General features: G+C 44.2%; 1 protein-coding gene and 1 non-coding gene across 2 annotated transcripts; one reads left to right on the top strand and one right to left on the bottom strand.

Annotated features, from left to right (window-relative positions):
• Nucleotides 1-419,136: 419,136 nt before the first annotated feature.
• Nucleotides 419,137-419,211, top strand: Trnat-ugu. Its single transcript has one exon. It is a non-coding gene; the product is annotated as a tRNA-Thr (tRNA).
• A 41,858-nt stretch (nucleotides 419,212-461,069) lies between these two features.
• LOC124788749 (tRNA dimethylallyltransferase-like) lies at nucleotides 461,070-962,874 on the bottom strand. The gene is made up of 4 exons (XM_047256030.1): nucleotides 962,731-962,874; nucleotides 664,250-664,387; nucleotides 481,552-481,705; nucleotides 461,070-461,242 (listed from the first exon to the last, which is right to left on the bottom strand). The coding sequence occupies exons 1-4, from the start codon at nucleotides 962,872-962,874 to the stop codon at nucleotides 461,070-461,072; spliced, it is 609 nt and encodes a 202-aa protein (XP_047111986.1).
• Nucleotides 962,875-1,153,433: the final 190,559 nt, after the last annotated feature.

The following is a 1,153,433-nucleotide window of genomic DNA, read 5'->3' as shown; positions in this document are numbered from 1 at the left end:
GTCGCTTCTGCCTTGGTGCCAATGATGGTCGTATGCGTGTTTGGCGCCGTGCAGGTGAGCGCCACAATCAGGACTGCATACGACCGAGGCACACAGGGCCAACACCAGGCATCATGGTGTGGGGAGCGATCTCCTACACTGGCCGTACACCACTGGTGATCGTCGAGGGGACACTGAATAGTGCACGGTACATCCAAACCGTCATCGAACCCATTGTTCTACCATTCCTAGACCGGCAAGGGAACTTGCTGTTCCAACAGGACAATGCACGTCCGCATGTATCCCGTGCCACCCAACGTGCTCTAGAAGGTGTAAGTCAACTACCCTGGCCAGCAAGATCTCCGGATCTGTCCGCCATTGAGCATGTTTGGGACTGGATGAAGCGTCGTCTCACGCGGTCTGCACGTCCAGCACGAATGCTGGTCCAACTGAGGCGCCAGGTGGAAATGGCATGGCAAGCCGTTCCACAGGACTACATCCAGCATCTCTACGATCGTCTCCATGGGAGAATAGCAGCCTGCATTGCTGCGAAAGGTGGATATACACTGTACTAGTGCCGACATTGTGCATGCTCTGTTGCCTGTGTCTATGTGCCTGTGGTTCTGTCAGTGTGATCATGTGATGTATCTGACCCCAGGAATGTGTCAATAAAGTTTCCCCTTCCTGGGACAATGAATTCACGGTGTTCTTATTTCAATTTCCAGGAGTGTATTTATTCCCTCTTGAAGTTTGTGGTATATAATCCAACACCGTTCAAAAGGAGCAATAATGTACATAATTACAGTGCCAGAAGGGAAAAAGTGGGATTCATTACTCCACATAAATGTTGTCTTTAGCACAGAAATGGGTGCGCAAGGCTGCAACAAAAAAGTTTGGTCACTTAGTAGTAATACACACTACTGGCCATTAAAATTGCTACACCATGAAGATGACGTGCTACAGACGCGAAATTTAACCGACACGAAGAAGATGCCGTGATATGCAAATGATTAGCTTTTCAGAGCATTCACAGAAGGTTGGCGCCGGTGGCGACACCTACAACGTGCTGACATGAGGAACGTTTCCAACAGATTTGTCATACACAAACAGCGGTTGACCGGCGTTGCCTGGTGAAACGTTGTTGTGATGCCTCGTGTAAGGAGGAGAAATGCCTAACATCACGTTTCCGACTTTGATAAGGTCGGATTGTAGTCTATCGCGATAGCGGTTTATCGTGTCGCGACATTGCTGCTTGCATTGGTCGAGATCCAATGACTGTTAGCAGAATATGGAATCGGTGGGTTCAGGAGGGTAATACGGAACGCCGTGCTGGATCCCAACGGCCCCGTACCACTAGCAGTCGAGATGACAGGCATCTTATCCGCATTGCTGTAACGGATCGTGCAGCCACGTCTCGATCCCTGAGTCAACAGATGGGGACGTCTGCAAGAGAACAACCATCTGCACGAACAGTTCGACGTCGTTTGCAGCAGCATGGACTATCAGCTCGGAGACCATGGCTGCGGTTACACTTGACGCTGCATCAGACAGGAGCGCCTGCGATGGTGTACTCAAAACGAACCTGGGTGCAAGAATGGCAAAGCGTCATTTTTTCGGATGAATCCAGGTTCTGTTTACAGCAACATGATGATCGCGTCCGTGTTTGGTGACATCGCGGTGAACGCACATTGGAAGCGTGTATTCGTCAATGCCATACTGGCGTATCACCCGGCGCGATGGTGTGGGGTGCCATTGGTTACACGTCTCGGTCATCCCTTGTTCGCATTGACGGCACTTTGAACAGTGGACTTTACATGTCAGATGTGTTACGACCCGTGGCTCTACCCTTCATTCGATCTCTACGAAACCCTACATTTCAGCAGAATAATGCACGACCGCATGTTGCAGCTCCTGTACGGGCCTTTGTGATTACAGAAAATGTTCTACTGCTGACCTGGCCAGCACATTCTCCAGATCTCTCACCACTTGAAAACGTCTGGTTAATGGTGGCCGAGCAACTGGCTCCTCACAATACGCCAGTCACTACTCTTGATGAAATGTGGTGTCGTGTTGAAGCTGCTTGGGCAGCTGTACCTGTACACGCCATCCAAGCTCTGTTTGACTCTATGCCCAGGCGTATCAAGGCCGTTATTACGGCCAGAGATGGTTGTTCTGGGTAGTGACTTCTCAGGATCTATGCACCCAAATTGCGTGAAAATGTAATCACATGTCAGTTCTAGTATAATATGTTTGTCCAGTGAATACCCGTTTATCATCTGCATTTCTTCTTGGTGTTGCAATTTTAATGGCCAGTAGTGTAAATATCTAAGAGACAGCAAAGTAAAATTCGAAAACAAACGGAGGAAGTTCATACTTGACAGCTCCTACTATTCCGTCGAAGAATTTCTGTTACGGCAATATGTAAAAGATGGTAGGCAGGAATTACTAATTCAAAACTGTATTTTTTTTTCTTTTTGAAGCGAAAAAAAAATCCTTAGAAATGTTCTGAGTGTAATCATATGCACAAATTAATTTGCGAGTTGAATGTAAAACGACTTGTTCCACATGATGTCTCGTGCGAAATGATCCATGCAACATGTAACTAACGAATACGACAGATCCGGCAGCACCTAACGGGGTCATCGCAGCAGCAACCAAACTATGTGCCCGGCGGGCAGTCGCTGCTGCCGAGCGGCCCACTCGGAGGAAGGCAGCCGCAATGTGGAACGCAGTGGCAGTGGCAGTGGCTGAGGAGAACGAGGAGGAGAAGGCACCAAATTAGGGCCACCGCGCTGGCCGGTCCATTACCCGCACAACAAGAGGCTGGCCCGCCAGACGTCTGCCGCGCTGAGCCGAGCTGCAGTCCCGTTAGCCCCGCACAATGGGAGCGCGCGAGCCGCCGGTTCCCACAGCGGCGCCCAGCCGGCAGCGGCCGCTTATCTCTGCAACTACACTACTGCTCCACTGCGCTCCACCTGCATGGCCACTGGCCCCGCAGTCTTCCCTTCCCGGTCGCCATCGAGTAATTTTGTTTCCTATTTTCCGGCATCGTGACACTTCCCAGCTTCTGTCCAGAGCCTCCTCTCCCGTCCGTCACGTTACGGATGGGAAAAATCGACCGGTTAAAACCGATGCGGGTATTTTAGTTCTGAATAAACGGTGTTTTTCGGGATCTCTTTTGTCTCAGTTATAACAGGAGGTTTTTTTAATGTTTTACTAACAACCGACAAAAAACCGAAATATCAATTAGTCATAGTACCAGTACTAAAATTAAACCTTTTTAATAAAAGGAGTAATCTTTAACAAGTTTGTTTGTGCGGCCATCCTCCGCAGCAATCACATAAATACTTGTTTTGTAAACAAAACTGCCTTTTCCTGCTGCTAGTTACTTTATTTATCCCATACGCGTTTCGCCTTCTCCTGTTCTAAAGCACCATCGGTGGGACGATTTGCTGATCTGCGTTTCCTCACAAAATATGAAACACGTAATGGGGTCGCAATATTTACGCTGTGAAAAGCAGTGTACGACGAAATAGTTGTATCGAATGACAAAAGAAAAATAGTCCACCACAAAACAGAGTGAGAAACATGGTGAACAGTGTGGGGAAGGCGAGAACACAAATATGTGATTGTGTGGTAGTGATAAAAATGGTAGTGCGATCTCCAGACCAGATGTGAGGAAACGCAGATCAGCAAATCATCCCACTGATGATGTCTTAGAACGGGAGAAGGCGAAACGCGAATGGGATACATAAAGTAACTAGCAGCAGGAAAAGGCGGTTTTATTTACAAAACAAGGAGTAATTTTTATTCGCAGAATTTGCAATGGTTTGAAATATTGCGTTGTTACAAAAAGTAGCAAAAGCGATCAGCGCTTTTTTAATAACAATGCCGACAGATCCGTGCAACAAATACATGGCATAAGAAATGGTACAGCATTGCTAACACAGCGTAAGAGACTTGCCCCCACCTGATCTATACGATAGTGTCCCGCTGTCGTCGCCGGACATACGTTCTGTTGCAGAATGGCGCCAACCATAGTCTGGAAATACTTCTACGCAGTCACGTAGCAATGAATTACAGCGCTTCATTTGCTTTAAAAGGTTAAAGATTTGTCTGCGATTTCTGCTACGTAGTAAAAGAGGGGAGAAATTGTGGCAACAATAATAAATTACGAACTTAACAAAACTTCATTCGCAGCATACAATAAAAATAGCAAGTAGCTGGTCTGCAGCCTGTGCCTACACAATATGGCTTTATCCGCTATAGCACTTGAAATTGGCCAGATTCACAAGAAAAATACAGTCCTTCGACCTCAGTTTTCACCCTTCAGCATTGATTATTCGTAATGCCCAAATAGTGGTATGATCCCGTCTTACAACATGATTTTTACCGAAGTTTCAGAAAATTAGAATCAATAGCAAAATACTGGTGATTTTTGTAGTATTCAGCGACTTGCAACTTTTCAAGAAAAGCAGTGAATGGTGGACAGATTAATTTTTCTTTTATTTGCCTATTTAATTTAATATTCTGATTCTTTCTGTCTTGAAACTGAGTAAAAAATTGTCAATCTTTCTTCGATTTCTACGGCATAAGCTTTGGAGGACTTACGGTCAAATAAGGCAGAAGGGATAAATAACATTCCATCAGAATTTCTAAAATCATTGGGGGAAGTGGCAACAAAACGACTATTCACGTTGGTGTGTAGAATATATGAGTCTGGCGATATACCATCTGACTTTCGGAAAAGCATCATCCACACAATTCCGAAGACGGCAAGAGCTGACAAGTGCGAGAATTATCGCACAATCAGCTTAACAGCTCATGCATCGAAGTTGCTTACAAGAATAATATACAGAAGAATGGAAAAGAAAATTGAGAATGCGCTAGGTGACGATCAGTTTGGCTTTAGGAAAAGTAAAGGGACGAGAGAGGCAATTCTGACGTTACGGCTAATAATGGAAGCAACGCTAAAGAAAAATCAAGACACTTTCATAGGATTTGTCGACCTGGAAAAAGCGTTCGACAATATAAAATGGTGCAAGATGTTCGAGATTCTGAAAAAAGTAGGGGTAAGCTATAGGGAGAGACGGGTCATATACAATATGTACAACAACCAACAGGGAATAATAAGAGTGGACGATCAAGAACGAAGTGCTCGTATTAAGAAGGGTGTAAGACAAGGCTGTAGCCTTTCGCCCCTACTCTTCAATCTGTACATCGAGGAAGCAATGATGGAAATAAAAGAAAGGTTCAGGAGTGGAATTAAAATACAAGGTGAAAGGATGACATTGCTATCCTGAGTGAAAGTGAAGAAGAATTAAATGATCTGCTGAACGGAATGAACAGTCTAATGAGTACACAGTATGGTTTGAGAGTAAATCGGAGAAAGACGAAGGTAATGAGAAGTAGTAGAAATGAGAACAGCGAGAAACTTAACATCAGGATTGATGGTCACGAAGTCAATGAAGTTAAGGAATTCTGCTACCTAGGCAGTAAAATAACCAATGACGGACGGAGCAAGGAGGACATCAAAAGTAGACTCGCTATGGCAAAAAAGGCATTTCTGGCCAAGAGAAGTCTACTAATATCAAATACCGGCCTTAATTTGAGGACGAAATTTCTGAGGATGTACGTCTGGAGTACAGCATTGTATGGTAGTGAAACATGGACTGCGGGAAAACCGGAACCGAAGAGAACCGAAGCATTTGAGATTTGGTGCTATAGACGAATTTTGAAAATTAGGTGGACTGATAAGGTAAGGAATGAGGAGGTTCTACGCAGAATCGGAGAGGAAAGGAATATGTGGAAAACACTGATAAGGAGAAGGGACAGGATGATAGGACATCTGCTAAGACATGAGGGAGTGACTTCCATGGTACTAGAGGGAGCTGTAGAGGGCAAAAACTGTAGAGGAAGACAGAGATTGGAATACGTCAAGCAAATAATTGAGGAGGTAGGTTGCAAGTGCTACTCTGAGATGAAGAGGCTAGCACAGGAAAGAAATTCGTGGCGGGCCGCATCAAACCAGTCCGTAGACTGATTAAAAAAAAAAAAAAAAAAAAAAAAAAGCGGAAACCACCATACCTACTTCACGTACCATTCCTATGGACCCTTATTCAGTGTCCCAAGATTAACTACAGATTAATCATGATTCTAATATTAGAACATACCCTCGGACTACCTCCGAGACAACATGTTTCGCTGCTAGCCTGTAGGAACATCGATCCTGTAGCGCGGCTAAACCGTGGTGGCACAAGGCGCCGACAGTTTCGCGGTACCAGCAACGTTACATCTCGTCAACAGGTCGTTCAGAAGACTCACCGAGTTGTGCATTTAACAAAACGGGCACTCGTTTGAGCAACTCACTTAAACAAACATTCCGACACCACAACATCCACCTGAATCTAACCAGTTATGTACAGTATGTTGCATCTGTGGTCTCATCCGAAGAGTGAGGTCCCATATTAAAGTTGGTACCTCACCACGGAACCACAGAAGCTAGAGACAGCCGGTGCCAGACGCAGCCACCGATGAGACACATTGACGAAGACATGCCCTGAAGATGTATCGTACGCCGTCGCTGCTGGAAATATTCTTACGTCAGAGCACAGCGCCGCTCACCCCACGAAACTCTGTTGGTAGTACAGTCGTAGTTCAGATCCAGAAGCGAGCTAGTGTCATTGATCTGAATTGTATGCCAAAATTCACAGTTAAATTACTGTGCTGATAAACCTCGTACATTATTTGCTTTTCAAACAGCTGAGCAGAACTGAACGTACTCAGACATTTCGCTCTTTACCTATTCTGATCAACACAAAACTGACACACAATATTTTTAGCGCAACGCAATCTGACTTTTAATAATCCCTACAAAAGAATGGCCCTGACTAACAATAACCTATACCTTTCATGAATCACTTACCTCACAAAAATCTTTGTTACTCGCACTACTGCAAAACAACGAGCGCCACTACTGCCAGCTAAATAAAAGATTCTAACTACTGAAGGCACTAACTACTGATAGGCATAGTCAGCAAATGAAAGATTTTGATAGAGAACAAACAATGTATTTACCTTAATAGTGTTCAAAAGTCATTATATATATATATATATATATATATATATATATATATATATATATATATATATATATCAGTTGATGACATCCAGTCTTACAAATTTACTGTCTCTGATGGACACACGTCCAGATCATCCGCTCTCAAAACTCCGCCATCTCTTTCCCCACATCCACCACTGCTGGCGGCTCACCTCCAACTGCGCAGCGCTACGAGCTCTTAACAGCCAACTGCCCAACACTACAATAGCAAATTCCAACAATGCAAACCAGCCACAGACTGCACACGCACAGTCAGTGATTTTCATACAGAGAGCGCTACGTGGCGCTACCAACATAAAAACCTAAACAGCCTACTTACAAATGGAGTGTCATATTTGACTGTCATTCAGTACCATACAAAGTAATACACGGTTGTCATTGTGTTCTGCGAGAGTACTAAATGCATAACTTCCCTCAAGTGGACATAGATGTTTTTCAAGTTAAGTATTCCGTATTATAGTGTTTCACTGACAACGAACCAATTTCTTCATAAGTTGTATTACCCGCTCGACCTCCTACAGGAGCTAAATATATTGAACTGTTGTCTAGGCTTGCTACGACATACATACAAGTATCCATCTCACAACTTTCAACTTTCTTAGCTCCCTACTAAAACAGAAACATAATTTAAGACTTGGTTTAAATACATCGGTTACATGGTATAAAAAAAAAATAATATTCCATTAAAAATGCATTGCTGTGATACTCTGGACAACAAATAAACTATGTTCATAACTCCACTGAAAGAGTAACGTTTCTTATGTTTACTTAATTAAATAAATATTTCTTTCAGTTATTATATTTTAAGTTAGAGAGAAAAACAAGTTACCTGAGACACCCGGTATGTGTAGGAGAATCCGTAGTTCTCCGCAGCCACAGGTGTTCGATTTAGAAACACTATTTCCAGCGGCCATCCTTGGCTTTGTCGTCGCATTTCTTATGTGCTTAACGGTATTTCAGGCAGCCTGTCCTCGGTGACACTGTCCACACGGAGATTCAGGGAATTGTGAAACCCATTTCTAAAGCCAACTCGCGTCTTGACTTGTTTACAATCCAACGTATATTCCATGCAGTTGATGATACTTTTAGAGCATTCTGAACAGAAACGTAGAACTCGGACGGGGAAGGGAGACGGAATAATCCAATACAATGCACGTAAGGCGTTACTCATCTCAGTAGGAAAGGGAAGAGTAAATTGGCTGGGATGATAGCAAAATCTTTAAAGGGGGCACTAAAGCTCGTGGGAGCACCTCTTTTTTAGGCTGAGATCAATGTTCAAATGGCAACAGGGCAACCGAGAGCATAGAAAGACTATTTCTATCAGATTCAATCAAAAGTTTGTTAACAAAAAGTCAGACGTAGAAAACATTTTTAAGTGTTGCAGAGAAAATAGGATACAGTTATTCATTACAAAATGCGAGGCATATATGGAAGAGGCAATAACTACGCAATTCGGTAAAACTGAAATTCGACCCACCTCTCCTACTGAAATTATGAAAATAATAACTTCACTCAAAAGTAAAAGTTTACATGGAACTGATAACATTTCCAATAGAGCCACATATGTAGCAGCTCACTGAAACAAGGCGTTTTCCCAGATAGACTGAAATAAGCCATCGTTAAACAATTTCATAAAAAAGGGGATAGGTCTGATGCTAAGAACTACCACCCAATCTTACTTCTGACAGCTTTATCCAAACTTCTTTAAAAAGTAATGTATTCATGAGTAGCATCTCATATTTGTAAAAATGAAGTACTAACAAAATATCAATTTGGTTATCAGAAAGGTTTTTCGAGAGAAAATGCTATATATGTTTTCACTGATCAAATGTTCAAACTTCGAAAAACTGAACATCACCCACTGGGATATTTTGTGACATGTCAAAGGCTTTTGACTACGTGAATCATGAAGTTCTTCTACATAAGCTTAAGATGAGGGCTAGTAGAATTCCTTGGGTAACAGAAGAAATATTGAATTTAATTGATGAAAGGAAAAAAATATAAAAATGCACTAAATGAAGCAGGCAAAAAGGAATACAAAAGTCCCAAAAATGAGATCGACAGGAAGTGCAAAATGGCTAAGCAGGCATGGCTAGAGGACAAATGTGAGGATGTAGAGGCTTATCTCACTAGGGGTAAGATAGCTACAGGAAAATTAAAGAGACCTTTGGAGAAAAGAGAACAACTTGTATGAATATCAAGAGCTCAGATGGAATCCCAGTTCTAAGCAAAGAAGGGAAAGCAGAAAGGTGGAAGGACTATATAGAGGGTCTATACAAGGTCGATGTACTTGAATGCAATGTTATAGAAATGGAAGAGGATGTAGATGAAGATGAAGTGGGAGATCTGATACTGCGTGAAGAGTTTGATGGAACACTGAAAGACCTAAGCCGATACAAGGCCCCGGGAGTAGACAACATTCCATTAGAACTACTGACAGCCTTGGGAGAGCCAGTCCTGACAAAACTCTACCACCTGGTGAGCAAAATGTATGAGACAGGCGAAATACCCTCAGACTTCAAGAAGAATATAATAATTCCAATCCCAAAGAAAGCAGACGTTTACAGATGTGAAAATTAGCGAACTATCAGTTTAATAAGTCACGGCTGCAAAATACTAACGCGAATTCTTTACAGACGAATGGAAAAACTGGTAGAAGCCGACCTTGAGGAAGATCAGTTTGGACTCAGTAGAAATGTTGGAACGCATGAGGCAATACTGACCCTGCGACTTATTTTAGAAGCTAAATTAAGAAAAGGCAACCCTACTTTTCTAGCATTTGCAGACTTAGAGAAAGCTTTTGACAATGTTGACTGGAATACTCTCTTTCAAATTCTGAAGGTGGCAGGGGTAAAATACTGGGAGCGAAAGACTACTTACAATTTGTGCAGAAACCAGATGGCAGTTATAAGAGTCGAGGGGCATGAAAGGGAAGCAGCGGTTGGGAAGGGAGTGAGACAGGGTTGTAGCCTCTCCCCGATGTTGTTTAATCTGTATATTGAGCAAGCAGTGAAGGAAACAAAAGAAAAATTCGGAGTAGGTATTAAAATCCATGGAGAAGAAATAAAAACTTTGAGGTTCGCCGATGACATTGTAATTCTGTCAGAGACAGCAAAGGACTTGGAAGAGCAGTTGAACGGGATGAACAGTGTCTTGAAAGGAGTATATAAGATGAACATCAACAAAAGCAAAACGAAGATAATGGAATGTAGTCGAATTAAGTCGGGTGATGCTGAGGGAATTAGATTAGGAAACGAGACACTTAAAGTAGTAAAGGGATTTTGCTATTTGGGGAGCAAAATAACTGATGATGGTCGAAGTAGAGAGGATATAAAATGTAGACTGGCAATGGCAAGGAAAGCGTTTCTGAAGAAGAGAAACTTGTTAACATCGAGTATAGATTTAAGTGTCAGGAAGTCGTTTCTGAAAGTATTTGTATGGAGCGTCGCCATGTATGGAAGTGAAACATGGACGATAACTAGTTTGGACAAGAAGAGAATAGAAGCTTTCGAAATGTGGTGCTACAGAAGAATGCTGAAGATTAGATGGGTAGATCACATAGCTAATGAGGAGGTACTGAATAGGATTGGGGAGAAAAGGAGTTTGTGGCACAACTTGACTAGAAGAAAGGATCGGTTGGTAGGACATGATCTGAGGCATCAAGGGATCACCAATTTAGTACTGGAGGGCAGCGTGGAGGGTAAAAATCGTAGAGGGAGACCAAGAGATGAATACACTAAGCAGATTCAGAGGGATGTAGGCTGCAGTAGGTACTGAGAGATAAAGAAGCTTGCACAGGATAGAGTAGCGTGGAGAGCTGCATCAAACCAGTCTCAGGACTGAAGACCGTAACAACAACAACAAGCTTAAGTGTTGTGGTATGAGTGGGACAATGGACAAATATTTTAATTAATACTTAACTGGAACAATGCAGAATGTTGAAACTAACAGTACAGATAGAGGACTCGCTAATTTTTGCAACTAACTGAGGACGTATCACGAATGGTGTCCCACAGAGTTCGGTCTTGAGTCCCTTATTGTTTTTAATATATATTAATGACTAGCCAATCTGTATTCTTGAGGATGCAAAGCCAGGTCTTTTTGATGATAATACAAGTGAAGCAATTATACCCAACAAACAAGAATCAGTTGAGGAAATTGTAAATAACGTCATCCAGAAAATTATAAAGTGGTTCTCTGCAAATGGACTCTCACTAAAACACAGTATATACAATTCTGTACAGTAAATGGCGTAACATCACTGATAAATACAGAGTTTGAACAGAAGTATGTTGCTAAGGCACAATATTCGTAATTTCTGTGTGTGCATTTGACGAGAAATTGAATTGGAAGAAACACATTGATGATCTGATGAAACAGTTAGATACAACTACTTATGCTATTAGGGTTATTGCAAATTTCGGTGATAAATGTATCAATAAATTAGCCTACTTTGTGTATTTTCTTTCACTTCTTTCGTATGGCTTCATATTTTGGGGTAATTTATCATTAAGAGAAAAGTATCCATTGCACAAAACTGTGTAATCAGAATAATAGCTGGCACCCACCAAAGATCACCGCGCAGACATTTATTTAAGGAACTCTGGATATTCACCGTACCTTCACAATACATATATTCACTTATGAAATTTGTTATTAATGTCCCATCCCAGTTCAAAAATAATAGCGAAGTGCAGAACTACAACACTATAAGAAAGGATGATCTTCACTATTCTGGGTTAAATCTGACTCTGGCACAGAAAGGGGCGAATTATGCTGCCACAAAAATCTTTGGTCATTTGCCAAAAAGCGTTAAAAGTTAGACGGATAGCCAACCAATATATAAAAACAAATTAAAGGAATTTCTGAATGTCAACTCCTTTACTCAACAGGTGAATTTTTAGATATGAAGTAGTAACTGTAAAAAATCATTATATTGTGTAAAAAAAAAACTTATGTTAAACTGACACGTTCCACATCATTATGAAAAATCGTATTCAGGATCTACGGAAAAGTAGTAATGTAATGTGGTGTGCAATGCTGTCTACTAGTTACCTCTCTATGTCTGACGTCATACCGGCCACATAGTGTAGTTTTTCGATGCATGTTGCTTCCAAATGCCTGGTAACTACTCTGAAGGTTTCATTAATCACAATACCAACGTCGGTTTTTTGCGGACTGAGCTGCACATCCTTCTTGGAGATGGAGTTAAGGGTGTATTTTTTTCTGGGCTGACAATGTTGTCCGGTATTAAAATAACGACTATTTTGAGTAACAACCTGATTCTAGGTTACACCCACACACCCACAAGTGAAGCACTCCTAAAATCGTCCCCTTCCCACTACTACTACGTTACCTTACTAGGTTTGTGGATGAACTGCAAAGCGGCTGGAAATCGTCATGCTGGACTTCTAAAGCCAGGTCATCAACCTATATGAAGTTTATGGTGTGGCGGATGTTTTTAGGTGGTCAACGGAGGAGAAAACACGCAACTTTGCGGGCGGTTGATGATTGGTTCACATATTTCCTATGAAATAAGGAAACTGAACAGCGCAGGGAAAACATAGCTGCATACAAACACATGTAAATAAAAAGCCATACGACTGTGAACTAACGTATGGTTTTGAAGTGTCACTGAACTGTACCTGTTCGACTGCAGTTAGCACTAGAGTGTCTAGAAGATCGTTTCTGGAGGGGGGATGGGTATTGTGTAACTGTTTGTTGTGTCTGGAACAATATGACTTCCTATCAAATGTCCGAGAAATCCCAGAGCCCCAAAACCGACCGCATCCGCACACTGCTCCTCAAACATCTTTTCCCATATGCTATGACTAGTTGACTATTATTTTCAGTGCATGGTTTGAAACATACTACCTCCTCTTGGCGAGGGTACGTACAAAAGTAAATACACTACCCAACTAAATAAAGTTTATTCCTGAAAAAGGTTTACTTTTAGCAAAACGTTCAGTGCCCACACATCCTAATAATGGCTCTCAGCAACACCTCTGAATTAATAGTCCTAGAACCTACACGCAAATCCCGTACGCCATCATGATGCCCAATAAGAATAACTTTTGTGCCGTTACACATTCCGGAATCCTGCAGTCCCTGCGCACGACACAAGAATCCTGGAAAGCCGGCTGATAAAAATACCATCCACATTCTCAAGTTGCTTATCTGCAACGGTAAGTCTTTTATCTGTATCTGTTAAGTCCTTTAACCGCGTCCGCGGGTTTTAAATTCTGTAGAACACTTTAACCCACTTGGGACGCTGGAACTCTGACGGTAGACTTGCGTTGTCCTGAATGTTTGCCAGCATACGTCGGACGTCGCAATTCAGAAATCACAAAAACTTGGAGGACTATAATGGCCACATTTTAGTACGAAAAAGCCTGTCATTTGTTAATATGTTCCTTAAGTTACTACATTCTGCCGTAATTTCTGAAACGGATTTTCTGATTTTTTTTTGTTTTCATTTCTTCAACAACGGCATGTCAAATGAAGTGATGTCACAAGCTGCAGACTAAAATGTTAGTCACACAGTTCACTCATCAAATGTATGTTGATTCACCATAATTCTGTTAAAGTCGTACACTCGTCAATATAATAATAGTTGTGTTGCGCACTTCTAAATTTTAATAAGAGAAATGTTGAGCCATCACCGATTTAAAATTGAATATTATTTATGTCGTATGTTACACACGAACAGGAGTGACATTGTGTAGCTAACATATGAATGGATAGTGTATCGTACAACAGCCTTCATGTCGCTTTGTGGACACAAGCATGACTCACACGTGAGGCAGCTGCTGGTACGAGGGAAATAGGATGTGTGGAAAATCTGGAAGATCGTCATGTCACCATCTTTAGACCTTGTAAATGACAATGTATTCTCCGTCTTCAAGCAATATAGACAGTATAGGTGTAGCCCATCACGAATGGGTAAGAGTAATGATTTTAACAATAATCATTATTATCTATTGCTTGCAGAGCAAATGTAGATGAAAATAGTAGTATTAACATTCTCCTGTAACTTTTAACCACAAAGTAATTATTACCATCGACATCTGCAGATGCATCCGCGGATACACACAGAACCAGAACAGTGTCATCATTAAACTTTCGCTGCTTGAGAAGGCCTCCATGAGAAATGAATGATCGTATTTTTGTGGAAACGTTTGTAAGGGCACGCGGACGAGAAGTAACGAATAAACCTTAAAAGAATTTCCACGTGAAAGGGTAACACTTGTTAAATGCGTCCAGCATTCTCAGTCATGGCCGCAGTAACTTCAACAATTTATGGCGCAATTGGCCATCGGCCTCTCCCAGGGGCAGTACCCAAATTATCAGTTACTTCGAACTTCCGAATCATGTTCTTCAACCCCGGTGCGGAAAGAGGATCCCTCGCGTTCCTTTAACGCGTCGATACTCGCGAAGAACAGTAGTAGTATTGCTGTTGTTGTGATAAAATAACTTTACGACTAAACCTCTCTTCACCCTGCTCAGACCCATTTTGACTGTCTGCAACTGTAATGCACACAGATGCTTGTGTTTCAACCCCAGTACCGGCGCCTAACTGCAGGTCATGATACTACTACTAGCCTACTAACAAGGCAAATCCTAAAGCGAACAGTCTGAACATCATTCCTACAAAAAGACGGTAAACAGTTTTCAGTCTACACTGACCCAAGTTAAATTACAACCACTTTGTACATTGGCGTATATCCGCAGCCGCGCAGAGTTCAAGCTATGGAAGAAGAATGAAGCCCCTGAGTGGCGTTCTTGGACTTTGAGAAACAGTCGGCAGTTTCTGGCATCACGGTCTCATACATAAACTAGATCAACCTGAATGCCTACCGTAGAAAATCTGGATTGCAGATTCCCTTCTTTCAAAGGGGCAGACCTTTACAGGGAACGGAATTCACACCACCCAGACATGACAAACTGCGCCAGCCCTACAGCTGGGCTGTATGCTGTGCGGCACACTTAAAAAGGCCGGTGGAAAAGTTACTGCGTATGCTACAGACACTGCGATCTACAAGAGCTGCCAACTTACAGGTGGCTGACGTATCTGGAAAGAAAACGTTTAATAGACTCTGCCACGGAATCTAAAATCAGTTCACCACTTCTCGCCCTGTAGTTTAATGGAAGCAGATGGCTTGGAAACGGAAATCACCTGCTTGCGGTATTTTTTATAGTGTAACGAAGTATGGAATACGACACTCATACTTTACCCGCTTCAGTAACACAAGGTAATGAAAAGAAACTTTTGTATATTTATTAACTTCTATTAAGCGTGACATCTGATTTCTCGCTTTATTTTCTTTTATTTTATTTCTACCGAACGGGCGTAGGCCGAGCCAAGTTCATCCAGCCCCCATAATCTGATGTGGCGAAAGTCATGCGATAGCAATACGAACATATACAGATGGTGGTAGTATCAAGTACGCAAAGTAAGGGACGGATCTATCACTTGTACTCACGTGACTCATGTGAAAAGATTCGCTACGTCATTATGGTCGCACGACGCGAATTAACAGACTTGGAACGCGGACAGCTAGTTGGATCTAGACGCATGGGACGTTCCATTTCGGAAATCGTTATTAGGGAGTTCAATATTATGATATTCACAATGTTAGGACTGTGCCGAGAAATATTAAATTTCAGGCATTAACTCTCACCACGAGCAACACAGTGGCCGATGGTCTTCACTTAACGACCGAGAGCAGCGGCGTTTGCGTATAGCTGTCAGTGTTGACAGACAAGCAACACTGCGTAAAATAACCGTAGAAATCAGTGTGGAACGTACGATTAATGTATCTGTTAGGACAGTGGATTGGCAGGTATAAAATTATCTGGGTTTCCTAGTAGGTAAGGATTAATTAGGCATAATATAATTAATAATGATGTTATTAATACAAATGTGGTAGAATCCTTGAAAGTAAAGTACGAGTGGAATAGATTTTTTTCAATATCTCCATTTAGCCCTAAAGGGTTATTAGACCCTGTTTGATGAAGAAAGAATAAGTGGATTGCTGCTATAGCTGCAATAATAAATGGTCGTACAAAATGAAATGTAAAGAATCGATTTAATGTCACGTTGTCAACAGCAAATCCTCCTCATACCAACGGGGACCACGAGACCTGTAAATGAAACAGTTAATATTACCTCAATGTAAAGGCATAATTGTCAAACCGAATGAAAAAATATACATCCTGCCACACGCAAGATTCGAGCCCTCAGCCCCACGCGCTGTAGTCGAGCACCTAGGCCCAAGCCACACCGACGTGAATACCTGACTTGGGTTGCGATGACCAGGTGCGACAGTCCAATAAGCTCAACCACTGCATGTGCGACGGGGTATGTCATCTGGTGAGGTCACACTTTCAACATCTGTCATCCACTTTTCGGATATTTCCCGACGTTCGCAGCCCCCATGTGTCTTTATTAAATTACTTGTCTCAGCGTCATCTACGTCACTTCGGCAGTTTTTTAAACGTTACCAAGAATAGCCCTGTATACTCGTATTAGCACTGCATGGAAAAACTCCAGTGAAACATAGTAATACGAACATTTTTGTCGCTGTTGATGCCAGAACGAGTAAAAGTTTCTGATGAATAAAGGGAGGATACGTTTCGGATTACACCTCTGTCCACAATTATACTACAAAAGCCACCTTGTGGCGTGTGGTGGAGGGTACAATGTGGACCACTGTGACTTCCGCCGTTTCCTGTTCGAGTCGCGAATAGTCCGCCGGTGCTGACAAGCCTCCTGTCAGGTCTTACCTCTTTAGTTTTACCTTCATGACCTTTTTGCGAGACGTTTGCAGGAGGAAGCAATATTTGCATTGAATCTTATAGGAACGCGTGATTTTAACAATATCTGATGGTTATCATTAAACTTTCGCTATTTAACACGTTATAACACGGAAACTAATTGCCGTACGAGTGCCGAACCTGTTAGCATTGTGTCCAGAGTATGGGGTGCATGATTTCCATGCGTCACAGAGCCACCGTCCAAGTCCAACTATGGCCAACACGTGCCGTGATCAGTCATCGAGATTCATAGTCTCACACACCTGACCAGTCGCAGTACACTTGCTGATGTGTCAACATGAGCTTGGACAAAAGGAGCAGGGCATTATTGGGGAAGCTCTACTATCAAAACAACAGCAATGTTGCAGCTGCAATTCGAAAACATCGACGGCTGAAATGATTACGGAAGATTGCTCTTTCTCCACCTGCTGCGCAGAGCATGATTAAGAAGTTGGAATCAACTGGAGAACTGGGCGTCGCTCCGGGAAGAGCCCGACGACCGGTGGCACCACAGGTGGTTGATGAAATCGCTGTGGCTATGGCAGACATCGCTGCCCTCAATTCACATTCGTCAGGCAGTGCGCGTGCTGTCACGACAGCTGAACATCCCGTGGTCCACTGTACGGAAGGTGCTTCGAACCATTCTCGAATGGTATCCGTACAAGATCCATATCGTACAGCAGCTTGCACCACAGGACGCACAACGACCTGTTGACTTTGCTCTCCACTTTCTAGCAAGGACTGAAGTTGACGAGGGCTGCCCCTGGACCATCCTATGGGCAGACGAAGCTCATTTTTCTCTGACAGGTGAGGTGTACACACAGAATTCCCGAGTGTGAGGACCTTCACCTCCAGTCACCGTGCATGAAGTTCCTCTGTGTGGTAAACGTGTCACCCTATGATGTGGCTTCACGGCTACGTTCATCTTTGGCCAACTCTTTTTTGAACAGGTTGGCGCAGAAGGACCAAAGACGTGCAGTGAGAGTGGCTAGCGTTACTGCGATATCCTTCGCCAGCATGCCATACCCGCCCTACACGAGACAGACGCATTGAACTCGACAGTTTCCATGCAAGATAGGGCCCCACCGCACATTGGTCGTGAACTTCACCTGCTTCTCGAAACACATTTGGAAACGATCGAATTATCAGCCGATCTTATCCCAGTGCTTGGCGGGCACGATCACCTGATCACATTCCCTGTGATTTCTGGTTGTGGGGATATCTAAAGGACAGGGTTTACCACTGGAACTTTCACACATGTGCCGATTTGAAGCGCAGCATATCAAGAGAGATAGCCAGCATACCTACGGACATGAAGGGTTGGACTGTTTTGGAAGAGAAGACCAGACAGCGAGGTTATCGGTCTCTTCGGATTAGGGAAGGATGGGGAAGGAAGTCGGCCGTGCCTTTTGAGAGGAACCATCCCGGCATTCGCCTGGAGCGATTTAGGGAAATCACGGAAAACCTAAATCAGGATGGCCGGACGCGGGACTGAACCGTCGTCCTCCCGAATGTGAGTCCAGTGTGCTAACCGCTGCGCCAACTCGCTCGGTCCACAGACATGCTTCGTTCTGCTGTGCAGAATGCAATCCTGCGATTTTGGAATCTTCTGGACGCTGATGGGTGCCATATTGATACCTTTTGTAGCAGTAATGGTTTCGGTATGTAATGGTATGATGTACCGTAGCAGCACATTAAAAGTGTTTCAACTGAGTTGATTTTGCATTATTTCTCTTCCCCATGTCCTTCACATTAATGCTACCAAGTTGATACTCGTACGGTCATTAGTTTGCGTGATATAACGTGTTAAATAGGGACAGTGTCATTATGACCACCCGGTATATCATAACACGATGCAGAAAGTCTGTTATGTAGGGCCTGCCACTGGAGATAGATGAGCATACCCGCGACGCTTTCGCGCTTATCAAATGAGCCTGTAGCGAAACGCGGTGCTCTTCTTTGAATCTTCCCTACCGGTATTTCTTCAAACAATCCGTTCTCGTACGGATCACAGACAAACGAACAATATTCAATTATTTGTCGAACGTGGGTTCTGTACGCCACCTCCTTTGTGAGTGGACCACAGTTCGTGAGGATTCTTCCAGTGAATCCCAGTCTGACATCTGCCTTACCTGCGTTCCACTTTCAATTGGTGGGTACGCGTACTCCTAGATATGCTATGGATCTGACTGTTTCCAGTGCTAAATAATGTAATAACAGAACGATCGATCCTTCTGCTAATTTTTGCACAATACGTTACATTTGTTTATTTTAAGGTTCAGCTTAAAATCCCTTCACAAACTGTCGATCCTTCGCAGGCCTTGCTGCAACTGGCAACACTTTTTTGGCGTTCTGATTCTCTGTAGGCCTATACAACGGCATTATCCACGAAAACTATCGTGGAGCTTCCGAGGCTGTTCAGTTGGTCGGTCAGAAACAGAAACGCTTGTAAGGGTGTTGGTTGTGCTCAGAAATACGAGGGTCAGTCAAAAAGTAATGCCTCCTATTTTTTTTTCTACGTTTAATTGTCAGGAAATTTAAATGCAATTACATAGGTTGAAAACCACAACATTGAGGATCATTTTGTCATTTTTCAATGTAATCTCCGCCCATCTCTACAGTTTTGGTCCATCTTTGAACAAGGGCATGTATCCCAGCACGGTAAAAATCACAGCTCTGCTTCCTAAGCCATTGACGCACGGATGTTTTGACGGCCTCCTCATCTTCAAAATGAATCCCACGATGAGCTTCTTTTAGTGGCCCGAACAGATGGAAGTCTGATGGTGCCAGGTCAGGGCTGTATGGGGGATGAGGCAAAACTTCCCATCCAATTTTGACAATCTCGTCAGAGGTGTGACGACTGGTGTGTGGTCTTGCATTGTCATGCAAAAGAAGAACATCTGCCATTGATTTTGTTGGGCGAACTCGCTGAAGACGTGCTTTAAGTTTGTTGAGGGTTGTGACGTATTGAACAGAATTTATTGTGCATCCCTGCTCCAAAAAATCAACCAGAATCACACCCTCTGTATCCCAGAAAACTGTTGCCATAACTTTCCCTGCCGATCGCACAGTTTTGAATTTTTTCTTCCTCAGCGAGCTTGTGTGACGCCACTCCATTGACTGCCTCTTTGATTCGGGTTCAAAAAAATGCAGCCATGTTTCGTCCCCGGTCACAATTTTTTTCAGAAACTCATCTCCCTCCAAACGGAAGCGCTGCAAGTGTTGGGAGGCTATTGTTTTCCTTGCCTCTTTATTCTGATCGGTTAACATTCTTGGAACCCACCGTGCACAAACTTTTGAGTACCCCAATTGTTTAATAATCGTGATCACACTGCCTTTACTAAGAGAAATAATGCGACACACTTCATCTGCAGTCACCCGACGGTCACCACGAATGATGTCATCAACTTGCTGAATGTTGTGTGGAGTCACTGCACTCACCGGCCTGCCGCTCCGCTTTTCGTCAGTCAACGGTGTTTGCCCTTCAGCTTCCTTACAACGACGAACCCATCGTCTAACAGTGCTGACATCCACTGTCACAACACCATACACCTTCTTCAGTCTTTCATGAATGCGTATGGGCGTTTCACCTTCTGCATTCAAGAATTCAATCACACAACGCTGTCTCAAACGAACATCGATGTCGGCCATCTTACAAACTTCTGCTGTGCTGCCACCTGTTGACACAGAAAGTTACTACTGCAGTGGATTGCAGAAGAAGGTTTGAGGAATGGCGCCAAATTCAAATTTTTCACTTACCTTAATTTCTTTAAGTAGAAAAAAAATGGGAGGCATTACTTTTTTACCGACCCTCGTAATTGTCAAGAAAAAATGCGATACGCTGCGCCGTTTCCGAGTTATTTAAGATTGAAGTTAACCAATAAGGTCGTCACGTGCGCAAATTCAAGCATCCTGCCAGAGACGATGTCGCGAAACGAACAAATATAGCTTTTGCTCCCCTAGCTTAAATTTATCACTCTTACAAGCTTTTCGTACTGTTTCTGACCGCCATGTATACAGAGCGTTTGGAAATTCCCGTTACAAACTTCTAGGACTTGTAGAAGGGAGAGAGTACGAAGTATTTTGAATACGAATCCATGCTCAGAAACGTTCTACAACGGTTTCAGCTCAGATGTTTAACTCATCCACTTCTGCTTGACGAACTGAGTTAGGCGTACAATTGTTGTTGTTGTTGTTGTTGTTGTTATTGTGGTGGTGGTCTTCAGTCCAGAGACTGGTTTGATGCAGCTCTCCATGCTACTCTATCCTGTGTAAGCTTCTTCATCTCCCAGTACCAACTGCAACCTACATCCTTCTGAATCTGTTTAGTGTATTCATCTCTTGGTCTCCTTCTACGATTTTTACCCTCCGCGCTTCCCTCCAATACTAAATTGGTGATCCCTAAATGCCTCAGAATATGCCCTACCAACCGATCCCTTCTTCTAGTCAAGTTGTGCCACAAATTTCTCTTGTCCCTAATTGTATTCAGTGCCCCTCTCTTTAGTTATGTGATCCACCCACCTAATCTTCAGCATTCTTCTGTAGCACCACATTTTGAAAGCTTCTATTCTCTTCTTGTCTAAACTATTTATCGTCCACGTTTCACTACCATACATGGCTACACTCCATACAAATACTTTCAGAAACAACTTCCTGACACTTAAATCTATACTCGATGTTAACATATTTCTCTTCTTCAGAAACGCTTTCCTTGCCATTGCCTGTCTACATTTTATATCCTCTCTACTTCGACTATCATCAGTTATTTTGCTCCCGAAATAGCAAAACCCCTTTACTACTTTAAGAGTCTCATTTCCTAATCTAATTCCCTCAGCATCACCCGACTTAATTCGACTACATTCCATTATCCTCGATTTGCTTTTGTTGATGTTCATCTTATATCCTCCTTTCAAGACACTGTCCATACCGTTCAACTGCTCTTCCAAGTCCTTTGCTGTCTCTGACAGAATTACAATGTCATCGGCGAACCTCAAAGTTTTTATTTCTTCTCTGTGCATTTTAATACCTACTCCGAATTTTTCTTTTGTTTCCTTCACTGCTTGCTCAATATACAGATTGAATAACATCGGGGATAGGCTACAAGCCTGTCTCACTCCGATCCCAACCACTGCTTCCCTTTCATGCCCCTCGACTCTTATAACTGCCATTTGGTTTCTATACAAATTGTAAATAGCCTTTCGCTCCCTGTATTTTACCCCTGTCACCTTTAGAATTTGAAAGAGAGTATTCCAGTCAACACTGTCAAAAGCTTTCTCTAAGTCTACAAATGCTAGAAACGTAGGTTTGCCTTTCCTTAATCTATTTTCTAAGATAAATCGTAGGGTCAGTATTGCCGTACAATTATTAGTAACAATTCGAAAGGAAACACAACGAATCATGCATTTATCACTTAAGCACATGTGTTTGTATTAATAATTTTTAAACGTGTTTGTACTATTCCAAAACAAAAAAAAACATAATACTGTACTGATGCATTACAATAGCGGCTCGATCTGTGGACCTCCAACGTTGCCACCGACATTGTACCTACGAAGCATGTTCTGATACACATTCTCCATCCCACCTGGTGTCTTCTGAGTTTCCCGTGCTTCGGCCAGAACTCGTACCAGCAAATCTTCCTCTGTCTCTACGGGACTTCCGTAAATTACATTTTGCATACGACTTCACAAGAAGTGGCCCATAGGAGTTAAATTCGGCGATCACGGCGGGCACGCGGTTGGACCGTCTTGACCTATCCATCTCTCACCGCAGCGTCTGTTCAGATGTGTCCGAACCGCACGTGAGAAATGAGGTGGTGCACCACAATGCTGGAACCACATTTTCCGACGGACATCCAGTGCCACGTCATGCTCTCTACCCTACTGCATACCACTACAAGCTACGTTGGGACATTTTTTCTTTCCCTCAGCAGAGTGGACGCGTTACACATCTGAACGGGAACTTTGTTGTAATGCATCAGTACTGTTACGACCGTGGTAGTACGTTTCGGAACATGGGTTCCTATTCAAACTATTATGAATTCACGCCACCCTACAAAACCTAGTAGTTCGTAATGGGAATTTACGAATACGCTGCATTGTAGAAAGTAAAGTTCCTGTAACACACTCTTGAAGGGCGCCTTAAGTCACTTTACGTGTGAATATTTCTCCCTGTTGAAAATCACGTATACACTGGTATCCAAAATTTAAGCAACAAATTGAAATTTTGCAAGGGTGCGTTTATTTTGCCACAAAACTATATAATCAGGTGATAGTACAGTAGAAACAGTGTAAAGAATACAGGACATAAACAACTGCAAAGTAACAGCAGACAAAAATGTTCTTCGTTTTTTCCAGCTTAACGGATTTACACACACCTTCCAACAACTGGTTACTGCGCTCAGTATGGGGTGTGACCACCTCTGGCAGCAATACAAGCCTGACAACGACGGGGCGTGCCGTGAATGATGCCATCAATCTCATGTTGAGACAATAACGCCCATTCTTCCTGCAGCGCTGCTAGGAAGTCTTGGAGAGTGGTTAGTGGATGCCAACGCGATGCAACGCGTGTCCCCGGTGCATCCCAGACGTGCTCTAAGGAATTCAAATCGCGCGACCGAGCAGGCCACGCCCTGCGTGCAGTATCTTCCACTTCCAGGAAAACATCAGCCACCCGTGCCCTATGAGATCGCGCATTATCGTCCACCACTACGAAGTCTGGGTCCATAGCATCTCGTAACAACCGCGCATGTCCCAAGATATCGTCACGATACCTGACAACAGTTAATCCTTGTGATTTAACCGTACAATTTCATGAATAGGGGCTCGAGTGGTCAACATAATCCCTGCCCACACCATTAGGGGTCATTCTCGATATCAGTCTATTTTCACAATGGTTGGGTTCCGAAATCGTGTTCCAGATGCGTATCCGTCGAGGATCACTGTCCAGACCAAATCGGGACTCATCTGTGAAAAGAACAATGACCTACTGTACGATGACGGCTCTGCTCTAGACGTTTCCCTCTATGAAGACGCGTCAGAGGTTCACATACAGCAGGTCTCCGACAATAAAGGCCACTCTGTGGAAGCATTCTGTACACCGTTTGCCTATACACAACACGTTCAGTGGATGCAGCGAGGTCAGATACCAGTTGCCGAGCGGTACTAAGGGTGTGTACCGTTGTGCCCTTACGGCCAAATGAAGGTTCTCTCTTTGTGACTTTGCAGGTGGTCGGCCCCGCCATGGTCTTCGCGATAGAGTTTCGATCTCTATAACCTATCGCCAGATCAGAAAAACAGAACGATTCACATTAAGCCGCCGGGTCGGCAGTTTGCAGTTGTCCTGCTTCCATTCCTCCCATGGCCCTCCACCGCAGAGAACCTCGTAGGATTCTTCTCTGTGCCATACTGCATCGTCTGTGACTGTGTAAACAGAGATTGTGGATGTGGGACTAGCCGCCAAACATTATCCCATCTCATAGATGCCCTGACATCATAGTTACCATGGTTGTCTGTTGACTAGGATGCGATCTTCCGCGCAGGACACGATCGTACGCTCACCTGTTGATATTATATCGTGAATTAGACACAGGACGGGGAAATAGTGGCTTGTTGCTCTAATGTGGGACAGCAACGTACACTGATGAGGCCAAACTTCGTGACAACCTTCTTAATAACATTTTCTCCCTCCTTTGAGATGCAATGCAGCAGCGGTTCTTTGTAGCATGGATTTCACAAGTTTTTGCTAGATATCAGGAGCGTGTGGCACCAAACGTCTATGCACAGGACGTCTATGCGCAGGTGACGCAACTCCCACTGATTACGGGTCGGTGTTTTGTAGGTGTTGAACTGGTTCGGTGTCCGTTGACCAGAATGCCACCTTCCGTGCAGGATACAATCGTACGGACATCTGTTGACAGTTTGTACGACTATATCGTGAATTAGACACAGGACGGGGAAATAGTAGTTTGTTGCTTTAATTTTGGACACCAGTGTAGCTTCGTAACGTTATTCGGTAATACAGTCTCTGAAAAAGGTAGTATAAATGCATGGCACGTCGTTCGTTACTCACGTCTAAGCATTACAACGCTGATAAAGATGGATTACTGAAATTAATACGTCACACGAAGGCAGTACCGCGACAAGTAGGGCGTAACATCGTAACTTACTGAGGCCGATCGCGCACTTGTGTAAGCGGCGAAGCATCATTACGTCTGGCGAAAGAGCGGTTGCTTAATCGCGCCTGCGCCCCGGCTAGAACACACACTCCTTTGTGGCGGGTCGTTCATTCCGCAAATACCTGGAACCGGCGTGCACGGGCCGCGGGCGCACACTGCCGCCATTCTGCGCTCCTAACAGTGCCCGTGGGCGTTCCGGCGGCAGAGTTTACTTCGCCGTCAGGCGTCAGCCTTACAAACTGTTTGCGCTGTAGCCGATAAAGAAACGTCTGCGACTGCTCGCGCGTCCAAGTGGAAACGCGGCTGCGCGTAAAAATAGGAGGCGTGTCGCAACGCCGGCGTTTCCCGCACGCGGCGGAGCAAAGGCCGCCGACGAGTACGCGTGTTAAGTACGTACGTAGTGAGCCAGCGGCAGCAGGCGCGCCAACTGCTCAAACACGCGCGAGGCGAGCCGGCACGGCGCAAAACAGCGCGCGGCGCGGAACTGTGTCACTGGGTGAATATCAGCGGCGAGTCGCAAGGGGGTGCGGCCAGAGGAGCGCCTTAATTGCATTTTAATGCTTCACCTACACTCGTGCTCATAAATTAAGAATAATTGCAGAATGTGGTGCCACAAAACGTGGCACTACACAAAACTGGCGCTAAAAACATAGGCACATAGGGAACATACACGACACACATATGTAAATCGACGGCATTGGTGATAAGCTGGGAAAACCGTGCCGCAACAAGTGTGCTACAAAATGCCACTGTTTCCTGCGCATGTACCCCGACATCAATATGGGATATGAATACCACGCACGCGTACACAGCCCACACAACGGGTTGGCATACTCTGGATCAGGTGGTCGAGCAGCTGCTGGGCTGTAGCCTCCCATTCTTGCATCAGTGCCTGCCGGAGCTCCTGAAGTGTCGTAGGGGTTTGTAGACGTGCAGCGATACGTCGACAGAGAGCATTCCCGACGGGGGTTTAGGTATGGAGAACAGGCAGACCTCTCTATTCGCCTGATATCTTCTGTTTCAATGTACTCCTCCATGGTGGCAGCTCGGTGGGGCCGTGCGTCATCATTCAAAAGGAGGAAGGTAGGACCCACTGCAACCCTGAAAAGGTAAAATTGGCGCAAAATGACGTCCCGATACACCTGACCTGTTACAGTCCCTCTGTCAAAGACATGCAGGGGTATACGCGCACCAATTATAATCCCACCTCACACCACCTCCATACAGGCCCCTTTCAAGGACATTAAGGGGTTGGTATCTGGTTCCTTGTTCACGCCAGATGAAAACCCGGCGAGAATCACTGTTCAGACTATACCTGGACTCGTCCGTGAGCATAACCTGGGACCACTGTTCCAATGACCATGTACCGTGTTCTTGGCATCAGGCTTTACAGTATCTCCTGTGTCCAGGGCTCAGTGGAATGCACCCTGCATGTCTCCAGGCGAATAAACCATGTCTGTTCAGTCGTCCATAGACTGTGTATCTGGAGACAACTGTTCCAGTGGTTGCGGTAAGGTCCTGAGCAAAGCTACCTGCAGTACTCTGTGGCCGTCTGCGGGCACTGATGCTGAGATATCGGTCTTCTTGTGGTCTTGTACACTGTGGACGTCCCGTACTGTAGCGCGTGGACACGTTTCCTCTCTGCTGGAATCGTTGCCATAATCTTGAGATCACACTTTGTGGCACACGGAGGGCCCGTGCTACGACCTGCAGTGTTTGACCAGCCTCCAGTCGTCCTAGTATTCTACCCCTCATAACGTCGTCAATACGTGTTCTGTGATCCATTTTCAACACAAGTCACCATTAGCACGTCTGAAAACGACTGCACATTTACTCGCTGCACCGTACTCTGACATGCTCCAACACATCTCTGCGTATGTGGACTGCTGCCAGCGCCACCGTGCGACGACCGCAGGTCAAATGCACCGCATGGTCATACCCCGAGGTGATCTAAACCCGCAAACCGTCCACCAGAGCGTTGTTTCACCATGTATCAGCATTATCCTTAATTTATGAACATGAGTGTAGAATGTACGTTACGAGCACAGCACCGTATGGTAGTGAAACACAGACTGTGGTAAAACCGGAGCAGAACAGGATGGAAGCATATGAGGTGTGGTGCTACAGACGAATGTTGACAATTATGTGGACTAATAAGGTAAGGAATCAGGAGGTTCTGCGCAGAATCGAAGAGGAAAGAAATATCTGGAAAACATTGATAAGAAGAAGGGACAGGATGACAGTACATCTGTTATGTCATCATGAACAACTTTCATGGTAATAGAGCGATCTGTAGAGGGTAAAAGCTATAGAGGAAGACAGAGACTGGAATACACCCAGCAAATAATTGAGAATGTAGACTGCAAATGCTACCCTGAGATGAAGAGGTCGGCACAGGAAAGGAATTCGTGGCGGGCCGCATCACGCATCAAACCACAAACAAGCGGCGCGGGATTAGCCGAGCGGTCATGGACTGGCGGCTGGTCCCGGTGGAGGTTGGAGCCCTCCCTCGGGCATGGGTGTGTGTGTTTGTCCTTAGGATAATTTAGGTTAAGTAGTGTGTAAGCTTAGGGACTGATGACCTTAGCAGTTAAGTCCCATAAAATTTCACACACCCACCACAAACCAGTCACTAGACTACTGATGACTTAAAATATATATAGCCTCAGCAGGTTACAGCCACCAGACGCATCGTCCCCTCTTGCATGTACACTGCTGGCTATTAAAATTCTAACATCATTAACGTGGAATGCAACAAACTTGAAACTGGCATAAAATGTGGTGCAGAATTCGATATTTAAGTCGTCAACATTTCAGCGCAACTGCACAAATATTAGTTAGGAGTAACGCTGTCTACCTTCCGTACATACGGAAAGATTAAGCAGCGTGTTTCTCGTTCAGAAATCCCAGGTGAATGTCTGTTCTCTGTCAACAGATGAGCTTTTGTGCCTCACGTGAAGAGGAGAAATATCTTGCAAGTGTCGGACATTGACGGCGAGGAGAAGATTAGTGTTTAACGTCCCGCCGCCAATGAGGTCATCAGAGACGCAGCCAAAGTTCGGATACGGGAGGATGGAGAAAGAAATCGACCGTGCCCTTCCAAAGGAACCATCCTGGCATTCACCTGAAGCAGTTTAGGGAAATCACGGGAAATATACGTCAGGATGGCTGGACGCAGGTTTAAACCATCGTCCTCCCAAATACGAGCCCAGTGCGCTAACCAATGAGCCACCACGCTCGGTCGTAGCCTGTCGGGACTGCAGTTCATTGTTCAGCATTTTTGCTACTAGCTTTGGTCGAGAAATACGGATCTGAATTTGATTGTTTTCTAGACTCTTCCCTGTGGCTTTGCTGCATACCTATTCACCACATACACTGGGCACACCTCGTCCTCCTCCTCCCCATCTTTGTGTCCACCTCTTCCTTCCTTTGTCTGTCCATTTCATCTCCCATATCTATCTCCTCCTCACTCCACTCTGTTTTTTCATTTCTTCCTCCACATCTCCTTGTCGATTTCCTCAACCCCCTCTCTCTTACTGTCTTCTCATCCCCTTCTTCGATTCCCACTTGCTCACCACCCCTCTACGCCTTCCACTTGCCCATGCACCTCCCCTCCTCTCCCTCTCTGTCAGTCCATTTCTTCCTCCCTCTCGCTCAGTCCATCGCCTTCTCTATGCATCTCAATCTATCTCCAGTCATGTTCCTCATCATGTACAGTCCCTGGAATACACTTCAATAAAGCAGGCTGATACTACTCCCACAACATACCTGTCAGGTAGGGCAGCCCACATATAAGAGGCTTGAAAATTATTTATCTGTTTATGATGTATAGGCCACCAGGCAAAGCATTGTCGATATAGCAGGACGATACTACTACAACACAATACACCTGTCATGCAGGGCAGCCTGCATGTTTGGGCCCAGAAAACTGTTTCTTGTTCCTCACATGTGGGAACCCAGAAAAGCGGATTGGGATTTGGTAAGCTGATACTGTTCCCACCAACATACCAGTTGTGCAGGGCAGCCCATTGCCACAGACTTAAAAAAAATATTTTTGCCTATATGTACACTCCTATTGCAGCTAGCATGTTATAAACCCCTAATGCTAATACTCGTGAGTCCTGCAGTTCCTGTGCCAAATTTGGCTGAAATCGACCCAGGGGTTTGGGAAGAGATCCTGACAAACATACACACTCCGCTTCATATACATAACAAATAACTAAGTCCCTTCACCCCCATATCAGCATTCTTTACATCATGACAGCAGTTATTTTCATAGCGACTGATTTTCTTCCAGAGATCAGTTGATCGAAGAGGCTAGAGGTGTGCTGTTGATTCATAGAGACCAACAAGCGATCAAACATGTTGCCATCATCAGGTGCGCTGCCAAACAGACCTCCTGTGGGTGAAGGCTGACTGATATCCATTCCCCATATGGACCATGCTATATGCAGGCTGCCCCCAAGGGTTTGTACCGACTGGCGTAGATATGTGGCTGCCGACGACTGGTGGGGTACCCCGGCACCATCTCTCCAGCCACCAGCTTGTTGTTTTCCGATTGTCCTCTTAATTAGGCCCACTACTGGTCCCAAACCTCGTTCAGATTACAGCTGCAGTTCTTGTTAACGAGTTTGTTCCTGATGAGTATTTCGATGACCTCTCTAATGATGCTGACCCACTATTTGGCCTTTTCTGCGTACATCCTGGTGTGTTGGGGTACACCATCATCTGAGTCTTGGACAAGCAGTGTTCTGCAACTGCCGACTTGTTAGAGTGCATTAGCAGAGTGTGTGTCCAACGCATGTTGGCCTTCCGCAAACTGAGATCATCTTTGATGCTCCCCAATAATTCCCATGTTTTCGTGGGCAGCAAAAGGCAGTTCACACTCGGTGCGATTTCAGTATGTACTCAGTTTTTCCCATAGTGTGCTGGTTTAGAGTATGATGGCTGTGGTTACCTCTTTCTCCTCTCCACAGTTTGTACTGTAGTGGTTGGAAGCAGAGTATGCCTAATCTGCATTCCAAATAACCGTTTTACTGCAACAGTGTTCTGAGAAGTCCCAGTTCCTGGAGCCGGCCGGTGTGACCGAGCGGTTCTAGGCGCTTCGGTCTGGAACCGCGCGACCGCTACGGTCGCAGGTTCGAATCCTGCCTCGGGCATGGATGTGTGTGATGTCCTTAGGTTAGTTAGGTTTAAGTAGTTCTAAGTTCTAGGGGACTGATGACCTCAGATGTTAAGTCCCGTAGTGCTCAGAGCCATTTGAACCATTTGAACCCAGTTCCTGGGGAAGACTCACTACATCTGAGATGGTGCACGCCCTGTGAACTAACGCTTTGGGCACTCGATTTCTCTGCACAGGTGGTGGCAGCAATTTGCGTGCAAATACAGGTCAGTGTTCTTTCCTCCAGATACACATTGTGGGCCAGGATGCTATCCGATCTTCTCTTGACCATGAGGCTGAAGAATAGCAAGTTTTCCCTCTGTCTCGACCTCAACAGCGAATCTGATGTCGGTGTGTATCGATTTTAGATATGCGAGGATGTCATGAAGTTTCTCTTCCATGGGGCCAGATAACGTAAACAGCAAGTGAGTTTCCACCTAGATGACTTCAAGGTTCTTCCTCGACATGCTCCATATGCAGATTCGCAAGCACAGACGAGAATGGACTGCCTACTATGACTGCCTTCATACGTTCATAATATTAAAAGGGAAATGCATGGAGGTAAGGGCATGTCTGAAAAAGTCGGTGACCCTTCGAGTCTTGGCATGGCCTGATCTCCATCTACATTCTATTAACTGCAACTTTGAAGTACGCTACCAGCTATCATGCCTTTGCATTCTCACACTGTGATGTAGCTGTTACCCGTACAGCAGCAGAAGTGTCTATGCAGGAAAATTAGAACAAGTACTATCTTCCAACAACGCAACATCCTTGTTGCACGATGGCCTTACCATAGAATAGCATGTGTAATTTTCTCAGTGAAATCCCTTTGTACATACAGAATTCTAAGTAGTTTTGGAATATGTTGAACCAGATTTTGTTGCTTAGATTAACCTATGTGTCAGTTTTTTTTTATTTTTTTTACATTATGGCTGTAAAATGGAAATCAACCACAAGTCCATACTGATACAGCATGTCATGTGCAGTACAAGAATGTTAAGGCAACGTACGCATTGACTTCGTGCTTATATTAGCAAAAATACAATTTCAAAACCAAGTCTTCAAGTTTTTAATTCATTATTATTTACTGCAAGCGCCGGAACAGTGCTCAGATTCCATTATTATAGAATTTCATTATTTGTTACCCTGTACAGTGTTGCAATTTTGACGGCCAGTAGTGTAAATGTGCATCTAGAATTCATTAAAATCATCTCCAATTCGACTGCACAGCCCTTCACAATCAACCAAGGAAAGAAACAAGAAGGCCTTACAAGTGGATATTGTACAAGGGGCCAAGTGCAGTTCGCGAACGAAATTATAAAACGAACCAATGAGTATGAATTACAACTTTGTCTAGGGGTCATATGTTATGAAAAACTGTTATTCATTTGCTGTTAACAGTAATCATCATCATCACAGTCAAGATCATCATAATTCATTGAACATTTCCTGATGGGTAAAGGCCTCCTCGATACACATCAGTTCTTTATGATCTTCCACTACGTGCATCCGTATTTTTCTTCCAAGTTGTTGTAGATAATCCAGCTCAAGTTGGTATCTGCGACTACAAGGTTTTGTTGAAGCTACTTTGATCAAATTCTGGCCTAATATGCCTTTGTTCTCTTCAGAAATTTTTGACAAATTGTACAATATAATCCTGTAATTTCATCTACAACTTTTTTGCTGATTGAGAAACCTTGAACGATAAGACTGAGTAGAAAATATAATTGGAAGGTGGGCAAAGATGAGAACTACGAACTTCCCGATTAAGGGAACACTGTTTCGTTGACATTGCTGATTATTTGTATGCACAGATGCGTGGTCCACATGAGAAACAACACAAAGAAGGGCGGTGACACCGAGTAGATATCTGTAAAGAAAAAAAAAGATATTAACTGCGAAGTAAAATAAAGTCTTGCCTCGGTTCACGTGCCCCCCCCCCCCCCCCCCCCCACACACACACCCTCCACCGACGGAGGTTCGAGTCGAGTCCTCCCTCGGACAAGGGTGTTTGTGTTTCTGTGTGTGTGTGTGTGTGTGTGTGTGTGTGTGTGTGTGTGTGTGTGTGTGTGTGTGTTTTGTCCTTAGCGTAAGTTGGTTTAAGTTAGATTAAGTAGCATGTACGCCTAGGGCCCGATGATCTCAGCAGTTTGGTCCCATAGGAACTTAATACAAATTTCCAAAGTCTGGCGTTTAATAGTTGTTTGAAAGCAATTATTCGAATGTAAGAGACGCAACGAAGTAAAAACGAATCATTATAGGACTTAACGATCATTCTTTTTATAATATTTGAAGTAACGCTAACATCCGTAACACTACGCACTGTTTATGTTGGACAAGCATCGAGGATGGATTCGAGTGTGACCCTGTAGAAAGTAATATTTGCCTCAACTGATTTAAATAAACTACGGAAAAACTAAGTAATTTGTAACCCATCTCTTCCAAATACGAGTGCTATGTCATCTCTCTAGGTTTCACTTTTTCTTTTGGGCGTGTTTTCTCCGACTCTCCTGTCAAGTGAGTTATGTGCGTCGGCTGCGCTGCTGTGGGTATTACTGCATGTGAAAGCATTAGCATAGGTGTTTAAAAGTAATTACATATCGCTCGATCAGTTTATTGCGACGTTTATCGCACAGCTTAAATCTTCGCCAAATGTGACTGTTTAAATGACTGACCTCCTAAAATTTATGTTCAACTTTCTACTGGAGACCGCTTACCGCGGGAACTTGCATCCCGCTGGATCAACATACTAGCAGATTTCTCCGTTTCAAGTAGTAAAACATTTCAGTACTAAGTTGATTAAGAAATAGCATGTAAAACGAAGTTAATATCACTGTTCATCTTTTAGTATTGCCTAGGTTTTTAGAACTGAGTATCATGTTTTATTATCTCCTCCCGTTCCGTTCACGGATGGGGCGACAGAATACCGAACAAAAAAAGATTAGTGTTTAACATCCCGTCGACAACGAAGTCATTAAAAACGAGGAGGAAACTGAGATTGGGAAAGGATGCAGAAGGAAGTCTGCACTGCCCTTTCAAACGAGCCATCCCGATATTCGTCTTAAGCGATGCAGAGAAATCACGGAAAATCTAAATCTGGATTGCTGGCCGGGAATTTGAACCATCGTACTCCAGAATATGAATCCAGTATCCTCCGCCACCTCCGTTCATTTGAATAAGGAGCACCTCAGAGCGGCCTTTTATTAATTTCGTCTTCGCTGCCCATACGGAAGCGAGGCGGAGAAAGATTAGGAATATGAGTAGATGCTGCCCTGAAAACTGGATCTAGTGATTGTCTACGAAGCTGTCCGATGTATATAGAGTAATTTCATCAAGCGGTTGCCTGTCCAGGCTGTAAAGCCTTAATGTTACGCTCTCCATTCACTCAAAGTCTGTAATAATTTGCACTGCCCAACATTGTATATGCTCAACGTCTTTTGTTACTTTAATCACACATAGTTTCCGGTACACCTATATAGCCGTAGGGATGTTTCAATAAACAATTAATTTCGGAGATGGGCCGTAGTTTTCAGAATCCTAACGAGCCTCTGGCATCGTTCCTCCTCCTATCTGTTACACCACAAAATCCCAGCAGCACGAGACTACGTTCAACGTATCTGGCAGTGTTATTATGGGAAGCAATAGCGGAAAATACCTTTCTGAGCAGCAGCTACGGCTTGCTGTTATCGCCAATAATTTACTGACGAGCGGAATGGGAAACGAGCGACACCGCAGACGGAAAATGTCACGGAGTGTACAAGCAAGATGGCGAAGTCGATGGTGCGCAAATTAGGGAACAAAGGACACGACATCGAAGACAATGGTATTCACATAAGTATTTCAAAGCACAAGAAACACAGACACCCGATAAATAAGACACTGGCAATATGGATAAATGTGTTAACAGTTTCTGAGCAGTTTCTGTGATGTTAAGGACACACCTGCTTCACGAAAACTTCTCAGCTTTGTTGTACATAAACAGATCTCAAAGCTAACGAGAAAACTGAGAAAACATGATCTTCCAAAAAATTTAATAGAAGGGTTCAAATTTAACCAAGATTTTATGAGGTCACCTTTTTATCTGCCTGTTCGGTACAAATTTTGCAACTTGTTTTATGCTAACATATGATACATATGAAAAGGTATCCGACGTGATTATGGTCGCACGACGGGAATTAAGAGACTTTCAACGCGGAATGGTTGTTGAAGCTAGACGCATAGGACATTCCATTTCGGAAAAAGTTAGGAAATTCAATATTCCGAGATCCACAGTATCCAGAGCGTGGCGAGAATACCATACTCGTATTTCACGCATTACCTCTCAGCCTGGTCAACTCAGTGACCGACGGCCTTCACTAAACGACCGAGAGCAGGGGCGTTTATGTAGAGTTGTCAGTGCTAGCAGACAAGCAACACTGCGTGAAGTAATCGCAGAAATTAACGTGCGAAGTACGACTAACGTATCCGATAGGACAATGCGGCGAAATCTGGCGTTAATGGGCTATGGCAGCAGATGACCGATGCGAGTTCAATTGGTTCAAATGGCTCTGAGCACTATGGGACTTAAATGCTGTGGTCATCAGTTCCTTAGAACTTAGAACTACTTAAACCTAACTAACCTAAGGACATCACAAACATCCATGCCCGAGGCAGGATTCGAACCTGCGACCGTAGCAGTCGCGCGGTTCCGGACTGACCGCCTAGAACCGCTAGACCACCGCGGCCGGCGATGCGAGTTCCCTTCCAAACAGCACGACATCGCCTGCAGCGCCTCTCTGGGCTCTTGAGTATATCGGTTGGACTCCTGAGGACTGAAAAACCTAGGCCGGGTCAGGTGAGTCCCGATTTCAGTTTGTAAAAGCTGATGATAGGATTCGAGTGTGGCGCAGACCCCACGAAGCCACTGAACCAAGTTGTGAACAAGGCAATGTGCAAGCTGGTGGTGTCTACATAATGGTATGGGCAGTGTTTACATGGAATGGACTGGAGGTTCGAGTCCTCCCTCGCGCATTGGTGTGTGTGTTGTTCTTAGCATAAATTAGTTTAAGTAGTGTGTACGTGTGGGGACCGATGACCCCAGTAGTTTGGTCCCTTAGGAATTCACACACATTTGAACATTTGGACTGGATCCTCCGATCAAACTGAACCGATCACTGACTGGAAATGTTTACGTTCGATTACTTGGAAGCCATTTGCAGCCATTCAGTGACTCCATGTTCGCAAACAACGATGTCGTGCCATTGGGCCACAACTTTTCGAGACTTGTTTGAAAAACATTGGAGATAGTTAGAGCGCATGATTTGGCCACCCAGATCGCTTGACATGAATCCCATCAAATATTTATGGGACGTTATCGTGAGGTCACTTCGTGGACAACTTCCTGCACTGGGAATACTTTCGCAATTATGGACGGCTATAGAGGCAGCTTGGCTGAATATGTTCGAAGGGGACTTCCAGCGACTTCTTTAGTCCATGACCGGCCGCTGTCGCCGAGCGATTCTAGGCGTTTCAGTTCAGAACCACGCTGCAGCTGTGGTCGCAGGTTCGAATCCTGCCTCGGGCATGGATGTGTATAACGACCTTAGGCTACTTAGGTTTAAGTAGTTCTAAGTCTAGGGGACTGATGACCTCAGATGTTAAGTCCCATAGTGCTTAGAGCCATTTGAACCATTTTGTTTAGTCCATACCGCTTCGGGTTGCTGCACTACACCAGGCAAAAGGAGGTCCGAAACGATATGAGGTGGTATCCTATGACTGTTGTCACCTCGGTGCAATCTTCAACAGCATTACCAGAAAACGGGTTCAGAAAACAAACATCATGAAAGAAGTTGGCATCAATCACAAAGGGATACGGGATAAATAGATATCTAGAATAAAGATGGACAAATTCAAGGGAGATTCGAGGAAAAGCCAAGTGCAAGAACCATGTTCATCTGCACAGAAAAAGGAAGAGGTGGCTCAGCAAAGGAACGAAGAGATTCTGAGACTAAAATAGCAAACCAAGTGTTTCCAACAGTCCACTATAGGCTAAAATCGAAGAACAATATTTAAAAAAAATGAAAACAAACTGCAGCTGTAGACATTCTGTCCCCACTGAAGATGGCACAATAAGTACTGAAACATTAATGAATAAACGAAAAATAACGTCTATAACAGCAGACCCTACGAATCATAACACATTACCTGCCAGTGGACATTAATGTAAATTAATGGGGAAAATTGAAAATTTGTGCCGGACTAGGATTCGAACCCGGATCTCTCGCTTACTAGGCAGAACACGCTGACTGCAGCGCCACCCAGACACAGCAGCCATCTCAAGTGCACGGACAGCCCTAGCACGCCTCCCTTCAGCTACAAATTCACAATTTATGCACACACTGCAAATGCAGTGCGCCTTGCCCATTATCCTCATTAGACGCGGTATTTCGCTGACTCCCGTAGGAGTTCGAGTGCGATGTGCATCTGCATTGAGGTGATCAGTGAGTATAATGGGGAAAGGGCACTACATCTGCCGTGTGTGCATACATTGAGAATTTGGGTGTGAAGGAGGCGTGCTAGGGTAGTCCGTGCAGCTGCGATGACCACTGTCCATATGGCGCAGTGGTCAGTGCATTTGCCTAATAAGCCCGTGTTCCAAACCCGATCCAACACAAATTTCCAACTTTCAGTATTGGTTTCAATCAGTAGTCCCTACCAGATGATGTTATTAATACGACTGTATCTTGAAAACTACGCTCATGCTCATAAATTGAGGATAATTGCAAAACGTCGTGCCACACGGCGCTAATAACATAGGCACATAGGGAACATACACGACACAGATCTGTAAGTCCACGGTATTGGTGATAAGTTGAGAAAACCGTGCCGAAACACATATGCTACAAAACGCCACTGTTTCCTGCGCATGTACCCCGACATCAATATGGGATATGATCACCATGCACACGTATACTGACCGCACAACGAGTTGGCATACTCTGGATCACGTGGTCGAGCAGCTGCTGGGGTATAGCCTTCCATTCTTGCACCAGTGCCTGTCGGACCTCCTGAAGTGTCGCAGGGGTTTGAAGACGTGCAGCGATACGTCGACCGAGAGCATCCCAGACGTGCTCGATGGGGTTTAGGCCTGGAGAACAGGCAGGCCACTCCATTCGCCTGATATCTTCTGTTTCAAGGTACTCCTCCACGATGGCAGATCGGTGGGGCCGTACGTTATCATCCATCAGGAGGAAGGTGGGACCCACTGTACCGCTGAAGAGGCAGACATACTGGTGCAAAATGACGTCCGGATACACCTGACCTGTTACAGTTCCTCTGTCAAAGACATGTAGGGGTGTACGTGCACCAATCATTTACATCTACATACATACTCCGCAATCCACCATACGGTGTGTGGCGGTGGTACCTCGTACCACAACTAGCATCTTCTCTCCCTGTTCCACTCCCAAACAGAACAAGGGAAAAATGACTGCCTATATGCCTCTGTACGAGCCCTAATCTCTCTTACCTTATCTTTGTGGTCTTTCCGCAAAATATAAGTTGGCGGCAGTAAAATTGTACTGCAGTCAGCCTCAAATGCTGGTTCTCTAAATTTCCTCAGTAGCGATTCACGAAAAGAACGCCTCCTTTCCTCCAGAGACTCCCACCCCACAACATCAAACCACGACCTCCATACAGGTCCCTTTCAAGGACATTAAAGGGTTGGTATCTGATTCCCGGTTCACGCCAGATGAAAACCCGGCGAGAATCACTGTTCAGACTATACCTGGACTCGCACGTAAACATAACCTGGGACCACTCTTCCAATGACCATGTACTGTGTTCTTGATATCAGGCTTTAGGGGCTCTCCTGTGTCCAGGGATCAGTGGAATGCACCTTGCAGGTATCCGGGCGAATAAACCATGTCTGTTCAGTCGTCTGTAGACTGTGTGTCTGGAGACAACTCTTCCAGTGGCTGCGGTAAGGTCCCGAGCAAGCCTACCTGCAGTACACCGTGGCCGTCTGCGGGCACTGATGGTGAGATATCGGTCGTCTTGTGGTGTTGTGCACTGTGGACGTCCCGTACTGTAGCGCCTGGACACGTTTCCTGTCTGCTGGAATCGCTGCCATCATCTTGAGATCACACTTTGTGGCACAAGGAGAGCACGTGCTACGACCTGGTGTATTTGACCAGCGTCCAGTCGTCCTAGTATTCTACCCCTCATAACGTCATCAATACGTGTTCTTTGAGCTATTTTCAACACAAGTCACCATTAGCACGTCTGAAAACGACTGCACACTTACTCGCTGCACCGTACTCTGACATGCTCCAACACACCTCTGCGTATGTGGACTGCTGCCAGCGCCACCGTGTGACGACTGCAGGTCAAATGCACCGCATGGTCATACTCCAAGGTGATTAAAGCCCCCAAACCGCCCACCAGAGCATTGTTTCACCAGGTATCAGCATTATCCTTAATTTATGAGCCTTGTGTAAGGCGGAAATGTTCTCCATTTTTTTTTCTTTGCAAGCTCGGAAATTAAAACGAGCGATAAGACCTGTTCAAGTAAAGAGTCGTAGGTACGCCTTTGGCTGAGAACACACGCCCCCTCCTCTGGACAAATGTATGACGGAAGGACTGGGCTAGCAGGCTAGACTGCGCTGTTCCACTATAGACAGGCGGGCCGGGTTGGGTCGGCTCTTTCTGGTGAGCCGGGGCTAATATCTGGCTGGCGTGCGCGCGACATCAAAGCGGTGGCTGCCGCCGCCGCTGCTGCTGGCATGGACAGCAGCGCTTTGAAGTAAAGAACGCCGCCGCCGCCGCCGCCCTCCGTGGCCCGCAGCCCCTGGGGCCGGCCTAAATGACAGCCCGGGGACCCACGCACAGGCTCGCCGCCGCGACGGCCACTCCACAACGGGGCGGTCACTCTGCGTCCCGTCTACATTAACGGCGCCAGCAAGCGAAAAATCACTTACTCCCTCGGCAGTTTCTAAAACTGAAATATTTGACAGCGAAACTGACAAACGTGGTGATTCTTTCAAAACAGTGACAGCACAACAAATTACATACACTGCCCGATGAAACAAGTGGAGGGGGAAACGAAATCAAACTTCACAGGTGGACTGAGAGTATAACGTTATTTCTGTTATTAAAGTCCGCCCCCGTTAGCTGAGTAGTCAGGGCGGCGGAATGCCACGCCAAGGGGCCCGGGTTCGATTCTCGGCTGAGACAGGAGATTTTCTCCGCTCAGGGATTGGGTATTGTGTTGTCCTCATCATTTCATCCCCATATCCGACGTGCAAGTCCCCCAGTGTGGCGTCGAATGCAATAAGTACTTGCCCTCGGCGGCCGAACTTCCCCGAAATGGGGGACTCCCGGCCCGCAATGCCGTACGCTCATTTCCATATTTTTCTGTTATTACAAAATCGAGTGAAATTCACAAAGAGGCCACTAAACAGTGTGACGGTGCAACCCTCTGGCCCTGGATGCATGCACTGATTCGATGTCATATGGCCTTTGTATCCTCTCCTGAGGCAAGCTGGCCCACAACTGTTGTAACTGGTCCTTGACATCCTGGATACTGTCACTACGACAGTTGAGGTCCAAGAGGGTCCCACACATATTGTATGAGGAACAGAACTGGGGATGTTGTTCGATATGGGAGTAACTCAACATCACGAGGGCAGTTCAAATGGTTCAAATGGCTCTGAGCACTATGGGACTTAACATCTGAGGTCATCAGTCCCCTAGAACTTAGAACTACTTAAACCTAACTAACCTAAGGACATCACACACATCCATGCCCGAGGCAGGATTCCATCCTGCGACCGTAGCGGTCGCGCGGTTCCAAACTAAAGCGCCTAGAACCGCTCCGAGGACAGCTCACAGACACCAGTGACATGTGTGGACAAGCACTGCCCAGTCGAAAAATGGGACCACAATACCGTCACATGCGAAGTGACAAATGAGAATGCGTGATGCCTGCGGCGTGCCATTGTGCCGTCAGTGTTCCCTCAATCATTCCCGGCCGTGGCCTGGAGTCATAACTGATTGTTCCGCACCATATGATGCCTGGAAGAACACCCCTGTGCCTTTACAAAACATATCTCCACATCGCCTCCACACTCGACGACGTTGATCACGTGGGACAGTATAGACCACGATCATCGTTGGACACAATGTAACGCCACTCATCCATCCTTCCCAGTCACACCACCACTCCAAATGCAGGCTGTGGTGTGATCAGGAGCCTATGCACGGCACGGAAATTCCCTGCTAATCTCCGATCAATGGTGCGTGACGACACAAGAAGTTGCACCGAGTCTATTACTTATTCTCGGATATCACGATCATATGTGAAGGTCTTACAGTGGGCTTCATGTACAGTAAGGCGATCCTCCCTTCTGGTGAAACACGGTGCAGCATTCCATTGAACCAGATGACCCTGGCTATTATGGAGCCATCGCCAGCTTGCGCAGTGCCTTGTTGACCTACCACCAGGTTTTAGCAACAGAATTCAGGACTCATGTGAGCCGGCTACGGTCTTCCAGACCTCTAGATTCCAACCGATATGGTTCACGAGCCCAGGGCAGGCGCTGCAGGCGATGTCCATCTGTTAGTAAAGACACTCGCATCGGTCGGCTGCTGCTATATCCATTAACGTCAAATTCGGCGCACTGTGCTAATGGATGATTCTTCGTACGTCCCATACTGATATCTGTAGTTATTTTACTCAGAGCTGCTTCTCCGTTAGCACTGACAATTCCGTGCAAAAGCCGCTGCTCTGCGCCGTTAAGTGAAGACCGGTGGCGTAGTCCGTGGTGAGAGTTAATGCCTGTTGGTATTCTCGGCACACTCCTGACACTGTAGGTCTCGGAATATTGAATTGCCTAATGATTTCCGAAATGGAATGTCGCACGCATCTAGCTTCAACTATCATTCCGCTTTCAAAGTCTCTTAATTCCCATTGAGCGCCCATAATCACGTGGGGCACATTTTCATATGAATCACCTGAACACAAATGACAGCTCCGCCAATACACTGTCCTCCCATACCTTCGGAAAAAATATCCTAACACTTAAATTTAAACACGAAGTCAATAAATTCCTCTTATTCATATACGCTCTTCTTGACAAACAGCAATAATTATGTATTACTTTCAGTGTTTCACTTCTAATCTAAATTTCTTATCATGGTGGATTTTCATCCATAAAAATGAAAGCCATGAATGGCTCAAAGTGGTCTCCATGTTGTGGAAGATAAGAACTGTTACTTGTCAGTTACTTTTGTCCTCAAATTTTGCGTACCAGTTACAGTAGTTTGACGGGAAACGCTCGGCTATGCTGACTGAGGAAGTTCCACTCGTTCATTTCAAATGTTCAAATGTGTGCGAAATCTTATGGGACTTCACTGCTACGGTCATCAGTCCCTAAGCTTACACACTACTTAACCTAAATTATCCTAAGGACAAACACACACCCATGCCCGAGGGAGGACTCGAACCTCCGCCGGGACCAGCCGCACAGTCGTTCATTTCCCTGAAGCATCTAACATGAGTGCAGTAGAAAGTAGGCCTGATGGTACCGTCAGAATTGAATATCGCGAGTCACACCTACACAGCTCAGTCGGTAAAAGTAATGCCAGTGACACAGTAGGTCCCGTGTTCGAGCCTGTCCAGCACATATATATCGATACTCCGCAAACCACCTGTTGGTGTGTGGCGGAGGGTACTTCTGGTATCACTAACTGATGTCCCCTTGCCTGTTCCACTCGTGAAAAGCACGTATGTTACTGTCGGTAAGCTTCTGTGTTGGCTCTAATTTCTTTACATTTCTTGTCGCTATCATTTAGTGAGACGTACATGGGAGTAAGTAATATGTTGTCTAACGCTTCTCGGGAAGTGCTCACTCGAAATTTCAATAGTAAACCTCTCTGTGATACACAATACATCTCTTGTAAGTGGAGTTTGTTGAGCATCTCTGTAACGCTCTCGCGCTGATTAAATGAACCGTGACGAAACGTGGCGCTCTTCGTTGGGTGTCCTCTATCTCTTCTATCAGTCCTGCCTGGTAAGATACCCATACTGGTGGACAATACTCAAGAATCGGTCGGCCAAGCGCCTTGTAAGCCACTTATTACGTGGATAAGTTACATTATAATCTGCCGGGAAGTTTTTTAAAAAACTGCACACTCCCAGGTGCAGAATAAGAGCTCCATCCTATAAGTAAATAGCTGTCTGTGCGCAAATTATCCAGAAATAAAATATATGACCAGGTGAATATACGCAACTTAGAAATACATCTACAGAATAAAAATCCGCTTCAGTTACTAGAAATTTTCTCAATTTACGATGGTGAGTCAAATGAAAACCTCAAATTTGTAATAACAAATCGAAATCTTGCGCCGTTATCCTGTAAGTTGGTGAGCGTGGTACGAACAGCGTGCAGAATGGCCTGTAGGTGGCAGCATAGCGCAGATGCACACACACCGTCGCAGTATCAGTATAAAGATGGCCGCCCCACTTTCGATTTGCACCAGGGAAGAACAGCGTTCTGTTATTCGGTTTTTGCGTAGTGAAGGTGTGAAACCTATTGAAATTCATCGACGAATGAAGGTTCAGTACGGTGATGCATGTTTGTCACAGCAGCAAGTCTATGAATGGAGTATGGAGTTGGCAAATGGTGTGACTTCGGTGGAAGATGCTCCTCGTTCAGGTCAGGCACAACGAGTTGTGACTCCACAGAACATTGCAGCAGTTGAAGCCATAGTGAAGGAAACCGCCGAGTGACACTGAATGACACTGCAGCATGTTAACAGATTAGTCATGGGTCAGAGCACCACATTGTGCATGATGTGATCCAGTTTCACAAAGTGTCTGCAAGACGGGTGCCACGGCAGCTGACTCCTGAAATGAGAGAACGACGTGTTGATGCTTGTGAAGAGCTTCTTCGGCACTTTGAACGAGAAGGTGATGGCTTCTTGTCAAGAATCGTTACTGGGGACGAAACCTGGGTTCATTTCCACCAACCGGAAACGAAGAGAGCGAGCAAGGAATGGCGTCATCCCTCATCACCAAAACCAAAGAAGTTTCGAACAGAACCAGCAGCAGAGGAGGTTACGCTGACTCTCTTTTGGGACGAAAAAGGGCGTCATTTTGGAGCATTACATGCCTAGAGGGACCCCTGTCACCAGTGCATTATACACAGATCTCCTAAAAATTCATCTACGGCCTGCAATCAAATCAAAGCGACGTAGATTGCTGTCAGCAGGTGTCCTTTTGCAACATGAGAATACAGGGCACCACATTGCCCGTACAACAATTGCAACAATCACAGACCTGCATTTTGAGTGTCTTCCTCTTCCACCATACTCACCAGACCCTGCTCCAAGTGATTTCCATATGTTCCGACCATTCAAAGACGCAATGGGAGGAAAGAAGTTCCGTTCTGATGAAGAGGTACGCCACACAGTGCATGAGTGGTTGCGCTGACTACCAAAAGAATTTTTTTCTAAAGGAATGTATTCACTTTGTAACCCCTGGAGGACTAGCATTGAGCGTGGGGGAGATTATGTTGAAAAGTGATACAGCTTTGTACCACTTCTACACAATAAATAGTATTTAAAAAAAATATTTAAGGTTTTCATTTGACTCACCCTCGTATGACACGACCGGTTTCAAACCGTAGAGCTTCATCTTCCGGTGACACTAAATAATTATGAGGACATGAATGTGTGGCGGTCGGGAAGCAAATTATTGGGGATCACACCCACGTCAACAGACGCATGGGAGCGTACGACCAGCAACCACAGTGCCCGGCTGAGCGGCACGACCCGGAAGTGACTGCTTTTTAGGTGGGTGCTGTGGTTCCTGTCTTAGACTCCCACGTGTCTGTTGACGTGGATGTAATCGCCAGTGACTGACTTCCCGACCGCCACACATTCATATTTTGATAATTACACTACTGGCCATTAAAATTGCTACAGCGAAGATGACGTGTTACAAACGCGAAATTTAACCGACAGGAAGAAGATGCTGTGATATGCAAATGATTAGCTTTTCAGAGCATTCACACAAGGTTGGCACCGGTGGCAACACCTACAACGTGCTGACATGAGGAAAAGTTTCCAACCGATTTCTCATACGCAGCCGGCAGGAGTGGCCTTGCGGTTCTAGGCGCTACAGTCTGGAGCCGAGCGACCGCTACGGTCGCAGGTTCGAATCCTGCCTCGGGCATGGATGTGTGTGATGTCCTTAGGTTAGTTAGGTTTAATTAGTTCTAAGTTCTAGGCGACTGATGACCTCAGAAGTTAAGTCGCATAGTGCTCACAGCCATTTGAACCAAGCCATCTCATACACAAACAACAGTTGACCGGCATTGCCTGGTGAAACGTCGTTGTGATGCCTCGTGTAAGGAGGAGAAATGCGTACCATCACGTTTCCCACTTTGATAAAATTCGGTTTGTACCCTATCGCGATTGCGGTTTATCGTTTCGCGACACTGCTGCTCGCGTTGGTCGAGATCCAATGACTGTTAGCAGAATATGGAATTGGTGGTTTCAGGAGGGTAATACGGAACGCCGTGCTGATCCCAACGGCCCCGTATCACTAGCAGTCGAGATGACAGGCATTTTATCTGCATGGCTGTAACGGATCGTGCAGACACGTCTCGATCCCTGAGTCAACAGATGGGGACGTTTGCAAGATTAAAATGGCTCTGAGCACTATGGGACTCAACATCTTAGGTCATAAGTCCCCTAGAACTTAGAACTACTTAAACCTAACTAACCTAAGGACATCACACACACCCATGCCCGAGGCAGGATTCGAACCTGCGACCGTAGCAGTCCCGCGGTTCCGGACAGCAGCGCCAGAACCGCTAGACCACCGCGCCCGGCTGACGTTTGCAAGACAACAACCATCTGCACGAACAGTTCGACGACGTTTGCAGCAGCATGGACTATCAGCTGGCTGCGGTGACTCTTGACGCTGCATCACAGACAGGAGCGCTGGTGTACTCAACGACGAACCTGGATGCACGAATGGCAAAACGTCATTTTTCGGATGAATTCAGGTTCTGTTTACACCATCATGATGGCCGCATCCGTGTTCGGCGACATCGCAGTGAACGCACATTGGAAGCGTGTATTAGTCATCGCCGTACTGCCGTATCACCCGGCGTGATGGTATGGGGTGCCATTGGTTACACCTCTCGGTCAGCTCTTGTTCGCATTGACGGCGCTTTGAACAGTGGACGTAACGTTTCAGATGTGTTACGACCCGTGGCTCTACCCTTCATTCGATCCCTGCGAAACCCTACATTTCAGCAGGATAATGCACGACCGCATGTTGCAGGTCCTGTACGGGCCTTTCTGGATACAGAAAATGTTCGACTGCTGTCCTGGCCAGCACATTCTCCAGATCTCTCACCAATTGAAAACGTCTGGTCAATGGTGGCCGAACAACTGGCTCGTCACAATACGCCAGTCACTACTCTTGATGAGGTGTGGTATCGTGTTGAAGCTGCATGGGCAGCTGTACCTGTACACGCCATCCTAGCTCTGTTTGACTCAATGCCCAGGCGTATCAAGGCCGTTATTACGGCCAGAGGTGGTTGTTCTGGGTACTGATTTCGCAGGATCTATGCACTCAAATTGCGTGAAAATGTAACCACATGTCAGTTCTAGTATAATATATTTGTCCAGTGAATACCCGTTTATCATATGCATTTCTTCTTGGTGTAGCAATTTTAATGGCCAGTAGTGTATTTGGTGGCACCTGAAGATGAAGTTTTAAGCTTCGAAACGGGTCTTGAAACAAATTAAGTATGTTACTAGCAGCTGAAACCAATGTTTTCTATAAATGTCCAGGAGTATTTCAGGAGGGTGGCAGTTGGTTGGCGGCGCAGCCCGCCAGCCGCCGCTCAGAAGCGGGAATCGGGCGCTGGGAAAGGTGTGCGGGAAGCCAAATGAGACATCTCAGGAGGAGCCGGGTGCCAGAAGACTGGCGCGGCCGACACGCCGGCTTTTCAGGGAGCGAGCCTTGTACGACGCACTCGGCGGCGGCGGGCGTCGTTAATCACGGACACCATTAGCCGGTCCACGTTCAGCCGGGGATTGCCGAAAACAATAGGGAGGCCCGAGGTTGGCAAGTCTACGGGCCCCGGTCGTGCCGAGGCGGCCGGGGTGCCTTTCGGACCAGCCCCGGTTAATGACTCGCTGCGGGCCGGGGCCGCGGCCGATAGCGCAGTATGACGAGGCACCGCCGGCTTTTTGTCGCTCTGATTACCGGCCAACGGTTCCCGGGCAGCAGCGAGCGGCCACGGCCGGGCCAATAGCAGTTCATTGCACTTGCCGGCGTTAGCGCACTTGCAGGGCGCCGTGTTTGCCTTTGCTTCCGGCCGGCGAGACTGCGGGGCTGCCTGCCCGGCTCGGCCAGTGGATTCGGTTCCTCACACACAGAGAGTAACATAGAGATATGGCGAAGGACTCAGGGCGTTCATCATCGTGGTTATCAGCTTCCTTTATACTGGGTGTCAGCGTATGAGTGGCAGTCATAAATTTTTGATTATCATCTCGAAACAGTGAAGAAGGGAGGGGAGACTGGGACTACAATGAGTCCAAAAATTATTCGTCCATCTTTATTTATTTTTTTGAAGTAAGTCTTTGCACGTGAACAGAAGCGCAGACACAATATGTGGAATGTACCTCCATTGTTGTTGTTGTTGCGGTCTTCAGTCCTGAGACTGGTTTGATGCAGCTCTCCATGCTACTCTATCCTGTGCATGCTTCATCATCTCCCAGTATCTACTGCAACCTACATCCTTCTGAATCTGTTTAGTGTATTCATCCCTTGGTCTCCCTCTACGATTTTTACCCTCCACGCTGCCCTCCAATACTAAATTGGTGAACTCTTCATGCCTCAGAACATGTCCTACCAACCGATCCCTTCTTCCAGTCAAGTTGTGCCACAAACTCCTCTTCTCCCCAATTCTCTTCAGTACTTCCTCATTAGTTATGTGATCTACCCATCTAATCTTCAGCATTTCGAAAGCTTCTATTCTCTTCTTGTCCAAAGTATTTATCGTCCATGTTTCACTTCCATACATGGCTACACTCCATACAAATACTTTCAGAAACAACTTCCTGATACTTAAATCTATACTCGATGTTAACAAACTTCTCTTCTTCAGAAACGCTTTCCTTGCCATTGCCAGTCTACATTTTATATCCTCTCTACTTCGACCATCATCAGTTATTTTGCTCCCCAAATAGCAAAATCCCTTTACTACTTTAAGTGTCTCATTTCCTAATCTAATTCCCTCAGCATCACCCGACTTAATTCGGGCTTTGCTTCTGTTTATGTTCATCTTCTATCCTACTTTCAAGACACTGTTCAACTGCTCTTCCAAGTCCTTTGCTGTCTCTGGCATAATTACAATGTCATCGGCAAACCTCAAACTTTATTTCTTCTCCATGGATTTTAATACCTACTCCGAATTTTTCTTTTGTTTCCTTTACTGCTTGCTACCTCCATAAATCATTTTTATTGAAAAACAAGGAACCAAATACATTCTCACCGATAGAAAATTAACAAAACAGATAATTTCATATAAAAGCTACTTCATACAGTATTCATCTATTCATTTTTTTTCATTTAGATCCTGAAAATACAGGGTGCATCAAAAAGGAACATCTGATTTGGCACGTCTATACTTCAGAAACTAATAAACACATACAAAGAATTTTGTTTTTTGATGAACGGGAAACTCAATAAGTTTTTTTCATACCTTTTAGTAGGTGTTCAATATGACCCCCACCCCTCCTTGAGATCCACGGCATATGCCAATACGGTCTTCAAATTGTTCCCACAATGCAGCGAGCATATCTTGAGCTACAGCTTCCACAGCTGTTCATTCATTGTTGTTCGTAACGGAGGCACATAAACATAGTCTTTTCTAAACCCCCACAACAAATAATCATGTAGTCAGATCTGGTGATCTCATAGGCCAGTAATTTAAGGCTGAATCATTTGGTCCAATGCGACCAATCCATCGTTCGGTATTTCCTTGATTTAAAAATTTCCGCATTTCCACACGCCAGCGTGGTAGGAACCATGTAAAACTCGAGGGTTTGCTCTTTCCAACAGTACGTTGTTCACGCAGATATCTCGAATAACATAACAGTTACGATTTTTTAAAACCTAATGATTCTTTTTGATACACCTCTATATGTTAAATCACAAAATAATTAGTGGTTGTTTTCCTTCAGCAGTTATTACTGTCTGCAGTCTTCTGGCCAAAGAGCTGACTAGGTCTGCAGTCACTGAGGATGGAATTTTGTCTCATGCTTCTGGAAGAGCAGGTGTTAACTCTTTATTGTTATGAATTCGTCTTTTCCTAATGTGCTGTTACAGCACTTCCAAAAGACGTTCAGTGGGTTGTATATCTAGTCTCTTAGAAATGGCGAGCTGTTTCGGTGTATTGTACAGGTGCCACAGCCTCGTATTTCTAGCCGTATGCTTCTGGTCGTTGTCCTACTGAAAAATTTAATTTCCTTGCAGACCTAATTTTTCGGCATTAGCATTTAGATTTTGCTTTAAGATGTTGCGGTAAATTTTGTGTACCCTCTAGAAAATTAAGTTTTCAACCACCTGCAGCACTCATACACCCCCACACCAGCAGGGAACCCCACTGCGTTCGATCGTAGGCACAAGGTTCTGCAGCAGCATCTCCACATTTTTCTTAGGCCACGCCATTTGCCTGCCATCCTGTCCGAACATGTTATATTGACTTCCATCAAAAAATTTAACTCTATTCCAGAAGTTTTCCTCTTTGAATATAAGTCCCTGGGCCAAATCAAGCCGTTTCTTCCGATTCTATTCATTGATCCAAAATATCCTGTGAGCTGCCCGGCCGTTGTATCTGTACCTCTTGCAGATATTTCTGACTGTGTTGGCACATACCATCTTGCCCCTCCACTCTCTCTGCCCAGCTAACCTAGGAGGGCCGATTTTAGGATTTTTGATTTCCCTCACGATAAACCTCACGTCTGTATCGGTCAGTGAGTCAGGACGTTCGGTCCGTGGCTCGTTTCTGAATGTTTTGCTGACGCAAAAGCAATCTATTACGACTGAACCGTCAATCTTGTTCCACCAACTACTGTAGCAGGCTCGTAAGAGTATCTGCACTTACTATGCATACGTAGAACATACTTCCTTTCAGTTCGGGTCGTCTCACTACCCTTACGGCGCTTGTTTCAAACTAGACTACCCCAGAGCATCTCAAAACTACAACAGGTGGCAAATTGTGCAGCTAAAGGAATACGTTTTGGACTCAGTGTAGGTGTCACAATTTTTTACACGGAGGTATTAGAGTTATTTTAATGCGAAATGCCCTATAAAATGTAGCACTATTATTACAGATTCACCGCAAATTTGTTTTCCCCGAGCTCGGCTACATCAAAAATATCATTGACTTGACATTGTAGGCTCTGAACACTATGGGACTTAACTTCTGAGGTCATCAGTCTTCTAGAACTTAGAACTACTTAAACCTAACTAACCTAAGGACAGCACACACATCCATGCTCGAGGCAGGATTCGAACCTGCGACCGTAGCGATCGCGTGGTTCCAGACTGTAGCGCCTAGAACCGCTCGGTCACAACGGCCGGCATTGACTTGACATTATTTCTCGTATGCACACTGTACCAGTTTACCCGACAATGCGGCACGTTGTTACAATAGGCTTTTATACGTTGTGTAGCCTATCACGAACTGATCAAAATGTTAAAGTTTTCTATGTTTTCTTTGACGTGGCCTACTAAGAAACACATGCAGCAACCTCTTTCGTATGTCCATATTACATATTTCTTTTTCTTTGTTTTCTCTTGGAAGTCCTTGAAATCTTTTGCTTTTGTTCTGAACTTTTCTCCTTTTCCCATTTATTCCTCCAATATTTCCATTTCCCTCAGGTCGGCTTTAACTTATTTGGTCCACGTCGTTTATGTTTTTGGGTCCAAAAAGCTAAGACTTCTTTTTGTTATTCATTTGTCGTCTAGCCTTTTTAAAAGTCCGTAGAATACAACTCTTCATTTCCTCATCGTCTCTAATATTAGTTCTATTTTTCCATAAGCTTCTTTATTACATCTTACTTTCCATTTCCCATTGTCATATTGAGGCCAAAGGATTTTCCTCATTATCTTCTTTCCCTTCTTTTCTATTTAACCTGATCGTTTGGTTATATTCAACGAAAGGCATTCAGAAGCATAAAGGCACTCTGGTCTAATAATAGTGTTGAGGTGCTGGAGTTTTGCATTTATCGAAATAGATTTCTTATTATACAGGTAATTTGTTAATTGGAAACCCATGTCCATTTTCCTTGCCCCCTTACTCCAAAGTATTTGGTTGTGTTTTTTCACCTAGATATTTACATTCTGTAGCCTCCTTTATTCTTCCATAACCTGTTTCCATATAGTTTGTTGTCCCTTCGCATCGGTCATATACTCTGCTTTCTCAAAAGCTATACATAGGCCTGCTTTTGAAACTCTCTCTTGTAGCAGATTTATCTGCATTGTAGCATATCCTACAGATTAACACAAAATGGCAAGGCCATCTGCAAAAGCCAAACAATTAATACTCAGGTTAGCGCTTGTTCTTCCAAATGTGATTTCTTTCAATTCCACATTCTTCTGTTCATTTCCTCCATTCCCCGATTACCTATTCTAATTTTCAACTGAACAGCTGTGGGGACAATCCATATCTTTGTCTTATAAAAGGCCTGATCTCAAAAATTTTGGCGGTCTCAACTAAAAATATAATTTTGCGTTTTATATTTGTTAGTGTATTCTATGATTCCCATTGATTTGTCGTCAGCTCCAGACTCTTTTAAGGTGCTGAATAAAGTTTTCCTGTCAATCAAACCTGATGCTTTTTTTACGTCTACATATGTTACATAAATGCTTTTGGTTCTCATTCTTCTACAACTGATTATAAATTTCAGATTAAAATTTTTTCCACTCCTTGAAGCCCTCCAAATGCTGAGCCAGTTGGATTTCCAGCCCGTTTTATAAAGTTTTTGAAAGAATTTTGTAAGTCACTAAAGGTAAATTCCTGTGTAGTTATTTTGGTTGCTTTTGTCGAATTTTTTTAGCACTGGGTGAATTAATGGTGTTTTTTTTTTCAATCTTCTAGCGTAGCTTCTGCTCCCCAGACTTTCTGAAAGGCTCCAGGTAGCTTCTTGAATGTTCCAACGCCTGCAGTTTCTCAGCAGTTGATGAATATTTCCTGGGAGCCGTATCATTCTTCAAATTTTTAATGATATTTTGCGTTTCATACATGCTGGAGTTTTCTGTAGTTTTGTATTATTTATTGTTGTTTTCTCTTATTTGTAATTTGTTGTCAGTGTTATAGAAAAGCCTGTTCTGTTTATACAAACTACTGTTAATCAGACGTTACTTTTTTTGCCACTTAACTATATGTTTCTTTTGCTGTTGTGTCGTAGTTTGTCTTCCTTTTGTAATTTCTCATGTTGCTTTTACAAGGAAAGTACATAATAAGAAACTGCACAAGAAAACGAAATTGTAACAAATTGTCCCCCACACATCCTAATTTTATATTTGGTTACAGATAAGCATCAATTTTCAATTGTTGAGTAATTTTAAACATTTTTGTCACTCACGTGAAGTTAAGAATTCCACATGATACGGCATTTGCACTGTTACACACACAGGATACATTGCTACTAAAAAAATAAAAATGCTCAGAGAATAAAAACTTACAAACGCACGGAGAAACAACATTTCCTCTGACAGTCTCTCTAATACTGACAACCTGCCCGGGAGCGATTGTCAGATGAACTGGTAATGTAGGTGCTGTCATCTGCTGGAAGGAAAGTGCGTTGCTTCCAGCTGTTAATTCAAAATTCACACGAAACAAGTTGCCTCGTATAACAGCTAACTCCCAATTAACTTCTTGTTTCTTTGCTGAGACAGTAATCGTAAACACCGAAATTCGCGTGCCACAATACCACAGCATGCCGTTAATGGAGCCAAAAGAAAACGGCGCAGCCTGTTGACAAAGTGGAGTACCGAATTCTGCATTTGAAGCAAAAGAACACTGAGTTGACGGACATTACGACAACAACGCACCGTCATATGACAAAATTGATAGGTGTCGCAGGCGCATCTAGAGTAGTCAAACAAGTTCAAATAATAAAGAACGAAGAGGCAGACCATCTCTCTGTGAAGAACCAGGAGCGCAAGGGAAGTGAAAGCCCTCTGTGCTGGAGGACGGGCGTATCACTACGGAAGCGATAGTGGAAGAAATGAAAATTAGTCATGTTTCAGTTTTAAGCGTCTTTCTCATTTTTAAAATGAGAATGATCACCTCCTGTTGCATTCCACGGTTGCTCATGCCATTCGAAATAGCCCGCTGATCCGAGGCAGCAGCGGAAACGTTGCAGCTGCGTCAGGCCAATCCAGACGACTTCTTTAGCCGTCCGATCATCACGGAAGAGCAGTTAGTGTGACACTATGACCCCTGAGAGAAAGAATCAAAACAAGTTGTTGAAACATCTTGATTCACCACCACCTAAAACGACGATGACCCAACCATCGGTGGGTCGAGCGGTGCTGGGTGGTTTATGGGACTGCCATCGTGTCGTGCTAAGAGATTACGCTCATTAAGAGACAAACCGTCACAGGAGTAAACTAACAAGGTTACGGGTGCTCTCAACATGAAGAAACGCGGAAAGCTGTCTCCTCGACATCGCCCTATCTCATTCTTCACAGAACCTGCTACTTACGGTTACCACTGACACGTCATTAAATAAAAAACCAAAGCATTTTAAAAAACGATCACGCCCTTAGTTCAGCCTTTTGACACGGAGACAGTGTGTAAGTCGAAAGACTTTAGTGTGTCGCACATGGCTATATTCTGGTAGAGTCAGAATTCTTTCGACGCTACGATCCAAACCCGATATCTCCGGGCCGTCGACTATAAAAGTGGGTGGAAGGATGGTAAACTTGGAATGCGCAACAGCAGCAGCCATGGCTTCTACTGCGTACATTCAAGATATACAAGTATTTTAAGGTCGTCAACGATGTGTCGAGCAAGTACAGTCAGAAATTTATTGTGCGTCCTCACTACTGTTTATTAGGTTTTGTGGACGATCTGATGGAGCAAAATTATATGGTGGTAATCAGAGGCACAAACTCCGGTGTGGTTACTACGGAGTAATGTAGAAGTTGTAATGATGAACTCCAAGAACTAGGGATCAAATGCATCAAACACAGTCCACAGATTTTTAGGAAACATAGATTTTATAGACTGAAACGCCAAAGAAATTGGTATAGACACGCGTATTTAAATACAGAGATATGTAAACAGGCAGAATACGACGCTGCGGTCAGCAACGACTATATAAGACAAGTGTCGAGAGCAGTTGTTAAATCGGTTAGTGCTGCTACAATAGCAGGTTATTAAGATTTAAGTGAGTCTGAACGTGGTGTTATAGTCGGCGCACGAGCGATGGGACACAGCATCTCCGAGGCAGCGATGAAGTAGAGATTTTCTCGTCAGAGTAAAACATCAAATCTCTGACATCGCTGCGGCCACAAAAAGATCCTGCAAGAACGGGACCAACGGGAATCGTTCAGCGTGGCAGAAGTGCAACCCTTCCGCAAATTGCTGCAGATTTCAATGCTGAGCCATCAACGGGTGTCAGCGTGTTAACCATTCAACGAAACATCATCGATATGGGCTTTCAGAGCCGAAGGCACACTCGTGTGCCCTTGATGACTGCACGACACAAAGCAAAAAATGGTTCAAATGGCTCTTGAGCACTATGGGACTTAACTGCTGAGGTCATCAGTCCCCTAGAACTTAGAACGACTTAAACCTAACTAATCTAAGGACGTCACACACATCCATGCCCGAGGCAGGATTTGAACCTGCGACCGTAGCGGTCGCGCGGTTCCAGACTGTAGCGCCTAGAACCGCTCGGCCACAACACAAAGCATTACGACTCGCCTGGGCCCGTCAACACCGACATTGGACACATTGGACTGTTGATGACTGGAAACATGTTGCCTGGTCGGACGAGTCTCGTTTCAAATTGTATCGATTGGATGGACGTGTACAGGTATGGACACAACCTCATGAATCCATGGACCCTGCATGTCAGCAGGCGACTGTTCGAGTCGGTGGAGACTCTGCAATGGTGTGGGCCGTGTGCAGTTGGAGCGATATGGGACCCCTGATACATCTAGATACGACTCCGACATGTGACACGTACGTAAGCATCCTGTCCGATCACCTGCATCCATTAATGTTCACTATGCATTCCGACGGACTTGGGCAATTCCAGCAGGACAATGCGACACTCCACTCGTCCAGAATTGCTACAGAGTGGCACAAGGCACACTCTCCTGAGTAAACACTTCCGCTGGCCACCAAACTCCCCAGACAAGAGCATTATTGAGTATATCTGGGATGTCTTGCAACGTGCTGTTCAGAATAGATCTCCTCACCTCTCGTACTCTTCAGGATCATGGACAGCTCTGCAGGATTCTTGTTATCAATTCCCTTCAGCACTACTTCAGACATTAGTCGAGTACATGCACGTCATGTTGCGGCACTTCTGCGTGCTTGCGGCGGCGCTACATGATATTAGGCAGGTGTATCAGTTGTTGTGGCTCTTCGGTATTTTTTCTAACCTATTTTGCTTTCAAAAACGTTTATCTCGACTTTCTATATAAATACTACAGTTTAAAGGAAAACGTTGCTGGTGCGTTTCCTCAAAGTGATAAACCTATCTTCAAGTCGCTAATTTGAGCAGTTCACAGCCGTGGCGCACGTTGAAATATAGCACAACGACACAGAAACATGTTGAAATACCGTGCAGCTGTATCACCTAGAATAGAATTCGTGGAATCTCGTAGTATACACTGCTTGCTAAGGTAAGCGTTGTATTCCCAAAACGACATATCCTTGAACATAGTGACGTATTCAGTCTGTCGAACAACGAGATACGAAGCCGATAACAAAAACAAACACGTAAAGCGTCCAATTATGAGGTCTCCTGCTGTGAAAAGGACAGCGGTCTTGAAAGATAAGGACGTTCGCTGAAAAGTAAAAGTTTTACTAATTTTGAGGTCATAAAGAAATAAGATCGCCAAAGAATAATTGTAAATGGATATCCAGTAAAACACACAATAGGAAATTCTGTAACATCCTATTTCTGCTATAGTGTTCCGTGGCTTCGTGCTGCTTGTTTTCGCTTATACGTGGTTCACTGCCTAGTCTATCTTCTGGATGCAACTCGGATAGCTTGCGCAGACGAATTATCCGTTACACGGTAAAAATAAAGCGAAGAAAACTAAGGGTTAAAGCAACCAGTACATGAACCTACAGTTTCGCAGTTCAATACTCACTGCACTGAAAGGAAGCAATCACTGGAGTGGTAAATAGCTTTTCTTGTCTTGTCTCCGTCGAACGTTTCGTAGACTGTGATACGATACGACATTGACGTGCCTATGTTATTCCGAAATACGATGCAATCTTCCTACAGACATGTATGCATGAGCGGGAAATACGGCTTCGAGTCCTGGTCCGGCACAAATTTTCGTTGTCATTTCACTGTACAGCTGAGGGTTATCGATACATCCATATTCGCAGCTGCGAATCCATTTAATGTATTTCGTTGACTGGGTCAGTCTCTCTTGCGCAGAGATTAACTGACTCGTGTATTTCAATTTATTTCTCATTCTTCAAATCCATAAGCCTCTCAGAAACACATCTTAAAACAGATGGCGTGATACTACGGTTGATACCTACGACAGGGGAAACATTTGGAAATGTGAGGATAAATTTGAAGAAGATAATAAAAACCTTGGGAATAGTACGCAAAACGTCTGAGCGATGAGAAAAATCCAATTACAAGACAAGAACACTGTCAGGTATCGATAAATTCGGAGTGGCATGTTCCAAGTGGACTCAACAGAGCAGAGACGCTAATGTTATGTCGCTGTTAATTTGGCATTTGTGTTCGGCTAGCGAACCATCGTCAGGAAGTTTTATCTTGTGCTTGAGTATAATATTCAAGAGTTAGTGGCGCTTATGTTCTCAGAATCGAAGTAGCCGCACAAATAAAGTAAATAGATTTGTTATGAACGTAACACAGTAGCGTAATACAGGGATTACAATTTTGATATTCGAAAGGGGTTGGAGGGGTGGGCTTTAGTCTTTAGAAACACCTTACTGAACCCCGTGGTGCAGTATTCCACAGCAGTGGACAGCTGCTAATGTCACTTCTTTAGCGTTTTTAACCAGTTCTGAGGCTGTAAATGTACGCAGTCCACTCCAATGGACACTCCCTACTGGTACTGTGCCCTGCGTTCAGGACGAATTCTATTGCAGGAGCATCTCATCTCAAATTTAGTGCTGCGATGTGACGAACGTGTAAACCAGTGTGGGGACTATGTTGAAAAATAGTGTGTGGTACATAGAATAGGATTTATATCTGTCATTGACTGTATGTACCTTACTTTGGACAAAGACTTTTTAATTTGTCCTCGTAACTACACTCCTGGAAATTGAAATAAGAACACCGTGAATTCACTGTCCCAGGAAGGGGAAACTTTATTGACACATTCCTGGGGTCAGATACATCACATGATCACACTGACAGAACCACAGGCACATAGACACAGGCAACAGAGCATGCACAATGTCGGCACTAGTACAGTGTATATCCACCTTTCGCAGCAATGCAGGCTGCTATTCTCCCATGGAGACGATCGTAGAGATGCTGGATGTGGTCCTGTGGAACGGCTTGCCATGCCATTTCCACCTGGCGCCTCAGTTGGACCAGCGTTCGTGCTGGACGTGCAGACCGCGTGAGACGACGCTTCATCCAGTCCCAAACATGCTCAATGGGGGACAGATCCGGAGATCTTGCTGGCCAGGGTAGTTGACTTACACCTTCTAGAGCACGTTGGGTGGCACGGGATACATGCGGACGTGCATTGTCCTGTTGGAACAGCAAGTTCCCTTGCCGGTCTAGGAATGGTAGAACGATGGGTTCGATGACGGTTTGGATGTACCGTGCACTATTCAGTGTCCCCTCGACGATCACCAGTGGTGTACGGCCAGTGTAGGAGATCGCTCCCCACACCATGATGCCGGGTGTTGGCCCTGTGTGCCTCGGTCGTATGCAGTCCTGATTGTGGCGCTCACCTGCACGGCGCCAAACACGCATACGACCATCATTGGCACCAAGGCAGAAGCGACTCTCATCGCTGAAGGCGACACGTCTCCATTCGTCCCTCCATTCACGCCTGTCGCGACACCACTGGAGGCGGGCTGCACGATGTTGGGGCGTGAGTGGAAGACGGCCTAACGGTGTGCGGGACCGTAGCCCAGCTTCATGGAGACGGTTGCGAATGGTCCTCGCCGATACCCCAGGAGCAACAGTGTCCCTAATTTGCTGGGAAGTGGCGGTGCGGTCCCCTACGGCACTGCGTAGGATCGTACGGTCTTGGCGTGCATCCGTGCGTCGCTGCGGTCCGGTCCCAGGTCGACGGGCACGTGCACCTTCCGCCGACCACTGGCGACAACATCGATGTACTGTGGAGACCTCACGCCCCACGTGTTGAGCAAATCGGCGGTACGTCCACCCGGCCTCCCGCATGCCCACTATACGCCCTCGCTCAAAGTCCGTCAACTGCACATACGGTTTACGTCCACGCTGTCGCGGCATGCTACCAGTGTTAAAGACTGCGATAGAGTTCCCTATGCCACGGCAAACTGGCTGACACTGACGGCGGCGGTGCACCAATGCTGCGCAGCTAGCGCCATTCGACGGCCAACACCGCGGTTCCTGGTGTGTCCGCTGTGCCGTGCGTGTGATCATTGCTTGTACAGCCCTCTCGCAGTGTCCGGAGCAAATATGGTGGGTCTGACACACCGGTGTCAATGTGTTCTTTTTTCCATTTCCAGGAGTGTATGTCAGTGCATGAGCGATCATCAGAAAACTGAAAGCAGAATTCGAAGCGTTCATACAAAAGCAGCACCCTCGCCTCCAGTATGAAAATGCCAGACCACACACGAGAGCTGAGATATCTGCAGCAATCCGAAGTCTTGGGTTCAATGTCATGGATCATCCTCCATACAGACCGATTTGGCCCCATGTGATTTTCAAGTGTTTCCAAAACTTAAAGAGTATCTTCCAATTCTTCACTTCAATAGTGATCAAGCAGTGCAAGCACAGATGAGGTTGTGGCTCCATCAACAAAGTCAAACATTCTACAGTGACGGTATCAACAAACTGGTCTCTTGATGGGAGAAACATGTTCATTGCTTGGATGACTATGTTGACAACTAATATGTAAACATGAAGAATAAATATGTAGAATGCTAATAAAGTTCCATTTATTAAAAAAAAAACTTGCAGAATTTTCACTGCAAAATTCGGAGGCATTACTTTTCAGAACCCCCACGTATTATCCCACGGGGATCGCGAAGACAAGATCAGACTAAATACAACACGCACACAGGCATTTGAGCAATTATTCTTTCTGTGCTCCACATGTAACTGGAAAAGGAAAAAAGAACACAATAACTGTGTAAGGTGGCAGATTAAATGAATGTGAATTAAGCACCTTTCATGAGAGTTTTTATACATCATAATTGGAAGGTGAATATTTCAGCGAAAATGAGCACATTTGCCTATTAAAATGTACAGTATGCAATGCAAAGGGATGACATTCAATCGACGGTATTAACACATCGAACCTAAATCCTGCCTGTCAATGAGCAAGAGGTGAAACAAGCTGCTGGAGGAAACGTTTCAAATGGTTCAAATGGCTCTGAGCACTATGGGACTCAACTGCTGTGGTCATAAGTCCCCTAGAACTTAGAACTACTTAAACCTAACTAACCTAAGGACAGTACACAACACCCAGCCATCACGAGGCAGAGAAAATCCCTGACCCCGCCGGGAATCGAACCCGGAGGAAACGTTTCATTTGGGATCAGATGCGAGGGGTGACGTCACAGGCCAAGTATAATGGAAAGCTCTTAAAGTGACCTGTGGCGTGGGACAACGAACAGGCCAAGAGACTCGTCCAGGAGGGCAAGTATCGGGCCACTGGAGTGGTACGGAAAGAATCTTTAGAAACTGTGTTGGGGAAATTCCAGATGCATACGATGCAACCAGTGACCCAGTCGACCACGTGAACTGTGCGTGGTGCGCTCATGATGTATGCATGTCAATTTTAGGCGTCTGGAGCGGACACAAAATGTCCGACTGGCTGACAGGAACTAGGAAGGAGTAAAGTGCCGAAATTTCGACGCAGTTTGATAGTAGGCCCTTTGCAATTGGCAGAGATAGTTTCCACAAAATAAAAGGAACGCTCCTATTGGTCGGAAAAAGCCGTGACGTTGAGGATGAAAGGACCCAGGTGGGGACAGTTTTGCTACGAGAGACACAAGAACGAAAATTTTGTGGACTCTCCGGTGAACCAGCGTCAAGTGCAGAACAGGGCACATAACGCTCTGTACAATGTGAGGAAGGAATTTTGGGTGAACACTGCATTCACTTCGGCTGACATTCAGCTAGATATTAGCTGTAGCGTCGTTGAGCTCCAACAATGGAGAAACGAAACAGCCACATAGTTAACTGTTCTTGCGATAACCGAGAGGGCTTTGTAATATGCACGCTGCTCCATCAATGCAAGTGCATATCGCCATATTTCAAGACTAGGGATAAGTGCATGTTTTCTCACCTAACGAGAAACATAGGACAGTTTCTGCTGATAAGATCAGCAAAGCTTTTGATTAGCTTTTATAGGACTTCCAGAGGACGAGAGCAGCCATGCAGCCGACAGCTTATCGCAGCTAAGGTAAATACCGCTAGCAGAGGTGTAAACTTTTTGGTTCACCAGCTTGTGTCCAATGTGAACTCGAGCAACCTTGAGTAATCTTTTGCTCAGCTTGTCACAAAAACTAACCACCCTCTGTAGACTTGATTGTCATACTAAATAGTAACGAATTTAGAACCGGAATCGGATGATTTGTCATAATATTGGCCAACTTCAAGAAACGGTAGTAACTTTCTGGTTAAAATTTGATATTGTTGTGTTTAGAGTTATTTCGATTAATCAAGATGAAATGTATGACCTTGACAACTGTCGTAACATTGTCACGTTACAACGTATGTAAATTCATGCATTTCTCTGATAATAATTCTGAATTAAAAAAAAAACTGTGTACAGTTAGAACACTGTCGTGCTCTGTCATAGAATAAGTGTCCACTCCTTACCCCAGTCATTTATTCAATAGAGGGTAACGCAAAAATGGCTCTGAGCACTATGCGACTTAACCTCTGAGGTCATCAGTCGCCTAGAACTTAGAACTAATTAAACCTAACTAACCTAAGGACATCACACACATCCATGCCCGAGGCAGGACTCGAACCTGCGTCCGTAGCGGTCGCTCGGTTCCAGACTGTAGCGCCTAGAACCGCACGGCCACTCCGGCCGGCGAGAGGGTAACGCACTCACAGACTGTTTATGCTGATGTCTGACGAAAAAGAAAAGGAGTGGAGTGTCAGAACTAGTATGCTACAATGGGATGTACCCTCTACCATGCACTTCATAGTGGTTTGATGAGCATGCATGTAGTTGTAGACGTAGACGTCGGCTTTAAAACGTGGCGTAATGATAATGTGGTGCGCGATGTCATATGTGTGTAAGCAGTCCAGAACAATGACAATACTTAGTTTTCTTATAGCGCGGCCCGAGGTGCAGCTTACGTTTGAAGCTGACAGTTTGGTTGTGAATTACCCAAGCCAACGATACTGGTGACATGAGAATTGGTATAATTCTCGTTATTTTTACGGGTACTGAAATCCCATAAGTCAATTGTTCCAACATTTTGATGATGTCAGAAGTAAAAGAAGACGAGTGGTAGCGGTAGGCTCAATATTTCCTTTACTGTAATGGGCTATTGGTAATGAGCGTGTGATCTCGAAACATAGCGTCCTTTAGTTTGGAGTATTAAGAATTATGAGTGGTGCAGAACAGGCATTCGTCTTTCAAATTACGTTGTAACAAGATATTTCGTCATTCTCTAAGTCCATAGCTGAGGAGATTAGGTGAAATTAAGTCATGACTATTAATCATGTCAAAGACGGAAACTGGTATCTTCTGAGCTATAAGTAGCCCATTTTCCGGGAGGCTGACAACAGAGGTGAAGGAGCAAGATAGCCGTTGAGTCTGAGCGCGTCTATTGCTCACTGGTGGATACCGGCGCTACGACTCGGATTATTATCTAACCGCAGAAGGCCACGGCGTGAAGGGGGAATCCCCGCGCTGGCTGGTCGAGAGCCAACGTCACGCGCTTCACAGCGAAAACCTCCCGTGCCGTTGATATCGTGTGATGCACGAGGCTGCACGGGATTTTGCTTTGTCGATTGAGGTGTCCATCCTATGACGGACCTGAGATCTGAAATGCCGATCTCCACTGTCTGCCCCTATGTGCATGCACTATATGCGGGGAACGCAGATTCCTCAACTGCAGAATGTCACGACATATCACGGAGAAGAAACACAGTCAGATCTGTCGAGTGACGTAAATCGCATACCCGCCGTTCTTTATTATTGTTATTATGATCAGTGTCATTACTAGCTCATTACATGGAGTTATTCGGTTAACTCAATCATCTACTGGGCAGGAAAAGGAATCGACTCTACCTACGTAATGTAAAGTACAACTATTTTTACACAGAATAAGAACATTACTTTAGGTCAACACTGTGACCGTCCTGTAAACGGTATTTTCATTATGTATTTCATTCGAAAAATATTTATGAAATAAAATTTTGCCCCAATCCGAAATGTTTAAATCTTTTGAAATCCACTTTGGACAATCTTATAATGCGGGTAGAAATAAAACAGGGTGTAGCAGGGAACTAGCCTAACCAGACTCCTTCCCTCAGGTTCGAGCTCCAATCCGGCACCTAATTTTAATCTGTAAAGAAATTCCGCATCAGCGCTGACTCCACTGCAGATGCAAGAGTCGGTCTTCAAACAAACCCTCAGGCTGTGGCAAAGCCATTTCTCCTCAAGATACTTTCTTCCAGTAACGCCACTGCAGCAAGGAGTGCTTCTATAAAATTTGGAAGGTAGCGGATGAGGTGCTGCGGGAAGTAAAACCGTGAGGGCGGGATAGTGTGGGTAGCTCACACCGTGGAGCATTTCCACGCGAAACACAAGGGTTGCAGCTTCGAGTTCCGGTCAGGCATATGTTTTTTATCTGCCAGCAAGTTCCAGAATGGGTCCTCATTAATATGCTCCTGTACAGAAATGAGGATATCTTGGATGTTCTTGTCAGGAGTCACAGAAAATTAATAAAGCTCCCCTTTTGCACGCAGCACAGCGCGCAAACACATATGTCACGCATATTACACAAACATCTGTACTCAAATTTCAACTGCATTTTTGCGAAATTCACCCTGCAGTTTCTTCTACACCCTGGCGCTCCTGACAACGTAAAAAGTATCTGCGGTGCTCAGCCGTTTGGCATGATCTTTGGCCCGGCAACACGCTGACAGAAGTATTGGCTGCCCCAGCGTTGATTCTCGCCGTCTGGTTCATGCACTGACCAACAGAAATAACGAACAGAGTGTGCTTTTGAAGGTTCCAAGTACTTTAAATACAGGAAATAAATACCAACAGGTCGTTTTCGAACACTTTTACATGTCACTCCTTCAAATCACCATTTCCAATCACGGAAGGTAGTAGGGTCATCTTATTCCCACAGTATTTTTATACAAATAACGCAAATAATAAAAATTTGTTTGAAATTGATACATGCGTCGCTGATCAATCTTTTCATGTTATCACTTTTCACAACCGCACACGGCCGAAGGGGGTGTCTTAGAGGCACAGTGGCCGGCCGGAGTGGCAGAGCGGTTCTAGGCGCTACAGTCTGGAACCGCGCTACCGCTACGGTCGCAGGTTCGAATCTAGCCTCGGGCATGGATGTTTGTGATGTCCTCAGGTTAGTTAGGTTTAAGTAGTTCTAAGTTCTAGGGGACTGATGACCTAAGAAGTTTAGTCCCATAGTGCTCAGAGCCATTTGAACCATTTAGAGGCACAGTGACTTTTCTAGATAGCAAATGATAGGTGTGCCGAGTTAGGTACAAATTCCTGGGATTCTATGCTACTAATATCGGTCGTCATCGCATATTTTTACGTGTCACGCATTCTCACACCATCCCCTACCGCAAGTGATGTTTATTCATAATTTTCTGACGACGCTGCAGACGTTCCTGAGTTATAGTTCTACGTCATCCCCTTTTCTCAACCACCCCTACGACAATGAAAGGTAGGTCGTTCTTACCGACACAGTGCTTCTTTCCAAGATAGTAAGAAATCGATCCAGTTGTCCTGGTTGGTTGATTTGGCAGAGGGGACCAAACAGCGAAGTCACCGGAGGGAAGGACGGCGATGGAAGTCGGCCGTGTCCTTTCAAAAGAGTCATCCCGGCATTTGTCTGCAGCGATGTAGGGAAGTGACGGAAAACGTAAATCAGAATGGCCGGACGAGGGTTTGAACCGTCATTCTCTCGAACGCGAGTCCAGTGTGATAACCACTGCACGACGGCACTCGATCCAGTGCTGTAGGAGGAGATGTGAAATGTATACATATGATTCCCTTGCTGCATTCTTTGACGTGTTAAGATATGCAGTACCTTTGTAAATTGAACTTCCTAGAAATATTCCGTGTCTTGTGATACACTGAACATTTTACAAGCCCATCTTTCTGTGTAAAATGATCAGATCCATTGCAGTGTTAACTTAAGTCTGAAGACATTATCAGCGGTACATCATGTCGACTCACCATTCCTGCTATTAGATGGCACCCCTGTCAAATCTGACCCTCCCCTACTCCACAGATGGCGCTTCTTCCGTTTTGCCGCGACTAGGGTTGCCTGGTCCAAAACAGAATAGCCAGACTACCTACACATTTCTCCCAAGCGCAGACTAGTTTGTTCATACTATCACTGTGCAATGTTTGAATTTTTTGACGGAGTGACAACCTCATATCTGCTTGCACCGCTTCATCACTATCGAAGTGAAGTCATCGAAGGTGTTCTTTATGTTTTTAAACAGAGGAAAATCGGATGTGGCGCATTCGGGACTGCACGGAGGATGGTCGACGGGAGTGAACGCAAGGCATCGGATTGTACCAGATGTCGCAGTGCTTATATGTTGTCCGGCATTGTCACGCTGCGTTTTAGACAGGTACGTGCCGAGTAAAACTGTGAGGGACGGGAAAAACCCACCGTGGTACAACAACAAAGTTAGGAAACTACTGCGAAAGCAAAGAGAGCTCCACTCCAAGTTTAAACGCAGCCAAAACCTCTCAGACAAACAGAAGCTAAACGATGTCAAAGTTAGCGTGAGGAGGGCTATGCGTGAAGCGTTCAGTGAATTCGAAAGTAAAATTCTATGTACCGACTTGACAGAAAATCCTAGGAAGTTCTGGTCTTACGTTAAATCAGTAAGTGGCTCGAAACAGCATATCCAGACACTACGGGATGATGATGGCATTGAAACAGAGGATGACACGCGTAAAGCTGAAATACTAAACACCTTTTTCCAAAGCTGTTTCACAGAGGAAGACCGCACTGCAGTTCCTTCTCTAAATCCTCGCACAAACGAAAAAATGGCTGACATCGAAATAAGTGTCCAAGGAATAGAGAAGCAACTGGAATCACTCAACAGAGGAAAGTCCACTGGACCTGACGGGATACCAATTCCATTCTACACAGAGTACGCGAAAGAACTTGCCCCCCTTCTAACAGCCGTGTACCGCAAGTCTCTAGAGGAACGGAGGGTTCCAAATGATTGGAAAAAAGCACAGATAGTCCCAGTCTTCAAGAAGGGTCGTCGAGCAGATGCGCAAAACTATAGACCTATATCTCTGACGTCGATCTGTTGTAGAATTTTAGAACATGTTTTTTGCTCGAGTATCATGTCGTTTTTGGAAACCCAGAATCTACTATGTAGGAATCAACATGGATTCCGGAAACAGCGATCGTGTGAGACCCAACTCGCTTTATTTGTTCATGAGACCCAGGAAATATTAGATACAGGCTCCCAGGTAGATGCTATTTTTCTTGACTTCCGAAAGGCGTTCGATACAGTTCCGCACTGTCGCCTGATAAACAAAGTAAGAGCCTACGGAATATCAGACCAGCTGTGTGGCTGGATTGAAGAGTTTTTAGCAAACAGAACACAGCATGTTGTTATCAATGGAGAGACGTCTACAGACGTTAAAGTAACCTCTGGCGTGCCACAGGGGAGTGTTATGGGACCATTGCTTTTCACAATATATATAAATGACCTAGTAGATAGTGTCGGAAGTTCCATGCGGCTTTTCGCGGATGATGCTGTAGTATACAGAGAAGTTGCAGCATTAGAAAATTGTAGCGAAATGCAGGAAGATCTGCAGCGGATAGGCACTTGGTACAGGGAGTGGCAACTGACCCTTAACATAGACAAATGTAATGTATTGCGAATACATAGAATGAAGGATCCTTTATTGTATGATTATATGATAGCGGAACAAACACTGGTAGCAGTTACTTCTGTAAAATATCTGGGAGTATGCGTGCGGAACGATTTGAAGTGGAATGATCATATAAAATTAATTGTTGGTAAGGCGGGTACCAGGTTGAGATTCATTGGGAGAGTGCTTAGAAAATGTAGTCCATCAACAAAGTAGGTGGCTTACAAAACACTCGTTCGAACTATACTTGAGTATTGCTCATCAGTGTGGGGTCCGTACCAGATCGGTCAACGGAGAAGATAGAGAAGATCCAAAGAAGAGCGGCGCGTTTCGTCACAGGGTTATTTGGTAACCGTGATAGTGTTACGGAGATGTTTAATAAACTCAAGTGGCAGACTCTGCAAGAGAGGCGCTCTGCATCGCGGTGTAGCTTGCTCGCCAGGTTTCGAGAGGGTGCGTTTCTGGATGAGGTATCGAATATATTGCTTCCCCCTACTTATACCTCCCGAGGAGATCACGAATGTAAAATTAGAGAGATTAGAGCGCGCACGGAGGCTTTCAGACAGTCGTTCTTCCCGCGAACCATACGCGACTCGAACAGGAAAGGGAGGTAATGACAGTGGCACGTAAAGTGCCCTCCGCCACACACCGTTGGGTGGCTTGCGGAGTATAAATGTAGATGTAGATGTAGATGTTCCATGTGTGGGCGAACTCTTGGAATGCGTGTTTTCAGTTTTCTGAGGGTCTCGCAGTAAACTGCAGAATTTATAGCAGTGCCTTTAGGCATGAATTCCAAATGCACCACTTTAAACTCTACAAGGTTCTGCGAGACCCTGAGAAAATTGAAAATATAATTCGATGAGTTTCTCCACAGATGGGGCACCCTCTCCTCCAGGATGACAATGATAGACCACACACGAGCACTGCAACATCTATAATGAGGAGCCAAAGAAACTGGTACACATGCCTAATGTCGTGCAGAGCCTCCGCGAGCGCGCAGAAGTGTCGCAACACGACGTGGAATGGACTCGACTAATGTCTAATGTCTGAAGTAGAGCTGGAGGGAACTGACACCACGAATCCTGCACGGCAGTACATAAATGAGTAAGTGTACGAGGGAGTTGAGATCTCGTCTGAACATCAGGTTGCAAGGCATCCCAGATATGCTCAATAATGTTCATGTCTGATGAGTTTGGTGGCCAGCGGAAGCGTTTAAACTCAGAAGAGCGTTCCTGGAGCCATTCTGCAGCAATCCTGGACGTGTGAGGTGCCGCATTGTCGTGCTGGAATTACTAGAGTCCGTCGGAATGCACAAAGGACATGAATGGATGCAGGTGAGTAGACAGGATCCTTATGTACGTGTCACCTATCAGAGTCATATCTTGACGTATCAGGAGTCCCGTATCACTCCAACTGCACACGGCCGACACCATTACAGAGCCTCCACCAGCTTGAACAGTCGCATGCTGATATGCTGGGTCCATGGATTCATGAGGTTGTGTCCCTACCCGCACACGTCCAACAGCTCGACACAATTTGAAACGAGACTCATTCGATCAGGCATCAAATTTCCATTCATCAACAGTCCAATGTCGGTGTTGACGGGCCAGGGCGAGGCGCAAAGCTCTGTGTCGTGCAGTCATCAAGGCTACACGAGTAGGCCTTCGGTTCCGAAAGCCCATATCGATGATGTTTCGTTGAATGATTTGTATGCTGCGACCTGTAGATAGCCTATTGAAAGCTACAGCAATTTGTGGGAGGGCTGCACTTCTGTCACGATGAACGATTCTCTTCACTTGTCGTTGGTCCCGTTCATGCAGGATCTTTTTCCGGCCGCAGCGATGTCGGAGATCTGGTGTATTCACGGTACACTCGTGAAATGGTCGTCCGGGAAAATCAACACTTCATCGCCGCCTTGGAAATGCTGTGTCCCATCGCTCGTGCGCCGAATATAATACCACGTTCAAACTAATTTAAATCTTGACAACCTGCCACTGTAGTAGCAGTAACCGATCTAACAACTGCGCCAGACACTTTTCGTCTTATATAGCCGTTGTCGACCGCAGCGACGTATTCTGGCTGTTTACACATCTCTGTATCTGAACATACACGCCTATACCAGTTTCTTTGGCGCTTCAGTGTAGAACAATCCCACGCCTCGGGCTAACTGTCTCCGATCATCTCCCATACAGTTCCGACTTGGCCCCATCCGATTTTCATCTGTTTCCGAAGAACACCTTCTAGGAGTTCACTTTCATAGTGATGAAGGGGTGCAAGCGGGCGTGAGGTTGTGGCTCTGTCAACAAAGCCAAATGTTCCACAGTGACGGTATCAACAAACTGATATCTCGTTGTGAAATGTGTGTGCCGCCAAGGTGACCACGTTGAGAAACAAATATTTAGACATGAAGAGTTAAGATGTAGGCTGTTAATAACATTTGTCTTATTTAAAAAAGCTTTAAGAGTTTTCACATAAAAACTTCAGAGACATTATTTTTCAGCACGACCACGTACATTGATTTTAAAAATGTATAGATATAGATATAGTAGGCCCGACGCCAAATGTTAATGAGAGCTTGTGTAAGAGGAATTTGGCGGCGCCCAGTCTGACCTCAAAGATAGACTGGCTGGCCGGGTCCAGTACCGGAAGAGCGATCGTATTTCCTCATAACAGCAGAAGCTCTTCCTCTGGGGCAAGAATCCCGCGCTTTCATCTCCCTTGCTCTCTCTCTCTCTCTCTCACTCACTCACTCGCTGCACGAAGCGGGGCAAACAGGTTGTCAGGATGAAATGAGCCGGCGCTGACGCTACGGGAAGCAGGGAACGTGACGCCGCTTCGGCCGAGAACAAACGCTCCGCGGCTGCCGGCTGCGGCGGCAGTGGGCGCGCTCCGCGGAGCTGGTCTGCGGTAATCAACGTCGGTCCCTCCCTCGGTGGCGTCGCGTCGCTGCGATTTACGAGCCGGCAGCCAGGGCCAAGGCGGCACGCAGCGGCAGCCCGGCGCAGTTGCCGTGGCCCGCTTACCCGCGCCAACACTATTTGCGGCCGGCGGCGTACACGTGACGCTGCACGCGACGGCGGCCTGTCCCGCCCACTCTTCGTACGTCCCCATGTCAGGTTTTACACGCTCAACTCGTGTCTCAGCCAACTAAAAAAAACTCGCATCCGAACTGACACACTGAGATGAAGAGCTGACACTCCGAGACAAGGACTGATGTGCCATCGAACTGACTATAGGTGTATACCGCGAACGCAGGTCTCCTGAAGAATTTCGGAACACTCGCGTAAATTTCCTGGTGACTGAAAATCTCCACTGTAGGAACCAACGTGGTTGCCGAAATAGACGATCTCTGTTCGATCACGAGGCAGAAATGAGCAAGATACCTGTACCTGCGCCCAAGTTGATGCAGTACTCCTTGGCTCCGAATCCTGCCTCTGGCATGGATGTGTGTGATATCCTTAGGTTAGTTAGATTTAAGTAGTTCTAAGTTCTAAGCGACTAATGACCTCAGATGTTAGGTCCCATAGGGTTCAGAGCCATTTCAACCAGTACTCCTTGACTTCTGGAAGCCGTCTGATGCAGTTCCGCACTGCCGCTTAGTGAACACTATACGAGGGTATGGAATATTGGATCACCTTTGTGATTGGACTGAGGTTTCTAACAAACAGAACACAGCGTCTCATTCTCAAACCAGAGAAATTTTCTGGCGTGCCCCACTGGAGTGTTACAGGACCATTACTTTTTCAGAATATACCGGGTGATCAAAAAGGCAGTAATGTCCGACAGATGGCGCTTCATCTGATCAGAATAGCAATAATTAGCATAACAAAGTAAGACAAAGCAAAGATGAAATGCTCAATATGTCCACCATAATTCTGCAACAATAGCTATAGTCGAGGAATAATGTTGTGAGCAGCACTGTGAAGCATGTCCGGAGTTATGGTGACGCATTGGCGTCGGATGTTGTCTTACAGCATCCCTAGAGATGTCGGTCGATCACGATACACTTGCGACTTCAGGTAACCCCCAAGCCAATAATCGCACGGACTGAGGTCTGGGGACTTGGGAGGCTAAGCATGACGAAGGTGGCGGCTGAGCACACGATCACCACCAAACGACGCGCGCAAGAGATCTTTCACGCGTCTAGCAATACCTTTTTTTTTTTGTTCCAATAAAACCTCATGTCATTCCAAGCATGTGTGTCAATTTTTACCTCTCTATCTAAATTATTCTGTGGTTTATTAAGTTTTCAAATTTATACTGACTTTTTGATCACCAGGTATATAAATAACTTAGCGGGCTAATGTCGGAAGTTCCAGGTCTATAGTCCCATGATGCTTTTCAAGTCCATAAAATCAAAAGATCCAGCCATTTACGTCATATGTTTTGATATTTTGCCAGTATCGATATCGATAACAGGCAAAAATCACCGAGATTATCGATTTCCGTGATGGATGATCTGTATATAAACACAATTAAATTTGTACGGAACCCTCAGAACGCGAGTCCCAATCGCACTTGTGCAATTTTTACGGTTTCCTACCACAATGGGCAAAAACGGAACCTTTATAGAATCGCGTTGTTGTCCGTCTGTCTGTCTCTTTGTCTGTCTGTCCAAATGTTCAAAATCCTTTTTATGAGAAACGGGTAGACGTATAGAGTTGAAATTTATGGCAGATACTGAGGTCTACAGTAATTTGGTGGTGCAAACATTTTAAGCTTCTAAGTAAATGCAGTCAAAAGAGACAGCCATTTATGTCACATATAATGAAACTCGTAAACTCACTGATTAAAACCCTTAGGCTACTTCTCCTTGGCATAGAAACACGAAATTTGCCAACAAGAAAGGCTTAACAGTACAAGTAAATGGGAAAAAAATCAGAAAATTCTTAATTTGTGCTTATATCATGCGAAAAAATTACTAGCCATTTGTTTTGCGACTTCAAACTTGAAATTAAAACATTCTCCTAAGTCTTGTAATCCCTGGGATCGATATCCTGCCAGTATCAATGTCGATAACAGGCGCCGGCCGCTGTGGTCAAGCGGTTCTAGGCGTTTCAGTCTGGAACTGCGCGACCTCTACGGTCGCAGATTCGAATCCTGCCTCGGGCATGGATGTGTGTGATGTCATTAAGTTAGTTAGGTTTAAGTAGTTCTAAGTTCTATGGGACTGATGACCTCAGATGTTAAATCCCATAGTGTTCAGAGCCATTTGAACCATTTTTTCGATAACAGGCAAAAATCGTCGACAGCGTCGATTTCCGTAATGGATGAACTATCTATATAAATATTAAGTTTGTACGGAACCTTCAGTACGCGTGTCGTACTGCTGCTTGAGCAATTCTTTGAGTTAATTTCCAGTTTGCACTCTTCGCTTTGTACCGTATCCAGAAGTTCAACGATTCTTTGGGGATTTGTATCATCTGGAGCTATCACAGATATGCCATCGCAAAGCTAAGCATATGTATCCTCTCTCCATTTATTCCGATAGGTGCACAGTACTTATTCTGTGCACTTCTTTATTGAATGTTCTATGTGGATGTTGAACAGGGGTTGGGACAGATTGCTTCCTTGTCTAATACTTTCACGAATTCTAGTTTTCCCCTGTATTTCTTATCTTTACTACATAGTTCTTTATTTTTATTGTCTCTATAGCACTCTTTAATCAATTTTTAGAATTTCGAATAGCTTGTCACAACTGATAACGTCGAATGCCTTCCTGAAGTCTACGTAAGTTATGTAATTTTTCTGTTGGTACAGAAGTTTTCTCGAATTACACAACGAAGGCGTAGGATAGCTTTCTTAGCGCCTCTGCGTTCTCGGAAGTCAAGCCGGTCTTCAAAGTCTAAGTTGAGGCTTTTAGCGGACGATGCTATCGAATACAGAGAAGTAAACAACGCTAGAAAATTCTTACAAACTCTAGAAAGACGCGCAGAGGATCGACGTTTGGTGCAGCTGTTGGCTGTTCGCCCTCGACATAAATGTAAGGTACTGCGCATAAATATACGAAAGGGTCCAATATTGTGTGACTACACGATTGCAGAACAACCAGTGGAGACCGTCACATCAAGGAGTGAGCGTACGGAAAGATAACGACTGCATAAGGCTAGGTTCAAAATGGTTCAAATGGCTCTGAGCACTATGCGACTTAACTTCTGAGGTCATCAGTCGCCTAGAACTTGGAACTAATTAAACCTAACTAGCCTAAGGACATCACACACATCCATGCCCGAGGTAGGATTCGAACCTGCGACCGTAGCGGTCGCTCGGTTCCAGACTGTAGCGCCCAGAACCGCACGGCCACTCTGGCCGGCATAAGGCTAGGACACGTGCCAGACTGAGATTTATTGGAAGAACCCTCAGGAAGTGAAATCTATCCACATTGGAGGAAAACTACGAAGCCATCGTTCGCTCAATAATAATAATAATAATAATAATAACTTCTACATACCACATCTCGCATTCGCCGACGATCTGGTAATACTTGTAGAGGACAAAGAGACTGGTGTCAAAGAGTTCGAGGCACATAAAGAATGTGCAGAAAAAGTAGGGTTACAAATATCATTTCAGAAAAGTGAATACTTACGTTCAAAAACAAAAACCACGAACATGAAATCAACGGGGTCCCGTACGTTATATACCTCGAAGAATTCATCAGACCGACAGGCCTTAAAAAAATCTCACAGAAAAATCGCCTCCAAAATGTCAAGAAAGCATTAGGGTTTGTCCAAAATCTCTAAGACAAAATATCTATGCCAAGGCAGACAAAAATTTGGCACACAAATACAGTCACAAAACTAACACTCCTCTACGCAACCGAAATACTGACGCTTTACAGAAAACGTCAGAGGCTCGAGTCGTCCCTCGTTCGTGTGTGTGTGTGTGTGTGTGTGTGTGTGTGTGTGTGTGTGTGTGTGTGTGTTGTCCTTACCTTAAGTTAGTTTAAGTCAGATCAAGTAGTGCATAAGCCTAGGGACCGATGACCTCAGCCGTTTGGTCCCATAGTCGTTACCACAAATTTCCAAATTTTTTGAAGAATTGAAAAACTAAGTGAGAAAGATCATTAGGAATTTTTTAGGAGCAAGACGTACCCAACTGGCTACAATCAAACAAAACAACAGAACAGGTTTGAAACATCGAAATTTATATTAAGAAAAGGCGAATGAAAATCTTTGGTCATCTCATAAGACTACCAGAAAAGCGAGTGACAAAAAGGATACTAGACTATGTAACACCACTTAAGAACTCAACGTATTGACTGAATGAAATTCGAAAAAGAGTCCAACAACGCAAGTAGACAAATGGAATGTTACTTCAGAGCAATCAAAACAAAAGCCGCTCAGACTACAGTGGTCGGAAAAATGTAAACAAGCCTTCTTGGAAAGAATGAAAGGCTAACGAAACAACAATAAGAGCATAAAGAAAAGTTGCTCGAGTTATTTGCCTAACGTTTTCCATTTATTGGGAGAATTTCTAATTATAATAATAATAATTTCATGTGGGTCAGTGGCCTGGTACAAGGCTTTCAGATGGACGCCACTTCTGCTACACACGTGCCCCATTTTTCCAATTGAGGAAACTTAGAGTTTAATGTGGAATCCGAACCACGTCTAGTTTCTGGCGACTCCTCACATCGTTGAGAGGTGAAGGCTAACTTAGAAAGAAGACTGAAAAATCCGTAATTCGACCGAGAATGGGTGCTGCGAACTCTCCGTTTCCAGGCACGCGCATTACAATATTAGTATATAGCTCGTCGTGGAATCCGTACCAGGTATGTTTTGAGAAGAGGAAATAGAGAAGAACCAAACAGCAGGAGCTTGTTTCGTTTATAAACACGCAAGCGTCACGGAGATGCGCAGCCAACTCCAGCACCAGAGGCTACAAGAGAAGCGCTATGCTTAACGGTGTGGTTAACTGTTGAAATTCCGAGAGCGTAGCTTCCTAGAAGAGTCAGCCGACGTACTGCTCCCTCCTGTGTCCATCTCGCAAAAAATATCATGAACGTAGAATTAGAGAGATTCGAGTTCACACGGAGGCTTCGATTTTACGGTGCGTGACTGCTTGGTCATTACCGCCCGTTACATTTTCATTATGCGGCTATTACGGTTAAATAGGACCAATGTTGCTGGTCATCCATCGACATTCAATGAAGACGTAAGTGGACAAAGCTCCTTGTCACCATTATAAGACATCGCCACATCGTCATGTAATCAGCAGCAGCAGCGCAGCTATAGCAGCCAGCTGACATTGAGCGCTGAATAAAGCCATCATATCGAAATGAACGAGACAGCAGAGTGGTGTAACATTGTAGTCGCCGTCGGACCATCCAGATTTAATCTCACTGAAACGCTCCTGGATGTACTACCGCATTATGTTATCAAGCGTTTCTTGTTTTTATGTTGTTCAGTCCAAAGACTGGTTTGATTTAGCTCCCCAGGCTAGACTATCCTTCGTAAACCTCTGCTTCTCTGTGTAACTAGTCCAACCTACAGCCATTTGAAGCTGTTCACTGGAGTCAAGTCCTGATCTCTCTCTACACCCCTCCCCCTCCCAAACTCTCTCTCTCTCTCTCTCTCTCTCTCTCTCTCTCTCTCCCCTCCCCCCCCCCTCCCCACACACACACACACACACACACACACACACACACACACACACACACACACTCTTCCTTCCATTACTAAATTTACGATTTCTTGATACTTCAAGGTATGTCCAATAAACTAATCCCTTCTTTTAGTCAAGTTGTGCCACACATTTCTTTTTTCGCCATTTCGATTCTGTAACTCTACATTATGTATCGGGTCTTTTATCCGTAGCAACACATTTCAAAATCCTCTATTTTCTTCTTGCCTGTATTGTTCATAATCCGTGTTTCACTTCTAGATAAGGTCATTCTGCAGAAAAATGGTTCCAGAAACAGACTTCCTAACATTCACTTTATAATCGATGTTAATAATTTCTCTTTTTCAGAAACACCTTCCTTGGTATTGCTAGTTTGTATTTCATATAATCACTACTTCGGCAACCATCAGATATATTTGTGCCCAATTAGGAAACCTCATCTACTACGTCTTTTATTGTCTCATTTCTTAATCTGATTCACTCAGCTGAAATCCTAAAACAACGAATCTTCCAGTTACGATGCAGCGGCCTTCGTCAATGCGCGAACTATTTTAGATGTGAGTTGGGTGCTTAGTATATTGTTCCAGAGGGTTTTTAATTAAAGTAACACCGGCCGCGAAAGTCTAAGTATTTACATTCAAATTTAGATTCTGCCTGATTTTCCTCAATAACTTAAGCCAAATGCCATGATGGTAGTCCAAGTGGACGAAGAAACAACTAAATTTTGGCCAGAGAAGATGCAGTGGAAATTTGTAAGAGATATTAAAGTTTAATAATTTTCTCGTTTGAAGTTCACCTTAGCATTACATTTGGCTTGTAAAGTACATACGACGTTGCCTGTTTACGGCTCTGGCGAAATTACCTTGGGGTGCCGATATTATCTGTACAGCATAACCCAAATGTCATTATAAATGTGAGTATCCGTTTGAACGGCGCGGGCTAAGCCCTCTTGTCACGGTACGTGCAGCTCCCTCCGTCGGAGGTTCGACTCCTCCCTCGGGCATGGGTGTGTGTGTTGTTTTTAGCGTAAAGTTAGTTTAAGTTAGGTTAAGTAGTGCGTAAGCTTAGGGACTGGTGACCTCAGTAGTTTGGTCCCATAAGACCTTACCACAAATTTCCAAATTTCCAGCCGTCTGACGATACACGGAAATGTTATAAACCAGTAACGCGCGCTATTTGTTCCTAATAAACAGCATTATTAACAGTTGATTGTTGGTGTTTTTACTTGTTTGTAAGAATGCGCCTGTCATGCTGATACTATTCCCAGATAATGCAAAGCTTTATAAGTACATTGCCAAACCACGTTTATTCTTTACTGTGCAATATTTCGCACTCCATTCAAACTGGAATGAACCAGTCTCGGTTTTTACGTCGGTGCCGAGAATACAAGCAACACGTACGACCAAAAGTATCTCAATTACTATTTCCAATGGGCTGGCCGGTGTGGCCGAGCGGTTCTAGGCGCTTCAATCTGGAACCGCGCGACCGTTACGGTCGCAGGTTCGAATCCTGCCTCGGGCATGGATTTGTGTGATGTCCTTAGGTTAGTTAGGTTTAAGTAGTTCTAAGTTCTAGAGGACTGATGACCTCAGACGTTACGTCCCATAGTGCTCAGAGCCATTTGAACCAGTTTTTGAATTTCCAATGGCAGGTCTACAGGGGTTGGACAAAAATACGTTCACATTCAAAACAGCTTGGATGCGTCTCCTGTATGGTTTTCAGAGAAATCTTACACCGTCCTTCCTGCAAAATAGTGGCAAGGATGACGGAGTAGGATAACTATCACGCACCCTTCTCTCCGACGTAGACCACAAAGACTCAACGATATTGAGATCTCCTGACTGTGGTGGCCAGGGAGGATGCGACAGTTCATTCTGATGGTCACAAGTCTTGGACGATGCGAGCTGTGTGAGCAGGGACCCTGTCGCCTTGGAGCATAGCATCACCATCGGTGAACAAATATTGTGCCATGAGATGGATCTGAGCATCCAAAATCGTCACATAGTCCTTGGCAGTAATGCGATCTTGCAGAGTAACCATCGGTCTCACGAAATACCGCGATATGGCGGCTGCAGTCATCACCCATACCCTGCCATACCTCACTCTTAGGACGTTAACTCGTCTAGAAGGTGGAAACAATGTGAAACAAGACTCATCCAAGCGAATGACGTTCTTCTGCTGGTTCAGGTATTATGGCTTCCATGCCACGTTTTCTGTTACTGGCACTTGCATCACTGATGAGCGGTTTTGGAATTCCAACTCGCCGTACAACTACCTGTTTATGGCGCTCTGTTCCCGTTGTTTTGATGCTGACAGGGTTCGCGAGTGCAACATCAGCTCTGCAGTGATTTTTGCAGCTGCCCTCCTCTTATTTTTCTTCGCAATCCTCTTCAATGACCGTCTTTCACGAGCACTCAACGCACTCTTTCGTCCGCGTGGTGGTTTAGCGGATGATGTTTATCCGCTTTCCCTGTGTGTGGCATACTTCTTCGATACGGTGCCTCTTGAAACATCAAACAATTCGGTTCCATTGGCTACGGAAGCACGTACCATACGAGGACCAACAATTTGACAACGCTCCAATCCACTTAGCTCCAACAAAATGCACTCACAATTACAAGGAACACTGTTCAGACCTCAACTGACATTTGCAACGTACTGAGGAAAATGCTCAGGCACCGTTCGTTTTCAAATACAGCAGCGCAACCTGGCAAGCACCTGCATTTGTGGCCAAGTAAGCATTTCGCGCGGTGTTTCCATATATTTTCCAACCCCTGCATCTTGTACATTTTAGGCAGAAACTTAAACAATCTATACCGAAGAGAACGTGAGGTGTATCCCACGAGGTCGTAGTCCAATATTTATAAAATTTTGTGGACATGTACGTCAGATGATGGATATGAAATGACTGAAACTTCTGCTCCATTTGGAACTGACATCCACTGACTGTCAATATCAATTTGAATACCGACACACCATCTCCCCTCGCAGACATGAACATACTCTTGTATTTCTTGTGAAATGGAAGCAAACAACCTCCAAATGTCGTCTTGAAGAATTTCTTGCCATACCTGTAACACAAACTGTGTCATTTTTGGTAGATGTATGTTCCGTCTATGCAACTAATTGGAGGCAGTTTGTTTATTGCCATACGCGTTTCGCTTCTTTCATTTGTGAAGCATCTTCAGTGGCGATTTCAGGCACTGTTAGCCCATGTGTGGGGCACTGGAGGTGTGCTAATTAGTCTCCATGCTCCAGTTGGCCGATTTCCGCCGTTCTTTCACGCACATTTGATTCAACATATCGCACACGTCACTTGCACTTGTAAAGCGCTGCTAGCCCATCTGTGTGGTCCTGAAGACGTGTTGATTAGTCTCCGTGCTCCAGTTGGCCTATTTCCGGCGTTCTTCCACCCACAGTTGACTCTCCGGCGTTCTTCCACCCACATTTGATTCAACACATCACATACATTACTTCCACTTTACTGGAGCATGGCGACCAATGAACACATCTCCAGGACCACACAAATGGGCTAAGACTGCTGGAAAACGCCACTGAAGATGTTTCACAAATAAAAGATGAGAAACGCATATAGCCTTCAATTAGTTGCATAGATGGAACATACCTCCATGAATTTTGAAACAAGTAAGGAACGACGAAAAAGAGAAAAAAATGACTAGTCAACTTCTGAAGATCATTGGCTGGAGAGTGGTTCATATATATAAGTTCGCCATGCATTGCAAACATGCTTTACGTGCAACAAATAAAGGTAAGTGACACGCCAGGCAAGTATTTGTCCAATCCTCAAGATGTTTGTGATATGAAGTGCAGCGTGTCGTTTCGCATTTTTTCTGCTGGAATTTGTCATATGATACCCTGCTCATGAAGGATATGAGAATTGGGTTTAGTATATTTTTCACATACTGGCATTCACTCTCCCTCCAACAGTTCAACAATTTTTCAGTTAAATTTCGGGCGTGCAGCCTCATTAACCCTGCTTCTTCTTCTAATATTTAGCCTGTACATCGTTCAGCACTCTACAGTGTGTGCCGAAAGAGTGACGCTCCAGCACTCGTTCCGTCCTTTACTAGCGGACTGCGCTGTTGTGCATACATAGACACCAGAGACGTTGATCGATGTAGTACGCATATGCACGAATTTGATTTGCGGCTAGACGGGAGATCCGCGCTAGCATGTTTGTTGTATCGTTGTACAAAAAATACCACACGGGGGGCTGTCACCGTCGAATACTGCGAAGTTGGCACCACAAGTGCAGCGGCCGTCCACGAGCGGTCGCTGCTGCAACGGGCGCCGTCCCACCCCAGAGGCGCCATGTTCACGGTCCCCTATGCGGCAGCGCCACCGGGGCGCGAGACTCGACCGTGCATAGAGGCGCAGTCTGCAGCGGCAGTTCCACTTACTATTCGGGGGCCTCGCCAGTCGAGTCCCTGTAGTTGTCACTCTTCGAGTCACTGTCCTACGTCACGACGACGCCAGCCGAGCCACTTCGCATTACAGTGACGTACATCGCCATTCAGCGTTTACCTCACCTCAGACGTCATCTCATGGCTAGGGCATTTAGCTTCGTCGAACTTTGACTTCAGTGAGGCGCAACAGAGCTATTGTAAAGAGATTTGCAATTCTATATGTCAACGCTATCCGTAGGCAAACGACTTTGTACTACACCACATGTATATCCTTAATGAAACTGACAAGGGAACCTCCCCATCGCAGCCCCCTCAGATTTAGTTATAAGTTGGCACAGTGGATAGGCCTTGAAAAGCTGAACACAAATCAATCGAGAAAACAGGAAGAAGTTGTGTAGAACTATGAAAAAATAAGCAAAATATACGAACTGAGTACTCCATGGGCAACATAGGCCACATCAAGGATAGTGCGAGCTCTAGAGCGCCGTGGTCCAGTGGTTAGCGTGAGCAGCTGCGAAACGAAAGGTCCTTGGTTCAAGTCTTCCCTCGAGTGAAAACTTTAAATTTTTATTTTCAGACAATTATCAGAGTTCAGGCACTCACACATAATCAACTTCGCTCTCCAAAATTCCAGGACATGTTCAGATTTGCTTGGACATATGCAGGATTTGACGGTCTACACACGGAAAAATTTGAAAACGTTAAAAACATATGTTTTGACAGAGCACAGAGAAAACTGTGCGACTGTGAAACTGTTGCATTCATTTTTTGCAGTTTATGTGACACACTCTTATGTTTTCATCATTTTTTTGGAAGTGATTATCACATCCACAAGAAAACCTAAATCGGGCAAGGTAGAAGAATCTTTTTACCCATTCGCCAAGTGTACAAGTTACGTGGGTCGACACATATTCCTGTCATGTGACGCACATGCCGTCGCCAGTGTCGTACAGAATATGTCAGACGTGTTTTCCTATGGAGGAATCGGTTGACCTATGACCTTGCGATCAAATGTTTTCGGTTCTCATTGGAGAGGCACGTCCTTTCGTCTACTAATCGCACTGTTTTGCGGTGAGGTCGCAACACACAGAGACTAAACTTAGGCGGCCGAAGTAGCCGTGCGGTTAAAGGCGCTGCACTCTGGAACCGCAAGACCGCTACGGTCGCAGGTTCGAATCCTGCCTCGGGCATGGATGTTTGTGATGTCCTTAGGTTAGTTAGGTTTAACTAGTTCTAAGTTCTAGGGGACTAATGACCTCAGCAGTTGAGTCCCATAGTGCTCAGAGCCATTTCAACCATTTGAACCACTAAACTTATTACAGTAAACAGAGACGTCAATGAACGAACGGACAGATCATAACTTTGCAAAAATGAAGTATGTAAAATTTTCGCGTGAGGGAAAACTTGAACCAAGAACCTCTCACTCCGCAGCTGCTCACGCTAACCACAGGACCACGGCACTCCTGTGCTGACAACGTCCTTGATGTTGCCTATGTTGCCCATGGATTACTCAGTTTGTATATTTTGCTTATTTTTTATAGTTCCACACAACTTCTTCCTGTTTTCTCGATTGATCTGTGTTCAGTTTTTCAAGGCCTATCCACTGTGCCAAATTATAACTAAATCCGAGGGGGGTGCGATGGGGAGGTTCCCTTGTGAGTATTTACAATATATTTGCTTTACAGTGAGCATTGCTTGTTCACTCCACGTTTGATTTACGCTTCAGTTCCTGTGCACCTTACTGAACAGAACTGTGTTCTGTACACGTGTCTTCCAGTCGGGCACATATCGTTTGGCGCCGACGCTAAGCGTCATAATAATGTCTTTGTAGCTTAACTCCAGCCTGGAGCCACTGTCTCTATAACCGAGCGAGGTGGCGCAGTGGTTAGCACGCTGGACTCGCATTCGGGAGGACGACGGTTCAATCCCGCGTCCGGCCATCCTGATTTAGGTTTTTTGTGTTTTCCCTAAACCGCTCCAGGCAAATGCCGGGATGGTTCCTTTGAAAGGGCACGGCCGACTTCCTTTCCCATCCTTCCCTAATCCGATGAGACCGATGACCTCGCTGTTTGGTCTCTTCCCTCAAACAACCCAACCCGCTATCTCTATAGCACTTGGCCGTCCGCACGTCTCGTACACATTGAGTCACTTGGCACCGGCAGCGCTAATCCGGATTACTTGGCTTGTCGCCGGCCGTTCTTGACATTATCGGGAGATTATAAATTTTTAAGTGTTACTAACCCCATTGTTGGTTCTCTTAAGTTCTCAACCCTGTTCCCCTACCTTCATGAAATTTTGAAGATATACATACGTAAATAAAGACAAAATTTGTTTATTCCAAATATTTGTTTATTGAAACATTTTGGAAAAATAATCAGTTATGAATTGCACTTTGAAAAGCCTGTCTGCATTATCCGGTTTATTGTTGTTGTCGAAAAAGTGTAAAAATGATATTATTTCTCTGAATCGGTTGCGGGACATCGTTTTGCGAAGTATCAGTGTGTCTATCAACGGATTCGTTGACCAATATTCGTCGGCCCTTGCTTTTTTTTTTTTTTTTTTTTTTTTTTTTTTTTTTTTTTTTTTTTTTTTTTTTTTTTACAGTTCCCATAAGGATAGCAAGCCAAAACCATTTTCTAAGTTCGGGACACGCAACGTCGACAAATTTGGCTTTTTTTAATTCAGTTTTCTTCTACTGCAATTTTGACTTTAGTACTTGTCGGTTCCGTAGCTAGTATTTTCAAATAGATCGTTCCCAATGCATAATTCGACGATATCCTCGACGCTCTGTGTGTCTCTGGGAAATATGTTTGGACAGGAAATCGTTCAAATTTATTATTGGTCCACAGTAAATCAAAGTCTGACCAATGTGCACTGTCTTCTTCGCCTGGTTCATTGAATCAGTTGGCAACCGTAGCGTTCGTGAATTCTTCTTGGACGTATTTCACTATCTTCCGACGATTCTGCTCCAATTTTATTTTTTCGATACCCAATGTCTTCTTCCCAATTGGCCAAGTCGTCCGGAACGTGAAAGACGTCCGCGCATTCGTCGTAAATAATCGTATCGTCTCTTTCGTCTGCCATGATGAAAGGGCAGAAGTACTTGTAAAAATAAAAAACATGTCTATCCCATTGTTACCTAAACAAAATACCGACAGAATACAAAAGATACTTAAGTGCTGTCGCCGGCCACTGAGCGACAATGTGCTCACGACACCAGAGTGGTGCCGCCGGCCATAGGGCGATACCATGCACAGGACACCACTGTGGTGTCGCCGGCCGTTGACCGCTATTTCGCGCACGACACCACTGTGGTGTCGCCGGACGGCAGAGTGTTAACTGAATTCGTCACCAAACGAATTTCAATTGCTTCTTTCACCAATGATGCCCAAAAACATTCATACACCAAAATTTTGACATTTTCGTACAACACAGACTAGTGTCAATACAGTACTCTGCCAAATCCGCCTGTGGAGCCTGTGCATCAGGACGTACGCACAGTGGCGCGGTCCGCGAGTTCAAAAGGACGGAGCGAGTGCTGGAGCGTCAGTCTTTAGGCTCTCTCAAGGCAGCTGAACGATGTACAGCCGAAATTTTAGAAGAAGAAGCGGAATTTGTGCGACTACATGCCCGAAATTTAATGGAACAGCCACTGCGCGGCGAAAAGATGGACATGCAATTCACTAATTACGAAATTACTCCTGGTGTTTTACCTAACATGTCAGCATACCATGACTCCAGTAGTTGGAGAAGTATGTTATGGGTGCTGCTTCAAAAAAACATGGTTCAAATGGCTCTGAGCACTATGGGACTTAGCGTCTGAGGTCATCAGCCCCTAGACTTAGAACTGCTTCAATTTAACTAACCAGCCGGCCGGAGTGGCCGAGCGTTTAAAGGCGCTACAGTCTGGAACCGCACGACGCTACGGTCTCAGGTTCGAATCCTGCCTCGGGCATGGATGTGTGTGATGTCCTTAGGTTAGTTAGGTTTAAGTAGTTCTAAGTTCTAGGGGACTTACGACCACAGCAGTTGAGTCCCATAGTGCTCAGAGCCGTTTGAACCATTTGAACGTAACTAACCTAAGCGAATCACACACATCCATGCCCGAGGCAGGATTCGAACCTGCGACCGCAGCAGCAGTGCGGTTCCGGACTGAAGCGCCTAGAACCGCTCGGCCACAGCAGCCGGCGGCGCTGCTTCTTGTGACCTTTCATCTGGCCATCTACGGACAAGTCAGCGTCTGACTGCCACAAGCAGAAGGGAGACTCATCGCTGAGTACCGCACGATGCCCAGCTGAATCTGGCTATACTGTTCTCGTTGGTATGGTGTCAGCGGAAACCGACGGATAGCCACTGGAGATCTCAACCTAGCTTCCAGTCTGTTCCCGACGGTTCGTGGTGACACTCCTCCCGTTGTCACTGGTGTACGAGTGTTAGTCAGAATCAATCTAACACTCCTACGGTCTTCTCGTGATACAGTTCTTCTGGAAGGACCCCTGCCACTCTGTTGCCTCAATCTCGTTCTGAGTCCATCCTGTTACCACTGGTTCTGCAGTCACTGCACCACAGTCGACTGTCTGTGGTACCTGAAGATCGATGCCCCAGGACACTCATGCCAATGAATCGTCCTTTATCAAAATCAGAAAGACAGCGATGCACGTTCTCTGGGCAATCGATCTCCCCTGAAACGTTCCAGTAACACAAGACACACGCAACAGCCATTATGTGCTCGTACCATTCTTCATCTGGAGGAGTGACTTTCATCTGTACTGAAAACACTTTCGTAAGAATGAGACTGAAATCAATATATAACACAGGCATTGAATTTACTGGAGTCTCAGTTTGGTACCGTTTGGTCATGGTGTTCGCCATATAACACTATCCACTTCCGTCGTCGTATTTCACCACTAAAAAGACACCGATGGCAATGAGTGTTCATTTTTGTCTCCGTTTTGCCACAAATACTGTATATTCGCAAGTAATAATCCCGCACCACGGTCACCAGTAGTTAGTATTTCGGCCCTAGTATCCCTGAAGAACTGCACGTGACTGCGATCTCTTGCCTCCCAAGCTGTTCAGCGCGTGAACCGGGCCCAGCCTTCCGGAAATGATAAATTGCCTGAGCGCGGCACGACGTGCGGCAGGTTGAGCGTCACACACGGCAGAAGGCGACGGTCCGACGCCCATGAAATATTTAACAGTTCCTCTGCCGATGCTACCGCCGCCTCAGACCGGGCCTCCCTGCTGCCTCGGCTACACTTCGCGGATTCTACGCACACTGGTGGCCACAGAGAGCAAACATCTGTCGGACCAACCTGCTTACGTGCGTCGCTTACTTAGTAACAGTTGGTAAATCAAAAGATCGAAAGTTGGAAATTTACTGTGATGACATTGCTTTCTAGTAATACTCTAGCACAGAGGGGGGCGGGGAGCTTCCTTATGGAGGAGGCGGTGGAACGAGAGAGAACACCAGAGAGGAACTGGAGTGTGGGGGGTGGGGGAGGAGCCGTAATAATAAAATCTAGCCGTACGTGAATTTTCTTTCCTAAATATTTTTATCTACATCGACAACCATACTCCGCAAGCCACCATGCGGAGCATGACACCTTACGTTGTGCCACTAATGATCTCAAACACTCGAGCAGTGCTCAAGAATGAATCGCACAAGTGTTTCATACGCGATCTCCTTTTTTGGGTGAGCTAAACTTCCTCAAAATTTCCCCAACAAATCTAAGTCGAACACTGCTGTTTCCTGCAATCAACCCCACATCCTCCCACCATTTCATGTAGATTTGCAACGTTTTGCTTAGATATTTTTCGACGCGACCTTGTCAAGCAGCACACAACTAAGTTCGAAGATTACAATATTGTTTTTCCTATTCATCTGCAGTAATTTACATTTTTCTACATTTAGAACAAGCTGCTATTCATCACACCAAATAGAATTCCTGACTAAGTAATCCTGTATTCTTTTACAGTCACTCAACGGCGACACTGCCTCGTACACCACAGCATCATCAGCTAGCCGTTGCCGATTGCTGCTCACCCTATTCATCAAACCGTTTACGTATACAAAGAAAATGAGCGGTTCTGTCACAATTCCCTGGGGCACCCCTAATGATGCCCTCGACTCTGATGAACGCTCGCCGTTGTGGAAAATGTTCTGGTTTCTATTATTTAAAAAGTCTTCGAGCCACCCTCATGTCTGATAATTCTGTACGATCGGACCTCCGTTAAGAGCCCTCAGTATAGCACTGTGTCAAACATTTTCCCAACAACGTATATGGACTCTTATCTGTTAACCATCCCCCATCGTTCGCAGGAATTCGTGTGGGAAAAGAGCGAATGCAGTTTCGCAGGAGCTATGCTTTCCAAATTCGTGTTGAGTTGTGGATGGAAGCTTTTATCTCTGAAGCAAATTTATTAATGATAATACATTGACAGCTGAAACCAGTACCACTGATTAAAAGCTGTTTCAAATACCAATTAGTTTAAAAATGGGGCCAGAAGAGCTTGAAAACAACACATGAATACGAAAATGCTTTTACATAAAATTCTATAAAAGTTAATCCTTTTACTTCCACTCGCTGCATCGTTTCAGTTCCGCTTGTATAGTTTTATCATATACACCTATCATCCAGCGGGATGTGTGGGGGTGTTCTCACCCATCGTGAGGGCTGCGGAATGGTAAAGGGCGCCAGGCGGCGATGCCCGGAGGAGAAGGCATGAGGGGATGGTAGGAAAGGGCGTTCTCTGTTTGCTTTGTTAACTTTTGCTTCAGCTTCTTACAGACAAAAATGTACGTACATTTAAGTTCCTAAATATCGACACGACAATACCTGACAGCTGAAACCAACACCACTGATTAAAGTCATTTTACTGTTATCAGTTAGTTCATGAAGAGACAAGTAAAACTTAAAAACAACACACAAATATGATAAATTTTACAAAAAAACTACTTTAACTTAAAAAAACGCTGCAATGTCAGAAGGTGGTGTCTTGGAATCAGTACGCAGGCAACAAAGTGGACAGCTCAGACTGACGCAAAACTCCGACAAGGGAATTTCCCGAACCCACTCGGCACGGACCACTCTCCCATTTAGCAGCAGGGAAGCGTTGTACTGAAACTGCGCCGACATCGCGGTATGCTGTGTTCATATTCGGCGAAAATTAATGTCTTTGACATACGTATATACTATTATCTCTGTCCGTATTAGGCGAGAAGAGACATTGCAGTCACGTTTTAGTTGTTGTAAGAGGCAGTTGTTATTTAGTTGTTGGAAGAAATTATTTAAAAATGAACATGGACAGTCACAATCACAAGAAATATCTTTTTTTATGAGGTTACCGGTTTGGGTCTCTTTCAGACCATCTTTAGACCTACTACCATGATGGTAGACGGTGGCGCTGAACGGAGCGGGCGCTACGATTCCACGAACGCTGACTTTCTCAGCGCCCGCTTCTTTCACAGCAACCGTCTTCCATCATGGTGGTAGGTCTGAAGATGGTCTCAAACAGATCGAAACTTCATATCGAACTTCAAACAAAAAGATGTTTCTTGCAGTTGTGATCGTTCATGTTCATTGTTAAGTAATAAATAAAACCGCTGATCTCCAACAAAATTATTTTAAGAAAACATGTTTTAGTTGGTATAAAAGAAAGAAACTGTCGGAGAGTGAATTGTAATGAAGAGACTTAATGTGTTTGACTGTTAAAGACTAGTTTTAAAATATACATGCGTTAAAAGAGAGACATTAACACAAATTAGTGATTATAAGCATTTCATTTTGGAAGAATATTTTCTTAAAATGGTTGAAAAAAGAAGTTTTTTCATTATTCAAATGACCACTAGAAACATAGATTCATCTCCTCACCTCGAAAAGGACAACTGGCAGCTGTAATTCATTTGTGAATAGATATCTCCATACAAAAGTATAAAGGCACAAAGGAATTACAGACCCTGGTTGCGAGTGGGCAATGACTTAAATCAGAGGGGAAAGTTGAAAATTGGTACTGGACCGGGATTCGAACATGAGTCGCCTCTGCTGACCACTGACGACTACCTATCCGGACACAGTGGTCAGCACAACCTCATGGACTACCCAAGCACGCCCCCGTCGAAACCAAATTCTCCACTTATCCACACATTACTAGCGTAGTGCCACTTGTCCATTATCCTTATTACTCACCGCATTTTGCCGATTAGCGCAGAGTTCGAGCCGTGTGTGCATCTGCTCTGCTGAGATCATTGGCCGATCACGCTCTAGTTATCTACATGGTGTCCGTTATTTCGGACATGCCCGAAAAAACAGATACCATGAGAGCGCGCGCACACACGCACGCACGCACGCGCACACACACACACACACACACACACACACACACACACACACAGAGAGAGAGAGAGAGAGAGAGAGAGATTAGACAGAACATTATGACCACTGACCTACTATTGACATAAACTCTTCCAGGGGATAGCAGCGTTACGTCACTCACCTGGCGAGAAATGACTGCTAGTCAAACACATGCACGGCGCATATAAAGTGCGCGTCATTTATGACGGCGGCCGAGTTTAGGTTCGTTCTGCGCATCTGACGTCACAAAACACAGTCAGCCAATGAAAAGAGAACGACGTTGCCAGAGCTCGACTGCAGTGCAGAGCACGGACGAGTGTCTTCAGTTTTAGAAACATTCAGTCATAAATAAAGTAATTGAACAAAAGCAATCTCTTGATAGCAGACTTCCTTTTAAAGAAAGTTTGGAAAAAGCATTCTTTATACCAATTGCTTCATATTCTATTAATTAATTAAATGAAACAAGCAATAAGCCTCCTAATTCAGGCGATAGCAAGTAAAGATGTTTGTATGATTCTCACTAACCGCTTTTTCGCGATAAATAACAGCAGTAATTGTTATTTCCTATTGTACTTCGACGAAACGTGGGTAATTCATAGTCATACCAACAGTGTTTGTCAGTATTTTGCTTCATATTTTAAAGTCCTCCGGGAGACGCATTGAATGATGAGCTGCATTAGTGTAATGGTTAAAGTGTATGGCTACCAAGTGGAATGTTCCAAGTTCAAACCTTGTTCAGTGCTTAATATTTTCCTTATTTAAAAACAATATCGAAGTGACTTGCCTGATGAATTTTATTCGTTTGAATGTAATTTTTTGAAATTTCTAGTGGCAACTAAAATCGACCATATGGAAAGTATACGCTATGGACTTTTACCTCTGCAAACTCTTCAAAATTTCGTGCAATGGTTTACTACATCTGATGCTACACAATAACTGCGTTGAACATCGAAACAAAATTAAGTCATTTATGCGGGGAAGGTATCAGTCAAGAAGATGTGTAAAAATCAAATTTGTGGGCCAAATAGTTTTTATGATATCGAATGATAAAGTGTGTCAAAACAGTCGAAACACCCTGTGTCTGCACAGGCGAACAATGCAATGATGACAAAATCGCGCACATCGCGGAATGCGGGGAGCACGTCTCTGTAGCAGCGAAAGGGTTAATGCGGCCGTGGTGGCTTTACTTCATAAACTGCGCACTCTCCCCTAAACGTAAGTTTGCGTACTATACTATGGCGCTGCTTCTCTTGGCGCGTACAACTGGCAACGCAGAAATCTCCCGCGTCTGGGCGGGCATGCGCGAACCGCCAAGATAAAAGAATTGAACTATAGTACCAGTGAGCGTGCTGCCCATGTGTAGAATGGGGAAGGCACGCAAACTATCTGGGTTTGGCCGAGGGCAGATTGTGTTGGCCCAGAGGCTTGGCACGAACATTTCGGAAACTGCACGACTTGTCCGGTGTTCGAGGAGTGCTGTGGGGAGGGTGTTCAACATGTGTCGAAACCTAGGTGAAACCACGTCCAGACGTCGCGGAGTTGTGTGGCTATCGCTCATAACAGATACTGTATTGCAGTACTTGTATTACTCTGAATTACGATGCGAAGTGCCTTCGGACATGCATGTTGTCTGAAGGAACTTTGCGTCGTAATTCAGAGTAATACAGGTACTGCAATATTGTATTTACCTACGACAGTGGGCAAACAACTTTCAAGCAAAATACCCCTCCCCCCCCCCCCCTGTACAGGAACATACATAATGGATGTACGACTACAGGTTGTGGACACATGGTTGACGACACATGGAAGTTTAGAACTGGCCGTGAGCCGTACTCGGATAGCCAAATGGTAGGCTACCGCTCTGCGATAATCGGGAAATCCGGGTTCGAGTTCCTGTCCGGCACAAATTTTCATTGCTGTCATTCCATTATAACAGCTAACGTTTGTCCATACTCGCAACTGCGAATACGTTTTATGTACATTACAGAAGTCGACGTCGTAGACTGAGCAGACTTGTAAAACAGGACAGGCGGCGAATTGTGGCGGTACTAATACCAGACTTTAATGCTGGGCACAGTACAAGTGTGTCTGAACACACAGTGCACCGAACATCCTTAACGATGGGCCTCCGCTGCCGACGACCCATCCATGTGCCAATGTTAACGCCACGACATCGGCAACTACGACTGAAACGGGCATGTTACATCGGTACTGGACGTTGGCGCATTGGCAGAGCGTTGCATGGTCTGACGAACCCTGATAATTTTTTTATCAAGCAAATGGGGTACGGAGAATCCATCGTCTTCCAAGCAAACACATCCTTGCCACGTATACTGCGGCACAGAGACAAGGTGGCGACTCGGGCTCTGTTATGCTCTGGGTAACATGGGTACCCAGGGGTCCAATGGAGCTCGTGCGAGGCACCATTACGGTCAAGGTGTATCTTACACTGGTTGCAGACCACATACACACCTTCATGACTATCAGGTTTCTCGATGGCAGTGGCAGTTTTCAACAAGATAATGCGCCATACCACAAGGACAGGTGTGTGATGGACTGGTGCGAGGTACACAGTGGCGAGTTTCAATTGATGTGCTGCCCCCCCCCCCCCCCCTAACTCGACAAATCTGAAACCGAACGAACAAATATGGGATGTGATTGAACGTGGCGTTAAAACTCATTGACCACCACCCCCCCTCCCTATCCGGAATTTATGGAAATTAGGTGGACCGTGTGTGCAGATGTGGTACACCAGCTCCCTCCAGCGCCCTTCCAAGGCCTCATTGCTTCCATGCCTCGACGCGTCGCCGCTGTTATCCGTGCCAAATGTGAACATACCAGCTATTAGGTAGCTGGTTATAATGTTCCTGCTGATCAGTCCAAACTAAGCAATCAGATTGGAAAACTGAATTCTGACACCATGGGCAAGCTAATTCCATTTTTACACGTTCGAACATCAAAGTCTATGATACAGTCTGAAAAACACAACTGAGATTTTAAAAAAATTGTTTGGATATAAGAAAATTTAATATATCTTAAAATAAAGCTATTGTTATAGAAACTTTTTCAGTTTTCCAACGGTGATTATAGCATTACTTAGTGCACAGCGTCTGTCCGCAAGGTAAACTGTTGTGACGACTATTGTGGGAGCCAGCACGGAAACAAACAAGGAAGGAGAGAAGATGCGATGGCCGATGGCAGGAATCCAAAATCATCTGTACAAAACACTTTCTCATTAACAGAAAAAATTATTTCTAAAAATTAAAGAAACTGGTTTTCCTGTGCCTCTTACGTGTGATTACATTCATCCATTACTACTACTCGTAGAACGCAGGCTAAGTATCGTCTTCCTATTACTCACTACCGATGCTCTCGAAGACTGTGACCGAACTAAGCCGACCAGCGATGGGCGGACTGTTAAGTCAGCGTTGACAGGGGGCCCTAAACTCTGTCTTCCTGTTGGTATGGCGCTGTCCACTCTTTCTATTGGCGCATGGGTCAACGCCTTCTTGATACCGTTTCGCGGCGCTGCGTTGGTCGGTGTACAAGAAATGCTTTAGGACTGCACATAATCTATGCGTTTAAAACTAGGAAGTCTAGTGTTTGCGATGGCGAGATTTTGGTGCTCTACCATCTGAGGTCCCGAGTTCGAGTCTCGGTCCGGCACACAGTTTTAATCTCCCAGGAAGTTTCATATCAGCGCACACTCCGCTGCAGAGTGAAAATCTCTTTCTGGAAACATCCCCCAGGCTGTGGCTAAGCCACGTCTCCGCAATATCCTTTCTTTCAGGAGTGCTAGTTTTGCAAGGTTCGCAGGAGAGCGTTTGTTAAGTTTGGAAGGTAGGAGACGATGTACGGGCACAAGTAAAGCTGTGAGGACGGGGCGTGAGTCGTGCTTGGGTAGCTCAGTCGGTAGAGCACTTGCCCGCGAAAGGCAAGGGTCCCGAGTTCGATTCTCAGTCCGGCACACAGTTTTAATTTGCTAGAGATTGTTTGTCCCATTGGGAACTTCTGTGCGACACATACAGAACTGACTCACGAACAGCTTTACAGCGAGCGGAGAACTGAGAGTGCAATTGTTACAGCGGTCATAATTAGTGGGATAAATCATTCTAAACACATTGTACAAGGAACAGCAGCAGTTACTGGTATAGTTGATCGTAACACAGTCACCTCATAATTATAAACATTAACAGCTACCATTTTTGCGTTCTGAATGTGTCTACGAAATGGTGTACTTAACATTGTAAGCTGACCTGATCTCCTCTTGTGTGCTCAGATAAAAATAAATAAATAGACAAAGGCAAGGTTCAAGAATCAATAAAGCAGTCATTCATTTCTTCCCCTACAGTCATTACGAATTACTAGGGCGCGTGGAAGGTGACGGCTTCATAATGATTTCAGTGGAAACCATGCCGTAAGATGAACTGCTTCCGTGTTACACGAACAAATGAGTAAAACGAGTTTTTATCCTCTGCCTATGCTGGGTGAAAGAGTAACGTACTGTACTGCGACTGCGATAAAAATTCTATCTGTAACAAATTAACGTAGGAAGAATATCCAGTGTTCGGCTACACAAGGAGCTTACGACATTAACACACTACGTTACACAAGTGACGGCTCTTTCTCCACTAAAGGTCCTCGCCCACAGCTACTATTGACATATGGTTAGCATTGGTCATTGTTACCATGTCAGAAATATGACTAATGACTACCAACATAGTAGTACCTGTCTTCAACCACATAACTGTACTTTCTTAATTAAGTGCAACATTCCTCGATTCTAAAACTCTATTTCCAAGGAGCACATTCTCAACCTGGTGTTAGACATCCACTTTAATTTACGATCTAGTAGTACATGAACAGCACTGTCGTTCCAAAAAGAATTTTCACTCTGCAGCGGAGTGCACGCCAATGGGAAACTTCCTAGCAGATTAAAACCATGCCGGACAGGGCCTTAAACCTGAAACGTTTGCATTTAGCAAGTAAATGTTCTAACAAGGGGGCCGTACGAACTTCCCTTCGCCCATTTGATTCATATTGACACGGTGCATAGGGCATGACTAACACTTCAACATACGTAGACACGAAGACGAAACTCTCAATCGTTGTGGAGAAATCGAGTGCGAATGTTTTGGGCATTCGTATATACTTTGTAGGGCCTCTAGTATACAAAGAGGTTGCAGCAGAGCGAGTAAGCACTTACTTCCATAATCACGAAGTCTCAGGATCAAATCTCCATGTCGGCTTCTTTTTTATTTATTTTTTTGCAAGTAATACTAACAACAGGTTTGTTACGACCGTTCATATTATCAGTCCTTAATCATTAATTTATTTTTTCTTAGTCTTTATCCCAGAGAAAAAGAAAGTGAGAGGGAGCAAGCTTTTTTTTCTTAAAGAGATTAGAAATAAAAAAGCATACAAGGGAACTTTCAATCAAATCAGCATAGCCATTTTATTTATATTATTGTCTCTTCATTTGAGACAAGTATAATGCGTAACGTGTGGAGTACTGCACGAACCAGGGTGACAGTGATCGTAGCAACATGCGAAACAATAGCTACATTCAGCACATGTAACGAACACCGAAGCTTTGTATGTGCATGTTTTCTCAGTCTGTCTATTGCAAAACAAACTTTATTTACATCATGAACGGAACGATTTGAAGTGGAATGATCACATAAAATTAACTGTTAGTAAGGCTGGTGCCAAGTTGAGATTCATTGGGAGAGTCCTTAGAAAATGTAGTCCATCAACAAGGAGGTGGCATACAAAACACTCTTTCGACATATACTTGAGTATAGCTCATCTGTGTGGGATCCGTACCAGGTCAGGTTGACAGAGAAGATAGAGAAGATCCAAAGAAGAGCGGCGCGTTTCGTCACAGGGTTATTTGTAAGCGTGATAGCGTTACGGAGATGTTTAGCAAACTCAAGTGGCAGACTCTGCAAGAGAGGCGCTCTGCATCGCGGTGTAGCTTGCTGTCCATGTTTCGAGAGGATCCCTTTCTGGATGAGGTATCGAATATATTGCTTCCCCCTACTTATACCTCCCGAGGAGATCACGAATGTAACATTAGAGAGATTCGAGCGCGCACGGAGGCTTTCCGGCAGTCGCGAACCATACGCGACTGGAACAGAAAAGGGAGGTAATGACAGTGGCTCGTAAAGTGCCCTCCGCCACACACCGTTGGGTGGCTTGCGGAGTATAAATCTAGATGTAGATACGGTTCACGGACGTCACATTATTTCGCGGCGTGTTGGGCACTGGATACTGTTGCAGATAGCTCACAAAAAAGTAGTACCGGCAGTGAGATTCGATCCTGAGACCTTGCGCTTATGAAACCAAAAGCTTATTCACTCCGCTGCGGCCTCCTTGTATACTAGCAGCCCTATGAACTATATTAACACGCCTAAAATTTTCAAACTCGATTTTCTCGAAAACGGATGGGAGTTGCGTCTTCCTGTTTACATATGTCGAAGTCCTAGTCGTGTCCTACACACAGTCAATATGAATCAAATCAGTGAGGGGAAGTTCGTAAGATCCCCTGGTAAGCACGACTCAAGAACCGCCCTCACAGCTTTTCTTCCGCCAGTACATCATCTTGAAGTTTGGAAAGCAGCAGATGTACTGGCAGAAGCTAAGCTGTGAGGATGCATCATTAGTCGTGCTTACACAGTTCAGTCGGTAGAGCACTTGCCTGCGATGGGCAAAGTGTCCAAATTCGAGCCCGGTCCGACACACAGTTTTAATCTGCCAAGAAGTTCGGACACAGTCATCAGTTTTAGAGAAAAGCGTCTCAAACGAGATTAACGAACCAATAAAATATTGCTACTGAATACCTTCATCCGGGCACGAAATATTCATCTCCTTCATTGATGCAAATCATTCTCATTTCCACATGCTTACGACTGTACTCTTTTATTCAAATGATAACTTTATTTCATGGCTCGAGGATGTATTACAGTAGCAAAGTCTTATAATTTTTGTTTATAAACTGATGAAAGGCAATAAAGTAACTCAGAGGAGTGATAGCAGTTCTTATTCTTGCTCACAGTGCACGAGATTCTGTATTTTCATTAGCATACAGAACCATTAGCTTAATAAGGCATGGTAGCAAAAAACGACCACGAATTATTTGCAGAAGATTGCAAAGGTTGACAGAAGGCCGTCTCTGGGAGCAATAGTTTGTGTTCCAGAGAAATATGGGAACGCCGAGGCATTACCAGCCTTACATTTTGTCTTAAAAGATAGGTCGACGAAAGGCAAACCTAAGTTTATAGCGCCGGCCGGAGTGGGCGAGCGGTTCTAGGCGCTTCAGTCTGGAACCGCGCGACCGCTACGATCGCAGGTTCGAATCCTGCCTCGGGCATGGATGTATGTGATGTCCTTAGGTTAGTTAGGTTTAACTAGTTCTAAGTTCTAGGGGGCTGATGACCTCAGAAATTAAGTCCCATAGTGCTCAGAGCCATTTTTTAAAAAGTTTATAGCATTTAGAGATTTAGAGAAAAGTTTTGGCAATGTTGACTGGAAAACATTCTTTGAAGCTCTGGAGGTAGCAGGGATAAACTACAGGAAGCGAAAGGTTATCTGCAATATGTACAGAAATACAACTGCAATTACAAAAGTCGAAGGAATTGAAAGAGCGGCAGTAATTGAGAAGGAAGTGAGACAGTGTTGCAGCCGATAGCCGACAATAGGAAAGTGCTAAAAGAATCCAATGAAAAATTTGGGAAAAGAAAGTAAAATTTAAGGAGAAGATGGAGCGAAGGGTGGGAGACTTACGATTTTTCGATATACCCAAGCACCGAAATCCTGGGATCTGAGTCGCTGTCGTTAATGAAGTAGTAGCAATACCAAGAAAGATGACATCTGTACCATAGTTCCATAAGGGTGTGTGTGTGTGTGTGTGTGTGTGCGAGAGAGAGAGAGAGAGAGAGAGAGAGAGAGAGAGAGAGAGAGAGACGGGGAGGTGATATATATATCTGTCAGCTTTTATGCCAAACTTCCTTCCTGAATGAACACACTCATTTGTCATTTGCCCATGTATGATCTCAATAACCAGCACAGACATAAATATCCTGAACTGGTACTGCTACACGTTGGTAATTCAAACTGTGGCTGACATCCAGCATCACTGTAAACAGTGTTTTGTAATATTGTAAATTGTAATTGTAATACTGTACGTTCTAAATAATGTTTCCCTCTTTTTGTCTCACGAGGTGTGTTGTCCACTACTTAAGTATAAGGCTAATTGTAAGTCCGCTGTTCATTGTACTTTACTAATGACCTTGTCCTTGTAGCACAAAACGTGAATCCGTGTTCTACACTCATTTGTATCTTGTCATGTAGCGGGGTTTTTATTGTCTCCATGGCAAATGTTTTGCCCCATTATTGTCATCTCCTCCTACAAAATGTTATGTAGTTGGGTGTAAGGACCCTGGAGTCGGAACCCTACAAAATAAATAAGATAAATCAAGGAAAGGGTGTAACGTAAAAGCTACAGTCGCGGAGACAGCCCTCGACGAAAAGTCGATTACTAACGTAAAAACGTATCTTTATATTACAAAGATCATAGTAACTGCTATAGCTCATTCACCTGTCAGACACTAGACAATGGCACTCTTGCTCGTTTCTATAGCTGACAAAATGTACATATCACGTATCTGGTTCCTAACTCAATAATTATATTCTCCAAATATTCTACAAGCCTGTGACGATAATTTATGTCTTACATATTTGCCACATACATCAAGATGAGTTTTCGAATGTCTGCTGCGTTTAATATCGACCAAACGATGAAAAGATTGAAGAAGGCAGGAATAAAACAAAAAATGTTCGGGTTAAACGTGACGTCTGCAGTGACGTCACTGAAGACATAGCACTCGCTATGTTGGAGGTGGATGGGGCAGTGGTCAGCGCGACGGTCTGTCGATCCTAAGGGCCTGGGTTCGATTCCCGGCTGGGTCGGAGATTTTCTCCGCTCAGGGACTGGGTGTTGTGTTGTCCTAATCATCATCATTTCATCCCCATCGACGCGCAAGTCGCCGAATTGGCGTCAAATCGAAAGACTTGCACCCGGGGAACGGTCTTCCCGATGGGAGGCCCTCGTCACACGCCATTATTATTATTATTATTATTATAGGGAGTTGCCCACCACATTACTAAGAGAACCATCCAGAATTCGTCACAACTGATTTCGGAACACCACAAAAAACTAAATCAAGGTGACTAGTCGCGGAATTGAACCTCGTTTCTGCTGGAAATGCCTCCTCTCCAAGCAACAATATAAGTTGAATTGTGTCCGTTTACAATTCTGACAAGGCTCAACTGTATAACCAAACAACGAAATCGTGGGAGCTAAGCCGCAGTCGTTAATGAAGTAGCAATACCAAGAGAGATGGCGTCTGTACCATCGTTCCATAAGGTTACGACGAAAAAGGATTTCAGATTCGTGACTTCGTTATGCTACAGGACTCGACAGCCCGACGAACATTCAGACTGCTAAGACAGTGTTAAACTGATAAAAGCAATTCTGAGAAATGCTGTATTAGGCTTAACTTGCAGGAAAATCAATTTTAATTAGGCGAGATAGCGATGAAACATTTTGCATCGTTTTCTGTACTGCCATATGAAGTTACATAATGCCGTTTCCTTATCTCGTCGAGTTATTCAACACACAAACCGTCTGACCACTATGTCTGAGAGTGTGTAATGCGGCTTTCCGTGTTATCGCAGCCACTCGATTCATTCGGCACCGAAAAAAACCATATCAAAGACGATATCCCCCAAAGAACGGGGGAGCACCACGTGTAATCACTGCCACTTAACCACTGCAAGAGATATGGGGACGAACACTGCTTCCGTCGTACCAGTGACGAATAGGAGAGCACTTTCCGACTTACACTATGAGTAATATCTGACGTAACAAAGCTGCGCATTTTTTCTAAGACACTCCTATGCCGCAAGGATTGGTACAAATCTCCATCTGTTCAACAAGATTTAATGGTTCCATGAGGTATCAAATCACGTTACGCAAGTACTGTGATGGTTCGTCCAGCGGTATCATGCCTGAGTCCTTCACATATCCTTGGCCAATCCCAGCTAGTGCTTCATCTTCTAATGGAACTGGGCATCGCTCTGTCTTTATTCGAACGTAAAAGTATGGTCTCGGGAGAAGTCTTGAATCACACTCTGACTGTTGCAACAATTCTCGTTTACACTTACGATTCAGTTCTTTTTCTATTAGTGACATATATTTGGCAACAGATTATTGATCTAGCATCACCATTAAGCTAATATAACACTTTATCTTGAATAATGTACTTTAGCTGAATATTGCCATGAAGATTGTTTAGCACACAATGCTTTCAGATTACACTATTTAGATCTTTTTATGTGTGTTTCGAATTTTAGTAATACAATTTCCAGCAAATTCAGAAGGAAGGTTAGAGTTTAACATCTCGTTGACAATGCGGTCATTACAGACTGGCAAATGTAGAAGCCATTATAACAACGAGGGTAAGTCAACTATTATCGGTAATTTAGTTATATTTTTATTTTGGTAGTACTGTCGTTTTACGTTGATGACGCATGCTTTATTTGTTGTTATATCTTTGCCATTTTCATGCTGCTAGGTTAGTTTCGTTATCGCTGCCGCGCTGTTAATAATCCATTTTTTTGTGGTCGGAAGGCGTGTAAGGGGCCGAAATTCATCGAAGACTTTCGATACAGTACGGGGACAATGTTTTACCACAACGGAGTGTCTACGAATGGATTGAAAAATTCCGAAATGGTCGCACAAGTGTGATGAAGGGGCCGGACGACCTTTTACCGCCACAAATGAAGAAAATGATTCTCTCAGACAGACGATTAACTATTGACGAAGTGGCACATTGTCTGCAAATTAGTCACGTTTCTGCCTACGGAATCATCCACAACAGACTTGGGATTCATAAAGTTTGTGCAAGATGGGTCCCAAAACAACTCACACAGTTGCGTAAGCAAACGCGCTTGGACATCTGCAAAAAACCAATTGGATCGCTATGGTAACGAAGGGGACAACTTCTTGGACAGGATCATTACTGGTGACGAAATATGGATCCATCACTACGAGGCGGAGAGTAAACGGCAGAGTATGGAATGGAAACACACAAATTCGCCGTGGAAGAAAAAGTTCGAGACCCAACCGTCCGCAGGAAAACTGATGCTTGCGGTTTTTTGGGACGCACATGGTCCAGTACTGGAACATCATGGGGAAAGGGGCACAACAAGAAACAGTGTACGTTACAGTGAGATACTTACTGCCAGGCTAAAGCCTGCAATTCGAAGCAAACGCCGAGCATTGTTGTCAAAAGGTGGTGTGTTGTTGCACTACAATGCCCATCCGCATACTGCTGCGCACACCGCAGAAACGCTCCAGAAAATCAAATTTGAAGTACTGCATCAAACAAAACAACAACAAAAATGTTCAAATCTTATGGGACTTAACTGCTAAGGTCATCAGTCCCTAAGCTTACACACTACTTAACCTAAATTGTCCGAAGGACAAACACACACACCCATGCCCGAGGGAGGACTCGAACCTCCGCCAGGACCAGCCGCACAGTCCATGACTTCAGCGCCTGAGACCGCTCGGCTAATCCCGCGCGGCGAAGTACTGGATCATACTCCATATAGTCCTAATACTGCTCCTTCTGACTATCACTTGTTTGGTCCACTCAAACAGGCATTAAGGGGCCGTCGATTTGCCTCGGACGAAACAGTGAAAGAAGCAGTGCATTCCTGGCTCGCAGCTCAACCGAGAATCTTGTTTCATGAGGGCATCAGGAGGCTTGCACAACGATGGGCCAAGAGCGTTGAAACGCAAAGAGACTACGTCGAAAAATGATGTTCTTGTAAGTTTCCTATTTGATTACAAAAAAATTTTATAACTACTTTGCGGATAATAATTGACTTACCCTTGTATAATCTAATAATAATCATTATTCTTTCTATCCCCATTCGTTCAATAACTTGTAATTAATAATTAGCTTTATCCGAAAATTTGTTCACAGTTGTCATTTTCCCCCGTATTTCTTTCCCTTTATTTCGAACTACTTTGCGGATAATAATTGACTTACCCTTGTACAATCTAATAATAATCATTATTCTTTCTATCCCCATTCGTTCAATAACTTGTAATTAATGATTAGCTTTATGCGAAAATTTGTTCACAGTTGTCATTTTCCCCCATATTTCTTTCCCTTTATTTCGACCATTTGATCTGAAATAACGTTAACATGCGTATGTTTTTGGATAGGGTCCGCCTTCAGCAAAAAAAAAAAAAGCGGTTCAAATGGCTCTGAGCACTATGGGACTTAACATCTGTGGTCATCAGTCCCCTAGAACTTAGAACTACTTAAACCTAACTAACCTAAGGACATCACACACATCCATGCCCGAGGCAGGATTCGAACCTGCGACCGTAGCAGTCGCGCGGGTCCGGACTGAGCGACATAACCGCGAGACCACCGCGGCCGGCCCGCCTTTAGCAAAACACAATTTTGTTTTTTAACCCAAACGTGTTTTACTGCAGTTGCAGCATCTTCAGTGGCTTTTATTTTATGGCTGTTAAAGATAAAGAATTTTTGTTACTATCTGTAAACATGTAACTATTAGTTTTTAAATCGTAATTACAGGCATTTGAAAAGCACATAAAATTACGAATTCATACCTTTTTAGCACATGGTGTGGTTTATCTGATGTGTTGTGTTTCTGTAGTGACCGTTTTGTTCCACAGTTTGTCATCTGCAACCACTTACATCTTAAAGTAGATAAACTATTTCAGCCAAAATTACGATTTGAAAATTTTTATTTCTATGCCTGAAATTAATTAATTCTGTGTGTGTGTGTGTGTGTGTGTGTGTGTGTGTGTGTGTGTGTGTGTGTGTGTGTGCGCGCGCACGCACGCGCGCGCGCGTTCGTGTGTCTATTTACATTATGTTTCACCTACGTTTTCTTTTTCCTCATCTTCATCACTGTCAAACACTATATATTGAGTTACCAACTGTCACTGCCATTGTTTAATTAAATAATTTCGCAAAGGAGACTTTTTTGTTCTGAAATGCTTTAGAAGTGCTTTAGAATTCGCCCGTTATCTGAATTATTCAGTGCGCAATTGAAATGAGCTTTCCTAGAGCTTGTAAGCTATTCACACTTTGCTTTTATGCACAAAACAATACCTTAATAAGTGCCATTACAGATTTGTGCAACACAGGAAGTGGAGAAAATAACATGCTGACAAACTATAGATTATTAATTCAATCCACACTTTACAGTGTTGTGTAATCAGCTCAAATTTAAGAATCGGAATCTTTCTTTTTGTTCTAAGCATTAAATACAATTTATTGCTGCCACCGTTTGAATATTTATCCACAAAATAAGTATCAAGGAAAATTTTGCTACTTCTTATACAGTAAAGAAGTACGCAATCAGTTGTCATAATTGTATGTCTCTCTAATATGTGGCCGGCCGCGGTGGCCGTGCTACGGTCGCAGGTTCGAATCCTGCCTCGTGCATGGATGAGTGTGATGTCATTAGGTTAGTTAGGTTTAAGTAGTTCTAAGTTCTAGGGGACTGATGACCTCGGCTGTTAAGTCCCATAGTGCTCAGAGCCATTTGAACCATTCTTTTTCCAATATGTGGAAAATTTAAAAAAGGTTCACAATATTTAATCTTTTCACACCACTCTAAACCAATCAAGGAATTATTAAATGCTTTTTGTTGTTCGGTGTGGTTTACATGGGCAACAGTGAATCATTGAAGCGCGGCAAATAGGTGATTAGTTTTCATAAAACAAGTAATATCGACTGAAAATGAAATCCCTCGATATATGGGCATTTATTGTACAAAACGCCCAAGGTTTTTTTAACACAAACTCATGTCTTCTTTTTTGGTAATATGAATTGTATAAATGAAAGAAATATTTACAAGAAGTACGAAATTGCACCAAAATGAAATTCGCAAAGGTATGAAAGGAAAACTATTTCAAATATTTATAACTGCTTGAGAGAGTCAGTGCGTCATTACTCGGGTAGGTTTACCAGACTGGGCGCTCTGAATTGAAAGGGAGATGAAAATCACTAATTGCTAAGCTTCTTCGACCTCGTTAAACGGATATTATGAAACTGGCTTTGGATACTGCTATAGTTTAAGCGTTTTCCCCCTCCTTCGCTTAACCAAAAAACTAGCACTGATAGCTATTACTGTGATTTTTTTCTTTGGACTTGGAACGCACACAATTTCTATTCTGGACTTCAATTATCATTCGAACCACGAGTCACGGAAATGTCCGAGTTATTTCCTTTTTCTTCTAATGTTACCACCATTTCTAACGAAATGTCGACATCACTGGAATAAACGTCCAAGAAATTAACAAATATATAGCACGTATGCAGGTTTTCAGGAGAAGGACCGTAGATGATTTCGATTAAATAACGTATACTCGATATTTAATCTTTGCAAGGTTGAAAACATTACTGTGAAACTATGAAACATGTACAAAGACAGATGCTACTAGCAAGCATATGGCGAAATGACAAAAATAACTTCATTCAGTTTTACCTCTTTTGTTAATAGTTAGCAATATCGCAAAGGCAATCGCTACGCATTATGGATATCAAATGAGTCCCAGATTGGAGTGAACAGTAACTGTGAACAGTTGTGTCAGAGAAGCTACCAATGGAAACTGAAATTCGCTTTACAAATTACGATCGCGTTGTGTAGTGTTATCTGCTTACTGATGTCCCCTACGTCAAGGATATGTGCCCACCATGTTGCGCATGGGGGAAAGAGACCAAACATCGAGGTCATCGGTCACATCGGATTAGGAAAGGTAGGATGGAGAATGAAGTCGGCCGTGCCCTGTCAAAGGAACCATCCCAGCATTTGCCTGAAGCGATTTCGGGAAGTCACGGAAAACCTAAATCAGTATAGCCGGAGCCGGCCGAAGTGGCCGAGCGGTTCTAGGCGCTACAGTCTGGAACTGCGCGACCGCTACGGTCGCAGGTTCGAATCCTGCCTCGGGCATGGATGTGTGTGATGTCCTTAGGTTAGTTAGGTTTAAGTAGTTCTAAGTTCTAGGGGACTCATGACCACAGAAGTTAAGTCCCATAGTGCTCAGAGCCATTTGATTTAGTATAGCCGGACGCGGGACTGAACCGTCGTCCTCCCGAAAGCGAGCCCATACAACTATGGCAGGGGTATACACTTCTCCAGGCACCTACCGACCGAAGAAACTGGCAAATTTCAACGTTTTTTTAAAAAAAATGCTTGCAGTATATCTTAGCGCCTAAAATTTTGACGTTTTGTTTCTTTCAGTGCATTCTTCCCGTATAAAAAGATTCAGGGCAGGTTTCGACGAGTCGGACTGGTCAGTTCCCTGGTGAGATGAGAATTAATGCTCATGCGATCAAAGATACCTACAACGAGTGACCAAAAATCATGGTAAGGCACTGGACAGCATATAGACAGTGAGTAGCTCCTTTGCTCCTGCAGTCTATGCGAAGTACATGAAATGTATTCGCGGTTGTGAATATGGACAATCGTCGGCTGTGTAATGGAATGACGACAATGAACATTTGTGCCGGACCGGGACTCGAACCCGGATTTCCCGCATATCGCGAGCGGTCGCCTCACCATTAGGCTATCCGAGCACGTTTCATGGCCAGTCCCAAATTTCCATACGTCGTCAACCATGTGTCTACAACCTGCATTCGTACATCCATTACGGATATTCCCGTATTGGGGAGACATTTTAATCGAAAGTCGCTTGTCTGGAGTCGGCAGATGAATACGATATTGTAGTGGCTGTGTTGTTCAGAAATACGATTCAATGTTCCTTCGGACATCACCGTACAGGTTTCAGCCCGCCCAGCCAGTGTCCCGCCGCCTGGCCGGTGCGCTACACGGGCCGGACCGGCGCGCCCGCCGAAATTTGCATCTGACACTGGGCACTCGCAAGGCCAGCTCGGCCGGTCTGAAACGCCTCACTGAGCAGTCGCTTCCCAGCCGCGGCCTGTTTGTCACTTGCCGCACCAGCCAGCCGATGTACGTTCGTCTGGAAAGTCGTGTGTTTATCCTTCTCTAATGTTATTTCACTCAACTACGCAAGAATGGTTGGCATCGGTTCCAATTAACGTTCAAGCTTGCATACACACTGTGGTGTGTTATAGGATCATTATTTTTCACATTATACGTAAATTTTAAGAGTCAAAGTACGTAAACGGGAAGCCGAAGTGGAAAAGGGTGTGACACGCGGTTGTAACCCATCCCACGTTTTATTAAATCTTTGCATTGAGCAACTGCGAAGGAAACCATGGAGAAGTTTGCAAAGGGAATTAAAATTCAGGAAGAATAATAGACACAAACTTTGAGATCTGGCGATAACATTCCACTCCTAATTCTGTCACATGCGGCGGAGAACTGGAAGGAGCAGGCTAATGGAATGTAGTCGAGTTAGATGATGCAATGGTGAGGGAATTAACATCAGAAAAGAGACACTGAAAGTAGTAGTAGAGATTTCATATTTAGGCAGCAAAATAACTGATAATGGCCAAAGTGGAAAGGATATAAAATGCAGAATGGCGTTAGAAAAGAAAATGTTTCTTAAAATAGACTATTGTTAACATTAAATATCAATTTTAGCATTTTGAGGTCTTTTATGAAGAGTTGCCTTGTATGGACGTGAAACGTGGGTAATAAACAATTCAGACAAGAAGAGAATAGAAGCTTTTGAAATGTGGTGCTACGGAAGAATCCTGAAGATTAGATGGATAAATCGAATTACAAAAACTGACACAAGTTGGCTGAAAGAAGAGATCTGTGGATATGACGCGGCCTGAGGCATCAATCAATTGTTAATTTTGTATAGGAGAAGAATGTACAATTAAATTTATAGAGGGACAGAAAGATTTGAAAACAGCAAGCAGGTTTAGACGGATGTAAACTGCAGTAGTTATGCGGAATGAAGAGGCTTGCGCAGGACAGAAGAGCATTAACATCGGCATCAAATCAGTTTTAGAACTGAAGACCACAACATATAAATGACCTAAGCGATAACGTCGGGCGTTCCATGGACCTTTTCTCGGGTCATGCTGTTGTATACAGGGAAGTCGCGACGCTAGAAAATTGTTGTGAAATGCGAGATCAGCAAGGATGGACGCTTGTCGAGGTATTGGCAACTGACCTTTAACAGAAAACAACTATAACATATTGAGCATAAATATTTGGAAATACTCATCACTGTATGATTACAGGATTATAGAAGAATCACTGGAAGCAGTCACATACACAAAATATGTATGAGTTTGTGTAAGGAGCAACGTGAAGTCGAACGATCATACGAAACTAATCGCAGATAGAGCTTGACTAAGATCCATTGTAAGAATCCATAGTAAGTGTGCTAGTAGCCCACGCCACAGAGGAGGTAGCTTTCAAAATCCTCGTTCGACCGACCTATGAACATTGCTCGCCAGTCTTGGATCAGTACCAGACACGACCGATAGAGAAAAGAGAGAAGATCCGAAGAAGAGGAAAGTGTTTTGTTAGAGGTGCACCTAGGAAGTCCGAAAGCATAGCGCAGATCCTCAGCTTACTCTAGGGGCAGACGTTGCAGCGGAGGCGTACTGCAGCTGCGTCATATTGTGGTTTACTGTTAAAATTCCGTGAGCGTAGTTCCTAGAAAAGTCGACTAATTTATTGCTTCCTCTTGCGTGTATAACGGGAAAAGACCATTGAGGTAAAATTATACAGATTCGAGCTCACACGGAGGCTTACTAATAAGAAGGGTCTTTCGTCACTGGAACAGGAAAGATGGGAAGTAAACGTGGGACACAATGTACCCTCCGCCATACGGTGCAGAGTACAGATGTAGATGTAGACATAGTGTCAGTTCATGCAAATTTTAGTACCAGCGAGTTACAGGATCCGCACAGTGTATGTTATACGAATGACAATTACAGAATACCTTTACTGTGGACCATTGTTTAGCCGACCCTTATTAATCCGGATTTCCGCTTCATCAGGATTTTTTTTTTTTTTGTAATATTTAGTAACTGTACAGTATCTGATACCCTAGAAGTAATAGTGGCAACAACCGACGAGGGCAATAATTAAATTCAAATCCATCCAACTGGCATAAACGGATCCTGCCACAACGTCGGTAACAAATGTTCGCCGGCCACAGTGGCCGTGCGGTTCTAGGCGCTGCAGTCTGGAGCCGAGCGACCGCTACGGTCGCAGGTTCGAATCCTGCCTTGGGCATGGATGTGTGTGATGTCCTTAGGTTAGTTAGGTTTAATTAGTTCTAAGTTCTAGGCGACTGATAACCTCAGAAGTTAAGTCGCACAGTGCTCAGAGCCATTTTTTGAACAAATGTTAAAATGTGTGTGAATTCCTAAGGGACTAAACTTTTGTTTTTTACACACTACTTAAACTAACTTATTCTAAGTACAACACACACACACCCATGCCCGATGGAGGACTCGAACCTCCGTCGAGAGGGGCCCGCAATCCGTGACATGGCGCCTCTAACCACGCGGCCACTGCGCGCGGCGTCGGTTAACAAGCTAACATTGTACTGTACAGTACATTATGACCGCTTACTGATAATGTAACATACCATCAAAGAGGTGTACATGGGCAAAAATTCAGACGTACTGCCTAAAATGGATAAGGAGAACTGCTGCAAAACATTGCTGCTCAGCTTGGTGCTGGATCTTCAAAGGTGGCAGATCGGGAAAATAGCCGGAAATAAAATGAAGACTTGTGTTCCAAAATGAAGACAAGGGACAGATTAGAAAGTCGCAGGACAACCAAAAAAGCAATGAATGAGTTGCTTGATGACGCATTTTTCATGTAGTGTAGGGCATAGAAAGAGCGGTGTCCCAATCTGAAGCCCAGAGTTGAAGGAAAAAGTGGTAACTGTAAATAAGTAGCTTTCTGATCGTGATCTTAACTTCAAAGCCAGCCAGGGTTGACTAAAGGTGTGGGACGATCCCCATGGAATACGTCAGCTGTCAGTGGATTACTAAGTTCGTGCTAAATTTAAATGCATTATGATACACAGGGAGCGAACAACGCAGCTACATAATATTTCAGCGACAGAAGAAAACAACTTCGGCCGAGTTAATGCTGACGAATAACGGCCTATGTGATCGTTTTGTACCTGGACTAAATGAGAATCTGGCTCAAAAGAAGCTTACTGATTATTTCATTGTGAACAACTCGTCGTTATTTTCCGTGTGTTGTCGAAATTTTATCATTTTTGCGCTTTTGCCTGAAAGTAAATTTAATTTCTCTGTTTGCGGCACTGAAACCATGAAATTCTATTTTTTTCTGAATTTCCATGTTTAGCCGGGGCACTGAACCCATGAAATTCTATTTTTTCTGAATTTCCAGGTTTAACCGGATTCCCGATAATCCGGGTGGCGTATGGTCCGACACTGTCTGGAGGTCCCACTGTACTTTGGATACATTCTTCTTCTTATACTTCGTAATTTCCAAATACCGCAAATCAAACAGGCGCTGAAGCAATTACTGACAATGCTTACTTTTAGGATAAAACAGTAGAAATTTCAATGCAAGAGCCCATAGATCATAGTACGAATTACGTAGTACATAATGTTGAAGATTTAGATTTTCTCCCGTAGGTTTCAGGACTTTACAGACAGACGCAAGGCGCTCCGCAGTACAGAAGACGGGCTGGATCTCTGACCAGGCTGACGAACACACAGGTTGGTCGGCTTCACTCAGATTGCCAGCCCACACACAACGGTAAAACGTTCAAAACGATTCTGATAAGACGAGGTACTTCAGTTTAACCATTTCAACGAAATGTGGCTATTTTGAAAAAACGGTATAAGCAAAACTACTACGCAGTTCAAGTTTATAGTTGACTTACTTTATTTCACAAAATGCTTCAATATAACAAAACCTAAATTTCATTTATACCAGCACCATACCGAAATACTTGCATCTCGACCGTCAGATACGCTGGAAGCATTGAAACGAACAGTAAAATGACGTTTTTAGCTTTAGCGGCGACGGGAATTCAAGAGGTCATCTGCTACTTTAGCCTATTCAAGTTCTTGTTTCAGCCTGATAGTGAGTAATCTTTGCAATTAGTAACCCACAAAAACTACTACGAATTAAGACACAAAATGCCTGTCGAGACTTGCGTCTGGAATATCTTCTGCGTGATACAGTACACGGCTGGAAAACTGGTTAGCGGATGTTATTTGTGCTGTTGCCGTACGATTCATACTGTTGACCTTCCTTATCACTGGTATCGAACAAGAGTCACTGACGCCGTCGTATGTTCCACAAATGTATGCAATATGTCTTCCCGTTAGCTCGTTTGATTTATTTCAAATAATAAAGGAAGTATGCTGTGTAACGTCGTGATTTTGAAAAGAACTTTACCGTTGGGATCCCGTCGATGTCGAGTTCCGTAAGAGACGGAGTATTAAGTCGGATTCGAAGGAATCGCTCCAAGCCCTCATGAAGGAACCATTCGGCGGTTCGTCTGAAGTTACTTAGGAAATTCGCGCTGTCGCACTCTGTATATGGTATTTCAATATAATATTCCTATCAGCTTTTTCTTATGCATCACATGATTTACTAAGTAGTCCGTCTTGTTAGCTATTTTGCTTGCAGTACGAAACGTCCCACGCTGCAGCGCATTTTCGCTTGAAATGTATCTGACAAGTGAAAGTCGTTTCGAAATTTTATTCGCTGACAGTACGAACTCTTCGACATTAGCTGTGATAACTACAGATGTATTAGCTATTAGCGACATATGAAATTCCTGCTAGACCGGGACTCGAACCTGGATTACCCGCTTATAGCGAGCGGTCGCATTAACCACTTCAGCTATCCATGCACTCTCCCTAGACCGAACCAAACAACCGCAGCCGCGCGGAGTGGCCGCGGAGTTTGAGGCGCCATGTCACGAACTACGCGACCCCTCCCGCCGGAGGTTCGAGTCCTTAGCACAAGTTAGTTTAAATAGTGTGTAAGTCTAGGGACCGATGACCTCAGCAGTTTGGTCCCTTAGGAATTCACACTCATTTGAACATTTTAAACCACCATATACCACATTATCTACATCCTTAACGCCATACTCCACTATATTCGTTACCCAATGCTCGCCAACATTGTTAATTGTATTCCCGTGCCAGGAAGAATGAGATTACACGGATTATACAGCTGACGTCAAAGAATTCGCAGTAAGCGAATAAAATATCCAATTACTTCGTACCGCTGCGGAGCATCGACAAGGTCTGTTGTATCAGACATGGCAGCAGGTACTACAAAGCCTAGACACGCATATGACGATAGCAACATTCTGTAAGTGGGCTGCTTCTGTGTTGGCAGCGCTGTGTAGCGCTTTGTATTGGATCCCTGACTGCGCTATCTTTGTAAGAGACTCTGTGGCTGGTTGGACTCGTTGTTGGATGTTAATCGCCAGTAGTGTTGGGCAGTTGGATGTTAATCGCCAGCAGAGATGAAAGTACTCTTGGGCAGTTGGAGGTGAACAGCCAGCAGTGATGGATGTTAGATGTGAGAAGTTAGCATTGATGGAGGGTAGAGGTCTGAAGTGTTAGTGAAGGCTAACGATCTGTAAGTATCCGACTTGGAGATTGAAAATTATTCTTGATTATATATCTTTGTACTGGATGTCAGTGACGATTTATATTCGTGTTTGAACTGGATGTCACATTATTAGGGTAAAAACATACATTATTTGGTTTGCAACATAATCTTTCCTTTGCTAACCACAAGCCTATTAGTAGTTACTGGATTTAGCAGTTAGAATCTTTTATTTAGCTGGCAATATTGACGCTCGCTGTATTGCAGTAATTCGCGTAATGGAGATTTTTGTGAGGTAAGTGCTTAATGAAAAGTACAGGTTATTGTCAGGATTGCTTCTTATTCAGGGCCATTCTTTTGCATTAATTATTTGAAGTGAGGTTTTTTTTTTTTTTTTTTTTTTTTTTTTTTTTTAGCAGATTGTGTTGCGCTAGAATATTGTGTGTCAGTGTTGAAATGATAAGAAAAAGTAAAGAGAAAGTAGGCTCAGTACGTTCTGTTTTACTCAGCTGTTTTAGAATGAAATAAGGTAGAAGTGTCATTTTCTCAGTCATTCAGCAATTTAAGTACAGATTCACACAAATAAATAAAGATGTTTCAATTCGTCTGGATTCCTTGTAGTCTCACTGCCCCCGGCGCGGGTATCATATGAAGAAAGTTGGCATAAGAATGAAGACAACACGACATATGGAGGTTTGGGTGGGTCCGAGGAGCGGGCACGGATAGCCTAAGTGGTTAAGGCGACAACTCCCGATAACCGGGAAATTCAGGTTCGAGTCCTGGACCGGCGCAAATTACCTTATGTCGCTAATAGGTACGCAAATTATCTTATGTCGCTAATAGGTACTGCATCTACACAGCTGATGTCAAAGTATTTACAGTCATTGAATAAAATTTCGAATCTTTTGTACAGCTGTGGGTCGTCAAGAAGGTCTGTTGTTTCAGACATGGATGGAAGTTATTTGTGGCACTGGGATGTCAACACACTTACGTCGTTACACTAGGGAAGAGATGGAAAAACTGGAGGCAACGATAGGACATGTGTGGCTTAGTCAGAAACGCAAGAAGTATTAATTTAAAGATTAGTACAGCATATATGGTTGTGAACTGCCATGTTTGAATTCCAGTAGTAGTAAATCAGTGCATGATACTGATAGTTCACATGGTAATCCACATCTAAACCATGCAAATATTGTACAGGCATTATTTATAGGCTAATAATCTGCAACAAGATCAGTTAGTTTGTAGTTTTGCTGACTGCGCTCCGCATATTCCATTACTTGGCTTTTTTGCTTTCGTAGGCACGCGAGACACGTATACAAAATACTAGAAGAACGAGTAAATATATGCACATGTGGCTTACGTTGAGTTACTACGGAGGATGTGCCAAATTTTCTGACATACGTAAACAATTTTTAACGTTTAGAAGTCTACAGGCGTTCCATATGGTGACTGTGTAGGCCACTGTGGGTTTCCCGAATGACAGGTGGATTGATTTACAGAAGTACTGTCAAAGGGTGTGTAATCATGTGCACGGTATGGGCCGATATCCATAATGTTGGTAGCACATGGACTGTTGTATGTCCAACGGGATATCTTGCATTAACGGCGAGAGCACCTTTCTTTGAAACTGTAGGAACGTATGGACCGTCAGGGTGCTGCCAATGAATGCACATGCCAATTATGCGTTTCTTCCAAACCCCGCAGTATGTTGACAGACCAAATCTGTTGTTTACCTACTTCTCTCAGCCAGCGTGAATTTTCATCTGACCGGTAGCGCATATTACAAAGATTAACTTTCCCATTGCTTGCTAACGAAGATTCATCCGTAAACAAAACCTTGCGCAGAAACGCCGCGTAACTTTGAAGCCTTCCTAAACACCATTGGGAGAACTAAGGAGCCTGTTTTCGGGGCGAAATATGAAAAGGATGAATTGTGTTGGAATGCAGTATCCGCAGAATTCCTTTCAGGGAGACCACTCGCACAATGAAACTGGCCCGTATTGACACCTGGATTTTATGCTACCGTAGCAAAAATATCAGTCGCATTTCTCCTACAAATTCCTCTAATTTTTCGCTCGCGTGTTTCATTTTTCATTAATTTAGTTTCTTGAATTCTTATTATAATGCTTGCAAAGACATGTGCTGAGGGCTTGGAACGGTCAGGACATTACTAATCATACAATCACATCGCCGGTCCATCAATTTGCACCCACTCTTTCGAGTTTCGAACACATTTATGGAAATCTGAATAGTTCCACGAGCATATCCTTTAACGGCACAGACTTACGGGCTCCCAGTACACGGGTAAACACATGACCCGTATATGAGTTACGTGTTTGCCTAGATTTGGCTTGTGTGATCTCTGCTCCTGATGGAACAACAGTGATTTGCGGTGCTGTTACTCTGTTACTATTGATCAAATCCCATACATACTATGTCGTTGAAATCCCGTTCGATATCACTTTGAAAATCCATAGAGAAAGTACAGGTTTCCATTAAAGAATTGTGTCTTAATTCAGCAACTAAAAAACGACAGCCGGCCGGTGTGGCCGAGCGGTTCTAGGCGCTTCAGTCTGGAACCGTGCGACCGCTACGTCGCAGGTTCGAATCCTGCGTCGGGCATGGATGTGTGTGATGTCCTTAAGTTAGTTAGGTTTAAGTAGTTCTAAGTTCTAGGGGACTATTGACCTCAGAGGTTAAGGTTCAAGTGGCTCTAAGCACTATGGGACTAAACATCTGAGGTCATCAGTCCCCTAGAACTTAGAACAACTTAAACATAACTAACCTAAGGATATCACACACATCCATGGCCGAGGCAGGATTCGAACCTGCGACCGTAGCGGTCGCGCGGTTCCAGACTGAAGCGCCTAGAACCGCTCGGCCACACCGGCCGGCGATTCGCCAATCCTTCAAGACGTTTTTTAAGGGACCAACGGAATAACACTCTCAGGGGGAGAGATCAGGATTATAGGGTGGGTGCTCGATTGTCTCGCGTCTGTGTCGCCGTAATGTTTGCATTACATCTGTGATGTGGGGACGTGTGTTAACATTAATCAGCACCACCTCTTGCCGCACTTTTCCCGGACGTTTCGTTTTAACTACATATTCTCCATTCTCCGACGAATGTCTACCGGTGTTTGTCTCTTGACAGCCAAGAAAAGAGTAACAGCAAGCTGGCGCTGTTTTGACGCATTCGGTAACAACGTCGCCATAAATCACGTTTTCGCATTTACCGCACGCACATCGGAAAGGCACGAATGCCACACTAATTCCTTGCCAGCATGTCGGTGCTTAGATACCTGCATCGGTGTCGCACTTCGTTGCCTGTACGCTGCAGCAACGCCCTCAAATGGAAACTTTTTGATCGCCCCTTATTGTTTCCAATTAAAAAACGGTGTCTTAATTCGGCGGCTAAAAACGGTAAAACTTACTTGCGTACGTCAGAGAATTCGCCACAATGTCCAGCACAACTTAAACGAAATCCACGTTTCGATACATTTACTCCCTCTGGATGTATTTAGGGTGGTCTGTGTCAGCTGCCTCAGTCCTTATAATTAAAAAAAAAAAATTACGCTTCCAAATTCTGTTTCGTAATGACCAGTCTTCTCGCTTCTCATCACGCACAGTCCACTATCTCACAGAGCGAAGTTCATGAGAAAACATAAAAGTGGCGCATTTGGCCTCGCTAATGGTCGCACACAACACTGCACTCCCAGGAGCTGTGTCAGCTGACAGAGAGCCGTATCTCACAGCGAGCAGCATGCGCTGGGAACGTATCGCTGGCCTGTAACCCGCGCGAGAAAGAAACCCGCTGAGCGCAGCCATCACGTGCGGCGGTTGGGACATGTGTACGGAAAAGCCCTTTACACGCACGCAAGCAGATCTGGTGTTACGTAGGCCATGACATAAGAATATTCACCCCGATTGTATAAGAACGTGTCGCCAGATGAACGTATACACTGTGGGCCGTTAAAACTGTGACAGCATGAAGGCGGCATGCGACAAACGTCAAACTGGCAAGAAGTGTATTATATGCTGAGGTATGCAAATACATTAGCATTTCACTGCAGTCGTACGAAGCAGGTAGCAGGGTGGTGTCTACCTTTGAGATTTAGCCGCCGCGTAGGGGACAAACTTTCAGAGGCGACAAAGGGAAGGGAAAAAGACAGTGCCTTTAGACAAACTTAACGTCCATGCCTCACCCGGATTCGAACCCGGACCCATCTCGGACGGATTATCAGAAACCTATCGTTTGGACGCTACGCCATCGGGGCCGCTAATAAAAGCTGTAGAGCCCTCAACAGAAAATGCAAACAAGGCATCATTCACTTATTTAATCGCAAGAAAGTGCATGCCGAAAGAGATGCGATTTATTCTTCATTTTAAAAATATTTCAATTAAAACACACGTAATAATACCACGATTATCCAGATGACCTAGTTTGATGCTCCGGTATATCTCCTATCACATAGCATAATTTTTAAATTCAAGGACAAATTCATTCACACCAGAAAATAGTTCCTTACCTTTAGTAGTCCATTATCTTGCAATTAAGTAAAATAAGTAACTGATTCCAAATATGGTTCCACTAGTATATTCAGTTAAGTTCTAATTTAAAATGTTCTGCACACTCTTCCTATTTCAGTTATTTTGGGAGGACAAAAAAATAAGGACCTGACGACTTTTCTTGTTCTCAATCAGTTTTAAAGGGATTGAGAACAAAGCATGAAAGTCGAGGACTGTACCCAGAAACTGAGGATGTCTAATCACCTTAGTTTGAAGATCAAATGTATAATAGGAGGTTTGCAATGTTGTGCCGTTGGATGTTGGTGGTTGCGGACGGAGGGGAGGATACTGGAGAGATCGATGGTAGTAAAAAATGGAGGGGCGTCATTTTTCGATTCTTGCCTACGTGGTAGTTAAGACTAACAATACCTACATTTAGTTTAAAAGGAAAGGCTACACAACAGGTTTTTCATTTAGAAATTGCAACTGAATGTTGTTTTGTTCATGAAAAGATCGTGTTATGCCTTGTGTAAGACAGCAAGTGTCGGAATTCGACAGCGGCAGGGTCGTGGCCTATCAAAACTACGGTTTATCGTTCCGTGATACTGTTGCTCGTTGAATCACAAGATTGTCAAGCAAATATGGAAATGATAGGTAATAAACGCCAAACAGGATGTGAATGACCCCACTCAAGCAGCGCCAGAGAGGTCGGAGATACTGTCAGCTTGTCCGTATAATTCTGCTCGCATTGGACGGCACCCCACGACTGTCATAAGAATATGGAATCCATATGTTCAAGAGAGCCATACCCAATGCCATACAGGATTTAAACGCCCCTACATGACTAGCGCTAGAGAAATAGGCCACACTGTTCGCTCGTCTGTGCACAATCGTTCAACCATGTCAAACGCCATGACTCAGTTAATGCGCTTGTTGCAGCAAGACTGATATCCACATGTGCAGTACGACTACGTCTAGAGTACCAGAGCCTGTCAGCACGGCGACAATTGTGCCGGCATCTCTTAACGCTGCAGCAAAGAGCGAAATGCGCCGACAGTCGTTCGACCAAAGGAAACGGGGGAAACAGGAGTGATGCCATATAGTCGCATCAGACGAGTCTCGGCTCTGCGTAGAGCATCACAAGGGGTGGATCTCAGAGTGGAGGCCCCGACGAGAACGAACGTACCAAACTGCATTACTCGTCACCAGCCTAAAGTGATGGCATGGGATGCCGTGTTGTACATTTCTCATAGATGGTAATTCGGACAGCAGGCGTCGTTTTTAATGTTGTTTTGAGGTGGCTGGTAATGCCCTATCCTGGAGCTCTCGTGCTCTCCAGGTCTACCTCGATACTAAGGGTATTCCACTGCTGTCCTGGCCAGATCTCTTTCTCCCACGGAATACTTCTGGCTATGAGTTGCTGAGGGACTGGCACACCACCACTTGCCAGCAGTTACGTGGTTCAGTCACTTTAATGTGACTACAGCTTATGTTTGACATGAACGTGCAGTAACTACTGTACTCTCAGACGGCAGGTGGCAGCACTAGCAGCGGAGGGTATGTAAAGTGTGTCCAGGGAATGTGGAAAACAGTGCAGCGGTTGTCGTAATGCGGAAACGGAGTGATTTATCTGGGCATGATCACTGGCTTTCGGGCCAAGGGTGGAAGTACTTACGAAACAGCTAAGTTCGTAAAATGTTCACACGGCAACCTTGTTATACTGTGTATGGCAAAAAGACGCTATTCAAAACCGTGAGCGAGGCAACCACGAGCCATAGATGACAGGGCTAAACGATAGCTGCGGAAATGTGTAGGGCCGAAAAGACGTGCAAATGTTGAGCAAGTGACTGCCCAGATGAACCAAGGGACTACCAGCAGTTTCTTCTCAAGGACCATTCACCGAATGTCGCTGCCCATTGGACTCTGCAGCAGGCGCCTGGTTCAAGCTAACTACCGTTCATTGGCGCCGAAGGCTGGAATTTGCACACCAGTACTTTAATGGATATCCACTGAGTGGCGCCAGGTAGCCTTTTCAGATGAATCACGTTTTATGCTCGATCGGCGTGAAACGTCTGAAAGCAGTCAAAACACCACGTAAGAATCGTCGGAAGCATCCAGATTGGGGATGCTCTGACGTTTATTTTAGTGGCAATGCCTGGGTGATCTCCTCATTTTGGAAGTACAATGGATAAAGACTATTACGCCTCTATCTCGAGGCCCATGTCCACCTCTACATATAGTAATTTGTTTTTCTTCGGCACGTGCTGGGATGGTTCCTTTGAAAGGGCACGGCCGACTTCCTTCCCCATCCTTCCCTAATCCGATGAGACCGATGATCTCGCTGTTTGGCCTCTTCCCCCAAACAATCCAATCCAATCTTCGGCACGATGGTATCTACCAGCAGGGCGATGCAAACTGTTCCGGAGCTCGCAGTGTACATGTGTGGTTCGATAAGCACCACGACGAATTTCCCGTACTTCCATGGCTTTCAAATTCCACGGATTTTAACGCAGTCGCGAATCTACAGGACCACCTCCAACGTGCTGTTCGTGCCCTGGATCCTCGACCAAATGTGTGTGAATTCCTAAGGGACAAAACTACTGAGGTCAACGGTCCCTACACTTACACACTACTTAAACTAACGTAATGATAAGGACAACACTCACACCCATGCCCGAGGCAGGACTCGAACCTTCGGCGGGAGGGGGCCGCAAGATTAGTGACATGGCGCCTCTAACCGCGCGGCCACTACGCGCGGCGATCCTCAACCGAGAAACCTAGCACAACTGACCACGGCACTGGAGTCAGCATGGCTCCCCATGCCTGTAGGTATCTTCCAGAACCTCACTGACTGTTAATGCACGTCTAGCCCTGCAAAAGGTGGTCATTTAGGCTTTCTATAGATGATAGTATAAATGTGGTCGGACACTGTATTATTGATGAACTTCGTGTCAGACTTGAATGAGCGTGGAATGACGGACTCGTATCTCTCATCCAAGCTCTGCTGCCAGCCGCGGTGGCCGAGCGGTTCTAGGCGCTTCCGTCCGGAACCGCGCAACTGCTACGGTCGCAGGTTCGAATCCTGTCTCGGGCATGGATATGTGTGATGTCTTTAGGTTAGTTAGGTTTAAGTAGTTGTAAGTTCTAGGGGACTGATGACCTCATATGTTAAGCTCCATAGTGCTCAGAGCCATTGAACCAAGCTCTGCTCGACTCGATGGCCACCTGTCTTAGAGGCACTGTTACTCTCCCCACTCACCAATACATTTGATCATGCATTCTCCCTAATACACTATACACGCAACAAGAAGTAAATTTTCATTACTTGGTATTGAAATTTTAATGGACAGCGGTATGTTTAACGTCAGTTGTACTGGCGACTACGCGGAAACATAGAGTAGCTCATATAACTTGATACAGCAATTAAAAAAAAGAGGACGGAAGTAACATGTCTCTTCAACGTACAGTAGACGAAAGTTCATTATAAAAGGAGCACAGGCTCAAGTTGGCGGAGGAAATCATCCGCGTCCTTCTCCTTGCCTTGAGCAACTCTGGGAAACCTTCAAATAGCTATATCCGAGTAGCTGAATGGGGAGTTGACCACGGCCTTCCGAATGACTTTATCAATGTGCCCCATCACGCAAGTTACGATGCAATCAACGCATTATTAAACCTCAACATGGACCACCCGCCTCACAGGCGGGTACAGATTCAATTTCTGGACACTGCAACGCTGCAATTTCCTGGGTTATCCTCATAGACCAAGAGATTCTCAATCGTTCGTGTGTTGTCGCGAAGTATCTGTGTGTCCGCCATCACTCGTCTCGCGGGATATACCCCAAAATGTATTAAATACAACCGCTTCCAAAGCGGTTTGTGTGATATAGTTTCACAAACGTCAGTTCCCATTGACATATATAGTAATAAATATCCCATTCTTCGGTGCAGTAATTACATTTTATGATATTTCAAAAAAAGTAGTAATGAAGTGTTTTGCTGTCATTTAAGGTGAGCAATGAGTAGGGTTCGTCTCGAACGAAAAATATTATGCGTCACGTTCCCCCCATGTCTGACGAATCTGAGACAGACATAGAAGTGGATTCCGAAGACTCATATGTGCCATATGTAGCCGACATGCAACATTCTGATCACAATTCTTCATCTGAAGTATCGGAAGCAGAATTAGAAGAGGTAACTCCTGCAGCTTCGTCAGATGATGATTTCAGACCAGATGGAGAGTAGAGGTGTGAACAAAGATCCAGTGAAGATATAGAACTTGCTGGAACTTACTCTGGAATACAGGGGTGTTTTTCTTGGAATTCAAAACCAACTGCCTCGCTAAACAGCCGTTCAGCGACAAATGTTATAAAAATACGGCTTTCATGTCAGAAGGGAGACGTTCGAAGATTACAAAATCCCGGTCCCGAAGTTATCTGGCGTATCTTCTTCTCCCACAATATAATAATGACACTGTGGGGTGGACTAATTCCAAACTACACTCTGTACGGCAAAAAATTACAATACCTGGACAGCGTTTCGTATAACAACACCCCAAAAGGAGAAATGTCTGCACTTTTTGGCCTCCTTATACTATCGGGAATTTTCAGATCATCCAAGAAGGACTTTCCTTCTCTTTTCTTCTTCCAGTGAGACTGGTCGTACAATTTTCCGAGATATTATGCCAGAAGAGAGGTGGAAAGTGTTGATAAGGGCTCTGCGCTTCGATGATTCAACAACGAGAAGAGGGGGAGAGAAAATTAAACCCCCTTGCAGCCACTTCAGCTCATTCTGAGAATTTTATTGACAATTGTGAGCGGAATTACGGAATTGGAGCATTTGCTTGCGTAGACGAGACCTTGACTCGTGCCGGCCGAAGTGGCCGTGCGGTTAAAGGCGCTGCAGTCTGGAACCGCAAGACCGCTACGGTCGCAGGTTCGAATCCTGCCTCGGGCATGGATGTTTGTGATGTCCTTAGGTTAGTTAGGTTTAACTAGTTCTAAGTTCTAGGGGACTAATGACCTCAGCAGTTGAGTCCCATAGTGCTCAGAGCCATTTGAACCTTGATTCGTTTGAGAGGTCGATGACGGTTCAGAACGTACATAATCACCAAAGTGGCCAGATACGGCATAAAAATAATGTGGCTGACGGACGCGAGGAATTCATACTTGTATGACGCATATGCGCACGTAGGCAAAGACAGTGATGAGGTAGGGCTCACTGTCGAGCAAAAACCCTTAAGCAAGCCCTCTCAAACAGTAGTACGCTTATAGAAATGTATCTACAATAGACATAGAAATATCACCTCGGTAAATGGTCTTCGTCGGTGAAAACTGCCCAGCGGTTGTGGGACACCGGACTCACGATGGTTGGAACCATGCGGATAACAAAGGCCGCAAATCCTCACAGAACTTCTCTCCCAGATGGGACCGAACCCGTCGGTTCAATCATCTACGGATTCACCAAAGAGATGACTCTTCTTACCTAAACACGAAAGAGGAGAAACGCTGTGATTCACTCGTCTACGATGTTCAATGCACCAAGGGAGTGAGAAACCCGAAATTATTTCATTTTACAATGCAACGAAGTCAGGTGTAGACATACTCGACAGCAAACGCAGAAATTATTCGTGTAATAGCGGACTATAAGGAAGCCTTTGACTACTTTGTTTCATTTGTGTCAGCCAGTTGCTTCAATGCCTATGTTTTGCACGAGCGGTTCTAGGCGCTTCAGTCCGGAACCTCGCTGCTGCTACGGTCGCAGGTTCGAATTCTGTCTCGGGCATGAATGTATGTGATGTCCTTAGTTAGGTTTAAGTAGTTCTACGTCTAAGGGACTGATGACCTCAGATGTTAAGTCCCATAGTACTTAGAGCCATCTGAACCATTTCTATGTTTTGCACAAACATATGAAGGACAAAGCTGTGTCGTCAAGTTTTCATTTCATAGGAGCTCCAGACAAATTTACCAAACCATTTACTAGCAGTTAGTGTGGGCATAGTGAGAACAGATGATGATGGTTACCAAACAAGACGAAACGGTGAAGCAGCTCAGTCACTGAGGACATCAGATCGAACCGAAAGGCTAAAAAAACATAAGAGCTACAGATATTGTTCCTAACGGAAGAAACGTATTACTAGCTACCAATGTGTGAAATGCAAACCGCAACCCGCCTGGAATGCTCTAAGAAGCTAAGCGACACGTGCGTATCAGGGTTGGTAGGCAGTTATTATCTATCGTATTGGTAACGAAACCAACAAAATTTATTTTGCGTTCGTCAACTAGTTCTGATGATCGTGACTGACTGCTAGACACAGCTCATACATATATTTAAAATTCATTCTCGTTCTCGTATGGTTCCGTACCATTGTGTTACAGTGTATAGTCTGTTTATGTTTGCTTGTAATCAGTTACATTTATAATGTAATAATCTGTACCTAGAGTTCATACGAACTTCACTTGGTGTCATGTTCCTATTTTTACGACGTATTTCAGTTCTTTGAAGACCCATTTGTTACACACTATTTTTGTTTCTATTACAATGCTTTTTTTGATTCCATTCTCCCACTTTTTTATGTAATTATTTAATGACGGGCATATGATGTAGATACTTATATTTTGCATGGCTATTATCACACGAAAGATTTACAAAGTTCTTCTTTCATATTTACCTAACACGTTGCATGATCCTATTTCGTCAAATGTCCATAAATTTCTATTTAAATTTACTTATTTTTTGCCTAATATAATATAAATATACTAAAAGAGAAAACATGACAGTTAGCCATTGTAACAGAAAGGGAAAACCCCGAGAATTTACGACACACTGGTTTAGCAGTGTGAGAGGCGGATGTTCCAGTATCGCGGACTTCGTTCCCAGATCAGGGTCAAGTTGTTATTGGCGCAAACAGTTACAGAACTGAGATGGATTGCAAGTGACAGAATTTAATTTTTAGAACTATGTTATGACCTGTGGTAGTTAAACCTCTGGGAATGTTTTACAAGCGCAACCGTAAATTATATGGCTAAGCTTTTACAGCCGCCGATCACAGTACCGCTTTGTTACCACTATGGTGTTACACCGACATACACGTATCCACGATATACGAAAATACCAATAGTAAAAACTGTAGCAAAACACAAAGTTATCAGACGCTGTTGACATTTATACAATCATGTATGCTTGGTCGCGCATGTGTTGGTTTTAGTCGGTGAATTTAATTACATTTCGTGAAAATAACGGAAGAGATCAATGATGGATTGACTTTGTCAACTTAGGTTTTAAATTTCAAATAATTATCTAATTTTCTAAAGTTGTCAGTATGTTTTATTTTACACGTAAACTGGAAACACTGTTTTCCGTAACCAGTAACATCATCTGGTCTTTCCAGTAGGCGTTTCGGAGGATGGCGAACTGGATTTGTGTCAGTTAATAACGTATGGATGTACTGTGTCAACGATTTCCGCGTAACGAGTTCCACTGTCTTTCGGTGGTTACAGGTTATTTTTCCAGTCGTATTTTCATCACGTGATAAAGACAGAACCAAGCAAAGACGGTGCATTTTCAACTGATTTGTTTCTTACCTTTAACTAATCGTAATATTATTGGACCTCATTCTTGATATACATAGCACACACTTAGCCACAGACTGTAATGCTGTGATACTCATGAAATGTAGCCGACGGCTTCGAAATGCACAGTGAAAATTGTCTTATGACTAAGACGTATTTTCTCATCTATATTTCATGTCAGTTTCGTATTTTCGCTGTTAATCGCATGTAAATTTGATAACATTTGTCACTTTCACGTCGTTTAACAACTCCTATAGGTATAAATGGACGTAGCGTCTAATCGAGCGCTACAACGAAGCAAAACGATAATTTCATTAGCAAGTGATATACGTCTCTCTTTTTAAAAACAAGAGCATACGATAAACAGGCAACTGATATCATTCATTAAAAAATGCTATAATTGGAGACAAAAAGAAAGCAATGCTTATGCATGACGGACGAGCGCAAAATCGATCTTACATAGGAAGTCCCGAAAGGAATTAAATTAAGATTTCTGCTTTAACTGCTAAATATCCAAGACAAACTTTCCGGCATCGATGACTTAACATTCTGCTTACAATTGGATTACATTCTGTACATTAACTTGCCATAATTCGTATTGCTTCACAAGACAGGTCTCTACTTTTCGAGAAGTGCTTAGTATGGGAAATAATTTAAGAAAGAATCATTGAGAAGAATACTCACTCTAGCGCGAAGAGATTCACTGGGGCATAAAGGGACATCCATACCTGAAACACAACAAACATGCGTATAAAAATGTCGAATAGCTATAAATACTTTACATAATCAATATCTACATCCAATTATCACTTTATCACTACTAAATCCACATCAGGACTGTTATACTGTCCTGTGAATCTGGAGATACGAATGTGCACTTTAAGCAGAATTAGGCATTTTAGTATGGTGTTTTTGCTTAGTAAGAGTCACAGGCTACAAAACGCAGAGTATCTGAGTAGTCAGCATCAAATATTCGATACTGAGGACCAAGAAAAATTGGAAAAGTTCTAAGGCACCGTTCAGTATTGACAAGTATGTTCCGAGCAAAGTTATAAAAGGCGGGAAAAACCTGCCGTGGTTCAACAGCAGCGTTGGAAAACTGCTACTTAACCAAAGAGACCTTCATCACTGATTCGAGAGAAGTCAAACCTACCTGCTCAAACAGCGAAACTCAAGTACTACTTTCAGTGTCTCATTTCGTAATCTTACTCCCTCAGCAAAGTCTCATTTAATCGACTACATTGCAATACCCTTGTTTCAGTGCACCTTCTCATTTGTACATTACAGATCACAAGAGGATCCGTTGGTTGGTTGGTTGATTTAGGGAAGGGGACCAAACAGCGAGATCATCGGTCCCATCGGATTAGGAAAGGATGTGGAAGGAAGTCGGCCGTGCCCTTTCAAAGGAGCCATCCCGGGATTTGCCAGAAGCGATTTAGGGAAATTACGCAAAACCTGAATCGCCGGCCGGTGTGGCCGAGCTGTTGTAGGCGCTGCAGTCTGGAACCGCGCCACCGCTACGGTCGCAGGTTCGAATCCTGCCTTGGGCATGGCTGTGTGTGATCTATTTAGGTTAGTCAGGTTTAAGTAATTCTAAGTTCTAGGGGACTGATGACCTCAGATGTTAAAGTACCATAGTGCTCAGAGCCATTTTTGAACCTAAATCAGGATGGCCGAACGCGGGTTTGAACCTTCGTCCTCCCGAATGAGTCCAGTGTGCTACCCAGCGCGCCACCTCGCTCGGCAAGAGTATCCATCTACGCCTATAAAACAGTAGGTAACACGTTTTAAGGAGCTCTCCTCACATGATGTTATGCGCAACAATAATGGCACTGCTGTACTGCTGGAGCCGTCCAATGGACCCGTGACAGTTTGTGCCAAGGATACAGCATCCAGCATCTGGCGCGCAGCAAAGGTCACACACCTGCTGCGATGTCAGCTGCGCCAGGGGAAAGGCGTCTCCGTCCCGTCACCAAAGCAGCTACTGGACACTTTATTTGTTGTCGCCAGCTGCTCTGCGGCAGCAGTGGACGTCAAATACAGAAATGACGTACGGGAACACTGTGGTGACAAAGTCGGAGCCACCACGCTGCTAGATGGAACCGCAATATAGTTTTCCGATGGTCGATGTGCGGCTTTTGACTATGAACGACAGTAAGAGGTACTCGAAAGTGTATATCCACGTAGCTATCAACAACTATCATGGTGAAGGGAAAAGAAAAAATGTTCAAATGTGTGTGAAATCTGTAAGCTCCCAACAGTAAAAATATGTATAGCATTGACATTCAGCGTAACCTAGCAACAGTTTATTCCTCCGTAACCTACCAATAATAACGCGACTAATTTCTCAATAAAATTGTGGCTCACTTATAACCTTTCAATAATTGACTGTGAATTTAAACTGGTAAATTTTGGACGTCAGCAGTGCTGTGTCATGGCCCTGAAAGATCATTCTGAATAAATAGAAAATTCTTACCTCAATAAGGTCGCCGGATAACGCGTATATATCTGCTCCTATAAGAAATTTTTCTGGCACAGCTCAGTGCAATGCTGGCCGATAGATTGGTCATGTATAAAAAGAAACAACTGACTTTTCTTTACAATAATCGGGATGACCAGAGATTGGAGAAATTAGTAAAGTCTTTAAATTGAGATGAATGATTGTCAAAAGTTAATTTTTATAAGAAAGATTATTATTAAGAGATTTTTTTTAAACATTTACATGGGACTTGATATAACAATAGTAATATGCGCGAGGCTGCTTTTACCTTATACTACAACGCTCAGGCTCCGCCATCGCTCCCCACGACCGGCTCAGCCAACTCGATACACCAGACTGATAGCTACAACTACTACAACTGCTACACGGTTCGTACTGCATACAACACTGCTCTCTGGTCTGAGATTCTCTTATACCTTACATATCGCAGGCAGCGCGTGAGCAATCCATCGAAATTACATCTGCTCGAGTGCGCTAGCAACAAATTCCTTAATCATGGACCTCTTACAAATCTTACGGGACTTAACTGTTAAGGTCATCAGTCCCTAAGCTGACACGCTACTTAACCTAAATTATCCTAAGGACAAACACACACACCCATGCCCGAGGGAGGACTCGAACCTCCGCCGGGACCAGCCGCACAGTCCATGACTGCAGCGCCTCAGACCGCTCGGCAAAGACCGTGCGGCGAAAGGAAAAGAAAGGTTGAACCAATATCCTGACACACACCCTGCATACTTTGATGCAATGGACATAGAAAGGTTAAAATGCTGTTTCCAAGGGAGAATAATCAATAAAACAGTTCCATGTTCACATCTATAAGAATTTACTGAGACTTTTTCTTTTTAATTTAATCCAGGCTATTATCGCTTTCCGTTGTAGCTGCCATTATTTTGAAATTAATACGTTTTGGAAAAAGGTGCTGCCTTGGACAAAAACATTTTTTTTGACAGATTCCTTTCCTTAGATATATTTACAGTACAGAGAACTATCAATTTAAAAAATGGTTCAAATGGCTCTGAGCACTATGGGACTCAACTTCTAAGGTCATTAGTCCCCTAGAACTTAGAACTAGTTAAACCTAACTAACCTAAGGACATCACAAACATCCGTGCCCGAGGCAGGATTTGAACCTGCGACCGTAGCGGTCTTGCGGTTCCAGACTGCAGCGCCTTTAACCGCACGGCCACTTAGGCCGGCTGCTATCAATTAAAGGGAAGTTATCCTGCAACGTATTTCTCAGGGATGGTCGCGGCGACTGGAACTGGTTATGAATGCCTGTGCTCTTTATACTGTATCTGTAATGTTCGACTCTTTGATCATATTTCATCATCAAATGTACAGCTATCCTGGCTGCGTGCAGGTAAGCGCAAAGATTTTCATATCCTTTCAACTGTCTTATCAAGGTATACTGCCCCTCACATCTCTCCTCGACATTAACGCTCTTGTCTAAACAACATGGCAGAAACATCCGTTCCCATCAGGGCAAAATCCTTTCTGTCCCACTTCATCGTTTAGCCACTTCCTGGAAGTCGTTCTCAGTATCAGAAATCCGACTCAGGAGCAACCTCCCGCATAATGTCAGAGAACTGAATAATACCAACTGCTTCAGAAGACACTTAATGCCGTGTCTAAAAAACAACAATAGTGATCACCATTGCCCTGTACGGACTCGTTACCCTTGTACATCCTTCTTTCCTACCTGACCTTCCTCATTTCCCAGTGCTTTTAGTCGATGCAGCCTCCTTAAATTTCCTGTTCGCATAGCTCTACTGTATCAGAAAACAAGTATTTTGTACACCTATAAACTCTTTTTACATCTGCCACTATTATTATTATTATTATTGTCACTATAAGTGGCAGTACTGCCAGTATTAACTTTATTCGTTCATAGTATTATTTACTCACAATGCCACAATGAATATCCAAATCACATTAACACTATTTTTCGTTATCAAAATTGTTTTATCTTAGGTAACTATGATGTAAAACAGGGTACTGGTGCGACGTAAGAGAATGCCTGATGGTGCTAATCCGACCAGGATAAATAAATAAACAAAATTTAAAAAGTGAGATTTAACTTCCAGAGCATATTGTGATGATCAGTCCTGATTACGTATAATGCTGACGTTGATGAAGTGTTTTGTTTTTCTTCTGTCAGATGCAACAGATCTCAGCGATACCTGGTGGGGCCACAGCAACAAGGCGTTCTCACCAAATTTTCTGTTTCACGGTGTAGTCTCAGTGCCTCACTTCTAAGGGGTCAAGTACTTCCCTCTCGCCCTCTACCCACCCACCATTCATTAGCTTTCATTGCTGAGCAGACAGGTTCACAGTACACGTAAACAGATACATTTAAAACTATACGAAACCGGGATGATTGGAAACAAACACGCATCCAAAGTAAATGTGTACACGCGCAAGTAGACCTATCAAGTCATTTGCAAATATAGATGTAGATATCGCTGGACATCTCGAAATGTTAAGCAACAGATAGGAGGGATGTCGGCCGACACAAAAAGTTATGATTGTCGAAACAGGCAGTATTCCGTGGTTACTCGGTGATATTTTCGGTCCATGTGTATGTCGCGGAGTCCCCTTTCGCCCCCTCCCCCTTCCCCCGCCAATAGGATGAGTTCCGATGATGAAAAATGATTTCCAGACCAGGATTCAAACCAGATAGTTGTCTGTCAAGACCAACGAACTCAGTCAGAGAAACGGGCCATACATATACAAATTTGTGTCAGTGTACTTCCAATAGCAGCTGTACACCTGTTTTCCGAATCAGATATTTATATAGACAAGAAAGGTGTTGCAAATTTCTCCTTCCATAAATTTCTGATTTGCTTAGAATGTTACAGCCTTCTGCCAAAAACTATATTACTAAGCTTGCCTGAATGGAAGTAACTTGGCGGAGCCATTTGTTCACGGGGTGTACTTACTTTTTTTCTGTTTTAAGTTCGTAAATAGGCTAACTCAGTTGTACATTAGCACCGCAGTTTCTTTTAATAAAAAATGAGCGATACTTTTTCGAAAGTATCTTGTTGATATGCGAAAACAAGGTGGTACTAAACTTTAAAATGGAAAGGTCTCCGACGAGAAGCATGGCCCACTTCCGATCATACAGATATCACCGATTTTTTTGTTTATTTCTGCTCCTTGGTGTGAGAGTGACGGTGATTTGACCGGCTTGAGCGCGAGGTGAAGTTACGACATACGGCTGACGTGCGGGAAGCCATTAGTGGTATTGTCCCCTGAGAATTTCTGTGACTTGGCGACCTTCTGCATCTGTCATGCGCGAGAACGTAGATTACAACACTCCAAATGAATTCATGTATTGTCATTAATTTTACGCTCTCTGACAAGCACCTGTCGCCGAAGCAGGAAGTGAATCTTGTGTGTGTGTGTGTGTGTGTGTGTGTGTGTGTGTGTGTAGAATGAGAACGGAAGTGACCGCTCGCTGACGAACTTCATGAGTATAAATCCCGCGGAGAGCTAATTGTCTGCAGATAACTTGATAACTTTTAGCCGACATGTGGATTAGTAATTAAGAGTTCACAAACCAATTTTTATCGAAAACTGCTGCGTTATTGGCTTCCCAATAAATGGCAATTTCATAGTTCTCTAGTATATTTAGCGATCCACCGTCACTTTTATCATGCAGTTGAATCCAAATAATACGAAATAGATAATTTCAGCAAAGAGTCCTTGTAATACGCCCTTGGGGTACGCACAAATTAACCTTCACGTCTAATGATTTTGTTCCGTTAGGATCGGCGTAATGAGCTCTAACTGTTAGGAACTCCTTGAATTGTATCAGAAAAGTATTCCTATTTTCATTAAGCTCCTATTTTGTTCAGTAGGTGACAGTGCGGAACTGTGCTGAATGCCATATGGGAAACACGGAATACTACAGGAATCTGGGCCCCATAATGTACGGTCACGTATACGAACAGACGTAGGCGAGTATCACTAGGTCTCTGACTGCTGAATCGATTTTCGGCCGTACGGTGAAAGATTAATTATAGTGTCTCGTAGTCCCGCCATAGCATTGGTATTTCTCCGTACGAGGGACTAATTTGATCCGAGTGTGGCTTATCTGTTGTAATATTCCATACAAGAATCCAGCGGGACAATAGCTGCCGCTCTTTGGCGTTCATTTCCCTCTCACACCGTGCGAATTGTACCTGAACTCACAGTTGTGTCGGCTCATCCCTAAAGAGCGATAATCTGGATGCAGGATAAATCAGCTGGACATAAAATAAATAGAAAAATTCCTGTTCCAGTATCGAATGATGCACTGGAAGAGCGACTGCGGGCGTGCTCCCGTCTAGTTCGAATCTGCCATAGTCTTTCCGCGAGATGTATGTAGCGAAATGAAACATTAAATGAAACAACAAGTTTACTGTTACCAGTCACCGTTTTATTTTTTCCACGACGCGTTTCGAAGGTTTAAACCTCCATCATCGGGTGGATTTACATTAGTTAGTACTACATATGTGTGTATGTTGTGTTACGACATTTGGAGGAACTTGTGGCACTGCCTAGTGGAGAAACAAGACACTATTTCAGAATATGGTTTTGGATAACTTTTGACAAAAAATTAAACTGATATCTAATGGTAAACTTTAATAAGTAAACTAGAGTACCTCCAGTGGTCACAGGTTCCTTTTTCTGTCGTAACACTTCACATGTATACTGCCACATTTGTAAACAAATATGGCGTCTGGAATCAGCTGGGTGCAAGGTTCGTACAGCAGAAGAGAAGACATAATCGCAAAGTGCAAAGAATATACATTGTAACAACATTATTACAGAGTAATCGTTTCAACCATTTAGAGGTGTTTGTTTTGAGGTGTCAAATATATGTGTGTGTACTTCAGGTGGTATATAAATCCAATTTTGAAAGGTTAAAACAGCTAAACATTCGTACTCGTTTATGCAATCAGGTGAAATAACAGTAAACTTGTTGTTTCATTTAATGTCAGTAACAGTCACGGTAAAGCCTAACCTAACCTAAAAATGTTCGCATTTAAAGAAATGAAACATACTGACTGACTCGTCTAGAACGGTACGCTCTCGAAATTTTAAAAGTAAACTACAGCGTGATGCACAACGCCTCTCTTGTAGTGTTTGCCAGCGGAGTTGGAAGAACATCTAATTTACGTTTCGCGCTTCCTGCACAAACCTGTGAGAAAACGCACCGCTCTTCTTTGAATGTACTCTATTTCCCCTATTGATCGTATCTGGAACGAGACCCACACCGACAAGCAATATTCAAGTATCATCCTGACGATGGAGTGATTGAACTGGAATTCATGAGCATTTTTTCCAAAGAATATTAGCCTGGCATCTGCGCTTCCACTGATTAGTTTTTCATGGTCGTTCAACTTTAAATCGCTCCAGACACATACTCACAGAAGTTTAACGGGTGTGACAGCATCCCATGGTTGCTCGGCAGTGATGTAATCGTATAATATTCTGTCTTTTCGCCTATTTATGAGCAATATATTTCATTTGTTTATGCTGAGGGTCAACTGCCAATCTCTGTACAAAGCGCCAATACTCTGCAAGTAAGCAATGGCTTTAACAATGTTTTAGTGTTTTCCAACGACGATGTTTGACGGTATAAAAACAAGCGTTTCTCTACGGTAATCACGGTCAGCCGAAGACGGATGTCGCGGGGGCAACATATTCACATACTGGCGGCGAACTCTCACTGTCGTCGTTCTCCTCTACATCATCGTGAAACGTGAAGATCAGTTTTCTCGGTCCTGAGATACTGAAAGACCACGATCGACAACAGCCACAATACCCTCATCCGAAGATGGAGGAAAATTAAATAATTCGTCACTACCACAACGCCTCAGAAATCTTTCTACTTCTGCTTTTGATAACCAGTTGTTTGATGACAACTCCAACGGCTTCATTACACGCCACTACACTGTAATACAGCCAAAAGAAGCGAAAGACAACTACAAAAACTGCTTCTGCCATCTATGAGAAACATTAATGTTATTAGTACAGCCTACAACTTCATGAAGTCCGTACGTCCATTCTGCGTGAAAAGGTCGAAACGTCGATGGGCGTCAGTAAGTAATACAACACAGCCGGCCGGGATGGCCGAGCGGTTCTGGGTGCTACAGTCTGGAACCGCGCGACCGCTACGGTCGCAGGTTCGAATCCTGCCTCGGGCATGGATGTGTGTAATGTCCTTAGGTTAATTAGGTTTAAGTAGGTCTAAGTTATAGGGGACTGATGACCTCAGAAGTTAAGTCCCACAGTGCTCAGAGCCATTAATGCAACACACTTTTTTCGGACATTGCTGAATATGTCCGCTTCAGCCCTATAGTTTAATGAAGTTCCAATTGGTGCGCCGCTATACATAACCTTTAAAATGGCTTCAGTAACGAAAGTGTGTTCCTAGTTGTCACTGAGTTTCTTTTAGCGCAAAACCAGAGCATCGCAGATATTCACAGGCGCTTGAAGAATGTCTACGGAGACCTTGCAGTGAACAAATCGAGTCTGTCGACATGGCAACAAGGTCGCGCAAACTTGTCCGATCTCCGCGTGCCGGTCGGCGGCACACAGCTGTGACTCCTGCAGTGTTGGAACGTACGGACACACTCATTCCAGGTGATCGACGGATCACAATCAAACACCTCGCTGCACGACTGGACGTCTCTGTTGGTAGTGCTGACAGAGTGGTTCACTAGTTGGGGCAATCCAAGGTGTGTGCCCGCTGGATTCCTCGCCACCTAACAAAAGTGAAAGTGTGTGAAATCCTATGGGACTTAACTGCTAAGGTCATCAGTCCCTAAGCTTACACACCACTTAACCTAAATTATCCTAAGGACAAACACACACACCCATGCCCGAGGGAGGACTCGAACCTCCGCTGGGACCAGCCGCACAGTCCACGACAGACCGCTCGGCTAATCCCGCGCGGCCCACCTAACAAAAGACCACGAAGAGCAACAAAGGACCATCTTTGCGGAACTGCTTGTGCATTACTTGTCTGATGGCTACAATTTTTTGTCGGACATCGTCACTGGCGACGAAACATGGGTTCATGACTTCGAACCGGAAACAAAATGGTAATCCATGCCGTTTATTATGACGATCTGCTTAATGGTGTTTTGGTCCATTTCTTGAGCACAGGACGGCAGCGATTCTGATTGCCACGTACTCGAGAAGTCGTTGGTAGATTGAGATTTTCACTCTGCAGCGGAGAGTGCGCAGATTGAAAACTATGTGCCGGACCGATGCTCTTAACTCGAGACCTTCACCTTTCGCGGGTAAGTGCTCCACCTACTGAGGTACCAAAGCACGACTCACGACCCATCCTCACAGCTTTACTTCCGCCAGTACCTCAACTCCCATCTCCCAGACTTCACAGCAATTCTGCCGGGAAGCTTGCAAAACTATCACTCCAGAAAGAATGGATAATGAGGAAACATGGCTTAGTCGCAGCCTGGGGGACGTTTCCAGAATAAGGTTTTCACCGTGCATCTCTCGGTCCGGCACACAGTTTTAATATTCCTGGACGTTTCATACAAGCACACACTCCGCTGCAGAGTGAAACTCTTATTCTGAAAACATCCCCTAGGCTGCGGCTAAGCCACGTCTCCGCAATAACCAAGCGAGGTGGCGCAGTGGTTAGCTCACTGGACTCACATTCGGAAGGACGACGGTTCAATCCCACGGCCGGCCATGCTAATTTAGGTTTTCCGTGATTTTCCTAAATCGCTCCATGCAAAAGCCGGGATGGTTCCTTTGGAAGGGCACGGCCGACCTCCTTCCCCGTTCTTCCCTAATCTGATGAGACCGATGACCTCGCAGTTTAGTCTCTTCTCTCAAACAATCCAATTTCTCCGCAAGGCCCCCTTTTCACGGAAGTGCTATTCCTGCAAGTTTCGCATGAGAGCTTGTGTGAAGGTTGAAAAGTAGGAGTTGAGGTACTGGAGGAGGTAAAGCTCTAATGAAGGATCGAGAGTCGTGATTGGACAGCTCAGTTGGTAGACCACTTGCCTGCGAAAAGCCAAGGTCCCGAGTTCGAGCCTCGGTCCAGCACACAATTTCGGTCTGTCATCAAGTTTCAAGTCCTTGGTAGGTTTCTGAAGGTATTCAGCACCAGATGTCTAAGCACAGGCCACAAAATTTCCGGAAATAACGTGCTGGTGGTTTGTGAGCTCCGACCTAGTGTCCACAAGTGTCCATGATGTGTTCCAATGGGTTCAAATCAGGAGTATTTGGTGGTCACACATCTACGAGAGTTCACTGTCACACTCCTCAAAGCACTGTACCACGATTCTTGCCTTATGACAAGGACAGCAAGATAAGATGGAAGATGACAACGCCGTCACAGAAAACATTAATTATGAAAGGATACAGGTGGTCTGCAGTAATAGTGAACTAGTCCATAGCTGTCATAGTGGCTTCGATTACTATGGGTCCCATAGAAGCCCAGGTAAATGTATCACAGTGAGTAATACTGGCTCCACGAGCCTGCGACCGTGGCGTGATGCGTTTCGAGCAGCAATTCGCCTGGATAACGTATCCTGACACAACCATCGACCTCCTGTGGTAATAAACGTGATTCATCGGACCAAGCGACACCTTTACGCTGATCGACGGTCCCGTACCCACTGTAGTCGTAAGTGATGATATCGTTAGGTCAATTTGGGAAAGGTAATGATCGACTGATGTGCTCCGGAACACATGTGCCAGCAACAGCTCTGTACTCTGCCGTCAGATATATTACAGATAGCCATCTATAGTGGTTTACAGAACGGGCGAATGATTTCTACCTCCTCGAATCTTAATGAGGAGCCAGCATCCAACGCCCTGTCGCCTACCCATGGGTTCGCCGCCACTTAACCGCTTACCAAGAATGCTCACGACAACAGCAGGCGAACAGCTGATCACATTCTCCATTTCCAAGATGTCCGTTTTCCTGGTGTCGGTCCGTTACAATCCGGCCAGTGTCCAAGTCACTTATATCACACGATTTCCCAATGTTGTTATTCTTGTGGTCTTCAGTCCTGAGACTGGTTTGACGCAGCTCTCCATGCTACTCTATCCTGTGCAAGCTTCATCATCTCCCAGTGCCTACTGCAGCCTACATCCTTCTGAATCTGCTTAGTGTATTCATCTCCTGGTCTCCCTCTACGATTTTTACGCTCCGAGCTGCCCTCCAATACTAAATTGGTGATCCCTCGATGTCCCAGAACATGTCCTACCAACCGATCCCTTCTTCTAGTCAAGTTGTGCCACAAACTCTTCTTCTCCCCAATTCCATTCAATACATCCTCATTAGTTATGTGATCTATCCATCTAATCTTCAGCATTCTTCTGTAGCACCACATTTCGAAAGCTTCTATTCTCTTCTTGTCCAAACTAGTTATCATCTACGTTTCACTTCCATACATGGCTACACTCCATACAAATACTTTCGGAAACGACTTCCTGACACTTAAATCTATACTCGATGTTAACAAATTTCTCTTCTTCAGAAACGCTTTCCTTGCCATTGCCAGTCTACATTTTATATCCTCTCTTCTTCCACCATCATCAGTTATTTTGCTCCCCAAATAGCAAAACTCCTTTGCTACTTTAAGTGCCTCATTTCCTAATCTAATTCCCTCAGCATCACCCGACTTAATTCGACTACATTCCATTATCCTCGTTCTGCTTTTGTTGATGTTCATCTTATATCTTCCTTTCGAGACATGCAGCCTTATCGTCGCAAAGGACGATTTCACATTCGTACCTGCTCGGTTGTCGACTTTTCTCACGCGTCAGGTGCCTTCATCGCCACCTGGCGGCATTCAATCTCGCGGTGGGCAGTGATCATAACGGTCTGGCTCATCAGTGTATACGTCTGGTTAGCACAGAGCGCGCGCAACATCGCGACCCATACATACGTCGCAGCGAGTTACAAGGTTAAGTCAGCTCGAATCCAAATGTTTTGATAACCAAGTAGCAACTTAGTAACCTTTTAATAGCGTTTTGGCCAGATATGCTGGTTTGTGATGAACGCATTTTTTATACCTCATCGGTTATCTAACTACACGCGCTAGAAGCCACGAGGCGGGATCGCGCGGCGACGTGTCTCTGGACTTTGCTCCAAACGGAAAAAGACACAGAACGAGTGAATGGAGAATGCACGCGCGACCGCATTCTTTCCCAGCGCCGTGCTGATGTCTACAAACTGGCGGGACCACGCGTCAGCGGGCAGGCCGGCCGCCGCCACTCGCGGCGTGACGTCCGGCTACAGGGAGCGCTCCCGGGGTCAGCCGGCGACACCAGCTCAGCAGCGGAGCGGGCTGACACCGCCAATCGGCCGGCGCCAGCGGCCACGCCGCGACCGAGTCCTCGGCCTCCGGCACGCAGATTACCTATCTCTGCGACCCTGAACGCCGCCTGCACTCCCTTGACACCCGTAATCGTTGTCTGGCGCGTCCAGTACGAAGAGCGCGGTAACTCGTCGACACCGAGTTTGCTGAGGGAAACCGAGAGTCTAAAAATGGGTCAAATGGCTCGGAGCACTATGGGACATAACTTCTGAGGTCATCAGTCCCCTCGAACTTAGAACTACTTAAACCTAACTGACCTAAGGACATCACACACATCCATGCCCGAGGCAGAATTCGAACCTGCGAGCGTAGCGGTCGCGCGGTTCCAGACTGTAGCGCCTAGAACCGCTCGGCCACTCCGGCCGGCAAACCGAGAGTCTAGGTCAGGGGTGGACAGACAGCGGTCCTTGGGCCACAGGCGGTCCGCCCCTCACCGTTCGTTCTTGTAACTGTTACTTTTTATCCCCTCACGAAAATGAGAGAACAGGCTTGTAGAACTTAGTTCTTCTGTGCCCAGTTTTGGTACCATTGCGACAGGAGCGCCTCAGTGCAAAATGATTGGTTGTCTCACGCTATGTTATTTTTGAACTTGCAGCCCTCACGAGGCCACTGTGACGGATTTGTGGCCAGCGATACTAAAGTGCGCGTCATTTATGACGGCGGCCGAGTTTAGGTTCGTTCTGCGCATCTGACGTCACAAAACACAGTCAGCCAATGAACAGAGAACGACGTTGCCAGAGCTTGACTGCAGTGCAGAGCACGGACGAGAGTCTTCAGTTTTACAAACGTTCAGTCATAAATAAAATAATTGAACAAAAGCAATGTCTTGATAACAGACTTTCTTTTATAGAAAGTTTGGAAAAAGCATTCTTTATACCAATTGCTTCATATTCTATTAATTAATTAAACCAAACAAGCAATAAACCTCCTAATTCAGGCGATAGCAAGGAAAGGTGTTTGTATCATTCTCACTAACCGTTTTTTCACAATCAAGAACAGCGGTAATTGTTTATTTCCTATTGTACTTCGACAAAACGTGAGTAATTCATAATCATACGAACAGTGTTTGCCGGTATTTTGCGTGATATTTTAAAGTCCTCCTGGGGTTATGTTGTTTGATGAGCTGTGTTAGTGTAACGGTTAAGATATTTGGCTGACAAGCAAAAGGTTCTGATTTCAAACCTTGATCGGCGCTTAATATTTTCTTTATTTAAAAACAATATCGAAGTGCCTTTCTTCATGAATTTTATTCGTTTGAATGTAATTTTTTGAAATTTCTAGTGGCAACTAAAATCGACCATACGGAAAGTTTACGCTATGGACTTTTACCTCTGCAAAATTTCGTGCAATGGCTTACTACATCTAATGCTGCACAATAACTGCGTTGAACATCGAAACAAAATTAAGTCATTTATGGGGGGAAGGTATCAGTCAAGAATATGTGTAAAAATCAAATTTTTGGGCCAAATAGTTTGTGTGAAATCGAATGATAAAGTGTGTCAAAGCAGTCGAAACACCATGTGTCTGCACAGGCGAGCAGTGCAATGATGACAAAATCGCGCACATCGCGAAATGCGGGGAGCACGCCTCTGTAGCAGCGAAAGGGTTAATGCGGCCGTGGTGGCTTTACTTCACAAACTGCTTGCTCCCCCCTAAACGTAAGTTTGCTAACTATACTATGGCGGTGCTTCTCTTGGCGCGTACAACTGGCAACGCAGCAATCTCCCGCGTTTGGGCGGGCATGCGCGAACCGCCAAGATAAAAGAATTGAACTATAACATGTCTCTAAATCCCTGTTCTAGATCTACACCTAGACTGGTGTCCAAAATTAAAGCAACAAACAGAAATTTTGTATTGTTGCTTTTACGAGGGTTGGAACTTAAATAGTGGCAACTATTTATTCACAACCGATACAAAAGAGTTACATGTTTGCTCCTGCTACTGTCCTTCGAAGTAGCGTAGTGTAGAACCCATTGCCAGAGATGTGGAAGGCGTAGTATACCTTTAGCAGAGCCTGTTCTGTTGATGGTGCGAATGGAGCGGTCTAATGCCTGCCGAATTTCTGGAATAGTTCTGAAGCAAATGCCACGAAGTGGTTCTTTATCTTCGGAATCAAATCAAAGTCACACGGAGTTAAGTCCGGTGAGTATGGTGGATGGTACAGTACTTCCCAGTCCCATCGACCGAACAGAGCAGCTACAGCTTGCGCTGTATGCGCCCGCACATTGTCGTGCAAAATGATGGGTGGGTTGCGCAGAAAGTGTGCCGCTTCTTTCGCAAAGCATTATGGGTCGCCTCGAAAGTGCGTCAGAGTCCCAGTATGGTCAGAGTTATGGTGATTCTCGTGTACGACTGTGAGGGTGTTATCCTAACGCATTACGTTCCTCCAACGGCAGACCGTCAATGCACAGTATTACTGTTCGTTTTTGGAGCATCACCTGCGACCAGATTTGCGAAAGGAGCGGCGACACTTTCTGCGCAAGCCACCCAACATTTTCCGCGACAATGCGCAACCTGTGGCTGCTGTGTTCGGTCGATGGGACTGGGAAGTAATGTACCATCCACCATATTCCCCGGACTTAAGTCCTTGTGATTTTGATTTGATTCCGGAGATGAAGCGACCACTTCGTGGCATTCGCTTCAGAACTGTTTCAGAGATTCGACAGGCAGGAGACCGCTCCATTCGCACCATCAACAGAACAGGCTCTGCTAACGGTATACTACGCCTTCCACATCGCTGGCAACGGGTTCTACATAACGCTGGCGACTACTTTGAAGGACAGTAACAGGTGCAAACATGTAACTCTTTCGTATCGGTTGTGAATAAATAATTGCCATTATCTAAGTTCCAACCCTCATATTTTGCCACAAAACAGTATAAACAGGTAGAAAAAACGCAAGGAATTCAGAACGTAATCAACTACAACATGCATAACGGTAGATAAATATATTCTTGGTTTTTTCCTACTTAACGGATTTGCACCACATTCCGACAACTGGTTAATGTACTCATTGTGTGGTGTTACCCCTCTGGTAGCAACAAAGCTCTGACAACGATGGAGCATGCTGTTAATTACGTCATTAGCCTTATGTTGAGGCAATAACGCCCATTCTTCCTGCAGAGGTGGTCGCATTTTTGGATAGTGGTTGGATGCTGACGTGATGTCAGCCATCTCCCTAGCGCATTCCAGACATGCTCTATGAGATTCAAGTCGGGAGAGCGAGCAGGCCACACCATGTGTGCACTATCTTCCATTTCCAAGAAAGCATTAACCACCTGTGCTCCATAAGGTCGTGCGTTATGGTCCATCGATACGATGTCTGGGCCCACAGCACCTCGCAATAACCGCAAATGAGGTCCCAATATTTCCTCTCGATACTTGACAGCAGTTAAACCTTGCCATTTCGCCCATACAATTTCATGAATAGGGGTTAGAGTGGTAAACAAAAACCCTGCCCAAAGCATTAAGGATTCTCCTCGATATCGGCCTCTTTCCACAATGGTTGGATCCCGAAATCGTGTTCAACGTTCGCTCGAGATGCGAATCCATAGCGGATCACTCTGTAGACTATATCGGGACTCATCTGTGAAAACAACATTGGCCCACTGTTCGACCGCCCAGGTGACATGTTGATGACTCGATTCTAGACGTTCCCTTCTGTGAAGACGCGTCAGAGGTGTAACGACAATAATGACCACTCTGCCGAAGCCTTCTGCACACCGCTTGCCTCGGTTTAATACTAAGGCGGTACTGTAGTGCCCTTAGAGCCAAATATCGATCCTCTCTTCTTAAATCACACGTGCGGCCCTGTCCTGGTCTTCGGGATACAGTTTCGGTCTCTATAAACCGTTGGCACATCCGAGAAACAACAGAACGATTCACATAAACCCATCCGGTCACATCAGTTTGCGACTGTCCTGCTTCCGTTCCTTCTATGGCCCTCCACCGCAGAGAGTTTGGTAGGCATCTTCTCTGTGCCATAATGCATCGTCTGTGACTGTGTACACAGCGGTTGTGGATATGTGACTACCTGGCGGACACTACCTCATTTCATAGGCGACCTGACGTCAATCGCTGGCATGGTTGTCCGTTGACCAGACTGCCATCTTCCGTGCAGAACAAGATCGGACGGACATCTGGTTGACATTTTGTATGATTATATCGTGAATCAGACACAGAACGGGGAAATAACAGTTAGTTGCTTTAATTTTGGACACCAGTGTATACTCTGCAAGACACCTCACGGTATGTGGTGAAGTGTACTTCTGGATCCATTGGATGAACCCCCCACCTGTTCCATCGCGAATGGCGCGCGAGAAGATCGAATGTTGATGAACCTCCGTAGGAGTTCTAATTACGCTCATTTTCTCGTGGTGCTCATTACAAGAGACACCTGTAAAACGGCAAATACAGGCGCCTAGGTGGATGCCGTGTTCCTAGATTTCCGGAAGACATTCGATACAATTCCGCACTGCTGGCTAGTGAGCAAAATACAAGCGTACTAATTACTTAACGAGCTGTATGACTGGACTGAAGAGCTTCTAGCACACAGAAAACAGAATATCTTTCCGAAGGCAGAAAAGTCTTCAGACCTAAGAGCAACTTGGAGCGTGCCCCAGAGGAGTGTTATAACACCAGTACTTTTCGCAATACATATATGTAAATGACTTAGCAGAGAACACGGGAAGTTGCATGAGGATTTTCCCAGATGATGCTGCTGTATTAAAAGAAATCGCGACGCTAAAAACAGTAGCGAAATGCACGAAGACCTGCAGCGAATCGATACTTGTTTTCGAGAATGTCATTTGAACTTCATCATAAACAAATGCGAATAGAGAAATAGAAAGACACTTCGTTGTATGATTACACATTTGCGGAATAGTAAGTAAAGCTGTGAGACCGGGCGTGAGTCGTGCTTCGGTAGCTCAGATGGTAGAGCACTTGCTCGCGAAAGGCAAAGGTCCCGAGTTCGAGTCTCGGTCGGGCACACAGTTTTAATCTGCCAGGAAGTTTCAATCATAAATTACTTCCATAAAATATCTAGGAATATGCGTACGGGACTATATGAAATAGAACGCCTCACAAAATTAATCGCGAGTAAGGCAGATGTCAGGCCGATCCCCTCGGATGAGTCCTCAGGAAAAGTAGACTATCAACAAAGGAAGGGGCTTACAGAACAATCGTTCCACCAGTACTTGAGGGTTGCTCGTCATTGTGGCATCCGTTCTGGATACGACTGACAACGGAAATAGAGAAGATCCAAAGAAGAGCAGCGCGTTTCATTACTGGTTCATCTGCTAGGCGCGAGGGCGTCACGGAGGTGCTCAGCCAAATCTAGCAGCAGACGCTGCGAGAGAGGCCTTCTGCATCACGCTATGGTGAGCTGTTGAAGTTCAAAGAGCGTACGTTCCTAATAAAGGCAAGCAATATAGTGCTTCCTTCTACGTACATCTTACGAAACAACCATCAGGATAAGATTAGGGAGATTCGAGTCTACACGAAGGCTTACCAGCAATCGTTCTTTAAGTATTCTTTCGTTCTTTAAGTAGTTCTAAGTTCTAGGGGATTGATGACCTCAGATGTTAAGTCCCATAGTGCTCAGAGCCATTTGAACCATTTTGAACCTACGATGGTGTAAGCTGCGTTTACATGGAATGGATTGAGGTCTCTGGTCCAACTGAAAATTTACTGGAAACTGTTATGTTTGGCTACTTGGAGACCGTTTGCAGCCATTGATGGACTATCCCAAACTACGATGGAATTTTTATGGATGACATTGCGCCATGTCACTGGACCACAATTGTTGCGATTGGTTTGAAGACTATTCTGGACAATTCGATCGAATGATCTGACCACCCAGATCGCCAGACATGAATCCAACCGAACATCTATGGGACAGAATTGAGAGGTCAGTTTGTGCACACAGTCCTATATCGGAAAGACTTCCGCAATTATGGAAGGCTTTAGAGATAGCATCGCACAATATTTGTGTAGATGATTTCCAACAAGTTGTTGAGTCCATAACACGTAAAGTTACTGCATTACGCCGGGCAAGAGGAGGTCCGACACGGTATTAGGAGGTATCCTTTGACATCTGTCACCTCAGAGTGTATCCTGAAATCACAGATTACACTACGTGCGCCCTAGGATCGGCGGACGAGCGAGCAGTGAATCTCAGGGGCCACAGTGGGCGATCAGTATTGGAACAGAGTCGGAGACATCAGCCGTGAGGGAGAAGCACACCATGCCAGCCCGGGAGCCAAGGCCAGACACAGGAGGACGTCTCTCAACCGACCTTACTGGACGTGTCTCTGCGCCCACCACTTGATTTTCCTGCGACGTCTGTCACTGGTTGCTTAGACCGCGCGCGGGGAATTTTAGTTTGTCAGGGTCCCGTTCCGGAGCAAACAGTCTTTTCCTGCTGAGAAGACGGTTCGAGCGGACGCGTAAGCCACGAGAGATAGCACCGAACTACTGGCTGCGGAAATTCACGTGCGTAAAATTTTAAATTATTAATAAATTAGTTCCAGTACTTGCACACCATGACGAAGTTTGGTAGTTCCACCTTGATTTTTTTTGTTTTTCGAGGTGGTAATTGTAACTTTCCCTAGGTTGCCACGAAATATAAATATTTTTGTGAACTTTTCCTCTCGCCTTCGGGAGAACGGCAATCCGATTAAAATCATTCGTCGGTCTAAACATCAGATCGGTATTCCGTGCCCTTCGAGCAGTGAAACGCAGAAGAGGCCAGCTGTATGCCGGCACCTGGGTTCTCGCAGACGTGTTTACGGCACCGGGCGCATGTTTGCGCTTACGTGTGGACCTGTGGGTGAAGGCCGCGCTCCAGACTAGCGGCAACGGGTGCGAAGGCCGAACTGTTGCTGGCAGTACGACACCGCCCACGCGCGTTGCGGGACGGCGCGCCACCACCCACGCCGTCCCTCGACAAGTGCATGCGGCCAGGCCAGCGTGAACTGATTTATCGCACATCACTTGCTGTTACGGTTGCACGTGTCACTGACAAAGGTTTTACACCCATCATTTACAAACGTTTTAAGTTACTGCAACCATCTTCAGATCTTAAGTCGTCAGATTTGTGGTCAGTTATAGCAGGAAAACCAACTACGATCAGGCAGTATCTCGCTCCTACTGCAACAGGCCACTCTGCGATCAGTAAAGATCTGAAGATGACTGATTTAGACAGAAACCATCATTCGCTACTATAAATACAAATGACCTGTGATTGAAATCTCAAATTTTTCTGAATTCCTCCGGACAATACGAGTTCACTGACTTAATTTATAAGGGGCTATCGAGCAGTTTCCGTTCTAAGGCTGCACTAACCCGTTGCCTGTATATTGCTGCTCATATTCCCGCATCGGAGTCGCTGTGTTGCTTATACGCTGCAGCAACGTCCTCAAACGAGAACTTTATATATATACATGTGTGTGCGGTGTCTGTTCTTTCGAACATGTCCGAAAGAACAGACACCACATACATATTGTGTAGTTACGGCGATGATGGCCAAGGATCCCTTCAGCGTAGATGCATACCGATCTCGAACTCTTACGGGAATCGGAGAGATGCCGCGAGTAATGAGGCTAATAAGCAGGGGCACTATATCCCTAGTGCGTGGCGTAAGTTGAGAATCCGGGTCTGAGGGGAAGCGTGCTATGATATCCGCTTGGTTGTGCTGTCCACTGTGTCCTGAGGGCTTAATGGTTCACATGGCTCTGAGCAATATGGGACTTAACATCTGTCATCAGTCCCCTAGAACTGAGAACTACTTAAACCTAACTAATCTAAGGACGTTACACACATCCATTCCCTACGCAGGATTCGAACCTGCGACCGTAGCGGTCGCGCGGTTTCAGACTGAAGCGCCTAGAACCGCTCGGCCACAGCGGCCGTCAATGGCTTAATGGTCAGCACATCTGCCTAGTAAGTAGGAGACCCTGGTTCGAATTCCGATCCGGCACAAATTTTTCAACTTGCCCCATTGATATAAATCAGCGCCACTGGCAGCTAATGTCTTTAACTCCTTTGTGTCTGAAAATTTTCTGATCACTCCTTATAAGTCGCTGGGTAAATATCGGCGATGTTATTTAGTAAAGCAAAGCAACATATACGAAGGCGAAAAACGGGTATATCTGTGTACATCTGCCCTGTCTCACTCTATTCAAACCATTGCGTCTTAGGGGAGCAGAAAGGAGCCTTCTAAGTGTTGCTTCACACGGGATCCCTCTCATATCGACGAGAATTCTCGATTTCTATCCCAATTATGCCACAACAGCATTAAATATAAGTACAACTGTTTGCAATGTGACGTACAATTCCACGAAATTTGCACTTGTCAGTGGAACGAGAGAGAGAGAGAGAGAGAGAGATACTGTATATGCTGTTAGTTTATGCTTTCGTATTTATCTTAGGAGACCAAATACTTTAACAATGAAATATCGGACACAAGATCATGACTCGCTCGTCCCCGTCACAACACATTCAGTCACAGAGAGGAAACGTTGTGTATGGGGGGGGGGGAGGGAGGGAGGGAGGAGGGGGAGAGAGAGAGGGGGGGGAGATTCGAGGCGAGGGCAACATAAACAACTCTCAAATTAATTCATCATCACTATTTGCTTTGAATACAAATACTCTATACCTTAATACAAATACTCTAGAAAACCTGAAAACAAGGACACCATCTTGAGTCTAGACCAACTCAAATCACTTTCTTGCACGGGAAGAATACCTTGTTTGATTATGTCAGTGAAATTTAACATTTTTGCTTCTCTACAAACGGCAACATAACCCAGGCAGAGCACTCTCGGACCTGGTAAGATTAGGGTCTTGATTTAGTAACTTTTCTACTATTTGCCGGCACTGATTTTGTGACTACATGGTAAAGTTACGCCATGCAAGTACACGCAGTCGGCGGGTCCATTACTTGTGTGACGTCATGTTTTGCACAGATTAGTGCAGACGGATTTATGAAAATAGTTGACGTTTCGGATGCAGCATCAGTCTTTGAAGACTGCAAAAATGACAGAGCGGCAGACACTTAAAGAGGTCTAATACCTCGAGAAAATCTACAAATTTTCCTCACCTGCAAGCCCAGTGCGCCCCTGGAGCCTATAATTATGGGTCAGCGCGGATAAGAGAAATGAAATCTGCACGTGCAAGACCTTTATTCGCATCATCGAATACTGAAATTTTGTTAACAATTCAAATCGATCGGTAGGCCGGAGATCTGACGCCATGACTTCCCCTAGCCTAAATTTTCGTCTGCTTAAGTCGGACAGCGCAACAAACAGAAACTGGACGAAAAAAAGGCCTACCAAAAACACAACAAATTACTATGCCTAATACACTGTAGGAAAAACGTTACTATTCAAAAGAGCTTCCAATGGTCTCGGAATGGGCGAATACCGATCCTACACGGTTTTCAAGTGAATCTCATAACACTTTTTCGGCAAAATAGTGGTAAGCGCAGATAACGATGACGGAGCTGGATAGCATCTCCAGAGCAGACCACAAAGGCTCAATAACACTGACATCTGGTGACTTTGGTGACCAGTAAAGATGCGACAGTTTATGCCAGTGCTCGCAAAACCAGTCCTTGACGATGCGGGTTGTGTGAACAGGGGCCCTGTGACCTTGGAACACAGCAGTACTATTGTACAACGGGGTGGATCCGATCAGCCAAAATGGTGACATAATTCTTGGCAGTACGACCCGGGGGTACCTTCCTTCTTGTCGCTTTAGTACTGTCAGGGTTCGCGAATGCGACATACAGTTCTGCAGTGAGTTCTGTAGTTGTCGTCACCTTATTTTTCGTCACAATCCTCTTCAATGACCATCAATCAGCGTCACTCAACATACACGTACACTTTTGTCTTGGTTGTGACTTAGTGGATGAAGTTTTTCCACTTTCCCTGTATGCGGTATAAATCTTTGATACAGCGGCACTTGAAACACCAAACACTTCGGCTCCCTTGGTTACTGAAGCACGTACTATACGACCACCAACAATTTGCCGACATTCGAACCCACGTAACTCCGACATAATGCACCCGCAACTACACAGAACAGTGAATAGGATTTTCATTCTGCCGCGGAGTGTGCGCTGATATGAAACTTCCTGACAGATTAAAACAGTGTGCCGGACCTAGACTCGAACTCAGGACCTTTGCCTTTCGCCGGCAAGGTCTCGAGTTCGAGTCTCGGTCCGGCAGACAGTTTTAATCTGCCAGTAAGTTTCATATCAGCGCACGCTCCGCTGCAGAGTGAAAATCTCAATCTGTAAACATCCCCCAGGCTGTGGCTAAGCCATGTCTCCACAATACCCTTTCTTCCAGGAGTGGCAGTTCTGCAAGGTTAGCTGGAGAGCTTCTGTGAAGTCTGGAAAGTAGGAGACGAGATACTGGCAGAAGTAAAGCTGTGAGGACGGGGCATGAGTCGTGCTTGGGTAGCTCTGATGGTAGAGCACATGCCAGCAAAAGGCAAAGGTCCCGAGTTCGAGTCTCGGTGCGGCATACAGTTTTAATCTGCCAGGAAGTTTCACACAGAATACTGTTCCCACCATGATTGACACAACATGTGGAGGACATGGCACAGGTGGCGGTCGTGGCTAAATACAGCAGCGCAACCTGCAGGCTACGATAGCACCTGCATTAATTTTGAAGCATACAATTATTGCGGTGTTTCCATATTTCAGAGCTACCTCTGTAGATGAGACAGAGAAGATACGAGGAAGAGGGACACGTTTCGTCACTGGATCGTTTAGTCGGTGCGAGAGCGTTAAGGAGATGTTCAACGATCTCCAGTGGCATAAATTAGAAGGGAGACGTTGTGCATAATGGAATGATTTATTGTCGAAATTCTGAGAGCATTTGTGAATGGAGCAAGAAAGGGGGAAATGACAGCGGTAACAAAAGTGCCCTCCAACACAAACCGTAAAGTGAATTGCAGAGTATAGATCTACACGCAGATGTAGATCGTTCTCATTAGCTTGTTATCTAATCACTTGGACCGCTTCTAATGACCTCGATGTCGACGGGGCATTAAATCCTCATCTTCCTCCCTTCCAAATCAGCTGGAGCATTCGACACACAGACCGTTATGGGCGAAGAATTTTATTTGCATTTCTGCGCCGCGTCCCTTGGTACGATTACCAACTCAGGAGGATAACAATGCCCATACCTATTGGAGGAACCAGTTCACCTACAGTGATTTAGGAAAACATTGGAAGAACAGCTAATTTGAGTCCCCACTACCACCCCACATTACAAGTTTAGTGCCTTTCGCACTGCGCCATTTCGGTCAACAAACAAACACCTCTTCTCCTGCGCAGTACCGTCGCACCAGATAATGGCAAGAGGGTGACTATATCAACAAAGGACTCATCAGCCCGGATTCTTTTCTCCGTACTGCTCCTGTTAAAGAGCAGACACATTCTGAGAGTTAGATGCAAAGTCTGGTACAGCAGTGCGTGAGTCAGAACCACAAGGGAGCTGTCAAGTTACGAGGATAAACAAAACAGGGAGAAGGAGCGCAGACCACACGAGGCAGCGTCACGCGACGCTGTGATCGCACCTGAGATAAGACGCCCCGTCCCGGCGCGACAGCTGACGCGGGTCGCACCTGTTTGTGTAAACACGCGCTTGGCAGCCAGCCGCCGAAATGCGGCGCACTATGGAAGCCACCACGTGCAGCCGCCGCCGCCGCCGCGATACAACGGCGCAGTTACGCGCCGTCAGCACTTTGCGCCTGTCACTCTCACAGGGCGTGCACCGGCGCGCGGCTACTGCACACCCCGCTACACCTCTGACGTCAGCGGCGCCGCCGCCGTCTCGAAAAATCTGCTATAATTGTACAGCTGATTCCACATTGCTGCAATACAGGCAGAACAACACGTGCAGACAAAAGACTGACATCGATAGGAGACGAATGTCGGCTTCGAGGACGTTGCAGTCGGAGCACTAGCCCACTTAGACAATACAGAAATAGTTCCAGAATGCCTTAAAATTTACTGGGTGTCCATAAACTTATCTTACCGTTCAAAAATTTATTACGTGGGCATCCGATGTGATATCTTTATCATCTCTGTACTATGCTCTTAGAGTTTTTAATAACATTGCATTACTGTGTTGACAGATGAGTTACTTGGAACAGATCCACAGCTACGTCCATCAGGTTATATAACGATTATTTTGAGATCTCTAGTTCTCTGAAGTGCTTCGGAAGATCTTCGGTCCGGTTCTGGATGCAGATACAGGGGAATGGAGGATCAGATACGACTAAGAGCTTGAGGAACTATACCAGCAGCCCAACATAGCAGGAACTGTCAAAGCCACGCGAATGCAGTGGGCCGGCCATGTGGCCAGATAGCCTCGGAAGCTCCTGGATTTCACATCTACAGGAAATAGACCGCCAAAGAGACCCAAGAAGCGTTGGAGGGATGGACTCCATGAAGATTTAAACCAAGTGTCAATAGATATGAACGGATGGCGGATAGCAGCAGTGGTCAGAATACAGTGGAGGAGGAAACTTGTAGATGCGTGCGGTCCACTGAGCCTGATAACGTAGTAGTAATAGTTCTCTGAAAGCGATCCGTTGCAACAGTAAGACGAGGTATGGCCAAGCAATATCATGCTCTTACTTTAACGGATCCATTTAGTGACGAGTACAGCCATGGAAATAGCGGGTACGGATTGAAACCGGCTCAACTATGAATGCAAGTGAACTGGTGTTTGTTGAATCTCTCTAGACAATATGTGTCAGGGATTTTCTCTGCCTCGTAATGACTGGGTGTTGTGTGATGTCCTTAGGCTAGTTAGGTTTAAGTAGTTCTAAGTACTAGGGGACTGATGACCATAGATGTTAAGTCCCATAGTGCTCACAGCCATTTGAACCATTTTGATTAGATAATATGTGTACCCTTTTGAATCAAGGTCACTAGGCGAAAATCAGGCTATGTTGCTGAAACGTATTGCGTGGTACGCTAAGAAACATGGAAAAAAATATAGCGGCACAGTCGCGAATACAAACAGTGATCCAGGTACTGTCAAATGTTTTTTATTCCGGTCTTCGATCACAATATAAAGTCCTTCGACAATGACCGGTTTCAGTCAGTAATGACCGTCTTCAGAAAAACATAAATAATGTTGGGAGGGCGGTAAGTTCTAGTGAATGGAGAGGTATCACAAAGGGAATCCCACAGGGTTCAATGTTGGGTCCTCTGCTGTTCCTTATTCATGTGAATTACCTCTCACTTAACGTTCAGCAAGAAGAACTAGTACTTTTCGCTGATGACACGAGTGTTATAATAAATCCCATTCTAGAAAAAACAGCTGAAGACATTTTTAAGGATGTCTTTGAAAGAATTATTAAGTGGTTCTCAGAATATGGACTCTCCCTTAATTTTGAAAAGACTCACTATATCCAGTTCTGTACACCGAATAGAGTCATACCGACAATTGACGTAGCATATGAACAGGGCTCAGTTAACAGGGTAGATTTCTCCAAATTTTTGGGTGTTCACACTGATGACAACTTGAACTGGAAGAAGCATATTACTGAGCTTCTCAAACAATTAAGTTCAGCTTCTTTCGCTATTCGTATAATCGCTAGTCTAGGTAATAAACACATCAGCCTCCCAACGTACTTCGCATATTTCCGCTCAATAATGTCTTATGCAATAGTTTTCTGGGATAACTCACCACTTACACATAAAGTATTGATTGCACAAAAGAGAGCAGTTAGAATAATTAGATGTGTTCGCCCAAGGACGTCATGTAGGCACCTATTCAAGGAGTTAAGCATTTTAACTGCACCATCAGAGTGCATATATTCGCTAATGAAATTCGTTATAAATAATCCATCTCAATTGGCGAATAACAGTGATGTTCATAAGTACAACACCAGAGGGGAAAAATGACTTTTCCTATCCGTTATTGAAGCTGTCAGTTGCTCAAAAAGGAGTACATTATTCAGCAACAAAAATCTCCCGTGGTCGTGCGGTAGCGTTCTCGCTTCCCCGGGCCCGGGTTCGATCCCGGCGGGGTCAGGGATTTTCTCTGCCTCGTGATGACTGGGTGTTGTGTGATGTCCTTAGGTTAGTTAGGTTTAAGTGGTTCTAAGTTTTAGTGGACTGATGACCATAGATGTTAAGTCCCATAGTGCTCAGAGCCACTTGAACCAAAAATCTCTGATCATTTGCCCAACAACACAAAGTGTCTGAAAGGTAGCAGATAAAGTTTCAAATCTAGCTTAAAACCATTTCTTCTGGAGAACCCCTTCTATTCCATGGACGAGTTTGTGTGGTAAAAAAAAGATGTATCTCTAAATGTAGTTGCAGGTGTAGAACTAAAAATTTCAGTAATATTAATATTATCACTTTTCATATATATGAACCATGGACCTTGCCGTTGGTGGGGAGGCTTGCGTGCCTCAGCGATACAGATGGCCGTACCGTAGGTGCAACCACAACGGAGGGGTATCTGTTGAGAGGCCAGACAAACGTGTGGTTCCTGAAGAGGGGCAGCAGCCTTTTCAGTAGTTGCAGGAGCAACAGTCTGGATGAATGACTGATCTGGCCTTGTAACATTAACCAAAACGGCCTTGCTGTGCTGGTACTGCGAACGGCTGAAAGCAAGGGGAAACTACAGCCGTAATTTTTCCCGAGGACATGCAGCTTTACTGTATCATTAAATGATGATGGCGTCCTCTTGGGTAAAATATTCCGGAGGTAAAATAGTCCCCCATTCGGATCTCCAGGCGGGGACTACTCAAGAGGACGTCGTTATCAGGAGAAAGAAAACTGGCGTTCTACGGATCGGAGCGTGGAATGTCAGATCCCTTAATCGGGCAGGTAGGTTAGAAAATTTAAAAAGGGAAATGGATAGGTTAAAGTTAGATATAGTGGGAATTAGTGAAGTTCGGTGGCAGGAGGAACAAGACTTTTGGTCAGGTGATTACAGGGTTATAAATACAAAATAAAATAGGGGTAATGCAGGAGTAGGTTTAATAATGAATAAAAAAATTGGAGTGTGGGTAAGCTACTACAAACAGCATAGTGAACGCATTATTGTGGCCAAGATAGACACAAAGCCCATGCCTACTACAGTAGTACAAGTTTATATGCCAACTAGCTCTGCAGATGATGAAGAAATTGATGAAATGTATGACGAGATAAAAGAAATTATTCAGGTAGTGAAGGGAGACGAAAATTTAATAGTCATGGGTGACTGGAATTCGTCAGTAGGAAGAGGGAGAGAAGGAAACATAGTAGGAGAATATGGATTGGGGGGAAGAAATGAAAGAGGAAGCCGCCTTGTAGAATTTTGCACAGAGCATAACTTAATCATAGCTAACACTTGGTTCAAGAATCATAAAAGAAGGCTGTATACCTGGAAGAATCCTGGAGATACTAAATGGTATCAGATAGATTATATAATGGTAAGACAGAGATTTAGGAACCAGGTTTTAAATTGTAAGACATTTCCAGGGGCAGATGTGGATTCTGACCACAATCTATTGGTTATGAACTGCAGATTGAAACTGAAGAATCTGAAAAAAGGTGGAATTCAAGGAGATGGGACCTGGATAAACTGAAAGAACCAGAGGTTGTAGAGAGTTTGAGGGAGAGCATAAGGGAACAATTGACAGGAATGGGGGAAAGAAATACAGTAGAAGAAGAATGGGTAGCTCTGAGGGATGAAGTAGTGAAGGCAGCAGACGATCAAGTAGGTAAAAAGACGAGGGCTAATAGAAATCCTTGGGTAACAGAAGAAATATTGAATTTAATTGATGAAAGGAGAAAATATAAAAATGCACTAAATGAAGCAGGCAAAAAGGAATACAAACGTCTCAAAAATGAGATCGACAGGAAGTGCAAAATGGCTAAGCAGGGATGGCTAGAGGACAAATGTAAGGATGTAGAGGCTTGTCTCACTAGGGGTATGATAGATACTGCCTACAGGAAAATTAAAGAGACCTTTGGAGAGAAGAGAACCACTTGTATGAATATCAAGAGCTCAGATGGCAACCCAGTTCTAAGCAAAGAAGGGAAGGCAGAAAGGTGGAAGGAGTATATAGAGGGTTTATACAACGGCGATGTACTTGAGGACAATATTATGGAAATGGAAGAGGATGTAGATGAAGACGAAATGGGAGATAAGATACTGCGTGAAGAGTTTGACAGAGCACTGAAAGACCTGAGTCGAAACAAGGCCCCGGGAATAGACAACATTCCATTAGAACTACTGATGGCCTTGGGAGAGCCAGTCATGACAAAACTCTACCATCTGGTGAGCAAGATGTATGAGACAGGCGAAATGCCCTCAGACTTCAAGAAGAATATAATAATTCCAATCCCAAAGAAAGCAGGTGTTGACAGATGTGAAAATTATCGAACTATCAGTTTAATAAGTCACAGTTGCAAAATACTAACGCGAATTCTTTACAGACGAATGGAAAAACTGGTAGAAGCGGACCTCGGGGAAGATCAGTTTGGATTCCGTAGAAATGTTGGAACACGTGAGGCAATACTAACCTTACCACTTATCTTAGAAGAAAGATTAAGAAAAGGCAAACCTACGTTTCTAGCATTTGTAGACTTAGAGAAAGCTTTTGACAATGTTAACTGGAATACTCTCTTTCAAATTCTGAAGGTGGCAGGGGTAAAATACAGGGAGCGAAAGGCTATTTACAATTTGTACAGAAACCAGATGGCAGTTATAAGAGTCGAGGGGCATGAAAGGGAAGCAGTGGTTGGGAAAGGAGTGAGACAGGGTTGTAGCCTCTCCCCGATGTTATTCAATCTGTAGACTGAGCAAGCAGTAAAGGAAAGAAAAGAAAAATTCGGAGTAGGTATTAAAATTCATGGAGAAGAAGTAAAAACTTTGAGGTTCGCCGATGACATTGTAATTCTGTCAGAGACAGCAAAGGACTTGGAAGAGCAGTTGAACGGAATGAACAGTGTCTTGAAAGGAGGATATAAGATGAACATCAACAAAAGCAAAACAAGGATAATGGAATGTAGTCAAATTAAATCGGGTGATGCTGAGGGAATTAGATTAGGAAATGAGACACTTAAAGTAGTAAAAGAGTTTTGCTATTTAGCGAGTAAAATAACTGATGATGGTCGAAGTAGAGAGGATATAAAATGTAGACTGGCAATGGCAAGGAAATCGTTTCTGAAGAAGAGAAATTTGTTAACATCGAGTATAGATTTAAGTGTCAGGAAGTCGTTTCTGAAAGTATTTGTATGGAGTGTAGCCATGTATGGAAGTGAAACATGGACGATAACTAGTTTGGACAAGAAGAGAGTAGAAGCTTTCGAAATGTGGTGCTACAGAAGAATGCTGAAGATAAGGTGGGTAGATCACGTAACTAATGAGGAGGTATTGAATAGGATTGGGGAGAAGAGAAGTTTGTGGCACAACTTGACTAGAAGAAGGGATCGGTTGGTAGGACATGTTTTGAAGCATCAAGGGATCACAAATTTAGCATTGGAGGGCAGCGTGGAGGGTAAAAATCGTAGAGGGAGGCCAAGAGATGAATACACTAAGCAGATTCAGAAGGATGTAGGTTGCAGTAGGTACTGGGAGATGAAGAAGCTTGCACAGGATAGAGTAGCATGGAGAGCTGCATCAAACCAGTCTCAGGACTGAAGACCACAACAACAACAACAACAACAACAACACACACACACACACACACACACATATATATATATATATATATATATATATATATATATATATATATATATATTACCATGAGGGGTGAGGTACACGTACACACGTGGTTTCTGTTTTCAATTACGGGGTGGAATAGAGTGTGTCCCGACATGTCAGGCCAATAGATGTTCAATGTGGTGGCCATCATTTGCTGCACACAATTGCAATCTCTGGCGTAATGAATGTCGTCAGTGAAAAAGACCAATAAAAAGGTGTTAGCATGTGGACGTAATGTGCTGTTGCAGTCTCTTCTGTGCCTAATGTCCATGACCGTTCCCTTTGGATCCCTACGTAATTCGGTGCTCTCCGATACACACGATCGAACAGCGGAGGAGTGCTACTCAAGCGTCAACTTTAGGTTACAATATCTCCGGATGTAATGAACATTTTACAATGCAACAAACGACACTGATTACGTATTTGTTTATATGTTCAGATGTGCTAACAAAACTAACGTGGTTCCATTTAAAAAACCAAGGTTTGTGTTAAAAAACATACTTCCGTGCATTTTTTTATGGTTCGTATTAACCAATTACACTAGCCCCTCTCCTCACGTTCGGTCTGTGGAATCGATTCGTCAGTATTTGATGTGGTTTACGAAATATATCCAGCGGTAACGTTAGGTGACTCACCCTTTATATATTGTAACCTGACTTCCTCCACATCATATCGATAAAATAATCGTGAAAATGATCTACGGAACATGACAGAACTATACTAAGCTAATCTACACCACGTCCCAATGTGATACAGCCGTAATGGCGTGTATTTATATGTTTTGACGGCTCCATTAGGACTTTATCACATTAGGACATGGTGTAGAACAAATCTGAAGATGGTCATTACTGACTGAAGCCGGTCATCATCGAAGGACTTTATAGTGTGATCGAAGACTGGAATAAAAAACATCTACTTTCCATCGGCATGCCTTGCAATCACTCCATTCTAACCACAGGGAATTACAAAGGAACCTATTTACCACGAATGTGTTGCTTTGCACGTTATGCCTTGTGCCATCTTTAGTAGAGCATTCTCTTCTACACCACACAACAGTATTAAAGGATCACTTTTTCGAAACCTCGTAATTCCCACGCTTTGTGGCGTTTAAGCTTGAAATTTGGTTGCTTCGAATCACGTTAAAATTTAGTGCAAAAGCGTGGCGCCCTGCGAGAACGCTTCAAATAGCAGTGCGAAAAAAAAGACCACAGCTAAGAAATTGATGTGACGTGCAAGGTGGATTAATGACGTCGTATTGGTACCAAATTTCACCACAATTCTACCCAAGGCAACCGTAGTCGTGTCACATTATCGAAAGGTAGTCATACCCCTTCTTATCCATACATCACCCCTTCTTTTGACGCCTCCATGATGGGAATGGCACCTGCCCACCTTCATTTTAAAAATGCACCTCTACAGGCAGAATCACTGTCGAAGCGTTAGGCGCTTGCAGAGACCGGCAGCACCTTCGAAACCATCATATTCCGGGTGGCGTACTATCAGGCGCGAGAGCATAAGTTTAGTGGCGAAAGAGCAGCGGCATGGCCTGCCTACAGGCGCCTGGTACTGGAGTGGCGGGTTTTGCCTTTACAGGTACATTTTTAAGCTGCTCAACAAAGGCGTGGGTGGCCGAACTGGTGGGGGGGGGGGGGGTCATCGACGGGTCCCTTTGCTGTTTTATTCACGCATGTCAATGTCGCATTCCGCATGATTACGCCAAAGGAGGAAACAAAATTCGATTGCCGTAAAAGGAGAAGCACCCTTGGGTGCTTTGGATCACGTAAAAATTTCGCGAATGGTTTTGGATGGTCCCCAGTGCTTCCAAAGCGAACACGAGAGCAAAAATTGCGGACGCAGTGCGCTCAAATCGGTGAAATCATGGTCGATGAGGATGCAGTCCCACAATTTCCTTAGAAAAGGGTTGAAACGCCCGATGGTGTTGGCAGTGTCAAAGATTGTCAAGAACGTCTTCCTGTGTTCATTGCACTGCGAATTATCGTTTTCGAGCGCGAAATGTGTCGGAATCAACGACCCCGGGAAACGGGTGGTTTCAGTGAGGCCATTTATGCCACCCCTTGTACTCATGCCAAATCTGAGGGTTGGCATGTCTGGAAAGGTTTTCTCAGCAATTCATAAGAAAAAAAAATGTTCAAATGTGTGTGAAATCTTATGGGACTTAACTGCTAAGGTCATCTGTCCCTAAGCTTACACACTACATAACCTAAATTATCCTAAGGACAAACACACACACCCATAGCCGCGGGAGGACTCGAACCTCCGCCGGGGCCAGCCACACAGTCCATGACTGCAGCACCTTAGACCGCTCGGCTAATTCGGCGCGGCAATTCATAAGAAAACCGCATGATTTCAGCGCTGGGCGTCGTGGTTCTGATCTTCATAAGAGAGGCGTCAGAAGACACGGTAAAGAGTGGATGTGACGAACTTCCGATAATGTGACACGTCCAAGGTGGCGTGGGCAGAACTGTGATGAAATTTGGCGCCAAGTCCACCATACACGCAACATGAATTCGGAAGGAGCAATGGAACAGTACAGTGAAAGAGTCTGCCGTATGTAGTACCGGACACCAGTAACCACCTTTTCCTGTTATTAATACTCGTTTGTCTGTGTTCGTGTTCTTCTCTCATGTCGTAATTTGGACGAATAAATTTGCAATACCTAGATGATATCGTTACAGACCAAGAGTTTTGCTGGTTTTCGAAAGTCACTAATGAAAGCCTTTTTTTCGCATGTGAAGACACCTTGCTCTCTGAAGCGTCTTCGAACCCGACGGTTACGTCGCAGGGTGCAATGCTTTTGAGCCATTACAGAGAAAAGTTGTATGCACTTTTGAGCCAAATTTCAAACTTAAATGGGTGGGAATTACGGGGGTTTCGAAGAAAATATGTTGTCACAGCGTGTTTACAGCATAACAACGTTACATATGAGTACAGTCTTTAGTAGTATTATGATACACAATGCGAGAGAGAGAGAGAAAAAAGGATCAATGTACTCTCCAGTACTAGTTTAATCCTTTCATAATTATCTAATCCACCAAGTATTGTAATAACGCAGTATCCGACACTAGGTCACGACTTATTCCTCCCAGTCACAACAAATCCAATCACAGAGAGGAGACAGGTGAATATGAGTAATTATCGAAGTTTTTAATCACATTGAATTAGTGTGTTTCAGGTAACCTGTGAAAGGAACTCCACACTATTTGCTGTACCTCAAGAGGGTGTGGAGTACGTATCACGGTTTCGTGAAACAAAATCAGACCTGAAGAGCCATCGAAACTTAAGAACTAAGTACGGAAAAAATCTACCGTCAAGTCCATCAGTTCGTGCTGACAGTGTCAGTATTCGATAAATGGATTGGTGGACGACCAAGTACAGCTGACACTATAAACCAAGACGAAAAGGGCTTGCAGTTAGCATGCTGGCACGAATGTTTGCGGGTGCAAATTTATTACCAGAGTCTGTTCCAATGATAATGCAGTCATTAAACGCACCGGGAACTGACAACACAGTATGGGATTTATGGACTAGAAAACACCACGTGACTCTGAAACTTCAGCGAGGCAGTCCTTAGATGGTAAGTACACCGTGCGGTCATGTGTAATCGTATCATTGGTTCGTTTTTCTTTGGCAAGATACCATCAACTGTAAATGTTTACGTTTTCGTTTTAACGGAATGCTGGGTACGACAATTATGATCTTCTACCAACCATCTTTTTTGAAGAAGGTGCACCACCACATTGGGGAGCACATACTTGTGAGTTCCCAAATGAAACATTTCCAAATTAGTGGATTGGAAGGGTTGGCCCAGTTCCTTAGCGATCAAGTCCACCAGATATCACATTCCTCCACTTCTTTCTGTGGGGCTACGTTAAAGACATCGTGTATCGGATAAAACCACAGCCCATCACTGATCTCATTCAGAGATATTCCACTGCCACCACCGACGAGGATCTCTTGTAGCTTACACGGCAAGAAAGCAAATAGTGTGTTTCAAAACAACAAACACAAAATACTTGTATAATCTTTAGAAGATTCTGAAGTTGGCAGGGGTAAAATACAGGGAGCGAAAGGCTATTTACAATTTGTACAGAAACCAGATGGCAGTTATAAGAGTCCAGGGGCATGAAAGGGAAGCAGTAATTGGGAAGGGAGTGAGACAGGGTTGTAGCCTATCCTCGATGTTATTCAATCTGTATATTGAGCAAGCAGTAAAGGAAACAAAAGAAAAATTTGGAGTAGGAATTAAAATCCACGGAGAAGAAATAAAAACTTTGAGGTTCGCCGATGACATTGTAATTCTGTCAGAGACAGCAAAGGACCTGGAAGAGCAGCTGAACGGAATGGACAGTGTCTTGAAAGGAAGATATAAGATGAACATCAACAAAAGCAAAACGAGGATAATGGAATGTAGTCAAATTAAGTCGGATGATGCTGCGGGAATTAGATTAGGAAATGAGACGCTTAAAGTAGTAAATAAGTTTTGCTATTTGGGGAGCAAAATAACTGATGATGGTCGAAGTAGAGAGGATATAAAATGTAGTCTGGCAATGGCAAGGAAGGCGTTTCTGAAGAAGAGACATTTGTTAACATAGAGTATCGATTTAAGTGTCAGGAAGTCGTTTCTGAAAGTATTTGTGTGGAGTGTAGCCATGTATGGAAGTGAAACATGGACGATAAATAGTTTAGACAAGAAGAGAATAGAAGCTTTCGAAATGTGGTGCTACAGAAGAATGCTGAAGATTAGATGGGTAGATCACATAACTAACGAGGAGGTATTGAACAGAATTGGACAGAAGAGAAATTTCTGGCACAACTTGACTAGAAGAAGGGATACGTTGGTAGGGCATATTCTGAGGCATCAAGGGATCATCAATTTAGTATTGGAGGGCAGCGTGGAGGGTAAAAATCGTAGAGGGAGACCAAGAGATGAATACACAAAGCAGATTCAGAAGGACGTAGGCTGCAGTAGGTACTGGGAGATGAAGAAGCTTGCACAGGATAGGGTAGTATGGAGAGCTGTATCAAACCAGTCTCTGGACTGAAGACCACAACAACAACAACAATCTTTAGAGTTTTATTCCGTTTGTTCTCTTGGCATTTAGTAAACGAAAACAAGAAACATGGGTGTCCATGCCAGCGAAAGGCAGTTCTTATGGCTTATTGCTCAACACAGTCCTATCCGAATCTCTTCTTAATTCCCTATCATACATTATAACCTGTTTCCCATTTGACTGATCCCTGATCCACTTTTTTTTTTCCTTATTCCCCCTCCTACACCACCCTCTCTCTTCCCCTTTTCTAATGCTCTTCCGCAGTTCTTGCGGCTGTGAAAAAACCGCGTCCTAGGTAAATTATGTCCAGGCACGTCACATACCCCGACTGCCGAAGCCCAGTCACGCCACTGGTGGGCTGACTGGCCTTGGAACCCCGTCTCACCTTGGAATGTCACCCCGTTCAGATTTCCGTGGCAGCCTGAAGTCAGTGGTAGATTACTTTCTTCATTAGTGACTACCGAAAACAAGCAAAACTCTTGGTCTGTGGCGATATCAGCTAGGTAGCGCAAAATTATTCGTCCAGATTACGACAGGAGTGAAGAACATGAGCACAGACAAACGAGGGTCGTTCCGCAAATAATGCCTCCTACTTTTGTGGAGACTCTGCACGTCCGCGCCAGATGTTGTTGGTGTAGTGCTAATGCTTGAACCTTCGTCATTCATTTTCTGGTAGTTCTGTTGTTCTGCGGTAATTCGCGCCAGCAGAGGAATGTTCCAAAATGGAGTCTGACATGGACGCGCGTGTAAACCAGCGATGTGTGACTGAATTCCTCACTGCAGAAGAAATTTCGCCGACTGACATCCGTCGACGCTTGATAAAGGTGTATGGAGACGATACAATAGACTTGAGCAATGTGAGGCGATGGGTACGGCATTTTCAAGGTGGTGATATGGGCGCGCATGACAAGCCAAAGCCCGGTCGACCCCTGCACAGCTGTCATCCTTGCAATGAAGCGCATCTTGATCAACTCATCCGCCCTGATCGACGGGTAACGACCAGAAATTTGTGCGAAACGCTGAGTGTCGGCTGTAATGCCTTCGAAACAATGTTGAAACATCTTGGTTTTAGCAAAGTCTCTGCAAGATGGGACCTGCGGATGCTTACAAAAGAACAAAAAGCTCATCGAATGGAAATTTGTCGGGACCTGCTGGACCAATATGAAGCTGAAGGTGCCAATTTTCTGAATGGATCGTCACCGGAAATGAGACGTGGTGTCATCACTACGAGCCGGAATCCAAAAGACAATCGATGGAATGGCGACATGCGAGTTTTCCGTCAAAGAAGAAATTCAAGACAGCCATCTGCAGGCTAAGCGGCGTGCATAGTGTTGTGGGATAGCCAGGGTGTGGTTCTTTTGGATGTCCTAGAGACTGGAGGAACTGTCAATTCAGCACGCTATAAGACGACACTGACTAAGCTCAAAGCACGAATTTGCAGTGTAAGGCCAGAAAAGAACAACAACTTTCACCTGCAACATGATAACGCCAGACCCCACACCTGTTTTTGGACCACGCAACTCAATGCAAAATTCGGCTGGACTGTCTTACCACATCCACCGTAGACTCCCGATTTAGCGCCTTCAGACTTCCATCTCTCTGGGCTTCTGAAAGATGGACTACGTGGTGAACATTTTCTAGACTCGTATCCTGTTGACAAAGCTGTAAGGAAGTTGTTAGTCTCAGCTATCCAATCTTTACAAGCGCGGCATGCAGGCTCTGGTTCAGCGTTGACAACAGTGCATAAAGAATGGTAGTGACTATGTGGAAAAAATAAAAGTCTGTAGCTGAAATATTGTACTATTTAGCTGTACTGTTGTGATTTATGTATCTCCTGTAGTTTGCATGAATAAAAATAGGAGGCATTACTTTCTGAACGACCCTAGTATTAATAACAGGAAAATGTGATTGCTGGTGTCAGCTACTACAGGCTACAGAGTCTTTCAGTGTGCTGCTCCATAGCACCTTCCGAATTGATTGGACCAATATCGGTCAGAGAGCGCGGAGCTATGAAGTGGCTGCCCAAGGTGTGTTACAACGAATACTGTCGTATGTTTAGACCTGAGATGAAGAATGTATTTCCAACAAGATGGGTCGCAGTTACAATTCACCACTACTGAGAGGGATTAGGAAGAAACTAGGAAGACCAGGGTATCATGAAAAACAAACTTGGATTCGACATTGTTGGAGAAGGAAACTGGCCCTTTCCTTTTTAACGGAACCATTATGACATTTACATAAACCGTTTTACATAAGACAGGGAAAACCTATCCGAAAGAGAAGTTGAACCCCGCTCCTTCAGAATGAATGCCCAATGCCTTAAGCACCTCACCACCTCATTTGCTTGCCACGTCCCGCAGTCGATTAATCGACCAGGTGACCTCGTGGCCCAGCCACTGAGATCACCAGACTACACATGTCTGAATTTTTTTTCCTTCGGAACACAACAAGTGCCTCATGTATGAAAGCAAAGCGGGCTCGACCCAAAAACTGCCTTCGAAATAGGTATCATTCATCACAAATGTCCTCTGGATAGTGCTCCAGTGTTGTAGTACACGCGCCGAATTGTGCGGCCAAATATTCGATATTTCACTTTACGTTCTACAGCTTTCACCTGTGCCCGACAATCTGCTTGACCGGTGCACACGGAAACTGAAGTCAATAACGACGACAACAAAGAACCATTAACTCTGATCAGGCAATGTTCTTATATCGTAAATGATTGGCGTTTGACCAGAACTGATTTAAAGGCACATCGAAGGTCTTTCAGTGCCGTACTTATCTTCATACACCAGCTCCACCTTCCATAAAGATAATACTCTTCTCACACAATGCCGAACGAAGATCTTTTTGGGAACTTCAAAACCAAAGATTGCTTTCGCCAAGGCCGACGAAATGTTGGGGGAGTACCGATGGTAGAGTCAACCATGAAGCCTGAAGGGAACGCAAGAGGTGCGGCAATACCTGGTCGTGAGAGCCCAATAAAACGGTAGCACACAGACGTGTTACGTAGCAATGAGTGGAATTAATTTATAAAATTCTTTTATATAATCAAGGTATGAATAATGTATTCGTAAAAACAGCGGTCGTAATCTGGAAGTTAGTAAGATATTCCCCACTGCAACAAGCATATTTTTTGTAGGTCATGATGTGCGGATGAAATCACAAATTGAACTATTCAGCAGAACTTTTTTCACGACACCAATAACAGCATCCGAGCACTGTTTCACATCACAATCGTTGGCTTCGATAACTCACAACTTAATCATCATCTTCCGTCCCAACTTATAAGTCGAGATACGCTACAAATCAGTTTCTCAAAGCTATCCCCATGCAAAAAAATAAGAAGAATGCAAGCTTTGGTGGTGGTAAAATCAGACAACCAAATGTACACCACCGTAATCACGAATAAAGTGCAAAAAACCCGAATGATATCAATTTCAGCGTTCAAGACACACCTTTACCCGAAACTTTCGTCTCACTCTTATTATCAATAAAAGTAGCACATAGGAACTGCCTAATAGGTATGATTTTCCTCGCGTGAATAATTTGAATCTGAACTACCCGACCTTTTTCCACCCGTGCCCCTCTGGGGTTTATAACCAGTAATCTTTGTTGGCAAGGATAGTACTTTGCAATACCAGATGTCAGAGTCCAAAGACATTTCCACGGTGTACCTCCCTCCAGACTCACAGCGGTAATTTGACTTCCTAAACGGTATTTAGTTGGAAAGCATGCGGGGCACACATCGAGGCTGGAACATGTCTGGCGGCTACAGCAGTAACCAGTGCAGTTTCACTGCGGCCACCACGAAGTTTACGTAGAACCGGGCCAAGGAAACTTTCGTGTCACGCCGTATTCACGTTAAGCGTCGCCGCCAGCCACTCGACGCCTTCAATAGAAACGAGCAACTGACAGCTGCGTTCGCCACGGAAGAATCACAGACGCTTGGGCCACACGCAAGCTGAGGCCCACAAAGAATCTGAATCTCTCTCTCTCTCTCTCTCTCTCTCTCTCTCTCTCTCGCTCTCTCTCACTTGGTAATTCTCACACACACTCAAAGCTTGCTAACATTCATAACAAAAGACGAAAAAAATATTCAGTAAGTTAGCTCTGTTAAATATCTCGTACGGTTTTCCACTAAAACAATCCCTAATAATGCGAGGGTTATCCGGAAATTAAGGTTACAAGCTTGAAGCCAGCGGAAGGAACGAGCATTCCCAACAATCAGAAGCTCGTCGATTAGTGTTATAGTGACTGTTAGAAATGAGCGTTCTCATTCCGGCTCCCGCCAAGTGCGAAGCGCGCGCTGTAATTAGCTACCTAAATGCTAAGGCCATGAATGCCGCTGCGATTCATCGCGAAATTGTTTCAGTTTATGGAGTGGACGTAATATCTAGGTAGCATGTGACGGAATGGGAACGGATTTTCAGTTCTGGAAGGACGGAAATTCACGACGAAGACAAAAGCGAAAGGTCGTCTGTTATGACTGATGATGTGGTACAGAAAATTGAAGATCATCATCTCTCCGATCGCCGTTCGACAATTAACGACCTGCATACAGTTTGTGCAAATATTTCACGGACTGTTGTTCATGAAATCGTACCTGATCGACTAAACTATCGCAAGTTGCGTGCGCAATGGGTGCCCAAGATGCTTACCGAAGCACGCAAAATGAACAGTCAGTGCCGCTAGCGAATTTCTTGACCTTTCTGAGATTGTAGGCGAGGGTTTTCTCAGCTCTATAGTGGCAGGTGATGAAACTTGGACTTACCATCATACTCCATAGAGCAAACGACAATCAATGCACTGGCGCCATACTCATTCTCCTACAATCAAAAAATTCATACCTCAGCAAACAACGAAGAAATCGTGCTGCCTGTGTTTTGGGACAGAAAAGGAGTTCTGCTCGTTCATGTTTTCGAAAGTGGTGAAACAATAAACGCTGCAAGATATTGTGAGGCCTTGAAGAAACTTCGCAGAACCGTTCTAAACAAACGTCGCGCGAATGCTGACAACCGGAGTCTGTATCCTACATGACAACGCGCGTCAGTATACCACTCACGCAACAAAAGAGTTGTTGATTTGGTTTGTTCAAAAAAATGTGTGTGATTTCCTAAGGGACCAAACTGCTTAGGTCATCGGTCTCTAGACTTGCACACTACTTAAACTAACTTATGCTAAGAACAACATACACACCCATGGCCGAGGGAGGACTCGACCCTCCGGCGGGAGGGTTTTCTTTTGGTTGGGATATCTCGCACCTAGTGACTATCATCTGTTCACTACACTGAAGGAACACCATCGTAGAAAACACTTTTCCGACGACAACGAGGTGAAAATCGAAGTGAAGAATTGAGTGAAAAATGAGGCGGGAGACGTCTATGGCACAGGACTCAAAAAACTCGTCCCACGGATAACAAAATGTATTGAGGTAAATGGTGATTACGTGTAAAAATAATGCAAGACCTATACTACAATGCATGTAAATTTTATTAAATTCATTTTTTGTACTTCAAAAAATTCTTGTAACCAAACTTTCCGCATTAGCCTCGTAGATACAACAATGCACGATTTTCAAGTGACAACAGAAAAAAATAATTGTTTATATATATTTAGAATCAAGTTGTTCAAAATGGTTCAAATGGCTCTGAGCACTATGGGACTTAATTTCTGAGGTCATCAGTCCCCTAGAACTTAGAACTACTTAAACCTAACTAACCTGAGGACATCACACACATCCATGCCCCAGGTAGGATTCTAACCTGCGACCGTAGCGGTCACGCGGTTCCAGACTGTAGCGCCTAGATCCGCTTGGCTACCGCGGCCGGCTCAAGTTGTTCGTCTATGGTATCGTACACTCCTACAGAAGAAAACATGGTGCATCACTACAGGGCAACCCAATAGTTCTTTAGCATTTGAAAATGCACGAATTCACGGAATCTACATCTACATCGATATTCTGCAAATCACACTTAAGGGCCTGGCAAGGGTTCATCGAATCACATTCAAAGTGATTCTCTATTATTCCACTCTCGAACAGCGTGCGGAATAAACGAACACCTATATTTTTCCGTGCGAGCTCTGATTTCCGTATTTTATGACGATGACCGTTTCTCCCTATGCAGGTCGGAGTCAATAAAATATTTTCGCATTCGGAAGAGAAAGATGGTGACGAAAATTTCGTGAGAAGACTCCCCCGCAGTGAAAAACGCCTTTGTTTTAGTGGTGTCCATCCCAAATGCTATATCATTTCAGTGACATTTTCTCCCCTCTTTCGTGATAATACAAAACGTGCCACTCTTCGTTGAACTTCCTTGAGTTCGAGTATCGGTCCGGCACACAGTTTTAATCTTCCAGGAAGTTTCATACAGCGCACACACCGCTGCAGAGTGAAAATTTTATTCTGGAAACATCTCCCAGGCTGTGACTAAGCCAGGTCTCCGCATTATCCTTTCTTCCAAGAGTGCTAGTTCTGCAAGGTCTGCAGAAGTGCTTCTGTGAAGTTTGGAAGTTAGGAGACGAGGTACTGGCGGAATTAAAGCTGTGAGGACGGGTCGTGAGACGTGCTTGGGTAACTCAGATGGTAGAGCACTTGCCCGCGAAAGGCAATGGCCCCGAGTTCGTGTCTAGGTCCGTCACACAGTTTTAATCTGGCACGAAGTTTCGTACCAGCGCACTCTCCGCTGCAGAGTGAAAATTTCACTCTTTCTCGATGTACTCCGTTAATGGGGTCTTTTTTAAACAAAAAATGAGTGCACAAAGTGGCCGACACATGGCGCTGGACAGCAACTCGCCGTGGTCGGTGGATGAGAATCTTGTATAAAAGGAGCTGTAGTGAGAGAGGGAATCAGATCACCCTTAGCCTGGCTGATAAACACCTGCTGGAAGGTACGTCTTCTACGCAGAATGGCGCTCCATCTGATATCGCTACGGGCGTGAAAGACCTCTTGTGCACATCGTCTGGTGAGGATCACGTGCCGAGCCCCCACGTCCGTGATGCCTGGTCTCCCAGGTCCCCAGACCTTAATCCGTGTGAGTATTGGCTGTGGGATTACCTAAACTCGGAGGTCTACCGCGATTGTCCGACGTCATTAGGGATGCCAAAATAAAACATCTGACGGAAATTTCTCACCACGCCTACTGATAATGGGTACAGTGCCGTTCACAACATTGTCCCTCGACTACAGGTATTGTTGATGAATGGCGGCTAACACATGAGCATTTCTTTTAACAAGCATTGCCCTTGTTAAAAATCAATTGTTATGCTAATTATTCCTTTTGTATCACATGCAGCGCCATCTGTTAGCCTTTTCATGCACTTTTTTTGTTTCAATAAAACTCTATGTCATTTCAAAATGTGTGTCAATTTTTACCTCTCCAGCTACATTATCCCGCGAAATACTGATTTTTCAATTGTTAACGAACTTTCAGGTCACCATGTGCACCTAGACATTCAATTTATTTGATTCTTAAAAAAACTGCTTACACATTTTGAGAATCACGTTCATCGTTACGTTACAAAAACTCAGTAGTTCTTTCAGCAATGTCGCTTTCCTTGAACACCACTCTACACGGCGCTGCAATGCTGAGTTGCATCACCAACAAACCATGGCCATATGTCTCTCAGGCTGTAAACTGCCTCATTTATGAACACAGAAATGGTATTCGCATTATCGTATAAGAGGGAGGGAGTTTCAGAAACTTAAAATATGGCGTTAACGTGTTCTTCACACCTAAAAAACAGACTTTACCTTACAAACATTACACATAAATTGACAGTTCAAGAATTACTGTACTGTCGCAATATTGAGAATAACGTTTCGTTTCGAAACTTCCTGGCAGATTAAAAGTGTGTGCCGGACCGAGACTCGAACTCGGGACCTTTGCCTTTTAGCGGGCAAGTGCTCTACCATTCATTCTAGAAACATCCCCCAGGCTGTGGCTAAGCCATGTCTCCGAAATATCCTTTCTTCAAGGAGTGCTAGTTCTGCAAGGTTCGCAGGAGAGCTTCTGTGAAGTTTGGAAGGTAGGAGACGAGGTACTGGCGGAATTAAAACTGTGAGGACGGGGCGTGTGTCGTGCTTGGGTAGCTCAGTTGATAGAGCACTTGCCCGCGATAGGCAAAGGTCCCGAGTTCGAGTCTCGGTCCGGCACACAGTTTTAATCTGCCAGGAAGTTTTATATCAGCGCACACTCCGCTGTAGAGTGAAAATTTCATTCTAGAAACCTTTCGTCTCATTTAGAGAGCGCAACGTAAGGAAAACCAGAAAAGCAGAATTGGAGGTAAATGAAAGTACTAACGCTGCTGGTGCGGAACTTTGTTGTCCCCGGATAACTGCTCAAATCTTCCAGTTGGTTCTCTACTGACTACAGGGAACCCAAAGATTCTGAAGGACCTGGGAGGTCTCCCATCATCACTTTCTGTATGGTCGTCAATCTATCACCAAAATGCTAAATAAAGCACCATACTACTGGTCAATAAAGATGTAGCAGCTATACCTTCACATACTAGCTACCAAAACATCAACAATATGAGACATTACTCACCTATTTGCATCTGTACGACCTACAAGTTCTTGAGTTTTCAGACAGGTCCATTGCAGAGGAAGAAATCCTTACCACAGCAACAGTAACATTGTCAAAATTATGGGTGATGTTTCATTTGTTTATTTCCTCTTGCGCACTAAATTGTAGATATTTCTTACAGGAAATTTTCTTAGATTTATTGCTAGAGTCAGAACTTCTCAACGCAGTTGGAGGGACAGCGATTTAACGCATCATTACTGCTTAACGTCATTGCCTGGGCACAAAAACCCTGTTATTTCATGATACACCACAGAGCTCAAGCTCGCGTTTGTCCGACATTCGGTTACAGATTTTTATAAAAAAAGGCCTTAGAGCCATTGTCCAGATGTAAAATGGATCATGCCTCTAGTTGGGAATGCATGGTCTATCTTCACTGTTCTTGGAAACAGTTCATATAGCAATCAGTGGCCTTACCGTCTGCACTCGTTTAACGCGACACCATTCTTGGTGGCTGGAGCCATATGCCTTATTTTTTCAGATTATCTACGGACACATAGCAGTTCTAGAATTAGCAGTCACTGGCTTCACAGCCCTGTTACGTGCATGTAAGTTATACAACACGTACAACAGTCTTCTTGGTACAAGTAAAGGCGAGTCAGACCAGTAGCTACCCATAAAAGGTCACTATCAACACCTCCTTTACTAAAACGAATGTCATTATCAGGGCGATTACAGAGCCTGCAGAAACCACAAGATGCAATTTCAGGTGTTTCTGGATAACTCTAGCTAAAACTCATCTTGTTCGATGCTACTCGTGCCGTACCCCTTTACTTACGTTGATGTTTATGTTACAATGAGTTCAGCATTAACAGAGTACCTTCTCCAGAATTTTGCCCTTGAGAATACACCACACCCTTTTTAACATACCTAATCAACGTAGAATATTTTATGTTGTATCAAACCACAAATTCACTTTCCATTTCTTGGGAATAAATTGTGCCCCACGACAGTGATGTAATCCAGGACAGACAAAAAGTCAGCATCGGTCTTCATGTCATCTGTCTCTTTTATTATATTACAGATCTAGATTTCAATTGACAGTGCAGCTATCATCAGTGCTTTATAAGTAGTCATGCAGACTGAACATAATTATACCACGAATACTGCGATCTAACTCAGGCATGTACAAGTATTAGTCCAAATTCTGTCTTAGTCTTTCTGTCCTGCCTAAACCACAAATTTCAACTTCCGTAGTTACGTGAATTGCAGAAAAACCAGTAAGACATATGAGTCTACGAAACGACACCTCAACGGTACAAACAGATCTGAATCAATTTCAGTCACATAAAAACGCGAATTTTCAGCCAATTTTAGGACATTAATTATTAAAAACGTTTATGTACTACTTAATTGTTGCTTATTTTATAGTGACATCAATACTGATTTTCATGAAATAAAACAAAATACTGCCAAACAGAGCCACAAAATGGCGTGTAGTATCATCAGGAACCAAACTAACCTATTTCGTCCGTGCACCTCACCCATTTGCGTTTAATTTCAGAAGCTGGGATGGCATCGCTCGGCAGGTATATGAAAAGATAGGGGATCATTAGTTCCTATGCTCTGGCTTTTGCACATGTCGTGAAACGTGTCCTAACACCGTTACAGCTAGATGACAAACACCGTTTGGGCCGATGATGATAAATGACTCGCAGCAAACACTACGTTTCACTTCGAACACTTATTTCGCCAATTATGTTAAAATGTGCATCTACTTGAATGCAACAGCACGATCTCACCAAATAAATAATTTTACTTCAAACATACGAGTATCGAAAACGAAAAAAGATAGCCAAACTGGAGAACGCAACATAGGGCATTAATAACACATTAAAACATTTTGCAGAGAAATGTACAAAATTATAAATTTATCTAGACGGAAACATGAGAATGAAGCCTAATATGCTGAGAGTAAGATCAGTCTTCAGCAGGACGTGGAAGAACTCATCAACATCATTTCGTACATATATTTTGCCCATCCTGCGCAGTATGTTCGTTGTGTTTGTCGTTGTCAGGATATGAAAGGAAGTCCATCATGAAAGGCAGTGGGGAAGTGGATATGTGAAGCAATGTTTCTTTCACGAGTTATCACCCCGTTGAAAATAATGATATCATTGCTCTCGTATTACCAGCTCATTTTGACACGGTTTAAGAAGTGGACTCAGCGTTGATTTTGCAGGAGAAGTCAGCTTGTTATTCTCCCAAATCCATCAAGTTATCCAGGGAAAACGTAGAAAACAAGGACGGAAGCCTGTGTATCGGTACTGCGCCATTTTGTCCAGTTATCTATCACACTGAAGGATATTTATAAATCACTTATCCGGTGGAACAGTGAAATTTCGTGAAGAAAAGATAATCACATCATATTTGCCAGGAAAGCCTTAGCAATAGACAGAACAATGACTTGTCTCAGCCTTCAGTTTTTCTAGAGGGAAGTTGCGTCGTTGTTGTATTATCATGAAATATTAATATCTGGTGAGACAATGACACCTCAGCTGGTTGAGACTTAATGGTTTTTTCTTAGAACATTGACGAAGTGTTACAGTGACGCTATGAAAAATTTAGTAGGTGCCTTTTGCAGAGGAACAGCGACGTGTATAGTCAATAGTCGTCAAATATTCATGCGAATACTGTGTCGTATCTGATTTTGTGCAATACCTTACAGCTATCATTTAGCATTGTTTTTTATAAAACTGTTTTTATAAAACTTATTGGATAATAACGTTTCACGACAGTTGACAGAATGTGGGAAACAAAATCAATTTATCAAGTCAACAGAATAACTGAAGCTTTCTACACTCAATAACAAGTTAATGGTAATTTATGTCGAATGTTGGGCCTGCTCCTAGTCCTACGCCTGTTCTGGAGTCTGAAAATATTGTTTGTACTGAACATTTCAAACGAATACATCGTGCGTGACTCCAGTGGATGCAAAAAAAAGATAGAAAGTCACATCAAGATGACTTCAGTTTGTCTACCTCCGATTTTTCTTCTGCCTCACATGATGACGTGTTTCTATATGCCAAGCATGCCAAACATGGTTTCCATGATATTTGGAGCACCCCCAGAAACGAGGTGGCATAACGCGCGGGACTTGTTCCTCTAAATGATTTCCGATAGCACTGCTCTCCAGCTCCCGTTGTCGGTAACAGATAGCGGAAAGCAGCTACATTGGCTCTGCAGTACACCGTGTATTCAACTACAGCAAATTAGCCAGCGACATTGACGGTAATCTTGCAACTCACGTTCCCTGACACATTCACAAATCCGAACAAATGGACACCTAAATGGAGGACTCTCTTATTTATACATAACATCCAAATATTCCAGAATATACTTCGCTTAAATTAGTAACAAAGACCCAGAATTTTTTTTTAGAAAAGATGGTGAATAAAAAAAATTAGTGCAGAAAGCAGGAGACGAACCAGCAACCTTACATCACAGAGTTCGTATCTGTATCCACTGCGATACAATTTAAAGATCTAAATTAATTTTTTGGTCTTATTAAGTCCTAAAGGTTTTAACCGTTGACATGTCATCATCTGTGATTTTATTAGGACAAATTGTACAAAAAAAGGACGCGTTTTCGGGACGTTCTCAATGTGTTGGTGCTTTGAAACAGTTTATATACAACATGTAAGATCTAAAGTAAAAACTATCTAACACAAGCTTCAGCTGTCTAAGACGTAATCCAGTACAGCGTCTTATTAAGTTCTGCTTGTGACGCAGAAAGCGATTTTGCATCTCGTCCCTCTCCAGCAAGAAAAAACCTGACACGTCTTATTCTGCCTTCATGCTTGAGAATGCCCCACAATGCGAAATTCCGCACTGTGATATCACAAAACCAATCCAGTTTGTAAGCTTCACGCCCTGCTCTCGAAATTCTACAGTTCATATAAATTAAAGACAATCGTCTTTCGAAGGGAGACAACTGAGACACTGATCACGCACGACGAAGAACGACACTGTTTGTGTACAGCAAGCAACCTGAATGAAATTATCATCCACACAAAGTGAATAACTAACGATGACAAGTATCCTTTGAAATAAAAGACTATGCCCATTGACTTAGTTTATTCGTCTTCAAACAACATAGTGCGCCTTCTGACTCACATTGACGTTTTCTTTATTTCTTTTGCTTGCACCTTCAACCAGCGGCTGCGCAGGGTCGGCATGGATAGATACAGATTTGGCAATTTTAATGTTAAGGGGTGGCCGGCCGCCCCTCCTGCCGCCACCCCGTACCCCCTGGGGCGGAATAGTGTACTCCAGCTGTCTGCATCTGCTGTAATCCATGGAATAGTGTGAACGTGTTCAGATGTCTGCGAGTCGTGTAACTGAGGCGGGACGTGGGGACCAGCCTGGTATTCACCTAGTGGGATGTGGAAAACCGCCTAAAAACCACATCCAGCTGGCCGGAACACCGGCCCGCGCCGTTAATCCGCCGTGCGGATTCGATCCGGGCCCGGCGCGCCTACCAGAGTCCAGGAAACAGCGCATTAGCGCTCTCGGCTAACCTGGCGGGTTCTCATTCACATTGACATACTCCGCAAATTAGATCTGTTTATTACAGAGAAGCCAGTAAGTTCACGTCCGCTCACCACGAACCTGATTGTATCCTGTGTGCCAATTTCCACGCTAACAATAGGTATTCACACGAATAGCGTATTTTGACATATGGTCATGTATATTTCTTTCCGCTCAACGTAGCAGAAGCTCTCATTTACATATTCTAATTAACTCATCTACAGTAAATGCTATAACCTCGACACAACTGCTAAGACACGTCGCACATTGACTTTAACGTGTTCATTTTTTTTAAGCGCTATGGGACTTAACATCTGAAGTCATCGGTCCCCTAGACTTAGAACTACGTTAAGCTAACTAACCTAAGGACATCACACATATCCAAGCCCGAGGTAGGTTTCGAACCTGCGACCGTAGCAGCCGCGTGGTTCCGGACTGAAGCGTCGAGAACAGCTCGGCCACAGCGACCGGCCGTGTTCATTTCCCCGATTCTATTCTCAGACGGTAACTCAGCCGACTTCAGCTTCTAAGATTGAACCTACTGCTGACTCCGCCTGTTCGCAACTGCCGGCGCTGTAGATGCGACGTGGCAACGACCAAGCCGCCACAAAATAAGTGTAACAACAAAAAATAACAGACGGCGAGAATATGTGTCCAACAATGTGGCAGCTATGGCAGAACCAATAGGATGAATTGGGGCTTGCAAGTGACTTATGTGATTGTCTCGGCAAGAGTTGGTTGCTGGAGTGTGGTGTTGTGCTGCCGGTTGACACCACGGTGACGTCGAACGATGTCACCAGCTAACAGTGGTCCCATCTCAGTGCTGACCCGCGGTGGATTCGGGATTGTCTGGGGATGGTACAGGTTTCCTTGAACTCAGCTTTTAGAGATACTGTCCGCAGCTATCGGGTACTCACTCGCATAGGAGTAAATATTTTTAGGACAGGTCATAGACGCAGAATTCCGCAACAGGTGTTTCCTGAAGAATATACGCTGTCCGGTCACATTAACGTGATCACCTGTGACAAGCCTGATTAACAATATTTTGTAGCGCGGATCTCTGCGAGACGTGCAGGAACAGAGTCGATGAGGTTCTGCACGGTACCGACAGATGTTGTGGAACCATGTCGACTTCAGAGCCGTGGGCAACTCCGCTAGGTTGGTCGGCTCAAGATCCATGGCGCTTACAGTCTGATCCGAGATGCTCCCACACATTCTCAATTAGGTTTAAATCCGGGAAATTGGGTGCCCAGGGGAGTACGGTAAACTCATTCTGGTAGTCTTTGAACCACGCTCGTACACTGTGCGCTGTGCGACACGTTGCATTGTCCTGCTGGTAGACGCCATTGTGCCCAGGAGAAACAAACTGCATGTAAGGGTCGCCAAGGATAGATGCGTACTCATTTTGATCTATTCTACCTTCCAGAATCACGAGACCACCCAAGAACTAGCACGCTCCCTCCTTCGGTCTAAATCCTTCCGGGTAGTGTTGCAGGGTGTTAGCTTTCAGAAGTTTCATGCCGTACACGCTAACAGATACCGGAACGATGGCACATAAAACGTGATTCACGTGAAAAGGCCATCTGTCGCCACTCAGTGGACGTGCAGTTGCGATACTGGTGTGCAAATTTCAACCTTCGTCGCTGATAGTCAGCATGGGCGCATGAACCAGACGCCTGCTGCGGGTGCCTTTACGCAGCAACTTCACAGAGAAGACCCTGTTGGTAGTTCCTTGGTTGATCTGGGCGGTCAGTTGCTCAACGGTTGCATGTCTATTCGCCCGAACACATCTCCACAGCCGCCGTTCACCCCTGTCCATCTATGGCCTCTTGTGCACCACAGTTATTTCGGCGCTGGTTCTGGATAGCGCCACGTTGCCATGCAGGGTATACTTAACCAAGCGGCACGCGAACAGTTTACAGATTCAGAAATTCTTCTACCCTTGGCCCGAAAGCCAATGATCATGCCCTTTTGGACATCAAATAAATCGCTTCGTTTCCACATTGAGACAACGTCTGCACTCCAGAATGAGATTTTCACTCTGCAGCGAAGAGTGCGCTGATATGAAACTTCCTGGCAGATTAAACCTGTGTGCCGGACCGAGACTCGAACTCGGAACCTAAGCTACCCAAGCACGACTCACGCCCCGTCCTCACATCCTTACTTCTGCCAGTGCCTCGTCTCCTACCTTCCAAACTTTACAGAAGCTCTTCTGCGACAGAGCTTCTGTGACGTTTGGAAGGTCGGAGACGAGGCACTGGCAGAAGTAAGGATGTGAGGACGGGGCGTGAGTCGTTCTTGGGTAGCTCGGATGGTAGAGCACTTACCCGCGAAAGGCAAAGGTCCCGAGTTCGAGTCTCGGTCCAGCACACAGTTTTAATCTGCCAGGAAGTATTTTAATCGTCTGCTCTGTTTTTCGTGTCCCCCCGACACGATTTACGTACTCTTCACTGCTAGAGCCGTCTGCCTGCGAGAGGTTATTGCACGTTGACGTCGAACATAGGCGGTGTCACATTAATGTGACAGCACTGTGTATCTTCCTTAACCATGATGTGTCCCAGTGCTCAAGACTAGGAGCAGCCAGTAGGATGATGATGACAACAACGATCTTGGGTTTAGAGAGACTAAACATCTACGGTCATTCGTCTCTAGTTCACCGTGCGTTCCAAGTGTGTGTATCTGTGGTAAATCTGATTTGCAGGAGTCAGAACGTCTTCTAAATGTTTGCGTAGTGTGCATCTATGGCGGTCTGTTGGTACCAGCCCCGTATACAGCTACTGGGATGTGGAAAACCACCTAAAAAAGCCATCCAGGCTCGTCGGCTCACCAGCCTCGTCGTTTGATACGTATCACACTCACCTCCCCGTGTTCCGCAAATGGCGTGTTAATGTACCTGGCTATCCCGGCGGATCTGTCGCTAAGCCATCTGCTGTGATGGTAGCGGACACAATCAACAAATGTAGTAGTACCGTTGTATAAGGGTTTGGATGTTTTTATTTTCATTTGCATATTTTTGTTTCCTTTCTACTTATGTTAAAGATTTCTTTAAAATTTTTTATTAAAATCTAAAAATCTTCAGGCAGCCGCGTTAGCTGTTGACAATCCATTACTCCAAGATTATACACGACCGGTTTCGCGATACTGTAATCGCACCTTCAGGTGCAAAAGTCTACAAAAACACACAGCGGTTTAGTTGCGACATTACTTATGCTCTGTTTCTTCTATCTAGATATTCTTATCTATGTAGGGGCTCCCAAACTTCGCTTTAAAAATTTACCAATGTTACTTCATCGCCACTTTCGCAACCTCTATCGGCATATTCCACTACTTCTCGTTTGCCCTCACGCGGCGCGTTGCCCGACGTTAGTTTCTCCAAAACCTGGCTTTGTCAACACCTGCATAATGTAGCGCGACTTCCCTGCTGTAGGCTAAGGCACGGACAATACATGTGGCACTTTCTTGTTTTTACCGGTTTTGCATGAGTTGGTAAGGCGTCATTCCTTTACTCCATTTTCCCTAGTTTTTCAGGTTTCTCGCCATATGCCCCCCCCCCCCCCCAACCCCCCGTTTGGGTTTGTAAACGTAACTTACAGTGCTCAATTACACGACCTACATTCAATAATTCTTGGTTTTCTTTCTCTGGTTTACTCAACGTCTATTTTAACTCGAAAGTTCCATCCGAATGTTGGGAGGCCATATTATTTCAATGGTCTAATGTTAAATTAGTTATGTGAGTATTTCACTTTCTTCATTCCTGGTTTATATGCCACACACTTTTTACAAATAGTTTGTTCCTAATCCACACAGCATGTTTTTGTATATTTATAACATCGCGAAACATGTCGTGTTTAACCTTGGAATAAAGGATTGTCAACAAACAGAAGTTTTTTAAGAAGATATTAATTAAAAAAAATAATAAATTCTTTAAGGTCTCTCAACTAAGCTGTAGATGCCCGTATTGTAAATTCAAACCTTCAGATTAATTTCACCACTTGTTAAAATTTTTAAGCTACATTATTAACCTTGAAGCAATTATTGATAACAGTTCTATACGCCATTCTGTAGCTATGTGAAAATATGACCCGCATTAGTATCCACGTCGAGGGTGTTGAAATTGTAACCAATAATAAACTAAAAACCAACAAACATGCTAATGAATTCCCAGACGGTGCGTGCTGAAATTGTAAGCAATAATAAACTTTTGGAAGTTTGTGGTAAGGTCTGATGGGACCAAACTGCTGAAGTCATCTATTGGCTCTGAGCACTATGGGACTTAACATCTGATGTCATCAGTCCCCTAGAACTTAGAACTACTTAAACCTAACTAACCTAAGGACATCACACATGCCCCAGGCAGGATTCGAACCTGCGACCGTAGCGGCGGCCCCAACGGCCGGCATCTGAAGTCATCGGTCCCTAAGCTTACACACTACTTCATCTAACTAACGTACGCTAGGGACAACACACACACTCCCATGCCCGAGGGAGACCTGGAACCTCCGACGGGGCGAGCCGCCCGGGCCGTGCAAGACGCCTCGGACCGCGCGGTTACCCCGCGCAATAATAAACTAAAAGCGACCGCTAGGGTCGCATGTTCGAATCCTGCCTCGGGCATGGATGTGTGTGATATCCTTAGGGAAGTTAGGTTTAAGTACTTCTAAGTTCTAGGGGACTGATGACCTCAGAGGTTAAGTTCCATAGTGCTCAGTGCCATTTGAATAAACTAAAAGTAAATAAACAGACTAATGATTTAAGTGTCAGTGCACTGTACTCTTAGAAGTAACACGGCCACGTTCATTTTCACGTCCGTGTGAGGGTGAGTCTACATTATAGACCGAGCGAGGTGGCGCAGTGGTTAGACACTGGACTCACATTCGGGAGGACGAATGTTCAATACCGCGTCCGGCCATCCTGATTTAGGTGTTCCGTGATTTCCCTAAAATCACTCCAGGTAAATGCCGGGATGGTTCCTTTGAAAGGGCACCGCAGACTTCCTATCCCGTCCTTCCCTAATCCGATGAGACCGGCGACCTCGCTGTCTGGTCTCTTCCCCCAAACAACCCAACTCTACATTATATTGTCAAGAAGAACGTGATAACCACCCCTATCACATCGGCGCAAAATACGCGGAGGGCGCAGCGTGTGCGGATGACCCAAACGAGACAAGTATTTGCCTTTCTCGTGGTAACCGCCAATATGTCAAGGATGAGGAATTGCCACACCAGCCTGAAACTGATGTACGCGTATTCCAGGCTGTGTCGTTGCGGCCCACAGCGCTAAAGGTACGATGCGACGGCATTTCGCCGGCGCGGTAAGCCACATTTCGGGCAGCCGTCGTTGTTATCTGGCCGTAGCCTCGCTAACGTTAAGTGCGACACTGCCGGAGCGCGCACGCCGCAGAACCGCCTTATCTACCCGAGGTCCGTCTGCCGGCGCCCCGTAGAGCCGTTCTGACGCAACAACTAAACAATCGGTTAAAGCGACGCGGTTCTCTGCTGACGCCACGAGAGGCGCCCTGCAGATACGCGACACGTGCGTCGTTTCGCGAGACGGCAATTAATAGCGGCTCGCTTAAGCAGTGAAAGTCGAGCGTGCACCGCGACCGATTGGCACGCGAGGCCAGTGGGAGCGTGATGCTGGGGCAACTCCCAGCGCTCCACGGCGGAGCACGTGAGGGAGAAATCTACATCGACACACCCCAAGACACCGTATGGTTGCAACTGTACTCGCGCTCGTTAACTACCTGTTTTTCATGTGACTCATCTGCAAAGAAGATACTAGAAGGTGTCAGATAGATCATATAATAGTAAGACAGAGATTTAGGAACCAGGTTTTAAATTGTAAGACATTTCCAGGGGCAGATGTGGACTCTGACCACAATCTATTGGTTATGAACTGTAGATTAAAACTGAAGAAACTGCAAAAAGGTGGGAATTTAAGGAGATGGGACCTGGATAAAATGACTAAACCAGAGGTTGTACAGAGTTTCAGGGAGAGCATAAGGGAACAATTGACAGGAATGGGGGAAAGAAATACAGTAGAAGAAGAATGGGTAGCTCTGAGGGATGAAGTAGTGAAGGCAGCAGAGGATCAAGTAGGTAAAAAGACGAGGGCTAGTAGAAATCCTTGGGTAACAGAAGAAATATTGAATTTAAATGATGAAAGGAGAAAATATAAAAATGCAGTAAATGAAGCAGGCAAAAGGAATAGAAACGTCTCAAAAATGAGATCGACAGGAAGTGCAAAATGGCTAAGCGGGGATGGCTAGAGGACAAATGTAAGGATGTAGAAATGGTTCAAATGGCTCTGAGCACTATGGGACTTAACTTCCGAGGTCATCAGTCCCCTAGAACTTCGAACTACTTAAACCTAACTAACCTACGGACATCACAAACATCCATGCCCCAGGCACGATTCGAACCTGCGACCGTAGTGTAACGATGTAGAGGCTTATCTCACTAGGGGTAAGATAGATACTGCCTACAGGAAAATTAAAGATACCTTTGGAGAAAAGAGAACCACTTCCATGAATATCAAGAGCTCAGACGGAAACCCAGTTCTAAGCAAAGAAGGGAAAGCTGAAAGGTGGAAGGAGTATATAGAGGGTTTATACAACGGCGACGTACTTGAGGACAATATTATGGAAATGGAAGAGGATGTAGATGAAGATGAAATGGGAGATACAATACTGCGTGAAGAGTTTGACAGAGCACTGAAAGACCTGAGTAGAAACAAGGCCCCGGGAGTAGACAACATTCCATTAGAACTACTGACGACTTTGGGAGAGCCAGTCATGACAAAACTCTACCATCTGGTGTGCAAGATGTATGAGACAGGCGAAATACCCTCAGACTTCGCATTTGTAGACTTAGAGAAAGCTTTTGACAATGCTGACTGAAATACTCTCTTTCAAATTCTAAAGTTGGTAGGGGTAAAATACAGGGAGCGAAAGGCTATTTACAATTTGTGCAGAAACCAGATGGCAGTTATAAGACTCGAGGGGCATGGAAGGGAAGCAGCGGTTGGGAAGGGAATGAGACAGGGTTGTAGCCTCTCACCGATGTTATTCAATCTGTATATTGAGCAAGCAGTAAAGTAAACAAAAGAAAAATTTGGAGTAGGTATTAAAATCCATTGAGAAGAAATAAAAACTTTGAGGTTCGCCGATGACATTGTAATTCTGTCAGAGACAGCAAAGGACTTGGAAGAGCAGTTGAACGGAATGGACAGTGTCTTGAAAGTAGGATATAAGATGAGCATCAACAAAAGCAAAACGAGGATCATGGAATACAGTCGAATTAAGTCGGGTGATGCTGAGGGAGTTAGATTAGGAAATGAGACACGTAAAGCAGGAAAGGAGTTTTTGCTATTTGGGGAGCAAAATAACTGATGATGGTCGAAGTAGAAAGGATATAAAATGTAGACTGGCAATGGCAAGGAAAGCGTTTCTGAAGAAGAAAAATTTGTTAACATCGAGTATAGATTTAAGTGTCAGGAAATCGTTTCTGAAAGTATTTGTATGGGGTGTAGCCATGTATGGAAGTGAAAAATGGACGATAAATAGAGAAGAGAATAGAAGAATAGAAGCTTTCGAAATGTGGTGCTACAGAAGAATGCTGAAGATTAGATGGGTAGATCACATAACTAATGAGGAGGTATTGAATAGAATTGGGGAGAAGAGGAGTTTGTGGCACAACTTGACAAGAAGAAGGGACCAGTTGGTAGGACATGTTCTGGGGCATCAAGGGGTCACAAATTTAACATTGGAGGGCAGTGTGGAGGGTAAAAATCGTAGAGGGAGACCAAGAGATGAATACACAAAGCAGATTCAGAAGGATGTAGGTTGCAGTAAGTACTGGGAGATGAAGAAGCTTGCACAGGATAGAGTAGCATGGAGAGCTGCAGCAAACCAGTCTCAGGACTGGAGACAACAACAACAACATCTGCAAAGGGGGTTGGTAGTGAACGGTTGCATTTGCGCCCCTAATACTTTGTCATATATTGGCTAGCCTGTGAACAGCAGTGAACTGAATACACATTGTCTATACCTCAGCCTTGCGAAAATGAGGTACACAACACAAGTTCAAACTGAAATTCATTTATTCTAAAAGAAACACTTCTAACTTTGTGGCCATGCATTTTAAGTTCACAAATAAATCCGACTTGTATAAATAATAATTGGTGCAATTCGTATACATGGTTTATTGTCCCGCTCCTACACACTTTCACGTTGTTCCTTCATATACACTGGCGTCCCATGCTTACACTGGTGGCACTTTGCCGCTCCAAACTTACCACCACAACGGACAACGACCGAGGACCTCCTTTTCCAGCTCATATCTCCAGTCCAGAGTCGGGTCACGTGACACTACATTAACCAAAATAATCCCTAAACATGGCCACAATTCGTTTACAATTTTTATAACATTTAAATACTTAACCCTAAACACATTATATAATTTTACACACATTTATCCCGAGCGGTCTACGGCGCTGCAGTCATGGGCTATGCGGCTGGTCCCGGCGGAGGTTCGACTCCTCCCTCGGGCGTGGGTGTGTGTGTGTTTGTCCTTAGGATAACTTAGGTTCAGTAGTGTGTAAGCTTAGGGACTGATGACCTTAGCAGTTAAGTCACATAAGATTTCACACACATTTGAACACACATTTATCACCACAATTTTATAATTCGTTGTAATTAAAAGAAAAACAAAACACTGTGCAACGGAACTACAACGCTCATCAGAACACAAAACAAATAATTTCCTGTCTATTTTGCATTATACTATTTTCACTCTGCATTTAATACATAATTTTATTCTTAAGCATGGAAAATTAAAATCAGTACTAATTTATGACATGCTATCCGATTACATAATTAGGAATAACTCCATGTTTTGGCACAGCTTCACCCCTCTTCCTTGATTTAATGACATCTTTGGACGAAATATGAGACATTCAAATACTTGTCTGGTACTACAAAGATCGAAACTGAATGGTGTCATCATAGTAAAATAACGACTTATTTTGCAGTTGTTCTAAACTTCTTTATAACTTAATTCTACTATGGAACGTATTGATTGAAGTACACCAGCCCAACATATTATTCCTGCTGCTGTGCTTTAAATTTAAATTACGAACTGCTTGAAAGAGCTCCATATTATCCCCCGTTACCTTATATGGTGTGCCGCAGTGTACCATTGTCACAGCACTCCCCCCCCCCCCCCCCCCTCGTCTCCTTTTCCTATTCAGTCCCGAACGCAGGGCGGGAAGAAAAATGGTTCAAATGGCTCTGAGCACTATGGGACTCAACTGCTGAGGTCATTAGTCCCCTAGAACTTAGAACTAGTTAAACCTAACTAACCTAAGGACATCACAAACATCCATGCCCGAGGCAGGATTCGAACCTGCGACCGTAGCGGTCCTGCGGTTCCAGACTGCAGCGCCTTTAACCGCACGGCCACTTCGGCCGGCTGCGGGAAGAAAGACTAGTAATAAGCTTCCGTGTGACATCGGGTATCTCCAATTTTACCTTCATCGTATTCTCGCGACATATACGAGGCGTATTCGGAAAAAAAGTTCCGACTAGAGGCGAAATGGAAACCACTATGAAAATCTGATGGACAGATGCACAGATGTGTTGGACAATGTCTCTAGTGTGCCTGTCGATCCCTTCGCGTCGCTCTTTTCAGTTCAGTGCGCAAAGTGATCACGTAGAAATGCCTAAAACAACAGTGTCTCTCGCCAGGTATGTGGATCTGGTGAAGCTATGCAGCCAACATAACATAAATTTCATGCGTTTTTTTCTTCAAGACACTTTTCAGCCGCATTCTGCAGGGGCAATGAAGACGCTCCTGCAGCGTTTTCGATGGGAAGTGTTTGATCATCCACAATACAGTCCTTAATTGTCTCCCTCCGTTGTTCATCTCTGCTCACATGAACCGCTCGCTGCGAAGACATTTTGGCACAAACAACGAAAGGCAGACCAACGTAGAGAATTAGCGGAAAGCACAGGTGGCTGATTTCTGTGACGACGGTACTGGGAAGTTTGTGCAACGCCACGACAAATGTCTAAGTCGGACCGGTGACTGGAAAGATAGCTGGAAGGTGTGGCTAACTGTTGGGAATAAAATTTTTTTGATGTTCATTGCGGTTTTCATTTTGCGACCGATCGGACCTTACTTTTCGAACAGCCCTTGTACATACGAAAAAGCAATATATTGGTTGCCTCTCCTAGGAACGTGCGTTCACGGAATTTTAACAATATACTTCTCTGTGACACGCAACGCCTCTTTCGTAGCGCTACTGCTGTCAAAAAAATGAAATGATCGAATGACATTGTTGGCCAGTAGACCCCGTCTCAGGTTGTTCCGCCTCTGATGCAAGTTCAAATGGTTCAGATGGCTCTGAGCACTATGGGACTTAACATCTGAGGTCATCAGTCCGCTAGAACTTAGAACTACTTAAACCCAACTAACCTAAGGACATCACACACATCCATGCCCGAGGCAGGATCTGATGCAAGTACGAGAGTCAGTCAAAGAGTGATACTCATTTTTTTTTCTCTTCTTAAAGAAAATTTGTTCAGTGAAAAACCGTCTCCAGTCCACTGCAGTAGTAACTTTCTGCGTCGACAGATGCTAGTACTGCAGTCGCTTGCAAAATGGCCGACATCGATGTTCTTATTAGACATTTTGAATGAAAGAGGTGGAAGGTCCATTTGCATTCATAAAAGACCGAAAAATATGTACGGTGATGCAACAGTGGATATCAGAGCGTAACGAGGCTGAAGGGCAGACGCCGATGGCTGACGAAACGCGGAGCGGCACGCCGGTGACTGCACTGATTCAACACAAAACTGAACGAGTCGATGACATAATTCGTGGTAGCCGCTGGGTGACTGCAGATACTCCATGTCGCATTACCTCCCTCAGTAAAGGCAGCGTGACGACGATTATTCAACAACTGGGGGTACTCAAAAGTTTCTGCAACTTGGATGCCAAGAATGTTAACCGACCAGAGTAGAGAGACAAGATAAGCAACTGCCTCTCAACACTTGCAGCTCAACCAAAGAGACAGTCAGTGTAATGGCTCCACAGAAACTAAACGAAGAAGAAAACATTCAAAACTGTGTGACCGACAACGAAATTTATAGCTGAAGTATTCTGGGACGCAGGGGGTGTGATCATGGTTGGTTATTCGTAGCAGAGATGCTAAATAGTACGTAAGAACCGTCAAACAGTTTAAAGCATGTCTTCAACTAGTTCGCCCAAGAAAAGCTATGTCGGATGTAGTTCTTTTGCCAGATAATGCAAGAGCACACCCCAGTCGTCACACCACTGAAGAGATTGCGGAAACTGAATGGGAAGTCAGTCTCATCTGCCCACCCCCATGCGGACCTCACTTGGCACCATCAGACTTCCATCTGTTCGTCACGTTAAAAGAAACCCAACGTGGGATTCGCTTTGAAGATGAGAGGGCCATCAAAACGTCCGTGTGTCAATGGCTTCGGAAGCAGGACCTTGCGTTTTACCACAGTAGAATACATGCGCTTGTTAAAAGATGGACAAAAACTTTGGAAATGGGCAGATACTATAGAGAAAAGTCATAAATTAATCGTGAATATAGTGGTTTTCAACCCACGTAGTTGCATTTGAAATCCTTGACCAATAAAAAACAAAAAAAAGAGGAGGCATTACTTTTTGCCTGATCCCCGCATTTCCATTTGACGCCAGTTCGGCGACTTGCGCATTGGTGAAGGTGGGACGAGATGACTGGGACAACACGAAGACCCAGTCCCTGAGCGAAGAAAACCCTCCACCCTACCGTGTCGATGAGCATGACCTACAGGCATTCGCGCTTACTGGACGAATCTGTAGTAACATGCGCTGCTCTTCTTTGGATTTTCTCTGTATGTCCTTAGTCAATCTTACCTGGGAAGGGTCCCATGCTGACGACTGAAACTCAGGTACCACCTGCCTTCGTAAGATTAGTTTTATATGCGTAATGCGTTACATTTCTTTATGCTGAAGGTCAACTTCCACTCTCCTTCGCGAGCGAACTACAATTCCAATAAATCTCAAACTAACACCTGCCTTTGTAAGATTAGATTTATTTGCGTAATACGTTACATTTCTTTATGCTGAAGGTCAACTTCCACTCCCTGCAACGAGTGTCGGTCGTCTGCAGGTCTTCTTCCATTTCACTAAAAGGTTATAGCGCTGCGACTCATCTTTATACGAACAGTAGCACCATCCACAAACAGCCTCATGGAGCTTCAGATTTTCTTCACAAGATCATTTACATACAGGATGTTTCATAGTCTTTACATCAGCATCGTCGGGAAGCGTCAGCGAACAAATCTGTCTCGAACAAAAGTTGTTCCCCGTGAAGTGATCTGTCACCCCCTACAAGTCTGACGTAAAGACTTTGAAACACCCTGTATATAAATGATCTTGTGAATGAGACCATTGGCGCTTGGTGATGAAATATAAAATTTCCTTGAGGTAGAATAGGTACTGTCCACAAATCAGCACGTGTTCAGAAAGCATCGCTCGGGCGGCACTCAGCTTGCCGCTGCCTCACGTGATGTTCTGAGTACCATGGATGAAGGGCAACAGGAAGACTCCATACTCCTAGATTTCCGGAAAGTGTTTGACACGGTGCTCTACTGAATACTGGTAACGAACGTACGAGCATCCGGAATATGTTCCCAGATATGTGACTGGCTCGAAGACTTCATAAGAAATAGAATGCAGTACGTTGTCCTCGAGGGCGATTTTTCACCAGAGACAAGCGTATCGTTAGGAGTATCCAGTGAAATGTGATTGGACCACTATTACTCTCTATCTACATAAATGATCTGACAGGCAGGATAGGTAGCGATGACCGGCAGTTTGCTGATGGTGGTGTGGTCTATTGGAAAAGGTCGGTGGTGAGTGAGTGTAAGAGGATACAGGATGACTAAGACAACATTTTTAGTGGGGTGAAGAATGGTCGCCTGCTCTAAATGTAGAAAAAGAATGAGTTAATGCAGACGAGTAGGAAAAACAATCTCGTAATGTTCGAATAAGCATTGATAGCGTACTGCTTGGCACCATCACTTCGATTAAACATCTAGACGTAATGTTGCAAGGCGATATGAAATGGAACGAGCACGTAATATCGGTAGTAGCGATGGCGAATGGTCGACTTCGGTTTATTGGAAGAATTTTAGGAAAGTGTGATCCACCTGTCAAGAAGACCTCGTATAGAACACTAGTGTGACCCATTATTTAGTTCTGCTAGAGCGTTTGGGATCTCGACAAAGTCGGATTAAAGGAATACATCAAAGCAATCCAGAACCGGACCGGTAGATTTGTTACTGGCACGTCCTCTAAACCCGTGAGTCTTAAGGAGATGCTTCGTTAACTCATGTAGGAAACTCCGGAGTGAAGGCGACATTCTTTTGGCGGAACACTCTTGAAAAATTAGGAAAACTTTTATTTGAAACTGACTGCAAAACGATTCTGCTGTCATCAACATGCCTTTCGCGTAAGGACTCCGAAGATAGGAAAAATTAGGAGGTGTGCGGAGGTATACAGACAGTCGTTTTTCTATTTGTGAATGGATCGAATGGGCAATGACTAGCAGTGGTACAAAGCACATTGCGAAGTAAGGCTGTAGAGCTAAATGACGGAGAATAAACGGAACGAAGTATATATGGAGCTATCAAACGTCTGGCATTAAGTAACTTCAAAGAAGCGGGTGCCTGATTTACTTGCAGTCTAACGTTGCTGGCAAACAAACTACCAAGCGCATATTTGCTAATGTGCAGCATAATCTTTGTCTCTGACTCTGCCTGTGCGAATAATAGTCATAAAGTTGTAATTATCAACTCGAAAAAACAAAGCTACGTAACTGTTTTTTGCTTGTTTGCAGACATATATCTGCAGCCGTGGTACCCGGGAAAATTCACGCGGCGGAGTATCGTAGCACGCCGCTAGGGCAGCCATAGTAAAACACCGCGACCCATTGATAAGTCGAGTATCGTATGGTAATCCGTTTTCATCAAAAGTGGAAATGTTGCAGCTGTGGAAGGCCGACCAAGACGACTTCTTTGGTCGTCCACTTTATCAATGGATTGCGCCATGTTGTTTTGGCTGCCCTAGCGCGTGCTACGTTACTCTGAGCGTTGATTTTTACTACGCATCAGGGCTGCAGATATACATTTGCAAACGCATAAAACACACGTAACTTCATTTTTTTGAGATGATAATTATAACCTGGTGACTACCCCACCCCTTGCTCCTATCCATGATTCACTAGCAGTGGAGAGTAAATAAAGCGTGTCGGCGGGAAGTGCACACAGAGTGCAGTCACTGTAATGCGGGAACGGAGCTATTTATCTCGCGTCCAAAACGGCATGATCATTGGCTTTAGGGTCAAGGATGGAAGCATTTCCGAAACGATACGGCTCGTAAACATTCGGTTGCCGTCTTGATTAAAGTATACCGTGCGTGGCCAAATGGCACTATCCCAAAACAGTGCTGATGCAACTGGTGTGTACCACAGACCTGACATGACAGGGGTGAACGAAGGCTGCGGTGATGTGCACGGGCGTATAAACATGCAACTGTCCAGCAGCTGACCGCCCAGATGAACTAAGGAGCTACCAACAGTGTCTCCTCAACCCTGTTCAGCGAACGGTGCTGCGTCTGTGCCTCCGCAGCAGGCACCTGGTTCATGCACCCACGCGACGAAGACTGGAACTTGTGCGCCAATACCGAAACTGGACGTCTACCGCGTGGCCTTCTCAGATGCACCATCAGACAGATGGCCGTTGGCGAGTATGACGCGAAACTTCTGAAAGCAAACACTCTGCAACAACTGTCATTCTGGAGGGCACAGTGAATCAACGTAAGTATGCTTCTATCCATGGGGAACATGTTGATCCCTACAAGCAGTTTGTGTTTCCTCGATACGATGTTATTTACCAGTAGGACAATGCAACGTGTCACACAGATTGCAGCGTAGGTGCGTGATTCGAAGAACACCAGGAAGAGTTTATCGTACTTCACTGGCCACCAAACTCCCCGGATTTAAATCCAATCAAGAAGCTGTGAGACCAACTCGATCGCCGCGGAACCTCAACCGAGAAATTTATCACAGCTGGCTAAGTCACTGGAGTCGACACGGCTCCACATTCCTGTCTGTACCTACCGCAACATCACTGGATCTCCTCTTCCTGCACGTCTGGCAACGGTCCGCGTTGCAAATGGTGCTTATTCAGGCCTTTGGCAGTTGTTCACATTAATGTGACTGGACAGTATAATACCATGAATATCGTATTCAACGAATGATGGGACGGACGAGGTACATTTAGGGAGGAATTCTGATGAAAAATCGGAGACTGCTACCTCGACAATCAATTGTGGTACAGAATCAGTAAACATAGAGGGAGTCACGCCGACGGTGCGTGTCTATTGTTCGCTCAGGACTGGTCGACGCGCCCTGGAGTGTTTGGGACTGCCATCAGTCGCCGCACACGTGAGAACGTTCGCCACGGTAGGCCTACCCTCTGCACGGAGGAACGAAAATTGCTGGGTTATATTTTCATAACTACCTGCCTCAAGTGGAACGGTAGCAGTTTTCGGAAATCATTAGAACTGAAAAGTAATAATCCATAATTATCCAACATTTTCTCGTGTGTAAACAACCGGCCAGACACGTAACCCTTAAATCCGGAACCCTTATGCAGGAGATCGTTGGAGGGGGAAGCCTTCTCCCCACAGAAGAATCAATTTTATTTAACTGCAGTTTGTTTCATAGAACAAGCTCGTCCCGAATGTAAGAATTTTATCTCGGGAACGAGTTTGTGACGTGTTACATTACTTTGCAATTTGATGTAGATTTGTTCCATTAAATTGAGCTGCTTCTTCCTCCACCTCTTCTTTTTTTTCCTTCTTAGCCGGGGACGTTGATCGGCAGCAAAGAAGTACGGTGTGCATGAATTACATCTGCTGTTGCGCAGTCGATCCACGCTGGGATGTCGCTGTATCAATCTTAACTGCACTGTCGCGACATCTTTGTAACTTTATTACAGAAAGCGCCAGATTCCATGACTTATCCAAGCTGAAACCGCTATCTCTATTAATTAATTCAAGCTGTAATGATGTGGGGTGTGTGCAGTTGGAATGATATGGGACCCTGATACGTCTATATACGACTCTCACCGGTAACACGTTAGTAAGTATCTTGTCTGATCACTTGCATCCATTCATGTCCGTTGTGCATGCCGACGGACTTGGGCAATTCTAGCAGGACAATGCGATACCCCACACGTCTAGAATTACTACAGAGTGGCTCCATAATGGTTCAAATGCCTCTGAGCACTATGCGACTTAACTTGTGAGGTCATCAGTCGCCTAGAACTTAGAACTAATTAAACCTAACTAACCTAAGGACAGCACACACATCAATGCTCGAGGCAGGATTCGAACCTGCCCATGCCCGAGGCAGGATTCGAACCTGCGACCGTAGCAGTCGTGCGGTTCCGGACTGAGCGCCTGAACCGCTAGACCACCGCGGCCGGCAAACCGTAGCGGTCGCTCGGCTCCAGACTGTAGTGCCTAGAACCGCACGGCCACTCCGGCCGGCGTGGCTCCAGAAACTGAGAGTTTAAATACCTCCGCTGGCTACGAAACACCGCAGACATGAACATTATTGAGCATATCTGAGGTGCCTTGCAACGTGCTGTGCTCCAATCCCTCGTACTCTTACGCATTTATGGACAGCTCTGCAGGATTCATGGTGCTAATTCTCTCCAGCACTACTTCAGACATGGTCGAGTCCACGCCACGTCGTGTTGCGGCACTTCTGCGTGCTCGCGGGGGCCCTACACGATATTAGGCGGGTGCACCAGTTTCTTTGGCTCTTCAGTGTATAAGCGTGAATAACGCTACCAAGATGCATGATTGGTCTAGTAAGCATCCGATAGTTCAAAAAACGTTTACTTGCGTATTTTTCGAAATGTCGTCTTTTTTTTCGTTCAGTGACAGAGGTGTTAGAGAGCATTTCGCACTCTACTATCATCCGTTCGTACATTCCGCTGTAGTTTAGACGAAACGTACCCGCCGTAGCGGCGTTAGCCAATCTCTCCCCATCTGTACCCAGGCCCTCTAAGTGTGCACGGACGAGGGCGACCTCTGTGCTGTCAGCGGCGGCGATCAGTGCGTGCGGTTGCGTAGCGTGAGCCCGCGGGGCCAGGCGTGGCGCGGCGTCGCCGAGCCGGACGTTCCGACGTCTGCGGCGCGCCACGCCCTCGGGAGAAAGTGGTCACAGCTGAGCCGGCCCCGTTGCACGTGGAGCGCGCCGCCAAGGTTAACGGCGCAGCGGCCGCGACCTGCCGTAAAACCGCCGTAAAGTCGACCGAGCCGGCCGGGCACGCGCGCCGCTCCGCTCGCCCGCTGGTGGTAACTGACGATGTCGCTGCGCTGCACAGCCGAAACACTCATTCGCCTCACTCTGTACTTCCGAAATTCAGTGAAAAATGTTAACACGAAACTGAGATAACGAAAGTGCTTCTTCGCGTTAAACGACGCACACGAAAACAAGCAGCATCCATCCGTGAGTTTCTTCTACGCCGTCTTTACGACTGGCAATGTACGAGGGTCACTCCAAAAGAAATGCACACTATTTTTGTAAAAATACAGTTTTCATTCTGCATGCGTGAAAGTTTTACAGTGTGAAGATACATCCTTCCCGCTTGTTTTCAAACTTAGTTCAACCTGTTCCCGTGAGTGGCGCCGTCACAGCATGTCTTCAAGATGGCTGCTACACGTGACGTTCGTCAGAAGCAACGTGCTGTCATAGAATTCCTGTGCTGTGAAAACGAGACACTGGGAAACATCCACAAGAAGTTGAAAAAGGTGTATGGAGATGCTGCTGTCGATCGCAGCACAGTTAGTCGGTGGGCAAGCAGGTTACGTGATGAAAGTGGGCACGGCAATATTGAAGATTGTCCTCGCAGTGGCAGGCCTCGTACTGCACACTTCCCAGACAATATGCAGAGAGTTAACGAATTGGTGACTGCTGACAGACGCATCACAGTGAATGAATTGTCACGCTACGCTGGGACATGGGAAAGAAGTGCTTGAAGAATACTGAAAGTGTCGATGTTAAGAAACGTTTGTGCTAGGTGGGTTCCCAGGATGATGACAGTGGCTCAGGAAAAAAAAAAAAAAAAAGTAGGCAACGAACTTTTGGAACAATATGAGAATGGTGGAGATGAGTTTCTTGGAAGAATTGTGACAGGTGATGAAACATGGCTCCATCATTTTCCAGCAGAGACGAAGATGCAGTGGCACCATGCAAATTCACCCAAGAAAAAAAAATTCAGAACCATAACTTCTGCTGCAAAAGTTATGGCTACGGTGTTTTCCGATTCCGAAGAACTCTTGCTTGTGGACATCATGCCAAGTGGAACCACCATAAATTGTGATGCATATGTGACGACACTGAAGAAACTTCAAGCTCGACTGAGTCGTGTTCGACTACATCGGCAAAAGCAGGATGTTTTGCTGTTCCACGACAATGCACGGCCACATGTCAGTCAAAAAACCATGGTAGCCATCACAAAACTCGGATTCACACCACTGAAACACCCGCCTTACTCTCCTGACCTGGCTCCATGTGACTATCATCTCTTTGGGAAACTGAAAGGCTCTCTTCGTGGAACAAGGTTTGAAGATGATGACTCCCTTGTGCACGCTGCCAAACAGTGGCTCCAACAGGTTGGTCCAGGATTTTACTCTGCGGGCATACAGGCGCTGGTTCCAAGATGGCGTAAGGCAGTTGAGAGGGATGGAAATTATGTGTAGAAGTGAAGATATTGTCCCTAAACGATGTATCTACACACTGCAAAACTTTCAAACATGTAGGATAAAAGATGGATCAAAAAAAAAAAATAACGTTTCTGAAACATCGCGATTATAATCTTTTCCCAATGATGAAAAGGGTAGATTTTCAGATCTACCAGAATTCCAACCTATCTATAACGAGATTCTTTCCTTACAGATTTTCCACTTCGAACACAGTTATTCTTTAAGCGATAACGCTTGGGTTGTATTCTGCAAAACAAGGCGGATGCCCAACATCCAAGGCAGTGGGAAGCGAACCCCTTCTACAGAGTAATTGTTTTTGTATTTCATCGTAACTGTCTTCAAGGAGAGTGACTGAACGAAATTTAAAATGTCTATTTGACACCAAAAACGGTCATCAACCCACAGTCACTAAAACAATGAAATTTTAGAAGGTTACATAACTAGTTTCGACGCACTGAGTCGTCATTTTCAAATGTAATCACATTTGAAAATGACGATTCAGTGCGTCGAAAGTAGTTACGTAACCCTTTAAAAATTTCATTGGTTTAGTGGCTGTGGTTTGACGACCGTTGTGGTGTCAAATAAACGGAATAGTTGTTGCTATACAAGGTAGCTGGCTAGCACACTACCAATACATGTGCTCACAGAGCGTTATATCGAAAACAAGTAATATGCGCAACACAAACAGAAACAAGTAATAAACATTTATTAACACTGTGTACAATGAAATGTTCAGATTAGAACAGGGATGCACAGACCGTAGCCCGCTGATCGCAGGCGGCCCGCCATAGATCTGATGGCCTTTTACTTCGTCCTTGCAATTTTTTTTCTCAGTTTCGATTGCCTTCCCAAAAGAGAGGACTTAATTCTTTTGGGAAAACATTGTTTTAATTATACTTATTAGATAAAGTCACTGTTTGTGTAAGAAGTGGTGCGAACCAATCATATAAATGGTTATGTATATGACAGTATTTGGTTATGTATGTAGTAGTATACAGATGGCGGCCCGCCGTTGTCTTCAGATGGCGTGATTGACGTGCATCTTTTACGTATCGTAAAAGTAGACGCTGGACTTGATTTTCAGATACTCTCACCACTCCTGTGAGTGCCTGAGGCATTAGAGACAGGTTTGGGCCAACATGGCACCCTCAACTATGTTCTTTGTGATGGGACACTATGCGGAAGCTCGAGAACACTGACAAAAGTCACACTGAGTTACCCTGCTGGGTCCTAATGAAAAACTCGATCCCTTTAAGAGAAAAGCTGACAGTGTACTCACTATTTTCTATCGCCATCCTGAATAGTCGTTTGTAGAACAAGCTATGTCCATATAACAAGCTACTTCTGAGGGGCATCTCCAGATCTGTTGGGATGCCGTTATCTGGCTGCTTTTAAGAGCCAACCACCTCTTAGGAATGTATCCCTGCGCTCCTGGCGGTCTTCCTGAACACAGGCAGCCTTTTTAACGGTCGCCGCCATTTTGGTGACCACCAATAATCACAGTCTGAGAGACCTCCCAGTGAAATTAACCTGTCCCAAAAGTGGACATGTACAAAAGGGGTGGTGATATGTGATTTCCCTCTCAGTCTCGTCTTGGGGGCACAAGGAAAATCGGGTAGCAAGTGTTTGTATTTTAATTTATGACTTACATCCCTAACAAAATAAATGTAGTAGCACATCTTCATCTACGTCTTCACAGCCTGAAATCTGTGTGTTAGCGATAACATTCGTTCTATTGTAATGGAGGTAGCGACTCGCTCCATCTTTGAAAGGGGAGCAGTGTATACGACAGTAGTTTTGTTTACGATTCACTGCACAGAGTTACGATCAAAATTTAGAGAATAAAGTTAAGTAGCTGAATACTATCAGCTTCACATAGCTTAAACGACTTATAACAGCGCTAAAGATGTGGTGCTACTGCAGTGTTCAAGATTTCCTGTGTGGACAAGATATAAGGGACAGTCCAATGAAAACCGAACACCAGCCACAACGGGAGCACGGAATGAATCTACTCAAAAGCAGTCATTAGACGCGTTAAGACATTTGTCGCACTGGGAGACGAGACAATCAATTCCTATTCCGTAGAACGCGGTCGGCCACTTATGGATCAACAACTGCATCCACTCTTGCACTTCCGCGTCCGACTGAAACCGACGTTCATGAATGTCTTTCTTCGGGTCGTCAACGATGTAAAAATCACGTGGTGAAAGATCCGGACTCTACTGAGGATGTTTTAGTGTTCCCCAACCAAACTACTGAAGCGTAGCCATCGTCCCATTGACAGTGTAGCGGCATGCGTTGTCGTGCATCACGATGATCTCGTCCAACAGCATTCCTGGTGCGTCGCGTTTTCTGCAAAGTGTCTTCATAGCTCTGCACACTGATTGTGGTTCCACGCTCGAGAAATTCGACGAGCAGAGGGCCCCTGAAGTCGAAGGAGAAGGTCATAATGACCTTTCTGGAGCTTGTGTGAACAGCTTTCGGTTTCTTTGGCGGATGAGATGTGGGATGTTTCCACTGTTGGATTTACCATTTTCCCTCGGGCTCGAAATGGTGACAACGTCAGGTCGACGTCGGTTTCAGTCGGTGGAGGACGTGGAAGAGTGGGTGCGGTTGTCAGTCAGTCAGCGGCCGACTGCTCTCTACAAAGAGTAACTGATCATCTAGTCTCTCAATGGAATAAATGTCCCAATGCGTGTAGTGATAACTTCTGAATGAAACCATTTCGTTGTTCGTTCGATTTTCATTTGACTACCAATTATATCAAACGAAGAAGTGCTCCTACAGTGGAGGAAGATAAGCCTCATCTTCCGAAGCTCATCAAACACAGAAGGGACACATAGGGCGGCCATCTCCTTAGACATGATGGTATCATCAAAAGTATCATTAAAGGAACAGTAGAAGGACAAGACTCAAAAGCAGACCAAGACTAGAATACATTAAACGGATCATGGAGGATACCAGACGCACCACATATACCGTTCTCATGAGAAGAAGACAGAAATGCATTGCGAGCTGCTGCTAACCAATCTGATGACAGAAGACAGAAGAAGAACAAAATGATTTAAGTGCGCCACTAAAGTTCTCAGGAGGCATGGATGTTGTCTGTTCCATACCCAACTGACGTCTGGAGTGACATCTCATGGCAACGATGGGAACTGCGCCGCCTCATCTGCCAGACTGCAATGGAATTCAGCGTGAGCTACTGGCACTTGCCAGCTGCCCAACTCCAAGCATCAGTCAGGCGCGACCTACATTTACTATGTCATATTTTCCCATGTTTCCTCTCACGCTCCTTAAACGTTCACTCTGTACCAAAAAGATCCATTTTATCTGCTTAACATCTGATGCGTCCCGCATGACAGGTCACCTAGCTTGTCGGTAGTAGTTCGCACAGGCCTCACTGTAGCGGAACTTCACAGCGGCCTCGCTATGGAGTCAGCGTGCAGTGCCTCATGTCACCTTGCCGCTGTAGTCGGACGACCTTGCGCCTATCGCCTGTGCCCAGGCACGCGGGAAAAACGAGCATTTAAATTTTTCCGCGCGAGCCCCGCTTTCTCTTATTTTATCGTGATGATCATTTCTCCCTATGTAGGTGGGTGCCAACAGAATGTTTTCGCAATCGGAGGAGAAAACTGGTGATTGAAATTTCATGAGAAGATCCCGTCGCAACTAAATACGCCTTTCTTTCAATGATTGCCACTCCAATTCATGTATCATGTCTGTGACACTATCTCCTCTATTTCGCTATAATACAAAACGAGCTGGCTTCTTTGTACTTTTTCGATGTCATCCGTCAGTCCCACCTTATGCGGATCCCACACCGCACAGCAGTACTCCAGAATACGTTGGACAAGCGTAGTGTAAGCAGTCTCTTTGGTAAACCTGTTGCACCGTACTGCAGCTGCAGTTTTACCAGTAGTTGGCACCACAGTGCTACAACGAACTGTCACAATTGATTACTTCAAAGATAGTTCCCAGCCAGACGCCCCATACTGGCTCCAAACCACCGCCATTTGCGACCTCAGGAATGTCAACCGAGAGCTTATTGGATGATGATGATGATGATTAGTGTTGTAGGGCGCACAACAGCGAAGCTTATTGGAGGGCAGGGTGGAGGTCTGTTGTGTTTTATGATGAAAAGTGGCTGTCCCTTGGTGCTAGAGATGACCGTGTGGTGGTAACAACGGTGCTAGTAGAGGGCCTGCAACCAACCTGTCTGCGTGCTAGACACACTGAACCTACACCTGGAGTTATGGTCTGGGGTGCGATTTCGTGTGACAGCAGGAGCACTCTTGTGGTTATCCCACGCACTCTGACTGCAAATCTGTACCTCAGTCTGGTGATTCGACCTGTTGTGCTGCCATTCACGAACAGCATTCCAAAAAAATGGTTCAAATGGCTCTGAGCACTATGGGACTTAACTTCTGAGGTCATCAGTCCCCTAGAGCTTAGAACTACTTAAACTTAACTAACGAAAGGACATCACACACATCCATGCCCGAGGCAGGATGCGAACCTGCGACCGTAGCGGTCGCGCGGTTCCAGACTGAAGCGCCCAGAACTGCTCGGCCACTCCGGCCAGCGAACAGCATTCCAGGTGGCTTTTTCCAACACGATAACGCTCGTCCACATACCGCTGTTGTACCCAACATGCTCTAAATGCTATCGACTTGTTTCCTTGACCTGCTCGACCATCAGATTTGTTGCTAGCACGTATGAGACGTCATCAGGCAAGTATGAGACGTCATCGGACAAAAATTCCAGCGTCATCCACAAACGGTGTTCAAATGACTCTGAGTACTATGCGACTTAACTTCTGAGATCATCAATCGCCTCGAACATAGAACTAATTAAACCTAACTAACCTAAGGACATCACACACATCCATGCCCGAGGCAGCATTCGAACCTGCGACCGTAGCGGTCGCGTGGTTCCAAACTGAAGCGCCTAGAACCGCTCGACCACACCGGCCGGCCAAACGGTGTTAACCGTCCCTGTACTGACCAACCAAATGCAACAGGCATGGAATTCCATCCCACAAACTGACATCCGGCACCTGTAAAAAAACAACGCATCTACGTTTACATGCTTGCATTCGACATTCTGGCGGTTACACCCCTTATTAATGTACCTGCATTTCACATTTGCAATGGCTTATCTCTCAGTTACAGTAACCCGTGATCTTGCAATGTTAATCACTTAAATATAAAAAATAGACAAACGTATTCCTGAAATTTGAATACTCTACATTATTATTTTTTTTTTTGGTGTTGCGATTTTTTTCCCGTCAGTGTATATGTACACAATATATATAAGAAAGAAGATTATACACTGTGGGTTTCATTCCGTACTTTTTCCACCGATGTATCCACGGATAATCCTTACGTCAGATAATCGGGATCTCACTGTCCTGTAAGGTCACTTCCGGCGCAGTATCGTGTAGCCTGCGCCCGGAAGTGCGTCACCAGTGGCTTAAGTGCGGTCGTTCGAGGCGCCATCTGTGGCGAGCACAGTAGGCGCCGGCTGCGGCCGCGCGCCGCCCACGCGAAGCCTCCGGCGTCAGCGCCCCCGCGGGGGCGGACTTGATATGCGGGGCACGCCGGCTGATCGTCACGAGGAAAATGGGCGCCCGGGCGCGGCGGCAGCGACAGCGGCACTTCCTGATAAAAAGACGGCGCGGCGCCGCCTTCTCAATAGAAGTAATAGACGGTGACGTCAGCGGGTAATCGCGGCCAGCCCGGCTGCTCTCACGGCGGACACGGCGCGGCCGGAAGTCGGCGGTCCCACGGAGCCGAGGAGGAGGCCACGGCGGCACCAAGTGTCGTGGAACTTAGGCTGCGTTCACAGCGGCACCGTCAGCGGTCGCCAGAGGTCGCCCGATAACATCGGCCGACGGCCTGGTCACGGTGCGTCCGGTCTCCTCGTCGCTTTTTGGCGGGATCAAGGGAGTTAGAATCTATTCCATCACGGAGGTTCCAATATACACTACTGGCCATTAAAATTGCTACACCACGAAGATGACGTGCTACAGACGCGAAATTTAACCGACAGGAACAAGATGCTGTGATATGCAAATGATTAGCTTTTCAGAGCATTCACACAAGGTTGGCGCCGGTGGCGACACCTACAACGTACTGACATCAGGAAAGTTTCCAACCGATTTCTCGTACACAAACAGCAGTTCACCGGCGTTGCCTGGTGAAACGTTGTTGTGATGCCGCGTGTAAGGAGGAGTAATGCGTACCATCACGTTTCCGACTTTGATAAAGGTCGGATTGTAGCCTATCGTGATTGCGGTTTATCGTATAGCGACATTGCTGCTCGCGTTGGTCGAGATCCAATGACTGTTAGCAGAATATGGAATCGGTGCAGGATCCCAACGGCCTCGTATCACTAGCAGTCGAGATGACGGGCATCTTATCCGCATGGCTGTAACGGATCGTGCAGCCACGTCTCGATCCCTGACTCAACAGGTGGGGACGTTGGCAAGACAACAACCATCTGCACGAACAGTTCTACGACGTTTCCAGCAGCATGGACTATCAGCTCGGAGACCATGGCTGCTGTTACCCTTGACGCTGCATCACAGACAGGAGCGCCTGCGATGGTGTAGTCAACGACGAACCTGTGTGCATTAATGGCAAAACGTCATTTTTTCGGATGAATCCAGGTTCTGTTTACAGCATCATGATGGTCGCATCCGTGTTTGGCGACATTGCGGTGAACGCACATTGGAAGCGTGTATTCGTCACCGCCATATTGGCGTATCACCCGACGTGATGGTATGGGGTGCCATTGGTTACACGTCTCGGTCACCTCTTGTTCCCATTGACGCCACTTTGAACAGTGGACGTTACATTTCAGATGTGTTACGACCCGTGGCTCTACCCTTCATTCGATCCCTGAGAAACCCTACATTTCAGCAGGATAATGCACGACCGCATGTTGCAGGTCCTGTACGGGCCTTTCTGGATACAGAAAATGCCCGACTGCTGCCCTGGCCAGCACATTCTCCAGATCTTCACCAATTGAAAACGTCTGGTCAATGGTGGTTGAGCAACTGGCTCCTCACAGTACGCCAGTCATTACTCTTGATGAACTGTGGTATCGTGTTGAAGCTGCATGGGCAGCTGTACCTGTACATGCCATCCAAGTTCTGTTTGCCTCAATGCCCAAGCTTATCAAGACCGTTATTACGGCCAGAGGTGGTTGTTCTGGGTACTGATTTCTCAGGATCTATGCACCCAAATTGCGTGAAAGCGTAATCACATGTCAGTTGTAGTATAATATATTTGTCCAATGAATACCCGTTTATCATCTGCATTTCTTCGTGGTGTAGCAATTTTAATGGCCAGCAGTGTATTTTAACCTCCTTGGGCTGCAAACGATAGGTGCACTGCGGCTTTTGCTGTTAAAAAGACGCCGAGTACACGTGAGTGAGCTGTACCTCTCTCTAAAATTACATGGCGAGTATCGTACACTCTTGCCTTAGCTACTGTAAGAACCAGACAAGTATTACGAATATATATAAGATAAAGGCTCTGCTACATACTCGAGACGATTCGCAGTGACACTGAAAAGCAAGATTACGAACTATTTCCACAACTTCAGATAAATTAGGAACAACAGACACACATCAATTAACCTTCAATGGTTTCATTCAGAATACGTCTGAAAGACAAACATAAATTTTAGAATGCGATATTCTCAAAATATAAAGCAGAGGGAAGTTAAAACACGTACAGTCCCATTTGGCACGTCTATATATCTGAAACTAATAAACATATACAGTGAGTTTTGTTTTTTGATGAACAGGAAACTCAGAAAGATACCTTTGCATAGGTATGCCCCCTTGAGATGCACGGCATACGTCAATGCGGTATTCAAATTGTTCCCACACTGCAGCGAACATGTCTTGGGTCACAGCTTACACAGCTGCTGTTATACGATGTCTCAGTTCATTCATTGTTGCTGGTAAAGGAGGCACATAAACAGAGACTTTTACAAACCCCCTCACGAAATAATCAGATACAGGCAGGTCCGGTGGCCCTGGAGGTCAGAAATGTAAGGCTGAATCAGTTGGTACAGTGCGACCGATCCGTCGTTCAGTAGTCCTTTGATTTAAAAATTCACCCCTTTCCATACGCCAGTGTGGCGGAGCTCCATCCTGTTGGTAAATCAAGTCGTTCGAATCAGTCCCCAAGTGAGCTGTCTAGCTGAACGGCGAACGGATTTCTGCCGACTCCTTTTGAAAGTATGACGGATGTGTTCGACGTCTGTGTTAAGACACTGGGGGAAGGGACGGCCTGGTAACCTGCCTTTACACAAACAACCTGTTTCTCGGAATTGTTCAGTCCATTGTCTAATGCTCTGTGCTGTAGGAGGATCCACACCATATCTACCTAGAACGAAAGTCACGCTGAACAGTTGTTACTGCCCGCACCGCGCAAAACGTAAAACACAAAACGCTTTCTGTTGTCCCGACACCATTTTTATTAGAACTGAAATAGGCGCACACTGCTGCTACCTAACGGAAACCATGTAAAACTAGAGAGTTTGTTCTTTCCAACAGTACGTTGTTGACGCACATATCTCAGCTAACATAATAGTTACGATTTTTTTAATCTGATGATTCTTTTTTAATACAACCTGTACATTTGCAAAGCATCTCAAACAACACAACTATCACCCACCTAGCACAGAAACATCACGGAGCAGTAATACTAATTCCTAGACAGGTAATGCCCACCTACCGCAACTCAAAAAAAGTTCTACTATAGGACGTTCCTCACTTGGAAACATAATTTTGTGAGGTTATAATCGCCGGCCGGTGTGGCTGACCGCTCAGCGCTTCGGTCGCAGGTTCGATTCCTGCCTCGGGCATGGATGTGCGTGATGTCCTTAGGTTAGTTAGGTTTAAGTAGTTCTAAGTTCTAGGGGACTGATGACCTCAGATGCTACTGTATTTCTCATCCTCGGAAAATTTCTCACAAGACGTGTTTTGCGTATGGGGACGTTGTCCGAAGTCTGTTCGTTCGGGAGATGAGATCGGTGACACTGAAGCAGCGCCCGTACTGGTGTACCGATTTGAAAAGATCGGCCGTCTTCGGCCGACGTCGGTCGTCGGCGGAGTGTCGCGGCTCTGAGCGACAGTCGTACTGGACTGGGCGCCTTCTGCAAGCGACACTCGTCTGATCAGATCTGGAATGTAACGAAAATGCTTCAATCGAAACCCAGTGCATTTACAGATCATTTGCTTCGTCTGTTCTGTTATACAGTCGTGCCACCAACTTCTCTGAGTTGCTTACTGCTCTTTCACCTTGGCCTCTTCTGTTATTCGTATCAACTGTTCTGTTGCTTTTTTCCTGATACAGCTAATCCCAAGTACCTAAAAGCGTCACGTTCATACAATTTTACCATTTTCGTCTCTATATGTTCTAATTTGATTCTCCAGCTGCTAAATATTCAGTTTTCTGCGTGTTAATTGTCAGTCGCCATTCTTCTTACCCTTCCTTCGGCTTTCGCAGTATGCATCTTGCCTAATGTTGTGAACTAGTTGGGCATTTATACGTTGGGGCAAATGCCCAAAATTCATGAATGGCCGGGCATTTATGTATTTCAAGGATTAACTGATAAGCAGCACTTCTAAAAAAATTTAAACTGATATTTTGTGTTCGAAAAGGTGTCTTGCAATACTCTTTCTGTAGTGGTTGGGTAACCAAGTTGAAAAAACTGCTTAAGAGTTAGGGAAAAGTTATTAGGGGAAGTGAATTGCAGTGCAAACGTAACTATACCTTTCTTGGGGTAGTACATAATAAAAAAGAAAATAAAACTCAAGTTTACAAATAATTCCTGGAATAAAGTACAGTTTATATTAACTAGATAGAATGTAGATAGTATTTCTACTATACTATACTGCTGAAAAAATATTAGAGTACAAAAAGTTTATCCACAATGATTTAGGGATGAGTCACGCGCCGGTTCCGATTAGAGGAGTCCAAGAATCGCAGATTCTTTACGAATCGACTTGTATAGGAATCGAATGATTCCAGCGTCTTCCACATCGACTGTTTAATAAATCTTTTTTATGTCAGCGTTCTCATTTTATCTCCACAGCAGTGCAGTCATACGAAAGTAGATAAAGAAAGGAGCAGAACAGAAATTGGAAATTTGTGGTAAGTTCTATGGGACCAAACCGCTGCGGTCATCGGTACCTAGGCTTACACACTACTTAAACTAACTTACGCTAAGGTCAAAACACAAACACTCATGCCCGAGAGAGGACTCGAAACTTCGACGGGCGGAGTCGCGCGAACCGTGGCAACGCGCGGCAACAGGAAACTATAGTCTGTCTCAAATGTCACTACATCTGCCTATAAACCATTTTTCTCCCTTCATTAAAAACAGTTTAACACTTAAGAATAAAAACACATGTCAGCTGTTTAATAAACTCAGTAATAATTTTGATATCAATAATCATTCTTCGGTAATATTCAAAGCTTTGACACGGGTTGTGTTAAATTACAAACCGATAACCTAAGGATAATGTCCATTACATCGGCTATCACTACACAACTATTCGACGCGGTGTGTGTGTGTGTGTGTGTGTGTGTGTGTGTGTGTGTGTGTGAGAGAGAGAGAGAGAGAGAGAGAGAGAGAGAGAGAGGAGAAGCGAAGAAGAAGAGAAGACTAGAGATGGGAAAGATAAAAAGGACATCGTAAATGATAAGCAGCTCGGTACAGAAAGTTGGAACTCTAGTATAAAAGAAATTGCTTTTCTCTTCTTTCCGTTTTTCTTAGTAATATAGGCAATGAACGACATATGTAACATTTACTAACATATGTAACATTTACTAACTTCTAATATCGTGAACATCGTCCCATCCCTTATTTTAATTGGTGAGTTATACATTCTAGCAATAAAATCTTTAAAAAGTACTTTCTTTCATAAATGCCCAGGTTTTGGGCAGAACTCCGGGCAAATGATCATTTACAAATGCCCTACCCACTGAACATTTTACCGGCCAACATCACTAATCTTGCCTCACTCATTTCTCCATTTCTGAAGGGCTTCCTCGAAGCAGATTTTAAGGGTCACGCCATACAGCATTATTCTCTAGGTCTCCAACTGTATGAGTACCCAGCATGCCACCGTACGCCAGGCGTTACCTCGTATCACTACAAGTCATTCTCTTCCCTGTACTTCCGAATCACTCTTCTCCTGTCTTCGCCATCCATACGTGAAATGTACGCTGGCAGCAGTAGAATCGTTCTGCTGTCAGCTCCATGTGCCGCTTCTGTAAACCTTCTTAATAATGCTTCGCGAAAACGTCGTCGTCTTCTGTCCAGGGATTCCCATTTGACTTCACGAAGTACCTCCTCAACACTGCGTACTGATCGAATCTGGCGGTAACAAATCTAGCAGCACGCCTCTGAACTGTTTAGTCCCACCTGGTCGGTATCCCAAGCACACGTGCAGTACTCACGTATAGGTCGCACTTGTGTTCTATAGGCGGTCTCCTATATACACCAACCACACTTTCCTACAATTCTCCCACTAAAGCGAAGTCGACCATTCGCCTTCCCTGCTGCCTATCTAATACCATTGCCTACCGCTTCGCAGCATTACTCCCCGATATCTAATCGACATGACTGTGTCAAGCAGCGCACCGCTAGTACTGTAATCGAACATGACAGGATTGTTTTTCCTGCTCATCTGAATTAAACTACATTTCTCTAAATTTATTGCAAGCTGCTATTCATTAAACCAAATAGACAGTCCTAGTCATCCCGTATCCTCTTATAGTCTCTGCAGCGTCATCAGCCAACAGTTGCAAATTGCTGCTCAACCTACCCGCAGATCGTTTAAGTACATAGAGAATAATAGTAGTCCTATCACAGTTCCCTGCAGTACTCCTGAAGATACTGTTGTCGCAGTCGTTTAGATGTTGCAATCTTTTGGAGAGCTGAGAAACTAAGTTTCGCACATTAACCCCACTATGAGGGCAGTCAAATGAAAATCGAAAACCCGCCCTGGAATGGTTTCACTCAAAAGTAATGTTCACACGTGTTAAGACTTTTATCCCACTGGGAGACGAGACGACAAGCTCCTATACTGTAGAACGCAGCCGGTCACTGACGGATCCACAACCGCTCCCAATATTGTACTTCCTCGTCCGACTGAAACCGACGTTACAGCATGTCTTTCTTCAGGTCGCCAAAGATGTGAAGATCACATGGTGAGAGATCCAGGCTGTACGGAGGATGTTGCAGTGATTCTCTACCAAGTCGCTGAAGCATAGCGTTTGTGCGATTGGGAGTTTGGGGGCGGGCGTTGTCACGCAACGGGATGATTCCGTCCGACAGCCCGAGGGAAAACGGCAAAGCCAACGGTGGAAAGACCCCACAGCTCCTCCGCCAAAGAAATCCAAAGCTGTCCATACAAGTTTCGACAAGGTTATGATGACCTCCTTCGTCGACTACTGGGGCCCTCAGCTCGTGGAGTTCATCAAGCGTGGAACCACAATCAATTCGCAGCGCTATGAGGAGACTGCAGAAACAGCGACGCGCCGTAAAGTAAAACCGCATAGAGTTCTGTCGGACGAAGGCTACTCTTCAGCGATTTGGTTGCGAAACACTGCAACATCCTCCTTAGAGCTCGGATCTTCCACCGTGAGACTTTCACATCTTTGGCGACCTGAAGAAAGACATGAGTTGAAGTCGGATTCAGTCAGATGAGGAAGTTCAGTAGTAGGTGCGGTTGTGGATCCGTCAGCGATACAGGAATTGATCGCCTCGTTTCCCAATGGGACAAACGTCTTAACGCGTGTGGTGGTCACTACTGAATACAATCATTACATGTTCCCGTCGTGGCGGGTGTTCGGCTTTCGTTTCACTGCCTTTTCTAATACCTCGTAGCCCAGTATAGATACTTAACACCCTACAGACAGTTGTGAAAATGTGTGATACTGATATTTTAATGTGTTAGAAAATACTTATAATATGTAAAATGAAAGACGTGGGCACATGCAATACGTAACACTATGCTGAATTTTAAAACTATTGGACGATGTTTTACGACTGTAAGATGATTTTTAAGGTATTTTTCATTCTGATCCGCTTTCTCCGTATCACGTCAGATTCTTGTAGAAAGTATGTCTGAAGTTTCAGCTGAAGCCGCATCTTTTTGTAACTGGGATCCTTTTTTTGCATTAAAAATAAATTAGGTATTTTTAACCTTGTATAGAATCACTTCACACTTCAGCATTAGAGAAGATAATCGTGTATGTTCACTTAAAAATGCTAATAACTGTTACAAAAATATGTGTACGGCAGTTTAACATTCCTTCGCGCATTTCACCGAATCGTGTCCTTTCCGACATGGTATGAAACTTCTCTCTCGTTGATTGTCTGTTTTCACTGGTGCCATCTCTCTGTAATATAAAACATTGGTCAGCCATCATTTTAAAAATATTAGCATTCCACCTTCCCTAATGTCTCACTACCATCTCCTTTATGTCCTGATGGAATCGTCCATCAAGATTCGCAGAGGAAAAAATCAATATGTTAACGTAGTGAATGAAGCTTCACACTCATGTTACATCCTAATTTCATGAAGCTATGTAAAACTGTTTAAACATCGTTTTATAATTTGGGTGTTTGTGTTGTCTAAAAAGTAGGCCACTATTTCTTTAAACCAGGGCTTAACAACTGGCCGGCTTTGAGGGTGAGTACTCGCGTCTGCTCAGGCACGTGCTCGCGAGCAGGTGCAAGGTCGCGGAGTAGGGAGGGAGGGGAGGGAGGGGAAATGCGCGCGCACGTTTGAATGTGATCTCGCGTTCTTAGCAGATTTAACTAGCCATCTGAATGCTTTGAACATTTTACTACAAGGTAAAGATCTGCCAATTACTCATTTCATAGATCGAATACGAGCTTTTAAAATGAAATTGACACTTTGGGTGAGTCAGCTGGAAACAGGAAACCTAGCTCATTTTCCTAAATTGTCATCCATGCAAGATGTTCACAAAGACTATGAACGTTATTCACATAGTTTAGTTGATCAGCGCTTTCAAGATCTGACAGCACTAGACAGTGATTTTGATCTGTTCTCTCCATATTCAGCGAATATTTAAGAGATTTGTCCTGAGCTGCAGCAAGAAATTATTGACCTGCAGTGTGACAGAGAATACAGAGACAAATTTCAGAACAAGAAAAACATTTTGAAATTCTACAGACACTTCCCTCAGGATAGATTTTCTCGTTTGCACAAACTGGCGGCTACAATAATATCAATGTTCGGTTCCACGTATGTTTGTGAACAACTGTTCTCTGCAATGAAATGTAACAAGACGCGCCTGAGAAACGCATTGTCTGATCGAAATTTAAACTGCACGCTGCGCCTAAAATGCACAAGAGCAATTACTCCGAACATAGACGCAATTGTAAAGCGCAAAAAGTACAAGATAACCGAGAATCCCACACTTCAGTGACACCTTTTATTGTGTAACAGTTCACAGATTAATGCGAATGTAGAGGCATACACTAAGCTAATAAAATTATGTGGCATGTGTACATTCTCCTTTATTTGTTTCATTTGTCGCAGTAATAATTCGTGAGTGATATCCCTGCAGGTGGCCGCGGATTTACACTGACTGGCGGCAGCTGTTGTGTGCCCCACGTGACTCTCCCCCCTCACCGCTCTGGTCCGGTAGTGGGGGTAGCGTGCTCACGCTGCTCCGTGCTCGCGCCTTGCTGCTCACAGCTTGCTCCGTGAGCACGTTTGTTGTGAAGCCCTGCTTTAAACCAAACCCAAGCCGTTTATACCACTGAATTCCTTGTACTTCCAAACAAACTGTCTTTCATTAAATTTCTGATCTGCGGCCCCGCGAAGACCCCTTCTTTCAGTTTCTCATAAGATACTTTGCAAACTTATTACTAAGTGCAGAAAGCAATCACCATTTTTTGGAAATGTTTCAGCGGGAAATTCCATTAACCAAAGCCTCATGTGAAGAGGAAGTAATGGTACCTTGCTTGGTTTAAAAATTGGTTGATTTATCGTATTCTGCGAAGTACGTTGTAGAGTTTTTCTTTCCGAACGATTAGTTGCCTTCCTATTCTTTTCTTTGACTCGGTTGTCCCACTCACAAATGTAACATGTCATTTTCGTGCAACTGGATTGTTGAAGTAGTAATATGAAAACTGTTTTCAAACATCCACATATTGTTCAAGAATGTTTTTCATAGTTCACGTACTTCAACAAAGCTTTGAGGTCTTCATATTGCATGTACTGAATGGACAACCGGTATTGAGCCAAACAAATTTCCATTACGTGAAAGTATACCTTTCAGACTATATTTTCAAGAGTTTATAAACAACTCCTATTGACTTGGATCGTAAGTGACCTTAAAGAAATTCAATAAACTATCAACATAACAACAAAAAACCATGTGTTCTTCTTCTTTAAACAATTTTTATAATTCCTTTTATCTGTACCTGTATCAACAGAATGAACTCCGTTTAGCGGAACATTTTTGATTTCACTCTTGACCCAAGTAAAACGCCGTCATCTTTTCTCAGATTCAAGTTGCGAGTTAAATCATTTAGTTCGTTTTGACTACACAATTCTGGTGTGCAGAATCTTCTTCCGGCTTGTGATCATCACCATCATATCACTGTATTCACATTTTGAGCTACTCTTTCATCACTAATGTTCAAAAATTGTACGTAGAATTCGAACGGGGACAGATTCGCTATGCATAGCGCCAACGAAATATTAGGGTTTTCTTATATCCTCCTTACTTTTTGCGTTGTGACCTTCAACATTAACCACATGAGAACAATATCACATACACAATCTTGGGGCTCTCTCCAAACGACGGGAATTGCGAAACACACTGATTTCCTCTTCCCATTATTTCACTGTCTCAGTTCCTCAACACATGTATGATATACGTTGTGTGGTGCCAAGCTTTTGTCTAGATCACCAAGCAGACATGAAAAATCATGTTGTAATGTGTAACTGGCGCATGAATAGTTCATGTCTTTACTATTACACTACTTACTAATTTGTGCATCGACAGTTCATCTCATTATTATCTATTGCATGCGCCCCTCGTTTCTCGTTTTAAATCTTTCAATTCACAATCACACATTTCGACGGTTAGAAATCAGTATGGGGCTAGAATAAATTATTTTATACTTTTTAATCCTATTTCAAAAATGGTATATTGAGAATTCATTTTTATGTAAGTAATTAATGACCGGTGAGTTTCTACATTCCGCACGCCACTGTACAGAGCATGGCGAAGGGTAAATTCTACGAACATTCACTTTTTTTAACAAATTTCCTACATTAACATTTCTAGAGTATACTGCTACTTCAGTAAACATGTATACTGATATACACTTCTTTCGCAAGTTGGAGCTAAGTGTTTCATATATTTTTCATTGTATTATCTCTAAATAAATGTAGAAACCCTGAATATAATTTGCAAATTTTCAGTGAAACAGTGCAACTGGAACCTTCAACCCGCACGCCACTGACAGCATTTTCTTTGTGAACAACGATGTATTCTTATGAACGACAATGCACTCAGGAGGGCGAGGTTACTTTTGGGTTTGGGTTCATAGCTCTGGGATTTCAGATTCTATTTCTAACCTTTCAAACAAACACTGGCGCGCTACACAGAATTAAGATACCATGACGTGATTCCTGAAGTTCGTTTGATTTGGTGTGAATAAAATTTCTTAATTCGTAGTATCTCATCATTCTAACCGTGTAAGTTATGCATAATTCAGAGGAGATATAAAGGAGACCAAAAATATTTAATTCAATTGGAACGCTAACTATTAATGAATTCTTCCAAATGCAGAATCTGACGATATTCAAACCGGTATCCTATCACCGAAAAAATACATGATCCGCACGTAGCAAAATACGTGTAGTCCCTTCTTACAGTATACAGCAATTTGTGTTGTCAAACGTAGGCAGTTTATAGGATGGCAACTGTCTCTCAGAGACTTTAGTCTCAGCTTCTTGGAGAGACCTGCAAGTACAATTCTAAAGGAACTATTGTAATATGAAATGTGTGACAACAAGTGATGAGACTTTCGGAAGAGGCAATAGTTGTATACGTTATTGAATACGAGTAAATCTTCGCTCCTTTTAAGCATGATTATTGACCTTTTATGTTTTTCCACTGATAGAATGAGCCAGAAACCTGGATCCGTTAGCTTAGCGAGCATTAGAGGCGGAATATTTCAGCCAGTATCAGTCTTGTCAGAACAGGAGACCGGTCAAGGCCACTGTTACGGAAAAATACATAAGACACTGGCTGGAATGTGCTGGCCGCTCTCCGGTAAAAATAGAGGGCTCTTCATTTTGAAGACTGTTATTTAATACAGCAAGGTAAAAAAAAAAAAATCTGCGTCCCTTACGATATCCCCTGCATTGCACAATATACGAATTGGAATGTGGTGCCACGTAGCACGCAAGTGCTTGATCCTTGAAACTAATACCACAAAGATTTAGATTCAAGTTTTTGGATCCAGAAAATTTTCCCATATTCATCAACGGCGCGCGCGCGCGCACAGACACAGGCACCGGCGTTGGGGACTGACAAATAACTCCTACCTACCTGAGTAACTTTCACTTGGTCTCCGTTTTCATTTTTTTCACTTTTCCTTCATCAGGTAATCGATTTCCGAAACCACACTGACGCATGCTTCTGGGCATTGGCTATAAAGACCATTCTGAGCTGGAACGCATCCCCACAACAGCAGGGTAATGGAACATTCCAGAACATTGTCCGACATCCTGGAACATTTTGAAAATTATGGATCATTTTAGAAAATTCTCTCTGCAATATTATAGAACTTTCCGGCAGTTTGGGCCATTTCAGCACTCGATTCCCACTTGCATCGCCTACTCCCCATAAGAAGTCCACTGCTGCGATGCCACATTTAAGCAACTGTACCTTCGAACCGAACGCCTGCAGTTCCAAACTCAAAACTACTTCACAGCTGGAGGACTTCCATACCACATTGGCCCCCTTGAGGACTGAGCGAGGTAGCGCAGTGGTTAGTACAACGGACTCGCATTCGGGAGGACGACGGTTCAAAACCGCGCCTGCCTATCCTGATTCAGGTTTTCCGTGATTTTACTGAATCGTTAAAGGCAAATGCCGGGATGGTTGATTTCCTCCTCCATCCCTCCCTAATCCGAGCTAATGACCTCGTTGTTGACGAGACGTTAAACACGAATCTCCTCCTTCCCCCTTGGGGCTGCGGGGCTGGGTTGTACAGGGTGTTACAAAAAGGTACGGCCAAACTTTCAGGAAACATTCCTCACACACAAATAAAGAAAAGATGTTATGTGGACATGTATTCGGAAACGCTTAATTTCCATGTTAGAGCTCATTTTAGTTTCGTAGAGGCGGACCAATTCCATGGCCTCCACGCTCTCCTGACCTCAACTCTCTTGACTTTCATGTATCGGGGCACTTGAAAGCTCTTGTCTACGCAACCCCGGTACCAAATGTAGAGACTCTTCGTGTTCGTATTGTGGACGGCTGTGATACAACACGCCATTCTCCAGGGCTGCATCAGCGCATCAGGAATTCCATGCGACGGAGGGTGAATGCATGTATCCTCGCTAACGGAGGACATTTTGAAGATTTCCTGTAACAAAGTGTTTGAAGTCACGCTGGTACGTTCTGTTGCTGTGTGTTTCCATTCCATGATTAATGTGATTTGAAGAGAAGTTATAAAATGAGTTCTAACATGGAAAGTAAGCGTTTCCAGACACATGTCCACATAACATATTTTCTTTCTTTGTGTGTGAGGAATGTTTCCTGAAAGTTTGGCCGTACCTTTTTGTAACACCCTGTAGAGTTGCAGCGGCACGCGCGGACAGATAGCGCTTACAATTTATTATACATACTGTTGATTCACCAGCAAACATTAATACGCTTTGGAAAACGTGCTACGAAATTAGTGTGGAATGTTCATGACAGTTACCGGTGGCGGGTGCACAGGTACTAAAAATGGTTTAAATGGCTCTGAACACTATGGGACTTAACTTCTGAGGTCATCAGTCCCTTAGAACTTAGAACTACTAAAAACCTAAACTAACCTAAGGACATCACACATACCCAATCCCGAGGCAGGATTCGAACCTGTAGCGCCTAGAACTGCTTGGCCACCCCGACCGGCTGCACAGGTATCATCTAGGCCTCTAGGAAACGTTTCGTTAACTTTTCTAGGACCGGTAATATACGCGGAAGGCTTTTTCAACCAATATTTTTATGAGTGTGTTCTCCAAGCTCCTTCCCACGCTATTTATCTCCCCAGCCGAGCTGAAAGCATCTCTCACAGTTGCAATTCATCTTGCCAGACGGTCAGAATCGACGGCACTTTAGTAGAGGGGCACGGCCGTATGCAAAGTACTTTCTTGGTCCCAACCTTTCCTGAATCACATTCCCATTGTTACACCTGTGAGACGACCTTGATCGTTGTTTCAAACTTCAACAGTAGGCATCCATAGATACTTGCCTATGTCAACGTAGTTATTCCCAATTCATTTAGCTACGGTCTGCACGATGGACGATGAATTCTACGTATTTTGGTGAAAACGTCAATCGTGTATAGTGTTTTGAAGCAGAAAAATTAATATTTGAGAGTACTAGTTGTCCATGGTACAAGTTCGATTTTGGACCCTGCTGCCACACTGGGTATGCCAAGTAGATCCGATGTGAATACTATCATTTCAGTAGCACTTTCCATACCCTCACCAACGAAATCCAGATGGATACTTGAAATAGGAACGTAAGATACCAGATGTGTTGTCCGATCAACTTACTATTCCGCACTGGTTTTGGTGCCATCCGGTATTTTAGCGATTACGCTGTTCAGGATACTGTGCTCTAAGCAATGCTCTCAGGTTTTCATAAAACTGTAAAATTTTGCACTTCTTTTTTAAATTCACAGCGGCCTACCTTTCTTGAATTTTAGAGATACTGACTTGGAGTGCCAGATCATCGTAATACATATATTCCTCTTCGAAACAACCTTCGTTCACTCGGATTGAATACTTAGTCTTTGAGATACGATCTGGTTTATCTAGATTCTAGACGCAACGAACACGTGAAGCCGAAAGTGGTGGGTACACTTCGCGCGAGCGACATCTAGCTGCCAGGAATGAATGAGTTGTCCATGCACAAATTTACATCACTCCGCTTTAAAAAGAGACCACAGTGAATGAGCAGTGATCATTTTTATCTGGGTTAGTATAAAGTCTGAAATTAATTCGCCAGAAAATTTCGATCAATTGGGAGCTAACGCTGTTCCACATTCGGCATCGATTTTAAAGACGTTCTGAAGTCGAAAGCAAAGCCATTAGTCTGGACAAGCGATCTTTGCCATTTAGCGTAATACTATTTCTTTTGGTGCCCGACGGTAATGAGAGCTATGGATGGTAGTCGTGAAAACGGACAATAAACCGTCTTCACTTCCGGAAATGTCTCCGAGACCTGCGATAGCTATAAGTGTAATACTAATAATAATAGTAATAATAATAATAACAAATATATACAACGTCTTTAATAATAATTTGGTTACATTAGCGCTTAGTGCTTCACGTTAATACATAAAGGGCACTCAAAAACTTTCCACTCGAAAGCTGTACAGTCCAGAATCGGTATGCCAATCAGCCGAAGTCGCCGTGAATATTGAGGCAGTCATTCCACCCGTTTCATAAAACACTGTGTCCTGATGCCTGAAGAAGTCTGTAACTACATGCAGCACATCCTTGTCCGACAAGAATCGTCGACTCTTCTAGGCCTTTATTTAAAGGGCCGAAGGTGTGGTAATTGCATGGGGAGACATCAGGACTGCAGGCCGGGTACTCGAGTATTTCCCACTTGAGGCTGGCCTCTCAGATCGACCGGCGTCTAGTGTGGAATAGCGACCAGCACGGAAATTAACGCACCATTCCACATCGGTGGTTTCCGACGGACATATGTTTGTCCTTCGGCAGTCAAGAACAGAATAACAGCACTTTGGTCCTGTTTGGACACATTTAGTAGTAGCATTGCCATAGTTCACGTCTCCGCATTTACCCCACACACGTCGGAAACCACGAATGCCACACTAATCCCTCAACATGTCGGTGCTTATGTAACAGCATCTGAGTCGCGCTACGTTGCATACAGGCTGCTGCAACGCCCTCAAATGGCAACTTATTGATCGCCCCCTTACAACTTCTAATAAATCGGAGTTCAATAATTCTAAACGCATTCGACTGAAAATTTGAGCTTTAAAAGTGTCAGGTAACTGATTTGAGAACCGTACTAGCAAGAATCTCAACTGATGACGATACTTGTCTTGATCGCCATAAACAGATTATTTCTTTATTTTTCACTTGCCAAGACGCGTTTCGGTGTCACAATCACTGTTTTACATATCTTTTGGCGACTAAGACAAATGTAATCATTAATACCAAACATGGTCACACACCCCATGAAAGACTACAGCGATGAAATATGTGCTTGTCGGTCATTTGGGGATGTAAAACTGAGATCTGATGAGAGATGTTGGCGATACCGAAATGCGTCATCAGAAGTGACAAATAATGAGAATTTTCTTTTTTTTTGGCTACCAAGACAAGTGTAATCATTGGTGCCAAACGTGGTTCCAGCCCCATGAAAGACTTCTTGTTCACGGTGATGATGAATCTAAACTTTGACAACGCAATAATTTACACTAGGCTACAGCATACCGAAATGCACACTCAGCATCAGGCATATTCTGTCTCAGGTCTGCAGTTTAAGGTTACTGGAGTGTGTAACTGGGGACTGCTGTTTCGTTCCGTTATTTTGAACTACGCTCGGTAAAGCCAATCTATCTGCTAGTTTGACCTTGATAGAGTGTCTGCCTTGCTCATCTTCATGTTGTTCGCCGGCTACACCTGTGGACTGCAGATATTCAGTTATTGTTGGTAGCGCATATTTTCAGTTTGTAATTGGGCGTCTTTACCCTGCCTTTCAGGCCGAAATACCATCCACGTGGGCAAGTACTCAGGCAAGAGACTGGAAAGCATCGTGTGTTAGACATAACTTTTAATTTTCTACTCTCGTGTCCAACTGAAAAGTTTCGAAATTGATACAGGTAAAAAATGACCTTTTTCAGTAAAATGTTCTTTTTTTAGGGAGGGCGGAGACGAGACGGATAGCTGGCCGGTGTGGCCGAGCGGTTAAAGGCGCTACAGTCTGGAACCGCACGACCGCTACGGTCGCAGGTTCGAATCCTGCCTCGGGCATGGATGTGTGTGATGTCCTTAGGTTAGTTAGGTCTAAGTAGTTCTAAGTTGTAGGGGACTTATGACCACAGCAGTTGAGTCCCATAGTGCTCAGAGCCATTTGAACGCGACGGATATCATAAACCTCATGACCCCCCGCTCCCCCTCCCCCCCCCCCCCCCTACGCATTGTATCTGCGCATGCTATTCGGCAGGTATCCTTATGACAGTTGCTGCCCATGTTGTCGATTTGCACGACTCTCAGCTGACCGCGTAACGGTGCGGCGCGGGCGCGCCCGTCCCGCATGTGTGGCACAATGATAGTAGGCCAGCACAGCGCGTGCCAGCAGTGACGCAGCGTTGGAGCTCCGACCTTTGTTTACGATGCATTCCTTGTTTGCGACGAGGCTCGCTGTGAATCAAGGAGCACTCCCTTAGTGTGAGAATTCACCTGTCACTGCCTGTCGCTTCACCCCTAACAACACTGAGTCACGTTTCCGGCCCTCAGACGTTGCTGTTGCTCAACAACGTGAACAGTTATAACGGACGCTCACACGGATATCTTAATGGCGCATCCTCGTCGTCGTTGTCGTCATCCCATCATCCCCATCACGCATTAGGCACTATTCCCCGCACCAGTCCATCCTTGCGTTCGTCGCCTCACACGACTTGATTCTACCCGATTGCACGTGAGCACTATCTTTGGCGACAACTAGTGCTAGGATATAAAAATGCGAGTAATGTCCTGCATAACGTTGCACCCGATGTATTTAAAAAGCGTTACCTGCTCTGTTATGGCGTTAAAAAGATCTCTGTAGATCATATTCAAGAAGATCAGCGAATAGGACTTCATTTTTTTTTTTAATCCATGAATGTCGGTGTTTCCAGCACTATTCAGGAGGAGTCGGACGACATACTACTTTCCCCCACACACATCTCGACTAATCACCACGAGAAAGAACTTCTAGCAATTAGAGCCAATACAGAGGCTTACCGACAATCATTATTCCCACGCACTATTCGCGAGTGAAACTGGATTGGAGGGATCAGATAGTGGTACCAAAAGTACCCTCTGCCGCACACCATTAGATGGCTTGCGGAGTATGATGTACATGTAGAAGAAAAGAAAACCTGAAAGACGTCTTAACGTCATACCTTTCTAGATATACCACCACATCCTGCTCCATTTCCTCGTCATTTATTCAAAAATGGTTCAAATGGCTCTGAACACTATGGGACTTAACTTCTGAGGTCATCAGTCCCCCATAACTTAGAACTACTTAAGCCTAACTAACCTACGGACATCACACACATCCATGCCCGAGGCAGGATTCGAACCTGCGACCGTAGAGGTCGCGCGGTTTCAGACGGTAGTGCCTAGAAACGACCACGGCGAGAAAATTCGATAAATTAGAACTAATACAGAGGCTTACCGACAATCATTCTTCCCATGTGCCTTTCGTAAGTGGAACAGGGAAGGGAGGATCAGTTGGTGGTACCATAAGTACCCTCCGCCACATGCCACTAGGTGGTTTGCGGAGATGATGTAGATGTAGATTTCTACGCCTTTGTTAGAGAGAATTTCTTCGTCGATAGTTCCTGTTGATGCTAGACGTCCTTTTGACCTGGTTATGTCCCTGAGAGTCAGCAGGTCTTTGGCACTCTGTGGTGTCTATATGCCTTGTGCGTGGCCTACATTCCAGTCATCTGCTCTGTATCAAGGAAGGTAGCCTCAGCAAAACTGAAGTTTCTGATTCGCTTCTAAATTAGTCTTCTCCACACTGTCATACCTACTGGGGTAGGTGGTATGCAGCACACCTGGTTAATAGACCCTACTAGTTCAGCGAAATCTTGCCATCCCAGGGCCAGCGAATACTGAACAACGAATAGCGTCGCCAGGAAGCTAGTACGAAAATTTTGTCTCTGACATAAGTTGTTCACCATCACGTCATCTATCACCCATAGTCGCTTGAAACATACCGTATTCAGAATCGACAGGTAGCTTTGACAAGCGCCCTATGAAATTCACCCTTAAGGATCTCGTTCTTCTGGATGTAATTTTTGCAAACGGTGCTGTAATCCTACTCGATAGTAGTCCATCCTTGTACGCTTTTTGTTCAAACGTAGCATCCTTGATGCACCTGGAACTGCGATAAGGTCTAGGCAACTACAGAACATCCCTATGGATGGAACTAAATTCCTGGTCTTAATATGGGCTATTCATTACTGGAGCATAGACTCGAGCTGAGAAGCAGTATACTTTCAATACTTTTGGATGTTGCGGCTCTTTATCCCCAGAGGAACCGTTACGTAAATTCTGCTTTATGCAAGATACCACTGTTTTATTTTTGTTTCACCCATTCATATTTCAGTATGTCACTTGGTGCCTCCAGTGGATTTATGATTACTAATATCTTTTAAAACTCTGAAGATATTTCGTGCAAGTGAGACAACAATTATAATTCTACAAATAATTCAAATACTGTTTATAAGAACTACTTCAAGATCTGTCATCATTTGAAAATAATTTTCACACTGTCATAAAAGTCATTAATTCACAGTAGGTAGCATTTGTGCTGAAACATCTTGTGATAAAGAAGTCAGTAGTGTCCTGTGCATCTGGTATTTCTGTACTGCTTACGCCGGCCGGTGTGGCCGAGCGGTTCTAGGCGCTTCAGACTGGAACCGCGCGACCGCTACGGTCGCAGGATCGAATCCTGCCTCGGGCATGGATGTTTGTGATGTCCTTAGGTTAGTTAAGTTTAAGTATTTCTAAGTTCTAGGGAACTTATGACCTCAGACGTTAAGTCCCATAGTGCTCAGAGCCATTTGAACCATTTGTACTGGTTTCATCAATTTATTCACTTCGTAAACTGGCTCTCCAATCCCCGATGTCTGGTTAGGAAAATAAGTTGTCGGCAAGACTTAATCTGCCCGAGACGCGAGGACAGCAATATCTGCGACACGATGCGCACAATCTATGCAGCAAGCTCGTCCCAGACACAACAGCAGCTGAGCGTTTGACAAGTTAATGCTCACTCTCGGAGGCGACAATGTGGAGTACGCAGCGCCGTTATTAAACCGGTGTCGTTAGTGTTGCGACACGACTGAGATAAGATAGGGCGGCCTCTGCCTATGAAGCATGTTATCGTCGCGTCGCTGCGAGCAGCCGGAGACTGTCATTAGACGTGGGAAACTGTGTCACGCGTACTTACCGCAAAGTGCCTTCCTCCATTACCGTAAGGCGGCGCGTTGCAAGGTAGAGCTGGACTACACACAATCAGGTACCACACTGTAGGGGTAATTATGACATAGTAATTACACATAGCACAGGAGGGAACTGTTACACAAGGGTATCATCCGGGTGGAATCGACGGACGTGATGACGTTAATGCAATGGACTCACAAAGGGCGACCTGAGAAGGTATTCCAGATTTCAAAATTAAATATCTTGAAAACTATGATCGATAGACCCGTGTATGCTTATTGGGAACGCTGTACGAATTTTATGCAGAGGTTTCGAAATAGTTCGAAAATCTGCTGAGAGATGGTGCTGTACCCGCAATAAACAGTGCGTAAAGAAAGTGTGCCGCAGCTCAGAGCGATCGGGTCCACCACTAAAACGTGAAATGAGGTTAGAGTACAAAAGGAAGAGAGTGAAATCATATACACGAAGCTGACAGAAGTCACGGGATACCTTCTAATACCGTGTCGGACCTCCGTTTGCCCGGAGTAGTGCAGCAACCGGAGGTGACATGGACTCAACAACTCGTTGGAAGTCCCTTGCAGAAATGTTGAGCCATGCTGCCTCTATAGCCGTCTGCAACTGCGAAAGGATTGCCGGTGCAGGATTTTGTGTACAAAATGACCTGTGGATTATGTCCCACGAATATTCGACGGGATTCATGTAAGGTGATCTGGATATTCAATTCATTCGCGAACAATTGTGGCCTGGTGGCATGGTGGATTGTCATCGATAATAATTCCGTCGCTGTTTGGGAACATGAATTCCGTAAATGGCTGTAGATGGTTCCCAATGATCATTCCAAACACAGCCCAAACCACTATCGAGCCACCGCCAACTTTTACAGAGCCTTGTTGACTTCTTGAGTCCAAAGCTTCGTTGGGTCTGTTCCACACTCGACCGCTACCACAAGCTCCTAAGAGCCCAGTAGAGGCATTGCAGGCGAGATTGCGCTGTTTAAGTAGGCCGGTTTGTCCGCCAGAATTTGGAGTCTAGGCTTATTTTACTACTGTCATTACTTCGATACAACTGAATCTCATTAATCCGGCCTAGTTGGGATCATAGGTCCCACCGATAATCCGAAACAGACTGTTGTTTGTATTTAGTATCGCTACCAGCCCTAATAGCAGGGCCAGCCAAACGCTGCACAGTGTGCAGAGGTGCGGAAGTGCTGCACATGTGCGCACGTGTGCGACAGCGAGCGACAGCGACATCTGTTATTAGATATGTGTCCTAAATGGACGGCGGCGCCTCCACTTCCCTGTGGTACAAGTAAGAGCGCAACATACCCAGTCTCGTTTACCCCTGGTGACCGTAACCTTAACAGAGAAGTACTGAGAAATGGCAAGTACTGTGAAAAAGCAAAGGACGGGGGATCTATGTTCTCAGTCCTTTAAAAATGGCTAGGAACTGCAATTCTTTTTTGTAGCCGTTGGTGAAAACTCATAGTGTTTGCTGCGCCGCCGAATAATAGGCGTCCAGCGTAAGTTTTCAATTGAAAGACATTACAATACATATCACAAAGACGAGTGTAGTGTACTCAACAGTGAAGTACGGCAAGCAAAATTAAATGTCCTTCAGAAAATGGATAAGACACATCAACTCGATTTTACTGTACGTCAAAGTAACTGATCCTTCTTGAACTCTTAGATTCTTGTGTTACATTTATGTCTGTTTTACTGTACCCTGTACAATGTACTGTTTCCAGTTTTACAGAATAACAACCACACTAAATCTTCACTGCGAGCAAGTTTTAAAATCGCATTAAGAATTGCAAAATCTGGGAAATCCTTTTCCGAAGGGGAGTTTGTGAAAGGGTGTCTGATTGATGCTGCAGAACTTGAGTGTCCTACGAACGTTAGCAGATTTCAAGAAATCAGTCTATCCAAACAAACAGTGACAAGACGTATCAGTGCTATGGCCGGCGATCTGCACAGACAGCTAATAAATAAGGCTAAATACTTTGTTGCTTTCGCTGTTGCGCTCGATGAAGCAACAGATCTTACAGATACAGCCCAGGCTGTGATATACATACGAGGTGTCGATAACGCACTTTGTGTAACAGAGGAGCGACATCTGTGCGTAGAAACATGCACTACATGAACGCTGACGGCTGCGGCGTGCACGCTGTGACCCGGAAGTCGCACATGTGCAAGAACACCGCACGCGTACAGAATTTCTGGCCGGCCCTGCCTAATAGGGTGTACAGGGTGAACATTAATAAAACCGACAAACTGCGGGGACGTATTCCTGGCTGGAAATGGAGGAAGAAAGGTCCTATGATCGTGTGTCCGAAGATGTACCATTGCCACGGTAGATGGCGCTGAAGAATGAAGTTCCTCTGACCACGTGCCGTGTGTTCCTTGTGTGTTACAGGCTGTGTGATTAACGCAGCGTACTGTAAGCAGCGGAACAGTTCGCCAGTAAAGATGACTGGTGACGGAAATCCTTTAATAGGTATAGTATGGTGCAAAAGCCATTGACAAAATCCTTGACTTAGAGGGGAATCTGGTGCTGATAATCCTTGCGCACGTTGCAGGCCATGCAGGATACACACAACCGTACTTTGGCTTACACCTTGTTGGCGGGCTACTTGCCTGGAGATTGTATAAGGTTTCGTCCCAATATCCAATAGAACCCGATCATCCAAATCTGGTGAACGCACAGTCTGCCACCTCCCTGCACATTCGTCTATCTGAAAGGACCCATGATCACACAATCACCAAAAAAGACCTTGAAATGTTGTGTTATGTGGTTGGTGTCTGTGAGGGTACTTGTTTTGGTACGGCTGTGCTGCCTATCGACCGTTCCCATCTGCCTGGCAGTGCAAAAACAGCATCTCGTCCAGTTCCCGACATGAATACCGAACCATTCCGCTGTTTACAGCACGCTGCGTGAACCAAACAGCCTACAACACACAAGGAACACGCGGCAATTTGTCAGAGCACCTCTCATTCGTCGGCGCCATCCACTGTGGCAACGATACATTTCCGGACACATGTTCGAAGGACCTTTTTTTCTCGATTTCCAGTCAGCGATCTGCCCGTGCTGTTTATCAGTTTTATTAAAGTTAACCCAGTATAAAGGCAATGACCAACGTCCTATGCTGAGTGATCACAGAAGCACACAAAGATGTTGTGTACCAGCGGACGATAGTGTTGTCAGCATCTGACAGAGTTCCGAATGGGGCCTCATTGTGGGACTCCTTTAACCAGCTTGTCAAACTGTGCAGTATCTAGATTTGTGGGGCATTCTGATGTGACAGGGGCCCAATGCTGGACTGTACGGAAACTTGAGGCCTGGTATACTAGCCGTCAAGCTTCCACTCAACCACGGCTGACCACCACAAGGGATAATCGCCGCACTGAGCACCAAGCACACCACACCACCATCACATCTGCGCCTGCCGTAACAAAACAAGTAAAGGACACCCTGCGCCAATACGTTCCACTGGTCGGAGACTAACAGCAGCTGGACTTGGGAATAACCATCTCATGCGTAGGCTATAGCTAACACCAAAACGGAAACGACTGTGTTTGGATTGGAGCCGTGAAGGCATGCACGGACTGCTGATGAATGGCCCTGCATTGCTTTCAGTGATCAGTCGCGTTTCGGCACCACTCCGCACAACCATAATCGGCGAGTACAGTTGCTGTATGGGGAGTCGTCGCTATCTTCCAATGTTTTGAGGAGGGACTGCTGTAGCACTGTTGGCGTCATGGTGTGGGGGCCGTCTGGTATGATTTCAGGTCACGGCTCGTGTTGACTGACGGTACTCTGCCGGAACAACGGACATTCTGTGTCCTCGTGTGTTACCTCTCATGCGAAATTATTGTGATGCCATTTTTCAACAGATGCTCGCCCACACATGGCATGTGTCTCTATGAACTATCTGCGTGATGTTGAACAGTTATGGACCAGCTTGACACAGGTGACGATACTATGACCTTGTGACACCGTTCCCAACCGAATCAGCGCATACGTCTGGGCCAGAGGGTGTGCGGTGTGCAGCGTCATACTGAAAAGTAGGTTCATACTACCAAGTTATTTCTAAATTTGACTCGTTGTTGTAATTACTGAAAGTGTATCACATACCCTCTAAACCCGTAAAGTTTTATTTAGTTTCCTCTTCCCTTTCTGCATGTTTCACTTTTTGTCGTGCAGTGTTTTTATTTTCCGTACACAGGCAAATTAAACATTTTTACGTAAATATTGACGGGCATCGGAAAAAAAACGACCAGTGAGTTTTACACGCTCAAATAACCAGTAAGTTTCCTTTGAGCCACCCATGTGCAGCACAATCACGCGGGCATTTCACCAGCATGAATTCAACCGAAGTTGTTTCTGTCTCACGATCCAGATAAATCCTTACTTTGTCACACTACTTCCTTGCTTCTGTATGTGTCATAATGCCTTCAGAGCAAGCGCCAGCTTCGACAACTAATCCATGACAACTATCTTCAGACAAACAGACAGCGTCTGCAGAAAAACAGATAATTTCGTCTTGTCTCCGGTTATTCTTCCAATGTGCACGCATTGAAGTTGCACCAGCAAATTAAACGGCAAGATTTCGAATAATTCTCTTACATTCACACTGTCCGGTGCATCTTACTTCTTGCCCACGGGCTCCCATCAAACGGGGCAATACAGTATTGCACAACTCTTATCTTGCTATCTGACACCGTGAGAAGATCCGTGTATAGGCTTTGCCCGAATTTAATTTTAATATACTATCTTTGTGCATTGTTGGCAAACGGCCTTGCCGAACTGTTGACATCAGTGCCTGTCAGATCACCGTAGTTAAGCGCTGTCGGGCTTGGTTAGCACTTGGATGGGTCACCGTTCGGATCTACCGAGCGCTGTTTGTAAACCGGGTACACTCAGTCCTTATGAGGCTCCTGTCACGAAAACTGACAACGGCCGGAAGAGCGATATGCAGACCACATGTCCCTCCATAGCCGCATTCACTGACTCCTATCGGCTGAGGATAACACAGAGGTCGATAGATACTGTTGGAGCTCCCACGGCCTCTTCGGACGGAGTTTTGTGCATTGTTGTCGGCACTTCTAAAAATCCGATCGCAGGAACTGCAGGTCCGGATTTCTGAGGACCGGATAAACGAGATTCTACATTACTATATCGGTAAAACAATCAAGTTACGCTTAAACACCGTTACCGAGCCCCGAAGACAAGGAACAGAAATTCCTTTTTCCTTTTTTCGACCTCTAGAAATTGTCTACTTCACAACTCGAGGATACCACTCCAATGAAAATTAGCTTTTTCACTAAAGTAATCTAAGTCAGAAAAACAAATACTACATAAACTTTTAGTACCTTTGCATCAGCAACTAAAGGTGGAGCATCGGTGGATGAAGCATTAGGAATCCAACAACAAACCACATTTTTTCAAGTTATCGGTATGCTATCCGGGGCTTGTATGCAACAAGACTTACTAACCATGTACGAAAGTTGGCATTCATGTGCGCGGATCTTCGTAATGCGTAATATAGACTACGAAGAAAGGGTGGTATGTACTGTAGTGATGGACGCCGTCTTATTGAGATGCGTCCCTTCCTGATGTGCCGCTCTTGGAATGAGGAAAAGCACGCGCTGGAGTACAAACAACAGATTAAGCCGCCGCGGCGGTTGAAAGAATGTCCCGGTTGCGTAAGCGACATGGGGCTACCAGCACGGCTGCAGGGCAACCTTCAGACTGCCGAAGATCCTTAAATGCCATAAATAATGACGGCGGATGTCTGTTATGAAAAAAATAAAACAAAATCCCGTTCGTCTTCCTGGAGCTCCGACCGGCAAAAGTCATCCTTGATGGCGGTGAGCGCGTATAACGTAAACTAGTCAGCGCAAGGTATCTGCCGCTAAGTGGCGTAACTGCGAACATCCTTCCTTCTAAACGAAAGAGCGTGGACTTCCGTAGCATACGCTGAAACGGGAGCAGAGCAAAGTGAAGTAACGATTAGAGATCGTAAATTAATGCAAATGGTGCGAAGAGCCACTAAATCCTTTAATAAAATTAGAAATCCCACATATCTGTGCTGATAAACAGAAGTACACTCAAGAAATAAGAGAATATGGAGTGTCACGTGGACATCAGTTTCCAAAATATCACTTGTGGCGGGATATGGCCGATTCCAGCACATAAATTAAAGACGTTGCAGCCCCTAGAAAATGCCATTCCGGTCGAGAGAGAGACGCTAAAAGCGCTATAGATTGGAAAACGTGACAGTCACCTTGTTGTTGGTACTTCAAACAACTTCCACCATACGCGTGGATTAGTCAGATCGAACATTAAAATAATAGAGATAAGGGCGAATTTTATGTCTTCGCAACAGAAAAGTATATTGGACACAAATTATTCATCTGCAATTTCGAAAGAGGTTACGTACACTGTGGAGATATATACTGCTCAAAAGAACTAGGGGAACATGATTTTCGGCGTCTGTCGTACTCACTTAAACAATAACTGTGGACTGGGTATGTTTCCAAATTATACCTTTATCTTTCATGAATTAAGTGCACAAGAAAACATCACTACATCCTCGATAATTTACATAAAAAGAACTGAAATGTCCGACTGGTTGCAAGGTCCCCTCGCTTCTAAACTGATACTGTTATTACTCAGCTTAGCCGCGAGTCCGTAGAGGGTGGTATATGTGACGTACAGTATAACTGGTCAGCATTTCCACCCGAAATTTGCGAGTGTAAGTCGGACCTTCCTTGACCCGCCTTGGTGGGTCGTGTCGTCGGATTTCCTCCTACCTGTGCGCGGGGCAGCTATCGTAAATGTCGTCCCGTGCAGATTCTTCAAAAACATGGCTCTGAGCACTATGGGACTTAACTGCTAAGGTCATCAGTCCCCTAGAACTTAGAACTACTTAAACCTAACTAACCTAAGGACATCACACACATCCATGCCCGAGGCAGGATTCGAACCTGTGACAGTAGCGGTCGTGCGGTTCTAGACTGTAGCGCCTATAACCGCTCGGCCACTCCGACCGGCGCAGATTCTCCATTGGCGCATTGGATGTCTCTGTCGGTGGAAGCTAATTATCTGAAATTGCTGTCGATTAACTTTGGGGTATCTATTTACTCGAAATTAACATTCAGAATGCCGTAATATCACTTTTATTCCTATTAGATCATCCTGTCACAAACTACTCGTAACCGAGAGCATGGCTACCATCGAACAAGACAGGAAGAGCTCTTAACGCCGACTGCCGACTTTGGCGCGCAGTCCGTATCTCTTACTAGTTTCGTCACAGTTCGTGGATTTCCGATCAAGTTCGTACTTACTAAGATATGCATTTGTTAATGAGCGGGTGTGAATTTTAACGACGCAAAATTATGATAAATAGTTTTAAACATCCAGAGTCTCCTCCTAGTATTCATGTTGTCATAAATGACTTTAATTATTAAATATAAATAAACAAAATCGATGACTTTGGAACCAAGATGGCGGTACTTCCCGTCATGGATATTTCCCAGGCTGACGCTTGTTGCCACTGTTCATCGCCGAGCTCCACCCCACTACACGCGACATATGGTCGCTTCGTCACCTATAAAGCCAGCATGGGAAATGTTCTCCGACTCATGGCCGGCTACGGACTACAGCACTTCCTAACTATCGTGAATACATCAATAAGAGACAATAATTTATTAAAACTGGTAAAAATATCTTCCTCACGTAAGAGGCACCTTACATGGTGTCGAAAACAAAGTGGAAACAATCGTTCACCCCCTCGGACTGGTTGATTTGCACATATGCCCTCCATGAGAATTTATCACCGCCTGACATCTACGTGGCACGCTCCATATGGACGTCACACTGTGGTATGCGTTCCCTATTTTCAATTAGAGCCCTTGAGAATTCTTGGAGAGTCTGTGGTGGAACAGGACGACGACGAACACGTCTGTCAACGTTGTCCCACGTATGCACGATAGAGTTTAGGTCGGGACTCACCGCTGGCCATTCCATTACTGCAATGTCCAGGCGTCACCAGACATCCCTGGTCGCGCCCGCCACATGGGCTCTGGCATTCTCGTGCATACTAAGGAATTCAGGGTCACCAGCGATGCAGCACCCACCACGGTCCAACGGGATCTGTTCGACGTTCTGGCTCGCGGTAAGGTGATCATGGAGAACACTGACGCCTCCCCACAGAGTAACAGAATCTTGGACGAACCTGTGTATTTCCTAGGTACCGCTCACCACCTCTTTCGCGTGCTGATAACGCTGTACCACACGAAACTGTGCCATCTCCGTCTCCCTCAAAGTAATCACTCAACATCTGACGCTGTTTACACCCTTTATATACACCCTACCAAGCCTGGTAACAACACTAAATACATACACCACTAATACACTGAGGTGGCACTTCTACCTGTCACATTGCAACTCTAAATCAATTACATACCGGGCGATGCTGTCTAAGTGTACGAAGTACATTGACATCCTGCCATGTCTTCGGGGTAATTCACTTTTTTGTCAGGTGGTGTATGCTCCAAAGATTACTGTATGAACGATGCTGCACTGGGAGCACTAGAAGAACATTTACAAAAACAACGTAGAAAACGCCGTAAGTATCATTGATTGCAAATATGTCCACGTCACTCCGCTGTGTCTCAGCATCTAATATGAAGGGAAAAAAACATCAAAATAAATGTAGCTTTGGCCTAACAACACAGTGACCTCGTCTGCACCAATCAGACAAGCGTTTCCCACTACATTCCTCGAAGTCATACTGCCGTAATAAATCCTTATCAACTTGAGTCGTCGGCTGCCTAACAAATTTATGCTCTTTGAGTGTCACGGAGGTCATTCTGAATTAGCCTCTTAACATTCTGCATGTTCACATCAATATCTGCTGTCAAAGGTTGTCCAAGTCTTTCTTTGTCACGCAAGGCAGACTTCACGGCCTCGACATCATTAAACGTATTGGAGCAAGAACGCACAGCGATCACCCGAACACATTCATCACAAACAGCTTGCGTTCCGTGCTGATATTCCTTTGGGGAGGCACCTCCTGCTGTTTAGATTCAATGACAGCACATTCCGTTAATCGCACTGACCTACCATATGCGCACGGTTTCATTCCTGACATCCCACAACATAACCGTTAACTGCTGAGGCTTCCTGCCAACTGGAGCAGCAGAGGAGAATCTACTGAACAGCGCAGATCCTGCCACAATGCAGTGCTGCCGTCTACTGAGAAATTGCGAAGGTGGAGGCATTACTTTTCATTCAACCATTGCAGATACAAATGTTGTCTCCGAAGCTGCGCAAAGACCTTTAGGAACAAGACAATTATCGCCCTAAGCTAAGTATCCTAACATTTGCCGAGAATACTTTGCCCAGTAGAAATCTTCAATAAAACTAGTTGGTGACCGACATGCTTTCAATTAACTTATAAGAAAACATAAGCGTAAAGCAATATTAGAGGATGGATTTCTTGCAGGTGGTAAGGAAAGACAGGCTTGTGAGGCAATTCTGAACACATTTCCCGAAGACGCTCTTGAGCAGCTAGTTCGTCAACCTATACGTAGTGGAGATATTTTAAACCCTGTAGCTACAGACAAGCCTGACCTTAGCAACAGGGTCAGTATGGGGACGGGGATTAGTCATCATGATATCACAGTAACGCAGGTTATTAAAGTTAATGCATGTGTCAACAAGGCTCGTGCAGTTTTTCGTGCTAGAAAAGCAGATAAGCAGTTGGTAGCTTCCCACTTAGACAATGAACGGACATCACTTGTTTACGGTATGCTGGACGTAGAGGTATTACGTGCAACGTTTGAGTTTACTGTAAATCGCGCTCTGGAGAAGTATGTGCCGGGTAGGTGGATTAAAAGCAAACAGAGATTGTTGAACTCTAACATCAAAACAGAAATGTCTACAAGCAAAAGTTAGAAGAAATTAGTGCGTTTATAAACAGATTAATGACCGAAGTATGCAGTAACTTCACTGCATAGAGAAAGATCTTGCCGAGAAAGTAGTAGTGCGTAAAATCACTAAGTGGGTGGCTTCTGTCCGGTCACTCGTCTGCTACTCTGGCATGGCAATAGAAAACAACAAAAGCGCAGTTGAAGTTTTAAATTTCGTTTTTACGAAATCATTCACGCAAGAGGATCGTCAAACATACCGTAGTTTTGAATACCGTACAGACTCATGTTTTGAGGGGCATAGTAATAGGCGTCCCTGACATCGAGAACCAACTGGAGGAGGTGAAAACAAGTCAGTCGCCAGGTCTGGATCGATTCCGAATTTGGCTTTACATAGAGTATTCTTCGACATTGGTCTCTTATGTAAGTTGCGATTACCGTGGGTCTCTCGCCCAGCGGAAAGTCGCAAGCGACTGAATAAAAATGCAGGTGACTCCTGTATATATGAAGAGTAAAGGAGCGGACCCACAAAATTACAGACCATTATCCCTAAGATAGATTTCTTGCAAAATTCTGGAGGACATTCAGAGTCCGAATAAAACGGAATTCCTTGAGGCGGAAGCGCTTCTGTTCACAAATTAGCACGGCTTCAGAAATCGCTCGTGCGAAACTCAGTTTGTCCTTTTCTCGTACGATATCCTGCGAACCATGGATGAAGATCAACAGGCATATTCGTTATACATAGATTTCCGGCAAGCGTTTCACAAAGTGCCCCTCTAAAGCGTATTAACGAAAGTCCGAGCTTGCGGATTAAGTTCCCAGATAAGTAGGAAGGTCGAAGACTTCTTAAATAATATATCGCAATACGTTGATCTGGACGACCAGTGTTCATCAGAGACAAGGTTATGTGGTAGAACCATTCTTGTTGTCTACATATGGACATGGTGAGCAGTAATCTGCGACTGTTTGTTGATGACGCGCTATAGTAAACGGGAACGTAAGATCGTTGGGTGACTGTTGCTGGGTACAGAATGCCTTAGAGAGAATTGCTACACGGAGAGGTGAATGGAAGCATGCTCTAAATGTAGCAGAATGTAAGCTGATGCAGATGAATAGGAAAAACAATCCTCTAATGGTCGAATACAGACAGTATTAGTCATTCGCTACTTTACACAGTCACGTAGATCAAATATCTAGGTGCAACGTTGCAAAGCGATATTAAGTGGAACGAGCACGCAAGAACGCTGGAAGGAAAGGCGAATGGTCGACTTCGGTTTATTGGGAGAGTTCTAGGAAAGCACAGTTGACCTACAAAGGAGACTGCCTGTATAAAACTTACGCCATCCATTCTTCAGCTATGCTCGAGTTATTGGGGCACCCACCATGCTGGATTCAATGAAGACATCGAAGCAATTACGAGAAGAGCTGCTCGATTTGTTACCGCCAGCTTCCACCAATACTTCGTTAACTCAAACATTAATCTCTGGAGGGACGACGACGTTCTTTTCGAGAAACACTGTTGAGAAAGTTTAGAGAACAGGCACCACCAGGACAAGGTAAGAATAATTAGCGCTAATACGGAGAACATGCAGACAATTTTTCCCCAGCTCCATTTGCGTTTGGAACACGAAAGCAAACGATTAGTAGCGGTACAAGATATCCTCGGCCATACACAGTGAGGTGGTTTGCGAATTAAGTACACATGTTGATCGCCAACCAACATGGAAACCCGACCATTCAACAGAAGGTCCACCATAGACTAAAACTAGGCTACTAACCGGCCGAGCAGGAGGACTACACCTGTATAAACCCGTAATTCAGAGCAGCCTTTTTTATGCAAATGTAGCATGGATTTCCACTCCTCCAAATTTCCATCAAGCCTTATACTATCCTAGAACGCCACAGCGTGCGTCTAGCCTTTTGGATCAGCTTACTTTCCCCTACACGAATCCTGTATCAGCTTATAAAGTTCCCCACCATTCTCACCTACGGATATTCTTCATTAGCAGCAGACTTGACACTACCCACACTCTAGGCCCCCCCCCTCCCCTCTCTGATCGTGGTACTCTGCCGCGCACTTACCACCACATTCCCCTAATACTAAACCTCCGCGTCCTCTAAGTCTTCTCCGCAAAGAAACTTCAGTCGCGTGCCCTTACCCGACCGTGAAAGTCGCGCAGGTGTTAGACCCGTCCTACCGTACCAAGTAGAACCCGGACCTCCTCTGCATCTTCAGCACTCCCCTCTATTCACATCCTAAGGCTCGGTTCGGAACCTCATGCCTCATTATCTTCTTAAATTCCTGTCACCAACAGGCACTCACATAAAATCCATATCAGTGATTCTCAACCTGTTGGGCGCGCCCTGCAAGGGGCTGTGGGAACACTAAATAGGAGGCGTGAGCATATTCAAAAGAGAAAAAAAAGAGTGAATTGAAAAACTTATTAATTCACCGAAAAGAAAACAAAGAAAAATACATTCTGGCAAAATGAAAAATTAAAACTCAGATTTATGCTGATAATAATGCACTTGCAGATAACGGCTGTATCAATAGAGCACGATGCATTTAATTGTTAATTACTAAATTAATAACAAGGTCAGTAATTATTAATGACTCCCTTCGGTTCAGGTTGAAGAGCAAAGTTTTTTGAAACTTTTCGCGCGCAACCTGTAAGACAGAGAGCAACAGAGGGCTTTCGATTCTGGTTTTGTCAATGTAGCTTGAAACGTCCCCTTTTGAAAAAATTGTACAAGACTGAGCTTAACCTGACACACAATATTTTTAGCGCAACACAATCCGACTTTCAAAAAAATCCCTACGAAAGAATGGCCCTGACTAACATTAACCTATACCTTTCACAAATCACTTACCTCACAAAAATCTTCGTTACTCTAGCTACAGCAATACAGCGAGCGCCACTACTGCCAGCTAAATAAAAGATTCAAACTACCGAAGGCACTAACTACTGATATGTATAGTTAGCAAAGGAAAGATTTTGATAGAGAACAAATAATGTATTTACCATAATAGTCATAATATATATAGCAGTTCATGACAAATTTCAAAACTCCTCCATCTCTCTCCCCACATCCACCACTGCTGGCAGCTCATCTCCAACTGCGCAACGCTACGCGCTGTTAACAGCCCAGCTGCCCAACACTACAATGGCAGACAACAATGCAAACTAGCCACAGACTGCACACAGCACAGCCAGTGATTTTTCATATAGAGCGCTACGTGGCGTTACCAATAAGAAAACATAAACAGCCTACTTACAAGCTGATCGGCGTTGCGAAATAGCGATAAAGTCTTGACCATTCGTAAAGTTTGTAACTTCGCAGCTTTGCCGTCGAAATACTCAAAATACTTTATATATGTTATTATCGAACGGGGAAAGAGGGGGGGGGGCGCTATGAAAATGTTTATTGAAACTGGGGACGTGAATACTAAAATACTGAGAAACACTGATCCGTACTATACGATACACAAAAATCTACAAACTCCATAATACTCTTACAGCTGGAAGTCTAGAGAAAGCCATCATTTCATTCGCCTCTCAGAAAAAATTTTAAACAATCAGCAAATCAGCGTTTCGCCTTTTAAGGAACGCAACTCGTCATTTATGTTTTATTTTGTGAATTTTTTTAAGTTCGTCAAAAATTTTACTGAAGAGCAGCGAAATATAACACCGGACAGCCCCCGTTCCCCTTCTCCCGCCCGTGTCGCGGAAGGCTCTAAGTATCACTAAAGAAAATAAGTCGCTGGAGACGAAGTTTTGCATCTCAGTGACTTCGAAAAACTGTTTCCAACCACTCTGCTGCAACTTTTCATTCTCACGTCGCACTGTTGCAAACAGCGCCCGCCGCCTTGGCAGAGTCAGTCTCGATTATCAGCACGAGAATGTACAGTAGCCTTATCTCCAGACGTCCCTGAACTACTGCCGAGAGCATTTGGCGTATTTTAATCGAAAGCTAACTCCCACCACTATTGCGTAATCCCACCCGAGAGATAAAAAGGCATGGTACGACAGACTCTAAAACAATACAAACTTATCTGCTACATCTACTCACTCAGCGGAATTTTAATTCACGCAAAGATGTTTTTCCCGAGATAATGGCGGTTAATGGTAAACTCTTAATGTGCGATTGTTAATGCTGAGCAAGCTCCTGGGAAGGGGGCGGCGGCGATTCGCGAAATGCGCGCGCCACACGGCCAGGCGGCGCCAGCGGCAGCCAGAATGGGGGCGATCGTTCTGCCCGCTGGCTTCGCACTACTGCCCGGGAAATTGCAGAGCGGCCCGAAAACACGACTGCACGGCGAGCGAGCCAGCGAGCAATTACAAGCGCGCGCCCAAAAATGCGGCTAGTATGCGGCGGAAACCGGTTTACTCAGCGCGCCGTCGGATGAAATAGCTGCAGACATTTAAATCGCTTTCCGCGGTGCGGTATTACTCAAGAGAACCGAGAATAAGCCGAAGAGTTTGGTGGAGTAACAGCACAGACGATCCGGAAGCTGTGACGGGCTTTAAACTACGTCACTGCCTTTTTTTTTCTTTTTTATTCCTTCGACTTTTCTTTGTCAGGGGGATAAGAAGAGGAAAGACTTTGCGGAAAGAAGGCCAACAGAATAATTTCTTTTAGAGCGATTGATTTTTTTCCTCACTTATACAAAACGTTGTCAGTGTCCATTTACTCAATTAATTAATAACACACCTGCCTGACTTCCATATATCATAATTTTGTTCTACTTAGGAATGACATACTTCATTACGCAGCAAAACCGATCGAAATGTATAAATACAAGGTCTCGTCACATTAATGTGATCACCGCCTAAGTTCGACATCATCTTGCAATAACCATTGACAGATGGCAGTAGTCAGCATTAGGAGGGAAGGGTATGCAAAGAGTTCCGGTGGGAGGGGGGTCAAACAGTGTGGTCGTCGTAATGCGGAACCGAAACGATTTATATGACATCCAACAGGGAAAGTAGTTGGCTTTCAGAGCGAAGGGTGGAAGCATTTTCGAAAGAACTAAGTTTGTAAAATGTTCGCGTGCCATCGTACTTAAGTTACACCGCTCTTGGAAAAATGGTGCAATACAAAAAACTTTCCCCGAGGCAACTACGGTGCACCACAGGTCGTACATGACAAGGGGCAGTAGGCTAATGGAGGTGTCACCCCGCCCTGCGGGCTGCATACATTCGGGAGCAAACTTGATTGATTTATGACCTTAACCTATTGTTATGCTAACTTAACTTATTGTTATGCTAATTGATTTATAGCCACCTGTGGGTTGATTTATGATCCCCTGGGGATCCCTCCCTACCATACCCTCCTGGCCACAAAACTCCCCCAACCCAAGTGAAAAGCTGTGGAATCACATTGATGAGATTAGATTGGTACTTGTTCCATACATCATGAATACGAAACTTCTTAATAATGTGGAACGTGTCAGGTAAATGCGGAATGTGTCAGGCTGTTCACACCATGGATCCTCAACCGAGAAACATAGCGCCGCTGGCCACAGCATTGGAGTCGGCATGGCTCGACATACCTGTCGGTACGTTTCAGAACCTCACTAACACTCTTCCTGCACATCTCGCCGTAGTCCACGCTGCAGAAGATGGTTGTTCAGCCTTGTGACAGGTGGTTTCATTAATGTGACTGGACACTGTGAATATATGATGAACATATGGTCTCTATGTACTGAGACCATACATCCATTATATATATAAATGAATTTATTTCGTCTGAAACATGGAGTAATTAGCAGCAACTAAATAGTGGATAATTTAACAAGGGAGGCTACTATATCCCTGACACCTCATAACATCGCGAGTCCGTTTACGGATCTGCTGCAGTGCATACAGACCAATGTTAAAAAGATACGGTAGGAAAACTAGGTGATGCCCAACACAAGTAAATACAAAGAACAATACTAAGCTTCGATTCAATCTTACATTCCTCTATGGTCCTGCTACTGCAATTCAGCAGCACGTCGATAAGTCGTCATCTCAGTCATTCCAGCACTTTCCCACATAACCTTCATCATCTAATCCAAAGTCACATTCACATTGCGACGACATGTAAACGCATGTCTTAAACGACACACTTCCCCTAAATATTTATAATCTGATTATTATCAGAATGTTGTCCAGTTTCAATCATATCACTTAAATTATTTGTAGTTGTCACAAGTAAATGTTAGAGCTATGTGATACGGGAAGGAAAACTTGCTGCGGCAAGATTATTATTTATGTCTTTGACAGTTGCAGTGTTTATTATATAGTGTGGTGGCGGTACGATGCAGCAGCTCCTACGGCCAAATAAAATAAAACTTATTTACCAGAAACGTTGGAATTACTTTTTTTTTTTTTTTTTGTTCATATGACTTTGTCCTCCCTGATAGCGGAGTGGTCAGCGCGGCGGTCTGTCACGTCAATGGGCCCGGGTACGATTCCCGCTCAGGGACTGGGTGTTGTGTTGTCCTCATTATCGTTTCATCATCATCAGTGGAAGGCAACGGGAAACCACCACTGGAGTTACTTCCCTAAAAGCTCATGCGGTGGACCTCTCCGACGAGGCTTCCCCCATGACAAGACCTGCCGCAAGGCATAACACAAAAGATTTTTCATATGACTTTGGAGCATATATTGTGAGTCTCTATAATAGCGTGTGGTATGTTAGAATAGAACATATGACATCATTATTAAATGAACTGCACATATATTCATCTAGCGTTCGTGTACAAAAACACATTCTGGAAAGGTGATTCGAAAAATATAACAACTGCGTCGATCGGGATACACGCCACGTAACTTACTTTGCAGATTACACTATTTCCAATACAAGTCCGCCATCTGAAACGCATCTTCACCTGATTATTCAATTCAAACAGAAAACTGAGCACAGAGCGATGCTTCAACAAAAGATCTAAACAGTAACAACCATCTGAAGATGAGGATTTACAAATACGAAACCGATTACAGTGACATTGGTATAGATGCTCCGTGTCGTACTTGTGGCTGGCTGCTGTCCTTAAGTTACCAGCTTGATAGTAAAAATAAACTACAGCACCGTTTTCTCAATACATGTATGTCTTTACGAGATAATGGTACGTATTAATACTTTTTAATCGTTCACGACATTCAGCCACTCCTCTTACACCGTTTTAACTTTTTCATATACATATGGGAGGAATAAAAAAATAAGCAAAATTTCTGAGGTTATCAGGATATGTATTATGAGTATTTCGGTGTAAGAGTCCCGCGGATACTCTAATCAGCATTTTCACGGAAGGGCAGCTCGATTCATCGTGGGTCACGTAAGACATCATCCCAAAGACACTCGACAAACTCCAGAGTGAGACGCAACTGACAAGGCGCCACGTATCACGGACACGCACGTTCGCAGACGTTGACACTTTACAGTTTCTACATAACTGCACAGACAGAAGCTCTTCCTGTGGAGCAAGTGTATGGATGGGCGAAAATAACGTTGACGTTTTAAAGGAAGTTCGAAAAGCAAGATTCTTGGAAAATACGCAAATCACATAAGTTGTTACAAGTGGCCACCGTTACATGATTCATGTAAGTGAATATAGCGTTGCATGTTCTTAAATACATTTTGTTACGTTTGTTGAGGAATCGCAGCAACACAGTGTCCAGTTTCTTTCTGCAATTCTTACGTACTGCAAGGGTGAGTTTTATAATAAGTATTGTTACGGTATGCCACAAAAACAAAGTCATAAGGAGATAGGGCAAGACGTCAAGGTGGCCTTAACCTCTGCGACATCACCTCTACATGAAAACACTGATTCAAGAACGTCAGTGATGGCTGTAGTATTCGTACAGTTATCCAGGTGAAAGCATATGTGGTGTAGCTGATATGTAGATCTCTCTCTCTCTCTCTCTCTCTCTCTCTCTCTCTCTCTCTCTCTCTCCCCTCCCGAACAGGCCATGAAAGCCCAAGGGCACCGACCGGCCGCCGTGTCATCCTTAGCCCACAGGCGACACTGGATGTGGACATGGAGGGGCATGTGGTCAGCCCACCACTCTCCCGGCCTTATGTCAATTTCCGAGACCGGAGCCGCTACTTGTCAATCAAGTAGCTCCTCAGTTTGCCTCACAAGGGCTGAGCGCACCCCACTTGCCTACGGCGTTCGAGAGACCGGATGGTCACCCATCTAAACGCTAGCCCAGCCCGACGGCGCTTAACTTAGGTGATCTGACGCGCACCGGTGTTACCACTGTGGCAAGGCAGTTGGCATATGTAGATATAGTCTTCATAAATTGTCGAATCCTCTGTGCGTAGCGTTCAGTGTACACACTGCCATGAAAGAAAGTAATGGAAATTCGCCTACCTGATACTACGTACCAAACAGCGGGAGTGGGGGGTACTCTTGTAGCTAATTGGGATTTTCCGCTGTCCAAACGCGTGAATTCTGTGCGGTCATATAGCCACCTAAGTGGGAACATGTTTCGTCAAATCTGAAGAACTCACGAAATCTGTAACGATGTACGCTGGCGTGCTGAAAAGTATATGTATCTGAATTTTTTTTTTTTTTTTTGAAAAATTCTGAAATGCTTTTAGATAAAACTGACTTGATTAACATTCTACGTCTTTATTCTTAATGTCTGCACACTTAATTCTCAACACAGTCATCCTGGCGACGAACCCGTTTCTCCCGACCCATTTCTCCCAACGAAAGACCAGTTGGCTGACACTGTCACTGTGGAATGTTTGACTTTGTTGACGCAGCTACAACTTCACCTCTGCTTGCACCGCTTCATCACTATCAACGTGTAGACACGAAGAATAAAGAAGTTGAATGCTAATAACATGTGTTTTAATGTAAAAAAACTTTAACAGTTTTCACATAAAGAATTCGGAGGCATTACTATTCAGTACGCCCTCGTTTCTTTAAACACTTTTATCTAAACAGACCACACTTGCTAGACAGACGTCGCACAGTGTTCGCAGGATTCAAACAATATGTCCTTTGCACATCGATCAACTTATTCGGTGTCAGCTCTTTCGGCCGACCGTTTTGGCTGCATCTGCCACATTTTCTGTCTTCTGGAACTTTCCTACAGTTACTGTCAGGGCGAACTTGTTTGGCGCAGCCTTGCGTAATTTTTTCTGAAGGCCTTCTGAGCCACGGCCTAACATGCGCATACAATATACTGTGTGGCAATCAATACTCACTGCTGTAAGATCTAACCCATTTCTTCCTCGATTAAGAATGGACCATACCTGCAACAAAAAAGGAACATTGCGCTGTAAAGTTAGATTACTTTTTTAACACCTGTAATAGAAAGAACGGGTGTTTAGGAAGTGCATACAGGAAACACATAACTGCTATACAAGAGTTAAATGAAATGCAGTAATTAAATACAATACAAAAGTCAATTTCACCCCTGCAGTTGTACGATAAAACTATTTACAACAATGTACCAATTCACCAGCGCCTGCGAATGATTTTTAATTAAGATGAAAACCTTCAGAAATGATAGTTTTGTTTGCATCTGAAAGGGGTAACGAGTTGTGATGGGACGCGTGTCCCTAACAAACCCACTATCCAACTGGGGAAAGGGGAACACGGTTTAAAGTGGAATCAGAACCACGTGTCGTTTCTGGCGACTTCTCCAATCGTTGAGAAGTGAAGACTAGATTAAAACGCTGACTGAAAAATCCAAGGGCCGACAGGGATTCGATCACGCGATCTCCTGGCTTCGAGTAACGCGTCTTACGGCCTCTTTTCTCCTTTCTTTTTGGAAACAGTACGTTTATTGCCAACTTCACAAAAACAGTTCATCGAAAACTGTTGCAACTGACAGCGGAAATAATGCGCGCGACTTCACAAATTGTATTATTCCCGCCACCAATTTCTTGGGGTACACTATGCTGGCAAATTTAGCGCGAGGTACTTCTTGATGTACAGAACAATGAATCCCGTCTGTCGATCATTGTAATTTATTACTCTTTCATTGTCAACTAAATCTTTAAATTCTTTCTGCATAGTACTGCAATGTCATTTCATAGCATATCTGTGGTACCTGTCAATTCTGCGACTGCATAATAGATACTGAGGATTCTCATCTCTCTCCTATCTCATTCCCATTCTCGCAAAAAGTGAAGCTAATTTACCCCGGTAAGTCGAGGACGTAGACCGACCGTTCCGATCATGTGCTCACCCACAATGCCTCCCAAATGTTGAACGCAAATCGTTCCTGGTGTCCGTGGACGTGCGTTACGTGAGGATTTCGCCTTGTTCAGTAATGAACGTTTCGAGTGTTGTAAAGGCCATCCCGATGGAAGGTGCACTCGTCGGTAAACAACACAATGGCGGGGAAGTCGGGATCTCGTGCAACACGGTCGCAGAAACCACCGGCAAAACCCTTTGCCTGTGTTCATAGTCCGTCACAGGATTTACGCCTTGGAGGAAACTAAATGGATGCTGGCCGTCATCCCTCAAAACCTCCCAGACTAACCGATGAGTGACCCCCCTGACGTGTCCAACCGCTCGAGTACTTGTCGTAGGTGCTTCCTGGAAGCGCTCCGAGAACAGTCTCTTCAAATGCAGCATCCCGTCGTGTTCTAGGTCTTCCAGCATCCCCATGATATCCCGCCAACGAGCCTGTTTCGCCAAGTCGCCGGTGAATCGCTGTAAACGTTTACAGGTGTAGAGGACGTCTTGCTGGGTACCATTCCTCTATAAACAAAAACCATATCAAATTGTTCTTCAGAGACTATTGTGCCGACATGCTTACTCTATGACTAAATCGCAGGTGACGTGTGTGTGCTCCAAAGGGAAGCTTATGTGTGAATGGCTCAGACGTGAGGTGGAGACAAACAGCAAGACCAGTTCGACACGTCCGCGTATCACGTTGGGGCAGTGACGGGGCGACGGACGTTAATATGTGTGAACCGAAAACCACAGCGCTGGCCGTCAACCGACGAACTTCAACAGGGCAATCCCACGGCCAATCGGAGGGCGTGGTGCCAAGTTTCTGTAGTTCAAAAATGGTGTGTTGTCGACCTGCACCACATTAGGAATTTTGGTTCCTACTGGCATCAGCCATCCACGGTTAAAATTTCGTGACACAATTTTTCTCCAAACTGTATAGCGCTGCCACCTATCGGAACTTCATGAAGTTATAGGGGCTGAAGCGGGAATATTCCACAACGTCCCACAACAGATTCCGCATTTTTTCAACCGAAACTGGCATTACTTGCTGAGAGCCCCTTCCAAGCCATTAAAATTGTCTGTAGCAAAGTAACATTCTGCCACAGTCACAGTCTGATGTCTTTGGGTTTACATGGGTCACATTTACTATTTGAATAATACTCGTAACTTCAGCAGACATTTAATTTATTTTCAAATTTTATACCATAGTATAGGGCACAAGTGGAGCGTCCATGAAGAAATTTACACTACTGGCCATTAAAATTGCTACACCACGAAGATGACGTGCTACAGACGCGAAATTTAACCGACAGGAAGAAGATGCTGTGACATGCAAATGACTAGCTTTTCAGAGCATTCGCACAAGGTTGGCGCCGGTGGCGACACATACAACATGCTGACATGAGGAAAGTTTCCAACCGATTTCTCATACACAAACAGTAGTTGACCGGCGTTGCCTGGTGAAACGTTGTTGTGATGCCTCGTGTAAGGAGGAGAAATTTGTACCATCACGTTTCCAACTTTGATAAAGGTCAGATTGTAGGCGATAGCGATTGCGGTTTATCGTATCGCGATATTGCTGCTCGCGTTGGTCGGGATCCAATGACTGTTAGCAGAATATGGAATCGGTGGGTTCAGAAGGGTAATACGGAACGCCATGCTGGATCCCAACGGCCTCGTATCACTAGCAGTCGAGATGACAGGCATCTTATCCGCATGGCTGTAACGGATCGTGCAGCCACGTCTCGATCCCTGAGTCAACAGATGGGGACGTTTGTAAGACAACAACCATCAGCACGAACAGCTCGACGACGTTTGCAGCAGCATGGACTATCAGCTCGGAGACCATGGCTGCGGTTACCCTTGACGCTGCATCACAAACAGGAGCGCCTGCGATGGTGTACTCAACGACGAACCTGGGTTCACGAATGGCAAAATGTCATTTTTTCGGATGAATCCAGGTTCTGTTTACGGCATCATGATGGTCGCATCCGTGTTTGGCGACATCGCGGTTAACGCACATTGGAAACGTGTATTCGTCATCACCATACTGGCGTATCACCTGGCGTGATGGTATCGGGTGGCATTGGTTACACGTCTCGGTCACCTCTTCCTCGCATTGACGGCACTTTGAATAGTGGACGTTACATTTCAGATGTGTTACGACCCGTGGCTCTACCCTTCATTCGATCCCTGCGAAACCCTACATTTCATCAGGATAATGCACGACCGCATATTGCAGGTCCTGTACGCGCCTTTCTGGACACAGAAAATGTCCGCCTGCTGCCCTGGCCAGCACATTCTCCAGATCTCTCACCAACTGAAAACGTCTGGTCAATGGTGGCTGAGCAACTGTCTCGTCACAATACGCCAGTCACTACTCTTGATGAACTGTGGTATCGTGTTGAAGATGGATGGGCAGCTGTACCTGTACACGCCATCCAAGTTCTGTTTGACTCAATGCCCAGGCGTATCAAGGCCGTTATTACGGCCAGAGGTGGTTGTTCTGGGTACTGATTTCTCAAGATCTATGCACCCAAATTGCGTGAAAATGTATTCACATGTCAGTTTTAGTATAATATATTTGTCCAATGAACACCCGTTTATCATCTGCATTTCTTCTTGGTGTAGCAATTTTAATGGCCAGTAGTGTATGAACCCTGTTCCCTGCTGAACTCAGACCTTGATCAGTGCTGGAGGCGGTATCACGGGGTGTTAGTGTGACGTCTCTTGGGGGTTATATGATTTTTTTGTGTCGTGTTCTTACTTAAAACGGTTTCCGAAATGGTAAAGGAGCTAGTAGTGTTCAGTTGGTGGTGGACTTCTGAGACCCAACGTAAACTGGCACAGCGCTGCTGGAGATGGTGCGGCAGTTTCCGTGTCGGGCGGCGCGCCGTTACCGGCGCGAGTGGCGACAGTGGGTGCACAGTGTGGAAGGTGGCACGCGCGGAGGGGCGGCCGGGAGCGTGGTGACCCGCCGCTGGTGTGTGCCACACCAAGGCCGCCGGCTTATCGGCGAGCCAGTCGCCGGGTCACGCCCCAGTCACTCACTCCGCCAGCACGGACCGGCGCCATATGTAGTGATCACTGCTCAACTGGGACACTCTCCTCAACACTGCCCACTCGGCATCTCGCCCCGTAACACGCACTATCTGAGCAATAGTACCCGGACACCTACTAGTGGACATTAATACGTGGTGCGCCCACCTTCACCTTTATCAAGCTTTGAACTCCGCTAGGGACACTTGTAGGCGTGTAGGAATGTCTGTGGAGTAACGCAGACTGCTCTGCCTCAAGAGCGGAAACCAGAGAAGTTAGAGATGTTGGATGCTGAGGTACGGAGCGAAATCGACATTCTAACTCTCCCAGAAGTGTTCACTGGGTACAGGTCGGGATGCTGGCCAAGCCACTACATTTCAGGAATGTTATCGTCCACAAACCATTGCCTCACAGAGTACACTGTCATGCTGACACACACTGTTGTCATATCCGAACTGTTCTTCTACTATTCACAGCGCACATTGCTGTAAATTGTGTTCATATCCTAACGTATTTAGTGTTTTTTTATGTGCAATAAGGGGACCACACCCTAACCACGAAAAACAAACCCCATACCGTGACACCACCACCTCCGTACTAACCTGTAGGCAATACAAGTGAAGGCCGGTAACAGTCTCCAAGGATTTTCCGAACACAAACCCTTCTATCGGATTGGCACAGGGCACATCGTGACTCATCACCCAAAAGTCATCATGCATTGCTTAGCATTAACTACTTAAATGTGTGACTTATGAGGAGCTGCTAAACTATTGTACATCACTCTATTTAACTCCGTACACACAGTCATTGTGATAGCTGGACTGCTCGGAGCACTGTGGAACTCACGAGCAATTCCTTCCGCCAATTTCACGTTATTTTTTACAACCACTCTCCGCAATGCTCGATAGTCCCTTTTGGTCAGTACATGAGGTCTACCTCCTCTTGCTATTGCTGTGGTTGTTCCTTCCCGTACCCACAGCACAATCACACTACCAACAGTCGACTTGGGCTTCTTTGGAAGAGTTGAAAAGTCCCTCATGTGATGGATTTGTTAGTCAAGTGACATCAGATGATTAGTCCACGTTCGAAGGCACTGGGACCTGTTGATTTATCCATTCGGCTGTTACTGCTTCCCTACTGACAACACAATACCTCCTGCCCCCCTCCTTATACTGATGTCTCCGCTGCTCGTGACATCTAGTGGTCAATTCTGCATTACACGGGGGAGACCAGGTACCTTTCAGCAGATAGTACAATGGTAGTATTACGGTTACGTATATGACGCCAATGTGTCTACCATTAACTGTAAATACTGTACCAACAATATAATCTTCCATCCTCCCTCCCATTTCATTGTATGAAAGATTGCCCCTGTATCAAATGTCTACGTTTACCACTGTAGTTAACACTCGAGAATTACGACGGTAGAGGTAATTTTTCATAGCTTGAAACGTGAGACAATGTGATGTGTAAGGTTTGGCAGTAGCGTCACCATCTGGAGTTTAATCAGCCGTTCTGACATGTTACCGTCTCGACTGAACAAAACAGTAACGAATGGTGGAGCTCTTCTTTGATTGTCATCCATCCCTCCTGCGAATCACAGCTGAAAAATGGCAAGACTGACCAACGTAGCAAAGGAATCTTAGTCTCTGTGTTAGATCCCTCGTGATAAGACCTGGAGGAGAACCTAATGGAATACTGATTGAGGAGATAAATAAATGACCACGGCAAGATTGGATGCGAAAGATGAAATTTTTATTGTGCGGAGAAGTGTGCACAAACCCAGTAATGAGTGACAAATCGCTGCCGATGATGATGAACAATATACTACCACTGTATAATAATGTACCGGCTCCAGTGAATAGCTCTTTATTTACCAAGAGATCCACGACAAATAGGTAGGATATGAAGTATAGCGTTTCTCTAGCTCTCAAACAAGCAACACGGTTAGTAACGCGGGGTTACGGGAATGGAGTTGTCTTCAAATGCCTTCTGAAGAGCGCCTCCTACCACTTATGGTGTTAAGCTTTCATTTAATTCCGACGTTTGATGTACGTTATTCTTATTAAGTGCTTCTCTAAATCCATCGCGGTAACCTACACTGTGTGATCAAACGTATCCAGACACTCCCAGAAACATATGTTTCTCCAATTACGTGGATTGTGCTGCCACCTACTGCCAGGTACTCCATATCAGCGACCTCAGTACTCATTAGACATCGTGAGAGAGCAGAATGGGGCACTCCACGGAACTCATGGACTTCAAACATGGTCAGGTGATTGGGTGTCACTTGTGTCTTACGTCTGTACGCTAGAATTCCACACGCCTAAACATCCCTAGGTCCACTGTTTCCGATGTGATAGTGACGTGGAAAATGAAGGAACACGTACAGCACCAAAGCGTACAGGCTGGCCTCATCTGTTGACTGACAGAGCTCGCCGACAGTTGAAGGCGGTCGTAATGTGTAACAGGCAGACATCTATAGAGACAATCACACAGGAATTCCAAACTGAATCAGCATCCAGCGCAAGTACTATGACAGTTAGGCGGGAGGTCAGAAAACTTGGATTCCGTGGTCGAGCGGCTGCTCATAAGCCACACATCACGCCGGTAAACGCCAAACGACACATCGCTTGGTGTAAGGAGCGTAAACTTCGGACGATTGAACAGTGGAAAAACGTTGTGTGGAGTGACGAATCACGATACGCAATGTGGGAGTCCGATAGCAGGGTGTGGGATGGCGAATGGCCGGTGAAGATCATCTGCCAGCGTGTGTAAAATTCGGAGGCGGTGATGTTATGGCGTGGTCGTGTTTTTCATGGAGGAGGCTTGCACCCCTTGTTGTTTTGCGTGGCACTATTACGGCACAGGCCTACATTAATGTTTTAAGCACCTTCTTGCTTCCCACTGTTGAAGAGGAATTTGGGGATGGCGATTGCATCTTTCAACACTATCGCGCACCTGTTCATAAAGCATGGCCTGTGGCGGAGGGAGTGCTTACACGACAATACAAAAGCATCCCTGTAACGGACTGGCCTGCACAGAGTCCTAATATGAATCCTATAGAACACCTTTGGGATGTTTTGGGACGTCGATTTCCTGCCAGGCCTCATCGACCGACATCGATGCCTTTCCTCAGTGCAGCACTCCGTGAAGAATGGGTTGCCATTCCGCAAGTAACCTTCCAGCACCTAATTGAACGTATGCCTGCGACAGTGGAATCTGTCATCAAGGCTAAGGGTGGGTCAACACCATGCTAAATTCCAGCATTACTGATGGAGGGGGCTACGAAGTTTTAAGTCATTTTCAGCAAGGTGTCCGGATACCTTTGATCACATAGTTTAGCTCATCAAACTAGTTCAATGCGCCTGAGTCAAACTAGCCGGTTCAAATCATACCAATAAAAAAAACTCTTTGCCAGTGCTTAGTCAGCCTGTGGAGGGTGTCGTGTCGTGAACTATGCGTCCTGGATTAATCGCGAAGAGACTCACGAGGTGACGATATGCAACGTTGATGGCAATCTGGCCGTCGCGTCGGCTGGAGTTAATTTAAGCGGCTTTCTTGGAACTGAGGAAGAGAAACAGGCTATGAGTCATCACATGTAGAATCTGCGGTAATGCACCACAACGTGCGGCAAGTAGTAAACCAGAGAGCGAGAGGGAGAGGGAGAGATAGTGATACATACAGGCGTATGATAAATCCCTTCCCTCAAAAACATTTCTCTCCTTCATACCTTCTCTGTGTTACCACAGATGACTTGTCCCTGACCTCATTTATACTAAGATTTCAGTGCACGCGAGGTGACTATTTGCTTCCACCGCGCTGAGTGGAATGTATAACTTCTAATAACTGTTCACCAACACGCAGTTTTCAGCAGTAGTTGTCCCCTGCTCAAAAAACAGAACGTAAGTCGTGAATCGTTATCTTGAGGCTGTAAAAGGCTCTTAGAGAGGAAGTGTTATTTTAGAAATAATTAAATTTTTCATTCAGTTTGTTTATACGGGTTGCCACTCGCTTTTTATTGGCAGAACACGAGAAACTGCAGAACTGCATTATACACTAGAGTCACAGATAATCTATTCTTCAACAAATTAATGAACTGGGTATTTCCGTAATTACAGCTCTGGCGTTTACAAACTAAGCATTGCAAATTAAGTCCTAACTGATACCGCGGCAGACATTGCCGAACCAGCTACAATCTTGCAGCCGAACCACTTTACCCGTCATTCAAGTTATGCGCGATCCGCAGACCACCGAAGTGCTTCGTCTGCCTTTTCGTTTAGCACTTGTTTATTATTCTGCTTGTTACTAATACTTGTGCAATAAGGAACGATACTACGCTATTGAGAGATGCTTTAATTGGAAATGTAAGTAAATACGTTGTTTAGTTTGTCTGACATTAATAACAGAATATTATCATTTTGGCGCGCAACTTCCGAACGCAGCAGCCAATCGCGGAGGAAGACCACAATTTAGGCGGTCTTTCTCACGATACCCATACCGAATGAACAATCTGTCATCGGTATATCACATCATCTTGCCACTGCTGCCTTCTCAACTACTATAAGACCAGCTTCTTGTAGCCGAATATGATGGCTGTAAAACCAGAAATATTACAAACGACTAAGTAAGAATTATCTCCATCTGAATCACGACGAGGAATCTAAATGGAAATGAATAAAATCTAAAAAGCCCTGTAGGTCTAGCTTCAGATGGAATGAGTGAAACAATCCAATCTTCAAAACTAATAAGCTACATAAGATGGACAAATAGCCACCCAATATTGAACACAATTTTTTTGTCTCAATCATGAAAGAATGAATGACATAGGTAGCACAGGTGGCTGGCGCGCCGAGTTTCATCTCTCCCACGCATGCCTGCAAGGCGTTAAGACGCGCCCTGCAAACACGTGATGCAACTGTTTTTGAGACAGTGACGCAGCATTTTTAACGCTCTGATGCACCTGTAAAGTTTGCGGCCGTGCAGTTTTACGTCTCAAGTGTGTTGTTTACTAATCACGACAACGGCGCTCAAGATTCACGTGCACATGACAAGCGCGCGATTGCACAAGCATGCACTTCTTAAATCCCGTCTTGTTTGTATACAAAACAGTCCAGACATAAACAAAACATTTGACGGAAAATTTTTGTGGGTGAACAACAAACAGAGCAGAAATTTGAAACTCAGAACTGACATATCAGCAGGGAACAAAAAAACAGGCTTATCATCGACCTCATTTAGCCGCGTAGAATACGCTCTGTTAACAATACACTAGCCATGAGCTGTCGGAAGACCATCTCATTGTACAGAAAGGGTGCCCGCGGAGGTGAACCTTGTCGGCAGCGTCTAAGCCAGACGGCTACGTACTGCGCCTGTTTAAGTGCTGGGGAAGAAAGATCAGCCACTTATCTGCGCTTCTCCTGTGACCTCCCCACTGACAGCACAAGGATGGTCTCACATATCTTATCTGACAGATGTAAAGTTACAGCTACAGGAAATACACTACCAATATAAAAAAATATCAACAGTCACAAGCAGTGGTGCGCCCTTAACTGTAACTACACGTACAACTCACCAACCGGAAAACCAAACTGTCAGTTTCATTCTTGGGTAGCGTCACTGAAATGCATAGATAGTGCTCATTGTCACATCCTCGTGCGTAAGAAAAGTCGTGCGAGCTGCTGGAAAAAGAGTACATGTATACGACGTGAAGCTCAGTATGCCCTGGAGTCCAACCAGAGGAGACGGCTTATATGTATGTAATTATGCCCACAGGGACGTCACACGTCAAATACACCACACAATCCGCGATCTTCACCCCGTCCCTCGCGCCATCTCACAAAAAATACGCACATCTACACTGATCGTCAGAAAGAGAGCTCAACCCAGATGAATCCGACCGATCCACTTGAAACTGGGTAAATATGTCGCAGACGGTCAGCTTTGCCAACGAATATTTTTGCAAGGTCTATATCGGTTGACGGTTATCACTTCTTGAAACTGCGATAAGGACTCAACGGCAGCAGCGGATCTTAACCACGCCATATTCGCATGTTCCAAGTATACAACTGCACAATCAGTCTTGCATAAGAAACTGGTTGCGAGAGGTTACCCCCTCCCCACCAGTGTTCCTGTTTTAGTCCACCGTTTTGATAAATATAATTCGCTCAGAGACTGTTTGAAAGCCACCGGCATCCAAACTTAATTTATGAGTTGCCGAGGTCTTCATTTTCACATGGCATCCGCCCAGTTCGGAATCGGGTGCGTAATTTTGTGTTTTAATTTGCGTACAGACCTCTATTTGTACATTAAATTATTATTATTGCTCTCTTGTGCATTTTATGTCACTGTTCTACTGGCCCTAATGCACATACGGTTGGTTGTATTGTGTTTGCCATTTTGGTTTTTTTTTACTTTAATTACGTCAATCAAAAATGTTCAGATGTGTGTGAAATCTTATGGGACTTAACTGCTAAGGTCATCAGTCCCTAAGCTTACACATTACTTAAACTAAATTATCCTAAGGACAAACACACACACACCCATGCCCGAGGGAGGACTCGAACCTCCGCCGGGACCAGGCGCACAGTCCATGACTGCAGCGCCCTATACCGCTCTGCTTACGTCAGTCGGTATGCTACATTTCTTATATTCTTATATGAAATTATTTGCAGTTTCGTTCTTCCGCTATTGTTGTTTTTATTGTATGATGTATGGTGTCTGCCCTTTCATGTTTTATCTTTTACTTTAAGAGCATATGCTTGTTTGTCATAATGTCTTTGTGTAGTGCTGTTTGTAATTCTGCTCCAGTGTCTTTGTTATCACTGCCGCTGGCTGTCTGGTGTTTGTCTAATTGCGCTTTTATATTACTTTAAGGGTAATGCAGTACGTAAAGGGGGACGAAAATCTAATAGTCATGGGCGATTGGAATGCAGTTGTAGGGGAAGGAGTAGAAGACGAGATACGTTTGAAGTTCTCTAACGCTATAGATACAGCAATAAGGAATAGCGCAGTAGGCAGTACAGTTGAAAGAGGAATGGACATCTCTAAAAAGGGCCATCACAGAAGTTGGGAAGGAAAACATAGGTATAAAGAAGGTAGCTGCGAAGAAACCATGGGTAACAGAAGAAATACTTCAGATGATTGATGAAAGGAGGAAGTACAAACATGTTCCGGGAAAATCAGGAATACAGAAATACAAGTCGCTGAGGAATGAAATAAATAGGAAGTGCAGGGAAGCTAAGACGAAATAGCTGCAGGAAGAATATGAAGACATCGAAAAAGATATGATTGTCGGAAGGTCAGACTCAGCATACGGGAAAGTCAAAACAACCTTTGGTGACATTAAAAAAAGCAACGGTGGTAACATCAACAGCGCAACGGGATTCCACTGTTAAATGCAGAGGAGAGAGCAGATACGTAGAAAGAATACATTGAAAGCCTCTATGAGGGTGAAGATTTGTCTGATGTGATAGAAGAAGAAACAGGAGTCGCTTTAGAAGAGATAGGGAATCCAGTATTAGAATCGGAATTTAAAAGAGCTTTGGAGGACTTACGGTCAAATAAGGCAGAAGGGATAGATAACATTCCATCAGAATTTCTAACATCATTAGGGGAAGTGGCAACAAAACGACTATTCACGTTGGTGTGTAGAATATATGAGTCTGACGATATACCATCTGACTTTCGGAAAAGCATCATTCACACAATTCCGAAGACGGCAAGAGCTGACAAGTGCGAGAATTATCGCACAATCAGCTTAACAGCTCATGCATCGAAGCTGCTTACATGAATAATATACAGAAGAATGGAAAAGAAAATTGAGAATGCGCTAGGTGACGATCAGTTTGGCTTTAGGAAAAGTAAAGGGACGAGAGAGGCAATTCTGACGTTACGGCTAATAATGGAAGCAAGGCTAAAGAAAAATCAAGACACTTTCATAGGATTTGTCGACCTGGAAAAAGCATTCGACAATATAAAATGGTGCAAGCTGTTCGAGATTCTGAAAAAAGTAGGGGTAAGCTATAGGGAGAGACGGGTCATATACAATATGTACAACAACCAAGAGGGAATAATAAGAGTGGACGATCAAGAACGAAGTGCTCGTATTACGAAGGGTGTAAGACAAGGCTGCAGCCTTTCGCCCCTACTCTTCAATCTGTACATCGAGGAAGCAATGATGGAAATAAAGAGAATCGAAGCATTTGAGGTGCGGTGCTATAGACGAATGTTGAAAATTAGGTGGACTGATAAGGTAAGGAATGAGGAGGTTCTACGCAGAATCGGAGAGGAAAGGAATATGTGGAAAACACTGATAAGGAGAAGGGACAGGATGATAGGACATCTGCTAAGACATGAGGGAATGACTTCCATGGTACTAGAGGGAGCTGTAGAGGGCAAAAACTGTAGAGGAAGACAGAGATTGGAATACGTCAAGCAAATAATTGAGGACGTAGGTTGCAAGTGCTACTCTGAGATGAAGAGGTTAGCACAGGAAAGGAATTCGTGGCGGGCCGCATCAAACCAGTCAGTAGACTGATGAAAAAAAAAAAATTACTTTAAGAGTGCGCTTGTATGCCAAACTCGCAATTTTGTTCTACTCTGTTTTTTTGTAATTATGTTTCTTTGGCAATTTATAACTGTTGTTGGCTGTATGGCCCTTGTAACCCAAAGCCAAAATAAAGAAATTAGTCATAAAAAAATTGCACGGTTGGCCGCACTGTCGCGAAGCACGAATGGGTCCGTGATGTAGTGCCCATTGGTTGACACAAGAGGGGCCACAAACGACCACGACGGCCATTGCGATGAGGTTAGCGCCACTAGAGCATGACCGCAACATGCGCTATACCCGTCTGTTGCATGGTGCGCCCGCGCTTCTTCTGCTCTGACATTCGCAATTTTTCGTTTTATTAAAATAGTCGTACAAACGACGAAATTTCAAGTACAGCCGGTGTATTCGCTATGGTGAGTTTCTACAGTATGACGCTTTAAATCTGTATTTCGTGCATTCCTAACTAGCAGTTTGGAGAAGTACAACTGTGTCTCACACAAAGCAATAAAAAACGGTTAGCTCCGAGTGCGTTACTCTTTTTTTTATCACCTATGACTCGCTCCGAGTGTTTTCACTCTCACCTTCAAATGTATGCAATAGATTTCTAGTTGTGTGGTGATGTGTACGAGAGTATTTCAGCTGGATGTAATAAATCCCTAATGCAGCCGTCATCAAAATGCGGGGTGCGCCTTCCTGGAGAGGTGAGGGTGAGCAGCTTTGATTGGAATATTTAGTTTCATATTGTGTAAGAAAAAGACTTCCCGTGAACAAACTAACATTGCTAGCGTCAGAGTCTCATTTCATCGAACCAAGTTAGGAAATTCCACCGCGTTAATTTGCTGTCTTATTTCACAGGAACTGAATAGTAGATCCTGTCTGCAGGAATGCTAAGAAAAATCGAGAGTAATATTTCTTCACACAGCCCCGTCACCAATCACCCGCAGTGTTAGCTACTTACCGAACAAATATTAATGACAATAACCCGCTTGAAAATGTGACCGCCACTTCCTTGTAACACTGACTACAAGAATAGCGTGCTAATGACAGTCATTGTCACTGTCCTCTCGATTTCAACCACGCTTCCGGAGTTCAAAGTAGTGAGTTAGCTAGAAGTTGAAGTCTACAGCGTGTTTAGTGGAAGTAGTTAACCGGATTTAAAAGAGAGTGACAGAAGTCCTGCGATTCCCATGAATAAGTGGATGACTCTCAGTGGAAACAAGATAACCCGCGCAAGAGATTCACCGAGTATCTCTTCTCCTTCGAAAGTATGAATTTCTAGTAAGGAAAAAGGTTCGAATTTCATCAAAGCAGATTTTTCTTTCGGATCTTCGTATGTTCCTATCAGCAAAATTACTTCTAAACGCAATACCGAAGCGTGTAAATGTCAAGTTGATTATCTAACATTACGTTATACCAGGATTCTTTTAAACAATGTTTTCTTTGTTTGGAGATTTTAACCAACGATAGCCTGAAGGCTATAAAAAAGGAAATGTCAGATTCCTCAAAAAATAGGTATCAGGTACTTAGAAAACACTAAGAGATCCGTAGGGTCTGTAGATTAGAGGTACCCAACTTAACTGAAAAATCCAAATCACCACATATTACTGATGAGAAATTTATTCTTCCCACAGCCCTCAAAATGTACGAAATTATGCATGGAGAAGGTTTTGGCGGATGTCTGAAGTCGACACTACTCTCAGGTGATGAAAAATCAGTTGCCACCACGTCTTCATGATAGCCCAAAATTCGATCTGCAACTTGGTGACAGTAGTGATATTTGCAATCTTTTCTAGCCTCATGTTTTTCATGCAACTTTTATCAAGCTGAAACGCACGAGGAGTGCCTATTTTGTAAAGCTCTGGAGAGAGGATTTCAGGCGTCGCCATTTTCTTTCAACGGAATTCCTTTCCTGCTGACAACAGACAAACTTTGCTAGTACCGACTGGGCGGCAGCATTTACTGGAACTAAAAACGGGTTCATGACAGGTGTGTGTGCTCTTTCTCCACCTGTGAAATTCACACAATGCACGATACAGAGTGAGGCATTGGCTTCTAAAGTAGTCCAACCGGAAGTCAAAAAAGTGCTGAACGATGCAGTCAGCTCGCAAATTTGGTGAAAGCGCGAGCTGCAAATAGTAGATTGTTCTTTGCGAGGAGATCTGTTGTACCATGATTCGCTTCTACTTCACACGGACGTACACTGGTTGTGCCGTGGTAGTAAAGTTCTTCGTAACTAATTTCCGTACGAGAACCAAACTTGGTAGCATTAATGTCAAGGACATGGGAAAGAGAAATAATGTAGAATCAATTCAAATAACACACTTTTAATGTACTGCTACGGTACATCATACGACATACTATCACATACCTGTACCATTACTGCTACAAAAGGGACTCAATATGGCGCCCATCAGTGTCCAGAAGAATCTGAAAGCGCAGGATTGCATTCTGCACAGCAGAAAGACGAATATCTGTAGGTATGCTGGCTACCTCTCTTAATATGCTGCGCTTCAGATCAGCAGACGTGTGAATGTTCCCCTGGTAAACCCTGTCCTTCAGGCAGCCCCACAACCACAAGTCACAGGTTGTGAGATCAGGATATCGTGCCGGCCAAGCATTTGGAAGCGACTGGCGGATAATTCGATCGTTTCCAAATGTGTTTCGGAGAAGCAGGTGAACTTGAAGAGCCATGTGCGGTGGGGCACCATCTTGCATGAAAACTGTTGAGTTCTATGTGTCTCTCTCCTCTAGGCCGGGTATGACATGCTGGCGAAGCATATCGCAGTAACGCTGGCCAGTCACACTGCACGTCTTCGGTTCTTGGACGCCAATCTATTCAAAAACGAATGAGCGAATGATGGACGTAACCGTGAAGTCAAACCATACGGTGTCGCGTTCACCATACTGAGGATCTTCATGCACAGTGACTGGAGGTGAAGATCCCCACACTCGGCAATTTTGTGTGTTCTCTTCGCCCGTCAGAGAAAAATGAGCTTCGTCTGTTCGTAGGATGGACCATGGGCAGCTCTCGTCAATCTCAGTCAAATGGCTCTGAGCACTATGGGACTTAACTTCTGAGGTCATCAGTCCCCTAGAACTTAGAACTACTTAAACCTAACTAACCTAAGGACAACACACATCCATGCCCGAGGCAGGATTCGAACCTGCGACCGTAGCGGTCGCGCGGTTCCAGACGTTGCGCCTAGAACCGCTCGGCCACTCCGGCCGGTGAATCTCAGTCCTTGCGAGGAAGTCGAGAGCGGAGTCAACACTCGTTGTGCTTGGTGCAAGGTGCTTTACGATATGGATCTTGTACGAATACCTTTCGAGAATGGTTCGAAGCACCTTCCGTACAGTGGACAACGGGATGTTGAACTGTCATGACATCACGCGCACTGCCTGACGATCGAGAATTGAGGGCAGCGTTGTCTGCCATAGCAACTTGTGGTGCAACCAGTCGTCGGCCTCTTCCAGGAGCGACGCCCAGTTCTCCAGTTGATTCGAACTTCTTAATCATGCTCTGCTCAGCAGGTGGAGAAAGAGGACTCTTCCGTAATCCTTTCAGCCGGCTATATTCTCAAACTGCAGTTGCAACATTACTGTTGTATTGATAATAGAACTTCGCCAATAATGCCCCGCTGCTTTTGTCCAAGCTCATGTTGACACGTCAACAAGTGCACTGCAACTGGTCAGGTGTGTGAAACTACGAATCACGATGACTAATCACGGCACCTTGTGGCCATAGTTGTAACAGGACAATGGCGTTGTGACGCATGGAAATCATGCACCCCATACTCTGGACATTAATGCTACCAAGTTCGCTACTCGTACGGTGATTAGTTTCCGTGTTATAACGTGTAAAGTAGGGAAAGTTTAATTACAACCACCCAGTAGTTTGTAGGTCGTTGGGAAGCCTACGCTGTATGACGTTGCCGTAAAGAAAGCATTAAGCTGTCTGCAGTTAACGGCCACAGAAGTGGCCGGAACGCAACCAGCACAGGGCTAGCTAGGTACACTAGACTTCAGAGGCCGTCCGCTAGTAGAGAGCTAAATGCTCATGTCGTGCCGGGCATGTCCGTGTAATTACTGACCGCGCTCTAAGCGAACACCCGCAAGGCGAGACGTCTCCGACACAGAGGCTCGTTCCAACAAGCTACCGTTCTAAGCTCATGTTCTCCACTTGCTGACAAGACAGCAAACGGAATGCTCAACACGAAGGAAGAAAGAATGGCGTTTAACGTCTGTTGAAGTCGAGCATATTACAGACGGAGCACCGACTCGGATTACATAAGGATGACGAAGGCAATCGGTACGTCCTTTTTACAGGAACGACAGAAGCGTTCGCCTTTACCGATTCAGAGAAACTACAGTAAACCAAAATCCTGGATAGCCGAGTAAGCAATTGAAGTCCGCCCCTCCCGAGTGCGAGATACTATTGCCAATACTGCGACGACTTGTTTTATCTTCAGTTAATATTCTTTAGTTAATATTCTGGTATTTTGTGTGTTTTCACCTTGAAGTGATAAGGACAATATTTTAAAGTGTTGCAGACTGACTCTGTTCATTTTAAGCGTTATTATACGTTATGCACGAACATTATACAGTGTGGTCGGAAACAGTCTGGAAATCTTGTAAGAGAGTTGCACGGTAGGTTGTGCTGCGAAATAACTGTTAAGAGCAATTAGCTGAGCAGTCTTGTGCGCCATCATGTACACTATGAGAACCACTGATACTAACTGTATCTAGCTGGCCACTTTAATTTGCACTCGCAATTTGGAGAAAGCATATGACAGAGTCCCAAGGGACGAAATATGGAGAAGCATGAGAGAGCAGTGAGTGCCAGAGAAGTATGTGGCGTTAGTGAAGGAAATGTACAGAGGAGCAATGACACAGGTGAGAAGTAGTGTGGGCATGACAAAGGAGTTTCCAGTAAAAGTACAGTTACATCAAGGGTCTGCGCTCAGTCCCTACCTCTTTGACCTGATCATGGATGTGCTGGTGAAAGATGTGAAGAAGGAAGCACCGTGGAATATGATGTTTGCGGATGATGTGGTTCTTTGTGAGCAGAGCATCGACAGACTTGAGGAAAAGCTGGAGTATTGGAGGAACGCACTAGAAGAAAGAGGGATGAAAATTAGCAGGACAAAGTCAGAATATTTAGCACTGAAGGATGTGCAGATAAGGTCTTGCAAGACCCAGGATGATGAGCTGAAATCGGTCTGCAAATCTAAATACCTGGGGTCGTACATACAGAGGGATGGAGGACTGGAAAGCGAGATACAACACCGAATAAATTGCGGTTGGAACAACTGGAGGAAAATGAGTGGAGTGTTGTGTGACAATAAGGTGAGCACTGGGTTGAAAGGAAAAGTGTACAAGTCGGTGGTAAGGCGAGCTATGATATACGGGGCAGAGACATGGGCAATCACAGTAGCCCAGGAAAGGAAGATGGAAGTGGTGGAAATGAGGATGCTGAGGTGGATGTGTGGGGTAACAAGGAAGGACAGAATTAGAAATGAATTGTTAGAGGAGCTGTGAAAGTGGGACCCACGGGGAGAAAGGTACAAGAGAGCAGACTAAGGTGGTACGGACACTTACAGAGAAAAGGGGAAGAGTATATCGGAAACAGAGTTGAAGATACAAAGATTGAAAGAGCGAGAAGGAGAGGAAAACCGAAGATGAGGTGGAAGGATAAGATATCCGGGGAACTAAGGGAGATGGAATGGAAAAAGGAAGAGGCAATGGATAGAGAACTATGGAGGAGAAGGATCCAGAAGAGCAACGCCGATCCTACGTGACCTGGGACAAGGCAACGATAAAGAAAAAAAGAAAGAAAGAGAAAGCAATATTAGACACGTAATGCCGTTTCCGAGTTAATTAGCTTTGAAGTTAGCCAATCAGGTTGTTGTGAGCGCAGATTCAAGTATACTTCGTTTGGTTTCCTAAACCCAAACAAGAGAGTGATTCAAAAATTGGAACTGGAATGATAGTTACGACTGAACCCGAACCAAAAGCTGAGCAGTCTTGTGCGCCATCATGTACGCTGTGAGAACAACTGATACTAACTGCATCTGGCACGCCACTTTAATTTGTGCTCGCAGTGGCCTGACAAGATAATTTTAATGTCAATTAACTCCAAAATGGCGCAACTTACCGAATTTTTTTCCGTAACAATAATCAACACGGTACTCCAGGAGTGAAGGCACCGCCCTGGCCCTTACCAGCTGCTTCTGCCCGGCAGCAGCACTTTCAGTCGCTTCTAGAGTACCGAAGAATAACCGGTACTCCAGGAGTTCAAATGGTTCAAATAGCTCTGAGCACTATGGGACTCAACTTCTGAGGTCATTAGTCCCCTAGAACTTAGAACTAGTTAAACCTAACTAACCTAAGGACAGCACACACATCCACGCCCGAGGCAGGATTCGAACCTGCGACCGTAGCGGTCTCGCGGTTCCAGACTGCAGCGCCTAGAACCGCACGGCCACTTCGGCCGGCGTACTCCAGGAGTGATCGACTAGCATGGCAGAAGCAGCCAGCGAGGGCTAGGGTGATTCCTTCACCGCTGGACTACCATACCGATTAGTTTTCGTGTTTCACTGTGGCTGGTAATACATACCGATAAAACGAATATCATATTGGATTAATCTGGGACCATTCTACCGAATGGGCATGTAAAACTCCCATTTAAAAATTATTTTGTTGCTAACGGGAAACAAACCGACGCATTCCGCAGAAAAAGGCATCTGACGACAGTTAGGAGGGAGACCCTATAAGAGCCAAAGAAACTGCTACAGACATGCATGTTCAAATACAGGGATATGTAAAAAGGCAGAATACGGCGCTATGGTCGGCAATGCCATATTTAAGAGAACAAGTGTCTGCGGAGTTGTTAGATCTGTTACCGCTGCTACAATGGCAGGTTATCAAGATTTAAGTGAGTTTTAACGTGGTGTTATAGTCCGTGCACGAGCATTGGGACACAGAATCTGCGAGGCAGCGATGAAGTGCGGATTTTCCTGTACGACCATTTCAGAAGTTTACCGTGAAATCAGGAATCCGGCAAATCACCAAATTTCCGACATTGCTGCGGATACAATAAATCTTGCAACAGCGGGACCAACGACGAGTGAAGAGAATCGTTCAACGTTACAGAAGTGCAACCCTTTCGCAAATTGCTGCAGATTTCAACGCTGGGCCACCAACAAGTGTCAGTGTGCGAAACATTCAACGAAACATCATCGATATGGGCTTTGCAGCCAAAGGCCCACACGCGTACCCTTCGTAACTGGACGACACAAAGCTTTAAGCCTCGCCTGGGCCTGTCAACACCAACAATGGAATGTTGATGATTGGAAACATGTTGCCTGGTCGGACGAGTCTCGTTTCAAATTGTACCGCGTGGATGGACGAGTACGGGTATGGAGACAATCTCATGAGTCCATGGTCGCTACATGTCAGCAGCGAATTTTTCAAGCTGGTGGAGGCTCTCTAATGGTGTGGGTCGTGTGCGGCGTGTGCAGTTGGAGTGATATGGGACTCCTTAATATATATCTACATATATAATAGGCAGGAACATCCCGAAAGGCTAGTAAGGGTGTTGCACAGTAGCTTGTACCGAGAAATACACATCAAAAAAAGTTTTGCATCACCCCAGTTCCCAGAACTCCTGAAGATAGACGTTGACTGTGGACATTGTATCACAGACATAGTCCCTTTGACTGTTCAAGAATGTCACTAAACCCGCCCAACGATGTAAACAACCATGCATGAGCAGCGCCTATGAGAAGGAAGGGGTTCCACAGCCGATCAGTTCCAGTCATTCCACCAGGAAGGAGGTACACGGCTCGTGCTGTCTGTAGTTCAACCATGCCTAGACGGTCAATACCGTGGTTCGATTGGGTCTGCATTGTTACTTTGTGCTAGGAAGGGCTCTCAACACGGGAAGCGTCCAGGCGTCTCGGAGTGAACCACAGCAATGTTGTTTGGACATCGAGGAGATAGAGAGAGACGGAGCTGTCGATGACATGCCTCGCTCAAGCCATCCAAGGGCTTCTACTGCAGTGGATGACCGCTACCTACGGATTATGGCTCGGAGGAACCCTGACAGTAACGCCACCATGTTTAATAATGCTTTTCGTACAGCCAGAGGACGTCGTGCTACGACTCAAACTATGCGCAATAGGCTGCATGATGCGCAACTTCACTCACAACATCCATAGCGAGGTCCATCTTTGCAACTACGACGCCATGCAGCGCGGTACAGATGGACACAGCAAAATACCGAATGGACCACTCAGGATTGGCCTCACGTTCCCTTCAGTGATGAGTGTCGCATATGCCTCCAACCAGACAATCTTCGGAGAATTGTTTGGAGACAACCCGGTCAGGCTGAACACCTTAGACACACTGTCCAGCGAGCGCAGCAAGGTGGAGGTTCCCTGATGTTCTGGGCTGGCATTATGTGGGGCCGACGTACGCCGCTGGTGGTCATGGAAGGCGCCGTAACGGCTGTACGATACGTGGATGCCATCCTTCGAACGATAGTGCAACCATAGTGGCCGCATATTGGCGAGGCATTCGTCTTCATGGACGACAGTTCGAGCCCATCGTGCACATCTTGCGAATCCTTCAGGATAACGACATCGCTCGACTAGAGGGGCCAGCATGTTCTCCAGACATGAACCCTATCGAATATGCCTGGGATTGATTCAAAAGGGTTGTTTATGGACGACATGACCTACCTACCTGAGGGATCTACGCCGAATCGCCCTTGACGAGTGGGACAATCTGGACCAACAGTGCCTTTATGAACTTGTGGATAGACCCCACGAAGAATACAGGCATGCATCAGTGCAAGAGGACGTGCTACTGGGTATTAGAAGTACCGGTGTGTACAGCAATCTGGACCACCACCTCTGAAGGTCTGGGTGTATGATGGTACCACATGCAATGTGTGGTTTCCATGAGCAATAAAAAGGGCGGAAATGATGTTTATGTTGATCTCTATTCCAGTTTTCTGCACAGTTTCGGAAACTCTCGGAACCTAGGTGGTGCAAAACTTTTTTTGATGTGTGTAGTTATTAAGAAAAAAATCGACACGTTGCGCCGTTTCCGAGTTAATCAGCATTGAAGTTAGGCAATGTGGCCGTTGCGCGTCCAGATTCAAGCTGCCCGCTTAGTTGTTCTCATAGCTTAGATGATAGCGCACGAGGTTGCGCAGCCTTTCCCTCGGGTTCGATCCCTACTGCCATCCCACGTCCAATTTTTGTATCGCTCTCTTATTTGGCTCTAGGACACCAAACGAAGAACACGTTTGGCGATACCGTCCCTGGCAGGTGTAGATATGATGGGCTTGTGAAGTGATTGACGCACAGTACGGCGATCCTTCATTGGGGTTGTCAGACGTCGTCGACCGAAACCTGGTCGAGTATGCTCAACTGTAAGTCTCCGTAAAGCTCAAGATGGGGTCACTGAGTGTCCCACAAATTTGGAAACTGCCTGCCAGTGATTCGTACTCACTTTTTTTGGCAGGCAGTATAGAGGATTTCCCCAAGTCAAATGGTCAGTATTCAGAGATATGGGACGAATGATCATTTGAAGCACACCGGCTAGAGACGTGGGCTCTAAAATGCATACATTTAGAGCTATGAGCACGTGTTCATTTTCGCTACCTGCGAAACACGTCTCTTCTACCGAACAAGCGATCGTTGCTCTTACTGTATGCATTTTAGAGCCTGTGTTTAACAGACTTTTATTTTTGGCTCATACTGCCTGCTCCCAAAATATGAAAATCAAAGAGCTTGCAGCAGACGAGATTTGTTTCACAGTAGTGAAGACGAGCAAGTGTTCATAGCTCTGAAAGTATGCATTTTAGAACCCATGCCTGTAGACTTTTTTGCTTCAAATGATCATTCGTGCCGTATCCCTGAATACTGATCATTCCTCTTGGGAAATTCTGGATACTGTCTGTCTAAAAAAGGTGAGTACACATCACTGGCATGCGATTTCGAAATTTTTGAGACATTCAGATATGACATTGGCCCGATGTTGAACTTTATGGGGTCGTGTGGGCTGGCATACTCGTCGTCAAGATTCCGGGCGACCACGTTCAAATGGTTCAAATGGCTCGGAGCACTATGGAACTTAACAGCTGTCGTCATCAGTCCCCTGGAACTTAGAACTACTTAAACCTAACCAACCTAAGGACATCACACACATCCATGCCCGAGGCAGGATTCGAACCTGCGACCGTAGCAGTCGCGCTGTTCCGGACTGCGCGCCTAGAACCGCGAGACCACCGCGGCCGGCGGCGACCACGTCTGACAACCATAAAGAAGGATCGCCGTATTCTGCACCAAGCACTTCATAGCGCCTTCACATCACCGACCGCCATCCGAGAACAAGTAAGGAACTACCAACAACATTCTATGCCATCCGGCGATACTGGTCGGACACTATCAGCCGTCAGATTGGAAAATTACCGCCCAGGCTACGACGTAAGCAGCTGTTAACAATGCAACACAAACACCTGTGTTTGGAGAGGGGCCTGATCAGGAGTGGACCCGCTGACGATTGGGATATTGAAAACCTTGTGCAACGTATGTGGTTCTTGTAGGATAATTTGAGACTGTTTACCAGCATGATGGGTCGCAAGTGTCCTTTATCAAATTGTTCGCTTCGACTCTCCTTACACCAATGCGGTACGTAGTACGTCGTTAGCGTTTACATCGCCTCCGTAGTCTTTCCGTTAGTGCTGCAGCTTTCTGTACCGAAGGTACCTCATCTGAATTTTTCCGAGGTAGTGACGTTTGGTGCGGGGTCCACTAAGCCGATGAGAGGCCAAATGAGGAGCTGCTTGAATAAAGACGCAGGAGCACCAGCACTCATCTCATGGCAATAACGGCTGGAAGTATAGGAGACGTACTGCTCAAATGTCCCACGGTCATGGACTGTTCCTCGTACTGGCTTGTAGGCAGCAGTTGGCCTGTCCGAATACGCCCAAAGCGTTCGTGTTTTTGGTGAATGCTAAATGTGCTACTGCCTTGAAACGGCATACTTTCATAATGCACAAGTCGCAATAATTCTTTAACCAGCATTACGACGTTTCATGTCATTTTATTATAACAAATCGTACAATTAACGACGCATTTTGAGAGATCCTCAGTTTGCTGGTGCTTAGACAGGATTGTATATAGGCTAAAGTGCCAAAGAAACTGGTACAGCCGCCTAATATAATGTAGGACACCCGCGAGCACGCGGAAGTGCCGCAACACGACGTGGTACGGACTCAACTAATGTCTGAGATAGTGCTAGAGGGAACTGACACCATGAATACTGCAGTGCTGTCCATAAATCTGTAAGAGTAAGAGGGGGTGGAGATCTCTTCTGAACAGCACGTTGCAAGGCATCCCAGATACGCTCAATAATGTTCATACCTGGGGAGTTTGGTGGCTAGCGGAAGTATTTAAACTCAGAAGAGTGTCCCTGGAGCCACTCTGTAGCAATTCAGGACGTGTGGGGGTGTCGCATTGTCTTGTTGGAATTGACCAAGTCCATCGGAATGCACAATGGACAGGAGTGGATGCATGTGATCAGACAGGATGATTACATACGTGTCAGCTATCAGAGTCGTATCTAGACGTATCAGGTTCAAAAATGGTTCAAATGGCTCTGAGCACTATGGGACTTAACATCTGTGGTCATCAGTCCCCTAGAACTTAGAACTACTTAAACCTAACTAACCTAAGGACGTCACACACATCCATGCCCGAGGCAGGATTCGAACCTGCGACCGTAGCAGTCACGCGGTTCCGGACTGAGCGCCTAGAACCACGAGACCACCGCGGCCGGCGACGTGTCAGGGGTCCCATATCACTCCAACTGTACGTGGCCCACACCTTTACAGAGCTTCCACCAGCTTGAACAGTCCCGTGCTGACATGCTGGGTCCACGCGTTCATGAAGGTGTCTCCATAACCGTACATCTCCATCTGCACGGTACAATTTGAAATGAGACTCGCCCGACCAGGTAATATGTTTCCAGTCATCAACAGTACAATGTCGGTGTTGACGGGCCCAGGCGAGGCAAAAGCTTTGTGTTGTGCAGTCATCAAAGGTACACGAGTAGGCCTTCCGCTCCAAAAGCCCATACCGACGATGTTTTGTTGAGTGGTTCGCACGGTGACACTTGTTGATGGCACAGCGTTGAAATTTGAAGCAATCTGCGGAAGGGCTGAATTTGTCTCACGTTGAAGGATTCACTTCATTCATCGTTGGTCACGTTCTTGCAGTATCTTTCTCCGGCCGCAGCGACGTCTAAGATGGGTTGTTTTACCAGATTCCTGATATTCACGGTTCTCTCGTGAAATAGTCGTACGGAAAAACCCGCACTCCATCGCTGCCTCGGAGATGCTATGGCCCATCACTCGTGCGCCGACACGTTCAAACTCACTTAAATCTTGATAACCTGCCATTGTAGCAGCAGTAACCGATCTAACAACTGCGCCAGACACTTGTTGTCTTATATAGGAGCTGACGACTACAGCGCCGTATTTTGCCTGTTTACATATCCCTGTATTTGAATACGCCTACTTATACCAGGTTTTTTGGAGCTTCAGTTTATATGAAACCCACCAAATATGGAATTCAACTGAAATCCCAACTCTGTACTGAGGAGAGATGGCGTCAGATGACGTAGGTGGCCTTCTTCCATCTCACTGAGCAACGTTCAAACGCATGTTCAGAATACCTGACATTGTAGATATCTCTGCACGTACGGAAAGACTCCCCAACTTGATTTTTCCACGCTATGAGGTTAGAAGCTCGGCAAGCTCAACTCAGACGTTCGAATGCACGGTCCGACTGAAAGCCTAATTCGTGAGTGAATTTTACGAAGTGTAAAGGCCTACTGTGTTCCACAAGTTCCAAAATTATAACAGAAAAATCTTAACCCACAAGGCATGTCGTAAGGTAGCCAAGCCAACGTCCGCCGGAGAACGGATTATCGTGTTCCCTCAGTTCCCATGGATCGAGACGCTTCTGCCAGCTGCCGGAAGAGTCATCGCGAGGAATCCAGCTGGCTCAAGGCGCGGCCGAGGGGAACCCGGCGCGCGGATGAAGAGAGCAGAAGACGCCCTGGTGTCGCAACTGCGCCCGCCGTGGGCCCGGCGCTACGGCGACGCGATAGCAGCGGCTGAGGTCCACTCTGGGTGGCACCTGCGAGTCTCCATTGCACAACTGACTGCAAGCGCGGGCGCCGGAATACACGCTTGCAGCTACTGATAAGAAAAAAAGAGTCAGAAAGTCCCGGTACAGAGTACTTTCAACTCGATACCGATCTTTTTTAGTCGACACTTTTATCTGATACTTTTACTCATATCAGTACTTTATTGTAGATATCGTATCGATACATCCTAGTTACGATTGGTCACATCTTTATTATTAAAACCCACCTAAAATTTTGGCCGTGTAGCTCAGTTCGAACACTTTCAACACTTCTACTCGTGAGCACAAGTTAACAATCCACACTACTGGCTATTAAAATTGCTACACCACGAAGATGACGTGCTAAGGACGCGATATTTAACCGACCGGACGAAGATGCTGTGATATGCAAATGATTACCTTTTCAGAACATTCACACAAGGTTGGCGCCGGTGGCGACACGTACAACGTGCTGATATGAGGAAAGTTTCCAACAGATTTCTCATACACAAACAGCAGTTGACCGGCGTTGCCTGATGAAACGTTGTTGTGATGCCTCGTGTAAGGAGGAGAAATTTGTACCATCACGTTTCAGACTTTGATAAAGGTCGGATTGTAGCCGATCGCAATTGCGGTTTATCGTATCGCGACATTGCTGCTCGCGTTGGTCGAGATCCAATGACTCTAAGCAGAATATGGAATCGGTGGGTTCAGGAGGGTAATACGGAGCGCCGTGCTGGATCCCAACGGCATCGTACCACTAGCAGTCGAGATGACAGGCATCTTATCCGCTTGGCTGTAACGGATCGTGCAGCCACGTCTCGATCCCTGAGTCAACAAATGGGGACATTTGCAAGACAACAACCATCTGCACGAACAGTTTGACGACGTTTTCAGCAGCACCGACTATCACCTCGGAGACCATGGCTGCGGCTACCCTTGACGCTGCATCACAGACAGTACTGCCTGCGATGGTGTACTCAACGACGAACCTGGGTGCACGAATGGCAAAACGTCTTTCTTTCGTATGAATCCAGGTTCTGTTTACAGCTTCATGAGAGTCGCATCCGTGTTTGCCGACATCGCGGTGAACGCACGTTGGAAGCGTGTATTCGTCATCGCCATACTGGCGTATCACCAGACGTGATGGTATGGGATGCCATTGGTTACGCGTCTCGGTCACCTCTTGTTCGCATTGACGGCACTTTGAACAGTGGACATTGCATTTCAGATGTGTTACGACCCGTGGCTTTACCCTTGATTCGATCCCTGCGGAACCCTACATTTCAGCAGGATAATGCACGACTGCATGTTGCAGGTCCTGTACGGGCCTTTCTGGATACAGAAAATGTTCGACTGCTGCCCTGGCCAGCACATTCTCCAGATCTCTCACCAATTGAAAACGTCTGGTCAATGGTGGCCGATCAACTGGCTCGTCACAATACGCCAGTTACTACTGTTGATGAAATGTGGTATCGTGTGAAGCTGCATGGGCAGTTGTACCTGTACACGCCATCCAAGCTCTGTTTGACTCAATGCGCACGCGTATCAAGGCCGTTATTACGGCCAGAGGTAGTTGTTCTGGGAACTGATTTCTCAGGATCTAAGCACCCAACTTGCGTGAAAATGTAATCACATGTCAGTTCTAGTATAATTTATTTGTCTAACGAATACCCGTTTATCATCTGCATTTCTTCTTGGTGTAGCAATTTTAATGGCAAGCAGTGTAGTAAGCTGCGTGCATGCCAGCAACAGAGTGAACGTTGGAAAACATTTCCGACGCACCGCCAACTTTGACAGTGTTTCGTTCATATTGCATTTACATGGAATCCTCGTCTTTTCATGAGTCCACTTACTTGCTTAACAGTTTAGGCGCAAGAATTACTGAATCAGCCGACTGAGCGTCTGAGACGTTACTTGTCGTTTGTCCTCGAAGCCTCTGTGCGTGATGCGAAATCACACTCGCAGTCGCGGCCAGAATCCACGCCGCCTTGGCGGTGTGTGATGAGCGACCTAGTGCGCCACCAATTAACAGGAAACGTTTAAAGGAGTCGGACCTACATTAACTTACTACACCGCTGTATTCTTAAAATTAGCCTAAGGGTCCCCAGCCTCGATCTGACCCGCGAGGCAGGGTTAAACCTCACAGCTGAAACGTCAATAATTAAAACTCCAGTAGCTATATAACTGATTTCTAGAAAGATTCCCAGAGTCGCCCACTGGATTGCAATGATTCGCTGCTGCAGTTCAATACAAAGCCTTCAACTGGCCACTCGTAACTGCCGTTGATCACCACTACAACAACAAAACAGGAACACAGTTTATAACACTACTAAACTGTCTTCGTATATTTCACATTTTTTTCTTTTCACATTTTTTATACTAATTTCGCATGATTAATATGTATTTTGTCATTTTATGGCCAATACTAATTTTCTGATATATTGTAGCACAAAATCATTACAAACCATTTAAAAACAATGAAGAAAAGAATGCAGTAGACACGTTGGCAAAGCAACGGGTTTTGTTGTGTGTAATAACGATCTACTCGTATTACACACAGCAAAACCCACTGCTGTGTGTAATAACGATCTCCGTCCCCCCTCCCGCGAACCATGGACCTCGCCGTTGGTGGGGAGGCTTGCGTGCCTCAGCGATACAGTAGCCATACCGTAGGTGCAACAACAACGGAGGGGTATCTATAGAGAGGCCAGACAAACATGTGTCCTGAAGAGGGGCATCAGCCTTTTCAGTAGTTGCAGGGACAACGGTCTGGTTGATTGACTGATCTGGCCTTGTAACAACAACCAAAACGGCCTTGCTGTGCTGGTACTCCGAATGGCTAAAAACAAGAGGGGAAACTACAGCCGTAATTTTTCCTGAGGGTAACAGCTTTATGGTTAACATGATGATGGCGTCCCCCTGGGTAAAATATTCCGGAGGTAAAATAGTTCCCCGTTCGGATCTCCGGGCGGGGACTACTCAGGAGGACGTTGTTATCAGGAGAAACAAAAATGGTGTTCTACGGATCGGAATGTCAGATCGCTTAATCGAGTAGGTAGGCTAGAAAATTTAAAAACAGAAATGGATAGGTTAAAGTTAGATATAGTGGGAATTAGTGAAGTTCGGTGGCAGGAGGAACAAGACCTTTGGTCAGGTGAATACAGGGTTATAAATACAAAATCAAACAGGGATAACGCAGGAGTAGGTTTAATAACGAATAAAAAATAAGAGTGTGGGTAAGCTACTACGATCAGTATAGTGAACGCATTATCGTAGCCAAGAACACACGAAGCCCATGCCTTCCACAGTAGTACAGGTTTATATGCCAACTAGCTCCGCAGATGACGAAGAGATTGAAAAATGTATGAAGAGATAAAACAAATCATTCAGATAGTGAAGGGAGATGAACATTTAATAGTCATGGGTGACTGGAATTCGATAGTAGGAAAAGGGGGAGAAGCGAACGTAGTAGTAGGTGAATATGGAATGGGGGTAAGTAATGAAAGAGGAAGCCACCTGGTAGAATTTTGCACAGAGCATAACTTAATCATAGCTAACACTTGGTTCAAGAATCATGAAAGAATGTTGTATACATGGAAGAGGCCTGGAGACAATGGAAGGTTTCAGATAGATTATATAAGAGTAAGACAAAGATATAGGAATCATGTTTTAAATTGTAAGACATTTCCAGCGGCAGATGTGGACTCTGACCACAATCAATTGGTTATGAACTGCAGATTGAAACTGAAGAAACTGCAAAAGCGTGGGAATTGAAGAAGATGGGACCTGGATAAACCAGATGTTGTGGAGACTTTCAGAGAGAGAATTAGGGAATGATTGACAAGAATTGGGGAAAGAGACACAGTAGAAGGAAAATGGATATCTCTGAGAGATGAAACAGTGAAGGCAGCAGAGGATCAAGTTGGTAAAAAGACCAGGGCTAATAGAAATCATTGGGTAATAGAAGAGATATTGAATTTAATTGATGAAAGGAGAAAATACAAAAATGCACTAAATGAAGCAGGCAAGAAGGAATACAAACGTCTCAAAAATGAGATCGACAGGAAGTGCAAAATGGCTAAGCAGGGATGGCTAGAGGACAAATGCCATTATTGTAGAAGCATGTATCACTAGGGGTAAGATACATACCGCCTACAGGAAAATTAAAGAGACCTTTGGAGAAAAGAGAACCACTTGTATGAAAATCAAGAGCTCAGGTGGAAACCCAGTTCTAAGCAAAGAAGGGAATGCAGAAATGTGGAAGGAGTATATAGAGGGTATATACAAGGGCGATGTACTTGAGGACAATATTATGGAAATGGAAGAGGGTGTAGATGAAGATGAAACGGGAGATAAGATACTGCGTGAAGAGTTTGACAGAGCACTGAAAGCCCTAAGTCCAAACAAGGCCACGAGAGTAGACAACATTCCATTAGAACTACTGACAGCCTTGGGAGAGCCGGCCCTAACTAAACTCTACCATCTGGTGACCAAGATGTATGAGACAGGCGAAATACCCTCAGACGTCAACAAGAATATAATAATTCCAATCCCAAAGAAATCAGGTGTTGACAGATGTGAAAATTACAGAACTGTCAGTTTAATAAGTCACGGCTGCAAAATACTAACGAGAATTCTTTACAGACGAATGGAAAAACTGGTAGAAGCCGACCTCGGGGAAGATCAGTTTAGATTCCGTAGAAATGTTGGAACACGTGAGGAAATACTGACCTTACGACTTATCTTAGTAACTAGATAAAGGAAAAACAAAGCTACGTTTATAGCATTTGTAGACTTAGAGAAAGCTTTTGACAATATTGACTGGAATACTCTCTTTCAAATTCTGAAGGTGGCTGGCGTAAAATACAGGGAGCGAAAGGCTATTTACAATTTGTATAGAAACCAAATGGCAGTTATAAGAGTTGAGCAGCATGGAAGGGAAACAGTGGTTGGGAATGGAGTGAGACAGGGTTGTAGCCTCTCCCCGATGTTATTCAATCTGTATACTGAGCAAGCAGTGAAGGAAACAAAAGAAAAATTCAGAGTAGGTATTAAAATCCATGGAGAAGAAATAAAAACTCTGAGGTTCGCTGATGATATTCTAATTCTGTCAGAGACAGCAAAGGACCTGGAAGAGCAATTGAACGGAATGGATAGTGTCTTGAAAGGAGGATATAAGATGAACATCAACAAAAGCAAAACGAGGATAATGGAATGTAGTCGAGTTAACTCGGGTGATGCAGAGGGAATTAGATTAGGGAATGAGACACTTAAAGTAGTAAAGGAGTTTTGCTATTTGGGGAGCAAAATAACTGATGACGGTCGAAGTAGAGAGGATATAAAATGTAGACTGGCAATGGCAAGGAAAGCGTTTCTGACGAAGAGAAATTTGTTAACATCGAGTAAAGATTTACGCGTCAGGAAGTCGTTTCTGAAAGAACTTGTATGGAGTGTAGCCATGTGTGGGAGTGAAACATGGGCGATAAATAGTTTAGACAAGAAGAGAATAGAAGCTTTCGAAATTTGGTGCTACAGAAGAATGCAGATGGGTAGATCACATAACTAATGTGGAAGTATTGAGTAGAATTGGGGAGAAGAGAAATTTGTAACACGACTTGACTAGAAGAAGGGATCGGTTGGTAGGACATGTTCTGAGGCATCAAGGGATCACCAATTTAGTACTGGAGGCCAGTGTGGAGGGTAAAAATCGTAGAGGGATACCAAGATATGATAACACTAAGCTGATTCAGAAGGATGTTGGTTGCAGTAGGTAGTGGGATATGAAGAAGCTTGCACGGAATAGAGTAGCACGGAGAATTGCATGAAACCAGTCTCTGGACTGAAGACCACAACAACAACAAATAACGATCTCTAACCAAAAATGATGTTGGCATGGCACTAACATCGTTGATAGGTGAGAGCGCTCCCATAGAGAGTTGCCAGTTGTTCAGTAAGTGAGAAAGGATATGAGTAACTACGAAGGCGTTCGCAAAACTTGGATTGTAAACTTCATAATGATAAAATGTTAGGCAAGGCAGTATGAAGGTTACGAGGAATAGTATGGACCACAGTACAATAATCATTTGGGAAGAATTTCAAGAATACTAATGCAAGGAAAGTGTTTGGTGGCCAGATATATTTAATTCTCCTCATAAGAATAAAAAAAGCCTTTTTGCCTAATAATGGTCGTCAACAAATCCTCACACCATGCTTCAGCAGCTCCACCACAAAACATTAGATTGTGCCATCGAGAAAAATTAGAAATTTAAAAGACTTGTCAGCCAATTAAAATCAGCAAATGAACATTACAGATGTTTTGTTATCATTAAATTGTTAGTGTCAATAATTATCCCAAGTCAGGGTTAACAGTGGGATCCTGCTCCTTTAATTATAATACAAAATTATAAAATGTTTGTTGGTGAAGGGGTGGCCTTGAGCAGGTCCCGCCGCCTATAACTTCGATGCTATCTAGCGTCGTTGGACGACGTTTCCGGACACGGGTTCCTATCCTCAATTTGCTCCTCAAGACACCTTCTACAGCTCCTCGAAGTCAGTCGGTATCATTTTGTAACACCCTGATATATTCACAGTTAATTTCAATTAATGACAGTTACTGAATTCTGGCTTTTCCACTGATCCATTTCTTTAGTCAGAGTGGAATTTCCTGGCTGACAGGGATCACAGTTAATTTCAATTAATGACAGTTAGTAAATTCTGGCTTTTCCACTGATCCTTTTCTTTAGTCAGAGTGGAATTTCCTGGCTGACAGGGAAACAGTGATAGGCAGTAAATTCCCCGTTTCTATTCACTGTCGCTACAGACGTGAGCACAGGCAAGGAACCGTTACTACCCCAGTGGCTGCAGATGGGACTGATGGAGGACATCGAAGAAGTTCAAAGAAGGTTAGCTCGTTTTGTACTATAGCGAAATAGGGGAGAGAGTGCCACGGACGTGATACGTGAACTGGGGTGGCAATCACTAAAACAAAGCGGTTTTTCGTTGCGGCAGGACTTTTCGTCAAATTTCAACCACCAATCTGATTGCGAAAACACTCTGTTGGTGCCCACCTACATTAGAAGAAATGATCATCATGATAAGAGAAATTAGAGATCGCACAGAAAGATTTAAGTGCTCGTTTTTCTCCGAGCGCCTTTCTCGAGATGGAACGGTACAAAAATAGCTTAAAGGTGAAACTTCCTGACAGATTAAAAATGTGTGCCGGACCGAGAATCGAACTCGGGACCTTTGCCTTTGCTCTAGAGCACTTGCCCGCGAAAGGCAAAGGCCCCGAGTTAAAAAAAATGGCTCTGAGCACTATGGGACTCAACTGCTGTGGTCATAAGTCCCCTAGAACTTAGAACTAATTAAACCTAACTAACCTAAGGACATCACACACATCCATGCCCGAGGCAGGATTCGAACCTGCGACCGTAGCAGCCCCGCGGTTCCGGACTGCGCGCCTAGAACGCCCCGAGTTCGAGTCTCCGCCCGGCACACAGTTTTAATCTGCCAGGAAGTTTCATAACAGCGCACACTCCACTGCAGAGTGAAAATCTAATGCCGCGTGGTATTAGCCGAGCGGTCTCAGGGGCTGCAGTCATGGACTGTGTGGCTGGTCCCGGCGGAGGTTCGAGTCCTCCCTCGGGCATGGGTGTGTGTGTGTTTGTCCTTAGGATAATTTAGGTTAAGTAGTGTGTAAGCTTAGGTACTGATGACCTTAGCGGTTAAGTCCCATAAGATTTCACACACATTTTTTTTTTGAAAATCTCATTCTGGAAACATCCCCCACGCTGTGGCTAAGCCATGTCTCCGCAATATCCTTTCTTCCAAGAGTGCTAGTTCTGCTAGGTTCGCAGGAGAGCTTCTGTGAAGGTTGGAAAGTAGGAGACGAGGTACTGGCGGAAGTAAAGCTGTGAGGACGGGGCGTGAGTCGTGCTTGGGTAGCTCAGTTGGTAAAGCACTTGCCCGCGAAATGCAAAGGTCCCGAGTTCGAGTCTCGGTCCGGCACACAGTTTTAATCTGCCAGGGAGTTTCATATCAGCGCACACTCCACTTCAGAGTGAAAATCTAATTCTGGAAGCTTAAAGGTGGTTCAATGAACCCTCTGCCAGGCACTTCAGGCTGAATTGCGCAGTAATCATAAACATGTCGAGTACTATACTGTATGCGCATAATAAGTAAAGTTTTGTTATTTGGTATACTTCCTGATGCTGCAGTTTCAATGGCCAGCACTGTACAAGAAGAGATGCTGCGCCGGAAAGCGGACGGGGTGCCACGGTAGGCGGACAGAGGGCATCCACTGTGCGGCGCGAACTGTGCGGGGAGCCGCAACAAGTGCGACCGCGGCGACGGACTCCGGCACGCCCTGGCCACACCGCACCGTGCCACGCCACGCCCAACCCACATTCCTCCGCGGAGCGGCGCTGCCAACTTTTTTTAATTACGCGCCTTCGTTAACGGGTCCTCGCTGTGCCGACGGCCGACTATCTCCGCCGGAGATGGACAGGCGCACTCCCTGACTCTGTGAGCAATTAAGGAGGCTTTCCGCCCCCCTGCTGCACGCCAGATTGATATCGTGGCCTCCGCGGAATGGCCAAGCTCCTCCGTCCTCTCTCTCTCCCTCTCTGAACTTGAGAACTCCCATTGACTAGCACCACCGCACGGGCGAATCGTGCGAAGGCATGGGAGCGACCCCGTGGAAAACATGCGCGGACAGCCTAGTCTGATAATTGAACACTGAACGGCGCTGCTCGCAGACGTGTGTGTCTGTGTGTGTGTGTGAAACGGTGCTTGGCTTTCTCTCCGTAGAAAGCGCGCAGTAATACCGGTATGTGTTTTACTCCGCTCTCGTGTGTGGGTGCGTGTGTGCACGTGTTTTATTGCGCGCGCTGTAAAGCGCTTGAGAGACGTAAGTGCAGTCAAAGCGGCCGCCGTGATTAACGTCCAAACTTTAAGCGGTACGTGCATATGTGTGTGTGTGTGTGTGTGTGTGTGTGTGTGTGTGTGTGTGTGTGTGTGCGCGCGCGCGCGCGCGCAACCTCGATTTCGACGTACTAACGGCACCAATTCTTGATTCAGAGCCGTTCTATTTGTGCCAGCAGTGGATCAGGGATATTTAATACGACCTTAGAAGAGGAGCAGAAACGTGTCGTTCAGCCGCCACTACCTCAGCTGGAAAATAATAAGGGAAGTACACGTCGCGGTCGTCTTGAAGGCACTATTTCAGTATTTAAATCTGACTGTTTAAGTAAACAGAAAAAAAGCTCTGTGATAAGGACAACAGAAAGACGCAATGCTGAGCTGTAGACGTGTCTTCCTCGGCCACAGGGCGTCAGTTGGATGCGGTATGAATGGGCAGGAAGTCAGCACATCGCTCTCAGAGCCGTTGTAGGCTTTGATGGCCCTGGAGCTGCTATTCACAAGGACACCAGACGGCAGTCGGATTTTTCAATTTTTTGCATATATGGTGCGTGAAGTTCAGAACTATAATATCAATTCACCAAAGCCGTTCGATGGAACTCTCAAAAATTCTCGAGAAAATCGCCTCCGTCGTTTTCCGAAGATCTTTAACACTCTAAAGAGAGGTAGTCTTTCCGATTGTCCGTGTGGCCCTGTGCTAAAATGCTCGTCTGCCATGAGGGTGGCCGAGAGAAAATTTTAAACAATGGTGCGTGTTTCATGAGCATTTCTGTGAACGCTTAAATACATAAGAATGAGCCAAAAATTGTTTCTAAAATTTAAAGAACCTTTACTAACAATCTGTTATAAAAGATCGGTAATTAGTAATTAATATTTGCAATCAAAACAGCATGTTTGTGTGCGACGTGTAACTAGAAACAGAAATCCGTCCAATTTACATGAAAATGACAGACATATAAATGAATCTTATATTTAAATTACGTAGCTATTCGAATTGAAAGGGGGGGGGATGAAAAAAAATAACGACTAAAACGAAACTCGAACCAGCTATTATGTTATAAGTCTTGAGCAGTAATGACTTTACCCTTCACCGAGATGCTAGTAGAAAATGCACCTCTGTTTAAAAATTTGCATTACCTGAGATCGAGCCTGCGATCTCAGAGTGACAGACGAGCATTCTACCACAGAGCCTCACTGCCTGTGGACAAAATCAACCGCACTTTAGCTTATTCAAAATGGCTGAAAATTTCAGAGTCGATTATCTCGAGTATTTTTGAGAGCTGCATCGATATTCTTTGCTTACGCGCCATAAATACAAAAAGTTACGAAAATCCGATTGCCATGTCGTCCCCCTGTCAGTTGGACTCGTGACGGTGAGTGCACCACAGATCGATTAAATAAACCGTTAAAAAACATAAAACTATGTGGAACAAGGGCTGAGCCGCACTGCGCTCCGCTGGGAGGTCGTTCCACACGTTTATGAACCAATAAAAACCCACAACAACAAGATGTGACAATGTGGGTGATCAGTGTCTCATTGGTGTGGCTATCGGAAATCGCACTGCCCTGTGCGGGGTCCTGCTACGTCCGTATTCTGGCCACTGACAAGAAAATTTTGAGTACTTGACTTGTAAATGATTTCAGGTTACTTGACATACCCAGTGACTTGTGCGCTCAGAGTTTGCTAAATTGCGACTGGTTAAATAATCAATAATGTTATAAAACTAAGTGCTTCTACTATTCTTTCTTTAGGACAAAACCCCGAGGTATTTTAGGATATGAATATAGGTTAATGGAGTGTTAAGAGAAGGTAAAAAAGATCAAAGGGAACAAACAGGATGGGAAAAATAAGATGGGTTGATTTGGGGGAGGGGACCAAACAGCGTGGTTATCGGTCCCATCGGGTTAGTGGAGGATGAAGAAGGAAGTCGGCCGTGCCCTTTTAAAGGAACCATCCCGGCATTTGCCAGAAGCGATTTAGGGAAATCACGGGAAACCTAAATCAGGATGGGCGGGCGTGGGTTTAAACGGTCGTCCTCCCGAGTGTGAGTCCAGCTGGTTGGTTGGTTGATTTGGGGAAGAGGACCAAACAACGAGGACATCGGTCCCATCGGATTAGAGAAGGAAGCCGGCCGTACTTTTCGAGGGACCATCCCGGTATTTGCTTGAAGCGATTTAGGGAAATCACGGAAAACATATATCAGGATGGCCGGACGCGGGTTTGAACCGTCATTCTCCCGCATGCGAGTCCAGTGTGAAATGGACATCACAGAAAATTCTGGTTACTGTCACATGTCTGCGCACGCGCTTCCCCTACTCGCTCTGTTCTGAGTTCTTCGCTGTCACTGCGCTGGAGTGAGTGAGACGAGGAGACTTGTTTAGTGAGCGGTAGAGTGCAGGACAAAATTGTGCTCACGATAAAACAGCGCATGAACATTGTCGACTGTAACGAGAATCACAATTCGTGGAAAACATGTGGAGGACTGTTTGCCCAACAGTTTATTACTGGAAGTGGTTTGGCGAAACCTTTCTCAAAGTCTCTCTGTTTGATCCACTGATCATGGCGCTGCATAGACGAAAAGTTGGACGTTCCCAGCATCACCTGCGATGCTCTATAACAAGAGTCAATTCCGCGCAAGCGTTACTCTAAGTATTTTCCGGGCCGGGCAGAAAAAAAAGCATAGCTATAAGAGAACTAAATTCGGAATGAATGTTTTACTATGAAACAACACAGGAGGAAGAAAATGCAGGTGTAGGTTTAACCCAAACAAAAAAGCTAAAAACAATGCTATAGCCACTGGAAAAATTTCGGACACAATAGTATGACTTGCTTTCCAAACAAATAAAAATATATTCCTTGGGAAACAAAATGGTTCAAAAGGCTCTGAGAACTATGGGACTTAACATCTGAGATCATCAGTCCCCTAGAGCTTAGAACTACTTAAACCTAACTAACCTAAGGACACCACACACATCCATGCCCGAGGCAGGATTCGAACCTGCGACCGTAGTGGTCGCGCGGTTCCAGACTGTAGCGCCTACAACCGCTCGGCCAACCCGGCCGGCCAATATAGAAAATGGACTTGGTAATGACTAAAAGTTATTAAAAATGAAATTCGTGGTATTTATCAAACAATAAAGATACTTGTTTACGACGAGAAAATCTTAAGCTATTTCCAACCAGTAAGATTGAGAGTAAAGGTAGGAGCAGAGTTAGAAAGAAACACACCCACCATGCCGGAAATCAGAAATGTAAATCACGAGAATTTACTTCAGGATAGGGAGGTATAACGAATTACATTAAGTAACACGTTTATCATGTCAGTAAATTAAAAGCAGTCTATACATATATAGACGAAGGAACAATTACTTCAAAATTTAGTTACGCGAACAGCAAATGTATTTGGTATGGAAAAGGCAAAAGGGAAAGAAAATTTTAAATGGAGAAAGGCAGCTATTAAAGAGAAGCCAGAATTTCGAGTGAATTATAATTGGAACAAGGCAGAAAACGCTGAATTAAGCCCAATCACAAGGCACTGTCTACGAGAGAATATGAGAAAGTCGAAAATTTGATAAGAGACATTATAGAAAACAGTAAGAGGATGAAAAAATAAATAAAAAAATGAATCTTCAGCTGGAACTAGTTAGACACACCATTTCATGAATTAAGGAGGCAGAAGGAACAGTAACCAATAAAAGCGGGAACATTAGACAACCATTTTGAAGATTTGCTTAAATGTTTGCATAGTTCGAGAGACGAAGGACAAACGCATGTAGTTAATATTCAAAAATTATAAAATTCATGGAGTGAAGCCTGAAACGGCGTATAAAATTAGTCGAGGTTATGAAAAAACGAGAGGCAATTGGAAATTGTCATTTTTTATTACAAAAGATTGAAGATGATGAAGAACCAACACAAAGGAATGCCAAATTTTTATACAATGTTTCGGGAGAAATTCGATTTCCCATAATTGTAACAATGCTGCAATTATTCAACATAACGAGAAATCAAGAAATAAGAAGTAGAGAAGCATCAGAATACTTGTAAAAATTGTCACCAACCGCATACGAGAAACAATAATTTTAATCAGGGGAAGCCACTAGATATGTAGAGAAATTAATAGAGGATAATGGATCGTTTGCTGGCTAATGAAATGAAGAATTGGAGCAATGAGTATGAAATACCACACTGCCTGTAGGATTCAAATATTGTGAGAAAGCTACTGATCGAATTTCAAACAGATGAGCTCCAAAGCACTTGCGAGTAAGGCACTGATTCGTACATTGAAGGTTATATACAACACTTCAGCTTCTACTAAGTTCCACCAGGATACTGTGAAATTCAGGACTGAAAGATGAGCCACAGAAGCAAATTTAGTATCATCAAAAGTATTCTCTAGAGTCTAGGGGAGTATTCAGGTCCCTGAACTGGGAAAAAAAGGGGTGCCTGTTTACGTAACATATCTGAACCCCGCTTATTGTACTAATGACATTTGAAAGTGAACCCCAAAATAAATCATAATTCAATTGAAGAATAGTGCAGTAACGTAGTATGACTTGATGAGATTTTATTTTTTATTTAGAGGAGTTGAAGACAGTGCCTGGATGGGTTGTTAAAGAAATAAACAGAAGCACAAAAATGGTCTCGAGTGCTTTTGGTAAAATTAATACAGTTTTCAAGACTAAGCTTTCGGTTTTTCTGAAAATCATTCTGTATAACCTATTGCAATGAAACATGGACATTTAATGCAAAAACTATTAAAAAAACGAAGAGAAGCCCAGAGAGCATGATAAAACATGAGGAGAAAGTATTCTAAAGCTCGAAAATTTGTGCATGGGGACTGCACACTAAGGTAGGGTGTCACTCACTTGGACACACATGCACTGATGCCAGGAAAAAAAAGTTAAACATGGCTACCGAAACTGCTGATTGAAGGTTTAAGGAAACCAAACATCTAAGGTCATCAGTCTTTCATTCACTCTGCAGAACAAAATCAGTGTACCCCGCCTGTGTCTAAAGTAAATTCTGTGTGTGAACGTGAGAAACGTTCCTAAATGTTTGTGTAGCTTGTATCAGAGGTGGGATACGGGTACTAGCCCTCGACGTTAATCCGCCGGGTCAGCGCTTGTCCCCGGACCAGTAGGGTAGCAGGCAGCTCAATACACACGGCCTTTTGGAGTGCTACTGAAACGTTAAGTTTGTACAACCCGGAAACAGAGAGCCTGGTGGCGAGCGAATTGCTAAGCCTTGTTGTGCTATAGTGTATTAAGAGAAAAACGAGAAATGTAACAAGTTTTTTTTTCGCACTGTCCTTCTTTTGGGCGAATATGCACTTTAGTCCAAATCACACACTTTAGTTGACTGTGCTATAGTAACTCAATACAAGTGTAGTTTACAAATGCGAAGGGTCTGGCAGAATAAGTAGTAGGATACAGAAAGGACAGAACTTCGAAACAAATTGACAAATTTATTGAAACACACTTTGAAAACGAAGTAAACCATATTCTATTTCATATCACATGCGCTCTTTACTTGTGGTAAAGTGTTTGCCTACCATGCAGAAGGCCCGGGATCGATTCCCGCCCGGGTTGTAGATTTTCTCCACTCGTGGACTGGGTGTTGTGTTGTCCTCATCATCAGAGACGTGCAAGTCGCCCAATGTGGGGTCACACGACATACGACGTGCAACCAGAACGGGGCCTCCCGGTCATCAATGCCACACGACAATTTCATTTCATTTCCTCCACAATTGTAGGTATAATTTCTTGATTTCGAATGGTATGAGGATATGTAGCACACACTTGGCTCTTCAGTTATCCACACAAGAAAAAGCCAATGGCAGTTAAATCAGAAGACCTTGAATGACCTCCCCGATAGCTGAGTGGTCAGCGTGACGGATTGCCGTCCTACGGCACCGGGTTCGATTCCCGGCTGGGTCGGAGATTTTCTCCGCTCAGGGACTGGGTGTTGTGTTGTCTTCATCATCATTTCATCCCCATCCAGCGCGCAGGTCTCTCAATGTGGCGTCGAATGTAATAAGACATGCACCAAGGCGGCCGGACCCGCCCCGTAAGGGGCCTCCCGGCCAATGATGCCAAAGCTCCACTGGTCAATGAATGCCTCCAAATCTGGAAAGCAATCGATTAAGAAAATGACGCAAGACATTCATGGACTGGCGTGCTTATGAGCTGTTGCACCATCCTGTTGGAACCATACATCGTTGTTCCAGGTTGGAAGGAGGGAATAATGCAACATCTGAACACAGCGATCGCTGGTAAGCTTTACTGCTTGGTCACGAAGTTTCTAAAGAAATGTAGACCGATAAAGTAAAACGAAGCCAACCCACAGGTGCGAAACAGCATACTTGTGCCTTTGACACCGAAAGTCATCATGTCGCTTCAACTCGAAATAGCGACGAAAGAGTCGCTGAATCGTGACGGGCAGCTCGTTATTTTTCAGATATGTGCTGATGACGAATGCTCGATGCTCTGAAGTTCATAGGGCCGTAATGCCAACTCTCCATCCATCCTCAACACAGCGGACGCGTACTTACTCGCGCAGATGCAACAGCGATACCGTACTACGTGACTCAAACCCTACTATTCATTTTGCTGGACCCTGTATAATCACACTCTAACATAATACTGACTCAACATGCTCCGCTGTGAAAAGTGTTACCGTCTGACAACTGGAACGATACTAGCGCCCCTAGCGTCGAGAAAGACAGCCCGAGAGGTTAATGTTAGTTTATAATTATATTTATAATTAATTAAAGAAACATATGAGAGGTGGCATGAGCCCCCTCTCATATTTCTGTCTTACGATTTTTGTCTCTAATTGCATGCGGTGTAAAGTTGCTATTCCTTCACACACGGACTTCCCACGCAGCGTCTCTCGTCACCCAGGTGGCCCGGTGACAGGCGGGACCCACTGATCTCGAGAGGGTTAAGCCGACGTGTGTGAGGCAGTCGAGTGAATGCTTTCCAGACGCCGACATTGTCAAGAGACACGCCCGCCGGGGCCTGAAGTAGCGGCTGGGCTAGAGGTTCCGTTACTTCGCAGAAACTTAGCGAAAACACTTTCTGGCGGGCTACCAGCGTGGCGTGGGAATGACTTGTGTACCCAGGCAGTTGTGGCGGGAAAATTTCCGCGCTTTCTGCAAAATAGTAACTGTGATTGGTTTGCTCAGGGCATAGCTCCGTGACGTAGCAAAATCAGCGCAGAAATTGGCGCCAAGAATCTCCATTGGTGGAATGGTAGTGCTCCGGCAATGGAGTGGAATTTTCCGCCGGTTTTCGAGTTGCTGATTGGAGCGTTTAACCACGGCCACTGTCGTGGGGGCGGGAATGTTGTGTGTTCGGCCTGTACGGGTGCTCTAGGTAGTCGGCTCTCGCCTTTCGGTCGAGGACGTGGAAGCAACCAGCCCTCGCCTCCAGTACGCCAGATCGTGTTCTGGCAGTTAAGAAGACAGTTTGGTAATGTATGTCCGCAGCACCGGCAGATAGGGATTTTCCTAGGTGATAGTCAGAGCCCAGCAGAGTGCGCCTGTTCGTCTTTTTCTAACTTTGTTCTGTCTTGAGTAGCAGCAATTAATGTTGGGTTAGCTGTGTGTCTCTCTTAAGATTTGAGTGGCAGGGAATTGGCTCCACATACCACTTCGTCATAAACCTCACAATCTAGTTTAGGGACAACTTCACCTTCACAGCGTTTGTTTGTGTATCCAATTTGAGCCAATTTGATGTATTACAAATGTTTCATGTGTTTTTGTTTATTATTTTGTGTTTAGTCTTAATAAATCATATTGTTATTTTGGACAGAACTTTCATTCTGTTAATCGGTAGAGCAACCCATCATTTCTCACTACGTTAATGAAACCTTCGTTTATTTAACTTATTTATCAAATTAAATTATTGCAGGTGCCAAACTCTTTTCTACTCCACTTGCAGGGTTGATTACAGTCAGTTCGCGTATATTTTTAATCCTTGTGCAACAGCAAAAGTCGGAGTTAGAATAGGGGGGGCTTAGAGCATCATTTACATATGTAGATTCTAGAATTTAGTGTTAAATACACTGCTAGCCCCGGCACCTCGCACATATTACAATTTTGCGTTCCTTTGTAAATTATTAAGACACATGCATGATGTATTTCAAAACAGCCAAATCTCAGTGATTCACTGACATGAGCTAGAGCACATTCGTGAAAAAATACTTTCAGATATGTGTATAGTTGCAGCTTGCTCCGCTGAAAGCAAGAAAAAATAAAGACGTATTTTATGCATGAGAAGCATAATTTCTGTTGGTGTCTGTTCTTATTATGATAGACACTTTCCTAGATACACAACAGTTTTGTATGGAGCGCAATACTTCGCACATTCTAGCACTTCGCTCGACTTTCTAATGAAGGAATAATTTTGTAAATATAACTGCTTTTGCTTTCAAAGGGAATGTATCGAAGATTCTCGCAGTTTTTGGCTCAGATGTAGCAACAATTGTGGGAGTGGTTTTTTCTGTGTTGAGAAGCAATTTTATTGCTTTTGACTTTATAACGTCCGCCTGATTTCCCTTCAGCTATAGCTATGGTGGTTTATTTGGTACGTTAAATAATGTAGGTATAACGTGCCTTACAAGTTTCCTATTTTCCACATACGCTGATTTGGCTGGAAGTGTAGCGAAGAAAACTTTTCATTGTTGAACATATATAGCTGTCTTTCAGCAAAAGGTCAGGTCTTCTGCTATTCACAAGCAGTTTCTTGTTCTTAAAATAAAACATAATTCTTCAGTAAATATCTGTACCTTATAAGAGAACCGTGAATAAACTTTCTTGTAATGTAACGTTTCACACCTACCACCGTCCTTAGAAAACCAAAGGAAGACAAGTGTGGAGTCATTTTCAATAAGTGACGATTTTTGAGGCGGTACATACTCTTCCTTACTGTAAAAACGTCACAAATCCGTATAAACGCTACTATGCTTACGCATCCCATATCGTATTCAGAAACGTAACTTTCCGTCCGCTTGGAGCGCTTCTGTCGCACCGTGTAACAATTATAAGCAGGAGTGTCGTGAATATACCCTGAAGCGTCAAAGAAACTGGTATAGGCATACGTATTTAAATATAGAGAATACAGGCAGAATACGGTGCCAACTGAACGGCGAAGTTGTTAGATCGGTTACTGCAGCTACAATGGGAGGTTATCAACATTTCAGTGAGTTTGAACGTGGTGTTATAGACGATGGGACACTGCTTTTCCGAGGTAGCGATGAAGTGGAGGTTTTCCCGTACGACCATTTCAGAAGTTTTCCGTGAATATCAGCAATCCGGTAAAACATCAAATCTCCGACATCACTGCGCCGGAAAAAGATCGTGCAAGAACGGGACCAATGACGACTGAAGAGAATCGTTCAACACGACCGAAGTGCAACCCCTCCTACAATTGCTGCAGATTTCAGTGGTGGGCCACCAGCAAGTGTCAGCGTGCGAATCATTCAATGAAACATTAGCGATAGGGACTTTCGGAGCCGAGGGCCCACTCGTGTACCCTTGATGACTACACGATAAAAGCTTTCGCCTCGCCTGGGCCCGTCAACAACGACATTGGACTGTTGATGACTGTAAACATGATGCCTGCTCGGACGAGTCTCGTTTCAAATTGTATCGAGCGGTGGGCATGTACGGGTATGGAGACAGCCTCATGAATCCATGGACCCTGCGTGCCCGCAGGGGACTGTTCAAGATTGAGGAAGATCTGTACTGGTGTGGAGCGTCTGTAGTTGGAGTGATATGGGACCTCTGACACGTCTAGATACGAGTGACAGGTGACACGTAAGTAAGCATCCTGTCTGATCACCTGCACCCATGTCCATTGTGCTTTCCGCCGGACTTGGCCAATTCCAGCAGGACAATGCGACATTGCTGGAGAGTGGCTCCAGGAACATTCATATGAGTTTAAAAACCTTCGCTGGCCACTAAACCTCTCCAGACATGAACATTATTGAGCATATCTCGGGTGCCTTTCAACGTGCTGTTCAGAGGAGATCTAGCCTTGCAGGATTCATGGTGTCAGTTCCCTCCGGCACTATTTCAGACCTTAGTCGAGTCCATGCCACGTCTCGTTGCGGCATTTCTGCGCGCTCGCAGGTACCCTACACGATATTAGGCAGGTGTACCAGTTTTTTTGACTCTTCGGTGTAGTTGTTAGACTATGGTACAGTACTCTACAGAGAGAGCCAAATGTGATTAAGTACTGAAAGTAAGAATTAAGAACCTACGAATTTAATAGGAAAAGATAAAGCCGGCCGGCGTGGCCGTGCGGTTCTAGGCGCTTCAGTCTGGAACCGCGTGACCGCTATGGTCGCAGGTTCGAATCCTGCCTCGGGCATGGATGTGTGTGATGTCCTTAGGTTAGTTAGGTTTAAGTAGTTCTAAGTTCTAGGGGACTGATGACCACAGATGTTAAGTTCCATAGTGCTCAGAGCCATTTGAACCATTTTTAAAAGATAAAGGGACACGGTGCAACTGCGAGAACTAGGATATTTTCATAGCGGTGGCTATCAAACTATACGGACGCGCGAGTACCTCCGGCCAATGTACACGCGAGGCGCCACTGCACCGTCGTCCCCAGTGGGAGCAGTTGAGCCTGGCCAAACTGCATAGCAGGAATGCGCGGCTGTGGGGGCAGCGAACCCCGCTGGCCTTGATCGCGTTCTCGGCGTGAACGGTCGAGGACAGGGCCAGGACGAGAACCGGCGAGGCGCCGGGCCGGCTTAGGAACCAGCAAGTTGGCGGGGGCCGCGGCCCTGCAAGTGTCGCCGCCGAAAGCTGCAACGTCAGCTGTGCCGACAACGAGCAGACGTGGTATCTCCTCGAACGGTTTACTTCAGCACGTTTATTATTTATTTTATTTTATTTGCCACTTACAAATGACCACCTATTTACTACGACAGGTCGTATTTTCCTATATGAACCTGTACATGTACAGAATGCGAAACTTATTTGATATTTCTTGGTTGTAACAAGAACAAATAATATTGCAGCTTTAAATACAATAGACTCAGGAGTAATTAAGAAATGAAAATCTTAAAATAATCGGTTTATGGGCAGAAGATTTTAGGAAGATGGAAAGACGTTATGACAAATGGCTCTGAGCACTATGGGACTTAACTTCTGAGGTCATCAGTCCCCTAGAACTTAGAACTACTTAAACATAACAAACCTAAGGACATCACACAAATCCATGCCCGAGGGAGGATTTGAACCTGCGACCATAGTGGTCGCGCGGTTCCAAACTGAAACGCCTAGAACCGCTCAGCCACACCGGCCGGCGGTATTGCTGCAGTCTGACTTCTTTTTCTTGTGTTGTCTCTGCTCGTTCGTAGTATCGTCTTTTGTCCGTGAGTCCTTCCTTAGTTTTGTTAATAACGGCGACCACGGTAACTTTGTTTACGTATGTCATCCATCTGTGCGATTGCAGCGATTAGAAGTCTCTGTAGTAGGTCAGTTAACATATGTATTCTGTAATAAATAATTGCTCGGGTGGTGTGCAACGGTAATTTTTCTATAGTATCTTTCTAGTGTCTACCAGTTTGCCCCGTTCAGCAGCAATCGCGGATCTTGCTGAGTGAATGTGTTTGTACTTGTGTGTGTAGCAGTGTGTACAGTTATTGCATTGTGATCTCTGTGTGTTGCTGTCATGTACTTGCCACTCAGCGATATGTGGTGCAGATATTCCGTTTGCTTTTGAAATGTCTATGTTACTGATGCCTCCGGCATTTCCTGTCTTATTGAGTACAAAAAGGCCGCTCTTATTTATGATGCCCGTTATCATTTGTCCTTTGGCACCTGTCCTTTAGCATACCAGAGTGTTGAGCGTGCGTTAATGTCCGCGAGGATGAGTAGTCTTTTGCCACTGGAGAAACCTGCTATTTCCCTATTGAGTTTGCAAAAGGTTCAATGTAATATGAGTACTGTGCATATAATGATGTGACTATCCATAATCTCCATCCCAATGCTGTTACGAAGTGTTCAGTATGTAGTCGTGTTATTTTTTTGTGACGTTGATTCGTGTGTTTGTTGCCACAACTGTTGCTTTGGGGTCCTTTACCCCAGTTACTATCATATATTGTGTTCCAAGACCAGATGAACTTTGACAGTCGTGGACCCATTGGTGACAGTGAGGGTCGCCTTACTTTTTTAAAGACATATATTTGATTAACAATTAGTGCCTCATGCATGGTACCCTGATAGGCAACTGAATCAGAGACACCTATCTAGGAGTGTCCCAATGTTAGAAGCTACACTTCTTGGCGTGGACTCCACAAGACACCAACAGCACTGGGGAACCATCCTGATCCACGAGCGCTCAAATGCCTCCCATAACCCACCAAGAAATGACGGAGCAAGGCAAGCACGTCTCGCTCGATGGCATCCCAATGTGGTAAATGGGATAGCGCCAGCTGACTTGGGAGAGCAAACGAGTACCTTCGTAAGGTGTTCCTCAACTTCTTCTGAAACAATTCGGGATTAATGCAGTGGTGCATTCTTTTTTCTGAAGGGAGTCTGCAAGAAACGACGTGCGAAAGTTCATGAATATACACGATAGGACAGTAGGTTCCTACATAGTTAGGCAATGAGAAATGATGTGACATATATGTAGGAAGTAATAATTCCAGATCGAAAGATGGCAGGTAATGATAGATGTGAGTCACGGTTGCGTAATACCAACATGAATTTCTTAAAATAAGTATAAGATTGACAGAACCTGACTCGAGAATATCATTTGGGGCTGCGAAGAAATGGATAAATATTCAGGGCAATACTGGATATCCGGCTTGAAAGAAGGTAACCAAAGTTTACAGAAATCGTAGATTTAGAGAAGGTTTTCGCAATGTTGACTGGAATACTCTATTTGAAATTCTGAAGATGGTGGTTCTTGTTGTGCCGCTCCGTCCAAATACTGTTTTGATGCATCTCTTCGTGCCAATCCATCAGTCTTCACCTAAAAATAACTACGACAGTCAACATCTATTTGAGTCTTTCTGCTCGTCTGGTCACCTTCTACAGTTAACTCTATCTCACTCTCTTCTCAACGATTTCTTCTCTTTTATGTCCTCCAACTTGCTATCGCAGGCTGGTTTCTGTACAGCTGTTAAATAACCTTTCGCTCCCTGTGCTTTACCCCTGTCGTAATCAGAATTTCAAATAGTGTAGTCTAGGTAACAATTTCAAAAGGTTTTTGTCAATGTACAAATGCTATAAACGTAGAATTGCCTTTGCTTCAAGTGTCTTCGATAATAAGTCGTAGGTTCAGTATAGCCGCGCGTTTTCCTACGATTCTCCAGAAACCAAACAGATCTTCCCCGAGATCGGCGTATAAGAGGTTTTCCCATTCTTCTTTGTTAAACTGATTGTTCGGTTATGTTCACACCAATCAACAACTGCCTTTTTTCGATTACAATAATTATCTTCTTCTCGAAATCTGAAGGTATTTCGTCTGCCCCATATATCTTGAACGCATTGTCGAATAATTTGTCGTGGTTGACTCTCCAGTCTCAGCAACTAGAATCTGACTAATTCTACTCCACGGGCATTGTTTTTCTATAGGTCTTTCAGTCCTACACCAAATTTTTCTCGCAATATTTTATCTCTTATCTGTCCGCCCCGGCAGCTAAATGGTCAGCGTGACGGACTGCCATCCTAAGGGGCCTGGGTTCGATTCCCGACTGAATCGGGGATTTTCTCCGCTCAGGGACTGGGTGCTGTGTTGTCTTCATCATCATTCCATCCCCATCCGGCGCGCAGGTCGTCCAATGTGGCATCGAATGTAAGACGACCTGCACCAATGCGGCCGGACCTGCCCCGTAAGGAGCCTCTCGGCCAATGACGCCAAACGCTCATTTCCATTTCCATCTCCCATCTGACCTTCATTTACTTGCTGTTGCGTTTCTATAATATTATCTACGAGCTAATTCACATGCACAGCCTTTCTGTGCTCATCTTACAAATTTCATCTTCAAAAATGGTTCAAATGGCTCTGAGTACTATGGGAATTAACATCTGAGGTTATCAGTCCCCTAGAACTTAGAACTACTTAAACCTAACTAACCTAAGGACGTCACACACATCCATGCCCGAGGCAGGATTCGAACCTGCGACCGTAGCGGTCGCGAGGTTCCAGAATGTAGCGCCTAGAACCGCTCGGCCACTCCGGTCGGCAATTTTCATCTTCCCCTTGTTTGTTTGGTTCTGGTTTTCCGTGTGAGTTTTTGATATTCATGGAGCTTCTTCTATTTCTCGTGTACGAGAAACTGTTGAGAGCAGTAGAGATTAGAAGCTCTCGAAATCTCATGTTACAAAAGAATGCTGAAGATCGGATTAGTACACTCCTGGAAATGGAAAAAAGAACACATTGACACCGGTGTGTCAGACCCACCATACTTGCTCCGGACACTGCGAGAGGGCTGTACAAGCAATGGTCACACGCACGGCACAGCGGACACACCAGGAACCGCGGTGTTGGCCGTCGAATGGCGCTAGCTGCGCAGCATTTGTGCACCGCCGCCGTCAGTGTCAGCCAGTTTGCCGTGGCATACGGAGCTCCATCGCAGTCTTTAACACTGGTAGCATGCCGCGACAGCGTGGACGTGAACCGTATGTGCAGTTGACGGACTTTGAGCGAGGGCGTATAGTGGGCATGCGGGAGGCCGGGTGGACGTACCGCCGAATTTCTCAACACGTGGGGCGTGAGGTCTCCACAGTACATCGATGTTGTCGCCAGTGGTCGGCGGAAGGTGCACGTGCCCGTCGACCTGGGACCGGACCGCAGCGACGCACGGATGCACGCCAAGACCGTAGGATCCTACGCAGTGCCGTAGGGGACCGCACCGCCACTTCCCAGCAAATTAGGGACACTGTTGCTCCTGGGGTATCGGCGAGGACCATTCGCAACCGTCTCCATGAAGCTGGGCTACGGTCCCGCACACCGTTAGGCCGTCTTCCGCTCACGCCCCAACATCGTGCAGCCCGCCTCCAGTGGTGTCGCGACAGGCGTGAATGGAGGGACGAATGGAGACGTGTCGTCTTCAGCGATGAGAGTCGCTTCTGCCTTGGTGCCAATGATGGTCGTATGCGTGTTTGGCGCCGTGCAGGTGAGCGCCACAATCAGGACTGCATACGACCGAGGCACACAGGGCCAACACCCGGCATCATGGTGTGGGGAGCGATCTCCTACACTGGCCGTACACCACTGGTGATCGTCGAGGGGACACTGATTAGTGCACGGTACATCCAAACCGTCATCGAACCCATCGTTCTACCATTCCTAGACCGGCAAGGGAACTTGCTGTTCCAACAGGACAATGCACGTCCGCATGTATCCCGTGCCACCCAACGTGCTCTAGAAGGTGTAAGTCAACTACCCTGGCCAGCAAGATCTCCGGATCTGTCCCCCATTGAGCATGTTTGGGACTGGATGAAGCGTCGTCTCACGCGGTCTGCACGTCCAGCACGAACGCTGGTCCAACTGAGGCGCCAGGTGGAAATGGCATGGCAAGCCGTTCCACAGGACTACATCCAGCATCTCTACGATCGTCTCCATGGGAGAATAGCAGCCTGCATTGCTGCGAAAGGTGGATATACACTGTACTAGTGCCGACATTGTGCATGCTCTGATGCCTGTGTCTATGTGCCTGTGGTTCTGTCAGTGTGATCATGTGATGTATCTGACCCCAGGAATGTGTCAATAAAGTTTCCCCTTCCTGGGACAATGAATTCACGGTGTTCTTATTTCAATTTCCAGGAGTGTATATTGGACAACCAATCCGAGCGAGGAGGCACGTCACAATGGACTCGCATTTGGGACGGCAACGATTCAAATCCGCGCCCGGCCATCCTGATTTACGTTTTCCACGATTTCTCTGAATCACTCCAGACAAATGCCAGAATGGTCGCTTGGAAAGAGCACTCCCGATTTCCTTCCCCATCCACGAAATAATCCGAGATTGTTCTCCGTTTCTAACGACCTCGTCGACGTCGACAGGACTTTAAACCATCATCTCCTTCCCTCCTCCATACTTCGGATAATCAATGAAAAGGTACTGAATCTAATCGGAAAGAAAACAACATAACTAAATCGAGGCGTCGATTGATAGGACACAACCAGAGGCATCAAATACTCAATTTGGTAATGGAGGAAAGTGAAATGGGGAAGAAGGGTGGTTGGGGGGGGGGGAGGGGGGAAATCTAGAGAGAGACCAATCCTTGACTACAGTAAGCAAATCTGAAGCAGATGTATGTCACAATAATTACGCGGAGGTGAAGAGGATTACACAGGTTAGCCTACTTTAGACAGCTGTAACGTACCAATCTTCGGATTAGAGACACAACATTCGGAGACGTCGCCCAACTGCCAAAATGTAGTTCTCCCCGAGAAGCCAATAACGGAGACAAGTCAGCGACAAGAAGCTGTCACGATTCGCGCTTTTCGTTTTCCGCTTCAGATCCCCCGACGAACACTGACACGGTAGCTTCATTTCGATCAGGGTCGGTTTCTTTCCGACAGCCGATGAGATCAGCGCCACGACAGGAGCCTGTTACCCGCTGTCAACGACCTGGAGGACAGGAGCCCGCTGCCGCCGCCGCAACCACACGTCGCTCCGGCGTCGCCCCTGAATTATGTTCGTCGCTAACGACAGACGCCGGCGCAACATAAAACCTTGGGCGCTACGTGGACCGCCCCGCTCACCGTAAAGGAAAAATATGCGTGGGGAATGCAGGCTAGTGTGAGTCAACGGCATGTTGGGACTGTCGTCCTGAGAGATAGTGGCTGCCTTTCACGGCGAGACCCCGCACACCGCCGTGCGATATGCAAAGGCCGCACTGTGCTCAAGTCCGACCAACGGGACCGAGCCGTACGTCAGTGCCGTGGTGTTCACCTTTGCCCACTCCAAACGACAGCATGAGTCACAACAGCGTTATAATTCCTGTAACGACATGGCACGAGCCGTACCTGTAGTAACTACAACTCCATAAGAGGAAGCGACTAGTACCCTTCTACAGCTTTCATTCCTGCACTTCTCTAGTGACATCCGGCACAACTACACTACCGGTGTTTATCACTCATGATAAAAACTAAATACTTTATCTCATTGCATGAACAGATCCAAAAACTAAACAGACCAACAAACTAAACTTTTTTTCTCCCTGTCATTCAGTACAATAAAATATGGTTTATATTTCAGCCTCTTCAATGTACCCACCCTATGCCCTAAGAACAGGTACATTAACACTTCGCAGTCCGGATATACACTACTGGTCATTAAAATTGCTACACCAAGAAGAAATGCAGATGATAAACGGGTATTCATTGGACAAATATATCGTCGCGTCGCTGCGAGCAGCCGAAGACGTGGGAAACTGTGTCACGCGTACTTACCGCAAAGTGCCTTCCCTCCATTACCGTAAGGCGGCGCGTTGCAAGGTAGAGATGGACTACACACTATCAGGTACCACACTGTAGGGGCGAAGTATGACATAGTACAATACTAGCCATTCAAATTGCTACACCAACAAGAAATGCAGACGGGTATTCATTGGACAAATATATTATATGTTGTGTCTAGACAAGACAGCCCAGACACAATGAGAGGAAGCCGAAAGGCACGCGCTTAAACTCACGCAGGCTGGCGTGAGGTCTGAAACAGGATACGTAATGAATGCTATAAAGAAAAGTACGTAGCTTCTGGAATACTTAACTTTAATCCACATTTGTAGAACATCGCTCTTGATGATACATTAATAGAATCTCAATATCAATTGAATACGGCGCCTTGCTAGGTCGTAGCAAATGTAGCTGAAGGCTATGCTAACTATCGTCTCGGCAAATGAGAGCGTATTTGTCAGTGATCCCCTTCTTTGCAAAGTCGGCTGTACAACTGGGGCGAGTGCCAGGACGTCTCTCTAGACCTGCCGTGTGGTGGCGCTCGGTCTGCAATTACTGACAGTGGAGACACGCGGGTCCGACGTATACTACCGGACCGCGGCCGATTTACATGCTACCACCTAGCAAGTGTGGTGTCTTGCGGTGACACCACATTATACTAGAACTGACATGTGATTACATTCTCACGCAATTTGGATGCATAGATCCTGAGAAATCAGTACCCAGAACAACCATCTCAGGCCGTAATAACGGCCTTGATACGCCTGGGCATTGAGTCAAACAGAGCTGGGATGGCGTGTACAAGTACAGCTGCCCATGCAGCTTCAACAAGATACCACACTTCATCAAGAGTAGTGACTGGCGTATTGGGACGAGCCAGTTGCTCGGCCGCCATTGACCAGACGTTTTCAGTTGGTGAGAGATCTGGAGAATGTGCTGGCCAGGGCAGCAGTCGAACATTTTCTGTATCCAGAAAGGCCCGTACAGGACCTGCCAACATGCGGTCGTGCATTATCCTGCTGAAATGTACGGTTTCGCAGGGGTCGTAACACATCTGAAATGTAATGTCAACTGTTCAAAGTGGCGTCAATGCGAACAAGACGTGACCGAGAGGTGTAACCAATGGCACCCCGTACCATCACGCCGGGTGATACGCCAGTATGGCGATGACGAATACTCGCTTCCTGTGTGCGTTCACCGCGATGTCGCCAAACACGGATGCGACCATCATGATGCTGTAAACAGAACCTGGATTCATCCGAAAAAAAAGACGTTTTGGCATTTGTACACCCAGGTTCGTCGTTCAGTACACCATCGCAGGCGCTCCTGTCTGTGATGCAGTGTCAAGGGTAACCGCAGCCATGGTCTCCGAGCTGATAGTCCATGCTGCTGCAAACGTCGTCCAGCTGTCTGTGATGCAATGTCAAGGGTAACCGCAGCCATGGTCTCCGAGCTGATAGTCCATGCTGCTGCAAACGTCGTCCAGCTGTTAGTGCAGATGGTTGTTGTATTGCAAACGTCCCGATCTGTTGACTCAGAGATCGAGACGTGGCTGCACGATCCGGTACAGCCATGCGGATAAGATGCCTGTCATCTCCACTGCTAGTGGTACTAGGTCGTTGGGATCCAGCACGGCGTTCCGTATTACCCTCCTGAACCCACCGATTCCATATTCTGCTAACAGACATTGGATCTCGACCAACGCGAGCAGCAATGTCCCGATACGATAAAACACAATCGCGATAGGCTGCAATCCGACCTTTATCAAAGTCGGAAACGTGATGGTAGGCATTTCTCCTCCTTACACGAGGCATCACAACAACGTTTCACCAGGCAACGCCGGTCAACTGCTGTTTGTGTATGGGAAATCGGTTGGAAACTTTCCTCATGTCTGCACGTTGTGGGTGTCGCCACCGGCGCCAACCTTGTGTGAATGCTCTGAAAAGCACATCAGTTGCATATCACAGCATCTTCTTCCTGTCGGTTAAATTTCGCGTCTGTAGCACGTCATCTTCGTGGTGTAGCAATTTTAAAGGCCAGTAGTGTAACATACCCTAGCCTTTTTAACTGATACTGCAGTCCACACACGTCTGTAGATTATTCCACAGATCTTTAACATTTAGGTGACCCCCATTTTCTGACGCCGTGTCAACTTCGTCGCATAAGGGTTCAGTGGGATTTAAGTCAGGGGACTGACTCGTCCAAATCACATTCTTCAGTGCCCCATATTTCTCTTTTCTATTCAAATGCCATCCGCACAATTTAAAAGCACGCTTGGAGTCATTTTTCTTCTGCTGCAGGACAAAACCACAATCACCAAGTCTCTTGCCAGATGGAACTGTACTGTTGATCATTATCTTTCTTTAATGCTCCACTACTTCACTAGATCACAGACTTGGACACCGGCAAAGGATCTGCACGACCGGTCCTCCACCATTCTTCACAGTTGGCGTCACACACTGACTCTTCATACGTTCTCCACAGGAAGTCGACAAACAAACATTCGACAATGGCTTCCAGATACTTCCAACTTCGATTCGTCCGCGAATAACAACTTGGACCATAGCTGCACGCTCCAGTTTTTATGTTGCTGTGTCACTGCAATCTTATCTTTTTACCTGGTTTGTGTAATAAAGGTTTTTTCGTCCGCCACGCCCCCTTCAACCTCGTTTACGGAGACCGCGTTGTACTGTAAAGACACTGACTGGAGCTGCTTGCATACTATTTACTTTCTCGCCAATTTCAGGTGCAGTACCAGTCCTCTGACCTTTACTCTGCACACATATGAGCTGATCTTCCAATGTACACCACTGTACACTAGGCTATGCCAACGTTTGTTGCTACTGTCCTACTAGAACAGTCTTCCTGATGCAGAGTTACAATTACAGCACGTTTTCCAATTCCATCCTCCTGTTTCCGTCCCATTATGAGGTAATATGGTATGAATCTGATCAGGTATACAGGGTGGTCCATTGATAGTGACTGGGCCAAATATCTCACGAAATAAGCATCAAACGAAAAAACTACAAAGAACGGAACTTGTCTAGCTTGAAGGGGGAAACCAGATGGCGCTATGGTTGGCCCGCTAGATGGCGCTGCCATAGGTCAAACGGATATCAACTGTCTTTTTTTAAATACGAACCCCCATTTTTTACAACATATTCGTGTAGTACGTAAGGAAAGATGAATGTTTTCGTTGGATCACCTTTTTCCCTTTGGGACAGATGTCGCTGTAATAGTCACAAACGTGTTAAGTACGCGGTATCACATAACATTCCACCAGTGCGGACGGTATTTTCTTCGTGATACATTGCCCGTGTTAAAATGGACCGTTTACCAATTGCGGAAAAGGTCGATATCGTGTTTATGTATGGTTATTGTGGCCGGACGGAGTGGCCGTGCGGTTCTAGGCGCTGCAGTCTGGAGCCGAGCGACCACTACGGTAGCAGGTTCGAATCCTGCCTCGGGCATGGATGTGTGTGATGTCCTTAGGTTAGTTAGGTTTAATTAGTTCTAAGTTCTAGGCGACTGATGACCTCTGAAGTTAAGTCGCATAGTGCTCAGAGCCATTTGAACCATATGGCTATTGTGATCAAAATGCCGAACGGGCGTGTGCTATGTGTGCTACTCGGTATCCTGGACTACATCATCCAAGTGTCCGGACCGTTCGCCGGATAGTTACGTTATTTAAGGAAACAGGAAGTGTTCAGCCACATGTAAACATCAACCACGACCTGCAACATATAGTCCATAAGCTAAGTAACGAGCCGTCGTGTTTCACAGCAGTTACTCATTTCTCTCAGCTCCCTCTCTCGCTCGCCTAAACCCCATAATACCCTTTTAAATATCAAGAGATTCCTCCCAATTTGTAAATGCTTCTCGCTTGACTTGTGCCTAAACCTAGTTTTCGTTCCGCGCCCATGCTCGAGCGCAGTGCACAAGTGCGCGTATCAGACCAGTTGCAGGGGCTGGGGTGGGAGAAAGCTTCGTCCCCCGCGGGCTGCGCCTCTGCCGCATTAGCCTGCGACGGCCGCGGGTCTGAAACATGTGTAATGGCGCGCACTGGAAGGAAACGTTACGACCCAACGGCAGCGCATCCGCCGACAGCGAAACTGCCGAGCGAGCAACGAGAATGTACTTCATACTTCAGTCTCACAGCCGGCTAGTCTCGACCTGCTCTCGCTGCTTCCGAGGGCACTGTGCAGTAATTCAGCCGATTACCGTTTCCGCTCCTTAGTAGGTTCTGTTTGTGGTGGTAGTAACCTTATTACGAAGGTCACACCAAAAGAAATGCACACTGTTTTTTTTATATCTATTTTTATTCTACATGTTTGAAAGTTTCACAGTGTGTAGATACATCCTTTAGGAACAATATTTTCATTTCTCCACATAATTTCCATCCCTCTCAACTGCCTTACGTCATTTTGGAACCAGCGCCTGTATACCCGCACGGTAAAATTCTGGACCAACCTGTTGGAGCCACTGTTTGGCAGCGTCCACAAGGGAGTCATCATCTTCAAACCTTGTTCCACGAAGAGAGTCTTTCAGTTTCCAAAAATGGTTCAAATGGCTCTGAGCACTATGGGACTTAACATCTGTGGTCATCAGTCCCCTAGAACTTAGAACTAATTAAACCTAACTAACCTAAGGACATCACACACATCCATGCCCAAGGCAGGATTCGAACCTGCGACCGTAGCGGTCACGCGGTTCCACACTGAAGCGCCTAGAACCGCACGGCCACACCGGCCGGCTTTCAGTTTCCCAAAGAGATGATAGTCACATGGAGCCAGGTCAGGACAGTAAGGCGGGTGTCTCAGTGTTGTCCATCCTAGTTTTGCGATCGATTCCATGGTTTTTTGACTGACATGTGGCCGTTCATTGTCGTGCAACAGCAAAACATCCTGCTTTTGCCGATGTGGTCGAACACGACTGAGTCGAGCTTGAAGTTTCTTCAGTGTCGTCACATACGCATCAGAATTTATGGTGGATCCACGTGGCATGATGTCCACAAGCAAGAGTCCTTCGGAATCGACAAACACTGTAGCAATAACGTTTCCAGCAGAAGCTTTTTTTTTTTTCCTTGGGGTGAATCTGCATGATGCCACTCCATTGATTGCCTTTTCGTCTCTGCTGGAAAATGATGGAGCCATGTTTATCACCTGTCACAATTCTTCCAAGAAATTCATCTCCACCATTCTCGTACTGTTCCAAAAGTTCGCTGCATACCGTTTTTCTTGTTTCTTTGTGAGCGACTGTCAACATCCTGGGAACCCACCTGCCTCCGAGCACTTTGGAACTTAACTTCTGACGTCATCAGTCCCCTAGAACTTAGAACTACTTAAACCTAACCAACCTAAGGACATCACACACATCCATGCCCGAGGCAGAATTCGAACCTGCGACCATAGCGGTCGCGCGGTTCCAGACTGTAGCGCCTAGAACCGCTCGGCCACTCCGGCCGGCGAACCCACCTGGCACAAACCTTTTTTAACGCCAACACTTTCACTATTCTGCAAACACTTCCTTCCCCTATCCCAACGTAGCATGACAATTTGTTCACTGTGATGCGTCTGTCAGCCGTCACCAATTCGTTAACTCTATGCACATTGTCTGGAATGTGTGCAGTACAAGGCCTGCTGCTGCGAGGACAATCCTCAATATTGCCGTGCCCGCTTTCATCTCGTAACCTCCTTGTCCACCGACTAACTATACTGCTATCGAAAGCAGCACTTTTTTCAACCTCTTGTGGATGTTTCCCATTGTCTCGTTTTCACAGCACAGGAATTCTGTGATAGCACGTTGCTTCTGACGAACGTCAAGCGTAACAGCCATCTTGAAGACATGCTGCGACGGGGCCACTCACGGGAAGAGGTTGAACTAAGTTTGAAAACAAGCGGGAAGGATGTGTCTACGCACTGTAAAACTTTCACACACGCAGAATGAAAACTGTATTTTTACAAAAGTAGTGTGCATTTCTTTTGGAGTGTCCCTCGTAGTTCTCACCTACCCATCAAAGATTGGCAATGCACCCCAATAAACGAATGTGTTGCACTTTTAACGATAATTAAAAATAAAGAGTCAAATGTTTCGTGAAAAGATCTGCCTAAAAGTAAGAAATAAGCCAGACCTGAGAAACGTTTGAGGCGCATTTGAATTACCTCTAAATCGTGTACAGCAAATGAGAGTGTATCATATATATAGAACTTCAAATTCTCAATAGGCACCACATTTGCCGTGTATGATTTACAGCATCGTTCATAGGAGCGCCAAATGTTTCTCCAATCCGTTTCATCTCTTACTTCTAAGCAAATAACTTCATAAATATTGACCCGTCGATTTTTTTATTTTTGTATTTCAAAATTTGTTATTGACAGTTCAATATCACACAAATGTAACCTGAAAAGAAATGGCACCCCAAACTATCACCCCTGGTTGTCGGACCGTATGGCAGGAGATAGTACGGCTGGTATCCCACCGCTGTTCGGGGTATCTCTACACGCGTCTTCGGCCTGCGGTTTAATTGACTGGAGTATAATTGCCTTTGGCGTTGTGTCTCGTTTCCAACTCAGCCACGATAACGAGCAAAGACGTGTCTGAGAACGTTCTGGGATCATAACCCGACTGTCGCCCGCCATACGGTCTGACATAAAGGGGTGATGGCGTAAAAAAAAGAGTTCAAATTGCTCTGAGCACTATGGGACTTAACAGCAGAGGTCATAGGTCCCCTAGAACTTGTGAAGCCCTTGCTCTTGAATAATGCATCCAGTTTTTCTGAAACACTAATCATTTTTCTGTACATGTACATTACTTCTACCGATTTCGGTCCAATTCGGATAATTCCTTTGTAGTAGATCAACATAAACATTGCTCATGAAAACCACACGTTGCATGTTGTAGCACTATACAGCGAGACCTTCAGAGGTGGTGGTCCAGATTGCTGTACACACTGGTATCTCTAATACCCAGTAGCATGTCCTCTTGCATTGATGCATGCCTGTATTCGTCGTAGCATACTATCCACAAGTTCATCAAGGCACTGTTGGTCCAGATTGTCACACACCTCAACGGCGATTCGGCGTAGATCCCAAAGAGTGGTTGGTGGTTCACGTCGCCCATAAACAGCTCTTTTAAATCTATCCCAGGTATGTTCCATTGGGTTCATATCTGGAGAACATGCTGGCCACTCTAGTGGAGCGATGTCGTTATCCTTAAGGAAGTCATTCACAAGATGTGCACGATGGGGGCGAACGCCTCGGCAATATGCGGCCGCTATGGTTGTACTATCGGCCACAGGACGGCATTCACGTATCGTACAGCGGTTACGGCGCCTTCCGTGACCACCAGCGGCGTACGTCGGCCCCACATAATGCCACCCCAAAACAGCAGGTAACCTCCACCTTGCTGCACTCGCTGGAAAGTGCGTCTAAGGCGTTCAGCCTTATCGGGTTGTCTCCAAACACTTCTCCGACGATTGTCTGGTTGAAGGCATATGTGACACTCATCGGTGAATAGAACGTGATGTCAATCCTGAGCGGTGCATTCGACATGTTGTTTGACCCATCTGTACCGCGCTGTATGGTGTTGTAGTTGCTAAGATGGATCTCGCCATGGACGTCGGGAGTGAAGCTGCGCGTCATGCAGCCTATTGCGCACAGTTTGAGCCGTAACACGACGTCCTGTGGCTGCACGGAAAGCATTATTCAACACAGTGGCGTTGCTGTCAAGTGTTCCTCCGAGCCATAATCGGTAGGTAGCGGTCATCCACTGCAGTAGTAGCACTTGGGCGGACTGAGCGAGGCATGACATCGACACTTCCTGTCTCTCTGTATCTCCTCCATGACCGAACACCATCGCTTTGGTTCACTCCTAGACGCCTGGGCACTTCCCTTGTTGAGAACCCTTCCTGGCACAAAGAAACATTACAGACGCGTTCGAACTGCGGTATCGACCGTCTAGGTATGGTTGAATTACGGACAACACGAGCCATTTATCTCCTTCCTGGTTCAAAAATGGTTCACTATGAGCACTATGGGACTTGACATCTGAGGTCATCAGTCCCCTAGAACTTAGAACTACTTAAACCTAACTAACCTACGGCAACCACACACATCCATGCCCGAGAATTCGAACCTGCGACCGCAGGAGTCGCGCGGTTCCGAACTGAAGCGCCTAGAACCACTCGGCCACAGCGGCCGGCTCTCCTCCCTGGTGGAATGACTGGAACTGATAGGTTGTCGGACCCCCTCCGTCTAATAGGCGCTGCTCATGCATGGTTGTTTACATCTTTGGGTGGGTTTGGTGACATCTCTGAACAGTCAAAGGGACTGTGTCTGTGATACGTCTATCTTCAGGAGTTCTCGGAACCGGGGTGCTACAAAACTTTATTTGATATGTGTATTTACAAAAAATGTGAGTGTAGCCTTCAATTTAGAACGGCACTTCCCCTCCGGCGCTCGGCATTTCCCATACAGCGCTTGCCCGCAACCCTCACCCATCGACAGCGCATCTACCGGCGCGAGCTGTAACTCAGTTTCGAGTTGACGAGAAATCCATAAACATCCTCATTTACAACCATATTTATTTTGTCAACCCTACGTGCCCCCCCCCCCTCCCAGTACACACTTCGCCGGCCGTTGTGGCCGAGCGGTTCTAGGCGCTTCAGTCTGGAACCGCGCTGCTGCTACGGTCGCAGGTTCGACGGGTTGGTTAGGTTGTTTGGGGAAGGAGACCAGACAGCGAAGTCATCGGTCTCATCGGATTAGAGAAGGAAGTCGGCCATGCCCTTTCACAGGAACCATCCCGGCATTTGCCTGGAGCGATTTAGGGAAATCACGGGAAACCTAAATCAGGATGGCAGGTTCGAATCCTGCCTCGGGCATGGATGTATGTGGTGTCCTTAGGTTAGTTAGGTTTAAGTAGTTCTAAGTCTAGGGGACTGATGACCTAAGATGTTAAGTTCCATAGTGCTCAGAGCCATTTTAGCTTCGGAGCGACATCCTTGTGGTATTGGAGACCGCGATGGAGTATAAGATGGCAGTGCGCGAGGAGGGGGGGGGGGGGGGGGGAGGGAGAGGTGGCTTCCGCGTGAGGTGCAGGATGCGCAGGCAGCGCCGGTCCCCGCGCTGTCGCGGACGCTCCACAAATAGCTCGTGTCCCGGCGCCCGAGCGCTATTCCGGGGCTCGCATTAACTGTGCACGCAACCGCTCTCCCCCCCTCACGCCAAACTCAGCCGATGCTGGCAGCGTCTGGCCGCGTCACCGCCGTCTGCTACATCCTCGGCACGCGACATAGGCACACACCAGCGCACACGCTCCTCACGAGCCAACCCTCGCCCACCAGCTCGGACAATCAACAACTAGGTGTGCCCCTCCTGTCTGCTCACACTTACGGCTACCTGACAGTAGAACATTCATAAGAGCGCCATCTCACTCACCTCTTACTAAATTTAATAGCGCGCGGCCGTGCAGTGTGCAGCGCGCTGCACTCGGAAGGCGTTGTCCAGAGTTTACAATTATCATTTCGAAAAAATCAAATACAGAATCCGACAACGCAACTTTCTGACTTCAAAACGCAATAAAACCCATTTTATGAATCACAAATTTTGGTATATTTTTAATAATGCAGATACATACCAGAACTTTTGAAAATCTATCAGGTAGGTGATGCCCCCCATTGCCCACACACTTAATGAGCCGATTTCTTGCGTTTCTCATGACCTTTACCAGCACAGTAGCGGGTATGTTAGCCTTAAGGTCTTGTGGATCCTTGAATGGCTGACATAAGCGCAGGATTTAAAAAGACACAAAAAAGGGGCCAAATCGGGGATCAGCCTGGGCACGCCAAATCACCTCTTACTGAGATGAAATGTTCCGGGTAGGGCTCCATCAAACAGCTGTTGACGTCTTTGAAGTGTGAGCCGCTGCTCCATCCTTTTGGAACCAAATGTCCCATAAGTCCAATTCATCAGATCATGGAAAAAAAATCCTCAAATATGTTCATATGCTGGTCTGAATTCGCTGTCACTATGACCTCATTTTCTTCATAAAACCAGGGGCCAACAATCCCAAGTGAGGAAACTGCTTACCACACTGTGACTTCAGATGACTGCAGAGGTCTTTGATGCAATTCTCGGTGAGTGGTGTCAGCCAAGCAGCGCATCTTCTGTCTGTTGACGCATCCAATTCAAAAATGGTTCAAATGGCTCTGAGCACTATGGGACTTAACATCTGTGGTCATCAGTCCCCTAGTACTTAGAACCACTTAAACCTAACTAACCTAAGGACACCACGCACATCCATGCCCGAAGCAGGATTCGAATCTGCGGTCGCGCGGTTCCAGACTGAAGCGCGTAGAACCGCTCGGCCACATCGGGCGGCTGACGCATCCAGTGAAATGAAAATGGACTCCATCACTGGAAAAAAAAACTGTATCCTCAGGAAAGATTTCAAGAAGTGTCTCACATGAGTTCATCCGAGAACTGATCTCGAACTTGGAGTGGCCAGTATGCCCTACGCTCCGCCAATATGGCCACTTGCGATTACTTTGTGGGGTGTTTCTAAACTGTCCAGGGACCCTACAAGACTTGAAGACCAACATCCGGGTAGAAACAGTTAACATACTCGCTGCTACGCTGGTAAGGGTCATGAGAAACGCAAAAAATCGGCTCATTCTGTTTATGGGCAATCCGATTAAATTAGGAAGTTAGGTTGCTATACGAATACTGCTTACGAAATCTACAGCAAATTAATACCGAGGTCAAAATAAGTGTATATTGACGAAATTTCAATATTGAATGTTGTGATTCAGAAATACATTATGATATCAATACTGGTTTGTTTGTACTGTAATTTTAGCGGAAAGAGACCATGTGAGGTGGCTAGTATGTGCAGTCTATGGCAACCGCCGCGTCACCTGTAAACATCGCAACTTCGTTACGAGAGCCGTGTTGCTTCAGGACGGTTCGGACAGCAACAACGTACGATCGTAGGCTCCGTACAGTCACTCTAGCGGAGCAGTGAATGAGACAGGTGGACATCGCTGCGAATGTAGCTAAGAATCACGGATCTGGAACAGACGAGGATTCTGACAGAACTGCTTACGGGAGAAAAACAACGGGTGTGCAGGACCGACATCTGAGTTTAACAGCATGCAGAATCCTTCAACACAATTCCACACGTCTACGGCGGCAGTCCCAATCAGCTATACGAGTGCAACTGTCAACACAAAGGATGCGAAATAGACTGTATGAGCAGGCATTACGTGCCGGAACACCTTTGAAGGCTGCTTCTCTAAATCGGGTTCGGAAAGGGGCTCGTCTCGCATGGACAAAGAACCACTCTTTCTGGACTGGGCAGTAGTGGGACACAACGCTCTCTTCTGACGAGCCCCGTATCAGTCTCCACCCTGACAATGTTGATATTCGTGTGTAGAGGCAACGAGGACTACTTTTACAACTTAACTTTATCGTATACCGCCACCTTTATCAAGGCGGTTCACTCGTGTTTTTGGTCGCAGGACACTCCAGTACATGGGAGGGTGACCGATGTGAAGTACCAGGAGGCGTCTTAGTGCGCACTGTGGCTCCGTACGGCGAACATATTAGAGTGGGATTCACGCTGGTAGACGACAATGCACTCTCCCATCATCAGAGTCTTGTGAGCACCTTCGTAGTGGAAAACAGAATCAGTCGGATGGAATGGCCTCCGTAATTTTCCAGATCCCAGCTGCACTGAGAATGCATGGTCCATGGTAAAACGAGCGGTTTGAAACCGTCCAGTCCCACCAGAGACCTTATAGCGACAGCTGTGGAGGAATGGGGCATTCAAAAGCCAATTACGATGAGGGCCAATTGGTTCATATACAATGCCTTATGCAAGATGACAGTGAGAAGATACTGTATCGTTTCCGGTAGAATCTTTGTAAAATATTGTTCTTGCTTGTATGTTTTCAACAAGTGGAAATGTATTTAACTTCTTTATTTTTGTTTTGTTATGATTGTACCTGGCAGAGCAAAATCAGTTTTGTTTCGTATTATGTGCAATACTGACAAAAAATCACTACGCAACTTTCATTTTGACCACTATAAATGGAAGGCTACGAAATATCTCGGATGTAACTTTAACGGAGAAACGAGCAGGTTTCGGAAAGCGAAATCATGCACATACGACGTTTAAATAATTTAACACAGACGAGAATTTCATCTCGGAATTCACTTACCAAGTTTATATTACGAAAAGCATTTGACAGGATTCACAGAGATAATCTATGGGCAACAATGGGAAATAGAGGAATCCCTAAACATCTGATACAAGCAGCAAAAAAACTTGTATATGAACACCAGAATTAGAACTGACACGGGTAAAGATAACACCTGAAACACAAACAAATCTACGGATTAAAGAAAGGCGTAGCTTGTCACCAACATTATGGCTCACTGGATTCATCTTTTCAACAGTTCTCGGATGCCGTAAGAAAAGCGTATAGGAACATTAAAACAAGTCGTAGATGATTCAGCGGTCATGGTAGATTAATACAAGGCAAGCTACTATGTCGTTTGCGTAGCATCGCTAGTTGCAAGTCTAATGTCGATAACTCGAACAATTAATGAGATCTGAAAGGGGTGAGTGTTACATGTCGCAGCTAATACAAATAGTTATAATACTTTTGCCGAGGTTTAACAGCCCTGTAAACAAAACTGCCGATCAAGGAAGTCATTTTCATGCAAGAAACAATTTGTGTCACTTGTTCTCAGAGTGTAGATAACAGCGCACGTGACTGCTGAGACTTTAGCTCGGTCTCGGGGACGATCCTTACTATCGTCCTATGTCCAATTTTCTATCTCTCCCTTGTTAGAGTTTAGGAAACCAAACGAAAAAACATGTCTAGCGACACCACATCTGGCGGCTCGCTTGAATTAGCGCGCGAAACGACCTGATAGGGTAACTTCAATGCTAATTAACTGGGAAACGACGAAACGTATTGATTTTTTTACGCTTATTTCTCAGCAAAACCTATTCTTTAGCACCATTACAAGCTTTTCAGACATTTTCTCACTACCCTGCATATGTGTTTTATACAGGGCGTTTCACAGTCCAGGTTACGCATTTCTAGAGGCTGTAGGAAGGACTTAGTAGATAAAGTATTACAAAGAAACCTATGTCCGGAAACGTCATCCAATGACGCTACAGAGCATCAGAGTTGTGGGAGCCTGCGCCTGTAAATGCATGTACGAAGGTTTGGAACTTAAACAGTGGCAACTAATTATTCATAACCGATAGAAAAGAGTCACATGTTTGCACCTGTTACTGTCCTTCAAAGTACTCACCAGCGTCGTGTAGAACCAGTTGTCAGCGACGAGGAAGACGTAGTATACCGTTAGCAGAGACTGTTCTGTTGATGGTGCGAATGGAGGGGTCTAATGTTATGGTGATTCTCGTGTACGACTGTGATGATGATACCGTAACGCATTACGTTCCTCTACGGCAGACCGTCAATTCACAGTATTACTGTTCGTTTTTCGAGCATCGTTTGCGACCAGCTTTGCGAAAGAAGCGGCGACACTTTCTGCGCAACCCATCCATCATTTTGCACGACAATGCGCGGGGGCATACAGCGCAAGCTGTGGCTGCTCTGGTCGGTCGATGGGATTGGGAAGTACTGTACCATCCACCATACTCACCGGACTTAAGTCCTTGTGACTTTGATGTGGTTCCGAAGATGAAGGAACCTCTTCGTGACATTCGCTTCAGAACTGTTGCAGAGATTCGACAGGCAGTAGACCGCTCCATTAGCACCATCAACATTTATGCTGTTCATTTTTGGAACTCAACCCACGACCAGCTTAGAAACAGAAGTGAAGACACATTCTGCAGGACCTGACCATCATTTTGCAGGACAATGCTCAAGCACGTACAGTGCAAGCTGTTACTGATTTGTTTGACTGATGGGGCTGCTAAGTGCTACACCACCTACTGCACTACCCTGACTTAAGCCCTCGTAAGTTCAACTCGATTTCTAAACTGAAGGAAACACTTCACGGCATTCGCTCCAGAACTGCTACAAATTCTTCGGGCAACAGACCGCGCCGCTCGAACTGTCAATACAACTGGCAATGCTAAGAGTATCCTACGACTTCCACATCGCTAATAATAATAATGTCGTGTGGGTAGGGCCTCCCGCCGGGTGGACTGTTCGCCTAGTGCAAGATTTTCGATCTGACGCCACTTCGGCGACCTGTGCGTCGATGGGGATCAAATGATTAGGACAACACAACACCCAGTTCCTGAGCGGAGAAAATCTCCGACCCAGCCGGGAATCGAACCCGGGCCCTTCGGATTGACATTCTGTCGCGCTGATTACTCAGCTACCGGGGCATCGCTGGAAACGGGTTATACACAACGCTGGTGACTACTTTGAAGGTCAGTAAAACTTTGAAACACCTATCTATTTTGTACGAGCTGTAAATAAATAGTTGCCACTTTTAAAGTTCTAACTCTCGTATGACCACAGAAGACGTTGACGACAGGCTGTACAGCGCCAGATTTGCACCTGGTGGCCCAAATTGGAGCTATTTTTTTCCAGCGTAAATTGGTTCCCCATTAACTCATTAGCATATATAGCAAGTTTCGCTGCCATACGATAATTACAGCCCACAACTGGTCGTGCGCGAGTAGCTGCGCTTTAACTACAACCACCCGATACAACAGACTAGGCGTGCCTCAAATATGTTAATGGTAAGAAATGCAGGGGACGGCAGGTGCAAATTGACATCCAAAAGGAAGTAGGTACGTCGACCGCGTCCGTTAATGAGGGGACGAAAGGAGGCGCGGAGGGCACGGAATGGGAACCAGGTCTGGTGAGCTGGCGGGGCGCCACGGGACTCGGCGGCAGAAGCGACACCTGCACGTGGCGTTACGCAGACCGCCTCTCCGCGAAAAACAAGCGGCACGTGGGGGCGCCATCGATCACGGCGGCGTAGTGCGTGCTGTTTTGCCCTGAGGACAAACACCGGGCGACCACCCTGGCGGAGGTGCGCCATATGCCGGCGCAAACACGCCCGTGCCGTGGGTGCTGCTACCTGCCCGTGTGTTTGTCCTGGGACGCAAACTTATGCGGAAGAGGCTTATTCAGTTAAGTCAGCCACGAGGAAAGTATGGTAACTACCGGCGATACGACGGGTCAAAACAAAATTTCGCTGCTTCCGCAAACTGGAACTGTATTTGGGAAGAGAACAAGAGCCACAGGACCTGTTGAGTGCAATGAACAGTCTAAGGAGAACATACACTACTGGCCATTAAAATTGCTACACCAGGAAGAAATGCAGATAATAAACGGGTATTCATTACACAAATATATTATATTAGACCTGACATGTGAATACATTTTCACGCAATTTGGGTGCATAGATCCTGAGAAATCAGTACCCAGAACAACCACCTCTGGCCCTAATAACGGCCTTGATACACCAGGGCACTGAGTCAAACAGAGCTGGATGGCGTGCACAGGTACAGCTGCTCATGCAGCTTCAACACGATACCACACTTCATCAAGAGTAGTGACTGGCGTATTGTGATGAGCCAGTTGTTCGGCCACCATTGACCTGACGTTTTCAATTGGTGAGAGATCTGGAGAACGTGCTGGCCAGGGCAGCAGTCGAAAATTTTCTGCGTCCAGAAAGGTCCGTACAGGACCTGCAACACGCGGACGTGAATAATCCTGCTGAAATGTAGGGTTTCGCAGGGATCGAATGAAGGGTAGAACCATGGGTCGTAACACATCTGAAATGTAACGTCCACTGTTCAAAGTGCCGTCAATGCGAACAAGAGGTGACCGAGACGTGTAACCAAAGCCACCCTACACCATCACGCTGGGTGATATGCCAGTATGGCGATGACGAATACACTCTTCCAATGTGCGTTCATCGCGATGTCGTCAAACACGGATGCGACCATTATGATGCTGTAAACAGAACCTGGATTCATTCGAAAAAATGACGTTTTGCCATTCGTGCACCCAGGTTCGTCGTTGAGTACACCATCGCAGGCGCTCCTGTCTGTGACGCAGCGTCAAAGGTAACCGCAGTCATGGTCTCCGAGCTGATAGTCCATGCTGCTGCAAACGTCGTCGAACTGTTCGTGTAGATCGTTGTTGTCTTGCAAACGTCCCTATCTGTTGACTCAGGGATAGAGACGTGGCTGCACGATCCGTTACAGCCACGCGGATAAAATGCCTGTCATCTCGACTGCTAGTGATACGAGGCCGTTGGGATCCAGCATGGCGTTCCGTATGACCCTCCTGAACCCATCGATTCCATATTCTGCTAACAGACATTGGATCTCGACCAACGCGAGCAGCATTGTCGTGATACGATAAACCGCAATCACGATAGGCTACAATGCGACCTTTATCAAAGTCGGAAACGTGATGGTATGCATTTCTCCCCCTTACACGAGGCATCACAACAACGTTTCACCAGGCAACGCCGGTCAACTGCTGTTTGTGTATGAGAAATCGGTTGGAAACTTTCCTCACGTCAGCACGTTGTAGGTGCCGCCACCGGCGCCAACCTTGTGTGAATGCTCTGAAGGGCTAATCATTTGCATATCACAGCATCTCCTTCCTGTTCGTTAAATTTCGCGTCTGTAGCACGTGATCTTTGTGGTGTAGCAATTTTAACGGCCAGTAGTGTAATTTACGTTTTTTTTCGCTTAGTTCAATAATTTTCACCCTATAGTACTGTCTCTGGTTTCGGCTCTCGGGGAATAATGGCCTGCCGTTCATCCACAGATACTCAGACAACCGACTGAAAGTGCCTCCAGCAGAATTCAAGCCGACATAAAGGCGAAGGGTGGACAAACCCCATACTAATGTGCACTAAGAGGTGTCCGAGTACTGTTGATCAGACAGTGTACGTTAATAGGCTACTCGAATGATAATGGGTTGTTAACAAAAAGTGACAAGCAAATATACGGTGATACAAACGATGACGTAGCAAGTAAGACAGCAACAAAACTGAACTCTTCCGCCCTCGTTGCTTCGCGGCATCATCTGTTGCCTGCTGGCAGTTCGAACTGTTCAGCGCCAGCCACCGCACCAGCCGCGTGGCACCGCGCAGTTCAGAAGTTCGCCTTGGTGACGGCACGTGCTCACTTGCCTGCTGTTAGCTACCCCGCTGCTCACCACTGTGGGCAGGTGCCGGGTAGCAGACAGGGAGCGCCCCTAGCGGAGCAGGGCGGCATCCGGCAGCAGCCGCTATCAGGCCGCGAGACAAAACAGCGCCGCTGACAGCTGCCACAATGGCGGCGCCGGGACGCACGCTGTCAAGATACGGCAGCGGGAGGGCGAGGGGGGTGCTGTCGGCGGCGCCAGGGGAGCAAATCGCGCAGGGCGGCCGATCCGCGCAAATTCCCCCTGACGCACGCGCCGCGCCGCCAGCCGCCACTTCCCAAAAACCGCGCGGCCGAAGAAGGCGGTTTGACGGCCCCACCGCCGCGTCCCCGTGGCTACGAACAATGGCTCTCGCCGCTCGAGCATGAAGATTACAGTGGCAAGCGGCGCAGGCGCAGTTTACGTTCCGCGAAAGCGGCAGCAGCAGCGCCAGGGGTGGCCACTCGAGACGACGTAGTAATATCTTCACACATTTTATCAAATCCTTCATTTAATAACCTAAAGCTTGCACCGGAAATATTGCGGAAATAGTAAATATATACATATTCGGTGGTTCGAAAGTCCGTTGCAATCTCAAAATGCACTACTTCACGGAACAATGTAGGTAGAGAGGTAAAAATTGACAAACATGCCTGAGATGACGTGAGGCTTTATTGGAACCAAAAACTAGTGCAAGAAATGGCAACAGATGGCGCTGCATAGCAACACTTCAGTGACGCCTCATGAGAATCGTGTACAAAATGAGCTCTAGTGAAACAGAGGTGTCAGATGCGCCAGCAGTCGCGGCATGCTGACTTCACCAGGAAAGACATAGTTAGTGAAGCTTTACTATCAGAATGGAGAATTCGATACTGCAGCTATACGATCCTGTCGCCATAGGAAGGGTGAAGGTCCTGTGACAGGTGTAGCTTTGAAGAAGATGATTACGAAGTTCCAAGCTATGGGTTATTTAGGCGATCGTCCCTGTACGGAACGTACCATAACCGAAACTTTTCTTCTAGATTTCACTGATACCATCTCATGAAGGAATATTGACCCTTTTTTATGCTTTGTATACATGATATATATGTTCAGGGTGTGGTCAAATATGTCAAAATGCCAAAAACACAGTATATTATCGTGCCTAATACGGCATAGAAAACCCACAGGCATGCAAAACAGCTTCCAGTCGTCTTGGAATGGATAAATGTCCTGTATGGTTTTCAAGGCAATGTTATACCATGCTTCCTGCAAAATGGAGGGAAATTCAGGAAGCGATGATGGAGATGGCTAGCCATCGTGCGCCCTCCTCTCCAAAGCAGACCACAAAGGCTCAATAATATTGAGATCAGATGACCGAGGAGGCCCAGGGAGATACGAAAATCCATGCTCGTGCTCACGAAACTAGTCTTGGGCAATGCAAGCTGTGTGAACAGGGGCCTCTCTCTTGGAACACTGAACCACCATTGGGGAACAAACATTGTACCATGAGATATACCTGATCAGCCTAAAGACCACATAATCTTTGGCGGTAATGCGACCTTACCGAGTGACCCTGAGGCCAATGGAATTCCACGATGGCTGCCCAAATCATCACCGAACACACGCTATGTTTCACTCTCACAAGGGAACCTCCCCATCGCACCCCCCTCAGATTTAGTTATAAGTTGCACAGTGGATAGGCCTTGAAAAACTGAACACAGATCAATCGAGAAAACAGGAAGAAGTTGTGTGGCACTATGAAAAAATAAGCAAAATATGCAAACTGAGTAGTCCATGCGCAAGATAGGCAACATCAAGGGCAGACTGAACTCAGGAGCGCCGTGGTCCCGTGGTTAGAGTGAGCAGCTGCGGAACGAGAGGTCTTTGGTTCAAGTCTTTCTTCGAGCGAAAAGTTTAATTTTTATTTTCAGTCAATAATCAAAGTTCAGACACTCACACATAATCAACTTCGCTCTCCAAAATTCCAGGACATGTTCAGATTTGCTTGGACATATGCAGGATTTGACGGTCTACACATGGAAAAATTTGAAAACGTTAGAAACATATGTTTTGACAGAGCACAGGGAAAAGTGTGCGACTGTGAAACTGTTGGATTCATTTGTTGCAGTTTATGTGACAAACTCTTATGTTTTCATCTCTTTTTTGGGAGTAATTATCACATCCACAAGAAAACCTAAATTGGGCAACGTAGAAGAATCTTTTTACCCATTCGCCAAGTGTACAAGTTAGGTGGGTCGACAACATATTCCTGTCATGTGACGCACATGCCGTCACCAGTGTCGTATAGAATATATCAGACGTGTTTTCCTGTGGAGGAATCGGTTGACCTACGACCTTGCGATCAAATGTTTTCGGTTCCCATTGGAGAGGCACGTCCTTTCGTTTACTAATCGCACGGTTTTGCGGTGTGGTCGCAAAACGCAGACACTAAACTTATTACAGTGAACAGAGACGTCAATGAACGAATGGACAGATCATAACTTTGCGAAAATAAAGAAATTAAAATGTTCACACGAGGGAGGACTTGAACCAAGAACCTCTCGCTCCGCAGCTGCTCACGCTAACCACGGGACCACAACGCTCCTGAGCTCAGAATATCCTTGATGTTGCCTATCTTCGCATGGACTGCTCAGTTTGTATATTTTGCTTATTTTTTCATAGTTCCACTCAACTTCTTCCTGTTTTCTCGATTGATCTGTGTTCAGTTTTTCAAGGCCTATCCACTGTGCCAACTTATAACTAAATCTGAGGGGGGTGCGATGGGGAGGTTCCCTTGTCAGGACGTAAACTCGGCCTGAAGTTGGAAACAGTGTGAAACAAGACTCATTCGACCAAATGACTTTCTTCCACCGCTCCATAGTCCAGATTTTATGACACCGACACCATGTTTTTCTGTCACCGACATTTGCAACACTGACGAGCGGTTCTGAAATTTTTTTTATGATGACAGGGTTCGCGAGTGCGACATCCAGTTCTACAGTGACTCTCGCAGCTATAGTTCTCTTAACTTTTCGTCACAGTCCTCTTCACTGAGCGTCCGCTACGAAAACTCAACGAACTCTTCCATGCGCGTTGTGTCTCATCAGATGGAGTTCCTCTGCTTTCCGGCTTGCAATCTTCGATACGGTGCCTCTTGAAACAACAAACCCTTCGGCTCCCTTGGTTACGGAAGCACCAACTAGGCGCGCCTAACATTTGCTCAAGTTCGAATTCACTTAGTCCCAACATAATGGACTCACAGCAACACAGAGTGCTGTCCTGACTACCGCTGACAGTTGCAAGGTATTGAGGAATTGAGGGACATTGGACAGGTGCCGATCGTGGTCAAATACAACAGAGCAACCTGTGGGCTTGTATAGCATCTGCATTTATGTGCATTTCTCCCGGCGTTTCCATGCTTTTTGTCAACTCCCGTAACTGCGAGGCCCTAGAGAATTACATTAAAATCTCTAACCCTCTGAAGCGCGGCACTAGATACCTGACAAATGTGTATCTGGTGTAGGATTTGCATGCTGCCGGTAGCAACTGTGACACAGCACAGTACCCGATCTGAAAGTGAGTGGGAATCTTATTGACTGGAGTAGAATTGTCTTCAGTGATAGGTCCCGGTTTGAACTGTGCCCCCATGCAGTGGGATGCCAATCTGGCTGTCGCCCGCCATACAACTCGACAACCAGCATTGGTGGTCTGGGGTATCATTTCCTTTCAGAGCAGCGCTCCTTTGGCTGTCACCCGCGTCACCATTGCGGCGAAGTGGTACGTCGACGATATTCTACACTCCGTTTTGTTGACCTTCACGACAAGCCTCCTGGGCATACATTTCAGAAAGATAATGCCCGCCCGCACACGGCTAGAGCTCTACTGTTTGTCTTCGTGCTTGCCAAACCCTACCTTGGCCAGCAAGATCGCCCCCAACTGAGAACGTTTGGAGCATTATGGACATGGCCGCCCAACGAGCTATGGGTTTTGACGATTTAATGCACGATATCCCTCTGGAGGACATCCAATAACTCTGCCAACCAATGCCAAGCCGAATAACCGCTTGCATAAAGGCCAGTTGTGGACTAACGTTTTATTAACTTGTTCAATTTGTGAAACTCTTTGTCTTGAATAAATCATCCATTTTTTTCGGCTAATTCCTTCGTGGTGCGTCCTGTAGAGGAGAAACAAAACCTCTGAGGTTTTCCGGCGGCTTTGTAATTCTGACGGCAAAAGACTTCCAAAAACAGTTGAGCAGAATAAAGAGGGTCTTGAAAAGAGGCTACAAGAGGCTTACTGGCTCTTCTCGGAATGTGGATTATTCAAACTGTAAGTCTCTCCATGGCCCAGCACGCACATCTTTTTATTTATGTCATTAGAGTTGTCTATCTTGACTTCAAATCCTACCTCATAAGAACCCCAATCAGACAAGCAATGCTGGAGAATAATGCGAAAGATTGAAAAGCACTACTTGTAACAGCAACTTCCTGTAAGTAATAGAAAGTGGAAGACGCTGTTATTTCAGTTACTGTTACAGTGCTAGTTGCTTGGGTACACTGCTGGTATCCTACTGTTACAGTTGTAATAAACGCGTGCGAACGTAGAGCACGCGAGGAGCTGGTAAGGAATAAAACGACGACGATAGAAGATGTAGGACGAGCATGAACGTCGACGACAGGCGAGATACGAAGTGGGCGTCCCGGCCTTGGTCTGGGCCGCAAGTCCCGGGAAAGAAATGTGGTGTGCAGGGCAGACGTCTGCGGCGGGGGCGGGGGCGGGCTCGGGGAAGGGAGCCGGCGGCTCTCAGAGAAAGTTACGCGGCAGCTCTTTTTGCGCGACTCGTTTTATTCTACGGCGGAACTGCGGGTTTTCGGTTCGCGACGCACCCAATGGGGCGCCGTCACCGCCGCCGCCAGCGCCGCCTTCGGGTTTTGCGGACGCCTGGCAAAACAGTGAGCAGTGGCAACATTACTGCAAGAAAGTATCAAAACGGTCCGTCACGCGTTGCCTCGCCCATAAAAAACAAAAAAAAGGCAACCGCGTAAAAACACTGGGGCGATATTCCCCGTCTGGAACACCTCTTTTGTTTTTCCGTTACCTCATCACTTTCCCTTTACTACTCGATGTTGGAGTTTCCGTGTGGCAATATACACCACTTCGGTTTGTCCCACAATTTCGCGACCGCTTGTTAAGTACTCATCAATCCAAGAACGTTACTGGTTACATTACAGCCGAAAAGATACTTGGAACAGTAACTACAACAAAGTAACTAAGGGTAACCGTACGGGACTACCCAAGCTAGACAGATCATATTAAACAAAATAGTAGGCTGAGATTGAGACACTCTTAAGCTTTAACATGCAATTCACCTAAAACTCCCAGAAGCTTCCCTAACTGTAATACAGTTACATCCACTAGCCCATCGCTGTTAAGTCACACGTGCCCATTCTCACTCACTCATCCGTCCCAACTCATCGCCGTTATCTAGCTGTTGCTGTCACTGTCCCTTAAAACACAGACACATTCTTTTTCGTTCTGCCCTGCTACTACTGTCTCCCCTCTCTGTCACTGTCCCCCTCTTGTTCTCTCTTACTGCTACTAATTCCGTCCTTCCCGCTGCTACTCTTGCACTATCTCTCTCTTTCTCGCTGTCATTGTCATAGACACCCTCTATTATTATCACTGCCTGTCACCAACTTCCACTTTCCCCTTTTCTTTATTTCCTCCCACTGCCTCGGTATCCGTGTCTCTCATCATAAAAAAGCGCGAGTATGTTCAAATGCCAAAAATGTTTTGGAAACTTTTTAAATGTGCCTAGGAAGGGAGAGTTAGGCAGCTGTTACACCACTTTTCCGTCAGCGTCTTTTAAAACAGGAGCATAAAAATTAAAACTTCACCCGAACAGGCCATTAAGGCCCAACGGTACTGACTGGCCATCCTCAGCCCACGGGCATCACTGGATGCGGATAAGGAAGAGCAAATGGTCAGCACACCGCTCTCCCGGCCGTATATCAGTTTACGAGACCGGAGCCGCTACTTCTTAATCAAATAGAAAACCGGAACGTATTGGCCATTTTTTGTTTCAATAGGAGCGTTCTTCGCTGGTCCCCTTCTTTTCCCTGCCTCAGCAGGGTATGTCAGTCATACGGAAAGATCTTTATGGATCAGTAAAATCTTGATAGTTTTCTTATGTGAAGTTAAAATAGCGCAAAACGAATTGTATACCTCACCTGAATAAGCGTGCACACAAATTCAGCATCTCCTACAGTACAACAACAACATAGAGTTTCCAGAACCCTTGTGATGATACCGGAGACGTTTTACAGCGTATTTCTCCATGTTATGTCACTTTATAAACCACATTTTCGCTAATAATTGGCAACCAATGCTGTACAATCTCAATGAAGTCATAAGATGTTCAATTGTCTCTTTTATTAGAACAAGTTCCGCGTTTCGGAATTACACCCATCTTCAGATATCACAAACTTCAACTCCTTCCTAACCAACCAGGCGTAACAGCCTTGACAAATCAAAAAAAGTGTCCAATAACATATGACTATAACTGCGTCACAAGCAGTCTTGAAGCAGAGCTCTGAGCCTGTGCAGAGGGTAGTTACAGTAAGATGATCCTCCTGTCGGATATACAAATTGCCCTTAGCCCAAGGACCATCTAAAACACTTCCGTTCTATCACCACTAGAATCCGGGGTATGAGCCACGGAAAAATCACATTTTTATGCGCGGCGTTTTGGAACATTCTTAAATAAATGTAACTCACCCACAGAGCAAGTGGTTACAAATCGATTTTTCAGTGTTGCTCATCTGTCTAGGTGTCTTACAAAGTCAGATTAACAGAAGAGATATAGGAGATCCAATGAAGAACGGCACGTTTCTTCACGAAACATTTAGAGCGCTATGAAGATGCACGACGAACTCTCGTGGCAGAGCTACAACAGAGTCGTTCCTATAGCACAGAGGGTTACAACCGTCGAAATTCCAGCATCGCAAGATACAAGGAGAGTCGGGTAACATACGACTCGAGAAATGGCCTGACTAGGAAATCATAGAAATTTGCGCTCATATAATGATTGGGATGTGGTGGGGGCGGTGTAGTGGTACCAGAAGAACCCATCACCACCGTATATGCCGTAGGGTGGCTTGCAGAGCGTAGATGTAGATGATACTTGCCACGCAGCCTTCAATTGTTCGGATATGTAGAATGCAGTCCATGGACCCTCATAGATCAGATGAGAAGCTGCTTTAAGAAATAAGGGGATAAACTGTCAGAACAGGAATCTAATGCAATGGCCTGCACCAGGTTAGGCGGCATGGGAGTACGTTTTCCGTATTAAGGAACAGTATCAGAAAGATGGAGTAGTGGAGCTGATTCATTCAAAAAGATCCTAAATTATTTTTATTTTCTCTTTTGCGACTGAGTACTTCAATACGACCGCGCTATTCATCGAATCCTTCAAACACATTTAAGCTGGCCTGTGAAACCGTTCTCTAAACATTCATACTGCTTAACATCATCGCCTGGTACCCATTACCATTAAGCTACAGAAACGATGGTAACTTTTAATACTTAGTACACTGTTGTCGTCCAGTTTTGTGTCACTTCAAACGTTTACTCCCTCCACACAGAGAATTAGTTTCTAATTCCACGAAACACGTACAAGAAAAGATGAAGCTGGCTGTCCCATTAGTGATCGTACCCATGTATTATCAGCCATGTTCCTCCATCCTCTGCATTATTTCACTATTATTTTCGAGCGAAGTATCAACGTACGTAAGGCACAGTAAAACAGGCGGTGACTTCCCGAGGAAAAACATTTTCTACAGGCAAATCAACCAACGTCCTACTGGCGCTCTTATTTCTACAGCAGAAACCAAGAAATGTTTACAATCGGATTAAGTTCATTCTTACGTTTCTCTCGACGTATCAACGTTTAAAATGTGTACCGTAAATGAATGATTGAACAATTGATTTTAATGCAAACCGTTGCTAGAAAGCGGAACCATAACGGCCATTTCGATTTTCGCCTATTCCGATATAAGACATAGAGAATGATTATACTGAAAAGTAATTAAGTTCAATACGAGCTACAGATCGCAAAATATATAGTTACGCCCAAATCGCGTTGCATTCAGACTGTTAAGGTAAACAAGCGTCGGAAATGTGCATCGCAAGCGGTGTAACAACAATATTTTTTATTCACCAAAGATTTTGTATAGAGCACAGGTGCAAAACTGACAACTCAATGAAAAATTTTAAGGTATCTGCGATTACCATAACTCTCCATATTAGGTCGTAAATTTCTCTTCTAGTACTTCCACTAACACATTCTGTGCACAGTGGTATCTATACCTGCATCTATATCTACGTCTACATCCATACTCCGCAAGCCATTGTTCGGTGCATGGCGTAGGGTATCCTGTACCAATAGTAACTCGCCATTTCCTTTTCTGTTCCACTCGCAAAAAGAGCGAGCGAAGACAACTATCTACATGCCTCTGGAGGAGCCCTAATTTTCTTATGTTGTCTTCGTGGTCCTTATGCGAAATGTACTTTGGCGACAATAGCTTCCGATACCTGTTCTCTAAATTTTCGCAATGGAGTTTCTCGAAATGAGCTTCCCCTACCGTTCAGGGATTCTTATTTGAGTTCCTGCAGCATCTCCGTAATACTTGCATGTCGTTCGAACCTATAGGTAAAAAACCTAGCAGCCCGCCTCTGAATTGCTTCGATGCTTCCAATAACCTGACATGTTGGGTATCCCAAACACACGAGCAGTGCACTAGAATGGGCCGCACTAGTGCTCCATATGTTGTCTCGTTTACAGAGACTTTTCTAAAAGTCTCCCAATAAACCGAAGTAGACCATACGCCGTCTCTACTTACAATCCTTACATGCTCGTTCCATTTCAAGTCTCTTTGCAACGGTATGTCTCGATATTTAATCGACGTGACTTTGTCAAGCACAGCACACTACTAATACTTCATTTGAACACCGTTGGTTTGTTCTTCCTACTGATCTGGAATAACTTACATTTTTCTGCACAGTTTTCTAACATATTTGCGCCGTCGGCTGAGTAATTATGAAGAGCTGTCGCATCAAAGACTCAGTGAATTTGAAATCAACCATCGTACGCTATTTGATGACCAAGGAATCCTCAAAATTGAATATCCTGCAACGAAACGGTCAAAAACCGTAAAATACGAATGTATGTATTAGACATTAACGTCTCCTGGCTACTACGAACAGCTTTTACTAATAGAGCATGCATCTGATTTTCCTAACTAAAGAAACTGATTCAAATTAAACAAATGTAAGCTTAACAACGAAACAGTTATTTTGATGGGGAGTGACTGAGTTACTATGAAGATGAGAGCGATCTAATGTTACGAAATTTTGCAAATACCACAACAGTCCATGATTACAAATATTTGTTTCTTCATTCACCTGTTTCAGTTATTACGATCATCTTCAGATTGATATATTTTGACGCAGTTAACAGAGAAAGCAAATAAAATGAATAGCTATAAATGGCTTACTATGTTAACTTCATGAAGACAGATTAATCTGAAGATGATCGTAATCATTCAATGTACAGCCATTTATTTGCGATCAGTGTGGTATTTACAAAATTTCAAAACAGTTTTTTCTCAGACAATGCACAGTAGACGACATGAAGCTAACAGCATGCACTGCTTAATTCACTGAGGAGCCGAGCCATTGTGACCGCTGCCAACGGCGAGATTTAATGCCATCTGGTGGCTTTACGGGCGTGCGACGCGCTAAGAAGACGAACAGGACATCACTGAGATACTATATGAGCTGCAAATGGGGAAATACACTGACTTAAGTAATTTCGACAAAGGGCAGATTGTTATGGCCCGGCACCTGGGAACGAGTAGCCCAGAAATGGTGAAACTGGTCGGCTATTCGGGTAATACTATCGTGAGCAATGGCGAAAGATGAAGTAGAGCGAAATCTGGAATAGGCGACAAGGTCCGTGCTACATAACGGAACGTGGAGGTCGGAGGTTTGCCCGATCTGTAAATGACGATGTTCTGGAGCAGATGTGGCGATAGAGTTCAGTAATGGTACAGACACAAGTGTTTCGGTCCAAATTGTTCAGCCCACATTCTTAAACATGCTAATCGACAGACTATGTCTCCGTAATTCCATGTTGACGTAACGACTCCGTCAGTTAGCGTTACAGTGGGCTGGTGGTCATCAATATTAGACTCTGGACCAAAGGAAATGTGTCGCCTGGTCGGATGGATCACACAAAGTCTATGGTCGTGTCTGGATACGTCATCATCGAGGCGAATGGCTGATCGAAACATGCACCAAACCACCGGCGGGAGGCCTGTGGGAGCAGTATTATACTATGGGAGACGTTCACCTCGGCTTCCATGGGTCCTGGCGGCAGTCGAAGACACCCTGACAGTTGTGCACTATCACTCTATCTCTTCATGCTTGTAGTCTTCCCCGACGGTGTTGGCATCTTCCAGCAGGATAAGTTTCCGTGTCACAAGGCCAGAAGAATGTGATAAGGAACTCACGTTTATGTTTTGGCCACTAAGTTCACTTGATCTGAAGCCGATGCAACACATCAGGAGGTCCCAACTGTGCGCCCAGAACCACGGCCCGTAATTAACGGGCACCAGGTGACTTGTGCTTCGACATCTTGTGGCACGCACCTCCGTAAACTTACAAAGGTCTTGTCGAATCCAAGTCACGCTCTTTTATTATTATTTATTTAGCTGATGGATATACACATACAATTTGCAGCAATAGGACTTAACATCTGAGGTCATCAGTCCCCTAGACTTTTTTTTTTTTGTTTGTTTGTCATCAGTCTACTGACTGGTTTGATGCGGCCCGCCACGAATTCCTTTCCTGTGCTAACCTCTTCATCTCAGAGTAGCACTTGCAACCTACGTCCTCAATTATTTGCTTGACGTATTCCAATCTCTGTCTTCCTCTACAGTTTTTGCCCTCTACAGCTCCCTCTAGTACCATGGAAGTCATTCCCTCATGTCTTAGCAGATGTCCTATCATCCTGTCCCTTCTCCCTATCAGTGTTTTCCACATATTCCTTTCCTCTCCGATTCTGCGTAGAACCTCCTCATTCCTTACCTTATCAGTCCACCTAATTTTCAACATTCGTCTATAGCACCACATCTCAAATGCTTCGATTCTCTTCTGTTCCGGTTTTCCCACAGTCCATGTTTCACTACCATACAATGCTGTACTCCAGACGTACATCCTCAGAAATTTCTTCCTCAAATTAAGGCCGGTATTTGATATTAGTAGACTTCTCTTGGCCAGAAATGCCTTTTTTGCCATAGCGAGTCTGCTTTTGATGTCCTCCTTACTCCGTCCGTCATTGGTTATTTTACTACCTAGGTCGCAGAATTCCTTAACTTCTTTGACTTCGTGACCATCAATCCTGATGTTAAGTTTCTCGCTGTTCTCATTTCTACTACTTCTCATTACCTTCGTCTTTCTCCGATTTACTCTCAAACCATACTGTGTACTCACTAGCCCATTCATTCCGTTCAGCAGATCATTTAATTCTTCTTCACTTTCACTCAGGATAGCAATGTCATCAGCGAATCGTATCATTGATATCCTTTCACCTTGTATTTTAATTCCACTCCTGAATCTTTCTTTTATTTCCATCATTGCTTCCTCGATGTACAGATTGAAGAGTAGGGGCGAAAGGCTACAGCCTTGTCTTACACCCTTCTTAATACGAGCACTTCGTTCTTGATCGTCCACTCTTATTATTCCCTCTTGGTTGTTGTACATATTGTATATGACCCGTCTCTCCCTATAGCTTACCCCTTCTTTTTTCAGAAACTCGAACAGCTTGCACCATTTTATATTGTCGAACGCTTTTTCCAGGTCGACAAATCCTATGAAAGTGTCTTGATTTTTCTTTAGCCTTGCTTCCATTATTAGCCGTAACGTCAGAATTGCCTCTCTCGTCCCTTTACTTTTCCTAAAGCCAAACTGATCGTCACCTAGCGCATTCTCAATTTTCTTTTCCATTCTTCTGTATATTATTCTTGTAAGCAGCTTCGATGCATGAGCTGTTAAGCTGATTGTGCGATAATTCTCGCACTTGTCAGCTCTTGCCGTCTTCGGAATTGTGTGGATGATGCTTTTCCGAAAGTCAGATGGTATATCGCCAGACTCATATATTCTACACACCAACGTGAATAGTCGTTTTGTTGCCACTTCCCCCAATGATTTTAGAAATTCTGATGGAATGTTATCTATCCCTTCTGCCTTATTTGACCGTAAGTCCTCCAAAGCTCTTTTAAATTCCGATTCTAATACTGGATCCCCTATCTCTTCTAAATCGACTCCTGTTTCTCCTTCTATCACATCAGACAAATCTTCACCCTCATAGAGGCTTTCAATGTATTCTTTCCACCTATCTGCTCTCTCCTCTGCATTTAACAGTGGAATTCCCGTTGCACTCTTAATGTTACCACCGTTGCTTTTAATGTCACCAAAGGTTGTTTTGACTTTCCTGTATGCTGAGTCTGTCCTTCCGACAATCATATCTTTTTCGATGTCTTCACATTTTTCCTGCAGCCATTTCGTCTTAGCTTCCCTGCAGTTCCTATTTATTTCATTCCTCAGCGACTTGTATTTCTGTATTCCTGATCTTCCCGGAACATGTTTGTACTTCCTCCTTTCATCAATCAACTGAAGTATTTCTTCTGTTACCCATGGTTTCTTCGCAGCTACCTTCTTTGTACCTATGTTTTTCTTCCCAACTTCTGTGATGGCCCTTTTTAGAGATGTCCATTCCTCTTCAACTGTACTGCCTACTGCGCTATTCCTTATTGCAGTATCTATAGCGTTAGAGAACTTCAAACGTATCTCGTCATTCCTTAGCACTTCCGTATCCCACTTCTTTGCGTATTGATTCTTCCTGAGTAATGTCTTGAACTTCAGCCTACTCTTCATCACTACTATATTGTGATCTGAGCCTATATCTGCTCCTGGGCACGCCTTACAATCCAGTATCTGATTTCGGAATCTCTGTCTGACCATGATGTAATCTAATTGAAATCTTCCCGTATCTCCCGGCCTTTTCCAAGTATACCTCCTCCTCTTGTGATTCTTGAACAGGGTATTCGCTATTACTAGCTGAAACTTGTTACAGAACTCAATTAGTCTTTCTCCTCTTTCATTCCTTGTCCCAAGCCCATATTCTCCTGTAACCTTTTCTTCTACTCCTTCCCCTACAACTGCATTCCAGTCGTCCATGACTATCAGATTTTCGTCCCCCTTTACATACTGCATTACCCTCTCAATATCCTCATACACTTTCTCTATCTGTTCATCTTCAGCTTGCGACGTCGGTATGTATACCTGAACTATCGTTGTCGGTGTTGATCTGCTGTCGATTCTGATTAGAACAACCCGGTCACTGAACTGTTCACAGTAACACACCCTCTGCCCTACCTTCCTATTTATAACGAATCCTACACGTGTTATACCATTTTCTGCTGCTGTTGATATTATCCGATACTCATCTGACCAAAAATCCTTGTCTTCCCTCCACTTCACTTCACTGACCCCTACTATATCTAGATTGAGCCTTTGCATTTCCCTTCTCAGATTTTCTAGTTTCCCTACCACGTTCAAACTTCTGATATTCCACGCCCCGACTCGTAGAACGTTATCCTTTAGTAGATTATTCAATCTTTTTCTCATGGTAACCTCCCCCTTGGCAGTCCCCTCCCGGAGATCCGAATGGGGGACTATTCCGGAATCTTTTGCCAATGGAGAGATCATCATGACACTTCTTCAATTGCCGGCCGAAGTGGCCGTGCGGTTAAAGGCGCTGCAGTCTGGAACCGCAAGACCGCTACGGTCGCAGGTTCGAATCCTGCCTCGGGCATGGATGTTTGTGATGTCCTTAGGTTAGTTAGGTTTAACTAGTTCTAAGTTCTAGGGGACTAATGACCTCAGCAGTTGAGTCCCATAGTGCTCAGAGCCATTTGAACCATTTGAACTTCTTCAATTACAGGCCACATATCCTGTGGATACACGTTACGTGTCTTTAATGCAGTGGTTCCCATTGCCTTCTGCATCCTCATGTCGTTGATCATTGCGGATTCTTCCGCCTTTAGGGGCAATTTCCCACCCCTAGGACAAGAGAGTGCCCTGAACCTCTATTCGCTCCTCCGCCCTCTTTGACAAGGCCGTTGGCAGAATGAGGCTGACTTCTTATGCCGGAAGTCTTCGGCCGCCAATGCTGATTATTTATCAAAATTTAGGCAGTGGCGGGGATCGAACCCGGGACCGAAGACGTTCAAACATCCCCTAGACTTAGAACTACTTATACCTAACTAACCTAAGGACATCACACAAATCCACGCCCGAGGCAGGATTCGAACCTGCGATCATAGCAGCAGCGCGGTTCCGGACTGAAGTGCCTAGAACCGCCCAGCCACAACGGCCGGCACTAGGTTCTTCTAGGCAGTTGCAAACCTGACGTATGTGAGGGGTCTTCGAGGCCATGACTACGTATGCTCGTGTTGTTTCTCCAAATACCTTGACTATCGAGTGGCGGATCTCACGAGCTGTCCAGAATGGTTTCCTTGACTTGAGACGTATGCTGAGTGGACTGTGCGCAATTTCCTGGATAGGTGGACTACGGGAAAACTAAATTAGCAATCTTTTCCCATTCAGGGGTTAGTGCTTCTTTCTTGTTGCGGATCAATGTTACCGAGAGCACACAGCCAAGTTGGAGGAGATGATCTCAAGGTGCCGGCCGGTGTGGCCGTGCGGTTCTAAGCGCGTCAGTTTGGAACCGCGCGATCGCTACGGTCGCAGGTTCGAATCCTGCCTCGGGCATGGATGTGTGTGATGTCCTTAGGTTAGTTAGGTTTAAGCAGTTCTAAGTTCTAGGGGACTGATGACCTTAGAAGTTAAGTCCCATAGTGCTCAGAGCCATTTGAACCATGATCTCAAGGTTCCCGTTATGATTCTCATGCTATCGTTCAAATGAACATCCAACCTCGCTAACATCCACACCTTTGTACTATACTGATGCGCAATATCTAGCACAGAATGTTCAACAGACGAGGCCGTTGTGCAGAGACCGTCAGCTTGAGGCAGCCAGGAAGTTCCAGTTAGTTTCCGGACAATGTCGTTCCTGGTCTTCAACGTGTCTGCTGTATTGCGTTCAGGAGGTGGACTAACATGCTATTAAGCGGGTGGTGATAATGTTTTGGCTCATCGGTGTACGTGAACGCAGCAATCTGAAGATGGGTATATATGTCTGAGGACTTACCGATTAAAAAGTGTAGTGACTGTTCGCTGTTAAATTTATCCCAATATATGACCGACATGGAGACTTACATTGAAATTAATGTATGAAATTATTGAGTTGGTCTAGAAGTTGATAGAGTTTTTGTTTTGCATGTTGGTATTCCGGTTGCTAAGGGTTTATTTACCGATTGTCAGTTTTTATTTGTAAGTAACTGTTGCTATTTGAGTTTATACATCGTCATTTGGAGATAGTGAGTGGAGCTATGGACGTTAGAAAATGGATTGCAAGTGGAGTAATCGGAACATTTCCGACTTATTCATCTGTTTGAGTTCAATAGAGGCGTGAAAACAGCAAAAGACAGACAGAAACATTTGTGCTGTGTAAGAGGATGACGCCACTGGACAGAGCACAGCAAGAAAATGGTTTTCGCGTTTAGCGGAAGATCGTTCAGACGTTAGTGACCCTCCAGGTTTACGAAGAGCTTCAGGGTTTGATGAAGATTGTTTTGAAAGGATTAATCCACAATAATCCACGACAGTGTTCAAGAGCTGTGTGTGAAATCTTATGGGACTTAACTGCTAAGGTCATCAGTACCTAAGCTTACACACTACTTAACCTAAATTATCCTAAGGACAAACACACACACCCATGCCCGAGGGAGGACTCGAACCTCCGCCGGGACCAGCCGAGTGTTCAAGAACTGGTAACTGTGATGAGCTGTGAGCATTTCACCGTCGTGCGATATTGCCTTGCAATGGGGAAGGTTCAAAAGCCGGGTGTATGGGTGTATGCTGTAAGCCAAAATCCCAGAAATCTGCGGTTGCTATATGTGCATCTCTGTTGGCTCGTCATCAAATGGCTTGTGAAAAAGACTGGCCATTCCTATCATGTATCGTTACTGGTGACGAAAAGCGGTGTCTTTATGCTGACACTGGAAAAAGAAGGAATGGTTGAGCCCAAACAAAGCAGCAACTCCTCATACAAAGACCCGCGCGCTTGCACAAAAGATAATATTATGCATCTGGTGGAACAGAGACGGCGGGCTGTACCACGAATTGCCTCCCCGAGGTGTAACCATCACTGCTGCCATTTATTCTCAACAACTCAGTATTCTTGCAGACGCAGTCCAAGAACGACGATAGGAAGACTGCGTGAAGTGTTCCTACACCACAATAACGTCCTTCTGCGTTCTGCTAGACTGACCAAAAAACACTATGCACGAGTTGGGTTGGGAAGTAGATCCGCACCCACCTTATCCAGCCGATCTTGTGCACTCTAATTTTCACCTTTCGCGTTCTCTATCGAATAACCTTCTAGAAACATCCTTTTCGGAGAAAAATGCTCTCCGAACATTGCTCGACGAGTTCTTCGCCTCAAAACCGCATGATTTCTACGTTACCCCAAGGTTGCAGACTGTTCTAAACAGTTAAGAGAATATATTATGTTATCTGTTGTGGCTATTAAACTTACGGAAAAACGTTAAGAACTTATGCAGCAACCCAATATGTAGCATCCTGTTTCTAGGACGGGGACAAAAGTCGTAGGATGACTTGACCAGGAGGGATAAGTGGGGAGAGAACGTGGCTGTTTCTATTTCGATGCCCCCTGACAAACACAAAAACACACGCAGAGGCGTGGGCGGACAGAAAGAGCCGGCCAGGAAGTGGGCCAAGGCGGCCGTGGCGGAGCCGAGCGCGTGTGCCGCCGACGCGAGCAGTGTGCCGTGACGTGACGTGACGTGCCAGGGACAGGGACAGGGACAGGGTTGGTTGGCGTGGGGGGCGGCGAGCGCGACACCGACCTGTTGCTTCCGGAACCTCCGATACCCGCACACGAACAGCTGTTCCGACTTTTTTTATTTTTTATTTTTTTCGCTCAGCTGCGAAAGACGATGCAGTGTAGTTTATCCTAGTCTGTTTTCGCCGTCAGAAGTCAGAGCTGAAACTGGACTGAAGCTAACGAAGAGACAATAGATAGTACCATGTTATTCGTCGTCGCTCGATAAGAATGCATCAGATGTTCTGGGCCACGCGTGGGTAACTGGCGGCCCGCGGGTCGGATGGTTTTAATCCGACCATCGAAGGAAGTTCGTGGGGGAGAGAGTGAGGTGCTTGCAGTGGACTCTGCCCAGTACGCATTTTCGAATATTACCACCGACGCTCAGCTCGACTTGAGTATGCAGCTCAAGACGCAGACCAGTCAAAGTTTTACTTAGCGCATGTGCAGTCCCATTTCACCAGTCTTGGATTTTAACAACGAAGACAAACGGCTTTCTTGTCGGAGCTCAAACTTAAGGGCCACATACTAACGTGTATGCGGGGAGTCAGGGAAACAGCTCCCTGCCCTCCAAGGCTGTGGCGAGAAATATTATCGCCTCTGGATCAGCGCTGACAACCCATGCGAGTTATTTACCGCTTACTCACTACGTCTGTGGTAAAAAATGATACATCACAAATGTTGGTAGTAGGCGACCATGGTACGAACATTAGGGACTCTTCGCGAAATATGCCTAATGGCTGTAGGGGCCATAACACGGTGAACGAGTTAGTTACCTGTCGTCGGTTCACGCTGTAGGGGGCTGTAGGAGCCATAACACGGTGAACGAGTGAGTTGCATGTCGTTGGTTCACGCTGTAGGGGTCATAACACGGTGAACGATTTAGTTACCTGTTGTCGGTTCGGGCTGCAGGGGCCAAAACACGATGAACGAGTTAGATACCTATGGTCAGTTCACGCTGTAGGGGGCATAACACGGTGAACGAGTTAGTTACCTTTCGTCAGTTCACGCTGTAGGGGCCTGTAGGAGGCATAACACGGTGAACGAGTTAGTCACCTGTCGTCGGTTCACGCCTATAGTTCTCTGTCAGCTGTTTGTTAACTGTGCAGATGCTTAGGTGCGTCTTTACTGTGTTGATACACAAAATGTGTGACATGAAGAAGAGAAAAATAGATGCTGAATGTCATCAATTCTAGGAGAAATGGACGGAGGATTTTTCTTTACCGTGTACAAAGACAAATTTGTTTGACTGTTGTGTAATGAATCAGTATCTGCTGTGACAGAATATAATACGAAAAGGTACTTTTCTACGAAACACGTACTCAACAGCAGCTTACAGGGTAATTCCAGACAGATGAAGTTAAAATATTAATTTCCAGTCTTGGCAAGCAACAGCAAATGTTTGCCAAACTGAGAACACAGAGCGGCAGTTCGATTTAAGTCACTTTTATAATAAGTAGAATAACTGCCAAATAGTTAAAGCCTGTTGCCGCTGAAGGTGATTTCGTGCTGCAGATGTACTATGTCCCGATAAAGAGAAAGAGTCCCAGCATATAATTTTATCGAAACGAACAGTTTTTCGACGAATTGGTAGAATGGCTGATGACATTTTAAAAAATGTGTGACTGTGCTGGCAAATTCGAAGAGTTTGAAACCACTTCCGACGAGAGAACTGATTTGTCAAACATAGCTCAGTTAGCAATTGTTGTTCGTGCTGTAGGTCAAAAGTGCACTACAGCGGAAGAATTATTAGCACTACAGCCATTAAAAGGAACCACTACGGGTTAAGACATTTCTGAAGAAGTGAAAAAAAAAATCATCGAAACGTTCATTCTGCAGTGAAGTCAACTCGATGGAGTTTTTTCCGGAGTAGCACCTGCGATGGTCGGTTTAGGAAAGGTTTTATTAGCAGATTAAATACAAAATCCCCTGAATTAAATGCTGAGAAAGCCAATTTAACAATTCTTCGTTGTATTATTGACCAACAAAGTTTGTAAGTGGCTCGTAAGCTTAAGTATGTGAAACAGACTCGTGGCTCAGCAAATGTTGACCATAACTGATCAAGGCAGATGCAGCATGTGGTTAAAAACACTCACACGGTGGTATGCAGAAGAATAGAAGGGCAAGATTTGGAGAGGGTCATTTCAAAAAGTGGTTCAAATGGCTCTAAGCACTATGGGACTTAACATCTGAGGTCATCAGTCCCCTAGACTTAGAACTACTTAAACCTAACTAACCTAAGGACATCCCACACATTCATGCTCGAGGCAGAATTCGAACCTGTGGCCGTAGCAGCCGCGTGTTTCCGGACGGAAGCGCCTAGAACCGCTCGGCCACAGCGGCAGGCAGAGAGACAGTTGTGTTTTAGGAGAGGCAGAGTCGGCCACTCCAGAAAAAACTGAAGCACTGCGACTACTGACAGAGGTCTCTTTCAGGAAAGAATAAAACTTGCACTTGCAGGATACCATAATGTGGAACTGAATACAATGTTTCCCATTCTTCGCTAGTAAGTATGACGGAAGGGTAATCCATTCTCTTAGTGGCAAATAGCAGGTACTGACAGAACGACACAAGATCAAAATCAGGAAATATGTAAGGCAGCACTGCTCATTGTCGCCACTGATATCTGATTTCCATGGTGAAGAGGCAATAAGGAAAGTGAAGAACTATGTCAGTGTACTAGTCTTTGCCCAGCGTGACATTTTGACAGCACCCTTCTCTCGGTCCCTCCTGAGATTTGTTAACTGCCCACGATTCACTATTACAAGCGATGGCTAGCTGAAGTAACTGAATAAAGTACGGACGCCAGATGAATGTTATAGCACGATTTCTCTGGAAGAGTAACAACACACATTAATAGAAATACTACGGATCGGAGGGCATCGGTTCGAACCTACATGCAGGTTTGACAGCAATATTGTGGCCGTAAACCGATTTCAGAGCTGCAAAATGTGTGGGGGTAGCAACACACACACTGTTACTTGGTGTGTTCACGTGAAGAATTTTTGTACAGGAGAATACTGTTAAATACTGCATATACAGGGTGTCCCAGATGGAATGGTCAATATTCAGCGACACGGCAGGAACGTTCATTTGAAGCAAAAAACTTCATATAGACTTACGGGCTGCTCCAAATGGTTTCCGAGATGGAACACATTTCATGTGTGGGAGAGCCGGGCAAAGTCGCCAGGCTAAGGTATTCCTGCTTCTTAAGCTGAGTAACAATTGCCGGAAGTGCCTAGAAACGAGTCATTATAAACTCCAACTACTGAAGTATAATGCAGAACAGTTTAATAGCCTTAGGATCAAATTAAGTACGTCAAGCAAATAAATTTTCACATAGTGGCAAAAGACCACTCTGAGTTTTGAATTCAAAGATAAGGCATTAAAAACAGTACTGATTAAGAAGTAAACATCTTTTATTGTGATACAGGATTCGAATTTACACTTTTCACAAATAAACGTGAGACTATGTTCCTCAGCTCCTGTACGTGAGTCCAGAGGGAGCACCATTGGAACTACGTACAACCACTGCTCTCCTTGCCTGTGAGTTAGGCAAGCCGTTTCACCCTCCTCAGGTGATGTTTGCCTGCCTTCAGGTACTAGAGCAGTCGCACGACTTTGTATCGAAATTTCAGAAAGGTACATTTGTAATTTGTTCAGCTAAGGTGCTTGGGTAGCACACATGGTGTTGCCGAACTTAGGGGTCTTAGAGCGGCCCTTTGACATTTTATTCACCCACGTCTTAATGTTACAGCACCACTCCTCTCCCACCACGATCACACCATAGGAAGGCGCGAAAAAGAAGGGATGAAATTGCTGAAGTACCCTTTCCTGCCACAGATCACATTCATATTTCGTCCAATGGTTTTGAACGGTCCCTAGTGGTTTCATCATGAACACAAAAGCAAAAATTTGCTCACGCTGCCCTCCATAGATGTGTTGAAAAGTCGGAGGGAGTCCGCAGTGTCAGAGGTTGTCAAGAACCTCTCCCTGTTGCTCGTCGCTCTGCCAACTGTAGTTTTCCCACCGCGAAATGTGTGGGAACCAACGCCCCACGGAGAGGGATGGTTTCATTGAGGCTCTTTATACCTCCCTTGAGGCCTTTTCGTGCCGACTGTGAGCTGCGGTGTGTTCATAAGATAACAGGGTGACTTCAACCCTGGGCGTTGTGTTTCTAACTACCATCGCAGAGGTGTCAAAAGAAAGGGTAAAATTTAGGTAAGAGGGGCTCTGATGACCTTCCCATCATGTGACACTTCCACGGTGGTGTTCGGCACAATTGTAATGTAGTTTGGTGCCGATGTGACATCACTGACTCACCTTACGAGCTGTAAATAAATACTTGCCACTATTATATACATCAATCATCTTGTGTGACATCGTCGTGATCCAGGTCATCATGCTGACGATTGAACAAAGAGTGTTTCTCGTGGAACAATGGAGACAAATTTACCTCAGCGGCAGAAGCTGCATTTGCAGCAAAGTTCCCAGGGGTGAAGATGCCTATCCGCAGTGCTGTACGGAACCTTATCACCAAGTTTAGAAAGATCGGAAGCGTTCATAATGCTCCAAAATCAGGCAGGCCGTCCACATCCGAAGAGAAGGTGGCGGAGGAGCAAGACCTGATGCTGGAAAGTCCAAAAAGAATCGGTTAGACGACTAGCTCAGCAGGCCCACGTATCCGTGGGTTCCGCTCACAAGTTTCTCTGGAATCACTGTCCATGTACCCCTACAAAATGTCGGTTGTGCATGAAGTGAGACACCGATCGCCCGGCGCGTGTGAACTTTTGTAACTGGTTCCTGTCCTTCCTGCAGGACAATGGTGAGGGGATTCCTGACACAACGTTTTTTACGGATGAGGCGTGGTTTAACCTCTCCGGTTATGTGAATAGCCAGAATAGTCGTGTGTAGACTACGCAGAATCCGCATGAATTTAAGGTGTCCCCACTGCTTTATCAAAAGGTTGATGTTGCCGTGACTCGTCAACACATGATTTGGCCGATCTTCTTCCAGGACACCATAAATGCAGAACGGTACTGCGCCTGCATACCGGAGCCCTTCCTAGGTGAACTCAATGATGAGACGACTGCACATACAGCCCACAAGGCCATGAACTTTTTAAAGGACACATCCGGTGACCGCATCATCTCTCGAGAAGTTTGGCCTCCGTGTTCACCCGACTTGGCTCCAACGTATTACTTTATATGGAGTACGTTGAAGGGAAAGGCCTATGAAGGCAATCCGCACACCATATATGAACTCCAAGCGGTACTGACACGTCACATTATGAACACCACTCCCGATGTTCTGCGCAGAGTCTTCAAGAAAATGCAGAAACGTGTGCAACTGTATCTTCAAGTTCAAGGGAATCTCCACCAGTATCTCTTTATAAATCTCATGACTTTAATACGGCAGGTTATGAACTGCATAGTTACTTATCTTAGAAGAAAGATTAAGGAAAGGCAAACCTACGTTTCTAGCATTTGTAGACTTAGAGAAAGCTTTTGACAATGTTGATTGGAACACACTCTTTCAAATTCTGAAGGTGGCAGCGAAGGTGGGAGTGAACGGCTATTTACAATTTGTACAGAAACCAGATGGCAGTTATAAGAGTCGAGGGACATGAAAGGGAAGCAGTGGTTGGGTAGGGAATGAGACAGGGCTGTAGCCTATCCCCGATGTTATTCAATCTGTATACTGAGCAAGCAGTAAAGGAAACAAAAGAAAAGATCGGAGTAGGTATTAAAATCCATGGAGAAGAAATAAAAACTTTGAGGTTCGTCGATGACATTGTAATTGTGTCAGAGACAGCAAAGGACTTGCAAGAGCAGTTGAACGGAATGGACAGGGTCTTGAAAGGAGGGTATAAGATGAACATCAACAAAAGCAAAACGAGGATAATGGAATATAGTCGAATTAAGTCAGGTGATGCTGAGGGAATTAGATTAGGAAATGAGACACTTAAAGTAGTAAAGGAGTTTTGCTATTAGGGGAGCAAAATAACTGATTATAGTCGAAGTAGAGAGGATATAAAATGTAGACTGGCAATGGCAAGGAAAGTATTTCTGAAGAAGAAAAATTTGTTAACATCGAGTATAGATTTAAATGTCAGGAAGTCGTTTCTGAAAGTATTTGTATGGAGTGTAGCCATGTATGGAAGTGAAACGTGGACGATAAATAGTTTAGACAAGAAGAGAATAGAAGATTTCGAAATGTGGTGCTACAGAAGAATGCTGAAGATTAGATGGGTAGATCACATAACTAATGAGAAGGTACTGAATAGAACTGGGGAGAAGAGGAGTTTGTGGCACAACTTGACTAGAAGAAGGGATCGGTTGGTAGGACATGTTCTGAGGCATCGAGGGATCACCAATTTAGTATTGGAGGGCAGCGTGGAGGGTAAAAATCGTAGAGGGAGACCAAGAGATGAATACACTAAGCAGATTCAGAAGGATGTAGGCTGCAGTAAGTACTGGGAGATGAAGAAGCTTGCACAGGATAGAGTAGCATGGAGAGCTGCATCAAACCAGTCTCAGGACTGAAGACCGCAACAACAACAACAACAGTTACTTATTGAACAAACTGTATCCAGTATACATGAGAAAGATAGATAGATAGATAGAGAGAGAGAGAGAGAGAGAGAGAGAGAGATAGATGCCAGTGGCCTGAGTTGGGCAGGCGAGCGCCGCTGCCTGAGAGTCAAACAGTGCAGTACGTTTAGACTGGAGGTGCGTTATCAGGGCCGCCACTCCCCCAGGCCGGCCAGCCGGTCAGCACGTGACACGCCACGTGCCGCGCACACACACCAGAGAGGCGCTCTGCTATCGCAGGTGCCGACAGCGGCGGCACGGAACAGTTGGCAGCGGTGGCACTGCGCTCGCACAGTGGGAATGGGGCCACCGGTGGGCGACGGCGGGAAGCAGCCGCGCCACGCCGCCCACGCTGATAGCGCACGCCGTCTACCTTCCCGGTAATGAGGCCGCCGTTTGGGGGGGGGGGGGGGGGCACGCACTTATTACTGGCAAACTTTACTTCACTCTCCACTGCGTCTCTAACGGCCCCGTTGCCGAAGAATAAAGTCGACTTTGTACCCACTCTCGCCAGATTTCGATCCTTAAGAGTTACAGGGTGAACACAAAGTAGAAATAACAGAATTTCGCTGGAAGACTGAAACTGTGTGCCAAACGGCGACACGATCCAGTAAACTTGCCTGTCGTGGGAAAAGTGCTTACCTACTCAGTTACCCCGACACGGCCCAAGACCCACCCTCACAGCGTAACTTCTGCTTCAGTATGTCTTTCCAACGTCCCTTGCAGCACTAGCAGCGACGTTTTCTTCCGATGTTGTGTGTGTTATACCTAGTTAATAATATGCAGTATGATTTCGGGACCGACTACAAGAATAGCCACATAGGAGAACCGCAAATCACACAGACAACGTTTCAGAGGGTATCGAAAATATCTTCCGAGTATTTTGGTTAAGAGACCCACAGTCAGAGCTGCCTTTTTACAGAGTAAAAGTGTGATTATGATTCATTTGGTTTGTTGCACAGTTACCTACATTTCAAGGAAAATTCACTATCTTATCAAAAACAGTAGGATATCTATTGGCAGAGACAGCAAGATTTCGCGAAAATGATAAAGTAAAACATAATGCGAATTTAATCGTTTTTAGCGAAATAATGCGAAATCTGCTATTTCCACGACATATTGCGAAGTTTGTAATTTTCCCACACAAAAATGTTGTACACCTGAGGACGGCAGTTTACCAATACAGTTAACTAACTGATAGTTACTGAATGTTAAAATTCCAATTTGACTTCTAATGTGTTTAAGGTTGATGTTCGAGCATAATCTTGAGATGACAGTTGATCTCCAGCGTAACGAAATTTGTTATGACCGCGAACATGTCATAGAAACTGACAGAAAAAATAACGATTTTCGCAAAAAATTATATCGAATTTGGAGAAACATCGAATTTTTCCATAAATGATCCGTAATTTGGTTGAACATAACACCGAATTTGGAAAAATAAAAGCACCGAAATCGGCAAAAAAACACAGAATGTAATAAATAGTAACACAGAATTTTAGGAATACTAACAGCGAATCTGGCAAAAACATCAAAATGGGCTACAAGACACCAAATTCGACAAAGAATATCATTGAATTTGGCCAAAACATGGCAAAAAATAGACTGGATTTTCCATAAACGACACTAACTATAGCCAAAAAAAAGACACTGAATTTGGCAAAAAAATAAATCGGAACTTGGCAAAAAGTAACACCTAATATGGCCATAAAATGAAACAATTTATTCCTGTCCGTATCAATGAGTGAACATCAATACGGAGTGTGTCAACCCGTCGCCTCCATACCTCCTTGAACTCCGCTGAGAACACCTTCAACGAGATGTTTGAATGTCTGGGCAGGAACGGTGCCCATTCTTCTTCTTCAACAGACCAAACAGGACTGTGGCCGAGCGGTTCTAGGCGCTTCAGTCCGGAACCGCGCTGCTGCTACGGTCGCAGTTTCGAATCCTGCCTCGGGCATGGATGTGTGTGATGTCCTTAGGTTAGTTAGGTTTAAGCAGTTCTAACTCTAGGAGACTAATGACCTCAGATGTCAAGTCCCACAACGCTCAAAGCCATTTAGACCAAACAGGAGTGTCTGAAGCGTAGTCGACATTTTAATTCACCCCGTAGGTGTTCCTCTGGGTTCAGGCCGCGACTCGGGGCAGGCCAGTACATTTCAGGACTATTACTCTCCACAAACCATTGCCTCAATGATGCTGCTTTATGACACGGTGCACTACCACGCGCATACAAAGAAACATCGCCTTCGAACTGTTCCTGTAGTGTACGCAGAACGCAATCCCGTAAGATGTGTTCATACCATTCCGCAGTAAGCGTTTTCAGAAGTGTAATAGGGACACCACAATAACAAAAAACACCCTATACGCTAACAACACATCCTCCCTATTTCACTGTAGGCACTAAAAACGATGGCCAGGAACGTTTCCCAAGCATTCGCCAAACCCAGACCTATCTGTCAGATTGTCGTAGGGCATAGCAAAAAATGTTCAAATGTGTGTGGAATCTTGTGGGACCTAACTGCTGAGGTTATCAGTCCCTAAGCTTACACACTACGTAACCTAAATTATCCTAAGGACAAACACACACACCCATGCCCGAGGAAGGACTCGAACCTCCGTCGGGACCAGCCGCACAGACCATGAATGCAGCTCCTGACCGCTCAGCTAATCCCGCGCGGCTAGGGCATAGAGTAATTTATCATTCCAAGTCACTCGTTTCCTGCCATCCACAGACCAATGGCGTCGCTTTTTACGGCAACTCACTTGTCGCACAGCATTGACTAACTGCAGGTATGTGTGGCCTATGGTGAGCTCTGTGTTCGATACCTTGTTTACCCAGAGAATCTTTATCATTATGTGGCAGCACCATATCTCGAAGGCTACTAAACTACACTCCTGGAAATGGAAAAAAGAACACATTGACACCGGTGTGTCAGACCCACCATACTTGCTCCGGACACTGCGAGAGGGCTGTACAAGCAATGATCACACCCACGGCACAGCGGACACACCAGGAACCGCGATGTTGGCCGTCGAATGGCGCTAGCTGCGCAGCATTTGTGCACCGCCGCCGTCAGTGTCAGCCAGTTTGCCGTGGCATACGGAGCTCCATCGCAGTCTTTAACACTGGTAGCATGCCGCGACAGCGTGGACGTGAACCGTATGTGCAGTTGACGGACTTTGAGCGAGGGCGTATAGTGGGCATGCGGGAGGCCGGGTGGACGTACCGCCGAATTGCTCAACACGTGGGGCGTGAGGTCTCCATAGTACATCGATGTTGTCGCCAGTGGTCGGCGGAAGGTGCACGTGCCCGTCGACCTGGGACCGGACCGCAGCGACGCACGGATGCACGTCAAGACCGTAGGATCCTACGCAGTGCCGTAGGGGACCGCACCGCCACTTCCCAGCAAATTAGGGACACTGTTGCTCCTGGGGTATCGGCGAGGACCATTCGCAACCGTCTCCATGAAGCTGGGCTACGGTCCCGCACACCGTTAGGCCGTCTTCTGCTCACGCCCCAACATCGTGCAGCCCGCCTCCAGTGGTGTCGCGACAGGCGTGAATGGAGGGACGAATGGAGACGTGTCGTCTTCAGCGATGAGAGTCGCTTCTGCCTTGGTGCCAATGATGGTCGTATGCGTGTTTGGCGCCGTGCAGGTGAGCGCCACAATCAGGACAGCATACGACCGAGGCACACAGGGCCAACACCCGGCATCATGGTGTGGGGAGCGATCTCCTACACTGGCCGTACACCACTGGTGATCGTCGAGGGGACACTAAATAGTGTACGGTACATCCAAACCGTCATCGAACCCATCGTTCTACCATTCCTAGACCGGCAAGGGAACTTGCTGTTCCAACAGGACAATGCACGTCCGCATGTATCCCGTGCCACCCAACGTGCTCTAGAAGGTGTAAGTCAACTACCCTGGCCAGCAAGATCTCCGGATCTGTCCCCCATTGAGCATGTTTGGGACTGGATGAAGCGTCGTCTCACGCGGTCTGCACGTCCAGCACGAACGCTGGTCCAACTGAGGCGCCAGGTGGAAATGGCATGGCAAGCCGTTCCACAGGACTACATCCAGCATCTCTACGATCGTCTCCATGGGAGAATAGCAGCCTGCATTGCTGCGAAAGGTGGATATACACTGTACTAGTGCCGACATTGTGCATGCTCTGTTGCCTGTGTCTATGTGCCTGTGGTTCTGTCAGTGTGATCATGTGATGTATCTGACCCCAGGAATGTGTCAATAAAGTTTCCCCTTCCTGGGACAATGAATTCACGGTGTTCTTATTTCAATTTCCAGGAGTGTAGAATTGAGGGACCTGTTTAGGATTAAAGTGTGTAAGCGCTTTATCATAAGCGGCTTTTTAAACTGCAGTATGGCTGTAGCTTTGGAAGGCTTTAGGTCTTTAAATAAGCAGTAGCATTGTAGATACCAGTTGTAACAATAAAAGGCCGCAATAGCTCCTAATCCCCAACCAAAGAAGTGTACTAAACCTGTGGAATGTAGGCAAAGCAAGGCAGTGGAGATCGTAGTTTCGTGCAGGTGACAAATAGTATGAGATAACAACAAAGCAATTTACGTATCGTGCACCGACTATAACCAGACTGAAGAAGGAATACTGAATGCAAACACAGTATCGTTTATCATTTATACTGCATCAGTAATTTCCTACTATCGACGGTATGTCGTGCAAATAACATCCGATAGAGAAAAATTACCATATGGCCGCAGTCAGTAACCATTCATACACCCAACTGTTCTTCGTACCTGCAGCACAGCCTTGTTCCTTGGTTGTCAGACATCTTGTATTGTTGTTGTTGAGGTCTTCAGTCCAAAGACTGGTTTAATGCAGCTCTCCATGCAACTCTATACTGTGCAAGCCTCTTCACCCCGATTAATTACTGCAACCTACATTCCTCTGAATTTGCTTACTGTATTCATCTCTTGATCTCCCACTACGATTTTTTTACCCCCCTCCCCCCAGTTCTAAACTGGTAAACTGGTGATCACTTGATGCCTCAGAATGTGTCCTACCAACCGATTCCTTCTTTTAGTCAAGTTACACCACAAATTTCTCTCCTCCCAAATTCTATTCAGTTCCTCCTCATTGGTTACGTGACCTACACATCTAAATGGCTCTGAGCACTATGCGACTTAACTTCTGAGGTCATCAGTCGCCTAGAACTTAGAACTAATTAAACCTAACTAACCTAAGGACATCACACACATCCATGCCCGAGGCAGGATTCGAACCTGCGACCGTAGCGGTCACGCGGTTCCAGACTGAAGCGCCTTTAACCGCACGGCCACACCGGCCGGCTACCTACACATCTAATCTTCAGCATTCTTCTCTAGCACCACATTTCAAAAGCTTCTATTCTCTTCTTGTCCATACTATTTATCGTCCATGTTTCACTTCCATACGTGGCTACACTCCATACAAATACTTTCAGAAAGGACTTGCTGACATTTAAATCTATATTCGATGTTAACAGATTCCTATTTTCCAGAAATGCTTTTCTTGCCATTGCCAGTGTACATTTTATATCCTCCCTACTACAGTTATTTTGCTTCCCCAACGGCAAAACTCATTTACTATTTCAAGCGTCTTTAGAACGCATGTTTCGGCGCAGGCCATCAACACGCCTGCACCAAACAGTAGTGTCCACTGTCTTTTAGGTGACCCTTGGCATAGAATAAGGACACCGGCGACGGTCGAAGAAACGTTGCACACCAATACGCCGAGATAAGGAGTTCCTCAGTGTTGAGAACAGCCTCGGTTCGCTGCTTTTGTAGATTGCTACGTTACACTTCAAAGTGACGCAAATACAAGGCACTATTTCTGAACATCGTCACCAAGTGTCTGTAAACAACGTTGGAACGTTTTAGCAGTCGTTCAATTCCTCGACGATAGAAATCTGCTTCTTGGACACGTTGCCTGTGCCGCAACAAAACTGTGTATACGGAAACCTGGAGCACGTTGTCTCTTCTGGCAATGAGCACCAGTTGCACAAAGGTCATGGCGTGGTACAACATGTGTAACTCCCTGTCACAACTCCGTACGTAGTTTACGTCAGGAAACAGAGCCGCTGTAGAATATTTATTGACACATTGTATTCCTCAGAAGAGTGAAACCAAGTTCTGATTAAAACTGTCATAACAAAAGTTTAGCCTCATTTTCGCTTCTCTCATTATCTGCACCAACATGCTGGACAACCGAAAATGAGCCAACCTCCATCAGCTCATTTCGAACTAGATCTGTAAGGGGTTAATCAATCAGTGCTCGCTGCAGCTTTAATAATATGGCGTAAGTGAAGAGCCCCAGAGCTTTGGGTTTCTTGCGCCCATCTGCAAGCAGAAGTAATTGACACACATCGCACCATTATCTTCGTCACTCAACATCACGCTAATTACTGCAGACTGATAAAAACCCAGGTCAAGCACAAGGATAAGCCCCATTTTTAATCAAAACAGCTGCGCTCATCGCGTTCAGAGCTGCGATATCGCCGGAGATCCGGTCGTGAAAGAAGCGCCCACTAACTTGAGACGTTAATATCAGCTGTCGCGTCCACAAATAAAACAAATAGGTCGCGACGGCGCCACCAGTGATAACATCTCAATCTCCCCACAGATAACAGCGCAGCATTATTCCCAGAAATTTGTGTAACAGAGTAGCTGTAATTGTTCTGTGGCAATCTTTCATTGTACCGGGTGAGCAAGAATTCCACCGACGGACGTTCAGAGGTGGTAGTGTGGACCACAACAAGAAAAATGTCCAGTAACCATGGGTTCTGAATTGCATACGAGAAATTGTTCACCTTCGATACTATGAAACACAACTCTTGTGCTGCAGACTCTTTGCTTTCCATAATTTGGGAGAAATTGCTATCGAGCAAAACAAGACAAAAATGTCCAGTAAACATGGGCTACGCACACCTTAAGAGCTAAGAGTACTTTCTCAGTAGAAGCTATGTTCTTCACAGAACCGATAATGAACATGTGCTCGTAGATGTTAAGGTATGTGCTTTAGACCCCGTGTTTACTGAACACTTATTTTGATCCATACTACCACTTGCCCAACCATGTAAACCGAAAAGCTTTCAGTAGAAGAGGTGTGTCCCACAGTAGCGAAAATGAACAAGTGCTCATAGCCCTTAAGGTATCCATTTTAGAGCCCATCTTTATTACACTTTTTCGTTGTTTTGGTCCATACTGTCAAAAAAATGGTTGAAATGGCTCTGAGCACTATGGGCCTTAACATCAGAGGTCATCAGTCCCCTATAACTTAGAACTACTTAAACATAACATCACACACATCCATGCCCGAGGCAGGATTCGAACCTGCGATCGTAGTGGTCGCGCGGTTCCAGACTGAAGCGCCTAGAACCGCTCCGCCACACCGGCCGGCTCATACTATCAACAATCAAAGCTTGTCGGTGCAGTTCTGGTTCACCCTCTATACTTTGTCAGCAGCTTCTATAGAGGAACTTTATCTCCAATTCCGGTTTTCGTTAAGCTGAAGGTAGTGAAATCCTTGTGTTGCCAAGATGCTACGTTCATTCAAGTTGTAGAACCTAGTTTCTACATCTCAAATGTCTTCCGATGCGAAAAGATACACTCCTGGAAATTGAAATAAGAACACCGTGAATTCATTGTCCCAGGAAAGGGAAACTTTATTGACACATTCCTGGGGTCAGATACATCACATGATCACACTGACAGAACCACAGGCACATAGACACAGGCAACAGAGCATGCACAATGTCGGCACTAGTACAGTGTATATCCACCTTTCGCAGCAATGCAGGCTGCTATTCTCCCATGGAGACGATCGTAGAGATGCTGGATGTAGTCCTGTGGAACGGCTTGCCATGCCATTTCCACCTGGCGCCTCAGTTGGACCAGCGTTCGTGCTGGACGTGCAGACCGCGTGAGACGCCGCTTCATCCAGTCCCAAACATGCTCAATGGGGCACAGATCCGGAGATCTTGCTGGCCAGGGTAGTTGACTTACACCTTCTAGAGCACGTTGGGTGGCACGGGATACATGCGGACGTGCATTGTCCTGTTGGAACAGCAAGTTCCCTTGCCGGTCTAGGAATGGTAGAACGATGGGTTCGATGACGGTTTGGATGTACCGTGCACTATTCAGTGTCCCCTCGACGATCACCAGTGGTGTACGGCCAGTGTAGGAGATCGCTCCCCACACCATGATGCCGGGTGTTGGCCCTGTGTGCCTCGGTCGTATGCAGTCCTGATTGTGGCGCTCACCTGCACGGCGCCAAACACGCATACGACCATCATTGGCACCAAGGCAGAAGCGACTCTCATCGCTGAAGACGACACGTCTCCATTCGTCCCTCCATTCACGCCTGTCGCGACACCACTGGAGGCGGGCTGCACGATGTTGGGGCGTGAGCGGAAGACGGCCTAACGATGTGCGGGACCGTAGCCCAGCTTCATGGAGACGGTTGCGAATGGTCCTCGCCGATACCCCAGGAGCAACAGTGTCCCTAATTTGCTGGGAAGTGGCGGTGCGGTCCCCTACGGCACTGCGTAGGATCCTACGGTCTTGGCGTGCATCCGCGCGTCGCTGCGGTCCGGTCCCAGGTCGACGGGCACGTGCACCTTCCGCCGACCACTGGCGACAACATCGATGTACTGTGGAGACCTCACGCCCAACGTGTTGAGCAATTCGGCGGTACGTCCACCCGGCCTCCCGCATGCCCACTATACGCCCTCGCTCAAAGTCCGTCAACTGCACATACGGTTCACGTCCACGCTGTCGCGGCATGCTACCAGTGTTAAAGACTGCGATGGAGCTCCGTATGCCACGGCAAACTGGCTGACACTGACGGCGGCGGTGCACAAATGCTGCGCAGCTAGCGCCATTCGACGGCCAACACCGCGGTTTCTGGTGTGTCCGCTGTGCCGTGCGTGTGATCATTGCTTGTACGGCCCTCTCGCAGTGTCCGGAGCAAGTATGGTGGGTCTGACACACCGGTGTCAATGTGTTCTTTTTTCCATTTCCAGGACTGTATATGTGATCCCACATCATCCAATCGAGATCACAAGACGCTCGTAAAGTAATGACGGAGTAATTATCGTAATTAATTACTTACAGAGACGTCAACATTGTTTTTATTAAATTGAACTGTGCTCTATATAGCAGTTATCGACGATAAAAATTCAGCACCACAGATTTTTGCAGATATTACAAGAAAGTCATGATCAGCGTAATTTAGAAGTGTTCCCCCACCGAATACTTTGTTAGTTCTCAGTTTTCACTTTTCATTGCTCGAAATCTTTAATACTCCAGAGTTATCTTCAGATCTTCGAAGAATTGTTTACTGGGTATACTTCGGTCTCTGTTAAGCAGTGTTTCGTCTTCAAAATATTACAGAGAACTAAATGAATTTTTAACTTAAATACAATATTTCGTTGGAAGTTTTGAGATTCATAGCCACACAATAATAGAAACTTCTCGCTTACATGTCAGGTAGCTAAATGCAGAAACCATAAGCAGTTCATTTCGCGACGTAATCGCCAGTTAAATATGCGGTAGTGCAGTTATACTCGTAATAGTGGGAAACGGGGCTACTGCCAAGTCCAGTAATCCTGACTTGCTTGATGATTTCCGCGTCTGTTAATAAAATCTCCGAAAAAGTTTAGCAACCAGGCAGCTGTGGGGACTTTATTCTGTCTAGGCGCACTGCGGGCTTTTTCCACCTTGAATCGGTTTCATCCAATCACAGGTTTGCCGATTGCCGTTTGAGTGTTGCATCGGTCAAAAACGGACTTACAGTTTCATTGCTCATCGTTTTTTCAAACGCGAAGGACCGGAATATATGTTTCTCTTTGACAGAATATACTGCAAAATATTGTCTGGTCACATTATGTCTTCAAGATATTTTTATTTATTATGTGTCGCTATAGTCTAGTGTAATCCTTTCCATCTGAGGTGGCTACAGCAATTTGTGTGTCGGCTGCCTGAAGTACAGAAGTTTCCGAGGAGGTTATTAGTATGTGAGTGGTTCAAATGGCTCTGAGCACTATGGGACTTAACATCTGAGGTCATCAGTCCCCTAGACTTAGAACTACTTAAACCTAACTAACCGAAGGACATCGCACACAGCCATGCCCGAGGGTAATTCGAATCTGCGACCGTAGCAGCAGCGCGGTTCCGCTCGGCCTCAGCGGCCGGCAGTATGTGAGTGTAGTGTGTGATGTTTGTATTGTGGCTGCCAAATTCTCAGAGAGGTGAAGGAAGGGGATATATGACTTACTACTCCGGAATAGATCTTTTACGGAATTCTGCAATGTATATACAGAAGATGACCGAACGCATCGAAAAAATTCCAAACGGGAAGGTTTAAAGCTATTTTCCCCCGGAGGAGCGATAAAATAAGTGCTGAAATGTACTAAATTAGGTGCAAGTGAATAAAGTATGCGCAGAAGAAATAGGATGTGCAGTTACAGGACGCCTAAAAGAACACAGACGACATTTACGCTTCAAGTACTGTAAGAGGACAGCCGCAGATTAACATTGTGAAAAATGTGGTCGGGATGTAGACCTCCGTAAGGTTCGAGTTTTAACAAAAGCACCAGATCATTATAAACGAAAAGTCGTAGTGCCTGAACAGTTTTAATCGTGATGATGTCAAATTACCGGCGGCATGGCTGCCTGCCCTCCGTGAAATGGGGACACCGTCGACGCTCGCAAACATACATGTCGCCGTTTTGTTTTTGAAACTTGCCTCCGTTCCGTATTTTGCGAGTGTAATAAAGTCTTACGTGGAGCAGACGCATTTAGAATTATTAAAAGCATCTTCAGTGGTCATTGTAACAATTCTTATTTTCCTTACAAATTGGTTTTACGGTACCACAAACGGTTGCAATTTTCAAAATTACTTGAGTTACTTACGTTTCTTTAGGCTCCTCCATTATTTACGTGGGGTGTTTTACTCACAGGCGGTCGGTTTTTAGAACACTGCACGGCAATGTCAAAGCATGTTTTCTCGTTTGCATGTTTTTATAGATCCACAATTATCCCGTGATCGCTGAATGCGATCGTCTTTTCTTTAGTTTTTGTGGCTGAGACAGCGGCAGTATCTTCTATTCTTCAAGGTGTTTGTGTAGCGCGCTTCAGACTTTTTGCATCAAGGTCTAGGGGCGCTAGTTCACGTCATGGGGAACAGCTTCCTTTAGAGAGAAAATGTTCGCTAAATATTCCTGGCGACACTAGGAGAACTTTTGTATTGATTATGCTCCTGACAATGAGAGACTATGGGAAGTACGCACTCTGCGACATGCAAATGCTTTGTGTGTTGCATATAATCCAGTTTGTATGGAAATGGATAGGCTCAACAAAATTAAAATTTTTGATTTGCTTCTAAAAATCTTTCTCCGCTTGGAGACGTTGATTCTTAAGGTTTTCTTGTTGGAAATTGCTCTATCATTTGACTAGAATACGTATAATGAGCAAACCTGGATATCGGACCCTACTAGTTCGGTGAACTCTCGTCGTCTCGGGGCCGGTGAATGGTAAAGGACGCTGGGAAGCGTCAGCGAACACATTCTCTCTAACAAAAGTTGTTCGCAATGACGAGATGTATCAGGCCTAGAAGTTTGATATAAAGACATTGAAGCATCCTGCATATGCATACAGAAGAATAGCACACGCTGCCACAAAAACTAAACAAAAGACGATCGCATTCAACGCGATCCAAACAACGCACAGGAGGTACACATGGACCTGTAACAACATGTAAACGAGAAAATATTGTACACCAGTGTTGTGCAGTGCGCTAAAAATCAGACGCCTGTATGTCGAAAAAAAGTGCTTATGGTGTCGTGAAACCGACTTGCATGGAAAACCACAACTGTTACTGTGACCACCGTAGATGCCTTCTATAAGGTGAATCGCTTTAAAGCATATTAAATAAATGGTATTTTGAGGCAAGCGAAGACCAGACACAATCACTTTACACCAGGGCTTCCCAAAATTTTCCTCTGACGGCACTCGTTGAGAATCCCGGAAATGTGATGGGACACCTTCACTAAGAAGGTTAATAAAATTTTAAGGAATATGAAAAACTTGTTTCACTCAGTGATTGCTGCAATTTTAAATCTTAAGTAACACTGAAATCACAATAAAATTTAAAAAATAATTAGTATCGTCAAAATAACGAAAAGAAAACCGCCAGGTTAGCGCCAGTTTTTCGCTTCCCACGGTACACCAATGTTCCAGGGAACACAATCTGGGAAACCCTGTTAAAGACGGCCGAAGTGTACTAAATTAGATGCCCGTGTAACAAACAGTACCCAAGAGAGATAGGTCGTGCAATCAGTGACCTCTTAAAATAAATTGGACGACACATACGCTTTAAGCAACAAAAGTCAGTCGTAATTAAAAGGAGTGTAAATGCAAATAAGACTTTATTACAGTCGAAAATAGCGGAATAACGATGAAATTGATCTTATGCCAAAATTAACACAAAAAGGTGTCACACGCGTCCTGTCTTGCAATCAGCAGTACACTACGCCGTTGAAAGATCCCACCAATCACGGCCTCGTCGTTCGATATTTATTTTATTTATTTCTGGGCTTTGACTTTTCACTTGCTGCCTGTGTAACATAGCAGATCTCGTTACGTTTATTATTACAAGTTTTAATTGGTTCTACACGTATTCCGGTTAGCAAAGTGAGGATACTATCCTACTATCGCGATATGTTATATAGTTCACTACATCTTTCTCTCTTCAGGTAATACATTTGTGTCTTGGTACATTACAACTGACATAGAAAAACTATTAAAGCCAAAACTATGTCAATCCGATTAAATTCTCGGAACTCGGAAGTTACTATGTAGACCCACCGCATTAAATTACTACATTTATGTGACCATGCACCCGAACGCGTGGTATGTGAAAGGCTATACAGACGTTTCTACATATCTCACTCACTTTCAGTCTTTAATTGGCTGACACGGTATCCTTGATCCCACGTACGTTGTTATACTGTTGCATTAAACTGCGAGGCTATCTGATTAGGATGTGTATATCTGGCACACAGTCACTTCTTTGCTCGCAACCTTCCCAACCCCATTGCCAGTTCGATCCAAACGGCCTCCCCATGTGGCCACTGCCATTCAATAACCAATCATCAACACCTGCGCTGGCCCGGGTGGCTGAGCGGTTCTAGGCGCTACAGTCTGGAACCGCGCGACCGCTACGGTCGCAGGTTCGAATCCTGTCTTGGGCATGGATGTGTGTGATGTCCTTAGGTTAGTTAGGTTTAACTAGTTCTAGGGGACTGATGACCTCAGAAGTTGAGTCTCATAGTGCTCAGTGCCACATGAACCATCAAACCCTGCGGTTTACGGTAACAGACGCCGGAAAAACCTGTCCTTAATTTACGGCAAGTTTGACAGAGCGCCACAGAGTGTGCAGCCTTAAAACCGAATTGTCGGATCCGAAGATTCTACAGGAATGATGCAGTACCAGCTCTTATCATCAACAACATCTCAAAAGTCCGTCTAGGTAGCTGCGCGGCCAGCGCGGCAGGATTGTTAATAGAAGGAGTCCGGGTTCGATTCCCGGCCGGGTCGCAGATTTTCTCCGATCGTGGATAGGCTGATGCGTCGTCCTTACTCACATATAATCATACCTGAAATTTCACACTTGAGGTGGCTGTATGGTTACGTTCTATAAGCCAGTAAATTAAAAAAAAAAATTCAAGAAGTTAATAAGCTAGCACCTCCGCCTGCCGCGGTGAAACCTATTTCCGTCTGCAGCACTCCAACCGTTTGCCTTCAAACTCAAAATGCAACCCTATATCTCTCTACAGGTAAGTGCCTGGAATTCTCGTAAACACTAGCATAGAAATGACATCAGAGGATAAGGTAGTTCGCCTGTGAGCGAGAACATGAAAACAAGGCTGTAGCGACACGTACAGCTCGTGCGAGTTTCCCGTGCCGCCGGTTTGGGGCCGGAAAACTGGCCGTGTGCGAGCCACGCGCGCCGCAACGTGGCGGCTTATCGCACACTACACTTGGCCGCCGTCTGCAAATACGTGACAAAGGCGCGCACCAGACGGCGGCACGTGCGCCAGCCGCGACACGTGCGGAAGGTCGCGCCGACACCGGCGCATGCCGCGAGATGCACCGCGCGAGCGCGCTGCACTGCGCTGCAACGCACTGCGCAAGCGCGGACATGTGGCTGGCTCTCGATCCGGTTGTTCCACGTTCTCTGGCGCCTGGCGCTACTCCGAGTGTATTCACTAGGGAAGCGCGCACTCGGCGCGTCTACATCTCCGCTCTGCAAGCCACCTCACAGTGCGGGGCGTAGGGTACTTTGTGTACCACTGACACTTCCTCCCCTTTCCTGTCCCCAGTCGCGAATGCTTAAGACTCGGTGCGAACTCATATCTCTCTAATTTTATCTTCCTGTTTTTTTCGCTAGATATACGTACGAGGAATCAATATGCAGGGTTTCCAGAATGAGATTTTCACTCTGCAGCGGAATGTGCGCTGATATGAAACTTCCCGGCAGATTAAAACTGTGTGCCGGACCGAGACTCGAACTCGGGACCTTTGCCTTTCGCGGGCAAGTGCTCTACCAACTGAGCTACCCAAGCACTACTCACGCCCCGTCCCCACAGCTATACTTCTGCCAGTACCTCGTCTCCTACCTTCCAAACTTTACAGAAGCTCTCCTGCGAATCTTGCAGAACTAACACCCCTAAAAGAAAGGATATTGCGGAGACATGGCTTAGCCACAGCCTGAGGGATGTTTCCAGAATCAGATTTTGACTCTGCAGCGGAGTGTGCACCGATATGAAACTTCCTGGTAGATTAAAACTGTGTGCCGGACCGAGACTCGAACTCGGGACCTTTCCCTTTCGCGGGCAAGTGCTCTACCAACTGAGCTACCCAAGCACGACTCACGCCCCGTTGCCACAGATTCGCAGGAGAGCTTCTGTAAAGTTTGGAAGGTAGGAGACGAGGTACTGGCAGAAGTAAAGCTGTGGGGACGGCACGTGAGTCGTGCTTGGGTAGCTCACTTGGTACAGCACTTTCCCGCGAAAGGCAGAGGTCCCAAGTTCGAGTCTCGGTCCAGCACACAGTTTTAATCTGCCAGGAAGTTTCATTTTTAACATGTAGGGTGTCTCCGTAAGAGTGCGCAAAAAAGGAACAGGACATAGAGAATGCTCCACTGAACAATTTGAGGTACGGAACCTGGGGTCGGAGAAGCCAGGTTAAGGGAGATACGGAAGCAAACTTGTCTACCGTTTTGTCTAGCATTACTGTTTTACAGCTTATTTACAACTAACATGCGTACAAGTTTACACGTACTGTGCCGTTTATTTACAAGTACATTCTGTATTTCCTGCAAGGAAAGAAGGACGAGTGTGGTTACTAGGAAGATACTGACGCACCCTGACAGATATCTATTGTGTGTTTCGAATTACATCACAGGCAGCTACAATTCTGGCAACCAATTCCGTCCCCATATCCACTGCGGTCTGATACACTAGTGAGTTTAAATATCCCCATAGGAAATAGTCAAGGAGATTCAGGTCAGGTGACCTCGGAGGCCATGGAATAGCATCTTCGCTTCCAATCCAGCGACCACGAAACTAGTGTGGACACACTAGTTACTGCCCGCCATCCATAAGGATAACGTGTTGGTCTCATCGCGGACTTCCAGCACTAAGCCACGCACAACTGATTTCATCAAAGTCTACGGGTCTGAAGATAGCGTTGACGCAACGTCGAAACTAGTAGCCAAGTAAATATAAAATCTTAAAAACAGGTGGAGGAGTATTATTTTTAATAAAAAATATATTTAATATGGTCTGATTAGCTATTTTATCTACAACAGTGCAAAGAAATCCACTTCAGGATGCAATTCTTCGCGAAACGACTAATTCTACGATTTCCTCCTGTACATTCAAACATTATTTTAGCACCTTGCTAATCTCATTCCGAACGAAACTGTTATGAGTGATCGTATAACATGTTAGAAGTACAAAGGAAAGGGAGATTCTGTACAGGGTTATTACAAATGATTGAAGCGATTTCACAGCTCTACAATAACTTTATTATTTGAGATATTTTCACAATGCTTTGCACACACATACAAAAACTCAAAAAGTTTTCTTAGGCATTCAAAAATGTTCGATATGTGCCCCTTAAGTGATTCGGCAGACATCAAGCCGATAATCAAGTTCCTCCCACACTCGGCGCAGCATGTCCCCATCAATGAGTTCGAAAGCATCGTTGATGCGAGCTCGCAGTTCTGGCACGTTTCTTGGTGGAGGAAGTTTAAACACTGAATCTTTCACATAACCCCACAGAAAGAAATCGCACTGGGTTAAGTCAGCAGAGCGTGGAGGCCATGACACGAAGTGCCGATCGTGATCTCCACCACGACCGATCCATCGGTTTTCCAATCTCCTGTTTAAGAAATGCCGAACATCATGATGGAAGTGCGGTGGAGCACCATCCTGTTGAAAGATGAAGTCGGCGCTGTCGGTCTCCAGTTGTGGCATGAGCCAATTTTCTAGCATGTCCAGATACACGTGTCCTGTAACGTTTTTTTCGCAGAAGAAAAAGGGGCCGTAAACTTTAAACCATGAGATTGCACAAAATACGTTAACTTTTGGTGAATTGCGAATTGGCTGCACGAATGCGTCAGGATTCTCTACCTCCCAGATTCGCACATTGTGTCTGTTCACTTCACCATTAAGAAAAAATGTTTCTTCATCACTGAAAACAAGTTTCGCACTGAACGCATCCTCTTCCATGGGCTGTTGCACCCCGCCGAAAATTCAAAGCGTTTGACTTTGTCATCGGGTGTCAGGGCTTGTAACAATTCTAAACGGTAAGGCTTCTGCTTTAGCCTTTTCCGTAAGATTTTCCAAACCGTCGGCTGTGGTACGTTTAGCTCCCTGCTTGCTTTATTCGTCGACTTTCGCGGGCTACGCGTGAAACTTGCCCACACGCGTTCAACCGTTTCTTCGCTCACTGCAGGCCGACCCGTTGATTTCCCCTTACAGAGGCATCCAGAAGCTTTAAACTGCGCATACCATCGCCGAATGGAGTTAGCAGTTGGTGGATCTTTGTTGAACTTCGTCCTGAAGTGTCGTTGCACTGTTATGACTGACTGATGTGAGTGCATTTCAAGCACGACATACGCTTTCTCGGCTCCTGTCGGTATTTTGTGTCACTGCGCTCTCGAGCGCTCTGGCGGCAGAAACCTGAAGTGCGGCTTCAGCCGAACAAAACTTTATGAGTTTTTCTACGTATCTGTAGTGTGTCGTGACCATATGTCAATGAATGGAGCTACAGTGAATTTATGAAATCACTTCAATCATTTGTAATAGCCCTGTACTTATTCCTTTTAGAACAAACGCGCTGAAATCGTGGCTGAGCACCGCTAAGTGCGTGTCGCAGGACTGTATTATTGAGAGCACCTGCCGCGTCTCGTCATCGTGCCACGGTATCTCCTGCGGCTGATGATGCAAGCGGCGGCCTCTCTTCTAGTGTCAGACGTTCGTGTCTACCGCGTCTGCAGATTCGTACAGCGTATCAAAAGGAACTTGCAAACAGAGCAACAGGTAACACACAGTGTTCCACTTCCACTGAGCCAACGCTTTGCTGCGATATTTATATAGATTTGGATCACACTCGCTGATCAGACGACACGTAAGTAGTACAGAAACAGCTCATTGTGTCTCTTACGTGTCGTATCTATATGCGAATGTAGGTTTCGGAAGATAATGGACAAAAATCTGGAGGACATGTTTTTTTCGCCGGCCGCTGTGGCCAAGCGGTTCTAGGCGCTTCAGTACGGAACCGCGCTGCTGCTACGGTCGCAGGTTGGAATCCTCCCTCGGGCATGGATGTGTGTGATGTCCTTAGGTTAGTTAGGTTTAAGTAGTTCTAAGACTAGGGGACTGATGACCTCAGATGTTAAGTCTCATAGTGCTTAGAGCCATTTGAACCATATTTTGTTGTTTTCACAATTATGGTCAGTAGGTTCTGAGCTTCTTCGTGACTGTTTTTAGCGCGGGCAAGGTACTGTCAACGGCACTTTAGCTCCCTCAATAGCTTTGATGTGACTAACTCAGTCATGTCAGATTATGGTCGATAGGACTCTTTCATCAGGTTTTTCCTGCCTAAAGAAATGATCTTGTTTTTTATTTACGCTATTTGATTCGAGACTGCACACATTCTATCCCAGGGTCCCCTCTTTACTGTCACTGAGCCGAGGTCTAGATGTTCCGAAAGAAGAAAAAAATGAAAATTAAGTGGACTTAATGTGGTCGTATAGGAGGTCAATAATACTTACCTAGAAATTAGGTCTCTTGTTCTGGTTGCAAAATTGCTAATTTTATCTCTGTTGCAGATTACCTTACTACTCGGTAAGTGCAAATTTGTATGAATTACTGATGGTATGGTTCAAATGGCTCTGAGCCTTATGGGACTCAACTGCTGTGGTCATAAGTCGCCTAGAACTTAGAACTACTTAAACCTAACTAACCTAAAGACACCACACACATCCATGCCCGAGGTAGGATTCGAACCTGCGACCGTAGCGGTCGCGCGGTTCCAGACTGGAGCGCCCAGAACCGCTCGGCCACTCCGGCCGGCTACTGATGGTATATTAAAAAGTTAATAAATTTGAAGTTCTTTGTTTACTGTAAAACAAACTGAAGCAATTGCGCCAGATGGTTGGTGAATTAGAAACAAACAGCTCTAGCAAGCACCTGAAAACAGAAGCTGGGTGTTGATGCTACAGCATGTTGTCTGTCTGTCACGTAGGTCTTCTTATTGCACTTCCTTGTTTCTTGCATCCATGTGGTGAATATTGTGTCAGGGTTGTGTCGCAGCGAGAGAAATCGACCCGTAAACAGGATTATAGATCGATTAGTTACTAATCTTTTGTGCCTGCCCGGCTAGCCGTGAGGTCTAAGGCACGGCTTTCGGGATTGGGAAGGAGCGCCTGGTCCCCGGCACGAATCCGCCCGGCGGACTTGTGTCGAGTACCGATGAGCCGGCCAGTCTGTGGATGATTTTTAGCCGGTTTTCCATCTGCCTCGGTGAATGAGGGGTGGTTCCCCTTACTCCGCCTCAGCTACACTATGTCAGCGATTGCTGCGCGCCGGCCGGAGCAGCCGAGCGGTTCTAGGCGCTTCAGTCCGGAACCGCGCGACCGCTACGGTCGTAGGTTCGAATCCTGCCTCGGGCATGGATGTGTGTGATGTCCTTAGTTTAGTTAGGTTTAAGTAGTTCTAACTCTAGGGGACTGATGACCCCCGATGTTAAGACCCATAGTGCTCAGAGCCATTTGAACCCCCTTTTTTTTTATTGCTGCGCAAACAAGTTCTCCACGTACGCGTACATCACCATTACTCTACCACGCGAACATAGGGGTTACACTAGTCTGGTGTGAGACCCCTGCGGGGGATCCACCGGGGCCCGAACCGCACAATAACCCTGCTGAAAGAGTGGTTCGGTGTGGGGCGGCGGAGGGGTGAAGTGGACTTAGTCGTCATGGGGTTGTAGACCGCTGCGGCTGCGGTGAGGACGGAGCCTCTCCGACGTTTCTAGGTCCCCGGTTAAAATACAATACAATACTAATCTTTTGGTTTCACAGAACACGAAGTAGTATTTCGCATATGACGGCGACTGTGAACAAAGGTTGCCTGACAATAAACCTGAAGCACTTAGAATGAAAGAAAGAAACAAAATGAAACTTCAAGGGTTGAGAGGTTATATCACTTCAGTGGTTTCAAAATCGAGTGAAATTAACGACGAGCTTTGGAGTATCAGTTCACTTATTAGGATGACTTTACACTCCCTCTAGCTTGGACCTACGCACGGATTCGGTTGGGAAGGGTGTCATAAAGCTGTTGTCTCCTCTTCTGAGGCAAGTTGGCTAACAACTATTGTAACTGGTGCTTGATATCCCGAACACTGGCGGTCCTAAGTTCGCGCGGCTCCTCCCGTCGGAGGTTCGACTCCTCCCTCGGCCACGGTTGTGTGTGTTGTTCTTAGCGTAAGTTAGTCTAAGTTAGATTAAGTAGTGGTTAAGCCTAGAGGCCGATGACCTCAGCAGTTTGGTCCCACAGGAACTTACCACCACTGATGGTCCCACACTTGTTCTATCGGGAATGATATGGCGTCTCGCTGGCCACGGGTGTACCTGAACATCAGACAGTTTCTTAGAGACACGTGCCATATGTGGAAGAGCACTGTTCTGTTGAACAATTGCACCCCGATACTGTCGCAGGAGACGTTACACATGTGGACGCAAAATGTCCGAGACATACCTACATCTACATATATACTCTGCTAGCCACCAAGCGGTGTGTGGCGGAGGGCACAATTCGCGCCAAAGTCATATTTCCCCCCCTCTGTTCCACTCGCAGATCGCGCGAGGGAAAAACGACTGTCTGAACGCCTCAGTAAGAGATCTAATTTCCTTTATTTTGAATGGTGATCATTGCGCGATTTGAAATTTGGTGGTAATAATAGATGCTCTACATCCTCGGCGAAGATCGGATTTCGGAATTTATTGAGAGGCCCCTTCCGTTTAGCGCGTCGTCTATCTGCAAGTGTGTCCCACTGCAAACATTCAGTGAGATTTGAAACGCTCTCGCAATGGCTAAATGTACCAGTCACGAATCTTGCCGCTCCTCTTTCGGCCTTTTCGGTCTCTTGAATCAGACCCAAATGGTAAGGGTCCCATACAGACGAATAATAATCTAAGACTGGACGAACTAACGTATTGTAAGCAATTTCCTTTGTTGGAGGACTGCATCGCTTCAGGATTCTACCAATAAACCGCAATCGAGGGTTCGCCTTGTCCGTTACTTGTGTAATCTGATCATTCCATTCGAGATCATTTCGAACAGTCACACCCAGATACTTGACGGATGTTACCGCTTCCAAAGACTGGACATTTATTTTGTATTCGTAGATCAATGGGGATTTTCGCCTTCTTATACGCAGTAGGTTACACTTACTAATATTGAGAGATAACTGCCACTCATTACTCCATGCATTTATTTTCTGCAAATCCTCATTGATTTGTTCACAACTTTCGTGTGATACTACTTTCCTGTAGACTGCAGCATCATTGTCAAACAGTCTAATGCCGCTGTCAATACCATCAACCAGATCGTTTATGAAAAATGCAAAAAGCAGCGGACCTATTACGCTGCCTTGGGGCATACCTGAAGTTACGCTTGTTTCTGTTGAAGTCACCCCATTCAGGACGACATACTGCTCTCTGTCTGTCAGAAAAGCGTTGAGCCGTCAGCAGCAAAGACACTGTGTTCAAACCCAAAATATACTAAATATCCCTTTGTTGTTTTGTCTTTGCCTGAACAATATTTTGACAAAGTGTACACCACCGTTTCTGACAGACTTCGTACCAGTTCCAGTTATTAGATTTTCTTGTCTCTCAAAACAGTGATTGTGTGCAATGCTAAAGCATCGCCTGGACAACGACCAACGCAGCGCTGCGTAACGGCGTCAAAAGGCGCTGATCGGCGCGCCAGTACGAAGAGCGGGAAACGCCGTACCTCCAGGAAGACACAGATCAGCGCCCCCTGTCAACGCTGATTTAAACAGTTGCCCGTCGTTGGTCGGGCCAGTTCGATAGCACACATAGAGAGCATCAGTACCCAGCAATAGGAAGACAATACTTGCCTGGCGTTCTACCAGTAGCAATAGTGTGTCAATGTAATTGTATGTAGGAGGCACAGGAAACAATACAAGCCATTACATTACGAGAAGTTATGTTTCGTTTCTTAAAAAAAATAAAGAGTTCCATTAATTTAAGCGTGTATGTAAAGATAATTCTGGATTCCTGCCACCGGCCATGGCAATTCTCTCCTTCCTTGTTTGTGACAGCCCACATTAGCCGACATAACGGACTGCATTGGCAAAGTTGTGAATAAAGGAAGGAAACAGCAACTGCTTATACGAGAGGCGACACAAGAAGGCTAAAGTAAAGGCTTTTCACAAAGATAAATTGGGATGGCGGGACAAGAACGGCGTTTCCACTTTCCAGTATTTACAGTGACGACCCACAGCACACTGAGAAAATTGGAAATGAAGCCCGAAGTTATCCTCAAATACAATAACTGTCCAGTACATGACGCTGTGAATGCAGTAACTGAATGCTGGTATTATTTCAGCCGAAACATCCACCGTAGCAGAAAAGAGTTGCCCTGCTCGCTAATTACACACATCTGTGACAGGGCAGCGTTATAATAAAGATGCGGCAACACAATAAGAAATAACAAGTAACATTTATTGAGAGCACGTTCCAAAATGGTACTTCAGTGCAGTTTTATGCATGGCATTTGACGTCCTGAACCAATACAATGATGTTAGGTTATGTTATGTTAGCAGGGGACCTAGAAACGACGGAGAGTCTCCGTCCCCGCCGCAGCCGCAGTGGTCCGGAACCCCACGACGACTACCGCAGTCCACTTCACCCCTCCGCCGCCCCACACCGAACCCAAGGTTATTGTGCGGTTCGGCCCGGGGTGGACCCCCCCAGGGAACGTCTCACGCCAGACGAGTGTAACCCCTATGTTTGCGTGGTAGAGCAATGGTGGTGGACGCGTACGTGAAAAACTCGTTTGTGCAGCAATCGCCGACATAGTGTAGCTTAGGCGGAATAAGGGGAACCAGCACGCATTCGCCGAGGCAGATGGAAAACCGCCTAAAAACCATCCACAGACTGGCCGGCTCACACGACCTCGACACAAGTCCGCCGGGCGGATTCGTGCCGGGGACCAGGCGCTCCTTCCCGCCCGGAAAGCCGTGCGTTAGACCGCACGGCCAACCGGACGGACTTAATACAATGATACCTGATTAACTTCGTTTTCTCTTGGTAGTCTATATTATGGCCACTGTAACTAAATGTAAGGTGAGTAAACAGTGACTGCCAATCCGCCTTGAGAGTATTATACTCAGACACTGACCTGAAATGTCCAGCTGCCGGTTCCTGACTATCTGAGACTCTCTGGCGCATAGTGTTTAGGTGCCGAGTGGCATGTGAAACGACGTCTGTGTCCCGTATGAGAGGAAAAGACAGGCTAGTAACCAGAAGTGTTCATTTGTGATAAATTTGTGTAAAGAGACGGTTACATTTTACAGCGGGTGCAAACGCTAACAATCATTGTCCACGCGTGAGCATCCGGAGCTGCTACGAGTCGCGAAATGAACAAAGATAACAAACTGCTTCTGTTTAAGTGTCAGAGGAGACGGATGTATTATAGATACGCGGAAAAAGGAATCTTGTATTGTTAACGGCAGATGTCTTGTAATTTTCCATTACTGAGATTTTGATGTTAAAATATACATGGAAAGGAGAGTAACTCACTATTGTAAAGGAAAGATTTAAATGTAGACAACTAATAAAATATAACGAAGTTTATTTAAAGGAATAGAAGGTACATTAGAGTTTCATTTCAGTGATCACGAAGTACGATGTTCATGTACTGGTATGACTCGCATAAACTAAGCAGACATATGTGTATTGGATGATGATGATGATGATGATGATGGGTTTGTGGGGCGCTCAACTGATCGGTTATCAGCGCCCGTACAAATTCCCAACATTTCCTCAGTCCAATCTCGCCACATGCATGAATGTTCATGAGATGATGAGGACAACAGAAACACCCAGTCATGTGTATTGGAAACACGGTGGGGATCCTGCAGCTCACACGGTCAAATTCATCTTTGAAAGCAAATTTACAAGAATTATAATAATTGTTCTACACGTAATTCCTTGGCCTCGGAAATCCAAGCTGATCTTTGGTACTGCACACGAACAGGTACTGTGAGGTTTACGTAAGGACTGATCACAATTTTTGACTTCTAGCTAAATCATAATCCAAGTCAATCAATCAATCAACGATGAATGAGCTCCTCCTACACCGACCTGAACAATATAATAAACCACACTACCGGTGGATGTGCTGAAGGAAGGTTCAAATGACTGTGAGCACTATGGGACCAAGGGGACCACACCGTGGTTCAGGTCGAAAAAAATCGATTTTCGGTTTTCATCATATTTCGATAGATTAAGGTGTTATTTAAGTAGTCTGAAAAGAATTTTGCTGAAAAAAATTTTTTTCGACCATTTAAAGAGCATTTTCCTACCACGTGTGTTCATGTGCCACGCCCATTTTTCTGTCACCCACTGTCAACCCACCGACTGTCAACTCTAAGCCATATGGAGATGCCATTATTAGCAAAACAGAATGTGTAGGCCATGTTTAAAAACGTTTGGGAACAAGGTAGAGGAAAGTAACTGTTGATATGAGAGGAAAAAAATTAGAAGATGGAAAACTGATGACCGGACAGGGTCGGTTAACTAAAACTGAAACTTGCATGTACACTATAGGCAGGCAATTAGGAGAAATAAAAAAAATCTGGAGGAAATGACGAGAGATGTTCGGGCCATATTCTTCCATAAGTCCTCAACTGATGATAAGCCATGTCATGGATTGTGTCCATCAGGAGAAAATTCGTGGTGCAAATACAATAGGGCTCAGGCAAATGGAGAATCATTTTCTCAACAGCATTCTCTTCCTGCTGCTGTTATTACAGCAATTAAACCTATTTTCAGAGACTTGACTCATCCTGACCTTCTAAGGAAATGTTTGCATGGGCAGACACAGAACCCAAATGAATGTTTCAACAGCATAACTTGGAACTGTATTTGTAGGCATGCATACAATGAAACCAGGAGTTCATGATGCTGTTATTACATTCAATTGTGGTAATATTGGAAAGTGTTGGGTACTGAAAAGCTGTGAATTAATCCTCGTGAAATATGATCACTGGGCTGCAACATTGCGATAAAATGAGGATAGTTGATGCAGACAGGTCTGCATCTAAAATGTCCAAGACAAACATCCAGGAAGATGAAAAAGAAGCTGGAAGACCTGCTAGAGACCAAAGAAGGGCCATCATATGCAGCAGGACAGTTTCAATTAACTGTAAGTAACAAATTTCAAAAGTTTTTTCTTTAAAGTCAATTTCCCACAAACTAAAATGTTCAGTACATATGCCCCATTATATCAGAAACTATCTTAGATAAATGAATGAAATTTTCAGAGACTGTGCATAACATAAAAAGCCACCTCTGGTACTACAGTCATTAATATTTCCCCATTAGTAAGTTCACAAAAAATATTTTCTGAAGAAAAAACTTAATATTTTTTGTTAATAAATTTCGAAAAGTATTTCTTAAAAACTATGAAATGGATAAAGTAGATTTTAGTACAGCTGACTCTATTAGCATCATGTAACATACAGTAAAAATATTAAGGACCTGCATCAAATAATTTTTTCGGAAATGGATCAAATACTTGCCTAAATTAAATAGGCAGGGTGTGGTCCCCTTAACATCTGAGGTCATCAGTCCCCTAGAACTTAGAACTACTTAAACCTAACTAACCTAAGGACATCACACACATCCATGCCCGAGGCAGGATTCGAACCTGCGACCGTAGCGGTCGCGCGGTTCCAGACTGAAGCGTCTAGCACGGCTCGGCCACACCGGCCGGCGCTGAAGGAAGGGGTGCAGAAGCAGGAAGAGGTCCGCGTTTGTGAACACCATGTGGAGCCGGCTGCACGGAGCTGAAAGACGCCAGGCGAGTGAGTGTGCCTGTGTGTTGGCGGCCGCTCGCGATATTGTGTCGTGAAGATCTTGCTTGGTACGCGACATCCGCCCCATTAGCTGAACGATCAGCGCGTTGGAATGCGACGCCCGGCGGCCCGGGTTCGATTCTCGGCTGGGGTGGGAGATTTTCTCCCCTCAGAGGCTGGGTGTTGTGCTGTCTTCATCACCATTTCGTCCCCATTGTCGACGCGCAACTCGCCCGATATGGTGTCGCACTCAATAAGACTTGCCACTTGGTGGCCGAACTTCCCGCCTTGGAACTCCCGGCCACTGACGTCATACGATCATTTCCAGCCGCCTGCTGTGGTCGAGCGGTTCTAGGCGCTTCAGTCCGGAACCACGTGGCTGCTACGGTCGCAAATTTGAATCCTGCCTCGGGCATGAATGTGTGTCATGTCCTTAGGTTGGTTAGGTTTAAGTAGTTCTAAGTCTAAGGGGGTTCATGACCTCATATGTTAAGTCCCATTGTGCTTAGAGCGATTTGAACCTTTTTTTTATCATTTCCATTTTGGTACTCAGCAACGATAAATTATACAGCAACAAGGAAACGAATTCGAAAATATTACATAAAACAATTTCGTCTTCTGATGGATTTTGCAACTCTGAATTCATACTTGTTGAACGAGAAACTCGGTGGCAAATTCTAGAGACAGTTTCAGGTTATCAAATGTTTACTTGAAAAATATGGCGCATTTGTGAATTCTGCCCCTCATCAAAGAAAAGTGGATCGCACTTGCCAAGTGTTAGCCCCGACAAGTTAGTTGGGACCATACTGTCCTTAACATATTCCATCAACACAGAAGAAACAGTCACCGACGGCACACTGCCAAATATGCTGCAGCAAAAACGCCTGTTTATTGTGACGATCACGCTGTTGGACTAGGTGCAGCAACTCGCTTTGAACTGCACCAATTGAAAAATAATTTCTACATAAATACTATAGAAGAATGACCATATAAAATTAATCGTCGATAAAGTAGACTCCAGACTGAGATTCATTGGAAGAATCCTAAGGAAATGCAGTTCGAAAACAAAGGAAGTAGGTTACAGTACACTTGTTTGCCCACTGCTTGAATACCGCTCACCGGTGTGGGATCCGTACCAGATAGGGTTGATAGAAGAGATAGAGAGAGCAGCGCGGTTCGTTACAGGATCATTTAGTAAACGCGAAAGCGGTACGGAGATGATAGATAACCTCCAGTGGAAGACTCTGCAGGAGACGCGCTCAGTAGCTCGGTACGGGCTTTTGTTGAAGTTTTGAGAACATACCTTCACCGAGGAGTCAAGCAGTATATTGCTCCCTCCTACGTATATCTCGCGAAAAGACCATGAGGATAAAATCAGAGAGATTAGAGCCCACACAGAGGCATACCGACGATCTTTTTTTCCACGAACAATACGAGACTGGAATAGAAGGGAGAACCGATAGAGGTACTCAAGGTACCCTCCGCCACACACCGTCAGGTGGCTTGCGGAGTGTAGATGTAGATGTAGAAGAAAACTGCTTATGTGTCGGCTGCTCCCATAACATTCTCCCCGAAACTATCACAATAAATCAAAACAAATCTGCTTATTTTTGTAATACATACTGCTGCTGCCGAAAGCTTCGAACTTTTGGCAAACGACAGTCGGAAGAATCACCTGACTTGAGAAAAGCGCGCCAGAATGTGTCGATTACGCCACGCTCCAAGAAAACGCCGCGAGACACGGAAATAATTACACGGGCGGGAACAGACTGAAGCGCGAGGGGGTGAAAATTCTCACGGCAGCGGCAGGTAATATCAAGGCAATGGCCGCTACGGGGCGCAACAAAAAGCCACGTCATGGGCTGATACAACGACTGCTACGACAACAGCAATTGCAATTATTATTATTATTACCACAACCTTACTTACTTTCCATGTCCTGGAGAAAAAAATCACACTCTCCTTCTCCCTTTACGGGGGCATTTAAAATAGCTTCCAGAGCACAGGATTCCCAGATATTTTGACATACCAGCAGCCTATAGAAATGCGGGTAAGCTACTACAAACAGCATAGTGAACGCATTATTGTGGCCAAGATAGATACGAAGCCCACACCTACTACAGTAGTACAAGTTTATATGCCAACTAGCTCTGCAGATGACGAAGAAATTGAAGAAATGTATGATGAGATAAAAGAAATTATTGAGATAGTGAAGGGAGACGAAAATTTAATAGTCATGGGTGGCTGGAATTCGAGTGTAGGAAAAGGGAGAGAAGGAAACGTAGTAGGTGAATATGGATTGGGGCAAAGAAATGAAAGAGGAAGCCGCCTGGTAGAATTTTGCACAGAGCACAAGATAATCATAGCTAACACTTGGTTTAAGAATCATGAAAGAAGGTTGTAGATATGGAAGAACCCTGGAGATACTAAAAGGTATCAGATAGATTATATAATGGTAAGACAGAGATTTAGGAACCAGGTTTTAAATTGTAAGACATTTCCAGGGGCAGATGTGGACTCTGACCACAATCTATTGGTTATGACCTGTAGATTAAAACTGAAGAAACTGCAAAAATGTGGGAATTTAAGGAGATGGTACCTGGATAAACTGAAAGAACCAGAGGTTGTACAGAGTTCAGGGTGAGCATAAGGGAACAATTGACAGGAATGGGGGAAAGAAATACAGTAGAAGAAGAATGGGTAGCTTTGAGGGATGAAGTAGCGAAGGCAGCAGAGGATCAAGTAGGTAAAAAGACGAGGGCTAGTAGAAATCCTTGGGTAACAGAAGAAATATTGAATTTAATTGATGAAAGGAGAAAATATAAAAATGCAGTAAATGAAGCAGGCAAAAAGGAATACAAACGTCTCAAAAATGAGATCGACAGGAAGTGCAAAATGGCTAAGCAGGGATGGCTAGAGGACAAATGTTAGGATGTAGAGGCCTATCTCACTAGGGGTAAGATAGATACTGCCTACAGGAAAATTAAAGAGACCTTTGGAGATAAGAGAAAGACTTGTATGAATATCAAGAGCTCAGATGGAAACCCAGTTCTAAGCAAAGAAAGGAAAACAGAAAGGTGGAAGGAGTATATAGAGGGTCTATACCAGGGCGATGTACTTGAGGACAATATTATGGAAATGGAAGAGGATGTAGATGAAGATGATATGGGAGATATGATACTGCGTGAAGAGTTTGACAGAGCACTGAAAGACCGGAGTCGAAACAAGGCCCCCGGAGTAGACAACATTCCATTGGAACTACTGACGGCCTTGGGAGAGCCAGTCCTGACAAAACTCTACCATCTGGTGAGCAAGATGTATGAAACAGGCAAAATACCCTCAGACTTCAAGAAGAATATAATAATTCCAATCCCAAAGAAAGCAGGTGTTGACAGATGTGAAAATTACCGAACTATCAGTTTAATAAGTCACAGCTGCAAAATACTAACACGAATTCTTTACAGACGAATGGAAAAACTAGTAGAAGCCAACCTCGGGGAAGGTCAGTTTGGATTCCGTAGAAACACTGGAACACGTGAGGCAATACTGACCTTACGACTTATCTTAGAAAAAAGATTAAGGAAAGGCAAACCTACGTTTCTAGCATTTGTAGACTTAGAGAAAGCTTTTGACAATGTTGACTGGAATACTTGTGGTGTCACCGCCAGACACCACACTTGCTAGGTGGTAGCTTTAAATCGGCCGCGGTCCATTTAGTACATGTCGGACCCGCGTGTCGCCACTGTGTGATCGCAGACCGAGCCCCACCACAAGGCAGGTCTCGAGATACGGAATAACACTCGCCCAGTTGTACGACGACTTTGCTAGCGACTACACTGACGAAGCCTTTCTCTCATTTGCCGAGAGACAGTTAGAATAGCCTTCAGCTAAGTCAATGGCTACGACCTAGCAAGGCGCCATTAGCCTTACATAGTTTGATAGTTATCGTATGAAATGTCTCATCAAGAATGTTGTAAACCAATGACGGATTAAAAGTTAAGTATTATAGCAGCTACGTACTTTTCTTGCTACCATTCATTACGTATCCTGTTTCAGACCTCTATCTAGCCTACGTGAGATTACGCGTGCCTTTCGGCTACTTCAGTGTGGCGTAGCTGTCTTGTTACGCCACAACAATACTCTCTTTCAAATTCTAAAGGTGGCAGGGGTAAAATACAGGGAGCGAAAGGCTATTTACAATTTGTACAGAAACCAGATGGCAGTTATAAGAGTCGAGGGACATGAAAGGGAAGCAGTAGTTGGGAAGGGAGTAAGACAGGATTGTAGCCTCTCCCCGATGTTGTTCAATCTGTATATTGAGCAAGCAGTAAAGGAAACAAAAGGAAAATTCGGAGTAGGTATTAAAATTCATGGAGAAGAAATAAAAACTTTGAGGTTCGCCGATGACATTGTAATTCTGTCAGAGACAGCAAAGGACTTGGAAGAGCAGTTGAATGGAATGGACAGTGTCTTGAAAGGAGGATATAAGATGAACATCAACAAAAGCAAAACAAGGATAATGGAATGTAGTCTAATTAAGTCGGGTGATGCTGAGGGGATTAGATTAGGAAATGAGACACTTAAAGTAGTAAAGGAGTTTTGCTATTTGGGGAGCAAAATAACTGATGATGGTCGAAGTAGAGAGGATATAAAATATAGACTGGCAATGGCAAGGAAAGCGTTTCTGAAGAAGAGAAATTTGTTAACATCGAGTATAGATTTAAGTGTCAGGAAGTCATTTCTGAAAGTATTTGTATGGAGTGTAGCCATGTATGGAAGTGAAACATGGACGATAAATAGTTTGGACAAGAAGAGAATAGAAGCTTTCGAAATGTTGTGCTAGAGAAGAATGCTGAAGATTAGATGGGTAGATCAAATGGTGCAAATGGCTCTGAGCACTATGGGACTCAACTGCTGAGGTCGTTAGTCCCCTAGAACTTAGAACTAGATAAACCTAACTAACCTAAGGACATCACAAACATCCATGCCCGAGGCAGGATTCGAACCTGCGACCGTAGCGGTCTCGCGGTTCCAGACTACAGCGCCTTTAACCGCACGGCCACTTCGGCCGGGAGATGGGTAGATCACATAACTAATGAGGAAGTATTGAATAGGATTGGGGAGAAGAGAAGTTTGTGGCACAACTCGACCAGAAGAAGGGATCGGTTCGTAGGACATGTTCTGAGGCATCAAGGGATCACCAATTTAGTATTGGAGGGCATCGTGGAGGGTAAAAATCGTAGAGGGAGACCAGAGATGAATACACTAAGCAAATTCGGAAGGATGTAGGTTGCAGTAGGTACTGGGAGATGAAAAAACTTGCACAGGCTAGAGTAGCATGGAGAGCTGCATCAAACCAGTCTCAGGACTGAAGACCACAACAACAACAGCAGCAGCAGCCTATTAAGGTGTCTGGGCAGCTCTGCAGCTGAACCTAACGTCCTCATAATATCCCATGAGGCCAAATTACTTCTGCACCTTGGGACTTCTGTCCGAAAACACAGACACCACGCTTTCATATAATTTATTCGCCTCGATGGGCAATGATTCCACAACCTTCAGCGAGGATGCACAATGTCGTTCGACATCCGGCTGGAGTTTAAAATTAGCGAGCATGGAAGGCATGGACGGGGACTGTGGACAGGTGGCAGTAGGCGGAAATGTGTGTCGGACGGAAGCGTGCCGAGATAGTCCGTGCGTTTGCGACAGACACTGTGTCTGAATGGCGTTGTGGTTAACGCAAGTGCCCGGTAAGCAGGAGATCCCGGTTCGAGTCCCGATCCGGCACTTATTATCACTCGTCGGTGGCGATTATGAAAAAAGTCGCGATGCAGTTGATATCATCAATTCCTTTCCTTTCCCTTTCTTTCTCCCCCCTCCACCTGCCACTTACATAACATGTTATTGAACTTTTTAGGCCCCAAGTGCGTTGCTTATTTTATTTCAACCTCCTCTACCGTGCTCCCTAGGGCCGTCACAGCTGTATCATCCGCATAGGTAAATCACCTTGATCTGGAAGATATAGATGTTGTAAAGAATCGGCAGCAACACACTGCCTTGAGGTAATCCGTTTTTCTGGGTGTTCCCGCGGTTCTTCTTACCTTGCAGCGTCACACAGTATCTTGTGCTTTGGAGCATACCACTGTTTACGTTTTTCAGCCTGAAATCTCTTTGTTATCTCGTACAGCTTTTTGATAAGATTTTTATGATTCAGCGTGTCCTATGCAGCACTGAGGTCTATAAAAGCTGTACTAGTGATTACTTTTTTTCTCATACCCATCTTCGATGTGCTTGATAAGGTTACGCACCTGGCTAGTGCATGACTTCCCTGGTCTAAACCTAGCTTGCTCTGAAGTGATTATTTCGTACAAAATTGATGAAATCCTAGTCAATATAATTATCTCTAAGACTTTATACAGTTGACACAAAAGGAAGATCGTGCGATGATACTATGGATATTAGGGATCTTTCCCCGGCTAGAGAATACCTACGACGTGTGCTTCTTTCCAGAGGTTAGGTACATAGGCAGATTCAAGACATTCAAACATTAATTTAACCAACCACTTTACAGCCTCTGGCGCGAAATTATTACTATCGATCACACGACATTTGAACAGAAAAACATTGAATAATGATGTGAACTTTAACTTTTAACCAGAGAGTAATTATTACTGCGGATTTCTGGGGACGTACGCATCAGTGCAGTCTTTTATCCGTATAAAGGAATTATTACTGCGTATATCCGCAGATAGCCGTATCAGCGTAGGCCCTGACCGACCGACCGAACGAACGACAAACTTCGCCTGCAGCCTACACATGTCCCGTCGACTTTCCTCAGCGATTCCAGCGCTGCCCTGTTCCTACCGATAGTTGCGAATTATTTATAGTTAAGTTGATTGAAGTTATGTTCGACGAGATGCCGCTTAGCTTTAGACAGAAACAAGAGCTGGGATTTGCCTTGGCTGAGTTACATATAACAAGGCCATCGAGAGAAAGCCGTGGGGGAAAAAGTGGGTACTGCACTACTCAATGAGTTGGAAGCCGATGATTTTCGTAATTTTCTAATCACGGATGCAACATGTTTTTCGGAGCTGCTGAACATCAACAACCATTCTTAACGAAACAGAATACAGTCGTGAGAGAGACTGTGAAAGCTGCGTGGACAGGTTGTTAGCGCCATTAAGGTTTCGAGCCACTGGCAGAAGTTAAGAGAACCTCAAATTCAGTACGATTGTATCCCCACCTTTATCATCTAAAATGATTCCTGAAACCAGCGGCATCGTGATTTATAGCTGCCAGGTGAAATTGTGCATGAGCGCGTTTCGTCACAGGGTTATTTGGTAAGCGTGATAGCGTTACGGAGATGTTTAGAAAACTCAAGTGGCAGACTCTGCAAGAGAGGCGCTCTGCATCGCGGTGTAGCTTGCTGTCCAGGTTTCGAGAGGGTGCGTTTCTGGATGAGGTATCCAATATATTGCTTCCCCCTACTTATACCTCTCGAGGAGATCACGAATGTAAAATTAGAGAGATTCGAGCGCGCACGGGGGCTTTCCGGCAGTCGTTCTTCCCGCGAACGATACGCGACTGGAACAGGAAAGGGAGGTAATGAAGTGGCACGGAAAGTGCCCTCAGCCACATACCGTTGGGTGGCTTGCGGAGTATAAATTTAGATGTAGAAAGCAAAATAAATAAAACAAAATAAGTTATGTAAACTTTATTAATCGAGTTATACATCTAGCATATAAGATGCCTCCTGTAGATTTAAGAAAGTCATTTCAAATTAGAAAAGGTGGTGTCGCATATCGTCTAATAAATACAACAACAGATAAATAAGAAATGAAGCATTTGGCACCCGTCACAACCGTAAAAAAGAAAAAGTCAAGCGTTTAGCTCTTCATAACAGAAGGACTGGACATAGGTTGTAATTTTTTAACACGTGTAGTAATGAAGCAGTTACACATCATCAATAAAAAGTCCTCGATTGTCTATATTTCGGTTTTTGGGTTCTGTTTCCGATACGTATAAGAAAGCTGTCTGTATTACGGTTTTTATACTAGGGCCGTCCAACAAGTAAGTTTCCTTGTTTTATTTCTCTGGAAAATAAACTGTGTCCGTGACATAAGAGGCCCGGCGATTTCGACCGGCATGTGTTGACACCGCTTACACTGGGTTACGAACTGCAGTATCTTGTCAGTGCGCTGCCAGCTAGTATGTACTGTAATTAAATAGTTCAAATAGCTTTGAGCACTATGGGACTTAACATCTGAGCTCATACGTCCGCTAGAACTTAGAACTACTTAAACCTAACTAACCTAAGGACATCACACACATCCATGCCTGAGGCAGGATTCGAACCTGCGACGTAGCGGTCGCGCGGTTCCAGACTGAAGCGCCTAGAACCGCTCGACCACACCGGCCGGCTGTACTGTAATTACCACAACAAATTCTACATCTACATCTACATTTATACTCCGCAAGCCACCCAACGGTGTGTGGCGGAGGGCACTTTACGTGCCACTGTCATTACCTCCCTTTCCTGTTCCAGTCGCGTATGGTTCGCGGGAAGAACGACTGTATGAAAGCCTCCGTGCGCGCTCTAATCTCTCTAATTTTACATTCGTGATCTCCTCGGGAGGTATAAGTAGGGGGAAGCATTATATTCGATAAATATTTGCCCGTTTGTGAGCTACGCTCTGTCATTCGGTTTTTCCGCAACAAAACAACTATCCACTGTAGATATCAATCGGGAGTTAAGCTCTTTCTACTGAGAAGGCTGTGTGAGCATTCAAATTGTTGGACGTTGGCTCGGAAGATCTTGCTCCAAGTGATTTTCACGTGTTAACTCAATTCAAAGACCTCGGAGGTAAGCACTTCAACACCGATTATGGAAGTCACATCGACATTGACAAGCTGATTACGAGCTCAGTATGCGACCTAGTACGACACTGGTTTGGAAAAAAAATTGGGATTCTTTCTTATTGGACGCCCCTCGTATTTCATTTCCGGTAAGTATCGGAAAAAATCCAAACACCGAAACACATACGGTCGACAGACTTATGTTCATAAAATATATATCTTTTACTCTATGTGCTACATGAAACCATTATGGATTCGTTAAGAAATGAAACAAGTGCTTCATTTTCTGCTCCACTATTGCTATACTCCTTTCACGGCGTGTCCCAGTCTTTTAAATTTCACCAGAAACACACAAGCGGGGAGGCGGCGGCGGTTTAAATGGCAGTCCCCCGGAAGTCACCCCGCAGGAAGCGAGCGCCCCCTGGCAACAGGAGCCGGTCCTTAACCTCGACACGTTTACGTAACGCCGGCGCTGATAGCGCGTGCGTAGCGTGCCACATTGCGTAAGCGGCGCGTACGCACGGCTCGCCGCCAGCTGTGTCCCTGGTGCGGCAGGCGCCGCCCACGCCTCCGGAGCAGGTGGTTCACGAGGCTGGCTGGCGCCGACGCCGGCGGCGCGACGACTTCCCGTCAACCTGAGGGGCTGACAGAACGTTACTGCGCTACTAGGTGCCTAGCTTACAAACTCACCAGACAAAATACTGGTGGAACGCTGGTCGCTTTGGAGTGCTGCAGATAGGCCTATAGGACTGGTACGAGCCGCTCAGCTGACCCTCCATCCCTCATGGCACTGCAGTGGTGTGTTGGTGTCTGTCTGTGGTATGGAATAAGCTCATCGAGGTGGGTGGATGTGCAACCATCAAACATGGTGTAAGAAAAGTGATCGCGCAAAGATCGTAACCGACAAGGACAGGAGACGAGCGATTGTCATTGACACGCCTTGTCAATAACAATTCCCACCAAACTGGACACGAACTGGTTTTGTCAGTGACTGCAGCTATTTTAACCATTATCCGAGCGAAAATTGATAAGATAACGTTTGTAGTTCCATACCTCTCCAGAACACCTCTGCAGACAGCGGCATCTATGTCTATATCTACCTACACCTACATACATACTCCGCAAGCCACGGTACGATGCGTGGCGGAGGGTACTTGTACCACTAGTAGTCATTTCCTTTCCTGTTCCACTTGCAAACAGAACGAAGAAAAAACTAATGTCTATATGCCTCCGTATAACCTCTAATGTTTCGTATGTTATCTTCGTGGTCCTTACACGAAATGTGTGTTGGTCGTAGTACAATCGTTCTGCAGTCAACTTTAAATTCTGGGCCTCTAAATTTTCTCAAATGTGTCCTTGGAAAAGAACTCGCCTCCCCTCCGGGCCATTTTAGTTCAAAAATGGTTCACATGGCTCTAAGCACTATGGGACTTAACTCCTGAGGTCATCAGTCCCCTAGACTTAGAACTACTTAAACTTAGCTAACCTAAGGGCATCACACACATCCATGCCCGAGGCAGCGCGTTTCCGGACTGAAGCGCCTAGAACCCCTCGGCCACAGCGGCCGGCTCCATTTGAGCTCCCGCAGCATCTCCGTAATACTTGCGAATTGTTCGAACCCATCGGAAACAAATCTAGCAGCCAACCTCCGAACTGCTTCGATGCATTCGTTTAATCCTACTTGGTGCGGATCCCAAACACTCGAGCAGTACTGAAGAATGGGTCGCACTAGCATCCTACATGAGGCCTCCTTTACAGATGAACCACACTTTCCTAAAATTTCCCCAATAATCCGAACTCGACCATTCGTCAAGGGGTTTGTTTTGCTACACATCAGCATTAACTTCCATTTTTTTCTACATTTAAAGCTAGCTGCCGTTCATCACACAAACTAGAAATTTTGTTTCAATCATCTTGTTTCCTCCTACAGCCACTAAACCGAAGACAACTTCCCGTATAGCAAAGCAACCACAGCATCATCAGCGAACAACCGCAGATTGCTGCCCACCCTGTACGCCAGTTCGTTTATGTACACAGAGAACAAAAGCGTTCCTTCCACACCTCCCTTTCGCACTCCTGACTCTCGTCTCTGATGGAAACTCGCTGTCGAGGACATCATACTGCGGTATGTTACTTAAGAAGTCTTCAAGCCACTCATACATCCGGTAACCGGTCCCACGTGCCCGCACCTTCGTTAACAGACTGCAGTGGGGTAACGCGTCAAATGCTTTTCGGAAATCTAGAAATCTGGAATCTGTCGGTTGCCTTTCGTCCATATGTCGCTGTATTCATGTGAGAAAAGAGCAAGCCGAGTTTCGCACAAGCGACGCTTCCTAATACCGTGCTGATTCCTGGACATAAGCTTTCCCGTCTCGAACACTAAAAATGTTCTATAATTCACAGCACACCGATGATAATGATATGGGTCTATAATTTTGCAGGCCCTTTCTCTTATCCTTCTTATATACAGGAGTCACCTGGGTTTTTTTGCAGTCGCTTGGGACTTTGCGCTGGGAGAGAGATTGGCGATAAATGTAAGCTATTAGGTCTACAACTTTGCTTCCGCCGTTTTGCAATAGACGGCAGTAGCGGCAAGTGGGGTTCAGGTGGTTGGTCATAAGTGTAATAAAATAAGCTTGGGCATCTGTAAACATAATGCCATAAAAATATTAGTCGATTTGTGATTGCATCATAAGGTTATTCTCGATTAAGTACGTCTCGCCATTTGCGGGAAGTTTTAATTTTCTGCTTTAACATGAAGAAATCTGCGGCTGTGGCTCTTATAATGCTGGGTAAGACCAATGGTGAGGGAACTATTAGTGGAAGAATGTGCAGAGAATGTTTTCAACGCCTTAAGAACGGTGACTTTGATGTCGAAGTCCGGCATGGCGGTGGAAGACAGAACGTTTTCGTAGCTACTGAAACAGACGAAGACAGTCACAGGACATCATTATCGAAAGCAAGTGATGCGTTCGAGCCCAGCACTGAAACACAAACAGCCACAATACAGCGATAGACACGTAAAGGTAATTTTACAGCAGGTCACTGCTCGACCCCGTGTCGCAAAACCCGTCAAAACATACATGGAAACTTTGAAATGAGTCCTATCCCTCCCACCGTATTCTCCATATGTTGCTCTCTCTGAGTACCACCTTTTTCGATCAGTGGCATACAGTCTGGCTAACCAGCACTTCCGATTATATGAACAAGTGCAAAATTGACTCGATTGATGGTCGGCCGCTGTGGCCGAGCGGCTCTAGGCACTTCAGTCCGGAACCGCGCTGCTGTTACGGTCGCAGGTTCGAATCCTGCGTCGGGCATGGATGCTTCTAATGTCCTTAGGTTAGTTAGGTTTAAGTAGTTCTAAGTCTAGGGGACTGATGACCTCAGCTGTTAAGTCCCATACTGCTTAGAGCCATTTGAACCATTTCTTTTTGAATCGATTGATGGATCCCCACAAAAGACGCCCAGTTCTTCCGCCACGGGATTCGTATGCTATCCGAAATATGGGAGAACGTAGTGGCCAGCGATGGGCAATACTCGAGGAAAAACGGCGGAAGCAAATTTTTAGACCTAGTAATTACGGAGACAGTGCTGTAGAGTACTCTGTGTAATACAGAAATGGGATTGCTACAGCTGCGCGTTTTCAGTGGGGCAGACAACACAGAAATTGCGAAGATGACTGGAGGCATTTAGTGTGTTTCGACGATTTGCCATTCCACTCCTTTTTCAAATAGTGCAAAGTGTCCAGTGCACTGACTACCCAATATGACGTTTAACCTTCCGTATGTACGGATCGTGCAGTTCACGATGGCGGTGGTTCAGCGATATTTTGGGAGTGTCTTTCGTATTGTGACTTTGGCCCACGCATTCGGGTTACCGTGAACCCGTGAGACATGATATTTGGTTCAACATTCTCGGTGACTGAGTGTTGCCTGTCACCTGCACGTGTTGTTCGAGGTGATGGCTGTCTCAAAAATGTACGGATACCAGTAACTGTGTGGTGGCCCAACACTATTGATGACAAACTGTCACAAACGGTAATCTCTGTAAAATATCCAGGAATAACTATCCAGAGTGACCCTAAATGGAATGACCACATCAAACAAATAGTAGGAAAAGTAGATGCCACACTGAGATTCACAGCAAAAGTCTTAAGGAAATGTAACTCAAGCACGATGGAAGTGGCTTCCAAGGCTCTTGTTTGACCGACACTTGAGTATTGTTCACCAATCTGGGATCCTTACCATGAACGACTGATAGAGGAGGTAGAGAAGATTCGATCACGAACGTCACGTTTCGTCACTGCTTCGTCACTGGTTCGTTTAGTCGGCACGAGAGCATTACAGAGTTGCTCAACAAAACTCCAGTGACAGACATGCAAGTGAGGCAGTGTACAAAACAGAGAGTGTTACTGCTGAAATTTCGAGTGAGCACTTCTTGGGAAGAGTCGGACAACATATTACTTTCTCCCACATACATCTCGCGAAATGACCACGACGAGAAAAATCGAGAAATTAAAGCTAATACAGAGGCTTACTGACAATCACTGTTCCCATGCGCCTTTCGCGAGTGGAGCAGGGAACGGCGAGGGCGCGATCAGTTAGTGGTACCAGAAGTACCCTTCGCCACACACCGTTACGTGGCTTGCGGAGAATGGTGCGAGTGTAGAATGTTTGCGTATCGCGTATCTAAGGCGGGAGGTGGGTAACAGCCCAGCATTCACTTATTGGCACGTCGCATACCGCCTAAAAACCACACCGCAGACACAATCGCCCCCTCTGTTTATCGAACGTATAGCTCCAGGACCGGGATGCCCCCTCGAATCCCGGAAGCGGCGTTCTCACGCGCGAGGCTATCCGCGAGGGTCAGTCATTCGATGTTAATGCCACAGAAAACGTCTGGGAGTATTTGGCACAGCTGGTGAAACGTAGCAATCAACATGCCCGCAATTTGGTAGCTGTACGGCGTATAATCATCAAAGAGTGCCTTCGGCTGGACTGGCCTCTTCCTCTCCGAATTGAGGCCATTTTGAAAGATAGACGCGGTGTTACAAGCAATTAGCATGATGTATGCTGCTGATGAGTCATTTTTATGTCCCGCCAGCTTATTTCTCACTCAATATACGAAAAGAAAGGAGGTAGCGTTTCCAACGCCCCAACGAAGGAAGGAAGAAAGAAAGAAAGGAAGACTATGGTTGATGATGCCGTTGATGACAATGTCATTAGTGACGGACCCAAAGCTCGAGTTGGGAAAAGAGGGAGAAGAAATTCGGCCTTGCCCTTGCAAACGAACCATTCGGTATTTGCCTTTATTTATTTATTTGTTATTTAGGGAAATTACGGAAAACCTAAAACTGCATGACCGGACGCGAGTTCGAACCGTCACCCAACCGCCAAACTAAGCAGGAGATCCGGGTTTGAATCCTGGTTCGACACAAATTTTCAGGTTTCCCCATTCGTTTAAATCAACGACCATTAGCAGCTAATGTCAGTCATTTCTTTGTGTATCTGGCTACCGGCGTTTCATACGACGGCCCCCATTTCCGAGAAAATCGATGTCAACAGCGGCTAAAGTACGCTGCTACCACGTTGGCAGTACTGATTTGCCAATACTGTAATGTTTTCTTTCAGATGCAAGTCAAACTTTTCACTAAAAAAAATTCAAAATGCTCCCGACTTGTTAAAGACTAATAGAAAAATCGTTTCCAGGGAAATCTTCATTAAATTAGTGCACCTGCTTCCACAGGAATGATCAGATATGCACAGTTCGCATCGAAGTTGATCGAAGAAACAACAATCTTTTTGAATTCAAACGAATTGTGTTTCGTGGTATCACTTCCGAAACATCCGTGTGCCTCCATCGCAGTAGCTTTCATTAAATGTGCGTGGTGATCTACAAATTTGTGTTTCGGTTGCTTCTACGACAAATACCATCTGGAATTCCGTTCAAGTACAGCAAGCGATAGCGTGTAAGACGACCCTGGAGTCTATTCTGTAATAAACAGAATACACATTTGAAGAAAGTTTGCTGTAATGACTGATTTATTAATGAAATTACTATCCCGAAAACGACTTATTTTGAATAATTTTGGATGACATATGCTATTTAATGGTATCCTGTACAATGAAATTTCAAAAAAGATACATAGCTAGGATTTGAACCCCTACCGTCAGCGCGATACCCATGAACATTATCCACCGCGCTACACTCGCTTAGCCGAAACTTAATATTATGAAACTTCAACATCGATTTTCTCGGAAACCAGGGGCCGTGATATCAAAAGCCGTTAGCCAGGTATTCAGGACACGTTCCTGTACAACATACCTAAGAGTCATCAAAACCCGTGGTTTAAAAGGTCTGATGGTTCCCTTGTGAAGCATCTGGCTCGGTATCCGTCAATGGCAGGGGAGCACAATCTCTGACTGGACAAAGGAAAGAGAATAAAATCGCACGTGTCCTTCACAAACATACCATACCGGTAATCGCCTGATACGATTTAGTAAAATTATGAAAAACACTAATTTGAATGGCCAGAAGGAGACTTGAACGCCGCTCCTATCGGAGGCAAGTCCTGTGCCTCGACCTCTGCACCGTTACAGGCAATTATGTGAGGACAAGCAGAAAATCCCTGCAACTAAAATGGACCTGCGCCGATTTAGATGCTATTTATTTTTGTTACGTTGGTATTCGTTTCTCTGTCACATAATTCAAGTGTGAACTTAACCTGCAGGCAATTTTTTTCCCCCCTCACTGCCCTTTAATCTCCGTAATGCTGTGTGTGTTTCGCACAAATCGCTAAAGTGGAACATCTGACAGACATGCAGTTTTTTATGTGAGATGGTTTCTCGCCAGCGGAAATTATTACAATGTTGGTGGAAGCATACGAAAATTTTACTTGCTCATTTCAACTGTTAAAAAATAAGTGAATCAAACAGGGCTGTAACTCCGTTGCAAATAATCCACGTGAATGTCTTACTAAACTTGTGACTATAGATGAAAACGTCTAGGAAATACTAACACGTCATCAAAAGTGTTTCAAATAGCTGTCACAGGCGTAGAACAAAGAGTAGAGTGTGTTTTACACGAAGAATCAATTATGAGAAAGCTTTGGTCAGGATAGGTTCTGCATTTAAACATTGCGTATCAAAACCAAATGGAGACTAAATTTCCCTGCAATATTTGCACCTTTTTTTTCTCAGAAGCATCCAACCGGTGTGGTCCGTAAACATGACCTGCACAGGCATAGGCAAAGCCTGCTGAAAATTTTTACTGAGATACATAATGGATTCTTCTTATTGTTTTATCCTTTGAAAGAAACTCAATAACAGTCGCATAGTCCAAAATTGTTCAGGGATTAATGGATAAAAAAGTAGCTTGGGCATATGGTTGCACTGGAACATGAAACGAACTAGGGCGATATAAACACCATCTGATTAAAAGTGCTGGGTCATCAATTAGTGGGCCTTAATATGGAATGTGTCCATCCTTCGCCTTTATGACGACTTGAACTCTATCAGGGACACTTTCAATGAGTTGTTTGGATGTCTGTGGACAAATGGCAACCCATTCGTCCTCAAGAGGCGAAACCAGACACGGTAGTGATATTGGACGCTCGGGTCTTGGGTGAAACTGACCTTCCAACTTCGAAGATGTTCCCATTGGGTTCAGGTCGGTACTCAGGATTGGCCAGTCCATTTCAAGAATGTTATTGTGCACAAATCATTGCCACACAGAAGCTGCTTCATGATAGGGCGCTCTGTCATGCTCACACAAAGCATCATCGTCTCAGAACTGGTCCTCTACTGTACGCAGCACACAAAGCTGTAAAATATGTTAACATGCTTCCGTATTTAGTGTTTTCTTAAGCGCAATAAGAGATCTACGAAACTACGATAAACACCCACACACCGCTTCTGTACGTTACTGTTGGCACTACACACAACATATGATGACAGGTAAAGTTGTTCATGCATTCGCCAAATCAAGACCCTTCCATTGGACTGCCAAACGATGCATCGAGATTCATATCTCCAAATCACTTGTTTGCATTCATCCACTGTCCAGTGACATCCCTCTTTACACCACCTAAGACCCATTGCAACCCTTCATTTGTAACCCCCTACTCACTATCATTCTACTGGCTGGACTGCTGGTACTACCCTGGAACTCACAAGTGATTCCTTCCGTAGATTTCAAGCGATTTCACCTTGAGCAGTGAACGAAGATCACTTTCGGTCACTACATGATGTGCGCCAGGTGTTGGTTCAGCTGTCGTTGATCCTTCGCACAGCCACTTCACAATCACACCACCAACAATCGACTCTGGGCACTTCTGGAAGCGTCTGAAATGTCCATGATGGATTTGATGCTCAGATGACATCCCGCGACTAGTCCACGTTCGAAGTCACCGAGCTCTCCCAGCCCGACTCATATTGCTTTTACTGCTTTTCTATTGAGAACACAGCACTCCCCGCCTCCTTTACACTGGCGGGTCCGCCTCTCGTGGCATCTGGTGGTCAATTCCGCATTACACAGGGGTGTCTAGATACTTTTCTTCATTCAGTGTAGCTGCTGCCATAAAGGCTCATTGGCAATGAAAAAAGGCTGCTGAGCAGTGAAGGCTCCATTCGAATACGGCATCCTCTGACTTAACATGTACCCACACAGATACGGTGATGTGTTAGCAGCTGCCTCTCCCATCCCAGAAAGGATGGAAGTTAGTGATTGGAAAAACGACAGGACGGATACACATAAAATTGAGCTATGTGCGAAGATACCTGCACTTTTTACCTAGGACAAAAAGTTTTTCAATGTCAAACTGTATTTCACCCGTTTGTTATAAAGCCCCCGCTGAACGCTTTTTTCTTGCAGTATACTATAATCTAGGTACGCCTGATAGAGAAACAGTTTCGTTTTAGTCCGACCCTACCTTATCATCCAAGATACATATGCAAACACGGCAAGACTGTAACGAAAATACAGTTGCTTAAGGTGACTAACAGTTTTGTAGCGTAAAAATGCTCCATCAACAGGTCCCACCCAGTAGTAATGCCCGAGAAGGGACGCAACTTCACCATTCATTACATGGAACATTCAATTTCGAGATGTCAGTTTTAACTGGCCATAAGGGGATCACATGCTCTGGTTCACTGTTTCACTTCTATAGGAAGGCATGCAGAACATCCTCAGGTCTTTATCTGTGTTTTCACTGCGACAGTATCTTAATAGACCAATCTACAAAATAATGGCACCTGAAATTTGGTTTACACATTTTTACAACAGTGCAGTGTTATGCAACTGAAATTCGCTTAATACGCTCGAAACCTCAGACTATGTGCCTTTCCCTTTTAAATACGATGACATCTACATCAACAAATTGTATTGTGAAAAAACATGTTCCTTGATAGGGCTAGAGAATTCTATTGGAAAAACCGTTGCACATGTGAGCTTTACATACTAAACCACCAATGCACACCACATCAAGTGCGTCAACACACTACCTTCAACTTACAGTCATCCTCTGGAGATTGGACTTCTTCTTAGTTTCCGTGTTTGCTAACAAATGCTGGAGAGGTATTCCTCCTAATGAGAAACACCGTGTTATAGTTTTATTGTTAACCCACATGTTTTAGCGCTTCACATGCTGTCGTCAGTTTTTTTTGTTTCTTTCTGAAAAAAATATTATTACATGTTAACCTCTTGTGCCAGTTATGTGAATTTTTCGCACAAAGGTATTTACTTGTACAGAGCAGCAATTATTAGAGGAAAAATATTTTACGGTACACTAGTTTGCGTATGTTATACAGTTAAGTCTTACATCACTACACTGAGCTACTAAATATTCAGTTATGCTACACTTAAACATTTACGTCTAGGATACTAAATTTGTAAATAATATGGTTTGGTATATGTTCCAATACCTCACATGGCGCTACTAGTCGTGTAATTTGGTAGCTTTATACAGTGTGTAATGGGCATAAGAGCAGATATTTCTGTAGGTGACTGAGGTGGTGTAATGACCAACATTACATCAGTATTCACATCATTTGGACACTAATAATTACAGCTATTACAAGTTATATGTTTTAAATTGGTTAGTACCTCCAAGTACATGTGGCTGGGAGGCAGCTCAAGTGTTGAAGTGGATGCAAGGAGGTGAAATGGTTAGCCTATACTGACAGTCATAATCCACTTGGTGGTGCCTTTACGACCGTGCAGAAAACAACTCATAGTAAATTTCGTGACGTGTTGTGAGGAAACAGTTTAACGCAGAGAAGAAACATATTAAGGTATTACATATAGAAATATCTGCATGCGATATATAGCGTTTCTCCATCCGAAATGGACGAAAAACAGAAAACGTAGAAAACGTTTCGCAGATGACAAGCTGTAAAACGTGTGGTAGATATAAGACTACCACGATCCAAAACATAGCACTGTGTGAGACGTGTGGACAAATATCTAACCATATTTTGTATTTCCAAAATCAGTATCCTAGATGTAAATCTTTATGCACAGCGTAAGTGAACAACATACAATGCACATACGTGACGTACGATATGTAAGCTAATCTAAAATATTTGATACCTAATAATCGCTCCTTTCGACAGATAGGTTAAATACCTGTGACCCAAAAATTCATGTAGCTTACACAAGACGTTAATACATATTAACAGTTTCTCAAAAAGAAAACAGGAAAGTCTCTGACTGAAGACAGTACATTAAGTGCTGAAAGAATACTACAAAACAGTGTCTTGCAAAAGGTGGAACTCCTCTACAGTTTATCTTCCGATTGTTACTCCGTAATGTAAGTCGAAGTCCTACCATATCCATCCACATTCACATCCTACTCTCTCTCTCTCTCTCTCTCTCTCTCTCTCTCTCTCTCTCACACACACACACACACACACACACACACACGCGCGCGCGCGCGCGCGCGCGCGCGCACGCACAAACACAAACGTGAGCTTACAGCTACAAGCGTTAGTTCTTCTCTAGCCTCCTGGATGCAGTAAAACGGGAAGAAGCTTTTTTGGAAGAACCAATGATGACGTAGCGAGAATGTAATTCAATGGGAGAAAAAAAACTTGCGCATTTCGTAGCTGCTAGCACTTTCAGGTGGGTGATTTGTTAGAGTTCATCGGCCTTTGGGCAGCGAGGTCATTACACAGGAGGAGGAGGAGGGAGCACTTACTCGGGTTGGTCATGGCTCCGGAAAGGAACCAGCTTTAAAGAGCCAGCCTCGCATGGCGGGAAGTAATGTAGCACGAAAAAAGGGGTAAAACCCAAGTCAGACTGGGTCGTTTGCCTTTCCAAAAACGTTACTGGGGAAGAACAGCTAGCGATTCCTAACGATAACGAAGGTATCAATGACAGCAAAGAAAGACCGAAGAGTCCGCTTTCAACTAGTTTGTAGCACCTCCGAAATTTCAGTGACAATGAAAAAAAAATCTCATGTATTCTTGGTATAATTTTATCAATTCTTAATGTTCACCACTACTTTAGTTTGAGATGTTTGAAAGTCAAGAGAGACAGGAGGGGGCACACTGCTGCACTGGTAGTTGCTGCCGACACCATTTTGAGAGCACACTAAAACCGCGTTACTGGCCATATTTTTTGATGAAGGCTAGGATCTTCGTTATGCAAAAGGTGGAACATATTACAGCGTGCATCAAAACATAACGTCCTTAACTTCGGCTGTCAGAGCGTTCTATCAGGGATTCTCGATAGCCATACAATCCTCTTGCCACATTTATCAAACTTTGCTTGTAACCATCATCTGGAGGCACCAAGTGCCATGACCTAGAGACAGGGGATACAATGTGAACCAAAATAGCTTACTAACAGCACAAATATGTCTCTAACAAAATTTCGTTCCGTGGATACTGGCGGAAAGTGGAGTCAAAGAAAAGCACGTGGGGCAGATAAAGATTTTTAAAATAGTAAGGTAGGTAAAGATTTAAAGTCCAATCGACGACGGGTTTATTAGAGACGGACTGCAAGGTTCGAGTCGCCGTCAGATGGGCAAGGAAATCGGCGTTACCCTTTCAATGGAACCTTTCAGCGTTTCCCTCAAAAGCTACCTCGCTCGTACTATTCGTTCAAGGAAGAAGGAAACATTATCATGACGTAGCTCATCTGCTCTCTCTCTCTCTCTCCCCCCCCCCCCCCCCCCCCCAAACACACAAATGGTTCAAATGTGGGACTTAACATCTGAGGTCATCAGTCCCCTAGAACTTAGAACTACTTAAACCTAACTAACCTAAGGACATCAAACACATCCATGCCCGAGTCAGGCATCGAACCTGCGACCGTAGCAGTCGCGCGGTTCGGGACTGAAGCGCCTAGAAACGCTCGGCCACCACCGCCGGCCCCAAACACACACACAATTTTACCCTCTCTTCCACAATCGTTGTCGTCGTCGTTGTCGTCGTCGTCGTCGTCGTAATCGTTGTCAACATCATCGAACAAACCTGTTCGCTAAGATCGAAACCCTTATCTGTCTCTCGCCTTGAGCAATATACGCGCGCAACAAAATTAACCGGTAACTTTTGAAATCCAGTAACTGTCTCCCACTGCGACGTACATGTTTGAAATTTGGCTCAATGGTGCCAAAGAGTGGTGCCCTGCGACATCACTCTCGGGCTCGCCGATTCTTCGGACAGCAAGGTGTCAACGTATGTGAAAAAAAAGATTACAACTCCGAGGTCAAAAAAATGTTCAAATGTGTGTGAAATCTTATGGGACTTAACAGCGAAGGTCATCTATCCCTAAGCTTACACACTACTTAACCTAAATTATCCTAAGGACAAACACACACACCCATTCCCGACGGAGGACTCGAACCTCCGTCGGGATCAGCCGCACAGTCCATGACTGCACCCCCAAGACCGCTCGGCTAATCCAGTGCGGCTACTCCGTGGTCAGTGTGATCTGTAAGGTGGTTTAATGATATCACATTGGCACCATATTTCACCACAATTCTGCCCAGTGCCATCGTGGACGTGTCAAACGATGAGAACGTCATCAATACCCTCTTAACCTTATTTCACACCTTGTGTCGACACCTCAGCGATGTAGATCAGAACCGCGACACCCAGCGCCGAAATCACGCGGTGACCGAAGAAAACATTCAGACACACTGTTACTCAGAAGCGACACGAAAAGGTCTCAGCGGGTGACACAGAGGCAGTCAATGAAACCACCCCTTCCTTTGCGGCGTTGATTCGCACACATTCGTGGTAGAAAACAGTAGTTCGAAGTGAGATGAGCAACAAGGCGACATTCTTGACACCTTGAGATTGCTTACACACCCCGGACGATTCAACCATTCTCTAAGGACATTGTGGGGCTGCAGCCCCACTAAAGTGATCTGACGCATTTGGGGTGTAGTGCGACCGCAGTTTTTGCTCTGGCACACATTGTTTGCAACCCCTTGGGACCGGTCGAAGCAGTGTTCATTTGTAACGTGCACAACAAAGGTGTGTGGGTGCCGCTGAGGCTGCTAATTTACGCCTATGTTAATGTTGTGCACAGCCCCTCCCCCAGTCAAGCCAGAGGAAGGCGCAAAACGAAAAGACTGAAAAAGCATATGTACCTTTTGCTGCTCGGATCACGTTCAAATGTTCTCGACTGGTTTTGAAAGGCCCCGAGTGGTTCCAACCTGTACACGAGAGCAAAAATCGCTGTCGCGCTGCACTCCAGTGGAATGTTATCAAGATCTATGTGGATGCAGCTCCAGAATATCCTTAGAGAAGATTGAATCGCCCAGGACGTGTGACCAGTATCTAATGTTTCCAGAATGAGAATTTCACTCTGCAGCAGAATGTGCGCTGATATGAAACTTCCTAGCAGATTAAAACTGTGTGCCGGACCGAGACTCGAACTCGGGACCTTTGCCTTTCGCGGGCAAGTGCCCTACTATCTGAGCTACCCAAGCACGACTCTCGACCCTTCCTCACAGCTTCAATTCTGCCAGTACCTCGCCTTCTACTTTCCAAACTTCACAGAAGCTCTTCTGAGAACCTTGCAGAACTAGCACTTCTGGAAGAAAGGATATGTGAACTTGGCCGCGAAAGGCAAAGGTCCCGAGTTCGAGTCTCGGGCCGGCACGTAGTTTTAATCTGCCAGTAAGTTTCATATCAGCGCACACTCCGCTGCATAGTGAAAATCTCATTCTGGAAACATCCCCCAGGCTGTGGCTAATCCGTGTCTCCGCAATATCCTTTCTTCCAGAAGAGCTAGTTCTGCAAGGTTTGGAGAAGAGCTGTGAAATTTGGGAAGTAGGAGACGAGGTACTGGTGGAATTGAAGCTCTGAGGACGGGTCGTGAGTCATGCTTGGATAGCTCAGATGGTAGAGCACTTGCCCCCGAAAGTCAAAGGTCCCGAGTTCGAGTCTCGGTCCGGCACACAGTTTTAATATGCCAGGAAGTTTCAGTATCTAATGTTGTCATGACCTTCGTCCTGTTGCTCATCGCACTGCGAACAATCGTTTTCGACCGCGAAATGCACGGGAATCAACGCCCCAGGGAAGGAGGTGGTTCCACTAACGTCATTCGTAACACCATCTGAAGCATCTTCGTGCAGATTCTGACCGGCGGTATATCTGGTACGGGGGGACTGTGACGAACGTCCCACCATATGGCACGTCTAAGACGGCGTTGGGCAGAATTGTGGCGAAATTTGGTGCCAATGTAACATTATTAACCCGTCTTACACTTCACATGGGCTTCTGAGCGGAGGAGGAGGAGATTTAGTGTTTAACGTCCCGGCGACAACGAGGTCATTAGAGACGGAGCGCAAGCTCGGGTGAGGGAAGGATGGGGAAGGAAATCGGCCGTGCCCTTTCAAAGGATCCATCCCGGCATTTGCCTGAAGCGATTTAGGAAATCACGGAAAACCTAAATCAGGATGGCCGGAGACGGGATTGAACCGTCGTCCCCCCGAATGCGAGTCCAGTGTGCTAACCACTGCGCCACCTCGCTCGGTGCTTCTGAGCGGTGGCATTTTTTTAAGTGTTGACACCTTGCTTTACCCAGCATCGTCGAGCCTGTGGGTGGGGATGCAGCGCGCCACACTTTTGCACCATTACAGATGAATATTGTACGCAACTTACACTGAAGAGTCAAAGAAACTGGTACGTCCGCGTAATATCGTGTAGGGCCCTCGCGAACACGCATAAGTGCCGCAACACGACATGGCATGGACTCGACTACTGTCTGAAGTAGTGCCGGAGGGAATTCACACCATGAATCTTGCAGGCCTGTCCATAAATCCGTAAGAGTACGAGGGGGTGGAGATCTCTTATGAACAGCATGCCGCAAGGCATCCCAGATATGCTCAATAATGTTCATGTCTGGGTATTTTGGTGGCCAGCGGAAGTGATTAAACACAGAAGAAATTCTGGATGTGTAGGGTGTCGCATTGTACTGCTGCAGTTGTCCAAGTCCGTCTGAATGCAGAATGGGCATTGAATGGATGCAGTAATCAGACAGGATGCTTGCGTACGTGTCACCTGTCAGACTCGTATCTAGACGCACCAGGAGTCCCATATCACTCAAACTGCCCGCATCCCACACCATTACAGAGCCTCCACCAGCTTGAACGGTCTCTTGCTGACATGGAGGGTCCATGAATTCATGAGGTTGTCTCCATACCCGTACGCGTCCATCCGCTCGATAGAATTTGAAACGGGACTCGTCCGACAAGGTAACATGTTTCCAGTCATCAACAGTCCAATGTCGGTGTTGAAGGGCCCAAGCGAGCTTTGTTCGTGCTGTCATCAAGGGTACACGTGTAGGCCTTCGGCTCCGAAAGCCCATGTCGATGATGTTTCTTGGAATGTTTCGCTCGTTGACACTTGTTGATGGCTCAGCAATGAAATCTGAAGCAATTTGCGGCACAGTTGCACTTCTGTCAGGTAGAACGATTCCCTTCAGTCATCGCTGGTGCCGTTCTTGCAGTATGTTTTTCCGGACGCAGCGATTTCGGAGATTTAATGTCTTACCGGATTTCTGATATTCGCGGTACACTCGTAAAATGGTTGTACGGGAAAATCCCTACTTCAACTCTACCTCGGAGATGCTGTGTCCCATCGTCCCTGCGCCGACTATAATACCACGTTCAAACTCACTCACATCTTGATAACCTGCCACTGTAGCAGCAGTAACCGATCTAACAACTGCGCCAGACATTTGTTGTCTTATATAGGCGTTTCCGACCGCAGCGCCGTATTCTGCCTGTTTACATATCTCTGTATTTGAATACGCGTGCGTGTTCCAGTTTCTTTGTCGCTTCATTGTAGACCCAAAATTCACACTTTTGTGTCGCAATGGCAGGCAATTATGTGGTTCCGCATATGTGACCCTTCAATTCTGTTGTGCAGTGTAGTAAACTGCGGGGTCTCCAGTTCTCGTGTGTACTATAAAGGATAGAAGACAGGTAGGCAAAGCCGCACAACATGATACAGTTTGATGAGTAAAGTACGGCCGCTAGGTGGCCAGAGTCCGAACGCCCGGTACAGCCAGAGGGTGGTGACCGGCGCCTAGCGGAGCGCGCCGCAGAAGGACACGTCGCTAATTAGCAAGTCTCGGCGGGCAGCTGGCGCATCTGGCCCGCGGTAATTGGACTTCCTGCAGCGGCAGCGGCCGGATACCTGCCGGATGCACCGCCGCCTCATAGAGCACGCCAGCAGGTGCTCGGCCGCTCCGTCCCGCTCTGGCGAGCTTCTCCGGCCGCTCGCTAACCTCCGCTGCGTTACGGATACCCCACACTCGCTCACTGCATTAGCACTGCAGGTGCAACCATCTGCTGACCAACAGATGTAGGCAATTTGTAAAGTAACCTGAAATTCCGTCCACAGGCACGCGGTGTACACATCGATACCGACCGACCGCTGTGTCATACTCCGACAATGGGTACTTCCCATGGAAATCAACCGTGCTGACCACTCAGCTACGAATGCCCCCTTCAAACAGCCGTGTACCGCAAGTCTCTAGAGGAACGGAAGGTTCCAAATGATTGGAAAAAAACACAGGTAGTCCCAGGTCGTCGAGCAGATGCGCGGAACTATAGGCCTACATCTCTGACATCGATCTGTTGCAGAATTTTAGAACGTTTTCTGTTGCAGAATTTTAGAACGTTTTTTGCTCGCGAGTCATGTCATTTCTGGAAACCCAAAATCTACTTTGTAGGAATCAACATGGATTCCGGAAACAGCGATCGTGTGAGATCCAACTCGCTTTATTTTTGTTCATGAGACCCAGAAAATATTAGATACAGGCTCCCAGGTAGATGCCATTTTCCTTGACTTCCGGAAGGCGTTCGATACAGTTCCGCAATGTCGCCTGATAAAGTAAGAGCCTACGGAATATCTGACCAGCTGTGTGGCTGGATTGAAGAGTTTTTAACAAACAGAACACAGCGTGTTGTTCTCAATGGAGAGACGTCTACATACGTTAAAGTAACCTCTGGCGTGCCACAGGGAAGTGTTAGGGGACCATTGCTTTTCACAATATATATAAATGACCTAGTAGATAGCGTCGGAAGTGCCAGGTTGAGATTCATTGGGAGAGTCCTTAGAAAATGTAGTCCATCAACAAAGGAGGTGGCTTACAAAACACTCGTTCGACCTATACTTGAGTATTGCTCATCAGTGTGGGATCCATACCAGGTCGGGTTGGCAGAAGAGATAAAGAAGATCCAATGAAGAGCGGCGCGTTTCGTCACAGGGGTATTTGGTAAGCGTGATAGCGTTACGGAGATGTTTAGCAAACTCAAGTGGCAGACACTGCAAGAGAGGCGCTCTGCATCGCGGTGTAGCTTGCTGTCCAGGTTTCGAGAGGTTGCGTTTCTGGATGACGTATCGAATATATTGCTTCCCCCTACTTATACCTCCCGTGGAGATCACGAATGTAAAATTAGAGAGATTCGAGCGCGCACGGAGGCTTTCCAGCAGTCGTTCTTCCCGCGAACCAGTACTGAAACAGGAAAGGGCCACCGCCGGGTGGCTTGCGGAGTATAAATGTAGATGTAGAATGAGGACAAATACACGGGGCGATCAAGAAATTTGTTTCAGGGCGTTGCTGCAGCGTATACGCAACGTAGCGCGATTCTGATACGGGTATAAGAGCACTGACATGTAGGCAAGGGATTAGTGTGGCATTCGTGTCTGCACGAGTTCGGTAAACGCGGAAACGTGAACTATAACGATGTAATTGCAAAATGCGTCCAAACAGGGCCAAAGTGCTGTTATTATTTTCTTGGCTGCCGAAGGACAAACACCTGTTAACATTTAGCGGAGAATAAGAGATGTGTGTGGGGCAAAATGTCTGCCGAAAATCACCGTTGTGGAATGGTGAGGCAAGTTCCGTGCTAGTCGCGATTCGACACAAGACGCCGGTCGATCTTGGAGGTCAGACTCGCAGACTGAAGTGGGAGACACTCGAGTACTCTCCCTATTACCACGCCTTCAGTCGTTTAAAAAAAGGCTTTCAGGGGTCGAAGATTGCTGTCGGACGAGGGTGTGCAGCAGGAAGCGCCCTGCGTCCGTGTCGCGCGGTATGTTTTGAGCAGCCACTCGTCTGGACGACTGCGTAACCGAACACGACAATCATTAACAAGAAACGGACACCAGATGACGAGCCGCTTTCTCATTGATCCACGGTCCAATCTCAATGATGCTGTGCCCCTTGAAATCGTAAAAACTGGAAAAGGTGATGATTCCCAGACATTCCTTAGAACATTTATCTCTGCAGCAGAAAAAGAACCTGTTCCTATCGACTCTGCAGACAACCGTTTACCAATGAGTCACTGTTAAAATCCCTCTGTCATCATTAGAATAATCTATTTACTCAATGCGATCTGCTATCGATACTTGCTGTGGTAATTCGGCCCATTCGTAAAAACCTCTTGACCTACTGACTGTTTACCAGTGTCTCCATTTGGGACGTCCCTGAAAGGCACAATTTCCTGGACGTTTGTAGACCGTAAATCAAGTAAGAAGCAGCAGAAAAGAGAACCTCTACCTACGACAATGCTTGATTATAGCAGATTTTTCAAATCAGCTAAGGCAAATTGTTCAAATGGCTCTGAGCACTATGGGAATTAACATCTGATGTCCATCAGTCTCCTAGACTTAGAACTACTTAAACCTAACTAACCTAAGGACATCACACGCATCCTTGCCCGAGGCAGGATTCGAACCTGCGACCGTAGCAGTAGCGCGGTTCCGGACAAAAGCGCCTAGAACCGCTCGGTCACACCGCCCGGCTTCAGCTCAGGGAAATGGGCAGTCAATTGTTGACGTAAACTAGAACTAACATGTCAGGCTATTAGAGAAGGGCGCCAAAGGAAAATGACGGGTAATATGTAATTTATCTAGTAAGTTATTCATTGTAAATATTTTATATTTGGATGTGTTGTCGAGCGGAGCAAGATACAGCATTTACCTAGTTGCGTTCCGTAAGCAGCGAAGTAATTCCGATTAATTTTGCTTTCTTGGTATCACTCCTTCTTCAAGACTTTTTTTTCTTTTTGGTAATATGTCGGATGAACGTTACGACGCCATTGTGCGACTTATATCTCCCTTGCGTCCAACTATATCTCACAAACAGGAAAGCGTTTTCGAGGTTGTGAAAAGCAGATGATTGCAATCTGGCGAGCTTGTGTCGTTCCTCCTGAATGCGCATTAGAAAGCGTTGAGTTGTTTTTTTTTTTTTTATTTTCTAACTTGAATTTCAGCTGGCTATAGAATATAGCGCCTGCTTCGTAAGCAGAGAAGAGACTGATGTGAATGACTGGGGTAACGTTGAGTGGGCTGCAAATGAGAAAAATCCACTGACATAACTGACTGTGACAAACGGCAGACAGTGACGGCCCCGGAACGAGCATTTCGGAAATAGTAAAGCTGGTCGGCTGCTCTCCTGCTATTGTCGTGAGCATCCACGGTAAGTGAAATCGCGAGTAACCGACAAGGTGTCGGATGTCCACGCTTCATCACAGTACGCGGAGATAGGAGGCTTGCCCAGTCTGTAAATATTAGGGTAGACGGCGATCTGTAGCAGACCTGGCGGCAGAGCACAATGCTGATGCAGGCACAGGTATTTCAGAGGGCACAGTGTTGAACACTGGGCGCTCCGCAGCATACGAGCCCTACACATTAGCTTGTTGACTCAACGACATCATGTTTTACGACAGCAGCCGGCACTGCACAATCGGGACTAGGTCGTGGATCAATGGAAACGCATGAATCACGTTCTTTTACGCCATGTCAACGGTCGTGTCCGGATACACCGTCATCTAGGCGAACGGCTTCTCCAAATGCAACAGCGTCACGGACATATGCCACTGCGAGCAGTATTATGATATTCTGTGCCACCTGAATCCCTTGATACTTGCTGTATTCAACGATGGCGATGTCATCTTCCGTCAGGGTAAAAGTCTGTATCCCCTTTTGGTAGCACTACACTGTCCAGTCACATTAACGTGACCACCTGTCAAAAGCCTGAATAACCACATTTTGCAGCCGGACCGCTCAAGACGTGCAGAAAGAGAGTCAGTGAGGTTCTGGAAGGTACCAACCACGGAGCCATCAAGCCGACTCCAGTCCCGTGGCCAGCTGCGCTATGGTTCTCAGTTGAGGATCGTTGGCACGAACAGCCCAATCGCGGTGGTCCCACAGATTATCGTTTGGGTTTAAGTCCGGGAATTTTGGTGGCTAGGGGAGTGAGATAAACTCATTCTGGTGCTCTTTGAACCACGCTTGTGTGACATGTTGCATTGTCCTGCTGGCAGATGCCATAGTGCCAAGGAAAAATAAATAGCATGCAGCGGTTGAAATGATCCCCTAACATAAGGACACATCACACACCAATGCCCGAGACAGGATTCGAACCTGCGACTGTAGCGCCTAGAACCGCTCGGCCACCCCGGCCGGCCCGATCGAATACGATGGCTACAATGCTGACCACTTTTTATCTGTCTATATGGACCAGGCACGTATCTCCTCTTCGTTTGTCATTTTAGCAAGCCTGGTAACGAGGAAAAAAAGTGGGACCACGGCCTGAGGCGTCACAAGATCACAACGGAGGAATTCATCTGCAGTCACGCAGAGAAAAATAATGACTTTTGTCCTCATGAATCATCATAAAATGACGAGCAGCTGTCAGTCGAACTTCTACTGCATTTTCATAGACGTACATGACAACCGTCATCTCACTCTAAAGCTACTCACAATAAGAGCCAGCCAGCAAGATCTCGTGTCCCTAAGAAGACGCCCCGATGACACGACCCCCTTCTACCCTCCCTTATAAAAATTCGAATCGATTAATTACTGCTCCGGACCACTGTCTCAGAAAAGATATGTTCTAGGGTACTCCTTACTCAGTTTACACCATTAATCCAAGTGGCACTGAATATCCAGCAGAATTTTACAGTAGCAGAGTGCAAAGCCCTCAGCTGGAATGATCGTTGCCACCTACTATGCAGAAGTATCTTCTGTAGGGATGTAAGCTTGTGCAGTGTTGCATTATGTTTGCGCTGTTATAGACGAAACAGAAACGAAAGGATGGAAGATGGTAGTCACAGACGAACCCTCGACAATGATGTTACGTTTACCGATTCCACGAGAAATTGCTGAGAGCTTACGGAATTAAATTCAGATCGTTGGCAAACACTCCAGTGATCAGAAGTTGTGTCACCGCCTCTCCCCTTACTCCTCTCCCCCCCTCCCCCCTCGTCCTACTAGGATCCCAAATAAAAGAAAAGCTGGATAAATGGTAGAGATTAAAACTTTCATAATCAGGAATGGAACCGCAAGCTCGCGGCCGGTTGTGGTGGGGCGTGTTAGCGGCGACTGCTACGGAGATGGGTTAGGGGCGATTACATTGCACTAATTTAGCGGAGCCTTCATACGCAGCAGAAGAGCGGCGAAAAAGGTTATTCGGCCACTGGATTAATTAAACCACATGTGCAGCTAGCTTTAACTGACTCATGGCTTCGAGAGAAGCATCTCAATCGATAAACTAGATATGTCCTGCAAAATGAGTCTCTCAATTTGCAGCAGAGTGTGAGCTCTTTTGAAAATTGCTGGTTTATTTGTGGCTCCCGGGTAATTAAATGTTTATTTCGAATAAGGGTCGATAATGATCTTTGCAATCAACGGCCCGTGAATACAGTGTTACACAATTAGGAATGTTGGTATCTTTCGGCGAATATATTAAGTTCTTTGTCAACTGCGAAAACCTACTGCGTAGCCTCCAGTAGTAAGTACTGTGAACTGATTAATTATTGTCTCAGTATCAGAAGACGACTCCTACTTGCTGCTTCTTACTCCTGTGTCTTTACGGGGTCGGCATGGCAATACGGATTTCGCAGTGTTAGTGGTATATGTGGCCGCATGCCCTTTTTGTCGCCCCCCCCCCCCCGACCCTTCAAGTGACGTAATTTGTGTACCCTGACTGTTGTACACTCCGACTGTCTGTGTTTGGTGTTATCCCACGTGAGAGTATGAGAATGTTTTAGGGGCGGGGCGTGGGTACCAGCCCGGCGTTCACGTAGTCGGATGTGGGAAACCGCCTAAAAACAATTCTAGGTTCGGCGGTACAGCGACCTTCGCCGTTATTCCGCCGGACGGATTAGATGTCGGATCGGCACCTTGATCCTGGAAGCGAAGTGCTAACACGCGTGCCAATCCGGGGTGAGTGAGATAACAGCGCGACTGACGGCGTTAGTATTTCTAATAGCAGAGCACTACAGAATATTTTTGATCACTTTCGCTGTCTTCGTCAAGGTTAGTGCGACTAGGTGCTTCCAATCGTAGTCCAAGTGAAACAAGACAGATAGCAGAAAAGAATAGGAGTAATCGAAATTACTATGTTAATAGATATCAAGGCTGTCTATTATAATAAGGTAATTGCTAAACGACATCCAATATTTAGATCTGTTGATTTTCAGACGTTGTTAAAGACGGAATTTGGCTTTCATGTATCTATGGCAACAATTCAAAATTTCCGCTGAAAAAAAAAACTTGTGCTGCGGGAATCTCAAATTACAGTGACGTACAGTTCGGAAAAAATGGTTCAAATGGCTCTGAGCACTATGGGACTTAACTTCTGAGGTCATCAGTCCCCTAGAACTTAGAACTACTTAAACCTAACTAACCTAAGGACATCACACACATCCATGCCCGAGGCAGCGCCTAGAACCGCTCGGCCACACCGGCCGGCAGTTCGGAAAATAAAACATTATTAGTGTTACTGCGTTATTCACGGAGTTTTAGCACTCATTGCTTCAAACGATTTCAGTAGTTCCATAATGACAAAAACGCATAATTCACGCATGAACGTTAATGTGATAGAGCTGTCTGAAGATTGACTGCGAAAGACAAACCGATAGCGATAATCCACAGCATGGTTGAATATCACATTCCTTTAACTGTTTTTAATTGTTTGAAGAAAGGAAACGATTGGGTGCGGCAGTGGTAAGACACTGACCTCACATTTCACAGGATAGCGGTTAAAATCTCCATAGAGATTTCGATTTTCAGTGATTTCCCTAAATTTCCTAAGAGAAATGCCAGGATGGTTCCCTTCAAAAGGTTACGGGCGAATGTCTCCCCCATCCTTCCCAACCTCGTCGCCGATGAGACACTCAGGTTTAATCTTCCTTTGCTTTTCTTTCGTTTCAAAAATTAATCGTGACTATCTGTCGCTATTTTAAGTGTTCACGTACGATCGTTTGGATCTAAGAACCAGAGAAAGATTTTCATTTTTCTTTGTATTTGTTATAAAACGCCGGGAGATACACTACCAAGTAAAGCAAAGAACTGAACAAAAACGTGCACATAGCAATACATATTGTTTCACATCTCTTTGTTAATTTCTTCATTGAAAATAGTAATAACAAAATTCCATCGATGCATTTGACAGGCAAGCTTTTCGACGACAACGTTAGGCTAATTTTAAGATTAACTTTTGCTCTGAACTGCCTGTCTTCCAATCAATTTGAAGCTGCACTAGGTTAGTTTCACATCTCTGCATATGTGTTGGTTACACTGCTTTCAGTTATCTGCAATACACTTGGCAGACGGTCCTCTCACAATTTTTTTCCCCCGTTGCTGGTCAGTCCGAAACACACTTAACTATTCCTGTGTGTGTTTCTGTTACGAGTTTTTCTTCGCACATTATTGTTATGTAATATTAAGTCTAGACATTTTCATTTAAGCGTACCTCATCAAGTACAGATAATTATATAGTTACTGGCTCAGGTAAGCACGCTGTAATTTGCAAGGGATTATGCTGAGTATGAATGAGCTCTCGTATGAATAATGTCCAACGCACTGTCTATGTACGTGAGCATACAGGTAAATTCAGGAACTGCAAAGATCCACGGGAGCGAGTTGAAAACTGCTACTCTCTGCTGCAAAGTCACGTAGGTGTCAGGGTCGCCACCAACCCCGGCAGTCTTCCAATGGAAAACAACTGAATGGCGCGTTGTCACCGGTGGGAGCTTCCTTGGAGGGCCTGCCGGTGTTTGAACAAGCTATCTATCGGCTTCCGCCGCGGGCAGACTTGCGTTACGCAAACTCTGACGAAGCACGCGTCGGCAGCGGTCGAAGAGACGCGGCTCTTTCCGTTGCCATGGAGACAAGGAGTGGCGGCGGCAGATAGCTGCCACGGAGAGTATCGCTCTCGCCTCCCAAACAACCACAAGATCGTCACATGCTCGTCCGATCTCCTCCCGGAGTTGCTATCGCGATGCAAAACGCAAGTATCATGATGATTCAGAAGTGCTGATACTACATTATCAAAGAATAAAAGAAATATTATTTAACGCTGCCAAGGGTATCGATATATCGATACGAAGTTAAGAGAAAAGGAGACTCGGGAGGGGAACACACACACACACACACACACACACACACACACACACACACAGGTAGAAATAGAGGAGGGTTAGGCAGAGGAAAGGAAGGGAGAGAGGGGGGAGAGGGTGGGCAAGAGAGAGGGAACAAAAGAGAGAGAGTAGTGGAAAGAGATCGGGCGGGGGGGAGAGAGAGAGGGGGTATGGAAAAGGAAGGGGAAGAGAGAGAGGAGGTGGGGAAAGAAGGGGGCGGTGAGCTCAATGCTAGGCTCTATATAGACCCATTCACACCTAGGATTTTTATCTCTCATTCATCACTTCTTTCTATTCCGCCAATGTTTGTTAATATGAAAAAATTTCGAGTTCCATCATGGTTGGTACTGTACGTTCAAGTATAGGTTCCTCTGTGGCACACTGGTTCAGTCAGTTGAAAGAGCGGAGTAATGCAACGGCGTACTACTTCAAATAGCAGAAGCCCTATAAAACACTGTGGCGTTCAAACTAATTTTCCGGTTAATGACGTTGCTTCATTAACTGACCATTCCTATCCGAAAGATGACGCCTAATTCCCGTACTGAAGATAAATCGTCAGTGTGTGATGGTTCTTATCGGCTGTATCTGCGATAGCATTTCCTAAATAATCAAGTTGTAAATGCGTCAAACGAAGCAATAAAATTTTCCACGAAACGCATTATATATAAGAGCGATACCTTTTCGCACTGGCAGGGTAATTACCCCAGCCGCCGGCCGGAGTGGCCTTGCGGTTCTAGGCGCTACAGTCTGGAACCGCGTGACCGCTACGGTCACAGGTTCGAATCCTGCCTCGGGCATGGATGTGTGTGATGTCCTTAGGTTAGTTAGGTTTAAGTAGTTCTAAGTTCTAGGCGACTGATGACCAAAGAAGTTAAGTTCCACAGTGTTCAGAGCCATTTGAACCATTTGAACCTGATGGCGAAGTAAACAAATCATCTGTGCAGTGAACCTACTAAGGCTGAAGAAGACACTCCAAATCACTCTGTAAGTGACATATTCTTTGCACAATGGGACCTTGCTAGCTGTTCCCTTCATTTTATCCTTTATCCCAAGGATGTGAGCGCAACTGGGTTATCGGAAGAGACCTTGTTGAGTTTCGAAGGTTGTAGACTAGCTGGTTTGGAAGAGCAGTGCCCCTGGAGGGGCAGACTGTTCCGTCTTGACATCAGTTATTAAAATGAATCGGCGTGATTCCTCCAGCTCACTAGCAAAATATAGAACAATGATGTACACCACAAACGAAGACGAAGAAATACTGAACATTTTCACAAAGGACCACTTCGTTAAAAGAAACAGCATATTCAGTTGTACACAACAAATAGAATAGTACAAATAATTAGCGTAATACGTGAACAACAGATGGTCCAAATATCTGGCTGTACAACTGTTGAAAATATGAACTCTCGAGCTGCCAAGTTCAGCATCTTATGCGCCACAGTTAATAGCTAGTAATCGAAACAAACAAATCAAACTCTTAACATACGTTGCATATCTTCACTCATTAATATCTTATGGCAGAATTGTATGGCGTAATTCATCGCTCAGCAAGAGAGTTTTGACTGAATAAAAGTGTGCAGCGAGAATAATGTTTTGCGTGTACACTCAGACATCTTGTATGTGACACTTGAAAATAACTTTGAAGTTCTAACTTCACATGTCGAATATGTATATTCTCTAATGAAATTCGTCTTAGATAATCACCGTAATGTGAAACGAACAAAGTGACAACATTAGAAGAAAAAATTACTATTACTTATTATTAAATTCGTCAGTGCCTCAGAAAAGTGTTCAGTAAGCAATCACTACAATATTCTATTATTTGCCCATTAATATAAATCGTCTGATAAACACACAGTTTTAATCTACCAGCAAGTTTAATGTCAGTCCACACTCCAGCGTAGAGTGAAAATTTGTTCTGTAGGTAGTAAATTAAATATTAAGAGTAAGTTGAAATCGTTTTTTCTGGCCAAATGTTCTTTACAGTAATATTTAATTGAAAGCTGGTTCATCAGAACGGGTAATACAGTAAACAAACATATTTATTTTGTTAATAAATTTGTATTTCACTTTAACAGAGTGGTGACAAAGACTAATGTGGTCATTTACATTCAATTTAAGCTATTGTGTTATTTACGCGTCTATATACAACGTGTATATATAGCCTGTAAAATGACATATTCTACATAATTTTGATAGGTGGGACACCAACTGATGCCCAAGACTGCTGCTGGCGGCGAAAATGTAAGAAAAATTGTGATTTATGAAGACCTCCTGAGGACGCGATAGTCTTCCTGTTTTCAGCGGCGTGTATTGAACGAATTTATTACTAATAACAGGAGAATACGTTAATTTCACACCTTGTCACAGAAATCTCCAGAAAGAACCAATTTTTCATCGTTAATCTATTCGAAGGCCAACTAATCAAAGTTCGGCTGTTGGTTTCATATTATGCTGCCGGTATGTGGTTTCAGATAAAGGCTCTCATCGCTAAGTCGAGTATACATTGTGCGTGAAGCGTCTCATTTTGCAGTAATCACTTCTCATTTGATTTTCGTTCTCTTTAATCGTTCATATTCCAACGTCATTTCTGGAGCTTGTGAGAATGAGAATATCACGTGAAAGCGATATTACTGCCGTCTAAAATATATTACGGATGCTAGTGAGGTGTAGCACCCATGACTTTTTACCGTTGGAAAATATGCCAAGCTTGTCATGTCTGCGTTGAAATTAAGAAAGGAAACCCTTCATTTACGTACAACTAGACACCTTCATACAGTATATACTTCCACACTGCAGGTCGACACGAAGTAATTAGGCAATATTGTGTTCCCACGCACACAAAAATACGCTAAGCGAATCCTCGTAACTAAGAATCAAGAATGAAAGAACTGAAATAGAGCACACAGACAAGATAGCTGAAAAACTGGTATCGTTGTCACCGAGTATTCTTCCGAACGTAGCAGTTAAAAGTCAGTAACGACTGAGCTGCCTGTTGTTACAACTGTTCCGGCTACGTGCGAGATGTTTGTCGACAGGAAAAGCTATGCCTGCAGATGCATCTGGTGTTACACGTTCAGTGCATCACCACTCATCTAATGTTGTAATGATCACCACCGAGATAGGTTGAGTTTGCGCCACAGTCCTCTTAGATCATGTGCTGTCGATCAGTAATCACGTGCTCGTAATTCCCTTCAACGGAAGGCTCCGATATCATTATTCCACGAACTGCACGCAAAATCTAGATTACATTGTGAATACCTCCGACTTCTGCGATTCGAAGAGTAATCTGCGTAAAGAATGCTTCTTCCACGAACGCAGGTCGCCTTATCTCTAAGATAAAGTAGCCATTAAGGGCGGTGGTATACTCCGTAGCGTATTGATTGGGGCATTGCGGAATATGAGAGATGCTCCGGTTAGAAACTATAGAAGAAGGTACAGTAAAGCTTTTATCTCCACAGCAGAATGACTTACTACTCTAAATTAGAGTAGCATTAACGATCTTAATTTCTTGATACTAGCCTACCTCAGACAGATTTTATCAGGAATCTCCAGCACAGGGCAAAGTCCTTAACGCCTGGAAAAAGCACAAGTGACTCGTGTATATAAGATTAAAAGAGCGGACACCCACAATTATATACCAATGTCCGTAACATCGGCTTGTTGAAGAATACACTATGTGATCAAAAATATCCGGACACTCCCAAAAATATACGTTTTTCATATTAGGTGCATTGTGCTGCCACCTATTGTCAAGCACTCCGTATCAGCGACCTCAGTAGTCATTAGACATTGTGAGAGAGCAGAAATGGGACGCTCCACGGAACTCACGGACTTGCAACGCGGTCAGCTGATTGCGTGTCACTTGTGTCATACTCCTATACTCGAGATATACACTAGGTCCACTGTTTCCGATGTGATAGTGAAGTGGAAACGTGAAGGGACACGTACAGCACAAAAGCGTACAGAACAACATCGTGTGTTGACGACAGAGACTGCCGACAGTTGAAGAGGGTCGTAATGTGTAATAGGCAGACATCTATTCAGACTATCACACAGGAATTCCAAACTGCATCAGTATCCACTGAAAGTGCTACGACAGTTAGGCGAGAGGTGAGAAAACTTGGATTTCATAGTCGAGCGGCTGCTCATAAGCCACACAACACGTCGATAAATACCAAACGACGCCTCGCTTGGTGTAAGGAGCGTAAACATTGGACGACTGAACAGTGGAAGAACGTTGTGTGGAGTGACGATTAACGGCACACAACGTGGCGATCCGATGGCAGGGTGTCAGTAAGGTGAATGTCCAGTGAACGTCATCTGCCATCGTGCGTAGTAAAATTCGGAGGCGATGGTGTTATCGTGTAGTCATGATTTTCATGGAGGGGGCTTGCACCCCTTGTTTTGCGTGACACTATCAGAGCATAGGCCTATATTGATGTTTTGACCACCTTCTTGCTTCCCACTGTTGAAGAGCAATTCGGGGATGGCGATTGCATCTTTCAACACGATCAACCACCTGTTCATAATGCACGGCCTGTGGCGGAGTGGTTACACGACAATAACATCCCTGTAATGGACTGGCGTGCACAGAGTCCTGACCTGAATCTTATAGATCACCTTCGGGATGTTTTGGAACGCCGACTTCGTGCCAGGCCTCAACGACCGACATCGATACCTCTCCTCAGTGCCAGCACTCCGTGTAGAATGGGCTGTCATTCCCCATCAAACTTCCAGCACCTGAATGAACATATGCCTGCGAGAGTGGAAGCTGTCATCAAGGCTAAGGGTGGGCAAAAACTATATTGAATTCCAGCATTACCGATGGAGGGCGCCACGAACTTGTAACTCATTTTCAGCCAAGTGCCCGGATACTTTTGATCACATAGTGTGTAAGATGGCAAGAACTATGCCCCTTACATGAAGTCATTAAAGATCACCTAACTCACGTTGAGCGAACAGTAGGGCTGACCAAAATGACTGACAAGGCACAATGCATCTTGTAGAGGGTATAGTATGGACGTATTGGAATAATTAATCTCAGGTGATGGTTTTAAAGTAATTCACACGACACGAAAACTTTGTGGAAACGCATCGATTTACTGGAGGCTAGTTTACCCCAGGGAAGTATTCGAGTTGACCACGGCGTGCGGCTGGGGAGCGGCGAAGGGAAGTGACAATAGGCAGCTTAGGGCGGCTCAAACTCTTGAGGAAGCGGTAACGGGGCGCGGCCTCCAGCTGCCTTAAGATGAGTGACAGTGAGGAGGGGGGGGGGGGGGGGGGGGTGGCTACAGAGGTCAAAATATGCGTGTTCTTGACTATAGCAACTTCACACTGAATTCACGGTCCGCAGAGTCTGAAGTAAATCTGGTGAAGAGCGACAGAATGAAATACGCTGGCCTCTGATGGGAATGTAGGACCAAGGAATTTGAAGTACTCTCCTGGGAGTCAGAATTCCAGAACAATTGGTGTTTGTGCAGACGCTAACCTTGATGGGTGGCCTGGGAGGAGCTAAATAGCAGAAGATGAGAGGAAGGGAAATTTTGTGGGAATTTCTTCATTTCCCAGAGCAGGCATTGGTCGCCGCTGGGAAGCGATGCATAATTAACGCGATTTGCGCTGCAATTGGCGCAGGTGATTTTGCTGGAGGGGAAACCGAGGCGAAGAGCGGACTAGAGGTCTTCCGTTCCCAGCTTGCCTAAAGTGTGGACGTGGCGTTCGGATTCAATAAATTTCGATGAGAAACGAAGCATATGTCCACAAAACACCATGGATTTAGAAAGAATCACTCTTGCGAAACTCAGCTTACCCTTTCCTTACACGTTGTTCTGCGGGCCATGGATGAAGCTGAATACAGAGATTCCACATTTACAGATTTACAGAAAGCGTTTGACAGACTGTTAACGAAGGTACGAGCATATGGAACAGTTTCTCAGATATGTGAATGGTTCGAAGACTTCTTAAGTAATAGAACCCAGTATGTTCCCCCCGATGGCGAGTGTTCATCAGAGAAAACAGTGCCGTCATGAGCGCCGCAGGGGAGTATGATAGGACCACTCTTGTTCTCTATATACACAAACGACCTGACCAACAGATTGAACAGCTATTTGTGGCTGTTTACTCATGATGCTGTGATGTATGGGAAGATGTCGTCATCGAGTGACTGTAGGAGGGTAAATAATTAGTTGAACAGGAATTCTATTTGATATGATTAATAGTACCTTGGTCTAAGTTTTGCGTTATTTCCGTTAGAGACTCAAGCTGAATGTTAGGATCGGCCTTTTAATGTGTAACTGAAAGTTACCTTCGTTCGTTCGTTCGTTCTTTCGTTCATTCATTCATTCATTTTCCTCATCTTTCGAGATGTGCAAAGATTTAGGAAAGCACAAAACGTACAGGAAGAGGTTAAAATTGACTGTGTCTCCCTGTCGTTACGTTTTATCAGTCATCCTACCAGTCCGAAGGTGCTTCCAATTTCTCTAGTTTTTGCCTGTCTAAGCTTATTTAAAAAGCTCTTACAGCCATCGTATTCAAACTATCTATCACAGCTACCCTAATATTTATTCTGCCGGCATTTCCTTCCCGACTTCTATGTCCTCATTCGCCTAATTAATAGGTGTTTTATGACACTGCACGTCCTCCCACAAACCTGTCCTTCTTCCCTCATTTCGTATTCTATCATCTACATTTCAGTATGTTTCTATAGCATCAAATCTGAAAAATTCCCCTCTTCCTCTGCTTCTATTCTCGCACAGTTCTACTGAAAAATATTGCCTCAGAAAGACTTCTTTTCCGTCTACCGCATATGCATTGTTACTGCCTTTCCTGTAGCTCTTTTTAACTTTCCAGTACATCGAATTTTGTGCCAAACTGTACAGTACATCCCCCACTCGTTTTTTTCTGAAACCTCATTGTTGTTGTTGTTGATGATGATGTTGTTGTTGTTGTTGTTGTTGCCTTCGGTCTGAAGACTGGTTTGATGCTGCTCACCATGCTGCTCTATTCCCTGCAGGCCTCTTCATCTCCGAATAACTACTGCATCTTACGGCCTTCTCTCATTTTGATTGCTTTGTTCATTTCTTGGGCCTCCCCCTACAATCCCCCCCACTTATCTCCAACATCAAATTGGTGTTTCCTTGATGTCTCTTCGGTGTTAACTAATTTCTTGCCATTGCCTGTCCACGTTTTATATCCTCTCTCCTTCGGCGATCATCAGTATGTTGCTGCCCAACTATCAAACATCTACCACCTTAAGTGTGTCGCTTCCTAATCTAATTCCCACAGCATCGCCTGAATTAATTCGACTACATTCCATATCCTTGTTTTGCTTCTGTTGATGCTCACCTTATATCGTCCTGTCAAGACACTGTCCATTTCGTTCCACTATTCTTCTAAGTCCTTTGCAGCCTCTGACAGAATAACAAAGTCATTTGCAAAACTCAAAGTTCTCCCTGACCTTAACTTCCTACCCCAAATCTCTCTTTTGTTGTACTTTTACTGCTTGCTTTCTTCGTGTCATAAAAAAGGGCTAGGTCAGCGACAAACCGTATAACTGGTCTCTGTTACCCTTGCATTTCTGTTTCTGTTTTACTTTTCGTTGATATGAGGAATTGCATCTTCGAACGGGAGGGCTGATCAACCGCAATAGCACATTATAGGCTTTTTAAGGTGCACTTTCTCGATTTTCTAAAACTTGTATTATGTTTGTATGGTATATGTAAATTATTGGGCTGTGTTTATGCTGTGACCTAATCTCTTCGCATTACTTATCTACATATTTACTCCACAAGTTACCTTATGGTGCTTATTGGAGGGTCTGTCTGATGAGATTAGCAGTTCTCACTATTCCCGAAAGATGATTAGGTATAATGACTTCCAGCAAGCTCGCCTAAGGTGACTAATTTTTCATGTTTTTCGACACGGTTATTTCGAGAAACATGTGTGAGACGAATTAATACACTATTCGATCAAAAGTATCCAGATACCTCTTAGTGTACCGTTCACTTTTATGTCCGGTTGAACTCGGCAGTTGGAAATTTGTGGTAAGGTCTTATGGGACCAAACAGCTGAGGTCATCGGTCACTAAGCTTACACACTATTTAATCTAATTTAGACTAACTTACACTTCGGACGACACACACACCCATGCCCGAGGGAGGACTGGAACCTCCGACGGAGGGGGGAGGGGTGTTTGAACTCTGCCAGGGACTCGTTCAATGTCAAAATGTCTGTGGAGGAATGGCAGCCCTTCCTTACTCAAGAGCCGAAACCACAGAAGGTATTGATGTTCGACAGTGGGGTCTGGAGCGAAGTCGACATCCCACCCAGAGGCACTCCATTGGCTTCAGGTCGGGAATGTAGGCAGGCCAGCCCATTTCAGGAATGTCACAAACCACTGCCTCACAAACAGTGCTTCATGACAAGGTGCACTGTCATCCTGATGCAAGCTATGAAAATCTACGAACTGTTCCCCTACTGCACGCGGCACACAACCCTGTAAAAAGTGTTCTTAATCTTGCACATTTAGAGTTTTCTTAAACACAATAAGCGGACCATATCTTAAGGACGAGAAAGACCTCCATATCGTAACACCATCTCCACATTACTTCATTGTTCGCCGATGATATGATGCCAGGTGACTTGCTCCACGCATTCGCCAAATTCAAAACTTTCATGCGATTGTTACAGGGACACTGTGAGACATCACTCAGAATCATTCGTTTCCAGTCATCCACTGTCCAGTGGCACCGCTCTTTACACCACCTCAAGCGTCGTTTACCACTGAGTGGTTGGTTGGTTGGTTGGTGGTTGGTTGGTTGGCTGGCTGGTTTGGGGGAGGGGACTAAACAGCGAGGTCATCGGTCCCATTGGGTTTGGAAGGATGGGGAAGGAAGTCGGCCGTGCCCTTTCAAAGGAACCATCCCGTCATTTGTGTCAAGCGATTTAGGGAAACCAGGAAAACCTAAATCAGGACGCGGGTTTGAACCATAGTCCCCCCGAATCCGAGTCCAGTGTGCTCACCAGTGCGTCACCTCGCTCGGTCCTTAGCACTGCTGACAAAAGTGACTCGCTTATGAGGAGCTGTTCGACCATTGTACCTCGTCCTTTTTAACTCAATACGTACAGTCATTGTGGTAGCTGGACTTCTGGTTCTACTTTCTGATTTCATGCGATTTTTTACAACCACCCTCCACAGTAAGCGAATGTCACTTCCCATCAGTACATCACGTCTGTCTGGTCGTGGTTGAGCTGCGGCTATTGCTTCGCGTACCAACTTCAGTCACATTATCAACAATCGACTTGCGCAGATTTAGAAGGGCTCAAAATGGCTCTGAGCACTATGGGACTTAACATCTACGGTCATCAGTCCCTAGAACTTAGAACTACTTAAACCTAACTAACCTAAGGACAGCACACAACACCCAGTCATCACGAGGCAGAGAAAATCCCTGACCCCGTCGGGAATCGAACCCGGGAACCCGGGCGTGGGAAGCGAGAACGCTACCGCACGACCACGAGCTGCGCACATTTAGAAGGGTTGAAATGTCACTGATGGATCTGTTATACAGGTGACATCCAATGACTAGCGCATGTTCGCAGTCAGTGATTTCTCCTGACCAATCAGTTGTGCTGTTATTGCTCCTCTACTGACAATACTCCCCGCCCGCCTCTCTTTATATTGGCGGGTCCGCCTCTCAAAACATCTACTGATCAATTACACATTAGTAGTTGTGAGCGGATACTTTCGATCAGTGCACGTTTGCTGACTCTTCTTGGAACGTAGTCTCTTGGGATTTTAACTGCGAACCTCTCCGTGATACTACATCCACAGAAATATGTGTTGAAGTCCCACTGTGCATGTACCACATTGCCCAATGTTGCACAAGGGAAACATACTAGAGCAATCATAGTTGATGACTCTGCAAAAAATTAACGTACCATAGCCCATCTGCTTTCCTTGGCACAACGTGTAGCTCTACGAGACGATCACCTAGTGCACCTAACCACACATTCAATGAGAAACGTTGATGGTTTGGTAACTCATTAACAGTACGTGGGTTTACGTCAGATTTGAGCGCAATTAGACAGAGATTTAATCATAATATTTACATTTCAAATACGTTTATACTGCCTAGGATAACATTTCACGCTGAACTCGGTAGCAGCTTGTAACCACAGATTGGCAATTATCCCATAAACTACTGGTTCGCGGACTAATTTTTACTAGAACTTGTCTTGTTGTATAATTTCACTCGTGTCAGTTTTCTCTTAATTTATCACATTCCCAGCGCATATAAACGTCTTCTTGCGCCCCCCGGATAGTCTAATGCGTTTACGTTGCAAATTCATGTACCAGACGTTGTAACTTTCTACGACCATTTGAGCACACACACCTCGAAGTCGGGCCACTTTATTGCCAATGTCCCAGCTAGTGTCAGTTCGTACAGGTTTTTCTTTTTCAGCCCTGTAGCTCTTTTCTTCAGTTTTCTACCTTTTCTGAAGGTGTTGGTACGACTGAAAGGCAGTTGCACAATGGCAGTGGCTTATGCGTTTCCTCGTAACCTTGGAACGAAGAATAATTATTCTCTCATGGCGACGGGTGTGTACGCAAGAGTGTCTTGATACTGTGATTGCTGGAGAGATAAGTGTTTTGTTTTTCGTGTAACACTAAGTAAATTGAATCGTGTCGTGATCTGCCTTATCAGCGGCGAGGAAAACAGCTGTAGCGTAATCTCCGTTACCTAATTAGATTACATATCTGTGCCCGTCTGGCGCTGGGGAGGCGGCAGATACGGTTCTTTTAGATAGATAGCCTCTAACGGTCTTTGTTTACTAACCACCACTACTTTAGTGTTCTAAAAATGGCATCTCGTGCTGTGGCTTTGCCCATTATCGCGAACTTCCTGGTCAATAGTAGGCAACAGTCGCAGCAATTCTTTTGAATCTCAACTCACCAACAAAGGAAAAAAAGGAAAAGAAAGTGACTTCGTGTAGACAACCGTTAGTAACTCTAGAAGAGTTTGACACATTCTGCGGTTACAAATAACTCTACAGGTCGGGCAACCACTACTAAAAGTTGTACGTAATGTAAAAGACAACCAAACAATTTAAAATTAGATGTGGTAAAATAGTCTATATTAAAACTGAAAAAATACACATCCGCAATAGATATTTATTGTGTTTTCACTGTATGACGACCGGTTTCATACCCTGGAGGGGAATCTTCAGGTCATATAAAACTAATACTTCATGGGCCACGAATTGCAAGGTACAAGTGTGTGTGTAAAAATATGTCACTCCTCGGTGTAGTCTTGGATGAAACGGCGGATGATTCGAATCGGATGACCATCCGATCCTTCCATTTCGTAACCCTACAAAATTTGACATACAGGTATGATTCTAACTGCGACTCAGTGATATTATAGTCATACGATACTACGTTTTTTTCCGTTTTGGGAAGTGCGCAGTTCTACATTTCTGGAAATTTAAAGCAAGTTGGCCATATTTCGATGTTTTCTAATTATAATCTGAGTGTTGTGAAAGTATGCCATTTCTAGGAGACGCCACAGTGAAGATTTATAAAAGGCGCGTTGTTCTTGGTACGATTCGTTATAACCGACTGTCAGTTAATAACATATCGGCGGTTAAAGGCTCCAGAAGATCGTAACATGGAAGACATGGTCGCACGCTATACTGTATATGTTCAGGTGATGTATTAGTCAGAGGCCCAGAGTTATTAAGATATATCTAGTTGGTTCACGTTTTGGTATGTCCAATATTTTTTTATTCTCCTTCGCGTTCTGTAAATGGTTCTGGGGCTTAGTTATTAATTCAATAGAAGTACGTCCTGTAACATTTGATGTAAAAGTGCGAGTGCTGCATTTGAGTTTGTTGAATTTTAGTGAACATGTCAGCAAACATGGTCCAACGAATTGCAAGACTGCTTTCACGTCACAGCCCGATTCGACTGAATTCAGTATTTATTTATTAATCCAAAAAACGTTGTATATTTTTGGACACGTAATTCCGTTATAAATATTGTTTACCCACGCGCGCGCACATGCACACACACACACACACACACACACACACACACACACACACACACACACACACACACAATTACATGAAGTACTGAAAATGTGACAGTAAAATTGCGGTAAATAATTGTTGTTTTCTTTTATCTACAAGACAGCTTGCAGGTCTCGCGCAGGTTCTAAAAATCCCGGTACCGAGCAAAAGCAGTGACCTACCAAGAATGACCCTAGAATTTTACTAAAAAGTGAAAGTGATGAAATAATTTTCATCATGAGTGAAATGCTATTTTAAGTTTGCATCGCATTGATTGTAATGGAACTTCCATTAACTTACATCCGTACCGAATGGACATGGAACCTTTCTTTTTGCCTTAAAAAGTGTTTATGGATGTTCACATTTTTATTTATGTTTAGTACAGACGAAACAACACGACTAGCATGTGGACAAGGAAATGTGCGTGTTAAAAAGAGCTAACGCAGGAATTTTACACATGTCCATTTTTCATAAAAAAACTGTGTGACATGCAACTCGACAACTGCCGTTTGAGAGAGCTGCAGTTGCAAGTTAAGGTTGAGGAACACGTGGCGTATGGTGTACCGGCTCGTTTCTGATTGTGTACCAACCACAATGTCAACGACGACTGACGTGCCTAACGATAAGAAACACGTCCCGTGTGAAGGCAGCTTAAGAGTGTGTACATTCTGGCGACGCCTGCCAGTTGAACTTCGCGCGAACGACGCAGGCTCCGACGACGGACTAAATGAAATCATATAAAGTTGTTGACCAGCACTGTACCCTCTTGTTTTAGGATAGTTAGTTATGATCTGTTGATGACCTCGGAAGCCCAAAACAAGTTAACTAAACAAACGAGTCCGGTAGAATATACCCATTTTCGTACTTGTCACTAATAAACGTAGGCTAAAATTGCACATATGCTACCAAGAAGCTAACTCGAACAGAATGACCATCTCTTTGCAATCAATATAGATTCCGAAAACATCGATCGTGTGAAACCCAACTCGCACTTGTCTCACATGACATACTGAAAGTTTTGGATCAAGGCAGTCACGTAGATACAATATTTCTTGGCTTGCGAAAATCGTTCGACACAGTACCACTTCAACGCTTAATTGCCGGAAGTACTATCATATGGGGGTATCAAGCGAAATTTGTCACTGGACTGAGGGTTTTTCGACAGAGGTAACGCAACATGTTATCTTGGATGGAGAGTCATCGTCAGATGTCTCCGGCTGTGCCCCACGCAAGTGTGTTGAGACCCTTGACGTTCATGTTGTACATTAAAGAACTTGCGGAAAATACTAATAGTAACCTCAAACTTCTTGCAGATGATGCAATTATCTGTAATGAATTACTGGCTGAAAAAAGCGGCATAAATACTCAGTCAGATCTTGACAACAAAATGGTGCAAAGATTTTGCCAACTTGCTTTAAATGTCCAGAAATGTAAAACTGCGCACTTCACAAAACGAAAAAACGTACTAGCCTATAACTATATTGTCACTGAATCACAGTTGGAATGGGCCAACTCATACAAATACCTCGGCGTAACATTTTGTAGGGATATGAAGTGAAATGACCACGTAGGCATAGTCATGGATAAAGTAAGTGGTAGACTTTAGTTATCAGGTGATGCTGATGAAATTAGATTAGGAAATGAGACACTTAAAGTAGTAGATGGGTTTCGCTATTTGGTGAGCAAAATAACTGATGATGGTCGAAGTAGAGACGATATAAAATGTAGACTGGCTATGGCAAAGAAAGCGTTTCTCAAGAAGAGAAATTTGTTAACATCGAATATAGATTTAAGTGTCAGGAAGTCTTTTCTGAAAGTATTTGTATGGAGTGTAGCCATGTATGGAAGGTGAAACGTGGACGATTAATAGTTCGGACAAGACGAGAATAGAAGCTTTCGAAATGTGGTGCTACAGAAGAATGCTGAAGATTAGATGGGTAGATCACATAACTAATGAGGAGGTATCGAATAGAGTTGGAGAGAAGAGAAATTTGTGGCACAACTTGACTAGAAGAAGGGATCGGCTGATAGGACACGTTCTGCGGCATCAAGTGATCACCAATTTAGTACTGGAGGGAAGCGAGGATGGTAAAAATCGTACAGGGAGACCAAGAGATGAATATGCGAAGCAGATTCAGAAGGATGTAGGTTGCAGTAGTTACTCGGAGATGAAGAAGCTTGCACATGATGAAGTAGCATGACGAGCTGCATCAAAGCAGTCTCTGGACTGAAGGCGACAACAACAACAGACTTTAGTTTGTTGGTAAAATACTGAGATAATGGAATCAACCGACAAAGTAGATTCTTTACAAATCACTCATGTGACCTATCGTAGAATATTGCTCAATTGTACGGGACCTGTACCAAATAGTACAAACAGGGGATTTGAACGTATAGTTAGAAGGCAGCACGTATGGCCATATAGCCGAAGAAACTGAAGTAGCAGACTCTTGAAGATCAACGTAAACTAGCCTGAGAAAGCCTACTTGCAAAATTTCAAGAACCTGAGACGTATTCAGACAACCATTCTTCCCGTGCTCCACACGTGAACGGAAAGGGCAGAAGCCCTGGTAACTGGTACTGTGGGACGATCCCTCTGCCATGCACTTCACAGTGGTTTGTAGAGTATAGTTGTAGATGAAACATGAATTGAATGTAAGAAGTAACGCACCAGCAATACTGAAAGTTTAATGTAAACATCACAGTTCGCTGTCTGCGGAAGTCTCCCTTCTACTAACAGGATACAGAGCAAAGAGCACGGACAGCTGTTGGGGAATGGTCGCGCACGTACGTCACAGTTCCGTATCGCGTCACGGCATTTTGCCTCGCTAATGTTCCAGGATACCTCCACCTACCCTGGCTACTCACGTCATAATGCCAGGACAATAGTAGGAATAAATAGTGGGCGCGAAAAGCGGGATTGGCGCGCGCTGTGTCGCCCCGGCAACACGGAAGCACCGCCGCCACATGTGGCTTCCCTGTGCACAACAGGTAGCGTACAAAGGACGCACCTGTTCACACAAGCGGCCGCCAGCTCTTGCGAGGCGTATTACGTATTGGCGCTGCTGCTTTTTCGAGACGCGACGCGACGCGACGCGACGCCCACTATCTACGCGCCGCGCGTCCTTGAACTACTCAGACAGAATAATCCAAGACATGTGGCCAAAGGCTGCCTCCCCCTCCCCGCCCCTTCCAAATACCGTCGTCAAGTGCGTCTCGCTAATGCGACGCGCGCTGCTGCCATGCCAGTGCCGACAGCCGAATTTTCGGCGATAATGGGTCCATTACGGGCATCTGCCTGATGAGCTATGTAATCGCGATCTTTTAGCTAAATTACTTTTTACAGAAGATACCAGGAGGAGTTGCTTTAACAGAGATTTTATACGACAAGCTGTGAGACATATACTGATTTCACTGAAATGTATCACAACTAAGCAGTGATCTTCATGGTACATTACGTCTACATACATACTCTGCAAGCTACCGTACAGCGCATGGCGGAGGGTACTTGCTACCAATATAGCGCTTTTCTTTCCTTCTTGGTTCGCGTATTGAGCAGGGAAAAATGACTGGCCCACCAATTTTTTCCCAACAGTATATCGCCAGCATTCTGTCTTCTTTGTTCTGAGCACTTCCAATCAAATTCCCTGAAGATTTTTGTAATAAATTCGTATGGGCTATACCACTGATTACGATCCTAGCACCTCACACGTGAATTTCTTCGATGTTTATTCTTACTTCTACCTCATAAGGACCTCATGCGCTGGAATGATACTCTACAATTGGTCACACATTACAGATGTACCGGTCTTCCCCAGCAAAAAATGAAAAAAAGTGTTTTGCATCTGGTGTGTATCGATTACAATGTACGACATGTGATTGTACAGGCGAGACTGGGCAGAATTTTGTAACTACGTTAGTCCAAACAACGAAACGTCTTCTGGCCATCATTTGCGAAGTATAAAAAATCGGGTGTATAGATACCGCATGCTCGAAGGCAAAATCACAAAAATCAGCGGGTAGCCGTATGTGCAGCACTGCTTGCTCTTCATCAACTGACTCGTGAACAACACAAAACATTCCTATCCTATATTTTTACGGGTAACGAGAAGTGGTGTCTTCATGCTAACATGCTAAGGAAAAGACAGGAATGGTTGAATCCAAACAAAGCAGCAACTCCCCGTATGAAGACCTGCGCGCATCCACAAAATATGATGTTATACATGTGGCAAGACAGCGATGGTGTGCTGTACACGGATTGCTTCCCCGAGGTGCAGCCATCACTGCTGATGTTTACTCTTAACAAGTAAGACGTCTTGCAGACGCAATCCAACAACAACGATCAAGAAGATTGCATGAAGTGATGCTGCTCCACGATACAGCCTGTCCGCATTCTGCTAGACTGACATCACACGCTATAGAAGAATTGTGTTGGGAAGTCATTCCACACTCACCTTGTTCACCTGATTTTGCGCCCTCGGATTTTCATCTTTTCCGCTCACTATCGAGCAACTTTCAAGCAATTTCCTTTCCGGATGAAACTGCGCTCCGAACATGGGTCGACAAGTTCGTCGCCTCAAAACCACATGATTTTTACAGTCGCCCAATCGAAAAATTACCCCAGCGTTGGCACACTGTTGTAAACAGTGAAGGAGAATGCATTATTGACGACGCGGGTCTCTGTTATGTGTATCTGTTGCGTTTATTAAACTTATGGAAAACGCTACGAATTTATGTACCAACGCAATACTACGAGATGATCATCACTAAGCTTGTAATTGGAAGCTATAAGATATTTCCCTCTGTTATAGGCATTAGCTCACACTTACCCAGATTTAATCAGAGTTCCCAGTCACTGAACTAAGCCAATATTAAGTCCAAGTTGTTCCGCACTTGCTTAATATACTTCCCTACCGATGTCAGTTTCGTTTGTGTGGAGCATTAGTAGTGCAGTGGAACACACTTTGTTCTGTCTGTTAAATATCTGTCGAGCCAATGGCATACTTGCGAACATACTCTGTATGACCGCACTTTGGTTGGTAGTCGACATTCTATCATAATGTCGAAATCCTGTCGGAAATTTAGGACGGAATGTAGCAGTTCATCTGAGTCTACTGTTTGCAAGATGTCGTGTGTTTCACACGAGTCGTTTTTCGTGAATCGGTCTTGATTCTTTGACAGATGCTTGTTTTCCTCCAGGGCCAGAAGCTTGTTTTCCTCCAGGGTCACCACAATGTTTGAACTGAGGATATGCTCTAGGACCCTGCAACAAACAGACATCATGGTCTATAACTCTGTGCCCCATAATATATAATTTACCCATTTTGCAAACAGGGCTGAGACGGGCTCTTTTTCCAATCACGCGAGGTTATTCACTGCGCAAGAGCTTTGAGGTAAATACGAGCAAGGAATGGAGCTAATTTCGCAGCGTATTCAATATAAAATACACTCCTGGAAATGGAAAAAAGAACACATTGACACCGGTGTGTCAGACCCACCATACTTGCTCCGGACACTGCGAGAGGGCTGTACAAGCAATGATCACACGCACGGCACAGCGGACACACCAGGAACCGCGGTGTTGGCCGTCAAATGGCGCTAGCTGCGCAGCATTTGTGCACCGCCGCCGTCAGTGTCAGCCACTTTGCCGTGGCATACGGAGCTCCATCGCAGTCTTTAACACTGGTAGCATGCCGCGACAGCGTGGACGTGAACCGTATGTGCAGTTGACGGACTTTGAGCGAGGGCGTATAGTGGGCATGCGGGAGGCCGGGTGGACGTACCGCCGAATTGCTCAACACGTGGGGCGTGAGGTCTCCACAGTACATCGATGTTGTCGCCAGTGGTCGGCGGAAGGTGCACATGCCCGTCGACCTGGGACCGGACCGCAGCGACGCACGGATGCACGCCACGACCGTAGGATCCTACGCAGTGCCGTAGGGAACCGCACCGCCACTTCCCAGCAAATTAGGGACACTGTTGCTCCTGGGGTATCGGCGAGGACCATTCGCAACCGTCGCCATGAAGCTGGGCTACGGTCCCGCACACCGTTAGGCCATCTTCCGCTCACGCCCCAACATCGTGCAGCCCCCCTCCAGTGGTGTCGCGACAGGCGTGAATGGAGGGACGAATGGAGACGTGTCGTCTTCAGCGATGAGAGTCGCTTCTGCCTTGGTGCCAATGATGGTCGTATGCGTGTTTGGCGCCGTGCAGGTGAGCGCCACAATCAGGACTGCATACGACCAAGGCACACAGGGCCAACACCCGGCATCATGGTGTGGGGAGCGATCTCCTACACTGGCCGTACACCACTGGTGATCGTCGAGGGGACACTGAATAGTGCACGGTACATCCAAACCGTCATCGAACCCATCGTTCTACCATTCCTAGACCGGCAAGGGAACTTGCTGTTCCAACAGGACAATGCAGGTCCGCATGTATCCCGTGCCACCCAACGTGCTCTAGAAGGTGTAAGTCAACTACCCTGGCCAGCAAGATCTCCGGATCTGTCCCCCATTGAGCATGTTTGGGACTGGATGAAGCGTCGTCTCACGCGGTCTGCACGTCCAGCACGAACGCTGGTCCAACTGAGGCGCCAGGTGGAAATGGGATGGCAAGCCGTTCCACAGGACTACATCCAGCATCTCTACGATCGTCTCCACGGGAGAATAGCAGCCTGCATTGCTGCGAAAGGTGGATATACACTGTACTAGTGCCGACATTGTGCATGCTCTGTTGCCTGTGTCTATGTGCCTGTGGTTCTGTCAGTGTGATCATGTGATGTATCTGACCCCAGGAATGTGTCAATAAAGTTTCCCCTTCCTGGGACAATGAATTCACGGTGTTCTTATTTCAATTTCCAGGAGTGTATGACTGGAATTCCGCCAGGGTCCAGTGTCAAGTTTGTTTTACGTAGTCTTCATTGTTTTAGAACATTGCTGGTGCTAAACATCGATGTCGGTCATTTGTGAGTCTGTGCGGTGGTCAAACATTGATACGGTGTTGTCCTCAGGAGCAACTATGTTTTTAAATGCGATACTCATTATTTCTTCAGTTTCAGCATCAGCTCAACAAGGGACAGAATCGAAAGTCTAGAGCCTCTCATTATTCTTACGTACAATCCGCATTTCCTAGGATGTCGCACTGGAATTCCGCTATACGTCACAGTTCGAGTCCAGAATTATTACAGAAGTCTGGCAATCACATTTCAGTCCAACCACCAGTGTAGAGGTAGTACCAAATTTCTGATATACACTGGCGGAAAAAGTCGCAACACCAAGAAGGAGCCGTGCGACATAAACCGAAGTTGGCAGACACGTTACATCATCTGAAAAATGATGTCTATCCAAATTTCGCGCTACTCGCATAAGAATGGTGCTGATAGCGCCACTGTGAGGATACAAATCGGGTCTGCTTTTAAATACACGCTGTAACGGTCGTGAGCGTTACTTACTTTTGAGACTGGAAGTGTAATTTCACGTTTGGCACGAATGCGTTTACGGTGAAATAGACGTCGTTATCAACACCTCATTGCGTTTGAACGAGGTCGTGTAATAGGGCTACGAGAAGCTGGATTTCCTTCGATATCGTAGAAAGACTTGGCAGGAATGTAGACACTGTACATGACTGCTGGCAGTGGTGGTCACGAGAATGTACGCTCGCAAGGTGACCGGGCTCCGGACAGCCAAGCGGCACTGACGAGAGGAGACAGCATCGTGTTCGGCGTATGGCTCTCGCGCATCGTACTACCTCTGCAGGAGCAATCGGAGCGGCAGTTGGCACCTCAGTGACACAGGGAACTGTTACAAAGTACAGCTCAGAGCCAGAAGCCTTGTAGCGTCCATTCCACTGACCCCAACCCACCGCAATTCGTGGTGTCAAGCGAGTGCTCACTGGAGGGAAGGGTGGCAGACTGCTGACTTTTCTGATAAAAGCTGTTTCTGCCTTGGTGCCAGTCATGGCTGTTTATTGGTCAGAATGGGGCCAGTTGAGGATCTGCGATCAACCTTCCTGCGTGTGAGACACACTGGACCTACACCTGGAGTTGTGGTCTGGGGTGTGATATCGTATTACAGCAGGAGCACGCTCATGGTTATCCCACGCACACCACCTTAGTTGGTGATTCGACCTGTTGTGCTGCCATTCACCAACAGCACTCCAGGGAGTGTTTTACAGCAGGATAACGCTCGCCCACATACCTCTGTTGTAGCACAACACGTTATTTTGCCCTGCTCGACCACAGACCTGTCTCCAATCGAGCACATTTGGGACATCATCGGACGAAAATACCAGCGTCATCCACAACCAGCATCAAACGTCATTCCGCTGACCGACCAAGAGAAACAGGCATGGAACTCCGTCTCACAACCTCATATCTGGCATCTGTACAAAACAATACATGCACGTTTGCATTCAACATTCTATCGGCAACACCAGTTATTAATGTACCAGCATTTCAAATTTGCAACGGCGTATCTCCCGTTTACCTTAATCTGTGACCTTGCAAAGTTAATCATTTAAATATATAACCTAGACAATTGTATTCCTAAAATTTCCTAACTCTACTTTTTTTGTTATTGCGATTTTTTTCCATCAGTATATGTCTTAGCTGAGTAGCGCTTCAACTACGAACCACCAATACCACAAAGCAAACGGGTCTATAATGTTCGCTGTCAGCTCATAACGATATATTACAATGTCATCTTGACGCAGAAAGTTCTGGTTCTACAACTGAGATTGTATGCATTTATTTCTCATTTAATGCCTTTAGTAAGTTCTCCTTACTCTGTATACAGCCCGACCAGCTTGCTTGCGAAAGGATATGCTGCGGCAGTATACAATATTCCAGACGTAGCCGGTAGGTGTTGTTGATGCCGTTAGCTACGTATGGGGAAATATGATAGCCTACTTGCCGTATACATGTCATATACTACGAGGCTTTATATTCCATACAGCAGTCACCGCAATAGTCGGCAGAGACACTTTGCGACAACGCGACCCGATGTTAAGTTACACGCAGTGGCTGGACCCACCTACTCATCGCAGCCAGCGGCAATGGCTGTTCACAATTAAGTGAAGCAGGTGTATTACTATTTTACACCAGTGGAGCGAACGCACTGCCAATTTCTTTGTCAATTTAGCTTGGCTTTGTAAAAATTGAACAATATAAGCTCTCAATTCGGATTCACTTAGTACTCGGTCCTGAAAGCAGGTTTTGACGGTGTAGTCGACGTCTATCTTCAAGTATCTATCTGTTCATGTTTTTTTTTAACATTTCCATGACGCTCACCAGTAGGTCAGACAAACACGTGAATATTCATTAGGCCCTTCTTTGCATATATTCAATATCATCTGAGAATCCTGTTCTGGGAAGGGCTAGAGAACAAATGTACGGTATTAGGAGCATACATTACTAGGGGAAAGATCGATATCGCCTGCAGCAAAATTAAAGAGGTCTTTGGAGATAAGACATGCAGCTGTATGAATATCAAGAGCTCAGATGAAAGATCAGTCCTAATCAAAAAACGGAAAGCTGAAACTTGGGATGCAAATAAAGATGGTATATACAAGGGACGATGAACTTGAAGGCATTATCACGCAAATGGAAGAGAACATAGATAAAGATGAGATGGGCGACACGATACTGCGAGAAGTATTTGACAGAGCACTGAAAGATTTAAGTCGTAACCAGGCCCCTGGAGTAGAAGACATTCCCTCTTAACTACTGATATCCTAGGGAGAGCAAGCCATGACAAAATTATTCTATCTCGTGTGCAAGGTGTATGACATAGGTGAACTACCCTCAGACTTCAAGAAATACATAATAATTCAAAACAAAAAGAAGAAAAAAAAAGGCAAATGCTGACAGCTGTGAGTATTATCTGACAGGTGTGACTATTACCGAACTACCAGTTTAGTAAGTCGTGCCTGAAGAATACCAACAGGAAATCTTTACGTAGGAATGCAAAAACTGCTAGGAGCCGACTTCGGGGAAGATCAATTTGGATTCCGGAGAAATGTTGGAACACGCGAAACAGAACTGACCCTACGATATATCTTAGAAGACGGGTTAAGGAAAGGCAAACCTTGGTACACAGCAGTTCTACATTTGGCGAAAGCTTATAACAGTGTTTACAGGAACGCTCTCTTTTTGAAATACCGAAGGTACGGGAGTAAAACATAGGGTGCGAAAGGCTGTTAACAACTTACACACAAACCAGAGGGCAGTTATAAGAACTGAGGGGCATGAAAGGGAAGCAGTGGTTCAGAAGCTAGAGAGACAGGATTGTAGCCTATCCCCGATGTTATTCAGTCTGTACATTGAGCTAGCAGTAAAGGAAACAAAAGAAAAATTTGGAGTAGGAATTAAAATTCAGGGAGAAGAAATAAAAACACTGAGGCTTGCTGATGACAGTGTAATTCTGTTAGAGACAGCAAAGAATTTCGAATAGCACTCGAGGAGAGATCTTCAAAGGAGGATATGAACAACTAAAACGAAACAAGGGTAACGGAATATAGACTGATTACGTAAGGTGATGCTGAGGGAATTAGATTAGGAAGCGAGACATTTAAAGTAATATAAGAAATTTGCTATTTGGGCAGCAAAATAACGGATGATCATCAAAACAAAGGGGATATAAAATGTAGACTGGCAATGGCTACAAAAGCGTTTCTGATGGAGAGAAATTCGTTAACATCGAATATGGATTTAAGTGTCATGAACTCTTTTCCTCAAGGTATTTGTATGGAATGTAGCCATCTACAGAAGTGAAACAAGGACGATAAATAATTTAGACAAGTCGAGAATGGAAGCTTTTGAAATGTGCTAGAAAAGATTGGTGAAAGTTAGATGCATATTCACGTAACCAATGTGGAGGAAAGTTTTTTGGAACACTGTTCCAGGAAAAGCAGCGATCTATAAATGGTGTAACTTATTTCAATACACACAGTCGTGATCGCATTTAAGTTGTTTATTTCTATTTCTAGCTGACCTTTTTCGGTCTTCTAAGAGATCATCTTCAGATCTGTCATTCCCTGATGACCGTAGGAATCGTTGGCTTGGAGCAGGTCCACCTGTGCAGGCGTGGAGAATTGGGGAGAAAAGAAATTTGTGGCACAACATGACTAGAAGAAGGGATGTCGTGTGACTAGAGCCTCCCGTAGGGTAGACCATTCGCCGGGTGCAAGTCTTTCCATTTGACGCCACTTCGGCGACTTGCGCGTCGATGGGGATGAAATGATGATGATTAGGACAACTCAACACCCAGTCCCTGAGCGGAGAAAATCTCAGACCCAGCGGGGAATCGAACCCCGGCCGTTAACTTCAAATGGCTCAGAGCACTATGGGACTTAACTTCTGAGGTCATCAGTCCCCTAGAACTTAGAACTACTTAAACCTAACTAACCTAAGGAATCACATACATCGATGCTCGAGGCAGGATTCGAACCTGCGACCGTAGCGGTCGCGCGGTTCCAGACTGTAGCGCCTAGCACCGCTCGGCCATCCCGGCCGGCAGGGCCCTTAGGATTGACATTCTGTCACGCTGACCACTCAGATACGGGGGGCGGACAGAAGAAGGGATTGGTTGATAGGATATATTCTGCGACATCAACAGATTACCAATTTAGAGCTGTAGGGAAGTATGGGGATTAAGAGGAAGGCCAAGAGATGAATATAGTAAGCATATTTAGATGCATTGGCCCTATTGTGTTGTTTTATTGTCAGCAAAATCGATTTTCGGTCACTTAGTGACCATCCTCAGTGCTAGAAGTTAAAAATTTTCACATAACGATCAGAGAGTGTAAAACCGAAAATCACAACTACACCTACGTATGAACATAAAAGCTGGTGGGAACATACCTGTAATATACAATAAAAATTGGTACGCACTGGTATCAACCTACAACCACAAGCGTAGAGCGATCACATAAACTGAGGCCGCTGTTTACATGTACCTGTACAGCAGACCTCGGTGTGACAGGGCTTGGAACGCCTTCTATGTGACATGTGTCACGTGAAGACTTAATATTACTGGTTTTGCAAGATATTAACGAAAAATACCTCTTGTGCATTTGTGACTCATGACGTAATTCAAATTTAAAACGTACGTAATATTAAGTCTTCACGTGACACATGTCACATAGAGGGCGTTTCAAGCCCTGTCACACCGAGGTCTGCTGTACAGGTGCATGTAAACAGCGGCCTCAGTTTATGTGATCGCTCTAAGCTTGTGGTTATAGCTTGATACCAGTGCCTACCAATTTTAATTGTATATTACAGGTATGTTCCTGCCAACTGTTATGTTCATACGCAGGTGTAGTTGTGATTTTCGGTTTTATACTCTCTGATCGTTATGTGAAAATTTTTAACTTCTAGCACTGTGGATGGTCACCAAGTCCCCGAAAATCGATTTTTGCTCACAAGAAAACAACAAAATACGGCCAATACTGATTTTCCTTCCAATTCTATCCACTATCTGGTCGTGGTGCACACAACACTCCATGGTGTCGCCAATCAATAATATTTAGATGCTTCTAAGTTGCAGTAATTATTTGGAGGAAGTGGCTCGTACAGAATACAGTAGCATGGAGAGCTTTGCATCAAACCAGTCGTCGGGCTGAAGACCACAATAACAACAATTTCGTTTGGCAAGAACTCAAGACGGTCGAGCTTAGTTCTGTCTAGAAGGCAGCCACGAATCCAGTCACAAAGCCAGTCCGATATTCAGAAAGCTCGCAAATACTGAACTTTACAGACAGCGGCAACTACTTGCTCGACGACTTGAGCGCTGGCAGTTTACCGCACTGCATCCGGCATTACCGGCGCGGCCAGTGGCAGATAAAGGCGCCGCATCCATCGCACTCTCGCACCAGACCGTGTCTAACGCGGCGGCGCAGCGGGGGCATAACTCACGGCCCGCCGGCCGCACTCTTGCCGCTGCCGGCTTCCACCTGTTGTTCATTCATAAGGAGCAGTCGGCCGGGCCCCACCGCCGCGCCGGCGAGAAAAACTGTTACGTAAACGGCGAGGGAGCTTCTTGTAGGTGTGCCGCTGTCTTAATAGACAACCCCCCCCCCTCCCCACACACACACACCACTTCCCCCACGTACGAGCTTTCTATGGGAAAAAGGGTGACGCGACACGCCGGAAGCGCATCAGGACGCCGTCCGCTGCGTGAGAACAGAGGGGGCCGAGCAGACGCCGCGAGCTGCGGTCACAGTTCTCTTCGAACAGGAGCCGACACTGAGATTTTCAAGAGTTTATTTCTGATATAAGCATACCGGAAACATCGCGCTGATGCCGCCTAACAACACCTCTACCCCTGATAATGGCCCTAATTCTGCGAGGAAGAAAAATGGTTCAAATGGCTCTGAGCACTATGGGACTTAACTTCTGAGGTCATCAGTCCCCTAGACTTAGAACTACTTAAACTTAACTAACCTACGGACGTCACACACATCCATGCCCGAGGCAGGATTCGAACCTGCGACCGTAAAAGCAGTGCGGTTCCAGACTGAAGCGCCTAGAACCGCTCAGCCACAGCAGTCGGCCCGGACTTACACAACGAGCCATGTGCCGCACCATCTACATCCCAAGACCACAGTCCCCCTATATAAGTATGCATGCATGGCAGAAGGAGCATTGTATCGGACTTGACACACACTCTTAATAAAATATTCAGAGCCACTACTCGGTGATACAATGGATTACATCTTAAAACAAACCTTTCGTCCCCATCTGGGAAAGACATTTTCAAGGGGGATCGTAAGCTTCTTTGGGGGTCCGGCATAATAACCTGGAACATTTTAAAAACTGTGACTTTATGGCTCCAAAAGATTACATTTTATAATTTACAGACACTATCAAACACAGACAATCCTTTAATTTCCTAAATATTGATGGAACAGGCTGTAATTATGCTCTATTATAAATGGAAAGCCAGATAAATTAGTACTTGTCACGAGTATGCGGCATTACAACGTTTTATGACTGTAAACATAGTTCACGTAAGTGGATAGCTGTCAAATGCAAAGTTCTTACCGACAGCATACCATTGGGTCGGTCCTGAAAACATGCTCGGTTAGCCAAAGTCGTTAAGCTGACCGCTCGCGACATGCTGGAAATAAGAGTTCGAATCTCATTCCAGCACCAATTTTCACATTTTTCCAATAAATCGTAGAGCTGTCGTGTAACAGTATTCGCCATTTGCCAGTACATTTCATAAGTGAATACGGCTAGCGTTTGTCAACAGTGTCTGTTCCTTTGCACATGCACGAATATCCAAAGAACACTGGATCGAACTTTACAGACACTGCACTAAACTATTCCATATGTAGCTGTATCCACTAACTGATTATTAGAGCCGCAGCACCATCAAATTGCTGGGACGTTGACTGCTACCTTTCGCCTGACATTCAGAAGAGTCCCAGACATTTTCCATGCGATTAAGATCGCGTGATTTAGTGGGTCAGTCGAGATGCGATACGGTCCCTGAGTGTTCGTCAAACCAGGAACTTACGCCTGCTATCCCGTCAACAAGGCTGTTGTCATTTTGCAAGCGGGTAGGCTAAAATGGTTCAAATGGCTCTGAGCACTATGGGACTTAACTGCTGTGGTCATCAGTCCCCTAGAACTTAGAACTACTTAAACCTAACTAACCTAAGGACATCACAAACACCCATGCCCGAGGCAGGATTGGAACCTGCGACCGCAGCGGTCGCGCGGTTCCAGACTGTATCGCCTAGAACCGCTCGGCCACCCCGGCCGGCAAGATGGGAAGGATCACAGCATTCTCATCATGAAGATGAAGTTGAAAGGAGGAGACTTGGTCATCGAAAATACTGAAATAAAATCTGTAGTTTGTCTCCACAGTACACTGAATGATTGTGCCCAAATAATAGTACAAAACACACCCAAAACATTACAGAACGTGTTGGGGAACGTATTTATTTTTGTGTACATCCTGTGTTGACGCTCGAGGTTACTGAATTGAATCTGGGTGGGCGCATATTACATACACGAGGGTTGCTCGAAAATAAGGAACGAGGGAACTAACGACTATTTAATGAGACACGAATTAAATTTACTTTGACTTATTCCAGCAAACTGACTGTCAAACACATGGAAATCTATGTCAACATTTATCTTCTTAGAACAAAATCATAGGCAAGCAAAAACAGCAACCTGTAGCAATATTAATCTAATAAAAACCTTGGAATATCTGACACAGGGGGTTCAGAGGAAAGATCCTAATAATAATACAAGTAAATTAATTACGATCATAAAGTGCACAGTTATTGTCATTAATTTTAACTGAAAACAGATAGAAGGGAATACGTCACAACTGTAGTTGGCATTGAAAGCAACTGCTCACGGCATTCAGAGGAAGAGTAATCGGATTACTTTAAAGTCCCAATACATCGACCCGATTTCACCATAATATTGCAGGTGGTATCTGTAGTGGCTGTGAAATAGATCATTACGATCACTGGTGGAACGAACAACTCCTGTCAGTGGCTAAGTTGCGATTAGCCCTAAAATTTTCTAAGTCCCACAACATCAGCTCAGGTACCTCGACAGTCACACACGTCTGGCAGCATCTTAAAGGCTGGAGATAAAATCAAAGTCGAATTTCTAATTGAGGGTTAATTGAAAGTATACCTTGCATTGCCGTGTCTTGCGTCTCTCATTGACTTTTGATTGGCTCCGAGCCCGATCTTCCAAATGCCGCCGATCAGACTGCTCCTTACGAAACACTAGTCCCCTTACTCTGTCTGATAACCAATAATTTGTGTCCTAGTATAGAAAAAAGTCGCATCATTCTCTCTCTCTGTCTCACTCTTTGACCAAAGAGGTGCTCCCATCATCGGCATCTTGTCTCTCTTTCTAATTTATTTACGTGAGCAAATGTTGGTAGCTTATACACTGCACAAATATTTGTTCTTTGCAGAGTCAAAACATTCGGCATTGTCTCACGTTTCGAAAGGTCCAAGAATGTGGATGCCGTATCACTCTTCGAGATGTTTTATCTCTAGTTTTCAGAGCTCTCTGGCGGAACGGCCAGTCTTCTACACTACATTTCAGTTACAATGGCACTTTCTCCTATAAAGGGCTATCCCCCTTACTCCATGTCCAGGTCTCAAATATTTCTGAAAGGAGTTCGCCCCGTGGGAGATGCCGTCTGTGTTTCTATAGAATACCTTATACCCTGCAGCTGTGCTCCAGGACACTGGGCCATTGCCCTCCCTCCTGCAGCCTTCCAAGAACTGGTACTAAGGGGTGGCTGGCTTCGCTTCTTCTGGCAATCAACATGTCTTCTCACAGCTTGGTTGCTTTCATCGTTTTCCCACTTCTACGGGGCATGCAAAGTACTAATACAGAGTAACAGAGCAATAAGGCTGCAGCAGTTATTTATTGACAATCACTAGCAGTCTACTACTGTTTATCATTTTCTTCGGTGACAGTGAAGTATTCTAACCGAATACGATTCCCCTCATGAATCTGCATTTGTTAACAAACTGGTTCTGGAAAACCAGCCCCGTAACACACTACATCCAGTATGGAATACACCCTGCACACTTTGCGGGTTAGATGCTTCATTTGGTCATCCATTCTCTCAAGGCTTCGCATTATTTGAAAAAAGGCAAAACTGTGACTCGTCGAGCCATACTACATGCCTCCAATTAGCTGCTATACAGTTTCCATGCTGTTTAGCCAACTGAAGAAGTACATCACTGTGAAGAACTGCCTTTCGCAAGGCATGCGACTACAAATGTCCACAGCAAGCAATTCCCTTCCCAAATACTCGCTTGGAAACTGCATTCATTGACAGCAAAAATTCCTGTTCGGGTTTACTGACGAAGTATGGCACTCGTCTTCAGTTCCTGACAGTCAGTTTATTTTTACGGTTACTGTTCTTGCGGCGTGTTAAATGGTTGTGAGTGGTACACCATTCCTTGTACACACATTGGATGCTTCATGATGATACACCAACAAATCGGACAAGTTCATTCACAGTATGGTTACGTGCACGTAGAAAGATGGTATCTCCTCTCTGCCATTCTGTCGTACGTCCATGTCGACTCATCTCAATCCACCCTTGCCATACAACCGACTGGCACATACACATCACATCAGTGTGTGAAGATATTGCTGAATGCGAGAGAGACTTATTTTCCTCTTCCGTTTCTTTTGCTTCGAATTACTCTGTACATGTATCTTGATGGCCTAGAATTTTTTTTCGTTCTTCAATATAAAATATAAATACGTTTTGCATTATTTACATTGCTACATGACTCTCTGATGTAAACAGGTCGCCTGGGTACACCGGCTCACACACTTCGTATTAGGTTGAGGTGCTCCGAGGTGGACGAAGGAACTGTGAGAGTGCAAACAAATTAGTGACACACAAATATACACTTTACAGTGCTGCGATACCTAAGTTGTAAAGAAAGTCGTCGGATGTGCTTGCGGAGATATACAAATAAGCAGTGGCCTGTCATGGCTTACGTTACTGAATACAATGGCAACAAAACTATGTCTGTTCCGGGCCCCATACCGTTAATCACAGTAGTAAATACTTGTCACAATGGTTCAAATGGCTTTGAGCACTATGGGACTCAACAGCTATGGTCATCAGTCCCCTAGAACTTAGAACTACTTAAACCTAACTAACCTAAGGACAGCACACAACACCCAGCCATCACGAGGCAGAGAAAATCCCTGACCCCGCCGGGAATCGAACCCGGGAACCCGGGCGTGGGAAGCGAGAACGCTACCGCACGACCACGAGATGCGGGCAAACACTTGTCACTTGTCCCTATGCGAAGGTTATAGGCGACTCCACTTGTAGACTAACTCTCTCAGGCTGACCTCTACGAACTGTAGACATGAACTGTAACCCTGGAACTCTGTACTAGAAATATTGTACGCTAACGCCGAACATGAACCGTCCCATGCTGCCTGTGGCCGCCGCCTATCACATCCCATTTCCGGCGGCACGGAGGTTGGTGATTGGCCGTGCTTGTGGTTGGCGGAGAACTTCAAAGCGCCGCCGAAGACGCCACTCGGACATTGTCTCAGCACGCCACCTTTTCTTGCGTCCATTGGCGAGGATGCGAAAATCTCTTATTAATTGAGTACCAAAATTTTATACATGTTTGATCTTATTAGTAATGCTTTTATTAAATTCAAGTAGGTGTGGAGACTGTTGCAAGAACTGTCATGCGAGAGTGATATCGATAGCCGCATGCGAACAGGAGTTAGTAAGTAAGCAGTGTGATGGCATGAACCAACCCTAAAATTTCGACGTATATGTATTAAAGAAAATGTTAGACTGTGTGAAAGCTAGGAGCTTCGTGGAGCCTACACGAGAACGGACAGAGATTGTCGTTGCTGGAACCAAATTTAGTTGCATAGTCTAATGTATTTTAAATTTATTGTTTTGTTTGCGACCTAAAGAGCTGTTGCGGGCTTTAAAATATTAAATTTCGCCATCGATATTTTTAAACTGTTAATTAAGACTGCTACTGCTTATGCCGAAACTGTGAATTCGCGATCATGACACTCTTGCCAAAAGCGGATAGGTTGTAACTTCGCGATCGGCTAGTTGAAGTGAATGGTACATCATGTTAAAACTGTGTACCGAACATCGGAGTGGTTTGTACAAGAGACGTTACTGTTGTGTACATACGAATTTGGATCTATACAGGAACGATTACGTTCGATCAGCCTGTGACAAAAGGAATGCAACGAAGGATATAATAACTGCCAGGAGAAACTTCACTACGCAAGAGGATGTATTCACTGCAATTTCACGATAGATAGATCCATTTTAATTGCACCGCCAGCACCAACAAGCCGCTGTCGACGTTCCAAAGCATCGAATACAAACAGATAACTCTCACTATTTCTACCGGTGAGTGAATACTCGAAGCATTTTAAGCAGCTAAAATTGTAATTTCTTTTCTTAATGCGAGAAACTTTTCTAATTCTTGCTTTTTTAAAAAATCATTGTAATTTCAGTGAAGTGTGTCACAATTTGAGTTGACACTTTTCATTTCGGCATTAACTATAGTCACTACTATACACTTCATTTTTATCTTTCGTGTCGTTGTAATTGCTGTTGCATGTGTTTTTACGTATCTTTTGGAGAGGTGTGCTTTTACATGTGAGCAGTGTTTTCATCGAGAACATTTACGTGTTCTTTTGTGGTATATGGTAATTCGATCAAGCTGTGTCACCCGCCATTAGATTCCGAACACCGGCCAATCACAACATGGCTGCTCGTTCGCCAGTGATGAAAGGCAAGCTACCCGTGGGAACTCTGAATCTGACAGCTGTTAAAATTATATGAAATGTGTTTACATTCAGTACAGTATCATATTACCGCATACTCATGACCAAGTGCAAACTTGTTTAGCTTGCCATTTACAATTGAGCATAATTACAGTATATTCCATTAATATTTACGAAATTGTTTACTGGATTTTTGTGCTTTGTGTTCAACTGGAGTCCGCAGCTCGTGGTCGTGCGGTAGCGTTCTCGCTTCCCACGCCCGGGTTCCCGGGTTCGATTCCCGGCGGGGTCAGGGATTTTCTCTGCCTCGTGATGACTGGGTGTTGTGTGATGTCCTTAGGTTAGTTAGGTTTAAGTAGTTCTAAGTTCTAGGGGACTGATGACCATAGATGTTAAGTCCCATAGTGCTCAGAGCCATTTGTTCAACTGGAGTTCGTTACCAAACTCTCACATGGTTACTTTCGTTAATTTTGGAAGTCACACTGTCTCTTTTGAGTTTAAATAATCGAAATTCACGGTCAAAATTACGCAGAGTAAATCTTTTTGAACCGTTTGCTTCACAACCGCAGTGAGTGACTGTAGCTGTGGATGGTCACATGACAGCATGGCATCAGTTCTACACTACCCACAGCGCCCCAGAGCAAACGCCGTATATTTTTAAGCGGATGACTAATGTTTTGTTGCCCCACAACAAGCCACAGCAGTCCGCTCACCCCACCGCCGCCACACACCGAACACAGGGTTATTGTGTGCGGTTCGGCCTCCACCGGAGCTCCCCCCCCCCCCCCTCCCCCGCCGGGAGCGCCTCACACAAGCCGAGTGTAACCCCAATGTTTGCGTGGTAGAGTAATTATGGAGTACGTACGTGGAGAAAGTGACTGTGCAGCAATCGTCGACATAGTGTAACTGAGGCGGAATAAGGGGAATCAGCCCACATTGGCCGTGGTAGACGGAAAACCGCCTTAAAAACCATCCACAGACTGGCCATCACACCGGACCTCTCGACGCTAATTCGCCGGGCGGGTTCGTGCAGGGGACCGGCGTGCCTTCCCGCCCGGAAAGCAGTACGTTAGACCACACGGTTAACTGGGCGGGCTCTTTTCAATGAATCTGCCTTGGAAAATGAAATTTTGTGCTAGACAAACTCAGACCCAGGATTTTCTGCTCTTTGCGAGCAGTTGCCTTAACAATTTGGCTACCTAAACACCTGTGCAGGTCTGACTTTAAGTTTCATGGTCTCTTAATTTTTCATCACCTACCATTCCGGAACATCACAAGCAGAGGTTTTCCTACGAATTACATGGTGAAAGTGCCGCAAGGGGAACGGAGTCTTGGCGGACGGCGGCTTTCCCGCCCACAAGGACAATTTGTAAGTTCAGTCGGATTAGCTACAATGACATGACTGCATAACTGCAAGGAAATCATTGACGACGCAGCGATAAGAAATGATGGCAGCAACATCTAGTCAGATATGCTGAAGCCAGAACGTAATGAGTATGTCGCGGATGACGTAAATGACAGGGTCGGCCGCGGTCCTTTCCCGACTCGACTCTTTCAGTGCTTTATTCACTTATACGCTATCTGATCACATGCATACGGACATTAGTGGAAATACGGAACGTGTCCCCATTTGCCTTCATGACTGCTTAAATTCTGCTGGGGACACATGCAATGAGGAAGAGGTGTTTGAATGTCTGTGGAGAAATGACGAGCCATTCTTCTTCAACGGTCGTAATCAGAAAAAGCAGTCATGGTAGAGACTGGCGTCTGGAGTGAATCGACACTCCAACTCAACCCCATGGTGTTCTATTGGGTTCAGGTCGGGACTCCTGGGCAGGCCAAATCATTTCAAAAATTTTCAGTGCGATATGGTCTGCAGCTGCGGTGAATTTTTTGAAATATTTCGTGATGCCTCCAGCTGCCATTTTCTTTATTTCATGTAGGATTAACTATATATGACGGTAGTATCTGTTCCCGAAAGAATGTTTGTGTTTGAATGTCTGTGGAGGAATGACGAGCCATTCTTCTTCAACGGTCGTAATCAGAAAAAGCATTCATGGTAGAGACTGGCGTCTGGAGTGAATCGACACTCCAGCTCAACCCCGGGGTTGCACGGGGAGCGTGCAAGGGATAAGTCCCTGCAGACGCATTATCCTCTATGCCCGCAGTGGCTCAGATGGATAGAGCGTCTGCCATGTAAGCAGAAGATCCCGGGTTCGAGTCCCGGTCGGGGCACACATTTTAAACATGTCCCCAATGAAGTACATCAACGCCTGTTTGCAGCTACGGTGTCCATTTAATTATCATTTCATTTCATGTAGGATTCTACAATTTCGGCCTTAAGCCATTTTCAAGTGTCTAAAACAGAAGCATTATACATTGGGTACATTAGTGATACTTGTGATTTTGATGTAGGAACATATCATCGTTCTCGCAATCAGGAATCTACAAAATTAACTGTGAAGAATGCCCAAAATTTTATGTTGGACAAACAGGAAAAAAAGTTAGTACACGATTTAAAGAACACACGACAATAACCGACAACAACCCATCTACAACTGCTGCACACCTAAGAGACACCAACCACAGAATATCTAATAAAGGGGATAACTTTAAATATTACATAAGTCACTGAAAGGAAAAAATCACGGATGTCATTGAAGAAGTATAACTTTATATCCATCTAAAATATCAGTCAGTCAGATTTTAAATGAACAAAATTACCTGCGAAATGGGATATTCCTAGACAACTTTATACCACTTCTACGACGAAGCATTCCAGGACCATACAATGTAATATCATCACTATACTCATTAGTCATTAATAAATATGACTGTAATGCGAAACAGCACGCAACAATAAAGCATTTTTTATTTGACTCTCATAGTTCTCAGTACTGTTTCATTAGAGTACTGTGATAGATTTTGTATATAAGATCTTTGTACCAACTATACTAAAATGACGTGTTCCCACAGTAAGAGAACAAATATTTAAAAGTTATTTTCAAAAAATTAAATACAGTCATATTTACACCAATGATGAACGCTAATTAAATATAACTGAGAGCAAAAACATATGCAGGTTAATTAACAAATTTCTGTAAAATAATTATACGTTTCCTATTGTTAAGTACGTTAGAATATGGACCTTATATATGAGAGCTTCGCAACAACTGTTTGAAAGTAACGTCCCCTAAAATAGCGTAAAACACCTCGCATTTATTTTATGAACATAAAACGGAGCCATAGGAGCAACCACATACATGGCATGTATTACTAAAACATGAACCATAAAGTAAGTAATAATGTGCCTAGTATACCTGTACAGATACGACTTGTTCCTACATCAAAATCACTAGTGTCATTGATATATCCAATGTATAATGTTTCCGTTTTAGATACTTGAAAACGGCCTAAACCGAAATTGTACATCTTACACGAAATAAAGGGAATGGGAGCTGAAGGAATCACGAAATCTTTCAAAAAACTTCATGAATGTTAATGCTTACAAATCACTGCCTTACACACGCTACTTTATGACAGGGTGCATTGTCAAGCGCATACGAAAAGAAACATAGTCTCCGAACGGATCCTTTACTGTATGCAGCAGACAATGCTTTAAAATCTGTTCGTATCCTTACAGATATAGAGTTTTCTTAAGCGCAGTAACGGGACCATACCATAACCACGAAACAGACCTCCATACCGTAACACCTCTTCCATCTTAATTGACTGCTAGCACTACACATGATAGCAGGTGCCATTCCACACGCACTCGCCTAACCCACACCCATCCATCGGATTAGTACAGAGAGTAGAGCGATTCATTACTCCAAATTACTTGTTTCCAGTCTATCACTGCCCAATGGCGTCATTCTTCGCACCATCTCCAGGTCGAACTGACTACAGATGTGTGGTTTATGAGGACCACGGTACTCCATTTCTTTTACGTCGCACACTCAGCCACTGAGAACAGCAAGAAATTTATCAGGACTGATGGTCATGAAGTAGATGAAGTGAAGGAATTCTACTACCTAGGCAAAAAAAATCACCAATGACGGACGGAGCAAGGAGGACATCAGAAGCAGACTAGCCCTGGCAAAAAGGGCATTCCTGTCCAAGAGAAGTCTCCTAGTGTCATACATACGCGTTAATTTGAAGAAGAAATTTCTGAGAATGTACACATATCAAAAAAAGTTTTGCATCACCTCGGTTCCGAGAGTTCCGGAACCTGTACAGAAAATTGGAATAGAGATCAACATAAATATCATTTCCGTCCTTTTTGTTGCTCATGAAAACCACACATTGCATGTTATACCACCACACAGCGAGACCTTCAGAGGTGATGGTCCAGATTGCTGTACACACCGGTACCTCTAATACGCAGTAGCACATCCTCTTACATTGATGCATGCCTGTATTCGTCGTGGCACACTATCCACAAGTTCATCAAGGCACTGTTGCTCCAGATTGTCCCACTCCTCAACGGCGATTCGGCGTAGATCCCTCAGAGTGGTTGGTGGGTCACGTCGTCTATAAATAGCCCTTTTCAAACTATCCCAGGCAAGTTCGATAGGGTTCATGTCTGGAGAACATGCTGGCCACTGTAGTTGAGCAATGTCGTTATCCTGAAGGAAGTCATTCACAAGATGTGAACGACGGGGGAGCGAATTGTCGTCCATGAAGCCGAATATGCTACCCATATGGTTGCATTATCGGTCGGGGGATAGCATTCACGTATCGTACAGCCGTTCCGGTGCCTTCCATGACCACCAGCGGCGTACGTCGGCCTCACATAATGCCACCCCAAAACAGCAGGGAACCTCCACCTTGCTGCATTCGCTGGACATTGTGTCTAAGGCGTTCAGCCTGACCGGGTTGCCTCCAAACACGTCTCCGACGACTGTCTGGTTGAAGGCATATGCGACACTCGTCGGTGAAGAGAACGTGATGACAATCCTGAGCGGTCCATTCGGCATGTTGTTGGGTCCATCTGTACCGCGCTTCATGGTGTCGTGGTTGCTAAGATGGACCTCGTCATGGACGTTGGTAGTGAAGTTGCGCATCATGCAGCCTATTACGCACAGTTTGTGTAGTAACACGATGTCCTGTGGTTTCACGAAATCATTATTCAACACGGTGGCGTTGTTGTCAGGGTTCCTCCGAACCATACTAGGTAGGTAGCGGTCGTCCACTGCAGTAGTAGCCCTTCAGCGGCCTGAGCGAGGCATGTCATCGACAGTTCCTATCTCTCTGTATCTCCTCCATGTCCGAACAACATCACTTTGGTTGATTCCGTGACGCCTGTTGAGAGCCCTTCATGGCACAAAGTAACAATGGGGACGCGATCGAACCGCAGTATTGACCGCCTAGGCATGGTTGAACTACAGACAACACGAGCTGTGTGCGTCTTTCCTGGTGGAATGACTGGAACTGACCTCTGTCGGACCCCCTCCGTCTCATAGGCGCTATTCATGCATGGTTGTTTACATCTTTGCGCGAGTTTAGTGTCATCTCTGAACAGTCAAGTACAATACCCACAGTCAACGTTTATCTTCAAGAGTTCTGGGAACCGGGGTGATGCACAAGTTTTTTTGGTGTGTGTGCGTTTGGAGCACAACATTGAAATATGTACTGTGGGAAAAGAGGAACACATGAGAATCGAAGGATTTGACGTGTGGTGCCACAGAAGAATGCTGAAAATTATGTGGGCTGATAAGGTAAGGACTGAAGAGGTTCTGTGCAGAATCGGAGAGGAAGGGAAAACACTGACAAGGAGAAGGGACAGGATGACAGGACATTTGTTAAGAAACCAGGGAATGACTTCCATGTTCGAGAGTACCTGTCTGCCAGTACAAGTTATTTGCCCAGTCTTGGTTTAGCTTTGGTTATTCCTTTGCGTTTCTACTTCGCAGTCACATCACCAACAGTCACTCAGACAACTTAAGAAGGGTTGAAATTTTCCTGATGGATTTCTTACTCAGGTGACATTCAATGACTGTTCGTTCCACGTTCGAAGTCACTCAGCTCTCCTGACCCACCCATTCAGCTGTTACTGCTTTCCTACTGGCAAGACGATACTCCGCGCCTCCTTTTTTGCTGGCAGGTCCGGAATACAGAAATTAAAAGTTTCAAATGGTTCAGATGGCTCTAAGCACTATGGGACGCAACATCTGACGTCATCAGTCCCTTAGACTTAGAACTACTTAAACCTAACCAACCCAAGGACATCACACACATCCATGCCCGAGGCAGGATTCGAACCTGCGACCGTAGCAGCAGAATGGTTCCGGACTGAAGCGCCTAGAAGCGCTCGGCCACAGTGGCCGGTTTAAAAGTTTCCAGACGTATATCAAAATAACACATTTTCTGCTCCTGTGTGTGCTAATGTGTCTCAAATGTTTGACCGTATTTTTCTGTTGCACCCTGTATGTGTCCCAAAGAATGTCACTGATTCGATTATCAACGCATTCCGGCAGTGTACTTCTCCCTTCCAATTCCGGTGCACGGCAGCTCTGGGAGGCAGTACACGTTCGAGACCCACGCGGATACATTAGCTTAGAAATTCTATGGTGGTCTTTCCTAGCATACTTTTTCTTATACTCACAAAGCGTGCGCATGGTATCCTGTAACAGGTTCAAAATGTTTCTTCCAAAACTTCCATCTGCTTTTAATCTACACCCCCCCCCCCTCTTTCCTTCCTTCTTCCTTCTTCCATATCTTGTCTACATTAAACAATGCCCAGTCCAAATAATTAATAAGCAAAGTCTTTTATGAAGATCTGTGAGGAGTGAAGATTACAATAAACTTTCAAGTTTACCTTGTCATGTTGATGTGGCTCCAGTTTTCTTGTATGGGGGTCTGATTCTTGAAGCTGAAAATCTAATATCAGGTCCTCACGGTTGGTTTGAACTAAATAAATTGGAAGAATGCAGTTGCAGAATTTTTTTAAGCAAATATATTTTCCACAAATTTTCTCACTTTTTAGTGTATCATACAATATTTTAATTTTTCACATTAACAAAGCCGAAGTTACGTTGTTTGCACCTATTATACAAAAATACGTCCGATGAAATCAGAGGCAAGCTTACGACTCTCACAGTCTGCGGAAATAACAATATTCCAAATGGTTTACAATTTTTTAACAAATGAATTCCTACTAGTTTTATTTACATTATCAATTTTAATTATTATTTCATAAATGAATCCAGAAATAACCATAGTAAACAGTACAAGATTGAGTAATTAATAACAGAAATTTTAAGTGTGCCAATAATTCATAATTTCAAATGTTTCTACAAAAAAATAATTTTAACTGTACATTCAAAACTAGTACTTACCGATTATAGCATCGATATTAAAACATTTTATAAAGTAATTCCTTTTCCTAAATTTTAGCTAGATATATAACATACTGCATATAAAACCACATGAAAGTTTTCAGAAAAACAACTGAGATAATACTGACCTGTCCAAAACTCGAAAAATAAAACTGATATCGACAACTACTGTTGAGGAAAAATAATGCTAGAGGAGGATGTCCCGTTACATGCTGCCATAGCTCACAGATATAATAAGTGACTACATCAACAAAAGAGTAAAATGTGGACAGACAATTACAACATACGCAACGTAAAAAGGAAACCATAATGACTGTATCCCGTCCTTTCGGCGACAGAAGACAGTTCCACTGCTCCACTTCCTGTTATCTCGAGACGAGGCACCCATATATTAACGCAACTTAACGGCTTAGACATTAGTGTCGCCAAAAAGATAAGCGTGCGACACGAGCCGCTGCTTCCTAGTCTGCTGCATGACAAAGCAATTTAGTGCGCAGGGTTCCAAATAGCTGCGTGCAGATTTCTACAACGTGCTCACGGTATGTGAACGGAATTTAAGAGCCTCATTTATTTACAGTCTGGAAGTGAATATGTAAACCGAAAAGGTAGTCTATACAGCGCTGCACGTTTCGACCAGTAGTAATGCCTCCGAATTTTTTACTCTGTTGTCAGTCTCATGCACATCACTGAGCTGATTTTCCCGCTTCGCTGACGGAAGCTGCAACAAAGAGGGCTCCAAATTGCTGCGTGTAACATAGTGGTGTGTAACATTAACTATAGCGGTGCGTGAGAAACAGTGTGCTGTAATCGAGTTTCACGAATTCGAAGAGTTCGTCCACATACAGAGCACAGCCTCCATCAGTACGGCAATGCCATGCCACACACGACCAGTGCGACTTCTGCAACAATCCGACGCCTTGACTTCACTGTCGTCGATCATTATCCAGTTTTCATCTGTTTCTAAAACTTAAGGAACACCTTCGAGGTCTTCAAGTCGATAGTGATGAAGTGGTGCAAGAAGCGAGTCTGTGGCTCCGTCAATAAAGTCAAACATTCTACAGTGACGATATCAACGAACTTATCTCTCGTTACGGTGTATTTGTTCGTCGCCAGGGTGACAGTCGAGACATAAATATTTAGACATGAAGATGAAGAACAAAGATGCAGAATGTTAATGAAGTTGTTTTACTTATAACTCTTTAAGAGCTTTCACATAAAAAAATGGGAGGGTTACTTTTCAAGCGCGTCCTCATGCTTCCCAGCACCACTGCGGCAGCAGACCATCAGATGGACAGCTCGTGCAATGTACACACTGCTTAGATTCCTACGAGCGCACGAATCAGTCAGTCATATCTTTAAAATTCGAAGTTCTTGTAAGGAGAATGTCAATGGCCAAAGTCATGTAACCTGTGTAAGGTACAGTTCATGATCCTGTAATTTTCTGAATATTCATAAATATGTAGTTATTTCTTTAGGTTTTTGGTTACCTTAATAATTAAAATGTTCAAAGACATGAGTCGAATTATTACATCAGTTCACAAGGTGCTCAACGTGATCCAAAAGACTGCTGCAGAAAATAGGTGGTTTAAATTTTCATACTTGTCTCGAAATTACTTTTGCTTAAATCAGTGCTAGTAAGTTCAACATATGTGCTATGAAATTCTGTACATAAAAAGTACTTCTAAAAGTGTTGTTGAAGTCGTAGCATCGCTATATTCTAGAAATTGTTTTGATCATTCCATGATTATGTGTTAGTAAACGATGTAGTGTCACTCTTAACAGTAGCAACTTTGCACAAGGTATGAGCGAGTGATGCTGTCATTATGTTCTCACTTATTTCGTATGTTAGGAGTTCACGTTTCATTTCTCAATTAAGATTGTAGATACACTCGTATGTATATATATGTTCAAATTTGTGTGAATTTCTAAGCGATCAAACTACTGCTAGGGTCATCGGTCCCTAGACTTACACACTGCTTAAACCACCTTATGCTAAGAACACACACACGCCCAGCCCGAGGGAGGACTCTATCCTCCGGCGGGAGAGGCCGCGCAATCCGTGACATGGCTGGCGCCTCAAACCGCGCGGCCACTCCGCGCGGCGACTGTAAAGATAAGTAAGTTATTGACAACTACTCTGAAAATGTTTCTCCGATTCTGACTGGCGACCGTTTTTATCTGGTTAATGAACTTGGGTTCCAATCCCGTTTCGTGTTTACAGCTTTGTTCTCTCTTTTCCGAACACTGCTACATTTGGAAAAGAAGTAACAGTCTGTTTGCTTTAATCTTTTGGACAAAAACATGTTGACATAATCCGGGAAAAGGGGAAACAATTTTTAATTTGCATTTAGTAAAAGCGGTTTTACAGCACTTCCTTATCTGTTTGTAACTTAAAAAAAATGCGATGAGTATCTACCCCGAATATTCACCAGCCTTGGTCCCATGTCACGTTTCTCCGCAAGCACAAATAAAGAAATCCTTAAAGGGTCACTGTTTTGAAGGTGTAGGTGGAATTACAAACGCATCGCTGAGAGAGCTACAGTCGATCCCAATTACAGAGTTGCAGAAGTATTTCGGGAATTGGAAAAAGTGCTGAGTTAAGTCTGCAATATCTAATTAGGACTATTTTGAAGAGGATAACATTGGCGTAAACCAGGGGTTCCCAGACTTTTCCTCTGACATACACGTTTGTACTCATATATCATCTGTATCTGTAGCGAATTACGCCCTGCAGTTACGTATTTACACAGCACAATCTTTATGGCGTCGTACAGTCTGAATAATGTCTCGTGCAAAGATATAATTTTGCGGGTACATTCAGTGGTCTATTTGGATACTGTCTGCGAAGTTTATTGTGAGTAGAGTCAGTAGCCGAGAAATAATAAATTTAAAGGTCACTCATGTTGCAGCAGTTTTTGACAAGTTCATTGTTTGTGATGCCATGTCTCCTGATGCTGGCCACGGTGGCCGTGCTGTTCTGGCGCTGCAGTCCGCAACCGCGGGACTGCTACGGTCGCAGGTTCGAATCCTGCCTCGGGCATGGGTGTGTGTGATGTCCTTAGGTTAGTTAGGTTTAAGTAGTTCTAAGTTCTAGGGGACTTATGACCTAAGATGTTGAGTCCCATAGTGCTCAGAGCCATTTGAACCATTTGTCTCCCGATCAATGACATGAAAGTGGCTCTTACCCCCACAGTGGCAGCTGTCTGGCAGTAAGGAATATGTGTTTCACGTTTAACTAAAATATGTCCAGTGGTTTAGGAGAAGATGGGGACATACACATATGCAGACCTTCATTTCTATAATATGTATGGATTACTTCAGTACCTAATAACAAAAAAAGTCATAATGAAATTAAAAATTAATTAGTGCTGACAAATTCTCAAAAATGTTATGAATAGTTTTTCACGGAGCACTTATTCACTTCGCGTGGAACACATTTTGGGAAATCCTGGCGTATACGTGTAGTATCCTCGTCGCCCGCCGGATTTGTGTCGAGGTCCGGTGAGCCGGCCAGTCTGTGGATGGTTTTTAGGCGGTTTTCCATCTGCCTCGGCGAATGTGGGCTGGTTCCCTTTATTCCGCCTCAGCTACACTATGTCGGCGATCGCTGCGCAAACAAGTTCTCCACATACGCGTACACCACAATTACTCTACCACGCCAACATAGGGGTTACACTCGTCTGGTGTGAGACGTTCCCTGGGGGGTCCACCGGGGGCCGAACCGCACAATAGCCCTGGGTTCGGTGTGGGGCGGCAGAGGGGTGAAGTGGACTGCGATAGTCGTCGTGGGGTTGCGGACCACTGTGGCTGCGGCGGGGACGGAGCCCCTCCGTCGTTTCTAGGTCCCCGGTTAACATAACACCCTCGTCGACACTGTAGAGTCTTATACCGCAGATTGTTATGTGTGGCCGGTATTCCCTTTCTACAATACAAATGCACACGTAGATTAATACGGTTCTTCATTTACATGACATTTCCAATCGCCCTCTAGCAGACAAATCGGTAATCTTGCATAGTCTCACTGCTGGTGAAGTACAAGTCCCGCTATAGCCACGAATCTGGTCGCTATGAACTGTCGTAACCTGCGATGAACTATACCCGCTTCGCGAGCATACTGACAGACGCCAACTGGATGAGCGAGTAAGTGAGGCCCTCCGGTCACCGGCGGCGGCCTAAATACATGCATCGAGTGGGCGTTGGCGGTCTGTTGCTTGTGGGTGTGTCGCTGGCCCCTCTCGTAATAGGTGCGCTTGATCCAGCGCCTACTATCGATCTTCGCGCTTCATCTTTGCCGACCGGTGAGCCGGCGACTGTTTACGCCAGCACAATACGAATAAATAAAATTATTTCCAAAAACCAAAATCTCCCGTCATTATGGCCTAGTATGCTTCCGTTGTCAGTGGTTCACCTTACAAAGAGAAGTGGTCGAGGTAAGGCGTCTGGCGCAGGTGCCGAGCTGTGTACCAGGGCAAGAAACGCCTCCCGGCCAAGCAGAGGCGGAGTCCCAGTGACCTTGGCTCGCTGGAGGTCCCAGTGGAGCAGCCGCCTGGCGGTGTCATCGCCCCTCGGCAAGAACGCGCCTGGTCGCGCCGCAAATAAACCCGCGTCCCGGCCCCGACATCGCACAGGAATCCCGCCGCCCGACATCACCTGCCAGCAACGCAGTGCTGCGCGCTCGCGCGCCACAGTTAGGAACCTTCCTTACGTGGGATGACACATCCAAACACTCGCAGTCTTCTTCCGCAAAAAGTTGCCATAAATGGACGCTCATGCGATCTATATTTTAATGGTCTGCAACTACATCTACCTCTCTCTATATACCGCGCAAGGCATTTTACGATGTGTGTTGGACTTCGTGACTAGCGTCACTTTCGTCTCACCAGTTCCAACCGTGATTGGTGCGCGAGAAGAACCGCTGTCAGTCGGCCTCCGTATCTATGTATATTAAGTGCCTATCTCCGAACCCGGAACCCGCTCCCAGTGGCAAGTTCCGTATCTGACTGCTTCCAAGATCAACAAAAAATTGATCTTCGCCTTATCTCGTAGTTATTGACTGTTTCAAAATTTTAAAACGCTGTCACAATCCACTCATTAAGAGGTATAATTCCATGTTAGAAGTTTAACACACTAAGACAAGTATTACTGATAGTTACTGTCTGTCGTAAGGCACAGTAACAGACGGCGCCCATTACCCGTATTTTTCTCGTCGACTGACAATGAGAGCACCTACCGACTTCCAACGAACCTTACACACACTATGAAACCTTTACGAAACTTTCTCTCGCTGATAAACTACACATAACGATGACATTAAAATACCACTTACTACATTTTTGCTGTTCATGTAATTAAACTGCCGCATCAGGCATGACCTTTTATTAACTATAAAAACCCTCAACACTCAATAACCATTTAAAGTATCTTTAAAATTTAAACAATGAAAAAAATCAAGAATGATGAGGTGCTGAGCTCCTTAGCTGTATGATGGTGCTTTATTCGCAACTACCAGGTTTCACGTTGGTATGAAACTGAGTGCACCCAAAAAATGTTTTTCAAAAGTGTACAAAGCATGGCTGCTGAATGAGCCAGGCAGGATAGCACCCCTTCGAATATATTACACGATTCAGTAGGCACCAGCTGTATACAACCGATGTACGTAGAATTTATAAGCCGGTACAATTCATCACACCATACACTCTTTTATTTTTTACATATATCGGTTTTATAACGTTGGTGTCCACCGAATCCTGCAATATACCCTACAGGATGTTATTCGGTCTGGCTCATTCAGCAGTCATGCTTTGTACACTCTTAACAAACATCTTCTGCGTGTACTCAATTTTATTATGACAATATAACCATTGGAAGCCTGAAGATCCTATACTGAAATGAGACTGCAGTTGCGAATAAAGCACCTTCGTACACTTATAACACATTTATAATTTTTATGATAATTTAAATGGTTAGTGAGTGCATTTTTACTATTATTCACAATGTCTCTGAGCCCCCCCCCCCCCTCCCATGTTGTTTGCACGACGTTTTAATTTGCACTTCTTTACTACCTATTCTCTTCGCAACACAGTTTGCAGACAGTATTCACACCTAACACTGATTGTACCGACAACGTCATATCATTCTATGACACACAGTTCTGGAGATAGAGCGTCATAGAGATCTCGGTGTGTCAAAAACTAGCTTCTGCTTAAAATGTCACGCAGTGAAATTTCAACGTCACGCGTGACGTTTTGGCCCCAAATGGCTCTGAGCACTATGGAACTTAATTTCTGAGGTCATCAGTCCCCTAGAACTTAGAACTACTTAAACCTAACTAACCTAAGGACATCACACACATCCATGCCCGAGGCAGGATTCGAACCTGCGACCGTAGCGGTCGCGCGGTTCCACACTGTAGCGTCTAGAACCGCTCAGCCACTCCGGCCGGCGCGTGAGGTTTTAATTTGCTACTTCTTCACTGCTAGGCCTAGCTCTATTCACAACATACTTTGCACACAGCATCTACGTGTGCCACTGAATGTACCTGTAAAATAATAACACTGAACGACACATAACTAAGGAGATATGGCGTTATAAAACACTGAGGTACGTGAAAACTTGTTTCCCCTTAAAAGGCAGCGCAAATCACCCAGACTATATTCATCCAGTGTTTCACAACAAAAGCATTTAGCGATTTACATCAAACTGTAAGTATAACGTCAAACCTTTTCTAAACTTTTCTTACTGACATAATTACCATCGAATATGTAACACATTAACTCCTTTATACAGTAACCACACGTTTCAAGTTGTTTTATACATGGGAATTCAATTTTATAATGAAATCGGGAGTTTACTGGCGAGCTCTCCACAGTACGTAGGAGGAAGAAACATGTTACTTTACTCTGTTAGTAATCTGCGATCTCGCAATTTTAATACTAAACCACGTAGTGATACACAACACCTCTCCTGTTGCGTTAAGTTGGATGAGCATCACTGTGACGACGCTTCCGCTCTTACTACACGAATGCGCTGCTGTTCTTTGGATCTTCTCTGTATCCTTCATCGACCCCCGAAAAGGACGAGTAAACAGAAGTATCCCTCGAAATGGGGTTTATACGCTACCTGCTTCGTGGAAGGACAACACTTCTACATTTACACCTACATGATTAGTCTGCATTCTCTACCATTCCATTCACGAATAACACGTGGGAAAAATGAACAACTAAACGTTTCCGTGCAAGCTCCGATTTCTATTATTTTATCGCGACTGCAGTTTCTCCCTATGCGGCCAGAATGCAGAAAAGTTTTGGCATTCGGAGAATAAGTATGTGATTGCAATTCCGTCAAACGATGTCGGCGCAACGAAAAACACGGTTGCTTCCACGTAAGCTATCCCAAGTCGCTTACCATATCCGTAAGACTCTCTCCCTTATTTCGAGATCATAGAAAACGAGCTCCACTTCTACGAACTTTTTCGACATCTTCCGTCAAGGATGTACTGATCCCATATCACGCAGCAGTACTCCATAAGAGGATAGGCAAGAATAGTGTAGGCGGTCTTTTTCTAGATCTGTTACCGTCTTCTAAGTATTGTGTCAAAAAAACATACATTTTCCACGTGATAGTTCTTCTTAATTGTAAAGCATAGATATATCGTTGAATCGATGGCCTTTACATTTGTGTGACTTATTTAAATTTCCCTTCCTTTCTTAGGAGGCACTTACTATAGTATTGGTGTTAACAGGTAAAGAGGCTAACCATTAAAATACTTGAGTTTGAATCAAAAGCACCTGAAAGGACCTGTACGTGAAACCTGAACAGTCGAAAAGCCTCAATGTTTAATCAGTTTCGGAGGCTTTTTGGAGATGGCGAAACCAGAGAGTCATGAAGACCCCACTCTCCACATCCCTCAACCACTCCACTGCGCGTACGAGACTGGGTCATCAGCCGTCCAGGACGAATTTTAAATTTCGAAACTCTCATACGTTTGTGAAATTGGACTTCGGTGATTTACATGGTTATTCACTAAGTACAGAAAACTCGCTAAAACAATCACTTAGTCGTTTTCAATACACGGTCGTGGACTTCTGATCAGCGTTTTGTTTTCTATTTTGTAGTCAAGTATTCCAGCTTAATCTTTGGCATGTTATCGGTCAGACATGTATTAGATCGTGGGGCTGATAGCTAGCTGGAGAAGCTGTTGGCGGAAGAGACAGATCTGGCGAAGTTTATTCAAAGTGAATACATTGTATTTGCTACGGTGGATTTTGTGTGCCTCTTACTGTGGTGTGTGCCTCTTGAAGTAGTGTGTAGCTTGAACTGTTTTCCTGATTTTACAAGCAACCAAATGGAGCGATGGTTCGTTAACTGTTTAGCTGAACGCGTTTACCATTCCACTGCAGTGGGCGAATCTCGGGCTGAGGGAAAGTTGGAGCTTATAGGACCGGGCCTCGAAGAGGTCTTTACTGATGGAGCACACGACGTGATTGGAGAAGAGTGGGGAAGGAAATCGGCAGTGCTCCTATCACGTGAACCATCCAGATATTCCAGATCCGAATGGCCGAAAGGATCTTCTAATTTTCAGGGTGCAGTTTAAATTGCTATAATGCTTATACATTTGTTATATGAGATGACTATATTAACCTTACCTGGCAGATCGAAACGCCGTCTCATAAGTGTAACAGTTTCGGAACTTGATCTGTAATCGCCGATAAACCTACTCTGAACTAATTAGTGATGTAACACGCCTAATAATTTGATCCGAAAGCCGCACATTGCTAGGCGGGCATGGAATCCTGCCGCAGAAGCAAGTGTGACTTCGCTCGCCGCCGCATCGTGACGACAGAGCCTCATATTGTATCAACTCACTTGCAGTAAAGGGGCCGTTACCATAATTCTATATTAACTGTTGAAAAACGCATTAGATGAATTAATGGACATTAGAATCTCTGAGTCCTACTGCACGACCTATGATCTATTGCACTATAGCGTAACACGATTCTCGTTATTACCGGTTGCGAGAGCGCGCGAAGCGTTGGGCATTCAGCTCGAGTCGTGGAATAGTAGAAGTCACGGGCGTTGCATCACCCCACGGGTCAGAAACAATAAGCATGAAGGACGTCACAAGGTGAGCGTCAGTCTTCTATTTACAGCGCTCGGCAAGTAGCGAGCACTAGCTCACCAAGGCTACCTACCCAAGTTTCGACACCCGGTGTGTCGCGTCTCAAGTGTTTATCGTCTGGGCACACCTAATAGGTCAGACATAGATAGGGCAGCACTTGAAAGCCGAAATCGTGTTTTGGACCGATGGGACCCATATCAGAGGTACAGACAGCGTACTCACTGTTTGTTTAGTTTATGGAAGATAATGTTTTGATTAAATGGAACAGACTCTACACCGCCGAGTCTTCCAGGTTCCGCATTCATGTGTATGCTAATGAGCTCAGTGGTACGTGGCAATTTTCAGTCAGACTTGCAGTCAGATATGAGCAAATGAAACATTTTCGAACACTATCTCTCAACGCCCGCGTGGACACACAGATGAAGTTTGTGAAATATATTTGTAGTGCGAAAGTTAACTTTCCGTCCACATGTAGAGCATGAACATAATCTTCTCCACTAAATTTTTAAGAGTTTTTTTATGACAAAAAAACACAGCAGCACCTCCCCGAATGTAGAGAGGGTATCGAAAATAGTGAGCAATTCTTTTGTACTGAAACTCCTGCATGGAGATAAGACTGAACATCCATAGATCCAAAGTTATGAGAGGTCAGTTATGGCTACAGTATCATTTGTGATCGTTTTACACCTGCGTTTTCCAACAGAGAGTGAAAACTTCCATCCTAAATACTGGGCACTACGCTGGATAGGCCCTTAGCTTATAAAGAACAGAAATGCTGGTGAGAACCTAAAAACACGAAATAATACAGTATTGTCAGAAAATTCGATGCTGGTTCTTGGGGTGGAGACGCATCCACACTACGAAAGGCAGCGACGTCAACAGTCTTCACCACTGTAGATACTGTGCTTCACTCTGGAAAGGAAGTCACCATACCAACAACGTTGACGTGCAACTCCACGAAACCATGCGTATTGTCACCGGTACATTATGGTCGAACTTCCATACCATGCATCTCCCTCATCAGTAACATAGATCCACCAAAGCTACGACAAAAAAAACGAGTGTTAAAGAATGGGAAAAATGCTACAAATCATGCAAAAAATTTACCGATTTAAGATGTAGTAATGACTTTACCAAATGCACGCTTGAAATCATGGAAGCCAATGTGGAACAGCAGCAGAATACATCCAGCCCTACCACACACACACACACACACACACACACACACACACACAAACAGATACGTGGAAAAAGGACTGGAGGAACTAATTTAGTAATCACCGTCTCATAGCTGATCCCTCAAAAGCAACGCAAGGGTTCAACTGGTCAAGTAAGTAATTAGGCTATACTAACCACATCCGAAGAGGCCACATAAGATGCAAGGCCATCATTTCTGAATGAGAACTTCTGGGCAACCCAAGTTTGTGACTGTGGAGTACCTGAGCAGACTCGGGACCATATCATAAAAGTGTGCCACATAACAAAATACGGTGAATCAACTGAGGACATTACAGAAGCCACACATCATGCTATGAAGTGGACACAAGATCTGGACACTGATGAGGAATCAACAACTAGTCACACATGCTACATATCTGAATTCTGTGTGTTTGTTACCGCTAAGTCACAACGAGGACAAAAGTGCGTGTTGAGTTTTCGTGACAGTCAGTCATTGAAGAAGATTGTGTCGAAAAACAAGGAACGACAGCTTCAAAGGTCACTGCAGAACTGAAAGTCGCACTCGCAAACTCTATCACCAACAAAACGACACTAACAGAGCTCCACGAGTTGGGAATTGCAGCGCGAGTTGGAATTCCAAAACCTCACATCAGTGATGCCAATGCCCGTAACAGGAAAACGTGGTTCCGAAACCATAAAAAGCTGGGCAATGAAAGAAAGTCATTTGGTCGCATGAGTCTTGTTTGTAATTTCTAGACGAGTTTACGTCTGGTATACGCCGTACCTAGCCTACGATGCAGACTGCTTGTTGCCGAAAGGGAAACGTGGTGGGGGTTCCTTGATGACTTGGACAGCAATGCCTGATATTCCATGGGTCCTATGGTTACTTTGTAAGGTCGCAATACTGCCATAGGATACGTGACTGTTTTGACTGATCAGTACCTTTCCGTGGTTCGGTGTTTGTTCCCCAATGGCGATGCTGTGTTCGATGAGGCCCGGATCCACGTTCACACAGTTTGCGTGGTACAGGATTGGTTTTGTGAGCATGAATGATGGATCGTCGCATAGCCCCTGTCATCCAGTCAGCAGATCTCAATATTTTTGAACCTTTGTAGTCTATTTCGGAGAGAATGCTACGTGATCGCTATCTACATCCATCATCGTCACCTGAAGTTGCCACTGTTACGCTGGAAGAATGGCATTAGATTCCCATGAAAACAATACAGGACCTGTACTTATCCAGTCCGACGTCACTGTAAGCAGTTTTGAATGTCAACAATTTTTCCAAGATGTATCAGACACGGTAATGTCTTGTGTTTTTCGTGTTCATGGGTTTTTGTGCAACTCATGTTTATACATGTACAGACTATTCCATTATGCGGCTTCACACGCACCGGGTTCCCGTCATCATCTACACGGTAGTGGTGAACGACTGCTTAGGACTGTGCGTAATGGCAGGTAGTTTCACACTGGCGTGGGACTTACTGATGCCACGACATCTCTGCAAAACCACTGGCGGTCATCGTCGATCTGGAGTGAATCAGATCGCCGGCGATTTTAATCTAGGGCGTCAGGAACCCATTTCTAACAGGACTGTACAGAGGAAAATAAACGCCGCATAGGCTGCACCACACGGCGAGCGACATAATATCCAGCGGTTGCCCTTGACCGTTGGTCACTCTGTGTATTTAGTACGAGGGCAGTTCAATAAGTAATGCAACACTTTTTTTTCTGAAACAGAGGTTGTTTTATTCAGCATTGAAATACACCAGGTTATTCCCCAATCTTTTAGCTACACAACACTATTTTTCAACGTAATCTCGATTCAATGCTACGGCCTTACGCCACCTTGAAATGAGGGCCTGTATGCCTGCACGGTACCATTCCACTGGTCGATGTCGGAGCCAACGTCGTACTGCATCAATAACTTCTTCATCATCCGCGTAGTGCCTCCCACGGATTGCGTCCTTCATTGGGCCAAACATATGGAAATCCGACGGTGCGAGATCGGGGCTGTAGCGTGCATGAGGAAGAACAGTCCACTGAAGTTTTGTGAGCTCCTCTCGGGTGCGAAGACTTGTGTGAGGTCTTGCGTTGTCATGAAGAAGGAGAAGTTCGTTCAGATTTTTGTGCCTACGAACACGCTGAAGTCGTTTCTTCAATTTCTGAAGAGTAGCACAATACACTTCAGAGTTGATCGTTTGACCATGGGGAAGGACATCGAACAGAATAACCCCTTCAGCGTCCCAGAAGACTGTAACCATGACTTTACCGGCTGAGGGTATGGCTTTAAACTTTTTCTTGGTAGGGGAGTGGGTGTGGCGCCACTCCATTGATTGCCGTTTTGTTTCAGGTTCGAAGTGATGAACCCATGTTTCATCGCCTGTAACAATCTTTGACAAGAAATTGTCACCCTCAGCCACATGACGAGCAAGCAATTCCGCACAGATGGTTCTCCTTTGCTCTTTATGGTGTTCGGTTAGACAACGAGGGACCCAGCGGGAACAAACCTTTGAATATCCCAACTGGTGAACAATTGTGACAGCACTACCAACAGAGATGTCAAGTTGAGCACTGAGTTGTTTGATGGTGATCCGTCGATCATCTAGAACGAGTGTGTTCGCACGCTCCGCCATTGCAGGAGTCACAGCTGTGCACGGCCGGCCCGCACGCGGGACATCAGACAGTCTTGCTTGACCTTGCGGCGATGATGACACACGCTTTGCCCAACGACTCACCGTGCTTTTGTCCACTGCCAGATCACCGTAGACATTCTGCAAGCGCCTATGAATATCTGAGATGGCCTGGTTTTCCGCCAAAAGAAACTCGATCACTGCTCGTTTTTGCAACGCACATCCGTTACAGACGCCATTTTAACAGCTCCGTACAGCGCTGCCATCTTTCGGAAGTCAATGAAACTATACGAGACGAAGCGGGAATGTTTGAAAATATTCCACAAGAAATTTCCGGTTTTTTCAACCAAAATTGGCCGAGAAAAAAAAATGTGTTGCATTACTTATTGAACTGCCCTCGTATTTACAAGGTTTCGCTAAATTACTGCAGAGGAATGGCCAGCTGCCTTGAAAGATAAGCGTAGAAGGTGAATGATGTTGAAAGGCTGTTATCGCCAGCGAGCAAAAAAGCCTGACCCCGAGGGGAAAGACGGCACTGGCTCGTTCTCAGCGAGCGGCAGGCAAAGAGGAGGGATGGGGGTCGGGAGCTGTGGAGGGACTCAACCCTGGCACCCCTCTGACACCTTAATTTAGATTTCCTGCTCGTATCCTAAATCACCAGAGACAAGTTTCTCGATCGTTCTCTTGATAAAACCACGGCCGCTTGTTCCAGCCACGTTTCTCCAATTTGTCTAGTGACACAAGCTGCGACATCGTCGCGAATAAAACAGTTACCCGTATATACAATAAGTTTCTTTAATTTACGTCTATGGTCACAAAATTTTTGTTAACAGATTACCGGTTTCGGTCTATAATGACCATCATCAGATCTGCAGCAATAAATGGGAAAAAACATAAATACACTCGCAGATTGTCTACAGATTAAAAACAATAAATAGATCACAATGAAAAGTACTACTGACGTACATGCATCTGTGCGCTTTAAGTATGGAGAGGCATAACTGTTTTATAAAAACAAAGTCCTAATGCTCTGCAGCCATAGTGGTATCGTCAAATGTTAAATGCAGCATCAGCACCAGCATCGTAAATTTATATATATATATATATATATATATATATATATATATATATATATATATATAACATCATATGCACGAGTCATGTTGTCAGTAGCACTACTGTTCAAAACAAGCTGCCGCACAGTAGCCACAAGATGTTTGTGTTGTAAGTTCACCAGATGTCGCTAATGTAGGCATACACTAGTTTTCAATAATTAATTGAACAGCGAAATAAAGGGGGATACAATAGTTGACGTTTGTAATGAGCTTATAACGTATAAAAGGCATTATTTTCGCTGTTCAATTAATTGTTGAAAACTAGTGTATGTCGGCATTAGCGACATCTGGTGAACTTACAACACAAACATCTTGTGGCTACTGTACGGTATCTTGTTTTGAACAGTAGTGCTACTGACAACATGACTCGTGCATATGATGTTATTTATATATATTTGACGATGCTGGTGCTAATGCTGCATTTAACATTTGACGATACCACTATAGCTACAGTACATTAGGACTCTGTTTTTATAAAACAGGTATGCCTCTCCATACTTAAAGCGCACAAATCCATATATGTCAGTAGTACTTTTCATTATGGTCTATTTATTGTTTTTAATCTGTAGACAATCTGCGAGTGTACTTATGTTTTTCCCATTTATTGCTGCAGATCTGATGATGGTTATTATAGGCCGAAACCGGTAATCTGTTAACAAAAAATTTGTGACCATAGACGTAAATTAAATAAACTTATTGTCTAGTGACGTCGCTTTATACAGTGCCACTGTATGACATACGCTGTGATAAACGAAATACGTTGCTTCTATTATGACTGCCTCCGTAGCCAAATGGTTAGCGTCGCTACCTTCGCTGCATAATGACCGGGGTATGTTCCCAGTACATCCACCAATTTCTCTGTGGTAGTGAGTGCACCTGGGGAAATTACAGATTCATATCCTGTCGACAGCGCGTTGGTTCGTAATTGGAAAAACAGGCACGCTTGCTGTTTGTCGCGCCATCTACCACAAATGGAAAACAATGGTTTGAGTAAACCGCACGTATTTTTTGGCGTTGAATTCAAATATGCAATAAAAATCGGTGGTTCCTATTTGAAAATACAAAGTAGACCCCGCCCAAGCACGAGGAGTGGTTAGGACGCGGCCAACCGTAGCACAGACAGATGTCCTCTTTACTGATATTAACTTTTCACCTAGAACATTTTTTCGTGCGATGCGCCACTTTCGAGATATTTCATTGTCTCAAGTTAAAAATAAATACTTCGTATTAGGGGATACTTTGTTCCCAAACGTCTCTAAATGTTCTTGACCGATATACATCAGATTTTTAGACAGTCTTTGAATGAACATTCTGATAGACATTATATATATGAGTGTGGTAAAGTAGTTTACTTCATGTATTAGACGATGCACTAATACTCATACAGACGGGAATATGCTATATATTTTTTAAACTACAATGTTGTATTTATGGGTTACCGGCTTTTCATTGCACACTGAATCGTCCCAAACATTGTTATCCTACCCGTTTTCAGTTTAAAACTGTCAATGAAACTACTATTCTCGCAGATCCAGCAGCTAGAGCGGTGTCCCTCCACGAACTGATGATGCCAACCGATTAATTTATTATTTATTTATTGGTTTTCGAAACGTGCCCATACAGCCATCTGAATACTGGAAATTTTATACTACATTCTGTTTTGACAATTCAGTGCATACCTCAGATTAAGTCGTACCCTGGTAAGAACTTACAAAGGCTTAACATAGGACAGATTCCGACACAAAACAAGTTTTAAATCCACAATATCCTGAAAGAGTAAGCCACCCTATTTCACAGTCATTTTAGGCGACTTACACTACCAACCAAGTTTTCATTTGCAATAACAATAAACAACGGTCAAGGGCAGAGGGAGGGAAGATCAAAAGTACCTGGCCACCTGGCTGAAAAAGACTTAGTTCGTGGCACTCTCCATCGGTAATGCTGGAATTCAATATGGTGTTGGCCCACCGTTAGCCATGAAGACAGCTTCCACTCTCGTAAGCATACGTTCAATCAGGAGCTGGAAGGTTTCTTGCGGAATGGCAGCCCATTCTTCACAGAGTCCGCCCCCGGTAGCTGAGTGGTCAGCGCGACGGACTGTCAATCCAAAGGGCTCGGGTTCGATTCCAGGCTGGGTCGGCGATTTTCTCCGCTCAGGGATTGGGTGTTGTGTTGTCCTAATCATCATCATTTCATCCGCATCGACGCGCAAGTCGCCGAAGTGGCGTCAAATCGAAAGGCTTGCTCCAGACGAACGGTCTACCTGACCGGAGGCCCTCGTCACAAGACATTTCATTTCATTTCTTCACAGAGTGCTGCACTGAGGAGAAGAACAGATGTCGGTCGGTGAGGCCTGACACGAAGTCGGCGATCCAAAACATCCCAGAGGTGTTCTGTGCAGGCCAGTCCATTACAAGGATGTTATTGTCGTGTAACAACTCCACCACATGGCGCGCATTATGAACAGCTGCTCGATCGTTTTGAAAGATGCACTCGAAATCCCCGAATTGTTCGTCAACAGTGGGAAGCAAGAAGGTGCTTAACAACAATGGATGTAATCCCCCCCATGAAAAACACGACCACACAATAACACCACCGCCTCCGAATGGTTCAAATGGCTCTAACCACTATGGGACTTAACATCTGAGGTCATCAGTCCCTTAGACTTAGAACTACTTAAACCTAACTAACCTAAGGACATCACACACATCCATGCCCGAGGCAGGATTTGAACCCGCGATCGTAGCAGCAGCGCAGTTCCGGACTGATGCGCCTAAAACAGCTCGGCCACAGCGGCCGGCGCCTCCGAATTTTACTATTAGCACTACACACGCTGACAGATGACACTCACCGGGCATTCGCCATACCCACACCCTGCCATCGGATCACCATATTGTGTACCGTGATTCGTCACACCACACAACGTTTTTCCACTGTTCAATCGTCCAATGTTTACGCTCCTTACACCAAGCGAGGCGTCGTTTGGCATTTACCAGCGAGATGTATCGCTTATGAGCATATATTGTGTATCGTGATTCGTCACACCACACAACGTTTTTCCACTGTTCAATCGTCCAATGTTTACGCTCCTTACACCACGCGAGGCGTCGTTTGGCATTTACCAGCGAGATGTATCGCTTATGAGCACCCGCTCGAACATGAAATCCAAGTTTTCTCACCTCCCGCCTAACCATCATAGTACTTGCAGTGGACCCTATGCAGTTTGGAATTCCTGTGTGATGGTCTCGATAGATATCTGCCTATTACACATTACGACCCTCCTCAACTGTCGGCGGTCTCTGTCAGTCAACAGACGAGGTCGGCCTGTACATTTTTGTGCTGTACGTGTCCCTTCACGTTTCCACTTAACTGTCACATTGGACACAGTGGACCTAGGGATGTTTAGGAGTGTGGAAATCTCGCGTACAGACGTATGACACATGTGACACCCAATCACCTGACCACGTTCCAAGTCCGTGAGTTCTGCGGAGCGTCCCATTCCGCTCTCTCACGATGTCTAATTACTACTGAGGTCACTGATATGGAGCACCTGGCAAGAGGTGGCAGCACAATGCACCTAATATGAAAAACGTATTTTTTGGGGGTGTCCGGATATTTTTGATCACATAGTGTAGAACAGGGACATAGAGAGGGCGCAAGGAGGTGATCCACAGAGAGGGGAGCAGGTAGGGGAGGAGGAAGAAGAAGAGGTGGGGGAGGAGGAACAGGAAGAGGAGGAGGGGGAGGAGGAGGAGGAGGAGGAGATGGAAAATTAAGGGACGGGGGAGGAGAGATGGGTAGAGAGAGGGGGGGACGTGAAATGAATTACGATGTGTACTGAAAACACGTATTTATTTATCTATTGCGAAACACTTCACAGTTTCACAAAATCACTCCAGCGTCTGCTACTAATACGCCAGCATACAAGCTGTCATACTGATATTAAACATATTAGAAATGTGTGCTTCCTCTTTTCCATTTAACCATAATGAGCCACATCTACGTGTGGCCGAGTACAGCTAGTAACAAAAAAATTGACTTCCATAATCGGCAATTTTGCTTACAATGCTGTACAACCTCGGACAAACTACCACTAACGATTCGTATTAGCTGTGACACTTAACACAGACACATCTTACACGTCATTATTATTGTGATGCTACGCAAAGGAGGGAGTAGTTGCCTGGTCTAATAATTGTACCATTACCAACCTACATGTTAAATCATCTACGACTAGTTTTAATATTCTGGTGCATTTTTCTTACGGTATCCGAGAGCTGTTGAAAAGATGAATCCAGGGAGGCATTGTACAACGTTTCCAGGCAGAGACTGCACTTTCATCTCTGCCGCTGGGTAAATATCAACGAACAAAGCTCTGACGAATGCCGCCGACACTGCTACAGTTAGAAATTGGCTTGTTGAGGTTTTCAGTGACACAATTGTAAATGTGACATGTCATTTCATAGCTCTTGTCAAGCACTCTTACAGGCCGTTAAAGTACCAACGTTCCGTTTTAAGAACATAATTACTTCATTGTCTTGGTAGATAAAAAAGTTACGAGTTTCACTTAGCATGTAACCTCCATACGAGAAAGAAAACAAAACGCAGTCACGTTAGCAAGTTGCAACCGCTGACTGCAATATTACAGTAATAAAGTACCTGCGGAAAAATGCTCCTGTCACGAGCACAAAAAAGCGAATGTGTTCCTCTTTTAAGACTCTGACACAAATGTGGGGAACACGTCCAAGTGACACAGACAGATGACACTACTTTTAAACGTTGTCACCAAGTCTCTGTAAACAACGGTCGGAACTTTCTACTAATCTTCCAGTTCCTCGACGACAGAAATCTGCTCCTTGGTGACGGAGTCATTCGAGAACTGCTGTGTGAAAATCCTCATCGTCGAAAAATTTGCAACTGCTGCGAATCAGTTCCTCGACTGGATGGACACTGTCGTCTGCATCTTCCTTCCCGATCGGCATCATCCAGCCTGTGCGGCCTTGCTAAACTGTTGGCACCATTTCACTAGAGCTGGACGCGACTTTGCATTTCTACATCTACATCCATACTCCGCAAGCCACCTAACGGTGTGCGGCGGGGGGTACTTTGAGTATCTCTATCGGTTCTCCCTTCTATTCCAGTCTCGTATTGTTCGTGGAAAGAAAGATTGTCGGTATGCCTCTGTGTGGGCTCTAATCTCTCTGATTTTATCCTCATGGTCTCTTCGCGAGATATACGTAGGAGGGAGCAATATATTGCTTGACTCCTCCGTGAAGGTACGTTCTCGAAACTTCAACAAAAGCCCGCACCGAGCTACTGAGCGTCTCTCCTGCAGAATCTTCCACTGGAGTTTATTTACCATCTCCGTAACGCTTTCACAATTACTAAATGATCCTGTATCGAAGCGCGCTGCTCTCCGTTGGATATTCTCTATCTTTTCTATCAACACCATCTGGTACGGATCCCACACCGGTGAGCAGTATTCAAACAGTGGGCGAACACGTGTACTGTAACCCATTGCCTTTGTTTTCCGATTGCATTTCCTTAGGATACTTCCAATGAATCTCAGTCTGGCATCTGCTATACCGACGATTAATTTTATATGGTCATTCCATTTTAAATCATTCCTAATGCCTACTCCCAGATAATTTATGGAATTAACTGCTTCCAGCTGCTGACCTGCTATATTGTTTATTTATTTTATTTATTTATTTATTTATTGTTCCGTGGGACCAAATTAAGGAGAAGTCTCCATGGTCATGGAACAAGTCAATACATGAAATTATAACACGATATTAGAAACAGATAAAATGAAATATAAAAAAACATATTCAGGTGACAAGTCGTAAGTTTAAATGAAGAAAATCAACAATGTAACACTGGCATTTGCTTAATTTTTTAGCTCTTCCAGGAGCTCCTCGACAGAAAAGAATGAGTGAGCCATCAGGAAACTCTTCAGTTTAGACTTAAAAGGGTTTGGGCTACTGCTAAGATTTTTGAGTTCTTGTGGTAGCTTATTGAAAATGGATGCAGCAGAATACTGCACTCCTTTCTGCACAAGAGTCAAGGAAGTGCATTCTACATGCAGATTTGATTTCTGCCTAGTATTAACTGAGTGAAAGCTGCTAACTCTTGGGAGTAGGCTAATACTGCTAACAACAAACGACATTAAAGAAAATATACACTGTGAGGGCAATGTCAGAATTCGCAGATTTTTGTATAGGGGTCGACAAGACGTTCTCGAACTTACACCACATATAGCTCGAACAGCCCGTTTTTGAGCCAAAAATACCCTTTTTGAATCAGAATAATTACCCCAAAAAATAATACCATACGACATAAGCGTATGAAAATATGCGAAGTAGACTACTTTTCGTGTTGAAGTGTCACTTATTTCAAACTCTGTTCTAATGGTAAATAAAGCAGCATTTAGCTTTTGAACAAGATCCTGGACATGGGCTTTCCACAACAGCTTACTATCTATCCGAACGCCTAGGAACTTGAACTGTTCCGTCTCGCTTATAAAATGCCTATTCTGTCTGATCAAAATATCGGTTCTTGTTGAATTGTGAGTTAGAAACTGTAAAAACTGAGTCTTACTGTGATTTAGCATCAAATTATTTTCCACAAGCCACGAACTTATTTCATGAACTACATTATTTGTTACTGTTTCAATATTACACACAAGACCCTTCACTATCAAGCTGGTGTCATCAGCAAACAGAAATATTTTTGAATCACCTGTAATACTAGAAGGCATATCATTTATATAAATAAGAAACAGCAGTGGCCCCAGCACCGACCCTTGGGGAACGCCCCACTTAACAGTGCCCCATTGGCACTGAACATCACTACCACTCTCAATATTGCGGAGAATTACTCTCTGCTTTCTGTTCTTAAAGTAAGAGGCGAACCAATTGTAAGCTACTCGCCTTACTCCATAATGGTCCAACTTCTGCAGCAGTATTTTGTGGTCAACACAGTCAAAAGCCTTCGTTAAATCAAAGAAAACACCTAGCGTTCGCAACCTTTTATTTAAGCCGTCCAAAACCTCACAGAGAAAAGAGAATATAGCATTTTCAGTTGTTAAGCCATTTCTAAAACCAAACTGAACATTTGACAGCAAATTATGTGAATTTAAATGCTCCAGTAACCTTGTATATACAACCTTCTCGATAACTTTAGCAAACACCGATGGCAGAGAAATAGGTCTAAAATTGTCAACATTATCAATGTCTCCCTTTTTATAAAGTGGCTTCACTACCGAGTACTTTAATCGGTCAGGAAACCGACCACTCCTAAAGGAAAAGTTACAGATATGGCTGAGAACTGGGCTAACATACATAGAACAACAGTATTCTTCTAGATACCCCGTCATATCCATGAGAGTTCTTGGTCTTTAGTGATTTAATTATTAACTCAATCTCCCTCTTGTCAGTATCATGGAGGTTTAAGCACCTTATAATACTGTTTGTAATGGGCTGCTGCATTTACATTTTGACTGTTTCTAACCTTTTGATATAATTGCCACTTTGTTCTACAAGATATTCTTATCCCTCTAGTCAGCCACCAAGGCTGCCTGTTTGTGCTAGTACCCTGTTTTAAACGTTCTAACGGAAAGCAACTTTCAAAGAGCATGAGAAAAGTCTTGAGAAAAGCATTATATTTATCGTCTACTGTATCAGCGCTATAAACATCTTGCCAATGTTGTTCCTTTATAGGGTTTACAAAGGTCTCTACAGCAACTGGATCAGCTTTCCTGAACAGCTGATGACTATATTTAACACGTGTTGCAGCACAAAAATCTTTTAGAGTTAAAATTTGTGCATCATGATCTGAAAGGCCATTCACCTTTTTGTTAACAGAATGCCCTTCTAGCAATGAGGAATGAACAAAAATGTTGTCTATGATTGTTCTACTGTTCCCTTGCACTCTCGTTGGAAAGAATACGGTTTGCATAAGATTATATGAATTAAAGAGGTCTACCAGCATCCTCTTCCTTGCACAATCACTTATACAATTAATATTGAAGTCACCACATATAACTAACTTTTTGTATTTCCTATAAAGTGAACCAAGAACCTCCTCTAGCTTTAACAAAAATGTTTTGAAATCGGAGTCTGGGGATCTATAAATAACAACAGTTAGAAGTTTAGCTCCGTTAAATTTAACCACACCTGCACAACATTCAAACACCTTTTCAGTGCAGTACTTTGAAACATCAATTGACTCAAATGGGATGCCGTTTTCACATACATGGCTACTCCCCCACACCGCAAAGAGCTCCTCGAAAAGCTGCCAGCCAACCTGTATCCTGGTAAAGGAAGCCACTGAATTATCTCCTTATTTAAGAAGTGTTCAGATATACCAATAATTTCAGAGTCAACATCTATAAGCAGTTCACTAACTTTATCTCTAATACCTTGTACACTCCTGGAAATGGAAAAAAAGAACACATTGACACCGGTGTGTCCAACGAGTTAAAATTTCATAGAGTGGCTATAGGTCCGCCATGTTTGAAGCAAATTGAAATTCTGGCCGCCATGTTTTCTTTAGTCAAGGCATTCGTCTGCTGTGTCCCGCCCCCTTGTAACTGCGTTTGACTTACTTGAAATAGCTCATACTAGCTTTATTTTTTCTAAAACAAGCAATAGACAGCAGTGATTTCAGTGTACACTGACAGCAAAAAGGGATGTTTTTGTCGAAATATGGCTAAACTTTTCGATGTAGATAACACTACAAGACAACTCAAATAAGTCTGTCCATCCACTATAACGTTACTTGTTGCCCATAAATTAATGCAATTAGAGCGGGTATCACCAGAATACTACGGTGAAACTTCTAAACATGCTGTGGTTAACTATTAGAAACAGTAACGGGCGCAGAAATGCGATATTTTTGTCGCTATTTCAAAGTAAACAGTCAAAGCCTCAAAAACCCGTACACTGTGAACGAGAATTTATTTGAAATATGTGTTACAAGTAGTTAACACAAGCATAGTAATTCAATAACAAAGTCGAAGCGTTCTTGGGTGGGGTAATTTCACAAATTTTCGTAAGTAGCTGTATGCCTTGGCAGAATAAAAGTGTAGGGTCAGGGCAAATTTCCTTATTTGCTGAGAATAATGGCATAGTTTAGCACTGCACTGAAGTTCCAATAGCTCCTTCAACAAACTAACTACATGTTCACTGTTTAACATATCAGAAACTGAACTACATAGCCTTCTTCTCAAACCAGCAACTAAAGTCTGTAACTGCACTATTCTTCTTTTGTGTCGTACACTAAGTTGCTTCATTTGCTTTATCCGCTTCTTTAGTCGCACATTCTCTGCTTGTACTCTGTTATATTGTGTTTTCAACTTCTTAGGGCTTGGTAGACAGTAATTGTGGTCAGCAGAAACAGATGTGGGTCTGACAGGCACTGAAAGAATGTAGTTACATCGTAAGTTTATAACTGAGCTACACCATAAGATTGTAATAGAAAGTATGTAATTCAAAGTAATAAGAACACGGAGTAAAATTAAATTATTGACTTACTTTGTGCTAATGATGTCACTGTAATAGCACTATCTTGCAAATTGTCGAAAGATCGCTTTCTGGGTTGTGGTCGTAATTCTTTATCTTGCTTTTGTAAATGTGGTGGAAAGTTAAAGATAGCAGGTACTGGTTTTGACAAAAGGCACCTCTGGACATTTGTGTGGTACATATATTTCTCTTCAAAATGAGCTGAACAGAGGTAACTGGCTGTAGTAGGAAACCAGTTTTCTCGCTTCATATTTATAACCCATCTTTTTGTAATTTCCTTATCTTTTAAAGGAAATCTGTAATCAACGATAAATAAATTACTTCCTGCATTTGTCTTAAGCATAATTACAGTTCCAATGCAAATGACTCTTTAATAAACATTAAAAAACGTGTGTCGTATTTCGGTACTAATATACTTACTTATAATATGAAATATTTGTTGTTTTATCGCTGCGATTTGTGCAGTTGAACGCTGAACACACTGCAGGCATGTTGACTTTATATTTTGTAACAAAAAAGTCAACTAGAAAAGTTAAATATTGCAGTAATATCACAACAGCTGACACACTTCCAACACAAACAACAGTAACGCTTTCCTAATGTTTTGACTAAGGAGAACATGGCGGCCGAGGTAGCGTTGGTTGCCGCTAGGAGCGCTGTAACTAGTATCTCAGCCACTCTATGAAATTTTAACTCGTTGGGTGTGTCAGACCCACCATACTTGCTCCGGACACTGCGAGAGGGCTGTACAAGCAATGATCACACGCACGGCACAGCGGACACACCAGGAACCGCGGTGTTGGCCGTCAAATGGCGTTAGCTGCGCAGCATTTGTGCACCGCCGCCGTCAGTGTCAGCCAGTTTGCCGTGGCATACGGAGCTCCATCGCAGTCTTTAACACTGGTAGCATGCCGCGACAGCGTGGACGTGAACCGTATGTGCAGTTGACGGACTTTGAGCGAGGGCGTATAGTGGGCATGCGGGAGGCCAGGTGGACGTACCGCCGAATTGCTCAACACGTGGGGCGTGAGGTCTCCACAGTACATCGATGTTGTCGCTAGTGGTCGGCGGAAGGTGCACGTGCCCGTCGACCTGGGACCGGACCGCAGCGACGCACGGATGCACGCCAAGACCGTAGGATCCTACGCAGTGCCGTAGGGGACCGCACCGCCACTTCCCAGCAAATTAGGGACACTGTTGCTCCTGGGGTATCGGCGAGGACCATTCGCAACCGTCTCCATGAAGCTGGGCTACGGTCCCGCACACCGTTAGGCCGTCTTCCGCTCACGCCCTAACATCGTGCAGCCCGCCTCCAGTGGTGTCGCGACAGGCGTGAATGGAGGGACGAATGGAGACGTATCGTCTTCAGCGATGAGAGTCGCTTCTGCCTTGGTGCCAGTGATGGTCGTATGCGTGTTTGGCGCCGTGCAGGTGAGCGCCACAATCAGGACTGCATACGACCGAGGCACACAGGGCCAACACCCGGCATCATGGTGTGGGGAGCGATCTCCTACACTGGCCGTACACCACTGGTGATCGTCGAGGGGACACTGAATAGTGCACGGTACATCCAAACCGTCATCGAACCCATCGTTCTACCATTCCTAGACCGGCAAGGGAACTTGCTGTTCCAACAGGACAATGCACGTCCGCATGTATCCCGTGCCACCCAACGTGCTCTAGAAGGTGTAAGTCAACTACCCTGGCCAGCAAGATCTCCGTATCTGTCCCCCATTGAGCATGTTTGGGACTGGATGAAGCGTCGTCTCACGCGGTCTGCACGTCCAGCACGAACGCTGGTCCAACTGAGGCGCCAGGTGGAAATGACATGGCAAGCCGTTCCACAGGACTACATCTAGCATCTCTACCATCGTCTCCATGGGAGAATAGCAGCCTGCATTGCTGCGAAAGGTGGATATACACTGTACTAATGCCGACATTGTGCATGCTCTGTTGCCTGTGTCTATGTGCCTGTGGTTCTGTCAGTGTGATCATGTGATGTATCTGACCCCAGGAATGTGTCAATAAAGTTTCCCCTTCCTGGGACAATGAATTCACGGTGTTCTTATTTCAATTTCCAGGAGTGTATATTTTGATGAAATATACTAATTCCCTCATTACTCGGATACCTAAGCTTTGTCAAAAGTGATTCCCTTGTTAGAGAGACTTCCCTTAAGCAGGAATACCTATCACCCGACTTCAATCTAAAAAAGGTGCAGCTCTAACACCCACTACTGCAGGAATTTTCCCATGAGTGATCTCACCTATAAGCTTTGCCAACCTCCCCTTCCCATACCTGTTGAGGTGCAGGCCATGTCTAGTGAAACCCGTCCTGCTGATAGACTCCACCGACACCACTGAAATGTGACCCATGCTTTCTGTCATCAGCGCACCCCCAAGTCTCATGTTATTACGCCTGATGGATGTATAAAGATGAGGCCGATCGTGACGCTGGAACAGTTCCACGAAATGCACATTCGTGTTGCCAGTCTGAGTGGCTATCTTTTCCAGGTCACCATCTATGTTATACTCCCCATCCCTACCAATACTATTACCAGCCTCTCCCACAATCACTACCTGATCCTCTTTAGTAAAATCCTTACATAACCCCCCCCCCCCCCCTATGTTAACAGTCACCTGAGCCAACCCTGCATTAGGCTTCACAATGCTGGTGACCTGGTACTCACTCTCCAGCACTTCCTGCAACTGCTGGCCTACACCTCTGCCATGAGGTTTACCTAACAGCAGAACCTTCTTCTTCCTCTTCGACTTCGCAACTGTTCTAGGCACAGTAACTACTGAGGTCTGCTGCATACTTCCTACATCTACAGCTACTAGAGATTCCTCTCCACTAGACTCTGACAGTTGGTCATATCTATTGTAAACACCAATAGTAAAACTATCTGGAAATCTTCTTCCCCTAGCAGATCTCTTGCCAACAGCCAGCTCCCATTCCCCAACCCCCTTCTCCCTCCTCATCATTGTAGCTAAATGATAAAGCATCTTTCTTTCTATGTATTCGCAGCACATTACACTTGTCTACATTGATATTCAATTGCCATTCCCTGCACCATGCGTCAATTCGTTGCAGATCCTCCTACATTTCAGTACAATTTTCCATTGTTACAACCTCTCGAATACTACAGCATCATCCGCAAAAAGCCTCGGTGAACTTCCGATGTTATCCACAAGGTCGTTTATGTATATCGTGAATAGCAACGGTCCTACGACACTCCCCTGTGGCACACCTGAAATCATTCTTAATTCGGAAGACTTCTCTCCACTGAGAATGACATGCTGCGTTCAGTTATCTATGAACTCTTCAATCCAACCACACAATTGGTCTGATAGTCCATATGCTCTTACTTTGTTCATTAAACGACTGTGGGGAACTGTATCAAACGTCTTGCGGAAGTCAAGAAACACGGTATCTACCTGGGAACCCTTATCTATGGCCCTCTGAGTCTCGTGGACGAATAGCGCGAGCTGGGTTTCACACGATCGCCTTTTTCGAAACCCATGCTGATTCCTACAGAGTGGATTTCTAGTCTCCAGAAAAGTCATCATACTCGAACATAACACGCGTTCCAAAATTATACAACTGATCGAGGTTAGAGATATAAGTCTATAGTTCTCCACATCTGTTCGACGTCCCTTCTTGAAAACGGGGATGACATGTGCCCTTTTCGAATCCTTTGGAACGCTACGCTTTTCTAGAGACCTACGATACACCGCTGCAAGAAGGAGGGGGGGGGGGGGGGTACGTTCCTTCGCGTACTCTGTGTAAAATCGAACTGGTATCCCATCAGGTCCAGCGGCCTTTCCTCTTTTGAGCGATTTTAATTGCTTTTGTATGCCTCTGTCATCTATTTCGATATCTACCATTTTTTCATCTATGCGACAATCTAGAGAAGGAAACACAGTGCAGTCTTCCTCTGTTAAACAGCTTTGGAAAAAGACATTTAGTATTTCGGCCTTTAGTCTGTCATCCTCTATTTCAGTACCATTTAGTTTTGATCCACCTACCGCTTTGACATCAGACCAAAATTTCTTAGGATTTTCTGCCAAGTCAGTACATAGAACTTTACTTTCGAATTCACTGAACGCCTCTCGCATAGCCCTCTTCACACTACATTTCGCCCATTACCGCCAAAATTTCATGGTGAACCTGTGTCCAGCATACACTTTTTACCCTCAAGAATCTTACTGTCTCGTATACTTCGCCTCTGGAGTAGCCTACGTTTCCTACTGTCGCGCCATTTCACTCGCATACTGCGATGCACCTTTTAAACCGCATCCTTAATGCAACAGTTGACCGCCTTGCCAAAATGAGTATTACGGAAGGCCAGTTCCGTGCAACGCCGATCCCTTATACGGACGTCACATCGACGTTACGAAAGGCTGCTGAGCGCGCATTGAACTGTGAATAGCTTGTCTCTCAGCACTCTAAGGACGGCAACCTGGCGGTCATACAACTGAACATCTCTTCTCTACCATGGTTGGCCTCGGTGCAGTTCCGTAGACATCACGTGACTTCTATCATTCGCATGAGGCTGGGACACAGGTGTTACTCCGCGCAGCTATATCGGTTGCAGATTATCACGCCTGGACAGTACGAGAAGGACACAACGTCAGTAGCAGACTTAACCACATCATATTGCCATTTTCCAAGTACACGACTGCACAATAAGACTTGTGTAAGAAATTGATTACGAGAGGTTACACCCCCCCCCCCCCCCCCGGTGCTCCAGTTTTACTCCACCGTTTTGGTGAACATAACTTGCTCACCGACTATTTGAAAGCCACCAGCATCCTAACTTACTTTCTGGGTTGCCAAAGTCTTCATTTACACATGGCATCCACCAGGTTCCTAATTGTGTACGTACTTTTGTGTTTTAATTTACAAACGTATCTCTATTTGCACGCAATTGTCATTACTGCGCTCTTATGCATTTTATGTCAATTTTCTACTGACATTACTGTACATAACGTTGGCTGTATTGTGTTTGTCTTTTTTCTTTTATTTTAAATATGTCTGTCTGTATGCTCCCCTTCTCAGATTGTTATATGATGCTATCTACGATTTTGTTCTTCAGCTATTGTTATACTTATTGTATGATGTGCTGTGTTGCATTTTAATGCTTTGTCTTTTACTATAAGAGCATATGCATGTTTGTCATAATGTTGCTGTATAGCGCTATTTGTCACTCTGCTCCAATATCATTGTCATAACTGTCCCCAGCTGTCTGGAGTTTGTCTAATTGCAGTTCGCAGGAGAGCTTCCGTGAAGTTTGGAAGGTAGGAGACGAGGTACTGGCGGAATTGAAGCTGTGAGAACGGGGCGTGAGTCGTGCTTGGGTAGCTCAGTTGGTAGAGCACTTGCTCGCGAAAGGCATAGGTCCCAAGTTCGAGTCCGCACAATTTTAGCCTGCCAGGAAATTTCACTTTAAGAGCGTGTTTGTATGCTAACTTCGTAATTTTGTCTATTCTTCTCTTTTGCGATTATGTTTCTTTGCCACTTTATAACCGTCCTTGGCTGTGTGGTCTTGTGTAACCCAAAGCCAAAATAAAGAAATTAAAAAAAATCCGTATCGAAGCAAAACTGTATCTGTAGGGAACACGTAGCTTGTACTATCTTCTGACAGTGCGCGACTTTTTGTGCGCAATGATTTTAGAGTAGGACGACAACTGTAACTCGTCGATCTCTTCAGCAAAGTCCATCTCGAATATACGGAACATGTTGCATCTTGTGCCGACACCTGATCCAGATTCCAATTAAAGTAGGCGTAACCGTCTTCCAGATAGCGAACTTCGTCATCTTTGTTCTCGTCCAATCCTACCCCAATTGAGTGCGCCTGACGTGACGTCAGACTGAGCGTGTGCGCGGGACAATGGTTTCATTAAGGCGCGGGAGAACCGAAGCAGATAACAGCCGACAATGCAAACAGGGCCGTGTTCCCTGGCCGCCAGCCGAGGCTATCGTCTCGCCTTCCGTACAATCTGTGATGCCATTTGGAGCGGAGCTGTCCACCGCCACAGCCGCTACAGTTTCGCTACAAGGACATTGCGCCGAATAATTATTGCCGAATACATATTTTCAAGTGTGTATCTACACGTATTATAAAGTCCCCCCTCGCGTTTTTTGGCCTGTATGTAAAGGTTAATCTCACTTACTACTGTACGCATTCTCATACCTTTTCCACTAAACCTATAATACTGAAGGGTGTATGTGTGAATTATATTGCTACTAAACCATGGTGAAGTTTACTACTCCACTTAGTATTCAAAGGAACTCATAATTTATTGGTTATGCATTAGTTAATTATATTATTATATCGAAACCTGACAAAAAATCCAAAGCGATTCTGGTCGTATGTGAAGTATGTTAGCGGCAAGAAACAATCAATGCATTCTCTGCACGTTAGCAATGGAGATGCTATCGAAGAAAGTGTTGCCAAAGCAGAGTTACTAAACACAGCTTTCCGAAATGCCTTCACAAAAGAAGACGAAGAAAATATTTCCGAATTCGAATCGAGAACAGATGCCAACATGAGTAACGTAGAAGTAAATATCCTCGGAGTAGAATAGCAACTTAATTCACTTAATAAAAGCAAGTCTTCTGGTGCAGACTGTATACCAGTTAGGTTTCTTTCGCAGTATGCTGATGCATTAGCTCCATACTTAACAATCATATACAACCGTCCGCACGACGAAAGATCCGTACCCAAAAACTGGAAAGTTGCACAGGTCACACCAATATTCAAGAAAGGTAGTAGGAGTAATCCACTAAATTACAGGCCCATATCGTTAACGACGACATGCAGCAGGATTTCAGAAGATATATTGTGTTCGAACATAATGAATTACCTCGAAGAAAACGGTCTATTGACACACAGTCGCCGGCCTTAGAGGCCGAGCGGTTCTAGGCGCTACAGTCTGGAACCTCGCGACCGCTACGGTCGCAGGTTCGAATCCTGCCTCGGGCATAGATGTGTGTGACGTCCTTAGGTTGGTTAGGTTTAAGTAGTTCTAGGTTCTAGGGGACTGATGACCACAGATGTTAAGTCCCATAGCGCTCAGAGCCATTTGACACACAGTCAACATGAGTTTAGGAAACATCGTTCTTTTGAAACACAGCTAGTTCTTTATTCACATGAAGTGCTGAGTGCTATTGACAAGGAATTTCAGACCGATTCCGTATTTCTCGATTTCTGGAAGGCTTTTGGCACTGTACCACACAAGCGCCTAGTAGTGAAATTGCGTGCTTATGGAATATCGTCTCAGTTACGTGACTGGATTTGTGATTTCCTGTCAGAGAGGTCACAGTTCGCAGTAATTGACGGAAAGTCATTGAGTAAAACAGAAGTGATTTCTGGCGTTCAAATGGTTCAAATGGCTCTGAGCACTGTGGGACTTAACTTCTAAGGTCATCAGCCCCCTAGAACTTAGAACTACTTAAACCTAATTAACCTAAGGACATCACACACATCCATGCCCGAGGCAGGATTCGAACCTGCGACCGTAGCGGTCGCCCGGTTCCAGACTGTAGCGCCTAGAACCGCTCGGCCACCCCGGCCGGCGATTTCTGGCGTTCCTCGAGATAGTGTTACAGGCCCTTTGCTGTTCCTTACCTGGGAGACAATCTGAACAACCGTCTTCGGTTGTTTGCAGATGACGCTATCGTTTACCGACTAATAAAGTCATCAGAAGATCAAAACAAACTGCAAAACACATGAGTGCTCAAAGGAACTCAAACTTCGGTTACACGACAAATCAGTCTAATCTAAAAGCCGTAAATGGAACTAAATACCTAGGTATTACAATTGCGACCAACTTAAAGTGGAAGGAACACATAGAAAATGTTGTGGGGAAGGCTAACCAAAGACTGCGTTTTATTGGCAGGACACTTAGAAAATGTAACAGACCTACTAAGGAGACTGCCTACACTACACTTGTCCGTCCTCATTTAGAACACTGCTGCGCGGTTTGGCATCCTTACCAGATAGGACTGACGGAGTACATCTAAAAAGTTCAAAGAAAGGCAGCACATTTTGTATTATCGCAAAATATGGGACAGAGTGTCACAGAAATGATGCAGGATTTGGGATGGACATCATTAAAAGAAAGACGTTTCTCGCAGCGACGGAATCTTCTCACGAAATTCCAAACACTAACTTTCTCCTCCGCATGCGGAAATATTTTGTTGACGCCGACTTACATAAGGAAGAACTATCACCGAGATAAAATAAGGGAAATCAGAGCATGTACGGAAAGATATAGGTGTTCATTTTTTTTTTAATTTTGGTTCAAAAACTTCCGATAGATGGCCGCGCTATATGTAGCCTTAAAAATGGAGTCTGTAACGGATGTGCGTTCCAAGCAGGAAGCTGTCATTGACTTTCTTTTGGCGGAAAACCAGAGCATCGCAGACACTCATAGGCGGTTGGAGAAGGTCTACGGAGACTTGGCTGTGAATAAAAGCACGCTGAGTCACTGGGCGCGCAGACCTGTCCCACCTCCCGCGTACCGACCGGCCACAAGCAACTGTGAGTCCTGCAGTGCTGGAACGTGCGGACACTCTCATTCGAGGTGATCGACGAATCACAATGAGAAACCTCGCTGCACAGCTGGACGTTTCTGCTGATGGTGCGGACACATTCGTTCACCATTTGGGGTACTCAAAGGTGTGTGTTCCCGTTGGGCTCCCCGTCGTTTAACAGAAGACCGTAAAGAGCAACGAAGAACCATTTGTGCAGCATTGCTGGCCCATTATAGGACTGACGGTAATAATTTTTTGTCGACCATCGTCACAGGCAATGAAACATGGGTTCATCACTTCGAACCGGAAAGAACACGGCAATCCATAGAGTGGCGCCACGCCACCTCACCTCACCTCCAAAGAAAAAGTTGAATACGACAGCCTAAGCCGGTATGATCATGGCGACATCCTTCTGGGACACTGAAGGTATAACTCTGGTTGATGTCTTCCCTAATGCTGCAACGATCAACTCGGAAGTTGACTGTGCTTCCCTCAAGAAACAGAAGAAACGATCGCAGCGTTTTCATCGACACAAAAATGCGAAGAAACTTCTGCTTCTCTATGACAACACAAGGCCTTACAGAAGTCTGCGCACCCGCGAGGAGCTCACAATGTTTCATTCGACTGATCGTCCTCATCCAACCTAGAGCTCGTATCTCGCACCTTCCGATTTTCAGCCACTTGGCCAAACGAAGGATGCACTTCGCGGGAAGCCGTACGCGGATGATGGTAAGTTTGTTGATGCAACCTGATGTTGGCTCCGACGTCGACCAGTAGAGTGGTACCATGCAGGGATGTGGGCCCTCCCAGTGAGGTAGCATGGTGCCGTCGCACTGAACGGGGATTATGTTGAAAAACAGGATTCTGAAGCCGAAAGCGTGGGGAATAATTCGGTGTGATTGGAATCCTGAATGAAATCAACCTGATGTAAGCAAAAAATATCATGCATTACTTATTCAATGACCCCAGTAAGTTACATACCAAATTATGTACAAAAGTCCTGTCTTATACCCAAGTGCAATTGTACATTTATGAAGGCTTAGTAATCTAGACCTCTGTCCACGAGGAAGCTTTGTGAACATAATTTATTACGGCTATTCCAGAGAAGTCGTCCGGCCGTATATAGTTAGCGCTACCGGTGCAAAGCCGGGGCAGGCCGCAAATATTTTTATATTACGAAGTTTGTGTCCGTCTCATTGCAAATGCTTAAAAGTACCTTAAAGGCAACTAAAACTCTCTAAGGAAAACTGTACAGCATACCAATGTGAGAACTAAAGCTTAAACTCAGGTGTACGAATAGGTCGTAAGACGAATCCTAGTACGAATACTATGACAGCTTCGCTGCGCAGCTACATGCACGCTAATCACAAGCTGGACACTTTGTTTTTTAGTTAACATGTATGTCATTCATTTTATGCCCTGTCTTCTGTAGATAGACGCTTATTGCCGCAAAAAATGATACACATTTACACGTTTCTAAAAATTAGGCCTAAAATTATTTTAGCTGTTGGAAGTTTGTAGTTTCCTAATGAACATGTAGTTACGTCCATAAAAAATTACTCATCAAAAATGATACTTTTTAGTGAGTGTGAATGGAAGCAGTAAAAAAAGAATCGCCATTTGCTTAACGGAGAACTTCCATAGTAACAGTGTGTTACGAACACACTAACTATAAAGTGCTACAGAACCCAAACGAGGATTATAAATGCAACTGCTGCAGTAAGCTAATCATCGCTTAGTCAATGATTACGCTCTCACTGAGCACAGAAAATTACCCACGCTTAATTCGCTCTTCAGTTATAGCTTGAATAGTAACGTACACTACTTTTTTCCCCTCCGTCTAGGAGCACGCAGTAATCGACGGAGTTGTTGCAGTCGTTAAGACACTAGACTCGCATGTGCGAGGAAAGGAGTTCAAATCCTATCCCCGCCATCCAGGTTTCTGTTTTCTGTGGTTTCCCTGAATCGATTAAGGTGAATACGGTGGTGATTCGTTTCTTAAAACGGAAAGCCGCTTTCCTCTCCCTAAAATTGTCCAGTCCGGGCATGCGTTGCACCCGTATCCCAAATGAGATCGCCACCGATGAGACGTCACACTCTAATTTACTTTTATATTATTACACGGCTAAACCGGGCGTAATCTCCTCGTTGCAGGTTGCCCGTCTAACGGCTGCTTTTGAGTACTTCATGTAATTACTGACCGAATTTACAAATCTAAAATTAACTAATGATCTACTCATTTACAGGAATGATCTTACGTTAAAGGTTAACACAAAATGACAAATATTGAAGTCAGAAACTGCATACATGTTATGAGACACCGTATTGACGGCGGGCAAATTACATGGACTATTACTTTTTCCAGGCCAGCCACAACTTGAACTCAGCACGTTTTGTTGACCGGATTGATTTTTAATTTCAGAAGAGCATTATCAGGAACTCTCTAATTTAGACTTTAAAATACAGTAGTGGGCTAATTACATTGCCCGCTCCGTCAATGTAATCAGCCAACTACTGCACTTTAAAATGCAAATTCCAGACCTTCCGATGATGCTCTTATTAAATTAAAGTGAGAAACTAGTCAACAAAGCGTACTGAGTGCGACCTGTGGCTGACCTGACAATCTTAATTTCAACAGTCGGTGTTTGCTCTGCAAGTAATACTTGCACTCGCTATACTTGGGGTGTAGTCATACAGTATTTGGGAATGAGAGCACTTCGGAACTTCCAACAAAATTTACACATAATTTCAAAATTCAAAATTTTTCTCGTTGATATTCAGCGCCCAACATAAAATGTTGGAAGGAAATTTTGTTATCCGTTACTACAATTGTATTGTTCACGCAGTATTCAGAATCATGTCTGATCATTTCATTTTTTATTTCTTTATTACCAACTACAATGAGGAGCCAAAGAAACTGGTACACGTGCCTAATATCGTGTAAAGCTCCCGAGAGCACGCAGAAGCGTCGCAACAACACGTGGCATGGAATCGACTAATGTGTGAAGTACTGCTGGAGGGAATTGACACCATGAATCCTGCAGGACTGTCCATAAATCCGTAAGAGTACGAGGGGGTGAAGATCTCTTCTGAACAGCACGTTACAAGGCATCACAGATATGCTCAATAATCGAGAATGAGATTTTCACTCTGTAGCGGAGTGTGCGCTGATATGAAACTTCCTGACAGATTAAAACTGTGTGCCGGACCGAGACTCGAACTCGGGACGAGGTACTGGCAGAATTGAAGCTGTGAGGACGGGTCGCAAGTCGCGCTGGGGTAGCTCAGTTGGCTTATGCTCAATAATGTTCATGTCGGGGGAGTTTGGCGGCCAGCGAAAGTGTTGGAAGTCAGAAGAGTGTTTCTGGAGCCACTCTGTAGCAATTCTGGACGTGTCGAGTGTCGCATTGTCCTGCTGGAAGTCCGTCAAAATCCGCAATGAACATGAATGGATGTAGGTGATCAGACAGGACGCTTACGTACGTGTCACGTGTCAGAGTCGTATCTAGACGTATCAGGGGTCCCATATCACTCCAACAACGAACGCCCCAAACCATAATAGAGCCTCCATCAGCTTGAACATTCCTCTGTTGACATGCAGGGTCCATGGATTCATGACGCTGTTTCCATACCCGTACACGTCCATCCACTCGATTGAATTTGAAACGAGACTCGTACAACCAGGCAACATGTTTCCAGTCATCAATTTCGGTGTACACGGGCCCAGGAGAGGCGTAAAGCTTTCTGTCGTGCAGTCATCAAGGGTACACGAGGAGCCTTCGGCTCCGGAGGCCCATACTGATGATGTTTCGTTGAATGGCTTGTACGCTGACACTTGTTGATGGCCCAGCATTGAAATCTGCAGCAATTTGCGGAAGGGTTGCATTTCTGTCACGTTGAACGATTCTCTTCAGTCGTCGTTGGTCACATTCTTGCAGAATCTTTTTCCGGCCGCAGCGATGTCGGAGATTTGATGGTTCAAATAGCTCTAAGCACTATGGAACTTAACATCTGAGGTCATCCGTCCCCTACTGCTTAAACCTAACTAACGTAAGGACATCGCACACATCCATGCCCGAGGCAGGATTCAAACCTGCGACCGTAGCAGCAGCGAGGTTCTCGACTGAAGCGCCTAGAACCACTCGGCCACAACGGCCGGCATTTAATGTTTTACCGGATTCCTCATATTCACGGTACACACGTGAAATGGTCTAACGGGAAAATCCCCACTTGATAGCTACCTTGGAGGTGCTGTGTCCCATCGCTCGTGCGCCGACTATAGCACCACGTTCAAACTCACTTAAATCTTGATAACCTATCATTGTAGGAGCAGTAACGGATCTAACAACTGCGCCAGACAATTGCTGTTATGGGCGTTGCCGACCGCAGCGCCGTACTGTTCATGTTAGATATCTCCGTATTTGGAAAGGCATGCCTATACCATTTTCTTTGGCGATTCATTATATTTGCAACATTGTGCTTTAGGAGATTTCATATTTTATGTTGGGGAATTAGATTCTGTAAAGAACAGGGGTGCGGGCTTAACTGGTATACCGTAAAGTATTTCTAGCTGTGACAGCACAACGCAGTAAAGGCATGAAGTTATGGCAGTGCTGCCTGCAAGATGCCGCTGCCGGCTAGCAGCTCACCTGATGATGCGGCGGCGGTTGTTGGGGTGGAGGCTGGCCGCCATCTCGGGGTCGACCAGCTGGAGGCGGCGGTGCAGCTCCTCGCTGGACACAGAACGCAGCTCCTCCGGGTCGCCGGCGCCGCGGCTGCGTTTCATGATGGCCTCGCTCACCGCGTCCTCGCCATCACCTGTCCACACACAAGCCCCTCGCTGTGTACCACCTCACTTGCAAACAAGACCACAACAGCAACTACAGCCTGGTATACCCAGGGTCAAATGGCAGTGGATCAACGTCAGCAAACAATATCTACATGTGTCCCAAAGAAACACAAACAATGGTTAGTATGTTGTGCAGAAAGCAACACTGATCGGGTTTCAAACAGGAACCCACATCAAGAAACGCGCGGCTTGGGTTCTGGAGAACTTCGAAGTCTGAGATGTGCGCGCGTTCCACATTACACAAATATACTACTGGCCATTGAAATTGCTACACCACGAAGATGACGTGCTACAGACGCGAAATTTAACCGACAGGAAGAAGATGCTGTGATATGCAAATGATTAGGTTTTCAGCGCATTCACACAAGGTTGGCGCCGGTGGCGACACCTACAACGTGCTGACATGAGGAAAGTTTCCAAACGATTTCTCATACACAGACGGCAGTTGACCGGGATGGCCTGGTGAAACGTTATTGTGATGCCACGTGTAAGGAGGAGAAATGCGTACCATCACGTATCCGACTTTGATAAACGTCGGATTGTAGCCTATCGCGATTGCGGTTTATCGTATCGCGACATTGCTGCTCGCGTTGGTCGAGATCCAATGACGGTTAGCAGAATATGGAATCGGTGGGTTCAGGAGCGTAATACGGAACGCCGTGCTGGATCCCAACGGACTCGTATCACTAGCAGTCGAGATGACAGGCATCTTATCCGCATGACTATAACGGATCGAGCAGCCACGTCTCGATCCCTGAGTCAACAGATGGGGACGTTTGCAAGACAACAACCATCTGCACGAACAATTCGACGACGTTTGCAGCACCATGGACTATCAGCTCGGAGACCATGGCTGCGGTTACCCTTGACGCTGCATCACAGACAGGAGCGCCTGCGATGGTGTACTCAACGACGAACCTGGGTGCACGAATGGCAAAACGTCATTTTTCGGATGAATCCAGGTTCTGTTTACAGCATCATTATGGTCGCATCCGTGTTTGGTGACATCGCGGTGAACGCACATTGGAAGCGTGTATTCGTCATCGCCATACTGGTGTATCACCCGGCGCGATGGTATGGGGTGCCATTGGTCACACGTCTCGGTCACCTCTTGTTCGCATTGACGGCACTTTGAACAGTGCACGTTACAATTCAGATGTGTTACGACCCATGGCTCTACCCTCAATTCCATCCCTGCGAAACCCTATATTTCGGCAGGATAATGCACGACCGCATGTTGCAAGTCCTGTAAGGGCCTTTCCGGATACAGAAAATGTTCGACTACTCAGCACATTCTCCAGATCTCTCACCAATTGAAAACATCTGGTCAATGGTGGCCGAACAACTGGCTCGTCACTATACGCCAGTCACTACTCTTGATGAACTGTGGTATCGTGTTGAAGCTGCATGGGCAGCTGTACCTGTACACGCAATCCAAGCTCTGTTTGACTCAATGCCCAGGCGTATAAAGACCGTTATTACGGCCAGAGGTGGTTGTTCTGGGTACTGATTTCTCAGGATCTATGCACCCAAATTGCGTGAAAATGTAATCACATGTCAGTTCTAGTATAATATATGTGTCTAACGAATACCCGTTTATCATGTGAATTTCTTCTTGGTGTAGCAATTTTAATGGCCAGTAGTGTATACACAACATGAGTAGCACATCGCGCTGGCTACATTACAGACGGGCATCGAATTGCACACCTCCAACGTCACTGCGAAGCTTACATCGACTATGCTGACTCTCACGCATATGAGCAAGTACGCGCGGTTGTCTTTGAAGTATTTCAATCGCTTCGTGGGCTCAGCAATAATGTCCTCCGCTGAAGTGACAGGTGTGCCACACACCATACTCTTCATACTACACAACAGAAAATAGTCGAGAGGTGTCGGATCTGGTGACCTTGCTGGCCATGGAACTGGTCCACCCCTACCAATCCATCGATTGGGATATGTGTGGTCCACCCCAACCAATCCATCGATTGGGATACGTGACGAAGATAGGAGGGGCGTGTGGTCAGCACACCGCTCTCTCGGTCATTATGATGGTTTTCTTTGAACGGAGCCGTTACAATTCGGTCGAGTAGCTCCTCAATTGGCATCACGAGGCTGAGTGCACCCCGAAAAATGGCAACAGCGCATAGTGACCCGACAGCGCTTAAATTTGGTGATCTGACGGGAACCGGTGTATCCACTGCGGCAAGGCCGTTGCTTGCCTACTTGATAGAGGGGTCCCAAATTAGTCCAGTGCGATATTTGCTTTGTCCATATGTATTAACAGGGGCAGGAAACACGATAAAGCACTATAAAACCAGTACTCCAGTAGCGAATGAGCAGCACTGCTGCATGGCAGTAGAGGTCAGGGCGGGAGAGGGCGCTGCTGAAGTACTGGTTAGTTTCCGTGACTTACTGTCCCTCACAACTATAAAACTAATAGCGCACAAGACTAATTTTCGCCCACTCTATCGCATGGGCACGTAAAATTCCGCTTTAAAATTAATTTGGTTGGACAAAATTACTTTTATTTACGTTGACGGTCAACTGCCAGTCGAACCGCGTGACCGCTACGGTCGCAGGTTCGAATCCTGCCTCGGGCATGGATGTGTGTGATGTCCTTGGGTTGGTTAGGTTTAAGTAGTTCTACGTTCTAGGGGACTGATGACCACAGATGTTAAGTCACATAGTGCTCAGAGCCATTTGAACTGCCAGTCTTTGCATCATGCATCCATATTGCATGGAACTTCCTGCATTTCGGCACACATTTCTGACGCTACAACTTTTCTGTATACAACAGCATCATCTGCGAATAGTCTCAGTAAGCTTCCGACATCTACCAAACCAATTATATTTCTGTTCTGAAAGGTAACGGCTCTGCAACACTCTTTCAATGCGCTCCCGAAGTTAGTTTACATAAGGTATTTTGCCCCCTTAAGAACGAAGTATTACTGAGATTAGGCTACTAGCGAACTGCTATTCCCCAAGTGCGGAACTGTATCGAATGCCTTCCCGTAGTCAAAGAATACAGCATCAATTTGAGCGTTGTTATCTACGGACTCTGGATCTCATAGATGAACACAGCAAGTTGCATTTCAGTGAGCTTGTGATCATTTGTAGTTGTTCAATAAGCGATCACTCTGTGCATCGTGTCACTTAAATAATGTTGGGACTGGGAAAGCCTCATGCAATTCCTTTGTTCATTATTCTTTCTCCTGGTTTATATTACCGACAGTGTTAGAAAATCAAGGCTATCCTAAGCAGCTGATAAAGGTGGTTAAACCTCTACATGAAAGGACGAAAAATGTAATAAATTGGCTGTCCTATATCGCCAGTAGTTTCTAACGGTAAGTATTATCACCCACAGCAGAAAAACAAAATCTTGACATGGGTAACAAAAATTAACAGAAGATAAAATTTTAACACTATTATTCGCAAAAAACAATCCAAGAAACTGAAGACAAAAATCAAGATACTTAAAATACACTGCAACGATCCGCACATCACCTTTATCAGATATATGTAAAACAAGGTAGAAACATATCCATTGAGAAAACAATGGTAATAGCATACTGCAAAAAAAAAAAAAAAAAAAAGAAGCCGGTAACGCAAAAAAAATAATCCTTGAGAACAAAAATTCAGAACAAACGTTCTCGTTCAATTACTCAAGGTGTAAAATTAGTTATGGTAAAGACAGACACACACCGAGGAAATCTAAATTAGCAAACGTTCTGTGGAACAATCCATAAACACTTTAGAAAATATGAGATAGGAAATAAGATTACATTTTTACGACGTTATGGTAGTCACCACTTTGGTGTATCGATGAGAAACCTGTATATCTGCACAGAAAGCAATGACTGGAGTGCAGACCTGTAAAATGAGAGACCTAAAGAAGACTGAAGGATGTACGGAAACAAAACGAAAGACAGGAATTAAAGATAGAAGCAGTCGACACCGTAACACAAATGGCCAGAGAGCGTCGAGAGGATGGGGTGTACCAAGTTCCCCAAGGCAGCCGTGTGCCAAGGTGGGAAAACCGACAAGAAGAGAGAAGGAATGGCTGTAAAGTCTGAAAAAGGACGCAATTAATACAGAGTACTTGCAATGGCGACCGCAGTATGACACTGAAATCCAAATCTGACACACACACACACACACACACACGCGCGCGCGCGCGCGCGCGCGCGCACACACACACAGCTTGAACAGAAGAACGTTTATGTGACTATAGCAAGCACGCTGTTCGCGGTTAAACAAGAAAAGCGGCGTAGAAGTAGAAAAACATACCACTCTGAATTACCGGCCTGTACGAAGACGTAAAGAATTAATTCATTGCTTCGCCAGTTTCTTGCAAAACCATCCTACTTTTAAATGTTGTATGCTGTGTTCCAAATCTCTCGCTTCACAAACAACTCACTCATTCATCATTTGATTAACATTAGAACCTTTTTATCGCACCACCATAGCGCTCACAAAACACACGCGAGTAACAGGTTATGGCACCGAAAAAAGCTTGCGAAAACAGGCGAACCTGTGCGGTTCACAACGAAGTGAGCGCCCAAGCGGAGAGCCTGCGATCTTTCTTTGACGTTTCGCGGAAGGACCAACAACCTTTGGAACAAGAGCGGGCACGTGCGAACGTGAATGGAACACAAACGGTGCAGATCTATTGCGCTCGAGTAGCGTTTACACTTTAGAGAAGGCTCGCCGGCAATCGTTCCTCTGTATTCGCTTCTTTCCGCTCAAACGCAGCCCAAGCTTAAGGCCTAATGTAATACAAATATCATTTAATTCCGTTTGACCTTGCCACGCATCCTGAACATTACGGACGGCACTACTGGATATTTTATACAGGGTGTTACAAAAAGGTACGGCCAAACTTTCAGGAAACATTCCTCACACACAAAGAAAGAAAATACGTTATGTGGACATGTGTCCGGAAACGCTTACTTTCCATGTTAGAGCTCATTTTATTACTTCTCTTCAAATCACATTAATCATGGAATGGAAACACACAGCAACAGAACGTACCAGCGTGACTTCAAATACTTTGTTACAGGAAATGTTCAAAATGTCCTCCGTCAGCGAGGATACATGCATCCACCCTCCGTCGCATGGAATCCCTGATGCGCTGATGCAGCCCTGGAGAATGGCGTATTGTATCACAGCCGTCCACAATACGAGCACGAAGAGTCTCTACATTTGGTACCGGGATTGCGTAGACAAGAGCTTTCAAATGCCCACATAAATGAAAGTCAAGAGGGTTGAGGTCAGGAGAGTGTTGAGGCCATGGAATTGGTCCACCTCTACCAATCCATCGGTCACCGAATCTGTTGTTGAGAAGCGTACGAACACTTCGACTGAAATGTGCAGGAGCTCCATCGTGCATGAACCATATGTTGTGTCGTACTTGTAAAGGCACATGTTCTAGCAGCACAGGTAGAGTATCCCGTATGAAATCACGATAACGTGCTCCATTGAGCGTAGGTGGAAGAACGAAACTAAAATGAGCTCTAACATGGAAATTAAGCGTTTTTTCTTTATTTGTGTGTGAGGAATGTTTCCTGAAAGTTTGGCCGTACCTTTTTGTAACACCCTGTATATCCGCTGCACAGTGCACGGCTTAGAGTACATCCTACCAATATTAGTGATTTCTTTCCTATTCCATGCGTGTATCGAGCGAAGGTGAAATGACAGTCTGCATGCCTTTGTACTCTCTCCTCCCTCAAATCTCTCTTACATGAATCGCATGATCTCTACGCGAGATGTGAATACATCTCCGTGGCAGCACAATGGTCGCCAAGTCTTGTTCGAATACCATTACCTAAATTTACCCAACAGGGTTTCGCGGGAATTACGAAGTCTTCAATCCATGGATACCCACTGAAGTTCCTCTAGAATTTCTCCTGAAATCTTGTAAGGGTTACACAAGGGTTCGACAGAAATATGTAAACACCAGAAGAAATGTGACCTTGAACATAGATGCAGCTGCTAGGCAAGGCTGCAGGTTGTACGCAGACGAAAGTGTGTGTTATGTGATCGTGACAGACGGTCATTGAAGAGGACTCTGACGAAAAGTAATAAGACGTCAGATAGAAAAGACGCTGCAGAACGGAATATACCACTCACGAACCCTTTCAACACCAACAGTTCGAATGGAGCTCCATCAGCAGGGAATTTGCTGGGTGTGTTGGAGTTCCAAAAGCACTCATTACTGACGCAAAGGCCCTTAACAGGAAAACGTGGTGGCGAAGCCATAAAATTTGGACTATGGAACAATCAAAGAATGTGATTTGATTGGGCGAGTCTTATTTCAAAACTGTTTCCAACTTCTGGCAGAGTTTACGTCCGAAGAGTTAAACATGGCGCGTACTCGATAAATATTTGGGCACCCATATCGTGGTATTCTGGTACAGAACTTGAAGCAAGCACAGACGGCTGCTTTCTATGACGAAGTTACTGGAAAGTTGGAACAATCTACGACAAATGTCTCAGTCAGAGTGGCGATTGTGTAGAAAAGTAGTTGGAAGATATAGCTAAATCTTGCAAATAATACATTTTTGATTTCGCTGTGATTTACATTTCGCAACCGATGACTTTACTTTCCGAACAGCCCTCGTATTTAGCTGAATTTACAGCCTTTAGATTTGTGCGATTTATCGTGTAACCGAAGTCTAGCGGATTTTTTTTTAGTACTTATGTGGATGATTTCAAACTTGTCATTACTTAGAGTCAATTGCCAATTTTCGTGTCTTATAGATATCTTGTCTAAAAGATTTTGCAATTACTTTGGATCATCTGAGGACTTCACAAGACGGTAAATGACTGCATCATCTGCAAGAGATCTAAGAGCACTGCTGAGATTGTCTCCTACGTCGTTTATGTAGATCAGGCACAGAAGAGGGCCTGTAACACTTTCTTGGGGAACGCCAGATATTGTTCTGTTTTACTCGATAACTTTCCGTCAGCTACTACGAACTGTTACCTTTCTCATAGGAAATAGCACATCCAGTCACACAACTGAGGCGATACTGCATAGGCACGAAATTGGATTAGAAGACGCTTGTGAAGAACGCTGTCGAAAATTTTCTGGAAATCTAAAAATATGCGATCAATTTCACATCCCATGCCGACAGCAATCATTAATTCGTGGGAATAAAACAGTTAGCTGTGTTTCAGAAGAACGATATATTCTGAATCGGTGCTGAGTGTCTGTCAATGAATCGTTTCCTTCGAGGTAGTTCATAATGTTCGAACACAGTTTATGTTCCAGAATCCTACTGCAAACCGACGTTGGTGATATGGGTCTGCAATTCAGAGCATTACTCCTCTTTCTTTTCTTGCGTATTGGCGTGACTTGTGCAACTTTCCAGTCTTTAGGTGCAGATCTTTCGAAGAGCGAGCGGATGCATATACAAGGCACATATGAGGTGATTACGAGGTGCTTGGTGCACAATACGCGTATGCTCTGTGCTCCCTTGTAGTCGTCAGACGTAGTCCACCAGAACCTTGGCTGTCCTCATGTTCCACTGCAGTACAACATCGCGTTATTGCCACATTGAAATGCCCCGCAAATCTGGATACTGCACCATTAGACCATCCGGCCAAATGGAGACACAAAGTGACGCCTCTTTCAAACTTTATTAGGCACTGATAATGCTGTCCCATATTAGTACGCGGCATCTCCGTCTCCTTCACACTGATACTCCACTGTCTGGCGCTGTTGACACCCCGTTCTACAGTCCTGTAACAACTCTAGCCGCGTACAATACTAATGCCTCTGGTGGCCGTTCCACCAGTCACAGAGAGCTGCAGCTCTTATCATTTACATACCCGGAGATAGTGTGTACACGTAGGAAGTTTCTCTGACGTCTGACCATGTCTTCTGGGTGCTTCAGGTTTTTTGTCAGGCAGTGTATGTTAGGGCTGTTGTTGAGATGTAGATACATCGATATTTTCTCCAAAGCATATAGATATCTATCGGCAATATTTCTTTTCGCCATTATTTCGGTACATCGATATAAAAACGGCAATACGGATATCAAATATTTTTATTTAATATCTTTTCGCAATTTTCCGCAAATATTTCTTGTTCTTTAGATAGCTCTAAGCACAATGGGACTTAACATCTGAGGTTATCAGTTCCCTAGAACTTAGAACTACTTAAACCTAACTAACCTAAGGACATCACACACATCCATGCCCGAGGCAGGATTCGAACCTGCGACCGTAGCAGCAGCGCAGTTCCGGACTGAAACGCCTAGAACCGCTCGGCCACAGCGGCTGGCCTTGTTCTTTTGAAATTGCAGAAGAACATAATTTTACTTTCATTGTGTGAAGGAGTCTTACTTACTAGGCCTACTTTGTGCTTTCACCACGTCCGGTCTTTCTCGTTGACTGTGTGAAGCAAGTACAGATGGCACAAGGAAGAAGTCCGATTGCACTGGGGGTGGCGATGTGAATAGAATAACAAGATATCCCATATGAAGAAATAGCACACCAGTTGCGTTAAAAAAGAATTTTTAACGCAACCAGAGTGCTATTTCTTCACATCGGCATTCTCCAAAAACAGTAGTTGAAACGGATGAACAAAAATCTAAACGACAATAGCTCCCTACTTAGCAATCATGTACAACCGCTTGCTCGCCGATAGATCTGTACCTACAGATTGGAAAATTGCGCAGGTCGCACCAGTGTTTAAGAAGGAGTAAACCATCGAACTACAGACCTATATGAAAAATGGCTCTGAGCACGATGCGACTTAACTTCTGAGGTCATCAGTCGCCTAGAACTTAGAACTAATTACACTTAACTAACCTAAGGACATCACACACATCCATGCCCGAGGCAGGATTCGGACCTGCGACCGTAGCGGTCGCTCGGCTCCAGACTGTAGCGCCTAGACCTATATCATTGACGTCGGTTTGCAGTAGGGTTTAGGAGCATATACTGTATTCAAACATTATGAATCACCACGAAGGGAACGATCTATTGATACGTAATCAGCATGGTTTCAGAAAACATCGTTCTTGTGCAACGCAGCTAGCTCTTTATTCGAATTAATGGCCGCTATCGACAGGGGATCTCAAGTTGATTCCGTATTTCTGGATTTCCGGAAAGCTTTTGACACCGTTCCTCACAAGCGACTTCTAATCAAGCTGCGGGCCTATGGGGTATCGTCTCAGTTGTGCGACTGGATTCGTGATTTCCTGTCAGGAAGGTCGCAGTTCGTAGTAATAGACGGCAAATCATCGAGTAAAACTGAAGTGATATCAGGTGTTCCCCAGGGAAGCGTCCTGGGACCTCTGCCGTTCCTGATCTATATAAATGACCTAGGTGACAATCTGAGCAGTTCTCTTAGGTTGTTCCCAGATGATGCTGTAATTTACCGTCTAGTAAGGTCATCCGATGACCAGTATCAGTTGCAAAGCGATTTAGAAAAGATTGCTGTATGGTGTGGCAGGTGGCAGTTGACGCTAAATAACGAAAAAAGTGAGGTGATCCACATGAGTTCCAAAGGAAATCCGTTGGAATTCGATTACTCGATAAATAGTACAATTCTCAAGGCTGTCAATTCAACTAAGTACCTGGGTGTTAAAATTACGAACAACTTCAGTTGGAATGACCACATAGATAAAATTGTGGGGAAGGCGAGCCAAAGGTTGCGTTTCATTGGCAGGACACTTAGAAGATGCAACAAGTCCACTAAAGACACAGCTTACACTACACTCGTTCGTCCTCTGTTAGAATATTGCTGCCCGGTGTGGGATCCTTACCAGGTGGGATTGACGGAGGACATCGAAAGGGTGCAAAAAAGGGCAGCTCGTTTTGTATTATCACTTAATAGGGGAGAGAGTGTGGCAGATATGATACGCGAGTTGGGATGGAAGTCATTGAAGCAAAGACGTTTTTCGTCGCAGCGAGATCTAGTTACGAAATTTCATTCACCAACTTTCTCTTCCGAATGCGAAAATATTTTGTTGAGCCCAACCTACATAGGTAGGAATGATCATCAAAATAAAATAAGAGAAATCAGAGCTCGAACAGAAAGGTTTAGTTGTTCGTTTTTCCCGCGCGCTGTTCGGGAATGGAATGGTAGAGAGATAGTATGATTGTGGTTCGATGAACTCTCTGCCAAGCACTTAAATGTGAATTGCAGAGTAATCATATAGATGTAGATATAGACAAGATTGTTCTTTGCAGTGCGCGGAGACGTGAGAAGGAAATGCTGAAGCACACTACGACTACTAGTTCGCTAGCGTTTGCAGAAATGAAACAAAAGCGAAGTCGACTTGAAGTGTTCCAGACAAATCCTATATGTGACGAAATCGAACGCGGACTCATTGGACACCTTTTACTGCGCCACTTAACAGCATGAATGTGCATCGTTTTCCTTACAGTTCTTGCACTAAGGGGGATAAGCAGGCTGCTAGCTTGTTGATGTACAGAATATCTATTAATAAATCAATACTTAAATATACAGCTCTAAAACTGGTGGTATATTTACAATGTGAGCCAACCCTTTTTTTTTTTTTTTTTTTGGTACGGTAATACACTACTGGCCATTAAAATTGCTACACCAAGAAGAAATGCAGATGATAAACGGGTATTTATTGGACAAATATGTTATACTAGAACTGACATGTGATTACATTTTCACGCAATTTGGGTGCATAGATCCTGAGAAATCAGTACCCAGAACAACCACCTCTGGCCGTAATAACGGCCTTGATACGCCTGGGCATTGAGTCAAACAGAGCTTGGATGGCGTGTACAGGTACAGCTGCCCACGCAACTTCAACACGATACCACAGTTCATCACAAGTAGTGACTGGCGTATTGTGAAGAGCGGGTTGCTCAACCACCACTGACCAGACGTTTTCAATTAGTGAGAGATCTGGAGGATGTGCTGGCAAGGGCAGCACTCGAACATTTTCTGTATCCAGAAAGGCCCATACAGGACCTGCAACATGGGATCGTGCATTATCCTACTGAAATGTAGGGTTTCGCAGGGATCCAATGAAGGTTAGAGCCACGGGTCGTAACACATTTGAAATGTAACGTCCACTGTTTCAATGTGCGTTCACCGCGATGTCGCCAAACACGGATGCGCCCGTCATGATGTTGTACACAGAACGTGGATTCATCCGAAAAAATGACGTTTTGCCATTCGTGCACCCAGGTTGGTCGTCGAGTACACCATCGCAGGTGCTCCTGTTAGTCCATGCTGCTGCTAACGTCGTCGAACTGTCCGTGCAGATGGTTGTTGTCATGCAAACGTCCCCATCTGTTGAGTCAGGGATCGAGACGTGGCTGCACGATCCGTTACAGCCATGCGGATAAGATGCCTGTCATCTTGACTGCTAGTGATGCGAGGCCGTTGGGACCCAGCACGGCGTTACATATTACCCTCCTGAACCCACCGTCTCCATATTCTGCTAACAGTCATTGGATCTCGACCAACGCGAGCAGCAATGTCCCGATACGGTAAACCACAATCGCAATAGGCTACAATCCGACCTTTATCAAAGTCGGAAACGTGATGGTACGCATTTCCCCTCCTTACACGAGGCATCACAACAACGTTTCAGCAGGCAACGCCGGTCAACTGCTGTTTGTGTACGAGAAATCGGTTGGAAACTTTCCTCACGTCAGCACGTTGTAGGTGACGCCACCGGCGCCAACCTTGTGTAAATGCTCTGAAAATGGCCAGTAGTGTATTTTATCTGGCGATCATCGATAATTTTTTTTATATATATCGAGGGCGGATAATGACATTTTTTTAAATATTGGTACACCAGATCCGCGATATTTTTAAAAATATCAACACGCCTAGTGTATGTACAGTACTCGACGTTCAACCCAACAGTCGGAGCGGGGTCAGTAATATTTTGTGCGGGTGAATCAGGGCGCGGTGTCGTGGCGGCGCGCGCCTCGCCGTGAGTAACGAAACGCGTGACGGTGGTCCTCATTTTTAATGGCGCAGCTGAGTCAGAGTGACAGTGCCTGCTATCTCAAAGCCAGCCAGCCAGACTTACGCGAGCCACGGCCGGTCAGCTGCTTATCACCGGCACCGGCCTTGAGTTCCTCGTACGCACGGCCGCCTCAACTCTCCGTGTCGTGCACACTGGTTCTCGTGCAAGACGTTCATAAACGCGACATGCTGAATGCAAAGCACGACACGGTTTAAGGCTTTGACAGTTTATCGTTCGTAGTGTTTGACTTTCCCCCTTCGTGGAAGGCGTAGTGCGACGACGTAGTTACAACGAAAAAATTAACTATACTGACTGCGATCGCAAGTTATAACCATAGGGAACACAGAACTGCCACCTCTGGCGACAATAATGGCTCCAACTCGGCTGGGAAGGAAGGAATATTAGCGTTCAACGTCCCGTCGACGACGAGATCATTAAGAACGGAGGATATGCTCAGATTAGGAAAGCATGCGAAATTAACCGTGCCCCTTCAGGTGAGCCACTCATATTGAGCAATTTAGGGAAACCAGGTAAAACTTAATTCGGAATAGTGAGACAGGGATTCGATCCTCCGCCCTCAGGAATACGAGTTCAGTGTCTTACCAAAGTCTTGGCTCTTGGCAGGACTTGTCGTACCACAATTTCTCACTTGTAGTTGCTGTGAAAATACCTGATGGCAGAAACGAAGTCTGATAAGCGACCCTAGCAGACTCGGACTACAATAACTGCCATGCATTCATGTCGCTTGCATGCAAAACAACTTGCAGAAGATGAAAATTGAATTCCGGAAACTGCTCTTCTCTATCTACATCTACATCCACACACTGCAAGCCACCTGACGGTGTGTGGGGGAGGGTACTTTGAGTACCTCTATCAGATCTCCCTTCTATTCCAGTCTCGTATTGTTCGTGGAAAGAAAGATTGTCGGTATGCCTCTGTGTGGGCTCTAATCTCTCTGATTTTATCCTCATGATCTCTTCGCAAGATATACGCAGGAGGGAGCTTGCCTCTTCGGTGAAGGTATGTTCTCGAAACTTCAACAAAAGCCCGTACCGAGCTATTGAGCGTCTCTCTCGCAGAGTCTTCCACTGGAGTTTATCCATCATCTCTGTAACGCTTTCGCGATTACCAAATGATCCTGTAACGAAGCGCGCTGCTCTCCGTTGGATCTTCTCTATCTCTTCTATCAACCCTATCTGGTACGGATCCCACACCGGTGAGCAGTATTCAAGCAGTGGTCGAACAAGTGTACTGCAATCTACTTCCATTGTTTTTGGATAGCATTTCCTTAGGACTCTTCCAACGAATCTCAGTCTGGCATCTGCTTTACCGACGATTAATTTTATATGGTCACACCATTTTAAATCACTCCTAATGCGTACTCCCAGATAATTTATGGAATTAACTGCTTCCAGTTGCTGACTTGCTATATTGTAGCTAAATGATAAAGCATCTTTCTTTCTATGTATTCGCAGCACATTGCACTTGTCTACATTTAGATTCAATTGCCATTCCCTGCACCATGCGTCAATACGTTGCAGATCCTCCTGCATTTCAGTACAATTTTCCATTGTTACAACCTCTCGATATACTACAGCATCATCCGCAAAAAGCCTCAGTAAACTTCCGATGTTATCCACAAGGTCATTTATATATATTGTGAATAGCAACGGTCCTACGACATTCCCCTGCAGCACATCTGAAATCACTCTTACTTCGGAAGACTTTTCCCCATTGAGAATGACATGCTGCCTTCTGTTATCTAGGAACTCTTCAATCCAATCATACAATTGGTCTGATAGTCCATATGCTCTTACTTTATTCATTAAACGACTGTGGGGAACTGTATCGAACGCCTTGTGGAAGTCAAGAAACACGGCATCTACCTGGAACCCGTGTCTATGGTCCTCTGAGTCTCGTGGAAGAATAGCGCGAGCTGGGTTCCACACGATCGTCTTTTTCGAAACCCATGGTGATTCCTACAGAGTAGATTTCTAGTCTCCAGAAAAGTCATTATGCCCGAACGTCATACGTGTTCCAAAATTCTACAACTGATTGACGTTAGAGATATAGGTCTATAGTTCTGCACATCTGTTCGACGTCCCTTCTTGAAAACGGGGATGTCCTGACCCCTTTTCCAATGTTTTGGAACGCTACGCTCTTCTAGAGACCTACGGTACACCGCTGCAAGAAGGGGGGCAAGTTCCTTTGCGTACTCTGTGTAAAATCAAGCTGGTATCCTATCAGGTCCAGCGGCCTTTCCTCTTTTGAGTGATTTTAATTGCTTTTGTATGCCTCTGTCATCTATTTCGATATCTACCATTTTGTCATCTGTGCGACGTGTTAAGTCTTTTACGTATTTTGCAAGCTTGATCAAATATCCGTTTTCCGAGAGTCAGGTATTTTACAGGAATGACGCCTGACAATAGCCTGTTTCCCCAGCACGACGAAACGAGGTTAACAGTAACTTATTTAGACTTTTAATGAACAGAGATTATGATTTTCTTTTGAACGTCTCTGAAATGGTAAGGAGGAGAGCAATGTTCAAGTGGATCTGTTTAAAAATCTTATTCACGCCAGTTAGCGTGGGAGAACCTATTTTATTACTTCGAAATTTATTCGCTAACGGTGAATTTTTCTGACATCAGCTGTACGAAGTATCGATGTGCTTTCATCTACTAGTGACACATGAAAATTTGTGCCGAATCGGGTCTTGAACCGGATTTCCCGTTTATCGCGAGCGTTCGCCTTAACTACTTCGGCTATCTGTGCACGCTCCCTGGGACGACGTAAATCTCCCTACGACACACTCTTATTTATTTATATATTTATTTACACGTCAAGTTCCGTAAGATCAAATTGAGGAGCAAATCTCCAAGCTCATGAAACATGTCAGTACATGAAACTACAACATATAAGTAATAACAGATAAAAATATAACAGCCGTATGCCGCAGTCCACTACATTGTCACTAGCAGGTCTACACTAACAGGTTATACGGCTGATGTCAAAAAATTCGCAGTTCATCGAATAGATTTCGAATTATTTCGTACATCTGTGGATCGTCAGTAATGTCTTTTCATTGAGACATACAAGTAAACTATTTTATTATGTCCTCCTGCATCACGACTGTGGTATAAGAAAGTGCGAAGTTGTAGAATATAAATCTGCTCTTAACATTTTTGAGATTTGGAGTGATTAGAAATGTTCTGAATCAATGAAGTCCAGTCGTTTTCTTGTGCACAAAATTATCGAATGTTTTGTCAGCAGTCATAAACCACTGCGTTACCTCGCTCGGTCTAAGCCGGCTGGCCATCGAGTGGAAGTGAGCTTGGATGACAGATACGGGTACGTCAGTCCATGCTGATTCAGCTATACAGCAGAGTACATCAATTGTAGTGGCTGGAGGATGGTGGTGTGCCTGTCTCTTGGTAACCTAAGGGCAACACAGACAACATGCAGTCCTCCGTTACCTTTTTGAACGATAGCGGCACGGATGTTTCAAGCACAGAGCAGTCATCAGCCCTACCTCGTCCGAAATGTAATGACTGCTGTGCAAACTACCTGCTACGCGAATCAGAGGTGTCCTCCCAGTAGGATCCAGTATTATCACGCCAGGCGATGGGTCTGCGCCACAATAACGAGTGCAATTTATTCGTTCTCCTCGGAGTCTTCACGGAAGGATACGTCCTCCGTGACGCTTTACGTCTGGAAAGACGACGTGGTGGAACGGTTGGCACTGGGCGCGTCACTGTCGGCGCACCTAGCTGCTGCCACGTCAAGGGAAGCTACAATAACGGTTACCGTTCTGAAACACCGTGGAGTTTCAGACGTGTCACTGCCTGTGTGCAGATCTACAGCAAATTACCGACTATACTTTGTATACACATAAGCCTACTAGGCTTTCAGATTTTTCGTCTGGGACGAATTTTCGAAGGAAAGATCCAATACCGCGGTTCTGACCAAGGTTTTCGGGAATCTTTCCTTGGTTGTAACGCAAATGCTGGAATTGGAAATTCCCTCCCATATACTCCCAACTGGGGCTCCCTTCACCGCACTACCACTGCGCCTCATTTTTGGCTGAATAGTTCATGACCCTATAATGGGTCATTACTTGATCACTTTTTTTCACTTGCCGCTCGGCGAAAGACCCACCGTCTACTTTCTCATGCTGTGTCGTTTTTTTTAGCGGCCGCGTCTACCCGCCGAGCTTGTGAGGAGCCTAAGCTAGCTACCGGCAATCCCTGCGTACCCACGCACTGATTCCCGTATCCTCCACGTGGAGATGGGTCGTTTCTTTTACTTCTATTTTCTTGTTCGTTGAACTACTCTTGTAGTTATTTAAAATAAAATAATTGTTTCGTGAAACGGAAATATAAGTAAATTTTTTGATAGTTTAGAAAGGGGGGGGGGCGGAAGATAGGATACACTATAGTGCCGCCATCTTGATGTCTGCGGATAAGTATCTCGGCATTTGTCGTTGACCTCCAGACACCACACTTCATTATGTGTTGGCGGTAGAGTAATTGGTTTAAGCTACGTATAATGTAGGTAGAACTAAGGTTATGTACAGGCCTTAGGTGACAATACACCGTCCCTGCTTAAAATACTACCATACACTTGTGTACAATTCTAAACTGACCTTTCGCTAACAATAATCGAACATTACTTAGCCTAACGTATCTTTGCGATATATCTGTTGGCATAGTGTCTGGAGTTCATAATTATCACCTTATGGATTATCTCATTTTGCTGCATATTCACTTGGCCCAGTGCGTAGGTATTCTCTGTAACTGCAAGTCGGCAAGACTCAGCGGAGGAGCGCCTCTGAAGATGTCCAGCGCAGTCCTGGACGAAATGTCAGGAACAGACGAGTTTTTTGGACCACGACCTTACCATCCCGAAAGAAATACCAGCAGCTATGTCCTGCGGACGTCAAAACCTTCATTCTATATTCTCTGTAAGTTGTTTTAGAAATTCCGTCTATTAATTTGTTTAGATGCTTTCACTGAACAACGTTCCTAGCTGCTTCGTGTATTTGGCGTTCAGTGGCTATTTTTTGTACCTGTGTTGCGTGTCTTATGTTTATGTAATTCTCACAGAATGGGATTGTGTGTTCTGTGGTCCCTAATACCCCATATGTGCAATTTTGGGTCTGACTTAAAGTTACGCGATTTGCTTAAAAAACCAATTCCACCTAGAGAATGAAGTTGAATTAAAAAAGATGATGAAATAAATTGTCGTCCATATTTTCAAATTTTACCCATTACTTTTGTGACCTTTTATGTTTTAGTTATGCCCCCATCTTTGTACATTAAAGTTACTTTTTCATTGTTCTGTTTTTAATGACACTGAATCGTTAAATATGAACGCTATATGATTCTTTTATCAAAGTAGTAGTAACAGTAATAATAAACTCCGCCACAGTCGGTCCCATGTCCGTCTCAGATAGGAGGAGATTGGAGTAACACCGCCACATAAAACATAAAAAAACGGGTAACGGTGACAATCTCAGTGGCAGTGAAGACGGAAATATAGTTCACTGATACGGTGGCACTAACGAAAGAGGCAGCCCTGCTCTTACGGTTAACACAAACGATAGAAATTAAAATCAAAACACGTCTGTTCCCGAATCAGGTGATATTTTGTCAGCGTCTATATCCCACGCAAATGCCGGCTGAAAATAATTAGTAAATAAAAGAAAAGCAAAAAAAAGTTCGGATTCTGTAGTGTCTGCACCATCACGGAACCAATAATTGGGGGAGCTGGAAAACCTCTGTGATCTGAAACTGAAATTTAAGAAGAAATATAAATTTGTAATAATAAATAGCAACTGACTACAAACTTGGGAAACTAAAGGAAATGATAAACTGTTTGAACAGCAACAACTTCTTGCTAGCAGACATGCTGAAAACCTAATAATGAATGGTGAGAACGATCGAATTTTTTAAGGTAATTCCAGTCAAGAACAAGGAAGGCACTTGGGCTACGAGAGCAAATGAGTAAATATATTCATTCTGTCCTAAAATAACAGATGAAGTCAGGAATCGACATGTTACACTCTATGAACATTGACATAGAATGAAGGAAAACCAATTGACAAGGAATATTCACACATTCTTCGAAAACGGGAAGATAGACAAGAAAACGGATTGATGGACAAGAAGAGAAAGGTGTTAGACGAAATGGACTTCGAAAAAATAATAATATTATTAACAGAGTAATAACAAAAGAAAGTGCCCAAAACGGGTCTCCTCCCCCCCTCCCTCCCGGCTACGGCGGACTCCTGGTTCTTGATTGGCTCCGTATTCTCCTGAACTCTAGTGCAACCCAGATGTAAATAGTGGTTTAGTCTTCTGTAACTGTACACTCTATCGCGGATTGCACAGGTTGCCTTCTTCACTTGTTACTTGTAAGTTCGCTTTTACTTGTTTTAACAATGAAAAACGTTTTTACATTGTGCTATTTTTTCATTGTTTCTCCTACATATTGGCAGGTAAGCCAACATAAATGTGTTCTTTAATACTAAGGTTTATGGTTGACGTTTATGATAAAATTATTCCACTTAAATTTGGTTAAAAACTTATTGGGCTGATATAATACAGATGACAGTCACGTAAACTGGATCCCTTTCAGTTGCTTAAAGCAGACCCTTAACTTTTTTATGTTTAAAATCTGTCTCTTAGTATATATTCTTATCCTCTTGAAATTCTATTGCAGATTCCAAGATGGTAATGGGAAAGGTTGATCAAAGAAAGTGGAGTTCTTTTAAAGTTACTAAAGCTATTGGTGAAGTTTAGAAAAAGAAGATGACTGGAAGAAGGCCAATAAACAGTTTAATGTTCCGAAAACAACACGTATGATGCTATCCAAACTGAAGTTCGGTACAACAGAGGAAGCAGAAGAAACAAAATAGACAGACGTACGATTTTGGGTAAAGATCTTGTAGAAGTACTGGTTTAATGTTATACTTATATGGATGTGGTGCCTGTTCTTACGAACATGTCCGAATGACCTGCAGCCGTCTAGAACGAAATTAGAATTACATTAATACCTTCATCTGTTGACGGGTGTTGATATATATCAACGAGGACAGGTGAAAATGTGTGCCACGACCGGGACTCGAACCCGGGATCTCCTGCTTACATGGCAGACACTCTATCCATCTGAGCCACCGAGGGCACATAAGATAGCGGGACTGCAGGGACTATCTCGCGCACGCCTCCCGCGAGGCCCACATTCACACGTTATATGTCCACACACTACATTCGTAGTGTCCCACCCCAACACACTCATTACTCTTGGAAGACATTCTTACCAAGTCCCGTAAGGGTTCGGGGAATATGTGTGCATCCGCACAGAAGAAGAAGGTCATGGCTGATGTTGCCAGAACTATATACTTATATGGCTGTGGTGTCTGTTCTTTCGGACATGTCCGACGCAATCGCTAGTGAAAAGTAGGTAGGTCTTTTCTTAAATGTCACGAAACTAAATTGTCAGAAAGGAAATGCACGGGAATATCCTGCAGCAGAGCTTTTGGATTCAGTAAAGAACGCACCGAGACTTTTTTTTGTAACCTTCTGGAACACGTTACATTATACCTACTTTGAAACTGGATTATGTTTTATTTTATGTAATACCTTTTTCTAATTTTTTTAGTGTTATTAGCTTATATTTAGAATGTGGCCTATTTTGACAACTATTTCTCATACTCGAGAAGTGTAAGGTTCTTAAAAGTAATGTTTTTGGTAATTGCTTTTAATGATATTTTCTAAGAGTAAAATGTAAATGAAGCACAACATTATAACGAAAATATTACACGCTTTTAAAACATAATCTATCAGTATTTTCTTTTTTAATAAGAAAAACAAAATTGGGTCCTGTTTTGGGCACTTTCCTCTAATAATGACAACAGTAACAATAATAATAATTATTATGGTTCAAATGGTTCAAATGGCTCTGAGCACTATGGGACTTAACATCTTAGGTCATCAGTCCCCTAGAACTTAGAACTACTTAAACCTAACTAACCTAAGGACATCACACAACACCCAGCCATCACGAGGTAGAGAAAATCCCTGACCCCGCCGGGAATCGAACCCGGGAACCCGGGCGTGGGAAGCGAGAACGCTACCGCACGACCACGAGATGCGGGCGAATAATTATTATAATAATCATAATAATTATAATAACAATAATAATTAAGTACACGGCGGCATAAGGAGAGACCACTCCCAAACGCTAGCTCTAGACCGCTGCGTTAAACGTGTGAGTGGTCAGAAGGCGAGAGAGAGGCGACTCACTGTCGGACGCGGCGGCGTCGTCTGCATGGCTCCTCTTGGTGGCCTCGTCCGGCGAGCCAGCGGTGACCAGCACCTTCCAGAGCAGCGACTCTATGTAGTAGTGCGTGCCGCCCACCACCACGGGCAGCTTCTGCCGCGACACCAGGTCGTCGATCTGCAAGGCCTCGGTTAAGGGAAACACTTTGTACGGCGGCACAAACCTGCTAGGCGACAGCTACTGGGCAGCGGAGTGGCAAACGGAGCACCACACGGCGAGGGTAGCATATGGAGCAAGGCAAGAACTGATGGGAAGGGAATTATTTAAGTGATGAAACTACGAGTAGCTTGAGCACATGAGTATAAGAATGAAAATAGTCTGAAAATCAATTCAAAGAGAGTAAAACAACATATAACCAACATGTATGTTTAGCTGTATTACTATACCACCAACACAAGACAAAATCCTAGTAGTAGGCTGCCTATGCAGTGGCTTCCAGGGACAACAAAAATTTTATTTTCAGTATTCCACACAGTTCTTGACCAAATTTAAAATGCAGTTATGGTCTGCTAATTAAGAGCTATAATATTAAGTTTGTACGCCCCTGGTAGCTGAGTGGTCAGCGCGACGGAATGTCATACATAACGGCCCGGGTTCGATTCCCGGCTGGGTCGGAGATTTTCTCCGCTCAGGGACTCGGTGTTGTGTCGTCCTAATTAACATCATCTCATCCCCATGGACACGCAAGTCGCCGACGTGGCGTCAACTCGAAAGACTTGCACCAGGCGAACGGTCTACCAGACAGGATGCCCTAGTCACATGGCATTACCATTTCCATATCTTATGTTAAAAGTTTAGCACAATAAGACAGGTATTAAAGCTAACAACTGCGTATCTTGTCTTGAGGCAGCGAAGTATCCGCATTTTATTTACCCAGTATTTGAGAAAGAGATAACTTAGCGACTTGCAACAAACTTTACACATAATTTCCAACCTTCATGAATATTTTTCTTGCTGACACCCTCCACAAAATGATGAAAGGAAGAAAGTTTCGTTGTTCATGCAGTAAAACTGCAGCGTCAGGCACGAAGTTTTAAGTCATTGGTTCCTTACTACTAATTGTATCCGCAACACATTTTGAAGACATTATCCACAGAACCCATTGAATGCACCTGCAAAATTAAGTCATTGAACGACATATAGTACAGGAAATATGACGTTTTATAGATGGATGTGCGATTATTTAAAGAATCTGGGTTAGGGTTTACTGGTATGGAACAGATCCGTCTTTTTAAACTGAATGTATTACTATTATTATTATTATTATTGAAATGCCGTGTGGCTAGGGCTTCCCGTCGGGTAGACCGTTCGCCTGGTGAAAGTCTTTCGATTTGACGCCACTTCGGCAACTTACGTGTCGATGGGGATGAAATGATGATGATAAGGACAACACAACACCCAGTCCCTGAGCGGAGGATATCTTCGAGCTAGCCGGGAATCGAACCCGGGCCGTTAGGCATGACATTCCGCCGCGCTGACCACTCACCTACCAGGGGCGAACATCATCATCATAATCAAATATCATCATATTAAATTACCAAACTACTTACAACACCGTACTCCACTCCCACTCTTTAGAGCTCCCATGAGCTCTCGGTGACCCTTAGATCAAGTGAGATCAGTTAGCAACAGTAAACGTTATCCGTACTGGAATGTATAACTGTGACATCACCAAACGGAAACCTATGCTGTGTGTATCTAGCGCCTAAAGAAGAAGCAAAGAAGAGAAAAAAATAGAAAAACTGAAGTAAGTGATATTCTGACCATCTAATTGTAAATAAAAGGTGACAATTATTAAACTATATGAAATAAAATCGTCATAACTTCTTAGCGGTTGCGCTAGGACGCCAGACTGTATGGTTGGCCGCGGGTCATGATGGGAATTAGTATGCGCATGCGTAAGCGTCTTCTTATTGTTGGCCATTTGGACGTCAAAATGTCACAGTACAGCGTGCCTGAGCGTACAGCGCTCATGTGGGCCTACTATGCGAGCAGTAACAGCCCATCTGCTGCTCAAAGGAAAATTGCTACCGAGTTCAAGCTGAAGACAACCTGTCAAAGTGTGCTAACAATCAACAATTTTGATTCGCAAGTTTGCGAGAACGGGTAGTGTTCGTGATGACAGTGTTGGCAATGTCGGTCGTCCAAGAAGGGTGAAAACGCCTGAAAACTTCGAGAAGACACGCGCTGTGTTTCAAACCAGCCCCAGGAAATCCATCAGATGAGCTGCATAACAGGTGGGATTCAACTTGGCGGAACTGCGACAAATTGTTGTTGAAGACCTGCATCTCTTCCCATACTAAATTCAAACCCATCAGCCACTAAGCCTCAGGGTCATGGAACAGCGGCTGTTTCGCTAACACTTCAAAAATGGTTCAAATGGCTGTGAGCACTATGGGACTTAACATCTGAGGTCATCAGTCTCCTAGAACTTAGAACTACTTAAACCTAACTAACCTAAGGACATCACACACATCCATGCCCGAGGTAGGATTCTAACCTGCGACCGTAGCGGTCGCGCGGTTCCAGACTGAAGCGCCTAGAACCGCTCGGCCACAACGGCCGGCTCGCTAACACTAATGACCACAGAACTGACGAACAGGACTTAGTTGTGAATATGGTTTGGTTTAGCGATGAAGCCCACTTTCATTTGGATGGGTTCGTCAATAAGCAAAATTGGCGAATTTGAGGAATTGAGAACGCACATTTCGCGATCGAGAAGTCTCTTCACCCTCAACGGGTGACTGTGTGGTGTGCAGTGTCCAGTCACGGAATAATCGGTTCGACATTCCTTGATGGTACAGCGACTACGGAACGGAATGTGATGGTTTGGTAGATGATTTCATCCCCGTTATCCAAGATGCCCCTGATTTCGACAAGTTGCGGTTCATGCAAGACGGCGCTCGACCCCATCGAAGCAGGAGAGTGTTTGATGTCCTGGCGGAGCACTTTGGGGACCGCATTCTGACTCTGACATATCCAGAGGCCACTGGCATGGGCTTCGATTGGCCGCCATATTCTCCGGACACATGCGACTTTTTGTGAGGCCATATTAAAGACAAAGTGTACAGCAATAACTCCAAAACCATTGCTGAGCTGAAAACACACATTAAGGAAGTCATACACAGCATCGATCTTCCGAAACTTCAGCGGCTCATGCAGAATTTCGCTTTGTCTGCGCCACATCATCGCCAATGATGTCAGGCATATGGAACATGTCATAACCTACTCGTAAATCGGAATATCTGTAGTGACATTTACACATTGAATAAAGTGTATGCACGCCGTAGTTTGTAACTAATTGACGTTTTTTTCATATCGTTCAGTAATTGCCACACAGTAGATAGCTAATTTCAAATTGCTGCCGAGAAACTCCAGAGCTCTAACAAAATAAAGTGTGTATGAAAACATGTGACACACTTTAGAGATTCATTCTTGACTTCAAAACACTACAAGATGTTCATATGAACATGGGTCCAAAAATCCTTCGGTACGAGTATATGAAAGCAATTCGCTGCAATGACTCTTGATTTTGTGAATTAACTAAATGTACATTTTTACTCATTTTCTTGTTTACAGTTTGTCATGGCATTTGTTTTGTTTTGTCTGACTGCCTTTTGTCCCGTTTTAAACACTTCTATCACAGTACATCTCAACGATTTATTCAGTGTCTGGAATGACACACTACATGTACTCTCCAGCAGATGGGAGTGCGGACGCAGCGTGCAGAACGTTACCGTGGGAGGCAGTCACCTTGTGCAACAAAGTTTGCACGTACTACTTCACCAAGGATTGCGAGAGACAGGCTCATTTCAGAATAGAGTTCCAGATGTTGGGAGCCCACGCTATGTACGAACGCCTAAGCATGAAGAAAGGGTTCTTCGTACGGCGGACGTAACTGCATCAACTAGTACAAGAACAATACGATACGGGAAGACATTTCTCGCATGACGATCTGGAACATTCCGTACGAAACTTTTCTATGTCTGCATGCCCTTCAACAGATGGAGTAATTTAATGAAGCAGGCTTTCAAGCCTAGAGTAAATGTCGGTCAACGCTTATTAGGGCAGTATGCAGCGTTTCTGCAATTCTGTGAAAGTATCTTTTCACTGAAGAGGCTGGTTTCTCACTTGAAGGACTCTTCGATTACGATAACAATCGTCTCCTGGATTACGAAAACTCTCAGGAACTACGACAAGACAGATATCAACAGACGTTCATCTTGAAAGTGTGGGGTGGAATAAATCATGACCGTTTACGTGGTCGCTACTTTTTTCCACAATATCTTACTGGGACTGGGACGAACGTTTCTCAGACATCAGTTGCTACATTTACTTTACGATGTGCCTCTAGATGTCATCCAATGCATGTTTTTTTTATGCACGATGGTGCTCCATCTCGCTTAATACGGGTGGTTCGGCAGTATCTCGATCACCAGTTTGCCGGCCGCTGTGACCGAGCGGTTGTAGGCACTTCAGTCCAGAACCGCGCTGCTGTTACGGTCGCAGGTTCGAATCCTGCCTCGGGCATGGATGTGTGTGATGTCCTTAGGTTAATTAGGTTTAGGTAGTTCTAAGTCTAGGGGACCTCAGATGTTAAGTCCCATAGTGCTAAGAGCCATTTGAACCATTTGATCACCAGTCTCCCAACAGGTGGATCCATTGCATGGCCTGTCCGATTGTCACATTTGAATCCTGTTTTATGACGCGTAGCGAGATAATAGTGTCCACGAAATGCTCGGGATTAGCGCGGAGTGCCACTATGCGTGGCGCCCTCGAAAAGCATAGTGTGTCGTCCTAATCGGCGATCAGGGAGTCTCAAAGTGCGGTGAAGGACAAACACAGAACTATATGAACGCGGCAGCGAGAAGTATCCACAAGACGAAAGCAAGCGAGCTTAGGCCGAGTAAAGAAGAATCCGGTGTACAATTGCCATGTAACTGAATTCGGAATCCGCGCGGTCGAACCAGAGAAGCTACTACTCCAGAGGCACTGGCCAATGCAGGGGACGACCACGCCGCTTACGGTGGAGTCGTGGATCACATCGATTCTCGACCAATAGCAGTTACTCGTCCGCCATGCATGATTCTGGTGGGGATACCAGAGATCCAATGGATTCTGTTTCTTTTGCGACATGTAACATGCATAGTGTATTCAACTCCCCTACCCAACGTCGATATTCGAGGAAGGGTATCCACAATGGATTTGACCATCCAGAAAGTACGCCAACATAGGAAACGCAGGCTCATGGTGTTGGGTGTTGCCCACTCCTCTCGTATAGGGTGCCTAAGTGATGCTGCGGTCTTAATATGCTGTACAGCAATTCAAGCTCATAACATTAGTAGTTTTATTTCAATAAAGCAGGTTGACAATATTTAACTTGAATGTACACAGGTGTTGCAAGGAATGGGCGACATGCAACATAAATCCGAGTCCTCGCTATACGCAATGTTCAAGCAATGGAATGGATATGGATCTCTACAATCTGATATCGTAGCACTCTCTGCTAGGCCGTGCTAATACTGTCAACTAACGTCCGGCCGAGGCTGGCATGAGCGGCGCTAATATTCACTTCTTGCAGAGGTCGCTGCTGGCGCGGAGCGTTCCTTGTCAGCGGGCTATGGGCTGACGTTTCCTCACCGCCTTATCTGGTCTTGCGGTCTTCCTCTTCGTTCCGGCGCTTGTGGTTACGCCAGAACACATAGGATGCATGGAAAGAGGAAGAGGTCACTTCGAAAAATTTTTATAATTATAAATCTGTTTGGTAAACGTATCATTTTGTGCCACCAATAATAAATCCCTCCATACATTCCAAATGAAGGATTTCCGAATCCATGATCATAGGAATTTTTTGTAATGTTCTGATGTCAAAAAGAAGTACATAAACTTTATGACACTTATAATTTATACTGTTTGGATATCCATAAATATTATAAAGATGAACGTGTGTGTGCGCTATCAAGCAATAATAGCTTTGGGGGTAAGAACCACCTACGTATCATAGTTCACGAGATCTGACGTCATAAATGTGCATGACGTTTAAATTTATTATTTCTTTGCTACTAACTCTATTCGCAGCACATTTTATAGACAGTATCCACAAATACTGCTGAATGTACATCCACAAATATATCATTGTATGACACAGTTCAAGAGATATGACGTGATAAAGACTGAGATACGTGGAAAAATGCCGCATCATGCCTTATGTTTTAATAGATTTATTCTTTACTACTAAGACACTCTTATAGTCGAGTGAATTTAAGGAAATCCCTGACACCTGACAGCTATTTGACAGCTTTTAACTGCGAAGCGCAAACGGCTGTAGGTAAAAACAACAGCCTTCGGTGCAGCTATAACGAGACATTTCCATAGAGGCGTTTACAAAAAAAATTGGATATTGTACTTATACATTTGCAAATTCTGCATAGTTTCATGCTTTCGAAAATGCTTACAGAAATACATGGAAATGAATTTTTTTCGATATTACACTACAAACACAATTCATTTTTTTCTTTTCGTTTCCAACAGAAAATTGGCAAAATGAATACCCAGGCAATGCCGGGTTTTTCAGCTAGTTAATTAATCAAATTAAAAAATGATCCTATCCAGCACATCTTTGGGGACAGGTATAAACACCTGATTAGATACCAGAAATTCGTCCTGGTCGTGTAATATCCGGACACCGTATCCACAAGTTCTCTTACTGGGAAGACGATAATTACGCGCCATACACGTGTTTGAAATAACAAATAATGGCGACAGATTAAAAAAATAATAATAACAGGCCCCATCAAACTACACTGAACACATGAAGAATTCGCATGAAGAGGTCTCATCTATTGTAGAACACAATACGGGCAATATTGCAATATAGGTTAAAATTTTAAAGTTGCTTCGGATATTCTCAAATGTATTATGACGTACTTTGTAAACAGTTGTGCATATATATTAAATAGTGTTAACTATTTGGTGACAGTCTTGTAGACACTGTATTACAGTTGTTAATTGCGACATGTGTTTGAGGTTATTTTAAACTAGAATAAAGTAATCTCAGGCAGGAGGAGTTGTTCTTCTTGTGTCAGGAATGCTGTACTGTCTTATATCAAGTTGAGTGGTGACAGAAATATATAGGAATAAACAAAAGTTTATCTTGTCACTTTGAATTATTTCTTAAATCATTAGAATCTCTTTTACGGATGTGTCAAGTATGACATATGAAGTGTGTTTCACTGTATTATCAACACGTAACAGTAACCACAGTCACCACCATTCGCAACACTGTCAATATCTACAGTCCCGACGAACTGTTAGCGACCCGCAAGGGGAGCCTACGACGTTGGGATGCCGGCACGGTAGCTCAGCGTGTACGATCAGAGAGCTGCTTGGTCTGTGTCGTAACAAACTGAGTGAAAGTACAAAAAAACATCAACGGATGTCATGTGACGTCCGCCACGACCAATAACTAACAAATTGCCAAAAAAGAAATTTAAAAAAAAAGGTTGACGTTCGAGCTTCTTAAGACCAATGTGTATGAGGCGACAGTTCGACTCCCGCTCAAACGTAATGTTTAATTTATATATTTTTTCATCACTGACCATATTATTTAATTTACACAACACTTCAGAGATAATTCAATTAAAAAAACACATGTATTTGCATGGAGTTTAAGTGAATTCCTTGTTATTCGACTACTTACTATTTTTAATTAAATTTAATTATTAGAACAAACATATTTACAACTGTCGACAAGTAAATGAAGGAGCGCTTAGAGTTTTCCTGAAAGTGTATGCCTTTTGTGATTTGCAAAATCCCGTATACATGCAATCTGGTCAGGTATCCGGAACTACTTTGCAGCTCAACGTTTCGAGCTGCAGACAGAGCAGGCCCCAATCGGTACTTCACCTGCGTAGCGGTCAGTCGCTGCTAATGTAGCAAGAACGAATAGTGTAGGTGCAAATTTTTTTGACTATCACATAATTTACACTTGCAGTACAAAAATTGAGGTCTGAGTGGGAATCGACCCGTCGCCTCATACACTTTCATCTTACGAAGCACCAACTCTAATCTTTTTTTTTTTTTAATTTTGTTCGGTATTGTTCGTTGCGTTAGTCGGGGCGCACGCTGATCGTTGATTCCGTCACTAAGTTTTTTTTTTTTATTACAAAGGGCAATCAGCCCTCCACTTGACCACCATAAATCTAATGTCCGGCACCTATGCACAGATACATCAGTCACATAAGAAACGGGTAAAACCTCTCATGCGATTTTCTCGGAACTGCCAAAGTAGTGAACTTTTCTGCTTGGAAATTATGCTGTTCTAATGGCCTACTAATGGCATACAAAGACTGAAATAAATCCTTGATCCGAACGTCGTGGCCTCTCCCTGTCAGTCAGGTGCTCCCAAGCGCCCACCGGTATCTAGAGCAAGGCCGTCGGCTGTGCGTACTACAGCTATTGAAAGGATGTCAAGCGGAGGATTCAAAAGGCGAATAACACGACGGAGGTTATTCCACATGTATTTAAGTACGTTACAATCCAGAGCTTCTTGTAATGCCGTTTCAGCCGTACAGCAATGTCGAAATATAAGTTGAAAATAATCTTGTATGTATGTATGTATGTATGTATGTATGTATGTATGTGTGTGTGGACATGGAAAAAAGGGGGGCGGGCGGTTAAGTGTGTCTAGATAGAGATGTCCGAGGGCAGATTCGTCTTCAAATCAATCGGGAGGAGTGTCTTCCACATAGATTAGTAGACCTGGACAGAGCAGGATGTGGAAACCGGTCGGACAACGGAAATCTTCCGTCTGCTTTTCATCTAGCCTTCACCTCTTAATGAAGTAAGGAGTAGCCAGAAAAGATACGTGGTTCGGATTCCACGTTGAACCGTAAATCGCCTTTCCCAGGTGGATAACTAGGGTAGGTTAGGGATACGCAAGTCGCCGAGATGGCGCCCAATGAAACACTTGCTCCGGGCCACTACGCCACCCGAAATTATTACAACGTACCTATAGAATACTGCGGAAAAGTTTCCCATACTCTAACGTCCCCCCTTGGACTTGGGAGCAATTCCTTCTTCTCTGGTACACTCAACTGTCTTACGGCAGTCATAGACTGGACATTCTCCACTATGCATTTTCCTCAATGTGCTGCTAACTTCGTCCTTTTTATTAGGTTCGTGCATAAGTTCGAAGAGTTTTTCGATGAGGTTAATAAACACAACAGAAACTTAATCATGACCCTAGCACATAACAGAGACTATCGTCATCAAGAATACACTGAAGCGCCAAAAAAACTGGTATAAGCATACGTATTCAAATACAGAGATATGTAAACAGGCAGAATACGGCGCTGCGGTCGGCAACGACTATATGACAAAAAGTGTATGGCGTTGTTGTTAGATCTGTTACTGCTGTTACAATGGCAAGTTATCAATATTTAAGTGGGTTTGAACGTGGTGTAGTCGGTCCACGAGCGATGCGACACAGTATCTCCGAAGTAGCCATGAAGTGGCGATTTTCCCGTACGACAATTTCACGGGTATACTGTGAATGTCAGGAATCCGGTAAAACGTCAAATCTCCGACATCGCTGCGACCGGAAAAAGATCCTACAAGAATGAGACCAACGACTTCAGTGTTGGGCCATCAACAAGTGTCAGTGTGCGAACCATTTAACGAAACATCATCGATATGGGCTTAAGAAGCCGAAGGCCCACTCGTGTAGCTTTGATGACTGCAGGACAAAAACCTTTATGCCTCGCCTGGGCCCGTCAACACCGACATTGGACTGTTGATGACTGGAAACATGTTGCGTGGTCGGACTAGTCTCGTTTCAAATTGTATCGAGTGGATGGACATGTACGGGTATGGAAATAACCTCAGGAATCCCTGGACCCTGCATGTCATCAGGATACTGTTAAAGCTGGTTCAGGCTCTGTAATGGTGTGGGGTGTGTGCAGTTGGAGTGATATGGGACACTTGACATGTTTTGGATACTACTCTGACAGGTGACACGTACGGAAGCATCCTGTCTGATCACTTGCATCCGTTCATGTCCATTGCGCATTCCGACGGACTTGGGCAATTCCAGCAGGACGTCCAGAATTCCTACAGAGTGCCTTCAGGAACATGCTTCTGAGTTTAAACACTACCGCTGGCCACCAAACTCACCAGACATGAACATTATTGAGAATATCTGGGGTGCCTTTCAATGTGCTGTTCAGAAGAGATCTCCACCCCTCGTACTCTTACGAATTTGCAGACAGCTCTGCCGGATTCATGGTGTCAGTTACCTCCTACACTACTTCAGACATTAATCAAGTCCATGCCAAGTGGTGCTGCAGCACTTCTGAGTGCTCGCGAGGACCCAACACGGTATAGGCAGGTGTAGCAGTTTCTTTGGTTCTTCAGTGTGAGTCCTCCTTCACTTTTTACAACCGTCTGCGACGCCGGGGTAACTTTTCTATTCTGCGACAGTAGAAATTGAGGCCACGTTCGGAGAGCACTTTCATCCGGAAAGGAAGTTCCTTGTTCGAAAGACAACGGAAAAAGTGAAAATCTGAGGGCGCAGACTCACGCAAAAAGGTGGGTGCGGTATGACTTCCAAAGCCTCTATAGAGTTTTTAGTCAATCTAGCACAATGTTGGCGGGCGTAATCATTGAATAGCATCACTTCAAGAATTCTTCCTGGTCATTGTTCTTGGATTGCATCTGCAAAACGTCTCACCTGTTGACAATAAATGTCAGCAGTAACTGATTACGTCTCGGTAAAGAAATTGATAGTACACTACACCGTCGCTGTTTCACCAGATGCATAACGTTATCTTCAGTGGATGCGCGCAGTCTTTGTAAGAGGTGTTGCTGCTTTGTTTGGCCCCAACAATTCCTTTCTTTTCCTTATGTTAACATGAAAGCATCATTCCTCGTCACCAGTAACGATACATTTGTTGTTCACGAGAGAACTGACGACGAGCGAGCAGAGATGCAGGTATGACCACCATCTGATTTTTATGGTTTTTGCTTAAAGCATGCGGTACCCATACACCCGATTTCTGAACCTTCCGCATTGCATGCAAATGTCGGACGATGGTGGAACGATCACATTTGCCCATTCTCGAGTACACTGACTTGGGTCATTGTGGATTAATGCATTTAAACGATCTTCATCAAACCCCGAACTTATTCCTGAACGTGGCGGCTCTCTAACGTCAAAACGATCCTCCTCAAAAACAAGAAACCATTTTTTGCCGTGCTCTGTCCCACGTCATTACCCCCGTACACGGCGGAAATGTCTCCGTTGGTGTCATCTCTCTACTGAAGAATATGTCTGAAATGTTCCGATTTCTCCACTTGACACTTCATCTTCTAGCGTCAACAGCTGCACTTAGTATTTCCAAATGGCAACATGTAACCGCATAAGCAACAGTGAACGTCAAATGAAAATTGAAAATTGATAAATAAACCGGAATACCAACATAAAAAACAAAAACGCTATGCACCAACCCTAATAATTTTGTAATGTAGCAGATGCAACAGTCCTAGATTTCCGATGGAGATATTTCATCACAGAGTCACAGTGCGCATTCATGGCGTATGTAATCTGTCGACAAGATTAGCTAGCGATGCGTATTTGTATACCAGTGGTAACAGATGCGGTCTGTGGCGGATAAAAAAAATAGCGCTTTTAAAGGAAAGCGAACAAAGGACATATTTGAGTAAATAAAGCTTTGGTACCGCTCTGAATACCAAAATCGTGTTATGTTGTCTGGAACGAGAGAGCAGCCTTAGTCTTTCAGTGAAACATTAGTGCCCCACTTAAGTGACATGGTTTTGCGTTTTCTTCTGAACTACGCTAGTAGACAAGACCGCATTACCCATCCTGATAAGGTATTTCTTTCACATGGACGCTACACATAATCATAATCTTGACAGTACGCTGGACTCAGGCAAATTCTAAAGGTCACGCTACATGTTCCCGATCTGATTGTGGTATTACACGAAGTGCTAACGAGAATGTTCCACAACTTACCACGGACGCAAACAACACAGACAGTCCAAGGAACAACAGGAACGGAAAGAACTGACGCAGATAAATGACTAAAGTACAAACAGTCATAGAATGATGAGCCCGCAGCTCGTGGTCGTGCGGTAGCGTACTCGCTTCCCGCGCCCGGGTTCCCGGGTTCGATTCCCGGCGGGGTCAGGGATTTTCTCTGCCTCGTGATGGCTGGGTGTTGTGTGATGTCCTTAGGTTAGTTAGGTTTAATTAGTTCTAAGTTCTAGGGGACTGATGACCTTAGAAGTTAAGTCCCATAGTGCTCAGAACCATTTTAATTATAAAGCGAAACACGTGAGGTGAAAATGCTCTTTACCTGTAGTAAGCTTAACACAGAGAAATAATTGATATCAGGTAATGCACACCATAAACGGCGAGGAAAGTGTATCCCTTCATGGAAGAAAGACAGGTGTTAGGGCTTTAATGGTCTGCAAGTCGCCAATATGCCGCCCATCCAGGATGTTGATGGTTGGGAGATTGTATTTTCACCGACCTACAGCAACAACGTTGCTATGGGTACTCACACACAGACCACGAGGAGGTGACTGATGAGAACAGTGGTTGTGTAAATTTTTTGCTCAAGTGTCAATACAGACAATGTGCACCTCGGACCGCATATGTACTGATCTTATTAGTAATTGGTAAGACTCATAAATTAGTATGTTGTGTGCTCCCAATCGATTACCTACAGTAAGGGCGCAATAAGTTGGTCACAGGACCCCAGGTACTGATCGATAAAAATGGATACCATTCGGAATAGTTCGTGTCGACTGCCCTCTGTTTCAGAAAGCTGCCACGCTCAGCGACACCAACGTTTGGACACTATAATTTCCTGACGAAGAGTAGCTGTGTTGTTTGTTTGAGCGGATGATTAATATATTAGTCAACAGTAGCTGTACTTATATTTAAATGCATTGTGCAAAATGAGACACGATCAAAAGGTTTGTGCTTTAAATGGCATTTTTCTTCCGCTCATTGTGTTGTATTGCAACAGCCTTAACTAACAAATAAATACCGCATTTGAGAATGACTCTCGGTACTTGTCAAAATATACACCAGCGGAGCTGATCGGTTTGAGACTGTGATATTCGCTATTTTTGGTTTCATTGAAACAGCAAATAGTTAACACGTTCAGCCAGAAAGCAAATACTTGTTTATAAAGAATGATTAATGTATAATAAGATGTCGCATAGCAACGGTGGTATCCTAAATAATGTAATTCGTTGTCTTTGGGCGGCAACATAAGACAGAAGAATACGGATCGATATGCGAACGTTCACTATTTTGTTCGCTGGAGAACAAATGAAGCCCTGAGCGCTAAATACTTATACTGTTTTTCTTAAGTAAGACGGACGCAGATTTGTGGGAGTCTGATGTAAGTTTTTTACTAAATAAAAAAAAAACGTGTTCCGTCTAAGTTTGAGTGAAGTGTAAAAAGAAGAACTGTTATATCGTGACGACACGCTCGTGACCAGCGCTAAATGGACATGAAACGGACATAAAAATCTACCGTCATTGTAGTACTAAGCATAAAGTACGATACATGTGTTAGTTATAATAAATATTTGTTCTGGAAATATAGAATCATTTAGCAGTGCTCACTCCAATTATCTCCTCAGTATTATTTTCATTTTAATTACGCATTTTGCTAAGATTACATACACCAAGATCAGCAGTCCAATGTGCGTGTTACATTGACAAAAAAAAAAAATGTTTTATCGTCTTCTTGCATCAGCTTTAATATTGAATTTCCCTTTTGTGTGATGTTACAGTTGTTTTTGCACCCTTAAGAACTTCCTGGTCCCTTAGGAAAATGTTTTGCCATAACAATAACTTCAAGACGGGGTATGATCATGAGATAATTAGAAAGACGATAATGCAATTTCTTAATAAATGGCACGCTAGCTGTGAGTGCTTCAAGCCACGCGAAACTGCAAGTAAATACTATTCACATTTCATAATGCAATATTTTATGACAATAGTCAATCCATGATTCTTACGCCAATTGTGATTGATAAAAGAGTAAGCGAAATCTCAAATTCCAACGTTTCCATTGAATTACAACATCACTTTTATTTTGTTACATCACAAGTCGCGCACCCTCGTGTTGTCATTACTGGATGACAAACAGTAAACCATTCCCCCTCTCACGTCCTCTGACACTGCAGTGGGCGCACTACTTACCCCCACCCCCAACCCCCCTGCCCCTGAGTTAATCGGACAACTTCACTCCGCTCACGGCCGAATCAACCACCGTCAGTTAAAATAAAGAACATCTTAAAATATTACAATCTCCGTCATTATTTTTGTTTGTTACTAAGGAGGACAACTACACTCTTAAGAAGCTCTAAACCTCTGTTCACGTTTCTAGATTCTGCTGTTGGTTGCTAGGTGCATATTAAAATAAAATACGGCAACAACCGCAGGGAGCACGAATGCTCAATTCGGGTCGCAGTTTGACGACTACTGATCTAGAACATCTCCATCCTCCCCGTGGTGGCCGAGCGGTTCTAGGCGCTTCAGTCCGGAACCGCGCTGCTGCTACGGTCGCAGGTTCGAATCCTGCCTCGGGCATGGATATGTGATGTCCTTAGGTTAGTTAGCTTTAAGTAGTTCTAAGTCTAGGGGACTGATGACCTCAGATGTTCAGCCCCATAGTGCTCCGAGCCATTTGAACCATCCTCACCTGTTGTGGTCTTCAGTCCAGAGATTGCTTTGATGCAGCTCTCCATGCTACTGTATCCTGTGCAAGCTTCATCATCTCCCAGTACCTACTGCAACCTACATCCTTCTGAATCTGTTTAGTGTATTCAAAAATGGTTCAAATGGCTCTGAGCACTATGGGACTAAACAGCTGAGGTCATAAGTTCCCTAGAACTAAGAACTACTTAAACCTAACTAACCTAAGGACATCACACACATCCATGCCCGAGGCAGGATTCGAACCTGCGACCGTAGCAGTCGCGCGGTTCCAGACTGAAGCGCCTAGAACCGCTCGGCCACCATGGCCAGCTTTAGTGTAGTCATCTCTTGGTCTCCCTCTACGATTTTTATCCTCCACGCTGCCCACCAATACTAAATTGGTGATCCCTTGATGCCTCTGAATATGCCCCACCAACCGATCCCTTCTCCTAGTCAAGTTGTGCCACAAATTTCTATTGTCTCCAATTCTATTCAATACCTCCTCATTAGTTATGTGATCTACCCATCTAATCTTCAGCATTCTTCTGTAGCACATTTCGAAAGCTTCTGTTCTCTTCTTGTCTAAACTATTTATCGTCCACGTTTCACTTCCATACATGGCTACACTCCATACAAATACTTTCAGAAAAGCCTTCCTGACACTTAAATCTATATTCGATGTTAACAAATTTCTCTTCTTCAGAAGCGCTTTCCTTGCCACTGCCAGTCTACATTTTATATCCTCTCTACTTCGACCATCATCAGTTATTTTGCTCCCCAAATACCAAAACTCGTTTACTACTTTAAGCCTCTCATTTCCTAATCTAATTCCCGTTGCATCACCAGATTAAATTGGACTACATTCCATTATCCTCGTTCTGCTTTTGTTGATGTTCATCTTACATCCTCCTTTCAAGAGGAGGATATCCTCATGTATTTATTTTATTTTTTTGTTTTACCATAATCTTTCCGTTGGTTTCGTATTTCTGTTACTGGTTTTACTGTATAACAGCGCCACCAAAGAATCGCTATGGCGGCGTACAGTATATGCTGCTGACAGTTTGGTTTGTGTGCGAATAGCGAGAGACGAAATCCATGCTCAACACGCGATGAAGAGTATTAGGTAACATGTCGGAATATCGTGTAAAGGTAACAAGAGATCTCCCTCCCATGCTAGGAAGGTGTAAGCCATCATCTTCGCCGGGAAAGCCCGAAACAGCGCGTCAGTATATCGTTTCCCTGACTGCTGAGTAGTGTACGCACTGTGGTATGGAGCTACTGTGGCTCCTTCCTCCGCTATGTCTTGTGCAGAACGGCTGCCGGCTAAATGCGCCTTTCGCTACGCCCACCGGCGCTGCCGCGCGCCTGCTGCGGTTAGCACAGGTGTGAACGCGGCGCAGAGAAGGCACCACCTCCTTCCGCCGGACGAAGTAGTTCAAGGCCCGCGTTCACTTAACGGCGCCGCCGAAAACACCGCTCGTGCCGCCGTCACGGGATGTATTTACGTCCGCGAGCGCCCCCAGTCACGAGCCAGCTCTAAAAAAGTTAATGCCAACCACCGTGTGTAAACAGGGGACGTGGCGCCGAAACGGGAACACAACACAAACACTTTTGCGCTCCCCAGCCTATCACTCAGGAGACAGACCGAGCAACATGGCATTCTAGAATATCAGGCAAACTCTGCGTACATCGAGTAATCGACGGGGTTTTGGCTTCAGTGGCCTTCAAATACCTTCCAAGTGAGTTGTTTTCTCACTTAACACACTAATGTTGTAGCGTTATGGGCTTCAGACAGAAGACTAGTTTGATCCAGCTCTCAACGATGGTCTATCCTGTACAGTCTGCTTCATCTACTTAAAGCTACTTACTGTATTCAAGCTTCCCACCCCCCCTCCGCCCTCCTGCCCCCAATACTTCCCTACATTACCAAACTGACGTTCACTATTGACTCAAAATAAGTTCTGTCTTCTTCAAATCAAATTGTGTCATAAATTCATTTGCCCCTCAATTTGGTTCAGCACCTCTGCATTAGTTATTCGATTGTAAGTACGCTTTTAGGTTTTTATGTTGGTAACGCCACGCAGCGCTCTGTGTGAAAATCACTAGCTGTGCTGTGGGCAGTCTGTGGCTGGTTGGTATTGTTGAAATATTCTCTATTGCACTGGGCAGTTGGCTGTTAACAGCGCGTAGCGTTGCGCAGTTGGAGGTGAGCCGCCAGCAGTGGTGGATGTGGGGAGAGAGAGGGCGGAAATTTGAGAGCGGATGATCTGAACGTGTGTCCATCAGAGACAGTACATTTGTAAGACTGGATGTCATGAACTGCTATATATATTATGACTTTTGAACACTATTAAGGTAAATGCATTGTTTGCTCTCTATCAAAATCTTTCATTTGCTAACTATGCCTATCAGTAGTTAGTGCCTTCAGTAGTTTGAATCTTTTATTTAGCTGGCAGTAGTGGCGCTCGCTGTATTGCAGTAGTTCGAGTAACCAAGATTTTTTTGAGGTAAGTGATTTGTGAAAGGTATAGGTTATTGTTAGTCAGGGCCATTCTTTTGTAGGGATTATTAAAAGTCAGATTGCGTTGCGCTAAAAATATTGTGTGTCAGTTTAAGCACAGTCATGTATAATTTTTCTAAGGGGACGTTTCACGATCTACCCGTCTAAAATTGGGTATTCTTCTGTAGCACAACATTTCAAAAGCTTCTGTTCTCTTCTTGGCTGAATTGCATTTCGCCCCCGTTTCACTTACGTACAAGGCTACACTCGAGACAAATACTTTCAGAAAAGACGTACTAACACCTAAGATTTATATTCGATATTAATTTTATTTTTTATTTCTCAAAAATGCTTTTCTCACTATTTCCAGTCGGCATTAAACGTTCTCTCTACTTTGGCCATTGTCACTTATTTATTGTCAAAATAATGAAACCCATCTACTACTATCACTGATACATTTCCTGATCTCAAATATTAAACATAGCTCGACTTAAAATGACCATGTTCCATTACCCTTGCAACTTTTGTTGATATTCATTTTTTTAATCTCTTTTTAACGCACTATTCATTCCGTTCAAATGCTCTTCCAAGCCCTTTGCCGCCTCTGACAGAATTATAATGTCATCGGCTGACTTCAATTTTTTTTCCTGGTCTTTAATTCCCTTTCCAAATTTCTCCTTGAGTTCCGTCATATCTTGTTCATGTGCAGCTTGAATAATACTGGAAAGAGGCATTATCTTACTCCATTCTGATTCCTGCTTCTCTGTCAAGTCTTTCGACTCCTATAATAGCAGACAAGTTTCTGTACAAAATTGTAAGTAATCTTTGGCTCCCTGCATTTCATGCTCGCTACCTTTATAAATTCATAGTGTTTATTTCAGTCAACTATGATAAGGGTTTCTGTCAGACTACAAATGCTATAAACGTTGATTTATCTTTCTTTAACCTGTGTTCTAGGACAAGTTGTACGTCAACATTGCCTCGCCTGTTCCTGCATTACTCCGGAACTGAAAGTGATCTGCCCCTGGGCTGGTCTCTACTACTTTTTCCATTTTTCTGTAAATAATATGCATCAGTATTTTGCAACCATGACTTATTCAACTTTGTAGTATTCCCATCTATCGCGTTTTGGGACAACTCTGTGCATTCATAGAAGATATGCTTAGTCCTCAAAACAGTTTTTTTAACCGTAAGCAGTGTTGTCGTAGAATCTTTCAAACAGTGTTAATCAAGCATTTGAGAATTCTGACTCGGCTAGTCACGTATATATATCGATTTCTGGCGTGGCTCGGTGCCTCAGTTACCTGTGTGCGACACTTAACATAGGTTAAGAACCGAAAATGTCGATGAAGAATTCGGATTCAAACCATTAACACAATCGACCGATGAAATAACACAGAAAAATCTTATAAAATTAGACAGAAAATATACTTAAAATGCTGTTTTGGGACTGTGTATAATGTCATTGGGGAAAAGCATTTTTTAGTGTAACACTGGAATTTTTTAAATGAAGACGAATATAAAACTGTGTGCATGATTCATGCAGTTTACTTAACAGAAGACTAGCCAAATGACTTTCGTCTACAACAAATTTGAATAAATTATTCGCATTATCAAGAGTAATACCAAATGTTTGATGAGGATCGTTTAAACGAGTTAGTCTGCAATGATCTAGGTCAGTGTGTTCGAGATCTAGCAGATGTGATGAACTGTGATCATTCTACCATCGTGTGACATTTGTATGCAATGGAAGGGGTTGAAAATAGGATGTATGGGTACCGCATGCTCTAAGCCACAACCACAAAAATCACCAGATGGCCACATGTACCTCTCTCCTTGCCCCTCATTAACTGCCTCCTGAACAACATCGACCATTCCTATCCTGCATCGTTACTGTTGACGCGAATGGTGTCCTTATGATAACAAAGAAAGGAATGGTTGTGCCCAAACAAAGTAGCAACTCCCCGTGCAAAAATCAGCGCGCATCCACAAAGGATAATGTAATGCATCTGGTGGCACGACCAGGAAGATTGCTGAACTAATCCTACTCCACGACTGACAAAAAACACGATACATGAGTTTGGTTGGGGAGTCATTCCACACCCACCTTATTCACGTTATCTTGTGCTTCAGATTTTCACCTTTCCCGCTCTCTATCAAACAGCCTTCAAAGCAGTTTCTTTTCGGATAAAAATGCGCTCCGAACATGGCTAAACGAGTTCTCCGCCTCAAACCCACGTGACTTCTACAGTCGCAGAATCGAAAAGTTACCCCAGCGTTGGCAGACTGTTGTAAACTATGAAGGAGAATGTACACTATATGATCAAAAGTATACGGACACCCCCAAAAACATATGTTTTTCATATTAGGTGCATTGTGCTAACACCTACTGCCAGGTACTCCATATGAGCGACCTCAGTAGCCATTAGACATCGTGAGAGGGCAGAATGGGGCGCTCTGCAGAACTCACGGACTTCGAACGTGGTCAGCTTATTGGGTGTCACTTGCATCATACGTCTGTACGCGATATTTCCACAATCCTAAACATCCCTAGGTCAACTGTTCCCGATGGAAACGTTAAGGGACACGTACAGCAAAAAAGCGCACAGGCCGACCTCGTCTGTTGACTGACAACGACCGCCGACAGTTGAAGAGGGTCTTAATGTGTAATAGGCACACATCTATCCTGACCATCACACAAGAATTCCAAACTGCATCAGGATCCACAGCAAGTACTATGACAGTTAGGTGGGAGGTGATAAAATTCGGATTTCATGGTCGAGTGGCTGCTCATAAGCCACACATTGCGCCGGTAAATGTCAAACGACGCCTTGCTTTGTGTAAGGGGCGTAAATACCGGACGATTGAACAGTGGAAAAACGTTGTGTGGAGAGATGAATCACGGCACACAATGTGGCGATCCGATGTCAGCGTGTGGGTATGGTGAATGACCGGTGAGCGTCATCTGCCAGCATGTGTAGCGCCAACAGTAAAATTCGGAGGCGTTGGTTTTATGGTGCGGTCATGCTTTTCGTGGAGGGTTGCACCCATTGTTGTTTTGCGTGCCACTATCACAGCACATGCCTACATTGATGTTTTAAGCACCTTCTTGCTTCGCACTGTTGAAGAGCAATTCGGGGATGGTGATTGCATCTTTCAACTCGATCGGAGACCTATTCCTAATGCACGGCCTGTGGCGGAGTGATTACACGACAGTAACATCCCTGTAACGGACTGGCCTCTACAGAGTCCTGACCTGAATTCTATAGAACATCTTTGGGCTGTTTTGGAACGCCGACTTTGTCCCAGGGCTCACAGATTGACATCGATAGCTTTCTTCAGTGTAGCACCCCGTGAAGAATGGGCTGCCATTCCACAAGAAACCTTCCAGTACTGATTGAACGTATGCCTACAAGAGTGGAAATTGTCATCAAGGCTATAGGTTGGCCGAACCATATTGAATTCCAACATTACGGTTGGAGGGCGCCACGAAATTGTAAGTCGCTTTCAGCCAGGTGTCCGGGTACTTTTGATCACATAGTGTACACCTGAGTGAGCAAATCTTAGAAACATTACTAAAGGGAAATATCTAAGTAGCCTTTACATCAAATCTGTTTATGCACATTCTGAGATTACTCAACTGTTCTGTGTCTTTTCAGGTCCATCTTCAGATAGTGCATGCAAAACTTGCTTATTTATTTTCGTAGAGTGATGCTGGGCACTCATTTGCACCCTCACTGCCACAAGATAAGCCTGAAAAGTTTCGAAAACTATCGTACTTTAGTCAATAAACAAATATTTCATACGCGACTGGGCCCAGTTATCCGCATTTATTAGTATTTCAGTTTTGTCATATTGTCAGGAATAGTTTATTTAATTAATTCAGTTGACGTTAGTGCTTATCACTGCAACAACAATCGAAACGGGATCATGCAATAATTCGATATCCGAGGATCTCGAGACTAACGTAATAAAGCGTGACCACCAGCTTTCTATGAAACACATCTTCCTCACATCGCTGTTCTATCTGGCCTTCGAGCAAAACTCGCTACTTTCGCCCTTGGCTCTCCACGTGGAGGTACCTCAGCCTTGCCGCTCTCACTACGCTGTACTCCAGTTCCGGCTCGGGGCGATTCGTTTCTGCATTTTACGAGGAGCACGCCGCAAGTTTTTCCGCCGCTCCGTATTGCAACAACCGCGCAACTTCCTCTACGGGGCAACAGGTTGCGCGGAGTTTATTTGCATTCACTCAGAAACGGGAAAGCGCAGTTCTCGTTTTGTCGCGCAGGCTGGAAGGTCAGTGTTGCAGTGCGCTCAGCCCCAGAGCCCGCGGTCTCGTGGCTCCAGGGGCGCGCCACCCTTTCGGCTTGGCGCTGCATTGCCAAGCTCGTGAGTCAGTTCCTTCGCTTGCCTCTTCAGCCAACACCTGATACGTTCACAAAAGCTTGAGAGCATTTCGCTCCAGACGACTATGTGACAGAGTAATCTGAAGTGCCGACCTATAACATGGCGTAAAACAGTGAGGGGGCTAGCACCACATCCGATTCTTTAAAGAAACGAACTGCGAAATATAAAACGTGTTCTGCGAAGTACTCTGCCCATCGCCGCTCTACTTCAGTGCTATTCTTGAGGATCTTCCCATGTAAGTCCTTAATAAAGGTTCCTTTTTTCTTTTATATTTGTATTACTTTCTTTACTTTTTGTCACTTCTGTCTTGTATTGTGACTGTTACAGTCCTCCTCAACTTCTTCCCTTTTCTTCTTGTAACAATTAAGTTTCCCTAGCCTTAGCATATCGGTTGTTTCTTTTCTTATTCTGATATAACTGTCTTTTAAGTCCCGATTCCTCACATTTTCTAACCACCTCTTCCTAGTCAGCCTTCTCTCTTCAAACTTTTTTCTGGCATATGCATGTCCGAAAGAACACTGCATCGTACTTTTTAATAACACAGACACTGTTATTTCGTATTTATTTGCCACTAACAAGTCCTCGACTCTCAAATATGTCCTTCCTGCATGGGAATGTATGTAACGTACGAGTGCAGGTTGTGACACATGGATTACGGCATACGGAAGTTTGAGTCTGGCCGTGATTCGTGCACGGATAGCCGAAGTGGTTAAGGGGACCGCTCGAGTAATACCAGAAATCCCGGTCTGACACAAATTTTCATTGTTGTTGTTCGAATGTACAGCCGATGGCGGTTCGCAATTGCAAATACATTTCCTGTCAGCTTGAATCCCACTGAACGCTTATCGCCGTCGTCTTGTAAAGTTTTCGAGCACAATGAACCAACCATTAAGCATCGAAACGCCCTCAGGTAAGTCAGCCCGTTAGATACTTAATATGACAGGTAAACAGACAGTCTGATCGCTAAAGTTCTGCGGTATGATGCACAACGTTTCCTTCCAGCCTGCAGTGAATATGTTCACAAGGATGTGGGGTTGTGACTTCAGTGTCGGTCTGGAGCACCAGCCTGTGGTGAGTCTTAGTGTGCTCCGAGACAATGGAAAACGCATAGGACCAACGGCAGTGGTTCCCAACCTGGGGGTAATTACCCTTGAGAGGAAAAATGAAATTTTTTGAGGAGTGAAAACAAAACAGTTTGATTGTGTCTCAGTCACGAGACTACTTTTAAAGGATCATCATCAGCATATGTACTGTAAGAATTTAATACCGATTACGTGCCAGCCGCTGTGGCTGAGCGGTTCCAGGCGCTTCAGTCTGGAACCGCGCTGCTGCTACGGTCGCAGGTTCGAATCCTGCCTCGGGCATGGATGTGCGTGATGTCCTTAGGTTAGTTAGGTTTAAGTAGTTCTGATAACCTCAGATGTTAAGTCCTATAGTGCTTGAAGCAATGTTTTGAACTGATTACATAAGATAAACCATTTCTTCGTTTTCAAACGCCATTATTAATGTGAAACACGATTTGGTGGAGGCTACAGCTAGTGAAATGAATACATGAACAGCAATCACGTCACATATGCATCCCCTACGCACATACGTTGTGCTTTGTACCGTGCATCTGACAGTCATAATGAGACGCTAACAAGTGCTAAGTGTGTCATGACAATTTTTTCTCTAAGTTGTTGTTAGTTCCTGCAGTGCTCTAGGAATTGCTTTCGTTACTCACAGTGAAACATTAAACGAATTAACTGAGAGCACAACACAATAACAAGTACATAATACACAGAACGCAATAGCAGCCTGAAGTCTTTCAATTTCTGTCAATTCAGTCGCAAATAGGTCAGCAATCAAGTGATTTACAAACACGAAGTCTAGTGCAACCAACGTAACTTGATTAATTTTAAATGGTGATGCAGGGTGCGGGAGAAGCAACTACCTGTGGGGACAGGAGTGGTGCGCAGAAGAATCATGTTTGGTAAAAAGTGTCTATCCTCACAGCGGACTGTTAGCTTTCTTTCTGAGGAGTTACAGGAAAAGACAACTTAAGTGAATGCAGTCTGGTGACGTCGTCAGCAGCCGTCGATATTTTGACAGGCGACCATCCTGTCATTTCCAAGTCAAAACTGCAGCAAGTACGGGCTGTGCTAGTGAACGTAATACCTCCGTTTGCAGAGCAATTCTTCAAAGATAACACACACACACACACACACACACACACACACACACACACACACACACTAAGCGCCAGTGGCTCTGACCACTATGGGACTTCACATCTGAGGTCATCACTCCCCTAGAACTTAGAACTACTTTAATCTAACTAACCTAAGGGCATCACAAACATCCATGCCCGAGGCAGGATTCGAACCTGCGACCATAGCCGTCGCGCGGTTCCAGACTGTAGCGCCTAGAACAGCTCGGCCATCCCGGCCGGCGTAAAATTATGTTCTACTACAATTTCAAATGAACAGCTTCAAATACAGGGTGTATCAAAAACATTCATCCGATTTTAAAAAATCAAAACTATTATGTTATTTGAGATATGTGCGTGAACAATGTACTGCTGGAAAGAGCAAACTCGCGAGTTTTGCACGGTTCCCGCTAGGTATCAGCAGTGTGCGCCCACTTCAGTTCTAGTGAAAATGGTGTCGGGATAACAGAAAGCGTTTTGTGTTCTATGTTTTGCGCAGTGTGGGTCAGTAATAAAAGTTCAGCGTGACTTTCGTACTAGGTATGGTAAATAAATAAATGTCGTGTGCCTAGGGCCTCCCGTCGGGTAGACCGTTCGCCGGGTGCAAGTCTGTCGATTTGATGCCACTTCGGCGAATTGCGCGTCGATGAGGATGAAATGATGATGATTAGGACAACACAACACCCAGTCCCTGAGCGGAGAAAATCTCCGACTCAGCCGGTAATCGAACCCGAGGCCTTAGGGTTGACATTCTGTCGCGCTGACCACTCAGGTACCAGGGGCGGACACTAGGTATGGCGTGGATCCTCCTACAGCACAGAGCATTAGACGATGGAACGAACAATTCCGAGAAGCAGATCGTTCGTGTAAAGGCAATCGCCGGGCCGTCCCCGAGAGTCTGACACAGGCGTCGGACGCATCCGCCTTAGTTTCACGATGAGTCCACAGAAATCCGTTCGCCGTGCAGCTCGACATGCCCTGGATATCTGTCAGGCGTGTGTTGTGTCGACGTTTTACAGATGATATCTTACAAAATTCAGCTGCTGCAAGCTCTTCGTGAAGGTAACAAGCAACAAGTGTGGAGTTCTGTAATTTAGTTCTTGGCAGGACGGAGAATGACAGTTTTCTTCCACGCTTAGTGTTTACTGACGAGGCAGCATTCCATTTAAATGGAACGTTGAAGCGTCATAATGTGAGAATATTGGGCACAGAACAACAACATTAAGTTGTACAACATGAGAGGGACTCTCCAATATTTAATGTGTTTTGTGCAGTTTCAGGGAAAAAGGTGTATGGTCCACTTTTCTTTGCCGAGAACACTGTTACAGGAAGCACATATCTCGATATGATTGAGAACTTTCTTTTCCCTCAGTTGGAGACTGATTCGAATGACTTCATTTACCAACAGGATGGGGCACCGCCACACTGGCATTTGCAAGAGCGGGAATTTTTAAATCAAAGGATTACTGAACGATGGATCGATCGCACTGGACCAAATTACATTACTGGCCTCCAAGTCACCGGACCTGACTCTATGTGATTATTTCTTGTGGGGATTTATAAAAGACTGTTTATGTGCCTCCGTTACCAACAACAATGAATGAACTGAGACATCACGTAACAGCAGCTGTGGAAGCTGTAACTCATGTCACGCATGCTGCAATGTGGGGACAATTTGACTACCGCATTGACGTATGTAGTGCATCTCAAGAGGGTCATATTGAAAACCTATGAAAAGGTACGAAAAAAAAAACTTTTTGAGTTTCTCGTTGATCAAAAAACAAAATTCATTGTGAAAATTCCTGGCAGATTAAAACTGTGTGTCGGACCTTGACTTAAACTCGGGACCTTTGCCTTTCGCGGGCAAGTGCTCTGCCAACTTTATTTTTTTGTCTTCGGTATTGTTCGTTGCGTTCGGTCTTGGTGGACGACACAAGACATCCGTTCAAGTTGATCATTGATTCCTTTACTCAGTTTTTTTATTACACGCTGAGCTACCGTGCCGGCATCCAACTGAGCTACCCAAGCACGACTCACGCCCCGTCCTCACAGCTTTACTTCTGCCAGTACCTCGTCTCTTACCTTCCAAACTTCACAGAAGCTCTCCTGCGAATCTTGCAGAACTAGCACTCCGGTAACAAAGGAGTTCGAGTCTAGGTCGGGCATACAGTTTTAATCTGCCAGGAAGTTTCATATCACACTCCACTGCAGAGTGAAAATCTCATTCTGAAAATTCATTGTGTATGTTTATTAGTTACAGAAATGAAGACGTGCCATTTCGGATCGTTCTTTCTCGTGCACCTTGCATTTAAAGAAAATTGTGACAAAAATATCTCCATTTCGATATGATATATCGGTGAAAAAAATGTCGCCAACGTATATGGATATTTTTTGGAAAAAATATCGATACATCGATATTATATCAACAGTGCTACTTACGATCTGCACTGACTGATAAAAATCAAATAAAAAAAAAGATTGTTAGCAGTAAAGTGGTATGAAGCTACCTCATTGACTCGTAACTTGATGGTTTAATAGTACACCTATCGAAAGTAAATACTTATCTTCCGTCATTTGTGTTCAAAGAAAATTAGTTTTCTAATGTGTCATTACGCACTAATGTTGGTGATGGTGGTGGGGGGTGGGGATAAAAGTAATGTCTGGATGTACTCAGATGCAATGGTCTCAGAAAGGTTGGAAACACTGATCAACACGAAAGCACGTAGCTGGAAGGCCTTCATCCAGCACTGCATTAGATACGGATGATGATGATGATGTTTATCAGCAAGGGGCAGTAAAGATTAGTATGGCCCTACAGTCAACACTTGTTGTGGTCTTCAGTCCTGAGACTGGTTTGATGCAGGCAGCTCTCCATGCTACTCTATCCTGTGCAAGCTTCTTCATCTCCCAGTACCTACTGCAACCTACATCCTTCTGAATCCGCTTAGTGTATTCACGTCATGGTCTCCCTCTACGATTTTTACCCTCCACGCTGCCCTCCAATGCTAAATTTGTGATCCCTTGATGCCTCAGAACATGTCCTACCAATCGGTCCCTTCTTCTTGTCAAGTTGTGCCACAAACTCCTCTTCTCCCCAATTCTATTCAGTACCTCCTCATTAGTTATGTGATCTACGCATCTAATCTTCAGCTTTCTTCTGTAGCACCACATTTCTAAAGCTTCTATTCTCTTCTCGTCCATGTTTCACTTCCATACATGGCTACACTCCATACAAATACTTTCAGAAACGACTTCCTGACACTTAAATTTATACTCGATGTTAACAAATTTCTCTTCCTCAGAAACGCTTTCCTTGCCATTGCCAGTCTACATTTTATATCCTTTCTACTTCGACCATCATCAGTTATTTTGCCCCCCAAATAGGAACACTCATTTACTAACTTTAAGGGTCTCATTTCCTAATCTAATTCCCGCAGCATCACCCGACTTAATTCGACTACACTCCATTATCCTCGTTTTGCTTTTGTTGATGTTCATCTTACATCCTCCTTTCAAGACACTGTCCATTCCATTCAACTGCTCTTCCAAGTCCTTTGCTGTCTCTGACAGAATTAGAATGTCATCGGCGAATCTCGAAGTTTTTATTTCCTCTCCACGGATTTTAATACCTACTCTGAATTTTTCTTTTGTTTCCTTTACCGCTTGCTCAATATACAGATTGAATAACATCGGGGAGAGGCTACAACCCCGTCTGGTTAAATCATGAGAATTCCTGAAACTCGATTGCCGCAAGCGAACCCTGAGGTGGAATCGCTCGGCAGCCTACGGCCGGAAGCGCGCGCTGTTCCGCGCACGCCGGCTGCAGCTGAGCAGGGCGGCTCAACAGGTGGCCCGCGGAAGCAGGCCGGCGCGGCTGGGCGCCGCTTGCGCAAGCGCCGGCAGCGTCTGGCCCGCGCCGCGCTCACAAATAGACGCCCCGGCGTCCTTGCGTGCTCGCGCCGCGGCCAGCCACGTGCATCCCGCCGCCACCGTGCGACGCGAAACACCGGGCGCTGTGGCCACCCCCACCCCACCCCTTCACCATCTGACGACAACCACGCTCTCTGGAAAATCTCTCACACGACCGGGCTGACCTCTGCCACTAGCTCCCGATTAAAACAGCTACACCGATGGCAGGAAGGCAGAACACCTTTGTACCCCTCTCGGCGTGATGTCATTACCTACAGAGGGATTCTGGGACAGGACAACACTGGACTCGCATTCGGGAGTTCAATCCCGCGTCCGGCCATCCTGATTTAGGTTTTCCGTGATTTCCCTAAAACGCTCCAGGCAAATGCCGGGATGGTTCCTTTGAAAGGGCATGACCGACTTCCTCCCCTGTCCTTCCCCAATCCGATGAGACCGATGACCTCGCTGTCTGGTCTTCCCCAAACAACCCAACCCCAACCCTCGGACAGGACAAGGCTGCTGAGAACGTGATATTTACATAAGGACAGGTAACTAAACAGTTCCCTGAAATACTCAACAATGAATGAAAAGCCCACCTACTCCGAATTTGCTTTGCTGGTGTCTTCAAATACAGCATGCAAGACCTTGCATTTGACAGAGAAGTATGACGTCTATCCGAGTTTGAGATTAATCGAGAATCAGGCATATCCTTGAGAGCCAGTGGTGAACTTTGTGTGCCCAACAGATTTACTAATGCCCTGATGTCCTGGACCTAGAAAAGAATCTGAAGATGGGATTCCGACATAATATCATTTCAAGGAGCTGGTTATGATAATGAACTCAAGATTTAAACGACACTATCGGTTATTAACAAAAACATATGAATATTAATGCAGTAAAACATAATTATGATGACAAGAACATTACAAAGGCGTTCACTACGATGCATATTGTATTGTATGTTAACCGGGGACCTAGAAACGACGGAGAGGGTCCGTCCCCGCAGCAACCCCAGTGGTCCGCAACCCCACGACGACTACCGCGGTCCACTTCACCCCTCTGCCACCCCACACCGAACCCAGGGCTATTGTGCGGTTCAGTCCTGGTAGAGTAGTGGTGGTGGACGCGTACGTTGAGAACTTGTTTGCGCAGCAATCGCCGACATAGTGTAGCTGAGGCGGAATAAGGGGAAGCAGCCCGCATTCGCCGAGGCAGATGGAAAACCGCCTAAAAACCATCCACAGACTGTCCGGGTCACCGAACCTCGACACAAGTCCGCCGAGCGGATTCGTGTCGGGGACCAGGCGCTCCTTCCCACTCCAGAAAGTCGTGCGTTAGACCGATCGACTAACCGGGAGGGCCACGATACATATTGCTAACACTCTGAGCTGGCAAAGTTACTGAGAGGCGGAGTTGCATCAGATCTCGAATCAAGACCGACTATCAACATCACAGTGACAGTTTGTCTGAAACTAGCACCGAAGACCCTAAGAACTGAGGAAATGCTGATAAAGGATACAGTGGTGGCTACCTTGTAACTGAATCACAACACTCTCGGTTCTAATACGTCCGAGCTGTAAGCGATGTTTACCGTGACATTCTCTGAACTGTTAACAGATGACAGACTCAGCGCCTCCAAGCCTTGACAGCGCTGCCGCATTGCCGTCCGGGGCGGGCGAGATGTTCTAGGCGCTTCAGTCCGGAACAGTGCTGCTGCTACGGTCGCAGGTTTGAATCCTGCCTCGGTCATAGATGTGTGTGATGTCCTTAGGTTAGTTACGTTTAAGTAGTTCTCAGTTCTAGGGGACTGATGACCTCAGATGTTAAGTCTAACAGTGCTTAGAACCATTTGCACCAAGAAGGATATGTGCGACGTCAACGAAAGTTGGTAGGCGTGTTTCTACATCTGAAAGGTGATGTCTACTCAACTTTCGCACCAGTCGCATACAGAGTGGCGACAGTAGCGGCACTAAGAGGATGCAAATCAGGTTTCTCCTTTAAATATATGTTGTAACGGTCGTCAGCGTTAGTTCCTTTCAGATTGGACGTGGTGACTTGATGTTAGTCAAAACTGTCTTTACGGCAGCAAAGGCGCCAGTATCAACACTTCACCGAGTTCGGACGAGGTCGGGTAACAGGGCCACGAGAAGTGGGATGTTCCGTCTGCGATATCACATAAATGTAGCCACTATACATTACTGATGGCAGCGGTGGTCACGAGAATGTACGGTCACAAGAAGATCAAGCTCCGGACGGGCAGTTGGATTAACCGAGAGGAAAGATCATCGTGTTCGGCGTATGGCTCTGGAGCATCGTACTGCATCTGCAGCAGCAGTTTGAGCAGCAGTTGGCACCACAGTGAAACAAAGAACACGGTTACTTTAAGAACACCTCTGACAAGGGGAAGGCCTCAGACACGGCCAACCGATTCGGCTCAGATTTGGTAGGTCGCTTATGTACAATCTAAAACGAAGAAATCTAAGATATTTTGGGTCAACACCCCCGCGTTTTTGAGAAAATCACCCCTAAAGGTTATGACGAACGATCGACTCAAAGTTGGCGGGATCGATAGATAATTGTAAATAGAGCATTTTTCATCATCAGGTATGGGGTCCGAAAACGCAAACTTTTCCAGAAATCGAGGTAAGAAACTTTTACAACTGCTGCGTCTGTACCCACATGGTCAACGCTTTTCGCCGACAGCACCGATAGCGCAACGACCAACGTAGTGGATGTTATTCTTCTGGTTTGTATTTTTCCATATCTCAATTGATAGGGATAGGAGGGTTAATGAGGTAAGTAAATCAACAAGGAATGATAATAAGGTAGGCAAATAAATTTCTCAAACCTCTTGGGATAGTAAACAACTAAAATATTCCTCCAGGTCACTTTACAATGGCTCTTCCAGTCACTGTTACGTGTCCTCACTTTTCTTCGAACAGCTAGATGGATGGTACTTGTCATATAAACATTCGAAACAAATATACTCACGGCACCAAGAGCATCAAATGAATGCAATCTTTCGACAGCTACACTGTTCCTTCCCTATGATATGACGAAGAGGCAACTGGGACAACATAACTCACCCCGCGTGCATTCTATCCCGTGCCTCGCTGTAAACAAGCGTTGCACGGTTGGCTATCTGTGATCCCTCGTGAGGAAGTCGCAGCACTTGTACTCGGAGTTGTTTTCATGTCACAAGGCTTAAAAGTTTAATACTTCACTAACTCACGGCGTTTGGGAAATTAGTTTGCCTACCTTATTATTATCATTCCTTATTGATTTACTTACCTTGTTAACACTCGTATCCCTATCAATTGAGATATGCAAAAATACAAACGAGAAGAATAACATCCACTAGGTTTCTTCGAGATTCGAACCCGTGGTTTCCGATTCACAGCCAGTTACCTTGGCCGTTGCTCTATCGGCGCTGTCGGCGACAGGAGTTAACCATGTGGGTACAGACGTGGTAGTTGTAAAAGTTTCTTACCTCGATTTCTGGAGAAGTATCCGTTTTAGAACCCAATACTTGATGATGAAAAATGCTCCATTTACAATCATCTATCGATCCCGCCAATTTTGAGTCAATCGCTCGTCATAATCTTTAGGTATGATTTTCTCAAAAACGTGGGGGTGTTGACTCTTCGTTTGGCCATCAGGCCACTCTGTATCACTAATATTGCCAAATCCAGATCAATTTGCCGACCCCCTGAAGATACCGGACAATGCCACGAAAAAGAAGACAACTACTTCGTAATTTTTTTTAATTCAATGTACCATAGATTTTCATGATTGAAACACGTAACTTGATGTCAAGTAAACTGGTAATGCGATAAAGAGTTTATCGTAATTATTAAAAGAGTTAAACAGAATGACTGCTGATCTCTACCAAGATTTCTTGCTCAATAGTTACGCTGAAACTATACTGAAACAACGCCTCCAGTCACTGATATTTGCGTTTTATTGCAGTACACTATGGATTTCGGTTCTCTAAGAAGGGTCTTAGGTTGTGTCTATGTAGTTACTTTTCTTGCTTTTGAGCGAAGTGATGGTCCTGGATAGTGCGTTCCTGTTACTGTAGAAGACTGTATGTTATATTTGGAAATCGTGCAAAAAGAAGACGAATCAAAATGATAATACCTTAAATATCCCGATATTCGCCAAAAGGACATCTGTCGTGATATTCATCTTGAGGTTCCACTTGATCAGGTTCGCCTCCACTGTTGGTACGGCCGTTCTCGTGCGGTTTAGGATTCTGCAAATCTTTTCTCTCAGGTTCCCGCCGATGAGCGTCTGCTGTAGTGAAGCGTAATTGTTTGGAGGCTTAGTAAGTTCTTTGTTCAGGAATCTCTTGCGGGGTTTCAGTCTTCCACATCCACAAGAAGTTCCAAATAAGGACAGCCGTTCATCGCAGGGGTGCTGAAGCCTCTCAGTGTGTTGGTGACGGGATCTTCGGGAGTTCGGGTCCTTATCCAGTCGCCAAGATGTTTCAACTGAGCTAAAGTTGACATTTTTGGTATGTATGGACATAGTAAGATTATTCTTTCGTGGAGAAGCATATCATTAAACAAAAACAAAATTCCGGGAATGTTCTCCTCCACTTATCTGATGAGTTTTGCGTCTTTTCTCTGATATCCTCATTGTCATTAGTCTTCCTTTCTCGCAATTTCCAAATTTAATACGAAACTTCATCCACTACAGAGAGGCAGATGACGTTTCACAAAGTCATGGCAGTACCACGCTCTACTGTTCTGAAACCTGGATTGTCAAACGAAAGGACACGAGCAGGATCCACGCGGCAGAAATAGCTCCGCAGTGTTAAAGGGTGTTCCACAGTAGAGTCCTTCAGAAGTGAACACATTAGAAATGAATAACAAATTGAACCAATGCACAACAAAATACACTACGCAACAAAATTAAAGGGTCACCTTTTTGAAAACCCATAACTGTCTCTCATTTGAAACTTGGCTCAGGCGGATTAGGGAAGGAAGTCGGCCGTGCCCTTTGAAAGGAACCATCCCGGCATTTGCCTGGAGCGGGCAGGAGTGGCCGAGAGGTTCTAGGCGCTACAGTCTGGAACCGCGCGACCGCTCCGGTTGCAGGTTCGAATCATGCCTCGGGGATGGATGTGTGTTATGTCCTTGGGTTAGTTAGGTTTAAGTAGTTCTAAGTTCTAGGCGACTGATGACCTCAGAAGTCAAGTCCCATAGTGCTCAGAGCCATTTTAAACTTGGCTCGAAGGTGTCAACAATCTTCCTCTGCAATGTTGCAAAACCATGCCCCCTTGCGACATCACACTCGGGCTATGCTTCAAATAGGAAGGTGTCGACAAATGTGAGAAAAAAGGCCACAGTTCAGAGGTCCATGTGAGCTTTAAGGCGGCTTAATGATGTCATCATAATTCTGCACAATGGCACAGTGGATGTATCACAGGATGAGAAGGTCGTCATGGTCCCTCCTACACGCATTTCGTCCTTTCTTTTGACGTCTCTGTGATGGAGGTAAGAGCCACGACTCCTAACTTTGATACCACGTCGATTTCTTAAGGTGGCCGAGGAAAACGTTTCAGACCCACCGCCGTTCATAATCAACAGGAAAAGGCTCCGGAGAGTGGCATAAAGGGCTTCAATAAAACCACCCCTTTCCCTGGGGCGTTAATTCTCCCACATTTCACCGTCGTAAACGACAGTATGAAGTGCGATCAGCACCAGGAAAATGTTCTTGATATCCTTCATAATAAAGATGTTTGGTTTGTGGGGCGCTCAACTGCTCGCTCATCAACGCCCGTACAAATTCCCAATCCGGACACAGTCCAATCTAGACAGTTTCATGAATGATGAGGACAATACAAACACCCAGTCCCCGGGCAGAGAAAATCCGCAATCCGGCCGCGAATCTCGACAGCCTTTGACACTGCTGACAACCTCGGCCGTTTCAACCCTTCTCTATGGACATTATGGAGCTGTATCCCCGCTGAACGTCATCGCAACCTTCTGGAGTGCAGTGTGACCGCAAATTTTGCTCTCGTGTACAGGCTGGAACTACGAGGGACCGTCCAAAAGCTTTCAAGGAAATCTGAATGTGATCCGAAGCAGTAAACGAGACTTCTGGTTTTTCAGCCCCCTCGTTTTCCGCTATCCATTGGCGTGAGCAGGCGGGAGTACAACATTAACATGTGCGTGAATAAAATGGTGAAGAGGGCCCTCTAAGACCCTTCAATTTGGCAACACCTTCGGTGCCACCCACGCACCTTTGTTGAGCACGCATAAATGTACCTTCAGAAATTTCATCACCTAATCAAACCTAGCGGCTGCTGTAGCACCTGAGTGTCAGGCAACCCCTTCGACACCCATTTGGTGCGGTTTGCGTACCTCCAGGCTGCATTGGTGTCTACGTTCCTCACAGGTCCATTGGTAACGCGCTCAACAAAGTTGTGAGGGGTAGCACTGAAATTGGTGCCCAACTGGGAGTCTTACAGGGTCCCTTCGTAATTTTATGCATGTGGATATTGGTGTTGCACTGCCATGTGATCATGCCACAGAAGGGTGGAAAACAGGTGGGCTGAAAGTGTACAGGTATCCGTTATTGCTGCAGATGACATCAGATTTCGTAGAATGGTTTTAAGCGATTTCTTGTGGTGCCAAACTGTACAAGAGAGCAAAAATTGCACTCCAAACGGATGGGGTAACGTTCAGTAGGTATGTAGGCATCAGAGAAGGGTTGAAACGTCCGACGATGCCTGCAGTGTCGAAGATTGTCAAGAACGTTATCTTGTGGCTCATCGCACTGCGAACTGTCGTTTTCGACCGCGAAATCGGTGACGGTGGGGCTGAAATGTTTTCCTCGGCCACAGTTTTCTAATTGTGTTATTTCGACGCTGGGTGTGGCGGTTCTGACTTCCATCGTAAAGACGTCGAAAGTAGGGGTGAAATCTGGGTAAGAGAGGCTATGACGACCTTCTCATCGAGCATCACGTCCACAGTGACGTTTGGCAGAATACGTAGTGCTGAAATTTGGTGTCACTGTGACATCATTAATCCAATCCACCTTGCTGTTCACATGAACTGCCAATCTGTGGCATTTTTTTCTTTTGCATGTGTCGACACTTCACTGTTTCAGCCAGAGGGTGACGCCGCAGGCGACACGCTTTCTCACCATGCAGAGGAAGGCTGTAGGCACCTTTGAGCTAAACTTCAAACATGAATAGCAACGGGAGCAAATTATGGGGTTCGAAAAAATGATCCGTCAGCATGTTGCGCAGTGTAGGTGTAAACAGAAATAGATCGTGTGAACTTGTGGATAGAATTCACGAAAATTAGCTACCGAAACAATTTTTGACGACAAACCTAGAGGGACACGACAGGGAGGAAGACCAGAGAAGAGAAAACTAGATCTGGAATAGGCTTAATCACCTGAGGAGGAGCACATAGCCTCCTAATAGTAGGAACACACTATGATGTAACACCATCTCGCTCAAGAGCAAGAACATTAATGTGACTATCTACACACATCTGAAGATGGGTCCACAGGGGCTGAAATGCACAGTGTATTGTGACAAAACATACACAACTGGCCATTAAAATTGCTACACCAAGAAGAAATGCAGGTGAGAAACGGGTATTCATTGGGCAAATATATTATACTAGAACTGACATGTGATAACATTTTCACGCAATTAGGGGGGCATAGATCCTGAGATATCAGTACCCAGAACAACCACCTCTGGCCGTAATAACGGCGTTGATACGCCTGGGCATTGAGTCAAACAGAGCTTGGATGGCGTGTACAGGTACAACTGCCCATGGGCTTCAACACGATACCACAGTTCATCAAGAGTAGTGAATGGCGTATTGTGACGAGCCAGTTGCTCGGTCACCATTGACCAGACGGTTTCAATTGGTGAGAGATCTGGAGAATGTGCTGGCAGGGCAACAGTCGAACATTTACTGCACCCAGAAAAGCCCGTACAGGGCCTGCAACATGCGGTCGTGCATTATCCCGCTGAATTGTAGGGATTCGCAGGGATCGAATGAAGGGTAGAGCCACGTGTCGTAACACATCTGAAATGTAACGTCCACTGTTCCTTCAATGCGAAGAAGAGGTGACCGAGACGGGTGTGTTCACCACGATGTCGTCAAACACGGATGCGACCATAATGATGCTCTAAACAGAACCTGGATTCATTCGAAAAAATGACGTTTTGCCATTCGTGCACCCAGGTTCGTCGTCGAGTACACCATCGCAGGCGCTCCAGTCTGTGATGCAGCGTCAAGGGTAACCGCAGCCATGGTCTCCGAGCTGATAGTCCATGCTGCTGCAAACGTCGTCGAACTGTTCGTGCAGATGGCTGTTGTCTTGCAAACGTTCCCATCTGTTGACTCAGGGATCGAGACGTGGCTGCACGATCCGTTACAGCCATGCGGATAAGATGCCTGTCATCTCGACTGCCAGTGATACGAGGCCGTTGGGATCCAGCACGGCGTTCCGTATTACCCTCCTGAACCCACCGATTCCATATTCTGCTAACAGTCATTGGATCTCGACCAACGCGAGCAGCAAAGTCGCGATACGATAAACCGCAATCGCGATAGGCTACAATCCGGCCTTACGAAAGTCGGAAATGTGATGGTACGCATTTCTCCTCCTTACACGAGGCATCACAACGTTTCACCAGGCAACGCCGGTGAACTGCTGTTTGTGTATGAGAAATCGATTGGAAACTCACCTCGTGTCAGCACGTTGTAGGTGTCGCCACCGGCGCCAACCTTGTGTGAATGCTCTGAAAAGCTAATCATTTGCATATCACAGCATCTTCTTCCTGTCGGTTAAATTTAGCGTCTGTAGCACGCCATCTTCGTGGTGTAGCAATTTTAATGGCTAGTAGTGTAAATAGTAATGACTGAAAGAGTTGTTGCAGTACCCGTCTACCTTCAGAGTACTTTGTAATAGTCACATCTGCAGCTGCAAAGCATGGATAATATTATATCAGATAATTACTTTTGGCAATGATTTATCACGTGAGTGCCTCGCACAGTGTACAACGAAAACTGTTAACCATCGCCTCCGGTCTGCACTCTGTAGTAGAGGTTGGCTGTGCAGTAGGCACAAGTCGGTACTTGCCGCGGCCGCTGCAGCCAGCAAGAAGTGGAATGGAGGCAAACTGGTTAGCCGAAAAGGGACAACTGGTAGGAGGGCGAGGGGGCTGTGGGCGGAAATTAGGAAGGCCCCTGGCGATGCGGCACAATCAGCGTGAGTACAGGAGGAAAGCAGGTAGAGGTAGAGAGAGAGAGAGAGAGAGAGAGAGAGAGAGAGAGCGGAATTGCCGGCTGGCCATTACCGCGCCGGAGCCGGCACCGGCGTCTGCATCTAATCTGGCTGCTTGCCTTTCGCTGCTTTCCGCTTCTGCATACACGATCCGAAGGCACGGACTACGTTTCTCACCGAAATGAAGAGTCCGGAGCGCACACACAGCCTAACTGCTGCCCTCGCCGCCACCTACGGCGCTCATTTCACGCGTCGTGCAGCCGAGTCCCTTTCAGACAGCTCAACGCAAGCACTTCACCAATATCACAGTTTCCTATGACCTTTCTGCTTCCGCAGTTAGAGGGCAACAGACATCCTCCGTGAAGTGCGGATTTGACAAATACTTAATGAGTTTTAAACGTACAAATGTGTTAGCCACACGTGCTTCATAAGACTCTAACAATGGCTCTTCACATAATCTACGAGTCAAGGGCACAATTTCTCAGACTGGTAAAAAAAAAAAAAAAAAAAAAAAAAAAAAAAAAAAAAAAAAAAAAAAAAAAAGGATCGATGTAAATCAGTTTTTATTTTTACCTTTATCTGCTTTACCTGGAGCGATCATTGTAAAAGGTATATCATAATTAATATCGCAAACTGACAGAGGTGAAAGTCTACGATAACAGAAGCAAAAACTTTCCAATAAAAATGGGCCCGCAAAGAAATATTTTTCAAGATAATAGCCACTTACAAGCCCGCCCCAGACTTCAGTATGAAGTATTTTCCTAGGTAGTGCTGAAGTATTTTAAATCCAAACTTCTCAACTTAGTCTCCATCCAACTGGGCTCAAATGTCACTTATGTCTAGAGCAATTGATCGCGAATGTTCTGGGTTTTCACTCTTTGCCTCGGTGTCTTAAAAAGACTCAATTGAAACGCTAGATGTCCCGATTTTAAAGTACGAGAACCAAAGATTTATATTCTACTGGTTAAATGTGTAAATACGTAACAGTATATAACCTATAAGCAACGGCCAGCGGCTTACTCTCATATTATGTCTAGTTTATTTGACTGCAGTTGGCAACACTGCTTAACAACTATTATTCACTTGGCTGTATTGTTGAGCAACTTGAGTTCCATAAATTCGTTTACCGTTGCAATGGCTTTGTCTGTTATTATAATACGACAGTATTCATTGTTTTGTGATTCCAAATGCGAAACGTAAGTGCGATTTTAGTGACGGGTAGAAGGAAAAACGGTCATTCGTAAAAAGAGGCAACACAGATGGGGAACCATCCTGCGAACTTTGTTCCTGTAATTTTACAATTAATCATTGTGAGAACCCTTAGGTAAATCATCATACTAAGACCCAAAAGCACAAAAGAAGGAGGCATCCAATTCAAAACTCACAATTTCTTTGTTAAACCTCTTACAAGAGAAGAAATGCTCATTGTTACCGCTGAACTGACAATAGGTTGGTTGTTTTGGGGAAGGAGACCAGACAGCGCAGCCATCGGTCTCATCGGATTAGGGAAGGGCGGGGAATTAAGTCGACCGTGCCGCTTGAAAGGAACAATCCCAGTATTTGCCTGGAGCGATTTAGGGAAATCACGGAAAACCGAAATCGGGATGGCCGGACGCGGCATTGAACCGTCGTCCTCCCGAATGCGCTGACAACAGGGTACGGAACTGTATTCATTTAAGTCACTTAACTGCACGACGAAATTGTTAACTTTCGTATCTCGATTCTGTAATTGGCTAAAAGCAGAGTGTCACAAGAACAAAACCCGAAGTAATAATCAAACATTCTTTCTCCTTGCTCTGCATCCGTTTGCACTTTGGATTTGAGAAACGGACTAGCGACTGATGCCGGCAATCACAAAGCACTGAAATTATTTTGTACAGTTGTACAGTATTTTGATGTAGGTTAATGGATAAAAACTAAACTAATTAGCATGGATTCTGTACAAAATGAAATATCGGAGACAATATCCAACTAATGCATTTCAACGCTCACAAATATTAGGCTTAACTTAATAAATTGTGAAGTATTTTGCGGCGACAGCTGCAACACCAATTTAGGGAGGTTGAACAGTAAAGGTGAAACAACATACTGGGTCGCTCAAAAACGAAACTTGGGAAGAACTTGGAAGGAGTGGACTGCCCGCCACACATTTTATGTTGACACTGTTTCAGCTGTTGCAGACATTTTATCTGTTAATATCAAATTAATTGTGATGAAACTCTTCAACTAATTGTCCATCTACACAATCAGAAGATCAAAACTTGTTAATTTTTGTGAATTTGTGGACACTTGCTACACGGAACTTTTGTCACACTCTAAAATGACTCTCTTTAGTCCCTGCAGTCGAGAGAACCTTATAACTATGGGACGCTCTGAAATCCTTATTCTTGTTAGAGGAAAAACCAACAAAGAACTTGATAGAATTTTTCTGTTTGTTTAAATGAGGCTTACTTTTGTTTTATTCACAGTCAGCTGAGTTTGTTTACTAACCTACTAAAAAAAACGTAATAACATATCTGTGACAAGTGAAGGTCATTATTGAGAATACAATAATTTCACCACAACGGAAAGAAACCTGTTTTTATTTGGGTATGAAAGCTGCAGAAATTAATAAACGCAGAATATCACTGCTCTGAACTAACTGCCAAAAAGTTTCACAGTGACGTAACAGAATTTTATGAAACTGCCATTACTTATATTACAAAATGTTATCAACTACCAGGTTTTGAATATTTTGAGTGGATGGCTTTCACTAAATTAGTCTAATGGCATAACATAGAAAGGACAATGGTTTATTTAAAAGGAAAAGAAGTAAGCATTCGAGAATCAGCAGTGTTCGATCAGAATGTGCATTTGAAGAATTTTCTGGCTTCAAAAATTTCAGAGGTTAATTAGAAGTCAGTAATACCTGCCGAGAACAATTTGCTGGATTTTTTCAGTAATATAGAGTTCAGCGTTCAGAAGTCAGAATTGATAAAGAAACGCCAAACTAAGTTTTCATTTGTAGAACATAATTCCAATGTTGGGAGAATGTCTCCATTAACGGGAGCTCAATGAACTGACGAACAGAATCGTTTGCATGTGACAATAATTGAGAGCATAACTTTCAAATCAGCTGTACATAATTTTATAATTATGCAAGTTAACAAACAGATTTTTCTAAAAGCTGTCAAATTATGTATGAAGTTTGACTGGCCCATAAAATAATCTTTGTAACAATGGTGTATGTAAATAACTTACGATATGTTGTTTGTTGTTGTGGTCTTCAGTCCTGAGACTTGTTTGATGCAGCTCTCCATGCTACCCTATCCTGTGCAAGCTTCTTCATCTCCCAGTACTTACTGCAACCTACATCCTTCTGCATCTGCTTAGTGTATTCATCTCTCGGTCTCCCTATACGATTTTTACCATCCACGCTGCCCTCCAATGCTAAATTTGCGATCCCTTGATGCCTCAGAACATGTCCTACTAACCGCTCCCTTCTTTTTGTCAAGTAGTGTCACAAACTCCTCTTCTCACCATTTCTATTCAATACTTCATCATTAGTTATGTGATCTACCCATCTACTCTTCAGCATTCTTCTGTAGCACCACATTTCGAAAGCTTCTATTCTCTTCTTGTCTTAACTAATAATCGTCCATGTTTCACTTCCATACATGGCTACACTCCATACAAATACTTTCGGAAACGACTTCCTGACATTTATATCTATACTCGATGTAAACAAATTTCTCTTCTTCAGAAACGTTTTCCTTGCCATTACCAGTCTACATTTTATATCTTCTCTACTTCCACCATCATCAGTTATTTTGCTCCCCAAATAGCAAAACTCCTTTACTACTTCAAATGTCTTATTTCCTAATCCAATTCCCTCAGCATCACCCGACTTAATTCTACTACATTCCATTATCCTCGTTTTGCTTTTGTTGATGTTCATCTTATATCTTCCTTGCAAGACACTGTCCATTCCGTTCAACTGCTCTTCCAAGTCCTTTGCTGTCTCTGATAGAATTTCAATGTCATCGGCGAACCTCAATGTTTTTATTTCCTCTCCATGGATTTTAATACCTACTCCGAATTTTTCTTTTGTTTCCTTCACTGCTTGCTCAATATACAGACTGAATAAATAACATCGGGGAGAGGCTAAAACCCTGTCTCACTCCCTTCCCAACCACTGCTTCCCTTTCATGCCCCTCGACTCTTATAACTGCCATCTGGTTTCTGTACAAATTGTAAATAGCCTTTCGCGCCCTGTGTTATACGTTTGCCGCCTTTAGAATTTGAAAGAGAGTATTCCAGTCAACATTGTCAAAAGCTTTCTCTAAGTCTACAAATGCTACAAATGTTGGAACACGTGAGGCAATACTAACCTTACGACTTATGTTAGAAGAAAGCTTAAGAAAAGGCAAATCTACGTTTCTAGCATTTGTAGACTTAGAGAAAGCTTTTGACAATGTTAACTGGAATACTCTCTTTCAAATTCTGAAGGTGGCAGGGGTAAAATACAGGGAGCGAAAGGCTACTTACAATTTGTACAGAAACCAGGTGGCAGTTATAAGAGTCGAGGGGCATGAAAGGGAAGCAGTGGTTGGGAAAGGAGTGAGACAGGGTTGTAGCCTCTCCCCGATGTTATTCAATCTGTATATTGAGCAAGCAGTAAAGGAAACAAAAGAAAAATTTGGAAGACGTATTAAAATTCATGGAGAAGAAGAAAACTTTGAGGTTCGCCGATGACATTGTAATTCTGTCAGAGACAGCAAAGGACTTGGAAGAGCAGTTGCACGGAATGGACAGTGTCTTGAAAGAAGGATATAAGATGAACATCAACAAAAGCAGAACGAGGATAATGGAATGTAGTCAAATTAAATCGGGTGATGCTGAGAGAATTAAAGTAGTAAAGGAGTTTTGCTATTTAGGGAGGAAAATAACTGATGATGGTCGAAGTAGAGAGGATATAAAATGTAGACTGGCAATGGCAAGGCAATCGTTTCTGAAGAAGAGAAATTTGTTAACGTCGAGTATAGATTTAAGTGTCAGGAAGTCGTTTCTGAAAGTATTTGTATGGAGTGTAGCCATGTATGGAAGTGAAACATGGACGATAACTAGTTTGGACAAGAAGAGAATAGAAGCTTTCGAAATGTGGTGCTACAGAAGAATGCTGAAGTTTAGATGGGTAGATCACATAACTAATGAGGAAGTAATGAATAGGATTGGGGAGAAGAGAAGTTTGTGGCACAACTTGACCAGAAGAAGGGATCGGTTGGTAGGACATGTCCTGAGGCATCAAGGGATCACAAATTTAGGATTGGAGGGCAGCGTGGAGGGTAAAAATCGTAGAGGGAGACCAAGAGATGAATACACTAAGCAGATTCAGAAGGATGTAGGTTGCAGTAGGTACTGGGAGATGAAGAAGCTTGCACAGGATAGAGTAGCATGGAGAGCTGCATCAAACCAGTCTCAGGACTGAAGACCACAACGACAACAACAACAACAAATGCTAGAAACGTAGGTTTGCCTTTCCTTAATCTTTCTTCTAAGATAAGTCGTAAGGTCAGTATTGCCTCACGTGTTCCAATATTTCAACGAAATCCAAACTGATCTTCCCAGAGGTCGGCTTCTACCAGTTTTTCCATTCGTCTGTAAAGAATTCGTGTTAGTATTTTGCAGCTGTGACTTATTAAACTGATAGTTCGGTAATTTTCACATCTGTCAACACCTGCTTTCTTTGGGATTGGAATAATTATATTCTTCTCGAAGTCTGAGGGTATTTCGCCTGTCTCATACATCTTGCTCACCAGATGGTAGAGTTCTGTCAGGACTGGCTCTCCCAAGGCTGTCAGTAGTTCTAATGGAATGTTGTCTACTCCCGGAGCCTTGTTTCGACTCCGGTCTTTCAGTGCTCTGTCAAACTCTTCACGCAGTATCGTATCTCCCATTTCATGTTCACCTACATCCTCTTCCATTTCCATAATATTGTCCTCAAGTACATCACCCTTGTATAGACCCTCTATATACTCCTTTCACCTTTATGCTTTTACTTCTTTGCTTAGAACTGAGTTGCCATCTGAGCTCTTGATATTCATACAAGTGGTTCTCTTCTCTCCAAAGGTCTCTTTAATTTTCCTGTAGGCAGTATCTATCTTACCCCTAGTGAGATAAGCCTCTACATCCTTACATTTGTCCTCTAGCCATCCCTGCTTAGCCATTTTGCACTTCCTGTCGATCTCATTTTTGAGGCGTTTGTATTCCTTTTTGCCTGCTTCATTTACTGCATTTTTATATTTTCTCCTTTCATCAATTAAATTCAGTATTTCTTCTGTTACCCAAGGCATTCTACTAGCCCTCGTCTTTTTACCTACTTGATCCTCTGCTGCCTTCACTACTTCATCCCTCAGAGCTACCCATTCTTCTTCTACTGCACTTCTTTCCCCCATTCCTGTCAATTGTTCCCTTATGCTCTCCCTGAAACTCTGTACAACCTCTGGTTCTTTCAGTTTATCCAGGTCCCATCTCCTTAAATTCCCACCTTTTTGCAGTTTTGCAGTTGCTAATACTTGTATAAATATATTTGAAATAAAAAATATACTTACGATATATTTTTTTCATTTCAAATATATTTATACAAGTATTAGGCTCAGTGGTGACAAGTAGGCTAATTTCTCAAGGGGTTTGGACTCCATTACATTCTCGTTTTATGATTACATTCCCGTGGATTCTATCCTGATCTTAGAACCAATATTTACGACAACCCTACCCATGTGTCACGGTGAGAGACTGTAGGAAATGCATGACGAGGCAGTCAGCTACATTTTGCTGCTGACGTAAGGTAACACCTAGTAAGTACGTAAAGCACTCATTAACCCGAAGATTGTTTTGAACATCACATTGCTTTACTAGGTACGTTGCCTTCCTCCGAACTATGAACTAACTTCCCCAACCAGTTGGCATTTTTCACATCAACATACATTGCCATAGGCGAAAGAAGTGGTAACTGACGCACGAAAATCCTCGGATTGAGCGGGAATTTCTAGCCTCGTGCTTTACCACTCAGCCAACGAACTTCAATGAATTAAGACGATACCTCAGACGTCACTATCGTCCAAGAAAAATACGTCGAGCAGAGCCTCAAAAATCTCTTTACAAATTTCCTTTGGCCGTCCATAGTATCGCACCAGGTTCTATTAGGCTGGGACGTAACTTCGGATCATTTTTGTTTCGCATGTTGGTATTCCAGTTGCTAGCGGTTTATTTATCGACTGTCTTTTTTTTTTTCAAATGGTTCAAAGGGCTCTGAGCACTATGGGACTTAACTTCTGAGGTCATCAGTCCCCTAGAACTTAGAACAAAGTAAACCTACCTAACCTAAGGACATCACTCACATCCATGCCCGAGGCAGGTTTCGAACCTGCGACCGTAGCGGTCGCGCGGATCCAGACTGTAGCGCCTAGAACCGCTCGGCCACTCCGGCAGCCTTTTGAAGTTCTCTTTGCTATATGAGTTTACACATTGTCATCTTGTCATTTGGTAATAGTGGGTGGAACTGCGGACGCTAAAAAATGAATAAATGGAGTGCCAACTGCAGAAATCGCAACATTTGCGACATATTCTTCTGTTTGAGTTCAGTAGAGGGCTGACAGGGCAGCACGGCAAGAAAATGGTTTCCTCGTTTGAAGGAGGTTCGGTCTGACATTGGTGAATAAGAATGTTCAGGAAGTATTTCGGCTTTTGATGAAGATAGTTTAAATGCATTAATACACAATGATCCGAGTCAATGTATTCGAAAACTGGTAAATGTGATTTGCTGTTATCATTCAACCACCGTGCGATATTTGCATGCAATGTGGAAAGTTCAAAAATCGGGTGTATGGGGTGTATGGATATCGCATGCTCTACGCCAAAGTCACAGAGATACACGGGTGGCCACTGTGCACCTCTGCTTGCTCGTAGTCAATTGGCTCGTGAGCAACACCGTCCATCCTATCCTGTATCGTTACTGGTAACGAGAACGGGGGTCTTTAGGCTAACACAAGGAAAAGAAAGGAACGGTTGGGCTCAAACGAAACAGCAACGCCCAGTACAGTCACACACACATCCACAAAAGATATGCGTGTGGTGGAACAGCGACGGTGTGGTGTACTACGAATTGCTTCTCCGTGGCGTAACTGTCACAGGTGACATTTATTGTCAACAACCGAGACGACTTGCACATGCAATCGAGGAACAACGACTAGGTACACTGCGTGAAGTGATACTACTCCAGCCCAAAGCCCGCCGTCGATCTCCTAAACTGACAAAAAACACTACGCAGGAGTTGAGTTGGGAAGTCATTCCTAACCCACCTTATTCAACTGATCTAGGGCCCTGAGATTTTCGCCTTATCCGCTCTTTATCGAATAGATTTCAAGGAACTTCCCTGCCCGACGAAAATGCATTCCTAACATGGTTCCACGAGTTTTTCGCATCAAAACCACGTGATTTCCAGAGTCGCGGAATCGAAAAGTTACTCCAGCGTTGGCAGACAGTTGTAAATAGTGAAGTACACCACTGGCCATTAAAATTGCTGCACCAAGAAGAAATGCAGATGATAAACGAGTATTCAAAAATGGTTCAAATGGCTCTGAGCACTATGCGACTTAATTTCTGAGGTCATCAGTCGCCTAGAACTTAGAACTAATTAAACCTAACTAACCTAACGACATCACACACATCCATGCCCGAGGCAGGATTCGAACCTGCGACCGTAGCGGTCACGCGGTTCCAGACTGAAGCGCCTAGAACCGCACGGCCACAAAGGCCGGCCTTCGGGTGCATCGATCCTGAGAAATCAGTATCAAGAACAACAACCTCTGGCCGTAATAACGGTCTTGATACGCCTGGGCATTGAGTCGAACAGAGCTAGGATGGCGTGTACAGGTACAGCTGCCCATGCAGCTTCAACACCATAGTCTGTCGGTAAACTGAAGAGCGAGCGAGCGAGTCCCCACTCTGCCTACCTTGCTACGTCACAGGGCGCTTCTACAGGCTGTTTCACAACGTAGTACCGGCCCTGCCGCGGCGCCCGCTTTAAATCTGTGGCGACGCCGTGTACAGATACGTCCCGGCTGCGTTTATTTTTAGACAAATGCGTTAAGAGTATAAGGAAAACAAAAGACGATAGCTTCTTCGAAACAAAACACTATACAGTAAATAATATTAATATATAATAATATTAACGGAAGTCAGGATTCTACTACAAACATACATTCACATGAATAGGCATTCGGTTCTATGTTCCTCTGTTCATAAGACGAACCAGGTATAGTGCAATCAATCTGTAGAATTTAAGGCTTGTTCTTACTTTGTGTTTTTACTAAAAGGTAAAAGTTTTCTTTGAAGGGCTGCATTGAAACCTAACAATTCTTGCAACACGAAGAATGTTTAAAAAGTAACCGGAAATTTATAATTTCGTCTGTTGTATTAGTTCGATTCGCACTGCTTTTTTTGTCGCTGTCTTCGTAAACATGTCTGAAAAGTATTTGCATCCATTTCACGCATTGTCTTGTGTAAAACATCTTTCTTTGAAGGAAAATTTATTTTTTGTTTCACTGGAGTAAGTAATTTCCGTAACGTGGGTACTATTTTTTGGTTTATGTAAAAGTCCTCGATCGTTTGTCGAATGACCGATTTTGTGAAACTGGGCTATAGCGATGGGCTCCCACCCTAAATTATTAGTTTTCCTTCGCGGCGATTCCAATAAACCATGCGCCTTGTTTTCGCGTTCCTTCCTTATGTATCCTATTGGGGGAGGCTGACGTTTGCATGAACTGCAGCCTTTGATTGGGACTGGTAATATTAGCCAACAGTTCTTTTTGTGTTGCCTCCTTAACACACGCTGTAATAACGTTAGAGACGATCTAACGCTCGTTACTTCGCAAATACTTCCGCTTCTTCGTATTCTGCACATTTTTTGCAATGCAGGAAGATTATCCATCACTTCCGGATACTGAAGTATATCAGTGAGTACACAAAGTCAACTGACTGACACTGGCAACCAAGATCCCACGAACAGAAACGACGTATATCACTGCACGCCGAGCTACACCGCTAGACTGGTAACGGGCAACTGATTTTGGGTGGCCCTGTAGGCCAGTGGCAGGGTTCTTCCGGGAAAGGCCACTTCCCCCACCAAAAGCGCTGCTCGCTCTTGAGTTTACAGACAGTTCAAGAGCAGTGACTGGCGTATTGTGACGAGCCAGTTGCTCGGCCACCATTGACCAGACGTTTTCAATTGGTGAGAGATCTGGAGAATGTGCTGGACAGGGCAGCAATCGAACATTTTCTGTATCCAGAAAGGCCAGTACAGGACCTGCAACATGCGGTCATGCATTATCCTGCTCAAATGTAGGGTTTCGCAGGGATCGAATGAAGCGTAGAGCCACGGGTCGTAACACATCTGAACTGTAACGTCCACTGTTCAAAGAGCCTTCAATGCGAACAAGAGGTGACCGAGACGTGTAACCAATGGCACCCCATACCATCACGCGATAACGAATACACGCTTCCAATGTGCGTTCACCGCGATGTCGCCAAACACGGATGCGACCATCATGATGCTTTAAACAGAACCTGGATTCATCCGAAAAAATGACGTTTTGCCATTCGTGCAGCCAGGTTCGTCGTTGAGTACACCATCGCAGGCGCTCCTGTCTGTGATGCAGCGTCAAGGGTAACCGCAGCCATGGTCTCCGAGCTGATAGTCCATGCTACTGCAAACGTCGTCGAACTGTTCGTGCAGATGGTTGTTGTCTTGCAAACGTCCCTATCTGTTGGCTCAGGGATCGAGACGTGGCTGCACGATCCGTTACAGCCATGCGGATAAGATGCCTGTCATCTCGACTGCTAGTGATGTGAGGCCGTTGGGATCCAGCACGGCGTTCCGTGTTACCCTCCTGAACCCACCGATTCCATATTCTGCTAACAGTCATTGCATCTCGACCAATGCGAGCAGCAGTGTTGCAATCAGATAAACCGAAATCGCGGTAAGCTAAAATCCGACCTTTATCAAAGTCGGAAATGTGATGGTACGCATTTCTCCTCCTTGCACGAGGCATCACAACAACGTTTCAGCAGGCAAGGCCGGTCAACTGCTGTTTATGTATGAGAAATCGGTTGGAAACTTTCCTGATGTCAGCACGTTGTAGGTGTCGCCACCGGCGCCAACCTTGTGTGAATGTTCTGAAAAGCTAACCATTTGCATATCACAGCATATTCTTCCTGTCGGTTAAATTTCGCGTCTGTAGCACGTCATCTTCGTTGTGCTGCAATTTTAATGGCCAGCAGTGTAGAATATACTATTGATGACCAAAGTCCCTGCTGTGTATGTGTTGCTTTTTTATGGAAAAACGGTACGAACGTGGCCACAGATCATGCGCTCTTAACGGCCTGCAAGCCAACCTCTGCACAGCTACAGAAGTAAAATCAGTCTAAGTAAGGGTGCCAGCCTCGCCTTGAGCCACAATACAGGCTCTCTAATTACTCGCCGAACGATTCCGGGACGGAAACACTGGACTGCAATAGTACTTCTCTAACAGTTCACATCTCAACTCCCAACTGGCTCCCAGCGACCTCCGCCGATAATCTCCAGAAAAACAACAATATCACCACCACCACCAACAACAACAACAACAACAACAACAGCGATAGCAAAACCGAAAACATGATTCTATTAGATTTGAAATCCTCCCTATACAACAAAATGCCGGAAACATGTATGACTCTGTGACCCATAGACTAGTATACGTATTGCGATATATTCGAAATAGTAATCATCATTCTGTTAGATTAACAGTTGCTGCGTTATGCAAAGAATCTAAATTGACAGTATAGTCAGACAATCAATACGACTCTGGAGATAAACATCTTTAAGTATCTGCGAGGCTTTCTAAAAATAATAACTATGACTAATGACAAATGAATGGAAAAATAGGCAGAATCCTTGATAACGTCATCACAAGTATTACCCCAAGCACACCTTGGTTCACCACGAGCTGTTATGGAACCAAGTTTGTAACCATCATAGCACGGAAGCTTCAAACAGCATCTACACTACATTCAAGCTGTGGTGGCACCGCTTTGTGAATGTGGAATCACAACGGATGTTGTTTGGGTGCGACAGAATACGGGTAGACCTTAACACAGATTCGGCACCTGGTGGCAGTGAAGTTCTCTCTTCCAACCTCTGTGCTGGCAGTGAGACAAGCCACTACAATTTATACAACGAACTCTTTCTCTTCCTGTTACTTACCTTACATCACGCGATGAGGACCAGAGGACCGCATGCAACTACAAGACTCCTCTTCAACTGGATTCTGTTTCGTGCCTTCTATCGCCAGTACACCTATCTGCATCAGGTCCTTACATACTCCACATCTCCAACGTTTTTGTGTCCTTCGTAGTGTTCTTCTTCAACAGAGAGTAAAATCCACAGATTTCACAGGCCCTCGGTGTTTGTCCATCCGAGCGACATGTCCTTCCATACAAGCCATTTGCTTCTCATCAGCCCTGCAATGTTTCGGTCTACTGTATATTTTATCCATCTCAAGATTATGCCGGGTCCTCCATTCTCCAGTGGTTTCATCTTGTATTGGATCACAGAACTTCCTTAAAACTTTTCGTTCGAAAACGAGAAGATTATTCAATTTTTTTTTCCAGGAAACTCCAAGTTTCGCAACCATACAGCCCTACAGGTTGGGTCAATGTTTTGTACAGCTAGAGTTTGGAATTCCTTGAGAGACTGCGTGATTTTAAAAGCTGACTGGAATATAATTTTAGTTTGCGCTTTGGGTCCTCGGTTCGATTTTTATCTCACATGATGCGTCCTCTGTACAGATTATCCCTAGGTATTTAAAATTATGAACCTTTTTGTGTGATAAGGTTCCGACGACCAGAAGCTGGAGTTGGTCAATTAAATACACGTGAGTCCTACTCATCTCTGGATACTCGGTGTCCGATCCGTACACAAGGAGACCGATTCTGCTCAGTGCCGCCCACACGCATCAGTTCTTCCTTAGATCTAGACAACAAGATCACATCGTCGGCAAATGCGAGATGTTTCATTTTCTTCCCCTCTATCTCGATCATCTCGACGTTGTTATTGAAAGATTCCCTCTTTGTTTTATCGAGTGGAAGGTTGAACAATACTGGCGACAAAGCATCTCCTTCTCTCAACTCAGTGTTTATGGAGAAGCTCTCGGTGACTTGATTCCCAAGCTTCACCTCGGCTTTTGAATCACTGAGGCAAACTCAAACTACGCTGACAAGTTTCTTGGGTATTCCAAACTCGGTTAGGCCACGGCTTCCCAACGTGTGGTCCGCGGACCCCTTAGGGGTAGGGGTCCGCCGGCTCTTTCTACGGGTTCCGCGGTCACCCTTCACCAAATCGGGTAAAATAATGAGTGAAACTATTGAATAAAAATGTCAAAATCAAATTCATCACTTTTTTTTTGTTTTTTTTTTGCCGGCCGGAGTGGCCGTGCGGTACTAGGCGCTACAGTCTGGAGCCGAGCGACCGCTACCGTCGCAGGTTAGAATCCTGCCTCGGGCATGGATGTGTGTGACGTCCTTAGGTTAGTTAGGTTTAATTAGTTCTAAGTTCTAGGCGACTGATGACCTCAGAAGTTAAGTCGCATAGTGCTCAGAGCCATTTGAACCATTTGAACTATTTTTTTTCGTGTGAAAAACATGTGTACTTTTACTTCAGGTCGCATTCCCAAGCAGGCTTTGCGGTTCCTAAGTGAGAACGCATACACAGTGCCGGAGAATGCGGCTTCTCTGATCAACTGTTTCGCAACAATACGGGGGTCGTTTGTGCGCCGGCTCATGGCGGTAGATGCGCTGAAACCTTTTACGCATGCGCGGAGCGAGCTTTGTCGCTGGTACGTATGAGGCCCCAGGCATCATTGAATGTTAAAACTTGCTTTGTCAGTCGATTTTTGACCTTCAAGTTGTTTTCATTCATCTCTAAACCAAAGGCTATTGAAGTTTGGGGGGGGGGTCATTGGGAACATAGCATTTGCATTAAGAAGCTTTCAGTTCCCATGGGTTTCACTCTAAAATTTAAAGTTAATGTGCTCTTGACTGACTAGGGGTCCACCATGGATTTTCGTCTGAAGAAGGGGTCCACCAGCTGAAAAGGTTGGGAAGCCCTGGGTTAGGCAATTCAGCAGGCTCTCCTGGAGTATGTAGCCATCTGCCCTCTTAAATTCTATGAAGAACACATGTAAGTCTTCACCATATTCCTAATTCTTCTCGGTAAGCTGTCGTACCTCATAAATGTTGTTGACAGCAGAAAGGCCCTTTCCGAAACCCCTGACGACCATCACTACTTCTGCAAAAGGCTGGATTCCATTCAGGATACAGTTGGACAAGATCTTATAGCAGACGTTCAGGAGATGCATTCTTCTTAGATCGTGCAGTTCATTTTCTCACCTTTCTTCTGTATATGGCAGATGAAGGCGGTCTTCCAATCTTTTGAGATCTCCTCCCAACTCCTGATCGTCTACATTACTTGGCGAACCATCTTGTGCGGTCTCTCTCCTCCAGCTTGAATGACTTCTGCCCGGATTCCAGCTTCTCTTGACTTTTGTTGTTCTTCTTCAGTTGTATTATCTGATTTATTTCCTCCATTGTAGGTGGAGGACAACCTGTATCTACAATGTCAGAAGGTTCAAATTAGAAAACTTCTTTAGGTTTATCACAGTTAAGGAGATCGCTGAAGTATTGTTTCCATCTCTCAGCAATGTTGAACTCATTGCTTATTATGTTTCCATTACTGTAATTGACGAAAATTTGGCGTCTCTTGTATCGCTGTAGCTCATTTTTTATTTCAACTTAGGCTGCCTAAACCTGAACCTTTGACTTAGGTACTTAGGATTACAAATTGGATGTAATGGCTGTCTCTGGATGAGACCAAAAGGCCAATAATAAAATTAAAGAAATAATGTTTGTTATTGTGGTACATGTTATTCAGTACAGCAAGTTAACTGTCAAACTGATCTACAGAATATTTTTGTTCACACTGCTTTTTTAAAGTATAAGAGGCGATGAAAAAATTTCCGTTCCAAGGTCGTACACTCCAGAAACGGTATGTTAGTCATACAGAATTGCCATCAACACTGACGCAATCATGCCAGGTTGAAATTACTCGTTTGGTAATGCACCATGTCCGGATGCATGAATAATTCCGTAACTGCATGCTGCACATCCTCGTCCGAAAGGAATCATCGAGACATCAAGGCCTTTTTTGAGGGACCGAAGGCGTGATAATCGCGTGGGGAGAATGCTCGAGCGTCTCCCACTTGTGCATTAGGACATGTGCTATATGAGGACATGTGTTATGTCATGAAGCCCTAGCACCCCTGACTGCACCATTCCACATCGGCGGTTTTCGTCAGACATGCTGCCCCATACACATCCTTCAGTCTCGATAGATGTCGGCTGGTGTATGTCTTTCGGCAGCCAACAAAGGAACACCACCACGCATTTCATAATAACGGCACCATAATTCATGTTTCTGCATTTACTGCACGCACGTCGGAAAGACACAAATGCCACACTTACTCGTTGCTTACATGTCCGTGCTTACATACACGCATCGGAGTCGCGCTATGTTGAATATACTCTGCAGTAACGCCCTCAAACCTTTTTATTGCCCCTTATAAAAGTATTTGGGATACATTCTGTACATGTAACATCTACCTCTTCTATCACAAAAGCATACGTATTTAACTCGAAAAACGTACTGATATCGTTTGAGATTACAAAATGATCTGAGTCAATGGACTCCGATCACGTGTCACTAGTACTTTCATTCATATTTATTCACTGATGTACATGTTACACAAATTGTCAAGTTCGTGTATTCCTTTCTGAGATGGTTTCGATTGTGATATTGTTTTATCAGTCTGCGCTCCTTGTCACAGACACTGCAAAAATAATTTACTCTACCACTGAAAAAAAAGAGATGTTCGAGATAATTCAGTGACTCGTCGTTGTCATCCAAACAGCTGCGATAACAGTGCCAGCTGGCATGCTGGTGGTCCACTCAATCTCCCCCGTTCCCCCTACCATTACTCGGCTGAATGTCAACTGATGGGTCGGTCTAGAACTGCAGCCAACTGCGACTGCGCAACTCTTGGGCTTCTTGCACTGACCTGCCCATGCGGGCGACTAATAGGGTCATCATGGCCTTGGCAACCAGTGCAGCCATTAACCTCCGCCAGAGAAGATGTAAATGCCTTTTGCCATCCCTTAGAATTAATATACCAAGCTTACTATTTGACAGCAGATTTATCGAGTGCTGCTAAGTACAACATCCGTAGCCAACAGCCATGATCCTACGTACAAGTCACAGTTCACAAATAGTGTGTGCTTTTCGACAAACGCCTAACGCCAAATACTGGACGTGCTTGGAGAGTGACTACGGTTCCAGTTCAGGCTAAGAAGGTCTAGAAAGATTAACAACTGTTACGCATGCACGGAATGTTGGTTACGCGAGAAATACTACCCCTGTCTTCTCATTCGAACCCTCTCTTCGCCTCTAAACACAATAAACAAAACAAGTAAAACCTTGTAGCACTATCAGCTAACAACACTTATTAAATTCTGAATTCCACATCTATCGACTACAACATTTTTTGAGGGATATTAGTATCCTTCCTTTAGACGATGGGGAATAATGTCCTATCATTGCTTAGAGCAGTGGTTCCCTACCTTTCTTAGACCTTTACCCCTGAGTGCAATCGGACATGCAACTAGTACCCCCCCCCCCCCCCCGTTTCCACCCCTTATCACCAACTTCAATACCTACCTAACTGTAGAATGAAAGACTTTTCTTAGAACACTTTTATTTTTTAAGGTATGAAAGATGAATGATATTTTGTGTGTGTGTGTGTGTGTGTGTGTGTGTGTGAGAGAGAGAGAGAGAGAATGTCGATGGAGCTTGTGAATCATCGCAAGTGCTACCCAACTCTTTATCTGAAAAGAAAGCTAACTACCCACGGTGAGGGTACACACTTATTACAAAACATGCTTTCCCAGCATTACTATAGCGCACTATACTTACTGTTCGTAAATCACTTCATTGCCGCGCTCCTTACTTCTGAACTGGCAGAAATTGGACGACCTCAGGCTGTTAGTGCTTTGTGTCTAACAACTATAATAATAAAACTGCGTACAGCGCTATAGTATACTCTGTTCATAATAAGAATAAAGCTGATGTAAACATTACGCCATGTATTCTTCCGCGTTTGTTTCAATTTCACTGGATTTCGTTTCACGTGGAGCGGAAACCGAGCTGCGACCAGCGCAGTCAAGTACGATCATAAGGATACGTTCTACGCTGTGTCACACGCACGTAGACTGAGAGATACAGCGGGACAGCAGCTTTACCGGCGCGTTAAACTCTGACAGCACTGGCAGCCAGCTGGTACAACTAAGCTGCAATGGTGTCAACAGTTTAAGTTCAGACGTAAAAAGAGACGAGCAAAGAAACAATAAAGCTTCGAATGTAATTTAATTTTTAAAAAGAATGAAGTAATATTCGGCAAAACTCCAGCCCTACCGCGCGCTTCTTAGGTGGTTCAAATGGCTCTGAGCACTATGGGACTTAATATCTGAGGTCATCAGTCCCCTAGAACTTAGAACTAAGTAAACCTACCTAACCTAAGGACATCACACACATCCATGCCCGAGGCAGAATTCGAACCTGCGACCGTAGCGGTCGCGCAGTTCCAGACTGAAGCGCCTAGAACCGCTCGGCCACAACGGCCGGCGCGCTTCTTAGGTGACAAGACGGAAAGCATAAAATGATCTCGTTCTCACTGCACATAGTATTCTAATTAAAACCAAAGTTCGATGAAAATTCCTAACTTAAACACAGGGTAATTTTTCTCAGCGAGCTGCAGGAATTTCACCGTACTGTTGAATACTGAGGCCAATTAAGGTATTAATTACAGTCTGTGGTCAGGTAATCTATAGGCTCCTTCCTCACATGAATCCGAGAAATACGTTTCAGTTCTGGAACTACCATCTGCTACGTTGATAACGAGTCGATCAAAAACGGTATCCATGAAGCTGCCTCGGCGCCGCATTTTCTCCTCTTCTTCCGTGACGTGCCGTTCTGTGGTATGAAGCAATGGACACAGTCCAAATAAAGAGTATTTGGTTTTTCATTTTTGCCTTAAAAATTAAATTGTTATGTTTTCTTAATTTAAGCAACCTTTATTGGCAGTCTTTCACAAAATACTGATAGTTAAGAATTTATATTTGAAAAGAAAACAGGAGTTTCGCGTGCAATATGTAACTAGAAACAAGAAGACCTGCATTATTCATTAAAAAAAATTATGATGAATTTTACAATTACGAGATGCAAGTATTTCAAACTGAACGAGGAAAAAAAGTGACTCAGACGAGGATTTAACCAATGAACCATACTCTGCAGATAATATACAATCTACTACGCTACCGATAGCGCTATACATACGTTGTCGGTTAAGGTATTATTTGTATGAAATGGTAATTAAATGGACACCCTAGCTACAAATAGGCATTGATGTACTTCATTGAGGGCATGCTGAAAATGTGTGCCCCGACCGGGACTCGAACCCGGGATCTCCTGCTTACATGGCAGACGCTCTATCCATCTTTTTTTTAAAAAAAAAAATATCATATTGTTCGCTTTCGTTCGTTGCATCTGCTCGGGGCGGACGTCGTAAGACATCCGTTTAAGTTCGTTGTTGATCAATTAACTCAGTTTTTTATTACAGAGGGCTGCTAACCCTCTGACCGAACACTCTGAGCTAATCCATCTGAGACACCGAGGACACAGAGGATTGTGCGTCTGCAGGGACTTACCCCGTGCACGCTCCCCGTATCTAATTCAATGGCTTCGAAAAATTCAAAGCCCATTATCTGTGTAAATTTATGAAAAACGTTACGAAAACCTATTTCTCAGCACTTTTTAACCGTGATCAACACGCGTGTTTCACTACGAAACAGCAAACAGCCTTAGCCAGTTTCATACTGCGTATTAACAGCGTGGCAATCGAGCAAAACAGCGCAGAGGCTGTGACTGTACACTATTTTTGACATAAAAGCTACATGGCTAAAGTGTAATTAAGAAATACGTCGATGCTTGTTACTACAGTTGAATATCTTAAAGTTTCATTTAACGTAACTTTGTTGTTGTTGTGGTCTTCAGTCCTGAGACTGGTTTGATGCAGCTCTCCATGCTACTCTATCCTGTGCAAGCTTCATCATCTCCCAGTACCTACTGCAACCTACATCCTTCTGAATCTGCTTAGTGTATTCATCTCTTGGTCTCCCCCTACGATTTTTACCGTCAACGCTGCCCTCCAATACTAAATTGGTGATCCCTTGATGCCTCAGGACATGTCCTACCAACCGATCCCTTCTTCTGGTCAAGTTGTGCCACAAACTTCTCTTCTCCCCAATCCTATTCATTACTTCCTCATTAGTTATGTGATCTACCCATCTAAACTTCAGCATTCTTCTGTAGCACCACATTTCGAAAGCTTCTATTCTCTTCTTGTCCAAACTATTTACCGTCCATGTTTCACTTCCATACATGGCTACACTCCATACAAATACTTTCAGAAATGACTTCCTGACACTTAAATCTATACTCGATGTTAACAAATTTCTCTTCTTCAGAAACGCGTTCCTTGCCATTGCCAGTCTACATTTTATATCCTCTCTACTTCATCAGTTATTTTGCTCCCCAAATAGCAAAACTCCTTTACTACTTTAAGAGTCTCATTTCCTAATCTAATACCCTGAAAATCACCCGACTTAATTCGACTACATTCCATTATCCTCGTTTTGCTTTTGTCGATGTTCATCTTATATCCTCCCTTCAAGACACCATCCATTCCGTTCAACTGCTCTTCCAAGTCCTTTGCTGTCTCTGACAGCATTACAATGTCATCGGCGAACCTCAAAGTTTTTATTTCTTCTCCATGGATTTTAATACCTACTCCGAATTTTTCTTTTGTTTCCTTTACTGCTTGCTCAATATACAGATTGAATAACATTGGGGAGAGGCTACAACCCTGTCTTACTCCCTTCCCAACCACTGCTTCCCTTTCATGTCCCTCGACTCTTATAACTGCCATCTAGTTTCTGTACAAATTGTAAATAGCCTTTCGCTCCCTGCATTTTACCCCTGCCACCTTTAGAATTTGAAAGAGAGTATTCCAGTCAACATTGTCAAAAACTTTCTCTAAATCTACAAATGCTAGAAACGTAGGTTTGCCTTTTCTTAATATTTCTTCTTAAGATAAGTCGTAAGGTCAGTATTGCCTCACGTGTTCCAGTATTTCTAAGGAATCCAAACTGATCTTCCCCGAGGTCGGCTTCTAATAGTTTTTCCATTCGTCTGTAAAGAATTCGTGTTAGTATTTTGCAGCTGTGGCTTATTAAACTGACTGTTCGGTAATTTTCACATCTGTCAACACCTGCTTTCTTTGGGATTGGAATTATTGTATTCTTCTTGAAGTCTGAGGGTATTTCGCCTGTTTCATACATCTTGCTCACCAGATGGTAGAGTTTTGTCAGGACTGGCTCTCCCAAGGCCGTCAGTAGTTCCAATGGAATGTTGTCTACTCCAGGGGCCTTGTTTCGACTCAGGTCTTTCAGTGCTCTGTCAAACTCTTCACGCAGTATCGTATCTCCCATTTCATGTTCACCTACATCCTCTTCCATTTCTATAATATTGTCCTCAAGTACATCACCCTTGTATAGACCCTCTACTCCTTTCACCTTTATGCTTTTACTTCTTTGCTTAGAACTGAGTTGCCATCTGAGCTCTTGATATTCATACAAGTGGTTCTCTTCTCTCCAAAGGTCTCTTTAATTTTCCTGTAGGCAGTATCTATCTTACCCCTAGTGAGATAAGCCTCTACATCCTTACATTTGTCCTCTAGCCATCCCTGCTTAGCCATTTTGCACTTCCTGTCGATCTCATTTTTGAGACGTTTGTATTCCTTTTTGCCTGCTTCATTTACTGCATTTTTATATTTTCTCCTTTCATCAATTAAATTCAGTATATCTTCTATTACCCAAGGATTTCTGCTAGCCCTCGTCTTTTTACCTACTTGATCCTCTGCTGCCTTCACTACTTCATCCCTCACAGCTACCCATTCTTCTTCTACTGTATTTCTTTCCCCAATTCCTGTCAATTGTTCCCTTATGCTCTCCCTGAAACTCTGTACAACCTCTGGTTCTTTCAGTTTATCCAGGTCCCATCTCCTTAAATTCCCACCTTTTTGCAGTTTCTTCAGTTTTAATCTACAGGTCATAACCAATAGATTGTGGTCAGAGTCCACATCTGCCCCTGGAAATGTCTTACAATTTAAAACCTGGTTCCTAAATCTCTGTCTTACCATTATATAATCTATCTGATACCTTTTAGTATCTCCAGGGTTCTTCCATGTATACAACCTTCTATCATGATTCTTAAACCAAGTGTTAGCTATGATTAAGTTGTGCTCTGTGCAAAATTCTACCAGGCGGCTTCGTCTTTCATTTCTTAGCCCCAATCCATATTCACCTACTACGTTTCCTTCTCTCCCTTTTCCTACACTCGAATTCCAGTCACCCATGACTATTAAATTTTCGTCTCCCTTCACTATCTGAATAATTTCTTTTATTTCGTCCTACATTTCTTCAATTTCTTCGTCATCTGCAGAGCTAGTTGGCATATAAACTTGTACTACTGTAGTAGGTGTGGACTTCGTATCTATCTTGGCCACAATAATGCGTTCACTATGCTGTTTGTTGTAGCTTACCCGAATTCCTATTTTCCTATTCATTATTAAACCTACTCCTGCATTACCCCTATTTGACTTTGTGTTTATAAGCCTGTAGTCACCTGACCAGAAGTCTTGTTCCTCCTGCCACCGAATGTCACTAATTCCCACTATATCTAACTTTAACCTATCAATTTCCCTTTTTAAATTTTCTAACCTACCTGCCTGATTAAGGGATCTGACACTCCACGCTCCGATCCGAAGAACGCCAGTTTTCTTTCTCCTGATAACGACATCCTCCTGAGTAGTCCCCGCCCAGAGATCGGAATGGGGGACTATTATACCTCCGGAATATTTTACCCAAGAGGACGTCATCATCATTTAATCATACAGTAAAGCTGCATGCCCTCGGGAAAAATTACGGCCGTAGTTTCCCCTTGCTTTCAGCCGTTCGCAGTATCAGCACAGCAAGGCCGTTTTGGTTGTTGTTACAAGGCCAGATCAGTCAATCATCCAGACTGTTGCCCTTGCAACTACTGAAAAGGCTGCTGCCCCTCTTCAGGAACCACACGTTTGTCTGGCCTCTCAACAGATACCCCTCCGTTGTGGTTGTACCTGCCGTACGGCTATCTGTATCGCTGAGGCACACAAGCCTCCCCAACAACGGCAAGGTCCATGGTTCATGGGGGGGGGGGGGGGGGTAACGTAACTTACTAATAATATATTTCATACATAACTAGGACCTACTTGCAGGAGCGTAACAATACTAGAGAACGTATCTATAGTCTCTGACCAATCACAGCGTTTGTGTTTGTTTACATCACGTTTATTCTTATGATGAACGGAGTAGAGCCCTTATGTAGTTACTGGTGCGTCGTGCTGTCAATTTATTTATCTGTTTCTAAGCGAGCAATGAAGCAATTTCTGGACTACTGCAGGTACTATCTACAGCTTGGAGAAGACATTTTCTTGAGATATTTAGCATTTGTTACGTATATGCCTCACTTTTATCATCAGCGATGTACAGGACAAAGAACAACAGGTCCGCAGCTCGTGGTCGTGCGGTAGCGGTCTCGCTTCCCACGCCCGGGTTCCCGGGTTCGATTCCTGGCGGGGTCAGGGATTTTCTCTGCCTCGTGATGGCTGGGTGTTGTGTGATGTCCTTAGGTTAGTTAGGTTTAAGTAGTTCTAAGTTCTAGGGGACTGATGGCCATAGATGTTAAGTCCCATAGTGCTCAGAGCCATTTGAACCATTTGAACAAAGAACATTTGTGTCTAGTGGGTGGACTATGTAACGTTCACAGCGTTAATGCTACTAATGGAGAAAGAGTAATTATTGGTAAATTACATAATCAGTATTAGAGTATTACATAATATTAACGATCTTCTGAAAATAATTTAGTTTCGTGACTCCCAGCTTGGGAACCACTGGCTTAGAGTTTCCCCGCGCTCAAAGCTCAGCACATAACAGCGTTACGATTCACCTACCATACAAGCTGTTTTGAGGTAGGCACTAACGATGTCATCTTTCACTGATACGCTGCTGTCTCATCAGTACGAAGAGAATTCTACAGTCACTGTCACTACTATCATTCATTCTCTGCACAGATCAACATTCCTTCTTTGTAACTTAAAAACAATGCTTGAGAGACGAGGACGCGGGCAAGCCTATTCTGATGCTCGTACCATAATCCTAGTCGAGGCCTGCAATTAGTCTATATTCCAATCTACTACTCTATTGTTCCGTAACTATGTTTCTGTATGTTTCATTATTCACACCTCTAAACCTTTGCGTCGTTGTGCATGATATTGTCTCCATCGCTCATGCCGCTTTAAGTCCTTCCATCGCTTTCTACAGTCAGTTTGCTCCCATATGAAGCAGACTATGAATACCAGCTGATAACTAGTCTGAGCATTATACAGCACGTAACAAAATTCTCTCCACCAGACTGAGGACGGGTTTCTTACACCAAAGCAAAAAGGGTGCCTAAAATATGTGCTCTAAAATGCATACCTTAAGAGCTATGAGCACTTGTTCCTGCATCTTCGGTAGTGTGAAACACATCTCTTCTACTGCAAGCTCTTTGCTTTCCATGTTTTGGACGAAGTAGTATGGGTCAGAGTGAAAAAACAACTCTATTAAAAATCGGTTCTAAAATGCATGCCTGAAGAGCTACGAGCATTTGTTCAATAGGAAGAGATGTTTTTTGCTCCTGTTCACTGGACTTTTGTCCTCGCTTTGGTCTATACTACCTCCATCCAAAATATGAAAAGCAAAGATGTTGTAATAGAAGTGTTTCGCAGCACAGAAGAAGTGCTCACAGCTTTGAAGTTATGCATTTCAGAGCCCATGTTTACTAGACTTTTAGCCGGCCGCTGTGGTCTAGCGGTTCTAGGCGCTTCAGTCTGGAACCGTGCGACCGCTACGGTCGCAGGTTCGAATCCTGCCTCGGGCATGGATGTGTGTGATGTCCTAGGTTAGTTAGGTTTAAGCAGTTCTAAGTTCTAGGGGACTGATGACCTCAGATGTTAGTCCCATAGTGCTCAAAGCCTAGACTTTTTTTTCTTTTTGGTGTAAGGAACCTGTCCCCAAATTCTGTACAGGTGATTTTGCCACACCCCGTATAATGTGGCGTACCATCCGTTCTTCCCAGTATTTTGCTTTTTTAAGTAGTCAACTTTTCGCTGAAAGCGAGGTCGTTAAGGACGAAGCACTAGTTCAGTTTGAAAAGGACATGGGAAAGCCCTGTAGGAACAGGACAAACCACCCGTAAAATGGAACAACTCCTCCCTAAAAAGAAAAGGTAAGGAGGTTACAGCTCAATGTCGCTTCGAAGGGAGGTCGGTGGAGCATAAAGGTTGGGCAAGAGGGGACAGTCATCTAAGGAAGCCAGCGGGAACGTAGAGCGGAGACTGGAATTCCACACCTGATGCCATCCAGTGTCCAACATCACGCTCGATTGCTCCTGACTATAAATGCAGTACAGCATTTGCGAATATGATGAAACTCCAGCTGCATTACTTATTGTTGATAAAACCGAACAGACTTCCATTTCCACATATCACCGTTTTGTCTACTTCCTATACTTGCACAGATACTGTGCAGCGAGAGACGTATGATTAAAGTCGCGACCTTGTTTTTAGGCATGAAACACTGTATTTCAGGGCCTGTGTTGGTTCGATGATGCATGCTTGTCTGAAGGACATTTCAGAGTACATCGAACCAACATAGGCACTGTAGCATAGTATAAATGTAGTGTTTGAACACCGTCGTACTGTCCGAGACTCAGGTCATGTCCTCCAAGTCTGCTGTGTACAGAAAACGAGGTCAGAAACGGCACGATAATTAAAGCTCCACGGACGATCACTGACCGCTCGTCAATATACCTAAGCACTTTCCATACTATGAATGAAGCTCTCCACAATGGAAATGCTTATTTAACCACGTACTGTGATTTTCATCTCTTTTTCTTTCATTTCATACGTTCCCAGTCGAAATTAGGTACTGTGTTCTAAATCTTTAGGAATAAAATTATACTGACGGCAAGAATATGCTAAAGTGAGTATTGTGAAATAGGTAACCAAAGGTCGGTCATAAACATTTCAAGCGGTATGAAGTTTTGAAAGAGTACTGCGTGTGAGGCATGTGTTTCTGAACCATATACGTCTCGTAATAAATAATTACGACATCGTTGTTCTATCCTGAGTCACCTGCTGTCTGGACACCAAACGACTACTAATTACGATGCGGAGGGAAAGAAAAGCTGCTATAAAACAACACGGAATTCAGTCATGGACTTCCAACCTGATGCTTTGATAAAGGGACGGTACGGAAAGCGTCGCGAATTTTGATTAAAACGCCTCGCAGAAACCCATCGCTCTAGTGGACACCACCACCATCGGCGAACCCGATGCGAAAGTGATCGCCCCGGCTGACTTTCACGCCAGTAGATTACTGATAACCGACGCAACGGACATGCAACGCATCGTTCTCGTCGCTCAGCGCCTACCAATACAGTATATTCCCATGTGAACGAGCAGAAAACGACATAACATTCATAATCCACAAGAAGTCATGAAATAGCTAAAATCCCGTGAAGTCAAAAAAAGCAGGACGCCCGGACTTACGTACTAACTTCTTATAAAGAAATCTACCACCACCAGCAGCAGACTATATGGCAGTGGCCTGCAATCAAGTACTCGGCTCAGCGCTATTCCCGGCACCCTGGAAGCACGCAGAGATCGTCGCAGTTCCGAAGCCTGCAATAATTCGCGATCTCTAATGAGCTACCGCCCAATAATCCTCCTACCTGCGCTGTCAAAACTGTTTGAGAGGCTGTATCTGAAACATCTCCAGAGGTGGACATGGACGGACCGCTCACAGTCGACCAACTTGGTTTCTGAAGTGGTCACGCCACTACTCAGGAGCTACAGCGTCTAGTAGAAGAAGCTATGCACGCCATGGATCGTCGATGATATTTCGGCGCCAACTTTCTTGATGTTTCACGAGCTTTTGATTTCGTATGGCACAAGTTCATGAGGAAGGTGTCCCTGCGTCACATGTTACGATACTATCAACGTGCTTACAAGTAAGTAGTTTCCGCGTAAGAACTGCAGACAGCGTTTGAAATGTTGTTCCATTTGCGCAAATGATCCCTAGGCGTCTGTACTCGGCCCGCTGCTGTATATTCTTTACGCGCCGGTACAACTTGCCTTATATGCTGTCAATCGCTGCGTTCACGCACAACATGAACGCCGACACGATCCGTCGATGATGCGGCAAGCAACTGACAATCGCTCCGAGCAGGCAAGGAAATGACCACTCTGACATAACGCCTCTTAAATCCAGATTATCACAGTAACTCAAAAGGTGGCGCCGAAAGACTTACAAAACGCAATGGTGAGGGGCGAAACTATCGAATGGTTCCCTGCTTCTGAATGTAGGTACTTATGAATAATCTTGTAGAATTAATATTGATCTGAAACAAGATCTGAAAGTGTGTGGATAACAGTTCTGTCTAAGAACTAATGGTGTTGATACTGACGGTGACGCGCTAGTTGCGTACTTGCGATATGAGGTATATCTAGTGGGAAAGGATATTTAATTGTAATGGATTAAGGGTGCACACGGGAAAAAGATGGATGTTATTGTTTCAGAAGATATGTCTTTTGAAGCCAGAGATGCTCATCAGTACTCTGACACAGAGAGGGAAATGTTATGTCATTTAAATGGATTATGTTATAAAAACATTCACCACTCATTATTTTGATGGCATTTTTCTGTAACTCATTTTATTGTTTCGTGCCATTACGGGTTAAGAACATTTTGTTCAACAACCTCCTGCATTATATTTGCACAACGAACTGTTAATCAACTGCTGAATGCTTTGAATGTCAGCATTCAACAGTTGATTAACAATTCCCTCTGTAATTTCAGTGCAGCCATCTGATGAACTAAATATTCGAACCGGTAACGGCAAGAAACAGGGAAATATCTTAAAGGAATATGTCATCGCATTAGTGACTCGTAGTTGCTTTTATAACATATCTTACAATACAACCACGGAACCCTTAAAATGTCCTCGTCGGACAAAATAGATTTCGATTGAAGATAAATCTATCTCGTCCGCTTTCCAGTGACAATATCTCCCGAACGAGGATCCACCAAGGTGAACGGCTTAGGGGTGAGATTATCATTGTGTAGTATCCCGCCTTGTATTCGCACGGAGAATTTGTGACACCGATGTTCCCTGTCTTCAGCTTATTCCTTCACTCGGTTTTCTCTCCTTACATCTTTCATGTCATCCAAATGTTAAATTCTTCTTTCTCCAGTAGTTCCTCTGATATCCGTTCGATGACGTCGTGTATGTGCCCCTCGTGTGTATGTATGTGTCCGATTCAGCTGTTCTTCCTCTGACAAATTATATTCAAATTAGTTTCTTTGTCTCCTACTCTTCTCAGTACATTATCGATTGTCATCCGATGTGTCCACTTGATCTTTTCTACACTTCTCCAACACCACGTTTGTCAGGTATTTTTTCTCCTTTTTTCTCATGGTCTACGTCTCTATTGCGTACAGTGCATTGCACCAGATGTAGCACTTCACCAACTTCTTCCTCAATTCCATGCTCAATTTCCTGCTCAGCAGCGACCTCTTCTTGTTGAAATGCGGTTTTGGTCATGGCGATTCTTACGCGAATTTCATTTGTGCAGTGTGCATCCTTTCTCAGCAAACTTTCAAAGTTTTTTAACTGTATCACATTCTCCAGTTCTCGACTGTCGACCGTTATCGTCAAAGGTTTCTCACGCTTTGATACCCGCATCATATTCGCATACTAGATGTTGATTGTCATGACAAACTCCCTTCCATTTTCTACTAACCGGTTAATCATCTATTGCAGTTGACTTTGATTTCTGGCGAACAGTACCAGGTCATATTCATACTTGATAGTGTTGAGGAGACGCCCTTAGCCGAATTTTCTGCATCCTTTCAAAGCTTCCCTCGCCAGCCATTGTCCATACAGGATGAAGAGATACACGATAGACAACATAGTCGTCTAACAGGTAGCTCTACCTCTGAACTACATCACTACACACAAGGAACCCCTTGAGTGCGAGATCCCTAGTTCAGTCTTTAGTATGAGTCATCTGAAAGTGTTGTGTTAACAATTCTGATAGCAAAAATATTAGCTGCTAATGACTCACTATGTGCATCAGGAGAGCGACAGAAATTGAGTGTCCATTAGGTGCAGGGATTAACCTTCTATGGGACGTAACTATTACACTTTACAAAATGAACATCGTCGGCAGTTAAGGAAAGTTCAAAACAAATCATTAAATAGTATCACGAAAACCGAATGAAGAATGTCGGTCGACAGTGATCACAGAGGTTCGCACCATCAAGATCGAAGGCGAACTCTTTGGGAGTTACAAACCGTGCAGGACGTTCAGCTAGGTATCCGCTCATACTGAATGCATATAGAATCGTATTGTGGTAACTGGGTGATGAGCGCCGATGGAATGTGGTGGCATGCAACTGAATGCGTAACAATCTGTTCGTGGAGCTTATCGTGAAAGGCTCTCTTTTAAGGTGTAGCTGCAGATAAGGTGATAATACGCTGATCAGCCATAACGTAATAACCACCGACTTATTGTCGATATATACCCATCCAGGCGAAATCAGTGTCACCTTGTGGGAAATGACTGGTAGTCAGACACAAGCACGGTACATGTAGTATCAGTGAGCGTGCTGTCCGTGTGTAGAATGGGGAAGGGGCGCGATCTGTCTGAGTTTGACCGATGGCAAACTGTGATGGCCCGGAGGCTCGCCACGAGCATTGCGGAGACTGTACGACTTGTCGGGTGTTCGATGAGTGCTGTGGTGTCTCCAACAAGTGGCAAAACCAATGACGTCCGGACGACGTGGGGTTGGGCGGCCATCCCTCATTATCGATGTCGGACGCCGTAGTCTGGGCAGACGGGAAAAACAGGCGGCCATGTATGGCGGAACTAACATCGGACTTTAGTGCTGGGCAGATTACAAGAGTGTCTGGACACACCGTGCATCGAACACTACTAACGATGGGCCTCCGCAGCCGACGACACGCGCAAGTGCCTATGTTAACACCACGACTTCGGCAACTACAATTGAAACGGGCATATCACCATCAGCAGAGGACGTTGCAAGGCACCATGAAGGCCAAGGAGTATCGTACACTGGCTGTGAACCACGCAAACCCCTTCATGACGATCATGTTTCCAGACGGCAGTGGCATTAATCAGCGAGATAATGCACCACGTCACAAGGCCAGGATTGTGATGGAACGGTTCGAGCATCCCATTGGCGAGTTCCAATTGATGTGCTGGCTCTCCGACTCGTCAGATCTGAACCCGACCGAACACATCCGGGATGTGATTGAACGTGGCATCAGAGCTCATCGCCAACTCCACGGAATTTACGCGAATTAGGTAACCTGCGTGTGCATATGTGATGCCAGCTCCCTCCAGCGACTTACGAAGGCCTCACTGAATCCATACCACGACGCATCGCCGCTGTTATCCGTGCTAAAGGTTGATTTACCAGCTAGTAGGTAGATGGTCATAATTTTGTGGCTGATCAGTGTATTTTTTACAGGCATGGAAAAAACAAATATCCAGAGGCTGAATTCCTCCACTGGTTCCAAGTGGTATGAACTGCAATGTCACATACTTTTCAGGAGGGATAGTTTGTTCTAAAGGAGTACGATTTTTATATGTAGATCAGCAATGAAGTAAAAGCAAGTTATTTTGACCACCTACTAGGCAAAAGCAGTGCTCACACCATAGTAGTTGTTCTGCCACTCTTGTTTACTGTTACGTAATTATGTTTAGTTCAAAAAAATGTGTGTGAAATCTTATGGGACTTAACTGTTAAGGTCATCAGTCCCTAAGCTTACACACTACTTAACCTAATATATCCTAAGGACAAACACACACACCCATGCCCGAGGGAGGACTCGAACCTCCGCCGGGACCAGCCGCACAGTCCATGACTGCAGCGCCTGAGACCGTTCGGCTAATCCCGCGCGGCAATTATGTTTAGTACTCGCTCCTTGGACAACGACTGTACTTTATTGCGTTTCACTGGAGACGGGATTTGTGGCTCCCTGTACAACAGGGCGATGAACTACTTGGCTCGACATCAGTTTCAGTATCACTTTCACTTTTTAAGGATGTATCGTCAACGCTGTACACCTCATGTACATTGTTCACTCAGTCGAGCGTGTACGACACTAAACATTCCAAGGTTGGTTGGTTGTTTGGGGAAGGAGACCAGACAGCGTGGTCATCGGTCTCATCGGTTTAGGGAAGGAAGTCGGCCGTGCCCTTTCAGAGGAACCATCCCGGCATTTGCCTGGAGTGATTTAGGAAAATCACGGAAAACCTAAATCAGGATGGCCGGACGCGGGATTGAACCGTCGTCCTCCCGAATGCGAGTCCAGTGTCTAACCACTGCGCCACCTCGCTCGGTCTAAACATTCCAACTGAGTCATCTTGCAGAAAAGCTAATATCTCATCTGCGACTTCTTTCTCACTCTGTGGGTTTCGTGAGACACTTTACGTTGTATCCTCAGTTGCACTTGGCTTTCCCGTGCGTCTTTACCTTAATGACTCATCATCATTTTCTTAAGAAATTACTCATACCACTTTCCTTATTTCAAAATCCCCCTTTTTGATCTCCTACATCCACCAAAAACAGAAATTTCGCACTTTTAACAGCTGTGCCTTTTAAATAAAGTACGCATTTTGCAAAACCGTTCAGCGATTTATACGGCGAAACAAGATGTGCTTGACTCAAGCGGGTGGAAGGCTCAGACAGGAGTGGCGGCGAAATCGGGGATCCAGTGGTGGAGGAGGGTGAGGAGGAAGAAGGGAAACTGGATTGAGAGTCGCTGTGGTTGAGCAGGCGGGGGAAAAAAGAAAGGATGACGTGCTGGGGCGCTCTGTTCTGTCCAAAGGATCGATCGCGCTTTAGATTCAATGGCCACCTCGGCGATGAATAAAAGAGGAACGTATGGTAATCAGGGCCACAATACGCCGCCCGGGCCGGGCTGGGAGGAGCCGGCAGCCAGCCCTCGCGCAGCCCATTAGGCCCTGCGGAGGGACGCGCTAGACAATAACTGCTAATAATTACCATGTCAAGCGCCGGAATTAGTATTCACGACATGCAGGCTGTAGCCAGTCTTGACGTTTTACCCGAACGAGAGCCGGAACCCCACACAAATATTAAGTTCCCAAAAAATCTGGACTAGCACAGTAAAAACACACGAAACAACAACCGTCTCTGCTGTTTGTTCATCGCCTCCCCACCCCGCTTCCTTCTACACAAAACATCAGGCTGTTAAGGAGCTCTATTCGACTACATTTGAGAACAACAGCGCATCTAATCTGCTCCTTGTCATACACATTATAATTATGTATGTAACAACTACAAAGCATGGGATTATTTTGTGAAGCTGTATCTTCACAAATTGAAGGTCTTCCAATCATTTCACAAAAAAAAGCACTCCGTCTTCAGGCCACGAGTGGCCTACCGGGACCATCCGACCGCCGTGTCATCCTCCGTGGAGGATGCGGATAGGAGGGGTGTGGAGTCAGCACACCGCTCTCCCGGTCATTATGATGGTATTCTTGACCGAAGCTGCTACTATTCGGTCGAGTAGCTCCTCAATTGGCATCACGAGGCTGAGTGCACCCCGAAAAATGGCAACAGCGCATGGCGGCCCGGATGGTCACCCATCCAAGTGCCGACCTTCGCCAATGCTTTTTTCTCACGGTGCAAGTTTTGTACCATGTTAACGCCTTTGTTGGTGTTACATTACATTCCTCATACCACCTCACGGCGTGCGATGGAGGGTACTCTGGGTACGTCTGTCACTCCCCAGTTCTAATTGTGAAGGGTACGCGAAAAGAAAGATTGTTTGTCAGCGCCCAGAGTGTACTCGAATCTCTCTAATGTTATCTTCGTGGTCTTTCCGTAAAGTACACTGAGGTGACAAAAGTCATGGGATACCTTCTACATCGTATCGGACGTCCTTCCTCCCGGCGCAGTGCAGCAATTCGACGTGGAATGGACTCAACAAGACGATGAAAGTCCCCTGCATAAATATTGAGCCATGCTGCCTCTATAACCGTCCATAACAGCGAAAGTGTTTCAGGTGCAGGATTTTGTGCACGAACTGACCTCTCAATTAATTCCCATAAATGTTCGATGGGATTCACGTCGAGCGATCTGGGTCGCCAAATCATTCGCTCCAGTTATCCAGAATGTTCTTCAAACCAATTGCGAACAACTGTAGCCCGGTGACATGGCGTACAGTCTTCCTTAACAATTAATCGCTGTTTAGGAATAAATGTTATCCAAGTAATCGAATTTAAGTCAACTACAGTTCGCATATTGCTTTGTTAATAGCTTTGGTCCATGGCTCCGTGGGGTCTGTGCCACTACATTCCGCTCTTACCAACTGAAATCAGGACTCATGTAACCAGGCCACGGTTTTCCAGTCGTCTAAGGTCTAGCCGACATGGCCACGAGCCCAGGAGAGGCGCTGCAGGAGATGCTGTGCTGTTAGCAAAGGCAGTCGCGTCGTTCTACTGCCACAGCCCCTTAACACTAGGTTTCACAGCACTGCCCTACCGGATATGTTCGTAGTATCTCTCATATTGATTTCTGTGGTTGTTTGACGCAGTGTTGCTTGTCTGTTAGCACTGACAACTCTACGCAAAAGCAGCTGCTCTCGGTCGTTACGTGAAGGCTGTTGGCAACTGCAAAGTCAGTGGCGAGAGGTAATGTCTGAAGTTTGGTGTTCTCAGCACACTCTTGACACTGTGAGTCTCAGAATATTGAATTCTCTAACGATTTCAGAAACGTTGTGCGGCCGCAATCACGTCGAAAACCTTCCCACAAGAATCGGCTGGGGGCACTGCCCCTTTTATCTTCTGTACGCGATACTACAGCCATCTGTACATGTGCATAGCGCTATTCCATGATTTTTGTCACCTCAGTGCAGAAAGGTACATTCGGGCAAGTGCAGCACTAACCATACCGTGATGCACAACGACTCTCTTGCATCGTCTGCTTACACAGTAGAATGAGCATCTCCTCGACGCTTTCATGCTTCCTATATGAACCTGTAACAAACGTGCTGCTCTACTTTGGATTCTTCGCTATGTCTCCTAACAATTCGGCCTGTTACGCGTCCCAGAGTGACGGGCAGTGTTCAAGCGTCGGTCGAAAGACGTCTTTGTAAACTAACTCTTTCGTGGGTGCACAACAGTTCCTGACGATTCTCCCAATTACTGTCAGGTTGGCATTTGCCTCACCTGCGGTTTATTTTACGAGGTGGATCTACTTCAAATCGCTCCGTACGCATACTCCCAGATATTTAATGGATGTGACTACTTCCTATGATTGTTCTGTAATCGTGTAGTCATACAATAACGGGTCTTTTCTGGCTATTTATGTGCATTGCCTTGCATTTGTTCATACTGTTGAGGGTCAACTGCCGATTCCTTCATTCAGCATCGATTCTGTGAAGGTCATCCTGCTTTTCGCTGCAACTTACAAGCGCTGCGATTTGGTCGAAGATGTCGTATATCCTAGAATGGCTTTTGGAACTCAAGGAAGAAGGAATCTCTAAGATTTCACCTGTATTTATTGTTTCCTAGCAACTGTGTGTCCCGCGAACAGTGGCAGCTCAGGACGGTGTTTTGTTTTATTCTGCAGGAAGTGGTCTAAAAATTGTGCTGTTGTCATTACGCAATTGGAAAAAAATTAATCTACCTGGCGACGCTGCTGGGCTAATGTAAGGGTGTCGCTTTGTCCCGCTGGAACTGCCCAAGTCCGTCAGAATGCACGATGGACATGAATGGATGCAAATAATCAGACAGAATTTTCACGTACGTGTCACCTGTCAGAGTCGTATCTAGACTATCAGGGGTGCCATATCACTCCAACTGCTCACGCCCCACAACATTACAGTGCCTCCACCAGCTTGAACAGTTCCCTGTTGACATGCAGGACAAATGGATTCATGAGGTGTCCATATCCGTACACGTTCATCCGTTGGATACAATTTGAAACGAGATTCGTCCGACCAGGCAAAATGTTTCCAGTCATCAACAGTCCAAAGCCGGTATTGACGGGCCCAGACGAGGCGATGAGTGTCGCACAATGACCAAGGGTACACGTGTGAGCTTTCGGCTCAGAAAGCCAATACCAATGATGTTTCGTTGAATGGTTTACACCCTGACAATTGTTGATGGCCCAGCACCGAAACCTGCAGCAATTTACGGAAGGCTTGCGCTTCTGTCACGTTGAACGAGTCGCTTCAGTCATCGTTGGTCCCATTCTTACAGGATCTTTTTTCGACCGCAGTGGTGTCGGAGAGTTGATGTTTTACCGGATTCCTGATATTCACGGTACATCGTGAAATCCCTACTTCATCGCTACTTCGCAGACGCTCTGTCCCATCGCTTGTGCGCCGACTATAACACGTTCAAACTAACTTAAATCTCCATAACCTGCCATTGTAGCAACAGTAACGGATCTAACAACTGCGCCAGACACTTGTTGTCTTACAAAGGCGTTGCTGACTGCAGCGCTGTATTCTGCATATTATATATATATATATATATATATATATATATATATATATATATACTCCTGGAAATTGAAATAAGAACACCGTGAATTCATTGTCCCAGGAAGGGGAAACTTTATTGACACATTCCTGGGGTCAGATACATCACATGATCACACTGACAGAACCACAGGCACATAGACACAGGCAACAGAGCATGCACAATGTCGGCACTAGTACAGTGTATATCCACCTTTCGCAGCAATGCAGGCTGCTATTCTCCCATGGAGACGATCGTAGAGATGCTGGATGTAGTCCTGTGGAACGGCTTGCCATGCCATTTCCACCTGGCGCCTCAGTTGGACCAGCGTTCGTGCTGGACGTGCAGACCGCGTGAGACGACGCTTCATCCAGTCCCAAACATGCTCAATGGGGGACAGATCCGGAGATCTTGCTGGCCAGGGTAGTTGACTTACACCTTGTAGAGCACGTTGGGTGGCACGGGATACATGCGGACGTGCATTGTTCTGTTGGAACAGCAAGTTCCCTTGCCGGTCTAGGAATGGTAGAACGATGGGTTCGATGACGGTTTGGATGTACCGTGCACTATTCAGTGTCCCCTCGACGATCACCAGTGGTGTACGGCTAGTGTAGGAGATCGCTCCCCACACCATGATGCCGGGTGTTGGCCCTGTGTGCCTCGGTCGTATGCAGTCCTGATTGTGGCGCTCACCTGCACGGCGCCAAACACGCATACGACCATCATTGGCACCAAGGCAGAAGCGACTCTCATCGCTGAAGACGACACGTCTCCATTCGTCCCTCCATTCACGCCTGTCGCGACACCACTGGAGGCAGGCTGCACGATGTTGGGGCGTGAGCGGAAGACGGCCTAACGGTGTGCGGGACCGTAGCCCAGCTTCATGGAGACGGTTGCGAATGGTCCTCGCCGATACCCCAGGAGCAACAGTGCCCCTAATTTGCTGCGAAGTGGCGGTGCGGTCCCCTACGGCACTGCGTAGGATCCTACGGTCTTGGCGTGCATCCGTGCGTCGCTGCGGTCCGGTCCCAGATCGACGGGCACGTGCACCTTCCGCCGACCACTGGCGACAACATCGATGTACTGTGGAGACCTCACGCCCCACGTGTTGAGCAATTCGGCGGTACGTCCACCTGGCCTCCCGCATGCCCACTATACGCCCTCGCTCAAAGTCCGTCAACTGCACATACGGTTCACGTCCACGCTGTCGCGGCATGCTACCAGTGTTAAAGACTGCGATGGAGCTCCGTATGCCACGGCAAACTGGCTGACACTGACGGCGGCGGTGCACAAATGCTGCGCAGCTAGCGCCATTCGACGGCCAACACCGCGGTTCCTGGTGTGTCCGCTGTGGCGTGCGTGTGATCATTGCTTGTACAGCCCTCTCGCAGTGTCCGGAGCAAGTATGGTGGGTCTGACACACCGGTGTCAATGTGTTCTTTTTTCCATTTCCAGGAGTGTATATATATATATATATATGCATGCCCATACCAGTTTCTTTGGCGCTTCAATGTATATTCATTCATACATCCGGCGATGGCGTGTACGTCTACGAAGATACAATGTCATCCAGCCATGTCTTTGTGTGCTTTACATTTTTTGTCAGGCAATGTACGTTCAAAGGCTTTTTTTTCCTACCTGGACAGTTACCTTCTGTGCGTCCCGATAGCTGACTGGTCAGTGCAAAGTTATGCCACGCAAAGGGGCCTGGGTTCGATTCCCAGTTGGGTCGGAGATTTTCTCCGCTCAGGGACTGGGAGTTGTTTTGTCTTCATTGTCATCATATCATCCCCCATCGACACGCAAGTGGCGGAAGTGGTGTCAACTCAAAAGACTTGCACCAGGCAATCGGTCTATCTGACGGGAGGCCTCCGCCACACGATATTTCACTGATCTTCGAATTCTTTCGGTATGACTAAAATCGAAGAGGGCCAGGTCGTCTTGATCCCTTGGGAGATCGCAACAGACTAGGTGCCTAATTCATAAAATGAAGAAGAAAAAGCGGTGGAGGAATGGATGCAGAAAAATGAGGGAAATGAGGAGCGAGCTGCAGAGGCGGAGGAAAGCACTGAGAAAGGCTAATTTACAAAGAGTTGAAGACAGGAAAAAAATAAACAGATGAAGGGCGAGGAGCAAGAGTGGAGGACGTGAACTGGCGGACGCAGGAGGAAGCCGCCGAGTCGCCTTGGGGACGGCCGTGCCCGTACGTGCCGTTACGTCGCCAGTCGGGCAGCGCGTTACGTCAGCGCCACGTCGGCCGGCGTCGGCGTCGGCGTCAGCGCTGCGTGTCGTGCACATGCGCGGAGCGGCCGACACTTGTCTGCGATAGCGCGCCGCGCCGAGGCGGGGCTGCGGCCCACGTACTCGCCGCGTGTTCCGAGCTGGCAGAAGACGCAACTCCCCGCGGGACGGCCGACACGCTGGCACACGTTCCTCACCACCACCACCCACCACCTGACACTGCACGGCCTGGCGTGATTAAACAAAGGCAGCGATGCATCAGGCTTCACCGGCTCCAGAGCTGTGTCGGAACACGGCTATCCCACTGATTAATGTTTTGGAAATGTGTGGTAAGGACTACGGGACCAAACTGTTGAGGCCATCGCTCCCTAGGCTTACACACTAATTAATCTAAATTACACTAACGAGAACACGCACACCCATGCCCGAGGGAGGACTCGAACCTCCGACGGGAGGAGCCGCGCGAACCGTGACAAGACGCTCCAGAACGCGCGGCTACCCCGCGCGGCACTAATTAATGTGACAACATGATGCACGAAACACCGCTCTTCCCACCGTTCTTGAGCCGAAGCCTTTACGAAAATTCTAAAATATCACCGAACGAAAACCAACACGTGACATTTACTTTTTTACAGCACGTCTACGTAAACGTTCACTTTCAGCATACTATTCAGGAATTACGTAAACTGAAGGTCGAGGGGGCAGAAAGGAAAGGAAACGAAAGGAACTAATGGTATTACCTGCACCGGGACTTTGTGCGGAACCGGTGGCGACGAATGAAAATGTATCCCGGACCGGGTCTCGAAACCGGCTCTATTACGAAGCAGTTGCTTTAACCACTGCGCCATAAGGACATAGGTTTTATCGCAGATGCATGGCCTACCTCGACACGCCTACCGGGCGAGCCACAATGACACTCAACGCTAGCTATCGGCAGTCTCCGTCCATCTCGTCCATGCTCGCTTTGGAGATCCGCAGTGAAAATTTGGATTCTTTGCCCATCGAGGGAAATCAGTTATATGAATGCTTGGTGTCTTTTCTTTCGGATATGGCAGAGAGGACAGAGACAGTGCATTTATATACTCGGGAAGTTCTGAACTGCTGTTCTTCTAACAACGACAAATAATAAATTTTAACTACTTTTGAATACATTATGGGAGCGAACAGTGATCAATGTGTTACAAATATTTACTATCAAATACAGTCTTGATCACAATTTATTTATTACGGTGACCGGTTTCGACCTTTACTGTGGTCATCTTCGGACCCATGAGTAAGAACCTCCTCCTGCTGGAGAATCACTAGTCAGTGATTCTCCACCAGAAGGAGGTTCTTACTCATTGGCCTGAAGATGATCACAGTAGAAGTCGGAACCGGTCACCGTAATAAATAAATTGTGATCAAGACTGTTTTTGATAGTAAATAAATTTTAACACTTTGAACCACAGTGATTTCTGCCTAACATCATCATTTTATTAATTTTTTTTTCAAATGCCCGTGCCTTTCGCATGAAACCCCCGATGTTGTTGCAAGAGAGAGACTCCAACCGATACATCGAGGTAGTTCTACGAATGTATTGCAATGCAGCAGTCGCTTACAGCGTTCAAAGTCGACGCGGAGGTTTGCTATGTGATCGTAGAAGATGTGTGTGCAAAATATCCTTACGTAATTTACCTGATGTGTGGCTTTTGCACAGTAATCATACTGAGGAGTTCATTGACAATGATAGTAAGTATATCTAAAGTTACTGTAAGGTAAATTTGAGTTTGTACTGCAGCTTTTGTGAGTGGTTTCGATAGAAAACCACTGGGGCTGTATCTACTTATTTAATTATTTTTGTAATTTCACGTAAATTTATTCAATTTTAGGTCCTTTTTTTGCTTGTTTTAGGCATTATGTGTTCTCGAACATACACGATCTAAACGTCCGTATTTTAGAAGAAGAAATTCCGAGTGAATTGGATTCAGACACATCTGAAGCAGAAAGCGAGGCTGAGGATGCTTCTGTGGATCTTCTTCATAAGGCAAGTACATCAGGAGCTTCAATACCTTTGCCGGGTCCTGAACCACTCAGTGAAAATGCAGCTGATGACGGTGTTGATGACGACAGTGCACATGAGCCTGCCATGATAAGCGCATATGGTTTGCAACGTACAAATTAGCAGTTGCGCATCACTTCTCTAAAGAGGTCGGACCAGGTGTTGAAGTAAGCTGTCAATCTTCGGTGGAAGCGTTTTCGAGGTTATTTCTATAGGTATCATCGGAGGCTGATGAATGTAGACCGTTCGCCAGGTGCAAGTCTTTCGATTTGACGCCACTTCGGCGACTTGCGCGTCGATGGGGATGAAATGATGATGATTAGGATAACACAACACCCAGTCTCTGAGCGGAGAAAATCTCCGACCCAGCCGGGAATCGAACCCGGCCAGTTAGGATTGACATTCTGTCGCGCTGACCACTCAGCTACCGGGGGCGGACAGCTCCAAAGTGAACCGACTTCAAAAAACAACGCATTGTTTACTTTTTCACATGTTCTTATTATATTCGTTGCTTACGATTACAATAAAGGATATTTTTTTGAAAAATTTCGAAATTATACTTTAATATTGTTGCGACCCACAGGGTTAAAAAATACAAACAACAGAACTCAATAGTGCTAGCTAGTGTTGTTACAGCATCTTCTATAAGCAGAGACAAATTTCTCTATACTTTTATTGCTCTCACCCTAGTTGACATCTAGTTGAAGATGCAAAAACCTACGGTTATTTCATGCACGACAATGCAAGACCACAAACTGGCAATGCGCGTTATACAGTGGGGTGTAACCAGCTCGTTTATCCGGTCGTGATAAGACGCCATCTTCGGTTCATCCGCTTTTTTTTCTTTTTAATGTACGATATTTGATACTCTGAAAAGTCGTCGAGCAATTTTGAAACATGACAAAATGTTTCTGAAGGTATCTGTACGGAGTGAAGTCATATATGGAAGTGAGGTATGGACGATAAACAGTTTAACAAGAAGAGAATAGAAGCTTTTGAAATGTGAAATGCTGAAGACTAGACGTGTAGATCCTGTAACTAATAATGAGGTACTGCACAGAATTACGGCGAAAAGATATTTGCAGCACAACTCGACCAAAAGAAGGGATTAGTTCATAGGACACATCCAGAGATATCAAGGGATCACAAATTTAGTAATGGAGGGAAGTGTGTGGGGGGGGGGGGGGGGCCGCAATAGTAGAGAGAGAACAAGGGATGAATATAGTAAGCAGATTCAGAAGCATATAGGTTGCAGTAATTATTCGGAGATGAAGAGGTTTGCGTAAAGACAAGAACTGAATAAATACAGAGAGCACTAAAGCAATTAAGCTCCCACTCTTCCCGTGGTCCATACGTGTATCGAACAGAAAGAAGCCTCAGAAAGTGGTACGTGCCGGGAAGTAATCACTGCCAAGCACTACTCCACATGGTCTGCAGAGTATTAGATCTAGATGTACGTAAAGAAACAAAGAAAGGATGAGAGAGGGGAGGGAGGCAGGTAAGGTGGGAGAAAGAGAAAGACAGAGAGAGAGAGAGATTTCACATCTGCATCTCTTCTGACCTCTCATAACTAACTCGGTCCGGCCCTACTTTCAACGCACGCCTCGAACTAACCTCAGGTAACGACATCCGAAGTGCACAGTACCAGTTAGTGCCCCTCAGTCTGTAAGAGTTATGACCGTTCCTTTAAACGATTCGACTGTCGTACAGCAGAAAGTAATGACTAGCGACTTAACAAGCGCTTCGCAGCTTCGGGGAACAGCAATGAAGTAGGTCTCGCCGTATTATTAAGTGCCAACTTTAAAAGGATTCCTCCTCTGATTCACAGCTCTCCCGAGCAGCGAGAAGGGCGGCTTCAACTTTGAGGCAATATTGCCAGCTCTGTTTTGCTAATGAAGTCTTATCTGCAGCGCACTACCGTTTAAGTCTTGCTTCAACTTACGGAGCTTTATTGCCTCGAGCGGCCGCCGTGATTCACGCTGTATCTCGCGCCCCGGCGAGAAGCCGTTTGCGAAACGTTACACAAGGCGCTGGGAGTGAGTGCCAATGTATGTCGTGCGCCTTATCTCTTATCCTGCGACGCTCGGAGAAATTCGATTAGATTTGTTACCGGGAAGAAGTCTGAACGCAGACTTCAATGTCGAGGAAGAAATGGCAGCTGACATCAAATTTTATCACGCTACACACTTAACCGTGTGATCGCTTGATTAACTAAACGTGATATTAGCTGTAAGCGATGACACATAGTGTGTGTCTCTTTCGTACTGCAAAAATCTGCCCGGTCCGTTACTATCGTAGCACCGCAGTGCGGCTTCGGGCTGCGACGAAATTACTTACAGACATTAACGTTATTTAATCGAAGAGCCACGGGTGGACTGCCCGTTACAGCGCCCAGAGGGTACTATATTACTTCGTGCAGACATACCACCACAGTTAGGAACGCTGATGATCTAACCTCTGACGGAGGCGTCGGATTGGTCGGGTCACTGAAATCTCGGGACTGTTGCGGGTCCATCCTCCTCAGACAGGCTGTGTAATAAGCGATTTTTACGATTCTTTTGATAAAAACTAATGAAGCAATCAACATAAGTCTTTTGCACATTATTTATTGACTCTTAGGCAACGTTTGCTGATTTTTTAAAGAAATTCATTCCTCGTTAAGTTCCCCATTCCAGAAGTTAAAACTACTCTATCCAAATTGAGAGATGTCCATGGCGAAATCCTTGACTCTACAAATCTTACCTGAAATAAAAATAAAAATAAATCAGTTTCCTTAATGTATAAGGTATTGTGCACTAACAAGGGAACCTCCCCATCGCACCCCGCTCAGATTTAGTTATAAGTTGGCACAGTAGATAGGCCTTGAAAAACTGAAGGCAGATCAATGGAGAAAACAGGAAGAAGTTGTGTGGAACTATGAAAAAAATAAGCAAAATATACAAACTGAATAGTCCAAGCGCAACATAGGCAACATCAAGGATAATATGAGCTCAGAAGCGCTGTGGTCCCGTGGTTGGCGTGAGCAGCTACGGAACGAGAAGTCCTTGGTTCAAGTCTTCCCTCGAGTGAAAAATTTACATTCTTTATTTTTGCAAAGTAATGATCTGTCCGTTCGTTCACTGACGTCTCTGTTCAATGTAATAAGTTTAGTTCGATTAGTAGACGAAAGGACGTGCCTCTCCAATGGGAACCGAAAACATTTGATCGCGAGGTCATAGGCCAACCAATTCCTCCACAGGAAAACACGTCTGATATATTCTATACGATACTGGTGACGGCATGTGCGTCACATGACAGGAATATGTTGTCGATCCACCTAATTTGTAAACTTGGCGAATGGGTAAAAAGAGTCTTCTACCTTGCCCGATTTAGGTATTCTTGTGGATGTGACAATCACTCCCAAAAAAGTGATGAAAACATAAGAGTTTGTCACATAAACTGAAAATAAAAAGTCAAACTTTTCACTCGAAGGAAGATTTGAACCAAGGCCCTCTCGTTCCGCAGCCGCTCACGCTGACCATGAGACCACGGCTCTCCCGAGCTCTCATAGTCCTTGACGTTGCCTATCCTCCGCATGGACTACTCAGTTTGTATATTTTGCTTCTTTTTTCATAGTACTACACAACTTCTTCCTGTTTTCTCAATTGATCTGTGTTCAGTTTTTCTAAGCCTATCCACTGTGCCAACTCATAACTGAATCTGAGGGGGTTGCGATGGGGAGGTTCCCTTGTAAGAAACGGCAGGTCTTTTTGAAATTTGGAAATATAATAAAATGATGGACATCTGAAACAAAGATGTAGTTTTGTCGTGCGTTTTTAGCTACGTTGTTTGCAATAACTAATGAAGAAATTAAAATAAAAAAGTTAGCCTATTATTCCTTGTGGAGATGACCGAGGGGTTATTGATCCCAATTTCAGAAAGATACGTTTATTAGTGTGCCCGCAATCCATTCTGTCGTCGTCTTGAAATGTGATGTATCTCATGGACACACCTGATTTTGGACAGAGCAACTTTTAACTCCTCGGATGGGGGGCTTAATGATGAATGACTTTCTTCAAAAAATCCGAAAATGTTGTCCAAGAACAATAAATAATGTGAGAAAAGATTTACGTTGGCTGCTTTATTAGTTTTGAAAAAATCGTAAAACTTGCTTATTCAGTGGGCGACAGAAGAGAACGGACCAATAAAAGTCTATTTTTTCGGTCTGAGAAACTAATGAACCGGTATTCCGTAGTGGGTATCGTTATTTTTTGCGCTAATGAAGGATGATTGGTGATTTTATTTAGATTAGATACTGCCGTTTGACGGTCATTTTGTGAAATGTGTCTGTAACGTGCTCGGGAATTATACCTATGTCTGCAGTTAGTGTGGTAACGTGGTGATTTTTTTTCTGCAAAATGTTTCGGATTTGGCTTTGATTCAGCTAGGGACTTTTTCAATGTTTGTTTCTGTTTATAGACGTCTGTTTGGCAGATAACGATATGCATTAACGCTATGCGCATAAATCTAGTCTGCGTTGACTGAACTTTTCCGGATTTATATCAGACGCTAATATCCACAGTTCCGGCCAATTTAAAATACCTGGTATAACTACTGTTTTGTGTACCTTAAGTTGATTATTTACAGATAGTGCATCATTATTCAGCAGTACATATAACTGGTATGTATTTAGAGACCCATTTTTGCAAATCTTGGTTATACAGTCTTGGAAAGTCCGTCTCCTATCGAAATCCAATTCCAAGTGCTTAATGTTGACTTTCCAAAACAAAACTACATAATTAAACATAAGAACATTTGGACTCATTCTGCTGTGAGTGACATGATTATTTCGCCCTTGTCCCGCATCTATGTGGGGTCAGCGTGGTTAATTTAGGATTTGATATGGTTAGTTTAAGGAGTGGCCGGATGCCCTTCGTGTCGCCATCCCATTACTCCCCAGGAAGGAATACGAGTAGGTGTACCCCAACTGTCTGCGTGTAGTGCTATCTGAAACTGTGTAGGCATTTTTCTAAATGTTCGCGAATCGTGTAACTGAGGCGGGACTTGGGTACCAGCCCGGTATTCACCTAGTCGCATGGGGGAAACCACATAAAAAAATACTTCCAGGCACATCGGCCCTCGTCCTTAGTCCGCGGGGCCAGCGCACCCGCCCCAATTCCGGTTCAAATGGCTCTGAGCACTATGGGACTTAACTTCTGAGGTCATCAGTCCCCTAGAACTTAGAACTACTTAAACCTAACTAACCTAAGGACATCACACAACACCCAGTCATCACGAGGCAGAGGAAATCCCTGACCCCACCGGAAATCGAACCCGGGAACCCCCAATTCCGGAAGCGGCGCGCTAACACGCACGGCCACATGGGCTGGTTGAGTCAACGTGATTGCTTGCGTTTTGTTACTATTTACGGGGATCATGCATAAATCGGATCAATCCTTGATCTGATGGAGGTGTTTCTGTAGCTGTTTTGACATCAATAGAAGGTCTCGATTTCGAGTCTCGGTCCGGCACACAGTTTTAATCTGGCAGGAAGTTTCAAGACATTTACTGTTCCTGTAGGGGGCAGTATCATCAGCAAATACTGATCGGCGATCTCCTCGTTGCTTAGGGACGTCGTCTGTGTACACTGTATACAAAACTGGGCCTTCTGACACTGCAGCTTCTGTTTGTCTGAAGTTGCTGTGGGGCGCACGGCCGTCATATGCCCGACCCGCTCCGCTCCATAAGCAGTCGGCGATCGAAGAGGAGATTGAGGCAATGCATCTGAGGACGGTGAGATGTCTGATCGCTGAAATATTGTACCCGTTCGACACTATAAACCGGCAGTATATCCGTGGATTGTTCCGCGTCGTTATCTGCGCGCTCAGCGCGGCGTCTGCCAAGCGAAGGGGCCCGGGTTCGATTCCCGGCCAGTTCGGAGATTTTCTCCGCTCAGGGACTGGGTGCTGTGTTCTCCTTGCGTTCATATCGTCATAACTAACATTACACTATTGAAATGACTGAATAGGCACTGCCCGAAAGCCAATAAATTGGAAAAACAGAGAAATTAAAACGACGGGAGAAACTGAAGAATAACAAATGACATTCAAGCTCGGGCAAGGGCATATGGTCTACGTCCTTATGTTGCAGGGTCGTATAGCATTTTATAAGCTCAAACACTATCGAGTTTCTGGAGAAAGACACGCTTCTCTCAAACCATCAGAACAGATTCTGAAGGAAAAAAAGGATCATTCGCGTAAAGCAGCTTTATACCACATCTCACGAACAACACATGCAGTTGAACAGGTAGATTCCGTATTCCTGACACTGTACCCGTCGTCTGCTAATAACAAAGATAAGACCATATTGAGTATCTTCGTAAATATGCGACTGGCTCAAGGTATATTTGACTGACAAAACGCAATACGTTATATTTGCTGGCGAATGCTCAGCAGAAGCGAAAGTACCAATCTGACTGCTCCAAGGCAGCGTAATCAGGGCTACTGTAAGTGATTCGTTCATTTTCGAGTGATTCGTTCATTTTCGAAGCTGCATATTTTTCCAAGTGTTTGAATATGATTGGTGCATGAATGGAACCATGACCTCACAAAGCTTGTATTTTGCACTCTATAAATGTTCTATGACTGAACCTCTGGTCATACGATACACGTCCAATAGGTAGGTAAGTTCGTTCCACAACTGTCAACAGTCGCCGCATCAGTATTGATGAGTTTTCTAAGCTGTTCGCGTATTCTTGGCAGTGGGGGGTATGTAAACCCAGCGTTTAATGTACTGCCAAAGAAAAAAGACACAAGGCACTGGCCGGGAGACCCGGGAGGCCAAGGGAACAAAGCCACGTCATCTTCAACACTACGCCCAATCCAGCAATGCAGAAATTCGTCATTTAGGTAGCGGCGACCATACATTCTCCAATGACAAGGTGCCACGTCTTGCTGTAAGATGAACGTTTCCGAATCAGCAGTCGGTTGTGGAAACAACAACTGCAACATCTCAAAGTAAGATATACATGGCTCAAATGGCTCTAAGCACTATGGGACTTAACATCTGAGGTCATCAGTGCCCTAGAACGTAGAACTACTTAGACCTAGCTAACCTAAGGACATCACACACATCCATGCCCGATGATGGATTCGAACCTGCGACCGTGGTGGTCGCGCGGTTCCAGACTGTAGCGCCTAGAACCGCTCGGCCACCGCGGCCGGCGGTGAACAGCAAGCTTAGTTGTTAGGCGATCGTAATGAAATGCAGTGAGACTTGGACAGAATTTCCACTAGGTGAAATGAATGGCAGCTCTCTCTATATGAAGATAAAAGCAAGATAATGCCCATGACGAACAGAGAGAACCCGATAACATCCGATTACAAGATTAGTGGTGAATATCTTGAGCACGTCACATCGTGTGTTTAGTGGCAAGGCTAACAAGTGATGCGAAGTGGAAAGGTCACGTAAAATCAGTAATAGTGAAGGCGAATGGAAAACACAAGATTTGTTTGAAGATTTCTTAGAAAGTGCAATCTACGTGAATGATGGTAACGCAATCAAGTCTAGAGTATTGTTCACACATTTGGATTTCTGACAAGGTAAGCATGAAAACACAAAGAACAAATTCAGACAGGTTGCAAGGATCGCAACATTTACACAGATTGCAAGGATCGCAACAAGCGCGTATAGCCCAAATGAAAGTGTAACTGAAATGCTCAGGGAACATAAGTGTAAATACCAGGAAAAAAATCCAAATTGCCTCCAGGGACATAGGAATGCTTCTCTTACTATGAGCCGCGCGGGATTAGCCGAGCGGTCAAAGGCGCTGCAGCATGGACTGTGCGGCTGGTCCCGGCGGAGTTTCGAATCTTCCCTCGGGCATGGATTCGTGTATTTGTCCTTAGGATGATTTAGGTTAAGTAGTGCGTAACCTTAGGGACTGATAACCTTAGCAGTTAAGTCCCATAAGATTTCACACACATGACTGACCAAAATATTACGACCACCTGATTGAGAGTGGGCTGCTTCACCTTTGGGAACCGAAAACAACAGCCATTCTGCATAGTATGGATTCGCCAAGTTTGTAGTATTTTTCCGGACTATGTGACGCCAGTCGCCTACGCACAGGACACGCAATTCCCGTAAATTACGGGCCGGTGAATTATTGGCGCGTAGTACGCTATAGCGTCTCAGGTGTGTTCCATCAGGTGCACATCAGGAAAAATTGGTGCTCAAGTCATGAATATGACATCTTTTTCAGGCTCATCAAACCACTGTAGCATGCTTCCGGGCATATGCCACGGCCAGTTGTTCTGCTGGAAGATGTCGTCAGCATGAAGGAATGCAAGTGGTCCGCAGTTACGTTCGCACAGTTCACAGCTGTCACGGTGCATTCGAGTACCATCACATTTCCATGGATGCTCCAAATGACAGTCTCCCACAGCATAATGTTGCCCTCATCGGCCAGCGTCCATGGCACGTTGCCTCTTCCGAGTAGCCATTCGCCTGGACGATGGAGAATTAGGACATGAACATCGACGTGTTCTAACAAAAAACTCACCAGACAAGCCAAAAATTTTCGATTCATCGACGGTCCAATCTCGACTGCAATCGTGACGCGTGATGTCTTTGGGTCATCATGAGAACACACAGAGGTTGTCTGCCGCGGAGCACTTCGTTTAACAATGTGAGTTGAAAACGGTGTGCTTGGAAACACTTGTTTGTGCCTGCAACAGCAGTGTACTCGGTCGTCAAACCTGCTACTGACCGCTGCCTGTCGTGCTCTTCAGAGCGGCCAAGTCTCCGACCTCCACGTGTTGTGATGAGGAGTGTCTTGTCCACAAACCGCGGTTGCACCGTCTTTTAACCTCTTTCTACAGATGCTTACAGCAGTAGCAAGCAAACAGCCAACTAGTTTCGCCACTTCCAAGATGCTCGTTCCCAGGCGTCAGGCTGTAACAATCTGACTTTGTCAAAGTTACTTGTGTCAGTGAAGTTTTCCACTTACGCTCTTATCGTCGATAGGATGGTTCCCAATCGTCTCTACTCAGTTAAAATACGGAGTTATTGTAAGTACACCTGGGGTTTCAGAAGACGATTACTAGACAACTACAAGACACAAAAAAATAGATACATATCAGTGGATACAGCATGTCATCAGGTTTCTTAACTCGCATAGAAAGTGCACTTGCCAGGCTGCAAACATCAATATGTGTGTGCAGTGCAATGAAACTGCTGCTCCTTATCTGGGAAGGTGCAACGACAGTATCCCGTTTGGTCGTCTGTCCGCTGGGTCGCCTATCTGCATACGCGATTTAATTCGATGCGACAATACGGAGTGGATGATTTGTCTCCCCGTTCTGACACGCCTGCCTCTTAGTGTTGCGCTCCGGTACTACGCCACGTAGCGTATTACGAGTCAAAAGTCTGAAAAACGACAAACCCACTGATATGTGTCATTTTTCTTTATATCTTGTATGTCTACTGAAACCTCCTGGGAACTCTATGAGTAACCTTACCATTTTGACGGCATTCAGTCTCGCTCTGAACAGTGGCCGTAATGTTTTGTTTAATAATAACATAATGTCGTGTAACGAGGGCCTCCCGTCGGGTAGACCGCGCGCCTGGTGCAAGTCTTCGATTTGACACCACTTCGGCGACTTGCGCGTCGATGGGGATGCAATGATGATGATTAGGACAACACAACACCCAGAACCTGAGCGGAGAAAATCTCCGACCAAGCCGGGAATCGAACCCGGGCCCTTAGGATTGACAGTCTGTCGCGCTGACCACTCAGCTACCGGGAAGAGGGGGGGGGGGGCAGGCTTTTGGTTAATCAGCGTGAGCGACTCAAAACGTTTCAAGATACTTTGTGTTGCCCGGTGAAAATGGATAATAATGAAGGCTGCAATGAGTGTATGTATAAATATGAAGAAGAGTGTGTTATTCTTTAGAGAAAGACGATAAAAACACAGCGTTCCTCGTCCATTCTAACACAAGCTACCAGGGAACCATCGTTGACAGTCATCTCAACCTGGTCAAATGGTTCAACTGGTTCCGAGCACTACGGGACTTAACATCTGAGGTCATCAGTCCCCTAGAACTTAGAACTACTTAAACCTAACCAACCTAAGGACATCACACACACCCATGCCCGAGGCAGGATTCGAACCTGCGACCGTAGCAACAGCACGATTCCGAACTGAAGCGCCTAGAACCGCTCAGCCACAACGACCGGCTATCAACCTGTGAATTTTTGTGTATCTTAGGACAACTGATCTTTAAACCAATGTCCACATGTTTCGATATATCTAGGCCTTCTGACGATAAACGTATAAATCCGATACTGGTAACCGTGTTTCTTCAAGAATACAAACCGAAAGCAAATTGTGGCTGGTTGCTGCTGTGTACTGTCAACATTTTGTACTACGTTTCTTACGCCTAAAGCCGAAATCTAGGCGCATTAGATACTTATATTTACTAGCGTCTTTACCTTATCCAGAAGTCTCACTGGCGGCAGTAAATCTAAAATCAATCAGTTGTGGCTGAATTAATTTGAGATCTACCGTCCATACTGAGACTTCTCGACGAGACATTAACGACGTTAGTAAGTCGGAATATTTAGCGCGCCAGGTCAAGAATTTCACGCCCCTGCTTTGCTGGCTACCTGGCACGATCCGGTAGGCGTGAAAGCAAGAGTGGGAGAGGTGTGTGTTAAGGGTAAAGGGGGCGATGGGATTTGGGAGGGTGCGGGGGGTCGGCATCGGAGCAGGCAAGTGGCGAGTTTCCGGATCGCCGTTCTTCCGCCGAAAGTCTCACTCACGTAAGCTACCCCGCCTGGGCACAACTTGCTCCCGCTACTTCGTAATCCTTGCCCCAGCGTCTTCCACTTGCCATCGCGCCTCCGACGTTCCGCTATCGACCTCTCGCACTCAAACTTGGCTTTCATCATGCCGGCCGCCTAGAGTTCGCCTCGCATTCGGGAAGGCACTGGTACAACTTACGCCTGCTGCACCTTCTGGAGAGAAAGAAAAAGAGTCATAGTCTGTACTATTGTCACCTCTTGTCGGGCGTCACTTAGCCCCCCTACACGTCTGTGTAAGTTCAGCGGCTCTAAAAAGGTCAGATGAGCGGTGAAGAACAGAAGGCAGACTGTCCTTGTGTCCCAACAACGAGAGAATCATCGGGAGCTCCGTTCTCCAATCAATGTTCCATACTCCAAATAAATGATGTGGCAACCTGCAGTTTAATTTTAATTCCACAGTTCATCCGTACTGGGGTCCCTCCGGAGGTGGTATAATTGTACACCTCCGATTAAAAATAACATTTTTTTCTGGGAGAGAGGGGGAGAGGGAGAGATAGAGGGAGGGGGAGGGGGCGAGATAGAGAGGGGGGAGGGGGAGAGAGAGAGAGAAGGGGGGGAAGAGGGGGGATGTAGAGAGATAGGAAAGAAAGTACAATTACATACGAAATACAGTCCAAGATGTCACTTTTTGACATACTGCTCCTATGTAAAGGCATGAGCTCGAAAGTTGTTTTTAACACCTTAGCTGTATACTACTTATGATCCCAATTGTAGGTCGTAGGCATTCGCCAAGCTCCAATATTTGCACTGACTTACCTAGTAACTTACAGGAAACGCAGAGTTTCAACGTGGAATGATAACAACAATAATATCGAACAAAAATGCTAGAAACAGACTTAAAGTTACATGAAGGACAAAATGCTACGACCAGTCAGCAAGCACTTTCAATGTGAAAGCAAGCAGATCCAACAATTGACTCATTCCGTCCCTTGGAACGACTCTGTGCACCAACTGTGCACTAAGCTCTGTGTGTTTCTTCGCATAAACGTGTAAGTTGACGACGACGTATAAATCAGAGTACAATCGTAAAACTAAGTATTATTTTTATAATCATTTCTTTGCACTTGTTTATTAAACTGTTTACAAGAAAAACCCCATGGATTAGTACTGCTGTTTCTAAGACAGGACTACTCCCAGAAGCCGGCCGGTGTGGCCGTGCGGTTAAAGGCGCTTGAGTCTGGAACCGCGTGACCGCTCCGGTCGCAGGTTCGAATCCTGCCTCGGACATGGATGTGTGTGATGTCCTTAGGTTAGTTAGGTTTAAGTAGTTCTAAGTTCTAGGGGACTGATGACCACAGATGTTAAGTCCCATAGTGCTCAGAGCCATTTGAACCATTTTTGAACTCCCAGAGATTCCTCGACGACGAACATGGGTGGCAGCAAATCGACCGCGTCCTTTTTCAAAGACACCACCCTGAAAATTGCCTCAAGTGATGCTTCAGAAACCATGGAGAAACAAAAGGAGTGGCTAAAAATGGAAAACTGAATCACTTTACCCCATAATGCGCCAAGTGGCTGGGTGGAAGCAACACAGTTGGATTATACTCATCTGGAAAAAAGAGTGGGAAACGTAAACAATCTAGAATTAGCTTAAAACGATTCTGGACAATCTAATTCAGACGTTTGCGCCCGGTTATTGACAATTTTGGAAAAAAAGTCGCAACTCAGTTATCATCCTGTACAAATGTAAGCAATTCCCTCGTGACTACCAATCGTTGTTCGGCGTAGGACTTCACAAGCGTTTCAAATTATTTTAGTTGCGCCACCTAAACCACATTACCTTACTCTGAAAAACATCTCGATAATACCGATAAACTATAATGGAAGCAGTAGCTTTGTGTCCAGATGTCTTTGTTATGCTTTAACAGTGTTCCGTATGAGAGACAACAGTGGATCATAAAAATCTTAGCCTTTTTCTTAATTATCGGAATGGCATTCTTTACTTAACACCATTTCATTAGATCTGTTTTCATTTACCAGCGCCTATCGCATGACACCACCTATGCTATTCCAAGACAGAGACTTTAGACTGTGATACTTCTAATATTGCAGTGAAGTGTAGCATTCACAGCTTTCAAAGCAACAGTCGCACGGAGATTGTACGTGATTGCAGGAGATTTCGACCTCTTTTATCGTATTGAGGAGATCACTGACAGTGAAAGTAAGCATAACTAAAGTTATTGTAAATTTGAGTTTGTATTACTGCTTTTACCAGTGGTTTCGAAATGGAACCAATGGAGAAATATACATTTTTGCTATAAATTTATTAAACTTTAGGCCAGGACTATAATTTCTTTTAGACATTTCGAGTTCATTGATGATTCGAAATGTGGGATTATGGCTATGAAAAATGCGAAATTGCTTTCGCATTATTTGATGGGTGGTTGAAAACTGTATGTCCCACCAGTTCCAAAGTCATACCACCTCCCTAAAACAACTGATCGTTTACTTTTTGCCAATTTCTTCTTGTATTCGTTGCTTACAATCATAATTAACGTTAACTGAGTGGAAAATTTTAAAACAATACTCTTTCGTATTGTTGGGACTCAAAGGATTGAAATTACACATATATAATAGAAGAACGGAGTAATACTTACGTAAATGTAACTGTATCTTTATGGATGGAATATTGTATCACATGAATGTCGCCAAAATAATCTGCTTGCATCACTCCATCGTTCACCTTTATTAAAGATGCTAAATAGCAAACATTTCGAATGAATCCAATTATTGTCACACCGCATTCAATAAATTAACATTCAAGCTTATTCATTATTCTGTGGCCCTTGCGGTGCGTATTTAATGTTACGCAATTGTCCCTAACGCTTGTAATACAACGACTCCAAACTATTAATGTAATCTACGCTAAGGATCATACAATATCAGCCTTTCCAAACGAAACAACTGCTCTTCTCAACGTAATTGTGGAGTGACGCTTGATGAATTCAAGGAATCTAATAATACACATGGTTACCAGACGAAAAGCATGGTGTACAGTATTATTTAATAATTTTCATCAATGGCTGTTACCAGAAGGAAAACAATTTCCTATCTTATAAATCTCCCTTTTTATTAATAAACAGTTTCAAATGCGATCCCTTGTACAAACCGTCACGAAGGCCATGCTTTGTTCAGGGTCCACGAACCAAAAAATCTACAACACGGTACGAGCCAGACATAAGAGACAGTGGCACAAAAAGAAATGTCCCCTGCAGTGTGGAGAAATGTTACCATTTAAACAATTTATTGTGATTGTCGGCCCGATAGCAACAAAAACAACGGTTTATTAATGAAAGGTGACTTCTCTCTGAATAAAATTGGAAATTTGTGGTAAGAGCCTATGGGACCAAACTGCTGACGTCATCGGTCCCTAAGCTTAACACTACTTAATCTAACTTAAACTAACTTACGCTAAGGACAACACATAAACCCATGGCCGAGTGAGGACTCGAACCTCCGACGGGGGGAGCCGCGCGGAACGTGGCATGGCCCCTAGACCGCGCGGCTTCTCTGAAGAGTTAGAGTCAATTATATATTCGAACGTAACAGCTGAGGTTCCAAAACGCGGTAGCGGTGATCTCTAGAGCATTTACATATTACCGCCAGGTAAGTAACTCTTCTTGAAATTAACGTGGTGATGGTGATGATGTCAAATTACTTTCAGATCATCATTGCATCACCTCCGCTTCTAGAGTTCCGGAACCTGTACAGAGAATTAGAACAGAGCACAACATAAACATCACTTCCGCCCTTTTTGTTGCTCATGAATACCACACATTGCATGTTGTACCACCATACAGCGACACCTTCACAGGTGGTGGTCCAGATTACTGCACACACCGGTACCTCTAATACCCAGTAGCACGTCCTCCTGTATTGATGCATGCCTGTCTTCGTCGTGGCACACTATCCACAAGTTCATCAAGGCACTGTTGCTCCAGATTGTCCTACTCCTCAACGGCGATTCGGCGTAGATCCCTCACAGTGGTTGGTGGGTCACGGCGTCCATAAACAACACATTTCGATCTATCCCGGGCATGTTCGATAGCGTTCATGTCTGGAGAACATGCTGGCCACTCTAGTCGAGCGATGTCGTTATCCTGAAGGAAGTCATTCACAAGATGTGCACGATGGGGGCGCGAATTGTCGTCCATGAAGACGAATGCCTCGTCAATATGCTGCCGATACGTTTGCACTATCGGTCGGACGATGGCATTCATGTATCGTACAGCCTTTACGGCGCCTTCCACGACCCACATAATGCCACCCCAAACCAGCAGACAATCTCCACTTTGGTGCACTCGCTGGACTGTGTGTCTAAGGCGTTCAGCCTGACCGGGTTGCCTCCAAATACGTCTCCGACGATTGTCTGGTTGAAGGCATACGCGACACTCATCGGTGTAGAGAACGTGATGCAATCCTGAGCGGTCCATTCGGGATGTTGTTGGGCTCATCTGTGTCGCGCTGCATGGTGTTGTGGTTGCAAAGATGGACCTCGCCATGGACGTTGGGAGTGAAGTTGCGGACCATGCAGCCTATTGCGCACAGTTTGAGTCGTAACACGACGTTCTGTGGCTGCACGAAAAGCATTATTCAACATGGTGGCGTTGCTGTTAGGTTTGCTCCGACCCTTAATCCGTAGGTAGTGGTCATCCACTGCAGTAGTAGCCTTCGGCTCCCTGAGCGAGTCATGTCATCGACAGTTCTTGTCTCTCTATCTTCTCAAGGTCCGAATAACATCGCTTTGGTTCACTCCGAGACGCCTGGACACTTCACTTGTTGAAAGCCCTTCCTGGCACAAAGTAACAATGAGGACGCGATCGAACCGCAGTACTGACCGTCTAGGCATGGTTGAACTACAGATAACACGAGCCGCGTACCTCCTTCCAGGTGGAATGACTGGAACTGATCGGCTGTCGGACCCCCTCCGTGTAATACGCGCTGCTCATGCATGGCTGTTTACAGCTTTGGGCGGGTTCAGTGACATCTCTGAACAGTCAAAGGGACTGTGTCTGCGATACAATATCCACAATCAACGTCTGTCTTCAGGAGTTCTGGGACCCGGGGTGATACAAAACTTTTTTTGATGTGTGTAGTTACTCTTCCCGCACGCCGCGGGTGGACGCAAAAGCGAGGATCGTTTGTGTGATCGTTTGAAAACCGATTTCAGTATCATCATACTTATTATAGCCGTTTTCATAGTAAACTATAAACGAACAAAATCCTGTTGCAATGTCGTGTGCCAGGAACAAAGTGTCACGTACAGCTTTAAAAGCAACAGTTGGCGCGGAGGTTCTACGTCACAATTATGCAGTACAAGTACATTCCCAGTAGTCATCTCGAGACTCAGAGTGGCGCATTCGTCAAATTACTGTTGCTTTGCATACTTCTTTAACTAAGAACTTGCACATGTTTAAGCAGACTTAAACTATTTTGAATAAGGTACTCCGTACGAAACCTATGTAAGAACAGACTTGTGCATAATGTAATGTCGCTCGTGCGAAACTCAGCCTGCCCCTTTCTCAAATGGCACAGCGCGAACTGTGGATAAGGGCAACAGGTAGATTCTATATTTCTAGCTTTCCGGAAAACACTTGACACGGTGCGCCATTGCAGGCTGTTAACGAACGTACGAGCATATGGAATAAGTTCACAGATGTATGAGTGGCTCGAAAACTTCTTAATATAGAACTCAGTATGTTCTCCTCAACGGCGAATGTTCATCAGAGACAAGGGTATCATCAGGAATGCCTTAGGGAAGCGTGATAGGACGGCTGTTGTTCTCTATGTACATAAATGATTTGTAGGACAGGACGGGCAGCAGTCTGTGGTTGTTTGCTGTGATGCCCTGGTGTGCGGTAAGGCGTCGAAGTTGAGTGACTACGGGGAGATACAAGACGACTTAGACAAATTTTCCGATTGATGTGATGAATGGCACCTAGCCCTAAATGTGGAAAAAGTAAGTTAATGCAGGTGACTAGGAAGATCGAACCTGTGATGTTCTGATACAGTATTACTACGTCCTGCTTGGGATAGTCAAGTCGTTTAAATATCTGGGCGTAGCGTTGCAAAGCGATATGAGATGGAACGACCATGTGAGAACTGTAGAAAATGGTCGACTTCTGTTTATTGGGAGAATTTTAGGAAAGAGTGGCTCACCTGTAAAGGACCTATTCTTGAGTACTGCTCGAGTGTTTGGCATCCGTACCAGGTCAGACTGAAGGAAGACATCGAAGCAGATCAGAGGCAGGCTGCTAGATTTGTTGCCGGTAGGTCCGAGCAACTCATAAGCGTTACTTAGATGCTTCGGGAACTCAAATGGGAATCCCTGTAGGGAACGCGACCTACTTTTCGAGAAACGCTATTGAGAAAAGTTAAGAGAATCGGCATTTGAAGCTGACTGCCGAACGATTCTACTGCCGCCAACATACATTACGCGTAAGGACCACGAAGATTAGATACGAGAAATTAGGGCTCATAGGGAGGCATATAGACAGTAGTTTTTCCCTCTCTCTGTTCGCGAAAGGAACAGAAAAGGATACGACTAGTAGTGGTACAGGGTACCCTCCGCCAGGCACCGTATGGTGGCTTGCGGCGTATCTATGTAGATTTAATCAATAAACGTAAGCTTTTTCTGCCATTTTAATTTAACTCAGAGTTTCGTAAGGCGCGATCAAAAAGTTTCGGTTTGAGGGCGTTACTGCTGTGTATTTGCAACGTAGCGCAACTCCGATGCGCATATATGAGCATCGACGTGATGCGAGGAATTAGTGGGGCATTTGTGTCTTTCCGTTGTGCATGCGATAAATGCTGAAACTTGAAGTATGGCAACTTTATTACCAAACGCGCGCAAACAGGACTAACGTGCTGTTCTTCTTTTCTTGGCTGCCCTAGGACAAACACCGGCAGACATCGATTCTGTAAGGGCACAACGGGTTCTTCACGTCTGTTTCAATGCGTATGCACTAATATCGTCCAACCTCCTACGGGAACTTGGGAGTACGGGGGTGCTGGAAGAGGGACAGTAAGTTGGCAATTTGAGCCGTTGGGGGACCGTGTCCGCATGATGGAAGTGGTTAGACGTAATCGCTCCTGATAAGCGGTAAATCTAGGTTCGAGTCCCGGTCCGGCATCATAAATTTTTAACTTTCGCCATTGCATTACCACAATGCTCTGTGCAACTGGAGGTCAGGATTTCCCACCCTTCCCCTCCCTTTCTTTTCCATTCTCAATTTCATACAAATGAATGGTGTAAGACCTTGCATTTTCGCCAGTGTGATATAAGCGCACTTATGTTCGTCTTCAATTAGTACACCGTCTAATAAAAATTATCTGGCTGTGTATGGCAAGCTAACATACACCAACAAGCGACAAACGTCGCAAGCCCCTGCATATCAGCATTGCTGACTGGAAATTACCAGCTGCTATTAGAGCCGACCAACAGACCACAGCAGGGAAACCGACGAACTCGCCCACTGACGCACAAACAAATTGCAACATCATCCTACACTGTGCATCCGATATATGACCTATCGGACACAAAAATGATGATAAACCTAACTGGTGCAAGTTGCTGACGCTGATGGAGAGTTCAACATCGGCACCCAGCGGCAACCGCCGAGCAAGAGCACCGCACAACGTCAAAGGTATCGACATGCATGATACCCACTACTAACAAAGCCTACCCTTGCACGACCTGTCGCAGGCAGTAAGACATCCGCTACTGTTCTTACCACATGACCTAACTATCGCAGAGGTTTTTTTCCCTTGGCTCTTGCCTTGGCACTTTCTTTCCTCTGCCCTTGAAACCGCTACCCTTCGTTCGACTTCGACCCAATCTATCTCCAGATGAGCTCGTATCAATGGTTAACCTTAACCAGACGTACGCAAACATCGCAGTACCCACATCCTGCGGCACCTCACTTTAGTGAAAACTAACCCTTTTGGGTTGGCCATCATGCCGGTGTGGGCGTTTAGGGGCTCCACCTCTATTTAAAAAAAAAATAGGCGACATTAACTTAGAGTGCGTTCAAGCCTTCGCCTCATTAAGTCTTGAACTCTGAATGTTTTTGGAGGAATGACAACCCATTCTTTCTCAAGAGCTGAAACAAGAGAAGGCAGTGCTGTTGGACGCTGCAGTCTGGACCGAAGCTGCCATTGTAACTCGCCCCAAATGTGTTCCATTGGGTTGAGGTCGGGACTCTGGGCAGTCCAGTCCATTTCCGTCATGTTATTGTCCACAAACCATTGCCTCACAGATGCTGATCTATAACATGGTGCGTTGTCATACTGACATAATCATCGTCTCCGAACTGTTGCTCTGCTGTAAACTGCAGACAATGCTGAGCCGAAATAAAATTTGCTGTTTTGAAGAGCGCGCCGCAGCGCGTAGTGTAAAGCAGTCGCCTTCCGTTTCTGGCGGTGGCGCGCTGTGGCAATCGCTCCTTTGTTGTCTCCCTCTGGTGGGAAAGGGGAAAAGTTGCCCGTTCACGTACATTTAAGGGGCGGTATGAGCTCGGTAGTCGGTGAGTCAGTCACTCTGAGACAAGTCAGTAGGAGGCAGTTGGTCAGCCAAGTTAGTCTGGGTCTGTCTCTCGTCTGCATTGGTGAGGCGGTTAGTGTCTGTCGGTCTGCTCCAGTTTGCTCAGGCAATGGGCATTGGCGGTTGGATCGATCGGTTGGTCGGTCGAGCACTGAGACACAAGATGACTTGTCCGCCTGGAGTGTCGGCGCGTGTAAGGTCGCCACGGGAGTCCAGTGGCCGCGCCGTATAGCGAGGCGTAGTGGCTTCGCGGTCAACACGAGAGCAACTGGAGGCAACTCACGACCATCGGTCTGGCCGGTGCGAGCTGCGACGCCGTGAGACGGGAGATCGGCGCGCCTTCCTGCCTCCGTTGAAGCGTTTTGGGGGTGCTGCGCCAGGTCTTCGCCAGACATCGCAGTCTTTAGAAGTTAAGTGATTTGTCATATGTTGTTTCAGTTACTTGTTAAATTCTACTTGTTTTCTTCGTCAGTCTCTCGTCCCCAGCTTGCTCGTCTGTCTCCCGTCCGCATTTGTTAGGAAGTTAGTTTCTGTCTGTCTGTCGGTCGGTCTGCCATACGTTAATAGCTGCCTCTGTCATGTTTGTCGGATTCGGTGTTAAAGGTAAAGGTCGAATTCCTGAAATATATTTTCATCTTGCCTATCATCTTGCGAGGCGGTATATGTGTAATGTAGAGCATGTTGTACACTTTATGTAAGTCTGAATTTCATGGGTTTTATTTAAATAGTCATTTTTATACAGTTGCCACCCTTCCACCGTAAGAGCCCTTTTAAAAACAAATTGCACTTTTGGTGGCAAATAATTTCTTAGAGTGAGTGTGTGTACAATTTCCATCCCTCTTACGGGGTTGTTGTGTGAGTTGTTAAAATTTTTAGTTTAAAGTAATCTGGTGTGTTACAGATTTGCACCAGTGTAGTTTTTCAGAGGTCTTTGTGAGCGGTCGTGACTACAGCCGTGTTGAAAGGGGGCGGAAGCTTCTCAGCCCGAAGGCTCATACCGTAAAAAAAGAAAATTTGTTGTTCTGCCTCTGAATAATTGTAGCTTGATAATTAGAGGGTACTTTCTGATTATAATTTTAAATCCGTTTTTGAAAAGGCTTTTAGGAATAAAATTCACATTTGTTAAAGGTAATTTTATTTTCCATCAGTTACTTCCTGGCAACTACTTCCACGCTCACCTAGTGTGATTAAATGTGTTAATGTTCTTGGTGAATCGCTAGTAAATAAAGTAAATTCGTTAAGAAAAGATTTTGAAAGTTAAAAAATTCACGGTTCAAATGCCGTACAATGTGTTCACATCCTTCTGCTTTTAGCCTTTTCTTAAGTGCAGTGAAGGAACCATACCCTACCCACGAAACACACTTTCACATCGTAACATCGTCTCCTGCTTTCCCCACTACTGACATTACACATGCTGGCAGGTAACGTTTTCCATTTATTTGGCACAACAAAACGGCTCCATTGGATAGCCACAGGGTATAGCGTGATTCATCACTGCAAATCATTCGATTCCAGTCACCCAGTCTCCAGTGGCGTCAGTCTTTACACCTCCTCAGAAGTCACGTAGCGTTGACTACAGAAATGTGTGACTTAGGACGAGTTGCTCGACCGCTGTACCTCATTCTCTTTAAACAGCACGCTCACAGTCATTGTCCTAGCTGGACTGCTGGTAGCACTTCAGAACTCAAGACTAATTCCTTCCGAATTTTTCATGCGATTTTTAACAACCAGCCTCCGAAGTCCTCGACGTCCCTGGCAGTCAGTAGATGAGGTCCGCCTGCTGTTGGTTTAGCTGTGGTTGTCACATTTCCATTTCATAATCACACCACCAACAGTCGAACTTGTTTGTTTTGCTTTGTTTTAGGGCGGAAAAACAACTAGAGTCACATCCGCTCATGCCAGAACTGCAGAACACGAAGACAAAGAGAGGAGTTAAAACGATTATAGGTTAATCCCAATTGACAGTAGAGAAGACAGCTAAAAACAGCGACGTGGAGAGAGGTCTGTAAAATACGCCATAGAGAAACGGAGGTCGTGAACTAAAAATTAAATGTCCTTCGGCATATTGGTACGATGGATGAAAAGCAAAACGCGGCCAACAGTCCGGGCGTCGTTCGCTAAAACGGCCGATAACTCAGACAGCAGGGCATTCCGTCAGGAAATGGCGGACCGTTAAAGGTTGAACGCAATGAGCACAGAGTGGTGGGGGAGCACCACTTAACAAATGGCGACGGCTAAAAAGACAGTGCCTGATACGCAACTTACACTACTGGCCATTCAAATTGCTACACCACGAAGATGACGTGCTATAGACGCGAAATTTAACCGACAGGAAGAAGATGTTGTGATATGCAAATGATTAGCATTTCAGAGCATTCAAATAAAGTTGGCGCCGGTGGCGACACCTACAACGTGCTGACATGAGGAAAGTTTCCAACCGATTTCTCATACACAAACAGCAGTTGACCGGCACTGTCTGGTGAAACGTTGTTATGATGCCTCGTATAAGGAAGAGAAATGCGCACCATGACGTTTCCGACTTTGATAAAGGTCGGATTGTAGCCTATCGCGATTGCGGTCTATCGTATCGCAATATTACTGCTCGCGTTGGTCGAGATCCAATGACTGTTAGCAGAATATGGAATCGCTGGGTTCAGGAGGGTAATATGGAACGCCGTGCTGGATCCCAACGGCCTCGTATCACTAGCAGTCGAGATGACAGGCATCTTATCCGCATGGCTGTAACGGATCGTGCAGCAACGTCTCGATCCCTGAGTCAACAGATGGGGAGGTTTGCAAGACGACAACCATCTGCACGAACAGTTCGACGACGTTTGCAGCAGCATGGACTATCAGCTCGGAGACCATGGCTGCGGTTACCCTTGACGCTGCATCACAGACAGGAGCGCCTGCGATGGTATACTCAACGACGAACCTGGGTGCAAAAATGGCAGAACGGCATTTTTTCGGATGAATCCAGGTTCTGTTTACAGGATTATGATGGTCGCATCCGTGTTTGGCGACATCGCGGTTAACGCACATTGGAAGCGTGTATTCGTCATCGCCATACTGGCGTACCACCCGGCGTGATGGTATGGGGTGCCATTGGTTAGACGTCTCGGTCACCTCTTGTTCGCATTGACAGCACTATGAACAGTGGACGTTACATTTCAGATGTGTTATGACCCGTGGATCTACCCTTCATTCGATCCCTGTGAAACCCTACATTCCAGCAGGATAATGCACGACCGCATGTTGCAGGTCCTGTACGGACCTTTCTGGATACAGAAAATGTTCGACTGCTGCCCTGGCCAGCACATTCTCCAGATCTCTCACCAATTGAAAACGTCTGGTCAATGGTGGCCGAGCAACTGGCTCGTCACTATACGCCAGTCACTACTCTTGATGAACTGTGGTATCGTGTTGAAGCTGCATGGGCAGCTGTACCTGTACACGCCATCCAAGATCTGTTTGATTCAATGCCCAGGCGTATCAAGGCCGTTATTATGGCCAGAGGTGGTGGTTCAGGGTACTGATTTCTCAGGATCTGTGCACCCAAACTGCGTGAAAATGTAATGACATGTCAGTTCTAGTATAATATATTTGTCCAATGTATACCCGTTTATCATCTGCATTTCTTCTTGGTGTCGCAATTTTAATGGCCAATAGCGTAGCCGAGAGGAGGTCGTCCAAGCCACTGGGAGAGCCTTAACAACCAGGAGCTTATTCCCATGAAGGGAGAACCAGTGGTGACAGGCTCCATGAGTAAAGACGATCGAGAGCACTCGAATTGGGCAGCTTTAAAAGTGTCGCTGAAGGGTTTTTTAATCGGTATATCCCCAATGACAAGAGTACGTTCGAAGTCGCCGATCTCTCCTGATGGACCCCCTCTCCAGTTACTACTTCTCTATAGACACCACAACGTTCCCCGCCTGTTTTTCTACTCGCGGGTCCGCCTCTTGTGCCATGTATTCGTCAATTCCGCACTACACAGGTGTGCTCGGATACTTTCGACCTGATAGTGCGTTTATGATGACTAAGCTGGTCATTATGTAGGTCGGTGACTCTGTCGAGTTGGTGTTTACGTAGTCGAAAAAGCAGATACTGCCTTTTATCCGGCTTCGTGGGTCAGCTCAAGTATGGAAGTCGTGACCTTGAGAGACGGGGCGGTCGCGCGTCGGAAAGAAAAGGAGGCGGGCTCCCACGGTGGCCGGGCCGGGCGCCAGGAAGGAAATGGGACATTAAAAGGGAACAGGGGAAGGAATCGTGACGGAAATGAGCAATATGACCCCGAGTGGCAGAGACGGCATGCGGGAAGCCGAGGACACGGCGACAAAAGCGAGCTTATGAAACGACGGCCGGGGGAGTGGAACACGAGGCAAAAAAAGCCAGCAGGCAGCAGCCTTTCACGGCAAACAGCCTCTGAATCACCCACACAGCCCGCCGAAACAAAAGCGATGAACCTCGTTCATTGTCTCAGCGCGAGTGAAAACGTCAGCGCGAGGAAACCAGATAACCCGTGCAAGAGGCGCACAAACCCCGCCGTGCCTTTTTTTCCCCTCTGGAATAATTTAGCCTCACAGTTGCTTGACACAGTAACATAGCTAAAGGGAGATAATTGTGCACGCACCAGCGGAAATATTTAATAGGCTTTCTGGTTCGCTGATTTGCCTAAAACACAAACACTTCACATCAACATCGGTAACACCCTAGGAGGGAACAAAATAAAGAATAAATAATATGAAGCTGCAAGATTTTACGGATGGCATTCTAATTCTGTCAGAGACAGCAAAGGAATTGGAAGAGCAGTTGAACGGAATGGACAGTCTTGAAAGGACGACATAAGATGAACATCACAAAAGCAAAACGAGGATAATGGAATGTAGTCGAATTAAATCAGGTGATGCTGAGTGAATTAGATTACGAAATGAGACACTTAAAGTAGAACATAAGTAGAGAGGATATAAAATGTAGACTGGCTATGCAAAGGAAAGCGTTTCTGAAGAAGAGAAATTTGTTAATATCGAATAAAGAATTAAGTGTCAGTAAGTCCATTCTGAAAGTATTTGGATGGAGTATAGCCATGTATGGCAGTGAAAGATGGACAATAAACAGTTTAGACAAGAGGAGAATAGAAGCTTTCGAAATATGGTGTTAGAGAAGAAAGCTGAATATTAGATGGGCAGATCGCGTAACTAATGAGGAGGTATTGAATAGGACTGGGGAGAAGAGGAATATGAGAAGACATCTGTTGGTAGGACACGTTCTGAGCCATCAAGGGATCGTCAATTTAGCGCTGGAGGGAAGCGTGAGGGGGTTAAAATCGTAGAGGGAGACCAAGAGATGAACACAGTACGCCGATTAAGAAGGATGAATGTTGCAGTAGCTTCTCGAAGATGATGAGGCTTACACAGGATAGAGTAGCATGGAGAGCTGCATCAAACCAGTCTCTGGACTAAAGACCACAACAACAACACCAATAACCAAACATGTCTCATTGTCAGAGCTAGTAACAACAGATTTTGGTGGCAAAAATTTTTATTTTCTTCGAGAAACTTCATGTCCATTTTAAAATGTTACACATTCGAAAGTCATCAAACCTGCAGATAATATGAACGAACAACCAGACAACAAAGTTACAAAAAGGAAATCTTCCTACACCAACTACGGCAAGAGATCGAGATACTTAAATTTCCGATAAATTTTGTCGCTACAAAATTTATTCATGCCTTCGAATGCCATATGGAGCAAAGACACTGAATCAGATGACAAAATTTACAGAATATTTATAACGCAAGTGTTACAACCAATTTCCAAATTTTACACCTTTACTACAACGTTTAAGTGAAATATATCCTTCTGAGGATGGCCAAAACTTGTGAAATATAGCCGCGAATCATGTCGCAATCACTGAATAGGCTACTGCTTACGATGTTGTGAGTTAAAAGTTTGAGTAGCTTCCGTTAACAGTTTAACAGACCTGTACATAACATCGAACAATATCTGAGGTTACTGAGTAGAGATCCCTTGACTACTTGACAAGGAAGCACCCTTCGGACAGCGCCCGTTGCGGAATCGGCAGCCGCGCGCCAATTTCGGAACAACCATCTGCGCAGGAGACTCCCTGGGTGGTGATGACAATACTCGGTGCATACTTGCAAGGGAAAGTAGGCCGTATTCGCTCGACGAACATCGCCAAGCAGCGCTATACAACATTTTCCAACTTACGATCCTTTTTCGTTTCACAAACTTTTTGAAAATTCTGCGACCAATGTGTTTCGTTCAGACTAAGCAGCTCGCTGAAATCTTAATGAAGTGCTATATGATGGGGTTACTTTGAACCTTTGCAGGTAACTATGGCCCACAACTCTGGAAAATCTTTGAATTTTTTCCCGCTAAAATTACATCATTAACACGGAGTAAACAGGGCAGTATGATATTACAGTGTGTGAAGAATGAACTAGAAGGCTGTGTTTTCCATGAAGTAATATTGTGTTGGCAGCACGATACTAAATCCTGATCATATATATTTTAACGGCTATTAAACTCCAACAACTTTCGCTTAGAGGGTTTACATCAGTTAAGCTAGAAATACGGTGAGCCTAATTTTGCATTCTGTCAGTATTAGGTAATAAGGAGAGAGATTATCATATATACGAAATTCAGTTTAGGTAATACACTTAACGCTCCTGTAAATACCTGACCCTTTTTATTTTTCAAAATATGGTGTTACTTTAGTCCAGGTCAAAGTAACCCCAAAATGAAGATGAAATAATGACAGAATATTATGGTGATTCTGAAAATTTCTCTGATGTGCAAGATGAAATATGAGTGGTGAACATTGCACGGTCTCACGCAGTTTAGTGAAACCACGAGTAAACGCTGTTTAATCTGGTGCTCTGCGGCTAGGAAACCATCTATTGCATTCTCTGCAAGCAGCAGTAGGAACGCTTTTGTAACAACCATCGCACACAAATACCATATTGGCAGTCTCAGAGTTCGTAAACACGTAAGGTACGCACGAACGATATAGTCAGAGTTGACCAACAAATCACAGACGTAGTTAAGTAAAGTCAAGCCAACTTCACAAGTTGAAATTCGAAACAAAAATAAAAATCGATAAATAAACCATTGCAAATGGATTTCCAACTCGCGAAAAGGCAATGTATCTCTGTATGGAATGTTTTATTCGAATTAGTCTATACTGTCGTAAACGTAATCTGCGTCCACAGACCCTGGTGGGTCCATCGCTACTGACGGAACGCCATTTCATCCTCCAGTAACGGCATTACTGGAGACGGTATGGAAATGCACGTGGTCAGCACACCGCTGTCCAGGCCGTCGTCGAACTTGCAGATCTGGCGCCGCTACTAGTGGAACCACGAGGCTGAGTACAGCCCGTTCGTCATTCCCCCAAGAAAAATTCCTGGCACTATCGGGAATCGAACCCGGTTCCTCTGCATGGTACTCGGCCGCACTGACCACTCACCTAGGAAGGCGCACAGTACATACTACCACTGCCACCTAATCTAAAATACAGCGTGATCATGAACTCTGATTTATAATATTTATTTCTATGTGTTTTTTTATGTATGGTGTCGTTTCTTTCCGACATGCTATTCGAGCAATGAAAAAAACCCAGTGGCGACAAGTGACAATTTGTGACAGATTGGAACTAGGAATTACAATTACAAACAACATAAATTGGAAAGAACACATAGAAAATGTTGTGGGGAAGACGAACCAAAGACTGCGTTTTATTTGCAGAACACTTAGAAGATGCAAAGCTTGTCCGTCCTCGTTTGGAGTACTGCTGCGCGGTGTCGGATCCTTACCAGATGGGATAGACGGAGTACATTGAGGAAGTTCAAAGAAGAGCAGCACGCTTTGTATTATCGAGAAGCAAGAATACAGTGTCACGGACATGATACGGGATTTGGGGTGGACATCACTAAAACAAAGGCGTTTCTCGCTGCGCGGGATATTCTCACGAAATTTCAATCACCAATTTCCTCTTGCGAGTGTGAAAATATTCTGTTGCCGCCAACCTATACAGGGTGTTACAAAAAGGTACGGCCGAACTTTCAGGAAGCATTCCTCTCACACAAAGAAAGAAAATATGTTATGTGGACATGTGTCCGGAAACGCTTACTTTCCATGTTAGAGCTCATTTTATTACTTCTCTCCAAATCACATTAATCATGGAATGGAAACACACAGCAACAGAACGTACCAGCGTGACTTCAAACACTTTGTTACAGGAAATGTTCAAAATGTCCTCCGTTAGCGAGGATACACGCATCCACCCTCCGTCGCATTCATGATCCTGCAGCCGTATATACATGATGAAAGAGAAATTTCGATATCAGCTCCATTCGGGCGTTGAAATACATCCAGCGGCGACAAGTAAAAACTTTTGCCGGACCGGGAATCGAACACGGATTTCTCACTTATCGCGAGAGGTCACCTTAACTACTTAGTCTGTCTGAGGACGCTTCCCAACCAACCCAAATTCCCATATTTCTCTTTCATCAACTAAGTGATTTATTGCAAATAACGTAAATCGAAGTTTTTTATAGATATGCTTCTACACGTCTATGCGGCAATTTTGCATACAGTAGCTTAATACATGAAGTTGCTGTAGTTCTACATGTGGTGTCTGAGCATCAGCTATAGGAATTTCAACCATGGGTAGCGTTTCAACAACATGGTGCACCGCCACAGTAGGGGTTATTTGTTCGCCTGCTCTTGGATGAAATCTTTCCGGGCAGGTGTATCGGCAGACACACTCCAACATCGTAGCCATCCAGCTCGCCAGACATAGCCCGAATTGACTTTTTTCGTGGGGTTACGTTAACAATGAAGTATTCACTTCATCAGCTCCTAATGTGCAAGATTTTACGGCACGTATACAACTTGCTGTAGAGGTGATGACGGAAGATATGACAAAGAGAAAGAGAGAAATTGAGTATCGCCTGGAGGTTCTATGGGCAACAAACAGAGCACATGTGGAAGTGTACCCCTGAAAAGCTTCAGGTAAGCTACCGTTTCCAAAATAACCGCATAGTTGTATCTAACATAATTCCATAGAAACAATTTTCTGTAATCAGGAAAAGACTTCATTTTATGCTCAATCCATATTTACTACTACTCACATAACACCGGAGAGCCAGAGAGAGAGAGAGAGAGAGAGAGAGAGAGAGAGAGAGAGAGAGAGAGAGAGAGGGGGGGGGGGGGGCGGCACGTACATGAATGGTAAGTACTCTCATATTCACAGAAAACAGAACACTTTGAAAGACTAGCGATAGGACGTTCATATTCACAGGACATATACATTGCTAGGTTCTGCAGAAATGATTACCATTTCGGCCACCTCGGTTCAACATGTGCCCTGTAGCCTAGAAGGCACAGGGTCTGCCATTTTCCCTGAGAACTTGTTCCATATATGATGGTATCGAGGCGTGAAAGGGGCGAATGTCGTCCTGTGGTATAACCATCCACGCTGTATTCAGCTGTTTCCAAAGTTCATCTCTGGTGGTTGGCATTGGATCGCAGCACTGCACCCGCCGTTTCACCACATTCCACACATTTTCGAATGGCGACATGTAGGGTGACAGGGACAGGGCAAAAGGCAGAAATCCTGTGACACCAAGAAGGCACGTGTTCGTGCAGCAACATGTGGTCGTGCATTATCATGCTAAAAAATGGCGTCTAGGGTGTTTTGCAGAAAGGGCATAGCTACGGGTCGCAGGATGTCATTCACATAGGTCACGCTGCTCACAGTGTGCTGGACAGGCACCAACTGTGACACCATAAGGTCTTGAGATGGCACTGTATGTCTGGTTTTTACTGGTAGGTGGTATTGCGCCGCGATATTGATGTTGACCTTGAACCCGCAGACCGACATGGGTCAAATGCTAATCATTTCTGCAGAACATACTAATATACATGTTCTGGGAATATGAATGTCCTATCTCTAGTCGTTCAAGGTGTTGTAGTTTTTCTGAACTTGAGTGTATATCACTTGTGGATGCCCTGTAGGCTATAACGTAAATTGCAGGACACATCTTCATGCTTGTTACCGTTTCAGTCGGCAAGTCAGGCCCGCCTTAAGAACCCCACAGCAGCGCGATGCTTGGTGGGCGAGTTTAGTCGGTGGTGGCGCTATAGTGGCTCGCCCAGAAACGAACACCAGCCCGCGAGGTGAGACCGAGTCCGCTCCCACGCGAGGCGCGGATCACTGAAGCTCAGCTTTCCGCGGCTGCCCGCCGCGGTGTCGAAGCCGCGACCCGTGGGACCGGGGACAGGTCGGAAATGCGATACCGCCGGCGCTTGCCGCCGCCCTTCCGATGCGACAATGCACTCAGCGGCCCAGAAGCGACCAAGTTTCGGCGCTGCACTCCGGACGTTCACCTCCTTGTCTCCGAAAATCTCGTTGCAGCCGGGCGGAAGGAACAACGCTGCATGCGCAGCGACGCCTTCCCGTAGCCCCCTGCTGCGACGACACCGTTTCCCTTCCTCCCGCCCCTGGTATGACGACCCTGTCTTGGCCTTCAACCCGTGCAGTCAGATATCAGGCTACGATTACCCCTCCCGCAATGTTGGGTCTGACAGCCGTCCAGCTGAACAAGATTTCAGCCGTTGGCTTTCGCAATCTGGTTCGAAATTTGGTGCCTGCTACGGTATCTGCTTCTGTACTGTCAATCTCAAATAGCTCAGTCACTAAATTTCAGGTACTAAGTCCCTGTTTAACTTTTATTTATTTTCGACGGCCTCTGATAATCACCCTATTCATTAGCCAAACATATTACACTAGAACTGACATGTGATTACATTTTCCCGCAATTTTGGAGCATAGATCCTGAGAAATCAGTACCCAGAACAACCAACTCGGGCAGTAATAACGGCCTTGATACGCCTGGGCATTGAGTCAAACAAAGCTTGGATCGCGTATACAGGTACCCATGCAGCTTCAACACGATACTGCAGTTCATCAAGAGTAGTGACTGGCGTATTGTGACGAGTCAGTTGTTCGGCCACCATTGACCAGACGTTTTCAATTGGTGAGAGATCTGGAGAATGTGCTGGCCAGGGCAGCTGTAGAACATTTTCTGTATCCAGAAAGGCCCGTACAGGACTTGCAATATGCGGTCGTGCGTTATCCTGCTGAAATGTAGGGTTTCGCAGGGATCGAGTGAAGGGTAGAGCCACGGGCCCTAACACATCTGAAATGTAACTAACGTCCACCGTTCAAAGTGCCGTCAATGCGAACAAGAGGTGACCGAGACGTGTTACCAACGGCACCCCATACCATCACGCCGGGTGGTACGCCAGTATAGCGATGACGAATACACACTTTCAATGTGGGTTCACCGCGATGTCGCCAAACACGGATGCGACCATCATGATGCTGTAAACAGAACCTGGATTCATCCGAAAAAATGACGTTTCGCCATTTGTGCACCCAGGTTCGTCGCTGAGTACACCACCGCAGGCGCTCCTGTCTGTGATGCAGCGTCAAGGGTAACCGCAGCCATGGTCTCCGAGCTGGTAGTCAATGCTGCTGCAAACGTCGTCGAACAGTTCGGTCAGATGGTTGTTGTCTTGCAAACGTCCCCATCTGATGACTCGGGGATCGAGACGTGGCTGCACGATCCGTTACAGCCACGCGGATAAGATGCCTGTCATCTCGACTGCTAGTGATACGAGGCCGTTGGGATCCAGCACGGCGTACCGTATTACCCACCGATTCCATATTCCGCTAACAGTCATTGGATCTCGACCAACGCGAGCAGCAATGTCCCGATACGATAGACCGCAATCGCGATAGGCTACAATCCGACCTTTATCAAAGCCGGAAAAGTGATGGTACGCATTTCTCCTCCTTACACAAGGCATCACAACACCGTTTCAGCAGGCAACGCCGGTCAACTGCTATTTGTGCATGAGAAATCGGTTGGAAACTTACCTCATGTCAGCACGTTGTAAAAAATGATTCAAATGGCTCTGAGCACTATGCGACTTAAATTCTGAGTCCATCAGTCGCCTAGAACTTAGAACTAAGTAAACCTAACTAACCCAAGGACATCACACACATCCATGCCCGAGGCAGGATTCGAACCTGCGACCGGAGCGGTCACTCGGCTCCAGACTGTAGCGTCTAGAACCGCACGGCCACTCCGGCCGACTCAGCACGTTGTAGGTGTCGCCACCGGCGCCAACCTTGTGTGAATGCTCTGAAAAGCTAATCATTTGCATATCACAGCATCTTCTTCCTGTCGGTTAAATTTCGCGTCTTTAGCACGTCACCTTCGTGGTGTAGCAATTTTAATGGCCAGTAGTGTATATATAATCGTGTGCCATAACATTTATATGTTTTAAAATTTAGGTTGCAACAGTTCCTGAGATCGTAATATTACGTGTGTTGCGGCTAAAAGCATTATATGTCTAATTTATTCTATGGAACATTTACACATGTTCAGGGAATGTTCGACCATACTTCAGCAAACTTTTCGAGGAATCAGGGAGGTCAGCTGATGACATGTTGGTTGATCTCCTCCTCCGAGCCGCATTCCAACAGGGTACTTTCCGCGAAAGCTGTTGAATCAACACCAGTGGATGGTATCTAGAAGGCTTTGGTTGAATGACCCGATCAACCCCAGGAGTACCGGTGGTTTCCGCCTCAAATCACCATTTTATTAATTTTATTTTGATCTACCAGTGCTCTTCGCATGAGACCATCGATGCTATTACAAGACACTGTACCATTAGAAGTCTCTGTCTTCTACGAATATAGTGCATTGTAGTAATCACTTATAGCGTTCAAAGCAACCGCCGGCGCGGAAATTCTGCTTCGTGACTGTAGTAGACTGTGAAGTGATTTTTTTTCTATTGATTATACTGAGGAAGTGATTTTTTTTTTCAATTGGTTATACTGAGGAGATCACTGGCTGTGAAAGTAAATACATGAAGGGCTTATTTCAATAGCGATACAAGTTCATTACTTCCACTTCTCTGTCTATAATGCTTCTGAAATCAATAAGCTAAACAAAGAGAAAGAAAGGTTCATCTCTAGCAAGAAGCCATATGCTTGAATATTTCTGGTGTCTCAACTGCAGATTTTTCAGCGCTCATTTAACTTTAGGACTCTATATCTCAATATGAACAAAAGTGGACTTGTACCACTATTGAAATAAGCCTTTCATATCTAAAGTTATTGTAACGTGGATTTGAGTTTGTGCTCTGCTTTCATGAGTGGTTTCGAAAGGAAACCACAGGAGCAGTGTGTACTTTTTGAACAAATTCATTAAATTCTAGACCAATGTTTGCTTTGTACTTAAGGCTATAACTTGTTTTAGGCACTATGAATCCGTGGGAGTTTCGAGTTGTGGCATGCTGTTTAGGAAATATGCGAAATTGCTTAAAAATGTATCACATGAAATGATGGATGATTGACGATTGTATGGTTTTGGGGTCCCAAAGTGAAAGCACCTACTTAAAACAACTGACTGTTTATTTTTTGCCAGTTTCTTCCTATATTCGTTGCTTACGATGACGGTAACGTGTAATGATTTGAAATATTTAAAATTATATGCTTCATCTTATTATTGAGACTTAAAGGGTTAAGTCTTCCATGACAGAAACAGGATTTTAGCACTTTCATGAGTAAGTATCCATGACACTCGTAAGCTCTTCATCATAATCGTAACAAGAAGTTCGGAAATGGTGTACGCCCTAATATTAGCAGGGAAGGTACCAGTTGCAGTTCTAACAGATAACTCACTAGGTAGCATGACACTAGCTTTCCGTCTAATTGCACAACATACAAAAGGAATATTGGAGGGCAAGAGTTCATGGGTCGTGCGATGCTGGTCGTCACTCTGAACAGCTGCCGTGCTGTTGGGTGTAAACTGTTTATGTAAAGAAATGTAAATATAATTATAAATTGAGACCAGGACGTGAATACAGCCGTCAGGTTGAAATGGATGTAAACTGCTATGTTTATGCAGCGATGAAGAGGCATGCACAGGACAGACTAACATGGACAGGTGCACATGACCAGCCTTCAGCTTGAAGACCACAAGAAGAACAACATGAAAAGTGTCTCCAAGACAAATGTTGCATAGTAGAAATTATCTTTCGTTGCTGAAGCATATGGAACACCCTTCCAGTCCGGTAACACACGAAGGTGACAAGGATAATTCTCTCAATTGGCTGTGGATCCGAGAGCGAGCCACTTCCGTGTCTCACTTTTGCACTGTATCAGCTCTTGGAACTGTGATCTTCGACCTGAAGCAAATCAGATGTGACGCAAGATACCCGCTAATGAAACAAAGATAAAGTGGTAATCCAATGAGGCAGTATTACAAGGTCACGTTTAGTGAGTTTTTTCCCCGCCGATACGAGGTCTGTATCTAAAACTTACTGGCGCCGTCAGACATCTTTCACTTACAATATCAGCTTGGACGGCCACGTTCGATTTCTCGGAACCGCGACTCCTCCCGGTTGGAGATAAGTAGTACGTTTAAAGAGCAGACAGTGGACCTCCTCAGGGCAGGGCAATGCACACAAGATAGCACGACCTGTTCTGTTTGCCTCCGAGGCGAACAAACGCTCGCTTTTAGCAAACCGCGAGGCGACAGGCTAGTGTCGTGGCAGACACAGAAAGACATTTGCGTTTTCACAAAACTGCTAATAAATCACACGAATATTTGTTACATCAGAAGGAATGTTCTTTCGCCACTGTCAATGCTTGTTAATGCGAAAAATGCCGAACTGCACCTTTGTTCGCCGAACCAAGGTGCAGTTCGAGGTCCACGATAGATTGTAAGCTTCTCTGTTAACTGGCACAGTAAATCGAGTCAAAGGTCGGAGGAAGGCAACTGCGCTGTTAATACCAGTCTTTGTGTTGATGACAGCTGTAATTAATGTTGTCATAGATATGTGAATACAGACAAACACTTCTCCTTGCGAACGGCTTCTCACAATAATGGATGCGGACTACCAGAATCACGTCTAATGTGCACCGTGTCACTGAGAACCGATGATGATGATGATGATGATGTGTTCAACTCATTAGGCAGCTTCATCACTCCCCTTTCTGTAGTCTCCTACGGTTACCGCCATACTTTTCGTAGCCTTGTATATGAACGATGTGGTCAATCAACTGGTTTCTTTTTCTTATCTTCTGGTTCTCTACCCAGTCACCATTCCTTCACTCCGCTATTTTACAGTTCTGGGCCCGGAATGGGAGAAAGGAGGATACGATGTGTCGACAAGCAACTGGAAAACCGCTAACACAGAGCATTAGTGGTGGTAAATAAGAGTGACCCAGTTGACTACTACACGAGCTAACGGCGTTGGAAGGAAGAGCCCCTCCGGGGGTCTAATATTGCTTCACTAAGGGAAATTTGTGGCGTTTGTTCTCCATAATAGAGGTGACCGGCGAAGAAGTCTGTTACCGATGTACTGGCGGCGTCTTATAACGTGTGATGCACAATGGGAAGCTGCCACATCTACGAAGTTCCCAAGAGAATTGCATAAATAGCACGATGATAACTTAAATTGTTTTATTTAACAGGGCACAAAATTCATCTTAGCAAACACAAGCGGTAGTCATCGGTCGTACGTGGGACATTGATCAGGTTAAATCCTGATATTAAGTTTTTCCATTAATCAAATGGTCCAAATGGCTCCGAGCACTATGGGACTTAACATCTGAGGTCATCATTCCCCTAGAACTTAGAACTACTTAAACCTAACTAACCTAAGGACATCACACACATCCATGCCCGAGGCAGGATTCGAACCTGCGACTGTAGCAGTCACGCGGTTCCAGACTGAAGCGCCTAGAACCACTCTGCCACACCGGCTGGCCTTTCCATTAATCGATAGGTATTCCCCTCCATACCTTCCATCGAGTGAGTTGCCGCAGTGGGTAAGACACGAGCCGAATTCTGCAGGCCCGAGGAGTCCTGTCCCCGTGCGGTTTACCTGCACCACTTGCGTCAGATGCGGGGATGGCTCCTTTGAAAAAGAAACGGCTGACCTTCAACCCCATCCTTCCCCAATTCGCCCTTGTAATCTGTCTCTAATGACACAATCGTCGACAGGACGTTAAATGTTCACTTTCCTTCTTCCACAGCTTCCGGTGACGTTCTGGGCGAGACGAAGACAATCACTTTGGTACAGACTTGACACTTGATACCGCAAACCGAGCTGAATCTCAGATGTGTATTTTCCGTATTAATCACAGGCAGACACGCTGTAAACTCAGATTCTTATGAAAAGTCTACACCGTACGCCACATACACTATAAGACAAATATACGACGCACCACGAACGGGTTATGGAAATTGGTCACAAACTGATATTCATACAAGAGTCAACGGAAAATGCAAAATTTTAACCTTTCACGGCCCATGGAAGAATGTTTGACGTTGCACCGCAATTTCACCGAGTAGCTGGCGAGGAGAGTAAACAGGGGACGTGTCGATACCAGGAATACAGTCTTTGCGAATTTCATTCTGGGTACTCAGACAGTAACTATGCCTCGCAGACAGGCGCATGAACAACATACGCAAATGTCAGCACTTGAGAGAGGATGTGTACCTGGGTTCAAAGAAGCCGATTGGAATATTCGGCGAATCGCTCGACATCTGAATAGGAGCCATGCCTCTATTCGACGTTATTGGGGAATGGGTGGACCATGGCCGAACACGACGTCAAGAAGGAAGCAGTCGACATAGAGGACCGACTAACCGTCAGAGGCATTCATAGCCCCGGATTCATCATTATAATCGATCCGACGTGCAACTGGTGCTTCAGGGCCAGGCTCGCGCAAAGGGGGTTGAACTCGCGGCGCCCCTTGCGCCGACTACCATTGACCTTGGTACAACAAAAAGCCCGTTTGCAGTGAGTGCCGTCGAGCACATTCGGCCTCGAGTCTCATTGACTGGAGTAGAATTGTTCTGCGGTAATGAGCCCCGCTTGAACTGACCCCTAATGACCAGAAATACGTGTCTGGAGACTCCCCAGACAGCGGTGGGACACCAACGTAACTGTCGCCATAGGACCCGACAACCAGGCGTGATGGTCTGGGGTGCGATTTCTTTTCATAGCGGGACCCCTTTCATTGTCAGACGTGGCATCCTTACGTCGACGCTGTTCTAGGCCGCGTTTTGTTGCACTTCATGGCAAGCCATCCTGGGCTTACATTTGAGCAAGATAATACCCGTCCGCACATGGTGAGGGTTTCTACTGCTTGTCCTTGTGCCTGCAAAACCTGTTTTGGGTAGGAAGACCGCCGGATCTCTCCTTAACTGAAGACGTTTGGAGCATTTTGTGCAGGGCCCTCCAACCAGCTTGTAAATCTGACAGTCTAACGGGCCAGTTTTACAGCATGTGGCACGACATGCCTCAGGAGGAGACCAAACAACTTTATCATTCAATGCCAAGCCGAATAACTCCCTGCATAAGGACCAGAGGTGGACCCACGCCGGTTCTAGGCGCTTCAGTCCGGAACCGCGCGACTGCTAAGGACGCAGGTTCGAATCCTGCCTCGGGCATGGAGGCTGAAAATGGAAGTCGAAAATAACATCCAAAGATACATAATAAGTAGAACACATGGCTCTCAGCAACGAACTTGAAGAACAGCGGCCTTATCAATCTGTCACTCCAAATTAGAATATGAATGCTTTGTCTGTCCACGCCAGAGAGGTACACAATGCAATGAACGAGACACGCAGGCTTATTACTGGATATCTGTGGCCTTCATCGCTTGCCAAATTATATCACCTGGTATGTACTGCTGCCCCAAAGATTGGTCGTGACGTTGCTGAGAGTGTGTAAAGAACAAACCCAGTCACGCAACCATCCATTACATCATTTGGCACCACGGTTCCAGAGACTGAAATCCACGAAGAGATTATGAAAATCAGAAGCACCTTGCAAGAGACTCATTTAACGCAGTAACAAAATTGTGAAAAAGACAAGGATAAACGATCCCGACTGGCCTCAACCATTTGCGCATCTTCCTCCCGATCACCAAGAGAAATGAACTCAGCTGTCTAGTGCCTGGAATTTGGAAATCTTTTAGGAGTAGTGTCTAAGTGCAGTTCCTCTAAGTTTAACGAACACATATTACAGTAGACGAAACAACAGCAGAAATTTTTATACGTGTTATAGACAACAGATTCTTTTAAGCGAACCAGGGACACACAACAAAAAATAGTTTATTATACGAGGGTTGCACAGAAAGTAATGTACCGCATTTCTTGTGTCAGCCGAAAACAATGCTACCAATGCGAAACGCTACGTATGTATTATTTGAAGTCCCCCGAGTGAGTGCGGCAAAGTTCCGTCACTTTCGACAGCGTAGCTACAGGACAGTTTCAAAATGGCGTCTGTAGGTGATATATGTTACAAGCAATTGCCATCATTGAATTTCTCACTGCATAGAAAGAAACTGTGGGGAATATTCACGAACACTTGTGCAAAGTCTATGGAGCATTCCTGTCGACAGAAGCACAGTTAGTCGCTGGACACGGAGGGTGAGGTCACCAGAAGGCGGTTCGACGGAGCTCCACGATTTGCAGCGGTCGAGGAGACCATCCACGGCTGTCACATCCGACATGTTTCAGCGAGCTGATTTCTCGGTTATTCAAAAGTGTGTGCAACATGGGTCCTGCGATGTCTAACGGTGGATCACAAATCGCACAGAAAAAACATTTGTCTTGACTGGTTGCAACGTTTTGAAGCTGAGGGGAAGACCTCCTTGTCCCGGATTGTGACATTTGATGAAACCTGGGTTCACCATTTTCAGCCCGAACAGGTTGACCATTTTCACCCCGAACAAAACGACAGTCGATGGAATGGGGCTATTCCCACTCCCCACAGAACAAAAAATTCAAAGCAACTGTTTCCGCCGGTAAGGTCATGATCACCGTATTCTGGGACTGTAAAGGTGTGATTCTCATTGATGCCGTGCCAAGAGGCGATACCATTATTTTAGAAGCATATGTCAACACATTAACAAAACTCAAGACGCGCTTCCGGCGACGTCAGCGCCACAGCAACCCAGGAGATGTTTTGCTGCAACATGATAAAGCTCGGCCCCACACAAGTGTGAGGACTGCTGAACACATCACAAAACAGGATTGGACTGTGTTCCCCCATGCACCCTATAGCCCTGTCCTAGCCCCTTCGGCCTTCCACGTGTTTGGGCCATTAAAGAATTTCATTTGTGGAAGAAAACCAACCAACATCGACGTGATCATAAACACCAAATCATCCACGAAGTCGTAAGTATGCCTTCTTCAGGTATATCATACACAGAAACTTGAAATTAAGTTTGGATGAAGACAGGATTGAGAAACATCTTTAACAAATTATGAAGATAGGCAGTGCACACGAAGACAGGAATAGTGAGATCAATTTTGAGATGCACAAAAGAATTAAATACTCGGCCAAGGATGATTCAAATGTGTGTGAAATCTGATGGGACTTAACTGCTAAGGTCATCAGTCCCTAAGCTTACACACTACTTAACCTAAATTATCCTAAGGACAAACACACACACCCATGCCCGAGGGAGGACTCGAACCTCTGCCGGGACCAGCCGCATAGTCCATGACTGCAGCGCATGCGACCGCTCGGCTAATCCCGCGCGGCAAGGATGCTTCAGAATAATTAAAAATATGGGCGTAAACAGTCAGTGGTACACATTACGATATCACTGCCCACAGCTTCCAGAAATCTAACGCCAGCGTAGACTTCGAAACCATAGGTAGCTTGGGAAATAGGATACATAACAGGGAGCCGGCAGGAGTGGTTGGTTGGTTGGTTGGTTGTTTTGGGGAAGGAGACCAGACAGCGAGGTCATCGGCCTCATTGGAGTAGGGAAGGAAGTCGGCCGTGCCCTTTGAAAGGAACCATCCCGGCATTTGCCTGGAGCGGGCAGGATTGGCCGTGAGGTTCTAGGCGCTACAGTCCGGAACCGCGCGACCGCTACGTTCGCAGGTTCGAATCCTGCCTCGGGCATGGATGTGTGTGATGTCCTTAGGTTAGTTAGGTTTAAGTAGTTCTAAGTTCTAGGGGACTGATGACCACAGATGTTAAGTCCCATAGTGCTCAGAGCCATTTGAACATAACAGGGAAAAAACGCGACAAACACGGTGACTCAGGGGTGTGTAAAATGAACCGCAACGATTCTGAAAAATGTTATATAGGACCAACTGGGAGGAATTTTGTCACGTTATTTAGAAAGCACTCGTACTATGGGAGCGGTAGCCCATTGACGACGCACTTAAAAACGGGGCTGCGTTAAAATAATGGAGGGTCTCGAAATTTTTACCCACAAAATTAGAGATCCACAGACAATTTCGAACGAACAGAGCGAATTCAGTGTTAAGTTTCTCTTCTGTGCATTGCTGGAATGACATGTGCTCACTGTGGCGGGCTCGCCGCGCGTCTGCTGCGCCGGCAGACATCCCGCATACTCCGCAGCAACCGACATGCCACCGGCAGTAAGTTACTGGTTCCTCCGCAAGATGGAGGAGCCTTCCAAACTAATTTAATAACCAGATTCCTTTATTCTTTGTAATCTCTTTCACAAGTCTACACATTTTAGCACATTATTAAACAATTTTATGTGCCGGACATGCGTAATTATAACAGCAGTCATTAGCAAAAGGTAATTTTACGTATGTGCAACTGTACTCATTTAAATTGTGTTTTATAATTCGACTTCGAATGTTTATAATTTAAAGAGTGTCTGTCATTCTATACGTATGACCAGAGGGGGGAAAACTGTGTGTGTGTGTGTGTGTGTGTGTGTGTGTGTGTGTGTGTGTGTGTGTGGGTGGTTGGATGGGTGGGGGGGGAGGCGGGGGGGGGCGGTGGCGGGGGGGGGGGGCAATGTCGCCCGCAATGGCGCCACCTCTCGGATAACACAGCTTTGAACTTGATAGTTGATACCCACCTTAGGCATCGCTTTTGTTGATACTGACACTGAACGTTATTTTTCAAGTTCTAATTTTTGGTGAGCGAATTTTTTAATTTCTTAATTTTTCATCTTTCGTTGCTTGAATAGACGTCCCTTGTTCTTACGTTCCCTTAATCTTAATTACAGAGCTGATAATGGCTTTAGCCAATACAACTTTATAAAGACATCAAGTGATCCAGATAGTTGTATTCACAAAACACTGACAGTTATAAATGACTCATCTAAGGGTTTGTTCTCCTTTATTAACGAGCCCAGTCTCCTTAACACTTCGCCATGTCACTCCGTGTTTTGTTGGTGGCCGCTGGCCAACTGAGAGGGCTTCTTAGGCGGCACACTGAGCAGTTAACTAAGTTCCACTGTTTATTGTGAGAGAAATTGTTTCTAACGCGATTAATATCGCCTGTGTCGCCTTGACAATACTTTAATGGGTCAGGCGAAAGTTACGTGGCAAAAATATCAGTTCAAAGAATTAATTACATACGCTTCTACGTCTACACACGTGCTTCGCGACATACCAAATGGCGCATAGCGGAGGGTATTTTATAACAATGCTAGTCATTCCCTTTCCTATTCCAATCGCAAATGGAGCGAAGGAAAAACGACTGTTCGTACAAGCCTTTATTTCTCTTGTTTTGTCTTTGCTGACCTTACGAGATACATATATTGGTGGCACTAGAAATGTTCTGCAGTCTATCGGCATAAATGCCAGTTTTCAAAACTTCCTCGCAGGTGTTTCACGAAAAGAACACCTTCCTCTCTCCAGGGATTTCTACTGGAATTTGTGGAGCATTTCCGTAATCGTTGTGTGTTGATCTAACCTGCCGGTAACAAATCTAGCGCCACCCCTATGAAGTGCTTCGATGTCTTCCTCTAGTCTGAACTGATGAGGATCCCAAACGCTCGTGCAGTACTCAAGAACGGGTCGCACAAGTTTTTCGCCAAACACTACAGCGTTATCAGCAAACAGTCGCAGACTGCTGGTCACCGTATCCTTCAGATCGTTTAGGTATATACAAGGGCTGTTCAGTAAAGAATGATCATAATTTATTTTTTTTTGACAACATACCTTTCCTCATCCTCATAATTTCGATGGACCTTCTCAAAGTAGTCTCCCATCAACCCCATGCACTTGTCCCAGCGTTTCTGCCAGTCTTCAAATACATGCTGGAAACAATTTTTTGAGAGATCCTTCAAAATAGGCTCCGCAGCCTTCACCATTGCTTCTGATGATTGATAATGCCTCCCACTAAGGCGTTCCTTCACGTTAGGGAATAGAAAAAAAGTCACATGGGACTAAATCCGGACTATAGCGAGGGTGAGGGATGCACTTCACGTTGATTTTTGCAAGATATTGAGCAACAACATTGGCAATATACGGCCGCGCATTATTGAGGTGCAGCATCCAGCGTGCTTCACGAAAATGTGGTCTTTTGCGCATGATAAGGGCTTGCAATGTTTTCAGGACATCCCTGTAGTATTGTCCAGTTACTGATGTGAACGCAGGTACAACATGGTGATAAACCATTCCATGAATATCAAAGAATGAGATGACCATAACTTTCCCAGCGGAAGCAACCACTTTTGCTTTTTTGGGGATTGATGATGAAGGAGATTTACAGATTGAGCTTTGCTGTTTGCTCTCAGGATCAAAACGATGTAGCCAAGTTTCATCAGCAGTGATTACATTTGAAAGAAACTCCACATCTTCTTCTAACATCAACTTTAACTGCATGCAGATCTGCAAGCGAATGTCCTTTTGTTCGGGAATCAACAATCTTGGAACCCATGGCTCACAAACACGTGTCTTGTGTAATTTTTCCGTCGCCAACGTGTGGGTTGCACCAAATGAAATGTTCAGTATTTCAGAAAGTGATCTTAACACTTTGCCGGCCGGCGACACCACAGTGGTGTCGTGCGCGAAATAGCGGTCAATGGCCGGCGACACCACGGTGGTGTAGTGAGCATAGTGTCGCTCAGTAACCGGCGACACCACAGTGGAGTCGTGTGCATAGTATCGCGCAGTGGCCGGTGAGAGCACTTTAGTATCTTTTTCATTCTGTTGGTGTTTTGTTTAGGCAACATTAAGTTACACACGCCAACAAGTTTTTTGTTTTTGTAAGTACTTGTGCACCTTCATCATGGCAGACGAAAGAGACGATACGATTATTTACGAAGAATGCGCGGACGTCTTGTCTGACGTTCCGGACGACTTAGCCGATTGGGAAGAAGACATTGCATACCGAAAAAATTGAAAATGAAGCAGAATCATCGGAAAATAGTGAAATACGGCCAAGAAGAATTCGGCGAACGCCACGGTTGCCAACTGATTCGGATGAATCAGACGAAGAAGAATGACTATGATTTACTGAGGACCAATAATAAATTTGAAGGATCTCCGGGTCCACATATATTTCTCAAAGATACACAGAGGGTCGTGAATATCGTAGAATTATATATTGGGAACGATCTATCTGAACATATTAGCAATGAAACCAACAAGTATTACAGTCAAAATTGCAATAGGAGGAAACTGGATAGAAAAAATGGCAAATCGGTCGACGCTACGGGACCCGAACTTAGAAAATGATTTGGGCTTGCTATCCTTATGGGAATTGTAAAAAAAGCGAATCCGTTGATAGACACACCGATATTTCGCAAAACGATGTCCCGCAACCGATTCAGACAAATATCATCATTTTTACATTTTTCCGACAACAACAATAAACCGGATAATGCCGACCGGTTTTTCAAAGTGCAATTCGTAACTGATTATTTTTCCAAAAACTTTAAAGAAACGTTTAATCTAAGTCAAAACATCGCAATGGATGAAGGAATGATACCGTGGCGTGGACAGTTTAATTTTAAAGTTTACAATCCGTCGAAAATTACGAAATATGGCATACGCAGTCGGATGCTGTGTGATTCGAGTACTGGATACATTCAACATATATTCCGGCGCTGGACAACTTTTAGCAAAAACAGTGATGGAACTATTGACATCTTCCTATGGAAAGTGGCATCACCTCAACATGGATAATTAATATAACGGTGTAGAACTTGCATAGAAGTTACGTGAAAAGAAAATTCGAGTTTGTGGAACGATACGGCAAAACAGAGGATTTCCGGAAAAATTAAAGCGCGCAAAAGTCGATGGGTTTGCAGCTTGTCATCAACGGAAAGGTGACAAGCGGCCGGCGACAAGCCAAGTAATCCGAATTAGCGCTTCTGGCGCCAAGCGAATCAATAGGTACGAGATGTGCGGAGGGCAAAGTGTTAAGGTAATTCGTCGATCCTCTCTCACAATGACAGCAGCAGTGTTGATCTTTTCTTCCGTAAGAGCAGTAACTGGAACATCGGGTCCACCTTCCTTTGAAACTGACTGTCTCCTCTCTTTAAACATTTTAAACCACCTTCGAGCTGTGCTGTAGGGAAGAACAGACTCTGCATAGGCCTCCTGTAACATTGTATAGGCCTCATATGAAGACCTGTTGAGACGAAAGCGGAATTTCAAAGCCGCATATTGTTCCTCGCGTGTTACCTCCACTGCAGCGGCAGGCGATAACGAACATGTCTGACCTTATCTGCCTCTCACACTGGGAACCAGGAGTCCCAACAATGAAACTACCACAGCGTGTTTGTTGCACATTAAGGTAGCAGAATATCATAAGATTAAAAATAGCGCGAGAAATTATGACCATAAAAAATTATGATCATTCTTTATTGAACAGCCCTCGCAGATATCAAACAGACGTCGTATCAATACTTCCCTGGGACACTCCTGGCGATACTTTTGTCTCCGAGGAACACTCGCCGTTCAGGAGAACGTACTGGTTTTCTTACTTAAAACGACTTCGAGAACTCACAAGTTAAAGAATCTATTCTGTATGTTCCGATCTTCGTTAACAGTCTGCAGAGTGGCATTGTGTCAAACGCATTCCGGAAATCTGCGTGCATGCTTGCCCTAGAACTTCATACACGGTACGTGTTGACAAAAATGTATTAATAACAGAGTGCTAAATGTGTCCGACTATTACCTTATTACTGCTGACAGGTACAAGCGTAAAAACGCGTGAAAAGACTGGGTTGTGCTATATTTGCTACACGTTGCGGTATGCAGTTAACAGCAGAATAACGAGGAATTTTTGGCAGTTTGGCACCTGGTGGAGGAGTGTACAGTAAAGTGCTGTGAAACGCGTTAAAAACGTCGGCCCCAGGCTAACGAGAACGCTAACTTGTTTGGCGCCAGAAGAGAAAATATTTGTCCTTTCCCGTGTCCTAACCAGATCCTACGGAGAGGGTTATCGTTATAATAAAACTACCACGATTGATTACACGCTAGATCAGCTTCAGTGCGAGCGACAGTCACGGTTCGACACGAAACGAATACTTAAAGGTAAAGCCATCAACTTTCCTCCATCAAATTATAGTTCCCTGTAAGACTCGTATCATAATAGGTGCCCACATAACCTCTCTTCCATTCATTTCGTTATTTAGTAGATTTTTTTCGTTCGTTGGCGCGTCCCCGAAGATGGTAAATCTTTACTCGATCGATCCATAGGATCTTCAACAGTCTCCTGTAACACTTCACTTCAAAGCCTTTTAACCGTTTCATATTTTCTTCCAAGTAGTTCATATTTCATATGCTTACAAAGCTATGCTCCAAACATGGCTTTTCCATGAATCTGTTCCTCGTCTCAAGGGTTTTACTTGTAATGACCGAATCATGAAAGTCTCAAAAACAAAACAAAAAATCTAAGTACGAACATTAACTGATATTAGGTGTAAGCCTTATAACTTAGGTAGGGACGTACAGTGCAAGTCGCTTTCGTCAGTCCATTAATGGGTCACACGCACTAGGAAACCGCTCATTTCAAGCTCACTGATTGCGAATTCGAGGTTAAAAGCGACACAGTCACGTATTATGTACAAGCAAGCAACCCAAAACGCCGTATTAGAGGCCCTCAAACGCCAAGCAAGGCAGAGTTTGGCAGCAGAATTCGAGAGTTACAGCTAACAGCAGCAACCCTGTATGAACGAGCCTACAGCAGATCTTATGTAAGTGAACGTCAGACTCAGTTCACTTTGTGCACTAAGGAGGACTTACAAAAGCCTGTCTGTACGTACCTCTGGACTAGATTCACAGGTTTCCATCGTACATTTGTCTACAAGTACCAGTGTCTCTGTGACACTTTCATTGGTTCAAATGGCTCTGAGCACTATGAGACTTAACATCTGAGGTCATCAGTCCCCTTGAACTTAGAACTACTTAAACCTAACTAACCTAAGGACAGCATACACATCCATGCCCGAGGCAGGATTCGAACCTGCGACTGTAGCGGTCGCGCGGTTCCAGACTGAAGCGCCTAGAACCGCTTGGCCACAACGGCCGGCTGTTACTTTCATTGTGAGGAGTACCTGAGCCTAAGGATTCGATTACAACAGTAGAATCTAGCACTTCCATGGCTTGTGGTCTGTAGTACTGTATGTTACTGAGCCGTACCAAAGTTGTAGGCCCGGGTGGCCACATTTTCTAGTAGTCTCAGGAATGTTTTTGTAAACCAGCGTCTATTCTCTTCTGTGTGATCATTTATAACACGTGAAGAAGCAATAAAGAGAATACCAGTAAGCCACCTCAAGAGTCTCATTTCACCATCACCACCGTATCTACCTCCTTTAGCCTGACGTCCATGTCCTTCTGTACTACTTCCAACAGAGACCTGAAAAATCATCCCCGTTTCACTCCTGTACACAGACGCTGGTGAACTAAGAAAAGGATGACCAAAAATCCCGCGTCCCCTTTGATCTGAGTGCAAGCTTTCGAAACAAGTGCATCGCGACCCACATAGGGTTGCGACATACTTTTAAATATCTGCAACAGTTTTTTTTATTATTTTTTTTAAGAAGCCCCTTCTGCCCTGTGGAGTCCTCGTTTCCGAGATAGCAACATTCGTCTACCTATCTAACTATGTTTAATATGTAGCCGCCACGTACATCCACCGACCGCGCACCCTAATTTCATTATGTTTACGCGCGTATTAAAGTCATCAGATAGCACAGGTTCCACTTCATTACGTACTCGACTCAATTCCTGTTCGCTGTAGGCAACCACTGACAAATCACCAGTAAACCGGACAATGCTGTTTTTCCGTACATTTCGAACGAGTCTTTCTTTCTTTTTCTTACGCCACAGTCTCGCAGAGTTCGCAGGGTCGGCGTGGTTACAACGGATTTGGCAGTGTTAGTGTTAGGAATGGCCGGATGCCCTTCCCGCCGCCACCCCGCACCCCGCAGGACGGAATCAGTGTACCCCAACTGCCTGCGTCTGGTGTAAAACGTGAAATAGTGCGGACGTGTTTCAAATGTCTGCGACGCGTGTAACTGAGGCGGAACGTGGGGACCAGCCCGGTATTCACCTAGTGGGATGTGGAAAACCGCCTAAAAACCACATCCAGGCTGGCCGGACACTGGCCCTCTTCGTTGATTTGCCGGGCGGATTCGATCCGGGGCCGGTGCGCCTACCTGAGTCCAGGAAGCAGTGCGTTAGCGCGCTCGGCTACCCTGGCGGGTATACATTTCGAACGAGTACCACATCAAAATAGCACTCTACGCTCATCACTGTCTCTTCAACGCTCAAATTAGATATCAATAGTGACAAAGAGCAAACCTGCCTTACACCCCTCCTTGTTATAACCCTTGTACCATTCCCTCGGTTCTGACACCTGCAGCCTGTTTCGTATGAATAGAATGGGCTATCCAGTGCATAAGAGTAAAATACATTTCATTGCATTGCACATCACCGGAAGCCGTCTCTGGATATATATTTTTGTGCAATTTATTACCAAAATTTATTGGGGTTTAAGGACAGCTCCTGTAGTCATAGTTTACTTTATTTACATCTACATTAGACTCAGCAAGCCAACTAACCGTGTGTGGCGAAGGGTACTTTTGTACCATTAACTGATCGCCCCCTTCCCTGTTCCACCCGCGAATGGCACGTGAGAGAATGATTGTCAATAAGCCTCTGAATTAGCTGTAACTTCTCGAATCATTTCGCGAGATGTATTTGGCAAGAAATAACATGTATTCCTGATCTTCCCGGAAGATATTCTCTCGAATAGTGCGCCTCTCCGTGATGTATCGTGCCTTTCTTGTAACGTTTGCCACTGGATTTTGCTGAGCATTTCTGTAAGCTCTCGCGCCGAGTAAACGATCCCGTATCTGCTCTTCGTTGGATCTTCTCTATCTGTTCTATCAGTCCTACCTCGTAAGGAACGCATATCGACCAACAATACTCAAAAATCAGTCGAACAAGCGCCTTATAAGCCACTTCCTTCCGGAATAAGTTACATTTCCTTACAATTCTTCCCACGAATCTCATTCCCGCATCTACTTTTCGTACTATTTGTTTTATGTGGTCATTTCACGCAAGGTCCCTCAGGAGAGTTATTCCTAGATGTTTTGTGGTAGATACTATTTCCAGCAGTTTTTCATCAGTACTGTAATAATACAGTGATGGATTTCTTTTCGTGTGTGTGCCCAATATGTTAGATTTATTTACGTTCAGAGACAACTGCCAAAGCCTGCATCATTCATTAATCCTCTATAGACCAGTCTGCAAATCGATGTCTTCTAGCAGCAGTTACTGTAGGCTTCGACCTCTACCCTTATGGTAGCCGAGTGTTTCAGTTAACATCTGCCAATTTGTAGAGTTTGCTCAATTTCGTAATGGCTGCTTCAATTCTTCTTGCACATCAAGAGATTCAGTACTGCGCGATATTTCAGGACAGCCTGCAAAGTAGGATCCACCTCCACAGCTCGGAGGATCAGCATACCTGGCTGCTATGCGGAGGGGCCGGGTTCGACTATCAGCGCTGCCAAGAACCTTCCTTTCATGGGAAGGAGTGGAGAAGGTTCCACTCAGCCTCGCGGTGCCGTCTGAGGAGTTACCAGAGTGAGAAATACTTGAGAAAGCCAACAAGGGCCGGGAAAGCTGTGTGCCGACCTCACCACTCCCAAAAAGAATCCACATGACGTCATGGTTCTGAGGACGACACGACGGTCGGTCGGTCCCGATTGCCCCGTCTCGTCCGGAACGCAGAAATCTGCTGCAAAGTAGGATAGAGGCGCTGGCAAAAGTGAAGCTGTGAGGGAGGGTCCTGACTCCTGTAAGAGCACTCACCACGAAAGACAAGGTACAGAGTTTGCGGCACGGTCCGGTACACACTTTTAATCGGCCTGGAAGTATAAAAATAGCATCGCTGCAGAGGCTCATTCTGGAAGCCTGTACCATATTATGATAAGTCAGCACCCTTTCTGAACCGATATACTAAGATATCAAAGTGCCCAGGAAAAGGCCTACTTTACTGGTACTGCTGCCGATATGTAATAAAATCGCCTCGTCTAGTTGCACTGTATTGAGCCTACGGGGTATAAGAAATAAAAAAATCAATTTTAACTCAGTGTAGAAACGACAGCATCTGTTTACTCTAAGTTGGGAGAAACGAAATAACGACTGTGAAATGATATGGCTATTACATGTAACAGCCGTTTCTCAACACCGATTAAGAGACAAGTACTGTGTGGAGTACCCGTGTTGCATCACAGAGCAGGCTGGGTTTCCAGGAAAACCAGAATCGCTTAACCCGGCAGGGAAAGGTGTGATGAGATACTTCAAGCAAAAGTTATAATAAATTCTACTTTTCGAACATGCTGTTTATCTTTGGGTTACCGAGTTCTTATCTCTCTGAGAATGGAGTAGATGTGCTACTGCTTTCTTACGTCAGTACGTTTCCGTTACTGATATGAAACAGCTCCATATCACGAACATGCACAAATATTTCTGCGTACGCAAAAATTGAGGTAGGAATCCGAAATTAAGATACGAATGCCTTCTATAGTGCCACATCAGTAAGTATCACTCGGTACCGCAGAGTTAATTTGCACCGCCTGCACCACAGTTAGTGAATAAACAGATGTACGAAAAAGATACGCCAGATCTTTATTTAATGATACAAACGGAGAAATTGTGCAGTTGACATGGTCAGGTACCAAATTTCAGCGTTTCACGTCTCTGTCACCTTTATATTTCAGTGGCCACTCTGCGATGCTTTCCTAATCATAACGTAACGTCTTCTCATTCATAACCAGTTCGCATTCTATTATGCTGTACAGGAAGTGCCGGCCGGGTGGCCGATCGGTTCTAGGCGTACAGTCTGGAACCGCGCGACCACTACGGTCGCAGGATCGAATCCTGCCTCGGGCATGGATGCGTGTGATGTCCTTAGGTTCGTTAAGTTTAAGTAGTTCTAAATTCTATGGGACTGATGACCTCAGAAGTTAAGTCCCACAGTGCTGAGAGCCATTTTGTACAGGAAGTAGTTTTCACAACGAATACTGTAACACAAAAACGAGCATAAACCCCATCTTTCCGGTCATTAAACGATCTTGCATACTTTTTTGGGCGTGTACACACACATGGAACATCTTGACTTTTCAAATGATCATAAAGCCATCAATAACAATATACCACAGGTCCAAATACACTGAACAATTTCGCTGGGATTCTATTTTATACCGCTGATCAAAACTTTGAGGTTTGTCTAAGGCATTGTAACTCAGTCAGAGACGCTAAATGACTTGGGATAGCATTTGAAATGAATGGTCAGTGCCCTGAAATGAGATTATAAGATGTACATCAACAAAGGTAAAGCAATTTATTCAAAATAAATCAGATGATGCTGAGGGAATTACATTAGGAACTGAGACAGTAAAAGTAGCAGACGAATTTTGCCATTTGGGGAACACAAGAACTGAAGATGGCAGAAGTAGAGAGAATATAAAATGTACTTCCAGAATGAGATTTTCACTCTGCAGCGGAGTGTGCACTGATATGAAACTTCCTGGCAGATTAAAACTGTGTGCCGGACCGAGACTCGAACTCGGGACCTTTGCATTTCGCGGGGAAGTGCTCTACAGTTTTAATCTGCCAGGAAGTTGCATCTCAGCGCACACTCCGCTGCAGAGTGAAAATCTCATTCTGGAAACATCCCCCAGGCTGTGGTTAAGCCATGTCTGCGCAATATCCTTTCTTCCAGGAGTGCTAGTTTTGCAAGGTTCGCAGAAGAGCTTCTGTGGAGTTTGGAAGGTAGGAAACGAGGTACTGGCAGGCGTAAAGCTGTGAGGACGGATCGTGAGTCGTGCTTGGGTAGCTCAAACGGTAGAGCACTTTCCCGCGAAAGGCAAAGGTCCCGAGTTCCAGTCTCGGTTCGGCACACAGTTTTAATCTACCAGGAAGTTTCATATAAAATGTAGTTTGGTAAAGGCAAGAAAAGCGTTTCTCAAGGAGAAAAATTTATTAAAATCGAATATAAATTAAGTATCAGGAAGTCTTTTCCGAAGTTATTCGTCTGGAATGTATCCTTGAAAGTAAGTGAATGGACGCTAAGCAGTTCAGACATGAAGATAATAGAATCTTTTTAAATGTGGTGCTACAGAACTATGCTAAACATTAGATGCTTAGGTCACGGAACTAATCAGGAGGTACTGAATAGAACTGAGGGGAAAGGAAATTTGTGCCACAACTTGACTAAAAGACGCGACCGGTCAATAGGGCACATTCTGAGACAACGACGAATCTTCATCTTCATCTGCACCTACATACATTCTCCGCAAGCCACCACATGGTGCGTGGACGAGGATACCTTGTACCAGTACTGGTCATTTACTTTCCTGTTCCACTCACGAATAGAGCGAGGGAGAAACGACTGTCTTTATGCCTCCGTAAAAACCCTAATTTCTCTTCTCTTCATAGTACTTGCGCAAAATGTGCGACTGCAGCAGCAGAATCGTTCTGAAATCATCTTCCAATGCCAGTTCTCTAAATTTCCGCAATAGTGCCCCGCGAAAAGAGAGTCGTTCTTCTTCCAGGGATTCCCATTTTAGTCGACAAAGCATCTCCGGAATATTTGCGTGCTGATCGAACCTACTGGTGCCCGCCGCGGTGGTCTAGCGGTTCTAGGCGCTCAGTCTGGAACCGCGCGACTGCTACGGTCGCAGGTTCGAATCCTGCCTCGGGCATGGATGTGTGTAATGTCCTTAGGTTAGTTAGGTTTAAGTAGTTCTAAGTTCTAGGGGACTGATGACCTCAGAAGTTAAGTCCCATAGTGCTCAGAGCCATTTGAACCATTTTTTTTTAACCTACTGGTAATGAATGTAGCACCTCGCTTCTGAACTGCTTCGATGTTGAGATTCTTCAGTTTCTCCCGGCGTATTTCTTGCTCTAACAGTCCACGGGTGTACTGCCGGTCGAAAGTGTCCAACGGGCACAATATTTCGGCGATCAGACATGTTGCCATCGTCAGATGCGCTGACGAACTGAGCTCCAGAGGGGGCGGGCGGCCGTCTTAAATCCCTTCCCCCTGCAAGGCGTTCTCTCCGTGGGTATAAACGAAGAAAACGGACACCGACCTGTATTTGCATGCAGATAGCTGCCACCACCCTTCGCAGAGGAATGGAGTGCTAAAAACACTGGTGCACAGGTCGCGTACCATCTCTGAAGCAGAGTGTCTGCCCCATGAGCTGGAACACCTCAAAACTGTATTCTGGAAAAACGGGTACTCGAAATGGCATATCAGACGCGCTCTCGGCCCCACCTCTACAGTACAGCGTGTGGAGACGAAAGAAGTCACGGTGGAAGAGACAGTCACTGCCAATATACCGTATACTGGCGCACTATCGGGGAAAATAGGACGAATATTGAGGAAACACCGAGTAGGAACAGTCTTTTGCACACCCAAATAGAACATGAGCATTATTGGGAAGTGTCAAAGACGATCTCGGTTTGTGGAAGGCCTTCATATACCAGATTCCGTGTCAGTGTGGGAAGAGTTATACTGGACAGACAGTGCGCACCTTCGAAGATCATTGCCGGGAACATCAGAGGCACGCTCTAACCCCAACAAGTCGGCGGTCGCAGAGTACTGTATCAACCGAGATTGTGACTACAACCTCCGCAGGGTATGGGAACCAGCATTGAGTCTAATTAAAAAGACGCTCAGCAAAAGAAACGAACGGGCGACTAGGGCAGACGAGGCAATTACACCGACGCCACCAAAGACGCCGACGCCAGCGTCTCAGCGACCGTTGACGCGCAGGTGCGGGCCGCGGAGAGAACGCCTCGCGAAGGGAGGGGATTTAATACGGCAGCCCGCCATCAGGAGCTCAGTTCGTCAGCGCACCTGACGATGGCGACATGTCTGATCGCCGAAATATTGTACCCGCTGGATACTATGGACCGGCGGTCCACCCGTGGACTGTTCGTGCTTCGATGTTATTCTAGTAATAGAGGAAAGTGTGGGGGATAAAAATTGCAGGAGGAGACCAACAGATGGGTCCTGTAAGCAGTTGCAGATGGAAGTGTGTTGCAGTAGTTACTCGAACATGAAGGGGCCTGCACAGAATGGATTTAGTTAGAGGGCTGGATCAAACCAATCTTCAGAATGACTACTACAAAACATGCAGGCCCCAGGAGTAGATAACATTCCATTAGAACTACTGACAGCCTTGGGAGAGAGAGTCCTGACAAAACTCTACCATGTCATGAGCAAATTGTATGAGACAGGCGAAATACCCTCAGACTTCAAGAAGAATATAATAATTCCAATCCCAAAGAAAGCAGGCGTTGACAGATGTGAAAATTACCGAACTATCAGTTTAATAAGTCACAGCTGCAAAATAATAACGCGAATTCTTTACAGACGAATGGAAAAACTGCTAGAAGCCGACCTCGGGGAAGATCAGTGTGGATTCCGTAGAAATATGGGAACACGTGAGGCAATACTGGCCCTACGACTTATTTTAGAAGCTAGATTAAGAAAACGAAAACCTACGTTTCTAGCATTTGTAGACTTAGAGAAGGCTTTTGACAATGTTGACTGGAATACTCTCTTTCAAATTCTAAAGGTGGCAGGGGTAAAATACAGGGAGCTAAAGGCTATTTACAATTTGTACAGTAACTAGATGGCAATTATAAGAGTTAAGGGGCATGAAAGGGAAGCAATGGTTGGGAATGGAGTGAGACAGGGTTGTAGCCTCTCCCCGATGTTATTCAATTTGTATACTGGGCTAGCAGCAAAGGAAACAAAAGCAAAATTCGGAGTAGGTATTAAAATCCATGGAGAAGAAATAAAAATTTTGGGGTTCGCCGATGACATTATAATTCTGTCAGAGACAGCAAAGGACTTGGAAGAGCAGTTGAACGGAATGGACAGTGTCTTGAAAGGAGGATATAAGATGAACATCAACTAAAGCAAAACGAGGATAATGGAATATAGTCGAATTAAGTCGGGTGATGGTGAGGGAATTAGATTAGGAAATGAGATACTTAAAGTGTCAGGAAGTCGTTTCTGAAAGTATTTCTATGGAGTGTAGCCATGTATGGAAGTGAAACATGGGACGATAAATAATTTGGACAAGAAGAGAATAGAAGCTTTCGAAATGTGGTGCTACAGAAGAATGCTGAAGATTAGATGGGTAGATCATATAACTAATGAGGAGGTGCTGAATAGGACTGGGGAGAAGTGGATTTTGTGGCACAACTTGACTAGAAGAAGGGTTCGGTTGGTAGGACATGTTCTGAGGCATCAAGGGATCACCAATTTAGTATTTGAGGGCAGCGTGGAGGGTAAAAATCGTAGAGGGAGACCAAGAGATGAATACACTAAGCAGATTCAAAAGGATGTAGGCTGCGGTACGTACTGGGAGATGAAGAAGCTTGCACAGGATAGAGTAGCACGGAGAGCTGCATCAAACCAGTCTCAGGACTGAAGACCACAACAACAACAACAACAATTACGTATACAAGAGCAACCTCTTTTGTGTGGCCCGACAGGTCAGTGTCACGCAATGCATGGTTGGTGCGGACTCGTCATACGAAGTGGAAACGTATAACGAAGTGTCACTATGCCTCGCCGACGTCACCCCGGGTGGAATATCGGCATGTGAGTGCGTTCGAACGGAGCAGAATGGTTGGTCTCCTGGAAGTAGGTCTGTCGTTCCGTGACACTGGGGCTCGTACATGACACGCTGCTTGAACACGGAGGCGTTTGTAGAACGAGTGGAGAGAAGAGACTGCGCACAGCGCCGGCAGGGTACTGGACGACACAATGTGGCCACAGCGCGCCATGATCGCCGTCTAGTTTGCTGGGCCGTGACGGACGTAACAGCTTCCTCCAGTGTTGACGCGACGTTGGAGCACTGCTACGGGTCTGGACATGACTGCGTCGACGATTCGACGCAGTTTTCTGCAATCTGGACCAGTGGCACGCATGCCATTGCGTCGGCTTTCAATGACCTGAACCCACCAATACCGCACACTAAAATGGGCACGTGAACCCTGACACTGGCGTTCTGAACAGCAAAATGTAGTGTTTTCGAACGAGTGCCGGTTCAAGATGATGATGATGTTTGATTTGTGGGGCGTTCAACTGCGCGGTCATCAGCGCCCGTACAAATTTCCAATTTTTACACAGTCCAATCTCGCAGCCTTTCACAAATGATGATGAAATCATGTAGACAGCACAAACACCCAGTCCCCAGGCGGAGAAAATCCCCAATACGGCCGGGAATCGAATCCGGGGCCCCGTGATCCAGAGGTGACAACGCTAGCCACTAGACCACGAGCTGCGGACTGCCGGTTCAACTTATCCCACAGTGTTCGACGCCGTCGTAGCGAACGCAATCAGGCAGACTGTATTGTTGAGCGGCATAGCGGACGAATGCCAAGTGTAATGGCTTGGGGCGCCATTGCCTATAACACGTGATCTCGGCTCCTACGTCTTGAGGGCAGTCTGAACAGATACCAAACATTAGGGAGATTTTACAGCCCGACGCACTGCCCAGCTGCAGGCCGCTCCGCATGCCATATTTCGACAGGATAACGCCCAAGTGCATGTGGCGAGGAATATGCAAGCCTTCTTCGACGAACGACGAGTATCACTGCTTTCCTGACCTGCCCGTTCGCCTGACACGTCGCCCATCGGACATGTTGGGATGTGGTCGGTCGCCAGCTTGTTCGTTCAGGTCCTCCTGAAGCCACAGCCGATGCTTTGTGGACGCGCCTACAAGCCGCGTGGCAGAGTATTCCCTAGCAGCACATTCAAGCGATCTTTAATTCCATGCCACTACTCCAAAATGAATTTCCACAGTCGTAGTGCATATGCAGATTTATAATACTAAGCATTTGTTTTTCCAAACAGTAGTGCACATGTCGAAGACCGCTGTAAATTTATTAACCAAAGTTCTAGGCGCGCAGTCCGGAACCGCGCGACTGCTACGTCGCAGGTTCGAATCCTGCCTCGGGCATGGATGTGTGTGATGTCCTTAGGTTAGTTAGGTTTAAGTAGTTCTAAGTTCTAGGGGACTGATGACCGCAGCTGTTAAGTCCCATAGTGCTCAGAGCCATTTTATTAACCAAAATTACAATCATTTCGTATGCTTTGGACGAACTTTGCAGGTTTTCCGTCTGAAGGATCGACTACAGCAACGAACTTTTTCCAGGCATCACCCTTCCAATTATGAAGCAAATGTGCAATTGCATATACCGCGTCACTTCGTTTTCGCCTTACAACCTCCATATTCTCACAAAACATAGCTTCGTCAGAGCCCATTTGATCCCGAGAGTCCGTCATTTTCCCCCTATCAGTGCTACAATACAACAGAGAGGCCGTGGACTCAACTTCCGTGCTACGTTGCAGCTTTACATCCCTGCCCGCTTCAGTAAGAAGGGACTGGTCGACGAGTAGGAAGCGACCGCAGCGTCATACTCGTGCAACTACAGCAGGAACGGAGGAAGGCATTGTAGCACTTACATACTCGCCTGGGTATGAGGACGTGTTAACGCGACAGCTTCCGGGACGGGGAAGTACGCTGGCCGCGAATCGAATCTGCTCGAGGGATTAACGACAAGGGTTCTGTTTGCCGGCCATCCTGGATGTGGTTCTTCGGCGGTTTTCCATGTCGCACTAGGTGAATAACAGGCTAGTTCCCCTGGCCCAACTCTGATACAGGTTACGCAAACATTTCACACACTTGCCCCAAGAACTTATATGCTACACTATTTCTGTCCTGGTTGGGGGGGCAGGGAATGATCTGGAGACTGATGACCTTAGCTGTTTGGTCTCCTTAAACGCTTTCTCATCAGCAACGCTGACGTAAGAACGGCGCCTTGGTTTCTGATGTACGCAACCCTCAATACAGGCCTTGTACTCGCTCCGTTTTTGAACTCTCGTCAGCAAGTGACACGCATCTGAGCCGACCGCCTCTTCGGTAGAGACAGGTGAACTCGGCCAGCGCAAAGGGCGAAAACGCGTCTCTACGCAGGGACGACGGCTCCTTGAGCGAGCTGTGCTGGCCGGGTGCGCCAACGGCAGCTGCGGCTCACCCGGCGTCCCGGGCGGCGTATCGCGACCGCACGGGATGGTCGCCCACGCTGCAGCGCGCAGACTCGCTCCCCGCACTCATTCATCGGCCGGCGCCGGAGAAAGCGGCCCCCAGTCCTTATGCAACTCGTCAGGCCGCGCGCAATTAAGCGACTGGCATTTGCCGGCGGCTCCCATTGCTAGCCGGCGTAATGGCGCGCGCTCTAGCCGGCTTATTACACACGTACTGCGCGGCGCCCTGGAACCGGCGCACACGGCCCGCATTCCGGCCGCCGTTTCGCGAAATCTTTACGAGCCTCCGACGCCGCCCAACGGCCTGTAATCGGCAGCCACAGATTTATTACCTCCCCTGCGTGCGCCTGCTGCCGCAATCGCCGATCCCTACTGCGGCCGTATCGCAGCCTCTTACCAGATCTAATGAACAGATAACGGAGGGTAGTTCGTGATAGGACGTGATGAACCGCGTGGAAGTAGGTCATGAAAACAATCGTGCGTCTCGACATAGTCTGGCGGGGTGTCTAGCCAGATTTAAGACTGCAACGCAAATTTCTCATCGGGCAGAATGCTGCGCGCTGTGGCTGATGCCTTGTACACTGCACAGGAGTTCCTCCCACTAATTATGAACTTTTCTCTGTACCGTCTGATTTATTCCTATACTCTCACAAACTTTTCCTTTATTCGCGTTTCATTAATTATTTTCTTCTGTACATTTTTTTAAGCAGCATTCAGTACACTATCTACTTCTGCATACGTAATCTGCATACTAAGCACACTTCATTAACTATCGTAATGTAACCATCTATCAAGGCAGTTACATCATGTCTCCCACCACTCAGTTTGCAGCTAATCATATATCTACTATATGTGTATGATGTCACATATTTAGTGGGATTATGGAGAGTGTTATTCGTGTGGTTGTAAAGATTGAATTGTGTATTGAAATGGGTTTTCTTTCGTGTCTGTTTCATGTAGAGGGGGAACGCCGTAACGGTTTTAGGCGCTACAGTCTGGAACCGCGCGACCGCTACGGTCGCAGGTTCGAATTCTGCCTCGGGCATGGGTGTGTGTGATGTCCTTAGGTTAGTTAGGTTTAAGTAGTTCTAAGTTCTAGGGGAGTGATGACCTCAGACGTTGAGTCCCATAGTGCTCAGAGCCCTTTTTTTTTTAGTGCTGTAACACGACATTGACGGCATCTTCGGCGTTGCTGCCAAGCAGAAATTTGAACAATGTTATACATCACGCGAAGGGAACCGCGCGGAATAAGATTCTATCGGCGTGTGTTATCGTGCTCTGATTTACATAAGAAATCAAGCGCTTGTCTGTAACAAACATAAAAATGAGTGCTCAATTTTGTAAATAAAAGTTGTTATGGTGACTAGCTGGTTCTCGCTTGGACTTCAAGCGACTGACAACGCTGTTAATGTAAAGCATACTTTGCAATAAAATACATTGGCGGAAGTGGTAAATTATTTATCCATCAAGATTTTTTAAGTGAATGTCTGTGTGGGAGTAATAGATAGAATCTGAATCTGATTTCATCTTGAGAAATTGATTTTTTTATGATCAAGCCTGGTGAAAAATTTTTGACTTGTTGAAGCTGAAGTGGGTCGTCGATCGATACTTACAAGCAAGAGTACAGTTAATACCTCTATCATTAATCTGTAGGACGCCACGGAACTTTTATAGAACTGCTGATACGATAATGATTGTAAATTTTCTCTCTCTCTCTACTTCCGAGCCTGTGTTTTGTAACTGTTTCACTGAAATAATTCAAATTCGTTGTCGAGTTCCTCAAATGAACTAAAGTCTTCGGTCCACTTGAATTACTGTACATACCTGATTGAAAGTTGTCGTCAACTGGATATTATGTACGACATTAACTGAAGATGTATGTTGAAATAATAACATGAAAAGGGGTGTGGCGCCGCAGTACCCACATCGGTGTGGTAGGAAGAGTTTAAATGGAGGGAGGGTGGAGGCCCGAGAGAGAGGGCCAGATGCCCACACTTAGATTGTGTGATAAAAAATAACCTCTCACGAATAAAACGTTAAACTGTATCATCCGTTGAGGCATTGTCTCTCAACGCCGTTAGCAGTGTGGCATGAAGGTTGAAAGACCGCTGCAGAGGGCTAAAATTGGGCAGTCCAACAAGATGTGGACGACAGTAAAGTGGGAACCACAGCGATACTGAGGTGGGTTCTCGCGAAGGAGGAGGTGACCATGAGTTTGCCAAGTATGGCCGATGTGCAGCGGGCAAAGGGGAACGGAGTCCCCGCCAGTGGCTCGTATGAATGACCGCCACACATTCGTGTCTCCTTGATAGTACGGAGTTTATTTGGTGTGCTGAGAGGCCCGCCATTTAGTATCCCAGATCCCGAAAACTTTACGGCATGAGACCGATCGGAGATCAGTCTCCGGCGGGCGGATTTCCAGAATCGGTTTACCGGTAGCCTGTTTAGCCAGCGTGCCATCAAGTTCATTGCCAGGATTCCGACACGTCCTGGGGTCCAAATGAAAAACACTGAACGTTCTGTGTTTCCGAGGGCATAAAGAGACTACTGGATAGTCATTACCACATGATGGCGAGGGAAGCACTGGTCGAGAACCTGTAGGCTGCGTACGGAGTCACTACAGATGACGAAGGAGTCACCTGCACACGAGCGGATATGCTGAAGAGAGCGATAGATGGCTACCAACTCTGCGGTGAAAATACTGCAGCCATCAGGCAAGGAGCGCTGTTCAGTATGTTCCACTCTCAAACAGAGCGAGATAAAAACCACTGTATATACGCTTCCGAACAAGCCCTAATTTCTCTCGTCTTCGTGATCCTCACGCGGAACATACGCAGGCAGCAGTAGAATCGTTCTGCAGTTACTCGCACATGCCGGTTCTCTAAATTTTCTCAGTAGTTTTTCGCGAAAAGAACATCGTATTCTCACCAGGGTTTCTCATTTGAGTTTTCGGAGCATTTCCCAAATAGTTACATCTTGATTGAAGCAACCGGTAACAAATCTAGCAGCCGGCTTCTAAATTGCTTCGATGTTTTCCTTTACTCCGACCTGGTAAGGGTCCCAAAACTCGATCATTACTCAAGGAAGTGTCGCAGCAGTGTTCCGTACGCTATTTCCTTTATAGATGAACTACCCTTTCCTAAAATACTCACAATAAGCTCAAGTCGACCATTCGCCTTACCTACCGCCGTCCTTATGATCTCACTCCATTTCATATCGCTTTGCCATTCTTAACCCAACGTAAACTGGCACAACGGCTTGCATTTGTCGCCAAGCACCAGGGATGGACACTGGAAGTATGGCGTAACGCGATACGGTCGGGCGAATCACGATGTCAACTGCACCATGCCGACTGGACGCACTGTGTGTGGCGCAGATCACATGAATCGATGGATCCCGCCTACCAAGGCTGCGGTCTCTCTTTTGTAGTCTGGGCTGCATTTTCCTGGTAGGGGATGGGCCCGTTAGGTGTTCTGTAAGGGACTTGAATAGTCTGCGGAATGTTTACCTGCTCGAGGATCACTCCACCCACTTTTGGCCTTCGAACACCCTGACGGTTGCGTGGTGTTTCAAGATGATAACACGACTCACATCGCTCTCACGTCACCCGGAAATGGTTCCAAGAACAGGCAAGTGAGGTCCAAAGACTGATATGGATACCCCGGAGCCCAGTTTCGAACGCCATCGAGCGTACCTGGACGTCATGGAACCCAGGCCCAGTGCCATGGATTCTACATCCACGAACAGACTAGAAATGGCTGCCGCTCTGCAAACGATCTGGTTGTCTGCTGCTTCAAGAGGAGTACCAGACTTGGAGACTCACTTCCACGTCGTCTCACTGTAATCTGCACGGGCAGAGGAGACACCAAGCGATATTAGGTGCCTATCTCATGACATTTTCTACGTCAGTGTAAGGTAACACTACTAAGTGCTTTATTGCGGACTCATCTTTCATTAGCAGACACATACAGATATGAAAATAAATCTTCCTTTCCCTATCACGATTTAAAATGCCTGTTCAAGGAAGGGAAGCACGAAGAAGACATGGTCGAATGTCGACATACTTTCGTACACTTACAGACTATCGGCAGGTAAGTGAACGACAAGAGTTGCAATTCGCTGTGACAGGTTGAACGGCCACCAAAGTGAATTGGCGTTTTTCGTGTTTAGAGTTGCAATCAGACCTCGTAGGGCTTATATTGAGCGTGAAAAGAGACAGACGTTGAGTGATCTTTGCGAAGAACACAGCGATGCCACATTTCGACTTGAGGCAGTATTATCAGCACCTGACAGCCTTTGAAAGTGACCTCATTGTGGGTCTCTATGCGGCCGGCTGGTCGAATCAGACAATATCCACATTTGTGGAGCACCGGATGTGACAGTGGCCCGATGGTGGATTGCATGGGAACGTGAGGGCATGCATACTCGTCAATCAGGTTCTCTCCGACCATCGCAAGGCCGGACTGCCATATTTTGCACCAGGCACATCGTAATCTCTCCACATCTGTGCCTGCCATCCGAGAACAAGTAATGGACACGCATCAGCATTTTGTGTCTTCCCGCACCAATGGTCGGAGCTAGCAGCAGCCTGACTAGGGAATTACTGTCCCATGAATGTGCTGCCGTTAACACCACGAACGAACGTCTGCAGCTGAAGACGTTCCGTAACATGAAGCATGAACTACTGATGAATGGTGTGGCACATCGTCCAGCTATGAACTGCGATTGTGCACTGCCTTAAATGACCCTCGTCGCCGAGTAAGACACGATCTTGGGAGACGTCCCTTTCTTCCAATGTTTTGGAGAGGCACAGCATCGTGTTACCATTTCTCAACAAGAAAATGGTCCTCTACAGGTGGCACTTGTCTCTAAGAGCCTCTGGTCGGCCAGTTTATGACTTTTGTCCCTTATAGAACGTTTTAGAGACCAGCTCGGACGTCAACGCTGTCCCAGTGCAAATATCCAGGATATCAAGGACTGGTGGCAACAGTTGCGCACCAGTTTGCCTCAAGAGATGATACCGCGGCTTTACGACATCCTTTCAAACCGAATCACAGCATGCATCCAGGACAGAGGGTATGCACCGTCATAATGATGAATGGGCTCATATTACGAAGTTATCTGTCAATTTGACTCAATTTTGTTATCATTGAGATAACGTCACATACTCTTCCGACCCATGAGGCTTGATCTTTTTTCCTTCTTTCCTTTTGCGTTCTTCTCTTTTTTTGTGGAGTATAATGTCGAGACAGTTACGATGGGCCAACCAAAGCATATCCAGAATGTGTAAGTAAATCGAGGTGTTATAGCAGAGGATGTGGACGTACGAAGTAGTTTTTGACATTAATAGCTATCGAACTATGACGATGACTTTCTCGTCTTTTAATGGAATTGTATACGTTTACTGTGACAATGAAAAGAGTCTTCGAAGAGGCCTTTAACTACATAGCATGTATGGAAGCTGATCAAACAGTGACACGAGACCAGCACAGCAAACAACAAATAATACAATTATATTTTTGTGATTTATCACAAACTCAGAACTGTAAATAGTAAGATAACTTAATTGTGCTGTCACAAAATACTACAAGTCTCATAACAAAACATGTATAGTTACACAAGTTTCTTCTGTTTTACATACCACTGATATTGTCTAATATGAACAGATGAAACATGTTAGGTTAGAAACAAAATAAACATTCAGTTGCAAAAGACGAACAATATTTTTTTTCTTTTCTATATGATAAACATAATTAAAAGCGAAGGCGTTCAAAGAAGCATTCCTCTCTACAACTCCTCTCGCTAGCCACACCCACTTCATTCACATCCTCCAACTCCGTATTTTAATATAATCCAAGCTAATGTCTGCATCATTTAATTACTGCGCTCCTTACTTCTAAACTGGAAGAAAGTGGAAGACTTCAGGTTGACAGTGTTCTGTGCCCAACCATTGCCACTAATAGTAATAATAATACTGCGTAGACCACTACTACTAGTATTTTCATGATCTACTTAAACACAGGTGATGTCACACAGTTTTACTGTCACTGATGTGCGGTACAAAGTGCGAAGCATGTGTGTAACGGGAGAAATGTGTGAGGAAGATGTTGCTCATAAATTCACTTCACAATCTGTAATATCCGCTGTATTGTGACATGCCTTAACGCTAGTATTTGAAAATCTGTAGTGAGTCGTAAATTTTGTAATCACTATTACAGTCTTACGAAACAATGATAGTAGTAATCATCTTTCAAGAATAATTTAGTGGCCGAAACATTATCAGACCCTTTTGTTTTTACTCCTCAGCAAATTTCATTTTAGCCCTCAGGCGGTAATCCGCTGGTTGGGAACCAACGCCTTACAGAATTACACTGCAAAAAAATGGTTCAAATGGCTCTGAGCACTACGCGACTCAACATCTTAGGTCATAAGTCCCCTAGAACGTAGAACTACTTAAACCTAACTAACCTAAGGACATCACACACACCCATGCCCGAGGCAGGAATCGAACCTGCGACCGTAGCAGCCTCGCGGTTCCAGACTGCAGCGCCAGAACCGCACGGCCACCGCGGCCGGCAATTACATTGCACATATTTCGGAGAAATATATACTTATATGGATATGGTGTCTGTGCTTATGGATATGTCCGAAAGAACAGACACCATTGATGACCTGCAGCCGTCTAGAACGAAATTAGAATTATACACTCCTGGAAATGGAAAAAAGAACACATTGACACCGGTGTGTCAGACCCACCATACTTGCTCCGGACACTGCGAGAGGGCTGTACAAGCAATGATCACACGCACGGCACAGCGGACACACCAGGAACCGCGGTGTAGGCCGTCGAATGGCGCTAGCTGCGCAGCATTTGTGCACCGCCGCCGTCAGTGTCAGCCAGTTTGCCGTGGCATACGGAGCTCCATCGCAGTCTTTAACACTGGTAGCATGCCGCGACAGCGTGGACATGAACCGTATGTGCAGTTGACGGACTTTGAGCGAGGGCGTATAGTGGGCATGCGGGAGGCCGGGTGGACGTACCGCCGAATTGCTCAACACGTGGGGCGTGAGGTCTCCACAGTACATCGATGTTGTCGCCAGTGGTCGGCGGAAGGTGCACGTGCCCGTCGACCTGGGACCGGACCGCAGCGACGCACGGATGCACGCCAAGACCGTAGGATCCTACGCAGTGCCGTAGGGGACCGCACCGCCACTTCCCAGCAAATTAGGGACACTGTTGCTCCTGGGGTATCGGCGAGGACCATTCGCAACCGTCTCCATGAAGCTGGGCTACGGTCCCGCACACCGTTAGGCCGTCTTCCGCTCACGCCCCAACATCGTGCAGCCCGCCTCCAGTGGTGTCGCGACAGGCGTGAATGGAGGGACGAATGGAGACGTGTCGTCTTCAGCGATGAGAGTCGCTTCTGCCTTGGTGCCAACGATGGTCGTATGCGTGTTTGGCGCCGTGCAGGTGAGCGCCACAATCAGGACTGCATACGACCGAGGCACACAGGGCCAACACCCGGCATCACGGTGTGGGGAGCGATCTCCTACACTGGCCGTACACCACTGGTGATCGTCGAGGGGACACTGAATAGTGCACGGTACATCCAAACCGTCATCGAACCCATCGTTCTACCATTCCTAGACCGGCAAGGGAACTTGCTGTTCCAACAGGACAATGCACGTCTGCATGTATCCCGAGCCACCCAACGTGCTCTAGAAGGTGTAAGTCAACTACCCTGGCCAGCAAGATCTCCGGATCTGTCCCCCATTGAGCATGTTTGGGACTGGATGAAGCGTCGTCTCACGCGGTCTGCACGTCCAGCACGAACGCTGGTCCAACTGAGGCGCCAGGTGGAAATGGTATGGCAAGCCGTTCCACAGGACTACATCCAGCATCTCTACGATCGTCTCCATGGGAGAATAGCAGCCTGCATTGCTGCGAAAGGTGGATATACACTGTACTAGTGCCGACATTGTGCATGCTCTGTTGCCTGTGTCTATGTGCCTGTGGTTCTGTCAGTGTGATCATGTGATGTATCTGACCCCAGGAATGTGTCAATAAAGTTTCCCCTTCCTGGGACAATGAATTCACGGTGTTCTTATTTCAATTTCCAGGAGTGTATATTAATAACTTCAGCTGCTAACGGGCGTTCATATATATCAACGGGGATAGGTGAAAAGTGAAAATGTATGCCCTGACCGGGACTCGAACCCGGGATCTCCTGCTTACATAGCAGACCCTCTATCCATCTGAGCCATCTAGGGCACTGAGGATAGTGCGACTGCAGGGACTATCACGAGCACACCTCCCGCGAGACCCACATTCTCACCTTACACGGCCACACACTAAATTCGTAGTGTCCCTACACAACACACTCATTACTCATGGAAGACATTCTTACAAAGTCCTGTAAGAGTTCGGGCAATATGTGTGCATCCGCACAGAAGAGGAAGGTCATGGCCGGTATTGCCAGAACTATGTACGTATATGGACATGCTGTCTGTTCTTTCGGACATGTGCCCTCGGTGGCTCAGATGGACAGAGCGTCTGCCATGAAAGCAGGAGATCCCGGGCTCGAGTCCCGCTCGGGGTACACATTTTCACCTGTCCCCGTTGATATATATCGACGCCCATCAGCAGCCGAAGGTATTAATATATAATTCTAATTATTTCGGAGAAAGGTCAACGGCCTTGTCGCAGTGGTAACACCCGTTCACGTCAGATCACCGAAGTTAAGCGCTGTTGGGCTCGGCTAGCACCGTCCAGGTCTGTGGTGCGTTATTGGCAAACGGTGTGCACTCAGCCCTTGTCAGGACAATTCAGGAGCTACTTGACTAAGATGCAGCGGCTCCTGTCACGAAAAGAGGCAACGGTCGGGAGAAAGGAGTGCTGACGACATGCCCCTCCATATCCGCATCCAGTGACGGCTACCTTCTGAGGATGACACGGCGGTCGGTCGGTACTGTTGATCCTTCCGAGGTCTGTTCGGAGGGAGAGAGGACAGCGTTTATTTAGGAAAAAGCCATGGTCCAATGACGAAAGGACGATACAAAAAATTGAGCTTGACGGGATTAACAATAGCGCACTGTTCAACGGTGAGATGACGCACCAGTTTGCACCGCTTGCGGCGTGTCACTGTCCAGTTCATATATTTCAACCCATCATGTTTCGTATTCCTACTGTACACCTCCACCACTTCTCCTCCTCTTCAATAAAATTCTCCTCGCAAAAAATCCGGCTACCACTGAGTCGGAAACAACTGATCCACAGTGCGTTAGCGATCTCGCGTCCTATCTCTGCACTGAGACAATATTCCAGCAGCAACAGCAGGCACGTCAACAATAACAACAACAAACAGTGGAACAATGCGCTGTGTTGAACCAGTGACCTGTCCTCGCCGGAATATAAATATATACATACATATATGCCGGCGGCTCACAGCGTTCCTGAGATAAGCGCGCCCCCTTTTCCGGGAAGAGGGGCAGAGTTCGGCGGGCGATTGATAGCGCGTTTCGTGGAAGCGACGGCAGCTAATGCCGCGTTATCAGGCGGAAACGTAGCCCTGGCCTGTGGCAGTGTGGCATGGGGCGAGCGGCGGCAGTGCACGGCGGCGCCAGGTCGTACGTCGTCGTGTATTACAGGGGGTAACGCCCCGGGCCAGCCGCCGCCGCCTGTTGGCGGAACCGCTCGCTTCACGGCTCTCGCCGGCTCAGGTGTCGTCTGGAGCAGGGCTGTCCACGACCTGTCTCCTCCCAAGTCTCGCTGGGGCCTGTCAAACTGTTAGGCTGGTCGTCTAGGGGGAGCGACTAAGGGCCACTAAGGGAACAGACGAACAGCGCCCATAACAAGCGACTAATCGACGTGGCTATTGGCGACAATAGGGAATTAGTGATCGATACGCAAGGAATGGTATCAGTGAATGTGATCCAGTGGTTCCCAACCTTTCTGAGACAATTATCCCCCCTCCCCCTCCCGAGTGAAAATTGATTTAGCTTGCCACTCCTCCCTCTTCGCCAAGATTAATATTGGCACATTGGCGCGTAACTAAATTTAGGAATGAAAAAGAATTTTTTTTTAACACATTCACCTTTAAAATTATGTGCAGTCTCACTGATGTGGGCACCTGTCAAAAGCCGGAATAACCACCTTTCGCAGCACGGACGCGCAAGAGAGGTGTCACTGAGGTTCTGGAAGGTACCGACAGGGATGCGGAGCTAGGCCGACTCCAGTGCCGTCGCCCGGTCGAGGTTCAGCTATGCTATCTTTCTCGGTTGACAATACACGGTGCGAACAGCCTGGTCGAGGTGGTCCCACATGTTCTCGACTGGGTTTCAATCCAGGGGCTTTGTTGACCAGCCGAGTACGATAAATTTATCCTGCTGCTCTTCGAACCACGCACGTACACTGTGAGTTGTTTGACACGTATTTTCCTGCTGGTAGATTCCATTATGCTGAGAAAAATTAAACTGCGTGTAGGAGTGGACATGGTCCCCACCGATAGACGCATACTTGTGTTGATCCACTGTGCCTTCTAGAATGACGAGATCACCCAGCGAATGCCACGAGAACATTCCCCAGACCCTAATGTTCCCTCCTCTGGCCTGCACCCTTCCGACGGTTGTCGCAGGTTGTTTGCCCTCAGATATTTCACGCCCTACACGCCAGAGGCCATCCGTCATCTGAAAACGCCACCTGTCGCCACTCGGTATTCCCGTGCAAATTCCTGCCGTTGTCGCCAATGAACCAGGCGTCTGCTGCAGAGGCCGATATGCAGCAGCGTTCGCTGAAGAGTAATTCAGCTGACGCTGTTCCTAGCCCCGTAGTTCATCTGGGAGACTTGCTGCTTAACAACTGCATATCTTTTGGCCCGTAAACATCTCCACAGCCGTCGTTAACCTCTCATTTACAGCCCGTGGTGCACCACATATGCCTCGGCGCCAGTTCTGGATTGCAATTGGCGACACTTTTCCATCACGGTATACTTTAACCACTGCAGCAAGCGAACAGCTTACAAGCTTAGCCACTCCTGAAGTGCTTCCACCCTTGACCCGAATGCCAAAGATCATGTCATTTTGGAAGTCAGATAAATCGCCCTGTTTTCGCAGTACGACAACGACTGCACTGTTTTACGAGTCCCCTAGACACGTTTTATACAGCCTCCAGTTCTAGTGCTGCCACCTGCCGTCTACGCGACTCCGACGCGGGTATATAAGCACCGACATGTAGGCAACGGATTAGTGTCGCATTCATGATATCCGACGTGAGTGCGATAAATGAACTGTTAACTATGGCGACGTTGTTACCTAATGCGTCCCAACATGGCCAACGTGCTGTTATTCTTTTCTTGAATGCCGAAAAATAGAGCCGGCCAGTGTGGCCACGCGGTTAAAGGCGCTTCAGTCTGGAATCGCCTCCGGCATGGATGTGTGTGATGTCCTTAGGTTAGTTAGGTTTAAGTAGTTCTAAGTTCTAGGGGACTGATGACCTCAGATGTTAAGTCCCATAGTGCTCAGAGCCATTTGAACCATTTGACCCGAAAAATAGACACCGGTAGATATCCATCGGAGACTGAAGAACGTGTGTGAGGCAGCATGTCTTTCGAAAGCCACCGCTGCGGAATGGTGCGCCTAGTTCTGTGCTTGTCGTGATTCGACGCAAGACGCCAGTCGATCCGGAAGGTTGGCCTCATTCATTACGGACAACAAAAAGCGGGCGGTTGATGATGCGATTACGGCAGGAGTGCATAATCATTCGTGCTTTAGCAAAAGATGTCGGAATCACTTTCGGTAGGGTGCAACATATTATCCGGCAGGAGTGAGCTTATTGTTACGTCTACAGCCAATGGATACCCTGGGAGTTGAATGCCGAACAAAAAGCAAACCGGATTGCTGTTTTACCTGAAGATCTGATTCGTTTCGGTGTTGAAAACAACACGCTTCTTGAGCCATGTGCTGGAAAGGTGACGCTCCCCCTGTTCTTTGATTATTTACCAGGGCCCACTGCTTATTGATTTCAAGGAATCTAACGTCTATATCCCCGGGTAACGGTACTGCGCAACGCTGAGTAAATTATGACAAGCAAATCAGGCAAAACGTCCAGGAACGTTCTGCTTTATTACAACGCACGTCCACTTATTGCGGCAACTCAAGTGTGAGACACTCGAACACGTGTCTTGTAGTTCTGATCTCTCCCCATGCTTTTATCACGCCTTCGGTCCCTTAAAAAAGGCCTTGAAGAGTCGACGATTATTATCGGACGAGGGTGTGCAGTAGGCAGTTATGGTCTACCTCACGCAGGACACTGTGCTTTACCAAACGGTTATCTTCACCCTGGTGCGTTGGTGAGATAAGGGTCTCAAGGCTCACGGCGATTTTGCCTGTTTGACATACCGATCCTGGACTGTGCGGCCTTCAAACGGTAACATTTTTATCACCCCTTAGGAACCATGAACCAATGACAAAATTGGTATTGCTTATTACTAAGAAGTTTCTTTTATAGACCGGGCGAGGTGGCGCAGTGGTTAGACACTGGACTCGCATTCGGGAGAACGACGATTCAATCCCGCGTCCGGCCATCCTGATTTAGGTTTTCCGTGATTTCCCTAAATCGCTCCTGGCAAATGCCGGGATGGTTCCTTTGAAAAGGCACGGCCGACTTCCTTCCCCATCCTTCCCTAATCCGATGAGACGGATGACCTCACTGTCTGATCTCCTTCCCCAAAACAACCCAACCCAACTCTTTTATAGAACGATGGAGCAATTCTCAGTGCATCGCGACTGCTACCTACCATTCCTCACGAAAGAAAGCTGACTGTGCATACTGTGGGTAGACACTTGTTACAAAACACGCTTCCTCAGCACCACTCCTCTCCCTAGTGACGCTTGCTTCGCCATACGCTGCGCCTCCACTTAAAACCAACCAAGTTAAAATGTGTGCACTAAACTTGCACTGTTTGCAAATCACTTTATTGCTGGGCTCCTTACTTCTGAAATGTAATAAATTGGAAGACTTCAGGTTGCCAATGCTTTGTGTCTGACCACGGCCATTAATAATAATCTACTTCTTTTTCTTACCCCTTTGTATCGCATCGGTGCAGGGACGACATGGTTAATTTAATGGGTTTCCGAATACCCTTCCTGTTGCCAACCCGTTACCCCCTGGGGATGGAACAGGTGAAATCAACTGTCTGCGTATAGTGTTATTCACATGAAAGTGATCGAAAGTTTTCTAAATGTGTGCGAATGGTGTAACTGAGGTGGAAAGTGGGTACTAGGCAGTTAGCCACCTAGTAATATATGGGAACCCGCCCAAAAGCCACATTCAAGCTGGCCAACACGCCGATCCTCGTCGTTAATCCGGCTGGATGATTCCATCTAGGGCCGGCGCACCTCACAATACCAGAAGTAGCTCTTTAACACGCACGGCTATACGTGCGGATACTGCCCATAATAATAACAACAACAACAACAATAATAACAATAATAATAATAATAATGTGCATGCCTCACAGCAGTGTAGTACGCATTACAAAGTTACTTTTGTGCTGTGACTTACTTCGTTTATTGTTTCCAAGTGAATAATAAAGCAATTTCTGGACTACCTACAACTCCGAGAAGTCATTTTCATGACACATTTAAGCATATGTGATATACAGGGTGTTACAAAAAGGTACGGCCAAACTTTCAGGAAACATTCCTCACACACAAATAAAGAAAAGATGTTATGTGGACATGTGTTCGGAAACACTTAATTTCCATGTTAGAGCTCATTTTAGTTTCGTCAGTATGTACTGTACTTCCTCGATTCACCGCCATGATTTCATACGGGATACTCTACCTGTGCTGCTAGAACATGTGCTTTTACAAGTACGACACAACATGTGGCTCATGCACGATGGAGCTCCTGCACATTTCAGTCGAAGTATTCGTACGCTTCTCAACAACAGATTCGGTGACCGATGGATTGGTAGAGGCGGACCAATTCCATGGCCTCCACGCTCTCTTGATCTCAACCCTCTTGACTTTCATTTATGGGGGCATTTGAAAGCTCTTGTCTACGCAATCCCGGTACCAAATGTAGAGACTCTTCGTGCTCGTATTGTGGACGGCTGTGATACAATACGCCATTCTCCAGGGCTGCATCAGCGCATCAGGGATTCCATGCGACGGAGGGTGGATGCATGTATCCTCGCTGACGGAGGACATTTTGAACATTTCCTGTAACAAAGTGTTTGAAGTCACGCTGGTACGTTCTGTTGCTGTGTGTTTCCGTTCCATGATTAATGTGATTTGAAGAGAAGTAATAAAATGAGCTCTAACATGGAAAGTAAGCGTTTCCGGACGCATGTCCACATAACATATTTTCTTTCTTTGTGTGTGAGGAATGTTTCCTGAAAGTTTGGCCGTACCTTCTTGTAACACCCTGTATATTCCTCAGTCTGACTGATTTATTCATTGATTGATTGAGGGAGTTATGGGACTAAACGGCGGGGTCAACAGTTCCGCAATTCCAGAGGTACACACGGAAGAGAGAGTCCGCTAAAAGTGCACGCATCCAGTCAGGAATCAAACTACAAAAATGAGGAAGTTAAAACACACGCAGGAAAGGTATAGAACAGTAGCCCAAATTTAAAAATTGGGGAAACACAGAGATAAAAGAGCGGTCTTTGCAAGAGGGGGGTGATCATGGGTCCCAGACCGAGAAAACATGTAAGAGGCCTAAACCATAAATCACGCAGCCCCTGGTCCAGGAGTAAAGCAGAATTTTATTTCTGACAACTTAAACAGCTTTCATGGAGTAAACTGAGGACCCGTTAACCTATCCGTGAATCGTCTGCTAATATTAAATTTAAGGAATCTGAAAGACTATACTTACTACTACGGGCCAAAAGAAGGGGACATTCCACTAATATATGGAATACCGTCAGTCTGGCTCCACAACCACATTGTGGGGGTAGTTTGTTACGCAAGAGGAAACAATGAGTCAGCCTGGTACGAACAAAGCGTAGACGGCAAACCGCAGTAGACTCCTTCGTTGTGCGGAGTAGCCCAGGGTGACGAGAGTAGCGTCGGCCGATAGACTGCAGGCTGCTCATTGAAACAGTAAATATTAAAACACTGTTGAGGGTATTTGAGAAACAAAGTGGAGGCCCCAGTTGATGGCTAGTAGCTCTGTTGTGAACACACTACATGATCGCGGCAATAAATGGTGTTCTAAGCCAGTAGGAGGCGAGAAAGCGTATCCCGCCTTATCTATCGTCTCAGAACCATCAGTGTAGAAAATCGTGGCACTCTGGAACTCTACAAGGAGGGAACGCACAAGACGCCAGAAAACCATAGGGGCGACAGAGACCTTAAGACCCTGAAACAGGTCAGTCCTAAGCCGTGATCTAGGCACCATCCAAGGGAGGGTGTGGGAAGAAATACACGGGGCGCATTCCAGTGAGTGGAGATGGAGATCATGACAGAGGGAAGTGAGACACATCCCAACTAGCAATCCCACCTGTGGGCGGTTATCAGGTGTCCGCCCCGACAGATGAATGGTCAGCGCGATGGAATGCTATATCAAGGGGCCTGGGTTCGATTCCTGGCTGGGCCGGAGATTTTCTCCACTCAGGGCCTGGGTGTTGTGTTGTCTCCATCATCATCATCTCATCCCCATCGACACACAAGTCGCAGAAGTGGCGACTTGTACCAGGCGACCAGCCTACCCGACGAGAGGCCCGAGCCACACGAAATTTTATTCCCCTAGTTTGCAAAGAGATCAGGGTACATGGGATGGTCAGGGCGATTGCCTAATAAACCAGGAGTTGGATCCGTCGTATTTGTAGATGGGGAATCCCCACTTCCGCGCAGAGGCTATCAATGGGACTAGTACGAAAGGCACCAATAGCCAGATGCACAATGGTGAACAGGGTCAAGTATCTTCAGAGTGGAAGGAGCCACTGAGTCATAAACCATAATCTAGTCCGTACAAGATCAGAACACGGTAAAGATGGAGAAGAGCAGCATGGTTTGCACCCCAATTTGTGTGGGCCAGGAGACGGAGAGCATTAAGTTTCTGCATGCAGGTAGCCTTCAGGTGGCAAATATGTGGCAGCCACGTCAGCTTTTTATCAAATATAAGATGGGATTGTACTACAACAACGAGGAGATGGTCGCCTAAATAACGTTCTGGATCGTGGTGTACTGTGCGTCGACGACAAAAATGCATAACCCAACTTTTGGAGAGAGAAAACTAGAAGACATGAGAGACGGCCCATGCAGAGGCCCATCGGATGGCGCCTTGGAGCTGGCACCCTGCAGATGTTCTTTGGTGTGACGTCATAAACGAGTGACTGCGTGTGAGATCGCTCTCTAAGTTTTCATATATTTTTACGTTTCAGATACATATTTTAACGGTTTTCGTGATAATATTTACTATACGAGTGACTTATTAGTGGTTTCTTCATTCGCCTCTGCCTTTCTTGTGTTGTGACGTGATATTTGTGTTCCTTATCGAGCAACGTAACCTCTTAGCTGTGTTTACCCTCCGCGCTGACCAGTTGCAGCTGTAGCGGCGCATCGAAAGCTAAGTACTGATTAATTGTTTGTGTATAGTGGTTTATTTAGGAACTCTAGTAGTCTTCAACCGGTGTTTTTTTTGTGTTTTCTGGTGAAATAATTTCAGAAGAACCTTTTGGGAACTCTTTTCAGCTTCGTTACTGTGTCATTAGACGTTTGATTCTCTTTCTGTATTAGTCTTTTGTTATATTCACATTTGTTGTTTATTAATACTGTTGATAATAGTAGTTACTTCGCTTGTAGAGTAAGTTTGTGATTATTGTAGTCAGGTTTTAACATCTTCTTATTGTAGTAGCGGAACTTAAAATAAGTAAAATTTTACCATGAGTGAGAAGTGTGGGCTTTGCCGTAGGTTCGTGAGTAGTGGATTGCGGTGTGAGACTTGTTCGAAGTATTTTCACTGGGGGGGGAATGCAGTGGGGAAGCCAGTGGACATTCTGGTGAGATCCTCTCCTGGAACTGTAGGTTACGTAGCAAAAGTAAGTTGATAGAGGAGCATGAAAAACGCACAGGAGGAGCTAGATAGGATGAGGAGGGAGAAGGGGGTTGGGGAATGGGAGCTGGCTGTTGGCAAGAGATCTGCTAGGAGAAGAACATTTTCAGATAGTTTTACTATTGGTATTTACAATAGATATGACCAACTGTCAGAGTCTAGTGGAGAAGAATCTCTAGTAGCTGTAGATGCAGGAAGTATGCAGCAGACCTCAGTACTTACGGTGGCTAGAACAGTTGCAAAGTCGAAGAGGAAGAAGAAGGTTCTGCTGTTAGGTAGTTCCCATGGCAGAGGTGTAGGCCAGCAGTTGCAGGAAGTGCTGGGGAGTGAGTACCAGGTCACCAGCATTGTGAAGCCTAATGCAGGATTGGCTCAGGTGACTGTTAACATCGGGGGGTTATGTAGGGATTTTACTAAAGAGGATCAGGTAGTGATTGTGGTTGGGGCTGATAATAGTATTGATAGGGATGAGGAGTATGACATAGATGGTGACCTGGAAAAGATAGACACTCACATTGGCAACACGAATGTGCATTTCGTGGAATTGTTTCAGCGTCACGATCGGCCTCATCTTAATACAGCCGTCAGGCGTAATAACATGAGACTTGGGGGTGCGCTGATGACAGAAAGCATGGGTCACATTTCAGTGATGTCGGTGGAGTCTATCAGCAGGACGGGTTTCACTAGACATGGCCTGCACCTCAACAGGTATGGGAAAGGGAGGTTGGCAAAGCTTATAGGTGACAGCATAGGTGGGGTTGGTGGGATCACTCATGGGAAAATTCCTGCAGTAGTGGGTGTTAGAGCTGCACCTTTTTTAGATTGAAGTCAGCTGATAGGTATTCTGCTTAAGGGAAGTCTCTCTAACAAAGGAACCACTTTTGACAAAGCTTAGGTATCCGAGTAATGAGGGAATTAGTATATTTCATCAAAATATACAAGGTATTAGAGATAAAGTTAGTGAATTGCTTATAGATGTTGACTCTGAAATTATTGGTATATCTGAACACTTCTTAAATAAGGAGATAATTCAGAGGCTTCCTTTACCAGGATACAGGTTGGCTGGCAGCTTTTCGAGGACCTCTTTGCGGTGTGGGGGAGCAGCCACGTATGTGAAAAACGGAATCCCATTTGAGTCAATTGATGTTTCAAAGTACTGCACTGAAAAGGTGTTTGAATGTTGTGCAGGTGTGGTTAAATTTAATGGAGCTAAACTTCTAACTGTTGTTATTTATAGATCCCTAGACTCTGATTTCACAACATATTTGCTAAAGCTAGAGCAGGTTCTTGGTTCACTTTATAGGAAATACAAAAAGTTAGTTATATGTGGTGACTTCAATATTAATTGTATATGTGATTGTGCAAGGAAGAGGATGCTGGTAGACCTCCTTAATACATATAATCTTATGCAAACCGTATTCTTTCCAACTAGAGTGCAAGGGAACAGTAGAACAACCATAGACAACATTTTTGTTCATTCCTCATTACTAGAAGGGCATTCTGTTAGCAAAAAGGTGAATGGCCTTTCAGATCATGATGCACAAATTTTAACTTCAAAAGACTTTTGTGCTGCAACACGTGTTAAATATAGTCATCAGCTAGTTTGGAAAGCTGATCCAGTTGCTGTAGAGACCTTTGTAAACATTATCAAGGAACAAGAGTGGCAAGATGTTTATAGTGCTGATACAGTAGACGATAAATATAATACTTTTCTCAAGACTTTTCTCGTGCTCTTTGAAAGTTGCTTTCTGTTAGAACGTTCAAAACATGGTACTAGCACAAACAGGCAGCCTGGGTGGCTGACTAGAGGGATAAGAATATCTTGTAGAACAAAGTGGCAATTATATCAATACGTTAGAAACAGTCAGAATTTAAATGCAGCAGCCCATTACAAACAGTATTGTAAGGTGCTTAAACCTCCATGATACTGACAAGAGGGAGATTGAGTTAATAATTATATCACTAAAGGCCAAGAACTCTCATGGATATGACGGGGTATCTAGCAGAATACTGAAGTATTGTTCTATGTATGTTAGCCCAGTTCTCAGCCATATCTGTAACTTTGCCTTTAGGAGTGGTCGGTTTCCTGACCGATTAAAGTACTCGGTAGTGAAGCCACTTTATAAAAACGGAGACAGGGATAATATTGACAATTATAGACCTATTTCTATGCCATCGGTGTTTGCTAAAGTTATCGAGAAGGTTGTATATACAACGTTACTGGAGCATTTAAATTCACATAATTTGCTGTCAAATGTTCAGTATGGTTTTAGAAATGGTTTAACAACTGAAAATGCTATATTCTCTTTTCTCTGTGAGGTTTTGGACGGATTAAATAAAAGGTTGCGAACGCTAGGTGTTTTATTTGATTTAACGAAGGCTTTTGACTGTGTTGACCACAAAATATTACTGCAGAAGTTGGACCATTATGGAGTAAGGGGAGTAGCTTACAATTGGTTCGCCTCTTACTTTAAGAACAGATAGCAGAAGGTAATTATCCGCAATATTGAGAGTGGTAGTGATGTTCAGTCCCATTGGGGCACTGTTAAGTGGGGCGTTCCCCAAGGGTAGGTGCTGGGGCCGCTGCTGTTTCTTATTTATATAAATGATATGCCTTCTAGTATTACAGGTGATTCAAAAATATTTCTGTTTGCTGATGACACCAGATTGGTAGTAAAGGATCTTGTGCGTAATATTGAAACATTATCAAATAATGCAGTTCATGAAATAAGTTCGTGGCTTGTGGAAAATAATTTGATGCTAAATCACAGTAAGACTCAGTTTTTACAGTTTCTAACTCACAGTTCAACAAGAACCGATATTTTGATCAGACAGAATGGGCATATTATAAGCGAGACGGAACAGTTCAACTTTCTAGGCGTTCGGATAGATAGTAAGCTGTTGTGGAAAGCCCATTTCCAGGATCTTGTTCGGAAACTAAATGCTGCATTACTTACCATTATAACAGTATCTGAAATAAGTGACAGTTCAACACGAAAAGTAGTCTACTTCGCATATTTTCATTCGCTTATGTCGTATGGTATTATTTATTGGGGTAATTCTTCTGATTCAAAGAGGGTATTTTGGCTCAAAAACGAGCTGTTCGAGCTATATGTGGTGTAAGTTCGAGAACCTCCTGCTGACCCCTATTCAATAGTCTGGGAATTCTGACATTGCCATCAAAGTATATATTTTCTTTAATGTCGTTTCTTGTTAGCAATATTAGCCTATTCCCAAGAGTTAGCAGCTTTCACTCAGTTAATATTAGGCAGAAATCAAATCTGCATGTGGAATTCACTTCCTTGACTCTAGTGCAGAAAGGAAAGCAGTATTCTGCTGTATCCATTTTCAATAAGCTACCACAAGAGCTCAAAAATCTTAGCAGTAGCCCAAACTCCTTTAAGTCTAAACTGAAGAGTTTCCTCATGGCTCACTCCTTCTATTTCGCTGAGGAGCTCCTGGAAGAGCTAAAAAATTAAGCAAATTCCAGTGTTACAATGTTGATTTTCTTTATTTAAACTTACGACTTGTCGCCTGAATATGTTTTTTATATTTCATTTTATCTGTTTCTACTATCGTGTTATAATTTCATGTATTGACTCGTTCCATGACCATGGAGACTTCTCCTTAATTTGGTCCCACGGAACAATAAATAAATAAATAAATAAATACAAGCATTAAATAAGGGAACAGCGCCGATTGGTATTTTCTGTGACTGTCTAAGGCGTTTGACTGTGTGAATCACAATATTCTCCATCAATTGAAGTTTTATGGGGTTGATGGTACAACCAAGCAATGGATAATATCACGTCTAACCAAAACATTACAGGATATTGTGCTTAGTATGTCAACCAATATAGTTCGACGACGTACTTCTGACTGGGGAGAAATCACGTGTGGGGTTCCCTAAGGCTCAGTCTTAGGTCCTCTATTCTTTCTGATGTAAGTAAACGATCTTACTGACACACTCCACTTCACCAAACTTGTCCTTGATACTCTCCACAAAAAGCAATGGCTTTGTGGCAGTGCATATGTCCCCGTTCATCCTAGCTTTGTGGCAGTGAATGCGTCCCCATCCATTTTAGTACCCTAGTTATTGGGGAAAGTGTTTCATCTCAAGACAGCGAACCTGGCCCTCCTCCGACAGTGTAACCAGGGAAGGGGAGGCTGTCGGATCATACGAAGCAGCAGTCAATGATCCTCCACCATTTGAAGAGACGGCCATTTGAGAACAGCTGGATTTTTGCAGTTTGATACGCTTTATGCGCCAAGCGTCTGCGCTTATACCATCCACTCTGATCAGGGGCCCTTCCCATGGGCGCCACCTGAAGTGGCGCCCATTGCCGGGAGTTCAGATGCCCCATGAATAGAACCAACCACTCCTCGACATACATGGGGAGGGAACAGCTCAGGTATCAGCAGTGTGGTCCGTGTGTTGTCAGGGGGCTCAGCCAGACGGGTACATAACAGCCCCACCACACGGACTGGCCACACATGCTGATGACCTAGCAGGGCGAAGGGGGATATTGTGGGGAATGAAGAGGGGAAGGAAAGGAGGGAGAGGAATCCGCACTGTGGGCGCTAAGGAAGGGGTTTCTCCCCAAGTGGCTCGCACTAAAAACAGAAAATTTAGAAGTGGAGGTCAAACCTCAAGTGGGGACCTGAACACCAAAAAGGATGAAAGAACACGCAGGAGGAACAAACTTGCAAGCAATACATGGAACTAGGTGGATAGCCAGGTCGACATAAATCGAGGAATGAGGTGACAGTGGGGAAGGACCGAGGATAGGGAGGGAAGAGCAGGGCCAAGGAAATGCAGCCAAGGAAGAAAAAATGGGCTGCAACAGCTCGAGGCTCCGTGTGCGCCACGCACGAACTCACGAAAGAACCGTGGGGGGATGCCTCAGTTTAAATGCCATACATGCACGGTACAAAGTAAGTGTGTAGCGGGTGGACTATGTCATAAATTCATTTCAGAAGCTGTAACCTCCACCACACTAGTTGAGTCGGTGTCTAACAGTTGCAGTGGACTGGGCGCGGAAGCTTAGCGGGCCTAATGGACCAACAACGTAACCCGATTTTGTGAAAGTCTTTATGGCAGCGCCTCACTGTTGTCACAGCTCTGTAGGCGGCACCTGTTTGCATCTGCAGCCGTTAGCGCTTCCCAGGTGAAAGCTGGCAACAGCGCTACGAACTGTCAGAGATCATCTTAACGCCGCTCAACTGTAGAATTTGAAATAAAAAATTAATTATTGGTAACTTGTTGTTGTGGTCTTCAGTCCTGAGACTGATTTGATGCAGCTCTCCATGCTACTCTATCCTGTGCAAGCTTCTTCATCTCCCAGTACTTACTGCAACCTACATCCTTTTGAATCTGCTTAGTGTATTCATCTCTTGGTCTCCCTCTACGATTTTTACCCTCCACGCTGTCCTCCAATACTAAATTGGTGATCTCTTGATGCCTCAGAACATGTCCTACCAACCGATCACTTTTTCTAGTCAAGTTGTGCCATAAATTTCTCTTCTCCCCAATCCTATTCAATACCTCCTCATTAGTTATGTGATCTACCCATCTAATCTTCAGCATTCTTTTGGAGCACCACATTTCGAAAGCTTCTATTCTCTTCTTGTCCACACTATTTATCGTCCATGTTTCACTTCCATATATGGCTACACTCCATACAAATACTTTCAGAAATGACTTTCTGACACTTAAATCTATATTCGATGTTAACAAATTTCTCTTCTACAGAAACGCTTTCCTTGCCATTGCCAGTCTACATTTTATATCCTCTCTACTTCGACCATCATCAGTTATTTTGCTCCCCAAATAGCAAAACTCCTTTAGTACTTTAAACGTCTCATTTCCTAATCTAATTCTACATCTACATCTACATTGATACTCCGCAAGCCACCCAACGGTGTGTGGCGGAGGGCACTTTATGTGCCACTGTCATTACCTCCCTTTCCTGTTCCAGTCGCGTATGGATCGCGGGAAGAACGACTGTCTGAAAGCCTCCGTGCGCGCTCTAATCTCTCTAATTTTACATTCGTGATCTCCTCGGGAGGTATAAGTAGGGGGAAGCAATATATTCGATACCTCATCCAGAAACGCACCCTCTCGAAACCTGGCGAGCAAGCTACACCGCGATGCAGAGCGCCTCTCTTGCAGAGTCTGCCACTTGAGTTTATTAAACATCTCCGTAACGCTATCACGGTTACCAAATAACCCTGTGACGAAACGCGCCGCTGTTCTTTGGATCTTCTCTATCTCCTCCGTCAGACCGATCTGGTACGGACCCCACACTGATGAGCAATACTCAAGTATAGGTCGAACGAGTGTTTTGCAAGCCACCTCCTTTGTTGATGGACTACATTTTCTAAGCACTCTCCCAATGAATCTCAACCTGGTACCCGCCTTACCAACAATTAATTTTATATGATCATTCCACTTCAAATCGTTCCGCACGCATACTCCCAGATATTTTACAGAAGTAACTGCTACCAGTGTTTGTTCCGCTATCATATAATCATACAATAAAGGATCCTTCTTTCTATGTATTCGCAATACATTACATTTGTCTATGTTAAGAGTCAGTTGCCACTCCCTGCACCAAGTGCCTATCCGCTGCAGATCTTCCTGCATTTCGCTACAATTTTCTAATGCTGCAACTTCTTTGTATACTACAGCATCATCCGCGAAAAGCCGCATGGAACTTCCGACACTATCTACTAAGTCATTTATATATATTGTGAAAAGCAATGGTCCCATAACACTCCCCTGTGGCACGCCAGAGGTTACTTTAACGTCTGTAACATGCTGTGTTCTGTTTGCTAAAAACTTTTCAATCCAGCCACACAGCTGGTCTGATATTCCGTAGGCTCTTACTTTGTTTATCAGGCGACAGTGCGGAACTGTATCGAACGCCTTCCGGAAGTCAAGAAAAATAGCATCTACCTGGGAGCCTGTATCTAATATTTTCTGGGTCTCATGAACAAATAAGGCGAGTTGGGTCTCACACGATCGCTGTTTCCGGAATCCATGTTGATTCCTACATAGTAGATTCTGGGTTTCCAGAAATGACATGATACGCGAGCAAAAAACATGTTCTAAAATTCTACAACAGATCGACGTCAGAGATATAGGTCTATAGTTTTGCGCATCTGCTCGACGACCCTTCTTGAAGACTGGGACTATCTGTGCTCTTTTCCAATCATTTGGAACCCTCCGTTCCTCTAGAGACTTGCGGTACACGGCTGTTAGAAGGGGGGCAAGTTCTTTCGCGTACTCTGTGTAGAATCGAATTGGTATCCCGTCAGGTCCAGTGGACTTTCCCCTACTGAGTGATTCCAGTTGCTTTTCTATTCCTTGGACACTTATTTCGATGTCAGCCATTTTTTCGTTTGTGCGAGGATTTAGAGAAGGAACTGCAGTGCGGTCTTCCTCTGTGAAACAGCTTTGGAAAAAGGTGTTTAGTATTTCAGCTTTACGCTTGTCATCCTCTGTTTCAATGCCATCATCATCCCGTAGTGTCTGGATATGCTGTTTCGAGCCACTTACTGATTTAACGTAAGACCAGAACTTCCTAGGATTTTCTGTCAAGTCGGTACATAGAATTTCACTTTCGAATTCTATGAACGCTTCACGCATAGCCCTCCTTACGCTAACTTTGACATCGTTTAGCTTCTGTTTGTCTGAGAGGTTTTGGCTGCGTTTAAACTTGGAGTGGAGCTCTCTTTGCTTTCGCAGTAGTTTCCTAACTTTGTTGTTGTACCACAGTGGGTTTTTCCCGTCCCTCACAGTTTTACTCAGCACGTACCTGTCTAAAACGCATTTTACGATTGCCTTGAACTTTTTCCATAAACACTCAACATTGTCAGTGTCGGAACAGAAATTTTCGTTTTGATCTGTTAGGTAGTCTGAAATCTGCCTTCTATTACTCTTGCTAAACAGATAAACCTTCCTCCCTTTTTTTATATTCCTATTAACTTCCATATTCAGGGATGCTGCAACGGCCTTATGATCACTGATTCCCTGTTCTGTACATACAGAGTCGAAAAGTTCGGGTCTGTTTGTTATCAGTAGGTCCAAGATGTTATCTCCACGAGTCGGTTCTCTGTTTAATTGCTCGAGGTAATTTTCGGATAGTGCACTCAGTATAATGTCACTCGATGCTCTGTCCCTACCACCCGTCCTAAACATCTGAGTGTTCCAGTCTATAACTGGTAAATTGAAATCTCCACCTAAGACTATAACATGCTGAGAAAATTTATGTGAAATGTATTCCAAATTTTCTCTCAGTTGTTCTGCCACTAATGCTGCTGAGTCGGGAGGTCGGTAAAAGGAGCCAATTATTAACCTAGTTCGGTTGTTTAGTGTAACCTCCACCCATAATAATTCACAGGAACTATCCACTTCTACTTCACTACAGGATAAACTACTACTAACAGCGACGAACACTCCACCACCGGTTGCATGCAATCTATCCTTTCTAAACACCGTCTGTACCTTTGTAAAAATTTCGGCAGAATTTATCTCTGGCTTAAGCCAGCTTTCTGTACCTATAACGATTTCAGCTTCGGTGCTTTCTATCAGCGCTTGAAGTTCCGGTACTTTACCAACGCAGCTTCGACAGTTGACAATTACAATACCGATTGCTGCTTGGTCCCCGCATGTCCTGACTTTGCCCCGCACCCGTTGAGGCTGTTGCCCTTTCTGTACTTGCCCAAGGCCATCTAACCTAAAAAACCGCCCAGCCCACGCCACACAACCCCTGCTACCCGTGTAGCCGCATGTTGCGTGTAGTGGACTCCTGACCTATCCTGCGGAACCCGAAACCCCACCACCCTATGGCGCAAGTCGAGGAATCTGCAGCCCACACGGTCGCAGAACCGTCTCAGCCTCTGATTCAGACCCTCCACTCGGCTCTGTACCAAAGATCCGCAGTCAGTCCTGTCGACGATGCTGCAGATGGTGAGCTCTGATTTCATCCCTCAGCATTACCCGACTTAATTCGACTACATTCCATTATCCTTACGTATTCTATATTACAGTCTAATGAAACAACGACATTTTAAAAATAATTAGCTTTCGTGGCCGAAACACAATTTGAACAGTTCTATTTTTAGACTCCGCTCTTCCCCCTGACAGAAAATGTCAGTTCAGCCCCAGGAGAAAATTATCACCGATGTTATGAACCACAGTCGTTGTCGCTAATACACGAACTGCTACAATCACAATCGTTACGGATGTAGATTGTGAAAAAGTCATTAGTTTGCATAAAAGTTTCTTTAATGTGAAAGACCGTCAGTATCATTCTCGTGATGTTGAACGAAAACTATGGGTGAACGATGGAGAGACAGTGGCTGTCAGCAACATAACAGTGATAGTCAAAAATTCGTAACTACCTCTCGTATTAATCCGGACACCTTCAGATACACCTGCGGATGTTCGCTTCGGCGCAGGCTTTTACCAGAAAAATAGTTATTAGGCCTACTAGGGATATCGGCATCCGTGCAGACCTTTAGTAATGGCCAGATACGTGCTGATAGCTGGTCTACCTACGGCGAGCAAGTACGGACAAGTACTGGGGGGCGCATAAAGTGCAGGAGAATGGCGGGCGCCGAGGTAGCCGGACCGGGGGCGGGTTTTTAGGGCCCCTCTCTGCCGGAGGACGGGCAGCGGCGAGACGCGGGCCCCGCATTAGTTATTTAGGAGCGCAAAGTGGCGGCCACTCTGCAAACTTTCGAGGACTCACTTCGCACGCTTTCCGCGCTTTAAATGCTTTTCCCCACGGCCGCGGCGCCCCTCAGCCAGCTAGCGCGGGTCCAGGTCCTCGACGCCGTAACGACCCGGAATTTCTGCTTCACGGGACACGCCGCAGCCGCCGCCGCTGCCGGACGATGCCTTTTGCAATCCACTTTGGGCCGGCGAGGTGGTAGTCTCGAGAAAATGTGTGGCTGCGTCCCGGAATTAGCAACGCTCTCAGGTTATTACTTTCCTTAGTTGCTACATAAGACTGGCGAAGACTTTTAGGAGGATAAAAAGGTAATACACTCATTGAAATGAAAAATTTAGCCATATGCAAGTGGCTTATTCTGACCACTAACGTGAAGACACGAGCTTTAGATGTTCTACTGTGTTCAGATCTCAAGCTGTGGTCGCTACAGACTGCAGAATACATACACACACCAGCGATTCGCTTGTCATTCACCCTGCTGTGGTATGTGGCGCACTCTAGTGCACTCCATGTTCCCCTCACACACTTACTGCTTTGTTAATATGTAGTTATATTATTTGCTAAAAGTTATTTCTCTTTTTGTAACCACGTTCCTTTTGACATTTTTATCTTGTATTAAAGTAACAGTCCTGGTTATTTTTATATTTTAATAAAGTCACACAAGTTCTTCACTTGGTGGTTTAACAGGAGCAGGACTCAAATAATGCGATGTTAGTTAGTTACTTAGTTTCACGTTCTATGGATCATTTTTCACGACAGATCGTAATGCGGAGGAACGAGTCATTTTATATTCACATCGCAAATTTATTTGTACATTTAGTTACCTTCTGAAAATTTATAAGCAGTTTATTTTTTTAAAAAAAGAAAAAAAATATACAGATCTTGCGAGTTGGTAACCCCTGCCCACCACCTTTCCCACATTACAGTAGTTCAAATGGTTAAAATGGCTCTGAGCACTATGGGACTTAACATCGGAGGTCATCATTCCTCTAGAACTTAGAACTGCTTAAACCTGACTAACCTAAGGACATCACACACATCCATGCTCGAGGCACGATTCGAACCTGCGACCACAGCGGTCGCGCTGTTCCAGACTGAAGCGCCTAGAGCCACTCGGCCACACCGGCCGGCCATTACAGTAGTGGAAATTGTTCAGAAATGTTCAAATGTGGGTGAAATGTTATGGGACTTAACTGCTAAGGTCATCAGTCCCTAAGCTTACACACTACTTAACCTAGATTACCCTAAGGGCAAACACACACACCCATGCCCGAGGGAGGACTCGAACCTCCGCCGGGACCAGCCGCACAGTCCATGACTGCAGCGCTCTAGACCGCTCGGCTAAGTGGAAATTGTTGTACAGAATAGAAGGAGTTGTCACGAATAACCTTTCTCAATTTGTTTTCAAATTTTACGTTGGTGTCTAACAGACATTTTATGTCATCAGGTCAGTGATCAAAAATTTTTGTTGCAGCACCCCTTGTGCTAACGGTAAAATTAATTCCTTCTGGTATTGTAATTATGTACATCATTGTTCCTTTGAACTGAAGTGGATTGGTTACAACAAGCTTCATGAGGGAATAAATATACTGTGAAGCAGTAGTCAGAATGGCCAACTCCTTAAACAGATATCTGCACGATGATTCTCGGTGAGCACTTTCTTGTACAATGAAGACTTTCCTTCATAAAGACGAGTTACCCCGTAATATTATTTCATACGGCATTATTGAATGAAAATATGCAAAATACGTCAACCTACTGATTTGTCTCACCCCAACATGCAATGATTGTAAGTACAAATGTGGCTGAACTAAGTTTTTTAGGAATTCAAAAATGTGCTTTTTTCAATTTAAATTCTCGCCAATAAGGGCACCTAAGAATTTTGAACTTGCCACGCTAGTTATTATTTCCTCGCCGGGTGGTACACTTGTCATTGATGTGCACGTGCAAAACTGAATATGCTGTGTCTTTTTAAAACTGAAGGTGAGATCATTCGCAGAATACCAGTCAATGATACATTTAAGAATTCTGTTTACCATTTCTTCTGTTTCTTTCTGTACATTTGGACCGATTACAATACTAACGTCATTTGCAAAACGAACTACTTTTGGTCGTTGTATATTAGATGGAACATCGTTTACATGTAGTAGGAACAATAGTGGACCAAAGACTAAACCTTGGGGATGCCCACATGTGATTTCTTCCGTGTCAGAATTATGTCCCGCGACTATAATGGCTGAATTACTAAGCACAACTCTCCATATTCTTTTGGTTAGATTTAACATTATCCATTAGATATGTTTGCTAATTTCACACTTTCTGTTCTACGAAATGCATAACGTGAACTCCGTACACAGTTCCTGGCGGACCTATCAGTATCGACAGACCGCGGTTTCATTCTCTGCCGGTGGCATCACTGGATGTGGCATCGAGGCTGTGGTCCCCTTTCGGGACATGGAGCCGCTACTCGCTACTGTTCGGTCAAGCAGCTCTTCAATTGGCATCACGAGACTGAGTGCACCCCTTACATGTCCTTGGACCGAGGAAAAGTCCCTAGCAGTATCGGATACTGAACACTTGTTCAACCCATGGCAGCCAGAAGTACTAACCACTCAGCCACGGCGGTGGACATAAACGCATACACGTAATCGAAGGTGTACAGTGTACTGTAAGACAGTCTCCTATGCTTCTATTTCAAAACGTATTTTTTTATTTCAACAGTAGTCTTTATTTCATGATCGAAGAATCTTCTTTATACTGTATCACTGTACTGCTCACTGTTGGGAAGGTCACCTGTATACATATCACACCTTTTACGTAGTTTTATATTGCATTCTAATTACTACTGACGAACTGGACGTTGCAGAATCACTCATTAACAAGTTCATGACGTCATCAATAATGTATGCTTCTTCACTATTTACAGCAGGGTGGCAACGCTGTGGCAACTTTTCGATTCCGCGACCGTAGAAATCATGTTGTTTTGAGGCTAAGAACATGTTCGGAGCGCATATCCATCTCGAAAGGAAGTTCCTTGAAGATTGTTCGACAGAGAGCGGGAAAGGTGAAAACCTGAGGGCGCAAGATCAGTTGAATAAGGTGCGTGCGGAACGACTTCCCAGTCCAACTTGCGTATAGTGTTTTTTTTTTCAGTTAGCAGATACGGGAGGGCGTTATCGCGGAGTAGCGTCATTTTGCGCAGTCTTCCTGGTCATTGTTCTTGGACTGCGTCTCCAAGACGACTCAGTTATCGACAATAAACGTCATCATCGGGGAAGCAATTCGTAGAACACCACACCGTCGCTGTTCCACCAGATGCATGACATTATAGCATAAAGACACCATTTCAAGTCAACCTTAGCGATACAGGATAGGAATAGTCGATATTGTTCACTAGCCAACTGATGACGAGCAACCATATGGCCACCGCTGATTTTTGTGATTTGGGCTTAGAGTATGCGGTACCGATAAACCCCATTTCTGAACCATTGCCACTGCATGCAAATGGCGCACGATGGGAGAATAATGACAGTTCATCACATTTGCCAGTTCTCGAGTTCATTGACATGGATCATTATAGATTAATGCGCTTCGATTATATTCATCAAACCCTAAAGGTCTTCCTCACCATGGAGAATCAAAAATGGTTCAAATGGCTCTAAGCACTACGGGATTTAACATCTGAGGTCATCAGTCCCCTACTGTTAGAACTACTTAAACCTAACTAACACAACGACGACACACACATCCATGCCCGAGGCAGGATTCGAACTTGCGATCGTAGCAGCAGCACGGTTCCGGACCGAAGCACCTCGAACCGCTCGGCCACCGCGGCAGGCCGTGGAGAATCACTAATGTCAAACCGATCGTCCTTAACACGAGAAAACCGACTTCTTGAAGTCATCTGTGCAATGGCATAAGCACCATACACGGCGCAAATATTTCTGGTTGCCTCCGTTGCTGTCAGCCTTCTACTGAAATGAAAGAGAAGAATACGTCGGAAATCTTCCTATTTCTCCCCTTACACTGCATTTTCTACTGTCCACAGCTTCATTCATAAAAATGCTACAGTTATTCAGACCATGTTTTTAATTCATTATGTCTCTTCAGAACATTAAAAGAAAATATCACAATTACTTCTTACCTTTTGCGTCTAATAGCAGCACTACGCGCAACTTTCCAATCCATGGTGTACTGTGACTGTTATACTCATCATCACAAGTTTTCTGCTATATTAGCAGGTCCTTTGCCTCTCCATTTTCTGCCATCCATTGCTTCCTTCTTAAGGCTGCTGTATGTTGTACCGTCCATCTCGTCTCCAGTATCTGAAATCTCTTCCTTCTTCGTTTCCTTCTCCCTTCTACAGAACCTTCTAAAACCTTTTTTTCAGACCATATTTTTTCTTAATATATTCTCAATCCAGTTTCTTTTTCTTCTTTTTATTACATCTAGCAACTGTCTTTTCTCTTCCACTATTCTCAGTATATCTTCATTTTTTACTCTGTCCATCCAACTTATTCTTTCCATCCACCGATACGTCCACATCTCAAAAGCCTTCAGCCTTTCTCAGTCTTTCGGAAGAAGGCGTCTGTCTTCGGAAGAAGTCCATGTTTCAGGGCCATACAGAAGAACATTCCATACAAAACATTTTATGAGTCTTTTCCTCACTTCTCTGTCCAGATTGCTGCAGAAAATTCTCCTTTTCTTATAAAATACCTCTTTTGCTATTGCTGCCCTTGTTTTAATTTCTGTGCTGCACTTCCAGTCGGTGTCTATCCTGCTTCCAAAATACTTAAAATTTTGCACCTGTTCTAATATTTCTCCATTCAGCATAATTTTTGTCTCTTTATTTCCTCCTAGTGTCAATACTTTTGTTTTCTTTGTGTTAATTTTCATTCCATAATTTTTAGCTTCAATGGTGTCCACTAAATCCTGTAATTCTTTTTCCCCTATGGCTAGAAGAACCATGTCATCAGCAAATCTCGAACACCCTACTCTTCTTCCTCCAATTTCTACTACTTTATCATCTAATGAGCATTGGTCAATCATATTTTCCAAGTAGAGGCTGAAAAGGGTACGTGATAGACAGCACCCTTATCTTACTCCTTTTCCTAATCGGATACAGTTCGTACTTTCTCCACTCACTTTAACTCAGGCTTTTTGATTCAGATATAATGAGTTTACAAGTCTTCTGGTTTTCCAGTCCACTCTGTTTCCCTCATTATAGTCGCCAGCTTGTCCCAAGCCACACTGTCAAATGCCTTTTCTAGATCGATGAAGCACATATACAGGTATCTTCCTTTTTCGATAAACCTTTCCCCCTAGATTCGTAGGAGCCCTATTGCATCTCTGGTGCCAGTATTCCGTCTGAAGCCAAACTGCTCCTCGCCAAGATTCTCCTTCATTACTTTTTCAAGTCTCTTATTAATTACTCTTAACATCACTATGGCTGCATGTGAAATGAAGCTGACTGTCCTGTGCTCACTGCATTCTCGGTTCCTTGTTTTTACGGTAATGGAATCATTACTGTTGTCAGAACGTCCTCAGCCCATTCACCACTGTCATATATTTTATTACATAACCTCAATATCTCTCTTATTCCATCTTGGTTCAAGCATTTTAATATTCCTCCCGGTATCGTATCTGTGCCTACTGCTTTGCCATTTTTCATTGCAGCTGTGGCAGACTTTAGTTCTTCCATTATGAGAGACCGGACTTTCTCGTGGTGTATACAACTTTCAAATAACTTTCGGGGATTCAGCCAGGTAACACTTTCAGCGACCGACGAAATTTCGGCGGGAGAACATCCCGCCAGTTTCAAGGCAACTGCAAAGGGCAGGCGACGTACATACAAATTTAAAACCTTGGTTTTAAATTTACATGTACGTCGCCTGTCAGTTGCAGTTGCCTTGAAAATGGCGGGATGTTCTCCCGCCGAAATATCGGCGGTCGCTGAAAGTGTTACCTGGCTGAATACCCGAAAGTTATTTGAAAGTTGTATACGCCACGAGAAACTCAGGTCTCACATTGCTTACCTCTACGGGGAGGAAATGTATCGGTGTTTACGTAAGTTGGATAAATTTCGTAGCTGTCGAGTTAGACTGCAATGTGCTTTGTCGTTTTTATTGAGGTGTCGTGATGAAAATCATGTCCCAACATTTGCCAAGGTTCTCCTGCCGCCAATCGCATCAAGCAACGTGCTGGCTTGGCTCTTGTTCGTGAAAGGATTCGTTTTACTCGTCGACGTTTAGATTCTGTTTCCAAAGAATTGTTTCGTTTCATTTAATGGTTGCATGGGGATTGTCTGATTTCACTTGGGATTGGTTGGACGGTACCTCATGGACTCAAGCTGACCGGGAGTACAATTCCGTTACTGCCCGGCATTTGGCAAAGTTCGAACATTTTCAACGCGCGGAGTCTGATGTTATATCTCAACGTTCTGTGATAAATCTCACATAGAAATCTTTTGACGACGCAACCTTATCCGTGCTTGGGAAGGGTTTAAATTTTGCACCCACTCGGAAGAGTTTGCCGGTAGCTGATTTTATTAGTTCAATTGAACAGGCAGTTTGCAAACTACCTCCTGACGCTGCACAGGAGGTTAGGAGGGAGGCATGCCGTGCTTTGACCAGGGCTCGTCCACCCAAGAGTAATGTAACAGCAGCAGAGAGGGCTGCTTTACACTCTCATATAGTTGATCCTGATATTGTTGTTTTACCTGCGGACAAGGGCAATACCACCGTTGTTTTAAATAAACAGGATTATGTACAAAAGATGCAACGTTTACTATCTGATCCAGCGTATCGCAGAATCGACGCTGACCCCACAAAAAGTGTTGAGAGAAAGACCAACAGCCTCCTGGAGAAAAGTGTTTTTTCGCAGGGCACTGTCAAGAGTCTTAACACCTCTAGTGCCGTTCCGCCTAGGTTACATGGCCTTCAGAAGGTTCACAAGGAAAGGGTTCCTTTCCATCCTATAGTGAGTAATGTCGGCGCTCCGACATATCGAGTAGCCAAGCATCTTGCTTCTCTGTTGAGTCCACAAGTAGGTCGATGTGAACATCATATCAGGAACTCAGCTGATTTTTTACGTCGTTTGGAGGGGCTGCTGTTGAATGTCTCTGATATTTTAGTGGGTTTCGATGTGGTCTCTCTCTTCACTCGTGTTCCTCTGTCTGATTCGTTGCGGTTAATTGAGGCCAGGTTTGGTGCTGAATTAACTAATCTCTTTCGGCATGTGTTGAATCCACTTACTTTTTATTCAATGACCAGTGTCACGAGCAGACAGATGGAGTTGCGATGGGTAGTCCGTTGTCACTTATGATCGCAAATTTGTTTATGGAAGAATTCGAGGAACGCCGGCAGGTGTGGCCGAGCGGTTCTGGGCGCGTCAGTCTGGAACCGCGCGACCCTCGGGCATGGATGTGTGTGATGTCCTTAGGTTAGCTAGGTTTAAGTAGTTCTCAGTTCTAGGGGACTGATGGCCTCAGATGTTAAGTCTCATAGTGCTCAGAGCCATTCGAACTTCGAGGAACGTGCATTGGAATCGGTGCCTTTGAAACCTGCCTTTTTCTTTAGATATGTTGACGATACCTTTGTTGTTTGGCCTCATGGTAGGGAGAATTTGAATGCCTTTCTAGAACACCTGAACTCGATTCACCCGAACATTCGTTTTACGATGGAAGTGGAAGAGGATGGTTGCCTTCCCTTTCTTGACGTGTTAGTTAGGAGAAAGGATGATGGATCATTGGGACATGCAGTCTACAGGAAACGTACTCACACCGACTTGTACTTACACGCTAATAGTTCTCATCATCCGGCTCAGCGTGAAGGGGTACTTCGTACCTGGGTACACAGGGCACATGTCGTTTACGACGCTGAGACTTTGCCAGCTGACCTGTCCCATCTGTAAGTTACGTTTCGTCAAATCGTTATAGTGATAGACAGATTGAAAGTGCGTTGCGCTATCTACCAACTGTACATCGGGTGATTGATGACAATTCTGAGTCGACACCTAAGTCTACTGCCTTCTTGCCTTACGTAGGAAACACTTCCAATAAGATCGGTCGTATTTTAAGGAAATACGATGTGAAATGCGTTTTTCGACCTCCATCTAAAATTAGAGTGCTTTTGAGTTCTGTTAAGGATGATCTTGGTCTGCGTAAGGCGGGTGTATATCGTATTCCTTGCAGCTGCGGCATGGCATATATTGGTCAAACTATCAGGACCGTGGAGGACCTATGGACTGAGCATAAACGGCACACATGATTATAGCAGCCAAGTAGATCTGCTACTGCCGAACACTGCTGGGATACTGGTCACCCCATGTTATATAACACCGAGATATTGGCATGCACGTCCAGCTATTGGGACAGTGTTATTAAGGAGGCAGTTGAGATTAAATTAGCGAGCAACCTCGTTAACAGGGATGGAGGTTTTTGTTTAAACTCTGTTTGGAATCCGGCTCTCTCCCTTGTCAAAAAACATAGGAGCAGAGTCAATGCTATCTCACCTGCGAATTCTTAGTCTCACTATCGATACCTCTAACTTTGGTCATCTTTGGTGGCACTAGTGTTCAGTGTGTGTGTGTTATCTTTCCTGCTTCAGTCCGAGAACTGAGGTTTTAAAATTGCATGTACGTCGTCCGTCCGTTTCAGTTTGCCTTGAAAATGGCGGGGTGTTCTCCGGCGGAAATATCGGCGGTCGCTGAAAATGTTACCTGGCTGAATTCCCGGAAGTTACTTGAAAATTCTTCCATTATGATGGTTGGTCCTTTCTCGTCATCACTTACACTGTTGAGTGATTCAAGTTCCAGAGTTTCTGGTTTGCGACCTGTGTCATACAGCTCTTTTAGATATTCTTCCCAGCTCTGGAGGACATGGTCATGCTCTTTGTGCACTACCTCTTCGTCTTTCCTCAAAATTTCCACAGCAGCACTTCCCGCTCTGTTTTGATCCCATGTCATAGTCTTTACCCTGTTGTATAGTAAGTCGTATCTTCCCTTCCTGTCCAGTTCTTCAACTGCATCATATTCCTCTTTTAGCCATTTTTTCCTAGCCTGCTCTGTTTCTCTTCGCAGTTCATTATTTAACCTTCAGTACCTCTTTCTTGCATCCTCTGTGTTTTTGTTTTTAAATTTTCTTCTCTCCTCCATCTTGAAAATCATTTCTTGTGTGAGCCATGTTTCTTTTTTTTTTTTTTTGCCCTTTTCCCTTTTACATATCTATATTTTGCTGTCCTGCTTTAATGATTCCTTCTTTCAGCATATTCCAGTAGTCGTTGACATTACCAGGTGGCTGTTTGCCTAGTAATGTGTTTAGAAACTCAAGTGACAGTACCTCTGTAATTAATACTTCGTTGGATCTTATCTTCTCTAGATCCCACTTCTTCACCGTGGTCGCCTTCTTCAGTTTTTTCATTCTTATTTCTATTTCTGCCGTAAGTAAGTTGTGGTCGCTATTAATATCTGCAACTGGTAATGTGTTCACCTTCTTGATTCCATTCCTGTATCTTTCTTCTACCAGTATAAAATCGATTTGGTTTCTGTATTTATCCCCTGGTGATTTCCAAGAGTAGAGCCTCCTCTTGTGGTTCTTGAACCATGTATTTGTCACTATCAGCTATCTTTCCCTGCAGAAGTCAATTAGCCGTTCACCTCTATCATTTCTCTTTCCAAGACCATGTCTGCCTACCATATGTCCCGGTTTCCCTTTTCCCACAATGGCGTTCCAGTCTCCCATAAGTATTTTGCAGCATTTTTTATTTTCGTCCATTATCCTCTCTATTACATTCCATGTTTCCTCTACAACCTGGTCATCATGTTATGAAGTTGGCATATACATCTGGACAATCAGTAAATCTTTTTGTGCTCCTTTCAGCCTTACACCAATAAGTCGATCACTTGCATAGTCCACGTACTCCTCACATTTAGCCACTTCCTTTGTCATAATCATTCCTACTCCATTCATTCATTTTACTTCTCCTCCTGAGTAGTAAAATACACATTCATCTGACTGTAACTCTCCACATCCATTCCATCTTACCTCAGCAATTCCTATGAGGTCCATATGATTCTTTTCCATCTCTCTCTTAAGGCTTTCTAGAGTTCTAGGTAACAATTCAATTCTCGTTTTGATTTTTTGCCTCCTTTCAAGTGTGCAGTTTTCTTTCCCTCAATCTACATATTGGTTGCTATATCACAACTCCATGAAGTGGAAAAACCTTTCAGCACGGTAAGATGGGTCGACATGAAGACCGTCACACAGTAGCAAAAAGGAGCCGTAGTGTTTGGACGTGAACGCAATCACGCCATGAGTGAAGTTCCACAATTTGTTTGTGTTTCAAGTCGCATTGTCCAATGTGTCTAAAAGGAATGGTACAGCACTGACAGCTATGAAACAAGACGTAAAAACAATAATCGAAGAAGGTCCTAACCGACAGAAATCGGAAACTTGCATCATGCCTTGTCAATTGCGACAGGTTTCAAATCAGACAGAAATCGATGTTGTGAGTCAATGTAGGTACGTCTTAACCACTGTCGGAGTGAACATTGAGAAGGGAACTACTTGCAATAGGCATTTGTACTTCGATACCTAACAAGAGACCATCGCTCGAAGTGTCACGTAAAGCTGGACATTTTCAACAGACCAAACAAGACAGCAGCTAGATGTTTGGTAACTGGAGAGGGGAATTATGGCACGACGGATTGCAAATCTGCACTTTCCCAATGGTGTAAGTTGTAGAGTGCACCTACGACTTAATGAGGCGTAATTCGGTTCCGTGATGATTTATGATGTTTTTCGTACCACGAAGTAACGCCTGTTCAAAAAAATGGTTCAAATGGTTCTGAGCACTATGCGACTTAACTTCTGAGGTCATCAGTCGCCTAGAACTTAGAACTAATTAAACCTAACTAACCTAAGGACATCACACACATCCATGCCCGAGGCAGGATTCGAACCTGCGACCGTAGCGGTCACGCGGTTCCAGACTGAAGCGTCTAAACCGCACGGCCACACCGGCCGGCTACGCCTGTTCACTCAGGTGAACATGAGCCAGGACGTTTATTTCAGCATTTCCGGTGAGTTCAGTACTTACTGAAATTTCTTTCCTACGTCTTCTTGATGAGTAGGTTGTCAGCAGTCCCGTCTTCCGAAATGATAACAGCGATGGTGACAGGGCAGCACGTATGCATTGCTCGTTAGAAGAACACCCGTGCATTCGATTTCACCTAACATCCCATTAAATCATCCGATTTCATCCCACAGAAAATGTCTGCAACTATATGGAACTGCGCGTGAAACACAGCAATCAATATCTTCGCAATCTGACAGCTCTGCGGGATCTAATCATCAATTAGTAGCTTCAGCTGTATATAGCACATCTGAAGAAATTTGTGGACTGTTTCTTCGCCGTATTAAGGTTGAAGGCAATGTTACTCGGTATTAGCGTGATGCCACCAGGTTCAAATGGTTTTAATGGCTCTGAACACTATGGGACTTAACATCTGATGTCATCAGTCCCCTAGAACTTAGAACTACTTAAACCTAACTAACCTAAGGACATCACACACGTCCATGCCCGAGGCAGGATTCGAACCTGCGACCGTAGCGGTCACGTGGTTCCAGACTGAAGTGCCTAGAACCGCTCGGCCACTCCGGCCGGCGATGCCACCAGGGACTAACTTATATTTTGTCCGATGTGCTCAAATACCGACAAAAAAAAAATAATGGCAATGTAAGCCACGGCTCCCCACCGACTGTCTGCACGCGCGGGATCCGCCAGTTCTGAAACCTTAGTTATGTCACATCAGTGACAATGAATGTATGAGTCACGCCCGCGGCCTTGTTCAGATAGTCCAATGGTTAAGGCGATTGCTGGCGACAAGCAGGAAATCCCTATCTCGGTCTGACATTACATTTGAATTATCACTACATATTAATGAACATTAGGTCAAAGGCTAACATGCACCTTTGCGAGATCACTATGTACGTAAAACGCACCTCTTATTCGGCATTCACAGATACGTTCCACACGTGATTACACTACGGCGACTCACTGGAAGGCAATAACTCACGTGCAGCCGGGACATGCCGTCTCGCCAGCGAGCCGGTGAGTAATGGAGAGGATACAGGATACGCCAGCCGGAAGCTGCGCCTCCGTGTGTAGAATGCGACGATGCTTCCCTCACTTCCTCTACACTCCTCCGGTTGCATCCTCCGTTAACTTTTGCTGCAGCTACACCGTTGCTGGGCAACTGCTATGACTGCCGCAACCACTCTGTCAGTATGGCCGACACGGAAACGAAACAAGCTTTTCCGATGCGGCCCGTGCTACGAGCGTGAGGTGCCCTGGTATTGAACTCTGAAAGCACACTCAGTCGACTGGTTGCAAGAAAAATATCCACTGCCCCGTATATGGCACTAGGCATGTGCGACGATAATCGATATTTACAAAACATATTTGTTGGTAGTATAAACATCGATATAACAATATCGATACTGAAAAAGATATCCGCCCGAACAGGACATGAAGGTCCAACGGTACCGATCGGCCGCCGTGTCATCCTCAGACCACAGGCATCACTGGATGCGGATATGGTGGAGCATGTGGTCATCACAGCGCTTTCCCGGCCGTATGTCAGTTTACGAGACCGATATCGATATTGAAGGTTTTAAAAAAATCGTTACATCCATATTTTAAAAAAATGTTCAAAACACTGGGGATTTTAACCGCAACGAGTTTATACATTTACCAAGCAGTAGTACATATAAAACATAACATTGGTAAATACGGCACGAACAGCTCTGTCGATGGCTATTGAACAAGATCTAGACTGAACCTACATTTACCAAGAAAGGAAAACAACTCAAGACAGCATATTATCCCACGGAATAAAACTGTACAATAAATTATCAAAGGAGATTAGAGAATCAGCTAAGAACTACTTCCTCAAAAATGCAGTTATAAAGTACCTATTAACCCAAACATTTTATACACTGAAGGATTACTTATGTGACACAGAATAGCAGTTCAGTAACAAAGATAACACAAATAATAATAACGATAATAAAATATATAACAATCCACATAATTTCACACTATATTTTTTCCTCTTTTTTTTCCTTTTCTGGAAAGACTTACTCACAGAACTATCTAATGTATAATGCTAACACCTTATACCCTTTCTGAGCTGAACGTCTCACTAGTTACACAGAGATGCCGATTCAGTTTTTCAGGATACCAAATGGGAACTTGTAGTGCACAAAATGGTCCTGACATCAGTTAACAGAGTGCGTACAGTTATGAAACAATGTGTGTATAGTGTGTGCAGTGACTGGAGTGAAAAATGAATGAACAGAGTAGCATTAGCCTTTTACCGCGCTACTTAGTAACTTCTTTCTAAAACAGTATTTAATTCTAGCTGTAAACCGAGTGACGTAGCAGAGGTTTAAACAGTGGCCTAGTGTTCGGGAGGGTGGAGGCTCCAATCTTCAACCAGAAGTTTTGGTTTTAGTTTTCCGTGATTTCCTTAAATGATTTCAGGCAAATGCTGGGACGGTTCCTTCTACAATCCCATGGCCGACTGCTTGTCCCATCCTTATCATTAAAGACCTGTAAGATTGTAAATGTATTTATATGTGAATTACAAACAATGGAAAATCCAGGATGGAATGTAACAATACGAGAGAAGGAAAGTTGCTACTCACCATATAGCGGAGATGCTGAGCCGCGACAGGCACAACAAAAAGATTCACACAATCATAGCTCTCGGCCATCAAGGCCTTCGTCAGCAGTAGACACACACACGCACACACACTACACTGCACTGTAGTTTCAACTCTCTGAGACTGCAGAAGTGTGTGCAAGTTGCGCTTGCGTGTGTGTGATGCTGGCGAGGGCCTCGATGGCCGAGAGCTGTGATTGTGTGAATCTTTTTGTTGTGCCTGTCGCGGCTCAGCATCTCCGCTATATGGTGAGTAGCAACTTTCCTTCTCTCGTATTTTTATGTGTGAATTACTTTACTTTTGTTGTTCCTGAATTGTAATACCAAGGTATGTCTGGCAATCCTTGTAAAGGTGATCTGTGGATAAATAGTTGTACTACTGCAACTACTACTACTATTATTACTACTACTACTATATTTGATGATGGCAAGAAACCTGCCTACATGTTACCACGGTCAGTAACTGTTTCGCCATTTAATCAAATGGTCTTCTGAACATGTTGCATACCAGCATCATTGCAACACTTCTGAAACTTGTTAAGTATGACAATGGGATGAAGTGGACGGAACGCATTGTTTTTGAACGAACTAAGGCAAGAACATAGGCTACTGTTATAGCTAAACGTGGAGTAATACCTTTCAATGTTCACACGGTTCATGTTTTCTTGGTGTCCAATACTGTGGGCAACACATTCATGCATTAACGGAAAACAGTGATACTGAGTTTGCTTTACATTGTGAACATAAGTAGATACTAATTTTCAAGCTCTAACAGAAACGGAGCTACCACAGGAGCTCAGTTATTATCTGAAAGTTGATCTTAAACAAGATCCATTAGAAGTGTGGAATCACATAGTTAGTTCTAAACTAAACTAAAACTGCACTTAAATACACAGCCAAGTTAGACTCATGCGACCACAGCCTGCATGCGACATCATGGTTCAATAACCACTCACAGAGGGCAGGCGGCAGTGAAGGGTGTAAAAAGCATGTCACGGGAACGCGGAAAACGCTCTAATCGTTGTCGTGATGCGGCAAGGGACAGATTTATCTGACAATCCAATAAATTTCGGGCATGCAGCCGCGCAAATAAAATTTCCTCCACTGATGTTTCGGCCGCGTATCATCCGGCCATCCTCAGACTGCGCTTGCGGGTCACAGATGCTGGTCGGCGGCAGAGACATACGCTTACACATGCGCCATAGGTGTCGTTAAGACCTTACTGCATCGGGCGCACTGTATATCCGATAAAGACAATTTTGCAAGAAGAGCTCACATACCTCAACAGCATTTTTAAATGGAATGGATTTTCTCCGCAACAAATTCGTAGAGCATTCGATGCAAAACCCAAAAAGCAGGTATGTGATGGGGAAGAAGATAGTAATTCCTTTAGATCTAGTGTGTTTATGCCCTCTGTGGGTGCTCTTTCCTCGAAGATAGTCCGTATTCTTGAGAAACACTGTGTTAAGGTGATCTTCCGGCCCCCCACGAAGATTGCAGCTTTACTCGGCTCTGTGGAGGACGATTTACAGCTTCGTAAAACGGGTGTGTATCATATTCCTTGCGGAAATTGTGAGAAGTCGTACATAGGTCAAACAACACGCACCGTTCATGAGAGGTGTGTGCAGCATCGAAGATACACCCGCTTATTACAACCAGACAAGTCAGTAGTGGCCGAACATTGTATTGGTACAGGGCATTCCATGAATTACAGTGATGTGAAGATTATAACATCCACCTCTTCTTTTTGGGAATCTGTCTTCAAGGAAGCTATAGAGATTAGATTAGCTAATAATTTAATAAATAGAGATAATGGTTTTAATTTGGACTGCAGAGAAGTTGTCATGGTGTCATCGCCACCGATCATACATCGATAAGCGAATCGAATGTCTGTACGCCTTCGCCACAGGCAGCGCATGTGTAAGCGTATGTCTCTGCCGCCGACCAGCATCTGTGACCCGCAAGCGCAGTACCGCCACGGTGGAGCATATAAGGCCGCGATTGGCATCTTATCGTCAGTCTTGTGACTCACTCTGAGGATAGCCGGACGATACGCGGCCGAAATATCAGTGGATTAAATTTTATTTGCGCGGCTGCATGCCCGAAATTTAATGGATTATTCATTACGTCGCGTTGTTGTTGTGGTCTTCAGTCCCGAGACTGGTTTGACGCAGCTCTCCATGCTACCCTATCCTGTGCAAGCTTCTTCATCTCCCAGTACTTACTGCAACCCACATCCTTCTGAATCTGCTTAGTGTATTCATCTCTTGGTCTCCCTCTACGATTTTTACCCTCCACGCTGCCCTCCAATGCTAAATTTGTGATCCCTTGATGCCTCAGAACATGTCCTACCAACCGGTCCCTTCTTTTTGTCAAGTTGTGCCACATACTCCTCTTCTCCCCAATTCTATTCAATACTTCATCATCATCTGCAGAGCTAGTTGGCATATAAACTTGTACTACTGTAGTAGGCATGGGCTTTGTGTCTATCTTGGCCACAATAATGCGTTCACTATACTGTTTGTAGTAGCTTGCCCGCACTCCTATATTTTTATTCATTATTAAACCTACTCCTGCATTACCCCTATTTGATTTTGTGTTTATAACCCTGTATTCAGCCGACCAAAAGTCTTGTTCCTCCTGCCACCGAATGTCACTAATTCCCACTATATCTAACTTTAACCAATCCATTTCCCTTTTTAAATTTTCTAATCTACCTGCCCGGTTAAGGGATCTGACATTCCACGCTCCGATCCGTAGAACGCCAGTTTCCTTTTCCTGATAACGACGTCCTCTTGAGTAGTCCCCGCCCGGAGATCCGAATGGGGGACTATTTTATCTCTGGAATATTTTACCCAAGAGGACGCCATCATCATTTATCCATACAGTAAAGCTGCATGCCCTCGGGAAAAATTATGGCCGTAGTTTCCCCTTGCTTTCAGCCGTTCGCAGTACCAGCACAGCAAGGCCGTTTTGGTTAATGTTGCAAGGCCAGGTCAATCAATCATCCAGACTGTTGCCCCTGCAACTACTGAAAAGGCTGCTGCCCCTTCTTCAGGAACCACACGTTTGTCTGGCCTCTCAACAGATACCCCTCCGTTGTGGTTGCACTTACGGTACGGCCATCTGTATCGCTGAGGCACGCAAGCCTCCCCACCAACGGCAAGGTCCATCGTCCATGGGTCGCATTAAGTTAAAAATGCACAGATTTATCTGACGTTCACAATGACATGACCATTGGCTTTCGAAGCAAGGGTGGAAGCATTTCCGAAACAGCTAGGTTTGTAAACCGTTCGCGTGCCGTCGTATTTGAAGTAGACCGTGTATGCCAAAATGGCGCTATCCAAAACTGGTGCCAAGGCAACTGTAGTGTTCCACAGGTCCTAGATGACAGGTGTGAACGACGGCTGCGGAGATGTGTACAGGCAAACACACATGCAACTGGTGAACATCTCAGCGCCCAGATGACCCATAGGCTACCAACAGCGTCTCCTCAACGACCGTTCATCGAACGCTCATCTATACGGGCCTTCGCAGCAGGCGTCACGTTCATGTATCCGTGCTGACCGCTATTCATCGCCGACAAAGGCTGGAACCTGCACGCCAAAACCACGACTGGACGTCCACTGAATGGCGACAGGTCGCCTTTTCAGATGAATCACGTTTTATGCCCTATCGGACTGATGGTCATTGCCGTATACGACATGACACGTCTGAAAACAAACACTCTGAGCCCGGGAAGGGGCATTATAGTATTGGGAAATGTTTTCATGGCATTCCATGGGTGATCTTGTTACTCTGGAAGGCACGATGGATTAACACAGGTATGCATCTATCCTTGGGGACCATGTCCATCCGTAATGCAGTTTGCAAGCCTCGGCATCGTGGCATCTACCACCAGGATAATGTATCGTATCACACAGTTCGCGCATGGTTCGTAGAGCACCAGGATGAGTTTGCCGTATCCCCTGGGCACCGAACCCCAACCGAGAATCAGTGGGACCACCTCGATCAGGCCGTTCGCGCCAAAGATCCTCAACCGAGAAACCAAGCTCAGCTGGACACCGCACTGGATTCGGCACGGCTCCAGATCCCTCTGGGTACCTTTCAGAACCTCATTGACTCTCTTCCTGCACCGTCTCGCGCCACAGAAGGTGGTTTTTCACACTTTCGACAGGTGTCAAATTAATGTGATTGATCCACTTAGCCACATCGTCAGCTTCTCGAAGATTGTTCTCAAAAGTAGGATATGCGCTCTCTCTCTCTCTCTCTCTCTCTCTCTCACACACACACACACACACACACACACACACACACACACACACACACTCACGAACACAATAAATTGAAGGAGAGACTTCGCTGAAAAAATGTTATGTTTACAGTCTCTAGACACGAAATGGTAGGCTATTTAGAGTTAATTGCTGCGGGTATTTATTAATTAATATTTGCTGTGACCTGTGCTGATTTTTGTGGCATTCTATAAATTTATAACATCGACGTCTCCGAGTCTATTATTATTAGCCACTGATTTTTAGATGAGGAGTATGAAATCGAAATCAGCGTCGGTGATCTGACAACACCGACAATCCCTAAACAACACTGCAGGGTAGATATACCTCCACGCAACCAGGCAAAACAAAAGACAATCAAACAGTATTTGGTGTAAGAACTGAAATACTTGCAAAGAAATCACAGCTCGTCTGAAAGAAATGCGGTGATGTTCTATCGTTAGCCTTCCCTTTCGTGAAAAGCAGTTTTATTTTGATTACGCCATTCTGAAGTATTCTGGACAGCAGCGACCAATGTTGCCACAAAGAAAGCGACGCAGAATATTAAGCGTATTCACCGCAACGACATCAGCTTGCTGAGATCAAAACGTTGAACACACGCAGAAATAAATTATCGTAAGACGTACACGAACTTTCATCAAAGGCCATTTCCAGTCAACTAAACAGACTACCTGTAAGTAAATTATCTGCTGGATTGGCTGTACACAGATTAGCAAATCGTAAGTAATTACTTTTTTTTACAAAAAATCGTGAGGTAAAGGGGTGTTCAATAATCTAAAACTAACAAAACTGCATCGTTATATATCCCACTGACGATGCCTTAGAACAGGAGAAGGCGAAACGCGCATGGGATAAATAACACAACTAGTAGCAGGAAAAGGCAGTTTTATTTACAAAACAAGTATTTTCCTTTCTTTTTGTAAAAACCATTCGTTTCTTAATATTCAGGTTCAGGAGACTAAACAGGGCGGCTCATGATCTGGTTTTGTGAAATTCCGCTACTAATACTGGATAATTTTCCTGTATTAACATTCTAAAGTCTAGATATAGTCATAACGAGAGTATACAGTTCAATTGAAACGGTTGGAATACTACCTCGACACAAATTAACCAGACTAGTGGCTTTTTTAAGAAACTACCTGGTATGCTGCTTTAGTGTAAGACTTCTTTGTGAGCTTGAATAGTATTATTCCATTGTACAAAGTTTCACGAAAGAAGATCAAATCACTGGGAATGGGTGATCAGTTTAACATAACCGTATTCTTGCGTTCCGTGAGAGTAAGTCGTTGAAATCTGGCATACAAAATGAGACTCACGAATAACCATACCAAACAACAAACCACCAGGAAACACCATACTAATACCGACCCTGCCTTCAGCTCTAGTATTCCAAGGTCGGTGTCATTTTGGATAAAAATTTTTTGGGTATTGGGCCACGCCACTGTAAACTACTAGAACAAACTACCGACGTTTCGACCGGCTTGATACGATCCTCTTCAGGACAGTGAACAGTCACATGACTATATGATGCCGTTTCTACACCACGTACAGCGCACCGAAGTTTACAGTGTGCTCTCTTATACGGAGGACTAATATTTTGTCCGGTGCGCTTGTGTTCTGTTAGTACAGGTCGCCTTTAAAGAACGACCTATTTGTATCCATAAATACATTATTTCTCTCTTTCCTCCGTTCTACTAAATTTATGGAAGTAGTTTCCCGTCATTTAGTACTGCATGCTGTCTCATTTCTTGGTATCTAGTTAGAACATTGCCAGGGAGACACTATTTGAATATCATGTACTATAACACATGCTTCACCTTCCAGTTTAAATCTTTCGTCCTGTAGGTGAGTGTTATCAAGGTTGCAGAGTGTGCGCCCGGTTGCGAATTCAGGCTCCTGCCTTAAACAAACCGTGCCGTATCCGATTGAGTTACACAGAGGTCGTGCGCGTGTCATCAGGCACATAAATTTTAATCTCACAGAAATAATCACAGAATATATCGTATGCAATAGGCTGCACAAATGTTCTTCAAGCTATTGAGGACAGCAAATTTGGACTTTATATATAACGTTATTAATTTTTATTTTTTGTTTTATTTACGTCTCTTGATTTGTATCGCTTAAAAATTCCATCAAACAATTCCAGACGAACGGTAGCATTCACCTGCACAAGCCTTATAACGTCCTTCCATTCCTCATAAAAAATAAATTATTTATCTTAAGTGAACAACACACAACACACTGATATCGATACAGTTTAATTTAAAACTGCGTCCAATAAAACGGTTGTTTTTACTATCTACTGTATGTGTTACATCAATAAATACTGAAGACATGTCAACAGCCAAATAACAAATGGTAAATATTTTATTCAGAGACAACAAGTGAGACATCTTGTACATTCAAGTAACACAGAAAGATACCCAGCGAAGACGTTCAAAAAATTCCACGAACGGTGTTAATACTTGAAAGACCTTTTCACAATACAAATGTGCAACTTCGTGAAGGCGGACCTACGAAAGAGTATAGACAAATAAATTAAAAAAAAAAATGTCAGAATGAACTTTCACTCCTCGGCGGAATGCGCGTTGATTTGAAACGTCCTAGCAGATTAAAACTGTTTGCCGGAGCGGGACTCAATCTCGGGATCTTTGCCTTTCGCGGGCACGTGCTGGTCTGCAAGGTATGCAAGAGAACTTCTGTGCTGTTTGAGGGGTGGGAAAAGTGGTATTCACTGAAACAAAGCTGCGAAGGTTCGCGTCCCGCCCCAGCACACACTTTTAATCCGCCTGAAAGTTTAAAGAACATATCATATGGCCATCCACGTAAAACCATGCTTAGCGATCGGTCAGAAATTAATTTGATGCCGAAGCAACATACTGGGCGTTATTTTAAGTTTTACTTTATAGCATATACGAGGGTGAGTCAAATGAAAACTTTAAATATTTTCTTAAATATTATTTATTGCGCAGAAGTGGTACAAAGCTGTATCACTTTCCAACATAATCTCCTCCAGCGCTTACAAAGTGCATTAATTCCTTTAGAAAAAAATTCTTTTGGTAGTCCGCGCAACCACTCATGCACCGCGTGGCGTACCTCTTCATCAGAACGGAACTTCTTTCCTCCCATTGCGTCTATGAGTGGTCCAAACATATGGAAATCACTTGGGGCAAGATCTGGTGAGTATGGTGGATGAGGAAGACAGTCAAAATGCAGGTATGTGATTGTTTCAACTGTTGTATGAGCAGTGTGGGGCCTTGCATTGTCATGTTGCAAAAGGACACCTGCTGACAGCAATCCACGTCGTTTTGATTTGATTGCAGGCGGCAGATGATTTTTTTAGATCTCTGTATGATGCATTGGTGACAGTGGTCCCTCTAGGCATGTAATGCTCCAAAATGACGCCTTTTTCGTCCCAAAAGGGAGCCAGCATAACCTTCCCTGTTGATGGCTCAGTTCGAAACTTCTTTGATTTTGGTGATGAGGAATGTAGCCATTCCTTGCTCGCTCTCTTCGTTTCCGGTTGGTGGAAGAGGTTTCGTCCCCAGTAACGATTCTTGCAAGGAAGCCATCACCTTCTCGTTCAAAGCGCCGAAGAAGTTCTTCACAAGCATCAACACGTCGTTGTCTCATTTCAGGAGTCAGCTGACATGGCACCCATCTTGCAGACAGTTTGTGAAACTGGAGCACATCATGCACAATGTGGTGTGCTGGCTGGCTCTGAGCACTATGCGACTTAACATCTGAGGTCATCAGTCCCTAGAACTTAGAACTGCTTAGACCTAAGGACATCACACACATCCATGCCCGAGGCAGGATTCGAACCTGCGACCGTAGCGGTCGCGCGGTTCCAGACTGAAGCGCCTAGAACCGCTCTGCCACACCGGCCGGCTGTGGTGTGCTGACCCATGACTAATCTGTAAACAAGCTGCAATGTCATTCAGTGTCACTCGGCGGTTTTCCTTCACTGTGGCTTCAACTGCTGCAATGTTCCGTGGAGTCACAACTCGTTGTGCCTGACCTGGACGAGGAGCATCTTCCACTGAAGTCACACCATTTGCGAACTTCCTACTCCATTCGTAGACTTGCTGCTGTGACAAACATGCATCACCGTACTGAACCTTCATTCGACGATGAATTCCAATAGGTTTCACACTTTGACTACACAGAAACCGAATAACAGAACGCTGTTCTTCCCTAGTGTAAGTCGCAAGTGGGGCGGCCATCTTTATACTGATACTGGGACGGTATGTGTGCATCTGCACTATGCTGCAACCTACAGGCCATTCTGCACGCTGTTTGTAGCACGCTTACCAACTTACAGGATAACGGCGCGAAATTTCGATTTGTTATTACAAATTTAAGATTTTCATTTGACTCATCCTCGTATTACTTGGTGTTAGATCCGGGTATATGCGACCCGCTACAGCAAAATCATACGTACAGCATAAAAATGGCAATTGGCTAGAAACGGCAGGACATCGTACTGCCCATAGTGCAAACTTACCTGAGAACGGATAGCCCTGAAAGATAAAGCAAGATAGGAAGATGAATACTGAAAGTAAACAGGCTAGAGTGAAAGAGAACCCATGGAGGACTGTCGTGTCCAAGCACAGTAGGAGGCTGAGGTTAGTGGAAATATTCCCGAGAAGCCTCCGCACAACAAGGCACGGGCAAACGCTAACGTCAACTAGAGCCGCGAAGTGCACGTCTTGCAGGGAAAACAGCTGGCTAGAATGAAAGGATACGATGGGCAGTGCGGCGTCGCGGAAGTCGACCACGGAGAACCTCTGCGTGGGTTCGAGGAAGTCCAGCAGGTGGTGCGGCACGCCCTGCGCCTCCTCCACCGTCACCTTGTTGGTGATGATGTCCAGCCCTCGGTACACCTGAAACACGTTTCCTTCGTCAGTTCACAGGGACACACAGGGTGCACAGCGCTTTACAATACTATGCTCAGACGCCCGAAAGAACACTGCATCGTATTTCCTAATAATACAGGCACTGCTATTTCGTAATTAATCGCCACTACCAGGCCCCCGACTCTCAACAAAAATGGTCTTCCTGGACGGGAATATACGTAACGTGCGACTGCATGTTGAAACACATGGACGATGACATATGGAAGTTTGAGCCTGGCCGTGATTCGTGCTCAGATGGCAGAAGCGTTTGAGGCGACCACTCGCGTAAAGCGGGAAATACGGGTCCAGTGTAGGCCCGCCCGGTTGGCCGTGCGGTCTAACGCACGGCTTTCCGGGCGGGAAGGAATGCCTGGTCCCCGGCACGAATCTGCCCGGCGGATTTGTGTCGAGGTCCGATGAACCGGCCAGTCTGTGGATGGTTTTTAGGCGGTTTTCCATCTGCCTCGGCGAATGCGGGCTGGTTCCCCTTATTCCGCCTCAGTTACACTATGTCGGCGACTGCTGCGCAAACAAGTTCTCCACGTACGCGTACACCACCATTACTCTAGCAGGCAAACATAGGGGTTACACTTGTCTGGTGTGAGACGTTCCCTGGGGGAGGGGGGAGGGGTCCACCGGGGGCCGAACCGCACAATAACCCTGGGTTCGGTGAGGGTTGGCGGAGGGGTGAAGTGGACTGCGGCTGTCATCGTGGGGTTGCAGACAACTGCGGCTGCAGCGGGGACGGAGCCTCTCCGTCGTATCTAGGTCCCCGGTTAACATAACATAACATGGAGCCAGTGGAAATTGTCATTATCGTCATTCTAATATACAGCCAAAGGCGGCTCTTATTCGCAGCTGCGAATACATTTCCTGTAACTATTGTGCTTCTAGCTAAAGTAGACCACATGTGAAATATGAGCCCAGTTAGCTGGGGATATAATCGAAAGGTGTAAACTTCAAATACATACGTTGTAACCAGGACGATATTTCATACTGAAGACAGTGACGATTGCTGATCACATTTTGCATCTGTCTCGCAAACGGCTCGGTTGTGGACCCTTGTTTAGTAAAAGGATTATGTATCTAATACCGTATACGTCCAGCCGTGTCATCTTCGGCCACTATGATTCACCCTGTACAAAATGTGACCCGATCCTGAGAAGGTTACGAATTTGAAAGCTACTTGTGTTGAAGTCACTGCTGCGCATATTACACTGATGAAATACTATCATACTTGATTTTGAAAATAAAATGTTTGATTTCTGAAAAATAGTGTGCCGTATATCAGTTGTATTCTGTTGCATAAGGCTGAACTTTCTGAAACAGGAAATGGCACGCAACAGTACATAATTGTACAGGGTGTGTCAAAAATCGTAGAACACGCTGGAATGGGGTACCTGAATATTCCAGTAAGGTATGGGTGAGGTGGTCCATCTCTTACGGTATGCACCGAACAAGGGCGCCACCTTCAAATCGGGCATCATAAACCTACGTCATTTAAAAAAAAAATGGAAAACGGGTTGTGTGATATTTCTAATGACATCAGTATTTCCTGACAAGTTCATCCCCGTAAAAATATTGGAAGTAGCAAGTTATGGGTCAAAAGTATCCTGTTGAAAGTAAGAGGGAAAGATGGCATCTTCATTCAGAACTAAGGGAAACACCACGTCTTGCAGCGCTTCTGGATAGCGTTGGGCATTTAGGTTCCGGTCAATGAAAATGGATCCAGTTACAGGAGTACCTCATATTCTACGTCAGGACATAATCGTTAAGCTACCAACTATCTTGGAAAGTTCCATTCAGTGTGGATTCTGGTCACTCCAATATCTGTAGTTGTAACGGTTGGCTTCACCACCAAAAAACGATTGCCTCATCACTGTGCAAAAGAGGAATCTTGTTGAACTTACTCTACGGTCCACGTTCAAAACTGCATACGTATGTCTGAGATATCCTCCACTAGATGCTGGAGTAGCTGAATCTTGAATGGATGCCACTGATAACCATGAAGAATTCATGACCGATTGGTTCCACGTTCTGCTGACAAACGTCGTATGCTGTGGTGTGGGTTCTTCGTGAAGGACGCCAAAACCATTGTTGACGTTGTCTTGTCAGTAGCAGTTTTTGGATGGCCAAATGGTTCAAATGGCTCTGAGCACTATGGGACTTAACATCTACGGTCATCAGTCCCCTAGAACTTAGAACTAATTAAACCTAACTAACCTAAGGACATCACACACATCCATGCCCGAGGCAGGATTCGAACCTGCGACCGAAGCAGTCGCGCGGTTCCAGACTGAGCACCTAGAACCGCTAGACCACCGCGGCCGGCTTGGATGGCCACTCCGTTCCTTGTCGGAATTTGGAAATTAAGCACCTGACAGCGTTGTGTGAAACTGGAAGTCTTTCTGGGTACCGGTTGTTAAAATATGGTTCCACGAACGGCAACTCCGCTCTCAAGGACATCAAAATTACCTTAATCCTTGGTCACTGCCTTCAGTTAGCCGCAACAGAAAAAAGTGTTGTAACTTTTGAATTGTAACTGCTACTTCGAATCTGTTTAAAGAAATGGCAGATTTCTAGATGAAGCCCACGTTCTATGTATACCGTAAAAGATAGACCACCTACCCATACCTTACTGGAATATTCATGTTTCCCCCATTGCTGCAGTGTTTTTGACATAACAGAGTGTACTGCGACTTTTGAATCACATTGTACACTAATGTTGAAGATCTGATCGTATAATTTAGCACGTACAGCACTGACTCCCCTTACAGGAAATTGAGAACCAGATCTAATCCACGCGCCCGATTTACGTCTGCAGATCTGGGAGACCAATCAACCCTTGTGTAAATTTAGGTAGTTGTATACACTCGTATAGACAAATGCCGGACTGGTCTGCCCGTATCACTTCAGGCAAATAACATACACGAAGAGAGAAATATAAACACACACAGAACAAAGTCTGCATAAGTAACAAACAGATGTCACAGGCAACATTTCGCTCTTTACGTACCTGCCGACCGCTGAAACAGGAAGTCATGTATAGGTGATTGCCTACCACTCGGGCCTTCCCAAGGCAGTACAAACGCAAAGGAAGAAGCAGGGGATTTAATTATTTCCATTACGTAGCTCAGCATTCTCTTATAGCGGATGACTGGCATATTTGGCAAGACAAACTTGAAGCAGTATTTTTTCTTCAAGTGCGTGTCAGATGAGAAATCAAGTACATGGATTACTTTATTTATCGAAACACTTCAATAATGTTACATTTTGTTGTCCTATTTGGGACTCGTTAGGTGACATATTACACTCGATATAAGTGAGCATTGAAAATTTGTGGAGATCTGAACTCGAACTTCTGGCGAGCAGCCGCCTTATCCATTAGGATATCTGAAAGCTCCTCCAGGCCTGACTCACACTTTCATTGCCATTGTCTCGTCCTATTACATCTAAACACCAGGACCAGAAGTTTCCGCATGTTGTATATAGGAAGTACATTTGTCTGATTCCAGGTTTCATTAGTACGCCATACTCATGACACTGCAAGTTGATTTCCGAACGGTTCTCACGAACATTTAATAACATCACATTACACTGATTTCATTTCCTTTAGCTCCAACCATTACGTGTCAATGAATTGAATATAACTACGTATATCACTTTGGTTCTCAGTACATAGTCAGTCAGCTATGGAAAACACCAGCTTTGAATTACACGTGGTGTCATTCAGATGATACGGAGGGTTAAAGGTTAACCTTTTACGCCAACGATAACTACACTGTGTGGCTTCACGTGATATGGAATTCTCCGCGAGGGCCAGTCCAGTTCGTTGTACACAGGAACAACATGTCAGGGGATGGTCGCACGACACGAGAAAAGACGCAACGAAATAAAGTACAACCTTGAGTGTGGGCAATAACTGGCTAAGGTAAAAATTGCGTACGTTGTTTGATATCCACATATGGTTCAAATGGCTCTGAGCACTATGGGACTGAACATCTGAGATCATCAGTCCCCTAGAACTTAGAACTACTTAAACCTAACTAACCTAAGGACATCACACATATCCATGCCCAAGGCAGGATTCGAACCTGCGACAGTAGCGGTTCCAGACTGAAGCTATCCACATATCGACTCATAAATCATTGTATATTATTACTTCTCAATTAATTTTAAGTAACAACGCGAGTTAACTGTTATAATATGCCCAGACTGAAAAGGAAAGGCCAGCAACGATAAATAATACAAATTCCTTTTCATATTACGAACTGTTGGTTGTGTTACTATTTTTCTGCGTTGTTACAGGTATTCAGTTTGTTTTTATACTCAAGGTGGCCAGTTTATCTTGACCACCACAAACAACTTTTTGTCCACGAACAAAACAAATAAAATTTTCAACCATGTGGGGTATTCATCAGCATGATTGTCTTTCCTATAACTCTGTTCGTTACCGAGATACCAGCATCACGATATGTTTTTTAAATAGCATCCTATATCTTTGTTATTCAGTAATCCACTTCCTGCTCTCAAGAGGTGATCAGAAAAATGTATCACAGGTTCAAATGGCTCTGAGCACTATGGGACTTAACTTCTGAGGTCATCAGTCCCCTAGAACTTAGAACTACTTAAACCTAAGTAACCTAAGGGCAACAGACACATCCACGCCCAAGGCAGGATTCGAACCTGCGACCGTAGCGGCCGGGCGGTTCCAGACTGCAGTGCCTAGAACCGATCGGCCACTTCGGCCGGCTGTATCACAGGGTACAAATCTTGTAAAAATGATGTTACTGCGAACGTAATACAAAACTGACTATGACAACCCTGTACTAACACACATTGTAGGTGCCCGGAGTAACGTAACGCCTCCACTTGCTGGAGGTGACAGTAGACAAATGAAAACACAAGGAAAATGCTCACTAGTTACTCACCCTACCGTTTTCAGTTTAAGGACTGTTTGCGTACAGCGTTCACCAAAGAACAGACGGCAGATAAACTACGGACAGACGTAGTGCCGTTCATATCTTCGGAACGGACGAAGTTACGAGAAAGGCAATCATGCTGGTTAATACTGCATAGCTGTAAGGGTGCTGCGGACGATAATCAAAAGGGTCCTGCTGTGAAATGAAATGGCATCCTCTAGAGTCTAGACCATCACTCAGTGCTGTCGCGCTGTATGGCAGTCAGCAGTCAGGCTGGTACCCCATAGCTGTCCGGTGCGCCTCCAGACAGGGCTTCACTGGTCATCAGAGCTGAATTCGAAGCGGGATTGATCACTGAACTCAATTGTAATGCAGTGACATTCCAGGCCGAAGCCGTGTCTGGTGACGTCCCGGTGAGCGGAGATATACCACCTGGATTGGTGGTCCGGGTGACATTCCATCCATAGCAGGACCCCTGTAGTTGTCATTCGCGGCACCATAACAGCACAGCGGTACGTCGAAGATATTCTACGCCACATTCTGTAACGCTTCATGGTAAGCCATACTGAGCTTACTCTTCAGCAAGAGAATGCCTGCTGTAATATCCACGACACTATGTTCTAGCCACAAGATGTTAAAATGAACTAAGTGTACAAACTTCAACAAATATTATCGATGCTACGTATGAAAAAGACTGCATCGTGTAAAAATGACGACAATTATTTCATTATTTCTGTAATAATTTAATTTTTGTGTGAATTAGAACTATTATCAGAGAACTACACTCATGGACAACGTCAATTATAATCTTTTTTGTTATCTGTGATAATTGTGGTTCAGTTGTTCTTCCTGTGCTAACCGATGAACTGTTCGGACGTGAGACGTGTGAGGTCTGTAAAGAGAAAACCTGTAACTACATATTGTTAATTATTATTTGAAAAATAGAGTCGCTATTGTCTAGACGTGGATTTGCATTTATTTCCATTGCAATCCAATCTAATTAATGTTTTTAAGTGTTAATTTTCAGCTCCGTAATTAGGAGCGCAGCCGGAGTTTACTAGTAGCTGGTATAAAAAAATATGACGATATTTATCATTGAAAATAATTTTAAATGCTAAAGAGTAGAGATAAAAGGCTTAAACAGTGTTATCTAAGTATATTACCTTGATATAAAATAAATCGAGAATAACAATAGACAAATTGACAATCGTCTGCCTGCCACCATCTTAGCAAAAATATCTCCGCGTCAATTTTGAATCGAGAATTGTAACAAACACGAATGTTGTTAGACGTAAATGAATGGAAGTAAGTGTGCACTGGTGGTCTCGAATCTACTTTAAAAGACAGAATTCAACTGAGACTGAATCCTTAAATACGGTGCTCACAGCACGTTACGTAATATCAATTTCTTATTTGCTGATGTATGACGTCTAATTATTTCGGACGATTTACATGAAATATTTTAATAGCAGACATACGTCAGTGTTGTGCGCGGGTAGTACTTTGTGACTAAATGTTCCCTTTACTAGAGAAAAGTGCTTCCATCTTAAGTTACAGTTGTGTAAAATCTGATAAATGATATTCAATTTAGTGCCACTCATATGACTTTACAGACAACATTTCTACACAATGTCAAGTGGAGATTTCTTTAGCACAGTTACAAATATTAGCCGGAATAATCATATTTGAGATCAAACGAATTGTTACGCTGACAATAGGCAACTGGTTTTATATTTTTTTGATCTACCTGAAATATCATTTATAAATAATTTAAGTCACGAAATATCATACACCGTTTCCGCCACACTGCCCGCACACGGCGAGAGTTACTAATGCTTGTCTGCGTGATAGCCCAAACCTACCTTGTCTAGCAAGGTCGCCGAATCTCTCTTCGATTGAGAACGTTGAGAGCATTTCGGGCAGTGCCCTCCAACCTGCTCATGATTTTGACAACCTAAACCTCCAACTGGACAGAATCTGGCACAATATCCTTCGGGAGCACATCCGATAATTCTATCAATCAACGCCAAGCCGAATAACTACGTGCTTAAGAGCCAGCTGTGGACGAACGCGTTATTGTCATGCTCAGTTTTTGAAATTCGTTCTCTTCAATAAATCATCCACTTTTTTGAAACTGTAATCCGTTGTTTGTTTGTACATGTACATCACATCTATCGATTCCCACTCCATTTGGATAATTCCTTCGTTGTGCGCCTTTTGGGTCTTATAGCGTATTTTATAATTTGCTTCCCGAAAAAAGTCATTTGGGACAGTCGAGATACATGGGAGACCCTGCATACATCATCAAGCTGTTGGTTATTCTGTTGTAACCATCGTCTTTTTCCTTGCAAGTTCACGTTTGTCTACAGGGTCGGCTCTGTTACATGGGTTTTAGCAATGTTGATGGGGCCACTACTACTCCCCGCTCCCGGACGGAATTTGTGAACCCAATCTGCTGCGTCTAGAGTAAATCTCTTGTTCGTGTGCGACATCGTTTTCTTAATGTTTGCGAAGGATGTATGCCGGCCGCAGTGGCCGAGCGGTTCTAGGCGCTACAGTCCGGAACCGCGCGACTGCTACGGTCGCAGGTTCGAATCCTGCCTCGGGCATGGATGTGTGTGATGTCCGTAGGTTAGTTAGGTTTAAGTAGCTCTACGTTCTAGGGGACTGATAACCTCAAATGTTAAGTCCTATAGTGCTCAGAGCCATTTTAACCATTTGAAGGGTGTATGTGAGGCAGGACGTGCGTACCAGCCCGGTATTTAGCTAGCTGAATGTGAGAAACCGCCTAAAACCGTCATCCAGGCTGGTACCTCGCCAAGCCCCGTCGTTGACCCGCGAGGCGTATACATTCCGGGACAGGCTAGCCCCCACGAATGCCGGAAGTGGCGAGTGAACCCGCTTGGCTGTCGGGGCGGGTGATTCTTTTTGTATTATTATTATTATTATTATTATTATTAAATGACGGTCTAGATGTTGAAGAAAAATTTACAGAAACATTGCAGGAAACGATAAATTCTATAAAGGTGTGTAACTCAACACACATCGTCAGAAAATTCTTCTGAAGAAACGAATCTAAACTTTGATCGGCCGTGGAACATTTTATAGCTCTACGTTGGTAATATTGAACAGTTTAAAACTGTTGTTTCGTCTGGTATATAGGATACGCTTTCACACATTATGACAGGGGCTACCTTGTAGCTAGGACACGCACTCGTTAGACCCTCATATGACGAGTCTCACCTTAAAACGTCAACTGTAATAGCAGTAACTGGAGAAACCGCAGTACGAATCAAGTACACAGGGACGAGCACACAGGCGTTTGGTGACTTTAGATGAAGATTTTACTTGTTTATTTATTTATTGCAAATATAGAGGTCTGCTACCTGACATTTCAAAAAATAGGTCCTACATATTATAGTTTTCGTTCGTTATCTTTTTGGTAGTTTATGGTTTTGTTTTATGTGCAACATCTGACATAGAATAATACTTTTTTAAAATAACGATAATTTGTGGTCGAGATGTAAATAAAGTTTGGTAGTTTTAAGAAGAATGTAAAAAGATGATAGGCCAGAACTGAAATTTGTTAGCGCCATCACCAATACTGACTGGTGGAGAACGCTTTCTTCAAGCTGTTGACCGGCCGTCACAACAAAATAGTTTACAGATAAATGGTACTGCCAATTGCTTTCTTGGCTAAGTTGCCAGCACCTTAAACTTCGTGTACTCCAGTATTCGCTATCTTTTACTGTTTTCTGACTTACATGTACAATTTGTCAGTGAATTTTGGCACGTTATGTCTGACTCACAATTCTAGGTGTCTTATTTACAGTTACACCTCATCTTCCTGCTCCTCCTGTTCCTCTTCAGTGTCACTGCTGTCGCTATCACTTTAGATGAAGATGCATCCATCCGGATTCGACTTGCGAGCAGAAGCCTCTTACCGAATCGCGGAGAATGTTGGAGACGGCTGCACGAACAGCGTGCAGCCTGCGTCCCGTGATCCGTGTCGGCGACCTCGTGGCTCAACTACAGGCTACCGCCTCCGTTCGTTAAGGTGAAACTCCTCCGCTGTCGCGATAACCTCGTTCCGACATGTCGCTCCATACGTGATTTTCGAGCGCGCGCGCGCGCGACTGTGTGTGTGTGTGTGTGTGTGTGTGTGTGTGTGTGTGTGTGTGTGTGTGTGTGGTCTATTCTGGCATAAAGCCTACTTGACCTATTACAAAGTGCCATTACGTTTCAACACATCTAGCTGTTTACATATCTAGCTATGTTCAAATGTTTCAAATAGCTCTGAGCACTATGGGATTTAACTTCTGAGGTCATCAGTCCGCTAGGACTTCAGCGGTCGCGCGGTTTCAGACTGTAGCGCCTAGAACCGCTCGGCCACTTCGGCCGGCCGAACGGAGTTCATCACAGGCGCTTTATAATGCTTTTCCTAAGACTTCACATACAGTTTACAACGAGAGCGTCGTAATATCGGTTCATACTTTGTAACGACGAGTGGCAGGTATAAAGGAGGAATATTTAAGTAATTACCATCATTCCTTAAAATAATGTATGGAAACTAGAGAAAATTGATGTCGGAATAAACTAACGTCGATTTTTCCCAATTTACGTCCTTTTATCGACTGATCTGTCAGTCACGGTATATTTCTCTTCTGCTTTGTGTGGATGGCTAACGAATTTGGGTTAAGTTTAGTGTTATGTTTGTATCGTCACTGAAAGCAAAGTGAGAGAGAAAAACGTCGAATGTTGGTTGACTCAACATAAAGTGTTTTGACTCAACTTATTAAATATTCACTGTCGCTGTTTGCAAGATGCGAAAGCAAGGATAGCGGACAGTGGAGGCGCTCAGGGTGTTCTGGGCGAGAGTTTTGAATCTTTTGACACGCATGGCGGATTTTCCCCCCTTCCGTGTGTGTGTCGTGAAGCACATGCCATATTACATAGACACAATATTCCACAAACAAAATAACGATGAAAAATACAATATTCCCACTCCTATACCTTCGAGGCATACAAATTTCTGAATTAAATTCTTTCTGGTTGCGAGAGAAAAACAACTGTAACCCAGAACATAGTGAATTACAAAAACCACAGCACGTGAGAGAAAGTTAAGCGTACACAAAATCTTAAGTTTTTCTAATTTGTGAATACTTTCCCGAGAACTCAAATTTATATATGTACAGACAGTAAAGAACAGTTTCCCCATTATTTAACAGAAATAAAATAAATGAAACCACTGAAGATGACGCACCTTCTGCGAAACATAACTGGCTAACAGAAGAAACAATTTTGTTTGTTCAAGGCGGATCCCATCGAAAGTAAATTTATTTGTAGAGAAATACGGACACAAGTGCGTCATCTTGAAGACGAATGCAGGAATTTATAGTTCGCTAGATTTGCCTGTTCAGCTAAAACCGTTATCTTCAGCTAATTTTTACTGTAACTGCGGTCTTTAGACTAAGAGGAATTACCTGGGAGCAAAATTAATTTCAATGCAGATATTCCAGCACTTTAATCCCTGATTGGCTGTCGTTTTATGATCTAAATAGGGAATTTACGACTTATGATTACGTGAAATAATTTGATCGATTCGGCGTCTGACATTATCATCAACTTGTTTCTCTCCTCCCCGTATATTCCGGTCTCTGTCCTCCTCTATTAGTTTTGCCATTATGTCTTCCTCTAGTCCTAGTATCATGGAAGTTACTCCCTGATACCTTGACACTTGTCATGTTATCTCGCGCCTTCCTTTTCCACAGGTTACGTTCCTCGTCGATTAAACTTTTGACTGTAAATACAGAAAACGATGATCAGTTACTTTTTAAAATAGTTGTTCATTTACCATAAAAAGGTTTCGAGCATTTCCTGGTTCACATTCAGATGAGGCACGCTGAAGTTATATCTGCATTTCCACAGGATGATACTCGTTAGAGGCTCTGTGCCGGAAGACAGGAAAAACTCCAAAATTTTGCGTGAATGAGATTATGATGCCGGGCGTGGTGGCCGAGCGGTGCTAGGCGCTACAGTCTGGAACCGCGCGACCACTATGGTCGCAGGTTCGAATCCTGCCTCGAGCATGGATGCGTGTGATGTCCTTGGGTTGGTTAGGTTTAAGTAGTTCCAAGTTCTAGGCGATTAATGATCTCAGAAGTTAAGTCCCATAGTGCTCAGAGCCATTTGAACCATTTTTGAGATTATGATAATTAAAATGAATGATTTTATTAGCTGTGGCAGTTTTATATATTTATAGTCACGGGTTCTAGAATACCTATAATGGATAAATTTAAGCTTTTGACTCTATTAATGCATCATAACTGCCATTGCTTCATATGGTTCAGTTTTCAGTTATCGTAACATCAATAGACTTCATTTCTGTTCGAGACAAGCCGCATTAGACTCGCTATAGCGTATGACACACAACTGGCATGCTGGTCTTCTTGGTCGCAAGATACATCGCAGCAGTCAGATAGATGCAGTATTTATCGCTTTACGAGAAGCATTTGACTCGGTACCATACCTCCGCTTATTAGCGAAAACACAATCATATGCGGTATCATCCGAAATCTGAGTCTGAAGATTTGTGGGGAGGGAGGGCACAACAATTGTCTTGGATGTAGACACATCGACAGACGTATAAGTAACTTCGGTCGAGTCCAAGAGAAGCGTGCTTGGATCCTTGCTGTCCATATAGTATATTAATGACCTTGTAGACAATATCAATTGTAACCTCAAACTTTTCGCAGACGATGTAGTTACCTCTAATTAAGTACTGTCTGAAAAAGAAAAAAAAAAGCTGCAGAAACATTCAGTCAGAACCTGATAAAATTTCAAAGTGCTGCTAACATTGGCAACTTGCTTTCAACGCTCAGAACTGTAGAACTGAGCACTCCACACAAAAAAAAGTGGTATCAAAGAGTCAGTCAGAATCACCCATCTCACCCAAATACTTCAGTGTAACAATTTGTACGGATATGAAATGGGAAGATGATACAGATTAAGGCGTGAGGAAAAGATGTAGCAAACTTCGGTTTATTGACGTAATACTAGGGAAACGCAATCAGACTACTAAAGAGACTGCTTACGTAATACTTGTGCGATCCATTCTAGACTACTGCTCACGTGTATGGGGTCCGTAACAAATAGGACTAATAGGGGATATTGAACGTATACAGGAAAGGGCAGCACGAATGATCACATGGCTTGGTTGACCCGCTGGAGAGTGTCGCAGAGAGTCTGAAGAAACTCAATTGGCAGACGCTTGAAGATAGACATAAACTGTCCAGAGCAAGCCTGCTTGTAAGTTTCAAGAATCAGCTTTAAATGATGATTCTAGGAATATACTAAAAATATCTAACTATCGCTTCCATAAGGATCGTAAAGAGAAGAGCAGATTAATTACAGCACTCACAGAGTCATTCGGCCAGCGCTCCTTACATCAATGGAAAGGGAAGAAGACCTAATAACCAGTAGTAGCGTCTGACGTACACATCACGATGGTCTGTACAGAATGGATTGCTGTTACTTAAAAATCGATAGTTAACACGTCAGATATTATAGATAGTATTTAAAAGTACTATCAAAGTGCCGGCCGTTGTGGCCGAGGGGTTCTAGGCGCTTCAGTCCGGAACCGCGCGACCGCTACGGTCGCAGGTTCGAACCCTGCTTCGGGCATGGATGTGTTTGTTGTCCTTAGGTTAGTTAGGTTTAAGTAGTTCTAAGTTCTAGCGGACTGATGACCTCGGATGTTAAGTCCCATAGTGCTCAGAGCCATTTGAACCATTTTTGAACTATCGCAGTACTGATTAACTATGGATTGTTTTGGGCAGGTACTTCAATCGAAAAATAGCTTTCTAAGAATTTTTATTGTTTAAAACACAACAACACAAGATACGCAAATTTTGTTTTATAAAAATTACGGTTGACATTATAAAGAAGCACTACAGAGCACACTCAGCAGCAGCGATCTGAAAATGGCGTACATGGCGTACGTCAGAGTAACTGCCGCCCATGCCTGGAACTGCGATCGTAGCGCTGCCGCGGATAGAAATAGAAACGGAACTTACTTTGTGGACGACCCCTGTATTATCAAAAAAATTCTTTTTTTTTAACGTCTTGCTTCTGAAAAATTACTTTCGTATATAAAAAAATAATTCTCATAAAATTGGGCCAATATACTACTTGTCGATATTACGTTGATCTTCAGCGTCTTAGAAGCACGGGGAAAACAGGAAGAGCAAGAGGAGGAGGAGGAGGAGAATCACCATTAGCAATAGGGATGAGAGAGGGGAAGTATTTACTGATCTGCCACGCAATGCTGCTACCTTAAGTGTGCATGCTTGCTGAAGAACTGCAGAAGATACGGTATAAACCGCACATGGGAATAACAAGACTGAAACCGGGGTGAAGAGGGTGGCTTCTTCACTCATTATGGTTTTTCTCAGTTGAGTTGACACTCAGTACAAAACAAAAGGGCCATCACTCTACTGCAGTGCTACAGCTGCTACATCGCAGAGATCTGCAGCACTTGTGACATTAGTGCAGTCGACATAAAGCCTGTAGCTCGTAGAAGTTTTGTTGGGTGTTCCGCCTTTCGTCGGGGAAAGCACACAGAGCGGTATAAAGAGCACAATATGGCATTGGAATGGCAATGAAGTCCCACACTTCTTGACAGAGCATAGGCGAACGATGCGGGAGACCCGCACCGCCGTACTGGGCAAGGTCCTAATGGCGGTGATTTGCTGTTGCCTTCCTACAACCGTAATGGGGATGAATGATGATGATGATGATGAAGACGGACACAACAACACTCAGTCATCTCAGGACAAGTGAAAATCCCTGACCCCGCCGGGAACCGAATCCGGGACCCCGTGCTCGAGAAGTGAGAACGCTACCGCGAGACCACGAGTGCGGACTAATACGGTATTAATGAAGGATAAGAATAGGTGCGGCGAGAGACAGCAGTGCTGGCACTTTCACCCACCATACTGACGTATTCCTATAATATACCCGCGCAGCTCAAAGTTTCCACTTGACAGAACATGAGAACGTTTCGTGCAGTGACGATACAGCAGCTTCCGTTACTCAATAGCTGAGGGTTTTCCATTACCACTGGGAAGTTCCGATTCGTTAGTAAGGCCACTTAGAAATCGCTACGGTTAGTCTTTTTTGGCAAATATATTCATTAATATTGACGCTGTTTTACAAGCACCGAAAGTTTTAATTCTGTTCCGATTCGCTACCATAACGGAAGCACTTCCGGATAAATCGCCACAAAAGCGAGTTGGCCGCGCGTTGTAGACGCACGGTCTCAGGCGCCTTGTCACGGTCCGCGCGGCTCTCCCCGTCGTAGGTTCAAGTCCTCCCTGGGGCATGTGTGTGTGTGTGTGTGTGTGTGTGTGTGTGTGTGTGTGTGTGTGTGTGTTGTACTTAGTGTAAGTTCGTGTAAGTTAGATTAAGTAGTGTGTAAGCCTAGGGACCGATGACATCAGCAGTTTGGTCCCATAGGAACTTACCACAAATTTCCATAGCTTATAAACAACTTATACTGGCTAAGGCGCCACCATATTTGTTGTTGATAAAATACCTCCACACAATCTACTTTTCCTCTGCACTCCAAACATTATGGAGGTAATAGGAACAAACAATTTTTCAGGCGCAAATTCAAAAATAATTACATTATAAACGATAGTACTATCGATGGTTAAACAAGACCACCGATGTTTAAGTAACACTAGCATGTAGACGTAGATCGGAAAGGTTTATGTGAGCAGTGACATCATTATAAACTACTGGCCATTAAAATTGCTACACCAAGAAGAAATGCAGATGATTAACGGGTATTCATTGGACAAATATATTATACTACAACTGACATGTGATTACATTTTCACGCAATTTGGTTGCACAGATCCTGAGAAATCAGTACCTCTGGCCGTAATAACGGCCTTGATACGCCTGGGCATTGAGTCAAACAGAGCTTGGATGCCGTGTACAGGTACAGCTGCCCATGCAACATGATACAACAGTTCATCAAGAGTAGTGACTGGCTTATTGTAGCGAGTCAGTTGCTTGGCCACCATTGGCCAGACGTTTTCAATTGGTGAGAGATCAGGAGAATGTGCTGGCCAGGTCAGCAGTAAAAAGTTTTCTGTATCCAGAAAGGCGCGTACAGGACCTGCAACATGCGGTCGTGCATTATCCTACTGAAATGTAGGATTTCGCAGGGATCGAATAAAGGGTAGAGCCACGAGTTGTAACACATCTGAAATGTAACGTCCACTGTTCAAAGTGCCGTCAATGCGAACAAAAGGTGACCGAGACGTGTAACCAATACCATCACGACGGGTGATGACGACTACACGCTTCCAATGTGCGTTCACCGCGATGTCGCCGACACGGATGCGACCATCATGATTCTGTAAACAGAACCTGGATTTATCCGAAAAAATGACGTTTTTCCATTCGTACACCCAAGTACGTCGTTGAGCACACCATCGCAGACGCTCCTGTCTTTGATGTAGCGTCAAGGGTAACCGCAGCCATGGTCTCCGAGCTGATAGTCCATACTGCAGCTAACGTCGTCGAACTGTTCGTGCAGATGATTGTTGTCTTGCAAACGTCCCCATCTGTTGACTCAGGGATCGAGACGTGGCTGCACGATCCGTTACAGCCATGCGGATAAGATGCCTGTCATCTCGACTGCTACTGATACGAGGCCGTTGGACCCAGCACGGCGTTCCGTATTACCCTCCTCAACCCACCGATTCCATATTCTGCTAACAGTCACTGGATCTCGACCAACGCGAGCAGCAATGTCGCGATACGATAAACTGCAATCGCGATAGGCTACAATCCGACCTTTATCAAAGTCGGAAACGTGATGGTACGCATTTCTCCTCCTTACACGAGGCATCACAACAACGTTTCACCAGGCAACGCCGGTCAACTGCTGTCTGTGTATGAGAAATCGGCTGGAAACTTTCCTCATGTCAGCACGTTGTAGGTGTCGCCACCGGCGCCAACCTTGTGTGAATGCTCTGAAAAGCTAATCACTTGTATATCACAGCACCTTCTTCCTGTCGGCTAAATTTCGCGTCTGTAGTACATCTTCGTGGTGTAGCAATTTTAACGGCCAGTAGTGTACTACAAAATCCATTCCCAGGCCGCTGTAAGGTATAAACTGTGCGAGCAGCGAGTTTACAACGTTACAGAGAAGTGGGCCAGATGTTTTAAGAAGGACGAGCACGGCCGCAGCGTTGCCGGCGGGCCCACATGGTTCGCCAGCCGCCATCCATCAGTGGGGCATGACGTCACTGACCGCTACCTGGCTGCCTCTCACTCACCCAGGCTCCGGCAGCAGGTCGCGCCGCCTTCCAGGAAGCCCACTCAACGACCCGCACATATTTTACACGCGTGTACGCGGACAGTCGAATAACATTCCAAAGGTCAGCGGCGGTACCTGTCGAGAAAGCCAAACCAGCAGAATAGGCAGAACTCGCGACGTGGAAAGCAACTACGGCATTTCAGATCCAGGCGCGAGTCTTGCGGTTCATTAGCCTCCGTGTTGCCTGGAAGATTCTTGCATAGGGTTGTGAGGCGTCCGCCTTTAGCCGGACGTATCCGGCTTTTTACGGTCGTGTCCGGCCATATATACGTAACTCCGGCCCGTCTCGCCTATTTTTTTTTCCAGACATTTAAGCGACGAAGCAGAGAAGTCACAACAATGCTATTCTTATGCCGTAAGTCCTCTTCTTTTCTTCGTAGGCTAAACGAGTCTAACACACAGTATCTCAACTCCCTAGGTGCAGAGCGACGTGCCAGTCAGCCGATACCAGCCCGCCCCGTCCTATGACGCTGGTGCTTCGAGCGCTAACGAGAGTTAGTCTGCGTTTATAAACGACTAAACTGTTACTGAATATGTTTCCTTTTTCTGTTCCAGAAGAACAGATAATTGTTTATTTTGTCTAATGATGAATTTTTTGCTCATTTTGACGTAAGGTTGACCTAGAAATAAGACTGTCACATCAAATGCCAAATTATAAGGCTGTTTACTGATTGCTTTTTAAAATAAGCACTTTCACGGTTGATCTCGCAAAAAAACTGAATGTGACTGATTATTAATAGTTGTAAATACCGTGCTGACTATTTCTGTTTAAAGCAGACAGTCTGTCTAATTTTAGGGCAGGATGTCCGGCTGAATATAAGGCTGAGTCCGGCTTTTCTATTTCTGGACCTGGCAGCACTAGTCCTGCAAACTTTAATGGCGAGGTCAATCGTGCGACGCTGGAGGCACAGTCACTCTTCTTCTTCTTCTTCTTCTCCTCCTCCTTAAACCGAGCGAGGTGGCGCAGTGGTAGCACACTGGACTCGCATTCGGGACGGTTCAATCCCGTGTCCGGCCATCCTGATTTAGGTTTTCCGTGATTTCCCTAAATCGCTCCAGGCAAATGCTGGGATGGTTCCTTTGAAAGGGCACGGCCGACTTCCTTCCCTAATCCGATGAGACCGATGACTTCGCTGTTTGGTCTCTTCCCCAATCCAATCCAATCCAATCCAGTCTCCTTCTCCAAGTGACACGAACCTCCGCAAGCGCAGTCTCTTGTTTACTTCATTACAGTCTGCAGCAGCAGTACTCTCATTATGACCAGAATGGAGTCTATACAGAGGTTACATGAACACAATTTGTCGGTCGATGTTTTCTGAAAGTATAACTCTGTCCGAGCAGGTCTCGGAAGACCTAACGGTAGTGTCCGACCGCCGTGTCATCCCCAGCCTATAGGCGTCACTGGAGGCAGATAAGGAGCGGCGTGAGGTTAGCACACCGTTCTCCCGGCCGTTGTCAGTTTTCGTGACCAGAGCCGCTACTTCTCAATCCGGTATCCCTCAATTTGCCTCACAAAGGTTGACTGCACTCCGCTTGCCAACAGCACTCGGCAGACCGAACGGTCACCCTTCCAAGCGCTAGCCAAGCCCTACAGCGCTTAACTTCTGTGATCTGACGGGAATCGGTGGTACCGCTGCGGCAAGGCCGTTGGCCTTTCTGAATGTATAGCATGTCGCAAAAAAGAACGCATGTACTTGAAACAAAAATTATAGGTTTATTTTGACTACATTTAAAAGGTATTTACACAAATACAACCTTTAAGATTACCAATTTAAGAACTGCAAGTATTTTATAAAGATAACATCGGAAATATGGGGTCTTTCTTGGTGCACGAACATTAACAGTCTTTCTCTAAAGTTCCACACAACTTTTGTCAAATTCTCCTGTGAAACAGCAGCAGTTTCTTCACGTCTTCAGATCGTGAGCGATGTTTGGGCAGTTAATTTTGCGTTTCAAATGACCCCACAAGAAAAAGTCACAAACCGACAGATCTGGTGAGCGCGCGGGTCGCTGAAGATTGCCGAAACATGAGATCAAGTGTTGAGGGAACTTCTCTTCTCGAACAGCTGCCGTGGATGCGTTAGCCGTTTGAGCTGTTGCTCCTTCCAGTTGGAAACACATTTCTGCCATGTCGATCCCCAAATCCTCAAGCTGTTGTTGGAAAAAAACAATCCTTGTACCAACTGACCCCACGTTTCAGCAACTGCGGCCGCAGCCTCCATTACGACGACGCTGCATCCTAATGCTGCAATACTAGCAACGGGCTGTATATTACACTGTCGCTCTTCGCCCCTATTATGAAAGGAGAACGAAACGAGAATGACGGAGACGGGAAGCTTTGTTTCGATTTCGGTTTAATCAAACAAAAATCACATTCATACTTCGTTTTCTTTCTTTACTGTTTCTGGAGCTTCCAACAGCCTCAAATCTTCTCTGCTTGTGATGATTTCCTTTCTCCAATTAATACTGTTTTCTGCGTCTTGAACTCCTTCCAAGCCTAATAACTTTTTTCTGAAGCAATTTCCGTTATTTGTTTTTCTTGAATATCCCTTCTTTTCAGATATTTCTCCACCTCTTTTACCCCAGTTATTGTTCACGTATCTTTCGTTAGATAATCTTAATAGTTGTTGTGTAATTTGTTCCAATCCGTTTACAAAACTGTACAGAGAAGACAAACCTGCATTTTGTTACTAGCTCTTATACTTCAAGGATACTCTGATAAGTTTATTCTTCTTCTCCTGTTTCCTGGACTTATACTCCACATTCATGAGGTCCGTATGTTAACCTGGATTTGCCAATGTTAGTGGCAGAGGGTGGCTCGAAGCCATTCCTCTCTCCCCTCCAGAAATTACCTTTACTTCCTTTTGTTCCGTTAAGAGCGACGTGTTGAGTTCGGTATGCAAAGAAGTCTTGAATCCAGTCGCAAATTGGGTCCGATATTCCGAAAGCTCGTACATATTATTATTATTTTGCTGAACTGCAGTGCGGGATGGTATTCCACACCTTTCTGCAGTCAAGAGGATCAGGGTGTCAACCTGAGCGCCGATATCTACAACGCTATGGATCTCAAGGTGGACAAGAGCGAGCTGAGTTTCGTAAGATCTCTGTTCACGGAATTCATCCTGATTTTTATACAGGAGATATTCGTTCTCCAAAAATGTCATTAACTCTTCAGCATAAAATATGTTCCTTAATTCTACAACAGATTGACGTCAACAATATAGGACTATAATTGTGTGTAGCCTATCTGTCCTACGACCATTCTTGAAAGCGGGAATGAACTGCAGTTTTTTCCAGTCGCTAGGTATCCTTTGTTGCTCCAGCTAACTGCGACAAATTGCTAGTAGAAGGGAAGCAAGTTCTTTCGCATAATCTTTGTAGAACCTTACAGGCATCTTATCTGGTCCTGATGCCTTTCCACTACTGAACGATTGTAGTTGCTTTTCTAGTCCGCGATCGATAATTTCAATATTGCCATGTCGGTGATTGTACTATGAATGAAAGGAGGGCTCGAGTTTGCACGGTGAAACAATTTCTGAAGACCGAATTCAGTATTTCGCCCTTCTCTCTGTCATCTTCCATTTCGGTGCCTTTATGGTCACTGGGTGAATGAAAGAGGATATCAAACCGCTAACAGATTTTAAGTAAGACCAACACCTCGTACGGGTTTTTACTCAGATCGGTTCACAAAATTTTACTCTCGAGGTCACTGAACGCTTTTTCTCAATGCTCTCCGTACAGTCATTTTCGTTTCGTTCACATTTCGTTTGTCAGGCAGGTTTTGATTTGTCTTCAATCTGTGATAAAGTTCAGTATCAGCTTTCTAACACGCCTATTAAAAGTACGGTGGGTCTTTCCCATTCCTTAAGACCTTGCTCGGAACATACTTGTCTAAGACATATTGAACGATGTTTTTGAATTTTTTCCATTTATGCTCCAAATCTCCGTACTCAGTACTGAATATTTGTTGCTGATTAGTTAGATACTCAGCAATTTCTATTCTGTCACTGTTGCTAAGCAAAAATATTTTCCTACCTTTCGTAACATTCCTTGTAGAGCCCGTAGTCGTAGTCATCATGACAGCCTCATGATCGCTGACACGTTCCTCTACATTAACTGATTCGGTAACTTAAGGTCTGTTTGTTGCTAGGTGGTCTAACTCGTGACCTTCACGAATTGGTTCTGTAATCATCTGTTCGAAGTACTTTTCCGTCAAGACATTCGGAATTATATCTCTGCCAACAGTTTTGATGTTGTTGCCTACGGTACGTCACAGAAACGAGAAATACGGAGCGCTCAGATAGCCTAAAAGATAAAGTAAATAAGTAAAGTCGTTTCGGATTGTTGCCTGAGAGATCCCAAGGGGCAGATTCAGCCGCTAATCGCCATGCCCAATGGATATGGCAGATATCTCTTATGTGTATTTGGGGAGTGCAATAGACATGTGCCCATACAGTGGTGTTTCATAGTGATGGTGCAAAAACGTTACTAGAAATTAGACTAATCCTCTCGAATATCATCAACGGGATCGCTAAGCTTAATATCGCCATCCGACGGACGCATCACCATGAGCAGTGTCACTTGCTCTCACTTCAGGAGGGGTTTGGAATTTAATCGAAGGCATTGGCGCGAAGTCTGGTGATCAGGAGCCGTACGCTAGCTCCTCTTCGCGACTTGCCGGCCAAATGCCACCAATGAAATTATCGTCCGGCATCAAGATTCGAACCGGCTTACCTCCGAGTCGAGTGGTTACTGGTTACTGGGTAAGAGGACTGTTCGCGTCCGGAACCGCGCGACTGCTACAATCGCAGGTTCGATTCCTGCCTCGGACATGCATGTGTGAAATGTCCTTAGGTTAGTTAGGTTTAAGTAATTCTAAGTTGTAGGGGACTGATGACCTTATAAGTTAAGTCCCATAGTGCTCTAAATCATTTGAACCATTTTTTGACTGTTTGCGATAAACACGAGAGCCCACTTCGAACCCAGGACTGGCACAAATTTTCGTTAGTCTCGACATAACCACAATTTACCTTTCCCTCTTATTCCACTCGTACTTCACACCCTCGAAGGAAAAGTTGAACAGTCGCAATACGAGGAAACGCTGCTGTACTCAATGCCGTCACCAAGGTATTTTCATAAAACGAATCTTGACCTCGGAAGTAGAAGTACCGAGAACTCGGGATCGTGCGAAATGACGACACGCGTGTGCCGGCCAGGTGACGCAGCGCTCTGACGACAATGCAAATTTAAAAGAAAGCAAAGTGCGAGGTCGCGGTGCCGCGCTGTGCCATTCGAAAGGTCACACACGTGTTGCGCACGGGGCGATAGGTACAGACCGTTATACGGTCGCGCACGTGTTGGATCAACTTCAGTCGGTCTTATTAAGCATAGATGGTTAATTGACCCAAATGGACTACACTGAGCGACAGAGGCGCGAGAGAAATTTACTAACTTCATGGTAAAGGACACGTGCGCTACAACTGCTTACTCCGAACGTGCTCAAACTCGGGCGCATTTTCACTGTTGGAAATTGTGTCGTATTATTAATATGTCCCATGTCTTTTACTAGCACGCTTTTCCTGTCAGATTTACAACCTTCGTTTCGGTCACGATCTCTACTGTTAGTTCGCTGCAGTTGTTCCTTCCTGTCGCTTGAGCCCATTTCCTTTATTTCAGCGTAACTAAAAAAATGGTTCAAATGGCTCTGAGCACTATGGGACTTAACTGCTGAGGTCATTAGTCCCCTAGAACTTAGAACTAGTTAAACCTAACTAGCCTAAGGACATCACACACATCCATGCCCGAGGCAGGATTCGAACCTGCGACCGTAGCGGTCTCGCGGTTCCAGACTGCAGCGCCAGAACCGTCAGCGTAACTGTTGCGTCCAGTTTCATCGACTAGCAGCTTATACATGTACACTACTGGCCATTAAAATTGCTACACCAAGAAGAAATGCAGATGATAAACGGGTATTCATTGGAAAAATATATTATACTAGAACTGACAAGTGATTACATTTTCACGCAATTTGGGTGCATAGATTCTGAGAAATCAGTACCCAGAACAACCACCTTTGGCCGTAATAATGGCCTTGATACACCTGGGCATTGAGTCAGAGCTTGGATGGCGTGAACAGGTACAGCTGCCCATGCAGCTTCAACACGATACCACAGTTCATCGAGAGTAGTGACTGGCGTATTGTGACGAGCCAGTTGCTCGGCCACCATTGATCAGACGTTACAATTGGTGAGAGATTTGGAGAATGTGCTGGACAGGGCAGCATCGAACATTTTCTGTATCCAGGAACGCCCGTACAGGACCTGCAACATGCAGTTGTGCATTATCCTGCTGAAATGCACAGTTTCGCAGGGATCGAATGAAGGGTAGAGCCACGTGTCGTAACACATCTGAAATGTAACGACCACTGTTCAAAGCCGGCCGCGGTGGCCGTGCGGTTCTAGGCGCTGCAGTCTGGAACCGTGGGACTGCTACGGTCGCAGGTTCAAATCCTACCCCGGGCATGGATGTGTGTGACGTCTTTAGGTTAGTTAGGTTTAAGTAGTTCTAAGTTCTAGGGGACTGATGACCTAAGATGTTAAGTCCCATAGTGTTCAGAGCCATTTGAGCCACTGTTCAAAGTGCCGTCAACGCGAACAAGAGGTGACCGAGACGTGTAACCAATGACACCCCATACCATCACGAAGGGGGATACGCCAGTATGGCGATGAGGAATACACGCTTCCATTGTGCGTTTACCGCGATGTCGACAACACGGATGCGACCATAATGATGCTGTAAACAGAACCTGGATTTATCCGAAAAATGACGTTTTGCCATTCGTGCATCCTGGTTCGTAGTTGAGTACACCATAGTAGGCGCTTCTGCCTGTGATGCAGCGTCAAGGGTAACCGCAGACAAGGTCTCCAAGTTGATAGTCCATACTGCTGCAAACGTCGTCGAACTGTTCGTGCAGATGATTGTTGTCTTGCAAACGTCCCCATCTGTTGACTCAGGGATCGAGATGTGGCTGCACGATCCGTTACACCCACGCGGATAAGATGCCTGTCATCTCGACTGCTAGTGATACGGCGCCGTTGGGATCTAGCACGGCGTTCCGTATTACCCTCCTGAACCCACCGATTCCATATTCTGCTACCAATCATTGGATCTCAACGCAGCGTCAAGGGTAACCGCAGACAAGGTCTCCAAGTTGATAGTCCGTGCTGCTGCAAACGTCGTCGAACTGTTCGTGCAGATGATTGTTGTCTTGCAAACGTCCCCATCTGTTGACTCAGGGATCGAGATGTGGCTGCACGATCCGTTACACCCACGCGGATAAGATGCCTGTCATCTCGACTGCTAGTGATACGGCGCCGTTGGGATCCAGCACGGCGTTCCGTATTACCCTCCTGAACCCACCGATTCCATATTCTGCTACCAATCATTGGATCTCAACCATGCGAGCAGCAATGTCGCGATACGATAAACCACAATCGCTATAGGCTACAATCTGGCCTTTATCAAAGTCGGAAATGTGATGGTACGCATTTCTCCTCCTTACACGAGGCATCACAACAACGTTTCACCAGTCAACGCCGGTCAATTGCTGTTTGTGTATGAGAAATCGGTTGGAAACTTCCCTCCTGTCAGCACGTTGTAGGTGTCGCCACCGGCGCCAACCTTGTGTGAATGCTCTGAAAAGCTGATCATTTGCATATCACAGCATGTTCTTCCTGTCGGTTAAATTTCGCGTCTGTAGCACGTTATCTTCGTGGTGTAGCAATTTTAATGGTCAGAGTAGTGTATATGTAGACCCCCTACTGCACGCTTTTCTTCCATCGCCCGCTTCAGCTACGCCTCATATGCGAATATGTATTCAACCATCCCATCTCTTACTAAGAGGCCTCACGGAAGGCACCTCTTCACATTTCTTACTTTCAAGATTACAAGGCCAATGCCCGGACATTAATATCCTAAAGCAGTACGACGCATCAAAAAAAAGGAAAAAACTGTCTCTGAAGATCAGTGGATTTCCGAGCGCTGTTAAGTAAAAAACCTTAGTATATTATTAACGAATTTGTCTGCAGCTCAGTGCCTAGCGTCATCGGACTGTAATCATGAAGTTGCTCGTTCCACCTCGCAAGAAGAATACTTTCGTTTTTTACCTTTTTTCAATCTTTAATACCGTGCGAGGTGGCGCAGTGGTTAGCACACTGGACTCGCATTCGGGAGGACGACGGTTCAATCCCGTCTCCGGCCATCCTGATTTAGGTTTTCCGTGATTTCTCTAAATCGCTTCAGGCAAATGCCGGGATGGTTCCTTTGAAAGGGCACGGTCGATTTCCTTCCCCATCCTTCCCTCACCCGAGCTTGCTCCGTCTCTAATGACCTCGTTGTCGACGGGACGTTAAACACTAATCTCCTCCTCTCCTCCTCCTCAATCTTTATTTATTATCAAATGGAAATACTAAATCATAGTTTTAAATAAAAATAACGTATATTTAGTTTTGATTACACGTGTATGAAAATAAATTAAAATTTGGTACACACATGAGAAATGTGTTTCTGTTAAATGAAATGAATTATATACACACATCAAAAAAGTTTTACATCACCTCGGTTCCGAGAGTTTTTTTGATGTGCCTACATCGGTAATACTGTTCAATCTCCAAGAGTAAAAAACTGTTTGTCTTTCTATTTGATGTTTCTCATTTTTTGTACCAAATTTCGCATTTACATGTGATATTAACTAAAAATAAAAAGATGTTATTTTTCTTTACAAATCATGAATCTATACCTGTTAATTAAGTTTACATTTGTTGATAAATGTTAATTTTAAGATGCAAACAATATGATTCGAACCAGTGACTTCATGATTAAAATATAATTATGCAACTGGCTGAGATACCGACTTTTTATTTTTCTTATTTTACAAAGACTTTATTGAACGGAAATACAACGAATTACCAAGTTTTAGAAATGCTGATGCATAGCTTAGCCATTAACAATATATCCTCCAAATTACTGACAGTAATATACTGTTATAACTGCTTTCAAAAGTAAATAGCAGAAATTAAACAACAGGAATGGCGCAGTTGCTCCAGGATTTAAGTTTCTTTCGTGAAATAAGTAATTAAGGTGTACTAAAAGAAACAGAACATGTGATGAAATCGATTCGTAGAATTTTTGTTAGTTAAAACCATGTATATAATAAAACTAGATTATCATTTTCTTCTCAGAGACTGAACAAGAAGAAGAAGAAGAAGAAGAAGAAGAAGAAAATTTAGAAGCTCCATCAAACACTGATTTGTCTCTGTTGCACTCTTACCAACAGGTGCAAAGCAGTCTGCATTTTAAGTCTACTTCTTTGTAACTGTACATTGTGTTACTGACGTGAATACCTACTATTCTTCGTCATTTTCTGTTCCTTAACTTGTCTCGACAATTATAAGCAACTAATTGTGATCTGTCGGCCCATACATATCTTCCAGATGAGTTTAAAGAAAAAATTTTGCAATCACAGGTAGCTGATGAATACGTTTATGCTAGTATCCGTCAGCATGGCGAGAAAAAAAATACCGATTGCTCATCAATTCAAGCAAAGGCACTGATGTTTAGCATCTGGGAAAAGTTTCTGATCTGATCCAAATATTTGGTCAACGTTAATGATATTTATGGCAGTTCTGAATTCCTTAGAAACATACAAACTGCTTTAGGAAACTGACGTCCGGACACTGGCCTTCAAATCCTCTAAGTATGAAGAAATGGGACAGGGCGAAGCAGTCCGTCAGGTACCCTTGTGGCATCCAGTTGCGGCTTGTATTAGGTACTTCATGTCGTGGACTCCCTGCTGGACGTCTTCGTTACCTGCTTATATTTTCCATTTTACTGTCGTAGAGCGTTCGTGAATTGATTAAAGTTGACTGTATCAGTCCTCTACTAGGAGCAGCCTTGAGGAACTATTCATTGCTACTGACTAAGAAGCGTTACAGCTTAGTGAAAAGGACTGAAGATTCGAAATCGGTACAGCCAGTAGGCAGAATTTACGAGTGCACTGTCAGCTTTTACACAGTCGTCATTACTTACTGTACCAATGCATCTAATCTTCAATAGTCTCTTGTTATACCACGTTTGGAATGCTTCTAATCCTTTCATCTCCTTCCTCTCAATTAATCCCTTTTCGCGTCCACAGATCCGCGCTCCATCACAGTTCCTCATGGGTCTATTTCTGTCCTGTAGGTTTATATTCACCTTAGGGAGTCACACCTAGTGATACGTGGCTGGCGATCACGGGGCCCCGAGCTGAGTCCTGGCATTGTTTCCACTTACTTATGCCAGGCTCCTCACTTTTATCTTTCCTATCTGGCCACCCTCAACCAGCTCTTGTTCTTTTCCGACCCTGACGCTATTAGGTTTCGAGGGCTAGGGGTCTTTCATTTTACAACCCATACTTCTCATGCAGCGTCTGACCCGGAGCGGGCGGCTGCAAAAGGCGTCTATATCCCATGTTAGGGGCGGCCTCCAGAACTGCGGAAGGCAACGGAATACCACCGCAGATTATCTTCCCTGCATTATGCAGTCTCCATTTTATGCACATAAAAAAATGGCTTCCTCTCATGTTAAATCAGTGTCCGGAGGTAAAATAGTCCCTCTCCGGGGGGGGGGGGGGGGGGATGGAATGTCAGAACTCTGCTACAAGCAGGAAAACTAGAAAACCTTAAAAGAGAGATGGAAAAGAATCATATGGACTTGCTGAGGTAAGATGGAATGGACATGGAGAGTTGCAGTCAGATGAATATGTATTCTACTACTCAGGAGGAGAAGTAAAAGGAATTAATGGAGTAGGAATGATTATGACAAAGGAATTGGCTAAATGTGTGGAATATGTAGACTATGCAAATGACCGGGTTATTGGTGCGAGGCTGAAAGGAGCACAAATAGATTTACTGATTGTCCAGGTGTATATGCCAACTTCAGAACATGATGACCAAATTGTAGAGGAAACGTACAACGTAATAGAGAAAATAATGGACGAAAATAAAAAGTGCTGCAAAATAGTAATGGGAGACTGGAACGCCATTGTGGGAGAAGGGAAAGAGGGAAACATAGTAGGCAGTCATGGTCTTGGAAAGAGAAATGACAGAGGTGAATGGTTAATTGACTTCTGCAGGGAAAGGCAGCTGATAGCGGCAAACACATGGTTCAAGAACCATAAGAGGAGGCTCTACACTTGGAAATCACCAGGGGATAAATACAGAAACCAAATCGATTTTATACTGGTAGAAGAAAGATACAGGAATGGAATCAAGAAGGTGCACATATTACCAGGTGCAGACATTAATAGTGACCACAACTTACCTATGGCAGAAGTAGAAATAAGAATAAAAAAACTGAAAAAGGCGACAATGGTGAAGAAGTGGGATCTAGAGAAGATAAGGTTCAACAAAGAACAAATTACAGAAATGCTGTCTCGGGACTTTCTAAGCACATTACGAGACAAAGAAGCACCTGATAATGCCAATGAGTACTGGAATATGCTGAAAGAAGGAATCATTAAAGCAGGACAGCAAAATATAGGATATGTAAAAGGGAAAAGGTCAAAAAAACCATGGGTCACACAAGAAATGATTTCCAAGATGGAGGAGAGAAGAAAATTGAAAAACAAGAACACTGAAGATGCAAGAAAGATATTCCGAAGGTTAAATAACGAACTGCGAAGAGAAACAGAGCAGGCTAGGAAAAAATGGCTAAAAGAGGATTGTGATGAAATTGAAGAACTGGACAGGAAGGGAAGATACGACTTACTATACAACAGAGTAAATACTATGACATGGGAACAAAACAGAGCAGGAAGTGCTACTATGGAAATTTTGAGTAAAGACGAAGAGGTAGTGTACAAAGATCGTGACGATGTCCTCCAGAGATGGGAAGAATATATAAATGACACAAATTGCAAACCAGAAACTCTGGAACTTGAATCACAAAACAGTGTAAGTGATAAAGAGAAAGGACCGACCATCATAATGGAAGAAGTAAAGTCTGCCATTTCCGCAATGAAAAATTGCAAAGCAGTAGGTACAGACACAATACCGGGAGAAATACTAAAATGCTTGAACCACAATGGAATAAGAGAAATATTGAGGTTATGTAAAAAAATACATGACAGTGGTGAATGGCCTGAGGACTTATTGACAACAGTGATGATTCCATTACCGAAAAGCCAAGAAATGCAGCGAGCACAGGACAATCAGCCTCATTTCAAATGCAGCCAAAGTGATGTTAAGAATAACTAATAAAAGACTTGAAAAAGTAATAGAGGAGAATCTCGGCGAGGAGCAGTTTGGCTTTAGACGGAATACGGGCACCAGAGATGCAATAGGGCTCCTACGAATCTTGGGAGAAAGGTTTATTGAAAAAGGAAGAGACCTATATATGTGCTTCATCGATTTAGAAAAGGCATTTCACAATGTGGTTTGGGACAAGCTGGCGACTATTATGAGGGAAAAAGAGAGTGGACTGGAAAACCAGAAGACTTATAAACTCATTATACCTTAATCAAAAAGTTTCAGTGAAAGTGAGAGGAGAAAGTACAATCTGGATCAGACTAGGGAAAGGAGTAAGACAAAATGGCTCTGAGCACTATGGGACTCAACTGCTGTGGTCATAAGTCTCCTAGAACTTAGAACTACTTAAACCTAACTAACCTAAGGACTTCACACACATCCATGCCAGAGGCAGGATTCGAACCTGCGACCGTAGCGGCCGTGCGGTTCCAGGCTGTAGCGCCTTTAACCGCTCGGCCACTCCGGTCGGCGGAGTAAGACAAGGATGCTGTTTATCACCTACTCTTTTCAACCTGTACTTGGAAAATATGATTGACCAATGCTCAATAGATGACAAAGGAGTAGAAATTGGAGGAGGAAGAGTAGGGTGCTTGAGATTTGCTGATAACATGGTCCTTCTAGCCACAGGGGAAAAAGAATTACAGGATTTGGTGGACACCATTGCAACGAACGGAAAAAAATATGGAATGAACATTAACACAAATAAAACAAAAGTATTGGCAATAGGAGGAAATAAGGAAATAAAAATTGTGCTGAACGGAAAAACACTAGAACAGGTGCAAAATTTTAAGTATCTTGGAAGCAGGATAGACAAAGACTGGAAGTGCACCAAAGAAATTAAAACAAGGATAGCAATGGCAAAAGAGGCGTTTTATAAGAAAAGGAGAATCTTCTGCAGCGGTCTGGACAGAGAACTCAGAAAGAGACTCATAAAATGTCTTGTATGGAGTGTTCTTCTATATGGCGCTGAAACATGGACTATGAGGAAAAAAGACAGAGATAGGCTGGAGGCTTTTGAGATCTGGACATGGCGGAAGATGGAAAGAATAAGTTGGATGGACAGAGTAAAAAATGAAGAGGTACTGAGAAGAGTGGGAGAGAAAAGACAGTTACTAGATGTATAGATGTAATAAAGAGAAGAAAAAGAAATTGGATTGGGCATATATTAAGAAAGAATGACGGACTGATAAAAACAGTTTTAGAAGGTTATGTAGAAGGGAAAAGGAAGCGAGGAAGGAAGAGATTCCAGATACTGGATGACATGATGGACGGTACAACATACAGCAGCCTTAAGAAGGAAGCAATGGATCGCAGAAAATGGAGAGGCAAAGGACCTGCTAATATAGCAGATAACGGATGATGATGAGGTTTATATTTTCGGATGTTCAATGTTGTCTCTTTTTATAGAAAGCCCTTTCTCAATTCGCAATCCCTGCTACTTCGTCCTTGCTGCACTTCCTCCTCTATCCACGGTAGTGAAGTTCCTCCACGTCTTATAATGTCTCGTTTCAGTTTTACGTTTAGATATCAAACATAGCCATCTGTTGCGCGCAACATTACCTTAATTTTCGTAATCTTTACGTGCATATTATAGCAATGAGCTAGCACACGTCCGAAACCATTAAGCACTCGAACCAAGATGCGTCCGTTTTTGGTGACTACTGTTCCACCAGCATACTACACCATCTTAATTTTCTGTCCGTGACAAACAGCTCCTACATCGTGGCATCACGGCCTGTTCAACGCAGAAATTAATTATCAGTGACTAGGAGTAAGTCTGTCTTGCACTTTTCCTAGTTTTCGCTTTTTGTGCCATTCGGTCAGTGCTGATAACTTGATACTTTTTCATATGAAGAGAACGGATTCTCCCTTCATTCCTGTTGTTGGTAACATACTACCCAGGAATGGAAAATATCTGACTACCATGCATTCGACTACGTGACCCGGTTACATACTATATTTCTTAAAATGTGATCTCTAAAAAATTAATTTTATGGTACCATAATAACAGTAATAACAATAATAATAGTAATAATAATAATCCACCTGAAATATTAGTTTCTGATCGGTTCGGAATTGTAGTGACATTTGAGTAGATACTGGAAACGACGATTCAGAAAACGTAGATAGAGGTTGATGTTTTACCAATAATCGTTACTTGCTCTTAATTGTTATTTACTGTCTTTATGACCTAACTACTTACCACAGCACAAGACACATGAATTCAATGAAATCTGAGTCTCTAGATTAAATAGTTAGGTAAATACATTACGAGTAACGGCAACAAATTTCGAATGAAACGAAGGAGATTAAGCGATTAGAGACAGGATGAGACAATGACGATGACGACATCGCCGATGATAATGTGATGATCATCATTATCGTCATCTTAGTCAGTTATCCGATATAGTATTTTTTTTCGTTTGGACTGTCGATCGTGGATATTGAGTCAGTGAACTGCTTTCTGTTCCCTCATTCAATTATTCACGTTCTTGACACACAATGTTAGCTCATACTCCGACGTTCTAAGTGAACGAATGATTGCTGAACATAAACACAATGCTGCTGACACTCATCTGCCATTAAGAACTATCGATGGCGAGTCGCCAGCGTAGAAAAAATTCTGCTTTTTATTAATGAAGTTACATTCATCAGGCATTGTACGATCGTTTCGTCCTCGCCGAGAGAATGGTTGAAAACGGCGATATCAAGGACGATCAGTTCCGGTCTTTTATCAGTTTGTGCGATTTCGGTTTCGGCAACACTACAGTATTTCCTTGCCTGTGTGATGTGTTGATAAGAAGTGCATCCTTATGAAAGCTTATTTTTAGCACAGATAAACAATTCTCACTGTGGACGAATGGTGCGAGCACATGATACAAGTTTGTAACGTTACTGAAACTTTTCAGTTGGATGTTGCAACACAGCATGGCCAGAAGACGGGCAAGTGTATCTTATGGCCTTCTTAAGAAGGCTGGATCATTGGCATAGGACGCACGGGAGGGCTTCTGCAACTGAAACATCGTAAAGCTGTTCTACTGGTTGTGACGAATAGACGGTTACAGCAGCTGAAATTCTGGGAAGAGGTTAAGGCAGAGCTTCACCAGAAGCCGTCTGGCCCCTTCGCTGAGTGGTCAGCCCGTCTGACTGCGATGCAGTGGGCCCGGGTTCGATTCCCGAACGGGAAGAGATTTTTCTCCCCTCAGGGACTGGGTGACGTGTTGTCTTCATGGTCAAATCATCATCATCATCACCACGCAAGTCGACCACTGTGGCGTTAACTGAAAAGAGCAAAGTTCGGCGGCCGAACTTCCCCAGTTGGGGAGCCCCGGCCATCAGTGCCATGCAATTATTTCATTTCATTCCACTAAAAGCTGTCGGAAACAGATTACTGGAAGCTAGATCAGGATATCGAATTGTCTTACGTCGTTAACTGCTAACAGCATAACGGAGACAACAGAGACTTCCACTGTGTAGAGTCAAAGCCAAGTCAGACACTGAGCGACATTCTGTGGTGTTCCACGATGAGTCACGCTTATGTCTGTGGCAGCCAAGTCGACGCCAATGAGCCTATCGATGACCTCGGAAAAGTTCAAAGGAAGTAGCGATTCTCGAATCTCATATCTCTTTAACTCCAGCAATCACAGTGGGGTCACATATTGGATACAACATTACTAATTTGGTAGTTGCTGAAGGGAGGCTGCATGTCATATGTGGCAAGAACGGTAAATCATGTTTTTATACCCATGACTAGGATACCAAATGAGAGAGTCCAGCAGTATGGCGTAAGAACCTCACACTGCAGTTCTTACGACAAGCCTCTTGACGTACACTCCTGGAAATGGAAAAAAGAACACATTGACACCGGTGTGTCAGACCCACCATACTTGCTCCGGACACTGCGAGAGGGCTGTACAAGCAATGATCACACGCACGGCACAGCGGACACACCAGGAACCGCGGTGTTGGCCGTCGAATGGCGCTAGCTGCGCAGCATTTGTGCACCGCCGCCGTCAGTGTCAGCCAGTTTGCCGTGGCATACGGAGCTCCATCGCAGTCTTTAACACTGGTAGCATGCCGCGACAGCGTGGACGTGAACCGTATGTGCAGTTGACGGACTTTGAGCGAGGGCGTATAGTGGGCATGCGGGAGGCTGGGTGGACGTACCGCCGAATTGCTCAACACGTGGGGCGTGAGGTCTCCACAGTACATCGATGTTGTCGCCAGTGGTCGGCGGAAGGTGCACGTGCCCGTCGACCTGGGACCGGACCGCAGCGACGCACGGATGCACGCCAAGACCGTAGGATCCTACGCAGTGCCGTAGGGGACCGCACTGCCACTTCCCAGCAAATTAGGGACACTGTTGCTCCTGGGGTATCGGCGAGGACCATTCGCAACCGTCTCCATGAAGCTGGGCTACGGTCCCGCACACCGTTAGGCCGTCTTCCGCTCACGCCCCAACATCGTGCAGCCCGCCTCCAGTGGTGTCGCGACAGGCGTGAATGGAGGGACGAATGGAGACGTGTCGTCTTCAGCGATGAGAGTCGCTTCTGCCTTGGTGCCAATGATGGTCGTATGCGTGTTTGGCGCCGTGCAGGTGAGCGCCACAATCAGGACTGCATACGACCGAGGCACACAGGGCCAACACCCGGCATCATGGTGTGGGGAGCGATCTCCTACACTGGCCGTACACCACTGGTGATCGTCGAGGGGACACTGAATAGTGCACGGTACATCCAAACCGTCATCGAACCCATCGTTCTACCATTCCTAGACCGGCAAGGGAACTTGCTGTTCCAACAGGACAATGCACGTCCGCATGTATCCTGTGCCACCCAACGTGCTCTAGAAGGTGTACGTCAACTACCCTGGCCAGCAAGATCTCCGGATCTGTCCCCCATTGAGCATGTTTGGGACTGTATGAAGCGTCGTCTCACGCGGTCTGCACGTCCAGCACGAACGCTGGTCCAACTGAGGCGCCAGATGGAAATGGCATGGCAAGCTGTTCCACAGGACTACATCCAGCATCTCTACGATCGTCTCCATGGGAGAATAGCAGCCTGCATTGCTGCGAAAGGTGGATATACACTGTACTAGTGCCGACATTGTGCATGTTCTGTTGCCTGTGTCTATGTGCCTGTGGTTCTGTCAGTGTGATCATGTGATGTATCTGACCCCAGGAATGTGTCAATAAAGTTTCCCCTTCCTGGGACAATGAATTCACGGTGTTCTTATTTCAATTTCCAGGAGTGTATTTGCGAATTCTTAGGCATCCCGCCAGTCACCAGATTTATCACTCATACAGTGTGTCTGGGATGCAATGGGAAGACATTTACTTTCACACCAGCCTCGAGGCAGCAATCGTTAAAACTGGCGCAGATGTGTTTCAGGTATAGAAAGAAATTTCTGAAGATAACATTCCGATCCTGTTTCCTTTCGTACCACAAATAATACAATTCATGCCATCGACGGTCGCACCCCATACCGATGATGATGGTCACCGGTCACGAACAGAATGAAACTTTAATCATGTAATGACAATTTCATTAAGATCTGATTGGTGACTCTTATAGTACCATTGCCCATTTTCATCAGATATGGCAGTGTCTTGTATATCGTGGTGGTACTTGTCTCACAAGGGTACCGTCCGCATTTCCCCTCACCGATCTGATTCAAATTAACAGGATGTTGAGGGCACGACTTCGGTTTCCACGTATGTCCACAGGAAGATGCAACTCTCAACAGTTTTCGAGAAATTCAAGCTTGAAAATTTTAAGCGTATGTATAAATTTTGTATGGTCGCTACTACTCGAGAAGTCCGCAGGCGAGCGTGTTAAGCTGGTTTGTTTCAGGAGCGCGGGGTCTATGGATTGAATATCGCTGCCTGCACTTCTTGCTTTTTCTTCCCGCGTAATTATTCAAAATGGTTCAAATGGCTCTGAGCACTAAGGGACTTAACATCTATGGTCATCAGTCCCCTAGAACTTAGAACTACTTAAACCTAACTAACCTAAGGACATCACACAACACCCAGTCATCACGAGGCAGAGAAAATCCCTGACCCCGCCGAGAATCGAACCCGGGAACCGCGTAATTATTACGACTGTGCAGACTGTCGTTGTTGAATTATTCCCTTACTATTTTCATATTCTTTAGCATGAAAAAAGGAGAAGGAAATTCTCGTAATGAGACTGAAAAAAAATGGATACACACAAACGTCCAATCAAATCACTATAGTCATTTTGTTTATATTATCTACTTGCGTGGTAAGCGTAATGCGTAACCTATGGAGATCTGTACGAATCGGGATAATACTGATCACAGAAACACGGGAAACAATAATTACTGTCAAATAAAGCACTTTTGATGAACGCCGAATCTTTGCTTGTGCGTGGTTTTATCAAAGTGTCTATTGTAAAACAAACGTCGCTTAAATTCGTAAGCGGTTCTTGGTCATCACACAATTTCACGGCATACCACGGGTATTTAGAGTTACGTGGAAATGAAATAAAAAAAAAAAGAGTACCTGAAGCGAGGTTGTATCCATAGACCTCGCGCTTATGAAACTACGCGCTTACTCGCTTGGCAGCGGGATCCTTGGTTACTAGCAACCGTACGCCGTATGTAAGCATGCGTGAAATATTCAAACTCGATTTTCTCGAAAACAGTTGCGCCTTGCTACGTACGTATGTCGAAGTCCTACCCGTGCCCTACACAGCCTGTCAATACGGATGAAATCGGTGAGAGGAAGTTCGTATGGTTCCCTTGTCAGCAGTGAAGAGCTACACGTACCATAGAAAAGAGCAGTTATTGTCGAAAATGTCCGCCCCGATAGCTGAGTGGTCAGCGTGACGGATTACCGTCCTACGGGCTCGGGTTCGATTCCCGGCTGGGTCGGCGATTTTCTCCGCTCAGAGACTGGGTGTTGTGCAGTCTTCATCATCATTTCATCCCCATCCGGCGCGCAGGTCACCCAATGTGGCGTCGAATGTAATAAGACGTGCACCAAGGCGGCCGCACCTGCCCCGCAAGGGGCCTCCCGACCAATGACACCAAACGCTCATTTCCATTTCATTGTCGAAAATGGCACCCTCGAAGAACTGTGAATAACAACTGGCAACTCATACCATGTTCATTGATAATAATATGTGTAGTGTCAGCGTAGTGAATGGCGCTACCTCGTTGGCATTACAGGGGGTAAAACCGAACTTGTCAGAACAATTCACGACAACGGCAGCACCGTGGCGGCGAGGAGTGAGCTTTTCCTTTGCGGGAGGTGACCGCTGAGCACCGGGAAGAATGACGCACGCCGCCGTTCTCGCGAGCCGTTGCATAATGCTGCGGCTGCGACTGCGCCAACATCCAGAGAGAGGGAGGAGAGGAGAGGAGAGCAGGTGAATCAGCCCTTGGCTGCAGCGCGGCACTCTCTCCAGACCCAGAGAAAGCGCTAAGCGCGAATGCAGTGACGTCGGCCACGCTCACTTCGCATGAGGCCGTCTATTCTTGTCTACTCCTTGCCGCCTGTTTCTGCCTCTGCACTTGGCGGCGCCACTAGCGATTCATTCATTGCAGTTACTTTACCAGGCCCAACTATCATGCAACGTCGCTTACTGTTAGTTGCCAGACACGCGGTAGACGATAAGAATATACACTGAAGAGCCAAAGAAATTGGTACACCTGCCTAACATCATATCGTGTAGGGAACCTGCGCGCACGCAGAAGTGCCGCAACACAACGTGGCATGGACTCTGAAGTACATACTTACATGGATGTGGTGTCTGTTCTTTCAGACATGTCCGAAAGAACAGACACCATATCCATGTAAGTCTATAGTTCTGGCAATACCGGCCATGACTTCCTTCTTCTGTGCTGATGCACACATATTCCCGAACTCTTACGGGATCTGGTAAGAACATCTCCCACGAGTAACGAGTGTGTTGGGGTGGGACATTACGAATGTAGTGTGTGGACATACTAGGTCAGAATGTGGGTCTCGCGGGAGGCGTGCGCGAGATAGTCCCCGCAGTCGCACTATCCTCTGTGCCCTCGGTGGCTCAGATGGATAGAGCGTCTGCCATGTAAGCAGGAGATCCCAGGTTCGAGTCCCGGTCGAGGAAACCATTTTCACCTGTAAGAGTACGAGAGAATGGAAATCTCTTCTGAACAGCACGTTGCAAGACAACCCAGGTATGTTCCATAATATTCATGTCTGGGGTGTTTGGCGGCCAGCGGAAGTGTTTAAACTCAGAAGAGTGTTCCTGGAGCCACTCTGTAGCAATTCTGGACGTGATGGGTGTCGCATTGTACTGCTGGAATTGCATAAATCTGTCGGAATGCACAATGGACATGAATGGATGCAGGTGATCAGACGTGTCGCCTGTCAGAGTCGCATCTAGACGTATCGGGGGTCACATATCACTCTAACTGCAAACGTCCCACACCATTACAGAGCCTCCACCAGTTTGAACAGTCCCTGCCGACATGCAGGGTTCGTGGGTTCATGAGGTTGTCTCTACCCGTACACGTCTATCCGCTCGACACAATTTGAAACGAGACTCGTCCGACCAGGCAACATGTTTTCAGTCATCAACAGTCCAATGTCGGTGTTGACGGGCCCAGGTGAGGCGTAAAGCTTTGTGTCGTGTAGTCATCAAGGGTACACGAGTGGGCTTTCGGATCCGAAAGCCCATATCGATGATGTTTCGTTGAACGGTTCGCAGGGAGACACTTGTTGATGGCCCACCACCGAAATCTGCAGCTATCTGCAGAAGGATTGCACCTCTGTCACGTTGACGATCCTCTTCAGTCGTCACTGGTCCCGTTCTTGCAACATTTTTTTGCGGGCAAGCGATGTCGGAGATTTGATGTTTTACCGGATTTCTGATATTCGCAGTACATTCGTGAAATGGTCGTACGGGAAAATCCCCACTTCATCCTTACCTCGGAGATGCTGTGTCCCATCGTTCGTGCGCCGACATAACACCACGTTCAAATTCGCTTAAACCTTGATAACCTGCCATTGTAGCAGCAGTATCCGATCTATCAACTGCACCAGACACTTGTTTTAAGTAGGCGTTCCCGACCACAGTGCCGTATGCTGCCTTTTTACATATATTTGCATTTGAGAAAGCATGGCTATACCAGTTTCTCTGGCGCTTTGGTGCCTAACGGGAGATAAAAATTTTCCGTCTGATGGCGTCGCTGGAGCGTATATGGAACGTAGCGTGACTCCGATACATGTATATACGCACCGACATATAGGCACTGGATCAGTGTGGCATTAGTATCTTTGCGACATGCGTGCAGTACATGTGGAAATATGAACTTTGGCTCCTTTATTACCGGATGTGTCCAAAACAGGACCAACGTTTTGTTATTCTTTTCTTGGCTCGGTTGACATCCATCGGAGAATGAAGAATGTGCATGGGACAGCAAGCCTGTCGAAAACCACAGTTGTATATTGGTGCGTGGAGTTCTGTGCTGATGCGTCCCCATATCGCAAATGTAAAAAAAAAGGTTCAAATGGCTCTGAGCACTGTGGTCATCAGTTATCAGTCCCTTAGAACTGAGTACTACTTAAACCTAACTAAGCTAAGGACATCACACACATCCATGCCCGAGGCAGGATTCAAACTTGCGACCGTAGCGGTCGCGCGGTTCCAGACTGTAGCGCCTAGAACCGCTCGGCCACAATGGCCGGCAAATGTCAAGACGGAGAAGTTAATCAGCCTCAAGTGGGAGACTCTTGACTACCTGCCCTATAGTGCCGATCTTTCCACATGCTATTATCGCGCATTTTGTCCCTTGAAAAAGGCCTCAAATGGTCCACGATTCCTGTCGAACGAGCATGTGCACATGGCAGTTCTTCAGGGAGCACGGACACGGTGTTTCACCAAACGGTTACTTTCAATGTGGTGCGTTAGTGCGATGACTTCCTCAATGCTCATGGCGATTTTGCCCGACTGGCATTCCGGTCCTGGACTGTGCGACGTTCGAACTGGAGCTTTTTGATCGCCCCTTATAATATTTGCCTCCATGAATATTTCACTACTTTGCGCTGTACGTTATACTGGACGCGAATTTTCTACATAAAGTAAAGTATCATTGGGTGTATCCTATGGAGTGTACTAGGCCCTCTATTCCAAATTCCAAATACAGAAATACAGGGAGTTTATGAATGATTATCGCGGTTTTAACGCTTTATAATATTTATTACATTAAACTTACAGTTATAAATGATATGTCAAATGAAAGAGCAACTCAAACAGTTTTACCAAGAACGTTATAAATGTTCAATGTGAGCCCCATTTATCACACGGCACACATCAAGTCCATAGCCGAGTTCTTCCCAAAAGTTGATAAGTGTGTCTTCAGTGTTTGTAGCAACAATTGCTTCAGTCCGGTTTCTTAATTCAGGGAGATCTGCTGGTAGCGGAGACACATACACACGATCCTTTATGAAGCCCCATAGGAAAAAATCGCATGGCGTTAGGTCGGGTGAACGTGGAGGCTATGCAAAGCAAGCCCTGTCATTGGGCCCCTTGCGCTTGGCTATAGAATTGATGTGTGCCGTGTGACAAATGGTGCTCACATTTAACATTTATAACGCTCTTGGTAAAACTGTTTGCGTCGCTCTTTAATTTGACATATCATTTATAACTGTACGTTTATTGTAATAAATATTATAAAGCGTTAAAACCCCGATATTCATATATAAACACCCTATATTTCGATCACAATTTGCACTTGGTGCAATGAATGGAAGCTCTCTTTAAATACGTATTAATTGAAGACAACGAAGACAAGACACCCGATTGTATGGAAGTACGATATTAATGACGGGTATTTTGAGTACATCACACTCTAAGACAAAAAAAAAGAATAAAGAAAAAAAAAATCGACGAACACGTACGAAGTTTGAGAATGTGACAGAAATTGGTAGATTGATCAACATATACAGACAAAAAAATGATTACAATTTCAGAAAAATTGGATGATTCATTCCACAAACTGAGCTTGGTATTGATCGATAGAGCTGTTGGATGTCCTCTGGAGGGATATCGTACCAAATTGTCTCCAGTTGACGCACTAGACAGTCAAAATCCCGACCTGTTTGGAGGACGCTGTCCATAATGCTCCTCTGTTGGGGAGAGTTCCGGAGATCTCGCCGGCCATCGTAGGACTTGGAAAGCGCGAAGAAAAGCAACAGGAACTCTCAACGTTTGCGGTTGGGCATTATCTTTGGGAAATGTTGGCGCAAGATGGCTTTCCATGAAGGGCAACAAAAAAGGGCGTAGAATGTCGTCGAAGTAGCGCAGTCCCGTAAGTGGTTCTGCTACGAAAACACATGGCACCCCAGACCATCATTGGTGATTCTCGCACCGTATGGCGTGCGACGGTCAGCTTGGTATCCCACCGCTGTCTAGGGCGTCTCCAGACACTTCTTCGCTTGTCATTGGGACTCAAGATGCCATTTCATTTCATAGCTGAACGCCATTGGTTGTCATCCGCGACAGCTTTGCAGCACAGCGGTACCTCGACGATATTCCAGGCCCGTTTTGTTGCCTTACATGGCAAGCCATCTTGGGTCTGCATTTCTGGAAGACAATGACAACCCCCCGCAAACGGCGAGAGTTTCCACTGCTTGTCTTCCTGTTTGGCAAATACTGCCTTGGTCGGCAAGGGCATTATAGACAGCGCCCTACAACCAGCTCGGGATTTTGACGATTTAATGTGCGACTTGGACAGAATTTGGCACGGTATCACACAAGAAGACATCCAACGACTCTATGAATCAATGAGGAGGTGGGAAGAAGACATTTTTTAATTTATTTATTGCTTGCTAAAATTTTTACGTTTTCGCACCATACTAGTACAGCCATGCAGAATTACAGTCTGCACCTAAGTATATTTAAATTTTCATGTTTTGTGACCAAGTTACTTATTACCTTTTAAATGAAAATATGTTCAAGATTCTTTCGACTTGTGCCACGTCCACGAAGACCATACCAACTTGTATCTGTGGAAGGTACATTAGCGTTTTTGTTTTTCTTTGTAATTAGCAATGGAGATACTATCGACGACAGTGCTGCCGAAATGCCTTCACAAAAGAAGACGACGTAAATATTCCAGAATTCGAATCAACAGCAGCTACCAACATGAGTAACGTAGAAGTAGATATTCTCAGAATAGTGAAGCAACTTAAACTTAATAGAAGCAAGTCTTCTGGTCCCGACTGCATGCCAATTAGGTTCCTTTCAGAGTATGCTGATGCAATAGCTCCACACTTAACAATCATATACAACCGTTCGCTCGACAAAAGATCCGCATCCAAAGACTGGAAAGTTGCAGAGGTCACATCAATATTCGAGAAAGGTAGTATGAGTAATCCACTAAATTACAGGCCCATATCATTAACATCGATATGCAGCAGGATTCTGGAACATGAATTACCTCGAATAAAACTATCTATTGACACACAGTCAACACGGATTTAGAAAACATCGTTCTTGTGAAACACAACTAGCTCTTTATTCTCATGAAGTGTTGAATGCTACTGACAAGGGATTTCAGATAGATTCCGTATTTCTGGATTTCTGGTAGGCTTTTGACACGGTACCACACAAGCGGCTTGTAGTGAAATTGCGTGCGTATGGAATATCGTCTCAGTTATGTGACTGGATTTGTGATTTCCTGTCAGAGAGGTCACAATTCGTTGTCATTGACGGAAAGTCATCGGGTAAAACAGAAGTGATTTCCGGCGTTCCCCAAGATAGTGTTATAGGCCCTTTTTCTGTTCCTTATCTATATAAAAGATTTGGGAGACAATCTGAGCAGCCGTCTTAGGTTGTTTGCAGATGACACTGTCGTTTAGCAACTAGCAAAGTCATCAAAAGATCAAAACAAATTGCAAAACGATTTAGAGAAGATATATGTACGGTGCGAAAATTGTCAATTGGCACTAAATAACGAAAAGTGTGAGGACATCCACATGAGTGCTAATAGGGATTCGTTAAACTTCGGTTACATGACAAATCAGTCAAATCTAAAGGCTATAAATTCAACTACATATCTAGGAATTACAATTACGAACAACTTAAATTGGAAGGAACACATAGTAAATGTTGTGGGGAAAGCTAACCAAAGACTGCGCTTTATTGGCAGGACACTTAGAAAATGAAACAAACCTACTAAGGAGACTGCCTACACTACGCTTGCCGTCCTCTTTTAGAATACTGCTGCGCGGTGTGGGATCCTTACCAGATAGGACTGACGAAGTACATCGAAAAAGTTCAAAGAAAGGCAGCACGTTTTGTATTATAGCGAAATATGGGAGAGAGTGTCACAGAAATGATACAGAATTTGGGCTGAACATCATTGACACCGACCTACACATGGAGGAACGATCACCACGAAAAAATAAGGGAAATCAGACCTCGTACGGAAAGATAATAGGTGTTCGTTCTTTCCACGCGCTACACGAGATTGTAAAATAGAGAATTGTGAAGGTGGTTTGATGAACCCTCTGCCAGGCACTTAAATGTGATTTGCAGAGTATCCATGTAGACGTATATGTAGATTTACTGTGTGTACTTGTTTTTTTGACATCTTCTACAGCCTGGAGGAACTCCGCATTATGGATCTACTGGAACGAAGAGTAAAATGTAATCATTGAACAGTATGTACCATCGATGTTACTGCAGACAGGACCACAAAGTCAGGTGTGATTCTAAAACTGAAAACATTTGCGTCGTCTACATTGTCAGCATGTTTTCTTTCTAACTTCTAACGGCCATAGAAAACTTCAGTGTTACATTTTCTGTCGTTTCCTTCCTCTTCAATACTCGCCACCTCATGATTGTACAGTAGAGACCTACTAATATTCGTTACAGTGTTGTGCGATGTCGTCTCGCATACGCCACCAACCACACTTGGGCAGAGTTTATAGGGTGGTGATATAGTTCTATATCAGTTAAAGTTCAGAATATAAATATTGCATCATACTTGCAGTGTGAAATCCTGCCGTGGAAGACAGGAATAAGTTACGACTTCGCCTATAGTGTAACAAAATAAAAAGAAAAATAAAAACACGTTATGAAGGCACCTGTCGCCGGCATAATCGTGCTAAGGGAACAGTTTCTCGTGTAGCCGGAATGAAGTGAGAACGAAATATTCATGAGAACTAGTCGACCTTTGTTACGTATTCACTAGCAGCGTAACCAGCAACAGTGACCTCACCATTAGCACTGCCAAGAAATCCCATTGCCCTTAACGAATTGGAAGGAAAAAAACGACAATTTGTTCGTGTTGCATCAGCAGTAATCAAAGAATATATATGACAGTTGCCACTGCGATCGGAAGAATAATTAATGGTTTACCACGCCTATAACATTTATTTACATAGATCGCGAGTTTATCAAATAAGACCCGTTTCTATCGCTAGCACAATCTAAACCTGTCGTATCATCTCATAAACTCGTGACCTAGGCAAATAAAGGTTATACTCAAAATTACGATCGCCTTTCCACATTCTTGATCGTATTTCGCCATATGTTGCTACTATGAGCGTGAGCAAAGTTGGCCATACATTTATTTTCGATAATCGTCAAGTAGTGACATTCATGCAGTGTAAGATCCATTACTGAAAAAATTGGGACACTTTCAATTTCTATTCTGATTTTAGAATAACATACACCATACCCAAATATGCCATAATCTGCAGATTACATACAGAGAAGATGGCTTTGTATCGCAGACGCTCCAGCAAACTTATGTACCCTCTCCGCATGGCTACAATTAAACTAATCAATAGATCTTAAACGATAGCAGTTGTTTCTTCGACCTTCGTCCTGTCTTTGCAGAATCCGCTAATTATGACTAACCGTTCATCCTTCACTTGGTTGCTTTACTTTAATGCTACGTGGCTGGACGCTTTTATTGTGGATGGAGGTCTTTCCTGTGACTGTAATCTTCAGTTACTTTAAGGGAACAAAGTAATTTAAACTGTCCAAAAGTGGTTCAAATTCTTATAACAGCAATCAATACAATTTACAGGTAGCCGCGGACTCAGAGACAGTTTTTTTTTTTTTTAATGGCTCTGAGCACTATAGGACTTTCTACACACCAATTTTATTTACTGTTACTTCTTGGCTCTCAGATACTGCAAAATGGCTGCCACTAGAAGTTTCTTCTTGGCAGATTAAAACTGCGAGCCGAACCGCTGCAGAGGTAAAATTCATTCTATGATCACTGTTATTCCAAATCAGTGCAACTAACGTCGGATCTCATGGTCTAGAGGAAAAGTATGCGCTTGGAAACCGAGAGGTCATGGGATCGAATCCCGGCCGGATCACGGAAATTTTCAGTCGGCCTTTATCTATCCTTCACCTATCAACGATATCGGGTTTCGCCAGGAACGGCACGTGTTTCGGATTCCACGTTACACTGCAGGACCCCTTTCCCTGGCTGGGAAACTGGGGCAGGTTAGCGGCAAGCAAGTCACCAATGTGTCGTCCAATGGAAATGATGATGATGGTATTTGGTTTGTGAGGCGCTCAAATTACGCGGTTATCATCGGCCGTACAAATACCCAATCTATACACAGTCCAGTCTCGCCACTTTCACGAATGATGATGAAATGATGATGACAACACAAACACCCTGTCCCGAGGCGGAGAAAACCCCCAACCTAGCCGGGGATCGAACCCGAGACCCCATGATCCAGAAGCAGCAACGCTAGCCACTAGACCACGAGCTATGGACACCAATGGAAAGATTTGAAAGTAGCTATTGGGACACATTAAATTATTATTATTATTATTATTGCAATGAATTAGATTTTGGAAATATTGTTCTTTAAACGGCTATTCAAGATTGTTACCTGGTCTAGCGACCCTGCTTTGAGTCTGTGATTGTTTTCCCCAACCAGCAAAGGAAAATGCCGTGATGATTGTTATTCACAGGTCAACAGCATCACCAACCACATTGTCTAACTCTTAATATTACTTTGGAGTATAACTTCTTATAAGCACACATTGTCATCAAAGTTAATTCCTATTTAATGGTGATCCGGTTAGTGCAGTTATATCTTTCGCTATCGTATGGCAATGTTAAGATGAACCTACGGTCGTATAATCTCTTTCCGACGTACTGAAAGATCGTGGAGAACATCTTTATGCCCATAAGACAGCGGTTCCCAAACTAAAAGTAATTACCTCATGAGGAGTTAAAATGAGATTTTCTGCGATACAAAAACAAAATACCTATAGTTCGACTGTGTTTTTGTCACTAAACTAAATCATGTTCGTAAGATCATTACTATTTTCACGATTTCACTAGTTCAAATACTATCACTAACACATGACACAATGTGGCGGCAGCTCCAGCTTTTGAAAATACGTATGAACATCATCTTCCTCATATAGTCCACCCACTACACACATACATTGTACAATGCATCTGTGACAGTGAAATTCAGACATTTACGTCACATATGCTAAAATACCTCACGAAGTTGTCTTTTACTAGTTAGAGGTAATTCCCACAATGGACCAGAAACTTCTTTATTATTCACTTCGCAACACACAAACGAAATATTTGACAGCACAACACAACATCAACAATGTAGTAATTACCACTACTGGTGTCAGTGGTCAGACACGAAGGATTGGCAGCCTGATGTCTTCAAATTTCTGTCATTTCAGAAGTAAGAAGTCCAGCAATCAAGTGCACACACTTCAGCTTGATTGATTCAAAACGTGTGCAGAGAGTGGGGAAGCAAGGAGAGGAGTGGAGCACAGGAAGATGCGTGGACCCTAACTGTGGATAGTTGTTTTTCTTTTCTGAGGAATCGTAGGTAACACTCGCTATGAGATGACAATTGCTCTATCATTTCCTAAATAAATGTTGTTAGAAATAAGCGGTACCAATCGTCTCATTGACTCGTTAGCAAAACAGCTACAAAAATTAACTATCATTTATCTTTTGCCACTTAAAAAAAGTTTCAATTTATGCATTAATGTTGATGATGGTGAGAGAATGTGGAGGGTACTAACAAATATCTAATTGCATTCAGGAGTAATGGTCTCTGAAAGATTGGAAACACCACAAAATTTTAGAGTGACAGACTGTATGTTTACAAACAGCTTCGAAAAAAATGTTGCAATTTCAGTGGCACAAAAAACTTGCAACCTATGATGAGAAGTCAGTTCTCTTGGTCATGAAAGTACCAATAAACCCCCAAGTCCTTAAAAAAATATATGATACAGCTTGAAATGTCTGATTATAAATAAACTGATGTAAATATTTGACGTTAAGCTTGTAAACGAGAATAAGTTTAGAACCGATTTGAAATGATGTTTAAAGCCTAAGTTCTTTCATTATCAAACACTGGGTGAGTCTAGAGTAACTAATTTGCGCTCAATTTCAAGCAAATCTGGTTTTTCGTGGATCTCAGAGTTTATGACGTCCTATCTCCTGAACTGTGTGTCGTATTACCATATAATTTTGCAGGTACATTCAGTAGTATGTGTGTACACAGTCCGCAAAATGTGTTGCGAATGTAGTTCGTAAAAAAGAAACAATAAATTAAAACGTCATGCCTGATGCGGCAGTTTTATTAAATGAACAGCGAAAACGTAGTAAGCGCTAAGTATTACTCCTTTTTTGGGGGGGGGGGGGGGGGGGGGGAGGAGGCGGGTGTCCTCGAGAAGCAGTTTCGTAAAGGTGTGAAATTACGTGTAAAGTTTGTTGGAAGTCGCTAGCGTGTTTTGTGTGCTATGAGCTGCGCTGTCTGAAGATTATATGTTAATTTCTAACTTTAGTATTTCCTTATTGTGTTAAAACTTTCACGTAAGATTATAGGCCGTAATAAGTAGATAATAACAGCATTTTAAATTTTTAAATTCGTTCAGAATTATATGAAATATTGAAAATAAAATTTCTGTCCTGGGAGCCGTCAGATAGGCAACCTGTAACGGAAACTTTGTGGTAGTGTTGCGGGTTAGTGGTTGGTTGGTTGGTTGGTTTGGGGAAGGAGACCAGACAGCGTGGTCATCGGTGTCATCGGATTAAGGAAGGATTGGGAAGGAAGTCGGACGTGCCCTTTCAGAGGAACCATCCCGGCATTTGCCTGGAGTGATTTAGGGAAATCACGGAAAACCTAAATCAGGATGGCCGTACGCGGGACTGAACCGTCGTCCTCCCGAATGCGAGTCCAGTGTCTAACCACTGCGCCACCCCGCTCGGTGCGGGTTAGTGGTTCAGTAATGCACATAGCAACCGTTTGAAAATGTACTACGAGTCACGTTCAGAAAGTGTACTAGATTTTTATATTTTTTTAGAAAACGTATATTTGAAAAAATACATGATATTGTTGATACGATTGACTGTTTTTTGACATAATCGTCATCCCGTTCAACGCACTTGGTGAGCCGTGGCACATGCTTCTTTATGGCCTCCTCGACGAACTCTCCCGCAAGCTCCTTACCTCACGGTCGCGTTCTCGCTTCCCGAGCACGGGGTCCCGGGTTCGATTCCCGGCGGGATCAGGGATTTTCACATGCCTCTAGATGACTAGGTGTTTGTGTTGTCATCATTTCATCATCATTCATGAAAGAGCCGAGGCTGGACTGAGCAAAGGTTGGGAATTAGTACGGGCGTCGATAACCGCGCAGTTGAGCGCACTACAAACCAAACATTATCATCATCAACATCCTTCCCTCACTTCACAACTTCTATCTGCGCCTATTCTTCGGTTGAAAATTTTAATTCCATTCATGTGTGCCTTCAGGGAGATGGCAAGATCACAATCTGAAGGCAGAAAGTCGGGGGAATACGGGGGACGGTCCAAAACATCCCGACCAAATGAGTCCAAGAGCGCCTTGATGGCTACGGCTCTGTGAGGAAGGGCGTTGTCATGTAACAAACACACTCTTGTCTTCAACATTCGCCTCCAAGTGTTCTCCTTTTGACATTTTTAGAGTCTCACAATATCGCTGTGCTCTTATAGTCTCCCTCTGGGACAGAAATCAAAATGATGCCTTTTCGGCCCGAGACACTGGGATTTTTTTGCCGGAAATTGTGATTTTGATTTTTTTGGCGGATGGGGAATTGGTGTGACGCCACTGTGACGACAGTCTTTTTGTCTCAGGCGTGTAATGAGCTACCCACTTTTCATCTCCAGTCCCAATAGAGTCCAGAAAACCCTCACCTTTCTGTTCAAGTCGCTCAAGAAAGTCGCGGGTGCTACTGACCCCATTTTACTTGCGATGCCCTGTCAGCTGTTTCGGGGCCCATCTAGCGCACAATTCCCGGTATTCCAGCGTTTTTATGACTGTCTCGTGTTAGAGACCTCTGGAAAGTTACTGAAACATCGTAGAAATTTCATTCGCTGTCAACTTGCGGTCTTCACGAATAGTTTCCTCGATTTTTTGCACCAATTTATCAGTCAAAATGGAAGGTCCCCAGTCCTCTGTTCGCCATGAACATTCGTTCTGCCTCCACTATACTGTCTTCACTATTTAAACGAACTCGTTCTGTTCGTAATACACACATTCGTTCTGTTCGTAATACCTTCGCCATTAGCCGTTTTTATTCGCGAAAAGTTTCGGTATCTACATCTACATCTACATCCATACTCCGCAAGCCACCAGTCGGTGTGTGGCGGAGGGTACTTTGAGTACCTCTATCGGTTCTCCCTTCTATTCCAGTCTCGTATTGTTCGTGGAAAGAAAGGTTGTCGATATGCCTCTGTGTGGGCTCTGATTTTAGCCCCATGGTCTCTTCGCGAGATATACGTAGGAGGGAGCAAACACTGCTTGACTCCTCGGTGAAGGTATATTTTCGAAAATTTAATAAAAGCCCGTACCGAGCGACTGTGAGTCTCTTCTGCAGAGTCTTCCATTGGAGTTTATCTATCATCTCCGTAATGCTTTAGCGATTACTAAATGATCCTGTAACGAAGAGCGCTGCTCTCCGTTGGATCTTCTCTCTCTCTTCTGTCAACCTTATCTGGTGAGCAATATTCAAGCAGTGGGCTAAGAAGTGTAGTGTAACCTACTTCCTTTGTTTTCTGATTGCATTTCCTTAGGATTCTTCCAATGAATCTCAGTCTGGCATCTGCTTTACCAACGACCAACTTTATATGATCATTCCATCTTAAATCACTCCTAGTGCGTACTCCCAGATAATTTATGGAATTAACTGCTTCCAGTTGCTGACCTGCTATGTTGTAGCTAAATGATAAAGCATCTTTCTTTCTATGTATTCGCAGCACATTACACTTGTCTACACTGAGATTCAATTGCCATTCCCTGCACCATGCGTCAATTCGTTGCAGATCCTTCTGCATTTCAGTACAATCTTCCACTGTTACAACCTCTCGATATACTACAGCATCATCCGCAAAAAGTCTCAGTGAACTTCCGATGTTATCCACAAGGTCATTTATATATATTGTGAATAGCAACGGTCCTACGAGACTCCCCTGCGGCACACCTGAAATCATTCTTACTTCGGAAGACTTCTCTCCATTGAGAATGACATGCTGCGTTCTGTTATCTAGGAACTCTTCAATTCAATCACACAATTGGTCTGATAGTCCATATGCTCCAACTTTGTTCATTAAACGACTGTGGTGAACTGTATCAAACGCCTTGCGGATGTCGAGAAACACGGAATCTACCTGGGAACCCGTGTCTATGGCCCTTTGAGTATCTTGAACGAATAGTGCGAGCTGGGTTTCACACGATCGTCTTTTTCGAACCTCATGCTGATTCCTACAGAGTAGATTTCTAGTCTCCAGGAAAGTCATTATACTCGAACATAATAAGTGTTCCAAAATTCTACAACTGATCGCCGTTAAGAGATATAGGTCTATAGTTCTGCACATCTGTTCGATGTCCCTTCTTGAAAACGGGGATGACCTGTGCCCTTTTCCAATCCTTTGGAACCCTACGCTCTTCTAGAGACCTACGGTACACCGCTGCAAGAAGGGGGCAAGTTCCTTCGCGTACTCTGTGTAAAATCGAACTGGCATCCCATCAGGTCCAACGGTCTTTCCTCTTTTGAGCGATTTTAATAGTTTTTCTGTCCCTCTGTCATCTATTTCAATATCTACCATTTTGTCATCTGTGCGACAATCTAGAGAAGGAACTTCCTCTGCGAAACAGCTTTGGAAAAAGACATTTAGTATTTCGGCCTTTAGTCTGTTATCCTCTGTATCAGTACCATTTTGGTCACAGAGTGACTGGACATTTTGTTTTGATCTACCTACCGCTTTGACATAAGACCAAAATTTCTTAGGATTTTCTGCCAAGTCGGTACATAGAACTTTACTTTCGAATTCACTGAACGCTTCTCGCATAGCCCTCCCTCACACTACATTTTGCTTCGCATAATTTTTGTTTGTCTGCAAGGCTTTGGCTATGTTTATGTTTGCTGTGAAGTTCCCTTTGCTTCCGCAGCAGTTTTCTAACTTGGTTGTTGTACCACGGTGTACGTGGAATTCCTTCCGCGAGGAGGACGCGGGTCACACTTGGCGGGATCTGCTACCGACATCTTTCACGCCACTGGCCACTATTGTGTGAGTTTACGTACTACTGCATTCCTGTGATGCTCGCTCTGATCTGAGGATCCCCATGTACCACTCAGTGTTGCCAACAGCCAAAAAACACAAAAAACCACAGCGTTATGGTCACAGCAAACTTGCATTCTGAACCAGTAATGGCAAGTAACAATAAAATAATTTGAATGTCACATTAATGCAGTGGTTGGTAACTATTATAAAAACTGTAACATGAACAAAATTTATTCAAGTTTCAAAGGCCTTTTCCGTTTCGAACCACTTTCGTGTCGGCTTCTGATCTGTTCACAGCTTAGGCGCACCAAACGCACCTTTTTCAAAGGGCTACCCTGCGGGGAGAGACAGTTCATTAGTAGCCACTAATGAGGATCGGGAATCTGGTGGGCCCTCCAAGTCCTCGCAACCGCCGGCGACAGCTGCGGAAGAGCGCGCAGACCGGAAGCAGACTGCAAAGGTGTGTCGCGTCGCCAGACGATTCACGGTGTCGAATGCCGGCGCTGCAGCAACCAGTTACAATAATACGGGAAGGAAGTCTGTTAAACAGCTGTTACGGCGTGAAAGGACATAAAGGATAATTCCCAGAAGCAGGCGCGTCGCGGGGAAACCAGTTCCAGAGCGGCCGCTTTTGTTATTCTAAGCAGGAGCCGCCTACCGAGGGCTATGACGTACGGCCCGGAGCACTGCACGCGCGAGATACGGCCTCTATAAACGTCCCGCTCTGCCGTTTGCCACTTATGCTCAAACAAATACGGCGGCCTGTCGGTGACGCAGGCTCGCGAGCGAACGCTCAAATGAAGATATCTCTGTCTCCGTCCCTTTGCCCGCCTTTCGACGAGGCAGCTAAGCGCTACCCAGATGGAAATGGGCAGCGTTTGAATCTTTCGCTGCGGATTACGGACTCCGAGAGAAGGTGAAAAGGTCTTCATCAGGCGACAGTGCTGTGGAAGAGTACTGGAACTTTGGGAACGATTTGCAAATATAAATGGAGAGCTGCACGATGGTTACAAAGGTGTGTTACATATCCATACAGGTAGTAGTATCGGTCAAAACTGGAAGAAAAGTTCCTATAAAGGTAAATCCGGGAACCAATATCTGATATGGGCCAATCTGTCCTCTCTCTCCCAATTGTCTATTACGTAGGAGTAAACACTAATCCTGGACGTCCACTGCTACCGTATTCATCCCACTAACAGGTTGTCCGTAAGGTCGTTAGACAGCCGCCGACCGGTGAAGCTCGTCCACTGCAGCCGAGTAACATCCTACACAACGCCAACGTGAGGCAACAGAACTGAAGACTTGCCTGGTGAGACCACCCCCAGTGTCAAAACTCAAAATAAACCCAACTACTTCCAACAGGCGTCTTTCAAAGACTCGACAAGTGATGCGATGTGCGTTTGAAATAATGACTAGTAAATCGAAGTTGCAGCAAACAAGTATTGAAATTGATAACCGTAATAATACTGAAATACTCAAATGTATGTGACGGTTACACAACGACGTCACTGACGAAGACTGTGAGGAATCGGCAGCTGTATTCACTTGCCAGATGGCACAACTGACAAAAAGGTACGCTTCTGTCGGCGAGAACCATGGTATCAGTGCAGTGTATCCCACACGAGATAAATTTATGGCTTTCTTTTGCTCAGCTGAAGTACACGAATGAAACTCTAAACACTATGGGACTGAACATCTGAGGTCATCAGTCCCCTAGACTTAGAACTACTTATATCTAACTAACCTAAGGACATCACACACACATCCATGCCCAAGGCAGGATTCGAACCTGCGACCGTAGCAGCAGCGTGGTTCCGGACTGAAGCGCCAAGAAAGAAAGGAGTGGTTTCAGGTGTTCTTCTCAGTTTAGAGTTTAAGGACATATTCCAAAATTTTTTAAGCTGTATTATTGATGGAATGCTTGCAGTCGGTTTTTGTTGTACAAACACAGCAGAGAATTCAATATAAAAATATCACAGAAGAGAATAGAATGAAATGGATCATGATAACAGACTGACAGAAAACAGATTGCCAAAAAGAGATACCGAATTATCGGTCGGCTGGAAAGAGAGAACTAGGTAGACCTCGAAGAGATGGATGGATTGATGATGGAGACTGGAACAGGATATTAGAACACGTAGTTCTTGGAAGGAGATGGTAGTAGTGGAGGCGATGATGATGATGATGATTTTTCCGAGGACCATCTTGTTTCTGTCCCCACGTCTCACGAAGATGATCTGACAGATGCAGACAAGAAAGAATTGTCGATCGTCTTTAGGTTCTTCTCGATGCTGTTAATAAATATAGTTTCTAGAACTTTTAAACAGTCCTACTGAATGTACACTGTAATCGAGGACACACAGCACCTCCTAATAGTTTGGTAAAGTGCACGGTCGTATTACTCGTCAACGACGATTCCTGCCATACACCAGTATTGAAGCGATTCCAATGCCTCACCTCCATGATTGCTGGACTATTTACAACTGACCATACATTACACAAGAGAAACGGCTCTTATATGAACATGTATTGGTATCCAAACATATAATTACAAAAACTTTCCTTCAGTTTTGGCAAGTTCTGTTTCCTGTAGGAATATGCGACACTTTTTTTTATTTAAACACCGTATATTTACTGGGAAACGAATGAACTACATAAATATACTAGTCATACTCCCGCGCGAGAACATTAAGTCCCCAACGGCTGCCATTTGGATACACAAAACGGGTTTGAAATTATATGTATAAAACCACAACAGCTGTTACCGAGTGAGGTGGCGCAGTGGTTCGCACACTAGACTCGCATTCGGGAGGACGACAGTTCAAACCCACGTCCAGCCATCTTGATTTACGTTCTCCATGATTTCCCTAAATCGCTTCAGGCAAATGCAGAGATGGTCCCTTTGAAAGGGCACAGCCGACTTTCTTCCCCATCCTTCCCTAATCCGATTGGACTGATGATCTCACTGTTTGGATCTCTCCCCCAAATCAACCAACAACAGTTGTTATACTGTTATATGAACAAAGCCATTTTCGTAACTAAGTCTTTTCCGAAATATTTTCTGATCTTATTACAATGTGGGATTTCAAGGTCGGTGATTACTTCAGTTTACAGTTAAAACAATTCATTGACGTTTCGTGTCCGTCGGAGGTTGCAGTTGCCTGTTTACTTCTGAAGATGTCTCCCGCAGTCGGCCAAACTTCGGGGAAATAGTATATCTGTTACCGGCAAACTGTGAAAGCCGTCATTTTATGGAATATCTAAGCAATATACAGGGAGAGTATGGGATGACGTTACATACTTTCAGTGATGATGGCGAAGGGTAAATGTATCAACTAGAAGTAAGGAATCCTGGGCCGGAAGCGGGCGAGTCGAAAGTTACAAGTGAAAACCGTTCTGATACCTCTCACAACGGACGTCCTCTACCGCATTTGCGTGTTTTGAGAGGAGGCAGTACGGACCAAATCAAGTAAAAAATGTCCAATAAACATGGACTCTATAAAGTGCAAACCTTAAGAGCTCTGAGCACTTGTTCGTATATCTACTATGAAACACATCTCTTCTCCTCAAACGGCTACCTAAAGCTGAGTTTCTTTTTTATGGAAATTCTGTATCATAGAAATACTCTTTTAAGAAACAATATATGATTCACTATTTTATAAGCTACAGTCACTGGGTAACTATTTATTAACTACATTAAAAGAGCTACATTACCAGGAAGGCAGAGCAAAGGATCTTCTTGTTCTTCAGCATCATCATCATCAGTCTTTACACTGTTTGGCATCTGTACACCGGGATCTATTAGAAGCTAACTTCTTCATTTCTGCATAACTAGAGACTACTGAACTACATGGTTTTATCAGTCCACTTAATCTTTAACAGGCATCTTCAGCAGTGTACGTCAAAAAATTCAAGAGGTTTCAATTCATTTTTGCTTGTTGGCATCAGTCACAGCCATACGCCCCAAATGTCATTCTTCCACCTATTTCCTCAATTTAGTATTTATGTCGTTTCAACAAACCAATTTTTCTTTTATCCATGAATACTGCTTTTTCTTTTCTAATTCTTTGTTTTATGATTTCTTTGCTTCTTTCGTGTTCAGTTATCTCAGTTTCCAAATATATGTATGGTGTTGTTTGTTTCATTTTATTTCCTCTAATTCTGGTGCTTATTTCTTTTGGTTCTGTGGAGCACACAAGTATTTCTTTTTTGTTTTTAGTTTACTCCCATTCTGTACTCAACACTTAGCACTGAATGCGTAGCTTCTAACATTTTCGCAAGATTTCTTTTGTCTGGAGCTATCAAAGCTATTTCATCCGCAAATGTAAAAGCTCTGTATTCTTTCTCCATTTATTCTGATACCTGCACAGTATTCATTGCACTTATTTAGTGTATGTTCTACGCAGAGGGAGGAGAAAGATTGCATCCTCAGCTAAAGCCTTCAAGAATTCTAGTTTCTTTTTGTGTATATTTTATCTTTACTGAAGTTATTTGTTCTTCAGACAATTGTTTAATTACTCTTAAGTCTCTATATAGCAGTTTAATCATTTTAGTACTTCCAAGGTTTGTTTCACTTCACAGCATCGAATACTTTTCCATCTACGAAATCTAAGTACATTTTCTTGCTGGTCATGAAGCTTTCATCAGTTATACAGCGAACGCATAGGATAGTGCTCCCTGTGCCTCTGGGTGCTCAGAAACCAAACGTGTGTTCGAAGGATAAAATGAGGCTTTACGCGAACGATGCTATTGGATACAGAGAAGACACAGTGCTAGAAAACTGTAGCGAAACGCAAGACGACCTAAATAAGATTGACGCTTGGGGCGTCGAGTCACAACTGATCGTCAGCGTAACCAAGTGTGACGTATTGCGCATAAACAGGTAGAAAGATCCATTATTGTATACTTACGGGATTGAAGAACAATCACTGGAAGCAGTTACAGCCATGAAATATATGGGAGTATGCGCATGTAGCGATTTAAAGGAGAGAGGCCACGAAAAATAACTGCAGGTGACGCAGGCGCTTGACTGAGATTCAGTGGAAGAATTGTAAAGTAAGAAACGAAATGTAGTCGACACACAAAGGAGGCGAAGAAGAAAACGCTAGTACAACCAATACTTGAATACTGCTCGTCAGTATGGGATCCTTAGCAGACAAAGCGTTGACTGGAGAAATAGAGAAGATCCAAAGAAAAGCAGCGCATTTCGTTACAGGTTCATTTAACAAGCACTGGAGCGTCACGTAGATGCTCAGCCAACACAAGTGGCAGACAGCATTGTGCTTAACGTCGTGCTTTTCTGTTAAAATTCCCAGAGCGTATCACTGTAGCTGACTGAAGTGCAACTCCGTAACAACTTAGAAGCATATCGGTCAGCCGTGAGACACTACTAGGATAGCAACTGGACAACGCTGCCCCCCCCCCCCCCCCGCCCCCCCGTTTTTTAGAACTGGAGCACTTAAACCTATACTAGATGTTAACAAATTTCTCTTCTTCAGAAAAGCTTTCCTTGCCATTGCCAGACTACATTTTATATTGTCTCTACTTCGACCATCATCAGTTATTTTGCTCCCCAAATAACAAAACTCCTTTACTACTTTAAGTGTCTCATTTCCTAATTTAATTTTCTCAGCATCACCCGACATCGAGAGCTGTATAAAATATTATTCCAAACGGGTATAGATATTTTACCAAATAGTGACGTTTGAAAATTTTGGGCCAGATAGGAAATCGAACCCGTATTTTCCGCCTATTGCGAGTGTTCAGCTTAACAACTTCGTCTATCCGTGCACGCTTCCAGGCCGACCCAAAAGTCCATGTGACACAGTCGACGTCCTTATATCGTAGTCTTACGTCCATCTCCCTTTAAGCTCCGAACACTACTTGATTCCCGCTTAGGAAGAATGACACCACCACAAGGAATCGAGACCATTTTTGTCTTGTCGGGTTATGAATCTTACATACGATTTGACGATCAGCAGTTGCATGAAATTTTATTCCAAATTATTCGCGGCATGCGAATTTATTGTCATTAGCAGCAACGGGAATACGTATTTTTTCCAACTGCAACATCTGACAATTTGTGACCGACCGGGACTAGAACTCGTAATAAGCGGGAAATCCAGGTTCTAGTCTGACACAAAGTTTCATGTGTTGCAGTTGGGTAATGCATCTCTACCCGCTGCAGCTGATGTCACGAAATTCGCAATCAGCGAACAGTTTGGAATAACAAAAAGTTCTACAGTAACCTCTGCGAAAAGGGTTAGTATGCTAACCGAGGATTCACATGATGCGGGTCTGTGGTGATTCCCCTACTTATGGGTGCGATCACCCGCTAATGTGAGTACGATCCCATGGAAGAGATAGTAGAAGAGTTTGAAGACAGAGGGAGAAAAGTTTACGGCAAGCGCCGAGGGAAAGAAAACCCTGTGCGTCAGTCGGGACGGCTAGTAGAGCTGCTGGCGGATTTCTGCCAGTAGCACCAATTCATGGGTGGGTGTTACGAAATAAGAGTAGAGAGGTTTTACCGTTGTAGCTGGACTCCGACACCTCCTGAGCCAGCTGCAGATTCAGCGTACCTGTAACACACAAAAATTGTCGTCTTATGGTCAATTTGATCATAAAATCTGCCGCTTGGTTGCGTAGAGTCGTATTGCGACGGATTATTACGTGCGTGCGTGCGATGCACCAATTGCGACGGATTATACGTTGCTGCTGCAATGCAATTTCTTTTATAATTTTTGTTCACCTACCTCTTTGCAGCGGTAGATCTTCGCACTTAAACTCCTCACTGCAGCTACTTACGAGATCACAGAAAAGCAGTGTAGAGGAAACTGTAACCTCATAGCTACACGCCGGAGGCCGCTATAAGTAAAATTTGCTGAAAATTGTCTATTTACTTTAAAGAAATGATTCGGAAAGGGGATGTCACTCGTAATTTAAACATGAAGCTCAAATGTAAACCTTCGATAGATCTTTATTGCCGTTAAGCAAGATCATCAGCCCACATTTACGAAAATTACTAAAGTTTCTGCTCACAGTTATCACCATACCTAAAACAGCCAGAACTTTTACCTTCCCAAATTCCCAAACCAATTACTTGTAACACAGTCAATGATCGACCAATTACTTCTGCACACTACTCAGTACCGCCACGCTATATAATTCAAAGTTCATTCGCGATTCTCGTCGGAACGAATTATCACAACACTCTAAAGTTTTCATAAACAGTTTCTGGTCACTACCAGATACCATTTACACTGGACCATAACGCGAAAGTCATCCCAAGCTTCATCTTACACATAATGCGAAACGTCACATCCAGCATAACCGCCTCCAATCAAAGCTAGCTCGCGACTCTCTTCTCACTCTCCCACTACTCCAAACTGTATCTCCTCGCTAGGCAGCCAACCGTCTCGCTTCTCACTGGCTGTCAGCACTTAAACGACCATCACTCCTAGGGCGCGGCTCGCGCCAAAATGTAGCAAGCACCAACCAATTCTCTAGGCTCATTGATGTCATCAAATTAAGTAACACAAAACTCTCTAATTAAGTAAACAAAACAAAATGAACTATAAGCTTTACCCTACATCTGGAAATTTATTATGTAGTCGCGAATTTTCTGGCTGTCTTATACATAAGTATACATACTTGGACTTCCGACATTCACTAGTAGGGGAACCTCTAGTAGATTCGTTGCCACGTTACAGAGTTGGAACACTTGCCAGTTCCTGTAGAGAATTACATGAATGATTTTTAATAATGGCGAACGTCCCACATACTCTCACGCACGCATTCTCATTCACACGCACCCTAACACACAATACACAGAATACATAGAATTCTTGAAATTATTATTATAGAAAAGTTACAGAGGTTTTCTGAAACTAAAAACTTTCCAAATTCATATATGAACACTGAAAGTGTTATCAGATCATCGTACATAGTCACTGAAGGTGAACTATTACATCACTTTATTTATTTAAATTCTTGACTGTTGGAAAATTACGCTTTTTTTAAATTTTACTAACTTCCAAAATACAACTATTTTTGATCTCAGACTTTGACATATTGTTTGTTTTCACAGCAGAAGGATGTACATCAAATACGACGTTCCTCAGGTTATTCCTTTATTAGTTATTAATATTTTTAGTTTCGTAAGTGGCCTGCCAGCGCTACTCCACTGCTTTCACACGCGCAGCTGCAACAGATGGTCGTGACGTCAGTCTGCAGGACACAACTCGTCCGTTACTGACCGTATAATACTCGACCGGCTTACATTGCAGCCCACATACATTCCGAAGTAAAGCTTTTAATAGACAAATGGGCGATCGCGCACTAGTTGCGACGCCACAATATGGTATTGGTTTATATTTCGTGCGTTCGTCTACCTTGATCTTGCCGGTTAGTAGGCCGCATGAGTGCAGCTGGCGGTGCCAGTCAGGTTTGTTGTATACAGGGGTTCCCCGATATTGTGTTGTTTATGTGCTATGTTTACGCCTACCAGACGTGGTGGTGTATCTCCCCTGAGAAGAAGTGGTTTTGGGCGGATATGCGAGTGCCAGCAGCCGGGACAGAGAGGTGGAGAGTGGTATGTGCGGCTGGCGCCGCGCCGCTCAACTGGCTGCAGCGCGGGTGACTCAGGGCTCCGGACCTGTTCCGCTGCCTAGGCCGTACCCCGCCGCCTTCCCTACATGGCACTGCCGGGCTCCGGACATATATTCGCAGCCTGCGAGCGAGGCGGCGGCGCCACGGGAAACCGCGTCCGCCGTGATTCATAGAGGACGCGCGACCCACCAGCAGTCGCCTGGGACCTTTCGCGGCTCTCCTCTCACGCGAAACGTGGGCGCCGTCGGAGACGAAATCTTACGTCTCTCCACACACCACGTACACCGCGTCACCCACAGTTATCACTATCCCGCGTAAACTATAAAATCGACCGTGAGTTTACACTAATAGCATCGATGACGACTGTAAGTGTTACGAGGGCGTGCAGAAAATTAATTTCTTCAAATTTTTTTATGTGAAAATTCTTAAAGCTTCTTAAATACACTCGAACGCCAAAGAAACTGATATGGGCATGCGTATTCAAATACAGAAATACGTGAACAGGCAGAATACAGCGCTACGGTCGGCAACATCTACACTTCTGGAAATTGAAATAAGAACACCGTGAATTCATTGTCCCAGGAAGGGGAAACTTTATTGACACATTCCTGGGGTCAGATACATCACATGATCACACTGACAGAACCACAGGCACATAGACACAGGCAACATAGCATGCACAATGTCGGCACTAGTACAGTGTATATCCACCTTTCGCAGCCATGCAGGCTGCTATTCTACCATGGAGACGATCGTAGAGATGCTGGATGTAGTCCTGTGGAACGGCTTGCCATGCCATTTCCACCTGGCGCCTCAGTTGGACCAGCGTTCGTGCTGGACGTGCAGACCGCGTGAGACGACGCTTCATCCAGTCCCAAACATGCGCAATGGGGGACAGATCCGGAGATCTTGCTGGCCAGGGTAGTTGACTTACACCTTCTAGAGCACGTTGGGTGGCACGGGATACATGCGGACGTGCATTGTCCTGTTGGAACAGCAAGTTCCCTTGACGGTCTAGGAATGGTAGAACGATGGGTTCGATGACGGTTTGGATGTACCGTGCATTATTAAGTGTCCCCTCGACGATCACCAGTGGTGTACGGCCAGTGTAGGAGATCGCTCCCCACACCATGATGCCGGGTGTTGGCCCTGTGTGCCTCGGTCGTATGTAGTCCTGATTGTGGCGCTCACCTGCACGGCGCCAAACACGCATACGACCATCATTGGCACCAAGGCAGAAGCGACTCTCATCGCTGAAGACGACACGTCTCCATTCGTCCCTCCATTCACGCCTGTCGCGACACCACTGGAGGCGGGCTGCACGATGTTGGGGCGTGAGCGGAAGACGGCCTAACGGTGTGCGGGACCGTAGCCCAGCTTCATGGAGACGGTTGCGAATGGTCCTCGCCGATACCCCAGGAGCAACAGTGTCCCTAATTTGCTGGGAAGTGGCGGTGCAGTCCCCTACGGCACTGCGTAGGATCCTACGGTCTTGGCGTGCATCCGTGCGTCGCTGCGGTCCGGTCCCAGGTCGACGGGCACGTGCACCTTCCGCCGACCACTGGCGACAACATCGATGTGCTGTGGAGACCTCACGCCCCACGTGTTGAGCAATTCGGCGGTACGTCCACCCGGCCTCCCGCATGCCCACTATACGCCCTCGCTCAAAGTCCGTCAACTGCACATACGGTTCACGTCCACGCTGTCGCGGCATGCTACCAGTGTTAAAGACTGCGATGGAGCTCCGTATGCCACGGCAAACTGGCTGACACTGACGGCGGCGGTGCACAAATGCTGCGCAGCTAGCGCCATTCGACGGCCAACACCGCGGTTCCTGGTGTGTCCGCTGTGCCGTGCGTGTGATCATTGCTTGTACAGCCCTCTCGCAGTGTCCGGAGCAAGTATGGTGGGTCTGACACACCGGTGTCAATGTGTTCTTTTTTCCATTTCCAGGAGTGTATGTAAGACTACAAGTGTCCGGCGCAGTGGTTAGATCGGTTACTGCTGCTACAATGGAAGGTTATGAAGATTTAAGAGAGTCTGGACGTGGTGTTAAAGCCGGTGCACGAGCAATGGGACGCAGCTCCTCCGAGGTAGCGATGAAGTGCGGATTTTACCATACGACCATTTCACGATTGTATGTACAGTGAATATTAGGAATCGGTAAAACATCAATCGCCGACATCGCTACGGCCGGAAAAAGATCCTGCAAGAACGGGACCAACGACGACTGAAGAGAATTTTTCACCGGGACAGAAGTACAACAATACTGCAAACTGCTGCAGATTTCTATGCTGGGACATCAACAAGTGTCAGCGTGCGAACCATTCAACGAAACATCATCCATATGGGCTTTCGGAGCCCAATGCCCCCTCTTGTACCCTTGATGACAGGACGACAAAGAGCTTTACGCATCGCCTGGACCCGTCAACACCGACATTGGACTGTTGATGACTGGAAACAGGTTGCCTGGTCGGACGAGTGTCGTTTAAAATTGTATCGAGCGGATGGACGTGTACGGGAATGGAGACAACATCATGTATCCATGGACCCTGCATGTCATCAGGGGACTCTTCAAGCTGGTGGAGGCTCTGTAATGGTGTGGGGCGTGTGCATTTGGGGTGATATGGGACTCCTGATACGTCTAGATACGACTCTGACAGGTGACACGTACGTAAGCATCCTGTTCAATCACCTGCAACCATTCATGTCCATTGTGCATTCCGATGGTCTTGGGCAATTGCAGCAGGACAATGTGACACCCCACACGACCGGAATTGCTACAGAGTGGCTCCAGGAACACGCTTCTGAGTTTAGACATTTCCGCTGGCCACCAAATTCCAGAGATATGAAAATTACTGAGCATATCTGGGATGCCTTGCAACGCGCGATTCAGACGAGATCTCCACCCCCTCGTGCTCTTACGGATTTATGGACAGCCCTGCAGGATTCAAATCAAATGATTCAAATGGCTATGAGCGCTATGGGACTTAAAATCTGAGGTCATTAGTCACCTAGAACTTACAACTACTTAAACCTAACTAACCTAAAGACATCACACACATCCATGCCCGAGGCAGGATTCGAACACGCGGTCGTAGCAGTCGCGCGGTTCAGGACTGAAGCGCCTAGAACCGCTCGACCACCACGGCCAGCTGCAGGATTCATGGTGTAATTCCCTCCAGCACTACTTCAGACATTAGTCGAGTCCATGGCACGTCGTCTTGCGGCACTTCTGTTTGCTCGGTGGCTCCTACACGATATTAGGCAGGTGTGCCAGTTTCTTTGGCTCTTCACTGTAAAACAAACATTATTAATATTCTATATCTTTGTTCTTCGTGTTTACATATTTTGTTGTCAACATACTCAACCTAGAGACGAACACATTTCCCCCAATACCAGAGACCAGTTTGCTGTTACCGTCACTATAGAACGTTTGACTTTGTTAACGGAGCCGCGTACTCACCTCTGCTCACAACGCTTAATAACTATCGCACTGGAGTCCTCCAAGGTGTTCTTTAAATATCGGAAACAAACGAAAATCGGATGGGGTTGTGGCGGGACTGTACGGAGGATAACCGATGAAGTGAGCCCAAGGCGTCGGATTGTTACAGCGCTCGTGTATCATCTGGCATTGTCATGAAGAAGGAGAGGGTGTTCCATTTGTGGATTAACTCCGTAACAGCACGCTGTTCCTCACGCTCCGACATAGTTATGTTACACACCGCCATGTTACAGGCTACAGTTCGGAGCTCTCTAGAGGCAGAGGGCTGCTAATACATACACATGAAGAATTAAAATACGAAATGTTAATAACGTTTGTTTTATTTACGAAGCCTTAGAGTTTCCACATAAAAAATTTTGGAGACATTACTTTTCGGCACACACCCGTACAAGGAATTATCTTGACCTGGGTCTCTGAGTAGTCCGTATCATATGTGTGGAGCACATACGGACAACATTCAAAAGCACCGCTCAATGCGTCTTTGACCATAGTGTGACGAGCAAGGGCCATTTTACGAAATGAGTTACAAAGGCAGAGAGACGTCAAAGACTAGATGACATACAAAACCTGAGCGAAGCCAAAGTGGGCGTAAGGAGAGCAATGCGAGAAAGTAAAATTTTGATAACCGATCCGATTAAAGGTCATACGAAATTGTGGTCTTACGTAAAAGGAGTAACCGGTTCTATATCACCAACTCACTCACTCACTCACTCACTGACCATACTTCGACTAAAACGAACGTTACAAAGAAAATTCTGTCTTCGAAATTATTTCACTACGGAAAATCACAACACAGTTCCTCGTTTCAATCATCGCACTGCTGTGGTCTGAAGATCTGCAATTGACCGTGTCATTCTACCCTGTGCAAGTTTGTTATTCATATCTCCTTCACTACTGCAAACTGCTTACTCTACTCAAGCATTGCACTCCCTCTACAATTTTTGCACCCTCGGCCCTTACTGCCTGCCATTACTAAATTGATAAGTCCTTGATGCCCCAAAATGTATCCTATCTACCAGTCCCTTCTCCAAGTCAAGCTATACCAGAAATTTCTGTTGTCCCCAGTTTCAGCCCTTTGCATAACTTACGCGATATATCCAACTAACGTTCTCTGAATTGCATATCGTCAACATTTCACTTCCGCAGAAGGGTAAATTCCACAGAAATACCTTCAGAAAAGAATTCATGACACAATTTTAAAATGTTTCCATTTGTCAAAAATGATTTTTTCGTTATTGCGAGCCTGCATTTTACATCTTCTCTATCTGGCACATTATTAGAAATTTTGCTGTCCAGGATATCAAACTCCTTATACTGTACTAGTTTTAGCGTCTCATTTTCTAATGTATTTCCCTCGGCATCGCCTGATGTAATTTGGCTACATGACTTTACCTTTGTTTGACTTTTGCTGATACTCATCTTACAACCTCTATAGAGACAGTATACTTTCACCTTATCTTCCATGTCCTACGATGCCTCTGATAGAATCATAATGCTATCGGCAAAACTTAAAATTATTTATTTCTTCTCCCTAAACTTCCATTCCCAATTTCTCCTTAGTTTCCTGCACAGCTTGCTTAATACGCAGACTGAAAAAGAGAAAAAAAAATGGGGATAGGGTACAGCCATGCCTCACTCCTCTCTTGACTACGACCTCGGTTTCATTTAACTTCCGTTTCTGGTAATTATAGTCTGGATTCTGAACAAATTGTATATAACGCTTTCTCTCCCTGTATTTTATTGGTGCTACTTTCAGAATTCGTAAGAGTGTATTGCACTGTCAAAAACTTTCTCTAAATCTACAAAACCTGTAAAGGCAGGTTTGTCTCTCTCTCACCTATCTTCTAAGATATCGGTAACACGTACAGTCATATTGCCTCGCGTGTTCGTAAATGTCTCCGGAACCAAAAGTGTTCTTCCCAGAGGTCAGCTTGAACCAGTCTTTCCACACCATCACTATTCCAGCAAAAATTCTGTTAATTGCATCACAAAGACATGTGGGAAAGGACATTGCAAATACTGATTTCTCTTGCCATTTCATGGAGCATCTTTTCTCGACAAACGTTCCATAATCAGTTTGAGAACTACACTACTGGCCATTAAAATTGCTACACCACGAAGGTGACGTGCTACAGACGCGAAATTTAACCGACAGGAAGAAGATGCTTTGATATGCAGATGATTAGCTTTCCAGAGCATTCACACAAGATTGGCGCCGGTGGCGACACCTACAGCGTGCTGACATGAGGAAAGTTGCCAACCGATTTCTCATACACAAACAGCAGTTGACCGGCGTTGCCTGGTGAAACGTTGTTGTGACGCCTCGTGTAAGGAGGAGAAATGCGTACCATCACATTTCCGGCCGGCCGTTGTGGCCGTGCGGTTAAAGGCGCTCCAGTCTGGAACCGCGTGACCGCTACGGTCGCAGGTTCGAATCCTGCCTCGGGCATGGATGTGTGTGATGTCCTTAGGTTAGTTAGGTTTAAGTAGTTCTAAGTTCTAGGCGACTGATGACCTCAGAAGTTAAGTCGCATAGTGCTCAGAGCCATTTGAACCATTCACATTTCCGACTTTGATAAAGGTCAGATTGTAGCCTATCGCGGTTCCGGTTTATCGTATCGCAACATTGCTGCTCGCGTTGGTCGGGATCCAATGACTGTTAACAGAATACGGAATCGGTGGGTTCAGGAGGGTAATACGGAACGCCGTGCTGGATCCCAACGGCCTCGTATCACTAGCAGTCGAGATGACAGGCATCTTATCCCCATGGCTGTAACGGATCTTGCAGCCACGTCTCGATCCCTGACTCGACAGATGGGGACGTTTGCAAGATAAAAACCATCTGTACGATCAGTTCGATGAAGTTTGCAGCAGCATGGACTATCAGCTCGGAGACCATGGCTGCGGTTACTCTTGACGCTGCATCACAGACAGAAGCGCCTGCGATGGTGTACTCAACGACGAACCTGAATGCACGAATGGCAAAACGTCATTTTTCGGATGAATCCAGGTTCTGTTTACAGCATTATGATGGTCGCATCCTTGTTGGCGACATCGCGGTGAACGCATATTGGAAGCGTGTATTCGTCATCGCCATATTGGCGTATCACCCGTCGCGATGGTATTGGTTACACGTCTCCGTCACCTCTTGTTCGCATTAACGGCACTTTGAACAATGGACGTTACATTTCAGATGTGTTACGACCCGTGGTTCTACCCTTCACTCGATCCCTGCGAAACCCTACATTTCAGGATAATGCACGACCACATGTTGCAGGTCCTGTACGGGCCTTTCTGGATACAGAATATATTCGACTGCTGCCCTCGCCAGCACATTCTCCAGATCTCTCACCAATTGAAAACGTCTGGTCAATGGTGGCCGAGCTACTGACTCGTCACAATACGCCAGTCACTACTCTTGATGAACTTTGATATCGTGTTGAAGCTGCATGGGCAGCTGTACCTGTATACGCGATCCAAGCTCTGTTTGACTCAATGCCAGGCGTATCAAGGCCGTTATTACGGCCAGAGATGGTTGTTCTGGGTTCTGATTTCTCAGGATCTATGCACCCAAACTGCGTGAATATGTAATCACATGTCAGTTCTAGTATAATATATTTGTCCAATGAATACCCGTTTATCATCTGCATTTCTTCTCGGTGTAGCAATTTTAATGACCGGTGGTGTACGAGGGGCGTTCAGTAAGTAATGTAACACTTTTTTCCCGGAAGTAGATCGGTTTTATTCAGAATTTCTATACTCCATATTATTCCCGACTCGTTTCGCTACAAAATCATCTTTTTCAACACCATCTCCGTTCAATGCGACGCCCTTACACCACCTTACGAGGGCCTGTATGGCCGCATGGTTCCACTATGCTGGTCGGCGTAGGAACCAGTGACTGACTGCATCAATAAACTCCCTGTCATCAACGTAGTGCTTCCTGCGGAGTGCAATCTTCATTCGACAAAACAGATGCAATCTCTTTATTGTCTTCTATTACGTGGCGTGGAACCCAGAGAGCACACACTGTAAGTACTCTAACTGGTGAATAACTGTGTCAGCATTACCAACACGGACGTTCAGCTGAGCAGCGATGTGTTGGACTGTGATCCGTCGATAATCTCGAATGGGTGAGTCCGCACGTTCCAGCATTGCAGGAGACACAGTAGAGTGGGGCCAACTAGCACCGTTCAGATCGGACAGTTTTGCAGGACCTTGTTGTGATGATGTCAATTGCCTCGCCCACCGATTCACCGCGCTTTTGTTCACTGCCACGTCACAGTCGTCATTCTGGAAGTGGCTATGAATATCTGCGATACTCTGGTTTTCCGTCAATGACGGCTGTCGGCTTGAAGGCACCTCCGCTGCAGACGCCATGAAGGTTGTGTATAGCGCCGGTACCTATCGGAACTTCATGAAACTATAGGGCTGACGCGGGAATACTTCACAATGACGTCCGAATTTTTTCAACCGACGCTGACCGAGACAAAAAAATTATTGGATTACTTACTGAACGCCCCCGTCCACGAAACAGGTAATCGATTTCTTTTTGCAGTACGCGACGTCAAACAAAACACAATGTAACAACACTCCACAAAGGTGTCTTCCGATAACAAGCTTGCGCGAACTGTTTGGAGCAGTTACAGGGAGCAACGCTCCAACTACGGTATAGAGCGGCGCGTCGTTCCCGTGACCCCGCCTCTGTGCCACTACCTGCAGTTGGCCGCCATTGTGGCGAAAGCTTCTTTCGCGCACCCGTTGAGCATTGTTCCGCTTCCACAAGGGTGCAAGGGGCGCACAAGCAGCAGCAGCAGAACGCTCTCTTTGTCACTCAGAGTATGCCGGCGAACACTCATTAAAAGCTCACGCTGCAAAGCTCTCGCGCTGTTTTAGAAAATTAATACTTTCTGAAGACTCGCTTAAGCTCTCATTTCAACCAGCTGCGTGCACCTCAAATGCATCGCTCAGGCTTCACAAAATGTAAAGAGTAGTTCTGTCTTTATCTCCCGAAACGGCGTCGAACTGCAGCGAGGGTTTACGTTTACCAGAGGAAAAAATCCTCAACGATGTGATTTATAAAGTGCAGTTAGCAAACGCTTTCTGATTCAAATCTTTTGGCGTCCGCGAAATAAAATAACCTTCACAATGGGAAACAGCTCCGGTTACGAAAACATCCATCATGCAAATCTCATCTCCCATGGTATACTCAGTGTCACGAAAAGAGGGAATCGAGATGAGTCAGTATTTAAAGACTTTCGAAAAGAAATAATTCAGAAGCCAAGATCGCTTAAATCTGTTTACTGGATAACCGGTTTCAACACAGTAAAGGTGCCATCATAGATCTGAATGTTGATTAACATTTATAAACCATTTTGATATAACGATACATGAGGCAGACCAGCTCATACAAAATTATTGTCACAAAAATATCAAAAGCCAACTTCTCTCATGGTCATTCTTTTCCATAAAATATGTAAAACTGAAGTCACAAGATAAAACGATTTGGTACATGACCGCTGCTCGACTAACAACGGTAGTGCGATGCCGGCCGTTGTTAGTCGAGCAGCGGTCATGTACCAAATCGTTTTATCTTGTGACTTCGGTTTTATATATTTTATGGAAAAGAATGACCATGAGAGAAGATGTTTTTTGATTTTTGGTGACAATGACTTTATATCAGCTGGATGTTAATCTAGATTGAGATCTGATGATGGCACCTTTAGTGTGTTGAAACCGCTATCCAGCAAACAGTATTTAACGGATCTTGTCTTTTGAATTATTTTTACAACAGAGTGATCGCCCCACTACGCACAATGTGTTCACTGCACTTTCGAAAAATTTTGATTCGCTATCACATCGATGGATTTTTCTTTTAAGTGCCTACGCTATATCTAAATCAGGCTTGCAACAGGATCGAAAATATCCTGGGCAGCAGATCGCAGCAGGTTGTCTTGTATGGAGAATCAGCTATTGACTCTACTGTGCGACGGTGGATCGTACATTAAAGACTTCGCGGGTAGCATTAGTTGCAGTAATATACAGTTACAGCTCGAAAAAAATATCAGCCAGATGCAAAGATTGGCGATTATCTATTACAGTCATAATGAAGTATATTGTGGGGACTGCAAACGATAATCAGAATATACACTAAGTGATCAAAAGTATCCGGACACACCCAAAAACTGCGTTTTTCATATTAGGTGCATTGTGTTGCCACGTACTCCATATTATAGACCTGAGTAGTCATTAGACATCGCGAGAGAGCAGAATGGACGCTCCGCGGATCTCACGGATTGCGAACATGGTCAGGTGATTGTGTGTCATACGTCTGTACGCGAGATTTCCACACTCCAAAATATCCCTCGGTCCACTGTTTCCGATGTGATACCGACGTGCAAACGTGAAGGGACACGTGCAACACAAAAGCGTACAGGCCGACCTCGTCTGTTGACTGACAGAGACCGCCTACTGTTGAAGAGGGTCGTAATGTGTAATAGGCAGACATCTATCCAGACCATCACACAGGAATTCCAAACTGCATCAGGATAATACTATGGCAGTTAGGCGGGAGGTGAGAAAACTTGGATTTCGTGGTCGAGCGGCTCCTCATAAGCCACACATCACGCCGGTAAATGCCAAATGATGCCTCACTTGGTGTAAGGAGGGTAAACATTAGACGACTGAACAGTGGAGAAACGTCGTGTGGAGTGACAAATCTGGTACACAATGCGGCGATCCGATGGCAGGGTGTGGATATGGCGAATGCGCGGTGAACGTCATCTGCCAGCCTGTGTATTGCCAGCACTAAAATTGAGAGACAATGCTGTTATGGTGTGGTCGTGTTTTTCATGGAGGGGGCTTGCACCCCTTGTTGTTTTGCATGACACTATCACAGCACAGGCCTACATTAATGTTTTAAGCACCTTATTACTTCCCACTGTTGAAGAGCAATTAGGGATGGCGACTGCATGTTCCAGCACAATCGAGCATCCGTTCATAATGCACGGCCTGTGGTGGAGTGGTTTCATGACAATAACGTCCCTTTAATGGACTGGCCTACACAGAGTCCTGACATGAATCCTACAGAACACCTTTGGGATGTTTTGGAACGCCGACTTCGTGCCAGGACTCACCGACCGACATCGATACCTCTCCTTAGTGCAGCACTCCGTGAAGAATGGGCTTCCATGCCCCAAGAAACCTTCCAGCACCTGATTAACGTATGCCTGTGAGATTTTATTTGGCAGTGACACATCGAAAGAAAGTTACGTTCATCCCTACGTTTTGCACACCAGCGTTTATAATTCTGTCTCACTCACTTCATCCATTACTCGTTTCAACAGTAATCTATATTTTTAGGTATTTGACTTATTCACATATACTTACTACATGTGTAACTATTTCTTCATCTTTATCTTACCTCCGAAGTAATTAAAACCTCCTGGTAGACTAAAACTGTTTACCAGACCTGTGATCTTTGCCTTTCGCAGGCAAATGCTTTACTCAATGATCTATCCACGTTTTTTTTTTCCCAAAAAGCGGAGCCCCTCTACGTCCGAACTAATATGGTGACCATAACAAAGAATTTTCCTGTCATCTCTGCGTGTGCCAGTAATTAATCGAGTTGTTCAAACGATCCGAGGTCCGTTACGTTGTCCGTACGCCTGGATAAGATTACTAATACGGACCAATCGGGAGATAGTAGTGGAGAGAAACGTTTGAAGAATGCCAGGGCAGAGAGAAAAACGTGCTATGACGAATGCCGTGGGGAAAGAAACCTCTGCTGCTATCCAAGCACGTGCACCGTTGTCGTCACGGGAAACGTACACGGGAGGTGAAGAACAGCTCCACACTTATCTCTTGATAGTGGTTCTCTAACTTTTGTATTAGGCTTTCGCAGGCGGATAAATACGATATTTGCAGTGCCTGTGCTGTTCAGAAATTCAGAAATACGATGCACTGTTCTTTCGGACACGTGACTTTCTATTAAAGGAATGTACATAGTGGACGTACGAGTGCAGGTTGTAGACACATTTGTCCAATTGGGTGTTTGGGGGCGGGCGTTATGGTGCAACAGGACACTTCCTTCCGACAGCATTCCTGGGAGTTTTAACTTCATGGAACGTTGCTGTTTCTGCTAAGTGCCTGCAACGAGCTGCGCATTGATTGTTGTGAATTGTACGAGGAGAGGGCCCCCGCAGTGGAAGGAGGAGGTCATCATGACCATACAGCAACTTACGTAAACGGCCGTGGATTTCTTTGGCGGAAGAGAAATGGGACGTTTCCATTACTGGCTCCGCCGTTTGCACTCCGACTGTCTGACGGAATCATCGTGTAACATGAGAACGCCCGTCACCACACTGCCAATCGGACGACGGGCAACAAAACAGAGCACAGAATATCGTCGACGTACCGCTGTACTGTATGGGTTCCGTGGATGACAACCAAAGAGACCCCACAATGAAATGAAATGACACCCCAAACCATCACTCCTGGCCGTTGTGCCGTATCGTAGGCGTGGAAGTCAGGTTGGTACTGCACCGCTATCCAGGGCATCTACAGACATGCTTTCGCTGGTTCAAATGGTTCTGACCACTATGGGACTTAACATCTGACGTCATCAGTCCCCTAGACTTAGAACTACTTAAACCTAACTAACCTAAGGACATCACACACATCCATGCCCGAGGCAGGATTCGAATCTGCAAACGTATCAGCAGCGCGGTTTCGGACTGAAGCGCCTACAACCGCTAGGCCACAACGGCTGGGGGTTTCGCTGGTCATCGGAGTTGAGTTCGAAGCGGGACTCATCACGGAAGATAATTCTATTCCAGTCTATGAAATTCCAGGCTGAAGACGTGTCTGGAGACGCCCCAGACAGCGTTGTGATACCAAACTGCCTGTCACCCGCCATACAGCTCGACGATCAGGAATGACGGTCTGGGGTGTCATCTCTTTCCTTAGCAGGACCCCTATGGTTGTCATCCACTGCATGCTTATAGGAGAGCGGTGCGTCGACGATATAATAAGCCCGGTTTTGTTGCCCTTCATGGCAAGCTATACTGGGCTTGAAGTTCAGCAAGAAAATGCCCGCCCGCACACGGTGAGCGTTTCTATGCTTGTCTTCGTGCTTGCCAAATCCTACCTTGGCCAGCAAGGTTGACGATTCTCTCCCCAATAGAGAATGTTTGGACCATTATGGGCAGGTCAGGATTTTGACAATCTAACGCGCCAGCTGGGCAGAATTTGCCCTCAGGAGGGCATCCAACAACACTATTAATCAAATGCGAAACCTTATAATTGCCTGCATAAGGGCCAGAGGCCTAAGAGTGACTTATTAACTTGCTCAATTTGTGAACCCCTTTCTCTTGAATAAAGCGTACTAGTTTTCTGAAATTGTGATCACTTATTTGTCTGTACCTGCACATCATGTCCACTGATTTCCGTCCCATTCGGATAATTCATTCGTAGCGCATCAGTTTTTTTTTTTTTTCTCCTTCTCCTAGAGTGTATTTGGCGTTGAGCTGCATCTGTGATATGTCTCTGAAGTCTCTTTAATTGCCACCAAAGAGAACTTCGTCTTCTGTGGTTCCTAATTCCCCAGGTGTGCAATTTGGCGTGTGACTGTGGACTTCGCTTCTGACTAACCGTTCAGTTGGTGAACTCCGCCGTCATCAGCCACAAGTACCGCCTGTCTGTTTCAACGGCCCCGGCGTCACCGCCAGAGTGAGCGACGATTAACTGCGTTCTGTCTACGCAGAGTAAGACAGAAAACTGTTCGTGATACCTCATTGCGTTTGAGGCTACCAAGAAAGCATCAGCCCATGCTATTTATTGTTGTTCTTTACTTTGTGCCTTTGTCGCGCATTGGCGCAGGATCGACATGGTTATCAAACGGATGTGGCACGTTTAATTGAAGGGTTGGTTGGGTGATTTTCCCGTCGTCGCCCCGTTACTCCTTCCCCCTCCCCCTCTCCGGGACGGAATGTGTGTGTCCAACTGTTTGCGTGTAGTCTGGAAGTGAGTGAAAGTTTTCTAAACGTTTGCGAACCGTGTAGCTGAGGCGGGTACCCGCCTGGCATTCACTTACTGGGATGTGGGTAACAGCCAGCCTGGATCTGGTTTTTAGGCGGACACGCCGACCGTCCTCGTTAATCTACCGGGCGGGGTCGATCCGAGACCGCCGCACCTTCCCAACCCAAAAGCGATATTTTCACACGTACGGCTATCCAGACGTGTGCTCACAAATATTGTTAGGAATCCTACACAAGGTACGACAATAAATTTTCTTTGCAAGATGTGGCAATCCTGCAGGCTTGCGTAGGCACAATATCTTTGACCTTGGTCTATAAGCTGCTACTAGTCCAAGTGGCACATCGATGCAACTGCTCAGTCATGAGTTGCGCTGTAATAAGTTAACACGTGTTTGTATCGCTGGTCACGCAAATGGAACAGCATAATATTGCGCAACGGTATGCCATTTCTTTTTGGGTTAAATTGAGTGTTATCACTGGTGAGGAAAGTTGGTTTTTTTTAGTACGATCCAGATACAAAACGCCGAAGTTGGCACTGGTGCTCAAAGCGATCTCCCAGACCTAAAAAAGATCGTATGTCAAAGTCAAAAGTGAAATGCATGCTTGTGAGCTGATTTGATTTCCAAGGGAGTTGTTCATAAAGAGTCGGTGCCCCCTCGACAAACAGTTAACCAATATTACTACAAAGAAATTTTAGAAAGACTTCGTAAAAAGAGTTCTTCGTGTCCGTGCCAACATTGCTGATAATTGGATTCTGCCTCACTGCTCTGTCAGTACAGAAATTTTTAACCTCAAAACAAATTTCAGTACTACCACAGCCACAAGAGTCAAAACGGCGGTCAAACGACACCATTTTCAAACAACACAAGATGTCCAAAAAACTGTGACGAGGCTCTTGGAGGATATTACAGAAGATGAGTTCCAGAAATGTTACCATCAATGGCAGAAGCGCTGGAAATGTGTGTGCAATCAGAAGGGAAATACTTTGAAGAAGGCAACACTAAACTTGACTCAAACGGTAAGCAACATTTTTTTTTTTTCACATCAGTCTCATTGAAGACATAGAAGCAATTCAGAGGCGGGCTGCTAGATTTGTTACTGGTAGGTTTCATCATCACGCGAGTGTTACGAAAATGCTTCAGGAACTCGGGTGGGAGTCTCTAGAGGAAAGGAGGCGTTCTTTTCGTGAATCGCTACTGAGGAAATTTAGTGAACCAGCATTTGAGGCTGACTGCAGTACAATTTTACTGTCGCCAACTTATATTTCGCGGAAAGACCACAAAGATAAGAGAGATTAGGGCTCGTACAGAGGCATATAGGCACTCATTTTTCCCTCGTTCTGTTTGGGAGTGGAACAGGGAGAGAAGATGCTAGTCGTGGTACGACGTATCCTCCGCCACGCACCGTATGGTGGATTGCAGAGTATGTAAGTAGATGTAGATGTAGACTTTATTGTCGCATCTCGTAGAACCGCAGTTCCTTAACGAACGTCAGTAAGGTGAGGAGACAAATGCTTGTGGTTTCAAGGCTCAACCTCCACACGCAGGGTGACCAAAGAGATCGGCTGCAACTGGGGAAACTGCAGCTCCGGCAGCGCAGTCCTCTCATTTAAACGGCTCCACTTTCTGCCTGCCGGTCGTGGAGCGCGCGTTTCGCAGCCGGCGTGTCACGACCGGGACGCGTAGCTGTCGGCGGCGTTGACACGCCAACACATCTGGGCGGCGAGGAAAGCGGGCGCAGCTTTCACCGGGAGTGTGGGATTCAGGCCCGCGGACCGCCGGCGCGCGCGAAGGCGGTTTGTTTGCGTCGCGGCGCAGCGCGGCGCAGCGTTGTGGGTGGGCGGTCGCGCGGCCGCTGGTGAATGCACCGCCTTGAACTCGGTCCGCAGTCGCCGCCGCCGCATTCCGCCGGCGGGCAGCCGGCCTCGGCGAGCTGTGCGGCGCCGCCACAGCCAGCCCGTGGTCGCTCTGGAGGCCGTCTCCGGCACTACCGTACCTCACGCCGCGGCTGGTTTACGTCTCGAGGCACTGGCTGACAGATGAGAAAGCGGCCGGGCGCTCGTTAAGGGCAGCGGCTAGTGTCGTTCCCGGCTTAGGCTGCGGTCACAGTAGGTTCGTTAGGGCAAAGCTATCACAAACGAGTGAAACCGTTTTCAGGCTGTCTCTAATCCGCATGCGCAGCTTCGCGATAGTTTCGACCATCAGTACCCGTGTTTACTACACTACTGGCCATTAAAATTGCTACACCACTAAGATGACGTGATACAGACGAGAAATTTAACCGACAGGAAGAAGATGCTGTGATATGCAAATGATTAGCTTTTCAGAGCATTCACACAAGGTTGGCGCCGGTGGCGACACCTACAACGTGCTGACATGAGGAAAGTTTCCAACCGAATACTCAGACACAAACAGCTACCGACCGGCGTTGCCTGGTGAAACGTTGTTGTGGTGCCTCGTGTAAGGACGAGAAATGCGCGTACCATCGCGTTTCCTACTTTGATAAAGGTCGGATTGTAGCCTATCGCGATTGGGTTTATCGTATCGCGACATTGCTGCTCGCGTTGGTCGAGATCCAATGACTGTTAGCAGAATATGGAATCGGTGGGTTCAGGAGGGTAATACAGAACGCCGTGCTGGATCCCAACGGCCTCGTATCATAAGCAGTCGAGATGACAGGCATCTTATCCGCAAGGCTGTAACGGATCGTTCAGCCACGTCTCGATCCCTGAGTAAACAACTGGGACGTTTGCAAGACAACAACCATCTGCACGAACAGTTCGACGACGTTTGCAGCAGCATGGACTATCAGCTCGGAGACCGTGGCTGGGGTTACCCTTGACGCTGCATCACAGACAGGAGCGCCTGCGATGGTGTACTCAACGACGAACCTGAGTGCACGAATGGCAAAACTCATTTTTTCGGATGAATCCAGGTTCTGTTTAAAGCATCATGATGTTCGCATCCGTGTTACGCGACAATGAAAGCGTGTATTCGTCATCGCCATACTGGCGTCTCACCCGGCGTGATGGTATGAGATGCCATTGGCTACCCGTCTCAGTCACCTCTTGTTCGCATTTACGGCACTCTGAACAGGGGATGTTACACTTCAGAAGTGTTACGACCCTTGGTTCTACCCTTCATTCGATCCCTGCGAAACCCTACATTTCAGCAGGATAATGCACGACCGCATGTTGCAGGTCCTGCACGAGCCTTTATGGATACAGAAAATGTTGGACTGCTGCCCTGGCCAGCACATTCTCCAGATCTCTCACCAACTGAAAACGTCTGGTCAATGGTGGCCGAACAACTGGCTCGTCACAATACGCCAGTCACTACTCTTGATGAACTGTGGTATCGTGTTGAAGCTACATGGGCAGCTGTAACTGTTCACGCCATCCAAGCTCTGTTTGACTCAATGCCCACGCGTATCAAGGCCGTTATTATGGCCAGAGGTGGTTGTTTGAGGTACTGATTTCTCAGGATCTATGCATCCAAACTGCATGAAAATGTAATCACATGTCAGTTCTATATAATATATTTGTGCAATGAATACCCGTTTATCATCTGCATTTCTTCTTGATGTAGTAGTTTTAATGGTCAGAAGCGTAGAACGCATACTTCGCGTGTTTCGTTGTTTGACCACCTGTAGATCCATTTGGGCCCTTCGCTCTCTTCACTTCGATCAACTGTTCCTGATTTAAATAATGCATCCGGTACTTACATTTTTCCTACACTGGCCAGTACGGAGCTAAGGGCCAGGACCAAGCTCCGTCTTTATTCTGCAACAATCGCCTCAGCGGTATCTTAAGACTGCTCGACAGGGCGCACTGTTTGCGCCACATCCTTCTCCAGGCAGTCTACAATCGGTGCTACCGGGCCGTACCAACACCGACTCAAAGGAAGGCCTCGGCGCTTGTTGGTGACGTCACGTCAGCTAGGCACGGCGAACGCCAGGTGTGTTGCAGGCAGAAACGCATGGGCGTGCTCATCACTACAAATCTCTTATTTTTGGACAAAATGTTTGGTATTGTTTTGAATTCTGCAGTTTTATTCAGATGAAAGATTTTCTTACTATCGTAAAGCTACAAATGAAGATCATAGTTCTGTATTATTGAATCTTGTCGAAACAAACGTAGATCAGTATGAGAAGATGCTTTGCCCCATTGCAAGCTTCGGAAATTTTACATTCAAGTAACTATATTTACTTGATCCATTTTGTTATCGAAACTTACCCCAACCCCCTTAAAATGAACTCGTTTCTTTTATTTATTTTCGTTTGACATCGTCACTGCAAATGTGAACTAATTTACATGTGTAAATGTCCAACTGTTGCCAGTCATTAGATTACAGTCGTTTTCAACGACAGGAATTCTAAAGAGGAAACAAAATAGCTTCATACATCGAAAATACTGCTGAGCTAAAACTTTTTTAAACATTGTAAGGGGTCCGTAGGCCCTTACTATAACTTTGCACAGGTCGATAGGGCGAACAATCGATTGTGACGTGTTGCGAGAGCGAGTGTCGAGATGCGCCAGAGTGGTTTGCGGGAATGGTGAGTGTGGAGGCCATTGTTGAAGTACGGGGTCTTTTAACCGAGAAGGGTGTCACCATCGCCGTGGTTAGACCCCTAAATAACAGATTAATACCGAGAAAGTGATGAAGTATCATTATGAAAGTGATCAGTGACGTTACTAGTGCCGATATTTGGTTTCGCGTCTATCGCGCCGGCCTAACCTTGGGTTGCAGTGTTGGATGCAGTGATGGAATAGCATGTGACGATAATGGAAAATGAAGGAAGCCTGTGCTGAGATTAGCCGTAATTAGATATGTATGACGAAGGCAGTGGCTGTCTCCTTTTTCTGTTTTGAGAAGAATATAAGTTCATAATTAGTAAAACTGTGTTGGTGTTCCAAATTACCAGACATTCAGTATTATAGTATTGAACAGAACGAACTGGAAAGTAACAACTTCCGTAGCAGTCAATTCCGATTACCAGCCCCATTAGGTTCACTGTCATGTTAATAATAAATATTGGGCTGCTATTCGATCAGATCAGGTCGGGATACTAAACGGAGGTGTTACAACATGCACATTAGAAAAGATAAATATTCCCCTCTTGCAATTGAAAGGAGAAACTTCATAAGATAAAAAAAATTTATTTGTTAAAACAATATCTCTCTTTTGCCTCTTCTTCTGTCCCCCACCCCATCCCCAAACGTGTACAATCGCAAGATATTTCATTAACATTCAGTGCTCCTCACCCCATAGTCAACCAAGATACCTAAAGAAGAGCACCAATAAGTTCACAGTTTCTTGTACAAGCAACCCAGTACAAACGTAACTTCCTCAGATTTACAAATAAGGTAAAGAAGCACGAATTCTTTTGCTTCTGGACCATGAAGTTGTTTTTGTATGTCAATCCCTAAAACAGGTGGAAATTTATGTTCAGGAGTACACTATTTGTTTAGAAGTGTAATGAATTGCACAATTAACTGATTGCAGAAATCTCCCAGAACAATATGTGTTGGTCAACTACCGCCACTAGTTTCACATTTTCCTGTGTCAGAAAGGGAGACACCACCATTATAAGTATGCCTGCAACAGACATGGCGTTGGGCGTGCCTAGCTGACGTGACGTCACGAACAAGCGCCGAGGCGTTCCTTTGAGTCGCTGTTGGCCGTACTCCGTGAACTACGTTGCGTCCCGATCCTCAGGGAACAGATTTGGATATCCACTATGAAACTCCTCAACAACGTTGAAGCATTACGTCCGCCATCCAGGTACCGTCAGTATGTTGCTATGAGGCACCTGCACGTTGGCAAAGGCTCAAAATACCCCGAGTCATCGTGGAATATCTTCCATAATGACGTCGACTTGAAGCCGAGTGAAGACAAGGAAAAATGAAGGACAGGAAGTTCAAATAAGTAAATCAACAACCACCAACTCCCTATGGTCTACGGACGCAGAGCCCAATACCCTGTGTAAGGCTAATAAAGATAAACTTGATCCATTTATTTTCATCCCTGAAGTCCAACCACACGGACGGTAGTACGTTCGAAAGGCTATACGAAATTTTTCTAAATATTTTCCCATGCTTATCACTACAAATTACAAGAATTTAATCTCACTGTTAAGTGCAAATATTTACGTAAGTATTTTGTGTGCTTCTGGTACGTGCGTCGCCTTTTTGAGGTTGTAAAGTACCATACTGTGCCTCCTACATTACGCAGAAAACACACACACAGTGTGAAATTTCACAAACAGTATGAGTGATGGATTGCATGTGTGTGGTTTTCTGGACAACGGAGGAGGCACGGTATCTTATTACCTCAAAAAGACGACTCCATACTAATGCAAATATTTCTTCATCACAATGAGAAACTGTCGACACACACATACACACACACACACGAGGGAGGATTCGAGCCTCCGGCGGGAGTGGCCGCACATTCGTGACATGGTGCCTCTAACCGCGCGGCCACTCCGCGCGGCAAGCAGTGATACAAAAGATAAACTGAAGAACTTCTTAATTATTTCTTTCTGACGCTACTTCGCTCATCAACATCCTGTTTTCCTATATATATTTTGATTATATGCGTATGATGGCAAATTTTATAGGCTTGTCTTAATGATTTTGGCAACACATATTTTGTTGCAGGTTGACAGTACGTTACAGGTAACTAGTACCAATGTTTTAAACTACAACGCAGAAAATGCCCAAACATTACATATGCTGGAAACTATCTAATTTAAAGAAAAATGATCCTTCGTTTAGTTGCTAGGGAGTGGCTGCGATGTATCCACTGGTATGCAGCTTATTTTCACTAATATATGTGTAACAGTACAGCAGGTTTTTTAAAAAAAAAAAAACCTCTGCCACCGCCCCTCTACAGCGAGACAAGTTAATGTGTGCATGTCACTTATGGCAGTGAAAATAGTATGTGACCTTCAACTGTCGGCTCTTGTGATCGGATCCTGGTATGGAAGAGAGAAAATTTGTTCATCTTCTTTTGATAGCCCAGGCTTTATATACTGAAGAGCCAAAGAAATTAGTACACCTGTCAAATATCGTGTAGGCCCCCACGAGCACGCAGAAGTGCCGCAACACAACGTGGCATGGACTCGACTAATGTCTGACGTAGTCCTGCATGGAATTGACACCATGACTCCTGCAGGACAGTCCATAAATCCGTAAGAATACGAAGGGGTGGAGATTTCTTCTGAACAGCACGTCACAGGGCATCCCCGATTTGCTCAATAATGTTCATGTCTTGGAAGATTGGTGGCCAGCGGAAGTGTTTAAACTCAGAAGAGTTTTCCTGGAGCAATTCTGGACGCGTAGGGTGTCGCATTGTCCTGCTGGAGTTGCCTAAATCCATTTGAATGCACAATGGACACGAATAGATGCAGGTGATCAGATACGATGGTTACGTACGTGTCACCAGTCAGAGTCATATCTAGACGTATCACGGGTCCCGTATCACTCCAACTGCACGCGCCTTACACCATTACAGAGCCTTCACCAGCTTGAACAGGTTCGCCAGTGTGACGGAGCGATTCTAGGCGCTTCAGTCTGGAACCGTGCGACTGCTACGGTCGCAGGTTCGAGTCCTGCCTCGGGCGTGGATGTGTGTGATGTCCTTAGGTTAGTTAGGTTTAAGTAGTTCTGAGTTCTAGAGGACTGATGACCTCAGACGTTAAGTCCCATAGTGCTCAAAGCCATTTGAACATGCAGGTTCCATGGCTTCATGAAGTTATCTCCATACCTGTACACGTCCATCCGTTCGATACAATTTGAAACGAGACGCGTCCGACCAGGCAACATGTTTCCAGTCATCAACCGTCCAATGCCAGTACTGAAGGACCCAGGCGAGTTGTAAACGTTTGTGTCGTGCGGTCATCAAAGGTACATGAATGGGCCTTCGGCTCCCCGAAAGCCCTTATTGATGATATTTCGCTGAATGGTTCGCACGCTGACAATTGTTGATGGCCGAGCATTGAAATAAGCAGCAATTTGCGGAAGGGTTGCACCTGAGTCACGTTGAACGACTCTCTTCAGTCGTCGTTGTTCCCATTGTTACAGGATCTTTTTCCGGTCGCAGCGATGCCTGATATTTGATGTTTTACCAGATTCCTGATATGCACGGTATACTGACACCTTTTCGACAAAATGATTACTTATGTTGACAAAACTGTTGCCTCCTTGAGCCCCTGGTTCTCAATGTGCGCCTTTTGATTCGTGGCTGACACTAGCGCTCAATGTGTTAAAAAGGTTCCCGGACTTGAGAGATTTAATAGTAGGGATGTGATAGCTTATCGTACTATCTCGGAGATGCTGTGTCCCATCGCTTGTGCGCCGACTATAACACCACGTTCACACTCGCTTAAATCTTGATAATCTGCCATTGTAGCAGCAGTAATCGATCTAACAACTGCGCCAGACACTTGTTGTCTTATATTGGCGTTGCCGACCTCAGCGCCGTATCTTGCCTGTTTACGTTCTGCATTATTACGTATTTGAATACGGATGCCTATACCAGCTTCTTTGGCACTTCAGTGTATATTCGTAAAATTTGCCTGGTAATTCCAGTAACTGAGACCAGAGAGTATAATACTCGCCACGTTCTTTTCGCCACAGGTATAGCTCATTTACATACATTCGGCACCTTCTTAATAGCCGCTTTGCAGTACTCGCCCCCAAGCACACAGTCATCACGGTATCCATCACATCCTTGGAGGTTAAAATCTAACCTACTTCATGCATAGAACAGATTTTAACATAACCTGAGCTAGCCTCCTTGACTCCGCCAAAAACTGATGAAGGAGAACGGACGCACCGTGAGCAAGCAGTCGGCCGATGTTATCGGGCGATCTACGGCCACGGCGGCTGAAGACCACTGTCGGTGCCACTGTGAACGCAGCATTAAACGGAAATGACGTCGAAGCGTCGTGTACTTCTCTAGAACATTCGACTACTATCGAGTTTTGAAATCGCATCGAGTTTTACGGGAGTACGGTGTGCGAGTGGATCCTTCCTCGGAAATCGCGACATGTTCGAAAAACAAACAGTGTTGGGACTTTAATAGTGACAACTTTTTATTTACAAGTTATACAAAACAAAGTTCATTTCTGGAGCACAGCCTGCAACCAACTTAGAGAAACGAGCGGCGAGACTTTGAGGAATCGCCAATCATTTTGAAGGACACTGCTCGAGCGTTACTGATTTTTCCGATCGATGGAGCTGGGAAGTGCTGTGTGATCCCCGGACATAACTCCTTGTGACTTCAACTTGATTCCTGAACTGAAGGAAGCACTTTCCGGCGTTTGCTTCATGAGACTCCGGCACATCCGACTCCTCTGACATTTACATCAACGACGAAACAAATGAACGATAATGACATTTGGCGCATTTGGACCGAAATTTGAAACAAGTGGGTATAAGCGAAAAAATCAGTTGGTTTGCACAGAATAGTGGAGACTGTGGCTGTGGGAAAGCAAGACACAAGGAGACAGTGTAAGTGAGAGAGGAGACATTGGCAATGTGATATACTGTGAATCAATGGCAGAGAAAGGAGACAGCAGAAGACAGTGGCATTGAGAGGGAGATGCTCAGTATGAAGGCTTAACTACAAAGAAAGACTGAGTAAACGGATTTAGAACGTTCTATGTTGAAAGCGCGCGACTATTTTCGCATGCCAAAATTTTTGGTGAGGAAGGCGGAATGAGGCAGTTTGTTCCACACTTTTCTGTCAGAGTCTTTTAAGGAAGAGCATATTCGCTCTGACAGCAACATTTTTCCTCTTCATAAGTATGACAGAGTTTTTTGTGTTACCAGCTAGTACGGAAGGGATTGGGAGGGCAAGCACGAAGCGCAATGAAAGCATAAGACTTGTAAATAAACACTAAGGAGATTTTCGAGTTTCCTAACTAGGTTTTCTGCTTCCGCTACCGTGAGATTGAACGACCTTCACTAAAACTTCCGGGAAGGTCCTGTATCACGTACTTGCGAAATAACTGCTGCTTTCAGGACATCCGCAACTGGCCTGTGAACATTTCCTTACTGGCCTCTACATCCTCGTTCGAGTTCCTTCTACGAGTAGAGATAATACACAACCTAGATAGACAAGGCTACTGCAGTCTGAAAAAGGAGAACTGACATCCTTATGTAACATCCACTGTTCAAAGTGTCGTCAATGCGAAAAAGAGGTGACCGAGACGTATAACCAATGGCACCCCATATCATCACGCCGGGTGATACGCCAGTATGGCGACGACGAATACACGCTTCCAATGTGCGTTCACCTCGATGTCACCAAACACGGATGCGACTATCATCATGCTGTAAACAGAACTTGGATTCATCCGAAAAAATGACGTTTTGCCATTCGTACACCCAGGTTCGTCGTTGAGTACACCATCGAAGGCTCTCCTGTTTGTGATACAGCGTCAAGAGTAACACCAGCCATGGTCTCCGAGCTGATAGTCCATGCTGCTGCAAACGTCGTCGAACTGTTCGTGCAGATGGTTGTTGTCTTGCAAACGTCCCCATCTGTTGATTCAGGGATCGAAACATGGCTGCACGATCCGTTACAGCCATGCGGATAAGATGCCTGTCATCTCGACTGCTAGTGATACGAGGCCGTTGGGATCCAGCACGGCGTTCCGTATTACCCTCCAGAACCCACCGATTCCACGAGACATCACAACAACTTTTCACCAGGCAACACTGGTCAAATGGTTCAAATGGCTCTGAGCACTATGGGACTTCACAACTGAGGTCATCAGTCCCCTAGAACTTAGAAGTACTTAAACCTAACTAACGTAAGGACATCACACACATCCATGGCCCAGGCAGGATTCGAACCTGCGACTGTAGCGGTCACGCGGTTCCAGACTGAAGCCGGTCAGCTGCTGTTTGTGTATGAGAAATCGGTTGGAAACTTTCTTCATGTCAGCACGTTGTAGGTGTCACCACCGGCGCCAGCCTTGTGTGAATGCTCTGAAAAGCTAATCATTTGCATATCACAGCAACTTCTTCCTGTTGGTCAAATTTCGCGTCTGTAGCACGACATCTTCGTGGTGTAGCAATGTTAATAGCCAGTAGTGTAGTACGTATTTAACACTGTTTCCACTGACATAAGGTATCTTCGCACTTTAATGATTGTGCAGCGAAGTTTTAACGAAACAGATCTTTGTTGGAAGGACCTAAAACCATAACCCTCATGCAGTGATCGTGATAATTGTATCGACACCTACAATTTTTATTTTCTCAGTTGAGATACTTGAACTCTGGTTGTGTAAAATAACCACCTGAGCAGCAAAGTCGTCTGGCTTGAATCCTTTGTCTTGAGAAAACTACCCGTCTTAAGAAGGAAGCGGGATTAGGGATTAACAACCCTTCGAGGACAAGATACGGAACACAGGCTGACATTGAGAAGGGTACGGGAGGAAATCGGCTGCGTCGTTTTCGAAGGATCAGGGCCAGATATTTGTCTTACGCTATTCAGGGAAACCACAGAAAATCTAAATATGGGTGGCCGGACGGGGATTTCAAACCAAGTTCTTTCGTGCACCGGGGTCTTCCCTCTGCGACACTTAGTTCGGTCGAGTTTTACGTATGTTAGAGTTGCATTTTCTGGCACTGTCATGCGCATCATTACTAGGTGGTAGCTGATACTAACGAAGTTCGACGTATTTGTGTTATCGTCCTCAGACATAAAGTCTCAATTCTACTGCTGCAAGTAATGAGTCCGAAGCAACTGATAAAAGCGACAAGGCTCCCAGAACGAGTTGCTTCGGAAAAGTTTCGAACAGACTGTCTCCGAATACCATACAACGTGATCCACTTCGGAGATATGCCTAAACCGATACTTTACGAAAAGCTATTTCGTGGTGCAGCGTTTCGCCGAAGTACACCCATTTCACGAGAGTGTATCATCTACATGAACGAACAGAAACTCATTTTACAATGATATATCTTTTATATGGCTGTACATAATAATTCAGTGTAGTTTTTGCAGTTACGTTTCACAGTTTTCAATTACGTCTTGTAACTGTTCAATGTGTGGTAGTCAACCTTGTCCCGCACTTAATGCGAGCAAATTTGGAGTTACTGCTGTTACATGGCGTCGCGGTTCATCCTACGTTGTTACAAGGGTAGGCACAGAAACTGGTCCCGTTATTAACCCCACAAAAACTTAATAATAAGCAACATCGGACACCGTGAGATTGTGCGAAACCGCCAGGACAGACGAGCGCCTTAATGCTCTACTTTCGGGATACAGGGAGGCGAGCCAGTCCCGGATCGAATCCGCCTGGCGTTTTGACGACAAGGCTGGTGAGCCGGCCAACATGTACGTGGCTTTTAGGCGTTTTCCCACATCCAACTAGGCGCATACCGGGCTGTCACCTACGTCCCGCCTCCCACACCTGAACACGAGATTCACTATACGCACAGTCAGATGGAGTTCACAAATTCCGTCCCGGAGGGAATGGTGGCGTCAGGAAGAGCACCCGGCCCCGAACTGTCACTAACACTACCCCATCCTATACAGGGTGGTCCATTAATCGTGACTGGACCAAATATCTTATGCAATAAGCGTCAAACGAAAAAACTACAAAGAACGAAACTTGTCTAGCTTGAAGGGGGGAACCAGATGGCGCTATGGTTGGCCCGCTAGATGGCGCTGCCGTAAGTCAAACCGATATCAACTGCGTTTTTTAAAATACGAACACCCATTTTTATTACATATTCGTGTAGTACGTAAAGAAATATGAATGTTTTAGTTGGACCACTTTTTTTTGCTTAGTGATAGATGGCATTGCAATAGTCACAAACGTGGATGCTAAAGTCACAACTCAAGATGACTGAGTCCTGCCAATTACGTTACGATGTCGAAACAACCAGTACGTCGGCAATGCTTTCAGAATGAAGTGCTTCGGAGAAGTTTCAGTCACATTAATTTGTACTACTGTATAATTTCGTTCATTTCAAACACATGCTCAATTTGACACTTCAGGAAAAATCTGTTTTGTGATACATTATGTATCATTAATGTCTGGACATACATGCGCATTTATTTCTCTCAGTATCAGTTGAAATTATAGGTGTGTGGTAAACAGGTACAAAGATCTGAACTAATATTTGTTTTTCCTCTCTAGAAGCAATATAGTTATTTCTCTTGGTACATTTATTTGCTTACTATTTATGTGTTGCTTTTCCTGTTATTTACTTTTTCCGCACTTGCGCGGTGTTCAGACACTTATCTTTCCTGAACTTGCCATCCCCATTTCACAGCACGTCTACGATTCTACAGAAATGGCAGCAGCTATTTGCCAGTAAGTCGAAGAATAGCATTCTGCACCTCCACGGCAACCTTTACGTATTTTACACGTCGATGCAAGTGTGTGTAAATTTTCCCTAATACGAGACCCATAGAGGCCAACGTACTACATTTTCCACACTACGTGGGTAGGATCCAGGTGCGTAATTTGTTCGATAATACTGAAAATAAACAAAACTTAATACTACCGCATTTGCTGGCAATATTCATATACCGAGTAACAAAAACTAGCTGCACCACAGTTATTAATAACGTAATATTATTGAATCCGCCATCGTCCTGGTCCTGAATCCCCATTGTGGAAGAAACTTTCATTACCGGGACTTAAGAGCCCCAAAGTTCTCACAGAGGCTGCATGAAGCGTAACGGAAAGAACGGTCGGGAGGTTCTTGCAATATCTGAACCATAAAATGTCCGTAATAGGGGAGAAACGAAATGCAGGTGAGATGGCATCCATTATTTGCAGATAATGCTCACGGGAAACGTTCGTAGTCGGCAGTGAACAGATCCCCAGCAGCGAACACGCATGCGCGCCAGCTGGACCGCGCTGGCTCGAAGCAAACACAAAGGACTATTAAGCGTTTTGGTGGCTTTCTCCGAAGGCGGCGCGAGCTAAAAGAAAGCCGGTTCAGCAACGTATTAACGACTACGACCCACAACAGAGCGTTCTTAAAAGGTGCACGACAGGGCGGTCGGGTGCGGGGGAGTGAGATCATCATCTCGACAAAACGAACAGCTCCGCCTGTTCGAAACGAGATCACACACGAGCGCAGCAGCGTGGCGTGCGCGGGAGAAGGGGTAGAACGGGGGGGGGGGGGGGGGGGTGGAGTGTTCGGTGGGAAGGAGAGACGGTAGTTCCGGGGGCGGCAAGCCGTTCGCCAGTCAGCGCAGCTCTGGTCGGCATTGGCTGATACAAATCTCTTCCACGCGGGCAGACAACACTCGAATAACAATAACACCACGAGCATCAACAACAAAAAGATGTGGTGGTGGCAGCGTGACGCCGAAAAGAAAGCGATATATGGAGGCGAGGAGGAGAGAACGAGGAAAGAAAGAGAGAGAGAGAGAAAAAAAAGGTGAGGCGAATGGGGACGGCGAACTCTCAGATGCCGAGAACACCAGCCGCCAGCCACAGATACATAGCGAGGCCAATGAGCTCAGAGGAGTGGGCGCAACTTGCAGCGTCGGATTCGGCGGACCGGTCGTCGACACAGATGACGTCAGGTAGTCCGGCAGCTAATTATTCAGACATATGAATACATTGCCATTTGGCCATTCGAATCAAACTACCTAGTCAGCTAAGTCTTTGACAACCGTCGGTCTGGAGTAAGGGCCAACACGAATGCGGTTTACACGACTTCTCAAGATCAGCGTCGTAGTACCTGTCTTCACATTCTCGTTTCCTTCTTTAATACTTGGCAAGGAGACGTCTGTGCGGTTTCGAATGTCCGAGGGTAATTTGCGTATATTCGAAATAATTATTACTTTGCGGTTAAAAGCCAACGTACAGTGTAAGAACTCCAGTTTTCGTTTATTTGCGTTACACGTCAGCCTTAATTTTTTTCGAGTCTTCAGTATTCTGACAGGTTTTATGCGACCCGCCACAAATTCCTCTCCTGTGCCAACCTCTTCATCTCAGAGTAGCACTTGCAGCCTACGTCCTCAATTATTTGCTGGATGCATTGCAGTCTCTGTCTTCCTCTACAGATTTTGCCCTCTGCAGCTCCCACTAATACCACGCAGATTATTTCCTGATGTCTTGACGTATGTCCCATCATTCTGCCCCTTTTTCTTGTCAGTGTTTTCCGTATGTTCCTTTCCTCACCGATTCTATGGAGAACCTCCTCTATCCTTATCAGTCCACCTAATTTTCAACATTCTTCTGCAGAAACGCTTCGAATCTCTTCTGTTCCCATTTTCCCACTGACCATAATTCACTACCATACAGTGTTGTGCTCCGAACGTACATTCCCAGAAATTTCTTCCTCAAATTAAGACCTATGTTTGATACCAAAAGACTTCACTCGACCAGGAATGCCCTCTTTGCCAGCACTAGTCAGACTTTTACGTCCTCCTTGCTTCGTTCGTCATGGTTTATGTTGCTTTCAACGTGGCAGAATTCCTCAACTTCGTCTATTTCGCGATGCCACTCTTCAATGTTAGGTTTCTCGCTACTTTCAGTTCCGCTGCTTTTCAATACTTTCGTCTTTCTTCAATTTACTTTCAATCCATATTCTATACTTGTTACATTGTTCACTGCATTCAACAGACCCTGTAGCTCTCCACTTTCAACGAAGATAGCAATGTCCTCAGCGAATCATATCATTAATGTCGTTTCACAATGAATTTTAATCGCGCCTATGAACCTTTCTTTTGTTTCTATCGTTGCTTCTTCCCTGTACACACTGAACAGTAGGGGCGAACTGCTGCATCCTTGTCTTTTAATCCGAGCACTACGTCCTTGGTTCTGGACGTACGTACATTACCTGCCTTTCCCTATATCTTACTCCTATCTTTCTCAGAATTTCGGAAACTTTGCCCCATTTCACATTCTTGAACGTTTTTTTCTTTTATTAAAAGTTAAAGCCACTATTATTATCCATTAGGGGCGGAGTGAGGTCGGCAATGCAGATCCGTATTCAGGGCAAGCGGGTTTCAAATCATGATCCGTACAGCAAAGCTTACGTTTTGATTTGTTTCTCCAGCTCATGTGAGGTTAATACCGCGATCACTGATTCGAAGAGGCCACGAGTTTCATATCCCACACTTCTCCAACTGAGCAGATGCATTATTTCTAATGAACATACAATCAACAAGAGTTAACCTTCTAACAATACGGAAAGGGAGAGGTGGCGTACAGGGGAGGGGGGAGAGGACAATAGGTCTTGTGAAGTATATGACTTTTCCATTTGTCTTCTCTATAGTCCTCCCGGCATACCGGTACTTCAAATGGTTCAAATGGCTCTGAGCACTATGGGACTCAACATCTTAGGTCATAAGTCCCCTAGAACTTAGAACTACTTAAACCTAACTAACCTAAGGACACCACGCACACCCATGCCCGAGGCAGGATTCGAACCTGCGACCGTAGCAGCCTCGCGGTTCCGGACTGCAGCGCCAGAACCGCACGGCCACCGCGGCCGGCTCATACCGGTACTGCGGAATCGATCGAATGTACAGAGATGAAATGCAATTTGCTTCCACAGGTTACTTTTATCACATAATCAAAGTGTTAACCCTGTGGAGCGCATTGCCCAGCACAGCAGTTAACGGTCACTACACTGGCGTTTTCAGTCAGTCCTGAGGCTGCATAAACACGTAGGCCACAACGCACTAGGGAGTACCCACTGCTATGAACTGCGTACATCTGCAGCCTCAGCACTAACTGAAAACGCCAAAGAAGTGACATACAACAGCTGTACACTGCAGCGGACACGGCACACCATAAAGTTAATGCAGGCTGATACTGACAGTGATACGGTAGTTAATATACAGGGCCTGTGTTTTGTCTTGAAACAAGTAAACATCCAGAAAACGATGAATCATATGAAAAAAAAGTTCCAGGTGAAAAGTTAATGTTAATAAAGAGCACATCTGTCTGCACTAAAACTGGCTACCTCTCAAGCAGAGCAAGGTAGAAGAATAAAAAGAAGTGTTACTACTATGGTAAAGGATGGTATTGTATTGTTAAACCAGGGACCTAAAAAAGGCTTCGTCCCGCCGTAGCCCTCAGTGGTTCACAACCCCACAACAGACCACAGCAATCCACCAACCCACCGCCGCGCCACATAGAACCCACGGTTATTATGCGGTTCGGCCTCCAGTGTCCCCCCCCCCCCCCCCCGGGGAACATCTCATACCAGAGGACGGTAACCCAAAATGTTTAAAATGTTTGCGTGGTAGAGTCATTGTGGTGTCCACATACGTGGAAACGATGCTTGCGCAATCACCGACACAGTGTAACTGAGGCGGAATAAGGGAAACCAACCTGCATTCCTCGAGGTAGAGGGAAAACCGCCTTAAAAACAATCCACAGGCTGGTCGGCACACCGGACCTCGACACTAATCCGCCGGGCGCATTCGTGCCGGGGACCGGCACGCCTTCCCGCTCGGGAAGCAGAAGGATGGTAGGTATGACCAAAACGTAATTTAGAAGAACTATTTAAACAGGCACAAAAAGGAAATGCAGTTGCCACCAACATGAGTATGTACATACTCGAGAATTGCCGATGAACAGTTGGAATTCGTAGGTAAACGTCAAGCTGTCCTGAGGCAGCCAGAGACCATAGTTTCTTTTCCTTTTATTTCAAACAGTTTCGGTTAGTTACATTTTCAACTTTGTTTTGTTTCTTAATATAAATATTAGCACAAATGAAAACAGCCATTTTAACTTGTGTGTGAATTCCTAAGGGACCAAACTGCTTAGGTCATCGGTCCCTAGACGTACACACTACTTAAACTAACTTATGCTAAGAACAACACACACAACCATGCCCGAGGAAGGACTCGAACCTCCGGCGGGAGGGGCCGCGCAGTCCGTGACATGACGCCATTTTAACTATGCACTACGCCGGCACTTGTAGCAGAAAGGGTACTAATGCACTAAGCACTACGTGAATCAAACTTGAGGTGGCTTGCTACAGAATGGCAGATCTACCGTGTCTGTAAGTTATCTCAAGAAATTTCTGTATCATTCCAAAGCTGTAAAGTCCTTTTTGACTCACCCTGCATAAACAGTGTGTAACGAAAATGTACGGCACAAATTGCATGACACATTGCATGACACATTCCTCTCACATAGACGAATAAAGTATATGAACATAGGTCTGGAAACGCTATGTATCCATGTTGCAGTTCATTCTCTCCAACTCATCCAACTCATTACTCATGTGAAACACACAAGAACAGAACGTTAGAATCATGGTGAACATGCACTCGGTCACGTCGTGCACCGTCAGCGTTTTGTTTTACATGTACCTGTTGCCATGTGATGTACGTCATTGCTTGTTTGCAGTAAGATCAACTGTCCCAGCGACCAGTACGTCCGTTGCAAGCACACCGGTAACAACGTAGAGTTAATCACAGACTTAGCTCGTGCAATGGCAGTGTACACAAATGGAAAGATGGCAGTTGCCCGTTTGATGTAAGGATTAGCTGATGGTAATGGCGCTCGCGCTCATAGTTTGTACCGCGAGAGATTTCCAAGTGCCCCAACAGGAAAACGTTTGAAACTATTGATCGTCATCCTAGGGAACATGGGGCATTTACGCCTGATACTCGCGGCCGGAAGAGGCCTAGAAGGACGAGTTACCGCAACGGGAGCAGACAGCTCTTCGTGCAGTTGACGATGAACCCAGTGTCAGTACAAGACAGGCAGCTGCAATACTGAATGTAGACTATGTGACTGACTGGTGAGTGTTGCACGAGGATCAGCTGTATCCTTACCATTTGCAGGCACTACCAGCCGCTGATTTTCATGGACGTGTACTCTTCTGCGAATGGTTTATTCAACAAAGTGTCAACCCTAATTTAAATGCAACAGTGTTGTTCACAGATGACGCGTCGTTTCAACCACATCAGATGGTAAATTTTCACAGTCGGCATTTATAGGCAGATGTCAATCCTCACGTAACTGATGAAGCAAGTCATGAGCAGAGACTTTCTGTCAGTGTTTGGGACGAAACTGTTTGTTGGTGACTGTTTGGTAGGGCTGACTTCCTTCCACCCAGGATCAATGGACAAACTTACCATAAGTTCGCCGAAAATGTTCTACCCGATCTGTTAGCAGATGTGTCTTTAGCTGTGCGACAAAACATCTACTTCATGCACGATGGGGCACCTTGATTTAGTGTTAATATCCGTCGACTTCTAAATAACAGATTCGGTGACAGACGGATAGGTAGAGATGAACCAATTGACCGGTCTTCACGCTCTCCGGACCTAAAGCCAATGGACTTTTTATTTGTGGGAGTACTTGAAAGTTCTTATGTATGGAACCCAAGTACAAGATGATCAGAGTCTCTGTGCCCGTACTGTGGAAGGCTACGAAACCGTGCGCAATACTCCAGTATATATGAACGCATTCGAGATTCACTAGGACGGCGGGTTGATGCAAGTGTCAATGCCCACGGAGGGCATACTGAACATCTGTGAGGAGGAGTTGCGAGTGGTAAACTGGTGCGATATGTTCGTATTTTTTACCCATGGTTAATGACTTGGAGAAAACGAGTTGTAACACGGAAACAGGGCGTATCTGCATCTACATTTATACTCCGCAAGCCACCCAACGGAGTGTGGTGGAGGGTACACTACGTGCCACTGTCACTGCCTCCCTTTCCTGTTCCAGTCACGTATGGTTCGCGGGAAGAACGACTGCCGGAAAGCCTCCGTGCGCGCTCGAATCTCTCTAATTTTACATTCGTGATCTACTCGGGAGGTATAAGTAGGGGGAAGCAACATATTCGATACCTCATCCAGAAACGCACCCTCTGGAAACCTGGACAGCAAGCTACACCGCGATGCAGAGCGCCTCTCTTGCAGAGTCTGCCACTTGAGTTTGCTAAACATCTCCGTAACGAGAATGAAATTTTCACTCTGCAGCGGAGTGTGCGCTGATATGAAACTTCCTGGCAGATTAAAACTGTGTGCCGGACCGAGACTCGAACTCGGGACCTTTGCCTTTCGCGGGCAAGTACTCTACCAACTTTTAATCTGCCTGGAAGTTTCATATCAGCGCACACCCCACTACAAAGTGAAAATCTCATTCTGGAAACATCCCCCAGGCTGTGGCTAAGCCATGTCTCGGCAAAATCCTTTCTTTCATGAGTGCTAGTTCTTTAAGGTTCGCAGGAGAGCTTCTGTAAAGTTTGTAAAGTAGGAGACGAGGTACTGGCAGAAGTAAAGCTGTGAGGACGGGTCGTGAGTCGTGCTTGGGTTGCTCAGTTGTTAGAGCACTTGCCGGGAAGATTCATCTCCGTAACGCTATCACGCTTACCGAATAACCCTGTGACGAAACGCGCCGCTCTTCTTTGGATCTTCTCTATCTCCTCTGTCAACCTGACCTGGTACGAATCCCACACTGATGAGCAATACTCAAGTATAGGTCAAACGAGTGTTTTGTAAGCCACAAGACGTGGCATTGTGGAATCGACCCGAAGACTCAAAGTAGAACCATTTTCACAGAACATAACTTCAACTACGCATGAGAAATGTGTCTTACAATTTTTGGCGTACATTTTTGTTAAACCCTGTAGATATTAAAACACTCCCTTGTTGTACTACCGTAATTACCCTCATATTTGTCCATTCCGTTCCGTTAGGAATTGTGTGTGGATTCCTGTCTGATGGGAATTCCTGAACGCAGTTACAAATTGGTCCGATACTCGATATACTACAACTTTATTAAATAGACGAAGGAGCCGACATTCGCAACATCAGTGTCTGTGGTATCCATGCCAATTTTTGTTGCGGTCATTTTCGGTCTGCAAAACCTCATATGGATTAGAATTTTCATCCGAATGGGAACTTCCAGTACGAAGGTCATCCCTCAAGCTCCAGCTACAAATCAGAAACGTTATCTGGGATAGCCCACTTACGACAGAACGACCGGAAGGCTGTCGGCGACAGTCGACACGGCTTGAGGACAGAGACACACGCCGGCGTCTAAGCGCAACTCATTAAGACAAACAAACACTGTCCGGAGCGGCCGGCGCGCGCGCACATGCCTGGTGGGTGGACACCGGCCCTGGACGTTCATTACGACCGCCCCGGTAACGACGCAGGTCCGGCGCGGCGCGCGTGCCTCGGGCCAGATCCCCCGGCAGATAGCGCCAATGAATGGCGGCCGGGCAGTCACCTCGGCCGGCATTCCGAGCCGCTGCCCGCCGCACCACCAGACGGGCCGCCGCAGCCTTTAAGCGCTGATTAATTCCACGGCCGGACGGAGACGGTGCTGGGAGTTCCGTCTTCAAACGCCGCCAGCAGTGTGCACGAACGTTCCGAGCACATACCCTGCTGACCATCAAGACTGCATCACCATGAGCGATACCAAATAACGAAATTTTACCTCTTGTCGTGTAGACCACGGAGAACACGTTATTAAATTTGTAGGTGATTTGCTGGTGTACGGATTGCGAAATTCAGTATACAGAGCTGCCAACTCTGTAGCAGTTATGGTTGTAACCCAACTAGGCACTGAATCGAACTGGGCTAGGATATCAGATACGGGTACATCAACCTATAGCCGGCCAATGTGGCCGAGCGGTTCTAGGCGCGTCAGTCTGGAACCGCGCGACCGCTACGGGCGCAGGTTCCCATCCTCCCTCGGGCATGGATGTGTGTGATGTCCTTAGGTTAGTTAGGTTTAAGTAGTTCTAAGTTCTAGGGGACTGATGACCTCAGACGTTAACTCCCATAGTGCTCAGAGCCATTTGAACATCAACCTATGCTGTCTCAGCTCTACGACACTGATCATCCCTGTCATGTCAGGCTCTCGGCAACCATGACCAGAGGTTCTCAATGGCTCAGGGACGTAGAGAACGTGATGGCCAGGATAACAGTGTAACACACTCATATAGAGGTAGCTCAGTACGGGCAACATGGGGCCTTGCGTTATATTGCTGAAAGATAACGTCCCGGACACCTGTGTACCTACTGAGTTCGTGCGTAAGTAAGTTTAATAAACACTACAGATACATGTAACAGATGATAATTAACTGAAACCCTCAGCTGCCGACAGGTGTTGTTGACATACCCTGATGGGGACAGCTGAAAACGTGTGCCCCGACCGGGATTCGAACCCGGGATCTCCTGGTTACATGGCAGACGCCCTATCCATCTGAGCAACCGAGGACACAGATGAATAGCGCGACTGCAGGGACTTACCCCTTGCACGCTTCCCGTGAGACCCACATTCCCAACTGTCCACAATCTACATACGTAATGTTCCTAATAGATACTTTGCCCATCCACTCGTTACTTGCGCCCACTTAAGCTGACCAGAGAAGCTGCACGGTCATCAATGGTGTCTGTTCTTTCGAGAACAGTTACTATCTTCATACATTAACAGTGATCTCAGTCGTCAATAATATATTCTACTTCATTATTTACAACAGTCTGCCAACGCTCAGGTAATTTTGCGATTCCGCGACTGCAGAAGTCACGTGGTTTTGAGGCGTTCGGCAGAGGGCGAAAGAGGTGAAAATCTGAGGGCGCAAGATCAGATGAATAAGGTGGGTGCGGAATGCCTTCCCAACCCAACTCCTATTGTCAGTCCAGCCGAAAGCGGGTGGGCGTTATCGTGGAGTAGTATCACTTTACGCATCTTCGTTCTTGCATTGCGCCCACAAGACGTCTCAGTTGTTGACAACACATGCCAGCAGTGATGGTTACACCTCGGGGAAGCAATTCGCAGTGCACCATACAGTCGCTTTTCCACCAAAAGCATAACGTTATCTTTAGTGGATGCGCGCTTGTCTTTGTACGGCTCAACCATTCCTTTCTTTTAAAGACACCATTTCTCGACACCAGTAACGATACAGGTTCAAATTGCTCTGAGCACTATGGGACTTAACATCTGAGGTCATCAGTCCCCTAGAACTTAGAACTACTCAAACCTAACTACCCTAAGGACATCACACATATCCATGCCCGAGACAGGATTCGAACCTGCGACCGTAGCAGTCGTGCGGTTCCGGACTGAAGCGCCTAGAACCGCTAGGCCACAACGGCCGGCTAACGATGCAGGATATACGAAATCTACTAATTCCCGTGAAAGCCACATGATGCAAATGTGACTATACCTGAAGTAGGAAGGCCAGGCCATGTAAAAGCCTAGTTGACCATCCAATTTAGGCGGTTCTGGCTATTCGGACGCCATTCGAACGTTGATAGTGTATTTTTACGAACGGATGTTAAATTTGTTATACAGAAGAATCTCGATTATCCAATCTTCAGTTATCCGACCTTCTGTGTTATCCGACCCTCTCACCGCGCTGGCCCTGCGCCAGCCGACGACAGGTCAGTGACGTAACGTGTTGTTTGCTGATACTCATCAGTTCATTGTCGCCGTCTGCTACTCCTCACTCCTCAGTGCTAACTTAGATCTGCAGTGGAGTGGACGTGTTGCACTTTGTTTATTGTAAAAATTTGTGGTGATGGCTTCAAAACGGAAAAAGGTGGTCGTTATAATGGAAGAAAAACTTAAAGCTTTAAAAAGAATAGACAATGGTGGAACTTTATTAAAAGTGACGCAAGATTATAACGTCGGGAAAACAACAGCTGGAGACTGTAAAAGAAACTGCAAATATAATTGCAAAATCCTGGAAAACTTTGCTACAGGAAAACCAAGAAAATTCTCCAAATGAGGAAAATCTACAGCAGCAGACCGAACCAGGAAATACTGCCTTGCTTTCATTGTTACGAAAAGTTCTGGAATGTGATGATGCCACAGAAGATGACGTAAATGATGGGTTGTCCAAGATGAAGAATTTGAAGTGACAGATGAAGAAATAGTCAACACGGTAAACGAAAAAGAAGAAGAAGCGGATGGAGTGGAGGAAAGTGCGCCCCAGATTTCTCACAGCGAAGGACACAAGGCCTTAGAAACTGCTTTAAAATATGTACAGCAACTGAAGGAAACATCGTCTACCGAGGTTTTACTTCTTAAGAGACTACGCGATTTTGCGGCAAAAAAACGGCAAACAAAAGTCAGTTACTAACTTCTTCACACAGTAAATATCTATTCAGTCTAATTTGATTTGTATTGCATTAAATGTTTAACTCATTTGGCCTACTTTAGTTTAATTTTTGTGGTTTTTTGTATTATTTTCCGTGTTATCCGACCTTCCCGCTTATCCGAACTTGCCGCGGCCGGTTTAGGTCGGCTAATCGAGACTCTACTGTATGTAGATATCCGAGGATACAATTAAATCATTGCGAAACCGGTTGTGTATCATACTGTAATTAAGGAAGTTCAAACAATTAACGCGGCTACAGGAAAAGCTTTTGAAGATTTTAATAGTTTCTGAAAACATTTTAAACACTTTATCTAAAGCTTTATGTCCAAATTATCGGAGGTGATCGGTTGTGTTCTCATCCCTCCCCCCCCCCCCTCCCCCCCTCACTACCATGCCCTGGTACTGGGCCCCTATAACGACGAATGCAGTCTGGCGACGTCCCGCTTTCTTGGTGCTTCCACACACAATTACGACCATCTTAACGTTGTACGCAGAACCGAGGTTCGACTGGAAAGACGACATGACGCCATTGCCATCGTTGTCGTTGTCGTTCGCACCGCTGTTAGTTTGCTTCCCACTGACGTCACAGCATGGGAAATCGCAATAATGCTCTGCGAGCTGACCATCCGCTAACGTCGTTGCACTGTCCGTCTGGATTTACCTCGCTGCAAAACAGTCAGTCTCCTGACTCAAGGTTCGTGACATGGCTGCATGGCTCCCCAAAACAAAGCCAACAATATGTTGGTCATCTCCGGCGCTAGCCGCTAGCGGCCGTAAGGAACACTACATAGAGTTCAGTATGGCCCTCCTGAACATATCTATTGCATATTCGCATTACAACTGCGGAATCCCGACCAGCTCTAGCAGCAGTATCGTGAACGATGAAGGATCCCTCTCCAATACCGACATGAGTAAAAAAAATGCTCTGAGCACTATGGGACTTAACATCTGAGGTCATCAGTCCCCTAGAACTTAGAACTACTTAAACCTAACTAACCTAAGGACATCACACACATCCATGTCCGAGGCAGGATTCGAACCTGCGACCGTAGCGGTCGCGCGGTTCCAGCCTGTACCGCCTAGAACCGCTCGGTCATTGCGACCGGCGTGAGCAAGTCATTCTTCCTCCTTACACGAGGTATAACACGCATTTTTTTATTTTTAATTTCTTTTTTTTTTTTTTTTACAAGGAACCAACATTCAAACATGCGATTACTCAATGAGAAATACACGGAATGTAGGTACATAATAAAATAAAAAACCTGCAGTCGACGTTTACATGTTGTTTTACTACACTCCTGGAAATTGAAATAAGAACACCGTGAATTCATTGTCCCAGGAAGGGGAAACTTTATTGACACATTCCTGGGGTCAGATACATCACATGATCACACTGACAGAACCACAGGCACATAGACACAGGCAACAGAGCATGCACAATGTCGGCACTAGTACAGTGTATATCCACCTTTCGCAGCAATGCAGGCTGCTATTCTCCCATGGAGACGTTCGTAGAGATGCTGGATGTAGTCCTGTGGAACGGCTTGCCATGCCATTTCTACCTGGCGCCTCAGTTGGACCAGCGTTCGTGCTGGACGTGCAGACCGCGTGAGACGACGCTTCATCCAGTCCCAAACATGCTCAATGGGGGACAGATCCGGAGATCTTGCTGGCCAGGGTAGTTGACTTACACCTTCTAGAGCACGTTGGGTGGCACGGGATACATGCGGACGTGCATTGTCCTGTTGGAACAGCAAGTTCCCTTGACGGTCTAGGAATGGTAGAACGATGGGTTCGATGACGGTTTGGATGTACCGTGCACTATTCAGTGTCCCCTCGACGATCACCAGTGGTGTACGGCCAGTGTAGGAGATCGCTCCCCACACCATGATGCCGGGTGTTGGCCCTGTGTGCCTCGGTCGTATGCAGTCCTGATTGTGGCGCTCACCTGCACGGCGCCAAACACGCATACGACCATCATTGGCACCAAGGCAGAAGCGACTCTCATCGCTGAAGACGACACGTCTCCATTCGTCACTCCATTCACGCCTGTCGCGACACCACTGGAAGCGGGCTGCACGATGTTGGGGCGTGAGCGGAAGACGGCCTAAAGGTGTGCGGGACCGTAGCCAAGCTTCATGGAGACGGTTGCGAATGGTCCTCGCCGACACCCCAGGAGCAACAGTGTCCCTAATTTGCTGGGAAGTGGCGGTGCGGTCCCCTACGGCACTGCGTAGGAACCTACGGTCTTGGCGTGCATCCGTGCGTCGCTGCGGTCCGGTCCCAGGTCGACGGGCACGTGCACCTTCCGCCGACTACTGGCGACAACATCGATGTACTGTGGAGACCTCACGCCCCACGTGTTGAGCAATTCGGCGGTACGTCCACCCGGCCTCCCGCATGCCCACTATACGCCCTCGCTCAAAGTCCGTCAACTGCACATACGGTTCACGTCCACGCTGTCGCGGCGTGCTACCAGTGTTAAAGACTGCGATGGAGCTCCGTATGCCACGGCAAACTGGCTGACACTGACGGTGGCGGTGCACAAATGCTGCGCAGCTAGCGCCATTCGACGGCCAACACCGCGGTTCCTGGTGTGTCCGCTGTGCCGTGCGTGTGATCATTGCTTGTACAGCCCTCTCGCAGTGTCCGGAGCAAGTATAGTGGGTCTGACACACCGGTGTCAATGTGTTCCTTTTTTCCATTTCCAGGAGTGTATATTGCAACCAGATTCGGTGACTTAATACACCATCTTCAGGCCTTAGCAGACATTGAGTGGATGAACTCCTATCGTATACACGATTCCATCAGTAGCCACCATCTATGAACTGGCTTCCGTGGAATACTGCAACAGCGATGACGTACCTGCAACTATCAACTAACAGTTAGCAGTTGATGGCTGCAGATCAACGCGATCGACTGCTGATAGATCAAGTGTCAGCGTGCGAACCATTTAACGAAACATCATCGATATGGGCTTTCGGAGTCGAAGGACCACTCGTGTACCCTTCATAACTGCACGACACAAAGCTTTACGGCTCGCCTGAGCCCGTCAACACCGACATTGGGCTGTTGATGACTGGAAACATGTTACCTGGTCAGAGAAGTCTCCTTTCAAATTGCATCGAGCGGATGGACGTGTACGGATACGAAGACAACCTCATGAATCCATGCAACCTGCATGTCAGCAGGGGATTGTTCAAGCTGGTGGAAGCTCTGTAACTGTGTGAGGCGTGTGCAGTTGGAGTGATATGGGACCCTGATATGTCTAGATACGACAAGTGACACGTACGTAAGCATCCTGTCCGATCACCTGCATGCATTCATGTCCATTGTACATTCCGACGGACTAGGGCAATTCTAGCAGGACAATGCGACACCCCGCACATCCAGATTGCTACAGAGTGGCTCCAGGAACACTCTTCTGAGTTCCGCTGCCCACCAAACTCCCTCGACATCACCATTATTGAGGATATCTGGAATCCCTTGCAACGTGCTGATCAGAAGAGATCTCCACCCCCTTGTACTCTCACAGATTTATGGAAGGCCTGCAGGATTCATTGTGTCAGTTTCCTCGATCACTACTTCAGACATAAGCCGAGTCCAATATACGTCATGTTGCGGCACTTCTGGGTGCTCGCGGGGGCCCTGTATGATATTAGGCAAGTGTACCACTTTCTTTGGCTGTTCAGTGTAGAAATATCTTTACAACTGACGACTGAATTTTGTTCTGAAATATATACCCTTCAGCTGCTCAAAAAAATAGCTACGAGCAAAATACTACAGAGAAAGTACACAAATTCTATGCCTTTACTGCTCTATATATCGTAAGTATGGATTTAACGACCAAACAGTTACAGTATTAAAGCGGCGGAAATGAGACTTCTCTGATCTTTGGCAGGATACAAATATCATAAGAGGAACAGAGATAAAAGAGGAGCTCCGTGTTGCATGAGCGGTAGAAATGATCCAACTCTGTAGTAAGGAATGGTATGTCCATTAACTCTATGGATCAAATTTGTAACAGCTGCGGAAATGCAATGCGAGTCTCTGAGAGTGACCCCAGGTACGCCTCGTAGCTGGTAAGCACTAGTAAAGGCGAGCGCCCGCCGGAAGTGTAATGAACGCAGAGCTGCAGCGAGGCGTCAGCAGCGGGCCGGCCATGTGACGCCCCCGCTCGCGAATACGCCGACGCGGTGTTTACGGCGCAGTGCAAACTGCAAGACGCTGCACGGCAGCGGGGGCGCGTGCTCGTGGGCGACGTGCGTGTGCGTTTGCGTATGCGGTGGAAGCAGCCAGGGGCAGCGCGTATCTCGCCAGCCGTCACCCGCGGCGCGCCGGCTCTCGACCTGGGAGACGCTGGTTCAGATGTTGGGGACTGAAGTACTTTCACCACAGGAATTTGGCCCGCGAGGGAGAGAGCGGTTCCACATCTGCTGAAATACCAGACCTCTCCGCCTGGTCTTCAGGCCAAAGGAGACTAAGCTTGCTGGCTGTAATCCTTCCGTACCATAGGAACTTCATGATTGGTTTTATCGGATTCGATGTCGACGTGACAGATTGTACCATTGTTCCGAAGTTGCAGGTGATATTCATGTGATTATCGATTCTGATTAACAACAGCATTGTTTAAAACTGAGAGAACTGTAAATTAGTTGTGACAGAAGAGAAAAAGAATTAACGATTAGAAGATACAACCAAGTGTTTCACAAATGGTTAGTTATATTCCATAAACAGCCACTTTTCATCCTTTTAATCTGTTTCTTAAGGCGTCAACAACACCTCCACTCCAAAAATAGTAACTCATTTCAACCCGACGAAGGAGAAAAATACTGTGTTACAGAATATTTGGAATTTTGTTTTTATTTTCCAAGAAAAATGATTCTCACGGAATGGAACACGTTTTCATTTCTTGTACTTATCGAGTAAGCTTTTCCTTAAAATTCATCTTCAAGATATTTCTTAACTATATAGTTACTATAATGATTGTCACTATTGCAGCTCATTGAAATATTAGATGAGAAGTGTTGGATATTGCTTTTTCATATTTTTTTCTACAGTTTCAGAGCTGCAGCAAAGTCCAGAAGCGCCTGCAGTATGAACTGTCCATGATTCTGCCTTTACTCCTTTGTTGCAGGATCGTGCGAATCGTCAGTACGACTAACAAGAGACTTAATCACTGATCGAGCCCAATTCTTCGAACTGAACTCTCTCTCTTTTTTAGTTTTTAATTCTGTTTTCTACCATTTACATTTGACCTGCCACCTAGAGACTAATACAGGCTCTGTTTTCACATTATTAAACTGTACATGCGCAACAAATGAAGCTTATTTGGTTTCTTAGTATTTTAATCTAGCTGCAGCTTGAAAATACTTGTAAACTAATTACAAAATGGAAATGCTTACAGTCAGTAATTTATCTGCTAAGAAGACAGGGAAGATATTACATTTATAAAACGCTAGCAACGATCCTTTCCAAGAGGCAGTACCTCAAAGATATATTTAATCTCTCGCTCCTGGACAGCCATCGTCCGATATACGGGAGCGACTATGTGAGCAGTACTTGGCAGTCACTCGTCCTCAGATGCCGTTACCCTACAGCTAGGATAGGCTCTATTTTTCACTACACGGTAGCAAGTGCTGTCCTCTATTTCACCATTTTTCTTAGAATCTAGTACTACTGTGTCATGTACACTGGTTTACGTGACACTCCAGTGACCATCACGTCACGTTTGAATACAGTATGATCCTATTTATAGTTTTCCTAATCTAGGTTAGTTACACCTCTACCCTGTGTGTACACATGACATGATCCTATTCTTAGTTTTACTAATCTACGTTAGTTACACCATGGCGTTCAATGCCAAGAGGTATAGGATTCACATGCGTTAGTGGTTAGCATTTCTAGTGTCTCACCTACTCCTTACGCTATGTTCATTCGCCTTCGCTTGTGACGCTGTCTTTTCACCTACTACCGTTACTACAGTCTTCTGTCTCGCTAGTATTGCCTGTGGAGTCATTCGTCGCCAGTGCTCTTTGATACCTTCACTGCATCGCTGGAGTAATCTTCATGTAGTGAGTGCTCCAGACATTCTACCTGCAACGTCGTTCACATCGGTCCACAACGCCTGGTCTACCAGTGACGGTGATACGTCGCTGTGTGGGTGTGCTAGTCCGGCTGCAATCCCTCTCTCTCCACAATCACTGTCAGCCTCTTGACCGTTGTCTACACTGTAACGGCTTCATTGAGATACTCTACTTTGTACCGCGGGAGAAAATGTGGAATTCCATTACGCCTTCAGAAAGGGGACAGACCTGAGATTTATAAGCAGCAGCATTCCTCGATAGGTAGGACGTAATTCGGAAGACAGTAACGTCCGTTGATCGTTCGGGGTAAACGAGTGGTGACGTTGTTGCTATTACCTCATGTTTTGATCTTTGCAGTTTGAAGTTCAAATTTATAACCTTTAGATTTGGTGGAACACCGTTTCAAAACATTAAACAGCAGCTGAATTTAAACTACTAATACCTGTTCAGAGTATTATTCATTTACTAAATTCCATGGGCCACCTAAACCACACAGACTAAGTGCTCTCGGCATAATGCTGCAGTGGTGCTCCAATGGGGAAGCCTGGGCGCCTCATACTTGAGCAAGCGCAGCAGCTCGCACAGGCTTCCTCAGTACGGAGGCAGCTGCTCAGATAATGACAAGTTGATGACATATTTCAGGTACCCCGACGTGTCTAATTAATTGTGTGCTTCTGGGTATTCAGCCGAAGTCTTATTTCCATTTCAATCGCAATATTTGGATGACCGTTTCGATCGTGTCCTTCAGGTGCCACGAGTTTTGCTGTTACGTGTACTCGCCGCTTGGACTCCAACCAGACTGAACTGTTATTTGTCTCTCGCCGCTGTTTATAGCTGTGTTCGACCCACGACGGTGAGTCTTAATGCACGCTGCTAGAGTCAGGTGTGACGTTATTATGACGTGTACATGTTGTATCGAAGGCGGTAGAAACTGTGTATCGATTTTTGTGATCGTTCATGACTCTAAACTGCGGCAACCATTCTTGCAGACCAATTAAAGCAGCAGCTTATTATATCCTCAGTTGATATATTCACTGTAGTTTTGGAAGCTACTGATGGGTTACTTTTTTTGGTTTTTTTTGTTGACAATCTCAACCTGCAAACTTCTGAGAAAAAAATGATGTAATGACTACGAGATCTTAATACATAAAATGTCGGACTCCAAGGTTTCTTTAAACTGATACCTCCGTCTCTGTTTATTGGGTTTCCCGACACCTTTATTTCGACAGCCTACCTAATTATGCCGTCGCGGAAACTTGGCGTTTGCATTACGACACTGGTCTTATCGCATGTCGTTTTATTATTATATTAGAGGCAGTGCTCGCCGACAGCTGATTTGCTTAGTTGTTTTAGTCAGCAGTGTTGGATCTCTCCTCGACTGTTCTAATAGCCTGCCTCTCGTAAGACACGCCATAGTCACATGGAATGATGTGCACACCGGCAGTATCGAACAGTATAAAGTCTTCTCAAAATTAATAAATAAAACATTGAAAAATGTTCAGAAATTGTATAGAGGTTGTCTCAGTACGAAATGTCAGTATAGAGGAATATAAGAGGACGATCATCCGAAGAAAAAAAAAAAAGTCTAGTGAACAAGGACCGCCGGCCGCTGTGGCCGAGCGGTTCTAGGCGCTTCAGTCCGGAACCACGCTGCTTCTACGGTCGCAGGTTCGAATCCTGTCTCGGGCATGAATGTGTGTGATGTCCTTAGGTTAGTTAGGTTTAAGTAGTTCTAAGTCTAGGGGACTGATGACCTCCGATGTTAAGTCCTTTCGTGCTTAGAGCCATTTGAACCATTTGAACAAGGACTCTGCAATTAATACATCAGAGCTATGAGCACGTGTGCCGTAGAAGAGACGTGTTTCACAGCAGCGTACATAAGGAAGAGCCCATAGTCCTCAATGTATGCATTTTCCGACCCATGTTTAGTAGACTTCTTTTCTTTGAATGATCACTCCTCTCGTATCCATGAATATTCACAATACCTCCTGAGATACCCTATATACAGTTTCTCAATACAAGTCTAACTGAATCTTCCGCTGAAATGCACAAGAAAAAAGCTGTACAGCTGAGAGTGCGCTAAGATCCACTGACAACGCTTCCAGATTTGACAAAACAGCACGTCGTAGGCGTGCTGTCGTTCCTCTCGGAGTGGCCACCCGAACTGGCCTGGCCCAGCTACGGTCCGATCTGCAACACGGCCAGCAATAAACTACGCATTGTGACAATGAAGAAGGCTCCAGTGAAAGTAGTATTAGATTCCCCTGTGAGCTGAAAATTACACGATTGGGTGTCTAAAGCGAGGACTGTATGTTAGTAGTTGTCTGCTCACTACTCTAACTTTGTTGTATATTACACTTCCGAATCACATTAATGTAAATGGACATGCCGTGTGGCTAGGGCCTCCCGTCAGGTAGGTCGTTCACCAGGTGCAAGTCTTTCGAGTTGACGCCACGTCGGCGACTTGCTTGTAGATGGGGATGAAATGATGATGATAAGGACAACACAACACCCAGTCCCTGACCGGAGAAAATCTACAACCCCGCCGGGAATAGAAGCCGGACCGTTACGATGACATTCCGTCGCGCAGACCACTCAGCTGCCAGGGGCGGACATCACATTAATATGACCACATGTCAAAAGCGCGAATAAATACCTTTTGCAGCGCGCACCGCTGCGAAACGTGCTCGAAGGAGATAGTGAGGTTCTGAAGGCACCTACGGGTATGTGGAGCCATGCCGACTACAGTACCGCGGACAGCTGCGCTAGATTTCTTGACTGGGGATCCATAGCACGGACAGCCCGATCAAGATGATGCTACAGATTCACCTCTGGGTTTAAGTCTGGAGAGTACGGTGACCACGCACGTACAACGTGAGCTGTGTGACAGCATTGTCCTGCTCGTGAACGCCATCGTTCCGATAAAAAAAAAACTGCGTGAAGGGGTGCATATGGTGGCCAAGGTAAGATGCCTACTTGTGTTGATCCACGTCCCTTCCAAAATAACGATACCACCCAGAGAGTGCCACGAAAATATTCCCGGAACGGTAACACTCCCTCCTCCGGCCCGGGTTCGATTGTTGCAGGGCGGTACACGCCAACGGCCATCTGTCCGATGGAGGATAGAATGTGATTCGTTAGAAAAGGCCACCAGCCGGCATTCAGTGGACATCCAGTCACGCTATTGGCGTGCAAATTCCAGCCTTCGTCGCCGATGAACAGAAATCAGAGACGTGTCTAGCGGCAGTCCATACGTAGCTGAACCGTCGTTGAGAAGACCCCGTCGGTAGTCCCTTGGTCCATCTGGTTGGGCAGTTGCACGTCTATTGGCTTATACTCATCTCTGCAGCCGTCGTTCACCTTTGTCATCTGTTATTCACGGTGCACCACAGTTGCCTCGGTGCCGGTGCCGGTTTTGGATACGGCCATGTTGCCATTCACGACATACTTTATCCACAGCGGCACGTGCACAGTTTACAAACTCAGCTCTTTATGAAATGCTTCCACCCTTGGTTCAAAAGGCAATGATCATGCCCTTTTGGACATCAGATAAATCGCACCGTTTCCGCATTACAGAACCACTCCTCTGTTTTCCGCTTCACCCCGGCAACTGTCAACGCTGCCGTCTGCGAGTGGTTATTGCACGCTGACGCTGAACATAGGCGGTGGTCACATTAATATTACTGGACCATGTACACTGTTTTTGCACCGAAATACGCAAATGGCGCCAATATATGCAAGGACTTGAAGAAGTTACACAAATGCTATCTGTTTCCAGTTAACATCACGACTATCGCCGGGCGCTTCGCAATTGCACTTAAATAGTTTGCGCGATTATCAGTATCTTTATATCGACCCCTGTGTCAGACAAGCATAGGACTTATTACATTTAAGCGCCAAAGAAACTGGTATAGGCACGCGTATTCAAATATACAGATCTGTAAACAGGCATAATGCGGCGCTTCGGTCGGCAAAGTCTATATAAGACAACAATTGTCTGGCGCAGTTGTTAGATCGGTTACTGCTGCTACAATGGCAGGTTGTCAAGATCTGAGTGAGTTTGAACGTGGTGTTACAGTCGGCGCACGAGCGATGGGACACAGCATCTCCGACGTAGTGATGAAGTGCGGCTTTTCCCGTACGACCATTTCACGAGTGAACCGTGAATATCAGGATACAGTAAAATATCAAATCTCCGACTTCGCTGCGGCCAGTAAAAGATCCTGCAAGAACGGGACCAACGATGAGTGAAGACGATACAGACGTGCAACCCTTCCGCAAAATGCTGCACATTTCAATGTTTGGCCATCAACAACTATCAGCGTGCGAAACCGTCCAGCGAAACAGCATCGACATTGGCTTTCGGAGCCGAAGGCCAACCAGTGTACCCTCGATGACTGCACGATACAAAACTTTACGCCTCGCCTGGGACTGTGAACATCGACATTGCTGACGATTGGAAACATGTTGCCTGGTCAGATGAGTCTCGTTTCAAACTGTATCGAGCGGCTGGACGTGTACCGGTATGAAGACAACCTCATGAACCCATGGACCCTGGATGTCAACAGGGAATTGTTCAAGCTGGTGGAGGTCTTGTAATGGTGTGGGGCGTGTGCAGTTGGAGTGATATGGGATTCTTGATACGTCTAGATACGACTCTGACAGGTGGCACGTACGTAAGCTTGCTGTCTGATCACCTGCCTCCATTCATGTCCATGGTGCATTCCGACGGAGTTTTGTAATTCCAATTGGACATTGCGACACCTCACACGTCCAGAATTGCTACAGAGTGGCTCCAGGAACACTCTTCTGAGTTGAAACACTTCCGCTGGCCACCAAACTCCCAGGACAAGAACATTATTGAGGATATCTGGGGTGTCGTGCAACGTGCTGTTGAGAAGTCCTGCTTCAGACATTAGTCGAGTCCATGCCAAATCGTGTTGCGGCACTTCTGCGTGCTCGCTGGGGCCTTACAATATGATGCAGGTTTACAAGTTTCATTGGCTCTTCGGCGTATATTAATATTGACACGGTTTGTAATTTCTTTTGTGTATTTTTTTATCGGAATAAATCCAAGTAAGTGTGATTCGTGCCTCATTTAGTAGCCGTAAGTTTCCTCATTTATTATTCTGGAGGGTACCCTAATTTTTGCAACGCCTGCCATGCTTACAATTCATTTATAAACCCGTGCCATCTTGCAGTATGATTTCAATCGGACCTGCAGTCGGAGGCAGGGTTCCGTTACATTCGCAGTACCTACTGGCTCAAGTCCTCGACTGTGGTCGCAACCCACCCTGCTCAACACGGCACTGCTGAGGATGGCCCGGAAGCCGGCCGACACGACTACAGCTGCGCGCCGTAGTTTTACGGCAGAAATAAAAGAACGCGATGCGCCGCCGCCGGCTGCCTCATCAACTTGCAGATCATTTGGAGCTGCATTCCCGCGTCGCCGCCAAACTCGTTTCCGTGCTAATGCGGCGCCGTTATAGCGGCGTCGCGACGCAGGCCTCGCCGGGCCGGGGCGCGGCCGTCTTACGCAACCCGTGCCGACGCGACGCCGGCGCCGCCGCTGCCGCAGCCTCGCCCCCTCCCAGAACTATTTTCCGCGACCGTTCCGCGAATCGCGTGCCGCAGCCGGCTTGCACAAACAGCGGTTATCTACGGACGACACCGGCCTCTTGTGCTCGGGCGGTGCCGTCGTCTCAGCTGTCCCGGCCTGCCTCAAAGAAATCTCATTACGTCAGCGGATAATCTCACACTAAAACTCTACCACAGGAAATTGTTATTTTCTATTACTCGGTACTCTGTCACGTTTACACAACAATTATAGAACACTACAACAAGAGTTTTACGAAGCCTGAATTGAAAAATGTGAGTAGGGAAAAAGAAAAAAAACTCAAGGTTTCAAAAATAGCGTAAGCTCTATTGATGCGCTTCATCTCTTTGATGCATCTTCAGAAATCGTATAGGAACTGTGATTGCTGAAGGTGCCTCAAAAAGACGAAACGCGTCAATAAAGCTTACGATATTTTTTCAAAAAATGGTTCAAATGGCTCTGAGCACTACGGGACTTAACATCTGAGGTCATCAGTGCCCTAGAACTTAGAACTACTTAAACCGAACTAACCTAAGGACATCACACACATCCATGCCCGAGGCAGGATTCGAACCTGCGACTGTAGCGGTCGCGAGGTTCCAGACTGTAGCGCCTAGAAACGTTCGGCCATTCCGGTCGGCGATATTTTTTCAACCTAAACCGTTTCTTTCTACTGAAAATATACCAGGGGTGCTGCACCATGGCCATAGAGTGGGAGAACATTTTTAACAAATTCACCTCTAAGCACTATCGTACACTTCACATTACAGCAGTTGTACAGTTGACAGTAAATGTTCGAATATTTTTCTCTGCCTCGTGATGTCTGGGTGTTGTGTGATGTCCTTAGGTTAGTTAGGTTTAAGTAGTTCTAAGTTCTAGGGGACTGATGACCATAGATGTTAAGTCCCATAGTGCTCAGAGCCATTTGAACCATTTTTGTTCGAATATCCCACAGCCAACTTCAATGCATTTGTGCATTCTAGGAAGAATATGGTATGTGCTGCTTGTCTGAACGTCTCTCTACTTTCCCCAATGAAGTCAGCAGCGTCCATGAAGCGACCGAACAGTTCATGTCGAGTATTCACCTTTCATTTGTACACCTCCGACTCCGTCCAATCCCATATACAAAAATTCAATGGCGTAAGGTCTGGTGACCTTAGCAGTTAAGTCCCATAAGATTTCAGACACATTTGAACATCAGCCGGCACGGTAGCTCAGCGTGTTCGGCTGCGTGCTCTCTGTAATAAAAAAACTGAGTGAAGGAATCAACGATCAACTTGAACGAATGTCTTGTGACGTCGGCACAGACCAAACGCAACGAACTGTATCGAAAAAAAAAAAAAAAAAGTGCCTAGCGTTGCTGTCTCTGGAGCACGGGGTCCCGGGTTCGAGTCCCGACCGGGTTTGGCGATTTTCTCTGCCCGGGGACTGGGTGTTTTTGTTGTTCATCATCATCATCATCATCATCATCATCATCATCATCATCCCCCCTCACAGTGGCTACATTGGATTGCGTAAAAAAAATTGGACTGTGTAAAAATTGGGTCTTTGTATGGGCGCTGATGACTGCGCAGTTGAGCGCCCCACAAACCAAACAACAACATCATCATCATCATCATCGCTGGTCAGTTACTTGTGCTACCGCAGCCAATCTGGCGATTTGGTCAAGTGCGGTTGAGACTTTCTCTCAGATGCCTGGTAGAATGCCATGTGTCTCACGTTATAATGGAAGTACATTGCACTCCGCGTGGCCATAGAAACGTCCTCAAGGTGTTCAACAAATGAATTTTACAAAAAAAATTCATCTAATTCAGATACATACATCTCCGTAACAGCACGGCGGCTCCTTGACGTTTGTTTTAGTGCGGATACACAAATATCGTCCGTACTCCTACGGGAATCAATAATTTACGAGTACGGGGTAAATGGACCAGGGAATGTACATACCTGTGCTGGCACACCTGTAACGTTGCAGTAGTGTAGTCCAGTTGAATAACTTGTAGTTCCCGATAAGTAAGTAACGTAGTAGGCTTGCCCATTAGAATTAAGAAACACTACTGTGTATTATGCTGGATGTCACATTGCAGTAAATTGTAGGGCCCACTAATTACTTAGGTGGTGGGTTTTGATGCATATGAACATTGATATGATTAAAGAATTTTTTTAAAATTGGACGAGGGACGCTGCATTGCAGGTTTTGATAAGTTGGAAATTTTAGTCGATCTGAAATCGTGTCCGGATGGCGGAAGCGGTTAAGGAAACCGCTCATGAGAAAAGGTAAAATCCGGGTTGAGGTACCGGTCCGATAAAAATTTTCAACTTTCGTCACTGGATTACCACGATGCCCTGTGCGAGGGCTGGAAGCCACGAGCTTTCCTACGCATCCTTGCCTTCCTTTCCCCATCATCACTAGTGATGTCCGATGTGTCCGATAAAAGACACTATTCATATACAAATTAATGTAACTACGTTGGATATGACGAAACGTTGATACTGGTTTAGAATGAGTAAGACACTACTGCACCATTATGACTGCCTAAAACAGACTTACGAAACTTACTTTTTTGCGTCGTTTGGTGCCTCTATGACCAAGTTTCCGACTACGAATCCGAAGATTACGGACGTAATTCTCCGTTCGTTCTACAGATTTTTTCTGTCACTTATCAATTTTTCACCTCTAGCAATGATTTTTTAAGTAAAATTATCAAGCTACACTCTGCACCAGAGTTCACGTTTACATTTCACAGGGGGTGGACAAAAATGTGGAAACACCGAAACCACACACACATCATCATGTCTAATTATATTCAGAACACCTTCCAGTGGTTTCGTAATGGATAAATACGGTTACTTTATGGTGTTCAAGGAAATCTCACACCAATCATTCTGCAGAATACTGTCAAGGTCGGGTCACGACAATGGAGGTAGATAGCGATCACGCACCTTCCCCTCCAAAGTAGGCCACAAAGGCTCAAAAATATTGAGATCTGGTGACTCTGGTGGCCAGGGAATATGTGACGATTCATCCTTGTGCTAACAAAACAAGTTGGGGGGCAACCATTGTACCATGGGGTGGACCTGCTCAATTGTTCCTGCGAAAATAATTTCACAACAGTGAAAAAGGGCTGTAATACGCAATCATCAAACGTACAACAAAAGGCACTAGGTAATGGAACAACTTCACAAGGGGAGGTCTAACATTTGGGTCACCGATTTTGATCGTTTTGCAAGGACGCTCTACACTGAAGACCCAAAGAGTACGTCTGCTTAATATCGTGCGGGGCCCCCGCGAGCACGCAGAAGTCCAGCAAAACGACGTGGCATGGACTCGACTGATGTCTGAAGTAGTGCTGGAGGGAATTTGCACCATGAATCCTGCAGGGCTGTCCATAAACCCGTAATAGTACGAGAAGTGGAGAAATCGGTTTTGACGAGAGGCGTGCTAGGATAGTCCGTGCAGTTGTGATGACCACAGTGTCCGGATGGCTTACCTGCCTAGTAAGCAGTAGACCCGGGTTCGTAATCCGGTCCGGCACAAATTGTCTATATTCCCCATTCTTTTAAATCAGTACCTATTCACAACTAACGTCATTTAATTTTTTTGTGTCTTGCTCGAAAAATTATTTTCTTTATCACATTTCCACTTCATAAACACAAAAAAAAAAAAAAACGATTCCACTGCAAATACTACAGTTATTTCTCACTGTCATCTCCCGTAAACATTTACGAACAAACTAGCCTCCTCGTAACTGGACATACACTGAATGCGATTAAGCATACTCTTTACCAAACTGCCCGGATAAACCTGCGTTATATTGTCCCATTCTCCACAGCGGCCTCCATGATGCCCTGTAAGGTCTCTGATGGGACAGGACGATCCTACACCGCTCGTTTTAGCATGATCCGTACATTCTCAATGTAGCTGAGATCTTGAGAATATGGAGGCCACTTCATCCGACTGACTGCCCCGCTAGAAATGTGTTCACGAGATTGTGACGACTAGAGCGTGCATTGTCGTCCATCAACGTGAACTACTCTCCAATATGTTCACCAAATGGAGCTAGAATGCGTGCAAGGGTGTCGTCCCGATACCTCACACCAGACATCCTCCCATGTGTTGACACACACAGGATATCCTGCGGACATAAATGATTCCACCATAAAACGTGACTGAACCGTCTCGATATAAGTGGCAGTCTATGACACAGTTAGGGTGTCAAAATTGTCCTTGTTGCCTCCACACACAAATATCAGTATTGTCAGAGTGGAGATTGACACGTGTTGTGTCCCACCGCTGGTTGGTCCACAGAGAGTAATTTCGCAGTCATGCGACACGAGCCCCTCTCCGTCGCATTGTTTGTGTTGATTCCTGCACTCCTTTGCCTGTTTGGAACTGCAGCTGAAGACGCAAAGCACTGCGCTGAGGGCTTCTGCTTACTGTTATACTCAACTATCGGTACTGAACACCCGTTGTTTTTCCCCCTGTAGCCACTCCTATGACAATTTTCAGCTAATCCTGTCACTAGAAGCTTGCTCCAGATTCTAGAAACATCAATTTGGCTGACAGCGATACTCTCTGCGACGTCCACCTGTTTCATTCCCTGCTCCATTAGAGCGACTATACGGAGTCCCTGATCGTATGATGTTGTTGTTATTCGAACCATCCTGGAGCAACACAACTCTCGTAACAACATACTGAACAAGACCGCGCGGAATGGCCGCGCGGTTAGAGGCGCCAAGTCAGGAATTGCGCGGTCCCTCCCGCCGGAGGTTCGAGTCCCCCCTCCAGCATAGGTTGTGTGTGTGTTGTTCTTAGCATAAGTTAGTTTAAGTCGTGTTTAAGTCCAGGGACCGATGACCTCGGGAGTTTGGTCCCTTAAGAATTCACACACATATGAAACTTTTTTGAACACTGAACAGGAACTGCAATGTTTACAGGTGATACGGTTGCCATAAACTGCACATACAGCCCCCTCACAGTAGAAACATCAACTGTTTCAGTTATAAATACATTACAAACAAACCATTGTATTGGTATTTTATTCTGACCACTGTATGTTCCTTTTTCAGCGTTACTTGGGCCTAAAATAGAGCTAATTGCTTTTACTTATTTGTTTTGTATCTCTTCTATGACTCATTCTGTTTAAAATAAATGTTTCAGCCTCATAAAGACACTCTGCTTTGACGGCTGTGTTGTCGTGACTTAGTTTTGTGTATTTTGAGATGTATTTTCTGTTGCAGATGCCTTTTGTAAGTCCCTGCGCTGTACATACATTATCATTATTATTATCACCTGTGATAATGAACTGACAAGGTTAGTGACAGTAGAAAGAGGAAAAACGTCCACAGTTAAGATTATCGAAGGGGTCTCAGCTGCTGTCTCTGCACTACAGTGCCATTGTCGCATCGAGAGCGTCCTATGAGTAATCGTACAGAGCAGCGGGCGCAGAGAGTGACGCATCGAATGCACGAAAATATTGGCTGCTATTATCAGCATGTTCACGCAATCTACCCTGATACGCTATGTTTACCTGGCCATATGACGCAGTTACCCTACAGCGTGGATGCATCACCACTGTTTCTGATGCGTCGATCGTACGAATCAATTTGCAAATTGTCAAACACACACACACACACACACACACACACACACACACACACACATTAGGAACTGCGCCAGCAGTTGCGGGTGGTCTCATTTACGTACATAAATTAGAAGATCTGTTACGCCATTTTATTTGTATCGATTTAGTTCCCGGTTAATTTAAATCGCAGATTGTGCATATAGAGGTGGATCTTCTAGAAACATATGAAAAAGAAAAACAAGAGAAAAAGACGTAAACAAAGAGAATTTCCTGTAATATGTGTGTTGCACATCACGGAAAAGTGAAGCCAGGAAACTGTACGAGGCTGTCCGTGCCAGAAGTTCTACGCGCCAGTTACGCAACTAGGTGTCGAAGGAAAGCAGATTTACTGTGCGAACTACAGCACGTTGCATAACGCTGCCCCGAAGAAGCACATGAGGAAGTAGGCTGCGCTGCCGCCATATGCTGACCATAAAGGTCTAATTTTCGTGTTGCTGACTCCGTCGTCATATTCAGAACTGTTGTCTTTCGACAATATGAGGTGTACCACAAAATATGACAGACAGATAGATACATAGTCCAAGAGACGTAGTTGTAGTACTTGTACGTAACTAAACTGAGTCCTGAAGGCCATTCGCTTTTGACCAGCTGCAGAGTCATTCTCTGTCACTAGGGTCATGGGGTGCCATATTAAGGGACATGCCTTTAGCACACTGGTCTACCTTATGGCCGCTACTTTTCAATCATGTAACTTGTCTATTGGCCTACGGGGCTGAGTGCACTGCATTTCACCCCTTGCACCAACGAAAAATGTACAGCTAAGAAGCAAACATCAGTACTGCCCATGAAAGTCGGACACAGTGCCTCAGACTTTTCTCCTCTTTCGGCCTTTAGCGAAAAAATATCGTGGTTCGTCTACCTACATGTCCCATTCACCTCCAATTTGTTCTAATTTTGGTCATAAGGGCAAGGAAGGTACCACCACTGGGATGAAAAATGGGGCGCACCCTAGAAAGGCTTGCTTGTGTCAGCAGCAAATCCTAATACGGCTAGCAAACAAGTTAGAAAGAATAAGACAAATAAATCGAATCTTCTCAAGGTTCGTGAAGATATCAGTTATTAAAAAAATGGTTCAAATTGCTCTGAGAACTATGGTACTTAACTTCTGAAGTAATCAGTCCGCTAGACTTAGAACTACTTAAACCTAATTAACCTAAGAACAGCACAAACATTCATGCCCGAGGCAGGATTCGAACCTGCGACCGTAGCAGCAGCGCGGTTCCGGATTGACGCGCCTAGAACCGCTCGGCCACAATGGCCGGCTAAATCAATTATTATTGTGAGACGATTTTGTAATAATAAAATTTTAATAACTGACAGGTGCAAGGAATACGAATGCAGAGACTTAAACGACAGCGTCGAGGTGCCTACCCAAAATATGTGAAATGTAGGTCATTCTAGAGGTACCACACGAGCTCTACTGCAGATTATCTTCGTCAGGCCTGGTCTCAATATTTTATCGGCTACAGTGTCACAGAGTGACAAGTGTGCTCACCATTAGCATCGCTATGTCAAGTACAAGGGGTGATCAAAATGTTTCCGTGCGATATACAGTTTCCTCTCCTCCGTATTGTCGACCCTTCATGGCCTTTTTAAGTAACCGAAGGCATGATAACCGCATGGGTAGAGATCAGAACTACAGGGCGCGCGCTTAAGTTGGCGTAACTTCTGGATTACGAAATTTGCGATATGGAGGCGTGCGTTACCACGAATCATCACAGAAATTCGCACAGCATTCCACAATGGTGGTTTTCGACACACATGGCGTCGCATACACATTCTTCATTCTCTGATGGATGTGTACCGGTGTTTGTCCTTCGGAAACCAAGAATGAATAATAGTACGCTGGTCCTGTTTGGACGCAATTGGTTATAACGATGTCATAGTTCACATATGCTCATTTATCACACTTGCGTCGGAAACATGCAAATGCCGTACTAATCTCTTGCCTACATCTCGGTGTTTACACACCATCGTTACAGTCGTGCTACGTTGCATACAGGCTACAGCAGTGTCCTCGAACCCCTTAGACGACAGCATCTCCATGTGTAAGTCACTAGAGAAGACTTTATCTTAAGATTGCCCACTACTGATATTTTAGAACCCGTGACTGTTAACTGAACGTAAATAGATAAAACTGCAACCAGCCACTTTGTTTAATAGTCATTTATTATTCTATGAACTGGTTTTCCAACCTTTCCAGGTTCATCTTCAGATGGTTTTCTGGAAGTTACATCACTATTTCTAGCATAGTGCTGGCTGCTGGCTTTGAGACAAGAAGATGGAACACGCTTGAATGTATTGTCGTGAGTATGGTTTATCTGTCGATATGGAAGCAAAATTTTAGTTTTGTACTTACAGCGACAATACAGACAGCTTTTCTCCGTTACTACCCATGTGACTGTTTCCATTTTGATGGCCAGTTGGTACATAGCTACACACACACACACACACACACACACACACACACAGGGAGAGAGAGAGAGAGAGAGAGATTGTGTAGAAGTGTGCGAAGTGATGTACCAACTCACCCCCCCAACTCTCTGTCTCTTCATCTCTTTCACCCCTCTCTTTGTCTATTTCCTCCACCCCCTAGTTCCTTCCCATCTCCACCTCCCCCCATTTCCTTTCCACCTGCCCACCACCCCTCTGCACCTTCCACTTCTCTTATTTATCTCTCCCTCCTCTGCTCCCTCTGTCCATTTCCTCTTCTCCCTGCTCTGCCAGTAACCTCCTCTATCCATCTCAAACTGTCCCCAGGCATGCTCATCACCCTGTTCACCCTCTGTGATACAGTTCAATGAAGCAGACAGATACTATTCCCACAACATGTTGTCATGCACAGCAGGTTACAAATCAGGGCCTTGAAAATCATTTATTTGCGCTTGACTTAAAGACCAACATACAAAGCAGGTCGATGAAGCAGGCCTGAACTACTCAAACACAATAGGCTTGTCCTGCAGCGCAGCCTACATATTGGGGCCTGGAAAGCTGTCCCTTGCCCCTGACATGTAGGCTGTCCTGCACAGCTTGTTGCTTTGGCAGAACGATTCTGTTCCAACACAACGTGCCCATCATGCATGGCAGCCTAAATGCCAGGTGCTGGAAGAAACACGATTTTGACCTTATCTCCTGTCATAGGACCTGCTGTTTCTATGCCAAATTTGGTCGAAATCTATCCAGGGACTTGGGAGGAGATCCCGGATATCCATATATACATACAATCTGCCATATACATGTAACAGATTTTAAGCTAGTATTACGGAAACAGTTGGTCGAGGTAACGTATGAGCCATGGGCAATTAAATAATCCCAGATGGAGACGACCTTGGATCGGATGGGGGACTTAAAATAGTCAACTGTCTTCATAGTGAATTCGTCTACAGTCAAAGGTGCATCCCTCATGATTTTCTAACTTGACACCCAGATATTCGGTTTCCTGACACACTGGCGCGTTGCAGCCCAGGGCAGCCAGTCGCGAGGCTCGCGTGGTCGGGGGTCACAGCGGGCCAGTGGCCAGGTGCCGGACCTGTGCTGAATAAGTCGCGACCACCGGGAACGCTAAACGTTCTTCCGCCGTTTACCACGCGCTGCGAAAATTGGTCGATTAGCGCCGCCTGCACTGCCGAACGGCGCTGGCAAATAGCGCGTCCGATTGACCGGAGGTGCCGATGCGGTTCAGGGAAGCTAGAGGAACGGGCGGGCGTATCACGTCCGCGAGCACAGGCCGCTATACTGATTGTACGTGCATGCCGATCGAAACCACGCGGAAGCATTTGCTGGTAGCGGTCGTGAACACAGTGGGCGCAGCTGAAACGGTACTGCCGAACTTACAAGGGAACATTGCCAAGTGTCAATTAAAGATCTTGACGAAACTTGGCGCGTGTGCAGAGGGGCAAAATAATGCAATACATGATTTTTTGTTCGTGCCTAATTTCTCTTTTAAGGGGTAAAACATATCCTGAAAGGTAAATTGGCATATTAGGTTTGGCGGGAACATCCTCGAAACGATGATAGATAAAAAAATTTCTCATATAGAAGCTGGTATGTAATTAACGTTCTTGAAAACTATATAATCGGATTTTGTAATATTTTGAAATTTTGCAAAATGCCCAAACATCATTAGTTAATTTTCATAAACGAAAACTTTTGTTACTATATAAATTGAAGAAGCGTTCAAGCTAAAAACACCCATGTGTAATAAAGCTGGTTTCCAAAAATAGCGTTTTTGGAAAATAAGCTGTACAGAAGACACTGTGAGAGTATTTTCAGCACATCTGACTAAAATATCTGAAGTTCATCATTAGTCTAGTTATTTACTATACTTATATTTGTTTTCTGCTTTACATTATTTGCATTTTACATTCTCTTTTTTGTTTTTAATTTACTGTTTCACATATGTGTATTTTGTTAATTTAAAATAATAAGTAACTCATTATCAAGATACAAATAATTGCAATAACAATAATCTGTAAATGAACGCTTAACATACAACTTTTGCCTCACACCATGCACATAAAATGAAGAAATTTGTTCTCATAATAGGAACGACAGACAATACAATAGAAAACAAAATGCGGCAGAATTTCGCATTGTCACAGGTGATCCTCTAAATACCCTGATTTGTATCAGGCATATTTCAGTACATTGGTAAGCTGTGGTGATAACAGTTTATTATGTACTTGTGACTGTAGCTTAATTATATTGTTTCTAAAGTGGAGATTGACATCAAAATCACTCAACAGAATTAGATCTGAAATTCTTCTCACAACCTTCTTCCAACATCAAAAACCATACACGTGCCACGTCTGTACCTGTGCCGTAGATTCCTTTGGGAGCAACAGATGAACAAGTTTCTTATGATTGTTAATAGTTTCTTTAAAACTAATGGTGCGTTTGGGCCAAGAATTCAAGAAGCTCTTTTTGAACCTTCGTATGTGCCTGTGAGAGCATTGAAATCAGGTAAATAAACGTCTGGTCTGGTCAAGAGATATTTGAAAGATGTTTTCTTTCTTGGTGACAGAGAAAAATCTGCATTACTGTTTGATTTTTAGGGCTGACAGTGTGAAATAACCATATGGAGAATCATACCTGAGGACAAGGAACTTTACCATCTGATGATGGAAACGACACAGGAATAGATGAAAGCCACCAGGTATCGACTAAGTAAGTGTCGCAATCGTGAAGGCAATAGGGGAGGTTGATTTTTAGGGCTGACAGTGTGAAATAACCATATGGAGAATCATACCTGAGGACAAGGAACTTTACCATCTGATGATTCCAAAGGGCTTGAGGGCACAGGTGAGATGTATATGGCTTTCGATGCTGGAACAACCATGTGAGAATATTTTCGTATCTAGTTCTGTTGAATGATTCTGATGTAGATCTCCACAAACAGCATAATTAAGCTGCAGTCACCAGCACGTAATCAACTGTATTCGCTATAGCATACAAATGTACTGAAATTTGTCATATATATCAGGATATTAGAGGATCGCCCGTGACAATTTGAAATTCTGCTGAATTTTGTTTTATATTGTGGTCTCCGTCATGTACATTATGTGGAGAAATTTCGTTCATTTTTTGTAAATCGTGTAGACAATTTTATGTTTTAAGCATTTATTTACAATTATCATTTTTGTAATGTTTTCGTATCATAATAATGAGTTACTTATAACTTTGAAACAACAAAATACACGTGTATGAAATGGTAAATTAAAAACGAAGAATTTACAACGTAAAATTACAGTCTAAAACATAAAACAAATTTAAGTAAAACAAATGACTAGGCTAATAAGGAACGTTTGGATATTTTAATTAGGTATGTTGAAATTACTCTGACAGCACATTCTGTGCAGTTTACTTTCCAAAAACAGTATTTCAGAAACAATTTTATCACACATGGATGTTTCTAGCTCGAAAGTCTCTTTGTTTTATGTGGTAACAAAAGTTTTCAGTTTTCAAAATTTTGTAATTGTGGTGATGTATTTGGCAATATTTCTAAAAATTACAAAATTCGATTATACAGTTTTCATGAACGTTAATAACATATCAATATATATATATATATATATATAGGGTGGCCCATTGATCGTGACCGGGCCAAATATCTCACGAAATAAGCATCAAACGAAAAAAACTACAAAGAACGAAACTCGTCTAGCTTGAAGGGGGAAACCAGATGGCGCTATGGTTGGCCCGCTAGATGGCGCTGCCACAGGTCAAACGGATATCAACTCCGTTTTTTTTAAAATAGGAAACCCCATTTTTGTTACATATTCGTGTAGTACGTAAAGAAATATGAATGTTTTAGCTGGACCACTTTTTCGCTCACCACCTTCTTCAACTGTTCACCTCCAATTCTTAAACCGCTAGTTGGTCCCTCTTTCTTTCTAGTTGTAACGAGGACCTCACATTTGTTTACATTAAATTTCATTCCACTGTCTCAAAGTTTCTTTCCAAGACCATCACGAGGTCTGAAACCCTGCATTTCCCGTCTCAGTTTTTTGTTGACTCGTGTTCGGATTCTGCTTTCCAGGATCTTTTCTCATACCTTGGCACGGTGTGGTATCTGTGTGACTCCTCTCTAGTGCCCACAATCCTCCCTACTCCCATTCTTGAAAATAAGGATAATTAGTGCCTTCTTCCAATCTTTTGGAGTCGTCTTCTCATTCCACACCTTACTCATCACCGACTGCCAACCTCCCCTATTGCCTTCACGATTGCGACACTTACTTAGTCGATACCTGGTGGCTCTCATCTATTCCTGTGTCATTTCCATCTCTCTTCATGTAAGGTCATCCCCCCCCCCCCCGCCCCACCCCCTCCCACAGAGATTACTTCTACTTCCTTGCAGTGACGTACCTCATCAAAAAAGATAAAAAGGTACATTCATCTTGACAAAATGTTACAGTACACGATGAAAATACATACCGACTTGGGGGAGGGGGACGGGGGTGTTAGGGCGATGTTTGAAATCTCTCATTTTCTTGTAAAAACCTGAGAGAAAATTAATAAAATAAGACAAAAAGTTCAATCATTTGCAGGAGTAACGTTGTGGAAAGATGAAAAAACATTTGAACACGTCTATTTACAATTAGAAACCTTACAACTGTAGTACAGCCACGTTTCTCAACTTGAAAGATTTTGAGAAGATAGCCAGTTCTAAACCTGAGTAAAATGTACTAGGGACTTTTCTTAGGTGGGAGGATAGGATCGGGGTGCATTCACCTCCTGATACCAACTGAGGAGCTACCTGACTGAGGATTAACGGGTCCACGGTCAAAAAAGACGACAACGGTCAGGAGAGCGATATGCGACTGGATTCGTCATTTACTGTCAGGAAGGTCGCAGTTCGTAGTAATAGACGGCAAATCATCGAGTAAAATTGAAGTGATATCAGGTGTTCCCCAAGGAAGCGTCCTGGGACCTCTGCTGTTCCTGATCTATGTAAATGACCTGGGTGACAATCTGAGCAGTTCTCTTAGGTTGTTCGCAGATGATGCTGTAATTTACCGTCTAGTAAGGTCATCCGAAGACCAGTATCAGTTGCAAAGCGATTTAGAAAAGATTGCTGTATGGTGTGGCAGGTGGCAGTTGACGCTAAATAACGAAAAGTGTGAGGTGATCCACATGAGTTCCAAAAGAAATCCGTTGGAATCGATTACTCGATAAATAGTACAATTCTCAAGGCTGTCAATTCAACTGAGTACTGGGTGTTAAAATTACGAACAACTTCAGTTGGAAAGATCACATAGATAATATTGTGGGGAAGGCGAGCCAAAGGTTGCGTTTCATTGGCAGGACACTTAGAAGATGTAACAAGTCCACTAAAGAGACAGCTTACACTACACTCGTTCGTCCTCTGTTAGAATATTGCTGCGCGGTGTGGGATCCTTACCTGGTGGGATTGACGGAGGACATCGAAAGGGTGCAAAAAAGGGCAGCTCGTTTTGTATTATCACACAATAGGGGAGAGAGTGTGGCAGATATGATACGCGAGTTGGGATGGAAGTCATTGAAGCAAAGACGTTTTTCGTCGCAGCGAGATCTAGTTACGCAATTTCATTCACCAACTTTCTCTTCCGAATGATCATCAAAATAAAATAAGAGAAATCAGAGCTCGAACAGAAAGGTTTAGGTCTTCGTTTTTCCCGTGCGCTGTTCGGGAGTGGAATGGTACAGAGATAGTATGATTGTGGTTCGATGAACCCTCTGCCAAGCACTTAAATGTGAATTGCAGAGTAATCATGTAGATGTAGATGCTGAGCCCACGGCCATCCATACCGCATCAAATGACGCCACTAGCTTAGGTGAACAAGGTGGTTCTTATTACTAAAACGGTCAGAGAATTCACGACTTATATATTGGTGGTGGCAAACACTAAGGTGACGTAACGGGTCGCAAAGACCACGACGCAAAGCCCACTGTGTCCATGCGTCGGCTCGCCATCTTGGCCGGTTATACCTGGGAAGGCTCGTGGCACGTGATCTCGCGTTCCCAGTGCAGCGCAACGCGCAGATGTGGGGCGCCGCCGCAGATAAGGCGTTCCGCGTTACCTTGCAGCTCCCGCCCCCACCACGGCCGCCAATGTTTCAATACAGACGGTAAAAATAGCTCGGATCGCCTGGCCTAGCCGGTCCTGCGTGCCACTTTGAGCTAAACGGTAACGGGTGGAGAGCATGAAAGCTACTTTTACGACGCTTTCGGCGGAACAATAATAATAAAAACGAGCGGCAACAATTCGACTTTCTTCCGGTTGATGCCTTCCGCAGTGGTAAATTGCAGGAAAGAATGCGCCTTCTAAGCTATACAACAGTTTGTTGCGAGGTGAATGCCATAAAACGGCCGCAGACTTGGGAACTTTAACGAAACCACCCACAACTACGTAATTCGGTAATGACATGAATTACAATGGCTGAGCAAGTAACTGAAATAATCTTCTGGGTAATGTATCTTACTTTATGCTTCCCCCCCCCCCCCTTCCCCTGCCTTTTCTATTCCACTCTCAAATCGTTTGCGGGAAGAACGACTACCGGTAAGCCTCCCTTGGGGACGAATTTCTCTAATTTCAACTTCATGGTATTTCTGCGAGACATGCGTAAGAGGAAGCAATATACTGGTTGACTTCTAGGAACATATGCTCTCACAACTTGAACAGTATATCAAACCGTGATGTAGAATGCCTCTCCTGTAGCGTCTGCCACTGGAGCTGCTTGATCATCTTCGTGATGCTTTCCTGCTTACTGGCTCTGAGCACTACGGGACTTAACATCTGAGGTCATCAGTCCCCTAGAACTTAGAACTACTTAAACCTAACTAACCTAAGGACATCACACACATCCATGCCCGAGGCAGGATTCGAACCTGCGACCGTAGCGGTCGCGTGGTTCCAGACTGAAGCGCCTAGAACCGCTCGGACACAACGGCCGGCTCCTGCTTACTAAATGAACCTGTAACGAAACGCGCTGATCTTCTTCGAATCTTCTCTGTCAATCCTGTCTTGTACGGATATCATACTGACGAGTAATATCAAAATATTGGTAGAACGAGCGTTTCGTAAGGTACCTGAGGTTTCTTCCAACGAACCTCAGTTTGGCATATGCCTTTGCTGCGATTAGTTTTTATGTGGTCATTCCACTTTAAATCGCTTCGTATGCATACTCTTAGATTTTAATGGAAGTAACTGCTTCCGAAGATTCTTCTGCAATATAATTAAGGGGTCTTCTGTCTATATACAGGGTGTCTCACCTAACTCTGCCACCTCACGTATCTCTGGAACAACAATAGATATTCAAAAACGGTTGTCACCAGCATGAACGTACGGCAGTGGCTTAGGAAACCAAATACTATGCGAAACTTTAAAACGTAAACAAATTCTATTTTCAACACAAACTAGTTTATTTTTAAATGGAGACCCCTATTATTACGTACGCAATCAATAGTGTGAAAAATCACAAAAAAATATGGCGTTGGTTGCATCGCCATACATCGATTACATCCCGAGAAATCGCGAAGCGAAGTCGACGCTTGAAATAAATGAAGCGCACGGCTATCGCACGTCCTGAGACTCAAGCGTGCACCTCACCCTGTCGATAACCGTGATGTGGTTGACGTACTACGTCAGTGGAGTATTAATGTACGTATGGTGTGGTACTGTATAACAACACATAATTGGCCCATATTTCATTGATGGCACTCCTACATGGGGATAGTTTAGCCCCTTCTTGAGCTGTACCTTACTTGAACCGGTCCACCTCTTATAATGTGTCAAATAATGCAGTATATGGATGTCCTGCGCATAACGTGTATTGTTGCGAAATGACACCTAGAGGTACAATTAGTGGCAACACACTTGGTTTCACGTTTCTAAACCTCGGAAGTTCTGAAATATGTGGCTTTTAATGGATAGAAACCGCCTCACAGCTTCTGACGTAATGCATCGCATGTAGTACTGTGCTCAGAGAGGGTTGCCTGCACCGGCGCCTGTATCCTGCCGTAAACATACCAGCATCACCACGGCACGCTCCACCTTCAGTGCACAAGTGTCTCCTAATCTGGTCTGTTGAAATGCTCTCACATTGTAACGTAATTCACATACGTTGCCCCATTAAAACCTGTTTTCTTGTGGCTTGTTACATTAGCCGTCATCTAGTCGATATGCCGGCCTTCAGTAATGAAGAAATACTAGATATTATTTTAATTTATAGCGAATGTCACAGAAATGCAACCGCAGCTGTGACACTGTATGCTGAACGCTACCCAGATCGGCTGTTTCCAACACGACGAACCAGTGGCAACATCTGCAAGACACTCACGGAAACAAGAAGCTGGGTTCCCCCAAAACGTCGACGTACAACGCCAGCGACTGGCAATGGAAACGAAATTGCTGTTCTGGCTGCTGTAGCGCACAATCCTCAGGTGGGTGTACAAGAAATTGCACGAGGTGTAGGAATAAGCCACAGTAGTGTGTGCAGAATCTTGAATCGGAATCGGTTTCATCCCTTCCATGTCTCACTGCACCAAGAACTGTACGGGAATGACTGAGTCCCGCATTGCATTCTGTCGTTTTGCACTTCACCAGTTGCAAGGTAATCCAGTATTCCTAAGTAATACGTTGTTTACGGACGAGGCTTTATTTACAAATCATGGTCATGTGAATCTGCGTGCAAAGTACCCATTGGATTCGCCAAGTTGCTCATCAACGACAGTGGAGTGTCAGTGTTTAGTGCGGTATCATTGCTAACTGTATTGTAGGCCCCTATTTTTACCATAGAACATTGAATGGACAGCGATATGCATCATTTCTTCAACACACACTAGCGCTCCTCACGGAGGATCCACGATTGGAAACTCGTCTATCAATGTGGTTCCAACATGATGGATGTCTCGCACACAAAGCAAAAGTTGCAAGAGGCGTTCTAGATGCGACATTTCCAAAATGGTGGATGGGGTGGGGAGGTACTGCGTGATGGCCAACACCGTCCCCCGACTTCACACCACTAGACTTATTTCTCTGGGGCGCAGTGAGAGACAGAGTGTATCAAGACCCCCAAGACAATAGAGGATATGCAACATCGTATTACTGCGGTGTGTGCGGCAATATCTGTAGAAACTCTACAGTCTGACTTCGCTCTCCACTTTCTCGCATGGATTGATGTTGACGAGGGCTGGCCCTGGACCATCCTATGAACAGACGAAGCTCATTTTTGTCTGATGGGTGACGTGAACACGCAGGATTTCCGAATGTGGGCCTCTTCACCTCCAGTCACTGTGCATGAAGTTTCTCTGTATGGTAAACGCGTCACCGTATGGTGTGTGGCTTCACGGCTGCGTTCATCATTGGCCCATTCTTTTTTGAACAGGTTGGCGCTCAATGTCCAAAGCCGTGCAGTGTGACTGGCCAGCGTTTACCGCTATATGCTTCGCTAGCAAGTCATACCCACCCTACAGAAGAGAGAAGCAATGAACTCAACAGTTTTCATGCAAGGTGGGGCCCCAACGCACATCGCTCGTGAAATTCACCTGCTTCTCCCAAACACATTTAAAATATCTAATTATCATCCGACCGTTTCCAAATGCTTGGTCAGCTCGATCACCTGATCTCACGCCCTTTGATTTCTGGTTGTGGAGCCACCTGAACGACAGGGTTTACCAGAGAAACATTCACACATGTGCTGATCTGAAGCGCAGCATACCTACGGGCACGCTTCGTTCTGCTGTGCAGAATGCAATCATGCTCTTTCAGACTCTTCCGGATACTGATGGGCGCCATTTTGAGCCCCTTTTGTATCAGCAATGGTACCGGTAGTAATGTTATGATGTACCCTAGCAGCACATTTAAATTGTTCCTATTGAACTGATTCTGCATTGTTTCTCTTCTCCATGTCCTTGACATTAAAGCCACCAAGTTTGGTCCACGTACGATAAGTAATTTCCGTGTTTAACGTGTTAAATTGGGAAAGTTTAATTATAACCACCCAGTACACATGAAATATTAGATCACTTAATTACAAATGGTACAAGATGGGATACTTAACTTTGGAACAATCTTCGCCATGGCACGTCATGTGTCTTTGTTACAGTCACTGAAGACTCAACGTATCACTTGATGAAAAACAAGATAACAGTATTTTCTCTAAAAGTTCAATTGACAATAAACTTTGATACATGGTTCTGTTTAATACACTCGAGGGCGTGTCTACGTCAACGTCTGTCATTTGTCGTTGCGTCTGACAGCACCTATGCTTGCTTGTGATTCTGTTGCGAGGTAACAACCTTGCTTTGGTTCCTCGTTCTTTGGACGACACCACACACTGCATAATTTTTTGCTTTCCAAGTTTCATTATAATGAGGACGTAAGTTTTGTAAAACCGAAATAAGATCATCGCAGAAGAACAGTGAAGTTCCTCGGTGTTTTGCCTGAGCTGTAAACCCACGTTTAAAACCCCAGACGTCGCTACCGCCGTACGCTAGGGAGTGAGGCGCCAAACAAGCCGCAGGTATTCGTGCAGCGCACGCTACAGTTAGCACGGTAACATGGTGGCTGTCCTTGGAGCTCATTTCGTAGCAAGCCAATTTGGAGCCCGTGCGCTTTTTACTGTCTAATTAGGCACTTTTTCAGATGAAGAGAACATTAGTTTAAATAAAGCTCCCGACGAAGCGAACGCGGTTTAAATGCCAACTGTCATGCCGGGTTGGCAGGAACAAAAGATAGCAACCAGTGTTTCGTACTCAGTTACGTCGCTTAATTGCAGTTCTAAATAAAGTGTCTAATGTAGGAAATTAGCAGCTTCCATGGCGGTCGCCGACGCTTAGTTGTATCAACGGAACTCATGTCTCCCATGTGACACAGATAGATGTCACCTCATGAGTACAAATGACATACAGGGTGTTTCAAAAAGATTCTTCCGATCCAACACGACTACATCTTCTACCTGTTTGAAGACAAAAACTTGGGGTCAATTTTTACTTACACATAAAAAGTAGAAGTTTATCTTGGCGACAGTTGTAAGTTGGCGGTTCATGTAGCTGCCGGTAGGTGTCTCTGTTGCAGTTAGCTCGCTCGTTTTCCACAACGGCGAAAAGTGCCGAAGACACTTCTAAATACGGCGAGGCACCTGCTTGTAAGGACATTTCTTAGTAATGAACTGCTTCCACGCTAGATCGTCCGTGTAGGGCGTACGGATCACATTTTTTTGTGAAAGCCAGCGGTGCGGGGGCAGGAGGTTGGTTGTTTGAGCAACACTCAGCTTACGTGCCTCCCTCTCCCACAACTTTGGCTACCTGCGTCGCCGCAAACAATCTGTGCAGTAACTTTAGATATGCTCGTAAAAGTACCGGCCGAGTTTGAATGTCGTCTGGATGACAAATTGCCTGCTGGCTTCTGTCTCGCGTTCTTCGGCCGACGCTTGTGCAATGATTTCTCTGACGTTTCGCCGGCACAAGTGACTAATATTGACAAAGCTCCACCCTTCATTGCTGGTGGTCGACTGAGGTCGAGCTCGCGACAGCAAATAATATGTACCTGGTGCGCCAACGTCCAAGCGCTTTTCCGTTGTCATGACCGCTGCGATTCTGCCTTTGCTACTTGTAACGGTCATTCGCTGCAGCACGGGGATCCAGTGTCCGTTCACAGTGAGGCTTTCTCTTTCTTGATGACGCTTTTGTTATGTTGGTGTAATTCTGTAGCTTTTCTGAACAAGCCAGTGCGATAGCTCTTCTCTACAACAAGAACTTCCGTGTCGGCGAATTTTACCATGTCGTCGGCCTCTGTCACGGCCGATTTCTCCACCTGCAATGCCGCATATGTTTGGCTATCCTAGTGTTGATTGACCGTCCAGTCATTCCAACAGTCTTTTCCAAATGTACACGGTGTGCGGTATATTCCCAACATTGCAATAGGGTATCTTTTCTCCTTTGCCGATCTGAGACACTCTTTGATCTTCTTTGTCGGTTTGTTGACAGGTCTTCGCGAGGTTTTTGCAGAACGTAAGGCCGATTCTGTGCGTCACTCTGGGAAAGCCGAACCCTAAAATTTTTTTCCGATGTGTCACGTCGGCGAGTGTTTGTTCCTACGATACTTCTTACTTAATTGGTGGAGTATCCACTGCTCCCCAGAAAGCTCTCTAGGTGTTGCATCTCGCTTCTGACATGCTGCAGATCACACATTCGTCTTGCTCGCGTTACGAGATATTAATCTTCATCTTCCTCTTTTTCTGGTTCGGGTGTTGATTTGACGGTTTGTGCAGCCATCGGCCGGTGTGAAATCGGTTTTCGATACACGCTTTGTCCCAGGTTGTCACCATGCCTCGTGAGCACCACATCCAGAAAAGGTAGCTGTTGGCCCTTCAATGATAGATATTATGTTGGCTTAGAGACTGTTCAGGTGTTTTAGGAAGTCACCGAGCTGTTCCTCACCACGGCTCCACACTACGAAGGTATCGCTTCGGAACTGTACAACACCTTAGGTTTACAAGGCGCCAAGTTCAGGGCCTGTGCTTCGAAATATTCCATGATAGCGTCGAGAGCACTGGATTCAGTGGACTACCCATGGTGACGCCTTCCAGCTGTTCGTGGAAGTTGCCATTCCACATGAAATAGCTCGTAGTGAGACATGCATGAAAGAGCTTGCTGATGTCTTGCGTGAAAATGGAACCGATATACTCTAGAGAATCACTGAGTGGCACTTTGGTAAATAAAGGAAGAAATCACCACGGAAAAGGCCTTTGCTGTTGGCAGGCCAGGTGCATATAATATTCGGCCTCGAGCTCGACTCCAATCTGCCATCAGCAATAGAGGCTGAAGTTGTGACGGTACCAGCCACTCGCGCTGGCGAAACTGGAGAAAAGTTATCACAGAAACGTCGGCGAAACAACCCGAGACAGAAGCATACACGCAAATTGTCAGCAAGTGGCCACGAGAGGCTTATCAGCTTTGTATCGTCCGGATCTTCATTGCGTGTCAGGTGCAGAGCGTACTGAACATTTGTCAAATTTACATTAAAATTATCATTCTATATGTAATTGTGAGAAATTAGCCATGGTTGGATGTGCGTGCATGTAAAAGATATATCCTTGTAAAATCGGATGGTTTTTTTGGAATTAAAAGTTTTGTAATAGCATGCGAAAGTTAAAATTTACCTCAAGTTTCTGTCTTCATTGGTGTAGCCGACGTACACTGAGGTGACAAGTCATGGAACAGCGATATGAACGTATACAGATGGCAGCAGTGTCACGTTCACGTACACAAAGTATAAAAGCGTAGTGCATTGGTGGAGCTGTCACCTGTATCCAAGTTATTCATGTGAAAAGGTTTCCGACGTGATTATAGCCGTACAATGGGAATTAACAGACTTTGAACGCGGAATTGTAGCTCGAGCTAGACGCATGCGACATTCCGTTTCGGAAATCGTTAGGGAATCCGATATTCCGAGATCCACAGTGTCAAGCATGTGCCGAGAATACCAAATTTCAGGCATTACCTCTCACCAGGGGCAACGCAGTGGCCAACGGCCTTCACTTAACGACCGTGAGCAGCGGCGTTTGCATGGAGTTGTCAGAGCTAAAATACTAGCAACACTGCGTGAAACAACCGCAAAAATCAGTGTAGGGCGTACGACGAACATATCCGTTAGGACAGTGAAGCGAAACATGGCATCAATAGGCTTTGGTAGCAGACGACCGACGTGAGTGCCTTTCGTAACAGCACAATATCGCCTGCAGCGCCTCTCTTTGGCTCGCGACCACATTTCTAGATGTGCTGGTCACAAGGGACGGCGAAAACCTGGGACACAGCGTGTATCGAAAACCGACACACACGGACCGATACCTGCACAAACTATCAAACCACCAGCAGAGCCAGAAAAAGAGGCATAATTAGTACGCTTGTAATGAGAGCAGGACGAATATGTGAGTCGGAGCACATCAAACGAGGAATGCAACACCAAGAAAGTGTTCTGAGGAGCAAATTATATCGGATGTGTAACAGAGCCAAACACTCGGCGAAGTAAGGAATCAGAAAAAGAAATGTCGGGTCGGCCTTTCTGCCATACATTCCCAGAGTGACGGACAGAATCGGCAGTATATTGCGCAAACACGGCGTAAAGACGATTTTAAAACCGACAAGGAAGATCAAAGAGTGTCTTAGATCGGCGAAGGAGAAAAGGGACCCACTTGCAATGTCGGAAATAGCCGGCCGGTGTGACCGTGCGGCTCTGGGCGCTTCAGTCTGGAACCGCGTGACCGCTACGGTCGCAGGTTCGAATCCTGCCTCGGGAATGGATGTGTGTGATGTTCTTAGGTTACTTAGGTTTAAGTAGTTCTAAGTTCTAGGGCACTGATGACCACAGATGTTAAGTCCCATAGTGCTCAGAGCCATTTGAACCATTTTTGAAGGTCGGGAATATACAGTATACCATGCACATGCGGAAAAGTTTAAGTCGGAATGACTGGACGATCAATTAACACCAGGATCAAAGAGCACAAGCGACATTGCAGGTTGGGGCAGGTGGAGAAATCGGCCGTGGCAGAGCACGCACTGAGGGAGACGACCACGTAATAAAATTCGCCGACACGGAAGTTCTGTCTGCAGAGAAGCACTATCACACGCGCTTGTTCAGAGAAGTTGTAGAAATACAAAAACACGCGAACAGTTTTAACAAGAAAGAGGAAAGCCTTAAGGTAAATGGATCCTGTTTTCCCGTACTGCAGCGAACGACCGTGGCAGGTAGCAAGAGGAGAACCGCACCGGAAATGACCGCGGAGAAGCCGTCGGACGTTGGCGCGCCAGGTACATATAGTCTGCGGCCGCGAGCTCGGCTTCAGTTCAGCACCGGCAATGGAGGGTGAGCCACTCGTGCTGGCGAAACGTGAATAAAATCATTAGATGAACGTCGGCCGAAGAACCAGAGGCGGAAGCCAATAGGGAGTTTGTTAACTGAGAATTATTGTGAAGGTGGTTCGATGAACCATTTGCAGGCGATTCGAAGAGTAGCCACGTAGACGTACATGAAGATGTAGTGTACGTGAGGCGCTACTCGAGAGGTAGCTGCGTGTCGGGAGACACCTGCTCCCCGCGGTAAAAGCCGAAGACGTAACGCACCGTGTGCCTGCGGTCGCGCCGCGTCGTCCGGACTGTTAACAGAGCGGCGCACCGAGCGGAACGTACGACAGCGGAGCGGTACTCGCCGCATCCTGTCCGTGCATCACACGCCGTGCAGCGCCGAGGTCCGCCTGTTCCGCCTGCTCGGGCGGCCGGCACGCGCCGTGCTCATCCGAGTGAGCAGCGGGCAGCGGCCGTGCCCGACGACACGCTGCCAGGGCAGACACTGAGTACGTGCGCTATTTCCAATATCACGTGCCTCGCAGCAGCCAACCGTACAACGAGCAGGCCTCGCTGCACGAGGCGACCAGCAGCACACACACAACCACAATTCCTCCCATCACTTGTGCTGCTTCCGATCTTCTTTAGAGATGGACAAAAATATCCACATATCAAAGTATCTGTACACATTGCGATATTTAAATTGTTGACTTCCCGATTACTCTACAGGTCTGATTCAAAAACATTTACAAACTATCATGGAGCACATGTTGTTGTTGTTGTTGTTGTGGTCTTCACTCCTGAGACTGGTTTGATGCAGCTCTCTATGCTACTATATCCTGTGCAAGGTTCATCATCTCCCAGTACCTACTGCAACCTACATCCTTATGAATCTGTTTAGTGTATTCATCTCTTGGTCTCCCTCTGCGATTTTTACCCTCCACGCTGCCCTCCAATACTAAATTGGTGATCCCTTGATGCCTCAGAATATGCCCTACCAACCGATCCCTTCTTCTAGTGAAGTTGTGCCACAAATTTATCTTCTCTACAATTCTCTTCAATTCAATACCTCCTCATCAGTTATGTGATCTACCCATCTAATCTTCAGCATTCTTCTGTACCATCACATTTCGAAAGCTTCTATTCTCTTCTTGTCCAAACTATTTATCGTCCATGTTTCACTCCCATACATGGCTACACTCCATACAAATACTTTCAGAAACGACTTCCTGACAAATCTATACTCGATGTTAACAAATTTCTCTTCTTCAGAAACGCTTTCCTTGCCATTGTCAGTCTACATTTTACATCCTCTCTACTTCGACCATCATCAGTTATTTTGCTCCCTAGATAGCAAAACTCCTTTACTACTTTAAGTATCTCATTTCCTAATCTAATTCTCGCAGCATCACCCGATTTAATTCGACAACATTCCATTATTCTCGTTTTGCTTTTGTTGATATTCATCTCATATCCTCCTTTCAAGATCACGTCCATTCCGTTCAGCTGCTCTTCCAGGTCCTTTGCTGTCTCCGACAGAATTACAATGTCATCGCCGAACCTCAAAGTTGTTATTTCTTCTCCATGGATTATAATACCTACTCCGATTTTTTTTGTTTCCTTTACTGCTTTCTCAATATACAGATTGAATAACATCAGGGAGAGGCTACAACCCTGTCTCACTCCCTTCCCAATCGCTGCTAACCTGTCATGCCCCCTCGACTCTTATAACTGCCATCTGGTTTCTGTACAAATTGTAAATAGCCTTTCGTATAAGGGTCAGTAAACACACACAAACTGGGGATGTCGCAACTCTACGAGATGGCGCTACCGTCACCAGACCCGATGCTCCACAGCGAGTGTCTTCACCGAAGAGGCTGCGTCCTCACTTGAGGGTGTCATGAACCTTCACAATCTGCATACATGGGCGGATGTGAACCCACACGCTACACGTACGCCATGCCACACAACGCAAATTTACCCTCAACGGGTGGGCTGGCATCGCCGTAGGCTTTCAATTGGGTCGTACATTCTCCCGGACCGACTTGATGGTCCCACGTATCTTGTAGTCCTGCGAGAGGTTCTGCCGGACATGCCGCATGATGTTCCCATGTCTATTCGTCGCCACATTCGATTTCAGCACGACGGAGCCCGCGCGCATTTCAGAAGACAGGTCAGGGCACGTCTCCAGGCAACCTTTCGCGGCCGCTGGATTGGTCGGGGTGTGTTAGTCTCATGGCTACCACGATCATCCAATCTGCCCCTATCGATTTTTTCCACTGGGGGTATCTGGAGGGCTTTGTGTATGAAATGTCAGTTACATCGCCGGAGGGCTTAGTGGGCAGGATTGTTGCAGCAGCAGCATGTCGTCCAGATACACTAGGTATCTTTGAGAGGGTGCGCCGCTCAATTCAGGGTCGACGTCAGGCGTGTCTCGATGCATCTGGACGCAACTTTGAGCATCTCCTGTTGTGCGCGTCCATTTGTAGCATATGTTTAAATAACTTCAACGCCGTTTAGTAGCCCCGGATGGTCTTTGCGTCCCACGATTCCTATGTGAATACTGATACTTGATATATGCACCATGTGCCACATCCACTTGTGAACGTTTCGTTTTAAACACTCTATACATTGAATATTTAATATAGAAAGCGATATTTTTTATTGTCACTGTTTCTTGACTCATATGCACTATAGTTCTCATCGGCAGATTCCTTGGCCGTCCCAGCTACTACTAATCTTTGAAATCTCACAGTAAATGTCCTACAATGAGCTTGATTTAATTTCATATTCAGTACTACAAAAGAGCATTGGATTTCGACATGAATGTGTCTGTACTGCATATTCATGAAAACTTGTTACTTCCGCGTGTAACTTCTAACATTGCAAATGACAGGTACGAGGTACAAAATGCACACGAATGGTGACAGCACTGTATGAGAATGGTGGAACTTACCACTCCCTACGCCCAACTACGACGCTGAATGTGTGCTCCCCTTGCCCCCCTGAGTGGCTGGATCAAGAACGACAGATTCTGATAAGCCTTCAATTTGGTCACGACATGAAAAACTGTTGGCCCGTATCTCAGACACGCAAGAAACTCGAAGCTCGCATTCTGCCCCCAACGAGCTAAAACAATACCTCGATCAACCACATTGAGATCCCCTGCTATACGCGCAGGACAGGACAGGACAGTTTAATTTGTGGAAAGGGGCGAAAATGAGTCGCTGTCAGTTGCACTTGAACACACTACTTTATTCAATTGACAAACACTAGAAGAGTAAAGAAAACATTAAAAACAGAGCAAGCCAAACATTAATTTTAGAACTTAATTCCTGGTTAAATGCGCCATTCAATCTCACGCCTCAAGTGCAAAACAACTTTAATTTAAAATCGGCTGAAGGCCAATCACTCAAGACTCAAAAACAAGAATTTGAATTTTAAAAGGCAGAAGGCCTCGTCTTAAAACATTTCTCTAAATTAGGCTGAAGGCCCATACAATCTCACGCCTTAAGAGCAAAGCAACTTTAATTTAAAATCAGCGAGAAGCCATACACAAACAAACAAGGATAAATAAGAAAAGGCAGAACATCAAACGGCGCTTAGAAGTTCCAAGGGTCGGCCTGGAATTCAGACACTAACGCTCGCTTAGGTGAGGCAGGCAGTCGGCCCAACAATTCTCAATCCGACGACAACCGAACCGACCGACAGTCAACGGACCCACCGACATGATAACTTCCGCTCCACCCGACCAGCACACAACAGGGAGTTCAATAGAACAACGCAGAAGGTATCGGCGCCCACAACGAATTACACATCCACCTGTCAAACTACACGCCGTGCTGGACAGCCACAACATGACGAAGAAAATACACTGCCTGACTTTACATCAACGGCCAGGGCAGGTAACCGGAACGTTAACGGCCACAAGGCAGAAGATTCCGCTAGTGCACTTCAACTCAAAAATAATCAAGTTAAGTTAAATCCACAGGAGGGCGGCTAGAATTTCGCCAACTTGAAAACACACGTTTTTACTCGCGGGAATGTCCAAACAGCCCAAAACGAAATTCAAACGAAACACTGAACAGTTGGGGCTGGCTGATAGGTTAAGTAAAGACTCAACTTTCGTGTCCGGGATCGCTGAGTCACGGACCTCGCAGCAATGGGAACAGCCCCTCACACTCTGACCGCGCGTGGACGCCGCCAGCAGCCCCGGCCAGACACGCGCCACGGAGACTTCTCGCTGCTCCACACCAACCGACCAACAGCCCGCACACGGCACAGCCAGAGACTATAAGTGCGAGGCCAAAGATAGTATAAGGGTGGGAATATCGATACATGCTGCTGCTGCGACTCGCGGAGAGAGAAGATAACAGCATAATCGCGATAACCGCGGCAGGCTAATCACAGAATAGCAACTAAGGTTTAACACAAAGGATAACACGAGCCAGCCACGGCTCACACATTTAGGAGGGAATTGTGATCCTGCAAAATTCGGGACTTGATAGTCGTCACTTCATACCTGTTTTGTCAGACGTTGTTCAGAAACAATATGCCAATTATCTACTGTTTCGTCCAAAAGAGTGACTTTTCTAAAGAATGTCGTTGTGCCAGATAACAGCAGCAGGCTGACAGGAGAATATGTTAAAAAAAGGTATCTATTAATGTATATCGCTGATGAGTATTGGTTTCATTAATCATTTTTTTAAATGTGTGATTTTATAGCTCCACTGTGTGCCTCATTTATTTAACCTGATCTGATTAGCGCGCCATCAGGCCGTCCTTATCTCGGATCACGGTTTCATAAATACATTTTTATTGATTACCGTTGGAAATAATAAACTATTTGTTGTTAATCATTTCTGTGGATTTTGCCATATTTTTAAAATTACCGCAAATATTGAAAGTATCGACCGCAATCGTTCGTAAGTATCGATATTTTCAAAAATTTGCCCATCCCTATACTTTTTGTTGTCACAACTGCTTTCCTTATTGTTCATTAGCATTCTATATAAAAAGTCAGACACTGAACAGCATACTGAAATCCAACATCCGCGCCTAAGTAGGCATTCGAACGTCTCCGACCCTCGCTTCCAAAGGCAGCAAGCACGAAATCACGGCCGCTAACTCCTTATTAAATGGAGGTCACGAGGCCACGACAATCGGATTACAGATTTACTTCAGCTTACAGCATTTTTTCGTAGGCCATTAGGACAAAATTATGTGCAAGTAGTAAGCCGTTCTAGTTAGACAATTCCGAGAAAATAGCAAGAGAAGTTTTAAATACCGAGTATGGACCGGTGCGTTGCGACTGCGAACAGGCGATGGCGGCGGTCAAGTGGTTAGCGTTCAAGCTCTGTAACCGGGCGATCGCTAGATCAAGTTCCGCTGATTTATTTTGTGTTTTAAATAAAATATTTGTCTCAGCACTGGTCATATTTCACATACGTGTCGTTTGAAAGGTAATATAACGAAAAAACATCTGTATTTCCCTAACTTTATAGACACTCTGTGGCTGATTTTTCGAAAAATTCGTACGTGAAGTATTTATTCTTGCTATAATAGCACGGTCTCCCGTTCACGCAAGTTATCTGCCGAAAGAGGCCTATCTCTGCAAGTCGAAGCGTCGAGGTGCAAAGCAGTTCTGTGCACCTTACCCGGTTGCGATATACGGGATTTCGCAAATCACGACGGGCATACATTTTCAGGAAAACTTTATGCGTTTGGTTGTTTACTTGTCGATAGTTAAAAATACAATGCTTGTTGTAACAATTAAAATTAGTAAACAGCTAAATAACAAGGAAATTCAATAAAAGTTCATGCAAATACACTTTTTCGACAATATTATCTTTCAAATGTGATCTATATGAAGTAGTATGACCACTGCTAAACAAATCTAATTAAGAAAAGATGGCCAAGCGGTTGTAGGCGCTTCAGTCTGGAACTGCGCGACCGCTACGGTCGCAGGTTCCAATCCTGCCTCCGGCAGCTGAACAGAAACTGCGGAAAGTTCAAATCGGTCAATCGAACTGAGTGCCTGCTAATTGCTCGACAAGTTGCTCATAGGTTTGTACAGGAAAATCTTTAAAAGTTTTTGTCAGATTACTTCCTTATTCGTTTTCTCGGTGCCTCCTACAAGAGCAGCACTTCTCCGTGCAATCGTCACTCTCAAGAGCATGACAGGTCGACAGAGGGCGGCGACTTAGGCCAGAGAATTTCCGCCCACCACCCGCCTCACCACTGACCCTCGTATGTTTTCGACTTTGATGACAATGGTCACGATTTCTCCCGACTCTGGCTCTGTACTCCCCTATACCGTCGTTTCCGAAGGTTGGAAACCGTAGCTATCATCACAAGCTCGGTCTTTAACGCCTCTCCAGCATCAACACGAACAACAACGTCGAATACACTCCTAGCTCTACCAATACAGTCGCCACACATTTAAACGACATCAACGTTTTCATTAAATGGTGTTGAAATTCCAATGACAATGTAACTCCGATGATCGGGCTATTCAAGCTTGCGTTTTTTAGGACTAGAAAAATATTCACCATATCTCTTAGGGTGAGCAGTATCTTACCTTTTTCTTTCAATAAATCTTTCCTATTCTGTGCACCAGATTTTCAACCCGCTCATCGTGCTGAATACTTACTAAAAAAAGAATTAAACAAGCACTCTAAATAAAATTACTCACCGCCGACGAGAAATAGCCCACATGTCATGTAACATCACTGCAAGCATTGACAGTCGTCTCAGATTTGCGAGGACAAGAGTTCACATATTTCTTCAGCTGTAACCACTGAGTAATAATTACACTAGTGCACTGTCTGTAAAGTTCGATGCAATTTTCCTTCAGATATGCATGCAAAGAAACAGAAACTGCTGATGATTGATAGCGGTATTAAATCACGAAATGTATTCGCAGATTGCGAATTCGGAACCACCACAGCTATACAATTTAGTGGAAGCAAATGAAAATTTGTGCTGGACCAGAACATGAATTCAGATTGTCCGCATTACGCGAGTGGTCGCCATAAACGTTAGGCTATCCGAGCACGCTTCACGGACCGACCCAAAATGCCCGCCTAAGGGGAAAATCCGGGTTCGAGTTACGCCCCGGCACAAATTTCCCCCTTATATCACTTCAGCTCCTGTGGAACGTTACTTGATACGTGTTTGGTTAAAAACAAACTAAAAATTCAATTGCAAAAGATAGCTTTGTTCTGACCTACATGAAAGCATAACTGAAGTAGCAACTAAAGAAGAATGGCTAAAAAATTAGAAAACGTGTGGTTTACTAAGTCGAAATATTTTGTCAGGTCTAAAAATATATACCTGCAACGTTGATCCTCTGATCCAACACACAGCATAAGGAAGAATTGTGTGGCAGCAATTATCGTGATTAGGTCTGTTTGCAGTGTGTAAAGAAGGCACTGAGCTGGAAGTCGATGATAGTTTCCAATATCTAATTAAACGTGGAGAACAGCACTCATTTTTGGAACAGTTCGATACATGTTTTCTCAAATGCTGCTTCTCGGGATGCTAAGAAGTTTTGAGGTTCATTTTCAGCACATCTTATTGGATATGCCACCCCATTCACTAAAAAAATTTTTTTCTTTAGCATCGATATTACCTATTTCCTGCTTACTCACTTCCATAAATTCGAACACGATACAGTGCGTAAGGAGACAAGGGGTCTACACTTGTGCATTTGTAATCTGAATTCGTTTGACAATAGGACAAGTTAAATATTACTTATAGTATTTAGATTTTTTCGGCAATGTTTGTATCATGTCTAAAGCTTAATGGTTCCGCGTACATCTTCTGACCTTTACGGTAACTGTCGATTAGCTGCCAGGATTATTTACTTGTTTTATGGTTCATATGGCTCTGAGCACTATGGCACTTAACATCTGAGGTCATCACTCCCCTAGAACTTAGAACTGCTTAAACCTAGCTAACCTAAGGACATCACACACATCCATGCCCGAGGCAGGATTCGAACCGGCGACCGTAGCGGTCGCGCGGTTCCAGACTGAAGCGCCTAGAACCACCAAGTCGGCACTTGTTTTATCACACTGCTCTATTGCTCTGCTGTTAAGTCTGCGACCACGGTTTCATTTGTCTCTATTTTTCTTTCAGTATCTCCTCAGTGGTAGCTTTATTAAACGATGGAGAGTTATGTATACTATGGGTGGGCAACTAACAGGCCGCGGGCCTCATCCAGCCCGCGATTAATTTCAATGCGATGCGTTGAAGAAATTGTCGGGGGGGGGGGCGGCAGAGAGAGAGAGAGAGAGAGAGAGAGAGAGAGAGAGAGAGAGAGAGAGGGGGGGGGGGGTGGGCGAGGGGGAAGCGCTCGCATTGTATCTATTTAGTGTTACAGAAACAAGCCAGCAGCATGCGATCAGTCATCGTAATTAATTTTGGACAAATATTCTGAAAAACGCTTGCTAATAGTGTTTGTGGATACTAACATACTGCATTTCAAAACTCGAATGTGCTGCCTGCAGCCAAAGTACTCGGGATTGCGTATGAATTGGAACTGTGTTTCTCATTGTTTTTTTCCTATTCTGTCTCGTATTAAGATTAGTAAATAATTCTTGTGGGTTGTGGACGCATTAGAACGCTGGAATAGTTGAAACTAAAGGTAATTCATAACGAATTAGCTGTAAACAGTTGCTTTCATACGGTCTTATTTTTCCCTGATGACATTTCAAGACGCCTGGCATCCTATCTTCAGATGTTTACATTCATACACGCGTCATGAGCCTTACATTTTGTCTTCTTTATTTTTTGGCCTATTTTTCCGAAATAAGGAGTATAGAGATCAAACAGGTTAATTACCGCCTTTTGCAACTGCAATGAAAGTTTTATTAAATGTTCAAATGTGTGTGAATTCCTAAGGGACCAAACTGCTTAGTTCATCGGTCCCTAGACTTACACAATACTTAAACTAACTTATGCTAAGAACAACACGTACACCCATGCCCGAGGGAGGACTCGAACCTCCAGTGGGAGGGGCCGCGCAGTCCGTGACATGGCGCCTCAAACCGAACGGCCACTCCGCGCGGCGCATTTCGCTTTATTCTAAAGCATCTTCAGTGGTCAGGTTTTGTTGTACTTTATTTAGTTGGTTGGTTGGTTGGTTTGGGGAAGGAGAGCAGACAGCGTGGTCATCGGTCTCATCGGATTAGGGAAGGATTGGGAAGGAAGTCGGCCGTGCCCTTTCAGAGGAACCATCCCGGCATTTGCCTGGAGTGATTTCGGGAAATCACGGAAAACCTAAATCAGGATGGCCGGACGCGGGATTGAACCGTCGTCCTCCCGAATGCGAGTCCAGTGTCTAACCACTGCGCCACCCGCTCGGTCTTTATTTAGTTGTTCTTGTTCTTCCACATGTATGTTTTTCGTATTCACCACACAGCACATTCGCAGTACTAAATGTTCATATTTCTGTGTAGAGAAGAACTACTGCCCTCTCGCCATCTCGCGCTTTTTGTTTTGCTATTCAAGGTGCTGTGCGCTGATAACCCGAAATATACACGTGGAAGAACAAGAAGAACGACATAAACATCAACAAAAAAAAAAAAAAAACCTGACCACCGAAGATGCTTTGGAATAAAGCGGAACGCGTCTGGTCTTAGTAAGACTTCCATCACAGTTGCAAAAGATTGTAACTGACCTATATAACTTTTATACCTGTTAATGCGGAAAAAACAGGGCGAGAAATAAAGAACACAACATGTAGGATTCATGACATGTACATAAATGTAAATGTCTAAAGATGGAGTGAACATAAATTGAACGTACTCGCCGGCGTGTGTGGCCGTGCGGTTCTAGGCGCTTCAGTCTGGAACCACGTGACCGCTGCGGTCGCAGGTTCGAGTCCTGCCTCGGGCATGGATGTGTGTGATGTCATTAGGTAAGTTAGGTTTAAGTAGTTCTGAGTTATAGGGGACTGATAACCGCAGACGTTAAGTCCCATAGTGCTCGGAGCCATTTTTTTAAACGTACTCTGAAAAACGCATGTTTTAGGAATAATTTGTTGGCGTGGTATGTGGGGAAACAGGTCCTATTCGTAGCAATGCTTTACTTCATAAACGTTAACATCACGGACGGCACGATTTTGAGCTTATACGCTTGAAGCGTTGCTGTTGCGTCACGTGATGAGGCGGTCCGCGAACTTATGGAAGTATGTGAATCGCACCCGCCGTTTACCAAAGGTTGCCCACGCCTTTTTGTATACTCTGCCTGAGCCTAATTAGGCTTCGCTGGAGTTTCCGTCTACAATTACTTCCATTTTGAAGGTGTTTTACTACTACCAGAAAGACTCGGTACTTGGCGGTCTGTGCAGTTCACCTGGCCGAAATATGTCCCCGCTTTGCCTGAGAGGCTGCCGGCGTCGACCCCCGGCGGGCCCGGTACCGCTAGCTGGATGCTGCCTTTTTGCTCGCGCCGCAGGGTCAGTGGCGAGCCATTCATTTTTGACGCCCACGCAAAAAGCGGCCGGGCAGCCGCATTCCACCTGCCGCCTCCGTCCCCTCACACCCCTGTAACAACATCTCTACCACTCCAGCCCCCCCCCCCCCCCCCCCGGCCACCTTCGCTGCCACCATCAGTCTGACCGCCGGCGAACAAGCTGTCAAAAGTTCCGGTTTGGCCGCGGCGAGGCAACTTCTGTTAAGTATGCACCATTACGATGGCAAAAAGAAAGGAGGTTGGGGGGGGGGGGGGGGGACGTCGCTCACGAGCACCCAGCGACCGCCACTTAGGGACCTGTTCGGCGGCTGTTTTACTGCGGCGCGGCGGCAAAAAAGAACCGCTGCAATTACAGGCCACCGGCAGCAGGGGGACGGGGAGGGGGCGTCGGCTCTTTAAGGAATTTGCGGCAGCAGTTATGGCGCGGAACGCGCGCTCACGACCGTGAAATCCGCTGCACCCACATCGTGCTCGCGCGATTATGCAGATTCCCATCCCTTCGCACCCCCCTATCAACAACTACCCGTCTGATCGATGTAGTCGAGCTCCGAGCACATTCCCCCCCACCCCCTCACCCACTCTCGCTGGATCACTACCCTGCTGACTCGCGGCGAAAAAACGGGTACGTTAACATCTGCGAAAAAGGCTTCCCAATTTCCGAACTACCTCAATAAAAATGAAATGCGCACGTAAAAGCAAGCAGTTTTCAGTCTATATTGTGACACAATTTTCAGTTAGCGCTCATCGCTACTGCAACGAAATTTTTACAGCTGTCGGACAGTACACAGCTAGGTATTAAATGTTACCATGCGAAGAGCAAATGGAAGCTTTCAGCAAACTAGCCACAATAACAAAACCACTTTATCATATCCGCTTAAGCTACAGACCATTAGGAAATGAGGAAAAAAGTCTCTCTCTCTCTCTCTCTCTCTCTCTCTCTCTCTCTCTCTCTCTCTCTCTCACACACACACACACACACACACACACACAGAGAGAGAGAGAGAGAGAGAGAGAGAGAGAGAGAGAGAGAGAGAGAGAGCGATAGGGGAGGGAGGGAGGGAGAGAGAGAGGGAAGGAGAGAGAGAAACTCACTATACAATTCGTAGAGACCTCTACATGGTGTTAGGCATAGATGACGTGAATTTGTACATTAACTGCAGTGTCTGATACTTAAGTTCAATGTTCCTGCTGACGATCGATAAACGTATTACATCAAGCAAATGTATTTGGGGGGGTTGCGAATACGATACCATAACAACTATACGATTTACTGCAAACATATGAAAATTTTTGCCGGACTGACACTCTCACCCGAATTTCCTGCCTGTAACGAGCGGTCGCCTTAAGCACATTCGGCTTCCACAATGGACCCAAATCTCCGTAAATTCCAGTTTCTCCTTCCCTCACTGCTCGCAGAATTATGTCAGTTTTGCACACCGTGAGCCTTCTTTATTTTTTTAATTAGGTTGCCTTGACTTTGGCATTGAATACGTTAGTACAGTGTCTGTATAGTTCGATACACATATCTCCGAAGGAACAGACACTGCTAACGATCAATAGAGTATTTAATCAAGAGATGTATTCGCAAACTGCGAATACGGAACCACGACACCTACACAGAAAAGGTAGCATACTAAATTACTACAATACGCGCGTGCGGGTACATGGAAATCCTAGACCAGTCGTGGAGTAGACATCAGGATCAGTTCAGTACCTGTCCGGGAGCGAATTGTCGGCGACACACTCACGGAGCCACGCATTTCTCCAAACAGGTTAAAAGGAGCTGTGTCACCGATTTCTGCGAGCTCAATTAGCAGCGCTTATTAGAGGACGTTACCACTCCAGAGAGACAACTACTGTAGTCTATGCACGAAGGGGCATCATCCCATCTTCTACGGATCGGCCCCAGTGCCTCACTGCAATGTTTGAACGACTATGGACTGGACGAGGAGGACCGGTAGCACTGCCTTCCCGTTCGCCAAACTTGAATCCGTTTGCTGCGCGGGATTAGCCGGGCAGTCTCAGGTGCTGCAGACAGGGACTGTGCGGCTGGTCCCGGCGGAGGTTCGAGTCCTCCCTCGGTCACAGGTGTGTGTGTTTGTCCTTAGGATAATTTAGGTTAAGTAGTGTGTAAGCTTAGGTACTGATGACCTTAGCAGTTAAGTCTCATAAGATTTCACACACATTTGAACACTTTTTGAATCCGTTTGATTTCTGGCTATGGCAACGTTTAAAGACATAGGTGTATGCTAGAGTGTCCATTCGTCCCGTTTTTCCCGGGACAGTCCCGTTTTTCACCAAAATTTCCCACTGTCCCGAAAGTTTTTTTGGGGACGCCCAAATGTCCCGTTTTTTTATGATTCCGCTTGGCTAGAGTATTTTACGCTACTGGTTGTTTGACTTGCTATTAACTGCGCAATTATTTACGCTAGGAAGCGTGTGATGACTTTCAGCGTACCCCAAACACGTACCGAACTGTCAATAATCGCAAGTAATTTTAAACGCACTATAGGTTACGAATAACAACGAAGATTCTTCTCTTCTAAATCGATCCACTGAATCCGTCGTTTCGGTCCAGAGATATTCTACACCACTGATACTTGCTCTCTGGCTTTCGTCACCACACTGTTAATGTTTTGCACAGAACACAGTGAATAATATAGTAGGTGTTGGCTGTCCAGCACATGCGGTGCACACTTCCTTACAAACTGGCTCAGATTGCCTACCCATCGACTGCCAATTAATTGTAAACAAAATCTACCAGCATTTCCACATATATACAGTAAGGGTTGAATCTCTGAAGTTATTCTGTAAGTTTACTGAAACTGAAGACAAAACTGTACTTGGGCACAGCAAGACAAGGTGGCTATCTCTGCTACCACCATTGGAAAGAATTGTAGAGATATTTCCTGCTTTGAAATCATATTTCATTTCCCTTGATAGGTGTCCTGTTATCCTTAAACAATTTTTTGATAACCCTGTGTCTATTGTTCTTCTACATTTTTTTGTTAGCCAGCCAAAACCTTTCTCCACAACAATTAAATGTATTGCGAAACAAGAAATCACAATAGTGGAAGTTTATCAAGAAATAAACAAATTATTGGGCAAATTACAATGTAGAAAATCTGCAAGATTTCTCACATCCTTTGTACATGAGACTCTAAGAAAGCTGGAAGAAGAGGGTGAAACTACTGTAGAACAATTTCATATTTACGCTGACATCTTCTATGATTCTTGAATTGAGTATATTAAAGAATGGTGTTTACAATTTCTCACACCTTTTAAGGCATTTGACTGGGTTAATACTGAAAAGGAGTATTGTACCAAATTTTCCTGTTGATGAAGACGAACTGTTCGATGAATTTTCATGTGCACAGAACTTCATAAAAAGTGAAGAAGGAGACAAAGAAAGTGTTAGTGCAACGTGGTGTAAAATATTTGCTTATTTCAAAAGTAAAAACATTAACATGAAAAACATGATTCATTTGGTGGAGTTTTGTCTGGCAATTCCTGGTTGAAATGCTGCTGATACGTGTGTTTTCGTTAGTGAACTCTTTGTGGTCGGAAGAAAAAAATAGAATGAAAGTTGAAACAGTGAGGGCCTTGCTCATTGTCAAAACACACTTTAATGGTGTATCGTGTACTGACTTTTATGATACAATTTCAAACGTAAGTGCACTTATTGATAAAGTACATAAAAGTGAAAAGTACGGTGATAGTGTGGCAGAATAATTGTAAAGTGCACGTTGTAAAGGTAAACTTGTATGTGTATTAAATTTAGACAATACAATATTTTTGTCCCGTTTTTCTTTCTTCATTGTCCCAGGTTTTTCTCTAATTTATGTTAAATGTCCCCTTTTTCAATGAAAATGAAATGGACACCCTAGTGGTTGCCCAAACCATCGATAATGTCCAGACGTTACAGGAGCACGTGACGTAGGCATGTGACACAATCACAATGCAGCAGGTGTATCTGAAAGAATACGGAATCCACTGCGAAGCAGGGCTGAAGGGATGTGCCTGGAAGCGTTGGGACCACACGCAGCGCGGCCTATAGTGTCTACTTCTACGTAACAGACAGAAGGGAATGAGAGGACAGTCTGGCCCACATCTCAAGACACCATTATAGGAACTTTTCTTCAAGTTTTCACGAATAGTACCTCCTGCAGGGATATGTGACACTTTTTTAGAATACCCTTTACATAGTCGGTGATTAAGAAGTACTTTGGGGACAGTTTCCTCACACAGAAACAAGATTAAAATATCTAATGAACGGACGTCTGAAAATCCTTCGTTTTCGAGCTATTAGTGAAAGTATACCTTCAACGACTTTTCACGTACAGCCTATTTGAGTTGATCAGAATCCACCTCCTACAGTTCAGGCTTGACTTCAGCAACAGTGTGATATTAACTTGTGGGTTAGACTGTAGGTGACTGTGTGATAGGTCCATTTTTCCTCTCAGCACGTCTTAGAGATACTGTCTGCAGGGACTTTATTCATAACTCTCTCCAACAATTACTAGAAGCTGTGCCCCAGCAAATAAGAAGAAACATGTGGTTTATGCATGATGGGGCTCCAGCACATTTTAATGTCGTTGTTAAAGATTTAGCTACTATCTACAAAGATCATATCCATAGCCTGCAACTTCTGCCAACCTTATCCCTTTGGATTTGTATCTCTGAGAGCACTGTATATATTTGGTCTATGTGGGAGATGAACGAGATACAGAAACTCTCAAGGTAGATGTCATGGAAGCCAGCGAAACTAATCCACATCGTCGCTGAGTATTTGGATGAATCTGACAGTTCATCATTCCACGGGGAGGAATGCGTGATGTCGTGGAAAGACGAGGGGGCCTTCGAACATTTAATACGAGTTTCCGAGTTGATGACAATCAAGCTGCGTATATACAGCGAACCAGAACTGCAGCGACAAACTTTCACAGGTCTGTCAGGGGTACCTTCTGAGTTTTGGGTATGGGGCCATGGTGTCCGAGAGCTCATTATATAATAACAATTTTGTTAAGAAGTATTCGGTTTGTTGCCGCAAGCACACTTGTTTCTGTGAAAACACCTTCCAACGGTCAAGATCCGTGCAATATGCAACGACAAAACATACACCACAGAACACGCAGTAGCCCAACAATACTCAGACGAAACTCTGTAGCCGGCCGGGCGGTTCTAGGAGCTACAGTCTGGAAGCGCGCGACCGCTACGGTCGCAGGTTCGAATCCTGCCTCGGGCATGGCTGTGTGTGGTGTCCTTAGGTTAGTTAGGTTTAAGTAGTTCTACGTTCTAGGGGACTGATGACCTCAGAAGTTAAGTCCCGTAGTGCTCAGAGCCATTTAAACCATTTCTGAAACTCTATACTGTGATGTGGTTGCCGTCGCTGAAGGAGGAGCTCAGTGTAGCGTAGTTGCGTCGCTCTTGCATGACATTCAGGGAGCCCACACATGAGGTTCATACGGCCAATTCTTCACCAGAAAACCTATCCATACCGATATGAATCACTTCGACGCACAACTAACAATGCTGCAAAAACAAACAAGCGACAGAAGCGAGGAGTACTGAACGCAGTCTTCAGGGCAACGAGTAAAGTGGGCATTACTGTTGCCAGAGTGAGCACGCTGGCGGTCACGCTGTAGGGAGCCAACGACAACGAATTCAGGTCACGGCTGCCAGTGACTGAGGGAACTTCACAGACATCCTGCGTCCTCATGTATTACGACTCACGCGACGTTACAATTTTTCAACAGCAGAATGATCATCCACAAACGGCCCGGGTCTCTATGAACCGTCTGTCGAGGTACTCCTCCGACTGGCGATCTCCTCATATCTGTCCCCTACAGCACATGTGTGGGACAAACTGGGTGTCAACTCCGTCCCATTGCCAGTACCAAGAATATCAAGGACCAGTTACAATAATCATGGTCCAGCTCGCCTCAGGAGGGGATACAACGGCTGTGGAACACCGTTGCTAACAGAATCAGTGCATGAATCCAGCCTAAAGGGTCGCAACGTCATAATCATAGGCGGGTTCATACTGCCACGTTCTTTGTAAATTAACACTATTTTGTAAAGAATGAAATAACATCACAAACCCTTTAGACCAGTGAAGTTGCATTTCACTTCCTCGTTTCCTTCTGGTGCCACACTTTTCTGTCATGCAATATACAGGGTGTTCAAAAATAATCACTCGATTTGGCACGTCTATATTTCTGAAACTAATAAACATGTACAATGAATTTTGTTTTCTGATGAACGGGAAACTCAAAAAACTTTTTTTCATATTTTTTCATATGTATTCAATACGCCCCTCTTCAGACGCACGGAATATGTCAACGCGGTATTCAGACTGTTCCCACACTGAAGAGAGCATGTCTCAGTTCAGTCATTGTTGTTGGTAATGGAGGCACATAAACAGAGTCTTTTATAAATCCCCACACGAAATAATCACACTCAGTCAGGTCCAGTGACCTTGGAGTAAAGCTAAGTCATTTGGTCCTGTGCGACCGATCCATCGTTCGGTAATCCTTTCATTTAAAAATTCCCGCACTTCCAGATCCCAGTGTGGCAGCGCCCCATCCTGCTGGTAAATGAAGTCGTTCAAATCAGTCTCCAACTGTGGGAAAAGAAAGGTCTCAAGAATATCGAGATATGTGCTTCCTGTAACAGAGTTCTCGGAACAGAAAAATGGACCATACACCTTTTCCCGTGAAACTGTACAAAACACATTAAATTTTGGGGAGTCCCTCTCATGTTATACAACTTCATGTGGTTGTTCCCTATCCCACATTCTCACATTGTAACGGTTCACATGTCCATTTACGAGGGCCACTCCAAATGAAATGCACACTACTTTTGTAAAAATACAGTTTTCATTCTGCATGTGTGGAAGTTTTACAGTGTGTAGATATACCCTTCCCGCTTGTTTTCAAACTTAGATCAACCTGTTCCCGTGAGTGGCGCCGTCACAGCATGTCTTCAAGATGGCTGCTACTCTTGACGTTCGTGAGAAGCAACGTGCTGTCATAGAATTACTGTGCTGTGAAAACAAGACAGTGGGAAACATCGGCAAGAGGTTGAAAAAGGCGTGTGGATGTGCTGTTGTCGATCGCAGTACAGTTAGTCGGTGGGCAAGCAGGTTTCGTAATGAAAGCGGGCACGGCAATATTGACGATTGTCCTCGCAGCGGCAGACAATGTGCAGAGTGTTAAAGAATTGGTGACCGCTGACAGACGCAACACAGTGAACGAATTGTCACGCTACGTTGGGATAGGGGAAAGAAGTGTTTGCAGAATACTGACAGTGTTTGCGTTAAATAAGGTTTGTGCCAGGTGGGTTCCCAGGATGTTGACAGTGGCTCACAAAGAAACAAGAAAAACGGTATGCAGTGAACTTTTGGAACAGTACGAGAATGGTGGAGATTAATTTCTTGGAAGAATTGTGACAGGCGATGAAACATGGCTCCATCATTTTTCACTAGAGACGAAAGTCAATCAATGGAGTGGCATCATGCACATTCACACAAGGAAAAAAAAAATCCAAACCATACCTTATGCTGGAAAAGTTATGGCTACGGTGTTTTCCGATTCCGAAGGACTCTTGCTTGTGGACATCATGCCAAGTAGAACCACTATAAATTCTGATGCATATGTGACGACACTGAAATAACTTCAAGCTCGACTGAGTCGTGTTCGACCACATCGGCAAAAGCAGGATGTTGTGCTGTTGCACGACAATGCACGGCCACATGTCAGTCAAAAAACCATGGAAGCGATCACAAAACTCGGATGGACAACACCGAAACACCCGCCTTACAGAGCTGACCTGGCTACATGTGACGTATCATCTGCTTTGGAAACTGAAAGACTCTCATCGTGGAACAAGATTTGAAAATGATGACTCCCTTGTGCACGCTGCCAAACAGTGGCTCCAACGGGTTGGTCCAGAATTTTACCGTGCGGGTATACAGGCGCTGGTTCCAAGATGGCGTAAGGCAGTTGAGAGGGATGGAAATTATGTGGAGAAATGAAAATATTGTTCCTAAGGGATGTATCTACACACTGTAAACCTTTCAAACATGTAGAATAAAAGATGGATTTTTAAAAAAATAGTGTGCATTTCTTTTGGAGTGACCCTCGTAAGTGGAATGTTGCCTCATCATCCATCTTGCCAACCACGAAATTACAGAACTCCACACGTGTTTGTCACATTCACGAAGAGCGTGCAGTAACTGAATTTTGTGTGGTCACATGTGTAAACGTCGGCGCAATACACGCCACACGGACATCGGGGGCATGTTGAGCTACCGCGATGCACGGTGAACGGATTTCTGCGGACTCCTTGTGAAACTAAGACGGATGCGTTCGACGTCTGTGAGAGACATTCGGGGACGGCCCGGCGATTTGCCTTTACACAAACAACCTGTTTCTCGGAAGTGTTCATGCCATCGTCTAATGCTCTATGCTGTAGGAGGATCCACACCATACCTAATTGAAAGTCATGGTGAACAGTTATTACTGGCCGGCAGTGTGTAAAACTTAGGACAAAAAACGCTTTCTGTTGTCTCGACACCATTTTTACTAGAACTGGACACACGCTGCTGCTATCTAACGGGACCCATGTGAACTCTTTCCAACACACGTTGTTCACGCACATTTCTCAAATAACATAATAGTTATGACTTTTTTTTTTTTAATCGGATGATTCTTTTTGATACACCCCAGTTTTACGTGATTCTAAGTTCAGTCGCAACATACGTAATGGAACTAGATTCGAGAAAACTTCCCCACTAGCTCTTGCTGATTTTGCACTAATGTGTCTGTGATAGTGGGGGGGAGGGGGGGGGGGCGCGTTTGGAGTGAGTGTATTGGTGGGGGGAGGGGGGGGGGGGGCTGACGGCAGTTTTACCAGAGCAGCGGGTGGCCAGCTCAGCTGCTGTAGCCGAAGGAGCTGAGCTGCGGGCGGCGTCAGGTGACTGGACGTACCGCGAACTCAGGTTCAATGCCACTCACATCCTCTGGCCAGCTTGCAGACGCATGCGGGCACCAAGCACGTGCGCCGCCGTCAAGGCCTGCACGCTCAACCGAAAGTCGCAGAGCCTCGCACACCCGAGTGGACTGCTCTTTGTTATGTTCCCGACTTCGTCGTCGGAGCACAACACAGTCAATAGCGGCAGACATTAGAGAAATCTGGACAGGAATGGTAAACGCGGTAAAACGACGCCCTCTGAACTAAATTATTCTATTTATAAAGGAAACAGATTCCTTGAACAAGTCTGCTATTACGGTGGACTTTTTCGCATAAATTAATCTAGATATCTTGATTCAGTTACGTTTACTGCATTACATTACAGTAATACTTTTTCCATACATCACGAATACAACATTTCTCGATGATGTGGAACTTGCCAGTTTAACATGTTTTCTTTACGCAATAATTTTTTTACAGTTACTACTTCATATCTAAAAATCCATCTGCTGAGTAGGAGGAGTTGTCATTCAGAAATTCTTTTAACTTGTTTTTAAATGTTGGTTCGCTATCTGACAGACTTTTAATGCTGTTTGGCAAACAACCACAGATTCTTGTGGCACCATAATTCACCCCTTTCTGTGACAGTCAGATTTAACACCCCAGAATAGTGAAGATCATTCTTTCTTCTACTGTTGCAACTACGCACTTCGCTATTATTTTTGAATTGGGGTTTTGAGTTAGCAGAGGAGCCAACACCGTGTTACGAGTGGAGGCCGAAATGCACGCGTTTTAGCTCAAGCAGGTTAGCGTGAGGAGGGAAGAACTATACTGACGTGGGGTCTGGAACATGACAACGAATGAGAATTCAGAAAGCGGACGTAATTAGTTTGATACTTAACTTTAATCCATTAATGATGAACGTCGCTCTTGACGGTACATAATTCACAATATTATCTGTTCAGAATGCATTCTTGAAGATCGTCATTACAGTAACTGAATATGGCGCCTTGCTAGGTCGTAGCAAATGACGTAGCTGAAGGCTATGCTAAACTGTCGTCTCTGCAAATGAGAGCGTATGTAAACAGTGAACCATCGCTAGCAAAGTCGTCTGTACAACTGGGGCGAGTGCTAGGGAGTCTCTGTAGACTAGACCTGCCGTGTGGCGGCGCTCGGTCTGCAATCACTGATAGTGGCGACACGCGAGTCCGACGTATTCTAACGGACCGCGGCCGATTTAAAGGCTACCACCTAGCAAGTGTGGTGTCTGGCGGTGACACCACATGGGGTAGGTTATTAATAACAAATAGCTGAATGTATATATTGCGAAGGTACTGCGAAATAAATGTCTGCAAGATGATCTTGGGTAGGCTCCAGCTATTATTCTGATTACACGCTTTTGTGCAATGAATACTTTTCCCCTTATGATGAATTACCCCAAAATATGATGCCATATGAAAGCAGTGAATGAAAACAGGCACAGTAGGCCAATTTATATACGTTTCTCACCAAACTTTGCAATAACCCTAACAGCATAAGTAGCTGAACCTAACAGTTTCAGCAGATCATCAACATGTTTCTTCCAGTTCCATTTCTCGTCAATGCACACACTCAGAAATTTCGAATATTCTGCCGTAGCAACACACCTATGTTCAAAAACTATGCTTATCAATGGCGTTTTGTCATTTACTAAACAGAATTGTATATACTGTCTTCTCAAAATTTAGTGACAGTCCATTTGCAAAGAACCACTTAATAATTTTCTGAAAGACATTATTTACAATTTTCTCGGCTAATTCTTGTTTGCTGGATGCGATTACTATACTTCTATCATCAACAAAGAGAACTAGCTTTGCGTCTTCATGAATACAGAGTGGCAAGTCATTAATACATATTAAGAAGAATAAGGGACCCAAGACTGAACCCTGTGGGATACTATTCTTGATACCTCTGTATTCAAATGACTCTGCTAATTTTTGCAGACTATCTGTACTGTTAATTTCAAACTTCTGCATTCTTCCAGTTAAATACAAAGTAAACCATTTGTGCATTGCCCCATTCATACCACAATATTTAAGCTTACCTAGAAGAATTACAAAATTCACACAGTCAATAGCCTTTGAGAGATCACAAAATAAACCAATGTGTGATGTTCGCTTATTCAGAGCATTTAATATTTGATTAGTGAAAGCATATATAGCATTTTTGGTTGAAAAGCCTTTCTGAAAACCAAACTAACATTTTGATAGTACTTATTTTTTACAAATATGTGAAGCTACTCTTGAATACACTACTTTTTCAAAAATTTTGGATAAAGCTGTCAGAAGTGAGTGTGGGTGATAAATGTTAGTAACAGACTTATCACCTTTTTTGCAATGGTTTAACAATAGCATACATCACTGTATCTGGAAAAATGCCCTGAGCTACCACAGATGTCGCTGAGAATCCTACTTGTCTGTTGGAAAGAAGCTTTTAGTACTCAGTTGAAAGGCCATTAATTCCATGTCCGCTTTTACTTTTGAGTGAATTTATGATTTTCCTGATTTCAGCAGGAGAGATTGGTTGAATTTCAGTTTTAGCAAATTTCATGGGTATTGCCTCTTCCATATACAATCTTGCTTTTTCCAGTGAACAGCTGGATCCTATTTTCTTTACATGTAAAAAATTATTATTAAAATTTTTGTACTTCTGACTTTTTGTTAACAAACTTTAAATTGGGTCTGTGCTCTCAGTTGCCATGTTTTCCTTTCCTGCATTGCAAAATGTTTTACTTTTATTATCAGAGTTGCTAATCTCAGACATAACACACATACTTCTGGACTTTTTAATGACTTTTCTTGATACAGGGTGAAGTAGTTTTTATAATGTCTGACTATTTCCGGATCACTATACTCCTAGCTAGAAGATACATTTCCCTTTTCTGTTTGCAAGATATTTTTGTCCCTTTAGCAACCGATGGCTTTTTAGATGGTTTCTTACAATTATGTCTCACGGTTTTCTTAAAGAAACTGATTATACTCACAAAGGTATCATGAAATAAGTTAAATTTTAAATGAGCATCAAGTTCCCTGCACACCTCATTCCAGTCTAACTGTTGCAAGCTTTCCCAAAAACCGGCATGGTTAAATGAATGCACTATTTTGGAGGACAGTTTTGCATTAATGTTTGGAGCTGTGTCGTATAGTGTAACTAGCTGTGCATCATGATCAGAGAAGCCATTCTGAACAGGAAAAGTTATTATTCGATTAAATTTATCTTGTTCTACAAGAACATTACCTGTCGGTGTGTTGCTTTCCTGTACTACCCACGCATGAAAATCAATAACTGACGTCAAATTGGAAGAACCAAGTAATAATGCAAGATCACGCTTCCTACCGGACTCATTCAGAAAATCTACATTGAAATCCCCACGAACAATAATTTTCTTTCCTCTGACTGCCAGACAGCACAACAAAGAATCCAAGTTTTTCACAAACAGCTGAAAATTTCCCAATGGGGACCTGCACACAGCTACTATTATATAAGTACCATTGTTTAATTGAAGCTCAAATGCACATGCTTCTACATGTTGCAGTACACAAAATTTGGTAGTTTCTAAATTTTTCACACTTTGATAAATTTTAACATAGACTGTGAGATCAAAGGTATCCGGACACCCACAAAAACATATTTTTTTCATATTAGGTGTATTGTGCCGCCACCTACTGACAGGTTCTCCATGTCAGCGACCTCAGTCGTCATTAGACATCGTGAGAGAGCAGAATGGGCACGCCGCGGAACTCACGAACTTCGAACATGGTCAGGTGATCAGGTGACACTTGCGTCATACGTCTGTACACGAGAGTTCCACACTTCTAAACATACCTAGGTCCACTGTTTCCGATGTGGAAACGTGAAGGGACACGTGCAGCACAAAAGCGTACAGGCTGACTTCGTCTGTTGACTGCCAGAGACCGCCGACAGTTGAAGAGCGTAGTAATTTGTAACAGGGAGACATCTATCCAGACCATCACACAATAATTCTAAATTGCATCACCATCCACTGCAAGTACTATGACAGTTAGGCGGAAGGTGAGAAAACTTGGATTTCGTGGTCGAGAGGCTGCTCGTTAGTCTCACATCACTCAAGTAAATGCCAAACGACACCTCGCTTGGTGTAAGAGGCGTAAATATTGGACGATTGAACAGTGGAAAAACGTTGTGTGGAGTGACGAATCACAGTACACAATGTGGCGATCCGATGGCAGGGTGTTGGTACGGCGAATGCCCGGTGAACGTCGTCCGCCAGCGTTTGTAGTGCCGACAGTAAAATTTGGAGGCGGTGGTGTTATGGTGTGGTCGTGTTTACCATGGAGGGGGCTTGCACCCCTTGTTTCTTTGCGTGGAACTGTAACAGCAAAGGCCTACATTGATGTTTTATGCATCTTCTTGCTTCCCACTGTTGAAGAGCAATTCGGGGATGGCGACTGCATCTTTGAACACGATCGAACACCTGTTCATAATGCACGGCCTGTGGCGGAGTGGTTACACGACAGTAACATCCCTGTCATGGACTGGCCTGCACAGAGTCCTGACCTGAATCCTATAGAACGCTTTTGGGATATTTTGGAACGCCGACTTCGTGCCAGGCCTAACCGACATGGATACCTCTCTTCAGTGCAGCACTCCGTGAAGAATGGGCTGCCATACCCCAAGAAACCTTCCAGAACATGATTGAACGTATGACTGCGAGAGTGGAAGGTGTTGTCAAGGCTAAGGGTCTGCCAACACCATACTAAATTCCAGCATTACCGATGGAGGACGCCAGGTATCCGGATACTTTTGATCACATAGTGTACATAGCAACTCCTCCTCTTTCCATAGTGTATCTATTTGCATGTGCTGAAAGTTCCCACCTACATTTACGTTTTCCATGTCTGTTACTGTGAGATGTTCAGATAGGCATAGTACATCTATTCCATCATCAGTTTCTAAATCTTCTAACCAATAAGAAGCTCATCTGTGTTGTTCCGACATAATATACTAACGTTATTTTTCATTGTGCTTTTATGAGACTGTTATGGCATACTAACAGTTTTCACTGTACTGCACGGAAACTACTTGCGGCAAAGTCTGGTTTTCTCACTGGCACGAATTCGAAGTTCACCGACCTTTATCGTCTGCCTCGACAAACACTTATCCTATGCTCCTGTGTAAAGTGTGTCTACTCAAACCGCAACTCCTTAACAAGGGAAATTTCGCTGTTACAGACTTGTTCGAACTGGTAGAAACGTAAACTTGGTTAATGCTTTCATAAACAACGTTAATGCAATGATACTCTAGCAGATAATTACTGTGACTGTGCTGAAATGGTTGATAACCACGGCGTTTTCGCATACTGTTTTGTTTTATCTCTGCTGCCAGTCCGCCTGTTCACGGCACTATCGGAGGTTTTAAACATTTTTTCGCAAGACCCTCTTCAGTATACCGACGATGTACACTCACTGCGCTTGACACACTTACTGAACTTTGGGGTGTACACACACACACACACACACACACACACACTATATATTATATATATCGTAACCGAACTCCAGCCCTCTCGAGTAAATCCAGGATTTTCGTGTACTTTCAATTACTTCATGGTAACGGTCCTTACGAGATCAAACGCCATGATGCAAAAATGTCGCCTGCTGGGTGAGGTAGTGGTTCGTTTCTCTTTTCCTCGCAGTGAAAAATATTGAAACCTCACCAACAAACAACTCTCCAAGACATGTGACGATAATTTTTAATACTTAAATTGCTTAGTTTCATATCTTTATTGTACTTATTTCGTGTTAATTACACTACAAAACAATAAACGTGAGATTACCGTTTTATAGCTGCAGCATCAAGTTTACGTAAAAGACTGGTATTACCTGAGAATTTGCTTTTAACATACTTTTATATAGCATCAGAACTTTTGCGTACCGCGAAACGCCTCTAAAGATTTATGTTTTGTGCTGCTTATGACCGCCACATTCCATCCGAGCAATTTTTAAATCTTGGAGCAGACTGCTAAAAGTGTGATCAATCACGGATAACTGGAATTCCGACCATGTGACACTTTCGGACTTCATTCCCTCTCAATCAAAGGCACGTCTATGTTACTCTGTAACATTTGTTCCATTTAAACGAACACGTAGGATTCTGCGGCCGGAATCAGAATCATAAACACGATTCTGAGAGTAGTTTCGAAGCGTTTTGTAATACACTTAACTAACTGCCATCTCGGTCAATTTTTTGTTCGCGGTAGGGACTTCTACATATTGCATTTCTACAGGTATCGTAAGAACACCGACGTCAATATTCGAAGCAGCTGAGGTCCCTAACAAAATCTTAGTAGCTTACGTGATTCCTATTATAACCAGTCAGCACATGTAGAAGAATTACAATAAAAAATATAGATCAAATTTGTCAAGTTGGATGAAAACTTCATCTGCTAGGGACATGCAGCGTACCAGGGCGCTCAATCTACCGTAGATTTGCTAGATGGGGAACATCACGTATGACCCAATGCTGGAGTATCCTCTTCGAAAAGCTTTTTGTTTTCTAGCAGCAGTCTGATTAATGGATCTGCATGTTTTCCGTATCTCACTACGTAAGTACATATTTTTGTTAGTTTTTACCTTTGTATAGATTACGGTTCATTAACTTCACGCTAATTTTACAAACGGACATACGCGTGCCGCTGTCCCGATTGTGTCTCAGTAATGTCCAATGTGTACTATTAATATCAAAAGTTACAGCACATATTAATATTATGTGATCCTAACCTTTTCCGAATGCTTAAAAACGAACTTAGCCATGTGTGAGGTTCCAGTGGTTAACGCCTCAGTCGTGATGTTCATACAGTATCCACAGTATGAACTTTGATCTTCACCTATCTGGAACGCTACTCTTTAAAGGCACGAAAGAAACCACTTGGATTCAATGCAGTGGCACACGCGCAGAGAGACTTCCGTAGCAGCCACTGACAGTCCTACAAAAAACAAATCTTAGTCAAGTAATGTTTGTTTATTTTCAGTCGGTGTCACTGAGCTACTATGGTTTTACTACGAGGAGCGTTCAGTAAGTAATGCAACATTTTTTTCTCGTCCAATTTCGGTTGAAAAAAATGTGGAATTTGTTGTGAGACACCGTGCAATATTCTCACTTCGCCCTTTTAGTGTCATAAAGTTCCGACAGTTGGCAGTCTTCAAACTGGTGTCTGTAACAGAGGTGCGTTCCGAGCACAGAGCTGTCACTGAATTACACTGTGGAAAATACTGTAAGCAGACGCAAGTTTTTTTATATGATTTTATTGTACCGTTGTTGATTCGAGCCTAAGCCGATCGTCAAACTGTAGCGTTGACTTATCTCCAAGTTTTACATCTGTGTCGTCATGAAAATCTCTGCGTTACATATTATGGGACAGAAAGCTGAGCTTTTCATCAAAAGACAAACGTAAAACTTGGAAAGAAGTCAACGCTACCGTTATACTCATGACACTCTCTCCCCTGCTTCGCGATAACAGAAAACAGCTTCCCTTCTTTGAACTTTTCAACGTCCACCGTCAATGCTACCTGATGCAGATCCCACATTGGGCAGCAGTACTCCAGACGAGGACGGATAAGCGTAGTTTGGCAGTTTCTTCCGTAGGCTGTTGCATTTTCTAGATTTTCTGCCAACAAATCACAGTCTTTGTTTTACTTTCCCCACGACACTATGTCATCGTGCCAAATTAAGGTGTTCGTAATTGTAATACTTAGTTAAATTCACAGCCTTTAGAGTAGTGTTACTTTTCGTGTAACCGAAATTAGAGAATTGCTTTTAGTACTTGTGTGGATGACCTCACACCTTTCACTATTTAGAGTCAATTGTCCCTTTCCGTGCCATACAGGTATCTTGTCTAAATCATTTCGGAAATTTGTTTTTATCTTCTGATGACTCTGTTAGACGGTAAGTGGCAGCACCATCCGGAAACAATCTACGCGCATCAGTCTGGAACCGCGCGACCGCTACGGTCGCAGGTTCGAATCCTGCCTCGGGCATGGATGTGTGTGATGTCCTTAGGTTAGTTAGGTTTAAGTAGTTCTAAGTTCTAGGGGACTGATGACCTATAATAATATTGTCGTGTGGCTAGGGCCTTCCGTCGGGTAGACCGTTCGCCGGTTGCAAGCTTTCGATTTGACGCCACTTCGGCGACTTGCGCGTCGATGGGGATGAAATGTTATGATTAGGACAACACAACACCCAGTCCCTGAGCAGAGAAAATCTCCGACCCAGCCGGGAATCGAACCCGGGTCCTTAGGATTGACATTCTGTCGCGCTGACCACTTTTTTTTTCATTTTGTTCGTTGTTGATCGTTGTGTTTGGTCGTTGCGGACTTCGCAAGACATTCTGTTCAAGTTCGTTATTGATCCTTCCACTCAGTTTTTTTATTACAGAGGCCAACCGGCTCTCTGACCGAACACGCTGAGCTACCGTGCCGGCTCCACTCAGCTACCGAGGGCGGACACTGATGACCTCAGCAGTTAAGTCCCATAGTAATCAGAGCCATTTGAAAACAAACTAACATATTCTCTTACGATTTCAAGTCTGCCGGTCATACCATTTGTGGTAAGGCGATGCTGTTTCATTTGCTACGCACACTGAATATTTGCTAGATCGTCAATGTATATTTGATTTACACCTATCGACTGCTCGTCGTCAGTGTAATTTTCGCAGAGAGCAGATTCAGCGCCGTACGTGAAAGAGAAGCGGCGAGGAGTGGAATGCGACGGAAGTCGCGGCTGTACTCGGCAGAGCGAGCAGATAAATCCGCTTCTCGGGCATTAATGCAGCGCCACGCGCCGCCGCCGCAAAGCCAGCCCGCCGCACGGCTGGTAATTGAAACGAGTACCGCACTGAATACACGCCACGCGCCGCCGTAGCGAGGAACAACCCTCCTCTTGCCGACTCACTGCACACTCTCTGTCTACTCTACACACACTGCACTGATCAGCCAGAACATTATGACCTCCTACTTAATAGCATGTCTGTCAGTGTTTGGAACGAAATACATCAATGATTCTGCGTCTCCGGGACCCAACAGTTTCTTGCTAGGTTTTTTGACTCTGAGCACTATGGGACTTAACATCTGAGGTCATCAGGCCCCTAGAACTTAGAACTACTTGAACCTAACTAACCTAAGGACATCACAAACATCCATGCCCGAGGCAGGATTCGAACCTGCGACCGTAGCGGTCGCGCAGTTCCTGACTGAAGCGCCTAGAACCGCTCGGCCACACCGGCCGGCTTGCTAAGTTTGTGGAGCTGTGTGGCATTAGATGTCCATGCAGAGGTCATGTAATTCGCGTAAGTAACGGGACGCGCATATGCGTACGCGGTGACGGCGTCCAAAAGCGACCCACATGGGTTCTGTAGGATTTACATCAGCTGAATTTGGTCGCCGAAACATCAACTTAAGTTCACCATAAAGCTCCTCAAACAACTGTAGCGCGGTTCTAGATACCATACACGAACAATTATACTGCAGAAAGATGACATCGCCGTTGCAGAAGACATCAAGCATGAAGGGATGCAAGTGGTCTGCAGTTATCAGCGTGTCTTCGATTACTACCCCAAGTCCCTTGTGAGCGCAGGACAATGTCTCCCATAGCAGATTACTGTTCTCACCAGTCTTCCACCGTGGCACCATTCGTCTTGTAAGGTGGCTATGTATCATCTGATAGGTTGTACATCGTATACAGGGTGTTACAAAAAGGTATGGCCAAACTTTCAGGAAACATTCCTCACACACAAAGAAAGAAAATATAATATGTGTACATGTGTCCGGAAACGCTTACTTTCCATGTTAGAGCTCATTTTATTACTTCTCTTCAAATCACATTAATCATGGAATGGAAACACACAGCAACAGAACGTACCAGCGTGACTTCAGGAAATGTTCAAAATGTCCTCCGTTAGCGATGTTACATGCATCCAACCTCCGTCGCATGGAATCCCTGATGCGCTGATGCAGGCCTGGAGAATGGCGTATTGTATCACAGCCGTCCACAATACGAGCACGAAGAGTCTCTACATTTGGTACCGGGGTTACGTAGACAGGAGCTTTCAAATGCCCCATAAATGAAAGTCAAGAGGGTTGAGGTCAGGAGAGCGTGGAGGCCATGGAATTGGTCCGCCTATACCAATCCATCTGTCACCGAATCTGTTGTTGAGAAGCGTACGAACACTTCGACTGAAATGTGCAGGAGCTCCATCGTGCATGAACCACATGTTGTGTCGTACTTGTAAAGGCACATGTTCTAGCAGAACAGGTAGAGTATCCCGTATGAAATCATGATAACGTGCTCCACTGAGCGTAGGTGGAAGAACATGGGGCCGAATCAAGACATCCCCAACAATGCCTGCCCAAACGTTCAAAATCTTTGTTGATGACATGATTGCACAATTGCATGCGGATTCTCGTCAGCCCACACATGTTGATTGTGAAAATTTACAATTTGATCACGTTGGAATGAAGCCTCATCCGTAAAGAGAACATTTGCACTGAAATGAGGATTGACACATTGTTGGATGAACCATTCGCAGAAGTGTACCCGTGGAGGTCAATCAGCTGCTGATAGTGCTTGCACACTCTGTACATGGTACGGAAAGAACTGGTTCTCCCGTAGCACTCTCCATACAGTGACGTGGTCAACGTTACCTTGTACAGCAGCAACTTCTCTGACGCTGACATTAGGGTTAAAGTCAACTGCACGAAGAATTGCCTCGTCCATTGCAGGAGTCCTCGTCGTTCTAGGTCTTCCCCAGTCGCTAGTCATATGCTGGAATGTTCCGTTCTCCCTAAGACGCCGATCAATTGCTTCGAACGTCTTCCTGTCGGGACACCTTCGTTCTGGAAATCTGTCTCGATACAAACGTACCGCGCCACGGCTATAGCCCCGTGCTAATCCATACATCAAATGGGCATCTGCCGATTCCGCATTTGTAAACATTGCACTGACAGCAAAACCACGTTCGTGATGAACACTAACCTGTTGATGCTACGTACTGATGTGCTTGATGCTAGTACTGTAGAGCAATGAGTCACATGTCAACACAAGCACCGAAGTCAACATTACCTTCCTGCAATTGAGCCAACTGGCGGTGAATCGAGGAAGTACAGTACATACTGACGAAACTACAATGAGCTCTAACATGGAAATTAAGCGTTTCCGGACACATGTCCACATAACATCTTTTCTTTATTTGTGTGTGAGGAATGTTTCCTGAAAGCTTGGCCGTACCTTTTTGTAACACCCTGTATATGAATATTTAAAGGAGACTGACATTGTCACGTACGCCTTGTAAATAACTGTTAACACTTATTGCATGAGAGGTGACGGAGTGTCTTTATTAGCAGAACGGCTAAATGAATGATTGCCTATACTAGCAGAGGTTGGAACGCCAGTGGAGATGAAACGGCAGACAGAACTCAAGCTCTGGGTGGAAAGCCCGCACATGTGTTGGTCCTGTTTAAGTACAGGTAGTAGCTAGACGGGTGTCGTGGTACCTGAGCTCTGGAGCACAATAGGATGACGGCCTGCCGCTATTGTAGCAGGACGAGAAGGATAACCGGGAACTCTGCAAATCTTGGACGCAGGTGAGAGGAACGAAGAAGCGGCACTTCGGAAACCACGCAGGCTGGGTTACTTCCGAGGATTTTTACTCAGAAGCCTACCATTGTATGAGTATAGGTTAATCCTCACACACTTTCCGCGCTGCACGACAAAAGACTAAAATATGGTTGGTGGGCGTTCGGAAGAATCTGTAGAGAGTGAGAATATTCCGTGGTTTCGGGAATATGATTCGTTTTCGGAATTACGAGGCTGGGGAGCCGAGCCTTGCTGGGAGGCCAGCGGTGGAGGGACGAAGTATTCCGTAGTGAGCGCACGTGTGTGACGGTCGCTCGGTATCAGCTTTGTTGGTGCAGACGGACTTGCTGTCTTAGCTCTCAGGACAGTTTATAGTTACAACAGTTACGCACTGTACTGTTGCGAACCTATGCGATTCTGGAGTTCACCTCCGGGATGGAAGTCGTCGTTGAGTACGCAGTGTTCAGTAATTGAGAGCACTACTTCTGCTTATACTTACGTTGAGACGCTATCTGAACTCCGTCCTTGAAGCTGCGAGTTCGCGTTTCTGGTCTGTAGAACATGGAAAGGAGAAGACAGTATTAGAGTATATTAGTCAGAGAACCGCCTTCTGCCGTCCTAGTGTTTGAAAGAGTTTATTTGTGGTTGGAGTTCTTCCATCGTCGCAGACGATTACGAGAACCATCACTTCGATGCACCGGACGCAGTACATACGGTTATATCGATACTAGATTGCGCAGTCACAATAAGGGGAAGAGTTGGGCAATTGATTAATAATTTTAGCTAGGAAATATAGACAATTGTACTTACAGGGTTGATTTTAATCTATAATAAAATATATTGAACAACAACGTTTATCATTTAGTAGTATTAGTTGCCTTCATAATACATTTATGTTTAGATTGTAAATTACTTATTAAAAGAGAAGGAAGAGATTCAGGTGGTAGTCAGACAGGGCCAAATCATCATTGTAGCGTTTGTTATTTTCCGTTGCGCACATTCATTTTACAAAATGGCTCTGAGCACTATGGGACTTAACATCTATGGTCATCAGTCCCCTAGAACTACTTAAACCTAACCAACCTAAGGACATCACACAACACCCAGTCATCACGAGGCAAAGAAAATCCCTGACCCCGCCGGGAATCGAACCCGGGAACCCGGGCGTGGGAAGCGAGAACGTTACCGCACGACCACGACCTGCGGACTTTCATTTTACACTCGCGTGGAGTAGCATCTTGGGACCTCGATGACGGCATTTGTGGAGACGACTATCGACGTAGTGTAGCAAAAATGTAATTCCCACGAAGATCCGACATGTTGCCATAGATCGACAGTCGAATCCCGATGGTCCCGTGACCAGTGCACTCTTAACTGACGATGTCGTTTGGTCAACACGTGAACAAGTACGCGTGGTCTGCTGCACAGCTGCATGTTTAGCAATGTACGCTGGTGTGTGCACCATCATTGTGACAGAGGTATCACAGGTCACCATTTATCCTCCGAATCCCATGTTCTGTGAAGAGTCGCGGACGTCCAATCATTTAGTGCCTAGAAGGAGTTTCACTCTCCTCCTACCTCTTTCTGTAGATAATCAAGATAATAGCACGTAAACATTCGATCACCTTCGCAGTTTTCGAGATACTCGTTCACAGGCTCTGCTTCATAATAATCTACGCTTCGTTAAAGTCGCTTATCTCAATGGATTTCCTGTTTGCAGCCCATATATTCCCCCTGGTGTCTGCTTTGCTTATATACTTTTGCTACTGCGTTACGTGCCCGCAACACCACCAAGTGGCACTCATTGTCGCACTGCGCAGTGGTCATAACGTTTTGGCTGATTACTGTATATTACGACCGCCAGCTAATTGTGCGCAGCAAACAAGAAAGGACCGCGAACAGATGCCGTAGTGTCGCTACATTGTTGGGGCTGCCTGTAAGTACACCGTCCAGTTATATTAATGTGACCACCTCGCGGAAGCTTGCAAAACCACTTTTTGCAGAGAGAGATGTGCAGGAAGAAAGTCAATGACGTTCTGGAATGTACTGACAGGGATGTGGAGCCATGTCGGCTCCAGAGCCGTGTCCAGCTGCATTAAGTTTCTCGAGTGAACATCCATGGCGCGAACCGCCCGATCGCGGTGGTCCCACAGATTCTCGATAAGGCTTAAATCCGGGGGGTTTGGTGGCCAAAAGAGCACCGTAAACTCATCCTGGTGCACTGCGAAACACGCACGTACACTGCGAGCTGTGTGATACGTAGCATTGTCCTGCTAGTATGTGGCACCGTGCTGAGGAAGAACAAACTGCATGAACGGGTGTACATGTTCCCCAAGGATACGTGCATATTTATGTTGACCCATTGCGCCTTCCAGAATGACAAGATCACCCAAAGAATGTCACGAAAACATTCCCCAGCAATAACGCTCCCTCCTCCGGTCAGGACCCCTCGCTTTCAGACGTTTCACGCCTTAAATGCCAGCGGTCAACTGTGAGATGGAGCATAAAACGTGATTCATCTGAAAATCACTGGACATACAGTTGCGGAAATAACGGTCGTAGAGGAGAGACTGTTGGTAGCCCTTTGATTCATCTGGGCAGTCAATTGCTGAACAGTAGCACGTCTATTTTCCCGAATACATCTCTGCAGCCGTCATTCACTCACGTCTCCTATGGCCCATGGTCCACGCCACCGGTTTTGTTTCAAAATGGTTCAAATGGATCTAAGCACTATGGGACTTCACATCTGACGTCATCAGTTGCCTGGACTTAGAACTACTTCAACCTAACTAACAGCCGGCCTGAGTGGCCGTGCGGTTCTAGGCGCTACAGTCTGGAGCCGAGCGACCGCTACGGTCGCAGGTTCGAATCCTGCCTCGGGCATGGATGTGTGTGATGTCCTTAGGTTAGTTAGATTTAATTAGTTCTAAGTTCTAGGCGACTGATGACCTCAGAAGTTAAGTCGCATAGTGCTCAGAGCCATTTGAACCATTTGAACCTAACTAACCTAATGACATCACACCCATACATGCCCGAGGCAGGATTCGAACCTGCGACCGAAGCAGCAGCGCGGTCCCGGACTGAAGCGCTTAGAACCGCTTGGTCACAAAGGCCCGCGCTGATTTTGGATAGTGCCATTTTGCCAAGCACGGTATACCTTAACCATGGCGGCACCGATCAGTCTACGAACTTAGCCCTTTCGAAAATACTTCCATCCTCGGCCCGAAAGCCAATGATCATGCCCTCTTGGGCGTCAGAGTAATCGCTCCATTCCCGCACTAAGGCAACGATTGCACTGTTGTACAGCGATCCCCCCGCGTGTTTCCCTTTCCGTACTGCCACCTCCCGTCTGTGAGAGGTTATTGCACGCTGATGTCAAACATAGGCGTTAGTTACATTACTGTGACAGCAACGCAGTCCATGGCGATTGCAAGTGGACGATCGCCCGAACACGGTAGGCCAACTGGAATCGCAGTTGTGCTGTTTAGGTCGTAACAGAACATGACAGCACTCACTGCCTTGCTGGAGGAGCCTCTTCGTCACAGGAAGGTTAGGCAGAGGGTGTTAGTTTACACTCATGAGCCAAAAAGCCCGTCCTTCGGATGTGCACGGAGGTAAATGGCACTAGATGTGTACGGAGAGATCACGCAATGCTCATAAATTTACGGGCCGCTGGTTTGTAGGCTGGCGCCCGATATGGTCCCACGTGTGTTCCACCGGGTTCAGATCAGGCGAATTTGGTGGGCAAAGCATCAGTGTGAATTCATTATAACGCTCATCAAATAAGAGTAGTGCGGATCTGCGATTGTGACATGGACAGTTATCCTGCTGGAACGTGTCACTGCCGTCGGGAAGGCAAGTATGACCCTATGTACGTGATCAGCAAAAATGTTCTCGTAGCCTACAGCTGTCATGGTGTCTTTGATTACTACGATAGGTCCAATGGAAGCCCTAAACGTCACCCCCGTGGCACACACAACACTGCATCCACTGGCCTGTTTCCGAGGCGTGGTGCCTACTTCGAGAAGCCGTTCGCTTGGATTGCGGCGTATCCGTACACGGCCACCAGCGTTATGCAACTGATCCATTGTCCAGTCTTCATGATCCCCTGCCCATTGCAATCGTAACTGCCCATTCGTTGGGTCAACATTGGAACACGAAGGGGTTTGTGCGCTGCGTAGACCCATGTTCAGTAATGTGCGCTGACTGGTGCGGTCCGAAACACCTGTCCCTGTACCAACATTGTATTCTGACGTCACATCTGCCACTGTAACCGACTAACCTGTTTTACAGATAGGGGGCAAGTCTCCCAGCTCAACGTACTGTGATGAGGTGTGGACGTTCAACACTTCTTCGTCTACCCGTGGTTTCTCTGTCCTTCAACTACTTTCAGTAGATGCTCACGACAGCCGTTTCCACGTGCCGGGCCATAAACAACCTGTTCCTTGATGCTGTATTTCGGATACACTATATGTCAGTCCCCTCCTGAGAGAGCGAAATATGAGAACAAAGAAATGAATCTCTGAAATTCACGTTTTGCCCCTACTGGAACACGCGAGGTGCCGCAAAGGATATTTTCAGAGTTTTGCTTAAGCTTTTGTTTGCGCTCATACTATCTCAGAATGGACTCTTTTTTTCCTTTCGCAAGACTAAATTTTTCAGCTTTTGTTCTTGCCTGGTATATCGAGTTGTGCTGTTCCTTCTTCGCTCAGATCTTCTTTTACTCCAACAATCTATTTCATTGTTTCAATTTTACCTTTACTGCAACTTTAGAGCATCCCACACCTGTGTGGTTAATATACTGGGTATTTCAGAATTACGCCGACAAAGTTCGAGTGGATGTCAGAAATTGCGAGGTGCTGGGGCTAGCAGTGTATTTAACACTAAATTCTTCTCGAATCTTCATATGGAAAAGATGCTCTAAGCCCCCGCTTTTCTAACTCCGACTTTTGCTGTTGCACATGGATTAAGAAGAAACGCTAACTGACTGTAATCGACCCTGCAAGTGGAGTAGAAAAGAGTTTGGCACCTGCAATAATTTAATTGGATAGAAATTAATTACATAAAGGAAAGTTTCATTAACGTAGTGAGAAATGAAAGGGTTGCTCTACCGCTTAACAGAATGAAAGTTCTGTCCAAAATAACAATTTGATTTATTATGACTGAACTCAAAATAATAAACAAAACACATGAAACATTTACAATACATCAAACTGGATACTCAAATAAATGCTGTGAAGGTGAAGTTGTCCATAAACTAGATTGTGACATTTATGACCAAGTGGTTTGCAACTCAAATCTTAAGAGAAACACGCAGCCAACCCAACATTAATTGCTGCTACAGTAGTGATAACTCAGACAATGAACACCCAAGACAGAACAAAAACACCTAGTATAATTCCCTGATTTGCCAGTGCTGCGGACGTACATTACCAAACTGTCTTCTTAACTGCATGGACACGATCTCGCATACCGGAGGCGATAGCTGGTTGCTTCGACGTCCCGTCGTGGTGATGATAATGTCGGGAGTATAGCCCGAAACAAATTCTCCTGGTCTGGTTGTTCCAGACCAAAGACTTTCTAGCAACGCAAATACGCCTCTGAGGAAGACGAAGAAGGCTCGCTACACAATCACTGACGGTACAGTGAGTGATTTTAACAAGAGAAGTCATACAGTAACTCTGGTACAGTCAACTTTAGCCAAATCTGCTCAAGACGGACAACATAGGCCGCTTGTACACAGAACGCTCAATTGCCAACTGTACTCGGAAAGTTACGTTTAAGTCGAAACTTTAGCAACTTCGTCAAACAGTTACAATTAAATAAAAGTATATTAGACAGCCAACGGAAGGCAGGCTGTCCAGAGCAGCGAGAGCTCAGTCTTGTAACCTACTCTGACCGAAAGGTGAGAGCCGACTCTACTCCAGAGCACCCGTACAAGCTAAACACAGAACATTCCCGCCCCCACGACAGTGGCCGTGGTTAAACGTTCCAATCAGCAACTCGAAAACCGGCGGAAAATTCCACTCTATTGCCCAAACGCTACTATTCCACCAATGGAGATACTTGGCGCCAATTTCTGCGCCGATTTTGCTACGTCATGGAGCTATGTCCTGAGCAAGCCAATCACAGTTACGATTTTGCAGAAAACGCGGTAATTTACCCGCCAAGACAGCCTGGGAACACAAGTCATTCCCACGCCTCGCTGGTAGCCCGCCAGAAAGTGTTTTCACTAAGTTTCTGCGAAGTAACTGAATCTCTAGCCCAGCCACTCCGTCAGGCCTCTGTGGGGGTGTCTCCCCCACTCTTTTGACAATGTCGGCGTCCGGAAAGCATCAACTCGACTCCCTCACACCCGCTGGCTGAACCCTTTCAAGATCAGCAGAATCCGCCTGTCACCAGACCACCCGAGTGACAAGAGACGATGAGTGGGAAGTCTGCGTGTGAAGGAATAGCAACTTTTCACCGCATGCAATTAGACAGGAAAATCGAATTACACAGAGTAAGATAGAAATATGAGAGGGGGCTCATGCCACCTCTCAAAGTGTCTTGATGAACAAAATAAGAGCAGGAACCCATGAAACGAACGAGTCAAAAGTTGTTAGCGAAAATCGTTCTGACACATCTGACAATGTAATACATGTACCGGAACTCTTGTTGCTAACATCGTATGGTAGACAACTTTCAGATGATATGTCTAATAAACATAGGTTCTAAAAACTTTAAGAGCTATGAGAACTTGTTCAATAGAGGATATGTATTTCATGATAGTGAAGACGAAGAAGTGTTATTAGCTCCTTACATAAGCGTTTTAGAGCCCATGCTTACTGGACTTTCTCTCTTTTTTTTTAGTCACACTACCATCTCTGTAAGTTGCCTGCCAAACAACAACATGTATTCCACTGTCAAATGTATCACAACTATATCCGCTAATAACTTTCGACTCTTAAATTTCCGGAATAGGGTCCCTTAAACTGAGACATCTATCCTTCTCCATCATCCCTGAAACTCTGTAACGTCACTGAATCACCCTGTATATATATAGTACATACACATACAGGCGCTGTCGCGTTTAGCTTCGACGCTCTGTAGTGTCGTTGGACGACATTTCTGGACACTGGTTCCTATACTCATTTTGTTCCTCAAGAAACCTTCTGCTTCACCTTGAAGTCTGTGGCGTAATTCTGAAACACCCTGTATATAAACCGTCGTCATCCCCCAATCAAGAAATTCTGCAGATAGATAAAATTAAAGAAATAGTTTTACATCATCAGCAAATATAGTATAACTGTTGAATTACAAGTAGCTAATTAAAAGAATCATGTTCTAATATTAGTGGAGTCATCAAGATTTAAAAGAAATAAGCCACCCATCAGTAGCAAATTAGTTTGAGCACCAGTGTCATATAATAGGTATTCCAAGAGCTTGGGTGTTGCCCTGTCTTCATCAAGATGGGGAATCAAAATTAGGTGTTATGTGAGAGTCATATGTTGAATAGACGATAAAACAGTCTAGGACCTATGATAATGTAATACCGAAAATTTTAATCGTTTTGTAGCTGCATGTCAAAACAGTAATCCTCTGTTTTGCATACGAGAACTAATTTGCCGGAAGTTGATCACTGATCTGATCAGATACAAGTTGGAGTTGAAAATTATAAAATCTTCCGCTCTAGTGCCCCCCATCACTGAATTCATTCCCGACGGCAGCTGAAATAAGTTTCAAATGATAACTCATTCTTCACGCATTGAAACGTCTGTATCCGAAGCACAGAACAGTGTGTTAACAAAAGAAGAATGGCGTACTCAAAATCCTCTTGTCGCACACACTCAAGTCAATCCTCGCGTGCAGCTTTAGACTCAGGATTTGCTTGATGCTCTCTGGTTACGACCTATCTGAACCCTTTAATAATGATGTTCTCCTTTGCGAGTAATGGCACTGAGAAACAGCGTAGTACAGAAATCTGTTTCTTCCATCAACAACGCGGAAGAAACGCGATCGCGTGTCCGCCGGTACTTCGAAATGTAATTATGTGTTCTGAGGTTTCGGGCAGGCGGTGTCTGGCAAAATCGCGTTTTCTTCTAGACCAGCTTTATCTCGCGTAGCTAACCCCTTGTGGGCGGCAATAACGCCGAAGTTTCTGTCTACGGCCCTTCGTTCAATCCGAGACGGGGAATGTTTAGTGCTTTGGGAATTTATTCGACCAGTACTCTTTACAGCTTAAGTAACGTGACTGTGAAATGAACCAAACAAAAAGAAACGCTAATCTCAGAACCGTCAGTTGGACAACACAGGTAAACAAACAATTTTTAATAACGAATTCACACAAGAATTATCAACGTTATTCCTGACGCACTCCTACGACTAGCAAGAACTTTCTTTTCACTTACAGCGGGATTAAAGTAGCAAATTCTCTCTTAGACGGACACGTTAAACGCGTTTAGTACTCTGTGGAATGTATGAATGTAGTGCCGACATCTCTAGCTGTTATGCAACTAGCTAATGCCAAGGTATTATTTACTATGATAAAAGATCTTGCTTCGGCGTATGAAACACGTGTTTGGGACCGTAATTTAATCTCTGACATAAATATATTTTACCGAAAGTGGTGCCAAAAATGTCCTTTAACTATTACTATCACTATCCATCTGGTCCTTGGACTGTTCCGAGGATTAGTATTTCTTTTCCCTAATGTTCTTCGCTGTGCAATGCTATTCTCGGAAACTGTATGAAATCTGAGAATCAATTCTGTATGAACAGCGGACTTTCACTTATCGTTCGGAGTACACAAAACAAAAACGGTTAAAAGTGCGCTGTACTGGCAGAATTCTAGGGAAAGTTTCGCTGCTAACGGTTATATGGATCACACTGCTCTTCTTTTCACAGGCTAGAGGAGTTCTAATCAAATATATCGCTCCATAAAATCCACTGTAGCCAATATAACTGTGTATATACAGAAAGTCAGAAATTTTAATCATTGGGAAAAAATTGTTTTTAACTTATTTTAGTTCGATATTTTCAATTGTTTGTGAAATACTAGCACATTAATTGACGTTGCCCGGTTATTTTATTTACACAGCAAAAAGATTAAAATCTGACTACAAGATGAAAACAAACAAGTTATTTATATAATTTTGAAAGTGTATACAAAATGTTACGTAAAATAAAATCACTTGTATTATAAATTCAACAGAAATAATTTTCTCTGGATGTGCAAACATAAATGAATTCTTGGTTGTATACACACCTGAGCAAAAACAGAGAGTTGCTGATGGAGGATATATAGGACGATCTCAGTTCCACCAAGTACTTCGTAGACTGCTGTTCAAACAAATACATAATTATGTACGTCAACTACTAAACCTGTACATAAAATATAAGGCGCGATCAAAAAGTTTCCGTTCGGGGGCCGCTGAGTTCACTATTCTACCAACGGTGGTTTTTGGCAGACATGCCACCTCATATACTTACTTCATTCTCCGATGAACGTCTACCGGTGTTTGTCCTTTGACAGCCAAGAAAAGAATAACATCACGTTCGTTGTGTTTGAAGCATTTGTTAACAACGGCTCCATGGTTCACGTTTCCGCATTTATTGCACGCACGTCAGAAAGACACTAATGCCACAAGAATTCCTTGCCTCCGTGTCGGTGGTCATATACCCGCATCAGAGTCGTGCTACCTTGCATATATGCTACAGGAACACACAAACAGAAACTGATGGCCCCTTAGTTTATTTATGGTATTAAATATATCTGAAGACACCGAAATATCTGGAAAACTACAGATCGGATCTAAACAAGTTTTAGTTGAAAAATGTTCATCCTGGAGGAGAACATCTAATGATACCAAGCTCGACCGTCCACGTCACCCCATGTGTCGGGGCCGGGAAGGCAACTTTGAAATCTTAAATGGGAATCCCCATTTTTATTGTAGAATCGGATTCTAAGGTAAAAAATACACAGGCTTTGTCTGGAACATTTTTTTCGTTCCGCGACAGATGGCACTATAGTCGGAAAAATCAAAATGGGCTAGAAAATCGTGTTTCAAAATGCTATCCAATGACACTCGAATTAATTCCCTACTTCCACGGTGCGAGGGTGAGAGAGGTAATTATTACACAACTTTTGATGGGAAACCCCATTCTCAAGGTTAGAGAAAATGGGACTAATCGATGTGTCATCGTGTCCGTGTTGTGGACTACCACATCATAAGATGCAGTGCACTCTCATTAAAAGCTACGAAATAATTGCCTCTCCTAACATCGTACCGTAGTGGTGGGGGGTTAATTCAGCTGTCATTGGATAGCATTTTGAAACATGCTGTTTTATAACAATTTTGATTTTACGATTACAGAGCGTCAGGTGTTGCGAAAGGGAAGAAAGTATTCCAGACAAAAGGTGTGTAATTTTTTCAAATTCTGAAAAAAAAGTAAAATAAAAAATAAAAGGGGGGCGGGGAGGGTCCCATTTAAGATTTCAAAGTTGCCTCTCCACCCCCTCACACAGGTGGGCGGTCGAGTTTGGTGCCAGCGGATGTGTTCCTCCGAGGCGAACATCTTTTAACTATGAATTGTTTGATCCGACGTGCAACATTGTCTCCAGATAAATCCAACTTTTATATAAAAGAACAAACGCTAAACACAAAGAACACTGAAAAATTGGTGGTTATCCACTTGAGAGAAGTCGCACAAATATATAATTACATAATTCTTGTTTATTTGGAGGTACATGTCTGCAGTCGTGGTACCAATGAAATCTACGTGCTACAGTACCGTAACACGCCGCCAGAGAAGCTACAAGGTAATATTGCAGCGTATGTCTACTTTATTTATGGACTATGCCATTTTGTTTTGGTTTCTCTGGCGGCATGCTGCGGTATTTGGTACGGAAACTTCAATGTGTAACACTTCTGCCGGCATTTATCAGCAAACTACCAAAAACTGGTTACCTAAGTTCATTCGTTCGCACTGATACTTCAGAGCACACGACTTCCGTTTTTAAGTCAGTTTTTTTCCCCTTTCAGCTACTCTTACTATAAACTGAATATGCACGCCGTTAGCTGCAGCTACGTGTGACAACCTGTACGCTGACTCTCGTATTCTGAACTGTTGCGCCAGCAGTAAGAGAACCAATGTTGCACACTTTCCAGCCACGTGATACACGGCAATGCTACGCTGCAGACGGCAGCCAGTGGAGTGTGTTTACTGCGCGGCCGGCGACAAGTGGCTCACTTAGCGGGCGGTACGGCGAGGCGCAGGTGCGCCAACCATTGTGTACACAGGGGCGCAGGTGGGGCGGAACGGCCGGTGCGACTGTGACGCAACGAGGCGGTCGCGGATCCTGTTAGTATGCTCCTTCCGCGGACCCCCGGCAGCCTTCAACCAGACCACTGGCCCTGCAGACCTTGGTTCGGTCAATGGCTGCAGCGGCGGCGGCCACCGCTCGCGCGCTCTGTATAAATACTCGGAGGCGCTGCCGGCGGCAGCTGGTGCCCGTCACGCGGGAACCCCGCGAGGCCTCCAGCGTCATTTGAGGACAAAGCTGCAGGATATCGTCTACTATGTCCAGAAACGTTCCACACCGCCGCCCAATTATGTTTTAGAGGGGACTAGACAGCAAGGGCATGCCTTGGCGATTGTCCAGTTTGCCGGCCGCGGTGGCCGAGCGGTTCTAGGCGCTACAGTCTGGATCCGCGCGACCGCTACGATTGCAGGTTCGAATCCTGCCTCGGGCATGGATGTGTGCGATGTCCTTAGGTTAGTTAGGTTTAAGTGGTTCTAAACTTCTAGGGGACTGATGAACCCAGAAGTTAAATTCCATAGTGCTCGGAGGCATTTGAACCATTTTGATTGTCCAGTTTCATTATTTCTGTCGAAAAGGAAACTCGAAATAATCTCTCACTATGTTACAAGGAAACGTATTTTAAGGAGGGGAAAAAAATAAAAAGAAAAAGACACTTGCAAGATATCGGTCCCAGAAATTGATTCGATGCGAAAATTTTGCCCATCATTCTGATAGTAAGCACTTATGACCTTCTGAAAGTACAGCCTTTAAACTTTCGGGCGGATCCACTGTCACTCGCTCGGCCCCACTGCAGCTGCCCAATGCCCGAGCGCGCAATACTGTACAGTGGGATGAGTAAGAAGTTCGTGAAATTTTGTTTTCACACTTGTAACAAGCTTTGTCCACTGTGTCAAACTGTGTGGTTTTCAATCTGTAGCTGGTGGCAAAGAACTCTCTGTTTTGAACATTTTCGCACTGAGGTGACAAAATCATGAAATACCTCCTACTGTCGCAGCGCCACGCGGCTTGGACTCAACAAGTCACTAGTAGTACCCCAGCAGAAACACTGAGCTATGCTGCCTCCACAGCTGTCCATAATTTCGGAAGTGTTGCAGGTGCAGAGTTTTGTGCACGAACTGACCTCTCGATTACGTTCCACAAAAGCTGGAAGGGATTCATGTCGGGCGACCTGGTCGACCAAATCATTCGCTCGAACTATTCTTCAAACCAATAGCGAACAATTGCAGTCCAGCGACGTTTGGTGACATGAAGTCCATGAATGGCTGCAAATGATCTCCAGATAGCCGAACAACCATTTGCAGTCAATGATCAGTTCAGTTGGACCAGAGGACTCACTCCATGCCATGTAAACACAGCCCACATCATTAAGGGGTCCCCACCAGCTTTCACAGTGCCTTGTTCAAAATTGTGTCCGTGAATTCGTTGTGCCTGCGCCACACATGAACCCTACCATCAGCTTTTATCGCCTGAAATCGGGACTCATTTCACCAGCCTACCGTCTTCTAGTCGTCTAGAGTCCAACGGACATGGTCACCAGCACAGGAGAGGCTCTGCAGGCGATGTCGTGATGTTAGCAAAGGCACTCGCATCGGTCATCTGCTGCCATAGCCCATTAAAGCCAAATTTCGCCATACTGTCCAAACGGATACGATCGTCGTACGTTCCACATCGATTTTTGCGGTATTTCACGCAGTGTCGCTTGTCTGTCAGCGCTGACAACTGCACACAAACGCCGCGGTTCTCAGTCGTTAAGTGAAGGCCGTCGGTCATCGTGTATCCTGAAACTTGTTATTCTCGGCACATACTCTTGATACAGCGAACCTCGGATATTTAATTCCCTGACGATTTCCGAAATGGAATGTCATATGTGTCTAGTGCCAACAACCATTCCGCGTTCAAAGTTCATTAATTCCCGTCGTGCCGTTATAATCACGAAGAAAACCTTTTACACAAATTACTGGGGTACAAATGACAGCTCCGCTAATGCACCATACTTTTATACCTTCCGTATGCGATGCTACCGCCACCTGTAAATGTGCACTACTTTTTCAACTCAGTGTATGTTACGACTGACAAATGCACTGTAAATGAATGTGTCGTGAGGCAAGTAGAGCAGCGCTATTTAATTATTAATATCCATGTTGTGGGTTTTTTATTATTTCAATGTTGATTCTGTTAAACTGAAGCACATTTCCAAGGGATGCGCTATTTTTCAACGTGAACGGCTAGATTAATGTTTAAATCAGAAATCATTAACTTCTGTTCATGATTAATATTCAGGTCCTCAACTTTTTGTGAGGAGGAGGAGGAGATGATTAGTGTTTAAAGTCCTGTCGACACTGAGGTCATGAGAGACGGAGCACAAGCTCGGATTACCGTAGGATGGGAAGGAAATCGGGAGTGCCCTTTCAAAGGAATCATCCTGGCATTTGGCTGAAGCTATTTGAGGAAAAATCACGGAAAACCTATATCAGGATGACCAGACGCGAGTCTGAACCGTCGTCCTCCAGAATGAGCGTCCAGTGTGCTAACCACTACACCACCTCGTTCGGTTGTGATTTCGAGACGAATATGTAGCTGCGTAGTATCAATACGAGAATAGTGTTGAAGTGATATTGGAAGACTATGATGTGCGTGAGGTTCTCATATTACGTACTCACGTTACTATTTTTCGCCTAGCATAGCATGATTGTTCTCCAACACTAAGTCAAAAGACGCTAGAGAGTATGTCCACCTCTTCTCTCGTCTCCAAGCCCGTGGATAGGAGGGCGCTGGATGGCACTCCGCTGTACAGAACTTTGCAGTCGGGTATTCGGCGGCTGTAGCGGGGCGGAGCGGGTGACAAACAGCCGGTGCACGCTAAAGTTTAAAAACTGCACTTGAGGCGGTCGTAACCGCGTACTATAAGAATTACGACCCAAATGTTTGCACGGAATCGATTGCAGAGAGCGATATTTTACAAGCGCACTTTTTTAAGCTTAAAATATAAGGTCGAGATGGTGATGTTTCCTTGTTAGTCCATTGATACGTGACAGTAGATGTCCCTCTCGCTTTCGTGTCAAGACTCAAGATCTTAGTCATGCGACGGAGGGCAATTACCCGACTTTGTCATTACGCACCTTGCCAACCGTAGCCGATAGATACCACTACACACATTTATAGCTGAAATCAAACACTGATTTTAACATCAGAACAACTTGTATTAACACTGCACATGTAGTGATACAGCTAACATTATTCCTCCCAAATTATAAAAAAAACATAAACAAAACAATCAATGATCGTACGGCAATAATAGGCCGTGACCCTGCCTGCCGTTGTTCAACCGCTTGGTGCAAGTCTTTCCGTTTAACGTCTTTTCGGCGATATGTGCGTCTTTGTGATGATATGATTAGGTCAACAAGTAACACCCAGCCCCCGAGTGAAGAAAATCTCCGACCGGACCGGAAATCGAATCCGGGACCCTACGAAGCTAACCACGAGCAACAGAGTCTGACATTCCCAACATTACTGGGATGGTTATCGTTCATACACGTGGCCAAGTATAAAGTTAACAATGAGTTCGAAACATTGCATTGATGGTTCTTTATTTTTACTAGCGACAGAATTACAGCTTTTCAGTGAATTCCTGTATTTGATGGACTGACAAAGTTCGCAGCTTCCACAGGAACAGAATACGCACTATCAGTTTAGTAGGAAGCATTTAGTTTTTTAACTATTTATCAGTAATATGAGTTAAATATTTTATTGCGCTTTTATGAGAAATGACATCCGTTTTTATCAATAATGTCCTAGAGATACCGAAACAATATCAAGATGATAAGTGGCGTGTGTTAGAAAAGACTGATCGTAGAGCAAAATTTTGTTATGAGTTCGATATTAGCATTCTGCCGTCTCAGAATCCTGGTCATTAATTGTGGTTTTTATTTCTCGAGACCAATAAATTATTACGAGATCGATATGGGCCGTGACTATCCGCGGCTCTATTAACCGCACCCGCCAGAGCGCGCTATCGATGTGCTGCATCCAGTTTCCTGGCTTCGCCTACCGCCAAGAAATGTAAAGCACACGTGCGGAGCCGGCAGGTTGGCGAGTGTGACAAGGAAGTGAACATGACCACTCAGCGAGGGACGAGCATCCGGCCACAGCTCAGTAAACACTAAACGCGGAAGTGGCGTTACTGTCAGAAGGCAACTGGAAATAACACTAGTAGCATCGCTGAAGTCCGTCAGCACACGATCGAGCTCTCCACGCCGTCAGTAGTAGTTTGTGGTCTGTTTCTGTAGCTGGGCTGTCTGAAAACATCACGATAAATGTCTTACTGAAACTTGTAACTGGTCTACACTTCCACAATTTCTGGATTACAGTTGAATCTCCGTTTGCGTAACGTCAGCTGTTTAAGGTCAGCTCAACTGAAGTGATCCCGATCTATAAATTGCTGCGGGTGGCGTGTTGCAACTCTGCTTAAAGGGATAGAGCGTGTCTGACCCCTTCGTGTCTTGTCCGTAGGCAAGAGCTGTTGTTATTTAGTCACTATCAGACAGAGTACCTTGCCTTGGGCAATGGTGCAAATTCCAGGATAACACTATTTTTAATAAGAAACTAGCCTTGTCCCCGCTGTTTCGCTCGCATACGTCACATGCATTGCATCCACCTCCTCCACCCCTCTCCCACCCCCCATCTGTCCACCTCCGCCACCCGCTCTAAAATGGATCAAATTGCTCGAAGCACTATGGGACTTAACATCTGAGGTCATCAGTCCCCTAGACTTAGAACTACTTAAACCTAACTAACTTAAGGACATCACACACATCGATGCCCGAGGCAGGATTCGAACCTGCTACCGTAGCAGCAGCGCGGTTCCAGACTGAAGCGCTTAGAACCGCTCGGCCACAGCGGTCGGCGCCACCCCCCTCTATCTGCTTTCTCCTCCTTCCCCTCTTTCTCTGCCCATCTCCTCACAATAAGTGTTACTTCTGCCACATCGGGTTAAAATTGATCTAGGTGTTTAGGAGGAGTTTTGGGACATTGGGAGATTATATTTGGGACCGCTGTATCGAATGGACGGGTAAATTTACCCTTTAAAAATAATTTTATTTGTAACGAGAAAAACTGATTCTTGCCGTCGAAACTGGGCGTCACGCGTAAAATGTGATGAGCAGTATCTGTTTGGGCTGACACCATCAACACATTCAGAAAACGAAATTGGAGTTATTTTCCGGAACACCAGAGAAAATGAATCTGGCGATTCTTAAGAAACACGCCCCATATATTTTCTTGTGCTTTAAAGACAGAATTTTTAAACAACAAATATAATGGTTCTGTAGTGCCCGGCGGAGAAAAAGAAAATCCTAGGCACCAACTAAAAAAATGCACTGAAACCAAAATAATGAAAAGTGAAGCTGAAGTTCTTTCTGTAGATGTCCGCCCCGATAGCTGAGTGGTCAGCGTGACGGACTGCCGTCCTAAGGGGCACGGGTTCGATTCCCGGCTGGGTAGGGGATTTTCTCTGCTCAGGGACTGGCTGTTGTGTTGTCTTCATCATCATTTCATTCCCTCCCGGCCAATGACGCCAAACGCTCATTTCCTTTTTCTCCCCTCTCTCTAGATGTTGGGGACGGTGAATTAGTTCATACGGCTACCTGGACATAAAAACGTGTACAGATTATCTAGTTGTGTACCCCCAGAACTATCAAAACATAACAAGTAGAAAAAAACTGTTTCTTAACATTGTTAATATCCGCAGCCGTTTCTCTTTAGTTGCTACTTCACCAGTGCTTTATCATACACACTATAAATTCCGTCTTTTGGAACTGAATTTGAATGTATCAAACATGTTTCCCCTAGTCACGCTAGGCGTCTTCATTGATCTATTAGACAAAAATAAAATTATTTAACTATACATATTTTTATAGGAGATCTGTAACGGTTCTTGGAAGCTCATTAAAATCTTAGTATTTCTTTTTACAACTATATGGTTGTGTTTTTTCCATCACTTGCATTCGTTTGATGTCGTATTCATGCATCCATTTGTTGTTCTGTTTCTTCAAATGTGTGTGAAATCTTATGGGACTTAACTGCTTGGGTCATCAGTCCCTAAGCTTACACAATACTTGACGTAAATCATCTTAAGGCAAACACACACAGCCATGCCCGAGGGAGGACTCGAACCTCCGCCGGGACCAGCCGCACAGTCCATGACTGCAGCGCCTGAGACCGTTCGGCTAGTGCCGCGCGGCTGTTCTGTTTGTACTGAATGCACGTAGTTCAGGTTTCTTCCAATTGATGTGTCACATTTATACATTTCTCTGCACATAACCTGTACTGTAGCATCATGCATATGTTCCTGCTCACATGCTTCACACCTGGCACGAATGTGGAAACCATATTTGGTACACACAAATAAATTCAGATGCAAAAGACGGCATTTTTCTTACCTGTCTGATTAGGCGTAATTATTTCCTTACTTCCACGTGACACACAAAATAGAATTAGTTCGACGTACAAGCTGGAAGGACTATGAAATCTGTACTTTATTAACAGTGTAATAACGCCAGCTTTTATAATTTAAACGTCTGGTACCGCTTTGTACTTGAGACATCTTTGCTTCACACAGTATTTCAGTTTTAAGACGCAAGTGTCTTTTCCACTGTTTCGTCATTTAGTTGGACGCAGGAGTCTACGCGATACGACTGGCTGAAGCTTTCATTCCCATCTTCCCTGGAGCATAACGATCCACGTCAACGTGTCCCTGCTGAACTTCCGAGTACGGCACATTTCTTGAAACTGTAGACACGGCACAAATAACAGGCTGCACTAAGACTCAGCGGAAGCCACAGATTTAGTGCCGTTTCTACTGGTCCAGAGGTCTCAGAACGTACCAAACAATGGAGTTGAAATCACCACCTGCCATACTGATTTGGATTTTCCGTGATTTACCTCACTTGCTTAAGACAAATACTTTAATCGTTCCTTTGAAAGGAGACGGCCGATTTCCTTACCCGTCTTTCCTAAATCCGAGCATGGGCTCCGTGTCTATCGACCTCTTGACGACTGGACGACACACACACACACACACACACACACACACACACACACACACACACACACACAGTAGAACTAAGCATAATGAGTAGAGCGCTTTCATCTGTTGAACAAGTTCAGAAACATAACTTACTAGGGAAATCCGTGGAACGTATCTTCGCAAAGAGATATAGCACTCACTTGGATGAAATAATTATGACATAGACAGAAACCAAAAATAGCTTATTGCATGGAGAAAAACTTTCATGTAACTTCTAAAACAATTTAAAAATGTCTTAAGACAAGCCAACATTGCATGTTTTCCGTATACGTGAGTAATATTAACGGAAAACTAGACTTTTTTTTAGGTGAGGAGTTCAATAAGTAATGCACCCACTTTTTCTGAAAGCAGGTTGATTTTATTCAGGATTCCAATACAACATATTATTCCCCGCTCTTTTTGCTACCATATTTTTCAATATAATCTCCGTTCTATGCGACGCTTTTACGCCACCTCACCTCACTGGGACGGGTGCAGGCCCGCAAGTTACCACTCTCCTGGTCGACGACGGATCCGGCGTTTTGCTGCATCAATAACTTTTCCTTCATCCACGTACTGCTTCCCGCGGAGTCCATCCTTCATTGAATCAAGCATATGGACGTTGGCAGAGGTGGAATCGGGGCTGTAGGGTGGATGAGGAAGAACAATCCCATGAAGTTTTGTAAGCTCCTCTCTGATGAGCAGATTTATGTGAGGCATTGCGTTGTCATGAAGGAGAAGTTAATATTCCATTTTTGTGGCGACGAACATGCTGAAGCCGTTTCTTCCATTTTCTGATGGTAGTAGTATACAACTGAGAGTAGATCGTTGCACCATGACCCTCACGACATCAAACAGAATAACCCCTTCAGATCCCCAGAAGTCAGTCGCCATGACTTGAACCGACTGAGGATGAGGCTTTGAACAGAGCAGAGGTGGTGTGGCGCCACTCCATGGAATGAAGTTTAGTTTCTGGTTCGAAGTGATGAACCTGTGTTTCATCGGCTGTGACGACGCTCGACAAATAGTTGTCAAGGTCAGCCTCTTAACTCGGCAGCAATTCTGCACAGATGTTCCTTCAGTGTTGTTTTAGTCTTCAGTTAGGCGACGAGAGACGCAGTGGTCACACAACTGAGAACCCCAACTGGCGGACGAGTGTGTCAGCACTATCAACAAACACACCAATTTGTGCAGCGAGATACTTGATTGTGATTCGTCGATCACCTCCAGTGAGAGTGTCCGCACGTTTCAACACTGCACGAGTCACAGCTGTGTGCGGCTGGCCGGCACACGGGAGGTCTGACAGTTTTGCACGACCTTGTTGCGATGCGACACACGCCTCGCCCAACGAGTTCTGGTGCTTTTGTTCCCTGCCAGGCCTCCGTAGAAATACTGCACGCCCCTATGAATATCTGCGATGCTCTGGTATTCCGCCAAAGAAGATCAGTGACAGCCCTCTGCTTGGAATGCACCTCGCCGCCGGAGGTGGCCGAGCGGTTCTAGGCGCTACAGTCTGGAACCGCGCGACCGCAGGTTCGAATCCTGCCTCGGGCATGGATGTGTGTGATGTCCTTAGGTTAGTTAGGTTTAAGTAGTTCTAAGTTCTAGGGGACTGATGACCTCAGATGTTAAGTCCCATAGTGCTCAGAGCCATTTGAACCATTTGGAATGCACCTCCGTTACAGACGTAATTTTTAATGCTACGTACAGCGTCGCCTCCAATGGGAACTTCATGAAACTACAAGCGCTGAAGCGGGAATATTCCATCATGGCCCACAACGAATTACAATTTTTTTCAACCAAAATTACGCGAGAAAAAAGGCGTGTTACATTCAGCACTGAACGCCCCCTCGCACTTTCATCCACAATTACACTTGAAACCAGCAACAATTTCAGAATAAGAACGGTAGAGCATTTCCCCGCGAAAGGCAAAGGTCCCGAGTGCGAGTCTCGGTCCGGCACACAGTTTTAATCTGCCAGGTAGTTTCATATCAGAGCACACTCCGCTGCAGAGTGAAAATCTCATTCTATTTCAGAATATTTAATCTCCGTTTATATTTTTGCCTTCTGATTACTGCTGTCCTACGATAGGATTTTAGTTCTCTCACCTACTTCCAGGCATCCAACATCACTTATTAGTCGCCTGTTTATCGCCTGTTATTTATTAGGGGCCATTAAGAAACATATCAAATTCAAATGGCTCTAAGCACTATGGGGCTTAACATCTGAGGTGATCAGTCCAGTAGACTTAGAACTAATTGAACCTAACTAACCTAACGACATCACACACATCCATGGCCGAGGCAGGATTCGAACCTGCGGCCGTAGCAGCAGCGCGGTTCCGGACTGAAGCGCCAAGGACCGCTCGGCCACAGCGGCCGGCAGGAACACATCTGGCAAATCTTTCCATTAGCCACAATGTAAACTAAAAATTCTTGTACGCCTTAAACCAGCTTTATGTAACTATTCGCTAGGAAGGGTAGCACACATTTCCCTAGAAATACTGGTACTCAAATCACGAAAACCGGTTTTGTAGTTAACTCAAAGCAACCGACGGTACCACTTTCCCCCTAACATTACACTAAGAGCTCACTTTCTTTTTTCCTGCTTCCTCTTACTATCCTAACGCACTTTCAAGTGTGACTGCCGATCACCACCACCACCACATCCTCATCGTGTATACAGAACAATTACGGAACTTCCTTATGCGCACGAGGCAACTTAAACTTGGGTTGTTTATGTCCAAGTTCTTTCCTCGTTCTTGTTACTGGCTGTACTGCCTTACATTGGACGTCTAAGGATACTAGTCTGCAATTCCTTATTTTATTACTGTGGTGACTATTTAAAATATGAGAAATTCTTTATATTAACAATTTAAGTTACGAATGTCAAATCCAAATAAAAGCATCTCCATAAACACGAGAAAATGCCGTGTTTCTATCTGAAGGAGAAAAATTACTTTCATAGAATTACAAACTAACAATGATCCAAATATGAACGCATACGATAAGTGAATACAACTCAAATTTTGTGAACAAGAAACAATCCTTTAACCACAAGAAAAATTCCTTTTGTGAAGAGAAACGGTTAGTCACCGTGAATTCTTACTGAACCGCATGAAGTGGAAGCCAGGATTAGGATTTTTATTTGCAAATTTCAGATGAAAAAAATGAGGGGAAAAGCTGCTAAAATACGGTAAAAAAGGAAGAAAAAGCTGCTGATTTATTCAACAAATTCTCTTTCTCCTAATGTATTGCTTTACAGACATCTAAATCAAATTATCACTCGACAAAAGAAGGAAAAAAACATGGGGCCGTTGTACTTCAAGACATTAACCATCTCTCCATTTAATTTTAAAATTATGTCAGTTCCTGTTAGGAGATAGAATGCCTTTGCAGATGCTAAAGCTTCTTTCAACATCTACAGAAACCAGTGGGGCAAACTTTGTATTCACTCGGAATGGCAACTGTGCAGATGTGCGAACTTCCACAGTGTCCGGATTCTTCTGAAGACTAGACTCAAGTCTGTCTTTGACAAACCCGTCTAAGTGCTCCCACTCGGAAGTAATAATATCACTTTTTTTTCTTTTCCAGACTTTGTTCTTCTAATCCTTTAGTAGCTGCAATCAGGTACTTGTAACTTGGGAGACGAAACTGTTCTGTCTGCAAATTATCTATTTCCTCCGGTAACAGAAGTTGCTGTGCTTTGGAATCTGCGCCTGAGTCGGCTGGATACAAAGCAAGCAGCAACTCCTTTATCTTGTCCAAATTCTCATACAACACAGCAACACACTCAATCCAAAATACCCAGCGAGTAATGACGGGGGAATATGGAAGGGATAGGCCTGTAACTTCTGCAGGTAACAAGACTGGGGGCTTACAGTAGAATCTTCTTCAAGGTAGATAGAAATTTATTTGCGATGTTGTATTTGTTCCTTATGGATTCGCAAATACTGTGAAGGGCATGGACCATGTATCTCACCAGGTCACAGTTTTTTCAAAAACACCATGACTGATTGTATTGCTGGAATGGCATAGGCGCTCTGCAGACGATACGTTTTTAAAAACATCAGCTTAATTTTCATCCCTGCTGAGGGATAAACTAAAATGTTCAAAACAGTCTGTTCCACTGAGTATATGGTTTCATCCAGAATGATTCCCACATAGCAGTCACACACTTTCACATATATTCTTTGTATGGTTTCTTGGTAAACACGCACCATTGTTTTTTCATTAAGTACTCTCAGCGGGTTTTGATATCTTCGTGTATATTTGAAGAAATCCCTTGAAGTCTGGATGGTTCGTCTTATTGGTTGGAATGCCTGCTTGTGTACATGCTGCACACAAACCAGTGTCGAATTCATTTAAATTTTGGCGTTTTGAAGATCTCTGTTCAAACGGATTTCGTAATAGAGGCTGCCGTGATGTGCTTGCAGAATCTCGTGTCTTCATGCTTACAGCTCGAAATGTGTTGTTTGATGTGATTTCGCCCGTGTCTTTCATCTAACAAAATTCCTGAATCACAAGTAGTTCATCGTGTAACAGTTTAGTCAGTTTCTATACAACCTTGTTTGAATTTCTGAGCCAGAACAAAAAATCGGGAACTGGACACCTCATCTACAGCACTGTAAGAGTGTAGTAAGAAACTTACTTTAACGAAAGGCTTCTGATTCTGGTAAAATCAGAACGATAGAATGAAATACGATCATAGTCATTTGCATCGATGCTGACTATTTTTAGCGGCAAAGTGAGAGAAAGAGGTTTTGTCGTACACACAATTATCTTCCGTTGTTGCACGTATGCTTTCAAGTCCCACGTTTAATGAAAGAGGTAGCCTTACTATTCGCATACTCACTGCAAGCTGAAGAGACGTTAACCGAAAGTTAAGCATTTTATACTGATTCGAAACCATATGCAAATAGAACTAAACTCGCCAATCATTTCTATATGCTCAAAAAGATCACTGAAAAGCTACAGAAAAGATACAGATCCCAAAAATGGCGAAAAAGGGCATAAAAAATGTTTCTTTTCGCAACTAGAGGTAAAATTTCGTGCTGTGGTATCTTAATTTACCCCATGAAAAAAGTGACACCTAAAATTCCTAACCCTGATGATAATGTTTAATATAGTAGTAGCGCTGTAATCGGCTAGGATGGACGACATCAGCTTGGATTAGATTGGTTGACATACACCTCAACAAGAAGAAGCTTTAAACCCAAAAATCGCTGTAAAAGTGATAAATTTCAAGAACATATTTGCACTGATTCACGTAAGTCTTTTTTATTGGCTTTTGGAACGTGCCCATACTTCTCAATTGCGTAATGTCAGTTGGGACGATACGAACATAAAGACAAAATAACACTCGGTCTCCGAACAGAGAAAGCCTCCGAACCGGCCGGGAATAGAACCCGAGTCCTTCGGTTAGCAGCCCACCGTGCTGACCGCGCAGCTACCGAGTCGGATATTTACGTAAGTATTCCAGCTGGGCGTCCCGACACGTGGGCGAATGTTAGAGCTAAACGTGACTAGAATAAAAACAGCTTCCACGTTACTCACAACCGGCAGATAACGTGAAGGCTGTGTTCCTACGAAAGCTCAATGTTCCTTTGATTTTTCTGGTTTTTGTACTTGAGAGATGCCTGATGTTGCTCCTCCAAAGTTTCGTCGGAAATTTTTCGTTTTTCTAACACCTCATATGGTAGCAGTTTTCTATGGAATTTTATTATCGTTCGCACTTTTACAAACCAGCCGGCCGCTACCTCTCGCACAATCAAGATTTAATCAAGTTCCACTTTTAAAACCTGTCTTTTCTTTATCTTTAAAGTATTTGTCATAATCTGTTTACTAGGGATCGGATATTTAATTCCTGGAAGCAAATTTATAGCTGACGTGCGTGAATTACGTGAGGCTCGAAAGCGGCAATGTCAGAGCACACAGCGATCTATTGTTTTAAGCCTCTGAAATTTTCGATTTACTGCATACGAAGGATGTTGCTGGAAGCTGCACACAGACTATGAGTTTCTTCTCTCTCCAAGTCAGCTGACACGGACGTGCTGTGAGCAATCACTACGAATAGAACTGCAGCGTAGAAATGGGGAACGCAGAAAGTGCCAAAATTGGATATTTTCTTCTTTTATGTAAACACATGAATATGCAATGGCTAATAACTTGAGATAGGTTGAAAGCATCAGAGAAGGCTCTCTATACTTCGAAATGTCTCCACAGCGTTCTTTAAGTTGCAGTCATTAGAATTTAACTGGATGTTGTGCAGTATAATGAAATAAAACCAAATGACTTGTAATTCTGGGGTTCAAACTGCTTGATAATCCCATCCAAGGAAATATTTCTCGCCTTCCATTGACCAACAAATTAAGTGCTGAAAAATGACGTATTAGCCGTGGTCAAATTTCCTGAAATTAAATACAGGGAATCGCACTTCTCGTTCTGTCATTGACGTCAGTATTGTTTTCTTTGTTAATGTTTACAAGCAGGTGAGTTGGTACTGTGCACATTCAGTGTTCCCTTGGATGTGATGTATGACACATACTTACCTATATCTTCATCTTTTTTAAAAAAATTCTGAACTTATTACACTTCTGTAACACTTTCTCTGTCAGGTGTTAAAATCAATGTGAAACAATAATAATTTGCATTCCTTCGCATAAAATTATGTGTAATGTTAATCTGTCTTGGGTTTCTTCTAGTTTTCTTACACTGTCATTTGGCACTTTAATCGTTTCCCATTTCCAGTCTGCAATTAGTGACACATTCATGAAGAAAAATTCGACTAAAAGAAACTATGCTAAATTCGGTCGTCGGTAAGTAACTCTCTTACGCTTATGAATAAACTCACCTTACACTTTCATCATGGTATGGCAGCCTGTTATTTGTTTTTCTGCATGGTTATTCTCCGGCACAGCCACATAATATAGCCATCTAGTGCTCTTGTTTCATTGGCCTTCTTAGATAGACACGATACAACAATTACCAAACAACATTTGCGCTATATGTAACATGTCTAGCAGTTAAATTCTACTTTAATTGGAAACTGGAGTATAAGAAACGTCGATAATGTTCATGTCGGATCTAGAATGCAGAAAACTGAGGAGTAGGACTGGAACATGCCGAAGATAACATCATAATTGCAAGACAGGCTCATGTAGAGCAAGGAAGTCACGGTGTAGTTCTCAAATAAACCATTCCAGCATTCGCCTTAGCACATCCGTACGGCTGCAAGCGTTCCTCTCTAATTTCAGTTCGGTTTATTCCTCACTGAGCCATGTTGTTCGAAAAGAACAAACAAACGGTTCGGGGGAGGGGGGGGGGAGGAGGAGGAGGAGGAAGAAAAAGAGAGATTGTGATACTAACTTTATTATGCACACAGTACGTCAAAAAAGTTCGCATAGCTTTATAGAGCCGGATAGGCGTTCAGCTTTTTAAATATTTTATCATCATGGCAAGTAACTTCACGATAGGTACGGTTCTTCGATTTCTTGGCTGTACTCATTGTTTCAAAATATGAAAACCGTTGCGCAACAAAAAATACCAAAAACCAATAAAAAAATACATAAAACAGAGAAGCTGAAAGAAAATCGCTAGGCATGGAATAATTTGTTGTTCTTCTTGCCATGATGCTGACCCAGTTAGAACTGAAGAGAAATACAGTAGCATGGAAAGCCCTTTTAAAACAGTTTGAACAAAGCTTTTTAATTTCGATGTACAACAATCAAGTGAAGTGAAAGTTGTTCTAGATGCGACAACTGTTGCTTTCTGAAGAACTGTCCAACTAAGTGCATTTCTAGGTCTATCGATTGAACGTTGATGTAAAACATAAAAAAATGGCTCTGAACACTACGCGACTTAACTTCTGAGGTCATCAGTCGCCTAAAACTTAGAAATAATTAAACCTAACTAACCTAAGGACGTCACACACATCCATGCCCGAGGCGGGATTCGAACCTGCGACCGTAGCGGTCGCTCGGTTCCAGACTGTAGCGCCTAGAACCGCACGACCAATCCGGCCGGCTGTAAAACATCGCAAGGTATGAAACCCCAGGCATAAATTACTAATGTACCGTCTTAAATTAACACAAATTGCACTAGGAAAAAAATACTTAACGTATCAGTAACGGCAAGGTAACTGAACAGTTTTCTTGTATGCAGTATCATTCAAACATCAAACATTGTAACTCTATTTTTGCTGCAGTATAACTTAAGAAACCTAATTGTTTTACTTACACTTCCAAGATAAGCCAATTCATCCTTGTAATATTCCTCGCACGTCTCATTGTACATTTCCATACAGCAACTTATTTCCCCTTGTGTGATTTCCCTTTATTTTTATTTTACTGAAGTTTGGTATACATACCATCCAGTCAGAAACAGATCACGCACCTAGTACATCTTATGATTACACCAGTTTTATGTGAGCAATAACGAGCACATAGAAGCTGTCAACAAACCATAACATATCATCAAAGAAATCATGACACAGTATTAGTGGTGTACTGCTTGCAGACACGTCGATTATCACTTAGGTGTCACGTTGAAAAGCGATGTGAAATGGAACGAGTACGTAAGGTTGGTTATAGGGAAGGCGACTGGTAGACTTCGGTTCGTTGGGAGAATTCTAGTTCAGCTAAAAAGGAGACTGCGTACAGAACACTTGTACGAGAAATTCTAACACTGGTGCGTTTGGGATCCCCGCCACTTTGAACTGATGGAAGATATCAAAGCAATTCAAAATTTGCTGCTAGATTTGTTACCGACAAGTTAGAGCAATAGATGGGTATTACGAAAATACTACACGAACTCAAATGGGAATTTCTAGAGGGAAAAAGAGTTTCTTTTCGCGAAACACTAATGAGAAACTTTAGAGAAGCATTTGTGGCAGACAGCGAAACGATACGACTGTCATGAACATACAGCTTTCTAAAGACAGCAAAGACAAGATAAAAGAAATTAGGGCTCGTAAGGAAGCATATAGACAGTTTCAAATGATAGAGCACAGCAATCAATCGTCCTTTTCTTTACTGTTTTATTAGGCAAATCTTTTCGGCTAATGCCTAGCCATTATCAGTGCACTACTTCATGGTATCAACGCATGTCCCAGTACGTCAGTCCCCTGTTCGGGTTTGTCACAGTTCGTTCAAGACAGTGACATTTCTCTGTATGTATGTACAAACGTCTGAAGATGAACAGAACATGTTCGAAACGCCTTGTATTACGTTAAATTAAACATAAAATAAAAATTGACTGGTAGCAGAAATCAGAAATAAATAATTCTGTAAGTATCTACGATGCTCTGGTTTCCCTAATGACAACTCCCTGCTTGGAACGCACCTCCGTTACGGACGCCATTTTGAAGGCTACGTATAGCACAGTCACTATCGAAGTTCATGAAATTATGGGGGCTGAAGTGGGACTATTCCACGATGTCCCACAGAAAATTTCGCATTTTTTCAACGGAAACGGGCTGAGAAAATAATGTGATGCATTACTTATTGAACGCCCCGCGTAACAACTGAGGAAGTTACGTTGCCTTCTGCCGACTTCAAGGAAAAACAAAATGTTTTTCTGAATAGCGTAGAAGACTGACGAGTGTTATTTTATGTTGTTACGAAAGAGCATGAAAAGAAAGAAAGAAAGGACGAAACGGTGAAATCCAGTGTTGGCACGTGGGCCCTCTACCGAAGGTGATCAACTTAACTGTCTCATGCATCAGACGTTATCATTTGCATGGGCCACTGAAGTGAGTTTTGGAACAAAACTTAGGAAAACAATGGAAAATCTGATAACCGGGAACAGTACGCCTTTACATGTCCAGTCACTAATTATTTATTTTTGGTATTTCTAGGCAAGTGTTGCAGTTTGTGTGTGTGTGGGGGGGGGGGGGGGTAGTGTCAGGGGACAGTAGGCAGATATCTCGTATCTTGGCTAGTTGGGTATAGTGTTTAATGAAAGAGAGAGATTTAGTTAAGTGTAATTGAAGTTAAATTGCATTTTCGCCCGTGGAAAACGTGTAGTATTTGTGTAACTTTGTACTAAGTGAGCCAACTATGTATTTTTTCCCCCTTTTACGATTACCTGAAGGGAACGGGTGGAGTGGTTAAGGCTTTTACCATTAGTGCTGTACATTTCCCAGCGTTCGAATCTTGGTAACCTTCAGAATGCAGTTAGATTACAATAGACTACTTTGTTTCATTTGAGGTGGAGTAGTGGGTATTTTACACCTATCTCGCGTATTTAAGCGAGATTGGAGCTACTTACTAAAACGGTTTGAAGAGCGTAGCGGTATGAGAATGAGTATGGGCTCACCATGAACCTTTCTCTGATAACCTGCAACGCAACACGTCGCGTAAATTGTTCGCAGTACAGCACTTCGGTAGGAATGTGGAGACCTTCATCTTCACGTGACGATACGGTATACGGAAACAACGTTTTGGTTCAAATGGCTCTGAGCACTACGGGACTTAACATCTGAGGTCATCAGTCCCCTAGAACTTACAACTACTTAAACCTAACTAACCTAAGGACATCACACACATCCATGCCCGAGGCAGGATTCGAACCTGCGACCGTAGTGGTCGCGCGGTTGCAGATTGTAGCGCCTAGAACCGCTCGGCTACAACGGCCGGCAACAACGTTTTAACCCATACCATAAAACAGTTATTGAAGTTGTCTGGATCTTCTTTCAGGTTTCAACAAAAACACTATGTACTCCCAACTGGCATAACCGATGATACGTTCGTTTCTGTGGAACATTCGCGGTCCAGTGTAACGTATTGGTTTCTGTCAGTCGAATACTCCTCGAGCCCATCGCAAATTTACGAAGATACTCCACGTGATCGGTATGATCGTAGCTTGGTTAACACACGACGATTTGATTCTGTGTCTGACGTCTTTCTGATATGTAAGATGTAATCTCTCTCTTCGCCTGCATATGTTGTTTGGGAAGGGCGTACACAAACCGGCCAAACAGTGTGTCTATTGAAGTCATTTTTCCTGCATCTGTGGTTAACCTCTGAGCTTAGAATGTGGTCTGCGATCCTGCAACAGATGAACTATTATCTTTCTGTACATGCGATATTTCTCCCTTTGTGTTACCTGGAGTAGCCTGCGTTCTTTTTCAGTCACACAAAACTACTCGCAGGGCAAAGGATTCTCGATAAATATGAGCTAGGAATCGAGCTAATTCCGCGGCGTATTGGCTTTAAAACCGAACCTGAATTTGGTTAGGGACTGGTCTCTTGTTTGTTTTAATTAAAACAAATTTTAATTTCATCCGTTACAAACGATGCTTTTAAAGAGCCTACAGCTATATCGATAATGATTTAAATAGTACTATACCAGTTACGTTTTCTTCATGCCCAGGACAATACGTTTCAGAAATTCACTCCCATTTTCAAATGGTCTGGGAGTTTACATTAAGTAATATGTTGTAATGCGCGCGCGAGCGCATAATTGTCATTTTATGGTTTTCTTGCAATCGGAAAAAATAAATCACGTCATTTTTATAAGCTAATGTTAGGAAATAGAATTTTTTTAAATCTACTTACACGTATTGTGCCTTCTTCACTACGTAGAAATTCAGATGTATGCTAGCTATTATACACAGTTCGCTTTACGTAAAAATGACAGGGTACAAAGATATTGCGGCAGTATTACAGCCCAAAAGAGATTGAATAAAGTCATAGATGTTCAATTTCAGTGGATTACATTTGTATTTAAACAACAGTGAACATTCTAAAGAACAATTATTCTTTGCACTTTTTTACAATTGTCTTGCAAATACTGAGAAGTATGAGGAGCTGAATGTACAGTGTAGTTGTAATTAAACCACTTGAACCAATGTACACGAAAACTAATTACCGAATGGGTATCAAACCTTACAGCACTGATGTTCAGACTGTGCGCTGCGGGATTTGCGTTGTTAATAGCGTTAATGTTATGACTTGCCGTTAGGCGCCGATACTAGTAGGTAACTTGAACCTGAAGGAAGGAGGACATGCAGCGTAAACGGCATCAATTAAAACTGTTTTGATGCACAATGGAGCTCCATCTCACACTGCTCGTGATGTCACTCTGTTACTCCATAGCACATTTGGAGAAAAGCGTATCATTGGCCAAATGTTCTAAACAGTCTGGCCATGAAGGTCACGAGATTTGAACCCGTGTGACATCTGGCTATGAGTTACGTGACAGACAAAGTTTATAAACGGGACACTAACATTTGTTGGAGGATGAAGATGACCACGGCGCGGGAGATAATCAAAATCCCACCTGAGATGTTTCGCGCAGCACCAGAGCACTTTATAGTGCGGTTCCAGGCTGTTGTGATGCAGATGTTCATCACTGTGAGCAACGATTGTAACGTGGAATGTAAACGTGGTTCTCAGTTAACATGTCACCCTACAATGTGGAAATTAAAATTTTTTTTTTCAATGGTTTCTTCATTATTTCTCTACCGCATGTCCTCACGAATGTTTCCACGAAGTTCCACTGTCCTATGATCGCTCGTTTTTCGTGAGGTCCCTCTCAGGTAGCGGAAGCTCAATCAAAACCAGCCCTATAACTTATTTATGGATTTACTGCAGTGATTATATTCTGGAGAAACATTTGGAAAAAATTGATCGATTCACTCTATGCCTTGTCACTGAAGCTTTTTCTCCTGACTGTGTGTCGCACTAAGATTTTTAACTCTTCCATTAAAACAACTGCATGTGATTTCTGGAAGTGATAAAGCATCGTAAGACGTTCTATGTTTGTCAATGGAATGGGCATGTAGTGTTTTCTGTCTATAGTGTTATGGCTAATTTTGTGAACTGATTCTGCGTGTAACAGTTTGTGTGTTCAGTGTGTCGAGTATGAAAACTCGTTTTTCAATGCTGGGGTTGCTAATATCGATGCCTGTCTCTTGTGAGTATAGGCGGAGGCCGAGCATTGGTATGGCATTATCTTTTTGCGTAAATACATTTTCAAAAGCGGAATTAAATATCTGCTTTCTGTTTGTTGTCTTCTGTCTCGTCACCAGATGGACCCACGGGAAGTTCCTTTGTTTCAAAATAAATGTTTGTAGTGCAAAGCCAACTGAGGTCATAAGCACCCAAATAACATAAAAAAGGGCAATTTTCTATGTAAGCTCTCTGTGGTTCGAAGTTCGGTAACACACAGAACCTCAAGGGCCTTAGAAGATAAAACTAGAAGGACTAAGGAACGCTAATTACAAAGCAAAAAAGCAATATACATAGACCAGAGGTGAAATGAACAATTACGACAACCCAGCCTTTTAAGACGTTGTTCGGTAAGAGTTTCTAAGACAGCCGATATCCACGACAGAAAATTTGATTTCGTTCGCTACGTTTCTACGGCAAGTGAAGGGTGCAACTCGTATAACAGGTTCTGTGTCTGCTAAAATTTTCGGACAGATAAGGTGACAAACATATTAAAACATAATGGGGTTAAGAAACACCGTGTATTAGGAAGTGGGACATCGTCAGTAGTGCGTTGCAGCGAGCGCAAGGTGTTGCTTCGTTGCCGCTTAACGCATAACGTTGGGTGAGAAAATATAAGGTACATTGCCTAGCTAAAATTATCTCCTCGTCGCGAGTTATGGAAGTGAGGAAATCGCTCACGACAGACTCAATTAACAATCTGGACCCGTCAATTCGAGTGTTGGCGCAATACGTTTTGCGATGTACAATGAGAACTATCGACATGGAATGTCAAGTTGAACTTGTATTTCTGAGTTTTGACACCTTTCCTCACAAGCAGCTTCTAATCCAATTTCGTGCCCTCTGAGTGCCGTCTCAGTTGAGCGACTGGATTCGCGACTTCCTGTCAGAAAGGCCACAATTCTCAGCAATCGACGGGATGTCACCCAGTGAAACAGAAGGAAATGTTAGAGGCCCTTTCCTGTTCTTCATCTACATAAAAAAATTTAGGTGACAAATTGGGTAGCTCTCTTAGGATTGTCAGTAGATGATGTCTAATGAAGTCGTCAGAAGATAAAAACCAATTACAAAATGATTTAGGAGAGACATTATAATGGTGTAGAAAGCCGCAGCTGACCTTTAACAATAAATAGTGAGAAGTCCGCCGAATGAGTACTATAAACATTCCTTCAAATTTCAGTTTCATGATAAATTTTGGTTGCCCAATAAAAACAAACAAGCTTAAAGGCTGTTGGTTTAACTAGGTACATAGAGGTCACAATCAAAAACAATTTAAACTACAGCCATCTCGTGGATAATGGTGCGCGGAAGCCGAACCAAAGGCTGTATGTTATTAAGAGAACATTTTTATTGTTAAATGGTTAATCCAGAACATAGTCTCGATTGCAGGTTGGCTGTCTGTCGGCTTCCAGGAGGAACGAACGTTTTATTTTCCATAGTTCTTACAACTATTTACCGAATTTAAAAATTTGAAATGCTGTCATTATATCTTCGTTAAGAGCTATAACGTGATTTTAAAGGCTTGTCACAATAACTCAAGTATTAAAGTTGGAAGCTGCGTATGTGACTTGAGGCAAGTTTAACTCTCGTCGCACGAATTATCGATTCTATATTTATCCAGTATTTGGGAATAAAAGCACACAGCGACTTGAGGCAAACTCCACACACACATAGTTTCAGATCTGTAATAACGAAACAACATTTGTCGCTTGCTACGTTTTCGCTGTTCATGTAGTGAAACTATAGCATGAGACATGAGGTTTTAATTTTTTTTTTTTTTTTTTTTTTACTGCTGTCTGCATTCGCAACGCATTTTGCAATTTTGCAGACAGTATTCACACACACCACTGCATATATCTGCAAAATTACGCGACAATAGGGAGATACGACGTTTTATACACGGGAGTTCGATTCTTTAAAGAATCGGGATTGGGATTTTAGTAGTTCAGAAGATGCAACAAGTGAACTACGGAGACTGACTACGCTTGGCCGCCCTCTTCTGCAGTATTTTAATCACCAACTTTCTCTTCCGAATGCGAAAATATTTTGTTGACACCCACCTACGTAGAGAGAAACGATCATCATAATAAAATAAGAGAAATCAGAGCTTGAACGGAAAGATGTAGGTGTTCCTCTTTCCCACGCGACATTCGAGAGTGGAACGGTAGAGAAGTAGCATGAAAACGCCAGAATGAGATTTTCACTCTGCAGCGGAGTGTGCGCTGATATTAAACAGTTTCAGTTTCAGTATGAAAATGGTTCGATGAACCCTCTGCCAGGAACTTAAGTGTGAATTGCAGAGCAACCATGTAGAAGTAGATTGCTTTGCGGTATGTTATGATCCGTATCACGCAAGGCTGTCCGAGGGCAAAGAAAAACTTCAAGAAACGGGCAACTCGTTTTGTATTATCGCCAAAGAGGAAACAAGTGTCACGGCATGGTAAGTGAGGTAGGGTGGTAATCATTAAAACAAAGTTGTTTCTAGTTGCGGCTGGATCTTCTCATGAAAATTTTAATCACCAGCTTTCTCCTCCGAATGCCAAAATATTTTGTTAGATTCCACCTATGTACGGTGAAATTATCATCGCAATAAAAATAAGAGAAATCGAGAGCTCGCCCAGAGCGATTTAGTCCCTCTAACACACACTTATTTAAAAATTGCCGAGTGATCATGTAGATGTAGCCGGGCAAGGCTAAAAACCAGGAACTGCGACGAGGGATTAAAGAGACGGGCGGGGCGGCGTCCTGCGACGCAGCCGCAGTGCTCGCGGTCGAGGACGCCAAATACGCGCACACGCGTGTCGATCGTCCTTATTGCGGCTCGCGGCCACTCAGTATGAGGCGCACGTCGCCGTGCCCGCAGATCGGTCGTTCGCTCCCCGGGGAAAGTACTGTGCTGCGCTGCGGCCGCCGCCAAGGTCACGCCGTAGGCCAGCGCCCCACGCCGCAGCCGCCACTCCGCGTCACTCTGCCCACGCCTCCTGCGCATCGCTACACCTCTTAACGGCCACAGTGTGACGAAACCCACGACCAGACACCGCTTAGACGCCACATTCTACACTGAATACTGTTGTTTATCGCCAACTACGGATGCTCGATGATAATCGATACTGATGCTGAGAGTATATTACACTGACGTCTCAATATCGATACGGAAGTCTTTGAAACATAGTAATATCGATGTTCTACATCTACACCCATACTACGCAAGCCACCTGACGGTGTGTGGCGGGGGGTACTTTGAGTACCTCTATCGGTTCTCCCTTCTATTCCAGTCTCGTATTGTTCCTGGAAAGAAAGATTGTCGGTACGCCTCTGTGTGGGCTCTAATCTCACTGATTTCATCCTCATGCTCTCTTCGCGAGATATACGTAGGAGGGAGCAATATACTGCTTGGCTCCTCGGTGAAAGCATGTTCTCGAAACTTCAACAAAAGCCTGTACCGAGCTACTGAGCGTCTCTCCTGCAGAGTCTTCCACCGGAGTTTATCTATTATCTCCGTAACGCTTTCGTGATTACTAAATGATCCTGTAACGAAGCGCGCTGCTCTCCGTTGGATCTTCTCTATCTCTTCTATCAAGCCTATCTGGTACCGATCCCACACTGCTGAACAGTATTCAAGCAGTGGGCGAACATGCGTACTGTAACCTACTTCCTTTGTTTTCGGATTGCAATTCCTTAGTATTCTTCCAATGAATCTCAGTCTGGCATCTGCTTTACCGACGAGCAGTTTTACATGATCATTCAATTTTAAATCACCCCTAATGCGTACTCCCAGATAATTTATGGAATTAACCGCTTGCAGTTGCTGACCTGCTATATTGTAGCTAAATGATAAGGGATCTTTCCTTCTATGTATTCGCAGCACATTACACTTGTCTACATTGAGGTTCAATTGCCATTCCCTGCCCCATGCGTCAATTCGCTGCAAATCATCCTGCATGTCAGTACAATTTTCCATTGTTACAACCTCTCGATACACCACAGCATCATCCGCAAAAAGCCTCAGTGAACTTCCGATGTCATCCACCAGGTCATCTATGTATATTGTGAATAGCAACGGTCCCACGACACTCCCCTGCGGCACACCTGGAATCACTCTTACTTCGGAAGACTTCTCTCCATTGAGAATGACATGCTGCGTTCTGTTATCTAGGAACTCTTCAATCCAATCACACAATTGGTCTGATAGTCCATATGCTCTTACTTTCTTCATTAAACGACTGTGTGGAACTGTATCGAACGCCTTGCGGAAGTCAAGAAACACGACATCTACCTGTGAACCCGTGTCATGGCCCACTGAGTCTTGTGGACGAATAGCGCGAGCTGGGTTTCACACGACCGTCCTTTTCGAAACCCATGCTGATCCCTACAGAGTAGATTTCTAGTCTCCAGAAAAGTCATTATACTCGAACACAATACGTGTTCCAAAATTCTACAACTGATCGACGTTAGAGATGGTCTATAGTTCTGCACATCTGTTCGGCGTCCCTTCTTGAAAACGGGGATTACCTGTGCCCTTTTCCAATCCTTTGGAACACTACGCTCTTCTAGAGACCTACGGTACACAGCTGCAAGAAAGGGGGGGCAAGTTCCTTCGCGTACTCTGTGTAAAATCGAACTGGTATCCCATCAGGTCCAGCGGCCTTTCCTCTTTTGAGTGATTTTAATTGTTTCTCTATCCCTCTGTCGTCTATTTCGATATCTACTATTTTGTCATCTGTGCGACAGCTTTGGAAAAAGACATTTAGTATTTCGGCCTTTAGTCTGTCATCCTCTATATCAGTACCATTTTGGTCACAGAGTGTCTGGACATTTTGTTTTGATGCACCTACCGCTTTGACATAAGACCAAAATTTCTTAGAATTTTCTGCCAAGTCAGTACATAGAACTTTACTTTCCAATTCATTGAACGCCTCTCGCATAGCCCTCCTCACACTACATTTCGCTTCGCGTAATTTTTGTTTGTCTGCAAGGCTTTGGCTATGTTTATGTTTGCTGTGAAGTTTCCTTTGCTTCCGCAGCAGTTTTCTAACTAGGTTGTTGTACCACGGTGGCTCTTTTCCATCTCTTACGATCTTGCTTGGCACATACTCATCTAACACATATTGTACGATGGTTTTAACTTTGTCCACTGATCCTCAACACTATCTGTACTTGAGACAAAACTTTTATGTTGAGCCATCGGGTACTCTGAAATCTGCTTTTTGTCACTTTTGCTAAACAGAAAAATCTTCCTACCCTTTTTAATATTTCTATTTACGGCTGAAACTACACATCGATCAACATGTTGGCAGACTCGTTTTACCGCTGTCAATTACACTGGTGTCCAAAATTAAAGGACCTAAGGTAAGTTTTGCAAGGTTTCGTTTATTTTAACACAAAACAGTATAAACAGGTCAGAGAAAAGTAGAACCAAAGTAAGGAATACAGAACGCAAACAACTGCAACGCACATAATGGCAGACAAAAATGTTGTTCGTTATTCCGACAACTGTTTAACGTGGTCAGTATGGGGTGTGACCACCTCTGGCAGCAATACACGCCTGACGACAGGGCATGCTGCGGATGATGTCATCGGTCTTATGTTGAGGCTGTAACGCCCATTCTTCCTGCAGAGCTGTTCGCAGTCTTGGAGAGTGGTTGGTGGATTCTGACGTGATGCAAGCCTTCTCCCTAGTCCATCCCAGACATGTTCTATGGAATGCAAATCGTGAGATCGGGCAGGCCACGCCATGTGTGCAATATCTCCCGTTTCAGCCATCCGTGCTTTGCAGTCCATCAATACAACGTCTGAGTCCACAGTACGTGACAACAACCGCAAATGAGGTCCCAAGATCTCGTCACGATGCCTGACAGCAGTTAAACCTTACCGATTTACCCGTACAATTTCATCGAGAGTGATTCGAGTGGTAAACATAATCCCTGCTCACACCCCGTCTTCTCTAGCGAGGAGAGTCACTAATGTTAAAACGAAAAATTTCCTTGCCGTCCTCGTGGAGTGGCATCATCCTCATACGCGACGGAATTGTTACTGCCTCCCTCTAGATGCGAATCCATCTTCAGAATAAATCGGGTCTCATCTGTGAAAACAACATGGGCACAGTGTTCCAGCGTGCAGGTGGCATGTTGGTGACTCCACTCTAAACGTTCCCTTCTGTGAAGACGCGCCGGAGGTAGACACACAGCATCTCTCCCACAATAAAGCCTTCTGCACACCGTTTGCATCGATACATTGCGTCCAGTGGATGCAGCTGGCTCACATGCCTGTTGCCGTGTAACGGTCCTCTCTCCACGTGGTCGGCCCTGCCCTGATCTTCCGGATACAGCTTCGGTTTCTACAAAACGTCGCCACATTCGAGAAACTAAAGAACGATTCACATTAAGAAATCGGGCCAAATCAGTTTGCGACTGTCTTGTTTCCTTTCTTTCTATGGCCCTCCAGTACAGAGAGTCTGCTACGCACCTTCTCTGTGCCATAATGCACCTTCTGTGACCGTGTAACAGCGATTGTGGATGTGGGGTTACCCGGCAAACATTGTCTAGTTTCATAGGTGCCCTGACGTCATCGTTGGCATTACTGTCCATTGACTGGAACCCCATCTTCCGTGCAGAACACAATCGTACGGACACCTGGTTTATAGTTTGTATGATTATATCGTGAATTAGACACGGGATGGGGAAACAGCGGTTTGTTGCTTTAATTTTGGACACCAGTGTATTTTTTCGTCATTTAAATAAAGCTTTCCGAAGCGTGTCACTTAATGACACTAATGCAACACATGCGTGACTTGTCAAATGTGGCCATAGGAGAGGAGTGGGGGCAATACTTTTAAACGAACTATAGTAGGGACACTGGCTGTTCTTATAACTCAGTATGGACTAACGGCTTTCTTTGTTCATTTAGTTTATGCCTTCGTGCTGAAAAGTATCGCAAGCAACACGGAAACATGGATGATGATGATTGGTTTTGGGACGCTCAACTACGTGGTCATCAGCGCCCGTACTAAGTCCCAATTTTTTCACAGTCCAATTTTTGTCACAGTCCATTCTAGCCACTGTCACGAATGATGAGGATGATGATGATGATGAGATGATGAGAACAACACAAACACCCACTCCCCGGGCAGAGAAAAATCCCCAACCCGGCCGGGAATCGAACGCGTGAATATGGAGAAATCAAATATGAAGTATTGAATCAACAATATAAAATAGCACTAGAAAGAATAAGCTGCACATCATCACACGCTCAGTCACTGAAACATCGCTACAAAAAATAGCACTTAAATATTTGAGCTGCACAGCTATATCGTCGTTCTGAAAGACAGTTCCCAAAAGTAGGATACGCAATAGAGTGCAGGGTAACTTCTCTCAAAAATGTTATTCTGACAGTCTATAGATGAAAAGTTGTGGGATATATTACTGTATCTATTGATTTATAAATGTATTAGACGTATTTGTTTCTAGCATTTTACGTCATTCTATGAATTCATCATTTAAAATCTATGTTTTGAAGTCGACTAATCAGCCATCGTTGTTTAGACGTTGACGATGAAATGGAAATCAGCCTAAATGATTGTCCTATAGCGTTATCGCCCACACAGTTCTGCTCTTAGCTAAATACTGTGGCTAGTCTAGTAATCAGTCGAAAGACAGCTTTGATGATACCCTACACGCTAGTGTATCTTGTATGTACAAATCTGCTTAACAACTGCAACCTACATCCATTTCAATCCATTTACTGTATGCAAGTAGCGGAGTAACTCTACAATTTTTGGTCCCACTCTTCTCTCTCTCGCATTCACTTCAATACATCTTCGTTAGTTACCCATCTACCGACGTAGTCGTCAGCATTGTTTTGTAACCCAACATGTCAAAAGGTTTTCTTGCATTTAAGGATAAACTTCGCACAAATGCTTTCACAAGAGACTATATACTACCTAAAACTCATAAAACACGTTAAAATTCAACAATGGAAAATCTATGTTAATATATATTCTCTTTTTTAAAAATACTTCTCTTGCTACTGTTAGGCAACATTTTATAGTCTAACTAGCTTAGCGCCCGCATTTCCCTCGCGTTGATTTTATGCTCTGCACAACTTTTTCTATTTAATCGATTTTTTTGTTGTTATGCCCATTCATCATGTGTAAATCAACACCATGCAAACAGTGTAACACCAAACTCCATTTTTTGCAGTTCAAGTTTCAAAATTGTCTCAATAGTAACATTTTCAAAAAAACTTTTCATCCCCTACTTTATCCTCTTAGGGCTGAAATTTCGCAAAATCAACGATGCTTACATTATAAGATCAACTCTCTCTCCAAATTTCAAGTTTCTATCCTTAGCGGTGATGAGTCAGTCCTTTTATACAGGGAGATTACGTCTGCCATCATCAGTTACTCTGCTGCCGAATTTAAAAAATCTCGCCCACTAGTTTCAGTGTCTCACTATCTAATCTAATGCCCCCAGTATCACCGAAGTTAATTCGGGTGTAATACTATTGTTTCACTTTTGTTGATTTGTTATATCGTCGTTCCGAGACACTAACCGTTCCGTTAAACTGATTTCCCACGTCCTTCGCCGTCTCTAACACAATTACTATGTCATCGGCAAAGCTCAACGGTTTTATTTCGCCTCTATGAACTGTGAACACCGTTTCTACATTTCCTCCTGGTTTCGTTTATTGCTTGCTTGATCTACAGATTTAATATCATAAGGCAGTGCTGCCATTCTGTCTCCCATCTCAATTAATAGCTCCCTTTCACGTTCTCCGACGCTTCGAACTGCAGTCTGCTCCCTGTACAAGTTATACACATCTTTTCGTGCCCTATAGTTTCCTCCATTACCCATATAATGCAGAGTGTATTCCAGTCAACACTGAAAGTTCTTTTTTAATCCATAAATGCTATAAATGAGGGAACGCAACTCTATAACGAATAAATGCAATCCACATCCATCTTTTTCTATATCAGTGAACTGCAAAAAAAGGTAAGAAGTTGCTACAGTGAACGATGTATCATATTGTGAACAAATTAAATTGTAATTACGTATTTTTAAAAGAGCAATCCCTATTTTCGTAAAACTGTGTCTTCATGAGCTCCGTACAGATACGAACCAAGTTTAGAACTTCAGGCTGCCAGACGATTCTTAAAGGTGGTGGTTTCTGACTCGAAAATCGAAGGTCATGGTTTCCAGCCCACATTGGGGCATATGAATAGGTTTCAAATGTGCCGTTGCTGTGTGTCAGTGAGCGCTATTACTAGACAGACTTAAAATAACTTATTTCAAAATAACCTAACCATTGATGCAAATGTATGAATACACAGAAAAATGTTTCAGTGAGCTTTTATTGAATGACTGAAAGGGCGAAGTTTCCAAGAACGGGGAAACACTTCATAAAGCAGCACATTCTAGGCTTTCGGGAAGCTACATGCCGATACACTCAGTACTGCTCATGGCAGAAATGCCACAAAAAGCAATGTTTACTCCGTTTTATTAGTTTTCGTTTAGTGATGTCTCTTGATGCCAGTGTCACAAACTTGGAGCGTTCCTAGAAGCGTGCTCGGATAGAGGAACTGCTAGCGTAGCGCACCGCCGGGAAAACTGAGAGAAAGGGGTTGAAACCAGGTACAAACCACAGTTGTAACTCCTCACAAGTGAAAATATTTATCATTAAAATTGCTTCCCTTTAATTGGTCATAAATGGTGCGCGTATATAATTTTAGATTACGTTCATGTGTTATCCACCTCCAATAATAGACCCGTTGGCAGTTGATACGACTGGTGTCTAACCAAGAAGAAAGCAAGTCATGTACATACTAAATTTCGTGAAAATTCTGCAACTGGTTCACAGTCAGGCTCACATGCCCAATATCTCAAACAGCGATGATCGGGGTGCCTTGCTCTACTGCATTTGTTCCCAGATAGTGTATCTATGTGTGTACTAAGTTTCGTTGACATTGTTCCATGTGATTCAGAGTTATGCTATACGATATGTACAAAAAACGCTGTTAGAGTAGTACATACGTACCTGTTAGGGACGGTTGTGGGGTCACGGTAGAAGACAGGAACAGGTGACACGTAAAAAAATTGAAAACGCCCAGTATCATGTCGGATCTATAACTTACCGTATTCCTAGGCTCACTGGTGATACACCCGTACACATTTCAACATGGGAGTGAGAGTCATGATGAGAAAAGAGTCACATGTACATCTAATACAAACTGGGATGAATAGGTAACCGTGATTTGATGGAATGACTTCTAGGTGAATTTCTTCCCCTTTACCTTAGGGGGCGTCCCTTATTACGTGAACTCAAAATTGGGGGGGGGGGGGGGAGGGGAGGAGGGCGGGTGCGGGTATGGAGAGTTAATTGTGTGGCAAAATATCGCCAAATCTCATTTTGTTTTATGAAATTAAACTGTCTAAACTTAACTGAATGCTTTACATGACTGCGTGCCAGGGATTTGAAACAAGTCCAGCAGAAATCTTAGATTACATTCGGGGAGTTCACCGCGTGGGTCACTCATTGAGTCAGTTGTGATATTCTACAACGCCGACGTTACTGTGTTCAACATGAATTTGTATTAAAAACTTTTACAATGCATACGTTAAGCGGCATGCAGACAAGCCTAAGGGAACGTGCCACCAAGGTGGTAACCGTCTGCAGAAGGAAGCTAAACCTAAGTTAAGCGACAAGACTTCTCTTAGTGATCACGTAAGTCAAGAGACTGAAAAGCTACATAAGCACACAGCTGTCTTTCATCTGCAAAGTAAAGGCTCCATGCTGGACCTTGGGGAACCCGATGGAAAATCACTCGCACGATTCCTGCTTCGGCAGTCTCTCACGGTATATCCCAAAGGGCAGGCTATTCCCAAATGCTGTAAGATTACTACTGCACGTATCTTCTGATGAATGATCATGGAGTATAAATCACAGATGGCGCAAGACTTGCAACATCTACTTTTGCTTCGTGTATGAAGCAGCAGAAAAACAGGTCGGCGCTGCATTCAACCCCTTGAGCACTTACGGTCAGGGTTCGACTAACGCATGTTGTCACTCGTCGGGCTGAGAAGCTGCAATGCACCGTGGACCAGTGACCAGAGTGACTGCACGAGGACGACGTCGATAAATGTAATGACTAGACTTCCTGTACTAACAAACGCACGTATGGCATTAAAATAACAGGAAGCACATGAACGCCCTTGGAACGAGTGAAGAATTAGGGAAGGTGGTGTCGCAGTCTGTTTTGTATTTGGTTACTAGCGAAAATTATTTGCAAAAAATAAGATATATATGGAGTCATTTGGCAGTTTTCAAGGCAATTAATTTAATTAAACTCAACACAATGCTGATTAAACGTAGTTCTTTTCACCTCTCATTTCACAGAATTTTTTTTATGATTATTATATTGGTGATTAAGTTTGTAGCGTGTCTCCATATGTTTTATTAAACAACAGATACACACAACAGAGATTTCAGTTATCAATAATATATTAACCTTCACTATTTGCAACAGTCTGTCAGAACTGGGATAACTTTCCGATTCTGTGACTTCTATCGCGTGGTTTTGAGGCAAAGAACTCTAGAGCCACGTTCGGAGCGCATTTTTATCGGGAAAGGAAGTTCCTTCCACATGGCCAAGATCAGTTAAATAAAGTGAAAGAGGCCTATCTTCCCAATCGAACTCTCCAGTGTTTGTCAGTCTACCAGACTGCGAGCGGACGTTTTCGCGGAGTAGCTTAACTTCACGCAGTCTTCGTGATTCTTGGTCTTGGATTACGTCTGCATGACGTCACAGCTATTGACAATAGATGTCAGCAGTGACAGTTACACCTCGGGGAAGCAATTCTTAGTACACCACACGGCGCTATTCTACCTAACGGTGGTGGTTGTGGTAGTGGTGGTGGTAAGATCCGGTGGAACCAAACTGCTGAGGTCATCGGACTTAGGCTTACACACTACTTAATCTAACTTAAACTAATTAACGCTAAGGACAAAACACACACACACACACACACACACACACACACACACACACACACACACACACACACACCAATGTCCGAGGGAGGACTCCAACTTCCGGCGGGGGGAGCCGCGTGAACTGTAGCAAGGCGCCATAGACCGCCCCGCCGCCCCGCGCCCAGATGCCTAATATTATCTTTTGTGGATGCGCGCAAGTTTCTCTAACGGCAGTTGCTGATTTGTATGGGCTCAACCAATCCTTTCTTTTACTTACGTTAGTATAAAGACACCATTTCTCGTCGGCAGTAACGATAAAGGACAGGAATAGTGGGTGCTGTTAACCAGCCAATTGATGACGAGAAAGCACAGATGCACATACGGTCAGTCGCTGATTTTTGTTATTTTGGCTTAGAACTTCCGCTACCAAGTCACGCGATTTTTTAACCTTCCCCGTTGAATGCAAATGTCATACAATGTTGGAATGATTACAGTGCATCACATTTGCCAGTTATAGAGTACACTGACGTGGATAATTGTGGATTAATACGTTTAAACGAGCTTCATCAAATGCCATGGTCTTCCCGAGCGTGGAGCGTCACCAATGTTAAAACGAACCTCCTTAAAAAAAAAAAAAAATCTTGCCGTCCTCGTGGAGTCGCATCATCCTACTACACGCGACGGAAATATTTCTGGCTGCCTCCGCTGATTTCTCCCACTACTCAACATAAACAGAAGGGTACATCGGAAATGTTGCTATTTCTCTACTTGGTACATCTCCAAAAGACAAAATTACGATACTCAAACTCAAATACCTACAGTGAACTACAAATAAAAAATGAGAATCGATATATAAAAAACCCATACGAAATACCCTCAGACTTCCAGAAGAATATAATAATTCCAACCCCAAAGAAAGCAGGTGTCGACAGATGTAAAAATTTCCGAACTATCAGTTTAATAAGTCACGGCTGCAAAATACTAACGCGAATTCTTTACAGACGAATGGAAAAACTGGTAGAAGCCGACCTCGGGGAAGATCAGTTTGGATTCCGTAGAAATGTTGGAACACGTGAGGCAATACTGCCCCTACGACTTATCTCAGAATAAAGGTTAAGGAAAGGAAAACCTACGTTTCTAGCATTTGTAGACTTAGAGAAAGCTTTTGACAATGTTGACTGGAATACTCTCTTTCAAATTCTGAAGGTGGCAGGGGTAAAATACAGGGAGCGAAAGGCTATTTACAATTTGTACAGAAAGCAGGTGGCAGTTATAAGAGTCGAGGGACATGAAAGGGAAGCAGTGGTTGGGAAGGGAGTGAGACAGGGTTGTAGCCTCTCCCCAATGTTATTCAATCTGTATATTGAGCAAGCAGTAAAGGAAACATAAGAAAAATTCGGAGTAGGTATTAAAATCCATGGAGAAGAATTAAAAACTTTAAGGTTCGAAGATGACATTGTAATTCTGTCAGAGACAGCAAAGGACTTGGAAGAGCAGTTGAACGGAATGGACAGTGTCTTGAAAGGAGGATAAAAGATGAACATCAACAAAAGCAAAACGAGGATAATGGATGTAGTCGAATTAAGTCGGGTGATGCTGAGGGTATTAGATTAGGAAATGAGACACTTAAAGTAGTAAAGGAGTTTTGGTATTTGGGGAGCAAAATAACTGATGATGGTCGAAGTAAAGAGGATATAAAATGTAGACTGGCAATGGCAAGGAAAGCGTTTCTGAAGAAGAGATATTTGTTAACATCGAGTATAGATTTAAGTGTCAGGAAGTTGTTTCTGAAAGTATTTGTATGGAAGTGAAACATGGACGATAAATAGTTCGCACAAGAAGATAATAGCTTTCGAAATGTGGTGGTACAGAAGAATGTTGAAGATTAGATGGGTAGATCACGTAACTAATGAGGAGGTATTGAATAGAATTGGGGAGAAGAGGAGTTTGTGGCACAACTTGACAAGAAGAAGGGACCGGTTGGTAGGAGATGTTCTGAGGCACCAAGGGATCACCAATTAGTACTGGAGGGCAGCGTGGAGAGTAAAAATCGTAGAGGGAGACCAAGAGATGAATACACTAAGCAGATTCAGAAGGATGTAGGCTGCACTACGTACTGGGAGATAAAGCAGCTTGCACAGGATAGAGTAGCATGGAGAGCTGCGTCAAACCAGTCTCAAGACTGAAGACCACAACAACAACAACGAACATGCAAGCAAAAGCGCTACGAACTTAAGCAACAACATAATGCAGGACGTGTTTAGATGTTTTTAGTGGTATGAAGCAAAAACATGAACCTGTAACGTAAACTTATCGGGAGGGGCGGGTCCAACCACATCACCAAATCTTACCAAGAGGGAAGGGAGTTCTAAACAAAAAACGCACGTAATGAATGTACACACCCTTATTTTATAAACATTTTACCGGAAGCCAGGGCTACAGCTAATTTCTCTGACGAGTTGGTGCAGTTCATTTGGAAGGCCCGGTTCCGGCCCGCGGCAGACGCTCATCTTTGTGGCAAAGTTCCCACGGACCTACAGACGTCAGGAGGCGAGGCGTCAATAGGCTGCATTAGCTGTGGTGGCGGGAGCCGGCGCGGCGAGGTGATCCGGCAGCGACGGCGCTGCGGGCGGCCGTGAATGGGAGGAGCGGGCCGGCTGGTTAGCGGCGGAATGCGCAGGTTCAGTGACCAGCGCAGCGCCGAGCACCTGCGATCGGCGGGCCCGTCCTACTGCCGTCGTCATTACTGGCGTCAGCTTTAAAAGCGGACGCTCGCAGCCGAAAAGCTCGCTAGTCCGTGTCGCCGGACTTTTCCAGCCATAAAAACTTACACTTCGCCCGCTAACTGCGTCATGTAAAGTAATTCCGGCGAAAAGGCTGCGCATGTGTAGATGGCAAAAAACAACGGGAAAATTCAATGGGATAACTCTCGCGACAAATGTGTCTGATGGCTACTACGGGTAAGGGATCCCACGCGGAGCTGACGCAAGGGTAAATTACTGAACCCTGCTCATGTGCAGATGCAGTGTTCGATTATGAGGGGGGTGGGGGAGAAAAATCATTATTAGAAGTTCCCCCCCCCCCCCCCCCAACCACACTCCAGAAAATATAAATTGTCACCCTCACTCTTAATATGCCATATATGCCTAGTATTTTAACTATAACGACAGAATGTATAAAACGTTTTACATAATAATTAGTTTATACTAATGTTTAGCATATCGCTTTAGCACGTATTCCGAGAGAATGCAGTTCAGAGACATACATGATACTAAAAGGACTTGACCAAAAACTTGAGAAGTACCCGTTTCATGTAATGATTTAAGAACTTCAATAGAAAAAAGTTTTTCTTAACTTTCATTACTTCATACAGGGTATTCTGAAACTTCCGTTACAGACTTAAAGGATTTGTAGACGGGAGTGAGTAGATAATAAAAAATGGTTCAAATGGCTCTGAGCAGTATGGGACTTAACATCTGAGGTCATCAGTCCCCTAGAACTTAGAACTACTTAAACCTAACTAACCTAAGGCCATCACACACATCCATGCCGAGGCAGGATTCGAACCTGCGACCGTAGCGGTCGCGCGGTTTTAGACTGAAGCGCATAGAACCGCTCGGCCACAGCGGCCGGCTGAGCAGATAGTATCTGAACTGGAACCCATGTCAAGAAACGTAACGTTTCCGTGCCACATCCTTTGAAAAGATGTCGCGCGGTTTTAGGCTGAAGCGCCTAGAACCGCTCGGCTACAGCGGCCGGCTGAGCAGATAGTATCTGAACTGGAACCCATGTCAAGAAACGTAACGTTTCCGTGCCACATCCTTTGAAAACATGTTATTAACCTGGCCATTTTTTTTTACAACTGATTAGGCGTGACCCAGTACATCACTTATTAATAGCCAAAGAAATTGGTCTTCTACTCGACGGGTTCTCTCCAACGTGACGCAGTACTGCCTCTTCCATTTTGGGTGTTCGACTTCTACTTTGAGCACCATAGTCACGCCTGCTGCCGGTGAAGGTACCCTTTCTCTAATCCGTTGCGCAATTGTGGCGAAAAGGATATGCGTTGGCGTTGGATGTTGTAGAGAACTATCTTGATAAAGGCGACGAGAAACTGTCTAATTACGGTGAGCGCCGCCATTCAGAAAGATTATGTCGTTGTATTGCTGCAGACGTGTACTCAACAATGCTGCTCTAACACTCACAGACACGTGAATGAGACTACAACCAGGTCAGAGGTAGCACAGACGTAAAATGACATCAGACGTTAAATGACTTCAGCCGATCCGACGTAACCACCCCGCACCATGTACCCTGTTGCATACCTCCCTAGCAAAATGCTTTCAAACGGCTACAGCACGGAAACGGTACGTTTCCGGATATGGGTTCCCATTCAAAAAACTACATACTCACTCCCCTGTACAAGTCCTATAAGTTTGTAACGGGAACTTCCGAAATAGAAACTAAGCGTACACGCACAATTATCAGTATTTCACTTACCATTACAAGTGTGAAAACAGATCTGCAGATGTAAGCAACAAGGAAACCAATCGACGTTGGGAAGAAATTGAAATGAATCCTGTTTCAAGTGTAATTTGTAATTTTCTAGAATTTCTTACCTTTTTTGGGACTCTTGCCTTTTGCCCCACTCCAGTCACCTAAAGTTGGCAGAAAACTTTGGAAATTGAAATATGCAAAAATGTAAGTGGTTTTATTAAAATGTTTTTCCCTCACGTTAGAAACGTCCCCCCCCCCCCCTCCCCCCCCGATGGATATACACCAGCACAGAAAGTGCTTTCTGATACGGTGACTGATTCCCTTAATAAAACTTCTAGTGTTCTCTTACTTGCTCAGTACATATTTTCCTGGCACAAGAAAAATAATCATCGCATTTGAAGACAGGCAACGAGTTTTGTGTTCTACTGCAGGACCCACGGGTATTACACATTAGTTTTTATTGCAGTGCAACCTATCACTTTTGATTCAAGTAGACCATTGTTATAATCAAACTATCACTAGCTGAGGTTGGCCCCGCTGAGAATTGCGCGTTCGCAAGAACAATGAAAGTTTGTGGGAAGAGTTGTAAGGACATGTGGAAGACAAATAATGAATGAATCATTGAAAGAAACACATTTTAATTTCCACATGATGGAATAATGTTTCTTATAATGCATGCTATGTTTACATCCGCGGTTACAAACATTTCTCGATTCGACGATCACCTGCATCGACTACACTTTCCCACAGCATCAGTCAGAGATACCACTTCACAATTGTCCACAGTACTTTACGAACGGTGGGACGATAAAGTGTTCATCTGTCATACACAGCACGTGCACTGCTTGAAGCACGCACACTGTGTGCTGCATTCTCAGCCATGCCGACAGTGAGTTCCTCAACAATTTGTGGCGCAACTGACCGTCGACCTCTACCAAGGGTAATTCCCGAATCGTCAGTCAATTCTAATTTGCAAATCATGTTCTTCAAACACAGTGCGGAAAGAAGACCTATCCTTAATCCTTTAACGCGTCAGTAATCATGAAGAGCAGCAGCACTATTACTGTCGCTTTGATAAAACAGCTTTACGAGTAAAGCTCTGCTCACTTTGTCCAGACGCAACCTGACTAACTGTATTGAACACTGATGCTTTTGTTACAGCCCAGCGTCGCCCTCCCAGTACTGGCGCCAAACGGCAAGTCGCGACCCTAACACTACTAACAACGCAATCCTGCAGAGCACAGTCTGAACATCATTCCTATAAAGCACGGTATCCATATCGTAAATAGTTTCCCGTCTACTAGGGCTCAAGCGGTGAAAGTTTAATTATAACCACCTCGTACATTAATGCAATATGTACGGCATTTATTTCTCTTGTGCCCCTGAAGGATCCGCAGACAAATGTTCATCTACAGTTAGATTCCACGTTCCTCCTAAAGTTATTTTTAATTATTCTTTTCTAACCATGATTTCCAAATGTAGAAGTGCATACTGAACAACGAAAGATAAGGTTTTGTCGTGATTGTAATCCCGATTCCACGTTAAATTTCTCCCCTGAAGCTTGCTGGATTATACGCTTGGTATTCCGATGAACCTTCGGATCGAAAGCTTTACTAACTACATTTAGTTCTGTGGAGATTTCTCAAAGTGGTAGGAGCCCCACGTTGTCTCCCAGAACGTAACCAATTTTCCTAGGGAGGTCCTGCCGACTTGTTGCGATATGCGCATGTATACTTAAAACAGTGCTGGCAGATGGCAGAGGGAACCGCCGTCGATGAGCTGCGGAATTTGCGTCCAACATGGCTCACTGAAGGGTAGACTACGGAATAAGACGTGTCGACTGGCTTGTGACTAACAATAAGGATTTTAGTTCAATGTGTACGGGGTGAAGGGTATAGACTACAAACGAGAGCCACAAATACAAGAAATTATACTTGGCGTCCTACGCTTCGGTACAGCCCTTGTCCACAGATTCTGCGATAATGGTTAGTCACTTGCCCACTTTGCAATGCAAACTGCCCATTGATGATGCACAGACTAATACAAATATACGAGAAATGGGAACTTCTGTTTTCGTTTAACCAAGGGCAATACCTACGCACCGTCTAATAAAACAGACAGATGAAGTTCTATCACTTGCATGCTTCACCACCGTAAGCCCGCTTTTACAACGAGAATTTTCGTTATCTGAAGTAGCCCTAACAGTGCGAACAGGAACTCATACCCTGGCCCCTCTGTGTCACGTTAGGGTTAGCCATCCGAGTACGCTTCGCTAACCGACAATAAACTTCAAATGACCCGTGGATCCTCTTCATTATCTCTGGATAATGGTTTGGGATTAGCACATCCGAGAAAATATCACAACGCTGATAGTGAAATAACCTCGTCAGCTGTTACAATCTGCAGGTATTTGGGGTTGAATTCCTGTTAATTATTCTGTTATACATTGTCACTAACGGTCAATACAGTGTGTATTCCGCCAAGAGTAAGAAAAATTTCATGCCCAGAGCTACGTTCTATCACACTTACCTGCACGTCTCTCCTTTACACCTTGGATGCATCTCTGCAGAGTCCAGGGCTATACAGCAATTTACGATTATTCTTAACTAGCATCGACAATCATCCAAAATACTGTTTCCATTCATTTTGGACGCTTCTACGTTGTGATGGCAGTGGAAAAGGATAAAGGAGCATTGGAAAAGTAACCATCATTGGCAATTATTTATTTATTGCTAGAGAAATTTACATGTGGTAAAATTAACGGTACAGTATCAATCTATGAGTGAGTTACAAACGGACAGCGGTGTCATTTGTACATCTGTACTATCACTTGAACAAGATATACAAATTTTTTAACTGAGAAACATATTATATGTTGAATATTGGGCGAATTCGACTTTCTGTGTGCTTGTATATGTATTACTGATACGAACACGAGCTCGGAGTGACGTACGTCAGAGCTACCCAAGAAATATGGTAGCTCAGTAGCGCGAAGACCATGTCCATTCCTTTTTAGAGGTTACTAAACTGTACGGTGGCGATAGAGCACTGAAATGACTTTGTAAAAGTTGACAGCGACGACTACCTAATTATGAACTTGGGTTGCTTCGGCACTGTATAACGTACAGGAAATGAATGAATACCTGGGATCCGCGAAAAGTTGTGACCTGGGCTTTGGTTAACGCATCTTTATCATGTGAGCTTCTGCCTCATCTGAATACCCGAAAGTTTCCGATGACACTTGGAGCATGAGAAGAAGGCACACTTCCAGAGCATAAACCAATGAATCAGAGGTAAACATTACTTTTAACAGGAAAGGCCACGTAGACACTGCAAAATAAAATCGAAGTTAATCACCACTCTGGGAATCCCCAAGTGCTGCAAAATTTTCGCCTGTCTAAATCCAATCTCCCTATTTTATGGAAATCAATATCAAAGCCTGGATACAACATAAGTATTTAGATACTGGAGTTACGAAGTTTTTGGGCAAACTATCAAAGTCTATCTTGAGTAAAATGTTGTGAGTAACCGATGAATGAAGCGAGTACGTCACGCTTATGAGAAAACTACTAACCTAAGGGAGACGGTGAGAAAAATTTCTCTCTCACTGTTACAAATATTACTACTTTTCATGTCATTAGTCTCTTGTTCATGCTGAATATAGTTTCTGACAAGGGAACCTCCCCATCGCACCCCCCTCAGATTTAGTTATAAGTTGGCACAGTGGATAGGTTTTGATAAACTGAACACAGATCAATTGAGAAAACAGGAAGAAGTTGTGTAGAACTGTGAAAAAATAAGCAAAATATACAAACTGAGTAGTTCAAGGGAGCATAACCAACAATAAGGACAACAGGAACACAGGAGCGCCGTGGTCTCGTGGTAACGTGAGCAGCTGCGGAATGAAAGGCCCTAGGTTCAAATCTCCCATCGAGTGTAAATTTTAATTTTTTTATTTTCAGTTTATGTGACAAACTCTTATGTTTTCATCACTTTTTTGGGAGTGATTATCACATCCACAAGAAAACCTAAATCGGGCAAGGTATAAGAATCTTTTTACCCATTCGCCAAGTGTACAAGTTAGGTGGGTCTACAACATATTCCTGTCATGTGACGCACATGCCGTCACCAGTGTCGTATAGAATATATCAGATGTGTTTTCCTGTGGAGGAATCGGTTGACCTATGACCTTACGATCAAATGTTTTCTGTTCCCATTGGAGAGGCACGTCCTTTCGTCTACGAATCGCACGGTTTTGCAGTGCGGTCGCAAAACACAGACACTAAACTTATTACAGTGAACAGAGGTGTCAATGAACGAACGGACAGATAATAACTATGCAAAAATAAAGAAAGTAAAATTTTCAGTCGAGGGAAGACTTTAACCAAGGATCTCTCGTGCAGCAACTGCTCACGCTACCACGGGACCACGGCGCTTTTAAGCACAGTTCTTCCATGATGTTGCTTATGTGACCCATGGACTACTCAGTTTGCATATTTTGCTTATTTTTTCACAGTTCCACACAACCTCTTCCTGTTTTCTCAATTGATCTGTGTTCAGTTTATCAAGGCCTATCCACTGTGCCAACTTATAACTAAATCTGAGGGGAGTGCGATGGGGAGGTTCCCTTGTGAGTACACGTACAAGGGTCAATACACACAAATTCAAACTGGAAGGTAAATATATTTACGGTCACCAGTAAAAATTCAGTCACTTACGTTCTAACAGCGTTTAGTGCCCGCCCAAGTCTTTGTAATTCACTTCAACGTGAATTCGACAAGGTTGTAAAGAATTCACCTGTATCTATCATTCTCACGGCAAAGATTTGTGTAAGTCGCTCTGATTATACATTTGCCTCCCCGCTGCTTCAGGTCAACCTAAAGGTTTTCCATAGAATACATATCTGGAGAATATCTAAGCACGCCAGATTTGTGACTGCTTCTCAAATCTCCTTAAATCTGCATTGTTTTACTTTTGTGAGTGCGACGAGTTCTATCCTGGAGGACATACCTGCTTCTAGTGTCGCTGCTGGTGCAGCAGCAGCAGTATTCAATAGGAAATGGCATAACCTGGCATAACTCGAAGGACTCGTTCCAACAAAACTGAAACAACCGTGGTATATCAGAGAGATTACTTCAGATCGCAACGTTCCTTACGCGCAGAAGGGTTAGTGTATCAATTTCAGATAGGAGTCAATTAAAGAGTCAAAATTTATAACATAAAATGAGATACTTTCGAATTTAGATCTGATCTGCTGACGTTGATAAAAACTAGGCAATGCACCTTTAAGGGAACTTCTGACGTCCAACTGTCGGTTGCGTTTTGCCTAAGTTCCAGTGTTACCAATCATGCACATAAAATCAACACAATATAAACAAAAGTACAGAGGTACTCACTCCTATTCTGTGAACAGTGTTATTCCACAACACTTTTGGCTTCGTGATTTTTCTGCACTGTTGTTCGTGGATTAGGTATTCTCTATTTCAAACTGATACAAGTGCCCATCATCATCCACAAAAGTTTGATGATGGTGATTATGGATGTTGGGCGCTCAACATCATGGTCATCAGTGCCCTGAGACATCAGTATGCCAGCCTCGTGGGGCGGGAGACGACGACGACGACGACGACGACGACGACGACGACGATTGTCTCAACATGCAGAGCAATCTATAATGCCTTCAAGTCCGCCTCCCCTTCCCAGCACTTCAAGTATGAACCCCAGGAGTTCAAAAATTTCAAAATCCGTGCAACATTGTTGTCAGTATCGGTGAGGATGGTGGGCAGATCTCCAGCCAAACCGAGTGCTGCCCGGATGTCAATATACAAGACATGTAGCCAAAACGTGCTGCATCGAAAGTCGAACATCACAAACTTCACGGAGTGGTGGATCCTCCTGCTGAAGGAGGAACCCATGTGTAAATGGGCTATGTCCTATGAGGCCCCCTGACATCGGTGCAGTTGGCATGAAGTCAACTATGCACGTGTGGTCTATTTGAGCGTCCGCAGTTTGTTATCCGCCACCTCCAACCATTCTGTTTGCCGCTGAGGCATGATTCGCCCGTCAGATAATAAGATGACGGCTTGCAAAGGGACGGCACATCGACGTACGACACCGTCTCGATATGCTTCTTTGGCTGCCCTGTCAGCTATGTCGTTTCCCTCTATCCCTATCTCAATGTGTCCAGGTACCCAGCAGGAGGCCATCTCCTTGCCACGATGTTGGAGCTGCTTTAAGGAATCATGGATGAACTGAATCAACTGGTCTACTGTGTACATTAGGGGGACTACTAGCTGCGTGCTGAGCAAGTCAAGACAGACGAGAAACCTTGTACACTGTGATGCCTTGAGTCCATTTCAGTGCTGCAATAATGCCATATAAGCCGTATAATTATTTTTAAATTCTTCAGAAGACAAACATTAAAAACCTACATGGGAAAAAGCCGAACAACGGAGAGAATTCTGTAACTGGGATCCGTAAGTATGGATGGGATTCCTGGGATATTTAAAAATTAAAAAAACATAGTTGTAGAAACATGATCTAGTGTGCAAGCTGTCTTATTCTGCGTCAAGCTTAAAATCAATTTTTGGCTCTGAAGACGCCAAGGCGGCAATTTGTTCAACCCCTGGCTGTGTGTTCGGAGGTCTGATATATCCACATCCTTGAGACAGTCAGTAGTATGTATACTGAATGGCTTGGATCCACCGCACTAAATGCCAAGAATGGGGCAACGCTGTATGAACGTTTGAGTCATCGTCACAGATATATACACTCCATTTCGCAAGCTGCAGTACGGTGATGGTGAGCCAATATTAACGATTTCCTATCCCAACCTCAATGAACCATAGACCATGCCGTTGGTGAGAAGGGTTCCGTGCCTCAGCGATACAGATAGCCGTACCGCAGGTGCAACCGCAATGGAGGAGTATCTGTCGGGAGGCCACACAAAATGTGGTTCCTGAAGAGGGAGCAACAGTCTGGATGACTGATCTGGCCTTGTAACATCAACCAAAACGACCTTACCGTGCTCGTAATTTTTCCCGAAGGTATGCACCTCTACTGTATGGTTAAATGAGGGATACTACTTCTTCGATAAAATATTGCGGACGTAAAATAGTCCCCCATTCGAATTTCCAGTCGGGGACTGCTCAGGAGGGTGTCGTCATCAGTAAAAAAAAAAATTGGCATTCTAAGGATCGGAGCGTGGAATGTTCAAATGTGTGTGAAATCTCATGGGACTGAACTGCTAAGGTCATCAGTCACTAAGCTTACACACTACTTAACCTAAATTATCCTAAGGACAAACACACACACCCATGCCCGAGGGAGGACTCGAACCTCCGCCGGGACCAGCCGCACAGTCCATGACTGCAGCGCCTTAGACCGCTGGCCTAATCCCGCGCGGCGGAGGATCGTGGAATGACAGATCCCTTAATCGGGCAGGTATACTAGAAAATTTAGAATGGGAAATCGATAGGTAGAAGTTAGATATAATGGGAATTAGTGAAGTTCGGTGATGGGGAGACCAGGACTTCTGGTCAGATGAATACAGGGCTGTAAATACAAAATCAAGTAGGGGTGACGCAGGAATAAGTTTAATAATGAATAAGGAAAAACGAACGCGGATAAGCTACTACGAACGATTTAGTGAATGCATTAACGTAGCCAAGAGAGACACAAAACCAACACCCACCACGATATTACAAGTTTATATGTTAACTAGTTTTGCAGATGAAGAGATTGAGGAAACGTATGATCGCATAAATCAAATTATTCAGGTTGTCAAGGGAGACGAAATTTACTTCTGGAATTCGATAGCAGAAAAAGAAAGAGAAGGAAAACTTGTGGGTTAGCATGAACTGGGAGAAGGAATGAAAGAGGAGGCCGCCGTGGTAGAATTTTGCACAGTGGATAATTTAAACAGCGCTCAACACTTGGTTTAAGAATCAAAGAAGGTTGTAAATGTGGAAGAGACCAGGAGACACCGGAAGGTTTCAGATGGATTATACGATAGTGAGATAATAGATATAATTTCAGAACTAGATTTTAAACTGCTAGACATTTCCAGGTATAGATGTGATCTCTGAACACAATTTAAAGGTTATGAACTGTAGATTAAAAGTAAAAAAATTGCAAAAAAGTACAAAATTAAGGAGACGGGACTTACGTAGGTTGAAAAAAATCACGGGTTGCTGTGAGTTTCCGAGGGAGCATTAGGCAACGATTGACTAAACAGTCGAAAGGAATACAGTAGAAGAGGAATGGGTAGCTTTAAGAGATGAAATAATGACGATACAAGAGTTTCAAATAGGTAAAAAGATAAAGCCTAGCAGAAGTCCTTGGATGGCACAGGAGATATTGGATTTAACTAACGGAAAGAGAAAATACAGAAACGCAGCAAATGAGATAATTTAAATGCAATAGAAGCGTCTACAAAACGGGACTGGCAGGAAGTGCAAAATGGCTAAGCAGTAATGGCTGAAGGACTGATGTAAGGACTTTAAGCAAGGATCACTAGGGGAATGATAAGATATCGCCTACAGGAAAGTTAAAGACCACTTTTGAGAAAAGAGAAGCAGCTGTACGAATATCGAGAATTCAGATGGAAAATCAGTCCTATCAAAGACGGGAAAGCTGAAAGATGAAGGAGTATTCAGACGGTCCCTACAAGAGACATGAACTTGAACGCAATATTATAGAACTGGAAAAGGACGCAGATGAAGATGAAATGGGAGACATGATATTGCGAGACGAATCTGACAGAGCACTGAAAGACCTAAGTCGAAACAAGGCCCCTGGAGTACACGACATTGATTCAGCCATGACAAAACACTATCTACTGTGCAAGCTGTGTGAGACAGGCAGAATACCCTCAGACTTCAGGAAAGAATATAATTATTCCAGTCCCAAAGAAAGCAGGTGTTGACAGATGTGAAAATTACCGAACAATCAGTTTAATAAGCCACAGCTGCAAAATACTAACACGAATTCTTTACAGACGAATGGAAAAACTAGTAGAAGCCAACTTCGGGGAAGATCAGTTTGGATTCCGTAGAAACACTGGAACACGTGAGGCAATACTGACCTTACGACTTATCTTAGAAGAAAGATTAAGGAAAGGAAAACCTATGTTTCTACCATTTGTAGACTTAGAGAAAGCTTTTGACAATGTTGACTGGACTACTCTCTTTCAAATTCTGAAGGTGGCAGGGGTAAAATACAGGGAGCGAAAGGCTATTTACAATTTGTACAGAAAGCAGGTGGCAGTTATAAGAGTCGATGGACATGAAAGGGAAGCAGTGGTTGGGAAGGGAGTGAAACAGGGTTGTAGCCTCTCCCCGATCCTATTCAATCTGTATATTGAGCAAGCAGTAAAGGAAACAAAAGAAAAGTTCGGAGTAGGTATTAAAATCCTTGGAGAAGAAATAAAAACTGTTTGGTTCGCTGATGACATTGTAATTCTGTCAGAGACAGCAAAGGTCTTGGAAGAGCAGTTGAACGGAATGGACAGTGTCTTAAAAGGAGGATATAAGATGAGCATCAACAAAAGCAAAACGAGGATAATGGAAAGTAGTCGAATTAAGTCGGGTGATGCTGAGGTAATTAGATTAGGCAATGAGACACTTAAAGTAGTGAGTTTTGCTATTTGGGGAGCAAAGTAACTGATGATGGTCGAAGTAGAGAGGATATAAAATGTAGACTGGTGATGGCAAGGAAGGCATTTCTGAGGAAGAGAAATTTGTTAACATCGAGTATAGATTTAAGTGTCAGGAAGTCGTTTCTGAAAGTATTTGTATGGAGTGTAGCCATGTATGGAAGTGAAACATGGACGATAAATAGTTTAGGCAAGAAGAGAATAGAAGCTTTCGAAATGTGGTGCTACAGAAGAATGCTGAAGATTAGATGGGTAGATCTCTTAACTAATGAGGAGGTATTGAATAGAACTGGGGAGAAGAGGAGTTTGTGGCACAACTTGACTAGAAGAAGGGATCGGTTGAGAGGACACTGGAAAGAAGTGTGGGGTGTAAGAACTGTAGAGGAAGACCAAAAGATGAACACTGTAAGCAGATTCAGAACGATGTAAGTTGCAGTAGTTATTCGGAGATGAAGGGGCTTGCACAGGATAGAGTAGTATGGAGAGCTGCATCACAACAGCCTTCGGACTGAAGACCACAAGAACAACAACAACAACAACAACAATGACCTTCTATTCCATTCGTGCATGGAGCCAAGGGGAATGACTTTATGCCTTTGTGCGAGCTGTAGTCTCTCATAGTGACAGACTTCCTCAAATACCAATTATTGTGTTAATCAACCCAACATGATTTGGCTTTCTTCCAAAGGTACCCTCGAAAGTTACCTGAACACTTCGGTATAGGCTCCACCATCCCGTTGCGACCGCAAAAGCGCGTCTATGTATAGCACCTAGTACATAATTCTTGTCATAAGCACCACAGGATATACTAGTTAGATATTTCTCACCTTTAACTTGTTACAACTTTACTATTGCACCATCTCGCCCGGTTACTCTAAGGAATAGCATATGATCCAGTAGGAAGTACGGCCTGCTTTTGCTCCAGTCGCCTGAAGGTTGTACCATCGATTACTGAGCACAGAATGCTTGATGCAGATAGTAAGTAGGTGAGGTGGCCAGGCAAGTGTATAGATCACAGCATGAGGGGCATCTGCAGACGACTCATTAACGTGTGTGCTACACTGCATGTAATTAAAAAACTTAGAGTTTCCAAAGTGGAAGCATACGTGTTTTTATTTAGCATGGAGTAGGAACCCTGTATTTCCTACCAAATATCGGTGAAAGATGTGTTTCTGGAAGCACTAGTTGCTTTGCGTGTGGGTGGGTACACAGATAACTTAAGTGCAGATAGAGAGGACTGAGGTCTTTACAGTTTGTGTGTGCCATTATGCGGAACACGTTGCTTAGTACTGTAAAATAATGTACAGCACGTAATCATAAGTAACTTCCAGTCCTCCCGTTCGTCGGTCAACTGAACTTACTTGGCAACTTGGTCGCCTGTCCTCCAGCGTCCACATGAAATGGAATGCGGATACGAGTTGAAGAAGAATAAAAGGTGATGTCCAAGAATACTTTACCAACGCTCGAGATGGAATTTTGGGACCTAGAAAAGAGTTTACAACTACTCTGGCCTGAACTTCAGTAACTTAGTTATATTGCCAATAGATGCATGGAGCTCCCGCCGTTCTACCAAACCATTTACTTTCTATGCCACATTCCACATCTTGTTTATCAAATTGGTTGATGTAAACAGAGGAACGTGCAGTCAGTCGTTAATTACGAAGCAACGATTTATAAAAACTTTTAAGCCAGGAACGAGAAGTACATGAACAATCTTCATTAAAAGTAAGGCATTTTTGTTAAAATCACCTTAAATAATTTTGCTCTCGGCAGAATACTCACTGGGACAAACATGCGATAATAGTTAAAACTGTGTTGTGTAACAAGAACGACTTGTTGAACTGATTTTCTGCAACAGCACCCTTCTCGAGTGTCTGGCGAACAACCAAAGGGTTTCTCGTTTGGCCCTTGCATATGGTGAAGAGGCAATTACATGATACTGAATACAATCTTGACTCGTAAACAATGTTTTCGTTTTTGTTCGGGTTATCAGACAACTAAAATAAGTGTAACAGTTTGCAAATGCTACTGGTTCAACACAAAACAATTTTATTTCTCTACAGTAGAAGAAAAAAATCCAGTCGGAACGGTGAAATTTAAAACGTGTACTAGCTTTATCTATTGGGAAACAAAATGCATAATCACGAAAACATTAAAAACAATGTCCGTTCAAGCCTTGTCTAAAATTAAACGGTGGCTTTCTCCTCGGAACACAGCTCTACAGGAAATTTAAAAAAAATTCAACTTTAGATACACAGGATGAGGCAGCGAAATGGCAGTATTTGAAGACAGGCTGGTTGCCGCGGTAGGGGGAGGGGATTCCACCTTGGGTGTGAAGAAAAGTGGAAGATTTTTTCGCCATGGAGCGTTGGTCAAATGAGCAACTGAGTATGTTGTAAAGGCTTATTACAAGAACTTGGATAGTTTTGTTGGAGCTCAAAGCGCTTTCTGTTGAGAGTGTAATTTACCCCCACAGGTTCCCATGCTATTTTCAAATGCCACCAACTTTTAGCTGGGACAGTTCGAAGCCAACGGTGCCACTACAAATGAAAAGTATGACAGTGTAAAACAAACCGAAACCAAGAGAATATTCATCGGTCCAGTCTCTGCCTGAACTCTCTACCGATGACCCAGACGAACAAACACATTTGTAGCAGGCTGGTGCAACAAGCCATACTGCTGCAGTGTCAATGGATTTGGTCAGATTCGAATTTCCAGGTTCCCTCATCAGCAGAAATGGCGATATTTCGTGATCTCCGTGTTCATCACATTTACCGCCTCCAAACTCTTTTCTTTGGGGCTACCTCAACGCCAGAGTTTTCCACGAAAACCATCCAATAGAAAAACGTGATTTGAAAGAGTGAATTCGTCGTAGATGCTACGCAACATCATGGGCGGATTCAACCTCGAAGTCCGATAATTTGTGAGAAAACAAGGACGCCATCTAAATGGTATCACATTCAAAAATGATAATTTTTAACGTTAACTTTTATTTTCCACTCATGTACATTAACTTCATACAAAATTAGGTTTAAATGGCCACTCAGTGCAATTTTTTAAATCTTCCATATAACAGTCTCGCCCTGCATCAGAAAAAACTGAAGTAAGAATAGGAAATCCCATCTCCTTGAAAATTATTTTTCTTTTTATCCATCAGCGCAAAAAGTTTACCATCATACTGTAGCTTAGAGTAAGGGTGAAAGTTTTATCCAACGTTTCCGAAGCGCTGGTTACTGGTAAATACTCCTACACGGTCCAGTGACATTAATGTGACCAGCCGTCAACAGCCCCAATACCCACCTTTATCAATGCGGATCGCTGCGATACGTGCAGGAAAAAAGTCAGGGAGGTTCTGGAAGGTACCGAAAGTATGTGGAGCCATGCCCAACTCTAGTGCCGCAGCCAGTTGCACTAGGTTCCTCGGCTGAGGGCAGCCAGTTGCACTAGGTTCCTCGGCTGAGGATACTTGGCGAGAACAACCCTATCGAGGTAGCCCTACAGATTATCGACTCGGCTTAAACGCGGCAGTCTGGTGGCCAGAGGAGTACGGTAAACTCATCCTGGCGCTCTTCGAAATACGCACGTACGCTGCCAGCTGTGTGACACGTTGCATTGCCCTGCGGGTAGATGCCATCATGCCGAGGAAAATCGAACTGTACGTAGTGGTGGACTTGGTACCCAGGGATAGATGCATAATTATGTTGATCCTCTGCATCTCCCAGAATGACGAAGTCATCCAGCGACTGCAACGGAAAGATTCTCCAGACCGCAACACTACCTCCTCCGATCTGGACCCTTCCGACGTTTGTTGTAGTGTGTGGTTTCAGACATATCACGCCGCACACGCCAACAGCCATCTGTCCGATCAAGCATAAAACGTGAACCATCTGAACACTCCACTTAAGCGCACGTCCAGCTGCAGTATTGGCGTGAATATTCCAGCCTTCGTCGCCGATGAATAGCAATCAGAATGCGTGCATGAATTTGGTGCCTGCTGCAGAAGCCCATATGCAGCAACGTTCGCTGCACAATGCTGAGGATACACTGTTGGTAGTCCCTTGGTTCATCTGGACGGTCAGTTGCTCAACAGTTGCACTTCTATTCGCCAGTATACGACTACCGCCGTTGACCCCTGTCACCTACGGTCCGTGGTGCACCACAGCAGCCACAGTGCCGGTTTTTTTGATACCGTCATTTTGCCACGCACAATATGCTTTAGCCACGGCGGTATGCGAACAATCTACAAACTTAGTCGTTTCGGAAATGCTTCCATCCTTGACCCTAGAGCCAATGATCATGCTGTTTTCGACGTCAGATGTATCGCTTCGTTTCCGCATTACGACAACGACCACACTGCTGCCCGCGTCCCCAGCACGCTTAATATACCCTCCACTGCTAGTGCTGGCATCTGCCGTCTGAGTGGTTATTGCACGTTGACGTCAAACACAGGTGGTTGTCATATTAATGTGACTGCACCAAATTTCAGCCATATTGCTCTACTTCTTTGTGTAGGGCATTCGTGTGGATCAAGGAAGTCGAGTGATTGTCAAAAAATGGACGAAAAAGAATTTCGCGTGGTGTTTAAACATTACTTTATGAAAGGCAAAACTCCTCAGGAGACTAAAGAGAAGCTTGGTAAACATTACGGTGACTCTGCACCTTCGATTAGAACAGCTTACAAGTGGTTTCAAAATTTTCGGGGTGGCCATATGGACACAAGTGATGCTGAACGTTCTGGACACCCTGTGGAGGTTACGACTCCAGAAATTATTGATAAAATCCATGATATGGTGGATGACAGAAGACTTAAGGTGCATGAGACTGCTAGTGCTGTGGGCATCTCGAATGAACGGGTACATAATATTTTACATAACCATTTGGACATGAGAAAGCTATCCGCAAGATGGGTTCCGGTTGATCACGCTTGACCAAAAACGGAATCGTGTGAAGTGTTGCAAGGATGGTTTGCAGCTGTTCAGGAAGAATCCGTAGGACTTTAAGCGTCGTTTCGTCACTGTGGAAGAAACATGGATACATTACTATACTCCTGAGACCAAACAGCAATCTAAACAACCCGTTACCAAGGGAGAATCTGCACCAAAATATGCGAAGACCATTCCTTTCGGCCGAAAAGTTTATGGCGACTGTCTTTTGGGATTCGCAAGGGATAATCCTCATCGACTATCTGGAAAAGGGTAAAACTATTACAGGTGCATATTATTCATCCTTATTGGACCGTTTGAAAACCGAGATGCAAGAAAAACGCCGGTGATTTGACTGCAAAGAAAGTTCTTTTCCATCGCGACAATGCACCAACACACACCTCAGCAGTTGTGGTCGCAAAATTATTGGAAATATGATTCCAGCTCGTTTCACATCCCCCCTATTCTCCAGACTTGGCTCCCTCGGACTACTATTTGGTCCCCAATTTAAGTAAATGGCTGGCAGGACAAAGATTTTATTCAAACGAGATGATTGCATTAACTAAAAGCTATTTTGTGGACTTGGACAATTCCTATTATTCGGAAGGGATCAACAAATTAGAACAGCGTTGGACGAAGTGTATAACTCTAAAAGGAGACTATGTCGAAAAATAAAGAAGGTTTACCCCAAACACGTAAGTCTCTTTATTTTTGCACGGGCCTTTCAAACGCCCCTCGTATTCTTCCGCGTTTGCTGGAACCTCATTGGATTTCCGTTTCACGTGGGCTGCCTCGACTACTGACAAGTACGATAACAAGGGTACGCTTTGTGCTGTGCATTACGAACACATCGACTTAGCGATAATGCGGGACAAAAGCTTTACCGGCGCATTTAACTTTGACAGCACTGGCCGGTCAGCTGGTACAGCAAACATGCAGTGATGCGGCCAGCTGCAGTTCACATGTAACAAGGGATGGGCACTGGAGCAATACAGTTTCGAATGTCATTTAATTTTTAAGCAGAAGGAATCATACACTGCAAATCTCCCACAATCCGCTCCTTAGACGGCTAGACGAACACTGCAAAACATTATCGTTTTTAGCTAACCTAATATTGCAATTAAAAACAAGAATAATGAAAATTCCTGTCTTAACCACAGGGTAATTTTTCTGTATAAGCTGTTTGCAACGTGAGAGAGTATTGAAGGATTTCACAGTATAGTTAAATATTGAAGCCATTGAAGGTATTAATTACAGTCACTCGTCTGGTAATCTCTTAGCTCTTTCCATATCCGAATCCGAGAAACACATTTCAGTTCTGGAAGTGTCACCTGCTACGTTGATAACGAACCTATCAACAGGATCCACGAAGCCAACCAGGCGCAGGGTTTTCTCTTCTTTTAAGATGAGCCGTTCTGTATCTCACCATTGTTCGGTAGTGTCGTGCGGAAAAGCTGGGTTGGTGCGTTAGTTCCAGTACGTCTGGCAGCTTAACAGTCTTGCTATTTCTCGGGCCAAATTACATAAATGGGCTCCATACCAGTTCTGTTGGGTTCATATTGTAATGGTACCGTGGAAAATGTAAAAATGCAGCATTTTTATGATGTGCTCGATGCCGTGAAAATGATTGTTTTTCATGTTTATACGATACTTATCTACCTCTGTGGTATAGAACGATGGACATAGTCCAAATAAAGAGGATTTGGTTTTTCATTTTAGCCTTAAACATCAAATTTTTACGTTTCCTTAAATTAAACAACATTTCTGAACACTCTTTCAAGAACATCGATAGTTAAGAGTTTGTATCTGAAATGGCAACACGAATTTCGCGTCCACTATGTAATTAGAAACAAGAAGACGTGCATTATTCATGAAAAATGATGAGTTTTATAATTACGAGATGTAGGTATTTCAAATTGAGCGAGAGAAAAAAAAAAGATATTGGGCGGACTGGAACCAACGCACGAATAATAGCATTTGGTTTACATTCAATTACGCCACCGACTATGCTACACGTTCTATGCGTGTTTGCATATCAACTGCATTATATACAACGCTGGTATCTTCAAAACCGATTATCTCTGTAAATTTGTGAAAAACATTACGAACAGCCTATTTCTCTGCACTTTTTAACCGTGTTCCACGCGCGTGTTTCACTACGGAACTGAAAACAGCCTCAGTCATTTTCATACTGCGCATTAACAGCGCGACATCACAGCACAACGCTGCAGAGGCTGTGACTACACGATTTTTGAAATGAAAACTACGTCAAGCCAAAGCGTGATTAAGAAAAACGTTGATGGCTGTACATACATTTGAATATCTTAAAGTTTCATTTAACATAACTTAGTAATAAGATATGTAATACATAGGACCTATTTCCAAGAGCGTAACACCACCAGTATAAGTTTGCTACGGCTTCCTACCAACCATCGCGTTTGTGTTTGTTTACATCAGGTTTATTCTTATGATGTACGGATTATAGTTGAAATCTGCATTTGCAGCTTTGTCGTCACTTCCCCAAGAAAGTTCAAACTTATCTCTCTGCAGGCAAGTTGTTGCTCACCGTCTTTCTCGACGTCCTATACTCATCGAATTCCTTGAGGACGGAAAAACCATTACAGTGACGTGTACTGTGACACACTCCGCAGACTGCCCAAAGTCTATCAAGAGCAAACGGCCTGGGCTGCTTATGGAGGGAGTGGTTCTGCTCCACAATAATGCGCGTCCACACGTTTACAAGCCACACGAAGTGTAATGGCCGAGTTCACGTAGGGCCAGCTTGAGCATCCGCCCAACAGCCCGGACTTCCGTGTGTTTCGTCCGCTAAAAACGAACTCAAAGGGAAGGGGCTTCATCTCGGACGACTAACTGAAGGACACAGTGGAAGACTGGCTCCGTCACAGGTGCAAGGAATCCTTCGGCTCGTGAAATATTGGGTGGTTGTGCTCAGGCCTCTTGTGATTACTTTTGAGTAAAAACTTCCATTACACCCACAGTGCTGCTTCGTAACTTTTTCTTTTGAACATTCTTCACATCCATCAACGACCATGAAATAACTCCAGCCGCTGATAATGCACCAGCAGACGTAGATATCTATGGTCGTCCCACATTAAGCACATAAAAACTGACACGATATACATTGTACAAGGTCGGTGGTAGTCAGCCTGGACCCCTCAAGCCCACCAGTGGGCATTTCAGCTTTCATGGTGGGCGTTACCTGGAGGGATATTAAAAACATTTTAGTTAGATTTTCATAAAACTGGCAAATATTTGATAATTATTATTATGTTTTAATTTGTTGTAACTTTGCTTTAGAAATCTTACAAAGTTACGTTAACTTCCCTACTTTGTACATCACCATAACTGTGACACTGGTGGACGCTTAGAAAAATTTGCTGCTTACAGAGATACAAAAGTAGGCGGTGAGTTGAAAAGGTTGACTATCCCTGTACTAGCGAAGTTGGACGGAGAAAAATTTCTGTCTCGCCACCATACAGTGACTTGGAAGTGTAGTTGGAACTACAGAGCAACTTTAGTACTTGTGGGCTGTGAGGCATAAACTGCTGGCAAAAAAGTGTGTTTTAAACGAAATGAACTGGCTGGTATTAAACAACGGCAGAAAATTGGGAAGAAGTCGAGTCGAGCACAGCATTCAATGCAACTAAAACAAGAAATAAGCCTTTGAATATGATGTTAAGAATAAAGCAGATTGATAATATAAGAAATGAAGAGTTGTTTTTGAAAACAGTAGGCCAGGGAGACGAATGCAGATATTGCTTATAAGGTGAAGGGGTATCTTTTGTGTCAAATGTTATCTTGAAGTAGCATTTTAACACAGGAGAGAGCAATTGAAATTATTGGGGGAGGGGAACAAAGGAAAATAGAAGTAAGTTTGAGGATTTTGAGTCTAACAAGTCTGCCAAGCTCAAGACATTAGAACAGGATTAAGCCAAATAGAGGGTAACAGCAAACTAATGTAACGACTATAAAACAGATACGTACGTTCGCTTATTTAGGTTATCTTCTGTCTCTCAGTAACTTGATAGATAGTTGATGCAATTTGTTGATGTTTTATTCTGTCATTTAGAGTTAAGTATCCCCTTACTCGAAGCGACTGCCATAGAGGAAACACGCGAGGTCCGCATGGGAAATGACAGTGACTAAGTCCCGAGCCTTGCATGAAAAACAATATTTCTGGCTGGGCGATCGCTAACAGCCAATGCGGCGCGGAACTGAAGGGGGTCACGCTATCGCCGTAGTCACGTCACAGCGAAAAATCAAGTTGCGGTATCTTCTATGGACAGGAAACACTAGCAGAGCAGCATGCACCCTTCTCGTGATAAAATCGTCTAGCGCCAAACAGCTGTTCTACTTCGCTGCAGCCATAAGTACTGCAATAACTTCATAAGAGGCACTTTAACATGAGCCACTAGCATGAAGTTGCCTCCACAGAGTTGCTAGTCTGTGTGACAACACAAGATACTCGCTCGTCTGTATGACAACACAGATGCTCCGAAGACCACCAACTGAAGGTCGACAATGTTTACGTAGTTAAGTACCATCTTTCTTACATCCCGGAAACGATCGGATGAGCACGTCTGACTTACCGACTACAGGAGTTCCCGTAAATTACATCATCATGAATTCCTGGAAATTCATAAAAAAAACAGTCTGGATTATTACGCCATGAAGTAATACGAAACATACAGTTGAACCTGACTGCTGAAACCTGATATGGGAAAACACGAACAGAAAATTACAAATTAATGAACATCATGAGTTTAAAAAGTTTCGAGACTAGATTAATAAAGAACAGAAAAGATATTGATTTTAAGGCTTCGGGTGTTCTAATGCCCCCCCCCCCCTCCCTCCACGCTGGAGTACAAGGCACGGAATGTTCATACAACTATCTGCAACTGTCAGACTCTCTCGTCACCTTGGCTTGAACGGTAGTTACGTCGTCAAAGGGTTGACCCTTCGCATGAATTTCTGTACTTGGTCACATTGTGGCATGTTCGTACCCGTGACGATATTTCCTAGAAAGAAATTGTCCCCATTCTGCATCGCAATCATATCGCTGTAGGCATACAAGCGTCGTTCTTGTTGAGGAGGTATGTCTTACACAATTTACAGATAACGCTCCACTAAGATTTGTACAACAATGTTGACACGCTACGGTCATACGTCCACTACTGAACAGTACCTGCTCACAAGTGACTCGTCTAATGCATATCTGTTGTTGACAGTTATTAGTTGAAGATGCAGTGTAGAAACGTTTTGTCGGGCGGCGTATATTTCCGCCTCTCCATTTTAATCTTTACTCAAGAGAATTGACAGAAACTACTGAATATTTTTAAGTTTGTGCCAAAGCAGAATATATCGTGGGATATAAATAGGAGTGAAACAGACACCATAATTTTAACGAAAAACCGTAGTTATCTGCTGTCACTACTGACAAACACCGTAAGTTCGGGAATTAAATATAGTCTGAAAGTTAATTTTCCGAACACACCATATACAGTCTTCGCTTGTCAGTATCACAATGGGCTATCGAAATAGCTGAATCATCAATTAGCTGAGAGCAAGAGATCGTTAAACTACCTGGGATACACGATTTCAGAAATTTTTAGAAATTTTCAGAAATCCACAGCTGAATTGGCAAGCTTCAACAGCATGAAAATCTCACAAGCATCAAATTTAAAATCCTGTAGCTGGGCAACATTATTAAATGGCGGAGGTACTTGACGTTGAAGTCAAACACATTTTAAAACAAAAATTTTGAAATTAAATACTGAGGTGAATAAGTCTATCGTCATAAACCAACAGGGGAAAGAAAGTTTACGGAAAGAGAGCAGCAAATGACATTTACACTTTTTCAAGCAAAAAATTACCACCTTCTGGTGATCTTGCTGAGAGAGCTGTACACAAACATGTCAGACGAAGGAGATCAGGCCTGGCTGACATAAAATGAGACTGATTCGAAGTATATGCGCTCACCAAGCATTCATCTAGTGACTACCAGGATTCAGAGGGTCGATGTGGAAACAGAAGATGGTCTAGATGCACTGCTTCCCAACTTGGTGGGCGCGCCCCAAACGAGGGGGGGGGGGGGGAGAGGAGAGGTAGGCATTGAATGATTTATAGGGAAGCCGCGAAAAGGTCAGAAGAAAGCAGAAACATGTCATCAGACAAGTCAAAAATTTTACATTTTCATTCCAGAGACTGCACTGAACGTGGTGATCAGCAATGTTAATGAAGTAAGTCAAGTACTGTGAATACTCGTTTTTAGGAGACCTCAATGCTCAACATCAATCTTTAATTTTTCACAGAAAAGTCCGGTGGCTCTATAAGAGCAATATACACTCCTCGAAATTGAAATAAGAACACCGTGAATTCATTGTCCCAGGAAGGGGAAACTTTATTGACACATTCCTGGGGTCAGATACATCACATGATCACACTGACAGAACCACAGGCACATAGACACAGGCAACAGAGCATGCACAATGTCGGCACTAGTACAGTGTATATCCACCTTTCGCAGCAATGCAGGCTGCTATTCTCCCATGGAGACGATCGTAGAGACGCTGGATGTAGTCCTGTGGAACGGCTTGCCATGCCATTTCCACCTGGCGCCTCAGTTTGTAACGCCGGAAATGCATATCCTCCTATTTCCATCTATTGTACTATTATTTTTTTTCCTTGTTTTGTTACCTCAATATATGACATTTCTGTCTCTTTATATGTTGTAATTGTTTTACTGTTTGTATATATATATTTATGCACTTATGTCGATGTATAATTGGTTTGTTGTGTAAAGAGTATTTGTATTTTTGCGCTGGGTCTTGCCTAGGGAAAACTGCTATCGAACGATTACATCGATAGGTCGTGTGAAGAATCAAAGTGTGTAGGATCTTTGGTAGTGTTAACTCTGCCGCGTGGAGCGCGGGCAGAACAGTGAGAGTCTGGCGGGAGTAGCGAGTGGAGCAGGTGTTGTGTGACGCTCCCGCGAGTTGCCGCGCTTTCGGGGTTTGGCAGCATGTAATTGCGCTCGACTCGCGATGATAGTTTCTGACATGGTGTCGCGGACGGGAAGCATTAGCTGGCGCACATCAAGAGCCCGTTTCGCCTGGTGACCGTGTCGAGAAGAAGGCGCGCCAACATCCAGCTTCTGCAACAGCGACGGCCGACAATGAGTGACTGTCGCCACCTCCTCGATCGACGGCTTCAAACCTTCAATCAACCGACAAGGAAGACTGGACGCACGTAAAGTTTTAGAGCTGTATGGCAGACCTCAGCTTTTAATCTTGTTCCATTTTCGTAACTATAATTACAGCAACTTAGCATGAACGTTTGTTGCTCATTGTCCCAATTGCATCACCGAGCAGAGTCCCTTCCTTTTCCGAAATGAACCCGAGTGTCGTTGAAATTCAAACGCCAGCATTAAAGTAATATAGCTAACTCGTTTTCACTGCTTTAATTTCAAAGTTCAATTATGGCATTAATAGCTGGCTACAATATTCAGATTACACAAGCACGAATTAAGAGTGCGAGCTTTGTTACCGTATTTTAGCTTACCTGTGACTGCAGCTCAGCTTGGTACGTACTAAATTTTCCTATTGTTAATTGTTCAGAATCATTTAATTCAAGTTCAAAGTTAAATCTCTTCTTTCTAAATTGCGTAGATTCAAGTAGCTTTTGAAATGATTGTTGAGGTTGTCCAAGACTAACCGTATTTTACTGAATTTCGATGTGCTTCAGAAAGAAAGCTCACTATTAACTTCAGTCACTAAATTAACTTTCGATTTTCCGGTTTTAGTAATTCTTTTGCTAAATTAAGTCAGAGTGTAGAGAAATTTATTACTTCTGACAAACTTTCAGTTTTCACACTACACGTGTCAACCTACAGTTGCCACGCTTCTAGTGCTAATTATATGTGTAATAACCTTTCTTTTTCAGTTACTATAGTAATTGTCCTTAGGACTGGCGACCGTGATTTCCCCCAAATCTCAAATACCTAATTACCGCTACTTAATTGTTAACGTAACGGCTGCACATTTACCTTCTTTATTAACTTTACCCCTTTTCAAAATTAATTTCCACCAGTTTCATTTGCATTTTTCCTTTCATTTAGATGTAACCCTTTCCTCCCTCTTTACCGATAGATTAACTTCGGTGACGATTGCTTTTCCCAAATTTCCATTAGGTACACGCGGTTTAATTTTTCACTGTCATTAAAGTCGATAAGTGAGGGGGGAGGTTACAAGTTGGACCAGCGTTCGTGCTGGACGTGCAGACCGCGTGAGACGACGCTTCATCCAGTCCCAAACATGCTCAATGGGGGACAGATCCGGAGATCTTGCTGGCCAGGGTAGTTGACTTACACCTTCTAGAGCACGTTGGGTGGCACGGGATACATGCGGACGTGCATTGTCCTGTTGGAACAGCAAGTTCCCTTGCCGGTCTAGGAATGGTAGAACGATGGGTTCGATGACGGTTTGGATGTACCGTGCACTATTCAGTGTCCCCTCGACGATCACCAGTGGTGTACGGCCACTGTAGGAGATCGCTCCCCACACCATGATGCCGGGTGTTGGCCCTGTGTGCCTCGGTCGTATGCAGTCCTGATTGTGGCGCTCACCTGCACGGCGCCAAACACGCATACGACCATCATTGGCACCAAGGCAGAAGCGACTCTTATCGCTGAAGACGACACGTCTCCATTCGTCCCTCCATTCACGCCTGTCGCGACACCACTGGAGGCGGGCTGCACGATGTTGGGGCGTGAGCGGAAGACGGCCTAACGGTGTGCGGGACCGTAGCCCAGCTTCATGGAGACGGTTGCGAATGGTCCTCGCCGATACCCCAGGAGCAACAGTGTCCCTAATTTGCTGGGAAGTGGCGGTGCGGTCCCCTACGGCACTGCGTAGGATCCTACGGTCTTGGCGTGCATCCGTGCGTCGCTGCGGTCCGGTCCCAGGTCCACGGGCACGTGCACCTTCCGCCGACCACTGGCGACAACATCGATGTACTGTGGAGACCTCACGCCCCACGTGTTGAGCAATTCGGCGGTACGTCCACCCGGCCTCCCGCATGCCCACTATACGCCCTCGCTCAAAGTCCGTCAACTGCACATACGGTTCACGTCCACGCTGTCGCGGCATGCTACCAGTGTTAAAGACTGCGATGGAGCTCCGTATGCCACGGCAAACTGGCTGACACTGACGGCGGCGGTGCACAAATGCTGCGCAGCTAGCGCCATTCGACGGCCAACACCGCGGTTCCTGGTGTGTCCGCTGTGCCGTGCGTGTGAGCATTGCTTGTACAGCCCTCTCGCAGTGTCCGGAGCAAGTATGGTGGGTCTGACACACGGGTGTCAATGTGTTCTTTTTTCCATTTCCAGGAGTGTAGTAAGCAGGTTGTATGAACTGAAATCAAAAGTGGAACCATTTCTTTTGAGTAAAGGTAAATGTAAAGCTGAGCGTCACTCTCCACGGATGAGAAGCATTATATTTTATCTAGTTTATCTTGCAGACTTCTTTGAAAGCCTGAAAAATGTGAATTTGAATCTACAAGATAGAAACACCACAATAATGGATATAAATGATGCCCAAAGGGCCTTCTTAGATATGAAGCGTCCCCTAGATGCTCCCATTACTAACTTTTCGTCATTTCATCGGTTCAGTAAACTTCTACATACGCAGCATTGCGACGTCGATGAGTGGAGAGTTTTCATCAATGAACACCTTCAAGAAAAGTTACGTTCTAACTTCATTTTCCTCCAGAATGAGATTTTCACTCTGCAGCGGAGTGTGCGCTGATATGAAACTACCTGGCAGATTAAAACTGTTTTAATCTGCCAGGAAGTTTCATATCAGCGCACACTCCGCTGCAGAGTGAAAATCTCATTCTGGAAAGCCGGCCGGAGTGGCCGAGCGGTTAAAGGCGCTACAGTCTGGAACCGCACGACCGCTACGGTCGCAGGTTCGAATCCTGCCTCGGGCATGGATGTGTGTGATGTCCTTAGGTTAGTTAGGTTTAAGTAGTTCTAAGTTCTAGGGGACTTATGACCACAGCAGTTGAGTCCCATAGTGCTCAGAGCCATTTGAACCATCATTCTGGAAACATCCCCCAGGCTGTGTCTAAACCATGTCTCCGCAGTATCCTTTCTTTCAGGAGAGCTAGTTCTGCAAGGTTCGCAGAAGAGCTTCTGTAATGTGTGGAAGATAGGAGACGAGATACTGGCAGAAGTAAAGCTGTGAGGACCGGGCGTGAGTCGCGCTTGGGTAGCTCAGATGGTAGAGCACTTGCCCGCGAAAGGCAAAGGTCCCGAGTTCGAGTCTCAGTCGGGCACACAGTTTTAATCTGCCAGGAAGTTTCATTTTCCTCATTTGTTCTCAGAAGACTGACTGTGTACATTAGCAAGATCATCCTTCACAACAGCACGCACTTCTGATCAAATACACGAGGATGCAACTGAATATTGTATTGTGATTTGAGGGCTAAAGATAAGTTTATTTCAACAAATGGGGTTCGAAGAACTTTGGGCCTGTTTCCTTTCTATTTACCCAGGAGTGGCAAAGAAAGCCTCAGACGGCCTCTTACATTACTCGTATACATACCCATGTAAGGCCGGATTCTCGACACTAGCCATCATGAAAACAAAACCCACCAGTCGCCTGAACGTAAAGAGTGACCTTAGATGTACTTTAACCTAACATTCAGGAGCTGCTTACTGAAAAACAGTTTCAACCGCCTCATCAATGTTTCGAATTTTTCTTGTGACTTTCATCACATAAAAAAATGTTAGATGTGAAAATTACAGTTCAAGTAAAAACACAAGTGTGGATTGCGGGTCATTTTCAAATGAAGCTTTTCGAAAGGAGCATGAGATACTCTGGCAATGCAAAGAGCGGCACCAGGTAGAAAAGGTTGCGAACAACTGGCCTAGAGTTTCAAATTCGCAAGCTATCTTAATGATAGCACGCAGTATATGTAAGACAGGGAGATTCCGCTTTTGAGGTACTATTAACGTGGACAGCACAGACGTAACCAGAGACGGGCAACATCAGTTTGAAGAAAACCACAACATATAATGAATACTGATTAGTAGTAAGTTTATCCAGATCCACATGTGAAATTTCAAAATTACATGGACTTCCGACGTGAAAATGGTTCTCCCCCCTCAATTCCCTCCTTCCCACTCACCAGCTTACGTCATGGTTAAGCTCCTAATAGATACGGTGTTCTATTCATCTGGCAGCTAAGATAGGTACTTTTCGGACTTACGTCCATTTCCTTGACGTACAGGCTGTAAGTCACAATCTAGAAGTCGGCAACGTTTGGACTACGAAGACACGCCACGAAACATTAGTCAGGCAGTAATCCAGTCTGGAGTAACTCGTCCATTGCGGTGCCTACTTCTACTCTACTGATGCTTCTACCAAGAGGAATAGAATAGTAACTCTTAACATAATATACATGATGTTCAAATTCCCAGATGCTGTGAGCACAAATCATGAAAACTAACGTGACCTCTTCGTTATTTGCTATCAAGAAGGTCTTATCTGACCTTCGAAAACAGATACTGAACGGTTCACACACAGATGTACATCGAATTGCCCATTCCCTCCACATCGATAAGCCATTGGTAACTTATGAAATAATTATCATTAAACTCGAGGTATGGATTAAAAAACGCCATCAGCCACAATTTTTCGTGTTTTATTCAGTACACTATGCATTTCGGACCCTGTGGGTTCATCTTAAGGTGTAATTCGTCTTATTACATGCATTATCTGTTCTCTTGAATGAGATGAAATGCATATTCCTGTCACGAAAATGTTTGATGTTAGGTTATGAATGTCGTAAGTCAAACGCGGAAAATATGTGCGAAACAGTGGAACAGATGCGTAGTGTAAACTTACCAAATAATCCAAGAAAAGCGTTTTTAACGTTTTAGTAACAGCGTAAGTTTCTAACAGCATAAGTTGCTAAAACGTTAAAAACGCTTTTCTTGGATTATTTGGTAAGTTTACACTACGCATCTTTTCCACTGTTTCGCACATATTTTCCGCGTTTGACTTACGACATTCATAACCTAATATCAAAATTTTCATGACAGGAATATGCATTTCATCTCATTCAAGAGAACAGATAATGCATGTAATAAGACGAATTACACCTTAAGATGAACCCACAGGGTCCGAAATGCATCGTGTACTGAATAAAAAACGAAAAATTGTCACTGAAAACGTTTTTTAATTCATGTCTCGAGTGTATTGAGTACAGTCACGTTTGAAGCTGCAAAATATGGATAAAATTAAATTATCATTAAAACAAGAAGTGTTTTATAGTTACTTATGATTACAAGGCGTTTAAGTCCAACGTTTTCACTACATATGGAAGAACCAATGGAAACGTTACAGGAACCGTCGATCAGCTTCGGACCTGAAAAGGGAAGAAAAATTAGTTTTAGGAATACAAAGCGGGAAACAATGTCCAAACTGTAAAGATAGATTTAATCTATCGCCACGCACTACAAGACGGAAACCTAATGTTCCGGCAGTTTTAAATGTTTCAACAAGAATTGCTATAAAACCTAAGAAGCAGTCCCGTTCGACAATTGTGTAATTCCAGCAATACTTTAAAAAGTGTTATCATTAACACACTTAAACAAAATCCTTAAGTTTATTGTACCAAGAGAATTAATATAAAATTAGAAGCATCAAACAAAAACAGTGAAATACACTAAGTTCTCATCTCCTTAACGGAGCAACATTCAAATGTGGCCATCTAAGAATTTAATCTCGGATTACTTTGTTCCAAATTGTAATACATTACATAAGTGAGCTGACAGGCATACTTAAAGGATATAAAGTAGCTTCCTGAAGCAGTACGATGCAAAACGAACAATAATAATAGTGAAAAAATCGCATTTGAAGATTAGTAGCTCAATGTGTAGCGTATAAAAGTTCTGTATTTGTGAGGTCTTTTGTTCGATTCCCACTTGTAGCGACTGTATGACTTACTTATAAATTCAACACGTATCAAACTGAAGTGTTTGTCAACAAATATTAAGTCATTACTTTTCAATCAAATTAAATGCGAGTATTCAAAACAAACTAATTTTTTAATAAAAGGCGAAACACAAATACACAATATTTTTCTTTATTTGGTGTTTGGTGAATAACTTTTTATTTCATAAAATTGAATCGATGTTTGTTAACTGGTAATTTCGTTTGATATACCGCGTAATCAAAAAGTCAGTATAAATTTGATAACTGAATAAATCACGGAATAATGTAAATAGAGAGGTACAAATTGACATACATGCTTGGAATGACATGGGGTTTTATTAGAACCAAAAAAATACGAACGTTCAAAAAATGTTCGCTTCATCTGATCAGAATAGCAATAATTAGTATAACAAAGTAAGACAACGCAAAGATGATGTTCTTTACAGGAAATGCTCAATATCTCCACAATCATTCCTCAACAATAGCTGTAGTCGACGAATAATGTTGTGAACAGCACTGCAAAGCATGTCCGGAGTTATGGTGACGCATTGGCGTCGGATGTTGTCTTTCAGCATCCCTTGAGATGTCGGTCGATCACGATACACTTGCGACTTCAGGTAATCCCAAAGCCAATAATCGCACGGACTGAGGTCTGGGGACCTGGGAGGGCAAGCATGACGAAAGTGGCGGCTGAGCACACGATCACCACCAAACGACGCGCTCAAGAGATCTTTCACGCGTCTAGCAATACTTCTCTTTTTTTTGTTCTAATAAAACCCCATGTCACTCCAAGCATGTGTGTCAATTTTTACCTCTCTATCTACATTATTCCGTGGTTTATTAAGTTTTCAAATTTATACTGACTTTTCGATCACCCGATATATATACATGATCCCCCCCCCATGAACCATGGACCTTGCCGTTGGTGGGGAGGCTTGCGTGCCTCAGCGATACAGATAGCCGTACCGTAGGTGCAACCACAACGGAGGGGTATCTGTTGAGAGGCCAGACAAACGTGTGGTTCCTGAAGAGGGGCAGCAGCCTTTTCAGTAGTTGCAAGGGCAACAGTCTGGATGATTGACTGATCTGGCCTTGTAACAATAACCAAAACGGCCTTGCTGTGCTGGTACTGCGAATGGCTGAAAGCAAGGGGAAACTACAGCCGTAATTTTTCCCGAGGGCATGCAGCTTTACTGTATGATTACATGATGATGGCGTCCTCTTGGGTAAAATATTCCGGAGGTAAAATAGTCCCCCATTCGGATCTCCGGGCGGGGACTACTCAAGAGGATGTCGTTATCAGGAGAAAGAAAACTGGCGTTCTACGGATCGGAGCGTGGAATGTCAGATCCCTTAATCGGGCAGGTAGGTTAGAAAATTTAAAAAGGGAAATGGATAGGTTGAAGTTAGATATAGTGGGAATTAGTGAAGTTCGGTGGCAGGAGGAACAAGACTTCTGGTCAGGTGACTACAGGGTTATAAACACAAAATCAAATAGGGGTAATGCAGGAGTAGGTTTAATAATGAATAGGAAAATAGGAATGCGGGTAAGCTACTACAAACAGCATAGTGAACGCATTATTGTGGCAAAGATAGATACGAAGCCCACACCTACTACAGTAGTACAAGTTTATATGCCAACTAGCTCTGCAGATGACGAAGAAATTGAAGAAATGTATGATGAAATAAAAGAAATTATTCAGATTGTGAAGGGAGACGAAAATTTAATAGTCATGGGTGACTGGAATTCGAGTGTAGGAAAAGGGAGAGAAGGAAACATAGTAGGTGAATATGGATTGGGGGACAGAAATGAAAGAGGAAGCCGCCTGGTAGAATTTTGCACAGAGCACAACATAATCATAACTAACACTTGGTTTAAGAATCATGAAAGAAGGTTGTATACATGGAAGAACCCTGGAGATACTAAAAGGTATCAGATAGATTATATAATGGTAAGACAGAGATTTAGGAACCAGGTTTTAAATTGTAAGACATTTCCAGGGGCAGATGTGGACTCTGACCACAATCTATTGGTTATGACCTGTAGATTAAAACTGAAGAAACTGCAAAAAGGTGGGAATTTAAGGAGATGGGACCTGGATAAACTAAAAGAACCAGAGGTTGTACAGAGATTCAGGGAGAGCATAAGGGAGCAATTGACAGGAATGGGGGAAATAAATACAGTAGAAGAAGAATGGGTAGCTTTGAGGGATGAAGTAGTGAAGGCAGCAGAGGATCAAGTAGGTAAAAAGACGAGGGCTAGTAGAAATCCTTGGGTAACAGAAGAAATATTGAATTTAATTGATGAAAGGAGAAAATATAAAAATGCAGTAAGCGAAACAGGCAAAAAGGAATACAAACGTCTCAAAAATGAGATCGACAGGAAGTGCAAAATGGCTAAGCAGGGATGGCTAGAGGACAAATGTAAGGATGTAGAGGCTTATCTCACTAGGGGTAAGATAGCTACCGCCTACAGGAAAATTAAAGAGACCTTTGGAGATAAGAGAACGACTTGTATGAATATCAAGAGCTCAGATGGAAACCCAGTTCTAAGCAAAGAAGGGAAAGCAGAAAGGTGGAAGGAGTATATAGAGGGTCTATACAAGGGCGATGTACTTGAGGACAATATTATGGAAATGGAAGAGGATGTAGATGAAGATGAAATGGGAGATACGATACTGCGTGAAGAGTTTGACAGAGCACTGAAAGACCTGAGTCGAAACAAGGCCCCCGGAGTAGACAATATTCCATTGGAACTACTGACGGCCTTGGGAGAGCCAGTCCTGACAAAACTCTACCATCTGGTGAGCAAGGTGTATGCAACAGGTGAAATACCCTCAGACTTCAAGAAGAATATAATAATTCCAGTCCCAAAGAAAGCAGGTGTTGACAGATGTGAAAATTACCGAACAATCAGTTTAATAAGCCACAGCTGCAAAATACTAACACGAATTCTTTACAGACGAATGGAAAAACTAGTAGAAGCCAACTTCGGGGAAGATCAGTTTGGATTCCGTAGAAACACTGGAACACGTGAGGCAATACTGACCTTACGACTTATCTTAGAAGAAAGATTAAGGAAAGGCAAACCTACGTTTCTAGCATTTGTAGACTTAGAGAAAGCTTTTGACAATGTTGACTGGAATACTCTCTTTCAAATTCTAAAGGTGGCAGGGGTAAAATACAGGGAGCGAAAGGCTATTTACAATTTGTACAGAAACCAGATGGCAGTTATAAGAGTCGAGGGACATGAAAGGGAAGCAGTGGTTGGGAAGGGAGTAAGACAGGGTTGTAGCCTGTCCCCGATGTTGTTCAATCTGTATATTGAGCAAGCAGTAAAGGAAACAAAAGAAAAATTCGTAGTAGGTATTAAAATTTATGGAGAAGAAATAAAAACTTTGAGGTTCGCCGATGACATTGTAATTCTGTCAGAGACAGCAAAGGACTTGGAAGAGCAGTTGAATGGAATGGACAGTGTCTTGAAAGGAGGATATAAGATGAACATCAACAAAAGAAAAACAAGGATAATGGAATGTAGTCTAATTAAGTCGGGTGATGCTGAGGGAATTAGATTAGGAAATGAGGCACTTAAAGTAGTAAAGGAGTTTTGCTATTTGGGGAGTAAAATAACTGATGATGGTCGAAGTAGAGAGGATATAAAATGTAGGCTGGCAATGGCAAGGAAAGCGTTTCTGAAGAAGAGAAATTTGTTAACATCCAGTATTGATTTAAGTGTCAGGAAGTCATTTCTGAAAGTATTCGTATGGAGTGTAGCCATGTATGGAAGTGAAACATGGACGATAAATAGTTTGGACAAGAAGAGAATAGAAGCTTTCGAAATGTGGTGCTACAGAAGAATGCTGAAGATTAGATGGGTAGATCACATAACTAATGAGGAAGTATTGAATAGAAGTGGGGAGAAGAGAAATTTGTGGCACAACTTGACCAGAAGAAGGGATCGGTTGGTAGGACATGTTCTGAGGCATCAAGGGATCACCAATTTAGCATTGGAGGGCAGCGTGGAGGGTAAAAATCGTAGGGGGAGACCAAGAGATGAATACACTAAGCAGATTCAGAAGGATGTAGGTTGCAGTAGGTACTGGGAGATGAAAAAGCTTGCACAGAATAGAGTAGCATGGAGAGCTGCATCAAACCAGTCTCAGGACTGAAGACCACAACAACAACAATATATATGATAATGCTTAATGGTGACAAACTGCAGGAAATCATCCCTGAGAGGATAAGAAGCAAAGAAAGTCATACGACATATGGTTGGATGTGCGTCCCAAGGAAGTACACCCACTTCAAGTTGGGGATAAATGACTGTTGACAGTGTAGGTTTCAATGACTGAAAGCACACATGAGAACGCCCTAGACAAGTGGCAATGCTCAGTCTGTAACACTGCTTTAGGTCCACACACAGGCGGGCAGTGAGCCGGAACACCGTCATGTAATGGCCACACTACCCTTCGCAGCACCAAATGCATGTCTCCCTGCAGGTGTGGCACAGTTACCAGCAGAATGTGCAGATATGCCTCGCCTGTAAGCGCTGTGGGAGGGGAGAACGTCACAGGAGGCTGCCGCCAGTAATCCCCGCCCGCACACTGAGGCTCATCCGGTGCTTACATTTCGTTTCTACCATACCACGCGAATTCTCCGTAGCCCACAGGTGGGTGTTGTAAGGATCGACGATACCGCTCTCCGTAAAGCTATCTGTGAAAAGAACCGATGACAGAAATCCCAGCACTTCTGTGGCCTGTGCGACGAACCAGCGACGTAACCATCACCGCGGTATCACGTCCGCAGGTAACGTTCCACACACTAGTACAGCTTACACCCTTGCTGGCGGGGAACGCGGATGGTACTGATATCGGGATCACTGTCAGAAGGTCTTTAATCTACACCTGCAAGTGGTGTACCTCCGTCGGAATGCATTTTGGGCAAATGTCCGTATGACCTCTTCTCCTACGTATCCCAGGGATCGTTCCTGCTGTTTATCCCCGATTTAAAAATCCACCCTGCAGAATTTAAATAAAAAAATATAAATTGTTACTAATGAGAATCGAAACCAAGGGCTTCACACACATAAGACTTATAAACTACGCGTTCACATAGTATGTTATGCTGCATAAATGCTATATGAAATACCCCTGCCATTTTGTCGAACTGTAATAACAATTAAGTCTCGACACAATTCTTTATTAACATTATAGAACTTCGTGCGCTACGGCGTTCCGCCAGCTTCGAAGGCTCTAAAGACAAAATGTAGCGAACACGAGAAAGAGAGCATGACATACAAAACATAATGTATTTGTTATATTCTATTTAAAGACATGCTCCGTTCTTCATGCACGCTACACTTTATTTCTAGATTCTTTGAAAATGGAGGAACGCAATAACGTGTAAGGTGCCGGCCGCGGTGGTCTAGCGGCTCTAGGCGCGCAGTCCGGAACAGTGCGACTGCTACGGTCGCAGGTTCGAATCCTGCCTCGGGCATGGATGTGTGTGATGTCTTTAGGTTAGTTAGGTTTAAGTAGTTCTAAGTTCTAGGGGACTGATGACCACAGTAGTTGAGTCCCATAGTGCTCAGAGCCACGTGTAAGGTATTGTGATGTTAATAAAGACTTGTGGTCAAAACTGAAGAGTGATTACAAAGCTACCCATTCAGTTACCCGTGATTCATTTAATATGATTGATATCTTTGTACTTATTAGCGCCACGACGTCATCTGATCCTAATGGTGACTTTTTTAAGTTGCTTTTGAGTACTGCGTCGTACTGTTTTAGGAAATTCTGTAAAAACGAAGAAACTCTAAGAGGGCTATTACGGAAGGTCTCACTGTTTGACCAATTTGTAATCTGGTTTCTCATATTAATTTCACCAAAGATCGTGCGCAAGTTTCTCGCTCCATCGCCGCACCGATCATTAGATGTACAAGCAACGTTATGCCTTAGTGCAAAGACGGAGCGACGAACAGCCGTGTTTCCAGGGCAAGCCTTCAGACTGATCCACGAGACTGCTTTAAATGATCGGTAATTACAATTCGATACAGAAATACGAAATCCGTTTCATTTTGTAATATCCTCCACAGTAATCAGCGCCATTGCCGAAACCAGTGGGGATTTTAGAATAGATTATGGCGGGTGGCAGGTGTAAAATACAGGGAGCGAAAGGCTATTTACAATTTGTACAGAAACCGGATGGCAGTTATAAGAGTCCTGGGGGCATGAAAGGGAAGCAGTGATTGAGAAGGGAGTGAGCCAGGGTTGTAGCTTGTTGCCAATGTTATTCACTCAGTATACTGAGCAAGCAGTAAAAGAAACAAAAGAAAAATCAGGAGTAGGAATTGAAATCCGCGTAGAAGAAACAAAAACACTGAGGTTTGCCAACGACATTGTAATTCTGACAGACAGCAAAGGACCTGGAAGAGCAGCTGAACGGAATGGACAGTGTCTTGAAAGGAGGATATCATATGAACATCAACAACCGCAAAACGAGGATAATGGAACGTAGTCTAGTTAAATCAGGTGATGCTGAGGGAATTAGATGAGGACATGAGACAAAGTAGTAGATGGGTTTTGCTATTTGGGGACCAAAGTAAGTGATGATGGTCGAAGTAGAGAGGATATAAAATGTAGACTGGCAATGGCAAGGAAAGCGTTTCTGAAGAAGAGAAATTTGTTAACATCGAGTATAGATTTAAGTGTCAGGAAGTCATCTCTGAAAGTATTTGTATGAAGTGTAGCCATGTGTGAATGTGAAACGTGGACGATAAACAGAGAAGAGAAGCTTTCGAAATGTGGTGCTACAGAAAAACACTGAAGATTAGATGGGTAGATTATGTAACTGATGAGGGTTTTCTGAAGAAATTGGGGAGAAGAGAAATTTGTGGCACAACTTGACTAGAAGAAGGTATCGGTTGGTAGGACACGTTCTCAGGCATCACGGGATCACCAGTTTAGTATTGGAGGGAAGCGCGCCAGGTAAAAATCGTACAGGGAGACCAAGAGATAAATACGATAAGCAGATTCAGAAGAAGATAGGTTGCAGTAGTTATTCGAAGATGAAGAGGCTTGGAGAGGATATAGTAGCAAGAAGAGCTGCATAAAACCAGTCTCTGGACTGAAGACAACACCAACAACAACATGGTGAAAAAAATCAGCCTTTCGAAAGCGTTCCCCCAGAACGTTAGTACCTCCTTCCGAATGCCCTGTCACATTTAAAGTTGGATGAAGTATATATCACGTGTCGCGCTGTCTAGGGCGCCTTCTCTGGGTGCGCGCGCCCGTGCGTGCGTGCGCGTGTGCGTGTGCGTGTGTGTGTGTGTGTGCGTGTGTGTGTTCCTTAGCGTATTTTACTTTAAGTTAGACTAAGCAGTGTGTAAGCTTAGGGACCGATGACCTCAGCAGTTTGGTCCCATTCCACAAAAGTCGCCGTTTACAGAATATTTCCGAAAAGAAGGTGCGAATTTTGTAATGAATTAGAGGCTTCGCGTTACTCAACCAACATCAGTGAGTGGCTACAACGGCATAGTGTTGCAATACACACTGAAGCGCCAAAGAAATCGGAAGAAACATGCATAGTCAAATACAGACATATGTAAACAAGCAGAATACAGCGCTGCAGTCGGCAACGCCTATGTAAGCCAACAACTGTATGGCACAGCTGTTACGTCTATCGCTGCTGCTACAAGGGCAGGGTATCAGGATTTAAATAAGTTTGAACTTGGTGTTACAGTCAGCGTACGAGCGGAGGGACACGGCATCTTCGAGGAAGCGATGAAGTAGGGGACCATTCCACGAGTGTACCGTGAATATCAGGAATCCAGTAAAACATCAAATCTCCGACATCGCTGCGGCCGCAAAAAGATCCTGCAAGAACAGGACCAACGAGGACTGAAGAGAATCGCTCAACGTGACAGAACTGCAACCCTTCCGCAAATTGCTGGAGATTTCAATGATACACCTTCAACAAGTGTCAGCGTGTGAAAAAAAAATTCAACGAAACACCATCGATATGGGATTTCGGAGCCGAAGGCTCACTCGTGGACCCTTGATGACTACGCGACACGAAGCTTTACGCCTCGCCTGGGCCCGGCAACACCGACATTGGACTGTTGATGACTGGAAACATGTTGCCTGGTCGGAGGAGCCTACTTTCAAATTGTATCGAGCGGATGGACGTATAAGGGTGTGGAGACAACCTCATGAACTCATGGACCCCGCATGTCAACAGTGGACTGTTCAAGCTGGTGGGGCTCTGTAATGGTGTGGGGCGCGTGTAGTCGGAGTTATATGGGACCCTGATACCTCTAGATATGACTGTGACACGCACGTAAGCAATCTGTCTGATCATCTGCATACATTCATGTCCATTATGCATTCCGACGGACTTGGGCAATTCAAACAGGACAATGCGACACCCCACCATGTCCAGAATTGCTACAGAGTGGATCCAGGAACACTCTTCTGAGTTTAAAGACTTCCGCTGGCCACCAAACTCCCCAGACCTGAACATTATCAAGCTTATCTGGGATGCCTTGCAACGTGCCGTTCCGAAGAGATCTCCACCACCTCGTAATTTTACGGATTTATGGACAGACCTGCAGGACTCATGCTGTCAATTCCCTCCAGCACTACTTCAGACAGTCGAGTTCATGCCACGTCGTGTTGCGGCACTTCTGCGTGCTGGCGGGGGCCCTACACGGCATTAGGCAGGTGTACTGGCTCTTCAGTGTATTTTCGGGACCAATCTGCAGATACTGTATATACAAATGCAGTATGGTGAAGGTGAACAAAGGCAGGGAAACATGGCGAAAATGGATGTTTGTACATGTTTGACCACGAACGGCACCTGTGCAATGTCCTCAACACGTTGCAAGTGGCGGTCGTCAGAAAATCGTTCTGCGTAGTTGTGAGTGCGTTATATCTGAGCACAGTACATTCGCACGTAGATAAATTGTTAATGCAGCTGCGAAATTCATCACAGAACGGAGAACTGAATGTCGCGCTGAAGAACCCTGTCAGCAACAAAACACAAAGAGAGCTCCATAGGCAGGGAATTCCAGGGCAAGCTAGAATTCCAAAACCACTCAGCGGTGATGCAAATGCCCGTAACAGCAAAATGTGTTGCCACAGCCATAAAGCCTCGACTATGGAGCAATCGAAGAACGTCATTTGGTCGGAAGAGTCTTGTTTCACACTCTTCCAACTTCTGGCAAATTTGCGTCCTAAGAGTGAAACATGGCGGGGGTTTGATGATGACTTGGTTAGCCATATCGCGGTACATGTTGTGCAAGGTCGCATTACTGACAAGGATTGTTTGACTATTTTGGCTCATCAAGTCCATCCCATGATAGTATGTTTGTTCCCAAATGGTGTTACTGTGTTCCAAGACGACACGGCCCTTCGTCACAGAGTTCTCATTATCCAGGTCTGGTTTTATGAGCACGAGGATGAACGGTCGAATCTCCCCTGTTAACAGCTCTCAGTATTAGGAGCACTGTCGTCTACTTTGGAAAGAAGGGTGCATGATTTCTATCCACCTCCACAATCGTTCCTGAAACTGTTGCACTTTGCCTAAAGAATGAGAAGATTCCCTTGAAACCCATACAGAACCTGCATTCCGAGAAGACTGGAAGCTGTTTTGAGTGCCAATATTTTCCTAACGGGTGGTTATAACTGAAGTGCAGATATTCACGGAGATCCAATGTGGGCTGTGATTGTTGTATGGCAGCGAAATTTGGTAGATATGCTAATGCGTTAATGGGGAGTCGATTTACGCTACCAGGTGCAAATCTGACACTGTACACTGTATGGAGGTATGCTATCCACGCTCTCATTTGACAAGCCACAACGTGAGTGAACACTATGGTTATCGAGAAGAGAGACCGTGCGCTGTTAGTGAAACTATTACGTCAACAGCAGGAATTACAGAGCTGCGTTGTGAGAGTATCGCGGACTGGAAGGTCTGAGGAGAAGCCTGAGGTCATTAAATGGTTCAAAGATAATGATAATGAAATTTGAATACACGTGTGAGCTTGGTGTGGCGCCTGGAAGGAGTCCTATCCCGGTGGATGTCACTGACGAGGTTGCTGTTGCTGTAACTGAGCATACAGCACGTGCTCTGGGCTGTGCTAGTGCTCATGCAGTATCACGAGAATTGTCCATCCCGTGGTCAATAGTACGGGAAGTTTTGCTAGACAGCAATACTTGCGCCACTGTTAGGCATGTGATGGACTGGTAACCTCGTACAAGATCCAGACGGTGTAGCAATAGAAACCTCACGGTCTGCAGCAACGTTTTAAATTTGCTCTTCGGTGTCTGGCACTGATCAACGTTAATGGTGGCCGGGCAATATTCTATCGGGGTGACGAGGCGCATTTTACAATACAGGGTCAGTGAATACACTGCCGAAAAAAGCGGTACTGGTATATCACGCGTTGTGCACGAACAGCAATTGCACTTGCCGTAATGTGATTCGCGTGGTGTGCATCACGGTCCATTCTTCTTTGAAGAGAGTACACCTAGAGGGTCTGTCAGGTGTACCGCGACGGCTGCACATTATGTAGACCTTCTTGTACAGCATGTCATTCCTGCTTTGTAACCAGTTTCCCTGCAAGGTAGGGCAACATCTCATATCGCTCGTCCAGTGAAAGATCAGCTTAATGCAACCTTCCACGAACTTGTTATCTTTAGAGGTTTTCCAGATGCATTCTCTGCCTCGTGATGACTGGGTGTTGTGTGATGTCCTTAGGTTGGTTAGATTTAAGTAGTTCTAAGTTCTAGGGGACTGGTGACCATAGATGTTAAGTCCCATAGTGCTCAGAGCCATTTTTCCAGATGCATGGCCCGCAAAATTATCTGATCTGAATCCATGTTACTTTTGGCTCGGGGGATATCTAAAAGAACGCGATTACCAGAGACATATTCGTTCTCTACCTGATCTGAAAGCCAATATACAGGAACACGTTGCTCACAAACCACGGGAATTGTTGCGAGCAACTGCTGGTCACGTCCTTTCAAGAATGCAGCATGTCAGACTTCTCCGGTGCTCATACTCAACAAACTGTGCAAGCGGCGGTTAACAATAAAATCAACGTAATGCCTTTCTCACTTGTTTGAACTTTTCTGCCCACGTCGCGTACCTAATCCATTCCACCTGGGAAAACGTCGTTGCATTGATGACGCCAGATTTGCAACTGGTGGCCAAAACTGGAACTCATTTTTTTCCAGAGTAAATGGTTTCCACATTAACGCATTAGAATACCTACCAAGTTTCGCTAACATACGGTAATGACAGCCCACAATGGACCTCTGTGAGGAGCTGCACTTTAATTACGAATACCCGGTACATGGTATTAAGTATGATAATGTGTTTATTTAGGTGTTTCCACAGTTTTGCCCAACCCCTGCGGGTAATAGTTACAGCAATAAAATTATGGCGAGCAGAACAAATAAATAAGCACTGAGGTATTTCTTTTCCCACGCAACGTCAGTGATTGAAAAATTTGGAAAGTTGTGGTAAGTTCCTATAGGACTGCTGTGTTCATCGGTCCCTAGGCTTACACACTACTTTATCTAACTTGAACTAACTTACGGTAAGGACAACACACACACCCATGCCCGAGGGAGGACTCGAACCTCCGACGAGGGGAGCCGCGCGAACCGTGGCAAGGCGCCATCGACCGCACGGCTACCACGCGGCCGCCCGTGATTGGAAAAGGAAGATGGTCTTATGATCTTTTACCACATGCCTTCCATCGTGCCTGACAGGATTGCTTGGAACTGCACATGTAGTTGTAAAGGAAGCAATGGATTGTGTTCAGGGCAAATAACGGAACGGCTATCAGAACACGCAAACACGTCGTCTCTCAAGAAACGAATTTTTTCCCCCTATGTGTGGAATAACGCCGCCACGCATACAAACATCCTTCCCTTCTATTCGTCGTCGTCGATTTTGTTAATGCATTTCTTTAAAAGTAGTAAACGCGCCACTCTCGATTCTACAAAGCATCCAACTCCCATGCATAAAGCAGCTTCAAATGTCTAATTACTTTACAAATGTGTTACAATGTTAAATATCTGACGTTAAGCATGTCAACGAGAAAAAGTTTAAGAAATGTCTGAGATTATTTGTAAAGTTTTTTGGAAGTCGTAATGTGCCATCATTACCAAATACTGGATGAGTATACTCGTGCAGTGAGTAACCCTGCTTGAAGACACAAGGACATTTTCTAAATGTATTAGTTGTCTTACTGTGTTAAATCTTTAACGAAGGATTATACCTCTTAATGGATAGATTATGACAGCATTTGAAATTTTTTACGTCGGTCAACAACATTGAACATCGCAGTTTGGTTACCCCTGAAAGACGTTAAGACAGGTAACCTACAACTCGGGAAGTGTACCGCGATAGCCGTTTAGTAATTTAGGCAACCATCGCTATTGTTACTTTCCCAATTGCAAACTTTCAGTGACTCTGCATAATATGAGAATCAAAGCCACCTCCAACCCAAATGAACGTTATGACACCACCGTGCTTTACTGGAAACAATCCCGTTGCAAATGTTACGCCCTTACTTTCCCATTCAGTTACAGACCCACGCTGCAACGTGGCGTCCAAATCACGTGGCGTCTCGCCATTTCTCAGAAATTTGGATAACCGTCAGAGGTGAAATAAGCGATGAAAGAAAAATATTGAAGGCCGGCGTGGAATTCAACCCCACGCCTCATCCACTTAGCGGCCGAGGCGTGCGCAAACGGCGTTTTTATCACCGACGGAGAAGTTCCTTAGCTTGATTTGCCTTGCATCTCACACCAGCTTTCCCAAGCAGTGATCCTTCTTTCACGTCCACGAATTTCTTTCTCGCATAATGGTATTATTTCATACTGCATGGACGTGCCTCCCTGTATGCGCTTCAGGCAACCACAGGATAAATCAGTCCCTCGTCGGAGTGAAACTATCCCTAAGCGTATTCTATCTATGGACATTAGGTATTATATAATTAGATAGACATTGTTAGTAATTAGTTTTCCTTTTTCTATACATATTTGACTGAAGAGTCAACGTAATCACACTTCGAAATTGTACGACCTCGTCTTCTGGCATAACGCGCTATTTATCGCTTGACTTCTATTACAACTTTTTCATTCAGCAGCATTGCATATGAATAACGGGTGATGTTAATACAAGTACAGGGTGTTTCAAAACTGACCGGTATATTTGAAACGGCAATAAAAACTAAACGAGCAGCGATAGAAATACACCGTTTGTTGCAATATGCTTGGGACAACAGTACATTTTCAGGCAGACAAACTTTCGAAATTACAGATGGCGGTCTGGGAAACTCTATAGTACGATATTTTCCACATATCCACCATGCGTAGCAATAATATGGCGTAGTCTCTGAATGAAATTACCCGAAACCTTTGACAACGTGTCTGGCGGAATGGCTTCACATGCAGATGAGATGTACTGCTTCAGCTGTTCAATTGTTTCTGGATTCTGGCGGTACACCTGGTCTTTCACGTGTCCCCACAGAAAGAAGTCACAGGGGTTCATGTCTGGCGAATAGGGAGGCCAATCCACGCCGCCTCCTGTATGTTTCGGATAGCCCAAAGCAATCACACGATCATCGAAATATTCATTCAGGAAATTAAAGACGTCGGCCGTGCGATGTGGCCGGGCACCATCTTGCATAAACCACGAGGTGTTCACAGTGTCGTCTAAGGCAGTTTGTACCGCCACAAATTCACGAAGAATGTCCAGATAGCGTGATGCAATAATCGTTTCGGATCTGAAAAATGGGCCAATGATTCCTTTGGAAGAAATGGCGGCCCAGACCAGTACTTTTTGAGGATGCAGGGACGATGGGACTGCAACATGGGGCTTTTCGGTTCCCCATATGCGCCAGTTCTGTTTATTGACGAAGCCGTCCACGTAAAAATAAGCTTCGACAGTAAACCAAATGCTGCCCACATACATATCGCCGTCATCAATCCTGTGCACTATATCGTTAGCGAATGTCTCTCGTGCAGCAATGGTAGCGGCACTGAGGGGTTGCCGCGTTTGAATTTTGTATGGATAGAGGTGTAAACTCTGGCGCATGAGACGATACGTGGACGTTGGCGTCATTTGGACCGCAGCTGCAACACGGCGTCCGTTGAAATTTTTCAAACAGATCCTTTATTGTATCGCTTTTCGGTCCTTTGGTTACATTAAACCTCCGTTGAAAACTTCGTCTTGTTGCAACAACACTGTGTTCTAGGCGGTGGAATTCCAACACCAGAAAAATCCTCTGTTCTAAGGAATAAACCATGTTGTCTACAGCACACTTGCACGTTGTGAACAGCACACGCTTACAGTAGAAAGACGACGTCCAGAATGGCGCACCCACAGACTGCGTTGTCTTCTATATCTTTCACATCACTTGCAGCGCCATCTGTTGTTGAAAATTGTAACTACTGTAATTTCGAAAGTTTGTCCGCCTGAAAATGTACTGTTGTCCCAAGCATATTGCAACAACGGTGTATTTCTATCGCTGCTCGTTTCGTTTTTATTGCCGTTTCAAATATACCGGTCATTTTTGAAACACCCTGTATATAATGATAATGAATGTGTATTAAACGGAAAAGGATAACGGAGTAGTGTTTGTAATTACCATGGCTCGGCGGATGAAGTACCATACTACAAATGTTTCCGGTTAGTTCCCAGGTCAATAGTAGGATTTTTCTCTCTTGTCACCTCTGCCAGTGTTTGTTGATGCAAAAAATTCTGCATTGCAGTCTGTATGTTTTGGTGTCCACATGAAACTGTAGCTCCTGCCGATGGCTGCGTTAACAGTTCAATGGTCCGACTGTTGTCTAATAAAGCAATATGGTGCTCAAATCAAGCTTCGGGGTTGTGTTAGTACTGCTTTTTGGTTTACAATACAGGCAATATTCTAATCAAATGATTATTGACAGAGCATGTCCTTTACAGTCAGTCAGGAGCAGACTGTTTTACGTGTCTAGCGCGTTGTTCTTGGACTTTAAGATTATAAAACATTCCATGGACCAACAACGCCTCGGAACACCCAACGGTTTGTTTAACGTGAAGCGATGACACATTCCACCATTGAACATCCAATGACTGAGCTGAATAGAGACATCGGTATCTAACTATATTGGGCAACATTGGCAACAATAGTTCAGGTGATCTTAAGTATACAGTTAACAAATTTCAATGCCGTATAATCATGATGTACTAGTCAAAGAGGGAGAAGCAATTTATTTAAATTTATTAATAATTTATTATATCTGCTGAAGCAAAAGTAGCCCATTCAAAGAATTAAACCCGTAAGGGAACTTCGGCAAATACTGTTCTATAATTAATTAACGCTGTGTAATTAATAAAGCACGTCTTCCCTATTTCTGTACTAACTTTTAATCTGGAGAGAAAATATTTTTGTTTGTTGGAAAGGATAACGAGGAGCAAGAACGTGTATTGCCCAGTTACGTCAATGAAGAAGAGTGACGATCAATTCGAGGTTGCTCTGCTTTAGCACACTTCTTTCTTTTAAATGGTTTATTCTACAGTTCCCATTTTCCGTGACTTTTGAAAAATATCTGTGAGGTACAAGTCTGCAAGGAATTAAGCATTTAGGACCTTTCTGAAAAGTGGCACAATGAACTCCTACTAGAAGCACCCCAATTTGTAATTTTGACGGGTACGGACGTGTGGACAAAGGCTTTCGGACCTGTCCACAAGTACTGTTGTTCGCTTTCCTTACTGGTTTATGGAATTCTGCACACCATTTGTCGATGAGGAAAGGAACTCTATTGCTCAAGTGGCGTAGTTTGTGTTGACCACATTTCAGTTGCTTCATAATGGCTTTCCTAAGACGTTATTTGCCTGATGCGAACCTGAAGATCCTCGTAACGTTTGTGAAATAGATGAATTATAAAATGATACTGCAGACGCTATTCATGATGAAGAATTTTCAGGCACGTCAAACAATTGTGTGCCATTACCCACAGCTAAGAGCAAGGAGGCTTTCGTGTCAGAGGGAAAGGAAAAACTCAGGTTAAAGGAAATCCATTGGAAGTAGCGAAACAGCTAATGGACTATTACGCCTACACAAGCTGTTGCCTGAAGACGGCCACGGCAGGACATCTTGAAGATATCTCCGGCACCTATGAGAACCGGATTGTCAGGAAAGTTATATATTGTAGAGCATCGAGGTTACTAGATAATCACAGCAACCTTCAAAGCAAAGTAGTGTACAGAAAACAGAGCACGTCAAGACTGCGTAATGATGATTGTATCACTGGTCTCAATGCCGTAGAAGCCAATGTATCGCTTATGCATTTACGGGACGTATATGGAGCAAAAAAACTATCCGTTGAAATTGACATGATCGAATATAAGGGAACAGAACTTTCCCTGAACACAATGAGCAGCAGGGAATTCACTGAAATTTTGCAGTTTATGTAATATGATGAAAAGATCACAGATTCCCAAACACTACGGGCAGATCACTTTACACCTACTGTCTCAATGTGGAATTCTTTCACTGGCAATTCCTTGCGGGGTTATATTCTAAGTAAAAATAGCATTGTGGATGTGCAACTGTCTCCGTGCAAGGCTAGATGCTGTTTCATTCAATACATGATCAATAAACTAGACTAATGAAATATTACATGTGAAATTTTTTTCACAACCAGGAGGCTTGTAAAAAGTTTGAAACATAGGACTACACGTATTGTACGCAAATTGAAGAAATCTGTAATGGAAATCCCACTATCAGTAAAATCTACTATAGCACCTTTGCACAAACCAAACTTTGTTAGGTGACATGACTACCGTGGTTATCAGGGAAAAAATTACAAAAAGGGCTTCTTTGGAGTTCAATACATGACATCGTTATTATCAATGAATGTCACCCTAAAAAGCTACCAGGATCAGTGCAGTACTACAATAACACTAAGTACAGTTCTGACGTCATCGACCGAATAGCTCTACTTTAGACTGTAAGTATGGACGTCGCAAATGTTTCTAGCATTTTTTAAAAATGTATTGACTTGGCAACTACTCATGAACAGGCACTCCAAAGGATAAAAAAGTAACATGCGAAAAGTAATCAGCTGTGAATTTGCATACAAGTTGTCAGAACAGTTGCCTTCTGCATACCCGTATAAGGCCACAACGGTACAAAACACACTAATACTTTACTGTAACAACAACATTCGCGAGACTTGTCACAACTGGAGGATATAGAGAGAAGAATAGGAGCAAGCATTTATGTATGTGCAGTACAAAGTGCAGTAAGTATGCTTGTTGACCATGTTTAGGCAACGATGAATACCCTTGTGTTATGTCTCACCACGGAGCAGGTGGTTTTGAATGAGCGAAATCAGGGTTATAAATGTTTTTTGAGTATATATTGTACTGTTCAAAATTTTAAGTTAAAACAAATGTTCATGTTAAGGGACGTTATCAATTTCGTATTTTGCTGTCATAAAACATATTTGGGTTAATTATTAAGTGTGAAATGTTCACTGTACCACGAAAATCTTCAAATGAAAGTAAAAGTATTGTTCTGGTAAACCGCATAAACAATATGAAACGAACTGGTATATATCCGGACTTGCTTACTATTTAAAAAGGCAAAACTGCACCCGTCAAAATGACAGGTTGGTCCTCCTACGTGGACACTAATCCCCGCTCCTAATTTTATATTTCCAAGCTCGAGAGACCTATACTATGGAAATTTGATTCTTTTCAGTGATCGACAAGACAAATCACGCAGTTACGTTTTGTTAAGTCCCTAATAGTCTGCACTCACTGCCTCCTCCCCCATTCCCCCCTCACCATCCCCATCGGCCCCACCCCACGCACCGTTGCAGTGTCATCTCCGTAAACAAAGAGTCAGCGTATAGGGTACATTAAAGTAATCTGCCGAATGAAATCTATTAGTGCTCTCGAAATGCCAAGTGGTGCGACACTCGACTACAAATGAACAAAAAAAGAGTAGACTAATCAGGCATCGTTTAGTTTCTTTACTCGTGTAGGTCAACTACCTACCTCAAACAATTTGGGGGACAGAACGTCTCGTGCCGCAACTGAGATGCGTAGATGAATGATTTTTCACAGCCTATGCTTGGAAGACAAAGTGGTGGTGTAAGGTTCCTAATCACCAGACTGGGCAGCGTGTGTTACATTTAATTCCAAATTTCACCGCTATGTCTGATGGACTGAGGGTACGTGACACTGCTGTTGATCCGCCCCTCTCGGCGACCACTTTGGTGTTACTCGAGATGAATAGGCTATGCGCCGGCATTGGGTTCCCTTCTCCCTTCAATCATAATCACAAACGTGATACCATGCTATACACTCAATGGATTCATTTAAGACGCAGATCTAACAAATCGCGAGGAAAGGGGCCATTGTGCGCGCAGTAAGAGAACTCTTTCCGACTAGTCCACAGAACAACAACACCGTAAGACTATTTCCTTCCAGTACTGCGTACTAAATGTACACACTATACCAGTTTCACACACTGCTGCACAGCACACAGACTAGGAATTGTCAACATATAAAATGATCAAACCCTCGGAATAGTAGTACCTTTCGCAATCTGCCAACAATGAGAATTAAAACACAGTCTCCGTCAGCTCTTTAGATGCTAGTAAAAGCACTCTAGACCCCAAAACCATAACATCTTTACAACTTACGACTGTACAACAACAATATCGGAATTGTGAGTCCGCCTTGATGCAAAACACCTTGCTATTTGTTTACTTATTTATTCCCCAAACTAGTTTCGGCGACAAATATCAGCATCATCAGTGGGTTCCTTAAATCAAACACGCAGAAAATTAACATAGGTATACAAACAGACTATACCGACAACAACCAATAGAAAAAAATTACTACATACAAAAGGCTATAGTGGAAGGGAAAAATGTAATAAACGAAAACACAACACTTTGTAACAACTCACTCTTTACCGCTCTGAGAGAACTGACCAAGGTCAAAGGTCACAGAACAGAAAGCACACACACGGAAAAGAATCACTTCCCCATCACACACACACACACACACACACACACACACACACACACACACACACACATAAATAAGGAACAGAAGTCGTCGTAACTCCCGTTACAGTTTTCATAGCATTCTCGCAACATGCGATACATCTCTCGTGACACGTGCCAACAGCAAGATGGCATAATGTTCTTGATCATAAAGTGCGAAAGCTTTTTTTTTTGTGTACAGTATCAGCTACATGCCGTCCAATGAACGTGAGTACACAAATAACTACGTAACAGCCTAGTACATACCAAAAGCGTATTATACAGCACTACAGCAACCCCAAGCGGGTAACGCAGACATAGTAAGTTCACCTTTAGGTATTTGTTTACTAACAGCCGCTAACACAGTTGCAGATGACATGATGTGCGCTGAGAAAAAAACGGCAACAGAAAAAAGCACACAAAGTATGCCGCAAACAGCGACAATAATTCCTAAAAACATACCATAACATACAATAAATAAGGTAGTATGAAAGTAGCCATAAAAAACTATATTTCAAAAAACGAACAGTAAAAATGTAATAATGTATAACTGTGTTTGTAATAACTATGCTATTTTCTGCACGTTTTAGATCTGAAGAACCCACTGATGGTGATATTTGTCGCCAAAAGTAGTTTGGGGAATAAATAAGTAAACAAATAACAAGGTGTTTTGCGTCAAGGCGGGCTCACAATTCCGATGTTTTTTTTATGCAAACACGGACCAAATGGAAGAGTTCCAAGATAAAGTTATTATTACGACAGTAAGCCTGTTGTTATTACCCACGGGTTCGTGTGTAATGATCGCTGAAACTTGCAGAAGTAGAATTCTTAGCAGCAAACGTAGCTTCCTTCAACTGAGAAGCGTCTACATAATTTTCCACTTTTTATACAATGGGGCTGAAAGCTGTGCATGATGAACATGCACCATGCGACGTTGATCTAGTTTAAAGTATTCACTGCTTGCCGTATTCGGAAATGGCTAAAAAAATTCCTGTAACCAGTGACAGAAAAAATAGAGAAAATTTATGAAAAACTATCTTTTGATGTTATGAATTATCTTCTATCACAATCACTTTTTAATTTCCTGAAATTCTGTTTAGTATTTTTCTTCCTGTCCTATGGCAAATCGATCCTGAAATGCAACTTAGGGGCCCATAAGGCATCTTATCACTGTTTATTACCACTACTACATAGTACCTTGTTGCATCTAGTTGGAAGTCTATATAACCTATGTGACCAGAGATATTGTACCGAACTGGTACTGATTAGCCAAACAAAGTCTGCCTTGGGGTTGTAATTTTTCTCCTGAGAAAGTTAATCTAGAAGTGTCTTAACACCACGGACAGTAGTATAAATATTACATCGAATGGTATTACCTGTATCACACTGTATCTGACTGATGTGATTTTTTTTTTTTTTTTGTTCTAGGCAATAAAGTACTCTGGACTGAGATTAGGGGGAGTGCGAGTATTTCATTATTTTTGTGGAAGGGAGAGGGGCGGAAGAAACGTAGGGCGATATCTTACTGACTAAACTTCGAAACTATTTTAGAATTATGCTTGTTAATCACCAAACATAGCTATATTAACCACTTTATTGCAGGTACATACCACCACCATCCATGAGCTTGACAGGGTGTCTAGTTGGTACTATACTTGCACATTTTTGCCGTAACATGCAAGTAACACATACACGTGAATACTTCTCATAATCGCATTTTAGTAGTTTCTGATACTAGTTAGCAACAGAAAAATGAGCACGTTAATTAAAAATACATCGCTAGCCGACAGTTTTAGAACCCAAAAACATCTGGTACCTTCAGTAGCACAGAGAACTACGGCGAAAGGCAAAGAGAATTTTGAGCTCTTATTAAAAATGGTTCTCGATAACCTTGTTGCTAGTTAGTATTCTTAGATGTTCTTGCATTCTTCAAAGTGATGTTGACTGGATGCGTTCGTCAATGTGGCGGGTCTAAAAGCTAAATCTGTTTGCGTAAAGAATATTACATAACATATGAAATAAAATGAAGCTATTTATAAGCCATAATTATCCTTACATATGGACTGTCCAGACACACATTAATATAAGCACCTGTCGAAAGCCTGAATAACCACCTTTTGCAGCGCGAGACGTGCAGGAAGAGTGTCAGTGATGCTCTGGAAGCTACAGATACCGATATGGAAGGAACCCTGCCTAATCCACTGCTACGGCCAGCTGCGCTAGCTTTCTCACTTGAAGAACCATGAGGCAAACAGTCCGAACGAGGTGGTCCCACATAGTCTCGACTGGGTCTCAGTCCGGGATGGCCAGAGCAGTACTGTAAACTCAAGCTGGCGTTCTTCGAACCACCCACGAACAATGGCATCGCGCCGAGGAAAATCGTGCACGTAGCGGTATACATGGTCCCCAAGGATAGACGCATTCTTAAGTTGATCCATTATGCACTTCAGAATGTCGAGATCACACAGGGAATGCTACGAAAACTTTCCCCCCACCATAACACTCCCTCCTGGTTGTTTTCAGACGTTTCGCATCGAAAGCGCAAACGGCCATCTGTTTGACGGAGCATAAAATGTGATTCATTTGAAAAGGCTACCTGCCGCCATCCAGTGAACGTTCAGTTGCGGTAGTGGCGTGCAAATTCCAGCCTTCGTCGCCGATTAACAGCAGTCATCATGGGTGCATGGACCAGACGTCTGCTGCAGAGCCGGCCGTGGTGGTCTAGTGGTTCTAGGCGCGCAGTCCGGAACCGCGGGACTGCTACGGTCGCAGGTTCGAATCCTGCCTCGGGCATGGATGTGTGTGATGTCCTTGGGTTAGTTAGGTTTAAGTAGTTCTAAGTTCTAGGGGACTGATGACCACAGAAGTTAAGTCCCATAGTGCTCAGAGCCATTTGAACCATTTTTTTCTGCTGCAGAGGTCCATACGCAGCAACGTTCGCTGAACGGTCGTTGCGTTGAGCAGACATTGTTTGTTGCCTTTTGGTTCATCTGGTAGGTCAGTTGCTCAACCTCTATTCGCCCGTGCACGGCTACGCAGTCGTCGTTCACCCCTGTTATCTATGGTCCGTGGTCCACCGCACGACATCCTGCAAAACATTACTAAATGCCTTCCCTGAAAACTACCTACAGCAAAAAGTTCGGAACCCCATTCATGGTAGCAATACTTTAGATCTAATGCCAAAAAAACAGACCTGGCGTCTTTGACAATGTCCATATCGAAACTGGTCTCGGTCACCATGACGCTTCTGTGGCAACAATGATAACCAAAGTACAAAAGAAAATAAAAACAAGTAGAAAGATGTATGTGATCAGTAAACTCGATAAAAAAGTAGTAGTGTGATATCTCAATGAGAAACTTGAAGCTTTCAGCACATGACAGAAGCATGTAGAGGAACCAAGGATCAAGTTTAAAAGAATAGTTGACACTGCAATGGATAGACATGCGCCCCACAGAAAAGTTCACAATGGGAGGGACCCTATATAGTATACAGTCACTGTAAAGACACTTCTAAAGGAACAGAGATTATCTGTTAATAGGTGTAAAACTAAGTACAGAGCTATAGACACAGAGATGCTTAATGGAATGCGTTTGGGTTTCAACAGAGCAATTAGTGAAGCCTTCAATGAATACTGTAGTAGAATACTGTCAAATTATATTTCACGAAACCTTCAGAAATTCTCGTCATACGAAAAGGCTGTTAGTGGCAACACAGTTATCGTCCTATCACCTGCGAAAGAGACAGGAACTGAAAGAGTAGCAAAGCAAAAGCTGAAATGCTTTTAAATGTTCCTTTACAAAGTAAACCCAGGAGAACTGCTCCAATTTAATCTTGTTCCAATGAAAATACGAGTGAAGTAAGTAATAGCGTCAGTGGAGTTGAGAAACCGCTGAAATTGTTAAAACTGAACAAAGCTCCAGAGCCCGATGGAATCCCTATCATTCACTTGTGAAACCCCCACTTTTCTCATATGACGTACTGAAAGCTTGGGACCAAGGCAGTCAGGTAGATGCTGTATTTCTTGATTTCCGAAAATCGTTTTACTCAGTACCGCATCTACGCTGATTGTCAAAAGTACTATCATACGGGATTCCAAGCGAAATCTGTGACTGGATTAAGAATTTTTGGTATGAAGGTTGCAGCATGTTACTTTGGATGGAACGTCATGAACAGACGAAGTAACTTCGTTCGCACTCCAGGGAAGTGTGTTGGGACCTTTTCTGTTCATGTTGTACATTAATTGCCTTGTGGACAATATTAATAGTAACCTCAGACTTTCTGGAGATGACAATTATCAATAGTATAGCAATGTCTGAATAAAGGTGCATAAATAGTCAATAAGGTCCTGAACCAGATTTAAAAGTTGTGCAATATTCGCGAACTTGCTTTAGTTGTTGATAAATGTAAAATTGTGCACTCCCAAAACGAAAAAAAAAAAAAACATAGTATCCCATGACAATAACATCAATGAGTCACGCGTGGAATCGTCCAACTCTTACAAATACGTAGGTAAATCAGGTCGTACGTAGACTTCAGTTTATTTGTAAAATACTGGGAAAATGTATTCACTCTACAAAGGAGATAGCTTAAAAATCACTCGTGCGACCCATTCTGGAATTTTGCTGAAGTGTTTGAGATCCAAACCAAATGTGACTAACAGAGGATAATGCAAATATACAACAGAGAGGGGCAGCACTAATCGTCACAGGTTTGTTCGACCCGTGGTAGTGTGTCACAGAGATGCTGAAGAAACTGGACTGACACACTCCTCAAGACGGACGTAAACTTTCTCGAGAAAGCTTACTTTCAAGGTTTCATGTAGGGCTGTTGATAACAATCCACATATCGATACTTTGTTACGGAAGATATCGGTATATATGGGCGATATTTTTTACCTTACATCGATACCAAAACGGCAGTATCGAGTGCCGATATTTTTATTTCTTATTATATTTTTTCGCAGTTTTCGGTAAATATTTGAAATTGTTCTTTTGAAATTTTAGTAGACATAATTTTACTTTCACTGAAAGAGTCTTACTACCTTTTGAGCTTTCATCACGTGCAGTCTCTCTCTTTAACTGTGTGATGCTGGCATAGGTTGCACAAAGAAGTTGTGCGATTGCACTGAGGGTTGGCGGTGCGAATGAAATGACAAGACTTCCGATGTCAAGAAATAGCACACCAGTGGCGTTAAAGTGTGCTAGTTCTTCACGTCGGCTTTCTTGAATAACACCTACCGAAGAAGATGAATAAAAATCTATTTGATAAGATTGGTCTTTGCTGTGGACGGAGAAGTGTGAGGGAGAAACGCTGGCGCTCGGCGCTACTAGCAGAAACAGCTACGTTTAACTTCACCATGCAATTTTGACACTACAACTCCTAGGTACCTGGCATCTACATGAAGCGTTGCGGACAAATCCGATATATGATGAAACTGAATGACGGACCCATCGTACACCTTTTATTATGTTTGTTACATGCGTTTACCATTCTTAGCAAACTGGTTATCGGCAAGCTTGAAAGTGCATCGTTTTCCTTTCAATTCTTATTCTAAGGGGGATAAGCAGGCTGCTAGCTTGTTTATGTACAGAATATTTAATAATAAATCAATACTTTAATATATACTCTTACAGCTCTAAAACCGACAGTATATTTAAATTGTGCACCTGATATTATGACCGGCCGGTACGTCAATATATTGACGCTTTTTTCGATGAATCGAGGGCCTTTAGCGGCAGTTTTTTAAAATATCAAGATATCGGATACCCGATACTTTTAAACATATCAAGTCATATCAAGAACCGGCTTTAAATCATGATTTTAGAAATATACTACGATCCCCTACTTATCGCTGACATGGGGATTTTGGGGACAAGATTAGATTAACACGCACAGGCATTTTAATATTATTTCATCCCTCTTTCGATAAGAGAATGGAACACGAAAAAACCCTGCTCTCTGCCATGCACTTAACAGTGCCTCGGCGCCGCTTGTGGATAGCGCCATTTTGCCATCCACGGTATACTTAACCCACGGCGATATGCGAACAGTTTAGAAACCTAGCCGTTTCGAAAACGCATCCGCCCGTGACCCGAAAGCCAACGACAATGCCCGTTTGGACGTCAAATACATAGTTCCGTTTCGACATTACCACTGCATTTTTTTCGCGTCTCGCCCGACACGCTTTACATACCCTCTACTGACTGTCCTGCCAGCTGCTGTCTGTAAGAAGTTACTGTACGTTGACGTCAAACTGAGGCTGCCGTCGCAATGTGTATCGATAGTAGAAAGCGAAAATTACTGCAAACGCGCCTAATTTGATGAAGCAGTATCCATTGGGTGCTATTTATAAAATAATATACCTGTTTAACCTTTCAGTATGAGAACGATACAAATTTACTATTTCTGAGGTGCAAGACCAAGAACGGCGTATTACCTCGAACAAGATAGCACTGCCATACACAAATTAATCTTCAAGTTGACGAGAGCTCTACTTTAGTAAGTGACAATCTATCGAACACCGAGTGACACAGTTAAGGATGCCTGCAGCGTTTATCACGTAACAATGAAGCGGTCGAGTTGAATTATAAAGAGCGTCAATAACGATTAGTGTCTCTTCTGTATTTACGGTTGAATGGGTTCCTGATGATTTAAAACCTTGAAATAACAACAAATTTTCATTCACAAATACTGATTGCATATTTTTTTTATCACTCTGGCGTGTACATTTACTGCTGCCAATCAACGACTGCTACTTTCCTGTTCTAAAAACATCACAATCTGCAGTTAACGCAAGAAAAAACACCGGTCAGTATCGCATTCAACAGCCAAGTTGGGTCACCAGTTCACGAAATGGACTGGGCTCTTACATGGCCTGAAGTGTGCGAATTCCTCAACGTGGTGTTTCTACAGGAATGTGCCGACGCAGGAAGCGTTACTTCAGCTGTTCTCATCTGACATTTACCGCTTCGCAAGGGATACTTCGAGAAAGTCCGAGGATTTTGCCGGCATAGCACCAGCTCTACAATTTGTTGAATAAAAACAAGGATGTTGCCAACACAATTCCTGTTCAGGGCCAGTAATCGGAAATCCGCAACTCGTGGTCTTGCGGTAGCGTTCTCGCTTCCCATGCATGGGGTCCCGGGTTCGATTTCCGGCGGGATTAGGGATTTTCCCTGCCTGATGATTGGATGGTGTTGGGTCGTCGTCATCATCATCATCATTCATCCCCACTACGGTCGGAGGCATTGCCTAGTCGGCGGTGTGGGTCTCCCGTTTCGTCCCCCTGAATATGGGACATCACCATCAATCGAAAGTACATTAATGTGTGGTCAGTGCGCAATATATTTTTAATAAATAAAGCTAATTCCTTAATTGCCAGCTTGACGTGAAAAATAGGTTAATGAAGCCAAATCGTGTGCGGCGCGTGGGACACTTGCAAAACGAAGAAATTTAAGATGTCTCATATAGGAAGATCCCAATATTGTAAATCTACGTATAATGTAGAAAACAAGTACATTTAGACGAATGGGCTCTGCATTTGCGGTAAACAGCTGACACATTCTAAGTGCTCAATAACAAAATATGACGGATTTTAAACAACCCTTTTTGGGCCACTCGGCTTCTGTGTGCCCAGAGATTATTATTTCTTTCCTTTCTCAGACGTTATGTCTGGTTAAAAATGGAAAGTGACGCGGACCTTGATCAAGCGTGACTTCCTTTTAACTGTACGGTATATGTTACATTGCATTTAGGAACTTTCGGGTAATTGAACATGTATCAATAATTACAGATTTCTGTAGTTGTATATATACGTTTGGATGTAGCTGTATTGCGTTGATGTACTGGTGGATATTGTGTGGTATGACTCCTGTAGTTGATAGTATAATTGGTATAATGTGAACTTTATCCTGATGCCACATGTCCTTGACTTCCTCAGCCAGTTGCATGTATTTTTCAATTTTTTCTTCTGTATATTTGTTGTATTGGGTATGGATATTTCAATTAGTTGTGTTAATTTCTTCTTTTTATTAGTGAGTATGATGTAAGGTTTGTTATGTGGTGATGTTTTATCTGTTATAATGGTTCTGTTCCAGTACAATTTGTATTCATCATTCTCCAGTACATTTTGTGGTGCATACTTGTATGTGGGAACGTGTGGTTTTATTAGTTTATGTTGTATGGCAAGCTGTTGATGTATTATTTTTCCTACACTGTCGTGTCTTCTGGGGTGTTCTGCATTTGCTAGTATTGTACATCCGCTTGTGATGTGATCTACTGTTTCTATTTGTTGTTTGCAAAGTCTGCATTTATCTGTTGTGGTATTGGGATCTTTAATAATATGCTTGCTGTAATATCTGGTGTTTATTGTTTGATCCTGTATTGCAATCATGAATCCTTCCGTCTCACTGTATATATTGCCTTTTCTCAGCCATGTGTTGGATGCGTCTTGATCGATGTGTGGCTGTGTTAGATGATACGGGTGCTTGCCATGTAGTGTTTTCTTTTTCCAATTTACTTTCTTCGTATCTGTTGATGTTATGTGATCTAGAGGGTTGTAGAAGTGGTTATGAAATTGCAGTGGTGTAGCCGACCCCGGTGAGCGAATGACTTTCAAGAAGTATAGGGAGCAGTGTGGTAGGACAAAATTAATGTCTGCCTTAAAGCTGAATTGGAATATGGGATATTTCCAAATTTTTTGCGAATCAGAGCTACAGATTTCGAATTTTTAGTGAATTGTGTAGATCTTAAAATTACCAAAGGTGATACCTCTTTTAGAAGAGCTGTACCTGCAATAAAAAGACATCCATACAGATTCAATTTTCTTTTTTATGTCGTGCACATCATTCTCTAAAGGGTTTCCTATTTCCCTCCAAACGCCCAATCTTTCCCATTTGTTTTTACAATCGCCGTTCGTAGAATCCCACAAATATTCGTGTTCACGATAAAATTATCAGGTTTAATGCTTTATTTTTAGACACGACACACACACACACACACACAATCTTCAGCGATTGGCTCTGAGAAGTGTGAATTTTCCTTCCATTAACACAATATTCCCTGATTCAACTAATTAAAAGGTTTTAAACGAAAGTCTGCTCGACCGTCCAGCAACGTTCGCTACACAGGAAAACGCAGTTCACGTACTGAGAGACAGAACTGGGATGCCCACTGCACCTGACTGCACATCCGTTGCACTTTTGGGATTTGGTTAGCACGCATCTCCAAAAATCGTGGAAGTCATGAATAGGAAGCTCAGCAACTGAAATATTTAAACTCAGCAGGGTAAAATAAATATTTAACATTTTAACTGGTGATTTTACGTGAAAGAACGGATTTGATCGAAACAATATGCAGAAGTCACGCGTCTGTATCTTCCCATTTGGGCCCAAAAGGTACTGCCGTGCACTCATACTGACAAGGGAACCTCCCCATCGCACCCCCTCATATTTAGTTATAAGTTGGCACAGTGGATATGTTTGAAAAACTAAACACAGATCAATCGAACAAACAGGAGAAGTTGTGTGGAACTATGAAAAAATAAGCAAAATATACAAACTGAGTAGTCCATGTGCAAGATAGGCAACATCAAGGATAGTATAAGCTCAGGAGCGCCGTGGTCCTGTGGTTAGCATGAGTAGCTGCGGAATGAGAGGTCCTTGGTTCAAGTCTTCCCTCGAGTGAAAAGTTTACTTTCTTTATTTTCGCAAAGTTATGATGTGTCCGTTCATTGACGTCTCTGTTCACTGTAATAAGTTTAGTGTCTGTGTTTTGCGACCGCACCGCAAAACCGTGCGATTAGTAGACGAAAGGACGTGCCTCTCCAATGGGAACCGAAAACATTTGATCGCAAGGTCATAGGTCAACCGATTCCTCCACAGGAAAACACGTCTGATTTATTCTATACGACACTGGTGACGGCATGTGCGTCACGTGACAGGAATATGTTGTCGACCCACCTAACTTGTACACTTGGCGAATGGGTAAAAAGATTCTTCTACCTTGCCCGATTTAGATTTTCTTGTGGATGTGATAATCACTCCCAAAAAAGTGATGAAAACATAAGCGTTTGTCACATAAACTGAGAATAAAAAGTTAAACTTTTCGCCCGAGGGAACGCTTGAACCAAGAACCTCTCGTTCCGCAGTTGCTTGCGCTAACCACGGAACCACGGTACTCCTGAGTTTACTCTTTCCTTGTTGTTGCCTATCTTGCGCATGGACTACTCAGTTTGTATATTTTGCTTATTTTTTCATAGTTCCACAAAACTTCTTCCAGTTTTCTCGATTGATCTGTGTTCAGTTTTTTCAAGGCCTATCCACTGTGCCAACTTATAACTAAATCTGAGGGGGTGCGATGGGGAGGTTCCCTTGTGAGTTAGATTTCCGACGGATTGCTGCGGGCGCATGCCCGATATACTTCTCCAGTACAAATTTTGCTTTGTCTATAATAGCCTACAAGGGACGATGAACTCTACAGATATTTAACCCTTAACTGTCCAGTGTAGGTTGAACATTGGGGATGCTGTTCCCTTGTTGCCTATGCAAACGTAGCCATGTCACAGACTGTAGTACGATAGAATCTTAGTTCATAAAATACTTCAAATGAATTCATGACAAGTAGCCAAATGCGTATCTGCGTGGAGTATCGTTCCTCACAACATTTTCTCTCATACGGCAAGTAAAAGAAGCACGGCTACAATCCGTACACTTAAGTTACCATTCAAAGCCGAACATATTCCCTAAGAGATTCTCATCTCCCTCTTAAACGCAAAACAATTCATCTATGGACACCATCAAAAGCATTAAACTACCTACGCCTAGCTACGAATAGATTCCTGAGCGGAGCACTGACCACGCGCTTTGAAATAATGTACCTTGGCATACAACTGAGTACACTGAGAAAATAAATGTCAACATTAATTCACCATAAAAGAAAGAACATGAATCACTTCGATGAATCTGAATCATCGCATACCGCAGTGATATTGCTGATCGAATTTTGAGCTCATGAGAGCTTTGTCTTTAAAGCTAGTGTTATCATGAGACGAGTATGGTTATAACCGACATATCAGGAAACATTTTTCATACACTCTCGTAAAGGCAAAGAAACTGACAAGATGGGAGAGTGGAGAATAAAATTGCGAAGCGAAGAGTACAAACTGGGCTGAAGAAGGAACGAGAAGAATATGAGAGGTTATGGAGAACAAAAATTGAATGATAAAGCTTTGCGTGATACAGTGAGGTCCAACCGCACCTAATCTATACTGTTATATAAAGACAAGTTGTAGTCTAAAGTTGTTACCAAAAATCTAGAAAAGTTCTTGACCGATTTACTTCAAATTTTTACTTCAGACAGACATGGGCTTCACACACACAAACACACACACACACACACACACACACACACACACACACACACACACACACAAATCTCAAAAAATTCGTGACCAATTTTCTTAAAATTTCTGAATGATACTTAAATAAATTTTTGGACGGACAAAGGCTATATCTTTTAAATACAACACATAGATACATATATACTAGCAGGGTACCCAGCTTCGCTAAGGCAGTTGATATGAGACTGTGTGGTACGTAGTATAAAAGAATAAAGAGGTAAAAAATTTTATTGAACACATATTGTAACTATCAACAATACTTGTTTATAAACAACACTTTCCGTTTTGTTACCCGGGGTACACATCCACAAACTTTTCAAATTTCCTATTCGAGAGCAAGGTACGTATACTGAACTGTGATAGAAACAGGAGTCTGTGGCTGATGGCGCAATATTTTACAGTTTGTCCTTGGGCTTTGTAAACTGTAAAATCGTAGGCTAATTTGATGGAAATCGCAGTTTTCTAAACTTCATCCTTGTTCTGTTACACAGTATTGGTAAGTTAAAAGTTCTTTTAGTGTTGCCGTAAGTGGCATCGAAGGAAGTCATTAGGAAGCAGGTGTTGTACGCTTTTATATTATGAAGAAAATGTTTTGATTCTGGAGTTTCCCCAGTCACATAATGCAAAAATTCCTGCCGAGGTGCTTCCCGTGCTGGTAACAGAGTTTTTCCATTCATGCAACAGAATTCTGGTGTTTCCCTAATGATTTTTTTCGCGCTGCGAAACAGATACCCATTTTTCCAATTACGACGTGCGTACGTGGTTACATTCTTTCGTCGGGTCGTAGAGGAATGTTTCATTTCTTAGGTAGTACTGTTTACGTGTCCTCGTCCGCGCATCTCCTAGGGCGATATTTTCATGGCTGGCTAGAGATCGTAGTCTTTTACTATTAGATGTCACAATTCTTGATTCTTCAATCCGTTCATTTCGTTGTTCTTCGGTTTCTCTGCTTCTCGCGGTGCTAATTCTCATTCGTTGGGAACTTCAACGTGCTTCGCGCTCTTCGTCTATTTCGCTTTTTCTCTGTTCTTTTTATTTCCGCCGTTTTGCTTAAGAACTGGCAAGATCTCCTACTCTTTTACATTTGGGCGTTGGTTAAAACATAAATGAAATCAACTTTTTATTAACAAGTACACTAATTACACTAAGTATACTTCACACACTTTATTTTCGAATTATTTTCAGTCACTGACTTCTCACACTTCACTGTATTTATTCACTCATTGCATCACTTTTTCAATTCCTCCCTTCATCATTGATAAGAAACTGACGTTAGAACCTACGACGGAGGTTGCTTTATACACCCCTGCCAATAGGTAGCTTCAGCAGTGGCGAATTTCGCGTGGTCCACAATGTTCCAGAACGTTCCACATTATTCCCAGAATGTTCCACAATGATCTGTGATGTTATGGGATGTTCACGAACATCCTGAAATCTTCCCGAATGCTCCAGACAGTTTCCGAAAATTCAGAACATCGCGGATAATTGTGGAACATTTCAGAACATTCTGGAATGTTCTAGAAATTTCTAGAGAGCGAAACTTCCCAGCCCTTATAGCTTCAAAAGCACGCCCTTCAGTTAACAACAGGAACCTCCTTCACGGATGGGGGATAGAAGGCTACCACTCCATAGAACTGAGTTGATCGTACCGGGACTTGTTTTTTGGCGGCACGCATATTGTAAACTTATTTTTATAATACGAAATAATCAATACTAATTAGAGGCAAACGTTGTTACAAAAATTTCGAAAGTTCTTGATTTAGTCCGAATTTTACTTGATACACTAATACACTTTCGGAAGGACAAAGGCAATATTTCTTTAATATACGTGGTACATAAATGCATATATAATACACAAAGTGGAAACGTTGTGGGCAAAAAACTCAAATAGTTCTTGACTGATTTACTTCTAAATTTCTACATGATACTCAAAAATATAGGCTCAGACGGTCATAGGCTACATAATTTTGAATATTTATGGTACGTGGAACAGACCTGAAGACACCGGAAGGTTTCAGATTGATTATATAACGGTAAGACAGAGATCTCGAAAACAGATTTTAAATCTTAAGATTTTCAGGGGCAGATGTGGACTCTGACAACCATAGATTAAAACTGAAGAAATTGCAAAACGGTAGTAAATTATAGAGACGGGACCTTGACAAGCTGAAAGAACTAAATCTTGATGAGAGTTTCAGAGGGAGCATTGGGCAACAGTTGACCAGAACTGAGGAAAGGAATACAGCAGAAGCCGTATGAGTAGTTTTAAGAGATGAAACAGTGACGACAGCAGAGAATCAAACAGGTACAAAAACCAATGTTTAGTGAGAAATCCTTGGCTAACACAAGAGATACTAAATTTAACTGAGGAAAGGAGAAAATAAAAAATGCAGCGAACGAAGAAGGCAAAAGAGAATACAAACTTCTAAAAAATGAAATTGATAGGAAGTCCAAAATGGCTGAGGAGGTTAGACCAGACGACAAATGTAAAGATTTAGAAACATATTATGATAGGCAAAAAACTTTGTAATTCCATTTTGCCTTTACAGAAGAACCGAAACAGTTTCTTAAAATATATGAAGTTATACAGATAAAGTTGCTACATGTATAACTATATAGGAGAAGTCTAGTTGTTGACAGGTTAGAGACATCCATGCACTTTCAAATCTCTCCTCGATAATGGAATTATTGGGATTACGGGGTTTCCACAGACAGAGGTTTTCATTTCCTATCATCGATATTTCACTACGGGAAAAATGGATACTGACTACAGCAACATTAACGACAATTTTGGAGAAAAGAGAAGCAACTATATGAATATTAAGACGTCCAATGTAAAATCAGTACCAAGCAAAGAAGTGAATGCTAAAAGGTGGAAGGAGTATATACTCGTATAATGGGTCTATATACGGGAAATGAACTTTAAGGCAATATTAAGGTTAGGCATACCCACATTTTTAGAAGATGATGAGAGTGGAGATATGATAATGTGAGAAGAATTTGACAGAGCACTGAAAGAAGTCAAAGCAAGGTCGCCCCTGGAGTAGACGACGTTCCGTCAGACTACTAACAGCTTTGGGAGAACATGTACTAGACACGCGAAATACCCTCAGACTTCAAGAACAATATAATAATTCCAATTCCAAAGAAAGCAGGTACTGAAAGGAATGAATATTACCGCACTATCGGTTTAACACGTCATGGTTGCAAAATACTAACATGAATTCTTTACAAAAAATGGTTCCAATGGCTCTGAGCACTATGGGACTTAACTTCTGAGGTCATCAGTCCCCTTGAACTTAGAACTACTTAAACCAAACTAACCTAAGGACATCTCACACATCCATGCCCGAGGCAGGATTCGAAGCTGCGACCGTAGTGGTCGCGTGGTTCCAAACTGTAGCGCCTAGAACCGCTCGGACAGAATTCTTTACAGAAGAATGGAAAAACAACTGGTGAAGCCGTCCTCGGGGAAGATCGATATGAATTTTGGAGAAATGCCGGAACACGCTAAGCGATACTGACACTACGACTTCTCTTAGCAGAGAGGATAAGGTTAGGCAAACCTACGTTTCTAGGTTTTGCACACTTAGAGAACGATCTTGACAATGTTGACTGGAATACTCTCCTTGAAATTCTGAAGGTAGCAGGGGTAAAGTACAGAGAGCTAAAGGCTATTTACAACTTGTATACAAACCAGATGGCAGTTATAAGAGTAGAGCGGCAGGAACAAGAAATAGTGGTTGAGAAGGGTGTTAACAGGATTGCAACCCACCCCCGATGTTATTCAATCTGTACAATGAGCATGCAGTAAAGGAAACCAGAGAAATATTAGAGAAGAAATTAAAGTTTAAGGAGAAGTAGCTTTGTGGTTTGCCGCTGATATTGTAATTCTGTCAGACAGTAAAGGACTTGGAAGAGTAGTTGGACGGGTTCTTCAAAGAAGAATATAAGATGAACATCTACAAAAGAAAAACAAGGATAAAGGAATGTAGTCGAATTAGGTTACGAAACGAGACAAAATAGAAGACGGGTTTAGTTATCTGGGCAGCAAAATATTGATGATGGCCGAAGCAGAGAGGATATGCCTATGCTGTAGTAGAGAGAATATGAAATGTAGACAGGCAATGACAATAAGCGTTTCTGAAGAAGAGAAATTTGTTAACATCGAATATAGATTAGCGTGTTAGGAAGTCTCTTCTGAAGGTATTTGTCCAGATTGTAGCCCTTTATGGAAGTGAAACATGAACGATAAACAGTTTAGACGAGAAAAGAGCAACAGTTTTGAAATGTAGGGTTACAGAAGAACACTGAAGATTAATTGGGTAGATCATGTAACTAATGAGGAAGTGCTGAACAGAATCGGGGAGAAAAGAACTTCGTGGTACAACCTGAGTAGAAGAAAAGATCTGTTGACGGGCACATTTTGAGACATGAATTTAGTATGAGAGAGAAGTGTGGAGGCAAAAATTGTAGAGGGAGACCAAAAGATGAATACAGCTGTAGATTCAGAAGACTGTAGATTGCAGTAGTTATTCGGATATGATGAGGCTTACACAGAATAGAGTAGCATGGAGAGTTGCGTCAAACCGGTCCTCGGACTGACGACGACAAAATAATCCCCCATCAGTCTCTTATTTTTTGATCCAACTATGCCTTTCCGAATGGTAAGTAAACAATTCCCAATAAAAACAGTCTTCGCTACAACCATTAATGAGCCGCAAGGCCAAACGCTTCAGAGGGCAGGATTGTATTTATTAGAACTTGTTTCTTTGGATTCTTTACGAGTTCGCACATTCAATGACACTGATATTTGTGCCGAAGTCACATACAGCTAAAAAGTAAACGATGATCACATTATAACTTCTAAAACTTTTTCAAAAAAGTTTTAGAAAAATGAAAGTAATTCAACGAAGACAATGCCTGCTTTTTGTATGTTTTGGTTCAAATGGCTCTGAGCACTATGCGACTTAACTTCTGAGGTCATCAGTCGCTTAGAACTTAGAACTAATTAAACCTAACTACCCTCAGGACATCACACACATCCATGCCCGAGGCAGGATTCGAACCTGCGACCGTAGCGGTCACAGGGTTCCAGACTGCAGCGCCTAGAACCGCACAGCCACTCCGGCCGGCTTTGTATGTTTTATAATCTACCTTATTGCCTATAACGATATGGATTTTTTACATTGACAGTAATATTTGCTACTACTATTCAAAATATAAACCTTTTATTAATAATAAGTTTAAGTTATTTCTGCATTACTCTTATCTACATGCGATAGATCAGGTTGAGTGCGAATTATTCACAAATTCCGAATCGATACCACACACACACACACACACACACACACACACACACACACACACACACACACACACACAGAGAGAGAGAGAGAGAGAGAGAGAGAGAGAGAGAGAGACCACAGAACTTGCTAACTTAGTGCCCACCGAACTCCTAAAACCGTGAGCGCAAATTTAAATTTGACGACACGAAACCTTGGGGTTCGTCGATATTCCGATGATCGATGCACTACTGTATTAGGTTATTCGTTGCTCTGTTTAAGGGTGTTCGGATGTAGAAGTGGGACAGGTGGACGTTCCCTCCTCACTAACTGCTCTGTGACCACCACAACCCCTTTTTAAAAATTGCTTCCTTTGAGGAAACAGCTTTAAGGTCCACGAAGTGAGACAACCAGGTAACCTTCTCATCAAATATGAAGCCAATAAATACTACAAAATCTATGAACTTTAAAACTTCGCCCCCCACACGGAATCCACGGTAAACACAATTTACAAGACAAATGTTAAGAAACCACATATGCCTACAGACAGTTTAGCCAAAAATTTAGGGGTGTATCTATCTTGGGACTACGTCCCCCAGTTGTCTGTTGTAATCAACGATATCGTTTTGGAAAAAACGAAAAATCCAAACACGTAGAAGGAACACTGAGGTAAGTACTTCTCCACAGACTAGTGCTTTGCCGAGAGCTGCAATCGCAATTATCGAACACTTAGTAGTCAAATGATAGGTGGTTTCAAACGAGACAGACGATACTGTCGGGTCGGCTCCGATCTGCTCCCTTTTCGATGAGGTTTGTGTGGACATAAGAGCACAATAAGCATCATTATTGAATAATAAAGTTTACTGATATGTTATATGACAAATCCTTTTCGTAGAAGTGATATGCGACCATTAAAACTTAGTACCTTTCAAAACCAAATCAAAAACACACACAAAGTGAATTAAGATTTTTTGATAGCGCAAAATAAAGAAAAAATCTGACATTATTCAACGAATAGAAGTAAGTATAATTTCCATGTTTCTCCAATACAATGATCAGTCACTCCTAATGAACAATGCTTTTTTATGCTTACCACATGCGCATAAATTGCATTTGACGAAAACCATACCCCTTTCTGCAATTGGAACGATAATGCAAATTACATCTTTCTTTTCGTTTACAGATCATGACTAGCCGTGACAGTGAATCGTTCCCGCACCTCCTCTTCTTTTTCAAAGACTATGGCAACTGGCAAACGAAGAGCTCTCGCAATACGTAGGTTGTGCATTCTTTCTTCCATCAAGGGTTTGACCAAAGCCAAAACGACAGCTTTTAGGAAAGTGCACCGTGCGCATATGGGGAAGGAATCTTGATTCGAATTATATTTGAATAAAACGAAACTGTTCCCAGCTACGATGTCTAAGATTTCAAAGAAGTATCTCAGTGGCTACCTTCTGGGTTCCGTTTGGTAGTCTTGTTGTTGTAAAGAGTGTCCAACACATCTACTCAACCTTTTGTTAGGCTGTAGAACTCCGTAATCTCTCAGTTACTTGACTCACTGCTTACTGTTCCTTTTACAGTTTCAGTCAACCAAAATTTTGTCGCCTTGATAGACGAACTTTACACTTCTGGTTGTGTAGGCTGAAATAATGAATAATGGCATCTCAAGCCTTTATTTTTATGTAGTGTACTGACTAAAATAAGTTTTCTCTCAGACAATTTCTCTACCATCTCATATGAAGAGAACCAGTCATCATCTGTTACATTTCGACAGCTACCTGTCACTGATTCCGTGAGTCTAAGAACATACTGAGTCGGTATGGACAATGAACCCCTATTTTTTGTTTGTTCTTTTACAACGTACGGGATTCCTGAAATAAAACAGAACGTTCTAGCGTCACACACTGAAACTATTTTTAACCAATACTTATCACATTTGGATGGTGCAAACAGTTTGAAGAGACACCAACCACAGAAACAGTAATGCTTCATCCACCGCCAAGTACTTTGTGGGGCCATAATACTGCAAAAAATGGCTTAGAAAAGCATCCAACATTTCCCTAACAGCTAGCCTTTCTCAACACCAATGTCCTTTTATCATAAAATCTCAAATTTTGTAGAAGGCACGTAAATCTTTTCTGAGACATAGTAGGTGGTCCATAAATCAGGGAAAACGTATCTTTGCATACACAAGAATCTTTGAAGGCACCACTCACGAACAAGAGACAAAAGCCGTTATCTCAGACACATCCATCGAATGTAAAATTGGGTAGATGGGGTCACTGTACCTGAGCTCTGTGTGCTCTATTTCGTTATCAGTATGACGAACGATGTTTTCGTCTTTCGTTAAACGTGTAAATATTTCTTTTTCGTCTGTAATCCCTCGTGCCGTGCAATTAGCTCCAGACAGCTGACTAATCATATCTGAAGATGACGTTCGCGAATATGTTGAGCGTAAAGACTCGTCAGCCCCGACTGTTTGTTCGGCCATCTCTAACTCAAAATCTCTATCGTCTGTTACCTTCTGCATCACTCCTGTAACTACACCCTCATCACAGTCGAAAACATGACCCGACAACCAGGATGATAGTCTGGGGGGTGCCATTTCACTTCATAGCGGGAGCCCTTTGGTTGTCATCCGCGGCGCCCCTACGGCACAGCAGTGTGTCGACTATATTCTATAGCCCGCTTTGTTGCCCTTCATGGCAAGCAGTCCTGGGCTTACACTTCAGCAAGATAATGCCTTCCTGCACACATAGAGTTTCTACTGCTTGTCTTCGTATTGTCAAACCCTACCTTGGCCAACAAGGCGGTCAGGTCTCTCCCCAACTGAGAAGGTTTGATTGGAAACAAGTACTGCAGTGGTCGTTTCGAACACTTGATGGAATAATGGGTTTTGAAAGAAGTGTTTATGACCACAATCTATTGTGATTTCCTATTTGTTGTTGTTGTGGTGGTGGTGGCGGTGGTGGTGGTGGTGGTGGTGGTGGTGTAATTATCCAATGTAAGTTCTTATCTTGTTATTAAACCCATGACTCAAAGTTACTGTTTAACAATCTTTGTACCTTAATTTCCTGTTTCACAAATCCAATCAAATTCTGACGTGTACCTGGGTTTCAAGGCTTTAGAAACAAACGTCGAACTTCTGGCATAGTTAAGTAGTGAATCACTTAGATGCGGTGTGTCTGTCCAACACTATGTAGCCATGTGTGATGAGTAAGAGTTACAAGTTAAACTTTTCCCCACTATTTTGCGTTTGTAAGTAGACTCGCAGTTGCATGGAGCTAGAGCGACCCATCAGCCTGACGCGAGTTCCGTAAACACGAACTCCCGCATAAGACAGCAATCGCTTTAATGTTCGTAACAGATAAATCTTTAGTTATAAATGCTGTGATATCTCCGAAACTATTTGTTGGATTTTGAAGAGTGAAATGCCTTTAAATTCGTATCTTCAGAATTAAGATTCTAGCAGCTGAAATTAGTGTTCTACGTATTTCAGAAAGTGAAGATAATATCGAAATCTGTATAGTGTAATAAATATAGCGATGTAAAGACACTGTACGTCGTTCAGTGTGGACTTTTTCCGAATTTAGGTGAAAACAGAAGTGCGATATCGTAAACGGCTAAGGAAATGACTGAAATGACAAATTTATTACTGTAGTATATTATGTACCGTCTCGTCTCAGACATTTCCCGCCCTTAATCACAAGACTTTGGTATTTTCATGCGAAAGAGACTTGTCACTGGCATATGTAGTACGGAATTTACAAAAAAGAAGAAACAAATCGATATAGCCGGAGTCTTCCGCTCATATTTCTGATGGTAACTGGGGACTTAACGAAGCAGACAGCTTGTTAAATCTAAGAACATGGTCGGCACGTGAACACAGCTTGGTACGTTGTAACGAAATACAGGGCTCACCTGATTGCATAAAAAAAGTAAACGCTCCAAATGCGACCAACTGGTACCTTAGATAGGAAGTGCACCACGAAAGTTAACGAACATTCTTTATTTTTCAAACGCACATGCGACGTACCCAGCATGCATTATATCATGAAGTTATATAATAAACTTAGTAAATAGCCGGTAACGGTAACAGCTATATTTCTCTCTTCCAGTTTCTTTACTGGAACGTGAAATGTTGGTGTTGCATGCTCGTGACACACACTTCTCTGACAGAGCGTCCAGTGTTGGAACACTTTTACTTCTACTGTCTGCAGACTTCACATTTCTGAAAGTCTAAAATTGTATCCACTTATTACATTCTGCAAATCACTGTGAAATACATGGCAGAGAGTAATTCTCATTGTACTAGTTATTGATGCTTCTTCCCTTGCCATTGGCGTATGGAACATGTAACACGCTCAAAAAAAAAAAAAAAAAAAAGATCCATCACGAAGGAATTATCCGAATGCGAAGGAAATCAGTAGAAATCACGCGCATGTACAGACAACAAACTGTTACAATTTCAAAAAAAAAAAAAAAAAAAAGGTTGATTTATTCAAGGGTGTTTCACAAATTGAGCAAGTCAACAACACGTCGGTTCACCTCTTCTCCTTATGCAAGCAGTTATTCGGCGTGCCATTGATTGATAGAGTTGTTGGATGTTCTGGTGGCATATCATGCCAAATTCTAATTGGTGCGTTAGGTCGTCAAAATCTCCGAGCAGGTTGGGGGCGGGGGCTGCGATGTTTTAAATCCTCTCGGGTTGTTGGAACGTGCGCACGGATTGCGTCTGAGTTTACCGCAGAGAAAAAGGCCGAGGGACGTGAAATCAGAACATCCAACTCAACTGACAACGCCTTCGCGTTCTATTCAGCGACCAGGAAAGGCTGGATAAACGCTTTTCTAGCCACAGGCGTCTAGTGATCCGTGCACCCATCGTGCTGGTACCACATTTATGTATTTCAAGTGGCATTTCCTCTAGGGAGGTCGATAGCATTTAGGTAAAGCTCAATCATCTAGTCTCCAATAATCGCGCGTCAAATATCCGCACTCAACCTGCCTCAGCCAGTGCTGTTTCTCAGCGACACAATAACGCATATTTCTTTACATTCAGCTTTTCATGCTTTCTAGAGGGAGCTACATCGGTAGAGACAATTCTTTGAAGAAAGAATCTCCTGTCCTGATTTCGCGTCAGAACCGAGCAACAGAATTCCGTGTGTTCTCTGCAATCTCGCCGGTTAATCTGCTGCTGAAGTGTTGTAATACAGACAGAAGTTGTTTGCGCTCAAGTTGCTGGCGTGCTCCTTGCCCTCTGCGTAGAGGTCCAGTGCCCTTTCAATAACAATTTTTTTGCAAATTAACATGAACTGAAATTCTCGTTGGACACCGTCTGTCATGCTATCCTTGTGTGTACAGCGCAACTGTTCTCCCCGCGTTCTTTCTGTATTCTCAAAGAAGTGGCTAACTAACACATCTAATCTCTCTCTCTCTCTCTCTCTCTCTCTCTCTCTCTCTCTCTCTCTCTCTCTCCCCCAAACCAATCACCACTCAGCGTTCGTGAACGACAGAGGCAGAATGAAAGTCATTTCCTCTGTGCCCCTTTTATACCGATATTGCGGCGGCGCAACATCCGTTATCGGATGTCGTATTTGCGTATCAAAATTACTAGTTTCCGCGCAAGACAGCTATCGGAGTCTGGTACAAACCAAATACTAAGTTCTAAATATTTTAATGCAATAATATAAATAATACAAATAATCGAATTTTTAAGAATGGAGAGCCGTTCCAAACGTCTTTTTTCGAAGTATGGCCGTCACGAAAGAAGACATTTCAAGGTCACACCCGCTCTGCTGTCAGCCGGCGCTTAACATCCAAACCTCCAGATGTCAGCCACTCAGATCGACACCAAACGTTGTGTGTCGATTAGGTATCAACCAAAACACCGATTTAGTCTGTGCTGTGTACTGTCGTCCACAAGAACATGCGTAAACGGCAATTAAAAGTAACGCCAGAAGTATGAAGTATATGCAAACCATATCTGTGAGTTCTAAACATGGAGATTTTTGGTACGTGAGTTGGTAGAGCGTCAAATTGTTTAGCCAAAGGTCCCGAGTTCGAAACCCACTGATTGTATTTTTGTTTAACATATTACGTGTGACATTATTATATGGGCGAATATTTTATGTCATGTAAAAGGACGTTTCACAGTTTGTAGCAATGTTCTTTTGGCAGTCTGCTTTTGTTTAGTTAGTTGAAAGTAGCAAACCTACAGTTTTCTTTATTTTTTTTTTTTGTTCAGATAGATGTGGTGTTATTTATACAAATGCATGCTACAGGTTTTGCTACTTTCAACTAACGAAGCGAAAGCAGACTGCAAAAAGAACATTGCTACAAACTCCGAAACGCCGTTTTACATGGCAGAAAAATGTTCTCCCATACAACAATTTCACGCGTAATATGTTTAAAAAAAATCACAATCAGTGGGTTTCGAACTCAGGTCCTCTGGCACAACAATTTGACGTTCTACCAACTCACCTACCAACACATCTCTACGTTTACAGCTCACAGATATAATTTGCCTATACTCCGTACTTCTGGTGTTACTTTTAATTACCATTTACGCATCTCCTTGTGGACGACGGCACATAGCACAAACTAAATCGGAGTTTTGGTTGATACTCCATCGACAGACAACGTTTGGTACTGATCTGAATGTCTGACATCTGGAGGTTTGGGTGTTAGCGCTGTGGTTCGCCCGCCTCATAGCTTTGTTGCATCAGTCCACTGTTAACATTACAGGTCTGCGTCAGCTGAATTTTGTGTTACCCTGCGATATCGTGTGTTCACGTGTCGTTTCAGCCGTCCGTGGAACGGTGCTCTGACGTGTGTTTTTGGCAGTGAGCGTGATGGAGGAGGAGGAAGAGCCTACGTGTCATGCTACTCTGGCTGGTGTGCTTACAGGACGAAAACACATTCGAAAACAACAAATTGTCGTATCGAATGTACTGAAGATTTTTTACTGATCTAGCCAATAGTGAAGAAGCCAGGAACAATACAAATTTTGCACAAGTTAATAAAATAACACCGAAACTGTGTGACATTTTCGAATCGACGTATTCCATACTGTGCCGTAACATCGATATAATCTCTGTATGTGAGCACTTATTTTAATTCTCCAAGAAAGGGATATAAATGAAAACGAAAATTACAGGATTTGACATTCTGAGAAAAAGTGAGCGCGTAGAGCTGTACTTCGATACTACGACAGAGGAGAGTATCCCACAGCTAGGAAACTACAGAGTGATCTCCGTGAAAAAATTACTCTCACACAGAGAGCTCCGTTCTATGTCTTCTCCGCTCACTTGGTTTTTGATTCAGAAACCGTAACGATGGACAAAGAATTTTTATTGGAATACAGAGACATTGCTGCAGCAAGAAGAAAGTTTCGTGTAAAATACATTTACTTAGCGCTGAGGAAAACAGTCTTCTAGTACACTTCGATAGAACTTGGGTTTCACAAAACTACACGCAAAAATATATTTTGCTCGACTTCAACGGAAATATTGGTCCGAAATACCTATAGAATAGAATAGCATATATCGGGGATTTGGGTGATAGGTGCAGTGTCGAAGAGTCAATAAGAGTCGCAAATTTTCGGAAGCTATAGAATACTCTCGGTGGTATTAAGGAGAGACGACGGTGCTAAATTCCTGGCACCAGCATACAAGTACTCGCGAGCTGTCGCGCACGGCGCGTCCCGTAAATAAGATGCGTTCATAATTTACAGGATACAGTAACAATATCTCATATGTTACCATAATTAGCTTCATAATTTTCTTAATAACCTTTTCGCTGGAAGTTTCTACAAGGTCCAACGGGACGCAGATTCATCAGCGACAATTTTTTTCGTCACACAAGCGGAATATTTCACACCTCTTAGGGTATTTTATTTTTTGTCTTAATATACTTTTATGTTTTGACGACGAAATAGGTATCACACATATCTATAAACCTTGAGTCCAACTACGGCGACTGTTCTGTTTTTTCCCCTCAAGTCGGAGTAAAACTGTCTTTCTTCGAAATTTCTTATAACTTTTCTTTTATATATAGCAGCTGGCAAAAATTTTCTTTTGGAAAGTACTGCATCATATTCTAGACTAAAAATTAAGGTGTGCAACATTTTTTAAAAATTTCTATCAATATTTGATATAATCACAACTGCAACTCTGTGGGACGGTGAGATGACCTTGAGGTCATCCATCTGAAAAAGAGAAGTTAATAGCGATGTCTCTGCAATTAATACGGGGAGTTTACAGAGGACTTCCTCACACTTGATCTGAAATATGATCAGAATTACGTTTTCTTAAACGGTCACAGAAATATTCGAGGTGAGCAGCCTAGCCGTATAGCATTTTACGTCAATACGGGATTCTGAAATTTATGTATTTCTAAAGGGCGAGATCAAATGTCAGGTAAGTTCCTAATTTTATCCAGACATTAAGATATAAGTTTTGTAGTTCCCACTTATTCGCTGAAATTTTTACATCTGACAGTCAAGTAGCTCTACCTCTACTCCCACAGAGCTTTACCTAATAAAGACGAAAACGAATTCTGTAGTTTTCCGCGATATAGTGCAGTAAAATTTAAGCCGCAATTGCCTTGTGTTACCATATTACTCGTTTTTACCGTGGTTGTTGAGACCCTTCCCTGTCCGCCACTCAGTTTCGGCCTTTTTTTGTAAAACCATCAGTTTTTTTTGCGCATGTTATATATTATGTATTTGTCATTTCTAAAAGTGGATGACACAATACTGTGATATGTTTGTATTTCAGTGGTTAACTTTAGAAAAAGAACCATAGTGGCAAGCAGCGGAAAAAACTTTTTTTTTTGGAGGTGTTGTTACTGATACTTTAACACAAGAATGGAAGAACTAGCTCATCCGAGATTCGGAAAGATCATTTGGGATTCTGGAGAAATATAGGAACACGCGAGGCAATACGGACCGAACGACTTCATTTAGAAGATAGGTAAAGGAAAGGCAAGCCCACGATTACAACATTCGTGGACTTAGAAAAAAGCTTTCGATAATGTTGCCTGGAATACTCTCTTCGGGCAATTCTGAAGGTAGCAGGGGAAGAATACAGGGAGCGTAAGTAAAGGAAACCAAAGAAAAATTGGGAGTAGGAATTAAAGCTCAGGGAGAAGAAACGAAAGTTTGAGGTTTGCCGGTGACATAATTCTGTCAAATACAGCAAAGGTCTTGGAAGAGCAGTTGAACAGAATGGACAGTGACTTGAAAGGAGTATGTATGATGAGCATCATCAAAAACAAAACAAAGATAATTGGAATGTAGCCGAATTAAATCAGATGATGGTGAGGGAATTAGATTAGGAAACGAGGCACATAAAGTAGTATATGGCTCAAATGGCTCTGAGCACTACGGGACATAACTTCTGAGGTCATCAGTCCCATAGAACTTAGAACTACTTAAACCTAACTAACCTAAGGACAACACACACATACATGCCCGAGGCAGGATTCGAACCTGCGACCGTAGCGGTCGCGCGGTTCCAGACTCTAGCGCCTAGAACCTCTCGGCCACCCCGGCTGGCCAAGGTAGTAGATGAGTTTTATTATTTGGGCAGCAAAATAATTCATGATGGTCCAAGTAGGGAGAATACAAAATGTAAGCTGGCAATGGCAAGAGAAGCGTTTGCGAGGAAGGAAAATTTCTGAACATATGATATACATGCGTTACGAAGACACTTGTGAAGATTGTGTAGCTTTATATGGAAGTGAAACATGGACGATAACAGATTTAGACAAGAAGAGAACAGACGCTTTCGAAATGTGGTGCTACAGAAGAATGCTGAAGATTAGATGGGTAGATCGCGTAACTAACGAGGCGGTACTGAACAGAATCGGGGAGACTGGAGTTTGTGCCCAACATACTAAAAGACGGGATTGGTTGATAGGACACATTCTGGGATATCAAGGGATCATCAATTTAGTACTGAACCGGAGTAAGTAAGAGTGAGTGAGTGAGTGAGTGTGTGTGTGTGTGTGTGTGTGTGTGTGTGTGTGTGTGTGTGTGTGTAGGGGGGGGGGGGGGGAATTGGAGACGAAGATACGAATACAGCAAGCAAATTCAAAAGTAGTAGTTATTCGGAGACGAACAGGCTTGCACAGAATACAATAGCATGCTGAGCTCCATCAAATCAGTCTTCGAACTGCAGACAAGAACAACATACTACAGCCCGATCACAGTATTATAGCACTTTGCCTCCCTGGTCGTTATCCGAAACAGGTGGTGACGTTAAAATAAGCAAGTACAGTGTTGACTGAAGAAAACGCATCGCACTCTGAATGATTTCAAAGAAGTTGAGCAGATCCTGTCAAGCGGTTCAACGTGTCGTTCTGAAATATCACGATAAGCCGACCGAAGAGACCTCACTCCCAGGTGCAATAACATTGTGGTCGACTACTACCTAGTACAGAACGAAACATGCGACTTTCGCGGGGGAAGATGTTGCCTCAATGGTACCAATAAATGTGTAGAAGGGATGATTGCACTAAATTGTTGAAAGCGGTACAGTACTATAACGCAGCAGTATGGAGAATATTTTGTGTTAAATGTACGGAGGATGGATTGGCGGGATAAACTCAGTGCTAAAAATGTAAAGTAGCTGTTGACTGTACTGTACAACATGAGGAATGTATTCTATGTTCATTACTACGGCAGTATCATCTGTAAAAACGATTTTCAGTAACAGATAAAACGAAATGAAAATTATGTGAAATAAGTCATTATCTGAACCCCCAGTTTTTTAACTTTAAAATATGGCACATTCATTCGATGTTCACACGAACATAATCTCGAGCAGATAGCTAAAACCGTTGGCGATCACGGTGGATACGCACGTTTAAGGGGGGTAGGATGACAACCGGGCCGACTTGGAGCAGCAGAGGCATCTCAGGACATCATAATTTCCAGTGTCTAAACTTTCACAAATAAATTCATAAAACTTTGTCAGCATCATCAGGTAGGATTCAGGATTCACACTCATTGCAGTGGAAATTCGAAAAGATAACAAAAATTTTTACGTGCGAAATTTCATCATTTTTTCACTTACTAATGGCTGCATTTGTTGCTATAGGTACACTTTTCTTCGTAAGTTACAGAGATTCTGCGATGAATTTTGCACAGCATACATACCATACCCACAGGTGTATGAAACTCTAGAATTTACTTAATTTGTGAAAAAACGAATGAACTGTTATATTTTATACTTCATGTTTACAAAAAACACAAATTTTATAATTAATTACCTCAATTTTTACCACAGCTTTTAATAGATTTGGAAAATTCTAGAGTTTCATACACCTTTACGTATGGTTTCTATGCTGTGCAAAATTCATCGAAGAATCTCTCTTAGTTATGAAGAAATGTGTACATATAGCAACAAATGCTGCCATTAGCAAGTGAAAAAAATGATGAAATTTCACACGTAAATAAAATTACTTCGTTATGTTTTAGAACTTCCACTGTTATGAGTGTAAATTCTGAATCCTTCCTGGTCGTGCTGACAAAGTTTTATGAATTTATTTGTAAAAGTAGAGACAGTGGAAATTGAAATGTCCTGCGGTGCCTCTCCTGCTCCAAGTTGGCCCGTTTAACGTCCTACCCCCGTTAACATGATTGCAGCTAACTATGAACTGAATAGCAACATGAATTCACTCTTTACACACTTCGCTGTTATATAGGTAGTTCGCCGTTACATAGGCAGCGGATTGGAAGTCCTTCACAATCGCAGTGACGTATAGTCCTATCTGAGGGATTTAGTGACCCTGCCTACGCGAGCTCTTTGTTTGTCCTACCTCCTTATGCAGGATGAGAAATGACCTTACCACCGATCCTAACCACTTCTATCTAGTCCTCCATATTGTCCTATATACCTCTAACCCAGAGGAAAAGGCAATGGGAAACCATCCCAGTGTTTTGCTCCCAAGAAAACCCATCACGGATTTTCCTTCTGTTGACAGCCCGTATATATACCATAAAGTCATCCAGTCAAATCTCCGGAGGGGTTGAGGGGAAAGGGGTAGGGGGAGACTAGCCGCAAACAAAACTATAAACATCCAAAGAAATTGCCAATTGGAATGTACATGCATTACGCCAAATTGTAGAGTTACAGACTGTGGAAATAGAATACCAGCGAACTAAAATCAGGATATTAGCATTGGCAGACTCACTGTAAAGGGACTGGGCACTTCAAAACAGCTAACGGCAATACAGTATATTTTTCTGGTAAATCGGATAACTCCATCAATGGTGTTGCCTTGTTAGTACACAACGGATGGAATGCTGCAGTGATTGAGTACAAGCCTGTCAGTGACCGAGTAATACTAGAGTAATTCAACACTACACCTTGCAAGCTAAATATAAACAGGTTTAAACACCAACTGCAACAGTTGATGAATAGTTAGAAGAATTTTGTGAGTCTCTTTCCAAGATCTTCCCCATGAACCATGGACCTTGCCGTTGGTGGGGAGGCTTGCGTGCCTCAGGGATACAGATGGCCGTACCGTAGGTGCAACCACAACGGAGGGGTATCTGTTGAGAGGCCAGACAAACGTGTGGTTCCTGAAGAGGGGCAGCAGCCTTTTCAGTAGTTGCAGGGGCAACAGTCTGGATGATTGACTGACCTGGCCTTGCAAAATTAACCAAAACGGCCTTGCTGTGCTGGTACTGCGAACGGCTGAAAGCAAGGGGAAACTACGGCCGTAATTTTTCCCGAGGGCATGCAGCTTTACTGTATGGATAAATGATGATGGCGCCCTCTTGGGTAAAATATTCCGGAGGTAAAATAGTTCCCCATTCGGATCTCCGGGCGGGGACTACTCAAGAGGACGTCGTTATCAGGAGAAAGAAAACTGACGATCTACGGATCGGAGCGTGGAATGTCAGATCCCTTAACCGAGCAGGTAGATTAGAAAATTTAAAAAGGAAAATGGGTAGGTTAAAGTTAGATATAGTGGGAATTGGTGAAGTTCGGTGGCAGGAGGAACAAGACTTTTGGTCAGATGAATGCAGGGTTATAAATACAAAATCAAATAGGGGTAATGCAGGAGTAGGTTTAATAATGAATAAAAAATAGGAGTGCTGGTAAGCTACTACAAACAACATAGTGGACGCATTATTGTGGCCAAGATAGACACGAAGCCCACACCTACTACAGTAGTACAAGTTTATATGCCAACTAGCTCTGCAGATGATGAAGAAATTGAAGAAATGTATGATAAAATAAAAGAAATTATTCAGGTAGTGAAGGGAGACGAAAATTTAATAGTCATGGATGACTGGAACTCGAGAGTAGAAAAAGGGAGAGAAGCAAACATAGTAGGTGAATATGGATTGGGGCTAAGAAATGAAAGAGGAAGCCGCCTGGTAGAGTTTTGCACAGAGCATAATTTAATCATAGCTAACACTTGGTTCAAGAATCATGAAAGAAGGTTGTATACATGGAAGAATCCTGGGGATACTAGAAGGTATCAGACAGATTATATAATGGTAAGACAGAGATTTAGGAACCAGGTTTTAAATTGTGAGACATCTCCAGGGGCAGATGTGGACTGACCACAATCTATTGGTTATGAATTGCAGATTAAAACTGAAGAAACTGCAAAAAGTTGGGAATTTAAGGGGATGGGACCTGGATAAACTGAAAGAACCAGAGGTTGTACAGAGTTTCAGGGAGAGCATAAGGGAACAATTGACAGGAATGGGGGAAAGATGTACAGTAGAAGAAGAATGGGTAGCTCTGAGGGATGAAGTAGTGAAGGCAGCAGAGGACCTAGTAAGTAAAAAGACGAGGGCTAGTAGAACTCCTTGGGTAACAGAAGAAATATTGAACTTAATTGACGAAAGGGGAAAATATAAAAATGCAGTAAATGAAGCAGGCAAAAAGGAATACAGACGTGTCAAAAATGGGATCAACAGGAAGTGCAAAATGGCTAAGCAGGGATGGCTAGAGGATAAATGTAAGGATATAGAGGCTTATCTCACTAGGGGTAAGATAGACACTGCCTAGAGGAAAATTAAAGAGACCTTTGGAGAAAAGAGAACCACTTGTATGAATATCAAGAGCTCAGATGGAAACCCAGTTCTAAGCAAGGAAGGGAAAGCAGAGAGGTGAAAGGAGTATATAGAGGGTCTATACAAGGGCGATGTACTTGAGGACAATATTATGGAAATGGAAGAGGATGTAGATGAAGATGATATGGGAGATACGATACTGCGTGAAGAGTTTGACAGAGCACTGAAAGACCTGAGTCGAAACAAGGCCCCGGGAGTAGACAACATTCCATTAGAACTACTGATGGCCTTGGGAGAGCCAGTCCTGACAAAACTCTACCATCTGGTGAGCAAGATGTATGAGACAGGCGAAATACCCTAATACTTCAAGAAGAATATAATAATTCCAATCCCAAAGAAAGCAGGTGATAACAGATGTGAAAATTACCGAACTATCAGTTTAATAAGTCACGGCTGCAAAATACTAACGCGAATTCTTTACAGACGAATGGAAAAACTAGTAGAAGCCGACCTCGAGGAAGATCAGTTTGGATTCCGTAGAAATACTGGAACACGTGAGGCAATACTGACCTTACGACTTATCTTAGAAGAAAGATTAAGGAAAGGCAAACCTACGTTTCTAGCATTTCTAGACTTAGAGAAAGCTTTTGACAATGTTGACTGGAATACTCTCTTTCAAATTCTAAAGGTGGCAGGGGTAAAATACAGGGAGCGAAAGGCTATTTACAATTTGTACAGAAACCAGATGGCAGTTATAAGAGTCGAGGGACATGAAAGGGAAGTAGTGGTTGGGAAGGGAGTGAGACAGGGTTGTAGCCCCTTCCCGATGTTATTCAATCTGTATATTGAGCAAGCAGTAAAGGAAACAAAAGTAAAATTCGGAGTAGGTATTAAAATCCATGGAGAAGAAATAAAAACTGTGAGGTTCGCCGATGACATTGTAATTCTATCAGAGACAGCAAAGGACTTGGAAGAGCAATTGAACGGAATCGACAGTGTCTTGAAAGGAGGATATAAGATGAACATCAACAAAAGCAAAACGAGGATAATGGAATGTAGTCGAATTAAGTCAGGTGATGTTGAGGGAATTAGATTAAGAAATGGCACACTTAAAGGGGTAGATGGTGACAGCCTCGACGTGGCATACCCCCCCAGTATCGTGCCGCACAACGATCGCATTGCGAGAAGAAAATCGAAATGCTCAGAACGAGCCGCGACACGAGAAGCAAATGTCACCACCAAACGGCGGCCGGACTTAGTAATACCTCCCGGCCCTCACAGGCGAAGTTACGCAAGAGAGCGAGACAAATGCCTCAGTTCCCCCCCCCCCCCCCCCCCCCCCCGGAGCCAAGTGCGTGGACGAATACGTATATGCCAAGTTAACATAGAAGGATACATGAGGACAAAAGGAGACATCCTCACAAAGCTACTAACAGAAGAAAAAATTGATGTGCTGACCTTGCAGGAAACACATCTATCAGAAGAAAATATCTCGAGACTTCTAATACCAGGCTATGAAATTGTGGGCTATAAAGCCCATAATAAACACGGTATTGCAACACTGATCAAGAAAGAACTGGTTGATAATATTGAGGAAACTATGCACCACGAATTTGCCGTGGGAATCAAACTAAACGATATGACTGTGTATAACGTGTACAAGCCACCTTCAGAAAAATGGGAACAACCTGTTTTACCTAACCCACAACACCCTGCAGTCATAATTGGCGATTTTAACTCCCACCACCCCAGATGGGGCTATCAGTCTTGCGACAAAGAAGGACTCATGCTGGCAGACTGGGCAGATATAAATAATTATACATTAATATACGATGCAAAAGATACCCCCACCTTCTGTTCAGGAGCGTGGGGCACAACATCAACGCCCGATCTTTGTTTTGTCTCATCTGGAGAAACTGGAATAGCACTTCCGTCCAAGAGAACTGTACTGAGCCGTATTCCTCGGAGCCAACACAGACCAGTTATTATAGACCTTGGGATCCAAATACCAGTAATAAAGAGCCCCCCTATAGCCCGCTGGAACCTCAGGAAGGCTAACTGGGTTAAGTTTAAAGATACCATTGAAAATAATGTAAACAGAATTCCCCCAATTCCAGAAAATTACGACAGATTTACGAAGTTAATTATCAAAGCGGCACATAACTCAATACCAAGAGGAGCGCGGAAAGAATACATCCCATGCTGGACAAAGGAGTGCGAACAACTACTCGATGAATATAACAAAACAGAGAATCCAGAACTAGGAGAACAGCTCATAAGAGCTATGGACGAGGAACGCAAACAGAGATGGCAAAAGCGGATGGAACAAATGGACTTTACGCACTCCTCACAGAAGAGCTGGAGTCTACTGAGGAAACTTGGCGGAGCACAATTCAAGGGACGGAACATCAATAATAAAATGACCCCTAACAAGATATGCTCTTCTATACTACAAACATCCAGAATCCATGCCTCCGCCTCGAAGAAAAAAGAACTGCACCAACTGATGAACGAAGAGCTAGATGCAAGCGAGGAGGAAGCAGGTTTAGCGAACTGGGTAACACAAGAAGAGATAAATATAGCACTAAAGAAAATGTCACCTGGTAAAGCAGCTGGCTGTGACGGCCTTCTTCCAGAATTCTTGAAGAACCTCGGGCCAAAGGGAAGAGTATGGCTGTCTTCTCTTTTCTCTAATATCATAGATACCAGCCGGTTACCAAAGCAATGGAAAAACGCACAAGTCATAGCCATCCAGAAACCAGGGAAAACAGGAGAGAATTCTAAAGATTATAGACCGATATCTTTATTGTGTACCACTTACAAGCTGTTTGAACGAGTCATCCTAGGCAGAATAGAAAGTAAAATAGAAGCTGCTCTTCCCCCAGAGCAAGGGGGTTTTCGAAAAGGAAGAGACTGTTGCGACCAAGTTCTCGCCCTAACCACTTTCATTGAAAGAGGTTACCAAAACAAAAAGAAAACGGGCATGGTATTATTAGATCTCACCTCAGCATACGACACCGTATGGACAAAAGGGATACTATATAAACTGTCAAAAGTCGTGAAATGCAAGAAGATCATAGATCTAGTCAGAAATATGTTGATAAACAGGAGATTCAAGGTATCTCTGAATGGGAAAACAAGCAGCTACAGGACACTACAAAATGGTCTCCCCCAAGGGTCTGTGCTGGCTCCATGCCTTTTCAATTTATACATAGCGGACATCCCAAACCTGGAATCTCGTTCTTTTATGTATGCAGATGACATCGCTATCGCGGCTCAAGCCAACACTTTCGAAGAACTGGAAGAAATTTTAAACAGGGATCTGGAACGACTACAACAATATTATGACAACTGGCACCTCAAAGTAAATCCGACTAAATCCGTGGCATCAATAATGCACTTGTGTAACAAAGATGCAAATCGTGAGCTAAAAGTGCAAATAAAAGGTAAATTGTTGAAAAACGATAGAACGCCAAAATATCTGGGTGTTAAGCTAGATCGCACTCTCACATATAAGAGCCACCTGTACGAAGTCGCCCAAAAAATGAAAACAAGAAACAACATCATAATGAAACTGGCAGGAACAACCTGGGGATGTTCCACTGAAACTCTACGCACATCAGCACTGGCACTTCTGTATAGTGTAGCGGAATATTGCGCACCCGTCTGGGCCCGCAGTAGGCATGTCAGATATATTGATGTGCAACTTAACGAGACAATGAGGCTCATAACAGGAACAGTAAGACCCACCCCGAAACCTTGGCTGCCCGTCCTTGCCAATATCGAACCACCCTCGATTAGACGTGAAAGAGCAATCCAGAGGTACAAAGAAAAGTTCAGGGACCTACCTCCCCCCCCTGACAGATTGATGTCAAGAAATCCCTTCTGGAAAGAACTCAAACAACAGATTGATATCGATAACCTGTGGAAACAGCAATGGCAGGAAAGCAAAGTGAATAACAGTTTCCTTATTGAGGACCCATCTCAACGAGTTCCAGGCTTCCAACTCCAACGTAGAGTGTGGGTAACTCTAAATCGTCTGCGGACAGGTGTTGGTCGGTGCGGATATTTGTTGAAAAAGTGGGGTTTCTCACAGGACCCCAATTGTGAGTGCGGAGAGAGTCAAACCATGCAGCATATAATTGAGTGCGACGTACACGGACTTAAGGGAGGAAATCTAATGGACATACATGTGATAAGTGACCAAGCACTTCTGTGGCTGGAAACCCTGAAAATTTTATTGTAAATCATTGTTAATGTTAATTTAAATTTTTATGTTGATGTTTGTAAGTGTATCACGCTTTGCCTGTAGCTGAACGAGAAATAAATAAATAAGGCACACTTAAAGTAGTAAAGGAGTTTTGCTATTTGGGGAGAAAAATAACTGATGATGGTCGAAGTAGAGAAGATATAAAATGTAGACTGGCAATGGCAAGGAAATCGTTTCTGAAGAATAGAAATTTGTTAACATCGAGTATAGATTTAAGTGTCAGGTAGTCGTTTCTGAAAGTATTTGTATGGAGTGTAGCCATGTATGGAAGTGAAACATGGACGATAAATAGTTTGGACAAAAAGAGAATAGAAGCTTTCGAAATGTGATGCTACAGAAGAATGCTGAAGATTAGATGGGTAGATCACATAACTAATGATGAAGTATTGAATAGAATTGGAGAGGAGTATGTGGCACAACATGACAAAAAGAAGGGACTGGTTAGTACGACATGTCTGAGGTATCAAGGGATCACAAATTTAGCATTGGAGGGCAGCGTGGAGGGTAAAAAATCATAGAGGGAGACCAAGAGATGAATACACTAAGCAGATTCAGGATATGGGTTGCGGTAAGTACTGGGAGATGATGAAGCTTGCACAGGATAGAGTAGCATGGAGAGCTGCATCAAACCAGTCTCCGGACTGAAGACCACAACAACAACTTTCCAAGAGCCTGCAGTCAATCCCCAAAAATGAAATTACCTTAGTGCAAGGAGATTTTAATTCTCTGATAGCGAAGTGGGGCTCGTCAAATGAAGTACTTGGCTGTCATGGTTTAGGCAAAAGAAATGATCGTGGACATGGAAAGTAAGTTTGTTGTAACCAATACCACTCACGGAGACTTTACACCAGGACCTCACTGGGTGGAATATATTGTATTCAGATAGACTATTCATCGATCGGCTTAATGTGAAGATCGTCAGTTAAATACAATGAAGCTTTTTCTGATGCCGATTTTGGTTCTAAGCATGAGTTTCTATGTCTGAGCTGACCATGAAACTTCTAAATGTAAAGGGGCATCTCCAAATGCAAGAGGATTAGAGCAAAAGGCTGGAATTAAAATTTTTATGACTCGATTCCAGGAGACACTTTCGACCGATAACATGAAATCTGCAGAGAAATGGTATTTGCCGAAGGAGACATTAGTTAAAACAGCTAAGAAAGTAGTCAAAGATAGAAGAAAGACTGGCTTACTAACAAAACCTTGCAAATCAATGAGGGCGGAAAGTATTGAAAATGAGAGGATTACAGGGAACTCAGAAGTACCGTATGTTATCGGCGTTAATACAGAGAAATTGTCGAAGGGACAAAAATAATTACATCACTGAAACATGTGAGAGACTGAGACTAGGTGCATGTTCAATGAAATAAAGAACATGGGTTATCAAGACGAAGATTGCACACCTCTAACCAACATAGAATTAGCTGCTGATCGGCGGAGAACAATCTGCAACAAATTGAATATGAATAAAAATGGAAAGCTTGTTCATGCAAACAATCCACCAGAGAAGAAACATAATACATTAAAAGAAGAAGTCCGAAGCACCTGCACCTGGCCTGATTACTGAGGAAATGATCAAAGCATCTGGAGATCTCTGTTTGAAAATCATGTATGAAGTATGTAACAGAATATGAAATAAAGGAACACGGATAAAAGACCGGACCATGTCGGCAATGATTCCGTCCCATGAGAAAGGGAACGCACAGCGTTGCGAAAACTGCAGGACATTTCATTAACTTCACATGCCAGCAAGATTCTTCTAATTGTCGTAGATGGAAGCCTGAGAACCTACTTGGATAAAAATACGACCAGAGCAAGCTGAGTTTGGGTATAATAAAGGAACAAGAGAGCAGATTCTAAATGTCAGAGAGGTAACTGAAAAATGTAGGGAATTCAATAATCCATTTGTTCTTTGTTTCTTGGACTATATCAAGGCTATCGATTGTATTCGATTGAAACAACTGAGGAACGTACTAGCAAAAATGAGCGTTCCTAACCATCTTATTACCCTTATCAGATATATCTACGCTGACAGTGCGACTATAATCAGATTAGATGAAACTATTTCAAGCCCTTTTAAAAGATGTAAAGGACTTAAACTCGGTTCTATTTAACTTATGTGGAGAATATGTTACAAGAGAGAGTCTTCATGGTTGGACTGGTGGGATCTGTATTGGAGGGCGAAGAATCAATAACTTAAGATTTGCTGATGACCCCACACTGTGCGATGAGTCACAAGTGGAAACGAAGGAACTAATGGATAGAATTAGGTGAGAAAGGGGGAAACTTTGACTGTCTGTTAATAATACAAACCTCATGATAACTGACACAGACGGTGGTCATTACCAGCGACTTGATACACACTTCTAATCACACCGAAAGCCATAATGGAGGTCAAAATGCGTGCACACCGTCTTGTGAACAGCTCAAAAGTTGTATTTCGTACGACAACCCATCTTACCCCAACATGGCGCATCTTTAAATCCATATGGGACGAGATCAGAGTAGTTCAGATACGGGCAGTTACATTTTTGGCAACAATGGCAGCAATACAGTGTCACACTGATGCATATTGATCTCTTAGTGAAAACACAGACAGCAACGTTTTCGAGACTTCCCTTCTCATTGTCTTCTAAACCATAGACGAAATAATGGTTCAGGTGAGCAATAGCCGGATAGGAAATCGGTCGATAGGAAATCGGTCGGTGATCTCGCCGAAGTAATCCTGATATCCAGCAGATGTGATCTAGAGCACAATACAAGACCTAAACGCTAGTTGTCGTTCGAAAATTTGACCGAGCTTGGCCCGACGAAAATACAAAACAGTTGATGTTTATCGAATACAGCCTCCGCTAACATTCTGAGACAGTGGGATAATTGTGATCTTATCCGTGAGGATTACAGACGATTCGACAGATCGGCGCAAACAGCCTAACTTGAACCATTGCATGCTTGTTCATTGGTACGGCAACAAAACCGTTTATAAAGTTTAAGCCGCAATTCAAACATATTATCGATGTCTTTCAGAAATAACGGCAACCAGTCGCCTTTTGTGATGGTACAATTCTTATTTTTCCATGAACGGTTTAAAGAAAAATAAAACTGCCATTAAAAAATGCGACTGGTTGCAGTCATGTCCGAAAACCTTTTTTCATCAGCTGATGTGGTCCACGTTTACCATGGATAAAAGTTTCATACATTATCGATGCTGAACGTACATTTTATCCCTTGATCGTTTGCTTAAAATGTTTTACAACCGCTTAATAGCCATTGTAAGTAATACATGTTACTGCACCGCCTCTCTGAAATCTACATAAATGTACAGCAGATGGCAACGTACAACAAATTTTAACGTCGCTTGCTTTGTGCAATGTCAAATAATACATCGTGGTGCCAGTAACATCTCTGACTTGTTTCTGAGACTACACAAAATCTCACCCATCACATGAGGCACAATAAGACTTACTTATTCTGGCTACGCACTGCCGCGTAGTTCCAGTCTGACAATAGTACTCAGTGCCTTAAGATTAATTGCTGTCTACCATCATCTACAATACCACATGCAACAACGCAGCAGGTATGTATAATCTCTACCAGTCTCGAAGCCGACAGTGTTACATACCATTTGAGTCAGTCAACAAATGCTTAATAAGCGGAATTTACCTAAGCCCCTGGATGGAAAACCCTGGCTAAATGAAACAAACCCGTAAGTCTCGTTTCGCCACAGCGATGACAAGAAAATTATACAATGTTCCACTGTGTAATTTTGTTATGTTGAAATGGAGTCCACACACACGCTGATAATTTTTACTTCGTTACAGCAGTGTACACATGAAAAAACTTTAAACTCTATACTCCACTAAACGGAAAAATATACTATACGATCTACAGCTTGAAACAGCTACTTCATGTGTGTAAATATGAAGTCACAGACAGCTGCACAGGGGTCTGTGACATCGTGATTGAAATAAATGTCACGATATGGGAGCTTCATAGGACACTGGGAAACCATGGCTCGCCTACACAAGACATCGCTGACAAAACTTCTGATTAATACGGTTTGTATGGGATCAGCGCACAGTGAACTTAAAGATGATAAGCACAAGTTTAATGACTAGGTCAAGGATTCCCAGCAAACTCCCATTCCCACCAAATACAGCCCACGTTCGAACAGCGAAGATTCGATAGTTGTGAATAGCCACTCGGAACGTTCCGTTGCAATATAAAGTAACCTCTGCCAAGTGTTACATGTCGGTTTGCATAATAAAGATGAAAATATGAAAGGCACAGATGCCATGTGCACCGTGCGTACTTGTGTGCGCGATTTAACAATGGAAGGGTTAATTCAGTGTAGACATTCACCTAGAACGCCATCTAGAAATCACAACACATCACCTTGTCAGGCGCTGCAAATAAGTGTGTTGCACGATACCATCACTATGAACGTCAAAAATGAGCCTAAATCATAGTGGAGCATTACTTAACGTGACCATTTCTTCCTCGCCAAACTTCGAACATTAATTATTATATTAATTTAATGAAGGAACTTATGTTATTTCCGTGAGTTGCATGGTGAGTAGAAAAATGATATTAACCAAACAAATTTCTTTGATGTCAAGCTATAGTAGTTCAAAAGTTGAATAACTACAAACAACGATGATCAGCGCCCGTGCAAATTCCCAACCTTTGCTCAGTCTAATCTCGCCACTTACATGAATGATGCCGAAATGATAACACAAACACCCAGTCATCTCGAGGCAGGTGATACAAACAACGAAGTTGCAGTGATTCAGCATGTAGCACGAAGAATAAATAAATATGTAACTACATAATTCTGCGAGTTTATAATGGAGCGGCAATACAATCACAGTACGAGCAAGAACTATAGTGCTCTGAGTGGACAAAATACATCGTGCGCAGGAAATCGCTGATAACAAACCTGAAAATGCCTGCCAATCAAGAGAATAACGTAGAGGACACTTTAACAACAGCAATGCACTCTATGTTGAGAAACATTTTCCATCAGGAGGAGAATGAATAGAGCTGGGGAGGGGGAGCAAATAGGGGATGAGTGATTAAGAAATGTGACGAATGTGTAGCACTGAAAAAGATGTGTAATTAACAGTAAAAAACAGCGGGCAGTGACTCAGCAGTAATTGAAATCATTCGATGATACAGGGCCACAGGCACAGAGCAGTCACCAGATTTTCTGCAACCATCACCTTCAATCAAAATCACTGGATCATTGGCAACTAGTCGGGTTTAAAATATCACAAATGATCAAACAAGATGCAAGAATCGATTACTCTGCTATGGTGAAATAAACAAATGCTGCCCCCAACAAAACAGACTACAGAGCAAAAATGGGGACTAGTGCAGCAGGGGATACAACCCGTCGGCTTTGGACAATGACGTCACAAGCGGCCAATCGAGAAGCGATTCTTCTTAGTGTTGTAGCTCCCTTCAGTGGCTGATAAGTGTTTTTTGGCTTTTAAAAAAAAATCTCACGAGATAGAATAAACAGATCCACTTTATTAAGCAATCAGTAAAAAAACGAAACTGAAACATAACAGCAAAGGCGAAAATGGGAAACTGCTCTCTGGCGGCTTGTGACGTTCTTGTCCAAAGCCGACGGGTTGTATCCCCTGCTGCACTAGACCCCAAAAATGAAACAAGGTCAAACTACGAAACTACGGTACCAGTAATTCACCTCGCGTAACAACTACCTCATTTTATCTGATTTCTCGCGGCCAACAAAGTAATAAGTTAAGAACTTAAAAACAAAATTTGAACACGATCCTACAACTGTTTCTTCTAGAAATTTCAATACATGTTGTATATAGACTCTACAAATGCTGGTACCTTAATAGATTTTGGACATAAAATCTACAAATGCTGGTACGTTAGGTGACATGAGACAGATATTTCTCCTGTGAAATTACAAATATGAAAAGAAAGTAGATAATTACTGTAGTTCTCTTGTAGGCGTGCTAAATAACGACAATAACTCAGTACACCCCCTTCGTGAGTCTTACAATGACTTTCATTTAAAGCAACATTACTGTAATAAAGATTACGAAGAACTTTGAAAGCTTCTTGCGCGTAGATGGACATGGATCCCGTCGCCATAGTGAAACCGCCTAAAAACTTTTACTTCTAATATGAACATTCCCTGCAAGGACTCGTTAAGAAAGGAACCTTCCGAGTGATTATCAGAACGCGCTGCGTGTAGTAAGTACAATTCATTACGTCAAATCTAACTACTAATGGTTGGTGCACTACACCAGTTTAGCCGGATCAAAGAAATACAGAAATTCATTAATGCTGTACGAAATGAGTGCTCTAGCACCAATCACATCCTAGTAAAATGCAATAACATCCATTCACAACTGTTTTAACTCTTTTTCCTGTGAGTAATAAACTAATGAATGCAGGAAGTGCGTTAACACACACTAGAAAAATGCAACGCCATAACAAAAGAACCACGTTAAATTTTTCGGTCATTGACTGTTTAACGATAAATACGTTTCAGTGTACAATACACAAGCTTAAAACTGTACAGAAATTCTAATTTTTTTTAGCTGTATGAGCAACTTTAAACAAAGCACATCGCCTCGTGGTCGAGGACGGGCAGATTCAAACTGCTGTATCTCCCGAAATAACATCTTACCTGCATTGAATCGGCGCTTATAACCTCTCCCCCGAATTTCTTCGCAATGTCGATGGCTAATTTTGATTTTCCAGCTCCTGTGGCACCCATAACAACAACAACAGGCACACGAAATATCATTTCACTAACACCACAATCCGCCATGTTCGATTCACTACTGGTATGAGAAATATGGCGCGCAGTGCCTGAGAAGTATGAGAAATTTCGAGGTCGGTGCGGGAAACAGCTGACTTACGCGGCTCACCAGCGATCGCGGGCTACGAGCGCATCTGAGCGGGCGTTACCATTCAAAGAATGGAAAGATAGGCTGTCACACGATGCAGTTTAAGCAATATTTTGCGCAAAGACACAGTATTTCAACAATTTATCAAGTATAGATTGGTGAAGGTCTCGAAAATACGAATTCTGTCTTTTCAGTAGCAGCGATCGTCGAATTAAATTACGATTTATTTATTTCCCATTTGTGTAGAGTTTCCATAAGCGAATCCAAAGCGGTAGGAGTGGGATGGTATCAAAAACGAGAGAGTAAAGGAAAGTGGTGACAGAGATGTAGAGAGCGGGCCAGCTTCAACTGTTGGTAAAAAAGCAAGTTGTTCCAGCTAAACGGCATGTATAACTGCTGAGTTACGGCTTAATAATATACCTACCGTAATGTTCTAATTTTAAAATCATTTGACAAACGCTACCCGTCATTATCTGACTGTGTTGTCCATCGGTCGAACAGTGTTACAAAAAATTTTCATGTTTTACGCATAAATTTTCCATTCACTTGTTACTAATTTGTGCATACAATAAATATCGTAACAGTCTCAAATGCGAAATTTTGGATAGATTACTTCTCTTTTTTCTGCCTCTCATTTCTGATCATCAGGCTGTATTTCCGGACGAAAGTATTATTGGTTATTACCGATATTTGCAAGATAGTTAGCCGATCAAATCAGTGACGTGTCTTCTCCGTTTACAGTTCACTATCATCAAAGACCGAGTAAGATAATACTATTCCCAGTGCTGTGACCCTACCTATGCACTGTAGTCGATGTTTAGACCCCAACGCCTCAAAATAAACTGAAGGCGTCAGGGTCCTCTTGTACACACGATTGGTAACTCCTGAGGTATATTCTGGTGCAAGTTCAGTCGGCGTTGGCTACCATTCCGAAGCAGTCTGTGCACCCTGCTGGTATAACATCATTCACGTGCTGTCTCCACTGCGTAGTTGACAGCGTAGAATAATGAATCTTGAATGTTTACTTAGGTTCGGGTACGAATCGACCCATCTGAGCAGCACCCTCCGTGAGGTCGCTTTTGCGGTGACTAGCCTGAGGAATCATTTATCACTAGAAGCAAACCACCTGTATCACAGAAGCGCGAGGTCTGTTAAAAAAATTCCCGAACTTTGTCCACAACATTTTTCTACGAGTACCTTTTACTTATTGTGTATGATCCGCTTCGAAATACTCTTCTCCACAATTCATACACCGCTCCCAACGCCGTTTCCACTTTCGGAAGCGGTTTTTGCACGCCTCTTGCTGGATCGCGCTAAGCTGCTGTCTGCGAATTCTCTTGTACATCGTCTATCGTAACAAATCTTCGTCCTTTCAACAGGGTTTCCAACTCTGGAAATTAAAAATATCCGTAGGAGCCAGGTCTGAAGAGTACGGAGGATGAGGCAGCCTGTAGTGATTTCATATTTTATATAACAGTCACGCACCAACAGGGGCGAATGTACAGGTGTGTTATCGTGATGCAGGAGCTATCGCCACATTTCAGGCCGTTTCCTTTCGTCCCTTGTGACACGAATTCAAGATGAACTAAGCCTTCAAAGTCAAAGAAAACTAATTTTTTTTGTCTTAGAGAACTTTTCCAGATCCATTATGAACCTTGGTCTCAACATCATAACCGTAGACCCACGTCTCATCACCAGTTATGATTCTCTTAAGAAACATCTCGTTCTCCTTTGTGCAATCAAAAAGCTCTTCACAGACTGTGAAGCGAAGGTCTTTTTGGTCTTGATTCATGAGTCGTGGGATGAACTTGGCAGCAACATGATGCATTTCAAGAAGCTGAGTCCGGATTTGATGACATTATCCAACTGAAATGATACATTCTTCTGCAATCTCTCGGACAGTCAGTCTTCGATTGGCACCCAGAATTTCGTTGTCGTTCCTGACATGAGCGTCGTCGGTAGACGAGGAAGGGCGTCCTGAACGATGATCATGTTTAACTTCCGTCTGGCCATTTTTAAACCGTGTGAACCATTCGTAACACCAAGTATGGCTTAAGCCTTCATCACTGTAGACATCCTGCATCATTTGGTGTGTCTCTGTAAAGGTTTTCTTGGGTTTCACCTAAAATTTAATGCAGATGCGTTACTCCTCAATTGTGCCACCTCGAAATTCGCGAACTGTGCGACGCAACGTTCTACTCAGTACAACGCTGAACAATAACTATTACATACATACAACAATAAACCTTCCGACAGTTACACATTAAACACAGGCGTGTGCAGGTATGCCAATCGCATTCCGCTCCAGCACACCATTGGCGCGAAATTACGAATGTTCCGGAATTTTTTGAACAGACCTCGTACATTCGCCGATCATTGAATAATATTTTCACTTGGTAGAGTTACTTACGCTGTTGCCTTATCTATCAGTTTAGTTACCAAAACATTGTGATACAAGACGGCACTTGCCACAACATGTCATGTATTATGCTTGCCCCTCTTACATCGTGGGTACTGTCTCTACTTTTGTTTTTCTTATATACTTCGTAAAACAGTAGAAAAACTTGGCAGTCTTCTATTTATCCTCTGTCCTGTTATACACTAGTGATGTGGTACTCTTATACGAATCAGCATGCGTAGAAATGGCTGTTTACATAGCATACGACACATTTCTTAACAAATTTTAAAAAACTTTTGGAACGTGTTCGGATATTTTTGGTCGATAGTCTCTTCTTCGTAAATCCAACAAGGAAAGAATTAAGATTAAATTTAACGTCTCGTCAATGGCGTTACTAGGGTAAACCTCAGCTTTAACCTCCCACAAGCCCAACCCCCCTCCCCGCAATCATCCAGCCACCATCTCCGTCAGCTGTCGATCACACATTCCCTGTTTCTTTTTATTTAAATCTCACCCCGCTCTCTCCCCACCCCAACTTCTTTTTTTTATATCTGAAAGCATCAACAAGTGGAATATCCCAAGCAGGTGTAATTTTGAGTCTTTAACACTTTAGTTATCGTCATGTGGCAAGACGTCACATTACTTCTAAATCCAAACTACCAGAACTTAAGAAATTATTACAAAAATACAATGAGCCTATGCTTAAATAATTAGGAATAATTAATTGTCATTGTTTGGAAGCTGCAAACTGCCAGTTAATTTTTTGTTCTTTGATAACAGGAAACACTATACATGGTACAATTCAGATTTTAAAATCAATCTGTTAAACGTTTTAACACAAATAACACACAGTGAAAACAAAGTATTACACAAAAGCATTGCTCTCCGGTACATTATAATTGCGTCTTCTTCAACATAAAAACTTGTGAGACCTCGTTGCCTTTCATTTAGCAGGCCGGAGTGGCCGTGAGGTTCTGGGAGCTACAGTCTGGAGCCAAGCGACCGCTACGGTCGCAGGTTCGAATCCTGCCTCGGGCATGGATGTGTGTGATGTCCTTAAGTTAGTTAGGTTTAAGTAGTTCTAAGTTCTAGGCGACTGATGACCTCAGAAGTTAAGTCGCATAGTGCTCAGAGCCATTTGAACCAACCTTTCATTTATTTTCCTACACTATACAGAAACAAAAACTGAAACTGTAATCAAACGGAAACACGTTTTGTTTTTTTTTTTTTTTTGTAAAATTGCAAATCGATAAAAATAGACTTTTTATTGTACATGAAAAGCTCTTCAGAACACTGTTTTCATTTTAAAAAATGGATAAGTTAAATGATGTAACTAACACTATCTGTACATTTTTTTGCAGCGAATTATATTAGTTCTAACAACAACAAAATAACACAGCCAGCCACAAATGATTTTAAAATCTTTTTATTTTAGAACCAAACCAGTTTCTGGCATTCATGTCGATCTTCAGATGGCTAATATTTAAGGTTAAGTAAATGTTGTCAGCAGATGTATGTCGTCAGCAGATGTATGTCGTCAGCTCCAGCACTGCACAAGAATATTTAAATATTTAATGTCACTTTAGTGTTGCTTCGATGGTAAAAGCATATTGTTAGGCCTGCATTTATTTAGATATAAGGAGATACAGTGGTATACACTTACATTGGTTGTACTGGACGGTACTTCGTCTTGCCACGGTCCCTAAACTCTTACAGGGCAATGTACAAGTTGTAGCAGCAGCCAACAGTACACATGTTTAAAACAAATCCCCGTGACAGACAAAAGACATTTCGAAATATTCATCACATCAGTCTGGGCTTCACAGATATGCTTCACGCCTGATACTTTTATTTACAAAGCAAAGCGCATACAGTAAGCAAAGATGTTATTGTTTTCTTATTGCGCAAAGATCTAAACTAAGTAAAGAGAATACATTGTAGATGCAACAGGTTAGAAAGAGATAAAACTTTTACTCGAAGAGTAAACTTATTGAACTTATTATTTGATGAATCTAGAGTAAATATTTATAGATTTTTTTTTTTAAATCGACTGGTAGCAGAATTTCACTGATGCATTATAACCATTAGATTGTACACTATAATTTATAAATGCACACTCATATCTGTCCTATGTACAGTGATGTCGATGATCATTTTTTAATAACTTTAACAATTTTTCTATTCACAGATGAGTGACTTAAAGTTTGGATACGAAGTATGAGTTTAAGTTTGTGAGTTGTTCTTCTTCCATCTCAAACTTCTTTGACCACCTTCTTCCCCTTTTATTTGGTCCTTCCTCATTTATTTCGCTCCCACGGAAACGGCCAGGGCACGCCTCCCGGCTACCATACCTTATAGCTATAACTTATAACAGTTCCGTCGACGTCGAGATCATTAGAGATAGGGTACAAGTTCGGGCTCGAGGAAGAAGGCTAAAGCAGTCTGCCGTCTCCTTTCAAAAGAACCATTCCAGCATTTGCTTTAAGTGATGCGCCAAGCATTCAACATCTACCACCTTCGTTCCTCAGAAAAAGATCTGGTCGAGAAACCAAGAAAATTCTGGTCTTACATCAAATCGCTAAGCTGGTCGAAGGCTTCCACTCAGACATTCGTTGACTGGTCTCGTGTGGCAGTAGAAGACAGCAAAACGAAAGACGAAGTTTTAAATTTCGCGTTTAAGTAATCGTTCGCGCAGGAGAATCGTAGAGACATACCGCCGTTTGACCGTCGAACGGAGTCCCGCATGGACGTCATAGTAATAAGCATCCCTGGCATGGAGAAACAGCTGAAAGAGTTGAAAATAAATAAGTGGCCCGGTCCGAATGAAATCCCAAATCTGTTTTACAAAGAGTAGTCTGCGGTATTGGCTCATTGCTTAGCTTGCCTTTATTGCGAATCTCTCGTCCAACAACAAGTCCCAAACGAGGGTGAGTCCTGTATATAAGGAGGGTATAAGAACGGACCCGCAAAATTACAGACCAGTATCCTTGACATCGGTTTGCTACAGAATTCTTGAACATATTCTCAATTCACGTATAATAAATTTCTTTGAGACTGTAAAGCTTCTGTCCTCGAATCAGCACGGTTTTAGAAAAAACCGTTCGTGCGAATTTCTGGCTGCCCTTTCCTCACATGTATACTACGACCTACGGATGAAGGGCAACAGGCAGAGTGCATATTTCTAGATTTCCGAAAAGTGTTTGACACAGTGCTTTGCTGCAGATTGTTAAAGGAGGTACAAACATACGGAATAGGTTCCTAGGTATCCGAGTGGCTCGAAGACTTCTTAAGTAAGAGAACCCAGTAAGTTGTCCTCGAAGACGTGTGTTCGAGACGAGGGTGTCTCAGGAGTGCCCCAGAGAAGTGTGATAGGGCCGCTGTTATTTTCTGTACACAGAAGTGGAGGACACAATATGACTTAGACAAATTTTCTGGCTGGTGTGAAGAGCTCTAAGTGTACGAAAATGTAAGTTAATGCAGATTAGTAGGAAAAACAAACACGTGATATTCGGATACAGCATTAGTAGCATCCCGGTTAACACTGTCATGTCGTTTAAATACATGGGCGTAACGTTGCAAAGCGATATGAAATGGAACGAGCATGTGAGGTTGTAGTAAGGAAGTGGAATGGTCGACTTCAGTTTATTGAATTTTAGGAAAGTGTAGTTCATCTGTAAAAGAGACAGCATATAGGACGCTAGTGCGCTCTATTCTTGAATACCGTTCGAGTGTTTGGGATACGCATCAGGTCGGATTAAAGGAAGACATCAAAGTAATTGAGAGGCGGGCTACTAGATTTGTTAAGGGTAGGTTCGAAAGACACGTAGGTATTACAGAGATGCTTCGGGAACTCAAATGGGAATCCCTGGAGGGAAGGCAACGTTCTTTTCGAGGAGCGCTATTGAGAAAATACAGAGAACCGGCGTTTGAAGCTCACTGCAGAACAATTCTACCGTCGGCAACATGCATTTCGCTTAAGGACCACGAGGGTTGGGTCCGAGAAATTAGTGCTCGTACGGAGGCATGTAGATATTCACATTTCGCTTGCTCTAATGGTGAGTGGAAGAGGAAAGGAAATGTCTAGAAATGGTGTGGGGCACCATCCGTCATGCACCGTATGGTGACTCGATGAGTATGTATGTAGACGTAGATATAGAAGTGATTTAGGGGAACTATGGAACGCCAGCACTTGTATGGCCGGACGAGGATTTCAAGCGCCGTCCTCTCCAACGCGATTTCTGCGCCTTACCACTACGCCAGCGCCACATTTCTCGGTGTGAGACCAAGAGACAGCTCGCCAACGCTGGTTGACAATGCCAGTCCAGGAACGTTAAACATCCGCGTGATAATGGTCTTGTGCCGCTGAGGAGATACAGTGTGCGTCAGAGCAATCGAAATAACAAGAGCTGTTGTGAAAGCGAAAGTCTAGAGGCGCGGTGGACGAAGACAAATAACTACCGCGCGTCCGGGTAGACGTGTTCCGGCGATGTGCTCAGAACCTACGTAGTAGAAAGCTAAAAGTTGTGTTAAGGGCACCAGCAGTATTGAAAGAGCTGCAGTTAATAGTTTGGTGTAAGTGCACAGGAACGAGGAAGTGGAAGCAGAGGAAGAAGCACACAGTTATTGACCAAGTACGTTGTAACTACTAACAAGCGACAGCTGTGACACTGCACATTATGCGTCTAAAGGTTCATTTACACGGACCGTATTTTACAGTAATGTGTGGCCACAACAGTGTTGTAGTCAACATTGCTACACTGTGGTTACAATACACAGCAGTACTGGCAGTATGAGCTGGCAATATTGCTAATGTAGCACTCTGGAGCAGGAAGTTGCTGAGTATATCTGAAATGGTACCAGCGTTATCCACCAGAGCTGGAAAATATTTCGTATGACTGGACTATACCTGTATCTGTACTTTCCTATAAATGCTTCCCTCTCACTGTCAGCCTTCCTTTCTCTTTCCCACGCCGACAGTGCTGCAGTGCCACATAAATAATACATAAAACAATATTATTTCACTTCAATTCGACACTTGACAAGTGTAAAGGTATGCGTTTTATTTGTTGTCTACAAGAATGCAGGAGCAATAACAAGAGAACTATGGATTTCATAAATCTGATTCGTACATCTACCTCAGAAGATAGGTTAAGGAAAGGCAAACCTACGTTTGTAGCTTTTGCAGATTTGGAGAAAGCTTTTGGCAATGTCGGCTGGAAAACACTCTCTGAAATTATTAAAGTAGCAGAGGTAACACACAAGCAGCCAAATGCTGTACACAACTTGTACAGAAACCAAACGGCATTTATGAGTTGAGGGGCATGAAACGGAAGCAGTGCTTGAGAAAGGAATGAAACAGGGTTACGGCTTATACCCTATGTTATTTGCTCTGTACATTGGTCAAGCAGTAAAGGAAGTCACAGAAAAATTCGGAGAAAGAATTATAATTCAGAGATGAGTAACAAAAACTTTGAGGTTTGCCGATGACATTGTAATTACGTCAGAGACAGCAAAGGACTTGGAAGAGCAGTTGAATGGAGTGGACAGTGTCTTGAAAGGGGAATATAAGACGAACATTAACAAAAGCAAAACAAAGGATGAAATCAGGCGTTGCTGAGGGAATTAGATTAGGAAACGAACACTAAAAGTAGCAGATGAGTTTTGCTATTTTGGGCAGCAAAATAGGTGATGAAGCAGAAAGGATATAAAATGCAGACTGGTAGTGGCAAGGAAAGCGTTTCAAAAAAAAAAAAAAAAAAAATTCTTTAACATTGAATATAGATTTAAGTTAAGCAAATCTTTTCTGAAGATGCTTCTCTGGAGTGTTGCCTTTTATGGAAGTGGAACATGGAAAATAAACAGTTTTAAACTTCCTCTTAGGAAAATAAGAATGACTGTACTGGTAAACTTCTACATTATTTCATACAAAAACAACCGAGTAAAACTGAACGTATTCAGACATTTCTCTCTTTACTTATTCTGATCATCACTAAACTGACACACAATATTTTTAGCGCAACGCAATCTGACTTTCAGTAATCCCTACAAAAGAATAGCCCTGACTAACAATAACCTATACCTTTCATGAATCACTTACCTCACAAAAATCTTCGTTACTCGAACTACTGCAATACAGCGAGCGCCAATACTGCCAGCTAAATAAAAGATTCTGACTACTGAAGGCACTAACTACTGATAGGCACAGTTAGCAAATGAAAGATTTTGATAGAGAACAAACAATGTATTTACCTAAATAGTGTTCGAAAGTCATAATATATATATCAGTTCATGACATCCAATTCTGCAAAATTCCTTTTTCTGACGGACTCACGTCCAGATCGTCCGCTCATAGTAACCTCTCAAAACTCTGGCATCTTTCTCCCCACATCCACCACTACTGGCCGCTCAGTTCCAACTGCCCAACGCTATGCGCTGTTCACATCTAACTGCCCAACACTACACTGGCGAATATTCCAACAATGAGTCCAAGCAGCCGCAGACTGCACACAGGGCAGTCAGCGATTTTCATACAGAGCGCTATGTGGCGTTACCAACATAAAAACCAAAATAGCATAAGTTTACACAAGAAGAATACAGAAGCATTTGAAATGTGGTGGTACAGAAGAATGCTGAAGATTGGATGGGTAGATCACTCACCCAATAAGGATGTACTGAAAGGAAATTTGATTAAAAGAATTGATCGATTGATAGGATACATTCTGAGTCATCAAGGGATCACCAGTTCGGTAGTGAAGGGAAGTGTATGTGTGTATGGAGGAGGGGGCGGGAGGGGGAAAGAGGAATTGTAGAGGGAGACCAAAAGACGAATACAGTGAGTAGGTTCAGAAGGATATAAGTTGCAGTAGTTATTCGGAGATGAACACGCTTGCAAAGGATAGAGTAACGTGGAGGGCTGCGTCAAAGCAGTCTTTGGGCCCGAGACAACAACACCAACATCTACGGCCAGAGGAATCTGGAAAAGGACATTTTCGTATTACCACCGTAGTAGAAAAATATCTCCAATTGTGAGCCATAACTGAAGAACGTCATTATGGAATGTTCATCTACTTGATCTTTACCCTTTGCGAAATGAGCACGCAGGGACCAGAGCCACTGATTAATAAAAATGCGCTATATCTTCTTGATTTTTGAGTCAGTGTGTGTTGTGATTTGATAGCTAATGAACCGTTCTGTCCTATTATTTTGGACGAATGCGTGCTGGAAAATTTCATATTTCCACCAGAACTTCGTCAGAATTTGCTAGAAGATTTTGATTTGGTTAGGCGGTTATTTACGTGGGCTCGGTACCATAGAGCTCCTCCTTCTTGGAGGAATGTAAGGATTCGTCTCTCCAGTATAATTTTTGCTAGCCGACCGGCTGGTCGTACTTGTCTCGTTCCCCGCACACCTAATTTTCCAGGTTTCAGCCCTTGTAGAACTTAGTTAAAGAAGTTTGGGAAAAAGCTATGTTTCCAGAGAGAATATTAATATTAGCGACCAAATTGTTGCATGTGCTATCCCTGCGTGCTCATTTCGCAAAGGGTAAAGATCAAGTAGATGAACATTCCATAATGACGTTGTTCAGTTATGGCTCACAATTGGAGATATTTTTCTACTACGGTGGTAATACGATTTTTAAAGGAAACTTTCAACTCCACGAACCTTCTCTGCGTGGGTTGACTTGGCCTCACCGATACAGCTAGCTGTACGGTAGGTGCAACCACATCGGAAGGACATCTGCAGAGTGGTCATATTAAATATGGTTCCTGAAGTTGAACAGCAGCCTTTTCTGCAAAGACAACGTGACTGAATAATCAGGCCTTTTAATTTTTGCCAACCTGACCTTACTACGTTGGAACTGTGACACGGCTTAAAGCACAACGACACTGCGGACGTTATATTTCCCCAACACACGCAGCGCTACCGCATGCGTTGATGAAAATGGCACTGTCTCGGATATTCGAAGACAAATTTTTAGTACAGAATAAAGCTCAGATTGCTGCTATATTACTCTAATGATGTTTTTATTGTGATGGAGCCATTTCGGCTAGATTGCCTTCATCAGACCACCTGCGAAAGTTACATAGTATTTTTTATTTTATTATAATGTTGGTCAACTGTATTTTTGGATTTACAAATTTGGTTCTTGCGTCCATACATCATCAGTGGTTGTTCTCACTCTGTATTGCATTACGAATTGGAGTAGATTTGGGACACTCAAACTATAAACTGTTTCATGGTTTGCTCCAGCTGGTACTCGTCCTTTCTTGTAATTTTTATAATTTGACATTTTCTCGTAGTTTTGACAGATTGATAGTTGTGACAGTTGGTCAAAGATGTTATATTGTTTGTCAAATCTGACGAAAAAGAAGTAAATTTACAACATTTATAAGAAAAGACGATTAACAACAGGAGCAATTCATAAACCGGTTTATAACATAAGAGTGCTGAATCTACAGGCCGTTGTAATACAATACAGAGTGACAGCGACCTCTGATGATATATGAACGTAAGTACCAACTTCTTGTATTCGAAAATACGATTTGCCATGCCAAAGCTACATCGTAATGGTCGTTCAAGAACCACATGACATCTGCAGCGAGTTGAAGGACTTTTGGAAAAATAAGATGGAAATGTCGCAAATATTTTTTTTACAGACTATTTTGTGTTATTTATGTAAACTAACTAAGGAACTCTAAAACAGGTCTATTGGGAGTTTGTTATTTGCATTACTGCAATCTGTACATACCTTGGACGTCTCAAACGCTAAGCGACAATTTTGAATTGCTTATTATTCGCGCACAGCCTTTGGTCAGAGTAGCTGTGTTGTTGGAAGATCTGCTGGTTTTGTCATCGCTGCTTGGCAGTGGGGAGGGCAGGAGTTCTACCGTTAGAAGAGTAGTGAGACAGACGCTGAGCAAAGGACTCGTGGCAATGTAAACGTAAAGTTAAGTTCGTCAGTGTTTAAGTAAAATGATTTGTGTTTGAATATTGTGAAACAGAGGAGAAAGATTCGATTAGTGATTTAGAATGAAATGAGACTATAATAGCATATGAAGAGGAATGAAGGTAATATTTTTTATTTAGTTGCACTGCAGTCGCGCGTAGTTTGGAGCCATTGTTGAATGTGACATCCATATCAAGGAAGTTTAGATTTTCATTAAAAATTGAGTAATCTTCACTGTAAGGTATTTATCGCGTTTATTAATTATTTGTCTAACATTTGTGCGAGTTAACAGTTTGATATGAGTGTTGGCCTTTGTCAGTGTTAATGAGTGTTGTAACATGAATTTCATACAAGTTATAATACATCCCATAATTTAAAAACAGTTTGTTAAAGAAATATTTGACTTAAAAGGGTCCTCCACATCCTCGATCCAATTCATTTTTATTTAAAGAGTAGTTCACTGAACAACGTGTGTAAAACAGTTCACTTGTATGCAGTATTGCACTAAGCTCTCAGCAACTGTAGCTAGAAATTTGCAGCTGGCGCTCAGAGAGCAGCAAGTACAGCGTTTACAAGCAATTACATAACGGGGTAAGATATTTTCATTCCAGAACCAGGGTGCCACGAATACCGTCAACGCACAGAGACCATTTCATTAACAGCATTATTAGGCAGATCATTAACACATAGGGACCACTGTGTTTAATTAAAGAGATTAATGATAAAGTTCAGGATTTATCAGTTTGCACATCTTTTAGAAAGATTATAAGACACGTCCAAATTCATGTTGTATTCTCACAGACAGATACATTTAGTTTCTCTCGCAGCTGGAAACGCACAAAGTCACGCAAAGCTAATCAACGGCATAGTTACAACCAGGAACCCAAGCCAGTCGAGTTCAAAATGAAACGAAAATAATTAAAGAAAACTTTCGATTTTTAAAGGAAACTTTCAACTCCACGAACCTTCTCTGCGTGGGTTGACTTGGCCTCACCGATACAGCTAGCTGTACGGTAGGTGCAACCACATCGGAAGGACAGCTGCAGAGTGATCATATTAAATATGGTTCCTGAAGTTGAACAGCAGCCTTTTCCGCAAAGTCAACGTGACTGAATAATCAGGCCTTTTAATTTTTGCCAACCTGACCTTACTACGTTGGAACTGTGACACGGCTTAAAGCACAACGAGACTGCGGACGTTATATTTCCCCAACACACACAGCGCTACCGCATGCGTTGATGAAAATGGCACTGTCTCGGATATTCGAAGACAAATTTTTAGTACAGAATAAAGCTCAGATTGCTGCTATACTACTCTAATGATGTTTTTATTGTGATGGAGCCATTTCGGCTAGATTGCCTTCATCAGACCACCTGCGAAAGTTACATAGTATTTTTTATTTTATTATAATGTTGATCAACTGTATTTTTGGATTTACAAATTTGGTTCTTGCGTCCATACATCATCAGTGGTTGTTCTCACTCTGTATTGCATTACGAATCGGAGTAGATTTGGGACACTCAAACTATAAACTGTTTCATGGTTTGCTCCAGCTGGTACTCGTCCTTTCTTGTAATTTTTATAATTTGACATTTTCTCGTAGTTTTGACAAATTGATAGTTGTGACAGTTGGTCAAAGATGTTATATTGTTTGTCAAATCTGACGAAAAAGAAGTAAATTTACAACATTTATAAGAAAAGACGATTAACAACAGGAGCAATTCATAAACCGGTTTATAACATAAGAGTGCTGAATCTACAGGCCGTTGTAATACAATACAGAGTGACAGCGACCTCTGATGATATATGAACGTAAGTACCAACTTCTTGTATTCGAAAATACGATTAACCAACATCATAATAAAATCAAAAGTAATATTAACTTCTGCAGATGGTCTGAACATGGAAATCTAGAAGAAATGGATCCATCACAATAGAAACATCATGAAACTACTACAGCAGCAATCTGGATTTTATTACGTAATGCCTCTAAGAGACATCTTCAGCGCTGCGGGCCCATTGGATCGTAAATTTTTAAGTGACAGGAAAGCGTTTCTGAAATCATTTGTTTTGAGTGTATTGTTGTACTGATGTGAAACATAAATGACAAGCGGTGCAGACAAGAAGAAAATGGTCTAGAAGTTTTTGAAAATTGCTGTTACAGAAGAATGCTGCAGACTGAGTGGGTAGGTTGGAGAACTAATGAGGGGGAGAACCGGGGAGAGAAGACATTTATGGCACAGCTTGTCTAAAATAAGGATTAGTTTGATGGCACACGCCCTGAAACGTCAAGGAATACTTAATTTTATAGTGGATGGAAGTGTAAGGTGTACAAAGTTGTAGAAGAAGACAAATGCTTGAATTTAGTAAAAATTTTAAAATGAACATCGGTTGCAGTAGTTATGCAGAGATGCAGGGAGCTGTACAGGGTAGTGTAGCGTGGTGAGATGCATCAAAGCAGTCTTTAGACAGAAAACTGCAACAACAACTATAAAATAATCTGTTGATCTGTACCAGCTACACTTGAACGACAAATGCTTCCTGAACGGTACTTCCTAACAGTTAAATTTCTACAATCATTCAAAATTGACACATATTTTAGTTAAATTATTCCTATTAATAATAAATTGGTTGCTAATAGTCACTTGATGACAGCTCAATTTTATATGACTAGTTTCAAGTTTGTCTTCATCACCCAGTATAATTCATATAACAAATTACAAGTAATGATAGAACACTGAAAGTTAGGAACAAACATCAACTTTTAGCACAACACTGTTATGGATCACTGTATGCTCTGTACAGCTCTGAATTTTCGCACACTGATGTGCAGTTGTATTTTAGATAATCTTTATTATTACCGTTATTATGCGGTCAGCACGATGTTGCATAAGTAGTACATTTGATGATCAAACAAAAAATGGTGAGAGATGGTTCAAATGGCTCTGAGCACTACGGTACTTAACTACTGAGGTCATCAGTCCCCTAGAACTTAGAATTACTTAAACCTAACTAACCTAAGGACATCACACACATCCATGCCCGAGGCAGGATTCGAACCTGTGACCGTAGCAGTCGCGCGGTTCCAGACTACGCGCCTAGAACCGCGAGACCACCGCGGCCGGCAATGGCGTACTCACAAAGACCACGCTGTAGAGCCTTGTTACTTTTGCGAGGCAAAGAAAAGTGGCATTTTTGTCAGTAGACTCCGTAACTGAATATGAGATGAGAATGATGTAATTTGAGGATTACGGGAATTATTTTCAATTGTGAACATTTTCCCCCTAAATGCTGGCGCATAAGCATTGCACGTTTTGTATGTCTTGTTTTGAATCAACTATTAAGTATTTCTCGGAGAAATTTTTGAGGTCATTACGTGCTGATTTATTCAGTACAATTATAACAGAAAAACTTCGTAATTTCAAGAAGACGCATTCTTCTTTGCTTTGTTTGACTGCGAAATGTGCGTTAGTGGTGTGACTTTTAGTTAATAAATAATATAGGCGTTTCCCATTTATTCTATGATATGTGCGACGAATTCGTGTCAGATATTGGTCAAGATCTACTTCTAAAGAGCGACTCAACGTTACAAGCGAAATCAACATTCGACGTGTCTCGGGCATGAGTAACAGGATCACTGCTACTTGCAGTATAAGTGCAGATAAATGACTCAGATGCTAACGACGGTAACTGAGACTGTACGCTGAATATGCTGTCATTTAGATGGCGGTGATGTGTCATGAGATTTGTAGTGATAAGACGACTTGTGGAGACTGCGAATGGCGGTTCCCTTTAAATAAAAGACAATCCAAAAATATGTAGACAAGCTGACGAAAGAGGCAAAATTATTTTAAGTGGCCTGTTACTAACAAATGTCTATGCTCAGTGACATTTTTTATAGTGCGGAGTGGGATCGTAATGGACAACAACTTACTCAAATAACGGATCAGAGGTCGGATTCTGGGTAGGTGTGAATTGTCTACAAATAAAGTAGTTTACGTAGAAGACCATGGCGAGAACCCTTACCGAGTATTACCTGTCTGTCTGGGATTTGTGCAAACGATGGGCTTTCTGCTGAAGCTGAAGCATTTCAAAACAGAACTCGCTGGTATGTGAATGATTTATTTCGTTCATTTCTGAGATGCTCAGTAAATGTCGATGATATATTCTACCAAAAAACCGCAATGATGTACAGAAAAGGCTGCTTTTAAAATTTCAAGGGTCTGTTTTCAGTTTCACCACTTCAGGCACTCGGGGACAGAGTATCACTGATATGACAAGCGAGTTGGGATGGCATTCATTAAAACAAAGGCGCTTCTCATGAAATTTTAGTCACCAACTTTTTCATCTGAATCCGAAAATATTTTATTTTAGTCAGCCTGTATAAGGAGATAAGATTATCGTAAGAAAATAAGAGAAATCAGAGGTCCCACAGGGAGATTTTAAGTGCTCGCTTTTCTCACGCGCTGTTAGACACTGGAATGGCAGAGAAAAATGATAGAGAAATAGTCTGAAGGTGTTTCAAAGATCTCTTGCCAGGCACTTAACAGTAGATGTAAATGTAGGCCAATGAAGATTTTCCGCGAAATAAATGTAAGAACAGCGACGTAGAGGGGGAGGAGTTAATTTAAGAACAAAATAAAGGTTTGTATTGCAGACTGAGTTAATGCCCCAAGTGACAATGTTGTCGACGACACGCTAGTCGTAGGAAAAAGAGTTGTGTAGCAATACAATAAACATGAAAAATACATTTAAAAATGATGGTCATGCACTGTTACGGAATTTTATCATTCTTTTCTTGCAACGGAGTGCCGCAGGGTAGGAGGGGCCCTCCGGCGGTCACGGTCCTCCAGCCACTTCTCGCCTCTGCGTAATTCTGGCGTTAGTGCTAACAGAGGGCGCTGATTATGCGCAGCACTATGTTTTCTTTCATTGTGGCTTCTTTAGCTATTTGTTTTATAGTTTTTAATACACTCCTGGAAATGGAAAAAAGAACACATTGACACCGGTGTGTCAGACCCACCATACTTGCTCCGGACACTGCGAGAGGGCTGTACAAGCAATGATCACACGCACGGCACAGCGGACACACCAGGGACCGCGGTGTTGGCCGTCGAATGGCGCTAGCTGCGCAGCATTCGTGCACCGCCGCCGTCAGTGTCAGCCAGTTTGCCGTGGCATACGGAGCTCCATCGCAGTCTTTAACACTGGTAGCATGCCGCGACAGCGTAGACGTGAACCGTATGTGCAGTTGACGGACTTTGAGCGAGGGCGTATAGTTGGCATGCGGGAGGCCAGGTGGACGTACCGCCGAATTGCTCAACACGTGGGGCGTGAGGTCTCCACAGTACATCGATGTTGTCGCCAGTGGTCGGCGGAAGGTGCACGTGCCCATCGACCTGGGACCGCACCGCCACTTCCCAGCAAATTAGGGACACTGTTGCTCCTGGGGTATGGGCGAGGACCATTCGCAACCGTCTCCATGAAGCTGGGCTACGGTCCCGCACACCGTTAGGCCGTCTTCCGCTCACGCCCCAATATCGTGCAGCCCGCCTCCAGTGGTGTCGCGACAGGCGTGAATGGAGGGACGAATGGAGACGTGTCGTCTTCAGCGATGAGAGTCGCTTCTGCCTTGGTGCCAATGATGGTCGTATGCGTGTTTGGCGCCGTGCAGGTGAGCGCCACAATCAGGACTGCATACGACCGAGGCACACAGGGCCAACACCCGGCATCATGGTGTGGGGAGCGATCTCCTACACTGGCCGTGATCGTCGAGGGTACACTGAATAGTGCACGGTACATCCAAACCGTCATCGAAACTTCTACCATTCCTAGACCGGCAAGGGAACTTGCTGTTCCAACAGGACAATGCACGTCCGCATGTATCCCGTGCCACCCAACGTGCTCTAGAAGGTGTAAGTCAACTACCCTGGCCAGCAAGATCTCCGGATCTGTCCCCCATTGAGCATGTTTGGGACTGGATGAAGCGTCGTCTCACGCGGTCTGCTCGTCCAGCACGAACGCTGGTCCAACTGAGGCGCCAGGTGGAAATGGCATGGCAAGCCATTCCACAGGACTACATCCAGCATCTCTACGATCGTCTCCATGGGAGAATAGCAACCTGCATTGCTGCGACAGGTGGATATACACTGTACTAGTGCCGACATTGTGCATGCTCTGTTGCCTGTGTCTATGTGCCTGTGGGTCTGTCAGTATGATCATGTGATGTATCTGACCCCAGGAATGTGTCAATAAAGTTTCCCCTTCCTGGGACAATGAATTCACGGTGTTCTTATTTCAATTTCCAGGAGTGTATTATTCTGTGCACTATCAAAGGTGTTCCTTGCTTATGTCATTATCTAGAATATTGGCACTTGAGCATATGTCAACTACTGTCTCTTAACTCTTTCCCTTCTTAACAATCTAACTTCTGTCGTGTTCTATTTCATCGCTTTTTATTACTGTAACGCTTTTTATACGTTATAATCTCATTACAGACTTCTACTATTGTATTCCTCTTTATTTTACGCTGTTCAGTTAATCATTGAAAACTAGTGTATGCCTACATTAACGACATCTGGTGAACTTAACAACACAAACATCTTGTGGCTAGTGTACGGCAGCTTGTTTTAAACAGTAGTGCTACTGACAACATGACTCGTGCATATGATCCTATTTCTATATATTTGACCATGCTGGTGCTGATTTTGCATTTAACATTTGACGATGCCACTGTGGCTGCAGTACATTAGGACTTCGTTTTTATAAAACAGGTATGCCTCTTCATACTTAAAGCGCGCAAATGTGTATATATGTCAGTAGCACTTTTCATTATGGTCTTTTTATTGCTTTCAAGCTGTAGACAATCTGCAAGTGTATTTAAGTCTTTTCCCATTATTTGCTGCAGATCTCATGATGGTCATTATAAGATCGAAACCGGTAACAAAAAGTTTGTGACCGTAGACGTAAATTGAAGGGAACATTTAAAAGAGTTTCATAATTCTGAATGCTATGAAAACTGACCTAATGCCGACGATGACCAATGGCGCAGTAAAAAAGGAATAATATCGTAGTGTGTGAACACTGGGGAAGTGGAGGGACAGGAACGGAACCGATTAGAAGGACAAAATACAGGCGTGCGCTGTCAACTTGCTACCCGTCTCTAATGATTCAGTCACCTCCGAAATAAAAGTTGTAACTCTATGACGTTTAAACATTTACAGTTTTTAAAGTTGGGAATCAGGAATGAAAGCTGGTGGTGACAGGATGAAAATACACAATAAAGTTTTTCTATTCAGAATGCAGCAGTAGAATTTCCCTTCATTATTATACAAAATTATTGCCATACATGTAATGACAGAAAATCATACCTTAATTTAACGACAGAACATTTCGTTCAGATTATAATGTTTTAAAGAAATTATCTTAAATTTGCCTCGCAAAAAAATTCAAGCCCCAGAAGACATGTTCGGCTGTCAAAGTAACTTCGAACGCGTACGCACCACCGGCGAGTATGTAGATGATTACAGCCGCAGTTCCGTTGACAGGTAGACTGGCCACCAGAGAACATCAGTCTTGTTTAGGTTTAGTGTTGTTGCTAGGATATATACGGGGTGTGAACAGCGTCAGGTGTTGAGTGATTACTGTGAAGGACACGGAGATACCGCGTACCAGCACGTGACAGAGTAAAGGTGCTTCATTGTGTCCATTTGGCCGGTTGATCGAATCGTGCAATATCCAGTTTTGTGGGATGTGGTACTGACCTGCTTGGGAACGTGAGGGCAGGTATTCTCATCATCAAGGCTATGGTCGACCACGTCTGATCAGCACAGAGGAGGATCGCCTTATTGTGAACCAAGCACACCGTAAGTTCTTCACATAAACGCCTGCAGCCCGAGAACAAATAATGGACTTTCGGCTGCATTCCGTGTCATCGCACACCAGTGGTCGGAGACTAGCTACAGCCAGACTAGGGAATTACCGACCCACGAACATCACAACACAAACGGCTGCGTTTGTTGTGACCGCAAAGCATGGACTGCTTATGAATGGCGTCGCGTTGTGTTCAATGTTGAAACGCGGTCCTCCATTGCCCGCAATGATCCTGTCGAATATGGTGGCGACGTCCTTCCGTTCCTAGGAGAGACGGCGGCATTACTTCTGGCATCATGGTGTGTGTGTGTGTGGGGCGGGGGGGGGGGGCGTCGGGTATGCCTTCGGATTACGGATGGTACTGATTTAGGGAGCTCTGTTGGTACAACGGTAAATGACGAACATCTTGAATCTTCGTATGTGACTTCTCACTCGACTATATCCTGATACTACTATTCGACAGGGCAATACTTTCCACGCATGACATGATGCAAGACCCCCCCCCCCCCCCCAACTCGTACTAAACCTCCAGAAATGTCAGTTTAGGTGGTGAGTCCGTAGATGGTGGTGTAAGTGGCGTACAATATAAATGACCACGTTTTCCCACGCGAGTTTTGCGTCAATTACGCCAGTTTGACCTTGAAGTGTCTTAGTGAGCCGCCATTTAGGATTTCTTCCTACCTGTTACGTGGAGATGCTCTCGTTGTTCTATATCCCTTTGCAGAGCCGTAGCAGCATCGTCGGTTTCTGGAAGTGCAACACTACTGCCTATTTTTTATGTAATGAAGTGGGAAGAAGTTTCATTTTTTGTGCGCATAATTTTTACATGGGATGCCATTATGATGTGTTTATTTAAGTAACACCATAAAATGATTTTCTTCACACTGATTATAAGCTAACTATTAGCGGTTCGAGAGCACGGTCCATCGTATGACTAGATCGAAAGGCAACTTATCGACGACTGCCGGCTATGGTGCACAGTCTGCAACTTGAGCGCACGATTAGTGTATTTCTTATTAGATCGTACATCTTCGCTTATGCCATAGTTATTCATTTAATATTATTATCAGCGTTTCCTGGCATTATACGAGGGTAATCCCAAAGTAAGATCTCCTATTTTTTTTGTAATTTCATAGACCTGTTTATTTCTACAATGGTTTACATCAGTTTACAGCTTGAACATTTAGCTATTTTTCGACGTGATCAGCACTTCAGTCGATACATTTTTGTAGATGCTGTGGCAGTTTTTGTATGCCCATGTCATACCAGTTTGCCGCCATGCTGTTCAGAAAGTTATGAACCTCTTCCTTCACCTCGTCGTCGGAGCTGAATCGCTTTCCGGCCAAATGTTCTTTTTACCTAGGGAACAGGTGATAGCCACTGGGCGCCAAGTCAGGACTATAGGGTGGGTGGGTGATTATGTTCCACTGAAACTGTTCGAGGAGAGCAACGGTTTGCCGAGCGATATGTGGGCGAGCGTTGTCATGGAGAATGTGTACGCCCTTGCTCCGGTTTTGAATTGCCCGTTTGAGTTTTTTCAGAGTCTCACAGTACCTGTCAGCGTTAATTGTAGTCCCAGTGGGCATAAAGTCGACCAACAATACCCCTTTCCGATCTCAAAAAACGGTTGTCATGACTTTACCGGCAAACTGTGTTTGTTTGAATTTCCGCGGCTTAGGCGAAGAAGGATGCCGCCACTGGCGTGATTGTTGCTTGGTCTCAGGTGTACGGTGGTATGCCCAGGTTTCGTCACCCGTGACAATTGAGTCCAGAAAGTCGTCATGTTCAGCTGCAAGGCGGTGAAGAAATGTGCGGGAAGCAACAACTCGTTACCGGATGTGGTCCTCAGTCAGCACGCGGTAGTTCAATGTTTCCGTGTAAATTCTGTGAGCGGTGCTTCGGGAAACCTCTGGAACCAACGTGCAGAGATCATCCAGGCTGATCCGCCGATCTTCACTCATGCTTTGTTCAACCTTCAACACTGTCTCCTCGGAAACTGACGGTCTCCCGCTCCTTTGTTCGTCGCGAATTTCTGTGTGACCAGCTGCAAACTCGCTACACCACTTACGAACATTTTTGACATTAATGCACAACTCACCATACACTCCCGTCAATTGGCGATGGATTTCAATCGGCGCAGTGCCCTTTGCGTTCAAAAACGGAATAACACGGCGGTAACATCCACTGTGAGCTCCAATCTCAACGGTTGCCAAGCCAAGACTGAGCGTCTCAGCGCGGCGTGCGTGTGTTTACACACAGCGCGTGAAGCATTCTTCACAACAGTGTGACCAACTGCCACACAAACAGAGTTCTGTACTTATAAAAAAAGTAGGAGACCTTACTTTTGGGATTACCCTCGTAAATAGCTGAAAGATAGTATTTATGATCAGCAGACTCCTAATGTTTGAGTGGCAAAAGGCAACGTTTGTTATTACATATTTGCTAACGACAATTACTTGATTGGCGCCAGAATAAATGTATTTTCCTTATGTATCTCTTTGCTGACGTCACGAGCGATTTCTGCATCGGCACCTAATCCCACTGGCTCTGAAAGGCCAGACAGCCAACCGCCTCTGCTAGCCAGCGTGGGAACCTACAGCTCGCTCCTTAATCAGTGCGTACTGCAGCGCTGATACATTCACTTTGTGTATATGAAATAGCAAAACCGGAATAAAGTAAAATGCACTGCTATCAGCAAATATGGGGTACCTTACAATGTTGTCAAAGAACATTCTGCGTGGTGTTGAGGTACCCCTGCGATTAACTGATCTCCAGATCTGTCCCCGATAGACAGGACCAGCTCGGACGCCATCATCATTCCGATGCCAGTATCCTGGATATCGTGGACCAGTTACAACAGTTGTGGATCAGCTTGCCTCAGGAGAGGACACAACGGCTTTATGACACCAGTCCAAATCAAATAAGAGTGTGCATCCATGTCAAAGGGTCTGGCCACACCCTAGGCAACATGGGGAGTTGTATGCGTACTCTATACAGGGCAGAGAAGGGCCGCGCTCTTGACTTATTGGAGCAGTTGGAGATTCACAAAGCGAAAAAGCATGAGCCCCCTAGGGTCCTCAATGGACAAAGCGATTTTGCGCCCAACGCCTACATTGCTTTGTTTGATAACGTACTACGATTACCAAATAATACGTTGCGTATTTATACCTAGCCTTACTTCCATACATTAATCGCATTAATCCTGTAACTGATTATGTCCTACCTGCTCATTGAATGTATAACCACACTATATAATTTTATTTATTGACTGTTAATATGTTGTTTAAAAGTTTCCTGTGGGAGGTATATTACGTTGTACGTAAAGCCCTCTAGTAAGTTCTTAAGATCGGTGCACGCCGAAGTAACATCCTGGCGGCCGAACTAACAGAGGGCGCTGATCATTGATCTGTCCTTTTTTCAGCTGTCATACAGACATTTTAACTTTCATAGGCAATTTATAGGTTGCTACAGGCAATATAATACCTATATTAATTGTTGACCGTAAATTCACCATAAAAAAGATCGCTCCTATTCTATTCATATATTTCCTTTTAATAATTTTATATTGGTAACTGTATTCGTCTTTTAATGTATCACAATTTATTTTCTATGATAGTTATCAATTTTAAAAATCTGCTACATGTATTTTACATAATGTGTTTTTGTCAGATTATGTTTTTTGCGTAAATGATGACTACATCTAAGCTGACAGTAGCGACATCTAGGGATGATGTAGACAAAAAGATTTCTGGTAGCTACTGTACTTCAGTAGCCAGTTGCAGTAATGACTGTGTGGACGATGCGGCCTATTCTACACCTTATTTTTGATCTATATGCGTTGTATATTTTGACGCTGCCATTATAGCCTTATCACTTTAGGACATGGTGTAAAAAAGGTACGTTTTACCGTATTTTCTGTACATCTCCCCGGTTGTATGATGGTATATTGTGATACGTATTGCTGTATTATGTTGAAAGACACACTGCTCACTAAGTGTATATATTTGTATATTATAGATCCTGAGGATGGTCATTACGGACTGAAACCGGTCAACGTCTAAAGAATTCATATTGTGATCAAAGACTGGAATAAAAAACATTATACTGATGATGGGGCTCATACCGCCAAGTTCTTAGTACATTTGACTCCATATTGTCGTCGCGGAAATAACATTACACAGTTTCTCACCTCCCGCGCCCGGGCTCGATTCCCGGCGGGGTCAGTGATTTTCTCTGCCTCGTGATGCCTGGGTGTTGTGTGATGTCCTTAGGTTCGTTAGGTTTAAGTAGTTTTAAGTTCTAGGGGACTGATGACCATAGATGTTAAGTCCCATAGTGCTCAGAGCCATTTGAACCATTTTATTCTCTCACCCAGTAAAATTTAATTTCGTATTCTACACCGTTTCTGGATGCTTCATTTTTTTGTCGGGCAGTGTACTCTGACAGAACTTGATACCATGATTTACTCATCGAATACCGTTTCTCCAGTGAGTCAGTATTAGTTAATTAACAACAATTCGTGAAAAAGACTACAGAAATATAAGTCACATAGGAATGAAATTAACCAGAAGTACAGGGAAGCTACAGTGGTATGGATGCACGAAGGACGTGAAGGAATTGGAAAGAAATAGTAGTCGGAAGAACCGGTTCAGCGTATAGAAAAGTCAAAATTAAGTTCGATGAAAGTAAAAGAGGGGCGTTAACATCAACATTGCAAAAGGAATTCCAATGTTAAACGGAGAAGAGAAAGCGGGTATGTGGAGGCCTCTGTGAGGTTGTGGAACTGTCTGCTGACGTGACAGAACAAGAAATGGTTGTCGATACAGAAGACATAGGGCATCCAGTATTACGGTCAGAGTCTTAAAAATCTTTGGAAAACTTCCGATCAAACAAGGCAGAAGGCATGGATAGATTTCGCACCATCAGTTTAAAAGCTCACGCATCAAAGTTGTTGATTAGAATAATATGAAGGACAATAGAAAAGGAAACTGAAGATCTATTAGATGAATATAAGTTTCTCTCGAAGAAAGGCAAAGACATCAAAGAGGCAGTCCTGACATTGTGCTTGATAATAGAGGCGGAGCGTAAGAAAATCTAAAGGCAAAGAGTGGGCCAGGAGGCAGTGATCGAGTCATGGTCTGACCTCTCAGTGGTGAGGCGGCTTGGATGTCGTTGACCTACCCCAGCAATCCTATCGGGAATAACACATAGTAAGGATTCCAAATAAAACTGTAGGTCCCATTATCCCGAAGGGATTGCTGGGGTAGGTCAACGACATCCAAGCCGACGAAGTGGCGTCCAATTGCAAGACCGGCGCCACGCTTTTGAGCCATTCGAAATTATTATTGTTATTAATATTATTATTATTATTATTATTATTATTATTATTATTATTATCTTTCACACAGAGTTTTTCTGATAGGGTAGTAGCAACTGCACAAGTCAAAATTTTGCACACTCCTAGAATCTATTTACACTACCGGCCACTAAAATCACTACACCAAGAAGAAATGCAGATGATAAACAAGTATTCATTGGACAAATATATTATACTAGAACTGACATGTGATTACATTTTCACGCAATTTGGGTGCATAGATCCTGAGGAATCAGTACCCAGAACAACAACCTCTGGCCGTAATAACGGCCTTGATACTCCTGGCACTGAGTCAAACAGAGCTTGGATGGCATGTACAAGTACAGCTGCCCATGCAGCTTCAACACGATTCCACAGTTCATCAAGAGTAGTGACTGGCGTATTGTGACGAGCCAGTTGTTCGGCCACCATTGACCAGACGTATTCAGTTGGTGAGAGTTCTGGAGAACGTGCTGGCCAGGACAGCAGTCGAACATTTTCTGTATCGAGAAAGGCCCGTAGAGGACCTGCAACATGCGGTCGTGCATTATCCTGCTGAAATGTAGGGTGTCGCGGGGATTGAATGAAGGGTAGAGCCACGGGTCGTAACACATCTGAAATGTAATGTCCACTGTTCAAAGTGCCGTCAATGCGAACAAGAGGTGACCGAGACGTGTAACCAATAGCACCCCATACCATCACGCCGGGTGATACGCCAGTATGGCGATGGCGAATACACGCTTCCAATGTGCGTTCACCGCGATGTCACCAGACACGGATGCGACCATCGTGATGCTGTAAACAGAAAATGGATTCATCCGAAAAAAAGACGTTTTGCCATTCGTGCTCACAGGTTAATCGCTGAGTACACCATCGCAGGCGCTCCTGTCTGTGGTGCAGCGTCAAGGGTAACCCCAGACATGGTCTCCAAGCTGCTAGTCCATGCTGCTGCAAACGTCGTCGATCTGTTCGTGCAGATGGTTGTTGTCTTGCAAACGTCCCCATCTGTTGACTCAGGGATCGAGACATGGCTGCACGATCCGTTACAGCCATGCGGATAAGATGCCTGTCATCTCGACTGCTAGTGATACGAGGCCGTTGGGATCCGGCACGGCGTTCCTGAACCCACCGATTCCATATTCTCCTAACAGTCATTGGATCTCGACCAACGCGAGTAGCAATGTCGCGATACGATAAACCGCAATCGCGATAGGCTACAATCCGACCTTTATCAAAGTCGGAAACGTGATTTTACGCATTTCTCCTCCTTACACGAGACATCACAACAACGTTTCACCAGGCAACGCCGGTCAACTGATGTTTGTGTATGAGAAATCGGTTGGAAACTTTCCTCTTGTCAGCACGTTGTAGGTGTCGCCACCGGCACCAACCTTGTGTGAATGCTCTGAAAAGCTAATCATTTGCATATCACAGCATCTTCTTCCTGCCGGTAAAATTTCGTGTCTGTAGCACGTCATCTTCGTGGTGTAGCTATTTTAATGGCCCGTTGTGTACTATTCACGGTTTCCTGGTTGTGGGATCGGTCGGGCAGCGCTGGAACTGTTCACTGCATCTAAGTAAGTGTTTCTGTACAAGGTGTTTCTTGTCATTTTTTTTCGGTAGTGTCACGTGACCGTCCGGAGCTCAGTCTCCTTGCGACCGTACATTCTGGTGACTGTAGCTACCAGCAATCAAGCACAGTGGCTATCTTCTTTCCAAGACTTCGTGCAGTGTCGCAGAAGGAAGATCCAACTTCTCGTAGCCCTGTTACACGGCCTAGTTCAAACTCATTAAGGTGCTGATAATGGCATGTTTGTTGCTTTAAACGCATTCTTCACTAACATCAACTCACTACGTTCAATATCAAAGGAAACTATGGCTTGCGACCGTTACAGTGCGTATTTAAAGCAAACCTGATTTGCATCGTCATTGAAGCGCTACAAGCGCTACTCCTATGCAACTGGCGCAAAACTGTAATGGACATCAACTTTCAGATGTAGAAATACGTCTTCCAATTTTCGTTTATGTCGCACAACTTCTTGGTGTTTCTATTTTTTGCCATCTATACGGGGTTCGCTTAGACTGTGTGGACTGAAGAGTTTTTTGTTTTGTTTTTACTTAACCGAATTTTTATGTTGTTCACAGACTGAAACACCTTCTAAGATTTTCAAGCTAATGAAGACCATGTAGGCGTGGTGTGCTCCGAATGTACTTCTGACCAAAAAGCTGTTCTGCTAACTGGAGTCCAAAGTTTTTGTTAATCATGGCTTTTGGGTTCTTGTGGAGGTAATTCCATAGCAGCTTTCATCCCCTAACAAATATTTCTTTGTATCTAATCCATAAGCGAAATACCAATTTTCATAAATTTAGCTTTAAAATTTGTTTGATGTAACAAAATATTTTCTTAAAAATTTTCATCCCCTACTGCACTCCCTTAGGGGTTGAATTTCCAGAAACACTGAAACACTTTTTTTTTTATTTCTAGCAGAGAAGCCAATTTTAAATTTTCGTTTATTTAGCTTTAGAAATGCTTTCATAATAAAGTATTTTCATAGAAAATCTTATCCCCTATTTAACCCCACCAGGGATTCAGTTTCGAAAGACACTGAAATATGTTTTTTTATCTTCGTAACCGAGAAGTCATATACCAATGCTCAGAGATGTAGCCTTAAAAATACTTCAGTAGTTCTTTTATAATGATATATTTTCAAAAACAGCTTTCACCCACTATTTCACCCCCACAGGGTTAAATTTCCAAAAATGCTGAAACACTTATTTCTTTATTTATGATCCAGAAACCAGATATCAAGTTTCGCAGGTCTAGCTTCAAAATTGCCTTAATAGCGATATTTTTTTAAAAAAATACCCGTCATCCCTTAGGGATGGAATTTCGAAAAATCTCTTCTAAAACGACGCCTGCAGTATAAGATCCACACCTTTTCCAGATTTCAACTTTATGTCCCTACCATTTGGGCTGCATAATGATCAGTCAGTGAGTCAGTGAGAACATTGCCTTTTAAGTATAGAGATATAAACAACTTATGAAACCACACATACACAACACAAACAAAAGGACTAAGATAAACACACAGCGACTGTTGGCAACTCTACACATTGCAAACACACACATATCCAATAGACAGTGAAAAGTGCAAGTGAAGTGTTGAAATAAATGTGGTCGAAAAAACGTCGAAAATCGTCCATCTTGTGTAAAGAGACCGGGTAAATAGATCTTCAGGACGACACAAATGGTTTGCCAACATTAGAAGTAACACCAAACGACAATTTAACCTCACGAAACTTGTGCAGTAAAAGTTGTTTCTAACCTGAAAAACAAGACAATAACCAGAGAAAATGTAACACAGTAATATACTACATATATATTTTACAGGGTCACTGAAGATGCCTCATAAATAAAAGAAGAGAAACGCGTATGCCAAAAAACAAATAGGAAATGAATTATTAAGCTTGCTATAACATGTGGTTCGATTAATTTAGAAACAGATTCCGTTCCTAAGCAAAATAAAAACGAGTGTTGCATCACCATGGTTGCACTGGAACGCCAAAAACAGCCGCAAATGACGGTGAATGCAGGAGATACTGCGGAAATAGTGTAGTGTCGTCCTGTAAAGAATGTGGCATCCCGTTACCCTTTCCCGACCTTACAGCGGACGGCCCTAATGAGTAGACGATGAGTCAGCCTGTTATGGGTGAGTAAATCCAATTGAAGGCGTTATCGACCTGACGAGTGGCTTGAAAATCATAGCGCTTTTCTAGAAACGGCCATGTTTGGTTTGGTATGTTCTTACCAGCCTACACACCCAATTACGGGTGGACGCGCATTTCAGTCTGGCAATCTAACCGCGAATATCATATTTTACACACTCATAAAGTATTGGTAGACGTGAAATTCATGCTGTTCGGGACATTCCAGAAGCTCTTCAGTCCGGAATCACATTGCCTGGAGTGAAATTGTCTTCAGTGATGAGTACCGCTTGGAATTCAGCCCTGATGATTAGTGTGGACGTGTCGGGGGACACCCCGCAGCGCTGAAATACCAACCTGACTGGCGTCCGATATACGGCCCGATAGCCAGGTGTGATGGTCTGGCGTACGTACCATTTCATTCCATAGTAGAACCCCTTTGGCTGTCATCCGCAGCACCGTTTTGTTGCCCTCCATTGCAAGCCATCCTGGGGTTACATTTCAGCAAGATAACGCCAGCCCCCACATGGCGAGAGTTTCTAGTGCTCGCCTTCGTGCTTGTCAAGCACGTTTGGAGCATTACGGACAGGATTCTCCAACCTTCTCGGGATTATAACGACCTAACGCGCCAGTTGGACAAAATCTGGCACGATATCCTTCTTGTGCAAATACAACAACCCTGTCAATCAGTGCAAAGCTGAATAAGAAAGCTGGCCAGAGGTGGACCAACGTGTTACTTACATGCTCAATTTGTGAAACTCTTTCTCAATCATTTGTTCGTTTGTCGTCTATACATGCACACGGCATCTATCGATTTCCGTGCCATTCGAATAGTTTCTTGGTAGGGCGTATTTTTTTTTTCTTTTTTTTTAGACTTTCGCATGTTCCTAGATTCATGACTTAATATTGTAGTTCAATATCTCCTGTTAGTCCTGTTTGGTATGTTGTCCCACACACCTGAGCAAAAGTCTAGGATTGTTCCCAGCGTGCTTAGTAAGCAATCTCGTAGACTGACTGCACTATACTTTTCAACCATCAACAACCAAAGTCTATCACCTGCTTTCCCTACGACTGAGCCTATGTGATCATTTCATTTCACACTCCCACAGATTGTTACACCCAGGTATTTGTATGAATTGACTGACTCCATTTAAGAATCATTGGTTTTGTAGCTAGTATTCTACAACAGGCTATATATTCTTTTTAGAATTACTTTTCTACATTCACTCTAGTTTAATAATAACTACTCTATGGTTAAAAATTAAGAAACATATTATTATTACTGTTGCTTATACTACCTCAAGCACCATTTTTAATATCCTACTACTGTTACAGATGAGTATGTCTACCTCCACATCATTATCCCTACCTCTTCGATGATGAACGATCACAGAAAATTGTGTATTCCAGTGGTTCCCAGCCTGGGGGAAATTACTGCTTGAGGGGTAAAATGTAATTTTATGAGGAGTAAAAACGAAAAGGTTCGACTGTGATTCACTCAGAAAATAAAATAACCTTTCTAGAGATCATTACTATTATCATTATATTGTACAACTGATTACGTAAGTTACCAATAATTATGCTTTTGAAACTTCCTGGCGGATTAAAACTGTGTGCCCGACCGAGACTCGAACTCCTTTCTTTCGGGAGTGCTAGTTCTGCAAGGTTCGCAGGAGAGCTTCTGTAAAGTTTGGAAGGTAGGAGACGAGGTACTGGCAGAAGTAAAGCTGTGAGTACCGGGCGTGAGTTGTGCTTCGGTAGCTCAGTTAGTGCCGGCACGGTAGCTCAGCGTGTTCGGTCAGAGGGTTAGCTGCCCTCTGTAACAAAAAAAACTGAGTTAATGGATCAACAACGAACTGAAACGGGTGTCTTTCGATGTCCGCGCCGAGCAGATACAACGAACTAAAATGAACAAAATGAGATTTAAAAAAAAGTGACGAAAAAAAAAAGTTGGTAGAGCACTTGCTCGTGAAAGGCAAAGGTCCCGAGTTCGAGTCTCGGTCGGGCACACGGTTTTAATCTGCCAGGAAGTTTCATATCAGCGCACACTCCGCTGCAGAGTGAAAATCTCATTCTGGAATTATGCTTTTATTTGACACAAGCATTAACGCATGGCAGTGTGGGGGGTTGCAGTTTGTGAAACGAATGGATGAACATCTTCTTCCTCACATAGTCCACCCAGCATACATGCTTTGTGCTTAGTATCTCTGGTATCACGTATTGATATCACCCTATGGGCGTCAGAGTTGGCCACAGAATTACAAGTTTCCGTGAGATGCCGATAGCGGTCGTGCGGGATCCGGTGGACCCATTGATGCACGCCCGCCGAGCCACGCCTCCAGTGACTCTGGACTACGAGCGTCCTCTGCTGCCACAATGTAGGCCGGCCGGCAGGCAGCACCCATAGGACCCACTCCCACTCGCAGCCACTTCGCTACATGACGATATCTAAACGCTGCCTGGTTGCGGCTCCAACATCGCCGTTCATGCTTTATTTCGGAGAGCCTCATTGTTGTTTACACTGATAGCTGGATTTTATGTTTTGCTGTATTATTTGTAATGAGTCTTCGTATGCTTGGAGATATAAAAATTACCATATTAACTTCTTTGTTTTCATTTCTGCTCCTGTCCAGCTTTCCTACGACGACATTCTGCAGCCCACCTCTCCTTACCACTGTGTACCAAGTAGTACACAACAGTACAACGGATCTATGACTGTAAAATTCAGGCATGTACATCATATAATGTACCCCATAAGAATATCTTCTCCAAGTTGTAGGTAGTGCATGCAATGTGTCAAAAATTGTTTCATTATTCACTTCGCGACAAAAATAAACGAACTAATTGACAGCACAACACAGTATTAACTACGCAAAGGCTACTACTTTATTGTAGAGCCTACACAGTATTATTATTCACTTCGCGACAAAAATAAACGAACTAATTGACAGCACAACACAGTATTAACTACGCAAAGGCTACTACTTTATTGTAGAGCCTACACAGTATTATTATTATAATTATTATTAGAGGCAATTGTCGTACAGACAGGAATGGCTGTCGGAAGACTTCCAATTTCTGGCAGTACTTAGCAAGGAGTCCAAAAGTGAGGATATGTACAAACTAATGTAGTGTACACAGTTTAATTTGATTGATTTTAAATGGGAGTGCAAGATGTGGGCGAAGCGTGGTCGCTAGGGAGAGGAGTGGTGAAGATGACGATGATTATGATGTTTGATTTGTGGGGCGCTCAACTGCGCGGTTATCAGCGCCCGTACAAATTCCCAACCTTTGCTCAGTCCAGTCTCGTCACTTACATGAATGATGATGAAATAATGAGGACAACACAAACACCCTGTCATCTCGAGGCAGGTGAAAATTCCTGACCACGCCGGGAATCGTACCCGGGACCCCGTGCTCGAGAAGACAGAACGCGACCGCGGAGTGGTGAGGAGGAAGCTTGTTTTAATTACAAGTGCCTAACACCATTGTGGATAGCTTTCTTTTCCGTATAGGAACTGTAGCTAGCGCTCGAAATGCATTGGGAATTGCTTCAGTCTTTTACAAAAAGGGTTGTTGGAAATAACCAGTACCGATTCTCTCATTAAGTCATTAGTTCGCGGTTTAGCGAGACACCTACAAAAGGTAAATACGATGATGATTTAGTTTTCGTAATTTTGAAAATGAACGTGTTCACTTTAAAGACCTGTTCATTCTAAAGTTAAGTTAGGTGCTAATGTTGAAGACGTGGGAATGGTGGAGTGGTTACTAGTTAATATCCTACTGCTTTCAGAGGTAATGATCTCAGAAATGTTGGGAATCACTGGTCTATCCATACCGTATTAAGCTTAAATAGCCTTTAAATCAACATTCCTCAAAGTTATTCAGTGGCACCACGTCCGTAGTTGCACCGACGGTTCAAGAGCACTGCAGAGGATGTTGCGAAATAGTCTGTATTCTTTGTCCACTTTTCTGTGCATATAGCAGACTCTGTTTACAAACTTTTCTTCAAAAAAATGGTTCAAATGGCTCTGAGCACTATGGGGCTCAACTGCTGAGGTCATTAGTCCCCTAGAACTTAGAACTAGTTAAACCTAACTAACCTAAGGACATCACAAACATCCATGCCCGAGGCAGGATTCGAACCTGCGACCGTAGCGGTCTTGCGGTTCCAGACTGCAGCGCCGTTAACCGCACGGCCACTTCGGCCGGCTACAAACTTTTCTCCTGTGATTTCTAGTTGCATGGGACATTCCCCGGGTCCTAGAGCGTGTTGGCAGATTTGACGTGGACTGTCGCAGAATTGCGACCAACGTCACCAAGGCTTCTCAGTTTCCAATGCTAAGCGGTGCAGCTATTCCAGTAATACAGGGTGAGCGGGCTGGTTCAAATGATAATCCGTGCAAGTCGTTAAGTCGCAGACATGTGAAAAATACCAATTACGAAACACTAACTTTGCTTTTATGAACGTGTCAGTTATATTTTGAAAGTTACCTATTTCAGATCATAAAAGACGGGATATTACATTTTATTACGCACGATGTGATTTAAAAACCAGCATATTTATGAAATCCGGCCTATATTAGCATAGAAACGTGGACACATGTGCATCAGAGGTGAGTAACTTTTCGAGATTCACGACTGTATAGTAAATCACTTTCACGAATCAAGCACCGAATGTAGTCTCTCCCCTTTTTTTCGTTATACTGTCCTTGATGGGTATATTATATCTTGCTGGAAGCGTTCTCCTTGCCCCCATATTCACTTTGAACTTATTTAGACGAGCGTCAAGACTATCGACCTTGGAAGACGTCGTGCATCACATTATGCCGAAGTTCTTCACTACAGCCTTGACCAGCTACTTATATTGTACTTTCCGATCTTGTGACTACTCAAAAAGCCCTGAACTACTGCTGTGGAGCAGTTCCAAGCAACTTTCTCCTTCTCACTGAGTATCTCTGGAAATTCCTTGCATTGCATGAACTTTTTTTTATCTGTGGTCTCACAAAGGCACTAACTTTGACCTTTGCTACAGACCCTTTGCGGAAAAAGCCTAGGAGGTATTTGAAGGCTGCCGAATCCTTAATCATATCCCAACAAAAATGGTTCAAATGGCTCTAAGCACTATGGGACTTAACATCTGAGGTCATCAGTCCCTTAGACTTTGAACTACTTAAACCTAACTAACCTAAGGACATCACACACATCCATGCCCGAGGCAGGATTCGAACCTGCGACCGTAGCCGCAGCGCGGTTCCGGACTGAAGCGCCTACAACCGCTCGGTCACAAAGGCCGGCATATCTCTAACAAACGGCTTCATTTTACCCTACTTCAAGTGTAACGGAGGTGTTAGCACTTTTAGTTGGGTGTATCAATAGCTACCACTTGACATTATTCTTTCCCACATAGAATTCATTTCTTTTTGGCCAGTGTCGCCTCTTACAGTGAACCTCAGTACCTCTGCTACCCAAAAGACAAAAAAAGCAAGGAAATTTAGTAAAACCACTTTGGAGACCCATCAGAGATCCCACCGTTTGAAAATCTCCAATTACATCCTATCGATAACCGTCATACTTAATGCTTGTGTGGTTGGAAAGTTGTGGTAAGTTCCCGTGGGAACGAACTGCTGAGGCCATCGGTCCCTAGGCTTACACACTACTTAATCTAAAACTAACTTACGCTAAGGACAACAAACACACCCAGGTGATTACTCGAATTTCTGACAAGGGCAGCCGCGCGAACCGTAGCAAGGCGCCCCTAGATCACGCGGCTACCCCGCGCGGCCACGCTTGTGTAATCGTCTTCGAGATGAACTGAATGAGCCAGAGGAAGAGAGGGATATTTATTCCCTTTATGAAGTAAAACAGCTTTGAGGCCTTTTGATGAACCGTCTACGAATTGGTACCACTCGCTTGGACTGAAATCTATTCCGATAGCGTCAAACAGACCAATCACATTATGACAGAAGCATATATCATTCGGACGAGGAAAAAAACTAGTAAAAACTTTGTGATTCTTTCTCAGTTCTGGCACTTGCACACTATGATCTAACAAATTACATTACTTCACAACCATTTTGGTTGGTGTAACCGCGATCTCTGCTCGAGTCATTAAGGCCTTCCTTTTAGGATTGTTCGGTTCTCTCTCCTCAGCTGAAATATCTGAATCTCAAACTTCGCATCACTGTGTGAACTCTCTTCTGAATATCATTGATCCCCTGCACTCTGAAAGCATTCCAAAGTACGCTTTGTAGACCTCACACATCTTACGTGGTGATCGAACATAGTACTTTTTTGCTCTTGTCTTAATAAAACAACCACATGCCCAGTAAAATTTATCCGCTGGATACGTGTAGCTTCTTGATGCCATCTTTTAAGAATGTCATTAATTCTATCTGATAACTGGAGATAAATGGAACTAGAGAGTGTAAGGTCACATTACATCACTGAACCATCAGAAATACAATGAAAATGGTAAAAAAATTCAAAACTACTAAGTGGCAGCCTCCAGGTAAAGAAAGCAAACTATATGGGGAATAATGGTTATTTTTCATACTCTTTAGAGGCAGGCAGTTAGGAAATAACCATTAAAACATGAAGTCAAGCAAAAAGTTAAAATTTGTTATATAGTGTGATTTGGCTAACAAGCCTTTGTGAACATTACAATAGTAACGTTGTCTAGGATCTGCCATATTGTCTTCGTGGCAAGGAATATCCTGAACATTCCGTGTTTCGTTCTGAGATAGTTGATATTTCTCTCCACTAGCCACATGCGCACTCAGAGAGCATTAGTGCTAGTGTAGTATGGGGAGCCTATCCTCCACAGATAAATTCCTATGTGATCTGGTGCAAATACGCGGTACTGATGTACGGACCATGGCTCACCAGAAAGAAGAGTCAGACCTCTTGAGTATTCCAGTTCCGTAAACTGAGCCTGTGGTTGTTGTCTGGAAAGAAGTAAGTTCGTCTTCCTTTTTCGGTGTCATCCCAGCGTTCCTGCCAGAGGAAGATGATCCGATTTCTTCCTAGGTGTCGGTCTGCGGCCTGATCCTCCACAGTATTTTGAATTTGGTGTCAGTCATTCCTCTTCAACTCGTGCAAAGTTGCCATCTTTGTATTTATAGGTAATGTGTATATATCTCAATTACCTCTCGAAGTTCTTCCAGATCTGATAAGAAACTGACGAAACTGTCGAGTACATCTCGTTATCCTCTCTTTATATTCACTATGCACAATTCGAAGATGTGTTAAGCAAATTTCATCATAACTTGAGCTGTTGTTGTAAGCCTATTCATCCATGCATAACTACTACAACCTAAATCCATTTAATCTTACTTATCGTAGTAAAACCTTGGCCTCTGTCTGCCACACTTTCATCCATAATCAAATCGACGATTCTTTAGTGCCTCAGGATGCGTGCTATCGACCCATCCCTTCTTCTAGTCAAGTTGTACCATAACGCTTACCACCTTCATTTTACTTGGTACCTGTTCATTAGTTACTCGATCTGCCCATCTAACTTCAGCATACCTCTCTAACATCACATTTCGAAAGCGTCTGCTATCTTCTTGTCCGAACTCCTTAAGGTCCACATTAAACACCCGTACAAAGCTGCACTCCAACGGATACCTTTAGAGAACATTTCGTAACACTAAAATTTATATTCAGCATTGGTAAATTTATCTTCTTCAGGAACGCTTTTCTTGTTATTGTCAATCTGCGTTTTATGTCCTCTCTACTTCGGCCATCATCAGCTATTTTTCTGCACAAACAGTAAACCACAGTCCCCAGTCTAATTCTGTTAACATCGCCTGATTTAGTTCAACTAAATTCCATTATGTCTTGTTTTATTTTTGTTGATGTTTTATCTTATAATCTCTTTCCACGACATTATTCATTCCATTACATTGTTCTTTCAGGTCCTTTACGTCTCTCATAAAACTCATCGGCAACCTTCGAAGTGCAAGGTGTCCATAAATTATCTTTACAGTTACAGACTTTAATACCTTCAAATATCTAGACATTAGCAAATGGTTTTCAGCATGTGATAAGACAGCTTATAAAGTGTTTTTTTCCTCATTCATACGCATCAATGTGTGAATCCTTAGTGGTACGGAAGTGTCTAGTCAGAATTCCATCTCTCTCCACGTACGATTCAAGATCTCCACGGTGACATGTTCGAATGCATTGCGACTGCGCGCGTCTAAGTCCTGTACGCCTCTAACCTTGGTTAGGTACACCAGATCCTTCACAAAACCCCACAGGAAGACGTTTCGTTGCCCTTGGGTAACGGACGTCGCCTATATGGAACAGGCCTCGCACTTAGCTTTCTCCCGTGGCGTCCACATTTCATCAAGTTTTCAGGTTCCATTTTGCGTCCAAATTGCGTCACCTGGAAGGTAAAAAGAACTTTATGAGTCATCGTATCACATGTTGAAAACTATTTGTTAATGTCTAGTATATTTTTAAAGTTATTAAAGCCTTAAGTTGTAAACATAATTTACGGACAGCCTGTATTTAGGCTATTTATTCTCCCCGAACTGTAATTCTCTTTAAAAATTATTCTTTACTTTCGTTTACTGTTTACTCCACATAAACACACATCAAAAAAATTTTGCATCGCCTCGGTTCGAAGAGTTCCGGAACCTATAAAGAAAATTGGAATAGAGATAAACATAAACATCATTTCCGCCCCTTTTGTTGCTCATGAAAACCACACACTGCATGTTGTACCATCATATAGCGAGACCTTCAGAGGCGGTGGTCCAGACTGCTGGACACACCGGTACCTCTAATAACCAGTAGCACGTCCTCTTGTGTTGATCCATGCCAGTATTGGTCGTGGCATACTACCCACAAGTTCATCAAGGCACTGTTGGTCCGGATTGCCCCAGTCCTCAAGGGCGATTCGGCGTAGATCCCTCACTGTGGTTGGTGGGTCACGTCGTCCATAAACAGCCCTTTTCAATCTATACCAGGCATGTTCAATAGGGCTCATGCCTGGAGAACATGCTAGTCACTCTAGTCGAGCGATGTCGTTATCCTGAAGGAAGTCATTCACAAGATGTGCACGATAGAAGCGCAAATTGTCGTTCATGAAGACGAATGCCACGCCAATATGCTGCCGATATGGTTGCACTATCGGTCGGAGAATGGCATTCTCGTATCGTACAGTTGTTACGGCGCTTTCCATGACCACCAGCGGCGTACATCGGCCCCGCATAATACCACCCCAAAACAGCAGGGAACCTCCACCTTGCTGCACTCGCTGGACAGTGTGTCTAAGGCGTTCAGCCTCACCGAGTTGCCTCCAGACACGTCGCAGAGGATTGTCTGGTTGAAAGCATATGCGACACTAATCGGTGAAGAGAACGCGATGTCAGTCCTGAGCAGTCCATTCGGCAAGTTGTTGGGCCCTTCTGTACCGCACTGCATGGTGTCTTGCTTGCAAAGATGGACCTCACCATGGACGTCGGGAGTGAAGTTGCGCATGGTGCAACCTAATGCCCACAGTTTGAGTCGTAACACGACGTCCTGTGGCTGCGCGAAAAGCATTATTCAACATCGTGGCGTTGCTGTCAGGGTTCCTCCGAGCCATAATCCGTAGGTAGCGGTGATCCACTGCAGTAGGAGCCCTTGGCCGGCCTGAGCGAGTCGTGTCATCGTCAGTTCCTGTCTCTCTCTGTATCTCCTAAATGTCCGAACAACATCGCTTTGGTTCACCCCGAGACGCCTGGACACTTATTTTGCTGAGATCCCTTCCTGGAAAAAAGTAACAATGCGGACGCGGTCGAACTATGGTACTGACCGTCTAGGCATGGTTGAACTACAGACAACACGAGCCGTGTTCCTCCTTCCTGGTGGAATGGCTGTAACTGATCGCATATCGGACCCCCTCCGTCTAATAGGCGCTGCTCACATTTCTGTTTACATCTCTCGGCGGGTTTAGTGACATCTCTGAACAGTCAAAGGGACTGTGTCTATGATACAATATTCACAGTCAACGCCTATCTACAGGAGTTCTGGGAACCGTGGTGATGCAAAACGTTTTTTGATGTTTGCAGATTTATGAAGTGCTGGGATATGCTGAATTCCTGTCGCCGTCACTTCTCGATTACGGCTTCCCTTTCATTTCCGTCACCACTTTTAACTGCATTTTGGTTTCTGTACATGTTGTGCATAACCTTTCACTTTCTGTATTACTACCTGCAGACTTGCAAAGAGTATATTTCACTCAACATTGTCAAAAGCCTTCTCCAAATCTATAAATACTGTAAATGTAGATTTGCCTTTTCGTCAGCCTATCTTATAAGATACGTCTTTGGGTCAGTATTGCCTCGTGTAATCCAACATTTCTCCGAAACGTAGACTGATCTTTCCCGAGATCGAGTTCCTACCTGCTTTTTACCTTTCTATAAATAACCGCCGCGCGGGATTAGCCGAGCGGTCTTAGGCGCTGCAGTCCTGGACTGTGCGGCTGGTCCCGGCGGAGGTTCGAGTCATCCCTCGGGCATGGGTGTGTGTGTTTGTCCTTAGGATAATTTACGTTAAGTAGTGTGTAAGCTTAGGGACTGATGACCTTAGCAGTTAAGTCCCATAAGATTTCACACACATTTGAACATAAATAACTCGTGTTAGTATTTTGCCATCATGAGGTATTAAACTGTCGGCACCTTCTCAGGTATTCGTACAGAAATAACAGCAGGCCCCGTTCAGTTATTCGTACCTGTAAATTTGTTTTTTACGCTGCTGAAAATGGGTGCCCTGGCCAATACCAGCTTACTTGATGACTACCAAAGGGAAAAGTGAGAGATCGAGGTATGCCTTCGGAAGTTGGGAGGTAAGTAGTTTTATGTCGACGAGTGTGGATTGGCATCGTGGAGGAGGTAGAGGGAGTCACGGAGATGGCGTGGGGGGAAGCAACTGGCTCCTCGCCGCAGCCGGCAGAGGGCGCAGCCGGTAGAGGCCGCACTGTCTCCGCCAGACGAGGAGCCTAATTAGAATGTCATTCGGTCTGGCGGTGCTCACCTGCAGGCGGCCGTCGCGTTCCCAGCCCCCTCCACAGCCTGCTTTCCTCTCGAGGACGCACTCGCCGGTTTCCCCGAGGGAATTCGTCTGTGTCGGACTCTTTAAGATTTCTAGAATACAATAATCACATACAGCACGTCTCAGAAGGTACGCTACATGTTCTGTTTGTTGTAGCACCCAAACTAATTAAGATATTGACACCATGTTGGGCTTATGTGGCACACAAACATCACAAAGTATTGTTTGCGTGTGTTCCAAGTTGTCTGAGTGAAGCATACACCGAGGTGACAAAAGTCATGGGACACCTCCTAATATAGTGTCGGACCTCCTTTTGTCCAGCGTAGTGCAGCAACTCGACGTAGCATGGCCTCAACAAGTCGTTCGAATTCCGCTGCACAAATACTGAACCATCGTGCGTCTATAGCTATCCATTATTGTGACAGTGTTGCCGGTGCAGGAGTTTGTTCACGAACTGACCTCTCGATTATGTCCCATAAATGTTCGATGGGACTCTTGTTGGACGATCTGGGTGACCACATCATTTTTTCGAAGTGTCCAGTATGTTCTTCAAACCACTCGCGGACAATTGTGGCATGGGTCACTGTCATACACAAAAATTGCATCGTTGTTTGGGAACATGAAGTTGACGGATGATTCGAAATGGTTTCCAAGTAGCCGAACATAACCATTTCCAGTCAGTGATTGGTTGAGTTGAACCAGGAGACGCGGTTCCTTCCATACAAACACAGCCCATACCTTTACGTAGCTACCATCAACTTGCACAGTGCCTTGTTGACATGTTGGGTCTGCGCCACACTCGAACTCTACCATCAATTCTTACTGACTGGAATCGAGACTAATCCGACCAGGCTACGATTTTCCAGTCGTCTAGGATCCAACCGATATGGTCGCGAGCCCAGGAGAGGCACTGCAGGTGATGCGCTGTTAGCAATCGCGTCGGCCGCCTGCTGCCGTATCCCATTAACGCCAAATTTCACCGCACTGTACTAATAGATACATTCGTCGTATGTCCCACACTGATTCCTGTTACTTATCTATACTACTGGCCATTAAAATTTTTACATCAAGAAGAAATGTAGATGATAAACAAGTATTCATTGGACAAATATATTATACTAGAAATGACATGTGATTACATTTTCACGCAATTTGGGTGCATAGATCCTGAGAAATCAGTACCCAGAACAACCACCTCTGGCCGTAATAACGGCCTTGATACGCCTGGGTATTGAGTCAAACAGAGCTTGGATGGCGTGTACAGGTACAGCTGCCCATGCAGCTTCAACACGATAACAGAGTTCATCATGAGTAGTGACTGGCGTATTGTGACGAGCCAGTTGCTCGGCCACCATTGACCAGACGTTTTCAATTGGTGAGAGATCAGGAGAATGTGCTGACCAGGGCAGCAGTCGAACATTTTCTGTATCCAGAAAGGCCCGTACAGGACGTGCAACATGCGGTCGTGCATTATCCTGCTGAAATGTAGGGTTTCGCAGGTATCGAATGAAGGGTAGAGCCACGGGTCGTAACACATCTGAGATGTAACGTCCACTGTTCAAAGCGCCGTCAGTGCGAACAAGAAGTGACCGAGACGTGTAACCAATGGCACCCCATACCATCACGCCAGGTGATACGCCACTATGGCGATGACGAATACACGCTTCCAATGTACGTTCACCGCGATGACGCCAGACACGGATGCGACCATCATGATGCTGTAAACAGAACCTGGATTCATCTGAAAAAATGACGTTTTGCCATTCGTGCACCCAGGTTCGTCGTTGAATACACCATCGCAGGCGCTCCTGTCTGTGATGCAGCGTCAAGGGTAACCGCAGCCATGTCTCCGAGCTGATAGTCCATGCTGCTGCGAACGACGTCGAACTGTTCGTGCAGATGGTTGGTGTCTTGTAAACGTCCCCACCTGTTGACTCAGGGACCGAGACGTGGCTGCGCGATCCGTTACAGCCATGTGGATAAGATGCCTGTCATTTCGACTGCTAGTGATATGAGACCGTTGGGATCCAGCACGGCGTTCCATATTACCCTCCTGAACCCACCGATTCCATATTCTTCAAACAGTCACTGGATCTCGACCAACGCGAGCAGCAATGTCGCGATACGATAAACCGCAATCGCGTTTTATCAAAGTCGGAAACGTGACTTTACGCATTTCCCCTCCTTACACGAGGCATCACAACAACGTTTCACCAGGCAACGCCCGTCAACTGCCGTTTGTGCATGAGGAATCGGTTGGAAACTTTCCTCATGTCAGCACGTTGTAGGTGTCGCCACCGGCGCCAACCTGTGTGAATGCTCTGAAAAGCTAATCATTTGCATATCACAGCATCTTCTTCCTGTCGGTTAAATTTCGCGTCTGTAGCACGTCATCTTCATGGTGTAGCAACTTTAATAGCCAGTAGTGCATTAGCACCGACAACACTACGCAAAAGTCTCTGCTTTCGGTCGTGAATTGAGGGCCGTGAACCACTATTTGGTCATAGGCAATGTCTGAAATCTGGTATTAACGTCACACTCTTGGGACCATGGATCTCGGAATATTGAAATCTTCAACGATTTTTGAAATGGAATGTCCCTTGCGTCTAGCTCCAACTACCATTTCGCGTTCAGAGCATGTTAATTGCCATCGTGCGGTCATAACCACGTCGGAAATCTTTTCACATGCATCACCTACGTATAAATGATAACTCCGCCAATGAACTGCCCATTTATACATAGTGAACGCGATATTACCGCCCTCTGTATATGTGCATATCGCTATCCCATGACTTTCATCCCAGTATAACGACAGCGTTCAAGAAAAGGCTCAGTGTGTGCATCGATTTATTCAGACCAAATAGGAAACGCAGGTTAGATCGAACTTCCAAACATGGCATAGGAAGCCCTCACCCCTCCCCTCCACAGCTCCCCCTCTCCCCGCCGCTCCCGGACATCGATAAGCCGGCGGTACAGGAATTTTATGCAGACATGGAGCGTTGATGTGAAGCATCATACTAGACGACAACAAGTGACGCCGATACAGAACTGGGGTGGTTGGCTTTTCAGCGTTTACCATAGAAGTCTTTTCCTGGGCCTTATCGGAAGCAGCAAAAGCTTAGGGCGACTGTGCACTGGGTCCTTTGGACTGTGCACAGGGTCCTTTGGAAACGTTTAAAGATGGATCCATACTGTCTGCAGCTGTCGCATTCATTGAAATCTAACAACAAGCCACAACGTATGCAAATCGCTGTGAACGTTTTTCTCCTTTCAGAGGAGGATGACAATATTCCACACAACCTACAATTTCCCAGAGCAACATTCCACATGTGTTAAGGTAAACGAACACAATGTTCGTATCTGGGCAGAACCATCTCACATGCTGTGACGGAAAAGTACACAACAGCACGAAAGTTAAAGTGTCGTGTTCTTTGATGGTTGATCGCACTGCATGACCATTTTTTTCCCCTCAGAAAACGGTTATTTCTAAACAGTTCCCTTGATATGCTGGAGCTGTTTGTGTTACCGCAACTGACTGACTGACGAGATACAATCATTTTCCAATAAGGCCTTAGTCTGTGCCAGATGTTCTATACGAGGTGTTTCGAGATCGCTAGACAGGGCCGGCCGGTGTGGCCGTGCGGTTAAAGGCGCTTCAGTCTGGAACCGCGTGACCGCTACGGTCGCAGGTTCGAATCCTGCCTCGGGCATGGATGTGTGTGATGTCCTTAGGTTAGTTAGGTTTAATTAGTTCTAAGTTCTAGGCGACTGATGACCTCAGAAGTTGAGTCGCATAGTGCTCAGAGCCATTTGAACCATCGCTAGACTGGTAGGGTTGGTCTAATTTGACATTACACCGATAGGGTATGTCAAGGACAGAGTCTACCAAAAGACTGTCAGCACATCACTGATTTAAGCAACCGAATCATTGCTGCCACTGACACAGTTGATGCGAATTTGTTGATTAATGTGCGGATAGAGCTTCAAGAAAGCCTGGATACAGTGCGTGCCAGCAAAGGCGGACCACGTTGAAATTGATTGAGTGACAGAAAAATACTGTGAGATAGTGTGTCACGTAAGCCAACCACTGTACCTTAACACAGCAATTAATTTTATTTAACTCGATATTCAAAAGTCAAAGTCCTTTTCACATCAGGAAATGACCTTTGGCGGTGTGAATTCCTAAGGGACCAAAGTGCTGAGATCATCGTTCCCTAGACTTACACACTACTTAAACTAACTTAACGCTAAGGACAACACTCACAACCATGCCCGAGGGAGGACTCGAACCTCCGGCGGGAGGGGGGGAGGGGGGTGCACGATTAGTGACTTGGCACCTCTAACCGCGCGGCCACTCCGCTCGGCGGGAACTAAGACCATACGTACCTATAGAGAACTATCTGTGCCGCGTTAAAGTTTGCAAACAACTTCTCAGTCTGACTGCCTCGGTAGCTGCTTTGTCAGCGCTATGGACTGTCAAGCGAAGTGGCCCAAGTTCGATTCTCGGCTGGGTCGGAGATTTTTGTCCGCTCTGGGACGTTCGTATTGCCATCGTTGACATTCCACTAACGAGACGGCTCAATGGGAAAACTAACTTAAAAAAAAACCATCTAAGTCATGTGATGGAGGACAAAGAATCGAGTTTATATCATTATTGATAAGGGAAAGCGAAGTCAATATTTGCAATTTCTCTCATTCATAATTGAAATCAAACATTAGTTTCAACAACTGAAAGAAATTTCCTTTATTAGTACGATGATTATCGTTTTTACATTTGGCCAAGAACGGATAAAAAGCAGTTTGAAACATTTTTCGACAGTGTAAAATGGTGCAAGATGTTCGAAATTCTGAAAAAAGTAGAGGGTAAGCTAGAGGGTAACAGGGATCACATATAATATGTACAACAACCAAGAGGGAACAATGATCTTAGAGGTCCCAGAGCGAAGTGCTCGGATTAAAAAGAGTGTAAGACAGGGGTGTAATCTTTCGCGCCTACTGTTCAATGTATACATCGAAGAAGCAAATACGGAAATAAAAGGAAGATTCAACAGTGGAATTAAAATTCATGGTGAAAATATATCAATGATAAGATTCGATGATCACATTGCTATGCTCAGTGAAAGTGAAGAAGAATTACACGACCTGTTGAATGGAATGAACAGTCTAATGAGTACAAAATATGGATTGACAGTAAATCGAATAAAGACGACAGTAATGAGAACTAGCAGAAATGAGAACAGCGAGAAACTTTAACATCAGAATTGGTGATCACGAAGTAGACGAAGGTAAGGAATTCTGCTGCCTTGACTGAAAAATAAACCATGATAGACGGAGCAAAGAGGACAAGAAAAACAGACTAACATTGGCAAAAGTGAAATATCTGGCTAAGAGGGTATACTAGTATGAAACACAGGCGTCAATTTGAGGAAGAAATTTCTGAGAATGTCCGTTTGACCGAGCGAGGTGGCGCAGTGGTTAGCACACTGGACTCGCATTCGGGAGGACGACGGTTCAATCCCGCGTCCGGTCATCCTGATTTAGGTTTTCCGTGATTTCCCTAAATCGCTCCAGGCAAATTCCGGGATGATTCCTTTGAAAGGGCACGTCCTTCCCTAATCCGATGAGACCGATGACCTCTCAGTTTGGTCTCTTCCCCCAAACAACCCACCCCAACCCAATGTACGCTTGGAGCACAGCATTATTAGGTAGTGAAACATGGACTGTGAGAAAAATGGAACGGAGGAGAATCGAAGCATCCTAGATGTGGTGCTACAGAAGAATGTTAAAAATTAGGTAAGGAAGATAAGGAATGAGGGAGTTCTTCTCAGATCGGGTAGGAAAGGGTAATTTGGATAAAACCGACAATAACTAGGATAAAACTGACAGGAAGGAATAGGATGATATATCTTCTAAGACGTCAGGGAACAACTTCCGTGGTACTGGAGGGGGCTGTAAACGGTAAAAACTATAGAAGAAGACAGAGATTGGAACACAACCAGCAAGTAATTGGGGACGTAGGTTGCAAGTGGTACTGTGAGGTGAGAAGGCTCGCGCAGGAGGGGAATCCGTGACTGGCCGCATCAAACCAGTCAGGAAACTGATCACAAAAAAAGTGTTGACAGTTTTCGTTCTTTTTACAAGTGACACAATTGCACTTGTTCGGTGAATTCTTGTATTTGTTGCGTTGTTAATGATTTATTTCACAGCTTCCCAAGCAGTAGAAAACATCATTTTGGAAGGAAGCATTTACTTTTCTGACGATTCCCTAACAATACGAGTGAAAAATTTTATTATGTTTTTATTAGCAATCACATCAGTTCTGTCCATAATGTCTAGTTTGTACACAAAATAAGCATGTATCTGCTGTGATTTTTACTTAATCCAGTACAAATGCCGAAACAATATCGAGATAAAAGCAACATATTAGAAAACATTGGTTATTGAGAAAACTCTTTTAGTGAGTTAGATATTAACGTTCTGTCGTCTCAGAATCTTCGTCATTCATCAAGTTTAGGATGTCAGGACTTATATAATTTTACGAGACAGAGATATAGGGTGTTTCATAATATTCTCAATTCAGTTTCAAGGCGTTTAGGGGTTCTAGACGGGAATTAGTAGATAAGGTTTTGATACGGCACCCATGTCAGGAAACGTACCGTTTGGATGTAAAGTAAGTTTGAAGACGGAATCATTTCCAGCTCTCCCGCTTCACGGTACACACATTACGGAGACAATAAGCTCTGACCTGTGTGCTCAGCAGGAGCCCACGGCGTGCCCCATGTTCCGAGGACTCGTCGTCGGGTTCTCTTTTACCTGACGAATGAATGCAATGTGTCACACAGCTATCAGCGTTGTTGGAAGAGTACCAGATGATTTTATCGTACTCCCATGACCAAAAAACTCCGCGCATTTAAACCTAACCGAGAAACTGTGGGACCACCTCGATCGGGCTGTTCGCGCCGTGGATTCTAATCCGAGAATCCTAGCGTAGCAATGGAGTAAGGATGGCTCCACATCGCAGTCGGTACCTTCCATAACTTCACTGACTCCCTTCCTGCACGTCTCGCAGCAGTCTGCACTCCAAAAAGGATGCTCGTTCAGGCTTTTGCCATGTGGCCACATTAATGTAACTGGACAGTGTATGACTGCTTTTGCAGTTCTTAAACTGTAATGGCTCAAATGGTTCTGAGAACTATGGGACTTAACATCTGTGGTCATCAGTCCCTTAGAACTTAGAAGTACTTAAACCTAACTGACCTAAGGACATCACACACATCCATGCCCGAGGCAGGATTCGAACCTGCAACCGTAGCAGTCGCGCGGTTCCGGACTGAAGCGCCTAGGACCGCTCGGCCACAAACTGTAATGCCGAGGCACGTCGAGTGTCCTTGTAAAAGTAATCTGCGGGTGAGTAAAGGTACTACTGATACTACTATTACTAGCACTACTATTGCTGCTGCTACTGCAAGAGAGAGGTCGAAAAGCTCGATGTGTGGTATCAGCCAATCCACCGGCGGTCAGTAAAAGGTGTCACGAGCGTCATCTGGGACTGGCCGCTGACGTCAAGCCGGAGATAAAATCCGGCCGCTGGGCGACTGAATGGCATCCGAAAGCTTTCCGTGGTAAAGCCTCTACCTCGATTACTCCGCACTTTCGAGACCCGGCTGTGTACTGGATTTCAAGTGGGCTACGTTCTCGGTAGCTGTTTCGTTATTATTTACGATTTGCTTGAGTCAGTACTATCTTCATTATTGTCTTGGAGTGCTCTGCAATTGATGGATTATTGGAGTTAGGTCATGAGTCAACTTTTTTACAATAAAGCGTTATATGCTGGAACTGGGTGATTGAAGGGTAGCCAGATTAACACATTTAAGAAAGGCAGTAGTCAACCATCAAATGACGTCACTATTGGAGTTCGAAATCTTCACTACATATAGAAAAGTCATGGGTCATTTTCTCGTGCCTTTTTTGCAATGTCTATATGGAAGTGTGTTTAATTGAAAACAAAAGACGTTGGTGGCCTGTTGCTGTTTCACGTGTATTTTCTTTTTTTATGTTCGACAAACTGTAACAATCCGGTTAATATTTCATTGCAGAGGGCCAAAAATATTTTACATTAAAATTAACGGTATTTCTGAAAAGGAAAATAATGTCTGTGGGCTGATGTTTGACTACATGCGACATTTACGGTTACCAAATAATCCTGTTCAGGATATCTTTTACCTGAGACGGCTTTAATCAGTGTTTTTACCATACATAAGTTGAAAAGTAAGCTCTCACACGTTTTCGGGTACCATAACGGCGAAGCCAAGAAAGGTGGAAATGAAGATTGCTTCCCTATACACAGGTATAATTCTCTCCCAAATGATAGAGACAGGACTATGAACAAGTTGGCGAGCCACCATGACAGGACCTACAAAATTGAAGAGTATGCCATAATTACCGAAAAGAGATCAAGTAAAGTTTTAATGGAAGCTGTTGACAGTGTTGCTATATTAGCATTTAAAAATTGGTAGCCTGTCTGTTTTGAAAACTCTTGCTTCTCTGCATCAAGCATGGGAAAATTTCTTAAAGAACATAAAACTTCTTTTCCTCATACTAAATAGAAGATTTATGAGTATGATATATCCTGAGCAAGTGGAAACAGAGCAGTCCACTGATGACGATGTCACAGAGATATTTCAGCTCCTTTACAGCTTCACTAAGTATCCCGCACTGCCCAGTGAGTCAGCATATCCTAAAAATGTGTGTCGGTCAATATTAAAAAAATACAAGATGTACTGGACATGAAAAGATGTATTCCACCTGAGTATATGGCATTTTATGAGCAACTCCAAGAATGGCCAGTAGCAGAGGAAATAAACAATGATGTCGACAATGAAGAAGATTAACTTGTTTTATTGTGTTTTGCTCCACCATTGTTATAAGAGGCGCAGTTTGCAGCCCAAAATGTCAGTCAGATAGTAATAGTCTCATTTGAGTTTGCAGTTCACCATATTTACTGATTTTATAATAAAATCAGCACGTTACTCCGAGTAGAGCTTTCATTTATTGTAACCAGTAGTTGTTCATTGCAAAAAAGGTCGTGAATGAGCAATTTCTGGAATTTACTTTCATGATAAAGAATGAATTATAAAACCAAAAATCACAATGCTACACGATCCTTGCAGATTAAATAACCACTGGCCTCGAAGTAGCAATAAATACAGAGATGTTTTAGCTGCAGGAAATTTTTGCCTTCTGTAAATTTTGCTTCTGTGACTCAGGACCATTTTGAACTGACCGATTCGATTAATGACGACTTGGCATCGAATGGAATTGTGAGCTATTAAATGGTTACAGCCTGTGCATGTTTTCTATGTACTAGAGAGTGTTTTACACAATAAACGTGTCACCGTGCAGAACGTCTAAGCTGCCGCCCTGGTTTAATACAAGTACGTCGGTTACGGCGAGGGGGGGGGGGGGGGGGCTTCAACAGGTGGCGTGGAGGCGGGCAGTGCAAAGTGAGTGGTGTAACTTGCCTCTACAAAAGTGAATAGCAGGCAGAATTAATGTAATGAATGAAAGTCGTCTTTTTCACTTGGCACTGGAAGTTATTCTGGGAACACCAGTGTAGTTAATGTTACACCTCCCTTTCTCCCCAACATTCTCAGCAAAGAATACTGTTTGTTCACATTTTCACCTCGCTGAACTCAACGTGAGGTTGAGGACTGCTTTGTCCGTTAGAAAACCTCTACAGGAAGTGGAGTAAGAAGAGCTGTAGCAGAGTGGGAGAGAATGCAGTCTGCTTTGTTCGTGATGTTGATTTCGCCTTGCATTTCGTGTGCGATTGTTTTTACCTCTAGTTGCACGACTGTCCCCCGCGAGACACTAACAACAAAAAGCTTGCACGGAAAAGTTAACGGCAACTGTTACCCAGCATGTAGGTCAGCTTCCGCTTCGTTGTCCGTTTCATGGAAGCTCGTACTGTTACCTTTCACAAAGATTTCAGGCGAATTAGTAGTTGGAAAAGTCCCTAGAATTCTTTCCTGAATGATCGCGACCAAACGAGAAAAAAAATTGTATTCAGGTGACAGCAGTCAGCCTCTTGAACAGAAATAAGGTATAGCTGAAAGACGTGGATAGCATTTGCAAGAAATTTCGAAAGGATGGTATTCAGACACAGCAAATCGACAGCACCAGAAAGGTGAATACAGGCAATATCATTTCAGAGGAACAATGCTCAAAGCTACAAATTTTGCTTGTTCAAGAATGATGAGAGTTATGTAAAATGCCCTGTAACGCGTTTTGAAGGGTCGCGCAGCCGGAAATGGAGTACATAATGAAACACAGGCACTGATGGGCATCGGTGGCGACTGTCCCTCCCGTACACTAAGCGTTACAACTCTTGCTGTGGATTTCAAAGACGCTGAATACTGTTACAAGAAAATGTAAATGTGACAATTCTCTCCGAAGGTGAGGGAAGGGAGATGGGTGGAAGTTTTTCGGATCTCGGTAATTTTCGTCAGTGACGAAGAATTCGTTCGCTATTCCGTTTCTAATTTAATTATAGCGATTATCTGCAAAGATAAATAAACAAAGGACAGTGTAGGTTAACACTGCTGATAAGTTGTAACTGTAACGTTTGCCAACAGAATTCGGCACTTACGAATTATAGTTTCCTCATCCCCCATTCCCCATCCCTAATCCCCCAAAGAAAGGTTTTAGACAACATACGTTGGAATTAGTGCATTTGATTGGAAAAAAGGTTTTAAAGATGCTGTTTTCTTCAAACACTGTTGCTTCACAGAAAATACCTTAATGGTCCTTAAAAACAAAACTCTGAATCTTATCGTAAATTCTAGCAAAGTAATGAGTAATGTTTGAATTCCTCCTTCATTATACCTAAAACGCATTTACAAATACATTCTAAGTTATTATCAGGCTTTTTTCTATAATACCATATGTTTCGTGAAATTTAAATATCTAGCTTTTGTGCGTGTTATTGTACATTGCTCAGAATCCATAGACACGCCTTTACACCTATTTACCAACGTTTTTAGAAACAAGAGAGTAAGAATTGAATACTTGATGTACTCGAAAAATACCTTAATATAACAGCAACTATCTCCCAAGCAAAGAAAAAACCTGATCTGACAGTTAGTGCGGAATCTATTCTGGCATTTGTCATAATAATAAAAGTTAAACAAATTGAGATTCTCAAGGAACAACTAAAGACAATACAGAGAAGGAATGTACTCCTAGATAAAATAGTTGCGGATATAGAGTTAAGACTGTAATACATCCAGTTATTATAAAATAAAACGTACGGCTGTCCCTAAAGGTGTGAAGTTTATTTTGGCACAACGTTTCATACTAAACAGATCTGATGTTTATTGGGAAACAGAAAACTTGTTATGTGGAATATAGAAGGTATTATAAAATCACTTACATTAACGGCGCTTACTGTAAAAACATAAATATATTTGAGAGGACGGAAGTATCCTTTACCTCGCTATCTGACGTTCCAAACCTAGATGAAGAAATTTAATTGGTGTGTTAGTTAGGGTTGAAAGCCTCCAACCCTTTTCTTTGACCTGAACCGAGTACATGAAATACATGACTTCCTCAAAATACCCTGAAAATGAGCACCTTTTACACAAAATTTTGACCCAACAATAATTCCTAACTCTATCTGACCACGGTTTAGCTGAAATATTCAAGGGCAGGAGATGCTTTCATGACACAATGGGGAAGAAATGAGATCATGAACCAATATGTAAGTGAATCTAAGAACACGATTAAAACCGAAAGTGTCCCAACATGATTTAGAAGTGTAAATGTTGCCTCCCTTTCCCGTGCTATGAGGGTGTACAACGTCGCACAAAATGCTAACATCTTTCCACGAATAACAAGAAGTATATCAGTCACATCGAAAATAATGTGGAGTATCACGAAGATTCAAAGTCACACAACGTTAACTTTCCTTACACTCTGTAAATGCAAGGAAAAAATTCAGTTTTTTTTCTCATTATGAATATAAGAGCATGTGTGATCAGTTCAGAAATCGTACAGCCTTCATAAATGACTGGCAGAGAAAAATAAATAAACAACGACTTAGTGAAGTTGCTTATTATTAATAGGCAATTCATTTGCCTTATGATGAACCATACGTACAAGTCCATGATATACGAAAATCAGAACAATATAAAAATCCATAACACTAAAATTCTTCAAGCAACGTTGAATCAGTAGGAATATAACGAAACGCCAGCCTTACAGAAGGACAAGAGAAATACTGATACTGTGCCACAAGCATGAAAGTAGATCTATACCTTTGAACAACGGAAGTTATGTCTGGACGGGACTGAAGTTACATTTAAAGACCTGAAAGGGTTGCACACAACATATTACGCCAAGGTGCACCAGCATTGCTACGATCTCGCCATTGCAGTCAACAGTTTGAAGCATGAGAAGAACCATCGCAACGTAACATCAACGCAGTACATGCGTCTATAACACAGCTCCGACCAGCGCTGAGAAGTAGGGAACAGCAAGTCATCTATAGAAAGGCGGAAACAGAAGTAGAACTCCTTTGTCTCACACTGAACGGGGCACGTTATCCTACAGCTCTGCCGTGAAGGCCTCCCATTGGTCAGCTCACTTTAACTCCAAAGTATCTCCTATGACAGCCAGAGACTGTACTATGCTCAGAAATCGATAAACCGCGTACAGAACGTCTTTGAATATTGTTCAGCGACTCAGGACCCATGTAAAATTTATAACTTGAAAAGCGAATATTTAGTAAGTTGCTTTCAGGATTAGAGTTTAGTGTTTAAAAGCATTAAGAAGGCATTGTATTCTGACCTCTAATGAAATGCATAATAGTGGTCAAATAAGTTACAGTTCAGCTGTTAGTACAACACTGGTTAGTTGGTTACTGACATGTTCCAGAGGTAATTTTTAGGATTCTTTTACCAAAATGAGTTGCGGCGAGTCAGTTTACAAGATATGTGTAAATGATCAGTGTTAACATTAGTGAACACATTATTTTATAGTCCTATTGATGCAATTACACTTAAAAACAAGGATTTTTTAAAACAGGCTACCAGTTTTTAAACAGAAATTCGTCCATGGAATGGAAGCAATTGTCCAGAACAAATGACTTTATGTTAGATTTAAAACTTATTTTGCTACTGTCAGAAAGTTTATGTTATTAGGCAAATTTTTGTTGCTGTATGTTGAAATCCATTCTGAGCCCCTGACAACTTTAACAATAAAGACAATTTTTTCCTCTTGTTGTTCGTGTGGGCATTACAGTTCTTCTTAAATTGTGGTGGGTTATTTCTGACGAACTTAAGTATTGAATTAATGGATTGCTATGGTGCAATTCAAATGTCTAACTGCTAGAAGATGAACTTACATCAGGACTGCAGAAGAACACCACATATTCTTTTTACTGGTCACTTTTGTGCAATCAATACTTTCTTTCTAAGCGGCGAGTTGTCCCAGAAAATTACTCCATAAATTTACTAGACTAGCTGTTACACGAAGAGCAAAAGTTACTGAACTTAACTGTTTGAAAAACTCAGTAATATGCTTCTTCCAGTTCAAGTTTTCATTATTATGTACTCACAAAAATTTGGAGCATTCTACCCTGTTTACTGACTCCTGCTCATGAGCAAAATCAATTGTTGGTGTGACTGTACTTGTTGTATAGAATTGATCATAGTGTGTCTTCTCAAAATTTAGAGATAGTCCATTTTCAGAGAACCACTTAATAGTGCTTTGAAAAACGTAATTCACCATCTCTTCTGTAGCTTACTCTCGAACAGGATTTATTGTAATGGTAGCATCATCTGGAAGTAGTACCAATTCTGCTTTTTGAACGGTAAGTGGAAGTATGTTAAGTATGATTCAGATTAGCTGTATGTAAATCGATGAAGTCCTTACAAGTTGAGTTTTTCTAAGAGTGTAACATGATCCACACAAGCAAATGTCTTGGAAATAGTACAAGAAACACCAGCTGATAATGTTTTATTATTTAAGGCTTGTAATATTTGATGAGTGAATGTGTAAATAGCATTGTCAGTCAGGCAGTCTTTCTGGAAACCAGACTGTGATATGCTAAGCACATTATTTCTACTGAAATGTGAGACTACTCTTGAGTACATTACTCTTTTGTATATTGTGGATAAAGATGTCACTAAGGAAATAGGCCGTTAATTGTTTAAGACTTTCCTGTCACTTGTCTTTTGAAGAGACTTGACAATTGCATATTTTAATCCGTCTGGAAAAATTCCCTGTGCCAGAAATACATTACGCGTATCACTAAGGATCTATATGAAAATGGCTTTCAGGTTATTTTTTACACAGATGCGTCCGGTATATAGCACGTTTCCATAATGTTCATCTGATTTTACAAAAGTACATCATCTGCATGTAAGAAGATAGAAACTAAGGGTGAATTTCCAGTTACGCCTAAAAATTAAAAGCTTAGCTTCGTGCTAGTCGCGAATTACCGGTTCATGTGGTTGCCAGTAATGAGCTTTCAGATGCAGCTGGGTCGCTCGCTCGCTTAGAGGAATCACAGGAATATGTTGGTGATCTGGCATCTGTTGCGATGACATACTAAAATTCCCGTTTCCAACGAGACTGGGCATCATCGCCCTTGTACCGGCACGTAAGAGCACCTCTTAACAATGAGCTTCCTTCACCATATGGAGGCCGTTAGGGACGAACAGATCTCGCGTTGCTCCATTTGGTCACCAAGGTCGCCTGATCTCATAGAAGTTGTTTTCTTTTTTTGTTGGGGGGGGGGGGGGGGTTTAAATATTACATCCATGTGCCTCACCTTATGAAAGCTTTGGATGAATAGCGGTATCGCATAGCAACGGCAGTGAATACTTCAACGCCAGAAATGCTCTCAAAAAGATGCACGTTTACTCCACAGTAAAGTGATTTAAAAATCTTGCAAACATCTCACCTTGAGAATGACTGTAAGGTTGTCTGTTGAAATGTCTGTACTAAAAAAACTAAACTCCTCCCGAACAGGCCATGCAGGCCCAACGGTACCGACAGGCCGCCGTGTCATCCTCAGCCCATAGGCGTCACTGGATGCGGATATGGAGGGGCTCGTGGTCAGTACACCGCTCTCCCGGCGGTATGTCAGTTTCCAAGACCGGGATATGTCCGTAAACGAATTAATAAAATCTCGAACCCACGTCCGAAAGATGATGGAATATCGTCTGGATGTTTGTCCGTGCGTCCAGTGGGGGGCACACTGAACATTTGAGAAAGGTAAAGTAAAAGTTTGATTCCAAACATAATTGTAAAAAGTATCCCAAAGTTATTGTGGATGGTTATTACGAAAATAAAAGTTTTGTAGGGCTATGCATAAGTTAAAATTTATCTCTAATTCTTACCTTCATTCATGTAGAACAGCGGCGGCCAAGAATTTGAAGACTTTTCACGCATGCATGGCTGTCTTTCCGGGCTGCACATTTCCCCACCAACGCACCACACTGTCTGAGCGTGAGGAAGGGGAAGAAGATGGGGGGGAAATTGCGAGCGCTCTCCATTCAGGTCGCACTGCATACGACCTGGTTTGACATTTCTCAACAACACAGATCACAAACAAAACAAATTTCCAGTATTATTTAGTTGTTTTTGCTGCGCTGAAGACATGATACAATTTTTATCTTGTACAGATTGTAGGCATATGGACAGATGCAGACAACTGCGCAGATTTGCGCACTTAGGTTGCCACATAATCAGACTAATTTAGTTTCATAACAAGAAAAAAATTTTCACACTCGCATGTTGATCGAAATATCTTATCACTTTTGCAGCCTCATTATGGAGACGCTGAACTCAAAATAAGAAAAACAATGTAGACCTCCTGGACAATTTTAACGTAAAATAATTTGTGTTTAAATGGGAGTTGTACTGGAGATCAACCAGTTACATCTGCACATGCATAAGGGAACTTTCAACTGAAATGGCAAACGGTCTCGAAACCAGATGTAAAATTTCCAGTGTCCTCAAAATGTTTAGAAAACTATCCTTGTAATTCCCTCAAGGCACAATGAGTTCTTCGTAACTTGCATTTCTTTTAACGCAAGTGCCATTAGGCAAATACATGATGTTTTTTGTCAGGATTTGCCCCTTCCACAATTTGATTTTCTTTTTAAATACATTCCCATCATTTCATAAATAAATTGTTTCTTACTTTGCAGTGTCTTACTGTGAGCAGTGTGATGTCAGCTCTACATAAAATATGAAGTTTACAGTCCATTCCGGATGTTCTAATTTTCGTACCTGCACTCCTGTTTCCTTCATAAAATCGAAAAATTGTTCACGCATGCTCCCTGACTTAACCAGTGTACTTTGAAGTTATATATAAAGCCTCCATATTCTTCGTTCAGTTCTACCGATAACGGTTGCAACCGACAGTATAATGTTGCGTGCGGTTTCAGAAAATGTACTGTCGCACAACTAGTACCATCACGTATTCAACGCTTGCATAATTAACACAAAGTGCTTCTTGATCCACAGAGTAACGAACCCTGCACAAATCATTATAATGTTTAGCTCTTTCATGTCAACTAAATCTTTAAATTCGTTCTGCATGGTGCTATACAGTCGTTCCATAGCAAATTTGGGGTACCAGTCGATTATGCGACTGGATAATAAATACTGAGAATTCTCACCCTTCTATTCTGTCATTCCTAATCATTTTTAAAGGCTTGTGATGATAGACCACTAGACTGCCTCGTTTTGTGCAGACAACCACTGGAGCCATCACCTTTCTTTATATCACGAAGAAATAGCGAAGGGTAATCAACATTGACACCACAATTCCGTCGAACTGAAGAATGTCGTGACGACCGAAATACACCGCACCGCAGTGCTAAATGAAATGTGGCTATGTACCGAGTACTTCCGACAGGGAGCGACCAAAGCCGAGACGGCCGAGTCTTAACCCGCGCATGTGCAGAAGACCATAATCGCGTGCCGACCCTGATGTACGAGATGTAACCTTGTGCAACCGGAAGACTGTTTTCATAATACGCTGTGTCGCCGTGAAAGGTGAACTGTTGTGCACAGCATCAAACTAACTAGGAGAAGAGGGAATGTGCCCTGTTGCTGCAACTCGACGCTTTTAAATGGAGAAAGCGTGTAAGCAACCGATATTAACAGTCAGTCCAAAAAGTTTCGAGGGAGGATTAATAAAAACAAAATACAGAAACGTTAATATGGTGGCTTTAATAGAACCATGTAAATTAGTAGAATGTTGCGTCACCAGAGCCTTGACCCATCATGTGAATTTTCTGAACTTAGTCGTATTGATAACACCAAATCTCCTCATTCAAGATGATTTTTTTCCCAGCAAAGAACGGTCCGCGTTTTCCATTTGAATCAAGTACCGGAAGGCGTCCAAGCGTCGTCGATTTCGTTCTGAAGTTAAGGAGTGCGGGGGCTCTTCGCACACACTTTCAGCTACTTCAAAACATTCTGGTGAATGTCCTTAACACTTAATTTGGAAATGTTGCTCCACTGCGATTTGTGACACTACAACGTTGACAAAGCACGCCCGCACGTCCACTACTGAACGCTGCCTACTTTAACTGACTGGTCGAATGCAAACGTGCCATTTACCGTTGTTAGTTCAAGCTGCCACCGTAGTTACTACAGTGACTTCGCTTAAACGCCAGGAATAAAATCAGTCTCTGAATGTTTAGGACCGACGAAGTTGTACAATTATGCTATTTCTTTGCCTTGTGTTCGGGCGTAACGACAAGCGCCGGCACGACGATGAAGAACGGAAGAGTAGAGAGGGCTGTGAGACGACGTCAGCCAATAGTACGCTGACTAGGACAGCACCAACACAGGAGCGGCACCTACCCGAAGGGAATATAAGCGCCGCTCAGCCTAGCCGAGGGCTATCTTTCCGGACATAGGGACTGCATCCTTCCACCATCCTTCACACCTAGAATCCCTTGATCCGCCTCATCCTTTGTTATGCCAGGATTGCTTGGATTTCCGCCCCTCCCAGGTTCTATAACGCCCTCCAAATCCTCGAACGCCATGTATCCGCCTTCTGTTCCCCAAGCATATCCTCTATGACGTCATCCCCTTCCTCACCTTCTCCTTTTATTTGAACACATCCGCACTCTATACATTACCCGCCGACTCGATATCCCCCACCCCCTGGTGTCCCTCTTCCTCTCCACCCCCAGCCCGTTTACTGTTGTGTCCCACTCTCTCTCCATCTCCACACCCTCCACCTCCTTACCCAATGCAACTTCCAGCACCTACCCCTCCCGGATAATGAACTTCGCCTTCCTACCAACTTTAAACCCAACTTCCTCTTGCCTCCTCCTTAGGGCTCCTTCTCCTCCCCCTTCCTTCTCCTGAACGGTTTTTCCCCTCCTACACCCTCTCCCTCACCCATGCTTCCCTTCAGTGTCTCTGCACTCTTTCCTGCCTTGTCTTCCTCTTCATCTCCCACCCCGCCCATCTCCTTCCTCTTGAGGTGCCCCCTGCCCCCTTTTTCCTCTTCCTCCCGCGTTCCCGTCCCCCTACCCTCTTTTTCCCTCCTCTCCAACCTCCAGTCCCTCTGCAGGTCACTACTAGTGGTTGTTTAATTCTTTGTGAGTGTTTCGTTGTTTCCAGTGGTTTTGTTTTTTAAGTGTCTCGCTCTGTGTGAATTTTATACTGTGGCCAACTTTTACCTTGTGTTTGACTCCAGTGTTTTTAAGTATGCAACGAATTGCCAGCTGTTTTCTTTTAACCTTATGTCGACTTTCTAATTGTCCCCCAATGTCCCCATATTAGTGTATATTTTAAATCCCATCATCTCCATTTACTATATTTTTATGTCCCCCTTTTACTACCATTTTTTTATGTAAGAGTTCCCCTTGTATTTTTGTAAAAGACATTTGGCTGAAGAGTGGTTGACTGTGCCGTGCCGGCCGGGGTGACCGAGCGGTTCTAGGCCCTACAGTCTGGAACAGCGCGACCGCTACGGTCGCAGGTTCGAATCCTGCCTCGGGCATGAAAGTGTGTGATGTCCTTAGGTTAGTTAGGTTTAAGTAGTTCTAAGTTCTATGGGACTGATGACCTTAGAAGTTAAGTCCCACAGTGCTCAGAGCCATTTGAACCATTTTGAACTGTGCCGCTGCCAGCCCTCCCCTGCACATATGGGGCTGGGGAGTGAAATTACGATAAAGGAAAAAAAAATAGCTGCGGGCAGTGAAAGAAGAGCCGTCACATAAATGTCACAGCAGTGACTTACGAACTGTTTTGTTTTGCTTGCATTGAAACTGTATATACCGAAGGACATTGATTATTTGCATGTCGCCTTTTGCTTGCGACACAGTTTCGTGATTACGCAGAGTTAAATGATTTTCTTGAATTGTTGTCTAGCGATCCGAGAAAACAATTTCCTAGGCACTCTATATTATACGAGTTGGCAGGATACTACACCTTGTTCCTACTTTCCATTTTCCAATAAAACAATAATAAAAGAAATTGTTTAAAAAAAGAGCTAAAAGGCCTGATAGTTATGATCGGAATGTGAAGCGTACCCTTTACCAGGGGATCCATGCGAAACTTTCGGACTTTTGTAATTTTAAATAATGCCAGTATTTGGAACAAGTGTAACTGTTGGGATAAGGGTAGTTTTGGGAATGCCGACTTTCTCTCTGAGCATGTCTCTGAGCTGCAGCAACCATTTTGGAGCGACGTTTCTCACTGACAGCTTCTAATGTTCTTCTTCTTGGCGACGTAAACTTGTCACTTATTGATTATGACAATAGTAGACCTTCTCCTTGAAATAGGTAGAAATAAACTACTATCAACCAACAAGCTACTTCGACTATATTACACATCCAAATATAATATATCACGTCCCTTTACATACTTCAACATATTCTCATCACACTTATTGTATTACATTTTTTCTTTGATAGTTGCATTATATAAATTATGTTCTCCTCAACTAGGCAGAAACAAATTATATATAACCATTTTAACAACTGTTGAGCACTCAGTTCTCTGTAACCTTAGAGAATTTTTTATATATTATACTCTTTATATTATTTAAAAAAGCATTGACAACTGTATACCTATAAGACTGTAATAATAAAAAGTCTTTGCTGTTATATTTAGAAGCATCCGACCCTTCTTACATTTCAAGGTTGCTGGTTACTCTGTACTGTTAATGAAATAAATAAATAAATAATAGTATTTACTCCTCCGTGTTGTTGACAAAAGTTAATAGTTAGTGAGCAAATACAAATACAAAATAAAAGACGTAAAAAATGTAATTTGCTGCTCAATAGTATTTAACCGTCTTCAGTTGCTTGTGATTTCTAACTTTCGCCCGTAATATTTTCGCTTACGTGGTAAGTGTAATAGCGAATACGAATGTAAAATACAAATAAGTAAATTAATGTGAAATGTATAGCTTAGAAACCAGTGTTCGCTTCTTATCTAGTATGTCACTCGGCAACAATAAGTCTAATCGTATGTGGGGATTGTAGTTTCTCTATAAAATTAATAATTATTATACAGTTAATAAAGCCTTAAAGCAAATGAAATGGTATTTCTAATTAGAGGAAATGAAAAGGGAGTCTCTTATTCGTGATTGATAAGTTAGCTTCGTAAAATATAGATATGAAGTTGGGCATCCATGATGCCCTTCTGCCCGTGATAGAAGTGCCTCAAACGTTAAATTTTTCCACTAATAGTGAGTTTTAGCATGAAATCAGAATGCACGTCAAAAGCCAGTTAAAAACCTTTCTAAAGATACCTCATAGATCCCTGTACGATTAGTATGTATTGAGAAAAATGGATGCTGACTTGAGAAATAATACGCTGAAGAGCCAAAGAAACAGGTACACCTGCCTAATACCGTGTATGGCCTCTGCGAGCACAAGAAGTGCCGCAACACGTATTGGAATGGACTCCAATAATGCCTAAAGTAGTGCTGGAGGGAACAGACCATGAATCCTGCAGGGCTGTCCATAAATCCGAAAGAGTATGAGGGGGTTCACATCTCTTCTGAAAGCACGTTGCAAGGCATCACACATATACTCAATAATGCTCATATCTGGGGAGTTTGGTGGCCAGCGGAAGTGTTTAAACTCAGAAGAGTGTTCCTGCAGCCACTTTGCAGCAATTCTGGACGCGTGGGTTGTCGCATGGTCCTGCTGGAATTGCCCAAGTCCGTCGGAATGCACAATGGACATGAATGGATGCAGGTGATCAGGCAGGATGCTTACGTACGTGTCACATGTCAGAGTCGTATCTAGACGAATGAGGGGCTCCCATATCACTCCAACTGCACATGCCCCGCACCATTACAGAGCCTCCACCAGCTTCAATAGTACCCTGTCGACATGCAGGGTCCATGGATTCATGAGGTTGTCTCCATACCCGTACACGCCCATCCGCTCAATACAATTTGAAACGAGACTCGTCCGACCAGGCAACATGTTTACAGTCATCAGCAGTCTAAGGTCGGTGTTGACGGACCCAGGCGAGGCTTAAAGCTTTCTGTCGGGCAGTCACCAAGGGTACACGAGTGGGCCTTCGGCTCCGAAAGTCCATGTCGATGATGCTTCGTTGAATGGTTCGCACGCTGACACTTATTGATGGCCCAGTTTTGAAATCTGCAGCAATTTGCGAAGGGTTGCACTTCTGTAACGCTGAACGATTCTCTTCAGTCGTCGTTGGTCCCGTCCTGGCAGGATCTTTTTCCGGACGCAGATATATTGGAGTTTTCATGTTTTACGGGATACCTTATATTCACGGCACACTCGTGAAATGGCCGTACAGGAAAATCCCCACTTCATCGCTACCTCGGAGATGCTGTGTCCCATCGCTCGTGCGCAATCTATAACACCAATTTCAGGCTCACTTAAATCTTGATAAGCTGCCATTGTATCAGCAGTAACGATCTAAGAACTGTGCCAGACACTTGTTGTCTTACGTAGCCGTTGCCGACCGCAGCGCCGTATTCTGCCTGTTTAACGATCTCTGTATTTGAATACACATGCCCATACCAGTTTCTTTGGCGCTTCAGTGTAGTATGATACTGTACTGCTAAATGCAAAAGAGAAATCCACTCCTCAGAACTACTCTCTTTCCGATGACGTCACAGAGCGCTGGCCAGTGGCATCGCATTAGCCACGTATGGTCTACCTCTTAAATTTCCACGTATCTTGCCACGTCACTCACCAATTCACTACTTCTCATTAAGCGCTCCAGTTAGATGCAAGAGACGTCGCTCAGTGTAGACCCGGAACCGGTGCTCGTCTGCTCAGTTCCGCAGGCGCGGCGAGAGGCCGCTGTGTCTTAGGATCACAATTTAGAACTCTGCGCTGCTCAGAAAGGGGCTAAGACCTCCGTCTCGGTTACAGAAGCTGGCGAGAGGAGCAGTCGAGCACAAAGTGGAATAGGAAAAACTGCCGTGGCAATGAGCGAGCTCCAAGGTTTCGGCGAAGGTTGCCGGTGGTCAACGTACCGCGGCCAAGGGAAAGTCCTCAAGGCTCGTGCGGCCAAGGTACCTACCTGCAGCGGACGGCAGCTGCGCGAGTTTCGGCGCTGCACGAAACGGCAGGCGGCGCCACAGGAAGCGAAGCAGGCAAGGGCAAGATGATGGCAACAGTGACAGAGGGGACCGTCCCGCTTCCAGAAGAGCACCTCGCACTTTGTTATTAACAGTATGTCGAAAATGCTGGAGTGAGATTACCTGCTGTAACTGTATAACTGCTCGCGACGTGAACGCCCGTCGCGAACATTCGCGAGCCCTGTACACTTCACTTATCCGGATTACGCGGAACGGCAGATCATCCCAATCATCGAAAATTCAAATAAACCAGAACTTCGGAAAAAAATTAGAATGACATGGGTTGGATGCCATAAGCACACTCGTTAAACTTATTTTCAGATTTACACACAAATTGCGTTGATCAGCCATAAGTTTATGACCACCTACCTAATAGCCGTTATGTCCACCTTTGGCACGGATGACAGTGGCGACCTGTCGTGGCATGGAAGCAATGAAGCCTTGGTAGTTCGCTGGAGGGAACTTGCGCCACATCTGCACACAAAAGTCACCTCCCGTAAATTCCGGAGAGAGGGGCGATGAGCTCTTATGCCACGTTCAATCACATCCCACATGTGTTCGACCGGGTTCACATCTGGCGAGTTGGGGGGAGGGGGCGGGGGCGCAGCACATCGATTGAAACTCACCGCTGTGTTCCTCGAACCATTCCATCACACTTCTAGCCTTGTGACGTGGCGCATTTATTCACTGCCGTCGGGGAGCATGATCGTCATGAAGGTGTCTGCAACCAGCGTACGATACTCCTTGACCGTCATGGTGCCTTGCACTAGCTCCACTGGACACATGGATGCCCACGTGAATGTTCCCCAGAGCATAATGGAGCTACTGCCAAGCTGCTCTATCCGTCAGTACAGCTGTCAAGCAGCTGTTCCCCTGGAAGACGACAGATTCGCGCCTTCCGTTGGCATGATGAAGGGGCTATGGGGATGCATCAAACCACTCAACACTCTGCCATTGCGCCAACGTCCAGTGCCGATGGTCACGTTCCCATTTCAGCTGGGGCCGTCGGTTATGGACACCCATCGTCAGGAGTGTTCCGTGCACTGTGTGTCCAGACACACTTGTTCTCCGCCCAGCATTAAAGTCTAATGCTAGTTCCGCCACAGTTCGTCGCCTGTCCTGTCTTACCGGTCTGCCAAGCCAGCGACATCTGACATCTGTAGTGAGGGGTGACCGCTCAGCCCCACGAACTCTGGACTTGGTTTCACCTTAGTTTCAGCACGTGTTCAAGACACTCACCACAGCACTCCTAGAACAGGCGACAAGTCGTGCAGTTTCCAAAACGCTCGTGCCGAGCCTGTGAGCCATCACAATCTGTCGTTGGTCAAACTCAGATAGATCGCGCGCCTTCCCCATACTACACACGGACAGCATGCTCACTGATACCACATGCACCATGCATGTGTCTGACTAGCGGTCATTCCTCGCCAACTGAAGCTGCTGTCGCCTGGACGGGTTTATATCGATAGTAGGTCGGTTGTCGTAAGTTGCTGGCTGATCAGTGTATAAGAACTTTGCTTGTGTGGCCATCATCCGCAGCCAGCACAACAAGCACCATAATTAGAATAGACAATAAAAAGCACCTTCTAGCCCTGAAAGAAAATTAACACATACAAAAAACCAAAGCAGAAAAGAAACCCATGTTGAATGATCAAGTGTACATAACAAACAACTCACTGTTTTCATTAACAGATAAAACACTACAATAACAATCCAACAGATGACTATTATCATGCTAATGCCACTCAACACCTTTCGCCTCACTCGTTCATGAACTACTCCATAAAACATTTAAACCAAAACTAATATCAGCTGACCACCAAAACTTTCAACCATTCTCTGACAGCTATTCACAATCGACTTTCTACAACTATACAAACACACAGACATATACATAAGGAGAACAGGAATGAACAGACGTTACATTTCAGCTTGTACTCCGTTAGGTTGACAACATGTACATAAACAAACCAAATAGGAAGATACATAGATTACGACTCAAAATCGCCGTTTTTCGGTGACTTATGTACAGACTGAGACAGAAGAATAACAGTGCTCTACAGCAGTCAGTGCAAAGAACATGAAAATGTGAAGAAAAACGTTCGTAACGTGAAAACGTGCTTTGTATCTTAAATGAAGTTATAGAGCGACCTTTAGCAAGTGACCAGATGAAATGCAGATACTAGCCTAAAACTCGAATAACTATAGTAAACATTTATTTACGTAAAAATGAGGTGAGCTGTTTTATAATCTACAAATAGCGGTTGTCAGACGAAAACTGCATCAGTCTAGATTCCACTGAAGACGCCTAAAGTAAAACAGAACGCGTCTAGAACAAATAAAATACTGTACTCTGCAGCAACAAAAAGGCGTTTTTTATTTGCAAAAGGAACACAAATTATACTTTATTTTCACACTATTTTTGACGCGTTATTCAAAAGACACAGCGAGTTTGATACATTGAAATAATCCGTATTTTTCTTTTGAGTTAGATCCATTTGTCTATGTAAAACCCGATCATGCATGTTTTTCACCACCATTAGTTCGGCCGAAGTTGTTTTCTCCTAGCGTTCAAAATACACCATTATGTCGTCCAGATGCGTGGTCGCCTCAGTATGTACTATAAAGTCTTCGTACTCAGCGCCAATTTCGTCAAATGATCCATAATCACACCGAGAAGTGTGAAGCAAGGCTCTTCAATTTCGTTTGCGTTATTCTTAAAATCCAGCACTCTTGAAGCTCCAACTCCAAATTCGCCAACAATTTTACTCAGCAATTCTCCTTTATCCATTATATGCAGTGGGCCTAGCTTGTTGCTCGTGTGCGCTACCAAACTTCTTTGTCCTTTATGATAAAATGTTCAAATGTGTGTCAAATCTTATGGGACTTAAGTGCTAAGGTCATTAGTCCCTAAGCTTACACACTACTTAACCTATATTATCCTAAGGACAAACACACACACCCATGCCCGAGGGAGGACTCGAACCTCCGCCGGGACCAGGCGCACAGTCCATGACTGCAGCGCCTCAGACCGGGCGGCCCTTTATCATATTTTACGGTCGTAACAAACGGGGCAATACGGTAAAGTACAACTCAGTGTTGACTTTTCAACTGAGACTGCCATACTCCATGCATACATGTCAATACACAGAATTGCAGATTCTGGGGAACGGAAAATCCTCTGAGACATCAACCGGTACCGCTTCATTCTGCAAAAGTAACTGTATGGTGCGGGTTGACGGCTTCGTTTATCGTAGGGCCATATTTTTTCTAGGAGATGGGTCCTGAGGGTTCGGTTACCTGTACCGGCACTGGTGAACACTGTGAGAGTCCTTTGCATACCAACATCATTCCAACATTTCAGCGGCGTGAATGTGTGGGTAGCATAATTTTTATTGGAAGATGGAGCACTACCACACATTGCACAGCCAGTGATGCAGCAGCTGCAAAGGCATTTCGGAAGTGCTAGAATTATCAGCCGTCATCCCCCTACAGCCTCGCCGTCCAAATCCCTTGATATTAACCCGTGTGATTCTTGGCTGTGGTCTTATCTGGAAGAAGTTGCGTTCTGTGCTCCAGCAACGGACGTAGTTGAATTCAAGGCACGTATTGCGCAACATATTCTGAACGTGACTCGCGAGACACTCCGATTTGTTGTAAAACATTCTGTTTCTGGATTTCAACATGAGGCAGAAGAAGGTGGACAGCATATGTCCTGCGCCAATCTCACGACAATTAGAAACAGATGTCATTTTGCTTTTTATGTGGCTTTAGGTCTCGGGCAATTAAAAACTGATTTCAGTGTTGCTTGTTATGCGGTTTTCGGCCTCTGGACAGTTAAAAACCAATTATTCCAATCCGATGTGGTACGACCTGCCGTGGTAGATGGACTTATCTAACAAACAGTGCCACTATTGTTGAATGCCAAACTTGTGGAGTCATGCACATTGCACAGTACTGTTGGTTTAACGTGCAACTCACACCACAGGCGATTTATTCCGATTCATTTGTCGTTTATAGTCTAATCCATTTAAATTACGACGCTTACAGCGCCATCTAGTGGGAAAATTTTCGTTAATTTTTTTTTGTTTCCATAACGTTACCCCTTAGTTGATAATTCTGTTTAAATTTGACGCTATTCTGACCAGCGGTTCTTCATTTACAGCATTTTGAAACTGGAACTTGAATTATAATCACCCTGTATTAAAATATTGTGGAGTGTTGTATTATGGTCGAATGAACTCCTCGGAGAAACCCAGTTTTTCGTCATTAGCATTGAGGATAGCTTCAACTGGGGTTGTAGCTTCTTGCGAGACAGAGTGTGAAACGGACAAGCGATTTGTTGATACAACAATATAATATGTATCAAATACAAATGCCTGACTGAGACTGTTTTAGGCGTAACAAAGGATAAGTTTTAGAGAGACTGAGATTGTTGGTAGTTCATTTCAAGATGACATCATCGTCTGTTTATCTTCTGTCAATTTTATGCATCTAATACATAAGCCAGTTGCTTGTACTAAGTAGTCAATAGATACACAAATTATTGCTGTGTTTTACAGAAAGCTGCCCTATTGTTTTCTGAAGCTAATCGAAGAAGATTGTTTGCGGTACTGTTTAGAGTCCTGTTGGCAGCGGTATCATTAGGAGAGGACACTAATACGAGGGTTGAATGAAAAGTAATGCCTCCTCCTTCGTTAATTGGGTTTGGATGGGAACATTTTAATAAATCAAACGCAGAAATAATCCATATAATGTGTTCTTTAATTACCGATATTCACTTTTCCACACAATCACCAGCCAATTGGATACATTTCTGCCAACGATGAACAAGTTTTCTGAAGCCGTCACGAAGGAAGTCGACACTATGTTTCCCCAACCACAGTCTCACATTTCTTTCAACGTCTTCATCACAAGCATAATGATGTTCCCGCAGATCGTCATTCATTGTCGGGAACAGAAGGAAGTCAGACGGTGCTAAATCTATCTGGTCTGTATGGAGGATGCCGTACGGTGGTGAGATTCAGTCTCTGAAGTTCTGCCGTGGTGGCACGTGAAGTGTGTGGTTCGGCACTGTCATGCTACAGGAAAACATTTCCCTTTTCCTTTCCGACCCTTGTCAGACGTCGTTTCAGCGTTCGCAGCGTTGTGATGTAACGCTCTCACTTTATTGTTGTTCCACGATCAAGGAAATCAACATCGATAACACCATTTACATCCCAGAACACGGTGGCCATGATTTTTCCAGCTGAGGGCTGCGTCTTGAATTTCTTTTTCTGGGGCGAGTCTTTGTGTCTTATACCGTAGACCGACGTTTCGTCTCCGGGTCGTAATGGTGTACCCACGTTTCGTCTCCTGTCACAATTGAATTGAGAAAGGTGTCACCTCCATTCTTGTAACGCGAGTGGAGTTCCTGGCAAATTTCAAGTCTGTGCGCTTTCCTTTCAGGAGTCAGCATCCGGGGTATCCATCGTGCTCAGATCTTCTGACAGCCAAGCAAAGTAACAATGTGACCCACACGTTCTTGTGAAATGCCGGTTGTGCTTGCAGTTTCTCACTGAGTGATACGACGATCGTCCTGAATCAATTTTCAACATTTTGCTTGTGAAACTCGGTGGTTGCTGTCACAGGACCTCCAACTCTTTGTTTGTCACGCAGGTCAGATGTTCCCGCCTCAAAATCTTTAAACTTACTCGCCCAACGATCCATAGTACTCACAACAACACAATCACCACAAACTGCTTTCATTCTCTGATGAATCTCCTGGGGGGTGGCACCTTCTGCTGACAAGAATTCATTGCCTGCACGCTGCTCAAATCGCATTGATTGACCGTCTGTGCAGGGTTAGATACTTTACACTGTAACAACACAAACGTTCAGTGCTAAGGCTTCCCGCCAACTGGAGCTGTATAGAAGAGGCTACGTAACAAACCAGTACCTGCCGCATACCAATGATGCAAGCTGTTGAAGAGTTACGAAGGTAGAGGCTTTACTTTTCAGTCAACCCTCGTACATTGTTGACAAGGAAGGAGTTTAAGGAGAAGAGCAAAGATCGTACTCATGCCTGGAAATATTTCACTCATGGAAACGAGTCATGCTTAGAGGAGGTTTAACGGAGTCCAGTGGTCATGGGAAGCAAATGCATCTCACACAGTTCGAGGAGTCCAGCCGTGTTCAGAAACAAATATCTTTGTGTCCCGTCATTGTGAAAGGTCAAAGCCAGGAAGAAATAACGGAAAATCAGGAGTGTGGGCGGAGCCCGCTACTCCGCCTGTTCCAGGAACCTTGAATAAGTTGTGGATAACATTCTCCGAGGCAGTGCCTTTACTTTGCACAGTGTAGAATTCTGCAAAATTTTTGTCCAGTCGTCCTTCTTTGTTAGATGCCTACAGTTGCGACTGCCCCTACTAGATAGGCACACATGGCGGCTTCAACTGAAGTTTTAAACAAGTTGGCTGCAACAATAAGTGACGCAAGGTAAAAGTTTTGACTTTCTATTCAATCGCTGTAATTTGCGAAAATTTAAACCGCGTTTTACAATTCAACGAAACTCCTCAAAAATTCATGATGGATTTTCTGGCTGCGTGAGGCAATGTAAATCTATGAAAACGCAGCGTAGCATCCTGCAAGCAGAAATCATATTTGCTTTTCATATTATCGTGTTTGTACGATGGCCTCTTTGGAGTAATATATATTATGTGTATTTTAGATACCTGTTTTAATTATGGACTTTCGATTAAGACGCCTATGTTGGAGGCTCGCTCGACGCGACCTCTCCACAGATCGTTCCAGTTTAAAGTATTTTGTGTTGGTTTATTGCTCCACCGACCTGAATTACAGGGTTTTTGTATACACGTTTTTTAAGTTGATGTTTCGTTGATACGTATGGGGTTATCTCGGATATGAGTTCCATGGAAAGAACAGTTCTGTACTATCACTGACGGCAACGCGTAAATATGCCTTACTGTGTAGTTTGTAGTTAATGGGAACGATGAATGCTCTTAATTACAACTAGGCGAGTCTATTTTTGAAAAAAAAAAACGAAGAGTTAGTAAATAATGAGTTCAGAATGAGACTTGAAAAAAAAATCTTAATGTTGTCCTAGATTGAGCTCATATCATTCTATGAAGGAAGTTCCGGTATAAGCATTTCCTCGTTGCAGAATTACTAAATTTTCTGGAATTTGTTGCAGAAAATTAGTTGTTATTAAAACTGATGCAATAATGACAACTTCTGACACATTAACGCGTAAACTTGTATTCTAAGGACGCGGGGTTCTGTGTAGTTTCACACTAGATGAAAGTGATGGAATAAAATATTTATTGCCCAAATCTACTTTGTCATTTACTTGACGTAAAATACTTCAACTCATATTCTTTGTACAGAAAGCATTGGTAGAACAGACGATTGAATCGCCTAAAGCAAGAATTAACTGTAGCTTTGCACCGTCTCGTGTAAAAATTGATGAAACACCATATAAAAATTTCTAAAAACACATCGTATTGTTGCGCGGACTATGAAGCGACATTTTTTTCAGCAACGGACTTTGAAACAACATAGGGAGCTTTTTGTGTTTAAGGCAATATAAAAAATTGTTTATTTCAGAAATATATTAATTTATACCCTTGTTTATATAACTGCTGAAACTGCTGTACGCCATAACGATGTACTAAGAGTTCTCATTTATCCAGCCTAAAACAAATACGTTATCTGGCAAGTAAGACACGCAAGACCCTCGAAATTTCCATGGAAGTCTTTGTGGTACGTCCATATCTCCCCCGTTAGAATTGACAGAGTACTTTCGGTTGGGTTAGGCCCGCTCTTACTGATAAAGTTAACTGATGAATTAAGATTTGCTTCAGCAGTATGACTAAGAGGCCAGCAAAATCCTTGGAGCGGGAGTTCCGTTGTCAGAGTGTTTCCCATGCGGGTGCCGTACTGGCCCTGAGCGGCCAACCGGCTTGCGAAATCAAGGAAGGCAGCGTAACGGTTAAGTGCTGGGATCGCAAGCGAGAGCGACGTGATCCGAATCTCAGGGTAGTCATCCTTATTTAAGTTCTTCGCCGTTTCCTACAGCCACTCTCCAGCAGAAAGTCTTATATTGGCGCGTTGCGCAAGATTAGCCAAAACTATTCTCCAGACATTCCACGCAGAAGTTGATAATTTTATTGAGGGTTCTCTTTATAGGTAAACACAAATTAAGCATCTGGACTAAAAGATATTAACAGATGCGCCTACCAGGAATCGGTTAATGCAGCATTTAGACATACACCATCAAACGGTGCTACAATTTATGATAGAGTGTTATGTGCCATTGGTCCGCGTACGCGTCATCCCGACACAGGAGTGGATCAGGCGTGCAATTTTGTGGTGGGAGGTCACCATCTGTTTCTGTCCCTCCTCCCTCCCAAAACTGATTATGAATACTAAACACACGAGACGTGCGTAACGTCCTGCAGCACTTACTGTTTTACAGACTGGTTTCCCGCCGTTAAGCCATCCTGATGTACAAAGATAAGTGTGTGTGGTTGCGAATTTTTTTGTGGAATCAGGGATTTCAGAGTGGGGCTACTGTGGAACGTCTCATTTGGTTTCCAAAGATGACGCTGTTAATGTTTAATACAGGACTAAAACGAGAGGGGTTATTACAGCAAAAATTCGATGCAATACTATTTAGGTTAGATAAAATGTGCGAAGCTTTAAATAATGAGCTACATGAAAATTTGCAGCAACTGCTCTCAGAGGAAAAACAAGTAGAATAATGTATAGTAAAATTTGGAGTCATGTTGTAATGGAGTGACTGAAAAAGAAAATCTTGTACTAAAAAGTCCGCTATTACAGATAGGAAGAATATAACAAATGAGAGTAAACAGGTCAACGAAACCACTGTAATTATACAAGGAAAAATTTTAACAAGGCAAGTCAAACTATAGCAACTGAAATAAAGAAAAAGATGGGCATTTCAATGGGAGAGGTACTTTATAAAGCTGTCTGCATGGGATTATTAACAATATCTGCCATTAGAAGTGGCGCGTAGGGGAACTGAGTCTGATCATTCAGTACTAAGCTTGGGCAAGTGAACGTATGTTTATTAATTTCCATTACATAAAGGTGGTTCATCTTCCTTCCTTTGAAGATGTTGCATGTTGTTTCATGTTGCATCCTGTAACTGTGGCCTTGTTTAAGCAGAAGCTCTGCAGAAGTAGAGTCTCCATTTCTAAATGTCCAACCTTTATGGTCTTTCTTCAAGCAGGTGGATATTGCCCAGCCATACACACCTAGCTAGAATTTGCCACCATTGTAAATGATTCTGTATATTCCATTCTTTTCCAAAACTGAAGTGTAGAATTTACCACTGGGCAAAAAAGTGACCAGTACCCTATAATATTACACCGGCGTCGTGTAATACCAGGAACCGACGGACCAATCAATTAATGCAATAATAATTTGTTTATATCAGTCTTGTACTTTGTCCATCGCTATAGCATAACATCCAAGAATTCGCAACTCAGAGAAACGTAGCATTTGAAATGCATTCTTTCGAAAATATGAGAAAAACATGTGTCATGCAGTTAGTTTAAGAACAATAATAGTATCAAACGATCACAACTTTGGCAACGTAATAATTTACGCGATATAAAATCGAAGAGTGCACTCACCATTATCAGTATTTCACTTCGCACTACAACTGTGCCCGGCCGATGTGGCCGAGCGATTCTAGGCGCTTCAGTCAGGAACCGCGTGACCTCTACGGTCGCAAGTTCGAATCCTGCCTCGGGCATGGATGTGTGTGATGTCCTTAGGTTAGTTAGGTTTAAGTAGTTCTAAGTTCTAGGGGACTGATGACTTCAGATGTTAAGTCCCACAGTGCTCAGAGCCATTTGAACCATTTGAACTACGACTGTGAATGCAATCAACACTGTGGTTACGTGAGCCTTTCAGTCCTTTCCGCCTACTTTCGAGAAGTCAGTAGTTTTGTGTATGTTCATTTTTCTTAGTGAAGAGTCTTTCCATTTCTGTCCTCGCTTACTAAGTTTCCTATTCTTTGTCCGTTTTACGAGAGGGCTTCAGAAAGTAAGTTACACATGCCGTCCCACGCTAAGACCATTGTGGAGCAAAGGTAGCCGATTGTCATAACAGAGGACATTTCCCGATTTCTTGCAGGCATAGATCTGCTGAAGTACGGATAACCAACACCTCACAGTATTGGGGTGAAATGTTAAAACCTAATGTGCCCCTCAATGCTCTCCGCCAATAATACTGCAAATAAGAACAGCGACTGAGAGAATTCTTTAGTCTTCAGAACAAGTTTCCTTTTTTTTCTTTTAAGGTCGTTGAAGACCACTAGACAAAGTAGGAGAGTGGGGAATGTATGAAGCATTTCTTCGTCGTACCAAATGTACTTGCTTCAGATCGTTTGTCTAAGAATACAAAAACATCCATTACAGAGTTCAGAGCGCGCTACTTGTACGATTTGAGCACCAGATACAGAGAAAACATAAAAAGACGAGAGCATAATCGTTTGGTGTGAGGGACGACACAAGAATGTTAGAAAAGCATAGCATAAATTAAATTCTCAATGAAACGCGATCGAGAATACTGGTATACAAATAAGTATCTCGAAAGAGTCTTCAAATAGAAGGAACGAGCTAGTAGTGTAACTCACCGCGTTGGGAAGATGCACGACAACTGTTTGAAATGTTAATTCGGTATATAAAAATGGCTCTGTATATGTGATATAATTAAAATCGTTGCCCTCCAAAACAATGATCATGGAATTTGTTATCTATGAAATTTAAGAAGAATCACAGTCAGCCCAGTTTGTTATATAAAAATGCAAGAGAAATGGTTTAACAATCGTTGACAGTGATAATCCTTGGTAAGACTGGACAAGGGATCTAGTATATGATTCAAACGAACATCTATCTGGATAAAACAATTATATTCGCATAAATCGTTCCGTGATTGCCGAAGGGTTAGTGTTTCGAGACAAAGAGCCTCAGAAAAGTCTGCGTTTGCACCTGTATCCAGAGTTGAAACCACGTTGAATCTTTAACTACAAACAAGTCTTCAGAATGATGATTGAAATTAACGAATCTCAGTAAAAATGAATTGACTTTCTCTACAGGTCGCCTCGCTGTTGCAACTAGATCTCAATGTATCAATCTTAAGGAGGCGGCTGAAGTGGGCACCACATCAGTCATTAGCTCTGTGCCATTAACTTGCATCTGCGTCCAAGTTCAAGTCTACAGGAAAAATGCCGAAGTGCAGTCTGCCACAGAAGATGCCTGTTGTTCAGAATCGCCCAAGGTGGCTACGGGCCTGTACAGACGCTCGAGATGGCAACTGGCTGAAAAAAATGTTTGGACGTAGCTAAAGTTCCAACAAGTAACACTCAGGACTCGGTATTTTTCTGGCGTCAAATAGCTTTGACTGGCTGAAACACAAATATTTCGAGTGCCGGCCGTTAAGAAATTCTGAGAAGATGCTGGTTTCATTCCATTACTCTCATTTCAGGTGTTTAACCATGAACAAAATTCCTAACACTTGGCACAACAAAACTGTGTCCTGCTGTCTCCATCCCTCTACGTTCATTTGTCACCCAGTAGTGGTGGACCTCTGTAAGCACAGCCGTGTCCCTCGCGCCCACTTCTAGATTGTTTAGGTTTCTCAATAACAGCTTTTTTTACGCTTTGTTAAACATTTTGTCCTGAGCTTGATGGCGGTGACCCACAGTCTTTAAAGGTATCCTAAACTCTGTTGTTGCCAATTTCATTCTCAGATGTTATCTTTTGCAGTCTGCGTATTTCGACGAATTTTGAATCCCTACTGTATTGTCCTAAACAGCGCTCCTCAGGGACGCTGCAAAAAAATGGTACGCACACCACGCACCACATACAGCTAATTAAAACCAAACTCCATTGTCCAGACATAACCTGGAGGTGCCCTGTGTGCGGCACAAAGGGCGACCTGCCTCAAAGCACGGTACGGCATGACTGCCTGCTGTTCTCCCTTGCCAGTGTCAAGCTGCCTTCCCCAAATACTGCAGAATCCATGAAAATTGCTCCCAGATTTCCAGAAATCTGTGAAATCTGCGCCCAATGTCTCCTCCCTTTGTGTCACAGCTTACCTTCGTCCGGACCGTCGTAATCGCTCTAAACTACCTGCTCCCCAGACACGGCCGAGTTTCACCCCGACAGAGTTCGTCTGCCACCGTAGCCAACTGTCTGAACATATAGCCTTCGTACCGGTCTCGCTGTCGTAGAGCTGACATCGTACGACTTGTGTATTTCTGTCACAACAGTTAAGATATGGAGGTTTGAACGACCATTCGCGGTAAGCCAAGCTGCCACTATGAAGGTTATTCTTACATAGTGAAGAGAACGAAAGAAGACGGGATTGTGACGTGGCGCTGTTCAAGACAGAAAGCAAAATGCTAGCGAGGAATGCTTAAAATCAAGGAGTCGACGGTGCTTTCTTCACTAGAGCATCTATGTGGAACTCCTAATGTCGCTCGTTTGGAAGTACGGAAGACTTTGAACCAGGCGGTGAAAAGGGCACAAGAGGAGGAGACTTCTTTTTCCAAAGTATATTCAGAAGAGCTGGGTTGCCTGTACAATCGAGGGTATGATTTTCTCACTGAAATGCCAAAGCAGCAAGCAACGAAGCGAACTTTATACTAGAAGAGGACAAAAGCACAGGGTTCAAATGGCTCTGAGCACTATGGGACTCAACTGCTGTGGTCATCAGTCCCCTAGAACTTAGAACTACTTAAACCTAACTAACCTAAGGACATCACACACATCCATACCCGAGGCAGAATTCGAACCTGCGACCGTAGAAAAGCACAGGGAAATGAGGGAGATCCGCAGACAAGAGAAGAAACTGACATCAAAGCGGAGTTACTACCTATGAATGAAGTCAGCAGTTTCTGTTAAACGACGAGAAATTAGGAGAAAGGAGAATATTTTTTAGTGGAAAAGCAGGGAGAGAAGCTCTAAGAAGTAAAAAATAATTTTTATGGGTGGTATATTTAAAGTGCTGTAGTAAACAGTTTTCACAAACGTACACCATTATCGCCGACACTGGGTGTACAAATAATGACACAAACATATATCCAGTTGAAAGGCATCATGTTTAAGCCAGTGACTGTTAAACTTTTTATTTCCACTAATTCAATTTCGGCCTTAGGCCATTATCAAGTGCAGATGTTTTAGCTTTAAGCCATGTCTACTTTACAGCGTTGCGAATGTGTATAACAGCAAATCACAACGACATATAAATGTGTGAGCTTTTATAAAGTACACATGGCTTAAATCCAAAACATCTGCACTTGATAATGGCCTAATGACGAAATTGCAATGGTGGAAATAAAAAGTTTAACAGTCACTGGTGTAAACATGATGTCTTTCAAGAAATTTTACATGACTGTGAATCCCAGTTATGAAAAGTTAATTTATATATCCAGTTGCCTTTGCATTATTGTCAAATAAAATGAAAGAGACATACATCTTCTTCTCCGAAATTTTGTGGAAAATATTACAGAATGAGAACCTGCAAACGTGACCATAGATTTCGAATCAGCAGTGATGAAACTGTACTATCGACAGTCGAAGTTCATGGATGTCATTTGTACGTGAAAAAGTCTCTCTGGAGAAAAGTGCAAGATGTAGGACTTTCTTGTGAATACACAGAAAATGAAGAAGTGAGACACCGAATTCGCATCTGTGCTGCACTGGCGTTTCTACGGCCTGAAGATGTATGCGATGGCTGGCTCGAGATACATTCACAGGCACCGGATATCCCCCGACTTCCTGATTTTTTTGACTGCTTTGTAGACAGATGGCTGGAAAATGAAGAAAACTGTATCAACCTTTGGAGTTGCTACGAACGGCGCCATCGAACGACCAAGGCCGTACAAGGCTGGCTCCACAAAATTAATAACGTGCTCGCTAAACCAAATCCTGAAATCAGTGACGTAATTTGGTATATGAAAAGAGAGGCAGAAGGTCCAGCGTGAGCGTTAATGAGGGCAGAACTGAGTATGGAAGGTAGACGAAAAAAAAAAACAGTCTACATGAAACAGGATGAAATATTGGAAGAAAAATGGTAACAATGTACGAAGAGGATGGCGAGATCAGGGCTTGCTTGAAAGATATCCCCTACCTACAAAAATTTGACTAAATATATCAGAAAATGTATAGAGACAGAAAAATATGAAAATGTAGATAGCAATTCTTAAATTAAAAAAATTAGTTTAACTAATTATTAAGGAAGTAGAACAAGTAATCGAAGACATACTTCGTGGCAAGGAACTAGCACGTAGCTTAGAAATTTTGAATCTGATTCATTAGTATCGGTTTCTTTAGCTAGCTCATTTTTCATTGACTAACTGCTAAATTAGTCAGTCGTACTTGACTCATAGTGAACCTAAGATAATTATTAATTAATTCGATTTTTGAAAAAAGAATTCTCTTAAATAACGCTATCGAAACACGCAAAGTTAAGAAAAATCTTTGCGCCAAAATAAAGTTGGGAACAGTTTCGGGAAAAAAGTTCTCAGTCTTGAAATTTGTGCAAGGATACTGCCTTCAGGTATTTCACGATAATTGTCAGCAGATTGTTGTACAATTGTGGAAAGTTTCGTTTCTGAAGTTTTAACCAAATGACTAGGATCTGAAACAGCATCTCATATATGTTCCAAGGTTTTGTAACGTGTAACATTTTCTTATAAAAAGCTGTCGATGCACTCTTAACATTGACCTTCTCAGATCGCAGCGTTCTGTGTAGTATGGCTTGACCTCTGAAACCTCTAGGTAGCATCCCTCTGCTCTTCTACCTGCCGGGCAGCGGGGTTGATTCGACCCTTTATGGGCGCAAATTTCAGTGGGCGCAGTTTTCATTACACCATTCTGTTAGGGCAGTTCCCCCCTGCCGGTTTATGAGCCACGGCACATCCTCTCGCTCATAGCTAAGAGCAAATTGTTTTCATAGAGGCTTTTTGTTTACGTGAACATGCAGTTCAGTATAGGAAATAGTATGCTACTTTTGCTAAACACTGAGAATCTCTGTTACTGGTACATATTTCATTTATCGGTAGGGATTAATTAATCTCGCTTTGTTTTCAGGTTTTACATCAATTACGAGACAGTTTGGGGAAAATAGTAGTAGCTTCGACTGGCTATCATCGATGTAGAGTAACAGTATACGAGAGAACTTCAAAAAGTAATTTACACACGTCGTTTCACGCTAATACCATAGCGCAAGAGACCGAGCGAGGTGGCGCAGTGGTTAACACACTGGACTCGCATTCGGGAGGACGACGGTTCAGTCCCGCGTCCGACAATTCTGATTTAGATTTTCCGTTATTTCTCAAGATCACTTCAGGCAAATTCCGGGATGGTTCCTTTGAAAGGCCGATTTCCTTCCACACCCTTCCCTAATCCGAGCTTGCGCTCCGTCTGCAATGACCTCGTTGTCGACGGGACGTTAAACACTAATCTTCTCCTCTTCCATAGCGCAAGAGTGGCGCATTGCCAGAAGAGAGTACACGTTCTGAGTTTCCTGCGTGACAGTTCTGTAGCAGTACGAATAACAGCTGTACCACAGCGTGTGAGTGAAATGACGGGAGTACTGGAAACGTACCACGAAGTTGAAACACGTGGCACAGTATGATTCTTGCTGCCAAAACGTCTTAATTTCACACAGAGTCATTATGGAATCCTGGTGGTGTATGGACCAAATGCAGTGTCGTGCCCAACCGTAGTGAAATGATGCTAACAATTTGACCAAGTCCGTACAGACGTGGGTGATCCTCATAGGGAAGGAACGCCATCGACATCGACCACAGACGACAATCTCCAGGCGGTTGAGGAACTGATTCGCAGCAATCGCTGATTTTTCTAAGATGAGGACGTCCACACAACGATTCTCGAATGGCTACGTGATCAAGAAGCGGTTTCGCTGATATGGTGTACAAAAATGCATAAACAATATAAGTTTAGTACCGAATTTAAATAGTTTTTTACTAGTGGTTGACGAACCACACACAGTGTCTAGAAGGGGAGGCAATATACAGGATTGGCTGGCCAAAAAATACTGTTGAGAACGCGCTAAATTCCTCACGTTTCATGGGATAGAAATGCAGGATTCTTATTGACACTTACGCTGAGAAGATATTTGCTTCATCTCAACTGGGCATTTGGGAGCTTAGGCACCGTTGCTACCGCGCGCTAGCGATTAACTCCCACAAACCGCAACTTCAGTATTCGCCAAGCGGGACCTGGGAACCACTCCAGGATTCCACCCAACCCTTGAACAACACCTTCTCGCTGCATCTTCACTGTAGACACGGGATGTTCCGGAATCCGCAACTTTGCGTGAGAACTTTTCAGCCACGACCCAACAGCCAGTATTGCCCAGACAACACAGTGGTTGGAAACTTCTGCTTCTGACACACTAAAAATTTATTCCAGTTTACCTACATCACCCCTGGCTGTTTCTAATTTCTTGTAAAACTTCTGTTATGTTCTGCTGTCTGCTTGTTGTATTCAGTTGCTCTAAATACAAAAACACATTAATATTTGGTGATTTATACCTAATCTTTATAATACATTGGTTCCCCACTATCGTTGCGCATTTTTCCATTGTTCTGTTGGTTCTATTGGTGACAAAAAGGAAGGGTCAAGTGTTTTGGATAGTCCTTGGGCTAGGGACCATTTGCATACCGCCCAACAGAAGGATAGTCTTACTCTAACTATCGTACACTACAGGGTCAAATTTGCATTTTAGCCGGCCGGTGTGGCCGAGCGGTTCTAGGCGCTTCAGCCGGGAACCGCGCGACCGCTACGGTCGTAGGTTCGAATCCTGCCTCTGGCAGGTTAGTTAGGTTTAAGTAGTTCTAGTTCTAGGGAACTGATAACCTCAGATGGTAAGTCCCATAGTGCTCAGAGCCATTTGAACCATTTGAATATTACACACTTCCTCCAGATTGCGCAAACGGAGTAAATCGATTGGTTCTTTTTGAATTACATGTGGTCTATTGTGTGCCTTAAGGTGTTTATGGAAACATCAATTAGTTCGTGGGCGTTCCTGAGAAAACCCGAGAAACGTTGTTTCTAGGAATCAAAGCTGAGCCGCCAATTCCAAGACGGTTATGCACAACAACTGGCTAAAATTTTTTCAATATATTCCTAAGATCCAGATCTCGACAACGTAGAAAATTTTCTTGATACCTTAATCCTTTAACGAGATACAGAGGTTCAAATTTACCCTGCTTGTATACCCTGTAGTATGAGGCGAAATCCAAATAATAAATAACCACAACGAAGTGCTCAAATTTTAACTGTATATTCTATAAGCATTTATCTAGAAGTTCCAGCCAGCTTCGGGTTTTCATCGGCTGTCAAGAAACACCCCAAAAAACGGTTTTTGGTACCAAAACCGAGCCGTGGATTCCAATACGGTTACGCACAGCAAATGGCTGTAAATTTTACGATATATTCCTAAGGTGCCGATCTCGAACAACCTTGAAAATTTTTTGGCGTCTTTATCAGTTTCCGAGATACAGAGGTTCAAAGTTATCCCACTTGCGTACGTAAAATACGCACGTAAAATACGGCATGAGGCGAAAACGTACTTTATAACAATGGAGAAGTATTCTGTAAAGTGTCTCTATTATCATCAGAAGGGTTTTGGGAACGCTATGTTATAGTGCTGAAGTACATGCAAAATTTTTTTTCACCTAAAATCCGGTCCTAGTTTTGCGTTATTTCACATAAGTATCAAAATTTTACCGATCCAAGTTCTTTTCTTATGAGTGGCATGCCCTGCTGTAGCGACGAAAAAAGAGAACCAGCAGAAAAATTCTGCTATCAGACCACGAAAAACTGTAATATACTCCTATTTTAAAAGATTCTGATTGAGAAGTGGGGAACCAGCTGCATCCCCCTACTTTCCTCGGCACCTTAAAATTTTTTACAAAAAAATTGCCATGCGAACATATTCGCTTTTTTATGCAGAGAGAGAGAAGGAGACAGTGACAGTGCGAAAGAGACAGATGCGTAATAAATAGTGGAAGATAGTAGGCAGTGACTGTGGTATAGAGAGTGAAGTAGACAGCGGAAGTGTGAGAGAAAGAGACTGACACAATGTTACTAGAACATAGTTGACAGTGACAAAACAGTGCTAGGACAAGACTGAAGGAGACAGTGCCGGTGGTAGTGGAATAAAGGGAAGGAAAAAGCGGAAGAGGTCGAGAGCCAGTGATAATGAGTAACAGTCTGTGACAATGACGACGAGGAGAGGAGACAGCAGCAGTGGGAAAGAAGGAATGAGACAGTAGCAGGAAGCGAGAGCAGATAGTAGTAGTGGAGCATAACGAAGGAAACTTTGGCTGTGAGGCAGGAAGTAGTTGCAGTTAGAGAGTAACAAAGAATAATGACAATGAGTTGGGCTGAATGAGGGGTGAGAATGGACAAGTAGGAACTCTTTGTTAAACATTTTACCTTACCAATAGAAAAACGTTACTGCTTCATACTGAATCTAAAGCATTTCAAAAGTAGCGTACAATCACGTAACGCTAGTTGATATAGTCCGTGAAATGACTCGTTAAAAGAGGGCCAGAGATGCTAATTGCGAAAACCAAGACTGCTGACCGAGTGAGGTTACTCTATGTTTACACAGTTACTGCAGTGAAACTTAACCGTCCCGACGGCCTTGGTCTTCACATTTGTTGCCTGTTTCGGCGAAAACCGACACTGCAAACATCGCACGCGTTACATCACTTTACTATTCTTCTCGAGGACACCGAAAACGAATTGAATCTTTTTGAAAATCGCAACAGTATCTTGGTAGATACAAGGTTCTTGCTCCTTTGGATACTATTACTTTCTGAACAATTTAGTTTTGATATCTTGGATCGCTTATGAAATATCAAGTATGTCTCGCTACGCAAGCCAATCTATACGCTCAAACGAACAATCTGTGAGGTTAAAATTGCGTGGAGATCATTGTGAGAGGAACTTCCCTCAGCTTCAGGCGATCGTGAGCAGGTAGCAGAAGTAGTTGGTTAAGTAAAACGTCAATGCGAATCCGCAAGATACTTTTTAAGCTTATACATTATGGATATTACAGAACACGTGACTATTAATTGAACATAAAAAAACAGATAACTGTGATAAGTCATTTACGAAACATTTGTTCATTTCGATAAACTTCTTACCGAGCCTTTTGAGGCTCATCTTTTTTTAGGGCACACAGAAATTATACATTTATTTTTATAGTGTGACGCTGTGTACTGACTTGTGAGAGTATGGGACGTTTTGTTCTTAAGAGGGCGTGCTGAAAAGTAATCATAGCGAATTTTCTTAGGTGAAAACTCATAAGGCTTTTTAAATAAAACAAAAGTTATTAACGTTCTAAACCTTTATTCCTCATGTCTACATATCTGCAGCCCTCTGCCGCTAAAAGAATCCGTGTAACATGGCGGTGTTAACGTAACTGTGTCGGTGAATGAGGAACAGTGTGAGGAAATCAAGTTTCGAATTCGAAGAGTTCGTCCACACATGGAGCAACATCTACCTCAGTATGACAATGCCAGACAAAACACGAGAGCTGCGACATTTACAACAATCCGCGGCCTTGGGTTCACAGCGATCGATCATCCACTACACAGTACCGACTTGGCCCAGTCCGATTTTCGTCTGTTTCCTGAACTGAAAGAACATCTTCGAGGACTTCACTTTGACAGTAATGAAGCGGTGCGAGCAGAGGTGAGGTTGTGGTTGCGTCAACAAAGTCAAACATTCCACAGTGACGGTATCAACTAACTGGTCTCTCGTTGGGAGAAATGTGTTCGTCCCCAGGGTGACTGTGTTGAGAAGTAAATGTGTAGATACAAGGATAAAGATGTAGAATCTTAATAACGTTTGTTTTATTTAAAAAGCTTTAAGAGTTTTCACATATAAAAATTCGGAGGCATGGCGTTTCAACATGCCCTGACAATATACACATGGCAGCATCCATTTTCTTCGCCTAGTGGCCACAAATTAATAATTATTCACTATAAACGCGCAAAGTCACCGTAAATCAGTCAGAATACAGCCTCATAGAGCACATGCTGGATGCTGGCCGACTTATGGTGACACAATCATGGCTCTGCTGGATTCCAGCTCGTGTCGATAGACGCGCACACGATTTTCTCAACAAATAATGAAAATTCATATGTGATTTCTGAATGAAAAACCTGCTGCGTAATCTTTCTTTATACAGTACATGATTCAAAAGTATCCGGACACGCCTGTATAATGCGGAACTGACCACCAGAAGTGTTGAGCGACAGACTCACCAGTATAAAAGGAGACGGGGCGTGTTCTGTTATCAGTAGCAGAATGGGTCGATCGGGGACTCGTCACTGAATGCCACCTGATTAACGAATCCATCAGGGACATTTCAAACATTCTAAGAAGATGTGTGAAGTGGGAAAGCGAAGGATCAACAACAGCTAAACCAATACCAGACAGACCTCAAGACATCGACAAAGTCCAAAGAAGGGCAGCTCGTTTTACACTATCACGAAATTGGAGGGAGAGTATCACGGACACGATACACGAGCAGGGGTGGCAATCATGAAAACAAAGCCATTTTTCGTCACAATGAATATTTTCACGAAATTTCATTCCTCGATTTTCTCCTCTGAAAGCGAAAATATTTTATTGTTGCTGACCTACATAGGGAGAAATGATCATCGTAATAAAATAAGAGAAATCAGAGCTCGTACAGATATTTGAGTGTTCATTCTTCCCATGCGCTGTTGGAGAGTTGAACGTTAGAGAAATAGTCTGCAAGTGGTTAGAAGAGCCCTCTGCTAGCCGCTTAAGTGTGAATTGCAGAGTTGTGAAGTACTCTTAGATGCATATGTTCTGACTAGTGGGGAGAGCCAAGCACTGCGGAGGATGGTAGTATAAAATCGCACCAAATCAGCGGAAGGATTATTACCCGTGAATTCCAGAGTGCTACCAGTGGTCCAGCTTGCACAGTGAGTGTACGTAGGGAATTAAAAAGAATGGAGTACAATGGTCTAATGGCTCCTCATATGAGACACATTTTTGTAGTCGATGGTGAGCGATTGACTGGACAGTGGTGGCCAGGAAACGAGTGATTTGGAGGGATGAATCAAATTTTGTCCTGTGGCAATACGATGGAAGTGTTTGAGTTTGGCAGGTATGTGGAAAACATTACCTGCCATTATACCATTATAGTGAAGTGCGGAGCAGGTGATGTTACGGTATGGGGATGTTTATCGTCATTAGGGCGTGCGCTCGTACTGTGCTTAAGAAAATGCTTAATGCAAAAAGGTATTAACTCATTTTACAGCATTTTGTACTGCTTACAATAGAGGAATAGTTCGAAGACAGTAATGGTATGAGCATCACAATGCGACCAATCATAGAGCAGCATACGAAAGGCTGTGGTTTGTGGAGAGCAGCGTTCCAGAAACGGACTCGCCTGCCCAGAGTCCATACCTGAAACGAATCGAACACCTTTAGGACGAGTTGGAAAGTCAACTTCACTCTAGAACCCAGCGTCCAACGTAACTACCTTCTATGGTTCCGGCTCTTGAAGGACAATGCTCGTCTGTTTCTCCACAGACATTCAGACAACTCATTGAAAGTATCCCCAACAGAGTTCAAGCTCTTATGAAGGCGAAAGTGAACACACTCCGTTTTAATGCTCACTAATACGTGCCCGGATACTTTTGATGGGACAGTGTATACAGAATGTAGGGGGTGTTATTCCTGTCATTTTTGTGTGGTTGTGATGAGATGCTAATCATCCGCATATCCAAGCATGTAGTACACTTGATGCCAGTTTGCCATTTGATGCACGCCACCTTCATGGTGTTGCAGTTTTAATGTCCATCAGAGTATATTTATTCTACTGGTCACCGGAGTACACATCGCTTTACACTTCCCCCTGGGCTCTAAGTAGTATTGGCAATATTATGACAATATATCGACAGATGGATGGCGGACTGTGACGTCGTAGCGGTGCTGAAGTGTGTGCTCTGCGTGTAACAGCTCGAACTTGGGCCATAAAGTAGCAGAATTAAATAATACATTAAGTGGGTTGATGGATCCACAAAGAACAAATAGCGAGTAAGCTTTGCTATAAAACTCTTCGGGAGCCACGTCGTGCAGCAGAGTCGTAAAACATTTCCTCCACCGTCCGTGATCGGTTTTCTGGTATTTCCTGTGTGAAAGCGAGCTTATGAACTTTACAGACGGAGTGTGTAAATATAAGGGCGAGAAGAGATCTCGCTTTAGAAGGGACTGATTTTATGAAAGCTGTCACTCCAAGTCTGGAGTGCGACTCCCAGCAGTGTTCCAGCGACAAAAAGCGTGTCAACACGATTGTTCCGCGGCTGCCGCCGCCTCGTTGTGAGAATTCCCCGTTTCCCCGTCCGTCGATCTGCTTCACTGCGCTCGCTGAATGTGTAGTGTTTGTAGAAAAATACGCCATGACGAGACGGAACGTGGAAATATTTAGACGCAAAGACTCAATCGTCGAAGCGTACTTTCTTTAGTTCGCAAATGAAAGGAGTTCATACGCTTCCGAGGCGGATGCGAGCTAACCAGGTTTCTTTGTCTAATGTACGGAAGCGGCCCCCCCAGGAGGGCTATCGTGTTATTTGTTGAGGGTTCTTAAAAGAGTGATTTTCGATTCATTATCAAATTTTAAGGATTTTGCTGTGTATTTAACCCTCTGCGAGGGACCGAAAAAGTTGGTGCAGTAGATGGCACTGGATTTGTTTTCTGAAGAAACGGGCTTCAGATCCTGGACAAGCCATGATGGTTTTCCTGAATACTTCAGTCGAACGCCCAGCTGATTCCTTCGATAGTTGGACCACTAATTTCCCCCATGTCCTTGTACAACTCAGCTAGTGTCCAAACTCAATGGTAATTCGTATTGTCATCAGTCATCTGAATGGATTTATGCTGCCCACCATGATTTTCTCTCCTTTGCATGTCTTCATCTCATAGTAGCACTTGTATCCAGCATGCTCAGTTGATTGTTGTGTTCAGTGTGCATCGTAATTAATGGTAATGGCTCTGAGCACTATGGGACTTAACATCTGTGGTCATCAGTCCTCCAGAACTTAGAACTACCTAAACCTAACTAACCTAAGGACATCACACACATCCATGCACGAGGCAGGATTCGAGCCTGCGACCGTAGCAGTCGCGCGGTTCCGGACTGAGCGCCTAGAACCGCGAGACCACCGCGGCCGGCGATTAATGGTAAAAACTGGTACAAATGAAAATGCACTGAAGCGCCAAAGAAACTGGTATAGCCATGCCTATTCAAATACAGATGTAGATAAACAGGCCGAATACGACGCTGCGATAGACAGGTCGACAACGCCTGTATAAGACAACGCCTATATAAGACAACAAGTGTCCGGCGCAGTTGTTAGATTGGTTACTGCTGCTACATCGGTAGGTTATCAAGATTTAAGTGAGTTTGAACGTGGTGTTATAGCCGGCGCAAGAACGATGGGGCAGAGCATCTCAGAGGTAGCGATGAAGTGGGGATTTTCCCGTACAACAATTTCACGAGTGTGCCGTGAATATCAGCAATACGGTAAAACATCAAATTTCCGACATCGCTGCAGCCGGAAAAAGACGCTGCGACAACGGGACCAACGATGGCTGAAGAGAATCTATCAACGTGACAGAAGTGCAATCCTTCCGGAAACTGTTGCAGATTTCAGTGTTGAACCGTCAACAAGTGTCAGCGTGCGAACCATTCAACGAAACATCATCGATATGGGCTTTCAGAGCCGAAAGCCCACTCGTGTACCCTTGATGACCGCACGACACAAAGCTTTACGCCTCGCCTGAGCCCGTCAACACCGATATTGGACTGTTGATGTCTGGAAACATGTTGCCTGATCGGACGAGTCTCGTTTGAAATTGTATCGAGTGGACGGACGAGTACGGGTATGGAGACAACCTCATGAATCCATGGGCCTTACATGTCAGCAGGGGACTGTTCAAGCTGGTGGAGGCTCTGTAGTGATTATGTGGCGCGTGCAGCTGGAGTGATATGGGACCCCTGATACGTCTAGATACGACTCGGACAGGTGACACGTACGTAAACATCCTGTCTGATCACCTGCATCCATTCATGTCCACTGTGCATTCCGACGGACTTGGGCAATGCCAGCAGGACAATGCGATATCCCACACGTCCAGAATTGCTGCAGGAACACTCCTCTGAGTTTAATCTCTTCTGCTGGCCACCAAGCTCCTCAGACTTGGGGCATATCTTGGATGCGTTATTGAGCATATCTGGGATGCGTTGCAACATGCTGTCCAGAAGAGATGCGCTCCCCCTCGTACCTTACGGATTTATGGACAGCCCTGCAGGATTCATGGCGTCAGTTCCCTCCAGCACTACTTCACACATTAGTCGACTCCCTGCCACATCGTGCTGCGACACTCAACGTTACTTTATCGCATTTAATACGGGTATTTTCTGTCTGTATTTTAAGTGAATGCCGTAGGACCTTATTTGAGATGTTCTTTCTTGAATAAACATTATTCAACATAATTCTCTGTCTCTTAGATCAATTGCAGATGTTTAGAATAGAACCTTGTTATTAAATTATACATTTTTTTAAATTTCTGTGTTTTTTATTAACTCGTAATACTAGGCAGTGCATAGACTATGTGACTGCAGGGTCACAGCTACAGTTTATTATTTGCAGTGAATTAGGTGCAGGGCATAAAAGCAGACGTGTGAGGCTAGATCCTATGTCTACATCGAGCTATTCTTTTTTAGACAGAGTCGTGCATAGTCCAATTACCTAAAGTAAGAGTAAACGCAGTTTAAGACGCAACTGTGTAAGTAGGCTGTTTAGGTTTTTATGTTGGTAACGCCATGTAACGTTCTGTATGAAAATCACTGACTGTGCTGTCTGTGGCTGGTTTGCATTGTTGGAATTTTTTCTATTGTAGTGTTGGGCTGTTGGATGTGAACAGCGCGTAGCTTTGCGCAGTTGGAGGTGAACCGCCAGCAGTGGTGGATGTGGGGAGAGAGATGGCAGAATTTTGAGAGCGGACAATCTGGACGTGTTTCCATCAGAAAGAGTAAATTTGTAATACTGTATATCATGAACTGATATATATATGATGACTTTTGAATATTATTAAGGTAAATACATTGTTTGTTCTCTATCAAAATCTTTCATTTGCTAACTATGCCTATTAGTAGTTAGTGCCTTCAGTAGTTAGAATCTTTTATTTAGGTGGCAGTATTGGCGCTCACTGTATTGCAGTCGTTCGAGTAACGAAGATTTTTGTGAGGTAAGTGATTCATGAAAGGTATAGGTTATTTATTGTTAGTCAGGGCCATTCTTTTGTAGGGATTATTGAAAGTCAGATTGCGTTGCGCTAAAAATATTGTGTGTGTTTAATGTTGATCAGAATAAGTAAAGAGCGAAATGTCTGAGTACGTTCAGTTCTGCTCAGCTGTTTGAAAATCAAATAACGCAAAGGTTTTCCAGCACAGTCATTTACAATTTTTCTAAGGGGACGTTTCAACTGGTTTGCACGTATGACATGGTATTTAGAAAAGAAACTACACTAGCAATAACCGTTAGGTATCGTCGCAATGTGTTCCACGGAACATCTCACTAATATAAAAGAACACTATGTACTATGTTCAGGAATCATCAGTCTTTCAGAACAACATCCGATGACTTTCCTTTTTCCTCCCCTAACTTTAATCCATACAAAGAACAGAATATTTATTGTTCGTCATTTGAAATGGTAGCTTGTGATTAATTCAGTATCCGAGAACAGACGTGATAAGGCTCGTAGCAACAAACATGAAAAAGATGGTAGCTCATCAGCAGTATGTAACGCAATAACGTAAAATAATAAATGAAGTGACTTGAACTGAACGAAATAATTAAGAGAATATGTGTTAATGAACTGACAGACACTGAGTGGCTGTCGGAGAGGCAAACGTGTAGGAAAAATGATTTCGAATAGTTAGATTCCTTCTACAAAATCCAGCTCTCAGTCGGAGCTGGCCACGGCATGCGCTGAATTTTTGGTGTCGAAGGCATCCAACTACAACAGGATACCAGCGTGGCAGAACGTTGTCACCCTATCGAGTAACGTTTTAAGTTTTTGTACCCGAATGAAGACCTAGAGAAGTATCAAACATCTCGTCCATGATACATGAAAATTGCACCCAGTGAAATTTGCACCCAACTAGAAATCTGTGAAATTTGCACCAGTATTCCTGGAAACTACTTGCTCACTACTGCCGGCCGGTGTGGCCGTGCGGTTCTAGGCGCTACAGTCTGGAACCGCGTGACCGGTACGGTCGCAAATTCGAATCCTGCCTCGGGCATGGATGTGTGTGATGTCCTTAGGTTAGTTAGGTTTAAGTAGTTCTAAGTTCTAGGGGACTGATGACCGCAGATGTTAAGCCCCATAGTGCTCAGGGCCATTTTTTTGCTCACTACGTCACAGCCTCCCTGCGACACGAGCCGTGGTCTACAAGACACGCCCTCTATAAGGCGAGAACCTCAAAACCAACGTCCAGTATCCTTCAGATCCATTTGTTACAGAATCTCAGAACATATTTTGTATCTCGAACAGAATAATCCTAATTTTCTCGCACGACATCCTGAAAGCCATGGATCAAGGCAGTCAGGAAGATGCAGTATTTCTTAATTACGGGAAACCTTGTTACTGGGTACCACATCTACGCCAACTATCGAAAGTACCATCGTTCGGAGCATCAAGAATCGTTTTGTGACTGGATTCAGGATTTCTTGGAGGAAGGACGCAGCACGTTATCTGGGATGGAGAGTCAAAGACACATGTAAAAGTAACTTAGAGTATACCTCGAGGAAGTGTGTTGGGACTCGTGTTGTTAATGTTTTGTATTAATGAACTTGCAGACAATATGTTAGCAACCTCAAACTTTTTACAGATGATGTAGTTATCTACTTATAATGAGATACTATCTGAAAAAGTTGAACACACATTCAGTCTCATCTTGATAAGGTTTCAAAATGGGTGAAAAGAATAGCTACTTGTTTCAAATGTTCAGAAATGTAAAATAGTGCACTTCACAAAACGTAAACAACGTATGACGACTATGTAAAAGAGTTGCAGTTGAAATCGATCTACTCATACAAATGCCTGAGCTAGACAAATCGTAGGGATATTAAATAGAAGAATCTCGTAGGCTCAGTCGTAGGTAAAGCAGACGGCAGACGTCGGTTCATTGATAGAATACTAGGGAAACGCTGCCCGTTGACAAAGGAGATTGCTTGCAAAACACCTGTGTGACCCATACCAGCGTGTGGGACCCCTATTAAGTAGGGCTAACAGCTCCTGATGGTCACAGCTTTGTTTGATGGTTGGATCATAGGTCCCATCGGTATTTTTAAATATTATTATGAAAGACTTGCATTTCTCTCAGAATAGCACATTTTACGGAAACGGTCTATGTTATATGTTCAAGGTGCTTTTTCCCACCTTAATTCATCATCTAATCATACCCTTAGAAATTTTATACAACTTATTTGCGTAAATTTACAGCGCCCTAGTTGTAGCATTGTATTGGTTCTGATTTTTGGACTTACGTATCTCAAGCCTATCCAAATTCTTTTTTCCTCATTATCCTCCACACAGCTGTCTCCAAATCATCTTCGTGCTTCTTCTCTTCTCACTGAGATCTTCTGCTGTAAATCAGATTCGTTGTGATAATTAATAATAAAAAGGTTGGTACCATCTATCGCCGATTTTATTCCGTCGGTACGCTTGGCAAGCGGAAAACGAAAAGAAGGAGAAATCGTGAAAGGGAACTGAAGCTCAGGGAGAAGAAATTAAAATTGTGAGATTTTCTGGTGACAGTCTAATTCTGTCAGAGAGAATGGTTCAAATGGCTCTGAGCACTATGGGACTTAACATCTGAGGTCATCAGTCCCCTAGAACTTAGACTGACACGCCTAGAACCGCTCGGCCACATCGGCCGGCTGTCTCAGAGAGAACAAAGGACCCGGAAGAACAGTTAAATGAGTTGGATACCATCTCGAAAAGATGTTGTAAGATGAACATTAACAAAAATAAAACAAGATTAACGAGATATAGTCGAACTAAATCAGGCTATGCTGAGGGAATTGGATTAGTAAATGAGTTTTTCTATTTTCGCAGCAAAATTACTAATGGTAGCCGAAATGGAGAGGATATAAAATGCAGACTGGCTGTAGGAAGACAAGCATTTATGAAGAAGAGAAATTAAAACCTTAGTAAGGTAGTTGTGTGGACTGTAGCCTCGTAAAGAAGTGAAACGTGGACAATGAAGCAATCCAGACAAGAAGTAAAAAGCAGTTTTTGAAATTTTGTGTTACAAAAGAATATTGGAGATTCGGTGTGTAGATCGAGTAACTAATGAGAAATTACTGAAGGATAGCGGGCAAAAGAGAAATTGATGCCACAAACTAACGAAAAGAAGGTATCAGTTGATAGGACTCATCCTAAAGTATCAAGGTGTCGTCATTTTGATAACTGAGGATAGTGTGGGCTGTAACTACTATAGAGGGAGACCAAGGCTCGAATATAGCAAGCAGTTTCAACTGTAGGTAGGCTTCAGCTATGTGGAGATGAAGACCCTTGCACAGGACAAACCAGCGTATGGAGCTGTATGAAGACAGTCTTCGGACTGAAGAGCACAACACCAATAACAACAAATTATCAGCGAACAACAATTGCATCCCTATTAAGAGTGGTAAAGTAAACCATTTACAAAAATCGAGAATATCGGATGGCTTAACATGGCTCGAGATACTTCCTGACTAATTGAAAACAAATTTTCATGGCGTATTTCTGTCATCTGTTAGCTGCAGAAAAAAAGACATTTCTCTATAGCATTTTAGAAGTTGTCTGAAGACGTCGAAAACGGCTGTTTCGGCCGATTTATTTTTGCTGAAAGATTTTTGGCATTAACTAGTATTTAATTTTGTATTTTAAAGTTATATAATCTTTTACAGGTGACTCTTTCAATTATGTTGTAAAAGGTAGTTAATAAAGGCACTGTTGTTTAGTTTGCTGTTGACTGTTGTAGGTTTATTGAAAATATTGCTGTACTAAATGAAACATTTATAATATCGGTTAGCTGAGGGCGTATATTCCTTGAACTGTTTTATTTACGTCACCACCAGGATAAGAGGACTTTTTTTATTTTTAGTTATTGGGTTAGTTACTCCTGTTATAGACACTGGAGACAGAAACAAGTCATTTTAATTTTGGGCAACTTTCATATCATTATTTGGATTACACTGATTTCTTGATTAAACTTTGTGCTGTATTCGTATGTTGTCATTGTGGTTTTAATACCGAAGGTTGGTTTGGTGCAATTCTTCATGCTGTCCCTCTACAATTCCCCCTCCCCCTACTCTACACACACACACACACACACACACACACACACACACACTTTGCTTCCTTACCAAATCATTACATGATGCCTCAGGGTATCCCATGAACTAATCCCTTGTTTTAGTCAGTTTGCACCAAAAATTAATTTTGTTCCCAGTTAGATAGAGTACCTCATTAGTTACGTGATGTAGGGGACCTACCCATGTACTCTTTAGCGTTCTTCTGTAACGCCATATTTCAAAGGGTTCTGTTGGCTTCTTCTCTATACTGTTCATCGTTCATCTTTCAGTTCCATTCATTGCTAGACGCCAGACAAATAAGTTATGATCTTTTACTGTTCAGTGAATATTTAAAAGATATTCGTCAGCCTGTTGAATATTGCGAAGTATTATTTATTGTGAAGTTTGTAAGTTCTATGCCACAAGACATCAAATGAGATCCACATACTATATTAACTCTAAGAAGGTTGATATGACGACAAGAAGGTCTTGTACGATAAATTTCACTGTTGCAGCCATTGTACATACTTTTTGTTTCTGGCTTCAAGCAAGAGCAATGGCCCTAGGAAACAGAAGTGCAAGGCATGCTAAAAGTAATGCCTCCCAATTTATTATTCTGTTCTCAGTATCCTTGGAGGTATTACATGTCATGCATATTTATTTGGTCGGCTTTCCCTCTTCGCTGACGGAATTTGCAATCCTCTTCCGCTAGAGGGCTCAGAATTGTAGTGCGTAACAAGGTGGTCTGCAATGTAACGGTGTCGGTGCGTGAGAAACAACGTGCTGTAATCGAGTTTCTAACCGCAATTCTCCAATTGAAATCCATGGAATAGTGCTGATGACTGTTTCGGCATCAGTAATGTGCGACGTTGGGTAGTTCGTGCATGTAATGAAGGAAACGGTGGTGTTCACCTCAACATATGCGAGAGAACTTGGGAGTGAGCCACCGCGTACGTCAATGGACAAGGCTCATCGTAATCAGGACGATGAACGCATCAGCGAGAAATCGAGCCACCCACTTCACACAGGTCCCTGTATGGCTGTTTTGCAGTGATGACCTGTAGACGCTCTCGTGATATGCCACACTTATCTGAGAGCTGCGGGTTTATCCGACGATTTTCTCTGATGAGTTCATCAACCCGATTCCGATGAGTCTCGTCGGTAGCTGTACCTGATCGTCCACTCTGAGTTCTCTCACTTCCATTGAGGTTACCACCATCGTTTCCCTAATTACGAGCACGAACAACCCTACGTCGCACATTACTGATGTCGATACAGTTACGACCGTACACAGATTCCATTCGTCTATGGGTTTCTGTTGGAGGAACGTTTTCTGCTGTTCGAACCTCGACTACTATACGTCGTTTCCCACGCACTGACGTAGTTACGTTACTCACCGCCATGTCACACCCTACAATTCGGAGCCGTTAAGCGGAAGAGGGCTGCGACTTGCGTTGGCGAAGTGGGGAAGTTGATCGAGTAATATGCATGACACGTTGTAACCTCCCCACACGAAATAATTTAAATATTATTATTTGGTTAATGATTCTAATTTTTGTGTAACCTCACAAAAAAACTTAATTAATAATAATAATAATAATATGATTCTATTTTTTTGTGTAACCTCTGAACAAAATTGGTTCCCATTTAATGTACCCACAAAATTCTTTTCTCATTTAATATAAGCTCGAAACAGAAAAATTCCTAAACCTCGTAATAAAAAAATAAATTCAGTAACCTGGTAAAATTTGGACGACAGCAGTGCTGCGTCATGGCCCTGTAAGATCATTCTGAATAAAAAGCAAAAATTCTCACCTCGATAAACTCGGCAACTATCTGCTCTTACAATAGCTCTTTTCCGGCACAGCTCTGTGCAATGCTGGCCTATACATTTGTTATTTATGAAAGGAAGCAAATGATTTTTCTTTTGCAACAATCGGAATGATCATGCATTAAAAAAATATTAAATTCTTTAAATTGAAATGAATTCTTGTTAGAAATTAGACAAAGAGTATTATTAGGACATTTTTAAAAGATTTACATGTGAGTTTACATAATATTACTACATATGCGCGAGGCTGCTTTTTTACCTTATACAATAATACTCAGGCTCCGGCATCGCCGCACCGCGACCGGCCCAGCCAACATGATACACCAGACAGGACTGACAAGCGCAGACAGGCGACTGCTCGCTAGCAACAACTTACTGCTACTGCTACACAGTTCGTACTGCAGTCAACACTGCTCTTTGGTCTCAGATTCTCTTATAGCTTACATATCGCAGGTAGCGCGTACCTCTTACATAACCCTCCACTGGAGGGGGCAAAAATTTGGCAGCGACAGTGAGTCAATTGGACTTGCCATGAGCAACAAATTTTTCTAAAATCTACTTAATTAACTAAGTTGACAGTCGCAGAGTATATACATATATATAAGTACAGAACATAAAATGAAATAGAGTGCACATGCACTGAGTACAGAACATATCAAGAAATCACAAAAACATATACGCAATTTTTCTTAATTAACTAAGTTTACAGTCACAGAGTATATACATATATATAAGTGCATAACATGAAATGAAATATAGTGCACATGCACTGAGTACAGAACATATCAAGCAATGACAAAATGTATACGCAATGAGTACAGATCATATTAACAAATGACATAAAGGGCATACACACTGTAGTACAGAACATATCCAGCAATGACAAAATGTATACGCAATGAGTACAAAACATATTAACAAATGACATAAAGTGCATACGCACTGCAGTATTTTTTTATTACCATTTTACTAGAACTAGGATAGGAAAGGGAAGGATTGCATCATGGTTGTAACACATTAGGTTGCACGTAGCTGCACTGAAAGTCCATATCTTTCTACAGAAGCACAACACCAAGTGAGTCAATCTGAAGTTCTCCTCCCCGAAGTATTAATCAGTGTAGCCAAGACACTGAAATGTCGTATTAATATTCCATGTTATCATTTTGGTAGTACATTAGGTACACCAAAGAGTGGAACCATAGTAACATCTCCATTGTTCAAGGTGGTGGACACCATGATGTGTCAACACCACACTCATTCACCAACGTAGAATTAGTGCAGAAACCAAATATAGTGCTCCATGATCATAAGGATGGACAGGACAAACGTATATTGCAGTAATTTCTGGTAATTAGGTCAGAAGGTGAAGGACATTAAGTCTCATGCTAGTCATCATTGAGAATTACACTAGTCTATCAACCGATTTGACTAATTGCTGGCACTAATTGCCTAGTTACTGAACACTTCTGTACTATGTATGAAGTATTACAGAATAATGTTCATAAATCATCTGATTACTGTGAACATTGGCACTCATTGGCCAGTTACAAACCATCAGAAGTCATCATTCAAAACAGGAGCTAAATATAGCATAGTATTAACATAATTCACCTAGTTATAGTAATCATTGGCACTCATTGGCCAGTTACAAACCATCAGAAGTCATCATTCAAAACAGGAGCTAATGAATGTAGCATCAAGCTACTGGTATTCATATATAATAGCATGTAGGTGACATAATACAAAATTAAAATAAGAAACAGGGCATTCATTGGCCAGTTACTAAACATATAGCAAGTACTGAATAGTACAAAACATTTTTCATCATTCAAGTGACATACGACATATTTAAAATAATTATTGGCACCCATTGGCCAGTTACAAAGTATTCTTATATTTTTATAAAACCTTATTCAGTATTATTCAGAAGTTATCATTCAAAATGAGAGTTAATTATTGGCATAGCATTTATAGAGTATAACAAAATAGTATTTACAGAAATTATTGGCATAGTATTTATGCATTATTACAAAGCATCATTCAGTATTACTTAGAACTTATCATTCAAGTGACATAGGACATATTGAAAATGTAACACACTGTCTATTACTCAAGGTCTGTGATTAGAAAACATCATTCAGTATTACTCAGAATTCATCATTCAACTGACATAGGACATATTGAAAATGTAACACACTGTAACTATTACTCAAGGTCTGTGATTAGAAAACATCATTCAGTATTACTCAGAACTGATCATTCCAGTGACATAGGACATGTTGAAAATGTAACATACTGTAACTATTATTCAAGGTCTGTGACTAGAAAACATCATTCAGTATTACTCAGAATTCATCATTCAAGTGACATAGGACATATTGAAAATGTAACACACTGTAACTATTACTCAAGGTCTGTGATTAGAAAACATCATTCAGTATTACTCAGAACTCTCTTAAACTGGTAGCATTATTTGCTGCAAATGAGGATAGGTAACGTCATTTGTCATGAGTCAGCTGTAGCAAGGTTATGAAACAAGTAGAATATATGTGATCACATTCATAAATGACACACACAAAAGGGTAAAAAAAATGCAAGTACTAGAACAGGTTTAATGATTAACTGCTTATAGCATATTAATTTCGTGAATAGCTCCTCCTAGAAAAAATACAAAATGGATTATTAAGCTGCAAGAAGAAACGCATATTATGCTGAAAAGTAGTGAACTTCGAATTAACAGGTAATGAAATGTGTACTCAATATATATGTACTCTAGCTGTCCTTTCCAAAACCTTCAATCATTATACCATGTGACATAAGACATACTGTCAAAACGAACTGCAACAAATACTTAAATAACTACATAGCATTTCTTAACTAACAGTAAATATATAAACTTCATCATTATTCTCATCTGCAAAGAAAAACTTAAAAGTGGTGCGTTTAGTGGCCATATAAAATTTATCACTATCATCACCTGTAAACAAAAACTTCATTATTCATATCACCATAACTTCATTATTATCATCACCTGCAAAGAAAAACTTCATTATTCATATTACCATATTCTTCATCACTATTCATCATCATTCATTATCATCTGCAAAAAGACACTTCATTATTCATTATTAATATTACCATTTACTTCATACAACTATTCATAGTATAGAGTTCCTTATTTCTAGCATATTTCATCACTAAAACTAAGATGTGTAGTTCTGTTTAACAGCCTGCATCAATCGCCTCGTATTCTGAAAGAAAAATAATTAGGTAAGGCTGCTATCATACGATGTGTATAGTATATTCATGTAAATGTTTGTTAATTCTGATCCATTTACTCTTCGTGACGAGGTATTGCATCTTCTTTCGGTCATTCCGAAGGTGAAATTCCCATTTCATAGTAATCCACTGTGGTTTGTTTCATTTATTTCTTTTACATGTTAGTGCTTTCTGAAAATGATGAACAATGATTAATGTCTTCCATTTAAATCATATACCCATTAAATAAAAACTGGTTTCTAGTGATATAATTAAGCATACAGCACAGCATGACGGAAAACGTAATATGTCAAAAACACAGACAGTGTGCAGGTGCAAAAATGTACACAGAGTATCATAATGTAGTAGCAAAAAAGAACGTAAAATAGTCACGATGTTGAGATATCATAAGGCAAAACTGTCAAAGTCAACTGGTGTTTGTTATATCTTAAAGATTTCATAGTGCATACAAAGAAACAGGAAAACAATCATACATACATAAAAAATGGAAAATGTGCACTGTCTGATACATAACGACAAGAAATGACTTTCTTTGTGTTCAGCTTGTATGTTGTGTAGTTGATAGAGGCGAGAGTTGAAGACTTTAATGGAGAGAGAATTTGATAAAATTAATATGTCACTAGATAGAATTGCATAATTGTTCATAAAATATGTAAGTTTATCTGGAAAAATGTGCACGGTCTTATGTGTAACGACAAGAAAAGCGACCTGCTAACCTTACCTTGCCGGGCACTTGCCAAGAAAAAATATAATAATCATCAGTAAGTGTTCATACAAATATAATTGTATAAGTGGTCATATAAAAATCAGGAAATGGCATTACAGTGTGATAAATCATAAAGTATGTTCATTCAATAAAGGGTTTAATATTGGAGACATTGTGATTGCCTTTACTTTTTCTGGTCCTCAGAGTTTCGACGTGTACTACATTGGGGTGAGGAATGCTGCGAATTCTATATGGACCTGCGTATAGAAGCTCAAATTTATTATATCTACTCTTTCCTCTGTTAGATAAATAGTGTGTACGCACTAATATCTTCTGTCCAATGTCAAAGTCACGGCGTGTACAAACCTGTTTTTGCTGTCTTCTCCGGCGCTCTGCGGCACGTTTGATGTTGTTCAGCGCAATGTCAATTATTTCATGGTGTCGTAGTCGACGAGATGTAGGAAAGCATACTAATTCTTTAATTTTGTTAGGTGGTTCAACATTTTTCAGTATAACAGTCGGAGATAGCATAGTAGATTCATTTGGTATGGAATTAATTACATCCTGGAATGAGAGTATTTGTGTGTCCCAATCAATATGTCTTTTATGGCAGTTTATTCTAGACAGTATACCAATTTCTCTCATTAATCGTTCACAAGGGTTCGAAGAAGCATGATACTTGGATATATAGATCGGAGAAATGTTTCTTGTTCGTAACATACGTGTCCATATAGCAGATCGAAATTGTGGTCCATTGTCGGAAATTACTTTCAATACATGCCCTACATGAGATAAAAAATGTTTTACAAATGCTTTCGAAACAGATTTAGCAGTAGCTAACAAATTTTGAAGTGAGTTCAACATCGACAAAGATGTAGCAAAAACCTCTATTAGTTCTGGGAATCGGACCAAAAATGTCTACAGCGGCCATGTGTCTCAATTTAACAGGTACAATGGGATGTAATGGAGGAATATGTGAACTCGTGTCTGACTTAGCTTTCTGGCAGATTTTACATGACGCTAAAACTCGTCGAATACGTTTCTCCATGTTGGTAAAATAACAGTTCTGTCTCAGTATTAGAAAACATTTTCTGGCTCCATAATGTGCGTAACTTAAATGAGTATACCAAATTAATTTGTTAACAAGCTCGTCAGGAATGCATAGTAACCAGTTGTTGCTGTCAGGGTGAGAGCGGCGAAACAGAATATTATTGCGTACAGTGTAATGGTTTCTAATGGTAACATTATTCCTATCTTGCCAAAGGTGTTTTATTTCGTTCCATACGTTGTCTTTACTCTGCTCTTGTGCTATGTCTCGTAATGACGACGAAATGAAATTTTCAAATGCAACTTGTTGAATGTACATGACGCTGAAATTTGCTTTGCAGAAGTTGGTTGCGATGTCTTGCTGATTGTTGCTGAGAGAACGGGATAGTGCGTCTGCTACAATATTTTGTGTACCGGGAATGTGAACAATTGTGAAAATTCGCAGGTAGCACATACCTCTTACAACGTCAGTACCTCAACTGATACTAAGAACAGAATAAAAAAATCTGAGGCATTACTTTTCAGTACGCCCTCGCGTTTACAGGCTCTAGAACCCAGCAGAGTTCCGGCAGGCAGGAAGCTGGAGGCGTTGCCCGTGACGTTTAAACATTTGATGAGGCGAGGCTACGTGGGATCGGCCGCCACCCACCGCGAGGGGGCGGCGGTTGAGGCGCCCCGACGTGTGGGGCGGGAGGTGGTCTCATTACGCCGCTTGACCCTGAGCGCCGGCGGCCTTTGCTAACCCAAACGATGCCAGTCAGCCGCCACATTAATGGCCCGAGGTATTTTTATGGGCCATAAACACAGTTCATTGGCCATAGTTATCGGACCAATAGCTCCCAGCAGATGCGAACGGACCACGGCTACACCGATCGAACGCTACCGTACCAACAACCATAACAGAAATGGTCACGTACTCCATTCGTTCTGAACGAGACTCTGAGGCAGGTGCCGTTGTACACAGCGTGACGTTAAATGACCCCATCAAGCGTTTCGTTACGTGAAAAAATAACCGGATCTGTGTCCGTATGCCATTAAAAAAACACTGTCTGCCAAAAAAAGTGGTGCGCCCAGAAGACATACTCGACTGTCCACGTAAATTTGTAGACGAACACACCATCGGCGAGTATGTAAATGATTAGAGTGAAAGATAGAACAGCCACAAGAGTGCGTTAGTGTTGTTCGTGTTTAGTGTTGCTACCAGGCGTGCCACATCTACATCTACATCAACAATCTGTAAGCCACCTGACGGTGTATGGCGACTTGTACTTCCTATACCACTAACTGATCTCCCATTCCCTGTTCCCTCTGTGAATGGCGCGTAGCAAGAATAACTGTCGGCAAACGTTGGGTTGTTTGGGGAAGGAGACCAGACAGCGAGGTCATCGGTCTATTCGAATTAGGGAAGGACGGGGAAGGAAGTCGGCCGTGCCCTTTGAAAGGAACCATCCCGGCATTTGCCTGGAGCGATTTAGGGAAATCACGGAAAACCTAAATCAAGATGGCCGGACGTGGGATTGAACCGGCGTCCTCCCGAATGCGAGTCTGTCGCTAAACCTCTGTGTTAATTCTAATTCTCGGATTTCCTTGATGTGGTCATTTCACGAGATGTATGTGGAAGTAATACGTTGTCCAACCCTCCCCAGGAAATACTCTCGCCGACCTAGGTGGCCACGCGGTTCTAGGCGCTGCAGTCCGGAGCCGCGCGACTGCTACGGTCGCAGGTTCGAATCCTGCCTCGGGCATGGATGTGTGTGATGTCCTTAGGTTAGTTAGGTTTAAGTAGTTCTAAGTTCTAAGGGATTGATGACCTCAGATGTAAAGTCACATAGTGCTCAGAACCATTTGAACCATTTTGAAATACTCTCTCGAAATTTCAACCGGAAACCTATCCGTGAGGCACAACGCCACTCTTGTACTGTCTGCCATTAGAGCTTGTGGAGCACCTCTGTAACGATCTCGCGCCGACTAAATAATCCAGTAACAAAGCACGCCGCTCTTCGTTGGATCTTCTCTGTCTTTTCTTTTAATCCTACCGTGTAACAGTGTCAGTGTGACGAACAGTACTCGAGAACCGCTCGAACAAATACGTTGTAAGCCACTTTCTTCGTGGATGAGTTACATTTCTTTAAGATTCTTCCTATGAATCTCAGCCTGACGTCTGCTTTTCCTACTATTTGTTTCCTGTGGTCATTGCGCTTAAAGTCGCTCCGTGTAGTTACTCTTTGATTTTTACGGTAGATACTGTTTCCAGCAATTCTTCATCAATAGTGTAGCTGTACAGTAGTGGATTTCTTTTCTTGTGTATGTACAAAATGTTACATTTTTCATTAAGTTCACGATCAACTATCATTCCCTGCATAAGTCATCAATCCTCTGCAGGTCTTCCTGCAAATCGTTACAGTTTTCTGGCGTTGCAACCTTCTTGAAGACAAGTACACCATCTGCGAATAGCCTTACAGAGCTTCCGACATTTTCTATTGGATTACTCTTATACATCGTCCTATCGCAGTTCCATGGAGCAGGAAGTCTTAAATTCAGTCGCAAATGTGGTCCAGCACTCGGTAAGCTCGAATTTTCCTCGCTAAGCGTCAGTGTGGCACAGTGTCAGATGTCTTCCTCAAGTCAAGGAGCGCCGATGTCTACAGCATCGTAGATCTCTTGGAACTGAGTTTCGTAAGGTCTCTGTTTGCGGACTTCATGTTGACTTTTATAGAAGAGATTTTCGTTCTCCAAAAACTTCATAGTACATGAGAATGAGCATAAAAACAGCGGGTTCTAGACGACCTTGAATTTGAATATCGGGCCACATTGATAAGATAAGGACTTCCGGTGCAGCAGGTTACATAATGAGGCAATTCGGGGAGCTCACCCCACTCCCCTGCCACCGGAGAATCGCCATCCCACCTAAGCACTTGAGACAATTACGCAAGTTATAATCAAACTCACACCCTACCCCTCTCCCCGCGCAGAATGATCATCATGCCCATATAGCCCCCCGAGATTCAACCCCTCCCCCTCCTTACTCATCCTTCATATCTAGAGCAGTGTGAAAGACCTTTTCATTCAACGTCTGTGCACCATAGGGAGAGGTTCAGGGTTTGTGGTCAGGATGTTGGGTATTTATTATAAATAATAGTAATAATAATAAATGAATTATGTTATTGATGCTTTATTTATATTTGTGTCAGATCTGAGTGTAATTTATACTGGTGACTAGTTTCGAACTTGGCATTCATTTTCAAACCAGACCAACCGAAACACTTCTGTATGAAGAAACAGGTAATGAAAAAAACATTGACATGATTTCAAAAAAATGTTCAGATGTGTGTTAAATCTTATGGGACTTAACAGCTAAGGTCATCAGTCCTTAAGGTTACACACTACTTAACCTAAATTACACTAAGGACAAACACACACACCCATGCTCCAGGGAGGACGCGAACCTCCGCCGGGACCACATTGACATGATACAGTGAGCACACAGTTCTTAATAGTGGAAATTTTTCATTTTAACATATCTGCTCAAAAAGTGTGTATCAACGCAAAATTCCACCGAAATACACGGATAACGTCCGCACAATACAGAGTTATACAACAGTTACAGAGTGGTGTTATTACAAATCTCATACGCCCAATAGATGACATTGCACTGAGTGCACGTACAATAAACAAGTTTACGAGAAGTGAACAGGTGTGCTAGTTAACTGGCCTGTATCCACATGCATCGTTTGCGGCCAGTAGCGTGTCACAGCCACAATGTAATATATTCATAGGTGCTGCCACGAAACAGTACATGATAGTGCTAATTTAATTGCTAAGTAAAAGGAATAATCTCTGTCTCTTCTCACAGATTTCATTACTGTGCTGGCGTACGCCTTCGCCTGCACACCGGTCGGCACTAGGAAACACTGTATAGCCGGCGCTGAACTAGGCGCGCCTATGACAGGGGAAGACCAGACACGGCCCCAGCCTACGCACCGATAAAGCCCCCTGCGCAGCGGGCATATGGGCCGCCGCCGCCGACCCAACTGACTCAATCTCACCATCTCAGTACCTCAGTACGTCGCATTGGGACTCGGTTCACATTGCACCTCAAAACGTCGCAATGCGCTCTAGTCTTCCACAGTCTTCGCACCTTAGCTAGCTTTGAGAAACGTTAGTCATTGTACACTACTAGCCATTATAATTGCTACACCGCGGAGATGACGTGCTACAGACGCGAAATTTAACCGACAGGAAGAACATGCTGTGATATGCAAATGATAAGCTTTTCAGAGCATTCATACAAGGTTGGCGCCGGTGACGACACCTACAACGTGCTGAGACGAGGAAAGTTTACAACCGATTTCTCATACACAAACAGCAGTAGACCGGCGTTACCTGGTGAAACGTTGTTGTGATGCCTCGTGTAAGGAGGAGAAATTCCTACCATCACGTTTCCGACTTTGATAAATGTCGCGTTGTAGTCTATCGCGATTGCGCTTTATCGTAACGCGACACTGATGCTCGCGTTGGTCGAGGTCCAATGACTGTAAGCAGAATATGGAATCGGTGGGTTCAAGAGGGTAATACGGAACGCCGTGCTGGATTCCAACGCCCTCGTATCACTAGCAGTCGAGATGGCAGGCGTCTTATCCGACGCATGGCTGTCACGAATCGTGCAGCCACGTCTCGATCCCTGAGTCAACAGATGGGGACGTTTGCAAGACAACAACCATCTGCACGAACAGTCCGACGACTTTTGCAGCAGCATGGCCTATCAGCTCGGAGACCACGCTGCGGTTACCCCTGAAGCTGCATCACAGACAGGAGCGCCTGCGATGGTGTACTCAACGACGAACCTGGGTGTACAAATGGCAAAACGTATTTTTTTCGGGTGAATCCAGGTTCTGTTTACAGCATCATGATGGTCGCATCCGTGTTTGGCGACATCAAGGTGGACGCACATTGGAAGCGTGTATTCGTCATCGCCGTACTGGCGTATCACATGGCGTGATGGTATGGGGTGCCATTGGTTACACGTCTCGACTGCTGCCCTTGCCAGCACATTCTCCAGATGTCTCACCAATTGAAAACGTCTGATCGATGGTGGCCGAGCAACTGGCTCGTCACAATACACCAGTCACTACTCTTGATGAACTGTGGTATCGTGTTGAAGCTGCATGGGCAGCTGTACCTGTACACGCCATCCAAGCTCTGAGTCAATGCCCAGGCGTATCATGGCCGTTATTACGGCCAGAGGTGTTTGTTCTGGGTACTGATTTCTCTGGATCTATGCACCTAAATTGCGTGAAGATAAAATCACATGTCAGTTCTAGTATAATATATTTGTCCAATGAATGCCCGTTTATCATCTGCATTTCTTCTTGGTGTAGCAATTTTAATGGTCAGTAGTGTACATGTAATACGTTAATACAGAAATGTGTCACATCATCACGTGTGACGGCAGCGCGCCGAACCTCTAAAGTTTTCTGCGCTACAACACACAATGTATTATATATACGGGGCTATCAAAAAATTTCCCTTCGTAGGCCACACTAACCCCCTGACTATATGTCGGTGCTTATATACCCACATCGGAGTCACGCTGGGTTGCTCTGCAGCAACGCACTCAATCGAAAATTTTTTGATTGCTCCTTATCCAAGACACCATGTGAGAGTATAAATTGAAATTTTAAACATTAAACTATAATGCCATGCACACTCCAGGATCCAAATCTACATCCACATGGTTACTCTGCAATTCACACTCAAGTGCCTGGCAGAGGGTTCATCGAACCATTTTCATACTACTTCTCTACCATTCCACTCTTGAATGCCGCGTGGGAAAAAGGAACACCTAAATCTTTCCGTTCGAGATCTGATTTCTCTTATTTTATTATGATTATCATTTCTCCCTACGTAGGTGGTTGTCAACAAAATATTGTCGCATTCGGAAGAGAAAGTTGGTGACTGAAATTTCGTAAATAGATCTCGCCGCCAAGAAAACCGCCTTCGTTTCATTGACTGCCACCCCCCAACTCCCGTATCATATCAGTGACGTTCTCTCCCCTAAAGCGTGATAACACGAAAGGAGCTGCCCTTCTTTGCATCCCCTCGATGTCCTCCGTCAATCCTAACTGGTAACGATCCCTTACTGTGCAGCAGTATTCCAGCAGAGGACGGACAAGTAGTAGGCTGTCTCTTTAGTGGGTTTGTCGCATCTTCTAAGTGTTCTGCCAACAAAGCGCAGTCTTTGTTTCATCTTCCCCACCATATTATCTATGTGGTCTTTCCAATTTAAGTTGCTCGTAATTGTAATTCCTAGGTATTTAGTCCAATTGACAGCCCTTAGATTTGTGCGATTTATCGTATACCCAAAAATTTATCGGATTTCTTTTACTACCCATGTGGATGACCTCGCACTTTTCTTTGTTTAGTGCCAATTGCCACTTTTCGCACCATACAGAAATTCTCTCTAGATCATTTTGTAATTGGAATTGATCGTCTGACGATTTTTCTAGACGGTAAATTACAGCGTCATCTGCAAACAATCTAAGAGGGCTGCTTAGATTATCACCTAGATCATTTATGTAAATCAGGAACAGCAGATAGCCTATGACACTACCTTCTATCACTACGAACTGTGACCTCTCTGAGAGGAAATCACGAATCCAGTCACACAACTGAGACGATACTCCATATGTACGCCATTTGATTAATAGTCGCTTGTGAGGAGCGGAATCAAAAAGCCTTCTCGAAATCTAGAACAATGAGCTCGCTGTGTCGCACAAGAACGATATTTCCTGAATCCGTGTTGGTTATGTATGAATAAATCATTTTCTTCAAGGTGAGTCACAATGTTCGAGTACAGTACCTGCTCCAAAATCCTACTGCAAATTGAGGTTAGTGATATGAGTCTGTAATTCAATGTGTTACTCCTATTTCCTTTCTTGAACATTGATGTGACCTGTACTACTTTCCAGTCTTTAGGAACAGACCTTTCGTGAAGTGGGCGGTTGTATATGATTGTTAAGAAAGGCGCTATTGTGTCTGCATACTCTGAAAGGAACCTGATTGGTATACGATCTGGACCGGAAGACTTGCCTTTCTTAAGTTATCTGAGATGTTTCGCAACACCTAAGATATCTACTTTTATGTCAAATGGTTCAAATGGCTCTAAGCACTACGGGACTTAACATCTGAGGTCATCAGTCCCCTAGACTTAGAACTACTTAAACCTAACTAACCTAAGGACATGGCACACATCCATGCCCAAGGCAGGATTCGAACCTGCGACCGTAGCAACAGCGCGGATCCGGACTGAAGCGCCTAGAACCGCTCGGCCACGAGGCCGGCTACTTTTGTGTTACTCATGCTAACAGCTGTTCTGGTTTCGAATTCTGGAATATTTACTTCGACTACTTTCTTGAAGGAATTACGGAAAACTGTATTTAGTAACTCCGCTTTAGTGACACCATCATTGGATAGCCCAAAAAATATAGTAATAATTGTATCGTGTTACGCCAGTAGCTGTTAATCTTGCCATTCTAAAGACATTAGATTGCCACCTTCTCCTAGAAAATATTAAATGAGATTATGCATATTCGGTTAATTACATAATACACTACTGGCCATTAAAATTGCTACACCAAGAAGAAATGCAGATGATAAACAGGTATTCATTGGACAAATATATTATACTAGAACTGACATGTGATTACATTTTCATGCAAATTGGGTGCATAGATCCTGAGAAATCAGAACCCAAAACAAACACCTCTGGCAGTAATAACGGCCTTGATACGCCTGGGCATTGACTCAGAGCTTGGATGGCGTGTACAGGTACAGCTGCCCATGCAGCTCCAACACGATACCACAGTTCATCAAGAACAGTGACTGGCGTATTGTGACGAGCCAGTTGCTCGGCCACCATTGACCAGACGTTTTCAGTTGGTGAGAGATCTGTAGAATGTGCTGGCAAGGGCAGCAGTCGAACATTTTCTGTATCCAGAAAGGCCCGTACAAGACCTGCAACATGCGGTCGTGCATTATCCTGCTGACATGTAGGGTTTCGCAGAGATCGAATGAAGGGTAGAGCCACGGGTCGTAACACATCTGAAATGTAACGTCAACTGTTCAAAGTGCCGTCAATGTGAACAATAGGTGACTGAGGCGTGTAACCAATGGCACCCCATACCACCAAGCCGGTTTATACGCCAGTATGGCGATGACGAATACACGTTGATAATGTGCGTTCACCGCGAGTCGCCGAACACAGATGTGACCATCATGATGCTGTAAACAGAACCTGGATTCATACGAAAAAGTGACGTTTTGCCATTCGTGCACCCAGGTTCGTCATTGAGTACACCCTCGCAGGCACTCCTGTCTGCGATGCAGCGTCAAGGGTAACCGCAGCCATGGTCTCCGAGCTGATAGGCCATGCTGCTGGAAACGTCGTCGGACTGTTCGTGCAAATGGTTGTTGTCTTGCAAACGTCCCCATCTGTTGACTAAGGGATCGAGACGTGGCTGCACGATACGTTACAGCCATGCGGATAAGATGCCTGTCATCTCGACTGCTAGTGATGCGAGGCCGTTGGGATCGAGCACGGCGTTCCGTATTACCCTCTTGAACCCACCGATTCTATATTCTGCTAACAGTCATTGGATCTCGACCAACGCGAGCAGCAACGTCGCGGTATGATAAACCGCAATCGCGATAGGCTACAATCCGTCCTTTATCATAGTCGGAAACGTGATAGTAGGCATTTCTCCTCCTTACACTAGGCATCACAACAACGTTTCACCAGGCAACGCCGGACTGCTGCTGTTTGTGTATGAGAAATCGGTTGGAAACTTTCCTCGTCTCAGCACGTTGTAGGTGTCGCCACTGGCGCCAACGTTGTGTGAATGCTCTGAAAAGCTAATCATTTGCATATCACAGCATCTCCTTCCTGTCGGTTAAATTTCGCGTCTGTAGCACGTCATCTTCGTGGTGTAGCAATGCTAATGGCCAGTAGTGTAAAAATTAATCATAACAATAGATATACATATCACAGCGATGAGCTGTTGCTGTGTATGGCGCAGCGTCTTGTTGTAAGGGGTGATCGAAAAGTTCCCATTCGAAGGCCGTACAGTGCAGAATCGGTACGCCACTCAAATAAAATCGCCGTGAGCATCGAGGCAATCATCCCAACGGCGCAGCAGACTGAAGATACACGTTTGCTAAAACACCGTGTCCAGTTGCTGAAGTCTTCATCCTCGTCCGATAGGAATCATCGACCATTCAGGGCCCTTTTTAAGGGACCGAAGAAGGGAGATCGGGACTCGTGCGTGTCCCACTTGAGTTAGCGTCACATCTGCGTTACGACATTTGCCGCGTGGGGACGTACTTCGTCCTGAAGCTGCAGCACACCTGGTCGCACATCGGTGGTTTCCGACAGACGCGCTGCCCCATACACATTCTTCATTCTCCCATGGATGTCTTCCGTGTTTGTTCTTCGGCAGCCAAGAAAAGAATAACACCACGTTGGACAACAATACAACTGTAACAAACTACAAAACTAAACAACATTACTAGCAGAGATACAACAAAATAACACTGGTAATCTGTACCGCAGCGAGAAGCCCACAGATGATCTCCATGTTGGTTCATTAGCGGGCTATTATTTGTTACATTTATGGCGAAGAAAATTTTATCATTGACGGTTCCGGCTAACCAGTCGGCCCTGGTTGCCGTCATTGTAGTGTCTTTTATCTTTATGTACGTTTTTTTTTTTGTTTTTTTTTTTTTTTTTTTTTTTTTGTTGAAGCATAAAATATAACAGACACCTTCACAACCAGTTGTCTCAAAAGCCATATCACCTCTACTTTATGGGGTTACTCGACAACCGAATTTTTAATAGAGAATACTTTACGAGTACTGAATGGTTCAAATGGCTCTGAGCAGTATGAGACCTAACATCTGAGGTCATCAGTCCCCTAGAACTTAGAACTACTTAAACCTAACTAACCTAAGGACATGGCACACATCCATGCCCGAGGCAGGATTCGAACCTGCGACCATAACGGTCGCGCGGTTCCAGACTGAAGCGCCTAGAACCGCTCGGCCACACCGGCCGGCTTTACGAGTACTAATACGTAGCTAATCTTAAACATTAAAAATCAAAGAAACAAAGGGATCATGCTTGTCCATTAACCTGGTAGTCGTATGCGAAGCCTAGAAAGGATGGACGATAGACGGTGGACAAAGAAAGTCTGCCTGCAAGTGGATCTAGGAGGAGATGGTGTCGAGAGGTGTGGGGCGCGATGGCTGCCAGAGGATTACAAGAAGACTGGCGTGACCGGAAGCTGTGGAAAAGGGGTAACGAGAAGCGGCGCCAGCCGTAGAATACTCGCAAGATGATGATCATGATGATGAAATAAGTAAAATCATATACGAAAAGTACACTGAACGCAACATACTTGAGTTCCAGAATGCGGTGAGGGGCGTTGCGTGCTAGACGTTCTATTGGGGAGACGTAATTAATTATCTCGCATTATGTTACAGTGATGCATAGCACTGTCTCTCATATTTGAGCAGTCATGTACGCATTGAGTCAATGTCCAAATAGAGCAAAATGACAAAGATAAATAATAAAGATATTTGCTACTGAAACTCACAGCATTTCAAAATTTAAAGAAATCCATCATGCTAGTAGTTTGCATAAGTGCTGCACTGAACGTGGAGGAATAAGTAGTGCGTTCTCATCTTCAAGGAGATCATCGGAAACAAAAATTAGTATTTGTGCCCCAGCTTTTTCTTGGGTAAAATCGAATTTGCAGAGCTAAACTCACGCTAGTCGTGACAGCACATACGAATCCGCCGAGAATTGGTGGGAGAGACACACACTCGATATCACAGAGAGAATGTCGCGTTTTTCGTGGCTGCTGGAGGTAGTCTCCATAGTGCAGGGGTGAGCAACAATTCGGCTCGCAAGCCGTGCCTTGGCACCAGTGATAGAGTGCTCTGTCTTGCTGACCCCTTTTCCTCAGTGCCTGTCTGAGCATGAGGATGGGGAAGAGAGGAAAATTGCGAACGTGCAGCAGTTCAGTTGCAAATTTGGAAATTTGTGGTAAAATCCTATGGGACCAGACCGCTGAGGTCATCAGTCCCTAAGCTTACACACTACTTAATCTAACTTCAACTAACTTACGTTAAGGTCAACACACACATTCATGCCCGTGGGAGGACATGAACCGACGGGGAGAGCCGCGCGGCCCGTGACAAGGCGCCAAGACCGCGCGGCTACCCCGCGCAACTGTAACTTTACACAAATGAGTTACATAAGATTTCTAAGGGTATGATTAGATGATGAATTAAGGTGGGAAAAGCACCTTGAACATATACATATACCGTTTCCGTAAAATGTGCTATTCTGAGAGTAATGCAACTCTTTCATGATATTGAAACAAGGCGCCTGAGACCGCGCGGCTTTTCAATTGCAATGCAGTCGCACTACATACGACTTAGTTTTATATAACATGTTTCTCAAGAACTTAGATCAAACAGAAAACAAGGGTTTAGCATTAGTTAATTAATTCTGACACGCTGAAGACATAATACAATTTTTATCTGGTACAAATTTTCGATGTGTGGTAGATACAGACAATTTCACAAATTTTCGCACTCAGATTGTCACATAATCATGATTTGTTTGGTTTCATAACCGAGGAAACGACATTCACACTCATATGTCGGTCGTGTTATTGTAGAACTTTCGATTGGCAGTGTCCTCAAAACGTTTAGGACACTATCCTCGTAATTCTTTCAACGCCACAATGAATTACACAAACCTCGCTGTTTCTTTAACGCCAGCGAGCTTAGGCAACTGGACTGTGTCAGATTACGTCCCTTCCACAATGTGATTTTCTTTTTAAATGCATCCCCGGCAAATCAGAAAGAAGTTGTTTCTCACCTTGCAGTTTATTACTATAGGCACTGTGCAGTCAAGTCCACTTAAAATGCGAGGTCAGCAGTCAATTCGGACTGTTCTAATTTTGGATCCTGCGCTCCTTTTTCCTTCATAAATTCAGCAACAGCGCGTTATAAATCGAAAAATCGTGCCTGGCCTGCCCCTTGACTTACCCAACGTACTTTGCAGTAATTTATAGTCTCCACACTCCTCGTTCAGTTGCATCGGAAACTATTGCAACTGACAGTAGAATAATGCGTACGACGTCAGAAATTTTGCTGTTCGTACCACCAATTTCTTCACGTGCTCCATGTCTGCAAATTTAGCCCAAAGTGCTTCTTGATGTACAAAACAATGAAACCCATCTGTCGATCGTTCTAATTTTTTGCTCTTTCATTGTCAAAAAAATCAAATTATTTCTGCATAATACTGTAATGCCGTTTCATAGTAAATTTGCAGTACTTGTCGCTTAAGCGACTGCATTCATTTTTAAAGGCTTGTGACGACAGATCGCTAGATTGTCTCTTCTTGTGCAAACAGCCACTGAAACTGTGAACGTCCTACATACCACGAACAAATAGCGAAGTGTAAACAGCGCTGACACACGATTCTGCCAAACTGAAGATAGTTGTGCCCACCAAAACCGGAGTGCTATTTGAAATGTGGCGCTGTTCTACATCTACATCTACATTTATACTCCGCAAGCCACCCAACGGTGTGTGACGGAGGGCACTTTACGTGCCACTGTCATTACCTCCCTTTCCTGTTCCAGTAGCGTATGGTTCGCGGGAAGAACTACTGCCGGAAAGCCTCCGTGCGCGCTCGAATCTCTCTAATTTTACATTCGTGATCTCCTCGGGAGGTATAAGAAGGGGGAAGCAATATATTCGATACCTCATCCAGAAATGCACCCTCTCGAACCCTGGACAGCAAGCTCCACCGCGATGCAGAGCGCCTCTCTTGCAGAGTCTGCCACTTGAGTTTGCTAAACATCTCCGTAACGCTATCACGCTTACCAAATAACCCTGTGACGAAACGCGCCGCTCTTCTTTGGATCTTCTCTATCTGCTCTGTCCACCCGACCTGGTTTGTATCCCATACTGATGAGCAATATTCAAGTATAGGTCGAACGAGTGTTTTGTAAGCCACCTCCTTTGTTGATGGACTACATTTTCTAAGGACTGGCACCCGCCTTACCAACAATTAATTTCATATAATCGTTCCACTTAAAATCGTTTCGTACGCATACTCCCAGATATTTTACAGAAGTAACTGCTACCAGTGTTTGTTCTGCTATCATATCATCATACGATAATGGGTCCTTCTTTCTATGTATTCGCAATACATTACTTTTGTCTATGTTAAGGGTCAGCTGTCACTCCCTGCACCAAGTGCCTATCCGCTGCAGATCTTCCTGCATTTCGCTGCAAATTTTTAATGCTGCAACTTCTCTGTATACTACAGCATCATCCGTGAAAAGCCACATGGAACTTCCGACACTATCTACTAGGTTATTTATATATACAGTGTGAGTCACCTAACGTTACCGCTGGATATATTTCGTAAACCACATCAATTACTGACGAATCGATTCCACAGACCGAACGCCGGCCGCGGTGGTCTAGCGGTTCTAGGCTCTCAGTCCGGAACCGCGCGACTGCTACGGTCGCAGGTTCGAATCCTGCCTCGGGCATGGATGTGTGTGATGTCCTTAGGTTAGTTAGGTTTAAGTAGTTCTAAGTTCTAGGGGACTGATGACCACAGATCTTAAGTCCCATAGTGCTCAGAGTCATTTGAACCATTTGAACCACAGACCGAACGTGAGGAGAGGGGCTAGTGTAATTGGTTAATACAAACCATAAAAAAATGCACGGAAGTATGTTTTTTTAACACAAACCTACGTTTTTTAAAACGGAACCCCGTTAGTTTTGTTAGCACACCTGAACATATGAACAAATACGTAATCAGTGCCGTTTGTTGCATTGTAAAATGTTAATTACACCCGGAGATATTGTAACCTAAATAAAGTTGACGCTTGAGTACCACTCCTCCGCTGTTCGATCGCGTGTATCGGAGAGCACCGAATTACGTAGGGATCCAAAGGGAACGGTGATGGACCTTAGGTACAGAAGAGACTGCCACAGCACATTACGTCCACATGCTAACACCTTTTTATTGGTCTTTTTCACTGACGCACATGTACATTACCATGAGGGGTCAGGTACACGTACACAAGTGGTTTCCGTTTTCAATTATGGAGTGGAATAGAGTGTGTCCCGACATGTCAGGCCAATAGATGTTCAATGTGATGGCCATCATTTGCTGCACACAATTGCAATCTCTGGCGTAATGAATGTCGTACACGCCGCAGTACATCTGGTGTAATGTCGCCGCAGGCTGCCACAATACGTTGTTTCATATCCTCTGGGGTTGTAGGCACATCACGGTACACATTCTCGTTTAATGTACCCCACAGAAAGAAGTCCAGAGGTGTAAGATCAGGAGAACGGGCTGGCCAATTTATGCGTCCTCCACGTCCTATGAAACGCCCGTCGAACATCCTGTCAAGGGTCAGCCTAGTGTTGATTGCGGAATGTGCAGGTGCACCATGATGCTGATACCACATACGTCGACGCGTTTCCAGTGGGACATTTTCGAGCATCGTTGGCAGATCATTCTGTAGAAACGCGATGAATGTTGCAGCTGTTTGGGCCCTTGAAAATGAAGTGAGGACCAATGAGGTGGTCGCCAATGATTCCGCACTATACATTTACAGTCCACGGTCGCTGTCGCTCTACCTGTCTGAGCCAGCGAGGATTGTCCACGGACCAGTAATGCATGTTCCGTAGATTCACTGCCCCGTGGTTTGTGAAACCCGCTTCATAGGTAAACAGGTAGAACTGCAACGCATTCTCTGTTAATGCCCATTGGCAAAATTGCACTCGATGATTAAAGTCATCACCATGTAATTGCTGATGTAGCGACACATGAAACAGGTGAAAGCGGTGACGATGCAGTATGCGCATGACAGTGCTTTGACTCAGTCCACCGGCTCTCGCAATGTCACGTATACTTATGTGTGGGTTCATGGCAACAGCAGCTAACACACCAACTGCACCCGCTTCTCCTGTGACGGGCCTGTTACGGACCCGTTTGCGTGCTACGACCATACCTGTTGCATACAGTTGGCGGTAGATGTTTTGCAATGTGCGGCACGTTGGATGCTCTCTGTCCGGGTACACTTCTGCATACACCCTGCAGGCTTCAGCTGCATTTCGTCGACACTCGCCATAGATGAGTATCATCTCCGCCTTTTCAGAGTTCGAATACACCATGGTCACAATTCCTACAACACTACACTATCACAGACGTCTGGTAACACGGTGTACTACAGTTGGTCTGCGTGCGGAGACGAATGCAGAATAACAATAGCAGCAAGCGCTACATGCGGACACGGCGACAGCTAGACCAAACCACAACAGTGCACTACAGCCACACTCGTAAACACGGTCGTCATCGTAAACATGTCCCTGCAGTCGCTGCTCGCCGACCGTGGCCCGTGTTTGTTACAACACGCAACTGAACGTCGGAGGTTTCAACCGTCAATTTTAGGTTACAATATCTCCGGATGTAATTAACATTTTACAATGCAACAAACGGCACTGATTACGTATTTGTTTATATGTTTGGATGTGCTAACAAAACTAACGGGGTTCCATTTAAAAAACCGTAGGTTTGTGTTAAAAAACATACTTCCGTGCATTTTTTTACAGTTTGTATTAACCAGTTACACTAGCTCCTCTCCTCACGTTCGGTCTGTCAAATCGATTCGTCAGTATTTTATGTGGTTTACGAAATATATCCAGCGCTAACGTTAGGTGACTCACCCTGTATATTGAAAAGCAATGGTCCCCTGTGGCACGCCAGAGGTTACTTTAACGTCTGTAGACGTCTCTCCATTGAGAACAACATGCTGTGTTCTGTTTGCTAAAAACTCTTCAATCCAGCCACACAGCTGGTCTGATATTCCATAGGCTCTTACTTTGTTTATCAGGCGACAGTGCGGAACTGTATCGAACGCCTTCCGGAAGTCAAGAAAAATAGCATCTACCTGGGAGCCTGTATCTAATATTTTCTGGGTCTCATGATTAAATAAAGCGAGTTGGGTCTCACACGATCGCTGTTTCCGGAATCCATGTTGATTCCTACAGAGTAGATTCTGGGTTTCCAGAAACGACATGATACGCGAGCAAAAAAAAATTCTACAACAGATCGACGTCAGAGATATAGGTCTATAGTTTTGCGCATCTGCTCGACGACCCTTCTTGAAGACTGGGACTACCTGTGCTCTTTTCCAATCATTTGGAAGCCTCCGTTCCTCTAGAGACTTGCGGTACACGGCTGTTAGAAGGGGGGCAAGTTCTTTCGCGTACTCTGTGTAGAATCGAATTGGTATCCCGTCAGGTCCAGTGGACTTACCTCTGTTGAGTGATTCCAGTTGCTTTTCTATTCCTTGGACACTTATTTCGATGTCAGCCATTTTTTCGTTTGTGCGAGGATTTAGAGAAGGAACTGCAGTGCGGTCTTCCTCTGTGAAACAGCTTTGGAAAAAGGTGTTTAGTATTTCAGCTTTACGCGTGTCATCCTCTGTTTCAATGCCATCATCATCCCGGAGTGTCTGGATATGCTGTTTCGAGCCACTTACTGATTTAACGTAAGACCAGAACTTCCTAGGATTTTCTGTCAAGTCGGTACATAGAATTTTACTTTAGAATTCACTGAACGCTTAGCCCTCCTCACGCTAACTTTGACATGGTTTATCTTCTGCTTGTCTGAGAGGTTTTGGCTGCGTTTAAATTTGCAGTGAAGCTCTCTTTGCTTTTGCAGTAGTTTCCTTTGTTGTTGTACCACGATGGGTTTTTCCCGTCTCTTACAGTTTTACTCGGCACGTACCCGTCTAAAACGGCTTTTACGATTGCCTTGAACTTTTTCCATAAACACTTAACATTGTCAGTGTCGGAACAGAAATTTTCGTTTTGATCTGTTAGGTAGTCTGAAATCGGCTTCCTATTAGTCTTGCTAAACAGATAAACCTTCCTCCCTTTTTTTATATTCCTATTTACTTCCATATTCAGGAATGCTGCAACGGCCTTATGATCGCTGATTCCCTGTTCTGCGCTTACAGAGCCGAAAAGTTCGGGTCTGTTTGTCATCAGTAGGTCCGAGATGTTATCTCAACGAATCCGTTTTCTGCTTAATTGCTCGAGGTAATTTTCGGATAGTGCACTCAGTATAGTGCACTGGGTACTTCCGAGAAGCATCGCGCAAAATCTAGACATGCCAGACCGTGGCCCGCACGTGGCCCTCGCACCCTGCACGCGTGAAATTTGGTGCACGGTAGCCGGTCCTATCTTGGTGGTTGCAAGGGAAAGTGTCCAGCTCTCGGGGAATGCTGAGGCAACGACATGAAGAGGATGTGCAGAGCAGGAGGCCGCAAAGAGACGTACCCGCAGCTAGGGGCTGTGTGAGTCGTCCGCGGTTGTTCATTAGCCGCGCGCACCGTTCTGCCTCAGCGCAACGCGACGACAATGGGCCGCGCTGCCCGGCCCACGTGTTCACGGCGCACTTTCATTACGGCTGCTGGCTCCCCAGCGCCGCCGCCCACGCACGCACCTGCTGCCCGGCGACGTCACGCCCCCGCTGCTCAGCGGAAGCGCAGCAACGCCCACCGGCCAGGGGACCGCCATCTCGCACCCAATTTGCGAAGGCGTCCGAGCCATTCAGTACAGTCGGCTGGGGCACACTTAATGACTCAGATTGGTCAATCAATCGTGAAATAGGCTCTGCTATAGACGTCGCGTTTTATAGCTGTTCCCGTATCGTATTACACTGAGGAGACAAAAACCATCGAATACGTACTACTACCGTTCAAATGGTTCAAATGGCTCTGAGCACTATGGGACTTAACTTCTGAGGTCATCAGTCCCTAGAACTTAGAACTACGTAAACCTAACCTAAGGACATCACACACATACATGCCCGAGGCAGGATTCGAACCTGCCACCGCAGCGGTCACGCGGTTCCAGACTGTAGCGCCCAGAACCGCTCGGCCTACTACTTACGTGTCGGACGTCCTTTTTCCCGGTTTACTGAAGCAACTCGACGCGGCATGTACTCCGCTGGAAGTCTCCTGCAGAAGTATTGAGAAATGCTGACTCTTAAGCCGTCCATAAAGGCGAAAATGTTGTCAGTGCAGGATCTTCTGCACCAATTGACCTCTCTGGTATGTACCATCAATGTTCAATGGCATTCATGTCAGGCGATATGGGTGGCAAAAACATTCGCTCGAACTGTCCAGAATGTTCTTTAAAGGTATAGCGATCAATTGCCCGGTGACACGACGCATTGTCATCTATAACAATCCTATCGTTGTTTGGTAACATCCAATTCATGAATGGCTGCAAATGGTCTTCATGTAGAAGAAAATACCCGGCCGGTGTGGCCGAGCGGTTCTAGGCGCTTCAGTCTGGAACCACGCGACCACTACGGTCGCAGGTTCGAATCCTGCCTCGGGCATGGATGTGTGTGATGTCCTTAGGTTAGTTAGGTTTAAGTAGTTCTAAGTCTAGGGGACTGATGACCTCAGAAGTTAAGTCCCATAGTGCTTAGAGCCATTTGAATCATTAGAGGAAAATAGCCATTTCCAGTCAATGATCGGTTCAGTTGGACCGAAGGACCCAATCTGTTCAATGTAAACATAGCCCACACCATTATGGAGCCACCACCAGCTTGCACAGTGCCTTGTTGACAACTTGCATCCATGGCTTCGTGGAGCCTGCGCCACACGCGGACCTTACCATCAACTGTTACAACTAAAATCGGAGCTCGCCTGAGCAGACCAAAGTTTTCGAGTCGTCTTGGATCCAACCGATGTGGTCGCGAGTCCAGGAGAGGCGCTGCATACGATGTCGTGCTGTTAGCAAAGGCAGTAGCGTCGGTCGTGTGCGGCCGTAACCCATTGACGCCGAATTTCGCCGCACTGTCCTAATGAATACGTTCGTCCTAAGTCCCACATTTATTTCTGCGGTTATTTCAGGCACTGTTGCTTGTCTGTCGCGCGGGATTAGCCGAGCGGCCTGGGACACTGCAGTCATGGACTGGGCGGCTGGTCCTGGCGGAGGTTCGAGTCCACCCTCGGGCATGGGTGTGTGTGTTTGTCCTTAGGTTAATTTAGGTTAAGTAGTGTGTAAGCTTAGGGACTGATGACCTTAGCAGTTAAGTCCCATAAGATTTCACACACATTTGAACATTTTTTTGTTGCTTGTCTGTTGGCACTGACAACTTCACGCAAAGGCCGCTGCTCTCGGTCGTTAAGTGAGAGCCGTCGGCCACTGCCTAGTCCGTGGTGAGAGGTAACGTCTGAAATTTGGTATCCTTGGTACACTCTTGACACTGTGAATCTCTTGATATTCCCTAACGATATCCGAAATGGAATGTCCTGTGCATCTTGTTCCAACTACCATTTAGCGTTCAGAGTCTGTTAATTCCTGTCGTTGGTCATAATCACGTCGGAATCATTTTCACTTGTATCACCTCAGTACAGGTGACAGCTCCGCCAATGCACTGCCCTTTTTCGCCTCGTGTACGTGATGCTATTGCCGTCTGTATACGTACTGAAACGTCCCCTTAGAAAAATTATACATGACTGTGTTTAAACTGACACACAATATTTTTTAGCGCAACGCAATCTGACTTTCAAAAATCTCTACAAAAGAATGGCCCTGACTAACATTAACCTATACCTTTCACAAATCACTTACCTCACAAAATCTTCGTTACTCGAACTACTGCAATACAGCGAGCGCCACTACTGCCAGCTAAATAAAAGATTCAAACTACGGAAGGCACTAAGTACTGATAGGCATAGTTAGCAAATGAAAGATTCTAATAGAGAACAAACAATGTATTTACCTTAATAGTGTTGAAAAATCATAATATACATAGCAGTTCATGACATCCAGTCTTACAAATTTCAAAACTCCGCCATTTCTCTCCCCACATCCACCACTGCTGGCGGCTCACCTCCAACTGCGCAACACTACGCGCTGTTCACATCCAGCTGCCCAACACTACAATGGCACACAACAATGCAAACTATCCACAGACTGCACACAGTACAGCCAGTGATTTTTCATACAGAGCGCTACGTGGCGCTACCAATAAAAAACCTAAACAGCCTACTTACATAGCCCCCATGCTCTCCACAATAAAATTTTACAAATTGTTTTGGGCACTGGCCAATACAGATTTGAAAAAATTTTTCATAATTACAATAACAAAGAAATCAAATGCACACACTTATTGATACAATGTTGGTCAAAAGCTAAAATTTTCTCACAGTCCATAAAGACAGTCCTGATCATTCATCGCAGTAAAATTGCAGTGTTTTTTTTTTTTTTTTGTTTTCTCAAAGCCTGAGCAGTAAAAGAGAATGCACACGGAAGTAGTGGATTTCCATGCAGTCTTGAAGAAGTAGTGTTGTCCTTCCAACGGAAAGACAGTGCTGACTCTTGACATGCAGACAGGTAATGGGCCACAACAGAGGAAACCCACTGCAGAATCAGTCGAAGTTTTGAAGAATATTGGTAGGTAGGTCATCACAGAACAGAACACTGTAGTCTTGTTAGAGATTACGGTATTGGTGGGCCACCAGAGGTGCAGACCCACTACAGTCCTTGTAGAAATAATAGTATTGATGAACCCACTCTAGTCTTTGTAGAGATGGCCAGCAGCCATCTGCTGCGACTGTGCAGGTGCACAATCACCATCGAAGAGTGTTGTGGACAATATAGCAAGTCCATAACCACCACTTGTGAACTCACAAAGTTCTTGGAATTGTCCTTAGAACCAGCAATGCTGTTATCCAGTCCCTTGCTGAATTATTAACACACGTGCAAACACTAACAGTCCCTACTTCTCACATATTGTCCATATACTATGACCAAAAGAAACGTGTGCAGTGAAATGTAACTTACAAGTTAATAATATGATGAACTGGTGTCAATTACAATTTTATAACATAAGAATACAATTACAAAGGTACAAAATACATCATTAAAGAACATAACAATACAGATAACATTTGTAGTACAAGCTTTACAAAAGAATCGAAATAACATATACATCAGTGTTACAGGAATTGTGACATGAGTACATACATAAAAGATCAGAATAACTTTCGAAACATCAACTTCACACATGAGCATTAAAACCAAACAGAATAAATAATGTCTAAGCATATTTACAAGGTAAATAACATATTATAAGAAAAATTCTACAACATAAATCTTATTAGCTAGACACCTACAGACAGGAAAAACACAAATTCACACAGTGTAATAACACAAAAATACAGGACAGGGTTTGTTTTCAGTGTGACATTTGGTACTGCAGTCCACCCCAAAACTTCATTCCATATATCTTTCCTCTTATTTCAACATTTGTTTCCACCAAAAAATTCTATCCAAGCATGCTTTCTGTATTTGTCGTTGCCAGAATTCTTAAATGTTTTGAATTTACGTGTAGTAATGAACAGCTTATAGTCAAAACCATCATGTCGGCGAGTCGCATGTCGGTCATTGTTACGTCGTTTCGGCGGTTCCATCTCAAAATTCGGTGTACCTTGCCAATTTCTTTCATAATTTCCGAAGTTCCCTGTGTTATTATTTTGTGGCTGTTCCGTATTTCTATGTCCCTCTTCCCGTATTGGGGCGCGAATGTCCTCTGAAACACGTAATTCTTATATCACCCGTGTCAGCTGATCTTGTACTTCCCGGATTTCTCTTTGGTGTTGCGTATTAATTTGATTCTGATTTTGTTTGAATTTCCTAATTTGTTCGCAGTCTTCTGTGTCATTAAAGACTACCGGTTTTGTGTCATTCAGATTATCATCTACCTTTGTAGATAAATTATTTAGCTGAACCGAAAGTTCAACTACTTTCTCTGATAATGAACTAATTTCCTCCATGTGTCTTTCTGAACCAATTTTCAGAGTATCTACTGTGTCCTTTAAGTTTTCCTGAGTTTTTGCAAGTTGCGTAACCGAATCCATAGATGCAACTGAGTCAGTTTTAGCTTGCAAGGTCTCATGATTTTCATGAACAATAGTTTGCAGTTCTTTTATGGCTGCTTCGTGATTCTGTAATGCATTTTCATGCCACGAAAAAATAGGTTGAAAATGCTCACAAATTTGTGTTTTTACATCATTACAGACTTTTTGACTTTTCGATTCAGTGTTGTGTAACTCAGTAGTTAAATCTTCACGTGTTTGTTCGAGAGTTTGTTCCAATGAGTCTAACTTTTGAAGCTTTTGCTGTGTCTGTCTCTGATTTTGTTACATTGTGTCTAACTGTTGCTGCGTTTGTCTCTGGTGTTGTTCCATTGTGTCTAACTGTTGCTGTGTTTGTCTCTGGTGTTGTTCCATTGTGTCTAACTTTTGAAGATTTTGTTCCATTGTGTCTAACTTTTGAAGCTTTTGTCCCATTTGTTGCACTAATTGTAATAACAATGCACTGGTGTCTGAAACATGTTCCTCAGTGCTATTCGGCAATGCATTTGAACCGCCAATATTCGCATTTTGAAAAGCAGAAAATGTGTCTTGACTTATTTGAGAAAACGGTGAGGACGCAAAACCTGAATCTACAGTATTTGCAAGATTGTGTCCTGTCATTTCGGATTCCTGAGGCGAGCTATTGCCGACCGATCGATCGATAATGCTTCCCTGTTCACTAATTGTTTCACTGCCTACACCATTATTTGCAGCCCGCTCCATTTCCCTACGCACAATTACCAAATTACTAGTTTGAACATTAGTTAATTCATTACACGGTGGCGCTAACACACTGCTTTCATCTTCACTGTCATTTCTCAGTTTACTTTGGAGCCTAGTATTACGTTTTTCACACGCCATTATTTCCACATATTTCACACGATAACACAGAAAAGCACAATTTGAAGAGCAAAAATAAGAAAACACATTAATATAGCACTGATAATAATATCTAGTTAACTGCAAGTGCAGCTGCAAAATACTTGGTGCAGATCTACATGCATGCCACAACTGTTTTACTGTACAAGAATGAAAAACTACAACTACAAAGGAAATTCTCTCTACAATTACGTGCTAGCAGTAAACAAACGCTGCACTAATTGCACAAAATACAAGAAAAAAATCAGAAGATTCCAGTGAGGTATCCTGGCAGGGTCGCCATATGAAACGTCCCCTTAGAAAAATTATACATGACTGTGTTTAAACTGACACACAATATTTTTTAGCGCAACGCAATCTGACTTTCAAAAATCTCTACAAAAGAATGGCCCTGACTAACATTAACCTATACCTTTCACAAATCACTTACCTCACAAAATCTTCGTTACTCGAACTACTGCAATACAGCGAGCGCCACTACTGCCAGCTAAATAAAAGATTCAAACTACGGAAGGCACTAAGTACTGATAGGCGTAGTTAGCAAATGAAAGATTCTAATAGAGAACAAACAATGTATTTACCTTAATAGTGTTGAAAAATCATAATATACATAGCAGTTCATGACATCCAGTCTTACAAATTTCAAAACTCCGCCATTTCTCTCCCCACATCCACCACTGCTGGCGGCTCACCTCCAACTGCGCAACGCTACGCGCTGTTAGCATCCAGCTGCCCAGCACTACAATGGCAGACAACAATGCAAACTAGCCACAGACTGCACACAGTACAGCCAGTGATTTTTCATACAGAGCGCTACGTGGTGTTACTAATAAAAAACCTAAACAGCCTACTTACAGTACATATACCTACCTCATGACTTTTGTCACCAAGAGTACAACGTGTACATTACGCCATAAATTGAATAATTTATTGACATAGTTTGTGTTTAGAGAGATAAAGAAAAGAAAACGTGTTATGTTCCCTGCTTCACCCTCTTAGAGGTCAATTTTTTATTTTTTCAGTTTTTACAGTATCCTGTGTTCTTCCTCGAGGATCTATGTCTCTCCATACCAAACATGACTTTTTTACATAGAACGTACCAACCAACAAAAACCTGTTGACAAATATGATATAGAACGTACCAACCAAGAAAAGCCTGTTGACAAATATGATATAAGTCAAAAGTTTCAAAAATCAAACAGCAAAGCGCTATTTCAGAGGGTAAATAATTTTCGCTACTTCGCCGTAAGTTCTTCGACTCAATAAATATCTTGTACTATACACTTTCTAAAATAGCCGATGTTCTTCCTCATGGCTCAAGTCCTGAATTGTCTGTGAAATGTAGTGGCGCATATGGATTCATGAAGCCATAAATAACACTGTCCACAAGGACCGATGACCGTAGCAGTCTGGTCCCTTTAACCCCCACAAACCAACCAACACTGTCCACCGTCTGCTCCGTTATACGACTTCATGATGACTGCTGGAACAACTCATTCGCGCATGCCAGCTATCGGGAACGTCAGAAACAACTAATGTCAGGAGGGAGTACAACTTTAAGATATACTGCATTCAGTGCTGTATCAAACATGTCTGTAAGTTACTTCTGTTACTTTTGTATAACTAATTTATGGAAGTACAACATAAAACTGTCGTTACCCTTCGAACAACTCCATTGCTTATGAGAAATGTCACAGACAAAGATAAATCTTGTCAGACAATTCTTTTTCCGTTCAGCAGATGCTTCGTACATCATACTTCTCAAAAGACCCCACATGAAACCAACTGGGTAAAACTGCAGAAAGCAACGTCTTGATAACACAAACACACACACACACATCTGTTTATTAAAATTCATGATAGTGTCCGACTTTGCAGCCGTCATCAGAGCTAAAACTAAAAAATAGGACAAAAGACTCACCAAATTAATAAAATAAGATCGTGGACATATTAAATGTACGAAAAAAGGGTACAAATAACCCAACGAGTACAGCGGCGACGTGTTGGAGCGTAGTCAATATATAAAAGAATAAGAGTAGGGAGTGTGTATCTAAAGACAAAATACCCCTCCTTACATGATCTATATACTTGTCGTGTTTACCTATTCTACAGTATTAGAAACACTTTACACTACAAAACAAGCTATTGCTTCGTATGTACAATGATCCATAGGTTTCCATATTCTGCCGACAAAGGTATCCCACAAGACATTTACCTTCCTAAGTTTCAGCGCAGTTATTTCCGACCGAGGTTCCTCATCTCAAATTTCTGAGTTTGCCCTTCTCAATCACATCTCACAGTTTATGTACTCATGCTTCGGTCCATTCCTGTTTCCTTTTTTAACCTATCCCATGGTGAATTTCAATGCCATATAGGAAAAGTTTAATATTAGTGAAATTATATTTGCTATCCGTATTGGGTTAATAGGTGTATTTCAGCTTAACATGTTATCTCTTCGAGAGGTTTCATGATCTTTGTGTTTGCCGGCCGAAGTGGCCGTGCGGTTAAAGGCGCTGCAGTCTGGAACCGCGTGACCGCTACGGTCGCAGGTTCGAATCCTGCCTCGGGCATGGATGTTTGTGATGTCCTTAGGTTAGTTAGGTTTAACTAGTTCTAAGTTCTAGGGGACTAATGACCTCAGCAGTTGAGTCCCATAGTGCTCAGAGCCATTTGAACCATTTGATCTTTGTGTTTACATTGACGAACTTACTAAGGCGTCTAGATGCCAAGAGATCGTGGGCATCAGATACGGCAGCAAGTGTATGTGGGACTGTATGTTATTCCATCACGTAACATCCTGCATGACGACGAAGAACTGCGGAATTTAACAGGTTCTTGCATTTCACTAAAAGGTACGTGCCATATTCTTCGAGAGAATGGTGAGGCAAAAGGGCTATAAGTTAAGATTTGCTTAATGGATACAATTGCACGAGGTAAGATGCAGGTGTTACCCCAAATATTAGTTACGCAGGTGTATCCATACTCGCAACTACGCAGCGATTCGAAAGCAGACGATTGCTACAGACATTCAATTACAGACCGCACAACCTTGTTTGGGAAATACGTTGCGAAACTTAACCTTCATTCCAAGCATACCAAGGAAGGCGCGTAGCCAGCCTCGAATGAAAAATGGTTGCAGCGAAATCTGAACAAAGAGGAAAGGGCTAGTGGAAAAGTTGAGTTTGTTTCTCGATAGAGGGAGAGAGAGTCAAGGTCCTTTCAGTGGTTGATATTGCGTGATACTTCCGCCAACTACATAACTAGTGATGAGATATTATGTTGTCTATAATAATCAGCATAGGTACCGCATACATAGCATACATTGTATGTGAATAGGAACACTTACGATACTCAAGTGAAACTACACTATTGTCAGATTTTATTTGTTCTGTCACAATAAGGTACACGCTCTTTCTTTAATCCTTTGAGCCACGAATTATTTTATTGTTTAAATTTGAGTGAAAGAATATTTTTCTCATAGAATTGCACTAGGAAAACGGGAATATAACATTCGTTTCTAATTTTAATGTGGCATGAGAGCATGAACTAGTGGTTTCGGTGTGAAAGCACTATAGCGATACCTACTTCAGTAGACCTGTACGTAAACCTACCACCTCTTTATTTATGACAAATGAACAGTTTTAATTACAACAGCCATGTGTTAAACAGAACTGTTGTTGTTGTTGTGGTCTTCAGTCCTGAGACTGGTTTGATGCAGCTCTCCATGCTACCCTATCCTGTGCAAGCTTCTTCATCTCCCAGTACATACTGCAACCTACATCCTTCTGAATCTGCTTAGTGTTTTCATCTCTTGGTCTTCCTCTACGATTTTTACTCTCCACGCTGCCCTCCAATACTAAATTGGTGATCCCCTGATGCCTCAGAACATGTCCTACCAACCGATCCCTTCTTCTAGTCAAGTTGTGCCACAAACTTCTCTTCTCCCCAACCCTATTCAATACCTACTCATTAGTTATGTGATCTACCCATCTAATCTTCAGCATTCTCCTGTAGCACCACATTTCAAAAGCTTCTATTCTCTTCTTGTCCAAACTATTATTGCAATATAAACAGAACTGAGAATAAAGTCACAAAAGCAGAATCCATAACATTAATTTTGTGATAATCTTTCTTTTGAGACACGTAAAAAGCGCTTTCAGTTCTTCACGTTTAATCCTTACAAGCGAGAGAGCTAATTTTGATAGAGCTAAAAGTGCCCTCTCCTCTTCGTGATACGCAATCCTACTTTGCACGTGGAACATATTTTTGTGTTCAGTTGGCTATGTTGCCTTCAACATATCTGCCATATCAAGGAATCCCATGTTATGGACTTTGATAATATTTGACAGTTAATTATAGTTATGCTTGGTGCTTTTATATATTGACTACGTGGAGAAAACATAACAATAATTTAAAAAAACATAATATATCTAAGAGTACTACACAATAAGATCACCGATTTATGAAGTTAATTCGGTAACGCGTTCTGTTTTCGAAGATTCACAGAACACGTCACCTCAAATTCGAAAGCGATTATCGGCAAGGTGGTTTCGAATGAAAACACAAATAATAACGTAAGCATTCCTTGTAAAACTATATATGTACTTATCATTATCTAATATTTAGAAACTGTCACTATTGGTGATTATATGATATAGAAAAGCACAGAAGACGAAAACACGATTGTTGCAAAAAAATCAGTGAATTGGAACACCGCCAATTGTTCCTAGACTTGTTTCAAGTAGCGCTGCATCAGCCTAGAGCACGTAGTTCCTGTTTTGCCGCACGATGGCTGCACGGATCAGTGGTGTCACGGTGCATCCAGTGAGAAACCAGTATTGCATAAAGCACAAAGTGAAAATATTACAGTGGTTTCTGTACGAAAACACCTAGGCTGAATGGGTTAAAGCTTCTTGAGACCGACTGGCATCAACTGAATATATCTAAAAATGTTGAGGATATCACTGAATTTGCTTTTCGTACGACAGATACGTAAAATGGACGTCAGAATGAGATAGGAGGAAGTCCTACGTTCGTTATCCTTTAAAATGCCATGGCAAAATTAAGCGGCGTAAGAAAAGATAATGAGACTCCGTAACTTCTTCCGGTATAGATTTATCAGTAACATTTATTTTAGACAAGTGTAATGTGCTGCGAATACATAGAAAGAAAGATCCTTTATCATTTAGCTACAATACAGCAGGTCAGCAACTGGAAGCAGTTAATTCCATAAATTATCTGGGAGTAGGCATTAGGAGTGATTTAAAATGCAGTGACCATAGAAAATTAATCGTCGATAAAGCAGATGCCAGACTGAGATTCATTGGAAGAATCCTAAGGAAATGCAGTCCGAAAACAAAGGAAGTAGGTTACAGTACACTTGTTCGCCCACTGCTTGAATACTGCTCACCGGTGTGAAATCCGTACCAGATGGGGTTGATAGAAGAGGTAAAGAAGATCCAACGGAGAGCAGTGCGTTTCGTTACAGGATCATTTAGTAATCGCGAAAGCGTTACGGAGATGATAGATAGACTCCAGTGGAAGACTCTGCAAGAGAGACGCTCAGTAGCTCGGTACGGGCTTTTGTTGAAGTTTCGAGAAAATACCTTCACCGAGGAGTCAAGCAGTATATTGCTCCCTCCTAGGCATATCTCACGAAGAGACCTATAGAGGTACTCAAGGTACCCTCCGCCACACACCGTCAGGTGGCTTGCGGAGTATGGATGTAGATGTAGATCAGTAAGGTGAAATATCATATTCATTTCGTTTGTTAAAAATGACATTTGCTGCTGCCGGTCACGATTTCCTTTTGTTCATTTTCGGCTTGGCAGCAGAAAATGTTATTTTACAAAAAACGGGAACATTTTGTTTATAGTTGCAGGCTCCGAACAAACATTTAAATGGATAAAATGAAATTCTTAGTACAATTAGAAGTTGTCTTCCCTTCAGCGTAGAACGTACTGCCACACTGCGTTACGGTGCATTTGATGCAGGTGCGTCTACAGTGTACGCCAGCTACGACAGGGCATCCAGGTATACACTGGCGTACAAAACTAAATGACAAGAGTAACTTTCGCACGATGTGTCACTGCCAAGTTACATATCTCGATGGAACTTGGACCATACACAGAAAGAAGTGCTACGCTATAGCATAGGAGGTAACGGAAAGAAATACGCAATGAAACGAATAGAAATGGCCCTTTCATTCGAAAACATCAATTACATTGAAGCCACCGCGACTCATGGTGGTCCACTCGACACTACAGAACGCGGGACATGGTTTTTAAGACTTTGCCGTCCGGCGACACTACAGTGGTGTCGTGCGCGAAATAGCGGTCAATGGCTGGCGATACCACAGTGGTGCCATCTGCATAGTTTCGCCCAGCGGCCAACGACACCACAGTGGTGTCGTGAGCATAATATCGCGCAGTGGCCGGCGACAGCACGTTAGTATCTTTTGCATTCTGTTGGTGTTTTGATTAGGCAACAATAAGTTACACACGCCAACAAGTTTTTTGTTTTTATAAGTACTTGTGCCCTTTCATCATGGCGGACGAAAGAGACAATGGGATTATTTACGATGAATGTGCGGACGTCTTGTCCGACGTTCCGGACGACTTGGCCAATTGGGAAGAAGACATTGGATATCAAAAAAATGAAAGTGAAGCGGAATCGTAGAAAGATAGTGAAATATGTCCAAGAAGAATTCGGCGAACGCTACGGTTGCCAACTGATTCGGCTGAATCAGACGAAGAAGACAGGGCACAGTGGTCAGACTATGATTTTCCGAGGACCAATAATAAGTTTGAAGGATCTCCGGGTCCAAACATATTTCCCAAAGATACACAGGGCGTCGAGGATATCGTACAGTTATATAATGGGAATGATCTATTTGAATATATGAGCAACGAAACCAAAAAATACTAGAGTCAGAATTGCAATAGAAGGAAACTGGATTTTAAAAAATACCAAATTTGTCGACGTTACGGGACCCGAACGTAGAAAATGGTTTAGGCTTGTTATGCTTATGGGAACTGTAATAAAAGCAAGGATCAATGATTATTGGTCAACGAATCCGTTGATACACACTTGATATTTCGCAAAACGATGTCCCAAAACCAATTCAGAAAAATATTATCATTTTTACATTTTTCCGACAGCAACAATAAACTGGATAATGCCGACCGGCTTGTCAAAGTACAATTCGTAATTGATTATTTTTCCAAAAAATTTAAAGATACGTTTAATCTAAGTCAAAACATCTCAGTTGATGAAGGAATGATACCGTGGCGTGGACGGCTAAAGTTTAAAGTTTACAATCCGTCGAAAATTATGAAATACGGCATACTCATTAGGATGCTGTGTGATTCGAGTACGGGATGCATTTCCTCATTCAAGATATATTCCGGCGCTGGACAACTTTTAGCAAAAACAGTGATGGAACTACTGACACCTTCTGATGGAAAGAGGCATCACCTGTGCATAGGTAATTATTATAACAGTGTAGAACTTGCAGAGAAGTTACTCGAAAAGAAAATTCTTGTGGAATGATACGGCAAAATAGAGGACTTCCGGAAAATTGAAGTCAATGTGTTTGAAGCTTGTCATCAACGGAAAGGTGACAAGCGGCCGGCGACAAGACAAGTAATCCGACTTAGCGCTGCCGGCGCCAAGCGAGTAAATTTGTACGAGACGGGCGGACGGCAAAGTGTTAATAGAGGGTGTGATCACCACGGACGGCAAGGCAGGCTTTGCAACATTCTCCCATGTTGGTAAAGAGTTCGTCTGGAAGCGCGTTCAGTTCTTCCAGCAGTGCGGGTGACAACAGCGTGATGGTCTTTGGTGCTTGTGTACGTGCTGTAACACGACTCCCCGACGCATCCCACACGTTCTCGATGGGAGTTATGTCGTGGAAAATGGACCGCCAGTCCATTCACCGAATATCCTCTTGTTTGCAAGAGTTCGTCCATCTGCGTAGTTCGATATACTGGAGCGTTGTCATTCATAGAAATGAAGTCAGAGCCGAAAGCACTCCTGAATAGACGTACAGGAACAAGGAGTATAGTGTCACCATATCTTTGCCCGGTGAGTGTATCGTGTTCAAAGATTTGGGGTCAGTGCGCCCATAAGGCATTATGTCTCTCAACACCATAAAACTTGGACAACCAAAACGATCGTGTTCTACATCTACATCTACATCTACAAGGCAGAGGGTTCATCGAACCACCTTCACAATTTCTGTATTATTCCAGTCTCGTACAACGCGCGGAAAGAACGAACATCCATATCTTTCCGTACGAGCTCTGATTTCCCTTATTTTATCGTGATGATCGTTTCTCCCTATGTATGTCGGTGTCAAAAATATATTATTGCATCCGGAGAAGACAGATGGTGATTGGAATTTCGTGAGAAGACTCTGTCGCAACGAAAAACGCTCTTTGTTTTTTTATGTCCGGCCCAAATCCTGTACCATTTGTGCGACATTCTCTCCCATATTTCGCTATAACACAAAACGTGCTGTCCTTCTTTGAACTTTTTCGATGTACTCCGTCAATCCTATTCGCTAAGGAGCCCACATCTCGCAGCAGTATTCTAAAAGAGGACGGACAAGCGTATTATAGTAGATCTGTTACATTTTCTAAGTGTCCTGCCAATAAAACACAGTCTTTGGTTAGCCTTCATTCTAATTTAAGTTGTTCGTAATTGTAATACCTAGGTATTTAGTTGAATTTACGGATTTTAGATTAGACTCATTTATCATGTAACCGAAGTTTAACGAGTACCTTTTAGCACTCATGCGGATCACCTCACACTTTTCGTTATTTAGGGTCAGCTGCCAATATTCGCACCATTCAGATATTTTTTCTAACTCGTTTTGCAGTTTGTTTCGATCTTCTGATGACTTTATTAGTCGATAAACAACAGCGTCATCTGCAAACAACCGAAGACGGCTGCTCAGATTGTCTCCCAAATCGTTTATATAGATAAGGAACAGCAAAGGGCCTACAACACTACCTTGGGTAAATAACTACTATTTTGTGAGCTTGAATGCATGTCTCCCCATTCTTCTTCGTTTATCAGCATAACTAGTATTTCGTCGACTTCAGTGCCTGTTTCCTCATTATTCTCCATTTATCAACATCGTAATCGAGGTCGTACTTAGCCAGCGTCAGTAATTTCGCCAGTATTTTCAGAGAAACTGATTAGAGTCTCGTTGGTTTAGTGTTTACACGTACAAGTCGCAAGGCAGAAAAATTTGCGACGTATCACGCAGCTGGGGTTGGCTATAAACATAATGGCGGACCTTCCTGGGGACAGGTAGAGAGGGAACGACACCTGTTCAAGGCGTTCACTAGTTTCTTGGGGGCACGCTGGACGAAAAGTATAGCCGATCAGATCTATTATAGGCTGTCAGACTACATCTTCTTAAGGTGTCTTAAGGTGTTTTATAAATGCTTTAACGGGATTTTCTTTTTCGTCATACGCGTCAGAATGTATTTTGCTTATCATTTTGATATGGATTGCTGATTTAAATATTCAGTTTCACAACACTTTCTTGTGTGATGGACAATGAGGCCGCACATCACTTAGCTATGCCCAGAGTAACTGCTTTTATAGCGTTTCTTTGTTTCCTGAAAATGCTGTTTTCATATATCTCGCCGATATAGCTGCTCAATTTGGTGATGCCTTCTTTGTGCACTGAACCATGTCGTTGTAGGTCAGTTATTTATGCTACAGGCCGCTCAAACGCATTTATAGTGTTTCTTAATATCACTATTACTATACTGATTGCTGATTTAATTGATCAATTTGTGTTATTTCTTTGTGTCGTGAACTACGTGGAGTGCCGAGACAGCTAGGGGCTATGTACATGGAATGAATACTTCCACATCGATTCTTTTTCCTCTCTGAATGCAACAAGATGGACGTCGTTGGCCATTCTAGTCCAAATTATGGAGTTAATTGATTAATTTCTATGTGTTTGCTCAGTCTGAAAATCCACGCTGATTTTACCCCGTTAAAGTCCATTAGTCCACGAAGTAATTTCAAATTCAAATTCACCGCTGGGCTATCTCGTTTTATGGTTGGATCATCGCAGCTACTATCTACGCAATAAGCCTTTTGTTTGTTATGTTTTATTACCCCCGGCATTACTACAACAAGCCATTTTTCCGATGAATGTCGTGTATTTTTGGACAGTGAGTTTGCTCTTACTACTAGTAAAATGTGTTCTCCCCACTGATTTAGAATTAATGGTACCACTCTTTACATGAGTGTCTTGTTATCTGAATTTTTGTTTCCTGTTTCGTGTCTCCATTATCAAGGTATGGGATGTTAGATTCCTGTAGAGTAAATATCACTGCGCCCTCCATTGTTTTACTCGTTACCTAATTCCTACCGCATCATCTCGAAAATCAATGCTGCTCACTGATTCTGTTAAGTGGCACTTCTGAAACCAAGCGTAACAGAATCAGTGATCAGCATTGGTTTTCGGGATGGTACGGCAGGAATTAGGTAACGAGTTTAATATTGGAAGCCGCTGTAACATTTATCGAACGTAAATCTAACATCTCACACATTGACAGTAGAAATACGAGACAAGAAACACAAATTCATAAAGCAAGACATTCATGTACAGAGTCACATCATTAATTCTAAATCAGTACGGTGACAACACCTTATAAATTACTAGTAGTAAAAGCAAACCGATGCTCCAGTCGCCCAAGAAACGGTTGAGGTACAAGTCTTCTTACTATATGATCAAGTTGCACGCATGTAATGCCGTTGAAGTCCTTTTCGAAGACTTTTTTCAATACCACAGAAAAAGTATATAGAGTCATTAAAAAAAATGGGTGTCATAATGTGGTAGCTATAAACGTTTAAATTATTTCTGTAAGCCAGAAAATTATCCACAGTCTGCTATAACGTAGCGAACCCCGCACTTCGATGTATTTACTCACTTTTGGTACACTTTGGAATGTCTATGCGAAGACAGGAGCCATTCTGATCAGTTTACAAATTTTCTTTCTTGTTCTGTTGCACTACATTAAAATTTCTTCTCGTAAAAAAAAGTTTTCAAACGAGCACTTTTGGCATTAATGCAAGCATGCAGCTGTCTTGTTGAATACTGCACTCTTTCTTAGCGAAGCAGTTCGAAATGTACACCCAGTAGTGGATAGCTCACGCGGGACTTCCAGGATATCTGCACGGTCACGGTCTCGAAGCTTAGATAAGTTAGACTGCTGTTATTTCTACGGTGAGGGGGAAGGGGGGGGGGTTTACAAACACGTTCCTCATTCAAAACTCACTCTCCTGAGTAAAATAGTTTCTCGTCGTATAAGAGATGGCTCACAAGGACTGCGGCGGAAGTCCTCAGTCGTCCATCCAGGTTTGCTTTTTCCGTTGTTGTTTCCAGGTCAGTCCTACAAGATGCCGGATTGGTTTCCTTGAATAGACCACTACAGATTCCGTTACATGTCTTTGATAACTGCGATGGTACAATAAACAAAAATATAGGAAGTATCTCTTAAAATGATCATAAATATAGTGTGTGTCTATATGATAATGAATAAATAGCAGTCATAAATCAGGTATCTCTGGATATGCGAGCAGCTTAATAACTAGACGTTAAACAGAATTGCTGAGCAGTCCAATGTAGGATATCTGTCTGTAAACAAGCGACGTGGTGGCAGGAATAAGCGTTATACAAAGTAAGCTCCTGTGAGAAGTTGGTAATCCTCAGGAATATAGCTACACTCTATAGACATAAACGGATAATAAACAGTGTGCACAAGAACCAAGAGGAAATAAAAAATAGAAAATCATGAAAAAGTTCTCGCATTAAGAAAGGACATAAGGCAGGGGGATGAAAGGAGATCAATGGTAAGATTCGCAGATGACTTTGAGGAAGAGTTACCGGCTCTGTTGAATGGAATGAGAAGTCTACTGAAAGGCGAACATGGTTTGAGTGTGAACCAAAGAAGGACGAAACGTCGAGGAATGGTAAAGATGAGATTAACGGAAAGCTTTGAAACAAATTTTTGTTAAAGACAGTTGTCCTAATTGATTGTTTAATTAATATCCCACTAAAGAGAATGGTACCAACGACAAAAAAATAAAAAAATAAAAAATAAAAACATTCTTGCTGCGTCCCTGGAAAGGTCCAACCCGTACACCACGGTACAATGCCACAGTCATCGGTACTCTCACACTTCTCTGGACCAAACAATACATGCACCTACCACAAGCATATTCGTTAAAAAGATGTACTTTGGATAAGACACTAATACATTTCAAAAGGAGGATACTAACGTGCACGAACGAAGAAATCCTTTTCAGTTACAGGATTTGACCTGTAGCCATCACCACCCCAACCACAAAATCACCTGAGGTCCTTGGGCAAAATTTTAGTCAGCCCCTAAAAGAGTATACAGGTAGCTTTACAGCGCTGCAGATAGCATAGAGCTGGTATCCTGTGACGATGCACTGCTGACGCGAGTGGTGGCAGCGAAGCAGTGTGCATGTGCCAGTCGGTAAGACGGGTCGATGTGTAGACTTGTCAGAATGACAGAAAGGAGCTATCATATATTCCACATTTTTTCGGGATTGCATCTAGGATATTATTAAATCATGTACCGATATTCTCTCATGGCGAGTTGCTTGCGAGAATTTGAAGCGCTTTATACTGTAGAGTAAACGGAGATGCATCGAAGATAACACGGTTGGTAATAAGAGCGTCAGTCATAGATAAACTTTAGGACTCTAAGTAAAACAAAGCGATGGCAGAGTCAGAGATTCCACAGTGCCTATAAAGTATTTGATTTATTATTATGGATAGCACATGTTCGAATGCAAGGCAGTGAGGATGTAAAACGGTATTTGTTTTGAAAGCGCAGGCATGAAATGAGGGATTTGTTGAGCTGGAAACCCTCATCTCGGTTGAGGAGCCTCCACAGCTTCCTTGACCAATGAATCCCAGTACACTGAGGCTGTGGCCAGTATCTTAACTTCCCCGTAATCCATGGAATGATCAGTGGAATTACAATGTTTATCCGTTGTTCTGGAAGTATGTCGATTTCAAATTCATAATTTGGCCCCATGACCGGGACAAACTGATCTAGTTCGTTGAACATCTAAACTCCATTCAAGCAAATATTGAATCTGCAATGAGACGGGAAATTTATGACTGTCTACCGTTTGACGACATATTAGTTCGACGAAAGGAAGATGGGTTTTTAGGACACTGCGTACCGATTTATACTTGCAGGCCACTAGCTGCCATCATCCTTCGCAAACTATGACTGTGGTCAAAGTTTTAGTACATAGGGCTCGTGTAGTGTCCGACGCCGACAGCCTACAGAGTGAAATGGATATACAGAACATCAAACAAACAGAACCCTGTAAGCGAAAACGCCAGACCAACCAAAAGAAGTGCAAGGAGAAAGAGATGTAAAGTCGACAGCCTCTCTACCGAAATATTTCTTGAAAAACTACAAAAATAATGAAGAAGAATAAAATGGATGTGATCTTCCTTCCACCGGCCATGACAGCAGCTTCTGGGGCCTGTGAAGGATGGTTTACCCTTACGAAAGACTCGTAAATACGAAATTCCTTGTGAGTTTGATAAAAGGCAAATAGGACAAACAATACTTAATATACAAGAACGTTGCATTGAACACCAGCGATACACTCGCCTAGACCAACGTCTTTCCAGTGGATGAACATTGGATTTCCACTGGTCATTCCATGGATCACGAGAAAGTTAAGATATTGGCCCCAGCCTTATCCTGCTGGGACTCAGTGGTCAAGGAAGCTGTGGAAATACAATTAGCACACAACCAGCTCGACCGAGGCGAGGGTTTCCAGCTCGAAAAAACATGAAGACCCCTCATTTCATGTCTGCGCTCTTACAGGAAATATTGTTTCAGGTCTTCACTGCCTGGCATTCGAACAATGCCATCCATAATAGTCAACCAAATACGTCGCAAGCACAGTGGATTCGCTGATTCTACCCTCGCTTTGTTTTACTCTTACAGTCGTACAGTTTATCTATGACTGACGCTCTAACAGTGTTATCTTTGACGCAAGCGCGTTTACTCCACAGTGCAAAGGCTTTGAAAATCTCGCAAGCAACTCACCTTGAGAATGGCGGAAAGGTTTTCAACCGAAATATAGGTACAAAAGTTAATACGAGTAATATGCCGGATGCACCCCCGAAAAATTGTAAAATATTTGATCCGCCGGGAAAAATCCAAGCAACACAGGAACTATATGTATCACCTTTGGCTGCGCCAATGTTCACACAGTGACAAAGCTGCTACATGAGGCGTTTAACCCGCAGTATGTAAAGAGCCTAGTTGGGACTAGAGGTAGTTGTCTTTTCTTTTTGGGGTGATCTTTGTACTTTGACTTAGGGCCACTAAATCAGGATATCACATACGTGAAACAGTATGTTTATTTCAAACGTCTCGGCGACCAATTATTGCCTTTTCTTCTGTATCTTCGTAATGACTGGGTTGTGGGTAACAGTTACGTTCGCAGGGATATACACGTATAAGCTCCAAGGTTGGACAAATACCGAGGAACTATAGAAACTCGATTGGCGAGCTAGATCACACTGCCTTAATCCCACAGACTGTCTACAACAGCGAGTGAAACGTAACAGTTAATTTACACGCACCTTAGTAGCTCTACGTAATCAGTCGCCAATGAATGACTTCAGCTGGATACGACATAGCTGTAGAAACCTGTGGACTCTTCCTCGATGCGATTATGGAGGCTAGAGACGGTGCTACATTGTATTAGCGTGACATCTCCTCATGGTGACTAACCTTGTCTGGTGTCCGTATTTCCTCTTCAGTGTTCCTCCACTGAAGATAAGGAATTCATAGTGTAGGCAACATGCGATCGATTGTATCTGTTTTGGAAAGAGCATGGGAAATAGGGTGTGTGATATGCATTGCTTCAACAGTTTATATCTCCATTTTGTTTTCTGATGAGGTCCACCTACATTTGTAACAGTCGCGGTACATGAGTGCGGCCACCGTATAACGAACTTAGCGCGTCATAACGTAGTACCGGTGTTGAGTTTGAACCATCCTTTTGCTGATCGCATGCACACAGGAAACACTGAACGAATTCTGAGCACGTCGTAATCCAGAGGATTATCTCATTATCTCAAGCTATAGTGAATGCGGATAGGTATTAGATGACGGTGTCACGACCACCAAGTATCCCCTTGTGTACCGTAGTCGAGTCTCAAGGAAAAATGGGTGGTCTAATTTTCTATTACTCCAGCGATATGGAAGCGGGCTCAGAAGCACCATTTGCACTGCTCCGCAGTCACAAACCTTCAAGCGGAAATAAAATCTCGACATGGAGGGCAGATCGAGCAGTTCGTATTTCGTTGCTGAACCCGTAATTACGTCGACTCTTGAACACAGTTATTACCTCTTTTTCTGGAGTTTAACTGTGATTTTGGAATTCTACTAGAATGATTGTTGTAGTGTAAGACAATTCTGATATTCTTTCATCCGTACTGATGCGGGTTCGCGCCACATTCAGTCGTTATGTTCGCTGTCTATTGTGTTTCTGCCCATCGATTGAGCCAAGGCTGTGTATAAACTATTTCCCCGCAATAAACTTTCTTCCAGAAGTGCTATTACCGCATGGTACGAGGGCGTGCTGAAAATCAATGCCTCCAAATCTTTTTATTCTGTTTTCGGTATCGACTGATACATTACATGTCACGCATATTACTCGGTCGACTTTTCCACTGCCGCTAGAGAACTCCGAATTGTGGCATGTGATATGGCAGTGTGTAACTTAACTATTGTGCGTGAGAAACAACGTGCTGTAATCGAGTTTCGAATTCGAAGAGTTCGTCCATACAGGGAGCTACTTCTACTTCAGCGTGATAATGCCAGACCACACACGAGCGCTGCGTCATCTGCAGTAAGCCGACGGCTTGGGTTCACTGTCACCGATCATCTTCCATACAGTCCAGACTTGGCCCCCTCTGATTTTTATCTGTTTCCAGAAGTTAAAGAAAACCTTCGAGGACTTCACCTTGATAGTAATGAAGCGGTGCAAGAAGAGGTGAGGTTGCAGCTCCGTCAACAAAGTCAAAAACTTTACAGTGATGATGTCAACGAACTGGTCTCTCGTTGCCAGAGTGATTATGTTGAGAAATAAATATGTAAACCTGAAGAATAGTATGAATATTCCGTCATTCACAACGAAACCCAGACTCAAAGCCACCAAGTTTACAGGAGATTAAAGAGATAATTCAGTCACTGAAAAATAACAAAGCATCAGGAGAAGACCAAATCATCGCAGAATTATGGAATAATGCAGGAGAAAGTCTTATTGCAAAACTCAAAGAAATTATAGATGAAATCTGGAAAACTGAAAAAATTCCCACAGATTGGAAGACAGCAATCATACATCATCTGTACAAAAAAGGAAATAAACAGACCCCCAGCAGCTATCATAGAATCTCTTTATTGTCAATAACATACAAATTCTGTCTAAAGCCCTACTAAACCGAGCAGAACATCAGCTGGATTCAAAATTAGGCGAATACCAAGGTGGATTCAAGAGAGGTCGATCATGCGTAGAACAAATCCTTAGCTTGAAAAACTCGATGAAATATTTGCATAGCACTTCAAACAAAAGTAATGTCATCACGTTTGTCGACTTTAAAAAAGCATATGACAGTATAGATCGAGAATCCCTTTTTGAAGTGTTAGCAGAATTTCGACTAGATCAAAAGACAACAAACATCATAAAAGAAACACTCACGGAGACCAAATCCAGAGTAAAATTTCTGGGAGAACTGAGCACAGAATTTGAAATAGACTCGGGAGTACGACAAGATGATGGACTGCCCCAGTGCTCTTGAAAAAGTTGTTCGAGAATGGAGAAAAGCAGGTGCACCAGCACACAGACTGGGACCAAAACGTAAGGGCATAGAATTAGACTGTTTAGCATTTGCTGACGACATGGCACTGATCGCCCAAGACATTACCGATGCACAGGAACAGCTAGAATTATTTCAAGAGCAGGAAGCAAAAATAGGATTAGAAATTTCATATGAAAAAACAAAACGTATGGCTGACATCAAAGATGCACCTTCTGACCTCAAAATTGGTAATAACTACATCTCTCGAGTAAAAGAGTTAAAATATTTATGTGAATGGATTGCAGAAAATTGTAATGAAAAGAAATCTGTCAGATCAAGAGTCCAGAAAATGGAGACGGCGTTTCAGTTAGCAAAAAACGTTTACAACAAAAAGAGTCTCTCGTGGAACTGCAAAATACGACACTACACAACAGTAATTAAACCCAAAGCTCTCTACGCATCTGAGACATTAAATCTCCAACACAGAACACTAAAAGGGGAATTAGAAGTTAAAGAACGTAAAATAATGAGGAAAATCATAGGACCAAAAACTAAAGATGGTGTGCATTATCCAAAACCCAATACAGAAATATATAAAAATATCTCCAAAATAACCGACACAATGCGCATGAGAAGAATTCAATTCATGGGGCATTTAGAAAGAATGGACCCAAACAGATTAACGCACAAAATCCATACATTTTTAAAGAACAAAACTACATGACCGTACTGGCACAAACAGAAGGAAAAAGACCTGAGAGAATTAGGGACTCCAAATCTACAAGACAGAAACGAAATCAAAAAAATGACAAACACACGGGGTTTTGAGGAAGGAGACAGAAAAACGAACCGACATACGTGGTCCACGCAACGAAAGCTAGCGCATTCGTTGCGTATGAAGGAGTACTGGGCGAAAAGGAAGGCCAACAATGAAGAAGAAGTATGTAGAATGATGATAACGTTTGTCTTATTTAAGAAGTTTTAAGAGTTTTCAGATAAAAAATCGGAGACATTGCTTTTCAGCACACTGTCATACGTAAGGAAGCTTCTCTTAAGTTTGGGAACGTAGGAAAGACGAATCGGAGAACGTAAATTCGTGCGGACGGGTCGGGCGGCCGAGCTGTTCTAGGCGCTACAGTCTGGAGCCGCGGTACCGCTACGGTCGCAGGTTCGAATCCTGCCTCGGGCATGGATGTGTGTGATGTCCTTAGGTTAGTTAGGTTTAAGTAGTTCTAAGTTCTAGGGGACTGATGACCACAGCAGTTGAGTCCCATAGTGCTCAGAGCCATTTGAACCATTTTCGTGCGGGCGGCTCGTGTATCGTGCGTAGAGAGTTCAGTCGGAAAGCTCATTGCCCGCGAAAGGTGAAGTTCCGTGTGTGGCTCCTGGTTCGGCATCGGGTTTTAATATGCCACCAAGTTTTATTCGACAAGATTCCAAGATCTTCTCTGTCTACGAATCAGGTAGATGTCAATATAAAGGGGGAAGATAAAAAGCTATCACATTGTTGTATGCGCAAAAGTTTTCAAGTCTTGCAGCAATTATGCAAGATGTACTTAATCTAGAGTGGATTTCCAGTGCGCTGATTTGAAACTCCCTGGCAGATTAAAATACTGCGCCTGACCGCCACTCGAATGTCGGTCCTGCGCCTTTCGTGTGCAAGTGCTCTTCTGACGAAACTATCCAATTACGAAGTTTGGAAGGTAGGAGAAGAGATACTGGCAGAAGTAAAGCTCTGAGGGGGGCTCGTGAGTCGCGCTTGGGTAGCTCTTTCGGTACAGCAGTTGACGCGAAAGGCGAAGGTCCCAGGTTCTTGTGCCCGTCTGGCACACAGTTATAATCCACCATGAATTTCAACGCACTTAATGATTGGACAGCAACAACTGACCATCGGAGGAACAGGAGATCTCTGAAGCCGTCCGGCAAAGTAGCTGTGGAAACGGCAACAATGTAGAGCAAACTTGTTGGGCAATATCCTACCCAGTTCCCAAAGTCTTTGTACAGGGTGACAATTATTGGACTATATGAATAAAATCGTCATCACTTCAGAACGATTTGCATTAGGACGTTCAAACTGCACGGTTGGCCGCGGGGGATGACGGGAAGTAGTATGCGCACTATGGTTTGGTTTAGCGACGAAGCCCACTTTCATTTGGATGCGTTCGTCAATAAGCAAAACTGGCGTATTTGGGGCACTGAGAATCCGCATTTCGGGATCGAGAAGTCTCTTCATCCTCAACGGGTGACTGCGCGGTGCACAGTGTCCAATCACGGAATAACCGGTGCGTTATTCCTTGATGGCACGGTGACTAACGAACGGTAAGTGGAAGTTTTGGAAGATGATTTCATCCCCATTATCCAAAGTGACCCTGATTTTGACAAGATGTGGTTCATGCAAGACGGAGCTCGACCCCGTCGAATCAGGAGTGTTTGATGTCCTGGAGAAGTTTTTTGGGGACCGCATTCTGGCTCTGGGGTACCCAGAGGCCACTGACATGGGCCTCGATTGGCCGCCATATTATCCTGATCTATGCTACTCCTTTTTGTGGGGCTATATTAAAAACAAGGTGTACGGCAATAACTCCAAAACCATTGATGAGCTGAAAACAGTCATTCAGGTCATCGATGTTTCGATATTTCAGCGGGTCGTGCAGAATTTCGCTATTCGTCTGCGCCCCACTATCGCCAATGACGGCAGGCATATCGAACATGTCATGACCTAAATCCGAATATCTGTAGTGACCTTTACATGTTGAATAAATTGTGTGCACGAAGTAGTCTGTAACCAATTTATGTTTTTTTTCATATATTTCAGTAATTGTCACCCCGTCTATCTAGCACAGTGTTTTAGTGTCCCTCTCCTTACAATCATCTATCCATCGGATGGAGTGCGTTCATTTATATCCCAATGGTTATATTGCGGCAGCTCTTTACTTCAGGGCACCCCATAATTGTGTCAGAATGCAAGGAGGAAGATACGTAAGATCCAGCAGCTTGATGACCGTAGCCCTGACCGCAGCTTCTCCGCCGGAAGACGTTGCAGACGGCTGAGAGGTTCCGAGGCTGCCCGGAGGTTGCGGTTCCGTCTGTTTCGCAAAAGGATGCGAACGAGGCCAGTCTTATCGGCCACTCCCGAGAAACAAACATCACTCTCTGTTTGCGAAGCAACGGGCGGCAAAGTCTTGCGGAGAGAGTCCAAGGGTCACAGTGGCCTTAGTCAGTGCATGACTCTACAAACTGCAGAAAAACAATTTCACGATGCAAAAAAACGTTCATCTACAATATTTTTCATCCAAAGAGAGGTGAATCTCTTAACTAGTGGCCAGACTTCACATTAAATTGTAAAAGCTTTGCGTAGTGCCTCATGGAGCGACTGCAGCTAATGCTGTTCGTAACGGTTCGATTGCTGGAAGCGGACATGAACTTCGGCGATCCTCTTCGTGCTCTTCGAATGAAGAAGACGATCTGCCTATATTGGATTTCATTCTCAGCTTTCATTCTCGTTCCATCTTTTATTTATTTGTTTTTATTTAGAGAACAAGACAGTATGTTACAAATAAAGGAAGCTCACTGAACGACGCTGATACGTTGGTGTATCAAGAAGGACTGTCAAAAGTTTCTGTAAGGCATAGTGTACGACTCGAAGTCAAGTAACACTCCATAAGAACAGTAGTCGCAAAAATATCCTAACCTTTTTTTTTTTTGAGTTATCAGGCTTCTGACTGGTTTGATGGGGCCCGCCATGAATTTCTCTCGTGTGCCAACCTTTTTATCTCAGGGTAGCAATTGCAACCTTCGTCCTCAATTATTTGCTGGATATATTTAAATCTCTGTCTTCTCCAACAGTTTTTACGCTCTATAGCTCCCTGGTGTCTAATGTCTTAATATATGTCCCATCATCCTCTCCTTTCTTCCTGTCAACGTTTACCACACATTACTTTTCTCGTAGACTCCGCGGAAAATCTCCTTATTCCTTGTCTTCCCAGTCCATATAATTTTTAATATTCGTCTGTGCACCACATCTCAAATGATTCGATTCTTTTCTTCCGGTTTCCCTACAGTCCACGTTGCACTACAGTAAAATGCTGTGCTCCAAACGTACATACTCAGAAATGTCTTCCTTTCTTTAAGGCCTATGTCTGATACTAGCAGACTTCTCTTGGCCAGGAATGCCCTTTTTGCCAGTGCTACTCTGGTTTTTATGTCCTCCTTGCTCCGCCCATCATGGGTTATTTTCCTGCCTAGGTAGCAGAAGTCCTTAACTTCATCTACTTCGTGACACCCAGTTCTGACGTTATATCTTTGTTTTCTTTCTGTTGCTTCTCATTACTTTCGTCTTACATCGATTTCCTCTGTATTCATATTTTGTTGATTAGATGGAGCTTTCCAGTCGACCGATACTGCAATTCTTCTTTACCTACACTGAGGACAGCAGTATTATCAGCAAATCTTACCACTGACATCTCTGCATCTTGAATTTTAATCACACTTTTGAATCTTTCTTTTATTTCCGTCGATGTTTCTTCACTGTGTAGACTGAACAGCAGGGGCGAAAGACTATGTCCCTGTCTCACATCCTTTTTTTACCCGAGTACTTCGTTTTGAGTCTTGCAGCCTTATTGTTCCCTCAATTGGCACATATTGTATTTTACCCGAATTTCGCTACAACTTACCGCCGTTTTTCTGAGAATTTTGATCATCTTGCACCACTTTACGTTGTCGAATGGTTTTTCCAGGTCGACAAATCCTATGAACGTAAATACATAAAACTGTAACCAGCCACTTTTTTGAAATAGTTATTTACTCCATGAATCAAATTTCGAACCTTTTCATGCTCATCTCCAGATGGTGTACTTAGCTATTTCAAAGAGCAATACTGGGTGCTGGATCTCTGACAAGAAGACGGAACATGCTTCACTCCATCGCCATGAGTATTGTTTCTTTACTGATTAGGATCCAAAATTTACTTTCATAATTACTGCGACAATATGGGGGACTTTTGTTGTTAATATCCGTCTGCCTGCTTCCATTGTGATGGACAATTGGTACCACATAACTCGCTTTTATAGAATATGTTTGCATATACACTGTAATAACGAAACTTTGCCAGCATCCGGCATGTGCTACACAACTGTAATTTGTTACAAAGATCTTCACACAGAAATATAACATAGGCCTATTTTGCTCAGATATATTATTTGTTTTTGTTTGCATGTATTAAAGTCGATGTAAGGGCAAATTCTTCAATCAAACCAGGCGTCAACACAGATGCTTCAAATGATCTGGTGTCTCATATACAAATATAACATACTCAGAATGAGATTTTCACTCTGCAGCGGAGTGTGCGTTGATATGAAACTTCCTGGCAGAATAAAACTGTGTGCCCGACCGAGACTCGAACTCGGGACCTTTGCCTTTCGCGAACCTTGCAGAACTAGCACTCCTCAAAGAAAGGATATTGCGGAGACATGGCTTAGCCACAGCCTGGGGGATGTTTCCAGAATGAGATTTTCACTCTGCAGCGGAGTGTGTGCTGATATGAAACTTCCTGGCAGATTAAAACTGTGGTTCGCAGGAGTTCTGTAAAGTTTGGAAGGTAGGAGACGAGGTACTGGCAGAAGTAAAGCTGTGAGTACCGGGCATGAGTCGTGCTTCGGTAGCTCAGATAGTAGAGCGCTTGCTCGCGAAAGGCAAAGGTCCCGAGTTCGAGTCTCGGTCGGGCCCACAGTTTTAATCTGCCAGGAAGTTTCATAACATACCCAGTTTACAGGCAAATACTTTAATCAAGAGTGGTATTAACATGAGTACCCAGGAATAAAATAATACAGAGTTATAGTATTTGCAATGAACTGCAGATCTTTGTATAACAGTGAACTTTACATATAAAAAACAAGGGAAAAACTTCAAATGAAGTGCTAGCTTACTTCTGTTTTTACATTAACATGATCTGGAGTGTTAGTGAAGGAAGAAACTGTTTTCTTCAGCTAGAGGTAATATGTATAAAAGGTATGGTATTTGTAATGAACTGCAGCTGTTTGTATGACCAGGAAATTCATATTTAAAAACAAGAATAGAACTTCAAATGAAATACTGACTTATTTCTATTCTTACATTAACATGAGTATGGGGGCAAGGTCAGCACAAGTACAGTTTGTTAGTGTGGGTTGCCAACATTCAGGGACAAGCATACATTCTGGGCGAAACCTATTGTTCTCCTTTGATTGACAGGTCCTTAACCTATTGTTCTGCTAAGATGATTATGACACCTTGGAGATAATCCTTTCTTTTGATTGACAGGTTCTTAACCCATTGTTCCCAACACATCCCCCTCCCCCTTCTCCTATCCCTCCCCCTCCTCCCCCAAATCCCTCTGAGCACTCCACTCACCAAAACAAGAAGACTTTTAATATCAATGTGATTGACTAATTAATTAAATCAATCAATTAATTAATCCCACCCTCTGGAAAAAACCAGCCCTCCCCCTCCCCTTCCTCACCTGTAAATTGACTCAGCTGACTAGCCATTTGGAGGGAAATCTATTGCACTGTATGGAATATCATTTAAAAAATTTAGACAATGTGTGGAATATTGTTTATTTGTAAATTTATGGGATACAAGACTGTGTACAAAAACACGTTATTTACTTATTTATTTTTTAAAGAATTTGGTGGGATATCGATTGCAGTGTATGGAATATTGTTTAAACAATGTAGACAATATAGTTTATTTATTTAAGGAATTTGGTGGGAAGTCGATTGCAGTGTATGGAAAACTGTTTAAACAATTTAGACAATGTGTGGAATATTGTTTATTTATACAATTTACAGGATACAAGATGAGATATCGGTTATTTGAACAAATACGATGATTTTTCATTCCGATCGCGTAAGGAAACACGTATTTACACTGTCACAGACCGCTTTAACATATCTGAAAGACTTTCTCGCGTCTCGACACGTGCACAGGCTGCCTGGAATCGGGACGCAACGGAGGGATTTTGGAAACACCAGCGGGCTCGCCGCACCACTGTCGGCTATCGGCTGCCGTCTCCAGTGGTCTGTATGCGTGAACCAACCTGTCGGATACCAGCGCACACTAGAAAGGCCTACCTCCAAAAGCAAATACCTGATTGGGAATCGATCCTGAAATACTGCTGAAGTTAATAAATAACCAATTTCTGGTCACATGATCGTGATGTAGGGAATATAAGGCGGACTTGGTACCTATTTCACACACAAGTAAATTGAGATGTCACGAAACCGGAAGTAGGCTGACTCGAAGAAAATTTTAAAAAATGAGACTGTTGCTTACAAAAAGAGAGAGAGAGAGAGCTGTAGTTTGCTTTGCAGATGACACAACGTCCCATTTCGAGTGGTTTTAAAGTATGTGAATCAAATATTTTAAACACTATATTAACGATTTAATTAATATTTCCTGTGGCACATCTTGTGAAGCAACGACTGTGACATCTTCATGATGTGATATTCCGCACTAAATTTAATAACTCCTGAAGCAGTTCGTGATATGCACCACAAGAAAGTTTGTCAGGAAGGCTGGGGCACTTTAGAGCCCATGACGGAATGAGATATCCCATGCTAGTTCATATGTCATCTTCAAAGCAAACTATAGCTCTCTCTCTACTCTACATGTCAAAGCTCTCCACTCTTAAAATTAATCAGTACTTTTGTTCATAATATCTCTAGCTGAAATAAACAGAATCTGCCTTTATTAACATTCCACATAACGTCAATACGGTCTTTCTAGTGCCTTTACCTTTCATAAATCGAAACCAATCGTCGTCTAACAAATATACAGAGACCAGAAACGAGTGTCACATCTTGTCAGTGATAGTCCATTTCATTAGAGACAGAAATGGTCCGGCGAGACGCAATTTTGTCTCTCTGCAATGACGCGCAATGAGGTGTTTAACCCGCAGTGTCGTGGGGTTTGGTTCAGGCCGTGGGTAGCTGTTTCTCTTCCCCCCCCCCCCCCCCTCTCTCTCTCTCACTCTCTCTCTCTCTCTCTTTTACCACGACAGTGACTCGGGTTGCCAGGAACATGAACCAGAATGGTTTTTTCCACATTATTTCTGACCAAGTGTTGCTATTTTTATGCATCTTCGCTGTGAGTATTGTATGGATACTCCTGTCTTCTAAGAAGGCAACAGTCGAGTTCGCATTGGAGCTGGATACATAGGTTTCCCCTGTGGTGAACAGACAGGTACGGTACTCTGATATACCTCGAACTGGCCGCTCATTCTCCGGATCTTAATTCGATAGAAAATGTCTCGGAGCGATTGGGGCAGCGAATGAAGCGTGGCAGTGAACATTCCTGTAATCATTGATGAATAGTTTCAGCTGGACAGGCATACCCTAAGAAGCTTGTGGACTCTCTTCCGCGCAGAATAGAGGCATCGAGGCTAGAGGCGGTGTTACGCGGCAGTAGCGTGATGCCTAATTTTTGCCCCTGGCGTGTGTACTTAAAATGTGATACTGCTGATTGCTAAGAAACATACGAGAGGAGAAGAGAGTAAGAGTAATAACTCGTTTTTCTTGTGGTCTGCAGTCCGAAAATTGGCTTGATGCAGCTTTCCATACTACTCTATCCTGTGCAGTCCTCTTCATCTCTGAATACCTACTGCAGCCCACATCCTCTTGAATCTCCTAATTACATTCATCTCTTGGTCTCCCTCTACAATTTTTACCTCTCACACTTCCCTGCAATAATAGATTGGTGGTCCCTTTATGTCTCAGAATGTGTTCTATCAGCCGATCCCTTCTTTTAGTCAAGTTGTGCCATAGATTTCTTCTCTCCATAATTCTATTCAGTTCCTCTTCATTAGTTACACGATCTACCCCTCTAATCCTCAGCATTCTTCTACAGCAGCACGTTTGAAAAGCTTCTATTCTCTTCTTGTCTGAGCTGTTTATCGTCCACCTTTCACCTGCAGTACAAGGCTACACTTCAAACACCTTGAGAAAACACTTCCTTGCATTTAAATCTATATTCTATGTTAAAAAATTTCTCTTTACGTGTCACATTACGTTTTACTGTACTACCCGCTCTTGATTCACAACATCTTTTTTTAATTTTAAAGTCTGTAGTACACGGCAGGTCACTACGCTAAACTACACCCTTGTACTATCAGTTACGATCGAAATCGTTGTTTTATCAAAACCTTGGCGCGTTGAAGCGCCGTCCAAGAATGACGGGGAGAGAGTGTTGTCATGCGACCTGTCTTATCCTTCCCACTTTCGTGATGATAGAATTTTGGGGGTAAGGAAAGGGTGATCTTCAAGCTCTCTGCAAGTCTTCGCTGACCATCCGCAAGGCTCGCATGCCCGGCGCTTGCTGGAGAATGTTCGTAGTTTCTGCCTCGAAAGACCGTTCTTGAAGTTTTCTAAGCAGGGTCTCGCGTGAAGTACGGCGGTTTTCTCCGACTGTCTGTCAGTTAAGCTTTTTCAATACATCGTTTATCCTTTATAGATAGTCAAACAAGTCTGTAGCTATTTGCGCTGTCCTTTATATTTGCTTGATGTATCCTGTTAGTGCGCTCTCACATGGGTGCCATACACTTGATTAGAATTCAGTTATGAGAAATACAAGGGTTCTGTATGCAAACTCTTATATAGAGAACCCGCAGTTTCACAGTATCTTACCACAAGGGTAGTAGTCTACCATTTGCGTTACCCACAACTGAGCCTGTGCTGTGTATCACATCATACCTCTGCACATTATTATTCCAAAATATTTCTGTGATACGATTGACTCACAAATCCCATATTCTGTATTAAGAGCTAATTATCTATCTTCGCACCAGGCTGAAATTTTGTCGATATCAGACTGGATATTACTGAATTTTTTTTTACAGGCAGAATTTCCTCATAGATAACTGCATCGCCTGTGAAAAGTCTGAGATTACAAGCAATGCTATCCGCTCAGTCATTAATGTATAATATGAAGAGCAAAGGTCGCAGGGCACACCAGACACCACTCCAGCGTCTGAGGCGGCTCTGCATTCAGAGTAACGTATTGCATCCCGCCCATCAGGAGATTTTCGATCGAGTTGCATATCTGGTTAGATATCCAGCAGGATACGTCGACGTGCTATTGGACAACAAATCCAATTACGTACACTGTCTTTGTTATTTTCTTTTATGTGTTTTCAAGCTGATTGTCGTGAGCAATCTGTTATCAACTTCCTAAACAATTTACGGAGGATACTGTCAACGCCATCTTCAACTAACGCCGCAACTTCGCCAAACAGTTATAGTGTGACAGTAACGACACATCTTACGAAAACAGCTTTGTAAGTAGCACATATATAACTGACAAAAGACGGATGCGCAAGCACTTGAAACTACAGCATCGATTCAATAAATAACCGGAAAAGTTGTATAAAAATACAAAACTCTGACAAAGTTTGGCTTCTTTGTTATTTTCTGGCGGTGTCCTGCAAAAACTGTCACATGTGGCTGGCATGCCAGCCGTGCGAACGGGGTGCTGGCAATCACTGAAACAAGATAACGGCACCCTAGCAGGTTTTCACGAACATGGAGCGACGGATTGTCATTAGATTTCTGCTAGTTGAGGGTTGAAACGAATCGAAATTTACCGTTGGAAGGCAGTGTAATATGGTGAAAGTTGTCTGAGTCGAACATAATTATACGACTGGGTAGATATGTTCAAATGGGGTATCACAAGTGTTGAAGATTCGCCACGTACAGCACCTGTGCTATGCAGTCATGGAGAAGAATATTAAGAGAGTTGATGCGGGATAGCAGGCGTAAACGGTGAGTGATATTGTAGCAACGATGAACATTATTGTGGCATCAGCCAGCCGTATTGTTCATGACGTACTGGTGTTCAAAAAAGTGTGTGCGAGGTGGGTTTCAAAACATCTGACACCGGAAATGAAAGGCTAAAATGGTTGAAATGGCTCTGAGCACTATGGGACTTAACATCTGAGGTCATCAGTCCCCTAGAAATTAGAACTACTGAAACCTAACTAACCAAAGGACATCACACACATCCATACCCGAAGCAGGATTCGAACCTGCGACCGTAGCGGTCACGCGGTTTCAGACTGTAGCGCCTAGAACCGCACGGCCACTCCGGCCGGCTGAAATGAAAGGAAGCCGCGTGCAAGTGTGCAGGGAGACCTGACGTTCGTGTGCTTGCCGCACACCGCCGTATTCCCCGGACCTGGCGCCTTCAGGTTATTACATTTTACGCACTGAAAGAAGCTCTTAGTGGCTCAAGGATCGCTGATGATGAAAAGACCAGGCGGCAGTGCGTAACTGGTTAGACACGCAGTGCACGTGGAATTGCGAAGCTTGTCCAGCGCTGGCATAAGTACACAGAACTTGAGAGGGATTAAGTTGAAAAGTAAACAAACTTTGTATTCCATTCTGGTAAGTGATTCTTTTAAAAAATTTCAGTTTTTTATTGAATGACCATTTTACTTACAGTTTTAAATAAATAAACTAAAAAATAGTTAGAAACACAATAAAAAATAACCTTCGGAGCTTTCTAAAAACAAGACACAAATAATAGTATGGTTTTCTGTGTCAGTAAGTAATATAGATACGACTTGTTGGATAGGAACAATAATAAAATCCCACATAAATGCATAATTATAGTGAACCGCTCAACAATAGTTAAATTATCCCATGGACGCTAACTGCACAGTAGGTTCCATTTTGTATTCAGTAAGTACAGCCTCGATGGGACCTCGAGGCTATAAAAAATAAATAAATAAATAAATAAATAAAAGAAGATAAAAGAAAAAAAAGATTCGCGGTTTTTCTTGGGGACAATCGAGAAAGAGTCCCGTAGGAAAGCGAAATAAGCGTGCAGGTATTCGCACTTTCACAAAGTGAACCACGTTTCTGCGGCCGGGGCGTGACGACCTAATGACAGGGGAGCTGACGGAGTCCTCTTCAATCCGCAGACGACACGATAAGTGGCCGAGGGTGGTACTTTCTCGCCCTCGGCGGTGGAAGCAGTATTTTAGGAGGAAAGGTATGGTGAAGGAAGGTGTGCATAAAAATGTTACGCACTGTGGGTCGCTAGCCGACCATTCAGAAGACGCAGCGTGGTCTGCCGTGCAAAACAGACGCTCAACAATCCTGCTTACTCAATGGACTGCAGTGAATTACGGATAGTACTGATTTTGGTTAAGAAACTCTGTAAAGCAAAGACAGGACGTTAAAGGGACGTAAGTTTTTGATGTTGTGGAGTATATTCTCTTTAACGCAGTAGTACAATCTCAGCTGTTTCCCATGATTGAGGGAAAGGTTCACTGTAAAGATAGCTAGTCAACATTTGAAATAAGTCTTTAATGGTTTCCTCGCCCCTTAGCGTAAAAATACACTGCTATCTAAAATTAAAGCAACAAATTGAAATTTTGCAAGATTGCGTTTATTTTGCCACAAAATAGTATAATGAGGTGATAATGAAGTAGAGACAACATAAACAACACAGAACGTAAACAGCTGCGACATGCATAACGCTAGACAAATATGTTCTTCGTTTTTTCCCTCTTAACGGATTTACACACATCCTGACAACTGGTTAATGTGAACAATATGGGCTGTGGCCACCTCTGACAGGTATACAGACCTGACAAACGACAGGGCATGCTGTGAATGATGCGATCAACTCATGTTGAGGCAATAATGCCCATTCTCCCTGCAGCGCTGCTTGCGAGTCATAGAGAGTGGTTGGTGGATAGTGACGTGATGCAACGTGTGTCCCTAGTGCATCCCAGACCTGCTCTATGGCATTCAAATCGGAAGAACGAGCAGGCCACGCGATGCGTCAGTATCTTCCGTTTCCAACAAACCGTCAACCACGCGTGCTCTATGAGGTCGAGCATTATCACCCAGCAATACGAAGTCTGGACCCACAGCACCTCGCAACAGCCGCACATGAGGTCCCAAGATCTCGTCACGATAGCTGACAGCAGTTAAACCTTGCCGATTTAACTGTACAGTTTCATGAAGAGTTGTTCCAGTGGTCAACATAATCCCTGCCCACACCATTAGGGATCATCCTCGACATCACTCTCTTTCCACAATGGTTGGATCGTGAAATCGTGTTCCACGTTTCCTCCCGATGCGAATCCGTCGAGAATCACTGTCCAAACCAAAGCGGGACTAAACTGTGAAAAGAACATTGGCCCACTGTTCAACTGTCCAGGTGGCACGATGACGGATCTACGCTAGACATTCCCCTTCTATGAAAACGCGTCAGAGGCACGCTCGCAGCAGGCTTCCGACAATAAAGCTCTCTCTGCCGAAGCCTTCTGTACAGCGTTTGCCCCGCTGCAACACATCCAGTGAATGTTGTGAGGGCAGACGCAAGTTGCCGTGCAATACTAAGGCGGTACCGTCGTGCCCTTAAGCCAAATAACGGTACCCTCATTCTGATGTTATACGTAGTCGACCCGACTCTGGTCTTCGGGATACAGCTTCGATCTCTATAAACTGTCGCAACATTCGAAAAACAATATAACGATTCACATTGAACCATCGGGCCACTTCAGTTTGTGACTGTCCCGCTTCCATTCTTCCCATATCCCTCCACCGCAGAGATCCTGGTAGGCTTCTTCTCTGTGCCATACTGCATCGTCTGTGACTATGTACACAGCGATTGTGGATGTGTGACTAGCCGGCAAACATTATTACATTTGATAGATGCCCTGACATCGTAGTTGCCGTGGTTGTCTGTTGACCAGGATGCAACCTTCCGCGCAGGACACGATCATACGCTCATCTGTTGATAGTTTGTACGATTGTATCGTGAATTAGACATAGGATGAGGAAATAGTGGTTTGTTGCTTTAATTTGGGACACCAGTGTACACTGATAAAGCCGAACCACCTTCTTAATAACATTTTGTCCCTCTGGGATGCAGTGCAGCACCGGTTTGACAAGGTTTTGGCAGATTCCAGGAGCAGGTGGTACCAGACGTCTATGCCCAGGAGAGACGCAGCTTCCATTGATTACGGGTCGGTGGTTTGTAGGTGCGGAACTGGCACTTGATAATCTCCCACATGTGCTCCATATGAGATTTGCACAGGAGAGCTGCTTCAGACTAGTCGTTGGCTTGATGACTGCAACAACAACAACTTAATGGCGAAAAGAATTGCGAAGTGTGACAGCCCACCGCGAAAAGAGGTGAACAGTAACTTAAAACATGTTGGGCAAAGAGAGGTACAGGTGATAGCTAAAATTGTGGAGCCGATGTCTTAAAAAACCATAGAGTAATACAGAAATATTAGTGTGGCTGAGGAAGGTCTGATAACACTCTACTGGCCATTAAAATTGCTACACCAAGAAGAAATGCAGATAATAAACGGGTATTCACTGGACAAATATATTATACTAGAACTAACATGTGATTCCATTTTCACGCTTCCAATGTGCGTTCACCGCGAAGTCGCCAAACACGCATGCGACCATCATGATGCTGTAAACAGAACCTGGATTCATCCGAAAAAATGACGTTTTGCCATTCGTGCACACCCAGGTTCGTCGTTGAGTACACTATCGCAGGCGCTCCTGTCTGTGATGCAGCGTCAAGGGTAACCAGAGCCACGGTTTCCGAGCTGATAGTCCATGCTGCTGCAAACGTCGTCGAACTGTTCGTGCAGATGGTTGTTGTCTTGCAAACGTCCCCATCTGTTGACTCAGGGATCGAGACGTGGCTGCACGATCCGTTACAGCCATGCGGATAAGATGCCTGTCATCTCGACTGCTAGTGATACGAGGCCGTTGGGATCCAGCACGGCGTTCCGTATTACCATCCTGAACCCACCGATTCCATATTCTGCTAACAGTCATTGAATCTCGACCAACGCGAACAGGAATGCCGCGATACGATAAACCGCAATCGCGATAGGCTACAATCCGACCTTTATCAAAATCCGAAACGTGGTGGTACGCATTTCTCCTCCTTACACAAGGCATCACAACAACGTTTCACCAGGTAACGCCGGCCAACTGCTGTTTGTGTATGAGAAATCGGTTGGAAACTTTCCTCATGTCAGCACGTTGTAGGTGTCGCCACCGGTGCCAACCTTGTGTGAATGCTCTGAAAAGCTAATCATTTGCATATCACAGCATCTTCTTCCTGTCGGTTAAATTTCGCGTCTGTAGCACGTCATCTTCGTGGTGCAGAAATTTTAATGGCCAGTAGTGTATGAAAACTCTTTAGATGCAATTTCTGTTTCTCTTAATTATTAAGTTTGATAACAGTTTTAAGTTAAATGTAACACAAATAAAAATAAGTGTAACAGGACGAGTGTATGATTACTTCTTTCACCTATTGTATATATGGAATTCCGTAACCATCCGGTTCAATCCCGCGTCCGGCCATCCTGATTTAGGTTTTCCGTGATTTCCCTAAATCACTCCAGGCGAATGCCGGGATGGTTCCTCTGAAAGGGCACGGCCGACTTCCTTCCCCATCCTTCCCTAATCCGATGAGACCGATGGCCACGCTGTCTGGTCTCCTTCCCCAAAACAACCAACCAACCAACCGTAACCATCAGAGACGTCTGGTGGGATCAATTCTTCATCCGCTTTCACGTGATAAAAAAATTACCTCAAACTATCTTTAAGCAGGTCTCATTCTCTGCAGTCGCTCTTATCACTTATCCGTTGTTTTTCTTAGCATTAAACTTTCATATGTTTACTCAAAGTTGACAGAGTTCAAACCCTTTGTCCCTGTCTGCAGTATCCTCGACATTGCCGTGTCATTAATTTTTGTTTATGATTGTCGTTCTTTATAAATTTTATCTTTTCAAGTGATATCCTGTGTCGTGTTTTGCCTTATTAGCAGGGCTGTTGCACATGTTATGTATTCATTACTAAGTAACGAATATTTCAAGTTAGTGCCTAAAACAATTGATGACTCGCACGTTTTCTTCTCCGCAAGCAGTTTCTTGTCCGAGTGGGGCCCAGTCTCTGGTCTTCGGACTCGAGTGGCTGTTTGTTGACCGTATTTTGCCGTGCCTTGCCATCGCAGATGTCGGCCGCCTTACAGAAGAATTCGCAAGTCTGCCTGTAGTGGCCCATATGAGGCAGTGCCGCGACGTTTCAATTCGGAATTATTTTCATGCAACAGCAAGTTCAAGTCTTGCAACTTCAACTGTTAACATCAATGCCAGCACGACCATTGTGACTGTCCACCAGTAGGTAGAGGAGAAATATCGTTCAAAATGATGGAGCACAGAAACCAATCGTCCTTTCCTTTCAGGCTTTATTAACACAAATCTAGATTTCGGATAGTAACTAGCCACTATCAATGCAGTATTTCAAAGGTTTAATACATGTCCTAGTACATCAGTCCCCTGTTGTTTGGGTTCCTGTCACAGTTCATTCGAGACTACTATTCCTAAGGGAAGGTAACTTGTTGGAGAAATATCTGTTCAGGATAGACCAACACACTCAGACAGGACATTCACGAGCACAGCTATTCCCACGACTTGCTAGGTTAGCGAAGAAGTATTTGTGCAATTGCTACTTCAGTAATGACGTTAAGTAACGAGTAACGAATACTTTGTAAATTGTGTGTTACTTATAATACGTAGTGACGAGACTCCGTTGCGATTAAAAATACCTCTTTAAATTTCGCCGTCGACCGTGTACAGGTAAGTGCACACATTACGTTTTTATATTTATTATTGGTTTATTACTTTGCAGGTTCTTGTTTTATCAGCGGAAGTACGGTGCGAACTTATGAAGACTGCTTGGTATAAATGTACATGTAATTATTCGTAATACACTTGCTGATTTCTGTGTTGCCTAAGACAACCAACGATGTTATATTGCTACAGCGCATTTCTTTTATTACTCTGGATACGATTAGTTATTTGAAATTTATTCAAACAGTTCTTTAAGATGGTTCCCATTACAGTCAGTTTCTAGATAATTAAGTATCGTATTTTTCAGTGATAGACAACCTGTAGCTCCTTCCCTTTCAAAAATATTAGAGTTATTATTTTAATGCCGCGCGGGATTAGTCGAGCGGTCTCAGGCGCTGCAGTCATGGACTGTGCGGCTGGTCCCGGCGAAGGTTCGAGTCCTCCCTCGGGCATGGGTGTGTGTGTTTGTCCTTAGGATAATTTAGGTTAAGTAGTGTGTAAGCTTAGGGACTGATGACCTTAGCAGTTAAGTCCCATAAGATTTCACACATATTTGAACATTATTATTTTACTGTTCTGGCACTTGACTTACCGTTATAATTATTAACATAACCTGTCGCAAATTCACTCAGTCGTCGTATTTACAGACCAGAGATAAATGTACTGTTGTAGTTTTGCGTCGTACGTGGTTTCCTTTGGTAGGTTCAGAAATAGCAAAGATATTTAGTGTCCTTCCACAACATAAATTGCAAAATAATTTTCATTTCAATATTTTCAAAATTACTTACCACGTAAACATATCTTTATTTGTGACACTTCAAATACATTTACTGCATTTCACCATATATATTTCATTGACAAGTAATAAGATTTAAGTTGCTCAAGAAACAGGCCAACGTGATAGCAGTCGTGGTTGAAAAAGAATTGGACGCCGAATTAACATTGAAATTTACAGTTTCATAGCATAAACAGTCGCCGCAGAAGACGATAGCTAGCATCGTGTCTCTTCTTGTGGTAGACGGCCATCTATCTGATCAAGATTCTATCCACTGACGTGAAACTCATACGTGGCGCAGAGAACAGCCGTCAGCTCTCGCAGAATCCCTCCGTCGCCCACGCGAAAAAAAAAAGAAAAAAAACGCTCTATAGTTTTTGTATTAAATTTTTAATACTATAAATCCATTAACATGCATATTTTACACAGCATATCTTACCGTATACAGATGGTAAACGATAACTGTTACAACGACCTAACACTAGGCTTTGCAACTAGGAAACGCGTAGTATCGACTGGACTCGTATTCGGGAGGATGACGGTTCAAACTTGCGTCCGGTCATCCTGATTTAGGTATTCCGTGATTTCCCTAAATCGCTTCAGGCAAATGCCGGGATGATTCCTTTGAAAGGGCACAGCCGACTTCCTTTCCCTTCCTTCCCTAATCTGATGAGACCGATGACCTCGCAGTTCGGTCCCCTCCCCCCGAATCAACCAACCAACCTGCATAATATTATATCATTTCTGTACGCTGACGAACAGCAGTCGCTCAGTGGTTACAAAGCCTCGTGCAAAATCCTATATACTGGCAGCATTCCAGACAACTTAGCAAAAATGTTAGAGTCTCGCAACTACAGACCTGCATTTTATAATACCAGTAGCACATCAAAACTTTTATTCAACAGTAAACTGCAACCCTTGGCACAGAATGGTATATATAACATCACCTGTAAATACTGAGAAGAAGTGTGCATTGGTCAGTCAGGCAGAGCTGTGGCAATTGAGCTGCATGCACATGAGAGAAGCTGGCGATTGAGGAAGAAAGATTCTACCTTTGCTGATCGTCTTTCAACAGAAAAGCATTCATATGATGCAGGTTCAAATGACTCTGAGCACTATGGGACTTAACTTCTGCCGGCCGCGGTGGCCGTGCGGTTCTAGGCGCTCCAGTCCGGAGCCGCGCTGCTGCTACGGTCGCATGTTCGAATCCTGCCTCGGACATGGGTGTGTGTGATGTCCTTAGGTTAGTTAGGTTTAAGTAGTTCTAAGTTCTAGGGGACTGATGACCACAGCAGTTGAGTCCCATAGTGCTCAGAGCCATTTTTTTGAACTTAACTTCTAAGGTCATCAGTCCCCTAGAACTTAGAACTGCTTAAACCTAACTAACCTAAGGACATCACACACATCCATGCCCGAGGCATGATTCGAACCTGTGACCGTAGCGGTCGCGCCGTTCCAGACTGCAGCGCGTAGAACCGCTCGGTCACCCCGGCCGGCTATGATGTAGGATGAGAAGCTTTACATTCTGTTTAAAAATCAGAAAGATGAAGCTATTCTAAATTCTGGAAATCAACAAAGACGACACAGAACGACAGCCTAGTATTAAATGATCAGACTCAGTTTCCGTTTTCTCCTTTGTTAAATTATGTTTTCGTTGCAAATACTAGCCTCAGACCGTAAATTCATCTTATTTTTCCACTCAGTTGTTAAATGTATCTCCACATAAATGTTTTCTTTACCCCCTTTTTAGTTAATGTAATTATTTGTACGTGGCAAAAAATATAAACAAATCCGCCACAGTTGTAAAATACTATATTGTATTTGTATACCTTTGCAACCGTGGCAGATTTGCAGTACAACGGTGCGGATTTGTTTACCTTGAACACGTTGCAGAACACTTGTGGATGAACCACAGATAAAAATTCCTAAACTCTCTGCCATTTTTATCTGCTCTGTAAATAATATCTGTGGTATTTTCTGTATTTGTGATATTCAGTTGTCGCACGTAGATGGCCTGAGAAGCCGAAAGCCGGTTCGTGAGCAAATAAATATAAAAAGTTGTTTTTTTTCAGTTGCCTACATTCATATTCAACACTTTACAACTCAAACCACCAACACCCCCCCCCCCTCCCCCACTACATACTCACACACACTCTACTGAAAAAAATCCATATACACAGTCTTCACCTCACTGTCTGTCATACACACACTCACACAGACACACACACACACACACACACACGCACACACACATACACCATGAATAGGCATTAGTTTTCAACTTATACCTTGTTATGTTTGCAACATGTAGGTAAACAAACCAAACATGAAGAAACACTTAATGAACTTAATGAACTCACGTTTTTAAAAGCACAGTGTTCGAACAAATAACTATAACTTGTGGCAAAAGAATGCAAGTGCACCACAAAGAAGAAAGCGAAACATGGTGAACAGTGTGAACGGAAAGGTTCAGAATACAAAATTGTGCTTATGTTTCGGAAATGAAGTGGTAGTGCGACCTCGAGACCAGATGAGAGGAAACGCAGATGCCAACAAACAGTAAGTTTTTTACATAAAAACGCGACCTGAACTGTTTGATAATCTAAAAATAATGAAACTGTATCGTTCTAGATGCCGTTGAAGATGCCTTAAAGTAAGAAAAAGACGAAACGCATCTGGAAAAAATAAGTTGCAATAAGAAAAGACAGTTTTATTTACAAAACAAGTAAATAAATATAATTTTGTACAACGTTAGAGAGTGCTGTCCTTTTTAATATTAAAGAAACAATGTGCACGACGCGTTAATAAATGCAAAAATTTTTAGATGTGAGGTCCGCCAGTTATGCAAAACACCGTTTTCCTCAGTACCCAATCATGTTTCGGCACCACTGTGCCATCATCAGTGGGTTTTCGTTTTTTTTATTTATTCTGCAATGTGAACATTTTGTTAAACGATTATAAAATTACGTACATTTTTACTTCAAACAACAGATCATTTCTTTTTGTAAATACCTTTACATTTAGTGTGCGTGAACTTTTTGGATCACTTTTGTGTTAATTATTACAGGTAGCTTGTCATCTGCAACCAAACGATGTTGATGAGAAAGCTTTTTTGCTGGGAGGTAACCTATCTTCTAGAATGTAATTTAGTTTTTCGAGATGTTTTCGCGCCTATTTTCGTATTTACTTACGTTTTCGTTAGTAATAAATGTAAACTTCTGAATATGGGGTGAATATAAAATGAATGTAACTCAATAATACATGTTTTGAGATTAATTTGTTGGGTGGCATTTGGGGAAGGGATGCCACTCATATCGGTGCGTTTTCCGACGGACATTGTCACTGACGCCGTAATTTTGACTTTATGCATAAAAGTGATCTGCTGCCGCGTCACGTGAGGTGGTGGCCCGCGAACTTAAGTAAGTATGCGAATAAGCCTGCAGGTTACCAAAGGTTGCTATGCCTGCTGTATGTGGTGAAAACGGAGTAATTCCGCAGTGGCAGAGTCCAAATTCTGTATTAGAACGTTTGCAATGGGTATTTGCCTCAACAGTACTAAATCAATAAGGTACAAAATTCAGCTGTGCGTATTAGTAAATTAATGGACGCGGGCAGCCGGCACTTGCCGGTGGTCCGTGAGGAGAGCGCTGCGTGGCTGGTCACCCCTGGGCGCCCTAAGGCTCGGGCAATAGTGGATCACCCACGGGCGCGCTTTCTCTTTTTTCTTATTCCTCTCGCCGCTCTTCGCCTTTGGAATGCAGTAAATATTTTGTGCCACAGGCGTGCCGACGCTTTTTGTCGCGAGAAGCATCCTTCACGCCCTCATCTCGTAAGCCGAGGGCTCGCCCGGGCCACTTAGCAAAATAGTGCCGTAAAGTCATAAAGCGGGGGGCGCGTGCGCGACCTGCCGCCGCCTAACTGCTCCATTCGCGCCGACTTTCACGCGCGCCTCCCGCTGTCAGGCAGAGGGAAAACACAGTATTTCAAGACGAGCCGGCTGTACAGTTATGTGCTGAAAAGCGGCGTTCGGCCGTGAAATTCTGCTTCCTCGAGTGGCGACCAGCTCTGAAAAGCGAGAAGGCAACTGCTGAGAATTACGGCTCCGCCTGCGGTTTAAAAGATCTCGTTTGTAACGCCCTGTTCGCAGCCAAGTCCTCCGCCAAGACTTGCCATCATCTCTCCGTGGGATGGACGTTTCACTGCGCTCGTTTGTCCAGAGGTGAGTATTTGACTCGCTCTGCAGTCAGACGCCATTATCTCATTTTTCACTTGTAATTTACTGAAAATTATCACGAAAAGCATAAAAAACTAAAAAAAATGATGATGATGAAGTCTCATACTCCTTCACACAGCGTAGGGGAACGATGCGGGAAACCCGCACCACCGTACTAGGCAAGGTCCTAGTGGAGGTGGTTTGCCATTGCCTTCCTCCGACCGCAATGGGGATGAATGATGATGATGATGATGATGATGAACACACTACAACAACACCCAGTCATCTCGAAGCAGGTGAAAATCCCTGACCCCGCCAGGAAACGAACCCAGTAGCCCCGTGCTCGGAAAGCGAGAACGCTACCGCGAGACCACGAGCTGCGGGTATGAGATCAGATATGAAAGTGCAATTTCAGAAGATAATCTATTTATAGCTCAATGTTTCAGACTCAACTCATACGTTCAATATGATGAAAATGTACAAGTCTTGAGAATTACACTAAAACCCCTTTTTTATGTTCATTTTCCTTGGTCTGAACAGAAGTCCTATTCTCTCAATACAAGAAAATAGATGAAGTGTATATGCGCTGTTCTTAATTTTTAGTTTCTCGTAGAAGAGGTTTGAAAGGTTAATACAGAGTGAACATTCATCAAACCGATAAACTGCAGGGACGTATTCCTGAGTGGAAATGGAGGAAAACAGATCCTACGAACTGCACCATTGCCACGATAATGGCGCTGACGAATGACAGTTCCAGACGAGACGTTGTTGTGTACGCCCAAGCAGATGAAAACGGTCGAAAGGCAGCACAGCTGTACCAAAACAAGTACCCTCCCAGACACCAAGCACATCATACAACATTTCAAGCCCTTGTTGGGCGTTTGTGTGATCATGTGTTCTTTCAGACAGACGAATGTGCAGGGAGGTGGTGTACTGTGCGTATACCTGAAGATGATCCCAGCGGAGGTTCGAGTCCTCCGTCGGGCATGGGTGTGTGTGTTTGTCCTTAGGATAATTTAGGTTAAGTAGTGTGTAAGCTTAGGGACTGATGACCTTAGCAGTTAAGTCCCATAAAGATTTCACACACATTTTGTGCATATACCAGATCTGGAGGACCGGGTTCTACAGGAAATTGAGACGAACCCAAGTACAAGCTCTAGGCAAGCTGCCCGCCGATGTGGTCTCCGTCAGTGTACGATTTCATGCATCCTACGTGACAACCGCTACTATCCCTGTCACCTGCAATCCAATGGAGGCCACTTTGAACACCTATTGTAACATGGATGCGATGGAGCTCTGTACTGTGTTCCGAGACGATTTGTTGTCATTGCACGCACACCATCCACTTCCGGACTCATGCTCATAGGACTCTTTTCTTCCATTTACAGCCAATATTCTGTCCTTGCAGTTTGTCGGTTTTATTAATGTTCATCCTGAATGTTTGGAATGTTTGCCATTATGTGCGTCTTTGGATAGCTGAACATATTCTTTGGGTACCACGGGTTGTATTAGGAGTATACGTCAGAGGCAGTGTTGCCAAGTCATCTTTTATACGGCTGACGCTGGCTTCTTTTTAATACCATTTAATAGGTAAATGATTGATTTAGCTGGTATCCGGGAGTTTGGCTTTTGTCGTAATCATTTGCCTTTTTTCTGACTTTCTTTTTCTTGAAAGGATTAAAAGACATGTTGATTACACAAAAATTATTTATATCGAACTAAGACTTCAAACACGACTTTAATATCCCCTGAAAATTTATTATTAGACTGAATTAAAAAGCAAAAAACCAAACTAAAGTTTTGTTGATGTGCGTTCCGGACTCGTCGGAATACACATGAACAAAAACGTAACTAGGAAATATAAACAGTTGAGAGAGTGACAGGAAACGCTGTCGCAACGTGGCTGACGCCGCCAAAGTATCGCAACTGCACAATAATGAAGGAAGATGTTCTAAGCAAGGCAGACTTTTATTTGTGCTGGATGAATAAGACGTCGTACGCTTCACAGTTGCAATAAATGATGTGCCAGTGACTTAAATGAGGAAAGGACCAATGAACTTCTGCTGAGTGTAGCTGTTCACTAAGGTGTCAACGGTCAATGGAATGCACAGATGATTTGGATGAAGCAATACCAAGTATAGGTTTCATGGATACAAATTAACATTTAAATAATCATGTATAGTAACACATATCATCCGCTTTGCACTTTTAAGAGTGCAGGTCTGTTGCTTCCGTATTATCAAGGATATGAAATGCAAATAATGTTATATATTCACAATTAATTCTTTGTATTAATGTTATATCCAGCACATTACAAACTGAGAAAAAAATAATAATTCATCCTAGTCTTTCACACAGTACAAAACTGCTCATAATGCACCTTATTTCATTAAAGCCTTTTTTCTGGACTGTTAATGTGGACACATTCAACTTACTTCATTTTGGAGAGTTGGCAACACTGGAGAGAGAATCTACTGGGAGAGACAATGTCGAACAGTCGATGAATGAGAAGCTTTGATGGCAGAGGTGCTGAATGGAGAATGAATTGTATTTAAGATGATCCCTGGTTTAGCTGAGGATAGAGGACGATTTTGAGATGATTTCATACGGCGACGGCACCTTTGGAAAATGGTAACGTAAACAGAGTTCTTATTTGTTGTCGGCCCTAACCGCGAAGTACTGTAGTTTAATGATTGTATTCCGAGAACAAATTCTGCATTTGATATCCAGGACAAATTAGCATTCATGAGTCAAAATTTTAATTAGTATTTGTCACGCTCCTCTTTCAGTTAGCAGTTTTTCATAAGAAAAACAAAAAGTAAATTTTGTAACTTTAAATGTTGTTTGTCTAAACCAGTTTTTGTTTTTCACAATAAGGCCAAAGGAAGAATATAGCCTTCAAGTTGCTGTGCTATTAGAGCATGGTACTACCATATTGATTTAAAGCAATGATCTCGTTCATTTGCAAACATTTCAGTAAGTTTATCCTCACAGTTTGAATGCAAATCGTAACATTACTCCACTGTCACGCCTTGCATTATTGCGAGAACAGCTAGCTGCATTTTCCGAAAAATAGAAAAAAAATCTCATTTGGTAAAGCACCGTAAAGTAAATGATAAGGCAACTATGGGCGCAGTGGGGTTTGTTTCAGATACGTGCAGTTCAACAATCCATATTAAGCAGGCAGAACAAAGCTGAGTTGTTGTTGCGCAGGTAAGAATCAGTCGTAGGGCCTAAACGAACTTTGTGAGACGAAGTTAGGAAATGGTATTCATTTACAAATCTTTTACATAATTCAGCAGGTGCATTTTAAAACACTGCACAGTTTCAACAGGCGACGGTTAGCCATTGTGTTGCGGTTGCTGTGGAAGTCATTCTGTCTACTGTTTTTAGCCTTGTATTCAGTTTCATTTACAGGCAATCAAGAGTCTGTTTAGAGTAATTGGCGTCACACACATCAAAAGTAATGTACACAGTTAATATTTACATTCGAATGAAGTGTAGCAAAGGCTATTCCGTGTCAGGATACATGGGCGACACTGTTATCAGAATTCAGATCACTTACTTTCACATTGCTAGTAATACAGTGAAACCGTGTATTCTTGTAGAAACTTAAAAAATAAAAGACCATACTACAGCTAAAATGTACATGCTGTACAGAAAAGGTAATATGAAGCTTTCCTAAGCAATAGATTTTGTCACACACAGTTCACAAGTACAAGTTAAAGCACATTACACTAGCTACACACTCGCAAGTTCTAGAAGGGTAGAATATATCTGGAAGTCAGGTGCGTTCTAATTATTACTTATGTGCATTACATTACTTCACTTGTGTTCCAGGGAGCTCTGGGATGCGGGAATAAGTCAAGAATGTCTATTTTGTGTCAGTGCAATATAAAGAAATGGCTGAACATTATATTATATTATTGTATTGCAGTCCTAATGCTAATTATCAAATAACCTAAAATATTAATTTTAAGAGTTTCTGTGAATATTTCCTACAGTGCAGTAGAAGAAGTTGCCGTTGCCCAACTAAAAGTACTTTAATTCAGTCTTAAACTCCTCCACATTGCCTGAAAGACATTTAATATGCTCTTGCAGATCGTTGAACATATGCATATCCATGTATCTAGCTCCGTTCGTTACTAACGTTAAGCTCTTGAAGTCTATGAAGAGATTGCTAATAGTCCTGGAGTTTTAGTCGTGCTGTGCATTATTGTTTCTAAGAAAACTGAAGTATTGGTAGCTAAGAAGGACGTAAATCAGTGTGTAATTGTGAAGCCATTGCCAAAATACCAACTTTTTGCTCTCTAAAGAATTTTCAAAGCTAGCACCAAATATCCCCACAAAGGCAATATTTTATGAAAATCTATCACTGTACTGCCCTATCGCTGTAAGTTGGGGAGCGCCCCTCACTTTCCTCGCCTCGCCTCTCCACCCCCTCCCCCCTCTCCTCCGGCAAAAAAATGTTTGTTACCGAATGGAAACACGCAGAATCAACTAATTTCTTCACCTTTAAATTACCTAAGCTGTAATCGTGATCGTTGAAAATGTAACTGAACTAATTCAGTGGTATGAGTTTTCCAATTAATGTTGCGATGTATCTGTAATTATAAAAATTTAGCACTTTCTTTTTGTTGTATTTCATTATTTCCGTGGACTATTTTTTAAGTCAATAGAGTTCAGTGAGGATGTAATGAATTGTTTGCACTTAGTCTTGTTAATATTCATTGCCTTGAATAATCTGTTGATGTTTTCAAATATTTCGTTACAGTTGACATTGTTCACAGTATCTTGTCACATACACATGATTTCAGTTTGGTTTTAAAACATTCATTATCTCAAATGGTTCAAATGGCTCTGAGCACTATGAGACTTAACATCTGAGGTCATCAGTCCCCTAGAACTTAGAACTACTTAAACCTAACTAACCTAAGGACATCACACACACCCATGCCCGAGGCAGGATTCGAACCTGTGACCGTAGCGGTCGCGAGTTTCCAGACTGAAGCGCCTAGAACCGCTCGACCACACAGGCCGGCCATTTATTATATGCCAGCACATTTCATTCACAAGCGAGGTGGTCAAATATTTTATCCCTGCATACTTCGTCCTTTCTGTTCAAGAGTGAAGTTAGGTAGCTGTATTTATGAATGATACGATTATTTTCAAATTCCAAACAAACTTCATAAGAGAGTAAATGTATTTTGGTACCGTTGTTAGCACGCTTGATTTTTTAAACAGTTGCCTATATTAAGTTCGAGGATGGACAGAAGATATTACCTATATAGCATCTCTCTCTGTAATGAATTTTGTGTGTCTTTGATGTCCCAGAAAATTATTCCATATGACACCAGTGTATGCTACCCGAGGGTTTCAGAGTGATAGGGAACGCGTATTAAGCCAATTACGTGGCACAGCCAAAGTGTGGGGTGAACAGACGAAAAACTGCCATGGACGTGTCGGGAAAAGCGCCAGGGTCTATTGGAAGCAAGAGTATCATCAGTGCTCAAATCGTTTATTAAATGCACTAAGTGTAAGTAACACTCTGCACTACTATAAGAGAACGATGCAAAGTTTACAAACGTCACAGGCCGGTCGGAAACGGTCACGCCGATATTGACAGCCCAGCCAACAACCTCTTCCACGCATCGTCGAGACAAGGGAGCTACGTTGGAGCGCCAAAGAAACTGGTATTGGCATGGGTATTCAAATACAGAGAAGCGTAAACAGGCAGAAAACGGCGCTGCTCTCTGCAAGGTCTATATAAGAAAACAAGTGTGTGGCGCAGTTGTTAGAGCTGTTACTGCTGCTACAATGGCAGATTATCAAGATTTAAGTGAGTTCTAACGTAGCGTAATAGTCGGCGCACGAGTGATGGGACACAGCATCTCCGAGGTAGCGATGAAGTGGGGATTTTCCCGTACGACCATTTCACGAGTGTACCGTGAAATCTGGAATCCGGTAAAACATCAAATCTCCGACATCGCTGCGGACGGAAAAAGATGCTGCGAGAACGGGACCAATGACGGCAGAAGAGAATCGTTCAGCGTAAGATAAGTGGAACCCTTCCGCAAATTGCTGCGGATTTCAGTGCTGGGTCATCAACAAGTGTGAGCGTGGGAACCTTCAACGAAACATCATCGACATCGGCTTTCGGTGCCGAAAGCCCACTCGTGTAACCTTGATGAGTGCACGAAGCTTTACATCTCGCCTGGACCCGTCGACACCGACATTGACTGTTGATGACTGGAAACATGTTGCCTCGTCGGACGAGTCTCGTTTCAAATTTTATCGAACGGATGAACGTGTACGGGTGTGGAGACAACCTCACGAACCCAGGGAGCCCGCATATCAGCAGGGGACTATCCAAGCTGGTAGAGGCTCTGTAATGGTGTGGGGCGTGTGAAGTTGAAGGGATATGGGACCCCTGATACGTCTAGATATGACTCTGACAGGGAAACGTACGTAAGCATCCGATCTGATCACCTGCATCCATTCAAGTCCATTGTGAATTCCGACGGACTTGGACACTTCCAGCAGGACAATGCGACACCCCAGACGTCCATAATTGCCACAGAGTGGCTTTTCTGAGTCTAAACACTTCCGCTTGGCCACCAAACTCCCCAGACATGACCATTAGTGAGCATATCTGCGATGCCTTGCAACGTATTGTTCAGCAGAGATCTCCGCGGCCTCGTATCGTTGAGGATTTATGGACAGCCCTGCAGCATTCATGGCGTCAATTCCCTCCAACACTGCTTTAGACATTAGCGAAGTCCGCACCACGTCGTACTGGGGCACGATATTAGGCAGGTGTACCAGTTTCTTTGGCTCTTCAGTGCCATTGAATAATGGCATGTCGCCTGTTCTTTGCTGTTGAAGAATCCAAGCGCACAAATTCCGTGAGAAACAGCGTCCATCATTATTGATGTTTGAACGACGGCTTGAGCATCAGCTTCTGCAGCGGCCAAAACTACTTTAGCTAGTACAAGAGCGAGGGAAGTTCATAGCCGCCTAAGCTCCCTCAGTTGATGCAAAATAGGTTCAAGAAACCAACATTTCAACATTTGCTGATAGTCATCGATGGCAAAGACGGCAGTTGGAAGCACTAGCAGTGGAGGGTATGTAAAGAATGGGAAGGGGGGTAGGGATGCTGGAAACAGTGCAGTGTCATTGTAAGGCGGAAACGCAGAGATTTTTCTGACGTTTAAAGGGGCATCATCATTGGCTTTCGGCCCAGGGGTGGAAGAACTTCCGAAACGGCTACATTCGTAAACTGACTGCGTGCCGACATGTTTAAAATATACTGCGCATGGCAAAATGTTCGTACCCAAAACCGCCGGAGTTGGGATGGATTCACATCCCTCTCAGTACCTTCAAGAAACTCGTTGTCTCTCTTCCTGCACGTCTCGCAGCGGTAAGCGCTGTAAGAGGTAGTTTTCACAGGTGGTCACATTAATGTGACTTGGCAGTGTATTATTAGGCATCCTCCTAGGCATCATACATGGTAAATGAAGTTGCCCGATTTCTTGGTACATCAGTGCTGACTGTCCAAAGCGTTTACCGGAGTGGTGTATCACTTGCAGCCACGTAACACGGGGCAGCGGTAGAACTATATTCAGAACCCGGATATTATAGAAAAATGGATGTGAAATCCTACAAAACAGTGTTCTTTTTAGATTTCTGGGATCGCAGATTACGCATCCGATGTCGGAATTAGAAACTTCAAAATGGAGGATACAGTTTGGTAGATCAAAAATGATAAATTGAGCGGATTCCAGTAAAATGTCGGGTATAAAGCATTTTGAGTCCGCTGATAACGAATTAGAAGTCGAAAATGCCGCACTGAGATATTTTACATTTTTAAATCGAAATCGAATCCACGCTCGTCGTTGCGTCATTATCGCTTTAAGAGTAGTCGCTCGAAGGTTTTCCACTGCAAAAGTAGACCTTTTACTTCAGGCAGCTTCCGTTTATCTTCTTCGATTGTCATTTTCTGGAATTTCTGGATGAATGGATCCGAAGGTGCCAGAGCCGATGGAATACGTCACGCATTGTTTTCTCACGGGAACCTTTGTGCGTAAAACCTCGATAATGCGGGATCCCCTTATTCCGTGCTTCCTGTACATCTTCAGATAACCGACCGTTCGGGAAGGGAACATCTTCGTTTGTGACACATCCGTACATCAAAATTATGTGGAGTGATGTCGGCATCGGGCATTATCGCAGAGTATTGTGCATTGTAGCACAACATCTGTCTACCGTGTGGCATTGCCGCACAGTAAATGACTTTCCGCTAAAAACACGCAAGTATGAGAACGAAAATACATTTCAACTCGTTAACTATACTATTAAGGTTGTAGGAGAGCCATTTACAGAAGTGGAGCCACACAGAGAAAATTTTGAAGCGAATGATTTAGATACTATCGATAGTATTTTAGTTTTAAGTCGATGTAGGTCATTACACAGGTGAAATGTCAAGAATACACCTTCTGGAGGGTTACCAATGTTATTTTATCCTGACAACTGGACAGGACGCTGACATTCATTAAACACAAAACACAAACAGAATCTGAAAAATGTGTTGTTGTCTGATTCACTGTTTACCGGCAACTGTCAGGACACGTGTCATGTCGACTTGAGAGTGAAATGCCACAGTAGCAATGGACAAGTATGCGTTAATGTAATATACATCAAATTTCACACGACTAAAGTCGAATCGGACACCTCTTTCCATTTCAGTTCTGTCCAGGTCTTGAAGCAAGCTGGTCCAAACTGCGGCTTAAGAACTGGTCGTAAAAATCGACACGGACTGCAGACGAGGTCACGCCTTGTCAGTGACGGTTTCAAACTCGACAGGAATTGCTGATGTCAATGAATACGGGTCCATCTCAACCAGTTTTGAGAGAGCATTGTGAAGGGGACTGCATGCGATGGACGTTTGGAATCAGGTACTCGCAGAAGGCCGTTGCTTACAACGGCACATAAACCTGTACGTCTTCAGTGGGCCAGACATCACAGAAACTAGACAGTAGCTGACTGGGTGTGGTCCTTCCCTCTTTTCAAAGGATTCAGCGCGTTGAGTGCACCGATGGCGCAATGAAACATTTAAACCGCAGTGTTTGGAGCGTTTATTTCAGGCCATAGGCGGTTCTGTGATGCTCCGCTTGCGCACCATGACATCGGCTCACTCATTCAGATCACCGTGAACACGAACCAAAATTAACGGTTAACTTCTGGGCGTTCATCCAGGTTGTTTCCATTTTCTGCACAATATTTCGACGACCGACCCAGCCATCTTCTTCAGATGCTGCGAGATTTGCTGGTATGTGTGCTATTGAGAAGTCGACCTTTTTTTGGTGAAGCTTATCCAACTTGTGTTCGTTGCGGAACATCTCCTCTCTGTAGAGTGAAGTGTTATGATCTCTCTGGTTTTCAAATGGTTCAAATGGCTTTGAGCACTATGGGACTCAACTGCAGAGGTCATTAGTCCCCTAGAACTTAGAACTAGTTAAACCTAACTAACCTAAGGACATCATAAACATCCATGCCCGAGGCAGGATTCGAACCTGCGACCGTAGCGGTCTTGCGGTTCCAGACTGCAGCGCCTTTAACAGCACGGCCACTTCGGCCGGCCTCTCTCGGGTTTTCCCAGCATTACTGATTAATAGTGAGCTTCGTAGAAATATTGCGCAGCAAATGGAAACAACTAGGCTAAACACCCGGAAGCTCACTATTAATCAATCACGCCGAGGAAACCAGAGAGATTATGAACCAAGATGTTTATATCAATATTCTCCGCGACCAAGTGCTGCCCGTACTTCTGCATGCTCATGATAAGTATGCTGTAGATCCTTCAGAGAATATACATTATTCTAACGGATAACATATTGTTTTATACAATATTGGGGTCCCCGGCTTAGCTCTGATTTCATTGTTTACTTGTCCTCGCCCGCGCGTTTCGTAGGGTGATATTTTCATGGCTGACTTGAGTTCGCAGTCTTTTATTACAAGACAGTGTCACAATTCTTGATTCTTCAATCAGTTCATTTCGTTGTTCTTCGGTTTCTCTGCTTCTCACTGTGTGCTCATTCTCGTTCTCGTGCATCAAGCTCTTCCTCTGTTTCGTTTTTTCGCTGTTCTTTGTGTTTTCGCCGTTCTGCTTCAGAGCTGGCAAGATCTCCTAATCTTTTACTTTTGGGCATTGTCTAAAATATAAATAAAATCAACTTTGTATTAACAAGTACACTAAGTAAACTTTACACACTTTATTGTCGATTTAAATTCAGTCACTGTATCACTTCGACTACTCACACTTCACTGTTTCTTTTCATTAACTCATTGCACTACTTTTTCGGTTCCTCCCTTCGTCACTGATAAGAAAGTGACGTTAAAACCCACGACAGGTCTTGCTTTGTATACACCTACCACCAGTGGCGAGTTCCAGAACATACCCAAAAGGCTTCGAATAATGATGTACAGTGTTCCAGAACGTTCCACAACATCCGAGAGTGTTCTGGATTGTTCCACAATGATCTTTGACGTTCCGGGATGCTCCCGGACATTCTGGAATCTTCCCAAATGTTCCAGACTATTCCCGAACACTCCAAAACATTTCGGACCATTGTGGAACATGCAGGAACATTCTGGGATGTTGTGGAATGTTCTCGAATACTCTTGAATGTTCTAGAAATTTCTAAAGGGCAAAACTTCCCAGCCCTTACATCTTCAAAACCACGGCCTTCGGACAAAACCGGAGACCTTCCTCACGGATTGGATATAGAGGGCTACCACACCACGTAACTCCCTTGATGGTTAAAGTCCCACCAATCTTTAAGGCCTCTCCGACCTGAACTGAATACTTTACACGTGTGCATGCCTGAGATTCTGGCCTTTGTTGTATTTCAGTCAGAGAGTTCTCTGCCGCGCCGCCACCGCTCGAAATCACTGTGTGTCATTCAGTAAGTCAGTTGTGATATTCTGTAACGCATATATAGCCGGTGTCATTGCGTTCGACATGAATTTGCATCAAAGCTTTTACAATGGTTATGTTGAGCGGCTTGTCGACAACTAAAAACACACGTGCAAGTAAGAAGTTATTAGTTTGTGGAAGGAAGTTAAGCTAAAGTTCAAAGAACTTCAAATTTCACCGACGTGTACTGTGTTAGTAATCATATAAATCAAGAGTCTGAAAAGCTACGTAATCATACGGTTCGAAGGAATGTACAAACAATGTTGTCTTTCATCTGGAAAGTAATAAAACTTCAATTACATTTAATGGATATAATGTAGCAATAAGAGGTCATTTTTTACGGATCCCTCGAAACGGTTAATAATTTCGTGGAGCCTTATTGTTCGTCTGTCTATGTCTGTCTGTCCGTCTGAATACTGCTCAGTGTTGGCATGTTTAAACTAAAGTGTTTTTAATCACGTGTTAAAAACACTGTTTAATGAACTTTGTAAATAAAACAAGGTTTTATTAGTCTTTTAATCGCTATTTAAACCAAATAAGCAAATTTAATTTTTACCCTACTATGGGACAAACCTCTTGTGAGGGGAAGAGGAGGGAGTGGGTCTCACTACATTTTACCAAATATCACCAAGGGTGGGAGGGGGGGGGGCAGATGGAGGGAAGGACCAAATTTTAAAGAAAACACCTCACGTAACTGGTTCCTAATTCTATGCCTACAGCTATGGCAACAGTAATGATAACATTAATTCAGTGTAGATTTCATAAAATCAAGTTTTATTTATAGTGTGATGTATTGTATGGTTGATTGATAAAAGCTGACACCTCAGGCTAATGGAATAAACCCGTATTTGAAATAAAGCATTTGCATTCTACTTCTAATACGTATTTGGCCACTACTGTCTCCTAGTCGATATCAGTAAGTCTACACTCGATGTCAGTTAGTATTATATGTAGACTCAGTCTGGTGGCTGGGCGCAGTCTGGTGGCTGGGCGTTACAGTTGCCGAGTGTTGACCACCCAAATTCAAACATTTTTCTTGCCGTGACACTCGCTTCATTGGCCTTTCATCAATAAATGGTGCCATCTGGCGTTTCAGCCAGTTATTGACAGCATTCTTGATCTCATCGCCGGTCGTGAAATGCTGAGTAGCTTGAACTCGGGGAGGAAATAAAAGTCACTTCGTGCCAAGTCTGGACTATAAGATATTGAGAAATCGGCCAGTCAAAACATCTGAGTTTTTCCTTCGTTTGATTCACAGCATTTGATCACGCGTTATCGTGAAGGAGAATGATTTCTTCGGTAATCATCCCGAGCTGTTTGTTTTGTCTTGTATTTAGGCTTCCGCGCAGCGCTATCCCGGCAGTCTATCATCCCGGACGAGCAGTTCGGGTTTCGAGAAAAAGATGCCACATCCCACCAGCTCCTGCGGGTGGTAAAGCCGGCGATGAGGGCACTGGAAACAAGGGAATACCTTGGGACAGTGTTCCTCGACGTCTCCTGAGCGTTTGACTCGGCGCGACGGTCTCGAGTTCACACTTTTTGAACAAGGGATACCGACGTCCCACATGACGCTACTGTGGTAGTACCTGTCTGAACGAACCTTCCACGTGAGGGCCGTCAACGATACGTCCACAGACCAGCAGATACGTGCAGCAGTGCCGCAGGGGTCGGTACTCGGCCCCTCGCCGTACTCCCTGTACACTGCCGACGCCCCGAAAGTGGCAGCAGTTGAACTTGCGCTGTACGCGGATGATACGGCCCTGTTCACTCGCAGTATGAACGCCCAAGTGCTGAGAAACCGTCCCAATGCGGGTGCGACACCTTCGGCTCATGGGCAACAACGCCACGAAGAGCCAGACAGTTGTCTTCACCCGAAGACTTCTGCCGCCAGGGATTACGCCAGTCGAAATCTTGGGAGAACCTATCCCATAGAGTGGGACGGCGAAATACCTAGGGGTCACCCTAAACCGCAGGCTCGCCTGGAAGCATCACATCCGCAATGTGAAAGGGCGAGCAATAGGACGCTTTCGCGCCCTGTATCCGCTGCTAAACCCGCAGTCGTCATTGCCACCGCAACACGGCATCACGCTTTACCTAACATTGGTTCGCCCACTGTTAGAGTATGCGGCCGTGGCCTGGGGGAAAGCCGCAGATGCTCACATTGTGACTCTGCAGCAGATACAGAACCGCGCCCTGAAGACTGCCGTGCATCTTCCGAGGTGATTCTCGACGCGCCAACTCCACGAGGACACCAGGATCCTGCTACTCCGAGACAGGATTCGCGCCATCGCCAAGAAGTTCTACGACAAAGCGGGATATCCCCGCAACCGGCTCATCCGAGGACTGGGCCAACAACCTCACCACAGGCCAACCACGCGTTGGCCTGACCTGCTGAGGGATTAAGTTTTACTAATTCCCCATCAGAGTGTGTCTTTCTCCATTTCAGGCTCCACCAGCAAGGACAAATCAACAAGAATGGTAAGACATATTATCTCCCCCCTAGGAACCGCAGGAATGACAAATTATTTCCAAACTGCACCATCTCGAGCCAAGGATAGGCTCGTCTTTTCAGCGTCAGCATATCCCGGCAGTCTGGTACTCGCCGTAGCTCGCGTGTACATCTCGGCCACGCTGTGTTCCAGTTCTACATCTACATTTATACACCGCAAGCCACCCAACGGTGTGTGGCGGAGGGCACTTTACGTGCCATTGTCATTACCTCCCTTTCCTGTTCCAGTCGCGTATGGTTCGCGGGAAGATCTACTGCCGGAAAGCCTCCGTTCTCTCTAATTTTACATTCGTGATCTCCTCGGGATGTATAAGTAGGGGGAAGCAATATATTCGATACCTCATCCAGAAACGCACCCTCTCGAAACTTGGACAGCAAGCTACAACGCGATGCAGAGCGCCTCTCTTGCAGAGTCTGCCACTTGAGTTTGCTAAACATCTCCGTAACACTATCACGCTTATCAAATAACCCTGTGACGAAACGCGCCGCTCTTCTTTGGATCTTCTCTATCTCCTCTGTCAACCGGACCTGGTAAGGATCCCACACTGCTGAGCAATACTCAAGTACAGGTCGAACGAGTGTTTTGTAAGCCACCTCCTTTGTTGATGGACTACATTTTCTAAGGACTCTCCCAACGAATCTCAACCTGGCATCCGCCTTCCCAACAATTAATTTTATATGATCATTCCACTTCAACTTCCGTGTGTTGAGATATATGTTGTCGTTTTTTGGAGTGTTCCTCCGTAGTAGTTGTCTCGCCGCTTTTATCACCTCAGTTCTTGCTTGCTTGCCTCGTGTTGTGTCCTGGTCGGTCGTAGTGTCTGTCGTCCCCTACTTGTTCGTCTGTCCTGTCTGTTTCGTTGTTATCGATACCTCCAGCGGCTTCCCCGCCTGGCGGCTTCGTGTCTCCATTCTGTGCCGTGCACCGCTCGCCTTTCGCTCGCAGCTACAACAATCAGAGTTTCACAGTAAACGTGTGCTATCATAATATTCTCATGCATTACTGTCATGCCATGTGTTGTCAAAATTCCTTTGCAATTTCAAAAAACTCTAACCATCATTCTGCGTTTAGAGAGTCTCTGCTTGAATTTTTTGGGCTTATTGGGAGAATGAAAATGCATCCACTGTCTGGCATGTTCCTCAGTTTCACAATTAACGTACTGCACCAACGTATAATGTCCAGTCACAGTCCTGTTCGGATCTTTACCCGCTCTTTCTTGCAGAACGACGAGATCACCCAGGGAATGCCACAAAAACGTTCCCCCAGATCATAATGGTCCCTTCTGGCAGCAATGAAGCAATCTCAAGGCCGAATCTATTCTTTCAGTTTCGTGAAAATCAGCTAGACATTCTGATGCCCACGTAGCGCACAACTTATTGTAGTTTAACGTCTCTGAGACAGTTGAAACACGTATGTAACATAGCAGCGATGGCGAGGCATTGTAGCATCTGTGACCAGAGAGTATGCGCTTGACCGCGCGAGTGTTGCGAGCAGTTCGCTAGTTGTCGCTATGCAGAGCAGTACTCTGTCTGTAGTCGTGGAAGTCTGTAGCTCGATTTAGTTACGAGCAGTCGGTCAGTAGTAGTCGTGCAGTGCAGTTCGCTACTAGTCGTCATGTAGTACAGTACGCTAATAGTCGGTAGCTCGGTTTAGTTGCGAGCAGTCGGTCAGTAGTAGTCGTGCAGTGCAGTTCGCTACTAGTCGTATGTAGTGCAGTACGCTAATAGTCGTCATGCAGAGCGGTCGGTCAGTAGTAGCAGCCCAGTGCGGTTGTGTGATGTAGGCGGTCGGCAACACTGGTCAAGACGATAAATGAGGTATATTGTTAATTAATATAATCATTAAATAATGTAAAATTTATTTATTGTAATTAATCTCCAACAAGTCCCCCAATAATAATTTTGATTTCAAAAGCATTTTTCAAAAATTTTATTTTTTATTGAACTAAAGATTTAATTGCACTTCCCATTTCATTCCACTTCTTTTAAAGAAAATTTTCAGTAAAATTACAGAAAAAGGGAATATTATTATTTGCAATGCAGTTCCTCCAAGCCGTGCGCAAAGATAAGAGCAGAAATTTGACATCCAGTTGTTCTGAGGTAAGACTTTAATTTTGTTTTTTTGCACAGGGCCAAAGACCGACATTCCGGTTTAATTGAATCATTATTATCACTGATATTTTCTTGTCACTGAATGGACTTTAATTTTTTTTTTTATGAAAAACTTATACTTGAGTCAGACTGCGATTCTCACTTTTATTGTCATTAAATTTAATTGCTAGGGAGGTTACGTTTCGCTCCCATTTCTATTAAGTATTGTCTTTACATTCCTTTTAAATTTTTGTGGGGAGGTTACACTTGGCGACCCTGCCAGGATCGTATTTCGTTGAGAGTCTTTTGAGCAACAGTCAGGTATTTGCTCTTATTTGCTTAGATATAATTAGGATTTGGCGCAACGCTTTTATTAACTTGTGACTTTCTTTCTACAGGTCAACGGCAATTCGTTGCTCTGTTGTATTTGTGTGTTGCTTTTGCAGTGTGCTTATTTATTTTGTGAAAAATTGTGACTATTGTAAAAATGCCGCGAAAGACTGTGAATAGTGTATCGCGAGGTATTTTGAATGAAATTACCGACTTAAACAGCGTGACCGATAGTAATTATGACACGCAGTGTGATGATGACAATCCTGCGTTCACTAACAATCAGTGCATTACAACCATTAATGATGACTTTTCTCTTCATGATGAACAAACGAACTCAATTGTCTCTTCTGTTAATTTGACGACAATTGATGACGCGGGACGCTCCATTGTAATGAGCGATACCCAGCTTAACACACCCGATTTGGAAAACTGAAGTAACGTACAGACAAATTTGTGTAATGAAAATGAACAGGGTACACAAAGTACGACGGATTTATTTAATTCCGAAATAGTGAGTGACAGTGTAGGTCCGACTGATAATCCTTTTTGTAAATTGCAGAATGACCAAATGGTCACACAAAGCGCAACAATTCCAGGTACACAATCAAACAGCACAGATAATGGAGTAGGTAATGCTACATTTGATTTGAATCAATTTATGGCAATAATGCTACAATTTAAGAACGATATTGGTGTAGATAGCAAACAACAGAGTCTAGATAACAAACAATTTAAAGAGAATTTCAAACAACTTAGTGAACAGCTCAGACAACAAAATGAAAAATTAGACGACAATTCCAGACAGTTAAATGAAAAATTAGACGACAATTCCAGACAGCTTGGCGAACAAATTAGAGCCGTAGCCGCGCAGTGTCATGACACTAAGGAACAGTTGCGCGTGGAAATTGAAGCTTGTTCACAAAAAAATAGCGAAGAAATTAAGTCTGTTGCGCAAGAATTAAGGGAAATGCAAACAGCCGCAACAGAAACACTCAGAGACGAAATTAGCGGAGTCGCTAAACAATGCTCTGAAAAAGCTACACAATTACGCGACGAGTTTAAAGCAATGACGGTAGAACTTTCGCGCACAATGGACGCAAAGATAGACGCGAAATTCGAACAGCAGAACACTCAGATTAACGAGCGCTTTAATCAGCATATACAAAACAGTGATACGCGTTTCCGCAAATTTATTCAGGATCAAAACAAAGTAAAACGTCAAGTCATGGAAACAATCACGGCTCAGAGACAAGAAGACAAACGTAAAATGTTCGCGAAAGCGAAGACATACGTGGACAACAATATTGCCACAGTGTCCGACAAAATTAATACCATAGAACAGTTGAACGCGGAATTACGGGATGAAATTTCTGATCTTAAATCAAAAACAGATACACACACAGTAAATATCCAAACAGTGACCGACAGAGTCGAACAATTAGAACTAACACAGGATTGCGATGTCGTCAAAACTGACGTTAAAAAACTGAATGAAACTACGAGTAAATTGCAAAAACAGATTAATGCCACTGACACTAAAACCGATGATCAGGCAAAAATACTGACTGAAAAATATGATGAATTGGCCAGTCGTATTGATGCTATCGAAAGTGCTAATGACAATAAATTAGACGATACTTCACCGGTTTCATTTAACCAAACACCTGAATTTCAAAATTTACAGCTGACAATTAATGAGATCAATTCATCTAATAACACGTTGCGTAGGAAGTTGTCGAGTTTACAACAAGAAGTAACAGAAATGAAAAGTATTTCGGTTAATAACTCAACACAGCAGACGCCACTTAGCGAACATTCGTCAGATTTACGCAGCGTGTATAATGTGAGCAATTTACAGAGACTACGAGACGTAAAATCCGAAAAGCTACGCGACTTAAAATCTGAAAAGCTACGCAACTTGAAGTACGAAATGACACAGACGAACAGATTCACTCACAAACCCGAACGTGTTTTCAAATTCAATGACGAGAATGTAGATTACGAGCAATTTTTATCCGCCAGAAAATGTAAAGAATTTAATAATGACAGAACACAGGTACACGCTTTGAGCTGCATACGACAATTTGTTTTTATGCTTTCACCGCTATTGCCTGTAATGCAGAAGCTAGCTTTGAACCAGATGCGACAATTTATTTTAGTATTTACAACAGCATTGCGTATAATGAAGAAACTAGAATTAGCATGCAGACAGCAATTTATTTCTGAATTTGTACCGCCATTGCCTATAACACAAAAGCTGAAATTTATTTGCAGTGCGTAAAAGACCTCAGGGGATTCATTACGCTTTAATGAATATGTGCCGTAGCGAGCATAGGGCCCCGAGCTGTAGTAGTGCTGTTTCATCTTTAATTTTCTGCACTGCTGCCTTCTCTTCTACTATCCTTTATATCTATCAAAACTGCTCTTTAACTATTGCTCTACGTAGTGTTAAGAAACGAGTAATGAAAACCCGATACGACAAATCTTTTACCGAATGTGACAATTTTCAGTAGGCACTCCCGTAATGACAACTACCGCCGTAATTTTAGTAACAGATAAAATCGTAATCATCAGTATGTGTAAAGTTATTAGTAACAGCAAACGCATTTTTTGGTAACAATAGACCTTTTCACCACAACAGCATGAAAGTAAGCCGCTTAGCATACGTAACCAACAATGCAGTCTACAAGGTCAACCAAACTTTAATGTTTCGCCGCGTGCACGTATAGTCCCAGCCCCAACAAATAGTAACGCATGGCAGCAAAGAAATAACCACGTACAGACAACACACTATTTCAACTCGTATCGCAATGCGCCGTATAGAAATTACTATCATGACAGACGTAATAAAAAAAAATAGTGAGCACAATTTTCAGCGTACATTTAATAACAGTCGATCTTATGAGCAGCAACAACATCAGCAGCAACAAATAATCATGAATGAAACAGACAATAGGTGTCATCGATAGCGTAATACGTCAGTAAGAAATAACAGAACAGTTCATATAGTGGATATGCCACAATATTCTCCCGTAAATAATAACACGTACGATAGATTTTAACCAGATACAGCACAGATTGCATATTACAGTAACGCAAACATTACTTTTGACACGCAGAATTTTGTTCACGAGAATGTTATTTGAAACATGCTTTGTTGAATGCTCCACTTTTATCGCACCCAGATCTTACTAGAAATTTTTCCATTGCCACTGACAGTTCCAACACCGCTTTAGGCGTACACATTTTCCAGGAAATTGAAGAAGATGGTTCAATAGTAATTAAAAACATCGCATTTGCAAGCCGCATTTTGTCACCCGCTGAACGAAATTATTCCGTTACAGAATTGGAAACATTATGTGTTGTATGGGCTTTCACGAGATTTAGGCATTTTCTTTATGGCAGACATACCACAGTTTACACAGATCACAGAGCGATACAATTTTTGCTTTCAGCTAAATTTACTCACGACAGGTTAAGTAGATGAAAACTATATTTACAGGAATTTAATTTTACGATTGTCCACATTCCCGGCACACAAAATGTTATAGCAGACGCACTATCGCGTTCTCTGAGCAACAATCAGCAAGACGTAGCAACCAACTTCTGCAAAACAAATTTCAGTGTCATGTACATTCAGCAAGTAGCATTTGAAAATTTTATTTCATCGTCATTACAGGACATAGCACAAGAACAAAATAAAGACAACGTGTGGAAAGAAATTAAACACCTTTGGCAAGATAGGAATAATGTTACGATTAGAAACCATTACACTGTACGCAATGACATTCTGTTTCGCCGCTCTCATCCTGACAGCAACAATTGGTTATTATGCATTCCTGACGAACTGGTTAACAAATTAATTTGGTACACTCATTTAAGTTACGCACATTACGGAGCACGAAAATGTTTTCTTGTATTGAGACAGAACTGTTATTTTACTAACATGGAGAAACGTATACGACGAGTTTTAGCGTCTTGTAAAATTTGCCAGAAAGCTAAATCAGACACCACTTCACATATTCCTCCATTATATCCCATTATACCTGTTAAATTAAGACACATGGCCGCTGTAGATATTTTTGGTCCGATTCCCAGAACTAACAGAGGTTTTTGCTACATTTTTGTCGCTGTTGAGCTCACTTCAAAATTTGTTACTTTCACTCCGTTACGCAAAGCTACTGCCAAAACTGTTTCGAAAGCATTTGTAAAACATTTTCTATCTCATGTAGGGCATGTGATGAGAGTAATTTCTGACAATGGATCTCAATTTCGTAGTACCATATGGACACGCATGTTACGAGCCAGAAACATTTCTCCGATTTATATATCCAAGTACCATGCTTCTTCGAACCCCTGTGAAAGATTAATGAAAGAAATTGGTAAACTGTGTAGAATATACTGCCACAAAAGACATATTGATTGGGATACACACATACTCTCATTCCAAGATGTAATTAATTCCATTCCAAATGAATCCACTATGCTATCTCCGACTGTTATACTGAAAAACGTTGAACCACCGAACAAAATTAAAGAATTAGTAAAATTACTCAAATGTAGGCGACTAAGACACCACGAAATAATTGACATTGCGCTGAAGAACATCAAACGTGCCGCAGAGCGCCGGAGAAGACAGCAAAAACAGGTTTGTACACGCCGAGACTTTCACGTTGGACAGAAGATACTAATACGTACACACTATTTATCCAGTAAATTAAAAGGTAAGTGCAGTAAATTTGAACTTCTATACGCAGGTCCATATCGGATTCGCAGCATCCCTCACCCCAATGTTGTACACGTCGAAACTTTGAGAACTAGAAAATCGAAAGGCAATCACCACATCTCAAATATTAAACCGTTTATTGAATGAAGACACTTTATGATTCAACACACTATGATGCCATTTACTAATGCAATTACTTCACCTGACTAATTACTAATGATTATCGTATTTTTTCTTGGCAAGTGCCCGGCAAGGTAAGGTTAGCAGGTCGTTTTTCTTGTCGTTACACATCAGACCGTGCACATTTTCCATTTTTTTGTTTTGTTTTTGTGTATATGATTGTATTCCAGTTTTGTTTATATGCACTGTGAAATAGTTAAGATATAACACACACCAGTTGACTTTGACATTTTTTGCCTTATGACATCTCAACATCGTGACTGTTTTACATTTTTTTGCTGCTGCATTGTGATATTCTGTGTACATTTTTGCATCTGAACACTGTCAATGTCTTTGACATATTACGTTTTCTGTCATGTTATGCTGTATGGTTAATTATGTCACCATAAACCAGTCATTATTTAGTGGGTATAGGATTTAAATGCAAGACATTAATCTTTGTTCATGAATTTCAGAAAGAAATGATGCATGTAAGAAATAAATTCAACAGAAATGGGAATTTCACCTACGGAATAAACGAAAGGAGATGCAATAACTTTATGAGGAAGAGTAAATGGATCAGGATTAACAAACATTAACAAGAATATACTATACTCATCGTAGAATAGCAGTATTAACTAATTTTTTCTTTCAGAATACAAGGTGATTGATGCAGGCTGTCAGACTGAACTACACATCTTAGTTTTAGTGATGAAATATGCTAGAGATAAGGAATAGTTGTATAATGAGTAATGACGTGATTTTTTGCAGATGATAATGAATACTGATGAATAATGACGAAGGAAATGGTATTATGAATAATGAAGTTTTTCTTTACAGGTGATGATAATAATGAAGTTATGATAATGTGGATAATGAAGTGATTGATAATGTAGTTTTTTCTTTACAGATGAGGATAATGTTGAAGTTATGTATTTATGCTATGTAGTTATTTAAGTATTTGTTGCAGTTTGCTTTGACAGCAGGTGTTACATTGCATAGTAGGATGACAGAAAGTTTTGGAAAGGACAGCTATGGAACACATTTTTATACACATTTCACTACCTGTTAATTCGAAGTTCACTACTTTTCAGCATAGTGTGCGTTTCTTCTTTCAGGTCAATAATCCGTTTTTGTATTTTTTCCAGGAGAAGCTTTTCATGATACTTACTAAACCTGTTACTTATTATACCTGTTCTAGTACTTGCATTTTTATTTTTTACCCATTTGTGTTTATCATTTATAAATGTGATCACATATACTGCGTTGTTGCATAACCTTGCTACAGCTGACTCATGACGAATGACGTTCCCTATCCTCATTTGCAGCAATAGGTCAAAAACAAATAGTGTTATGCCTCAGCAATTAATTATCGATCCCAACGCAATGCATTGCTAACAAAAAAAAAAATGTATTACCAGTCCCAAGTAGTGATACCAGTTTGAGAAAATTCTGAATAATACTGATTAGCTCTGAATAGTATGTCACTTGAGTAATGACTTCTTAATGAGACAAAAAAAAATATATGTATAAAATAATGCTTTGTCACTAGCTAATAACTGCCACTGTTTATTGTAATGAGACTATTTATAATGCGCATGATTATTAATGCTTTGACTGTAATTAACTGATTTTAATAATGACTTCATAATGATCTGAATACTACTGAATGAGGAACACTGTTTATTGTAATGAGACTACTTATAATGCCCATGATTATTAATACTATGACTGTAATTAACTGATTTTTAATATTGACTTTGTAATGATCTGAATAATACTGAATGATGATCTATGTTTGGTTCTATTCAATACTTGCTGGCCACTGAGTGCCAATAATTAATGTCACTCCACGAATTGTTATTAATTATGCCATTAATTAACTCTTGTTTTCAATGTTCATACTTTGTAATTGGAAATGAATGTGACTGTTTAATAATGCTTTGTAATTAGGAGAAGACTAATGATTCTTACTATTGGAATGTCAAATGATTAATTAACGACAAATGATTAATTAACTGTAATTAGGAAAAGGCTAATGATTATTATTGGAATGACAAATGATTAATTAACTGTAATTAGGAGAAGGTTAATGATTCTTAATTATACTTTGTAATTGGAAAGGAATGTGACTGTTTAATAATGCTTTGTAATTAGGAAAAGGCTAATGATTAATACTATTGGAATGACAAATGATTAATTAACCATACTATACTTTGTAACTAGTAAAAGAAGGGTACTAATTCTATGTAAAACAATTAATGAACATTTTTCTGTAATACTACATACTTGGTACAGAAATGTTCAATAACTGGGCTATGAATGCCACAAACTGCTAATTAAGTCTGTAATTGTCAATATTATGTGACTTGATGTCCTTCACCTCATAAGCTGACTACCCTAAATTACTGCAATGTCCATTTGTCCTGTTTATCCTAGTGATCATGGAGCACTATATTTGGTTTTTGCACTAATTCTACGTTGGTGTGCCTTGTAAGAGCGTGGTGTTGACACGACATGCTGTCCACCACCGTGAGCGATGAAGACGTTATTATGGTCCCACTGTTTGGTGTACCAAATGTACTGCCAAAATGAAAACATGGAATATTACTACGACAATTCAGTGTCTTGGCTACGCTGATAAATTCTGATGGGAAAGGAACTTCAAGTTGTGTCACTTGGTGTTGTACTTGTGTGGAAAGATATGGACTTTCAGAGCAGCTGTGTGCAATCTAAAGTGCTACAACCATGATGCAATCCTTCCCTTTCCTATCCTAATTCTTGTCACATAGTGAAAATCATTTTTTTGCTAACATTATTTATGTTCATGGCTATACATTTTTTTAGATTTGCTCAACTCCAGTGCGAGTACACTTATGGCACTGGTCGACATGACGTTTTGCCATTATGTTTATTTGTTGTGAAAATGCTAAAGACATTTTTTCAGTGCGTGTGCACTTTGGACATGATTTTTTTGCTATTATGTTTATTTATTGCCAAAATGCTAAAGACATTTTTTTGATTTGTTCTGAAGTACAGTATATGTACACTCTTGTCTTTTATATTGTATATACATTTTTATTGTAATGATATGTTCTGAACTACAGTGCATGTGCACTTATGTTAGGTGTTAATATGTTTCCTACTGAACTTCAGTGCCTGTACACTTTTCTCATTTTTCAATATGATTTGTACTATTCCGTATATTCAATACTTCAATGCGTATGCACTTATGTCATTTGTTACTAATTGTATATACATTTCATCATTTGCTGATATGTTCTCAACTGCGGTGCATGTGCACTCATGTCACTTGTCAACATAATATTTTTTGCCAGTCTGTTTGTTTGTTCTGAATATGCCAAAGAATTTTTTCAGTGCGTGTGCACTTTGTTTTCTGTCAAATAATTTGTATATACTTTTTTCTGATTTGTTACTATGTTTTGTACTCACATTTTGTCTTTGTCTGATATATTTTGTACTTAGTGCATGTGCACAACATTTACTTTATGTACTACATCTAATTATTCTGTAAATTGTAGAAGTTTATTAATTAAAGAAAAATTTTGCCGCGATTGGCAAGTCCAAATGACTCACCATCGCTGCCAAATTTTTGCCCCCCCAGTGGAGGGTTATGAAACACGTATGTAACATAGCAGCGATGGCGAGGCATTGTAGCATCTGTGACCAGAGAGTATGCGCTTGACCGCGCGAGTGTTGCGAGCAGTTCGCTAGTTGTCGCTATGCAGAGCAGTACTCTGTCTGTAGTCGTGGAAGTCTGTAGCTCGATTTAGTTACGAGCAGTCGGTCAGTAGTAGTCGTGCAGTGCAGTTCGCTACTAGTCGTCATGTAGTACAGTACGCTAATAGTCGTCATGCAGAGCGGTCGGTCAGTAGTAGCAGCCCAGTGCGGTTGTGTGATGTAGGCGGTCGGCAACACTGGTCAAGACGATAAATGAGGTATATTGTTAATTAATATAATCATTAAATAATGTAAAATTTATTTATTGTAATTAATCTCCAACAAGTCCCCCAATAATAATTTTGATTTCAAAAGCATTTTTCAAAAATTTTATTTTTTATTGAACTAAAGATTTAATTGCACTTCCCATTTCATTCCACTTCTTTTAAAGAAAATTTTCAGTAAAATTACAGAAAAAAGGAATATTATTATTTGCAATGCAGTTCCTCCAAGCCGTGCGCAAAGATAAGAGCAGAAATTTGACATCCAGTTGTTCTGAGGTAAGACTTTAATTTTGTTTTTTTGCACAGGGCCAAAGACCGACATTCCGGTTTAATTGAATCATTATTATCACTGATATTTTCTTGTCACTGAATGGACTTTAATTTTTTTTTTATGAAAAACTTATACTTGAGTCAGATGGCGATTCTCACTTTTATTGTCATTAAATTTAACTGCTAGGGAGGTTACGTTTCGCTCCCATTTCTATTAAGTATTGTCTTTACATTCCTTTTAAATTTTTGTGGGGAGGTTACACAGTGTTAAAGATGGCCGTCCTTCGAATCCGAGTCAGGTCTTCAGAAAGTTCGGAAATTGTGAACCGATGTATTGCAAGCACCATTTCATCAATAAGTTGCACTAGTTCATCAGTCTCATCTGAATATCCTCCTGGACCACTGTCTACGAACAGTCTTGAATTTTCTGCATCATTCCCTCACGACATCATCCCCAGTTTCTCCACCCCATATACAATACACAATCAAGGCCATTGACTTCTGCTTGGAAAAAGCGAATGACAAAACGTACAGTATCTAGCCACATTAATGTGGCCACCTGTCAAAAGCCTGAATAACCACCATTTTCAGCGCGGACAGCTGCGAGATGTGGAGGAAGGGAGTCAGTGAGGTTCTATATGGTACCGAACTGCGTTAGCTTCCTCGGTTGACGATCCATGGCGCTTACAGCCCGATCGTTGTGGCCCCACGGGTTCTCGATTGAGTTTAAATCCGAGGAGCATAGCGTCCAAGGAAGTATGGTAAATTCATCCGTGTGCTCTTCGATCCACGCATGTATACTGTGAGCTGTGTGACACCTTGTGTTGTCCAGCTGGTAGATGCCGTCGTGCCGAGGAACAGCAAACTGCATGTAGGGGTGGACGTGGTCCCCAAAGATAGATGCATCTTTCCATTGATCCATTGTGCCTTCCATAACGACGAGATCACCCATGGAATGCCGTGAAAACATTTCCCAGACAGTAATGGTTCCTTCTCATACCTGAACCCTTCCGAATATTGTTTCAGGGTGTTTGCTTTCCGGCGTTTCACGTCGACGGAGCATAAAAAGTTGTTCCTCGGAAAACGCCACCTGTCCTCACTCAGAGGACTTCCAGTTGCTGTACTGGATTCAAATTCTAGTCTTTGTGGCCAATGAACAGCAGTTGCAAGCCGTCGCTTGCTTTACTCATAAATATATCTCTGAGTGATGCTAAATGTTACGGTCTTTACATAAAGAGAAGTATTATCTTTGCAGTTATCTTCAAATCGTGTGGTACATCCTTAACCTTTTATTTATGAAATTAGTGAAGTAACTCATGGCACTTTTGTTGCTTATGTTTGCTGTTACTTTCAGAACTCAAACTAATAATAAAATTAACTAATCTAATAAAATTTGAACCTTGAATTGCTGGTGTACCCATGTATTGCCACAAAAAAAAAATAAAAAAAAAATAAAATAAATAAAAACGGTGAATAGTTGGGGGAGCATGAATGAAAACAGGGCCATATTTAAGTTTACAAGTGTTTATTCATCCTTTTATACTTATAACGAGCTCATAAATCTTAACAAAGAAAATGGCAATCACAAATCAGGAAAGGAATGGTGCTTGATCGGCAAAGCGTTTATTGGGGTGTAAACTACACAAATTTTGAGTTAATCCATTTTACAAAGCAATCTGACTTTGTTTACATGAATCTACTGTGAGGGTAATTCTATTCAAATGGAGCCAACTACGACCAGGTACACCACAGCTATGGTTCACCGGAGAACAGGGAGCTGTGAATATCATTTAACAATCCTGCACGGGTGCACCAATACTTTACCCTTCCAACTTGATTGAGGCGACTGCAGAAACGGCACACAATGGGTAAAGAGCGGCGCCCTGCGGTAGCTGTAATGTTCTGACGCGTCCACGAAAATTTGCAAACTACGCGGACTGGCTTTCTGATTATTAGAATGCAGGCAACTTCCCTACCAGAGCTCTGAAATCCTGGCATATTTCAGTGTGAGGTGCACCCGTTCGCTGGTCTCACCAATCGAATTTCACTGACAGGCACGACGGTGCACGCTGGAATTGTCAAACGTCAGACAGCCGACTCAGGACGAATAAGTTCACCCTCGCGACACAAGATATGTTCAAGATGATACGTAGTTCCACTTTGGGTACAGTTGGAAACTGCCACTGGGTCTTAATTCACCACAATTCTCACCCACTACGGAAAGACTTGAAGTTCTCCACCAGGAGAGGACCAAAACATGAAGAAGCAAAGAATCACAATCACTTTCCACCAAGCCTCGGGACAGGAGCTGAAAAAGAAAACCGCATCCACGTTGTACAAACCAATCGAACTATCCTCTTCTCACAGAATCTTCCCATGATTGTTCTGGGCCTAGTAGCCAATCCATACACAGTGCCGGGGTTCCCACGCTGGGGGAACAAGCCTCTGCTTTGTATAACCTGAGGGTAGCCATCAGCGACTCAAAATCTCTCTTGTCCGAAAAAGAAGATTTTAGACTAGGGAGGCGTCGTTCTCACAGTAAGCATGGCCATGTTTCGGCAAAAAACGTCTACCTAGACGACACCACATTCCCTCATTTACGAAGAGATGTAGTCTTTCCGGGCCAACCATTACCAATTTCTGAAAAAAGGCTGTTAGGTTTCGCAACAGCCGTGCCTGTGAAATATATGTTGTTTTTATTCGCTCGCTAAAAGAACCTGGCGACTTCCTACTGTCAGGGCAGTTGCAGTCTTGCCTCCACTAAACACGTGCACCAGCCGTTCCGTCCATATCGTCCAAGTTTCTAACATGAGAATGCTTGGACTTTTATGACCATCCCAGCATTGAACTAAAGCCCAGATAACAGCAGTCTCTCTTAAATAACTTCCTCCACTCAGTTTACACCAAATGGCCACCTTCGCAATGGTCTGAAGCCCAGTCCAGATAAAATGTTTTGGGAACTGACGCCGTCCTGCTCTGAACCTACGTGGTAAGAAGTGGGTGCTATGGCCTGAACTCCCTCTACAGGTAGAATCCACTGAGCGCTGCTTCCCAGAATCACTCACACACAGGATTTATGGCCCACAATCCATCATTCTCCCTGTTGTCTCTCACCTCCACTACAGACCCTCAGGTACAAGTTCTCTACAGGATACTCATGTAATTATATGAACTTTCTGCCCACAATTTCCTCATGTAAAGAGCAATGAACCACATATACCAAATATACATTCATGCTCATAAATTAAGGATAATTGCAGAATGTGGTGCCACATAACGTGGCACTAAACAAAACTGGCGCTAATAACATAGGCACATAGGGAACAAGCACGACACAGATCTGTACGCCATGGTATTGGTGATAAATTGAGAAAACCGTCCCGAAACACATGTGCTATGAAACGCCACTGTTTCCTACGCATGTACCCCGACATCAGTATGGGATATGATCACCATGCACACGTACACAGGCCGCAAAACGGGTTGGCATACTCTGGATCAGGTGGTCGAGCAGCTGCTGGGGTATAGCCTCCCATTTTTGCACCAGTGCCTGTCGGAGCTGCTGAAGTGTCCTACAGGTTTGAAGACGTGCAGCGATACGTCGACCGAGAGCATCCCAGACGTGCTCGGTGGGGTTTAGGTCTGGAGAACAGGCGGGGCACTCCATCTGCCTGACATCTTCTGTTTCAAGGCACTCCTCCACGATGACAGCTCGATGGGGCCGTGCGTTATCACCCATCAGAAGGAAGATGTGACCCACTGCACCCCTTATAAGGTGGAAATACTGGTGCAAAATGACGTCCCGATACACGTCCCTGTCAAAGACATGCAGGGGTGTACATGCACCAATCATAATCCCACCCCACACCATACAAGCATGACCTCCGTACAGGTCCCTTTCAACGACATTAAGAGGTTGGTATCTGGTTCCTGGTTCACGCCAGATGAAAACCCGGCGAGAATCACTGTTCAAACTATACCTGGACTCGAAATGATTCAAATGGCTCTGAGCACTATGAGACTTAACATCTGATATCATCAGTACCATGGAACGTAGAACTACTTAAACCTAACTAACCTAAGGACATCACACACATCCATGCCCTAGGCAGGATTCGAACCTGTGACCGTAGCGGTCGCGCGGTTCCAGACTGAAGCGCCTACAACCGCTCTGCCACTCTGGCCGGCTATACCTGGACTCGTCCGTGAACATAAACTGGGACCACTGTTCCAACGTCCATGTACTGTATTCTTGACACCAGGCTTTACGGGCTCTCCTGTGACCAGAGGTCAGTGTAAAGCACCTTGCAGGTCTCCGCTCGAATAAACCATCTCTGATCAGTCGTCTGTAGACTGTGTGTCTGGAGACAACTGTTCCAGTGGCTGCGGTAAGGTCCCGAGCAAGCCTACCTGCAGAACTCCGTGGCCGTCTGCGGGCACTGATGGTGAGATATAGGTCTTCTTGTGGTGTTGTACACTGTGAGCGACCCATACTGTAGCGCCTGGACACGTTTTCTGTCTGCTGGAATCGTTGCCATAATCTTGAGATCACACTTTGTGGCACACGGAGGGCCCGTGCTACGACCTGCTGTGTTTGACCAGCCTCCAGCCGCCCTAGTATTCTACCCCTCACAACGTCATCAATATGTGTTCTTTGAGCCATTTCCAACACACAGTCACCATTAGCACGTCTGGAAACGCCTGCACACTTACTCGCTGCAGCGTACTCTGACATGCACCAACACATCTCTGCGTATGTAGACTGCTGCCAGCGCCACCGTGCGACGACCGCAGGTCAAATGCACTGCATGGTCATACCCCGAGGTGATTTAAACCCGCAAACCGCCCACCAGAGCGTTTTTTCACCATGTATCAGCATTATCCGTAATTTATGAGCATGAGTGTAGTATTGGGAAACACCGAGATCATGACCTAAAATACGAATATTAATCTGACTGAGAGTGTTGTTGAAGTGAGAGAGTGACGTGCCACCTCTCACAGTCAGCATCTGTACATGAACCAGGCGCATGCTGTGGAGACGTACAAGCAGCAAGGTTCGCTGCACTGTCATTGAGGAGTCACTGTTGGTAGCCCCTTGGTTTAGCTCAACCGTCAGTTGCTCAACAGTTGCATGTCTACTCGCCTGTACAAATCCAACAGCCGTTGATCTGTGGTGAACCACAGTTGCCTCGGCGCCAGTTTTGGTAACAGCCGTTTTGCTATACACGGTATACTTTAACCACGGCGGCAGGTGAACAATTTACAAACTTAGTCGTTTTGGAAATTGGAAATGCTTCCACCCTTGGCCAGAAACCCAATGATCATGCCCTTTTGGGCGACAGATAAATCTCTTCTTTTCCGGATTGCGACAATAACTGCACTGTTTCCATATCCCTATCACCCCCTGATATGCTACCTCCTACCATCTGTGAGTGATTATTGCACGCTGACGTCGAACACATGTGGGTCACATTAATGTGACTGGGCCGTTTAGAATGACAGAACGGGAAAGCGCAATGACTTCGAACTTGGACTATGTAACAAATCCATCAGGGACATTTCAACCATTCTAAAGCTGCCCAGGTCGACTCCTGGTTATGTGAGTGTGAAAGGGAAACGCGAAGGAATAGCTGCAGCTAAACAGAGGCCAAACTAACTGCATGCACTGGTGGCAGGGACTATCGAGCGTTGTGGAAAGTGGTTGTAG

This window comes from Schistocerca piceifrons, chromosome 3 (assembly GCF_021461385.2).
Source record: "Schistocerca piceifrons isolate TAMUIC-IGC-003096 chromosome 3, iqSchPice1.1, whole genome shotgun sequence".
Taxonomy (NCBI): Eukaryota; Metazoa; Arthropoda; class Insecta; order Orthoptera; family Acrididae; genus Schistocerca; species Schistocerca piceifrons.
The sequence above is the reverse complement of the archived record's forward strand: the minus strand, read 5'-3'. Positions and strand labels throughout refer to the sequence as shown.

Coding starts and splice junctions, on each gene's coding strand:
- LOC124788749 (XM_047256030.1), bottom strand. CDS start 962,874: ATGGCGGATTGTGGTGTTAGTGAAATGATATTTCGTGTGCCTGTTGTT. Junction 664,388..962,730: donor TAAGCGCCGATTCAATGCAG/GTAAGATGTTAT, acceptor AACGTGTTTCAG/GTGTACCGAGGGCTGGACAT. Junction 481,706..664,249: donor GCGACGCCGCACTGCCCATC/GTATCCTTTCAT, acceptor GAGGCCTTGCAG/ATCGACGACCTGGTGTCGCG.